The 1,153,433-nt window shown below is 41.9% G+C and overlaps 2 protein-coding genes and 1 pseudogene across 6 annotated transcripts in view; all 3 read left to right on the top strand.

Moving 5' to 3' along the window:
* Positions 1-318,373: 318,373 nt before the first annotated feature.
* Positions 318,374-994,382, top strand: il1rapl2 (interleukin 1 receptor accessory protein-like 2). Its single transcript, XM_072269776.1, has 9 exons — positions 318,374-318,660; positions 366,705-366,891; positions 379,930-380,083; positions 607,469-607,543; positions 909,341-909,470; positions 945,583-945,728; positions 958,197-958,340; positions 965,957-966,127; positions 993,676-994,382. The coding sequence occupies exons 1-9, from the start codon at positions 318,374-318,376 to the stop codon at positions 994,380-994,382; spliced, it is 2,001 nt and encodes a 666-aa protein (XP_072125877.1).
* LOC140204611 (U6 spliceosomal RNA) lies at positions 949,204-949,316 on the top strand (annotated as a pseudogene).
* A 43,015-nt stretch (positions 994,383-1,037,397) lies between the features above and the next one.
* LOC140204360 (mitogen-activated protein kinase kinase kinase kinase 4) overlaps positions 1,037,398-1,153,433 on the top strand; it is a 356,637-nt gene continuing 240,601 nt past the window's right edge. For 3 of the 5 annotated variants that reach the window (XM_072271038.1, XM_072271037.1, XM_072271036.1), the window contains exons 1-3: positions 1,037,399-1,037,617; positions 1,040,740-1,040,805; positions 1,114,154-1,114,210. In XM_072271038.1, the coding sequence (XP_072127139.1) occupies positions 1,037,561-1,037,617; positions 1,040,740-1,040,805; positions 1,114,154-1,114,210 (180 nt within the window). In that variant the 5' untranslated portion in view covers positions 1,037,399-1,037,560. Of the gene's footprint in view, positions 1,037,618-1,040,739; positions 1,040,806-1,114,153; positions 1,114,211-1,153,433 lie in introns of all 5 variants that reach the window. The other 2 variants (XM_072271035.1, XM_072271034.1) reach the window with 1 other exon arrangement.

The following is a 1,153,433-nucleotide window of genomic DNA, read 5'->3' as shown; positions in this document are numbered from 1 at the left end:
TGCTAAGAAGTACACACCACTCAACAAATGGAGGCATAACCGAGAAAAATGAAAACAATTATTACTACAGTAAAAAAGTTAACCAACAGAAGAGCTGACCATCCATGAAGATATTCCCACAATCTGAGCCGACTAGGAGTTGACATTAATGTTAACATTACACTTGCCTTCCTTACTATTGACACTACTTACAAGTTAATCTTTTACTTATAGGGGAAACTATGCCCAGAATTGTTTTTAAAAAGTCGATAGATTTGCGACAAGGATGTATCGAATGTCTGGTTCAGAGTTGGAGACTTCTTCCTAGAAACAGAAGGGTTCCCTCTGCCAATACAGGATCAAGAGGATAACACAAAAAAAAAATCAAAAATACATGATAAAACACCAACAAATGCAGAAAATGCTGAGAGAAACCAGAGACAATCCAACACATTACAGGATCCTGTAGCAGTTTAACCAATCTGATTACTTACACAAGCACAATCAAGTGGCAAACATCATCCACCAAAGTCTTGCTTTAAAATACAAACTCAGAAAAGATACCATACCTTACTATAAATACAAGTCTGTTCCAGTTTTAGAGCCAGAGTCCTACAAATTATGTAATGACCAATTCATCATTACAGATAGGACAATCCATAACTGTCCAGATATAATGTTACAGGATAAATAAGCGAGAACAACTTATTTAATATACATAGCCAGTCCAAGCACATCGAACCTACAGAAATCTATAATTGAAAACATGAGAAATATACTGAATTAAAAGAGGAAAATGAAAGATTGTGGAACATAAACAGAGTATACATTGTCCGAACAGTAATATCTACAACCGGTGTCATCCCAAAGCCACTACACAATAGCGTTAAACAATTACGCCTACATGACAATATTTATGTAAATCTCCAGAAAACCACAATACAAAACACGACTAGAATAGTCCAAAAGTTCCTAGCAATTGAGAAATGAGTGTGCTTGGCTATGCCCATACCTCAGGTTTTACCAACATAAGCTGAGAATTTTTAAAAAAATAATTAAATATAATATAACACTTTCATTTCAGGATCGTTCTTGTAAACCACCTCAGGGACTTCTTCAATGCCAGCACATCATTTCTAAGATAAGGGTCCAAAGGTGCTCACAATATTCCAAATGTGGTCTGACCAGTGCCCCAGCACTATATCCTTGTTTTTATATTCTAGTTCTCTTGAAATTAATATAAACATTACACTTGCTTTCCTTACTACCAACTCAGCTTGCAAATTAACCTTTTACTTGTAGAGAAAACCATGCCCAGAATAGCTTCACAAAAAAAAAATCTGTAAACTTTCATATAAATTTCAGCCACATTTGGTTACATCCAAGCAAAACTATTGGTGCTTCATAGTTCAAATTATAGAAACATAGAAAACCTACAGCACAATACAGGCCCTTCGGCCCACAAAGCTGTGCCGAACATGTACTTACTTTAGAAATTACCGAGGGTTACCCATAGCCCTCTATTTTTCTAAGCTCCACGTACCTATCCAGGAGTCTCTTAAAAGACCCTATCGTATCTGCCTCCACCACCATCGCTGGCAGCCCATTCCACTCTCTCACCACTCTCTGCATAAAAAACTTACCCCCGACATCTCCCCTGTACCCACTTCCAAATACTTCATTTAAAGGTGATGTGAGTACCTCTGGATTATCTCAGATAGTTTATTTCACATAGGTGAAACTTACATGAGAGGAAGTAGTAACTTAACAGTATCTGCATTCATTTCGCATCCCTTGGTGAATGTCTGCTGTAGGGAGGGACCAGTTGTGAGCAGATTTGGGTCCCTTATCTAAGAAAGAATGTACTGGCATTGGAGAGGGTCTAGAGGAGGTTCACAAGAATAACTCAAGGAATGAAAACGTATGAGGAGCGTTTCATGGCTCTCGGCCTGTACTCTTGGGAGCTTAGAAGAATGGAGGGGGTGCGGGGGGGGAATCTCATTGAAACCTATCAATATTGAAGAGCCTAGATGAAATGGGTGTTTTCTTTCATGGAGGAGTCTAGGACCAGAGACATCCCTTCAGGATTGAGGTGAGGAGGAATTTCTTCATTCAGAGCGTGATGAATCTGTGGAATTCATTGCCACAGCTGACTGTGAAAGCCAAATCATTGGGTATATTTAAAGCTCAGTTTGATAGGTTCTTGATTAGTCTGGGTGTCAAAGGGTAAAGAGAGAAGGCGGGAGAATGGGGTTGAAAGGAATAGTTAATCAGTCATTGGCTGAGCAGCTCACATCACCTTTAAGTGGAGATTCTAAACATGAAGCACCAGGTAGAACTCCAAAATGTTTGTTTGTATGAAACCAAATGTGGCTGAAATTTATATGGGAGTTTACTGAAGCTTCCTTCTAGCTGCAGAGAGCAGATAGTACTTTTAAGACCTGACTTGCTCGTGCAAAGTGAGGATAATCAGGACAGGTTAACATTTTAGCTCCTGAAATAAATAAGTCATGAATATGATGCCTTTTTAATTTTGCTCGGCAATGTAGAATTGGCAGGGTAGCAGAGTGGTTAGCGTAATGCTATTACAGCTCCAACAGCCGGGTTCAATTCCAACCATTGGAAGAAGTTTGAATGTTTTCTTGATGACCATGTGGGTTTCCTCTGGGTGCTGCGGTTTCCTCCCAAATTCCAAAGGCGTACGTCTTCTTATGTGTTAATTGGTCACCTTTATATAATTGGGTTGCATGCGCTTATTGGACCAGAAGGGCCTGTTACCATGCTGTATCTCTAAATAAAATAACAAAGTTTGTTTCTTAACATGAGTTTACATGTAAAATCCCAACCACTGTTTGTCTTCCCATCATTGGACGTCAGTGCAGCTCAGACTGAAGTATCAATACCAGCATTAGTAAGAGATCTGGGCAGTGGTATTCTGGGGAACTCAAACTATTTCAGCTCCTTTCAGTAAGGAGGCAGTGAATGAAGGAAGCTGGTGAGCTAGCAGCTAAAAACCTCCCAGTTTGCCCAATGCAAGAAGCACAACCCTGTGATTTTAACTAAGCGGCAAGGAATCACCCCCTTTCACTTTTATCCAAAAGCCACGATATATCAAAAGTTACAAATGTTGCTAACCTGAAATAAAAATAAACTAACAAAAAACATTGGGAATATCCAGCGGGTCAGTCAACATCTGTGGAGATGGAAGCAGAGTGAATATTTCAGATCAGAAACCCTTCACCTGAACTGAACAATAAAAAAAGAGAAGTATTTTTGAGTTATTTGCACTGACAATGAAGTATAATTACCCTCTTACTGCCCTACTGACTTGGTCTCACCCTGTTGTACAGATATCCCCATTGTCCAATCCTTACAATTTAAAAATTATCTCTTTGGTTCATTTTTCCTATCTGTAATGAAGGGTCATTGACTTGGGACATTAACTCTGTCTCTCTTTCACAGATGGTGCCTGACCTGCTGAGAATTTACAACATTTTCTCATTTATTGGCACATTTATGCTGCTACATTTGTGCCTTTGGACTTTGAGTGGATCTTAATATCAATGACCTTGAATCAGAGAAGCTGCTGATGCTTCTTGGCACAAGATCTAATGCCACAAAATGCTGTGGCAGCTAATGTATTTTTTCAGCTTTCCTTGTAGGTGGATTCATCTGGTAACTGCAGGGATATGTTAGACCGCCGCTGTGTTGGACTCCTCCTCCTTCCCATTCTTCAAACTTGAGACACTCATTTTGAAAAAAAATCCCAAGAGACTTCCACCACCTGCCATCTATTATTGTGACACCTCCTCAAACATACAAGTTCCAGTGAAGGAGATCATGTATTATGTTGTCATAAGCACAACAGATTCTGCATATCCTGGAAATCCAGACAATTCTGGAGGAAATCAAAGGGTTAAAGGTTCAAAGATTCAAAACTTCATTTATTACTAAAGTATACAACTCTGAAATTCTTCAATTCTCTGGGTAACCATCAAACCAAGAAAGAAAAAGAAAAGAAAAGGCAGCACAATCATCAACCCCAATATCCCACCTCCCCACAAAAAAATACAAAAATGAAACAGGAATATGAACTCCAAAATCCACCCCCCACCCCTTCCACACACACACAAAATGAGCAAAACAGAACAGGCACATCAGCTCCCAAATCCCTCTTCCCGCACAAAAACCGAGCAAAACAAATCAGGCACATCGATCTCCTAAATACCTTCTCCCGCACAAATAAAATGAACAAAATTGAAACATGTCCATCAACCCCCAAAATCCGCACTCCCTCACAAAAGGAATGAGAAGATCAAGTGATAAAACAGAGAATATAAAATCTATAAGACTGAAAACTAGAGTGTATAGTGCAAAGTCCAAAGCCAAAATGCAGGAAAAAAATCTGGACAGGACTCTCCGGGCCCAAACACAGCAGGCATTTTCCTTTCTGGTACAGAGCAACCAATCCAATCAATAGGCAGGCTGGCGGCGCTCGCTCTCTGCACTCGCTACGAAGCTTCAATATCCATTGTCACTTTAAATGGCTAATAACCGGAGCTTTAATTGCCAAAATGGAGCCAAACATCAGCTTGCACCCCATCTGCAGCCTGCTTATTACAAGGTTCACACACACTGTCTCCCAGATTCCACTTGGAGACTGAAGAGTGCTGGAGCATCCAAAAGATCTTCAAACTTCTGCATTTACTTTGATGTTTCAGTTGCCCTCATTGCTTTAATCAGCAAATAATGAAGCTAGGACCAGCAAAATAAGGTCAAACATCAGCTTTCACACCATCGTGCAGCCTTCTTGCCTCGAGGTTCACTCATGCTGTCTCTGCCTCCTGGACTGTCGGAGGTTACAGAGTGCTGAAGCACCCAAATGATCCACAAATACCAAAACACGGGCTGGACAGAAATAAACAAAGTTCAAAGTTCTAAGTAGATTTATTGTCAAAGTCCATATATGTCACCATATACAACTCTGAGATTTGTTTTCTTGTGGGCAAACTGAGTAAATCTAAGAAACAGAACAGAATCAATGAAAGACTGCAGTGAACAAGACAGACAGACAACTAACATTGCAAAAGACAACAAACTGTGCAAATACAAATGAAAAAGAAAGAAATAATATCAATAAATCAATAAGCAGTAAATATCAAGAACATGAGATGAAGAGTCCTTGAAACTGTCTACGGTCTGTATGTGAGGAAATCGAGGATCCAATAGCACAAGGAGGGATTGAGGCCAAGGTCTAGAAGTTTATTGACTAGCTGTGCGGGGATGATAGTAATGAATGCCAAGCTGTAGTTGATAAAGAGCATCCTGATCAATGTTCCCTCTAATTTGTAATGACCAGTGTGTGCAAAAATCTTGTGCTGTGCAATATTTTGCCCAGTGACAACCATAACATGTGAACATTGAATTTTATATATAGAGGCGCTCGTTTTAACAGCTATCAAAATGCTGTCAATAAGAAATTTGACCTTCTCTGGGTTTAATCGTTTTCACTCTCATTCATCTGCACTCTCATAAAACATATGTAGCAGGCCTATAGCGGGTAATGAAGGATTTTCTTGCTGGAGTTTTTGCACGCCGTCCATGTGTGATTTGCTTGCTAAATTATGCTTTAAAAATCAAGTTTCCAAATATCTCTCCACTTCTTCCCACTTTCAAATTCTCCGGCAAATTTTACATTGTGACAATACACGCAGATAACACCAGTTTCTGTATTCTACATAAAGATTTCATATAGATGCATGTTCCTGACCTCATGAGCTCTCAGTGTAGCAATTTCTACTGTTTCATTAAGCCATTCTGCTTTAAATGAACTAGCAGTTCTTTTGTGCTTCACGCCCTTTGCTTCTTTGGAATTTTACATAGTGAATCAATAATTTCTTCAATAAAAACAGTATAAATAAGCCATTTCTGAAATCTGCAGACAAATCATTGCAAACTCCACATTGTCAACATTGCCTGCATCAGAAAAAGGAAAATGAAATGTGATTGTGAAATATATTTAATATGCCAATGAGGTAGAAAGTGACAACCTGTTGTGGGCAGTTTCAATTACTTTGTGTGCAAGTAGCAGAAGAGGGAAAATTGATCATGATGTATGCATCTTTGCTGTCCAGATGTTCCAGGGTTGAGTGAAGAACCAATGAAATAGCATCTGTGCCCATAGGCAAATTGGAGTGGATCAAAGTCGCAATCAGAAACGGTCAATGTTTCAGGCTGATACCCTTTATCAGGCCCGAAACGTCAGTGATTTATTCCCCTCTATAGATGCTGCCCGATCTGCTGAGTACCTGCAGCATTTTGCATGTGGCTCTAGATTTTGTCTACACTTCTTGCAAGCTCAGTAATTGACCAGCCTAATCAAAGACCCATCCACACTCTCTTCTTCTTCCCTCTCCTTTCAGGCAGATAAAAAGTCTGAAAGCACATGCCACCAGGCTCATCAGACTCTTGAAAAGGTCCCTTTTGAAATTAAGTTCAAAGTATATTTATTATCAAGGTGCATATAGGTTAACATACTGTCTACTGAGTTGAGATTCATTTTCTTGCAGGCATTGACAGAAAAAATAAATACAATATTATTTTATGAACTGTACATGAAGACAAGGACTCTCAAACACCAATGTGCAAAAGAAGACAAATTGTGCAAATAAGAATCGTATTAAGATCATCAGCTGAAGAGTCCTTGAAAGCGAGTCTCTAGATAGTAGAAGTAATTGGTTATCTTATTCCCATTCCGGAGCCTGATGGTGGTAGGTTAATAACTGTTCCTGAACTTTGTGGTGTGGGACCTCGGGCCTATGTGCTTCCTGCCAGATAATAGCGGCAGCCTGGATGGTGGAGTGTCTTTGATGATGGTTTCTGCTTTCTTGTGGCAGTGCTCCATGTAAATGAACTCACTGGTGGGGAGAGCATTGCATGTGATGGACTGGGCTGTGTCGACCACTTTCAATAACCTCACCTCATCATGATCTTACACCATATGGATTATTTGCTCTGGACTTTCCCTGTAACTTTTGCACTTTATTCTACAGGGTTAGTGTTTTACGTTATCCACAAGATCACAAGACACAAGACAAAGGAGCATTCAGCCCATTGAGTCTGCTCTGCAGCTCCCCCATGAGCTAAACTATTCACCCATCTAGATACCCATCTGAGGTTGTTCTACCTCAACACACTGTAATGATCTAATCTGTATGAACAGTATGCAAGACAAACTTTTCACTGTATCTTGGTACATATAACAATCATAAACCAATTCCAATTCCAGAATGATTCCCTCAACATCTTGGTGTCAGCCTCAGGGTTTACAGAGTCTTGTTGGTCAAAATCAGAATCAGGCTTAATATCATCAGCATATCAGGCACCAACAATCATTCCACAGTCAAAGTCACTTAGGTCACATTTCTTCCCCATTCTGATGTTTGCTCTGAACAACAAAGAGCCTCCTGGCTGCATACTTTTATGCATTGAGTTGCTACAACATGATTGGCTGATAAGATATTTGGAATAACGAACTGGTATACGGGAAGTACCTAATAAAGTGGCCACTGATTGTATGCCGTGAAATATGCAGTTTTGTGGTAGCACTACAGTGCAATACATATAATCTACTATAAATTGCAATAAGAAGTATATATATATCACAATATATACATACATACTAAATAAGGAAACATGTTGTTACCATCTCTTTCACCCCAAAAAACTGGATCTTTAACCAGTAAAAACAGCTCAGGAGGAATCAAGAGCATGCAATTATTAATGTGGAATAGTCGACACTGATGTTGCTCTTCTGTGCTGTACGCTGTGATGCACACCACAGTTGCCTGATTAGCATATGGTGCTTCTGTCCTTGCATATGTTGGCAAAGTACACTGAGACACCAATTCCCTGAGCAACTCCATTAAAAGGGAATTTGAATCCACACCCAGAAACTTCAGTGCTCTGGCTTTGTCACCACATAATAATTTAGCATGGCCTTACATTTCAATCATTTCTTATATTTCAACAAAATTTCAGTGATAACCAAGTTAGCCAGACGCAGCTGTCTTCATGCATGAATCAGTAATAGCCTGGAACCCGAGAACAGCAGGTGTTCATCAATATGAATTTGTCTTCTTCATTTCCTTATACACATCTGCATTTTATACTTCATGCCTGTTCACATCAAGAAATATCCTGTATAATAACAGTCAACTGGAGCTGTTTTGCTGCATATATATTGGTGATGCTTAAGTCGCAATCAAGAAAGTGTGATCAGCTTCTTCACCACACAACTTGGACATTAATTAACTTTCCAAAGAGGGGAAGATTATGTCCGTTATGATTAAAATATTATCAACTCTAAACCTTTAGCTGTTTCCATTATTAGAGGTACTGCCTGATCTGTTGTGTGCGTCCAACAAATTCTACTGTGTTCTAGACTGCTATTCTGGAATCACACAGTGTGTGGCAATTTGTTTTTCCAATTGCTGTTAGCTTACTAATTTAATGGAGAAGTGAGAGAGGGCCCCCTTGGAGACAACACCTGCCTCATTATAAATGCTAGAGATTCTGCAGATGCTGGAAATCCAGAGCAACACACATAAAATGCTGGGAGAACACTTAGCCAGACAGAAGGAGAAAAAACAGTCAATGTTTCAGGCTGAGAAATTTCATCAGGACTGGAAGAGAAGGGGGAAGAAGACCGAATAAGAAGGTGGGGGAATGGAAGTACAAGCTGGCAGGAGATAGGAGAGACCAGGTGAGTGGCTGGAGAGGCAGTTGATGAAGTGAGAAGCTGGGAGGTGATAGGTGGAAAGGGTAAAGTGCTGAAGAAGAAGGCATCTGATAGGAAAGGACAGTGGACCATGAAAGAAAGGGAAAGAGGAGGGGAACCAAAGGGAGGTGATGGGCAAGAAAGGAGAATAGAAGAGGTAACCAGAATGGTGAGTGGAAAAAATTGAAGGAGAGAAGGTGGAGAAATTGCTGGAAGTTAGAGATATTGATTTCCATGCTATTAGGTTGAAGGCTACCCAAACAGAACATGAGACATTGCTCCTCCAACCTCAAAGTGGCCACATCGCATCAGTATAGGAAATCATGGACTGACATGCCGGAATGGGAATGGGGAGTTGAATTGAAAAGGGTGGCCACTGTGAAATTCTGTATTTTGTGGCAGAGTGAAGGTGCTTGACAAAGCGGTTCTCCATCCTGCGTCAGGTCTCACTGATATAGAATTGGCCGCACCTTGAGCTTCATGGTAGGATCCTGTTGGAGTTGGTTCATTATTTGGGTCCTTCATTGAATCCATTTGCAAAGCTTGCGCTATGCAAATGTGCAATCCTCAGTACTTGGTATGTGCCTACTTTGGTATTGTATTAGCTTACTAGGCAGAATTACAATTTGGAATGGATGGGCCTGATTATTTGCTGTATGGCTCCATGCTGAGGTACAGTGAAAATCTTTTATTTGCATGCTATCCGGGCACAAAAAAAGCAGAAGTACAGAATAGAGTGATCTAGTTACAACTGAAGTTCAATGCAGGTGTACAAATTAAGTGCAAGAGCCATGGTGAAGATACAATGGGAAATCAAGAGTTCATCTTTAGTGTACAAGAAGTTTGTTTAAGAGTCTGAATGGAAACTGTCCATAAATCTGGTCATATCTGGAAATTTCCAGAGACAGTGATGTCAGTGTATAAGATTAGTTTACACAATCATGGCCAAAATGCACCTCAAAGATTGATAGAGTCATAGAGTTATAGAACACTACAGTACTGTTGGTCCACCTAGTCAAGACTTAACTATTATTCTGCCTAGTTTTATCGGCCTGCACCTGGACCATAGCCTTTAATACCACCCACCCCATCCATGTACTTACCCAAACTTCTCTTAAATGTTGAAATCAAATCTGCACCCACCACAACTGCTGATGAAAGGTCTCAACCCAAAATGTTGACTGTTCATTACCCTCCATAGATGGTGCCTGATCTGCTGAGTTTCTCCTGTATTTTGTGAGTTACTATATGTTTTAAGATTGGGTCAAAGATTCAACAGCCACTCTACAGAAACTATCTGGGCCGCTGAAAGAGATTGTCAATTACTTCCTGATTGCTAAAGTATTCATTGGAGTGAAGCATTTGCCAATGTTTTCAGATTTTGCTAAAGTTAGTGAAGCCAGTAGGGAACATTGTGGAAAAAGTACAGCTGGTGATCCAATGCACACCAAAGAGTTTCTCTGCACAGTATAGAATGGGAAGAACTAGCAATATTTTTGTTATTGACCCTTTGTACAAATAACAGTTGGACAACTTCTTCATCAAAAACCTACTTTGTACCTCCAGAATTTTGTGTTTATTGTTCTTTATCAAAAAAGTATGTGGCCCAGTGCTTTGTTCAGAAGCTCAGCTCAAGGCGTTGGGACAATGGTCCTAGGACCAACTGTGATGAAGTTGAACATACAGGAGTCCTGTAGTGGACAGAAGGGAACCACATCTGAACCCAGAGGTCACTAACCAGGTGCCACAGGATGAGGTGGTGGGAAGTAGATTGAAACATCAGAGTCCACAATGGATGGACTTGAATCAGAATTAGAATCAGGTTTACTATCACTAACATATGTTGTGAAATTTGTTGTTTTGTGGTTGCAATACAGTGCAATACATAAAAAATATACATTGCAATAAGAAATATCTAACAAGTAGTGCAAGAAGAGAGCAAAGAGTGAGCATAGGTTTATGGACCATTCAGAAATCTGATTGTGGTAGGTGAGAAGCTGTTCCTCAAATGTTGTGTGTGCATCTTTAAACTTCTGTACCTCTTCCCTCATAAGAACATAAGGAATAGGAGCAGGAATAGACCATCTGGCCTGTCAAGTTTGCTCTGTCATTCAATAAGATCATGGTTGATCTGGCCATGGAGTCATCGCCACCTACCTGTCTTTTCCCCATAACCCTTAATTCCCCTGCTGTGCAAAAAATGGTAACAAAGAGAAGAGGGCATGTCCTGGATGGCCTTTAATGATGGTTGCCACATTCTTGAGTCATCACCTTTTGAAGATCTCCTTGATGGCAAAGTTGGCTGAGTCTACAACCTTCTGCAGCTTTTTACAGAACTGTGCATTGGCACCTCCAAACCAGATAGTGATGCAAATGCTCTCCTCAGCCCATCTATAGATTGCTAGGGCCTGTGGTGACATACCAAATCTCCTCAAACGCCTGATGAAAAATAGCTGCTGGCATGCCTTCCTCAGAACTGCATCAATATTTTGGGCCCAAGATAGATCTTCAGAGATGTTGATACTAAGGAACTTGAAGCTGCTCGCTCTTTCCACTGCTGTCCCCTCAATAAAGACTGGTGTATGTTCTCCTAAATTCTCTTTCCTGAAATCTACAATCAGTTCCTCGGTTTCAATAGCATTGATTGCAAGATTGCTGTTGCAACACCACTCAACCAGGTAATCTGTCTCACCTCCTCGTCACCATCTGAAATGATAATGAGGCAGTGTTTATAGTTCATGGGTTGATTGATTGCAAACTTCATCATGGGCGCCAGCCTCCCCAACATTAAGGACATCTTCAAAAGACGATGCCTGAAAAAGTCTGCATCCATCATTAAGGATCCCCATCACCCAGGACATGGCCTCTTCTTATTCTCATTGGGAAGGGGTACAGGAGCCTGAAGACATTATATTGTTAATAAGTGTTTGTAAGGTATAAAGATTGATCCCCCCACATTAACCTTTTGATTATGATTTCCTTCGGTATTTTTAAAGTAATTTTCCAACATCAAGCATTTCATTTCTACCCTGCAGCCGCCAGGATTTTATAAAGTTGTGGTTTCATTACTATTTCTTTTCAAATGTATTGACTGTTGCCTCTTGATAGCTTTTTGAAAGGACTGAGTGAAGAAGTGGAATAACTGGATATCAAGAAAGAAAATGAAAGGATGTTTTGGGCAAGTGACTGTCAGAATGGGTTTTTCCAATATTTTCTCCCAGATGACTTTACCTCTCTATTTCTAGCTTTCTCTTTAAAGCACACCTTAAACCTGCCTCTTTAACTAACGTGCACAAAATATTGAAGGAACTCAGCAAGTCAGGCAGCATCTATAGACAGGAAAAAAAGCTGATATTTCCAGCTGAGAGCCTTTCCACAGTGTCTCTGAGTGTCTTTGTTCCTCCAGCATTTTGTGCGTGCCTCTCTGGATTTCCAGCTTCTGCAAAATCTCTTGCATTGTCTTACTTTATATTTGATAATGTTCAATCATTCAGATTAGGACCCAATCATTTAATCATCTAGTCAAGCATCCTATTTTGTTTGACAATCCTCCAGTGATGTGGCTTCTAAGTTGTATATTGATGCTTGCTGTTGTCTTTTTGTAATAATATTGAAGCACAGATGGTGCTCAATTTAAAACACAAATTTGCAGTCATACCAGGTTCCACTCAAAGTGATTATTTCCTTCACTTGCCATCAATGCCTATGGAGAAATCAAAAGACCATGAGCAGAATTAGGCCAATTCGGCCCATCAAATCTGCTCTGCCATTCCATCATGGCTGATTTATTATCATTCTCAACACCATTCTTCTGCCTTCTCCCTGTAATCTTTGACACCCTTACTAAAAAAGAACTTATCAGCCTCTTCTTTAAACATACCCAGTAACTTGGCATTCACAGCCACCCATGGCAAAGGATTCCACAGATTCAAAAGATATCCTGCCTCATCTCTAATATACCTAAAGACTTGCCATCTGTGGCAATGAATTCCATAGATTCACCACCCTCTGGCTGAAGAAATCCTCTTCATCTCTGTTCTAAAGGGATGTCCTTAATAGGACACATCCTCTCCACGTCCACTCTTTCTAGGCCTCTCACTATTCAATAGATTTCCTCTCCCTCTATTCCCTCTCCACACTCAGGATCAAATCCTGTCAGAATACTGAACTCTAAATGGAGCATCAAGGGACTGTAGAATGTTTTATTTAGTAAAGAGTTTTTATTAAATTCCTCTGAAGTTTTCAGAAATGAGAAAAAGAGCTTCTTGACTCAATGGATCTTTGAGAAGCGGCAGATTAGATTAATTCAAGTAGGCTTAAAGTGTGTATTTAATAACATGGATGTTGAAAATGATTAAAAGAAGCAGTAACTTTCCAAGTGAAGCATTCCCATGAGTGGCAATTTATCTATAGAACTAACATAACATTATGTATCCTGGTCAAAGTTATAGAACGTAGAACATTACAGCAAGGTACAGGCCCTTTGGCCCATGGTATTAAGCCAACCTACTCTAAGATCAATTTAACCTTTCCCTCCTACATAATCCTTCATTTTTTCTATTATCCATTTGCTTTAAACTGACACACCGATATAGATTCTTGCAGAGGAAGGATGACTTTGTCAGCTGCTGCAAATTGAACTCTGATCTTTCACCCAATGGTGGTGGTGATGGGGGGTGGTTATTAGCCATGGATGTTGCATCCTAGTTGTCCGTGTTATGTATGCAAGCCAGGGCAGTATGATCAAGCTGTTGCCCATGCAGAAGGCTCCCCCTCTCAACACAGCTGATAATCCAAGGGAATGGCAAAGACTGATACAGTTTGGTACCAGGGGCATCACAAGTGTGGTCAGTCAATGTTGAGCTCAATATAGGACTGCCTTAAGGCTTCCAGCTCTGGATGTTTCCTTGGGGTTTAATCCCAAAGCCTTCCCCATGAGTGAGTATAGCTGCAAGCAGCAGAAGTTTGAGATCAGAGTTTTCTTTCTGCCAGATGGCTGGTGAGTCCTCTCTGCCTGAATTTCCTTAGAAAATTATCAGTATCAGGGCACCTGTATCCTTGAGCCTATCTGTCTGCGTGCGTGCGTGTGTAATCCATATTTTTACTGTTCTTACCTTGCAGCAAGGTTATTTGTATAATTTTTTGCCCATTTTGATGTTTTTTTAAAAACATATATATGATCTCATAAAATGAAGCCTCAGAAAGATGGCTTGCTGTGTTGTGTTATGGAGTCATGGTATAACAGTATAACACTGAACTCTACTTCCACAACTCTTTCTAGCAATGCATCCGAACAACTTGTCCTATCATTCTCAGCTTGGTTCTTTTACAGTTTCACATCTGTGCTTCATGACTGTCAGTCATTCAGTCACTGGAACAAGTTTATCTTTATTAGTCTGTAAAACCTCTTCATGATCTTGAACACCTCTGTTAAATCTCCCTCTTAATCTCCCAGATCCTAGAAGAACAATCTTTGCTCTTTGGTTTCTCTACAGATTCTTGTAAATCTCACTTGCACCGTCTCTAATCTGGATCAGAGTGGCATAAGTGATGAGTTACTGCAAGAGGAAACATGCAGTTGAAGATCATGATGAAGCTACATAATTATTGTAAGGACTCAAACTCTCTCCCAGCTGATCCTATCTACAAAAAACACCCTCGTATTATCTATCTGGGCTTTCCCTTCCAGCCCTGTCTCACTTTATCTACCCCTCCACCTGATTCTGTCAGTCCATCTTCCCTGCCTTATCTGGTTCCAATGACATGCACTAGCCTCCATCTCTCCCCTACCTTTCCAAACTGCGCCTGGTTCCTTCTGCCTAATTTTTGTCTTTCCTTACCTGTTTTCCACTTATCTATCCAAATTTAGATTTATTTATCATGTGTACATTAGAACATACAAGAAAATATGTAACTTACATTAACAACCAAGGATGTGCTGGGGCGGTCTGTAAGCGTCGCTACACATTTTGGCGTCAGCATACCATAACCACAATGCTCAGCAGATCAACACAGAGCACAACAAGTAACAAAACAACAACAGCAAAACAAGCCCTATTGCTCCCTCATACTCCGCACCCACAAACCTTCAACCCCAGGAAAAGCCGCATTCTGCCTCCTGTGGATTCAGATTGGGTCTTTGATTTACCGAACAGATTCACAGACTCAGGGCTCCGGCAATCAGGCCTTGACCTCCAGACTGTCAAACAACCTTCAGGCCTTGATCCTCTGCACGATCCCAGGACTCACTGATCACTGAATACTAGACCTCAAACTCTGGACTTGCCAATGATGTGACCTCCAAAGGCAGATGACTTTGCACTCTTGATAACACACATAAAATACTGGAGGAACTTAGCAGGCCAGGCAGCATCTATGGAAAAGAGCACAGTCGATGTTTCAGTCCTGCTGAAGAGCCTCGGCCCGAGCATCTGCAGATTTTCTCTTGTTTGCTCTTTTGATGATATCCTGGGCCTCCTGCCATGTGGGTTCTGCCTTGTTTAGCTCAGTTGCTGTGATTTTTGTTTGGGGGACTTGGATTTAATTCTCGTTCCTCATTCCTACGGGGATCGCCGTGTGATTCCCATAGAAATTCTTCCACCTCCTGCCTTGAGCTGGTTAGGCTGCCAGATTTTTGCTGACTGCGAAGAGCCCAGGTAGTCCTGAATGTGTTCTTAACAAATTGTGCTCTCCTTCTCCCTTTCTCCCTTTTTTGCTTTTGCAGCTGTTCCACCCTCCTGAGCTTCCGCAGCTGTTCTCGCAGTTTGCTGGTTAGATCTTTGACACCTTTTTTGTCAGGTGAACTGTTTTTGAGTTGTTGTTCAGAGTCTTTATCTCGCTTCTCAGTTGCTGAATCTCCCTTTCCCTCCAGTGTGGTTGCCGTGATGGTTTAAGATCTCCTTTCTTCTCCACTGGGCCGAATCACTCTTTAGCAAAGTTGAACACAATGGCTGAGAGGGAGGTGGTTTTCCTGTAGACAGGCCCTGCCAAGGTAGCTTCCATGATGCAACCCAGGTCGTCATCGAATTGCTTCCAAGATACATTGTCTGATGGTCTAGGTCATCTGATCTTCTCTTTCCTTGAATAGATTCGGGTCTCAGAGTGGGCACTTACTTGGTCTCTTCTTTGGCATTGGGCCGTCTCTGGTGTGGAGAGATCTTCAGGTCTGTGGGGTGCTTCCTGGCTGGAGTTCTCCATGTCTCACCGGATGCTGATTCTGTGCATAGCACTTGGGTCACCTTCATTCCACAGCTGGACCTGCTTTGGTGTGTCTTGAGGCCATTGATGTCTTTGCAGATTTTGCCGCAATGGCCCTTTGCAATGAATGCCTCCCCTGTCAGTGTTGTTTGCTTGAGCCTTCTTGTTACCATATTTCCAGTCTTTGCTATTGCCATTATGTTAGTCCTATTGAGTCTCTCATTCCCCTCCCCCCCCTCCCTGAGAGACTCGGGGAATTTAGTTATGTTAACACCAAGGAATATAAAGCCATGATTGAATTCTGATGTTTTAACTCAAGGTTCTTTTGAAAGTCAAGGAAGAGGCATAAAACTTGTTGCTTTGTGATCATTTTATGAAGGATTAATAAAACAAAGAGAAATGGAAATTGGGAAAAGCAGAGGTCTAGTAGAGAAAGGGAAAGAAGATGCAAAGATAGTGTGCCAATGTTTTCAGCAATTTCACTTTACTTTATTGTTGCCAAACAATTGATACTGGAGCGTACAATCATCACAGCAATATTTGATTCTGTGCTTTGCGCTCCCTGGATTACAAATCAATAGTAAATATTAAAAATTTAAATTATGAATCATAAATAGAAAATAGAAAAGGGAAAGTATGGTAGTGCAAAAAAACCGAGTGGCAGGTCTGGATATTTAGAGGGTACGGCCCAGATCCGGGTCAGGATCCCTTCAGCAGTCTTATCACAGTTGGAAAGAAGCTGTTCCCAAATCTGGCCATACGAGTCTTCAAGCTCCTGAGCCTTCTCCTGGAGGGAAGAGGGACGAAAAGTGTGTTGGCTGGGTGGGTCGTGTCCTTGATTATCCTGGTAGCACTGCTCCGACAGCGTGCGGTGTGAAGTGAGTCCAAGGACGGAAGATTGGTTTGTGTGATGTGCTGCGCTGTGTTCACAATCTGATAGTTTATGCCATAGATAAGAAACATTTAATTCAAATTGTAGATCAGAATCAGATTTATTATCACCAGCATGTGCCATGAAATTTGTTAATTTGCCAGCAGCAAGTTCAATGCAATACATGATAATATAGAAAGAAAATATATAAGTGAGTAAATCAATTACAGTAAATATATATGTGTATACTGAATGGATTAAATAGTGCAAAAAACAAAAATACTAAGTATTAAAAATGAGGTGGTGTTCATGGGTTCAATGTCCATTTAGGAGTTGTATGACAGAGGGGAAGAAGCTGTTCCTGAATTGCTCAGTGTGTGCATTCAGCCTTATTTACCTTTTTCCTGATGGTAACAATGAGATGAGGACATGCCCTGAGAGATGAGGGCCCTTAATAATGCTCCTTGAAGATGTCTTAACCAATCAGATAGCCCTATTCAAATAATGTGATACCAAGAGAAGCTTCTAGAATTAGGCAAAGAGCTGTAAACACTAGGGGACACACTAAACAATTGCATATACCTACTAAACAGTTAAATGTATATAGGTAGTCAGATAAAATACAAACAGACCATTAATATCTGTTTTGCATGGACTGGAGTAGCACCACAATCTCATTAGCTTAAGCAATGACAATAAAGTTCTATTCTGTTCTAATTGTTAAACTGCAAGGATAATAACAATCGTACAGTCTAATCCAACACAACTGATCCTCTTCACCTCCAAACATCAAGTGAGGACTGGCTCATGGACCTCTGGCTTCTTACTCCTATAGTTCATATGGGTTATAAGTGTAACTCCAGAGCCATCAAAGATTGATTCTAAACTGAAAACTTCTAGATGGCCACCCAGTTCCATGGAAATTTCAAAATAATAATAATAAAAATAGTAACTTGTGTATAGAGATCTCTTCATACAGGTAATGTAGTTCTAAGTGCTTTACAATGGGATAAAATGCAAATACGAACATAAAATAAAAAATAAAAATAAAGATAAACATGAAAGTAAGACAGAAGCTCATTAAGAATAAATAAATTTTGAGCTGCTGTTTAAAAATGTCAACTGAGTCTGCATCTGTTATAGTTTTGGTATTGAATTCCACAATTTAGAAACATAGTGTAAAAAATATGACCTAGCCATTATCTTTTGAGAGAGATGATTTAAATTTAAGAGACTGATAGAAGAAGACTGAAGAGCTTGAGCAGGATTATAAAATTAAAATGATTCTGTGATGTACTCCGGTTACAGTCTAGTGAAAGCTTTAAAAACAAGTAAGAAAATTTCAAAATCAGTTCTTAAAGATATTAGAAGCCAATGCAGAGTAGCTAGAGGGGGAAAATAACAATCAGCAGCAGCCTTTTCAGCAATCCCTGCTTTCTATGGCAAGAAACGTTCTTCCCTAAGTATGGTACCAGCACTGAATGCAGTACTCATCTGGAGTCCAACACCAACTCACCTCTGCCCCAGGACCATTCCTCACACACCAGCCCTGACCATAAGACAATAAGCCTAGGAGAAGAAATAGGCCATTTGGCACACATGTTTGTTCTGCCATTCCATCATGGCTGAAATATTATCCCACACAATACATTCACCTGCCTTCTCTCCATAACCTTTAATGTCCTTACTAATCAAGAACCTGTCAACCTCTGCTTTAAATATACCTAAGGACTTGGTCTCCATGGTTGTCTGAGGCAATGAATTCCACAGATTTACCACCCTCTGGCTAAAGAAGTTCCTCCATGCCTCTGTTTTAAAGGGATATCCTTCTATTCTGAGGTTGTGCCCTCTGGTCCTAGACTCCCCCGTGATAAGAGACACCCTCTCCACATTCAGTCTACCTTGTCCTTTCAATATTCAAGAAGTTTCAATGAGATCCACCCTCATTCTTCTAAACTTCAGAGACTATAGACCCTGAGCCGTTAAACTCTCCTCATGCATTAAGCCTTTCATTCTCTGCATTCATCCCACCGAGACTATTTTCATACTGCTTCTCCTACCTGGAATATTATTGGGCAGGAAATGAAATATAAAAGCGGAATATTGTCCTCTTAGCAAAAAGGTGATGCCTCAAAAAGGTGGTATCCATCATCAAAGTACCCCCTCACTCAGGACCTGCCCTCTTCTCATTGCTACCATCAGCGAGGAGGTACCGGAGCCTGAAGACACACACACTGCATTTCAGGAACAGCTTCTTCCCCTCCACCAACAGATTTGAACTAGCAATGAACCAACCCATGAACACTACATCACTGTTTTCACCCTCTTTCTGCACTGCTTATTTAATTTAATTATTTTAATATTGAAGCGGATGGGCTACAACAGTACAAGAGCACAAACATATACTCAGTGGCCACTTTACTAGGAACAGGAAGTATCTAATATAGCGGTTACTGAATGTATGTTGCTTTCTGTTTTAACGTTGTACCCTCAATGTAATTATGTATGGCATGATAAGTTTGGATGGCACACAAAACTTTTCACTGTATCCCGGTACGTGTGACAGTGTTAAAACAATACCAATAACAATGTCCTGTCTTCACAGCCAGTGAGTAAAAACTTGCTTATAACCTGAAAATTTATGTTTTCTTCCTCTCCCAAGAAGTAATCTGACCTGCTAAAACAGCAGAGTAGGGCAACATCCGGGATAACATCCCATGCACGATCAATCTTCAAATCACGTCACTCAGGGAATGGGCTCATACTTTTTTTGTGACTGTATGTTCTGTCGTTACTATACCTGCTGCGTGTGACTGTGTGTATTGTGTTTTGTATCTTGGCCCCTGAGGAATGCTGATTCGTTTAGCTGAATACATGAGTATGGTTGAATGACAATTAAACTTGAACTTGAAGTATTTCCAGTCTTTTGTGCCTTTATTCATTTTTTTTTTTTGCTTTCAGCCAATTTCTTAACTATTCCTGGGTTTTGACTTGTCAGTAAAATTTGTCTACTCTGCAATACTTGCAATAATTCTGTGACATTAACTGCTTTAATAGTATCGCACTGAGATTCATTACATCGAGTAAAATTGCACAGCATCTGGAAATTGTCTTTATTTCAGGCTTCCACGTATTCCTTTCAAGGGTCTGCAATTTGCAAAGGACGGTCAAAACCATTTCTTTTCTTGGACTTTAGTCTTAATTTGTGTCATTCCCATTCCCATAGTGCATTCATCTTTAAAATGACTGCAATAGGTCATGTAGTATAAGACTGATTTTTTGATTGTACTCAATTATCATGAGTTCTTCCGAATCCCTTGTTCTATTTCCTTTGTCAATAGCTTCAAAGTAAATTTGGAAACTGTGAACTAGATAGACAATAAAATGGGTACATCAGACTGAGGTTTTCAATGAGCTGAAAGACAAAATTCTCACTATAAACTCAAGCGATTCTGCAGTTGCTGGAAACCCAGAGCAACATACATAAATTGCTGGAGGAACTCAGCATGTCAGGCAGCATCTATGAAAATTAATAAACAGTCGATATTTTGTGGTGAAACCCTTCACTGAGACTCAAAAGGAAGGGGAACCCAGAGAAACAAGGTGGGGGGAAGGGAAGGACAGGATGAAGGTCATAGGTGAAGTCAGCTGTTTGGTGAGGGGTGGTGGAGTGAGAAGCTGGAAGGTGACGAGTGGAAAAGGCAAAGGGCTGGAGCAATGTGATATAAGAGGAGAGTGGAAAGGGAAGGAGGAGAGGCATCACTAAGTGGTGATAGGCAGGTGAGGAGAAGAGGTAAGAGGCCAGAGTGGAAATTGAAGAAGATGCAAGGAGAACGGGAAAAAGTACAGGAAGTTAGAGAAATCAATGTTCATACCATCAGATTGGAGGTGACAGAGACGGAATATGAGGTGTTGCTCCTTCAACCTGAGGGTGGCCTCATTGTGGTAGAAGAGGACACCATGGTCCGACATGTTGGAATGGGAATGGGAACAGGAATTAAAATGCAAACACGAGGAATTCTGCAGATGCTGGAAATTCAAGCAACACACATCAAAGTTGCTGGTGAACACAGCAGGCCAGGCAGCATCTCTAGGAAGAGGTACAGTCGACGTTTCAGGCCGAGACCCCTCGTCAGGACTGGGATGGCCACCGGGAAATTGTACTTTTTGCAGATGGATCGGAGGTGCTCACTATGCTTCTCTCATCAGACTAGTTGTTCCTCTTTAAAGGAAATCATTGGTTTCAGCTCAATTTTCAGAGCTGAGAAATTGAAAGCTGCTATGTAAATACAAATTAGTGTTCTGCTTGTATTTTTATTCTCCCCTTTGTTCTTCTTCTACCTTATTTATCTTTTCATTAACTTACTCTCTCTTTCTCTATTCTACTCACTTTCTACAAAATGAGTAACATTCCAAGTTCTTGGCCAGGATGGAACATAATTGTGCACATAATCTTCATCAGCATTTGGAGTTTCTTGTGTCTCCCTAATATAATAGCGGTAAACACAAGCAATTTTGCTGATGCTGGAAATCCAGAGCAACATACACAAAAGTCTGGAGGAACTTAGCAGGCCAGGCAGCATCGATGGAAAGGAATAAACAGTCGATGTTTCAGGCTGAGACCCTACATCGGGGCTGGAAAGGCAGGGGACAGAAGCCAGGTTAAGATGGGGTGGAGGGCGAGGTCGTGAAGGGAAGAAGAACAGGCTAGAGGATGGTAGGTGAAACCAGGTGAGAAGGAAGAAGGGTGGGTGATGGAGGGGGAGAATTATTGCACTATCAATTACTGCAAAAGACTGGAAGTAGAGTAAATACTGAAAGGCTTTTATGAACAGTAAATGGACCCACGTCCATGCTGAATATCTGTCCTGGACAGAGGAAGGATCAGTGACACAATCGCCTTTATTCAGGGGTCTGTGAGAGGAGCCACAGGAGCAGTCAGCAGAGGGGTGTGTCCAGGCAGGTAACCCAGTTACAACCTATAGACATGGTTTACCACAAGGAAGAAGTGGGAAGCTGGGAGGCAATAGGTGTAAAAGGTAAAGGGCTGAAGAAGAAGGAATCTGAAAGGATAAGAGAGCTGCCAAGGGAGAAAGAGGGGTACTTGAGGGAAGTGATGGGCAGATGAGGAGAAGTGAAGGGGTAAGAGGGGAGTCAGAAAGGGAAATTGAAAAAGAGATGGGGGGATGGGGAAGAAATAATGATTTTTCACTTCTAGAGCCAGATAAGTTTATTGACCTGGTACTATTTATCTGGAAGATTATAGAGTAGAAATGCGGGTCATGTTTAAAATCTATCTAGATGAACCCCTGAAGCAATAAGGTCACACATTGGGAGCAATAAAGTACGATTCACCTTGCTAGTTCTTTTTTGACCAACATAAGCAGTCAAGCCAGATGGTCCCCACATGCGCTGTAAATTTCTATGATTGTATGATCTCATAAATCAAATTATTGCTTTTCAAATCATTCAGGAGTTTTACACGTGTAGTGACAAGGCTTCAAGGTTATGGTGTTTATTTCATGTCCGCAATATGCTTTAAGCATGAACACACTGTCTGCTCTTCACCTCTGATTATATCTATAGTGTGATCTGTTTGGACAGGCGAGCCATGAGATGTGCCTGCTTTGCAATGACATTGTATGGGTATTGGTCTGTTACTTTCGCATATACTGAGATACAGTGAAGAGCTTTTATTTGTGTGACATCTAGATAGGTCATTCATAATGAACATACAGTACTGTGCGAAAGTCCTAGGCATACACACACACACATATATGAGAAGCTGGAGAAATACCAGGGCTTGAAAGAGCAGATAGATTGATGTGGAAAGTTAAAGCTAGAGTAATCCCAGTGGTGATAGGAGTACTTGGTCCAGTTACACCTGGACTGGGAGAGTGTCCCCCACAAATTCTGGGAACAACATCTGAGATCTCAGTCCAGAAGAGCAGACTACTAGGAACAGCAAGGATAGTGCGCCAAACCCTCAAAATCCCAGGCCTCTGAGAGGACCCAAGTTTGAGGGACAAATACACCACCCATAAGGGGTAATTAAAAAAAAATTTTTAGAAATATATATATAGGGAGGTGGTTGGGAAGCAGAAATAAGACTGGTACACTTTTACACAGTGCTGTATATTATGCCTTTCCAGTTATCAAAATCTTAGGCACCCTAGATATATTTATAAATACCTAAGACACTTGCACAGTATGGTAGAACATGGAACATTGCAACACAGTCTAGGCACTTTGGCCACAATATGTGTTGACTTTTTAACCTACTCTTACCTATTTGTTGCATGAGTACAGAAGGCAGTCAAAAGGAAAATATAATGCAATGTATAGTGTAGTTATGGAGAAAGTGCTGAGTAGATAGACAAATACATTACAAAAGCCATCTTGAATTGTTTGGGAGATCAAGATTTTTAAAGTTCACCCTTTAGTATATGAGAGGTCTATTCAAATGTCTGATGTCAAATGATAAAGCTGTCATTGAGCAAGGTGGTATATGTTCTCATCTTTTTGTATCTTCTGCCCGACAGAAGGAGGGAGAAGAGAAAGTGGCTGGGGTGGGAGGAGTTACATTGGCCCGTTTCCACAGGCAGCATGTGGAAATGTGGAAATGTAGATGGAACCGAAGAAGGGGAGACCAGTATGTGTGATGGACTGGGTTGTTGTTCACAACTCTCTGCAATTCCTTGTCATGGTTAACAGTTGTCTGCTGCAATCAGTTTGCAGCAAAAGCTTAGACACTCAACTTGGTTAAAGACATTGAAATGCCTGTCATTCCAAATGCAGTAACCATGCTATCTGAAGCATTCCAAATGATGAAGCAGATGGTGAAATGCCATTTTCATGATGTTAAGTTCAGTTTATTATTAGAAACATAGAAACATAGAAATATAGAAAACCATATACATGTATACCACCAAATAAAACAATGTTCTCCTAGACCAAGGTGCACAACACAGTACATAAAACTCACTTACAGCATATGAAGTAATATTACCAGAAAAATATAAACAAATAATGAGGTGTATTGATGACATAAGTTAAAAAAATAAACAATATAGCACTACTGATGCTTCAAACATGATAAAACCTGGATGATGGCAGGGAGTTCAGTAGTCTCACGGCCCGGGGAAGATGCTGTTTCCTTTCCAGACAGTTCTTGTCCTAATGCTGTAGTACCTCCTGCCTGATGGTAGGGAGTCAAAGAGATTGTTGGACAGATGAGAGGGATCGTTGACAATGCTAAGGGCCCTGTACACAGTGCTCCTGAGAAATATCCCTGACGGGTGGAAGGGAGATCCCAGTGATCCTGTCAGTAGCCCATGTAATCCTTCGTAAGGACTTGCAGTCGGATTTCTTGCAATTCTCATACCAGGTGGTGATGCAGCTGGTCAGGACACTTGCAATGGTGCTCTTGCAAAAACTGGTTAAACTAGATGGTGGGGAGGCGGTGGGGCGGTGGGGGGGGGCAGTGAGCCTCATTAACGATCAAAAGTCACAACCTGAATAGTGATTGTTGGTTGTTTGTGCTTAGCAGAGTGTCTGCAGCATTGAGAAATTACCTTGCATAATGAGCTGCATTAATCTTACCTACCTTGGCAGCAGAACCAACCCACTATTTCAAAGTTTAAAGTTCAAATTAAATTTATTATCCAAGTAGATATATGCCACCATATATATCCCTGAAATTTGTTTTATCCTGTGCATACTAGTAAATCCAAGAACCATAATAGAATCAATGAAATTCTGCACCCAAAAAGATAGACAATCAATCAATGTGCAAAAGACAATGAATTGTGCAAATAGTAAAATAAATAATAATAATAATAATAATAATAATAAATAAGCAATAAATATGTGCGCATGCACCGGTCGTGCATGCAGCCTGTTACAGCCGTTCCGACCAGTATTCTTACTTTTTTCTTCTTACTTTTTAACTTAGTTATTTTTTGGGTTTTTTTTGCACAGTAACATGTCGAAGCTGCACCCTCTCTAACATGCTGGTAGAGAGAGTTTTATTTGGGTTTTTAGCGCTGGAAATAGTTACATTCCGACACGTCTCATTAGTGGGACAGAAGCATGGTAGCATTGTGTATTCCAGGGACCAGCTGATTGAGTTTATGCCGGCCAGTTTAGAGAGCAGAGCGGCGGACACCCCTGCTGAAATCTGGAGGACAACACAGAGGATGCAGAGGGGGATCACAAAGACGAGGAAAGAGGACCGGGTCGAGACAACAGAGACTTATGGAGAAGAGGCGTTCGGTGGGTAATAAAATGGACGAGTTCACGGTGCTAGCCAGGCATCAGAGAACATTTCGGGAGTGCAGTGTGATGTGTTTTACTGGAACGGGGCTGCACGAGGACATATCCGATCAAAACTTCTCCATGGATGGCTTCCATACCGTTTGGGCTGACCAGAAGTGCACTGAGAGCGGTAAGCGTAAAGGAGTTGGGTGCTTACTGTTCTGGTTAACAACAGATGGTGCAATCCGGGTCATATTACAATCGAGGAACGTGTTTGTAGACCGGATATTGAACTTTTTGCTGTTGGACTTCGGCCATATTCCACCGAGATACAACACTGGGCGGCACGGAAGGTCGTTCCTGCCTGTGGCCATCGAACTTGCAGCTCCTTCCGTGGAGGGTCAGACGCCCTGAGCCAATAGGCTAGTCCCGGACTTATTTCCATCTGGCATAGTTTGCATTTTGTTGTTTGATTGTTTGTGGTTTTTGTATTGCTATATTTACGCTCTATTCTTGGTTGGTGCGGCTGTAACAAAACCCAATTTCCCTTGGGATCAATAAAGTATTTCTATCTATCTATCTAATATTGAGAATATGACATGAAGAGTCCTTGAAAGTGAACCTACAGGTTGTGAGAACAGTTCATTGATGGGGTAAGTGAAGCTGAATGAAGTTATCCCCACTGTCAAAAAGCCTGATGGTTGAGTGACAATAACTGTTCTTGAACCCAGTAGTGTGAGTCCTGAGGCTCCTGCACCTTCTTCCTGGTGGCAGCAGTGAAAAGAGAACAGGATCCGGCTGGTGGGGCCTCTGAAGTTGAATGCGGCTTTCCTGCGACAGCGCTCCAAGTAGATGTGCTCAGTGGTGGGTTGGGCTTTATCCACAATTAACTGGGCCGAATACACTACTTTTTGGAGGATTTTCTGTCCTGGGGCATTGGTGTTTCCATACCAGGCTGTGATACAACCAGTCAATATACCGTCCACATCTATAGAAGTTTGTCAAAGTATTAGATGTCATACCGAATGTTCGCAAACTTCTAAGGAAGTAGAGATGCTGCCGTGCTTTCTTCGTAATTGCACTTGTGTGCTGGGCCAAGGACAGAGCCTCTGCGATGATATCACCAATGAATTCAAAGCTGCTGATCCTCTTCACCTTTGATTCCCCAATGAAGACTGGCTCATTGACCTCCAGCTTCCTCCTCCTGAAGTCAATAATCAGTGCATCAGTGTTCTCATATATTATCCAGGCTGATCCACATTAAATGAATATAGTATATTACAGCACAGTGCAGGCCCTTCAGCCCACAATGCTGGGCTGGCCTTTTAACCTACTCCAAGGTCAATCTAACCTCCCATCCCACATAGCTCTTCACTTTCCTGTCATCCATGTGCCTATCTAAAAGTTTCTTAAATCTTCTTAAATCAGGGCAGTGGCTGCACAGGATTTCTTTTACAATCTTTTTATTAATTTCAGCATCATAAACATTACAAAAAATAGATACAGAGCAATTGGGATTACATTATTGATAAATAGTTTATACAAGTATAAACTTAATTGACACATAATTAATGAGCCTCCCAAAATCTCAAAAAGTACAAATATAATATAGGAAAATATAAAGTGGAAATATAAAAATACCATGAAAAAAGAAAAAAAATATACCCCAAAAGAAAAAAATCTAAACCAACTAGAAGAAAACTAAACTAAACTAAAGAAAAAAAATGAAAAAGAATGAGCTATTATGATACCTCAGGTAAGACCATTAACTCCGCTCTTCTCCCTGTATATAGAGTAACAAAATAGAATTGGAAAGGGCCAAATTACATCATATGAAAGTATTGAATAAATGGTCTCCAAATCTCTTCAACTTTAATAGAAGGGTTGTAAATGACACTTCTAATTTTTTCTAAATTTAAACAAGACATAGTTTGTAATGCAGTAGGAGGATTCATCTCTTTCGAATTCAATAATATGGATCTTCTAGCCGTTAGTGTAACAAAAGCTATCATCCGGAAAACAGAGGAGGTCAGGTGACATTGTTCTATCATTGGTAAACCAAAGATCGCAGTAATAGGATGATATTCAAAACAGTTGAAATAATATCAAAGATGTCGTCCCAGTATTTCTTCAGCAAAGGGCATGACCAAAACATATGAGTTAATGAGCTATCTCAGAATGAGATTTATCCCATACAGGATTTATACGAGAGTAATAACGAGCTAATTTATCCTTGGACATATGAGCCCTGTGTACTACTTTAAACTGTATCAATGCATGTTTAGCGCATATAGAGGAAGAATTAGGGCTGCACAGAATTTGTTTCGTCATGGCTATTCAATATAGGCTTTTGTTGCAATAATTTCAGATTGTGGAAGCAATTCAATCACACAAACTGAGAGTGTAATGCAAAACAACCTGCATTGGACCACAGTACTACGTGAAAGTCTTAAGCACATATATATAGTTACAGTACCTAAGACTTTCGCACAGCACTGTGTATTGGTTAAAATAGAAAGACGGTTAGGAAATAGAAATAAGAGTGATACACTGAAAATGCTGGAGGATCTCAGCAGGCCAAGGGGCATCTATGGAAAAGAGTACAGTTGACATTTCGGGCCGAGACCCTTCAGCAGGACTGGAGAAAAAAAGATGAGGAGTCAGAGTTAAAAAGGTGGGGGGCAGGGGAGAGAGAAACACAAGGTGATCAGTGAAACCGGGAGGGGGACGGGTGAAGCAAAGAACTCGGAAATTGATTGGTGAAAGAGATACAGGACTGGAGAAGGGGGAATCTGGCCCTCTGGCTAAAGAAATTCCTCCTTATCTCTGTTCAAAATTGACATCCCTCTGTTCTGAGGCTGTGCCCTCTGGTCCTATACTCACCCACTATAGGAAACATCTTCCCCACATCCACTCTATCTGGGCCTTTCAATATTTGATAGGTTTCCTCATGTGTTAAGCCATTCATTCCCAGAATCGTTGTCATGAACCTCTCCTGGACCCTGTCCAATGCCAGCACATCTTTTCGTAGAAAAGGGGCCGAAAACTGCTCACGATACTCCGTGTGGTCAGTACTTTCTAAACTCTTATCATTACATCCTATTCTGTCCTCTGGCAATGAATACTAACATTGCACTTGCTTTCCTTACCACTAACACAGATTCTAAATCAGTTATTATTGCTGACTTAGATGCCATGGAGTTTGTTGCTTTGTGGCAGCAGTACTGTCCAAAGACATAAAAGGACTATAAATTACAAAAATAAATAAATAACATTAAACAAGTAATAAATAAGTAGTGTTCGTAGACTGTTCAGAAATCTGATTGTGGAGGAGAAGAAACTGCTTCTGATCAGTGAGTGTAGGTCTTCAGGCTCCTATACTTCCCGATGGCTATAACAAGAGGAGGGCACATTACAGATAATGAGGGTCCTTCCTGAGACACCATCTCCTAAGCTGTCCTTGATGGTGGGAAGGGCTGTGTCCACGAAGGAGCTGTCTGAGTCTTTCTAAGAGTCTCAACAAAATTTTGCTGGTTAGTGCTGTCAAAGATTCTTATCTTCTTGAGGACTGAGTTTGTGCAGAACGTGATTATCATAGAGCTTATAGAGCAAAAAAAGAAGTCTTAGCGTTATATTGCACATTCCACAATCTGTGATCACTCCATAATGGATTATGGCAGTGAGTTAATTACCTGGGTAGAAGAGTTTGAAAAAAGAACAAGCTGGAGATGTTCAAAATATTTCTTCATCGAAGATGGTGCACTGCCTCTGCTGGTTTCTGTTTTACAATTATTCATCCAGTGCTGATTCTGTAAACGTTGGTGCAGCCATCACGAACGCTGCACCAAGCAGGGTGCTCCAAGCTCAACATCAGATCATCCACAACAGCTTTTATGTTGCATTACCTCTGGGGGAGGTGGCACCCACCTGGAAATTATGTTGCCTGTTTGTACGCTCAGGGTAATACAGAGAAAACGCTGGAGGACCCAATCTCGTCCCGAAACGTCGACTATTTATTCCTCTTCGTAGTTGCTGCCTGACCTGCTGAGTTCCTCCAGCATTTCAAAGTATTTAAAGTACATTTATTATCATTACTCTAGATTTCCAGCATTTGTAGAATCTCGTGTTATATTTGTTTCTGTAGAATGCTCAATTCACCTTTACATGGTGATGTAAATGTGGAATCAGTCACTCACAGTCATGTTCCACGCATTTATCTCCTTTACCAGTCTAAGTGGACCGTTTAGAAGCAGTTTACAGTATTTGATGAATGCACAGAATAAAAGGCAGAGGACACACTACAGGACTCAGCATTGAGACGTCAGTGGAAGGATTTACACTGTGAAAGTAGAGTCTTGCACAGAGACCTTGCCAGCCTTAGTTTGTTACCCAAGACAATGGAAACCCAAATGCTGGTTGCTCGAACACTGTTTGTTGCCCCTCATGCATCTTAATAAGAGCTGCATTCTGTGATCTTGGCTCCATAGTTCAAAGATCAAAGAAAATTTACTATCAAAGTGCATATGTGTGACCATATAGAACCTTAAGATTCATTTTATTGCAGGCATTCACAGTAAATTCAAAGAAACACAATAGAATTAATGAAAAACCGCACACAAGATGGACAAATAACTGATGTGCAAAAGACAACAAACTATGCAAATACAAAAAGAAAAAAAACAAAAAATAATAATGAATAAATAAACAATAAATATTGAGAACATGAGATGAGGAGTCCTTGAAAGTGAAGCCATATGTTGTGGGAACAGTTCAGTGATGGGGCAAATGAAGTTGAGTGAAGTTATCCTCTCTGGTTTAAGAGCCCGCTGGTTGAGAGGTAATAACTGTTCCTGAACCTGGTGGTGTGGGCCCTGAGACTCCTGTACCTCCTTTCTGATGATGCTTTCCTGCGTATCACTCCTTGTAGGTGTGTTCAATGGTGGAGAGGTTTTGCTTGTGATAGACTGGGCTGTATCCCCTAGTTTTTGTAGGGTTTTCCATTCAAGGGCTTTGGTGTTTTCATACCAGGCTGGGCTGTGAGGCAATCAGTCAATATCCTCGCCACTATGCATCTACAGAAGTTTGAGATGACATGTCGAATCTTTGCAAACTTCTTAGAAAGTAGAGGTGTGGCCGTTCCTTCTTTGTAATGGCACTTTCAAACTGAATTCTCTGAAATAATAACGCTGAGTAATTTAAATGTGCAAATCCTTCTCACTTCTGATTCCCCTGATGAGGACTGGCTCATGAACCTTAGGTTTCCTCCTCCTGTAGTCAATAATCTGCTCTTTGGTTTTGCTGATACTGATATCATAGGCAGACATACCCAATATATTAAATGCCTTGAGAATTTACATATTTTGCAGCAATAGTACAGTAGTTTAAAGTTCAAGGTTCAAAGTAACATATTGATAATAAATATTTAACATTTCAAGTGTATTTCAGACATGACAGATTACATCAATTTAATGACAAAATGATAAACAAAACTAAATGTAAAAATAAGATAAAGTTTGCAGGCGCTGGAAATCGAAGCAACACACACAAAATGCTGGAGGATCTCAGTAGGCCAGGTAGCATCTGTGGAAAGGAGTACAGTGGAGGAGATAAGGTGAGACAGGAAAAATGGGAATGGGGAATGGTGAAGAGGGGGCATTACCGGAAGTTCAATAAATCGATGTTCATGCCATCAGGTTGAAGGCTACCCAGACAGAATATAAGGTGCTGTTCCTTCAATCTGAGTGTGGCGTCATTATGACAGTAGAGGAGGCCATGGACTGACACGTCAGAGTGGGAATGGGAAGAGGAATTAAAATGGGTGGTGATGGGAGATCTCACTTTTTCTGGCGGACAGAACGTAGACGCTCGGCAAAGCAGTCTCCCAGTCGATGTGGGGTCTCATCTATATATAGAATCACAAGTGAAGTGCCACCTCACCTGGAAGGACTGTTTGGGGCCCTGAATGGTGGTGACGGAGGAGGTGTAGGGGCAGGTGTGGCACTTGTGCCACTTGCAAGGGTAAGTTCGGGAGGGAGATCAGTGGGGAGGGACGACTGGACAAGGGAGTTGCAGAAAGTGGAATGTGGTGGAGGGGGGAGTAGGGTGGAAGAGGTGCTTGGTGGTAGGGTCCCATTGGAGATGTCAGAAGTTATGGAGAATTATGTGCTGGACGCGGAAGCTGGAAGGGTGGTAGATGAGGACAAGAGGAACCCTATCCCTGGTGGGGTTAGGGCAGATGTGCACGAAATGGAAGAGATGCAGCTGAGGGTAGCGTTGATGTAACTAAATATAAACAGCGTTGATGAAAACTTAATGTAAAAATATTGAGTGCATCTTGAGGGAATGTAGTCCAGGGTAGAAGTTGAGATTCCAGATTCTTTCACAGACCTGATGGCAGTAGACAGTTCAAAAAACATGGCAGCATCACTGGGAAAGAAAGTGATTTGATACGGAAACACACCAGATGCTGTATGAACTCAGCACATCAGGCAGCATTATGGAGGGGAATAAACAGTCAGCGTTTTGGGCTGAAATCCTTCATTAGGACTGGAAAGGAAACGGGAAGAAGCCTGGATAGAAGTGGGGGGTGCGGTGGGAAGGAGGACAAACTGGCAGGTGATAGGGGAGGCCAGGTGAGAAGGGTGGGGGGTAAGTAAGAAACTGGATAGGGATATGTGGAAGTGGAAAAGGACTGAAAAAGGAGTCTAATAGGAGAGGACAGAGAAAGATGGAAGAGAGGGAAAAAGGGGGAACACCAAAGGGAGGTGACAGGCAGGTAAGGAGAAGGGAGGAAATATGAGGGGAAAGAGAATGGGGAATGGAAACAAAAGAAAGGAGATGGGGGGAGGGGCTGAGAAATTACTGCTGCCTGACCTGCTGAGTTCCTTCAGCATTTTGTGTGTGTTGCATCTGCAGATTTTCTTGTGTTCATGATTGGATAGGAATTTGAACAGCAATGGTCTTTAGGCTGAATATCAAGGCTTTCAAGTTCCTGTATCTTCTCCTATTAGGCAGAAGAGAAAAGGGAATGGCCAGGATAGCTGTTAGCCTTCCTGAAGCAGAACACACCGTGAAGATGGATTATAGTATTTTGTCTTTGGGGAGCCTCTTCCACTGTTGCCATGGGGAGTGTGCCTTAAATGATCAGTGTGCCAGTAATGCAGCAGCTATGAGCTTTTCAAATGTTTCCCAACAGTAGTCATGTGAGTCCCATATTGACATGTTTATGTGTGTAAACCATCAATAATGTAACATTTAATGTTTCTTTTGACTGACTTCACAATTTTTGTAAGTAATCCAAAGCTAGGACTAAATGTTAGCACTTCAGATGAAGGTAAAATCCAATTTCTAGGTGTGCATCTTTCTTTCAAAATGAACAGAGGACAAAGCAATGGTCAGACAGTGCATTTTCAGCCTTCATTCATCATTCTTCGGAGATTGCAAAATTAAATCCAATATAAAGGATCCTGCCACAGTCTCAATGCCCATATATTCATCATAGAGCTCCAATGATCCAGGTGAAAAATACTTCATGTCAAAATTTAAGCATTGTACCACTGCCAGTTATTGCTCTGTGCTGTTTAGTGGTTGAAAACCACAGAGTCTGCTGTAGCCACCCAGAGGTGGTGATGCCAGAGGCATAGTGGCATGGCATCAATGCTGGGATGAAGGCAGACCTCTCCCATTTGTGCTGCCGTCCAGTGTTCGCTCGGTGGAAGTCATGCTGGATTACCTTTGAATGCAGCTGCACTTTTTTTAAGTGCGTGATGATCAGACTGCTGCGGACTTGTTCTTGATGACAACATCCCAAGCACTATCATTTTACAGGTTATGACACTCAGGGACATGGGTTGTATTTTTTGTTCAATAGTTTAACAGTTCAGTCGTTCTATTTAATATCAGAGAGATGTATGCAATATACATCCCGAAATTCTTGTTCTTCGTAGACATCCATGAAAACAGAAGAGTGTCCCAAAGGATGTGTGACAGTAAAAATGCGAGAACCCAAGAGCCCCCCTACTCCCTTCCCACACATAGGCAGCAGCAAAGCATCGACCCTCCCCCACCATCACTTGCTTCCGCATAAAAAGCAGCAGCATCCTCCACCCACCAGGCAAACAATAGCAAAGCCCCCAAGAAAGACCACGATCTGCAGTACAACAAAAACTCATCGTTCACCCAGCAATTCAACATACCACAGTCTCTCTCTCTCTCTCCCTAATAAAGGGAAAGAGAGGAGTCCCCCTTTCACAACGAAAACAACTCGACGATTTGCGATGATAAAGTTTGTCACGTCACTTTTCCTCCGAGTTCTCTGACTCGAGAATCAGCAACAAACTCTCCCCCACCAATAAGAGAGAGAGCACACCTCACTGAGTACAGAACCTCTGACAGCTGATCTGCTGTCCCTGATGTACTGTTTTCAGTTGGCGGCACCGGCACAGAATCAGCTCGTCCACAGGGCTGCAAAGCCTCGGAACCCTGAAGGTGCACTCGCCTTCTAGCTGCGTCCTTGGGATTTCGAAAAGCAGCTGGTCATGACCCCCTGCGAACGAGTCCCATCACCGCAAAGAACCAAAAATCTGAGTGTAACTCCAGGTCAGGGTCTCCAACAGAACCCCCTCTACCCTGAAAAGGAAGAAGAGAGACATCAAAGGTAGAAAATAAGCTGTTTCTGCAGATAAGCTTGAAGGAGTCGCTGTTGAGCGCCATTGTAGCTCCGCCCCATCACTATGTTTGACTATTTGTGATGTGGGTGAAACAAGTACCAAAACAAGCCTCATTCATCTCATGTACACACACACACACACACACACACACACACACACACACACACTCACACTCCTCTAACAACAAGAAAGGCTATGTTCTTTGGTCTGCAGCCTCCAGCAGTTGCAAATTTGAACTTGGTGATGTGGGAGGAGACCAGCATGGACAAGATGGGCTGAATGGCCTGCTTCTGTGCTGTATTTTTCGATGACTATGACAGCCAGATGAAACCCAGGCAGTTGCAGAGAACATGGAAACTCCACCCAGGCATTATCTGTGGTTGGGATTGAACTCACATCTTTGGCACTGTGAGGCAATGGTTTTATTAGCTACGGCAGAGCGTTGCTTATTTCTTGCAAGGAATGGGCGTACATTCAATATTAAGAGAGGATCTAATCACTAGTTTCTTGGGGATATGGGAAAAGGACCCATTTAAACTGGCATTCTGAGATGGAGTCGTCATATTTTGTGGGAAGTTGGCTGATGTGGTGTTGCTCCATTCCAGGTAAGACAGTACACCAGGGACCATAGCTGCTTTCCCACATGGATATGAAAAATCCCATGGTATTATTCATCATAATCATAAAGTCAGAGTTATACAAAGTGAAAGCAGGCTTGAACACAACTTCAAAGGACATTGCTGTTGTTCTCTGGTACCATCTTGAAGAGCTAGCTTAGCAACACCACATCAGCCAACTTTCCAAGATACTTGCCTGAATTAGTTGCATTTGCCTGCATTTGTCCCATATCCCTCTAAACCTCTCCCAAATCTGCCCAAATGTTTTTGTGTTTCTTATCATTCTAATTGTAAACCCCTCTAGCATTTCCTCTGGCAGCTTCTTTCATATACCCATTGCTCTCTGTGTGAAAAACGTATCCGTCAGGTCCTCTTAAACCTTTACACTCTTACCTTAAATCTATGCCCTGAGAAAATAGCTGTGGCAGTGTACCCTGTTGCCACCCCTACAAGGGCACTATTCAGCCTTTTTTGTACAAACTACAAAAATGTATTCACAAAGTACAGGGATTTACAAGACTGTGAACAATTTCAAATTAAAATATGGTTATTGATATCTAGAAGACATTTAATTCCCTGGGGGGCCACTATGCCCAGAAATCCCCCACTGTACCCATAGTGACCACATATTCCATCTGCAAGGACACGCGGGTACAAACGTACTGCAACACTGGAAGAGGGGTCAGCAGTCAGCTCAGGCAGAGCACTTGACTGCCACTCAACTGACCATCTTGGAGCAAGCTCACCATTAAAACCCCCGAGTGATCCGATCCCTTCCATACTGAGTGCCTATATATCAGGAGTACAGGGCTGAAGTGCAACTAAAGCCTCTTCAGATACTTAAATCGGAACTGCAAACCCTTCAGCCTCCTTCTTTCCAGGGAAAACAATGCTGGTCTAACCAATCTCTCCTTGTAACTCAGTCCTGCAGTCCTGGCAACAGTCATGTGACTCTTTTCTGCTCCGAAAAACTGTGGTTCTGGCCAGTATTTATTTTGTAGTTAACAGAGAGTTGACGCATCCATTATCACAAATAAACTTTATTTGGGACGGCACTGTAGCATAGCTGTTAACGTAACGCTATGACAACGCCAGCAACCTGTGTTCAATTCATGCCACTGTCTGTAAGGAGTTTGATCACCCTCCTTGTGACCTCATGGATTTCCTCCAGTGCTCTGCTTTCCTATCACATTCATAGAGGTTAGAAGCCCATTACTGTGCTGTAAATCTCTGAATTCTGTTTCTGATATTGGGATCTTCCTGTTCATATGCTGTTTCCTGTGTAATATACTTGTTTATAAGGTCCTGAGAGGGATACATATACAAAGATATACAGAAAACAAATAAAAAAGTCATTAAGATGGTCAAGGTGGAATACAAAGGATGAGTTAGCCAATATATTAAAGAGGACACCAAAACTTCCTTCAGATACATAAAGTGTAAAAGAGAGGCAAGAATGGATATTGGGCCACTGAGAAACGATGCTGGAGAGGTAGTAATGGGGGACAACAAAATGGTGGACAAACTGAATATGTATTTTGCATCAGTCTTCACTGTGGAAGACACTGGCAGTATGGTGGAAGTTCCAGGTGTCAGGGGGCGTGAAGTGTGTGAAGTTACCAGAGGTTTCTTGGGAAACTGAAAGGTCTAAAGGTAGATAAGTCACCTGGACCAGATGGTGTACACTCCAGAATTTGAAAGAGATGGCTGAAGAGATTGTGGTAACATTAGTAATGATCTTTCAAGAATCACTAGGTTCTGGAATGGTACCAGAAGACTGGAAAATTGCAAACGTCAATGCACTCTGCAAGAAGGTGGACAGGTAGAAGAAAAGAAACTATAGGGCAGAATGTCTGACCTCAGTGGCTGTCAAGATGTTGGAGTCAATTATTAAGGATGAGGTCTCAAGGTACTTGGAGGCACATCATAAAATAGGCTGCAGACAGCATGGATTCTTCAAGGGCAAATCTTGCTTGACAAATCTGTTGGAATTCTTTGAAGAAATAACAGGCAGGATTGACAAAGGGGATCACTTTATTTTGAATACTTATATTTTCAGAAGGCCTTTGACAAGGTGCCACACATGAGGCTGCCTTACAAACTACAAGTCCCTGGTATTACAGAAAAGATTGTAACATGGATAAAGCAGTGGTTGATTGGCAAGTGGCAAAGAATGGGAATAAAAGTGATTCCAGGATTGAATGGCTTGTCGTATGAAGAACGTTTGATGACTCTGGGCCTGTATTCATGAGAGTTCAGAAGAATGAGAGGTGACCTCATTGAAACCTATCGAATGATGAAAGGCCTTGATAGAGTGGAAGTGGAGAGGATGTTTCCTGTGGTGGGACAGTGTAAGACCAGAGGACATAGCCTCAGAATAGAGGGAAATCCTTTTGGAATGGAGATGAGTAGAGATTCTTTAGCCAGACAGCGGTAAATCTGTGGAATTCTTTGCCACAGGCCGTTGTGGAGGCCAAGTCTTTATATATATTTAAGGCAGAGGTTCATAGATTCTTGATTGGTCAGGGCATGAAGGGATACGGGGAGAAGGCAAGAGATTGGGGCTGAGAGGAAAATTGGATCAGCCATGATGAAATGGTGGAGCAGATTCAATGGGCCAAATGGCCTAATTCTGCTCCTATATCTTATGGCTTTTACGGTCTATACCGCTACTCAAATGCTAATAATTCTTTTTAATGACCACCATCCTTAATGCATTTATTATGAATTTTGCAACTCTTTTCAACTCCAAGACATCAAATTAGAGTTTTGAAATGATGAGAGTAAATAACATTAAATTTTATTTAATATTATGAAGTCATCATTTGCTTTTCACTCAGTTCTAATATTAAAAACTACACTTTGTGTTCCTGGATCCAATATTCAACATTGTCCCCTCATCAGAGCCCATCCTGTTTGAGAAAATAACTTGGAAACTTTATATTTAATTCCCTCCTCCAGGACATTAACATAGACCCTTTCTTGTAAACCGCTTCTAAACACTCTCCTGACTTTTTATGCCTGGGTACAGAACGCCCCCATAACATTCCAGTTGGTGGTCAACTAAAGCATAGAACATAGAGCAATACAGTGTAGTACAGACCCTTTGGCCCACGATGTTGTGCTAACTTTTCAACCTACTCTAAGATCAAGCTAGCCTTTCCCTCAAACATAGCCCTCCATTTTCTACCATCCATGTGCCTATCTAAAAGTTTCTTTGATGTTCCTAATGAATCTACCTCTTCCTCCACTCCGAGTAGCATGTTTCTTGCACCTCCCACTGGCTTCAAAGAAAACTACTTCTAACATTCTCCCTATACTTTCTGCAAATCACCTTAAATTGTACCCTCTCATATTAGCCAATCCTGCCCTGGGAAAAAAAGTGCACTCAATCTATGCCTCTGGTCATCTTGTACAACTATCAAGTCAACTCATATCTTCCTTCACGCCAAAGAGAAACACTCTAACTTGCTCAACCTATCCCTATAAGACATGTTCTCTAATCCAAACAGCATCCAGGTAAATCTCCTCAGCACCCTCTCTAAAGCTTTCACATCCTTTCTATAATGAGACAACAATATTTGAGATCTGGTTTGACCAGTATTTAATAGAGCTTCAACATTACCTTATGAATCTTGACCATATAAATGTGCTATTCCATTGAACGGGTCCCTGCCAGTTTTAAGGTTCAACAAAAAAATCATCCCATTGATTTTTAAAATATCATTCAATGTATTGTGTTACATGATCATTTCACTTGCTTCATCATAAATGGACCTATGTTACTTGCCTGAATTTTCTCAAATGGTAACAGATTCATTCATGTGGTAAAGTTTCTCCAGAATACTCTGGTGGATTTTTAAATGACTATATGACAATAAGTGTTGGTCCGAAATGACGACCGTTTATTCCCCTCCATAGATGCTGCCTTTTCTGCTGAATTCCTCCAGCATTTTATGTGTATTGCTTAAAATATCCAGAATCTGCAGAATCTTTTGTGTTTGTGATTTTTTTTTAGCTATTTCCCTTTTCCACTGGTGGAAACACTTTCCATTTAACCCATCTAACCTCTTACTATCTCCAATAGAAAAAAAACTCTTTCTGAACAGTTAATCAGTTTGAGAACGAGCCCCAGCCTGTTTAGTTGTTCCTTATCATTCAGTGCAGAGTAACTTAAGAGTTTATACCACTTATAATCTTTAGCATTAAACTAATGACCTGGAAAACTTCAGTTTAATTTCCACCCTGCAGCTGGAGAATCTAAATTTAGTTAATTACTTAATTCAAACCGGAATAAAACTTAGTTTCAGTAAATCGAGACAGAAAGATATCGAGATGTTAAAAGCCCATCTGGTTTACAAATGTACTTCGAAGAAGAGCAACCTCGGAGCTTAGCCAATCTGGTCTCATAGCTCCAACCATACCAATACTGTTGATGTGGGGAGGAAGCAACTTATTTCCAGTTTAGATTCAAGAGTTGAGTTTATTTATTATGTGTACATTGAAACGTACTGTGAACTGCATTGTTTTTGTTAACAACCAACACACCTGAGGGTGTGCTAGACGGCTGCCTGCAAGTGTTGCCCCACATTCCATTGCCGACATAGCATACCCTTAATGCTCGGCAGTGACAACCCAGAACAAAACAAGCAACAACGCACCACCAAAAGAAGCCTCGTTCATCCCACACATACACACACAGAGGCAGACAGACAGATACAGACAGACGCACACACACACACACACAAAGAGAGAGAGACAGATGGACAGGTACACACACCCTCCAACAGTTACAAATTGATAAATTGGGCCTTTGACTACCCCATTGACTTGCAGAGGTTCACAAACCCGGGATCCAGACAGCGGGCTTTGAATTCTGGACTTAATCATCGGGAGAGACAGTTCATCAAATGTAGAATTGTGAAGATGATGATGAGACACCTTGAACCACTTTATTCCTTGAAGATGGGTCGCCACAAACTTCTGAAGATGGTAAATTCCCCTTCTGATGATGAATGGAAGAAATGAGCCAAAGCTTTCCATGTACACTAGAGACGTTAACCATTTTATGCTCTAAGTTCTAAAGGGCTCCCCAGTGTTTGCTGAAGAAAATGTCATTTTTTTATGTGAAAAGAAATATAATTACATTAAATAAATTACCAAGATCTACAATCTAGGGAAAAACGTAAAAAAAGTAGAATTGCTTCGATTCATTCACTGGAAAGACAGATAACGTAATTGGCATGTCTCAGATGATTGATACATTTAAGCCATTGTAACTTTTCCCAGCTCAGTAAAATTGAGTAATGGGTTTGGACCTCATGCCATTTCTGAAATTCACTGGAGTTTAGCAATAGTGCTTCTGCTGTTCCATTAGAGGCACAAAGCTGTAGTCATTATACGTGGAAGATTCAAGTTACAGTGGTAATTTTCAGTTGGATTTCTGGTGAGGGGCCTGGTTTGGAAGGAACACATTTAGAAGCCCATGAGCTCATTTTACTCAGCTTTTATAGCCATGATTTTGTTCTGCCAGATAATAATGTGCAGCATGTAACTAGATTTTCAACTAGCACTGTAATATTCTCAAGCTGGGAGAGAGAAAAGTCTACCACAACTTAAAAATCATAATTTGCTTTTTTGTAAAATAACCTCAAATTACACCTTATGGAAATACAACTATTTTGAAAGAGTAAAAATATATGTGTAAATGTTGAAAATCTGAAGGAAAAACTACAGAAGTTCCTCAGCATTTTTGTTGGAGAGTAACCCTATGTCAAGAACTGTCATTTCATTTTGATGGTGTGTCAGTATTAAAATAAAACTGGTCAATTTGCTTTGTTCTCTCTCCATGGATGCTGCCTGACCAACAAAGTATCTCTTGTATTTTCATTGCAACACACACAAAATTGGAGAGGAACTCAACAGGTTAGACAGCACCTGTAGAGAGTAATACACAGTGGACGTTTAGGATCAAGACTCTTCAATAGGATTTGGCAAAGTTGTTTCTCATGATGGGGGAGTCTAGTACGAGAGGGCATGATTTAAGGATTAAAGGGCGCCCATTCAGAACAGGGATGTGAAGAAATTTTTTTACCCGGAGGGTGGTGAATCTATCGAATTTGTTGCCACGGGCGGCAGTGGAGGCCAAGTCATTGGGTGTATTTAAGGCAGAGATTGATAGGTATCTGAGTAGCCAGGGCATCAAAGGTTATGGTGAGAAGGCGGGGGAGTGGGACTAAATGGGAGAATGGATCAGCTCATGATAAAATGGCGGAGCAGACTCGCTGGGCCGAATGGCTGACTTCTGCTCCTTTGTGTTATGGTCTTATGGTCTTATGATTTGCATTTTCAGAATTTAATTATGTTTTTTTTAAGTGGGACATTGCAGATAGACTTATTGTTGAAAAGGGAAGTGTGGTTGTAAACTCACAGAGACCAGAAGAAGGGTGTTAAAACATTAGAAATGGAACAAAAATGAGGGAGATTCAAAGTTTGAAATAAATTTATTATCAAAGTACGTATACTACAGGTCACCATATATTACTTTGAGATTCATTTTCTCACAGGTACTTACAGTAGAGAAAAATAGAACAGTATCAGTGAAAAAATGCACACAAACCAAAGACCAACAAGCAACTATGTGCAAAAGAAGACAAAGTGCAATTACATAACAGCAAACAAGAAATAAATAATGAAATACATACATGCATACATACATTCTGAAAACATGAATCACAGAACTCTCAAAAGTGAGTCCATAGGTTGTGGAATCATTTCAGTGTTGAGTGGATTGAAGTTATTCATGCTGGTTTACGAGCCTGATGGTTGAAGGGTAATAATTGTTCCTGAACCTAGTGGTTGTAGAGCTAGTAGGGAAAGGGGCAGATAAAATTGGGAAAGATGGTTAAATAATACATCGATAATAGAGTGTAGGGAAGATGATCTCTGAGCGAACAACAGTTTTTACTCTGTGACTTCCTATAAGGAGAGGAATTTCAAGGATGTATATAGTATTTTTGATAATATATGAATTTTGAATACCTCATAGGCAATATCTTAGCCACAAAGGATCTTTATTTGAATTTGAAACATATTGATGAAGAATGCACTGTATATGTTAATATTTCATATATTGGGTTGGTGATCATGGTGTCTAGGGAATGGATTGCAACTTCAGAGAAGTTACTTTTTAAACACAGGAGAAATCGTATTATGCCATCATTTTGTCAGCTGGAACAGTAAATGAACAAAATTTTTGTCTGCAGCTCCAAATTGCGACAGACAGTGAACTTATTCAAGATCCTATTTTAGGAATTGCATAACAGGTTGGTTCACATAGGGAGATGTGGCTAACTGGATTGGAAGCTCCCTAGGCTAATTGTTGTCAGCATTCAGGTTTGTAACCGTCTTGATTTTTACATTGCTTGTAATCTATATTAATTTCAGGTGAGCGCTTGTCTTTTTATATTGAATCTCATTATAAAAGATACAAAACAGAAAGAGACCATTTGTCCTAACCAATGCATGCCAGTATTTATGCTCTACTTATCATCCTAACCCTTCTTTTCCTCATACAATACCGTGCAAAAGTTTTTGGCACAGGTAAAACAAAATTCTGTAAAGCGAAGATGCGTTCAAAAATAATGAAATGAAAAATTTCTAAATATCAAAAAAATTACTATAAAGAGCAGTAAGCAATAAAAAAAAGCTAAATCAAATCAATATTTGGTGCAACCACTCTTTGCCCTAAAATGCATCAATTCTCTTAGGTATACTGTTGCAGAGTATAGTAAGAAAATCAGCTGGCAACCTCTTCCAAGCATCTTGGAGAACCTGCCACAGTTCTTCTGCAGACTTTGGCTGCCTCATTTATTTCTGTTTCTCTAGGTAATCCCAGACAGCCTCGATAATGTTGAGGGCTCTGTGGAAGCCATACCATCTGAAACCATATAGAAAATCTAGGGTGCCTAAGAGTTTTGCACAGTACCGTACACTTACTTAGCTTCCCCTTAACTGGTTCTAAATTATTCATCTTAACTGCAGCCCCGGTTATGAGTTGCACAGAATTAGTTTTCCATGGGCAAAGAAGTTGCTTAATTATTTCTGGTTGCATAGGTGGCTTTGCCAATTTGTTAGTTGATGACCAATCAAATTCCAAATCCCACAACGACAGCTGAATAACTGAAATAAATCTTGAACAATAAAAAGTATTGCAGAGTCAGAAATCAATGCCAGTTCCTTGACAACAGTAAGCCTTTTCTCTCACATAAAATGCTCAAGGTTTTATTGTTGCTAGTCCTCCTGATTTTACAAAAGGCTTGATTCCAATCTAACAAACCTGAAGAGGCTCACATTTATTCATTTGCTTTTCACTCTCTGTAGCTTTTATCTGGATAGCTAAAGAGAATCTAGACCAATGGTGCCAATGAAGGGTCTCAGTCTAAAATGTTAACCGTTCATTTCCCTCCATGGATTCTGCCTGGTTTGCTGAGTTCCTCCAGCATTTTAGAAAGAATATAAGAAATAGGAGCAGGAGTAGGCCATCCAACCCATCAAGCCCGCCCCGCCAATCAATAAGATCATGGCTGATGTGTCCGTAAACTCAGCTCCATCTACCTGCCTTTTCCCCATAACCCTAAACTCCCCCTACTATAACCATATAACCATATAACAATTACAGCACAGAAACAGGCTTGTGTACGTTCCTTCAGATTTTCAGCATCTGCTGTCTCTCTTGTGTCTCAGTGGGATCTTAGTATATGGGTTCGTGTCTGGCATTGATTACCATCCTGCATTTGCCATTAGATGCTGGTGTTGAGTCTTCTGTTTGAACAGCTGTGGTCCTTCTGCTATTGGCTGTGGGAGCTCAGACTGGGACTCAGTGACAATAAGAGAAGAATGATCTATTATTTAAACATCTCTGTAGATCTTTGCCACTGTCCACCCTATTTCTGTGCTTTAGATTATATCTAATTCTGTAACATCCATGTGACAATTTGCACCATTCTTCTGGAATGCTGACTTTGATTCTGATTTCTGGGAATGTACCTATTTTGGATGAGGTATCTCAGACAGTACGGAAACAAAAGCCAAGATCAGCATCAAAATCCATATTGGGTTTATTATTTAAAAACGCAAACAACAGGAATTCTGCAGATGCTGGAAATTCAAGCAACACACATACAAGTTGCTGGTGAACGCAACAAGCCAGGCAGCATCTCTAGGAAGAGGTGCAGTTGACCTTTCAGGGTCTCGGCCTGAAACGTCGACTGCGCCTCTTCCTAGAGATGCTGCCTGGCCTGCTGCATTCACCAGCAACTTGAATGTGTGTTACTTGGGTTTATTATTTGATGTTTTGCGGCAGCAGTGCAATATGTATGATATATTATAAACTACAATAAGGCATGGGCTTTATCAGTAAGGATAAAGCCCATGCCTACACCGCCCTCTCCCACAGGTGGGGAGCACAGGAGAAGAAGTTCTATTGTGGGTCTCCAATGCTGCCTCTGTACATCATGGGTGTCTCATGGCCAGTATAACTCTGTGTCAGGAAGCTTCCTGATTAGTTCTAGCATATTGGAGCTCCATTGAATTAAACAGACTCCATATGCAACCAGAAGACGGTGGTGCTCTCAGTCTCCCGCTGCTCTTGCCCTTCTGGCAGCATGGAATTATGGAGGTGCCATCAGGTTAGCCTTGGTGAAGAGCTGTTGTGCATTTTTATTAAAGTCACTACAATAGATTTCAAAGTTAGATTATAATACAATGATGTGGCATTTGATGCCACCAACTGAGATTGATTTTCAGGGTAATGAACTTGGGCTTGATTACTCTTTGAGAATTGTGCGTAGTTTCAGAGTCAGAATTTCAAAGAAGTTCTAGTGAAAGTGCCATCACATTTTACATGAGTAGGAAGTGAGAAGATTCAATGTCATATAAACTTTGAGCAGGATGGAACATTTTCTCAGATAAAAGGGAACATAAAAGTATGTAGGCATAAAAATATCTACAAATGCTCAAAATCCAAGGTTAAATGTACAAAATGCTTGAGGGACTCAGCAGGTCAGGCAGCATCTATGGAGATGAATAAGCAGTTGATGTTTCAGGCCAAGGAATCCTGATGAAGGGTCTCAGCCTGAAACATTGACTGACCTGCAGAGTTCCTCCTGCATTTTGTGTGTTTTGCCATAAAATTTCATACGATTGAGTGGCAATTTTTGAAATTTGATTCCATTCATTTCACTGAAGCTGGATTACAGATACCTGCTGTGACTAATAAAGGGGCTACTGCGTGTGTGTTTGTAGTCTTCTACTGTTGTGGCCCATCAAGGTTCAGTGTGGTGTGCATTCGGAAATGCTTCACTGCACCCACACATCAGTGTTGTAACTTGGTTATATGAGTTACTGTCACCTTTCAGTCAGCTTGAACCAGTCTGGCCATTCTCCTCTGACCTCTCTCAATGCATTTTTGCCACTCACTGGGTGTATTTTTTTTTGTTTTGTTTCTCGCACCATTCTCTGTAAACTCTAGAAACTGTTGTCCCTGAAAATTCCAGAAGATCAGCAGTTTCTGAAATACTCAACCCACCCCACCCGACACCAACAATCATTCTACGGTCAAAATGACTTCAGAATTTCTTCCCCATTCCGACGTTTGGTCTGAACAACGATTCAACCTCTTGATTATGTCTGCATGCATTTATACATTCAGTTGCTGCCTCATGATTGGCTGATTCTTGAGCAGGTGTAAAGGCATAGCTAATAAAATGGCCTCTGAGTGTACATCTCTTGTTTAGCAACAAGGACAGACTTCTGCCTGAATGGTTGAGTACAGGTGAATGCCAAACACACACAAAATGGTGGTAGGTCTCAAGAGGTTCAAATAAACATGAAGCCTCATTTGAAGATGAAGGATCTCAGCAGGCTGAGATCCTTCATCAGAATCTGATGAAGAATCATGGCCCAAAACATTAATTCTATTCCTCTCCATAGATGCTGCCTGAACTGTTGAATTCCTCTACAGTATTTTGTTTGTTACTCTGAATTTCCAGCGTCTGCAGAAACCCTTATCTTTATGTTAAATATTTCTGCTGCTGTCTGTATGGAGCTTGTATGTTCTCCCCATAAGTGCATGGGTTTCCTCCGCATATTCCAGTTTCCTCCCACATTCCAAAGATCCAGGTTAGGAGGTTTGTTGGGTACATGGGTGTAATCAGATGGTGCAAGGCTTTTGGGCCAGAGAAACCTGTTCCCATGGCCGTGTCTCTAAATAAATAAAAGTAAAAGGGTCCCATAGAGAGACTAAATAAAGATAAAATGAAGTTCTGGAGAATGCTGAGAACATGGGACCTGATGTCATGCAGTCATCAGGGTGTTGCATTTTAAGAACAATTTTTTTTTTGCATATGACAGGGAGCATGGTGGCGTAGCAGGTAGTCATAGTCATAATCATAGTCATACTTTATTGATCCCGGGGGAAATTGGTTTTCGTTACAGTTATACAGTACTATAGCAGCTCAAGACGTTAGAATTTGGAGTTGAATTCTGATGCCATCTGTATGGAGTTTGTTTACTTCTCGGTGGTTTTCTCCCACAATCGAAAAAGGTAACCTTTAGCTGGCTATTTGCTCATTATAAATAGTCCTGTAAGTGAGTGAGTGAGGCCTTGGGTGGTCAGCGTTGACCATGGATGTTGTGTTCCAGCTGTCTAGATATGGAGAGCAAGCTGTTGTCCATGCAGCAAGCTCCCCCTCGCCACACATCTGATGAACCTAAAGATATGGCAGAGACAGGTACAGTTTAGTACCAGCAGAACTGCAGGAGTTGCCAGGCAGCGTTTAATTCAACGTAGGACTACCTTAGGGACTCCAGCTCTGAATTTGTCCCTCAGGGTTTACACCCAAAGCCTTCCCCATGAGTAGGTATAGCCACAAGTCAGTGGAGGTTTGAGATCAGAGTTTTCCTTCTCCTAGATGAGCTGCCAACCACAGCGGATGAGCCCCAACTCCCTGAAGTGACTAGTTTTAAGGCGCCAGTAACTCACTTGTCAGGGGAAACGGTTCCGCCAGGCTTAGTAGCTAAGCCACACGTGGAGGTGAGGTGCTGGACTTGGTTGTCAGATGCTACTTGAGGTGCACACCATTGGGAGCATTTAATAGGTCGTGGGAGCTTGTCCCATTATCACTCCTAGCTATAACAACCTTAAGGAACCAATGTTACTAGGCTAAGGTTAAATAGGTGGGTTGCTAGATGGTGTGGCTCATTGTATCAGAAGGGCCTGTTCCATGTTGAATCTCTAAATATATACTTGAATAAATAGGAAGAATGGAATAGAAAGATACAAAAGCAAAGTTGGAAGAAAAATGTGATTATGTTGTGTATAAACCTCACCGTAGATCTTTGGTGCTCTCTGCCCTACTTCTTGTTTTAGGTTACAGCTAATCCTACAATATCTATGTGACAATCTGCACCACTCTTCTGGAACAATGAGTTCAATTCTCATTTCTGAAAATGTACCTAATTTGGGTGAGGTATCTCAATATGGAAACTAAAGCCTGACTTATTCACACTCACAGAATCATATCTTTCTATCAACAAGTCAGAATCCTCCATTATATTGCAAGACATGGGTTTTATCATCAGTAAGGAGTACTCCCTCCACCCCCCACCGAAGTTAGGAGCACAGTGGAGCAAAATGGCCGACAGTTCAACACTCTGAACCACATTAGAGCCTCATGGTTAGTTTAACTGTGTGTAGGGAAGCTTCCTGATTATATCTGATATATTAGCACTCCACTAAATTAAACGAACTCCATGCTCAAGGAGCACCAAGAATAGCACAAGTGCAGACTGCCTTCTCCATGTGACGTTCAGTGTTAATCGACATTGACTTGGTAACATCACTATTCTCTGCTGTTGGATTTGGATGTAGAATTGTTATTTTTCGGGTAGTTTAACTCTCCTATGCTTGCTTGTATTTTTATACAATCACCGATATGCATGTAATTGTTCAGTAAATTTACCAGTAATTACAATACAGTTGGTGCGGCGCATTAGCATAGTGATTAGCGTAATAACTTACAATGGCGATAACTGGATAACTGGAAGATTGGGGTTCAATTCCTGCCGCTGTCTGTAAGGAGTTTAAATGCACTTCCAAGAAACGTCTAAGGATTTTACACTCCTCTATTTAATATAGAGGTGTATAAGATCATGAGGAATATAGAGTGGGTGACTGTACACTGTATTTCCCCAAGGCTGAGAAATCAAAAACTCGACAACATAAAAAGAATGCAAAATAGAGCGTAACAGCTACAGAGATGTTATTCATTCAGATAGCTATCCTTTGCCTAGTTATCAGAATGAATAGCACATTTGCTATGTGTAACTCATACAAAAATGTATTTTGTACATTGTGCCCTTTGCTGGATAAGTCCCACTCGCAAGGCACAGTGCTGCCGCCTGGCCGGCTGCTACCTGCCTCTGTTGACAGTGCAGAGTTTGCATGTTCTCCCTGTCACTTTCTGGATATCCACTGGCTATTCCATTTTACATCCACGTCCCAAAGGCAGTTGGGTTGGTAGGGTAATTGGCCACTGTAAATTGTCCCCAGTGTGCACGTGAGTGGTCGAGCCTGGGAGCAGCTGATGGGAACATGGAAGAATAAAATACCACTGGTTTAAATTCAGAGTTTAATAATCAAAGACTGCACTCTGGTTGAATGTGCAAACTGGGTGCTCTTTCATTGATTTTGTTATGGTTATTATTCTATAGATTTATTGAGTATACTCACAAGGAAATTAATCTCAAGATTGTATATGATGATATATATATTTTGATCATAAATTTACTTTGAACTTTGGCACAAACTCAGTGAGACAAAGGACTGGTTTTGTTACTAATGACTCCAGAGCTCCAGGACTTGATGGTGCATCAGTCAAATTGAACCACACTATTCTGGATTATGTAGCATGAAGAGAAACATAAAAATGAGTTTTATTGGTCACATGTCTAGTGAACTGTGTTGTTTCTGTCAATGACTAACACAGTTCAAGAATGTGCTGGGGCAACTGACAAGTGTTGCTTCTGGCAGCAACAAAGCATGCCCACAACTTACTAACCCTAACCCGTACGCTTTTGGAATGTGAAGGAAACCGGAACACCCAGAGAAAACCAATGTGGTTATGAAGAGTATGTACAAACTTCTTACAGACAGTGGTGAGAACTGAACTATGATCTTACAGCTGGTGCTGTAAAGCATTGCACTAACAATTATATTACCATGCTGCCCCAACTGTGGATTAACAGCAAAAAAATGGATTAACAGCAGGGGCATTGAAGATAATTTCACTTGTGGTGATATTGAATTTGTTGACCACAAAGTTTTAAACTTAAACAAAGACTTTAAGCCCCATCCGATATAAATAGCTATGGGTATCCACACTAAAGAAAGGTTAAGCTGTAGCTATCTACTGTTCAAAAACTAGTTCACTTCCTTGTTATCTGCTACAGTGAGTTTAGCTGCCAGTGACTACTATTTGAGCAGTGGGTCCCCCCATCCTACCGAGGAGGAGATGCTTCCAGCTAACAACATAGTTTAAACACATTTCATTTGTTTTTAGTGATACACATTGAAATCCAGCCAAAACTCGAAAAACACATTTAAGAACTGAAAAAGTGTGTGCGAGCAAGGAGGCCTACAAACCTGACTCGGTTACACCAGTTTTCTCTGGAGGAATGAAACAAAATTCCAGCAACTTACTGTGAGAAGCTTGTGGAAGGATACCCAAAATGTTTGACCCAAGTTAATCAATTTAAAGGCAATTCTACCAAATACTAACAAAGTGTATGTAAACTTCTGACCTACTGGGAAAGTGATGAAAGAAATAAAAGCTGAAATAAATCATTCTCTCTACTATTATTCTGACATCTCACATTCTTAAAATAAAGTAGTGACCCTAACTGACCTAAGACAGGGTATGTTTTCTAAGATTAAATATCAGGGATTGTGAAAAACTGAGTTTAAATGTATTTGGCTAAGATGTATGTGAACTTCTGACTTTCACTGTATTCAACTGTATATACAGTCACAAAAAAGTAGTAAGGTAGTGCTCATGGGTTCAATTTCCATTCAGAAATCAGACAGCAAAGGGGAAGAAGCTGTTTTCTTGAATCATTGAATGTGTGCCTTAAGGCTCCTGTACCTCCTCCCTTATGGTAGCAATGAAAAGTGGACATGTCCTGGGTGCTGGTGGATCTTAATAATTGCTCCTTGAAGATGTCCAGGATGTTAGAGAGGCTAGTGCCTATGTTGGAGGTGGCTTAGTTTACAACTTCCTTCAGCTTATTTCAATCCTGTGCAGAGCTCTCCCCCCGCATCATATGGTGATGTAGCCAGTTAGAATGCTCTCCATGGTACATCTGTAGAAATGTTTGAATACCAAATTTCCTCAAACTCCCAATGAAATATAGCCACTGCTGAGCCTTCTTTATAATTGCATTGATCTGTTGGGCCCAGGATAGATCATCAGAGACGTTGACACCCAGGAACTTGAAATTGCTCACTCTTTCCTCTTCTGATCCCTCTCTGAGGACTGGTGTGTGTTCCCTCCTCTTACCCTTTCTGAAGTCCACAATTGGCTCTTTCGTCTTACTGACATTATGTGCAAGGTTGATGCTGCTACACCACTTAGCCAGCTGACCTGTTTCACTCCTGTACACTTTCTCTTCACCATCTGAAATCCTGCCAACAATAGTTGTGTTGTCAGCAAATTTATAGATTTATAGAATTTATAGATTCTAGTCACCCCATCATTCTGTCATTCTTCTTGATGTTCTTTAACCATTCCTAGTAAGCCTGAGCTGCTCTCTACATTTAAACTGTTTTCCTGCCACTTGGGGGACTTCACATGTATATGGCATCTTTTTCAGATGCTTTTTTACATAAAGAGTCTAAAATCTTCTGAGAGATACAGTGTCAGGGTAATTAATACTGTGAAACTGATTCTCTGAGCGTATAAATCTTCGAACTACTAACAGATTGATATGCTAAGTGATAGTATCCAGCTGGTCTGCAAGCTTTCTTGAACTAAATAACTTGCCCAGCTTGTCTGGTTTGAAACAAGCCCAATTAAATAAACTAATTGTCCTACACTGCATCTCTTGAGAAGTCAGTCGAGGTGCTGTGGTCTGGCATTCTGTGCTTTATAGGCAGTGCTGTTTGTTTCCAAAGCTGTCCTTTTAATTTCAGACTGATTATTGCTTACCATTTCAGCTATGAACTAAAGACTGGCTCCCGGTTATGACAAGAAGCTAAACAAAGAATATTAATTGAAAATTAATTTCAATTAAAGAATATTAATTTCGGTCTCCTCTACTGTAAAGATGAAGCCATACTCAGGTTGGAGGAACAACACCTTATATTCCGTCTGGGTAGCCTCCAACCTGATGGCATGAACATCGACTTCTCTAACTTCCGCTAATGCCCCACCTCCCCCTTGTACCCCATCTGTTACTCATTTTTATACACATATTCTTTCTCTCACTCTCCTTTTTCTCCCTCTGTCCCTCTGAATATACCCCTTGCCCATCCTCTGGGTTCCCCCTCCCACTTGTCTTTCTTCCCGGACCTCCTGTCCCATGATCCTCTCGTATCCCCTTTTGCCTATCACCTGTCCAGCTCTTGGCTCCATCCCTCCCCCTCCTGTCTTCTCCTATCATTTTGGATCTCCCCCTCCCCCTCCAACTTACAAATCTCTTACTCACTCTTCCTTCAGTTAGTCCTGAGGAAGGGTCTCGGTCTGAAACGTCGACTGCATCTCTTCCTAGAGATGCTGCCTGGTCTGCTGCGTTCACCAGCAACTTTGATGTGTGTTGCTTGAATTTCCAGCATCTGCAGAATTCCTGTTGTTTGAATATTAATTGAAAATTTATTTTATTGAAAAAACAACCCTTTGACCTATAGAAGTTTCAAGCTGGTATATTAGAAAGCTAAGATTGGCAAAAAATATGGAAAAGTCCGCTGGCCATGGGCAGTGAATATCCATCTGACTCGCTTCATGCAGTTCCTGCTGTCTTTCTCCAATTTATTTTCAAAACGTGATATTTTTAAGAGGTTCTATCAAAAGTTTGTTTCAAAAATGTAGGCATCACATTTGGATGATCAAGTCTCTACAGGATGGCACATCATGGTAGTGATTAGCACAGTGCTTTGCAGCGTCAGGTGCAAGTTTGGGGTTCAATTCTTGCCGCTGTCTGTAAATGTTTGCATGTTCTCCCTGTGACTGCATAGGTTTCCTCCAGGTACTCTGGTTTCTTTCCACATTCCAAAGACATACGGTGAGTTGTGGGCATGCCATTTTGACACCCAAAGCATGGTGTCACTCGTGGGCTGCCCCCAGCACAATTCCTGGACTGTGTTGATTGTTAAAGCAAATGACGCATATCACCATATGTTTCAATGTTTCAATGTACATGTGACAAATAAAGCCAGACTTTAATATCTTTGCTGGTGGCAAAAATATTACTGTCCCAGCTTTCTGAAGGGAAACTAACAGCTGAGATTCAATTTTGGTTAAATTTCTATTTGAGACAGACTGTCAGCTCCAGTCTGCTTTGGAGACTTACCTCAATTCAATTTCAATGTACAAAATTTTGGAAGTTAGCCAATCTCTGACTGGGTTTTGTACAATTGTTTCCTACAGTACTGTTTTCTACTCCAATGCCCAGATGGTCTCTTTCAATCTATTCTCATAAATTGGTTGGTATTGCCGCCCATTGATACTTTTAATTCTTCCAATGGTTTGTAGGCACATGTCCATTGATTTGTTTCCCTCTTTGGATTTGACTTAGAATTTTAAGATTAAGCGGCAATTAAATTGAGGAAGGAATTTTGTGTTTTTTTGTGAACGGCGATTTGTCACACTAACAATAAGCAATATATTTTATGTTAGGTGGAATTTACAGCTCAGAAACAGCACATTTGGCCCAAACATCAGTATTTATGCCCCACTTGAGCCTCCTCCCACTGTACTGTAATTCATACTATTGATAGATCAATTGCTCCCTCTGCACTGAAGTATTTTTCTGGTTTACTTTTATGTGTGCAATTGTACCATTCACTTCCCAACTACTCCATATGCTGCAGAGATTATAGTACAGTATCCCAGTTAATACCTTTGGTTTTCAAAATACCTTGTACTTAATTCCTCAGCCAGGTCAAGTTGGTAATGACTGCCTGCCAATTTACTCGAAATCCACAACAGGAAAGGAATGTTGATGAAAATGCTAACTAGTAGCATTCAGTCACCAGTAAGAGTCACAGAGTCATAGAGCACTGCAGTGCAGAAACGTGATCTTCAGATGATTGAATACATGACAAAATGTTATTTTGCCTAGTCCTGTCGACCTGCACCTGGACCTCCATACCCCTCCAATCAATGCACTTATCCAAACATCTCTTAAATGTTGGAATCCACTCTGCATCCACCACTTTGTTCCACACACACTCCACCTTCTGCATGAAGAAGATCTCCTTCAGTTTTCCCTTAATTATTTCACCTTTCACCCTTAACTTATCACTTCTATTTCTTATCTCACCCAATCTGAGTGGAAAAATCCTGCTTGTGTATACTCCAACAAGTTCCCTCATACTTTTGTATGCCTTTGTCAAATCTTCCCTCATTCTCCTACCCTCAAGGGATTAAAGTCTTAATCTATTCAATTTTTCTCTATAGCTCAGGCCCTCAAGTCCCAGCAACACCCTTGTGTAGTTGGTATTCTCCCAAAATCATACAGCTCCAAATAAAGACCAATGAAATGAATTTTAGAGATCATGTGAGAGCTTCCTATGATTACGTCTTACAGCTGGGATAGATTGAAAAGCTTGGCTTCATTTGTCACATATACATTGAATCATACAGTGAAATGTGTTACAAGCATGAGCAAATCTGTAGATGCTGGAAAATCCAAACAACACACACAAAATAATGGAGGAACTCAGCAAGCCAGGCAACATCTATGGAAAAGAGTAAACAGTCGATGTTTCGGGCCACGACCCTTCATCAGGATTAGAAAGGAAGGGATAATGAGCCAGTCCTAGAAAGTAATATAAGGGAAGAAATTAGTACAAGGTAGAACCAGGAGAGGGGGAGGGGTGAAGTCAAGAGTAGGGAGGTTGATTAGTGAAAGAGATAAAGGGCTGAAGAAGGGGGAATCTGATAGAAGAGGACAGAAGACCATTAAAGGGAAGGAGGAGAACCAGAGGGAGGTGATGGGCAGGTGGGATAAGGCGAGAGAGGGAAACAGGAATGGGGAATGGTGAAGCAGAGAAGGCTATTACTGGAAGTTCAAGAAGTCAATGTCCAACATATTATTCTCCGTAACTTACACCACCTCCAACGGGATCCCACCACTAAGCACATCTTTCCCTCCCCCCCTCTCTCTGCATTCCGCAGGGATCGCTCCCTACACAACTCCCTTGTCCATTCGTCCCCCCCATCCCTCCCCACTGATCTCCCTCCTGGCACTTATCCGTGTAAGCGGAACAAGTGCTACACATGCCCTTACACTTCCTCCCTTACCACCATTCAGGGCCCCAAACAGTCCTTCCAGGTGAGGCAACACTTCACCTGTGAGTTGACTGGGGTGATATACTGTGTCCGGTGCTCCCGATGTGGCCTTTTATATATTGGCGAGACCCGACGCAGACTGGGAGACCGCTTTGCTGAACATCTACGCTCTGTCCGCCAGAGAAAGCAGGATCTCCCAGTGGCCACACATTTTAATTCCACATCCCATTCCCATTCTGACATGTCCATCCATGGCCTCCTCTACTGTAAAGATGAAGCCACACTCAGGTTGGAGGAACAACACCTTATATTCCGTCTGGGTAGCCTCCAACCTGATGGCATGAACATCGACTTCTCTAACTTCCGCTAAGGCCCCACCTCCCCCTCGTACCCCATCTGTTACTAATTTTATGCACACATTCTTTCTCTCACTCTCCTTTTTCTCCCTCTGTCCCTCTGAATATACCTCTTGCCCATCCTCTGGGTCCCCCCCCCCCTTATCTTTCTTCCCGGACCTCCTGTCCCATGATCCTCTCGTATCCCCTTTTGCCTATCACCTGTCCAGCTCTTGGCTCTATCCCTCCCCCTCCTGTCTTCTCCTATCATTTTGGATCTCCCCCTCCCCCTCCAACTTTCAAATCCCTTACTCACTCTTCCTTCAGTTAGTCCTGACGAAGGGTCTCGGCCTGAAACGTCGACTGCACCTCTTCCTACAGATGCTGCCTGGCCTGCTGCGTTCACCAGCAACTTTGATGTGTGTTGCCAAAAGGAATATAATGTGTTACTCCTCCAACCTGACTGTGGCCTCATCATGGCAGTAGAGGAGGTCATGGAATAATATGTTGGAATGGGAATGGGAAATAGAATTGAAATGGGAAGCCACCGGGAGATCCAGCTTTTTTCTGGTGGATGGAGTGTAGGTGTTTGTCGAAGTCTCCTAATCTAAGAAGGGTCTCACCGACATACAGGATGCCACACCAGGAGCACTGGATCACAATCTACATTGGGTCACACTGATATACCAGCTCCCAATCTATATTGGGTCTACCGAGGCGAAACTTCACTTGCGAGTCTGTTGGGCACATCTCTTGTATCCTGTGCTCACGGTGTGGCCTGTCTATCGGTACTCAAAACCATATCTACAAACCTAAAAAAAAGCAACAAAAAAGAAATGAACTAAATCTGAATGTGCAGGGAATGGAGAAGTGTGGACACTGTGTAGGCAGAATGGATTAGTTTACTCAAACATTTAATTACAGCTTTAATTTGTTCAGTTGAACATCATGAACTGAATGACCTATTCCTTTTTGGTGATGTTCTATATTCTATATAATTCAGTGACCCAAGAATTCTAGTGTCTGATATGCAGTCATTATGTCTCAGACTGTTAATGCATTACTGGACTTGGAATAAAAATAAATTTAGATACAGTGCCTATAAAAAGTGTTTAGCCCCTTTGGAAGTTTTCATGTTTTCTTGTTTTACTACATTGAATTACAGTGGATATAATTTGGCTTTTTTGACACTGATCAATAGGGAAGGACTCTTTTATGTCAAAGTGAAAACAAATCTCCACAAAGTGATCTAAATTAATTCCAAATATAAAACACAAACTAATTGATTGCGTAAGTATTCACCCCTTCAAGTCAGAATTTAGTAGACGCATCTTTGGCAGCAAATACAGCCTTAAGTCTGTGTGGATAGGTCTCTATCAGCTTTGCACATCTGGACGTTGCAATTTTTCCACTTTCTTCTTCACAAAACTACTCAAACTCTGTCAGATTGTATGGAGACCATAAGTGAACAGCCCTTTTTAAGTCCAGCCACAATTCTCAATTGGATTGAAGCCTGGATTCTGACTCCAGGACATTAAGCTTGTTGTTTTTAAGCCATTCCTGTGTAGCTTTGGCTTTAAGTTTAGGGTCATTGTTTTGCTTGGAAAACAAATCTTCTCCAAAGTCACAGTTCTCTTGCAGACTGCATTAGGTTTTCCTCCAGGATTTCCCTGTGGTTTGCTGCATTCATTTTACCCTCTACCCTCAGAAGTCTTCCAGGGCCTGCTGTAGAGAAGCATCCCCACAACATGATGCAGCTACCATCATGCTTCATGGTAGGGATGTGAGGTGTTCGGCTTATGCCAAACATAACATTTAGTCTGATGGCCAAAAAGCTCAATTTTGGTTTCATCAGACCATAAAACCTTCTTCTAGCTGACTTCAGAGTCTCCCACATGCCTTCTGGTAAACCCTAGCTGAGATTTCATATGATTTTTTTTCAACCGTGGCTTTCTCTTTGCCACTCTCCCACGAAGATGTGACTGGTGAAGCACCTGGGAAACAGTTGTTGTATCACAAACAAGAGAACATCTGCAGATGCTGAAGATCCAAGCAACACACACACAATGCTGGAGGAACTCAGCAGGCCAGGCAGCATCTATGGAAAAGTGTACAGTCGACGTTTCAGGCCGAGACCTATATCAGGACTGACTAAGTGTTTCGGCCTGAAACATCGATTGTACTCTTTTTCAGCAGTTGTTGTATGCGTAGTTTCTCCCTTCTCAACCACTGAAGCTTGTAACTCCTCCAGAGTTGTCATAGGTCTCTTGGTGGCCTTCCTCACAAGTGCCCTTCTTCCACAGCCACTTAGTTTTTGAGGACAGCCTGCTCTAGGCAGATATACAGGTATGCCATATTCTTTTCATTTCTTGACGATTGACTGAACTGTACACCAAGGGATGTTCAGTGACTTGGAAATTTTCTTGTATCCATCTCCTGACGTGTGCTTTTTAACAACCTTTTCGCAGAGTTGCTTGGAGCATTCTTTTGTCTTCGCAGTGTAGTTTTTGCCAGGATACTGACTCATCAGCAGTTGGACCTTCCAGATACGGGTGTATTTTTGCTACAGTCAATTGAATTATCTTGATGGGACCCAGGTCTCCAAAACCAGATCTCCATTTAACTAATTATGTGACTTCTAAAACCAATTGAATGCACCAGTAATAATTTGGTGCGTCATATTAAAGGGGGTGAATACTTCTGCAATCAACTATTTTGTGTTTTATACTTATAATTCATTTAGATCACTGTAGAGATCTGTTTTCTCTTTGACATGCAAGAGTCTTTTACTGTTGATTAGTGTCAAAAAAGCCATATTAAATCCACTGTGATTCAATGTTGTAAAACGTGAAAACATGAAAACTTCCGGAGCGGGCGGGGGGTGAATACTGTACGTTAGTTTGACAACTGCAGTTTCTTTGATTTTCAAAGTTCAAGGTAAATTTATTCTTAAAATATATACATGTGGCCATATTCATGCTGAGATTTATTTTCTTGTGGGCATACTCGATAAATCTAGTAAGCATAATGGTACCAATGAAAGACCGCCAAACTAAGACTTTCAACTAGAGTGCAGAAGACAGCAAACTGTGCAAATACAAAAAGAAGAAATAATAATAATAAATAAATATGCAATGGGTATCAAGAACATGAGGTGAAGAGTCGTTGAAAGTGAGCTCATTGGTTGTGGGAACATTTCACTGATGGGGCAGGTGAAGCTATTCCCTTTAATTCAAGAGGCTGATGGTTGAGGGGTAGTATGTGTTCCTGGACTTGAGGGTGTGAGTCCTGAGGCTCCTGTACCTTCTTCCTGATGGCAGCAGCAAGAACCTGGGTGGTGGGGGTCCCTGATGATGGATGCTGCTTTCCTACGACGGCATCTCATGTAAACGCGCTCATCTTTACCTGTGATGGATTAGGCTGCATGCACCATTTTTTTCATCTTAGCTTAATAAATTTACTTTGAACTTTGAACTTTGAAGTTACCAGTTAACACGAGCATGTTTCAATCACAATTTTGACCTTTCTGAAATGCTTAAGATGTCAGTAAGCATGCTGAATGCTTTGTCGTTTGATTTGCTGCCTATTGAGAGTTCTTTAATTTGATTGGCTTCTGAAGCTGCAAAGTGACGTACAAATTGTAGGTGCTCTAGATTCCCATCGAGCCGATCCTTGACAGCAGGGTCAGAAAGGGCAAAGTTCATTTCACAGAAACTGCCAGAACATTACTGGGAGTTTTGCAGCAAGTCATATTGCATCAGATCCCAAATTCCAAGCCAGTATAGTTACAGTGTTTCATTTTTAATCACAACTTTATCCTGAAGACGACAGTGTGCAGTTTGCAATGAGTAAAAAAGAGGGGAGGGAACGTCGACTCAGACCATGACAGGCCTGTGTTGGGCATTTTCATGCCTTACAAGGAGCATAAAAAGAAGTCCTTAACCATAAGACCATAAGATATAGGAGATTAAGTCTGCACCATCATTCCATCATGACTGACTTATTATCCTTCTCAACCCCCATTCTCCTGCCTCTTTCCTGTAATCCTTGATGTGGAGAAGATTGTTTCCTGTACTGGGTGAGTCTAGGACCATAACGCACAGACACAAGGAGGTCCATTTATAACAGACATAAGGAGGATTTTTTTTTCAGCCAGAGGGGGGTGAATCTGTGGAATTCATTGACGTATGCGGCTGTGGAGGCCAACTCATTGGGTACAAAATGCAGAGGTCTGCTTGCAATACTTCGACAAAAAGAAAGGAATTATGATGATGTCTACATTTGTACGTTTTATTTTAATTATTTCTCCTGGCTATGAAATACATTACTGTGGTAACCAAATCTTTCCCACAGGGAATCATGACATAACAGGTCTTTGTCATTCTGTCACTTCAGTTCAGCATTGTCCTGTTTCCTATCCACTTAGATAAGCCAATTTGGAATTGATGACTGTCAAAAAAACGTGCCTATCTTGTAATTTCAGAAGACATTTGGAAGACCTAGGTTGCAGGCCCATGCAGAAATTGTGATATATCTGACTTGAGATTTGTCACTCTCCCCACAATTTAATGAACCTCTCGTACAACACATTTTCATTCTTCATTCCTTACTCGTGTGTGTTTCTGAGTTTGAAGTCAAAGTCATAGCTGAATTCACCAGAGTAGGACAAAATGTTGAATATGCTTTTGATGTTGGACAAAATATATAACAGATGGATGAGAATGAAGCTGCAATAGAGGAAGAGACGCAGTCTGGTTAAGACCTCATTGAGGTGACATTACCTTGGTTTGAGGTTGGGAAAGGTTAATAGAACATAAAACATTACAGCACAGTACAGACCCTTTAGCCCACAAAGTTGTGTTGACGTTTGAACCTTTTCTAAGACCAATCTAACCATTCCTTCCTCTATAGCCCTCATTTTTCTTAATGTATCTGTTTCTTCCACCTGCCTTGGCAAAACTTTCCACATACCTGCCAGTCTCTGTAAAAAATGTACCTCTGACATCCTCCTTATATCTCTTACAATTGGCTTAAAATTAGAGCCTCTGGTATTAAACATTTCTACTCTGGTAAAAAGAATCCAGCTATCCTCTCCATTCTATGCCTCTTATCATCTTGTACAACTCTGTTAAGTCACCTCTCATCCTGATTCATTCCAAAGAGAAAGCCTTAGTTCACTCTTAAGCTGTGCCCTCTGATTCAAGCAGGATCCCACTGGTAACTTTATATCTGAAGGAAATATCAACATGGACAAGAGACTGAGACCTTCAGGACCAGCAGAGAGGGTGGCACGATAGCATACTGGTTACCATGGTGCTTTACAGTACAGGTGACCCCGGTTCAATTCCTGCCGCTGCCTGTAACAAACGTAGGTTCTCCCCGTGGCCATATGGGTTTCCTCTCCAAAGACATGCAGGTTGATAGGTTCACTAGTTATTGTAAAGTATCCCCTGATTAAACTGGGATTAAATTGGGTGGCGTGGCTTGAAGGGTTGGAAAAGCCTACTCCGCACTATATCTCAATAAAACAACTTAGTCAACAGGTCTCAGGGATAAAGAAGTTTGTACCAGAAGTTGATGGGGACTCCTGGACACTTGGCCTTGATGAGTAGCAATCAAGGCAAAATATAACAGGGAAATTTGCATGATGCCCTTTCGAAAATTCAGTTCTGTTTGAGTCAGTCACTAAAATGTAATAATTAGAATTGTGACTAGGAATGAATTTGTAGCTAAATATAATTTCTGTGGCATTCATTCAGAGGAAGGTATTACATGGGGGATGAGAAAATATTGTTCATGATTGTTTAAAGTCATTTTCTGTACACTAGTGTAAAGGAGGATAAAATAATTGCTACTCTGGACCCGATGCAACACAATAAGATAAGATAAAGAACACAATAATAAAAAGCACAATAAATACAGATACTTATATACATAGGTTGATTGTACGTCCATAAAGTGATGCTTGACGCAGGAGTGTTTGTACTTAAGGTGATTGACAGGAAGTGATAAAGTAGTGGTTGTTGGGGTGTAGAGAGGTGGGTTAGTGGGTGGAGGTGTTGATCAGCCGTACTGCTTGGGGAAAGTAACGCCTTTGTGTATGGTGGTCCTGCTGTGGATGTTACTTAGCCTCCTCCTTGATGGCCATTGAAAAACTTTGACTGAATCGCTTGACAGTTAACTTTGGTGTCTTGCCTCACACTGGTAGCTTGAAACGTAAATTATCAGTTTTATTGGATTTTTTATATGTAATCATAGACCTTTCACTGTTCCTGTAGTGTTTCTAACTAATCTAAGCAGCATAAAATCTGAGAAAAACAAAATTGTTCTGCTTGGAACAAAGAAGGTGGAGGGAATCGATAGAGGAATACAAGATCATGATTGATTTGGACAGACCTGATAGATGGAGACTGTACTGATTAGCGGTTTACGGTACTAGGATATAAGATTCTGGGAAACAACTACAATGGGGATCTGAGGAAAATGTTTCCTTATGGAGAGAGTAGTTATGATGTAGATCTCAGTGAGATAATGGTAGTAGAAGAAAATGATAGATTCATGGAGTAGTAGAACACTGCAGCTCAGAAACAGGCCATTTGGCCCATCTAGTCCATGACGAACTATTATTCTGCCTAGTCCATTGATCTGCACCTGAACTATGGCCCTCTATTCCCCTACCGTACATGTACTTGTCCACATTTCTCTTAAGTTTTGTAATCAAACACATATCCACCACTTCAGCTGGCAGCTCTTCCGAGTTCCTGTTCATGTTCTCCTTAAATATTTCACCTTTCATCCTTAACCTATGACTTCTAGTTTTGCTCTTACCCAACTTCAGTGGAAAAAGCCTGCCTGCATTTACCTTATCTATGTTCCTCATAATTTTGCATACCTCTAGCAAATCTTCCCTCATTCTCCTATACTCGAGGAAATAAGTCTTAATATATTTAACCTTTCCTTATAATCACTGGAATTAGATGAAGACATGAGGGAAAGTAGTTTGCAGCACAATGGGAGTAATAAAATTACCCTATAAGGCATAGACTTGTAGTCTAAACATCTTCCTTTGTGCCAAAACAACCCTGAAATTCTAAATAAAAACACAGTGGTAATTTGTATGAAGGAATATCTCACCTGCCTGGATGAATTTAATTTCAAACACAATTTATAAGTTTGATGTTACAGCGGACAACAGGGCCTGTTTGTTTGGCATTCCCTTCATCCATCTCAACCTTCATTTCTTCAGGACTGGTGCACCAGGCCTACAATGAGTGCCATCTCCAAAATATGCCACTGTTATACCATTGAGGCTGTTCTGCGAGCACATGGCAAGCCCACTACCTGTACCACCAAGAAGTACAAACGCAGCAAGTGCATGCAGGAAGCCTTTACAGAATTGCCTCTACTTTGATGGACTTGGTTCCAGTTATGGCGTACATGACTCTGCAATTGGTTCCAGTGCAGAGGAGTGGATACTGTGCTGTTTATTGAGTGACTTTTATCCAGTCCCATTTGAGCTTTGGGTAAAACCATCTTTCATCCTTGTGCCTTTACTCCGGGGGTTCCCAACCTTTCTTATGCCATGGGCCCCTACCATTAACGGAGGGGTCTGCGTACCCCAGGTTGGGAACCCCCTGCTGAGGGTTAATGAAAGAAAAATTGAGGGCTATGAGTGAGGGAAGAGTTAGATTGATTTTAGAGTGGGTTAAAGGATCAGCACAGCATTGTGGGCCAAAGGGCTTGTAGTGTGCTGTACTGCTCGATGTTCTGAAAGGCAATGCAAGCAAAGATTATGTATGAGATGCTGAACTGTTCTGGGGCCATCCATGCTTGAACACACAACCCCAAACCATAAATGCAATTGTGCTGGTATTCATGCTTGACTGTGCACTGTAATCAACAGCTTCCAGCAACACAATTGTGATCAGTTATAGGCTTCTTGTGCAATGTCATCTGTTGTTTGTTTAGAATCTCTCACTCTATTTCAAAGATTGCCTTAAGAGATACCGAGATAGGCATTCAGGGGGAGTGTGCCTGTGAAACAATGCCCAGCGTTATAGTAGAGGCAAATATGATAAAAACATTCGAGGAGCTTTCAGACAGGCCACGAATGTGTAGAAACTGGATGGATATGGACATTGATATGGACCTGATGACTGGTCTCAGCCCGAAATGTTGACTGTTTATTCCTCTCCACAGATGCTGCCTGACTTGCTGAGTTCCTCCTGCATTTTGTATGTGTTAATCTGGATTTCCAGCATCTGCAGAATCTCTTGTATTTAGGATATGAGCATTGTGCAGGCAGAAGGGATTAGTTTAGTCGGATGTTTGATTACTAATGTAATTACTTTAGCACAATATTGTGGGCTGAGGGCCTGCTCCTGTGTTATAATATGTTCTATGAGTTGTACAAAATTACAAGAAGCCTAGACAGGGTAAGCGGGAAAATCAAGGGACACAGATTTATGATATCTGGTGGAAAGATTGAAGAAACATTTACTTCACTCTGTGAGAGCTAGTGTCTGAAGCCCACTGCCTGAGCAGGAAGGTGAAAGCAGAAACATTCATCGTGTTTAGGACTGAATGAATATTTGGAATGTTGTAGCCTATATGTTGTGGACCAATGACAGAATTGAGATTAACCCATTGCTGAGTCAGTATTATCATGATGGGCTGAATGGTCTCTTCCTATGCTTATGAGTCAAACAGATAAAATGCTGGAGGAACTTGGCAGGTCGGGCAGCATCTGTGAAGAGGAAAAAACAGTCAATACCTTTTGTCGGTTGTCTTTTCCTCCCCATGGATGCCCTCTGACCGGCAGGGTTCCACCAACATTTTGTGTACATTTCAACGGATTTCCAACATCTGCAGAATATCATAGAGAAATAGGGTCATAGAAAAGTTCAGCCCAGAAACAGGCCCTTCAGCCCATCTAGTCTGGGCCAAACCATGTAAGCTGCCTAGTCCCATCAACCTGCACCCAGACCATAGCCCTCCAAATGCCTCCCATCCACATACATATCAAAACTTCTCTTAAATGTTGAAATCAAGCTTGCATGGGCTGGCAGCTCATTTTACACTCCCACCACCCTCTGAGTGAAGAAATTTCCCCTCATGTTCCTTTTCAACTTTTCACCTTTTACCCTTAACTCATGACCTCTAATTTTAGTCCCACCCAACCTCAGTGGAAAACCTTCCAGTTAGCCTCTCCCTCCCCCCACTTTAATCTGGCATCTTCCCCTTCCTTCTCAATCCTGAAGAAGGGTCTGTCTCAGCCCGAAGCATCAACTGTTTATCCTTTTCCATAGATGCTGCCTGACCTGCTGAATCACACATTCACCTGTGCTGTTCAGTGGAAAATGCCTGTTTGCAATTACCCAATCTATACTCTCTTAATTTTCTATACTTCTAATAAATCTTACCGCAATCTTCTAAGTTCTAAGGAACAAAGTACTAACTACTTAATCTTTCCTTACAACTCAGGTCCTCCTGTTTATTAAATTTGTGTTTACAAATTGTTTAGATATCTGTAGTTAAGGATCTGATTACCTGATGCCATCCTGAACTCAGTATTTTGGTTTATTATTGTCACGTACTGCGGTTCAGTGAAAAACATGGTCTGCTTTCCTTCTGTACAGGTCATTTCATTAAAACAGTGCATTCAATCTGTGCAAGGGGAAACAATGACAGAATGCAGAATCAAATGTTATAGTTATAGTGAAAGTACTGTGCAAACAGACAACAAGGTGCAAAGATATGATAAGGTATGTTCCGGGTGGCAGGGTGGGGATACGTCTCTACCAAAGGAGGTGTAAGGTGGTCCTTCCCTCTGCCAGCCTGCAGGTCGTCCTTGGGCTTAGACCCCACCCCGATTAGGTCATGTGATGCCATAGGAGCAGCTGGTGGATGGTTGTATGAGCAGCTGGTGCATATCACAAGTCCTGGTAACCACTAACACCAGGCAGACAATCTCTGAAAGGTATTGATAATGGCTGGGATCACCCACCTTGTAATGACACTGCCCAGAAGAAGGCAATGGCAAACCACTTCTATAGAAACATTTGGCAAGAACAATTATGGTCAAAAGACCGTGATCGTCGTTCAACACGGCACATGATGACGTTATGAAGTCAAAGATTTATCTTATCGTACAAGCGGACCATTCAATAGCGTTACAACAGTGGGATAGAAGCTGTCCTTGAGCCTGGGGCATGTGATTTCAGGCTTTTGTATCTTCTATCTGATTGGGGGGGAGAGAGAATATCTGGAGTTGGAGGGGTCTTTGAGGTATGTAGATAGTGGCTAGCACAATGTTTTACAGTACCAGTGACCCAAGTTCAATTACCGTTGCTGCCTGTAAGCAGTTTGTACATTCTCCCTGTGACTGACTGGGTTTCCTCCTGCAGTCCAAAATGTACTTGATGGCACCCATCTGTCTCAAAGGACAATGGAACAAGCCTGGGCGGAAGGCACGGAGATCTTGGGATGCCCAGTTGTCAAGATCCCCCTCTCACCCTCTCTGGTGTATTCCAAAGGAAAGCAAAGCAATACTTTTGGCACCAGCTTGGCTGCAGGAATTGCCGGAAGGATGTTAGGTGAGGTACAGCCACCTTAGTGGCTCCACTCCGGGTTTGCTATCTGGGTTTACTCCCGTAGCCTTCATCTCTCACCAGGCCGCCCACAAGGCAGTGGAGCTATTTACCCACAGTTGGGGATCTGGTTGACAAGCACCAGGATCATGTCCACGTGACAGTGGGTCTGCGTGCTATGTACTGGTCGGTAGGTTAATTGGTTATTGTAAATTGTGTTGTGATTAGGCTAGAAGTAAAATTGGGGGATTGCTGGGGTCGTGGCTTGAAAAGCTGGAAGGGCGTATTCCCTGCTGTATCTCAATAAATAAAAGCAATAAGTAAATTCTGCTGGCTGCTTTACTGAGAGGTAGAGAGGCTGATTTTCATGACGAAGTATAGAACATGTGATTTGTAGGTACTTGAGAGATATTTCAAACTTATTTTTTTTTCCCTTGTTTCCAATCTGTAATCAAAGAATACATTTTACTGATGTTACTGAACACATTAAACTGCAAACCTATGGATGAAAGATTATTTACTATTGACGTTAATGTAAAAGTAAATTGGGTGAGTGGTAATACATGCTATCAATTCACCACAAGCTCATTTATGTGCATGAAGCAAAGAACAATTTTTCTTATTCATAAAATGTCATGCAAGAGCAGCATTTATTACTCAGCCTTAATTGCCCTTGAACAGAGTCACATCCTGGGCCATTTCAGGAGCAGTTAAGAATCAGCCACATTTCTGTGGATCTGGCGTGACACATGTACCGCAGCAGCTGAGGTTCAAAGGTTCAAAAGTCCAACTTAATGTCAGAGAAATGTATACAATATGCATCCTGAAATGCTTTTTCTTCGCAAACATCCATGAAAACAGAGAAGTTCCCCAAAGAATGAATGACATTTGGCAGCTTTTCTGCCTTCTCAGACATTGGAAAATCAGGTGAATTTTAAACTTTCTTCTGGATATGTGGAAAGCTAATGTTTACGTGATTACCTATTGGATACTGAAAGGCCTATGTAGAATGGATGTGCAAAGGATGATTCCAATGTTGGTTGAGTGCATGACTGGAGGGCACATTCCCTTGAATACAAGGACATCCTTTTAGGCCAGAGATGAGGAGGTATTTCGTTAGCCTGAGGTATTCATTACCACAGCGGGCTGTGGAGGTCAATTTGTTTAAAGTGGAGGTTGGTAAATCTTTGATTAGTCAGGGTGTCAAAGGAAGAAGGCGGGACAATCGGTTTGAGTGGGATAATAAATCAGCCATGATGATCAGGTGCAGCAGACTTGATGGACTAAATAGCCTTGTCCAGCTCCCATGTCTAATGGTCACCAGATCCTTTCTGCTTAGTAACAATGCAAGCGTTAGGATTATTATTCCAGCGATATAATGTGTCCTAGCAGTTTGTCATCTAATACTGCAAAATCGTAGCAGTGCTACACGTAAAGAAATAGAACTGGACTTAAGGAGAGATACTGTCTAATAAAGACAGATTCAGTTTCGGTTGCAGAGACTCATAGATCAGGTACTTTGTACATCAGTAAACTGGGGCAGCATGGCAACAAAGCAGTTAATGTAATGCTGTTACACCGTGAGAGACCTGCGTTCAATTCCCTCCGCTGTCTGCAAGGAGTGTGTACGTTCTCCTTGGGATGTACTGGTTTCCTCCCACATTCCACAGATGTACGGGGTCAGTAGGTTAATTAGTCACATGGGCATAATTGGGCAGTATAGATTTGTTGGGCTAGAATGGCCTGTTACTCTACTGTATCACTTTACAAAAAAGCTCTGGTAGCCCAGCATCTGATTGTGCAACTTGCGCCTCATTCATAAGTTTGGCTTTGTCCAGGTTTGTGGCCAAAGCCAAGATGCTGGGCCGTGGCAAAGCCCGGACTCTGAGCTGTGGGCTGGGTGTACAGCTGGAGTCAGGGCTGGGCTGCAAAACATCAGGGGTCAGAAGCAGGTGTGGGTTTACATCCGGAGTGTTTGTAGCACATTTTCTGCACCATTTAACCTTGCCGGGATCACTTGAAAGCTCATAATGGTGCTGTGAGAAGCATCCTGTAGTCCAGAAAATCCATAGTCCTGCAGCGTGAATATTGAAAAGATGTGGGATTTTCAGAGCTTTGCAGATGGAAAAGGCTGAATGCTAATAATAGAACAAGTGAGCCAGCAGCCAGAATCTCAAAACCAAATTGTCTAAGTTTGAGCATTTAAATGCTTATGATTTGCCTGCTTCCCATAAATTTAGATTGTTAATATAAATTTTAAAAATCCTGCGGTTTTCATTTTTTCCTCTCAATACATAAATTTTAGTGGCTGCAATGCACAAGGTTCTGAAGTGCGGTAGAATTACAGCTAATTTATCCTCAAAGCTTGGGGATTGAAAGGTCTGCCATTTAAGTGTTATTTTCTGACACTTGAAAATTGCAAGCACAGCACCTCTGGAAGGGATAAAGTTCTCAATCAGTGTTACAAGTCTTAAACTATTGCAAGGCACAAAGCAGGAAGATGAAGGCGTATCTGAAGCTGTGATTCATCAATGCTGTAAAGACGCTGATCTTTGTACGGTTTTAAAGGATTGTTTATTTAGTAGTGGTTCAGTTAACACATCAATTAATGCAACAGTTCCATCTTAATTACATATTTGACATTTCAGACCCAGGCTTAGCTAATTCTCCCTTGTACAATTAACTCTTGGTGCCCCTGTGTACTTATCAAGAGGCACATTCTTCATCTTCATTACAACTGATTGAAAATCACTGCAGAGAAATAAAGACAAGCATTGCATCGCCCTGGATCGAGGCACTGCGGAGTCAAACGTTGCCGAAATGAACAGCTCCACCAGCTGAAGTATGAGAAGCCTCACAGAGCAGAGAAAAATGTGATCCAGTGCTTCCCTCTGAATCTATCACTCGGCATGGATTTTGTTGTCTGTCTTATTCACAGCCTGTGTCACGTTCGATTGGGAACTGCCCACAGTCACATCCTCTCTTGTAGTTGTAATATCCACTGAGAAAGAAAACTTCACTGAATGTAAAGTCTTGCTCATTCTATTCTGTATTTGTTGAGACCATCAGATGAGACCATAAGAGATAGAGCAGAATTAGGCCATTTGGCCCATTGAGTCTGTTGGTGAGCTGCAGTTAATCTTCACTTTTTAGAATATCCTCAATCTATACAATTTCTCTCAGCCTCTCTATCCTATATAGATATCCCAGAAGTTTGACATTTAATATAAGGCGCGTTTATAACACGTTGAAAAATAAACAGTACTGGCAGTTCAGAAGTGATGAGACCTGGGTGGTGGCAAGGAGCTCAGTACTCTCCCAGTCTCAATAAACAGCATCCAGACATAGGTATTTGCATTGAACAGGTGCTCCAAGACTGTGTGGAGAGCCACTGAGATACTGTCTTCTGTAGATCTATTGCGGCAGTAGGCAAGTTGTAGTGGTCCAGGTCCTTCCTGATACAGGTGTTGATTCTAGACATGAACAATTTCTCAAAGCATTTCATCACCGTAGATGTTAGTCCACAAGTATTGTCACGCTTCCAGTGCCAACATAGTATGCCCACAACTCACAAGCCCTAACCATGCATCTTTGGAATGTGGGAGGAAACTGAAGGATGCTGAAGCAATCAAGGGGAGGATACACAAACTGCTTACAGATAGTGGCGGGAATCGAACCCTGATCGGTAATTGCCGGCACTGTAAAACAAATGCGCTAACCACTATGCTACCATACCTTCCAGAGTACTTTGTACCTTGGCCGAGTTTCTTTGTATATTTTCATACTCATGCAACACATACAAAATGCTAGAGGAACTCAGCAGGTCCAGCAACATCTATGGAAAAGAGTAAATAGCCAATGTTTTGGGCTGAAACGTCAACTGTACTTCTTTGCATAGATGCTGCCTGGCCTGCTGAGTTCCTCCAGCATTTTGTGTGTATTGTTCATATTTCCAGCATCTGCAGATTTTCTCTCATTTTTGATTTTCATACTCATGCTTTCCTGCTTTCCCTCTTGATTACAAATAGACTCAAAGTCAAAGTCGAGTTTATTATCATGTGCACCTGGGCACGTATTCGCTAGTGTAAGCATCACAGGTATCAGATGAGATGTATTTACACAAGAACTTAAACATTCATAAAATTTAAGATTAATTTTAGCTATTATCGTTAGCATACACATGCATTGATACATACAGTGAAAAGTATTTTTTTATGTCACATGAAATTGGATGGGATAGTGCTGAGGGCCCACAAGTTTTGCCATGTGCACAGCTCCCCAACCCTAACCCATACATCTTTGGAATGTGGGAGGAAACCGGAGCACCCTGAGGAAACCCACACAGTCACAAGGAGAAAGTACAAACTCCTTAATGACAGCGGCAGGAATTTAACTTTGATGTTACAGCTGACCCTGTAACAGTATTATGCTGATAGCTAGGCCACCATTCTACTTAAGAAAGAACACAATTATAACAAGAAAATGTCACTCAGAGGGTGGTAGCTGTGTGGAACGAGCTTCCAGTAGTTGTAGAGGCAGGCTTGATATTATCATTTAAAGTAAAATTGGATAGCTATATGGACAGGAAAGGAATGGAGGGTTATGGGCTGAGTGCAGGTCAGTGGGACTAGGTGAGAGTAAGCATTCGGCACGGACTAGGAGGGCTGAGATGGTCTGTTTCCATGCTGTAATTGTTATATGGTTATATGGTTATTTTAGTGTAACATTATCAAAGTGCTCATAATGTTAAACAGTCATAATTAGGGCTTGACCAGTTGGTTCAAGAATGGTTGAAGAGAAGTATCTGTTCCTGATCTTGGTCATTTAGGACTTTGGTCTTCTATATCTCCTACCTGATTCTAGCTGTGAGATGATGGCAAGGCCCTGATGGCGGGGATCTTTGATGATAGCGGTTTCCTTCTTGAGGAAGCACCTCCTGAAGCTACCATCAATGGTAGCTGTACATTCAAATGATTCAAAGGTTCAATTATTATCAAAGTATACAACTCTTGAGATTCTTCTTCTCCAGATAGCCACAAAACCAAGAGAAAAAAAGGAATGGCAACATGATCATCAACCCCTAAGTACCTCTCTCCACAAAAAACAAACAATAGAGAACACCGGCCTCTAAATCCCCCTCTTCCCGCACAAAGAAAGTAGCAAAAAAAACGCAACAAGAACATTAATACTCAGACCCCCCCCTCCCCACATAAAATGCCACAAAAATATCAAGCCCTCAAATCCCTCTCCCTGCACAGAAAAAAGAGAAAGAACAGGCGAAAAACACAGAATATAAAAATACTGTAAGACTGAAAAAAGTCTATAGACCATAGTCAAATCCATTTCCATAGCTATATCAAAACAGAAAACATCAGTAACATTCTCCAGGCACAGCAGCAGGCCACACAGGCTCCCCTCTCTGTTGGCAGAGCGATCTCACCAGTGATCAGAAGTCAGGCTGCCAGGGCTCACCTTCTGCATTTGCCTCGATGTTTCAATATTCCTCATCAGTTTAATTGGTGAAATAGAGACAAACATCAGCTTGCCCCATCCCGCAGCACCCCTTGCCTCCAAGCTTGCATTTACTTCCTCTCGGAGACAGCAAAGTGCTGAGTCATCCCAACGATCTCCAAACTCCAACAGTTCCAGGAACACATTCAAGACAAAAAAAAAAGATGTAGAAGACATAAAAGAAGTGAAATAAATAATTTTGTGGTCTATCCAGAGGATGTTGACCTTTGGAGCGTTGTACACAGGCACTATCTTAAACAGAATATTTTGATACAGTGATTTTATGTCCTGTGTTATGCTAAACTATATTAAATCTTTCAATATTAGAAACTAGTCTTAGAAATTAGAAATAGCATACAGACAGGAGGTAGAAGAGCCTGAGGACTGGTGCTAGGCAAATAACCTCTTCCTCCATGTCAACAAGACAAAGGAGATGGTTATCGACTTCAGGAGAACTCACACCACTCACACCCCTCTTTACATCGGCGGCACACTATGGAAACCACAAGCAGTTTCAAACTCCTGGGAGTGCACATTACACATGACCTCTCATAGTCCCAGAGCACATTCTACACAATCAAGACAGCTCACCTACACCTCTACTTTGTGAGGAGACCAAAAAGAGTTGGGATATGCACATCTATACTTGAGTCCTTCTACAGATGCACAGCAGAGAGCATCCTAACATGCTGTATCATTATATGGTACGGAAGCTCACTGTGGCAGACTGGAAGGTTCTACAATGGGTAGTCAAGCCAGTCAAACACATCACCGGTACCAGTCAACCCACTGTCAAGAACATACTGCATATAGAGAAAGATGCTGTAAAAGGGCCAGTAACACCATGCTCATGGATCATTGTCCCACTCCTGTCAAGGGAGGAGGCTGCATAGCATCAATGCCAGAACCAACAGACTAAAAAACAATTACTTTCCTCAAGCATTTAGGCCGATCAGCACCTCAACCACTAGCCCACCCTTCCACACTCCAACCACCACTACTTTATCAATTCTTGTCAGTGTCCTTATGTACAGACACTCCTATCTATCTTATCGCATAATCAATCGCATAGCGAATGTATTTATATTTATTGTGTTCTTTATCTTACTGTGTTTTTATAGTGCTGCATTGGATCCAGAGTAACAATTATTTTGTTCCCCTTTACACTTGAGCACTGGAAATGACATTAAATAATCTTGAATCTTGAATCTACTCAATAGGAGTAACAAGGGTACAGTTAGAGTCAAATATCGTAATCTTACAATGTGATTTATTTTGGGGTGTTTCAGTCTGTTTTATTATTTGTGACATATTGCAAGTACCTGTTTGAGACCTATAAAGGGGGAATTAAGCTAGCTATTAGTGGAGATTGGATTAGGATTTAAAATTGTAATTTTTCTTGTATTTTAATTTTCCTATGCTTGATTGTATTTTTATATATAATACTGTGCAAAATTCTTTGGTATATATATTTAGGGTGGCTGAGACTTTTGCACAGTACTGTAATAATTTTATGTTTTGCACTGTACTGCTGCAAAAAAAATCATGACATATGTGAAGGATGGATAAACCTGATTCTGTTAAGGGTCTCTATTGTGGGCTGAGAGTGGGAAGACAGCAGGAACAGGGTTGGGAAAATGGGAAGGGAGTAGGAAGCACCAGAGAGACATTCTGTAATGACCAATAGACCAATTGTTTGGAATCAAATGACCTTGCTTGGTGTCTCCGGGCTGGGTGCGTCTGCCTTTTCACCACCCCTGGCCTCTGGCACTCCTTCTCTACCACCTGTCCCACACCCCTCCCACAGCACTCCACCCTCGCCATTCCCAACATCCTTTGCTCCTACTAGATTTTCCACTCTTTGTTGACAAATACAGTACTGTGCAAAAGTCTTAGGCAACCTAGCTATATAAATGTGCCGAAGACTTTTGCACAGTACTGTACACCTTTCTGATGAAGCTTCTTGGTCTGAGACGTTGACTGTTTATTCCTCTCCATGGATGCTGCCTAACCTGCCGAGTTCCAAGTTGTGTGTTTGTTACTTTGTACTTCCAGCATCTGCTGAACCTCTTGTGTTTGTACTTTTATACAATCACCTATATTCATGTAATTGTACAATTACTCCAACAAGTACCGTTCTTCCATCATCCCTGCTATTTTCCCCAATTTTATACTAATTATGGTATAGTTGCTTCTCTATTTTTAGAAGCCTCTTAGTTTTCTGTAGTTGGTATCACCCCACTTGAATCTGGCTATTTTATAGGTTAATCATGATCACTGGAACATTGTTATCTCTCGTCTGAGTCTGAGATGACCATAACTGCTTTTTCCTTTGTCGTTTCTTTGTTCTCTCAACCTCTCTTTCTTTGTTCTTGTAACGTTTGATAAAAGGGCCACAAGCAATAAGCTTTGTACCTCATTCTTGACTTCTAAAGAGCTTTTAAAATGCAAAAGCATCAGGATTCAACATAGACCTCAAAATTGACTTACTTACTGATTTAAGTCTGTCACCTCTACTGGGGTACAGGCCGTCAACAGCAGCTCACTAGAGATGACCCTGAGTGTACCCCTTCATACATCTTTGAGATAAAGATCCTTCCTTTCCCAGGTATGAGATCTTTGGAGCTTCTGTTGGCATTTCAGTAGTTCTGGATTTTTATGTGATAGGGTTGCCAGTCCCATGTCCAATCCTCCTCCTTTCACAGCCGGGCTTGGGACCGTCCACGGTGGAGTTACCTCAGTACTGTGGAAAAAGATAATTCTACACACATAAATGCTCACCGAAACAGCTCACAACACATTAGGGAATACGCCTAAATCACTTACCAGTAAAATATAATGCTCCAAAATATTTCAAATATTGGTGCTGCTTGGCACAACATTAATATGCTATCAGTTTCAACATCTCTGAGGACCTGTCCTGGGCCCATCAGATTGAGGCAATCAGGAAGAAGGTCCTCCAGTGGCTCTACTTTGTTTGGAGTCAAAGGAAATTTGGTATGTCAACAAAGACTCTTGCAATTTTTTACAAATGTACAGTGGAATGCATTCTGACTGGTTGCATCACAGCCTGGCATGGAGCTTCCAAGGCACAGGATCACAAGAGGCTGCAAGGGTTTGTAGACTCAGCCACCTCCATTATGGGTGCACCCCTCCCCATCATCAATGACGTCTTCAAGAGATGATTCCTCAAGAGGAGAGAATCGATCAGTAATGACCCCCCCCCCCCCCCCCACTGTTTGGACATGCCCTCTTCTCATTGCTACCATCAGGGAGGTGTTACGGGAACCTGAAGGCACTCACTCAATGATTCAGGAATGGTATCTTCCTCTCTGACATCAGATTTCTAAGCAGTTCATGTACAATAACTCAACGTTTCTTTTCTTTGCACTATTTATATATTCAGTACTTTATAGTAATTATGTATCTTTGTACTGTACTGCTGCAAAACAACAAATTTCACATCATTTAAGATACTGATAATAGATGTGATTCTGAGTCTAATTCTAACCTGATTCTGAAGTCTAAAATATCTAATTTTATCTTTACTATGGCAGAGACAACTCACCATCATAATGCCCATTCAGGATCAGTACTCTAAAGGAATTAAAATGAAAATGTTCTTCATTGACAAATAACCCATATTGAATGCATCTCCAATGACCAAACTTTCATGTCCCAACAAAGTAGGCTTCCTTGGGATATGTCATAGAGACCTACAGTATATTACTTCTCTTCAATACTCTCGTGAACCGAGATTGGCAGCCCTGGGTTTTTTCTCGGCTTTTGGCAAATCTTGGAGCTGAAATGAATTTGAAGATAGTTTCATAAATAGAACTCAGGAGCAAGGCGATGAACTTCAGACAGGGGCGGCTGAGAGGCTAATGTAGGACGCACTGCATTCACTTAGAATTAATTGTGTAAGAATATGTGACATTTTCTTTGTAAGCAAAGATCAGAATATTTTTAACATTTTTAGTATAGACAGTCAAAGATCCCTGACACTGATAAAGTGGTATGATTGCACAAACTTGGGTATAAATGGTCCCGTTGATTATACAGCTTTAACCTTGGTAATATATTTGTGGTAACCATGGTAATTATCAGAAGAAGTACATTTGTGCCCTTTAGATTAGACCTCACTTGAATGCAATGAAGATTGCATGCATTGAATACTCTTCATTTTCTATTACAGAATTGTATTCTGTTATAATTCAGAATTACAATCAAATTCCCTTTCTCTGCATTCACATTAATTTGACTCTTTCCATGCCTGGACTTCCCTTATTGTGAATCAAATGTTAGAAATCAATTGACTTCCTGTGTGAAATGAATAAGCTGCCAGGCTGCATGCTGATTTATTATATGTTGCAATAAAAGACATGAAAATCTGATACCAACACAAGCTAGCTTACAAGCAGGAACTGCTAGAAACAGTCAGCTAGTCAGGCAGCAGCTGTCAAGAGAGTAAGAGAGCTGTCATTTCAGGTTGATGATGCTTCGACAGAATTGAGAAAGAGAAAACACAAATTAGTTTTAAGTTACAAAGGGGATGCAGGAGAGATGGATAGGATAAAGGGATTTTCTCTGATAGGGTTAAAATCATAAGATCAAAGATATTGGAGCAGAATTAGGCCATTGGGCCCATCAAGTCTATTCTGTCATTCCATCATCATTATTTTTATTGCGATACAGCACGGAATAGACTTTTCTGGTCCCTTGAGCCACGGCTCCTAGCAATCCCCTAATTTAATCGTAGCCTAATAATGGAATGATTTACAATAACCAATTAACCTACCAACTGGTATCTGTTTGGACATTCTCCTGCCTTTTCTCTGTAATGTTTGATGCCTTTACTAATCAAGGACCTATGAATCTCCACTTTAAAAATTCCCACTGACTTCACCTCCAAAGCCATCTGTGACAATAAATTCCACAGATTCACCACCCTCTGGCTAAAAGAATTCCTCCTTATTTTTTTTCTATGCTGGGGCTGTGCCCTCTGGTCCTAGTTTCTGCTACTATATGAAACATCCACTCTATCTAAACCTTTCAATGTTCAAATGGATTCAACAGATTGCCATGGAGGCAGCCATCTGATTGATATGTAATGAGGCGGTTAGGAAGAGAATAACCACAAACAAAAGAATGGCCATTTGCTGTAAAATAAAATGGAGGTGTGTTGTAAATTGATGGGCAAATGTACTGCATGCTTGTGATCTTATGTGTCTGTTTCTGGAACATTTAACTGGACATCAGTTTGGGTGGCTCGGTTGTGTAGCAGTTAGCAATATGGCAGTTAGAATGGCAGCGACCCAGGTTCAATTTTGCCACTGTCTGTAAGGAGTTTGTACGTTCTCCCTGTGACTGTGTGGGTTTCCTCCCACACTCCAAAGACACACGGGTCCCTAGGTTAATTGGTCACATGGTTGTAATCGAGCAGCGTGGGCTCATTGGGCCGCAAGAGCCTGCTACTGTGCTGTATCTCTAAATAAAAAAAACCCTTGTGATAATGGAGCTCTGATATACAGAAAAATATTCACTTCTGTCATTTCAAGAAGGTCCCCACTGTGTGCAAAAATCCTGTGATTTCTTTTCAAAAGCTGAATAAGTGCAATATTCTTGTGAGAATTTTCAGGAAGCATATGTATTTATGCAGCATGAGCCTGTGTTATTTCCTGAAAGACATTGATCTAATTTACAGTCAAATTAAAAAGTGCTGAACATTTCTAACATTTCCCTGCAGAGCTGTGTTCCACAGAATGACCACTTATTCACTGAAGTATTGTTTCTGCAAATTAGTTTTGAATTGACATCCCTTCAAACACATAACCTCCATAGCCTCTACATAAGGTACCTCCCATTTCTAACAAAGAGACCACTGAGTGTATAGAAACATAGAAAATAGGTGCAGGAGTAGGCCATTCGGCCCTTCGAGCCTGCACCGCCATTTATTATGATCATGGCTGATCATCCAACTCAGAACCCTGCACCAGCCTTCCCTCCATACCCCCTGATCCCCGTAGCCACAAGGGCCATATCTAACTCCCTCTTAAATATAGCCAATGAACCGGCCTTAACTGTTTCCTGTGGCAGAGAATTCCACAGATTCACCACTCTCTGTGTGAAGAAGTTTTTCCTAATCTCAGTCCTAAAAGGCTTCCCCTTTATCCTCAAACTGTGACCCCTCGTTCATGGCCTTCTGCTGCTATTGCCCATCCACTTCAGAGATGTTATTCTGCACGCCACTGTTGCGATGTGTGGCCTCTTTAGTTACTGTCGTCTTCCTGACAGCTTGACGTGTTGTGTTTTCAGAGATGCTCTTCTACACACCACTGTTGTAACATGTGGTTACTTGAGTTACTGTCACCTGTAACAGTCTGGCCGTTGTCCTCTGACCTCTCTCATTAACAAGGCATTTTCACCCACAGATCTGCCACTCACTTTTTTTTTGTCTTTCACACTTTTCTCTGTAAACACTGGAAACTGCGTGTGAAAATTCCGGGAGATCAGCAGTTTCTGAGGTACGCAAACCACTCTGCCTGGCACCAACCATCATTCCACAGTCAAATTCACTTAGATCACATTTCTTCCCCAATCTGATGTTTGGTCTAAACAACATTTGAATCACTCGACAATGTCTGCATGTTTTTATGCATTGAGTTGCTGCCACATGATTGGCTGGTTAGATATTTGCACTCACGAGCAGGTATACAGATGTATCTAATGACGTGGCCACTGTGTGTACAATCAAGTATAACACACACAAAGTACTGGGGGAACTCAGCAGGTCAGGCAGAATCTATGGAAAGCAGCCCTGACGAAGGGGCTCGGTCGAAAACATCATCTGTATAACCTCCTCCATATATGCCGCCTGGCCTGCTGAGTTCCTGCAACGTTTTGTGTGTGTTACCTGGATTTCCAGCATCTGCAGAATCTCTTGTGTTTATGCAATCCAGTGCTCGAGTGATTGGCAGAATGGATATCTTTTGCTGCTGTGGGGCTATAGGCATTCTCTGTAACCTGAACAGACTGCATTTTTGACTTGTATGGTTACGGACAGTTTATATAACCAGTGGAGGACCAATGTGCCGCAAAGATTTGTGTCCTCTTTCATAAGCTGATTATGTGAGAGGAGCTCATGGTGTGTATGAAGATGTCAAATTTGCAAGTTTACTCAGTGTTTACAAAGCATCAGACCGTTGTGTATTCAACTCTCACGTCACTTGTCAGCTCATAATCCAGTTGACAAACTCAGTGCTGCGCAGTCAGAGGTGCCAGATTACAGACAAAGCATTGCTTCTCTTGGAGATCCTCTGGGATCATTTAAAGAAGAGCAGGGAGAGTAGAAAGCATGCATTCTCCTGGTGGGTTATTGTTCTCAACTAACGCTGCCAAGAACAGAGTATTAATGATTCACTGCACTATTCTGCCATAGTTATTTATTTATTAGAAATGCTGCACAGAGCAGGGTTGGTAGCATAGTGGTTAGTGCATCGTTTTACAGTGGTAGTGATGCAGGCTCAATTTCTGCCTCCACCTCTAAGGAGTTTGTACGTTCTCCCCATGACCGCCTGGGTTTCCTCCGGGTGCTCCGGTCTCCTACCACATTCTGAAGATGTTCAGGATAGGTAAATTAATTACATGTCTGTGATTGGGTAGTATGGACTCATTGGGCCAGAAGGGCCTGATACCATGCTGTATCTAAATCTAGATCTAACCGGGACTTTCTGACCCAATGAGCCACACTGCACAGTAACCCACTCACTTTTTTTAAATAGGCATCCGTTAGTCTCATGAGACCATGGATTTGCGCAGTGGGGGGTTTCCAGGGCGCAGGCCTGGGCAGGGTTGTATGAAAGACCAGCAGTTGCCCATGCTGCAAGTCTCCCTTCTACACGCCACCGATGTTGTCCAAGGGAAGGGCATTAGGACCCATACAGCTTGGCACCGGTGTCGTTGCAGAGCAATGTGTGGTTAAGTGCCTTGCTCAAGGACACAACACACTGCCTCAGCCAAGGCTCGAACTAGTGACCTTCAGATCCCTAGACGAACACCTTAACCACTTGGCCACGCGCCAACACCACCCACTCACTTAACCCAAGCCAAATCACAGAACAATTTACAATATCCAATAAGCCACTAACTAGTACATGTTTGACTGTGGGACGAAACCTGATCACCTGGAGAAAACACATATAATTCATGGTAAAATATACAAACTCCTTAATGACGGCAATGGAAATGAACTCCAAACTCCAATGTCCAGATTTATAGCTGAGTTACGTTACATTAGATCAGCAATTTCAAAAGGTAACTTGCTTTGATAATCACAAGACATTTTGCAGATGCTGAAAATCCAGAGCAGAACACACAAATTGTTGGGTGAACTCAGAAGGTCAGGCAGTATCTTCGGAAAGGAATGAAGAGTTGACATTTTGGTCTGAGATCCTTCATTGGGACTGAAAAGGAAGGGGGAAGAAGCCAGTTTAAGGATGTGTGTGCAGGGAAAGGAGTACCAGCTGGCAGGGAGAATGTAGGTAAGTGGGAGAGGGGAAATTAAGTAAGAAGCTGAGAGGAGATAGGTGGAAAAATGTAAGGCGCTGAAGAAGAAGAAATCTATTGGGGAGGAGGGTGGACCATGGGAGAAAGGAAAGGAGGAGGGACACCAGAGGGAGATGATAGGCAGTTGAGGAGAAAAGAAGGGGTAAGAGGGGAGCCAGAGTGGAGAATGGATGAAGAGAGAAAATCTTCAGAAGTTAGAGAAATCTTCTCTTGTGCTAATGGATCAGACTGACCTCTAGATGAATCATTTAGGCCATAGGTTAACAATCTGGGGTCTATGTACACCTTGGTTAATGGTATGGGTCTATGTCATAACAGTGTTGGGAACCCATGATCAAGGCAAAGTTGTATGATTTGTCGGAAATCATATTTGGTTAAATTATTCACTACAAGTTAAAAGAAGTTGGTAAAATGCGCGCCTTTGAGTATAGTTTCCCGCAAATATTATTGCCTCTTTATCCTTGGGGAGGTGAATGATGGTCACTTACAGGACAATATTGTTTAATTTGTACACGAGGCTCCATAAAGACCTTGGCAGTAGGGACAGCATCAACCATTCCAATAAGAGTGTGAATTCTTTAAAGAGAATAGTTTTGAATGAATTTAGAGACCGGAGCTTGGCAGGTCTAAAGGTCGAAGCCTGCAGGTCAAAGACCAAAACAGTTGAGTCTAGAGATAGAGGCCTTAAGGTCAAATCCTTGGGTTGGTTTGTCTGGAGGTCAGAGGACCAATTACTGTGAGTCAAGGCCAGGGACTAAAGTTCAGAGGCCTGATACCCGTGTATTTGAGAGTTCAGGGCCAAGGACTGGAGAACTGGAGGTGGCCTGGCCTGTGGCTGGAGGCCAGTCTGTATGCGTGACTATGTGGGTGGTAGGGAAGATGGGAAAAAGGGCTTGTTGTCTTGTTTCCTTCTTGTTGTTGCTGCTACTGTTTGTATGGTTCTGCTGAACATGGTGGGCATGCTCTGTTGGCGCCAGAATGTGTGGTAACACTTGTGGGCTGCTCCCAGTAGGTCCTTGACTGTGCTTATTGTTACTATAAACAACACATTTCACTGTATGTTACAATATATATGTGATAAGTAAAAACGTTTGTACTTATGAAACTGACATTTTCATTTAAATATTTTGTGTCATTATCCTTGTCAAATATAGAACTAAAGTTAATTTTAGTCAAGACTAGCTGTCAAATGCAATAAGTTATTTTCTGATGAATGCAGTTTTAACTGACCAATTCATACTGACAAACCTCTACCACACTATTATTGCCATGCTTCTTTATCAAGATTTAAGCTGAATTTAAATCAAGGAATTTGGCTATAAAAATTACTGTTTAACCATCCGATGCATGAGCAATAGGAATAAGGTTTGGAATTGGTTCATTATTGTCACATGTACTAAGATATAATGAAGAGTTTGTCTTGCATAATATTCATACTGATCAAATCAGTACATTGAGCTGAAATAAGGTAAAACAATAACAACATAGAATAAAGTATAAAATTTACTGATAAAGTGCAGAGCAGTTAAATGATAACTTGCAAGTTTATAATGAGGTCAATTTTGAGGCCAAATGTGTATCTTATCGCATAAGAGGTCTGTTTGGGAAAGATTGAAAGGATTCATCCAATCTACCCATGGTTGTAGATGTATGTAAGGTTCCATCTTTAGTTCCTTAGTGTCATAGATCCATAGAGCATGAAAAGAGGCCCAGCTGAATAAGATGTCTATTCAACCTAATTCCACTTGCCCGTGGTTGACCAAAATCTTTCCAAAAATTACTTCTCCCTCAATTCTACTATGGAGCTCAACGCTATTGACCTTGTAAGATGGAAATTGTCTGAGACCCTCACTCTTATTCTGTTTTTGAGTTAGTTAGTTGAGTTAAAACCATCACCTCTTCTGCTGCCTAGGCTCGCCAGAGTCCTCTATCCTGGGCCAATCTTTCAAATTGTCCGTAGGTGTTGCCCATCTTCGCAGATCCTTCTTCACCCAGGAATAAGGTTTTTGGAGCTTCTGTTGGCGTTTTCATAGCCCTGGGTTTTTACGGGATGGGGTTGCCACCCCCATGCCCAACCCTCCTTCTTTTGCAGCCGGGCTTGGGATCTTCCATAGCAAAATTATTCTCTTTTTGAGGTCCAATTATATCGGTGTTGAGTGAGAATAGGATTGCTCATGACAGTGATTGTCACTTTTATTAAATATCCTCTTTTCAATCCCTGTAAAGCAGAAACCACTAACAATAGCTCCATTGTTGATATCCCAACTTGTAACACAGAAGATGGCACTGCTTTCAGAGGTGGAGTGAGAGAATTACAGTAGAAGTATCTGTAGTGTTGCTTGCTACCTATTGAATAGTGAATTTATTTTCAAAATAACCCAACATTCTTGGTAACTCTTCATTTCTCTTTTCCATTCACGTGATTCTCATTTAAATGAAAAATAATGTGAGTTTATACAGACTGCCGTATATTTGACATTATTGCAGAACACAGATAAAATGTATTAAATGACCTTTTCAGCCCAAAGGCATCAAATATTTCAGCAGGCATGTTGGGTAAGTACATGCTAATATTTTTTCATATTATTGTTAGTCTACACAGTTACACACTTTATGGAAATCTCAAAGGTATGCATTATGTAGGAGTGGGTTCTGACTGCATGATGAAAACAGCACATTTTTTCATATTTTATTAATAAATACCCCTGTAAAGAAAATCAGAAAATATTTTAAAATTCATTTGCCAAATTTGAGAGTAGTTTTGAAAAATGCATAGTCACATTAAGTGAAGTTTTCCAAGTTTAAAAACAAGTATTTTGCACATCACCCTTATGATCTAAAGTAATACAAAATTGACAAGATGATGCGTAAGTGCCAAGAAATATTTTTGAAGCGGTGTGCCACTGTAGCTTAGTGGTTAGCACAAAACTATTACAGCTCGGGGAGGGATTCAGGAGTTCAATTCTGGTGTCCTCTGTAAAGAGTTTGTATGTTCTCCCTGTGACCACGTGGGCTTCCTCCAAGTGCTTCAGTTTCCTCCCACAGTCCAAAGATTTACAGGTTAGTAGGTTAATTGGTCATTGTAAATGGTCCTGTGATTAGGCTCGGGTTAAATAGGTGGGTGGTGCAGCTTATTGGGCCAAAAAGGCCCGTTTGCACTGTATCTCAAAACAAGCAAGGAAACAAGCAAATCAATCAACAAATAAATATTTTTAAATTCATTTGCCAAATTTGTATGTAGTTTTCAAAATGCTTAGTTATATCAATGTGAACTTCTCTGAGTTGAGAAATCATATATTTTGCGCATAATAAGTTATTTAAAATCCCTTGTTTTTAATTTACATAAAAACAAAGGTTATAAAGTAATGTAAAACTCCGCTCATTGTCAGCACCATGTATGTATACCTGGAAATTTCGTTGAAGTAACTTACTGTCCATATACTTTAATAACTCACTTTTTCCACAACGCTACTCAAAACATTGAATTGAGTGACATTGTTTCTTAGGCAGTTTCTGAAAAAAAGCCCTGCAGATCAGCAGCAATGCTAAAATTGCCATGCAATTGTCACTTGCAGTGGAATAGATTGTTCTGCAGAAATCTTGAGCCTGTTTGAGGCATACTTGGATCTTGGGGTCTGAGTCCATAGGACGCTCAAAGCAGCTGCACAAGTTGACTCTGTGGTTAAGAAAGCATATGGTGTATTGGCCCTCATTAATCGTGGCATTGAATTTAGGAGCTGAGAGGTAATGTTGCAGCAAAATAGGACCCTGGTCAGACCCCACTTGGAGTACTGTGCTCAGTTCTGATCACCTCACTACAGGAAGGATGTGGAAGCCATAGGAAGGGTGCAGAGGAGATTTACAAGGATGTTGCCTGGATTGGGGAGCATGCCTTATGAAAACAGGTTGAGTGAACTCAGCCTTTTCTCCTTGGAGCGACGGAGGATGAGAGGTGACCTGAAAGAGGTGTATAAGATGATGAGAGGCATTGATCATGTGGATAGTCAAGAGGTTTTTTCCCAGGGCTGAAACGGTTGCCACAAGAGGACACAGGTTTAAGCTGCTTGGGAGTAGGTGCAGAGGAGACATCAGGGGTAAGTTTTTACGCAGAGAGTGGTGAGTGTGTGGAATGGGCTGCCGGCAACGGTGGTGGAGGCGGATACAATAGGGTCTTTTAAGAGACTTTTGGATAGGTACACGGAGCTTAAAAAAATAGAGGGCTATGGGTAAGCTAAGTAATTTCTAAGGTAGGGATATGTTCAGCACAGTTTTATGGGCCGAAGGGCCTGTATTGTGCTGTAGGTTTTCTATGTTATGCTGGTGAAATGCTCCAGTTCAATTCCTGTCAGATGAGTCCAAATTGCACTTCACAAGGAAAAAGACCTATTCAACTCTGTCTGTCCAAACAGTCCTTTGGACTTTGTTTAAATGATGTTGGCTTCATATGAGTGATCAATTTGTCTTCAATAATTGAACTTAAATATCAATGGATTGTATACATCTGATGCAAAAGGCCGTCGCTGCAAAACTTAGTATTTAGCATGTATCTTTAATTGATCTAAATTATTGGCTTCTTAGGACGCCAAATATACACTCAGGTATATCTGTACACCTGCTCGTTAATATAAATATCTAATCAGCCAGTCATATGACAGCAACTTAATGCATCAAAACATGCAAGCTTGGCCAAGAAGTTCAGAATAAACATCAGAATGAGGAAGAAATGTGATTTGACTGTGGAATGGTTGTTGGTGCCAGACTGGGCACTTTGAGTATCTCTGAAACTGCTGATCGCTGGGGATTTTCATACATATCTATCTCTGGAATTTACAGAAAATGGTGTGAAAAGCAAAAGGCATCCAGTTAGTGGCAGTTCTGTGGGTGAAAACTGTTGGTAATGAGAGACTGACCATAAACCTACAGCCAGTGGACACTTTATTAGGTACAGGATGGACATAATAAAGTAGCTGCTGAGTATAGATTTATGAAGTAATTCAACATGGAAACAGCACCTTCTGTACTTTTCTCTGCTGCCTGTAAGGAGTTTGTACATTCTCCCTAAAGAACATAGAACAATATAGCACTCAGTCTACTGGGTAAAGGAGGTAAGATTTTCTTTCCACATGATAGCAGTAAACCAAGCAGATAATAAGACTGTTACATAGTTATCATTCCATGGTTGGTGCCAGAATGTGTGGCAACACTTGCAGGCTGCCTCCAGCACATCCTTGGGTGTGTTGTTTGTTAATGCAAACAATGCATTTCATTGAATGTTTTGATGTACATGTGATAAATAACTGAATCTGAATCATCACAATACTTGATTGTTGTTCCACTTTTACTGCATTTTACACACTTTACTGCACTTGGTTGAGTGAACTCGGCCTTATCTCCTTGGAGCGATGGAGGATGAGAGGTGACCTGATAGAGGTGTACAAGATGATGAGAGGCATTGATCATGTGGATAGTCAGAGGCTTTTTTTCCAGGGCTGAAATGGCTAGCATGAGAGGGCACAGTTTTAAGGTACTTGGAAGTAGGCACAGAGGAGATGTCAAGGGCACGTTTTTTACACAGAGAGTGGTGAGTGCATGGAATGGGCTGCCGGCGACGGTGGTGGAGGCAGATATGATAGGGTCTTTTAAGAGGCTCCTAGATAGGTGTATGGAGCTTAGAAAAATAGGGGCTATGGGTAACCCTAGGTAATTTCTAATGTAAGGACATGTTCGACAGATCTTTGTGGGCCGAAGGGCCTGTATTTGCTGTAGGTTTTCTATTTTTCTATCCCCGGCACCATCAAAGACCTATATAGAAAAAGGCGCCAAGAAAAGGCCAGTAACATCATAAACACAAGGAAGTCTGCAGATGCTGGAAATCCAAAACAACACCCACAAAATGCTGGAGGAACTCAGCAGGCCAGGCAGCATCCATGAACTCAAAGCCTATGCTTTGAGTCGAGTCTCTTCTTCAGGACATCATGAATAATAGCTGTAACATCATGAAGGATCCCACCCTCCCTACACATGCACTGTTTGTCCCACTCCCTTCAGGGAGGAGACTATGTAGCATCTACACTAGAACCACCACACTCAAAAACAGTTACTTTCCCCAAGCAGTAAGGCTAATGGACACCTCCACACCCCCAACCACCAGTACTTTATCATTCCTTGTCAATCATCTTATGTACAGACACTCCTGTGCCTAGTATTACTTTATGGACATACAATCAATTAATGTCTACAAGCTATCTTATGTATTTATATTTATTGTGTTTTTTTATTATTATTGTATTCGTTATTTTACTGCACTTTTTGTACTGCATTGCAGCTAGAGTAACAATTATTTCATTCACCTTTATATCTGTGTACTGGAAATGACATTAAACAATCTTGAATCGCTCAAATTTAATTTCCCTAGCTGCAGTGATTGAGATCTAGACTCATTATGCATTTCTCTGAATAATGGTCTAGTATATTAATCACAATTACAAGTCCCGCCTATCTGCATTTGACCGGTCTCCTTCTCGCTGCTGCCGGCCGAATGAGCAGGAGCCCTGAAACCTATGCTGTAAGGTTCGATTGCCTCAGAGGCTCAAAGCCGTAAACTCACTTTTGGAGATCCTGTAGTGCGATGATTAATGATTTGTAAGTTGTTTGTTTGCTTTTTGTTGTTTGGAAAGTTAATTCATTTTTTTTTCTCAGGGTAAGACTGTAGGAAGCAGGAACTGAAGGACATTCGGCCCCTTTAGCCTGTACCGTCATTCAATAAGGTCATTGCTGATTCAACACACTGCAGTTTTTCAACAGCAGTGGTTCGCCATTGCACTCCACTGGGCAGTGTCTTTACAAGACAGGTGACCACAGCCATTATCAATACTCTTTAGAAATTGCCTGCCTGGCATCAGTGGTCACATAACCAGAACTGTGATTGCACCAGCTGCTCAGATGACAATCACCACCTGCTCCCATGGCTTCACGTGACCCTGATCGGGAGACTAAGTGGGTGCTACACCTTGCCCAAAGGTGACTGCAGGCTAGTGGATGTAAGGAGTGCCTTACACCTTCTCTTGATAGAGACTTATCTCCACCCAGCCACCCACTCCATCCATGTACCTATCCAAATTTAGCTTAAGTGTTGAAATCAAACCTGCATCTATCACTTCCTCTGGCAGCTCATTCCACACTCATACCACCCTCTGTGTGAAGAAGTTCTCCTTAAACATATCACCTTTCACCCTTAACCCATGACCTCCAGCTTTAGTCTCAATGCACAAGTGCACATATATACAGGTGCAAAGGTAAACTTATTACAGAAGGAGAAATCAATATCCATACATCAGGTTGGAGTTTACCCAAATGGTATATAAGGTGTTTCTCCACCACCTTGAAGATGGCCTCATCACAGAACAAGAGGAGGCCATGGGCCAACATGTCAGAACGGGAACGGAATTGGAATTAAAATGTTTGGCCACCAAGAAGTTCCACTTTTGGTGTTTGGAGCAGAGGTGCTCGACAAAGCTTTCCCCAATTTATGAAGGGTCTCACCAACTTAAAGGAGGCTGCATCGGAAGCACCAGATACAATAGATAACCCCACCAGATTCACAGGTGAACTGTTTCCTCTCCTGAAAGAACTGTTTGGGCCCTGAATGGAGGTAAGGGAGGAGGTGAATGAGCAGGGTTCACACCTAGGCTGCTTGCAGGGATAAGTGCCAGGAGGGATACTAGTGAGGAGGGAGGAGGGAATGAATGAACAAGGGAATCATGGAGGGAGCAATCCTTGTGGAAAGTGGAGACCAGTGAGTGGGGTGGTAAGATATGTTTGATGGTAGGAGCCCTTTGGAGATGGTGAAAGTTGTGGAGAACTATGTGTTGGAAGTGGAGGCTCACATAGTTGTAGGTAAGGACAAGAGGAGCTCTATCACTGTTAAGGTGGTGGGAAGATGGACGTTCGGGTAATGGAAGAGATTGGTTAAGGGCAGCGTCAATAATGTAGGAAAGGAAACTCCTTTCTTTGAAGGGGGACATCTCTGATATCCTAAAAAGGAAAGGCACCTCCTGGGAATGAACATTGTGGAGGTGAAGGAACTGAGAAAAGGGAATTTTACAGGAGACAGGGTGGGAAGAGGTGTAGTCAAGATAACTGTGGGAATCGGTACGTTTCTAAATGATGTCTGTTGACAGTTTGTCTCCAGAGATGGAAACAGTGAGATCGATAAACTGGAAGGGGTGTCAGAAATGGACCAAATGAATTTAAGGGCAGGGTAGAAGTTGGAGGCAAAGTTGATGAAATTTATGAGTGCATGGGTGTATGAAGCAGCACCAATGCAGTCATCAATGTAGTGCAGGAAGAATTGGGGAGCATTAGCGGGGAAGGCTTGGAACAGGGACTATTCTATGTAGCCAACAAAAGGGCAGGCATAGCTGGGGCCCATCTGAGTACCTATATTAGAAGAAAGCACACAATTCAAACAATAACCAAGTCGATCTTAGTGGAAATTGATATAAGTGCAGGAAATGTTAAATCAACTGTATAAGCTTCCTTATTTTAGTGAATACCCATAACTAAGCAAAAATCTTGTTGAATTATGATAATTTTTAATAAGCTTAAAACTTAATCATTGCTATAATTCAGATGTTGGATCGATTATCAATATGAATGAGAGCCAATGGTGTCTGTGCATTCAGATTTAATTTGTTATCCATTAAACTGCTTATCTCTGTTTCCATTATAATCCTTAAATTAAGCATTTAGTGAGTTCTGAAGTCATTTATTCCGCAAAGGTGTGAAAGCGAGTTCTCTGTAAAGGGACTTCATAATGTTGCCAGGACTTGAGGACTGAGATATAGGGAAAGGTTGAGTAGATTAGGATTTTAATCTCTGGAATGTGGGGAGATTTGAAAGAAGCATACATAATTATGACCAGTATAGATAGGGTAAATGGATATTGTGGACATACTATGTTGGTACAGGCATTTTGCACTGTGGTTGGGTGAGACTAGAACTAGATGTCATAAGTTAAAAGGGGAAAGGTGAAATATTTACGGGGAACATGAGGGGAAACTTCACTCAGAGGGAGGTGAGGGTGTGGAACGAGCTGTTAGAAGAAGTGGTGAATTGGGCATCAATTTGAACATTTAAGAGCAATTTGCATAGCTACATGGATAGGTGGGGTATGAAGGATTATCGTCTGGGTGCAGACTGATGGGAGTAGACAGCAGCATATTTCAGCACAGATTAGATGGGCTGAAGGGCCTGTTTTGTGCCCTCTGACTCTGTGACTAAGAAAGAATTGCACTATATAAAGAGGGTGGTTATAACACAATCCATAGAAGCTTGACAGGGTAGAAGTGGAGATGAAGTTTCCTCTTGTGGGAGAATCTTAAACAAGGGTTCACTGTTCAAATAAAGAAGTTTGCCCATTTGAAGTAGAATTGAGGTGATTGTTTTTCTCTCTCAGAGGCCTACACAGCAAATGGGGGATAGGTTACTCGGAGTTCAGATTCAGATTCATGCTTATTTTTGATGTATACATTGAAACATACAGTGAAACGTGTCATTTGCATTAACACACCCAAAGGTGTGGGGTGGCATACCAGTATTGTGACTAGTGTAACGATTTACAGTGCCAATGTCGTGGGTTCGTTTTCTGCCCTGTGTAGGTTTTCCCATTTACGGTGTGGGCTTTCTCCAGGTGCTTCAGTTTTCTCCTACAGTCCAAAGATGTATAAGTTAGTAGGTTAATTGGTTACAGGGGTGCAATTGGGCAGTGTAGGCTCATTGGGCTGGGAGGGCCTGTTACCATGTTGTAAATCTAAAAACAGATAAACTATGCTGGCGGCAGCCCGAAAGTGACGCCACGTATTTTGGTGCCAACATATCATGCCCACAATATTCGGCAGAACAACACAAGCCACAACAAGAACGAGAACAAAACAAAACAACAACATCAAAACAAACCCCTTCCCTGCCCTCCCATGCACTCAGGTGCACACACAGACTGGCCTCCAATCAAAGTACAAAGTTCAAAGTAAAAGTTATTGTCAGAGTAGATACATATCGCCACATACAACCCTAAGATTCTGTGCTGAGATCCCACCATAGGCAACCTCTGCGCATTCAGTCTTGGGCCCCAGATTCTCGGATTTGTAGACATCGAGCTTTCAATTTCCCACCACTACCTGTGAGTAGTTTACACATTCTCATCATGTCTGCGTGGGTTCCTTCAGGCTCTCCAATTTCCTCCCACTGTCCAAAAACGTACCATTTGGTAGGTTAATTAGCCATTGTAAATTGTCCAATGATTAGGCTAGGGATAACTGAGGGGAGTGAGGCTTCAAGGGCCTGAAGGGCCTATTCCATGATGTATCTAAATAAAAGGCTTTGTCAACCTCTGTTCAGGCCTAGACCAGGACCCCAGAACTCGTTGCTCACCTTTGGGCCTCAACTACTGGACCTCCAAGCCCGATGACCTGGGGGTGGGGATGTGTCACTGTCCCTCTTGACTCCTTCAAATTGCTACCTCTGGGCTTACCTCAATTGATCTTCAACCTTCAGGCTCCAACCTGTGCAATTTGGCTTTGCTCGACAGATTCTGTTCATGTCTGGGTGGGCAAGAATGCAAAGATGTGCTAAAAAATCAGATCAACATCATCTTCTAAAATGATAGTGTAGAATGATAATTTGTATCCTGTTATGGTGGAATGATCAGCAAAATTAAAATGTTAGATTATAGGACTGTTCTACCAAACTCCATAGAAGTAACGTGCTGAATTACCGGGAAGGTATGACATAATACAGTGTAATTATAAAGATCATTAGAATGTAAGATATTTTATATGTACACTCAATAGCCACTTTATTAGGCACAGGAGTGGAAACTGGTGTGGTCTTCTGCTGCTATAGCTCATCCACAACACGCTGGAGGAACTCAGCAGGTCGGGCAGCATCCGTGGAAAAGATCGGTTGACGTTTCGGGCCGGAACCTCTGTCCTGACAAAGGGTTCCGGCCCGAAACGTCGACCGATCTTTTCCACGGATGCTGCCCGACCTGCTGAGTTCCTCCAGCGAGTTGTGAGTGTTGCTTTGACCCCAGCATCTGCAGATTATTTTGTGTTTGCTATAGCTCATCCACTTGAAGACTGTGCATTCCAAGATGCTCTTCTACACACCACTGTTGTAACTTATATTAGACTACACTGGGTTCCACTCCTGTACTTAATAAAGTGGCCACAGAGTGTAATAATATTGTCATATGACATTGTACAAGTTCCCCATGTGTCATAGGGGCTTTTCCCAACAAAATTCAGCCATCAAAGGAGTATTCAGGGCACTTGTTTGTTCAACGGCTGCTCTAAGCAGGATAAAAAAGGAGGAAAATGAGGCACTGATGTTGAACCATGGACTGCAGTGGTTTAGGTTCAGATATCTGAAGGCATTGCCAATAGAAGTGAAGTGATTAAAATCCCTAATTTTCATCTGTTCATTGTCAGAGCCAACAATTCAACCCTGATCGTCATGCAAAGAATAAAAATGCAACTCCTTGCCAAATGTCACCATATACTACCTTGAGAGTCATCTTCTTTCAGGCATTTACAGGAAAATGATAAATTCCAAAGAATTTATGGAGAAAAACTACATATATGTAACAAAGACTGGGGAATATGTAATGTGAAAAATAGGACAGATAATGCAAATAAATACTTTCAAAAGTACATAAATAAAGTTGAGTTGTAGAGCCTACAGTTATGGAGTCATTTCAGTGTTGAGGTGGGTAAAGTTATCCACACTGGTTCAGGAGTCTGATGGCTGAACAATGTAGGGGTCAGTACCAGAGAAAAAAGACAATTTGTTGTTATTTATTTAGAGATACTTTGCATAACAGGCCTTTCCGGCCCAGCTAGCCACACCACTCAGCAACCCATCAATTTAACCCGAGTCTAATCACAGGACAATTCGTAATGACCAATTAACCGACTACAGTATCCAGTACGTCTTTAGACTGTGGGAGGAAACTGGAGCTCCCAGAGAAACTTCCTGCTCTCAAGAAGGACGTAGAAACAGAGGGTGTCAGAATTGAACTCCGAACTCCAACGCACCGAGCTGTAATTGCATCATGCTAACCGCTACGCTACCGTGGTGACCAAATGTTATAGCCTATATTGCCTATATTTCTTCTTCTCAGCTGCCTATTACTCCCCGGGCCCCCTCCTCCTTTCCTTTCTCCTATGGTCCACTCTTCTCTCCTATCAGATTCCTTCCTCTCCAGACCTTTACCTTTCCCATCCACCTGGCTTCACCTATCACCTTCTAGTTTGTCCATCTTCCCTTCCCCCCACCTTCTTATTCTGGCTTCCTTCCCCTTCCTTCTCAGTCCCGATGAAGGGTGTCTGTCTGAAACGTCGACTGCTTATTCATTTCCATTGCTGCTGCCCGACCTGCTGAGCTCTTCCAGCGTCTGTCTGTGTTGCCTGAGGAGGGCTGTATTTGCTGGCAGCCTTCTTTAAATTTTTTTTTATATTGTGTTTTTGCCAATTCTTTCTTGTTGCCAATTGATTTAGATTTAGAATTTATTTCTTACATCCGTCTCACAACATGACGGAGTAAAAATCTTTGTGTTGCATCTCTGTCGCTATGTACAAGCAATAAGGAAGGGAAATTTGGGAGGATATTGCCCAAACACTAAGGTTGTATACATCATTGTTTTGAATACATGTCTGTACAGTCAGATATGCAATCAGATCAATGTGTATTGATAAATCTGATGGCCTGGTGACAAAACCTGTCCCAGGGCCTGTTGGTCCTAGCCTTAATGCTAGGGTACCATTTGCCAGATGGAAACAGCTGAAACAATTTGTGTTTGGGATGGCTGGAGTCCCTGATGATCCTCCGGGCCCTTTTTTCACACCAGCTGCTGTAAATGTTCTGAGTAGAGGAAAGTTAACATCTCCAGCTGTCCGCACCACTCTGCAGTGCCCTGTGATTGAAGGTAATACAATTCCCCTACCAGGCAGTGATACAACCAGTCAGGGATCCTCTTGACGGTGCTCTTGTACAAAGTCCTGAGGATTTGGGGACTCATGCCAAATTTCTTTAGCCACCTGAGGTGAAAGAGGTGCTGTTGCATTTTTTTCACCACACAGCCGGTGTGTACAGTTCAGGTGAGATCCTCGATGATGTGTATGCTGAGGAACTTAAAAGAACTCACCCTCTCAGCTACAGTCCCATTGATGACATTAGGGACTAGACTATCACCGTTCCTCCTGTAATCCACAATCAACTCTTTCATTCTTGATACTGAGGAAAAGGTTGTTTTCTTGGCACCACAGTGCAATTTGTTCGTTTTTTGTTGGGGGGTGGGGGAGTTGAAGTATCGAATTTGATGTTCTTGCTGTTTGCACAATTTTGTAATTTTGTTTCATGTGGGGAGGGGGGAAGTTGTAGATCATATTGCTGTTCGTGAGATTTTTTTTGTGCGGGGTTGTCAATGCTTTTCTTTGATTGACTCCCATAGTTTTCTTTATTTTGTGGCTACCTGGAGAAGATGAATTCCAGAATTGGATTCTGCAAACGTACTTTGATAGCAAATGAAACTTTGCACCTTTGCACTCCAGAGTTAGGTGCACCGGTTTCAGGAGCTGCTCTACTCAAAAGCAGGGAGGACGAGAACACCATTTTTGAGCAAATGTTGCCATTTTACAGTGCTTCTAGTCATTCGGTGTAGTAACTCAAAGCTGTGAGTTGATTGGCCAGGTCCTACATCACTCCTATTCTGCTGTACTTCACAAATTGGCATTCACGTGCTGCTATAGAATAATACCGATTAATACATATTCAGTGTAAGGTATTCTAAACCAAAGGTGTCCTTGAGCTGTGTGTGTTCTTTAAAGTATTAGAATAAATGCATCTTTGCCATGTCGGTTTTTCAAATTCAAGCTACAGTGAGATTGAACATAAGACTTATAGCTTTTATTTTTGATCTAATTATTATTTTACAGCAGGGGTCCCCAGCCTTTCTTGCACCGCGGACCGGTTTAATATTGATAATGTTCTTGTGGACTGGCTGACCGGGGTGGGGGGAGAGGGTGGTGTTAATCACGACCGGAATACAGGTGAAACTATAAATCACTTATAAGTGGCTAATAATACACTCAATTTCGTTTCTAAAAGGGTTTATCTAACGAATTTAATATTAAACACACAGCGCATATTTTCCTCCCATGAGTATAGTGATAAGTCAATTATAAGTCACTTATAAGTCAATAGCATCATAACGTTTTAAGTAACGTTTGGATATTAAACACACAGCTCATATTTTCCTCGTATGAACGTATAAAATCATTGCAACACACCAATATCGGTGAATCAGTGGGAGTCGTGGGCTTGTTTTCCTGCAACAACACGGTCCCATCGAGGGGTGATGGGAAACAGCGATACTCGAAGGGGGTTCCTTATGTCCAGTCTATTCAGCAATTTAGTTTTCATTGCATTCATTGCAGAAAATCCTGCTTCACAGAGATATGATGTTGGAAATGGAAACAAAATTTTCAGTGCTTTCGTGGTTATCTCAGGATATTCAGCCTTGACTTTGATCCAGAATGCTGGCAGAGATGTTATGTCAAACATACTTTTCAGCCCACCGTCATTTGCAAGCTTGAGGAGTTGATCTTCTTCCCGTGCTGACATGGTTGATTCTCCAGGGACATTCACAAATGGGTCACGGACCCATTCCTTTGCACGTTTTGGGTCATTTGCGTTTGGGAAGTAACGCTCGAATTCTGCCGACAGTGAAGTTAGGTGGTCGCGCACCAGCTGTGAGAAAGATGGTGCAGCCTCAGTCTCTCCCAAAATCCCAGTTAATGCTGGGAACAAGTCAAATATTCCCCTGTCCACTCGCCGTCCCCACAGTTCCAGTTTGGCTTTGAAAGCAGACACTTTATCTGCCAACTTGAAGACAGTTGTCATTCTCCTCTGAAGTGACAAATTGAGTTCATTGAGCAGGTTGAAGATGTCACACAGATAGCCACTAAGTACGACACTCTCAGAGCAGCAGCATTGATGGAGGTGGTTGCTCTCAGCACTTACTTCTGTCCCACTTGCTCACGTTTTTTCCTCACAAAAAACTCAACAGGTTTGTCTTTAAGTGCAGGGCACTTGGACTCAAGGTGCTGAAGCAGTTTTGAGGGCTTCATTGCCTCATTAGACAGCTTGTCTCTAGATATCACACACAAGGGCTTGGAGCGTGCGAATCACTGGTCGCAATAAAGCCATATTTTATGTATGACTTGTCGTATTTTCTGTTGAAGGAAGATTTTTTTTTTTGCAGTCTCTGCCTCAGCTGTCTCTGTGTTATCATCTTCGTTAGGCCTTTTATGTCCCCTACCATCTCTTCCAAAGAAACTCTCAAGCGATGTTTTTTTACTCATACCGACTGATGACCTCACGTGGGTAATGACCTCGCATACGTTCAAGTTCAACAGTGGACGTGACAGGGAATGAGGAAAGGTGCAGCTGACTCATATCGCTTCATACTGCCAAATAATATCGTTTCCTCGCGGCCTGGTAGCACATGCTTTGCGGCCCGGTACCAGTCCGTGGCCCAGTGGTTGGGGACCACTGTTTTACAGTATCAAGTTATTCTCTCCATTTTGGCCAGCACCAGCAAAGACTTTGTGCGGTGTGATCTGAATTAGGGAATGTTATAAAATGTGTCCTGAACACATTCTGAACATAAAACCAGAAATAAACAGTGGAGAACAGATGCTTATAGCGAAGGTCACATTTTGGACCAACCCACATACTAAATAGTTGGTGAACTTTAACTATCATGTCTCCCTCCAGGAATATCTGCATTGTGGATATAACTATACCTTAAGATTTTTAGATCTTTGGATTTGGAGATACAGCATGCTAACAGGGCCTTCCACCCCAATGAACTTGTGTTGCCCAATTGTACCCATGTGACCAATTAACCTACTATCTCGTACATCTATGGAATATGGGAGGAAACCGGAGCCCCCGGAGGAAACCCACCCAGTCATGGGGAGAACACACAGACACCTTACAGACAGCGGTGGAAAAGCGTTACACCATCCGCTGCTCTGCTGCGCATAAGAAGCTATGTTCTCACCTTCCTTTATCCAAATTTATCCTTCAGAACTTCTTTAATAATTTTAATAAACTCTACTACTGTCAGTAATACTCAAGCTTTTGCTGAACTTTGAGATTTAGACCTTGCTTGAATGAGGAACAATATATTTGCCACTTCTAGAGTCCTGAAGAACAGTCTTGGCCCAAAATGTTGGCTATCTATTCATTTATGTGGACGTTAATTGACCTGCTAAGTTCCTCCAGCATTTTGTGTGTATTGCTGTTTATTTGCTATTTAGTCATGTGCTCAGTACTGCCTGTGTGGGACTGATTGAATTCTCATTGAAACTAATAGACAGAAATTATTTCCAACCTTATCGTATGTAAGGCTGAATGTGCCCAGTTTTAAAGGTGAAGTGAAAGGGAATACTGAACATGTAAAAAACTATTGCAGAGGCCCTTAACAGTGTTGATAAGCAGAGGAATCTTGGAGTCCAAGTTCATAGCCCCCTGAAAGTGGATACACAGGTTGATAAGAAGTCATATGGCATGCTTGCCTTTATTAGACAAGACGTCAATTTCAAAGTCTGGATGTTATGTTGCAGCTTTATAAAACTGTAGTTAGGCTGCATCTGGAATACTGTACACAGTTCAGCTCACCCTATTGTTAGAATATTAGAAGGTTTTTGACAAGAATAGGCCATTCAGCACAACAAAGCTTGCCAAGTTCCTATTCCCCCAGTGTGTTGAAATAACTATCAAGTTTAGATTTGAAAGTCTCTAAGATACTACTCTCAACTACACAACTGGGTAGTTTGTTCCATGTGTCCACAACTCGCTGTGTAAAGAAATGCTTCCTGACGTTTGAAATCTCCCTTTAACCAGTCTCCACCTTATGGGAAGAATGTCGAGGCTTTGGAGAGGAGGCCGAAGAGGTTTACCAGGATACTGCTAAAATTACTGGGTATGTGCTATAACAAGAGATTGGACAAATTTTGGTTGCTTTCTCCGGAGCTGTGGAACCTGAGGGAAATTTGGTAGAGGTTTATAAGAATATGAGAAGCATAGATACAGACAATAACTTATTTCCCCAGACTTGAAATGTTTAATAGCAGAGAGCATGCATTTAAGGTGAGAGGGGGGTAACTTCATAGGAGATGTGAGTGGCAAGTATCTATACAGAGTGGTGGCTGCCTGGAGTGCATTGCCCAGGATGGTAGTAGAGGCAGATACATTACGGACATTTAAAAGACGTTTAGGTAAGCAAATGAATGGGAGGAAAATGAAAGGATGTGGGCATTGATAGGAGAAGGGATAAAATTTAATTAGCCATTTGATTGCTAATTTAGATAGTTTGGTACAACATTGTGAGCCGAAAGGCCTAACAAGAGAAAATCTGCAGGTGCTGCAAGTTCAAGCGACACACACACAAAATGCTGGAGGAACTCAGCAGACCAGGCAGCATCTATGGAAAAAAAGTACAGTCAATGTTTCTGGCTGAGACCCTTCAGCAAGACCTGACAAATCCAAACATCCACTGTACTCTTTTCCATAGGTTCTGCCTGGCCTGCTGGGTTCCTCCAGCATTTTGTGTGTGGAGCTGAAGGGCCTGTTCCTAGGCTGGTCAGTTCTATGTTCTATGTACTATGTGAAATGAGAGCTATTCCCAGATCTAAAATAATTATATTGGAGAACGGATTTTCCTTGAAGATATTGTAACTTACAGTTTTTTCTATGCTTTGCACAGTGCTGACACAAAACAATAAATTTCATGATATGTCAGTGATCGTAGAACATAGAAATTATAGCATAGCCCATGATATTATGCCGATCTTCTAACCTACTCTAGATTAGTGTTGGGCACGTGGCCAAGTTGTTAAGGCGTTCGTCTAGTTTCCTCAAGGTTGCTTGTTCGAGCCTCAGCTGTGGCTGCATGTTTGTGCCCTTGAGCAAGGCACTTAATCACACATTGCTCCAGTCTGTGCGAGGAGTGGCACCACACACAGACTTCCAATCTGCACCTTGTAAGGCATGAAAATGCCTGACGCAGGCCTCTCATGGTCTGTGTCAACATTCCCTCCCTAGGTTCAATGTAGCCCTTCCCTCCTGTATAACCTTCAATTTTCTATTATCCAGGTCAGAATTTCTAAGAGTTTCTTAATAACCCCTAATCAATCTGCTTCCCCCACTACATAATGAGCATGATTGTAGTTCTGAAGTTTGAGTTTTTAGTATGAATGATTAAAAAAAAATTGTCCTTGTGGACTTTAAATTATTATATAAATTTTGTAATATTTTAAGCAAAGTAAAACTTCAGTTAATGTGCATTTGGGATATTGTGTGAAATTCTGGTCACTGACATTACAGAAGTAACATGAAGGCTTTGGAAGTGGTGCAGGAGAGGTTACCAGGATGCTGGCTGGGTTCGAGAGCATGAACTATAGTAGATTGGGAGACTGCTTATCCGATCACCTGCACGCTGTCTGCCAGATAAAGCGGGATGTTCCGGTAGCCACCCATTTTGATTCCACTTCCCATTCCGATTCCAGCATGTTCATCCATGGCCTCCTCTACTGTCACAATGAGGCCACACTCACCTTATATTCCGTCTGGGTAGTCTGCAACCTGATGCCACGAACATCGATCATCGATTTCTCAAACTTCCGGTAATGACACCCCCCCCCGCCTTCTCTATTTCCCATCCCCTTTTGTCTCTCTTTCTCACCTTATCTCCTTGCCTGCCCATCACCTTCCTCTTCCCGTTTTTCTTTTTCTCATGGCCTTCTGCCTGTCCTATTAGATTCCCCCTTCTCCAGCCATGTATCTCTTTCACCAATCAATTTCCTAGCTCTTTACCAGCCCTCCCCACTCCCTGTTTCACCTATCACCTTGTGTTTCTTCCTCCTGTCACCCCCCCCCCATCTTCTAACTCTAACTCCTGATCTTTTTTCCTCCAGTCCTGCAGGGTCTCAGCCTGAAACGTAGACTGTATTCTTTTCCATAGATGCTGCCTGGCCTGCTGAGTTTCTCCAGCATTATGTGTGTGTAGCATGAACTATATGGAGTGGATGGACAGCTAAGGTTAGATTATCAGGAATGTTGGAGACTGATAGAAGTTTTTAGAAATTATGAGAGGTATGGATAGAGTAGACAGTCAGCATTTGTTTACTTACTTACTGCTCATTACACTGCTGGCATTTAGGGAAGCACTGATAGTCCTCCATCTCTGGCGGTGTTCCGGGTTTCCTTCATCGTGTCAGTAGTTCCTCTCGGTTTTCACTGCTGTCAGTCATGTAAGTTCTGGTTGGAGACTCAGCAACAGCATCACGCTCAGATGTAGAAGGATTCCTCGGTGTTGTTTCTGTAAGTAGCATTCTTTTCCCCATGTATAAACATCTAGAAGACACACACTTAAAGGAAGGATGGTAAAAGTTAAAAGGAGATGTGTGGGACCAGATTTTTATTTTGTGAATGGGAGTAGCCGGGAACAGACTTCCAGGGGTGGTTGGGGAAACTGAAGTGATGGTGGTGTTTAAGAGATTATTGGACAGATGAATATGCAGGGAATGGAAGGATATGGATCATGACAGGCAGAGGAGGTTTAGATTAATTTAAGATTGTAATCGGTACAAGCATTATGGGCTGAAGGACCTGTTCCTTCTACATTCTATGTCCTATGTTATTTGCCCTAGAATTAAAAGAAGTAGACCACTCAGCAATGTGAATAAATTACTTCATGCACAGCACATTTTTCATCCTTTTCTTTCCTCCTTGCTTGGGTAGGTTAATAATGCAATGGCATTGAATATTGGTCATAAGCCAGTTTAAAGATTCAAATCAGTCATATTTAATTTTCATTAAAAAAAAGATGAGTTTCGATGTTGGAGCATGTCGTGAACTTTGTAACAAGATATCTTGAGAAACACAACCAGTTTTTAAGGTTGTTGTGACCTTTCAATTCGCTGGTCAAACAAGGATACAGATTTTCTTCTCTTGTAAAATATTACCACGGTTATAGCAAGAGCAGCTTAAACTGATCATCTAACACAATACTCAGTTACCTCTGCTAGAGCTGAAAGTCACTTTACTGTGGAATAGACTGTGAAGTTACAGTGGCCTGTGCTGAATGAATTATTGATGTGTAAGCTTGCACCAGAATGAATGTGCAAGATAAGCTGTCATCATTTACCCAAGTCCTGCTTTTTAACGAACCATCTATAACATGAATTCCACCTCAGATAAGCCCAAGCTCCCAACATTGCTCCATATATTTAATTATTTATACTTATTTCTCCTTGCAGCTTCCCAATATATGCATAATCATATACTCCTGCTTAATATTTCAGTAATAATCTACTTTGAAGCTTCGATATATTTCTTCTAGAATGCTGGAATGAGTTGGGAGACAAAGAGCTACTCCAGTTGAGTGTGATTAATTAAATTCTCAAATCCTGTCCTTTTGGAACTACCATTAAAGTCAAATAATGATTCTTTTATAAACTCACACAATCTCTTTTCATGATCTTTAGTTCACCGTAGATTACTATAAGACCGTAAGACATGGGAGCAGAATTAGACCATTCAGCCTATCAAATCTGCTCCGTCATTCCATCATGGCTGACTTATTGTCCTTTTCAACTCGAATCTCCTGCCTTCTCCCCATAACCTTTAATACCTTTACTAATCAAAAACCTATTATCTTCCACTTTAAATATACCCAATTACTTGGCCTATACAGCCATCTGTAGCACTGAATTTCACAGATTCACCATCTTCTGGTGAAAGGAACTTCCTCCTATTCTGAATTTGCTAAGAACGCTTGTCTGCTCCTATTGTTTGATATGTTAATGTAACACTCAGACGATAATTATCCAGATTAAATACTCTGCGTTTCGGATAGAGGTAAAATGTTGAGGAAGACCACAGGGCTGTTGATCAGTTTCAGTAGTAAACTAGACAGTTAACTTTAACTCTTCCTGTCGGAAGATAATACTGTGGAATAAGTAATTGGAGGCACCATGGTAGTGTAGTGGTTAGCATGTCACTATTACACTTCAGGGTGTTCTCCGTAAGAAAGTTTGTATGTTCTTTCCATATGCATATGGGATTCCTCCGCATGCTCCAGTTTCATCCCACAGTCCAAAGGTGTACTGGTTAGGAGGATAATTCATCATTATAAATTATCCTGTAATGAGGCTAGTGTTAAATAGATGGGTTACTGGGTGATGCAGCTCGATGGGCTGTTTTATGTTGTACCTCTAAATAAAATAAAACAAAGTAAAATAAAATGGAGCTGCCCTGTCCTTAGCAATTTCTGGTTTAACAATACCATCTTCACCGATGCTTTAACCATCTGTCAGAAAGTCTTAAAGATGGCAGACAGCCTTCTTTTCCTTCTCAGCCAGTTCTTGAAGTTGATGATAACTTGCTGCCACTCTTGCTCTGGAGTGGCTGCTGAAGTCTTTGTGGAATCCAATGACTGACAAGCAGGGCAGGTTTGGGAGCTACTGATCACCTTCCACTGTTTTGCCTTAGCTTCAGCACACTCACTTTAAAAGGATTTAAGGAGTTCAGGACAGTCTCAGGGCTTTCTCCATTCTGAGCTGTCGGGTTTGAAGTTCTATGAGTCAGGGAGAATGTTACACCTTTTCAAGAAGCTTTCAGGTCAATAGATAATGAATCATGGATAAAATGTTTAACCTTCTGCAATGCCCACTGACTGACAGTAAAGCAATGAATGCACTACCCATCTCAGAATCGGGTTTATTATCACCAGCAGATAAGACCATCAGACCGTAAGATATAGGAGCAGAATTAGGCCATTTAGCCCTTTGAGACTGATCCACTTTTCCTCTCAGCCCCAATCACTTGTTTTCCCCCCCACATCCCTTTATGCCGAGACTAGTCAACAATCTATCAACCTCTGCCTTAAATATATATAAAGACTTGGCTTCCAGAGCTGCCTGTTGCAATGAATTCCACAGATTCACCACGCTCTGGCTAAAAACATTCCCCCTCATGTTCATTCTAAAAGGATGCCCCCCCTATTCTGAGGTCATGTCCTCTGGTCTTAGACACTCCCATCATAGGAAACATCCTCTCCGCATCCACTTTCACCATTTGATAGATTTCATTTAGGTCATCCCTCATTCTTCTGAATTCCCGTGAATACAAGCCCAAAGCCATCAAGCAGTCTTCATATGACAACCCCTTTAATCCTGGATTCATTTTTGTGAACCTCCTTTGAACCACCTCAAGTTTTGGCGTATCCTTTCTAAGATAAGAAGCCCCAAACTGCTCACAATACTCCAAGTGAGGCCTCACTGGTGTTTTATAATGTCCCTACATTACATCCTTACTTTTATATTCCAGTCCTCTTGAAATGAATGCTAATGTTGCATTTTCCTTTTTCACTGTAGACTCAACCTGCAAATTAACCTTTAGGGAATCCTGCACGAGGACTTTCAAATCCTTTTGCACCTCGGATTTTTGTATTTTTTTTCCATTTAGAAAATAGTCAGCTCTTTCATTTCTTCTATCAAACTGCATGACCATACGCTACCTGACACTGTATTCCATCTGCCACTTCTTTGCCGTTTCTCCTGTTCTAAAATTGGTTGTTTTAGGGCAGCAGTACAGTGCAATACATAAATGATTACTATAAGTTACAATAATAACTATATAAAAATAAAGGGTATTTAAGTGCAGAAGTAGTTTCCATGGATTCATGAATTTTATGGTGCAGGGGAGAAGCTGTTCCTAAAATACTGAATGTTTGTCTTGAGTCTCCTGTACCTCCTCCCTGATGGCAGTAATCAGAAGATGGCATGGCCTGGATGGTGTGGGTCTTCATTGATGAGTGCCACAATTGAAGGCACCAATGTTCTAAGATATTTTCAGTGGTGAGGAGGTTTGTGCCCATGACAGAGCTGGCTGAATCTATAACCTTCTGCAGCTTTTTTGATTTTGCCCATTGGAGCCTCCACACCAGGCACTGATGCAACCAGTCAGAATGCTCTCCAGGTTACACCTGTAGAAATTTTCCAGAGTCTTTGGTGACATTCCAAATCTTCTCAAGCTCCTAGTGACTCCCAAGGCTGCTATCAAGCCTTCTTCATGGCTGCATGAATGTGTTGGACCCAGATTAGATCCTCTGAGATGTTGATGCCTAGAAACTAGAAACCGCTCATCCTTTTCACTGCTAACCTTTCAACAAGTACTGGTATGTATTCTCCCAATTTCTCCTTCTAAGGCCCGCAATCAGTTCCTTGGAGGTTCTGATACAGGGTATAATAAAAAGAGGAAGTCTACACTGGTGTCAATGGGATGGACCATCCCAATTGAAAAGCAAGATAAAGTAGAGATTCAAGACTGTTTAAGATTCAAAATCATTTAATGTCATTTCCCATACACAAGTGTTAGGAGAACAAAATAATTGTCACTCCAGATCCAATGCAACACAAAAAACCCACAGAAGATGAAGAACACAAAAATAGCACTAATACACATACAATAAATATAAATACATAAGATAGCTTTTGTTCATCGATCCATAAAGTAACACAAGTCTGTGCATAATGTGACTGACGACCAATAGTATCAACTGTTTATACCCCTCCATAGATGCTGCCTGACCTGTTGAGATCCTCCAGCATTTTCTGTGTGTTACACTGCATTTCCAGCATCTGCCAAATATCTTGAGTTTCTATTACATCTGTCTGATCCATTCCTCCCCCATTCTCCCTGCAACATAAATCTAACATCTTCACTCACTTTTGATGGATCAGTAACTTGCTTTCTTTTGCCATAAGAGGAGCATGACCTACTCAGGATCACGAGAGTGTTTTACTCCAAAAAAGAGACAGACCAATACATCAGTAAATGTGTTTCTTTTTGTTACATGCACCAAGGTACAGTGAAAAACTCCGTTTTGCGTGCTATCCATACAGATAATTTTGCCACATCAGTATATATAGTACATTGTATTATATACAGTATAATACAAGGGAAAATTGATGATGTCATAGTTACAGAGAAAGTGCAGTGCAGGCACACAGTAAAATGCAAAGCCAAGATGAGATAAATTGTGAGGTCAGTGGGACATTTTATCATGCTAGCGGACCATTCAGTAGTCTCATAACAATGGGATTGAAGCTGTTTTTGCGCCTGGCGATATGTGATTGTATTTTCTTCCTAGTGGGAGAGGGTAGAAGAGTGGGTTTGATCCTGAGTAATGTTGACTGCTTTACTCAGGCAGTGAAAAGTGTAGACAGATTCCGGGGATGCAAACCTGGTTTTCATGATGTAATGAGTTACAGTATGTCAATGGTTCATCTATAAAAATTGATGAGTGTCAATGGGGATGTCCTGAATTTCTTTAGCCTCCCAGGGAAGTAGAGATGCTGGTGAGATTTCTTGGCCATGGTGTCTATGTGGTTTGACCAGGACAGGCTAAGGGTTGTGGTTACTCCGAGGAACTTGAACCTCTCAACCTTCTTGATCTCAGTCTCATTAAAGTAGAGAACCACTCCTCTTAGTGAAGACAAAGACAGCTCTTTTGTTTTGCTTACATTGACAGAATGGCTGTTGTAATGACACTATGACACTAAAGGAACTCCACCATCCACACCAAGCTCTCTGATCAGTGCTACATCAGATAGGACGTAGATAAGCCTTAGGTTCCACCAGGTCCAGAAATGGTTATTACCCCTCAACCTTCATGCTCCTGAACCACAGTGGATAACTTCACACCCCAACACTGAAGCCCTCCCCACCACAGAGCATATCTACATGGAACAGTGTCATGGGAAAGCAGCATCAATCATCAAGGATGTCCACCACTCAGGTCATGCTCTCTTCTCACTGCTGCCATCATGAAGAAGGTACAGAAGACTCAGGACTCTTACCACCAGGTTCAGGAATGGTCATTACCCTTCAGCCATCATGCACTTCAACCAGAGCGGATAACTTCACTCAACTTCACTTGCCACATCACTGAACTGTTCGCACAGTCTGTGGACTCTTCATCTCATGTTCTCGACAATTATTACTGATTTATTCTTTTGTATTTGCACAGCTTGGTTTTTGCATATTGATTGTCTGTCCGCCCTGTTGGGTGCAATCTTTTGTTGGTTCTATAATGGTTCTTTGATTCACTGGGTATGCCCAAAAGGAAATGAATCTCAGGGTTGTATATGGTGGACAGATATGTACTTTGATAATAAACTTACTTTGAACTTTGAACTGATTTCACAACCTATAGACTCACTTTCAAGGATTTTACAACTCATGTTCTCAGTATTCCTTGCTTAAATATTTATTTATTCCCTTTTTTTCTTTTTTTGTATTTGCACTACTTATTGTCTTTTGCACACAGGTTGTCTGCCCACCTTTGTGTGCAGTTTTTCATTGATTTTATTGTGTTTCATTGTTTTTTACCGTGAATGGCTGCAAGAAAATGAATGTCAGTGTTGTACATGGTGTCATACTGTATCTGTACTTTGACAATAAATTTACTTCCAAAGTCACTGTGCTCTCTATCTCTTTCCTGTGGTCTCATGGTCATTTGATATTTCAGTTTGTGGTGGTATCGTCTGTGAACTCACAGGCAGAGTTACTGCAGAATCTGACTGTACATTTGTGAGTATATCGAGTAAATATTCATTTTGTGGAAGTTGTAATAAATAAATTTGATTGGATGGGATTAAGGCAACTGCAGCAATTTGTCAGTGTTTCTAATATTTTGAGCTTTCAGAATCGTGTCCCTTGGTTCATATGCCACAGATTAATGAGCTGTCATCAGTGGCTCATTGATCATGTTGATTCATCGGTTATTCCAACTTATATCGACAATATTATGCCTCATATTCATTTCCAAGCATGAATTAGTTGGTAAAAGAAAACATTACACATTTGTCATTTGGCTTGCTTTTAGGAGGAATGACAGTTCATTATTCTATTGTTATTAACATGGTTCATTACAGAATAATTAGCAATTGTTATTAAAAATCGTGAGTTTGCACATGCTTAAAGTAGTTAGAAATTTTCTCAAGAATGGTTAATAACTGAAAAGCTTGTCTTACAATCCAAATCATTAACAGTGCATTGAGCTAGAATGAGGTAAAACAATAATAATGCAGAATAAAATGTAGAAGTTACTGAAAAAGTCCATGGAGGGGAGGCTAGTTTCTAGCTGTGATGAGTTGTTTCCACAACTCTCAGCAGTTCCTTGCTGTTGTGGGCAAAGCAGTCGCTACACCAAGCTGCGATGCTTTCTATCAGAATCAGATCTATTGTCACTGACATTGGTCATGAAATCTGTTGTTTTCTGACAGCAGCACAGAGCAGGCATAATGAAGTACTATAAGTGGTAATAAAATTTAATAGTGTAAAAGAGGAATAGTGCGGTTGTACTCATGAGTTCCTGGACTGTTCAGGAATCTGATGGCAGAGTATGCATATATAAAAACTGGTCAGGGTCAAATAGAACTTGCCACACTTCTTTAGCTCCTTGGAAGAAACTTATACAAATATGCTATTACAGTTATATTTTTACGTTTTAGTATACCTTCTAGATTTTATTTTAATAATTATCTCCTGGACTAAAGCAGTAGGAGTTTTTTTTATCATGAACTCACTCAACAGAATTCCAGAGAATTAAGCAATTAACTTTAGCACACTTCATCCAAGGAACATGAAATTATAAATGCCCAATAAGTTCACCAATGCAGAATTTTCCCTTGATCATAATGTCTCAATCTACTTGCTCTAAAAAGCAGCACCATGTTAGTGTGACGCTATTACAGTTTGGAGTTGAATTCTGGCGCTATTCTGTAAGGACTTTTGGGGTTGTGGGGTTGCTGGGACGTCTTGGTTCAAAAGCCAGGTGGGCTTACTCCGCGCGGTCGTGCTAAAATAAATAAATAAATCAATAAACTGAACATTAGTTAGATTGCTAATGAGATATTACTAAGTTGGTGTACATTAAATTTTTTTTGTTAATAGATTGTACTTATTTTAGTTTCCTTATTGAGAAGAACATACCACCTCACCATAAAATGTTAAGAACATAGCACATTACAGGCCCTTCAGCCCACAAAGTTGTGCCGACCATGTAACCTACTCCAGAAACTGCCTGGAAATTCCCTAGCACATAGACCTCTGTTTTTCTAAGATCCATGTACCTATCTAAGAGGCTTTTAAACACCCTATGGTATCCGCTTCCACCACTGCTGCCAGCAGTGCATTCCACACACCCACCACTCTCTGTGTGAGAAACTTATCCCTGACATCCCCTTGATACCTATTTCCAAAAACCTTAAAACTATGGCCTCTCGTGTTAGCCATTTCAGCCCTGGGAAAAAAGCCTCTGGCTATCCACATGATCAATGCCTCTCATCATCTTATATACCTCTATCAGGTCACCTCTTGTCCTCCGTTGCTTTAAGGAGAAAAGGCCAGGTTCACTCCACCTATTCTCATAAGATATGCCCTCCAATCCAGGCAACAATCTTGTAAGTCTCCTCTGCACTCTTTCTATAGTATCCACATCTTTCTTGTAGTGAGGTGACCAGAACTGAGCACAGTACTCCAAGTGGAGTCTGACCAAGGTCTTACATAGCTGTAACATTACCTCACGGCTCTTGAACTCAATCCCACGGTTGATGAATGTCAACACACCATACGCCTTCTCAACAGCACTGTCAACCTTATTGACATAGACCACAAGATCTCTCAGATCCTCCAAATTGCCAAGAGTCTTACCATTAATATTATATTATATCCTGTCTTCAAACTTGACCTACCAAAATGAACTATTTCATATTTACTTGGGTTGAAGTCCATCTGAACTTCTCAGCCCTGTTCTGCATCCTATTGATGTCTGCTGTAACTTTTCACAACCCTCCAGACTATCCACAACATCCCCAACCTTTGTGTCATCAACAAACCCACCCTTCTACTCCTTCATCCAGGTCACTTATAAAAATCACAAAGAGGAGGGGTCCCAGAGCACATCCTCCATGCAGAAAACAAACCATCTACAACCACCTTTTGCCTTTGTGGGCAAGCCAATTCTGGATCCACAAAGCAAGGTCTCCTTACTTTCTGAAGGAGCCTTGCATGGGATACCTTATCAAATGCCTTGCTGAAATCCATATACATTACATCCACTGCTCTACCTTCATCAATGCGTTTTGTTACATCCTCAAAGAATTCAATCAGGCTTATAAGGCACAACCTGCCCTTGACAAAGCCATGCTGACTATCCTTAATTAGATTATGTCTCTCCAAATGCTCATAAATCCTGTCTCTCAGGATCTTCTGCAACAACTCGCTTAACATGGAAGTCCGCCGAGATGCAACACAGAGCATCATAGGAAGTCATTCCTGCCTGTGGCTATCAAACTTTACAACTCCTCCCTTGGAGGGTCAGACACCCTGAGCCAATAGGCTGGTCCTGGACTTACTACCTGGCATAATTTACATATTACTATTTAATTATTTATGGTTTTATTACTATTTAATTACTTATGGAGCAACTGTAATGAAAATCAGTTTCCCTCAGGATCAATAAAGTATGACTATGACTATGACTATGACTAAGTCAGACTCACTGGTTTATAATTTCCTGGATTATCTCTACTCCCTTTCTTGAACAAGGGAACAACATTTGCAGCCCTCCAATCCTCTGGTACTTCTCCCGGTCCCTTTTGATGACACAAAGGTCATCGCAAGAGGCTCAGAAGTCTCCTCCCTCACTTCCCACAGTAGCCTGGGGTATATCTCATCCAGTCCCAGTAACTTATCTAACTTAATGCTTTTCAAAAGCTCCAGCACATCCTCTTTCTTCATGTATGTCTGCTCAAGTATTTCAATCCGCTGTAAGTCATCCCCACAATTGCTAAGGTCTTTTTCCCTAGTGAATACTGAAGCAAACTATTCAATAAGTGCCTCTTCTACCTCCTTCAACTACATGCGCACGTTTCCACTACTGCACCTGATTGCTTCTATTCTCACATGGCTCATCTTCTTGCTCTTCACATACCTGTAGAATGCCTTGGGGGTTTCCTTAATCCTGCTCACCAAGACCTTCTCATGGCCCCTTCTGGCTCTTCTAGTTCCATTCTTTAGCTCCTTCCTAACAACCTTATAATTTTCTAGAGCTCAAACAGTACCCAATTCTGGATCCACAAACTTGACCTACGAAAACGAACCATTTCACACTTATCTGTGTTGAAGTCCACCTGAACTTCTCAGCCTACTTGGCACATGGCCAAGTGGTTAAGGCGTTCGTCTAGTGATCTGAAGGTCTCTAGTTTGAGCCTTGACTGAGGCAGTGTGTTGTGTCCTTGAGCAAGGCACTTAACCACATATTGCTCTGCAAGGACACCGGTGCCAAGCTGTATGGGTCCTAATGCCCTTCCCTTGGACAACATCAGTGGTGTGGAGAGGGGAGACCAAGCAGCATGGGCAACTGCTGGTCTTCCATACAACCTTGCCCAGGCCTGCGCCCTGGAAACCTTCTAAGGCGCAAATCCGTGGTCTCACAAGACTAACGGATTTCTAAAATAAAAAGAACAGTACTTAGTTTCTTGAACATCTTGTAAGCTTTTCTTTTCTTCTTAACTAGATTTTCTCCATCCTTCATACACCATGGTCCTTTAACCCTACCATTCTTTCCCTGCCTCAATGAAACATACCAGAGCAGAACTCGATGCAAATGCTCCCAAGTTCCTGACTAATAGCATTATATTTCCCCCTTTCCCAAATTAAATGTTTTCCCAGATTCTCTGCTCCTATCCTCTCCCGCACTATGGTGAAGGAGAGAGTTGTAGCCACTACCTCCAAAATACTCCTCTACCAAGAGATCTGACACCCAACCAGGTTCATTCCCAATACCAGATCAAGTACAGTCTCTCCTCTATTTGGCTTATCTATATATTGCATCAGGAAACCTTCCTGAACACACCTAACAAACTCCACCCCATCTAAACCCCTTGTGCTAAGGACATGCCAGTCAATATTAGGAAAGTTTAAATTTTCCATCACAACAACCCTATTATTATTGCACTGTTCTAGAATATACCTCCCTATCTGTTCTACAATATTCCTGTTGCCATTGAGGTATCTATAAAAAAACACCCAGTGGTGTTATTGCTCTTTTCCTGTTTCTGACTTCCACCCACACTGACTCAGTAGACCATCCCTCCATGACTTCCTCATTTTCTGCAGATGTGACACTATCCCTTGCTCTCTGTTCTTTTTGAAACATCTAAAGCCTGGCACACTCAGCAGCCATTCCTATTCCTGAGACACCCAAGTCTCTGTAATGGCCACAATGTCACAGTTTACACGTATTGATCCACGCTTTAAGTTCATCCAACACACATCAAAGTTGCTGGTGAATGCTGCAGGCCAGGCAGCATCTATAGGAAGAGATACAGTCAATGTTTCGGGCCAAGACCCTTCGTCAAGACTAACTGAAAGAAGAGCGAGTAAGAGATTTGAAAGTGGGAGGGGGAGGGGGAGATCCGAAATGATAGGACAAGACAGGATGGAGCCAAGAGCTGGACAGTTGATTGGCAAAAGGGATATGAGAGGATTATCCGCCTTGTTTATGGCACTCTTTGCATTAAAATAGACACAACGCAAACCATCAGGCTGAGTGCATTCTTGCTCTAGCATCTGCCTATCCTTCCTCAAAAACTCCCTACAAGCTGTCTCTACTTGTGCTCCAACCTCCCCAGCCTCTGCTTCTTTACAGTTGAAGTCAGAAGTTTACATACACCTTAGCCAAATACATATTTGAGCTCTGTTTTTCACAATTCCTGACATTTAATCCTAGAAAACATTCCCTGTCTTAGGGCAGTTAGGATTACTACTTTATTTTAAGAATGTGAAATGTCAGAATAATAGTAGAGAGAATGATTTATTTCAGCTTTTATTTCTTTCATCACTTTCCCAGTGGGTCAGAAGTTTACACACACTTTGTTAGTATTTGGTAGCATTGCCTTTAAATTGTTTAACTTAGGTCAAGCGTTTTGGGTAGCCTTCCACAAGCTTCTCACAGTAAGTTGCTGGAATTTTGTTCCATTCCTCCAGACAGAACTGGTGTAACTGAGTCAGGTTTGTAGGCCTCCTTGCTCACACACTCTTTTTCAGTTCTGCCCACAAATTTTCTATCGGATTGAGGTCAGGGCTTTGTGATGGCCACTCTAATACCTTGACTTTGTTGTCCTTAAGCAATTTTGCCACAACTTTGGAGGTGTGCTTGGGGTCATTGTCCATTTGGAAGACCGATTTGCGACCGAGCTTTAACTTCCTGGCTGATGTCTTGAGATGTTACTTCAATATATCCACATAATTTTCATTTCTCATGATGCCATCTATTTTGTGAAGTGCACCAGTCCCTCCTGCAGCAAAGCACCCCCACAACATGATGCTGCCACCCCCATGCTTCACGGTTGGGATGGTGGTCTTCGGGTTGCAAGCCTCACCCTTTTTCCTCCAAACATAACGATGGTCATAATGGCCAAACAGTTCAAATTTTGTTTCATCAGACCAGAGGACATTTCTCCAAAATGTAAGATCGTTGTCCCCAAGTGCACTTGCAAACTGTAGTCTGGCTTTTTTTATGGTGGTTTTGGAGCAGTGGCTTCTTCCTTGCTGAGCAGCCTTTCAGGTTATGTCGATATAGGACTCGTTTTACTGTGGCTATAGATACTCGTCTACCTGTTTCCTCCAGCATCTTCACAATGTCCTTTGCTGTTGTTCTGGGATTGATTTGCACTTTTCGCGCCAAAGTACGTTCATCTCTAGGAGACAGAATGCATCTCCTTCCTGAGTGGTATGACGGGTGCATGGTCCCATGGTGTTTATGCTTGCGTACTATTGTTTGTACAGATGAACGTGGTACCTTCAGGCATTTGGAAATTGCTCCCAGGATGAACCAGACTTGACATCATTTTCTGACTTCAATCTGATAGAAAATTTGTGGGCAGAACTGAACAAGTGTGTGCGAGCAAGGAGGCCTACAAACCTGACTCAGTTACACCAGTTCTGTCTGGAAGAATGGAACAAAATTCCAGCAACTTACTGTGAGAAGCTTGTGGAAGGCTTCTCACAAAACGTTTGACCCAAGTTAAACAATTTAAAGGCAGTGCTACCAAATACTAACAAAGTGTATGTAAACTTCTGACCCACTGGGAAAGTGATGAAAGAAATAAAAGCTGAAATATATCATTCTCTCTACTATTATTCTGACATTTCACATTCTTAAAATAAAATAGTGATTCTAACTGAGCTAAGACAGGGAATGTTTTCTAGGATTAACTGTCAGGAATTGTGAAAAACCGAGTTTAAATGTATTTGGCTGAGGTGTATGTAAACTTCTGACTTCAACTGTATTTCGGTTCCCACCCTCCTGCAAATCTAGTTTAAACCTTCCCCACCAGCATCAGAAAACCTATCCATCAGGATATTGGTCCCACTTGGATTGAAGTGCAACCTGTCGTTTTTGTACAGGTCATACCTGCCCCAGAAGAGTTCCAATGATCCATAAATATGAATTCCTTCCCCCTGCTCCATTCCTTCAGCCACACACTTATCCTCCACCTCATTCTATTCCTATGCTCACTGTCACGTGGCACAGGCAGCAATCTCGAGATTAGTACCTTTGAAATCCTGCTTCTCAACTTCCTTCTTAACTCCCTGTATTCTGCTTACAGGACCTCCTCCCTTTTTCTACCTGTGTCGTTGGTACCAGTGTGTACCACGACCCTTGGCTGCTCATCCTCCCATTTCAGGATATTGTGGACTCTCTCAGAAGCATTACGAACCCTGGCACCTGGGAGGCAAACTACCATCCTTGTTTCTTTTTTGTGCCTATCTGTTCTCCTAACTATAGAGTCCCCTATTACCACTTCTATCCTCTTCCATTCCCTACTCTTCAGAGCCACAGCGCCAGACTCAGTGCCTAGGCACGGCTACTGTTGCTTCCCCCAGGTAGGTCCCCCTCCAACAGCACTCAAAATTGGCTGCTTATTGTTAAGGGGTCAGCCACAGGGGTGCTTTCCACTACCCAACACCCTCCCTGCCCTCTCCCAATGGTCACCCACTTATCTGTCACTTGTGGCCCAGGGGTGACTACCTGCCTGTAGCTCCTGTCTATCACCCCTCACTCTCCCTAACAAGCCGAAGGTCATCAAGCTGCAGCTCCAGTTCCCCAACTTTGTCTCTAAGGAGCTGCAGCTCGTTGCATCTGGCGCAGATGCGACCATCAGGGAGGCTGGAAGTCTCCCAGACATCCCACATCTGACACCCAGAACAGAAAACTGGCCTTGCAATCGTACCCACTATTTCTAATGCGCCAAGCCCTGTGAAGCACTTCTTTTTAAAACTTTTCTCTCTGACCTGTGCGAAGCTCTCCCTCTCTCTTTGAATCGATTGGTCTGCAGCTATTGTACTGTGTGATTTCCACAAAAATCATGATGAAAGCTGTGATTATAGAAAGTAGTTTTACAGAATAAAAGGACATGCATAGGAAAAGTTTGGAGGTATATGGGCAAATGGGACCAGTTTAAATTTTGGTAGGCATAGACCAGATGGGCCGAAGTGCCTGTTTCTATGCTTTATGAGTAATAGTGTCCATTTCAATATTGTGATGAACATGTTGATTAATCACTTTCTGATAGCTTACTAAGAACAATATAGAGCTAACTGTGTAAATTTTGACCTCTTTTGATTTCATCATCTCTCTATTATCATCTTCTTCTGGTCTCCCTTCCTCCTTCCCTTTCTCCCATGGTCTGCTGCCCACTCCTTTCAGATTCCTTCTTTTTCAGCCTTTCACCTCTGCTACCTACCAACTCACAGCTTTTCACTTCTTCCTCCATCCCCCACCCACCCAGCTTCTCCCTCACCTGGTTTCACCTATCACCTGCTATGTACTCCTTCCTCTCCACCCACCTTCTTATTTTGGCCTCTACCCCCTTCTTTTCCAGTCCTAATGAAGGCTCTCAGCCTGTTCATTCCCCTTCATAGATGCTGCCTGACCTGCTGAGTTCCTCCAGCATTTTTTGTGTATTGCTCTGGATATGCAACATCTGCAGAATCTCTTGTGTTATGCTTTCATTCTTTCCTCTACATTTCTCTCCAAATTCACAAACCCATCAGATCTTTTTACCTCCCTATCTGCATACTTAATCATAAGGCAAACTGTCAGCCGAGTTGAAGCTCTCTCATTAAGCTCTCCCTGTCTCCTGCAGTCTCTGATTCTCTACCATCAGGCAGGAGGTTCCATAGCTTAGAACAACAACTGTCAGGATAGGAAATAGTTACATCGCCCAAGCCAGGAGACTACTGAACTCCCTGCCATTATCCAGGTATTATCATGCATGAAGCACCACCAATGTTATACTTCTGCTTTTTAAATTGTATCGTAAATGCACCTTATTATTCGTTAATTTACTAGTGGTAATATTATTTTATGTGTTGTGTGTGTGAGTTGTATGTACTGTGTTGTGCACCTTGGTCCAGAGGGACATTGTTTCATTTGGCGGTATACATGTATACAGGTGAATGCCAATAAATTGAACTTGAACTTGAGATGAAAATTCAAAAAAAAAACCTGCAGGTTCTGGAAATCTGAAATTTGAAATGAACAGAAAATTGTTGGAAGTGGTCGTTAAGTCAGTCAACATCTCAGAAAGGAAGAATTGTTGCAGAACCAGTATCTTTTATCAAAGCAAATAAGTTCTGACAAGGGATCCCAGACCTGAAATGTTAATTACTTCACTTTCCATAGATGCTGCCTGATCTGACAATAGACAATAGGTGCAGGAGTAGGCCATTCGACCCTTTGAGCCAGCACCGCCATTCACTGTGATCATGGATGATCATCCACAATCAGTATCCAGTTCCTGCCTTCTCCCCTGAGCATTTAACTGCTGAGCACTTCCAATATTCCCTGTTCATACCTCACTCTGTCTCAACTTATTTCTCCTCTTTTAAGGCTCCCTTGGAAACTTACTTCCATGGCCAAGCTCCTGCTAATCTTACTTAATGTCTAATATGGTTCAATGCCAAATATTGTTGGCATGTGCTGCTATGGATTACCTAGATGTTTTTTATTCCACGAATGATACTACATAAATGCCAATCATTTCTGGTTTATTACAAATAAAACAGATTGACAAAGCTTGTTCCCAAGCTTGGATTAAAAAAAAATTATAGCAATAAACGAAATATGATGAGAATTATCTGCCAAGGAACAGACTGATTTGACACAGAAGAATTATCCAAACTCTGAAGTTCTGGAATTAGAAAAAAAAAAATTCATTGATCCATGACTTATCATGATCTCGGGGCACAGATGTCAACAAAAGTCCCAACATAAGAGACACTGTTATTGTTGTTATCCTACTAGCTCAATAAGCATTGGTAATTGATCTTCAAGAAGACTCAATTCGGCTGTGCTGTCTTGTATTGTGTTGAAGATTGAGGTTGGGGTGTATGTTTGGAGGAGGGAGAATTTGGGTGAAATGAATTCAGAAGGTAGATTAAGGAAACAGCACTCTCACCTAATAATCAGAGAGGACTCAACAAGGGAACCAGGTGTCTGGGACAGAAGGAAGACGGCATGTTTGAAGATTGGGTTGGGAGAAGAGGCATTCCTCTTGAGATTAGCATGGGATGGGATTGCGGGATAGTGTGAGATTCAGTCTGAGACATCAGAGCAGGTTAAAGTGTGTAGGGTCATCAGTGGACTGCTGAGGGCTGGAGCAGTGCTCACACTGATTTACTTATCTACAGGTGTCCCAGACCAGCAGTGTTGGATTAGGATCATTTAGTCTTGCCAATGCCTAAGTACATCTGTCTCCAGAGCAATAAGGTCCAAATCACTCTTCATTCATCCAAATGAAACACTTCACAAGACATGTCATCATCCACACAATCCTGATGTGGCAATCATTCAGGATAACAAGGGTGACCATGGTTGGGAACAGAATGGCCCAGTTACCTATATAGCATACTGAATCCTGAAATAATCACAAGTGGGATTTACTCCTGATCTTCATTTGGAATGAGCTGCCAGATGAAGTGGTTGAGGCAGGCACATTAACAGCATTTAAAAAACACTGGGACAGGTACATGGATAGGAGAAGTTTTATGGGCCAAACACAGAAAAACGTGATGAAATCAAATGGAATGAAGAAATTTGGCGGAAGGGCTGTTTCCATGCTGTCTGACTCAATGACGATCAACAACAAAGTAACAAGACCCTGGATTCCTGTACAAAACGGATTCAACTGTGTGGTCAACATTTTTTGTTGGCAAGCTTATGCCAAAATTTTTCAACCGACTGTTACAACACACCCAGCATAAATCAAACAATGAAGAGGATAATTAATATGTATGACTCATAAATAATGGCCATGGTTCATAGATTGAAGATCAGGAGAACATCTTTTGGCCAGATTCCACAGATAGTAAAACTTTTGTTTCAATTTATATTTGCAATTATAAGATCCTTGTATGAGGAATGGCAATACTCATTAAGTTGACTGCGCTAGGTTTAACCTCACGAGCCATGTTCCATCATTTCAGAACTATTGAATCTGCCTGTTACTGGATGGGCTAGAACTCTCCCAGTCAGACCCCTGCTCTTCCGACTCTCAGTGTGGGTTCCTAAACAAAGGAAGTTTCTTCTAGAACTTTGCTGTTGTGAAAGCTTAATATTCAAGATTCAAGATAGTTTATTGTCATTTGTCAGCACAATGTCTATGCATAAGTTCAATTGGCATTCAGCCATAAATGAATACATATAAATACAGTCTAACAACACAGCATTCTTCTGGATCTAAGGTGTAAAACACAGTACCAACAGTCATACACAGCACAAGGCACATATACTGTAGTATATATAGGACTATAAGACTGAGGAGTAGAATTTAGCCAGTGATTTATACCCTCTGGCTAAGGAAATTTTTCTTCATCTCTGTTCCAAATGGACGTCCTTCTACACTGAGGCTGTGCCCTCCGGTCCTAGCCTCTCTCACTATAGGAAACATTCTCTTCACTTCCACTTTATCCAGACCTTTCGATATTCAATAAGTTGCAATGAGTCTCCTCCTTATTCTTCTAAACTACAACGAGTACAGGCCCAGAGCCATTAAAATGCTCCTCATATGTTAACCCTTTCATTACTGGGATCGTTCTAAAACAAAGCCTCAGCATTACTTCCTTGCTTTTGTATTCTAGTTCTCTTGAAATTAATGCTAACATTCCATTTGCCTTCTTTATCACCTACTTAACCTGCAAGTTAGCCTTTACAGAATCCTGCACGACTCCCATGTCTCGCTACACTTCTGATTTTTTGAATATTCTCCCCATTTAGAAAATAGTCCATGCCCCTATTCCTTTTGTCAAGTATACATTATATTCCATCTGCCACTTCTCTGTCCATTCCCCCAATCTGTCCAAGTCCTTCTGCAGGCACCCTGTTTCCTCAGCACTACCTGCCTCACGACCTATCTTTGGATCATCCACAAACTTGGCCATAAAGCCATCAATTCCTTCATGTAAATCATTGTCATACAGCATGAAAAGAAGTGGTCCCAAACCTGACCCCCGTGGCACACCACTAGTCACCGGCAGCTAACCAGAAAAGGCCCGCTTTATTCCCAGACTAGGCCTCCTGCTAGTCAGCCAATCTTCGATCCGTGCTGGTACCTTTCCGGTAATTATCTTGTTCAGCAACCTCATGGACGTCACCTTGTTAAAGGCATCCAAGTAAACAACATCCACTGATTCTCTTTTGTCTATCCTACCTATTATTTCCTCAAAGAATTCCACCAGATTTGTCAGGCATGATTTTACCTTTCAAAAACCATGCTGACTTTGGCATATTTTATCATATACCTCGAAACCTCATCAAATAAATTCAGACTAACTGCCCTAGAATTTCCTTTCTTCTACCTCCCTCCCTTCTTAAACAGTGGTGTGACATTTGCAATTTTCCAGTCCTCAGAAATCATTCAGGGATCCAGTGATTCTTGAAAGATCAGTACTAATGCCTCCACAATCTCTTCAGCTATCTCTTTCTTAACCCTTGGTATAAGATAGCAGGTAAACATAGTCACACAGAAAATATATACGTATATATTGCCCACGTTCCTGAGTAACATGTGCTGTAAGTTAATGGTGTATGGGCAAGATGGTTATTGGCAAGAACAAGATGTCGGCAGATGAACGTATGCACACTTGTCATTCCACCAACTGAACACTGGGGGTAGTACTGATGGGAGGGAGTGGTCCCAAGCCAGCATGGACATTATGCTACACACGTCCACTGTGTCCTTAGCAACACGCACAAAATGCTGGAGGAACTCAGCAGATCAGGCAAGGGAGAAAAGTCAGAATAAGAAGGTGGGAGGAGGTGAGGGAAAAGTACAAGGTGACAGGTGATATGTGAAACCAGGAGAGAGGGAGGGAGTGAAGTAAAAAGCTGGGAAGTTAATTGGTGAAATAAATAAAGGGCAGGAGGAGGGGTAATCTGATAGGAGAGGGTAGAAGACCATGGTAGAAAGGAAAGAGGGAGGAGCACCAGAGGGAGATGATGGGCAGGTAAGGAGATAAGGTGAGGGAGGGAAACAGGAATGGGGAATGATGAAGAAGTGGGTGGCCACTACTGGAATTTCGAGAAATTGATGTTCATTCCATCAGGTCAGGGGCTACCCAGATGGAATATAAAGTGTTGCTCCTCCAACCTGAGTGTGGCCTCATCACACCAGTAGAGGAGGCCACAGACTGACTAGTCGGATGGGAATGGGAAGTAGAATTGAAATGTGAAGCCACTGGTGGATGAAGCAAAGGTGCTGGATGAAGCAGTTCGCCAATCTGCGTTGGTCTCTCTGCTATACAGCAGGCTACACCAGGAACACCGGATACAACAGATGACTCCAAGGGTGTTATCGGCAAAAACAAGTCATTCTCACTAGTCCAGCTGATCATTGCATCAACTGAACACTGGAGGGCAGCACCAACGGGAGGGATCAGCCTCCAAGTGGACATGAAAGCCATGCTGTGCTACTTCTGTTGTCTCCTCGTTGGACTGCTGCAAAAGGCAAACACATAGTTTGAGGCCTTTGACACTGTTAGTAGAGAGGGTCTGTGGAAGATCATAGTGAAGTATGGATGCCCAAGTAATTTCATCACCATGGTACAGCAATTCCATGATGGCATGCAACCTAGAATTCAGGAAAATGGTGAGATATCCAAGCCCTTGCCTTTCTCAAATGGGGTCAAGCAGGGCTGCGTCTTGTCGTCAACAATAATCAATCTGGTGTTTTTCACCATGTTGACTGATGCCTTCAGAGATGGCAACATCGGCAAATGATTCTGCACTGAAGGGAAACTGATCAACCTCAGGAGGCTCCAAGCAAAAACTAAGGTTGAAACAGACATCATCAGAGACTTCCTTTTTGCTGATTACTGTGCCCTCAATGCTGATTCAAAAGATGATATGCAGCACTCCGTCTTCAAGTTTTTCAAAGTGTGTACCAGCTTTGGGCTACCATCAACACCAGGAAGAATGAAATAATGCATCAGCCATTTCCAGGGAAACCATGTGTTGAGCCAAAAATCACAATCAGTGGTCAAAGACTCAACCCAGTGAACAAGTTCATGTATCTCAGCAGATGGTGGTGTAAACGTCAGGATTGCCAAAGCAAATGCAGCTTTCAGCGGACTTTATACCGATGTTTGAAAAAGAGCCATAAGTCTACAGCTGTTTTACACCTGTGAAACATGAAGAGTGTACCAACGGCATGTCAAGAAACTGAACCTTTCCACACAGTCTGCCTCAGAAAGCTCCTCCGCAGTGAGTGGTAAGGCAGAATCCCTGACACTGAGGTACTTACCAATGCAGGCCTGCCCAGTATCTATACCATCCTGATGCAGTTCCGGTTAAACTGGGCAGACCTCCTAGCTCATATGCCACACCATTGACTGCCAAAGGAACATTATGGCTGACTGCAGAAAGGAAAGCATTTCTGTAGAGGCCAAAAGAAACGCTATAAAGTTAGCCTGAAAACTTCACTTTGGCATCAACCCAGACACATGGGAATACGTATACTGCCCTGGATCGGGTTGAGTGACACTCCTCCCTCCATAAGGGTGCAGTGACACATGAAGCAGAAAGGACAATTAAAGCACAGAGACAGAGGCTGGACAGGAAAGTTTGAGCCAGTAACCTGCAAACCACTGTGGCTGTCATCTTTTGTTCACGCTGCCAAAGAATTTTCCAAGGATGGATTGGCCTCTCCAACCATCTGCGTGCCTACAGATCGGCCCAACCCCTACAAATAGCGGATGACTAAAGTGATTCTTATTGTTGCACAATGGATGAACAAATGAACAAACTATCAGGAAAAAGCCTTAGGTTCCATACCACCAGGTTCAACCAATTAGATAAATGGTTGGCCAAGCAAGGCACTTGAACTAATGGCATTCTGTTGTTTTTGGAGGGAAGGTGTATCAGTTTGCACCAAAAGACAAGGGCTTTCCTTCCGGACTGCCAAAACAATAAAAAATAAGCTTAAGCAGTGATGCCCGCCATGAAAATCATTATCTCATTAACCGATGTTACAAAAGATTTAATTACAGTGGTATTTTTATGATCTAGTTGAAGATTCTAATTGTCCCGCCTGTCACCGGAAATTGCCATCAGATAATTAGTGGCACATTATAATTAAAGAGAATACAGAATATCTGCCTCATTGCTTACTTGAATAAATGTTCTATCCAGGCAGCAGTGACACCGATATCATCTGAAACAAACCCACAGTCACTACGACAGATAAGCCTTTGGCATTTTAAAGGGAAGAAATTGTCGGAGGCATGGGCAGACAGTTCGACAGTTCAATATCTCGATCAAAGCTCTTCACTGTTCTTAAAAAGCTGAACAAAAAGACACACCAGCAGAAATAAAAGCTCCTCTTTGCTTCAGCTTAATTAAACTGGTGAATTTATTTGCATCGCCCACTCATTCCCTTACCAGAGAAATCATACAAGTGTAGCGCTCAGTATAGCCTGCTGAGTGAGATCAAGGTCCCTACTTTAAGCCTTAATCTGCTGCTGAAAATTAATTGAAAATGAGTCTAATATTAATAATTGAGGCCTGCACCTTCAATTAAAGGCAGACTTTTGACATTGGGTTTGCAGACACTTGAAACTGGGCCAGTGGGCAGCTCTTTCTCCAAAGCTATAAAAATAGGTCACTGATTAATCACCACTCCCAAACTCAGCCGCATCATGAAGCAGGCAAAGGAATGCTGTTTCATTCACATTTGGAGAGTTAAAGAGTCATTCAATACTATGTACACATACACTCATTGGCCACTTTATTAGGTACACTCGTATATCTGATCATTAATGCAAATATCTAATCAGTCAATCATTTGGTAGCAACTCAATGCACAAAAGCATGCAGACATGGCCAGGAGGTTCAGTTGTTGTTCAGACCAAACATCAGATTGGGGAAGAAATGTAATCTAAGTGACTTTGACTGTGGAATGATTGTTGGTACCTGATGGGGTGGTTTGAGTATCTCCTGAGATTTTCACACACAACAGTCTCTGGAGTTTATAGATAAAACAAAAAAAAACAAAAACAGTTGCAGATGCAAATGTCTTGTTAATGAATGAGATCAGAGGAGAATGGCCAGACTGGTTCAAGCTGCCAGGAAGGTGACAGTTACTCTAATAACTACATGTTGCAAAAGTGGTGTGCAGAAGAGTATCTCTGAACACACAGCATGTCAAACCTTGAAGTGAATGGGCTGCAGCAGCAGAAGACCATGAACATACACACAGTGGCCACTTTATTAGGTACAGGAAGTACGTGATTACACCTTTGAACTTTAAATCAATGACAAGTTGAAATGTTGATGGTGACAACCTGCTATCAAGGGCATATATACAGAAAGGTGCCAGAAAAAAAAGCCAGCAATATTATAAAGGATCCCACCCACGCTGCTTACAGAAGGAGGCTACGCAACATCCATGCCAGGACCACTAGCCTGAAGAACTGTTATTTCCCCCAAGCAATCAGGTTGATCAACACTTCCAACCACCACACCAACACTACACCCACATCAGCCACTCCAGCTCCTCATCACCCATCAACCTCCCCCCCCTCCCCGTGCAAGGTCACTTACACTCCACACATCATAGCTACACTGACACAGTCACCGTGTGTTTTCAGATGCCCTGCTGTGACCTAGAAAAGTTTCTCTTGCCAAGAGTCACTTTGTCACTTTATCATTTCCTGTTGTAGTCACCGTCTGATAAGGCGGCAGCTCTGGGGTGTTGCGGGGGGCAACCAAAGTTGTTTTATAGAACATAGAACATAGAATAGTACAGCACAGTACAGGCCCTTCGGCCCACAATATTGTTTATCCGTTTTAAGCTTCTTTTTAATGATCTCAGGACCCTGCTGGACATTAAAAACTTCAGATACCGCAGGTCTACCCCACCAGTGAGCTGCTCGTTGGCAAGAATCTGGACTTGGTGCGGACCGTGTTACTGCCTGCTACAGGAAGGCATCAGAGTCAGTGCAAGAAGGTGGTTTGCAGCCTAACGGCTAGTGCTTGTCTGGGATGCTTCTCTTGCAATTGATCATGTAAAATGCTGCAAGCCCGTTCCCTTTGTTTATTGGAGAGACAGAGGGCAGGGGAGTAGCATGGCGTCGGTTGTTGTAAATTGAAGTAGCAGGAAAACAGGTCAGTGTTTTGCTTCTGACATTTCTCATGCAGCTGCCTTGCAGCAAACTCCATGTTGATAGCCCCATGCTCTTTCCGGAATTTATACTGGCTCTCTGGTAGGAGTCCCTGGTCAACATGTGATGTGTGATGATTGGGAAGAAGCCTGGTGAAGGTCAGTAGACAGCAGGGATATTCCCCTATAGCTGTGACAGGACTATTGGCTCCCCTTTCTCTTATACAGGTGGATAATGGATACATCTTTAAATTCTCATGGAATCATCTCTTGCTGCTACGTGAATTGGAGGAGCTGATAAACAAAAGAACATCCGCAGATTGGAGATCTGTACATTGGAGAGACCCGATGTAGATTGGGAAACTGCTTCACCAAGCATCTATGATCTGTCTGCCAGAAAAAGTGTGATCTCCCAGTGGCCACCCATTTTAATTCCACTTGCCATTCTCATTCCGATATGTCCATCCATGGTCTCCTCCACTGTTGTGATGAGGCCACACTTAGGTTGGAGGAACAACAACTTATATTCTGATTGGGTAACCTCTAACCTGATGGGATGAACATCGACTTCTCAAACTTACGGTAATGCCCTCCAACACCAGCCCCTCTCCATTTCCTATCCCTTTTCCCCTTTCTCACCACATCTCACCAATCAACTTCCCAGCTCTTTACTTCATCCCTCTCCCTCCCTGTTTCACCTATCACCTGGTGGTTCTCTCTCTCCTCCCCCCACCTTTTAAATCTACTCTTCAAGTTTTTTACCCCAGTCCTGCTGAAGGGTTTGGTTTCGGCCCGAAATGACAACTGTACTTTTCTCCATAGATGCTGACTGGTCTGCTGAGTTCCTCCAGCATTTTGTGTGTGTTGGAGGATCTGATGGAGCTTCTCTGTCAGTGTTACATGACCTTCCTTGTAGGCCTTGGCTAGTACTGCATCTGATCAAGGTAGCTTTCCGCTCGAGACCTAACGTCTTGCTTTCTGGGTCTCAGCTAAGGTCGGTGGAACACCTAGCGCTTCATTAACTGGGATGTGGGGCAGACAATTGATGGCATTGTTATGTATAATGGAAGGATGATTCAGAATACCGTTAAAGTGCTTAGCCCACCTATAAGAATTTTCTCTTTGTCCCTAATCAGCATGTTCCCATCAGTACTAAGGAGAGGGCATGATCCTGATGATGTGGGCCATAAACTTCTTATAGTGTAGCATAGAAATTCTTTAAATCATACCCATGTGCATGCAGCTGGATCTCATCAGCTTTATTGTTCAACCGAGAACCCTGCATCTTGTGCAGTTTGTGTTGTTGGTCTTTCGTATATTATTCGAGGCATCCTTCTTTAAGATGGGCAGTGTCACTTAGGAAAGCTTTGTGGACATGATGCTTCTCATCCAGCAGTTATTTGATGTTGACACAGTTTTCATCAAACCCGTCCTTGTTCCTTTTGGTAGTGGTCCTCAGAATCTCAGTAGCAGTGTTGTAGATCAACTGTCGAAGAGTTGACCCAAGCAGTTTCCACATTCTGCTTGTCCAGAGGGGTGGCATTTACGCCCTCTTTCAGAGTGTCAACAAAAACTGCTTTATGTTGCTGCTTTTCAGCTTGAAAACGTTCAACTGTCTTGAGGCTTTCTTTCCTTGAGGGCTGGATATGGATGTTCAGTTTAGAAATGGTGAGACAGTGTTTAGCACCACACATTGATTTTGTCACCCTTATATCCTGCTGTCTCTGCTCCTGATGATGATGTAGTCAATTAGATGCCAGTAATTAGAGTGGGGATGCATCTATGAAGTTCTGTTATGGGTAATAAGGTGGACATCAGTGTTGGTGATCAACAATTTATGTTCAGCACACATCTGGAGTAGTAGAAGACAGTTGCTGTTGCAGCAGCCAACACCATATTTCCCAATGACTCTATCTCAGGACGAGTGGTCGCAGCCTACTCTTTCACTGAAGTCACAATGGATGATCAGCTTCTCTGCTTTGGGAGCACTGACAATAACTGAGTGCAGTTCTACATAGAACTTATCCTTGATGTCATCTGGAGGGAGAAGAGAATATAACCTGGTTGGTGTAGGTCCATGATGATGGATGCTGTTTTCTTGGGACGACACTCCTCATAAGTGTACTCAGTGGTGAGGAGGGCTTCTCCTGTGAGGTATTGGGCAGTAACCCTATTGTACAGTATATGGTACAGTGACCTAGTGGAGATGTTTAAAATCATGAAGGGTACAGACATAGTAGATTGAGATAACTTATTCTTATTGGTAGAGGGGTAAAGAACAGGGGCATCAAAGTCAAGTTTTTCTGTCATATGGCATAAGTGTGTATATAGGAACTACATTATAAATATTTCCTCTGTATTGTATTTTATTATGGATAATCTTTCACATGGATTGGGGTATGGTAGAAGCAAATCCCTTGTCTAAGTTCAATTTAGTCAAGGTAGAACCAAAAAGGCAGCCAGAGTGTTATTTTTTTGTTGACCGCTAATGCTTAAGAACGCTTAGATATATTTAAATATCGCTGCCGCTACCACTTAGACAGCTTACTTGGTTATAGCACTAGTTTTAGTTTCATTAGTTTTTGTTACAAGATTTTTTATCTTTGTTGGTTTCTAAATAAAGGATTGAACATACTTCCTTTGACTAGGAACTTCTTCATTGTGGATAGCGCAATATCCCCCTGTGCTTAGCCTCTGTGTGGTTTTAGTTTGTTCACAATCTAGCTGCCACAATGGAACACCTACATGCAGTAGCATCGTAGGCACATAGCATCACATAAGCGGCACTCACAGAGAAAACACAATGAATTGAACATAATTTTTACAAGAAAGAACACAATTAGAACAAAAAATGTCAATTTTTTTGCACAATGAGCAAGTTGTCATAGTGTTGCTAAAGTTTCTGAATGTGCAGATTGGTTCAAGAACCGAACAGTTGAAAATAAATAGCTGTTCTTTAGTCTGGTGGTTTGGAAATTCAGGCACCTGTGCCTCCTATCTGATGGCAGCTTTGAGAAGATGGCTTGGGCTGTATGGTGGGGGTCTTTGATGAAGGATGTTGCCCCCTTGTGGCAACACTTCCTGTAGATACTACTGATGGTGAGGAAGGATGTGCCTGTGATGTGTTGGGCAGAGTGGACTAAGGTGAAGATAAAGTGCAGAAGAAAAATGACAGGAGGATTTTTTTAACACACTTATAATGATCAGAGTGTGGAATATACTGCTAAGGCAGGTAGTGGAGACAGATTCAAGTGGAAGCTGGCTTGGGTGTTTGACTTGGGTAATTTCTATGGTCTATGAGAGAACTTACAAGACTAAGGTCGGTCTTAGGGGCAGGCTAGATTGCTCTGATATGGAGCTGGTGCAGACTCAGTGGGCTGAAAGGTCTCCTCTCAAGTGATAACAGTCTCCAATTGTGTCCTTTGTGCTGCATATACAAATCTCAACAGGGTCTATGGCAGCTCTCAACTAGCATCAACATTATTGTTTAAGCCTCTCTCCCAAAATTTTAATACAGTCTGTCAATAGAAGTTGACGTCTTTCAAATGAACAACTGTGCAGTTTACTAGGTTGCATGTGCATAATCCCATAGATGCACGGGGAGATATCCTGGAATACTTATCCCAGAGTAGGAGCTGATCTGGGACTGTAAGCTGAGCTGATAGTCCCTTGTGTGTAAAACAATATCAACAGAACTAGTGTATTAAATGTTGTAGACATCTCTAGGTGGATGATTAAAGCAAACATGGAACCAACCAACATAAGGGGAAATTGCCAAGTCTCCTGCTGTTTGCTGGACATAGAACATAGAGCAGAATCAGATCAGAATCAGAATCAGACTACAGCACAGTACTGGTCCTTCAACCCATAATGTTGTGCCCATCTTTTAACCTACTCTGAGATCAGTCTGACCCCTTCCTCCAACACAGGTGGTTTTTCTATGATCCCTGTGCCTACCTAAGAATCTCTTAAATGTTTCAAATGCATCTGCCTCTATCATCACCACTATCAGCGTATTCCCCACACGTGGCTCTCTCAGTGTAAAGACATTACTTCTGACATCCTCTGATACTTTCCTCCAATCACCTTAAAATTTCTGCCCTAGGAGAAAGTCTGTGGCTGTTCACTTGATCTATGCCTCTTATCATATGCACCTCCTCTTGTCCTCCTTCACTCCAAAGAGAAAAGCCCAAGCTTGCAGAACCTATTTTCAGGAGGCATTCACTCTAATCCAGGAAGCATCCTGGTAAATTTCCTATGCACCTTGTTTAAAGTTTTCACATCCTTCCTGTAATGAGGCAACCAGGACTAAACATTGTTCTTCCATGGTACATGTCCATGTTTCTCCATACATATCATAACTTCCAGCAAAGGGACGTTCAGACCTACAGCTTGCAAGGCTGCTTTAGTCTGTGCTGCAGTAGTAGATATCCCATGGGGTCCAATAAAATGGCTTATATTGCTGAAGAATACTTATCTCTCAAGCTCAGAAATCTGCCCACTGTGTTATGTCTGCTAGAACCAATCCAAGTACAGCACACTATTAAAATTAATGTTCTTATGGTTTATTAACAATATTTTAAAAGCTGCTTTATGTTTTGGAATGTTTTTGTACTTGCCCAAGACATTTATGATTAGACAAGTCAACAATACTATGCCAGCAGGTGAGATTGTAAGATCCCTGACTGGCTGACTACTTGTCTGAAAGAATCCAGCTAATGGTGGCAGAGTCTTAAAATTCAAACTGGCCTGCCTGGTGTTGAAGTCAGAGAACATTTCTTCAATGAAACAAGAGAGAAGATCCAGGCACGACGAAATCTGCAGATGCTGGAAATTCAAGCAACACACACAAAATGCTGGTGGAACGCAGCAGGGCAGGCAGCATCTATAGGAAGAAGTACAGTCGGCGTTTCGGGCCGAGACCCTTTATCAGGATTAAGTTTCCCAAAGTCGTAATTATTTTCTTTTGGAGATATAAGGGCCCTTCCAGTCCAATGAGCCTGTGCCACTCTAATTAACCTCCTACCCTGTATGTCCTTGGATTTGTGAAATGTTGGTGGATTGAGAGAGAGGTCAGATTAATGGAAACTTTTGGATCTAAAATTGATAGATTTTGAATATCAAGGTTTATACAGTCACAGTTGTAGAGTTAAATACAGATCAGATTTGGAAGAAGTGGCTGGAGGGTTTGACCTTCTGTTCAAGTAACAACATTGTAACGTTGGCAGAATCAAGACAGACAATGCTGGAAACATTCCGTCAAAGATAGGTGACCTGAAATGTTATTTGAGTTCCTCTTTCCACAGACACCACCTAACCTGCAGAGTGCTTTCAACCTTTTCTGTTTTTTTTTCATTCAGTGAATTGTAGAATGTGCTACTGTGTTCAAAGTTCAAAGTAAATCTATTATCAAAGTGCATATATGTCACCATATACTAACCAGAGATTCATTTTCAAATACAAAGAAACACAATAGAATCAATGATAAACCATACATGACCGAGACAGACAAACAACAATGTACAAAAGACAACAAACTTTGCAAATACAAAAAGAAAAAAATACAAATACAATAATAATAATAAATACACAATAAATATTAAGGACATGAGATGAAGAGTATTTGAATGTGAGTCCATAAGTTGTGGATTCTTGGGGTGAGTAAAGTTGTGTGAAGTTAGCCGCTTTAGTTCAAAAGCCCGATGGTTGTGCCATGTTGTACAGGAACGTCCCGATTTATCCCAAATAAAACAGCAGAGAATTAGTCAGAGGTGGAGTGAGGAAGCATGAGGAAATGATAGATGGGAGAGATTAAATGAGAAAGGGATGATAATGCAAGGCTGTTAGTAATAGGGCAACTAGAGATACCTATAGTGGCTGAAATTAAACGTACTTCAGAATAACACACAATTACTTGAAATTATTGCACTCAATACTGGGTCAGGAAGGAAAGTACCTAATTTAAACAAAAATGAAATTTCTTGAGCCTATTTTCAGTTTCATTGGGATGACAAAGGAGATGGAGGATGGAAAGGACAAGTGGAAGAGAAAGAAACAATTAAAGTGGTGAGCCACTGCAACTTCAATCTCACCTTATATGTAGAACATAAAGAACAAGCATAGGCCCCTCAACATGCGATCTCTGTGCCAAACCAATTGCCAAATTAAACTGAATCTCTTCTACCTGTACATGGTCTCTTTCCCTCCATAGTGACTGCACATGTCTGTCTCCCTCAGTCTTGTGGAGTGAAGTTAAATGTTCCACAATGTGGTCACCCAATGTACTTAACGTTCATCAGTAAACCACCAGTCATCCTGTGTCAGGAAACCTCATGTCATCCTGTGTCAGGAAGCCACCTGTCATCCTGTGTCACCTGGTTATATGGAAATATTATGGCAAGCCAGAGTAGTGTGTAGTGTTTAGAGCAATGCGATTACACCTTGAGGTGTTGGAGTTTCAATCACAAATCCGCTGTCCTCTGTTAGCAAGTTTGTATGTTTCTTCCCATGTGCACGAGCTTCCTCTGGGTGCTCCGATTTCCTCCCACAGTCCAAAGACGTACTGCTTGGTAAGTTAATTGGTCTTTGTAAATTGTCCCATAACTAGGCTAGGGTTAAAATCGGTGGGTTGCTGGACAGAGCAGTTTGGTGGACTGGAACAGTCTGTTCCATACGGTAACTCTAAATAAACAAATAAATCTGGAACACTGGAATACTGTAAGGGGAGTGAGGCATATCTCACTTTCCTAACTGGACAGGTACATACTGAACTCTGTGTTCCCTGACCCCCTTCTGCTGAACCTTCTCCACATCTTGGGCAAGCCTTATAATGCTACAGAGCAACGTGTTAACTTGGCTTGGACACAAGAATAAAACAAAGTTTAAACCAATGCCATACAATGGCTCACCATAACATAAGAAACAGAATGAAGGGTAAACCATTTGATCCCTTCTCCACTCCATTATTCAAAAGGTTATTGCTGATCTTACATCTAAAGAGATTTGGGACAGCACAGTAGTATAGTGGTTAGATCAATATTGCACATATACCTCTTTATTAGGTACAACTGTACGCCTGCTCATTAATGCAAATATCTAATCAGCTAATCACATAGCAGCAACTCAATGCATAAAAGCATGCAGACATGGTCAACAGATTCATTTGTTTCTCAGACTAAACATCAGAATGGGGAAGAAATGTGATCTAAGTGACTTTTACTGTGGAATGATTATTGATAGCAGATATATTGGTTCGAGTATCTTAGAAACTGCTGATCTCATGGGATTTTCATGCACAACAGTCTCTAGATTTTGGAGAGAATGTTAAGAAAAACAGAAATCATCCACTGACCGGCAATTCTCTGGGCAAAAACACCTTGTCAACGAGAAAGGTCAGAAAAGAATGAAGAGACTGGTTCAAGCTGACAGGAAGGCAACAGTAACTCAAATAACCACATGTTACAACAGTAGTGTGCAGAAGAGCATCTCTGAACACCTGAACACACAACACATCAAACCTTAAATTGGACAGGCTACAGCAGCAGAAAATCACACTGGGTTCTACACCTGTACCTAACAGAGTAGTCACTGGGTGCATTTATGTAACATTACAGGTACAATTCATTAACTGTAATAAAAAATAATGCTTACATTTTTCATGTTGTAAGAAAATCTGATAAGAATCATTCATTTGTTCATTATGTGCTGAGTCATATGATGTAGACGATCATGGTCTTTCCACAATCATGATTCCGCTTAGCTAATTTTTCTACATAAGTGGTTTGCCATTTCTGTAGAAACTTCTGGGCCGTGTCTTTACAAAATGGGTGACCTTTGCTCATTGCGGTGAAAAAGTTCTATTTTAACTTCAGCAGTCCACAGGACTTGTTTCCAAAATGCATCACGGTTGTTTAGATGTTCCTTTGAACCTTTTGAATAGAACTTTTTGGCTGCAATGTGCAAAGGTATGTTTGGAGAAAAAAGGGTGCAGAATTTCTTGAAAAGAACCCCTCTCCAACTGTTAAGCACGGGGGTAGATCGATCAAGTTTTGGGCTTGTGTTGCAGCCAGTGGCACAGGGAACATTTACTGGTAGAGGGAAGAATGAATTCAATTAACTACCAGCAAATTCGGAAGCAAACATCACACTGTCTGTAAAAAAGCTGAAGATGAAAAGAGGATGGCTTCTACAACAGGATAATGAACCTAAACACACCTCAAAATCCACAATGGGCTACCTCAAGAAGTACAAGCTGAAGGTTTTGCCATGGCCCTCACAGTCCTCTGACCTAAACATCATCGAGAATCTGTGGATAGACCTCAAAAGAGCAGTGCATGCAAGACGGCCCAAGAATCTCACAGAACTAGAAGCCTTTTGCAAGGAAGAATGGGCGGAAATCTGCCAAACAAGAATTGAAAGACTCTTAGCTGGCTACAAAAAGCATTTACAAGCTGTGATACTTGCCAAAGGGGGTGTTACTAAGTACCGCCATGCAGGGTGCCCAAACTTTTGCTTCGGGCCCTTTTCCTTTTTTGTTATTTTGAAACTGTAAGAGATGGAAATAAAAAACTTTTCTTGCTTAAAATATTAAAGAAATGTGTCATCTTTAACTTTATGCCTTTTGGAAATCAGTTCATCTTTTATAAAAAATGCTGATGAACGCAGCAGGCCAGGCAGCATTTATAGGAAGAGATACAGTCGACGTTTCGAGCCGAGACCCTTCGTCAGGACATCTTTCCTGCAGTTAGGTGACTGAAGCTGCACACAATAATCCAAAGTAGGCCTCACCAATGTCTTATTCAACTTCAACACAGCATCCATCTCCCAGATGCAGTACTTTGATTTATGTTTCCTGACGAAGGGTCTTGGCCTGAAACGTCAACTGTACCTCTTCCTATAGATGCTGCCTGGCCTGCTGCATTCACCAGCATTTTTTATGTGTGTTGCTTGAAATTCCAGCATCTGCAGATTTCCTCATGTTTGCAGTTCATCTTTTACTCGCTTAGCTATTCACAGTAACAGAAATTTTGACCAGGAGTGCCCAAACTTTAGCATGCCACTGTATCTGTTTTTGGACAGTACTGCATCATATTCTTTGCAGACCACAACTAACTGCCTCTGTCTTTGATTGTTTCTTGTAAGCAGAGAGACCCATCATACTCAGTCCAGTGCTATTGTCCATTAAATCTGCCTTAACCTATAGATCAGCAAATAATTTCCATGAAATGTCGGAGGTTTATTTCATTTAAAAGTACAGGACAGTAGTAGGCCCTGCCAAAGCAACGAGCCTGCACTGTCCAACTACACCCATGTGACCAATTAACCTTTCAACCCATAAGTTTCTGGAAAGTGGGAGGAAACCGGAGCATTTGAAGGAATCCCACTTGGTGACAGGAAGCACGTACAAACTCTTTGTAGACAGCAGTGGGAAATCAACCTGGGTCATTGACACAGTAATAGCATTATGCTAATGCCACGCTACCGTGCCTCCCATTATGAGCTCTCCTTCACATTTCCAGCCTCTATCCACATGGAAAATATAATCTTTCAGCAGACACAGAAATACTTCTGGGTGATGTATTCTTTTGAAAGTGGAGTCATAGGAAGTCATTCCTGCCTGTGGCCATCAAACTTTACAACTCCTCCCTTGAAGGGTCAGACACCCTGAGCCAATAGGCTGGTCCTGGACTTATTTCCTGGCATAATTTACATATTACTATTTAACTATTTATGGATTTATTACTATTTAATTACTTATGGTGCAACCATAACGAAAACCAATTTCCCCTGGGATCAATAAAGTATGACTATGACTATGACTACTATGACAAGTAGACTATGACTTATACTCTGGTGTTAGTGTTAATTAAATGATGTAGGAACCGAGTAGGTGCTTGAGTGAAAGAAGTTGATACTCAGAAGTGATCTTTGGCCACAGCTCTGCCAACCAGCTGCTGTCCTGCCTGAAGGGTCTTATCTAATCTGTCCTGATGAAGGAGCTCAGCCCAAAAGTTTGAATGTTTACTGTTTTACATAGATGCTACCTGGCCTGCTGAGTTCCTCCAGCATTTCGTGTGTGTTGTTTTGATTTCCTGCATCTACAGATTTTCTCCTGTTTTCCTGTCTTATCTGGCCTGTCTGTCTGCCTGAGTGGGTGAGTGGGAAAGTGGTTTGTTTTGCTGTTGTTGATTTGCTTTGTTGTTGTTTGTGTTGTTCTGCTGAGCATGCTGTGTTGGTGCTAGAATGTGTGGCAACATGTACGTGTTGCCCCCGCACATTCTTAGATTGTGTTGGTTGTTAACACCAAATGACACATTAAATTTTGTTTCAAGGTACATGAGATTTTACGGCTGTCTGTAAGGAGTTTGTGCGTTCTCCCCGTGACTGAGTGGGTTTCCCCGGTGTCCTCCCACATCCCAAGGACATACAAGTTAATTAATCACAAGGTGCAATTGTGCAGCATGGGCTCATTGAGCCAGAATTTGAAAAATTAAGAATAAAGAAAAATTTAAAATGAATCTGAATCCGAATAAAATTTGAGCAGGAAGCAAGAGCTGGATCAAGTAGATGTTAAGGAAGAAGAATGAGAGAGCAAGAAAGAGAATTTCTTCAGGGAAGAGAATTCCCTGAAAGAGAATTTAGGGAAGGAATTCTAGCATTTCACTGTATGTTTTGATATACATGTGATAAAAAAATTCTGAATTTGAATCTCAATTCCAATCTAGGACAGAATCTGCAGCTCCCATGTTCTCTTTCTCAATCACCTCAGAACCCAAAGAACTGGTCCAGTGACAAATCTGAGTGGACAGTTTAAGGAGCAGAAGATCTTTGTTAATTAGAATAAGTTATGAGTCAACCTGCCAACCAACACTTACAGCCTTGGGGAAAAAGATTCAAGCAAAACACAAAATGGCCATTATTTTAAGCTTGCTTAGTTTTTACTATGTTTATGGTTGGTCTTTGATTAACTGCTGGTTTCCAGAACATAAACCAGAGTTTATATGACTCTCAACTTTCACATAAGTGCTAACTGTTGTTACTTTCAAGCATCTTGTATCAGATAGTCAACTGTGTTTTATGTTGCCTCTTAATATAGCATATACTATACTCTCAGTGGCCACTCAAAAGATGCTCTTCCGTTGTAACACATGGTTATTTGAGTTACTGTTGTGTTCCTGTCATCTGAAACCAGTCTAGGCATTCTCCCCTGACCTCTCTCATTAACAAGGCAGTTTTGCCACAGAACTCTGCTCACTGGATGTTTTTCTTTTTTTTACACCATTGTCCGTAAATTGCAGAGACTGTTGTCTGTGAAAATCCCAAGGGATCAGCAGCTTCTAAGATACTCAAACCATGTTGTCTGGCACCAACAATCATTCCACAGTCAAAATCACTTAGAATATATTTCTTCCCCATTCTGATGTTTGGTCTGAAGAACAACTGAGCCTCTTGTCCATGCCTGCATGCTTTTATGCATTGATTTGCTGTCACATGATTGACTGAGTTTTTCGGTATTTCCCAATCTTTTAATGCTCTGGACCAATACCATTAAGCAAGGGTCCATGGACCTCAGGGATTCGAAAACCTGGATTTGATATTTGCATTAATGAGTGGGTGTACATACATGTGTGTCTAATAAAGTATCCGCTGAGTGTAAAATAAAGCTGTCAAGAAGAAGTCGTAGCTTTTTATAAATGCTAAATCGACTCCATCACAAAGGTTAGTCTGCCATCAGTTGTATCTGCTATGGTTCTGGCTTTGAACTTGGCTGGTTTTACAGTGCAGTTAGCAATCATATTTTAAGATAGAAATTAAATCAAGTATTACCCCTCCATTGAAACAAACATTGCAGTTAACACACACGTTCCAATGCTGGATGCCTAACCATAGTAATAGTAGTGTGATCACTCAATAATGTTCCCTAAGGGATTGTCTGTTGGAGGGTCCTCAAGTGGCTGTATAGGTAGACCCAGGATCCACATATTCCGGTGCAGTGCACGTAAGAGTAAATGGTTGCTGTGGTTAGAAATACTGCCAGTCCTGACAGAACAGCAGCACGTTGTGAAGGTTGGCGCTGCAATTCCCGAGTATGGTTGGCTGCCACTGTCCCTTTAAGATTCAGCCTGCCAATGATTGCCTGCCAGATTCCTCATGGAAAGTCTGTACTTAAAGGCCTCATGCTGAGCATTCAGTGCTCAGTCACAGGAGTTCCATTTCTAATACTGCTGGATTTCTAGTACTTGGATTTCTTTTGTGTCATCTTGTTTATTTCGAGTCTGAGTCTGAGTGTACTCTAGGTCTTACTCTGCACTTGGGTTCACCTCTTTCTATAACTCTGTCATTACAAAGCTTTTATCATACATCTGTGTAAATATCATGACTTGATCTGAGGATCTGACATGTAGGATCCTTATCCCAGCATCACAAACATTTTTGATAGACAGATGAGAGCATTTGCTTTTGACGTTGACTATCAGATTATTTCTGCAAGTCCTTATTTTCTTGGAATCTGCATTTTCTGATGCTAGAGACTTTGGGGAAGTAAAGAACTTCTGGAACATTGATCAGATTCGTCAGTTCTCAGTTTGTCAGTAATAAGGTGGTTTCCTCTTCCGTATTAGATTCTAACTCCTGAATTAAGGTGAACATAGTCCTTGTGTTGTGGATGTCCCCCCCTCCAGATGTCTGAAATCATCCAAGAGCCAGTAAGTAAAGAGCAGATGTGGCTGTCATTGCGATGACAGAGTACTCAGCCTGTAGGGAACTATCACCACCCGTGGCAGTGTTTGATAAATTCCAGTCATCATTCTTGTGTATCGTCACTTCTAAAAATGGTTTTTTGTCACTAAGACCTTCAAGTCTGAATCTTAACATTTTGCAACTTTTTCAACATTATACAATGGGATCCACTGCATCCATCTTAGACAGTGCCTGCTCTGGAAGGCCCACTGGGCAGTATCTAATTTTGGAAACAGCTTGCAATGTTGAAACAAAATGCTGTCAGTCCCAATAGTCCTGACAGTGATGGAACATAAGATAAAAACCAAGTCATTTAAGGCCATTCAGTCTCTAGTCCTCATAGAGTGGTCAGCAGTGGAAAGGGAGCACTGCTTTAAGTTCCTGAGCATCCAACACCCCAGAGGGTCTATTCTGGGTGCAACATATTGATACAATGATAAAGAAGACACACCAGCAGCTCTACTTCATTGGAAGTTTGAGATTTGGTGTGTCACCAAAGACTTGGAGCAAATTTCTACAGATATACTGTGGAGAGCATTCTGACTGGATACATCACTTCCTAGTATAGAGGGTCCAATGCATGAGAAGCTATAGAGGATTGTAATCTCAACCAGCTCCATCATGGACACTAGCCTCCCGACCATCAAGGACATCTTCAAAGGGCTATGAAAGGCATGAATAGAGTAGATGTTGTCTTTTTTCCAAGGGTGAAGTGTCTAATACCAGAGGGCATGCATTTAAGGTGAGAGGGAACAAATTCAAAGGAGCTGTGTAGGGCAAACTATTACACAGAGAGTGGTGGGTGCCTGGAATGAGCTGCCTAGGGTGATGGTGGAAGCAGAAACTTGAGAGACTTTTAAGAGGTTTAGGTATGCATATGAATGTGAATAAAATGGAAGGATATGGACATTATGTTGGCAGAAGAGATTAATTTAGTTGGCCTTTTGATTATAATTTGTGATTGGTTTGGCACAATATGGTGGGCTGAGGTGCCTGTTCCTGTGCTGTACTGTTCTCTGTTCTTTATTATATGTTTTAACATCACACTTAGTCTAGTTGTCATTCAAGGATGCACTAACATTGGTGGGCTGAGAGTCACTTTATGGACTGACTGGGGGAGATTGACAAGTTTCCATTCCTCCTAATGGGTGGTTGGGGAGCCGTTGATAAATCTGAGAGTTTTTTAATAACAATCCAGTAGGTTCATGGTTACAGTCACCAAGAGTAGATTTTTAGAAACATAGAAACATAGAAAACCTACAGCACAATACAGGTCTGTCGGCCCACAATGCTGTGCCAACCATGCCCTTAACTTAGAAGTTACCTAGGGTTACCCATAGCCCTCTATATTTTTATTCCAGGTTTATTTAATTTCTTGAATAGAAATTCCCCAGCTGCTTTATTGGTTTTTTAAGACATTTCTGAATTCACAGCCAAATAAGTATAACTCCATCCCAACACACACGCCCAAGCAGAGAAACTAAATGAATTGAATTAAGCAAGACCCTTACAGATAATTTAAGTAGCTCAATCAGTTTGAAAATGAAGACCCAAAAGTGACCTGAGACAGTATTTTTATTAAACACAGCCTTATTTGGTTTCAGCAAAATAATACCAAGACCTCCTTCTTACTTCATGAAGGAGATTAGGGCAGAAAATTGTTCTTGGATCAGGACTTGTAAATGCTCAGCTTTGCAGTTTCTGCTTTCAAAAGTCAGCTTCAGTGAAGCTAATAGTGTCTGCATTAAGAAACAGAATATAATAGACATTACAGTAAAAATACGAGAGGCAGAGCAACACACACACAATGCTGGAGACATTAAATGGTTAATTTAATTGCAACATTTTATAAAGTACTCTGCAAAAGTCTTAGGCAGATATTTGAAATGAGGAGGAATTTCTTTAGCCAGAGGGTAGTGAATCTGTGGAATTCATTCACCACTGGCAGCTGTGGAGGTCAAGTCTTTAATTATATTTGAGGCAGACAGTGATAGATTCTTGAATGGTCAGGTATGAAGAGATACGGGTAGAAGGCAGGAGTTTGGGGCTGAGAGGAAAATTTGATCAGCCATGATGAAATGGCAGAGCAGAATTGATAGGCCAGATGGCCTAATCCTGCTCCTATATCCCATATACAGTATAGTTAGGTGCCAAAGACTTTTACACAGAACTGTATGTCATGTACTTACAGTTACAAAAAATGTAACACTTAATACTACTGAGCTAATGCAAAGCTAAGTACTCTTATTTCTGTTTCACACCCATCTTCCTATTTTAACAAATATACAGTTCTGTGCAAAAATCTTAGGCACCCTAGCTGTATATATGTACAGATGACTTTCACAGAATCGAAAAGTAAAAAATGTCTTCATTTTCTTGGACATATGAATAAAACTTTGGGGCACACTTGGAGTATTATGTGCAGTTCAGATTGCCCAGTTACAAGAAGGATGTAAAGGCTTAGGAGAGGATTTGGAAGATCCTGGATTAGTAAGTTTGAGCTATAAGGAGTGGACATACTAGGGCTGTTTTCTCTGGAACATCAGGTGTTGGGGGGAGACTTGAAAGAAACTTGAAAAATTATGAGAAAGAGTCCAGATTGTAGCGAGCGGTTCACTCAATGAAGAGGATCACTAGCTGTCAGTTACCCACATTAAAAGACCTGTTCATTGCCAGAGCAAAGAAAAGAGCTGGCAAAATTACTGCTGACTCCACTCACCTCAGCAGTCACCTAATACAACTAACAGGCTCCTGAATCGGCAGCTAGCTTCGTCTTTGTGGATTCACTTTTGAGAATTTCAGTTCTGAATGCTATATGCTTACTTTTATTTTTTGCACAATTTGGGTGTTTGATAGTCTTTTTTTAATAGGTTCTATTGGGTTTATTTGTTTTGTGGCTGTCTGTAAGAAGACAAATCTCAAGGTTGTATATAGTATACATACTTTGATAATAAATGTACTTTGGACTTTGAACCAAATTGCCATCAGGGGGGTGGTATCAGTCCATCACTACCAGTACTACACATCATCTCTGAATCTTCTTTCCTGTTTCTATCAGCTTCTCAACAAATCTCAATTGTTATTATTATTCCGCCTGTTCTATATACATTCTTGTCCTTTATTCTAATCTGAGGGTACGAATTATACCGATGCAGCTTATATTTGGTCAGCTTTTGAAAATGACTTTTCTTCAGTTTCATGGCAAATGCTGGCTAGCTGTACGCAGTCAGGTGTCAGGTTCCCATATTCTGGGTTTCACATTCTCAGATTCTGGGTTTCATATTCTTGGATTCTGTGTTTGCCAACAAAAACATGGTCATTAAAGGAAGCATGAAAGGTCAAAAGGCACACCTGTCCCCCTCTTGTCTGTCAGACTCAATACGAAGTCCAGTGGTGGTTTGAAAATGTACTAAGGCAAATAGTGGAATGTGCATCCTCAGTTTCACTCCACTCATAGCTGATGCATCTAGCGTGGCACAATTCAATTACATGTGGTCACTGACCTTCATTCTGAATCAGAATCAGAAAATGAATTAAGTTTATTATCACTGACATACAGTACCAAAAGTCGGAAGTACATATATATGTAGCTAGGGTGGCCAAGGCTTTTGCACAGTACTGTAGTAACTTTATGTATTGCACTGTATTGGCTAACCCCCCCCCCCAAAAAAAAATAAAGTTCATGACCTATGTGAGTAATGATAAATCTCATTCTGATATGGGTCTCTATTGTGGATTGAGATTGTGAAGTGGGCAGGACGAGGGAAATCATGGCTGCGAAAAGGGGAAGGGAGAGGAGAGGGAGTGGAAAGTATCAGAGAGACATTCGTAATGATCAATAACTCAATTGCTTGGAATCAAATGACCTTCCCTGGTGTCTCAGTGCTGGGTGTTCCTGCACCCATGCCACCCTCCCCCACCCCGGCCCTCCTTCTCTGCCACCTGTCCCACATCCTTCCTAGACCACCTTGACACTCTCAATATGCTTTGCTCTGCCAGGTTTACAAACTCTCTCTCCACTCCAAGTTGACAAATGTAGTACTGTGCAAAAATCTTATGCATACTAGCTAAGCGCGCGTGTGCGCGCGCGCACACACACACACGCACACACACACACACACACACACACACACACACACACACACACGCACACACACACACACACGCATACACACACGCACACACACACACACACACACGCATACACACACGCACACACACACACACACACACGCACACACACACACAGACACACACACACACACACTCACAGACACACACACACACACACACACATGCAGCCTGACCTGTTGAGTGCTAACAGTACTTTCTGTTTGTGTTTAATTTTTAGCAACCGCTCTTTTTATTTTGATTTTCATTAAATTGGGTATCTTTTAATTATTATTGCAACACACACAAAATGCTGGTGGAACGTAGCAGGCCAGGCAGCATCTATAGGAAGAAGTACAGTCGACGTTTCGGGCCAAGACCCTTCGTCAGGACTAACTGAAGGAAGAGATAGTAAGAGATTAGTTAGTCCTGACGAAGGGTGTCAGCCCGAAACGTCGACTGTACTTCTTCCTATAGATGCTGCCTGGCCCGCTGCGTTCACCAGCATTTTGTGTGTGTTGCTTGAATTTCCAGCATCTGCAGATTTCCTTGTGTATGCGTTTTCAATTATTATTCGTACTTTTAATTGTTTAACATTGCTACTATCTTGGGATTCATCTTTTTGCAGACATTTACAGGAAAATAATGAAGTGCAATAGAATTTATGAAAAATTGTATGAGAACAAAGATCAGCAAACAACTAATCTATAAAAGAAATCAAATTGTGCAAATATCTAAATAATTAAATAATACTGAGTATATGAGTTGTTGAGTCCTTGAAAGTGAGTCTGCAGTTTGCAAAGTAGTTCAGAGTTGTGGATCCTGATGGGTGTAGGGTATCTTCCCATGGTAACAGAGCAGTTAGTGTGAAACTATTGCAGCTCAGGGTGTCAGAGTTCAGAGTTCAATACTGGAGTCCTCTGTAAGAAAATTTGTGTGTTCTTCCTGTGTGCATGTGAATTTTCTCCAGGTCTGCGGTTTCCTCCTATATTCCAAAGATGTACCGGTTAGTAGGTAATTGGACATTACAAATTGTTCTGTGATTCACTAGGGTTAAATCAGTGGGTAACTTGGCGGCGCAGCTCATTGGCCTGGAAGGGCCTGTTCCGTGCTGTATCTCCAAATAAATAAATAAACAAATATTGCTCGACATGCAGAGTTGTTTGTTTTACCACATCCCATCATCTGCAATCTCTTGCGTCTCCAAAAGGGAAAAAATATCAGCTTTTTACAAAAATCACGATATGTTGTTTAGAAATTGAATAAAGGAGAGCATTAAAACAAAAGATTAGAACTGATGACAAGTAATCCTGCTGACAACTCTCTCATTGTTTCTCTGCTTTGCATACAGTTTTGTATTTTAATGAATTCAAATTATCAAAATAATGTTTGAAGAGGAAGAAGACGTGTGTACTTTTTATCATAATGTTCCTTCCAAGAATAGGCTCCATTTAGTACGTTTGTACATATTTAATAACTTGACTGTTTCCTTCTGGATTTGTCCTAGTTTATTTGTTTTCCACTTACATTCAGTTTGTCTTTTCTGATTTCCCTGTATTTATTTGCTTGCACAATCATTTTTCTTGGATTTTTCATTCATCAAAAACTGACCACAAGCTGTGCTTTCCTCTTTAAGGGATCTATGATACCAGGAACGCTGATTATCTCCCTTCAGCCTCCCAGGAGCTTCAATTTCCAACTCTCAAGGATCACTTTTGGAAGAAATAGTCCATTTTTCTTCACAAAATCAGTTCATGTTGAGGATTGTTTGTTGGCCTGCAGTAGAGAAAAGTTTGTATCAAGTGACGTTAGTGAGGAATCCATCCTGTTGCTTGAGACCATGTTGAATCTGGGAAACCACTCATGGATAAGTCAATTTCTCGCGATTTTCATTTTTACACCTGAGCAACCACACACAAAATGGTGAAGGAACTCAGCAGGTCAAGCCAGCACTGATGGAGAAGAATAAAGAGTTGACATCTTGGGCTGATATCCTTCCTGAACGACTGACACTTTATTCCTCTCCATGGATGCTGCCTGACCTGCTGAGTTCCTCCAGCATTTTGTGTGTGCTGCTTTGGATTTCCAGCATCGGCAGAACCTTTTGTGTTCATGATCCACAGGTTAACGTTGTATGAATACTCATCAAGCACATTTATTACTATTGTTAGTATGACCTGGTAACAGATTTGGCAAAAGGCGTCTTTTGTGTTGTATTATTGATGGAATGGAAAAAGATAACTAGTAATAGGAGAAAGGGCAAAGACTCAGCATAGTGAAGTGTATGGTTATGCACTTTGATAGAAGGAATAAAGGCATAGTGTAGTCTATTTTCTAAAAGAGGAGCAAATTCATAAATTGGAGGATTCCCTACAGATTAACATCCAGGTGAGTTAGTAATAAGGAAGGCAAATGCAATGTTAGCATTCATTTCAATTTGAGGAGGGAGGGAATGTCAACTCAGACCATGAGAGGCCTGCGTCGGGCATTTTCATGCCTTACAAGGCACAGATTGGAAGTCTGTGTGGGGCGCCACTCCTCGCACAGACACTAGAGCAATGTGTGCTTAAGTGCCTTGCTTAAGGACACAAACACACTGCCACAGCTGAGGCTTGAACTAGCGACCTTCAGATCACTAGACGAACGCCTTAACCACTTGGCCACGTGCCCAACACAAATTTACTAGCATATAAAAGCAATGATGTAATGCTGAGGCTTTTTATGGTACTGGTTGGATATGCTGAGTATATTTCAGCTCTGTACCTAAGGAACGATATGCTGGCATTGGAGGGAGCCCAAAGGTGGTTTACAAGAATTATCCTGGGAATGAAAGGGTTAACATATGAGGAGTGTCTGATGGCACTGAGACTGTATTTGCTGGAGTTGAGAAGAATGAGGGTGGATCTCATTGAAACCTACTGAATAATGAAAGGTCTGGATAGAGTGGACGAGGAGACGAGTCTAGTCCTAGAAGGCACAAACTCAGAATAGAAATGACATCTCCTTAGAACAGAGATGATCAGGAATTTCTTCAGTCAGAAAGTGGCAAATATATCTAATTTATTACCACAGGTGGCTGTGGAGGGTAGATCATTTGATACATTTAAAGCGGTGGTGGATTGGTTCTTGGTAAGCCAGGACATGAAAGTTTAGGGGGAGAAGGCAGGAGAATGGGGTTGAGAGGAATAATAAATCAGCCATGATGAGTGTAATGGGCTGAATAACCCAATTATCCTACTGTATGTCCTATGATCATCTAGCAACAAACGTTCTCATGTTCAGTCGAAAGCCAAGGAACAAAAATTGACTGGAAATGTTCAGAAAGTGTACTTACTGATCTTAACAGAGACTTGCTGCTGCATAATTTCAGAGTCCACTGTGTCTAATTACGCCATGATGTTTGCTTCATTATGAATAAATACACAGGACAATGAGGCTCCATTGGCGTACACACCCTGTAGATTACCTTATAGATACGCCGTGCTAGTTTTATTTGTCACCCGTCTGTCGAAAGATGAAACATACAGAGAAAAATGTTATTTGCATCAACATCCAACGCAGTCTAACAATGTGCGGGGACCGTCTGCATGCCGTGTTGAGACTGTGCTTCCAGTGCCAATAACGTACTAACCCTAATCCGTATTGTATATCTTTAGAATGTGAGAGGAAACTGGAGAACCCAGAGGAAACTTCATTGTCACTGGGAGAATGTACAAATTTAACAAACAGCGGCAGAATTGAACCCGGACTTCTGCCACTGTAATGGCGTAATGCTAAAAGCTGCACTATTTTGCCTCAGTTACAAATGACTGAGACATGCAAAGCATTTAGAAACTGTTGAAATACACAGAAAATTTTCTTAAACTTTCAAAATATCCGGTTAACTCATTGAAGTAAAATATTACCAATCATTAAAATAAAATAAAATTTCAAAACTGGCTTGCTGAACTTTTACACACAAATAGGTGACCCTGTGCAGGTGTACGGGGCACTTTTGGTGACCCAGTCATAAATTATATCTAGCCTTACAGAACTACCCTGAAGCTCCGTGCTGAACCCAGTAACATAGTGCTGATCTAATACTCCTGCGTCTGGCCCTAGTACAAGATATTTCATCATGCTGAAGTGTGTACTGGAGCTGGCAGGTTTTGCTGTGTAGAATTGACAGTGAGCCCGAAGTGCAGTCTGACACTGAGTTACTGAACCTACAGGCTAACTGGCAAGTTAATAAAATAACCAATTAATTTGACAAGGTAATGCAGCGGTTAGCATAATGTTTTACAGCACCCTTGATCACAATCGGGATTCAATTCTCACCACTGTCTGTAGAGTTTGTATGTTCTCCCCTTGACCAAGTGGGTTTCCTCCGGATGCTCAACATTCCAAAGATGTGCAGTACAGGTTGGAGTCAGTAAGTTGTGGGTGTGCTATGTTGATGCCAGAAGCATGGCAACACTTGTGGGCTGCCCTAGTACAATCGTCGGACTGTGTTGGTCTTTGAAACAAATGATGCATTACACTGTATGTTTCAATCTTTTGATGTACATGTGATTGGAAAAAAAAAGCTCTATTTGTTAACTGTGCATCAAAATATACAATGAAAAGTAATAAATAAAGCTGACCTTCAATCCTTTAATGTTAAAGAGTAACTGCGATCTGTCTCATTCTCTCCCCTGAACCCTGTTCAGTGTATCCTCTCTCCCACTCACCCGCCATCATATTCGATTAGACTTCGCTTTCCCAAACCTGGACTCCAGCACAGGAACTACCTGATCTCAGCTTTTGTGGGTTTAGTCTTCAAACAGACCCCTGCAATCAAAAATACACCCTAGAGCAGGATTCCTGTGGGAAAATGTAAGGGATTCCTGTAATTGAAGACACTGGGATAGTGAGAAATCTGGATACCTTGTTAGCAACTTTCTTGTGGACAGACGTTTCCTTCAGCTAAAATCCAGACCATTGGTTTTACGAGCTTCATGTTTGGTATATAAGTTATCGTTTGCAAATGATTTAAGTATCATGTCCATTGTAGGCTTCATTACACTTAGAATCACTGATTTTCACCTCACCCAAACAGCAAAGGCTGCTCTGAATTTTTCATCAGCCCATTACTTCATGTTTTAGAATTGTCCAAGGTTAAATGTTCAGTGTATCTATGCCAGTGAATGTTGAGGCAATTGGAGGCAGTTCTGGACTAAAGCAGAATGGGACTGGGGCCAAGCTGATGAAGGAGACGCTCATGATTCCTCGAGACCTTAGAGTAATTGTGCAGAGCAGACCTTCCTTCCGGTCAGTCAATAGAAGCAGGTGAAATAGATTAAACCATCAACATTCACCACGTATTTGGGATAGTGCTTCATTAAAGCTCTGTCATTAAACAATTAGGAAAAAGGATAAGGTAATGGACCCAATTTTTACCTGTCATGATTTCAGTCCTTTAATGAAGCTCTGTTTTTAACTGCACATTATTGGGTGACAGAACGATGTAAGAAATAAAAATAAGAATTTCCACCACTGCTGTAAGGAATTTGTTTGTTCCCCCAAGACCATGTGGGTTTCCTTCAGTCCTCTAGTTACCTCCCACATTCCAAAGACATATAGGTCAAGATTAGAAAGTTGTGGGCATGCTGCTTTGGTACCCAAAGCATGGTGATACCTGCAGTCATCCCTCAGCACATCTCAGACTGTGTTGGTCGTGGACACATATGATGCATTTCATTGTATGTTTTTGATGTTTCAAAGTGTATGTAACAAATAAAGATAACCTTTAAATCTTTAATAAGGTGAAGGCATTGGCTTATACAAGATCTGGGATATCTGAATACTGTATATTGGTGCAAGCACCAGAGATTATTTTAACTTGTTTCAGATAATGTACTGGAGTCTGTGCTGGGTTAGGGCTGGCGCCTCCCATCACTGCTGCTCTCCAGTGTTTGCTCTGTGGAAAACAAGCTGGATTGCATTCAACTGCTGCTGTGTGTTCTTGCAAAAGCTTGTCTCTAGAACAACATCCCATGCACCATCAGTCTATGGGCCTTGCCACTCAGGGACTTGGACTATGTTATTTTTTGTGACTGTATGTTTTTCTGCTATTGTAATTATATGTGCCTGGTACTGTGCATGACTATCAGTACTCTGTTTTGTACCTTGGTCCCAGACGAATGCTGTTTCGTAAAGGCTGCATTCATTTGTATAGTTGAATGACGATTAATTTTGACTTGTAATGATCTCAGAGCTGAGGAGTTATAAGAAGTTGGTCAGGCTAAACTTGGAGTTAGTACAGGCATCCGTTAGTCTTGTGAGACCATGGATCTGCACCTGGAAAGTCTTCACTCTCCAGGGCACAGGTTGTATGTAAGACCAGCAGTTGCCCATGCTGCAGGTCTCCCTTCTCCACGACACCAATGTTGTCCAAGGGAAGGGCACTAGGACCCATACAGCTTGGCACCGGTGTCGTCGCAGAGCAATGTGTGACTAAGTGCCTTGCTCAAGGACACAACACGTTCCCTCAGCTGGGGCTCGAACTCACGACCTTCAGGTAGCTAGTCCAATGCCTTAACCACTTGGCCACATGCCCACTAAACTTAGAGTATTATGCCCCTTATCTAAGAAAGGATGTGCTGGGATTGGAGAGGATCCAGAGGAAGTTCACAAGAATGATCCCAGGAATGAAAGGGTTAATGTATGAGGAACGTCTGATGGCTCTGGGGCCTGTACTCACTGGAGTTTAGAAGAATGAGGGGGATCTCATTGAAACCTACTGAGTAATGAAAGGCCTAGATAGAGTGAACACAGAGAGGATGTTTCCTTTAGTGTGGAGGTCTAAGACTAGAGGACAAAGCCTCAGAACAGAGGACACCCCTTTAAAACATAAAAGATGACAAATTTTGTTAGCCAAACTACATTGATATGCATAATCGAAGGACAATTAAACTTGAACTTGACTCATTGGAAAAACAAGAAATATCCAGGTTATGTTGTTTTGGAATGGATTGCATGATCTCTTCAAAACCCCATCCTTTCTAAAGAGTGATATTGTGTCTTGGAGCAATGCTTGAGCAGGAGATGATCCCTATTGGTGAAGAGTTGATGGATGATTCTGTGGCTGGATTGTGCTGTGGTTCGTCCGAAAATAGGAATCAGAATCGGTATCACTGACATACAGTACTGAACAAAAGTCTTAGGTACATGTATATCATTGGGGTGCCTAAGAACATTACTGTTGTAATTCTATGCATTGCACTGAACTGCTTACAAAGAAAACAAATTTCATGACGTATGTGACTGATGATAAACCTGATTCTGATATGCGTCTCTAGTGTGGACTGGGAGTGGGAAGGGGGCATATAGAGGGGAATTATGGTTGGGAAAAGGGGAAGGGAGGGGGGATGGAGTGAGAAGCACCATAGAGACATTCTGTAGTGATCAATGAAATTACTGTTTAGAATCAAATGACCTTGCCTGATGTCTCAGAACTGGGTGTGTCTGAATCTTCCCTGCCCCGGCCCCTTCTCTGCCTCCTGTCCCACACCCCTCCCACGACGCTCCACCATGCCATTCCCAACATCCTTTGCTCCCGACAGATTTACAAACTTGCTCTCCACTCCACGTTGACAAAAACAGTACTATGTAAAAGTCCAGATTCAGAATTGGCTTGCCTGCAGAAGGCAGAGGGTGGTGGTGGAGGGAGTACATTCAGATTGGAGGACTGTGACTAGTGGTGTCCCACAAGGATCTGTTCTGGGACCTCTACTTTTCGTGATTTTTATTAACGACCTGGATGTGGGGGTAGAAGGGTGGGTTGGCAAGTTTGCAGATGACACAAAGGTTGGTGGTGTTGTAGATAGTGTAGAGGATTGTCAAAGATTGCAGAGAGACATTGATAGGATGCAGAAGTGGGCTGAGAAGTGGCAGATGGAGTTCAACCCGGAGAAGTGTGAGGTGGTACACTTTGGAAGGACAAACTCCAAGGCAGAGTACAAAGTAAATGGCAGGATACTTGGTAGTGTGGAGGAGCAGAGGGAACTCGGGGTACATGTCCACAGATCGCTGAAAGTTGCCTCACGGGTGGATAGGGCAGTTAAGAAAGCTTATGGGGTGTTAGCTTTCATAAGTTGAGGGATAGAGCTTAAGAGTCGCGATGTAATGATGCAGCTCTATAAAACTCTGGTTAGGCCACACTTGGAGTATTTTGTCCAGTTCTGGTCACCTCACTATAGGAAGGATGTGGAAGCATTGGAAAGGGTACAGAGGAGATTTACCAGGATGCTGCCTGGTTTAGAAAGTATGCATTGTGATCAGAGATTAAGGGAGCTAGGTCTTTACTCTTTGGAGAGAAGGAGGATGAGAGGAGACATGATAGAGGTGTACAAGATAATAAGAGGAATAGATAGAGTGGATAGCCAGCACCTCTTCCCCAGGGCACCACTGCTCAATATAAAAGGACATGGCTTTAAGGTAAGGGGTGGGAAGTTCAAGGGGGATATTAGAGGAAGGTTTTTTACTCAGAGAGTGGTTGGTGCGTGGAATGCACTGCCTGAGTCAGTGGTGGAGGCAGATACGCTAGTGAAGTTTAGAGACTATTGGACAGGTATATGGAGGAATCTAAGGTGGGGGCTTATATGGGAGGCAGGGTTTGAAGGTCGGCACAACATTGTGGGCCGAAGGGCCTGTACTGTCCTGTACTATTCTATGTTCTATGTTCTAAAAGTCTTGGGCACCCTTGCTGTATGTGTATATATATATATATATATATATGTGTGTGTGTGAGTGTGTGCGCGCACCTAAGACTTTTTGCACAGTACTGTATGTTATAAGTTTTGCAGCAGCATTACAGTGAAGTACATTATAAAGTAATATAAGGTATAGTAAGAAATATTAAAAAGTGCAAAAAGTAAATATGAGTGCAAAATAGTGAGGTATTGTACACAACAATGCAGAACGAAGTGTGACAGATACAGAGAGAGTACAGTGCAGAGAGTGGGAGAGAAATACATATTTTAAAGAACACCAAAACTTCCTCCTCAAATAGTGTGGAGCCAAACAAGCCAATATTTACATTTGGAAATCCAGTCTGACAGGAGATGGGTGCTGAGGATGTGGATGTAATTATTAAGAGCTACAGAACAGATTTGGTGCAATATTGGCCTCAGTTCAGCCCTACAGGACTATAAATTTCATCAAATACAGGAGCAGCTGAAGGGCAGACAGACTGTATCGTTCTCATTACAATACATTGCCTCACTTTCCTGAGGTATTTTGAAAGAGTAAATAACAAGCAACAGTTCTCACAAATTCAGGAAGTTAGGACAGGACTCATCTTCCCATCTGCTGGATTTTCCAGGAGCCACTAATTGATTCGGAGGAAGCTAGCTAAAGTGATTTCCAGTCTTGCAATAGGATCATCATTATTGGCTCGTTTAATAAGCTCTCCCAGCTTGATGAGGAATAAATAAGTGAGTGTTGTTGTTGTCAGATCATTGGTTTTCAAGAGTGCTTGGAGCAGCAGTTAGTGCGAGTTGCCACACAAATCCTGAAATAGCAAAACATGGCATTATAGGAACCAAAAGAAACTTCACTCTATTAATGTCCAGTTAGTGTGTGACTACAGGCACCCATCTGCACACTTGAATGCCCTTTCTGCAAGGAGCCATTATGATTTTTCTGGCCTCTGGCTTCCCTGTGCCCAATGTGTTTTCACAATCAAGGACACGGCATTAGCTGGTCTCATGCCGTACAGATGACAGCCACTTCTTCCCACAGTGAAGCACATTATGTTTCAGCGACACTCACATTAACAGTCAAATATAAAAGCCAAAGGGAATTTTAGATACCCACTTTGCTCCGTCTTCTCCTTTGCCTCTCAGAAGGTGGTGGCCTATTGAATCTGCCACCAGCTTGTTCTTTAGTTCAGTTTAGAAAATGGGAATATTGAAGAAAAAGATCATATCCACCTATAGTTGCCATAAATTCTTTAATCTGTTAAAAATGGGAAGTAGTCCACAACCTTCTGATAAGTTTGCGGAGATTTGGCATGTCATCCAAAACTTTGAGAAACTTCTGTCAGTGCACAGTGGAGAATATCCTAACTAGTTGAACCAAGGCCTTGTATGGAAACACCAATACCCAAGTATGAAAAAAACTGGCATACCCAGTGCATCACAAAAAAGCCATTCCCAATATTGAGCACATGTACAAAGAGCACGGCCACAAAAAAAGCAGCATCCAACATCAATGGCCCCCACCATCCAGGCCATACTCTCTTCTCGCTGCTGTCATCAGGACGGAGGTACAGGAGATTTGGGTCCCACACCAGCAGTTTCAGGAACAGTTATTACCCTTAAGCAACAAGCTCCTGAACCACCACAGGCAGCTTCACTCACCGCAACTCTGAACTGATTCCGTAACCTATGGGCTTACTTCCTAAGACTCTAAGCTCATATTAATTTATTATTTTTATTATTATTATTATTATCTGTTTTTATGTATTTGCACAGATTCTCTTTGTTTGCACATTAGTTATCAGTCTTTGTGTTTGTTTTTTATACATTGATTCAATTGTATTTCTTTGTTCTACTGTAAATGTTCTGTTTTGTTCTGCTGATGTCAGGCAGACAATCCCTGAAGTGTTGCTAGTGGTTGGAGTCACCTGTCTTGTAAAGGCACTGCCTAGGAGGAGGCAATGGCAAACCATTTCATTGAAAACATTTGCCAAGAACAACCATGGTCATGGAAAGACCATGAGTGCCCATGTTTACGACACGACACATAACGAACGAATGAATAAACTGTGAATGCCTGCAAAGAAATGTATCTCAGGGTAGTAATGGTGACATATGATAACTTTGATGATAAATTTGCTTTGTATATTAAACCTTGCCTCCAGTTGGTAGAACTAAACACATTTGGTGGTCCCATCGCCAAGTTATACATAACCTCAGAAGATATTCAGCAGAAGTTAATGGAATGAGTTTTGGAGGAATGCCCCAAAGCTCTTGTCAAACACAATTTGCACAACTTGCAAGAAGGCTAGAATGCTGGGGGGACTTGAGAGCTTAGTCTGAAAATGCTCACTAACAGTGTCAAACATGGATAAATCTCACAGCACATGACCTGGAACTAGTTGACGTTACAATGGCTTGATAAATTCATTAACTCAAGTAAGGCCATTTGGTCATTTTGGTGATACATCAGATCAGGTAAGAGGGAAGGTGGTGGGTGGAGGGGACGCGGGGATGATGTGAGAAGCTGTGAGGGGATAAGTGGAGGAGATAACAGGCTGAAGTCGAAGGAATCTCAACAAGAATACAACCTAAACCCATGGTCACACTGTGTTGGCTGTTTACCAAATGCAACACAAAACAGAAGCTTATGTGTTATGTGTACTGAAGATTGTGGAAATCTGAAATAAAAACATAAACTCCTGATTGGTGGTCAGTCAATCATTATCTGTGGAGACTGAAGAGACAACTAAAATGCTGTGTTTTCAATGGCAGTGGAAATAGATCAAAAAGAAAATTTATTTATTGATTTATTTAGAGATACAATACAGAAATAAAAGCCCTTCCAGCCCTCTGAGGCACAACACCCAGCAACCCACTTATTTAACCCTAACCTAATGACACGATAATTTACAATGACCAATTAACTTACTAACCAGTACATCTTTGAACTTGAAGGAATCACACACGCACACAGGAAGAACATAGAAACTTTCATAAAGAAGTTGCTGGAATTGAACTTCAAACTCAGATGCCCCGAGCTGTGATGGTATCACGCTAACCAATACGCTACCATGGCATCCTAAAGGTATACAGGACCTCAGAACACACTGTTATTTTGTAACATGTAGATAATCTGCCGAATGGAAAAACATAGTGAGCAGATTGACTAAATGCTGGAAAAAGAAAGGATTAATGCTAGTTTAACCATGAAGGCTTCTACAATGCTTATCAGGGATGGATGTCAAGTCCTCATGACTACAGGCCTAGTAATAGCTTGTTAAAGCAGAAATAAATAGTCCCTGTCTTGTTTGGACCTGTGAGAGCAAAGACCTGCAGCTAGGGAATTAATCAGACTGTCTCTGGAGTTTGGTGCTTCATTAATTTGAAGATCCTGAAAGACCTCCAGGTTTTGCAACTTGATTTTCACTTTTAATTCATTTGCAGAATGAGGTGCTGCCAGCAGATCCAACAATTTTTGCTCATCTCTAATTGTCCTTGAATTGGCTGGCTTGCTGGGTCACTTCATATAGCAATAAATGGTGTAGTTTTGAATCATAAACATAATAGCTCAAATAAGGATGACAGATTTCTTTCCCAAAATAGCCTCTGTGAAAGGCTATTCTGTGACAGGCTGGCCTCTATTATCGAGAGTAGATTTTATTCCAGAATTTTATTTAATTAGTTGAATATAAATTCCCTGATGGCTGTGGTGGTATTTAAACTCATGACTTGTGAAAGTTAAATTTTTTTAAAAGATCTGGGGATTAAGAGCCTTGAGGGACGAGCGGAGAGGACAAGTTGTGGCCTGGGTCAAATCAGATTGAATGACAAGACAGGCTTGAGGGGCCTGAAGGCCTACTCCTGCTCCTATTTTTTTTGTGCTGCTGTGACACTGAGTTATTCGTCCAAGCTGGTGGATTATTAGACCTGCAATATAACCACTATTTTACCATATAATTATCAAAAAAAATGGTTGAACTAATGTTGTATGTGTCACTCAGATTAACAAATAAAATGTAATTATTTCTTTGGCATTTAGAGATGTTGAAGCCTGAAACTGGAAATGGTTTATTTTTATCACATGTACTGAGATACAGTGAGAAGTTATTTTTAAATCTGTAGCAGATCATTCCATACGTAAGTACTGTAATTCCAGGTAGTTAAAATGGAAAACAGAACACAGAATATGTTGTTACAGTTACAGAGAAATTGCAGTGCAGGCAGACAAATAGAGTGCAAGGGTCACCGTGATGTAGATTTTGAGATCAATTGTTCATCTTTTAGTGTGTAAAAGATCCATTCTAGAGTCTCAGGACAGTGGCTGAGAAATTCTCCTGGAACCTGTTGTCCGTACTCTCAAGCTTTTGTATCTTCTGCACGATGGGGGTAAGAGGAAAGAATGACCAGGGTAGGAGAGGACTGGATTATGTTATCTGCTTTACTGAGGAAACGGGAAAGGTAGACAGAGTCCATAGAGGGAGGCTGGCTTGCCTTTAGACAGGACTGCATACACAACTTCCAGCAACTTCTTGCCACCTAGGACAGAGCAGTTACTGTACCAGCTGTGATGCATCCAGATAGGATGCTTTCTATGGCGCATCTGTAAACCCTGGTGAGAATCATTTGGGACTTCTAAAATTTCCTTAGACTTCTGAGGAAGTTTATGTTAAAGGGAAAAAGATTAAAGGTTAGCTTTATGTACATTGAAACATACAGTGAAACGTATTGCTTTGCAGAAAGAACCAGGAGAGTGCAAGGACTGTGCTGGGGGCAGTCCACAAACATCGCCACACTTCCAGTACCAACATAGTATGGGCACAACTCACCAATCCTAACTGTACATCTTTAGAATACGGGAGGAAACCGCAGCACCCAGAGGAAACCCACTGGTCATGGGGAGAGCATAGAAACTCCTTACCTTCAGCGGCTGGATTTGAACCTCCATCAGGGATTGCTAGCACTGTATAGTGGTTGCGCTAACTGCTACCCTACCATGCTCCTTTTGACTCAATTTTCCTTAGGTCTTCAACAGCAGCTCTTAGCTTCCTTTATTATTTTTTAACCCTACCTTGTTTGATCAGCGTATGCAGAGTGTACAGTTTGGCAGTAAGTCAATTGAGAGAAAGATAGTTACAGCAGAAAAAAAAATATTTGGTTCCACCAGCCAAGTGCAGGTGGATATTAGTATTTTAATCCACTGCTCATTCCCATTCTGACATGTTAGTCCATGGCCTCCTCTACTAACATGAAGAGGACAGACTCAGGCTGGAGGAGCAATATCTCATATTCTATTTAGGTAGTCTCCAACTTGATGGCATGAACATCGATTTCTCTCACTTCTGATAATTTTTCCCTCTTCCCCCTCATCTTTTTCCATTCCCCATTCGGGTTCCCATCTTCTTCCTTCTCACCTCCTCACCTCGTTCCAGTTTCCATCCTTCATCTCTTTTTCCCATGGTCCAGTCTCCTCTCCTATCAGTTTCCTCCTTCTTCAGCACTTTACTTTTTCCACCTATCACCTCCTAGCTTCTTACGTCCTCCCTGCTTCCCCACCCACCAACCTTTTTCCTCATCTTGCTTCACCTATCAGCTTCTAGCTTGTACTCCATCTGCTCTCCCACCTTCTTATTCTGGCTTTTTCCCCCTTCCTTTCCAGTCCGAATGAACTATCTCAGCTTGAAACTTCTCTTTATTCCTTTATATGGATGCTGCAGACCTGATGAGTTCCTCCAGAATATTGTGTGTGTTATTCTGGATTTCCAGCATCTGCAGAACTTCTTGTGGATATAAGTATCTTCCTTGATGTCTGAGTTTCCAGCATATCAGTAGAGGCAAAGTATACACCAGCTAGTATGTGGTGGAGTTAACTCCTGCAGTTGCTTGTGTGGGAGGATTCCAGTGGAAGTTTGTAATAAATGCAGACTCTACTGAATTAGACTTAGGCATTACTCACTTCTGGGCATAAATTGCCAAGCTGAACCAGATGGTTCCTTGATGTAAAGTTGAATGACAGCTTAAATATTCATCCGATGCTCTTGCTAAATATTCCTGTCAGTTTTATGTCTTGGTGTCTGTGCATTGGGGATTTTAATCCAATGTACAGACCAAGGGACTCAGACATTGAAAGGATTTAGGGGCATTATGGGTATGTGTATTGACAGAGCCATGGAATAAACGAAGCAAAGAGAGCATTCAGGTTGTGGCTGGGTATCATATGAAAATGTTCCATCAACTTGAAATCCATGCCCCTTCAGAGAACTTCCTTTACCATGAGCAAAATATTAAACATTGAATTCCAGTGGTCTCCTTCCTCCTCAACAAGGTTTCTGAGAAACATAAATTCATAAATACTTTCCAAACAACCAAAATTTTATAGGTTTTCCTGAATTTGTTTTTCACTCACAGTATGAACATTCAGGGCTGTTTGTAGAAGCGGATGGAACATAGAACACTATGGCACAGTACAGGCTCTATGGTTCACAATGTTGGCCTGATCTTTTAATCTACTCTAAGTTCAATCTCATCCTTCCCCCTTCCCTCTGACATGGCCCTCCATTTTTCTATCATCCATGTACCTACTTAGGAGTTTCTTGAGAGAACAGAGAACAGAAAGGTGTGAGGTGTAAGGGAAAACTTCTCCACTCAGAAGTTTGTGAGAGTGTGGAACAAGTTGGCAGTGTAAGTGGTGCATGCAAGCTTGATTTCTATGTTTAAGAGAAGTTTGGATAGGTACATGGATGGTAGGGGTTTGGGGGGCTATGGTCCGGGTGCAGGTTAAGGGGAATAGGTAATTTAAATGGTTCGGCATGGATGAGATGTGCTGAAGAGCCTGTTTCTGGGCTGTATTTTTATATAAATCTATGACTCTAAAATGTCCCTAATGGATAGAATATCGGCATTTTAGAGACTCTTAGTCACAAGAATGATACAAAAATGGAGAGCTATGCAGGAGGGATTGAACTTGGAGTAGGTTAAAAGATCAGCACAACGTTGTTGGCTGAAGTGCGTGGACTGTGTTGTAATGTTCTATGTTCAACCATTCACAACCTGGTTAGTTAAGTGATGATCTTGCATTGGATATTATCCTACAGCCAGTCTCTTGGTAGCAGTCGTTGCAGATATTGGGTCACCATCCATGTGACCACTTATGAATTCCAATCAAATATGGATGTTCAGTATAAGAGTAAGGAAATCATGCTATAAAAGTTTACTCAGGACATACTTAGAACCTACACGGTGTCCACATCCTTTGTATAATGGACAGTTCTGATCGCCTTAGTACTATATATAAAGAATGTGGAGACTGTGAGCAGTGTTTAAAAGAGGCTTACCAAGATGCTGCCTGGAATGAAGACAATAAGGAAAGGTCAACTTGTGTTGTTATCCCTAAAGTGTCAAAGGCTCATTGGAGATGTGATAGCCTCATAAGGGTTTTTTTTTAAATTATGAGAATCATAAACAGGGTAGATAGTCAGAATCTTTTCCCCAGGGTAAAAATGTCAAACACTAAAGGACATAATGTTAAGATTTGTGAGGTCTGAGACACAGTTTAAAGGCAGGAAAATTTGTATTGTGCAGATTGAAATATGCCTGGAATGGGTTCTGAGGGGCAGTAGTGGCAGCTGGCAGTTTAGTGTTTAAAAGGCTTTTAGATGGACACATGAAAATGAAAGGAAGGAAGGGATATGGATGATACACAGGATGAGGATCTTAAATATAAATTGGCTTCGAGATCAGCACAACGTTGTGGGTTGAATGTTCTGCACAGTATTCTATGATCTTCTGTGAGTGCTGTGAAGATTAGGATTGCCTTCAGTCATTGCCACTGGCTCTGTGCCTTGTCATTTGTCTTTTGTTCTTCAACTGCCATGTGTCTAAGATTAAATTCAGGTCTTGTATCTCAAATAAGCTCAGCCTTGACTTCTTCCCCAAGATGGACCTGCTTTGCTCCACAAAGTTACCCCCTTCCACCTTTACTGCATTATATTTCCCTTCATCAACTCCTAATTGTTCTGGATAAGGAAGCAGTGGGTTGCTTTCTTGTTCCAGTCCAGTCCATCTGCTTCCACAATCTTTTGAGGAAGAGAGACCAAAGAAAGAAATAGTTTTCTTCATTACTGCCATAAATGGGCAACCCCTGTTTTCATACACTGATCCCCAAAGGAAGGAATACTATTTGCATGTGTGTCTTGTCAAAACTCATAAGGATCACTGTATATTACAATTTTAGTATTCCTAGAATGTCCTCCCTGTGGGTAAGTTATACCTATCCACCTCAACCACAATGCCCCTCGATGTGTTACATCTCCTTCCTTACCTTCTCACAGGATGCAAACGAAAGGTACCAAGATTTGAATAACTCTGACATTAGTAAGAGTCCAGAGGAGATTTACAAGAATGATCCCAGGGACGAAAGAGTTAACATATGAAAAGCATTTGATAGTTGTGGCCTATATCACTGGAGATTAAAAGAATGAGAGGGGATCTCACTGAAACCTACCAAATATTGAAAGACCTAGAGAGAGTGGACGTGGAGACTATGTTTCCTATCATGGAGGAGTCTAGGACCAGAAGGCACAACCTCAGAATACAAGGACGTCCCCTTAGAGCTGAGGTGAGGAGTAATTCAGAGGGTGGTGAATCTGTAGAATTCATTGCCACTGATAGATGTAGAGGATGTCTTTGGGTATATTTAAAGCAGAGGTTGATAGGTTTTTGATTAATGATGGTGTCAAAGGTTAAGGGGAGAAGGCAAGTGAAGGTAGGTGACAGGGATAATATGTCAGCCACAATCAAGTGGTGAAGCAGACTTGATGGGCCGAATGGCCTAATTCTACTCTTATGTCCGATGGTCTTATTCTGCTCATTAGAATCAGTGAGAGCTTATTTTATATTTAGGTGCACTGTATTTTTAGCCTTTAATGTTTCCCACTCCCTCGAGCCAACCGCATCTATCAGTCACTCTGGACAGCAGCAATTAAGGCTTGCAGTGAGCTGAACTTGTATTTAAAGTAACAGTCTCCAGAGTGTAACTGAGTCCTTTTTTGATAAATGTGTTCAATTTGATTAGTTCAATTACACCATTTTTAATTAGGTGTGATTCTGTTCAAGCTACAGAAAAGTAAAATTTATCAAAGACAAAGTTTCTAATAATCTCTAAATTTATAAGGTTATTGTAATCCAATGCATCAGCTTGAAGGAATAAGCCTACAATCAACATTCCAGCTCATACACTGTAATATTGTAAACCCCCCTACTACAACAGTCATGGTGGAATGGAGTTGTGCCTTTCTTCTTGTGTAACCTCTCTTTGGAATCATCTGGTTTCTATTTTCTTAGAAGTTTGTGAAGATTTGACATGCCATCTAAAACTTTGACAAACTTCGGTGGAGAGTATACTGACTGGTTGTATCATGGCCTGGTTTGAAAACTTACCCGACTGTTGCTCTTTTCCTCTAGCCGTCCATGAATGTTTGCAAGATATCAATTGTCAGCCGGATCGTTAAACTGCAAAATGTAGTGATGCAACCCAGTCCATCACGGGTAAAGACCTCCCCTCTGATGACTCTACAACTCTTATTCCAAGCATTATTCATTACTTATTTACCTATTATTATTTTTTTCTTTTTCTATTTGCAGAATTTGTTTCCTATTACACGCTAGGTTTTTGTCTGTCTTTGTGTTTAATTTTTCATTGATTCTATTGTGCTTTGTTGTATTTATTTAAAATGCCCTCAAGGGAAGAATTCTCAGGGTAATTGATGCTAACATATGTAGTTTTATAGACCGGCAATATAGTGGCATCAGCACCAGACTTCAAGGCAAATGGCAAATGATACGAATCTGGTTGTCCCCTTGCATGTTTTCCATTCTTGCTTTGTTGAGCATTGAACAAGCAACTCAGCCTCATAAACAAAACAGTCAAATGCGACGGAAAAGGCAAAAATGTCACCCAATGCGCCACAAGGCATGAAAAGGAACACACCTGTAGTTTGATAACAGATTTACTTTGAACTTTGCACGGAGTTGTGCTTTTCTTCTTGCATGACCATGGAAGTTGTAGGGCTGGAAGGAGATAAGGGAGACAAGGTCTTGCAATTTGAAAACACGGTTGAAAATTATAAAATTATTGCCATCTTATTACAGGAGTGATATGGAAGCTTTAGAGAGGGTGCTAAGCGGATTTATCAGGATGCTGCCTGGATAAGAGAACATGTCCTATGAGGAAAAGATGAACAAGTTTGGGCTTTTCTCCTTCCAGTGATGGAAGTTGAAAGGTGACCTGATAGAGATGTACAAGATGATGAGGCATAGATAGACTGAACTGCCAGCACCTTTTCTTTTCGCAGGGTGACAATAGCTAATACTAAAGGACATCCTTTTAATACAAACAGGAGAAAATCTGCTGATGCTGGAGATCCAAAGCGACACACAAAATGCTGGAGGAGCTCAGCAGGCCAGGCAGCATTCGTGGAAAAGAGTAAACTGCCGATGTTTCAGGCCAAGACCCTTCAGGTCTGAAACGTTCACTGCTTACTCTTTTCCATACAGGCTGCCAGGCCTGCTGAGTTCCTCCAGCATTTTGTGTGTGTTACTCTTGCCACCGTTTTAAGGTGAGTGGCGGAAAGTTCAGGGAAGATGTCAGAGGTTTTTTTTATATCCAGAGAGTGGTAAGTACTTAGAATGCACTGCTGGGTGTAATGGTAGAGGCTGACACATTAAGAAACTCTTAGATGGGCACATGGATGAAAGAAGAAGTAGAGTTATGGGCTCTGTAGAAGTGAATGGGTTAGATTGATCATGATTAAAAGGTTGGCACAAAATCATAGAACGAACGGCTGGTACTGTGCTGTGCTTTATGCTGTATGTTCAGTCATACAGCATAAGGACAGTGTCTAAATGCTATCAAGGTTCTGGATGGGGCTCAGGGGGGCTGAAACTGAAAAGCCAAGAGAGTCCTGTAACAATAATGTCAAGACATCAATCAGATGAGAGTTTCAGTAGTAGATGAGCTGAAGTTCAGACAAGGCTTTTTGATATTACAGGTGTGTGATCTCAGAAATGTTGTAAATAGTTGTCAAAATCTCACCTTGATCATAGAGTCATGCAACTGATAAGTGGACCTTTAGGCCCATTAAATAGATAATGAGTAATTAAGTTGGTAAGATTAAGTAGTTGATTTTACATTAGTTGATGTTACAGAGGTGGAAATAATGTGAATAGTAGGTAAAATTTCATCTTGATGCTGAGAGAATCATTGGGGTCTCTCTCTCCTTCTCCCCTATCCAGGATATATGCCAAAAGCGCTCCATTCATAGAGCCCTCAGCATTGTCAATGGCCCCTTCCGTCCGTCCCACAATCTCTTCGACCTTCTATTATCAGGCTGAGATTACCACACATTTAGAACAAGGACTGTTAGGCTTGGTAGCAGCTTCTTCTCCCAGGCTGTGAGACTTCTGAACACCCTGTTACCACTCAGCCACTAGCGTTGTATAGCTGTTTATTTAATTACATGTCGAATGTGCACTTTATGTCAACTTGTACATCTTCTTCTTCTTGGGCACTTAGCTCTGAAAGGCGTATAGGCCATCGATAAACTCCCATCTCCACTGTCCTCACAAAGTCAATGTTTCTGTAATCCATTGTATCCTCTATTCAGGAGATTAGCCGAGACAGCTTCAGCAGAGCCTTGTTAGCCTATTTCCACCTCTCACAGCGGTGACATAGGGTTGGACATTGAGAAATAGCTTGTACATCTATGGAATATTTTTTACTATCTTGTTAATATTATTGCATAATATTATTTTATGTGCTGTATGTGACATACAGTATGTACTGTGTTTTGCTCCTTGGTCCCAGAGGAAAGATGTTTTGTTTAGCTGTATACCTGTATGCCGTTGAATGACAGTAAGCTTGATCTTAGATTCATACTGCTCATAGACAGGTGTTTTGGCCCATTTAAATCCACACCAACCATGACGCACCCATTTACACTTACCCAGAACTGGTCTTGCCTTCTCCTTCCCTGTCTCCTTGGATTACACCACCCACCTACACATTAGGGGCAACTTACCGATGCTATCTGACCTAAGATGCCATTGTTGCTTCACTGTGGACAAGTGTCAGAGATGCAAATGAAAGGATGAAGATGGTATTTTAGGTTTAGAATTTATCATCAAGTGGGTAAACACAAAAGGTTCTGCAGATATAGGAAACATGGAGCAACACACACAGGATGCTGGAGGAACTCAGCAGGTCAGGCTATCAAGGGGAATAAACAGTCAACGTTTCAAGCCCGACCAGTTGGTTTCCTCCTCCTGTATTTTCTGTGTGTTACGGCAAATGGATTCTCCCTTTTGAATATTTATCTGGAGGAAATTTCTATTCATTTAATGTCTGATTTTAAACAAGAAGTCTTCAAATGTGCAATTGGTGATTGAGAGAGACAGGGAGATAGAGCTGTGTGTTGTCGGACAAGGTTGCAGGAAATCAAAGCCAATGGTCGACAGCAGTAGCCTGCTTAAGAAAGAGTAGGAAGTAGAAGAAAGGACACATGATGTGATGGAATAAATTTGACAGTAGGAAGAGGGGAAGCAAAGTGAATATTTTATGATATTCTAAGTAAAAGTGATGTGCTGCAGAGGAGAGAATTACGGGAACAGATTGCTTGAATCTATCACAGCCAAATACACAGGAGATACCAAGGTGAAAATCTTCAAAATGCCAGAGTTCAAAACAGATGGCAGACCTTTGGGGTAGTGAAGGAAAATGATGACCTCAACATAGAAAGTCGCAGTGTGCAGATCTTCTTTCATGTGGAAACTGCTGCCAAAGCTCAAGCCTTAGTTTAGAAAACTCTAGAGTGTACATTGTGATGGTGGGTTAAATAAAATCAGAGATTTGTTCAATTGTTGAGGCACAGAAATAGGCCAATCAGTCCACTGAGCCTGTTCTAGTCCCTTGGTCTTTCCCTGCAATTTATTCTGTCTCAAGTACCTGTGCAACTGCTTTTTAAAGCTACTGGTTCATTGCTTCCATTCCTTTGCAGACAGTGAATTCCAGATCACAACGATGCTTTGAATAAAATGTTTTACCTCACATGCTCTCTACACCTTTGGATCGAGCTTTTAAATTTGGTCACCCTGATCCATCAACCATTCACGAGTCAGGGTCATGGAATGGCATGGTATCCTAAAGGTTAATGTAACGCTATTAGAGCACCAGTGACCTATCTTTGGTCCCGCCGCTGCCTATAAGGAATTTGTACCTTCTCCCTGTGACTGCATGGGCTTCCTCTGGGTGCTCCGGTTTCCTCCCACGTTACAAAGATGTACGAGTTCGAAGGGTAATTGGCCACATGGGTGTAATTGGGCGTCGGAGGCTCATTGGCTCAGAAGGTCCTTTTACCATGCTGCATCTCTAAATAAAAAAAAATGTTTGCACTTTGTGAGAATTTACTGTGCGTAATCTGACTGCCATGTTTCAGATGTGAGCTGCATGCTGCTGTACTAAAATGACACAGCATATTTTATTTTATGTTATTCAGAGATAGAGCACAGAACAGGCCCTTCTGGCCCAATGTGCCGTGCTGCCCAGCAACCCACTTAATCACAGGACAATTTACGATGACCAATCACAGTGAAAAATATTATGGGGTTTGCGAACAGTCCTCCACAAATGGAAATGTTTATGTATAGATTTCACTTGGCAGCCTGACCTGCAAGGTTTCTACTGCCCAAAGAAAGGCAATCAATCTTTCAATATTTGGTTTCTTTTTAAGAATGCTGTCAACATACATTTCTGTCGTGATGTGGGAGAGAAGGCTGAGAAAGAGCAAGTGACATTTGAGATCATAGATGGAATTTGATTCATTCTTTTTCTTTCAGTTCAGTTCTTTATATTCTCAGATCTACTTAACACAAAATCCATACTAACTTTTTGTTTTACTTATTTGGTTTGACATTACCGAATGATTTAGGTTGTACTTTTAACTCCATGCAGGTATTGGGTTTAAATATGAGACAGTGAAATGACTAATCATTCCGTAATTATGCTGGCATTTATGTATTTATGCACATTTTATTCCATATCCATCCTTAACCTCCCATTTTATTTTTTTATATAATTCTTTATTCTTTATAAATCTTTACAATTAATGAATGCTGTTGCTCTTGTTGTCCCACATGTCACAGTAAAATCCGAATACATGTGCAGTGTATGTATAGTACTGTGCAAAAGTCGGTTATCTAAGACTTTTGCACAGTACTGTAGTAAACTTATTTTTTGCACGGTACTACTGCCGGTAAAAAAAAATCAAATTTCATGACATATGTGAGCGATGATAAACCTGATTCTGATATGGGTCTGTATTGTGGACTGAGAGTGGGAAAGGGGTAGGGAGAGGGGAATCATGGTTGGGAAAGGAGAAAGGAGAGGGGAGGGAGTGGAAAGCACCAGAGAGACATTCCATAATGACCAATAAATCAATTGTTTGGAATCAGATGACCTTGTCTGGTGTATGAGGGCTGGGCGTGTCTACATTGCACCTTGCCCGCCCCTGGCACTCTCGGTCTGCCACCTGTCCCACATCTCTCCCACAGTGCTCCACTCTCACCATTCTCAATGTCCTTTGCTCTCGCCAGATTTACAAACTGGTCCTCATCATGACCATTTGCCTCCCTCTATTGTTTTCTCTGCAGTCGCAAACTAACAGCACGTAAAAGAAAGTTCTTCGTTGTGTAATGGTGCATGTGATAATGTTAAACCCATACCAATACTAATGACTGCAAAAAGCTGACTCATTGTGATAAAATATAACTGGTTCACCACTGCTCTTTCACATAAGAAATCTGTCAGCTTTACCCAGTAATGTTTTGATGTGTTTCCTGATCCGTCCTCTATTATCGAGTCATAAATGTCCACTGAAATAGTCTTGCAAGCAACTTGGTTCAAATGCAGATAGGGATATGAAGTAAATGCTGGCCTTCCTGACTATACAGGATCTGAAATATGAATTTAAAAAAGGATTGTTGTTTGTCAGACACTACCATTTCCGAATTGTTTTAAAAAGTATGAAGACCCTTATCAAGGTGAGTGGATCTCCAGTATAATTAGATATCTGTTTGAAGCATATCTTATCTTCCGAAATTTCTGGTATTCTCGAATTCTGGTTATAGAAATTTCAAAAGACCAGACAGCATAGAGTCATAGAGAAGTACAGCACAGAAAGAGACCCTGCAGCCCATCTAGACAAACCATTTAAATTGCCTAATCCCATCGACCTGCTCTGGGACAACCTGACAATTTGCTGAAGGAACTTAGTGGGGTGGGGGGTGGGGGGGGGAAGGAATTATCAATGTTTCAGTTTGTAGTTTGCATCAAGACCAGAGTCAACCTGAAACGTCAATAATTCTTCCCCACCCCCCCCACAGATCCTGCTTGACATGCTGAGTTTTTCCAGCAGATTGTTTGTTACCTTGTATTCCAGCATCTACAATCTCTTGTGTCTCCTCAGACAAGAGATCAAGTTAATAGTTCAGTCCAATGGACTTCCATCAGGGTATTTATTTAGTTTACATTTATTGATGAGCAGTGGCATGTTGGCAATTGATAAATGAGATTGATGATAAACGACGGAGGAATTTGTCAAGAAATATGGAGTAACTTTGTTGTTTCTACAGAGATTACTGAGCACTGTTATTGGAACAGGTTGGAATTGCAATCGGAATCAGAAACCGAATCTGAATATGAATCTGAATCAGGCTGAATATGACTGATGTATGTCATGAAATTTATTGTTTCCAAGAGCAGGACAGTGCCAAATATAAAAGAAATTATTATAAATTACAATATGAAATATACAAAAGTAAGTAGTAGCTGCAGGGCAAAAAGACTTAGAGGAATAACAGTTCAGCACAGCCTAGTTGGTCTGAGGGACCTGCAGTATACTATGACTCTGGGACACTGCAAAAAGGGAGCAAAATGCTGAGGTGGTATTTCTGGACTATTCAGAAATTTGACGGCAGAGGGGTAGAAGCTGTTCCTAAAATGTTGAATGTATTTAGTGGGGGACCAATTGATTTGAAGAGTGAGCTTTGCACAGGTTAGGGAAAAAAGTTTTTAAAAGGAGTGTTTCACGGGGCTCGGCACATTAGCAGCGGACCAATTGATTCGAAGAGTGAGCTTCGCACAGGCCGGGAAGAAAAGTTTAAAAAAGGAGCATTTTGCGGGGCTTGGCACATTAGCAGTGGACCAATCAATTCAAAGAGAGAGTGGGCTTCAACAGGTCGGAGAGAAAAGTTTAACAAAGGAGCGTTTTACAAGAGTCAGCACATTAGCAGCAGACCAACTGATTCAAAGAGAGAGTGAGCTTCGCACAGGTCGGGGAGAAGTACGCAGGCACAGTAGCTCGTCATTGCACAAGGATGCTGAGTAAGCTCTGAAATAAAAGAGAGACATTGTCTAGAGGAACAGTCATTAAAGGAGTGGTCGTCGGAGTAGTATAAGTCAGAGTAGTAGGGCTTTGGCTCATCGGGGCTTCGGTGAGGACAGGCCTAGGCGAGGTAGGTTACTTTCATTCTTCCCTTCCAACAAGAATATTGGGTATGACTGCGAGGCCAGTTTTCTGTTCTGGGGGTCAGATCTGGGATGTTCGGGAGACTTCTAGCCTCCCTGATGGCCACATCTGCACCAGGTGCATCGAGCAACAGCTCCTTAGAGACCGAGTTGGGGAACTGGAGCTGCAGCTCGATGACCTTTGGCTTGTTAGAGAGAGTGAGAAGGTGATAGACAGGAGTTACAGGCAGGTAGTCACCCCAGGGCCACAGGAGACAGATAAGTGGGTGACCATTAGGAGAGGGAAGGGAGGGCATCAGGTCGTGGAGAGCTCCCCTGTGGCTGTCCCCCTTAACATGAAGTACTCCATTGATAAGCCAACTTCAGGAGAGGCTGTACTTGATCTGGTATTGGGAAATGAACCTGGACACATGTCAGATCTCTCAGTGGAAGAGCATTTTGGAGGTAGTGACCACAACCCTATCTCCTTCACCATAGCACTAGAGAGGGATAGGAGCAGATAATTTGGGAAAACATTTATTTGGGGTAGGGGAAAATATGATGCTATTAGGCAGGAACTTGAGAACATAAATTGGGAGCAGATGTTCTCAGGGAAATGCATGGCAGAAATGTGGCAAATGTTAAGAGAACATTTACATGGAGTTCTGCTTAGGTATGTTCCATTGAGGCAGGGAAAGGATGGTAAGATTAAAGAACCATGGTGTACGAAGGATGTAGAAAATCTAGTTAAGAAGAAAAGAATAGCTTACGAAATATTCAAGAAACTAGGTACTGTTAGAGCTCTAGAAAATTACAAGGTTGCTAGGAAGGAGCTTAAGGATGGAATTAGGAGAGCCAGAAGGGGCCATGAGAAGGCCTTGGGGAGCAGGAAGAAGGAAGGCTCCAAGGCATTCTACAAGTATGTGAAGAACAAGAGGATAAGCTGTGTGAGAATAGGATCACTCAGGTGCTATAGTGAAAATGTGTGCATGGACTTGGAGGAGGTAGCAAAGGTACTTAATGAATACTTGGCTTCAGTATTCACCAGGGAACAAAACCTTGGCAACTGTGGGAATGACTTACAGTAGACTGAAACGCTTGTGCATATAGACAGTAAGAAAGAGGATATGCTGGAGCATTTCAAAAGCATTAAGTTAGATAAATTACTGGGACTGGATGAGAAATACCCCCAGGCTACTGTGGAAAGTGAGGAAGGAGACTTCCGAGCCTCTTGCAATGATCTTTGCATCATCAGTAGGGAAGGGAGAAGTACCAGAGGATTGGAGGGTTGCAAATGTTGTTCCCTTGTTCAAGAACGGGAGTAAAGATAAGCCAGGAAGTTATAGACCATTAAGTCTGTCTTCAGTGGTGGCAAGTTGTTGGAGGAGATTCTGAGAGGCAGGATTTATGAATATTTGGAGAGACATAATCTGATTAGGGATAATCACCATAGTGTTGTCAAGGGCAAGTTGTGCCTTACAAGCCTGATTGAATTCTTTGAGGAAGTAACAACACACCTTAATGAAGTTAGAGCAGTGGATGTTGTTATATGGATTTCAGTAAGGCACTTGATAAGGATCCCCATGCAAGGCTCTTTCAGAAAGTAAAGAGGCATGGGATCCAAGGAGACCTTGCTTTGTGGATCCAGACTTGGTTTACCCACAGATGGCAAAGGGTGGTTGTAGATGGTTTGTATTCTGCATGGAGGTTGATGACCAGTGGTATTCCGCAGGGATTTGTTCTGGGAACCCTCCTCTTTGTGATTTTTATGAATGACCTGGATGAAGAAGTAGAAGGGTGCGTTAGTAAGTTTGCTGATGATACAAAGGTTGAGGTTGTTGTAGATAGTCTGGAGGGTTGTCAGAGGTTACAGCGGGACATTGATAGGATGCAGAACTGGGCTGAGAAGTGGCTGATGGATTTCAACCCAGGTAAGTGTGAAGTAGTTCATTTTGGTAGGTCCAATTTGAAGACAGAATAAATATAAATGGTAAGACTTGGCAGTGTGGAGGATCTGAGAGATTTTGGGGTCTGTGTCCACAGGACACTCAAGGCTACTGTGCAGGTTGACAGTGATGTTAAGAAGGTGTGTTGGCATTCATCAACCATGGGATTGCGTTCAAGTCCTGTGAGGTAATGTTAGAGCTTTATCAGACCTTGGTCAGGCCCTGCTTGGAGTTCTGTGTTCAGTTCTGGTCTCCTCACTACAGGGAGGATGTGGATACTATAGAGAGAGTGCAGAGGAGATTTACAAGGATGTTGGCTGGATTGGAGGTGGTACCTTATGAGAATAGGTTGAGTGAACTCAGCCTTTTCTCCTTGGAGCGACGGAGGATGAGAGGTGGCCTGATAGAGGTGTATAAGATGATGAGGAGCTTTGATCATGTGGATAACCAGAGGCTTTTCCCCAGGAAAGAAATGGCTAACACAAGGGGGCATAGTTTTAAGATGCTTGGAAATAGGTACCGAGGGGATATCAGGGGTAAGTTCTTCACACAGGGAGTAGTGGGTGTGTGGAACGCAGTGCTGGCGGTGGTGGTGGAAGCGGATACAATAGGGTGTTTAATAGCTTCTTAGGTACATGGAGATTAGAAAAATAGAGGGCTATGCGCTAGGAAAATTGTAGGCAGTCTCTAGAGTAGGTAATATGGTCGGCACAACATTGTGGGCTGAAGGGCCTGTAATGCGCTGTAAGTTTCTATGTCTTCAGGCTGCTGTGCTTCCTCCTTGATGTCGTAATGAGCAGAGCGTGTGTCCTGGGTGGTGAGGGTATTTCAGTGGCCACATTATTAGGTACACCCGAACACTTGCTTATTAATACAAATATCTAATCATGCAATCATGTGATAGCAATTGAATGCTTTCTGTAAACATCAGAATGGGGAAGAAATATGATCAGAGTAACTTTGACTTTGCCAAAAATGAAAAAACACCCTGTCAGCGGCAGTTCTGTGGATGAAAGGACCTTGATCAGAGGAGAATGGCCAGACTTGTCCAAGCTGACAGAAAGTGACAGTAACACAAATATCCATGTATTACAACAGTGGTGCACAAAAGAGCATCTCTGAATACACAACATTTTGGACTTTGAAGTAGATATGTTATAGCAGTGAAAGACCCCACAAAATTCAACTCCTGTACCGAATAAAGTGGCCACTAAGTGTAAGTTCCCCAAGTTCTTATGTTCAATAGTCCAGAATACTGGCCGATACCTTCAGCTTTTGGAGATGTCCTCTGCAATGGGGAAGCTAGAGTCCATGATGGAGCCTGCTGAGTTTACAACCTACTGCAGCTTTTTTCAATCCTGTGCATTGGCATCACCATACCAAATAGTAATATAACTTGTCAGAATGCTCTCCAGCTGTAGGAATTTGCTAGAGCCTTTGATGCCATACCATATACCCTCACTGTTGCGCGAACTCAGCAGGTTAGATAGCGTCTATGCTCTGTCTGGAGATGCTGGCTAATCTGACGAGTGTTCACAATGCACTTAGTATTTGTTTCAGATTTTTAGCATTTGCAGTTTTGCGTTTTATGTGCTGGCCCTCACTAGTTAGGTGGTGAAAGTGCATCAGAAATTAGCTTCAAATATCTTGTTCAAATGGACTTGTAATCTCTTTCGGCTCAGTGGTTTAACATTTTATTGGCTTTGTGCTTCTACCGCTGCATTGTTTAGACGTGTTAATTACCAAGTTGATTTGCACTGCTGAGTCTACTTCGGCTTCATTCTTGGCTTTATTGACTCAGTATGTGGAGTCTGTGTGATGTCATTTCTTCATAATTGTATTGGGCAGATTTTCCTGGAGCACCACATCTGTGAATATGGACATCGCTGTCAATGTAATTATACCTTAATTGCTTCAAAATCAAGCTGATATCTATGAGCTATGCATTAAATAGATCAGTGAAGTCAATTTACATTTCTAAAACAAACGGTTAGTATTATTAAAACTAGATATTTTTAAGCTCCTGATTTATTTATTATATGAACACACTCAATGGCTACTTTATTACGTACACCTGAACACCTGCTCTTTAATGCTAATACCTAATCAGCCAATCATATGACAGCAACTCAACGTATAAAAGCATGCAGATGTGGTCAAAAGATTCAGTTGTTGTTCAAATCAAATATCAGAATGGGAAAGAAATGTTATCTGCATGTTATCTGCTGACAACGGTGGTGGAGGCAGATATGATACGGTCTTGTAAGGGATTTGAGATAGGTACATGGAGCTTAGTAAAATAGAGGGCTATGGGTAAGCCTAGTAATTCCTAAGGTAGGCACAACTCTGTGGGCTGAAGGGCCTGTATTGTGCTGTAGGTTCTCTATGTTTCTATGTTTCTATGACTTTGGCTGCAAAAAAAAGGAAAACGTCTGCCAAGCATTAGTTTTGTTGATGAAACTGCCTTGTTAATGAGAGATCAGAGGAGAATGGTCAGACTGGTTCAAGCTGAGAGGATGGTGACAGTAACGCAAATAACCTCATATTACAACACTAGTGTGCAGAATAGCACCTCTGAACACACAACATACCGAACCTTGAAATGAATGGGCTGTAGCAACAGAAGACCACATCGGGTTCAACTCCTGTAATGAGTTAAATGATCACTGAGTGTATGTTCCCTAAGCTCCTATGCCAGGATCAATGGTTCAGAATATTGGCTGTTTATGAACATAAGATCATAATAATAATAATAATAATAATAAGAGCAGGTGTAGGCACCTGGCCCATCAAAACTCCTCTGCCATTCCATATATCGTGGCCTCAGCTGGACAGCACGGTAGCTTAGTGGTTAATGCATTGCTCTACAGGGCTGGCTGTAAGATTGGAGTTTGATTTCTACCACCAACCGTAAGGAGTTTGTACGTTCTCCCTGTGACGTGTGTGTTTCCTCCAGATACTCAAGTAGTTCAAAGGGTCAAAGTGAATTTATAACAAGAGTACATATTATATGTCACCATATACGAACAAGAGAGTCCTTTTCTTGTAGGCATCCACAGTAAATGCAAAGAAACACAATGGACCCAACAAGATGGACAAACAGCAATGTACAAAAGGCAACAAACTAAAAAGAAAAGAAATAATAACAGATAAATAAATAAACAATAATTATCAAGAACATGAGATGAAGGGTTCTTCAAAGTGAGTCCATAGGTAATAGGAACACATTAGGTATACTGTATATAGTGGATTCCAGTTAATTGGGGCACACTGGGACCAGTACATTTTGGCCCAATTAACTGAAGTTTCATGGAAATAGTTAAAGAGGTATAAAAAAGACTAATCACCTTTTAACTGATGTATTTAAATAAATACAGAACAAATTAGAACACTAACAATATTACTACAGTTCTATAAAATGTTGTATTAGTTCCTAATAGTTATCCACAGAGGAATTCATCCAATGAATGCTGCTGTGTTCTTTTGATTGGCTTTAAAGGAATAAAATCAGCTCAGACACCTAATACAGATAGTGGACTGCCTTCATCAGAATCAGAATCAGGTTTAATATTTCCGGTATATGTTGTGAAATTTGTTAACTTTGTGGCAGCAGTAAAATGCAATACATAATAAATAAACAGAAAACATCAGAATGTTTTTATATGTATATTAAATAGTTGAATTAAGATAAGTATTGGAAAAAGCAAAACTTTTAAAAATGTAGTGAGATAGTGTTGTGAGTTCAATGTCCATTTTAAAAATCAGATGGCAGAGGGGAAGAAGGTATTCCTGAATTGCTGAGTGTGTGCCTTTAGACTTCTGTACCTCTTTCCTGATGGTAATAATGAGAAGAGGGCATGCCCTTGATGATGGAACCTGCTTTTCTCCTTGAAGGTGCCTTGGATACTATGGAGGCTTGTACCCATGATGGGGCTGACTAATTTCAAAACTCTTTGCAGCTTACTATGATCCCGTGCATACAATGCTTTTGACGATTGAATCCTCCAAAACTTCATTTTCATTGTAACATTCAAAACGGTTGTCAGTATCTTCAAATTCTTTGTAGTTTCCAACTTGATGAAGTAGTGAAATTGTTTCATTTTCACTCTCAGCCATTTCTGGCATCTCCAAGCCTGAATGTTTGAAAACGCAGTGAGCAAGGCAGTTCTGCATTGTCTTGTTGCTTATTTCTTACCAACTATTTGTGACAAATATCACTGATTTTTGAACACAAACACATAAAATGATGCTAATTAAAAACTGTTTTCTCTAAACATGGTAGAGTGTCTAACAACTGTGTAGGTGCACATGGCTGACACTATTTTGAAACAATTCAGCAACAGTCTCCTGTCCCGATTAGGCTGCATAATGTCCCAAATAAACAAAGGAAATCCCAGCTATTTTCTCAATTTGTTTTTGTCCTTCAAGAATTATCCCAAAAAAGTGGCTGCCCTGATGGCCCAATTAACCAGAATCCACAATATTTAATGAGGTAACCTCTACTGTTTCCCTGACAAGAAAATTCCATATATTTACTACTCTCTGCAAAAACCAGTTGCAATTCAGCAATTACATATTTGTTAAGAAATATGCTGCAGGTTCATATTAGTTTTGGAATTGGAATGGGTCTATAATACTCTGTGGGTGTCTCTTTAACCCCTAAGATTGAAGAGAAACAAAGAAAGGACTAAGAGATAGGAGATTCAAAGATTCAAGATTCAAAAAACTTTATTGTCATTCTAACCGTACATCAGCTCTGCAGGGCAGAATGAGACAGCGTTTCTCAGGGGCAGTGCAATCATAACATAACAAATGCAACACTAAATAATAAACATAACAATAAATAGTAAAACACAACAACCATATGTCAGTTAAAATCAGTTATAAGTGTCCAGTGCAAGTTAAAGGTGTCCAAAGCAGAGTCAGGTAGAGCAGCTATTTAGCAGTCTGACTGCCTGTGGGAGGAAGCTGTTTAGTAGCCTTATAGTTTTAGTTTTGATGCTCCTGTAATGTTTGCCTGATGGCAGAAGAACAAACAGTTCTTGGAGAGGGTGTGAGGGTTCTTTAATGATGTACCGTGTCTTCTGGAGGCATCGACTCTGAAAGGGGCCTTGGACAGAAGGTAGGGAGACCCCAATAACCTTCTCTGCTCCCCTAACCACCCTCTGCAAGGCTTTTTTGTCGACAGCACTGCAGCTGGAGTACCAGGTTGTGATGCAAAAGGTCAGCACACTCTCAACCACGCCTCTGTAGAATGTAGTTAAGATGTTAGTGGGGAGTGATGCTTGTTTAAGCTTCCTCAGAAAGTGCAATCTCTGCTGAGCCCGTTTCACAATCCCAGTGGTGTTCCTGGACCAGGTGAGATTGTCCGAGATCTGAACCCTAAGGAACTTGATGTTTTCCACTCTCTCCACTGTGGAGCCACTGATGCTGAGGGGTGTGTGCTCAGGCTGAGATTATTGTCGATGAGTGAATTGATAATTGTCACATGTCCTGCTGCTGTCTGTTTGGAGTTTATACATTTTCCCTGTGACCACGTGGGATTCCTGACACATTCTAAAGATATATGGTTATGATTAGTGAGTTGTGAGCTTGCTATATTGGCACGGGAAGCATGACGACACTTGTGGCTGTGCTCAGCACGATCCTTAAACTGTGTTAAACAACATATTTTACTGTAAGCTTTGATGTACATCTGACAAATAAAGCTCACCTTTTCTTTTTATAGAGAGGGAAATAAAGAGAGAGAAACAAAGTTGAGGTATATAGAGTGCAAAAGGAAACAGAATAAACATATAAACCAGTACACTTGTTTAATTCTGCCATGATGTTAAGCTAAAGGATAAAAACACCACATTGTATTTCTTTCTGATGTTTTTCTTGTTTTTCTTTCTGATGAGTGCTGTGTATTAATCAGTGGCTTCAAGAAATTCTTTGTAAGGTTTGGGATAAAATGTTATGTTTCCACAGCTAATCGAGGAATAATGCAAATCATCCCTCAAGTGATGAACTCCTTTTCTAAATGTGATTTGATGGCAGATTCATACAAAATCATAACCATTCTCCAAGCATATTGCTTTAGCAAATCCTGCAACCATTAAATTTGAAAAGAAAAATGCAGATATGCAGGAAGTACTCAACAGGTCAGGCAGCATCTGTGGAAAGAGAAGCAGAGATAGTATTCCAGTTGGAATGCCTGTCATCATAATTGAGAAAGGGAGAAAGAAAATTACTTTTAAGTTGCTGTATATCTGCTCGGTAGATCTAGGATTTTTTATTTTGTTTTCAGATTCACAGCATCAGCAGTTTATTTTGTTTTCATGGGCTATTACATATTCTCTGGCATTGGCATCATCTTCCAGATAACACACTTTATCCAACTTACTTAACAATTTGTAGGCATCCTCTCCCAAATGGATTGAGTTATGTTGAATAATATTAGTTGTAGGATTAATCTTCCATTATTTACTCTCATGAGACCATTCAGCTACCACTGCTGTGTGTTCGATCTTCCATCTGAAGCTTAGTAAGACCTCTTCTTTTGTCATCAAGTTACTTATCTTGGAGAAAATTGCAGGTGCTTTACATAAAGATAAAGGAGAGAAAATACATTGGATGCAAAATAAGGGAAGGGAATCAAACACATTATATTTACTCTTTAAAGATTAAAGATTCAAGGTTAGCTTTATTTATCAAAAAATACATTGAAATATCAAGACATAACCGTGAAATACATTGTTTGTGTCAATGGCCGACACAGATTGAGGATGTGCTGGAGGCAGCCCACATGTGTTGTCATGTTTCCAGCAGCAATAGGGCATGCCCAAAATTTATTAACCCAAACTTGAATATTTTTTGGAATGGGGGAGAAAACCCATGTGGTCACCAGGAGAATATACATACTCTTTCCAGACAATAGAGGGAATTGAACCCTCATCTTGCAGCAGGCACTGTGAAGTGCTATGCTGTCCGCTATGCTACAATGTCAACTGCATACCTTCCCTGGGTTAAGCAATGGAAGATTATTTGTCTTGGTTGTTAATTTCTTTCAAGAGGTTGTAAATATAGGGTTAACACTGGTATACAATGCAAAGGTGCAAGGAATATTTTTAACAGTAGCTTAAAATATAAGAGAGCAACTATGAAGGAAGAAGGAATACTAATGCATATTTATGCAGCAAATGCAACAAGGTGATGTTCAGAATCTTATTGGTTACAATTGGTTTAATATTGTCATGTGTACTGAGATACAGTGAAAAGCTTCCTGCGGTGTGCCATCTTGGCAGGTCATGCCGTACATAAATGTATAAAGGTGGAAAGGAGAAAATAACGTAGAATATACACTCAATGGCCACTTTACTCGGGATCTCCTGCGCTTAATAAAGTGGCCACTAAATGTATGTTCGTGGTCTCCTGGTGCTGTAACCCATCTACTTCAAAGTTTGATGTGTTGTACCATCAGAGATGCCCTTGTGCACACCACTGTTGTAACACATGATTATTTGATTTACTGTCGCCTCCCTGTTAGCTTGAACCAGTCTGACCTCTCTTTGTCCCTACCATGTGGTTGCAGGAATGAAGGTGGCCATTTTGTGAAGCTGTCCTTGTAGCTGCCATTTTGTGAGTTGTTTGGTGAACTAATTCTTGCTCTGGGATAACTTAATCAGAGCAGTTGAATGTGGACACATGGTGTTTCTGCTAATGATCTACTAAACCTGAGATCATTCTAACATAAGAAGCTGTTTATTGTGTAAAATAGCAGCTTTGCAGAAGGCATAGCCTGTGATCTGGTCATCTGGACCCAGTGTTTGACTGTCCTGGTTAGACTGTTTTGAGCCAGTCTAAGTTTGACAGAACGAAATACATTATCTATGCCACAGGGCTGAAGGGAGAGCCATAGCCTCGGGCTACATCCGATGAGAGAATGACACAGAGCTTGAGCTGATGAAATTGAAACATCATAGATTGATCCAATAAGGAAAAGAATAAGAATTGAGGAGACCAACCATCGTGGATGTGGAGGTGTCGGTTGACCATGGTGGAATTAAAAAATGTAAGTAAACATTGAACTCAAATTTGACAAGGACAGTGAAAGCGGAGGAACTAATTGTTTTTGTTCTTACCATGTGCTTGAAGGGGGTGGAGGCTGCCATTTTGTGAAGCTGCTCTGTGATTCCATCTTGTGAATTGATTGAAGACTGATTCTTGCACTGGGATAATTTAATCAGAGCAATTGAATGTGGGCTCAAGGAGTTTCAGCTCATGACCTGCTAAACCTGAGACCATTCTCAGATGTGTATTTATTCCGTAAAGTGGCAGAGTTGCAGGAGAGGACATCAGTAATCTCGTTAGACTCAATGTCTGGGTCACCTAGTTTGACTGGTTTAAACCAGTCAGAGTTCAAAGGAACAAAGGCTGGGGAGGCAGAAACCATATAATAATGCTGGTTATAGCCCTGGACCTGAGCCAATAGGATGGAGATGTATCAGTTGAACTGATGAGGAACACTATAAGAATCAGGAGCTTCAAATACGAAGCAGCGATAACTCTCTCCAGAGACCCACCATTGCAAGGAAGAACCCCCGTGCCAGGGGCTGGGAGCAGAAAGGATCAATCGTTCGGCCAATGGGAGATCCCCTATTTCAGTGCTATATTTTGGAAAATTGATCTGAGTGAATATTGGTACAGAGGGAACATTAGAATTCATGTTCTAAGTTGTTGGCCTGGGGTCAACATAGTTACATTGTTGTTTGCGCAGAAATAATAAAGTGTGAGTTTCAATTAATTTAAAGTTGTGCAGTGAGTTTCCTAACCCAGTTCCATTGATGAATAGCCAATAGACCCTACATCAGACACATGGAGATTACATCAGGACCACAAGGAACTGGTCAGCACACGTTCCTTTACGGGCTATTAACTTTTCTATTCTATAACTGCTCGTGGAGGGTCAGTGAAACCTAGTGGGTGTGTACATAGTCCGTTAGTTTGTAAATTCACATGTTTGTTAGTTGAAACAATAAACATAGTGGTCAGGAAAACAAATACTCTTCGTGCCTAATTGATCAAGATTATTGAGAGATGATCTGTGCAACACAATAAAATAGCCTCTGAGTGTAATTTTGCATTAATGGAGAGATTGCAGGGTTGGATGACAAATAAAGTACAGGGCCACAATGAGATAGATTAAGAGATCAAGAATTCATCTGTTCAAGAGTCTGATAACAGCAGAACAGCTTGATCCACTTCTGGGGCAAAAGCCATTTTAAAAGACATTTATTAAAATAAATCCAGCATTTGCAGAATCTCTCGTGTTTAAAATAAATTAAGACAAGTGATCAAAAGATTGGTTCAAGAAGTGAAGTGAGGGCAAAAGAGATTGGCAGGAGTCAGCATGGCAATTAGATCCTTAGGCCTTGGTAGTTGAAGGTATGGTAATTATTGATGGAAGAATTAAATACTGGATATTCCTGAGGCTGGAATGGAGGTAGCAAAGAGAAGATGAAAGGTTAGCATGCTCCAGGAAATTATTGATGAATGGAGACTTCAGACAAGAGAATGAGGTTTGTAAAATGAACTGGACAGGGGGCACCACATGTTGGTGAGCAGAGATATTGAGTGAGAGATGCATGGCGAATGATAGAATGTTATAGTTTGGATTAATTAAATACAAATTCAAAGTAAATTTATTATCAAAGTACATATATGTCACCATTAACAACCCAGAGATTAATTTTCTTGTGTAGATACTCAATAAATCCATAATACTTTATACTTTATACTTTATTGTCACCAAACAATTGGTACTAGAACGTACAAGCATCACAGCGGTATTTGATTCTGTGCTTCACACTCCCTGGATTACAAATATTAAATATTAAAAATATTAAAAATAAAAATTAGTAAATATTAAAAAATAAATTATAAATCATAAATAGAAAAATAGGAAGTAAGGTAGTGCAAAAAAACCGGGAGGCAGGTCCGGATATTTGGAGGGTACGGCCCAGATCCGGCTCAGGATCCGTTCAGCAGTCTTATCACAGTTGGAAGGAGTCTTCAAGCTCCTAAATCTTCTCCCGGAGGGAAGAGGGATGAAAAGTGTGTTGGCTGGGTGGGTCGTGTCCTTGATTATCCTGGCAGCACTGCTCTGCCAGTGTGCGGTGTAAAGTGAGTCCACTGATGGAAGATTGGTTTGTGTGATGTGCTGTGCTGTGTTCACGATCTTCTGCAGCTTCTTTCAGTCTTGAACAGGACAACTTCCATACCAGGTTGTGATGCACTCCAGAAGAATGCTTTCTACGGTGCATCTATAAAAATTAGTGAGGGTTTTAGGGGACAGGCCAAATTTCTTTAGATTTCTCAGGAAGTAAAGGTGCTGGTGGGCCTTCTCGGCAGTGAACTCTGCTTGGTTGGACCAAGTCAGGTAATTTGTGATATTGACCCCAAGGAACTTCAAGCTTTTGACCTGTTCCACTTGCGTACCACCGATGTAAATTGGGTCATGTGGTCCACTACTCCTTCTGAAGTCAACAACCAATTCCTTCGTCTTGCTGACGTTGAGGGATAGGTTAATAGAATAATAACCATAATAGAATAATGAAAAACTGCAGCAACTTGGGTCTTCAACCAGTGTGCAAAAGACAACAAACTGAAAGCACAAAAAATAATAATAAATAAATATGCAATTAATATTGAGAACATGTGATGAAGAGCCCTTGAAAGTGAATCCATTGGTTATGGGAACATTTCAATGATGGAGCAAGTGAAGTTGAGTGAAATTATCCGCTTTGGTGCTAGAACCTGATGGTTGAGGGGTAATAACTGTTTCTGAACACGATGGTGTGTGTTCTGAGGCTCCTGTACTTTCTTTTTGATGGCAGCTACGAGAAGAGAGCATGATCTGGGTGGTGGCAGTCACCAATGATGGATGCTGCTTCCCTGCGACAACACTTCATGTAGTTGTGCTCAGGGATGGGGAGAGTTTTACTCTTGATGGACTGGGCCTGAGAGAGTAAGGATAGTGTAGAGATGAAAGGCCTTCAAGAGAACCACAACCTTGTGGTGGTTTGGAGGCTTGCGTTTCTCAATGCCCCTGAGAGCTATGTTGGCTGGAGTCAGGGCTTGGTGTTTTAGCTCTTGGTAGGGTCACCCATGGCAAACAGGTCGAAGGGTAGTGGCTAGACTCCTGGTCCACCAATTCTCCAGGTTCGGGGGTTGCAGCTCAGGGCTAGCAACCCTTACTAGCGAAACAAAATTGTTATGGAAACAGCAATGAAGATTCTTCTACAGCTGAGTGTAGTGCTATTCCCAAGTCTCCACCAGGGATTTTCTTGACTGACAGAAGTGAAAATTGAGAGGAAGCTACTGGTATGATGAGGGAAGCCTTGAGCGCTGCAAAAGTTGGAAGAACTTCACTGCTGCCCTAAATGCCAGCAGCATAACAGGCAGTAAGTAAGTAAAGATGAAAGGGAAGCAGGAGGATTTTAACAGCAGATGATCTGATCATTTTGAAGTTAGCTGGAAAATGCCTTGGAATTGAAAGATTTGAAAAGAAGATTCAAGAAATCCATTTGGCTCATGTGATTAGATCAAAAACATAGGAGAAATGAATATTAGAAAGTTATTCAACTTAATTCATTTCTGTTTTACTTGCTGTGACACCATTCATACAACCACCAAACAATCAATAACCTGTTTAATTATATTACACTGCTTTGTTTTTTTTCAGGTAAATCACTTTAGCTCAGCACAAGTTTTGATGAAAGCTGAATTCCTAATGGAACTTTCCCAAGAGAGGACATTTCAAAACACCGGCAATTAAGTTATTTTGAGACAGTTGTGATATAAAGTGGGATATAAGGGCAAGGTTTAGCACATAGTAAGAGCTTGCAAACAGTATTATGACTCACCAAATAATTTGTTGTTTTAGTCATGCTGATTGAGCCATAAGCAATGCAGAAGACACTGTGAATAATTCCTCTTCATTACCTCAGAATAGAACTGCACAGCACAGACATGGGAGTTTTCAATCCGCGTCATCCTCCCTCAGTGTGATGAATTTTTATCTAAACCCATTTCCCTACATTAGGCTATTCTCCCTCTCTGCCTTTGCTCATGCATTTTAAATGTTGCACAGGTACCTGCCTCCACCACCTCCAGATAACCACCGCACTCAATCTAGAAAAATCAGAATCAGGTTTTATACCACCAGCATGTGTCGTGACATTGGTTAACTTAGCAGCAGCAGTACAATTCAATACATAACAGAAAGAAAAAGGAAACTGTGAATTACAGTAGGTATGTATATTAAATAGTTAAATTAAATAAGTAGTGCAAAAATATGAAATGGGTTCAATGTCCATTCAGAAATCGGATGGCAGAAGGGAGGAAGCTGTCCCGAGTCGTTGAGCGGGTACCTTCAGGCTTCTGTACCTCCTTCCTGATGGTAGCAATGAGAAGAGGGCTTGTTTGGGAGGTGCAGGTCCTTAATGATGGATGCCCCTTAGTTCTCCATTAAATTTCTCCCCTGACAGCTTAAACCTGTGGCCTCTTGTTCTAGACTCCCCTACACTGAGTAAAAGTGCCCTTCCTATTTATCGTATTCTCTCATGTTTTGTATATATGAAGACTCAAGTTTAATCCTTGGCATCTTATTTTAGGAGTTGTGTGATAGCATAGCAGTTAGCACTATATTTTACAGCGTCAGCAATCAGGTTCAGTTCCCTTGACATCTATAAGGAGTCTGTACATAACTGTACAGAATTCCTAGGCACGTATATATAGCTGGGGTGCCTATGACTTTTGCACAGTACTGTAGTAATTTTATGAATTGTTGTCACAAAAATATACAAATTTCATGACATATGTGAATAATGATAAACCACTCTCTATTGAGAGTCTTTATTGTGAACTGAGAGTGGGATGGGGGGAAAGGGGAAGGGAGATGGAAGCACCAGGTAGACATTCTGTAATGATCTATAAGACAATTGTTTGGAATCAATGACCTTTCTTGGTGTCTCAGGGTTGGTGTGTCTGTGCCTGACCATCCACCCCTCCCCCATCCCAGCACTTCTCTGCCACCCCTCCCACAGATCTCCACCCTCACCATTCCCAATGTCCTTTTCTGCCGCCAGATTTACAAACTCGCTCTCAGTTCTGTGTTGCCAAATACAGTACTGGGTTAAAAGTCTTAGGTACCCTAACTATATGTATACTGTACGCACACACACACGCACACAAAAGGGGTGATTGATAAGATTGTGGCCTAAGGTAGAAGGAGATGAGTTATACAGCTCTTGTTACATGCACGTGCAGATCAACTCTTTGAGTGATTATGCAGAAAGTTTGAAGTTAATAACTCTACTTCTACCTTAGGCCACAAACTTATCAATCACCCCTGATGAGTTATTAACTTCAAACTTTCTGCATAATCACTCAAAGCGTTGAACTACACGTGCATGTAACGAGAACTATATAATTCATCTCCTTCTACCTCAAGCCACAAACTTATCAATCACCCCTCGTGTGTGTGTGTGTGTGTGTGTGTGTGTGTATATATATGTATATATATATATATATATATATACACCTAAGACTTTTTCACAGTACTGTACATGCTCCTTGTCACCAAGTGGATTTTCTCTAGTTTCAAAGGTTTCGGAGATACATTTAATGTCAGAGACATGTATACAATGCACAGTGTACATCCTGAAATGCTTTTTCTTTGCAACCATCCACGGAAACAGAGAAGTGCCCCCAAAGAATGAATGACAGTTAAATGTTAGAATCCCAAAGTACCCCCCAGCTCCTCTCCCTCCCACGTGTAAGCAGCAGCAAGCAACAATCCCTTCTCCCCCACGGCAAAAAAAAATTGGCACCCGCCACTGAGCAGTCAAGCGTGAGCAAAGCAACAGCAAAGACACAGACTTGCAGTTACACCAAAGACTGCTTGTTTACCTGGTATTCGACAAACCACAGGCTCTCTCTCTCCCTAATAAGAGTCCCATTTAACAGCGAGAGGAAAGACATAACAAACAACTCGCTGGATTATGATATTAAAAGTCTACTGCATCGCTCTTCCCAAGTTCTGTGCCCAAAGATCTTGGATCTCTGGGCACACAGCCGTAAAGCTTCTGACTCCCCTGACGACACACCGATCTCCTGCCGTGACACCGAGCTTTGATCTGCCTGTCTCCAGAGCTATGAAATTTTGGCCCTTTGAAGGTGAGTGAAGCTCTTAGGCCAAGCCCTTAGCATGCCAAACAATGTCCATTCATGAAACCCCGAGAGCGGGTCCCATTTCCGCAAAGAACCGTAGTCAGTGTGTAACTCCAGGTCTGAGTCTTCAAAAGAACCCCGAAAGGGAAAAATGGAGATATTAAAGATGGAAATAGAGCTGTTTCTGAAGATGTAAGCAAAGGAGTTGCCATTAGGCGCCATTAATCCGCATAAGCTCCTCCCAGAAGTTTCCTCCCATATTCCAACCGTGATTCTCCTCTCCATGCCCCCTCCCCATTCTCAGTCCATGAGAAAGACCTGTACTAGAAGGTGCTTGGATTAGTATGGGCTGGTAGATTGTGGGCATGTTATGTTGGTGTCACAAGCATGGAGACTCGTGTGGGTTGCCCCCAGCACGTATCAGGACTGTGGTCATTAACACAAATGGTGCATTTCACTTTATGTTTCAATATACATGTGAACAGTAAAATTAATATGTCTTTATGCTGTTCATAATTGCAGAAATGTCTGTAAAGTAACAGCCTCATCTTCCTCCATTCCGGAGAGAATAAACCCAGCCTATCAAATCCCTCCTGATAGCTACAACCCTCCATTCAAAGTGAAATGTGAATTGTGCAGTGAAGCTTATGCACTCACTTTAGAGGGTAAATGAGACCTCGGTTTAATATCTTATTGAAAAGTAGGAACATCAAGCTCTGTATTCTTCTCGCAATTCTCCACTGGGAGAAATTAACTGGGTTTTGTGCTCCAGCCTTTAGAGTAAGTGCTAAAACCCATGACCTTCTGCATCACAGATGAGAGAGCTTCCCTTTGATCTCAGCTGACCTGTCAGCAACTGCCTGGAAGGTTGTACAATTATCAATAAAACATCAACACACTTACCCATGTAATTGTTGTTACTGTTGCAAGGACCCCTAAGATATCTTGCCCTTCTTGACCTAAACTTCTATTAAATTTCATTCACACAAAACGCTAGAGGAACTCCACGGGAGAGGCAGTATTCTAAGGAGGGAAATGCTTCAAAATGAGACCCTACTTCAGCACTTGAAGAAAGTCCTAATGAAGGGCCTCAAACCGAAACATTAAATGTCTCTTTCTCTCTGCTGATGCTGCCAAATTTGCTGAGCTCTTCCAGCATCTTGTGAAAATGAAAGTTAATAAGCTGCTCCAAATTGAGAGACATAGAGCATGACAGCACAGAAAAAGGCTCTTTGGCCTACCGATTATGCCGAATCCCATTGCCCTCCATACCCCTCCCATCTATGTACTTATCCAAACTTCTCTTAAGTGTTAAAATGGAACCTGCACTTTATGTGTTTACCTGCAATGCACATTCTCTGCAAAAGCGACAAAATATCCTGCATTCTGTTTTCATTTGATAAACTCAGTGTACATACCTGGAATGATCTGGATGGAATGCAAACAAAATTTTGGTATTTGTGACAAATGTTAAATTAAAAAAAAGGGTGGTGACTGGAATTTTGAAATAGAATTGAACATTGCTGGAAACATTCAATAAGACAAGCAGTATCTGTAGAAATAATAACAAGCTGGTCTGGGTTGCAGGAGGGATAGATGGAATAAAGGACATTTGTGTGGTAAAGTAATCAGAGAACAACCAAAATTCATCTCCATGACAACCTTGGCTTGACCATGTCAAAGATATTATCTTTATCTCATCCAATCTTCCCCCTACACAACACTAACTTTGAAGTTATGAGAGGTATAGACAGGGTAAATGCATTCAGGCTTTTTCCACTGAGATTGGGTGGATACAACCGGAGGTTATGGATTAAGGGAGAAAGGTGAGAAGTTTAAGGGGAATATGAGGGGAAACTCTTTCACTCAGAGGATCATGTGAGCTTCCATCTTAAGTGGCCCATGTGAGGTCAATTTCAACATTTAACATTAAAACATAAGAAAGATTTTTACAAAAAACAGGCTATTCAGTCCAACAAAGCTTGCCAAATTGCTGTTAAGAGAATTAAGAGATGTTTGGATGGGTACATGGATAGTAGCGATATGAAGAGCTATGGTCCCAGTGCAGGTTGATGGGAGTAGGCAATCAAAATGCATTTGGCATGGACTAGATGGGTCAAAGGAACTGTTTCTGTGCTGTACTTCTCTATGACTCTAACACTGTAACATGTTTTCTAGCTTTCTTGGTTGCAGCAAAGGCCTGGACTCAGGAGGTTCACGAGAACAATCCCAGCAATAAAAGGGTTAACACATGAGGAGTGTTTGATGGTTCTGTTCTGGGACTGAACTCACTGAAGTTTCTAAGATGATGTTGGAGGGGATATCATTGGAGCCCACTAAATATTGAAAGGCCTAGATAGAGTGAACATGAAGAAGATGGGAGAGTTTATGACCAGAGGACACAGCCTCAGAATGTGAGGATGTCCCTTTAGAACTTTGATGACGAGGAATTTCTTTAGCCAGAAGAGGGTGAAACTGTGGAAATTATTGCACAGGCTTCTGTGGAGGTCAAGTCCATAGAGTATATTTAAAGTAGCGATTGATGTGTTCTTGATTAGTAAGGGTATCAAAGGAGCTGGCAGGGGAATGGGGTTGCGAGGGATAATAAATCTTACGGTCTTATGATTCAATGACAGAACACTCTAGATGGGCCAAATGGCCTAATTCTGCACATATGTCTTATGCTCTATTTCTGTTTCCAGAGATGCTGCCTGACCTGCTGAATGTTTCCTGCTTTGCTGTCATTCCTTCATCTTCTATAGTGGGCACGTGGCTAAGAGGTTAAAGCGTTCATCTAGTGATCTGAATGTCGCCAGTTCGAGGCTTAGCTGAGACAACGTGTTGTGTCCTTGAGCAAGGCACTCAACCACACATTGCTCTATGTCTATGTGAGGAGTGGCGTGCCACACGGTCATTCGTTCTGCGCCTTGTAAGGCACGAAGATGCCCAATGCTGGCCTCTTAGGCCTGAGTCGACGATCCCTTCTCCCTCCCCTTCCTCCTCCCGATAGCAGAGCTCCAATTTCCTGATCTCATATCCCAAACACCAGGGCTGTTGAATAGCAGAAAATATCTGATGGCTTTGACCACTCGTGGACAAGTTCTGTATATGCGTTGTTGAATTCAGTTTTGATACTAAAGCAAAGTACCTCAGATAGAATCATAGAATTGTAGAGCACTAGAACACAGAAGCAAGACTTTCTGCCCATCAAGACCATGCTGGCCTGGTCTTCTGCTTAGTCCCATCTACCTTTATACTTTATACTTTATTGTCGCCAAACAGTTGGTACTAGAACATACAATCATCACAGCGATATTTGATTCTGCGCTTCACACTCCTGAATTACAAATATTAAATATTAAAAATAGTTAAAATTAGTAAATATTAAAAATTTCAATTATAAATCATAAATAGAAAATAGAAACATGGAAAGTAAGGTAGTGTAAAAAACTCCGAGAGGCAGATCCAGATATTTGGAGGGTACGGCCCAGATCCGGGTCAGGATCCGTTCAGCAGTCTTATCACGGTTGGAAAGAAGCTGTTCCCAAATCTGGCTGTATGAGTCTTCAAGCTCCTGAGCCTTCTCCCGGAGGGAAGAGGGATGAAGAGTGTGTTGGCTGGGTGGGTCGTGTCCTTGATTATCCTGGCAGCACTGCTCCGACAGCATGTGGTGTAAAGTGAGTCCACGGACGGAAGATTGGTTTGTGTGATGTGCTGCGCCATGTTCACGATCTTCTGCAGCTTCTTTCGGTCTTGGACAGGACAACTTCCATACCAGGTTGTGATGCAGCCTAGAAGAATGCTTTCTACGGTGCATCTATAAAAATTAGTGAGGGCTTTAGGGGACAGGCCAAATTTCTTCAGTTTTCTCAGGAAGTAAAGACGCTAGTGGGCCTTCTTGGCAGTGAACTCTGCTTGGTTGGACCAAATCAGGTCATTTGTGATATCGACCTCGAGGAACTTAAAGCTTTTGACCTGTTCCACTTGCGCACCACTGATGTAAATTGGGTCGTGCGGTCCGCTACTCCTTCTGAAGTCAACAACCATTTCCTTCGTCTTGCTGACGTTGAGGGATAGGTTATTGTCTTTGCACCATGCCACCTGGTTCTTAATTTCCTCTCTGTACTCAAACTCATCATTACCCAAGATATGGCCTACATTGTTGTGTCATCAGCAAACTTATATATTGATTTTGATGGAAACTTGGCTACACAATCATGGGTGTACAATGAGTACAGCAGGGGACTGAGTACACAGCCTTGTGGGGCACCGGTGCTCAGAGTGATTGTAGAGGAGAGCTTGTCCCCTATTTTTACAGCCTGGGTCCTGTCTGTGAGGAAGTTGAAGATCCAGCTGCAGATCTGAGTGCTAAGGCCCAGGTTCCGGAGCTTAGGAATCAGTTTATTTGGAATGATGGTATTAAAGGCAGAGCTGTAGTCAATGAAAAGGAGCCTTACATATGCGTCTTTATTCTCCAGGTGTTCTAAGGAGGAATGTAGGGTCAGAGAGATGGCATCTGCCGTTGACCTGTTGCTCCGGAGGGCGAATTGCAAAGTGTCAAGGTTAACCGGTAGGCTGTGGTTGATGTGTGCCATAACCAATCTCTCGAAGCACTTCATAGCAATTGATGTCAGAGCCACAGGTCGATAGTCATTCAGGCATGCCACCTTGCTCTTCTTCAGCACTGGGATTATCGTTGCCTTCTTAAAACACGAGGGGATCTTAGACTGAAGCAGGGAGCAGCTGAAGATGTCAGCAAACACTCCACCTGGCTTGCTTGCACAGGCCCGGAGAACCCGTCCTGGGGCGCCATCTGGGCCCGTTGCTTTCCTTGGATTTAGCTTCAGGAAGGCCCTTCTAACGTCCTCCTTGATGATGATGAGTGTCGATGCCACCAGGTTCGGTTCATCCGGAGGGAGCGGGATGCTTCTCTTCTGTTCGAATCTTGCGTAGAATACGTTAAGTTCATCAGGAAGAGAAGCGCCACAGTTATTGATATTCCCAGCCTTTTCTTTGCACCCAGTGATCTCATTTAGACCCTGCCATAGTCTACTGGCATCCCTTTAGTTAGCCTTGGCTTCCAACTTGGCTCGATACTGCCTCTTGGCACCCTTAATGGCTTTCTGGAATTCACGCCTGGATTCCGTGTAGCGACTGGTATCCCCGGACCTAAAAGCCACAGCTCTAGCCTTTAAAAGGGAATTGACCTCATAATTCATCCAAGGTTTCCGGTTAGGGAATACCCAGATCGTCTTGCGAGACACACAGTCCTCCGTGCATTTCCAAATAAAGTCCATGACAGCTGAGGCATACTCTTTGAGGTTAGCTGCCGAGTCCTTGAATACTAACCAGTCCACCGATTCAAAGCAGTCACGGAGGACCTCATCCGTTTCCTCCGTCCAACGCGACACTACTTTTGACACCGTGACCTCCCACTTCAGTTTCTGTTTGTAAGCCGGGAGGAGGAGTAGGGGCTGATGGTCCGATTTTCCGAAGTGAGGTCATGGGATGGAATGGTAGGCATCCTTGTCTGCTGTGTAGCAGTGGTCAAGTATATTCGGGCCTCTAGTGGGGCAGGAGACATGTTGGTATAACTTTGGCAGTGCCTTTCTGTGGTTGGCCTAGTTAAAGCCCCCGGCTGGAATGAGCAAAGCCTCCGGATACCTGGTCTCAAATTCACTGATGTTGGCATACAGTATGTTCAGAGCACACTCCACGTCCGCCTGGGGGGGAAATGTAGACTGCTGTCAGTATGGCCGAGGTGAATTCCCTTGACAGATAGTAGGGACGACACTTCACCGACAGGTGCTCCAGCTTCGGGCTGCAGGAGCTTGTCAGTGCCACTGTGTCCGAGCACCACCCAGTGTTGATCAGTAGGCAGACACCACCTCCCCTCGTCTTGCCTAGAACCAGCCTCTTCTCTGTGGACACTGTCTATACTCATCACTGCCTCAGTAAAGCAGCCAGCATAATCAAATCCCCATCAACTATAGACATTCTTTCTTCTCATTGAGGAATAGGTACAAAAGCCTGAAAGCACATACCGCCAGGATTAAGGACAGCTTCTATCCCATTGTTATCAAGGCTCTTGAATAGATGCCTTTTATGATAAGATTAAAACATGGCCTTACGATCTAATTCAATATGACCTATTTATTGTTTACCTGCACTGCATTCCTTTGATAGGTTTTACACATTATTCTGCTTTGTTATTGTTTAACCTTTTTCTAGATCAGTGCACTATGTAATGATTTGGTCTGTGTTAAAAGTATGTAAGACAAGCTTTTCGCTTTTCCTTGGTTCTTTTGATAATGCAAATCAATACCAATACCATATTGGTGTTAGCACTAAGATCTATTCAGTTGACTGCAAGTTTTATTAATGAAACAATTTGCTTTAAAAACACATCACCATCATTATAATTTCAGTCTACCTTTCCCGCCAGTTGTGAAGGACAACTTGCTACTACTCAGTACACTTCTAAGAAAATGAACTAGAGGAATTAACTTCATGTTAACACACAAGATGCTGAAGGAACTCAGTAAGTCAGGCAGTATCTATGGAGGGGAATAAACAGTTGTCATTTCAGGCTGAGATCCTCCAACAGAGCCTCAACAGGTTGCTATGGTAGCATAGCCGTTAGAACGACACTATCACAGTTCAAGCATTGGAGCTTGGAGATCAATTCTGATGCAGTCTCTAAGGCGTTTGTACGTTCTTCCTTGTAAATGCATGAGTTTCCTCCGGGTGTTCTGGTTTCCTCCCGCATTCCAGAAACATGCTGGTTAGTAGATTAATTGATCATTGCAAATTGTCCTGTGTTTCAGCTAGGGTTAAATAGTTGGGTTCCTAGATGGCGTGGTTCATTGGGTCAAAAGAGACTGTTTAGTGACTTACCTCACTTAAGAAAATAAATAAATAAATTTTATGTCAAGTAGTGCCATGTTCCCAGTAAACCTGACACTGAAATGAAAATTCATCAGTGTGGAAATTTATTCTCTGTTGTATGCTTAAGGCATCTGATATAGTAATTATGACATGTTGAACTTTACTTCTGAGCTACAGTTGCATTGATGTTAATGGAACCAGATTCCAGAAATGGAGTTCAATTTGTTCATTCTGAATTTATTACGCTCAACAAAAGAATCATTTCTTCCACTGTGTTCTCCAGCTTTGCCTGAGAAGCAGCAGCTTTTCTTCTAGCATAGTATAACAATCTTATTGCAAAGCTCAGAAGTTTGACATTAAACATGCCAATTTTAATGTCAATGTGCTAGAAGGGATTCGTAGGAGCCTGTCACGTATATTATGGAACTAACATTTAACTTAATGAGTCACATGAGCTGATCCTCGGAGCACCATCTACAGGCAAACTCCAGATAGAAGGTTGCAGTCACACACCATGTTCAATATGTAATAGATACTCTGACAATAAAGCAATTAATTTCTTCTACTTTCTGTGACATTAAGAACAGTATCGATTTAATCAACAGTAATATTTAAGTCAGAGTGACTCACCAATGTAAGTTGTGTGCACAATATTTGCATAAATGGAAAGTTCAGGCCTCAGATTTATACTTTCAGATGGGCCTAATGTTTACTTCCTTAATGGAAGAGTGACAATTTGAAAATTTAACCAGGTCTGAAATGAGTGATTTATCTGAAGTTCCGAATCAGAATCAGGTTTAATATCACCGGCATATATCACGAGATTTGTTGACTTTGTGACAGCAGTACAATGCTATACATGATAACAGAAAAAATAACTGAACTGTATTTATAGCAAAAAAATAGAAAAAAAAAGTGATGATGTACTATTCATGGGTTCAATGTCTATTCAGAAATCGGATGGCAGAGGAAAAGAAGCTGCTCCTGAATCATTGAGTGTGTGCCTTCAGGCTTCTGGACCTCCTTCCCAATGGCAACAAGGAAACAAGGCATGACCAGGGTGACGGGGGTCCTTAATGATGGGCGTCACATTTCTGAGGCATCGCTCCTTGAAGATGTCTTGGATACTACAGAGACTAATGCCCATGATGGAGCTGACTAAGTTTACAACTCCTGCCAAGATCTCATAGTTCTTTATGCAGGAAATTGTAAATAATTTTTGGAAACAGCTTCCTGACAACGATTGAACATAAGATAAAAAAGCAAGTCATCTCAGGCCTCTCAGACCCTAGTCTGAGGGTTCAGCAATGGAAAGGGTGAGAAGCTTTAAGGTCCTGCGGTATCAACATGTCAGAGGATCAATCCTAGTCCCAACATATAGATACAGTCATGAAGAAGGCATACCAGCAACTCTATTTCATGAGGCATTTGAGATTTGTCACATCACAAAGGTTCTAACAAATTTCTACAGATGTACGACGGACAGCATTCTGTTTGGTTACATCACCAACTGGTACAGAAGCTGTAGATAGTTATAGACTCAGCCAGCCTCATCATAGGCACAACCCTTCCCAGCATCAAGGACATCTTCAATTAGTGGTGCTTCAAGAAGGCAGCACCATTAAGGACTCTCACCATCTGGGACATGCCCTGTTCTCGTTACTACCATCATGGTGGAGGTACAGGAGCCTGAGGCCCCACACAGAAGATCTCAGGAACAGATTCTTCCCCTCTGTCATCAGATTTCTGAACAGTCCGTGAGCAGTAACTCACATTCATCTTTTGCATGATTTATGTATTATATTTCTTATTACAAAATACTTGCACTGTATTGCTTCGACAAAACAGCAATCTCCATGACATATATCAGTGATAATAAACTTGGTTCTGATTCTGCACCTTTTCTGTTTTTTCATCAGGGCTGTCACAAAGCAGCAGACGATCAAGTGTGGCATGGTAGCATAGTGGTTAGCACACGCTTTACGGCACCAGCAACCTGGATTAATTCCCGTTGCTGCCTGTAAAGAGCTTGTACGTTCTCCCTGTGACTGCGTAGGTTTCCTCTAGGTGCTCCAGTTTCCTCCTGCAGTCCAATTGGTCATTGTAAATATTTTAAGGTATTTCCTGGTGCGTTGATAGATTTGTTGGTAATTGCTTTACTTTGGATAAACAGTTGAGGTTTCTTCCTGTGATTATGCTAGGGTTAAATCAGGGGATTGCTGGGCAGCACAGCTCGATGGGCTAGAAAGTCCTATTCTGTGCTGTATTTCAATAAAATTAAAACAAAAAATGAAGTCCCTCTCAATAATCTTTTGAAACAGGAATTCATATTGTGAGTTTATGAATTCGCAAACGTGTTCCCACAATTTACGTTCAATGGGCAACTTCTTTTTTTTAAATGGAGGTCCGCTCCTTTAAATCATTGGGTTTCAAATTGTAAGAGCATTGGGAATTGTTAGTCCAGGAATAATTTACCTTTGGATTCAACGTTGGTTGACATAGCAGAACTAACATTTGCAGATCCTATTGCAACTTTGATATATATATCTGAGACAAGGCAGACTTGATGTGCTGATCTAGCTGACAGTATGTTCTTTCTGTCACTTCCACTTTTCCTTTTCTTGCTGCTATTGAGTGGTTTCAATCCTTGTCGTCAGTTCTCAGTACATCAAAGGCAATGTTGACTAAATGTTTCCCATGAGTTGATGTTGATCCAAATATTAATTCAGAAAACAAGGCTGCCTGCCAAACAAGCAATAAAGTTTCTTGCACGTTGGCGTGCAAATGAGAGTTTCTGTTATCAATTACTTCAACACAGCATCTTGGATAGATTCGATAGTCTTTCATTAAATCCTTCTGATGTTCCTTTAGAAAAGCAGGTAATCTTCACGGAGAAGTTCAATAAATACAAAGAGAAACTCAGCCCCCAATACATTGACCATTTACTCCTCTTCATAGATGCTGCCTGAACTGCTGAGTTCCTCCAGCATTTTGTGTGTGTTGCTCAGGATACCCTGCATCTGTCGAATCTCTTATGTTTAAGAAACTGTAGATGCTGGAAGTCTGAAATAAAAACAGAATGCTGGTAACATTCAGCGAGTCAGACAGGTCTGTGCAGAGTGTAGTACTGTTAACGTTTCAGGTCAGTGATCCTTCAGCTGAAAACAAATGTATTTTAACCTGCAGTGTGGCATTCTTGTCTTTAACTACAGCATTGAGTTCAAGGGTCAAAGTCATGTTGCAGGTTTATAAAGAATTGTTCGACCACATTTGGAGTATTCATTCAGTTCTGGTCACCCTGTTAAAGAAAGGATATGGAGACTGTGGATAGGATACAGAAGCGGTTTACCAAGGCGTTGCCTGGATTAGAGGGAAGGTACTATAGAGAAAGGTTAGATAATCTAGAGCTGTTTTCTCTGGAGTGGCAGAAGCTGAGGGGAGACCTGACAGATAGTTATAAAATTCTGGAGGCATAAGTAGAAAAGACAACCTTATCTTTATCCCAGTGTCAAAATGTCTAATACCAGAGGAGATGCATTTAAAATGGGAGGAGTAAGTCCCAAAGTGATGTGTGGGGCAGTTTTCTTGCACAGTAAGTGGGGGGGTGGGTGCCTGCAATGCATTAACAGGGGTGATTGTAGGGGAAATATAGCAGAGGAGGCACCTAAGGGGCTATAAGATAGGCACATGAATATGCCAAGAATGGACGACAATGTTGTGCCAAACTAATTAAGATCATGACACCTAATCCATTCTGGGAGAAGGGATTAGCTATCATTAGCTTAAGTGGTTTGGCCCAATTTGTCAGTTTCTTTGCTGTACTCTTCTAAGTTCTACACTTAGTGCCCACTTTATTAGGCACCTCTGGTCTTCTGCTGTTGTAGCCCATCCATTTCAAGGTTCGATGTGCTGTGTGTTCAGCGATGCCTTTCTGCATACCACTGCAACCAGTTGGATCACTCTCCTCTAACCTCTCTCATTAACAAGACATTTTTACCCAGAAAACTGCCACTAACTGGAATTTGTTTTCGTTTTTCACACCATTCTCTATACTGTAAACCCCAGAGACTGTTGTGCATGAAAATCCCAGGAGATCAGCAGTTTCTGAGACAATCAATCCACTCACAATTATTCCATGGTCGGGAGTCGATCGACTTGGGACTTTGAGACGTTTTTTTACCGTGCCCATGGTCTGTTCTTTATCAAATTATGGTATTGCTTTGCACTGCTGTAACTATATGTTATAATTATGTGGTTCTGTCAGTGTTAGTCTTTGGTTTGTCCTATTTTTCTGTGATATCACTCTGGAGGAACATTGTATCATTTCTTAATGCATGCATGCATTTCTAAATGACAATAAACGAGGACTGAGTGTTCTCATAATCTAATAATTTATTTTGTTTGTGTTTTTTGTGAATGTTGTCTATCTGATGAACTGTGTCTGTACTGCACCTGGAAATAAGTTTTTCACTGTACCTGTGCACACATTAACTTCTCTGTATGACAATAAATTTGACTTTGAATTTTGATCCTCTTGGCCTCCCCCTTATTCCCTTCATTCCCTCCTTTTCAGATTAAAACAATCCAGTTTTCAAATGTAATGAATAATCAATAACATGATATACTAACTCTGTTCCTTTATCCACATTATGGGCAACACAGCAGTGCAACAGTTTGCATAGTGCTGTTACAGCACCAGGAACATGGGTTCAAATCCCGCCACTCTCTGTAAGGAGATTGTACTTTTTCCCGGTGTCCACATGTGTTTCTGCTGTGTGTTCCAGTTTCCTCCCACTTTTAAAAGATGTATCAGTTAGTCACAAGTCCTGATTATATGACCACTGATGCCAGGCAGACAATCTCTGAAGAGTATTGATAATGACTGGTGTCACCTGTCTTGTAAAGACACTACCCAGAAGAAGGCAGTGGCAAACCACTTCTGTCAAAAAATTTGCCAAGAACAATCACGGTCATGGAAAGACCATGATCACCCATGACATATGAAGCGGCGCATAACAAACAGGTTAATTATTCACATTGGTATAACTGGACGGAGTGGACTCATTGGACAAAAGGGCCTGTTACTGTGCTGTATTTCTAAATAAATAACTATGTTCAGTCTGACCTGCTGACCATACCAACACTTCCCATTTTAATTTAAAATTATATAGCATAAGGTTATGTTACGCTCTCCATATTAGATTAGAACCCTCAACTATACATACCTGGACAAGTATGTATACAGAAGGAGACCCATATTATTGTACAAGGTTTGACTGGTGTCTTGGAAACTAAAGACTTCAAATTGTTAAAGTTTAAGTTCAAGTTTATTGACATAAGTATGCATAACACACAGGGTATAAATGCCATGAAAGTTTGTTTTTGTAGCACATTGAATTTTCCAAGGGGCAGTGTCTCAAGAAGGCAGCATCAATCACTAAGGACCCTCACTATCTGAGACATACTCTCTTCTTATAATACCATAGAGGAGGAGGTCCATGAGATTTCTGAACAACCCATGCACACTGCCTCACTATTCCATTATTTACTCTGTTTATTTATTTTGTAACTTATAGTAATGTTATGTCTTGCACTGTACTGCAAAGCAACAAATTTTACATCATAACAGATTCTGATTCTGACTCAGACTCGGAAGTTTGAAAGACAAGTAGTCTGGAGTTGGCTATGCTGCCCCTAGAGGCTGGTTGAGACCATGCAGTCCTGGAGAAACATTGTCACATGTACCAAGATACAGTGAAAAACTTGTCTTGCATACTGTTCATACAGATCAAATCATTACACAATGCATTGAACTAGAATAAGTTTTAAAAATAATGCAGAAAAAATGTAAAAGCTACTGTAAGAGTGCAGTGCAGGAAAAAGTGTAAGATCATAAATTAAACTGTGCAACTAAGAGTCTATTTTTCTGTTCAAGAATCTGATAACTGTGGGACAGAACCTGTCCTCGAGCCTTAGGCTTTTGGCTTTTGTTATCCTCTGCCCAATGGGAAGAAGAAGAAGATGATGGAGTCTTCAATTCAGCTGACTGCTTACTGAGGCAGTGAGAAGTATAGACAGAGTCTATAGAGGGGAGTCTGGTTCCTGTGATATGCTGAGCTGCATCCAGAACTCTCCACAGTTGACTGCTGTCAGAATCAGAGCAGTTACCAGACTAAGCCATTATATATCTTGTCAGAATACTTTCTATGGTGCAATTTATTTTTATATATATTTCTTATTGTAATTTATAGCTTATAATATTATGTATTGCAATGTACTGCTGTTGCAAAACACCACATTTGAGAACATACTGTACGAAAGTGATGTTAAATCTGATTCTGATTCAATGAAGATTGGTAGAGTCAATGGGGACATGTCAAATTCTTTTTCACCTCCTGAGGAAGTAAAGATGCTGGTGAGCTTCCTTGGCTGTGACAACAATGTGATTGGACCAGGACAGGCTATTGGTGATGTCCACACCTACGAACATGAATTACTCAACAGTTTCAACCTCAATGCCATTGATGCGGAGTGACACATGTGCACTGCCTCCTTTTGGTTAATGATAGACTCTTTTGTTGATATTGAGGGAAGGTTGTTGTCATGATACCATGTCACTGAACTCTGTCTCTTTCTACTCCAACTCATCTTTATTTAAGATGTGGCCTACTACAGTGGTATCACCTGCAAATTTCAGATGAATTTGGAGCAGAATCTGGCTACACAGTCTTGAGTGTACAAACAGCAGAGTAAGGGGTGAATGCTTTTTGTGGAGCATCAGTGTTTAAAATAATTGTGGCAGAGGGGTTGTTGGCTCTCCTTATTGATTTCAGTCTGTTGGTCAGAAAATTAAGGATCTAGTTGCAAATGAAGGCACAAACTCAGAGGGCCTGGTGATTGGTGATAAGTTTGCTTGGAAAATAGTACTTAAATAGTATTTAAGGTAATCAATAAATAACAATCTGTTGTAGGTGTCTTTGCTGTCCACGTGCTCAAGAGATGATTGTCGGTCAGGGAAGTGGCACGCGCCGTGGGCCTCTTTTAGTGGTAGGCTAATTGCAGTGGGTTGCAGGTTGCTTATCCATGCAGCATCATGCATTGATTTAAGTTTCCCAGCCCTCTCAAATCCCTTAAGTGGCTAGGTCCTTTTCAACCTCTGCCTTAGCATATCTTCAACATTTAACCATAGCCACTTCACATCAAAGGCTCAAGTTTTGGTTTTGACTTTTGGATTTCTGTTTGTCATTTTAATTTAACCCTACAACTTTTAACGAATATTTGCAATGATATCAGTATATTTTATAGTATTGGTGAAACAAGACAATTTAATAAGCTACACAGCAAAGAAGTTTTCAGCACATTACTGAATCTATATTCATAATAAATTACACATTAATTCTTTAATTATTAATAAGGAACAACTTTTAAAATTGAGCCAGCCAGCCTCGTGTATCTATGTAGACATATCATGAGGCAGAAAATGAATAATAATTTGTTTGAATTTCAATTTTCAGAAATATACTTGGCTATAAATACAGTAGTAATGTTTTAATAGAGCTGTTTTTATTCTTTAATTTGTCCGTATACCAGTGAACTCATTGCAACTTATTATGGCATCAGTTCAGATCAGTACTTGCAGAATTTCTATTTGCCACGACTTCGACTCAAAAATTGTTGTGAACTGATACTTGGAGTGCTGAGCTTGGAACCCCGTAATTCACAGACAGCTTGACATAAGCTTTTAGCTAGGGTAATCAAAAATTTGCTTGGTAATTTTGTGCTGGATTTGAAGAATTTGCCAAAGAAATGTCCTTCTGATTGTCTGCAGTGATGTTCTCTGCTGTCAGACATTTTTTAACCTTCACTTAAAATAGTGCGTTACTCAGGAAAAAGTGAAACATCAGTCAGTGACTGTAGTCAGAAGAGTCTTTCAGCGTTTTTATACCCGCATCAGGTTTAAACTGTCTGATTTTTATTGCACTAACTGAAAATTTAAAATGTATTCCCACTATCTTACCAACTGGGAATGTATTTTGATTTTCCAGTCCATGTTTTTTTTGAAAAAGAACTAATTTAACTTTCATTTCTTAGTCCATTAGTGGTGACCTAGATGTTGAAGAGGGAATTTTTCATGCCAGGCATTGAGGCTACAGGGGAGAAGGAAGAGAAAATGTAGCAGTGAAATAGGAACAGAAAAATAGGCAGTCGTAAAAGATCAGGGAAAAGATTCAGAGAGGTGTAAACAGAAGGATGTGATGGTATAAAGCCAGAGTGAATTATTGAAAACCTAGTACAAATTATATGGTGAATGTTGGACTAGATCATAAACTGTGTCATATGCTGCAAGAGAATTAAGTAATTAATTTGAAAAGCTGACTTGGAATTTGGATTTGCTTGTGATTTCCTTCTAAGTCAAAGTTGAGTTTATTGTTGTATTGACAAGTGCACAGATGCTATGAAAATGTTTATTTGCAGCAGCATCACAGCCACTCAGCACCACGTGACCAGCATTCACAAAAAAATACATAAGTTAAGCATAAATTATACACATTAAAAAAATTCTTTTCTACGTGCCAAATTTTTTTCCTATGTTTTGAAATGTGTGGCGGCACTAATGGGCTGTCTCCTGCATACCCATCTTTTTAGATGCCATTTCTTTATTTTGATATTGCAGCTCAACTCTGTGATGTCCAGTTAGTTAGAGTCTCATCATCATCATCATCATGTGCCATGTCATATGACGTGGGTAATCACGGTCTTTCCATGACCATGATTGTTCTCGGCAAATTTTCTGAAGTGGTTTGCCATTGCCTTCTTCTGGGCAGTGTCTTTACAAGACAGGTGACCCCAGCCATTATCTTCAGAGATCATCTGCCTGATGTCAGTGGTCACATAACTAGAGCTTGTGATATGCAACAGCTGCTTATACGACCATCCACTGCCTGCTCCTGTGACTTCATGTGACCCTAATCATGTGGCTAACTAGATGCTACACCTTGCCCAGGAGCGACCTGTACACTAGCAAAGGGAAGGCGCGCATTACAGCTCCCTTGTTAGAGATGTACATCCACCACCACTGCCCCCCCACCCCCACCCAAGTTAGAGACTAGGTCCTAGAAACTGTTCCATGCAGAGCAAAACATAATAACGTACATGTAAATGGTTTGGGGGACGGGCTACACAATGGTTCAGTGTTTTTATTAGTATGAAACAACTTGTAAATTGGCTGTTAGAAAATCCTGATTGATATGTACGCTTTGATGAACACAGCTTTGACAATGCAACGCTGACTTTAATTCACCATGACATGGGTCACATCATCTTACAAAAGAGTATAAATTTGTGAGGGGCATAGTTAGGGCGAATGCATACGTTCTTTTTTTACCCTATGAAAAAGGAACAAAAAAGGCCATAGGGCTTAGGTTTAAGGTGAGAGGGGAAAGATTTAGCAAGGATCTAAGAGAAATCTTTTTCACACAGAGGGTGGCCTGTATGTGGACTGAACTACCACAGAAAGTAGTTGGGGCAGGAACAATGGAACAATAATGCCATTTAAGGTATTTCTGGATAAGCACATGGATGAAAAAGGTTCAAGATCAAGTTTATTGTCATTCAACCATACACATTTATACTACTAAACGAAACAGAGTTCTTCTGGACCAAGCAATATTGCTTTATGTGTTGCGTGTGAGTTATACAACACAGTAATAAGTTAACAAATAATAAACTATATTCCAGGGAAGGCTAACATTTAGCATAAGGTGCATTTACGAAACAGGTTTGAAAAGTAAACGGTATAATGCTACTGGTGCTTTATATCCGAGGAGACCTGGGTGGTAGCAGGGAGATCGGTGGTCTTATGGCCTGGGGACAAGGTTAGAGGGATATGGGCTAACTATGGGCATGTGGGATGATCTTAGGTGGTCACGTTGTTTAACCTATATCAGTTAGGCCAAAGGGCCTGTTTCTGTGCTGTATCAGACTCTGCTGATTTGGTGTTAAAACAGCATTGCAGGTGTCGCTGCAGTAGTGTAGTGGTTAGTGCAATGCTATTACGGCTTGGAGCTTGGAGTTCATTTCCGGCACCCTCTGTAAGAAAATTGGTAAGTTCTCACTGTGACTGCATGGTTTCCTCCGAGAGTTTTGGTTTTCTCCCACAGTCAAAGATGTACCGGTTAGTAGGTTAATTGGTCATTGTAAATGGTTCTGTGATTAGGCTAGGGTTAAATCAGTGGGTTGCCGGATGGCCAGCTTGTTAGGCTGGAAGAGTCCGTTTTATGCTGTATCTCTAAATCAGAGGTTCCCAACCTTTCTTATGCCAACAATCCCCTACCATTAAGTGAGGAGTCCATGGACCGGAGGTTGGGAACCCCTACTCAAAGTAAAATAGAATATAAAGTGAGTCATGTAAACAGCCTGAATCTCAGTCAGCTAATTAGACCAGCATGGTTCAGCTTCGCTGTTTAACTAACTTTGTCAGGGCTCCTCTCTAGTTGTGAAGTCATAGAATCACAAAGCACAGAAAAAGTCCTTCGACAGCAACCATCAGGAGCACATTGACACCGATCTGATTTTATTCTTCCCATGTTTCCATCAACTCCCCCATTTTGACCCACCCACATTTTAGCAATCACTTACAGCAGCCTGTTAACCTAGCAGCATATCTTCAGAACGTGGGAGGAAATTGGAGCACCCAGGGGATTCCCACACGTTCACAGGCAACACTTGCAAATTCCACACGGACAGAGCTCAATGGCGGGACCCAGAATCAGAATCAATTTTATTATCATTGTCTTATTTCGGACACAGAATATTACAGCACAGTATGGGCCCTTCAGCCTGTGATGTTGTGCTCACTCTTTAACCAACTCAGAGATCAGTCTAATTCTTCCCTTCTACTTAACCCTCCATCTATGTGCCTATCTAAGAGTTTCTTAAATGTCCCTGATGTATCTGCCTCTAACACCAACCTTGACAGCGTGTTCCACTCACTTCCACTGTGTCTAAGATGCTTACAAACGACATCCCTCCCCTAAACTTTCATGATATGAAATTTACTGTTTGCAGCAGCAGAACAGAGCAGAGTCATTAAAAATCTATCGATAAGTACTGTGAAAGGGAATAATGAGGTACTGTAGTGTTCATGAACTTCACAAATCTGATGGTGGAGGGTCACTGAGGTCATGAGGCAGTACCAGTTGGGATTCTGTTCTTGTGATTGTCATGATCTCAACCATCAGCTGCACGCTTTGCAGCCAACTCTTAAAGGGACATTCCCTGGTACAAGCAACACTCGACTAGGTTAAGGCTGGGGCATTGTGCATTAAACAAAACATTGAAAATGGTAGGGAAACACCAGACAGGATTGTGTGAGGAATGTCAGGAAGAGGAGTCAGTAGAACATGTAGTTCTGAGTTGCAGGAAGTATGGGATACAGAGAGAGATGATGAGAAATAAATTAAGGGAGTTGGGGATGCAGGAATTCACATTAAAAGGGTTGCTGGGCATGAGTGAGAGAGCACAAGTCCGGGTATTTTTAGCGTTTTTAAGGGGTACAGGGGTTTTTTATAGAATATGACGAATAAACAGGAATAGGATACTAGGATGGTCAAAGATGGGAGGGTGAAGTGTAGGTTAGTATATGTGTGTGTGTGTGTGTGTGTGTGTGTGCGCGCGCGATTGGGTGAAGGGATTTAGAATGTATGTCTAGTGCACATTCTGGAGCGGGGGTGGCGGTAATGCACCATTAAGCTGGATGCCAACCGCCGTGAAACAAGATACAGACAGACAGACAGACAGACAGACAAGCAACGCTCGCCAGCTGCAGCAGAGTACATGGGAAGCTACTCAGAGGGTTCTGGAGAGGCCCAAGCCGACAGTGCACTCCAGGCTGAGTTCCAACTTGAGGGTTTGCCTGGCGGGGCAGCCCACTCCTCTTCAGTGCTTTTAGACCTGTCTAGGAACAACAGCTTACCTGCATCTGATTCCACTCCATGTCTTCCCAGTCAGCCCAAAGGGTTCTGCAGGTGCTGGAAATCCAGAGCAACACACACAAAATGCTGGAGGAACTCAGCAGGCTCAGGGAGCATCTGTGGAGAGGAATAAGTAGTTGACATTTTGAGCCAAGACACTTCATCAGTACTGGAAGGGAAGAGGGAGGAAGCTAGAACAAGAAGATGGGAGAGGGGCACCGTACAAACTAGCAGGTGATAGGTGAAACCAGGTGAGGGGTAAGATAGGTAGGTGGATGGGTGGGTGGGGGTTAAAATGCAAAGCTATGAGGTGATAGGTGGAAAAAAAACTAAAGCGTTGAAGAAGGAGAAATCTGATAGGAAAGGAAAGAGGACCATAGCAGAAGGAGAAAGGAGAGGAGGAGGAGAAGGAGGTGATGGGCAGGTGAGGAGAAGAGAGGGGGTAAGAGGGGAGGCAGAATGGGGAATGGTAAAAGAGAGGAGAGGGAGAGGAGAGAAATTACTGGAAGTTAGAGGAATGAAGGTTCATGCCATCAGGTTGGAGGCTACCCAGGTGGAATATGCAGTGTTGCTCCTCCAACCTGAGAGTGGCCTCATCCTGGCATTAGAGGAGGACAAGGACTGAGTTGTTAAAATGGGAATGGAAATTAGAATTAAAATGGTTGGCTCTGGGAAATTTTGCTTATTGCAGATGGACTAGAGGTTCTTGACAAAGTGGTTTCCCAATCTAAGGCAGGTTTCAATGAGGCTGCAACAGTTCCACTGGATACAGTAGATGTCCCTGACAGATGCAAGTGGTATCTCACCTGGAAAGACTGTTTGAGGCTCTGCGTTGTGATGAAAGAGAAGGTGACTGGGCAGGTGTCACATTTCTGCTTGCAAGGATAAGCTCAGGAGGTGAGTTCAGTTGGAAGGATGAATGGAGACAAAGGAATCATGGAGAGAATGACCTTCGCAGAAAGCACAGAGTTGTGGGGGTGGGGACGAAGTAATGATTTGTTTGGTGGTAGGATCCCATTGAAGATGTTGGAAGTTGTGGAGAATGCTGTGCTGGATGCAGAGGTTCATGTGATGTAGGTAAGAGCAAGAGGGATTCTATCCATGATAAAATGGTGAGAAGACGGGGTGAGGGCAGATGACTGGGAAATGGAGGAGATGCAGGTGAGGACAGCATCAGTGGTGGGAGAAAGTATTTACTCTCCGGTCCAGGTAATCTTCTCCAGGTCTTCCAGGTCTTTCCTTAACAATTACGTACCTTTCAGTCCAGGTGACCTGACCTCACTCTTGTATATCTAGAACTGACTCGCTGAAGCCACTTAACTTGGAAGTATGGGAAGTGGGCTGGGTTATAGGTGAGGCTGAAAGAATGAGAGTTTAAGACCCCACTCCCCAGCAACCTACCAGCTAATGTCCAGACCATTGATATGAACATCAGTGAACTAAGAGGTAAACTGTCCTACCAACGAGAACTGAGAGATAGCTATGTGCTATATCTTACAAAACCTGGCTTAGACCCACTTTACCTGACTTCCAACCTGAGAATTCTCAGTTCACCAGACAGACCATACAGCATCCTTGGCTAAGTTAGAAGCAGAGAGGTATGACTTTTAATCAGAAGTTGTTAAAGTCATAGAGGAGTACAGTAGAGAAATAGGCTTTTCAGCCTATTTAGTCTGTGCTGAGCCATTTAAGCTGCCTACTCTCATCAATCTGCACAGGGACCAAAGCCCTCCACACCCTGACCATCCATGTACTTATCCAAACTTCTCCTGAACGTTGAAGTTGACCTCACATGCACCACTTGTGCTGGCAGCTCATTCCACACTCCCATGACCCTCTGAATGAAGAAGTTACCCCTCATGTTCCCCTTCAACTTTTCATCTTTTACCCTTAACCAGTGACTTCGAGTTGTAGTCCCACCTAACCTCAGAGGGAAAAAGTCTGCTTGAATTTACCCTATCTATACCCCTTATAATTCTGTATACCTCTATCTCCTCTCAATCTTCTATGTTCCAAGGAATGCTGTTTTTGTTTATGTACATCTTTTTCAAAAATGTGATTGTATTTCTTTATTTTCCTGCAAATGTCTGCATGGAAATGAATCTCAAGATAGCATACGGTTACAGAATACGTATTTTGATGATAAGTTTAATTTAATTTTGATTTCATTTATTGTTCGCTAAGATAGTTCAGTTCAATTTACCGCTAGAGGATCCCGAGCATGATAAGCTAGGAGAGGTGTAGAATGCACTCTCCAAGCATTACGAGAAGCCTCTCTTTATTTGAGAATTCCACAGAGAGGCAACCTTGGATCTGAGACAAGGCTGCAAAAAAAAGATGCGTTGTATCAAGAGGCAGCTGTACAGTGAAGACCCGGGGAAAGAGAGGGCTGCCAAGAAAAGTGGCAGATGTTGAGAATGGTGGGGGGTGGGGGAGCTCTAAGTAAAAGAGATGACAGGAGGATGAGACACACAAGGAAGTAAACAGAAAGATTTCACTATCAATTTGAGCACAATCCGGGTGTATTTGATAGTACCAAGAGTCGTGCTAAAACCAGAGGTTTATCGTAGCGCAATATACATACCAAGCTTCAAAAAGAAAAGATTTCTTAAACTGGAGAGGTTGTTCTTCATGAAGAAGTGTTGTCAGGTAGAAAAGATAGACATGCCATTGGTAATGTGCACTCAGTGGCCACTTTATTAGGTACGCCTGTGCAGTTGCTCTTTATTGAAAATATCTAATCAGCCAATCATGTTTCAGCAACTCAATGCATAAAAGTATGCAGACACCAAATAAGGTAAAAAGCCACCAGTACTTCCTACAAAAGGAACTGTGATTCTTTTGCTTATTGTTCAGTAGTCTGCTGAGTTTTTTTTTTGTCCTAAAGTAAAATCCTTGCGCAGCCCTCTGTTGTGTGAGTACTTTGCCACTTTAATTCTTTGCATTAGAATAAAGTATCTGTCTTAGGCACACAAGGAAAGATGGGGGCTGTAAACAAAAATGTCACTCACTCTACTGTTGAAGTCATGTTGAATGTTTCCTGAAGTCTAAGGGTAATAATAACCTTGTAAATATCAAGTCAAATGCACAGTCACTTGGGACCTGCTGTGCATCAGAACCCTGTTTTTATTTGTGGACAGGTCAAGTTCTGTCAAGTTGTCTGAATGACTGTGGGACACACTCAGTATTTTAGTAATGGCTGTTTCCACTCTGCCACCTGATTTCTGAATGGTCAGTGAGCCCATAAGCACTAACTCACTATTCTTGCTCTCTTTTTATGTTATTTAATATTTTATACACTTTTCTTAGAGTCCTTTATAGTACATTTTATGTTTTGTACTGAACTGCTGCCTCAAAACAACAAATTTCACAACATTAGTCGGTGATGTTGATTCTGAAATAGTGCTCTCCCATGTGTGATGTCTACCCCGATGGTGCTCCCAGTGCTCAGGAGGAAGACGCAGATGTAGAAGTCCTGAACTTTCTGAGAGTTGCTCAATACCAATTTTCTTCCAGTGATCCTCACTGGACTTCCTGAATTTCAGTGGTGGAACACAACATTCCTGTCCACTGATCCTCTCTAAAGTTTCAAACAAGTTAGTGTGAATAGTCCACATTTGGACTGTTGTGTTCAGTTCTGCCTGCCTCATTGTGGAAGATTTAGAGATGCTGCCTGGATCAGAAATCATGTCTTATGGCGAAAGGTTGAGTGAGCTCGCATTTTTTCTTTGGAGTGAAGGAGGAAGAGAGGTGACTTGATAGAGGTGGATAAGACGATAAGAGGCATAGGTGGAGGCTATTTCCCAGGGTGGAATGGAATGGCTAATACGAGAAGGCATTATTTGAAAGTGATTGAAGGAGCGTATAGGGAGATACCAGTGTTAGTTTATTTTAACACAAGGATTGGAAGGGGGCAGGGAGGGAGTAATTATGCTTGCGGAAAAGGAAAGCGAGAACGGAAGGTGTGAGAAGCACTACTGAAACATTCTGTAATGATCAGTAAACCAAATGACTTTGTCTGGAGTCTCACAGCTTGGTGTGTCTGCAGCCACGCCTCTCCCCACCCCGGCAGTCCTCCTCTGCCACCTGTTGCACATCCATCCAATGGTGATAGTAGTCATAGTAGTCATAGTCATACTTTATTGATCCCGGGGGAAATTGGTTTTCGTTACAGTTGCACCATACGAAAAACGTTTTCCCCCGGGATCAATAAAGTATGACTATGACTACTATCACCATTGGATGGATGTGCAACAGGTGGCAGGTGATCCACCCTATGTTGGAATTCTTTGAGGAAATAACAGGCATGATTGACAAGGTAGATGTTGTGCACTTGGATTTTCATCTTTGACAAGGTGCTAAACGTAAGGCTGCTTAATAAGATAAGAACCCGTGATATTAGATGAAAGATACCAGCATGGATCGAATAGCTTTCCTTGTATGTCAATGATTTAGAAGATGTAATTGATGGTTTTGTGGCCAGGTTTGCTGACAACATGGAGGTAGGGAGAAGGTAGTGCTGAGGAAGCAGAGAGTCTGCAGAAGAGCTCAAATAGATGAGAAGAATGGGTAAAGAAGTAGCAGATAGAATGTAGTGTCGGAAAGTGATGGTTATGCACTTTGGTAGAAGAAAAAAATGTGTAGCCTATTTTCTAAATGGGGAGAAAATTCAAAAATCAAGGGAGCAAAATGATTTGGGAGTCCTTGTGCAGGATTCCCTAAAAGTCAGTGGTCAGAAAGTCAATGCAATGATATCATTTATTTCAAAAAGACTAAAATATAAGAGCAAAGATGTGATACTGAAGATTTACGGCATTGGTCAAATGGTACGTGGAGTATTGTGAGCAGTTTTGACTCCTTTCGATTAGAAAAGATGTACAGGCCAGAAAGAGGTTCATGAAAATGATTCCAGGAATGAAAGGGTTAACCTATGAGGAGCTTTTGGTGGCTCTGGGCCTGTACTTGCTGGGGGGGGGGGATATCATTAAAACCCATTGAATACTGAAAGATCCAGGCCTTGGATGGTGGACGTGCAGAGGATGTTTCCTATAATGCATGGGTCTAGGGCTAGAGGGCACAGCCTCAGAGTAGAGGGACATCCATTTAGAACAGAAGTGAGGAGGAATTTCTTTAGCCAGAGGGTAGTGAATCTGTGTAATTCATTGCCACAGACAGCTGTGGGGGCCAAGTCCATGAGTCTATTTAAAGCAAAGGTCGATTGGTTTTTGATTAGTCAGGCATCAAAAGTTACATGGAGAAGGCAGGAGAATAGGATTGAGAGGAATAATAATTCGGTGATGATGGAATGGCAGAACGGACTTAATGGGCTGAATGGCATAATCTACTTCTATATCTTATGGTCTTCATTATCTGTTAAATGTCTTGTGATGGCAGGAAAATGATGCATAAATGCAACCTATTTCTATTAAGCATGACTAGCCATATTCCATTTCTTCCAATACTACTAATGAAGTGTTAATTCTGTTCACAGTTCTCCTTTATGTTGTAAATATTGAACTTACTACTGGACTTGTTAAAATATTAAACTAGCATTCAATAATAACTTGTGTATCTAGGTAAATTGAAGTCCTGTTACAGCCTATTATCATGAATCATACTACAAACCGTTTCTCATTTTCTTTAACCATTTTGTTGTTTTTTTATCTTGATGTTGTGTCTGTGCAACTACATATCGATTAAATGAAAGCAAGCACATAGGAGATGGCTTTGACTAGTGTATTCACATTGTAGTGAGAGAGAGAGAGAGTGATATCAACACGCATGCATAGACAGCAGATCAATGCATTGTGCTAAGGGGAGTCATTGCTTTAAAAGAAATAGATCCATACATTACACTTCCTCCCCTTTAGATTTATGTAACATCAAACTGTATATGTAGAAAACATTCAACTTCCCTTTCACAAACGATATTCAAATAAACATACATTCACAATAATGGTCCATAACTAACTTCACTGTAATAAATTCGGGTAGCGCTCTGTTTCATTCAGGATAGCACCTCTGGACCTGTGGAGTGGCGTCAGGTTTGGCAGGTGTCTAGTCAAAGGCAACCTTCTCTGTTGCAGGTGTCACATTGCTGTAAGTGACATGATTGTCACTGAGAGGTAAGTGCGGTGGCTATAATGTGTCTGTCTTGCTGGATGCAATTGACTTAGGTGTGTTCTTTGGCTGAGCATTCAGTATCTGACCACATGATGTCTCCATGTATGACCTCCAACATCCACTGTGTACATGTGGTCCATTTCTTGTAGCTATCCTTTCGGGTGTCTACTTGTCTTGGTAAACACGTACTGGGACTTCCTACCCAATCTTGAAGCTCCTTGCTGCTTCACTTGGCAACTGGCTGAACTGCTTATTCCGTACTTCCCTCCTGAATTCTGGTATCAGGAGGTCTATGTGAGATCTTAGATTCCTCTACACGAACCGCATTGCAGGTGTTTGGTTTGTTGTTGCATGAACAGAATTCTGATACACAAAAAGGAAGTTGTCCGCCTTGTGCTGTAGAGAAACGTCCTCCTTCTCCATCACTTTAGTGGACTTCTTGAAGGTTTCTAGGTGGTGAAAAGTTGACTTGAAATATTTGATAACATTTTTCTTCATGAATAGTCTGAACTTTTCTGACATGTATTGTGGTCTGTTGTCACTTACAATTAGTTCCGGTAAGCCATTTCTGATGAGGATAGCCCTCAGGGTGGAAACAGTCCAATCTGATGTGGTTGACTTCACAGGTATAACCGCGATCCACTGTTAGTGAGCATCCACAGCAATCAGAAGCATGGAGTCCATGAATGGCCCAGCAAGGTCAATATGTACTCTTTTCCATGGTGATGAATGCTCCTTCCACAGGAGTAATGGAGCCTGTGGGAGTGTATTTTGAACTGTTTAGCAGCCTATACAGCTTTTGGTCAAGTCTTCAATCTGTTTATCTATTCCTGGCCACCACACGTAGTTCCAGATGAGATTCTTCATCTTGACTGTACCCAGGTGTCCTTCATGCAGATTCTCTAACACTCTGGTGCACAGTTTAGAGAGAACAACGACACGAGATCCACACAATGTTCTTTGACATACTGACAGTTGGACTCACTGAGAACTAGGGAAACATAGGGTTACCATGAGCTGGCATCTTTGCATGGTCAATGTGACAAAATGGGGTCACTCCTTGTTTCCCTTTGTATTTCAGCATTTGTTACTGGCAACTGGTCCACCAGTGTGATGTAGAACACTTTGGCTGGGTCACAGTATGAAGACTTCCCTTCTTCAGTTGCCAATAGTAGAAGATGTGACAAGCTGTCAGCATTGCTGTGTTGCTTGGTACCTTGGACTCTATGTCGTAAGAGTGGGCTCCTAGGGGTAATGCCCAACGTTGTAACCGGTAGCAATCATTGCTGGAATTCCATTCCAGGGTTGAAAATAGACACAAGGGGCTGGTGATTTGTCACTAGCATAAACTTTTGTCTATAGAGGTAGTGGTGGAACTTCTTTATTCCTCGTACTAGACTGAGAGCCTCTCAGTTGAACAGTGTATGGTTGCATTCTGCACTCGTCAGTGATCTCGAAGCAAATGTTCAGATTCATCTTTCATAATCTGTGACAAAACAGCTCCAATGTCATAAGGGGACACATTGCACATCAGTCTGATGGGCAGGGATGGGTCATAATGGGTGAGCCATTCATTGGATGTTATTAGCCTCTTTGTTTCTTTGAATATTTTTTCACATCTTTCTGACCATTCCCACTTTGCTCCTGTTTGTAACAGTGTGTTCAATGAATGCAGCACTGTTGCAAAATTTGGGAGAAAACTGTGGTAGTAGTTTATAAGGGTCAAGTATGACATGAGTTGTGACACATTTTCTAGTTTGGGTGCCTGTAGCACTGCGTCAGTCTTCTCATGTGACTTACATAAGCCATAGTTGTCAATGACATGTTTAGAATATGAGATTTCATTCTTGAAAAACTCACGTTTGTCTTTCTTTACATTCAGACCAGACTCTCTCAGCCTGGTAAGCACTTTACCAAAGTTCTGGTGGTGCTCTTCATCATTCTTGCCAGTCATGATGATGTCAAAAAGCCTGCACGCGAGAGATAGCTTTAACTAGTGTATTCACAAAAAGAGAGAGAGAGCAATCGATGTGCATGGATGGACAAAAGATCAATGTGCATCGGTAAGTTATTAGTCTACACGTAGTATTAAGGGGAGTCATTGCTCTCAAAGAAATAGATCCATACATTACACTTGACACTCCTGATTTCTATTCCAAGAGAAACAAAAATCACTTTTTTTGATTCCTGATGAAGGGTCTCGGCCAGAAACACTGACTGTTTATTTCCCTCCATGGATGCTGAGCTCCTCCAGCATTTTGTGCATGTTTCTCAAGAATCGTAAGCATCTGCAGAATCTCTTGTGTCAAAAATCATCTTTCCACAGGCTATTTTCATTTAAGTAACTTATTGTTAAACATTAGCATCTGTGAAAGCAAAACTCAATGAAAATCAACTCAATACTAAATTGCAGAAGGCAATCACAACCATCATATTTTATTTAGGGATACAGCACAATAATCTTATTTTATTTGGAGATACAGCCTGCTAACAGGCCCTTCCAGCCAACAAGCCCGCACTGCTCATTTACATCTACTGTATGTGTTCAATTAACCTACTAACCATATGTCTTTGGAACGTGGGAGGAAATCTGAGTACCCAGAGGAAACCCATGCAATCACAAGGAGATCGAACAAACTCCTTAATAGCAGTGGAATTGAACCTGGTTTGCCGGCATTGTAGTAGCATTCTGCTAACCATTATGCTACCATAGCAACACACACAAAATCCTGGAGGAACTCAAACAGCATCTATGGAAATGAATAGATGGTCGATGTTTCAGGCTGAGACCCTTCTTCAAGACTGAGAAGGAATGAGGAAGAGCCCAGAAGTGATTGGGGTGATACTGTTTGAGACCTTGTGGAGAGATACAATGTTATTGCAGTGGTTGTCTCCAATGAAGAGAAAGGGCAAGAAATGCTGGAGACATTTGGTGAGTCAGAGAACATCTACAGATATTCAAGATTGTTTAATGTCATTTCCAGTATACAAGTGTAATGGGGAATGAAATGATTGTTACTGTGGAACTGATGCCACACAAAACACAGTAAGATAAAGAACGCAATTATAAAAAAACATAATAAACATGAAATAGCTTGTATTTTAACTTATAAGATAGAGGGAGAATGAATGTTTTGAGGAATCCAGTTGGCTAACCAAAAAGAAAAGCTGCCGTGGAAACTTAGTGGATCAGGCGGCATCTATAAAGGGCAATGGGTAGTTGACTTTCAGGGTTAAGACCAGTCATCTGGACCATGAGAACAGTTGTTACTCCAGATTTCAGCATCTGCAGTCTCTTGAGTCTCCAATTGCATAAGGCATTTGTTTCAATGTTATGTAATTTTTAAAAAAAACTTCCTTTAGTTGGAGTGAAACACAATTATAAACAATTTTGAGTCATTGGGAGTCACTTCATGTGCTGAGACACAGAAGTTATGTCAGATTCACAGGGGGAACTTGTGTCCAATCAAATTTCTAGAATGGCACAGAATGACTCAGGATGCTGCGTTTCACCCTTCAAAAATTATTTGCATAATTTTGCAAAAAGCAGTGTTATGTTTCTAGCCAAGCATATTTATTAGTACAGAACTAAAGTTTCAGGCTAAGAAATAGACTAGTCTTTTAGGATAAATTATGAAGCTTAAAAGGCAAAACTGACTCAAAGTCTTTCTCGTTCAGCTCCGCATAACTTTAGATATATAATACACAGACAGTGAATGAACTTACCACAGACTTTCTGGTTGCCTCACTACAGGAAGGATGTGGAAGCCATAGAAAGGGTGCAGAGGAGATTTACAAGGATGTTGCCTGGATTGGGGAGCATGCCTTATGAAAACAGGTTGAATGAACTTGGCCTTTTCTCCTTGGAGCGATGGAGGATGAGAGGTGACCTGATAGAGGTGTATAAGATGATGAGAGGCATTGATCGTGTGGATAATCAGAGGCTTTTTCCCAGGGCTGAAATGGTTGCCACAAGAGGACGCAGGTTTAAGGTGCTGGGGAGTAGGTACAGAGGAGATGTCAGGGGTAAGTTTTTTACTCAGAGTGGTGAGTGTGTGGAATGAGCTGCTGGCAGCGGTGGTGGAGGTGAATACAATAGGGTCTTTTAAGAGACTTTTGAGTAGGTACATGGAGCTTAGAAAATTAGAGGGCTATGGGTAAGCCTAGTAATTTCTAAGGTTGGGACATGTTCAGCACAACGTTGTGGGCCGAAGAGCCTGTATTGTGCTGTAGGTTTTCTATATTTCTATGGTAAGATAACTTGGTTTCATTAAAGTAAGGGACTGTTGTTAAACGATTCAAGATTTAAGATTGTTCATTGTTTCTTCAGTACAGAATGTACAGAACAGCGAAATAAAATGTTATTCCATATACAATGCAGCATAAAAAACAATACAATACAGATAGAAAGCACGATTAAAAATACACACACATACAATGCCTATAAAAAGTATTGACCCCCCCCCATTGGAAGTTTTCATGTTCTATTGTTTTATAATATTGAATCACAGTGGATTTAATTTAGCTTTTTTGACACTAATCAATAAAAAAAACTCATGTCAAACTGAAAACTGATCTCTGCAAAGAGATCTAAATTAATTATAAATATAAAATGCAAAATAATCAATTGCATAAGTATTCACCCCCTTCAAGTCAGTAGTTAGTAGATGCAATTTTGGTAACAAGTACAGCCTTGAGTCTGTGAGGATAGGTCTCTATCAGATTTGCAAATCTGAACACTGTAGTTTTTCCCCTATTTCTTCACAAAACTGCTAAAGTTCTGTCAGATTGCATGGGGATGGTAGGTGAGCAGCCTTTTTACAAGTCCAGCCACAAATTCTCAACTGGATTGAGATCTTGGCCACTCCAGGACATTAACTTTGTTGTTTTTAAGCCATTCCAGTATAGCTTTGGCTTCATGCTTGAGATTATTGTCTTGCTGGAAAACAAATCTTCTCCCAGGTCACAGATCTCTTGCAGTCTGCATCAGGTTTTCCTCCAGGATTTCCCTGCATTTACCCTTTACCTTCACAAGTGTTCCAGGGCCTACTGCAGTGAAGCATCCCGACAGAATGATGCAGCCACCACCATGCTTTACAGAGGCTTTCTCTTTGCCACTCTCCCATAAAGCTGTGGCGGGTGAAGCACCTGGTCAGAAGATTTGTATGCACAGTCTCTCCCATCTCAGCCACTGAAGTTTGTAACTCCTTCAGAGTTGTCATACGTCTCTTGGTGGCCTCTCTCACTCATCTCCTTCCTGTACGGTCTCTGTTTTCGAGGATAGCCTACTCTAGGCAGATTTACAGCTGTGTGATATTCTTTTCATTTCTTGATGATTGATTTAGCTGCACTCCAATGGATATTCAATGACTTGGAAATGTTCTTGTATCCATCTCCTGACTTGTGCTTTTCAAAAACCTTTTCATGGAGTTGCTTGGAGTGTTCTTTTATCTTCTGGTGTAGTTTTTGCCAGGATACTTGACTTACCAGCAGTTGGACCTTCCAGATACAGGTATATTTTTACTCAGGCCTAGGGGGCCAGCATTGGGCACGATGACGGACTCTCCACTTCTCCCTCTCCCTCATCAGTGTGTTCAGTTCATCTACAATAGCCACACCGCTGTCTTCTAGGAGCGTGTTGACCATAGTCTTGGGAGGGTGCCTAGGGTTCATCCTCCCATGCTTGGGCTCCCATACGATGACTAGGCTGGCAGGTAGCTCGGGTGGCATAGACAGTGCCCCGCTAGTTGCAGCCTTCCCGCCTCGATTTTAGTGGTGAGCATTGGTAGGTCGTCATAGAGCTCGACGTTTGTCATGTGAGTTGGCAACAGAAAGACATTTTTACTACAATCAATAGAAACATCTTGACTGCACACAGATGATCTCCATTTAACTAATTATGTGACTTCTAAAACCAACTGGCTGCACCAGTAATGAGTTGGTGTGTCATATTAAAGCAGGTGATCAATTATTTTGTGCTTTATATTTATAATTAATTTAGATCACTTTGTAGAGATCCGTTTTCACTTTGACATAAGAGAGTCTTTTTCTGCTGATCAGTGTCAAAAAAGCCAAATTAAATTGACAGTGATTCAATGTTGTAAAACATGAAAACTTCCAAGGTGGATGAATACTTTTCATAGGCACTGTATAAACAGATTGACTGTATGTATACAAAGTGATGTTAGGCACACAAGTGCTTGTACACAAGGGAAATGATAAAGTAGTGCAAAGGGATTTAGGAAACCTCATGCAAGACTCCCAGAAGGTTAATTTACAGGTTGAGTCTGTGCTAAAGAAGGTAAATGCAATGTTGACATTTATTTCAAGGGGAATAGAATATCTAAACAAGCAGACGATGCTGAGGCTTCATAAGATACTAGTCAGGCCATATTTGGACTATTGTCAACAGTTTTGGGCTGCATATCTCGGAAATAATGTGTTGTCATTGGAGAGAGTCCAGAGGAGGGTCACGAAGATGATTCTGGGAATGAAGGGGTTAACGTATGAGGAGAGTTTGGTAGTTTTGGGCCTATACTCACTGGAATTTAGAAGAATGCAGGGAGTTGAAAGGACTAGATAAGATGGATGTGGAGAGGATGTTTCCTTGGTGGTGATGTCCAGAACTACAGCACACAGCCTCAAAATTAAGGGGAGACTCTTTAGAACAGAGGTAAGGACGAATGTTTTTTTTTTCTCCAGAGAGTAGTGAATCTGTGGAATGCTCTGCCACAGACAGCTGTGGAAGGCAAGATCTTGGGCATATTTAAAGCAAAAATTGATAGTTTCCTGATTGGTCAAGGAATCAAAGGTATTGGTGAGAAGACAGGTGTGTGGGGTTGAGTTGAATCCAGGATCGACCAGTGGAGCCGACTCGATGGCTGAATGGCCTAATTCTGCTTCTATATCTTATGGCCTTATCGTCTAGTGGTGGTGGCAGATGTGGAGGTGTGGATTTGTGGGTGGAGGTGTTGATCAGCCTCATTGCTTGGGGAAAGTAACTGTTTTTGAGTCTGGTGGTCCTACTGTGAATGCTATGTAACCTCCTCTCTGATGGGAGTGGAAAAAGCAGTTGAAGAACATGGTGGATGCAATACTTCATGGTATTGCTGTCCTTCTTCTGGCGCCTTTTTGTACATATGTTCTTGATCGTGCGTAGGCTGGTGCCAGTGATGCATTGGCGATTTTAACCACCAAATAGAATTTATAAACATAAGCACTTTCTTTTGATCATTTGGCTATGAAATATCTGAACACTGGTGAACAGCCTTTTCTGATGGGTTTAAAGATTGAATTTGTTAGGACTTTATTCTCTAGAGCGTAGCAATGTGAGGGGAGATTTGACAGAGCTGCACCAAACTATGAGGGGTGTAGACAGGATAAATGCAAGCTGGCTTCTTCCCAACGAGTTTGGGTGAGAATAAAACTAGAAGTCATTGGTTAAGGGTAAAAGGTGAAATAATTAAGAGGAACATGAGGGAAAACTTCTTTAGTCAGAAGGTGGAGAGAGAGTGGAATGAGCTGCCAGCGCAAGTGGTGGATGTGCGTTTGATTTCAACATTTAAGAGAAATTTGGATATGTACATGGATAGCAGGCATATGAAGTGCTATGGTCCAGGTGTGGGTCAATGGGACAAAGCAGATTAACAGTTCAGCTCAGTCTAGATGGGTCGAAGGGCCTGTTTTTGGGCTGCAGTATTCCATACCTCACAACATGCTGGAGGAACTCAGCAGGTCAGGCAGCATCCGTGGAAATGATGAGGCGACGTTTCCACGGATGCTGCCCGACCTACTGAGTTCCTCCAGTGTGTTGTGAGTGTTGCTTTGACCCCAGCATCTGCAGATTATTTTGTGTTTAGTATTCCATACCTCTTAGACAAAGAGAATAATAAATAAATAAATAAATAATTTATAATTAGCAACACTCTGTATTGAATAGTGAAAGACCTAAATAGAGTGGACATGAAGATGATGTTTCCAGTAGTAGAAGAGGCTTAGTCCAGAGGACACAGCCTCAGAATACAACGATATCCATTTGGAAAAGAGATGAGGAGGAATTTCTTTAGCCAGAAGGTGGTAAATCTGTGAAATTCATTGCTACAGAGGGTTGTGCAGGCCAAGTCATTGGGTATGTTGAAAGCAGAAGTTAGGTTATGGGGAGAAGGCAGGAGAATGACGTTGAGTGGGATAGTTAATCAGCCATGATAGAATAACGGAGCAGACTCAAAAGGCTGAATGACCTAATTCTGCTCCTATGTCTTACAGTCTTATATCTGTGGCCCAGCAGGTTTGATGCACTTGTCCCTCTCTCAATGGAACATAAAGTGCCTGATATTCAAAATGCCTTTGGCAATGTTTTATTTTTGTCACGTGTACTGATAACACTTTTGTTTCCAAAACTTGTTTTTGGCATGTGAGTTGTAGATGTACTATGTTGCCACTGGAAGCCTGGTGAAACTTGTGGGCTTCCCCCAGTATAATCCTCACTAATTTGACTTGGCGTAAATGATGCATTTCACTGTATGTTTCAATATACATGTGACAAATGAAGTTGATCTTAAAAAGTACTGCATGGTGTCTGGATCCATATATAATTATATAGAGGTCATGAAATTCAGAATCAGAATCTGGTTTATTATCACTGACCTGAATTTGTGATTTTGTGGCAACAGTACAGTACAAGACATTAAAAAGATACTCATCATTGTCATCATGTGCCATGCTGTCTGACATAGGCGAGCATAGTCTTTTCATGGCCTGATTGCTCTTGGCAATTTTTTTTCTACTGAAGTGGTTTGCCATTGTCTTCTTCAGGGTAGTGTCTGTACAAGAAAGGTGACCCCAGCCATTAACAATACTCTTCAGAGATTGTCTGCCTGGCGTCAGTGGTCGCATAACCAGGACTTGTGATGTGCACCAGCTGCTCATACGGCCATCCACCACCTGCACCCATGACGCTGATCAGGGATGAGGAGAGAGAAGCAGGTGCTACACCTTGCCCAAGGGTGACCTACAAGCTAGCAGAGAGAAGGAGCACCTTGTACCTCCTTGGCAGAAAAGTATCATCACCCTGCCACCAAAAAAATCTATGTTATAATAAGAAATAAAATAAATAAATAGTGCGATGATGTTCATGGGCCATTCAGAAAACTGATGGTGGAGAGAAGAAGCTGAGAATAGGTCTTCACACTCCTGCACCTCCCTCCTGATGGTAGCAAGGAGAAGAAGGCATGTCCTGGATAGTGAAAGTCTTTCATGATGGATGCAGGTTTCTTGAGGAACCATTTTTCATGGGGTGCCACGGTAGCATAGCAGTTAGCTCGATACTTTTACAGCTCGGGCATCAGAGTTTAAAGTTCAATTCTGGCATCCTCTGTAAGTACGTTTGTACATTCCTTCCCATGTGTGTGAGAGTTTCCTCTAGATACTCCGATTTCCTCCCACAGTCCAAAGACCATACCATTAGTAGGTTAATTCATTGTAAATTGTCCTGTGATTAGGCAAGGGTTAAATTGTTGGAGGCAGCTGAGTTGACTACCCTCTGCAGCTTCTTGCAATCTTGTGTATTGGAAACAGAAAGCAGCATTGCAGGCAACCTCTAGCCCAGGGGTTCCTGAACCTTTTTACGCCGTGGACCCTTACAGTTAACCGAGTGGTTTGCAGTCCCCAAGTTGGGAATCCTTGCTAGCCTGATAAAAATTATAGCATGATCCAACATTTCCAGATGAGGTTGTGTAATCTAAAAGAATGATACCTGATGGACAGCATTGACCTGGTGAGTGGAAAGATCTAACTTGCTTGTCACACATTCCTTCAATCTCTGGAACATGATCCAGTTATCAAAATCTCTGTCCAGAAAATGCTCAATGAGATAGAAGTGAAATGCTTGAGTAGTATTTAATACACAAATTAATTTCATTTATTTTTATCCTCCTGGGGATTTCATGCAGAAATTATCGCTATTACCTTAATCTATTGTCTCAAGTCACACTCGTAAATATAATTTGTGAGGCAGGAGGTCTACAAGCATCAAGTGCATCAGGTGTGTGGTTTGACTGCCAAAAAAGGCATTGAAATTGACTGAATAGCATTGAGTTGCAGCGAGTGGGGATTTTACAGCTGGGACTCGGTGGTCTGTCCATCTGTTTGTATCTGTATCACCTTGTGAGATCCATTTAAAGACCAACTCCCACGACTCGTTGCATCCATGCAGGCAGTGTTTCCTATCTGACCCAAAACCTTATCTTGGTAGCTAGAAGGAGTACTGACAGTTGGGATCTCAGCAGTTCTCTCCTTTCTCAAAGCTAACAGAATGGGCTCTGTCTGAGTATTCATCCAACATTGGATCTGGGCCCAGTGCTTGTAAAAGCTGAGGATGTGACCGTTCTTCTTCTGAAGCAAGCCATTTTTTTCCTCCCGGTTTTACCACAATGAGTTATTGCAATCAGAAATGTGCTGCCTGGGAGCAGATTTTGAGGCTGCGGTAGAACAGTGGATAAGGAACTGGACTAGCCCATCTCTGGATCAATAGACTGGTCTATTGATCCAGAGATGAGTTCAATTCCCAACACAGCAACTGGGAGAAGTTTAACTGAATTAGACTAAGCTGGAATTAAAAAGCCAATGTCAGCAATGATAACCATAAAACTATAGACCATCCTCAGATTCCAGGTGCTGATTTGTGCAGATTAAGGACACCCATGCATATGAACCCATATATAGTATATGAACAAGTTCCCACAATGTTTTACCAAGGCGGTGAAAAATATATGACAGAATCTATGGAGTCGAGGTTAGTTTTCATGAATTGCTGAGCTGTGTCCAGAATACTCTATGGTTTCCTGTGGTCTCAGGAAGAACTATTGCCATATCAATCCATGTATCCATGTACAGTAGGGTGGTTTCTATGGTCTACTGCCTGTTACATTGCTGGCGTTCAGAGCAACGATGAAGGTTCTCCTTCTTTGGTGGTGTTTAGGTTTCCTTCATGTGTTAGAAACTCGGTTTTCACTTCTGTCAGTCATGCCAGTCTCAGAGGGGAATCAGGAATACCATCACACACAGATGTAGAAAGATTCTTCAATGCTGTTTCCATAACAGATTTACTTGATCTGTCAGGATTTTTAGCCCTGAGCTGAACCCTCAAACCTGAAGGACCAGTGGGCTACTCTTAGTCTGGCCTCTACCCTTTGACCTGTTTTTACATGGGTGGACCTACAAAGGGCCAAAGCATGAAGCCCCGTCTCCAGCCAGCATAGCTGTCTACATTATTGAGGCAAGCAGATCTCCAAACCACATCAGCGTTGTGTTCCTCTTGGAGGGGACTCTATAGTGCACTGATAAAAATGTGCCCAATTAAGCTCATCCCATTTGCCCACTTTTGGCCCATATCCTTCCAAAACTTTCTTATCCAAGTACTTACCCAAATGTCTTTTAAATGTTGCCATTGTACATATCTCTACTTTCTTTGTCGCCTGAAAGGATGTACCACTAAGATCAAGAACAGCTTCAATCCTATTGACTATTAATTCATCCCTTGGTATGGTAAGTGGGTGGTGGGGTGGAGATACATCTCTACCAAAGGAGGTGTAAGGTGATCCTTCCCTCCGCTAGCCTGCAGGTCGCCCTTGGGCAAGGTGGTGGACGGTCATATGAGCAGATGGTTCGCATCACAAGTCTTGGTTATGTGATGCCAGGCAGACAATCTCTGAAGACTATTTGATAATGGCTGGGGTCACCCATGTTGTAAAGACACTGTCCAGCAGAAGGCAATGGCAAACCACTTCTGTAGAAAAACTTGCCAAGAACAATCATAGTCATTGACCATGATCACCTATGTCATATGACTTGGCACATAATGACACTGGTATGACAATAGGACGTTTTACTTCACAATCCACCTTGTTATGGTCTTGCATCTTATTGTCTACCTGCACTGCACTTTCTCTGTAACACTTTATTCTGTATTCTGTTAATGCTGTTCCCTTGGACTAGCTCAATGGACTGATGAGTACATGTTAGCATGGTGGTTAGCACAATGCTTTACAGTGCAGGTTCAATTCCCACCACTGCCTGTCAGTCAGGAGCATATACCTTCTCACCCGTGACCGCGTGGTTTCCTCCGGGTGTTCCGCTTTCCTCCCAAAGTCCAAAGACATACTGGTTGGTAGGCTAATTGATCATTGTAAATTGTCCCATGATTAGGCTAGAATTAATTTGGGGATTTGCTAGGCGGTGTTATCCCAAGAACCGGAAAGTTCGGCTCCACACTGTATCCCAATAAAAAAGAAATGACCAGTATGGAGGGCATGCAAAACAAAGTTTTCACACTACTCCAGTACATTCAGATTTGATTTATTTACTTATCACATGCACATCAAAACTTACAGTAACCTACATTTGTGTCAGCAACCAACACAGCGTAAGAATGTGGTGGGGGCAACCCACAAGTATCACTATGCAGTCTGGCGGGAATATAACATGTCCACAATGTTCAGCAGAGCAACAGAACAAAACACAACAGCAAAACAAGTTCATACCCACTCTCCCTCCATTACACACAATGTACATGCACAATAATAAATCAGTTTATCATTTTTAATTTACCTATTTGTCTTCATTGGCATGAATGAGCAACACACAAAAAATGCTGGAGAAACTCAGTAGGCCAGGCAGCACCTATGGAGAAGAGTAGAGTTGAACGTTTCTTTCCAAGATTGCTGAAGGGTCTTGCCCTAAAACCATAAGACACAGGAGCAGAATAAGGCTATTTGGCCCATCAAGTCTGCTCCACCATTCAATCACGGCTGATCTATTTTCCCCCCTCAACCCTACTCCCCAGCCTTCTCTCTCTAACCTTTGATGCTGTGCCAATCAAAAACCGATCAAGCTCTGCCTTAAATACACACAATGACCTGGCTTCCACAGCTGCCTGTGGGAATAAATTCCACAAATTCACCTCCTTCTGGCTAAAGAAATTTCTCTGCAACTCTGTTTTGAATGGATGTCCCTCTATCCTGAGGCTGTTCCCTCTTGTCCTACACTCCTCTGACATGGGAAACATCTACACTGTCTAGGTCTTTCAATATTCGAAAGGTTTCAATTAAATCCCTAATACCTCCACAATCTCTACCACTACCACTGTCAGAATCATACGGTGCAGTTCATCTGGCCCGGTGACTTAGATACCTTGAAGTCTTTCAGCTTTATGTGCATCTTCTTCCTTGAAATAGTAACTGAACTCTCTTCTCTTTCCTATCACCCTTCAATATCTGGAACTCTGCTTGTGTCTTCCATAGTGACGGCTGATGCAAAATACTCATTTATTTCAACTGCCATCTTGGCACCCATTATTATTTCTCTGGCCTCATTTTCTAGCGGCCCTATATCCACTCTCATCTCTCCTTTATTTTTTACATATATGAAAAAGCTTTTACTATCTACTTCGATATTATTTGCTAGCTTGCTTTCATATTTCATCTTTTCCCTCCTAATAATTCTTTTAGTTGCTCTCGGTAGATTTTTAAAAACTTCCCAATCCTCTGTTTTCCCACTAATTTTTGCTTTGTTGTATGCCCTTGATTTTGCTTTTACATCAGTTTTGACTTCCCTTGTCAGCTAAAGTTATAGTACTGTGCTATTTGAGTACAGTATTTGTTTTTGGAATACATCTATTCTGCACCTTCCTCATTTTTCCTAGAAACACACCATTGCTGTTCTACAGTCGTCCCTGCCAGCAACTCCTTCCAACTTACTTTGGCCAACTCCTCTCTCATGCCACTGTAATTTCCTTTACTCCAGTGAAATACTGCTACATGAGACTTTACTCGCTCTATCAGATTTCAAGTTGAACTCAATCCTATTGTGATCACTGTCTCCTAAGGGTTTTTTTTTTACCCTAAACTCCCTAATCACCTCTGGTTCATTACATAACAGCCAATCCAGTGTAGCTGACCCCCTACAGATCTCTACATTGGACTGGCTGTTTTGTAATGAACCAGAGGACCCAGAGGCCTCCCAAAAGTGGCTGGGATGTGGGCCATAGATTACAACAGGAAATAGAAAAAGTGTATCAAAAAGGTAATGTTATGATAGTCACGAGACATTTCATCATGCAGGTTGATTGAGAAAATCAGGTTGGAAATGGGTCTCAAGAGAGTGAGCTTGTTGAATGCCTATGAGATGGCTTATTAGTGCAGCCGCTTTTGGGAGGCCTGTAGATAACTGCCATCTGGGTCCTTTTACACTTGCAGTTTCTTAACTGAACCCACAAGGGTTCAGCATCTTCCTATCCTATGTCACATCTTTTTACTGATTTGATGCCATTCTTTACCAGCAGAGACAAGCCACCCCCTCTGCCTACCTTCCTATCCCTCTGATACAATGTATAATCTGTAATAGTGCAACAAAATCGTCCACTTTATTTCTTGCACTCCTTGCATTGAGATATAACACTTTGAGTACTGTATCTGCTACCCTTTTTGATTCTGCATCCCTCATGCACTGATACTCATCATGCTGGCTATAATTATGTCCTGTCATCTACCTACCCTTCCTGACAGTCTGACTGCACACTATCTTTGCTATTTTTTCTATCGGGCCTATCCTGAATCCCTTCACTCTGGTTCCTACCCCGCTGCCAAATTAATTTAAACCCTCCCCGGTAGCTCTAACAAACCTGCCCACGAGAATTTTGGCTCTCTTCGGATTCAGATGCAATGCATCACTTTTGAACAGGTCATGCCTCCCCCAGAAGAGATCCCAATGATCCAAGAGATTGAAGCCCTGCCCCCTACACCAGCTTCTCAGCCATGGATTAGTTTGCCAAATCTTCCTGCTTCTACACTCACTAGTGTGTGGCGTAGGCAGTAATCTAGAAATTACCATCTGGGAGGTCCTGCTTCTCAGCTTTCTGCCCAGCTCTCTAAATTCTCCTTACAGGTCCTCTTTGCTTTTCCTTTCTGTCATTGGTACCAATATGTACCAAGACATCTGGCTGCTCCCCTTTCCTCTACAAAGTGTTGTGGATGCAATCCGAGGCATCCTTGACCTTGGCATCTGGGAGGCAACATACCATCCGGGTGTCCCGTTTACATCCTCAGAATCCTCTTTCTGCTCCTCTGACTATTGAGTCCCCTATCACTACTGCTCCCTTCTCCTCCCTCTTTACCTTCTGCACCACAGACCCATGGTCAGTGCCAGTAACCGGGTCTCTGTGGCATTCCCCTGGGAGGTCATCCCCCACAACAGTATCCAAAGCAGTATACTTATTATTGAGGGGAATGGCCATGGGGGTGCTCTGTGCTAACTGCCTATTCACATTTCCATTTCTCCTAACACTCTCCTGACAGTCGTCCAGCTACTCACCTCCTGCAACTTTGGGTTGACTACTTTCCTGTAACTCTGATCGATTACCTCCTCACTCTCTTGTACAAGCCGAAGGTTATCCAGCTGCTGCTCCGGATCCCCAACACGGTCTTCAAGGAGCTGCAGCCGGATGCTCTTCATGCAGGGTAGTTCCCTGGGAGACTCTGGGGTCTCCCAGGACTCCAACATCTGGCATGACACTACACACATCAGCTATTTACTAAACTAGGTACGAAGGGAATAAACAAAAAGGGAATCTTAACAGAAGCTTACCCAGAGACAACACCTCCTTTGAGCCGAAGCCTCCTTTGAGACAAAACCTGACACTGCTACTTTCACTGCTGGTCTACTCCCAACAATGGCCTCCCCGCTTGTCCCTTCTGTAATTTTAAACAAGCGTTGCCGAGCTGCGAGAAACCTCATCACTATGGCCTGGTCCTGCCATTGACTGGGTCGTCCGAAACGTCGACCGTACTCTTTTCCATAAATGCTGCCTGGCCTGCTGAGTTTCTCCAGCATTTTGTGTGTGTTGCTAGGAATTCCAGCATCTGCAGACTTTCTCTTGTTTGTGATTGCATGAATGAGTTAGGCGAAAGCAACTGTTTCTATGCTGAGTTACGCAGTGACTCTGTAACTCAGACACAGGAGCATAACAGACTTTGAACTACCTCTGAATGTCATTCAACTTCACTCTAACACAGAAATTTTCTTCATTCTACCTATCCCTCCCTTCATCTTCTATGCTACTGCTGAATGGTGTCAGACCTGAAACATGAACTCTATTGTAACACACACAAAATGCTGGAGGAACTCAGCAGGTCAGGCAGCATCTTTAGAAAGGAATAAAGAATTTTGGGCTGAGACTCGTCATGATCAAAGTTCAAAGTAAATATATTATCAAAGTACATATATGTCACTGTATACAACCCTGAGATTCATTATCTTGCGACATTTGCAGAAGATACAAAAAATGCGATAGAATCAATGAAAATCTACACACAAAAGTGTGTGGCCAAACGGAGATGCATCTCGACTGAAGGAAATGTAAGGCGCTCTTCCCTCTGCTAACCTGCAGTCATCTTGAAAGTGAGTCCATACATTGCAAAATTGATTCAGTGTTGGAGGAGAGTGAAGTTATCCATTCAAGCTCAGTGGCCTGATGCTTGAATTGTAGTAACTGTTCAGAACCTGATTATGTGGGGCCGAAGGCTTCTGTACCTCCTTCCCAATAACAGCAGTGAGAAAAGAGTGTCCTGACTCTACTTCTGTTTTCTCAGATGCTACCTGACCTGCAGAGTGTTTCTGACATTCATTGCATTTATTTCTGAGCTGGCTAGTCTCTTTTGGAGTAACAGCTTTCATTGGCTTCTGTCCATTTGGACAATTCTTACAGTGAATGTCTGACGGTGGCTAAGTGTATAAACATGGAGACAAAGAGTAAGGAATATATTTTGCTGCAACAAATGAGGTTTCAGTTTTTATTTTAAATGTCGATGCCTTGCTTCAAATCAGTGTGTTTCTATACGTTGCAGCATTTTTTGCTTTATCTTCTGGTGCAACAGCCAAAAAAGATCTTCTGGTTCATATTTGAAATTCTAAAATACTTAAATATGATTCAGTGGGTAACATTGTCATACATGAGATAGAAGGTTATGGACATCTTGTTCCACTCTAGAGATTTAAGCATACAATGTTAGGCTGATACTCCAGCACAGTATTGAGAGAGAGAAAAACACTTGCTAAGATACTAAAGTACCAAGGTACTGCCAAATGGACAAATAAGGTAAACAATCTTAGTCTTTTGCTTCTGCAGGAAATTTCAAGTATCAGATGCTATGCACTTATCAGCCACTTTATTAGATATACTTGTACATCTGCTTATTAATGCAACTCAATCATGTGGCAGCAACTCAATGGCATAAAAGCATGCAAACATGGTCAAGAGGTTCAGTTGTTATTCAGACCAAACATCAGAATGGGGAAGAAATTTGACCTAAGTGCCTGTTATTTGGAATGATTGTTGGTACCAGATGGGATGGTTTGAATCTCAGAAACTGCTGATCTCCTGTGATTTTCACACCCAACAGTCTCTAGAGTTTAGAGATAATGGTGCAAAGAACAAAAAAAGCCTTCAGTAAGTGGCAGTTCTGTGGGCAAAAATACCTTGCTAATGAGACAGGTCCGAGGGGAATGGCCAGGTTGGTTCAAGCTGACAGGAAGACAACAGTAATTCAAATAACCATGTATTACAACAGTGGTGTGCAGAAGAGCATCTTCAAATGCACAGCATGTTAAACAGCAGAAGACCATGGACATACACTCAGTGGCTATAGGAGGTACCCAATGAAGTGGCAACTGAGTGTAGATTTAAGTTGAGAGGAGCAAAGCTGGTAGATGCTGGTTCAGTTTCAACATTCAAAGAGTCTAGTTTTGAGCTGCAGTGTTCTATGACTCTATGAAAAGGAAAAGCTTAAAACTTAGCAGGCGGATGGAACTCAATGCAGAAACACATAAATTGATTCACTTACAACAGGAATTCTGCAGATGCTGGAAATTCAAGCAACACACATAAAAGTTGCTGCGTTCACCGGTAACTTAAATTGATTCACTTGGTAGGTTGAATTTGAAAGGCAGAGTACAGGGTTAATGGCAGGATTCATCGGAATGTGAAGAAACAGAAGGATCTTGGGGTCCACATCAATAGATGGCTCAAAATTGCCGCACAAATCGATAAGAAGTGTGGTGTGTTGGACTTCATTAGTCAGGCAATTGAGTTGAAGAGCCATGAGGTAATGTTGCAGCTCTATAAAACCATGGTTAGTCTGCACTTGGAATTTTGTGTTCAGTTCTGGCCGCCTCATTATAGGAAGGATGTGGAAGCTTTAAGGAGGGTGCAGAGTAGATTTACCAAGATGCTATTTGGATTAGAGAATGTCTATGACGATAGGTTTTGAGCTAGGGCTTTTGTCTTGGGAATGAAGGGGGATAAGAGGTGAGTCAATACAGGTGTACAAAACGATAAGAGGCATAGATTGAGTGGACAGCCAAAGCCCAGGGCAGAAATGGATAATATAAGAGGGAAGAAAATTAAAGGTGATTGGAAGAAAATATAGGTGAGATGACAGAGGTAAGTGTTTTATACAGAGAATTGTGGATACATGGGTTGCCCTGCCAGGAGTAGTGGTTGAGGCTGATACATTAGTTACACTTAAGAAACTCTTAGATAGGCACATGGATGATGGAAAAATGGAGAGCTAATTCAGAAGGAAGGTTAGATTGAACTTGGAGTATGTTAAAAGGTCAGCACAGCATTGTGGGGCAAAGGGCCTGTACTGTGCTGTAATATTCTGTGTCCTATGTTCTTTGAAATGTGGAAGACATTGTTTTGCACAGAGTTGCAGATGCTCAGGACGTGTTGCTGGAATATTGATGTAAGCAGATACACAACAAAAAAAAACAAACAATAGCCGCCACAAGGGCTTATTGGGAAAGGACCACAGTATAGGGTTCTTCGGCTATTGCACAGGGAGGAGTGACATTGGCCCCTCAATTATTGTAGTAGTGTACCATCCTGGGGGGGGGCAACATTGTTATTCCTTTAATGGAATGTAATAGAAGACTACTTAATCTTTGATCTTTCGTTATGTGCCATGTCCTATGATGTAGGTGATCATGGTCTGACCATGATTGGTCTGACCATGATTGTTCTTGGCAAGTTTTTCAACAGAAGTGGTTTGCCATGGCCACCTTCTGGGCAGTGTCTTTACAAGATGGGTGATCCCAGCCATTATCAATGTGCTTCAGAGATTCTCTGCCTAGCCCTGGTGTCAGTGGTCGCAAAACCAGGGCTTGTGACATTGACCAGCTGCTCATACGACCATCCATCTCCTGCTCCCATGGCTTCACATGACCCTGATTGGGGGGAGGGAGGGGCTAAGTAGGTTCTCACTATTGCACAATGGTGACCTGCAGGCTAGCGGAGGGAAGGAGCTCCTTACACCTCCTTTCATGGAGACGTATCTCCACCCCGCCACCTGAACTACCTGAACTAACTGAACTAACTGAATCTAGGAATGAAAAGGCATTGCATAGTTTATTGTTGAATAAAGTTCATTTTAACATTAAAATGTTTAAGAGGCTTTTAGACAGACAGGTGAACTGGTTTAAACACAGCTTGCCCTCAGCCTAACTGAAACTAACCGGCACAACTTGAATCAGAAGAACTTGGCAACACAATGAGCACTTTGCACTATATTGAATTTAATTTTTGTTTTTCTAAATGATTACTTTCTTGTAAAAATTGCATATAATCTTCCTCTTTTTTTTTCTACTCTTTATATGATGTCACTGCAAGTAAGATTTTCAATGTACCTGTGCAGATATGAACTTGTGCATTTAGCAGTAAACCTGCCAATCGAATGGAAATTGAGGTGGGAAACACGCAATAAAAACGATGTGTCGGCAGATGGGATTGGTTTACTTCGGTATCGTGGTTGGCACAGATATTGTGGCCTGGAGAACCTGCATCTGTGCTGCCCTTCCCTGTGTAAGATATTAAACCAAGTTTCTGCTTTGTCTAAAAGGTAAATAGAAAGGATTTATCATCACATTGGAGGACTTGGAAAATAGACATAGTCTGTGAAAAATATTTATTCCAGAGTATCACTTCAACAGTGGGTCTGGTCACTCTCAGGTCTAGACTGCTCCTATAACCGAGCAGCACTCCCTCAGTACAGCCCCTCAGACAGCACGGCATTCCCTCAGACTGTGCGGCAGTCCCTCAGCACGGCACTCCCTCAATAGGACCGTTCAGACAGTGTGGCACTCCCTCAGTACAGCCCATTGACAATGCAGCCTGTCCAATCACTCTCGGTGACTAAAGCCCTCCAGTAGAGGCAGTATTACAGTGAATTTTCTCTTCCCTGTCTCCAGTGCAATTACTCCTTTCGTGTGGGAACCAGAACTGTGGAAACATTTCTCACTGGTAATTGTTTTTTATTGTCTCGTAGCCTTCCTTCCCAGTCCTGATGAAGGGTCTTGACTGCTTATTCCTCTCCATAGTTGCTGCCTGACCTGAGTTCCTTCAGCATTTTTGCATCTAGTCTGGATTTCCAGCATCTGCTGAATCTCTAGTGATTGTGAGATACAGTCGCTGTTGTCTTTGGATTGTCCAGCTCAAAGGAGAGAATAGACTCTATGCTTTATTGCTAAGTCACTGCCCTTCACACTGTCCTTTCAATCAAAATGAAGAACATCAGTTGCATAACCACACAGAATCCTGGAAATGTTAATCAGGATTAGCTTATGTGGAGAGCGAGGAAACAGAATTCAGCTTTAGCACCCTTTCACCAGAACATTTCTCATTACTGCCATCAGTTTTTCCCTTCTGTTCTGATGTCATGAAGCAACTTTGGCAGGTGAACATAGTATTTTAATGTCAGGTTCTTTGATTTAAACTTTTGTCATGCCGGTGAGATGAATGACCCCTCTATTTCTTGACCGCATCGAATGTGAGGAAATATTTTAGGCTCTTTCTGCTCTGAACTGTGGGAAGGGATTGTCTGCAAAGCAGAGCAGAGCCATCCATAATTCATCACCAAATTACTTTCCCTCTTGGAGAACTAACAGTGATCATTGAACTGGGAAACTGAATTGTGCAGTTCAGTTCCGAGTTTGGGGTTGAAAGATTATTCATTTAATTGGTCCCTACTGAATGTGGCTCAGAAGTGCTTTACTTACAAGAATGCAAATCTTAATGTTGTTCATTCACCTGCACTAACCTGAAAAATCCACATTAAAAGCATTGTTGAAAATGTTCATTGAAACAAGAAAGGGAAGAACTTGAATTTATTTACCAATTTTTACTTTGTTGAGCGGTCCAAGAGCATCTTATTACTTATCAGCTACTTTTGAAGTTTAACAATTGTTCTTAAGCTGCTGACACAACCTTTAAGAGATGCATTGAAGAACGAGTCCTTCCTGCCCAGCAGCCTACCTGTTTAACCTTAGCCCTAGTCAATGACCAATTACCTTAGTAACCAATTACTGTAGTAACTGGTACATCTTTGAAAAGTGGGAGGAAACCGGAGATTCCGGAGGAATCCATACGCTTCATGGGAAGGACATGCAAATTTCTTACAGATGGTTAGGGAATTGAACTCTGAACTCTGACACCCCGAGAGTCACACTAACCACTATGCTACTGCGTCACCCTAGTTGTATTGGCTTATGATTGAAAGTGAGAATGATATTGGGAAAATTCCCTATTGCTGTCGAAAGACAATGTGGCATTAATCATATATCATGGCAGATACATTAGGGACATTTAAAAAAAAAACTCTTAAAAAGGCACATGGATGATAGAAGAATGGAAGACTTTGCAGGAGGGAAGGGTTGGATTTATCTCAGAGCAGATTAAAAGGTCAGCGCAACATCATGGACCAAAGGACCTGGGATGTTCTATGTTCTCTGATCAATTCGATGGTGTATAGCACCTTCCCAGTAACGCAAGTGGATCCCCAAGGAAAACAGCATTCAATCCATCTGGATTCTTAGGCTCTATAATTGTGTGCTTAGAAATTTGATTGTATGATGGTGGATTTAAATGTTACGTAGTTGAACTTCAATGTTTTGCAAATAAGCTGCAAAAACATGACCAATCTATGTGATCATTTAATTTGCAAAACCTGGCCTGGCAATTGCAATAACATGTGCTAGCCAGCTCCAGAATTTTTGCACTAAGGACACAGACACGCACTCAGACACACGTACACATGTACACACACAGACACATCTAGTCTCTGATGATCTGAATTTCTGCCAAGTCTCATCTCCCTTCATATGGAACATATCCATCCAAACCTCTCCGATTTACATACCCATCCAAACTTTTCTTAAATGTTACAATTGAGCCTACATCTACCCTTTCACTAGATGGATTTCCAGGACTCTGATCTAGCCTTAATCAAGGAAATGTCATCATTCTAGGTTAGGATGGTGTTTGGCTTGGAATGAACCAGTGAAAGGTGCTATTTTCAAAGTTCAAAGCAAATTTATTATTGAAGTACATATACATCACCATATGCTACCCTCAGATTTATTTTCTTGTGTGCTTTCACAATAGAACAAAGAAATGCAATATAATCAATGAAAAACTACACATAACGACTGATAAACAACCAATGTGTAAAAAAGGCAATCTGTGCAAGTGCAATAATAATATAAATAAATAATAACAAGTGGAGAATCTGAGATGTAGAATCCTTGAAAGTGAGTCCATTTGTTGTGCATTCAATTCAGTGTTGAGGTGAGTGAAGTTATCTATGCTGGTTCAGGAACCTGATGGCTGAAGTGTAATAGCTGTTCCTGAACCTGGTGGTGAGGCTCCTGTACCTCCTTCCTGATGGAAGCAGAATGAAGAAAGCATAACCTGTATGGTGGGGTACTTGATCATGGATCCTGTGTTATTGTGGCAGCATTCCTGATAGTTTCAAAGACTCAAAGTACATTTACTAACAAAATATGTATGCAGTATACAACCGTGAGATTCGTCTTCCCATAGACCGCCATGAAACAAAGAAAACCATGAAACCAGTTCGAAGAAAAGCATCAAACTCTCAACTTGCTAAAAAAAAAGAACAAATCCCACAAATGGCAAAAAATAAACAAAAAGCATGGAATATAAAACAACAAATCACAAAGTCATTGAAACTGTCCAGGAATGTTCAGTCTCGTCTCAGTTCAGTTTAATCTAGCACTGTCATCCATTGACTGCTGGCTGCAAAGCCAATCCATCCCAATCAAAATTACAGCAAAAAAAGGAGGAAATAGAAACCAGAAACACATCATAACATAACTGAAAACATCATCCCTGGGAGAGGAAGGATCTTAGAAGATGGGCAACATATGGGGAGAATTTGAGACTGGCCCAGGACACAAGACTCTGACGAGTTGTTTTTTTGCAGCCTGTGTAGGGGTGATGGGGGCTTAAGAGAACGAGGAATTCTGAACAAGTGTCGCCTGGTAAAGAGCAGCAACCCTCGACATTTAAACCATTCATTTATTCTGCAGTATAGTCACCAGTTGTTTCAATATTATTCCTCCATGGAAACTTGCCACCAAGCAGGTGCAGTCCTTTCCTCTTCATTAATGAAAATGAGACAAGCTATTGACACAAACATAAAACAACCATGGCAGTGAAGTAACACACATTACTTTGCCAAATGCCAGTCTTTATGGGATTTTCACTATGGTTTATTACTTAGTGGCAGTCCTGTGCAAAAAAAATAGGAATTGAAAATGTCATATTTGCATAGCCGTCTTAACAGAGCTGCATACAAGTGGTCAATTGTAATAATACTCAGCTCCAAATTGCTGCATGAAGTCTTTGAGTTATAACAAAGAATGCAGTGGAAATATTCTTTGCAGAAATTTATTCCAAATTGAATTCTTGAGGGCCCAGTTTCTAAATTATTTTTCTGATCATGCAAGTGCATTTATGACATGGATGGAAAATTAATTGGAACAATACAATTAATTTGCACTTTCATAATAATCAAATGCCAGAAATTGTATAATTTCTCCAAGCTATGTCAAAAACGGAATGAGAAGTAACTTTAAAACCTTACTATGAATGTCATGAGAATGGCAAGATATCTCTTATTTGTATTCAAATACATTTACATACCTTTCTTTGAATGTTATGAACACCTGAATTGTTTTGGAATATCAAGAGTTAGAAAAATCTGCAAATAACATTCAAGGAGCCGATAAAGATTTTTAATAAAACTTGGAAAGAATATAATGCCATTTCCTTAACTTAAAATGTGATATACTGATTTTTATATGCCACCATCAGCAAAAAAATCTTTAAATAATTTTGTTTTTAAATTTGCCTAAAAATTCATGTCTGTTATATATGTAACTTGATTGAATTGCCCGAAACATTTATTTTTCTCAGGAATTGTTTTGACAAAGGGTTTGTAATAAATCTGGTGTCACAAAGGGGAAACAAATAGATTGTATGTAGAACCTTAGCACAATACTTGGTCAGGATTGGTCATCTAACTTATCATCTTGATATCTCCATTTAACTTATTCACTAGTATAAAATAAATTGTTGAATTGTTGTATGTCACAATAGAAAACATGAACAGCACATTAGCGTGATGGTTAGCGCATCGCTTTGCAGTGCCAGCTGTAAGATGGGAGTTTGATCCCCTTCACAGTCTGTAAGGAGTTTGGACATTTTCCCCCGTGACTGCATGGGTTTTCTCCTATGTTCTAAAGATGTATGTGAGACGGCCCGGGAGCATAGCAGTTAGCGTAAGTTTATCACAGTGCACCAGGCCGGGTTCACTTCCAACCGCTGTCAGTTATACGTTCTCCCCGTGACCATGTGGGTGTCCTCCAGATGCTCTGGTTTCCTCCCATGTTTCAAAGATGTCCGTGTCACAAGTGTAATTCGCCGGCATGGGCTCATTTGTCCAGCAGGGCCTGTTACCATGCTGTGACTCTGAAGTCTAAAATTTACTTGCAGCAGCATCACAGGTGCATAGCATCAGATAAAAAACATTCATGTGAAAATAAAAAAACATAAATTAAACAGAAATTATACACAATTTACAAAAGAGAACACAATTAGAACAAAAAAAAAACAAAATCCATTTTAGTGCAAAGTGGCAAAACTTAGGTTGGAGAGGTATCACCTCATATTCCCTTTGGGTAGCCTCCAACTTGATTGCATTAACACTGAATTTTCCAACTTACGGTAATCTCTCCCTTCTTCCTCCTCCTCTCTTTTTCCATTATTTATTGTGGTTACCCTCTCACCCCCTTCTCTTCTCCTCACCTGCTCTTCACCTTCCTCTGGAGCCCTTCCTCCTTTCACCTTCCATTTTCCACTCTCCTCTCCTATTAGATTCCTTGTTCTTCAGCCTTTACCCTCTTCCACTTATCCCTTCCCAACTTGTTACTTCACCCCTCCTCTCCCCACCCACCTTCCCTCTCACTTGCTGTCACATATCACTTGCCAGTTTACACTCCTTCCCGTCCTCCCACCTTTTTATTCTGGCCTCTGCCCACTTCCTTCTAGTCCTAACAAAGCTTCTTGGCTCAAAACATTGACTGTTTATTCCTCTTCAATGGTGCTGCCTGACTTGCTAAGTTCCTCTATCTGTCCTCAAGGTTTCCAGCGTCTGCAGAATCTCTTGTGCTTAATCAAAACGGTCCAGAGTTATGAAACTGGAGAAATTAGGTTTGTGCTGGTTGGGAAGTAGATGTTCCTATGGGGTTGTGTGTCTTCAGGAGTTCTGTACCTCCTGCCCAACGAAAATAGCAGGTGGTAGATGCACAAATGTGATATGGTCTGGATGGTGGTTTCTCTGGTGACGGATGCTTTCTTCTTGAGCAATGCCTGCTTTCAATAGTAATGACGGTGCTTGTGATGTATTCAGCTGAAGTCACAACATTCTGCAGCTTCTTATGACCCTGTGAGGACAAATAGTTTAGTTGAGTCATTACTGTCTGGTTTGATGTAGTATCCTCTTATAATATAAGAAAACTTCAGGTCAGCAGAAAAGGTCATTGGCTACACTCTAGGTCTGCCATCACTGCCAGGACTTACTATTCTGTGGCCAAGACAACGAACCAGGGGGAAAAATGGAAAAACCGTTGTGGACTCTACCCAGCTACCAAACTGCCTTTTCCAAAATGTCTCTTTTAGAAACTGCTATGGGACTACTGAAACAAAAAACTTCATGCATCTTAAAAGTTATGTCCCCCAGACAGTTAATCTTATTGACAATTCTATCTAACTATCCCCCTCTGTCTATTACCCCCTGTCACTGCACTGTTCTGTAAACTACAATGTTGTCTACATTGTAAATACATGCTGGTGTTTATATATTTATGCACATTTTGTTCCATGTTCATAATTTAACCTCAAAGTTTATTTTAATATAATTCTTTATAGTTGTTGAAAGTTGTGTTTTGTTGCAAGTTGCCCCAACACACCATAGCACATTCCTAAACATGGAAAACGTACACTCATCCACATCATGTTTGATGTGGGCGATCATGGTGTCTTGACCATGATTGTTCTTGGCAAATTTTTTCTACAGAAGTGGTTTGCCATGGCCGCCTTCCGTGCTGTGTCTTTACAAGACAGGTGACCCCAGCCATTATCAATACTCTTCAGAGATTGTCTGCCTGGTGTCAGGAGTCACATAACCAGGACTTGTGGTATGCACCAGCTGCTCATACGAGCATCAAGGCTTTATGTTGGTGGGGAGGGGCTAAGCTGTTGCTACACCTTGCCTAAGGGAGACCTGCAGGCTAGTGGAGGGAAGGAGTGCTTTTCTGCTCCTTTGGTAAAGCTGTACCTAACTCCATCCCACCACCCAAAAATGGGCACTATGTGATGAGTATGTTTGATCTTGATGTGCCTGTGATGTTGCTACAAGTTTCTGTGCAAACATTTACTTGTCCATATGACAAAAAAAAGCTATATTTGGACTTTGAAGAATAAAGTTGATACTTAAATGAATAAGTTCAATATTGTAGAATGTAGTGTTTCTCAGCTGTGAATATACAGGCAACAAGCTTCTCCTCTGATACAAAGAATTCTAAACTGTTTTATCCTAAACATTGATGGAAAATATGCACAGAATTCAGTGAGGCGCATTGTACGACCTTACTGCGGTGCTAACTCAACGTCAGAAGCATATGTTCTATCCATTTGTTCAGTTTTCAGAAGAGTTGATGAGCAATATTATACTAATAGATCTGTCACCAAACATTTTGTTGTACATCTGTTACAGCATGTGTGTAGAAACGAATGGGATGGACCATAAGACTATAAGATACAGTACTGTGCAAAAGCATTAGTCACTTGAAATATATACATACTGCAAGTGCTGCCAAAAAAAATCATGACATATGTGAGTAATGAAAAACCTGATTCTGATATGGATTTGTATTGAGGACTGAGAGTGGGAAGGGAGCAAGTAGAAGAGTGCATATATTTTTTTTTAGAGCAATGACCTTTCCTTACTACTATGTATTGATCTGTTGTCTGTGCTTTTGCTATTGTCTGTGCATGTGCTATTGTCTATGCATATGCATTTTTCTATCTCTCTCTCTCTTTCTCTCTCTTTCTCACACACTCTCTCTCCTTCTCTCGCTGCAATGTGAATACACCAGTTAAAGCCATTTCCCTGCATGAGTGCTTTTAATTCATTGACATGTAGTTGTGCGCAGACACAACAAATTGGGGATGAGTACGAACCTGAATGTCAGAAAATATCACAAACTGCACCAGCAGTTATGGGACAAAACAGTGAGAGTTAAACAGCACATGGAGGTTGTCACGGATGCTAACAAAGGAACACATGAGTATCAGTGAAAGGTGTGCTGAATTCAAAGTGAAAATAATGTGGCAATGGCTTCATTCAGGAAGCTGACAAACTCGATAGTGCAAATGAAGACTGGGAGTCATATGCCAAGAGAGTTGAACTGTATTGTAATGCAAACAACATGGAAAGAAAGAAAGCCCCTGCACTTCTTAGCTTAATAGGCCCAAACATATATACTCTCTTATGCAGCTTAGTAAATCCTGAAATGCCAGCAAGCAAGATGTTCAATGAAACTGTTACCATTTTTCAAAATCACTTGAACCAAACCCTAAAGTGCTGGTAATAGCTGAGTGATTAAGATCTTACCAAAGAAACCAGTCAAAAGATGGAAGCCTCTCTGAATACCTTGCAGAACAGCCCAAATTTTCCCAGTACTGTGACTTTGGAGATGGACTTTCTGATGCATTAAGGGACAGGTTTGTATGAGGTGTACATGGCCAAAGGAGTCTACTGGCAGAAAGAGACCTAATCTTAGAATGGGCATTGACCACTGCAATATTGTTAGAGACTGCAGCAAAGGATGCAGCAGGACTACAGAATGGGAAGTTAGAATGTGAAATGTAAAAAGCCAAAACTGTTATCAATGTGGCAGATCCTCATATGATACAAATGACTCTTGGTTCAAAGAAAAAGTTTGCAGGAAGTGTCACAGACAAGGTCCCATACAGAGAATGGGCACGACAGACAAAATGCACAACCGAGTGAAAAGTCTCAGAAACAAAACTAAGCAAATGCATAAAGTTACCAAAAGTAAAACAGTACCACACAATGTAGAGTCTGACAAAGGTGAACTGTCTTGCCTGGAACTGCATAGTATACCTGAAACAGAATACAAAATTATCTGAATCACAACCGAGGCGTCTGGTGTAAAACTGAAAATGGAGCTGCACACAGGGTCAGCTTGTCCATAACTTCAGAGGATGACTACAGCAGACTGTTTTCTAAGATACCATTAGAGAAGACCTCAGTGATGCTGAAGACATACACAGGCGAAAAAAGCATCTCTCAAAGACAAACTGAAAGTAAATGTAACATACAGAGGCTAAACACAATAGTTAGAGCTTTCTGTATTGAAAAGTGGAGGGCCAGCACTTTTTGGACGTGAATAATTGAGAAAAATCTAACTAGACTAGCATTCAATCAAAGCCTTCTGTGTGGCATCAACAGGCGACAGCAGCCCAAATGTAGCACTAACTAGAGACTGGTACAGCTGCTTAACGCTAATGAAAAGGTGTTTGGGAAAGGAATTGGTAAACTCGAAGGCATGAAGGCTAGAGTTGAACTGGATGAAACAGCAACACCAAGATTCCATAAAGCACATCCAATGCCTTATGCACTGCATCCTAAAGCGGATGTTGAACTGCAGAGCTCGGAGGCATGTGGGGCTGAGTAGAGCGATTGGGCCATATCATTGACCCAGTGATCAAAAAGCAAAGGTCGGAGCTGTTCACATATGTGAGGATTTCAAAATGAACACCATCTACCAAGAATAGAGACATTTTTGGCAGGTGGGGAGAGAGTTTAAAAAAATGACTTGTCACAAGCCTATCTGCAAATGGAGATTGAGGAGTCAAGCAGGAAGTTTCTCACAATCAACACTCACAAGGAATGTTCCAGTATAATCGTCCCGTCTTTGACAACACACCAGCTCCAGCAATTTGGCAAAGAACAATGGACCAAGTGCTCCAAGATATACTAGGAAAACAGTGTTACCTTCATGACATCACTGTGACTGGCAAAAATGATGAAGGCCACCTCCAGATCCTTGGTAAAGTGCTTACCAGGCCAAGTGAGTATGGTCTGTGTGCAGAGAGCGAGAAATGTGAGATTTTCAAGAGTGAAATCTCATATTGTGGACATGTCCATGATAAACATGGGTTACATAAGACACAAGATAAGATTGAAGCAGTGCTACAGGCACCCAAACTGGAAAATGTGTTACAACTCAGGTTACACTTGGGTCTTGCAAACTACTACCACCGGTTTCTCCCAAACACTGCTAAAGTACTGCATCCATCAAATGCATCGTTCCAGACAAGAACAAAGTGGGAATGCTTAGAAAGGTGTGAAAAAGCATTCAATTAAGCAACGAGACTAATAACATCCAATGAACTGCTGACCCATTATGATGCAATTCTGCCCGTCGGACTGGTGTCCGATCCGTCCCCTTATGGAATTGGAGCCATTTCCTCACAAGTTATGGAAAATGGACATGAGTGTCCGACTGGGTTTGCCTCAAGATCACTGACGAGCGCAGAACACAATTACACACTGATTGACCGAGAGGCTGGTATAGGAAATGAAGAAGTTCCACTGCTACCTGTACAAACAAAAGTTTACACTAGTGACAGATCATCAGCCTCTTGTGTTCATTTTCAATCCCTGGAAGGGAATTCCGGTGATGACTGCAACCCGGTTACAATGTTGCACACTATTCCCATGGGCCCACTCTTATGACATAGAGTTCAAAGGTACCAAACAACACAGCCAAGTTGATGGCTTGTCATGCCTTCCACTATTGGAAACTAAAGAAGAAAATTCTTCATACTGTGACCCAGCAGAAGTGTTCCACACTGCAATGGTGGACCATTTGCTGGTAACAAATGCTGAAATACAAAGGGAAACAAGAAATGACCCCATTTTGTCAAAAGCTTATAAAATCACCATCTAAGGATGGCCAGCTCATGGTAACCCTATGTTTCCAGAGTTTTCAGTGAGACAAAACCAACTGTTGGTATATCAAAGAACACTGATGTGTTTTTCCTTCTAAACCTCACTCCAGAGTGTTAGAAAATCTGCATGAAGGACACCTGGCTACTGTCAAGATGAAGAGTCTTGCCCAGAGATGTGTGTGATGGCGGGGAATAGATAAATGGATGGAAAACTTGGCCAAAAGCTGTTCAGGATGAAAAAAATTCAAAATGCACCCCCCCAAAGTCACTGTAACACCCATGGGAGTGGCCGTCATCAACATGGCAAAGGGTACATATTGACTTTGCTGGGCCATCCATGGACTCCATGTTTCTGATTGCTGTGGATGCTCATTCAAAGTGGCCAGAGGTAATACCAATGAAGTCAACCTCCTCAGCAAAACCTGCCTCCGCTCTGAAGACTGTCTCCACCAGAAGTGACTTCCCAGAACAAATTGTGAGTGACAATGGACCACAATACACGTCACAGGAATTCTGACTGTTCATGAATTAAAGCAGTATCAAACATTTCAAGTCAGCTCCTCATCACCCAGTAATGAATGGGTTAACTGAGAGGTTATCCGAAACTTCAAGAAGTCCATTAAAGCAATAGACAAGGAGGGCATTTCTCTACAGCGTAATGTGGACAATTTCCTTTTTGTGTATTGGAACTCTGTTCTTGCAATGACAAATCAAAAGCCTGCAATACTGTTTATGAGCAGGAATCTGAGACCTCACAAAGACCTCCAGAAGGCAGGCATCTGGAGGGAAGTACAGAATAAGCAGTTCAGCCAGTTGCCAAGTGAAGCAGCAAAGAGCTTCAAGATTGGACAAGATGTCCTAGTGTATGATTACTGAGAAGACAAGTGGACACCCGGTAGGATAGCTACAAGAACTGGACCACTGGTGTACACAGTGTACGAGATCAGACGTGGAAATGTCATGTGGACCAGATACTGGATGCTCAAATGAAGAATACACCTGAGTTGATTGCATCCAACAAGATGGACACATTACAGTCACCAGACTTACCTCTCAGCGATGCTCATGTCACTGACAGCAACGTGACACCAGAAACTGAGAATGTTGTCTTAGACAAGACACCTACCAAACCAGATGCCACTCCTTAGATCCAGAGGTGTGATGAGAATATTATCAGTGACAAGACACCTGCCAAACCTGCTGACACTCCTTAGATCCAGAGGTGTGATGAGAATATTATCAGTGACAAGACACCTGCCAAACCTGATGCCATTCCACAGGTCCAGAGGCGCTATCCTGAAAGAAACAGAGCGCCACCCAAAAGACTGAAGTCAGTTATGGACTGCTATTGCAAAAGCATGTTTATTTGGATTATAGATTTATCAAAGAGAAATTTAACATTTTGTACATATACAGTTTTATGTTGCATTAATCTAAAGAGGAAGGAAGTGTAATGTATGGATCTATTTCTAATAGGGCATTGACCCCCCACCCCCTTAACACTAAGTATTGATCTGTTGTCTGTGTATGCACATTTCTCCGTCTCCGTCTCCAGTTGTGCACAGACACAATAAAGGGAACCATGGTAGAGAAAAGGCTAAGGGAGAGTGGAGGGAGTGGGAAGCACCAGAGAGACATTTTGTAATGATCAATAAACCAATTGTTTGGAATCAAATTACCTTGCCTGGTGTCTCAGGGCTGGGTGCGTCTGCACCTGTGCTATTCCCCTGAACCCGAGCACTCCTTCCATCTCACATCCCTCCTGTGGTGCTGCACCCTCACTATTTCCAACATCCTTTGCTCCTGCCAGACTCACAAGCTCACTCTCCACTCCATGTCGACAAATACAGTACTGTCCAAAAGTCTTGGATACCCTAGCTATTACAGTATATATATTCCTAAGACTTTTGCACAGTACTGTAGGAACAGAATTAGGCCATTTGGCCCATCAAGGCTGCTCCACCATTCTATCCTGGCTGATATATTAACCCTTTAAACCCCATCCTCCTGCCATCTCCCTGATGACATTACTAATCAAGAACCTATCAACCTCCACATTAAATGTATCCAATAATTTGGCCTGCACTGCCGCCTGTAGTAATGAATTCCACAGATTCTCCACCCTCTTGCTAAAGAAATTCCTCCTCATCTCTGTTCTTATGGGAAGTCCTTCCATTCTGAGTCTGTACCCTCTGGTCTAGTCAAGTCAAGTTTATTGTCATTTCGACCATAAGCTGCTGGTATAGTACACAGTAAAAACGAAACAATGTTCCTCCAGGACCATGGTGCTACATGAAACAACACAAAACTACACGTGACTATGTGAGACAGCACAAGGCTACACTAGGCTATGTAAAACAACATAAAAACTGCACTAGACTACAGACCTGCACAGGACTACATAAAGTGCACAAAACAGTGCAGGGCAGTACAATAATTAATAAACAAGACAATAAGCACAGTAGAGGACAAATCACAATATAATAATAAATGATGTAGATGTCAGTCTAGACTCTGGGTATTACGGAGTCTGATGGCTTGGGGGAAGAAACTGTTGCATAGTCTGGTCGTGAGAGCCCGAATGCTTCGGTACCTTTTGCCTGATGACAGGAGGCAGAAGAGCTTGTGTGAGGGGTGAGTGGGTTCCTTCACAATACTGTTAGTTTTGTGGGTGCAGCGTGTGGTGTAAATGTCTGTAATAGCAGGAAGAGAGACCCCGATGATCTTCTCAGCCGACCTCACTATCCGCTGCAGGGTCTTGCGATCCGAGAGGGTGCAATTCCCGAACCAGGCAGTGATGCAGCTGCTCAGGATACTCTCAATACATCCTCTGTAGAATGTGGTGAGGATGGGGGTGGGAGATGGACTTTTCTCAGCCTTCACAGAAAGTAGAGATGCTGCTGGGATTTCTTGGCTATGGAGCTGGTGTTGAGGGACCAGGTGAGATTCTCTGCCAGGTGAACACCAGGAAATTTAGTGCTGTTAACGATCTCTGCGGAGGAGCCGTCAATGTTCAATGGAGAGTGGTCGCTCCATGCTCTCCTGAAGTCAACAACCATCTCTTTTGTTTTGTTTACATTCCGAGACAGGTTGTTTGCTCTGCACCAGTCCATCAGCCGCTGCACCTCCTCTCTGTATGCTGACTCATCATTCTTGCTGATGAGACCCACCACGGTCGTGTCATCGGCAAACTTGGTGATGTGATTTGAGCTGTGTATTGCTGCACAGTCGTGGGTCAGCAGAGTGAACATCCTTTGAATTGAATCTGAAGAATAGATTATAACTAGCAAGGATTATAACAGTTGATTCTGATTCTGATTGGAATGTCATGTTAAGCTAATTTTTTTGTAATAAATGGATAGTAGACCTTTACTTGGCTTTATGAAAGATTTTTGCATCTTCTGCAAAACTGCTTTGGCTGTTATCAAATTTACATTCAAAATCTAATATAATTTCTACACAAATGCTGTTGCACTTCAGTGATTTTAAACAATAGTAAGGTGTTAGGCTGTAAATTTTGGTTTATTTCTCCTCTATGTTTTGGTTATTATGAAAAATAACTTGGGCAAATGACAAATGGAAAAGTTACTGAAAGTTAGTTTTGCTGATGTCTCCATTGTTGATGTAGAACATTCTGAGCCGTAAAAATCAATCCTTGCACGATTGTTTGTGATCAGTGAGCAGATAGAGAAGTGATGATTAATGTGGGAAGACAAATAGGATGTTAGAAATCGTGTGTACTATTGGACTAACATGAAAATTCACAGATCAAAGGAAATCAAGGGAGATGAATTGATTTGGAGTGTTTTTAGAAAGTTCACAGTTTATTATTTTTTAAAGTGCTTAGAAAAATAGAGGGCTATGCACTTGGGAAATTCTAGGCAGTCTCTAGAGTAGGTTACATGGTCAGCACAACATTGTGGGCCGAAGGGCCTGTAATGTGCTGTAAATGTCCATATTCTATGTTTTTTGTACCTTTGGAAATCAAACTGCTTATCTGAATATTTATAAGTATTCAAATTGTATGAAAATATTTCAGACTGGAAAGCATTTGCTGAAATTCCTCTAGATTAAAAAGGCAATTTTCTTTTCTATTGTGAGCTTAAGAAAAAATAGGTTTAGCATCACTACATGAGAAATCTAAGCTGTTTCCTCCATCAAACTGATGCCCTGTTTTTTAGGGAAGGTAGATTGAGACATTATGATCAAAGGAAATAATTGGCACCCAAAAAGTTACTGGGCATTTAGGCTTCATGTTGGACGAAGTGTGCAGAAGCCTCAACAGCAAAGTGGGGATATTTGGGAGGTACCTTTCAAAAAATAGCATACTGTTTGAGCAATAACCTGATGTGCTGAAAAATTTCATTCGACTAAGCAGCAGAATGAGCGGGAAAGGAATTTTTCAACATTTTCAGGACAAAGCCCAAAATCAGGAAGGAGAATGAAGAGAGAAAATGGCCAGTAGCCTCCAACATAATGGCATAGAGGAACAACACCTTATATTCCATCTGGGTAGCCTCCAACCTGATGGCATGAACATCGACTTCTCTAACTTCCGCTAAGGCCCCACCTCCCCCTCGTACCCCATCTGTTACTCATTTTTTATGCACACATTCTTTCTCTCACTCTCCGTTTTCTTCCTCAGTCCCTCTGAATATACCTCTTGCCCATCCTCTGGGTTCCCCCCCCCCCCCCGTCTTTCTTCCCGGACCTCCTGTCCCATGATCCTCTCGTATCCCTTTTGCCTATCACCTGTCCAGCTCTTGGCTCCATCCCTCCCCCTCCTGTCTTTTCCTATCATTTTGGATCTCCCCCTCCCCCTCCAACTTTCAAATCTCTTACTAACTCTTCCTTCAGTTAGTCCTGACGAAGGGTCTTGGCCTGAAACGTCGACTGTACCTCTTCCTATAGATGCTGCCTGGCCTGCTGCGTTCACCAGCAACTTTGATGTGTGTTGCTTGAATTTCCAGCATCTGCAGAATTCCTGTTGTTTGCAGTATAAAAGAAGACAGGAAGCAGTGAGACAGGAGATCTCGGTGATCACTGGACAGAGGAGGGGGAAAGATGACTAGCAGGTTGCACCAGCATGGTGGTGTGGTGGGTTAGCAGATCGATGAGAGATGGAAGCAGAGAAAGAGAGAAGAATATACAAAGTTGATGGAGCAAGGTGGGGTGAGGGGAGGGTGAAGATTGCTCTTGGAATCATAATGTCATAATATATGAATTTTTATTGAGAGCTAGTTGTAAGAAACTAGCTGGAATAAGCAGAGATTCAATCAGATGTACCAAGAAAGCAGTAAGAGAAAGATTTGTGAGTTGGTGCAGAGTCAACCAAAGAACCATCTAGCATGGAGAACCTGTGATTCCTCAATAGTTTATTTGTTAAAACTACCCGGATATTTTCACCTCATTGTCCTTTCCCTGCAGCCCTGTAAGATACTTTTTTTCCATTTCTCTTGAGTCCTAAATCCCTTAAGTACTGATGTACAGATCAGAATATTTCACAGAGCAAAAACTATTTTCATTGTATCTCTAACTTTTTTTTGACAGTTATCGTAATTTCCTGTCATAAGATTTACGGCAGAGGTTGACAACCGTGCCTCCATTAATCACCTTGTGGTGTAGGTCACTACTCCCATAATTGGAGTTATTGAATCGTACAGCACAGAAACAGGTTCTTCAGCCCACAAGTGAATAGTGATGTAATTCTTTATCTACACCAGGGGTTCTTAACCTTTTGTATACCATGGACCAATGCTATTAAGCAATAGGTCCATGGAACCCAGGTTGGGAATCACTGATCTATACCAATCCTACCTGCCTGTATTAGGACAGTATCTTTCTATGTCCTCCATATTAAAGTGTCTGTCTAATTGCCTCTTAAACATGGTATTGCAGTTGCTTCTACCACTTCTACTTCCAGTGCATTCTAGATGTCAGCCCCTCTCTGTGTAAAAAGAACACAGCCTTTAAACTCCTTCCTCTCATTGTAAACTTCTTGTTTTTGGTACCCCTGCCTTAGGGAAAGGATTTTGACTAACTACCCTATTTTAAACCTCTCATTATTTTATATACTTTACAGGGGTCTCCCCTCAGCTGCTTTTTCTCCAGGAAAAAAACAACCCCAGCCTATCTACTCTTTCACATGACTATGGTTCTTTTATCCAGGTAATAGTCTGGTGAATCTCCATTGCACTCTCTTTGAAATTCCAATTGTTAAAAAATATATCCTTTGTCCTTACTGTCATAACATTTCAGAATTTTGCACGTCTCTTTTAAATCTCTTCAACGTTTTCCAAGAAACTGAGGAGAGTATTTTTTAAGTCTTCTCTACCTGCTCCCAAGGTCTTGACATCTTTCTATGGAAGGTGTAAGGCACATTTGAAAGAATTTTTGTATGGCAGATTAGCTTCTTCAGAAGGCACAAAGCATATATGAGAGAATTTACATGGCAGGTCAGTGAGTCCAGGGGTTGGAGTTTGAAGGCCAGAGCTCAAAGAACTGTGATTGATGAGTCCTGGGGTCAATGCTAGGAGTCTAAGCTCGAAGGTTGAAGACCAAAGTCAACAGGTCCAGAGATTGGGGCCCAATGTTCTTAGCCCCTGTGTCAGCGTATCTAGTAGTTAGAGGCATGATGCCACTTCTGGACTTCCCCCAGCACAACCTTGGTGTGTTGGCTGTTTACGCAAACATCACTGTGTGTTTTGATATACTATATGTTGATAAATGAATCTGAGGTTATTTTTAAGAGCTAAGCTAAATTATAAAATTAGTTTGCATCTGGTATATCCATGAATGCTGGGTGGAATGCTTGGATTGGTTAGATGGGTGGATGGAAGCAAATGAATCTGAGGTTATATCTAGGCTAACTCGGTACTATGTTTTGCCTCAATTAGTCTGGAGAATTGAAGGAAATTTTAGATACTTCTAAATAATATTGTCTCAGTTATCCAATACCCAGAGGTGAAAGTTATCAGCACAAAGTATTGGTAAGAAAGTGTCATATTGATAACCACTTTCTGTAAATTTCTTTAGATTCATCTTAAGAAAACACTGATGAGTGCTGATAGACAGTGTTTTCACCTTTGCCGATGACCATTTGGTGTTTAGATTAATTATAATTGGGATTTCCAAAAAGCAAAATAAACGTTAAGGGTAAATTAGGTTGTCAGTTACAAACACAAGAAAGTCTGGAGATGTTGGAAATCCAAAACAACACACTCAAAAAGCTGGAGGAACCCAACAGGTCAGGCAGCATCTGTGGATTCCCATTTCTGTTCCGTCATATCGATCCATCACCTCCTCTTCTGCCAAGATGAGGCCACCCTCAGGGTGGAGGAGCAGCACCTTGTATTCTGTCTAGGTACTCTCCAACTTGATTGCATGAATACCGATTTATCCTTCCGGTAAACAAATGTCCCTCATCCCCCTCTGTTCATCACTCTGGCCTTTTACTTATTCTCACCTGCCTATTACTTTGCCCAAGTTCCCTCCTCCTTTACTTTCCCCTATGGTCCACTCTTCCCTCCTATCAAATTCCTTCTTGCCGAGCCTCCCCACCCACCAGGCTTCACCTATCATCTTCCAGCTAGCCTCTTTCCCTCCCCCCCCCCACCTTTTTATTCTAGCATCTTCCCCTTTCATTCTCAGTCCTGAGGAAGGGTCTTGGCCTGAAACATCAACTGTTTATTCTTTTCCATAGATGCTGCTTGACCTGCTGAGTTCCACCAGCATTTCTTGTGTATTACATTGTCGGATTTGCTTATATCAAAAATGCTGAAAAAACGTGATTATCTGCAAAATATATCAGCTGTTCCAGAATTACAGGATGACTTTAAGGATTAGAATTCCAATTTCATGATCTTGAAACTTCTGAAAATGTGATCTTCATATTGATACCCATTACCTTAGATTTCTGTAGCTCCATCTTAAGAAAAGATGCCATAGTACACTGAATTGACATTTATTAGAAATTAGTGCATCAAATCAAATAAGCTGCTAGATAATCCATTCAGCAAGTGACTGATTCCAACAACATTGTGTACATCTCAATGAGTTCACTTTACAATTCCTGCCGCCTTTCTGTTAGGGCAATTCTGGTTTACCTTTATCATTGTTTGAGAAGGTATATTAAAAACAATTCAGAAGCTTTCATAAAACAGAATAACTTCTCAGCAGTTACGCATTTACTCCCATTTTTCAATCGGCTACAGGCTGTACTGTATTTATCATCCACGCCTATCTGTCTCAGATTCGCATAAGTTTATTGTCATGTATGACTATAAGACTGTAAGATATAGGAGCAGAATTAGGCCATTTGGCCTATCAAATCTGTTCCACCATTTCAACATGGCTGAACCATTTCCCTCTCAGACCCAAAAATACTACCAGGGCATAATGAAATTTGTTGCTCATGTAGAGGTCATAGAACAAATAGTAAATGTGGCAGTGATATAAGAATAAGAACAATGATAAACACAAGACAAGTCAAATTTATTGTCTTTTAACTAGATACATGTATACAGTCAAATGAAATGTGTCTCCAGACCAGGGTGTAAAACACAGTAGTACACATAGCACACATATAACACACGATAAGTTTGGAAATGAATAATTAAATTTACAAATGAATTACACATAAATAAAGTGCTTAAATTAAATATTGTTGGGTACAGTACAAATTATCCAGTGACACAAAGGTAAAATATTATCTTTTATCTTTCATGTATAACATATAACCATGTAACAATTACAGCACGGAAACAGGCCATCTCGGCCCTTCTAGTCCGTGCCAAACTCTTACTCTCACCTAGTCCCACCGACCTGCACTCAGCCCATAACCCTCCATTCCTTTCCTGTCCATATATCTATCCAATTTAACTTTAAATGACAACATCGAACCCGCCTCAACCACTTCTTCTGGAAGCTCGTTCCACATAGCTACCACTCTCTGAGTAAAGAAGTTCCCCCTCATGTTACCCCTAAACTTTTGCCCTTTAACTCTCGACTCATGTCCTCTTGTTTGAATCTCCCCCACTCTCAATGGAAAAAGCCTATCCACGTCAACTCTATCAATCCCCCTCATAATTTTAAATACCTCTATCAATTCCCCCCTCAACCTTCTACGCTCCAAAGAATAAAGACCCAACTTGTTCAACCTTTCTCTGTAACTTGGGAAATGAAATCCAGGCAACATTCTAGTAAATCTCCTCTGTACTCTCTCAATTTTGTTGACATCTTTCCTATAATTCGGTGACCAGAACTGTACGCAATACTCCAAATTTGGCCTTACCAATGCCTTATACAATTTCAACATTACGTCCCAACTCCTATACTCAATGCTCTGATTTATAAAGGCCAGCATACCAAATGTATACATCGAAACATCAAAACATGCATGAAATGTGTCATTTTGCATCAATGAACAACGCGTTTGAGAGCCTGCGACCGTCGCCATGCTACTGACACCAGCATGGCGTGCTCACAACTTACTAACACCAGCCTGTACACCTTTGGAATAGTTGACTAAGCAGGAGCACCCAGAGGGAACCCACAGGGTCATGGAGAGAATGTATAAACTCCTTACTGACAGAGGCAGGAATCGAACTCCTATCGATGATCGCTGGTTCTGTAGAGAGATTGCGCCAACTGCAACCACAAGCAGCAGAATAGTGCAAAGATTGTTGTGTGAACTGTAGTAGTGCAAAATGAAATATTAAATTAATAATTATGGAATAACTGAGAGAGATAGAATTAAGAAGACATGAATGTGCAAGAAGGGGATGTGAAAGAGGCAATTGATTCAGGAGTCCAATATGAGTGAGGAAGAAGCTGTTCCTGAGACTGATCATCTGGAATTTCAAGTTCCTTTATCTTCTCTCATAAGGTAGAAGAGTGGAAAGGGCATGGCCAGAGAAGAAGATATCCTTGATGATACTATTAACCTTCTTGAAGCAGCCCACCATGAAAATAGACCTATGGTAATGGTGGGCTATCTTCCTGAACCACTACAGAGATTGTGTAGATGGTATCCCCACTGTGTGGAACAGCATTTAATCAGTGCAAAGTCTGCCGAATCACAATTCTATGAATCCAGAATCTCGAAAAGGGCAAAACCAGGCAGGCTAATACAACAAACACAGGATCAGAAATTCTAACTTTTCAATTGTCAGTTTACTTTAAAAAAAAATTGACTTTACATTTCAAAGATCCAAAGATCTCAAGATCAAAAGCAACATTCACAAAATGCTGGAGGGACTCAGCAAGTCAGGCAGCATCTATGGAAATGAATGGATCATTGACGTTTCAGGCAGAGACCCTTCTTCAAGACTGAGAAGGAAGGCGGAAGGTGCCAGAATAAAAGGTGGGGGGAGGGGGGAGAGGAAGGAGGCTAGATGGAAAGTGACAGGTGAAGCCAGGTGAATGAGAAAAGTCAAGGGCTGGAGATGAAGGAATCTGATAGGAGAGGAGAGTGGACCATAGGAAAAAAGGGAATGAGGAAGGGACCCAGGGGGAAATAATAGTCAAGGGAGGAGAAGTAAAAGGCAAGAAGTGAGGATTAGAGGAATGAGGGGAGGGAAATGTGTTTACCAGAAGGAGAAATCCCGATCAATATCCTCTGGATAGTACATAATAAGATAACAAGTACATATACGATATCAGTAAAATAGTCACACCTGTTTTTTTGGCCTAGTTTCATCTGCCTGCACCTTGTTATCCATTACTTATCCAAATTTCTCTTAAATTTTGAAGTTTTACAGGACCAACGATCGGACAATCAGGGTTCAATTCCCACCACTGTCCGTAAGATGTTTGTATTTTTTGCACATGACCATGTGGGTTTCCTCCAGGCGCTCCAGTTTCCTTCTATGTTCTAAAATCGTATGGGTTAGAGGCATGCTAAGTTGTAGCATGCTATGTTGACAGCAGAAGCATGGCAATGCTTGTGGACTGGACCCAGCACATTCTCGGACTGTGTTGGTCATTGGACACAAATGGCACATTTCATTGTATATTTCAGTGCTTTGATAGGTATGTTTAATTCTACACTGCCATCATAGAAAGCATCCTCACATCAGAAAATTATAGGGGCATGGGAGAGGAGCTGGCCAAATTGATTGGATGGTAACACTAGCAGGGATGATGGCAGAACACCAGTGGCTGGAGTTTCTGCGAGCAATTTGGAAGGTGCAGAATAGATATATCAGAGAAGAAGTATCCTAAAGGCAGAATGATGCAACTGTGGTTGACAAGAGTAGTCAAGAACAACATAAAAGAGAAAGAGCGGGCATATAATAGAGCAAAAATTATTGAGAAGTTAGAGGATTGGAAAGATTTTAAAAACCAACAGAAAGCAACTAAAAATACAGAAGGAGGGACAAGATGAAATATGAAGGAAAGCTAGTCAATAATATAAAAGAGGATACCATTTTTTTCCATATATATTTAGAGTTAAAGAAACACAAGAGTAAATATCAGACTGCTAGAAAAAGATGCTGAGATGCTGGAGATGTAGTAATGGGGTCAAGGAAATGGCAGACAAATTAAACAAATTATTTTGCATCTGTCTTCACTGTGGAAGACACTAGCAGTATGCCAGAAGTTTGAGAGTGTCAGGGGGCAAAGTGAGTGTAATTGCTATTACTGGGGAGATGGGGCTGGGAAGCTAAAGTAGATAGGTCACCTGGACCAGATGGATTACACCCCAGGATTCTGAAAAAAGAGATGATGGAGGTACTAGCAATCATGTTTGAAGTATTCTGGAATGGTTCTGGAAGACTAGAAAATTGCAAATGTCACTCCACTCCTAAAGAAGGGAGAGAGGCAGAAGAAAGAAAATTATAGTTTAGTTAGGCTGACCTCAATGCTTGGGAAGATGCTGGAGTTGATTGTTAAGAATGATATATCAGGCCACTTGGAAGCACGTGATAATATTGGTTAAAGTCAGACTGGTTTCCTTAAGGGAAAATCTTACCTGACAAATCTGTTGGAAATCTTTGAGGAAGTAACAAGCAGGATACACAAAGGAGAATTGGTAGATGATGTGTACTTGGACTTACAGAAGGCCTTTCACAAGTTACTGCACATGAGGCTGCTGAACAAGATATGAGCCCATGGTATTACAGGAAAGATACAGGCATGAATAGAGGATTGACTGATTGGCAGGAAGCAAAAAGTGGGAATAAAGGGAGCTTTATCTGGTTGGCCACCAGTGACTAGTAGTGTTCTGCAGGGGTTAATGCTGGGACCACTTCTTTTTATTTTAGATGTGGATGATTTGGATGACAGAATTGATGGCTTTGTGGCCAAGACTGCAGACGATATGAAGGTAGTTGGAGGGGTAGGTAGTGCTGAAGAAGCAGGGAGGCTGCAGAAGGACCTAGATAAGAAGAATGGGCAAAAAAGTGGCAGATGGAATACAGTGTCGGGAAATGTATGATGATGCACTTTGGTAGAAGGAACAAAAGCTATTTTCTAAATGGCAGAAATTCAAAAATATGAGTTGCAAATGGATTTTGGAGACTTCATAATAAATTCCCTGAAGGTTAACATGCAGGCTGAGATAGCGGTGAGGAAGACAAATGCAATATTATCATTCATTTTGAGAGGAATAAAATATAAAAACAAGGATGTAATGCTGAACATTTATAAGGCACTGGTGAATCTTCAATTGGAGTATTGCGAGCAGTTTTGGGCCCTTTATTTAAGAAAGGATGTGCTGACATTGGAGAGGGTTCAAAGGAAGTTTATGAGAATGTTTTTGGGAATGAAAGGCTTATTGGATGAGGACCATTTGATGACTCTGGGCCAGTACTTGCTGGAATTTAGATAAATGAGGGGGGGATCTCAGTAAAACCTATTGAATGTTGAAAGTCCTAGATAGAGTGGATATGGAGACCATGTTTGCTGTGGTGGGGGGAGGGGTTTGACCAGAGGGTGCAGGGTGCAGGTTAAGAATAGAAAGGCATCCATTTAAAATGGAGATGAGGAAGAATTTCTTTTGCCAGAGAGTGGTGGATCTGTGCAATTTGTTGCCACAGGCGGTGGTGGAAATCAGGTTGTTGGGTTTATTTAAGCCGGTGATTGATAGGTTCTTGAATAGTGAGGCATGAACTGTTACGGACTGTTACGGAAGGCAGGAGAATAGGGTTGGAAGGGAAATGGATCAGTATGATGGAATGGCGGAGCAGATTCAATGGGACAAATGGGTAATTCTGCTTCTAACTTTTATGATCTTAAGGTCTTATCAGCCATTACTGGCTAGTTTGGTGTAGTATCCTCTCAGGATATATGAAAATTACAGCAAAATATCAGGACAGCAGACAAGTGCATTGGCTGCAGTCTACCATTACTGTTGGATAAAGAAGTGGGCAGGAAAAATAACTGCAGACGTGACCCACCCTACGATCTCCCTTTTCCAAACCCCCTCTTCTGAAGCACACTATTGGGCTGTTAAGAAAAAAACTTCACGTCATCATTAAAGTTTCTTCCTTCCGGCAGTTATCTGATCAATAATTCTTGTGAGCCCTGCCCCCTCTATCTGTCACTCTAGTTTCTGCACACTGCACTGTAAACCCACTTCCTATCGTGCTGCTTACATTATAAATATTTTATTTTATTTAGAGATACCGAGTGGAACAAGTCCCCTTGGCTGCATCGCCCAGCAACCCTAGCCTAATCCCAGGACAATTTACAATGAACAATCAACCTACTAACTAGTATGTCTTTAGAATATGGGAGGAAATCAGAGCACCCAGAGGAAACTCACACGATCATGAGGAGGAACATACAGACTCGTTACAGACAGTGTTGGAATTGGATTCTGAACTCAATACCCCAAGATGTAATAGCATCATATCTGTAATACATGCTCATTTTCATGCAATCATGCACATTTTATTTCTGCATTCCTACATCAAGCTCTAACTTTATTTTTTATAATTTTTTAAATTCTTTATAATTGTTGAATCTTGTTGGTTTTTGTTGCACATTGTACCAGCACACCACAGCAAATTCCTAATACATGTAAATGTTATCATCATCATCATTATGTGCCATGTTGTATGGCGTAGGCGATCATGGTGACCACAATTGTTCGTGACAAATTTTTCTGCAGAAGTGGTTTGCTGTTACCTTCCTCTGGACAGTGTCTTTACAAGATAGGTGACTCCAGCTATTATCAATACTCTTCAGAGATTGTCTGCTTGGTGTCAGTGGTCGTATAACCAGGACTTGTGATATGCACCGGCTGCTCAGATGACCATCCACCACCTGCTCCCGTGCCTTCACATGACCCTGATCGGGAGCACTACACCTTCCCTCTGCTAACCTGCAGGTCAACCTTGAGAAAGGAGTGCCTTATAACCTCCTTTGGTAGAGACACATCTTCAGCCTAACACCCGATGTAAATGTACATGTAAATATTGTGGATCCTTGATCCTTGATGTGACAAATAATGCTAATCTGCACAAAATTGATCATTAAATCTTTTTTGTTAATTGAGCCCACATTCACGACTTCCATATCAATTGTCAATCAATGGGCTGAATTTATACCATAGTCATTTAAAGACTTGGTCTCTCTGTGGTGGATTCCTGTCCATGTGAATGTATATAGAATCTGAGATTGGGACACTTCAAATTTCCTAATACCTTGTCAAATCCCCATTAAGCAGGGGCTCCCAACTGTGTTATGCCATGGACCCCTACCAATCAACCGAAGTTCAACGACCCCAGGTTGGGAACCCCTGTTGTAAAGGGTTGTACATCATAAATAGAGATATCATCTAGAGTTTCTTTTTCAATTCAACAATGAAAAGCGGTACATTGAAGTAAAATAGCTTTGTCAGGAGAATAAAATATAAAATCACCAACAACGTCCTTGGGTTGAAAAAGCCCCGGTTATCCTCTGAATGAAATATTTCTTCTTAAAAATACAATCCCTTAAATCAATTTTTACAAAAACAACGTAAAGATATATTGCCTATTTGTTAGACTCATACAGAAACAGTTTAATTATAACCAGAAAATTTAACAACAGTGGAATAATTCATGAATTGTATTGTCAGTACAGATGGACTCATTCCTTCTGCATCACTTTAACAAGTGCAGAGAGAATTGTTGGTGAGTAATGCGGAGGAAACTGTCATTTTAAAAAAAGAACATTTCAAAGGATATCCGCTCATCAAAAAGTCTGACAGCTTCCATCTCTGTGACATCACAATCTTCCTTTTCTCTGCAGCAGAGTTCTCATCCAAAACTCTCATCTGCGACTTCCTCGCCTCCAGATTCCACTATTCCTGCCTCCGTTTCCATTTTACAAACACTGTACGCCTGAGCTCAACTAATACATAGACCAACTCTTATTCCCCCACCAATCCCATGTGTACTGTTGTCCAGCCCAGTCTTGCCTTAATGGTACAATCCTTATCCTTGCTTTCAGATCCTTGGGTGGTCTGGAGTTCTTCTCCCCTTTTACGTATCTTGTGTTACCATCCTATGAGTTCCATGCACTCTTGACTCAAGAGATTCCTCAGATACTGGAAAACTTCAGAAAGACACAGAAACTGCTGGAGGAATTCAATGGGTCAGGCAGCATATCTGGAGGGAAATGAATAGTCGACGTTTCAGTCTGAGACAATTCATCAGGACTCATCGTCCCTGATGTTTTATTTATTGCACAATTCCCTTTGACCTTCCATTAGCAAGGGATCTTTTGCTATGTTAAAAGCAAAAAAAAAGAAAATTACGATCATGAAGATGCCCAGCTGTAGCACAATGGGTGGTGGGGTGGAGATACGACTCTATCAAAGGAGGTATAAGGCGCTCCTTCCCTCCACTAGCCTGCAGGTCACCCTTGGGCAAGGTGTAGCACCTGCTTAGTCCCCAGTCAAAGTCACATGAAGCCTTGGGAGCAGGTGGTGGATGGTAGTATGAGCAGCTGATGCACATCACAAGTCCTGTTTATGCAACCACTGACACCAAGCAGACAATCTCTGAAGAGTTTTGATAATGATGGGGGCCTCCCATCTTGTAAAGAGACTGTCCAGAAGAAGAAGGCAATGGCAAGCCACTCTTGTGGAAAAATTTGCCCAGAACAATCATGATCAAAGACCATGATCTCCCACATTTTATGACATGGCCCATAACGAACGAACGAACGAACGAACTGTACCTAAATAGAGACATAAGGGATGGTAGATGCTGGAGGGACCCCACATGTAAGGAAATGAACAGACGACATTTCAATCTCATCTGTGCAGTTCCTCTCACACTTATCACCCTGTTTCTTTCCCCTCCTCTACTCACCCCATCTATTCATCACCCACACCCTCCTCCCACTGGGTTCCCTACCACCACTGATCCCATCTGCCCACTCCACCCTCCTCGCATTAGGGTTAGGGTTCAAAATCCACCTACCTTTTCCATCAGATTCCATCATCCGGCCTTTGTCGCCTCCACCTATCACCTCCCAGCCTCAGTCACTATTTCCACCCTCCTCTCCTCCTTCTGTCAATCACCCTGCTCACCTGGATCCACCTATCGCTGGCCAGCTCTTGCCCAAGCCCTCCCATCACTTCTCGATACTGGCTATCTCTTCTCCATCCTTCAGTCCAGATGGAGGGTGTTGACTCGTGTAGAGGAAAGTTTTCAAGCATCGAAGGGTTAAAATGGAGTAAATGCATGAAGCGTGTGAAAGACGTGAGTGGTGTGGAAAAGACCACACCAGTCTGTACTTGTTTTTCTATTTCTTTATCATGTATCAACGACTTCCTTACCGTGGTTAAAGTACAACAGAATGTACTGTGTAATGGCACGAAGGTCGTGTATCAGAACTGACTGTGAGTGCTGTCCTCCTTTTCCCCTGATTTAAACCTCAAGGCTGCATCCCAGTGTCTTATCAATGGAATATGCTGGGATCATGAGTGTGTGACGAGTTGATGACTGACAGATGCCTCTTGTTTGTACTGCTTACTGATACGTACTCAACTGTATAAATTAAGCTGTACTTGAAGCTGTTTTTGGAACTCTGGTAGCCCGCTCTTAGGGAAGAGTTCCCCGTGGTATCACAAATGGAGATTGGTAGAAGCGATCTCCTCCGTGTCTGAGCACAATTCTTAATGTTTCTCCGACAACTCGAAACTTCCTCTGTCCATTTCCCTCCACAGATGATGCCTGACTGAGAGTTGCAATATATTTGTTCGTTTGCACTTAAGATTTAAAGGACAGGTGAAAATTCCAGTGTGGGTTAATACAGGCAGGGTCAGAGTACCACAGTGCAGAAACAGGCCTTTCAGCTGATCTGGTACATGCCAATCTGTTCCTTTGCTTAGTTTTATCTCCCTGCACTCAGGAAGTATCCCTCCTAACACCTCTCATCCATGAACCTATCCAAACTTCTCTTAAATGTTATAATTGCTCACGCATCTACCACTTCTGCTGGTAGCTCACTCCACCTTCCTACCACTCACTGCGTGAATACGTTTCCTCTCAGATACCCCTTAAATATTTTACCTTTCACTGTAAATCTAGAACCTCGAGTTCTAGTCTCGTCCAGCCTGATGAGAAAAAGCCCGTATGCGTTAACCCTACCTATACCCCTCACAATTTTGTATACCTCTATAAGATATCTCTTCATTCTCCCGTGCTCATGGGAATAAAGTCCAAACCTATTTAGCCATTGGTGATCGAGACTGAGTTTCACACCAACTGTTAAAGGCTTCTGTGGCTTCTTTCGACACATGACCATAAGGAATTGTGGAAAGCTGTGGACACAGTTCAGCGCATCACTGAAAACAGCCTCCTCACTACGGACTTTGACTTTACCTCTCACTGCATCGGTAAAGCAGCTAGCATAATTCACGACACCACCCACCCCAGACATTCTCTCTTCTCCCCTCTCCTACTGAGCAGAAGATAAAAAAAACCTGAAAGCACATATCACTAAGCTCAAGAACAGCTTCTGTCCCACTGTTGTCAGACTCTTGAGGTTGAGTTGTCAGACAATAAGATGGATCCTTGACCTCAGAATCTACCCTACGATCTTGCATTTTACCTGCACTGTACTTTCTCTGTACTTCATTCTGCATGGATCTTGTTTCATCTTGTTCTCGCATGTGCTGTGTAATGATCTGATATGTATGAGCAGTATTCAAGACAATGCTTTCACTGGATCTTAGTACAGGTGACAATAATAAACCAATATCAGTATCATCATCATCATTATTATTATGAACTGTGTTGTATTACGTAGATGATTAGGATCTCCATGACCATGATGGTTCTTGGCAAATTCTACAGAAGTGGTTTGCCATTGCCGCCTTCTGGGCAGTGTCTTTACAAGATGGATGACCCTGGCCAGGATCAATGCTCTTCAGCAATTGTCTGCCTGGACTTATGATATGCACCAGCTGCTCATATAACCATCCACTGCTTTCTCCATGGCTTCACGGGACCCTGACTGGGTTTGGAGAGGGGGTGGGCATTAATCAGGAGCTATACCTTGCCCAAGGGTATCCTGCAAGCTAGCAGAGGGAAGGGGAGACTTACACCTCTTTTGGTAGAGACGTATCTCCACTGCAGCACCCAAATACCAATATACCCCTCATAATTTTGTATACCTCTCTACTCCTACCTGAAATTTTTGTAACTCCCCTGTTGCTTTGCCCAATAGCACACCCGTCAAGGATGCATGCATGATTTGAGACCATCATTTTCCAGCTCACTGCGTTCTTATACCTCACGTTGCAAGTAAACATGAGATGTCCTCTGACTGACGCAACAGGAGATATGAGATGTGGCAAAAAAAATAGAATCAATAATCTGAAGAGAAGCAATCAACATAGGAAATTCCATTTTGGATCAAAATTGTTGCAAGCACTCATCGGAAGGACCATTAATCAAATACTTTTAAGCGGAGCTTGTCTGTGGAAGTGGTCCAAATTATTCATCTGGTCTTTTGTAATTTGAAATAGGAAGCAGAAGTGATTAATTTCATGTTCTAGTAAAGCTTGTTATCTAAAGGGTACAAGGCTAAAGAGTCAGTTGAAACATAAAAATAAAGAATATAAATATTGTAGAGCCAAAATTATTTGAATGATGCGGCAGGTAGATAAAATAACATTTTAGTCATAACCAGCAGCTGCTTGGAATGGAAACTGAACCATTGTCAAAATGGCTAATACAAGGGAGCGTAACTTTAAGGTGCTGGGAGGGAAGTGTAGGGAGATGTCAGAGGCAGTTTTTTTTTTTCAGAGTGGTGGGTGTGTGGAACACCCTGTCAGGTGTGAATGATAGAGGCAGTTTCATGAGGGACATTTAAGAGACTCTTAGATAGGCACATGGATGGTAGAAAAATGGAGGACTATGTGGGAAGGAAGGGTCAAATTGATTTTAGAATGTGTTAAAATTCGGCACAACATCATAGGCCAAAGGGCCTGTATTGTGTAGTACTGCTCTATGTTCTAAAAGTCAAGGTCAAGATTACTGTCAACTGCAGAAGTTCATGTGTGCATTGGTGCATTGAAAAAACTTGCAGCCGCATGACAAGCGCCTAACACCAAATAAGCAGCATTCACAAAAACAATGCATTACTTTTACAAGAAAGAACACAATTAGAACAAAAGGAAATACAGAAGGCCACTTTAATGCAAAATGATCAGAGTGGTCACAGTGTTGTTGAACAGTTGTGATTAGGGTTGTGTTGCTTGGCTAAGAACCAAATGATTGAAGGGAAGTACAGGTAGCTGTTCTTGAACTTGGTGGTGCGGGACTTCAGGCTTCTGTACCTCCTGCCTGATTGTACCTGTGAGAAGATGACATGGTCTGGATCGTAGGGATCTTTGATAAATCAAAATCAAGATAAATTTATTATTGATGTATAGATATATGTCACAGTATATAACCTTACAGGCACTTACAGGAAAATAAAGGAATAAAATATAATTTATGAAAATCTATACATAGGCAAAGACTGACAAATAACCAATGTTCAAAAGAAGACAAATCATGCAAATAATAATTTTTGTAAAGAAGTAAATAAGTATTACTGAGAACATGAGTTGTAGAGTCCTTGAAAGTGAGTTGAGTCAGTTCAGTGCTGAAGTGAGTGAAGTTGTCCTTTTTGGTTCAGGAGCCTAATGGTTGAGTGGTAATAGCTGTTTCTGAACACGGTAGTGTGGGAACTAAGGTTCCTGTACCTCCTTCCCAATGGTAATACTGAGAAGAGAACATGACATAGATGATGGAGGTCTTTGATAATGGATGCTGCTTTCTTGTGGCAGTGATCCTTGTGAATATGCTCGATTAGTGGGGAGGATTTTGCCTGAGATGAACTGGGCTGTATCCACCATAGAGACTTTGTTGTCTTGAGGTAGCACCACCTGTAGACACTACCAACGGCAGGAGATGCGTTTCTGATGTATTGGACAGATTTCACTACTCTCTGCAGCTTCATTTTGCTTTAGCAGACTATAATGCAACCAGTCAAGATATCTTCAGTAGACCAGTAGAACTACAAAAGATTGGGCTGGATGTGAGATAGCTTGACCCATACCCACCACCCCACCCCACCCCACCCTGTGCCTGTCACATGACTGCATTATCGGGTGCAATGGTGTATTTTTTAGTCCTTGACATATTCCAATGATCTAAAGACTTGAGTTCAAATCCCACTGTGACTTCCATGAAATTGGTGCTTTAACTAATCTGAAATTTAAGAAAGGATTTGACTTGGATGTGGAGTCCATAAAACTGCTAGATTGTCTGTTCAGCGGACATGTTAAGGAAAAGTAATCGGCTCTTTTATATCTGTTCTGGCTTGTATCTGATATCAGACTAGTTTCACAAGAACATTTTCAGCCAACCTCTGAAATGGCAGAGCAAAGCCCTCAAGTTGTAATATATCTGGTCTGCTTGGCACATTACCATCTTCTCAAAATATGCCAGTGCTTGGTCCATATCCCTCGAAACCTTTTCTATCCACATATTTATCCAACTGTCGTTTAAATGTCATTTCTGTGCCAGCCTCAACTACTGTCTCTGGCAGCTCATTGCATATACACATCTCCCGCTGCTTGAAGAAGTGCCGAGCAGATCCCTCTGAAATCTTTCCTCTCTCATCATAAACCTATGGCCTCAGGTTTTTGGGTTCCCATCACCCTGTTGGATGGTATGGAAAATGTGTGTATTTATGCTGTCTATGCCTTTCATGATTTTATGCACCTTGATAAAGACACTTCTCAATCACCTTGTCTTCTTTTGTACATTGGTTGTTTGTGTGTACTTTTTCATTAATTTTATTGTATTTTCTTGTTCTACTGTGAATGCCTGCAATAAAATAAATCTCTAAGTAGTATATGATAATATATACGTATTTTGATAATAAATTTACTTTGAACTTCAAACCTATGTTCTAAGGAACATAGTCCTAACCTGCCCAAATTGCCCTTGAGTTCTGGAAACATTCTTCGAAATATTCATTGCGCTCTTTCGAACATAGTGATGTCCTTCCTATAACAGAGTGATGAAAAGTGTACACAGCACTCCAAATGCAGCCACACCAACATCTTGTACAGTATAAGTGGAACATAACCTGAAGTAATATAAAATTGATTTCATTAACAGTGACATTCTCATGACAAATCTCTCCTCCTGAGTACAATTTATAAAAACTCACTTTCTAGTTTATTCATTCAAAGCCAATCATTGAGGAGGCTTCTCTCTTGAGAAATAATGAAATCTAGCTGTTAAAGTCCTCCCAGAAAATGAACGATTAACTTTCCTTTTTTTTTAAACAACTTAGCCACTATTTTAGGAAGTTTGTGTGCGTTTGTTTTTGCTGCATGTGGCCAACTACTTTCAATTTTGAAGGAATAGAGACTGAAAATCCCCCAAAGAGTGAAAACATTGCACACTCATTGTGGGGTTGATTTATCATGTTACTTACAGACCCAGGCATCTCAAATTTGTCATGATTATATAACTAAGCTCAAGTGCAGCAATTACAACAAAGGCAGGGTAAGGTTACATTATTCATTATAAGCTATCTTTTGCCAAGATCACTCATCACCATCCCTGTGGTGTTGCCCAGGTCCTTTCTAACAGAGACTGCCTTTGTTTATCAAAACCATCGGCCACACTTCAGTTAACTCCAACTTCATAATCTTTAAGGCATTCTCTGCGCTCCTCTTATCCCCACTGTATAAAAGATCCGTCAAAGCACTTCCTACACCTGTACGTAGAACGTCTTCCATGCAAATCAGTTCCATCCTTGCAGATATACAGTGGCCCCTGTTCCTCAATGTACTGACATGTATTGCAAGATCCAATATACTGCTGAGTTGCAACTTCTGTTGAGTCGCAATTCAAATTTGGTTGTTTTTTTCATTGTTTTCTAGGTTTGTAAGGATGATTTAGGGACAGAGAGGGGAATTGGGGTTAAGATTTAGGGGCAGGAATGTCAGACTCATATTACGATCTCTTGTATGATAAGAGGATGTGAGGAATTAGAGGACAAGCCAGAGTCTAAGGCTCTACACCAAGCTCAGAGGCCAGCAACATGAACATGGGACATCCATAATTGGATGTTGGGCTGGCAGAAAATGGACGAGGGCCCCCAAGATTAGCAAGTTGTCGGTGGGTCCCAGAGTTGTACTTACGTGTGAGCAAGAGGAATGAGTTCCCATGCCACACACACAAAATGCTGGAGAAACTCTACAGGTCAGGCAGCATCAATGGAAATGAATAAACAGTCAACCTCTCAGGTTGAAACCCTTCAGTTCCAACGACCTCCTGGATTCATGAATCGGTGAATCTGAGGATTAGTGTTCAGAGCCTCGTCATCAGCAAGTCCAGAGTACAAATCCAGGTGTTAGGTGACTGCCGTGTCATGGGATCTATGCTGAGGATCGAGGCCCAGGAATCAAATCAGAAACCTGGAAGTCAAGACCCATCAGCTGGAGCAAAACCAAGGGGATCCAAAGCCCAGTGCCTGCAAGCCCGAGTCTGCTGGAGACTGGAGGCATGCTTGAGGTTAAAGGACTATTATATATGTGAGTGGATGGGAGAAACGGGGCTTGTTTTGCTGTTGTTGCTTTGTTGCCTGTTGTGTTCTATGTTGTTCTGCCAAGCATTGTGGACATGCTATGTTGGCACCACAATGTGTGGCAGTCTGCTCCAAGCACACCCTCAGGTGTGCTGGTTGTTAATGCAAATGTCACATTTCACTATGTGTTGTACATGTCAAAATAAAACTTGAAGCTTGAATCTTAAATATCTGCACCCTTATTTGCATTTTGCTCCATGACATATTTCAGTCCTGCCTATCTTTTTTACCCTTCATTTTGGACACTTTTATCCTTCAATTTCAACATTGTTTGTAGTAACTTCACTTAAGTGTGTCTCTCCCCTAACTTCTTCATCTTGTCTTGTCTTTCAGGTCTTTAGTAATCCCAAAATTTATTATTTTTGTCTCGCATTCAATCGTACTTCTCACTATTGAGGATTGTTTTCCTTCAATTCAGACTCTGTTGAATAATCCATACAGGAAAGAATGAAAAATTGTTGCCCATTCTATCCATAAGACCATATAGGAGCAGAAGTAGGCCATTCAACCCATTGAGTCTGCTCCACCATTCAATCCTGGCTGATCTAATTCTTCCAGTCATCCCCACTCCCCTGCTTTCACCCCATACCCTTTGATGCCCTGGCTAATCAAGAACCTATCTATCTCTGCCTGAAATACACCCAATGACTTGGCCTCCACAGCTGCTCGTGGCAACAAATTCCTCAGATTTACCACCCTCTGACTAAAGTAATTTCTCCGCATCTCAGTTCTAAGAGGACGTCCTTCAATCCTGAAGTGGTGCCCTCTTGTCTTAGAATCCCCTACCATGGGAAATAACTTTGCCATATCTAATCTGTTCAGACCTTTTAACATTCAGAATGTTTCTATGAGATTCCCCCTCATTCTCCTTAACTCCAGGGAATACAGCCCAAGAGCTGCCAGACGTTCATATAGAACATAGAATAGTACAGCACAGTACAGGCCCTTCATCCCACAATGTTGTGCTGACCCTCAAACCCTGCCTCCCATATAAGCCCCCACCTTAAATTCCTCCATATACCTGTGTAGTAGTCTCTTAAACTTCACTAGTGTATCTGCCTCCACCACTGACTCAGGTGTGCATTCCACACACCAACCACTCTCTGAGTAAAAAACCTTCCTCTAATATCCCCCTTGAACTTTCCACCCCTTACCTTAAAGCCATGTCCTCTTGTATTGAGCAGTGGTGCCCTGGGGAAGAGGCGCTGGCTGTCCACTCTATTTATTCCTCTTATTATCTTGTACACCTCTATATGTCTCCTCTCATCCTCTTTCTCTCCAAAGAGTAAAGCCCTAGCTCCTTTAATATCTGATCATAATACATACTTTCTAAACCAGGCAGCATCCTGGTAAATCTCCTCTGTACCTTTTCCAATGCTTCCACATCCTTCCCATAGTGAGGTGACCCGAACTGGACACAGTACTCCAAGTGTGGTCATATGGTAACCCTTTTATTCCTGGAATCATTCTCGTGAATCTTCTCTGAACCCTCTCCAATGTCAGCATATCCTTTCTAAAATGAGGAGCCCAAAACTGCACACAATACTCTGTGTGGTCTCACGAGTGCCTTATAGCACCTCAACATGACGTCCCTGCTCTTATATTCCATACCTCTAGAAATGAGTACCAACATTGCATTCACCTTCTTCACAACCGACTCAAGATGGATGGACAAGTAGATTGAATAAAACCAAAGACAACCATTTAACAACCATGTCTACACTAGCTCTGAAGGAGCTATGCAATAATTCCTACCTGCACTCAGTGGCACTTTGTCAGAATTATTATCGCTGACTTATACAATATAATTTTTTTGCTTTGTGCCAGCAGTACAATGCAAAAACATAAAATTGTTATGTTTGTGATCTTCTGCTGCTGTAGCCTAGCCACTTCAAGGTTTGATGTGTTGTGCATTCAGAGATGCTCTTCTGAACACAACTGTGTGGTTATTTGAGTTGCTGTCGATTTCCTGGCCATTCTCCTCTGACCTCTCTCATTAGCAAGGCATTTTTGCCGAGAGAACTTCTACTCACTGGATGCTTTTGTTTTTTTATGCCATTCTCTATAAACTTGAGAGACTGCTGCATGTGTAAATCCCAGGAGTTCTGCAGTTATTTGAGTTACTGTCAATTTCCTGTCTTCTTGAGCCAGTCTAGTCATTCTCCTCTGAACTCTCTCATTAACGAGGCACAGAATTACAACTCACCAGATTATTTTTGTTTTTCACACCATTATCTGTAAAACTTACAGACTGCTGTGTGTGAAAATACCAGGTGATCAGCAGTTTCTGATATAATCAAACCATCCCATCTGGCACCGGCAATTATTTCACGGTCAAAGTCACTTAAATCATATTTCTTTGCTATTCTGATGTTTGGTCTGAACAATAACTGATCCTCTTGACCATGTCTGCATGCTTTTATGCATTGAGTTATTGCCACATGATAGGCTGATTAGGTATTTGCATTAACAAGCAAGTGTACAGTTGTACCTAATAAAGTGGCCACCGAGTGTAGTTACGAAGGATGATGCAATTTCTTCATCATTCTGTGATGTATATGTTTAAATCCCCTTTACGTAGTGAATACCAGATTATACTAACTCACTGTATAATATTTGAAATTCCACATTTTCTTCCCTGCCATCTTGTATCTGACTTATAGCATTTCAGATAAATATTTTTTCATAAAGAGCAACATGTCAGATACAGATACAGAAAAATAAAAATACTGGAAAAAAGCTCAGCAGGTTATTCAGCACCTGTGGAGAGGGAAGCAGAACTTACACTCCAAAAACATGTGAAAAGCCATTGACATGAAACAACAGCTCCATTTCTCTCTTTATAAATTCAAATTTTGATAGATGTACAGTGGAGAGTATCTTATTCAGTTGCATCATGGCCTGGTATAGAAACACCAATGCCCAGGAGTAGAAACAATTATGAAAACTAGAGGGTTTTGTCTGTCATCAACTGGGCTGGATCCACCCCACACTTGAGAACATTTACAAAGAGTGCTGCCACGAGAAAGCAGCGTTCATCATCAATGATCTCCATGTTCTATTCTTGCTACTACCATCGGGCAGGAATTGTATGAGCCTTAGGTCCCACACCACTAGAGTCAGCAATAATTATTACCCTTCAATCATCAGGCACCTGAACAGGCATGGATAATTTCAGTCACCTCTACAGACTCACTTTGCAACAACTCTACAATTCATGTTCTTGGTATAATTTATTTATTTTATTTACACAATTTGTCTTATTGTGAACACTGGTTATTTTTCTATTTTAGTTTTTCAGAAATTATATGATATTCTTTTATTTTACTGCAAATGCCTGCAAGAAAACTAATCTCATGGCAGTATACAGTTACATAATATGTATTTTGATAATAAATTTACTTTGACTTTGGCTCCATAGATGTACCCTAATCTGATGACTGTTACAATGAATTTGCTGTTTTTTCAGAGTCATTGAAAAGTACAGCACAGAAAGGTGCCCTTCTTCCTATCTAGTCAGTGACCATGATCTTCCATACCTATACCATCCATGTACCTATCCAAACTTCTCTTAAACATTGAGATTAAGCCCACATGCTCCACTTGCATTGGCAGCTCATTTCACATACTTACAATCCTCTGAGCGAAGAAGTTTCCCCACATGTTCCCCTTAAACTTTTCACCTTTCACCTTTAACCCATGACCTCTAGTTGTAGTCCCATCCAACCTCAGTGGAAAAAGCTTGCTTGGCATTTACCCTATCTATACCCCGCATAATTTTGTATATCTTCATCAGATTTCCTCTCAATCATCTATGTTCCAAGGAATAAAGTCCAAACCTATTCAATCTTTCCATATAATTCAGGTCTTCTAGATCCAGCAACATCCTTGTAAATTTTCTCTGTGATCTTTCAACTTCATTCACATCTATCCTGTAAGTTGGTGACCAAACTGCGCACAATACTCCAAATTAGGGCTCGCCAATGTCTTATACAACTTCACATAACATCCCGTCTCCTGTACTCAGTACTTTGATTTATGAAGACCAATGTGCCAAGAGCTTTCTTTATGACCCTATCAACTTGTGACAACACTTTAAATGAATTATGGACCTGTATTCCCAGATATTTATTTCGTATATCTGGCAAATACAATATTTTTGTTTATTTTTTGACCACAGAAAAATATACAAAGCAATTTTTAAAATTCTTTTTATTTTGTTTTGAACAAGTGGGTTGGTTTGTCAGGAGATCTGGAGCAGAAATGTTATTGTCTTAGAAAATTTCTGTACTTGCTTATGCAAGCCACGGGTCAGCAGGATGACATTGCTCTTATTAAAGAGTAAATGATGTGGAATCTTTTCTTTTGCCACCAGAAGAAATCCACGATCAACGAGTGATCTCATCCACTGTGTTCAGTGCTGAAACTGAATTCAATTACAGTCATCATTACTTCCATGTGGAAGAGCTTGATTAATACATTTTCATGTAAAGAGAAAAACATAGGAAAATAGGAGCAGGTGTAGGCCACCTGGCTTCTCAAATCTGCCATTCAATATGACAGAGTAATAGAATGTGGAAACAGGCCCATCAGACAAATTGGTCCAGGCCTCTCTGCTAGACGGAATGGTTTCTGTTCAGCTTATAACACTCCAAACCCCTCTCCTCAATGTACCTGTCCAAATGGCCCTTAAATGTTGTAATTGTGCCCACCTCAATCACTTGCTGTGGAAGCTCATTCCAGGTACTCATCCCTCTCTGTGTAAATTCAGGTCACTTTTAAATCTTACCTCTTTTGTCTTGTATCTGTGCCTTCTAGTTTTGGATTCCCCAACTCTGGGGAAAAGATTACGATTGTTCACTTTATCCATACTTGCCATGATTTTATAGATTTCACATTCTCAGAAAAAAAGGGGTGTTCTTTTTGAATGGAGATGAGGAGGAATTTCTTTAGCCAAAACATGGTGAATCTGTGGAATTTATTGCTGCAGGCAGCTGTGGAAGCCAAGTCTTTATGTATATTTAAGGCAGAGGTTGACATATTCTTGACTGGTCAGGGCATAAAAGGATATGGTAGGAGATTGGGGTTGAGAGGAAAATTGGATCAGCCGTGATGAAATGGCAGAGAGGACTCGTCAGGCCAAATTACCTAATTCTGCTCCTATATCTTATGGTCTTACGGTCTTAAGATCACCCCTCATTCTCCGGAGCTCCGCAGAATAAAGATCTAGTATGGCCAACCTCTCCCTATAGCTCAGACCATCCAGTCTAGGCAACATCTTCATAGATCTCTTCTTCATCCTCTTCAGCTTGACCACGTCTTCCTGGATGACCAGAGCTGTACATAATCATGACTAATGTGCCCCAGTCCTCAAATTGAACTTCCTAGACCTGGTACAAATTTTACAGCTTCAGGTAATTTCATTTCTCAGTCAGTCTGAGTCAACTTTATAGCCTTTATAAGGCATTGGTTAGACCTCATCTGGAGTATTGTGAGCAGTTTTATGCTTCCTATCTAAGAAAGGATGTGCTGGCAATGGAGAGGGTCAAAAGAATGATTCCAGGAATGAAAGGGTTAACATATGAGGAACTAGCAATTGGTGGTTGGGCCTGTAGAGTTTAGGAAAATGAGGGGGAGATCTCAAATAAACCTACTGAATATTGAGAAGACTAGATAGAGTAGACGTGGATAGGATGTTTCCTATACTGCTGGGGTGGGAGGAGGTGGTGGTCTAGGACCACAGGATAAAAGCTCACAATAGAAGGATGTCCCTTTAGAATAGAGATGAGAAAGAACTTCTTTAGCCAGAAGGTGGTGAAACTGTGAAATCTATTGCCACAGTGGTTGTGGAGGCCAAGTCATTGGGAGTGTTTAAGACGTTGCTAGGTTTCCAACTAGTAGGGGGATTAAAAGTTACTAGGGTAACGCAGGAGAATCGGTTTGAGAGGGATAATAAATCAACCATGACTTGATGGGCTGAGTGGCCTAATTCTGCTCCTATATTTTATGGTCCTATGATCTAAATCGACCCATAATCATCTGTAAAAATAGAACCCATTAATACAAGATGACCTGTTTATTCATATCTCCATCAGCCACATTATTCTGCTTTTGTTACAGTATATCTATAAACTGAATTACCAAATTAAATTAATTTCTAACACTCTGAAAAGTTGTGGGTGTTAATTTCATTTTTCAGCACATAAGGATCGTCTCAACAAGTCCCCGTTGCTGCAGTTAATTGTTGCTTTTGGCACTTTTCCCAAAAATGAACAATATCATTTCCCTCAGCTTGTTTTCAAATACACTTTATACTCATGTAATTTGGCTCAATGTAATGTAGTTGTAGCTCTGTGGAGATATGCCGGGAATTGTCACAATATTTCGAAGTCGTTTGTTTGAGGGCTACTTGGTCTCTTAGAGAGAAGATCCCTTCGATATTGAGCCAGATCTCCCCCTAGACCTTGATGCTGCTGCAGCACCTGTACCATCTGCTTAAACCTATAATAATGGTGCCCAATTACGAAAAAATAATAGGAACAAGATTTTGGGGAAGCTAAAGGTTATTCACTGAAAATAATTGCTCAGTAGAACATTAAGATTGATAAAGCAATCAATTCCTGGAAAGCATCTCCTGGCCATTTGCTTGTAAGTTTATTTATTTAATGAGATGCAATGCGGAATAGACTCTTTGAGCTGTGCGCCCTGTATCCTTCAATTTAGCCCTAGCCTAACCGCAGGAAAATTTTCAATGACCAACTAACCCACCAACCAGTACTCCTTTGGAGTGAGGGTGGAAACTTGAGCATGCAGAGAAAACCCACACATTCCATGGGGAGGACGTATAGATTCCTTACATAAATGTCGGAATTGAACATTGTGTTTCGATGCCGCAAGCTACAACAGCATCACACTGACTCTATGCCACCATGGCTCACAAATTATTTTGAAGCTAAGCTAAACTGAAGCAAGATATTCAATATTATGTGGGAATCAGTTAAGGCAGGCTTGGGGTCTTACAAACAACTTGCTTCAGACTTCAGAGATTCTTGAAAGAAAAGTGCCAAAATTTTAAATGCTTTGGAAAGTTTCAGGTCATAAATCACGATGTGCAGTGATGGATGTTGTGCAGGTAAACATAATTTGCCTTTTGTTTTGATATGAAGAGTTTATGATCTTCAAGGTTTGAAGGTTGAAGGAATGCATTGTGCGCTGAAAAATACGATCATCTGTGAACTTAGACTCAATCTGTTGACAGTGTTATTTGTCTGACAAACCTCTATGGCTGAATATTATCCCTTTCTTGTTATTTTCTGTACTTTGGAAGATAAGAACAAAAGCAGTTGCTTCTGAAAGGGAATTCACAAATTTAAAGTAATCGAATCTTGTCACTAATCATAATCAGGTTTATAATCACTGACATATGTCATGAAATATTGTGTTTTGCAGCACCAGAACAGTGCAATACATAAAATGTACTATAGATTATACATATATAATTTATGTTTCATACTGTTCAAAATTTCAACATTTGAAATAAATTTATTATCTAAGTACATATACGTCACCATATGCAAACCTGAGATTCATTTTCTTGTGGACATACACAGTAAATCCAAGAAACATAATAAAATCAATGAAAAACCACACCCAACAGGATGGGCAAATAACTATTTTGCCAAAGACAACAAATTGTGTAAATGCAAATGAGAAAAAGGATAGATAGATAGATAAATAAATAAATAAGCAAGCAATCAATCAATATCGAGAACATGAGATGAAGAATCCTTGAAAGTGAGTCCATAGGTTGTGGGAACTGTTCAGTGATGAGACGAATAAAGTTATCCCCTCTGGATCTAGAGCCTGATGATTGAGGGATAATAACTGTTCCTGAACCTGGTGGTGTGTGTCCTGAGGCTCCTGTATCTTCTTCCTGATGTCAGCAGTGAGGAGAGAACATGTCTTGGATGATTGGGTTTCTTGATGATAGATGCTGCTTTTCTGCAATAGCACTCCACGTTATGGTGCTCGGTGGTGGGCAGAGCTTTACCCATGAAGGACTGGGCATAATCACTACTTCTGGTAGAATTTTTCTTTCAAGGGCATTGGTGTTTCAATACTAGACCATGATGCAACCAATCAATATACTCACTGCCACACATCTTTAGAAGTTTGTCAAAAGTTTATGAAGGTATCTTCACTCCCTTTGATTCAGCCAATGGCAGTGGCATGGTTAACAAACTTAAGTATGGCATTGGAGCTGAGCTTAGCCACATATTCGTAAGTGCAAAGCTAGTAGAGCAAGGGGCTAAGCACACAGCCTTGTGGTGTACCTGTGCTGATGGAGACTGTGAAGGAGATGTTGTTAACAATTTGAATGTATTGAGGTCTGTAAGTGAGGAAATTGAGGACTCATTTGCACAAGGGGGTACTATGCCCAAGGTCTTGAAGCTTATTAATTAGTTTTGAAGAGATAATAGTATTAAATACCAAGCTGTAATTGATACAGAACATCCTTATGTATGAATCTTTGCTGTCCAGATGTTCCAGGGTTGAGTTTATCAAAACTACTGTGTTCCTTTGAACCATTTATAAAATGTGAATAGAAAAGATATGAATAATTGTCAGAAGTGTAAAGAAAAGCACTGAAATAAATTTATAAGGAATAATATTTGCATATATGAGGTGTAAATGAAAGATCTTCTCAATGAGACCTCAATTAGATATGTTAAATTAAAAGCCTGCTCTCCTGTAAACGAGCATGTAAAAGTTTATGTGTGTGACCTTTTTGACGGTCAATAGGAATTTTATTTGGTGATAAGTAATATCACGATATAGAGAAATGCTAATTGAATACTCGGCTTCACTTACTTACTTACTGCCTGTTACACCACTGGCATTCAGGAGAGCAGTGAAGGTCCTTAATCTCTGCCTGTCCTTACCATTGAACACAGATACTTAAGGATTCTGTAACTGTAACTAATTTTTTTGACCAGTCAGGGTTGTTAGCCCTGAGCTGAACCCCCAAACCTGGAGGACCAATGGACAGCTCTTAGTCTGGCCTCTACCCTTTGACTAGTTTGGCATGGGTGACCCTACCAAGAGCTGAAGTACAAGGCCCTGAATCCAGCCAGCATGGCTCTCTGGGTCACAAGCCTCCAAACCCTCCGACAAGGTTATAGTCCTCTTGGAGGGAATACTCAGCAGGATAGAAGTAAATGAAGAGTTGCTGTGCATGTATTATAGAAGAATGTATGTTAAAGGCAAACATTCAGTTAAACTATACTAGCTTGACAAACTAAGTACCAGACATCCAGTTACAATCTTGACTGTATGTGTTGTGTTTGCATGTGCTCCCTGTGACCCCCTCCCATTGCTCTGGATTCCTCCCACTTCTCAAAAACGTGTGGGTTAATGGGTTATTCTAAATTGCCTCTAGTCTGTTGGGGAAGGTGCTGAGAATGTAGAGAGAATAAAACCGGTTTTATGTTGTGTAAATGAATGATGCACTTAGTGGCCACTTTATTAGGTATACCTGTACAGCTGCTCATTAACGTAAATATCTAATTGGCCAAATAAAATACAAGTCAAATCAAGTTTAGTATTATTTAACTATGTACATGTATGTAACATATATAACCATATAATGTAAATAGAAACAAGACAATGTTTCTTCAAGCCAAGATGTAAAACACAATAGCACACATAACACATGATTACTTATAAAGGTAAGGGCAAAATCTACAGAAGAATCAACATAAATAACACACTGAAGTGCAGTAATATTAAACATTGTAAGGTACAGAACAGATTAACTAGTAGCACTTCGTATACAATGCAGCAGGAAGTTCAGAAACTTAATGGCCTGAGGAAAGAAACTCAATGGCCTGAGGAAAGAAACTCTTTCTCATCCTGACTGTTCTTGTTTTTATGCATCATGGTCTCCTGCCTGATGGTAGAAAGTCAAAGAGGATGCTGGATGGATGGGTGGGATCCTTAACAATACTAAGGGCCTGTGTACACAGCACTCCTAATAAATGAATGGTAGGGAGACCCCTATGATCCTCTCAGCTGTTATTACAGTCCTTTGTAGGGACTTCTGGCCCGATGCTCGACTGCTCCCATAGCAGGTGGAGATGCAACCAATCTGACTGTCAGTGTTCTCATTGGAACCCCTCAGTGGCAGCAACCCAATGTCTAAAAGCATGCAGACATGGTCACGAGGTTCAGTTGTTGTTCAGACCAAACATCAGAATGGGGAAGAAATGAGATCTAAGTGACCTTGACCATGGAAGGATTGTTAAGGCCTAAAGGCGTGTTTTAAATATCTCAGAAAAAGCTGATCTCAGGTTTTCACACCCAACAGTCTCTGGAGTTTACACAGTGGTGCAAAAAAAGAACATGCTCTGTGAAGCGGTTCTGTGGGCAAAATTACCTCATTAATGAGAGAGGTCAGAAGAGAATGGCCAGATTGGTTGAAGCTGACAGGAGAGTGACAGTGACTCACATAAAACCAGTGCAGAGAAGTGCATGTCTGAATACACAATATATCGAACCTTGGAATGGATGAAAACTATATACGCTCAGTGCACTTGATTGGATGCAAGAGGTAGCAAATACAGTGGTCACTGAGTGTAATTTAGTTTGACAGAATGAACACCAGACACCCAGCCACAAAGCTGACCTCTGGGGCTGGATGAGTGAAGTTGGAATGTGCTCGGCTTGACTGCCTAGCATCCCTGCCTTCCCGCTACCACCCCCCGCCCCCTCCATGGGTGCTCTGGATTCTTCCCAGATCCCAAAGACGTATAAGTTGGCGGATTACTATAAATTGTCCCTAGTGTGTTGGCAAAGTGATAGAAGCAGATGGGTGATGAGAATGTAGAGAAGAACTGGGGTAGCAGAGTAGCGTAGTGGTTAGCATATCGTGATTACAGTGCCTGAGACTTGGGTTATATTGCCGCCACTGACTGTAAGAGGTTTGTACATTGTCCTCATGACTGCATGGGTACTTTAACACTCCAAAGATAAACAGATTGGTGGGTTAATTGGTCACATGGGAGTTACTGGACAGCGCTGGCTTAATGCACCAGAAGGGCCTGTTTCCGTGCTGGATCTCCCAATAATAATAGAGCAAAAATCATGATTTATGTAGTGTGAATGAATGGAAGATGGTCAGCACAGACTCAGTGGGCCGAACAGCCTGCTTTCATGCTGTATCTGTCTGTGAACTACACTTCTCTTTGTCACTGTCCAAGTTCTTGGCAGCCTGACATCTTCCTTGAATACGTGTGGAGTTGCAGGTCACTGGGATTATTAAGTTTCCTTGCACGCCACCCACACGGGCTTGGCGAACAACCACTCAAGGTCGTGAAGATGACTGTGACAAATGAGATTATAAATAAGTGGAACATTGAGGCTTTCTTTGAAATCTCCTAAGCCAGCTATAAAGCTGTGATAGCAGACTTTATCAGAATACTCCTCCGGTGCGTGTGAACTTTACAATTACTTTGCTTCGTCACTAAAATTACAGATCTGATGGATAAGGTTGATTTTAAAGTTGGAAGTTTAATGTAAATTTATTTACAAAGTACATATATGTCATCATATACAACCTTGAGATTCAATTTCCTGTGGCCATTAATAGTGGATTCAAAGAAACATCATGGATTCAATGAAAAACTGCACACAACAAGACAAACAACCCATATTCAAAAGACAACAAACACTGTAAATACAAAAGGTAAAATATTACAAAACAATAATGATAAATAAGTATTAAATATCAAGAATATGAGATGAAGAGTCCTTGAAAGTGAGTCAATGGGTTGTGGGAACAGTTCAGTGTTGGGGTGAGTGAAGTTGAGTGAAGTTTACCCCCTCTAGTTCAAAAGCCTAATGGTTGAGGGGTAATAATTGTTCCTGAACCTGGTGCTGTGAGCCCTGAGGCTCCCGTACCTCCTTCCTGATGGCAGCAGTGAGAAGGGAGCATAGCGTAGATGGTGGGGTTCCCTACTGATCGATGCTGCTTTCCTGCAACATCTCTCCTTGCCATTGTCTCGATGGAGTGGGGGCTTTACCTATGATGGGCTGGGCTGTATCCACTACTTTTTGTAAGATTTTCTGTTCAAGGACTCTGGTGTTCCCATACCAGGCTGTGATGCAGCCAGTCATTATACCCTCCACTTTATATCTGTGGAAGTTTGTTAAACTTCTAGATGTCATGCCAAATCTTCACAAACTTCTAAGAAAGTAGAGGCACTGCCGTGTTTTCTCTGTGATGGCACTCGTGTTCTAGACCCCTGATCCTCTGAAATGTAGCACTGAGGAATTTAAAGTTGCTGACTGATGCCTGATGAAGATTGGCTCATGGACCTCCAGTTTCATTCTCCTGTCCACTGTAAGTAATCAACTCCTGCCCAAGCATTCGGCTTTTATGCCCAAGAAACTTCTACCTCACTTTAACACAGTTGAATGAATAATTAGAGGATGGAGTGAGAGTTGGCATAATCCTTAGGTAATGTTCTGCAACTATTTTTCTGAATGTAAGAAAGTGGATCAGAGTTGTCCCTTGCTTCTCTTCCTCATGAAATCATAGAAGCTGAATGCCACTAGGAATTCAGTGGAGGGATCTGAGATCAGGAAAAGGTCTATCACTATATCCTTAAAATCCTGTTAGGTTGCAATACTTAATAAAGAAATTAATTCATGTAGTCCATGCACCACTTAATTGTTTTAAAGGTCAAAGTTCCAATTAAATTTATTATCAAAGTACATAATATGTCACAACATATTACACCGAGACTGATTTTCTTGTGGGTATTCACATTTAAACAAGGAAATTAAAAACACAGAGGAAGACAAATAAATTTGAAATTTAAAAAAAAACTGCAGATGCTGGAAATCTGAAATAAAAACAGAAAATACTCAAAACTGTAATGTTGACAATTCAGTTTGCAGACCCTCCATCTCAACTGTTAACTCTTTCTTCAGTAGATAAGGGGCTAATAGTAGGCATGTCATCAAGGCTCAAGGAATGGGATAAAATGGGCAGTGAAGGCTGGTGGTTGCCTAAGCAACAGAAAACAGAGAGCGGCATTGAAAGGAAGACAAAAGAGACTGCAGATGCTGGAATATGGAGCAGCAAACAATCTGCTGGAGAAACTCAGCAGGTCGAGTGGCATCTGTGTGATGAAAGGAATTGCCAGCATTTCAACTCAAAGCCTTGTAGCAGGTTAAACACGAGATTCTGTAGATGTTGGAAATCCAGAGTAACACACACAAAATTCTGGAGAAACTCAGCAGGTCAGGCGGCATCTGTGGAGAGGAATAAACAGTCGATATTTCAGGCTGAACCCCTATATCAGGACTGGAAAAGAAAGGGGAAAGAAGCCAGAATGAGAAGCTGGGGGAAGGGGAAGGAGTACAAGCCAGAAGGTAAAAGGTGAAGCCTGGTGGATGGGAAAGGGGTTGAATTAAGAATCTGGGAGGTGATTGATGGAAAAGATAAAGGGCTTGAGAAGAAGGACCATGAGAGAAAGGGAAGGACAATGGGCACCAGAGGGAGGTGATAGGCAGGTGAAGAGAACAAGTAAAGGGAGATAGAGTGGGAAATTGAAGAAGAGGGAGGGAGAAAAATTACCAGGGGTTGGATAGTCAATGTTCACTCTATAAGGTTGGAGGCTACCTAATTGGAATATGAGTTTCTGCTTCTCCAACCTGAAAGTGACCTCATCTTGGCAGAAGAGGAGGCCATGGACCATCATGTTGGAATGGAAAAGGGGATTGGAATTAAAATGGTTGGCCACCAGGAAATACTGTTTTGATTTTTTTTTTCTTTGGAATGGCGGGAGTTGCAAAATGGAATTCCGCAGACCCTGGTACAAACGTAACTTGGAGTCCTACAGTATCTCAGGGTCTTTGATGTGAAACAGTAACACTGTTCCTCGTTCCACAGATGCTGCTTGATTTGTTTGAATTGTACTAGTTTATTATTGTCACGTGTACCAAGATACACGGGTTTGTCTTGCATATTGTTCATACATCAAACCATTATACAGTGCATTGAGCTAGAACTGGGTTAAACAATAACAATGCAGAATAAAGTGTAAAAGCTACCAAAAAAGTGCAGTGCAGATAAACGATAAAGTGTAAGATAATAACAAGGTGGATTGTGAGGTCAAGAGTCCATCTTATCATCCAAGATGTCCATTCAAAAGTCTGATAACAGTGGGATAGAAGATGTCCTTATCCTGGTGGTAGGTATTCAGAGGCTTTTGTATCTTCTGCACAACAGGGGGAGGCAGGGGGGAGAGGAGAAAATGACCAGGGTGGGTGGGGTCTTTGAATATGGTGGCTACTTTACTGAGGCAGCAAAAAGTATAGACTGAATCTACAGAAGGAAGGGTGATTCTTGAGATGTGCTCTCGGCAGTTTCTTGTAGTCATGTGCAGACCAGTTGCTGACCCAAGCCATTGTGCAGCCAGATGGAATGCTTTTTCTGATGCATCAATAAAAAGGGCCAATGGAGACATGCCAAGTGTTTTCAGCATCCTAAGGAAGTAAACATAGAACATAGAATAGTACAGCACATTACAGGCCCTTCGGCCCACAATGTTGTGCTGACCCTCAAACCCTGCCTCCCATATAACCCCCCACCTTAAATTCCTCCATATACCTGTCTAGTAGTCTCTTAAACTTCACTAGTGTATCTGCATCCACCACTGACTCAGGCAGTGCATTCCACGCACCAACCACTCTCTGAGTAAAAAACCCCCCTCTAATATCCTCCTTGAACTTCCCACCCCTTACCTTAAAGCCATGTCCTCTTGTATTGAGCAGTGGTGCCCTGGGGAAGAGGTGCTGGCTATCCACTCTGTCTATTCCTCTTATTATGTTGTACACCTCTATCATGTCTCCTCTCATCCTCCTTCTCTCCAAAGAGTAAAGCCCTAGCTCCCTTAATCTCTGATCATAATGCATACTCTCTGAACCAGGCAGCATCCTGGTAAATCTCCTCTGTACCCTTTCCAATGCTTCTACATCCTTCCTATAGTGAGGTGACCAGAAATGGACACAGTACTCCAAGTGTGGCCTAACCAGAGTTTTATAGAGCTGCATCATTACTGATGGCTTGGGTGAGCTTGCTTGGCCATTACATCAACGTGATTGGACCAGGGCAGGTTGCTGGTGACTTTCACACCCAAGTCCTGGAATGAAATAATTGATTTGTTGTCAATGTCTTTCAAGATCTAAGTGGAATATGCACATATTGTGTACATCACATCACTGGCACCAGCCTACATCCAGAAAGGTGCCGGAAAAGGGTCAGTAACATCATGAGGGATCCCTCCCGCCCTGTTCATGGACTGGTAATGACTTTAAGCAATCTTGACTCTTGACGTCCAGTGGCCAGAAACAGCAGCTGAAAATACGGTGTAGCTCTCTGTGTCTGCTGAGCTCTGCTGGAGCCTGGCATATTGTATGTGTAAAATTGTGTTGTATGGCCAAGTTTGTGCAGGAGCAGTGGTTTGACTTTCACTGCAAAACAAAGTCATCTGTCCCACAGTTGCATGGACTTCATTTGTAACTACATTTGGGCAATCTAAGTTTCAGCGTTGTACATGTGGTTGGTTGCTTAAAGGACTTGGCAGCGTGAGAGAATGGTCGGGTCTGAAGTGCACGTTGCACATGAGTGTGGATGTTGACACAACCATGCAATTGATGAATTATAGTGCGCTGCAAGGAATCATTTTCAATCAAAAATGCAAACATGTCTCTCAAAGCAGACACAATTCACATTACTGTTCTGCAACAAATATGGGATAACTTTGTCTAGTGCAGGAAAACAGCATCCATCATCAGGGACGCCCCCCCCCCCCACCCCCAGCTACATAGGCCATGCTCCCTTCTCGCTGTTGCCATCAGAAAGGAGGTACAGGAGCCTCAGGACCCACACACTCAGGTTCAGGAAGGGTTATTACCTCTCAGCCATCAGGCTCTTGAATCAAAGGGTATAACTTCACTCATCCCAACACTGAATTGTTTCCATGACCAATGCATTCACTTTCAAGGACTCTTCATCTCATGTTCTGGATATTTATTGCTTATTTATAATTAATTATTTATTTTTTGTTTGCACAGTTTCTTGTCTTTTGCACATTAGTCAAATGTCCAATTTGGAGGGGTATTTCATTGATTCTATTTTGGATTTATTGGGAATGCCCGCAAGAAAACAGTGTAGTATATGGTGACATATATGTACTTTGATAGTAAATTTACTTTGAAATTTGCAACAGTAAATTGTCAAAAGGCCTTCTGATTTTGTGGTAAAATTGTTGACAACATCTTCCATGGACCAATCAATATTGATAGAAACACAAAAGCATCAGATGCAAATGAGGTATAAATAACACATAATTAATAGGCTCTGGAAATGTGGAAATGAAACTGAAAAATCAGGAATGGAACTCTACGGTAAGCAAGAATAATTTTATTGAGACACAGAGCACTACATCACAGAAACAAGCCCTTCAACCCATCTGGTCCATGCCAAACTGTTATTCTGCTACATTCCATCAACCCTCACCTGGACCATAGCCCTCCATATCCCTCACTTCCATGTATTTATCCAAACTTCTCTTGAATGTTGCAATCAAACCTACGTTTACCACTTCTTCTGGCAGCTCGCTCCACACTCACACCACCATCTGTGTGATGAAGTTTGCCCTCAGGGTCTCCTTAACCTTTGACCTCTAGTTCTAGTCTCACCCAACCTAGATGGAAAAAATTCTGCTTGCACTTGCCCTATCTATACCCCTCATAATTTAGTATACCTATATCGAATCCCCACTCATTCTCCTAAGCTCCAGGAAATAAACTCTTAACCTATTCAACCTTGCCCTAAAACTTGGGTCATTAAGACTCGGCAACATGCTTGTAAATTTTCTCTGTACTCGTTGAATCTTATTGATATTATCTCTGCAGATAGGTGACCAGAACTGTACACAGCACTCCAAATGAGGCTTCATCAACATAGCATTCCATCTTCTGTACTCAATACTTCTTGCCCTCTGCCTTCCAATTTCTGAATGGTCCATGAACCCACGAACACAACTTTACTATTCCCCTTTTATACCATTTATATATTTTTTATTACTACTTAGTTGGGAGGGATAATAAATCAGCCGTGATGGAATAGCCAGAACAGATTATTTATTTTTTTAATTGATTTACAGATACAGCGCAGAACTGAGTTGCACCTCCCAGCATCCCACTGATTTTACCCCTAGCCTAATCATAGGACAATTTACAATGACAAGCTAATCTACTAATTGGTTCATCTTTAGACTATGGAAGGGAGGAAACTGGAGCACCTGGAGGAATCCCACGCGCATATGGGAAGGAAATTTGCTTACAGAGGACGCTAGGATTAAATTTTGAACTCCAGCACCCCAGGCTGTGGTAGTGTCACAGCCTATGATATGCTACTGTAGCATCACAGATTGGCCAAGTGGTCTCATGTTGCTCCTTTGGCTTATGGTCCTGGGGTCTTACGATCGTATGGTAACTTGTTATACAATACTCTACTGGTGCCACCAAACAAAAAGTTTCACAAAGAATGTCAGTGGTGATAAATCTGATTCTGATTCTGAAATACAGTGGTGGGAATCTTTAGTAACCTGCAGTCCAGATGATAGGAATGATTTAATCTGCCATAAATACCAACTGATAGAGTCTACATTAAATTACTATTCCAACATCACTGAATGAGAAGAGATCAAACATCTCACTCAAACAGAACAGCATAGCACAGGCCCTCAGCCCATGATGTATGTGCCAACCATGATGCTACTTTTAACTAATCCCATCTGCCTTCCTATGAATTGTATCCTCCTATTCCCTGCGTGTTCATGTGCCTGTCTAAAAGCTGCTTAAAGATTGCTATTTGCAAGAAAAATATCATCTTTATGTGAACCATTTCACTTGAGGGAGAACGTTGAAACTCAGACACAATGCTAGAGGGACTCAGCGGATCAGGCAGCATCTGCGGAGGGCAATGCGCATTTGATATTTTTTGGTCGACTGATAAGGGGACTTGGCCCAAAAGGTTGTCTGTCTATTCCTTTCCAGAGATGCTGCCTCACCTGCTAAGCTCCTGCAACGTTGTGTGTGTGTTCCTTTGGATTCCCAGCATCTGCAGAATCTCTTGTGTTTAAAAATGTTGACAGCTCCTTTCTAAATAGTACTTTTTTAACACAAAGGTCATCTATTCCTTTTTATGTATGGGTTGAATCCACAATCTGCCATGATGATCAATCTAGAAAAAGTCACAACAATTGATGAGGTTCTGATGATTTAATTTAGTGGTCGCGGATGATTATCTTTGCTTCAGCTTACAATTTGATCTCATTGAGATGACTGACACAATCTAATTCTCTTATGCCAGATGTCCCTACTCTTTTGAGGCATGTAAATGAATTCCATTTGGTATGTGTCAGCTTTGAGATCTTTATTCCCTTCTGGACCAGGTGGGTTCAACAGTATTTTATTTTGGACAAACCTGGGGTTCGTTATGTGCCTGAACTCCCTACGACCTTCTTCCTTGACTGGTCTGGTCAACCAACCTAACCCCCGTCACCCATAGTACTCCTTAAATAGAATCAGAACCTTATCTGCATTCTGCTTGTTTATTGCAGAATATGGAATTCTTGTCCAGCTGAAAATTATGTAGAGATTTATCAACAACGGACCAGAGAAGGACAAGTTGGAATTTGAGGACCTGAGTTGTAGGGAAAGGTTGAATAAGTTATGACTTTATTCCCTGGGGAATATAAGAATGAGGAGAGATTTGATGGAGTTGTTCAAAATTATGAGGGGCATAGATGGGGTGAATGCAAACAGGCTTCTTCCACTGTGATTGGATGAGACTAGAACTAGAGGTGGTAGGTGAAGGATGAAAGCTGAAATATTTAAGGGGAACCTGACAGGGAATTCTTCACTCAGAGGGTGGTGAGAATGTGGAACAAGCTGCCGGGGAAGTGGCGGTTGCACCATTTAAGAGAAGCTTTGGATAAGCGCATGAATAGAAGTGGTATAAAGGGCTATTACTGTCCAGGTGTGGGCCGATAGGACTAGGCAGAATAGGAGTTCAGCATGGATCAGGTCGGCCAAAGGGCCCATTTCTGTCCTATTGTGCTCCATGACTCTATGACTCAGTTATACAATATTCACACAGAACTTTATCTTAGTACATTCATTAGACCATAAGGTAATAATGCCATAAGATATAGGAACAGAATTAGTCCTTTCAAGTCTGCTCCACCATTCCATCATGGCCGATTTATTATCTCTTTCAATCTCATTCTCAGCCTTCTCCCCATAACCTCTGATGCTCTTACTAATCAAGAACCTATCAATATCAGCTTTAACTATACCCAATGATTTGGCCTCCACAGAAAATGAATTATACCCTCTGGCAAAAGAAATTCCTCCTCATCTCTGTTCTAAAGAGACACCTTCGTATTCTGTGACTGTGCCCTCTGGTCCTTGACTCCCCCCACTACCGGAAACATCCTGTCCACATCCACTCTATTTAGGGTTTTCAATATTTAATAGGTTTCAGTTAGATTCCCCCTCATTCTTCTAAACTCCAGTGTGTACAGGCCCAGAGCCATCAAATACCCTTTATACATTAATCATTCTCATGAGCCTCCTAAGGGCTCTCTCCAATGCCAGCACATCTTTTCTTAGACAAGGGGCCCAATACTGCTCATAATACTCCACGTACAGTCTCACTGATGCTTTACAAAGCCTCAACATTATCTCCTTGCTTTTATGTTCTAGTCCTCTCCAAATGAATACTAGCATTGCATTTGCCATCCTCACTACCAACTTAAGCAGCAAGTTGACCTTCAGGGAGTTAATGTTCTACTAAGTCAGCACATCAGCAATGGCCAGTGCTTTAATTCTTTGAAGCCAGTTTGTTTTCTTTTCTATTGCAGCCTTTATTCTGGTTATCAAATGGTCAAGAGTACATTTTCTTGGAGTTTTTTAAAAATCATTTTTGATCTGACCTAAAAATAATTCCAGTCCTTCACTCTTCGATCCAGCTCCACTGATGATTAAGCCCAAATTTCATACTCATCGCTGAATCCCATGTTTCTCCTTGTGTACAGAAAACTATCAGACTTAATATATTACATGGAGCAGAGAACAAGTTTGTAAATTGGACGGGAGCTAAAGCGTGATGGGAATGGTGAGGATGGAGTGCCGCAGGAGGGGTGTGGGACAGGTGGCAGAGACAAAGTGTTAAGGGTGGGGGGAGGGGCGTGGTTGCAGCCACACCCAGCCCTGAGACCCGAGGCAAGGTCATTTGATTCCAAACATTTGGTTTATTGATCATTACAGAATATCTCTCTGGTGCTTTCCACTCCCTCCTTTCTGCTTTCCACTTTTCCCAACCATGATTCCCCTCTCCCTCCTCCCTTCCCACTCTCAGTCCACAATAGAGACCCACATCGGAATCAGATTTATTATTACTCACATATGTCATGAAATTTGTTTGTTTTTTGTGGTAGCAGTACAATGCAAAACATAAAATTATTATAGTACTGTGCAAAGGTCTTAGGCACCTTAGCTATATATGTTCTATATAGTAATTCTATGCATTGCACTGTATTGTACTTCTCTGGAATGAATAATTCCTGATATTTTCAGTCCCTTGAGGGAGTAAATTTTTCCACATCTGACACATAATTGCCTGACCTCTTAGCCTTAGACTATACTTCCCATGTCCTGTGGCAGTCAGGGTGAGCCTTGAGCCAGATCAGCAGAAACTCCTGACATCAGTCGTCTCGTAGAATACGCAGCAATGTCATCAGCTAGCAAACCCTTGCACTAAAATAGGACATTCTATGCTTGCAGCCTTGTTCTCTGTGTGGAAGAATAGAATATTGTTGCTGCTGTCATGCGTTCACTTTATCAGTGAGTGCCTCTCATAACTTTATGCACCTCTGTAAGATTACTCCTTAGTCTCTTAGGAAATATAGTGGAGGGTTGACTCAAAAGCAGAACAGCAAAGATGATTTTGCAGTAAAGATCATTTTACCAATAGACGGCAAAATAACAAGCCATGAGGGGCCAAAAGTGAGAGAGAATGAGAAATCAGCACAACAGACAACAAGGTAAACTTTAGGCAGGGAGAGTGAAAGCTCGGAGAAACTGGGTGAAGCTGGCTGGTGGATGAGTGAACAAGGACTGTGGATGAAAATGGGGGTTAAATAGGCTGCAATTGGGGAGTCCAGAACGAGCAGCAGGTGAGTCCTGATGAAGGGTCTTGACCTAAAAGATTGACTGTCTATTCATTTTCAAGGATGCTGCCTAACCTGCTGTGTTCCTTCGGCATTTTGTGTGTGTGGCTTTAGATTTCCAGCATTATATTGTCTGCTTAGTGTGTTTTTCTTTCTTTCTGCATTTTGGGTGTTTGACATCTTTTTTTATATGGGTTCTTTTGTGTTTCTTTGTTTTGTGGATGCCTGTTAAGGAAATGATTCTCAAGGTTGTATAATGCATACATAGTTTGATAATAAATGTACTTTAAACTTTGAACTTTACAGAGTTTCTCATGCTTATGAGCAGGTGAATCCTGTTCGCTGGGTGGAGACTGGAAGATGCCTGCATGTACAGTCTGGGAGGTCTCTGAGCAGGCCTTGCACGGTCAACTACATTCTAAGGAATAGTATCACAACCTGGCCAACCGCTCCCTATTACTCAGACTCTTGAGCTCTTGAGTCCTGTCAAATCCTCTTCTTCCTTGTAAATCTTCTTTTCACTCGTTTCAGCTTAATAATTTCTTTCCTATCACAGGATAACCCACACCGTGTACAGCTCTCCAAATGCAACCCCTCACCAATGACATAGTGTTGCAACACAGCGTCCCAGCTCCTATATTTAGGGGCCTGACTGATGAAGGCCAGCATGTCAAATGCCATCTTCATCACCTTGTCCACCTGTGACACCATTCAATTTCTATTGCTGTTGAAAAACATTTGTGCAGAGAAATAATTCAGGCATGGAAGAGGCAGGTCAAACTGACGGCGAGTCAATACATGCTATGTCTGAAGACAAGTTCAAATCCAAATTTCAGGTTTATTGTCATGGGCAGACACAGCCAAGGTGTTAATGGCATGAAAATTAGTTTTTGCAGCTGCAGCAGCAGTAGCACTGTATGTTACAGACATGTCAACGTAAATGGAATGAACTTAAATAAACATAAATTATATGTAACCTACACTACCGAATGAACAAAAATAATTACCCCTTCCTAAAGGCCACAATCAGTTCCTTGGTTTGCTGGTATTAACCAAAAGAAAGATTTAAGGTTAAGCTTCAAGATTGGTTAATGTCATTTCCACTACACTAGTGTAAGGAGAATGAAATAATTCGGAATCTGAAGTAACACAAAAAAAGCACAAAAAGATAAAGAAAACAATATCAATATTATAAAAAAAACAAATAAATATAAATACATAATATAGCTTATATACACAGATTATTCATATGTCCATAAAGTGACTGACAGGAAATAATAAAGTAGTGATGGAGTTAGTCGTTGGAGGCATTGATCAGCCTTACTGCTTAAGGAACCCACAGAAAGCTGTGGAAAAACCTCAGCACATCACAGAAACTAACCTCCCATCCATGGACTCAGTCTATACTTCCCACTGCCTCAGTAAAGCAGTCAGCATTATCAATGAATAAATATCACTCAAGCAACTGATCTGTCTCATTGGACATGCTTTACAATGCCAGCAATTCCCACCTCTATCCGTTAGGAGTTTGTAAGTTCTCTCATGACTGCATGAGTTTCTTCCATGTGCTCTGGTTTCCTCCCACATTCCGAAGGTGTCCAGATTAGTAAGGGTTGGTCAGTTGTGAGCATAATATCACATGGTGCCAGAAAAATGGCGACAATTCTGAGCTGCTTGCAGCACACCCTCAGATTATGTTGGTCTTTGACACAACCATGCATTTCACTACGTTTCAATGTTTTGTGGTACAAGCGACAAATAGATCTAATCCTGATTTTCAATCTTGCGTTTATCTCATTACCATTCATGATTCTGCCAACAGCAGCTGCAACTCCCTGCTGAAGGATTCCACTGCTTGAGACGTTCATGGTCTTATACAAAAAAATGGACCTTGCAGGGTTGACATTGCTCAGGGTATTTTTCCACTACTCAGTCAATCACAACACATTGAGTGAGGGTAATCACAAGGGTCATGGAATTGAACAGGCATTGTCAGGGAGGAGTGTATTTCGTACATGAGGTATAAATGCAGAGGCTTTAGAACCCCCACTCCCAGCTATCCTTCCGGTGAATGAACCATCTCTGAAAAATAATATTGAAGACCTCAGAGAAAGATTGCTGTAGGAGAGGGACATCAGAGACTGCTGTGTACTTTGCTTCACAGAAACATTGCTATCCCCAGCCACTTTGAATGCAGCAATGCCGTTCAATGCCTTCACTATTTACCATAAATGCAGGACAGCTCAGTCTTTTAAAGGCAGAGGAGGTGAAATATGCTTTATGATTAGCTCAACATGGAGCACAGATTTGGTAGCTCTATCTCAGCCTTGCTTACCTGACGTGGAACATCTAGCCGTCAAATGGCAACCTTTTTATCTACCAAGGGAGTTTTCCGCCATCATTCTGTGTGCATCCTGCCTCAGGCCAGTGTCAGGCAGGCACTGAGGGAGATAAACTCCATAATTGGCAGGGATGAAACAGCATAACCTGCTGCCTTCTTTATCATTATGGTGGATTTCAACTAGGCCAGCTTGAACAAGTCTCAGCAACTACCACCAACCTGTCACCTGTGAAACAAGAGGAGCCAACATTCTTGATCGCTGTTATACAATCAGCAAGAAGGTTTACTGTACCCTCGCTCTGGAAAGTCTGATCACCTGGCTGTACTTCTACTCCTGGTGTATAGACAGAGATTAAAGACAGCAACAGCAGTGGTGAGGACCAAGAAGGTATGTTCAAGGGAGGCAGAGGACCACTGACAGGAATGATCTGAGTCAGTGAACTGGACAATATTCAGGGATACGATACTCATCAACTTCATCAAAATCTGCGTGGATGAGTGTGTGCTTTCAAAACAAAAGCCATGGATGAACCAGGAGATTCAAAGTCTGCTCTGAGTTAAATCTGTGGTATTTAAGACCGGTGATCCAGAACTATACATGAAGTCCAGGTGTGATCTACAGAAGGCTATCTTAAGAATGAAAAAACAATTCCAATTGAGGCTAGAGACAGAACTGGATGCATGCCAGCTTTGGCAGAGTTTGCAGGCCATTACTTCCTGCAAAGCAAAATGTAGCATTATGAATGGCAGTGATGTTTCACTCCCAGATGACCTCAATGCCTTTTATGCACACTTTGTAAAGGGGAATAAAATTACTACATATATGTGAATCCCTGCAACATCTGGTGACCCTCTGATCTCTGCCACAGTGGCCAATGTCAGAACATCTTTCAAGAGGGTGAACCCTCGCAAGGCATCAGGCCCTGATGGTGTATCTTGTAGGGCTCCGAAAACCTGTGCCAACCAACTGGTGGGAGTTCCCAAGGACATCTTCAATCTCTCACTGCTGCAGTTGGAGTTTCCCACCTGCTTCAACAAAGTGGCGATCATACCAGTGCCTAAAAAGAACAGGGTGAGCTGCCTTAATGACTATCTCCCAGTAGCACTCATATCTACTGTGATGAGATTGGTCGTAGCTAGAATCAAATCCAGCCTAAACAAGGACCTTCTACAGTTTGCCCATTGCCACAATAGGTCTGCAGTGGATGAAATCTCACCAACTCTCCACTCAGACTTGGATTGTCTGAACAATAGTAATACATCAGGCACCTGTTTATTGACTGCAGCTCAGTGTTCAACACAGTCACACTCAGTAGTAAATAACAAGCTCCTAACCCTGGGTCTCTGTACCTCCCTCTGCAACTGGATCCTTGACTTCCTCACCGGGAGACCACAATCCGTGCGGATCAGAAATAACATTAACTCCTCACTAACAAACAACACTGGCACCCCTCAAGGATGTGTGTTTAGCCCGCTATTCTACTCTCTGTATACCAATGAGCGTGTGGCTAGACACAGCTCAAAAATTTTCCAATGACACACCTATTGCTAGCTGAATTTCAGATGATGGCGATGAGTCATGCAGGCGCAAGATAGATCAAGACCAAGTAAGACTGAGGAATAGATTGTGGATTTCTGGAAGGGTAAGTTGAAGGAACATCATCTATGGATCAGAGGTGGAATGGGTGAGCAGTATCAAGCTTTGGGTATCAACATCTCTGAGGACCTCTTCTGGGCTGAACATTTTGATACGACTGCAAAGAAGGCATGGCTACGGTTATATTTAGAGTTTCTACAGATGTAACATGGACAGCGTTCTTACTGATTGCATCACCATCCGGTATGGAGGGCCCACTGCACAGGATTGGAAAAAGCTGCAGGAAGATGTAAACTCAAGGAGCTCCATCATGGGCACTAGCTTCCCAAGCACCAGGCCACCTTCATACAGTGATGTTCAATAAGGTGGCATTCAGCATTAAAGACCGCCATCTCACAGGATCCGCCCTCTTATCCTTGCTACCATCAGAGAGGAGGTACAAGAGCCTGAAGACACACTCAATGTTTTAGGAACAGCTTTTTCCTTCCCGCCATCAGATTTCAGAATTGACAAGTAATCCCAGGAACATTTCCTCAATGTCATTTTCCCTCTCTTTTCGCACAACCTTATAGGCATCCGTTAGTCTCGTGAGACCATGGATTTGCACCTTGGAAGGTTTTCAGGGCCTGTGTTTCCAGGGCACAGGTCTGGGCAAGGTTGTATGGAAGACCGGCAGTTGCCCATGTTGCAAGTCTCTCCTCTCCACGCCACCAATGTTGTCCAAGGGAAAGGCACTAGGGCCGATACAGTTTGGCACCGGTGTCGTCACAGAGCAATGTGTGGTTAAGTGCCTTGCTCAAGGACACAACACTCTGCCTCAGATGAACCTCGAACTAGTGACCTTCAGATCACTAGACCGATGCCTTAACCACTTGGCCACGTACCAACACTTTGCACAACCTATTTAATTTACTTTTAGATATATATATATATACTTCCTCTTCTAATCTATACTTTTAATTATTAAGTATTGATATGTACTGCTGTTGCAAAACAAGTATCACAACATATGCCAATGATATTCAACCTGATTTTGATTGTGAAAAAAAACAGCACCAATTGGAGGTGCAGGAAGGATCAGTACTCCAAGTTACAAACCATACTTAGTGGGATGGGTGGCGAGGTGGAGATACATGTCTACAAAAGGAGTTTGTAAAGTTCTTTTCTTCTGCTAGTCTGCAGGTCACCCTTGGTCAAGGTGTAGCACCTGCTTAGCCTCCCCATCCCAAGTCAGAGTCACGTAAAGCTATGGGAGCAGATCTTGGACAGTTGTATAAGCATCTAGTGCAGAACACGAGTCCTGGTTATGCGACCACTGACACTAGGCAGACAGTTTCTGAAGAGTCTTGATAATGTCTGGGGTCACCCGTCTTGTAAAGACACTGCCCAGAAGAAGGCAAAGGCAAGCCACTTCTGTAGAAAAATTTGCCAAGAACATTTATAGACATGGAAAGGCCATGAATGCCCAATTCATACGACATGGCACATAATGAACAAACAAAATTATGGGAAAAATGTCATCTGGCTTTGTTACTGGGTCAAGTTCCTACCTACAGAAGTATTTACCACTCAAGCCATAGATTTGACATTGAAATTGGTTTATTATCATCAGTGGGAATCATTGTTTTACATTCCGTCTAGACAGATCATCTCATTACAACTCTACATTGATGTTTTACAAGGGAAAACAATAACAATGCAGAATAAGGCATTACTGTTATAGAGAATGTACAGTGCAGGCAGACAATAAGGTACAACATAAAGAGATAAAGATTAACTTTATTTATCACCTCTTCATTGAAACCTACAAAGAAATGTGTCATTTGCATCAGTGACCAACACAGTTTGAAGATGTGTTGATGGCAGCACGTAAGTTTTGCCATGCTTCTTATGCCAACATAGCACGCCCATGGCTTACAGACCTGAACCTGTACAGTTTTGGAACGTGGGAGGAAATTGGGTCCCCCAGAGGAAACTGTGGTGTCAAGGGGAGAATGTGCAAGCTCCTTACAGGCAAGAGTAATTGAACCCAGATTGCTGGGTCTATAAACTGCTGTGCTAAAACTATGCTACTGTGCTGTCCATTTCAGCTCTAACAAGGTAGGTTTTGAGTTCAAGAGTCTATCTTATTGTTCAATTTTCTGTAAAAGGCGAGAAAGAATTTGACCTTGAGCCTTTGGTACGTGCTTTCAGGCTTTTGTACCTTTTGTCTGATGGGCGAGCAGAGGAAAGAATGTCTGGGGCAGTTGTACTCTATTACTGGCAAAACTCCGGGCACTTTGATGACACTGGTTGCTTTACTGAGGCGCCAAGAAGTATAGACTGAGTCTATGGATGAGAGACTGGTTTCTGTGATATGCTGAGTTATGTCGACAACTCTCTGCAGTTTCTTGTGGTCACATGCATTCTGTATCAATTGTCCTGATAGACAGATCACCAATGTCCTCTCAAGGGCAATAAATGTAAACACTTATCGTATCAATGCCAACATCCTTGAAAAGATAAAATACTACTATCAGAATGGAATGTTCTTCCAGTTCCTTGTGGAGCAAAGTATGTTATTTTCTCTACAATCCAGCCACAGTTTCTGCCGAACATGGAACCTCAGTACAGAACTGACTGCAGTCAGGCATAGGTTTTGGCAGCAAGTGGACCATCCTGTTAGGAACCACATGAGCATTGTGTGCATGAGCTGGAACAGTCAGACTTGCACTTAAGAAATTGGCAATGATTTCCTCCAATTACAGTAGATTTAGGTACAGTAAATTTTAAGAGACTTGTTCAAGTAGAGTGCATGAGCTGGAGACTGTTTCTGCCTGCAGCATTTAACATGAGAATGATTGATCTGATCACAAAATGACTAAAGTGGAGAGGTTCCATTACTGGCTGCCCTTCTCCTACTGAGCCCAAGGAAATCCCCCAAACATACAGGAAAACAATTTTCAAACACTGATTTCTAATATAGATTGTGCAGATTAACCCACAAGAAAATGAATGTATGTTGTAATGGCTCATATATCAGTGCAACTGATTTAAGAACAATTGAATCAAATCGAATGATCACATTTAAGATACATATAATTGCTTTTGCCTTTAACAATAATATTTAATTATGATGAAGCATTCTGTTGTTAAAGCAGCGGTTTCAATGACATTGTAAGGCCTCAACATTATTATTTAGATTTGTATTTATATTTATTATCAACTTTACATCAAATAAACTTTACAGCAGGATAATCATCCATTCAGAACAAATATGCATGTTCCACACAAGCCCATTCCCAACCTAGATCTGGCATTTAAAGCAACCCAATGTTTGGGGGATTTAAACACCGGCTCAGATGGATCGAAAAGGCAGGGTGTCAGGACCAGAGGCGAGATTTGGACTGGTTCTACTTGCTGCTCTATGACACTTACTTCACTCTGTGCTGAACCGAGGTCTGCCCTGTGGCCTGCTCTTGCCGCCCCAGGCGTCATGTCTTTGGACTCTGTGACGTTTGCTTATCTCGGCACTGGATTGAGGCTGAACCTGTAGACTGCTCCAAGCTTTGTGTCTGAGGACACACTTTCAATCTAAAAGCTATTTGCTTGCTTACTTCTATTGTTCGCACAATTTTTTTCTCTGTACATTAGGTGTTTGATAGTCTTCTTTTTATGGGCTCTTTTGGGTTTCTTTGTTTGTGGCTACTTGTAAGAAGACAAATGTCAAAGTTGTATAATATATGCATTCTTTGAAAATAAATCTACTTTGATCTTCGAACTTTGAATTCATAGAACATAAATCATGAAACATATTGTTATGCCTACTCTAGGAATAATCTAACCTTTCCCTCATACATAACCCTCCATTTTTTTTCTATCATCCATGTGCCTACCTAAAAGTTTTTTGAATGTTGTTAATGTATCTCTCTCTATCACCACCCCAGGCAAAGTGTTCAACGCACCCACAATTCTCTGTGTAAAGCACTTAGCTCTGATATCCCCCCTATATTTTTCTCCAATCACCTTAAAATTATGCTCACTTGTGTTCGACATTTGTGCCCTGGAGAAAAGTGTCTGGCTATCCACTCAGTCTTGAAATTCATTTCACGTACTGGATTCCAAATCTGTGTGAAAGTTTTTCTTAACATTGCATGTGTCAGTTCCTTTGAACTCAAAAGCGGACAACTCCTTTAGTGCAGATGGCTAAGCAAGATTAGAGATAAAGATGAAGATTTTTATTATTTATCATGTGGACATCAATGTCCCAATTCACAATGAATTTATCAAATATTCTATCAAATCTTCTGTCTCCTCCAGGAACCCAGGATGCATCAGTGGTATATAAGAAGAAAGGGAAGATAATTCAGTGGATTATTTCCTTATGCTCCTGTTACTTATAAACGCTCATAGTCTCCCGGCTTGGAACTGATTAGAAGCATTTTAATTAAATATTTGAGTACAAGTGATAATGTTAGATGAGAAGGTTTTAACAAATTAGCACTGTACTGATGTGAAGGCAATGAGTGATCAATAAGTATCAAATCAGAAACACAGAAGTATCTCAGACTTTGCATCCCTTTGTTCTAAATCACTTACAACATGGTTGGTGACTTTAAAGAAGCACTTAATAAGCTGTAGGATTTCTTTTCTGAAATACCAATGTATGAAATACAAAAAAGTTGCTGGTGAATGCAGCAGGCCAGGCAGCATCTCCAGGAAGACGTACAGTCGAGGTTTCGAGCCGAGACCCTTCGTCAGGACTAACTGGAAGAAGAGCTAGTAAGAAAGTGGGAGAGGGAGGGGTAGATCCAAAATGATAGGAGAAGACAGGAGGGGGAGACATGGAGCCAAGAGCTGGAAAGTTGATTGCAAAAGGGATATGAGAGGATCATGGGACAGGAGGCCTAGGAATAAAGAAAAGGGGGGGGAAGCCCAGAGGATGGGCAAGGGGTATAGTGAGAGGGACAGAGGGAGAAAAAGGGGAGAGAGAAAAAGAATATGTGTATATAAATAAATAATGGATGGGGTACGAGGGGGAGGTGGGTCATTAGCAGAAGTTAGAGAAGTCAATGTTCATGCCAATGTTCCCCCTCCTGTCTTCTCCTATCATTTCGGATCTCCCCCTCCCCACCAACTTTCAAATCTCTTACTAGCTCTTCTTTCAGTTAGTCCTGACGAAAGGTCTCCGCCTGAAACGTCGACTGTATCTCTTCCTGGAGATGCTGCCTGCAACTTTTTTGTGTGTTGCTTGAAATTCCAGCATCTGCAGATTTCCTCGTGTTTGCCAATGTATGAAATCATGTCTTTGTAGGGACAGGATGGTAGCATAGCGATTAGCACAATCATTTTGCAGCTCCAGCTATTACTGATCGGGATTCAGTTAACACCATTGCCTGTGAGGAATTGGTACATTCTCTCTGTGACTGTGCGGGTTTCCTCTGGATAAACTAATTTCCTTCCTCAATCCAAAGATGTACAGTTAGGGTAAGTGAGTCCTGGGCTTGCTATGTTGGTGTCTGAAGCATAATAACACTTGCATGCCACCATCAACACAATTAGCACTGATTTGTTATAATCCAAATGATCTATTTCACTGTTATAGGTTTTGATGTACATGTGACAAATAAAGATAATTTTTAAACTTTAATCTCTCTCTCCCTCAAATAGCAGCTGTCAGTGCTCAATGTCATACACAAACCAGCTTGCGCTCTCTCTCTCTCTCTTTCACTCATACACACACACACACACACACACACACACACACACCTCTCTTCCACACGCATACAAAGCGCCTCCTGAGCCCATAAGGAGAATGTACAGACTCCCCAAACTCCTTATGGGCTCAGGTGGGAATTGAACCCTGATACAGTGAAAGCTGGCGCTGTAAAACGATGTGTTAAGTGCTACACTATGGTATCACCCTGTCTAGTTCACTTCACTTCTCTATTTAAACTTCTTATGATCTTCGGTCTTTTTGTCAAATCTCTTCTGAACTTTGTTTTTTTTACCCCTTTGATTCTTAAAGTGGGAAGGACAGCACTAATATTAGGAAAGATTAAATATTAGATAATATAATATTAGATAAACAGTTTTAATTGATTCATGTATGGGGCATGAACCTTGCTTTTCATTGTCCAACCTGAACTGTGAGGATACTTACGAGCCCACCAGACTGTTTGGTCCTGATTATAAAACCCAGTGCAAATAAGATTGGCACATTTTCTTCCTCAAAGGGTGATGATAAACCAAATGTTAATTTTTATTATAAACCAGTGTAAATTATAAATTATATTGGTTATAATGATTATTGAGACTGGCTTTACAAATTACAACCCAATTTAATTAGCTGTATTTCAAATTACTGGTTGCCATGGAAATGTTTGAGCGCTTGTATCTGGATCAATGATCCAGTTTTTGGCTACATGTCCAGTAGATTAATCATTACATTATTGTTCAATGCCATGGCATTTGGTTTTATAAAAAAATCGAAAGACTGGCTTCTTGGAAGCCAACTTTATGGTGGTGAAGGTGTTAGAGCTGAAGCGCAGATTCAAATATCACTGTGATGATTGTACGTTCTAGTACTAATTGTTTGGCGACAATAAAGTATGAAGTATTAAAGTATAGAGCTCCTTTTGAAGCCAAAATATCATTGGATAACAGAAGTTATTGTTATTGGCATTAACCTGCAGAAGCAATCAGTTATCGCTTCAAATGTAAGAATTTTTTCTTTGAATATTTGAAAGGAAAATTAACTCCATGGACATGGGAGAGAACTCAACCATTGCACTGTGGTACAAGTGAAAGTTGCATGCTGAGAACATTCGTGATGTGCAGGAAATTGATTAATGTTCTGTCTACAAAGTATTATGTGGTGATTAGGAAAAAAACAGATGAGGTCACAAACACCTTGAATTTGCCCTTCGTCATTTCTGCAGAGCTTAGATAGTATTCAACACAGGAGATTGCAGATGTTGGAATCTGCAGCAACACACAATGTGTCGGAAGAATTCAACGGGTCAGGCAGGGAAACAGACAGTCAATGTTTGGAGTCGAGACCCTTTATCTGGTCTTAGATATTTACTTGTACATCTGCACTGTACTGCTTTGGAGCTTCACCTTCACTAGTTTTAAAGGGAATGCATTTCTAAAATGGACTGAATTGTGCTTACAATACAATACAGTATATTGTGCTCTTAGTGCAGGAAGCTATTGGTGTATTGCAGGATATACACAAGTATTTATGAAATTTTGGTGGCTGCTCAATTATTGAGCAATCTTCAAAGTTTGTATCTCAAAGATCAAGGTAAATATATTTTCAAAGTATATACATATATTTCATCATATCCTATCCTGCGATTCATTTTCCTGAAATCCAGTTGAAGGGTCTCAATGCAGAACATTAACTGATTCCTCCTCCCACCTTCCCATTCTGGCTTCTTCATCCTCCCTTCCAAGTCCTGATGGGGGTCTCAGCCCAAAATATTAACTGTCCATTCCTCTTGACTGATGCTGCTTGACCTGCATTGTGTGTGTTCCTCTGGATTTACAAAATTTACAGAGTCTCTTCTGTTTATGATTAACTGTCCACTTCCCAGTACAGATGCTGCATGACCTGTTGAGTTCCTCCAGCAGTTTAATTTTATTTTTGGTTCTGCAATAATTTTATTCTCTGTTTCCTGCACAAGCATTAAAGTTATACCTTTGAAACTTTTTCTTCTCTCTTCTATCCAGACTTATTGCTTTATTCATTACACACCCACACATCCAGCTAAGATTGATCCCATCTTGATTTTGAGTAAGATGGTTCTTAGAACTTGCCAACTCAGACTTCTTATTACTGAACCACTTCCGCAGTATGCAACACTCCATGTTTCATTGTATTTTTCACAAGCTGCATGTATGCAAATAAAAATTATGTGTTATATTTTCCCTATTAAATAAAAAAGTGCCCAGAAATCAAAATTGTTCTTCACTGTGGCTGTAGTTATTTTCAAATTTCAAAGTAAATTTATTTTCAAAGTATATGTTACCATATACTACCTTGAGATTCATTTTCTTGCATGCATTTACATTAGAACAAAGGAATACAATAGTATGAATGGAAAACGACACATAAAGACAAGCAGTTAATGTGCAAGAGAAGACAAACTGTACAAATACAAATATATATATATATATATAATAAGTAATGCTAAGAGCTTGGGTTGTAGATCTTTTGAAAGTGAGTCCAAAGATTGCAGAATCTGTTCGGAGTTGTGGTGAGCGAAATTACCCATGCTGGTTCAGTAGCCTGATGGTTAAAGGGTAATAACTGTTCCTGAACCCGGTGGTGTGGGACCTAGGGCTCCTGTACCTCCTGCCCAATGGCAGCAGCGAGAAGAGAACATGGGTGGTGGGGATCCTTGATGATTGATGTTGATTTCTTGCAGCAGTGCTCCTGAGAGATATGCTCAATGGTAGGGAGGGCTTTTCCTGTGATGGACTCTTCTGTATCCCCCATTTCTTGGTCATTGGTGTTTCCATATAAGGCAGTGATGCAACCAGCAGGATACTCGTCAATGTACATCTATAGAAGTTTGTCAAAGTTTTAGGTGGCATTTGGAATCTTCCATGTAGAGGTGCTGTTTTATCTGCTTTCTGGTTGAGGATTCCAGTCAGAAGCCTCGAAATGTGGAACAGGAATAGTTAAAACCAGCATAGATCAGGAACAAACACATTGAATAGTGGGCAGCCTTGCGGGGCCTGGTGACCGACTCCTGCTCCTATATTCTTGTGGTCTTGTGTGTTCTTGAGAAAGGAATCGCGCAGCTTTGTGCTCAGTGTGCTGCAGAGAATCCATGAATCAGCCTAAAATTATGAAGTTCCATCTGAGGCGGAATAAAAAGAAGAATTCTTGCAGTGTGTTTTGAAGTATATGTAGAAAATTCAGAATAAGGACATTAAATAGAAAAGCATAAAAGTAATGTCAAATAATACTGTTGAAGGCAAGAGTATTTTTAAAATAACCCTCTTTTCATTAAGAAATGAAAGAGAGATTTTCATTGGTAATTCTTAGTAATTGGTTTATTTTTGTCGTATGTAGTTGGATACATGTGAAAAGCTTCTGTTTGTATGCTGCGCAGACAGGTCATCCCATACCAAAGTACATCAAGGCCAAAAAACAGAATGCAAAATCGATAGTGGGATTTAGGTGTCTAGAAGACAGATGTAAACAAGATTATCACTATCTTTAAATACAACATAGATTCTTCTAGTGTTGGCGCGTGGCCAGGTGGTTAAGGCGTCAGTCTAGTGATCTGAAGGTCGCTAGTTCGAGTTTCAGCTGAGGCAGCGTGTTGTGTCCTTGAGCAAGGCACTTAACCACACATTGCTCTGCAGTGACACCAGTGCCAAGTTGTATCAGCCTTAGTGCCCTTCCCTTGGACGACATCGGTGGTGTGGAGAGGGGAGACTCGCAGCATGGGCAACTGCTAGTCTTTCATACAACCTTGCCCAGGCCTGCACACTGGAAACCTTCCAAGGCGCAAATCCATGGTCTCACGAGACTAACGAATGCCTATTATTATTAATTAAAATTCTTGTAGAACTGGTCATAAATTTGTACCCTTTCCTATCATAAAGCAAAAAAGAAAATAGTAGCTGAATCTACTGCCCTGGATGTTCCACCGTCTGCAGGAAGATTAAACCTGACTTGGTATTACTGCATGAATCAGGCCAGGTTACCTGCATGATTTGTCAAACCAAGAGGCAGCCTGCTTGAATAGCTTTCACCAGCTGAGTTCACACTTATTGTCAGAAACATCACTGTTGATTGAATTGATGAGAAAGCTACATGTGTGACTGTGCTGCTGAGAACCTATTGTGCTATGTGGCTTTTGGGTAGCCCTTCATTCCTGGTGCCACCAATGTCCTCTTGTGTGTGTGAATGATTACTTGGATACTGGTTCTGACACTGTCCTCCTGTCCCTTGTCTGAAATGCTTCTGGGATTTCAGTGGCTCCAAGAGTGATTCTCATTGTGAGTTCCTGCAAGAGTAAGAAACCAGAGACTGGAGTTTACAACTTTCTTCTGCAGCATATCGCCACCACTGCTGTCTCCTCAGGTTAATAAATAAACTAAAACCATATTTGAGTTAGAGTGATCTTCTTAAATGTTGTGAAGAGGTATAAATTTTCCTTCACTCCCTTTCTCTATTTTTCCACTCCTACTTTGGCTCCTGTCTTATCCTTTCTCTCCTCCTTACATGCAGATCACCTTCCTCTGGTAGCCCTCCTCCTTCCCCTTCTCCCATGGTCCACTCTCCTCTCCTACTTGATTCCTTCTTTGGTGCTTTACCTCTCCCACCTATCACCTCCCAGCTTCACACTTCTTTCTCCTCCCCCACCCACCCGCTTTCCTCATCATCTGGGCTCACCTATCACCTCTCAGTTTGCATTCACTCCCCCTCTTCCCATGTTCTTATACTGGCTTCTTTCCTCCCTCTCCAGTATTGCTGAAGGGTCTCAGCCTAAATGTCGACTGTTTATTCCTTTCCATACATGCTGCCTGACTTGCTGAGTTCCACAAGTATTTTGTGTGTGTTCCCCTAGATTTCCACCAGCATCTGCAGAATTTCTTGTGTTTAAAAAGTCTGTACCCTGCTCTTTCTCCAGCTCCCACAGCCCCAGTACAATATAAACCCTGCTCCATGATGTTGGAGAAAAATTGCGAGGATTTAATTTATAGGGTGACGTTTATCATATCAGGTCATTCCGTAGCATTTACAGAGAATAAAGTACACTTGAAGGGATTTGGATCAGCATCCATGAAGTTCATCACCTATTTGTTAAGCTGGCCTGTTATTGTTCTCTCCCTGGTTGCCACTTGTGTAACTAAGCAACAGCTGGCTGCTTTCCAGATTCTCAGTTGTGGCACCAACTCGGCATATTCTGAGATAATTGCACTGTTTTCATTCCAGTGCTGGATTTAGTCTATGCAACAACTTGAAAGATTGTAAAAAAAACACTTCAGCAGGTGAGATTTAAGACTCAAGTTGCACAATAGTTCTGGAACAAGCAGACATGATAAAACAGAAACGATCACCTTGATTGATATCTAATGGATGAATACAATGATTAGAATCAGATTTGTTATCATTGACATATGAAGTGAAATCAATTGCCTTTCTGGCAGTAATAAATTGCATTGACATATAAATCTATAAATTGCAAAACAAAATAGTGAAATAGTGCAAAAATTGAGAACTTACAAGATAGTCCTCTGTGCTGAGCTGAAGCTGTGACTTCATGTCTGTAGACAGACTCTTTTTCATGGACTTCCATTCTGAGTTCTGTTTGCTTGCTTTTGTAGTTGTTCTTTTTTCTCTGTACTTTGGTGGTCTTCTTCTTGCTGGGTTTCTTTGTTTTGTGGCTGCCTGTAAGGAGACGAATCTCAGGGTTGTATAATATATGCATACTTTGATAATAAATATACATTGGACTCTGAGTATTCATGAGCTCATGGACCATTCAGAAATCTGATGGCAAAGGGGAAAGAGCTGAGCATAGGTCTTCCTGCTCCCGTTCGAGAAAAGGGCATGTCCTGGATGGTGGAAGTACTTAATGATGGATGCCATCATTTTGAGGCACCACGTCTTGAAGATGTCCTTGATTGTTGAAAGAGTTGTGCCTGTAATGGACTTGGCTGAGACAACAACACTCTGCAGTCTTTTCATCACCCAGGTCTTGTCTTGTTCTCATTGCTAGCATCTGGAAGGAGGTACAGAATCATTGAGCACACACTCAATGATTCAAGAACATCTTCTTCCCCTCTGCCATCCAATTTCTAAATGGACTTTGATCACATGAACACTACCTCACTACTTTTTTTTAACTATATTTTAGCACTCCTTATTTAACTATTTTATATATATATTTACTGTAATTCACATTTTTTCTCTATCCTCATGTATTGCATTATTACTGCTGCAACAAAGTCAACAAATTTCACGACAGATGCCAATGATGTTAAACGTGACTCTGATCTTGATTCTTTTGTGATCCTGTGCATTGAGACCTCAATACAAGGCAGTGATGCCATCAGTCAGAATCCTCCTCACTGTACATCAGTAGAATGTTTCAAAGAGTATTTGGTGATATACCAAATTCCTAATGAAGTAGAGCCGTTGGTGTGTTTCTTAATAATTACATCAGTGTGTTGAGTTCAGGATAGATCTTCAGAGATGTTGATGCCCAGGAACTTGAAGTTGCTCACCCTTTCTTTTATTGGCTCCTCATTGAGTACTGGTGTGTGTTCCACCAACTTCCCCTTCCTGAAGTCTGCAATCACTGTAGAGTAAAATGTTGTTCTGACACAACACAATTTATCATGCTTGTGTAAGCATCCGCATTACCATTTGAGATTCAACCAACCATGGTGTCATTTTACGGCAATGGGTCTAAGACAGTACTGGCGAATCTCAGTGACTTCCTACTCGTGGCACATGAAACAAGGAAAACAATTAAATACTTTGTTAATCACTCTTTTTCTGGTAAACGATCATCACAAGCAATAATCTGTAATGTTCTTTTGGACATGGAAGCAATTTGATGTGGCAGAACCTAGGTGAGGCAAGGCAATGTGACTAAACACAGTGATGAAGGAAGAGCAGTAGATGCAGTGTATATGGATTTCAGCAAGGCATTTGATAAGGTACCCCATGCCAGGCTTATTGAGAAAGTAAGGAGGCATGGGATCCAAGGGGACATTGCTTTGTGAATCCAGAAATAGCTTGCCCACAGAGAGCAAAGTGTGGTTGCAGATGGGTCATATTCTGTATGGAGGATGGTGACCAGTGGTGTGCCTCAGGGATCTGTTCTGGGACCCTTACTCTTCGTGATTTTTTATAAATGACCTGGATGAGGAAGTGGAGGGATGGGTTAGTAAGCCTGCTGATGACACAAAGGTTGGAGGTGTTGTGGATAGTGTGGAGGTCTGTCAGAGGTTACAGCGGGACACCGATAGGATGCAAAACTGGGCTGAGAAGTGGCAGATGGAGTTCAACACAGATAAGTGTGAAGTGGTTCATTTTGGTAGGTCAAATATGATGGCAGAATATAATATTAATGGTAAGACTCTTGGTAGTGTGGGGGATCAGAGGGATATTGGGGCCTGAGTCCATAGGACGCTGAAAGCAGCTGCGCAGGTTGACTCTGCGGATAAGAAGGTATATGGTGTATTGGCCTTCGTTAATCATGGAATTGTGTTTAGGAAGCCGAGAGGTAATGCTGCAGCTATATAGCACCCTGGTCAGAACCCACTTGGAGTACTGTGCTCAGTTCTGGTCGCCTCACTACAGGAAGGATGTGGAAGCCATAGAAAGGGTGCAGAGGAGATTTACAAGGATGTTGCCTGGATTGGGGAGCATGCCTTATGAAAGCAAGTTGAATAAACTCGGCTTTTTCTCCTTGGAGCGATGGAGGATGAGAGGTAACCTGATAGAGGTGTATAAGATGATGAGAGGCATTGATCATATAGATAGTCAGAGGCTTTTTCCCAGGGCTGAAATGGTTGCCGCAAGGGGACACAGGTTTAAGGTGCTGGGGAGTAGGTACAAGAGGAGATGTCAGGAGTAAGTTTTTTACGCAGAGAGCGGTGAGTGCGTGGAAAGTACTGCTGACAATGGTGGTGAAGGCGGATACAATAGGGTCTTTGAAGAGACTTTTGGATAGGTACATGGAGCTTAGAAAAATAGAGGGCTATGGGTAAGCCTAGTAATTTCTAAGGTAGGGACATGTTCCACACAACTTTGTGGGCCGAAGGGCCTGTATTGTGCTGTAGGTTTTCTATGTTTCTAATGGGCCCACCACCGAGAGCATGGAAGACCTGAGGTTCAATTAATTTAAGTACTGGACCAAATCGGAAAGGTTGGGTACAGGCCGAATCAAGGCGGAAGGATCCAGGCCCCAGTGCGTATCAAAGCAACGGAACCTGATGTTTGTACGACGATTTATGCACTGGGCTAGGTTGAAGAGGTCAAGGTGTTGGGGCCCAAAGCAATGGGTGAGCTGGTTTAGCTCACTACTCCGCACTGTATTGAACTAACAGTCTGTGGATACACTCTCTGTGGACTTCAGTTCAGAACGCTATTGCTTGCGATTATTGTTTGCATGATTTGATTTTTTTTTCCACATCAGATTGAGTTTTTGACAGTTATTTTTTTGATGGCTTCTTTTATGTTTCTTGGTTTCGTGGTTTCCTGTTAAGAGAGAAATCTCAGGGTTGTAGATAGCATCCCTACTTTGATATTGAATGTACTTTGGGCTTTGTTATCAACAACTTTTTAGATGGCATGTGAGTTGTGTCTAGATACATGTTCATGAACAAACCACAAGAGATTCTGCAGATCCTGGAAATCCAGAGTAAAGCACACAAAACACTGAAGCATCTATGGAGGGAAACAGAGAATCAACATTTCAGGCCAGTGAAGGGTCTCAGCCCAAAATGTCAACTTTTCGTTCCTTTCCATAGATGCTGTCTGACCTGCTGAGTTCCTCCAGCATTTTGAGGGAGTAGAGCAGTTAGATAAGCATGTATCCTTGGGGTGTACCTGTGTTGATTGTCAGCGAGAACGATATATTATTATCCCTCTGCATTGACTGTGGTCTCCTAAAAAGGTTCTATTTGTAGAGTGAGGTATAGTGGCCCTGGTTTTGAAACTTGCTTATTAGTACCAAGAGAATTATGTCAGATTTTTAATATTACGGATAGATCCCAGTGTTAATTTGATCAGTTCATATATTCAGAATCACGCATCAGTAGCTTGTCAGTGGTAGTAAGTAATTTATTTTATCAATTTCATCACCCAGAGGTATTTCATGGCATAGTTCACAACTAATGAAGCTAACAATGAAGAATCTAAAAGGATTAACTGATACCTATTGAAGTGCGTTAAAAACAGTGCAAATTTGAAAAAAAAGCCTCACTGGCAGAACAAAGCCAAGATGATTTAAAACCATGTAATTTTTAAAACAAAAGGTTAGACATTTTTAAAAAAATCAGATTTTAGAATTGTAGAACATAGACCAGTACAGCATAGTACAGGCCCTTCAACCCTGAATAATGTGTCAGCCTTTTAATCTACTCTTACATCAATCTATCCTTTCCTTCCCCCTCAGCTCTCCATTTTGCTATCATCTGTGTGACTCTCTAAGAGTCTCTGAAATGTTGCTAATGTGTCACCCTCTACCGTTTCCCCTGGCAGCACATTCCACACACCCACCAATCCATTTGTAAAAAAAAAATCTTATTTCCGATAGCACGACGCACCCCCCATTCTTTCCTTTAATCATCTTAAAATTATACCCTCTCGTATTAGCCAGTTCTGTCCCGGGAAGAAGTTGCTGGCTGTCTAATCTGGGTCGCAGTCTGGAGACTGAAAGAGAATAGGCATCCAGTACAGAGTACCCCTGTGGATGTTCCCCTCTACTGCTGGGTGTGACAACCTACTGGGGGAAGCCACATCGACCGGGTCTCTGGCACTGAGTCCAGCTCTAAAACTAAGATGGGAAAGAGGAGAAGAGAATTGCAGTAGTGATAGTGGATTCCATAATTGGAGGAAATTCTGTGTATGTGAAAGAGACATCTGGATTGTATGTTGCTTGGCAGGTGCTAGAGTCAGGGACGATCCATAGCATTTAAAGAGAGAGGCTGAACAATCAAAAGTCGTGGCACATATTGGTACCAATGACATAGGTAGGAAAAGTTAGGAGGTCCTGAAGAGGGAATATAGGGGGTTTAGCAGAAAGCTGAAAAGCAGGACCTCCAGTGTAGCAATCTCTAGATTGCTGTCTGTGCCCTGAGCCAGTGAGGGTAAAAATAGGATGATTTGGCAATTGGATGCATGGCTGAGGATTTGGTGCAGAGGGTAGGGTTCCAGGTTTCTGGATCATTGGGATCTCTTCTGGGGAAGGAGTTTGCTGGAACTGATAGGGAGGGTTTAAACTACTTTGGCAGAGGGATGGGAACCAAAGTCAGAGGGGTGAGGATGGTATACAAGTAGATTCAAAATTAAAAATTCAAGACTGTTTAATGTCAAGAGTAACAGAGAATAAAATGATTTTTACTCCAAGTCCGATGCAGAGAATGGGCAAAGAAGTGGAAGATGGAATATACAGTATGCAGTGCAGGGAAGGTCATTGTCATGCACTTTGGTAGAAGGGACAAAGGCATAGAATATTTTCTAAACGGGGAGAAAATTCAAAAATTAGAGATGCCAAGGGACTTGGTGTCCTTCTGCAGGATTCCCTATAGGTTAACTTGCCGGTTGAATCAGTGGTAAAAAAGACACAGGTGCTGTTAGCATTCATTTCAAAGGGCTAGAATATAAAAGCAAGAATGTGAGGTTTTTCAAGTTATTGCTTAGACTGCACTTGGAGTATTGATAGCAGTTTTGGGCCCCGCTTCTGAGAAAAGATATGCTGTCATTGGAGAGGGTTCAGAGGAATACCACGAGAATTATTGCCATAATGAAAGGGTTAACATATGAGGAGTGTTTGATGGTTCTGGGGCCTGTACTTGCGGAAGTTTAGATAAATGAAGGGGGAAGTCATTGAGACCTATTGAATATTGAAAGGCCTATATAGAGTGCATATGGAGAGGTTTTTTCCTATAGTGGGGGATTCTAGAATCAAAGGACACAGCTTCAAAGTAGAGGGACGTCCATTTAAAATAGGGATGAGGAGAAATTTCTTTAGCTAGAGGGTGGTGAATCTGTGGAATTCATTACCACATACAGCTGTGCAGGCCAAGTTATTGTATATATTTAAAATGGACGGTGATCGTTTCTTGATTAATCAAGGTGTCAAAGGTTACAGGGAGAAGGGAGGAGAGAGATAATCAACCAGCCATTATGGAATGGCCTATTTCTGCTTCTATGTCTTATGGTCTTATCACATTATACTGCTCTGTCAAGTCACCTCTTAACCCCCTTCACTCCAATAACAAAAGCCTTTGCTCGCTCAATATTTGCCTAAAATATATGCTTTCAAATTAGGCAGCATCTTGGTAACCTCCTCTGCAACCTCTCTCAAACTTCCACATGTTTCCTATAATGAGGCGAACAAGACCAAACATAGTACTATTTTTTCTAACCACCCTCATTATCCTTCACCTTATTCCCTTTTAAGTACTCGATTTGTAGATTATGCTGTTGTGACTCAGATGCACAAAAATGAATGATATTGCTTTTATCAAGAGGCTGACTTTGCTTCTGAGTAGGATTATTCAGAGAAAATGTTCAGCTATTGGGGTCCAAAGAGAGATATCAAAGTTTTATCAGTATTCAAGTTGAGTATGCTGTTCTCCGAAGGGATTATTTCATTAATGGAGAATGCCTATGAGTGACTTTGTTTAAAGTGGGGAGGCTGATGCATGGACATTAGATTAGATTATGAGGACACTCTGTCCTCGTTTATTGTCATTTAAAAATGCATGCATTAAAAAATGATACAATGTTCCTCCAGAAAGATATCACAGAAACACAGGACAAACCAAGACTAAAACTGACAAAACCACATAGTTATAACATATAGTTACAACAGTGCAAAACAATGCTGTAATTTGATAAAGAGCAGACCATGGGCACAGTAAGAAAAAGTCTCAATTCCTGATAGCCCCATCATCTCATGCGGCCGGTAGAAGGGAGAAACTATCTTTGCTATGAACCCCTAAATGCTGCAAACTTGCCGATGCATTGGAAGCACCTGACCGCAGCCGACTCTGAGTCCGTCCGAAAACTTCGAGCCTCCACACTGAGCACCGAGCACCATCTCTGCCGAGCGCTTCGACCCCACCCCCGCCGCCGAGCAACACGCAAAGCCGAGGACTCGGGGCCTTCCCCTCCGGAGATTCTGGATCACACAGTAGCAGCGGCAGCGAAACAGGCATTTCAGAAGTTTCACCAGATGTTCCTCTGTGCTGTCATGTCTATCTCAATCAAATCAGGATTGTGCACTGCACCCTACTTGACAGATAACAGATATCATTTATCGGAGTGGCCGCTGCAAACTGCGTCGTGCTGCCATGTTCTCCTCCTCCCATGGTCCTTGACCCATCGGGTTCATGGTCCAATGGCATAGAATGCAAGATGACTGGGGACTTTTCACTGCTGCCGCCTTCCTCCACCTTAACTGCCATAGTGACGTGTCATCATCTTCTGCCACCTTTGAGGCCTTGGTTGGATTGTTCTTCATCGGGAACCTTCCCCTTGACCTTACCACCATGGGTGACCAGCAGCTAAGTTCCAGGTGACATCATTCTCAGGATTGCAGCAACTCATAAGCCTCTCCACCAAGACAAAATGACAATCTTCAGAGAAGAAAGTTTCATCATAACACAACAGATTAAACTGTATCATACTTAGATGCAAGTATTAAAAACTTTCTCAAAAACCTCGGGGCTGGACAATCTGTTCCACCTGGCAACAAGACTACTAACTCAACCACTGATCCTTTCTAAAGGGAATTGATTTTTTTTTGTTTCATTTAGAATTTGCAGATCTCCTTCCTCATTGCACTTTCTCAAAAATGAGTCAAAAAATATATTTTTTTGTCATGAAAACAAGCAAGTGTTCAAATCTATTAACCACTGGCCAGTATCCCAATCCTTAAATCATGTCACAGCTCATAGAAAGAGCATTGTAGCATCATAATCACAGCTGTTATCTTACTAGCAGTTGGTTTATTGAGAAAATGAATTCGCTCATTGTTTATCATGCTCAGAAAGTTCAACGTTCAGAGTAAATTTTTTATCAATATAAGTATGTCACCAATGGTCCACAGGCTGTGGAATTGTAGCCATCTGTTGTAACACACACAGAACACTGGAGGAACTCAGCAGGCCAGTCAGCATCTGGGGAAAAGCATAAACAGTCAACGTTTCTGCCCAAGACCCTTCTCCAGGACTGAGAAGACAGGATAAAGATACCAGAATAAAAAGCTGGCGAAGGAGGAGAGCTGGAAGGTGATACGTGAAGACCGGTGGGTGGGAAAGGTCAAGGGCTGGAAAACAAAGAATCTGATTTGAGAGGAGAGTGGTTAGAAGACAGGGGAGGAGGAGGAGGAGGGGACTCAGGGGGAAAGTAGTAGCAGATTAAAAGAAGTGCAAAGTCAGGGTGGGGGATAGAGGAAGGGCGAGGGGATGCGTGGAATTTGTTCACTGGAAGGAGAAATCGAGTTTCATGCCAACAGATTGGTGGTAACCAGATGGAATATAAGGTGGTGATCCTTCACCCTGAGGGTGGCCTCATCCTGGCACCTGAGAGGCCACAGAGGTGGGAAAGACAGGTACAATTTCAACCATTAAAAGAACATCTGGACAGGTACAATGTTCAACTAGGATATTGCCTCAGTTGGAGCGTATTAGAAGAAGTCGGACAGATTCACCTGATTTTCTGTGGATGTCAGAGGCTGAGGTGAGACATAGTAAAAGTTCATAAATTATGAGAGAATTAGATAGGGTAGATTTTTTAGAGCAGAAATAACAAATAGCAGAAGACAACACACAAAATGCTAAAGGAACTCAGCAGGTCAGGCAGTATCTATGGAAGGGAATGGATAGCAGATTTTACAGGCCGAGTCCCTTCATCAGGACTGTCCACAAATGCTGCCTGACCTGTTGAGTTTCTCCAGCAATTTGTGTGGGTTACTCTGGATTTCTGTTATCTGTAGAGCATCTTGTGCAGATAATACTAAAGGGCTAGGCTTAAGGTGAGAGAGGGAGAGTTTAACAGAGATTTACAATGCAAGTGTTTTTTAGCACAGAGGGCAGGTGGTGCCTAGAATGCGCAGTGGGGGGAAATGTAGCAAATACAATTAAAGAGTTTAAGATGCATTTAGACAAATTGATAAGTGTATGGGTGCAGAGACATAGATCGTGTGGAGGTAGATGAGATTAGATTAATTTGACATCCCGGTCAGTGCAGACATTGCGGGCTGAACGGCTCTTTCTTATGAATGCGCTATGTACAGTCTTTATATGCTCTACATCACCTTGGAGAGGATGGAGCTATTGTTTTCTTTTGGATGAACGAAGGTTGCAGAGAGATTGAATTGAGAAGTATTTAAAAATATGATTAATCGTTATGGAGTGAAAGGCAAAGTCTTGCCATTGCAATTTGAAGTCAGTACTGATGGAATTACACATTTAAAAAAGTAAATTACTTTAGATGCTCTGTCTCTGAACTATAAATCAAAAATGCTGGCAGCACTCAGAAAATCAGGCAATATTCATAGATTGTTGATGTTTCAGGGAACACAGAGGCTGTTCCAATTTAAAATCATTGTTAACAAAAGGATTTACAAATGATATTAGCATTAAAAACTTTGCCTCAGGATGATAGCTATTGAATCTTCAAGGAGAAAATCAGGACAATGTTAGAATTTAAGATACAGGAACAGATACAATAAATAGTGTTATTAATTATAGATTAGCCTTTCAGATGGATTCTTCGGCCTAGCAAAGTTAAGAAATGGAATGATCTGCCCATATCTGACACAAAGTTGCAGTAATATTCCTGGGTATTTCTAAAAATTTCTGAGAAGTTCAGTTAAGCTGCCAACCTGGTTGAATTAGGGCCACAAATGTTTAAGCCACTGTATTGTGGCAAATGGCTGTTCTTTGTGTTATCATGATGGGAATGTCTTCTTCCATAAAATAGGTAGGAAAATCATTACCATTTCACTCTCAGCATTCATCAGAATGTTATTACACATAAAGAAATTAATCCCCTTTTCTTTCTACAGCTGCTGCTGGATCTGTGTGCATCTGATGCATTTAATTTTGTACCATGAAGCTTATTGCTATTGATAATGGTATTATTATCATCACATGCAGCGAGATACAGTGAAAGATTTGTCTTACATATTGGCCATAACACTCAAATCAATACACAGTGCACTAAGCTAGAATAAGGTATAAACAATAACAATGCACAATAAAGTATAGAAGCTACTGAAAAGTTCAGAGTGGGTGAACAATAAAGTGCAATATCATAACGAGATAGACTGAGGTCAAGAGTCCAGCTTGTTGTACAGGAGGTCCATTCAAGAGTTTGATAACGATAAGATAGAAACTGTCTTTGAGTCGGTAGGTACAAGAGGTGATGGATAAGTTTGTGGCCTAAGGTAAGAGTCAATTTTAGAAATCCTAGCACATTTATTTTTCAATATAGGCCCCTCCTACATGTACACACTTAGTCCAGCGGTCGTGGAGCATATAGATCGCTTCTTTGTAGAAGTGGTCCACAGCAGAGGTGATTGATAAGTTTGTGGCCTAAAGTAGAAGGAGATGAGTTATTAACTTCAAACTTTCTGCATTATCACTCAAAGAGTCGAGCTGCATGTGCATGTAACAAGAGCATCTTGGACCTTCAGGTGGTCCGCAGCAGGGGTGACTGATAAATTCGTGGCCTAAGTAGAAGGAGTTGAGTTATACAGCTCTTGTTACTTGCATGTGCAGTTCAACTCTTCGAGTGATTATGCAGAAAGTTTGAAGTTCCTCCTCATCTCCTTCTACCTTAGGCCACAAACTTATCAATCATTCCTGCTGTGCATCACTTTCTGGAGGTCCAAGACGCTGACTTCTACAAAGAAGAGATCCGTGTGCTCCATGACTGCTGGACTAAGTTTTGTAAATGTAGGAAAAATGAATGTGCTAGGTTTTCTAAAACTGACTCCTTCTACCTTGGGCAGAACTTATCAATCACCCCCTGTATGTGCTTTCGGGCTTTTGTATCTTCAGCCCCATGGGAAAGGGGAGAAGAGAGAATATACAGGGTGGGGAGGGGCTTTGATTATGCTGGTTGCTTTATGGAGGCAATGAGAATTATAGACAGGTCCCAGTCCCATGGCTAGAATGAGGCTTGTGATTCAGGTTTGTACCTCATTGATGCAGTGCTGTACTATCAGAGACACTGCTCTTTCAGAGAGGTTAGACTTAAAATCTGAAAAGATACTAATGATGAAAGAAAAGATTAATTGCCCCACTTTGTAGAACATAGGGCAGTACAGCACAGTGACAGGTCCACACTGCCTGTGCCGAACATGATGCCAAATTAGACTAAGTATTCTTTGTCTGCACAAGATCCATATCTGTCCATCCCCTGGGCTTTCAAAGCCCTCCCCATCATTGATCATACTTACAAGGAGCATCTGACATTAATAATCCCCATCATTGAGTCTGTGCTCTCTTCTTGTTACTATTGTTAGGAAGAAGGTGTAGGAGCCTTAGATCCTTCACCACCAGGTTCAGCATCCATCAACCATCAACCATCAGGCTCCTAAACTAGCATGGATAACTTCACTCACCCCAATCCTGAACTAATTCCATAACCTATAGACTCAATTGAAAGATTCTACAATTCATCTTCTCAGTATTATTTATTTACATTTTTATTATTTATCTAATTTGTCTTCTTTTGCACCTTGTTTCTTTCTCAAACTTTGTTTTTGATAGTTTTTCAAAAAATCTATTGTACATTTTTCTTTTCCTGTTAATGTCTGCAAGAAAATGAATCTCAGGGTAGTGATATATATGTTGTTTGATAATAAATTTACTTTAAACTTTGAACATTATTGTCTATCTCAAAACCTCTTAAACACCAAAACCTCATCTGCTTCCACCACTACCACCTTTTTTATACCTTTAAACTTTTCAAACACCCACCACTCATTACACTGAAAAACTTGCTGTATACATCTCCCTTAAACTTTTCAAACACCCACCATTCATTGTATATATTAAAAACTTGCCCTTCTCATCTCCCTTAAAAAAAAATTTTCTCATCTTAAATGCATGTTCTCCAGTATTTGATATTTCTACCCTGGGAATGAAATTCTGACTGTGTACTTTATCAATGCTTCTCACAACTTTATGAACTTGTATCCCCTTCACCTTTAACGTACCAGCGAAAACAGCCCAGGTTTGTCCAACCTCTCCTTGTACCTCACAGACCGGAATCCCAGCCAGTAATCCAGTGAATTTCTCTGAAGCTTCCATAAACTTTCTGTAATAGAGCAACTCGAAATGCAGACCAAACTCCTGTGCTGCCTCACTAGCGCTTTATACTGTCACACCAATACTCCCTGACTCAATGCCCCGACCACTGAAGGCAAGCATATAGAAACATAGAAAATCTACAGCACAATACAGGCCCTTTGGCCCACAAAGCTGTGCCGAACATGTCCTTACCTTAGAAATTACCTAGGGTTACCCATGCCATGTGTTTTCTTCATCACCCTATCTACCTATCTCACCATTCTCAATGAGCTATGGATGTGGAGCCCAAAGTCCCTCTTTACTTCTTTTCAATCATGAAAAATAATTATCTTCCCCATTGTCTGTCTTCGTGAGATATTAGAAAGTATGCATTTGGACTTAACTACATAAAATCAGTGGCTATTTTTTGAAGGATTTAATTTAGTATGAAGTGTTTTGTGATGTCAAAGAGTCATGGAGCACTACAGCACAGAAACGGGCCTTTTGGTACATCTAGTCTGCACTAAACTGTATTTCTGCCTACAAGTGAACCATAGGCCTCCATACTCCTCCCATCCTTGTACTTAACCAAACTTCTCTAAAACATTGAACCCATATTCACAACTTCCTCTGGCAGCTCACTCCACACTCTCACCATCCTCTGAGTGAAAAGCTCCCCCTCATCTTCCCCTGAAGCGTTTCACTTCTCACTCCTAACCCTTGACCTCTAGTTAGATTCTTACCCACCTCAGTGGTAAATATGTGCTAGCATTTATCCTATCTATACCCCTCATGTCCTGTGATTTTGAGGTGCTCGATTCTGCAGGGTCAATTGTCAGATGGTGGATGTAATTCTCTACATCGTGGGCATTAATTCTGTTTTGTTTGAAATATTCTCTCGATATTGAAATGTCAAATTTGCTGGGGAATTCAAGCAGTTATGATGCATGGACAAGTGAATCTGCAATTAACTTCCTTGGTTTCCGTCACCAGGACGTTGTTGAAAAACATTCCACTTTCAGGAAGGTTAAATCAGAATTAGGATCAGATTTATTGTCACTGACAATATGACATGAAATATGTTGCAGCAGGAGTGCAGTGCAGAGGCATAAAAATCTATAAATACCAAAATAAATAAATAGTGCAGAATAACAAGGTAGCATTCATGGGTTCATGCACCGTTTAGAAATGTGATGATGGAGGGGAAAAAGTTGAATCACTGAATGTGGGTCTTCAGGCTCCTGTACCTCCTCTCTGATGGTAGTAACAAAAAGAGGGCATGTCCCAGATAGTGAGGATCCTTAATGACGAGGTGGCCCTCTGCAGGCATCGCTTTTTGAAGATATCCTTGATGGTGTGGAGAGTTGCGGCCATGATGGAGCATGCCCTAAAACAGGGGTTAACAACCATTGTTTTTGGCACCATTCTTTGTAAACTGTTGTGCATTAAAATCTCAGGATATCAGCAGTTTCTGAGATACTTAAACCAATCCGTCGGGCACTATCGATCATTTCACAGTCAAAGTCACGTAGATCACATTTCTTCCCCATCCTGGTGTTTGGTCTGAACAACAAGTGAACTACTTGACCGTGTCTGCATGCTTTTATGCATTGAGTTGCTGCCACGTGATTGGCTAATTAGATATTTGGATTAATGAAAAAGTGACCACTTAGTGTGTCTTTGGCCCATTTGTTTAGGTAAAACACTTTTGCAGTTTACTTGACAAGTTACCAACAATCTGCTGGAGAAACTCTTCGGATTGAGCAGCATCTGTGGAGGGGAAAGAACTGTGAACATCTTGGACTAATCCAGGGCCTTGACCTGAAATATTGACAATTCTTTCCCCCCCTACAGATGCTGCTTGACTGATAGAGTTCCTCTAGCAGATTGTTTGTTGCTCTACCTACAGATTCTTGTGTCTCCCACTGGACAAGTCCCATCACATGCTTTGGACCGAGCCATGCTTCTCTAATCAAAAAAGTATTTTCAGTGCTCTGGAACATTGAGTAGAGTTGGATCTCAGTCTGACAACATTAAAAATGGATTAGTGTCAAAAGTTACTGAGACTTAAGCCAGTTTCTTTTTGAGTTGTTGCCAATGAACTCAGTACAGCATGTAGCAAATCTTCCTAAACCACTTCTGTTCATATTAAATCTCCCTAATCAGTGCTAAACACAACTTGCTGTGAAATGGTTCATGCAACATGCATTTAACAATGTCTGTCCTCCTGGACTGTTTATGCCCCGGTATGATTTTTCAAGTCCTAATCAGTTTTATTCTCTAAATATCAATCTTTGTTCACAGATTTTAATGCTGCAGGTAATGATTCAATTGCATACTAATTGCTTACTTTGCAAACAGTTAATAACTATGGAATCTTTCATTTTACTCAGAGGACCATTTCATTCATCAAAAGATGCTGTTCACCCTAACTAAGAAAATGAAGCCCTGAAGGTACAATGTCTTTGCCTTCAACAAGCATTGTAACTGTAAACAGCCAGAGCTGACTGTACCTGTTATGCTTTATTTTAATTTGGTAAGGCACTCACATATGGCGTGGTGCGCAGTGACGTTTGCCATTCATGTACCTCTTACATATCAGAATCAGAATCAGGTTCATGATGGTTGCTGCCTTTTTGAGGTGTGGCTCCTTGAAAGTGTCCTTGATACTATGGAGACTAGTGCCCATGATGAAGCTGACTAAGTTTACAAACTCTCTGCAGTGCTGTCGCCCCTCCAGTACCAGATGGTGATGTAGCCACTGAGAATGCTATATATAACCCATAATTTAGTTGTTGAGATACAACATGGAATAGGTCCTCCTGGCCCTTTGAGCCACTCAGCCCAACAACCCCCAATGTAACCCTAGCCTAGTCATAGGATAATTGACAATGACCAATTAGCCTATCGAGGGTAGTAGACACCAACAGAATCAACAAGCTCATCCGTAAGGCCAGTGATGTTGTGAGGATGGAACTGGACTCTCTCACGGTGGTGTCTGAAAAGAGGATGCTGTCCAAGTTGCAAGCCATCTTGGACAATGTCTCCCATCCACTACATAATGTACTGGGTGGGCACAGTACATTCAGCCGGAGACTCATTCCACCGAAATGCAACACAGAGCGTCATAGGAAGTCATTCCTGCCTGTGGCCATCAAACTTTACAACTCCTCCCTTGGAGGGTCAGACACCCTGAGCCAATAGGCTGGTCCTGGACTTATTTCCTGGCATAATTTACATATTACTATTTAACTATTAATGGTTTTATTACTATTTATTATTTATGGTGCAACTGTAACGAAAACCAATTTCCCCCGGGATCAATAAAGTATGACTATGACTATGACTATGACTATGACTATGACTATCAACCTGTTCGTCTTTGGACTGTGGGAGCAAACCGGAACACCCGGAGGAAACCCACAGGGTCACGGGCAGAACGTAAAAAATCCTTTCAGGCAGTGGCAGGAACTGAATCTGGGTGACTGATACTGTAAAGAGTTGTGCTCACCACTATGTTACTGTGCCATCCCGGTAAGGAAGTATGTAAACAAACAAGGACGGCTTAATCAAAGAATATATTTACAATAATACTCAAATATTACTGAAATATTTAATACACTGCAGTACCTACTTGGAACTAAATGAAGGTGCCAGATATTCAAGATTCAGGTTCAGTTTGAGACTATAAAAAGGAGGTGTCATAATAGCAATTAATGTGAATATTTTCTCATAAGCCTTTTGAAGAATGGCTGTTAATTTACCCTCCCTTTGACAGATATCAGTGATGGAGGAGTTGCGCAGAGCAATGTTATTGGACTGAATCAAAGAAGATTAGTTTTATTTGTTACATGTACATCAGAACATTACCACAGACAGCTGTGAGGCTAAGTCATTGGGTATATTTCCAATACCCTCATTGTGCGCGTGGACACAGCTATTTAGCGATCTAAACAACTTCTCAAAAAATCACCCAAGTTGGAAGCTCTCTTTCAGGGTTTTTAAAGAGATTTTTCTTGCGAAGCTGCAGAGTTAAGTAAAACTTGCATTAAATTCAATATAGTCATCACCTGAATACTTTTGATTATTCTCATAACAGGTGTTAAACAAGATAGTACATGTACACCACATTCCATATCTATAACGTGTGGCACAAATATAAATTTAAACATAATACTTTCTTTAAAATGTATCTATATATGCTTCAAATCAGAATAAAAACTATCAGCGCAGGAAGTGATACACTTGGATGTTTATACGTATATAAACTATGATATAGTCTGGTAGCATGGCTATCGATTTTAGATTTAAAGATGAATAAAACATAAGTGAGGTTGCAGTTCGGGTTGCCTCATTGAGCAAGGATGTGGTAACTTTGGCGAGGACTCACCAGACTTTTCCCAGAATGTTGCTTAGAATACAGGTTATTAGTTATGAGTAGCAGCTGAATCAACTTGGGTTGTTTTCTGTGGTGCAATGGAGGCTGAGAGGAGACATGATGGAATTATGAGACAGGGTGGACAGCCAGAATCCTTCTTCCAGGGTAAAAGTGTTTCTCACAAGAGGAAATAGCTTTAAGGTGGGGAGGGAGTTTTTAAGCAGGAGTTCACAACCTTTTTTATGCCATGGACCAATGCCATTAACCAAGGGTTCCATGGACCCCAGTTTGGGAACCGCTGGTTTAAAGAGTAGTGCAGAGCAAGTTTTTCTTTTCAAATCTTTTTATTGTTATATTATACAAAAGAAATAACATGAGTACATTGAAGTAACAACACATACAATGTCTCAAAAAAGACATTATCTTAAAGATTGAAAAAAAAACCTACTAAGCAGAAAAAGTGAGAAAAAAAAATGTACCCATTAGGTGTACAGCCATGTGTCATACAAAAAGCTTCTAAAAATAAACATCAAACTGCCAGCAAGAAAAGAAAATATACCAAAAAATTTACAATTAGATCGTGGGAAAAATCTATCAATTAGCTCAAATGATAATAATGAGCAAATGAGCCCCATCTCTTCTCAAAATCAAATAAAGGTTCAAAGGTTCGACTTCTAATTTTCTCCAAACTAAGACATAGCATCACTTGAGGGAACCATTGTGACAAAGTGGGAGCTGATGTATCCTTCCACTTCAACAAAATGGCCCTCCTAGCTATCAATGTAACAAATGCAATAACATGTTGGTCAGATTCAGAAATACCATGAATGTTTTGAGGAATTATTCCAAAAAGCACTGTTAATTTATTAGGTTATAGATTAATTTTTTTAATACAGAAAGAGATGCTTAGAAAGGATGGCCATAGCAGTGATGGAAGCAGATGCAATAGTGACATCTAAGGGAACTTTAGATAGACGGGAAATGGATGGATACTGATCATTTGTATGCAGGAGCTGGGTTTATCTTGGTTCAGTGCCCAACATAGAAACCGTGGATTAAAGGGCCTGATCCTGTGCTGTACTGTTACATGTTTACAGAAACATAGAAAACCTACAGCACAATACAGGCCCTTCGGCTCACAAAGCTGTGCCGATCATGTCCTTACCTCAGAACTACCCAGGATTATCCATAGCCCTCTATTTTACTAAGCTCCATGTACCTATCCAGGACTCCCTTAAAAGAGCCTATGGTTTCTGCCTCCACCACTGCCGCCGGCAGCCCATTCCACGCACTCACCACTCTCTGCGTAAAAAACTTACCCCTGACATCTCCTCTGTACCTACTTCCAAGTACCTTAAAAATATGCCCTCTCGTGCTAGCCATTTCAGCCCTGGGAAAAAGCCTCTGACTATCCACACGATCAATGCCTCTCATTATCTTGTACACCTCTATCAGGCTTCCTCTCATCCTCCATCGCTCCAAGGAGAAAAAGCCGAGTTCACTCAACCTATTCTCAGAAGACATGCTCCCCAATCCAAGCAACATCCTTGTAAATCTCCTCTGCACCCTTTCTATGGTTTCCATAGTGAGGTGAACAGAATGGAATACAGTACTCCAAGTGAGGTCTGACCAGGATCCTATATAACTGCAACATTACCTCTCGGAAGGTGGATACAGACAGGCCAGTTCTTCCTGGTTTCTATCCTTGAACTCACTTCAAGATAAAGATGAACAGCGGGGTTCCTGAGGAGTCAGTACTGTCCCTTTCCTCATCCTGACCTAACTTCTATTTGAAGGATATTAAGTTGACAGGTGACACAGAACTCAAAAATACAAGTCAACTAACATAAAGGATTTTGTAGCCTTCAAGATCAGGTGGTGGGGTGGATATATGTCTCTATCAAAGGAGGTGCAAGGCGTGCCTTCCCTCCGCTAGCCTGCAGGTCACTATTGGGCAAGTCATAGCACCCGCTTAGCCCCCTGATCAGGGTCACGTGAAACAAAGGAAGCAGGTGGCAGATGGTCATATGAACAGCCGGTGCGTATCACAAGTTCTGGTTATGCGGCCACTGACGCCAGGCAGACAGCCTCTGAAGATTATTGATCATGTTTGGGGTCACACGTCTTGTAAAGACACTGCCCAGAAGAAGGCAATGGCAACTCACTTCTGTGGAAAAATTTTCTGAGAATAATCATGAAAGGCCATGATCGTCCATGTCATGCAACACAGCACATTACAAATGAAAGAAATCTTCAAGGAGATGACACATGGAGATGAAAGTTAATACACAAAACTTTGAATGAGTTGAGGAAATAGAACTAAATGAATAAGTAAAGTGGATTCAAGAACTGGATTTCTCCATGCAAATCCAAACACCAGGACAAGTGGACAAGTTTTTTTAAAATTAATTTATGTTGTCATTAGTTTTATTGCATGAGGCATACAGTATAAATATGAGGTTCATTTGTTTAATTTTAAAAATACAGAATCTGAATCAGTTTTTTTACCACTGGCATGTCGTTAAATATGTTATTTTGCCACAGTAGTACAGTGCAATACATAAAAATTACTATTAATTACAATGAGAAACATACATAAAAAATAAGTAGAGCACGAAGAGAGCAAAATAGTACGGCAGTGTTCTTGAGCTCATTGTCTGTTCAGAAATCTGTCAGTGGAGAGGACGAAACAGTTCCTAAAATGTTGGATGTGGTTACTTCTCCTTTTTGGTAGCAATGTGAAGAGGGCATGTCCTGAGTGATGGGGATCCTTAATGATGGATGTTGCCATTTTGAGGCATGCCTTTTGAAGATGTCCTTGATGCTGTCCTTTCTCGATGTGCCTGCTACGTCAACATAATAAAATCTTTCACCTTACCCTGTCGCTTCTGCCAATAACCTTGTGCTCACGCTAAGATGTTCCTTGCTACTGAAAGCGCTCCCTCATTAGTAGCTCTTCTATATCCCTTCCAAACTTGAGCAGCACTCCTGACTGTCCCCTAAACCTCCGCGGTGTCACGAAGCGTACTGGCGAAATTAGACCCCAAGTGCAGAGGAATGACAGACTCTGATGTAGAAACGGCGATGAGAGTTTATTCAGAATAATTCCAAAAGAACATCAATGGTTCAGCCGAGCAGTACCGCGAGCAGCATTGTCAAAACTAGGACCCCGCAATTAGCGCTAATCGGGCATCTGCTTAAATAACACAAGTAACACAGAATCCCTGAGCCTATCAAAATAACAAGCTGAGGGAGAAAGCACCAGGAGACTGCATTACAAAGAACGAGTCTCTCAAGACAAACACAGGGAACTCTTAAGTGATTAGTGATTGTCATTAAACAACAATTAACCAATTCAGGTGCTCTAAAAAATTTGGAGCCCAATGCACAGGCCTGAAGAATTCATTACATATTACTGTAAAATGTGCAAACCCAGATCCAATAAATAATGGGAAGATGTTAGTGCAGCAACTGAGGATTTTGCAATCCTGTGAATCTTGTCTGCTCCTCCCTATAAAGCCCTGATATCCTCTTTCCTTGATAGACCCTATGATGTGTTTGACAGAGTGCAGATTCTTCCTGCACATCTAGGTAGCCACCATTCGGCCCCTGCTCTGTCTTCTCAGACACATGAAGTTTGGGGAGGAAATAATCTAATGGTGAAGAGGACTTGGTTAAATAAAATGCTTGTCGATAACTTCATTTTACTTGCTGCGGGGCAAAGATCTTCTTTATTGATAAAATGGTTGTGAGAGGAACACACCTGATTTTCACAATATTTGTTGAGTTATTTTGTCAGCCTTTCACAGAGTGCTCTCTAAGTTGTTCACTAATTGAATCAGAATCAGGTTTATTATCACTGGCAGATGCCATTAAATTGTTGCTTTGTGGCTGCAGTACAGTGCAATATATAAAAAATACTATATGTTACAATTAGATTGTAGCAAATGCTCTGTAAATACTGCTGCATGCAAAGTAATAATTTGCCAGAAAATGAACAGATCGTATACCAGCATAAAATTAAAATATATATATATTTACTAAATTTACAGTTACAGAAAAAAAGAAAAGAAAAATAAAAGAGTCCATAGAGTTAAACCAGTGCAATGTGCACATAAACGTTAGAGCTCATTCCTGGAGTAGTCAGAGGTCTATTGCTTTGCTCATGTGCAGAATCCACCGTCTGCATGCTTTCACCACATCACAGCCTGAAATTCCCTCAAAGACCACCGTCTTGAATGAACGGGCTCTCTCAGAAGTGTTGACCATTCCTTCTTGGAGCCATTCATCTGCACAAAGCTCTTCTTAAGATGGGGATTCTCCTTCCAATAGCATTCTGTGGCATCTTCCCTTGTGCCCTGCTCCACAGTCCCACCAAAAAGAACCCAAACCAGACTGCTGTCCTGCAGAACTCTGCTCTCACCCAGCACACTCCAATATTCTACTCGGACAGAAAGTTATGACACGTACCAAGATCATCCTGATTGGCTGATACCACATTCCTAAGTTGGACAACATGACTCTTTATCCTTATCCGAATCCAAAACATTCTTACTTGCAGGACACACTGCTTTTACAGAAAACTGCTAAAATAAAAATACCTCATAGCATAGCAGTAGAAATCTTACCCCAGGCATCACACACACATTCCAGGAAGGTCAGTGCCCATGATGGATCTGGATGAGTTTACTACCTTTTGCAGCTTTTTTCTGATCCTGTGCAGTGGTCTCGCCATACTAGACAGTGATGCAACCAATGAGAATACCCTCCACAGTACATCTTTGCAAGAGTCTTTAGTAACATGCTAAATCTCCTAAAACTCCCAAAGAAATATAGCCGTTGTTGTGCCTTCATAGTAATTGCATCAATACGTTGGGCCCAGGATATATTTTCAGAGATGTTGACACTCAGAAACTTGAAAATGCTTACCCATTCCCTGCTGGTTGCTCATTGAGGCGAAGGGTGAATTCCCCCATTGTATACTGCAGGCTATCAAGCTTATTTTGTGGCACTTTATCCAATTCTCCAACCCACCAACCCTCTGCCTGTGCGGTTGGTCCCCTTTTGTTGTTTGGAAAATTACTCTAGTTCCACTGCCTCACCAAGCATTTCCTCAAAATTATCACATTTTGCTGCATGAGACTTTCACTTTGCCTTTGGCTCCTTTGCCTACCATGCTGTGAACCTGCAGCAACACACCAAGGTGCTGCAAGAGCTCAGCAGGTTAGGCGGTACCTGGAGAATGAAATAGACAGTCAATACTCCAGCATATTTCTCTCATGAATTCGCTGTGTGATGGAGATTCAAGTGAATCCAGGTACTGGAAATCTGCAGCAGCACACAAAAGCCCTGGAGGAACTCAATGGATCAGGCAGGCTGGACATGGAGAGAAATGGACTGAAACATCAATGGTCCAGTTCCCTCCACAGAGGGAAATACGTATTGAGATACAACATAGAATTGGCCCTTTTGGCCATTCGAGCTGCACCTCACAGCAATCCCCGAATTAACCCTGACATAATCACAAGGTAATTTACAACGACCAATTAACCTTCCAACCTGTACATCTTTGAACTGTGGGATGATACCAGAGCTCCTACAAAAAAAATCAATATTGCTCAAGATTTTCAATATCTGGAATTTCTTGTGTCTCCATTTGCTGGTGATGGAGGCAATAAGTCAAGAAGATTAGACGATTCATTTTATTTGTTACATGTACATCAAAACTTTGAAAGATAGTGAAATGCAATGACCAACACAATTCAAGCATATACAGTACTAGGAGCAATGTGCAAGTGTCGCCATGCTTCTGGCACCAACATAGGATGCCCACAATTTACTGACTCTAACCCAAGTGTCTTTGCAATGTGGAAGGAAACCAGGGGTACTCGGAGGAAACGTTGGTGGTCACAGGGTGAATGTACAGACTCCTTACATGGGGTGGTGGGTATTGCACCTCAATCGCGATCTCTGGCACTATAAAGTGTCACACTAACCAGTAACTGCTACACTGCCGTGTCACCGCTGTGGGCCAAGCTCACAGCTCGGGATACAAGACTATCCGCAGAAACTCCAGAACAAATCTTGAGGTTGACATTCCATTATATAGGAGTTTTGCACTATATGAGATGCAATTTTCCAAAGAGGAATTTTACTTGCTCTCTTAAAAAAATAAAAGAGCCCGGATCATCAGTCAGAATTTTTAAAAAAGTATCTTATCACTGGTGTCCAAGTGTGGGACAATGGAATGGCAAAATAACAGTGCAGTATGGATGGGATGAGCCAAGAGGCCTGTTTCTGTGCTGTAGTGCTCTGTGACTCGATGGGTCTACCTTAGAGGGTTACTTCATTGGTTGTAAATTTCTTGAACATTTCTAGAAAAGGATGCAGGAGACACTGTATAACTGCAAGTGATTCTTCCAAGTTTCAGAGTCATAGAGTAATACAACAGGGAAACAGGCCCGTTGTCCCAACTTGTCCCTACTTGTCCCTACTGATCATTATGCCCACTCCAGCCAGTCCTATTTGCCCTTATGCCCCTATTTTGAACTATATCCCTCTAAAAATCTCCTATCCATGTACACATTCAATGTTGTTCTTGTACCTGCCTTAACTGCTTCCGCTGGCAGCTCATTCCATATTCACATCATTCTCTGCCTGAAGAAGTTGCCCCTTATATACCCTTTTAAATCTTTTCACTCTCATCTTAGGACCATCTCCTCTAGTTTTCCATTCCACTACCCTGAGGAAAATGCTATCAATGCTCTTCATGATTTTATACACCTCAATATATTCATTCCTCAATCTCCTACACTTTGAGAAATAATTTGCCCACCATCTCCATCTGAAACTCAGCCCCTTGAGTTTTGGTAGCATCCTTGTAAATCTTCTGAACTCTTTCTAGTTTAATAATGTCCTTCTGATAACAGGATGATCAATCTGTACGCGATACTCCCAGTGCAATTCTTTTTTAAGTTATTTATATTCCACAAAGTGAAAAAAGGCAGTTTGATTAAATTCTACATTTTATAAGAAGAAATATTTTCTGATTGAGTAGCCTGTGGCACAGGCAGTCATAAAAAAAAAAGCAATTGACTAACACATTATTTTTAATCTTTATGCTTTCATGACAGTTGACGTTTGCATCGATTGGTCTGTGGATCTCAAAAAATACATGGTGTTGGCAGGTGAGCCTGTACGTGTGAAATGTGCACTGTTCTATGGATACATCAGGACTAACTACAGCATGGCACAGAATTCTGGACTCAGCCTCATGTGGTACAAAAATAACGGGCAAGGAGATTCGGAAGAACCTATTATATTTTCTGGGCGTAGAATGAGCAAAGAGGAAGATTCAATTTGGTTCCATTCAGCGGAATTACAGGACAATGGATTTTACACATGTGTATTAAGGTAAGAAGACTTTGGTGAAACATGCTTGTAGCCTATAAATACAAATACTTTGTTGAAGATATTAAGAATCTTTCACTGATCTATCCAGTGATTTTCTTTGAAGATGTCCCTACTAGTAAAGAGTAGACTTAAATCAGAATCGGAATTATTATCCAAGTCATATGAAACGGTTTTGTTTAGTTTGTGGCAGCAGTACAATGCAAAAACATACAATTATGATACACTCAGTGGCCACTTTATTGGTTATCTTCTGCACCTAATAATTTGGTTACAAAGTGTGTGTTCGTAGTCTTCTATTGCTGTAGTTTATCCATTTCGAAGGTCGACATATTGTGCATTCAGAGAAGCTTTTCTGCACACCACTGTCGTTAAGAGAGGTTATTTGAGTTACTGTCACCTTCGTGTCAGATTGAAACAGTTTGGCCATTCTCCTCTGCAAGGCACTTTCACCCACAGAGCTGCCACTCAATGGATGTTTTTGTTTTTCATACCATTCTCTGTAAACTCTTAGAGACTGTTGTGCATGAAAAGGCCAGGGGATTGGTAGCCTCTGACATACTCAAACCACCCTGTCTGGCACCAACAATCTTTCTACGGTCAAAGTCACTTAGATCACACTTCTTTCCTAGTCTAATGTTTGCTCTTAAAAACAACTGAAGTTTTTGACCATATCTGTATGCTTTTATGCATTGAAGTGCTGCCACGTGATTTACTGCACAGATATTTGCATTAATGAACAGGTGTACAGGTATACCTAATATAGTGGCCACAGAGAGCATATGACATAAAATTTTGTGGCAGCAGGACAGTGCAAATGCATACAATAATTATGAATTACAAACTGAAACAAAAAGTGCCATAAAAGACATAACAAGGTAATGTTCATATGTAGATTCATGAACTGATCAAAAATCTGATGGTGGGAAAGAAGTTGTTCCTGAATTGTAGAGTGTGGGTCTTCAGGGCCCTGCACCTCCTCCCCAATTGTAGAAATGAGAAGTGGGCATGTCACAGATGGTGTCTGAAATCCAGTTCTTCAGTGGAAGGACTACTTGAAATGATATGCAGTAACTCGACACGAAGGTAAAGCTGGGTCCTTGTACAAATGTGTAGAATTAATTATATCCAACTACAGAGAGGAAACTATTCGGAAATCCCACTGATTTAGTACTGGCTCACCAGGTGATGCTTACTGACTTTCCTCTGACTCACTGACCTCTCAGTTTCTTTGTTCTCTGCCTCACTGGGTTCCCAGTCTTACTCACCAGTTTCTTTATTACTTTTTGATTCACTGGGGTTCCTTTCAGACTCTGTGGGTTTCCAATTACCTTATTGCTTACTGGTTCACTGGGGACACAGTTCCTTTCTGACACACAGGCATCCTAGTTCAAATTTCAAAACTCAGAGTAAATCTATTAACAAAGTACATTAAGGGAAATCACAAGTGATCCATCAAAATATCATCCTATTACTTATTTACAAACTATATATAAAATTGTAGCATCATGCATCTCACAACTCATCACCACTCACTTAGATAACCACAATGTGCTTACAGAAGAGCAGAAAGAATCTGTAAGGGTATGAAAGGATGTACCAAACAACCAATAATAGATTCCATAATTCTAAATCAAGCCCTGGCAGAAAAGCAGGAATCTTTCATGTTTCTATACTTAGGGTTATTAGAAGCTCTTAATATATATAAACTACACCCAATACTTGTAAAATCCCTACAACATCTGATAGATGAAGCATTGGTGGACTATGATCATCCTACCTATTAACAACCAAAAAAGAGCAACCACCTTTATCAAAATAAACAGAGGTATTTTTCAAGGCAACTCTCTAAATCAACTATGGTTCTGTCCATCTTTAAACCTGCTCTCTAATGGACTGAATTGGATGCAAATTGGGTAAAATGAAATGAATTATACCTTGACACACCTTTCCATGAATGATTTGAAATTATATGCTCCTTCATCAGTAAAGCTAAAACAATTAATTCAAATAGTAGAACTATTTTTGAAAGATATAAACATGAACCTTGGTCTGGGTAAGTGTAGAATATTAAACATAGAGGTGCAATAGAACTAACAGAATACAAAACAGAGCAGCAGGATACAATACAACTGATGGTTGATTATTAAACAGATGAGTATCTGGGATATCAACAAGCAAATAAAATAGATTGAGAGTGTGATAAGGGAAAAACTTTTGACAGAATTTACTTCAAGGCTTAAGAATATCTGCCAAACAGAACTCAATGGTAAAAATATAACAAAGGCAAAAAATTCTTTATATCCATATTAACGTATTCTTTTGACATAATATCTTGGTCTGAAACCAATCTGGAAACTTTAGAAAGACAAATAGGAATTGAAATGACAATTTTCAGAAAACAATGTGCACTTAAATGCACTTAAACTAACTCTACCAAGAACAGAAGGGGGAAGACAAACAACAGACATTAAAAATGTACACAACAGTCAGATAAATTTCTAAGGATGCACTTTCATCAACGAAAACAGGATTCAGCACTCCATGCAAGCACATGCAATTCTGATAAGAAGTACACACCATAAACTTAAATGAAAGCATAACCTAGAAAAATGGGAAAAAAATCACAACAGAAGGAAAAGTAACCAAAGGAAATTGTCGCATTTGAATAAAAAGATAACCAATGGAAGAGCATGATCCTCCATGGAAGATATCCCCTTGATTTGAGAAGACTAGATGTTGATAAGGAAGCATTGAATATCTAGCTCAGTGTTGGAGATATCTTCCCAGAAACAGAAGGTTTCCTTCTGGCAATAAAGGACCAGGTGGTTAACACAAGAAATTATCAAAAGTACATGACATTATTAGATTAGATTATGAGGACACGCAGTCCTCGTTTATTGTCATTTAGTAATGCATGCATTACGAAATGATACAATGTTCCTCCAGTATGATATCACAGAAACACAAGACAGACCAAGACTAAAAAACTGACAAAAACCTCATAATTATAACATATCGTTACAACAGTGCAAAGTAATACCATAATTTGATAAAGAACAGACCATGGGCACGGTAAAAAAGAAGTCTCAAAGTCCCGAAAGCCCCATCATCTCATGCAGACGGTAGAAGGAAGAAAACTCTCCCTGCTGTGAACCTTCAGCGCCGCAAACTTGCCGATGCAGCACCCTGGAAGCACCCGACCACAGCCAACTCTTGAGTCTGTCTGAAAACTTGGAGCATCCGACACCGAGCACCAAGCACCATCTCTGCCGAGCGCTTCGACCCCGGCGCCGGCCGCCAAGCACCAGGCAAAGCCGAGGATTTGGGGCCTTCCCCTCCGGAGATTCTCGATCGCACAGTAGCAGTGACAGCGAAGCGGGCATTTCAGAAGTTTCTCCAGATGTTCCTCCGTGCTTCTCACGTCTGTCTCCATCAAATCAGGATTGTGCACGGTACCCTACTTAACAAATACAGATATCATTCACCGGAGAGGCTGCGCCCGATGTGTCATGCTGCCATCTTCTCCTCCATAATAAAAGACCAACAAATTCAAGACGATAAATGTACAAAATGCCAAGAGAAAACAAACGATTGAACGCATCTCAGGATCCTGCAGCAGTTTAATTCAATCTGATTACTTACGCAGGCACAATCAAGCGGCAATCATTCACCAAAATCATGCTTTAAAATAAAAACTCATACAAGAAACTATACGTTACTATAAATGTAAGCCTGGTCCAGTTTTAGAGTCAAAAATCCACAAATTATGTTACGACTAATCTGTTGTTATAGATAGGACAATTCATAATAACCACCTGGATATAATAATACAGGATAAGGAAGCAAGAACAACTTACTTAATAGTTATAGCTATTCCGAATACAGATAAGTTACAGAAATCAATAAGTAAAAAAAAAAACAACAGAAATATGATGAATTAGGAGAAGAAATTGAAAGACTTTGGTACATGAAAAGGGTACACATTGTCCCAATAGTAATATGTATAACTGATATCATCCCAAAGTCACTACACAAAAACATTAAATAATTGGGGGGGGGGCGGTGTGTGTGTCCTCCGTCGGTCATGGTTGACCGTGGGTACTGTGCCTCTGGTACTCCAGGGCGCAAGCCAGGGCAGAGTTGATACGGAGATCTGTCTGTTGCCCATGCAGTGGGACCCCCTCTCCATACTGCTGACAGGTCCAAAGGAACGATCATCCATGGTTAACGAGCCCCATCTGCCCGAAGCAACTGGTTTTAAGGCGCCAGTGGCCCGCCTTTGCCTCTTCTCCTGTCAGTGAGAACAGCTCCACCGGGCATAAGAACTATGCCACACGTGAAGGCCAGGCCTACACAGCAATATATATGTAAATATTCAGAAAGCCACAATACTAAACATCTCTAGAATACTCTGTAAGTTCCTAGCAAATGAGAAATAAGTGTGCTTGGCTATGCCTGTACCTCAGGTTTTATCAGCTTGAGCTGAGAAAAATATAATAAATTATATTGAGAACGTGATTTGTAGAGTCATTGGAAGTAAATCCATAGGCTTTGGAATTAGTTCAGAGTTGAGGTGAGTGATGTTATCCACGCTGGTTCAGGAGCCTAAAGGTGGTAGTGTGGGAACTAAGGCTCCTGTACCTCTTTCCCAATGGCAGCAGTGAGAAGAGAGCATGGCCTGGATGGTGGACATCTTGGATAAGTTGTCTTGTTCCTTATTGATTCACTGGGGTCCCATTTCCCTTCTGACTCACTGAACCCTAATTTCCACTGTCCTCTTCTGCTCACCAGGGACCCCTGTCCCCGTACTCAAGAGGAGACAGGATCGTGCTTCTATCCTTGCACTCCCTTGAAACTTACCAATTTCATAGGGTCATTTATTATTCTATTGTGTAACACCTAAAAAAGTGAATTAAATGTGCGTTGGAATGATAATATGAACAACACTAAATAGTCTGGCAAATCTGCAATATACAGTGACACTCTTGTTAGTTCAAAACCCTGAGCATGCTGGATTATTGGAATTGGTTTATTATTGTCACATTTACCACAACACAGTGAAAAGCTTGTCTTGTATACTGTTCATGCAGATTAAATCATTACACAGAGCACTGAGCTAGAATAAGGTACAACAATAATGATTCAGAATAAAGTGCAAAAACTACCGAAAGAGTGCCGTGCGGGTAAATGATAAAGTGTAAGATGGTAACAGAGTACACTGTGAGGCCAGAAGTCTATCTTATCATACCAGAGGGCAATTGAAGAGTTTTATCAAAGTAGGATTAAAAAGTTACTTGAGACTGGTGGTATATGGTTCCAGACTTTTTTTTATCTTCTCCCTGATTTGCCGTATTTCTCCAGTGCTTTGTGCATGTTGATGAATGTAAAATGTAATCCTTTGTAGGGTGTTATACTTACATATAGTACTATTTAAAGTCTTAATTATATATCTATATATTGCACTGTACTGCTGCCACAAAAAGACAACAAGTTTCATGACAAATGTGAGTGATAATAAACCGGATTCTGATATCAGACTCTATTGTGGACTGAGAGTGGGAAGGGGAATCATGATTGGGAAAAGGGAAAGGGAGAAGGGGTGAGGGGGAGAGGGAGGGGACTGGGAAGCACCAGAGAGCCATTTTGTAATGATCAATAAACCAACTGTTTGGAGTCAAATGACCTTGCCTGGTGACTAAAGGCTGGGTATGTCTGCACCCACTTCACTCCCCACCCACCCCCATCCCTGGCATTCCTTCTCTGTCACCTGTCTCAAACCACTCTCATGGTGAATACTCTCAGAACTCCCAACACCTTTTGCTCCTGCCAGATTTACAAACTCACCCTTCACTCCACGTTGACAAACAGAGTACTGTGCAAAAGTCATAGGCACTATATATATAACTACAACTTTTGCACAGTACTGTATAAAAAAGAAAAAGAATAATAATAATGAATAAATAAGCAATAAATATCGAGTACATGAGATGAAGAGCTCTTGAAATGAAGTCCATCGTTTGTGAAAAAGGTTCAGTGTCGGGGTAAGTGAAATTGAGTAAAGTTATCCCCTCTGGTGCAAGAGCCTGATAGCTGAGAGATATCAACTCTTTCTGAACCTGCTGGTGTGGGTCCAGTGGCTCCTGTACCTCCTTACCGATAACACAACCAAGAAGAGATCATAGCCTGGATGTTGTAAGTCCTTGATGATGCTTTCCTTTCACAGTGCTCCATGTAGATGTGCTCTGTGGTGGTAAAGAGTTTAAGTCTCTTAACAAACTTCTTAAGAAGTTGGCATCTCAAATATTCTCTGTTATTGAAAGAGAACTTTATATTAGCAGGCTGAAGTATTTGTAGGAGCCAAGTATTTCTTTCTGTCTGTCTGTGTTGTATTTGGTGTTGCATGTTTACTATGGGTAATTTGTCACGTGGGTTGGGGCGAAGTGGAAATGAAGAGTATGGTTACATATTCATGCTTTGTCTTGGGTCAGTTTTAGTCTGGTTAGAGCAGGGGATAGGCTGGTGGAAAGATTTCTTTTTGTTGACCGCTTAATGTGAACACTTAAGTATGTTTGAATATGCCTAGATGGCATATTTCATTAGATTTTGTGGCAGCCGTACTGTGCAAAAGTCTGACGCTCTTCAGCTGTATACAGTACATGTACCCAAGACTTTTGCATAGCTCTGAATTCTCACTGCTTGTTGTCTTTTGCACATTGGTTGTTTGTCTGTCTTGTTATGGATGTTCTTTCATTATTTCTATTGTGTTTGTTTGTATTTGCTGTGAATGCCAGCAAGAAATTTAATGAGATGACATATATATACTTTGATAATAAATTTACTTTGAGCTTTCGTACTGCAGTAACTTTGATCAGTCAACTTGTACCATATTTAGGGAAGCTGTAGTTTGAAATAAGACAGCAAAGGGCCATTATAACGTAATCATGTGAGGCAGCATTCAAAATTCTGAAATATCTCTAACTACACATTCTTAACAAATAAGTTGTCCTATATTCATCTTCTTTCAGAATGTTCAATGTATTAAAACCTGTTAATCATTATATATTAAGCTATTAAATGGCATTATTTAAGAAGTACGTGGATAGGTACATGGTGTGGAAGAGCCTGGAAGGACATGAGTCTAATGTAGGAAATTGGGACTAGTTGAGTGCACACTGTTGTCTGTATGGACTTGTTAGACCAATGGACTTGTATCTACTATTTTGCTCTGTGACTAATAGTGATTTCTTAGTGCCTTTTTTTCGGTGTAGAATAAGCAATTTTGTTCACCTTCTGAACTCATCGATATACTTTTTTTTCTGGCAGGAGTAGTAATAATAATTATAATATTGCAGAGTATCTATGTCAAAAAAGAAGGAAATCTGCAAAAGCTAGGAGTCCGAGCTAAACCAACCAAACACAGGTCGATAACATTATTACACATTAAGTATACAAGTATCCCATGAGTTGAAATTTATCCTTGGTTGGATGCACTAATTGTTTGATAATGTTCCATTTTATGGTACCTTGGTTGCATTGAAATCAGTGAAATGAGAACTGCATTTATTACTCATTTTCTCATTTATTACATTCATTTAAGGATGAATATAAGATTTAGGCCAACTAGATCAAATCAGTGAACAGGAGGTTACCTATGAAAAGATGACACAACTGTGTTGAAGGGTTCCACACCTTTCATGTGCCAGAATCATGAAGCCCATCAGTTCCAATTTAAAACTATAAATACTACAAAAGTAACAGTGATGTTCAAGTAATGATTACCTAAAGATGCAATCTGCCAGAACTTTGAACATAAAAAATTAAATACTTGAGCCAAATGGTGTGTTTCCTTGCTAAAAATTCTTCATGAAGTCTTAAATAAGTAAAACAATTAGAATTCTGGATTCAAGATTATTTAATGTCATTTCCAGTACACAAGTGTAAAGGAGAACCATAAGATATAAGAGCAGAATTAGGCCATTTGGCCCATTGAGTCTGCTCCACCGTTTCATCACGGCTCATACAATTTTCTTGTCAGCCCCAATCTCTTGCCTTCTCCCCATATCCCTTCATGCCCTGACCAATCAAAAATCGATCAACCTCTGCCTCATATATACATAAAGAAATGTCCTCCACAGCTGACTGTGGCAATGAACTCCACAGATTCATCACTCTCTGGCTGAAGAAATTCCTCCTCATCTCTGATCTAAAATGATGCCCAGCTATTCTGAGGCTGTGTCCTCTAGTCTTAGACTCTCCCACCACAGGAAACATCCTCTCAACATCCACCCTATCGAGGCCTTTCACCATTCGACGGGTTTCAATGACGTCACCCCTCATTCTTCTGAATTCTAGTGAATACAAGCCCAGAATCATCAAACGCACTTCATACGACAACCCATTCAATCCTGGAATCATTTTTGTGAACCTCCTTCGAGCATTCTGCAGTTTCAGCACATCTTTTCTAAGATAAGGGGCCAGAAGGTTGGGTTTAAAGTTTATTTTAGAAAGCTCCGAGAAAGTTTGAAATACTTCTTTCCAAAATTTATCAAGCCATGGGCAGGATCAAAACATATGAATTACAGAGGCCTCTTCAACATTACACCTATTACAGTATGGAGAAAAATCTGAGTAAAAACGAGAGAGCTTATCTTTAGTCATATAGACTCTATGAATCACTTTAAATTGTAAAAGAGAGCAACGCGCACATAACAGAGGTGTGATCAAGTTTAAAAATTTCATTCCAAGAATCCTCATCAGTTGAAATCTGTAGGTCATGTTCCCAGAGGTTTTTAATTTTGTCTAACAGAAAGTTTCTCAATGCCAACAACATATTATAAATATTAGATGTAGATCCATTATGAAAAGGTTTCAAAGTAAAAAATAGTATCAATTAAATTCTTATCTGGACATTTAGGAAATGTATAAAGTTGAGAACGCCAGAAGTCTCTAATTTGTAAGTATCTAAAAAAGTGAGCTTTATGAAGATTATATTTAATAGTCTTTCCTCATTTGATCAACTATCTATCTCCAACAAACAGATCCTGAAAACATTTAATACCAGTCTATTCCACTCTTTAAAAAGAAGGTTTAAAAAAAATTAGAAAAAATGGGACTAGAAAGTGAAAAACCAAATAACCCAAAGAATTTTCTAAATTGTAACCAAATCCTCAAAGAATGTTTAACTACAAAATTATCAGTTAAATTACTTAAGGATAGAGGAATTGAACAACCAAGAAGAGAAATAATAGAAAATTTATTAACAGAATTAACTTATGAAGAAACCCAAACCGGACAGTCTTCATGATTTTAATGTAGTATATCCAAAACGTAAAGTAGGGTATGTTGACTTTCATTTCTCTTGTTCACCATGGTTGTATCATCATTCCTTTAGAATACTTCTTTCTCTTTCGGATGTGTATGTTTTGTGTCTTCCAATTGTTTCCTGAAATTTCAATCATTGCTGTTCTGCCATCATCTCTGGCAGTGTTCTTTTCCAATCATTCTGGCCAATTCCCCTCTCATGCCTCTGTAATTCCCTTTATGCCACGGTAATACTGATGCATCTGACTTTAGTCTCTCCTTCTCATATTTCAGGGTGAATTTTTTCAAATTATGATCACCTTACCCTGAGGGTGCTTTTACTTTAAGATCTCCAATCAATTCCGGATCATTGCACAACACCAAATCCAGAATCATTGGTCCTATATTCACCGTTATCAATTTTGTCCACCTTTTACATTGCAATTCATTCCGTTAACTGCAATTTTGCACTAGTAACAAGTTCTCTTCACTACACGTTGCCTCCATTTGCAAACCAGCTACCTCATCTTCAGCACTGTCATCAGCTTTTCCTACGATACTTTGTGCATTGAAATATACCTAGTTTAGGACACCAATCGCACCGTGCTCAACCTTTTGTTTCCTAACTTCGTCTGAGGCCTTACTGACATCTAGTTCCACAACCTCTCCACTAACTGTTCTGACACTCCAATTCCTATCCCCCTGTAACTCTAGTTTCAACCCCACTGTGTGGCATTAACAAACCTTCCTGCTAGGATATTACTGCAGTTCAGGCCTCTTCTGTACAGTTCACATCTTCCCTGCCAGAGAGCCCAATGATCCAAAAATCTTATGCCCTCCCTCCTACACCAACTCCCTAGCCACAAATTAAACTGTATAAATTTCCTAATTCTGGCTTCACTAGCATGTGGAACAGGTAACAATCCTAAGATCACAACCCTGGAGGTCCTGCCCTTGAACTTACCACCTAACTCCCTGAAATCCCTATGCAGAAACTTATCATCGTTCTACCCATGTCATCGGTACCTACATGAACCACAACCTCTAGCTATTAACCCTCCCACTGAAGACACGACCTGAGATATCCTGGACCCTGGCATCCAGGAGGCAACATACCATTCGGGAATCTCATTCTTGCCTACCGAACCTCTAGTCTGTTCCCCTAACTAATGAGTTCCCTGTCACTACAGCGTCCCTCTTCTCCCCACTTTCCTACTGATTCGCAGAGGCAGACTCAGTGCCAGAGAGCCGATCACTGAGATTTTTCTCTGTTAGGCCATCACCCCCAATAGTATCCAAAGTGATATCCCCTGATGTTGAAGGGGATGGCTACAGGGGTACTCTGCACTGGCTCTTTAACCCCTTTCCCATTATTGACTATCACCCAGCACAATGGGTGTAACTACCTCTCTATATGTCCTATCTGTCACCTTCTCAGCCTCCTGAATGATCCAGAGTTCATCCAACTCCAGTTCCAACTCCTTAACACACATTGGTAGAAGCTGCAGCTGGATATACTTCTCACAGTTGTAGTCGTCAAGGACACTGGAGGTCTCCCTGCCTTCCCAAATCCCACAAGAGGAGCATTCTACTATTCCGCCTGACATCTCTACTGTCCTAGCTGAGCAGATATAGAGAAGGGAAGGAAAAGAAAACTTACCCTTGAGCTTTTCTTTCCTTTGCTTTCTCTGACTGAAGCCTCTGTTCGTTGCAATTTCGAAGAGCTAAAGCCTCAATCACCACTCTGACTCTGTCCACTCAGACGATGGTCACTGCGCTTGCCCCTGCATTCTTTTAATTTGCTCTTGCTAATTAATCCCAAATGCTGGTCGGTCACTGATAAAAGCTCTTGCAACCCGTTGCTACCTTTTCTACTTGGGTAATGGACCTGTTTGAAATTCCCTCCTCTCAAACCTTCTGATGTCCAGATTGGTCGCTGGTCAAAGAACAAAATAATTGTTACTCTAGATCTGATGCAGCACAAAAAACCTCAATAAGATAAAGAACATAATAAGAAAACACAATAAATATAAATACATGAGATAACTTATATACATTGATTGTATGTCCATAAAGTGACGCTAGGCACAAGAGTGTCTGTACATAAGACGTCTGACAGGATATGATAAAGTAGTGGTGGTGGAGGGTGTGGAGAGGTGAGTTAATGGGAGGAGGAGTTGTTCGGCCTTACTGCTTGGAGAAAGTAACTATTTTTGAGCCTGCTGGTTCTGGTGTTGTCATGGTCCGGTCTGTGAAGTCCGCATTCCGGTCCGTCGATTCCTTATTCCAGGTTTTCCAGTTTTCTCTTGGTCTATTAGGTGCCTTAATTGAGGCACCTGATTCTTGTTTTGGGCTGGACTGTTCCCTTCCCCTTCCTTCTGAAGCCTCGCCTGCATTCCTGTCAAGTTCAACTGCCAGAGTGAGAGTGGAGCCTTGCCACACCAAGATAAGGAACTATCTATCGTTGAGTTTGGAACTATCTCTTTGTGTCCCCATATTTAGTGTCTGTGTCAAAGTAGAGTCCCGGTGCTAGGTCCTGTTCCCAAGGATGGGTCCTGACTCTGTCTAAAACCCTAGCCCTAAGTCCTGTTCCCAAGGAGGGGTCCCAGCTCTGTGTTCTGTGTTCCTAGTTCCAGGCATCGTGTTCCAGTCCTGTCCAAGTCAAGGCTTTGTGTTCTCGTCCTGTGCTGGATTGTCCCCATCCAAACCCCCGACAGTTACCTTGGCAGTTTACCTCGGCAGTCATCTTGGCCCTGCATCCTAGAAAGCATCCCAGCCCTGCATCCAAGAAAGGGTCCCAGCCCTGCGAAAGTATTCCGGCCCAGTGTCTTAGAAAGGATCCTGGCCCTGCGCTCCAAGGAGGAGTCCTGGCTCCGTACCCAAGGGCCTAACCAAGCCGCATCCAAGAGCCGAGCAAAACCTAGTCCAAGAGCCACGTCCAGCCCGGTGCTGGAGTTCTCTCGCTCTGTGCTGGAGTTCCCTCGTCCAGTCCAAGCCATGTCCAGGTACCTCGTCCAGTCCAAGAACCTCGTCCTGTCCAAGTCAAGGCTTTGTGTTCTCGTCCCGTCCACGTGCCTTGTCCTGTGCAGGAGTTCCACGTCCAGTCCTGTAGCCACCTCTTGTCCTCGCCTTGGATCCGGGGTCCGAACCTGAGTCAAGACCCAGGTTCTGGGACCCTTTCCAGTCTCTGGCTCGGGGTCCTTGCCCAGGCTCCTAGTTCCAAATTCGTTGTCCTGGTCCCGCTTTCCAAATCTTAGTCCTAGCCCAGGCCCAGTGTCCTTGTCTCGTCCAGGACCTGTGTCCATGTCCAGCGTCGTTTCTTCTTGACTCCCCTTGCTTTCTTGATAAACCTTGTCCTGTTCCTAGTACTTTAGTGTCTGTGTCTTGCATTTGGGTCTGCCATCAACCTCCTCCCTGATGGGAGTGGGACAAACATTCCATGAATAGGGTGGGTGGGGTCCTTCATAGTATTCCTGGCCTTTTTCTGTATATATGCCCTTGATGGTTTTCACATAGAAAAGATGTGCAAGTCAGACATTGAATCTTTATGTTCTTATCTTCTTAAAGGTAAATTAGATGGAATAAGTAGCACTGATTGAATGTGATGGCTGGTTTCTAACTAACCTACTTAACTTGCATAGAGGGTTCAGCCATACAGATATGCAGTTAATAGAAATTTAGGAAATGCTTTTTGAGTTGTCTAATGGTGTTTTTGGTTGACTTGGTTTTTTTAGCTTCAATCAACAAAAGTTAATTGGATTATTTTATACTTCCAAATGATTGCAAATGCTGGATTTGTGCCTCAAACATGCCCTGATTGTTTGTGCATTAGTGCTGAGGTTTCAAACCATCTGCATAGAACAAGGGTTCTTAACCTGGGGTCCGCAGTTCCCTTGGGGTCCATGGATAGATTCCAAAGGGGCTATGAATCTGGATGGGAAAAGATTACAGTAGTATCAGCAGTACCTGTGACTTTGTCACCACTAGATATCACAGATATTTTCACGTCACATTACAGTTGTTACAAATATCTCAAAATATCATTTATGACATGCTCACCACTACTTCTCATTTAATGCATTAATAAAGAAGTATTATTAAGGTATATTGATTGTCACAAATTTGTCTTTAATATTTTGTTGACTGGATTACAATACAATCGGTTTATTGTGTAATCTTATCTATTGATTTTATATATTTAAATATGTTATTCTGAGAAAGAGTCCATAGGGTTCACTGCATTGCCAAAGGGGTCCATGGCATAAAAAATATTAAGAACCCCTTGCCGAGAAGCTGTCTTCATGAGAGTGGAATGGTAAAGTGATTCCAGTACTTTACAGCTTCTATATACATAGCAAACCAGGTGCACCTAACACAGTCACTGAGAGAGATTTTGAGAGGAGCTCTTGTACCAATTTCACTTCCAGCCACCAGGCATGAATTCCACATTATCAAATGTTTGTGTGGGCCCAGGCAGCATAATTCATGAGACTTTTGGAGAGATTTGACATTAAACATACATACTTTAAGGCATCACAATCATGGGCCTACCCAGGGAATTGTCCAACATGACCAGAGCATTCAAACTGCAGCTTTTCAAGGGGAATCACTTTGGAAATGATGAGGTGCTTTGTTGGGTCAAAGACAGAGGTGGGCTTGCTGTTTTCTCATTGTTCAATAGAGCAAGGCAGTTGTTACTGACAGAGGATGCTGGAATGCATAGATAACTCATGTTCTCAATATTATTTATTATCTATTTATTATTATTTGTATTTACACAGTTCGTCTTTTTCAGACGGGTTGATGTCCATCTTTGTTTATATTTTTTCATTGATTCCATTGTACTTCTTTATATTTAAAGTGAATGTCCTCAAGAAAATGAATTTCAGGGTAGTATATGGTGACATATATGTATTTTGATAATAACATTTCCTGTGAACGTTGAACTTCAAACATTTCCTCATAAGTTTAGTTAAATTTACTTTGGACTTTGAAATCCTCCCATAAAAAGAAGGCCTCAACTCTAAAGTTTGAGAAATTTGGTCTACTGGGCGTCATGCAGCTGAATCTATAGTATCACAACAGATGTACCTAATAAGGGATTGGCCATTCAAAGACAGAGATAACAAGATTTTATTTTCTACAGGTTAGGGATTCTTCTGAACTTTTACTGAATATGTTTATGAAGGTTCATCTGTTGAATGTATTCATGTGATCTTATAAAAGCATATAAAATTATGAAAGAGGCAGGGAAGTTGTTTCCACTGATATGTGAGACTAGAACTAGGGGACATAGTCTCAAGATTCGGGAGAGTAGATTTAGGATGGGGATGAGGAGGAACTGCTTTTCCTAAAGGGTGGTGAATCTGTGGAAATCTCTGCCCAATAAAGCAGTGGAGGCTACCTCGGTAAATATATTTAAGGCAAGGTTGGATAGATTATTGCATAGTAGGGGAATTGAGGGTTATGGGGAAAAGGCAGGTAGGTGGAGATGAGTCCATGGCCGGATCGGCCATGATCTTATTGAATGGTGGAGCAGGCTTGTTGGGCCTCATGGCCTACTCCTGCTCCTATTTCTTATGCTCAATAGGTTTCTTGGAGACTGGAGAAGGATCAAGGGGTGTGAGATAAGGCCAAAAAGCTGGAGCTGAGATAAAAGATCATCAATGATCCCAGTGAATGGGAGAGTAGACAGGAAGGGCTGAAAGACCCTCTGTTGAATTTGCAGGACATAATATTAGGTTAACAAACTGATTGCTTCTTTGAGAATGCTGGCTGGGACTGCTTTGGGAAGAGCAAGACAATTCATGGTTCATTTTACATTGTCAAATGATGTTGTATTTGTGATGGAAAGGCTTGTCACAGTGTGAGTGAAGATTTATATTATGGCCATGCTTTTCTCTAGTGTCTGAAGAATAGAGGGTGTTGAGCAAACAAAATTGTTCCTTTCATCCAGTGAGATGGGGAGAAAATGCTTAGTTAGCATTTACACACCACCAGGGAATACTTGTTTCAGAGTGAGTAACTACTAGAATTTCTTACCTGCTCCAGAGACTTAAAGCAAAAGCATAGCAGAGTTAAAAACAGGAAAAGATATTTCCACTCTGGTGGTCTGAATCAGATTTGACAGTGGTGTGTCATATTTTGCTGCTTCCCCTAAATTGAAGAGATTGATCAAGCTTGAAATTATTTCTTTTTCCCTGAAGTATAAAGAGAAGAGGGAGAGCCTTTCATGGATGATTATTAACGGACAGCCTTCGGAACGGAATGTTAGGTGGTACTTAATGACTGACCTTGAGAGGTCTTGCTGACTTTTGTGGCTGCCAAGGAATTCATTCAATGGTTCATTATCATCAGAAGGGCTTAATTGAATTGTATATACTCAGTTAGGGTTCAGCATGAAAATTTATTGTGTTTTTGTCATCCAGTATTGATCAAAACGATAATATCACACAGAGACATAGAAAGCTAATCAGTCAAATGATCCATTATGGTCAGAGCTATTTTGAAAAGTGGCCATCAAGTTATCAATGACTGATACTGTGAATGTGAATGGAAGGGAAAAACTAATTTGGTAGGCTTTTCCATTCTTGGACATTGCTGTTTCCATGACAGGCCGTGATGCAGCATGCAACCAATCAGATGCTCTCCATTGTGTAACTAGTCAGCATTCTCTCCATGATGCAACCAATCAGATACTCTCCATGATGCAACCAATCAGATACTCTCCATGATGCAACCAACCAAACACTCTCCATGATGTAACCCATCAGACACTCTCCATGATGCAACCAATCAGATACTCTCCATGATGCAACCAATCAGATACTCTCCATGATGCAACCAACCAAACACTCTCCATGATGTAACCCATCAGACACTCTCCATGATGCAACCAATCAGATACTCTCCATGATGTAACCGATCAGATACTCTCCATGAGGTAACCAATCAGATATTCTCCATGGTTGTAACCCATTAGATACTCTCCACTCTGCATCTATAGAACTTTGACAAACTTCTATAGATACACAGTGAACTTCAGACCAGAAGTTCCTACAAAGGACTGTGAGAATACTGAGAGGATCATAGGGGTCTCTCTACCATCCATCAGGGACATTTATCAGAAGCGCTACATATGCAGGGCTCTTAGTATTATTGAGGATTCCACCCATCCATCCAGCATCCTCTTTGACTTTCTACCATCAGGCAGGAGACTCCAATGCATAAAAATAAGAACAGTCAGAATGAGAGAAAGAGATTCTTTCCCAGACAATTCGGCTTCTGAATTCCCGACCGCATTTTATTCGAAGTGTCACTGGTAATCTGTTCTGTACTTTACAATATTTAAAATTGATGAACCTTAAGTTTATTTATGTGTGATTTATCTGTAGATTTTATCCTTACCTTCATAAGTTATTATGTGTTATGTGTGTTATGTGTAGTACTGTGATTAGCACCATGGTTCGAAAAAAAGTTTTTGAATTTCTATATATGTTATATGGTTAAATACGTAATTAGTTAAATTACAATAAATTTGACTTGACTTGACTTGACTTGACTTGACTTGACTTGACTTGACCTGAAAGTATCCTGATATGGAAGCACCAATGCCCAAGAATAGAGATGCCTGCAGATAGTAAAGGATACAGTCCAGTTGATCACAGGAACAGCCCTCCCATCAGTCTTTGTGTATAGTTTTTAATTGATTCTATAGTATTTCTTTCTATATTTTGCATCAGTTTTCACTGTGGAAGACACTAGCAGTATGCTGGATGTTGTAGTGTGTGAAGGAAGAAAAGTGGATGCAGTTACTATTACAGGAGAGAAGGTGCTCAAAAAGCTGAAAGAGCTAAACGTACATAAGTCACCCGGATCAAATGAACTGCATCCAAGGGTTCTGGTGGCATTAGAAATGATCTTTCAAAAATCATTGGAATCTGGCATGGTGCCAGGGGTCTGGAAAATTGCAAGTGTCACTCCACTCTTTATGAAAGGAGGATGGCAGCAGAAAGGAAATTATAGAAGATTTAGCCTGACCTCAGTGGTTGGGAAGATGTTAGAGTCAATTGTTAAGGATGAGGTGATGGAGTACCCGATGACACAGGACAAGATAGGACAAAGTCAGCATGGTTTCCTTCAGGGAAAATCCTGCCTGATGAACCTGTTGGAATTCTTTGAGGAGATTACAAGTGGTATAGATAAAGGGGATGTAGTGGATGTTGTATATTTGGACTTTCAGAAGGCCTTTGACAAGGTGTCACACATGAGACTGCTTACCAGGTTAAGAGACCATGGCTTTACAGGAAAGTTACTGGCTTGGTTAGTGCATTGGCTGATTGGTAGGAGGCAGTGAGTGGGAATAAAAGGATCCTTTTCTGGTTGGCTGCCAGCAACTAGTGGTGTTCTGCAGGGGTCAGTGTTGGGACCACTTCTTTTTATGCTGTATATAATTGATTTAGATGATGGAATAGATGGCTTTGTTGCCAAGTTTGCAGATGATACAAAGATTGGTGGAGGGGTAGGTAGTGTTGAGGAAACAGGTAGGACAGATGGACTTAGACAGATTGGGAGAATGGGCAAGAAAATGGCAAATGAAATACAATGTTGGAAAATGCATGGTCACGCACTTGGGTAGTAGAAATAAATGTGCCGACAATTTTCTTAATGGGGAGAAAATCCAGGAATCTGAGATGCAGAGGGACATAGGAGTCCTTGTGCAGAGCACTCTGAAGGTTAACTTGCAGGTTGAGTCAGTGGTGAGGAAGGCAAATGCCATATTAGCATTCATTTCAGGAGGTTTAAAATACAAGAGCAAGGATGTGATGCTGAGGTTTTATAAGGCACTGGTGAGGCCTCACATTGATTATTGTGAACAGTTTTGGGCCCCTCATCTTAGGAAAAGATGTGCTGGCAATGAACAGGGTCCAGAGAAGGTTCACAAGGATGACTCCAGGAATGAAAGGGTTATTATACGAGCAACATTTGATGGCTCTGGGTCTGTACTCACTGGAATTCAGAAGGATGAGGGGGGATCTCATTGAAACCTTTTGAATGTTGAAAGGCCTAGACAGAGTATATGTGGGTAGGATGTTTCTCATGGTGGGAGAGTCTAGGACAAGAGGGAACAGACTCGGGATAGAGGACCGCTCTTTCAAAACAGAGATGCAGAGAAATTTCTTTAGCCGAAAGATGGTGAATTTGTGGAATTTGTTGTCACATGCAGATGTGGAGGTCATGTGTGGAGGCCAGATCGTTGGGTATGTTTCAGGCAGAGATTGATAGGTTCTTGATTGGACATGGCATCAAAGATTACAGGGAGAAGGTTGAGAACCGGGGTTGGGGAGGAGACAAAAGAAAGGGATCAGTCATGATTGAATGGCGGAGCAGACTTGATGGCCAGATGGCCTAATTCTGCTTCTATGTCTTATGGTCTTATGTTGAATACACACATGAAAATGAATCTCAGTGTAGTAAATGGTGATATACACGTACTTTGATAATGAATTTACTCTGAACTGCGAAGAATATCAACATGGCTACATAAAGTACCGAAGGAGTATTCAGGATGTTGTTGAGGATTGAGAGTTCATGCATTGGGATCACTTAAAGGCTCTGACTGAACAGTAGAAGGAATGAAACACTTCCAAAACTACCTTTCATGAAACTTAGCTTTTCTTTCAAAAGGAATTGATAGCTTTTTTGCCATCTTTACAGAAGATAAATGGAGGGGCAGGTAATGCTGAGGAAGTAGGGAGACTGCAGAAGAACTTAGATAAATTGAAGGGCGCCCATTCAGAACAGAAATGCGAAGAAATTTTTTTAGCCAGAGGGTGGTGAATCTATGGAATTTGTTACCACAGGCAGCAGTGGAGGCCAAGTCATTGGGTGTATTTAAGGCAGAGATTGATAGGTATCTGAGTAGCCAGGGCATCTTAGGTTATGATGAAAAAGCGGGGGAGTGGGACTAAATGGGAGAATGGATCAGCTCATGATAAAATGGCGGAGCAGACTCGATTGGCTGAATGGCCAACTTCTGCTCCTTTGTCTTATGGTCTAACTAGGAGAAAGGGGAAAAATGTGACAGATGGAAAACAGTGTAAGGGAGTGTGCGGTCATGCACTTTGGTAGAAGGAATAAAAAGCAGACTATTTTTCTAAATGATGAAAAGTTCAGAAATTAGAGCTACAAAGAGATTTAGGAGTCCTCATGCAGGATTGCCTAAAGGTTAACTTTCAGTTTGAGTCAGAGGTAAGGAAGGAAGTAATGTAATGCTGAGCCAACACGCACAAAATGCTGGAGGATCTAAGCAGGCCAGGCAATATCTATGGAAAAGAGTAAACAGTCGACATTTCGAACCGAGACCCTTCACCAGGACAGGAAGAATAGATGAGAAAGTGAAGCATGACAATAGACAATAGGCCATTTGGCCCGTCAAGCCAGCACCACCATTCACTGTGATCATGGCTGATCATCCACAATCACAGCGATGGGTGGAGGGGAGGAAGAAGTACAAGATTGCAGGTGGTAAGTGAAACTGGGAAGGGAGAGGTGTGAAGTAAAGAGCTAGGAATTTTTTTGGTGAAAGATAAAGGGTAGGAGAAGGGAATATCTGATAGGAGTGGGTAGAAGACAAGGGAAGAAAGGGAAGGAGGAGGAGCACTAGAGGAAGGTGTTGGGCATGTTAGGAGATAAGAAGAGAGAGGGAAATGGGAATTGAAATGATGGGGTGGGGTAATTGCCAGAAGTTCGAGAAATTGATATCCATGCCATCAGGTTGGAGGCTACTCAGACAGAATATAAGGTTTGGCTCCTCCAATTTGAGTGTGGTCTCATCGCTGCAGTAGAGGAGACCATGAACTGACATGTCGGAATGGGAAGTTGAATTGAAATGGGTGGCCACCGGGAGATCCTGCTTTTTTGGCGGATGGAGCATAGGTGGTTGGCAAAGCAGTCTCCGAATCTACGATGGGTCTTATTGATATAATAAGGCCACACCAGGAGCATTGGATACAGTAGCTGACCCCAACAGACTCACAGGTGAAGTGTCAGCTCACCTGTTTGGAGCCCTAAATGGTAGTGTGAGAGGAGATACAGGGCCAAGTATGGCACTTGTTGCAATTACAAGGATAAGTACCTGGAGGGAGATCAGTGGGGAGGGATGATCAGCCAAGGAAGTAGCATAGCGAGTGATCCCTGAGGAAAGTGGAACGTAGGGGGAGGGACTTGGTAGCGGTCTTTCCTGCGCCCCTCCCCCTCCCAGTTTCACCTATCACCTACTACCTTGTACTTGTTCCTCCCCACCCCTCCTTCTTGCTGCAACTTTTCATCCTTTTTGCCTGTCCTCATGAAGGGTCGTGGGCCAAAACATTGACTGTTTACTCTTTTCTATAGATGATGTCTGGCCTGCTGAGTTCCTCCAGCATTTTGTGTGTATTGCTTGGGTTTCCAGCATCTGCAGATTTTCTCTCAATGTAATGCTGAAGCTTTATAAGGCATTGGTGAAACTGCATGTGCAGTATTATGAGTAGTAATGGGCCCATTATCTAAATAAGAAACAATGTGCTGGCATTGGAGAGGTTCCAGAGAGGTTCACGAGAATGATCCTGAAAATGAAAAGATTATTAGTATACGAAGGGTGTTTAATGGCTCTGGGCATGTACAGTACTCGCTGGAGTTTAGAAGAATGAAGGAGGGCACTTTACAGAAAATTGTCGAATATTGAAAGACCTAGATAGAGTGGACATGGTGTGGATGCTTTCAACTTTGGGAGAGTCTAGGATCTGAAAACACAGCTTCACAAGGCAAGGATGTCCTTTTAGAACAGAAATGAAGGAGAATTTCTTTTGGCCAGAGTGTGGTGAATCTGTGGAATTCATTTCCAAGTCATTGGACATATTTAAAATGGAGTTTATTAGCTTCTTGATTAGTAAGGGTATCAAAAGTTATAGGGAGAAGACAGGAGAATGGGTTTGAGAGGGATAATAGTCAAATGTCAGAGCAGGCTGGATGGGTCAAGTGGACTAATTCTGTTGTTATGTCTTATGGTCTTCTGGTCTTGCCCAGCCATCAGTTACTTTCTACCCCATATGTGGATGAGTCCATGGCTCCCAGGATGACCTCATCCACCTCCCCAGAACCCACTGAACTGAAATGGAAGCAAGTCAACCTGAAACCTAAGAAGACAAAGAGGAAGGGCCTAGTGTTGGACAGTGTACACAACTATTGGTTCAGCACAGTAGAGTCTGCATGTCAGGAAGGTATGAGAAAGAGCAAATATATGTAATAAAAATGCTCACAACAGGAATTCTGCAGATGCTGGAAATTCAAGCAACACACATCAAAGTTGCTGGTGAATGCAGCAGGCCAAGCAGCATCTGTAGGAAGAGGTGCAGTCGACGTTTCAGGCCGAGACCCTTCGTCAGGACTAACTGAAGGAAGAGTGAGTAAGGGATTTGAAAGTTGGAGGGGGAGGGGGAGATCCAAAATGATAGGAGAAGACAGGAGGGGGAGGGATAGAGCCAAGAGCTGGACAGGTGATAGGCAAAAGGGAATACGAGAGGATCATGGGACAGGAGGTCCGGGAAGAAAGACAAGGGGGGGGGGACCCAGAGGATGGGCAAGAGGTATATTCAGAGGGACAGAGGGAGAAAAAGGAGAGTGAGAGAAAGAATGTGTGCATAAAAATAAGTAACAGATAGGGTATGAGGGGGAGGTGGGGCCCTAGCGGAAGTTAGAGAAGTCGATGTTCATGCCATCAGGTTGGAGGCTACCCAGAAGGAATATAAGCTGCATTCCGCAGGGATCGCTCCCTACACAATTCCCTTGTCCATTCGTCCCCCTTCCGATGCTGACATAGCACGATCACAATTTACTAACCACAACCTACATGTGTTTGGGCTGTGAGAGGAAACTGGAGCACCCAGAGGAAACCCACATGGTCACAGGGAGAACGTACAAACTCCTTACAGAGAGCAATGGGAATTGAGCCTCGATCGGTAATCGTTGGCACCATGAAGTATCACACTATCTGCTGCGCTACCGTACCGCCCCACACAAGTCCTACACAATATTCTGAAAACCCTGTCACGTTTCAATACACTGTAAAGAAAGTTATTCATACAGAGTTTAGTGTTGGAACGTACTTGAAGCTGGTATCTATTAGAAACTTCGGGGTTTTCACAGTTGGATTTTCTGCCGCTTTACGCCATGATTGCTACAGCACAGTTGGAAGACATTCAGCACTATTGAGTCAACCACCTTGTTCCACTCTCTCCCCGTCGTCTCATGTTTATTTTTTCTCATCTGACTTTCCAAGTCACTTCTGAAGACCAGGATTAACCATGATTTCAATCACCCCTTGAAACTGCCAAATGATTCCCCATTAATCATTTATTCCAGGATCTAATGATTGCTCGTAGGTGTTAAGTTTGATAATGATGCAACTGTTAACTGTGGCTATGATATTGATCTTTGTCTCTGCAAGTATTGTGAAGGTGTGATCTGAATGATTTTATTGGTTTTCTTTCACCTCAGTGTCAATTCGGGTTTGATGTTCCCTATTGTTTAATAGTTGTCCTAACTACATCCTTATCAATCAAAAGGTTTTAAATTGAATCATGGAATCTTGAAAACGTACAGCACAGGAAGAGATCACTTAGTGCTGCAAAACCATGTTAGCTCTTTGAAAAAGGAAATGAAAATCAAACAAGAACTGCAGTGATCCAGGAAACATGGAAACTCTCAAGCAACACACATAAGATGCTGCAGGAATTCAGCAGCAGTCATTTATGGAGGGAAATAAACAGTCAGCACTTCAGGCCAAGACCCTTCATCAAGACTGCAGAGAAAGGAGGGAGAGTCGGAGTATGAAGTGGGGAGAAGGGAAGGAGTACAAGCCACAAGGTGAGGGGAAACTTGGTGATTGGTGGAAGGGGAGATGAAGTAAGAAATTGGGAGATGATAGGTGGAAGAGGTAAAGGGCTGAAGAAGAAGGCATCTGATAGGACAGCAGAGTACACCATGGGAGAAAAGGCTCTAGAGAGAGGTGGTGGGCAAATGAGGACAAGAGGAGGGGTGAGAGGTGAATCTGAATGGAAAAAGAGAGAAGTGGGGAGAGGGGAGAAATTACTGGAAGTTAGAGAAGTCAGTGTTCATGGCATTAGGTTGGAGGCTACCCAGCTGGAATATGAACCGTTGCTCCTTCAATCTGAGTGTGGTCTCATTGTGGCAACTCTCAGCAGGTCAGCCAACATCTGTGAAGACGGAGGCAGAGTGAATATCCCAGGTCAAAGTTTCTTCCTCAGAACTGCTAAAGAGAGAAGACATGATAAAAGTTGGAGAGACTGTGGTGAATAGTTTGACAGGACAAAACGTACACATCTGAATAGGTGAGGCCAAGGCTGGTGTGAAGTTCCATTGTTGGGACAACCACTCCGAGGGTTAATGGGCTATTAGGGAGAAACTGAACAAAATTTTTGAAATTGGGGAATAGAAAGGACCATCAAAGCTGAGGAATTCTGTGGCATTTTTTTTTAACTAAACTACAAAAGTTCATTGACACAAAATTATACAAAATATGAACATCAAATATTTACAAGACAGTGAATAAATTCAAATTAAAATATGATTATTACTGTCTATAAAATAGTCAGTTCTTGGATATACCCACTATTTCAGGCTGTGCTGGTGGAAATAATATTCATTGTAGACATTCAAACCAGGATAAGATCTATACAGTGACTGGCAGGGAACTGACAAGTGTTGTAGAATTGAGGAACCTGAGAGTACAAGTACTCAGTTCACCGAACGTGGTCACACAAGTACACTGAGTGGTGAAGAAAGCATGTTGGCTTTCATCTGCCATGGCACTGGGTTTTGGAGTAGGAACATTATGTTGCATTTATATGAGTCATTAATGAGATCACATGGTACTGTGTTGGTTACCCTGTGATAGGAAAAATATTGTTAAATTGGAGAGGGTGCAGAAGAGATTTACAAGGATATTATCTGGAATAGAGGACTAGGGAGAGGTTGGCCATGCAAGAGCTTTACTCATGATGTAGAGGTGACCTCAGGGAAGTTCATAAAATCATTGAGGAGTACTCATAACGTGGATAGTCATAGAATTTTCTCCCGGGTCAGGGAGTCCAAAAGTAGAAGTGTGTTACTCTATGACTCCATTACAAAATTACCCACAGTTGGATGATGTACGGCAGAAGTGGCCAAATCTAATAAGGGCATAGAAAGCAAGTAAAATTCAATACTGACTCCAGAAGAAAGACGAAGGCTTGTCCCTCTACCCCCACACACAAAGTTACTGAGAGGAGCATATCTGGTGGCAGATCCACACCACTTCGCTTAGTCAAATATTACAGAGGAACACTTTCAGTAATAGGCTAAGACAACTGCACTGCTCCAAAGAGCAGTATATTAGGTCACTTTTACCCTCAGTCATTAGGCCCTATATTAGTCAACCTATAGTCGGGGAAGTAATGACCCCCTCCTGTTAGACTTTTTGTGATAACTTATTTTTTTATTCTTTCTAGTTCTCTCTAATATTTATATCTGAGCACTTGTAATGCTACTGTGACACTGTAATTTTCTTTGGGATCTATAAAGTATCTATCTAAGATACAGCAGAAGTTTGTTTTGCAGATCAAATCATTACACAGTGCATTGAGTCAGAATAAGGTAAAAACAAAAACAATGCAGAATAAAATGTTGGCCAGTAGCATAGTGGCATCTGCACTGGACTTCTGGGCAAGTGGTCCTGGGTGTGAATCTGGCCAGCCCCTTGTACGCTTTCCATCCCTGCTGGGTTGTGCGTTGAGATGGCAACCTGGCCTAGTAAAAAACAGGCAAATGCTAAAGAAAAGGCAAGGTTGCCACTCGATACGCCACAATGCACAGAGAGAGGCAACAAAAATGCAGAATGAAGTGTAGAATCTACTGAAAGAATGAAGTGCATGGAAATGATGAAATGCAGGATCTTAATGAGGTAGATTGTGAGGCCAAGATTCTGTCTTATCGTACAAAAGTCTGATAAAAGTAGGATACAAGCTGCCCATGAGCCTTGTAGTAGGTGATATCAGGGTTTTATATCTTCTGGCTGATGGGAGAGGGAAAAGAGAAGAGTGAATGCAGTAAAATTAAAATACAGTAATATTGATAAATTACGCTGTGGTGCGGTCAATCTGTGGAATTCCTTGGCACGGACAGTCCAGAGTGCAGCTCTTGATTTGTAAGGGCATCAAGGCTTATGAGGATAAGGCAGGAGAATGAGGTTGCGAAGGATAATTGTTATGTTACTTCTGTTTAAACGTACTGTGGGTTAAGAGTAAAGAATCATATTCTGGAAGAATTAGAGAACTTTTATTTACAGTAATAAACAAACACATCTTAACCCAGCCACATGCTGGAACATTCTGGCAATCCCGTGCATGCTCAGTGCTCTGTCCAATCATGTACTGGCACATCATTGCACGTGATATCACCACATCTTCCTTAAAAAGAAAAATAATTAACAACGTTAATCAAAGCAAATACATAATTCAACAAGTCTCTAGCAGTCTCTCTGTGGGTTTACGAACATGAGTAGACCTTCTAAGTGGTACACACAGATCTTGTGTTTCCTTGTTATTACTTACATGTTCTGTCTCGTCTGCATCAGTTAACTGAATCTCTGAAGAATCACATCTTCCTTAGAAAGAAAAACAACAACATTAACCAATAAACAAATCTATATCAGCTAACTGAAACTGAAGTTGGCTCTTCGCTATCTGAGCCATGACTCTTCCTGAGCTTCTTCTTTTTCTTCTTCTGTCCTGCTTTAAGCTTTATGTATCTCAACCAAACTTTTTGGTATACTCTCACATGCCTCCTGGTTAGAATCTGGGATTTCAGGTAAGCAGTTCCCGCTATCCTCCTCAGCAATCTGCTTCCCTGCTTCTATTTGGACTGTATCTTTCCTAAATCCTTCCACTTCCATTTATAATGAAATACGAATCTTCTTTTCTTCATCTAATTCATTCATTTACTGTGCAATCTCTTTTTTATGCTGAGACTTCATCATTTCAATACAACTTCTTAATTCCTTCACGAGCTTTCACTTCTTCCTTATTCTGTGCCCACTGTGAGCGTTCTTGCTCTAGCCAGTGATTAGATTGAATCTCATATTCTCTCTGTGTCTCTCTCATCATCGCTTGCATTGAAGTAACCTCCTCCTCCCATCGTTTTTTTCATATCATCAATTGCCTCCTGTTTGGTCGTCTCAGAAACCGCAGCTACTGCTTTTATACTCTCCATGTCAGCATTTTCATAAAGCACATCTACATAAAATTCCTCACGGTCATCTTCAATCACTGCATTTACTTGTTTCATTTCATTTTCCTTTTTTCTACTTCTACAACAGTGAGAAAAATTATTAATCTTACCGCAGTTGTAGCAAATTTTGCCATATGTGAAACACTGATTTGGGCGATGTTGCCGCGCACAGTGATCACATGACTTTTTTCTTTCAAATGCTGTCTTGCTCCCTGTCGGTTTTGTGGACGTATTATTATATTTCTTGATATATCCACAAACAAGTCTATCTTTAATGAGAGAGTCCGTGAGCAATCCAAATTCGCATGTTCCATTATGCATTCTTAACTCAATAACATACTGATCAATTGTTTCAGCAGCTCTCTGCGCACATGTGAAGAATTTATATCGCTCATGCGTTAAATTATGCTTAGGTATACAAAATACTTCAAATCTGTCCATTATCGACTTTAAACTGAAATTATCTCCATCTTCAAATGTATAAAATTATTATATACCTCTACTGCATCATTCCCGATTACATGGTGCAAAAGCGCAGCTTTGTTTTTTCCCCGATTTTCCTTCATAATCGATCGGCAATAGGTACAGTTCAGACTGTTGCTTGAATATACTCCAATTCTCAGCTATGTTGCCAGTCAGCTGAAGTTTTGGTGGGGGTTGTAACCTTCCATTTTACTGTTTACAGTTCGAACTTTTTTCTTCTTCTCTTTTTTGCGATTATCTTCGATTCTCGATTCTCCCGTATTATTCTTCCAGAACCACTTCTGACACCATGCTATGTTACTTTTGTTTAAACGTACTGTGGGTTAACAGTAAAGAATCATATTCTGGAAGAATTAGAGAACTTTTATTTACAGTAATAAACGCACACGTCTTAACCCAGACACGTGCTGGAACATTCTGGCAATCCCACACATGCTCAGTGCTCTGTCCAATCACATACTGGCACATCATTGCACGTGATATCACCACAATAATAAATCAGCCATGGTCGAACATTGTAATAGACTCGATGGGTTGAATTGCCTAATTCTACTCCTGTGTCTTATGGTCTTATAGTTTTGTGTGGAAATATCGAATACTGTTGGAATGCACTAAATGTCCTTATATAGCAATACTAGATTCTCCATTTACTTATTTGTTTATTATTGAGATACTGTAATGATAGGCCCTTCCTTCCCTTTGAGCCACATTGCCTAGCAATGCCCAGATATATTTCTAGGCTAATGATGGGACAAGGCAGAATGACCTGTTAACCTACCAACCGCTGTGCCTTTGGACTGTGGGAGGAAACTGGAGCACCCAGAGGTAACCCACGTGGTCACAGGGAGAATGTACAAACTCCTTACGTCCTTACAGACAGCAGTGGGAATTGAACCCAGGTTCCTGGTACTGTAAAGTGTCGTGCTAACCACTACGCTACTGTGCCTCCCTGAGCCAACATGTATAGTTTTGTCTGAGCATCCAGAAGTTGACCCTCCCATGTGTATATACCATGATTTTATCAAGTTGCTGAAATACTTGCAATCAGACTTGGACAGAATTATGTAATGGAACTGAATTGAGTTCACCAAGGCATTGAGCCAATGTACTCAGATAGCATCTGCAGCTTGGAAGCACGTTGATATGAGGACTTTATTTTTGTAACAATTGCACTCTTGGGAAATTCGCTGGCAAGATGGGCAGTCAATTTTGTATTTAATTGTATAATCAACATCATATTAAATAAGGGGGATTTACTTGTTTGGCTGTTTATCCAGGTAACATATGTGGTGAGAGAAAGGGTCGTAGACCTGAAATGCAACTCTTTTTTTCTACAGCAAATGCTAACTGACCTGCTGAGACCATGGGGCATAGGAGTAGAATTAGGGCATTCTGCCCATTGTGACCCTCTGCAGACTTGATAGGCTGAGTATTTAAAACATTTTCTGATTTCATGTCAAATTTCCAGGATCTGTAGTTATTTTTCCTTTCAATGGCCATTCATCCATTCTAAATTATGGAGCAGAAGAGATTTATGAAGATACTGCTGGGACTCGAGAGACTGAGTTAGAGAGAGAGGTTGAGCATTTTGGGACATATTTTTTGGAATAAAGGAGAATGTCAGGTTATGAAAGTATAAAATCATGAGGGTCATACTGTAGATAGGGTCAAGGTGCACATCTTTTTTCCCCCAAAGTAGGGGAATGAAGAACTAGGGATCTAACTCAATAAAACCCTGATTAGACCATACTTGAAGTATGGTCTGCTTGAACTACCGGTAATGCCCCCTCTTGTCTATTCCCCATTCCCTTTTCAATCTGTCACCTCATCTCTTGCCTGCCCATCGCCTCCCTCTGGTGCTCCTCCCCCTTTTTCTTTCTTCCATGGCCTTCTGTCCTCACCTATCAGATTCCCCCTTCTTCAGCCCTGTATCTCTTTCATCAATCAACTGACAATATCTATTTCCAACAGTTTAAATGTCTAATCCCAGAGAGCATGCATTTAAGGTGAGAGGGGGTAATTTCAAAGGCGATGTGAGAGACAAGTTTTTTTACACACAGAGTGGTGAGTGCCTGGAATGCATTGCCGGTGGTAGAGGCGGAAACATTGGAAACTGTTAAGAGACATTCAGATAAGCACTGGAATGTGAGGAAAATGGAAGGATAAGAGACTCCTGGACAGATACATGGAGCTCAGAAAAATAGAGGGCTTTGTGGGCTGAAGGGCCTGTATTGTGCTGTAGGTTTGCTATGTTTCTGTGATATGGACATTGTGTAGGCAGAAGAGATTAGTTCCGTTAGCTGTTTGATTACTAATTTAATTGTGGGCCAAAGGGCCTGTTTCTGCACTGTTATTTATGTTATTGATTAAATAATGCCAAAAAAAAGCTCAGAAGTGAGGTAGCATTCATGACTTGGTTTATTGTTTGTTCAGAAATCTGATGGCAGAGGGGAAGAAACTGCTTCGAAAGCATTGAGTGTGCATCTTCAGGCTCCTGTAAATCCTCCCTGGTAGAAATTAGCAGAGACTATGTCCTAGCTGGTGAGGGTCCTTAATGATGGATGTCTCCTTCTTGAAGCATCGCCTTTTAAAGATGTCGTCAATGGTGGGGAGGCTGAGTTTGTAACCCTCTGTAGTTTTTTTCTGATCCTGTGCATTGGAACCTACATACAACCAGGCAAAATCCTCTCCACTGTCCTTGGTCAACTCTTTATTTATAGACACTATGGATATGGAAAATAAGGTGTACAGAAGATTTAAGAAGAGAATCCATAATTCTCAAATTATGCTGATGTAACCAGTCAGAATGCTCTCCACAGTATGTCTATAGAAACTTGATAAACTTTTGGTGACATACCAAATCTCCTCAGACCCCTAAATGAAATACAGCCACTGGCATCCCTTCTTTCTAATTGCAGCAAAATCTTGAGTCCTGGACATCCACAAGGGACAATAAAATCCAAGTAGTTTATACCTATGAAGTTTCGTAGCATCATGTTGCAAATTCATGCTGGAAAAGTACAAGCTGTTCTTATGGAGACACCTGTAATTTATTTAAGAAGGATAAAATAATTATTCTAATTTCAAACATCACCATCCAAGCAGGCTAATAATAACAAAAACAGATTTCGTAATCTACAGGAGAGAAGAGGTTGAACTATGGTAAAACTCTAAGACTTGAACTTTTACAACTTTGATTTCTTTCCCAAAGAATGGTACATGTGGCTAGACTATGCATTGGCAGTGTTACCGGGAAATTTCCGTGACAAAGATAGGCTTAGAAAATTCTAAAGCATAATGCAAAACAAGGACAGAATCAAGAAATGTAAATAAATGTAAACTTTGACTATATTAATAGATAATTTTGAACAGATATTTTGTTCCCTGATAACAATTTGAAAATCACAAATTTATGCAGTTCAGATTTCTGGTTTGTATTGAGGGCTTGACTACTTTGATGCCCAGAACTTATTATTCCCAACACTAACATGTGTCTTTGGGATGTGGAAAGAAACTGGAGCACCCAGAGTAAAACCACATGGTCACAGGGAGAACGCACAAAGTCCTTACAGACAGCAGTGAGAAATGAACCCCTATCGCTGATCACTGGCGCAGCAAAGTCTTGTGCTATCTGCTATGCTACCATGCCACCATATGTATAGTATCCTGAAGCCTGCACTATTGATCTGCACATAGGACTTCAAATCACAAAACAGGACAAGGAATGTAAATGCAAGCAAATATATAAATATTAAATAAATTCATGGTGTTTAGTGATGCGATTATAAAGTTTTTGGATTGTAGTGAAGACTCTTTAAATTCAATGACATACTTCGAGGAAGGAAATTCATCTCCTTACATAGTCTAACTGCAGACCCACAACAAAGTAGGAGAGAAGAGTGGACTATGAGAGAAAGGAAGGAGTAGGGGCACCAGGGGGAGGAAATAGGCAGGTGGGGGGAAGAGGTAAGAGGTCAGAGTGGGAAATTGAAAAAGAGGGAACAGGGGATTGGGAGGGACAATTACTGGAAGTTGGAGAAATCAATGCTCATACTGTCAGGTTGGAGGCTACCTAGACTGAACATGAGATGTTGCTCCTCCAACTTGAGAGTGACCTCATCATGGCAGAAGAGGAGGCAATGGACCAAAATGTCGAAACAGAAATGGGGATAGGAATTAAAATGGCTGGCATTGGGAAATTTGTCCTAGATAGTGGCGAACCTATAATGTCAACGGAGCTGCACTTAACTTGACATGTGATGAGTATGCTATCAAACTCCTGTCTTACACTTTCATTTGGCAATCAGAGAGGCGCTGAATGTTTAATGACAATAGAATCCATAAGAATTAAAGAGATGGAAGGATCGCTGAAGCTTTATAACACCAGCAATCACCAATCAGGGTTTGATTCCTGCTGCTGCCTGTAATGAGTTTGTACATTCACCCCATAGGTTTCCTCTGGATATTCTCCTTTTGAACATTGATTTCACTAACTTCTGGTAACTTGTTCCCCTTTCTCCTTCTCTCTTTATTTCTTCCCCATTCTGGCACACCTATTGGCCCTTCTCTTCTCCTCACTTGCATATCACCTTCCTCTGGTGCCCCTCCTCCTTCCCTTTCTATCACGATCCACTCTTATCAGATTCCTTCTTCTTCAGCCCTTTGCCTTTTCCACCCATTACCTCCCAGGTTTTACCTGCCTGAGCTGAGAAAAAATAAAAATACAATAATAAGAAGAGTAATTATTATTATAATTCTGATAAGAAGTATACACCACTAAACTTAAATGAGAACATAACCCAGAAAAATAAAGACATTATTACTGTTGAAGGAAAAGTTAACCAGTGGAATAGCATGACCCTCCGTGGAAGGCATCCCCATGATCTGAGCAAATTAGGTCTTGACAAGGAAGTGTCGAATGCCTGGCTCAGAGTAGGAAATCTCTTCCCACAAACAGAAGGTACCATGTGGCAGTACAGGACCAGTTGGTTAACACAAAAAATTCTCAAAAATACATAATAAGTAACCAAAGAATTCAAGATGATAAAAATAGAAAATGCTGAGGAAAAACCAGAAACAATCAAACACATTACAGGATCCTGTAGCAGTTTAACTCAATCTGATTACTTACACAGGCTAATCAAGTGGCAAGTATCAATAACCAAAATTGTGCTTTAAAATATAAACTCATAAAAGGCACCATAACTTACTATAGCTACAAGGCTAATCCAGTCACAGCATCACAGTCTTACAAATTATATAATGACTAATCCAGTATTACATCAGAGAATCTATAATAACAGTCCCAATGTAATATTAAAGAATAAACAAGCAAGAACAACTTACTTAATAGATATAGCCATTCCAAACAAACACAATGGACAGCAATATGGTAAAAATACCAGGGTGTAAAGAACAACTGATAATAGATTCCATAATTCTAAATCAAGCCCAGCAGAAAAGAAGAAATCTTTCACGTTGTTTTATTGACTACCAAAAAGCATTTGATTCTGTCTAACACTCGTGGTCAATAGAAGTTCTTAATATATATAAACTACACCCAATACTTGTGAAATTCTTATAACATCTGATGAAGCACTGGGATAATATAAAAACCCTATCTAATAACAATCAAAAAAGAACAGCCACCAATGTCAAAATAAACTGAGACATTTTCCAGGGCAATTCTCTAAGCCCACCTTGATTTTGTCTAGTTTTACAACTGCTCTCTAATTTACTGAGTCAGACAAAAATAGAGTACCAAATCAGAGATAATAAGATGAATTATACCTTGACACACTTTCAATATATGGATGATTTGAAATTATACGCTCTTTTATCAATAAAGTTAAAGCAATTAATTCGAATATTAGACCTATTTCTAAAAGGATAAATATGAACTTTGGACTAGCTAAGTGCAGAATATTAAACATTAAGAAAAGTGCAATAGAGCCAGTAGAATATAAAACAGAGCAGAAGAATACAACTGATGATTGAATATGAAACATGTAAGTATCTGAGATTATCAACAAGCAAAGAAAATACATCATTGCACGATAAAGGGAAATCTTTTGACAGCATTTACTTCAAGGCAATCAAATTTACTTCGCAGAAAGCCTGCCAAATTAGAGCTCAGTCATAAAAATATAACAAAGGCAATAAGCACTTTCACTATACCCATATTAGCATATTCTTTTGGCATAATATCTTGGTCTGAAACCAAATTGCAAAATTCACAAAGAGAAATAAGAACTGAAATGACAAATTTTAGAAAACACTATATACACTTGAATGCACTTAGATTAATAATACCTAGGACAGAAGGAGGAAGAGGAATAGCCCATAAAAAATTTACACAGCAGTCAAATAAAACTTCTAAGGATGTATTTTCATCAACGGAAACAGAACTCAGCACTCCACGCAAGCATATGCAATTCTGATAAGAAGTACACAGTACTAAACTTAAATGAAAGCACAACTCAGAAAAATCAAAAAAAATCACAACAGAAGAAAAATTTAACCAATGCAAGAGCGTGATCCTCCATGGAAGACATCTCCTCCATCTGAGCAGACTAGATGTTGACAAGGAAGTGTCGAACACCCGGCTCAGATTTGGAGACCTCTTCCCAGAAACAGAGGGGTTCCTTGTGGCAATACTGGACTAGATAGTTAACACAAAAAGCATTATCAAAAGTACATAATAAAATACCAACAAATATTTATATATTATTATTGTTCGTCCATCGTCATCATCGATGAAGACCTCGACACCATTATGATGATAATGATGGTGTCGAGACTAGCGCATAATTTGGATTTAAGTCAGGGAGAGTTGCGCAGCATCAGCCTCACTCTCTTTTCCCAATTCCTGTCTGGATCCAGTGGCAAGACAAGAGTCAAGACGACTGGAGATGGGACTAGGCGCATTGGATGACCAGGACATCTTCTGTGTTTTGTCCTGCTCTATACATTCCACAATGCTTGCAGAGACTGCCTCCTTGACCGTTGGACCTTCCATTGGTCTCGTCCACTCAATCTGCCGGAGTCCATCTTCACATGCTGGGATAGACAACTCCCTATCTCACTGAAGGTTTGAGACCCGTCGGCTACCCTCACCTGGTTTAGCCGGCTTGTCGAAGCTGCTACCCAGGGTGTGGCCGCTGTCGCATGCAAACAGCTACGGGGAGCCACAGGTGAGAGCTGAGTGCCAGGTGGGGACCAAAGGTGAGCTAACCGCCTTGAAAAGAACGCGCCATATTTCCCCCACCAGAGGTGCTACCCCTCCCTGACACCCCATACACCCCATATAAGAAGATAAATGCAGAAAATGTCAAGAGAAACCAGAACCGATCCAGTACATTACAGGATCTTGTAGCAATTTAGCGCAATCAAGTGGCAAATACAAACTCATAAAAGATACTATACCTTACTATAAATACAAGCCAGATCCAATTTTAGAGTCAGAGTCCTACAAGTTATATTATGATTAATCAATTATTACAGATAGGAAAATCCATAATAGCCATCCAGATTTAATATTACAGGATAAATGAGCCATTCCAAACACACACGTCATATAAAAATCAGAAAGTAAAAAACACCAGATATATGCTGAATTAAAAGAGGAAATTGAAACACTATGGAACAAGAACAGGGTATACATTGTCCCAATAGTAATATCTCCAGCTGGTATCATCCCAAAGTCATTACACAATAGCATTACACAATTAGGCCTACACAGCGATATTTCTGTAAATCTCCAGAAAGCCACAATGCTAAACACCACTAGAATAGTCTGAAAGTTCCTAGCAATTGAGAAATAAGAGTGCTTGGGCTATGCCCATAGCTCAGGTTTTACAGCAAACAAATAAAAATACCATAATAATAATTTATTTATAGATTACTTTTCATACAAATCATGTAGTTCAATGTGTTTTACAATGGGATAATATGCGAACATGAAAAAATAATGTTAGTTTACAACAAGGTTAAATGAATAGGTCTTGAGTTGATGTTTAAAAGTGTCGACTAAGTCTGTACCCATTATAAATTTAGATATTGAATTTCACAGTTTAAGGGTGCAGTTCAAAAAAGCTGGCCTGCAAGCTATCGTTTGAGAGAGATTGTTTAAATTTAAAAGACCAACAGAAGAAAACCTGACAGCTCAAGCAGGATTATAAAACAAAAACGATTCTGTGATGTACTCCAGTCCCAGACGATTGAGTGCTTTAAAAACAAGTTAAGAGAAATTTGAAATTAATTCTGAAAGAAACTGGAAGCCCATGCAGAGTAGTTAGGACAGAAGTGATATGCTCCCTCATCCTGGTTTTAATTAAAAGTCTAGCAGTGGCACTCTGAATGCATTAATAAAGGGGTTAGCTCTGCTAATCCTTCCCTGAACATGTAGTAAACATCTCAATCTTTGTCCATTCAGGAAACATTTCTGAATGGCACAGTAGTGTAGCAGCTAATGCAATCACTTTACAGCGCTGCAATCATAAGATCAGGATTTGATTCCCAACGTTGCCTGTAAGGAGTTTGTATATTCTCCCTGTGAGCTTGTGGGTTTCTTTAAGTGCTCCAGCTTCCTTTCACATTCCAAAGCCGTATGGTTAGAGTTAATAAGTTGCCATATTGGCACTGGAAGTGTGGTGACACTTGCAGGCTGCCCCTCGCACAATATTCACTGATTTAATTTGAAACAAATGACCCACCACTATATATTTTGATGTACGTGTGAGAAATAAAAGCTAATTATATCTGATCTCTAATCTTACTTGTTATGCAAAAGGAAATTGTACAAAATTAAAAAAAGATCTTGCCACTGAGGAAAATAATGTCTTAGTACTGGGATTGTGATGGCTGACAAGGAGTAATACAGGGATTTGCTGTTGCTAGGGATATGCTACAGCAGAAAGGATGTGAGAACATTGTTGTGCTTCCTCCTGAAGATTCTTTCATTTGCTGTTGCCTGGATCATCAGAAGGAATGTGAAAGCTGTGTTTACTTGAATTCTGTAAGCTGATGGTTCTTGCTGCTAATCATGGAATAAAACTATTTTTTTCTGAACATATTGATTGGAGTCCAACCATATTGTGATAAATCAGTGCCTTACAACACCAGATTCAAATTTTGCTGGAAATCTTTGCCAGGTGATGAGCGTGACTTAATTTGACATATACATTCACAATTCCTCAAAGAGACCTTGAGCACAACCTTTTTCTCCATCTTCCTCGAAAACTCTTTTCAAGACAGAGTTCTGAATACAATGTCTTAGCAAGTATTTTGGGTTAACCAAAGTAATAAACTTCATGCCACCTTTCTATGTTCTGTTTATCCAATAATTATATTCTTATTAAGCAGCTTTTACCAGACAATGTTGAAGACTCATTTTATTTTATAAGCAGCTGTGGACGAGCTGTCACTGTTTTGAGTATTTATAATTTATTTTAATTTGAATTAAATCAAGAAACACATTTACTGATTAAAATCTAATTATACCACAATGACGGACAACATGCCTCATTAATTCTACAATTTCAGACCTACTATTTTGCAGCCTTTTAGAGAATAGATTACTGTTTGAGTTTTACAGTAGTTAATCTGATTTTGCAAAGCCACTTGGGTAGAAGTCACTGTTTAACAATAAGCAATTTCCCATTTGAGGTGAAGCTTTCTCTCAAGTCCTACCACTACCCCTGGTAGCCCAGTCCAGGTGCTCACCATCTCTATGTAAAGAAACAACTTGCCCTGTGTATCTCCATCAAATGCACACCCTCTAGTATAAGATTATAATTCCACAAGGCGTTGGAGGAGAATCAGGCCATTTGACCTAATGAGTCTGCTCTGCATTCACCACTATTGCTGAGGAAGGTTCTCAGTCCAAAATGTTGGACAGGGTTCTGGAACATGGAGCTTCAGCGGGTAAAGACGCTGCTGCCACTGGTGACCTGATTAAATCTGGGGAGCACGGTTGCCTTAGAGGTTGCAGATTAATGGAAGGGAATGCAGCAGACTTGAAAGGAAGACCATGACGGGATACCAAAATAATGGAGAGCATTTTAAAACTGAAGTGCTGATGAAAGGCAAATAATATTGGCCGACTGCCAGGACTTGGTGGAAATTGGATATAAATTTTGGATAACCACAAACTTATCAAACAGAACTGCAAGAATGCAATTGTATGGTCAAGCCTTGAAGTAACCAAGGTATTTATAAGGTTTCCCCAGTAAGGGGAGTGTCAGATGTTGGGGTGCAAATGTACTTCGAAGGTGGTCTCTACTGGGATATGTATTTGTATGTATTCCCCACTCTATGTGGTGTGGATTCTCCAACTTTTTCCACTGAGGTTGGGTGAGACTAGTACTGAAAATTATGGATTAGGAGTGAAAGGTGAAATATTTAAGGGGATCATGAAGGGGAAGCTCTTCACCCAGAAGGTGGTGCAAGTACGCAACGAGCTGCCAGTGGAAGTGGCGGATGTGGGTTTGATTTCAACTTTTAACAGAAATTTTGATAAGCTGGGAGTTGTATTGAGGGCTAAGGTTGAGATGCAGGTCACTGGGATAGTCTGGCATGAAATAGATAGGCCAAAGGACTTCCTTCTGTGTTGTAATGCTCTGTGACTCTATGTAAAGTGGAAACACTACAATGGACTCAATTTAGAAATCACTGTCGGATTGCAGTTGGTGAAATGCTGGCAGATAGTTACTAGGGCATCTGTAACATTCACTGCAGTGCTTACATACCTGGGGTGTAGCATCCATTTCTGGTCACCACACTGTAATAATTATGTGCCTAAACAGGAGAGAGTACAACTGAGATTCACCAGGATATTGCCTGGATTTTAAGACTTTAGTTTTAGGGAAAGATAGGTTGGACTTGTTTTCCTTGGAATAGAGGAGACTGAAGGGTGTCCTGATAGAATTATATAAGATTATGAGGCTTGGCCAAAAAACCATAAGACATAGGAGCAGAATTAGGCCATTTGGCCCGTCGAGTCCGCTCTGTCATTTTATCATGGCTGATCAATTCCCCGTCAGTCCCAATTTCCTGCTTTCTCTGGGTCCCTTCGTGCCCAACTAATCAAGAACCGATCAACCTCTGCCTTAAATATATCCAATGACTTGGCCTCCACAGCTGCTTGTGGCAAAGAATTCCACAGACTCCCCACTCTCTGGCTGAAGAAGTTCCTCCTCATCTCTATCCTAAATGGACGTCCCTCTATTCTGCGGCTGTGTTGTCTGGTCCTAGACAACCCCAACAGAGGAAATATCCTCTCCATATGCACTGCTTCAAGGCCTTGGACGGGATAGAGAGTCAAAGCAAATCAGAGTGTTATCCAAAACAGGAGGGCATATGTTTAAGGTGACATCAGGAGATTTGAAGGGTAAGATTTTACCATGTGTACAAGCACAGCAATTAACAGGCATTTAGACAGACGCTTGTATAGGCAGAGCATAGAGAGATATGGTTCTAATATGGGAAAATAGGAGATGTAGACGGCAAAAGCATCAGAAGGGACATGTTGGGCCAAAAGGCCCATTTTAAGACTCTATAACTCAAACATCTCTAACTTGTTGGCAACTGTGTGAGAAGCTGGCACAGATATATTGTTTTTCACGGCAACATCGGTCCCACTTTGGCTTAGATTATCTAATCTATAGAATACTTTATGCTTGAAATAAGGTCCCTCTTTCTTGACTTCAGAGTAAACAATCCCAAACGTTTTAAACTCAACTCTTCAAGACCCAGTGGTATTGCCTTTAAGTTTCTGAAAGCCCTTGCTGCAGAAAAGCACATTAAACTGCCAGTTCATTTGTGTCTCCACCAAACCCTCCTGGGAATATATTCTACCCTGTGACTACACATAGGAAGACCTTGTTATTACTCTTTAGTGCTGCCGTGAGCATAGTTATTGGTTTCAGAGAGTTATCTGCTAAATTCATCATAATGTTCACTCACACTATGTTTGCAACCTATAGAAATTTTACACTCACCGGCCACTTAGATGACTGGTTAGGTCATCTTCTCAATTTTCTGCTGAATAGGAATGTGGAGGTTCATTTCCTGAATACCCTCAGTGGCCACTCTATTAGGTATACCTGCTCGTTAATGCAAATATCTAATCAGTCAATCATGTGGCATCAACTCAATGCATAAAAGCATGCTGATATGATCAAGTTGTTGGTCAGTTGTTGTTCAGACCAAACATCAGAATGTGGAAGAAATGTGATCTAAGTGACTTTTACTGTGGAATGATTATTAATACCAACTGGGTGGTTGAGTACCTTAAAACTACTGGTCTCCTAGGATTTTCACACACAGGAGACTCAAGAGCAGGAGTTTTCACTCTGGGGTCCACGGACCCCTTGTGTAATGGTAGTGGTCCATGGCATGGAAAGAATTAGGAACCCCTGCTCTAGAATTTACGGAGAATAATTTAAAAAAAAAATCTGGTGAGCCATAGTACTATGGATTAATACGCCTTGTTAATGACAGAGGTCAGAGGAGAATGGGCAGACTGGTTCAAGACAACAGGAAGGCAACAGTAACTCAAATAACCATGTTTTGCAAAAATGGTGTGCAGAAGAGCATCCCAGAAAGCATGACACGTCAAAGCTTGTAGCGCATGGGTTACAGCAGCAGAATGCCACAAACATACACACGGTGGCTTCTTTATTATGTACAGGAGGTACTGAATAAAGAGGCCACTGAGCGTACATCCCTTCTGTTTATTTCACTTCGCTAGGTCTTGCAAGAATGTGAAACAAGTGCCATTTAGCATGCATTTGACTTTGTTAAATGAGTCAATGAGCACTGGAGAAGCAGGAGGAAGAGTGGGAAGGGGAAGAAGTACAAACTGAAAGTAAGTGGTTAGGTGGGGAACAGGGGAGTAGGCAAACTGAGAAGCTGGGAGGGCAAAGGTGAAAGAGGTAAAGGGTTGAAGAATAAGGAATCTAACAGGAGAGGACAGTGGGCCATGTTTATCTGTTACTCTTCTACTTCCCTTTAGGGCTCTTCTAGCAATTCACAAGGGTTTCCCTTGTTTCACACAGCTCCTTAAATATTACATCGAGTAAACTTGCATCCTCACCAATGCCATTGTCACCCTTAAGTCTGTCTATTCCAATTCTCTCTTTTCCTGAGCTCTCATCTTCTACCCTGTGTGAGTTTAAGCTCTGTATGTTATCCTAAAACGTACTGCGCTGCATTTGTTTCATTTGGTTTATTTGCTGCTCCTGATCATTTGATATCATACAATCCACCAGCATTTTCTGCTCCCCTGAGTCGATGATCCTCCAAGGAATCACAACACTGCTGTAGGGTCTGGAGGCTTGCATGCCTCAATGACCCAGAGAGCTGTGTTGACAGGAGTCAGGCCTTTATGCTTTAATTCTTGGTCAGGTCACCCATGCCAAACATGTCAAAAGGTAGGGGCCAGACTAAGCGTGGTCCACCAGTCCTCCAGGTACGGAGGTTTTAGCTCAGGGTGAACAACATGGACTATTCAAAACTAAGTTATTATGGAAACAGCAATGAAGAATTCTGTATCTGTGTGCAACGGTATTCTTTAGTCTCCACCCAGAATTTGCATGACTGACAGTAGTGCCAACCAATAGGAAGAAACTGGCATGATGAAGGAATTCCCTGAAAAAGGACTTTCATTGCTGCCCTAAATGTCAGTGGCGTAATGGGCATTTAGTTGATTGATTGATGAGTAGATGATTAACATTCTTTGTATTGGTTTTATATTCATCCTAATCCACAGTCTTACAATTAGGACATCCTCTATGGAAACCATTGAGGATTGCGATGACTTACTGCGTTGGACTCTGGTCCATTGATCGTCCTGCACTTTGCAGTGCTGTGGAGCACTGAGGCTTACTTAGGACAGACACTCAGACACCACCTGCACACTGGTCATTAATGCAAATATCTCAATCAGCCAACCATGTGACAGCAACTCAATGCATAAAAGCATGCAGACATGGTCAACAGGTTCAGACCAAACATCAAAATAGGGAAGAAATGTGATCTAAGTGACTTTGACGATGGAATGATTGTTGATGCCTGATGTGGTGGTTTGAATATCTCAGAAACCACTGACGTCCTGGGATTTTTACACACAACAGTCTCCAGAGTTTCCAGAGAATGGAGTAAAACACAAAATTCATCCAGTGAGTGGGAGTTCTGTGGGTGAAAATACTTGCTAATGAGAGAGGCCAGAGGAGAAAGGCCAGGGTTCAAACTGACAGGAAGGAAACAATAACTCAAATAACCACGCATTACAAAAGTGGTGTGCAGAAGTACATTTCTGGATGTACAACACTTCAAACCTTGAAGTAGATGGGCTACAGCAACAGAAGATCATGAACATACACTCAGTGGCCACTTTATTAGGTACAGGCCGCTAAGTGTATGTAGAGAGTTTGGGGAGACCCTCCACTCCTCATGTCTTCACTTGCCCTCATGACAGCTTTATCTGCAGATGTATTGTGGCTGAAATCAGGAGACAATCTTCAAGCGCTGGCACTCTCCCTGAGAATTGGCAGGGTAAAGGTATAACTGAGGGGAAATGCACATTTTAGACATAGTACTGTTTATAATGATTTCCTGGCTAACTTCTGGATTTGTTTTACAGGGTAGTAGTGTTATAGAAACTTAGAAAATCTACAGCACAATACAGGCCCTTCAGCCCACAAAGCTGTGCCTAACATGTCCTTACCTTAGAAATTACCCAGGGTTACCCATAGTCCTCTATTTTTCTGAGCTCCATGTACCTGTACAGGAGTATCTTAAAAGACCCTATCGTATCGGCCTCCACCACCGTCGCCGGCAGCCCATTCTATACACTCACCACTCTCTGCATAAAAAACTTACCCCTGATATCTCCTCTGTACCTACTTCCAAGCACCTCAAAACTGTGCCCTCTCGTGTTAGCCATTTCAGCCCTAAGAAAAAGTCTCTGATTATCCATACAATCAATGCCTCTCATCATCTTGTACACCTCTATCAGGTCACCTCTCATCCTCTGTCACTCCAAGTAGAAAAGGCCAAGTTCACTCAACCTATTCTTATAAGGCATGCTCCCCAATCCAGACAACATCCTTGTAAATCTCCACTTCACCCTTTCCACATCCTTCCTGCAGTGAGGTGACCAGAAATGAGCACAGTACTCCAAGTTATGTTATGTTCCACGTTGCTTAGCATATCAAAGTAGGTTGCAACCCAATTTCTAACAAATGATTAATTGTGTGGGCAAAACAGTCTGGGACAGAACATTTTAGGAACAACATCTTTCCCTCCAAGATACAATCCAGATGAAAGGTCTTGATCTGAAATATTGATAGTCTATTCCCTCCAAAGAGACTGCCTGGCCCATTGAGTTTCTCCAATGCTTTTTATGTGTTTCCAAATTCCAGTATGTACTATCATTTATGTCTCCAATCTAATTCCAAGTCGGGAATTTCTATGCTCTATCTCTATAGCCTTTATTTAAATATTTTACGGTCAACAAAGTGTTTGCTCAGAATGTACAAAATACAGGAACTCAGCCATCCTGAACAGTTCATGAACACCACCTTGCTATACTATTTTTTGCATTTTTATTTATTTGTTGTAATCTAAAGCAATTTATATGTCACAAAAAAAATCAAATTTCGTAACATATGCAAGTGATAATAAATCTGATTCTGAAAACTTTGATTCTGACTGTCTGCATTTAGTCTCATACAGTACAGTGCAAAGGTCCTAGCTGCATATATATAAGTAGGGTGCATAAGTTTTTGCACAGCACTGTCGTAATTTTATGTGTTGACCTGTACTGCTGCTGCTGCAAAAAAGAACAAATTTCATGACAAATGTGAGTGATGATAAACCTGATTCTGATATGGGTCTCTGTTATGGACTGAGAGTGGAAAGGAAGTAGGGAGAGGGGAATCATAGTTGGGAAAAGCGGAAGGGAGAGGGGAGGGAGCAGGAAGCACCAGAGCAACATTCTGTAATAATCAATAACCCAAATATTTAGAATCAAATGACATTACCTGGTGTCTCAGGGTTGTGTATGACTGCATGTACATCACCCCAGCTCCTGGTATTCTGCTGCCACCTATTCCTCATTCCACTTATGGTATTCCACCCTCACCATTCCCAACATACTTTGATCCCACCAGATTCACAAACTCGCTCTCCACACAAACTGTGTGTGTGTGTGTGAGAGAGACTGTGTGTGTGTGTCTGTCTGTCTGTCTGTGTCTGTGTAAGACTTTTTCATTGTACTGTAGGTCTCCACATAGATTCTACCAGCAAACCATGGTTTTATTTCCCAAAGGCAATCATCTCACCTGACACGTGTTAGGTTGGAGCAGTCACTTGGACAATGATCCCATTCATTAGAATGGAGGGAAATGAATGATTGGAAGTATTGTAAGGATGAGATGATTTGCATTTCATGGAATTAATTATTAATATGTGATTAATTGTCTTTTAAAGCTATTTATAACATTTATAGATACAATTTTAAAAACATGTTAAAGTAATTTTTGATTTGATTTTTGTTGACTGTTTTTGAATACCAGAGAACATCCAATATGCTCTAAGAACTCGACAGACGGTAAAGCTTGAAGTTTGGGCTTTGCTGGGTCTTGGGTTTCTTCCCTATCAAATGTGGGGGTTCTGTCACTTATCATATCATCATTATTTTGTGTTCCCTTTGCCATCAAGTTGACGTCAGTATGTGCAGAAAAATGTTCCCTCGATAGCAAGTCATTAATTGCCTGGTAAATTATTCTCTCATGTAGAAACTTAAGGGTGCTTTGCAGGTAATTATGGTGAGGAGTACAGCTAAAATGCAAAGCTAAATAGATTTGAAAATATTTTATCCAGGGTTACATATCTTCGACAAATATCAAACTTCTTGGCTCAGTTTGGTGAACAGCCTTGTTTAACTGTAAAACTAAAATATAACTGCACTTTTCTTATTAAAATTCCACACATATAAAAGGCTAATAGCCTAATTTACTGTAGTGATCAGTTGTTCCTCACATTTAGTATCTTCATTCTTCTTGTTATAATCATTTCTGTCTTTCGTAACAATGACTAAAATTCCTAATAATTTGAGATACACGCTTGAATCTATTTGGCCCTCTGTTAATTATTTGAGAGCATGTCTTGATAGTAAGGAATGCCATCCATATTCATTTTTTTAGGAAACCTCCTAAGTATTTCATATTTTTCTCTAATGCAAACCATAATGTTCCACGGAGAAAAGTTTAATTTCGTGAAAATCAAAAAAAAAAATTCTCGAGGTGCTGGAAAGGTGGAAACACTCAGCAGGGTATACAGCATGTATGGAGAAGTAAAGAGCTAACATTTCATGTCTTGGTTGAAAGGACTTGAAACTGAAACGTTAACTGTTCCTCTTAGCAATGATGCTCCCTGTTCCTGCTGATGTTTCTACTTTGATTTTAATTTTATGTTGTGTTTAATATTGGTTGCGTTTCATTTCACTCAATTAACATTCTGACTGCACTGAGTATGATTACAACCTATGGAACACTTGTTCTTTATTTGGAGCAGACTGTGTGAAATTTTGGCACTCTTTTGATGGGCTGATTGCCTCCTTCTAAACCATAATGACTCTTGTACTTTTTCTATAAAAGACATCAGGGTTATCAGTAGAACATAAGATGCATAACTAACTAGAATTCCAGGTCACTCAGAGCAATATTCCAAGGAATCAGCTTGCATTATACATTTCTGAAAAATTCAAAGGACCAAATGAAGAATTTAATAACTATTATTAGACCATTTATTATTTATATTATACTCTGGAGATATTTTTATTTCTTAAATGGATAGATAGAAAAACCTCAACATGAATAAGTAATCAAGTTCTTAAAGTATTAAGAAGAACACGTGATCTTGCTTATTATGGTGAATGAATTGAGTTTGCATCTGATTGCAAGAAAACAGTTGCTTTCAAAGTTCAAAGTAAATTTATATCTCCATAGACAACCCTGAGAGTCATTCTCTTGTGGGTGTGCTCAATAAATACATAATAGAATAATAACCATAATAGAAGCAATGAAAGATGGCACCAACTTGGGTTTTCAACCAGTGTGCAAAAGGCAACAAACTATGCAAATACAAAAGGAAAGAAATAATAATAATAATAAAATAAACAATAAATATCGAGAACATGAGATGAAGAGTTGCTGAAAATGACTCCATAGGTGGTGGAAACATTTCAATGATGAAGCAAGTGAAGAAGTAATCACATTTGGTTCATCATAATTATTTTAATTAAGAAATAAGATAATTGAAAGTCCTCTTGTGTGAAATGCCTGGAATTTTCTCATTGCCTCGCACTCAATCATCCTTGAAGTTTCAAGAGTTTGGAACCTGATATTCAAAAGTTAAGCTCTTTGGAATTAGTGTCCTTGGTGATGAAACATTCTGCAAAGCTACAACTATGTGCCTTTTTATCCATTCGCCTTTCAGCTATATTTCCTCTTGTGAAGTGATTCATGAACAGACACAGGGTTACAGGCACAACTCATCTAACCTAGGTTGATCTCCTCCTGTTCCAACATGAAGTCTGACAGCCTAGAACATGTCTATATCTAACATGTATCCTATATAGTCGATGGTGGCAGCAAGTCTTGAGTCTTGAGTCCTGATGTAGGGTCTTGGCCTGAAATGTCAACGGTTTATTCCTCTTTATAAATGAAGCCTGCCCTGCTGAGTTTCTCCAGCATTTTCGTGTATAAGTCTTGATAATTTCCATTCTAACTGAGGTGGGCTGACTCCTTTGGCTGACTCTTCATCACTACCCTGTTTATAATGGAGTGCCAAGTGCCAACTCTGCTGGTGCCATTCTGATCCTTTAACCATCTGAGTTCTTGGAGTTGCAAGCTAGAGTTGGCAATAAGTACTGATCTGAGGTTTGAAGGCATAATAAGTACCTTCAATTATATTCACAATTTTGCGAGGTTATGCACTGGGACATGGAATTTGTCCAAATTGCTCTTTTTCAGCTAGTATCAACATAATGGGCTGAATAGTCACATTCAAAGTTCAAAGTAAATTTATTATCAAAGTACATTTATGTCATCATATGATTCAAGTACATATATCTCATCATAAGATTCATGTTCTCGTGGACATACTCAGAAATCCAAGAAACATAACAGAATCAATGTAAGACCATACCCAACAGAACAGAAAAAAACAACCAGTGTTAAAAAAAGATGACAAACTCTGCAAATACAATAAATAAATGAATGAACAATCAATATTGAGAGTATGGAATGAACAGTCCTTCAAAGTGAGTCCATAGGTTGTGGGAACATTTCAGTGATGGGGCGAGTGAAGTTATCCCTACAGGTTCAAGAGCCTGATGGCTGAGGGGTAATAACTGCTCTTAAACCCTGTGATGTGGGACCTGAGGCTCCTGTACCTCCTTCCTGATAGCAGCAAGGAGAAGAACGCATGCCCTGGGTGGTGGGAGTCCCTGATATTGGATGCTGCTTTTCTGTGACAGCACTCAGTGTAGACATACTTAATGGTGGGGAGGGCTTTACCTGTGATGAACTGGGCCATATCCAATACTTTCTTAGGCTTTACCATTCAAGGGCATTGGTGTTTCCATACCAGGCCATTATACAATCAGTCAATATACTCTCCGCCCCACATCTATAGAAGTTTGACAAAGTTGTAGCTGTCAAGCTGAAACTTTGCAAACTTTTAAGGAAGTAGAGGATCTGTGTGCTTTCTTCGTAATTGCACTTATGTGCTATGTTGAGGACAGACCCTCTGAAATGATAATACCAAGGAATTTAAAGTTTCTGGCCCTCTCCACCTCTGTTCTTCTATTGGACCTCCTGAAGTTAATAATCAGCTCCTTTGCTCATTCATTCCTTTGAATAAAATTTCATAATTAATTAGAGTAACATACACAAATGCAAGAGGAACTCAGCAGGTCAAGCAGCCTCTATGGAAAGGAATAAAGAGCATAAAGGATAATTAAATAAAGAAGGTTGTTTGCTATTGTTTTATATTTAAAGATGGGTATATATCATTTAATATTCATTTTTCTCTATTGATAACTGCTCAATATACGATGAAGAACTTCATAAACAAGTCTGTTTCAAAATTGTGTGTATGATACTCCCTTCATGCAACATTATGATTACAGCGTTTATCACACACTAAATATATGTTCATTGCTGGTACTGTGCATGCAAACACTCAGATAACATCTGGAACAGTGAGCCCTTGATAAACTGCCCATTGCTTTGGCACACATCACCCCACTAAGTATGGCCATGGCTTTAGACTTAATTGGAATCTGTTGTAATATTTTTGGATTGTTATTTTAGGTTCACGGGAATGAACCCAGGATTGAATGGGTTGAGGAGCATTTGATGACTCTGGGCATTTTCTCACTGGAGTTTAGAAGAATGTGGGGGGATCTTATTGAAACCTATCAAATACTGAAAAGCCTAGATGGAGTGGAAATGGAGAGGACGCTTCCTATAGTGGAAAACCAGAGGAAATAGACTCAGAATACAAGAATGTTCCTTTAGAAGAGAGATGAAGTAGAATTTCTTCCACCGGAGGGTGGTGAATCTGTGATTAATTACCACAAGTTGCTCTGGAGGCCAAGTCATTGGGTACATTTAAAACAGAGGTTGATAGGTTCCTGATTAGTGAGGGGTTTAAAGGTCATGGAGAGAATGAGTTTGAGAGGGATAATAAATCATCTGTGATAGAATTGCAGAGCAGACTCGATGGGCTGAATTGCCTAATTCTGCTCGTATGTTTTATGGTCTTTTGGTCCTATTTAGGATTAATATTCATCACTGTTGTTGTTTTAATATTTTAATTCTGTGGGGTGATTTTAGAAAAATAAAGTTTCTCCCTTGTTGCAGAAACTCGACGTACTGTATGAAGGTGACGATGTCCTTGATGGTGGCAGAAAACGACTCAGGACTTTGCTACAACAGTATGATCAGAAATTTGGAGAAAGCTGAAATTACTAAAAGCAAAGAGATCTTCTGCCCAGACATTGAAGACTTCATCACAACTGATCAAGATATTGATATTGTCTGGTACAAGGTAAAAACAAACACTTTGATTGAATTAATCAAATAAATTGCTATAACATAACTGTAATGGGACTTTTTCCTGATGTTGCACTCCATTCAATAAAATGATGTAACCTGTATATTATGAGGGGATCTCATTGAAATCTATCAAATAGATAGATAGATAGATATACTTTATTGATCCTGAGGGAAATTGAGCTAAAATATTGAAAGGCTTGGACAGAGTGGACGGTGATAGTATGTTTCCTAATGTGCGGAAAGTCTAGGACTAGGGAGAAGATCTCAGAATAGAAGGACATCCCTTTAGAAAAGTGATGAAGAATGATTTCTTTAGGCAGAGAGTGCTGAATCTGTGGAATTCATTACCATGGACAGCTGTGGAGGTCAAGTCATTTGATATATTGTGGCAAGCATTCGGTCCATGAGGCCAGATGAGAAAGCTCTTTGAACTCAACAACTGTTTTTACTGTGAGAAGTACAAAAACAGACCAGATGCAATGGCCCAGGGAGAGAACCCACTCGGTCACATACAGACGGTGAAGGTGATGATCACACACCCTGGTTACAGTCAGGGTGACCCACAAACACACCTGTGAATAACTGTAATAACAAGCTAAAATGTAACTATAAATGAACTTGAACATCCTAGCATAATCCCACAACAGTATTTTAACACAAGATGAATAAGTAGCGTTGGCCAGTACGAACGCTGGGTGGGGCTGTCGACCATACTTCCCCACCCTCCCGGAGCACAACATTGCCCCCATCTGAGAGGTCAGTTGTCCCCGGTAACTCCAGAATCCACAACAAAGTCCAAAAGTCCTGGTGATGGTCAACGTTGCCTCATGGGGTGCTCGGGGATTTCTGGAGGCACTGTTTGGTGAGGTAAGAGGCAGGGCACCTGAAGTGTCACTTCCTTCCTTCAGTCTCACTGAGTCCAATATGGTGCCAGCTTGTCCCAGTGCAGCACGACTGCCATCCACTGCTCAGGCAATTATCCCAATATACCACATCAGAGATGCAGTTGAGCACCTCTCCCACCCCTCCCAGTGGCTTTCCAGTTTGGAAAACAGTCCCTTCTTCCATGTGGGGCAGCGACTCATACTGGGGCCCCCACCAGGTACCCCTGCCCCCCCTAGGGTGTGTAAGCACCACAGCTGTGCACGAGCAGCTCCACACCCTGCCTGTCCCCAGGCCAATAGAAGCGTTCGCACAGATGGCCCAACGTCTTTGCGACCCCGAAATGGCCAGCACCACCACCCACCCCCAGCCTTTGCACCGACGGCAGCACTGTGGTGCAGAGCCCCTCAGAGAACCACCAGCTGCAGGAGATGTCTGTCACCACCGGAAAACTGCCGCTGCCAGAACAACAACTCGTCGTGCACCTCCAGCATTCCCCATTGAGAGTATAGGGCTTTGGTTTCTGGATCCAGGACGGAGACCTCCGCCCACTCCGGCCGTTGTCCCACACTCAGCCAGCCGCTCACCTGGGCCAGCATGAGATCACTCACCTGCTCACTGCTCAGGTTCTTGCCAATGGCGGGAAGGTCTACCTCTCCACCAGCTGCTACCTGAACTCCGCCTCCACCGCTTGCCCTTGGTTCCACTGTGTTGCGTTTGGCTGCTGCCGGGGTGCGCTGCACTGCAGTGGGCTGCGGTGAGACCGGTAGTGGTTGTTGCTGTACCTGCCGGCTCTGCTTTCTGGAGCTGCCCTGCCGGAGGACCACAGGTTCAGCGCTAAGGTAGAGTGTTGCCCCCGACACGTCCACATGGGCCCCCCCGCTGCCCCCTGCAGCTCATCAGCTCCAGCCCATGGATGCAGGACTCCAGATGTCAGCTAGCCGTACCTCGTGCTCCACTCTGTTTCTCCCCACTGTGACACGCAGCCTCTCCTTCCCTCGCATCGCTGCACAATCACCGGTGACCACAGCCAGCTGGATTGCCGTCGTTGACCACCCAAGCGGGATGTCTGGTCCGTGTTGTGGGGGACACCCGGACGGATGATGGTGATAGTTGACCCCACGTTCACTAATGCACGACATTTGACGCCCTCCACCACGCTGTCCATGTTTAAGCCTTGCTCTTCACCCAAACAGCCCACCCAGAGATCAACTATGGAGAGATTCTGCTGGAGGTCTCAGGCAGCGCCGCCCACTCAGCGTTTCCCGATGACTGCACCGGGCTGTGGTGTGGCGATGGTCAGACCTTTTTCAATGGCTCCACATCTTCAGTTTGCTCCTTTGCTGCAGTGACATAAGCCTGGGCTTTTGGCAATGCTAGAACACGTTGGGATGCGAAAATTGCTTCTGCCTTCTCCACCTCAGCCAGCGCCTCATCTAGCGATGATGGTGATGTCAGGCAAACATGCTGCTGAAGGTGTTCCGACATCAGCGCCTTTACAAAGGCACGGAGGGCGAGCTCTTACTGGGCCGTGGGAGGGAACTGGGGGTAAGCATGCTGAGCACAATGATGGAGGTCTGCGCTGAATGCCCCCAGGCTTCCTCCCACATGGCGCTGTCTGCTGCCTAGATCCTCCTTCATTGCTTCCTCCAATAGCCTCTGCTCAAAACATCGCTCCAGCACAGCTATGAGGGCCCTGTTGTCATGCTGCCTAGCCGCTGTTAAGTTGAGGAGGGCCTGCAGGGCTTCCCCCTCCAGCGCCAGGGCAGGGTGCACTGCCGTCTTGGTGGGGCTCCACCCATTGTGCCATGCGGCAAGCTTGACTTGCGCCAGGTAAGGCTCCAGGTGGCTGGCACCATTGTATCTGGAGAGCTTCAGGGTGGACCTTGTTACGTTAATTCCTAAGGCCCATTGGTTTGGTGGCAGTGGTGCTGCCTGCCATGTTGCCCGTCCTCCCATGGGGAGCCTGGATACACTCGCTCCATCGGGGTTTGCTGGGATAGCCCGATGCTTCGTTCCCTTGTTCTCCCTCTGGGTATGCCTTCATGAGCCCAGCCCAGCGGTCCTTCAGTCCTTCAAAGTATTCCCTGGGTCTTAGGATGCTGTATCTGATGTTGTAGCTCTTCAACCTCATTGCCAAATTCTAATCCCACTCCTGAAACCAATGTGGCAAGCATTTGGCTCATGATAACAAATGAGAAAGCTCATTTAACTCAACTGCCTGTTTTATTGCAACAAGCACAAAATCAGACTGGGCGATATGGCCTGGGGAGAAAATGCACTCAGTTACATACAGATGGGGGAGGTGATTATTACACACCCTGGTTACAGTCAGGGTGACCCACAAACAGGCAAGCAAATAACTGTAAATCCAAGCTAAAATGTAACAATAAATGAACTTGAACTTCCTATCATAATCCCACAAAAACATTTTATTGCAAGAACAATGAATAGCGCTGGTCATTAGGAATCCTGGGGCAGGCTGTCGACCACATACACTCACCCCGAGTACCACAATATTTAAAGTGAGGTGGTTGATAGGTTCTTGAATACTATGGGCATCAAGCGTTACGCGATGAGGCAGGAGAGTGGAATTAAGAGGGGTAATAAATCGGACTTGATGGAATCAAAAAGCAGACAGTGGTCTGAATGACATAATTCTGATCTGTGTCTTATGGTCTAAATCAAACCAATTGCTTTAACACAGCTGAAGCAGGACTTTGTCTTGATGTCACTCTCCTTTCAATAAAATGATGTAACCTGTCATGCCATGCAGCATCCACCCTGCCTAAGCATTCCCAGACAAGATAGAAAACTTGGCAGCTTACATTGTTGGCAACATTTCAATTGACTTGAATTATGAATTAAAAGTGATTTTTAAAAATGGTGTGTGATAGCGAAATTCCATGGTGATTTTCATAATCGGCAGCCCAAATTCCATATGGTATACCCAAAAGTATTCAGGAAGCAAAATCTTTGTTGTACAGTGATATCTGCCATTTCCTCTTCACACCCTTCCTACTTGTTACCATAAGTATGATTATTTTCTAAGGTACAATATACCACCAAAAACCCATTGCATCTCTGCTGGCTGAAATAGTTCACTGCCTCATCTCACTTTCCATCCCTAAGGCCAAAGGCTTGCAGAGACACAGTGCGGTATATGGCCTTCTGTACTGTAACTTGCTGTAATGTGATCACACTTGTCCAGTCAAATGTAAACCAACAAAATGCTGGAGGTACTCGGCACATAGTCAGCAACTATGGAGGGAAATAAACATTATTTCAGTGTAAAACCCTTCATTAGTCCTGATAAAGAGTCTGAGCCATAACGTTAACTGGTTATTTCCCACCATAGATGCTGCCTGACCCGTTGAGTTTCTCTAGCAGTTTGTGTGTGTTGCTGTGGATTTCAGTCATTTACAGAATCTGTAGGTTCTCTAGAGTTGTCCACATTGCGGGTTAGAAGAAGCAAATTACATTGTGGAAGACGGTTTTGTGGGGTCTGATTTAGATTGTTATTTTTACAATTACAGTGTGGAAGTGGTTTCTGCTATAATTTGTGAATTGTTTAAACAATGTTATTAAAATGTTGCACAGAGGAAATTGAAAATAGATTTGGAAGAATTATGTGCATGGGCAGGATGTACATGCGGAGGTGTAAGATAATGCATAATGTCATAGGAACCAGGGAGCTGCACGTACAGTGGAAACAAATGAAAAATAGAATTACAGGCTGGAAGTATCCAATCAATGTGAAACTTTGGAAATGGCAAGTCAGATCCCATTGCTTCACCATGGCCCTTTGGGTCTTCAGGCTTAATATTGTAATACTCTTTATTGACAACAGCTAGGCTTTCAGTACTATCACTCCCTCAAAACTAATCAATAAGCTTCAAGACCTTGGCCTCAATACCTTCTTGTGTAATTGGATCCTCAATTTCCTCACTTGCACACCCCGGACAATTTGGATTGGCAAAAACTGCTCATCCACAACCTCCATCAGTTCAGTTGCACCGCAAGGCTGTGTACTTAGAACCCTGCTTGACTCACTTCATACTATAATTGTGAGGCTAAGCACAGCTCCAATTTTGCTGACAACACCAACGTTGTTGGCTGAATCAAAGATGATGACAAATCAGCATGTAGGAGGGAGACCGAAAGTCTGGCTGAGTGGTGCCATAACAACAACAACCTCTCACTCAATGTCAGCAATATCAAGGCGCAGATCAAGGTCCATGAGCCAGTCCTCATCAGGGAATCACAGGTGGAGATGGTCAACAACTTTAAATTCCTCAGTGTTGTTATTTCAGAGGATTTGTCCTGGGCCCAACACACGATGAAACCACGGCAGTGCCTCTACTTCTGTGGAAGTTTGCCAAGATTCAACATGACATCTAAAACTTCGACAAACTACAATAAATCTGGGGTGGAGATTATATTGCATCATTGCCTGATATGGAAGCACCAATCCCCTTGTATGGAAACTCCTTCAAAAATTAATGGATATGCCCAGTCCATCACAGGTAAATCCCCCCCCCACCACCCCCACAATTAAGCACATCTATACAGAGTGCTGTAGCAGGAAAGCAGCATCCAGACCCCCCACCAACAAAGCCATGCTCTCTTCTCACTGTTGCCATCAGCAAGAACGTACAGGAGCTTTAGAACTCACACCACCAAGTTCAGGAACAGTTATTACCTCTCCTCAATCATCAGGCTCCTGAACCAGTTGGGATAACTTCACCTGCCCCATCACTGAATTGTTCCCACAACCTATGGACTCAAATTGAAGGACTCTTCAACTCATGTTCTCGATATTTATTGCTTATTTATTTATAGTTTGTATTTGCACAGTTTGTTGTCTTTTTGATATTGGTTGTCTGTCCGTCCTGTTAGGTGCAGTCTTTGTGTATGTCTGCAAGAAAACACATTTCAGTGTTGTATATGGTGACATATTTGGACTTTGATAATAAATTCAATTTGAACTTTGTAAGGATGGGTGGAGAGAAAATGGGTTCGAATTTGATGATCAAAGGAGTACTGACAACCTGGCATTGAGCTTACTCTGGCAATACAAGGAGTGCTGTCTCAAGAAAGCAGCAGCCATCATCAAGGACCCCCACCATCCTGGCCATGCTCTCTTCTCGCGGCTGCCACCAGGAATGAGTTTCAGGAGCCAAACTTCCACATCTCCAGGAACAGGAGCAGTTATCCATCATCCATCAGTCTCTGGAACCAAAGGGGATAACTTCACTCAACGTCACTCATTCCAATACTGAACTGATTCCACAACCTATTGCTCACTTTCAAGGACCCTACAATACATATTCTTGATATTATTTATTTATTTATTTATTTATTATTATGATATCTTTTCTCATTTTATATTTGCACAGGTTGTTGTCCTTTGCACGTTGGTTGTTTGTCATTTGTTGTGTGTGGTTTTTCAGCAATTCTCTCGTGTTTCTTTGTCCGCATGAAAATGAATTTCAGGGTAGTATATGGTAACATAGATGTATTTTGATAATTTGCTTTGAACTTTGAATTTTGAATAATAATGGTTATTGTAGAAGTAGGATTTTGCCTTATTTATAGCACATTGAACCTGAACACAGTACAGGCCCTTTGACCAATGATGTTTTGCCGACTTTTTACCTGACTCTAAGATTAATCTAACCCTTCCCTCCATCATAGCTCCCCATTATTCTATTATCTATGTGCCTATCTAAGGGTTTCTTACATGAATCAAATGTACCTGTCTCTATTATCAGCCCAGCAGGGTATTCCATGCACTCAGCACTTTCTATGTAAAAGAACTTCCCTCTAACATTCCTCTATATTTTCCACTGATCACCTTAAAATTATAAACACAAGAGATCGTGCAAATGCTGGAAATCCAGTGTAAAACAGAACATTTCTCTCTGCTAGTGCTGCCTGACCTGGTGAGTTCCTCCAACATTTTATGTGTGTTACCTTAAAATGATGCCCCCTCATGTCAGATATCCCTGCCCTGGAAAGAAGTCTTGGCTGCCCACTCAATCTATGCCTCTTATCATCTTGTACAGGTCTATCAAGTTATCTCTCATCCTCCTTTGCTGCAAAGGGAAAAGCCTTAGCTCACTCACCCTATCCTCATAAGACAACTTAGGGTTGCAGAGATAAAAGATTTAAATTTGAGATAATTAAATCTCATGCAAGGCCAAGAATTTCATTCATTTACAGATCTTCCATCACAGTTAACAAGTGTCCCTTTGGATGATTATCCAACAAAATGATATTCTGCAGGATATGAGGATAAATTAGTTCATTTGCTGATTAAATATTAAAGCTTTGATCATTTTATTATTGACTGTAGATGTACATTGCTTGCAAAGGTAAATTTTAATACCTATCCCTAATGGTCCTTAAAAGGGTACATCAGATTCATCCTCCTGAATTATTACAAAGAACATTGAAATATTAACACTTTGCTAACTTGTGTGAATGATGTGGAGAGCTATTGAAAATGGGAATGATTACATTGATAGCGTTCAATATTATGGTATATAATCCTGATGTGTGTTTTTATGGGGATTTTGAATTTGGTTGCACCAAGACCTTTATAGTCTTGTACAATGGATGAAAAGGTAAAGTGGGAGGTTTGATGTGGCTGATGAGTCTTATGTTTGGTCTGTAGAATTTGCTGTTGGAGGACATTGGAGCTTGACAAGCTGGTGTGAGGGTTGATTTGGTCCTTACACACATAGAGTCATCAGGTTGTAAAAAGCCACAGCACAAATGAAGGCCATTTGGCCTATCTAGTCTGTGCTGAAATGATTTTGTGCTTAGTCTCCTTGACCACACCAGGAACATAGCCCTTCATACTCCCTTCCATCCACGTAGTTATCCAAACTTCCCTTACGTGTTGCAATCAAACTTGCATCTGGCACTTCTGCTGGTAGCTCATTCCATAAGCTGAATGAAGGCGTTCTCCTTCAAGTTCCATTTAAATATTTCACCTTTCACCCTTAACCAATAATCTCTAGTTTCAGTCACACCTACCGTAGTGTAAAAACCTGCTTGCATTTCCCCTTCAAAATTTTTGTATACCTTTGTATACCTTGCTTTCCTATACTCCAGGGAACGAAGTCCTAACTTATTCAGTAATTTCCTATTATTCTGGTCCTCAAGCCCCAGCAACATTCTTGTATTTTTTTTAAACTTATTGAAAAAATTTCCTATAGGTGGACATCATTGAAATTCTTTGAAGATATAATAAGCAGATTAGACAAAGCAGAATTGGTTGATGTTGTGTACTTGGATTTTCAGAAGGCCGTTGACAAGGTGCCACTCATAAGGCTGCTTAACAAGCTACGAGCCCATGCTATTACAGGAAATATTCTAGCATGGATAAAGCAGTAGCTGATTGGCAGGAGACCAAGAGTGGGAATAAAAGGAACCTTTTCCGACTGTTTGTTTGTGACTAGTGGTGTTCCACAAGGGGTCTGTATTGAGTTTTATGTTATATCTCAATGATTTTGATGATAGATTTGATGGCTATGTTGCAAAGTTTGCAGATGATATGAAGACGGGTAGAGAGACAGTTAGTTTTGAGGAAGTAGAGAGGCTACAGAAGGACTTAGAAAGATTAGGAGAATTAGCAGAGAAATGGCAGATGGAATACAATGTTGGGAAGTATATGGTCATGCACTTTGGTAGAGGAAATGAAGAGGTTGACTCTTTTCTAAATGGAGAGAAAATACAGGTGCCAAGGGACTTGGAAGTCCTTGTGTAAGATTCTCTAAAGGTTAACTTGCAGGTTGAGTCTGTGGTTAGGAAGACAAATGTGATGTTACCAATCATTTTGTAGAGGACTCGAATATAAAAGCAAGGATGTAATGTTGAGATTTTATAAAGCACTAGTGATGCCTTACTTGGAGTATTGTGAGCAGGTTTGGGCCCCTTATCTTAGAAAGGATGTCCTGAATCTGGAGAGGTTTAAAGAAAGTTCACGAAAATGATTCCAGGATTGAATGGCTTGTCATAGGAAGAACATTTGATGGTTCTGGGCCTGTAGTCACTAGAATTCAGAAGAATGAGGTGTGACCTCATGGAAACCTATTGAATGGTGAAAGACCTTTGTAGAGTGGGTGTGAAGTAGATGTTTTCTATGGTGGGAGAGTCTAGAACAAGAGGATACACCCTCAGAATAGAGGATTGTCCTTTTAGAATGGAGATGAAGAGGAATTTCTTTAGCCAGAGAATGGTAAATCTGTGGAATTCTTTGCCACAGTCAGCTGTGAAGGTCAAGTCATTATGTATACTTAAGGCAGGGGTTAGTATATTCTTGATTAGTCAGGGCACGAAGGGATATGGAGAGCTGGCAGGAGATTGGAGCTGAGAGGAAACCACGATGAACTGGTGGAGCAGACTTGATGGGTTATTTGGCCTAATTCTGCTGCTATATCTTATGGTCTAATAGTCTTATGATAACCGGAACTACACACAATGGTGCAAATTAAGCCTCACCAATGTCTCATAGAACTTCAACATAGCACTCAGACTCCTGTACTCAATACTCTAGTTTATGAAGTCCAATGCGCTGCAACCTCACTCTATGACGCTATCTATCTGTGATGCCACTGTCAATGCATCATGTATCTGTATTCCCAGATCCCTTTGTTCTACCGTACTCTTCAGCGTCCTACCATTCAATGTGTGAGACCTAACATGGTTTGTCCTTCCAAAGTGCAACACCTCACACTTGTCTGTATTAAATTTCATCTGCTAGTTTCCAGCCCATTTTCCAGCTGATCCAAATCCCACTGCAAGCTTTGAGAGCTTTCTTCAGTGTCCACAATGCCTCCAACTGGATCAAATTATTCAGATTGTTGATATAGATGACAAACAACAATGGACTCAGCACTGATCCCTGCAGCACACTGCTCTGACAGTAAGAGAGGCAACCATTACTATTACTGTCTGGCTTCTCCCCGTAAGCCAACGTTGACTCCAGTTTACTACCACATTCTGAATGCCAAGCGACTAAACCTTCTTGATCAACTTCCCATGTGACACTTCTTCCTCAGCTTGCGCATGACCTCCTTGTGTTCCTATCAAGACAGCTCAAAACTCCAGGTGTTTTCCAAGATGCTTTTTAAGCATTTTCAGAATTCCCTGTGAATGTGAAGCAGCATATATTAGCCTAATGGGACACAGTGGAATCCCACATCAAGGAGCACAGGAGGTATATCCGTTTGGGTTACCCAGAGAAATTGGCACTAACAGCACAAAACAACAATGCCATGTCAATGGCTTTTAGGATCACCTGGTGAAGGATGCCATTGAAATAAAGCTAGAGGAAAACAATTTTAACAAAGACGAAGGAGGAAGGTCTCACTCTAAGTAAGAAATGGAATTTAATTGTAAAGAAGGTGGGAGAGCGGAAACCCTATTAGATGAGGACTTACTAATCAGGAGGGACGGACTATTGTGGTATAAATACCACCGGACTAGATATGTCCAGGCATTAACCCTGATGAAGATGACAGAGTTTTTCATCACAATGTTGGTTATAATTGATAGTTGTACCTGGATGGAAGCTCAAGAAGAGTTTATTCAAGCGTTTTAAGTAGTTTAAGATGATATGGTTGGGGATTTCTATAATATGAGTGCGGGCTTACATACTTTCAAGAATGCTTTGAGAGCCCACCTACTATACTTGATGAAATACAGCATTATTAGATTGCTTTGTATGGATTGTGGTGAAAAGCAACAGTAAAATGAAGGATAAGATTCAAAGCTGCTCTGAACTTCTTCAGAAAGCTATGAAATGTATCTGACTTCTTAAACATCTGATGTTGGCTACAACTGCTTTGGTGGTGGAAGGTGTGTGTTTAATATTTCAGTAATATTTGAGTATTATTGTGAATATATTGTTGATTAAGGATTCTTTGTTTGCTTAAATAATTCATTACAAGTTATATGTAAAAGTACATGAATAGTATACATCATCACACCACCATGTCATACACGGGCGCCTCGCTTAAAGTAAAAACAAAACATGCATCAGCACATGCCAATGTAATTGAATGAAGTGCTGATTAATTGCTACAACAATGAAATAAAACAGTGAGACCATCAGCAGCGTTTATAGAGAGACCTCCATTCCCCCAGTCCTTAAGGTTGTCATAGCCGAGGGTGGTAGTGGGGATAAGCATGTTCTGACTATTACATGTTCCTAATTGAATTCTTTTCAAATAGCCTTTGAAAACCAAGTACAGCTCTTTGCCTTCACACATAGCTTAGCTAGTAATCCTGGCAGAGTCATTTCTATTGACAGGAGAATGGGCAAAGGCAGGTTACTGGTGCCTTAAAACCAGTCACTTCAGGCAGTAGTCCATCTCTCATGGTTGGCAGCTCACCTAGGAGAAGGAAAACCCTAACCTCAAATGTCTGCTGGGTTGTGACTATACCCACTTGTGGGGAACTCTTTGGGGGTAAACCCTTGAGGAAAAAAAATCCAGAGCTGAAGTCCCTCAGCCAGTCCAGCATTGAATTCAATACCAACCGACAACTCCTGTGATGCTGCTGGTGCCAGACTATATTGGTCTCTGCTGTTCCTTTAGCTTCATCAGCTGCATGAGCAGCAGCTTGCTTTCCATATCATACTGCCCTGACTTGTGTACCGTGTAGTCAGGTGAGATGCAACATCCATGGTCAACCCCAACCTCCTCCTCGATTCCAAACATGTGATAATGGCACAATCTTGTCACCTTGTCATGGTGGAAATGCTTGTGATTTCCTGAGATCCCAAGAGCAAAGGCATCTAGAGCTTAGTTCCTGGTAGGGTCACCCATGATGGTAAGGTCAAGGTGGAGAATCCAACCAAGATCTGAAGGGTGAAGCTGATGGAAGGTATTGACTCATCACAAAGGCAGTGAAAGCAGAGGAAGACTACAGCAGTGAATAGATCCCACTCATCTTGCATTCCATATCACTAGACCCTGATGTCTGGTGGTGACTGCCTGTGTATCACCTTCTCCCTGTTAAACAGTCAAGCACAGATGCTCTCCATTAAGAGAATAACTCCTTGGAAGAACATCATACTTGACTCAAGTGTTACTACTGTCACAGTTCCAAAGGAAAAAACTGCAAATGTTAGAAAGCCAAAATAAATGAAATGAAATATCCTTATTATCATTGCATAATACAGTTGTCATGCACCAATACAGTGAAAATAAGTTTGCAACTCTCATATTCAATGCTATAAAACAACAAATAAAAATAAATGAACAATAAAATCAGGTAACCAGCCAGTGCAAGCAATGTCCAGCAGTACAAAAGCGCAACTCAGATGCATGGCAGCCATAAAACCAGCAATTAAAAGTAGCAATATGACAAATTTATGGATGATGCTTGATCGATTGGTTCAGAGCAATTATAGCTCTGTGGAAAAAGCTATTTTTCAGTCTGGAAGTGCGGGCATAGAGAATCTTATAACGTCTGCCAAATGGATGAAGTTCAAACAGATGATTGCATGGGTGTGTATTGTCCTTACAGATGCTTGTAGCTTTTTCTAAACTAGAAAATAATTGAAATTGCCAATGATAATGGATTCATTGTGGAAGATGGATCGTGTTTCAGCTTTTTACAAATATTTTTGGATATTTCTGGGGAAACATTACAAAAGTTTATAAAATCATAAGGCATGCATATTTGCTGCCCTTTTGCCAAGATAGGGAAGTCTACAGGAAGAGGAAAAAGATGAATAAGGTGAGAGGGGAAAGGTTTAAAGCAAAAACTGTTTCACAAAGAGGAAGGTGGATATATAAAAGGAACTGCTAGAGAAAGTTCCCAGCAGGGGTTCCCAACCTGGGGTCCATGGACTCTCTGGGTTAATGGTAGGGGTCCATGGCATAAAAAATGTTGAGGATCCCTGCTGTGGAAGCAGGTTCGCTTACAACGTTTAAAATACATTTTAGAAATTTACATGGATAGGAAAGAAGGATATGGGCTAAATCCAGGCAGTGGGATTAGCTTGGGTGGACATTTTGGTCAGCGTGGATGTTGGCCAATGAATTTGTTTCCATATTGTACAACTCTATGACTCTATGACATTGTATTAAAATAAATGAGTTGTTCATTCATTTTCTTGTTATCATAGGAATGCTTGCCAAAACTATGGAGGAGTAATATCTTACAAAAGCGGAATATTCTTGTCATTGAAGAGGTTGAAGAGGAGGATTTTGGAAATTACACCTGTGAACTCAAATACAAGGACAAGTTGGTGAGAAGAACGATTGAATTAATCGTTACAGGTAAGATCTTTCACGTTCATTACAAAATTAAATAAAATTATGTCCAGGATTTCACATTTGACCCTGTGATGAAATAGCAATGCATCTTCTCTTCAGCTAAAAAGTGCCTCTGGTGTTTATTATCAAGTTGGCTGATGTTGGAATGGGTTATGACATTTTGTACATGATAGGATTGGCTTTGTGAATTTTCAATAGAATTATACCATCATATTATTTCAGGTCAAAGGGTGATGGGAATGGTAGGAATGTGTGGAGAATGAAATGGAATTCATGTAAATAGGTACTTAATGGCTAGCATGGACTTAGTGGGTCAAAGGCCCTTTTTCTATGCTACGTGACTCTATGACTTAGTTGAAATTAATCCTACTTCCCAGCCCTTAACCTGCCGTGCATGTGAAGAACTTTGCTGTTATTTCTTGAATTGTGACATAGGTTTCTGCCTCTACCATTTGGTCAGTCAATGAGGTCCAAATATCACCAGTCTCTGAGCGGAAAACTTCTTCAAACTTCCTCTCACTCTTCTGCGTGGCTTCTAGAATACTTGCAACATAGTCTGGGTTCTGTGATTTATGAACTGGACTGCACAGTTGTTCAATTGAACACTTTTAGTTTTATATTTTCATATGCTGTGTTTTTCGTGTTGGGTTGCCAATTTGCGTGATTTGTTTGTTTTTATTGTACATTGGGAATTTGATGTTCTTGTTGCCATTTGCGTGATTTGTTTTTTTTTGTACGTAGGGAAGTTGATAAATTACTTTGAACAGTGTCTATGGTTTTCTTTGATTTGTGGCTGTCTGAAGAAGACAAATCTCAGAGATGTATGCTGCATACATATTTTGATAATAACCGTACCTTGAACCTTAGGACTTGAATCTTAATCAGACCAATGAAATGAATAAGGGGCATCATGTCATAACTAGGTTTCCTGGGTGAGGAGGATTAAATGTGATGTTTAACTTATTTATTTGTTTAACAGGGTAGAAGATGTTAAGGGCTTCATAGTTACAGATATTGAATCAACCACAGAGCAGAAGATATTCCACTGCACGACATTTTGTGACGGAAGTTATCAAACAGAAGATGTTCCTCCTAGGACTGCCTCTTCAACAGGAGTAAAATCTCTTTTCTCTTTAGTTGCTGAAAATGTTGGCCATGTTCAAGTTCATTGTCATCTGACTGTACGTATATAAAACCAAACAAAACAATGTTCATTCAAACCAAAATATTACACTATTATCATCATCATCATTCTGCGCCATGTCATATGATGTGGGTAATCATGGTCTTGACAATTATGTTCTTGGGAAGTTTTTCTGCCGAAGTGGTTCACCATTGCCTTCTACTGGGCAGTGCCTTTAGAAGGTCGGTGGGCATTGTTCCCGTAATTTATAATGACTAGTGTGCGCAAATATCTTATACTGTGCAGTTTTTGCCCAGTAACCAGAACATGTACGCACTGATTCATTTCTTCAATAAAAAGAATATAGATAAGCCAGTCCTAAAATCTGCAGACAAATCATCACAGGCTCCATATTTTCAACACTGTCTGCAACAGAAACTGGAAAAGGAAATGTCATTGTGTATGATCGTGAAATATACTTAACATGCCAGTGAGGTAGAGGGTGACAACCTTCAGTGCACAGTTTAAATTCCTTTGTTAAATTCCAGCAGAAGTTATGTGCGTGTGCACGTGCACATCTTAGAGGGCACATTGCAGGTGACCTCCGCCATTATCAATGCTCTTTAGAGATTGTCTGCCTGGCGTCAGTGGTCACGTAACTAGTACTTGTGATATGCATCAGCTTCTCAAACGTCCATCCACCACCTGCTCCCATGGCTTCACGTGACCCTGATCAGGGTCTAAGCAGGTTTTATGCCTTGCCCAAAGGTGACCTACAGACTAGCAGAGGGAAGGAGCACCTTATACCATCTTTTGTAGAGATGTATCTCCTCCCCATCACCCGTTATACTCCAGATAATTTAAATCATAATTCAAAAAGCATGTAGTAAAGTGCAACACAGATTGACAGTAAAGATTGTAGTAAACAGGTCAGTGACTTAGTGACTAAACTTTGGTTGTAGAAGCTGACAGTTTGACCTCTACACAACAGAGGATTCACTTTCCACTGAGTGAAACAAATATCAGACGCCAAACAAGATGGTGAAGAACCCTCAGGATTGGGCAGCATCGATGTAAGGAAATGGACAGTCAGTGATTCAGGTTGAGATACTTCATCAGCCATGTATATATTTCCAAATCAGGATGTTGTGTAACTTGTAGAAGGCAGTGTTCCCCTTTCAAATGCTGGACAAACTCAGGAGAACACTGAGTTGAAGGAACTCAGTTAACCTGCGAAGTTCCTCCAGCGTTTTTTGTGTGTTGCTCTTAATTACCAGCATCTGTAGAATGTCTTGCATTTATGATTGTTGCCATATACCTGTAGCCCTTGTCCATAATGGTAGCAGCTGTTGCTTTGGAAAGTTCCAGCAGCGTAGCCTAGGGAAATAACTGCTGTGTAGTGACGATTGTGAATAGGAATTAATGATTAGGCAAGTTGATGGAGTGATAAGCAACACTTGGTTGGTGTTAACTTCATGAGATGTGGGAACTTCACTCATCCAGGCAGGTAGAGATGATTTTCCATCTTGTAGAAGGCAAAAGGATATCAAGAGGTGTGTCACTCTCTCCAGGGTGGAGTGGATTGTGGAGCTGAGAGTACAGTCAGAGCAGTCATTCCACTCTTCAAGAAGGGAGAGAGGCAGAAGAAAGGAAACTATAGGCCAGTTAGTCTCTCAGTGGCTGAGAAAATGTTGGAATCATTTATTAAGGATGAGGTCTCAGGGTATTTGGAGGCATATGATAAAACAGGCTATAGCCAGCATTGTTTCATCAAGGGAAAATCTTGCCTGACAAATCTGTTGGAATTCTTTGAAGAAATAACAAGCAGAATAGAGAGAGGAGAATTGGCTGATGTTGTGCACTTGGATTTTCAGAAGACCTTTGACAAAGTGCCACACATGAGACTGCTTAACAAGCTATGAGCCCATGTTATTATAGGAAAGATTCTAGCATGGATAAAGCAGTGGCTAATTGGCAGGAGGCAAAGAGTGGGAATAAAGAGAGCCTTTTCTGGTTGGCTGCCGGTGACTAGTGATGTTCCACAAGTGTCTATGTTGGGAGCAATTCATTTTAGGTTATATATCAATGATTTGGATGATGGAATTGATGGCTTTGTTGCAAAGTTTGCAGATGATATGAAGATTGATGGAGGGGCGGATAGCTTTGAGGAAGGGCTTATGCGGATTTTTGAGAATGAGCAAAGAAATGGCAGACAGAATACAATATTAGGAAATGGATGATCATGCACATTGGTAGAAGAAATGAAAAGGTTGACTATTTTCTGAATGGAGAAAAATACAAAAATAAAAGAGGCACAAATGGACTTGGGAATTCCTTGTGCAGAAGTCCCTAAAGGTTGAATCTGTGGTGAGGAAGACAAACACAATGTTAGCATTCATTTCAAGAGGACTAGAATATAAAAATAAGGATGTAATGTTGAGGCTTTATAAAGCACTGGTAAGGCTTCACTTGGTATCTTGAGCAGGTTTGGGCCCCGTGTCTTAGAAGGGATGTGCTGAAACTTGAGAGGTTTCTAAGGAGGTTCATAAAAATGATTCCAGGATTGAATGACTTGTCATATGAAGAGTGTTTGATGGTTTTGGGCTTGTATTCACTCGAATTCAGAAGGATGAGGGGTGACCTCATTGAAACCTATCAAGTGGTGAATGGCCTTGATAGAGTGGATGTAGAGAAGATGTTTCCTGTGGTGAGAGAGTATAAGACCAGAGAACACAGCCTTAGAATAGAGGGGCATTGTTTTATAATGGAGATTAAGTGGAATTTCTTTAGCTAGAGAGTGATGAATCTGTGGAATTCTTTCTAACAGGCAGCTGTGGAGGCCAGAACTTTATATATATTTAAGGCAGAAATCTACAGAGTCTTGATTGGTCAGAGCATGAAGAGATACAGGGGGAAGGCAGGAGTTTGGAGCTGAGAGGAAAAATTAATCAACCATGATGAAATGGTGGAGCAAACCAGATAGACCAAATGGCTTAATTCTACTCCTAGATCATATGGTCTTTTTATAGACAATAGACAATAGATGCAGGAGTAGGCCATTTGACCCTGAGAGCCAGCACTGCCATTCACTGTGATCATGGCTGATCATCCACAATCAGTATCCAATTCCTGCCTTATCCCCATAACCTTTGATTCTGCTATCTTTAAGAGCTCTATCCATCTCTTTCTTGAAAGCATCCAGAGACTTGGCTTCCACAGCCTTCTGTGGCAGAGCATTCCATATATCCACCACTCTCTGGGTGAAAAAGTTTTTCCTCAACTCCGTTCTAAATGGCCTACCCCTAATTCTTAAACTGTGGCCTTTGGTTCTGGACACATCCATCAGCGGAAACATGCTTCCTGCCTCCAGTGTGTCCAATCCCTTAATAATCTTATATGTTTCAATAAGATCCCCTCTCAGCCTTCAAAATTCCAGAGTATACAAGCCCAGTCACTCCAATCTTTCAACATATGACAGTCCCGCCATCCCAGGAATTAATCTTGTGAACCTACGCTGCACTCCCTCAATAGCAAGAATGTCATTCCTCAAATTTGGAGACCAAAACTGCACACAGTACTCCAGGTGTGGTCTCACTAGGGCCCTGCACAGCTGCAGAAGGACCTCTTTGCTCTTATACTCAATTCTCCTTGTTATGACGGCTAACATGCCATTAGCTTTCTTCACTGCCTGCTGTACTTGCATGCTTGCTTTCAGTGACTGATGTACAAGAACACCTAGATCTCGTTGTACTTCCCCTTTTCCTAACTTGAGTCCATTTAGATAATAATCTCCCTTTCCGTTCTTACCACCAAAGTGGATAACCTCACATTTATCCACATTAAACTGCATCTGCCATGCATCTGCCCACTCACCCAGCCTGTCCAAGTCACCCTTCATTCTCATAACATCCTCCTCACATTTCACACTGCCACCCAGCTTTGTGTCATCGGCAAATTTGCTAATGTTACTTTTAATTCCCTCTTCTAAATCATTAATATATATTGTAAATAGCTGCGGACCCAGCACTGAACCCTGCGGTGCCCCACTGGTCACCGCCTACCATTCCGAAAGGGACCCGTTAATCGCTACTCTTTGTCAATTTTCAATCCATGTCAGTACTCTGCCCCCAGTACCATGTGCCCCAATTTTGCGCACTAATCTCTTATGTGGGACTTTATCAAAGGCTTTCTGAAAGTCCACTGGCTCTCCCTTGTCCATTTTCATAGGTACATCCTCAAAAAATTCCAGAAGATTAGTCAAGCACGATTTCCCCTTCGTAAATCCATGCTGACGCGGACCAATCCTGTTACTACTATCCAGATGTGTCGTAATTTCATCTTTTATAATTGACTCCAGCATCTTTCCCACCACCGACGTCAGGCTAACCGTTCTATAATTCCCTGTTTTCTCTCTTCCTCCCTTCTTGAAGAGAGGGACAACATTAGCCACCCTCCAATCCACAGGAACTGATCCTGAATCTATAGAACATTGGAAAATGATTACCAATGCGTCCACGATTTCTAAAGCCACCTCCTTAAGTACCCTGGGAGGCAGACCATCAGGTCCCGGGGACTTATCAGCCTTCAGACCCAACAGCCTATCCAACACCATTTCCTGCCTAATATAAATTTCCTTCAATTCATCCATTACCCTAGGTCCTTTGGCCACTATTACATCTGGGTTATGGGGATAAGGCAGGAACTGGATACCGTTAATGGATGATCAGCCATGATCACAGTGAATGGCGGTGCTGGCTCGAAGGGCCGAATGGCCTACTCCTGCACCTATTGTCTATTGTTTGTGTCTTCCCTAGTGAAGACTCATCCAAAGTACCTGTTCAACTCGTCTGCCATCTCCTTGTTCCCCATAATAAATTCACCCGCTTCTGTCTTCAAGGGCCCAATTTTGGTCTTAATTATTTTTTTCCGTTTCACGTACCTAAAGAAGCTTTTACTATCCTCCTTTATATTCTTGGCTAGTTTACCTTCATACCTCATTTTTTTTCTCCGCGTATTGCCTTTTTAGTTACCTTCTGTTGCTCTTTAAAAGTTTCCCAATCCTCCGGCTTCCCACTCGTCTTTGCTATGTTATACTTCTTCTCTTTTAGTTTTATACTGTCCATTACTTCCTTTGTCAGCCACGGCCTCCCCTTACTCCCCTTAGGATCTTTCTTCCTCTTTGGAATGAACTGATCCTGCACCTTCCACATTATTCCCAGAAACACTTGCCATTGCTGTTCCACTGTCGTCCCTGCTAGGGTATTGTTCCATTGAACTTTGGCCAGCTCCTCCCTCATAGCACCATAGTTCCCTTTGTTCAACTGTAATACTGACACTTCCGAGTTTCCCTTCTCCCTCTCAAATTGTAGATTAAAACTTATCATATTATGGTCACTACCTCCTAATGGCTTTTTTACCTTGAGGTCCGTGATCAAATCTGGTTCATTGCACAACACTAAATCTAGAATTGCGTTCTCCCTGGTAGGCTCCAGTCCAAGCTGTTCTAAGAATCCATCTCGGAGGGACTCCACAAACTCCCTTTCTTGGGGTCCAGCACCAACCTGATTCCTCCAGTCTACCTGCATGTTGAAGTCCCCCATAACGACTGTAGCATTACCTTTGCGACATGCCAATTTTAACTCTTGATTCAACTTACACCCTACATCCAGACTACTGTTTGGGGGCCTGTAGTTAACTCCCATTAGGGTCTTTCTACCCTTAGAATTTCTCAGTTCTATCCATACTGACTCTACGTCTCCTGATTCTATGTCCCCTCTCGCAAGGGACTGAATATCATTCCTCACCAACAGAGCCACCCCACCTCTCTGCCCGTCAGTCTGTCTTTTCGATAGGACGTATACCCTTGAATATTCATTTCCCAGGCCCTGTCCACTTGAAGCCATGTCTCTGTTATTCCCATAACATCATACTTACCAATTTCCAACCAATATAACCTTTTTGAATGATGCAATAAGTTTGACTGGCTGAGTGGCCTAATCTTGCTTCTAAATCGTATTTTCATATCCATAGGTCAAAATCAATGCTCAGTTTATGGCCATATGAACAAATCAATGTGTAAACAGATGCAAAGGAGAACTTCCAGGAGCATCACTGGGACATAGCATCATATAAGCAGCATTCACAAGAAAACCATAAATTTTGCACAATTTTTACAAGATAAAACACAATTTGAACAAGAAACAAACTAAGCCTGTGTAGTGCAAGGTGATCAAAGTGGTCATAATGTAGCTGATCTATAGTGAATAGGGTTTTATTGATTTGTTCAGGAACCAAACGATTGACGTCAATCTGCTGTTGTTGAACCTGGTGGTGTGGGAATTTGGGCTTCTGTACCTCGTGCCCAATGGTAGATGTGAGTAGATTGCATGGTTTGGATGGTGGAGGTCTTTAATGTTAGGTGTTGCCTTCATTGTACCCAATAAAGTGGCCACTAAGTGTGTATGTTTGTGGTCTCCTGCTGCTGTAGCCCATCCACTTTAAGGTTCGATGTGTTGCGTGTTCAAAGATGCTCTTCTGCACACCACAGTTGTAATGTGTGGTTATTTGAGTTACTATCAACTTGAACCACTCTGGCCATTCTCCTTTGACCTGTATTCACTGGATGTTCCTTTTTTGTGTTTTCACACCATTTTCTGTAAACTCTAAAGACTGCTGTGTGTGAAAATTCCAGGAGATCAGCACTTTCTGAGATACTCAAACCACCCCATCTGACACTAACAATCATTCTACAGCCGAAGTCACTTAGATTAAATTTCATTCCCAATCTGATGTCTCCTCTGAATAATAATTGAACCTCTTGACAATGTTTGCATGTTTTCATGCATCGAGTTTCTGCCACATGATTGGCTGATTAGATATTTAATTTATGTGTGCAGGTGTACTAATAAAGTGGCCTCTAAATAAATTATATATATATAAATTATATTATATATATGAACTTTAATATATTTCAGTCCCAAATCTTGTAGGACCATAATGGAACAATGCTTACCAAATCATATATTAATACAATACATGGGTACATTTATTAGTACAATAATGATAAGCTATTTCTGCTATAATCCAAAGCAGTATGAATCAGCTGGGACATTAGCTGTACTCTTTCAATATAGGAGCAATCCTGCCTTCCTATACTGATATAAATATTCCAATATTTATACCAGTACAATGCTAGGAAGAAGTAACAGCCTCGCTGTTATCTGAAGAAAATCTTGAACAACCAATAACATCATAAGCAGACCTCCAGGAGGAGAATACAAAATCACAATTGTACGATGCTGTGAGGAGAAATATAACCAAGTGATAAATTCTTCAAAATCTCTTGGACTACTTTAAGGTCGGCTTTTAATAGATTTTCAGAAGAAAGATTGGCTTGATTTAATTTTATAACACAAGGGCTTGAGGAAGGTATAAGATAGATTTCATAAAATCTTGGTACAATTCAATTTTTAAAATTAATTTATCACACTCCAGATACTTACACACAGGATTGTAGGTTGGCACTCCAACGTACTGTAGTCGAACAGTTACATAGCCATGGGGGAGGGGGAGGTAGTAAACCTAGCCACACGGTGTGCTGGTCTTCATTTGCTGAGGGATAGAGTTCAAGAGCTGTGTAGTAATGCTACAGCTCTATAAAGCGTCAGTTAGACCTCATTTAGAGTATTGGGTTCAGTTTTGGTTGCCTCATTATAGGAAGAATGTGGAAGCTTTAGGGAGGGTGCAGAAGACTGGAGAGCATGTCTTATGAGGATAGATTGAGACAGCTAAAGCTTTTCTCTTTTGAGCGAAGGAGGTGACTGAATAGAGGTGTACAGAGTCTAATACAACAAGGAATAATCTTAAGGTGATTGAAGGAATATATTGGGGAGGAATAAGAGATAAGTTTTTTTACACGAGTGTGGTAGGATTGTGGGATGTGCTGTTGGGAGTGGTGGAACAGGAAGGTACATTAGGGCCAATTAAGGGACTCTTAAATAGGCTCATAGATGAAAGAAAAATGAACGGCTACTTGGAAGGCAAGGGATAGATTTATCTTAGAGTGTGTTAAAAGGTCAGCACATCATCGTGGGCCAAAGGGTTTGTTCTGTGCTGTAATGTTCTGTATTCTGTGTTCTAAAGCCCTCAATAGCAGATACAGAAAATGCAATGTACCATTTCAAGGAAGGGTAAGGATAATACCCTTAGTGTCCTGTCCATTTACTCCTCAAAGAACTTCATTACAACAGATCATGAAGTCATCATGTCCTTATCATTTGTGGAAGTTTATGATGTGTAAATTGACTGCTGTTTCCTGTAGTACAGCAATGACTACTGAATCAAACACAGCAACAGTAAACTGCTCTGGGTATAGAAGGCAACCTGGAGATGCAAGTCTTCTGTTCTTCAGCACATACTTTGCCTTGAGGCAGGCAGCTTAGAAGTCAGACTTAAACTACCATAAATAAGAAAGGAAAATACTGCAGGAGCTGGAAATCTGACACAGAAGTAGACAATGCTGGACATGTTGAGCGGGTCAGGCAGCATGCACTGATTTTGAAGTTTTAAAGTTCAGAGTTCAAAGTAAATTTATTAATCAAAGTACTTACATGTCACTATATACTACACAACCCTGAGATTCATTTTCTTGCGGGCATGTAAGCACCCATACTAGCTAAATATGTTGCTGCTGAATACCAAAATTAAATAATACCGTTGAAAGGAGATGGCTGGTGAAGACCCTCAACTTGAAATGTTGACTATTGATTTCCATTAATAAATGCTGCCTGACTTGTTAAGTTCCTTCAGCACTTTGTGAGTAGTTAAATTTATTTCTCCAGTTTTTTTTATTAGTTTTCTTTTGTTAAAACTAAAACCATGGAAACTACAGAACAATCCATAATTATCAAATCAATTTACTTTTCTGTCTGTCTGGTTGAAAGAGAAACAAGTAGTTCTTATTTTTACAGAACTTTCAGTAAATTTATTAGTTATATTTCTACTTAGAAGTGATATAAATGGAAAAATTAGGACAATTTCACAAAAATGTATGAAATTAAACGACATTCTACTTTTACAATGCATTAGCTTTTGGTTTGGTGAGACATTCAATTATCATTATGTCTTGAATTGAATTGAATTGACCTCATTTCTTACATCCTTCACATACATGAGGAATAAAAATCTTTACATTACATCTCCGTCTAAATGTGCAATGTACAATCGTAGTAATTTGTAATAAATAGTAGGTACAACAGGACAGTCAATATAGCATAGAAATACAATTGTGTCAGCGTGAATTACTCAGTCTGATGGCCTAGTGGAAGAAGCTGACTCAGAGCCTGTTGGTCCTGGCTTTAATGTGGTTGGGTACCACTTCCCAGATGGCAGCAGCTGTAACAGTTTGTGTTTGGAGTGACTCAGGTCCCCAAACGTTCGAGGTCGGCCGAGGTGCGACAAGTGAAACAAATTAGTCAAAGTATCAGCCAATATAATCAAGGTTTGCTCTAGGGGAACGGCCTTGTCGAGGGAAGTGCCTTGTGAGAAAAGTGCAAGTCTTTGCCTCGAGAGTCTTCGGCGAGGAGGCTGAGGGAGGAGACTAGGCCATAGTCGGAGAGGGTGAGAAGTGGTGAAGAAATGACAGGTCAACTGATTCAGTGTGCTGCTTGCATGATGTGGGAGGTCAGGGACGTTGATGGTGCCTCTGGCTGCTGCAAGTGTGGAAAGTGTGTCCAGGTCAGCTTCTGAAGGACCGTGTTGAGGCACTGGAGAGGCAACTGGATGACCTCAGGTTCATCCCGGAAACAGAGATTTTTCTGGACAGGACCTGCAGTGAGATTGTTACACCGAAGTTAGCGGAAGAGAGAAGGGGGGGCGACGATGAGGAAGGGATGGATGCTTGGAGTACAGGTGACCCTGGGGGATGTGCCTCTTGAAAACAGGTTCACCCTCTTGGAAGCTGTCGGGACAGAAGACACTGCCAGTCTGAGAAGCGGACGGGTCTGCGAGTCAAAAATTGGCGCTGAAGCAAAGCCGAGGAGACAGAAGTCAGGCAGAGCCGTGGTAAAAATTTAAATTTTTAATATTTACTAATTTTAACTCTTTTTAATATTTATAATATTTAATATTTGTAATCCAGGGAGTGTGAAGCGCAGAATCAAATATCGCTGTGATGATTGTACGTTCTAGTACAATTGTTTGGTAACAATAAAGTATAAAGTATAGTAGGGGACTTCATAGTGAGAGATACAGATAGGGGTTTCTGCGGCAACAGGTGGGATTTAAGGATGGTGTGTTGCCTCCCTGGTGCCAGGATCAGGAGGTGGTGGTGGTGGTGCATGTTGGCACAAATGATATTGGGAAGAAGAGGAGAGACATTTTGCAGCATGGCTTCAGAGAACTTGGAAGAAGGCTGAAAAGCAGGACCTCCAGGGTGGTTATCTCCGGTTTGCTTCCAGTTCCATGTGCTGGTGAGGGCAGCAACAGGGAAATAGGGGATCTGAATGTGTGGCTGAGGAGCTGGTGCGGGAAGCAGGGATTTAGATTCTTGGACCACTGGGATCTGTTTTGGGGCAAGGATGAATTGTACAGAAGGGACGGGTTGCACCTTAACAGACGGGGACCAGCATTCTGGCAGGCAGGTTTGCCACTGCTACACGAGTGTGTTTAAACTAAGTAGTGGGGGGGGAGGGGACAAACTGGAAATATAAGAATGGAGTTAATGGGAAAGAGAGAATAAGAAAGGTTAAGAGAAACAACAGAATTAAAGGGGCAGAAATCTCAGGAAGGGATCGGAGAGTATGGCCAAGTGCAATAGGAATCGATGTGAAAGGTGAGGAGAGTAAAAGTATTACTTTAAAAGGATTAAAAGTATTATATATGAACGCATGGAGTATAAGAAATAAAGTGGATGAGCTTGAGGCTCAGTTGGAAATTGGCAAGTATGATGTTGTGGGAATAACAGAGACATGGCAAGAGGACCAGGACTGGGAAATGAATATTCTGGGATATACATTCTATCGAAAGGACAGACAGGTTGGCAGAGGGGGTGGGGTGGCTCTGTTGGTGAGCAATGAAATTCAGTCACTTGAGAGGGGGGGACATAGAATCAGGAGATGTAGAGTCAGTATGGATGGAACTTAGAAACTGTAAGGGCAAAAAGACCCTGATGGGAGTTATCTACAGGCCCCCAAACAGTAGCCTAGATATAGGGTGCAAGTTAAATCAAGAGTTAAAATTGGCATGTCACAAAGGTAATTCTACGGTTGTTAAACTCAAACACAGGGAAATCTGCAGATGCTGGAATTTCAAGCAACACACATAAAAGTTGCTGGTGAACGCAGCAGGCCAGGCAGCATCTCTAGGAAGAGGCACAGTCGACGTTTCGGGCCGAGACCCTTCACCAGTCCTGACGAAGAGTCCTGACTGTACCTCTTCCTAGAGATGCTGCCTGGCCTGCTGCGTTCACCAGCAACTTTTATGTGTGTTGCTTATCTACGGTTGTTATGGGGGATTTCAACATGCAGATAGACTGGGAAAATCAGGTTGGTACTGGACCCCAGGAAAGGGAGTTTGTGGAATGCCTCAGAGATGGATTCTTAGAGCAGCTTGTATTAGAGCCTACCAGGGAGAAGGCAATTCTGGATTTAGTGTTGTGTAATGAGCCAGATTTGATAAGGGAACTCGAGGTAAAGGAGCCATTAGAAGGTAATGACCATAATATGATGTTTTAATCTACAATTTGAGAGGGAGAAGGGAAGATCGGAAGTGTCAGTATTAACAGTTGAACAAAGGGGACTATGGACCCATGAGGGAGGAGCTGGCCAAAGTTGACTGGAAAGTTACCCTAGCAGGAATGACAGTGGAACAGCAATGGCAGGTATTTCTGGGAATAATACAGAAGTTTCAGGATCAGTTCATTCCAAAGAGGAAGAAAGGTTCTAAGGGGAGTAAGGGCCGACCATGGATGACAAGGGAAGTCAAGGACAGTATAAAAATAAAAGAGAGGAAGTATAACATAGCAAGGATGAGCGGGAAGCCAGAGGATTGGGAGACTTTTAAGGAGCAACAGAAGATAACTAAAAAGGCAATACGGGCGGAAAAGATGAGGTACGAAGGTAAGCTGGACAAGAATATAAAGGAGGATAGTAAAAGCTTCTTTAGGTATGTGAAGAGGAAAAAATTAGTTAAGCCCAAAGCTGGGCCCTTGAAGACAGAAACGGGTGAAATTATTATGGGGAACAAGGAAATGGCAGATGAGCTGAACAGTTACTTCGGATCTGTCTTCACTACCGAAGACACAAACAATTTCCCAGATGTAATAGTGGCCAGAGGACCTAGAGTAACAGAGGGTTGTGGTTCTGTGGAATGCTCTGCCTCAGAAGGCAGTGGAGGCCAATTCTCTGGATTCTTTCAAGAAAGAGTTAGATAGAGCTCTTAAAGATAGCAGAGCCAAGGGATATGGGGAGAAGGCAGGAAAAGGGTACTGATTGTGGATGATCAGCCATGATCACAGTGAATGGCGGTGCTGGCTCGAAGGGCTGAATGGCCTACTCCTGCACCTATTGTCTATTGTCTATGGTCCCCAATGATCCTTCAGACACTTTTTACGCACCTGTCTCTGTAAATGTCCTGAATAGTGGGAAGTTCACATCTGCAAATGTGCTGGGCTGTCTGCACCACTCTCTGAAAAGTCCTGTGATTGAGGGAATTATCGTTCCCATACCAGGCAGTGATGCAGCCAGTCAGGATGCTGTCAATTGTGCCCCTGTAGAAAGTCCTTAGGATTTGGGGGCCCATACCAAACTTCCTCAACCGTCTGAGGTGAAAGAGGAGCTGCTGTGCTTTTTTTTCACAAAACAGCAATATAGGGACAAGATTGAGTCAAGATTCACAATGAATAGCAAACATGACTTGTGGTGAGGGCTGCATACCATCGCAGACTTCAAGGCCAAATGTTCTGGTGCTGCCAACAACACGGCCTCTCTCCCAGATGAGCTCAATCATTTTTATGCTCCGTTTGATGTCACTAATGCTGAGCCTCTGAGGAAAGCCACTGCTACAACCTTCAACCTGGTCATCTCTGAGGCTGAGATATGCAGATGTTTCCAATGAGTGGACAGTCGCAAGGCTGCAGGACCATACGGCATCCCAGGGTGAGTACTCAGGAGCTGCGTAACACAACTGGCAGGTGTGTTTACTGACATTTTTAATCCCTCCCTCTCCCAGTGTAGAGTGCCCTCCTGCTTCAAATTATTCACCATTGTCCCTGTAGGTAACATGCCTGAACGACTGGCATCCTGTCGCACTCACCTCCATAATAAACAAATGCTTTGAGAGGCTGGTCAAGGATTACACCTTCATCTTGCTACCACCCAAGCTGGACTCTCTACAATTCTCTGACACAACCAATTGACAGACGACGCAATAGCCACTGCTCTACATACCGTCCTTACACTTCTGGAGAAGAAGGATGCTTATGTGAGAATGTTGTTCTTGGACTACAGTTGAGCATTCAACACTATAGTTCCATCCAGGCTTGACAAGAAGCTCAGAGACCTCAGCCTTGACCCTGCTTTGTGCAGCTGGATCTAGCAGGTTGTAAGAGTGGGCTCCCTCACCTCCAACCCTCTGACTTTCAATACAGGAACCCCTCAGAGCTGTGTACTGAGTCTCCTCTTTTGCTCCCTGTATATCCATGACTATACTGCCACCCACAGCTCTAATCTGCTAATTAAATTTGCCAACGACACAACATTGATTGGCCTTATCTCAAACAATAATGAGGTGGCCTACAGGGAAGAAGTCAGCTCTCTGACACAGTGATGTCAAGAAAGCAACCTCTCCCTCAATGTAACAAAACAAAGGAGCTGGTTGTGGATTACAGGAGGAATGGAGATGGGCTAACCCCTATTGACATATGGGGTTAAGAGGGTAAACAGCTTAAAGTTCCTCGGTATCCACATCAGTGAGGACCTCACGTGGTCTGTACACATCAACTGTGTGATGAAAAAGGCACAACAGCGCCTCTTTCACCTCAAATGGTTGAGGAAGTTTGGTATGGGCCCCCAGATCCTGAGAGTTTTCTACAGGGGCACAATTGAGAGCATCCTGACTGGCTGCATCACTGCCTGGTATGGGAACTGTACCTCCCTCAATCGCAGGACTCTGCAGAGAGTGGTGTGAACAGCCCAGCACAACTGTAGTTGTGAACTTCCCATGATTCAGGACACTTACATGGACAGGTATGTAAAAAGGGCCCGTAAGATCATTGGGGACTCGAGTCACCCCAACCACAATCTATTCCAGCTGCTACCAACCGGTAAACAGTACCGCAGCATAGAAGCCAGGACCAACAGGCTCCGGGACAGCTTCTTCCACCAGGCCATCAGACTGATGAACTCACACTGATTTGAGTGTACCCTATATTACATTGACTGTTCTATTTATTAGAAATTATTATAAAATACTATACACATTGCACATTTAGACGGGGACATAACGTAACGATTTTTACTCATGTGTGAAGGAAGTAAGAAATAAAGTCTTTGTTTTCTTTCTTGATTAATCTTTTTATTAATTTAAAAGGAACATAAATACAAACAAGAGGAGAATTATCTCAAATATATATATCAATAACAATACAAACTGGAATTATCAAAATCATACATATTGTTAAGCTAGTATAAAATATATGATAAAAAAAACAGCAATTCTCCTCTTATCAGTTCATGAAGAGGAAGGAAAAAATATTGAATTTTAAATAAAGAAAAAAAAACACTACACTATATTAAAAAAGAAACAAATAGAAGGGACTGGGCAGTCCATTTTGTGGATACAACCAAAAAAAAGGAAGACTTTCTGATCAAATTTAAAACTTTGAAAAAAAAAATTGGAAGAGTAATAAATCAAATTAAATGAAAATATTGGATAAAAGGTCGCCAGATTTGCTCAAATTTAAAGGATGTATCAAATGTTCGACTTCTTATTTTCTCTAAACTTAAATAGGACATAATGGAGGAGAACCAATAAAAGACCACAGGTGCAATAGAATCCTTCCACATCAATAAAATGGCTCTCCTAGCCAATAAAGTTGAAAAGGCTATCATACGTTGAGCGGAAACAGGAATATTTCCTGCTTCCGATGGGATAATCCCAAAAATTACCGTAAGCAAATATGGTTGTAGATCCAGATCCAAGACTTTTGACAACATTTTAAAAACATCTCTCCAAAAGTTATCTAGCTTTATACAAGACCAATTCATATGACTTAAAGTGGCCACCTCAATATTACATCTGTCACAAATAGGATTGATATTGGAAAAAATACGTGCTAGTTTACCCTTTGACATATGGGTCCAATGCACTACCTTGAACTGTATCAAGGAATGATGGGCACAAGTAGATGAGTTATTAACCAAATGAAAAAATTTACTCCATTGATTATCTGAAAGTGACTCTTGAAATTCCGATTCCTAAGCACGTTTAATTTTATCATTAGGTATCATTTGTGAGTTCAATAACCATTTATAGATTATAGCTATCAACCCTTTTTGAATGGTTTAAACTGAAAGAGAGCATCTGTCATATTAGGTGGATAAGCAGAAGGGTAATTTGGCAATAAATCACGTAAAAAATTCCTGAATTGTAAGTATCTAAAAAAAAGTGTACATTAGATAAATCATATTTATCCACTAACTGAGAAAAAGACATTAAACAGTCCCCTAAAAACAAATCTGAAGAAGTTATTATTCCCTTGGTTTTCCAAATTAAAAAGGCCTTATCCAAAATTGATGGTTTAAAAAAATAATTAAGATGGATATTACTAGAAAGAATAAAATTATTTAACTCAAAAAAATCTACGAAACTGAAACCAAATTCTTAATGTATGTTTAATAATAGGATTAAAATCTTGTCTACTAATCTTAGAAAACAAAAAAGAAAGAGGAGCTCCCAAGAAATAAAGTCAATTCAATTCAATTCAATTCAATTCAACCAGTATGTACAGACCACGTGAGGTCCTTGGTGATGTGTATGCCGAGGAACCTTAAGCTGTTCACCCTCTCAACGCCAGATCCATTGATGTCAATAGGAGTTAACCTGTCTCCGTTCCTCCTGTAATCCACAACCAGCTCCTTTGTTTTTGCAACATTGAGAGAGAGGTTGTTCTCTTGGCACCACGGTGTCAGGGTGATGACTTCCTCTCCGTAGGCTGCCTCGTTATTATTTAAGATAAGGCAAATGTAGTATTGTCAGCAAACTTAATTAGCATATTGGAGCTGTGGGTAGAGACACAGTCATGGGTATACGGCGAGTAAAGGAGGGGGCTTAGGACACAGTCCTAAGGGGCTCCTGTGTTGAGGATTAGAGGGGCAGAGGTGAGGAAGCCCACTCCTACCATTTGTCAGCAACCTGACAGGAAGTCCAGGATCCAACTGCAGAAGGCAGGTGAAGGCCAAGGTCTCTGACCTTCTTGTCAACCCTGGAGGGAATTATGACATTGAGTGCTGAACTGCAGTCCAGGAGCAGCATTCTCACATAAGCACGGTGTGTAGAGCTGTGGCTATTGCGTCATCTGTCGATCGGTTGTGTTGGCAGGTGAATTGTAGGGGGTCCAGTGTGGGTGGTAGCATGCTGCAGATGTAGTCCTTGACCAGCCTCTCAAAGCATTTGTTTATTATTGAAGTGAGTGTGACAGGGCACCACTAGTCATTCAAACATGTTACCTTGGTCTTTTTAGGTTCAGGAACAATGGTGGATAATTTGAAGCAGGAGGGCACTCTACGCTGGGAGAGAGAGAGATTAAAAATGTCTGTAAACACACCTGCCAGTTGTGCTGCACATATACCGAGTATCCGCCCTGGGATGCCGTCCGGTCCTGCAGCCTTGTGATTGTCCACTCGTTGGAAACACCTGCAGACTTCAGCCTCAGAGATGACCAAGGTGCAGGTCGCTTTGGCAGCTCTCCTCAGGAGCTCAGTGTTGGTGACATTGAACCAAGTGTGGGAGAGAGGCACTGATGTTGGCAGCACCACTGCGTTTAGCTTTGAAGTCTGCAATGGTGTGTAGACCCTGCCATGAGCTGCAATATGTTGTTGGTGGAGAGTTGAGTCTGGATTTTGTCCCTGTATTGTCATTTTGCTGTGTAGACTTTGCATAGATCATAGCTTCAAACAGCTTCTGTTGTATTTTGGGTTTTGCAGTGTGAAGAAGTTCATTGGAATCATAATAGGACTTTTTTCCTTAGAGCATAGAAGATTGAGAGGAGATTTGATAGAAGTGTTCAAAATTATGAGGGGTATAGACAGGAGAGTTGCAAGCAGGCTTTTTCCACTGAAGTTGGCTGGAACTACAACTAGAGGTGGTAGGATCAGAATGAAAGTTGAAACGTTTAAGGGGAACATAAGGGAAAACTTCTTCACTCAGAAAGTGGTCAAAGTGTGGAATGAGCTGCCGGCACAAGTGGTGTGTGCGAGCTTGATTTCAACGTTTAAGCAAAGTTTGGATCGGCACATTATTGGTAGGGGTATGGAGGGCTATGGTCCTGGTGCAGGTCAACGGCAGTAGGCAGTTTATAAGTTTTCAGCATGGACTAAATGGGCCAAAGGGCCTGTTTCTGTGCTGTACTTTTCTATGACTCTATGACTGTATAAAGTTCAGTGGTAGCAGACGCACATACGAGAGTTTAACCATGAACTTTTTCTAATCAGCTGCAAGTCTAAAATCCTCAGATGTATCAAAGATAAAAAAGGAGAGATAAATATTAGCTTTAGATGTACATCAAAACATATAATCAAGTGTGTCATTTGCATTAAATTCATTCAGCAAGGGTTGTGCTACTGGCAGCCCACAAGTTTTTCCAGTCTTCTGGTGCCAACATATCATGCCCAGAATTTATTAACCCTAACCTGTACATCCTTGGAATTTGGGAGGAAACCAGAGCACCTGGAGGTTACCTAAACAGGCACTGAGAGATCTTACAAACACCTTACCAACAATGGTGGAACATAACCCTGATTGGTGAATGCTGACGCTGTAGGACAATTGTGCATTTTCACTGTGCTTCCCTGGTGTCGTTTACACTACCATGCCATGCCCTGCAACTTGCATGCTCTATAATTGTGGCTGTTATATTAAAGTGCTTATCAAAGAGAACCTCAGTTAATCTTTTCTACGTTCCAGCTTGGGAGAAAATGAAATTCCCAACATAAGAAAGGAACTTCTACATGGCTAGGCTTTTTACTATCACAGAAAGCTTGAAAGCATTTTACAGCTAACAGAGTCTTTGTTTATCGAACAAGTAGTGTTGTGATGTAGAAAAAAGTAATTGCTGATTTGTGCACATCAGGTTTTCTTATCGACGCTCTCCCACTATAGTATCCCATGTTAATGAAATTTTATATCAATACAGAGTCCCATCCTTTTATGCGTTTCCTAGACTTTTATGCCAATAACAACTATGTACATTCATATGTGCATTTAATATTGCAAAAGTACTTTGCAGGTGAATTATCAAACAACATTGAACTCTTAGTGTCAATGCCTAATAACTCTCACTTCTTTCATGTGGGAATGCTTCTTTTCTATCTCATCAGATGAGGAAGACATTTGAAGCAGCGGTCATCTACTGACACTTGTAGACTATTGCCTGACCTGGAAGAGATTTACATATGAAGAGGAAGATGGGAAATTGTTTATTTGCATTGGATTAGGACTTAGAATGTGTGTCTGAACGGATAAATGAAGCAGAGTCAGAATATTTTTTTAATTGACAAATAATTGAAAAGTAATGTTGGATCCTGGTGTTTTTGCGATCTAGAGGTTCTTCCGAAGTCAAGAATGAGGAATAAAACTTGTTGCTCACAGCTGTTCTATCAAGTGTTACAAGAATGAAGAACAAAGAAAGAAAGAGGAGCTAAGAGAACAAAGAAAAGACGAAGAAAAGAAGTCATCTCACAGTCAAACTAGTGATTTAAAAAATTCCAGTGATAACATTTAATCTATAAAATAACCAGATTCAAGTGGTGTGACATCTGCTGCAGAAAAGCTGAAAAACTTCCAGAAAAATACAGAATCAAATGCAGCACCATTACTCAAAATTTCACTGAACAATTACATGTATATGGATGAAGTATAAAATTATGATATAATTAAATAAATACACAGCATATATAATGTGTAAAAGTCTTAGGCACATATGTATACTTTATTTATACCTTACTGTCACCAAACAATTGATACTAGAACGTACAATCATCACAGCGATATTTCATTCTGCGCTTCCTGCTCCCTGGATTACAAATTGATGGTAAATATTAAAAAATTTAAATTATAAGTCATAAATAGAAAATAGAAAAATGGAAAGTAAGGTAGTGCAAAAAACCGAGAGGCAGGTCCGGATAGTTGGAGGGTACGGCCCAGATCCGGGTCAGGATCCGTTCAGCAGTCTTATCACAGTTGGAAAGAAGCTGTTCCCAAATCTGGCCGTACGAGTCTTCAAGCTCCGAAGCCTTCTCCCGGAGAGGAGAGGGACGAAAAGTGTGTTGGCTGGGTGGGTCATGTCCTTGATTATCCAGGCAGCACTGCTACGACAGCGTGCTGTGTAAAGTGAGTCCACGGACGGAAGATTGGTTTGTGTGATATGCTGCGCCGTGTTCATGATCTTCTGCAGCTTCTTCCAGTCTTGGACAGGACAACTTCCATACCAGGTTGTGATGCACCCTAGAAGAATGCTTTCTACGGTGTATCTATAAAAATTAGTGAGGGTTTTAGGGGACAGGCCAAATTTCTTTAGTTTTTGGAGGGAGGAGAAGATGGCGGTGCGACGCAGCACGCGCGGCCGTTCCGAATTGATATCGTATCCGTGAAGTAGGATGCCGTGCACAATCCTGATTTGATAGAGACAGGCATGAAGAAGCACAGAGGAACATCTGGAGTAACTTCTGAAATGCCTGCTTCGCTGCTGCTGCTACTGCGCAATCGAGAATCTCTGGAGGGAAGGCCCCAAATCCTCGGCCTTGCCTATTGCCTGTTGCCAGGTTCGAAGCGATCGCAGAGATGGTGCTCAATGCATTGGTGTCGGGGAGCTGGTCGGAGGCTCAGAGTTTTCGGACGGACTTGGAGTCGGACTGTGGTTGGATGCTTCCGGGATGCTGCATTGGCAAGTTGGTGGCGCTGGAGGTTTACCGTCTGCGTGAGATGATGGGACTTTCGAGAGACTCTGAGATTTTACTGTGCCCATGGTCTGTTCTTATCAAATTACAGTATTGCTTTGCATTGTTGTAACTATATGTTACAATTATGTGGTTTTTGTCAGTTTTTCAGTCTTGGTTTGTCATGTGTTTCTGTGATATCATTCTGGAAAAACATTGTATCATTTCTTAATGCATCATTACTAAATGACAATAAAAGAGGGCTGCGTGTCCTCATTATCCAGTAATCTAATCTAATCTAAGTAAAGGCGCTGGTGAGCCTTCTTGGCAGTGGACTCTGCTTGGTTGGACCAAGTCAGGTCATTTCTGGTATTGACCCTGAAGAACTTAAAGCTTTTGACCTGTTCCACTTGCGCACCACCGATGTAAATTGGGTCGTGCGGTCCGCTACTCCTTCTGAAGTCAACAACCAACTCCTTCGTCTTAATAGTGAGGGTGCCTAAGACATTTTCACAGTGCAAGCAAGCATAGGAAAATTTGATACCATAATTCAACAGTAACAAATAGCAGGGTTATGTAGAGAGAAGAGATACGATTTCAATTAGATTTTTTCTCTCAAAGTGCTAACACAATAGCCACTCAGTACCTGTTATATTGGATGATTCTATTTACAAATTCTGTGAGTTGCATGAGATATTCTTGTAGTTGATGCAGATCTCCTTACCCAAGTGAAGGTCTTCATAATTGTCAGTTTATTAACTAATTATCATGGCACAAACAACAGTGCGAATTAAATTGATTGGTGATCACCGGCTTTGTGAAACGTTGAGCTAACCGCTACACTGCTGTGACATGATAATTAGTTAATTATCACATTAACAATTACCACAACCTGGTATGGAAGTTGTCCTGTCCAAGACTGGAAGAAGCTGCAGAAGATCATGAACACGGCGCAGCATATCACACAAACCAATCTTCCGTCCGTGGACTCACTTTACACAGCACGCTGTCGTAGCAGTGCTGCCTGGATAATCAAGGACATGACCCACCCAGCCAACACAGTTTTCGTCCCTCTCCTCTCCGGGAGAAGGCTCAGGAGCTTGAAGACTCGTATGGCCAGATTTAGGAACAGCTTCTATCCAACTGTGATAAGACTCCTGAACGGATCCTGACTCGGATCTGGGCCGTACCCTCCAACTATCCAGACCTGCCTCTCGGTTTTTTGCACTACCTTACTTTCCATTTTTCTATTTTCTATTTATGATTTATAATTTAAATTTTTAATATTTACCATCAATTTGTAATCCAGGGAGCAGGAAGCGCAGAATGAAATATCGCTGTGATGATTGTACGTTCTAGTATCAATTGTTTGGTGACAGTAAGGTATAAATAAAGTATACATATGTGCCTAAGACTTTTACACATTACTCTATATATGCTGTGTATTTATTTAATTATATCATAATTTTATACTTCATCCATATACATGTAATTGTTCAGTGAATTTTTGAGTAATGGTGCTGCATTTGATTCTGTATTTTTCTGGAAGTTTTTCAGCTTTTCTGCAGCAGATGTCACACCACTTGAATCTGGTTATTTTATAGATTAAATGTTATCACTGGAATTTTTTAAATCACTAGTTTGACTATGAGATGACTTCTTTTCTTCGTCTTTTCTTTGTTCTCTTAGCTCCTCTTTCTTTCTTTGTTCTTCATTCTTGTAACACTTGATAGAACAGCTGTGAGCAACAAGTTTTATTCCTCATTCTTGACTTCGGAAGAACCTCTAGATCACAAAAACACCAGGATCCAACATTACTCTTCAATTATTTGTCAATTAAAAAAATATTCTGACTCTGCTTCATTTATCCGTTCAGACACACATTCTAAGTCCTAATCCAATGCACATAAACAATTTCCTATCTTCCTCTTCATATGTAAATCTCTTCCAGGTCAGGCAATAGTCTACAAGTGTCAGTAGATGACAGCTGCTTCAAATATGAGATACATATGTGCGGAGCCAAAATGGCAATGGAGTAGTGAGATTAAACATTTTTACAGAGTCATGCCAGCCTTGAAGCACACAAGGCAACTCAGGAACAACAGACCACTGAGACAAAAAAACATGTGCAATCAAAAGCCCACGTTTAAAAAAAAGGAGAGGACCTTCCTTGCATAGGAGGCTCAATCGATTCATAGTGTGGTCAGAGCCTTGTGCGCATTTGTCACATTCTCGCTATCGATCCTATACGGTTCAGTGTGATACATTATCCATTCCAGAAAATAAGACGAATGTTTAAAACTAGTTTTCCCACCAAAATCAATTTTAGATATTGTCTGCATTGCAATGTTGATTGAAGTTTAATTAATTGATTAAAACAAATCTTTTCTATATCTGTTTTATTGATATATTCTTCATTGATGCTGGCTACAAAAGATCACAATACATAAACACATCCATATTTCCTGCTCTGATGAATGAATGGAATAATGTATTGCAATCTATTAATTGTCCTTTTAGCATAATCTTTTGCACTGGAAACTTTGTGAACTGACTGTCATGTTCTCATCTATATTTAATGGTGTATTAAATACCACATTCTCATCTCTATCCTTCAGGCTAAACAACACTTGAATATGTTTCCAATTACCCAGAAGTGAATTTGTACAGTGAGAAATTAAAAGAGGCTTACCTTGTATACAAATTACTTCAAAACCTCAAGGCATGAAACTTTTAAACAGAAGAAAGTTTGCAGATTTTGGAAATCATGAACAATACACGTAAAATTCTGGAGCAACTCAGCAAGTCAGGCAGCATCTATGGGGGGTGGAATTAGCAGTCAGTTTAAGGCTAAGACCCTGCAGATACTGCAATAGATAAACCATATGACAATAAGATATAGGAACAGAATTAGGCTGTTCAGCCCATCAAATCTCTCCATCATTCCACCATTGGCTGATCCCAGATCCCATTCAACCCCATACAACTGTCGTCTTGCTATCTCCTTTGATGCCCTGACCAATCAGGAAACTAGCAACTTCAATGAATAGATGATCTATGAATAGATTTTGCCTGTATAACTATTTCCATAGATGCTGCTTAACTTGCTGAGTTCTTCCAGCATTTTATGTGAGGATTGAACTTTCTTTCATTTCTTTTATAAGTTTAGAACTTGTTCAACCGTTGCAGAAGTAAAGAAGTCAGTAAAATGTCCCTCAGACACTCAGGTCTATGAAATACACTGCATAACTACCTGGAAGTTCAATTGTAATGCAAGGTGCAAGAGAACTATGGAAGGTGGTGAACCCAAGTGCAGAGTAACGTCTAGAATTAACTCAGACTCAGACTCAAAATAAACAAGATGACACAAATTAAATCCAAAGGTGAAATCACAAATGATAGTACTAGTACAGGAGCCATATGTCTATTTTCTGTCGGCCTGTATCATATTTTGTGCTGTGCATTTTATTTCGAGTTATGGTAATTTATCACATGGGTTTGGGCATGGCAGAAGTAATTGAGAATAGTCACATATTCACCCTTTGTGCCAAAAGTTTAATTGAGTTAGAGAGGGGGTGAAGCAGGGAATCGATATTTTTTTGTTGATTGCTGATTCTGTTGTCGTTAATTTCACTAATATTGCAAATTTTGATCACTCATCTTTGCTGGTTTTATTATAAAGGATCAAGCGTACTTATTTTTGACTTGGAACTCAGTTACTTGGGAGCTCGACACAATGTTAATTCCCTCATTCAGTCTCTTTAACGGTTTTTGTTTCTTTTTCAAGTTGCCACTTCAACTATAAATGGAACTCCTACGATTGAGCACTGAGTGCTCGGCACGAGGCCCTTAAATACAGACTTTCCATGAAGGAATTTGGCAGGCAATTATTTGCGGTCTAAGTACTAAAGGAGCCGACTGGTGGCATAGTGGCATTAGCACCAGACTTCCGAGCGAAGGCTCCCAAGTTCAAATCCAGCCGGCTCCTTTGCACACTTTCCATCCATGCTGGGTTGAGCGTCGAGCTAGCAACTCGGCCTCATAAAAATAAGAAAGCCTGCTAAAAAAACGCCATCATGACAGTGTCCCGATGACTCCACTCGGAGTTAAGGGCTAAAAAAGAAGTATTACAGGGATACTGTCAGCTGACCACACTCTGGGGAATTGGAGCAATGAAACGTGGATGCCTGCTGCTGTTCAGTCCAGACCATGACTCAAGGTTTTATAAGCTCAAGGGTTTAAAAATGTTGACTGAAGTAATAATTATTTCAGTAATGCTTCAGGTTCAATTGATCATTTCCAGTTATCATCTAGCAACCCAGTACGATTTACACTTCAGTCAGGCACAGAATAATGTCAGTCCTTATTTTAGGGCATTGTAAGGAAAATTGAACAAAGTTCTTGCAGGAGGAACCATCACTAGTTAGTCTCAGAATGTTACTAGTTAGTCTTGTACAAACTCCTATTAGACAGCGGCAGGAATTGAACCTGCATCACTGCTGCTTTAAGGCATTATGGTAACCACTACACTACTGTGCTGCCCTACCACTCTCTGTGAAAAAGAAAATTTGCCATGCACATCTTCTTTAAACTCACCCCTCTCATCTTGAAGGACTGTTGGTCTCTCTACAGAGATGCAAATTTTAAGACCAAGTTCACAAATTTGCTTTGAATAGCTAGCAGTTAGCGTAATGCTTTACAATGCCCTTGAGAGGAAAATCGGGTTTCAATCCCTCCCACTGCCTGTAAGCAGTTTGTACATTCTCCCCGTGACTATGTGGGTCTCCACCAGGAGCTCTGGTTTCCTTCCAAATTTCGAAAGACGTGCAGGTTAGAGTTAGTAACTTTTGGGCATGCTTTGTTGTTATCAGAAGCATGGCGACACTTGTGAGCTACCCCTAGTATTTTCTCAGACGGTGTTGGTTGTTGATGCAAATGGCGCATTTCACTGTATGTTTGAATGTACATGTGACAAGTAAAACTCATTTTTAATCTTTTTATCTTTTCTGTCTAACCTGCTCCCCTTTCTGGGCATTTCACCCCCTCACTTTCTCTCTGAAGCTTCAAACCATATTCTGCTTGTATCCCCACATCCTCAGCCACCATCCCATTCTCTCCCACGCCCCTTGCTCTCCAGCACCCATGATGTCCATTCAAAGCAATTGGTCAAAGCCTCAGGAAAGATTTCAGGTGGCTAGTTGTTTGTTTGCATCTGGCCGAACAACTCCTCCTCAGTATTGAAACCCAAAACCTGGAGATGCTGAAAACCTGAAACGAAAACACAAAAGTCAATAAATACTCCACATGATGGATATTGAGTCTTTGGATAGGATGCAGACGAAGTTTACCAGGATGCTGCCTGGATTAGAGGGCATGTGCTGTAATGAGAGGTCGGACGAACTTGGGTTATTTTCCCTGGAGCGGTGGAGGTTGAGAGGAGATCTGAAAGGGAGTTATAATGTTATAAGAAGCACAGATACAGATAGAATCTTTCTTCACAGGGTTGGAAAGTCTAATACCAGATGGCATGGATTTAAGGGGTCATTTAAGGAGATATGAAGGGCAAGTTTTTTTTAACACAGAGTGTGGTGGATGCCTGCCTGAAGAGGTGGCAGAAGCAGATACATTCAGGACTTTAAAAGATGTTTATATGGGCACATAAATGTGAGGGAAGTAGAAGGATATAATCATTGCTTAGGTAGACAGGATTAGTTTAGTTAACCATTTGATGACTAATTTAATTGGGTTGGTACAAAACTGTGGGCTGAAGGGTCTGTTCCTGTGCTGTACTGTTCTGTTGTCCATGTTCTTCATCAGGCAACATGGTGGTTAGGTTTGCAAACTTTCATTAGAACTCCTTTCCCTTGTTCAGGGAACCATACTCTCCGTGCTGTTGACTGGGAAGGATTTTCCTGACCTCCCCAATTCAAGGGGAGGACATGTAGTGAGAGGCAGAATTCTGTATAATCCAAGGCTGTGAAACTGAGACCATCCCAGGAAGGTGAGGAGCCATTGATCTCAGGATGCAGTCTACCAGGATGATCCCAGCAACTCTTTCCACCAACGGCACAGCCCCAGTTCAGGGTGCCGTAATCTCAAAGTTTGGAACCTGGCTGGAAGCCTCCAGGGCTCTCCTAATGAAAGATAATTCAAACTTATTGTCATGTTCAGAATCAGGTTTACTATCACTGGCATATGCCATGAAATTTTTTGTTTTGTGGCAAAAGTACATTGCAAAGCATAATAAAGGCATCCGTTAGTCTTGTGAGACCATGGATTTGCGCCTGGAAAGTCTTCACTCTCCAGGGCGCAGGTCTGGGTAGGGTTGTAGGCTGGACCGGCAGTTGCTTATGCTGCAAGTCTCCCCTCTCCACGACACCGATGTTGTCCAAGGGAAGGGCAAGTGCCGATACAGCTTGGTACCGGTGTTGTCGCAGAGCACTGTGTGGTTAAGTGCCTTGCTCAAGGACACAACACGCTGCCTTGGCTGGGGCTCGAACTCACGACTTTCAGGTCGCTAGTCCAATGCCTTAACCACTTGGCCATGTGCCCACACAAAACTATAAATTACACTAAGTATATATAAAAGAGAAAATTAAATTAAATAAGTAGTGCTAAAAGAGAGGAGAAAATACTGAGGTAGTGTTCATAGGTTTATTGTCCATTCAGAGATCTGATGGCAGAGGGGAAGAAGATGTTCCTCAATCATTGAGTGTGTGTCTTCAGGCTCCTATATCTCCTCTTTGATGGTAGCAATGAGAAGAGGGCATCTTCTGGGTGATCTACGTCCTTAATGATGGATGCCACCTTTTTGAAGAATTGCCTTTTAAAGATGTTCTCGATGCTGGGGAGACCCATGCCTAGGATAGAGCTGGCTGAGTTCACAATTTTCTGCAGCTTTTTCTGATCCTGTGCAGTGGCCCCTCTACACCGAACAGTGATGCAACCAGTTAGAATGCTCCCTGCGGCACCTATATATAAAAATTTGCAAGTATTTTTGGTGACACCCGAATTCTCCTTAAATGCTCAACAAAATATAGTTATGCTGTGCTTTCTTTGTAGTTGCATTGATATGTTACGCCCAGGATAGATTCTCAGAGATGCTGGCACCAGGAACTTGAAACTGCTCACCCTTTCCACTTCTGATCCCTCAATGAGAATGGGTGCGTGTTCCCTTGACTTCCCTTTTCTGAAGTCCTTTGGTCTTACTGACATTGAGTGCGAGGTTGTTACTGCAACAGCACTCAAACAGCTGTTCTATCTTGCTCCTTTATGCTTCCGTCTGAAATGGGATGCCCCAGATGGACGGGATCTTTGATGATAGATGTTGCCTTTTTAAGACAGCACCTCTATTGGGCTCAGTCCACTACACTCTGCAGCTTCTTGTGCTTCTGAGCATTTGAATTGTTGTACCAGACCATGATGCAACCTGTAATGCAATCTTGGAGAACATGAAATCCAAGACCTTCATTATGTCAAAGATCTCTCTCGGGGTCTCTTACAAAAGCTCCATGAGAACTGAGGCTGTCCCCTGATGCTACCTTACTCTGACAGAGTGTAAGCCCCAAGTGAACAGTAAATGTGTCCAAGAACAGCCTTTACCAGTTGATGGAGTAGGATTCATCTTTACTCCAAGGAAAGTCACAGGCCGCCGCCATGGCCCATCTTTATTCTTACCACATGGATCAATCGCATACAACTTTCGTATTACAGAAATATAGTGGATTCCGGTTAATTAGGCCATTAGTTAATTGCGGCAACCACTTATTTGGGACAACTCTTGAAGATCAAAGTATAATTGAGAAAATAACCAGGCTTCCCTTCATTTATTTGGGACACTACACTGCTTAACTGGGACAGGAGAATGTTGCCAAAAAGTTTCCAACTAACATCAGATGCATACACTTGTTGTAGCCATTAGACAGTGCACTGTTTTTAGAGTGAACAGTTTTTAAGTAGCATCAGTTGTGTGTGTTTGTGTTCTAAAAGCAATGATGTTTGTCATTGATAGTTGGCGAGAATTAAGCAGCAAGATAATTCAGAACTGTTTTGCTCACTGCTTTTTCAAGCATTCAGACTTAAAGATGCCAGATTTGGACAGGAGTGAAACTGAAATGATTCACTACTTCAACAAGTGAAAAACTAAGAATTTGAAGATATCAACAATAATCATGAGTATTATAATGAAAATAAAGGTTTGGAGCATACAATCATCAAAAGCACTGTAAGAAAGCAGTCGACACTAGGTGTCTGCACTGATTTTGTTCATTTACAGCCAATCAAAAGAACATGGCAATGTACACTGGATGAATTCATCCATTGATAATTACTAGGAACTACAGTTTTATAGTACTGTAGTAGTATTGGCAGTGTTCTAATTTGTTCTGTATTTCATTTAAATACATAAGTTGATACTCTGTTAAACAGTAGTTTGTCATTTTTATACCTTTTTAACTATTTCTATGAAACTTCAGCAAATCAGGAGGGTAAAATGTACTGGTTCTGATGTGTCCCAATTAAACAGAATCCACTCTATTAAGGAATTTGCTGTGGTGTTTTGCTTAGGGCATGGCATGCAACAAAAAAGAGTATTCAACAATTATAAAGAATAAAAAACTACTCTATCTAATAATAAAGTTGGAGTAAAATGTTCAAAAGTTCACAGTTCAACTTAAATTTGTTATCAAAGTACATACAAGGGGCGATTGATATGTTTGTGGCCTAAGGTAGAAGGAGTCAATTTTAGAAAACCTAGCACATTTATTTTTCAATATAGTCCCCTCCTACATTTACACACTTAGTCCAGTGGTCGTGGAACATACAGATCTTGGACCTCCAGAAAGTTTGAAGTAAATAACTCATCTACTTCTTCCTTAGGCCATGAACTTATCAATCAGCCCTGATGCATTTTTAACTGATGAGTTATTAACTTCAAACTTCCTGCATAATCACTCAAGGAGATGAACTGCATGTGCATGTAAAGAGAGCTGTATAACTCATCTCCTTCTACCTTACGCTACGAACTTATCAATCACCCCTGCTGTGGACCACTTTTTGGAGGTCCAAAACGCTGACTTCTACAAAGAAGGGATCCGTGTGCTCCATGACTGCTGGACTAAGTGTGTAAATGTAGGAGGAGACTGTGTTGAAAAATAAATGTGCTAGGTTTTCTAAAATTGACTCCTTCTACCTTAGGCCACCAACTTATCAATCACCCCTTGTATATGCATCATATACAACCCTGAGATATACGAAGGGTGATTGATAAGTTGGTGGCCTAAGGTAGAAGGAGTCAATTTTAGAAAACCTAGCACATTTATTTTTCAACATAGTCTCCTCCTACATTTACACACTTAGTCCAGCAGTCATGGAGCACACGGATCCCTTCTTTGTAGAAGTGGTCCACAGCAGGGGTGATTGATAAGTTTGTGACCTAGCTTAGAAGGAGATGAGTTATTAACTTCAAACTTTCTGCATTATCACTCAAAGAGTTGAATTGCACGTGCATGAAACGAGAGCATCATGGACCTCCAGGTGGTCCACAGCAGGGGTGATTGATAAGTTCATAGCCTAAGGTAGAAGGAGATGAGTTATACAGCTCTTGTTACATGTACGTGCGGTTCAACTCTTTGAGTGAAAATGCAGAAAGTTTGAAGTTAATAACTCACCTCCTTCTAAGCTAGGCCACAAACTTATCAATCACCCCTGCTGTGGACCACTTCCTGGAGGTCCAAGATGCCAACATCTACAAAGAAAGGATCCGTGTGCTCCACAACCGCTGGACTAAGTGTGTACATGTAGGAAAAATAAATGTGCTAGGTTCTCTAAAATTGACTTCTACCTTAGGCCACAAACTTATCAATCACCCCTCGTATTTCCTCATTTTCTTGTGGGCATACTCAGTAAATGCAAGAGACGTAATAGAATCAATGAAAGACTGCAGCCAACAGGACAGACAAACAACCAGTGTGCAAAAGACAACAAACTGTACTAATACGGAAGAAAGAAGAAATTATAGTTATAAATAAATAAGCCACAAATATTGAGAACCTGAGATGTAGAGTCTTTGAAAGTGAGTCCATGAGTTGTGGAAATAGTTCAGTGATGGCGAGTAAAGTTGAGTGAGGGGTAATAACTGTTTCCTAAACCTGTTGGTGAGAGTCCTGAGGCTCATGTACCTTCTTTCTGATAGAGCAGTAAGAAAGACCATGACCTGGACAGTTATCCCTGTCTGGTGGTGGGACAGTTGAAGCTGTGTAGCTTCAATTGTTGCAAGAACTAGGCCTCAAGCCTCAGGCTTGCCTGCTGCTGCAGACCAGGTGAGGGATGCTGGTCATTGTCACTCAGGGTCTTGAACTATATGTTTTTTTTAAGTGGATATGCTTCTTTACTCAATATTTTGAATTATGTTACTAGCTATTTTTGAATGTTTGCTTGTTATTTTGAATGTTTTGCACCTTGGCCTAGAGGAATGCTGACTCATTCAACTCTACCTATGTATGATTTGAATGATAATTAAATTTTATTTGAATTTGATTTGATTTGGTGGTGGTCCCTGATGATGGATGCTGCATTCCTGTAACAGCACTCTGTCGATATGCTTAATTTTGGGGAGCGCTTTGCCTATGATAAAATGGGCCTTCCCCACTACATTTTGAAGGATTTTCCATTCAAAGGCATACCAGGCTGTGATGCAATCAGCCAATGTACTCTGCACCACACACCTTATACAATATATAGAAGGCCGCATCGGGAGCACCGGACTCAGTATATCACACCAGCCGACTCACAGGTGAAGTGTCGCCTCACTTGGAAGGATTGTCTGGGGCCTTAGATGGTGGAAGTGTAAGGGCATGTGTAGCACTTGTTCCGCTTACAAGGATAAGAGCTGGGAGGGAGATCAGTGGGAAGGGATGGGGGGGAACAAATGGACAAGGGAGTCGTGTAGGGAGTGATCCCTGCAGAAAGCAAAAAGGGGGGATGGAAAGATATGTTTGGTGGTGGGATCCTGTTGGAGGTGGCGGAAGTTATGGAGAATTATACGTTGGACCCGGAGGCTGGTGGAGTGGTAGGTGAGGACCAGGGGAACCCTATCCCTAGTGGGGTGGCGGGAGGATGGGGTGAGAGCAGATGAGTGTGAAATGGGAGAGATGCGTTTGAGAGCAGAGTTCTCCAGCCTTGTATCCCTTTTGCCAATCAACTTTCCAGCTCTTAGCTCTATCCCTCCCCCTTCTGTTTTCTCCTATCATTTCAGATCTCCCCCTCCCACCTCTTACTATCTCTTCTTTCAGTTAGTCCTGACGAAGGGTCTCAGCCCAAAACGTCGACTGTGCTTCTTCCTATGGATGCTGGCTGGCCTGCTGCGTTCCACCAGCATTTTGTATGTGTTGCTTGAATTTTCAGCATCTCCAGATTTCCTCGTGTTTGTGTTATAAAAGTGGTTTAAAATGTTTACAGTGCAGTGATGGGGTAAAAGATACAAGAAGATGAAGGATTAGATAGAATGATTGATCAAATTAACTTCCTGGGGGAAAAGTTTTAAGTTGGTGTGAAATTTTTGTATTAATAGCTTTATACCACTTTCTAGAAGGGAGCCTTTAGAAAAGGCAGTTTGCAGAGGGTTAGTGCCTGCAATGACAGATCCAGTTTACTGTTGTCATGGGCAGACATACCCAGGGTATAAATGTCATGAAAATTTGCTTTTCTTTTGTATCAAGAGCACATTACTTGACAAGCTTAAGTTAGCATCAACTTAAATTAGCATAAATTATACATAATTCACACAAAAAAAAATATAAGGTCACTACTGCAAGATGAGTGAGAGAAAAAATATATAGTCTGAGATTTTGTAAGGAACCTTCTGCTCAGTTCAAGACCCTGAGAGCAGTGTGGAAGAAGCTGGTGTCGAACCTTGAGCTGTGGGTTTTCATGCTCCTGGAGCTCCTGCCTGCTGGCAGTAATGAGAAGAAGACATAGCACAGATGGTGGGGTCCTTTGTTCCCACAGTAGTCTCATCATATAACAAGAAATTGTGGTGCTTCTTTATATTGGCTCTTTGTTCCTGTGTCAATTCTGATTTCCAGATCTAATAAATTATTTGACATTCATCTTGCAGCATTGAGATATGTAAATTATTTCTCTGAAAGGCAGAATTAGCTGAACCAAATGCAATTCTCACCAGATATCTGAACTGATGGACTTTATTTGTTTACTTGTTTATTGAAATACAGCGCAGAGTAGGATCTTCCAGCCCTTCAAGACACACCGTCCAGTGATTCCCCCCCCCCCTACAATTTAACCCCAGCCCGATCACGGGACAATTTGCAACGACCAATTAACCCACCAGGCAGTAGGTCTTTGGATTGTGGGAGGAAACTGGAGCACCCGGAGGGGTCCCACACAGTCACGGAGAGAATGTACAAACTCCTGACAGCATCGGGAATTGAACCCAGGTCGCTGGTACAGCAGTGTGTTACACTAACCACTATGGTACCATGCTGTCTCCACCACTGCTTGTAAGGAGATTGTATATTCGAAACTCAATGAAGTATATCTATCTATCTATTCTCCTTGTGATCATGTGGGTTTCCTCCGAGTGCTCTGCTTTCCTCCAGCATTCCAAAGTTAGTAGGTTAATTGGTCACATGGGTAGAATTGAACAGCCAGGGCCCTTTGGGCAGGAAGGACCTGTTACCATGCTGTATCTGTAATAAGTAAATAATTGCAGCCTAATTCAACATTAGGAGCTCAGCGGGTTGAGTAACATCTGCAGGGGGCAAAGGAACTTCAGTGTTTTGCGTTGATTCCCTGCATTGGGATAAAGAGTGGAGAGGGGTTGGCTAGTAGTAATTGAAGAATGGGAGTGGTGAGAGAGGACACCAAGGATCTCATACCTCTTCCTCCTTCACCCTTTATATCAGCCCTCTCTCTCAGTCCTGACACAGGATTTCAAACCAAAACATCAGTAATTCTTCATGCAGATGCTGCTCGACCTGCTGCGTATTTGCTGCGTATTTCCAGGAGGTTGTGTGTTACTCCAGGTTCCAGCAAAGCAGTGTTTTCTGGATTCAGTACAATGTTTCAGTGTAACACCAAGGAAGCGCTACATTGACGGAAGTGTCACGGTTGGGATGAGATGCTAGCTAAAGTCCCAAAGCTGGCACAGGTAAACATAAAGATTTGAGGAGCACACATAAAATTCTGGAGTAACTCAATAGGTCAGGCAGGATCTATGGAGGGAAAACAACGTCTTGGGTCAAGACTCTTCATTGGAACTGGAAAGGAAAGGAAAGGAGTCGAATTCTGGCCCACCTGGCCTATGCCCCTTCTATATTCATAGATGGTGCCTGGCTTGTTGAGCTTCTTCAGCATCTTGTGCTTGTTGCTCAAGATTTCCAATGTCTACAAAATCTCTTGCGTCAGACATTAGAAGTTGCTTAGTATTTCTTCAGTTCAGTGGAGTTTGCAAAGTGGAGCTGAGGCGCACAATTGTTACCATAGGGAATGGCAAACTACATCTCTTTTACTGTTCAAGTGTGACTCTTGAAAATTCATGGTAAAGCAAGCACGCCTTGGTGCTCTATCCATGTAAGATATGCATCAAAGGCTATAACATCCATTGTGTGTTCAGGCTAGGAGATACAAGAGCCTGAAGATGCACACTCAATGTTTCAGGAACAGCTTTTTTCCCCTGCACCATCAGATTTCTGAGTGGCAGTAATGAGAAGAGGTCATAGCCCAGATGGTGGGGTCCTGTACATGAACCCATGAACACCCTTGCTCTTTAATATAGTATTTCAGTATTATTCTTGCAGTATTCTTTTGCTCCATTAATTTATATTATTTTTTATTATCCCGCTACTGCCTGTAAGGAGTTTGTCATTCTCCCTGTGACCATGTGGGTTTCTTCTGGGTGCTCTGGTTTCCTCCCACATGCCAAAGACGTCCGGTTGGTAGGTTAATTGCTCAATGTAAATTATCCCATGATTAGGCTAGGGTTAAATCAAGGGATTGCAGGATGACGCGGCTCGAAGGGTCAGAAGGGCCTATTCTGCACTGTATCTCAATAAGTTAATTATTTAACTAAAGAAATTTTTTATGAGTTGCACTGTACTGCTCTCACAATGAGAACAAATTTCATGACATATATCAGAGATAATAAACCAGATTCGTATTCCCTTTAAGCTCACGGACAAACCACAAGACACATGCTGCATGTGAGATAAGAGAACTATCATCAGAGGGCCACAATTAGACCATGTTCGGACACGGGTTGTTTTAGATTCAATTTATGGATGATGTTGACATTAATGCTATGTAAGAAATGCAAATATAAAGATGTAACATGGCATTTTAAGCGAGAACGATGAGAACATTTTGTATCAGCTGTTGAAGAAGGCAAACTGCTGTGCTGTATCAACAAAGCATCACTCACACACTCACTACAAAACGGGTGACTTGATTGTCACCATTAGACAAATTATTATCTTTTTCTGCTGTGCTCTCTTATTACTACCATCAGAGAGAAGGTACAGAAACTTGAAGGCACACATTCAACATTTTAGGAACAGCTTCTTTCCCTCTGTCATCAGGTCTTTGTTGGATAATGAACCTGCCCATGAAAACTGCACGATATTTGCTCTCTGTTTGGAACATAGAACATGGAACAGTACCGCACAGGAACTGGCCCTTTGGCCCACAATGTTGTGCTGAACCAAATAAATTCATAATCAAATGGCCAACCAAACTAGTCCTTTATGCCTATACAACGTCCATATCCTTCTAGTTTCCTCACATTATTGTCCCCATCTAAATGTCTCTTAAAAGTCCCTAATGTATCTGCCTCTATCACCACCCCTGATAGTGCATTCCCTGCCCCCACCACTCTCTGAGTAAAAAAATTTGCCTCTCTCATCTCTTTTAAAATTAGCACCTATCTTTCAACGCATGCCTTTTGCACTCTTACTTTGTTATTTTTGAATATATTTCTTACTGTAATTTATAGTATTTTATGTATTACACTGTACTGCCGCCACAAAGCAATAAATTTCATGACATACAGTACTGTGTAAAAGCCTTAGGCTCATATATATATATATATATATATATATATATATATCGGGTGCCTAAGACTTTTACACAGTACTGTATTCGTCAACATGGAGTGGAGAGTGAGTTTGTGAAACTGGCGGGAGCAAAGCATAATGGGAATGGTGAGGGTGGAGTGCCGCAGGAGGGTTGTGGGTCATGTGGCAGAGGAGTGCCAGAGACCATGGCTGGTGTGGGGGCAAATATAACCAGCCCTGAGACACCAGGCAAGGTCATTTGATTCCAAACAATTGATCCTTACAGATTGTCTCTATGGTGCTTCCCACTCCCTACCCTCTCGTATTCCTTCCCCTTTTCCCAACTATGATTCCCCTCTCCTTGCCCACCGCCTCCCAATCTCAGTCTCAGAATCAGGTTTATCATCACTCAGATACGTGGAGAATTTGATGCAGAGAAATTACTTTACTTTCATCGTAGGGGGTAGTAAATCTATGGAATTTGTTGTCAGGAGAGACTGTGGAGGCCAAGTCATTGGGTATATTTAAGGCAGAGATAGATAGGTTCTTGATTAGCCAGGGCACCAAAGATTACTGGGAGAAGGCAGGGGAGTGGGGATGACTGGAAGAATTGGATCAGCCCATGATGGAATGGGGGAGCAGACTCGACGCGCTGAATGGCTTACTTCTATTCCTATACCTTATGGTCTTATATGTCATGACATTTGTTTTTTCTGCCATAGCAGTACAGTGCAATGCATAAAATTATCACAGTACTGTGTAAAATTCTTAGACACCCTAGCTACATATACAGTATGTGCCTAAGACAGTGCTTGACATTAGTGACATTAAACCTAATTCTGATGCTGAATATTCTGCTGGATCAGAACTAAAGGAGAATAACATTATTGGCTTAAAATGATTTAACTAAGGACACCATTTCTTGTGTTCAAGAAAGAATCTCTCAGTACAACCAAGAGTGATACACATATATAGCTCATTGAAAATGGTGATGGAGAAGCTGTTTAGCATGTTTGTCTTCACTGGTCAGAGTATGAGTACAGGAGGTGGGATGTCATGTTCTGAATTTACAAGGTATCAGCGTACCGTGTGCAATTTTGGTTGCCCAGCTGTTGGAAGAATGCTACCTTTCTTTCTTGGTTTCATTGAGTAGCCATGAAAAATTGCAGAGTTGTGTACTTTGATGATAAATGTCCCTTTGAACCCTTGAACTAAGTTAGAAATATTGTCAAAGCTATTACCGGGACAGAAGGGTTTGAATTGAAAGGAGAATAGAAAGGCTGAGGCATATTTCCCTGGAGCATTAGAGGCTGGGTGGTGACATTATAAATGTACATACATAGAAGCATGAGGGGCATAGATAAGATAAATTGTCACAGAATTTTTTTCTCTTGATAGTTGAGTCTGAAATGAGAAGCCATAAATTTATGGTGAAAGGGTATAAATTTTTACACACAGAGGGTGGCAGGTACACGGGATGAGCTGTCCAAGAAAATAGCAGAGTTGGGTACATTACAATGTTTAAAGCACAAATGGGTAGGTATGAATCATTGACTGTTTATTCCTCTCCAGAGATGCTGCTTGACCTGCTGAGTTCCTCCAGCATTTTGTATGTGTGACTCTGGACTTCCAGCATCTGCAGAATCTCTTGTGTACGTGGATAGAAAATGTTTAGAAATAGATATCGACCAATGGAAGGCAAATAGGGCTAGCTCAAGTGGATAAATTGGTTGTATGGATGTTGAACTGAAGGATCTGCTTCAATGTCATATACCTCTCAGATCATTCAAATTTATTCAAATTCATTAATTTATCACATTTACATCAAAACATAAGTGAAATGTGTTGTTTGTGTTAACAATGAACACAACCTAAAGTATGTGTTGGAATCAGCCCACATCTCTGTGAGTCTATGAATGACAAACAAGAGAAAATCCGCAGATGCTGGAAATCTGAGGAACAAAAAGCTGGAGGAACTCAGGAGGCCAGGCAGCATCTATGGGGGAAAAAAAGCAGAGTTGACCGTTCTGCAGGACATTGGCCTGAAACACCATGATGATGCTGCCTGGCCTGCTGAGTTCCTCCAGCATTTTGCATGTGTTACTCTGAGTATATCAATGCATGGTTTTGTTACAGCTTGGAATACTGCTCGTGCTAAGCATTCATATTCTGCTGGATGAGTTTTAAAATAAAGGCTTCAATTTTAAACCAAAGTAACAAGAAACTTAAGTGTACAATAAATTTCAATTTTCAATTTCCAATTGGCTCATGGTCAGCGTAGAGATTGTATGCCTCCAGCTCCAACAGTTAGGACCAATGACGCAGTAAGTATGCTTTTGGTATTTCTAAATGTTGATGGGAGCATGAGAAATAAGCAATGCCTGTCCCTGTGTTTCTTGAACTTTAGAATATAATTGCATGTGGTGCCAAAGCAGCCCTCTGGTAGCACGGTGACGTTAAGTGCAAATGATAAGTAGACGAATTCCTGGGCTGCATGCATCTGACAAGTGTAGGAGACCCGATGTGAAAGCAGTGGCTTTGAACCAACCTATCTTTCAGCAATCTGCAGATCTGTGGATAGAGATTGGTTGCAGTGGGAGTTAATGACACCATTAGTGCTGTATCAATGTGTCTATCAGAATGGTGAAAAGAGGCAGCTAAATTTTCATCTCACAATTTTTTATATTCAATGATGGTGGGAGGATGGGTAGGAAAAAAGTTTACCTGTGCTCATTGTACTTATCAAGCACCGAGTCGATGCTGCCTTCACCCAGAGGCTAGATTATCTCAGGAGTGATTGGTAGGTTAATCAACCCCTAGTAAATGGGTGAGTGGGAAGTTTGTGGAAAATGAGGGGCAAAGAAGCAATGGTGTTAATGCAGGATAAATATAAACGGACGGTCAAAGTTTCTATCCTGTAGCTCGCTATGCCACTCTGAGTTGTAGCTCTATTATTAAAGGTCAGGGCAGGCACATTAACAAAACACAAAAACAACTTAACATAGAACAGTACAACAGTACAGGCCATTCAGCCCACAATGTTGTGCAGCCCTTTTAATCTACCCTAATATCAATCTAACTCTTCACGTCCAAATGACATCCATGTCCCTGATGTATCTGCCTCGCCCACCATCCCAGCACTTACTACTTTCTGTATATAAAGCCTACCACTCACTTCCTGCTTACTTTCTTCCAGTCGCTTTAAAACGATGCCTTCTCATATTAGCCATTTTCAGCTGGGAAAGAGATGCTGATAAATTATTCTATCAATGGCTTTTATTATCTCTATCAAGTCACCTCTTATCCTCCTTCACTCCAAATAGAAATGCCCTAGTTCACTCAACCTATCTTTGCGGAACACTCCTCTCTAAACCTGGCAACTTCCTGGTAAATGTACTCTGCACTCTCTCTAAAGTGTCCACATCCTTTCTACAATGAGGTGATCAGAACTGAACACAATACTCCAACTGTGGTCTAAGCACTATTTATAGAGCTGATACACACACATAAAATACTGGAAGAACTCAACAGGCAAGGCAGCATCTATGGAAAAGGAGTTTCTCCACCATTTTGTGTGTGCTGCTTGGAATTCCATCATCTGCAGAATTTCTCTTATTTTTTATAGAGCTGCACCGTTACTTCACAGCTCTGAACTCAGTCCCCTCAGTAATGAAGGCCAATGCACCATAAGCCTTCTGAACCACCCTATGCACTTTTAGGGATCTGTGGATGTGGATCTCTGCTCCTCCACACTAAGAATCTTGCCATTAAGCCTATATTCTGCCTTCAAACTCGGCCATCCAAAGTGAATCACTTCACACTACGATGGGTTGAACTCCATCTGCCACTTCTAAATCGACAGAAGATGGTTCAGCATCTTGTGTGCCTGCAGAGAGTTCAGCCATCAGTTATTGAAATTCTGAGGGTCATTGGGTTACCTAAGAATATAATAAATATCCATTTTTAAATTACTCATGGTGAATTTTGGTTTTACATATTAAGGCTGTTTATGAAAGAGCAAATATGCTGAGCAGTAACCATCCTGTCAACTAAACAGCGGAGGCATTTCCTGCTTAGAAAGTTGGCAGTGCACCAGAAGCATTGACTATGAGCCAACGTGATTCCCATTACAGGTTTGAGTACACCGTCTGCATCGGTGTACTCATTTTCATTCATTAGCAAGTATGATCTCCTAAATGGGCTTTCTTTCACTGATGCCTTTAACTCGTCTGTAAATCTGCAGCTATTGGCTTTACACGAATGACTTGAATAACAAGGTGTGAAAAACTGCAGAAACAGCCCCTCCATGCCATCACTGCTGGGTTTAAAATTATCGCTGGGATTAGTCAGCAAGATCCTGTGAAAGGCGGATTACATGGAGCTAATTTTCTGGCCTGTCTCCCATTCTTCATCTTCCAATAATACTTGCGCACAACACACACTGAAGAATTAATTTGTTAGAAATCAAATCAAAAGATCAGAGAGCTAATGGAATTTAAAGACATCTTCCACTTTGCTGGATCACAGTAGGTAGCAACATTAAACTTAATAAAATTTGAGATCTTTGTCTAAAGCGGTTTAAGATGCAAGCATAATGCAATTTATTGAGCATTTGTTGAGCTCCCTGCAGGGCATAGTACTATTGTGGTTGGTTACTCTGAATCATATCCAGAGGCCACCAATACCCAAGCACATGCAGCAGAAGTAGGCTATTTGTCTCCTGATGCCTACCCTGCCATTCAATATAATCAGGTCTGACCTCCCCCAGGCCTCGTTTCCTCTGCTGTACCAGCGTCACAGGCCCTGTCTGTGGAAGAATCTATAGCTTCTATATTAGCTCCTTAGCCTTCTTGGACTCCACGGCACCAGAGTGAAAGTAAGTTAATCCTAAATGACTACTTCAGAAGGCGCTACAGAGTTGAGGTAGATGATTCCATATATCCAAGTTAAAATATCACTGCACTTTGGGAGATTAAAATCGGTTAATTGAAGGATTATTTGGTGAACAACATGTACAAAATGCTGGAAGAACTCAGCAAGTCATGCAGCATCTAGGGAGGAGAATGAACAGTTCATGTTTTGGGATGAGATGCTTCATCAGGATTGGAAAGGAAGGGGACAGAAGGCAGAATAAGAAGGTGATGTACAGGAAGTAGTACAAGCTGGCAGGTGATAGGTGAGAGCAGGTAAGGGGGAAAGTGGATGGTTGTGAAGGGAAGGGAATGAACGAAGAATCTGGGAGGTGATAGATGGAAGAGTGGGAACCTCCTTGCTCAGAACTGCCAGCAGAGGTTGAGGGCACAGGTTCCATTGTAACATTTAAGGTAGGTTTGGATAGGCACATGGATGAGAGGAGTTTGGAGGGCTATGGTCCAGGTGCAGGTCGATGGGATTAGGCAAAAACGATAGCACAGAAGTAATGTGGAGGAAGCTTAGGGGCCACTTGTGCTGGGTTCAGGATAGGTTTGTCCCACTGAGACAAGAAAAAGTGGTAGGAAAAGGGAATGTGGCTGAGGAAGCACGTGAGGCAACTCGTCAAGAGGAAGAAGGACAATATGTTAGATATAAGAAGAAGGAAGCAGGAGAGGCTTAAGAAAGGACTTGGGAGAGCTCAAAGGGTGCATGAGAAGGCTTTGGCATGTAGGATTAAGGAGAACCCCAAGGCGTTCTATGTGTATGTGAAGAACAGAAGGATGACAAGAATGAAGGTAGGGCTGCTATAGGATAAAGAAGGCAACATGTTCCTGGAGGCGGAGGAGGTTGGGGAGGTCCTAAATGAATACTTTGCTTCAGTATTCACAAGTGAAAAGGGCCTTGATCAGGGTGAGGTCGAAATAGAACAGGCTTGTGTGCTGGACAATATGGAGATTAAGGAAGAAGAAGTGTTGGATCTTCTTAAAAACAACAAGAGTGATAAGTCCCCAGGGCCAGACATGATATACCCCAGGTTGCTGTGGGAAGTGAGAGAAGATATCGCTGGAGCAGTAGCTATGATCTTTGGATCCTCTTTGGCTGCATAGGAGGTGCCAGAGAATTGGAGAATGGCAAATATAGTTCCCTTGTTTAAAAAAAGGTAATAGGGAGAATCCTGGGAACTATAGGCCGGTGAGTCTTACGTCGGTGGTCTGCAAACTATTGGAAAGGATTCTTAAGGATAGGATCTACGAGCATTTGGAGAAGTACAGTCTACTCAAGGGTAGTCAACATGGTTTTGTGAAGGGAATGTCGTGCCTCATGAACCTAATTGAGTTTTTTGAAGAAGAAACAAAAGAAATTGATGAGGGTTGGGCGGTAGATGTGATCTACATGGATTTTAGCAAGGCATTTGACAAGGTCCCCCACGAGAGACTCATCTATAAAGTCATGAGGCATGGGATCAGTGGAACCTTGGCTGTTTGGATAAAAAAATTGGCTTACATGAAGAAAGCAGAGGGTAGTAGTGGAAGGAAAGTATTCTGCCTGGAGGTCAGTGACTAGTGAATTGCTGCAAGGATCTGTCCTGGGACCCCCGCTCTTTGTGATTTTTATAAATGACCTGGATGAAGAGACAGAAGATGGGTGAATAAGTTTGCAGATGACATGAAGATTGGAGGAGTTGTGGATGGAGCTGTAGGTTGTTGAAGGTTACAAGAGGATATAGACAGGATGCAGAGTTGGGCAGAAAAGTGGCAGATGGAGTTCAATCTGGATAAGTGTGAGGTGATGCATTTTGGAAGGACAAACTAGAAGGCTGAGTACAGGGTTAATGGTTGGTTACTTAAGAGTGTGGATGAACAGAGGGACTTTGGGGTTCAAATCCATACATCCCTCAAGGTCGCTGCACAGGTTGATAGGATAGTTAAGAAGGCCAATGGAATGCTAGGCTTCATTAATAGGGGGATTGAGTTCAAGAGTAGAGAGGTCATGTTGCAACTCAACAAATCTCTGGTGAGACCACACTTAGATTATTGTGTTCATTTCTGGTTACCTCATTATAGGAAGGATGTGGAAGCTATGGAGAAAGTGTAGAGGAAATTTACCAGGATGTTGCTTCGACTGGAAAACAAGTCTTATGAGGCAAGGTTAGCAGAGCTGGGACTTCTGTCTTTGGAGCGTAGAAGGATGAGGGGGACTTGATAGAGGTCTACAAGATTAAGAGAGACATAGATAGGGTGGATAGCCAGTACCTGTTTCCCAGGGCACAAATAGCAAACACCAGAAGGCGTATGTACAAAGTTACGGGAGAGAAGTTTAGGGGAGATATCAGGGGTAAGTTTTTTTTACACAGAGGCTTGTGGGTGCCTGGAATGACTTCCCAGGGATAGTGGTGGAGGCTAAAACATTAGGGGTATTTAAGAGCCTCTTGGACAGGCAGGTGGATGAAAGAAAAATAGAGGGTTATGGGTAGTGTGGGTTTAGTATTTATTTTTAAGGAATATATGGGTCGGCACAACATCGAGGGCCAAAGGGCCTGTACTGTGCTGTAGTACTCTACTGTCTAGTGTCTAAGCCACCATAGACTAGATGGGCCGAAGGGCCTGTTTCTGCACTGTAGTGCTCTATGGCTCTATGTACCAAGATTTGCACAACATTTCCTGAATATTGCACAATTTGTCTCATTTTGCATATTGGTTGTTCACAGTGCCTATAGAAAGTATTCACCTGCCCCCCCCCCCCTTCGGAAGTTTGCATGTTTTATTGTTATACAACATTGAATCACAGTGGATTTAATTTGGCTTTTTTGACACTGATCAACAGAAAAAGACACTTTTGTGTCAAAGTGAAAACAGATCTCTACAAAGTGACATAAATTAATTGCAAATGTAAAACACAAAATAATAGATTGCTTAAGTATTCACCCCCTTTAATATGACACACCAACTCATCACTGGTGCAGCCAATTAGTTTTAGAAGTCACATAATTAGTTAAATGGATATCACAGTGTGCAGTCAGGGTGTTTCAATCGATTGTCGTAAAAACACACCTGTATCTGCAAGGTCCAATTGCTGCTGAGTCAGTATCCTGGCAAAAACTACACCGTAAAGACAAAAGAATGCTCCAAGCAACTCAGCAAAAAGGTTGTTATAAACCACAAATCAGGAGATGGATACAAGAAAATTGTCAAGTCACTGAATATCTCTTGGATTACAGTTAAGACAATTATCAAGAAATGGAAAGAATATGTCACAGCCATAAATCTGCCTAGAGCAGGCTGTCCTCAAAAGCTGAGTGACTGGGCTAGAACGGGACTAGTGAGGGAGGCCACCAAGAGACGTATGACGACTCTGGAGGAGTTACAAGCTTCAGTGGCTGAGATTGGAGAGACTGTGCATACAACAACAGTTGCCTGGGTATTTCACCAGTTGCAGCTTTATGGGAGAACAGCAAACAGAAAGCCACCATTGGAAAAAAAGCTCATGGGTAATCTTGGCTAGAGTTTGCCAGATGGAGACTCTGGAGACTCCTTCAGAGAAATGGAAGACTCTGAAGTCAGCTGGAAGAAGATTTTATCGTCAGATGAAACCGAAATTGAGCTTGGGCATCAGACTCAATGCTATGTTCGCCATAAGCCAAACACTGACACATTATCAAAAACTGCATCATGCTGTGGGGATGCTTCACTGCAGTAGGGCTTGGAAGACTTGTGAAGGTAGAGGATAAAATGAATGCAGCAAAATACAGGGAAATCCTGTCAGAAAACAAGAGAACTGCAACTTGGAAGAAGATATGTTTTTCAGCAAGAAAATGACCCCAAGCATAAAGCCAAAGCTACACAGGAATTGCTTAAAAACAACAATGTTAATGTCCTGGAGTGGCCAAGTCAGAGTCCAGACCTCAGTCGAATTAGGAATTTGTGGCTTGACTTGAAAAGTGCTGTTCACTCATGATCCCCATGCAATCTGACAGGGCTTATGCAGTTTTATAAAGAAGAATGGGGATAAATTGCAGTGTCCAAATGTGCAAAACTGATAGGGACCTATCCACACAGACTCAAGGCCGTAATTGGTGTCAAAGGTGCATCTACTAAATACTGACTTGTAGGGGGTGAGTAATTATGAAATCAATTATTTTGTTTTATATTTGCAAGTAATTTAGATCACTTTGTAGAGATCTGTTTTCACTTTGACACGAAAGAGTCTTTTTCTGTTGGTCGGTGTCAAAAAAGCCAAATTAAATCCATTGTGAATCAGTGTTGTGAAACAATAAAATATGAAAACTTCCAAGAGGGGGTGAATATTTTTATAGGCACCGTATGTATAGGTATTTCCATTAATTGTATTTTTTTATATTTTTTATTTTCCTGTAATCGCCTGCAAGGAAATTAATCTCACCCAATATCCTATAAGCTGGAGACCAACTATAGCCTCAGCCCAGATAACAGCAGGCTTGCTCGCCACGGTATCTGTCTGCCAAATGAATGTCGATCTTGGCAAGCAATTAAACTTCCCTGACTTCATTGCATCATCCCTAAGGCCTGACACGGTCGTTCTGTCAGAAGCCTCGAAGCAGGTGGTCATGGTAGAACTGGCAGTTCCTTGGGAAGGCCAAATTGAAGAGGCTTTTGTACATAAGAAAGCCAAATACCAGAAGCTGGTAGAGCAGTGCCAGAGACAGGGGTGGGGGACATAATGCGAGCCAAATGCGTGGGGTGTATAGGCTTTGTTGGTTGTTCACTGTACAGAACCTATTCTCTCCTTGGTATTATGGGGGCTGCAAAGTAAAAATCCATCAGGACCATCACAGAGGCTGCTGAGTGAGCCTTCTGATGACTGTGGATGAAGAGGTGTGATTCGTGGATCGATGCTGCTGGGACACAAACCTGGGCATGATCAGCCTTGGCTGGGCCACCTGAGCGAGAGTGTCAGAGGTTGAAAGTCCGGAAACACCTGATGACCCCTGGTTACAGCACAGATGGTATGTCCCAGTGCATCCTAAGATGTATCTCAGCATCAAGGCAGTATATAACAAAAACATATGATGATATTAAATTTATTTTGACTTTAATCCAAGTAAATAGAAGACATTTCTGAACTTACACAATATATGGGAGAACACGATTAAACAGGATTGTTTGAAAGTGGTGGCACAGGTAGCCCTTGTGTTGAAGAAGGATCTCCTGCCTTCATTGAGTACTGGAAATGAGATGTCATGTTGCAGCTGTATAAGACTTTGGTAAAGCAACAGAAGGAGTATTGTGTACAGTTCTGTTTCCCTTACTACAGCAAGGGTATTGTTAATCTGAAGATGGTAAAAAAAAGACTTATGAGGATGTGACACAGATTAGGGTGCTTGAGTTAGAAGGAAATGCTGGACAGGCTAGGACATTTTTCCTGGAGTGTAGGAGCCTGAAGATGCGATTACCATTTGTTCATTATGTGCCATGACGGGATGTAGGCAATCATTGTCTTTCCTTTGCAAATTTTTCTAAAAAAGTGGTTTGCCATTGCCGCCTTCTGGTCACTGTCTTTGTAAGATGGGTGACCCCAGCCATTATCAATACTCTTCAGAGATTGTCTGCCTTGCATCAGTGGTAACATAACCAGGACCTGTGATATCCACCACCTGCTCCCATGGCTACATGTGACCCTGACTGGGGGAGCTAAGCAGGTGCAAACCTTGCCCAAGGCTTACAGAGGGAAGGAGTGCCTCACATCTCCTTTAGTAGAGACATATATTCAGCCCTTCTTTTTGGTCCCCCATCAAATCACATTGATATTTTAGAAATTTATAAAACCCTGAGGAGCATAGCCGACTGAATAGCAACAATCTTTTCCCCCTCTACATTGGTGAGGCCCATCATAAATCGGTGTCTGCTTCTTTGAGCACTTTCATACCATTCACCACAAGCAAGGCTGCCGGTGGCCAAGCATTTAAATTCCGATTCCCATTCCCATTTCCATTCCAATGTGTTGATCAATGGCTTCCTCTTGTGCCAAGGTTAAGCCACCCCAGTGTAGAGAAGTAACATTTTGTATTCCATCTGGGTACCCTCCAACCTGATGGTGTGAATATTGATTTCTCTTTCTGGTGAACAAAATTTTCCCCCTTCCTCTATTCCCCACTCTGACCTTTACTTCTTCTCATTAGCCTTTTACTTTCTCTGGGTCCTCTCCTCCTTCCCTTTCTCCTATGGTCCACTCTCTTCCCCTATCACTTTGCCCTTGACTCTTCCTACGCATCTTGCTTCACTTATCACCTTCTAGCTATCCTCCTTCCCTGTTTCACACCACACCCCATCACCTTTTACTTCAGGTATCTTCTCTTTTCCCTCTCAGTCCTGAAGAAGAGTCTTGGCCTCAAATGTCGACTGTTTACTTTTTTCCATAGATGTTGCCTGACCTGCTGAATTTTGCCAGCATTTTGCATGTGTTACTTTTGATTTTCAGCAACTGATGTTCTTCTTGTGTTAGAGAGATGTAGGTTAAATACAAGCAAGTGGGACAAATTCATGTAGTAGACAACCTGGTTGGCATGGATGAAGGGACTGCCCATGTTGTTTAAATCTATGACTCTAAATATGAAGTTTTTTGAATCTGGATGCACTGGGTTTTAATTGGTTCTATGCTGCGCCTTCCTCTCCCATCAGATCCGATCAACTACAGTCCTTTATCACCCCCCCCATCACCTCTCACCTCCATTGCCATTCCCATGCATCCTTATCCATTTGCTCCTCACCTGGATCCACCTATCATCTGCCTGATCTTGCTCAACCCCTTCCCTTCTTTATACTGGCTACCTCCCCTCTACTCTTTGAATCCAGGTGAAAGGTCCCAACCTGAAATGTCAACTGTCCATTTTCCTCCATGTATGCTGGCTGACCCATTGAGTTCCTCCGGCAGTTTGTTTGTTTTTTCTCTCCCAGTCTCTGGTTTCTCCATTAACTAAATTTAGACATTTTAACAATTAATTTGCATTCCTTAACATGATCTTCCTCTTTTCAGTGGAGTTTAGTAGAAGCACAGCAGCAGCTTCACTCTATTGATACTGTCGGGCCTGTCCCTGCTGACACCTCCCAGCCTGCACATTCAGCCACCTTCCTGTCTCCGCCCTGCTGGTCAGGTTCACTTGCTGCTCTTTCCAGACTCATCTCCTGCAGCCTATTTAATCCCAGTTCTCATCCACAGTCCTTGATCACTCATCAAACCAGCTGGCCTCAACCAGTTGCTCCTGGCTTTCCCTTTCCCAGCCTAAAGTTTACTTTGTTGCCTGTAATGTTTAGTTTCTGTTCTCTTTGGTTTTCTGGCCCCTTGTGGCTTGTTATTTTGCTGTCTATTATTATAGTTATCGTTCACCACTGAATCTTCTCCACTGCTTTGCTTTTGGAATACGTTTCCGTTATATTTCCTGACACACTGTCTTTGCTCATCAGGTGAAGACAAAAATACAAGATGCTGGCACGTGCCTCATTTAGGATGATGGACATCTTTGCAGAACCTAAGATAGCAAATGAACTTTCTCTGCAAAACTAAAGAGATTGGAAATGCAGAGTATGATTACCCTCATCCATGCTTTACTTGTCCATCTTTGTCGCTAATGGACTGTGAAAACAGGGGACACTTTTGCAACGTGATTTGATGAGGAACAGAAAAGAAATGATTCAATTTGCTGAATTTGCCTTTGTGTCCTGCGCAATATAATAAGCCATACTTACTTTCCATTTTAATTCCAAATAGCATCTCATTAGGAGATGTTTTAGAATAAACTGTCTCTGACTGTGGCTAAATTGGTCAGACAAAGTGAATCTCTTCCAGTATGCACCATTTCCGTGTATAATAATGTGCAGAAGCACTTGGGAAAATAGGGGTATCAGTGGTAGCACAATTGTGTTTGTTTATTCATGAACCCATGCAGAATTGAGAGAATGTGTGAAGGTCATTGCCATGTGTGTGTACTCTACTCACTCTAATTGCATGAGTCTCCTGACAGAATTTAAAAAGTTTCCTTAATTTGATTCTTAGGCATCCGTTAAATGATAAATTGCAAGATAATTATCCATCTTCCAAAAGAGAAATTATTTTTTCATCGAGATGTTGCTTTATCTGGTAACAAAGCCTTTTGAGAAATCGTTAATGGTAAGAGGACTTTATTAAACTATAGGGATGAGTGGACTTCATTTCATTTGCTCAGAGCAAAGGATTACCCCCTCCATATGTCACCAACAAGATCATGAGCTCATTGAAACTAAGCACTTCATACTGAGGTTGGTATATTTGGAATGATGAGAGATTTCTTCACAATAGGGTAATGATGATCCAGAACTCAGTTCCTTGCATAGCTGATGCAAGTGTAGGTTTTCATAAGTAAAACAGCAGGCATGTTTTAAAGCTTAAGGGAAACTGTAACAACTCCTTAATTGTCAACCAAAATCACAGAACATAAAGCACAGTGAAAGGTTTCACTTCATTACGTCATCGCATCAGAGCAGCCTCTTAAAGTGGACCCCAACTCAATGTCGGTGGTTGTGAACTGTGCGTATGTTTCCACTCAGTACATTACCTGAAAAAAGCATGGGAAATAATATCTTCACAAGGGGAAAATAGAGCAACTTCAGAGGGAAATAACAAGAACAGGTAGAGTGAAATAGTAGGGGAATTGGGTCTTATTGGAAGAACTCAGAAAGTTGAAGAACTCAGGGTTTTTAAAGAGTGAGTACCGGGTAGTAATAATCATATTATAATCATTTTAAAAAATCAGAAATGGATGGTTACATCAAAAAGATTGACAAGTTTGATTACACAATGGGAAATTGGCTCACGTATACTAAGCTATTGGAACAGTATTTTGAAGCAAATGAAATAACCAATGAGAAATGAGTGCCAATTTTGCCAAGTACATTAGGTTTGAAGGCATGCAATTTGCTTCAATGTTTCATTGCTCTGCTGTAAAAGTGATGCAGGAACACCTAGAACCGAAGCCATTGTTGATTGCAGAATGCTTTAGTTTTCATAAGTAGAATCAAAAGGAAGGGGAGTCCATTTCAGCATGTGGGCTAAATTGAAGTGTTTGATCATTGTCAGTCTGGTACTGGGCTTAGAGATGCACTGACGGAATGTTTGGCTTGTGGAATCTTACAAGAAAGAAGTCAAAAATAGCTTCTAACTGAAGTACAGCTTACATTTTAAAAAGCAGCTGAATTTGCTGTTTCAATGGAAACCACGGAGAGCAACACAATTCAGTTGCAGTCAGGAATGATGAAAGCCTGTACAAAATTTCAGCGTCTCAGCGGAAACCTGCCTGGCTGAATAAATTGTGTTACCATTGCGGCTGGAGCTCACATACACCAAACAAGTGCAGGTTTAAGGACGAAACTTGCAGAAAATGCAAAGAAGTATGTCAAGTACAAAGAACATGTCAGGCAGACAAAAATAAATGTTCTGCACAGAAAAGAGAAAAAGATAAAAAGTCAAGTTGCAGTTTTAAAGAGAGCACTAATCTGCATACCTTTGATGAAAAATCTAATAATGATTAAAGTGACACAGGACTGGGTAGCCTTAAGATTAATGGTGTGAAAATTAATAATAGACAATCAATATGGCTTACACCAGACGTGAATGGCAAATTAATGGTTCAGCTGTTTCAGTCATTCCAGAAAAAAGAGTTTGAACGGCATTTCAAAGATACCAAACTGAAAACTGCAGATATCCAACTGAGAACTTATATACTGGAGAAAAGAAAACTCCTGTGGGAATGACACTCATAACAGTGAAATACAACAACCTACAAGCCACATTGTATCAGGTATAAATGGCAGGGTCAGCATTGTGAGGGCACAAATGGCTGAGACAACTACAACTTGATTAGAGATTCATCCACCATTTGCATACCACATCCCCTGCAATGAAACCGACTGAAAGCAAATTAAGGAAGGTACTGATTGATGCAAGGCACCATGATCTGTTGCCCAACAGAGGACCAACAGGTATTGGTGCCAGCCTCTGCACTTCTGGTTGGAAAGTATATTGGACCAAGGAAGGACTATGCTGCTGCGAGGAATCGTGAAACTGATGAAAACAGTAACCTGACTACAGCCGTTTTTGCAGGCAACATATCTGAGAAAGCTTCTGATATGTTAATGAGGCAGTTACTTGTGGAATGGAGCTTAGTTTTCAGCTAGAGGTGAAAGATGCAAGCTTTCAGCTTTTGTGATAGTTTTTGTGAGTATAAAAACAAAGCAGAATCTAGTCTGTGTGCATTAAGGTTATTGCGTGAACTTCAAGTGGGAGACAAAATCTGCTTGTAAAAGTAGATGCAAAGACCAAAGCCGAGCTGGATGAATGGAGGGCAAAAAAAAAAGGAGTCAAAGAAGATACAAAAACAGAGGCTTCGTCAGATGATATTGTGGATGCAGAAACCAAAAGGAGACATCAGATTGTAAGGGGAGCAACAGAAGATTAATAAAAATACTCCAGTGAACTAAATGCACCTTAGAAACATAGAAAACCTACAGCACAATACAGGTCCTTCGGCCCACAATGCTGTGCCAAACATGTACTTACTTTAGACATTAAAGATAGAAATAGAAGAAGAAAAAGGAGGAAGAATTGGAGAGACTGAACGTGGAAAGGAAAAAGAAAGGGATGAAAGTAGACCAAGAGAGAGAAAAGGAGAAGAAAAGTGTCCAGAGCTGTCAGAACCACTTCCTACAGTCTCAGAGTCAACTCTTACAACCAGCACAGGGGAGGCCTCAGAACCTGAGATTGTTCCACAGCCACAAGTCTCGCCTGCCAATCAGAGTGATTTCACTTGTCAGGAAAGACATTATCTTACAAAAGTAAGAAATCCTCCAAATTGATTAAATCTTTAGGGCTGAATGGGACAACTTAAAAATTTACCATGCTGTGAATGTTTGAATATAATACAGCTACTATATAGTACACTGCGTATATAGTTGAGATGCATCCTATATTCATTTGGAGTTTATAGCTAAGCAGGGAGGAGTGTCGTATTGTTAATATTTCAATAATATTTTAGTAATTGGTTGATTAAGCATTCTTTGTTTAAATAATTCATTATGGTTATATGTAAAAATACATTAATTGCATACATCATTATGCTACCACATGATACGTGCACAGCTCGCTAGAAGTAAAGACGAAGCATATGTATATATACACACACAGAATTTGCACAGATCTTTATTAGCAGGACGTTATTCATTGGAATGTCGATGAATGAGGGGTAATCTTACAGAGTCGTGGAACATCATTGTAAGCAGAATGCCTGTAGTCTGTTTCCCAGGGTTGAGGAGTAAAGAATTATAGGGCAGAAGTTTGAGGTTAGAGGGGAGAGATTTAATAGGAATCTGTGGGGTAACGTGGGTGGCGTGGTAGCATGGCTGTTAGCATAACGCTATTACAGTGCCAACAACCCAAGTTCAATTCCTGCTGCTGTTTGTATGTTGTCCCCATGTCCCCAACCACCTCGATTTCCTCCGGGTTTTCCTCCTACATTCCAAAGACGTACCAGTCAGTTGGTTAAATGGTGACATGGGTGTAATATGGTGAGGCAGGCTTTTTGGGCCAGAAGGGTCTTTTATCATGTTAAATACAGTATATCTATTTCCACATTAGGTGGTCTGTATCTGGACTCATGCCAGAAGAAGTAGGTGAGGCAGGTACATCAACAATATTTAGTCAGATACATGAGCAGGAAAGGCCTAGAGCAGGGGTTCCCAACCTTTTTTATGCTATGGACCCCAACCAGTGGAACCTAGGTTGGGAACCCTGGCCTAGAAGGATGTACGCCAAATGTAAGCAAGTGGGACCAGCGTGGATTGGAATCTTGGCTCACACTGACCAGATGGGCCAAAAAGCCTGTTTCCATGCTGTATAACTTTATAACTTTATATTCTTTAGCCAGAAGGTGGTATATTTGAGAACTTTGTTGCCTCAGATGCCTGTGGAAGCCAAATCAGTGGGTACATTTAAAGTAGTGGTTGATAGGTTCTTGATTAGTAAGGGTATCAAAGTTATGGGAAGAAGGCAGAATGGTGTTGAGAGGGATAATAAATTAGCCATGATGGAATGGCAGAGCAGACTTGATAGTTTGAATGCCCTAGTTCTCCTCCTGTGCCTTATGATCTTATGGTGTTACAATGACTCTAAGATGGAGGGGGATTTTGGACCCACATCATCCTGACTCAGTGGAAGTTGTGTTACTATTTGAGATACAGGCACACTAACATTCACACATACTGGCAGAGCTGATTGTTAATGACAAGGTGTAATTTGCCCAAGTTGTCTCACAGTATAATTGACAACAGAAGGCTTATATCTCTGACAAACCCAGTGGGGAAACTACCTAGTCAAGATCATCAGTCAGTTGGAGAATATCATCTCTGCTACTGCATGTCAGGGGACTGATTTCCAATTTCAGTGGCACCGTGCCATCTGTTATCTTGCGGTGCCTTCTCTGAGGTGATGTTATGTGCCGTTGCATCAAATTACTCAGCAGCTGTCACTCATTCAGCGCATAAAACATATCAGACTTTGCATTTATGTAGCATCTTTCAATTCCTTTTCAAAGCTTCAAAGTCCAAAATAAATATATTAAAGTTTGTCTGTGTATGTGTGTGTGTGTGTGTGTGTGTGTGTGTGTGTGTGTATGTACGTATGTGCAGGTATATCCATAAACAAACTCATTTTCTCGAGGCGTTCACAGTAGTACCAAGAAGTACAATAGACTCAATTTTTAAAAATACTGCCCACAAAGACTAATAAACAGCCATTGTGCAAAAGAAGGCAAACTGCAAATACAAAATAATAGCAATAAGTTGATAAATAGATACTTAGATAGATTGTTAGATGGATAAATATTTAGTAACTAAGTAATTCAGAATGTTCCTAAGAGCTTTTTGACAGTGATCCATTTTTGGAGTGTAGACACTCATGTGGCATGGGAGATGCAATAACCTATTGTGCCTAGTAGGCTCCTACAAATAGCAATATTGATCAAATTACTTTTTTAAATAATATTCAATGAGGATAGACACCTTCCTCCACCAGCTTTCTTTCTAATAGTTGTCTCATGCCCTTTGACACTCAGTGGGTAGGGCGGAGGCACTTCCCAAATAGTTGATATGAAAAGCAGCGCTTTCAATTATATCAGGCACCCTCAGATCCATCTGTCAGTTTTATTTCTCAGGTTTCTGCAATCTTGGCTCACTGGGCTCACCAAGTCATAGACTACCCCCCCCCCACCAACCTTCCCATCACCATTTCAAGATTCTTTCCTGAAAATGTGTGGCATGGCACGATGTGGTTGGTCATCGTGTCCGACGGTGACGGGAGATCTGTTCATGAGCGTTTTAAAGTGGAAAAGCCCGTTGCACTGGGGCAGTTCCACTCTCTCAATCTCAGAAGTCCGGGTCCAGTGGTTCACAGACTGAGGTCTTCCTTCGTTGCAGGGGATGTCCATAACGTCTTCTGTGCCTTGTCATGCCCTTCGATCTCCATGGAGCATTGCAGTGCCATCTTCTAAGTGTTGGATCTCACTGTAGATCTCATACGCCCAGTCTGCTGGAGCTGACTTTGCATGCTAGGACAGGCACGTCCCTGTCTCAATGGGTTACGAGGCTGCTAGCTACTCTCACCTGGTTTAGCCCACCTGTCAAAGCATGTATACCAGGTGTGGCCACTGTGCATTCAAACAGGTAATTGGTGCCTCAGCATGGTAGAACAGTAGCATAGTAGTCAGCATAAGGCTATTACAATGCTGGTAACCCAGGTTCCATTCCACTGCTGTACGTAGGGAGCTTATAATCTCTCCAGTAATCAAGCAACACACACAAAATGCTGGTGAACGCAGCAGGCCAGACGGCATCCATAGGAAGAAGCACAGTCGACGTTTCGGGCCGAAACCCTTCGTCAGGACCAACTGAAAGAAGAGCTAGTAAGAGATTTGAAAGCGGGAAGGGGAGGGGGAGATCCGAAATGATAGGAGAAGCCAGGAGGGGGAGGGATGGAGCTAAGAGCTGGAAAGTTGATTTGCAAAAGGGATACAAGACTGGAGAAAGGAGAGGATCATGGGATGGGAGGCCTTGGGAGAAATCCGGTAATCACCTGGTTTTCTTCCAAGTGGTCCAGTTTCCTCCCACATTCCAAAGACGTTTAGGCTAGCAGGTTAATTGGTCACAGAAAGCTTATGTTTCTGACAAGCTCAGTGGGAAACCGTGTAGTCAGGATCATCAATTAGTTGGGAGAACATCATCTCCGGTACTCATGTCAGGGGACAGAACTCCAATTTCAGTGGCACCGTGCCATCAGTTAAGGATGTAATGCTGAGGTTGTGTAAGGCCTCACGAGAAGTATTGTGAGCAGTTTTTGGGCACCTTATTTAAGAAAGGATGTGCAGACATTGGAATGGGTTCAGAGGGGGTTCACAAGAATGATTCCGGGAATGAAAGGGGAATCATATTAGCAGCATTTGAAGGCTCTGGGTCTGTACTTGCTGGAATTTAGAAGAATGAGTGGTGATCTCATGGAAACATCAAATGTTGAAAGGCCCAGAAATAGTGGATGTGAAGAGGATGTTTCCTTTGGTGGGAGGGTCGAGGCCCCGAAAACACAGCCTTCGAATAGTGGGACATCACTTACAACAGAGATGAGGAGGACTTTCTTTAGCCACAGGGTGGTGAACCTGTGAAATTTGTTTTCACAGGTGGCTGTGGAGTCCAGGTCACTGGGTACATTTAATGCGGAGATTGACAGGTTCTTGACTAGGTAGGGCGTGAAAAGTTATGGGGAGAAGGCAGGACAGTGGGGTTGAGAGGGAAATAGATCATCCATGATGAAATGGCGGAGCAGACTTAATGGAATGAGTGGTCTTATTCTGTTCCTATGTCTGATGGTCTTGTTGCGTCTCTGCACAACTACATGTCAAATAAAAGCACGCACATGGAAGGTGGCTTTAAATGGTGTATTCACATCGCAGCGAGAAAGAAGGAAAATGCACATGCATAGAGAACAGCACATGTGCAGACAACAGATCAATAAATAGTGTTTAAGGAAAGATCATTGCTCTAAAAGAAATAGATTGATTCATTACAGGTCTTTTCTTGCGGTGCCTTGTCTGAGGTGTAATTAGGCTGGACGGACCTGTTACAATGCTGCAGATTTAAATAAAATGTTACAAATATCTTCGACCAGCCAATAACCACTCCACCCGACCCCAGCATCAGCTTCTTGGGCTGAAGAGCCTCTTTCTTTATTGTATCTCCTTATGACTCAGTGCGTCCATTGTAAAATATGTTTTAAAATACCTATCATTGGGGGGGGGGGGGTGCAGAAGCTTCTTCAGTACTAAATGTAAACTTGATCACAACTGAATCTCTGACAGAGGGGACTGAGACCAAAGATTCGTCGTCATCGTCGTGGCTATCCCTCGAGCTCGAGGATGATGGTCTTCGTTCTGTTGATTTATTTATGGGCTCTCAAGTGGCTTATGAGTCCAATCTTGGCTTTGAAAGTTCTTCCGCATTCAGGACAGGTAGTTCCAGACAGCAGATCGGGCTTTAGTTGTTGCTGCCTCTCTTTCCATTTTCTTCTCTTTTCTTCTAATTCTGCACACCTGTTGGCTTCAAAAGTTGCGGTTCCTTCTCGGATGATGGCTTGCCAGAGTTTCCTGTCCTTGACATTGGTTTCCCAATTGTTGATGTCGATGTTACATTTCTTCATGTTGGATTTTACGACGTCTTTGAATCTCTTCTGTTGTCCGCTCCTTTTATGTTTACGTTTAAAAGGCAAACCAAAGATTACCAGCATCAGGAATGCAATGACATGCAATTGGTATTTGTTTTTTTTTCCTACTCAAATGTACCAAACACATGCTTTGTACTGTTACCACAAAACAACAATTTTCACTACATACTTCAGTGTTAATAAACCTGATTCCAACGTAGAATCATAGAACAATACAGGCCTTCAAACAACAGCAGGGATATGGATTACAAATTAAGGTAGGAGATAGAAAATGCATGTCAGGAGGGCAATATCATGATAATATTTGGGGTTTTTAACATGAAAGTGGATTGGGAAAACCAGGCCAGTACTGGATCTCGAGAGTGAATTCATAGGATGTCTAAGGGATAGCTTTTTAGAACAGCTTGTTGTTAAGCCTACAAGGGGATCGGCTGTGCTGGATTGGGTGTTGTGCAATGATCTGGCGGTGATAAGAGAGTTTAAGGTTAAGAAACCTTTAGGGAACAGTGATCACAAAATGATCGAGTTCACTTTGAAATTTGAGAAGGAGAAACTAAATTCCAATGTGTCGGTATTTCAGTGGAATAAAGGATAATAGAATGGCATGAAAGGGGAACTGGCCAAGGTTGACCGGAAAGGGACATTAGCAGGAAGGACAGCAGAGCAGCAATGGCTGGAATTCCTGCAAAAAATGTGGGAAGTGCAAGACAGATATATTCCAATGATCTTTCAAGAATTGATAGGTTCTGGCATTGTACCGGATGACTGGAAAATTGCAAATGTCACTCCGCTATTTAAGAAGGGTGGGAGGCAGCAGAAAGGAAACCATAGACCAATTAGCCTGACATCAGTGGTTGGGAAGTTGTTGGAATCGATTATTAGGGATGAGATTACGGAGTACCTGCAGGCACATGACAAGATAGGCCGAAGCCAGCATGGTTTCCTGAAAGGAAAATCCTGACTGACTAACCTACTGCAATTTTTTGAGGAAATTAAAAGCAGGGTAGACAAAGGAGATGCAGTAGATGAGGTGTACTTGGATTTTAAGAAGGCCTTTTACAAGGTGCCGCACATGAGGCTGCTTAGCAAGATAAGAGCACGTGGAATTACAGGGGAGTTACTAGCATGGGTGGAGCATTGGCTGATCAGCAGAAAACAGAGACTGGGAATAAAGGGATCCTATTCTGGCTGGCTGCCGGTTACCAGTGGAGTTCCACAGGGGTCAGTGTTTGGACCGCTGCTTTTTACGATGTATGTCAATGATTTGGACTATGGGATTAATAGATTTGTGGCTAAATTTACTGATGATACAAATATAGGTGGAGGACCGTGTAGTGTTGAGGAAACAGAGAGCCTGCAGGAAGACTTAGATAGTTTAGGGGAATGGGCAAAGAAGTGGCAGATGAAATACAATGTTGGAAAGTGTATGGTCATGCACTTGGTGGAAGAAATAAATTGACAGACTATTATTTAGATGGGGAGGGAATTCAAAATGCAGAAATGCAAAGGGAGCTGGGAGTTCTTGTGCAGGATACCCTAAAGGTTAACCTCCACGTTGAGTTGGTGGTGAAGAAGGCAAATGCAATGCTGGCATTCATTTCTATAGAATATAAGAGCAGGGATGTGATGTTGAGGCTCTATAAGGCACTCGTGAGACCACACTTGGAGTATTGTGTGCAGTTTTGTGCTCCTTATTTTAGAAAGGATATACTGACATTGGAGAGGGTTCAGAGAAGATTCATGAGAATGATTCCAGGAATGAAAGGGTTATTGTATGAGGAACGTCTGGCAGCTCTTGGGCTGTATTCCCTGGAGTTCAGGAGAACAAGGGGGGAATCTCATAGAAACATTCCGAATGTTAAAAGTCCTGAACAGATTAGATATGGCAAAGTTATTTCCCATGGTAGGGGAGCCCGACAAGAGGGCGCGACTTCAGGATTAAAGGACGTCCATTTAAAACAGGGATGTGGAGAAATTACTTTAGTCAGAGGGTGGTAAATCTGTGGAACGTTGCCACGAGCGACTGTGGAGGCCAAGTCATTAAGTGTTTTTAAGGGAGAGATAGATAGGTTCTTGATTAGCTAGGGCATCAAAGGGTATGGAAAGAAGGCAGGGGTGTGGGGATGACTGGAAGAATTTGATCAGCCCATGACTGAATGGTGGAGCAGACTCGATGGACCAGGTGGCCTACTTCTGCTCCTATATCTTATGGTCTTATAATAGAGCATGGATGCAGGATCTTTGGCCCAACCAGTCCATTCCATACTGACTTCAGTGCCCACTCAGCTTGTCCCTATTTCCCAATACAGTGAAAAAGCTTTTATTTCCCTGTTATCCAGGCAGATCATTCTATTCATACGTATATTGAAATGGTAAAAATCAAAACAAAATGCAGAATATAGTATTACAGTTACAGAGAAAGTTAGGCAGAGGCGGACAATAAGATGCAAAGGCCATGTTGAAGTGGATTGGGTGGTCAGGAGTTCATCTTTTATAGTACAAGTGCTGCAGATGATGTACGATGGAAACAATATGTGGTACAAAACATGTTTCAGCTTCTAAATGTACAGATTGTGGAATGCTCCGTTTACATTGACACAATTATTTGGCGAGGAGCCCACACAGGTTTACGTTTCGAGCGAATGTTACCATGGACAGCAATTCATGACGTCATACGGAGAAGACACAAATACACAGGATCCAAAAAAGCTGCAGAGGGTTGTAAACTCAGCCAGCTCCATCATGGACACTAGCCTCTGCAGCATCCAGGATACCTTTGCAAGGTGATGCCCCTCAAAGGCAGCATTCATCATGGAGGACCCTCACCATCCAAGACATGCATATTTCTCATTACAGTCATTACTGTACTTCTCATTACAGTCATCAATGTGGAGTTAAAGGAGCCTGATATTTAGCTTTCTGAGAACAGCTTCTTTCCTTCCGAAATCAGATTTTTGAAAAGTCCCTGACCCACTATTTTGCTCTCTTAACACTTATTTATTTATTTTATATATTTAAATGTAATTTATATGTTTTATGAAGAGCTTCCTCCCTTTCCCCTCCCATACTGCTGCCACAAAACAACAAATTTCACGACTCTGGCCTTTTACCTCTTCTCACCTGCTTATCACTTCCACCAGGATCTTCCACTCCTTCCCTTTCCATATGGCCCACTCTCCTCTCTTATCAAATTCCATCTTCTCCAGCCCTTGACCTTTCCAAACCATCTGGCTTCACCTATCACCTTTTAGTTAGCCTCATTCCCCTACCTCCACCATTTTATTCTGGCATCTTCCTCCTCCCTCTGCAGCCTTGAAGAAGAGTCTCAGCCCAAAACATTGACTATTCATTCAATTCCTTAAGACCATAATATCATAAAACATAGCAGCAAACTCAGCTCATTGTGTCAGCTCTGCCATTCCATCATGCCTGATCATGGATCCCACTCAACCCCATAAACCTCCCTTTTCGCCATAACCTTTGATGCCCTGACCAATGAGGAAACTATAAATTTTCACTTTAAGTATACCCACGGTCTTGACCTTCACAGCTGTCTGTGGCAGAGCATTCCACAGATTTACTACTCTATTGCTAAAAAAAATTCTGCCTTACTTTCGTTCTAAAGGGTCACCCCTCAATCTTGAGGCTGTGCCTTCTATTTCTGGATACGCCCACCATAAGAAACATCCTCTCCACATCCACTGTACCTAGACCTTTCAACATCTAGCAGTTTTCAGTGAGATCCCCAAGCATTCTTCTAAATTCCAGTGAATACAGGCCAAAGCTGCCAAATGCTCCTCATATGTTAACTCTTCTTTCCTAGAATCATCCTTGTGAACCTTCTCTGGACTCTTTCCAATTACAACACATCCTTTCCGAGATATGCGGCCCAAGATTGTTGACAATACTTCAAGTGCAGCCTGACCAGTATCTATCTCCTTATTTTTATATTCTATTCTCTTTGAAATAAATGCCAACATTGCATTTGCCTTTTTTAACCATGCACTCAACCTGTAAATTAAACTTCTGAGAGCTTTGCACAAGGACTCCTAAGTCCCTTTGAACCTCTGATGTTTGAATTTTCTCCCCATTTAGATAATAGTCTGCACTTTTGTTCCTTTTACCAAAATGCATTATCACACATTTCCTAGCACTGTACCCCATTTTGCCCATTCTTTCAATTTATGGAAGTCATTCTGCAATTGCATTGCTTCCTCAGCACTACCTATCTCTCCACTTGTCTTTGTATCATCTTCAGACCTTGCCACAAAGCCATCAATTTGACTATCTAAATCATTGACAAACAATGTGAAAAGTAGTGATCCCAATACCGACAGTTGCAGCCAACCAGAAAAGGCCCACTTTATTCCCAATTGCTGTCTCCTGCCTGTCAGCCATTCCTCTATCCAGGCCATTATACTTCCTGTAATGCTATGGTTAAGTGGCCCCGTGTGTGGAACCTCAACAAATGCCTTCTGAAAATCCAAGTAAATGACATCCGCTGCCTCTCCTTTGTCCATCCTGCTTGTTCCTTCCTTGAAAAGCTCTAACAGATCTGTCAGGCAAGATTTCCCTTTACAGAAACTATGCTAACTTTGACTTATTTTATTATTAGTCTCCAATTACCCCAAAACTTCATCCTTACTAACAGAGCCCAACACTTTCCCAGCCACTGAGGTTCATCTAACTGGCCAATAATTTCCTTTCTGTTGCCTTCCTCCCTTCTTAAAGAGTGCAATGACATTTGTAATTTTCCAGTCTTCTGGAACCATGGCAGAATCAAGTGATTCTTGAAAGATCATAACCAATGCATTTGCTATCTCTTCAGCAAACTCTCACAGGACTCCGGGATGTAGTCCACCTGCTCCAGGTGATTTATCCACCTTAAGACCTTTGAGTTTGCCAAGCACTTTTTCCTTTGTCATAGCAGTAGCACTCACCCCTGCTCCCTGACACTCTCAGACATCTGGCATACAACTAGTGCCTTCCACAGAAAAGACTGAAGCAAAGTACTTATTAAGTTAACCTGCTACTACTTTGGCCCCCATTATTACTTCACCAGCATCATTTTCAATGGTCCAATATCAACTCTCACCTCCCTTTTACTCCTTATATAACTGAAAAGACATTTTGTAGCCTGCTTTATATTATTGGCTAGTTTACCCTCGTATTTCATCTCTTCCATTCTTACGGCTTTTTAATTGCCTTTTGTTGGATTTTAAAAACTTCTTAATCATCCAACTTCCCACTCACTTTTGCTACATTATATGCCTTTTCCTTGGCTTTTATGCCGTCCTTAACCTCCATTGTCAGCCATGGTTGCCTGCACTTGCCATTTGAAAACAACAACTTCTGTGGGATATATGTATCCTGTGCCTTGTGAACTATTCCCAGAAACTTCAGCCACCTCTGCTCTGCCATAATTCTTGCCAGTATCCTCCTCCAATCCACTTGGGCAAGCTCCTCTCTCATGCCTCTGTAATTCCCCTTATTCCATTGTAAAACTGATGCATCTGACTTGTGTTTCTCCCTCTCCAATTGCAGTATGAATTCAACTTTATTATGATCACTGCCTCCTAAGGGTTCCTTTTCATTTAGCTCCCTAATAAAATCTGTATCATTACACAACACATAATCTAGTATAACCTTTCCCCAAGTAAACTCAAGCAAAAAATGCTCTAAAAAGGCGTCTCATAAGCATTCAACAAATTCTCTCTCTTGTGATTCGATACCAACCTGATTTCCCCAATCCCCTTGCATATTGAATTTCCCCATTACAATTGTGACATTACAATTATTACATATCCTTTCCAGCTCCCTCTGCAATCTCAACCCCACACCTTGACTATGTTTGGAGACCTATATATGGTACCCATAATGGTTTTATTACCCTTGCAGTTTCTTAACTCCACCCACAAAGATTTGTCTTTCTTTGATCTGATGTCACCTTTTTCTAAAGATATAATTCCATCCTTTACCAACTGAGCCATACCACTGCCTATGCCTTCCTGCCTGTCCTTTTGATACAAAGTCTACCCTTTGATGTTAAGCTTACAACTATGACCTTCTTTCAACCATGACACAGTGATGCCCACAACGTCCTACTGACCAATCTCTCACTGCACCTTGAGTTCATCCACCTTATTCTGAATACTGTGTGCATTTTCATACAGCACCTTCAGTCCTGCATTCTTCTCCCTTTTCAATGTTACCTCTATGGTACAAGTTAACTCTTTGCACTGTCTGTATTTGTACCCAGTCACTGGCTTTTCTTTCCTTACATTCATGTTACACCCATCATCTTCTTGTAAACCTGCTGGCTCATCCTCAGCTGTATCACACTGGTTCCCATCCCTCTGTCGTATTAGTTTAAACCACACCCAACAGCTCCAGCAAACATGCCTGCAAGGATATGATCCACCTCGGATTCAAGTGTAACCTATCCCTTTTATACAGGTCGTAGAAGAGGTTCCAATGATCCAGAAATCTGAATCGCTGCCCGCTGCTCCAGTTCTTCAGCCATGCATTTTTCTGCCACCTCATTCTATTCCTATTCTCCCTGTCACTTTGCACAGGCAGCAAGCTAGAGAATACTACCCTTGAGGTCTGCTTCTCAATTTCCTTCCTAACTCCCTGTATTCTGTTTTCAGGACCTCCTCTCTTTTTTTATCTATGTCATAGGTACCAATATGCACCATGACTTCTGGCTGCTCATCCTCCCTTTTCGGGATATTGTGAACACATTCAGAAACATCGCGGACCCTGGCACCTGAGAGGCAAACTACCATCCATGTTTCTTTTTTGCATCCACAGAATCACCTGTGACTATAGTGTCCCCCTAACTATAGGGTCCCCTATCACTGCTGCCATCCTCTCGATTTCCCTACCCTCCTAAGCCATAGAGCCAGACTCTGTGCCAGAGGTACAGCCACGGTTGCTTCTCCCAGGTAAGTCATTCCCTATAGATGTTTCCTCCCATCATTCAAAAACATATGGGTTAGGGTTAATAAAAGTTCTCTTTATGAATCGCTATTTCAGCTTGGGTACTCTCCCCAGAGATTCTGGGGTCAACATGTAACCTCGATTATCATCAATGAAAACATCTGAGTTGGTTATCACTACTATCTGCAGGAGCATGCTGTTCACAGGCTCATTCACACATTTTCTATGTGAAATATGACAATATAGGAATGTGCTCCATTGCTCATGAAGTATTTGGGGACACCTTGAGATTAGAAAGATAATGAGAATTGCAAGCTGTTTATTTCTATATTGACATGAATGTGGCTGGTTAACACTGGTAGCATTTACCTCCTTCATTCTAGGAAACATGCATATATGAATCAGTCGCATAATCAGAATCAGAATATGATTTATTAATACAAAAGCAACAGACACAAAATGCTGCAGGAACGCAGCAGGTCAGGCAGCATCTATGGAAATGAATAAACAGTTGCCGTTTCGGGTTGACACCCTTCTTCAGTTCTGCTTTGGATTTAGATTTCCAGCATATGTAGAACTTTGTGTGATAATGAAATGATTTTAAAGTTATCTTGTGCCAAATTCAAAGTAATATGGAAAAAATGAAAGGGCCTGTTAAAATGCATCAGATTACATGGATGTGTTCCATCCATTACTAAATGTACATTTAATATTGAGTACATATTTTAGAAAAATTAACACCTGGATGTAAACCCTAAGTTGTGTTTTAGAATCAGAAGTCTTACTATCCACAATATGATCGATTTTAACTCGTTAGTCAACACCGATCTTTTCCTGCTGCTATGTTGAAAGACTTCAGCTATCATCATATTGAATATTGGGCCAGAGCTGAGGGGCCTGGTGACCTAGTTGCTATTTTCTTCTATGGGTCTCTCAGGACCTTGGATGAGTTACTTCTGTACAGGTTCTATGGGTTCTGAGATGGTTAATGAGTCCAAATTGGAACCATCTGGTTTTCCACCGTACCACCCTTGTTGTTTTATCCGATTAATTTTTGTCCATTCCCTTCATTGCCCCAATCTCCCTTTATCCATCTTTATCCCCCCCTCCCCTGGATCTATCCAACCAGTAGGCATGCAGCTCACCCATCCCTTGATCTGTTCTGGTTCCATCTGCCTTTTACCTCTTCCCTAATGGTTCCCCTTCTCACTTCCATTACTTAATCAGTTTCCAGTACTGGTAGCCCTTTGTTTATCACCTTCCAGAAGCCGTCTCTAACCTTCACACATACCTCTCCACCTTGCTCAGTCTGCCTCTCCCCATTTTTTTCTATCCTTCTCTTTGTCAGTCTCCACCATTCACCTGACATTTACTGTGTGAGTCCTGCCCTGTTGTAACTTGGCAAAACTGACATCTACACTTGCAAATGAAACTGTAGTGGTCGTCCAAGGATTGCGAAAGTTGTCCTATCAGGAGAGGCAAAATAAAATATTTTATTTTATTTAGAGATACAGCACTGGTCTAAAGACCAATTCCACCCATGTAATCAATTAACCTGCTAACCTATACGTTTTTGGAATATGGGAGGGAACTGGAACAGCTGGAAGAAACCCATGTGGTCACAGGGAGAACGTACAAACCCCTTTCAGGCAACAGTTGGGAGTTGAACCCAGGTCGGTGGTGCTGTAAGAGCATTACACTAATTGCTATGGTACTATACCTTTCCTGTTCCTTTGCATTTCAAGCATGATGGTGATATTATTTATACAGGTAAAATCCTTAGGCTCTTGACAGGATAGATGGTGTGAAGCTATTAAAAGTTCAAAGGTACATTTATTATCAAAGAATGCAACCTTGAGACTTGTCTCCTTCCAGGCAGACACAAAACAAAACAATAGAGCCCATTAGCAAAAAGAAAACCGTCAAACATGCAATGTGCAGAAAAGAAAGCAAATTGTGCAAACAATAAAAGTAAGCAAATAACATTCAGAACTGAAGTTTGCAAAAATGAGCTCACAGCTACAAAGCCGATCTCAGCCGATCCACAAGCCCATTACTTACAGGCATAGCCTCAGTTCAGCCCAGAGATGAGTAAATCTCGCCAAGTAGCAAGATGAACACTGGCCCATCCTTTGCTTCCAGCCCTGACACCTTGACCTTTTCACTCCAACCTTGTGCATAAATTGGCCAAACCTGGGTGGTTCCTTTTTGTTTTGGACCCTGGCCTCACCCCTTCAATATGCTCTTGGGCCTGGAAGCTGCCGCCTCGATTTGCCCTGTATCTGACCTTTCCATGTTAGCCCAGCACTAAAGTTGGTCAAAGCTCAGCATGTTTCTCACTCCCGGGTCCAGGCCCCAATGCCTCAACTCTGCCTTGCTTCAGATCTGCCACTTTGAATCAGCTCCAGGCCCTCACCAGCAATGGCCAAAGATTGGCTCATTCCCTGCACTTGGGCCCAGGACCTGCTGCCTCGATTCAGCCCGTAACTGACCTTTCCAATCTGGCCCAGCGCTTAAGTTGGTCAAATATTGCTCTTGGGACTACTAGCGGGAGAGTTATGACAAAGGTACCTAACTGAAGCATAAGGGACCAATCACCTAAAACTGAGTTACATGGATCAAATGATGGTAAATCTCAGCAGTTCACTGCCCTTCATGGTTTTAGAGTTTTGATCATTACATATACTTAAATTGATATCGTAAGTTGATAGGGTTGTTAAGAAGGTATATGGTGTTTGGCCTTCATTAGGCAGGGGATTGAGTTACAGACTAATGCTGCTGCTCTTGAAAAAAGACTGGTTAAACCACACTACGAATATTGTGTTCAGTTCTGGTTGCCTCATCATAACAGAAATGTGGAAGCTTTAGAGAGGGTGCAGAGGAGATTTACTGGGATGCTGCCTGGATCGGAGAGCCTGTCTTATGAAGACAAGTTGAGGGAGCTCGGGATTTTCCCTTTGGAATGAAGGAGGATGAGAGGTGACTTGTTAGACGTACATAAGATGATAAGTGGCATTGATAGAATGAACAGTCAGTGCCTTTTCTCAGATAGAAATGACTAACATGAGAGGACAGAATTTCGAGGTGATTGGAGGAAAGTATAAGGAGGACATCAGAGGTAAGTTTTTTAACATAGACAATGGAGGGTGCATTAAATGTGCCACCAGGGATGGTGATAGAGGCAGATACGTTAGGGACGTTTAAGAGAATTTTGGATAGGCACAGGATGAAAGAAACATGCAGGGCTATGTAGAAGGGTGGCACTTGATTGATCTTGGAGTAGATTAAAAGGTCAGCACAACTATTCTATGTTCTATGTTTTATGTTCTATATTAAACTGGAGATAGATAAATATCTGAAAGGAACTGAGGATAATGGAGAGCTGGTACAGAAGAGGACTGAGGCCTGTATAGATCAGCTCCGATCAAAGCGAATGCTGAGACATGCTTCAGGGGTCTGATGGCCTACTCTTGCTCCTCTTTTCTTGTGTTTGTGTGGACCCTTTCCCCTGTTCTCTGTCAAGTGCCGATGATGTCTTGCTTCCTGCCAAAGAGCTGACCTAAAATGTAAGGAGATAATTCTAACAGTACCATCTGCAGAAAAACACTTTGGATGTTTTGGACTAAGGAACAACACTTGTGTAGTAATTACATCAACAATATATACGGGACTTTTACTGAGGATGGTCAGAACCTGGAGATGTTGAGCACATAAAAGAGATAAAGTAATGTTTCCTAATATAATGTTACTGACAGTATAATCCCAAAGAATATTAAACCAATGATGAGGTAATCCCTAAAGTTTAATTCTGAAGTTATATTTTTTTAATCAAGAGTTTTATGCTGTGTTTAAAAATTTAGCCTTTCTTATCTATCTTATAGTGATTAAAAAATGAACACATCATATACACAGCATGTAATCACTGATAAGATATATTGGATTGACTAATAGCTTCAATTCTGGCTTAATTGCTTTATCCCGTGCTTGACAATTACAGAACCTGTAACCTGGGTAATTGTTATGGTTGGTTTAGTGTTTTGCAAATTATAAAGCACAAACAGTGGTGCACAAGAGAGAATTGGTTAGACATTTTAGGAGGAAAAGTGCTCTTACTCATTAAAGCATGTTTGATTCTTTAGTAATAATGACGACAAAATGACTAACAAGTGCCAACATTGCTTACTGTGAAAGAGCAACTTTGGGATTTTCATACATGCACAGTTTAACTATGAAATCACTTTTCAATTTAATAGTAATTCAGTAATCTTCCACTGGCTGAGCTATTTGCAGTTTCTCCAATATAAACAAGCAATGTCACAAGAATTATGAGTATTTTTTTAGAAACTATTTTCACTTTAAAACTTTCCATTTTGTGGAATGCGGTTAAAATGGAGTTGATTGTGTCAAGCCTCTATCACTGTATAACAAACCTCTTTAAGAAACTAATTTTATCTATCATTATCCTCACATACAGTACTGTGTAAAAGTTTGAGGAACCCTAGATTTTCTATATGGTTTCAGATGGTATAGCCTTCACAGGCAAGGGTGGTCACACCAAATATTGATTTGATTTAGTTTTTTTACTGTTTACTGCTCTTTATAGTTTTTTTTGATATTTAGGAACTTTTCATTTCATTATATGTGAAAGCATCTTTGCTTTACATAATTGTTTTACATGTGCCTAAAACTTCTGTACATTACTGTAAGTATTTCAAACTATTTTTGCCTACAAAATTCCTGTGTATCAGAATCATGTTTATTGTCATTAACATCTGTCATGATACTTTTGTGGCAGCAGTGCAGGGCAATACCAGAAAAATTACTATAAGTTACAATAAGTAATATAAAAATAAATAATAAGTATTGCAAAAAAGAGCAAAAAGTGAGGTAGAGTTCACGGGTTCATGGTCCATTCGGAAATCCGATGAGGGGGTGTGAAGAAGCTGCTCATAAAAAGTTGAGTTTGTGTCTTTAAGCTCCTGTACATCCAACCTGATGGTAGCAATGAGAAGAGGGCATGTCCTGGATGGTGAGAGTCCTTGATGAAGAATGCACCTTGTTGAGACACTTCCCATTGAAGATGTCCTCAGTGGTGGGGAGATTTGTGCCTGAGTTGGAGTTGACAGAGCTTACAACCCTCTGCAGCTTTTTCCAATGACGTGCAGTGGAATCGCCATATTGGTAATGCAAACAGTTAGAATGCTCTCCACTGTACATCTGTAGAAATTTGCTAGAGGCTTTGTTAACATACCAAATATAGATACTGATGTGCCTTCTTCATAATTGCATCAATATGTTGGGTCCAGGATAGATCTTCAGAGATGTTGGCACCCAGGAACTTGAGTTTGCTCAGTCTTTCAAGGCTTGATGAGGACTGGTGTGTGTTCTCCCAAATTCCCCTCCTTGAAGTCCACAATCAGTTCCTTGGTCTTACTGACATTGAGTGCGAGATTGTTGTTGCGACACCACTCAACCAGCCAGTCTCGCTCCTGTGAGCTTCCTGCTCACCATCTGAGATTCTGCCAACAACAGAATTTGCTAATTGATGGGTTGGGTTTGAACTGTGCCTGGCCACATAGTCACAAGTGTAGAGAGAGAAGAGCAGTGAACTAAGCATGCATCATTGAGCTGTGCCTGTATTGATTATCTTAACTGGTACATTGGATGGTTGTAGAAGCGACGATGACTGGGTGCCTTGTTATATCTGTTAGATCTTAAATTGGCCATTGCTGTGTCCACATTATGACAGCAGTTACTAAAAATGAAAAGACCAGACTCTTCAACTATGTAAAAATGCAATATTTAAGAGGCATTGGGATAGGAGAGGCTTGGATGATACTGGGCTGAATGCAGGTAAGTGGGACTTGCAGGGGAGATGCTGTGGTCAGCATAGACCAGTTGAGCCAAATGGCCTGTATCCATGCAGTATGACTCTACGAAAATGTACTTACAGAAAACTATAATATAATAACCAAATATTGATTCTCGATAACATTTACTAACCAAATGTCTGGAAGAACGAAACACAAATTCAATCTCATTTATTTTTTTCTGTATTGATTTTCTTGCTCAGCTCTTGAGCCCAATTGATTCCAAGTTGGCGGTGAACCGATAAACAGGGAGCTTTTATAATTAAAATAAATTATTCAACATAGCTGAGCTATTTGAGAGTAAAGGGAAATATAGGTTATTGATTAGCAAGATGTTGTAATATTCCTTGCACTATTATTTAATATGTGCTTCTGTTTTGTGCCCTATCTTTAATTGTTCCTGTTATTGCATGGGCATTTATTACATTTCCACCAAACATTCATTTGGTATTTCTGCCAAAGCACTAACCTAGTACAATAAATAGACTCAGTGTTGATCTGGTTATGGTAATTATGTGCATCTTCAAGAAATTCAAAGGTCAGCTACTTTTTCCCTCTCCCTTTCCTTTTCTTCGGTTTCCCACTCTGCCCTCTTTCCTCTTCTACTGACATGCCTATCACCTCCACCTGGTACCTCACAGTTAGAGCATGTAGTCCATGCAGGTACCAAAGATAGATAGATAGATATACTTTATTAATCCCGAGGGAAATTTGGTTTCGTTACAGCCGCACCAACCAAGAATAGAGCATAAATATAGCAATACAAAAACCACAACAATCAAACACCAAAATGCAAACTATTGCAGATGGGAGATAAGTCCAGGACCAGTCTATTGGCTCAGGGTGTCTGACCCTCCATGGGAGGAGCTGCACATTCGATGGCCACAGGCAGGAACGACCTCCTGTGCCGCCAAGTGTTCTATCACGGTGGAATGTGGCCGAAGTCCAACAGTAAAAAGTTCAATATCCAGTCTGCAAACACGTTCCTCGATCGTAATATACCCCGGATTGCACCATCCATTGTTAGCCAGAACAGTAAGCACCCAACTCCTTTACGCTTACCGCTATCAGTGGACTTCCGGTCAGGCGGAACGGTATTACCCACCGAACTCCTCTTCTCCAAAAGTCTCTGTTGTCTCGACCCGGTACTCTTTCCTCGGCTTTGTGATCCCCTCTGTGTGTTTTCCTCCGGATTTCAGCGGGGGTGTCCACCACTCTGTTCACTAAGCCGGCCGGTCTTTGCTGGTCTGTGGAATACACAATGCGACCTTGCTTCTATCCCGCGTGTCGGGATGTAACCATTTCCAGCGCTAAAGAAAACCCAAATAAAACTCTCTCTACCAGCATGTTAGAGAGGGCGCAGCTTCAACATGTTACCATGAAAAAAAATACAAAAAATAACGTAAATTAAAAAGTAAGAAGAAGAAAGTAAGAATAGATCGGAATAGCTGTACCAGGCTGCATGCACGACCGGCAGATGCGCATACATAAGACGTGTAGAAAGAGTGATGATGTTCAGCAAAGTGAGTTCAGGGAGTCAGGTGCTAAGTTAAAGGGCAGGACCTTCGGGGTTGTGATCTCAGGATTGCTACCCATGCCATGTGCTAGTGAGGCCAAAAATAGGAAGATTATGCAGATTAATACAGAGCTAAGGAGTTGATTTAGGACGGAGGGTGTCAGATTTAGGGATCATTGGGCTCTCTTCCAAGGAAGGTGGGACCTATAGAGACAGTTTGCACCTGAACTGGAAGGGGACTAATATACCAGAGGGAAGGCTTGCTAGTGCTACAGAGGGGTGGGGGAAGGTGTTTACACTGGAGTTGCAGGGGAATGGAACCTGAATGCCAGAACAGATAGTAGAGAAGTTGTGGAGACAGATGGTAAGACCACAGACAAAGTCAAGAAACAAAAGGTTGAGCATGGTATAACTAATCAAGTCGAGTCATTTCAAGTTTATTGCCATTTAACTTTATACATGTATATAACATACATCAACATATCTTGTCTATAGAAACGAGACAATGTTTCTTCAAACCAGGGTGTAAAGCACAGTTGTACACATAGCACACATTACACAAGATAACTTATGAAGGGAAGGATAAAATCTACAGATGAATCACCCATAATTACAAACTAAAGTGTATTAATATTAAACACTGTAAGGTACGGAACAGATTATCTAGTAACACTTCAAATACGCTGCGGCAGGGAGTGAAGAAGCCTAATGGCCTGGGGGAAGGGAAGAAATTGTTTCCCATCCTGATTGTTCTTGTTTTTATGTGTCGTAGTCTCCTGCCTGATGGTAGAAAGTCGAAGTAGGTGCTGGAAGGGTGGGTGGGATCCTTAATAATACTAAGGGTTGATCCTCTCAGCTGTTCCTCTGTAGGTACTTCAGGTCCAATGCTCAACTGCTCCCGTACCAGATGAAGATATAACTTCTCAAGATGCTCTCAATGGCGCTCCTATAAAACTTAGCTAAGATGGGGGGGTTAGCCTCAGTCTTCTTAGGAAATGGAGGCACCGCTGTGCCTTCTTGTTTAGGGAGGTGATATTAAGGGACCATGCGAGGTCACTATGAGGAACTTGGTGCACTTAACTCTATTGAAGAGCCATGTATTCAGAGAGAGGGATTGCTCGTCTACACCTTCCTGAAGTCCACATTGATTTCCTTTGTCTTCTCCATGTTCAGGCTTGGGTTAATGTTCTGTACTGCATATATTTCAATGCAAAAAGTATCATAGGAAAGGCAGATGAGCTCAGTGCATGGATCACACCCAGAATTATGATATTGTAGCCATTAGTGAGACTTGGTTGCACGAGGGGGCAGGACTGGCATCTCAACATTCTGGGGTTCCATTGTTTTAGATGCAACAGAGTGGGAGAGATTAAAGGAGTATTGGTGGCATTACTAGTCAGGGAAAATGTCATGGCAGTGTTCAGTCAGAACAGACTGGAAAACTCATCCGGTAAGAAACTGAGGAATTAGAAAGGTATGACCATGTTAATGGGGCTGTATTACAGACCACCCTGTTATCCGAGGGATTTAGAGGAACACACTTGTTGAGAGATGGCAGACGGTTGCAAGGAACATAAGGTTATTATAGTAAGTGATTTTTAACTTTCTACATATTGACTGGGACTCCCAGACTGTAAAAGGACTAGATGGGATAGAGTTTGTCAAATATTTTAGTAAAGATTCCTTAATCAGTACATAGAAGTACCAATGAGAGAGTGTGCAATACTTGATCTGGTATTAGGTAATGAAATAGGGTAAGTGACAAATGTTTGTGTTGGGGAAGACTTTACATCTAGTGTTCATAATGCCATTAGTTTCAAATTAACTATGGAAAAATATAGATCTGGCTCATGAGTTAAAATTCAAAATTGGAGAAAGGCCAATTCTGATGGTATTAGAAAGAATCTGGCAAGTGTGGATTGGTACAGGCTGTTCTCTGGCAAAGGCAGAAGGTAAGTGAGAAGCCTTCAAAAGTGAAATTTTAAAAGTACAATGTTTGTATGTGCCTGTCAGTATAAAAGGTAGAGGTAACAGATTTAGAACACCTTGGTTTTCAAGAGATAATGAGGCCCTGCTTAAGAAAAAATAGTAGGTGCATAGCAGGTATAGCCAGGTAGGAACAAATGAGGTGCTTATTGAATATAAGAAATGCAAGAGAACACTTAGGAAAGTAACCAGGTGAGCTAAAAGAAGGTCTCAGTTTCCCTAGCAGACAAGGTGATGAAGAATCCTATGAGATCCTACAGGTATGTTAAGAACAAAAGGATTGCAAGGGACAAAACTGATTCTCTGGAAGGTCAGAATGGTAATCCATGTGTGGAGCCAAAAGAGATGGGGGAGATCTTAAATGGATTTTCTGCATCAGTGTTTACTCAGGAAATAGACACGGAGTCTATAGAAGTGAGGCAAAATGGCATCGAGTTCGTGGACCCTGTACAGATTACAGAGGAGAAGATATTTGCTGTCCTGAGGTAAATCAGGATGGATAAATCTCCAGAGCCTGACAGGATGTTCCCTCGGACCCTGTGGGAGCCAAGTGCAGAAATTGCAGGGGCCCAGCACAGAGACTCAAATCATCCATAGCGACAAGTTTGCTAATGGAAGACTGGAGGATAGCTATGTTTTCCTGCTATTTAAGAAGGGTTCTAACAATAAACCTGGAAACTATAGGCCAGTGAGTCTGATATCAGAAGTGGGAAAGTTATCAGAAATTATTCTATGGGACCAGATATATGAGTATTTGGATAGACATGAACTGATTAGGGATAGTCAGTATGGTTTCGTGTGTGGTAGATTGCGTCTAACCAATCTTAGAGTTCTTTGAAGAAATTACCAGGGAAGTTGCTGAAGGCAAGGCAGTGGATGTTGTCTACATGCATTTTAGCAAGGCATTTGACAAGGTCCCGCATAGGAGCTGGGTCAAGAACGTTCAGTCACTTGGCATTCGACATGAGGCATTAAATTGTATTAGACATTGACTTTGTGGGAGAAGCCAGAGAGTGGTAGTGGAAGGTTGGAGGCCTGTGACTTGTGGAGTGCTGAGGCATCAGTGCTGTGTCTGTTGTTGTTTGTCATCTATTATCAATGATCTGGATGATAATATGGCTAACTGGATCAGCAAATTGGAGGTGTAGTGGACAGCAAGGAAGCTTACCAGGGCTTGCTCTGAGATTTATACTAACAGGAAAGATGGGCTGAAACATAGCAGATAGAATTTTATGCAGGCAAGTGTGACATATTTCACTTCGGTAGGACTAACTAGGGTGGGTCTTATACAGTGATCATTACGGGACTCAGTGCTGAGATCTGGGAATACAGGTCCATAACTTATTGAAAGTGACATCACAAGTAGATAGGACCATAAAGAAAGCTTTTGGCACATTGGCCTTCATAAATCAAAGTATTGAGTACCAGAGATGGAATGTTATTTTGAAGTTGTATAACACATTGGTGAGACCTAATTTGGAGTTTTGTGTGGGGTTTTCCAACAGAAAAAAGATGTAAATAAGGTTGAAAGAGTACAGAGAAAATTTACAAGGATGTTGCCAAGACTGGAGGACCTGTGTTCTAAGGAAAGATTGAATAAGTTAAGGGTTTATTCGTTGGAACATCGAAAATTGAGGGGAGAGTTGATGGGGGCAAAATTATAAGCGGTATAGATAGGGTAAATGCAAGCAGGCTTTTTCTATTAAGGTTGTGTGAGACTACAACTAGAGGTCATTGGTTAAGAGTGAAAGATGAAAAATTTAAGGGAAACATGAGGGGAAACTTCTTCACTCAGAGGGTCATAGAGCCAGTGCCAGCTCGATTTCAACGTTTAAGAGAAGCTTGGATAGGTACGTGGATGGTAGGGCTATGGAGAATATGGAGGCTATGGTTGATGGGTGTAGGTAGTTTAAATTGTTCGGCACGGACTAGATAGACTGAAGGGCCTGTTTCTGGGCTGTACTTTTCTATGATTCTATAACTCTCTAACCCTGCCTTGTGTCTTTTCCCATGCCAGCCCTCATCCCTGGCACTCCTTCTCTGCCACTTGTCCCACACCCCTCCCATGGTGCTCTAACCTTGCCTTTGACAAGTACAGTACTGTGAAAGAGTCTTGGAACCCTTAGCTATATGTATGTGCCTAAGAGTTTTGCACAGTACTCTATGCCATGAAATTTGTTGTTTTGCAGCAGCAATACAGTGTACTACATAACAATTCTATAAATTACAAAAAAACTTTTGCACTGCACTGTGTATTACATGTAACACTGGGGTACAGTATCAAAGCAACACTTACAGTACGCTGGAGGAACTCAGCAGGTCAGGCAGCATCAGTGGAAACGATGAGTCGACGTTTCGGGCCGGAACCCTTCGTCAGGACTAAAGAATGAGGGAGGGGGAAGGATTTGAAGAATGCTTGTAGGTTCGATTGAAAGACCAGTAATTTGAAAGACCAGTAAACCAGTAATTTCAACCGAACCCACAAGCATTCTTCAAATCCTTCCCCCTCCTTCATTCTTTAGTCCTGACGAAGGGTTCCGGCCCGAAACGTCGACTCATCGTTTCCACTGATGCCGCCTGACCTGCTGAGTTCCTCCAGCATACTGTAAGTGTTGCTTTGATCCCAGCATCTGCAGATTATTTTGTGTTTGGGGTACAGTATCAGATCTGCCTAACACCAAGGCTGACATACCACTCAATAGCTCTTGCTGTTACATTGGATTATAATACTAGAGTGGACATAGGTCGGTTACCGGTAACATAGCTGAGATGGGACAAGGGTCAGTGGAAACAGTCTTTGAATATTTTCAAGATAAGGGTAGACTGCTACTTTATTTATTCAGTGATACAAAATGGTAACAGGCCTTTCTGGCCCAACAAACCAGTGCTGCCCAATTAAACCTATGTACGGATAAGGACAATAAAGAGCTGGTCACGGGAGGCAGTGGAGTGGCTACGGGATTGCTTCGAGTCGGTGGACAGGGTCATGTTCAAAGACTCATTAGAGGATCTGAATGAATGCACCAAGGTTGTCTTGAACTTTATAAAAACAGTCATAGGTGAGTGTTTCCCCACAGAATCATTCAGAGTCTTCCCTAACCAGAAGCCCTGGGTGAACAATGAGATCTGCAATCTTGATCGGTGATCAGTGTCATTCAAGACTGGCGACCAAGTAAAGAACAAGAGGTCTAGGTATCATCTCCGAAAAGCCATCTCATGTGCAAAGAGGCAATTCTATACTCAACTTGAATCACTGAAGGCTGTGGCAGGGTTTGAATGCTATTACTTCTTGCATAATGAAACCAAGCAACATGGGTGATAACAAGATTTTGAAAGTTTCAACTTTGAACCATATATCTTTGGCATGTGGAGCAGCTGGGGAGAAACCACATGGTCATGGGGAGAATGTGCTAACTCCTCGCAGACATCAGCTGGAGTTTCACTAGGATCCCTGGTACTGTCACAGTGTTAAGCTCACCACCACACTGCCATGCCACCCAATAAGTAAGCCAGGGAGAGGGTATCATGGTAGAAGCAGAATCTGGAGCTGAGCGTAAAGTGAGATCAATTCCTCTGTTAAGTGAAGAAGTAGGTTTAAAGGACCAAATGACTTACTCCAGTTATTAATTCACTTGTTTCTGTTTTTCAGTCTAATGAGTTTGGTGACTCTGGTTCAGTACTCACTGCAGTTTTGAATGAGGTACTGAGGGGTGGTTGACCCAGGGGACTGCAACTCCACTGCAGGTACTGTTTGTTGAATGAGCCAAGACCATACTTCCCTTTCATTGAAAAGCAGAACATCTTTTGATGTTATTTCAATAAGAAATACGTCATTAGCAGAGTTCCTTTGATTCCTTGGCCGTCATTACAGAAATAAGATGTTCATGTTGGTGTACAAACCAATGATTTGCAGAGCCTTGGGGAAGTTGACCTGTGAGGTTTCTTCTGGAAGAAACTAACAATGATTTAATAACCAAATGACCTCCTTCTATGTTATAACATTTCTCTGATTTCAAATTGTCACCAGCCATACCATGGTGACCATGGCTGAAAATTAATTCACAGTTCCATGCATTTCAGAATAAAGCAAGTTCATTCTTTTTCCTTTCTTTAATGATAGGAGCACTCTTGAGGGCTGCAAGTAATTTCTTTTCAATATTTAATGTGAAGGCCCTATTATATTGTGGAATCTTAATATAATTTTTTGAATTTTTTTCCAAATTTAGTAGATTTGATAAATAGGGCTCAGTTCACAAGGACTAGGACTTGGCTGTGAATATTTCAAACATTGGTAGCAAATTAACTGATTAAATTACTTTCAATAATTGTGTCCGACTCCCGTTTGATTTCCCAAATGTTAGTCGTTAAACGTGAAACTCTTGAACTGGTTCAAAAAATGTGGAAAAAAAACTAAATACAAATTGTGACATTCTGATTTATTGCTACTGCCCTGACCTTTTTTTATAAAGCGGTCTTTGGAGAATGGTTTTAGGTAACTAAATCATTCAATCAGCAGTTAGCTTAAAATATTGCTGTTGTAAAATTCTGGTGTCAATCTGTAGAAAAAAGCAACCTGCTGTATTGGATAAAGTGCAGAGGTATCAATCACGTCGGAAGCATAACTGTATTTTCCAATCAAAATTGTTTGTGCTCATCCTGAAAGAAATTATTACACATTTCCAGAAAGAAGACTGCTGAATAAAACGGCTATCTGACAGATGCTGGGGGAAAATTCATTGACTACAGAATGAAGGACTGCTGTTTTGTATGGCCTTAGTATTAGTGTACTGGGACTTAAGCTGAGAATTAGTAAAATATTGGTCTGACTTATGGATCAATGAAATCGGACAGGTATTTTGTGCTCGAGCCTTTCTGATGTCTCTGCACAATCCTAAGCATGAATATAGGAACAGGAGGGGTCACTACAACTCCTCAGATCTGATCCACCAGTTCATGAGATCATCAATCATCTCATCAGAGCTGGATTCATGTATCAATGAATACTCTTGGTTAACAAGAACACGTGATTGTTAAATTCAAAGCTGATAATAGATTTAGTATTGACTGCTACTTATGGATAAGGAAATTCCAGGTTTCCAGTCATTATCTTCAAGTGTTTCCCAGTACAGGAGCAGAACATGTGAGTAGATGGACCTCAATTATTTATTTAGAAATACAACTTGGGGATACGTCTCTACCAAAGAGGTGTAAGGTGCTCCTTGCCTCCATTCACCTGCAGGTTATCCTTTTGCAAGGTGTAGCACCCACTTCGCCACCTGATCAGGGTCATGTGAAGCCACGGGAGCAGGTAACGGATGGTCACGTCAGCAGCTGGTGCATCTCATAAACCAGAGTTATGCAACCATTAACGCCAGGCACACATTCTCTGAGTATTTATAATGACTGGGGTCACCCTTCTTGTAAAGACACTGCCCAGAAGAAGGCAATGGCAAACCACTTCTGTAGAAAAAAAAATTGTCAAGAACAATAATGTAATGGAGTCCATGATCATCCATGTCATATGACACAGCACATAATAATGACGATGATGATACAGCATAGTAACAGGTCCTTCAAGACATTCAGTCACATGACCAAATAACCTGCTAACCTGTACATCTTTAGAATGCAGGAGAAAACCAAAACACCCAGAGGAAACCCACATTGTCAAGGAGAAAATATACTAATTCCTTACAGGCAGTGGCAAGAATTGAACCTGGGATGCTGATGCTGTAATAGCTTTGTGCTACCCTGCAGCCCCAGTTTGTGCTACCCTACCCTGTATCCCTGTAGTGTTAGTAAGATTTAGGTGCCACTTGAGACCCTGGAATATCAATTCAACATTTGCAACCAACACGTCGAAGAGTGTGTTGGGGCCAGCCAACAGGTGATGCCATACATTCTGGCTCCAGCTCAGCATGCTATCAATGTTTGGCAGAATAACACAAAAACACAACAAGCACAAACATATGGAATGGATATATGGAAATATGGAATGCTCTGCCTCAGAAGGCTGTGGAGGCCAAGAATCTGGATGCTTTCAAGAAAGAGATGGATAGAACTCTTAAAGATAGCGGAATCAAAGGTTATGGGGATAAGGCAGGAACTAGATACTGATTGTGGATGATCAGCCATGATCACAGTGAATGGTGGTGCTGGCTCAAAGGGCTGAATGGCCTACTCCTGCACCTATTGTCTATTGTCAGCACAGAAATCAAGGATGTTGAGAAGTGATTGAGCCAGGTACAGTACTGTACTGTCGTAGGCACATATACACAGCTAGGGTGCCTAAGACCTTTATACAGTACTGTAGTCATTTTATATATTACATTGTACTGCTGCCTCAAATGAAATAAAAATCATGATAAATGTAAGTGATAATAAACCTAATTCTGTTGTGGTCTGTATTATGGACTGAGAGTGGGAAGGGGGCAGAGAGAGGGGAATCAAGCTTGGAGAAAAGGGGAAGGGACAGGGTAGAGAGTGGGAAGCACCAGACAGACATTCTGTAATGATCAATAAACCAATTGTTTGGCATCAAATGACCTTGCTTGGTGTCACGGGCTGGGTGTGTCGGTATCCATACCACACCCTGCACCTGACCCAGACCCCTCGTACTGCGCTTCACCCTTGCCAGTTCCAGCATCTTTTGCTCCTGTGAGATCTGCGAACTCACTCCCCGCTCCATGTTGACAAATATCGTACTGTGCAAAAGTCTTCGGCACCCTAGCCATATAAATGTGCCTAAGACTTTTGCACAGTACTGTACTGTACATTAACAGCAGTTAAAAGGCACTTGGATCAGTAAGTGAATCAAATGGATAGGGGAGGCTTGGAGGGATATGGGTCAAATGCAGAAAAACAGAATTCGGATGGCATCTTAATCTTCATGGACTGGTTGGCTGAAGGTCTTGTTTCTGTGTTGTATGACTCTGTGACTGAGGACAATGTGTCAATTTCTCCAATCACTCCATCACTGAATAAACTTCACTGTGTCATAACATCTCCATCTGCTTGACTGGCTTCTTTAATGTAGCAAAAGCATCCCCAGGAGGATGCAAAGTCATCCCCAGGAACTTAAAAGCAGAAACATTGGTATTGGTGTTGGTTTATCACTGTCACATGTACTAAGATACTGTGAAATGCTTGTCTTGCACGTTGTTTATACAGATCAAATCATTACACAGTGCATTGATCTGGAATAAGTAAAACTAACAATGCAGATTATAATGTAAACCCTACCAAAAAATTGCAGTGCAACACACACACACACACACACACACACACACACACACACACACACACGCACACAACATGCTGGAGGAACGGTCAGGCTGCATCTATGGTGGAGAATGCCCTGCTATTGAACAGATCTACAAAGAGTACTGCCACAATAAAGCAGCGTCCTTCATTAAAGACCCCTCATCATCTAGGCCATGCTCACATCTCACTGCTACCATAAGGAAGGAGGTACAGGAGTCTCAGTTCCCACACCACCAGGTTCAGAAACAATTCTTACCCTTGAACTATCAGGATCCTGAACAAACGTGACATCTTCACTCACTACAACACTGAACTGATCACTGAATACAACCTATAGATTCACCTTCAAGGACTCTACAGCTTGTATTCTCAGTTTTATTTATTTATTAATATTTGTTTATTTTTGTATTTGCAGTTTGTCATTCTGTGTGTGTGGCTTCTTATTGATTCTACTGTACTTTGTTCTACTGTGAATGCCTGTGAGAAAATAAATCTCTGGGTAGTACTTGGTGATATATGTGTACTTTGATAATAAATTTATTTTGCACTTCAAACATGGAACTTTTCAAGGATGTTGCAATATAAGCGACTATTGTATTGCACAAGTCAAGAGTCTGATAACAGCAGCATAGAAGCTGTTCTTGAGCCTAGTGGTATGTACTTTCAGAGTTTTGTATCTTCTGCCCAGTGGCTGAGGGAATAGGAGAGAGCAGGAGAGAAATACTATTATGCTGTTATTCTGTTACCCCAGATTAAAAGGTAAATTGTCTGTAACTAGGTTATATGCAGGTTATTACTTCAGAATATGACACTCAAAACTTTAAACCAAATACTTCTCCAGCAGTTTTTAAGTGAGATAGTTTACTTTAGATCAGAAATCAACTTTGCCACTAGACAAAGAAATCTCATCCTCACAGTAAACAGCAGTTTACAATCAGATTGAGTATTAGATTTATTATCACTGAGTTAGATCATTTGTTGTTTTGCAGCAACAGTACAGCTCGAAGACATAAAATTACTACTAGTTACAGGAATAAATAAAGAGTACAACCAAAGGCATTACGAATCGTGTGCATGGGTCAGTGGACTATTAAGAAATCTGATGGTGGTGGGGAAGAAGTTGTTTCTGAAGCATTAAGTGTTGGTCTTCAGGATCTTGTATCTCCTCCCTGATGGTATTAATGACAAAATGGCATGTCCCAGGTGGTGAAGGTCATTAATGATGGATGCTGCCTTGAATTAACAAATGCAAAATGCTGGAGGAACTCAACAGTTCAGGCAGCACCTACGCAGAGGGATAAACTGTCAACGTTTTGGGCCGAGATCCTTCACCAGGACCAAAGGGCTCATCCCAAAACATCGACTGTTTATTTCGATCTGTGGATGCTACCAGACCTGCTAAATTCCACCAGCATTTTGCGTGTGTTGGTCTGGATTTCCAACACCTGCAGAAACTCTGGTATTCCTGAGGCACTGTGTCTTGAAGTTGCCCTCGATAGTGGGAAGGGTTGTGTCTGTGATGAATAGTGACGAAAGAAAACACTCAAATCGCAACACTGACATTGACGTTGTCTCGGAGTATTTTACAAACCAATGTGATGCAATTTCAGAAATGCAGTCAAAGATTTGCACAGTGCAGATGGCCACGCAAAATAAACAGTATGTCTATTTTATTTTATATTGCAAACCAGGACACAAAGTGCTGTTTCAAAACTGTAGCCAAGGGTTTTGTACATCCAACTGAGAGGGAAGGCAGACCTCTGTTTAAAGTTTCATCTAAGAGACAAAGATTTAAACAGCACAGCAAACTGCGCTGGAGTGACAATCTGTATTTTTGTCCTGTAGTGTTCCTGGTGGGACTGAAAAATTCAGCTTTCACTCAGCAGGAGAATCCAGCTAAAAGCTATTGTTGACACTGAGCTACAATGCTGACAGGTGGTGAATTATTCAATGTCCTAATACTCTTACCAGTAACATTGGAGAAGGATCTGTTGTCTCACTATCTTGGGCATCACGATAGTGCAGTGGTACCATGACGCTACTACAGTTCGGGATGTCAGAGTTCAGAGTTCAATTCCAGTGTCATCAGTAAGGAGTCTGTACGTTCTCTCCCTGGAATACGTAGGTTTTCCCCACATGCTTCCGTTTACTTCCACAGTCCTAAGATGTACAGGGTAGGTTCATTGATCATTGTAAATTGTCCCAAGATTAGTTTAAGCTTAAACTGGGGTTGTCATGTGTTGTGCAGGGTATGTCTCAAAGAGCTTACTCCATGCTATCTCAAATTAAATAAAATGTATTAAAAATAAAACATATTTTTAAAATTCAGTGGTAATTTACCTATTCCTCAGTACCAGGAATATTGACATAATTTCATATCAGCCACATGCTTTCCTGTTAATAGATGAATGTTCCTTGTTAATGGATGCATGGGAAAACCTTCCAACTGATTCAGCAGTATGATGTCACCAGTTTTTGGCACATTGTACAGTAAACTTCACTGGGATGAATTTCAATCAATTCAGTGTTTTGGGCAATATTTAGTGTTTTCCCATCCAATTATTCTGATGAGAAATCAGCATGGAGTGATTGCTGAGAAACTGTAAGTCTATTTTTTCAGTATGATTTAACTTCAATGAGAAAACAAATACTGTGTTATGGCTGTTTAGGCAAAGGAAATTCACCTTTACAGAACCCAAAAGCCACTGCACATAAACTTGAGATATGGAATAAAGTTTGTTCTTATTAAATTTATGTGGAAAACAAGTAAATAAATAGCTTCATACATCAAAGTTGCTGGTGAACGCAGCAGGCGGAAGAGGTACAGTCGACGTTTCAGGCCGAGACCCTTCGTCAGGACTGTCCTTCGTCCTGACGAAGGGTCTCGGCCTGAAACATCGACCGTACCTCTTCCTAGAGATTCTGTCTGGACTGCTGCGTTCACCAGCAACTTTGATGTGTATTGCCTGAACTTCCAGCATTTGCAGAATTCCTCTTGTTTGTGTAAATAAATAGCTTGCTTTATTCAGCTTGCACTTACTGACACATGCGTAGTTGATGCATCCTCGCATTACAGAAAATCACAATACGGTCCATTTTTACAGAACACAACCCCTCCATAAGTAAGGGGCAGCTGTAATTGAAATACACGGACCTTGTATGCATTTGAGGGTTTGAGATCTGAATGTGTTCTCTAACATGAAGAGGAGCAATGCTATGCACGATGGCATCCAATAACGTGTACTGTTTACCGACGTATCACTGCCCAAATTTTGTAGCAATGTTTGCATTGTTTGCAATCATTCAAAATAAGAATCAGGATCAGTGTAATTATCACCAACATACTGTATATGTACATTGATAATGAATTAAATTCGAACCCTTGAACCATGAACTGCAAAATCAGTAAAGTGAAATGGAGTAGGTAACAATGTAATTATTTAAGAGAAGGTACCAGAAAGATTGGTATTACTTAATATGAACAAATTTATAAATAATGTCTGGGATGTGGAATTTAGTTATCATTTCTCAATTGCTAGGAACTTCCAGACTTTTCTCCTGGTGGTTATTATTGTGGCTTTCTGGAGATTTATATACAGTGCCTTTTAAGAAGTATTCACCCTCTCTTAGAAGTTTTCATGTTTTATTGTTTATTGAATCACAGCGGATTTAATTTGGCTTTTTTTTTACACTTATCAACAGGAAAGAACTTTTTTGTGTCAAAGTGAAAACAGATCTTTACAGTGATCTAAATTAATTACAAGTATAAAACAAAATGATTGGTTGCCTAAGTATTCACCCACTTCAAGTCAGTATTTAGTAGATGCACCTTTTGTAACTATTACAGCCTTGAGTCTGTGTGGCTAGGTCTCTATCAGCTTTGCACATCTGGACACTGCAAATTTTCCCCATTTTTCTTGACAAAACTGCTCAAGCTCTGTCAGATTCCATGGGGATCGTGAGTGAACAGCCCATTTCATGTCTAGCCATAAATTCTTAAATGGATTGAGGTCTGGACTCTAACTTGCCCACTCCAGAACATTAACTTTGTTGTTTTTAAGCCATTCCTGTGTAGCTTTGGCTTTATGCTTGGGGTCATTGTCTCGCTGGAAAACAAATCTTTTCCCAAGTCGTAGTTCTCTTGCAGACTGTATCAGGTTTTCCTCCAGGATTTTCCTGTATTTTGCTGCATTGATTTTACCCGCTACCTTTGCAAGCCTTCCAGGGCCTGCGGCGGCAAAGCATCCCCACAGCATGATGCAGTCTCCACCGTGCTTCATGGTAGGGATGGTGTGTTTTTGATAATGTGCAGTGTTTGGCTTACGCCAACCATAGCATTTAGTCTGATGGCCAAAATGCTCAATTTTGATTCCATCAGACCATATAACTTTCTTCCAGCTGACTTCAGAGTCACCCACATGCCTTCTGCCAAATTCTAGCCAAGGTTTCATGTGAGTTTCTTTTCAATAGTGGCTTTTTCTTTGCCACTCTCCCATAAAGATGTGTCTGGTGAAGTTGTTGTAGGGCCACAGTTGTTGTAGGTGCAGTTTCTCTCTTTCTCAGTCATTGAAGCTTGTGAGTCCTCCAGAGCTATCATAGTTCTCTTCCTGGCCTTCCTCACTAGGCCCCTTCTTGCACGGTCACTCAATTTTTGAGGACAGCCTGCTCTATGCAGGTTTACAGCTGTGCCATATTCTTTCCATTTCTTGATGATTGACTTCACTGTACTCCAAGGGATATTCAGTGACTTGGGAATTTTCTTGTTTCCATCTCCTGACTTGTGCTTGTCAATAACCTTATTGCGGAGTTGCTTGGAGTGTTCTTTTGTCTTTATGGTGTTATTTTTGCCAGGATACTGACTCACCAGCAACTGGACCTTCCAGATACAGGTGTATTTTTACTACAATCAGGTGAAACACCATGACTGCACACAGTGATCTCCATTTAACTAGTTATGAGAGTTCTAAAACCAATTGACTACACCAGAGATGATTAAGGAGGGTTTAATGTGTCATATTAAAGGTGGTGAATACTTAAAATAATCGATTACATAAATTAATTACAAATATAAAACACAAAATAATTGATTAAATGTGTTTTATATTTGTAATTAATTTAGATCACTTTGTAGGGATCTGTTCTGGTAATTAATTTATTTGGAAATTTGCGTTTTTGAAAGCTTAGAGTAATTGTAGGTGCAGAAAAAGTTTACTGAAATAAGGAGACTTCAATTTTGAGGATACACATGAAAAGGTGAAGCTTTTCTCCCTGGGTGAGAGGAGAATGGAAGGAAATCTGATAGAAGTATTTAAAATCATAAATGATAATGACAGTGTAGATAGAGTGAAATTGTTGCCAATGGTGGATGGACCAAGAACTCAGGGGAAATCAAGTGAAGGTGAATTACAAAAGAACCAAAAGTGCCATTAGAAAAATGAAATTACGTAGCGATTGGTCTGGTTATAGAACACGCTCGGGGGTAGGTTTAGGAGAAAGAAAACTTTATTATAACTCTTAGATGAAAACTGCATAAATCTGAAAGGAAAGAGTTTGCAGAGTTGTCAGGAGAGAGTGCAAGAATGGGTATAATTTGATTGTTCCTTTATAGAGCTATTGTGGACTCGACGAGCTGAGAGGTATCCTTCTAAGTAATTATTCTGTGTTACTGAGGCAAGGCAGTGGTTCACTGAGAGTGGTTCAATCTCCTGCATTCATGCTAATCAGTGATTGATGAGCTGTACAATAATTGTAGATCCCAGGCTTCTCAAATTGAGTTTTATTTAATGAAAAAGTCATTAATGGGAAATGGCTGTGAGTGATATTTGAAAATATGAATAGCAGCATTAAAGGAATCATCATTCCTTGATCTGACCGAGCCATACATCATATATCAAAGGATCTTCATCAAGTGTCAGTGACTGATGGCAGTGGGCAGGACTTGATAAAGGGGCAATAATAGGGGAAATAGTCTTCACTTTCAAAGCATTATGATTACCTTCATATAATGGTTCTGTAATTTTCTACAATTTTAGCAAGATTAGAGAAAAACATTTTCAAGCAGAATTTGCCTAACAATGTGTATTGGGATATGTTGAAATCTTGGTATCCATATATACACTACTGATTAGTAATAAACACCACTGATTAGGAACTATAGACCAGTAAGCTTAACATCTGTGGTAGCAAGACAAACAAAATGCCGGAGGAACTCAGAAGGGAAGGCAGAATTTATAAAGAGGAATAAACCATCGACTAATCCCTGATGAAATGTTTCAGCCCAAAAAGTTGTCTGACCTGCGAAGTTCCTCCAGCATTTCATATGTATTGCTCTAGATTTCCAGCATCTGCATAATCACTTGTATTTAACCTCTATGGTAGGTAAATTAATAGAGGGGTTTGTGAGGGATGAGATATCAAGCATTTGGAAAGACAGGTTGATTGGGGATTGACAACATGGCTTTGTGCATGGGAGATCATGTTTCACAAAAGTAATTTGACTTTTTCGAAGAATTAACCAAAGCAGTGAGTGGGTGACAGAGTGGAGATACGTCTCTACGGAAGGAGGTGTAAAGCGCTCCTTTCCTCCATTAGCCTACAGGTCCCCCCCTTGAGTAAGATGCAGCACCTGCTTAGCTCCCAGATCAGGGTCAGTTGAAGCAATGGGAGCAGATGGTGAATGGTCATGTGAGTAGGTGGTGCGTATCACAAGTCCTGGTTATGCGATCCCTGACGCCAGGTAGACAATCTTAGAAGAGTATTGATAATGGCTGGAGTCACCCGTCTTGTAAAGACACTGCTCAGAACCAAGGCAATGGCAAACCACTCCTGTAGAAAAATTTACCAAGAACAGTCATGGTCATGGATAGAGCATCAGCACGAATGCTGTCTTCCCTACAGACAAAGATCCCTCACTCAGTAGATAGATTAAAGACAAATGGAAGACCATGATCACCATGTCATACAGCACGGCACATGATGATGCTTATGATGAACCAAGGCTGGGCATTAGGTATGGACTTCAGTTAGGCCTTTGGTGAAGTTTCACATGGTACACTGCTATGAAAGTTAGATTGTGGGATCCAGGAAGAGCTATCTACTAGGATACAGAACTGTCTTGATGGTGGGAAGCAAATGATGATGGTGGGAAGTTGTTTTCCAGACAGAAAAGCTATGACCGGAGGTATTCACCAGGGGTCTTGCTTTGGATGAAGATGCACAAGGCCTGGACAGTAAGTTTGCAGGCAATATTAAAAAGGTGGTGTTATTGACATTTTTCCACTGAGGGTGGGTGGGACTACAAGAGGTCATGGGTTAAGGGTGAAAGGTGAAAAGTTTAAGGGGAACATGAGGGGAAACTTCTTCACTCAGAGGTTTGTGAGAGTGTGGAACAAGCTGCCAGCACAGGTGGTGCATATGAGCTTGATTTCAAAGTTTAAGAGAAGTTTAAATAGATACATTGATGGTAGGGGTACAGAGGGCTATGATCTTGGAGCAGGTCAATGTGAGTAGGCAGCTTAAATGGTTTGGCATGAACTAGATGGGCCTAATGGCCTGTTTCTGTGCTGTAGTTTTCTAAGATTCTATGACTATGAAGACGGTTATCAATTAGTTGAAGTTTGTAAAGAGATTTTAATTTTCCGAGAAAACAAAAACTCGAAGGAAACAGGTTATAGACAAAACTAGAGCCGCTCCCAGTAAAAAGTTAGAGTGGATGTAAAGAGGATGTTTCTGATGGTGGGAGAGTCTAAAATCAGGGAGTCTCAGAATAGAGAAGCATCTTTTTAGAATGGGCATGAGGAGGTATTTCCTGAGCCAGAGAGTAGTGAATCTGTGGAATTTGTTGCCACAGGTAACGACGGAAGCCAAGTCTTTATGTATATTTAAGGAAGAGGTTGATAGATTCTTGAAGAGATAGGCAGGTGATTGGAACTGAGAGGAAAATTGGATCAGCCATAATGAAATAGCCAAGCAGGCTCGATGGGCCAAATGGCCTAATTCTACTCCTATATCTTATGATCCTTTGGTCTTATAGTTGTATTTTGTTAAACGAAAATAAGTTTCATAATAAAACAATTACAAGAATAACACATGCTATGACTTTTCATTCTTACATTCTTAGGCAATGCATTAAATAACGTCCAATTACATTTCAGATTCAGATTTATTTATCACATTTATTTATCAATACACTCAGGGATGTGCTGGCTCAGTGTGCAAGTGTCACCTCACGATCTGACATCATTTCTTAAAACCAGTAGCGTTGTTGCCACTCATGTGGTTCTCCGGGTTGGTACACTGCTACAATCATTGAGGGGTTTCCTCACACAACCCAGCCCCTCCCTTTCCAGTAGCAGAGAATTCTATACAGTTGTCCTATCCCAGTGAGCCCTTGTAGAAGCAGCACCAAACTCTCGGTGTGTCCCTCAGCGCATACTTCTGCAGGTTGGAATGTGCCAGTGGGTAGTATTCCTCTCTGGATACCTCGATGTGCTTGCAAACCAATAGCTTTCTAGCAGATCAAAGGAAGTTTGTATTTACAGAGAAAGGGCAATAGTCACAAAGTAATCAGAAATATCTGGGGGGCACGATAGCATAGCGGTTAGCGCAATGCTTTACAGTGGCAGCTGTAAGATCAAGGTTTGATCCTTGTTACATTTCACTGACTGTTTTGATGTACATGTGTCAGAAAAGCCAATCTGTAATCTTTAATTGACAGTGAAATATCACATTCATAACAACTTTGGTTGGGGGTAATGTCAATCTCTGTGACCTTGGTAGAAAGTTAAGCTCTCCACATGCTCTGATGCAGAACTTTTCTGAACTTATTGAAGAATGCAATTGGCCTCCTGATTCACATCTGCCAACATACAGTTCAGCAACCAATCAGTGACCAGCATCTGTAATATAGTTCAAAGTAAACTATCCCTCTGTATACACAAGGACCTGGATGTTCAAGGCTTATACCGGACTTCTGAAAGCACTTTGGTAAGAGGTGGAAGTCAATGCACTGATCCTTGCCGTTTGACTGAATCACTCCCATACTGCAATCAGCAAATTGAAGCCATTCCCTCGGAATTACTCACTGAGGCTGGAGATGTTAAATGCCAAGTAACGTTCCCTGAGGGGAGTGACGGTACTGGGCCATGCCTCATTTGCATTCTGATGTATGAAACATTAAGTTCAAGGATCAAAGATCAACCTTATTCACAATATACATTTATATGTATTCGGCATTTGCTGCAGTGTGTTGTCATGACATGTAACAAAAAAAAACAACATTCAATAATTATAAAGAATAAAGAATTATATACAAATAATGTTAGAAATACAGATGTGGAATAAAATGAGCATAAATACCAGCATGTATTTACAATGTAAACAGCTTTATATAACGTGGTCTGAAGTACAGTGCAGTGATGGAATAATAGATAGAGGGGGTGGATGGGGGCTGAATAATATGGTTGATCAGATTAACTGCCAAGAGGAAGAAGCATATAAAATAGTGTGTTTTTTTTATTTTATTAGCCCTATAGCGCTCTCCAGAAGGGAGCTTTGGAGAAGGCTGTTTGTTGGGTCGGTGTTGTAAAGGCTCATGTACGCAGGTCCTCAGATTTAATGTAGTTAATCACCAGTGCAGTGGATTTGAGATTAGTACCGTAAAACTATTATATCGCTTTACGTTCTATGTCTTCTGACCTGCTTTTAGAACCAAGTCGATGATTTCCCAACCAAAGAAAACTATAAAATGTCCACAAATGGCCATTTGCACTGTAAATGGACCACAGCATAATTTTGCACCCATGAGTGGATCTTTGGTTTCTTCACCCGAAAATACTCACGATGGTTTGATAAGAAACACAGGAGGTTTGGAAGTAAGTCAATGACATGCGGAGGGTGTTCCAGGGAGGGAGCAGCATTACTATTCATATTGAATATAAAAACAGGTCTCCAGATTTTAGAAAGTGCAAACCCAACAAGAAGCGTATATGGATATAGTGTATATGGATTTTAGCAAGGCATTTGATAAGGTACCTCATGCAAGACTTATTGAAAAAGTAAGGCAGCATAGGATCCAAGGGATCATTGCTTTGTGGATCCAGAACTGGCTTGCCCACAGAAGGCAAAGAGTGGTTGTAGATGGGTCATATTCTGTATGGAGCCCGGTGACCAGTGGTGTGCCTCGGATCTGTTCTGGGACCCCTACTCTTTGTGATTTTTATAAATGACCTGGATGAGAAAATGAGGAAGTGGAGGGTTGGGTTAATAAATTTGCTGATGACACAAAGGTTGGGGGTGTTGTGGATAGTGTGGAGGGTTGTCAGAGGTTACAATGGGACATTGATAAGATGCAAAACTGGGCTGAGAAGTGGCAGATGGAGTTCAACCCAGATAAGTGGTTCATTTTGGTAGGTCAAATATGATGGCAGAATATTGCATTAATGGTGAGACTCTTGGCAGTCTGGAGGATCAGAGAGATCTTGAGGTACAAGTCCATAGGACACTCAAAGCTGCTACGCAGGTTGACCCTGTGGTTAAGAAGACATACGGTGCATTAGCCTTCATCAATCATAAGATTGAGTTTAAGAGCCAAGAGGTAATGTTGTAGCTATATAGGACCCCGGTCAGACCCGGTCAGCTTGGAGTACTGTGCTCTATTTTGGTCGCCTCACTACAGGAAGGACATGGAAACTATAGAAAGAGTGCTGAGGAGATTTACAAGGATGTTGCCTGGATTGGGGAGCATGCCTTATGAGAATAGGTTGAGTGAATTTGGCCTTTTCTTCTTGGAGCGACGGAGGATGAGAGGTGACCTGATAGAGGTGTACAAGATGATGACAGGCATTGATTGTGTGGATAGTCAGAGGCTTTTTCTCAGGGCTGAAGGAGCTAGCATGAGAGGGCATAGTTTTAGGGTGCTTAGAAGTAAGTACAGAGGAGATATCAGGGGTAAGTTTTTTACGCAGAGAGTGGTGAGTGCATGGAATGGGCTGCTGGCGGCGGTGGTGGACGTGGAAACAATAGGGTCTTTTAAGAGACTCCTGGATGGCTACAAAAATAGAGCTTAGAAAAATAGAGTGCTATAGGTAAAGCTTAGGTAGTTCTAAGGTAGGGACATGTTTGGCACAGCTTTGTGGGCCGAAGCCTGTATTGTACTGTAGGTTTTCTATGTTTCCATATCTCTAAGCAGAAAAGAACTGATCTTGGGGAGAAAGTGTACAAGAGATTCTGTGAGAGGCCAAATGCTCTGATACTCAGCTATAAATCCCACTGCTTAGCTATAAGCTCCAACTCAATCTAGAATGTATCTCAATTTATATACACAGTATACTATATTATTCAGGCCTAAAGTTTGGCTATTTAATTTGCTTCAAAATGCTGCTCAATTTACTCATTATCCATGAGCCAGTTTTCCAAATGAAACAAAACATGTCCATTTTTCCAATGTGGCCAGCAGGAATTGAACCCTGATTGGTGATTGTTGTCACTGCGTCGCCTCTGTGCAGCTCTTTTTTTTTGTGAATATTATCACCCGGTGCTCACTGCTTATGAACCCATGAATTCTTTCATTTTCTCCCTCTTCTTAACTCGATCATCTTTCCTTTCGTTAAGAAGATGTGCTGCTCTGAAGAAAAAGGAACATGCTATGCTTGTTTTTTTTAACTTGGCCATTTCTCTCTACGCTTTTTTTAACTCAAAAGTCATACTGTACTTCAACTGGGAAGTGGTCATTTTGGTTCATTTAATACTTCATTGACACTGTAATATTTTGTAACTCCAATACATAAAACTAATTGGAATAAAAACAATGGAGTCTGTAATGCAATTCACTTATTTTTACTAATAATCTGTAATAAATTATCTAAACAAATAAAGAATGTTTTTTTTCAAACAACATAATTACTCAGATATTACTTAAGTATTAAAAACACAAGTTCTGGCTCAAGAAATTCCTACTCATCTCTGTTGTAAAGGGACATCTCTCTATTCTGAGGCTATGCCCTCTGGTCCCATTCTCCCCCACTACAGGAAAAATCTATTCCATGTCCACTCTATCTAGGCATCAATATTTGATAAGTTTCAATGAGATCCCCCTTCATTCATCTCAGCTCCAGTGAGTACAGGCTCAAGTTATTAATAATACTTTTTAAAATTGTGGTAAACTTTCACTGCAAACAAAGAGACGAGTGAGGGCAAAGTGAATTCGGGAGATGTGCCCTGCTGGTGCGCTGCAAAATCAATGCACTTGGAGTTGCAGCAGTGCTGGTTGGAGTGAATGATTTGGAGGGGAGAAGATGGGACAGAGGAGTTCCGATGCCCATCCAACTAACTAAGTGCTGAGCCAATTTGGAGAGGTCAAGAATGGCTTCTTTAACTGCGAAATCCAAGTCCGAAGCGAATTACTGGACAGTGTGTTCTAGGCCCAGAGAGATAAGCGGCGGCAGGGCTTGTGTCCTAATGTGAGGTACAATATGCTGTTTGGACAATCTAAACACTGACCCAGATAGACAGGAGAGGTAGGGTCTCAAGAGTCAGGGAACTCTGGTTTACCCTGGATGCCGAGCTGATTTGGTGAGGTCGATAATGGCTTCTCCAGCAGCGAAAACTAGGCCCAGAGCAATTCGCCGTTGCAGGGCCCAGATCCAACTGCAAGGTTCGGACAATTTAAATGCTTGCCCAGATAATCTGGGAGCTCCTCTCTCCACGATGCTGAGGCTGTGAGACTGCCCCCGGCTGCTGTGCCTCGTGCCTGTAAACTTTGCGATGGGTTGTCCAGTTAATATGATGAACTGAATACCGAGGCTTTGGGCCTACTCTGAACTGCTCTGTGGACTTGGATCTAAGGAATCAATATGGTTCAGAATGCTGTTGTTGTTGTTGCTGGCTTCTATTGTTTCTATGATTTATTTTGCTTTCAATTTCCCTCTTTGTGGACAATGGGGCATTGACTTTTTTATTAATTGGGTTCTTCTGGGTTCCTTGTTTTGCAACTGCCTGAAAGCAAATAAATCTCACACTTGTATAATTTATATATTCTTTGATAATAACTGCATTTTGAATCTACAATCTCTGAATATTTGAAATCTATCGGATACTCCTCGTACAGTAACCTTTTCATTCCTCAATCATTCCTGTGAATCCCCTTGGGCCCTACTCCAATGCCAGCACTTATTTCCTGAGATAAGGTAGTCCAAAACTGCTGACAGTATTCCAAGAACAGTGTGACCAACACCTTATAAACCCTAAGCTCCCTCATTCTTCCAAACTCCAGTGGGTACAGGACTTGGGATTTTCAGAAGGCCTTTGGCAAGGAGCTACTGATGAGGCTGCTTAAAGTCCAATGTTCAAAGTAAATTTATTATCAAAGTACATATATGTCACCATTTACAACTCTGACATTGAATAATAACCATAATAGCGCCAACTTGAGCACACAACCACTGTGCAAATGACAACAAAACTGTGCAAATACAAAAGAAAAAAAAATCAACATATAAATAAACAGTAAATTTCAAGAACATGGGATGAATCGTCCTTGAACAGGAAGGTTGCAAAAGGACTTAGACAGATTAGAATGGGCAAGAAAGTGGCAAATGTAATATAATGTTGGAAAATGCATGGTCATGCACTTTGGTAGTAGAAATAAATGTGCAGACTATTTTCTAAACAGGAAGAAAATCCAAAAACTCTGAGATGCAAAGGGATTTGGGAATCTGAAAGGTTAACTTGCAAGTTGAGTCGGTACTGCAGAAAGCAAATGCAATGTTAGCATTCTTTTCAAAAGGTTTTGAATGCAAGAGTAGGGATGTGATGCTGAAGCTTTATAAAGCAATGGTGAGGCCACACCTTATGTATTGTGAATAGTTCTGGGCTCCTCATCTAAGAACAAATGTGCTTGCTTTAGAGAGGGTCAAGGCATGGTTCACAATGATGATTCTGAGAATGAAAGGGTTGATGGCTCTGGGTCTGTACTTGCTGGAATTTAGAAGGATGGGGGGGATTTCATAGAAACCTTTTGAATATTGAAAGGCCTAAACAGGATACTTCCCATGGCAGGAGAGTCTAGGACAAGAGGGCACAGCCTCAGGATAGAGGGGCATCCATTTAAAATAGAGATGCAGAGAAATTTCTTTAGCCAGAGGGTGGTGAATTTGTGGAATTTGTTACCACAGATGCTGTGGAGGCCAGGTCGTTGGGTGTATTTAAGGCAGATCTTGATCGGTTCTGACTGTACACGGCATTAAAGGTTACGGGGAGAAGACCGGGGAATGGGGTTGAGGAGAGGGAAGAAGGATCAGCCATGATTGAGCAGCAGAGCAAACTCGATGGGCCAAATGGCCTAATTTTGCTCCTATGTCTTATGGTCTTAATGTGAGCTCATAGGTTGTGAGAATATTTCAATGATGGGGCAAGTGAAGTTGAGTGAAGTTATCCCACTGGTTCAAGAGTCTGATGGTTGAGGGGTAATAACAGTAATTGAACCTGGTGGTGTGAGTCCTGAGGCTCCTGTACCTTCTTTCTGATGCAGCAGCAAGAAAAGAACATGACCTGTGCGGTAGGGTTCCTGATGATGGATGCTGCTTTCCTGTGACAACACTTTGTGTAGATGTGCTCAGTGGCAGGGAGGGCTTTACCTGTGATGGACTGGGCCATATCAACTACCGTTTTTGCAGAATTTTCTGTTCAAGGGCATCTGTGTTTCCATATCAGGCTGTGAAGCAGGGAATAAAAGAGTTAACATATGAGGAGCTAATGTTTGATAGTCTAGACTTAGACTCACTGGTGTTTAGAAGAATGTGGGGTATCTCAATGAAACCTCTGTAATACTGAAAAGCTTAAATCGGGTGGGTGTGGAGAGGATGTGCAGGATTCCCTAGAGGTTAATTTGTCGGTTGAGTGTGATGAGGAAGGCAAATTCAATGATAGCATTCGTTTCAAGAAGACTAGAATATAAAAACATGGATGTAATGTTGAGACTTTATAAAGCACTGGTGAGGCCTCACTTGGGGTATTGTGAGCAGGTTTGGGTCCCTTACATTAGAAAGAATGTGCTGAAACTGGAGAGGGTCCAAAAGAGGTTCATGAAAATGATTCCAGGATTGAATGGCTTGTCATATGAAGACCATTTGATGGCTCTGGGCCTGTATTCACTGGAATTTAGAAGAATGAGGGAGTGACCTAATTTAAATCTATCGAATGGTGAAAGGCCTTATTTGAGTGGATGTGAAGAGGATGTTTCCTATGGTGGGAGAACCTAAGACCAGGGAACACAGCGTCAGAAGAGAAAGGTGTCCTTTTAGAATGGCAATGAGGAGAAATTTCATTAGCAGAGAGTGGTGAATCAGTGGAATTTGTTGCCACAGGCAGCTGTGGAGACTAAGTCTTTATGTATATTTAAGGCAGAGGTTGATAGATTCTTGATTGGTCAAAGCATGAAGGGATACAGGGAGAAGGCAAGAGATTGGGACTGAAAAGATAATTAGATCAGCCATGATGAAATAGAAGAGCAGAATTGATGGACCAAGTGGCCTAATTCAGCTCCTATATCTTATGGTCTTATGGTCAAAAATTGCCAATGTCACACCACTCTTCAAGATGGGAGAGAGGCAAAGAAAGGGCATTTAGTCCAACCTCAATTGTTGGAAAGATGTTGGAGTTGATTATTATGGATGAGTTCTCAGGGTACTTGGAGGCACATGATAAAATGGGCCATAGTCAGCATGGTTTCGTCTAGGGAAAATCTTGCCAAATCTGTTGGAATTCTTTGGAGAAATATCAAGCAGGACAGACAAAGGAAAATCGGTTAATGTTGTATATTTGGATTTTCAGAAGGCTTTTAACAGGGTGCCACACATGAGGCTGCCTAACAAACTACGAGCCCGTAGTACTTCAGGAAAGATTCTAGCATGGATAAAACAGTGGCTGATTGGCAGCAGACAAAGATTGGGAATAAAGGGAGCCTTTTTGACTGGCTGCCGGTGACTTGTGGTGTTCACAGGGGTCTGTATTGGGACTGATTCTTTTTCTGTTATATGCCAGTGATTTGGTTGATGGAATTGATGGCTTTGTTGCAAAGTTTGCAGACAATATGAAGATAGGTGGAGGGGCAGGTAGTTTTGAGGATGTAGAGAGGCTACAGAAGGACTCAGATTAGGAGAAAGGGCAAAGAAGTAGCAGATGGAATACAGTGTCAGGAAGTGTATTGTTATGCACTTTGGTCAAAGAAATGAAAGGTTTGACCATTTTCTAAGTGGAATGAATATACAAAAAACTGAGATGCAAAGGGACTTGGGAGACCTTGTGCAGGATTCCCTAAAGGTTAATTTGCAGGTTGAGTCTGTGGTGAGGAAGGCAAATGCAATGGTCACATTCATTTCAAGAGGACTAAAATATAAAAGCAAGGATGTAATGTTGAGATTTCATAAAGCACTGGAGTATTGTGAGCAGGTTTGAGCCCCTTGTCTCAGAAAATGATTCCAGGATTGAATGGCTTGTCATATGAAGACTATTTGATGGCTCTGGGCCTGTATTCACTGGAATTCAGACGAATGGTGTGACCTCATTGAAACCTATTGAATGGTGAAAAGCCTTGATAGAGTGGATGTAGAGAGAGTGTAAGACCAGAGGACACAGCCTCAGAATAGAGCGGTATAGCGGGAGATGATGAGGAGTTTCTTTGGTGAATCTGTGGAATTCTTTGCCGCAGGTAGCTGTGGAAGCACAGGCTGATAGATTCTTGATTGGTCAGGGCATGAAGGGATATGAGGAGACAGCAGAAGATTGGGGCTAAGAGGAAAATTTGATCAGCCATGATGAAATAGCTGAGCAAACTTGTTTAGCCAAATGGCCTAACTCTGCTGCTATATGTGATTGTTTTATGGTCTTATACTATGGAGGCTAGTACCCGAGATAAAGCTGACCATGTTTACTACTTTCTGTAGCTTCTTTTGATCCTGTGCAGTAGCCGCATTCCCCCCTCCCCAACACACACCAGACAGAGATGCAGCCTTTCAAAATATTCACCACCGAACATCTGTAGAAGTTTCCGAGTGTTTTGGGTGGGAAACCGAATCTCTTCAAACTCCTAATGAAATATAGCTTCTGTCCTACCTGTTTTATAGCTGCATTGCTATGTTGGGACCAGGTAAGATCCTCAGAGATCTTGGCACCCAGGACCTTGAAAATGCTCACAATCTCCTCTTCCATTCCCTCTGTGTGGATTGGTTTGTGATCCGTCGTCTTAACCAGCTCTTTGGTCTTGCTGACATCGAGTGCAAGGTTGCTGCTGCAACCCCACTCAACCAGCTGGTATATCTCACTCCTATACAATCTCCCGTCTCCATCCGAGATTCTACCAACAATGGTTGTATCATCATCAAATATATAGATGGCGTTTGAGCTATGCCTATCAACACAGTCATGGGTATAGAGAGAGAGTAGAGCAGTGGGCTAAGCACACACCTTTGAGGTGCGCCAGTGTCCATCATCAGTGAGGAGGAGATATTTAGCTAAAGGATGTTGAATTTGTGGAATTTGTTGCCATATGCAGCTGTGGAGGCCAGGTCATTGGGTGTATTTAGGCAGAGATTGACAAATTCTTGATTGGACATGGCATCAAAGGTTACGGGGAGAAGGCCGGGAACTGGGGGTGAGGGGGAGAGGGAAAAAAGGATCAGCCGTGATTGAATGGCAGAGCAGGCTCGCTGGGCCAGATAGCCTAATTCTGCTCCTATGTCTTATGGTCTTATTATCACCAATCCGCACAGATTGTGGTCTTCTGGTTAGGATGTCAAGAATTCAGTTGCAGAGGGAGGTCAATTTCTGTGGCTTATTGATCTGGGCTATGAGTTGAGAGGAATAATAAATCAGCCACGATAGAGTGGCCTAGAAGACTCAATGGGCCAAATTGCCTAATTCTGCTTCCTGTCTTATGGTCTTATGTAAAACTGGGGAGCACAAGTTATATAACTGCTACATAAGGCCCTTGAAACTCTGAGGCCTGTATTCTTCTGACTAATTTACTTCAGTACATCACCCCGGTGTCTGTTTGTCATGCTTAACTTCTAAATCTCTAGAGCATTATCCGTAGATCTTTTGGTGTATGTGAAAGGAAGAGTTATTAATCCACTCTAACTTGAAAGGGACAAGGTGCCAGCTACACGTGGTAAGGAGAATCTGAAGAGTCAGCTGTCCTTCATTGTATCAAGTTCAGTAGCCTCAAGATAAATGTGATTTATCCTTACCCAGTAATAGACCAGGTAATTAATAACAGTGACATTCATCACATCTAATGCTCATTGTCTTGACAAGCACGAGGTCAGTCTATTTTCTCTGTCACATGTCATGGCAGAAGATGATTGGACAAGTCAAATAGCTTGCAACATTTCCTGACATTTGTTTCAAGCTGTGAAGAATGTCAATAGATTTTTTTTGTTTAAGCCCTTGCGCTTATTTTTTCCTTTTTTTCTTGTCTTATTTTGCAAGTCAGGGCAAGAAAGATAATTAAGTTGTTAAACAAGTTATTTCAAACTATGTGACATTCTGGTGTGAAGGGTCATTACGCCATGGAACAATACAAATTGTAAACAAAATGTTCAAAGTTCAGAATCAATTTGTTATCAAAGTACAGACAGTAAATGCCCAAAATACAATAGAATCAATGAAAAACTATACACAAAGATAGACAAACAACCCACGTGCAAAGAAAGATAAAGATAGTTGGGTGTATTTAAGGCAGAGATTGGTAGGTTCTTGATGGGACATGGCATCAAAGGTTACAGGGAGAAGGCCGGGAACTGGGGACGAGGAAGAGACAAAAAAAGGATCAGCCAGGATTAAATGGCGGAGCAGACTCGATGGGCCAGATGGCCTAATTCTGCTCCTATGTCTCATGGTCCTATGGTCTTATGGAAAGACACACTTTACAAATACAAAACAACAACACAACTAATAAATAGTCCTGAAGAAGGGTCTCAGCCCAAAGCGTTGACTGTTTATTCATTTCCATAGATGCTGCCTGACCTGCTGAGATTCCCTAGCATTTTATATGCATTGCTTTGGATTTCCGTCATCTGCAGACTTTCTTGTGTTAATAATAAATAACTCTTTCTATGCCCCTTATGATTTCAAGAGAAGTCTGGAGAAACTTCAAGAGAACATGGATGGGAGGGATATGAAGGGATATGGTCTAAGTGCAAGTTGATGGTACTAGTCAGAATAATAGTTCAAGATGTATTAGGTCAGCTGTTGAGTGTGTTTCTATGCTGTAGTTCTCTGTGACTCTATGAGTAAAACTAATCTTAATAAAGGGAATAGAAAGATTTAATGCACAGAGTATTTTTTCCAGGCAAGGTTACCTTATGATTTTAGGTGACATACTCTTTAAGGTCACCAAGTCTTTTTCAAACCGTAAGTGTCTCCCAGCTGCTCTCATTGAGAATGACTCTTGTAGAGTTCTGGTACCATTCTCGTGAGTATTCTTTGCACACTCCTCCGATTCAAGTTTCTGTTTAAGTTTATTGTCATTCAATCGTATACATGTATACCGCCAAATGAGACAATGTTCCTCCGGACCAAGGTGCACAACACAGTACATATAACTCACACACACAACACATAAATAAGTAACAAATAATATTGAGAACATGTCATTACCACAAATAAGTTATCAAATAATAAGGTGCATATAAAATACAAGTTAAAAAGTAAACAGAATGATATTACTGGCACTTCATACGTAATGGGACCTGGGTGGTGGCAGGGAGTTCAGTGCCTGGGGAGGAAGTTGCTTCCCATCCTAACAGTTCATGTGCTAACGCTATGGTCCCTCCTACCTGATTGAAGGGGGTCATAAGGATTGTTGGACGGATGGGAGTGCTCATTGACAAATCTTAAGGGCCTTGCACATGCAGCACTCCTGTTGAATATCTGAAATGGGTGAATGAGATCTTCTCAGTAATCCTCACAATCCTTTTGAGGAACTTGCAGTCTGATGCCTTGCAATTCCCGTACCAGGCGGTGATGCTGCTGGTCAGGACATCCTCCATGGTGCTCCCGTAAAAAATTGGTTAAAATAGGATGACAGGGAGCCTCAGTTACCTCAATCTGCTCAGGAAGTGGAGATGCCACTGTCCTTGATTGACCAAAGAGGTGGTGTTGAGGGACCAAATAAAATCATCAGTTATGTGCACTCCCAGAAACTTGGTACTCCTAATTCTCTCCATGGAGGAGCCGTGTATGTGCAGTGAGGAGCATTCAGCTGAGCTGTGTATGTGCAGTGAGGAGCATTCAGCTGAGCCATGTATGTGCAGTGAGGAGCATTTAGCTGAGCCGTGTATGTGCAGTGAGGAGCATTCAGCTGAGCCGTGTGTGTGCAGTGAGGAGCATTCAGCTTGTACTTTCCAAAAGTCCACAATTATCCCTTTGGTCTTGTCCATGTTGATACTCAAGTTGTGCTTCCATCATTCTACCAGCTGCTCTGCCTTCTCTCTGAACTCTGTTTGGTTATTGCCGTTAACAAGACCAGTCACTGTTGTGTTACCAGCGAGCGTGATGATTCTGTTTGAACTGGAATGCATCAGCTCTGTGAACAGCACGCAGCCCTGAGGAGTTCAGTGCAATGGAGCTAAGTATGTTTCTGGCATCGCAGACTGACAGCCTTTTTGTCCAAAAGTCGAGGATCCAATTACAGAGAGAGGTATTGAGACTCAACCAAGACAGTTTACCCACCAGCCTCAGTGGTATGATCGTATTGAACACCAAGCTGATCAGTAAACAACATCCTGGCGTATGACACTCCATTTTCCAGGTGGGACAGGACGGAATGGAGCGCTGAGGCTAAGGCATCATCAGTGGATTAACTTGAGTGATAAGCAAACTGGAAAGGGTCCAATGTCGCAGGAAGATGAGAGTTAGTGTGATCCGTAACCAGCTGCTCAAAGCACTTCATTGTTGTTGAGGTCAATACCACTGGACGATAGTCATTAAGGCAGGTTATTGTTGCCCTCTTTGTACTGCAATGATTGTACCGGCCTTGAAGCCTGAGGGGACAGCGGACAGTTCCAGAGAGATGTTGAAGATGTCTCTTAGGACATCAGTTAACTGCACAGCCCCTCAGCACCTGACCAGGTATGGTATCAGGCCCTGCAGCATTATGTGGGTTGACCCTGGCCATGGTCCTCCTCACATCGGCTGTGGCCAGACAGAGTGCCTGCTCCTCAGGCAAAATGGGGGCCTTCCTTACCGGCACATCGTTCTGTGCATCAAACCAAGTTATCGGTGTGGGGAAGTGCAACTCTTGATACCTGAAAGGTGTCTTACTCCCCGATATCTCAGCCTGTGAAATGGTTCATCGAAACTAGAGACTTTCATATCTCAGGCTAATAAATACGGTCTTTGTTTGCCAATGCAAGTGTCTGTTAGTAGATGACAATTCATGTTGAGTTGTGTATTGTGGGTTCTTCTGAACTTGACTCTAGATTAGATTAGATTAGATTATGAGGACAATCAGTCCTCGTTTATTGTCATTTAGAAATGCATGCATTAAAAAAATGATACAATGTTCCTCCGGTATGATGTCACAGAAACACAAGACAGACCAAGACTAAAACTGACAGAAACCACATAATTATAACATATAGTTACAACAGTGCAAAGCAATACCATAATTTGATGAAGAGCAGACCATGGGCACGGTAAAAAAAAGTCTCAAAGTCCCAATAGCCCCAACATCTCATGCAGACGGTAGAAGGGAGGAAATCTCCCTGCCATGAGCTTCCAGCACCGCAAACTTGCTGATGCAGCATCCTGGAAGCACCCAACCACAGTCCGACTCTAAGTCCGTCCGAAAACTTCGAGCCTCCGACCAGCCCTTCGACACCGAGCACCATTTCTGCCGAGCGCTTCGACCCCAGCCCCGGCCGCCGAGCAACAGGCAAAGCCGAGGACTCGGGGCCTTCCCTCCGGAGATTTCGGATCACGCAGTAGCAGCGAGAGCGAAACAGGCATTTCAGAAGTTTCACCAGCACTCTGTGCTCTCATGTCTGCCTCCATCAAATCAGAATTATGCACGGCCTCCTACTTGACAGATAACAGATATTCATCACCGGAGAGGCCACGCACACTGCATCGCATCGCCATCTTCTCCTCCCGCCTGACTTACTTATTCAACACACAAAATGGTGAAGGAACTCAGCTGATCAGGTAGCATCTATGGAGAGGAATGAACAGTTGGTGTTTCAGGCTAGAACCCTTCATCAGGACTGGGAAGGGAGGGAGCAGAAGACAGAATATGTAGGTGGAAGGAGAGGAAGGAGTACAAGCTGGCTGGGTATAGGTGAGTCCAGGTGAAGGGGAAGTGGGGTGGATAGAGGAGGGGGAGTGGATAAGGGAGGGGAGATGAAATAAGAAGGTGAGAGGTGATTGTTGGAAGAAGTGGAGGGCTGAGGAAGAAGGAATCTAATAAGAGAGAGCAGTGGACCATGGAAGGAGCAGGGGAACCAAAGGGAGGTGGAGCAGATGAGGAGAAGAGAAGGGGTAGGAGGGGAATCAGAATGGGGAATGGAATAAGAAAGAAGGGGTGAGGGTGAAGAAATTACTGAAAGTTGGAGAAATTGATGTTCATGCCACCAGCTTGGAGGCTACCTAGAAGTACCTGTAATACAAGATTGTGCTCCTCCAACCTGAGTTTGGCCACATCATGACAGTAGAGGAAGCTATGGACGGACATGGTCATAATGGGAATGAGTAGTTGAATTGAACTGAGTAGCCACTGGGACATCCTGCCTTTTGAGGCTGACAGAGCGAAGGAGCTTGACAGAGTGGCCCTCCAACCTACTTTGGCTCTCACTGATATAGAGGATGGTACTACCCGAGCACCGGCATGATAGACGACTCGGACAGACTCACAGGCGAAGTGTTGCCTCAGCTGGAAGGTCTGATTGAGGCCCTGGATATTGGTAAGGGAGGAGAGTTGGGGTCAAGTGTGACACTCATCCTGCTCGCAGGGACAAGTGCAAGGAGGAAATGAGTGAGGGGAGCTGAGTAGACAAAGGAGTGTTTGCAGAAAATGATCCCTACAGAAAGCAGAGAGGGGGAATGAAGGGAAGCTGTGCTCAGTGGTAGGATCCTGCTGGAGATTACAGAAGATGACAGAAGGAACTTTATTCCTTGGAAATGTACATAAGAGCATGAGCGGTACTGACAGGGTAAAAACACAGTGTTTCTTTCTCAGGGAGGAAGTGATGAAAACGCATGGGCAAAAGTGTAACACACAAAATGCTGGAGGAGCTCAGCAGGTCAGGCAGCATGCACTATATTTACTCTTTAAAGTAGCCTACTGGCTAGCGTAGAACTACTGCAGCGCCTGAAACCGGGGTTCAATTCCGCTGCTGCCCGAAAGGAGTTTGTATGTTCTCCCCGTAACCACATCAACTTCCAAAGACATATGGGTTAGTAAGTTAATTGGTCACCTCGGTGTAATTGAGTGACACGGGCTCTTTAAGCTGGATGAGCCAGTTACCATGCTGGATCTCTAAATAAAAAAACATGGTAGACAGCATCGAGTGACCATAACGCACACTTGAGGTGATTGATCTTCAACTGAACTACAGGCACGGTACCACTACATTGCAAAGTGTAACCATGTGTCGCTGTTCCTTATAGAAGCAATAACGAGTTGAATGTAACACAACACTTTGTTCAGCAGTGATAGAGGTGCAGCAGATCCATGAACCCACAAGGCTGAATCTTGACCTTTCAGCTTTGCTGCTTTTATGGCCGACCTCCGGGTGATTTTCCATTGATTTTCTTTTCAATTGTGAGTGAGGTGGATGACAGGTCTTCCTGACCCAACCACTTGACCTAGTGATATGTTGGCAAGATTGGAGAGGAAGGAACAGGGTGTCTGTATTGTTATTCCAATTCCCTTGTTCGCAGAACATTGACAACACTGACATCATTCATTCGTTTTTAAATTAATTTGCTTTTTGTTGCTTTTGAACTGAGTGGCTCACTGGTGCATTTCAGAGAGTCCAACACGGACAGCATTGTAGCATAGCGGTTAACATAGCACTATTATGTAACTGCAGTGATCCAGGTTTAATCCCCACCGCGTCTACATTCTCCCATGAATGCATGGATTTCCTCCGAGCGCTCCCCTTTCCTTCCACGTTCCAAAAATCTGTGGGTTAGTGGGTTAATTAGTCACAAAGGTGTAATTGGGTGGCGAGGGCTCGTTGAGCCAGCAGGGCCTGTTACCGTGCTGTATCCTGAAATGACTAAATGAAGGAATGAATGAGCGAATAATTAGAATTACGTGTGTGGCACTGAAATCAGTCAGGGCAAGGATGGCATATCCCAAAATCAAAACATTCTGATTTTAGAAAAGCAAACGTGAAACCAGATACTCAGCAGGGCAGGCGGCATCTTGGAGTGAGAACTGGAATTAACAAGTCTGGTTGATAATCTTTCTTCAGGATTGTTAAAAGGTTAGGACTAAAGCTAGTTTTAATTCTATTTATTAGTTTATTTATTTATTTATTGAGACGCAGCGCAGAATAGGCCCTTCTGGCCATTCAAGCCACGCTGCCCAAAAACCCCTGGTTTAATCCTGGCCTAATTACAGGAGATAACCTACCAACCGGTACATTTTTAGACTGTGGGAGGAAACAGGAGCACCTGGAGGAAACCCATGCAGACACAGGGAGAACGTACAAACTTACAGGCAGCAATGGGAATTGAAGGCTGATTGGTGATCACGACACTGCTATGCCTCCATGCTGCCCCAAAATACTATCTGAATATTCCTGACGTTCCTGTTTTTATTGGAGAATTAAATTGTGAGATACTAGTCACCTTAAAGTCCTGAATGATGTTGGGAATATATGTAGGTTGGTTTGTAGTTTCATGACCATTCCAAGTAACATTTTATCTTAAAGCATCAAGCTTATTATTTTAACTTGCAGGTGTAGTACCCTGGGAAAGGTTTCACTGTTAACGTAATGGTCTTTGTGTAGAAGCAGTGTTTGGTTTATGGTTAGAGATAACGGGTGCTTTGGAATGTGAGCCATCCAATGAAGGGAGTGTGTTTTCATGTTGCGTGCCTGACACCGGGGTGAGCTGGGGCTTTTGTTCGGCGAGAGATGAAGGGAGAAGGTGGCGGAGAGAAGAGGTCATAGGACTCGACCCGGAGTGGGGCCACGATCCGACGAAGCCCGGGAAGATCGAAGGAGGATTGGCAGAGGGGAAACCATGAGCTCCAACTTGTGCACATTAGACTGTTCCATTAAAATGGGTCCTTTTCTTTTTTGTTTGCTTTTTCTTTACTAACCCTTCAGTCAAATTAAGAATTACAAAGCTAATTCGTGTAATTGTGTGCGGTGTACCGTCTGTTATTTTGTGTTACTTATTTGTAACAGGGTGACAAATCACGCGGCATTCACACAAACAGGGGGTTTCGGGATGAGCTCACACCTCAGTCTCCCATGTTTGGCGGGGCCAGAGATTGTCTTCCATAGATTTACGCAGCCAACGGAACCAGAGTGTTTCACAGGTAAATCCCTTGGAAGAATTGGACTCACAGTTCTGCCTGAATGGTCAATACACTTGGACACTAGTCTGGTGAATTAAATCACTGTACCTTTCTTAATAAGAATTCAGGATCTTCTACTGAGATTATTTCAGAAGACGGGGAAATACCAATGGAAATTTTTCAGCTTCACGGGATAGAAATCTCTCACGGTACAATATCTCCTCCTCACTAATGATCTAAACTGATGCACCTCAGGGATGTGTGCTTAGCCCACTGCCATACTCTCTCCATAGGAAATACAGAGAATTTAAAGGCTTCGACAATGATCCTGAATGTTACAATGCAAAAATGAAGATTTGGAGGATGCAATTGTTGATATCATTGTACAAAGGCAATACTTGATCCACACGAGGTGTCTGCGCTGATTTTGCTCTTTGCATGCACTGGATGAATGCCTGTGTCAATAACTATTGAGGAACTAATGCATTATCTTATAGTGCTGGACTAGTGTAGTGTTCTAATTTGTATCACATTTCATTTAAGATACACAATTTGTTACTCAGTTTGTCTTCTTTATACCTTTTTACTATATTCATAAAATTTCAGCTAATTGGGGCAGCCGCTTCATTGGGCCAAAATGCACTGATCCCGATGTGCCCCAGTTCACCAGAATCCACTATATTTAATTAATTTTAAACATCTTCACCATCTGAGTAAATTTAAAGATATGTTTAGGAAAGATCTCTTTCATTGTTTTACCTGGATCAAAATGCTTGGCAATTTTTATCTTTCCTGATCTTTTTCATCTGAAAAGTCCACGTAATTTTTGCCCCACTAACATGGTAATTCTTACCATGGATAACCTTTCTTCCATTCCAGGCATGATTCCACATGGTAGACTGGTGGAGACGGTAAAGGCTTAAGGCTTGGATGAAGTAGACAGCTGTTATCTTTCTTCCGGTGTTGAAATGTCCAATAATAGAAGGCACGTGCTTAAGGCGAGCGGGTGAAAGTTAAAAAGAGACATGCAGGACAAGCAACCCACATCAAAGTTGCTGGTGAATGCAGCAGGCCAGGCAGCATCTCTAGGAAGAGGTACAGTCGACGTTTCAGGCCGCGACCCTTCGTCAGGACTAACTGAAGGAAGGGTTAGTAAGAGATTTGAAAGTGGGAGGAGGAGGGGGAGATCCAGTTTCTTTTTGCACAGAGATTGGTGGTTGCCTGGAATGCGTTAGGAAGGGTGATAGTGGAAGCAGGTATGATAGAGGCATTTAAGAGATTCTTTGGTAGGTACCTGAAAGCACAGAGAATGGAAGGACGTAGACAATCTGCAGGCAAAAGGGATTACGTATCAGTAGCTTAATTGGTTTGGCAGCTCTGACACACAAAAAAAAGGTTGGTACATTCTGGGCCAAAGGGCCTGTTCCTGTCCATAAGACCATAAGCCCATAAGATATAGGAGCAGAAGGAGGCCATTCAGCCTATCGAGTCTGCTCTGCCATTCAATCATGGGCTGATCCAATTCTTCCAATCATCCCCACTCCCCTGCTTTCACCCCATACCCTTTGATGCCCTGGCTAATCAAGAACCTATCTATCTCTGCCTTAAATACTCCCAATGACTTGATCTCCACAGCCACTCGTGGCAAAAGATTCCACATATTTACCACCCTCTGACTAAAGTAATTTCTCCGCATCTCAGTTCTAAAAGGATGTCCTTCAATCCTGAAGTCATGCCCTTTTGTCCTAGAGTCCCCTACCGTGGAAAATAACTTTGCCATATTTAATCTGTTCAGGCCTTTTAACATTTGGAATGTTTCTATGAGATCCCCCCTCATTCTCCTGAACTCCAGGGAATAGAGCCCAAGAGCTGCCAAACGTTCCTTATACGGTAATTCCTCATATGCTGTACGGTTCTGCGTTCTTCATCCACCTCTGAAGCCCTCCCATCCTGATAAGACCAGAAGATATAAGAGCAGAATTAGGCCACTTGGCCTATTAAGTCTGCTGCTCCTTTTCATCATGGCTGATCCAATTTTCCGGTACCTCTTTCCCGATGGTAGCAGTGAGAAGAGGGCATGTCCTTTCTGATGGGGGTCCTTATCGACGGATGCCACCTATTTGAGGCATCGCCATTTGAAGATGTCGTCAACGCTGAGGAGGCTGGTGCCCATGATGGAGATGGCTGGGTTTACAAATCTCTGCAGCTTTTTCCGATCAATGCAATGGCCCCTCCCTCCGTAGCAGATGGTGATGCAAACAGTTAGAATGTCCTCCAGGGACCAGGCAGCATCTACAGAAAAGAGTAAACCATCAATGTTTTGGTCTGAGCTGCCTGACCTGCTGAGTTCCTCCAGCATTTTGTGTGTGTTGCTCTGGATTTCCAACATCTGCAGATTTTCTAGTGTTTGAGAATGCTCTCCATGGTACACCTGTAGAAATTTACTAGCGTCTTTGGGGACATACCAAATCAAATACAGGAAATGCAACACTAATTAACAGATAGTGAATATAAATTAGAAATGTTTTTAAAATCTACTGAAATTTTTGGTGGAAAACTTATTTTGGATTGCTGGTGTAAAGTTCAAGTTCAAGTTTAATTGTCATTCAACCGTACATATAAATACAGAAAAATGAAATCGTGTTCCTCTGTGGCCAAAGTGCCAAACACAGTGCTAACAGTCACACAGAACAAACAGCACATATAATTATGATAGCAATAAAGCATACAGTTACAAAAAAATTGAAAAATAATAATAATGTGGCCCAAGTCCCTGAGTGTTTTGGCCTGGAGACTGATTGTACATGGATGTTGTCCTGGAGCCATGTTTCTGCAACAACAATCTCGCAGCAGTTCCTCATCTCGTGCAAGTGCAGCCACAGATAAATGTAATTCAGCTTGTCTTTCACCTATCAAACACTAGAGGGCACTGACAGGAGGGGCCAGTACAAAATCCAGCGGCACATAGCCTAATCCAGCTGCTTCTTATCTGGTGCTGCAACAGGTGACCCCAAGGTATCAATGATGGCCTGGTCTGCACCACAACTGACGCCATGCAGCCTCCTCACTGAACCAATGAATTGTACTTGCAGTACTCTACATTACCAATGTCCAATAGGGACTTGCGATCACAGCAGATAGGTCAAAGCCAATCATTTTCACCATCTGCTGGACTGCATACCTCGTCTGTGCACCATCTCTGATGCTTTCTTCCACTGCATGGTTGTAGCAGGCTACAACATGGTGTGCAACAAGTCTGGCTCTACCACTATGCAGCAACTCACTAGTGAGGTAGACCAGCTCTACTTGATGTTCTTGGTAACCACCAGTATCTTGTGATTGCAAATAAGACGTGAAGGATGAACAGCTGAACCTTTGTTTGGACCCAGTGTTAATAGATAAGAAGATGACCATACTCTCCATCTCGTCATGGATCCTGCACCTTATTGTCTACTAACACTGAATATTTGCCATCAGTATTTGTATAAAACAGATCAATGTGGAGCTAAAATCAAAAGGCGCACAGTACAGTGGGCAATATTTAGAACCTGAACCATGGGTGAATTTTACTCATTCTGTGTGTCAGAGAGCAAGAATGCTCCGTCTTAGAATGCTGGGCTGAATCCAGACTTGGATTCCCACAAGCTTGTCCAATCCAACCGATCTTTCAATTTATCTGCACAAAGAACTTCTTTATTCGAGTCAGTTGTTCACACATTGAGGACATCAGATGCTTTCTCGATGTTAAATGAGCAATGGAAATGCAGGCACTTAACCAATTGAATGGTTCATAAACCTGATGAGCACTGCAGTTAGTTACATTTTATAGGTATGGAGCGATTGTGTTAATGCTGAAGAATGGATTGCCAACTATTGAAGATCTGTCCCTGGGTTACTGAGCACACTAATTAAATGTTGTTTCTCTCATCTTTCTGGTGAATATTTTTCTTTTATTGATTGCTATGCTGCTCCCTTCAATTCCAAACTGATATGTCTTTTTCTAATCCTCCCTAAAGGTTCTCTTGTTGGGACTCATTAAAAGACCATAAGACATAAGAGCAGAATTAGCCCATCGAGTCTGTTCCTGCATTCCACCATGGCTAATTTGATTTGCCTCTCAACCCCATTCACCTGCCTCCTCTCTGTACCCTCTGACGCCCTTAAAACAACCTATCAAACTTCACTTTCAGTATACCCAATGACTTGGCTACCACTGCCGCCTGTGGCAATGAATTCCACAGATTCACCACCCTCTGGCTAAACAGTACTATAATTGTCAACATGGAGCAGAAAGCAAATCTGGTGGGAGTAAAAGATGTTGGGAATGGTGAGGATGGAGAGCCTCGGGAGGGGTGTGGGACAGGTGGCAGAGAAGTAGTGCCAGAGACGGGGGGGGGGGATAGCAAGGGTGCAGACACGTCTAGCCTTGAGACACCAGGCAAGGTCATTTAATTCCAAGCAATTGTTTTATTGATCACTACAATGTCTCTCTGGTGCTTCTCACTCTCTTCCCTCTCCCTTCCACTTTTCCCAACCACATTCCCCTTCTTTCTCCCCCTTCACACTCTCTATGCTTCAATGGTTCGATGTAATATCAGAGAATGTATACAGTATGCAACCTGAAATTCTTGCTCTTCACTGAGATCCTTGAAATAGAAGAAAAACTCCAAAGAATGAATTTAATTTAATTGACTTTATTTCTTACATTCTTTACACACATGAGGAGAAAAAATTTTACGTTACGTCTCTGTCTGAATGTGCAATGTGTAAATTATAGTAATTTGTAATAAGTAGAATGTTCAGTAAGATATACAACAGAACAGTCAATATACCTTAGATATACAATTGTGTCAGGGCGAATTAATCAGTCTGATGGCCTGGTGGAAGAAGCTGTCCCTGAGCCAGTTGGTCCTGGCTTTAATGCTGCGGTACTGTTTCCCGGATGGTAGCAGGTTGGAACAGTTTGTGGTTGGGGTGACTTGGGTCCCCAATGATCCTTCAGGCCCTTTTTACGCACCTGTTGCTGTAAAAGTCCTGAATAGTGGGAAGTTCACATCCACAGATGTGCTGAGAGTCCTGCGATTGAGGGAAGTACAGTTCCCATACCAGGCAGTGATGCAGCCAGTCAGGATGCTCTCAATTGTGCCCCTGTCGAAAGTCCTTAGGATGTGGGCAGTCATGCCAAACATCTTCAACCGTCTGAGGTGAAAGAGGCGCTGTTGTGCTTTCTTCACTACACACCCGGTATGTACAGACCACGTGAGATCCTCGGTGTTGTGCATGCCGAGGAACTTAAAGCTGTTCACCCTCTCAACCCCTGATCCATTGATGACAATAGGGGTGAGCCTACCTCCATTCCTCCTGTAGTCCACAACTAGCTCCTTTGTTTTTGCAACAATGAAGGAGAGATTGTTTTCTTGACACTACTGTGTCAGGGTGATGTCTTCTCTGTAGGCTGCCTCATTATTATTTGAGATAAGGCCAGTCAATGTAGAATCATCTGCAAATTTAATTAGCAGATTGGAGCTGTGAGTGGCAACACAGTCATGAGTGTACAGAGAGTAAAGGAGGGGACTTAGAACACAGCCCTGAGGGACAACTGTGTTGAGGGTCAGAGGGGCAGAGGTGAGGAAGCCCACTCTTTCCATCTGCCGGTGATCTGACAGAAAGTCCAGGAGCCAGCTGCACAAAGCAGGGTGAAGGACAGGTCTCTGAGCTTCTTGTCGAGCCCGGAGGTAATTATGGTGTTGAATATTGAACTGTAGTCTGAGCTGTGGCTATTGCATCATCTGTCAATCGGTTGTGTCGGTAGGTGAATTGTAGGGGGTCCAGTGTGGATGGTAACATGCTGTGCAGATGTAGTCCCTGACCAGCCGCTCAAAGCATTTGCTTATTATTGAGGTGAATGCGACAGAATGCCAGTTGTTAAGCCATGTTACCTTGGTCTTTTTAGGTATAAGGACAATGATAGATGTTTTGAAGCAGGAGGGCACTCTACACTGGGAGAGGGAGAGATCAAAAATGGCTGTAAACTCACCAGCCAGTTGTGCCGCGCATATTCTGAGTACCCGCCTGGTCTCGCAGCCTGGCAGCTGTCCACTCGTTGGAAACACCTACGATGGATAATAGACAAATGCCAGAACCCCAAAGCCCCTCTCCCCCCTTCCATGCACAAGCAGCAGCAAAGCATCAACACTCCCCCCTGCCCTTCCTTCCCACTCTCGGTCTACAATAGAGACCCAAATCAGAATAAGGTTTATCATCACTCACATATATCATGAAATTAGTTTTTTTTCTCATGGGAGTGGTACAGTGCAATACATAAAATTACAACAGTACAGTGCAAAGGTATTAAGCTCCCTGGCTATATATACGTGCCTACTACTTTTGCACAGTACTGTAGATGTAAGTTTATACTGTGCTGAAGATGCATCAGCAAAGTAAATGTCTACTGAGTCCAACGATGTGATTGCCTGGACACCGATCAGAGGGCTTTCAGCTTAATAGTGCTAATCCTCTTGAGTATTGTGGCAGAACCAACCCATGCAAGCATTGCATATTTCTTTGTGCTCCTGACTGATACAATGCTGAGAGAGCTAAGAAAGCAGAAACCTGCAGCAGAAAACAACAAAGATATTTGTTTCTCTGAGTACTGAGAAAGAAATACTCAGAGAATTCTCCGAGGATTCTCTTGAGTATCATGGTAGAACCAATCCATCCAGGTAGTGCATATTTCATTAAACTCCTGACTGGTGCAGTATGGAGAGGATTCAGAAAGAGGCAACCCACAACAGAATAGCAACACCAATATTACTTTCTCTGTCAATTCCCAAGTTCTCAGGATGCAGGCCAGTGGAATACTTTTGAAGTATAGCCAATACTGTTTGGAATTGGTTTATTATTGTCACATGTACCGAGATACAATGATATGCTTGCCTTGCATAGTTCATACAGATCAAATCATTACTCAGTGCACTGAGGAAGAACAAGGTAAAACAATAACAATGCAATATAACGTGCCCCAGCTACAAGGAAAGTTCAATGCAGGTAACAATAAAATGCATGGTGATAGCAAATAGGTTGTGAGGTTCGGAGTCCAAATTAGCCTACTAGGCAGCTACTCAATAGTCGTAATAGTGCAACAGAAGCTGTCCTTGATCCTGGTGGTACATCCATTCAGGCTTTTGAACTTTCTGCCCAATGGAACAGGGGAGACGAGCGTAAGTCCCTGGTAGGTGAAGTCTTTGATTATGCTAGTTAATATAGTGAGGTAGTGAGAAGTATCCAGCAAGAAGGTGGTGGTAGGGAGATTCATCCTTACCAAAGGAAGTGTAAGGCACTCCTTCCCTTCATTAACTGTATGCGTGTGGGCGGGGGGGATGGTGAAGGTGGAGAGAGAGGCTGAAGAGTGTTAACTGTTGACTCAAAGGCTACAATGTTCTGGAATTGTATAAATCAGGAAGGAGAGACAAAGAGTAGATATAGTCATAGACACCACAACACCTAATCCCATCGACTGCACCTGGACACCCATAGCCCCCTATACCTCTCTTCTCGTAAATTTTTAAATTGAACCCCCATCCACCACTTACACTGGTAGCTTATTCCACGCTCTCACTACTCTCTGAGTGAAGAAGTAACCCCTCATGTTCCCCTTAAATAGTTCACCTTTCACCCTTAACCCATGACCTTTAATTCTATTCTCACCCAACATCAGTGGAAGAAGACTTGCTTACATTTACCCTATCTATACCCCTCATAATTTTGTATAACTCTATTAAATCTCCCCTAATTCTCCTACGCTCCAGAGAATGAGGTCTTAAACACAAAATACTCTGCAGATGCTGGGGTCAAAGGAACACGCACAACACGCTGGAGGAACTCAGCAGGTCGGGCAGCATCCATGGAAACGAACAGTCAACATTTCGGGCTGGAACCCTTCGTCAGGACTGTAGGGGGAAGGGGCAGAGACCCTATAAAGAAGGTGCGGGGAGGGTGGGAAGGAGAAGGCTGGTGGGTTCCAGGTGAAAAACTAGTAAGGGGTAAGATAAAGGGGTGGGGGTGGGGAAGCAGGGAGGGGATAGGCAGGAAAGGTGAAGAAGGAATAGGAGAAAGCACAATGAGTAGTAGAAGGAGGCGGAACCATGAGGGAAATAGTAGGGAGCTGGAGGAGGGGGCAGAGTGAAATAGGGATGGGGAAGGGAGGGGGAGGGAATTACCAGAAGTTGGAGAATTCTATGCTCATACCAAGGGGCTGGAGACTACCCAGATGGTATATGAGGTGTTGCTCCTCCAACTTGAGTTTGGCCTCATCATGGCAGTAGAGGAGGCCATGTATGGACATATCTGAATGGGAATGTGAAACAGAGTTGAAGTGGGTGGCAACCAGGAGATCCTGTCTGTCGTGGTGGACGGAGCAGAGGTACTCGACGAAGTGGTCCCCAGTCTGCGTCTGGTCTCACTGATGTAGAGGAGACCGCACCGGGAGCACCGGATGCAATAGATGACCCCAACAGACTCACAAGTGAAGTGTTGCCTCACCTGGAAGGACTGTTTGCGGCCCTGATTAGTGGTGAGAGAGGAGGTGTAGGGACAGGTGTAGCACTTACGCTTGCAGGGATAAGTGCCGGGTGGGAGATGCGTGGGGAGGGACGTGTGGACTAGGGAGTCACAGAGGGAACGATCCCTGCGGAAAGTGGAGAGAGGTAGAGAGGGAAAGACGTGCTTGGGGGGAGTCCTGTTGAAGGTGGCGGAAGTTGCAGAGGATAAGTTCTCTTTACAAATCTATTTACCTGTGACACTACTTTGAAGGAATTATGGATCTGTATTCCCAGATCCTGCTGTTCTAACTCACTCCTCGGTGTCCTACCATTCACTGTGTAAGTTACACTGTTGTTCTTGTCAGATATCTTCTGGCTAAGTTAGAAAGTACTTATTCAGCATTTCAAAGCTCAGTTCCCTTATCACTACAAACATTTTGTTAAGTATTAGAAGAGCAGAACATGATCAAGAAAGAGTAATTGAGAGAATAAAGAAAAAAAACAAAAGATAAAGCAATTGTGGGGGTCTCATACTCAGACTAGAGATAACAAAAATACCAGTGATAACAATTAACCTATAAAATAATCAGATTCAAGTGGTGTGATACCTGTTATCAGAAACTAGGAAGCTTCTAGAAAAATGAGGATACAATAGAACCATAATTACTGCAAATTTTATTGAACGATCGCACGTATACAGGTGATTATATAAAAACACAAGCAAGCGTAGGAAAGCTAAACTACAAAGGAAATAACAATCCTACACCTCAATCCAACACACCATTACCTCATCTGTCCAGTTTCTCTTCACTAATTTCCTGAATTGTCTGAATATTTCTTTCTCTGCCTCTCTTCTGCCATTAGGTGATCTGTAGACTACATCTATTAGGTTGATTTATCCTTTATTACCTTTTCACTCTATTCAAATTGATTCTATTTTTGTCATCTTTATAGCTACGTTCATTCTTTTGGCTGCCATTATATCTAATAAGTACAGCTACTCCACCTCCCCTTTTTCCCTCTCTATCTTTTTGCAATACGCTTATTCTGCATTGTTCCACTCCCAGCCCTGATTTTTGTCCTGTGGCCATTTCTAATTCCCATTAGGTCTGGTGCCTCATAACACACAATTATATCCATCTTCCTGGCCTTATGCCGCACATACTCTGTGTATGTTGTTAAGCGGATAACCTTAACTTTAATATCTTTTACTTGGTCACTGTATTCGCTTTATTCTCCTGTATGCTTCCTTTTCCTGTTTTGTTTAGATTTAGGCTGTTTACACTTTTTATACAAAATGCTGGAGGAACTCAGCAAGTCAGGAGAGGAATAACAGACAAATGTTTTGGGCCGAAACTGCTGAAGGGCCTCAGTTCAAGATATCAGCTGTTTATTCCTCTTCATAGAATCTGCCTGACCTGCTATGTTCCTTCAGCATTTCAGCACTCTGTATTTCCAGATGAAAGAAGATTAGAGCTGGGAGCTTAATGTCCAAGGATACACATTGAATCGAAAGGACAGGCAGGAAGGCAGAGGGGGTGATGTAGCTCTGTTGGTAGAAATGAAATTAAGTCATCAGAAGAAGGGGGTAGAAGGTGTTTAATTATTGTGGATAGAGCTAAGGAACTGCAAGGGTAAAAATACCCTGATTGGAGTTATATACAGACCCACAAACAGTAGTAAGGATGTGGTCTAAAAGTAAAAATGGGAGATAGAAAATACATGCCAAAAGGGCCATGTTACTATAGTCATGGGGGATTTCAATATGCAGGTAGATTGGAAAAATCAGGTTGGTGCTGGATTCCAAGAGCGTTAATTTCTAGAATGCCTACAAGCTGGCTTTTTAGATTAGCTCGTGGTTGAATGCACTAGAGGATCAGCTATTCTGGATTGGGTGCTGTGCAATCAACCAGAATTGATTAGAGGGCTTAAGATAAATGAACCCTTCAGGGCAAGTGATCACAATATGATCAAATTCACCCTGAAATTTAAGAAGCTAAAATCAAATTTTTCAGTATAATAATGGAGTAAAGGGAACTACAGAGACATGAGAGAAGAATTGGCCAGAATTGATTGGAAAAGAACACTGGCAGAGATGAAGGCAGAGCAACAATGGCTGGAATTTCTGGAAGCTGTTCAGAAGGCACAGGATATGTACATCCCAAAGAGAAGAAATATTCGAAAGGAAAAAGGACATAGCCATGGCAAACAAGGGATCTCAAAGCCAACATAAAAACTAAAGAGAGAGCATAAATAGAGCAAAGACATTTGTCAAAGTTTTAGCTGACATGCCAAATCTGCACAGACTTCTAAGAAAGTAGAGGCACTGCCATGCCTTCCTTATAATAGCACTTAGGAACTGGTCCCAGAACAGGTCTTTTGATATGGTAATGCCATGGAATTTAAAGTTACTGAACTTCTTCACATCCATTCCCCTTATGAGGACTGCTCATGAAGCTCTAGTTTCTTCCTGCTGTAGTTAGTAGTCAGCTCTTTGGTCCTTGGCATTGGAGGAAGATCCTCTCTATCACCACCAGCTATTTCCCTTCAACCATTTGGTTCTCGAACCAACTGGCAAAAGCCTAATCATTACCTCAGTTTAGCAACACTAGGACCACTTTGATCAATTTGCATTGAAATCTTTTTTTTTGTTCTAATTGTGTTCTTTTTTGCTGAAGTTATGTTCACATTTTGTTTAATTTATGTTTTTCTTGTGAATTTTGTATATCTGATGCTATATGGCTACGATACTGTTGCAAGTAATTTTTCATTGCACCTGTGCATGCATGTATTTATGCAGATGACAATAAACTTGCTTTTGACTTTGACTCATTAGTCCAAGTCCCATAATTATTGACTCTGTAACTTAACTACCATGCTATGTACCAATCAATGAAGTATTTTTTTGAAATGCTAACACATTAGTATTTCAAAATTATTTTGGCTAACTTACATATTATGCACAACAAACTCCCACAGTCAGTGGTACAGTCATCATCAAAACTTCTAAACTTAATGAAACAGATTTTGCATAATCAGTGGATTATGTGTGGGCTTCTTTGTCAGCAGTTCCCCGGGGTATGGGCCAGGTGAAAAACAAGACTGTGGGCAGGTTAGATTAGACCCAATTAAAATAGAAGAGGAACTGCACAAACTCCACAAACAATACACTATACAAACAATATAAAAAATGATGCACCAGTAGCTGTTCAAAGTACAGTAAAGGAATTGAATCAACAGGATAATACTGAAGGAGACTTCTTTCAATCATCATCTCACCAATGTGGCCAGTGAAAAAGCCAGACAGATCCTACTGGTTTACAATAGATTACACTGCAACTGTGAAGACCCGCCTCTGCCCCATTCCTGAAGAGTATCCTAAAGACCATATTACAATGGCATCCCAATATGGTCTCCCCAGCATATAGAACAGTCATAGTCACCTCAATACTGAACTGATTCTACACCCTATAGAATCATTTTCAAGGACTCTACAACTTTTTTGTTCAATATTATTTATTTCTGATATTTGCATATTTTGTCTTCTGTACATTGTCTGCTAATCTGTCTTTGCGGGTAGTTTTTCATTGATTCTGTGGTGTTTCTTTGCATCTACTGTGAATGCCCACAAGAAAATGAATCATAGGATTGTATATGGTGACATGTATATATACTTTGAACTTTGAACTTTTGGATGAGATACTTGCACAATTCAACGTCCTATTAAACTCTTTCTAAGAATTCACTGGTACATCTCTTGATTCTCAACAATTAGTTCCTTGTGTGATACAATTAATGAGCTATAAGGGTATATTCAGAGTGTTTCTTAAGCTTTTCAGTCCCAATGTGATTGCCTGTTGGGTGAGCTGGGAGGTACTGGGATCCATATGTCTTCATAATAATGAAATTAACCAGTTTAATTACATTGGCCAAGCTTTTGCCTCCCCTGAAGTAAAAGACTGTGACTGACTGATGAACATTAAATGTAGGCATGGTTTACCTTAATTAGTCTTGAAATTAATTACCTTAATTTATCTTGCTTAAAAAAATGAAGGAAATGGATCCAGTGAAAAAATTGCAATAATTCTTAACAGGTACAATATTCGGCAGAGAGAAATATCAAAAGAATGGCAAGATGGTAAATTTAAATATCCAAGATTTTTTCCCAAATTTTTTTTCATACTTATTGAGTATTTAAAAATGCAAAGAAAATGTAACCAGTCTGCGTTTTCACCAGTGTGGTCCATTAAAGAAGATTGTAACAATCTTCACGGTAGCGTAGCATTTAGCGAGACGCTATTGAAGCCCTGGAGTTTGAAGTTCAATTCCAGTACCCTCTGGGAGGAGTTTGGATGTTCTCTCTGTGAATGTGTCGGTTTCCTTCAGGTGCTCAGCTCTGGTTTCCTCCCAAGTCCAACGGCATACCAGTTGGCAGGTTAATTGGTCATTGTAAATTGTCCTGTGATTAGTCTAGTTTTAAGTAGGTGGATTGCTGGACAGTGTGACTCGTTGGGCCAGAGGGGTCTGTTCAATGCTGTAGATCTGAATAAATGTTTGAAAAAAATCCTTTTGGCAATGCCTAAAGGGTTTCTATGCATCATATCCTCCACATTAAGCAAATTTGAAAAGTTGGAAGTGATCACAATGATTGTCAGCTATTCTTTCTTCTATTTTGAAAAATCCCTTGCAACAAACAAACTGGTGGAAGAACTCAGCAGACCGAGCAGCATCTGTGGTGGGAAAGGAATTGTCGACATTTCGGGTCAAAATCCAACGCCAGAACCTGAAACATCAACTCTTTGTTTCCTCCCACCACCACCCCCCCGGGTTGTTTGTTGCTTCAGATTCCAGCAGCTGCACGGGCTGCGTCTCCAACGAACAATCCCTCGATGCACAACAGGAGCTGAAACAGAATCTGGTTTAATATCACCAACATATGTCGTGAAATTTGTTAACTTTGTGGCAGCAGTACAATGCGATACATGATAATAGAGGGGGAAAGAAAACTATGAATTACATAAAGTATATATATAGAATTGTTAAATTAAATAAGTAGTGCAAAAAATAGGAAATAAAAGAAGGGGTGAGGTAGTGTTAATGGGTTCAATGTCCATTCAGAAATCAGATGGCAGAGGAGAAGAATCTGTTCCTGAATCATTGACTGTGTCTGTTCAGGCTGCTGATAGTAGCATTGAGAAGTGGACATGTCTAGGTGGTGGAGGTTCTTAGTGATGGACACCATGGACACCACATTTCTGAGGCACTGCTCCTTGAAGATGACCTGGATACTATGGAGGCTGGTGCCCATGACTAATTTTACAACTCACTGCAGTTTATCTTGCCCTCCCATGCCAGACAGTGATTTAGCCTGTTAAAATGCTGTCCATGGTACATCTGCAGAAATTTGTAAGTGTTTTTGGTGACATACTAAATCTCCTCAAACTCTTTATGAAATATAGCCACTGTCTTGCCTTCTGTATAGCTGCATCAATATGTTGTGCCCTGGTTAGGTCCTCAGACATAATGACATCCAGGAATGTCATCTTTTGCTGCTTGTGGTCACTGTCTCCAAAATACAGACAACAGCACTTTGGAGATGAGAGTCCAGGCAGGGCAGCATTGGAAAAGTCACGTCTACAGGTAATAAATGAATCTCCTGCTCAAAGCCAGAGATTCAGCCTTCAGGTCTGGAGGCCGGGAGGCTTACAGCTCAGCCAAGGCCAACCTGAGGAGGGGAATCTCTGAGGCTAAACACATATACAAACAGAGAATCGAGGAGCATTTCAACTCCTCGGACCCCCAGAACATGTGGCATGGCATACAGGTCATTACAGACTTCAAACCACCTAGTATTGTGCCCCCTTCCAGCTCTACTTCCCTCCCTGATGAACTCAATTACTTCTACGCTCGCTTTGACCAAGAGAACAAGAAGGTCACCCTCAAAGCGGATTTCTCACCTGGTGAACTGCCTCTCTGGCTTTCCACCTCTGATGTTTGCACCATCCTGAGCAGGGTGAATGTATGGAAGGCAGCTGGTCCGGATGGAATACCTGGCCGTGTGCTCAGAGTCTGTGCAGGGAAGTTGGCTGGGGTCTTCACGGACATTTTTAATCTGTCCCTGGCCCAGGCAGTTGTTCCCACAAGCTTCAAGATCGCCACCATCATGTCAGTGCTGAGGCATTCCACTGCCACAGGCCTGAATGACTTCCACCCAGTTGCACTCACCCCCGTCATTGCAAAGTGCTTTGAGGGACTAGTTCTAACACATCTGAAATCCTGTCTGCCCTCTACCCTGGACCACAATAATTTGCCTATAGCACCAACAGGTCAATAGAGGAAGCTATCTCCATGGCACTTTACTCTGGCCTGACCTACCTGGACAGCCCCAACTCTTACGTCAGAATGCTGTTCATTGACTTTAGTTCGGCATTCAATACTGTCATTCCCTCCAAGCTGATCGCCAAACTTTGCCAGCTTGGTATCAGCTCATCCCTCTGCAATTGGACCTTGGACTTTCTGACTAACAGACCCCAGTCAGTTAAGTTAGACAACCTCTCCTCCTCCACTCTCACCCTGAACACCGGCATGCCTCAAGGCTGTGTGCTGAGCCCTCTTCTGTACTCCCTTTTCACCTATGACTGCTTTCCTGTACGTGGTTCTAACTCCATAATCAAGTTCGCAGACAACACCACAGTGGTTGGCCTGATCAGAGGGGATGACAAGACGGCCTACAGGGATGAGGTCCAGCACCTGGCCACGTGGTGTGCCAACAGCAACCTTGCCTTTAACACCCAGAAAACCAAGGAGATCATTGTGAACATCAGGCATGCTAGGAACCGCACTCACATCCTCATCTACATCAACGGAGCTCTAGTGGAGCGTGTATCAAGCTTCAAATTCCTTGGTGTCCACATTTCTGAGGATTTAACCTGGTCCCTGAACTCCTCCATCCTGATCAATAAGATGCAACAGGGTCTCTATTTCCTGAGGAGCATCAAGAAAGTTCACCTCTGTCCCAGGATACTGACGGACTTTTACTGCTGTACCATTGAGAGCATACTCACCAACTGCAGCTGAGTGTGGTATGGCAACTGTCCCATATCGGACCGCAAAGCACTCCAGCGTGTGGTGAAAACTGCCCAGCAGATTATCGGCATCCAATTACCCACCATTAAGAACATCTACCATAAACGCTGCCTGGGCAGGGCGAAAAGCATGATCATGGATGCATCTCACCCTAACCATGGACTTTTCACTCTCCTCCCAACCAGAAGGTGCTACAGGAGCCTCCGCCCCCACACCAGCAGGCACAGGAAGAGCTTCTTCCCTGAGGCTGTGACACTGCTGAACCTCACATCACAGCGCTAAGCAGTATTGCACCCATATTGGACTGTCTCAGTACTTTTATATTTGTGTGCTGTCGCACTTACTTATTATTCGCAGTTATTTTGTAAATAACACTATTCTTTGCATTTCTAGTTAGATGCTAACTGCATTTCATTGGCTTTGTATCTGTGCTCGGCACAATGACGATATAGTTGAATCTAATCTAATCTAATCTAAAATACCCAGCACTGCTGAGAGTACCTGCAAGTGAAGGCTGATCACAGGTGAGCTGTGGACTGCACTCATTTCCAAAATCCACTGCAATTATAGCATACATTTTAAGTGTATTTCCTATAACTATCTCTATATTCCCATTTCATTTTACATGTATGCAAATGAGAATTAGGATCCTTTATCTAATAAAATTCAACTAAAAATATTTTAGAAAAAAATAAACAAAAATAAATACGTATGTGGGGTTTATTCTCAGCTGAGAAGTAATATAGTCTAATTTTACCCCTTGGGCAAAGATTTCTTCCATCTCATTTCTGAAGGAAAATGTGGTCTCTCACACTTGAAGTCAAGAATGATTTGTTTCAAGTTTGTGATGAAGACAATACACAAAACTGACAGAAGTGGAAGTGCTGGCCGCAGCTGGAACTTTCATCACATTTAATGATATTGAACTCTGATTCATTGCTTGAGCACCAACCTATTCCATTTTATTTGGCAGTGTTTCTGCATTAATCCAGTAAAGACAGACCTTTAACCCTTTACGCCTCCTCTACAGCCTTTTGGCATGTTTTTTTTATTGATCTCAGTGTACACAGTAGTGAAGTGGTTAGCATGGTGCTTTACTGCACCAGCAATCGGGGTTTGGTTCCCACTCCTGTCTCTAAGGAGTCTGCATCTTTTCCCGTGGATGTGTGGGTTTCTTCTGGGAGCTCTGCATTCCTCCCACATTCCAAAGATGTAAGGGTTAGTAGATTAATTGACCAAATGGGTGAAATTGGTTGGCGTGGGCTCGTTGAGGCCGATAGAGCCTGCTATCCTGCTATATCTCCAAATAAAAATAAAGTAGTCCTGAAGAAGGACCTCGACCCAAAACATCAACTGTTTCTCATTTCCGTAGATGCTACCTGACCTGTTGTGTTCCTCCAGCATTTTGTGTGTGTTGCTGCAAATAAAAAAAGTGTTTGTTTGGAAAATGAATTACAAGTAACCCATTGTAAATTCTAAATAAATTTATGGAATTGTTATAAGCAACAGACAGAAAGAACAAAAAAGCAAAAGAGAAGGCTAATTATAGAGAGCAATAATTAGAGTAATGTTAGAGGATTGGGAAGCTTTTAAAAAACAACAGGAGGCAACTAAAAAAGCTGTAAGGTGGGAAAAGGTGAAATATGAAGATCAACCAGCCAATAATATCAAAGAGGATACCGAAAGTTTTTTTTCAGATATATGAAAAGTAAAATAGAGGCGAGAATAGATATCAGACCGCTGGAAAATGACACTGCAGACGTCGTAAGGGGGGAAAAGGAAATGGTAGATGAACTAAATAAGTATCTTGCATCCTTCACTACGGAAGACACTATCAGTATGCCAAAAGTTTAAGAGTGTCAAGGGGCAGAAGTGAGAGTGATTGCTATTACTAAGGAGAAGGTGCATGGGAAGCTGAAAGACCTGAAGCTACATAAGTCTCCTGGATGAGATGGACTACACCCAGGGATCTGACAGAGGTAGCTGACAAGATTATGGAAGCATTGGTAATAATCTTAACAGAATCACTAGATTCTGACATGGTTCTGGAAGACTGGAGAATTGAAAATGTCACTCCTCTCTTCAAGAAGGAAGAGAGGCAGAAGAAAGGAAATAATAGGCCAGTTAGCCTGACCTCTATGGTTGGGAAGATATTGGAGTTGATTATTAAGTATGCAGTCTCGGAAACTGGAGGCACATGATAAAATAGGCCAAAGTCAGCATGGGTTCTTTAACAGAAAATCTTGCCAGACAGATCTGTTCGAATTCTTTGAGGAAAGACAAAGGGTGTTGTGTACTTGGATTTTTAGCAAGCCCTTGATAAGGTGCTGCACATGAGGCTGTTTAAAAGCTAAGAGCCCATGGTATAACAGGAAAGATACCAGCATGTGTAGAGGATTGGCTGATTGGCAGGAAGAAAAGAGTAGAAATAATGGAATAATGGGTGACTAGTGGAAATCCACAAGGGTCACTGTTAGAACTGTTTCTTTTTACATTTTATTTCAATAGTTTGGATGACAAAATTGATGGCTTTGTGGTCAAGTTTGTGGATGAGGTAAAGATAGATGAAGGGCAGATAGTTTTGAGGAAGCAAGGGAGGTCGCAAAAGCAAATAGATAGATTCAGAGAGTGGGCAAAGAAGTGGCGGATGGAATACTCTGTCAGGAAGTGTATGGTCATGCACTTTGGTAGAAGAAATAAAAGCATAGACTATTTTCTAGATGGAGAGAAAATTCTGACGTGCAAAGGGATTTTGGAGTCCTCATGCAGGATTTGCTAAAGGTTAATTTGCTTGTTGAGTCAGGAAGGCAAATGCAATGTTAGCATTCATTTTGAGAAGACTAGAATATAAAAGCAAGGAGTAATGCTGAGGCTTTATAAGGCACTGGTGAGGCTTCACTTGGAGTATTGTGAGCAGTTTTGGGCTCCTTATCCAAGAAAAGATGTACTGACATTGGAGAAGGTTCAGAGGAGATTCAGAGGAATGATTTCAGGAATAAAAGGGTTATGGTATGAGGAGCGATTGATGGCTCTGGGCCTGTACTTGCTGGATATTAGGAGAATTAGGGGTGATCTCTTCGAAACCTATCGAATGCTGAAAGGTCTAGAAAGAGTGGAAGTAGGGAGGATGTTTCCTATAGTGGAGCAGTCTAGGACCAGAGGACACAGCATCAGAATAGAGGGATGTCCATTTAGAACGGAGATGAGGAAGAATTTCTTTAGTCAGAGGGTGGTGAATCTGTGGAATTCATTACCACAGATGGCTGTGGAGGCCAGGACATTGGGTGTATTTAAGACAGAGGATGACAGCTCCTTGCTTAATCATGGCATTAAAGACTATGGAGGGGAAGGAACGGGAATGAAGTTTAGAGGGAAAATGGATCGGCCGTGCTGAAATGGCAGAGCTGATTGGATGGAGTAAATGGCCTAATTCTGTTCCTAACAATGAAGACCATAAGACCATAAGATATAGGAGCAGAAGTAGGACAATTGGTCCATCGAGTTTGCCCCGCCATTCAATCATGGGCTGATCCAATTCTTCCAGACATCCCCTCTCCCCTGCCTTCTCCCCATACCCTTTGATGCCCTGGCTAATCAAGAACCAATCTACCTCTGCCTTAAATACACCCAGTGACTTGGCCTCCACAGCCACTCGTGGCAACAAATTCCACAGATTTACCATCCTCTGACTAAAGTAATTTCTCCACATCTCTGTTCTAAATGGACGACTTTCAATCCTGAAGTCATGCCCTCTTGTCCTAGACTCCCCTACCTTGGGAAATAACTTTGCCATATCTAATCTGTTCAGGCCTTTTAACATTCGGAATGTTTCCATGCGATCCCCCCTCATTCTCCTGAACTCCAGTGAATATATCCAAGAACTGCCAGACGTTCCTCGTATGGTAACCCTTTCATTCCTGTAAACATTCTCATGAATCTTCTCTGAACCCTCTCCAACGTCAGTATATCCCTTCTAAAATAAGTAACCCAAAACTGTGCACAATACACCAAGTGTGGTCTCATGAGTGCCTTATAGAGCCTCAACATCACATCCCTATTTTTATATTCTATACCTGTAGAAATGAATGCCAACATTGCATTTGCCTTCTTCACCACCGACTCAACCTGAAGGTTAACCTTTAGAGTTTTCTGCACAAGGACTCCCAAGTCCCTTTGCATCTCTGCATTTTGAATTATCTCCCCATCTAAATAATAGTCTGCCCGTTTATTTCTTCCACCAAAGTGCATGACCGGACACTTTCCAACATTGTATTTCATTTGCCACTTCTTTTCTCATTCCCCTAAACTATCTAAGTCTCTCTGTAGGCTCTCTGTTTCCTCAACACTACCCGCTCCTCCACCTATCTTTGTATTATCAGCATATTTAGCCACAAGTCCATTCATCTCATAGTCCACATCATTGACATATGTTGTAAAAAGCAGCGGTCCAAACATGGACCGCTGTGGAACTCCACTGGTAACTGGCAGCCAGCCAGAATAGGACGCCTTTATTCCCATTCTCTGTTTTCTGCCAATCAGCAAATGCTCTGCCCATACTAGTAACTTCCCCGTAATTCCATGGGCTCTTATCTTGCTAAGCAGCCTCATGTGCGGCACCTTGTCAAAGGTCTTCTGAAAATCCAAGTACACCACATCTACTGCATCTCCTTTGTCTACCCTGCTTGTAATTTCCTCAAAAATTTGCAGTAGGTTTGTCAGGCAGGATTTTCCTTTCAGGAAACCATGCGGCTTTGCCTATCTTGTCATGTGCCTGCAGGTACTCCATAATCTCATTCCTAACAATTGATTCCAACAACTTCCCAACCACTGATGTCAGGCTAACAGGTCTATAGTTTCTTTTCTGCTGCCTCCCACCCTTCTTAAATAATAGAGTAACATATACAATTTTCCAGTCATCCGGTACATTGCCGGAATCTATCAGTTCTTGAAAGATCATTGTGAATGCCTCCACAATCTCTCCAGCTACTTCCTTCTGAACCCAAGGGTGCATTCCATCAAGTCCAGGAGATTTATTCACTCTCAGGCCATTAAGCTTCCTGAGCACCTTCTCAGTCGTAATCTTCACTGCACATACTTCACTTCCCTGACACTCAAAAATGTCGGTATACTGCAGATGTCTTCCACTGTGAAGACTGACGCAAAATATGCATTCAGTTCCTCTGCTGTCTCTGCATCTCTTATTACAATATCTCCAGCGCCATTTTCTATTGGCCCTATATCAACCCTCAGGTCTTATATACCCTTTACATACTTAAAAAAGCTTTTATTATCTTCTTTGATATTGCTCGTTGGTTTCCCTTCATAATTAATCTTTTCCTTCCTAATGACCTTCTTAGTTTCCTTCTGCAAGTTTTTAAATGCTTCCTAATCCTCTGTCTTCCCACCAGCTTTGGCTTCCTTGTATGCCTTCTCTTTTGCTTTTACTTTGGATCTGACTTCGCTTGTCAGCCACGGTAGTGTCCTTCTTCCATTCAAAAATTTCTTCTTATTTGGAATATATCTGTCTTGCACTTCCCTCATTTTTCGCAGAAACTCCAACCATTGCTGCTCTGCTGTCCTTCCTGGAAATGTCCCTTTCCAGTCAACTTCAGCCAATTCCCCTCTCATGCCATTGTAATTTCCTTTATTCCACTGAAAATACTGACACATTGGATTTTAATACCGTAGTCCAAATCATTGACATACATTGTAAAAACAGCGGTCCCAACACCGACCCCTGTGGAACTCTACAGGTAACCAGCAGCCAGCCAGAATAGGATCCCTTTATTCCCACTCTCTGTTTTCTGCTGACCAGCCAATGCTCCATCCATGATAGTAACTTCTCTGTAATTCCTTGGGCTCTTGCTAAGCAGCCTCATGTGTGACACCTTGTCAAAGGCCTTCTGAAAATCCAAGTACACCATGTCTACTGAATCTCCTTTGTCTACCCTTCTTGTAATTTCCTCAAAGAATTGCAGTAGGTTTGTTAGGCAGGATTTTCCTTTCAGGAAATCATGCTGGCTTTGGCCTATCTTGTCATGTGCCTCCAGGTACTCCGTAATCTCATCCCTAACAATCAATTCCAACAACTTCCCAACCACTGATGTCAGGCTAGCAGGTTTATAGTTTCCTTTCTGCTGCCTCCCACCCTTCTTAAGTAGCAGAGTAACATTTGCAATTTTCCAGTCATTCAGTACAATGCCAGAATCTAACCGATTCTTGAAAGATCATTGTCAATGCCTCTGCAATCTTTTCAGCTAATTCCTTCGGAACCCAAGAGTGCATTCCATCAGGTCCAGGAGATTTATCCACCCCCCGCACAGAAAACCTACAGCACAATACAGTCCCTTCAGCCCACAAAGTTGTGCCAGACATGTCCCTACCTTAGAAATTACTAGTCTTACCCATAGCCCTCTGTTTTTCCAAGCTCCATGTACCTATCCAGAAGTATTATCTGATTAGTCCCAAAACATGTTTGTTGAATTCCATCTTGCACTTCCCACATTTTTCACAGAAACTCCAGCCATTGCTGCTCTGCTGTCCTTCCTGGAAATGTCCCTTTCCAGTCAACTTTGGCTAGTTTCCCTCTGCCATTGTAATTTCCCATATTCCACTGATATACCGACACATTGGAATTTAATTTCTCCTTCTCAAATTTCAAAGTGAACTCAATCATATTGTGGTCACTGTTCCCTAAGAGTTCTTTAACCTTAAGCTCTCTTATCGCCTCTGGATCATTGCACAACACCCAATCCAGCACAGCTGATCCCCTTGTGGGCCCAACAACAAACTGTTCTAAATAGCCATCCCTCAGACATTCTACAAATTCTTTCTCTTGAGGTCCAGTGCTGACATGGTTTTCCCAATCCACTTTCATGTTAAAATCCCCTATTATTATCATGACATTGCCCTTCTGACATGCCTTTTCTATCTCCCGCTGTAATTTGTAATTCACATCCTGGCTGCTGTTTGGAGGCCTGTATACAACTGCCATTAGGGTTCTTTTACTCTTACTATTTCTTAACTCAACCCATAGAAACTCTACACCTTCCAATGCTATGTCATCCCTTTCTAATGATTTAATATCATTTCTTATACACAGGGCCACACCACCCCCTCTGCCTACTAACCTATCTTTCCAATACACTATATATCCTTGGACATTCAGCTCCCAATGGCAACCATCCTTTAGCCAAATTTCAGAGGTAGTATACCTAATAAAGTGGACACTGAGTTTAGTATATGAGAACACCATATACTACTGACCTCATGTTCCTGGGGAAACCTTTTTTAGCAAATGCTCTGCCATGGGCCCTCGAGTGCCTGGCCATAGCATAGCTGGTGACATCAGATGATTTCAAACATGGTGTAAAGATGTGAGATTTTTGGTTTCCCCTTCACGCCGACTCCATTTATAGTTCTGAGTTTCCCTTATATTGGAGGAAAACTTTTAAAGACTTTAAGATATAGGAACAGAATTAGGCCATTTAACCCATTGACTCGCCTCTGAAGAAAATAATCAGAGCTGTTTATTAAGTAGTTTACCTTTTTAAGTAATAGTGTATGATACAGGCATTCACCAAATTTCAAAGTTAGTTTTATTGTCACAGTACGTATTTGTCACCACGTACAACTCCGAGATTCATTTGCATGCAGGCGTAGTTAGCAATCTATAGAATAAAACTAAAACAGGATCAATGAAGGATCAAATAGAGTGCAGAAGACAACAAACTTGGCAAATGCAAATATAAATACAAATCAATAAATGACAAGAACATGAGCACCTCACCATTTGCAAGGAATTACCTTGTTTGAAAGGTACAGGAAGAGCCCACTCGAACCAACCTGTCCAGCTGACCACATTGCAAGCCACCTTTCAAAGTCTACAGGTGAAACTCTCTATTCCTTTCTCCCTGTACCATGTACCAGCTTCCCTTTAAATAACACCACACCTTTCATCTCAACTGCACCCCGTGAGAGCAAGTTCCACATTCCCTTTGGATAAAGAACTTTCTTCTAAACTCCCCACTCAATTTTTCAATGAGGCGAAATGTTTATGGGGAACATGAGGTGGAAATTATTCACTCAGAGGCTGATAAGAGCTGCCAGCAGAAGTGGTGGATGCGAGTTCGATTTCAGTTTTGAAGAAAAATTTGGATAAGTATATGAATGGGAGGGATATGAAGAGATCTGATCTAGGTTCAAGTTGATGGAACTAGGCAGATTAATAGTTTGGCATGGACTAGTTGGGCCAAAGGGCCTGTTTCTGTGCTGTAATGTTCCATGAATCGAGTTCCGCTCTTCCCCACTGTGGAAAACTTCTCCTTGCTTCCTCCCTGTCAAAACATCTCATCATTTTATATACCTCATCCTTAAGGCTCCTTTTTCCAAGACTGAAGAAACACTCGTGAATAATTATTACAATAGGTGCCTCTTGCAATGAATCAGGAAGAGATGTCATGATGTCTAAAATCCAATTTCTCTAATTAGCTTCCTTGCAAAACCAGTGAAATGGAGAGCTACAAATTCAATACTTTTCTCTGTTATGTGTCCTGTCTATGTCTTTAAATTATAATGTACTTATCTGTAAATGTGAAGTGAGACAATTTATTTGTCTGAGTGAATGTTACAAAACTATATAAATTTATTCGATCATAAACTGCTTCAGTGAACTTTAAACAATGTGAAATTATCTGTTGAACTCAGAATACAAAATCTCATAGCTCATAACTTATCTAGCCGGATGGAAATATACAGAGACCGAGTTTTGGAAGGTTTCCTTTGGAGTTGCATGAGTGAGGTGCTGTGCATGCTTTTCAGGTGTCACGTCATGAAAAGAAGTTTAATGTCATATGCAAATGTATGGTAAGGTACAAATACAATGCTTGCAGCGGCATCACAGACATGCAGATTCAGAATCAAAATCAAGTTTAATATCGCCAGCATATATATATATATATATATATATACACACACACACACACACACGTTTGTATACACACACACATACAGTATATATATGCGTTTGTGTGTCTATATATACATGTATATATATACATGTGTGTGTGTGTGTGTGTGTGTGTATATATATATATTTAAATTAATAAGTAGTGAAAAAAGAGTGAAAAAAAGGGTTTAATGTCCATTCAGAAATCAGGTGGCAGAGGGGAAGAAGCTATTCCTGAATCGCTGAGTGTGTGCCTTCAGGTTCCTGTATCTGCTCCTTGATAGTGGCAATGAGAAGAGGGCATTTCCTAGGTGATGGGGATCCTTAATGATGGATGCTGCCTTTTTGAGAGACTGCTCCTTGAAGATGTCCTGCATACTATGGAGGCTAGTGCCCGTGATGGAGCTGTCTAAATTGACAAATTTCTGCAGCTTATTTTGATCCTGTGCCGTGGCTCCCCCTACCCCATACTAAAAGGTGATGTAACCAGTTAGAATGCTCTCCATGGTACATCTGTAGAAATTTGTGAGTGTTTTTGGTGACATACCAAATCTCCTCAAACGCCCAAAGAAATACAGCCGCTGTTGTGCCTTCTTAGTAATTGCATCGATATGTTGGGCCCAGGATAGATGCTCAAAAATGTTGACACCTGGAACTTGAAATTGCTCACCCTTTCCACATCTGATTCCTTGATGAGGACTGGCATGTGTTCAGAGAAGAGCATAAATTGTACATATGTTATTACACAGCAAGGGCAACATTAGTAATAAAAATATTAGTAACAAAAATATTAGTAACAATCAAAGACATTTGTACAAAATTATGAGGGATATAAATACAGCAAGTGCAAGCAGGCTTGCTCCACTGAAGTTGGGTGGGATGAGAACTAGAGGTAATAGGTTAAGAGTGAAAGTTGAAATATTTAAGGGAACATGACGGGGAGCTTCTTCACTCAAAGGGTCATGAGAGTGAGAAATAAGTTGCAAGTGGAAGTGGTGGATATGGGTTTGATTTTTTAACATTTAAGGTGGGGTTTGGATGAGTACTTGGATGGGAGGGGTGGGAAGAACTATGGTCTAGGTGCAGTTTGATAATTTGGCATGCACTAGATGGACTGAAGGGCCTGTTTCTGTGCTGTAGTATTACATGACTCTGACATACTATGGTAGTACAAGAAGGGATCTGTAGTGTTGCATAGTTGAGGTAGAGTTATGATTGTGCAGGTGAGTTTAACAACCTGAAGGCTAAAGCAAAGTGGTGTGCGATTCTAGGCTTCCGCACATCCTATCTGATGCTACAGTGTGATGAGGGCATGACCCAGGTGGTGGGGTTCCTTGATGATAAACTGTGCCTTCATGACGCAGCACATCGCAGATTACTTGGCTGATGCAGGCATGAATTTAAGGGGATGTAATCCTAAAAAGACACAATGTTCATGTGCATTGAAATTAAAAAGCTGGCGGAAAGGAAAGCTTTTACATTGGCAGGAGTTTGAAGATTCTTAGCTCAAGATCAGAAGAAACTAATGAGAAATGACTGCATTTCTCCTTGAGCTTGCTGACGTGGGATGTTTGTAACACACACTACTCCATTTTGACATTCACACTTCAACTGGCAGGTTTTTGATCTTCTATTAGCCGTTCTTAATGATTCACCTTGATTCATACCTCTGGATAATTCTATCAGCTTTGATCTTGAAGTTCCTCGTTCCAGCCAATGGCATCAAATGTTCACTTCGGCTGACAAGTAATGCGTGAGAGATTGTCATTTCAACAAATGCTTTCGACTGCCCTAATGCAGACTGATTGTGTGGGTCAAGTTCCATCCATCAGTTCTGAAGATATTTCAAACGTTTGAAGAATGTATTCATCAAAACAAAGCAGAGGAAGGCAGAGGAAAACTTCCTCACATTTGGAGTTTCATATTGCATTAATATCGCATCAGGTTGACACAGTAGTGTAGCAGTTAATGTAACATTTTACAACACCAGCTATAAGATTGGGGTTCAATACCTGGCCATTGTCTGTAAGGAGTTTATATGCTCTCACCATTACCATGTTGGTTTCCACCATTGTTCCAGTTTCTTCCCACTTTTCAAAGATGTACAGGTTATGGTCAGTAAGTTGTGGGCATTCTATCCTGCAGCACATCCCCCAAGAAGGCCCACCAGCCCCTTTACTTCCTGAGAAAACTAAAGAAATTTGGCCTGCCCCCTAAAACCCTCACTAATTTTTAAAGATGCACTGTAGAAAGCATTCTTCTAGGGTGCATCACAACCTGGTATGGAAGTTGTCCTGTCCAAGACCGAAAGAAGCTGCAGAAAATCGTGAACATGGCGCAGCACATCACACAAACCAATCTTCTGTCCGTGGACTCACTTTACACTGCATGCTGTCGGAGCAGTGCTGCCTGGATAATCAAGGACACGACCCACCCAGCCAACATACTTTTTGTCCCTCTTCCCTCCGGGAGAAGGCTCAGGAGCTTGAAGACTCATACAGCCATATTTGGGAACAGCTTCTTTCCAACTGTGATAAGACTGCTGAACGGATCCTGACCCGGATCTGGACCATACCCTCCAAATATCCGGACCCACCTCTCGGTTTTTTTGCACTACCTTACTTTGCATTTTCTATATTCTATTTATGATCTATAATTTAAATTTTTAATATTTACTATCGATTTGTAATCCAAGGAGCGGGAAGCGCAGAATCAAATATCGCTGTGATGATTGTACATTCTAGTATCAATTGTTTGGCGACAATAAAGTATAAAGTATCCTCTGTAAAGTATCCTCCAGCTGTATTAGTCATTGATGCAGTGATGCATTTCATTGTACATTCAAATGTTTCAATGTACATGTCACAGAAAAAACCTAATCTTTAATCTTTAAAGAACACATTGGGTGCATCATAACTACCCAAAAGAGCAGCCCAATTTAAAAAATGTGTGTTATTGAGTCAATCAGGGATGGGCTTATCAAAGCTGGTTTATCAATTCACACCACTGTCTGTAAAGAGTTTGTACTTAAATGAATGCAAGAATAGTGAACCGCAAGAGACAGAGGCAAGAAAATTCAAAACAACCATAAATCTGAGTCCTGAATTAAGGTTTCAACCTGAAGCTTCAAGAGTTTCTATCCTCCCATAGGTACTGCTTAACCCACTGGGTTTCTTCAGCAGATCATGTCATATTCCTGATTCTAGTATTCTGTGTTGACCAATAACCTCAACTGCTTCATCAATCTTATTGCATTAACCTTTGGGCACCATGGTACCATAGCGGTTATCATGACGCTTTACAGTACAGGTGACCCAGACTCGATACCTGCTGCTGCCTGTAAGAAGGTTGTATGTTCTCCCCGTAACTGTGTGGATTTCTTCTGGGTGCTCCCACAGTCCAAAGACATACCAGTTGGTAAGTTAACTGGTCATTGTACGTTGTCCCGTGATTAGGCTAGGATTAAATCAGGGGGTTGCTGGGTGGCGTGTCTCAAAGGGCCAGAAGGGCTTGTTCCCGTTGTGACTTTTTTTTTAACTTTACAGCAGCAGCACAATGAAATACATTAGATTAGATTAGATTCGATCAGATTAGATTCAACTTTATTGTCATTGTGCCAAGTACAGATACAAAGCCAATGAAATACAGTTAGCATCTGACCAGAAATGCAAAGAAAGTGTTACTTACAAAATAACTGCGAATAAAAAGTAAGTGCTACGGCACACAAATATAAAAATACTGAGACAGTACAATATGGGTGCAGTACTGTTTAGCACTGTGATGTGAGGTTCAGCAGGGTCACAGCCTCAGGGAAGAAGCTCTTCATGTGCCTGCTGGTGCGGGAGTGGAGGCTCCTGTAGCACCTACTGGATGGGAGAAGAGTTAAAAAGTCCATGGTTAGGGTGAGATGCATCCTGACGAAGGGTCTCGGCCTGAAACGTCGACTGCACCTCTTCCTAGAGATGCTGCCTGGCCTGCTGCGTTCACCAGCAACTTTTATGTGTGTTGCTTGAATTTACAGCATCTGCAGAATTCCTGTCATTTGCATCGTTGATAATGCTTTTCATCCTGCCCAGGCAGCATTTATGGTAGATGTTCTCAGTGGTGAGCAAATGGATGCCGATAATCCTCTGGGCAGTTTGCACCACACGCTGGGGTGAAAAAAATCTATACAGGTGTCCCCTGCTTTTTGAACGTTCGCTTTACGAAACCTCACTGTTATGAAAGACCTACATTAGTACCCTGTTTTCGCTTTCAGAAGAAAGACTGTTACGAAGAAAGGCAGCGCACTCCCCGAGCAGCCGCTCTGCCCCGGATTCGGAACGGCATTGCTTTAACACGTTGCATTGAGCAGCCATTAGCAAGATGAGTTCTAAGGTGTCGGAAAAGCCTGAAAGAGCTCGTAAGGGTGTTACACTTAGCGTAAAACTAGACATAATTAAGCATTTCGATCGTGGTGAACGAAGCAAAGACAAAGTGAGTTTGGCTTGTGGAAGCTGATGAAGATGATGTTGAAGAGGTTTTGGCATCCCGTGACCAAGAACTGATAGATGACGTGCTGATGCAATTGGAAGAGGAAAGGATAACAATTGAAACCGAATGCAGAAAGTGAAGTCGTCCAGGAACTGAACGTGAAGCAACTGTGTGAGATTTTCGCTGTAATGATAAAGTACGACTTTAATTTTGAAAGGGTACGTAGGTTTATGGGATATTTGCAGGATGGTTTGAGTGCTTACAAAGAACTGTATGATAGAAAAATGCACGAGGCTCTGCAGTCAAGCAAGCCTTCCACATCAGCCACAGCAGACGATGAACCTCGACCTTCGACATCGAGGCAGGCAGTCATAGGAGAAGATATGCTGCCTGCCCTGATCGACGATGAGATGACACCCCAGTGTCCCACTACCCCAACCCCAGGGCCCCGGACAGATACTGTACCGATTCGCGGAGAATGCAGAAGTAGCTGGGAGGCACACAGCACACCTTTTGCTAATTAATTAGGTGCCACCTAGCACATAATTGTCGGCCCAGATCAGTGCCGATGCAATCGGCAATCGCCTCTGATCTGCGCCGACATTTATGTGCCAGGCAGCACCTAATTAATTAGCATGTTTATTTGGGCATTTTTCTTAAAGATGTGCTGTGTGCCTCCCGGCTACCCCCGTGTGCTTCGCGGCAATGTATCAGTCGGCGGCCTGGAGGGTGGGGGCCACTGCAATACCCAACCTGCGACGACTCAGTCTAACACACCATCATCAGTGTGCTCGATGTATTTCCACTTCTGTTAAGTGATACTACACTGCACATACACTATTTCTACTTTATATATGTTGTGTATTTTTACGTGTTATTTGGTAGATTTGGCAGCTTCTTAGCTTAAAGGTTACTGGAGAGTGCGTTTATGGCAACAGCGCTTGCGTGAGATTTTCTGCCGAGAGCACTTGCGTGAGATTTTCGCTACAGAGATCTGTGCAGGCAATCGTTGTAGAGAAGTATTTCTACTTTATATTGACTGTGTATTTATCATATCATTCCTGCTTTTACTATATGTTACTGTTATTTTAGGTTTCACGTGTTATTTGGCATGATTTGGTAGGTTATTTTTGGGTCTGCAAACGCTCACAAAATTTTCCCATGTAAATAAACGGTAATTGCTTCTTTGCTTTACGACATTTCGGCTTACGAAATGTCTCATAGGAACGCTCTACCTTTGGATGGCGGGGGAAACCTGTACGCAGTAAATTATGTTAAATAGGTAGTGCAAAAAAAACCAGAAATAAAAACTGTTCATGAATTCAATGTCCTTTTAGAAATCAGATACAGAGGGGATGAAGCTGTTCCTGAGTTACTGAGTGTGTGCCTTCCAGCTTCTGTACCTCCATCTTGTGGTAACAATGAGAAGAGGGCATGTCCATAATAATGCCGGTAGTGTTCTTAGTAATGGGCTCCACCTTCCTAAAGCACCGCTCCTTAAAGATGTCTTGGATACTATGGATGCTAATGGCCAATGATGGAGCTGAGTAATTTTAAAGTTTCTGCAACTTACTTTGATCTTGTGCAGAAGCACCCACCCCCGTCCACCATACCAGACAGTGATGCAGCCAATCAGAATGCTCTCCACAGTAAATTTGTGGAAATTTCCGAGTGTTTCAGTTGACAAGCCAAATCTCCTCAAGCTTCTTATGAAAGTTCCACAGATTCGCCATCCTCTAGTTAAAGAAATTCATCGTCATCACTATTCAAAGGGACATCCTTGTATTTTGGGGCTGTGCCCTCTGGTGCTCGACTCTCCCACTGTAGGAAATATCTTCTCCACATCCACTCTAGCTGCGCCTTTGATAGATTTTAATGAGATCCCTCCCCATTCTTCTAAACTCCAGTGAGTAGAGAACAGTAGAAATGTATGTTTTACCTTCTTCATATGAAGAATACACAACCTTACTTGGCTTGAGAATGTTTTCTACCTCTGAGCTGTGTCATGGTCTCCAACATTTTCAGGGAGAGAGCACATGAGTGTACGCTCAGTCGCCTGTATTATGTACCTCCTCTTCCTAGTAAAATGGCCAACAAGTGTACGTCTGTGGTCTTCTGCTCATGTAGCCTGTCCACTTCAAGGTTTGACGTGTTGTGCATTCAGAAATACTCTTCTACACACCATGGTATCATTCCACAGTCAAAGCCACTCAGAGCACGTTTCTTCCCCATTCTGATATTTGGTCTGAACGACAACTGAACCGCTTGACCATATTGGCATACTTTTATGCATTGAGTTGCTGCTACATGGTTGGCTGATTCGATATTTGCATTAGCGGGCAGGTGTACAGGCATACCTAATAAAGTGGCCGCTCAGTGTATGCTTTACCTTCTTCGTATTAAGAATAAACAACTTGCCTGCACCAGAGTGCACTTTATGTACAAGAGCCGGGTCATGGGCTTGAGCATCTTCAGGGAGAAAACACAGGAGTGTTGTTTTGCTGGGGCTTCCAGAAACTGTGGAACACAGTAGCATAATAGTTAGCACAATGCTTTACAGTGCCACCTCCAAGAGGACAAGAACCTCGTCGTAGGGTTTGGATGCTTGCGTGCCTCAATGAACGGGAGAGTCAACAGCCCTGACTGGTAAAACAAAATTGTTACGGAAACAGCATTGAAGAATCCTTCTATATGGCCAAGGACAGACAGAGATAGAGATCTTCATTGCTGCCCTAAATGCCAGTGGCATAATGGGGAATTAATAGTAATAATTACAGTACCAGCAACTTGGGATCAATTCGCACTGCTGCCTGTAATGAGTTTGTACGTTCACCCCATGACTGTGTGCATTTCCTCCCAGTGCTTCAGTTTCCTCCCACAGTCCAAAGATTTACCAGTTGATGGGTTAATTGGTCATTGTGAATTGTCCTGTTGCTAGGCTAGGATTAAATCAGGGATTTGCTGGGCAGAAGGGCTGGAAGGGCCTATTCTATGCTGTAACTCAATAAATAAATTAGAGAGATGTATAGATAGGTAAGTAAGAGCCTCAGAATTGCTTTTCTATTCTGAAAGCTGGCCTTAGGAAACCGGAGTGAGGTTCTGTAGATTAGGGTTTGCTGTTGACGGTTTTGGCGGATGTGGTAAAGTTAAGGTCTGCAAGTAGGAAGAAACAAGCAGAAGGTGTCTCTGATCAGCACTGCAGCAATGAATGACTGTGATTAGCAGAGGTTTGCCCAGGGTACTAAAGAGAAATAAACTGATTCTCCTTCCTCAGAAGGATTAAAAATGATCATATACTGACAGTGAGCCTTGGGGAACCCGGTGCATGGTGAAATAATTATCTGCCTTCCAACTGTCATGTGAGACTTGTATTTAAAGATCGTACTGAACTTTTACACCTCCCAGGTGGACAAGAGAAACAATGCACACAACTAACTGGCCATGCTGAATGATTGGTGCAAAATCACCTCAGATGCTGGAAATCTGAAATAAAACCGGAAAATGATGGCAGCCTTTTCTTAGCAGAGAGAGTAGCTGAAGGACGTACAAAACTGATGTTTAAGAGGCATTGGGTAAGTGTATGGATAGGAGGTTCAGGAAGGAGGTGCAGGGCCTTAAGTCCCACACCAGCAGGTTCAGGAAGTTATTACCTTTCAACCATCAGGCTCCTGAACCATCACAACACTGAACTGATTCCATACCCTATGGCCTCTCTTTCAAGAAATCTACAACTCATATTTTCAGTATTATTTATTTATTTATCAGTTTGTATTTGCACAGTTTGTCTTCTTTTGTACATTGTCTGTCTGTCCATCTTTGTTTGTGTGTAGTTCTTTATTGATTTTATTGTGTTTCTTTTTTACCTACTGTGAATGCCCACAGGAACCACAACAGGTTGGGCAATATCCATAGGGAGAGAAACAGAGTCAGTGTTTTGGATCAAGGTTTCTTCATTCAAACTGAAAATGTAAGATGGCAACTGTGCGTAAGCTGCAGAGAGAAGAATGGTGGAACAAGGCCATGAATGTCTATAATTGCATGCAGACCAAAATTGTCAAAGTAACAATTTTTATAAAAATCATCAGCTGGGGTAAAATACCATAGAAATAATTTAAAACACAGCAAGTTTAAACAAACATTTAGACAGAGCTGTGAAAAATATCTGAAGTTATTAAACTTCATATTAAGTCCCAAGTGTTGTAATTAATTGGAAAATGGTGCATTGTTCCTGAAGCTGGCATTGGCATTCTAGGAGCCCAAAGGTGAAGAGGTCATAGTGAGAGAGGAATGGCGAATTAAAGTGATAGGTGACTGGAAGCCCAGGTCACACTTAAGATGTACAGTGGAGAGTATAGAAACTGGCTGCATCATAGCCTGATATGGAAACACCAATGTCCTTGAACAGAAAATCCTACAAAATGTAATGGATATGGCCCAGTCCATCATGGGTAAAGCCCTCCCCACCACTGAGTGCAACTACACAAAGCATTGTCGCAGGAAAGCAACTTCCATCACCAAGGACACCCAGCGCCTATGTCATGCTGTCTCCTTCCTGGTCCCATCAGGGAAAATGTACAGGAGCCTCAAGCCTCACACCAGCAGGTTCAGGAACAGTTATTACTCCTCAACCTTCAGGTTCTTGAACCAGAGGGGATAACTTCACTCACCCCAACACTGAACTGTTCCCACGAACTATGGACTCACTTTCATGAATTCTTCTTCTCACGTTATTGATATTAATTGCTTATATATTTATTATTATTAATAATATTTTTCCTTTCTTTTGTATTTGCATAGTTTGTTGTATTTTACACACTGGTTGCCCATGCGGTTGCTGCAGTCTTTTATTGATTTTATTATGGTTAATTGATTTAATGAGCATGCCAGCAAGGAAATGAAACTCAGGGTAGTATATGGTGACATATATGTACTTTGATAATAAATTTAATTTGAACTTTGAATGAATGGATGTGTTCTGCAAAGCAGTCACACAGTCTCTCTTAAGAGGCAGGCACCTGCGTTCCATATAAATGCTACCTTTCCCCACTTAAATATTTTATAATCCTTGTGACAATCTCCCACTCCTTGTGGGGGTGGTGTGAATTTGAAAATGTCTGTACTTGGTGCTATTGTTATCATTTATCTTGTGTGATGACTTGAAAATAATGAGTTAAATTTGATTCCTCCTTGATATATGCTAAAATGTGTAACACAAAATGGAAGTAAGAATTGAGCCCATAGCTAATTTTACAGCTTTACAACTTTAGTAATTGGAAGACTGGTGTTCAATTCCACCCCCCCATTGTCTGTAAGATGGTTGTATATTCTCTCAGTGACCACATGGGTTTCAAAGATTCAAAGATTCAGGATTCAAAAAACTTTATTGTCATTCTAACCATACAACAGCTCTGCAGGGCAAAACAAGACAGCGTTTCCCAGGAGCAGTGCAATCATAACATAACAAACGCAACACGAAATAATAAACATAACAATAAATGGTAAAACATAACAGCCACATGTCAGTTAAAATCAAGCTAGAAGTGTCCAGTGCAAGTTAAAAGTGTCCAAGAGCAGAGTCAGGTAGAGCAGCTATTTAGCAGTCTGACTGCCTGTGGGAGGAAGCTCTTGTGGTTTTAGTTTTGATGCTTTAGGTTTTAGTTTTCATACAGGTTCTCTAGTTTTCTCCCACATTCCAAAGACATATGGGTTAGTATTAGTATGTTATGGGCATGCCACGGAAGCGTGACAAGTCCAACCGGCTGCCCCCAGCACATACTCAGCCTGCATTGATCATTGACACAAACGGTACATTTCAATGTATGTTTCTATGTTCCAATGTACACCTGATTTTTAATCTTTAAATAATACACTGGGTGCAAAAAGAGAAGCATATTTGAGAAGTTAGTTTGTCACCATTAACTCAAGGGTAATTAGAGATCAGTCTCAAGGAAGAAATTTCACTGAATTGATTTAGTATTTCTCTAGTGCCTATTGCTAACCAGGGCTTATGTCTACATGTCTGATGTAACCCATGGCTTGTACTTATGAGCTATATGTGAATTGCTTTTGACATAATGGACAATTTGGTGTCTTTTTGAGTGTAACTTTATGAGAAAAGTCAGTGCCTGAATTTGATATAAACTGGAAGAGTTTCATTGGTAAGTGTGTCCAAGTAGAGGATGTCGCTGGAATTGTCAATGGATTTGCTGAATATAAAAAGTTGCAGGACTGTTCTGTGCCTCATGAATATGGATGTCTTGTTATGTGTTAACTCATACTGTATCTGCTTAACTATAATATTTAAGTGACTGGGAAGCTCAGCCACATTTTCTAAATAGTGATGAGGAGATAATGACAAGTGACATGTGAGGTTTATTGTCATTTAACTACATACATGTGTATATAACGTATACAGAGTTGAGACGATTTTTTTTCAAACCACGGTGTTCGAACTGCATCTGCCATGCACCTAACACACATAACACTTGATAATTTATGAAGGTAAGGATAAAATCTACAGATGAATCACACATAAATAACAAACTGAAGTGCATTAATATTAAATATCATAAGGTACAGAACAGATTAGCCAGTGACGCTTTATAGACGATAGACAATAGGTGCAGGAGTAGGCCATTTGGCCCTTCGAGCCAACACCACCATTCACTGTGATCATGGCTGATCATCCACAATCAGTACCCCGTTCTGTCTTCTCCCCATATCCCTTCACTCCGCTATCATTTAGAGCTCTATCTAACTCTTTCTTGAAAGCATCCAGAGAATTGGCCTCCACTGCCTTCTGAGGCAGAGCATTCCACAGATCCACAACTCCCTTGGTGAAAAAGTTTTTCCCAATTCCATTCTAAATGGCTACCCTTTATTCTCAAATTGTGGCCTCTGGTTCTGGACTCCCCCAACATCAGGAACATGTTTCCTGCTTCTAGCGTGTCCAATCCCTTAATAATCTTATATGTTTCAATCGGATTCCCTCTCATCCTTCTAAATTCCAGTGTATACAAGCCCAGTCGCTCCAATCTTTCAACATATGATAGTCCCACCATCCCAGGAATTAACCTCGTGAACCTCTGCTGCACTCCTTCAATAGCAAGAATGTCCTTCCTCAAAATTGGAGACCAAAACTGTACACAATACTCCAGGTGTGGTCTCACCAGGGCCCTGTACAACTGCAGAAGGACCTCTTTGCTCCTATACTCAACTCCTCTTGTTATGAAGGCCAACATGCCATTAGCTTTCTTCACTGCCTGCTGTACCTGCATGTTTACTTTCAGTGACTGATGAACAAGGACACCAAGATCTCGTTGTACTTCCCCTTTTCCTAATTTGACACCATTCAAATAGTAATCTGCCTTCCTGTTCTTGCCACCAAAGTGGATAACCTCACATTTATCCACATTAAACTGCATCTGCCATGCATCTGCCCACTCACCCACCCTGTACAATTCATCCTGCGTTATCTCAACATCCTCCGCACATTTCACACTGCCACCCAGCTTTGTGTCATCTGCAAATTTGCTAATGTTACTTTTAATCCCTTCATCTAAATCATTAATGCATATCATAAATAGCTGCGGTCCCAGCACCGAGCCTTGCGGTACCCCACTAATCACCGCCTGCCATTCTGAAAAGGACCCGTTAATCCCTACTCTTGCTTTCCTGTCTGCCAGTCAATTCTCTATCCATGTCAGTACCCTACCCCCAATACTATGTGCTCTAATTTTGCCCACTAATCTCCTATGTGGGACCTTATCAAAGGCTTTCTGAAAGTCCAGGTACACTACATTCACTGGCTCTCCCTTGTCCATTTTTATAGTTACAATGCAGTCGGGAGTTCAGAAGCCTAATAGCCTGGGGGAAGAAACTGTGTCTCATCCTGACCGTTCTTGTTTTTATGTATCAGAGTCTCCTGCTGATGGTAGAACATCAAAGAGGATGCTGGATGGACGGGTAGGGTCCTTAATAATACTAAGGGCCCTGCATATGCAGCACTTCTGATAAATATCCCCGATGAATGGTAGGGAGACTCATACGATCCTCTCACCTGTTCTCACAGTCCATTGTAGGGACTTCAGGTCTGATGCTTGACTGCTCCTGTACCAGATGGGTATGCAACTTGTCAGGATGGTCTCAATGGTGCTCTTGTAAGGTGGGGGGTGGGAGCCTTGCTTGCGTCAATCATCTTAGGAAATGGAGGCAATGCTGTGCCTTCTTGTTCAGGGAGGTGATATTAAGGGACCAGGTGAGGTCATCCATGGTGTGAACTCCCAGGAACTTGGTGCACTTAACTATCTCTATGGAGCAGCCATGTATTCACAGAGGAGGGTGGTCTGTCTACACCCTCCTGAATCTATGGGAAAGAATAAACGGTCGATGTTTCAGGCCGAGATGGGTCTTGATTAAGAGACTCAACCCAAAATGTCGACTGTTTATTCTTTTCCATAGATGCTGCATGACCTGCTGAGTTCCCCAGCACTTTGTATGTATTACTCTGGATTTCAAGCATCTGTAGCATCTTTTCTGTTTATGGTCTGGAGACAATGATTTTCTTTTACCAATCCCATATGCTCTAAAAATCAACAACAATCCAACTGCAGCATTTCAATGTGACAGTGTTAATTCTTTCTATGTATGATTTCGTACTTTGCCTCAAAACCTTACTTCAAATGAACAACAAATGAACTAATAATGGACAAGTAGATTGTCAACTTACAATGGACATCTTCACAAAATTCCATACAGGGTTTCTCTCACTGGGATCAAGATTTTGGGATTTCAGGCTGGTTGTAGCTGCAAACTGTCAACTTATTCAGAAAAAATTGTGGAGCAAATTTATAGACATCCAGCATGTGCTGTTGATTGGCAAATCTCTACAATGCCTTTAAATGATCCCCTTGATGCCTGAAATTTGATAATGCTTGTTGCTTCAGACTGGGCAATATGGAGTAATTAGGCTTTTCCATGCCTCAGGCAGCCAATCATCCACACATTCAAGGAACGTGGGACATCTAGTAGGATAGCTTCAAAGACTAGGAAGTGTTCCAGTACGTCAGAACTCAACTTCCCAGCTTACCAGTAGTACCTGTGTAATTCCATTAAAACTCAGAAATGCCCAAGAGGCTACCAATTCCAAATGTGTTCTTAGATTCTGATAAAGAGCAGAAAAATTACCCCCCATTTCCTCTTTATAGGTACACCTGTACTTCTGCTTGTTAATGCAGATGTCTAAGCAGCCAAACATCATGGCTGCAACTCAATGCATAAGAATATGCAGTCAAGGTCTAGAGGTTCATTTGTTGTTCAGACCAAACATCAGCATGGGAAAGAAATGTAATCTGAGTGACCCTGACTGCGGAATGACTGTGGTGCCAGACAGGGTAGTTTGAGTAGCTCAGGAACTGCCGATATTCTGGGATTTTCACACACAGCAGTCTCTTCTCGAGTTTTCAAAGAATGGTGCAAAAGACAAAAAGAAAACATCCAGCAGTTCTGTGGGTGAAAACACACATTCTGTGGTTAATGAGAGAGGTCAGTGGAGAATGGCCAGACTGCATCAAGCTGACAGGAAGGGCAGAATAACAACAATAGCCACATATTCTCCATGTGGTGTGCAGAAGAGCACTTCTGAACACAAAACACATCGAACCTTGAAGTGGATGTGCTACAGCAGCAGAAGATCATGAATAGGAGATGCCTAATAAGGTGGCTGCTGAGTCTATATTAAAAGAGTGTAGAGGGAGTTGTTGTGCAGCTCGTATCATCAGAGGGACCTGAATTTGTGACTAAATGAAATTGCTCCTGAAACAATCCCATCCAAATTTAAAATTCATTCTGGACCATCCTCTCAGTGTTGGCTTATACACTTCCAGTAAACTCCTGTATTTTACATAACTTTTGTTAGCAAAATTTTAATTTAATTCAAATAGTTTCTTTCATAATTAGGGGAATATCCCTCAAGCCAGAACCGATGAAGGGTTTTCTAAATTATTGCTTCAATTATAATTTCACAAACTCATAGAAAACAATACTGACATAAAATTCTACTAAATACACTTCATAAATACAATTAGTGCATAGAAGAAAAATCGAGTCACGGAGTCATAGAGCATTACAGCATAGAAACTCGCCCTTCGGCACAATTAGTCGGTGAAAATTAATTCCATCAACCTGCACCTGGACCATAACCCTCCAGCACCCCTCCCATCCATATATTTATCTAAACTTCTCTCAAATGTAGCAAAAAATCTGGATCTACCTCTTCTGCTGGCAGCTCATTCCTCAAGCACACCTCTGTCCCCTGAGGGAAGAGGTTCCTCCTCAGGTTCCAATTAAAATTTTCACCTTTCACCCTTAACCTACGACATTTAGTACCAGACTCTCCCACCCTTAGTGGAAAAAGCCTGCTTGCATTAACCCAGTCTATACCTCTCATAATTTTGTATACATTTATCAAATCCTGCCTCAATCTCCTATGTTTCAGGGAATAAAGATCTAACAACCTCTTCAACCTTTCCCTCTAACTCATGTACTCAGGAGTTAGGGGTATAAATTGTGGGTGATTTATGCTTGCACCAGAAGCATGGCGCCACTTGCAGGCTAACCCAGTATAACTTCGGACGATGTTGGTTGTTGATGTACGAAACACTGGACATCACTGTACATTTTGGAAAGGTTCAGTAAGGGCCGAATCCAGGTGGTGAGGCCTAGGCCCAAAAGTGGCAGGGGCCAGGTCTGAAAGCAAGAATCAACCCAAGGTTTGGTTGATTTAAGCACCGGACTAGATTGAAAAGGTCAGATATCAGGGCCAGAGGCTAGTTCAGCTTGCTGCTCTGTGTGATTTAATCATCTTTGCACTGAACTTAGACTGTGGCCTGCACTTAGTAGGCTCCTGAATCAGCAGCCAGCTTCGTGTCTGCAGGCTCACTTTCATGAGTTTCAGTTCTGAATGCTATTGGGCTTACTTTTATTGTTTGCAAAATTTGCTTTCTTTGCACATTGGTTACAGTATTTGATTGTCTTTTTTAATGGGTTATATTGAGTTTCTTTGTTTTGTGTCTGTGTGTAAGGAAGCAAAACTCAAAGTTGTACAGTATGTAGTACACATTGAAAATAAATAAACTTTGAACTTTGTTTTAATATATGTGTGACAAATAAAACTAATCTTTCTAACTCAATTTATGGAAAGGCAATACTGGCACAAAATACTAAAACTTACAATTTTGCATAAAAGTCAAATGATGAATCTGAGGACAATTTAACTTCCGATTTGCTGAAACAAGCAGAATGTCCTCTTGGGAGGCACTGAAAAGATAAAAGTGCTTTGAGGAACAAAATGCACTGAAGTGTTAAACGGTGGCCAGTGATATTGAGGCAATTAGTCTGGCGACATTAGATTTTACTCAGTTAAAAGTGACCAGAAAATCTGAAATGAATGGCAAGTATAGTTCAACTATAAAGATATCTCTGTTAATATGACATAAGGAAAGAATGCACTCAAACCAACCTGTCAGGGTAGGAGTGTTCTATGATTACATTCACACCCTTGAATGCATTTCAGAGCGAGCACCCTTGTGGGTTAAATGTAAACTTTAGGGAGTTCTACTGAGCAGGTTCTGAACTGTCAGAAGCCTGCGATATTCTACTACTGGATTGTATATCAAGAGGCTATTTCATGGGTGGAAGATATCTTTGTATTCTCATATGTAATCTAGAGAAATCTTCACTCAACTTCCATGTGATATTTTCAAAAGGACAAAGATTCATATTACCAATTCATTTTATTTATGGGATTTAGTCATAAATTAGATTAGATTATGAGAACACTCAGCCCTCTTTTATTGTCATTTAGAAATGCATACATGCATTAAGAAATAATACAATGTTTCTCCGGAGTGATAGCACAGAAAACAGGACAAACCAAAGACTAACACTGACAGAACCACATAATTATAACATATAGTTACAGCAGTGCAAAGCAATACTATAATTTGATGAAGAACAAACCACGGGCACGGTAAAAAAAGTGTCAAAGTCCCCAAGTCGATCGACTCCTGAGTCCCCAATAGCAGGCGGCAAAAGGGAGAAACTCCCTGCCATAAACCTCCAGGCACCGTCAACTTGCCGATGCCTTGGAAGCAGCCGACACTGAGTCCATCCATCCGAAAACTTCGAGCCTCCGACCAGCACCTCCGATACAGCCTCCCGAGCGCCATCCTCTGCCGAGCGCCTTCGACCTAGCCCCGGCCGCTGAAACAAGCAAAGTCAAGGATTCTGGGCCTTCTGCTCCAGAGGTTCCGGTTACCACACAGTAGCAGCGGCAGCGAGGCAGGCGTTTCAGAAGTTTTCCAGATGTTCCTCTGTACTCTCACGTTCGTCTCCATCAAATCAGAATTGTGCACGGTCCCCTACTTGACAGAAGACAGATATCATTCACCAGAGAGGCCGCACGCACTGCCGTTGTGCTGCCATTTTCTCCTCCTTTTGATATTGCTGATGTGGCCAACATCAGCAGTTTGTCAGTGTTCTGATGAATGGTCTTGGGGCTTGAAACATCGACTGTTTACTTCTCTCCATAGATGCTGCCTGACCTGCTGAGTTCCTCCAGCATTTGGTGTGATACTCTGGATCTCCAGCACCTGCAGAATCTCTTGTGTTTAGAACTGAGGACGTGTTGCACTGTGTGAGAAGCTCATTTGCAGATGAGATATTTTATTGTAGTGTTTTCATGCAAGTATTTAGGAATAGGTCAGACGATTATCAACATGAGTGGGAAAGGATAAAAAAAATCTCTAAAATCTGGGTTTAACTGACATTATGTATGAAATAACATGATGTAAATAATGGTCATACATTTTATCTGAGGCAGAAATTCACTTGTTTTCTTGGCAGCAATTATTGTATTAAACTGACTGAGCTTTTCAGTGCACGTTATCTGTGGTAGCAGCTAAAAATTGACTTTATTAGGTTAGTCTACCGAGGTATTCTACTGTCTGATCACATGAAATTGATTTCTCTAATATCAGATACCCTGCCCCTCACTCTATCCCTTTCCTGTGTCGATCTATCCAGTTCCCTTGACATCTAATCCAGCCCCCCCAACACCCTATTTCTTTTTCAAAGGATTCAAAATACATTTATTATCAAAGTATCTATGCAATATATAACCCTGAGATTTGATGTCCCACAGACAGTGGCAAAACAAAAAAAAACCACTATAGAACGCATTCAAAGAAAACATCAAATAACCAACGCACAAAATAAAGAGAACAAATCATGCAAATGGCAAAAAGTGAGCCAATAACATGCAGAATATAGAACATTAATTTGCAGAGTCCTTGAAACTGTCTAGAAGTGTTCAGTTTATTTTCGTGCTGTGTCATTCACTGACTGCAGGCTACAGAATTAGTCCATGCTGAAATGTCCAATCAAATCACACAAAATAGCATTTATTGCTAATCTCTATTTACCTTTGATTTGGTTTTGACAAACTACCTTTACAAATGTGCTGCCCTTCTGAGTAAAATATTGCACGCAATGTATTCTTTAAAGATTAGCTCTACATGTACATTGAAACATCAAAACTTACAGTGAAATGTACCGTTTGGCTTCAATGAACACTTGGACTGTGCGGGAGGCAGCTGTAATGTTGAATCAGGTTTGCAGATCTTAGCAAGTGAGACAGAAGGCACTCTCTGTGAATAGGTATATTAATCATTTATTTACGAACAGTAAAAATACAGTAAACATTCATGTTCCCCAAGTTACAGAAACTACAAAGCTGAATATTTAACAAACATACTTAGCCAAAAGCACATGTAGAGCATACCTTCCCAATGGTCATGTGCGCCACTTGCCTGAAAACAAAGCAGGAGACCGGACCTCCCACACGTGCTCTCTATATACCCAGGATATTTGAAACTGGACACCAGGCGGTTAACCAATGAGAAAAGCAGCTGCTGTTTCTAAACTAACCAATGATGACAAAGCAACTTTCAACAATCAGAATAAGGCACATACCCCACTGTACACCCCATCCCTCAAAAGTTGTGAACTTGATGATACAATCTTCAGACTCTTGTGAATTCACTAAATCACAATTAAAACACAAAAGTACAATAGCCAGTACTTTAAACACAATAGTCACCTCGCAGTATACTACAGTAGTCCACCAGCCTCCTGTGCCCCAAAAAGCTACCAGACCCACCCTGGAGCATAATAGCTAATGAGCTGGTCCGCCCAATTAATCTCATATACCGACTCTGAGTTATGATCAGCCACATGAGTGATGTTGGTACAGCATTCTGGACTAATAACAGTACAAGTGCCACCTTTCTAGATGAGCAGCTAATCTAAAGTCATTGAAATCAGTTTCTGGGACAGTCTGGCTGCACCGTTCTGAGAAAGGCTATCATTCAAAACATCCTTCCTTTGTAATAGTCCTCTTACCCAACAGCATGGGCAAGGTGCTCATCCTGGGCACTGTGGCAGCATACTTATCAAATGCACTACCCCGTTGCATTTGTGTTGGCGCGTGGCCAAGTGGATAAAGCATCGGTCTAGTGATCTGAAGGTCGCTAGTTCGAGCCTCAGCTGAGGCAACATGCTGTGTCCTTGAGCAAGGCACTTAACCACACATTGCTCTGCGATGACACCAGTGCCAAGCTGTATCGGCCCTAGTGCCTTTCCCTTAGACAACATCGACGGCGTGGAGAGGGGAGACTTGCAGCATGGGCAACTGCTGGTCTTCCATACAACCTTGCCCAGGCCTGCGCCCTGGAAACCTTCCAAGGCACAAATCCATCTCACAAGACTAACGGATGCCTATATACCCAGTTGGAACCAGGGTGGGCCTGGGAATTGCATATTCAGTAAGTGCCATTCAGCATCCAACAAGTGCCCAGCTTCACAACACCAGCTGGCATAGACACAGCTGTCCCATGATATTGTTCCTGCTCACACTTGCCATCTACCTTTCACCTTGTACGTGTACTCAACGTACCACCTTCACCAACACTGTGTCAGGTGGGGAAATCACTTTATGTGGCAGGACTTAATGGTGCATGGGGAAAAACCAGCCCTTACTCCATCAGGTACAACAGACAGGATCTCCCAGTGGCCACCCACTTCAACTCTGTTTCCCACTCCCATTCAGATATGTTCATACATGGCCTCCTCTACTGTCATGATGAGGCTAAGCTCAGGTTGGAGGAGCAACACCTCATATACTGTCTTAAGTAGTCTCCAGCCCCTTGGTATGCACATAGAATTTTCCAACTTCCGGTAATTCCCTCTCCCTCCCTTTCTCTATCCCTATATCACTCTGCCCCCTCCCCCAGCTGCCTATCACCTCCCTCATGATTCCGCCTCCTTCTTCTACCCATTGTGTTTTCCCCTATTCCTTCTTCACCTTTCCTGCCTATTCCCTCCCTGCTTCCTCTCCCCCACCCTTTATCTTTCCCCTTACTGGTTTTTCACCTGGAACCTACCAGCCTTCTTCCCATCCTCCCCCCACCTTCTTTATAGGGCCTCTGCCCCTTCCCTCTACAGTCCTGATGAAGGGTTCTGGCCCGAAACATTGACCGATCTTTTCCACGGATGCTGCCTGACCAGCTGAGTTCCTCCAGCATGTTATGAGTGTTGCTTTGACCCCAGCATCTGCAGATTATTTTGTGTTCCATCAGGTATATAAAGGCTCATCCCATAAGGCTGTTACCATACTCTGTGTAGAGATTTGGCTGAAATAGACTACCCCACCTAGTTCCCACAAACAGAATGCCAAAACCTGAGAAGCAAGATAATGTCCCCAATAGTCTTTTCTTTGTCAAAGGGACCAATATCAGTGGCATCCCTCCCATGAGACTCTGTAAGGAGTCGTCATACAAATTCAGCAATCTGACCTGTTGGTCCAGTGTGCAAGTTCAAATGCCATCCCCAAGAATGTATGATTTCCACCACAAATCTACCATCTTGCCATTCCGTAATGCAGGGAGATACAAATGCACTTGCTCCTGATTAGTCACTGGATATTTAGAAAATACAAAAACAATAGAACTACTTGAATTGCTCCCCAAATGCTGAATTCCCCCTGAAATGTTGGGATCTCATATCTGGAATAAGGTTGCCCAAATTTCTAGCAAATTTCTACTCAAACGTCATATGGCCAGTATGAAATGAGTCATCTCTAAAATCAATTGCATGGGGAAACAAGTAACAAAATAACAGATTCAGGCACATTAAGAGAATTAAAATAGATTAAAACAATTACCAGATTAAGAAAACAAGAAACAAAGTAACTGAATAAACAAACACAAGAAACAAGGTAACAGATTGGAACACAAAACACAAAGCCCATGGTGTATTCCTCTTCTTTAAAACTTCCTATGGAACTGCAACAATTTAGAACAGACAGTTAATTTCTCACAGAGAAACAGTACTTATAAGAGAACTGATAAGAAAATGCACCTGGGCCAGGCCGAACACATTCACAGAGTCTTTTAAAGACAAAGTCTTCACACACGTGCACACACACACAAATGCAAACTGACGCATGTGGCCACACCTCATATTTCTCTGCATTCAAAGTATTCACACTCTATTTACAGGGAAGAGGGATACAGGTCAAATGATCCTCTCCCTACAACAATGAGGTGATGAATGTGCTAACCACACTCCAATTCCCACTGCTGACAAATGTTAGCCGATATCCTTTGCAGGGAGCCCTGAATGAAATGCAAGGGATCAGGCAGAAGACAAAAGGAATCCTTATCTGCAGAGGACTTGAAGAATGACCCTTCTCCCTCAACAGCCTCCCTACACCTCCCTACATCCATCGTACATCTCTACAAGAGGAAGGGCAATCGACAAGTATGCGACAACCACCAAAGAATCTCGCTGCTCTCCATTTCAGGAAAAACCCATGCAAGAGTCCTGCTAAATCATTTGGCCACTCATCTGGAGCTGGGCCTGCTGCCAGAGTCACAGTGTGGCTTTCACAAAGGTCGTGGGACTATTGACATGATCTTTGCAGCGTGCTAACTTCAGGAGAAGTGTCAGGAGCAGAATCGCGAACTCTATACAACTTTTGTTGACCTCACAAAAACCTTCGACACTGTCTGCCAACAAGGCCTGTGGAGGATCATGTCAAAGTTCGGCTGCCCTGCCAAATTCATTCAGATGGTACGCCAGTTCCATGATGGCATGATGGCCAGAGTGCTGGACGGCAGAGAATCCTCTGAGGCGTTCCCAGTCACCAATGGCGTCAAACAGGGCTGTGTGCTCGCACCCACACTGTTCAGCATGATGTTTTCTGCCATGCTGAATGATGCCTTCCAGGACAGTGATGCAGGAATCAGCCTCAAGTCCAGAGTGGATGGGAAGCTCTTCAACCTGAGGAGACTTCAAGCTATCACCAAAGTGAAAGAGACCGTTCTGAGAGACTTCCTCTTTGCCGATGACTGCGCGCTGTCTGCTGGCTCGGAGCCAGAGATGCAAGTCGATGTGGACAAATTCTCCACGGCTTGTGACAACTTTGGACTCACCATCAACATCAAAAAGACCGAAGTCATACACCAGCCTGCCCCTCATGCACCGTACACAGAACCCAAAATCACAGTCAAAGGACGGAAACTACAGGCAGTGGACCAGTTTACTTACCTTAGCAGCACCCTCTCCCGAGAAGTGACTATTGATACAGAAGTTAACTGCAGAATAGCAAAGGCAAGTTCTGCTTTCGGTAGACTGCACTTCACTGTATGGGAACATCGAGGAATCAGTCCAACAACAAAACTGAAGGTCTACAAAGCTGTGGTACTCACTACCCTCCTGTATGTCTGTGAAATGTGGACTGTGTATCGAAGGCATGCAAGACAGCTCAACCATTTCCACATGACTTTTCTTCGCAGAATATTAGGCACCAGATGACAAGATAAAGTACCAGACACTGAAGTTCTCTCTAGAGCAAGTCTACCATCAGTCCACACACTGCTGATGAGAGCACAGACCCGGTGGGCAGGTCATGTCATCCGCATGCCGGACGAGTGCATACCCAAGCAGCTCCTTTTTGGGGAACTCTCTGCTGGAAGACGCTCGCATTGAGGGCAGGAGAAACATTACAAAGACACACTAAAGGTCTCCCTGTAGTCAAGGACACGACCTCTTGGGAAACGCTGGTACAAAACCGTCCTACCTGGTGCGGCCTCATCCACAAGGGCTGTCAAGCTTATGAAGCAAGGTGCATTACTGAAGCATAACATAAGCGCGAGCTGCGCAAGTCCAGAGCCACCAGCGCAACAACTGCAGTGCCTACACACGTCTGCCCAACATGTGCCAGGACATTCCGTGCCCGAATTGGCCTGACCAGTCATCTTCGAACACATTGCATCCAGTCTCAAAGTGACTAACTGTGTCAAGGTCTTCATCGACGACGATGGATGAACCACAATCTTGCTTCTGACAATTCTTCCTCCACATTGTATAGAGGATGGAGTGGGAATCCCCATTTACCTGCTCCTCTGGGATTCCAGCTTTAAGCAATGCAAGAAACATTTCTTTACAGAACATGCAAGATTCCTGACTCCCCAACTGCTTATCTAACTTCCATACCTGGCTACATGCACCCTCTCATATATACACTAAACCTTGTAATAATTGAATCACTCTGCTTATAGGATGACCAACAGCTGGTGCTATTAAAGAAAACACTACCCCTTCTATCGGAAAAACTGCCTCTGTAACCATGTATCCTGCCATTCGGAAGCTAATTCAACATTCTCTGATGGGATACCAGTATCGCGGTAAAATACTGTAACAAAAGTCTACTGATGTAGAATGTTAGTACCTTCCTCTACTGTGCTCCATTCCACTTGGGGTTTTAAATTCCATTCAGTTAGAGATTGATACTTAAGTGTAACTGCTGCTATTACCCGACCCCATAGGGTTGCTTCATGCTCAGGGGAAGCAAACAGTATTCTCAGGACACTATTGATCTCCTATTGGAATGAAAGGCTCCCTAAAGCACCCACCTCTCAGTTAGATGGGCTCTCTCCAGTACCCTCTTCATCCTATATACTCAATAACCACACAGCCAAAGACTCCCCGGCCATTTGTCCGTACCTATCCACTAAACTTACAAATTCCTTAGCAAAGGATTCTCTAAGCTCTGTTGTCTCAGAGGTGTCCATTGTATCATCTGCCACACATTCCTGAGCCTCCTCCCCTCGCCTTCCTAAAAGAAAGAAGAGAGGGCCAATGCCCCCCACGGCAGGTGTGGGAATGCATGATCACTGGCCTGGCCCATTCTGTTTCCAACATGTAAAGGAGATTGTGATCATTTCGAGGATTAAACCGAGGGGTCCACGCTACCTTCTCTCCCTCATTTTCATCGTCCAGCCTGACATCCCCATGTCTCAGCTCCACTGTAGGATCATCAACCTGCCTCATCACGGCTCGAACCTTAACAGCGTCGGGCTAATGACCAGCTTGGCGCACAGCCTCGAAGTGCTGTAACTTCATTAACTGACAAGCTATCTCGATATTCTCGTTCTCTAACTTTTTAACCCTACTCTGAGCCATCAATAGTGATTCTCCCAGAATAAGAGTGTAGACTGCAATCCTCCAATTCATTCTTTGGACTTGCTCTCGTTTTATACTGATGCTTTACAATCACTGCAAACAGCCAGAAAGCATCCCACCAGCTATCTTTTCTCCTGGGAAAACCTAACAATTTAAGTACGAAACAATATGATGTCCCATTCCAAACCCAGGGAAAACTAGCTGGTCTGACAAATCTACTCAGCAGGCATCCCATAACCCATCAGTAGGATAGCGAGACTTCCAAAGCCCTCACTATTATCTGTCCAACCTAGGACTCTGCATCTCAGATACGGAGAGTCCAATTGTTTAAATAATCTCTCAAAGTACTGCATTTCTGCTCAAAAAGCCATAACCTGCTAGTAATTTTGTGTATTGCACTGTACCGCTGTTGTAAACAAAACAGAAAACATATTTCATGGCATATGTGAGTGATAACATACCTGATTCTGATATGGGTCTCCATTGATGAATGAGAGTAGGTAAGGAGAAGGGAATCATGGTTGGGAAAAGGGGGAGGGGGAAGGGATGTGTGAAGAGAAAAACAATGGTGCATTTCTGGGCCAGGGTGGTGTATGACTTGGAGGATGCCTTTGTCCTCATGACAATTAAAGCCGTGGGTTTGTAAAATGTTATCAGAGTGACCTCTTTGAGTAACTACAGAGCATTATGAACTGGAGGTGGAGTAGGGTGGAGACATAGAAAAGACTACAGATGATACAAATCTGGAGCTGCATACAAAATGCTGGAGCAACTCAGTGGATCAGGCATCATCTATGGGCAGTTGACATTTTGGGTCAAGACCCCAAATCAGGACCGGAAAGATAGAGGGGAGATGGCTAGTATGGAGGAGAAAGTTTTCAATATGTCGTCCTTTCTTGAAAATGGTTTTGCAGAATAATCACCATTGCAAAGAAAGATTCAATCATATTTCTTTTTTCATGATTGCACTTTCTGCTTCTACAAACAGATTTTCATGGAAGTGGTGAGGCGCATTAAACATCCATGATTCCAGGAGATTAAATTTGCTGTGCTGCATCTACATGCATGATGAAAAAATGCACTCAAATTTAAACATTATGCCTCAGGGAGGACATTTCTTTGAATTTATTTAGTATTTCTCTAGTGCCTATTGCAAACACTGACTTATGTTTGTATGTCTGATGTAACCCGTGGCTTGAACTTATGAGCTATTTGTGAATTGATTTTGGCATAATGAACAATTCAGTGTCTTTTTGAGTGCAACTGCTTGAGAAAAGTCAGTGCCAGAGTTCGATATAAACTGGAAGTGTTTCGTTGATGGGTGTGTGTCGGTGGATATTACAGCTGGAATTGTCAATGCACTTGCTGAATATAAAAAGTTGCAGAACTGCGCTTGTGTCTCATGAATATGGATGTCTTGTTATGTGCCAACTCATATTGTATCCGCTTAACTATAATATTTAAGTGTCTGGGCAGCTCAGCCGCATTCATTGAATAATCTCTGCATGCAATGTTGGTGCTGGAGGCATGGTGGCACTGTGGGCTGCCCTGCACAATCCTCAGTGATTTGGTTTGATGAAAACAACTCATTCCACTGTCTTTTGATGGGCATATGACAAATAAATCTAATCATTACTCCTGAGTGAAGAGGGGAACTCTGCCTTTCCAAAAGCCACCTTTGATTAAATGGCTCTCTGCCACATGGGATTATCACTGTGTAACCACAAGATGAAGGCTAGTTTGAGGCGCAACCAACTGGAAATGGGGTTCATGGGACATTGAGAATAGCTCAGCAAGTTAGGCTGAAGCCCTTCAGGATACTCAACAGAAAAAATGGAGTACACATCACCTGGAGCCGGCCCTGGTCAACCACATAGAGCACATGGCCAAAAAGGTGCACCCAGCACACCTACTTCCTCAGGAGGCTAAAGAAATTCAGCATGTCCCCTTTGACTCTCATATGTTATTGATGCACCACAGAAAGCATCCTATCCAATACTTCACAGCTTGGTGTGGCAACTGCTCCATCCAAGGCCATAATAAGCTGCAGAGAGTTGTGGACACAGCTCAGCACATCGTGGAACACAGTCTCACCTCCATGGACTCTGTCTAAACTTCTCACTGCTTCTGTAAAGTAACCAACATAATCAAAGACACCATCCATACTAGAATATTCTGCCACTGAGCAGGAGATACAAAAGACCAAGAGTGCAAACTACTGGGTTTAGAGACAACTTCTATCCTGCTGCTAGAGGACTATTGAATGGTTCCCTATGAAGATCAACTCTTGACCGCACATTCTTCCTCTTTCTGTCCTTGTCATCATATTGTCTGCATGTACTACACTTCCTCTGCACCTGCAACATTTTATTCTGCATTCTTTTATTGTTTCCCATTGCACCACACTTCTGGTGCCAAGAGAGCATGCAGAGACTATTCAGAGAATGTGGCTGAGCTTCTGCACAGTACTATAGTAATTTTATGTATTGCACTGTATTGCTACCACAAAAAATAAACAATTTGATATAAGTGAGTGATGACAAACCTGATTCTGATATGGGTCTCCATTGTAAGCTGAGAGTCGTAAGGAGACAGGGAAAGGGGAATCATGGTTGGGAAAGGGGAAGGGAGTGGAGAGGGAGCAGGAAGGACCAGAGAGACATTCTGTAATGATCAATATACCAGTTGTTTGGAATCAAGTGGCCTTGCCTGGTGTCTCAGGGCTGGGTTTGTCTGCACCCGCACCAACTGTCTGACCCCTGACATTCCTTTTCTGCCTCTCATCCCACACCCCTCCCGCAGAATTCCGCTCTCACCATCCCAACATACTTTGCTCCTGATGGATTTGCCAACTTGTTCTCTGCTCCGCGTCCCCAAATACAGTACTGTGCTAAAGTCAGAAGTACCCCAGCTATATATATGTGCCTAAGACTTCTCTCTATATATATACACGCACATAATATGCACCCATCAATAAAACTATTAACCTATTCAATTTTCTTTTTTGTTCCCTTTTTTTAATAATACGAGGGGTGATAGATAAGTTTGTAGCCTAAGGTAGAAGGAGATGAGTTATACAGCTCTCATTACGTGCACATGCAGGTCAACTCTTTGAGGGATTATAGAAGAAAGTTTAAAAGTTAATAACACATCTCCTTCTACTTTAGGCCGCGAATTTATCAATCACCCCGATGAGTTATCAACTGATGAATTAACTTCAAACTTTCTGCATAATCACTAAAAGAGTTGAACTGCATGTGCACGTAATGAGAGCTGTATAACTCATCTCCTTCTATCTTAGGCCACAAACTTATCAATCACCACTGCTGTGGACACTTTCTGGAGGTCCAAGATTCGTATGCTTCACGACCACTGGACTAAGTGTGTAAATGTAAGAGGGGACTATGTTGACAAATAAATGTGCTAGGTTTTCTAAAATTGACTCCTTCTACCTTAGCTCACGAAAGTATCAATCACCCCTCGTATTTCTCATAGCCGGACTAATGACAATGTGAAAATTTTTTTTTTTCTTTGGTGATGATCCAATTTTCTGCTGCATTAATAAAGCTGTACCAAGTAACCACTGCAATAGATAAACAAACGAGCAAGGACATTCTGCTCCTTTACCTGACAGCAGTGGAGGGCGGAATATTTTATTGATTTTGTAAATGAATAGATTTGAGCTGGATTGCAAAGCTGTTTTGGCTCAGTAACATAATTATATCCAAAGTTTGGCAGCCAGTACGTTTCTCGTTGCATCTGTGCACCAATGTATTTGTGCATATGACAATATATATGTAGTGTAGTGTATATTGACTGGCCGCATTGCAGCCTGGTACAGAAACACCAATGCAGTTGAATGGAAAATACTACAAAAAGTAATGGATACGGCACAGTCCATCACGAGTAAACTCATTTCCACTACTCAGCGCATCTATATGGAACGTTATTGCAGAAAAGCAGCATCTAACATCGGGGTCGCCCACCACCCAGGACATGGTCTCTTCTCACTGCTGCCATCACAAAGAAGGTATCAGAGCCTCAGGACTTACACCAGTTCAGGAACAGTTATTACCCTTCAACTGTCAGTCACTTAAACTCAACTTTGACTTTTATCTTGTAGACCAGTGTATCTTAAGTTCAACTTTTCATTGGAACTGCGGTGCTGGCTCAAAGGGCTGAATAGCCTACTCCTGCACCTATTGTCTATTGTCTATTGCACAGGTGGAGGCACACAGTGACAGAGTTATGAGATTTATAGACAATAGACAATAGGTGCAGGAGTAGGCCATTCTGTCCTTCGAGACAGCACCGCCAATCTCTGTGATCATTGCTGATCATCCACTATCAGTACCCCGTTCCTGCCTTCTCCCCATGCCCCTTGACTCCACTATCTTTAAGAGTTCTACCCAACTCTTTCTTGAAAGCATCCAGAGAATTGGCTTCCACTGCCCTCTAAGGCAGAGCATTCCACAGATCCACAACTCTTTGGGTAAAAAAGTTTTTCCTCAACTCCGTTCTAAATGGCCTACCCCTTATTCTTAAACTGTGGCCTCTGGTTCTGGACTCCCCCAACATCAGGAACATGTTTCCTACCTCTAGCGTGTCCAATCTCTTAATACTGTTATATGTTTCAATCAGATCCCCTCTCATCCTTCTAAATTCCAGTATATACAAGCCCAGTCGCTCCAATCTTTCAACATATGACAGTCCCGCCATCCTGGGAATTAACCTCGTGAACCTACGCTGCACTCCCTCATTAGCAAGAATGTCCTTCCTCAAATTTGGAGACCAAAACTGCACACAATACTCCTGGCGTGGTCTGACCAGGGATCTGTACAACTGCAGAAGGACCTCTTTGCTCCTATACTCAACTCCCCTTGTTATGAAGTCCAACATGCTATTAGTTTTCTTCACTGCCTGCTGTACCTGCATGCTTACTTTCAGTGACTAATGAACAAGGACACCTAGATCTGATTGTACTGCACCTTTTCCTAACTTGACACCATTCAGATAGTAATCTGCCTTCCTGTTCTTGCCACCAAAGTGGATAACCTCACATTTATCCACATTAAACTGCATCTGCCATGCATCTGCCCACTCACCCAACCTGTCCAAGTCACCCTGCATTCTCATAACATCCTCCACACATTTCACACTGCCACCCAGCTTTGTGTCATCTGCAAATTTGCTAATGTTACTTTTAATCCCTTCATCTAAATCATTAATGTCTATTGTAAACAGCCGCGATCCCAGCACCGAGCCTTGTGGTACCCCACTAGTCACTGCCTGCCATTCTCAAAGGGACCCATTAATCCCTACTCTTTGTTTCCTGTCTGCCAACCAATTTTCTATCCATGTCAGTACCCTACCCCCAATACCATGTGTTCTAATTTTGCCCACTAATCTCCTATTTTTAGTTTTTAATTAACAATTAAAAGTTATCTTTATTTGTCGCATGTATGTCTAAGCACATGGTGAAATGTGTTGTTTGTGATGTGCTGACGTTGGAGAGGGTACAGAGAAGATTCACTAGAATGATTCCGGGAATGAGAGGGTTAACATATGAGGAACGTTTGTCCGCTCTTGGACTGTATTCCTTGGAGTTTAGAAGAATGAGGGGGGACCTCATAGAAACATTTCAAATGTTGAAAGGCATGGGCGGAGTGGATGTGGCAAAGTTGTTTCCCATGATGGGGGAGTCTAGTACAAGAGGGCATGACTTAAAGATTGAAGGGCGCCCATTCAGAACAGAGATGCGAAGAAATTTTTTTAGCCAGAGTGTGGTCAATCTATGGAATTTGTTGCCACGGGCGGCAGTGGAGGCCAAGTCATTGGGTGTATTTAAGGCAGAGATTGATAGGTATCTGAGTAGCCAGGGCATCAAAGGTTATGGTGAGAAGGCAGGGGAGTGGGACTAAATGGGAGAATGGATCAGCTCATGATAAAATGGTGGAGCAGACTCGATGGGCCGAATGGCTGACTTCTGCTCCTTTGTCTTATGGTCTTATGGTATCAAGTCAGTTTGGCAAGTATTATGCTGGGGGCAGCTCGCAAGTGTTGCCATGCCTCTGGCACGAATATAACATACCCACTGCTCGCTAACCCCAACTCTAACCATACATCTTTAAATGGCATGCAAACAAAAAGCATTTCACTGTATCTTTGTACACATAATAATAAGAAACCAATTACCAATTATCTATTAGGTGGGAGTTGAATGTGAAGACCCACTCTCAATGTTTTAGGAACTGCTTTTTCCTCTCTGCTATGAGCTTTCCGAGCAGTCAGTGAACGAACAAACACCATCTCACTATTCCTTGTTTGTGTTGTCTATCTGTCTAACTATCTATCTATCTATTTATTTTAACTTACAGTAATCTTTCCTTCTTGCATTGTAATGCAGTCAGAAGACAACAAATTTCATGATATACATTGAGTGGCCACTTTTTTATGTACACCTGCTTAATGCAAATATCTCATCAGCCAATCATATCACAGCAATACAATGCATAGGAGCATGCAGACATGGTCAGGAGGTTAAGTTATTGCTCAGTCCAAACATCAAAGTGGGGAAGAAATGTGATCTTAATGACTTTCATTGTGGAATGTTTGTTAGTGTGAGATTTGGCAGCTTGAGTATCTCAGAAACTGCTGATCCCTTGGGATTGTCACACACAACGGTTTATAGAGTTTGCAGAGAATGGAGTTAAAAAAAAACAAAAAACATCCAGTGAGCAGCAGTTCTGTGGGCAGAAACACCTTGTAAATGAGAGAGGTCAGAAGAAAATGACCAGAGTGGTTCAAGCTGACAGGAAGGTGACAGCAACTTAAGTAACCACAGTTTACAACAGTGATGTGCAGAAGAACATCTCTAGATGTACAGCACTTCGAAACGTGAAGTGGATGGGCTACAGCAGCAGAAGACCATGAACATACACTCAGGTAGCTAATTTATTAGATACAGGATGTACCTAATAAAGTGGCCACTGAGATAATGTCAGTGATAATCATCCTGATTCCGATTCTGAGTTGGTGGTTACCTGGGAGAGAAGGCATTATGGGGAAGTAAGTGGGGAATGGGTTCAATCGGTTTGCTCTGAGAGCTGGCATGGATTTGAGGAATTAACTAGTCCTCTTCTACGTTGTGAGTTCTGACAGTGTTAATTCTACCAAGCATACAGTCTCGCAGCTTGCTAGGCAGGGAGGTGTTTTCGTTTCTCTTTCAGACACTCAGGACTGAGACACAGTTTGAGAAGGATAGAATAGTGCCATTCTGTGCAGTTTTTCTGCTGTGCACACTTCAAGCATTGCAGCAGCACCAGCAAGTCTGTTAAAGGCATAAACAATTGGAAAAAATAAACTACCTCAGTGGATGGAATACCTTTGCAACAACATTGAAGCCTCTGTTATCAATTCATTTTATAATATCCATCTATTTCTTCAGAAGTCCTGAATTTTTCTTTAATAATACGGTTCAATAACATATGGTGCTGCAATTTGCCTGGGGAATGAGGTACAGCATGACACTTGCAGTTAAATAAATAACTTTGTCAGTCTCCCAGGATGGTGAGGATATAACATAATACAGCACCTATTTAAATGGAGCATTCACACCACTCTAATGATATATTATGTTTCACAGGCCTAAGAAAATGCCATTGCCCTATTAAATTACAAATTGTATAATTGTGGTTATAAAATGACATGTGATTTATCATCATTATTGATAACAAAAGAAAACCATTGCACGATTTCAGGGAAAGGAGTTTGCCTAAGCCTGCTGTGCAAGATCTGTTTTGACTTTTCCATGTAATTGGCAAAAATTTTCAAACTGAAGTTAGCACTAGACCATAAAACTATAAGACACAGAAGCAGAATTAGGCCATTCGGCCCTTTGAGTCTGCTCCACCATTCCCTCATGGCTGATTTATTATCCCTCTCATCCCCCCATTCTCCCACCTTCTCCCCATAACCATTTACACCCTTACTAATCAAGAATCTATCAAACTCTGTTTTAAAACTACCCAATGACTTGGCCTCCACAGCCATCTGTGACAATGAATTCCACAGATTCAACATGTTCTGGCTGAAGAAATTTCTCCTCAACTCTGAAGGGATGTCCTTGTAATTGAGATGTCCCCACTCCACCTCCACTCTATCTAGGTCTTCCAACATTTGAGATCTCTCTTCATTTCCTTAGTATCCTCTTCATAGTGGGAGAAAATACCCTGTAAATGCACACATTAGTTTCCAGGGATGCGCGTTTGACTGCATGGGGGAATTATTACAATAGTGGCAATCCAGTTAATAACCGTGCTCTGAAATTTTTTCAATCCATTTGACATCAGTGTTGTGAAAAGTAAATGAAGCAAACCCACAAATATAATAAGTTTGATATGGTTATTACTGCCTGTGAGTATATTTGCAAATTGGAAAGTGGAAAAGAAACAGTCCTTGAAATTAGATTTTACCCATTTTTGTGCATTAGATGTTGCCATAATAATACTCAGAGGTCACTAAAATAAATTACTAAATTAGGTCATCCTTACAGGAGGAATTGTTATCACCATTTCCTCCCATTTAAAAGACCTGAAGTGGGTCAATGGGTTTGATTGTTTTATTTTTGAGGAGTACACACAAAGTGCTGGAGGAACTCAACAAGTCAGGGAACATCTGTGAAGGAAAATGAACAGTTGAAGTTTCAGGCTGAGACCCTTCATCAGGACTGGAATGCAGCAGCCAGAATAAGAAATTGAGGGGAGGAGAAGGAGTACAAGCTGGCAGGTGATTGGTGAAACCAGGTGAGGAGGAAGGTGGGTGGATGAAGTAGGAAGCTGGGAGGGGATAGGTGGCGGAGATAAAGGGCTGAAGAAGAAGGAATCTAATAGGAGAGAAGAATGGACCAATGAAGGAAGGGATAGGAAGAAGGATGTCATCAGAAGGAGGTGATGTACATGTGAGGATAAGAGAAGGGTAAGAGGGGAGCCAGAATGAGGAATTGAAAAAGACAGAATTGGGAAGGGGCAGTAAATACCAGACATTACAGAAATCAATGTTCATGCCATCAGGTTGGAAGCTATCCAGATAGAATATGAAGTGTTGCTCCTCCAAATTGAGTCAAAAAAACAAAACAGTTGAAGTCATTGGGTATTTTTAAAGGCCATTTGACCCTCCATGCAGATCATTAGCATCATCCTAATTAATCTCATCTTCCTGCACCTGGTCCATCACCTTTAGTACCTGGACAATTCCAGTGCTCATCTCAGCCCTTCTTAAATGCATTCAGTGAGTCTGAATGCACCAATCTCTCAGGCAGTATGTTTCCCGTACCCACCAGTCTGGTGAACAGGTCCCCTCTCAAATATGTGAGTCAACCATTTTGTTTTGGGAATCCTGCTTCAAAAGTACAGATATCATGCTTCACTAACGGTAATCGTACAGAGGAATCAATGTTGTGTCTGTTATAGCTTTGTATAACACAATGCACTGCACAGCAATTTGACCACTGTACCTCCAGGTAATACAATTCAATGATCAGTGGTCAGTGATGTGACTCAGTGCCATGTGTAACATAGTACACAGGTCAGTGATGTGGCTATTATAGCTCTGGATAATCAATTTGCACTGGTTAGCAATATGACTGCCATGCCTCTGGGTAATACAATGCAGTGGTCAGTGATGTGACTCATTGCCATGTATAATGTAGCACACACATCAGTGATGTGACCATTGTAGGTCTGTATAATCAATTTGCATTGGTCAGCAATGTGACTGGTGTATCTCTGCCTAAAAGAATACTGTAAAGTTCAAAGTAAATTTATTATCAAAATACATATATGTCCACAGATAATGCTGTCATTGTCGGTGCAATGCATAACCACCTTTGACTACCCTGAGATTCATTTTCTTCTGGCTGTTCCCAATAAGTACAAAGAAACACAATAAAATCAATGAAACTACACACAACAAGAACAGACAAACAACCAATGTACAAAAGGCAACAAAGTATGCAAACACAAAAAAGCAAACAAAATCATAATAAATAAGCAATTAACAAATAGTGAGAACATGAGGTGAAGATTCCTTGAAAGTGAATCCGTTCCACAATGTGAGGGAGTAAAAATCTTTGCATTATGACGCTGTTGCAATATACAGACATGTGAATTCTAATGGCTTGTGAAACAAAGCTGCCCTTAGCCTGTAGGTCCTGGCTTTAATGCTGCGGTAGCGTTTGCCAGATGGAAGCAGCTGAAACAGTTTATGCTTGAGGTACTCGTGTCCCCAATGATCTTCCAGGCCTTCTTTCTACACCTGCTGCTATAAATGTCTTCAATGGAGGGAATTTTACATCCACAGATGCGTGGGCTATCCGTACCACTTTCTGCGGTGCCCAGTGATTAAGGTTGGTGCAGTTCCCGTACCAGACGGTGATACAGTCAGTCAGGATGCTCTCAGTGGTACCCCTGTAGAAGGACTTGAGGATTTGGGGACCCATGCCGAACTTCTTCAGTCACCTGAGGTGGGAGAGACATGATTGTGCTTTTTTTTTGCCACACAGCCAGTGTGTAAAGTCCAAGTGAGATCATCGGTGATGTGTATACCGAGGAATTTGAAATTTCTCACCCTCTCAACTGCAGACCCACTGATGTTGATCGGGCGAACCTGTCTCTGTTCCTCCTGTATGTTATGGGAACAGTTCAGTGTTGTGGTGAGTGAAGTTGAGCGAAGTTAACCCTTACTGGTTCAAGCACCTGATGGCTGAGGGGTTATAATTATTCCTGAACCTTCTGGTGTAGGTCCTGAGGCTTCTGTACCTCCTTCTTGATTGTAGCAGTGGGAAGAGAGCATGGCCTGGATAGTGAAGGTCCGTAGTGAGGTCAAAGATGTGACTAGTGTATCTATGCACTGGTCAGATATGTAACAGGTAATCTCTCTGTAACAGAATACATTAACCGATCACACCAATGTTGTGATCATTGATGTGATTGACTTCACCCTGTGTCATTGATACACTGAGCCACAAGTGATGTGATATATTGTTCTGCCTAACAGAGTATAGAGGTCAAGGATATGACTGTTAAAGCTCCATGTATTAGAATACACTGTCCATGATGTGACAGGTATACTCCATACAACGGAATGCACTGGTCAATGATATGACTGTTAATGCTCTATATAGTGGAATACACTGGTCAACATGAATGTTTTATGTCTGTGTAATGGAATACATTATGGAGGAAACCAGAGGTCCATGAGCTGGTCCTCATCAGAGGATCAGAAGTGGAGAGAGTCAGCAACTTTAAATTCCTATGTGCTAGCATAACAGAGGATCTGTCCTGGTCCCAGCACATAAGATCAATTATGAAGAAAGCACGGCAGTGCCATTACTTTCGTAGAAGTTTGTGCAGATTCAGCATGTCATCTAAAGTTTTGATAAACTTCTATAGATGTGTAGTGGAGAGTAGATTGACTGGTTGCATCATGGCCTGGTATGGAAACACCCAATGTCCTTGATTGGAAAACCCCACAAGGAATAGTGGTTATGGCCCAGTCCACCATTGGTAAAGCCCTCCTCAACATTGAGCAGAGTGCTGTCAACAGCATCTATTATCAAAGACCCCCATCATCCAGGCCATACTCTCTTCTCACTGCTGCCATCAGGAAGAAGGAACAGGAGCCTCAGAAAGCACACCACCAGGTTCAGGAACTGAATTTATAAAACCACAGTGGACCACATTGAATTTGGAAATATTATTCATTGCTATTACCAGTTTAGCTGCAATTTGTTGCTGAAACAAAAAAAAAATCAGCTTTATAAATTATTAACGATCCCTCATTTTGCCAACGTTAATTAAGTGTGTGCAGACTGAACAAAATTAAAAAATGAACAATGCTATCTCCAAACATTGCTCCAATCACTGGCACCCTTCTTTGGATAGTATTGTGGGATCTCTAATATCCAATCAAGTTTATTTTAATTAGTCAACACTTGAAAATACAGTACAGCAACATCTTGATTATCTGTCATAAGATGGAATAGAAATTAGAAGGTAATTAAAATTTCTCTCATAATCAGTCCAATCTGCAGTTAATTACTTTTGATTGTCCTATTTATATAGTTTATAATTTTCTCAAAATGACTGAAGATTTGCTTCATACAAATTTATGCTAGGATTTTTTGTAGAATCAATACTGAATTCCATTGGACTTTCTGATAACACCATAACATTCATACCAGTTCTTTGCAGATAGAACTGAGTTGTCGGACTAATTGGTTAGTTCAAACGAGTATCAGAGACAAGATGAACAGAAAGGCCTCATTCTTTGCGGTGGGAACCTGTTACTTAACAATTGTTTTCCATAACATAAATCCCCTTCTGGTCATAACAACAGCTGTAACCTAGTACTTTGCCAAGAGCTTTCTTTATTCTGACAAATGCAAGAGTGAAAATCATTCAAGCAAGGTATGGGGAGCACTGGAAACCAGGAGTAGGTTTATTATAAGCTGTATACATGAAGGAACCAGATAATGTTTTCAGACTTCAGACGATTTCTGACTGTTGCTCATTCAATGAAAGTCAATGAAATGCAATTCTGACCTACGGGCAGAATGAAAGCCACATTTATAGTAATTAGTCACCTCTGCAACTTTTGGCAAAAACACCTCAGTCATCTGGTGCAAAAGACACAGGGAGAAATTATCTTTATCTCTGTTCCCACCCCTGTACAGACAAGGTGCTTTTTCCTAACTTAACCTTCACCAATTAACTTCAAGCAGGTAAAATAGTTCTGGTGCCTTGAGTAATCAAGCTACCCTTTAATCCAAATTATTAAAGCATATCATGTTTTAAGCAAATGGGCAGCATATTTCTATTATTTCAGAAATCAGAATCAGAATCCAAAACAGGTTTATTATCACCAGCATATTTTATGAAATTTGATAACTAAGCAACAGCAATACAATGCAATACATGATAATATAGAAAGAAAGGAAAAGTAAATCAATTACAGTAAGTATATATATGCATATTAAATAACAATAGTGCAAAATCATAATTTATATATATTAAAAAGTGTGGTAGTGTTCATGGGTTCAATGTCCATTTAGGAATTGTATGGCCAAGGGTGAGGAAGCTGTTCCTGAATAACCGAGTGTGTGCCTTTAGGCTTCTGTACCTCCTTGTCACGTACCCCGTGACAGGTTAAAGAACCAGCAGAGATAGAAAACACTTTGGAGTCCAGTATTGCTATTAACTAATAATATTTATTAGTAACTACACAATACAGTGATATAAATGTAGATAAATCAAACAGGTTAGCAATGATTATATATAAGTAAGTGTGGAAAAATATATGAAGATCAAGCTTCTTCAAGTCTAGGGGTAAATAGATACAGTCTTACGATGAGGGGTAAAGTTCAGTTCAGTTCGTGGTATTGAGTTGAGTAGTGATGGAGAGAGAGAGGGAGAGATTTGAGTCTTCAGGTGAGCTGACCCCGTCGATCTTCTTGTTGTCCTCCGAAATCCTTTAAAAGCCACCGACTGTGACCACAACAAAGGGGACCGGTTTTCTGTGGTGGAGCTATCAACCCAGGTAAGGGTGAACACATGGACAACTCCCCACCGGTCAATCTCTTTTCTCACTGCAAGAGCGACTGATCGATTCACCTGATTGATCGTCCAAAAACCCACTTTTTCTGAGGGCACAACAAAGCTCATTCAGTGTCCAAAACATGTGCCTGAGGTCTATATCATCTGACCTCCTATTTAGCTCACCGTACTGAGTACCAACTGTCAGTCAAAAAACTCCTCCTTTCTTTTGTCTGTGTAAGAAATGCACTAACAGGCAAATGTCCTTGGAAGTATAAACACGCTGCCGAAAAATCATAACATCGATTGTCCATCAAATAACGCCGCCCTTGGTTACCATAGCGACTTATGAGCTCCGAACTCAGCAGAAATCCAAAAGTTATTTCTAGTGCCTTAAAGTGACAGTCCAAATTTAGTCTCTCTTTCATTCTCTCTCTCTCTTTTCAAAAGCACAGTTCATAGAGGTAATCGAGCACAGTTCATAGGGGTAATTCAGGACACCGACACACTCCTTCCTGATGGTAACAATGAGAAGAGGGCATGTCCTGAGTGATGGCAGACTTTAATGATGGACGCCACTTTTCTGAGGCACCGCTCCTTGAAGATGTCTCGGATGCTGTGGAGGCTAGTACCCAAGGTGGAGATAACTAATTTTACAACTTTCTGTAGCTTCTTTTTGTCCTATGTAGCAGCACCCCCACCCCCACACTAGACAGTGAATGCAGTCTGTCAGAATGCTCCCCACTGTACATCAATAGAAGTTTTCAAGTGTTTTAGGTGACAAACCAAATCTCTTCAACTCCTTATGAAAAATAGCCACTGTCTTGCTTTCTTTATAGCTGCAATGACATGCTGAGACCAAGTCAGATTCTGAAAGATCTTGAGACCCAGGAACCTGAAATTGCTCACTCTGTCCACTTCTGATCCCTCTGAGGATTGCTTTATGTTCCCTCATCTTACCCTTTATTCAAGAAGCATTTATAAGAAATAAAAAATCAGCGCATGGCTTTTTTACATAGTTTTGTCTATTACATCTATAGTTCTATCAGATCTAGACATTTGTAGTAACACACAAGATGCTGGGGAACTCATTGCCACAGGCAAATTTGATGGAGGGAAATGAATAATTGATTTTTCTGGTCGCGTTCCTGCATCTGGCTCTGTCCGGATGAACACTCTTGACCCAAAACTTCAACTGTCCACTTTTCTCTGTAGACGCTGTCTGACCTGTTGAGCTCCTCCAGCATCTGGCTTGTTGTTCCAGCAACTACAGTCTCCTTCCCCTCTATACATGTGTAGAGATCGTTATCAAGATTATTTGTCATAACTGGTGTCATACCACCTGTGATCTCCTTGGGCGGAATACTCTTCGCATGTTTGAGATACTTTTACATGGGGATCAGTCCCTCAATGTCCAGTGACGGAAGGACCTTAGACTGCAGTCTTTCCCCACAAACCCTTTGATCTGGCTGCACAAACAAGCTTCAATATTTTAACTTCCCTTAGTGGCTACTTCATTAACTTCAGGAATGTATGTTCATGATCTACTGCTGCTGTAGCCAATCAGCTTCAAGGTTCAACGTGTTGTGTGCTCAGAGTTGCTCTTCTGTACACCACCATTGCAACACATGGTTATATGAGTTACCATCGTCTTCCTGCCAGCTTGAACCAGTCTGACCATTCCCCTCTGAACTTTCTCATTAACAAGGCATTTTTGCCCACAGAACTGCCACTCACTGGGATGTATTTTTTTGTTGTTCACAACACTCACTGTAAACTCTGGAGGCTGTTGTGTATGAAAATCCTTGGTAATCAGCAACTCAAACCATTGTGTCTGGTACCAACAATAATTCCGTAGTAAAAGTCACTTTGATCACATTCCCCCCTTGTTTGACTGTTTGGTCTGAATGACAACTAAACCTCTTGAAGGGTCTCCACCCAAAACGTCAACTGTACTCTTTTCTATAGATGCTGGCAGGCCTGCTGAGTTCCTCCAGCATTTTGTGTGTGTTGCTCTTTACCATGTCTGCTTGTTCTTATGTATTAAGTTGCTGCCACATGATAGATATTTGCAATAATTAGCAGGTGTACAGTATAGCTGCGACTCTGAGTGTATATTGCACATGCAAAAGAGGCCTCATGAGGCCTATTCCTCTCCATATCAGTCTAAGTAACTTTGAAAGACAGATCTCTTTCGGAGCGAGTCATCTCTTATCCCAGCTTCCATAGATTTGGGAATGAATTACAGATCCTTTTATTTCATTAAGCAACTTTTCAGAATTTGTCAGGATTTGTATCATAATATGTTTAGCAAAGACCTGCAGAACTAGGTTTGATGCTTGCAATGCTGTGGGACTACAAATGTGTTCTACATGGGCCCACAACTTGGAAATTAAACTGTGAATTAAGTCTGGAGCTTAGTATGTTTCTGAACAAGCCCTGGAACTTGCACAGGCTTGATTGGTATGCTCTTTGTCACACCATGGGTTTCGGTCAGGGTTGCTTGCCCTTATGAAGGTATGGACATTAAAGGTCAGATGGCAAGCCACAACGGAACATTCAGTGCAAAGGTTTTAATTGTGTGCCAGAGGTAAAAAAAAACTAGAAAAAGTGCAAATAAAAAGCAAAATGACAAAAGAGAAAATACAGATATATACCATCACTCATTTAGGGACTATAGCTCCAAAATACCAGTTTGAAGTAATAGAGTGCATCCTCTCTTCCCTCCCCACTTCCAGCAAAAAATGAGCAAAAAGCCTTTAAGTCGGAGATCTCCTTACCTCAGGAGAAAGGGGATCATCTGTTTTTGGAATGCAGGGGAGTTATTACCATGAGCCTGAACAATTACAGGAAAAACAAACCACAGAAATTCACACCCTTCTTCACAATCACAATTGTCCACAAATATGTTTATCACAATAAGCTTGCAATGACGTTGTGCAACCAAATCAGTTGATAAGTGAACCGTTTTCCAGGAGCCAGCACTCTCCTCATCCCCTAAAATGAACTCTTCCACTGAGCCAACACAGATCATGTGCCACCACATTAGGCACTTTTTTAAAGACAGCCCACCTTATTTGTGTAAACTTATGGAATGTATGGTAATAAAGCATTTTAGATTATGAAGACACGCAGTCCTCTTTTATTGTCATTTAGTAATGCATGCATTAAGAAATGATACAATATTTCCTCCGGTGAGATATCACAAAACACAGGACAGACCAAGACTGAAAAAACTAACAAAACCACATAATTATGACATATAGTTACAACAGTGCAACAATACCATAACTTGATGAAGAACAGTCCATGGCACAGTAAAAACTTCGAAGTCTCTCAAATGTCCCACATCTCACGCAGACAGGAGAAGGAAGAAAACTCTCCCTGCCATGCCCGACCACAGTCCGACTCTGAGTCATCCGAAAACTTCAAGCCTCCGATCAGCGCTCTGACACTGAGTACCAAGTACCATCTCTATCCGAACGATTCGACCTCAATCTCGGTCGCCAGCAGCAACCAAAGCCGGGGATTTTGGGGCTGTCCCTGCGGAAGATTCTTGATCGCCCAGTAACAGCGGCAGTGAACCTGTGTTTCAGAAATTTCTCCAGATGTTCCTCTGTGCTTTCACATCTGTCTCCATCAAATCAGAATTGTCCATGGCCCCTATTTAACGGATACGATATCATTTTCACCGGTGGGCTGTGCGCACGCAGTGCGCTGCTATCTCCTCCTCCCGCATTTAAATTACATTTTGGAAAAGAGAGGTGATATAGTATTTTATCAGAGTAACTTTCAGAAGGGTAGAATAGCATTGGATTCAGTTTTATGTTTGGGAGATGATAGCAAAACACGAGTAAATAAAGAAGTTGACTGTAATAACTGACTGTAAAAGCTTTTATAGATATGGGAAAAGAAAAAGATTGGTTAAGACAAATGTAGGTCCCCTACAGACAGAAACAGGTGAATTGATTATGGGGAACAAGGACATGGCAGACCAATTGAATAATTACTTTGGTTCCGTCTTCACTAAGGAGGACATAAATAATCTTCTGGAAATAGTAGGGGACAGAGGGTCCAGTGAGATGGAGGAACTGAGGGAAATACATGTTAGTAGGGAAGTGGTGTTAGGTAAATTGAAGGGATTAAAGGCAGATAAATCCCCAGGGCCAGATGGTCTGCATCCCAGAGTACTTAAGGAAGTAGCCCAAGAAATAGTGGATGCATTAGTGATAATTTTTCAAAACTCTTTAGATTCTGGACTAGTTCCTGAGGATTGGAGGGTGGCTAATGTAACCCCACTTTTTAAAAAAGGAGGGAGAGAGAAACCAGGGAATTATAGACCGGTTAGCCTAACATCGGTGGTGGGGAAACTGCTAGAGTCAGTTATCAAAGATGTGATAACAGCACATTTGGAAAGCGGTGAAATCATCGGACAAAGTCAGCATGGATTTGTGAAAGGAAAATCATGTCTGACGAATCTCATAGAATTTTTTGAGGATGTAACTAGTAGAGTGGATAGGGGAGAACCAGTGGATGTGGTATATTTGGATTTTCAAAAGGCTTTTGACAAGGTCCCACACAGGAGATTAGTGTGCAAACTTAAAGCACACAGTATTGGGGGTAAGGTATTGATGTGGATAGAGAATTGATTGGCAGACAGGAAGCAAAGAGTGGGAATAAACGGGACCTTTTCAGAATGGCAGACAGTGACTAGTGGGGTACCGCAGGGCTCAGTGCTGGGACCCCAGTTGTTTACAATATATACTAATGACTTGGATGAGGGAATTAAATGCAGCATCTCCAAGTTTGCGGATGACACGAAGCTGGGCGGCAGTGTTAGCTGTGAGGAGGATGCTAAGAGGATGCAGGGTGACTTGGATAGGTTAGGTGAGTGGGCAAATTCATGGCAGATGCAATTTAATGTGGATAAATGTGAAGTTATCCACTTTGGTGGCAAAAACAGGAAAACAGATTATTATCTGAATGGTGGCCGATTAGGAAAAGGGGAGGTGCAACGAGACCTGGGTGTCATTATACACCAGTCATTGAAAGTGGGCATGCAGGTACAGCAGGCGGTGAAAAAGGCGAATGGTATGCTGGCATTTATAGCGAGAGGATTTGAGTACAGGAGCAGGGAGGTACTACTGCAGTTGTACAAGGCCTTGGTGAGACCACACCTGGAGTATTGTGTGCAGTTTTGGTCCCCAAATCTGAGGAAAGACATCCTTGCCATAGAGGGAGTACAAAGAAGGTTCACCAGATTGATTCCTGGGATGGCAGGACTTTCATATGATGAAAGACTGGATGAACTAGGCTTATACTCGTTGGAATTTAGAAGATTGAGGGGGGTTCTGATTGAAACGTATAAAATCCTAAAGGGATTGGACAGACTAGATGCAGGAAGATTGTTCCCGATGTTGGGGAAGTCCAGAACAAGGGGTCACAGTTTGAGGATAAAGGGGAAGCCTTTTAGGACCGAGATTAGGAAAAACTTCTTCACGCAGAGAGTGGTGAATCTGTGGAATACTCTGCCACAGGAAACAGTTGAGGCCAGTTCATTGGCTATATTTAAGAGGGAGTTAGATATGGCCCTTGTGGCTAAAGGGATCAGGGGGTATGGAGGGAAGGCTGGTACAGGGTTCTGAGTTGAATGATCAGCCATGATCATACTGAATGGCGGTGCAGGCTCGAAGGGCTGAATGGCCTACTCCTGCACCTATTTTCTATGTTTCTATGTAAGTTATAATAACAGTATTTTTATATTGAAAAATCATATAATATGTTATGGAAGAAGGGTCTCTTGATTAAAATATGTAAATTAGGAGTGAAAGGAAAACTGTATAATTTCTTTCCGAGTTTTTCATTTGGATGGTCCATGCAGGTAAGGTAGGTAAGCTATATTCAGGTTTCTATGAGATAGAGAATGGGACCCCACAAGGCAATATTTGTAGCCCTTCATTGTTTAATATTGTGATTAATGATACTTTCTCTGAAATATGTACTGGGATGGGTGAGTCACTATATGCAGGTGCTGGAGCTTTATGGATTAGAGGTAGAAATTTCAATTTTTCTGTAAATAGGATGCAATTAGCGATTAATAAGGTCAAACAGTGGGCAAGTAGATGGGGATTTAAGATCTGAGTCGCAAAAAGGGTTATGGCAAGACTTATGGGATAATGGACATAAGGAGAGACACCTTTACAGAATACATAAAACTGCTGGGTTTATGAGAGCAGGGGGTAAGACAATCAGAGAAGAAATTATACTGACTTGACTTAGCTTCATTATTCCTTGCATCTTGTTGGAAAACGTCATTCTGGGTTGTGTAAATTTTGTCATCATTATGAAACAGTTGAACACATTCTGTTACGGTGTGAAGCATATAAGGTTGAAAGAAATCTTCGGGGTTGATTGGTTTCATTTAAAAACTTTATTAAATTATGGAAGTGGCTTTAATTTAATTCACAGTATTTTCTTCCATAAATTACAATCTATAGGGTTTTTGGGGAGTAATTTGGTTTTCGTTTGATAAAGAACTAGCAGGGGTTTTATTTCCCAACTCTCTACACCACTCTTCTGTCCTATTGGTGGCAGTAATGCACCTTTAAGTTGGACTGCCAACTGCTATTAAAAGTCAGCAGAAGAAGTCAGGTCCCTGAAATTGGAATCAGTGACAAACAGGACGTTTCAAAGAATGCCACTGCCCTGGAGTGTGCAAGTACAAACAGAAGTGTCCTTGCCACACGTTAGCCGAGCGTGTGCACCCGATAAGCATAATGTAACCACTGCCAGACAGGGATCATGAGAGTTATGGGGCTATTAGTGGGGTGAGAAGAAATTACTTGTGGCAGACCCACTCCGTCACACTCTTGAAATGCAGAATTTGCAGAGGGAAACATAGAGCTAAGGCTAGTGTTGTAACTGGAGGTGAGATTTTGTGCTGGAGACCTAGAAATGGTAGAGTTGGAGAATCAGGTTCAAGTTGATTTTCATTCAACCATATATTTGTGTACAGCCAAAAGAGACAATGTTCCTCTGGACCAAGGTGCACAACAGAGTATATATAACTCACACACATAACACAAGTAAACTAACAAATAATAAGGTGCCTTTATGACATAAGTTAAAAAGTAAACACTATAACACTATTGACGTTTTATATGTGATGAGACCTGGGTGGTGACAAGGAGTTCAGTAGTCTTACAGTCTGAGAGGAAGAAGCTGTTTCCCATCCAAATAGTTCTGGGTACATTTTGCCTGATGGTAGAGGTCACCAACAATGCTAAGGGCCCTGAATAACACAACATGGAATCACAAAATAACCACACGTGGAAACAAAGCGTTTCCGTTCACCATGACTGCACTGGCCCCTTACACTAATCCCACACTCATGGCATTTTATTCTCCCCTCATTTCCCTTTGGATTCCATCACTGACCGACTCACAGTGGTCAATTAAGCTCTGTACTCATTTTCAGAAGACTCTGCGGTTTGCTGTTTAATATCCTCAGCATAGAACATGCTCCACAGCCGTGGACCCGCTTTGGGGACTCTAAGGTTCATGTTCCATGTGATTTTACTACTCATTTCTTTACTATTTGCGCGACTTGATCGGGGCACTTTGGTGTGGAACTGGCTCTGTGCACTGTGACCTGCAGCTATTGACACATCAGTGAGCTAACTGACTTAGTGGCTATAGCTTCTGGACTGTTTCAAGGACCCTGGGGTTTGATATTTAATGTTCGGTGTATTATTTTCTCGCTTTTTGCCGTTTGTGCATTTTGTTCTTTTTTTTAACGAGTTGGGTGTTTGGCCTTTGTTGCGTGGGGTTTTTCTTTAAACAGATTCATTGGTGCTGCGGCTGCCTGTGGCAGAGCGAGTCTCGGGGTTATGTACTGTCTGTGTACTTGATTAATAAATGTACATTGAAACTTTGCACTTGCATGTTTTTGGGATGCAGAATGAAACTAGAACACCTGGAGAAAAACTCACAGTCACAGGGAGACATTGCAAACTGTACATTCACAGGTCTATAGCTGAGATACAAGAGGTTCTGCAGATGTGGGAAATCTGGAGCTGGCACAGAGGTGTGATAGCTCCAGCAGCCCAGGGTCTCACCCCAAAACATCAACTGTTTATTTCACTGCTTCAGTGCTACCTGAAGTGCTGAGGAAACTCTAGAGGAACTCAGCATGTCAGGTAGCATCTAAGGAGTGAAATAATCGGTCGGTATTTTGGGCTGAAACTGTAGGTTGCTAGAGCTATCACACACCTATACCAAATCTATTTCAGAGTGGGGAGAATTTAAAGTAATTTTACAGACTGCGAAGTAGAGAGGCTGAGATGAATAACTCAAATCCTTTGCATGTAACCTGTAGAACAATGGTAAGTGGCATTTGTATAATGGAAAGCTAGTGTTTAGAGTGGAAATGGAAATTCATTTTTACTGAGGCTTTCTCAGCATGAAAACACACTGACAGATGAAGAAAATATGTAAATTTTTAAATGTCAAGATGTATGAAAAATGATCAGAAGCTTTCGAGGAGGCAATGATAATATTTCAAACTGATATATTTGCCATATTATGGAACCATCAGAAGATGCTGTTGTCTAATGTGACAAGAAGTAAATTTGCTATTGTGCACAGCCACATCAAATTGAAAACAAAACTCATTTATTTAGTTACGTGAAACTTCCTGCCAAGTGGAATAGTAATAGAGGTAAACAGCTGAGATGTTTTTACGGAGAGCATAGATAAGCACATCAGGTATAGAGGAATTGTATTGTTTGTCAATACTGAGGTGATGAAGATTGTGAAGATCCTGATACTATTGATTCTGATGCCATATTTAAGTTTGCTGATGACACCACTGTTGTTGGCTGAATCAAATGTGGTGACGAGTCAGCATAAGCGAGGGAGAATGAAAATGTACCTGAGTGGGGCCATAGCAATAACCTCTCACTCAATGTTGGGCAAGGCCAGACAGATGATTATTGAATTCAGGAGGAGAATTCAGAGGGTCATGAACCAGTCCTCATCAAGGATCAGTGGTGGAGAGAGAGACAGCAACATTAAATTCCTTGGTGCTATTATTTCAGAGGACCTGTCCTGAACCCAGCCCTGTAAGTGTAATTACGAAGAAAACATGGCAGCACCTCTACTTACTTAGAAGTCTGTGAAGATTCAGCATGACATCTAAAACTTTAACAAGCTTCTATACATATGTGGTGGAGAACGTGCTGACTGGCTGCATCACAGCCTGGTATGGAAACACCAATGACCTTGTATGGTAAAATCCTACAAAAAGTAATGGATACGGCCCAGTCCATCATAGGTAAAGCCTTCCCCACCATTGAGCACATCTAGGAGCGCTGTCAGAGGAAAGCAGCATCCATCATCAAGGAACCCACCTTCCAGGCCATGCTCTCTACTTGCTGCTGCCATCAGGAAGAAAATACAAGAGCCTCAAGACTCGCACCACCAGGGATAGGAACGGTTATTACCCCTCAACATCAGGCTCTTGACCATTCAACTTCACTTACCCCATCACTGAACTGTTCCCACAAACTATGGACTCACTTTCAAGGACTCTTCATCTTATGTTCTTGATATTCATTACTTAATTTTATATTATTATTATCATATTTTAATTTTTTTCTCTACTCAATCTGGTAAAACCTGAGGTACGGGCATAGCTAAGCACACTCATTTCTCAACTGCTAGGAACCTTCGGAATATTCTGGTGGTGTTTAGTATTGAGCCTTTCTGAAGATTTACATAGATATTACTCTGTGGCCTTAGTTTAATGCTATTGTGTAGTAACTTTGGGATGATACCAGTTGTGTATATTAATATTTTGGTCAATGGATACCCTTTTCATGTTCCAAAGTCTTTCAACTTCCTCTTTTAATTCAGCATATTTCTGGTATTCTTTTAATTTATTGACTTCTGTATGTTATGTGTGTTTGAACTGGCTATATCTACAAAATAAGTTATTCTTGCTTTTTTATTCTATATTAATATATCCAGACAATTATTATGGATTAAGCAACACACACAAAATGCTGGTAGAACACAGCAGGCCAGGCAGCATCTATAGGAAGAGGTACAGTCGACGTTTCGGGCCGAGACCCTTCGACAGGACTAACTGAAAGAAGAAATAGTAAGATATTTGAAAGAGGGAGGGGGAGGGGAAGATCCGAAATGATAGGAGAAGACAGGAGGGGGAGGGATGGAGCCAAGAGCTGGACAGTTGATTGGAAAGAGGGAAACAAAGCTGGAGACACCAGAGAAAGAAAGAGGGAGGGGTGCACCAGAGGAAGATGGAGAGCAGGCAAGGAGTGTTTGTGAGAGGGGAAGAGAGAGAGAGAGAAACAAGGGGGGTGAATAATAAATGAATGAATAAATAAAATAGAGGATGGAGTAAGAGGGGGAGGAGGGGCATTAGCGGAAGTTAGAGAAGTCAATGCTCATGCCATCAGGTTGGAGGCTACCCAGACGGAATATAAGGTGTTGTTCCTCCAACCTGAGTGTGGCTTCATCTTGACAGTAGATGAGGCCATGGATTGGCATATCAGAATGGGAATGGAACGTGGAATTAAAATGTGTGGCCACTGGGAGATCCTGATTCCTCTGGCAGACAGAGTGTAGGTGTTCAGCAAAACGGTCTCTCAGTGTGTGTTGAGTCTCACCAATATGCAGAAGGCTGAGCCGGGGAGAGATGTGGACAAAGAGAAACAGGATGAAGGAGATGTCTTCCTTTTTTAAAGAAAGGGTCCTCCCCTCCCACCATCAACTCTGCTCTCAAACACATCTCTCCCATTTCACGCACATCTGCCCTCACCCCATCCCCACGCCACCCCACTAAGGATAGGGTTCCCCTTTCCTCACCTACTACCCCACCAGCCTCCGGGTCCAAAATATAATTCTCCATAACTTCTGCCACCTCCAACAGGATCCCACCATCAAGCACATCTTTCCGACCCACCCCCCAATTTCTACTTTCCGCAGGGATCGCTCCCTACGCGACTCCCTTGTCCATTCGTCCCCCCCCATCCCTTCCCACCGATCTCCCTCCTGGCACTCATCCTTGTAAGCGGAACAAGTGCTACACATGCCCTTACACTTCCTCTCTAACCACTATTCAGGGCCCCAGACAGTCCTTCCAGATGAGGTGACACTTCACGTGTGAGTTCCCTGGTGTGATATACTTCGTCCGGTGCTCCCAGTGCGACCTTCTATATATTGGCGAGACTCAATGCAGACTGGGAGACCATTTTGCTGAACACCTACACTCTGTCCACCAGAGGAATCAGGATCTCCCAGTGGCCACACATTTTAATTCCACGTCCCATTCCCATTCTGATATGTCAATCCATGACCTCCTCTACTGTCAAGATGAAGCCACACTCAGGTTGGAGGAACAACACTGCACACTCCGTCTGGGTAGCTTCCAACCTGATGGCATGAACATTAATTTCTCTAACTTCCGCTAATGCCCCTCCTCCCCTTCTTACCCTATCCCCTATTTTATTTATTCATTTATTATTCCCCCCCTTTTTTCTTCTCTCTCTTTCCCTCTCACAATCACTCCTTGCCTGCTCTCCATCTTCCTCTAGTGCTCCCCCCCCGCTTTTCTTTGTCCCGTGTCTCCAGCTTTGTTTCCCTTTAGCCAATCTACTTCCAAGCTCTTAGCCTCATCCATTCCCCTCCTGTCTTCTATCATTTTGGATCTCCTCCTCCCCTTCCCCCTCCCTCTTTCAAATCTCTTACTATTTCTTCTTTCAGTTAGTCCTGACGAAGGGTCTCGGCCTGAAACATCGACTGTATCTCTTCCTATAGATGCTGCCTGGCCTACTGTGTTCTACCAGCATTTTGTGTGTGTTGCTTGAATTTCCAGCATCTGCAGATTTTCTCGTGTTTGAGTTATTATGGATGGTCCTCTCTGTAATAACCAATCGGTTGCAATATAATTTGTCAGACTCTGACTCTAAAACTAGATCAGGCTCCTATTTATAGTAAGGTGTGGTTTCTTTCATGAGTTTGTATTTTAAAGCAAGATTTTGGTGAATGACGTTTGCCACTTGATTGTACCTGTGTAAGTAATCAGATTGAGTTAAACTGCTGCAGGATCCTGTAATGTGTTGGATTGTCTCTGGTTTCTCTTGGCATTTTTGATAGCCTTTTATTATGTATTTTTAAAATTTTTTTTGTGTTGGTCCTGTATTGCGACAAGGAACCTCTCTGTTTCTACGAAGAGGTCTCTATCTCTGAGCCAGGCAATCGGTACTTCCTTGTCAGCATCTAGTCTGCTCAGATTGAAGGCATTATTATTTGTTTTTACTTCTTGTATTTGCAGTTTGTTGTCTTTTGCACATTGGTTGTTTGCCTGTCCTATAGGGTGCGGTCTTTCATTTATTCTGTTCTGTTTCTTGCATTTACTGTAATTCCTGCAAATAAATGAATCCCAATATTGTATATGGTGACATACATGTAGTTTGATAAGAAATTTACTTTGAACCTTGAATTTTGTGATCCAAAAGTTCTTTAGACATTAAGAATGAGGCGTAGAAGTTATTGCTTATGACTGTTTTATTAAATGTTACAAAAACATAAAATGAACAAGAAAGAGGATTGAGAGAACAAAGAAAAGACAAAGGGAAAAGCTGTCATAGTCATCTCATACTCAGACTAGAGATACAGTAACAAAATTCCAGTGATAAAAAATTACCCATAAAATATCAAGTAGTGTGACACCTGCTGCTGAGAACTGAGAGGTTTCTAGAAAAATACAGAAGCAATTGGATCATAATTACTGGGAAACTCACTGAGCAATTACATGTATATAAGTGATTATATAAAATACAAACAAGCATAGGAAAATTAAACTGCGAAGGTATAAGCTCACAGCAGTACAGTGAAATACACAAAATACATAAAATTTAAAAATTTCAGTAAGATATATCTGAGGCACTCCATTTGTCGGGATATTGCATCTTAGTTGTCTGCGTGATATACAAATAGTACAGAAGCCAGGCAGTACAATATGGAGAGCAAGTTGTTGCCCATGTAGCGGGCTGCCCCTCTCTACGTAGTTGATGAATCCAAAGGAATGGCAGAGATCAATACAGTTTGGCACCAACAACATCAGTTAGTGTTGAACTACCTTAAGGACTCCAGCTCTGAATTTTTCCTCAGGGCTTACTCTTGAAGACTTCTCCATGAGTGGGTGTAGCCACAAAACAGCAGAGGTTTGAGATCAGAGATTTTCTTCTCCTGGGTGAGCTGCCAATCACAGTTGATGAGCCCCATCTGCCCAAAGCAACTGGTTTTAAGGTGCCACTAACATGCCTTTTCCCCTTTTCCTGTTCGTAGAAACGGATCCATCAGGCTTAGTAGCTAAGCCACACGTGAAGGCCAGGAGCCAGTCTTGGTTACCAAAGACTATTTGAGACACATGCCATTTGGAGCATTTAATAGGCAGTGGGAGCTTGTCCCCATTACCTCCCTCAGCTATGTCTATATAAAATAAAATAAATAAGTAGTGGAAAATTAGAGCAAAATTATTGATGTAATGTTCATGCATCAGTTCATTGTCCATGCAGAAATCTGAGGGCTGAAGGAATTGAGCTATTCCTAAAACATTGAATGTAAGTCTTCAGGCTCCTCTACCTCCTCCCTAATGAGAAGAGGGTATGTCCTGAATGATGGGGGTCCTTAATGATGGGTGTTGCCTTTTGAAGATATCCTTGATAATGTGGAGGTTAGTGTTCATGGTGGGGCTGGCTGAGTTTGGAACCCACTGCAGCTTTTTCCAATCCTGTACTGTGGCCCCTCCAGACCCACTGGTGATGCAACCAGTTAAAATACTCTCCGTGATACATAATCTGCTAGAATCATTTAGTGGCATACCAAATACCGATTGAATTCCAACTGGAATCAGAGAATATAAGAAAATCTTATCAGATCTTACAGCACCTTTAGAAAGAGAAACTAGGGTACTGTTTCAGGTCAATGACTTCAACGATCAGAATCAGGTTTAATATCACTAGCCAATGTCATGAAATGTGTTAACCTTTTGGCATCAGTACAATGAATTAGATAAGAAGTATAGAAAAAATACAACGAATTACAGTAAGTGTATATACGTATATCAAATAGTTGAATAAGTAGAGCAAAAACAGAAATATAAAAGTAGTGAAGTAGTGTTCATGGGTTCAATATACATTCAAAAATTGGATGTCAGAAGGGAAGATGCTGTTCCTGAATCACTGAGTGTGCATCTTCAGGCTTGTGTATCTCCTTCCTGACGGTAGCAATGAGAACAAAGCATGTCCTGGGTGATTGGTGTCCTTAATGATGGATGCTGTCTTTTTGAGGCATCGTTCCTTGAAGACGCCTTAGATATCACAGAGCAGGTGCCATGATGGAGCTGACTGAGTTTACAACTCTCTGCAGTCAGCTCCCCTCCCCCATACCAGACGGTGATACAACCAGTCAAATCCTGTCCATGGTACGTCTGTAGAAATTTTCAACTGTTTTAGGTGACTTACTAAATCTCTTCAAGCTCCTAAGTATAGCTGCCGTCTTGCCTTTTTTATAGCTGCATCGATATGTTCGGTCCAGGTTAGGTCTTCAGAGATATTAACATCCAGGAACTTGAAATTGCTCTCTCTCCACCTCTGATTCATCTGTGAGGACGGCTGTGTGTTCCCTCATCTTACCGTTTCTGAAGTACAGAATCAGCTCTTTGGTTTCAGGAAGCTGCTAAAATTTATTAACCTGATTCATTAACACTGGTTCTCTCAAAAACTGTTAGCTTACTGTGTTTTTGGGGATATGATTCTGTAATAAAAACTGTGTTAATCTCATGAATTATTCTCAAGCAATTGGGCACACTCATCTGACCAACAAACTGACTCTAAGAGAACGTGATTATATCTACACGGTTCGTCCAGTGGCTCATTGTAATCTAAGTTATCTGTCATTGAGCTCAATGTAGTTCCTGCCTCTCACTCAAAATTAATAAAATACTAAAAATCTCTCTTGTACCTTGTTGGAATAGTACAGGGAGTCAGAAGGTATAAACTAAATTATCATTCAAATACTTTTCATGTAAAATCCTTGGCTATTATTACTGCATCGCTTGAGGTAATTTGCTCACTTTGGGAATTGTTCAAAAGCAAGCTAACCTGTAGTGTGAAGTGCAACTGGTAGAAGTTAATGATTTCAGCTTCTTACTTGTGCTTGCCCCCTACGAGCTATTGATAAACAAGCTTAAAATTTAAAGATCTAATAAAAGAATACAAAATCTATGAAGTCAAAAAGTTTGGACTTCCTATTAAAATTTATATTAAATTAAATTAAAAACAGAAAATAGTCTGCAGGGAAGAGAAAATATTCTCCTTTATGTAAACACAATCCTTCCCTTCCTCTGTGTGCTTTCATAGTTATTGCTGTGCAGATGGAGTCCATTAAGCCTCACTAATCCACCAGCCCACCCCTCCACACCCTCTTCACCTCTAGTACCCACTATCTAACTAACCCAGTCCTCCACATCCCTCCTCACCACCATTACTCACTAACTCTCCCCTCCACACCCGCTTCACCATCACCATATCATTTCCTGTCAGTCAGCTGATGTCAAGACTGTGCCTAGCATCACCTTATGGACATACAGTCAATCTATGTTTATAAGTTATCTTATGTATTCATATGTATCGTGTTTTTTATTATTGAGTTATTTATCTCATTGTGCTTTTTTGTGCTACCTCAACTTCAGAGTAACAATTATTTTGTTCTCCTTTACACTTATGTACTGGAAATAACATTAAGCAATCTTGAATCAGGCCCATGTCAGCACACAGCAGGGTAATCCCAACAGTCCCCTTCATTTCCTTGTTATAAGTCACCCGACAACTTATTTTCCCTCACATGTCCATCAATTTCTCTCTGATTCCTTTTCCACTTTCTAACACAAAGGGACAATTTACAGCAGCCAATTAACCTACGGGGACATCTTTGAGATATAGGAAGAAAGCAAAGCACACGAAGGTATCCCAGGCAGTGACTGGGGGAAGCAAATCATTAACACAAGAGATTGTGTGGTTGCTGGAAATCCAGAGAAACCCTCACACAAGTTGCTGGAGGAACTCAGCAGGTCAATAAGCATCTACGTATGGAAATGAATAGAGTTGAGAGTTCGAGCTCAGAACCTTCATCTGAACTAGAAAGAGAGGGTGAAGAAGCCAGAATAAGAAACTGGATGGTGGGAATGAGAAGCAAAGTGACTTGCTGAACATGGACACATGCCAAAGTCAGCTCAGAGGTCAGGATTGAAATTAGGTCACTGGAATTGTGGAGCAGAAGCACGTTGATTATTGATAATTATTAATACAATGTGATAAATGAATAATATATTGAGTATTGGCAATGGCTGGAGGTACCCATCTTGTAAAGACACTGCCTAGAAGAAGACAATGGCAAACCACTTCTGTAGAAAAATTTTTCAAGAACAATAACAGTCACCATAATTGCTTGTGTCATACAACACAGCGCATAACGATGATGAAAGTAAATGTGTTATAAAATTTTCAAAGATTTTAAGCAGGAAACAAAAACATCTACTTATTCAAAAACAAACTTTTAACGTGGTCCAGGTCACTGTAGTTTAACTACTACTGCGCATAGAATCAATTTACCTCTAATTACTTGACCATTTGTGGAAATTAGTTCCTAGAAACCATCAAGTAAGCTTAGAAAACCTACCTGCCGTGTGTCTTTGGATCTGAACTAAATATTTGTTCACAGTGAAATTTAGAAGTATATTAGTGTAGAATTATTATCTGTATGATCTTGTACTTACTTATATTGACAAGAATAAAATATTTACCTTCCATGGAGGAGGTCCCTGTAAAAGGGAGTTACTGCATGGAAATATTCTACCCATCTTAGTCATAAGGTCATGAAGCCACAAAATACACTGATCATCAGACAACATTGAGTCATACAACCTGGAAACAGGCCCTTCAGCCCATCTGGCACATGTCAACCAGACACCCATCTAAGCTAGTCCCATTTTCAACCCCCTAACCTTCTAAACCAGGGGTTCCCAACCCTTTTTTTATGCCGTGGACGAACACCATTAGGCAAGGGTTTCGTGGATTCCAGGTTGGGAACCAAAGCATGTGAAATATCCCAGGCAGTGACTGGTCTAAACCTTTCCTATCTATGTCCAAATGTCTCTAACATTTTCACTAATCCTACACTAATCCCATTTTTATTCCCATCAACTCCTGCTGATTCTACCGCTCCCATGGACTCAAGAGGCAATTTAGTGTGGCCAGTTAACCCAGCGATCCTCTTGTCTTGTCCTTGGGATTTGGGAAGAGGCAGAAGCACTGGGAGGATCACAGAAGGAATTGACAATCTGCACCCAACGGCACCCAAGGTCGGGATCGAACCCTGACCTCTGGTGCCGTCAGGCATCGGCACTACAAACTTTCCCACCATACTCTCCATGTGTGAAAGCAGATTTTTTTTATTGTGGAAGAGTTATAACAGTACTTTGGAAAATTAGCTGATTTCTGGTAACAGAATGGGAAAATCAATACTTTATTTCAATTACTTAATTTATCAACAATGTTACCTCTGCTGGAAATCTGCTTCCATTGGCAAGTTAAAATTAAAGGAACCACTTTAAAGTATTCCAGTAGCGTGGCAGTTAGCATACACTTTTATAGCCCAGTGGCCCAGGTTCAGTTCCCACCTACCACCATTTGTAGGGAGATTGTACTTTCTCCCTGTGACCATGTGCATTTTATCTAGCTGCTCCAGGTTTCTCCTCCATTACCTATACTAGTGAACGGAAAATGGCTGTACTCGATAGAGGGATGCTGTGAATGGTTTGAATTCCTGGAGACACAGGAAGGGAGAAAGTGGAGATGTGAGAGAAAAAAGTTTTAGAAGAGAGTTAACACAAACAGTTCTGCAGATGCCTGAAATCTAGAGCAACACACAGAAAATGCTGGAGGGACCCAGTAGGTTAGGCAGCATCTATGGCCGCTATCTTGTTCTGCATGGTTTACAGCTCCATTTTCAAGCCTCCCAGTTTGGACCCACGGAGGATTCCAGGTACCTGTGTGCAATTGACTGCTTCCACTCTAGCTCTCCTATTACCCCTTCTCTTCTCATTTGCCTATCATCTCCCCCGGAGCCCTTCCTCCTTCCCTTTCTCCCATGGTCTACTCTCCTCTCCAGTTAGATTCCTACTGCTCCAACCCTTTACCTTTTCCACCTATCACCTTCTAGCTTCTTACTTCATCAACCCCTCCCCTACTTACCCAACTTGTCACTCAATTGATCTCACCTATCACCTTCTAGCTTCTTACTTCACCTTCCCCACACACTAACCTTGTCCCTCATCTGACTTCACCTATCTGCTTCGAGCTTGTATTCTCCCACCCCCCCCCTTTATTTTTTGGTCTCTTTCCCCTTCCTTTCCAGTCCTGATGATGGGTCTCATCCCAAAATGTTGGCTGTTTTTTTAATTTCCATAGGTATGGCTTGACATGATGAGTTCCTCCGGCATTTTGTGTGTGTTTAGAAGAGAGTAGTTCAGCTCTGGCAAACATTGCCTGAAGGGATGGTTGAAACAGGATCAATGATTAGTTTCAGTAGAGTATTAAATAGGTACAACTTGACAATGGGTTGAGTGTGTGGGAATGGCATTGATATGATTGATCTATACGGGATGGACCAAATGAACTCCCTAGTTATAGGCACATCAGAGTTCAAAGTTCACTTCTTACACTGTCTGTAAAGAGTTTGTGCGTTCTCCCCATGAACTATGTGGGTTTCCTCTGGGTGCTCTGGTTTCCTCCCACAGCCCAAAGATGTACGGGTTAGTAGGTTAATTGCTCAACATAAACTATCCTGTGATTAGGCTAAGATTAAATATAAGGTTTGGTCTATTTCACACTGTATCTCCAAAAGAAATAAATAAACTCCCTAGTTGTAACATTCTATCATTCCACAAAACCAGATTTTAGCAGAGTTTATTCCATGGAACATAGAAAATTGAGAGGAGATTTGACAGAGGTATACAAATTTATGAGGGGTACAAATAGGACAAATACAAGCAGGCTTTTTCCACTGAGTTTGGGTGGAACTACAACCAGAGGTCATGGGTTAAGGGTGAAATGTGAAAAATTTAACAGGAACATTAGTGGAAACTTCTTCACTCAGAGAGTCGTGAGAGTGTGGAACAAGCTGCCAGCACAAGTGGTGCATACGAGCTCAATTTGAATGTTTAAGAGAAGTTTTGATAGGTCCATAGATGGTAAGTGTAGAGAGTACTCTGGTCTCAGTGCAGATCAATTGGAGTAGGTGGTTTAAATGGTTTGGTATGGACTAGATGGGCCAAAGGGCCTAGTTCTGTACTGTGCTATGACTCTATGACTCCAAGTGGCGTACATAAATAAAGAGGCAAAAGTGCACAAGGGCCCGTGGGGTGCCAAAAGAAGAAATAAGGCAGGAACTGGAAATAGAGAGAGAGCAAAATGAAAAGAACTGGAACAGAGAGAGGTAGATGCATCAGGCTGAAAAACTGCAGATGATCAATTTGACAGAGCAGCAAATAGTAATGTAAAGATGAACAGTGAAATGGTAGAATTTATCTTGCAATGCACACACATGAATTTCTAGGTTAATAGAAATAGGGCAAATGAAGAGAATATTTAATGGCCCATAGTTAATTGGGACTTATTTATTTTCTGAAGACTCTCAGACTCTCAATCAATAAACATAAAATGTACTCTCTCTGAGAAAATCTGCATTTGGTAGATTCCTATTCCTGAGGCAGCTCCTTACAACTGGAGGAATTCAGCGGGCCAAGTAGAATACAAGAGATTCTTCAGATGCTGCAAATCCAGAGCACCACATGCAAAATGGCAGGGGAACACAGCACATATGGAAGGGAATAAAAGTTCAATATTTCGGGCTGAGATCCTTCATCGGCAATGGAAAGGAAGGATGAAGAAGCGAGAACAAGAAGGTTGGGGGAGACGAAGGAGTACAAGCTAGCAGGTGAAGCCAGGTTGGGGTGTGGGTAAGTAGGTGAGGGAGGAGCGATGAAATGAGAAGCTGGGAGGTGATAGGTGAAAGACATAAAGGGCTGAAGAAGAGTGTATCTTTTAGAGGAGGAGAGGGGACCATGGGACAAAGGGAAAGGAGGAAAGGAATCAGATGGAAGTGAGGAGAAGAGAAGGAGCAAGAGGGGAGCCAGAATGGGGAATGAAAAAACAGAAGGGGAGGGGGAGAGATTATCGGAAGTTATAGAAATTAATGTTCATGCTGTTAAGTTGGTCAAGTAGAATCTGTTGAAAAGTTATTGTCAACATGTTAGGTTGAGACCCAGCATTAAGTTCAATGCAAATTTATCATCAAAGTACATAAAGTGGTGCTAGAAAGTTTGTGAACACTACATATTTCTCTATATCTGCACATATATGATCTAAAATGTAATCAATCTTCACTTAAGTCCTAAAACTAGATAAAGAGAACCCAATTAAATAAATAGCACAAAAAGCTTTATACTTGTTCATTTATGTATTAAAAAGATTGATCCAATATTACTTGTATCTGTTGAATGAAGTATGTGAACCTTTGCTTTCAGTAACTGGTGTGACCACCCCCCCACCTTGTACAGCAGTAAATTCAACCAAATGATTTTGATAACTGTTGATCAGTCCTGTACATCAGCTTGGAGGAATTTTAGGCCATTCCTCCTTACAAAATGTCTTCTTTTTAAGCTATTCTGTTGTTGATTAACGCTTGTCTTTCAGATCATTATCTTGTTGCATTACCCAACTTCTATTAAGCTTCAGGTGATGGACTGCTACCTAATATTCTCCTGTAAAATGTTTTGGTACAATTTTGAATTCATTCTTACCTCCAACAATTGCAAGCTGTGCAGGCCCTGAGGCAGCAAAGCAGCCGCAAACCATGATGCTCCTTCCACCATGCTTCACAGTTGGGATGAGGTTTTGGTGTTGGTGTGCAGTGCTCTTTTTCCTCCAAACATAGCAATGCGCATTCAGCCAGAAAGTTCAACTTCTGTCTCATTTGTCCACAGAACATTGTCCCAGAAGCATTGTAGAACATCCAGGTGGTCTTTAGCAAACTTGAGACATAATGTTTTTTGTGCTATTTAATTATCTAGATAAAGATAATTCTTTCTCTAGTTTTAGAATCTGATCAAGTTTTAGGTCATATCTATGCAGAAATAAAGAAAATTCCACCGGGTTCACAAACTTTTTAGTACTACAGTATATGTCACCATATACAGCCCTGAGATTAACTTTCTTGTAGGCATATTCAATAGATCTATAATAGAATAATAACCATAATAAAATCAATAAATGACTGCACCAACTGGGTGTTCAACGAGTGTGTAAAAGACAACAAGCTGTGCAAATACAAAAAGAAAGAAATAATAATAAATAAACAAGTGGTAAATATCAAGAACATGAGATGAAGTGTCCTTTAAAGTGAGTCAATTAGTTGTGGGAACATTTCAGTGATGGGACAAGTAAAGTTGAGTGAAGTTATCCCCTTTGGATCAGGAGTCTGATGGTTGGGGGGTAATAACTGTTCCTGAATCTTGTGGTGTTTCGCCATATTTGGTGTACCTCCAGTCTTGTATCTCCATTTCCTTACAACTGGTGACTTCTGGATCATGGTGATCAATATCAAAGGAAATCTGTCTTTAAAACATCTGATTCATAACCAGTTACATAGGGAGCACCAAACAGTCTGTTGGAGGAATTCAGTCAAGCAGCATCCATGGGATGAAAGGAATTTTAGGTTTCAAATCAGAAACAAGTTGTTGCTTTCTGCAAGTGGACACTTGACTTCCTAACTGGGACACCACAGTCTGTATGGATCTGATATAACATCTCCTTCCCAACACCTGGAACACTTTCAAAAGATGAAGACTCAAAAAGGCAGTATCCAGCATTAAAGACCACCATCACCTGGTACATGCCATCTCCTCATTGCTACCATCAGGGAGGAGATGCAGAAGCCTGAAGGCACACATTCAATGATTCAGGAACAGTTTCTTTCCCTCTGCCATCCGATTTCTGAATGAACCTATGTACACTACCTCAGTGCAAAAAAGGTTGGGGACCCCTGACTTAAATCACATTTATTCCCCATTCTGATGTTTGGTCTGAACAACAACTAGACCTCTTGACCATCTCTGCACACTTTTATGCATTGAGCTGCTGCCATATGTTTGGCTAATCAGCTACTTTCATTAATGAGCATGTTTTTGGGTGCATCTAAAGAAGTGGCCACTGAGTGTATATACAGGGAAGCCTAAATTATTCCATAATTATAGATTTTTAGAGTTCAGCAGACAAAATATTATAAGCCGATTGCCAAGTTTCAACCAGTTTGCATGAAGTGCTCCTTAAATATTTTGATTACACGTTGAATGAGCAGTGATTGGATTTATAGGGATTTAGCAAAAGAGAAACTGGATTTTTTTTCCCTGTTTCTGGAAGTGCTAGTTCAAGCTTTAACCTTTCTGACAAGCTTCTTTGTGTTTATCAGGTTTAGTTTAATTATATTTTTGCATGTATTTGAAAATAACTCTTAAGTTGCTCATGTGGTATGCTTATTCCGCAGATAAAATATATTTACATAAATGGCACCATAATAAATAACCTATGAGTCACTACCATCATCTTTTATAATCCATCTACATCATTTAACATTATAAAAGACAAGAATTATGATTTAGTTCTTTGCCAAGTCATACTCTATCCGTGGGCTTGCACTGATGTTCTAACATGATGACTCAGCCAATGTGATTGAGAGTGTTTCACTAAACAAGCCCACAGAGGTATATTCATCTCATGGATGGCAGAGGTTCAAAGATGTCCTGCCCAATTGACCACTATTATATTCATTACATAGTGAATGAGGTTATATATAGGATGAGGTATTCATGACAAAAAATTATGAACTATCTTGATTGACTGTGAGGACTGATGATGATAGTGCCCTCTTGAATCATTGCATTCGTTCCAGTCATGGTTCCCTGTAGTAGTAGTACTGTGATCACAACAGTCAAATATAACATTCTCCTAAGGGGTTGTCTATTTTTGGGTTCTCAGGTGGCTGTAGAAGCCAATCTGGGATCTACATATTCTGGTAGAGTGTGAGCAAGAGTAAGTGGTTAGTGGTTGGGTCTTTTCATTATTCAGTCTCTCCATTCACAGCTGCCGCTTGTTCTGTGTGGCAGAGATTACTCTGATGTAGCTCAGCTCCCTCCCCAACAGAATTCCTCCAGGTGTATCTGTTGAGTGCAATGTCTTCCCTGATTTTGGATGCAATGTTGAATCTCTTCAGGCTGATTTTGCTGTTATCTTTGAAGTGTTTCATGTTCTCACTGTCCTTTGTTTGGCTCCTTGTACAATCCCATTGACTCAGGCGTTCCAAGATGTTGACCCAGTAATGGTGGAGAAACAGGGAAATATTTCAGTTCATGGTGGCGTGTGATTGGGAGGCCAATTTGCAGGTTCCCATGTGCCTGCCGTTCATTTCATTTCATGGTAGGTTTGGAAGCTGTCATTCAGTTTCGTTCAAATTTATCATCATAGGGACAATGCCATGAAAGTAACCTTTTTGTAGCACAGTGAATTACAACCATTAGTTAAAAAAAAACTTAAATTAACATAGATTATGTATTATTTATGTAACAAAATTAACATAAAGACATTAGTGCAAGACGAGAGAGGGAAACAAGAAATATAGTCCAAGCTGGAATAAAGGTTTTTAAAGTCAGTTCAAGAGCTTGATGGCAGTGGGGAATAAGCTGTTGCTGAACCTTGAGCTGTGGGTGTCAGGCTCCTGTACCTCCTGCCTGATTACAACACTGAGAAGAGAGCATGATCTGGATGTTGGGGAGCCCAGAGGATGGATGTCACCTTAAAGAGGCACTACCACTTGTAGATGTCCTTAGTGGTGGAGAGAGCTGTCCCTGTGATGGATCTGGCTGAGTTCACCACTCTCTCTCACTCCCGTACGTTGGAGTTTACATACCAGGCTGTGATACAACTGGTCAGAATGCTTTCCATAGTACACAAGTAGAAGTTTGTCAGCGTTTTTGACGGCATGCTGAATGCCCTTAAACCCATTGAGAAACTTAGAAACTTGATGAGTTCCCACGTTACATCGGAAGTGCTGCACAAACTGTCACAGGTCAACTTTATTCACCATATACAATAGATTTGCAGTGTGCAAAAGTCTTAGGCAGGTATATATAACTAAGATGCCTAAGACTTTTGCACAATACTCTATTCGTCAACGTGGAGCAGAAAGCAAGTTTGTAAATCTGACAGGAGCAAAGGATATTGGGAGTGGTGAGGGTGGAGCGCCATGAGAGAGATGTGGAACAGATGACAGAGAAGGAGTGCCAAGGGTAGGGAGGCATGGACGAAGGCACACCCAGCCCTGAGACACCAAATCATTTGATTCCAAACAATTAGTTCACTGAACATTACAGAATGTCTCTCTGGTGCTTCCTGCTTCCTCCCCTCTCCCTTCCCCTTTTCCCAGCCATGATCTCCCTCTCCTTGCCCCCTTCTCACTCTGTCCATAACAGAGACCCATATCAGAATCAGGTCTATCACCACTCACATTTGTCATGAAATTTCTGTTTTGCAGAAGCAGCAGTACAGTGTGATGCATAAAATTACTACAGCACTGAGCTAAATTCTTAGGCACCCTCACTATATATATATGAGAATACATAATTATATTTTAAAAACTTAGAGGTTAAAGTACAGATATGGAATAAAATGGGCATAAATACATAAATACCATCATGTATTTACAAGTAAACAGCATTATAAAAAGTAGTTTAAAGTGTTTACAATTCAGTGTGGTGATGGGAGTAATGAATGAGTGGAGTTGTGGGGGCTAACCAGAATGTTTGATTGGATTAACTGCCTGGGGGAAAAGAACTTTTAGGATGGCGTGAAGTTTTTGCTTTAATAGGGGAGCTTCTGAATGAGGCAGTGTGCTGGGTGGATAGTGCCTGTAATGGTTTTTCCTGCCCGCTTTTTTGCCCTGGGCACATACTAGTCCTGTAGTGATGGCAGACGGCAGCCAATCTGCTTTTCAGCTGACCTGATGGTTTGCTGTAGTTTTTGTGTATTGTGAGTCAATGCTGCAGCAAACCAGACAGGAATGGCTCAAACATGAGGAAATCTGCAGAATGGCTGATGTGAGGATGTTTTCTGTGTTGTCAATGTAGAATTACACCAGTATGTTCTGGAATTTTACTAACAGTTGCACGCAGAAGGTGGGTACGGTAGTGTAGCAGTTGGTGCAATGCTATTACCGCACCTGCGATCCAGGTTCAATTCTGCTGTTGTCTGCAAGGAATTTGTACCTTCTCCCCACGGTCCATGGGTTTCCTCCAGCTGCTTCTGTTTCCTTCCACATTCCAAAAATGTACAGGTTAGCAGGTTAATTGGTCACATCGGTGTAATTAGGTGGCGTAGACTCATTTGGCCAGACGGCCTGCTTTATCTCTAACTAAATAAATAACTAAACAAACAAACAAACAAACAAATAAATAAATATATAAAATGAAGGAGATATGGTTGCAAAATAATGATGTTCAGCAATCTAACTGTAGAGTTCTTGAAGATGAGTGGGTGGAGAGGAGACACATTGCTCCTGGTTGATTTGCATCTCCACAGTTTTGAGGGTATCCAGCTCCAAGTTGTTATGATGGAAAGCTGGAGACAGAGGGCTTAAGCACTCAGGGTTGATGGCTGCTAGAAATACCATCGGCTCTAAAGGGACTTTTTCCATACTCAGTATGCAACAGGAGTTCACTTTGCCAAGTTCTGTCTTTTCAGGGTGTTGCTGAGCAAATTTTTCATCTGTTGGATAGCTTTGGCTGACTTCAAGATTTTCCCTGAGACTATGTCACATTGCTATGGGACTTGCAGTGATGGATACAGGTTCTTGACAGTAAGACACAGCATACTTGTGGTAAAGAAGCCATCTGCAGGTTCCCTCTATGTGATCCGTCACACAACCCTCCCACAAGCTTTCAGCTGCGAATCAAAGCTGTAAATTTCATCAAAGCACTTTCATTTTGTTCAGCTGGTTGCTGGCATATAGTGATTGTTGCTGGGATCCGTGGGTTGTTTGGTCAAAGAATATAGGGTAATTCCCCATTCGGCCTCTGCAAGTTGTCTGAGGAACTTGCAGCACCATTGTTGCAGACAGTATCCCCTTTCTAGGTCACCGTTCGAAAGTCTTACTCTCAGCCCTGTTAGCATATTTAACCAATCCATTCAGACGTCCGCATTGACTTGATGTGTCACATCGAGGGCAGAATACATGGATGGGCCAATGCATTCATTCATAAACTGGAACGACGCATTGACTTGCAAATTTCCCATTAGTGAATGGAGAAAGGAGCCGATGTTTCGTTCAGGAGGATTGTGTAGTTTGATATTGCTGAGGCTTTATAAGGCATTGGACCACACTTGGAGTATTGTGAGTAGTGTGGGCCCCTTGTATGTGAAAGGATGTGCTGACACTGAAGAGGGTCCAGAGGATGTTGACAGTAACGAGCCTGAGAATTAAAGTGATGATGAGCATTTGATGGCCCTGGGCCTAGACTCAATGGAGTTCAGAAGAAAGCGAGAGAAGCTCCTTGAAACCTATCGAATATTGAAAGGCCTTGATAGCGTGGATGTGGAGAGGCGTTTGCTCTACGATTGAGTTTAAGACCAGAGGGCACAGCCTCATAATGGAAGGAAATACCTTTAGAACAGAAATGAGGAGGAATTTCTTTAGATAGAGGGTGGCGTATCTGTGGAATTCATTGCCATAGACAGTGGTGAAGGCCAAGTCATTGGGTATACTTAAAGCAGAGGTGGATAGTTTCTTGCTTAGAAAGAGTGTCAAAGGTTATGTGGAGAAGGCAGAAGAATGGGGTTGAGAGGGCTAATAAATCTGCCATGATAGAATGATGTGGTAGACACGGTGGGGCAAATAGCCTAATTCTGCCCCATTTGTCTTATGATCTTACGGTCTACTTCAATTCCCTGCAAAATTACTCTGCTGAATTTGGCATCAATAGGAGTGAAGACAGGCTCACTGCTGTCATTAGCTAGCCATGCCTGCAACTGAACTGGCATGAGGAGAAAGAGGAAATTATTGTTCCTGCCACAGTCCGTGAGGATTTTATCCATTCTGCTCGTGATCACATGGGGTTATTCCAAATGTTTTGGTTCCCCCCGCCCCCACATTCCAGGGATTAGGGTTAGCAAGTTGTGAGCATGCTATGTTAGCGCCAGAAATATGGTGACACTTTCGGGCTGCCCCCAGCATAATCCTCATTCTGTGTTATTCACTGATGGAGCTGACACATTTCATTGTATGTTTTGATATTCCAATGTACATGTGACAAATAGGCCTAACCTTTCTTTGTTGAAACCTCAGTGATTGGGAAGATGTTAGAGTCAATTGTCAAGGATAAGTTGATGGAGTACTTGGTTGCACAGGACAAGATAGTACAAAGTCAGCATGGGTTCCTTCAGGGAAAATCTGGCCTGACAAACCTGTTGAAATCCTTTGAGGTGATTACAAGTAGGATAGATAAAAGGGTTGCAGTGGATGTTGCATATTTGGACTTTCAGAACGCCTTTGACAAGATGCTACACAAGAGGCTACTTACCAAGTTAAGTACAGGAGAGTTACTAACATCGTTAGAGCATTGGCTGATTGGTAGGAGGCAGCAAGTGAGAATAAAAAGATCCTTTTCTGGTTGGCTGCCAGTGACTAGAGGTGTTCCACAGGGGTCAGTGTTGGGACCACTTCTTTTTATGCTGTGTATAAATCACTTAGATGATGAAATAGATTTGTTGCCAAGTTTGCAGATGATGCAAAGATTGGTGGAGGAGCAGGTAGTATTGAGGAAACAGGTAGGATGCTGAAGGACTTAGACAGATTAGTAGAATGGGCAAGAAAGTGGCAAATTAAATACAATGTTGGAAAATGCATGGTCATGCACTTTGGTCATAGAAATAAATGTGCAGACTATTTTCTAAATGGAGGAAATCCAAAAATCTGAGGTGCAAAGGGAGTTAGTTGGGAGTCCTCGTGCAGACGCTCTAAAGGTTAACTTGCAGGTTGAGTCGGTGGTGAAGAAGGCAAATGCCATGTTAGCATTCATTTCAAGAGATCTAGAATACAAGAGCAGGGATGTGATGCTGAGGCTTTATAAGGCACTGATGAGGCCTCACCTTGAGTATCATGAACAGTTTTGGGCCCCTCATCTTAGAAAAGTTGTGCTAGCATTAGAGAGGATCCAGAGGAGATTCACAAGGACGATTCCAGGAATGAAAGGGTTATCATACAAGGAACATTTGATGGCTCTGGGTCTGTACTTGCTGGAATTCAGAAAGATGAGGGAGGATCTCATTGAAACCTTTTGAATGTTGAAAATCCTAGACAGAGTAGATGTGGAAAGGATGTTTCCCATGGTGGGAGAGTCTAGGACAAGAGAACACAGCCTCAGGATAGCACCCTTTCAAAACAGAGATGCAGAGAAATTTCTTCAGCCTAAAGGTGGTGAATTTGTGGAATTTGTTGCCACATGTACCCATGAGAGCCAGGTCATTGGGTGTATTTAAGGCAGAGATTGATAGGTTCTTGATTGGACATGGCATCAAAGGCTACGGGGAGAAGGCCGGGAGCTGGGGTTGAGGAGGAAAAGGAAAAAGGATCAGCCATGATTGAATAGCGGAGCAGACTAGATGGGCCAGATGGCCTAATTCTGCTCCTATGTCTTATGGTCTTATGGAAACGTTAAAGGATAAGTGCTTGATATTGTTATTTTCTCAGAAGTTGCTGACCCTGGTCCTGTCCAAGCAATAGTCATTTCCAAAAGGATTCAAGTAAAAGTGTTGTGTATTTAATATTTCTGTAACATTTGAGTAATATTGTAACTATATTGTTTGATTAAGCATTCTTGGTCACTTAAGTAATTCATTATGGGTTATATGTAAAAGTACGTGAATGGCGTACGTCATCACAGCGCCATGTCATAACTGCTTGTGCTCGCTAAAGTTGCAGTCAGGAATGAAAGTGAACATGAACATTGTAACGTCATCGAATGCCTTTCTTAATTTACTTTCAGTTGACTCTGCTGCAGGGGATGTGACTTCTGGTGTTTAACAAAGCCCAATGCATCTTTGGTTGGCCCCCGCATGTAGGAGGCTGCCGCATGTATACGTACTACCATCTTAGCAGAAGTCACATCCCCTACAATAGAGTCAGCTGAAAACAAATTAAGAAATGAAAATGAAACACCCAAGTTTTAAACCAGATTGACGGGCTTGTTTCAGATTATAGTGGGTAGATGCATAAATTGGCATCAACTAGGCACTTTGCTGCTCTGTGTGTCACGTGTTGGGGGGGGCATGGTAGTGTGGTGGTTAGCACAACATTAGAAGTGTCTCAGCCTGAAAGTTCAACTGTTTATTCCTCTCTGTAGATGCTACTTGACCTGCAGTTTTCCTCCAGCATTTTGGGCATATTACTATGCATTCTGTTTTTTCATTCCTCTTTTTGCTACCTCAATGTACTTATGTATAGCATGATCTTTTCACTATATCTCAGTATATAACACATAGGAGCAGAATTAGGCCATTCAGACCGTCGAGTCTGCTCCCCAATATGTGACAACAATAAACCAATTCTAATTCCAATTCCTTTACTAAGTAAGATTCATCATAATTTCCCACTTGTGGTGAGCTACCTTGAAGGTTTAGCTTTGTGGAACAACTTTGATATGTTGCTGGTTGTGGTAAGGATTTGCATTTATTGGCCCAAGGACATTTAGGAAGGGTACACTTTTACGACGGACTATTTCAAATTTCCTGATTGAAAGATAAAATATTAGGGTTCCTCTGCCTGAAAGCTGCATCAATCACCTGAGACACACAGAGCAGCAAAGTGCCAAGTTGATGCCAATTTATGCATCTACCCACTGTCATTTGTAACAAGCCAATCAATCTGATGTGACCTTTCATAGCAACGGGCATGGAGTTGTTTTAAACAGTGCTGGATTCAAAATTTTCTTTCCGATCCACACAGAGGCCCGGCATTGCTGGTTGTTCAGCTTCCACACAAAGGATGCTGTGACCTTCCTTACTTAAGCAGAGAAAACTTGGCGTGGGAACATCCTTTCATCAGGATGTGGTGATATTTCTTCTTCCTACTTCTGCATGAAGTGAAGGAGGTTGTGGTGTCACAATGCAATGCCATTCTGTGGTGATTATTCCATTTAAGAGTAAATAACAGGCAGTCAAGCCTTTAGTAATTCTGTTGAAAGCTATTTAGTGGTCTACAAAGTATGTAAATAGTTTAATGGCTGCTTGCTGTGGCACACTTCCAGGAAGCAATTTTCCACTAAAATTCAGCAGCTGAGACTCAATCCTGCCAACGGAATATTATGAATAATATAAATTCATTGCTGGGAAAACCTTAGAAAGGCTGTGTAACCGTGCAAATAGAATCCATGCTCCACTTCAATAATCGCTTAACTTACGATTAAGTACAGATGATGCCCCCTATTAAAAATTATTTATAGACTGATTGAGAGGAAACGAGCAAATTTATTTGATCTAGTCCACCAGGAGGTGCACATTGCCATGTTTTCCATTTATCCTGAGTTAATATCCCAGGAGGGGGACTATCCGTTAGTTGATTTGTGCTACTGATCTAGTCTCACCTGGAATACCAGTTACATCACTGCAAGATCAACCCAAGCTGCAGGAAGCTGACACCCTGAACCTCCGAAGAGAGATTGGAGCCCATTTCCGCTGAAGAGATCTAGTCAGCAGCAGATTAAGCATGTATTTAAAGTCTTGATAAGAATAGAAGATATTTTAAGGGAACAAATACATTTCTACTAAAGTGGCATACACTCAGTGTTTCAGGAACAGCTTCTTCTCCACTACCACCAGATTTCTGAATGGATGATGAACCCATGTTTACCACCTCACTATTTCTTTTTCTTGTTTTGCTCTCCTTATGTACTAATTATTTATTTTAATTATCGGAATTACTTTATTGCCAGTACGGGAAACATAGCAGAATTTTTCGTGATTCACTGCTGCCTAAAAATCAGGACGATACCATAACAAACAACATAATAGCAACCAATAGTTTTCAAAACAGTAGTGCAAACAGCTATGAGCAATCAACAATTAGTAGAACAGTCACATGCACAAACGTCAATAATCAAATATAAATAAATGTGAACTGACTTGCCAATGATCGACAGAACAAGGAGAGCAGGAAGGATCATTGAACGGATGTTGTGAAAAGACATTTCGGGTATTACACCTGAGTGAGTTTTGTTGAGAAGCCGGATAGCTGCAGGAAAGAAGTTTTAGAGATGACGTGTAGTCCTGGTGGTGATCGACTTCTAGCGTCTCCCTGATGGCAATTTGGTGAATAGGTGACTGTGGGTGGGTGGAGTCAGCAGTAACTTTTATAACAATAGACAATAGGTGCAGGAGTAGGCCATTCGGCCCTTCGAGCCAGCACTGCCATTCTCTGTGATCATGGCTGATCATCCACAATTAGTACCCTTTTCCTGCCTTATCCCCATAAATTTTGATTCTGCTATCTTTAAGAGCTCTATCCATCTCTTTCTTGAAAGCATCCAGAGACTTTGCCTCCACAGCCTTCTGGGGCAGCACATTCCATATATCCACCACTCTCTGGGTGAAAAAGTTTTTCCTCAACTCCGTTCTAAATGGCCTACCCCAGATTCTTAAACTGTGACCTCTGGTTCTGGACTCACCCATCAGCGGGAACATGCTTCCTGCCTCCAGCGTGTCCAATCCCTTAATAATCTTATATGTTTCAATAAGATCCCCTCTCAGCCTTCTAAATTCCAGAGTATACAAGCCCAGTCGCTCCAATCTTTCAACATATGACAGTCCCGCTATCCCGGGAATTAACCTTGTGAACCTATGCTGCATTCCGTCAATAGCAAGAATGTCCTTTTCAGCTCTTTTCTTCACTCTGGTGGTAAACAGGTCTTCTAATGTCTGTAGCTGACAGCTAACTATCTTCTCCACTGAGAGGACCACTTGCTGCAACCTAGACTTGGAGAGGAAGGAGGCGGCAGTAAACCAAACGATGATAGAGGTGGTCACAGCACTCGCAATGATGGCTGAGTAAAAATTCATCAGGATACGCCCTGAGATGTTAAGTTTCCTAAGCTGACGTAGGAAGAACAATCTCTGCTGGGCTTTCCTAGTGATGAGCGTAACGTGCTTGTCCCACTTCAATGTATTAGGGTGGCTAAGATTTTTGCACAATCCTCTATGTATAGATAGATATGGATGGATCTATATCAATCTTTATATATTGTTATATATAGTTGTTTATTATGTATTGCAATGTATTGCTGCCGCAACAACAGTAATGCATGTAATATGACTAATGCCAGTCATATTAAACCTGATTTTGATTCTGATTTCATTACAGTTTGGCAAGGAAAGCTTGCCAACATCTCAGTCAGGGAATGAGGATGTTTGGTTTCAGTTGTACAAGATGTCGGTGAAGCCACACTTGGAATATTGTATCAGTTTTAGTCACCCTGCTCTAAGAAGCATGTCATTAAGCAGGAGATAGCGCAAAAGAAATTTATGAGGATGTTACTAGGACTCAAGGGTCTGTATAAAGGGAGAGACTGGGCAGGCTAGGACGTTATTGCTTTAAGTGTTGGAGACTGAGGGTGATCTTACAGAGTTGCATAAATCCATGATGTGCATAGATAGGGTGAATGCACTCAGGCTTTTTCCCAGGGTTGGGGAATCAGGAACTAGATGGCAAATGTTTAAATTTGGAAGGGAAAGATTTGATAAGAACCCAAGGGGCAACTTTTTCATAGGGAGGGCGGTACATATATTGAACAAACTGCTAGAGGAAGTGGTTGAGGCAGGTACTATGACAACAATAAAAAGACATTTGAACAGGCACATGGGTAGGAAAGCTTTAGAGTGATACGGGCCAAATGCAGACAATGGAGATTAGCACCTTGCCTGGCATGGATGAGTTAGGCTGAAGGGCCTATTTGATGCCATGACTTGATAAACATAAATTAGTAAGTTGCAGTCGCAGGAGTTAGAAGTTTCAAGTGTTGGAAGAGTACTATTAGATGCATGTGGGGACAACATTCTATGGGATCCAGTTGTAATCCCTACCCTCCAGTGAATGAGCTCAGTGTCTGAGTATATTGAATATGATAGAGTTGGTGCACAAACAGAGGGAGGATCCAGAGGTCGTTCCGACAGTGTATGGAGGGGAATTGGAAATACGTTGTGGACCACCTGGGAAATGAAGTCTTGGGAAAAGCTTGATCAACGTAGTCTGTGGATGGCCCTCATTTTTAGAGGACCCTGTAAATCATGTTTTATGTGATTCTGGTTTCTGGTTACTCTATTTTATTGCTATTTTGTGCAATTTTGATCGGGGACAGACTGGCTCTTGCGGCCTGCAGTCAATGAACGGCAACTGAACTGAACATTCCTAGACTGTTTCAAGGACTCTGCAGTTTAATGTTCAATATTCTGTGAGTTATTCGCTTGTTTTTTTGTCTTTGTTCTTTTTTTTGTGTTGGATGTTTGATGTTTTCTTTGAAAGGTTCCGTGGTATCTCTTTGTCTCAAAAGTTTCATAGGTTATAAAGGTACACTTAATGTCAGAGAAATGTATACAATATACATCCTAAAATGCTTTTTCTTCACAACCATCCACAAAAACAGAGGAGTGTCCCCAAAGAATGGACAACAGTTACATGTTAGAACCCCAAAGTCCCCCCCAGCTCCCCTCCTTCTTGTGCGTAAGCGGTAGCAAGCAACAAATCCCCCTCCCCCCACTGGCAAAAAAAAGCATCAGCACCCGCTACCGAGCACTCAAGCATGAGCAAGGCGACAGCAAAGACACAGACTTGCAGAACCCCAAAGACTACATTGTTCATCTGGTATTCGACAGGCTCTCTCTCTCTCTCTCTCTCCCTAATGAGGGAGAAAGAGATGTCTCCATTTCTCAGCGAGAGGGGAGACAGAACAAACAACTCGCTGGTTTATGATGTTAAAAGTCCGTTGCTTTTTCCAAGCTCTGTGCCCAAAGATCTTAGGACTCCCTGTGCCCGGCGACACACCGATCTCCTGCAGAGGCACCGACCTCCAATCCCTGTCTCCAGAGCCATGAAATCCCAGGTCTCCGAAGGCGAGCGGAGTCCTTGGCTTGCCGAACAGCGGCCAGTTGTGAAACCCCGACAGCTGGTCCCAATTCCCGCAAAGGACCATAGTCTGCGTGTAACTCCAGGTCAGGGTCTTCCAAAGAACCTTCAACGGGAAAAATAGAGATATTAAAGATGGAAATAGAGCTGTTTCCGAAGTCGTTGTTAGATGCCATTAACCCTCCTAGGCTCTGCCTTTTGCGGCTGTCTGTGGGAAGTCAAATTTCAGGATTGAATAGTGCAAACATACTTTGGTAATAAATTTACTTTGAACTTTGACTTTGAATCTTTGAAGTCAAATTGTATGAGGACCTGAAAACGCAATTTATGGCTTCCTGCCTTAAAATGTGATTTCAGCATCTTCAACATAGTTACAAATAATTAAATAAAGTATTCCAAGAAAGTGGAGAAAAGTATAATTTTAAGATACTATCTACTCTGCCAGAGATCAAAAGAAACAGTAGAGAGTTGTGGACAAAGGGCAGCACATCATGGAAACCAGACTTCCCTTCATGGACTCTGTCTGCACTTCTCACTGCCTCAGTAAAGCAACCAGCATAATCAAAGACCCCATCTTCTGTACTCTTTCATTTGCTTCTATGACTAACACAGCCCAGAAGTGTCATGATGCTCCTGCTACCAATATATCATGCCCTCAACTTACTAAGCCTAATTGTTCAAATGTTAAAGGAAACTGGAGCACCCGGAGAAACACACACAAAAACATACAAGCTCCAACAAGGGAATTGAATCCAGGTTGTGGGCACTCCAATAGCATTACGCTAACTGCTATGCTACTTTGCTGCAAAGGCAGTGTGACAGCATAGCATCAACTGACTACTGTTTTTAAAAAAAGGTCTAATAATTCTATAAGCCAGCCTCCCTCCCCACCCCCACTGATTCTGTCTACGCTTCCCACTACCTCGGGAAAACAGTCAACATTATCAAAGGTTCCTCCCATGCCAATCCTTCTCTCTTTCCTTCCCTTCTATCGGGCAAAAGATACAAAACTCTAAGACTGTAAGGGATAGGAGCAGAATCTGGCCATTTGGCCCATCAAGTCTGCTCTGCCATTTCATCACGGCTGCTCCATTTTTCCTCTGACCCCAATCTCCTGCCTTCACCAATATCACTTCATGCCCTGAATGATCAGGAATCTATCATCCTCTGCCTTAAATATACATAAAGACATGGCCTTCACAGTTGCCCGTTGCAATGAATTCCACAGATTCACCACTCTCTAGCTAAAGAAATTCCTCCTCATCTCCATTCTAAAAGGATGCCCCTCTATTCTGAGGCTGTGTCCTCTGGTCTTATGCAACCCACACAGGAAGCATCCTCTCCACATCCACTCTATCAAGGCTAACCACCAGTCAATATGTTTCAAAAAGGTCACCCCTCATTCTTCTGAATTCCAGTGAATACAGCCCCAGAGCCATCAAATACTTTTCATATGACAAGCCATTCAATCCTGAAATCATTTTCATGAGCCTTCTTTGAACCTTTTCCAATTTTATCACATCCTTTCTAAGATAAGTGGCTCAAAACTGCTCACAATACTCCAAGTAAGGCTTCAACAGTGCTTTATAAATTCTCAACATTACATCCTTGCTTTTAGACCTTAAGATATAGGAGCAGAATTAGGCCATTTGACCCACTGACTCTGCTCAGCCATTTCATTATGGCTAATCCATTTCCCTGTCAGTCCCATTCATCTGCCTTCTCCCCATATCCATTCATGCCCTGATTGATCAAGAATCTATCAATCTCTGCCTTAAATATACCCAATTACTTCACCTCTACAGCCACCTGTGGCAACAAATTCCAAAGATTCATCTTCACCACTATCTGGATAAAGAAATTCCTCCTCATCTCTGTTCTAAATGGATGTCCCTCTATTGTGTGGCTGTGTCTCCTGGTCTTATTCTCACCACCACAAGAAACATGCTCTCCAAATCAACTCTCCTGAGGCCTTTCAAAATTCAATAGGATTCAGTGAGATCCCTCATCATTCTTCTGAATTCCAGTGAGTACAGGCTCAAGCGATCCTCATACAATAAGCCGGGAATGATTTTCGTGAACCTCCTTTTAATCCTAACTGGTATGTCCTTAGAATGTGGCAGGAAACCAGAGGACCCGGGAGATATCCATGAAGTCATGGGGAGAGTGTACAAGCTCCTTACAGATCACCGTGGGAATTGGACCTTAATCTTATAGCTGGCACAGTAAAGCGTTGTGCTGTCTTTTACTTATTCCATCTGCCAAGTCTTGCACAGTGATTTTGCATTTGCTTGCAAGGACAAGGCTCTGAAAAGAAGATTTTGACAGCTAGACCAAAGGAAAGAGCCCAAATTAGAAAAAGATATGAAGTGTTAAGTTAAGGCTGGGCAATTAAATCTCGCCTGTATTCCCATTCTTAAGGTGCTCTAGAGCGCAATCTAAAGAAAGTGCTTTTAAAGGGTATTCTGGATGAATGCAACAGAATTATTTTCAGTGGTGGGGAACCAAGGTGTTTAAAATATGTAGAATACATCTTCCAAGTCATCTTTTAAAAATAATTTGAGAAACAAAGTCTGAAAATTAGTGAGTTAATTTAGAAAGGATAAACACAAGAGATTCTGCAGATTCCAGAGCAACATACACAAAATGCTGGAGGAAATCAGCAGGTTTTATACTCTAGTCCTCTTGAAATGAATGCTAACGTTGCATTTGCCTTCCTCACCAGAGACTCGACCTGCAAATTATCCTTTAGAGAATTCTGCGCAAGAAGTCCAAGTCTCTTTGTGCCACTGATTTTTGGTTTTTCTCTCCATTTTGAAAATAGTCTACCCTTTTCTTTCTTCTACCAAAGTGCATAACCATACCCTTCCCGACTCTATATTCCATCTGCCACCCCTTTGACCATTCTCCTAATCTGTCTAAGTCCTTCTGTAGCCTCTCTACTTCATAAAAACTACCTGCCCCTCCACCTATCTTCATATTGTCTGCAAACATTGCAACAAAGCTGTCAATTCCAACATCCAAATCATTGACATACATAAGAAGAATCGCTCCCAGCACAGACCACTGTGGAACATCACTAGTCACTGACAGCCAATCAGAAAAGGCTCCCTTTGTTCCCACTCTTTGCCTCCTGCCAATCAGCCGCTATTTTGTCCATGCTAGAATCTTTCCTGTAATACCACAGGCTTGTATTTTGTTAATAGTCATAGTCATACTTTATTGATCCTGGGGGAAATTGGTTTTCGTTACAGTTGCATCATACATAATAAATAGTAATAGAACCATAAATAGTTAAATAGTAATATGTAAATTATGAAATAAGTCCAGGACCAGCCTATTGGCTCAGGGTGTCTGACTCTCCAAGGGAGGAGTTGTAAAGTTTGATGGCCACAGGCAGGAATGACTTCCTATGGCGCTCTGTGTTGCATCTCGGTGGAATGAGTCTCTGGTTGAATGTACTCCTGTGCCCACCCAGTACATTATATAGTGGATGGGAGACATTGACCAAGATGGCATGCAACTTAGACAGCATCTTCTTTTCAGACACCACCGTGAGAGAGTCCAGTTCCATCCCCACAGCATCAATGGCCTTACGAATGAGTTTGTTGATTCTGTTGGTGTCTGCTACCCTCAGCCTGCTGCCCCAGCACATAACAGCAAACATGATAGCACTGGCCACCACAGACTCGTAGAACATCCTCAGCATCGTCTGGCAGATGTCAAAGGACCTCACTCTCCTCAGGAAATAGAGACGGCTCTGACCCTTCTTGTAGACAGCCTCAGTGTTCTTTGACCAGTCCAGTTTATTGTCAATTCGTATCCCCAGGTATTTGTAATCCTCCACCATGTCCACACTGACCCCCTAGATGCAAACAGGGGTCACCGGTACCTTAGCTCTCCTCAGGTCTACCACCAGCTCCTTAGTCTTTTTCACATTAAGCTGCAGATAGTTCTGCTCACACCACGTGACAAAGTTTCCTACCGTAGCCCTGTACTCAGCCTCATCTCCCTTGCTGATGTATCCATGTGTGACACTTTGCTAAAGGCCTTCTGAAAATCCAAGTGCATAATATCAACTGAGTCTCCTTTGTCTATCCTGCTTGTTATTTCTTCAAAGGATTCCAACAGATTTTTCAGGCAAGATTTTCTCTTGAGGAAACCATGCTGACTATGGTCTATTTTATCATCTGCCTCCAGGTACCCCAAAACCACATCCTTAACGATCGATTCCAATATCTTCCCAACCACTGAGGTTGGACTAACTAGCCTATAATTTCCTTTCTTCTACCTCTCTCCCTTCTTGAACAGTGGAGTGACCTTTGCAATCTTTCATTCTTCTGGAGCCATTCCAGAATCTATTGATTCTTGAAAGATCAATACTAATGCCTCCACAATCTCTTCAGCCACATCTTTCAGAGCCTTGGGGTGTCACCATCTGGTCTACGTGACTTAGTTGCCTTCAGACTTTTCAGTTTCCTATGAACGTTCTCCCTAATAATGGTAAGTTCACACATTTCATTACCTCTGATATCTGGAACATCGACCATACTGCTAGTTTGTGCCACAATGAAGACTCATGCAAAATACTTAATCAGTCTGTCTGCCATTTCCTTGTCCCCCATTACTACCTCTCCAGCATCATTTTCCAGTGGTCCGATATCCACTCTTGGCTCTCTATTATACCTTGTGTCTGAAGAAATTTTTGACATCCTCCTTAATATTACTGACTAGCTTACTTTCACATTTCACCTTTACCTTCTTAATGATCTTTTTCATTGCCTTCTGTTGGTATTTAAAAACTCCCCAATCCTCTTCCCACATAAGAACGTGTTCTAACCAGACTCAAGGATGATCCATATCCCACTTTACAGGACTCTCAAATAGATGATCTCTCAATCTACCTCATAATGGCCCTTGTACTGTACTTATCTATGTACACTGTACTTTCTCTGTAACTGCAGCAATATATTTTGCTTTCTGTTACTGCTTTTCCCTTTGTACTACCTCAATGTGCTTGTATTTGCAATGATCTGTCTGACATAGATAATAAACCAATTCTCAATGAAAGTCATCTGGTTCAAAAATTGGCATTAGCGATAGTGAACATGAAACTACCAAAAAGACATTTGGTTTAAGAATATTGTTATACCTGGAAAGAAAACTGCTTTCAGTACCAATAGCATGGCAGGTGTCTGATGTTCATTTTACTTAACAACCTGACTAGCGCATCATTCATTTGTACCACAACTGCTGCAAATCTGAATCGCCTTCTGCATACACCATGGATGCTGCTGGACATGTTACTGACATTTTGTGATTTTATTTCCAATTTCCAGTATCTATGGTGATCTTGCTTTATTCTCAACACAAGAGGTTCTGCAGAGGAGAGGAATTAATAGTCAACATTTTGGATTGGGACCCTTCATCAGACTGGCCTTGATTCTGCTGAAAGCTCTCGGCCTGAAATGTCGACTCTTTATTTCTTTCCATAAATGCTGCTTGAGTTCCTCCAGCATTTTGTGTTTTTTTATTATTATCCACCATGTGCTGGTTTAATATCAGTGAAAACAACTTTCAAACAATTTGCCTCATAATTTTGAAGCCAAGTCAATAGCAGAGACAACCATTAAACTACAAAATTGGGGGCAAACTTAGTCTTTAACAAAATAAATATCTTTGATCACAAGGAATGTGTTTGAAAGGGATAATCTGTTTTAGAAATGGGCAATTTCTTCACTGCGAGCATTAATTAAAAATGTTTAAACATGCATGAGTCAAATTGACAAACAAATGCCCAGCATTCATATCCCAAGTCCCAAAGTGTATAAACTGTCAATGTACATGTTGTATTAAAGTTACATAGCTATGTCAAAAAGTGTCTTCCAGAAATTATTAACCTCATGTAGTGTGGTTCAGATTTAGTACTTTGAATTGTAATTTGACTTTGCATTCTAAGTAAATTTAATCAGCTAATGCACCCTGTTCTGAAGCGTTATTCGTTTTCATCAGATGGCAGTCAAAACAAGATGAGTACATTTATCACACGTTCTCGCTATGTGGTTAATCACAACTCAGAAAACCTTATGTATCTATAACACCTTTCATGAGCCAAGGATTGTCCAGGCAGCTTACTGCCAATGATGTGGTTTAGAACATTGCTCATTATTGTAATTGAAGAATCATATTGGCTTATTTTTGGGCATAGCAAGTTTCCAGACAGCAGTGTGACAAAAAACACATTATGGGTGACATTAATGGAGGTATAACTACTGTTTAAAACACAAAACTTCATTACTTCGCTTAACATAGATACTAATCATCAGCTCCATGAACAGTACAGAGATGAGGAGGAATTTCTTGAGCAAATAAATTCTAAAGTGGTGAATATGTGGAATTTATTGCCACAGATGACTGTGGAGGCCAAGTCATTGGATATAATTAAAACTGATTCGCAACTTCAGGTTCTTGATTAGCAAGGGTGTCAAAGGTTACAGGGACAAGGCAAGGGAATGGTGTTGAGGAGATAACAAATTAGCCATAGTAAAATGGTGTCGCAGACTCAGTAGGCCAAATAACCTAATTCTGGTCCTATATCTTATGGTCTTATAGTACAACTTCCCTTCAGTAATGGACAGGGATTTTTGTTCTCAAGCCTCCGTGCCACAGCTATGGAGGTAGAATGTTGTAGTTTATGCTTGAACACACACTGATATCAAAGGCAGGTTGTAGTTCAAGAACAAATTGACCTTCTTCTGAAAATTGGCACCCAGCCATGAAAACAAGAGAAGGCGAGGAAGAATGTCGAACAGGAATGCACCATTCACTGCTGAGTTTGCAGGTCTAATCAGAAGTGGCAGTGAAGATAAAGGGTGGGTGTCCACACCCTGAGCAAGGGAGGGGAATATTCTAAACATTGACCTGCTCCTGTGAGCCAAGAAACATCAGGCATGCTGGGAATGCTGGGAATGGAGGTTGGAAGGTTAAGCAAAGGGATATAGAGATTTAACTCAAACAGTCATTAGTCAAACAAGCTGCTCTCCAGAATGCTGGACTTTAATCCCAGAAGAACAGAGTTTTGCCTATCATGATATTACTTTTCAATTAATGAAGTGCTTTTTAAATTGGAGTTACCATTTTACCAAAGAGAAAATCAAGTTCAAGTGCAGGTTTATTGTCAGCTGACTGTAGATATATACAACCAAACTAAACAACGTTCCTCTGGACTACGGTGCACCCACAATACATATATCACATGCAGCACATAAAGCAAAATATTACGCCAAATAAGTTAATGAAATATAATTGAACAGCCAGCTTAAATGCAGAAGCTTTCACAAGAAGATTCCCATTATAGAGGTATACAAAGTTACAATAGGATCAATGCATGCAAGCAATTTCACTTCAAGTTAGGTGAGACTAGGACTGGAAGTCATAGCTTTAGGGTGAAAGGTGAAATATTTCAGGGCAACATGAAAGGAATCTTCTTCAATCAGGGTGTGGAACGAGCTAGCAGCAGCTCTGATAAATGTGTTTGATTGCAACATTTAGAAATTTGGATAGGTACATGGATGGGAAAAGTGAGGAGGGGGGGCTATGGTCCAGATGTGGGTCGATGGGACTAGTTAGAATAGCATATATGTTTTGTGGGTCCTGAGGAACATTGTTCGTTGTTTCATTTAGCTGTGTGTATATATGTGTGTGGTGTGTGTATGTGTGTCTATATTGATTGAAAGCAAAAATAAAGGAGCCCAGGAACACCTTTGAGCCTCATTTTTTTACTTTAAGTGAAATGTGCATGTACTACATGGTGGTATCATGACGTATGCAATTCACTTACTTTTACACATAACCCTTAATGAATTATTTAAACAAGCAAGAATGCTTAAACAGGCACTATATATATATATACAAGGTTACTCAAATGTTACTGAAATATTAAATACACAACATGTACAGTCAGATGACAATTAACTTCATTTGAACTTGAACAGTTTGGCATGGACTAGATGGACCAAAGGGCCTGTTCATGTGCTGCAGAGCTTTGGGACTGACTCCAGAAAAACTTGGTGTAGAAGGGATATCAGATGCTGCCCTTCATTAGAATGTACAAGCAGGGAGATTTTGATACACTTTCATAAAATATTGATGAGACCACAGTGAAAGTATAGCATGGAGTTCTGATTGCCACCCAACAGGAAGGTCATGTAGAGGATGCAGAGATACAGAGGTGGTTCACCAGGATGCTGCCTGGATTACAGAGTACTTGTTATAAGGAGATGTTTAACAATCTTGCATGGTGTTATATGAAGCATTGGAGGGTGAAGGGAGATCTGACTTATGGGAAGCATGGATCAGTCAGAATCTTTTTTTACCCAGAGTAGAGATAACAAGTACCAGAAGACATGCATTTAGGATGAGATAGGAGATGTTTTCAGAGCAAGGTTATTTTATATAGAGTTGTAGGTGCTCGGAATGGCCTGTCGGGGTGGTGTTGGAAGTAGGTAAATAAGTGACACACACAAAATGCTGGAGGAACTCACCAGGTCAGTCAGCAACCATGGAAATGAATAACCAGTCGATGTTTCAGGCTGAGACCCTTCTTCAGGACTGAGAAGGATCTTGGCACAAAAGGTCAACCGTTTATTCATTTCTGTAGCTACTGCCTGACCTGCTGAGTTCCCCTGGCATTTTGTGTGTGTTGCTCTGGATTTCCGGTATCTGCAGACATCCTTTGTTTAAGAATCTGTTAAATAGACACATTACTGTATAGGAAATGAAGCAATATGGTTTGTGTACAAGCAGAAGTCATTTGGTTTAATTCAACATCATATTTAATTCAGCATTAAAGGGTATGGGAAGAAGGCAGGGGAGTGGGGATGACTGGAAGAATTGGATCAGCCCATGACTGATGGCAGAGCAGAATTGGTGGGCTGAATGGCCTGCTTCTGCTCCTATATCTTATGGTCTTATATTTGATAGAGACATCATGGGCTAAAGGTTCTGTTCCTGTGCTGCACTGTCCTACACTCTGCCTTACCTGAGTTGCAGTTTGCAAATACGAGAAGAGAATGAACAGGATGGGTTTAGTTTCCAAGAATGGTGGAGCCTGGTGGGGGGGGGGGGGGGGCATCTGATAACAGTATACAAAAATATGAGGGAACAGACAAGCTGAATAATGGAAACCTTTCCCCAAACTACATGTCTAATACTAAAAGGCACAAGTTTAGGCTTAATAAAAGGTACAGAGATGATCCGTGGAAGAGTTTTATTACCAAGAGGGTGGTTGGAATTTGGGGCTACCAAAGACAGGTATTCATTGAGAAGTATCTAACCGTGCACTTGAATTGCTAAGGCATTGGACTATGTACTGATAAAAGGGGTTAGTGTAGGGAGATACTTGATGGTCAGTGTGGAGGTGATGATGGAAGGGCCTGTTTCTGTGCCGACTGAGTCTATACCTCAATGAAACGCGCTCTGTGCTCAGTTCTGGTCACCTCACTACAGGAAGGATGGGGAAACTATAGAAAGGGTGCAGAGGAGATTTACAAGGATGTTGCCTGGATTGGAGAACATGCCTTATGAGAATAGGCTGAGTAAACTTGGCCTTTTCTCCTTGGAGCAGCAGAACATGAGGAATGACCAGATAGAGGTGTATAAGACCATGAGAGGCATTGATTGTGTGGATACTCAGAGGCTTTTTCCCAGAGCTGAAATGGCTAATGCGAGAGGGCACAGTTCTAAGGTGCTTGGAAGCAGGTACAGAGGAGATGTCAGGGGTACGTTTTTTGTGCAGGGAGTGCTGAGTGCGTGGAATCGACTGCAAGTGACGTTGGTGGAGGCGGATACGATAGAATCTTTTAAGAGACTCCTGGACAGGTACATAAGAACATAAGAAATAGGAGCAGGAGTAGGCCATCTGGCCCATCGAGCCTGCCATGCCATTCAATAAGATCATGACTGATCTGTCTGTAAACTCAGCTCTATCTACCTGCCTTTTCCCCATAACCCTTAATTCCCCTACTATGTAAAAACCTATCTAACTGTATCTTAAATATATTTAGTGAAGAAGCCTCAACTGCTTCCCTGGGCAGAGAATTCCACAGATTCAACACTCTCTGGGAAAAACTGTTTCTCTTCATCTCCATCCTAAATCTTCTCCCCTGAATTGTGAGGCAATGTCCCCTAATTCTAGTCTTACCTACCAATGGAAACAATTTTCCTACTTCTATCTTACCTATCCCTTTCAAAATTTTGTATGTTTCTATAAGATCCCCTCTCATTCTTCTGAATTCCAGAGAGTATAGTCCCAGGCGACTCAATCTCTCTTCATAGGTTAACCCCTTCATCTCTGGAATCAACCTGGTGAACCTCCTCTGCACTGCCTCCAAAGCCAGTATATCCTTCCTCAAGTGTGGAGACCAGAACTGCACACAGTACTCCAGGTGCGGCCTCACCAGTACCCTGTATAGTTGCAGCATGACCTCCCTGCTCTCGAATTCAATCCCTCTAGCAATGAAGGCCAACATTCAGTTTGCCTTCTTGATAACCTGTTGTACCTGCAAGCCAACTTGGAGCTTGAAATAATAAAGGACTATGGGTAACCCTAGGTAATTTCTAAAGTAAGTACATGTTCAGCACAGCATTGTGGACCGAAGGGCCTGTATTGTGCTGTAGGTTTTCGATGTTTCTGTGTTTCTATGAAATTCAGAATCAGAGTCAGGTTTAATATCACCTGCAGATGTCATGAAATTTGTTAACTTTGCGGCAGCAGTACAATGCAATACATAATAATAGAGGGAAAAACTGTGAATTACAGTAATTGTATATATTAAATCATTAAATTAAAAAAGTAGTGCAAAAATAGAAATAAAAAAGTAGTGAGTTAGTGTTCATGTGTGCAATGTCCATTCATAAATCAGATGGTAGAGTAGAAGAACCTGTTCCTGAATTATCAAGTGTGTGCCTCCCTGCTGACAGTAACAATGAGAACAAGGCATGGCCTTGGTGATGGGGGTCCTTGATGATGGATGTTGCCTTTTTGAGGCATCGCCCCCTGAAGATGTCTTGGATACTGCAAAGCCTAGTGCCCTTGATGGAGCTGACTGAGTTTACAACTCTCTGCCACTTAGGTAGAAAAGAATAACAATCTAGAACTAATAATGTAGAAAATGTTCGCTTCGTAGGAAATAGGAACAAGTAAAACTATTAAATGTTACAAGTGCAAAAAATGTATTGATGAAAGATAAACTGGCTAAGCTAACAACACAGAGGTTATAATGCAATTTTCTTTTGTTTTGCAATGGCAGCCAATTTTGCCACTTAGTTGATATGTAAACTGAAGTCATCATTGATTTAGCCTTGCAAGGTTAGGTCTTGTGATTGTTTCCTGGATTCTAGTGCCCAAAGCAATGCTGGTTTAAAAGGATGTGCTCCCCAGGTCAAATTTTTAAATAAAGAAACATTTTTCATTGGTATTTACATTGCCATAGGCCCTCGGAATTGACCTAGTTCATTATCCAAAGCTGTACAATTTTATTTCAAAGCCAGAACCAAACCGAGAGTCATTTGTCATGAGTCCAAGTTTTTTCAGGATCAAGTCTCTTTGGACTATTTTTCTTTCAAGTGCAGGAACTTTGAGGCCTGACCTCAGTCTAAGAACAGTACAAGATTATTATTTTCCTTCTCTCCCCACAGCTAGTTCTAACGTGAAGTTATAAGTGAGGGCCTATCATGGAAGCTTTCCATAAAGTGAAATAACTAGACGTTGGATTTCAGATAATTGGAGAGGGAGAGCAAATTAATTTATTGAAAATTCCCAGTCCGCTGTAGAATTAAGTGTTACCACAGCAGCAGAGGCCTGATTGTATTTCCAAATATTAATTAACTATGGGAGGGCTGCACTCATGTTTTGGCACTTAGTTGACAAGAATGATAGCTCCTATTTGCATTCTGAATCATCAGCTGTCTGCTTAAGATGGATGACCTGCTTTCTTTTCATTCGTCATTTCTCCACTGGACCTTTTTCAAGTGTATAGGAAGATTAAAGCAGCCCAAAAATAAGATGGGTAAAATTGCCTTTTTCTATGGTATTAATCACAGATTATTCCATAATCAGAATCAAGTTTAATATCACTGGCGTTTGCTTTGTAGCAACAATACAGTGCCATATATTTACATTGAAAATATATAAATTACAATTATATCCACAATAAGACATGAGAAGAGGGCATGTCCTGGGTGGTGGGGATCCTTAATGATGGATGCTGCCTTTTTGAGGCATCACCTTTTGAAGATGTCCTCAATGCTGAAGAGGTTAGTGCTTATGATGGAGGAGGCTGACTTTGCAAGCTTCCATTCTAGACAGTGATGCAACCAGTAAGAATTCAAGGGAATGTAATGTTCATGATTACAACTGTGAACTGATTCTACAGCCTATGGACAGTACAACTCATGTTCTCTGAATTATTCATTTATTTATTTGCATAGTTTGTCTTCATTTGTATGTTGGTTGTTTGTCAGTCTTTATTTATGTGTAATTTTCCATTGATTCTATTCTATTTCTTTATTTCACTGTGAATGCCTGCAAGAAAATGAATCCCAAGATATATATGGTGACATATATGTACTTTGGTAATAAATTTACGTTGAATTTCAAACTTTGAACGGGGCACAGGATTATGCAGTATTTCCTTAAATGGTCAATGTTCAATTTAATATCAGAGTATGTATATAGTATACAACCTGAAATCCTTGCTCTTTGCCAACATCCACGAAACAGAAGAAAAATGCTAAAGAGTGAATGGCAGAAAACGTTAGAATGCCAAGCCCCCCTTCCCCCTCTGACACACAAGCAGCAGTAAAAGCATCAACCCTAATGCACAGTTGTCTCCCTCTTCAACACTGCAGTCCTGTAATTCACAGAACCTTTTCTTCTTGCGAATTTAAAACAATTAATACAGGCTGGCATATCTACTGTGGTGCAAAAACAATTAAGATTAATTCAGACCATGTTGTTAGTACTAGTTGTACAATGGTGGATCTCAGCAGGAGAAACGAAGCAAACTACATGTTGCAATTAAGTCAGTCATTTAAAACTGGAATTATCGTAAAATATTTCCTGTAAAGTAATAGTTTAAAAGCATATCCTGGATGTTTGAAAATGAGGACTAAAGATAACAGCTCCGGTGTTCAATTGGTAAATTGGTTTATTATTGTCAAATGATCTGAGGTACAGTGAAAAACTTCGTTTGGCATGCCACCCCTGGAGATAATTTCCTTACAACAGTGCATTGAGGTAATGCATAGGAAACAATGACAAAATGTAGAATGAAGTGTTACTGTTACAGAGAAAGTGCAGTAGTATTATTATTATTATTATTAGAGACACAGCTCAGTAACAAGCCCTTTCAGCAAAGAGTTGGTGCCACCCAATTATACCCATGTGACTAATTACATCTTTACTTTGAACTTTAAAATTTGAGGGAGGAAACCGGAGCACCCAGAGGAAACCCATGCATTATTGTTGGGAAGAACTTGTTGGTTTCCTCCCAACAAGTTCTTTTTTTTTAATCCAAGGTTGTTTTGGTAGCCAAAAAAGAGGCACAGAACCTTTATACTTTATACTTTATTGTCGCCAAACAATTGATTCTAGAACGTACAATCATCACAGCGATATTTGATTCTGCGCTTCCCACTCCCTGGATTACAAATCCATAGTAAATATTAAAAATTTAAATTATAAGTCATAAATAGAAAATAGAAAAATGGAAAGTAAGGTAGTGCAAAAAAAACGAGATGCCGGTCCGGATATTTGGAGGGTATGGCCCAGATCCGGGTCAGGATCCGTTCAGCAGTCTTATCACAGTTGGAAAGAAGCTGTTCCCAAATCTGGCCAAATGTTGCTTCATGATAGTTTTATTAAGGGGAACAAAGAGAATTGAAAACAGACAATAACAGAAAGTAGGGGAACAGAAGCACATAAAGATGGCGTACTGAACGTTCAGTTTCTTTTGTACCATAGGTAAGAAACATTCCACTTAAACATATAGATAAAGTAAACTAATTAGATAGCTCCCATTCAAATAATATGATACCAGAGAAATGTCTAAACTTGCAAAGAACCGTAACCACAAGGGGAGACACTGAACAAGTGTATATACATACTGTGACCACTCGGAAACATACTAAACAGTTACATGTATATAGGTCATATGAAATACAAGTAGACAATTTTAATTGTTAAACTGCACAGAATATAAGAATTAAACACTCTAATGTGGAGACCATGACTGTCCATGTCATACGACGCAGCAAATAACGATAGTGATGATGATGGAATACAACTTTAATGATTGGTCTGACAGAACACTGCTCAAAGATTTTGACAGTTAATTGTGGACTTGATAAGTTGCTAATACAAGGAGGCCAAATTCTAAGGTGTTTGGAGTAAAGTATAGTGGGGATGTCAGAGGTAAGTTTGTTTTACTCAGAGAATGGTGGGTGCATGGAATACCCTGCCAAGGGTAGTGGTCGAGGCAGATACATTAGAGACATTTACAAAACCCTTAGATAAGCACATGCATGATAGGAAAATAGAGGACTATGTGGAAGGGAAGGGTGAGATTGATCTTAGAGTAGGTTATAAGTCAACACAATATCATGAGCTGAAGGACCTGTGCTGTGCTGTAGTGTTCTATGTTCTATGTTGTGGAATGTAAAATTAAAGATAGGTCCAACACAACATTGTATAAAGATTTTAAGAGTTAATTGTGGCACTGAGATGTTACATAAAAAAAGTGTATAATGTTGCATTTCAAAGTTAAATTGTTCTGTTCAAAAGTAAAGCATTTCAATCAGAATTATTGTCCCAATGACTTTAATTCAGAGCAGTCAGTTCTTCGGATTCATTCTTACTGCAGGATAATAATCGGTTTTCGATTGCATTTTCAGTCAAGTGGACCAGTCTTAATGAAATATTTTTCCTGAAGTATTACCAGAAGGAAAACAGCACAGAATTATTCATCGATGATTGTTTTCATGAGTCTTACACACTTAACAAACTACTTTGGAGAACAGTGGCCATTATATAGACGGATGTGTTACTGTTTCTTGCTGTTGAGGGAGTTTTAACAATTAGTAAGCAGACAAGTGACCAGTAATTTAAGTATCCAGTTCAAAGCACCAACGGTTAATTGGCGTACTCTCCGGAGTTTCAAGAATCGGATACGCATTGCACAAAAAAACACAGAATGTGCTGGATATGATCATTGGCTCAGTCAACATTCATTGGAGAGAGTAGCAACGTCAATGTTCAGGTCAGTGATATAATATCTTGGATACCTGAGGCTTTTGCGCTGTACTCTAGTAATTTTATATATTGCACTGTACAGCTGAGGAAAAAGAAACAAATTTCATGACATATGTGAGTGATGATGAATCTGTTTCAGATAGAGCCGTAGATGTAGTGTATATGGATTTCAGCAAGGCATTTGATAAGATACCTCATGCAAGGCTTATTAAGGAAGTAAGGAGGCATGGGAACCAAGGGGACCTTGCTTTCTGGATCCAGAATTAGCTTGCTCACAGAAGGCAAAGAGTGGTTTTAGATGGGTCATATTCCGCATGGAGGTCGGTGACCAGTGGTATGCCTCAGGGATCTGTTCTGGGACCCCTACTCTTCATGATTTTTATAAATGACCTGGATGAGGAAGTGGAGGGATGGGTTAGTAAGCTTGCTGATGACACAAAGGTTGGGTGTGTTGTGGATAGTGTGGAGGGCTGTCAGAGGTTACAGCGGGACATCGATAGGATGCAAAACTGGGCTGAGAAGTGGCAGTTGGAGCTAAAACCCAGTGAAGTGTGAGGTGGTTCATTTTGGTAGGTCAAATATGATGACAGAATATAGTAGTAATGGTAAGACTCTTGGCAGTGTGGAGGATCAGAGGGATCTTGGGGTCCAAGTCCATAGGACACTCAAAGCTGCTGCGCAGGTTAACTCTGTGGTTACAAGGGCATACAGTGCATTGGCCTTCATCAACTGTGGGATTGAGTTCAAGAGCCGAGAGGTAATGTTACATATATATAGCACCTTGATCAGGCCCCAATTGGAGCACTGTGCTCTGGGCTGGTCACCTCACTACAGGAAGTATGTGGAAACTTTAGGAAGGGTGCAGAGGAGATTTACAAGGATGTTGCCTGGATTGGGGAGCATGCCTTATGAGAATAGGTTGAGTGAACTCGGCCTTTACTCTTTGGAGTGGCGGAGGATGAGAGGTGACCTGATAGAGGTGTAGGAAATGATGAGTGGATAGTCAGAGGCTTTTTCTAACACGAGAGGTTACAGTTTTAAGGTGCTTGGAAGTAGGTGCAGAGGTGATGTCAGGGGTAAGTTTGTTTACGCAGAGAGTGGTGAGTGCGTGGAATGGGCTACCGACGATGGTGGTGGAGGCAGATACGATAGGGTCTTTTAGGAGACTCCTGGATAGGTACATGGAGCTTTGAAAAATAGAGGGCTATGGGTAATGCTAGGTAATTTCTAAGTAAGACATATTTGGCACAGCTTTGTGGGCCAAAGGGCCTGTATTGTGCTGTAGTTTTTCTATGATTCTATGTTTTTATATACCTAGATTGATTGCATGTCCATAAAGTGACACTAGGCACAGGAGTGTCTGTACATAAGATGATGACAGGAAATGATAAAGTAGTGGTGAAGGGGGGTGTAGAAGGGTGGGTTAGTGGGTGGAGGTTTTGATCAGCCTTACTGCATAGAGAAAGTAACCATTTTTGAGTCTGATGTTCCTGGTGCGTATGCTACAAAGCCTCCTTCCTGATGGGAGTGGGACAAACAGTCCAAGAATAGGGTGGGTGGGATCTTTCATGATGTTACTGGCCCTTTTCCAGCACCTTTCTGTATATATGTCCTTGATGATGGTTAGGCATGTGTTGGCGAAGCTTTGGACAGTTTTAGCTACCCATAGTAGAACCTTCCCGTCTGCTGCAGAGCAGTTTCTGTACCATGCAGTGATGCATCATGTCAGGATCTTCTCTACTGTGCATCTGTGAGCAGTGCCTATTGTACATGATGTCTGTGTTGAACATGATGTGGCATTGTCTTCCACACGGACATCATGGACCTGCTCCTGTGCGTAACTTCTCTATGTTGTGTTCTTCATTAATCAGAACAGGATGAATAGCAAAAGAATTGTTGTGGTGAAGGAGCAACGAACACAAAATGCTGGAGGAACACAGTAGGTCAGGCAGCATTTATGGAAAAGAATAAGCAGTCGACATTTCGCCACGGGACCCTTCATCAGGACTGGAAAGGAAGGGGGAAGAAGCCAGAATGAAAAGGTGGTTGGGGTGGGGGGGAAGGAGTACAAGCTGACCAAGTGAGGGGCAAGGTAAGTGGGTGGGGCAGGGCAGATGAAGTGAAAAGTTGGGAGTTAATAGGTGGAAGAGGTAAAGGGCTGCAGAAGAAGTATAAAAGGAGAGGAGAGTGGACCATGGGAGAAAAGGAAGGAGGAGGGGCACCAGAGGGAGATGGTGGACAGGTTGGGAGGAGAGAAGGGATGAGAGGGGAGGCAGAATGGGGAATGAAAAAGAGAAGTGGAGTTGGGGGGTGGAGCTGGGAGAAGAAATTCTGAGGCTGGATAAATCAATGTTAATGCAGTCACTATGACCAACTATGAGGTGTTGCTCCTCAGTCGGAGTTTGTCCTCATCATAGCAGTAGAGGAGACCACAGATAGACATGTTGGAATGGGAATGGGAAGTAGAATTGAAATGTTTGACCATCAGGAAATGCTGCCTGTTGTTGCAGACAGAGCAAAGGTGCTTAAGAGATGCTTCACCAGTCTATGTTGTGTCTGCCCAAAGTAGAGGAGGCCACACCAGGAGCACCACAGAGACTAAGACAGACTTGCAGGTGAAATGAGTCCTGATGATGAGTCTCGGCCTGAAACGTCGACTGTACTCTTTTCCATAAATGCTGCCCGGCCTGCTGAGTTCATCCAGTATTTTGTATGTGTTGCTGCTGAAGTGTTGCCTCATCTGGAAGGACTGTTTGGCTGATCCTGTTTCTCCTCAGATACTGCCTAGTCCTTTAAAGTATTTCCAAGTCTTTATTGTGTGTTTATTTCAGGCTTTGAACATCTTCAGATTTGTTTTTAATTTCCAGAATAGAACACAAGTTTGTAAAGTTGTAAAGTTTGAGTCATTCCTGCCTGTGGCCATCAAACTTTACAACTCCTTCCTTGGAGGGTCAGACACCCTGAGCCAATAGGCTGGTCCTGGACTTATTTCCTGGCATAATTTACATATTGCTATTTAACTATTTATGGTTTTATTACTATTTAATTATTTATGGTGTAACTGCAACGAAAACCAATTTGCCCCGGGATCAATAAAGTATGACTATGACTATGACTATGACAAGATTGTAGTTCTTACTGTTGCAAGTTATGTTAATAAGCTCCCATCGTTTCTTGTCACGTTTGGAAAACATAATAATTGCAGGCTGTCAAGCACTTTAAAGAACTAGCTTAGCTTTCCCAAAGGATTTAACAAGATGACAATTTTTTAATAATCATCAACTCTATCGAGTGTTTTCTAAACCATTGTTACAGGAAACCCTATTGTCTTCCTCGCAAACAATGTATTAAACTGGAGCTAAAACATCCTTACAGAACTGAAACATCAATTTAAGGTGTTTAATATGTTCTAAGAGATTCTACCTGGTAAGCTCCTACCTGATGATAGCAATGAAAAGAGGGCATGTACTGCATGGCAAGTGTTCTTAATAATGGATACCATTTTCTTGAGGCATTGACTTTTAAAGATGCTGCCTACAACGGTGCCTGTTATGGACCTGCCTGAGTCTACTACAACCCTCCACAGTTTTTTCTGCTCCTGTTCTCATTCTTCTGCTGGTTTTTCTGCTGTGGGGCTGTAGCTTCCCTTCACGTTGCAAATTTCAGGAAATGCAGTACTTCATTAAAGGACTGAAAACCTTGTCATCATCCTAAGCCTCACTAAGACCTGCACACTGAAATCCCCACGCAATGTCTTTGAGGCAATCTCTCATGTTCCATTCAGCATGCACATTTTTTGAATGAGTAATTTTAACTCGGCTTTTACCATATTATAATAGGCATGGTGTTAGTAATGCAGTGGTGGGGGTCAGTAATGCAATGATGGGGGTCAGTAATGCAGTGGTGGGGCACCCGCAGTAGCATAGCGGTTAGTGCAACGCTATTATAGCTCAGAGTGTCAGAGTTCAGAGTTCAATTTTGAGGCCATCTCTAAGGTGCTTGTACTTTCATTCAGTGACCACATGTGTGTCCTCCCACAGTCCAAAGATGTACCAGTTAACAGGTTAATTGGTTGTTGCAAGTTGTCCTGCGATTAGGTTAGTGTTAATCAGGTGGGTTAGTGGGAGGCATGATTCACTGGGCCTGAAGAGCCTTCCCTGCATCTCTAAATAACCAGGTAAACAAACAAGTAAATAAGTAATTATCATATTTCACATTTCCATAGCGCCCTGCAACATAGAATGAAGCCATTTGGCCCATCATGTCAATGCCAGTATTCGGTGCAATCCCATCAGTTCCATTCCTTCTCTTATTTTCCTGTAATCTTTTCTCTTTCAGGTACTCAGTATCCTGATTCTTCTGTGTTTGCCAACAGTAGGGCAATTATCATATCAACTAGAACAATTCTGGGACGTGGGAAGAAACGGGGGAAAGTAGAAACTTCACACAGTCAGCACAAGCGGTCAGAATTGAACCGAGATCACGAGCAGCATTCCCCACCACACCACCTTCTGATGTATGACATAGTGGTGTATGGACCATGAAAGAGCCAGAAAAGAGCTGCAGCTCTATTGCATTCAGCTCACACAAGAGAATGGGAAGGTGATAGACAGGAGCTATGGGTAGGTGGTCACCCCTAGATTGCAGGAGGCAGATAACTAGGTGATTGTCAGGAGAAAGGTAAAATGGGCAGCCAGTGCAGAGTGCCCCTGTAGTAAATTATAATTTGGCTACTGTTGAGGGGAACAACCTACCTGGAGGGAGCCGTGGTGACCGAGTCTCTGGTACTGCAGCTTAGAACAGAAGAGAGGTGAAGAGGACTGCAGTGGTGATAGGGGATTCCATAGTTAGAGGAATAGAGATGAGATTCTCTGGGAGCAATAGAGACGTCCAGGTGGTGTGTTGCCTCCTAGATTCCAGGGTCAGGGACATCTCAATTCAGGTTCATAGTATTCTATAAGGAGAGTGAGCAGCCAGAAGTCTTAGTACATATTGGCACCAATGACATAGGTAAGAAAAGTGAGGAGGTCCTGAAGAGAGATTTTAGGGAGCTAGGTAGAAAGCTGAATAGCAGGACTTCCAGGGTAGTAATATCTGGATTGATGCCTGTGTCATATGCCAGTGAGAGTAAGGAGCATTTGGTTGATAAATGTGTGGCTGAGGAACTGGTACAGGGGGCTGTATCCACCACTTTTTGTAGATTTTTCCATTCTTGGCCATTGGTATTTCCATACCAACGTATGATGCAACCAGTCAGGATACCTTTCCTATAGAAAGGTAGCTATAGAAGTTCATCAAAGTTTTAGATGACATACCAAAATCAATGTTGAGTTGTACTTCAGTTGTTTCTTTATTACAAAGTTTGTCTTAAGCTGACAGAATCTCAGAGCAATTGTATCAACTTTAGTCAATGAAAGGATTTGATTAATCTTCTGTACCAGGGCACCATGGTAACGCATCAGTTAGGGTGACTCTAGAGCAGCTCAGGACGGTGGACTTTGAAGGTTATTTCTGATACCATCTGGAAAATAGATGGCTTGGTTGCTAAATTTGCTGACGATATGAAGATAGGTGGAGGGGCCGGTAGTGCTGAGGAAATGAAGAGTCTGCAGAGAGACTTGCATAGATTGGAAGAATGGGCAGAGAAGTGGCAAATGAAGTACAATGTTGGAAAGTGTATGGTTATGCACTTTGGCAGAAAAAATAAACGGGCAGACTATTATTTAAATGGGGAAAGAATTCAAAGTTCTGAGATGCAACGGGACTTGGGAGTCCTCATACAGGATGCCCTTAAAGTTAACCTTCAGGTTGAGTCAGTAGTGGAGAAGGTGAATGCAATGTTGGCATTCATTTCTAGAGGAATAGAGTATAGGAGCAGGGATGTGATGTTGAGGCTCTATAAGGCGCTGGTGAGACCTCACTTGGAGTACTGTGCGCAGTTTTGGTCTCCTTATTTAAGAAAGGATGTGCTAACGTTGGAGAGGGTACAGAGAAGATTCACTAGAATGATTCCGGGAATGAGAGGGTTAACATATGAGGAACGTTTGTCCGCTCTTGGACTGTATTCCTTGTTTAGAAGATTGAGGGGAGACCTCATAGAAACATTTTGAATGTTGAAAGGCATGGACAGAGTGGATGTGGCAAAGTTGTTTCCCATGATGGTGGAGTCTAGAACGAGAGGGCATGACTTAAGGATTGAAGGGCGCCCATTCAGAACAGAAATGCGAAGAAGTTTTTTTAGTCAGAGAGTGGTGAATCTATGGAATTTGTTGCCATGGGCAGCAGTGGAGGCCAAGTCATTGGGCGTACTTAAGGCAGAGATTGATAGGTATCTGAGTAGCCAGGGCATCAAAGGTTATGGTGAGAGGGCGCGGGAGTGGGACTAAATGGGAGAATGGATCAGCTCATGATAAAATGGCGGAGCAGACTCGATGGGCCGAATGGCCGACTTCTGCTCCTTTGTCTTGTGGTCTTGTGGAAAGAGTTTGTATGTCTTCCCTGCAACCATGTGGGTTTACTCTGGGTGCTCTGGTTTCCACCCACAATCCAAAAAAAATGTACGGCTTATTAGGTTAATTGGTAGTTATAAACTGTCTTGTAATTAGGCTAGGCTTAAATCGGTGGGTTGCTGGGCTTTGCGGCTCGTGGGGCCAGATGGGTCTGCCCTGTGCTGGATCTCCAAATAAAATAAAAATAGTAAACATGGATTAACAAATTTCTCAGTGTGAAATGCAGAGAATAATTGCAAACAGAACGAAGCCAGAGCGATTCTGTTACATTCTCAAACCCTGTGAAGGAATGAATCACTTTATGCTGCCATGGGACTTTTTTGTTAATACGTGCTTTTGAAAAGAATTTGGGATTGTTCTCCTTTAAGTAGAATAGGCTGAAGGTAGAGTTAGAAATGCTGAATTATGAAGGATTTTAATAGCAAAGGGGATACTATCCCCCGACAGAAAGGATCGTGCCTGAGGGGCTCTGTTTTAAAATAGTTAGCTACTCATCAGAAGGGAGAGATTTTATTAATACCAGATTTTGTTGGAGTCAGGAAAGCACAGTGCAAGAGGGCAGAAGAAGTATATTTAATTGTAATCTTAGAAGGGGAATTAGGTGCATATTTAAATAAAAGAAAATAAATTGCCTGGTTGTGAGGAAAGAAAATGGTTCATCATACAAATGAAATAGTTCTTTCAAGGACCTTATGATGGTCAGGTTGAGTTCATTCTGTGATGTAACAATCAGTTTATTCTTATGTGACTCAGAAATCCTAAATTATTCGCACCTACTACTTGGCATTACTTACTCGGCAAAAAAACAACTTTAGAATCAGGTTTATTATCACTGACATATGTCATGAAATTTGTCGTTCTGCTGCAGCAGTACATTGCAATACATAAATATACTATAAAATAGGAAATAAATATATATATGAAATAAGAAATATATATATATATAGACTGTGTATGTCATATTGTATTTCTTATCCTAATTTATAGTGTATTTATGTAGTCCACTGTACTGCAAATATATATATAACAGTGGGGAAGAAGCTGTTCCTAAAATAACACACACAATATGCTGGAGGAACTCAGCAGGTCAGGCAGCATCTATGGTAAAAATGTACAATCGATGTTTCGGGACAAAATGCATGGGCCAAAAGGTCAATTGTACTCTTTTCCATAGGTGCCGCCCGGCCTGCTGAGTTCCTCCAGCATTTTGTGTCCGTCACTCGGATTTCCGGCATCTGCAGATTTTCTCTTGTCAGTTCCTAAAATGTTGAGTGTGTGTCTTCAGGTTCCGCATGGTGGCATCGGAACGATCCCAGAGACAGCAAATGAAAAGACTAATCAGTTCACCTGATTTCATGCAGGAAAACAGAACGCACCTTGTTCTTTGAATCAAAGCTAAGGAAGATGCCACCTTAGAAAGCTGGGGTCCCCAACAAATTAGCAGCCCCCACCCTTCCCAGTGCGGCACAAATGTATTTGTTATGCACCCAGGTCCTGTAGGGGGATAATGGTTTAGAACTCAAATCCCCACCCATCTCTGGTATCTCTGCCTTAATCCAAACCCAGAGGCTCTTTTTGTTAGTCCAAGATTCCTCTGGGTTGACTTCATAATAATTGGAATTGGGTTATTATTGTCAAATGGGTGCATAACTTTAAAATGATTGGAAGATCGGGTGAGGGACAGGCTGATTTTGCTCGCTTTCCCTCGAACATTCATTCCTTCTCCCTAGCGCCAAGGCTCTGAATTGATCTGGCTGTTGTGCATTTCTGCTCCGCTGATGTGGTGAACTTGAGTGGGGACCAAGGCTTGGGCCTACTTCAGCTGCTCTGGGAGCAGATCGGGGAATCATTCTGGTTCAAGATGCTGTTGGCTTGCTCTTATTGTTTGCACAATGTGTATGTGTTTTTACTCTCTTTCCCTGCGCAGTAGTTTTTGTGTTTTTTATTTAATTAAGTTATTCGGATTGCTTGCTTTGTGGCTGCCTATAAGCAGACAAATATCAAGGTGTATAATTTATACATTCTTTGATAATAAATGTGCTTTGAAAGTATAGTTGGGGGGATATCAGAGGAAGTATTTTACACAGGGAGTGGTTACAGGAGACAACGTTTATGCCACCTTACGTCATTGTGAACCTCAATTCCAACATCCTCCACCAAGGTGAGAGTGTTCTCAGCTTTGTTGGGTGACAGCGAGTGAAAGAGAGAGCTAATTAGCCACTACAGTGACTTCCTCCTCTCCCCAACCTTTGACAGGATTCAACATTCAAAAACAAGTGTAAAGGAGAATGGACGGTTGCTTCTCCAGATCCGATGCAACACAAAAAAACCACAAAAAGACCACAAAAAGCATAAAGAGTACAATAAAGAGTAATATAAATATAAAAGCAGCCCTATAAAACACAATGTACTGTTATATAGGTAGCTTGTTCGTATGACTCTAGATGAGGTAGTGGGGCGGGCTAATGGGTGGAGGTGTTTCTCATCCTGATGGTTTGGGAGAAGTAGCCATTTTTGATTCTGGTAGTCCTAGTGTAGGTGGATACTACATAGCCTTCTCCCAGATGGGAGTGGAATAAACAGTCCATGACCAGGGTGGGTGGGAGCATTCATGGTTTTGCTGGCCTTTTTCCAGCACATTTCTGTGTACATGTATTTGATGGTGGATAGTCTGGTGCTGGTGGTCTGGTGCAACCTGTTTTAAGTATCCATAGGATCAGGCTAGTGTTGATGTATTTAAAGGAAAGAACCATATTATGCTCAAGTATGCGAGGTGGCTCATTACTATTCATTTGAGCTGAACTTTTGCACTCTGCAGTAACACATTGTAATCAGCTCTGGGCTTTCTTTTACCTTTCAGCTGTTCTCACCGACAAACTACCCGAGCTGCTGGACCCCCTTGAAAACCAACAAAGTGTCGTCGAGGTCCAGTTGGGTGAGTAGCTTCCTGGGAAAATCACCCTTAACATCTCCACTGTAAACACTGAAATTGTTCTTCTTGTGTTGGATAAATATCATATTCTTCCCGTACCATTCCCTTCAGTAACTTATGTCCTTATTTCAATCCCCAATGTGGGTTTGGCTGAATGAGGAAAAGGCTGAAACAGGGATGTGTGCTGCGATTCTTACTTGACAAGAGAGAGACCATAATTAGAAATGTTCTCCCAGTATGTGGCTATTCCCATTGCACGTTGCGTGCGCTGATTCCTATGATGTCCCCAAATGCGAGATATGTGGCTGTAGAATTTGTGGTAGTGAGAGACTGCATTCATGAAAAAAAGATGTATGTTGCGATTCTGTTGGATCTATAACCTTAATCTCAGTCAGGCTTTCCAAAGCTGTCTACCACTTTGAGGTAGGGTTCTGTAAATAACACAGTTGAAAGAAAAATAATTTGGTGTTTTTTTTTTGTTTAAAAGAAAATGGTTAGTTATTTTGTTAGGTTACACATTGATGGAGCATGTTATTGTATTATTCGAATGCTCAGCTTTCTGCCCTGGAACAAGTTGTAACAGGTCAGCATCCAAGAAAGAACAAGAAAGGATGAAGTAGATAATGAACGACATGTATTTAATACTGGAAAGAAAATCAAGCAGCCTACTGTACAACTTCCTTCTCTGTTACTTACTTGTTCATTGGTAATTTTGCTAGTAAACCTTTCTGACAATTGGCAACCTTTCAGTCAATAACAAGCACTGTGCTAGACCTCCAGCTTGGCTCCGTACTCACTAAACAATTACCGGAGGGAGGAATTATTGGTTTAGAAATAAATGGCCTTCCACCAGGTGTGGAAGGATGGCACTGCTGTTCAATGCTTTAAAGCAGACATTGAGGATTGCAGATGATCTGAAATTGCTGGGATCTGGTTGTCTACTTAGTTTTTTTTATCATTTGGAATTTCTAAGCTGACCCTAAACAATTACGTAGTGAGGAGAGAGAGTTTCACTGGACTTCTGTTGAAGGTTCCCAGGAGGGATACGTGTCTGTGGAATCGGGCCTGGGAGAACACATGGAGTAAGTCCTGATAAAGAAATGAAGGAGGAAGGGAGCCCTGGATGTTGGAACCATGTTGGTAATGGCTAGAAGCTGCATAACCTTTGCTTCTGTGAGTCAAATCAGGGGAATCCCTCGCTTGGACTGACAGGAAAAGTGATCACATTTGGACTGAGGGGGAGATACTGTAGGCCAGGGGTGCCCAACCTGGGGTCCATGGCTTCTTGCTTAATGGTATTTGTCATGGCATGAGAAAGGTTGGGAACCCCTGCAATGGACCGAAGAAGAGGGGAAAAGAGACAGAGAGAGACACACACACACACACACACACTAGTGAAAGGGGATGCAAGATAGGCACTACTGTGTCCACAGTACCTGAGAATGAGTGATATAACTGAAGTGCCAATGTGGTTGCTGTCAAAGGAAATGTGACATATGGTTCTCATGGGTAAATCAGAGCACTAGAAAATGACAGGAAATTTGTGGTTAATCAGTGTCAAAGAAAACTTGGCAAGCAAATTTTATAGCATTCCCTCACATAAAAAGTTCCCTCCTTTAACTTTGCAATTAATTCACCTTTCAATTTGCACTTTTGTTGTGATCTTCATTGGGGAATGGCGTTCAGTCATTCATTACCTGAGAGGAAAAGAAATTTAATGAGAAAATGTTTGACTTTTTAATGAAAGTACCACTCTGGGTCTTGCCTCATATCCTCTGGATTTCTCATCTTATCCTTTTAAATAGATTAAAATTCTTTAAAGGAATGTAAATTTAAGTTGTTTTTACTTTGCTTAATCTTGTACACTTTTAGTATTTCAGGTGGCTACAATTAATTTTTGAGAACATTAAGATATAACTTTGATTAACCTTATGATTCTATAAAATATGAGATGCAATATATGCTAGCATTACTATGTTGTAATATGACCATATGTAATGTATTCTATGATTTATATTCTACGTTTGTAATATTGTGGTCTGCATCAACAAAAAGATGCACTGGAAAATCTGAGAGGAGTTGCTGAGATTGTCTGCTCACTATTTTTATGAATTTTAATTTTGACATAATCTGTCATTGTCTTAAAATTCAAAGTCAATGAGTTTTTGGTCTGGCTGAGTTCCACTGGGTTAGCTCACAGCCTAAGTTCAATAGAAACCAGATGCCCTCCTCAAAACAGTTCTGACCTTCGCTACGTGGCTGAGGGAAGAGTGCTGCCAAGTGTGGCTGACTCCCACATCTGGAGGGTGCCTGGAAGTTTGGCCTGTGGTAAATTAGACCGTTTTGCTGTGCGCGTATTCTTGAAATACCAGTCGATGTGGAATTGACTGTAGGCTTCCAAGTTGCTGAATTTGATTTCTCAAAAAGTGAGAAGCCTAGCTTTAGTCAGCTTGTTCATTGGGATGGAGATGGGGTGAAGAGAATAGAGCCATTTGCTGCAACCTTTCCCCTAATACCTTTGTGGTTCCTTTCCAATACCAAGTCCTAATAAGAGGTTTGAAGATAGATCTCTGGAGCAAGCCAGTTTACTCTAATGTTGAATAATAAGGTATATAAAATTATGAGGGGTATAAATAGGATTAATGCAAACAGGCTTTGTCCACTAAGGTTGGGCGAGATTAGAACTAGGGGTCATGGGTTAAGGGTGAAAGGTGAAATATTTAAGAGGAACATGAGAGGGATCTTCTTCACTCAGATGGTGGTGAGAATGTGGAATGAGCTGCGAGCAGGAGTGGTGTTTACAAGTTAAGTTTCAGCATTTAAGAGAAATTTGGATAGGTACATGGATGGTTATGGTCAATGGGACTAGACGGAATAATATTTCGGCCTGGACTAGATGGCCCGAAGTCACATTTCTGTGCTGTAGTGTTCTATGACTAAGATTGTGGCTGACCCTATGTCACATCAATTTTAATGTGAAAACCCCAAAGAATTCCACAGATTCATGAAGTCTTCAATGAAAAAATCCTTCAGTCCTTCAGTCTGGGAAAGCCAGCCCTCAGCTTCTCTTGATCAAGCATTCAAAGAATATTTTGACAACATTCTTATGAAGACTGTCCCATTGTATTCAGTTCCTTACAGCTTTCTCCTCCTCAGGATCCAACAAGTAAACTTTTTTTTGCACTCAGTCAAGGTGTAACAGAAGTCTGTATATTTCCATCCTCAGGGTGGTCATATTTCTGTCATCTTGCTCCATAGTCTCCTCTACTGCCATAATGAGGCTACTATCAGGTTGGAGAAGCAATAGCTTATGTTCCATCTGAGTAAGCTCCAACCTGACAGCATGAATGTTGATTCCTCTAATTTTCAGAAATCCCTGAACCCCGCGTTCTTTTCTCAATTCCACATTCTAGCTCCTCTCTTACCCAATCTCTTCCTCACCTGCCCATCACCTCCGTCTGCTGCTTCTCCTCCTTCCCTTTCTCCTATAGTCCACACTCCTCTCCTATCAAATTCCTTCTTCTTCAGCCCTTTGCTTTTTCCTCCTATCACCTTCCAGCTTCTCGCTTCATCTCTCCTCCCCTCACCTGGCTTCACTTATCACCTGCCAGTTTATACTCTTTCATCTTCCCAGATATTCTTATTCTGGCATCTTCCCCCTTCCTCTCCAGTCCTGATGAAAGGTCTTTGCCTGAAACATCAACTATTTACTCCCTTCCACGCATGCTGCCCGACCTTCTGAGATCCCCCCGTACATTGTGTGTTGCTCCATGTTTTGATTACTGTTGTAAAGTTTGAGGCATCAATTGATATCCTATAGAGGTAACAGAGTCAATACGTCAGTCAAGGTACATCAAAGCACTCCCTTTGTTCTTCACACTATGGCACCTCTATTGGTTTATTATTGACACATGTACCGATATACAGGGAAAGTCTTCAGTTTGCATGCCAGCCATATGGACCATTCCATACTGACTCAATGTACAGCACTGTGCAAAAGTTCTTGGCACAGGTAAAAAAAATTGTAAAGTGAAGATTCTTTCAAAACGAATGAAATGAAAATTTACTAAATATCAAAAAAAAACAGTATAAGAAGTAAATCAAATCAATTTTTGGTGTGACCACCCCTTGTCTTTAAAACTGCATCAATCCTTTTCTTGTGCAGTGTTATAAGACAAATGGCTGGTAGGTTGTACCAGGCATCTTGGAGGACTTACTAAAGTTCTTCTGCAGACTTTGGGTGTCTTGCTTGCGTCTGTATCTCCAGTTAATCCAAACAACCTTAATGATGTTGAAATCAGTGCTCTGTGGTGGCTGCACCATCTGAAACCTTATACAAAAATCTAGGTTGCATGTAGTACTAAGGTGCAAGAAGTACTTTTGTACTTCAGACAGATTATTCCGATACATGGCATGCAAAGGCCATAAAACAGACACTTTTCACTATCTCTTGGTACATGTGACAATAATAAAGCAAAATAATCCCAGTATGAAGAACACCCAGTGTGACTTGTTGTATCTCAACTGACACCTTGATCCTTTAACCTCAACAGGATTATGAACTAATTTGTGAAACTAAGATTAGATTATGAGGACACGCAGTCCTCTTTAACTGTCATTTAGTAATGCATGCATTAAGAAATGATACAGTTTGTTCCTCCAGAATGATATCACAGAAACACAAGACAAACCAAGACTAAAGAAACTGACAAAAAACACATAATTATAACTTATAGTTACATCAGTGCAAGCAATACCGTAATTATTACGTACATCATTATTAAAGACCCCTCACACCCTCTCCATGAACTGTTTGTTCTTCTGCCATCAGGCCAAACTAAAACCACAAGGCTACTAAACAGCTTCCTCCCACAGGCAGTCAGACTGCTAAATAGCTGCTCCACCTGACTCTGCTTTTGGACACTTTTAACTTGCACTGGGCACTTATAACTTGATTTTAACTGACATGTGGCTGTTGTGTTTTACTATTTATTGTTATGTTTATTATTTAGTGTTGCGTTTGTTATGTTATGATTGCACTGCTCCTGGGAAACGCTGTCTCATTCTGCCCTGCAGAGCTGATGTACAGTTAGAATGACAAAGTTTTTTGAATCTTTTGAATTTTTTTTGAATTTGATAGAAGAACAGACCATGGGCACGGTAAAAAGTCTCAAAGTCTCTTGAAAGTCCCATCATCTCACGCAGACGGTCGAAGGAAGAAAACTCTTCCTGCCATGAGCTTCCAGCGCCGCAAACTTGACGATGCAGCACCCTGGTAGCACCCGACTACAGTCCGACTCTGAGTCCGTCCGAAAACTTCAAGCCTCCAGCCAGCTCTCCGACACCGAGCACCGAGCACCATCTCTGCCGAGCGCTTTGACCCCGGCCCCGGCAACAGGCAATAGGCAAGGCCGACGGTTTGGGGCCTTCCCCTCCGGAGATTCTCGATCGCACAGCAGCAGCGAAGCAGGCATTTCAGAAGTTTCTCCAGATGTTCCTCCGTGCTTCTCACGGCTGTCTTCATCAAATCAGGATTGTGCACGGCATCCTAGTTCACAAATACGATATCAATTTGGAGCAGCCGCGTGCCGCGTCACGTTGCCATCTTCTCCTCCCCCTCCAGAGTCTGTAAACCATGGTTTGGTACAACTTAATTAACATTCAACTTAAGTAAGCATGCATTAATACCATTGACTTCTAATAACATAACACTTGAGCTACTGTTCCAATTTATTGCTTCTTATTCTAAATCATGATACACATGACTTGGACACCAAGACTACCTATGTGAGATAAGTTGGTTGAACTCACTTTGATGGGGTTCTCTATTGTCTTCTCTGTGTTCCAAACTTAAGGTCATCCTTCTGCAATAGTTGTTCCTGAGTTGTTGTTGCCAATGTCCTTGCTGGTCCTATATGGCGTCTCCTAATCTTCTAGAAGGTTCCTCATGACGCTGCGAGCATTCATTTCATTGGCTAGAGAAAGGGGACATATCTGTTCCATTGTTCTGTGTTCCATACTCATTGTTAACTACCTGGGACACATTGGGGTTAAGCAGTGGGTTCTCAAGTTCCCCTTCCTCTTTATATCAAGCTAGAGAGTAAAATCAACTTCTTCTCCCATCACACCCAAATAGCTTTAACTGTTAGCCAAACCTATATTGAATAAAGGCAGGAACCACTTCTTAACTTAGAGTGTTCTAGCCTGTAGATTTGCTCCTCTCTCGTTATACTGATGACTTAGTGGCCAGAAGCTCCAAATCTCCTCCCCCAACATATCCAGGAATTAATGTTAGCATATTTTGGCTTTTGATCATTCTATCAGACGCCGGTGTTGCAGTCAATGGAGCCTGACAGACCAGCTGTAAATCTTTGGGCCCACTCAGTTAAATTTTTAATTGGACTCTGAAGCCTTGGGATTTTGCTCGACTTCCTCGGTGATAAACTCAGCTACGCCTCAAAAAGCAAAAAGAAAATGATTTTCTTATCACTTTCCACTTCTCATGTGTTAAGTCACTAAAATGTAAGTGAATACTGATATAGATAGATATAGAAAAATGTTTTCTTGCCCAATATTTTTGCTTATATTACCTGTGATCAATAAAGGTCTGATCAAACGGCTGCCTAACGTACAACTAAAATGTGATGACCTTAAATGGCCTTTTTTAAGTCATTTGGATTAAATTCGATAAAGCAGCCACTTGAGTATTTATTGATTGAATTGTTGTTTGTTGGGATTGTTGAAAGAATTGTGAAAAGGTAAGCACCAACAATGTAACTTAACTACATTTCTGGGGGATCTGCTGCTGAAACCAGTGACCCATATGATGTTGGTCTTTTGCTTTGAACTAAGAAGAAAGTGCAGCATGAAATTTATTTGCTTTCTTTGCGTCCCCGAGGAAAATGAAACTTTTTCTAAAGTGACCTAAATAGACCCAAGAAAGATAAGCGTAGCTTAATTGGCTCCTGATAATTCATAGTCTTAGAATCTGCTGAGGTGTCACCAGCTTTATATGGCTTTTGTGAACTCCAAGGGTTACTTGTGCACAAATAGTGTGTCATAATTACACTTTCTTCAGGGAGCTCCCTCCCAAGTTTACTGAATTAGAAAGATTAAATTACAAGTTTTCAGCTCGTTTCAAATCCCTTGTTTGTGACTTAAATGAAGGTCAAACTTCTCAGTTGCACCATCAGGTCTAATCATAAAGATTTTACTCTACTCCTGACCTAAATATTCTGTGGCAGAGGAAGGGTCTCAGTCTTTTTTCCAGTGTAGGCTCCTGAACCAACGTAGATAACTTTATTCACTTCAACACTAAATAATAATCACACAACTTACAGACTCACATTCAATGGCTCTGCAACTCATTGTCTCAAGATTATTTATCTACTTATTTATTATTACTAGTTTTTTTGTATTTGTGCAGTTTGTCTTCTTTGCACATTGGTTGTTTATCAGTCCTCGCGTGTAGTTTTTCATTAATTCTACTGTATTTGTTCTACTGTGAAGGCCTGTAAGAAAATAAATCTCATGGTAATATATGATGATTTATACATAATTTGATAATAAATATACTTTGAAGCTTGAAGATACCAACACCATGGGAGTCGTAAAGTTGAGACGCGGGAGGGTGCAGATGCTGGAATCTGGAGTAACTCGCAAAAAGGCTGGAGGAGCTCAACAGGTTGAGATCTCTGGAGATAAATTTTGGGTTGAGACGCTGCATCTGGACTGACCTAATGAGTTCCTCCAGCATATTGTGTGATGCATCATGAGATTAATGTTTGATAAAATTCCTGTTCACTTTGTCCATCTCCTTCTTTAATGGTGGTGGTAGACGCAAATACACGAGGGATGTTTCAGAGACTCTTATACAGGCATGTGGATGATAGAAAAACGGAGATTTAGATGGGAGGGAAAGGTTAGATTGATCTTAGAACAAGTTAAAAGATTGACACAACATCATGGGCCAAAGAGCCTGTGCTGTAATGTTCTATGTTCTACATTGGTGGTCACCAGCCAGTCGGTCGTGATTGACCGGTCGATCTTTGAGACTTTCCCAGTAGATCCCAAAAAAAAAGAAAAAGAAATACACAAATACATAATGTCTGATAAACCTTTTGATGCAAAAGCAAATTTTACCCCAAGAACGCATATGTGAGTCATTTTTAACCCACACTTAGTTGCTTTCCCTGGTTATTGTGTTTCTCTTTTTCCGCTGCTCAGCGTCGTGCATCACATGTTGTGCTGACATCATGTGACTATTGCCGCTGTCTGTCAAATTTCCATGGAGCGTGGGAGAACTTCGTTTATCTTAAACGTAAACGAACAAACGGGCAAACTGTCCAATGGTGAAAGAATACAACACGTGTGGGTAAAAATAACTCACTAATGCATTCATGACTTAACTAAAATTTGGTCAACTTCAATCGGTTTTGACTCTATTATGCTGCTATTTATATTACGTCAGTTATGAAAAAGTTTGATCAGTTGTACTGCTCTTTCTTACTTTCTTTCGAATTTTTTGCCTTTGATAGCGTGAATTCAGGTTTAGCATTTTGGATAGTGTGCTAGTAATTAGCATTAATTTTAGTTTTTACTGAAATGTTAGCGCCTCTCTCTCTTTTGATTTAGCTGTTGTACTTTTTTCAGTGTAGCTTGTGCTGCATCAAAGTGACCAATTAGGTTAGATAAGAGTGCAGACTGTCGCAAACATCAGTATACGGCACTCGCTGGTGATATCCCGCAAGGTAGCTCGCTAGCATGGCAGAGGCACCACAAAAGAAGGTGAAAACGTACAAATTCCATCCAGAGTGAGAAGAGGAATTTTATCATTTTTCACAAAACACGCTGCTCAAAATAAGGCTGCTATTGAAGCGTCATTTCGTGTAAGTCACCTTTTGGCTAAACACTAGAAACCTTTTATAGATGGTGATTTATTCAAGCAAGCAATGGCCATTACTGCAGAAACTGTTTTTAATGACTTTAAAAACAAAAACGACATCAAAACCGCAATACATAATATACCGCTTGGCCCTGAAACAGTGACAAGGAGGGTGGAGTCACTGTCAGAGGACATGGATCGACAAGTGTTAAAGGACTTGTCACTCAGTGAATATTTTTCACTACAGTTTGATAAATCCCTGGGTGTAATGCAAACAGCTCAGCTTGTTGTATTTGTCCGAATGGCTTCCAGGATTTTACAACAAGGGAGGACTTCCTCACTCTTTTGCAATTAAAGGAGAGAATGAGAGGTAAGAATATTCACAACGAGTTTAAAAAATATGTCCGAGAAAATGACATCCCCATTCATAAACTGGTGGCAATTATTACTGATGGGGCCCCAGCAATGCGCGGTGTGCACATTGGTTTTATAGCACTGTGCCGTAATGACTCTGATTTTCCCAACTTCCTGAATTATCACTGTGTGATTCATCAGCAGGCCTTGGCTGGGAAAGTCGTGGATTTTTCTCATGTAATGACACTGGTGGTCAAACTGATAAACTTGATTCGAGCAAAAGCGCTTCAGCACCGCTCATTCAAGGCGTTATTGGATGAACTCAATGCTGCTTATGGAGACATACATCTTCATGGTGGCTGAGTCGCGGCAAAGTGCTGTAACCATTTGCTGACTTGCTGCCTGAGATAAAGACTTTTCTGTCGACAAGAAACAAGGAACACTAGGAATTGTCAGATGATGCGTGGCTGCTGGATTTAGGGTTTCTGACAGACCTAACAGCTAAATTAAATGCACTTAACAGCGAGCTCATGGGAAAAGACTGACACCTGCCCCACATGATGAGGGCAGTAAATGCGTTTGAGGCCAAGCTTGGTATTTGGATTTCAAATTTAAAGAACAGGAGGCTGTCACACTTTCCCAACTTGGAGAAAATGTTACAGGCCATCAAGGAAAAAAATGCTTTTTGCCCTGAGCATTACTGTGCTTACCTAGACAAACTGGCAATAGAGTTCGATCGGCGTTTTGGGGAGTTAAATGTCATGAAAGATATTGCTGCATTTATTTAGAACAGATAGCAGCCAAATTCCAGCAAGTATTTGGTGTGCCAAGTGATATTGAAATGGAAATAATTGATTTGCAAAATGACATCGAGCTTAAAGCAAGATCAAGGAACGGTGACTTTTGGGGGCTTGTCAGCAGGGAGAAGTTCCCTCATCTCACCACATGTGCACTAAAAGTCAGTGCCTACTTCTGGTCAACTTATCTGTGTGAAATTGCATTTTCACAGATGAAAATTATTAAATCTAAGTGCAGGAGCTGTCTTACTGACAGACACCTCACAGACTGTCTCAGACTGGCTGTCTGTAGTTATGAGCCAAATTTCAGGGAGCTAGCAGAAAGTATTCAGCCCCAGTCATTACACTGAGTGCAACAGTCAATTTTTATTCATTTATTTTTCATGTTGAAGTAAAATTAAATAATGAAACTTAGAATTAAAGGTGTGAAGTATTGTAATATTCTTAAAGAAAGACAGTTATGGCCTGTTTGATATGCTAGTTACAGTGTTTTCTTGGTTGAACTAATTGGAAAGTTTGACAAAAGCATTTTGTGTAATTCAAATACAATTAGCCCGAATACAAGGCCTCAAATTGGAAGTACAATCTGAGCTGTTTTTTCTCTTAACGATTTAGTAGTCGATCTTGCCTTTCACTAAGGCCGAGGTAGGGGATCTTGAGCTTAAAAAGGTTGGCGACCACTATTCTACATATTAATTCATTGCTAATACTCACCGAAGAGGAAGTGTGGAAGCAATGTTCTTGGATGACTGTAGATCATGAGATGAATGTATTCCCACAGTGTATAGAAGGCGTGGTACAACAAAGTGACCATTTTGAAAGGCAGTTCAGAGTCAAACAACTCCCAACAGCTTCAAAGCAGATTTCAAGATGTAATGTACAAAATAGTTGATAAATAGTTGGATTGATCCAAATACCTGGAACTAAAATGTTGTAGGATCAAGGTCATAAGTAGAATGGTTTGCAATTTTATTGTGTTTTAATCGCAATGCAATGAGCTGAAGATGAATCTTCATGTCATTACTAGTATGACAGTATTTGCCATGTTATTTTGTGCTGACATGGTGCTGTTTGGTATTGATTACTGGTATAATCCGTTATATGGGCACCTTTTATCTTCAGTACTTGCCAAAAGACTGTGACAGTCCCTATTGCTCAACTTCAATCTAATTCCACCTAATTTCTTAATTAACGTCAGGGCTCAGGTCCAAGAGTGAGAAATGACCAGAGGTTTGGCCAGGTCAAGTACTGGGCCAGATCGAAAAGGTCAGGGTGTCAGGGCTGGAGGCGAGGAATGGGGCAGCGTGCAGCTCACTGATCTGCGAGGTTTACTTGTCTCTACACTAAACTGAGGCTTTGGCCTGCAGCTAACAGGCTCCTGGACCAGCCATGACTGGCTTCATGACTGCATTCTCACTTTCGTGAGCTTCAATTCTAAATGTTATTTGCTTAATTTTATAATTTGCATGACTTGTTTTTTTTCCTGCACATTGGGTGTTTGATGGTCTTATTTTAAAATGAGTTCTATTGGGTTTCTTCGTTTGGTGGCTGCTTGTAAGGAGACGAATCTCAAGGTTGTATATGGTATGCATACTTTGATAATAAATGTACTTTGAACTTTGAATCACCCTTCTCACCTGCTGCAAGAGCATTGATGCCCAGAGCTTGTTTTCTTCTATTCTTTAAGTATTAAGGAAGGATACAGTATTGGGGATCATTCATATTTCAAAAGGTGTACAGAACCATGCTTTGCAGATCACAAATATGTTGATTACCAGCCTTCTCCTTATGCTGATAGTTTGACGAAGGAGACCTTGCTGGAATCATAACATTTTTCAGCAAGGAAAAGACCATCCAGCCAGCCAAGCCTACACCCATATCGTCCATTTAAACTAATCTAACTTGGGACACAGACAGAAGTGCCAAAGAAAGTTCAGATTCAGGCTTATTGTCACAGAGTAACACACACAAAATGCTAAGGGATCTCAGCAGGTCAGGCAGCATCTATGTAATGGAATAAACAGGTAACATTTTGGGTCAGGATCATTGGAATCAATTACCTTCAGACAACAATTGCTAGTGAGCTCTTAAGTTTTTTTTACGCAGTTTAGGCAACAGGTAGTGTAACCAAATGCTTATTTATTTTGTTTATTTAGAGATACCAAATGGTAACAGGCCCTTCTGGCCCAACAAGCCTGCACTGCCCAATTACACCCACGTGACCAATTAACCTTCTAACCAGTACATCTTTGGAATATAGAAAGTCATGGGGAGAATGAACAAAATCCCTCCAGACAGTGATGGGAATTGAACCCTGATCTCATATAGCTGTAACTGTGCTACAATGCCGCCCCACTCAAAGCTGGCACCCGTAGGATCTATAGTAGATTGTTGAATTACACGATAAAATCAGAAGTTGTTTTTTAATGGCAAAATTCTTCATTTAAAGGCAGGCCCTCAGGTGGCTATAAATACTGAGCAGCACACACAAAATGCTGGAGGAACTCAGCAGGTCAGGCCTCATCTATGAAAAGGATGTAAAAAGAGATATCGACTGTTTTTTCTCCTCTATGGTTGCTACCTGGCCTGCTGAGTTCCTCCAGCATTTTATGTGTGTTATTCTGAATTTTCAGCATCTGAAGAATCTCTTGTGTTTATTATTATCACCGATGTACGTTGTGAAATTTGTTGTTTTGTGGCAGCAGTATAGTGCAAGCACAACACATAGTAGGTCGAGAATGGGTTCTTGCATGATTTTTCTCACGCTACCGGCTGCAGAACTCGTTCACCAAGGCAGCAAGGGCTTTTGGGTTAATGGCCAGTCTGAAGAAAACAATGATCCTCCATCAGAAGCCCCCTCATGGCGTTTACAACCCACTTTGGATCACCATTGATGACTGCCCTCTCACCATGACTGAGCAGTTCACCTGTCTGGGCAGCGTCATCTCCAATGACACCTCAGTAGTAAGGGACGTTGACAATTGACTCGCCAGAACCAGCAATGCCTTCGGGCACCTCCAGAAACATATGTGGAAGAACCACCAGCTGCGTCTGTCTACAAAAATCCAGGTGCACAGGGCTGCCATTGTCACACACTGCTGTACGGCTCCGAAGCCAGGGTCTTGTTCTAGAAGCAAATCCAGTTGGTTGAGCAACAATGCTCTGCCCATCGTGAATATCAGCTGGCAGGATCGCGTCTCCAGCAACAAGGTCCTGAAGAAAGCTCAAGGGTTGAAGCCACTTTGCTGCTCAAGCAACTCCACTGGTCAGGACACGTGCCTTGCATGGACAACTTCATGTTACCGAAAACAGTACTCTACGAAGAACTCTCTCAGGGCAAGAGAGATCACGGTGCCCTGAGCAAGAGGTACAACGACCAACTTAAGCAGCAGCTCTCTCAGGCAAATATCGAGGTTAATGAGTGGCAGCAGCTGGCTTCTGACCAAGACCTCTGGAAAACACTGATCCACCAGAGCAGCCAAGAACTTTGAGAAACCCAGACCGGCAACTGCTGAAGAGAAGAGGAGACGCGGGAAGAATCCTACTACCCAAGTGCCGCATCCCAGCTGTTCCTGAGGCCCTGCTGTTCTGGAGTCTGCAGATCCAGAATTGGCCTCTACCGTCACCATTAATTGTGCCATCACTCCTGAGGACTCTTCTTCTTCCTGATCTTCACAGCTGAAGAACCAGCCATCATCATCATCATCATCATCATAGTCCAAGACAGAAAAAGGCCTGCTGGAAATTCCATACCTGAAACTGTTCTGCAGCCAGATCAGGGAGATAATTTCCTTAGAGGTCACACAGAAGCAGGCCTGATATATTTTACAGAGCCACGCCTCTCCGTAAGTGGCTCTCAATGTTCTTGGCTAAGTGTGGAGACTATTTGATGCCACTGTGCATGTCTGGTGTTTCAGACACTTGAATGTCTCAGACTCGTGCACTGATGGCAGCACAGTCGAATTTACAGATCACTTGCGTTGCACCAATATATTGCATTTGTACAAGAGAACAACAATAACAGAATTCAAAATATGGTTACGGAGAATGACATTTACAAAGTAACACACAAAATGCTGGAGGAACTCCACAAGTTGGGCAGTATCTATGGAATTGAATAAACTGACGATGCTTCGGGCCGAGACCCATTTTGAGAACTGGGAAGGAAGGGCAAAGATGTTGGAATAAAAGTGTGGAGAGAGGGGGAGAAAGGTTAGCTGGAAGGTGGTAGATGAAGACAGATGGGTGGAAAAGGTCAAGGGCTAGAGAAGAAAGAATCTGATAGGAGAGTAAAGTGGACCATTAGAGAAAGGGAAGGAGGTGGAAACCCAGAGGAACATCACGGGCAGTTGAGAAGAGGTAAAATGTCAGAGTGGTGAATGGAGGAAGAGACAGGGTGGGAGAAAATTTGATTACCACAAGGGGAAATTGAGATTCATACCATCAGTTTGGAGGCTACCCAGATGGAATATGATGTGTTGCTCTACCCTGACGGTGGCCTCATCTTGGCACAAGAGGAGGCCATGGACCAACACATGGATCGACCTTCCGGCTAGTCGTCTTCTCCTCCCCCTGCCTTTTTATTTTGACATCCATCTCCTTCCTTTTCAGTCCTGAAGAAGGTTCTCAGCCCAAATCGTCAAATGTTCATTCATTTCCATGGATGCTGCCCAAGCTGCTGAGTTCCAAAAGCGGTCTGGGGGTGTTGCTCCGGACTTGCTCATGTTACTGATGTGTACGTGAGAGATAGACTAGGGCATCGATAGAGTAAGATGAATGGAGTGACGTGAACACTGGAGTCTGAGACTTGAAGACGTAGATTTAAAATGAGGGGAAAAATGTTTAAAAGGTACTGGAGGAGCAACCTTTTCATGGGGACGAGGGTGGTGTGAGCTTCCAAAGGAAGTGATAGAAGCAGGCGCTATTCAACATTTAAACAGATAGGAATGGTTTGGAGGGAAATGAGACTAGCTTAGACAGGCATTTTGAAAAGCACGGAGGAACTGGGCCCGAGGGGGCTTTTGCATACCCCACGATTCGATGACTCTATGACTATAAATGCTGGAATGGATTGATCTTTCACCCAGAAATATTAATTTCTGGAATTCTCTACACAGGTGGTATATAGAGACAAGATCATGTGGTATATTTAAATAGGAAGTAGATAATAATAATAATCACAAAATAATCTGCAGATGCTGGGGTCAAAGCAACACTCACAACACGCTGGAGGAACTCAGCAGGTCGGGCAGCATCTGTGGAAAAGATCAGTCGACGTTTCGGGCCAGAACCCTTCGTCAGGACTAAAGAGGGAAGGGGCAGAGGCCCTATAAAGAAGGTGGGGGGAAGGGTGGGAAGGAGAAGGCTGGTAGGTTCCAGGTGAAAAACCAGTAAGGGGAAAGATAAAGGGGTGGGGGAGGGGAAGCAGGGAGGTGATAGGCAGGAAAGGTGAAGAAGGAATAGGGGAAAACACAATGGGTAGTAGAAGGAGGCAGAACCAAGAGGGAGGTGATAGACAGCTGGGGGAGGGGGCAGAGTGACATAGGGATAGGGGAAGGGAGGGGGAGGGAATTACCGGAAGTTGGAGAATTCTATGTTCATACCAGGGGCTGGAGACTACCTAGATGGTATATGAGGTGTTGCTACTATTGGGGTCATCTATTGCATCCAGTGCTCCCGGTGCGGCCTCCTCTACATCGGTGAAACCTGATGCAGATTGGGGGACCGCTTCATCGAGCACCTCCACTCCGTCTGCCAAAACAGACGGGATCTCCTGGTTGCCACTCACTTCAACTCTGCTTCCCACTCCCATTCAGATATGTCCACACATGGCCTCCTCTACTGCCATGATGAGGCTAAACTCAGGTTGGAGGAGCTACACCTCATATACCGTCTAGGTAGTCTCCAGCCCCTTGGTATGAACGTAGAATTCTCCAACTTCCGGTAATTCCCACCTCCTCCCTTCCCCTATCCCTATGTCACTCTTCCCCCTCCCCCAGCTGCCTCCCTCTTGGTTCCGCCGCCTTCTACTACCCATTGTGTTTTCCCCTATTCTTTCTTCACCTTTCCTGCCTATCCCCTCCCTGCTTCCCCTCCCCCACCCCTTTATCTTTCCCCTTACTGGTTTTTCACCTGGAACCTACCAGCCTTCTCCTTCCCACCCTCTCCCCACCTTCTTTATAGGGCCTCTGCCCTTTCCCCCTACAGTCCTGACGAAGGGTTCCGGCTCGAAATGTCGACCGATCTTTTCCACGGATGCTGCCCAACCTGCTGAGTTCCTCCAGCGAGTTGTGGGTAATAATAATAATGTAGGTCGCATCCGGAATTTTTCCGGGTAGCGGACGACTTCCTCCCACGCCGTTCTGACGTAGTTGGAATTCGCATACGAGGCAAGTTGCAGCAGTGGTTTGCCATTGCCTTCTGCCGTCTGAGTTTTGTTTTCAAAGAGATCACCAGCTCTTAACCCTGCACGGGTGGAAAGCGTGCTGGGGGGAGCTGGCTGGGTTTGAACTTGGGAACATCCGCTGCGCAGTCCAGTGCTGATGCCACTACGCCACCAGCCGGCAGGAAGTAGATAAATTTTCAAGAGTTTAGGGAATCCTACTTCATTGGTGTTGCTCTCCAGTGCTTCCTCCCTAAAAAACAAGCTGGGTTGCCTGCAGCTGACCCAGCACGAGACAAGCTGATTTGCATTCATCTGCCATTGAACCACTGTGAGATAAGCAACTACTTGTTCTTGTAGAACTGTGGCTCCGGGACAACATCCCTTGCACCATCAATCTTCAGGTCTTGTCACTCAGGGACTTGTGCTGATATTGAAGGTTCAAAGGATTCAAAGTACATATATTATTAAAAAGTATATAAATTACACAATCTTGAGATTTGTCTGCTTACAGGTAACCACAAAGCAAGTATGACTACGACTAAGTAGCTCTAATGAACCCAAATTATAAAAAGTCCAACGCCCAATGCACAGAGAAAGAGGGTAAAAAAGCACATATCATGCAACCAATAGAAGCGAGCAGCAGTATTCCGAACCAAATTGAGTGCGTAGACCCGAATCCTGGAACAGCCGGAGTAGGCCCATAGCCTTAGTCTCACTTCATCACACCACGCTATGTTCATACCAAGGGGCTGGAGACTACCGAGACGGTATATGAGGTGTTGCTCCTCCAACCTGAGTTTAGCCTCATCATGGCAGTAGAGGGGGCCATGTATGGACATATCTGAATGGGAGTGAGAAGCAGAGTTGAAGTGGGTGGCTACCAGGAGATCTTGTCTGTTGTGGCGGATGGAGTGGAGGTGCTTGATGAAGCAGTCCCCCAATCTGCGTCGGGTTTCACCGATGTAGAGGAGGCTGCACTGGGAGCACCGGATACAATCGTTGACCCCAACAGACTCAGAAGTGAAATGTTGCCTCACCTGGAAGGACTGTTTGAGGCCCTGAATGGAGGCAAGAGAGGAGGTGTAGGGACAGGTGTAGCACTTGCGCTTACAGAGATAAGTGCCAGGTGGGAGATCCGTGAGGAGGTACGTGTGGATCAGGGAGTCGCGGAGGGACCGATCCCTGCGGAAAGCGGAGACGGGTGGAGAGGGAAAGATGTATTTAGTGGTGGGGTCCTGTTGGTATGAACATAGAATTCTCCAACTTCCGGTAATTCCCCCCCTTCCTCTATCCCTAAGTCACTCTGCCCCCTCCCCCAGCTGCCTATCACCTCCCTCATGGTTCCACCTCCTTCTACTACCCATTGTGTTTCCCCCTATTCCTCCTTCACCTTTCCTGCCTATCCCCTCCCTGCTTCCCCTCCCCCACCCCTTTATCTTTCCCCTTACTGGTTTTTCACCTGGAACCTACCAGCCTTCTCCTTCCCACCTTCCTTCCACCTTCTTTATAGGGCCTCTGCCCCTTCCCTCTTCAGTCCTGATGAAGGGTTCTGGCCCGAAACGTCGACTCATCGTTTCCACGGATGCTGCCCAATCTGCTGAGTTCCTCCAGCGTGTTGTGAATGTTGCTTTGACCCCAGCATCTGCAGACTATTTTGTGCTCAAGACGTTCTTGACCTTTCCAAACTGGCTCGGCGCTGATCCAACCTTCCTTCCGGTTTAGGTGGACGGGCACAGAAACACCTTTGCTTCGATTCCTCTCTGAATCATTCATTCCATCTCTTTCTTCAACACCGTCTCCGACTCCAACATTATCTCAAGCATATTACGCTCCAACTTTGCAAAACACATGCACAGCTCATCCCTTGAGTCAACTTCATCTTTCCTTGCCTCTTCATTGCTTGTGCTGATAATTTACCATAATGTACCTCAGAAAAACTGTTACTAATTTTTAGTCGAATTTCTTGCCTTTTAAACCACCAGTAAACCGTCCGCCAACTTCAGTATGCCATCTTAAACAGGAATTTTAATATTATTTTTTGTAACTGTATATGCTGGATCATAACTATATGTAGTGTGTGCTAAGTATGACTGTACATACTGTGTTTAGCACCTTGGAACCACTGTCTCATTTAGATTTGTACACATGTATGGTTGAATGACAATTAAATTTGAACTTGATCTTGAATTGAAAGGCCTGGGGTGGTGTAACAGTTGAGACAGCGGCTGATGAATGATAGGGCAGGGTTGAAGGGCCAATTGGGCTATTGAAGCTCCTAATTCCTTTTGTGTTATTGTGAATGCCCAGCACTGAGCCATTAAATCCAATGCAATCCTTTGTAAACAAGCTTTTGGACACATCCGTTGGCTCTGTATTCATTGTGAATGCCCAGTGCTGGGGCATAAATCGGATGTAATCCTTTATAAACAAGCTTTTGGATATCTCCTTTGGCTCAGTATTCATTGTTTCCAAGTGCCTCTGTGAAGGTATGGTAGGATATATCGCAACATTTACAATATTATTTTAAGCAATTTGTTCTTGTTGAGCTTTCACTACAGAGTAATATTACTGAGCCTGTAATATGACTAAAAGCTCATTTTTAAAGTAAAGAATTTTTAAAATTATGAACAATGAGTGATAAAATTGTAAACTAAATTTACATAAATGTCCATTTTAAAGCCCTCAAATAGAAGGATAGACTTTAAAAGGAATTTGAAAACTGCACTGACTATGGTGTCAGTTCTTTGAGATTCATTTCTATTTAGATAAATGTGCTTCAAATCTCAGACAAACTTTGGTCTTTGGGGAACGTGAAGGCTGTTCAATTTAAAGAGCTTCCAGAATAATTTGCTTAAATCGTCCTTATGATACAAGATAACATTGTCAAACCAACAGGCACGGGGTAGCAGGAGTGCTAATTTTCACCAGATGCATACTAAGGATTCTTAATTAACTCCAAGAGACTATTTACTGCAGAAGAACTGCCAAGAGCTCTTAGCCACAGTTTGTTGTAACTCTTGCCTGTCTTGTACTGTGGTGTTTGTTTAATTGTTACTTGTTATTACTTTTATTGTATTTGCACAGTTTGTTTTCTCTGCATGTTAGTTGTGCAGTTTTTCATTGATTCTATTGTATTTCTTTGTTTAATTGTAAATGCCTGCAAGCGAGTAAATATCAGAGTAGTGTATGGTGACATATAAGGTCTTTGGTAATAAGCTCAGATTATTAATAATACACTGGCCACTTTACTGAACCTCCTGAACCTAATAAAGTGGCCTCTGAGGGTATGTTTCTGGTCTTCAGCTGCTGTAACCCATCTACTTCAAGCTTCAACATATGCATTCAAAGATGCTTTCTGCACACCACTGTTGTAACACACGGTTTTTTGAGTTATAGTTGCCTTCTTGTCAGCTCAGACCATATACCATAAACATAGAAGCAGAATTAGGCCATTCAGCCCATCAAGTATGCTTCACCATTGCGTCATGGGTGATCCCGAATCCCACTCAACCCCTTACACCTGCCTTCTTGCCATAAACCTCCACCTTAAATGTATGCACAGTATTGACCTCCACCACAGTCTGTGGCAGAGCATTCCATAGATTTACTATTCTGTGTTAAAAAATTGCTCCTTACTTCTAAACGGCCACCCCTCAGTTTTGAGGCTGTGCCCTCTACTTCTGGATATCCCCACATAGGAAACATCCTCTCCACATCCACCCTATCTAGTCCTTTCAATATTCAGTAGGTTTCAATGAGGTTCTCCTCCTACCGCTGCATTCTTCTAAATTCCAATGAGTACAGATCCAAAGCTGTCAAACACTCCTCATATATTAACCCCTTCATTCCCAGAATCAGCCTCGTGAACCGCCTCTGGACACTCTCCAATGGCAACACATCCTTTCTGAGATATTCTGGCTTGAACCAGTCTGTCCATTCTCTTCTGACCTTTCTTAACAAAGCACTTCCACACACAAAACTGCTACTAACTGGATTTTTTTTTGTTATTTCCACCATTCTTGGTAAACTCTAGAGACTGCAGTGCATGAAAATCTCAAAAGATCAGCAGTTTTTAAGATACTCAAACCATCCTGTTAGGCAACAGCAATCATTTCACGATCAAAGTCACTTAGATCAAATTCCCTATTCTGATGTTTAGTCTGAACAATAAATCAACCTCTTGAGCATGTCTGCATACTTTTATGCATTGAGTTGCTGCCACATGATTGACCCAATAAAATGGCCACTGTGTGAAAGTTTCCTTTGAATTTGATAACTCCTTCAATTTGTAAGTATATTGAATTAATGGTTTTAATGTGCCTTGTTTGCTGATGAAATGAGCTATTGGGCAATACATAGTTCTGTTATTAGCAGAAACATGCAGAGATATTGGTGCAGGTGAGGGGGATCTCCTTTATGACAAAATGGGCCTTGCTTAAAGTGCTATGAGTTGGGCAATGCCACATGCATGTACAGGGAAAAGTTCAGAACTCGTTAACTATCTCTGGGCACCACAGTAGTCCAGCAGGAAGAGCCACTACCTCACAGCGCCAAAGACCTGGGTTCAATCTTGACCTCAGATGTTGGCTATGTGGAATTTGCATGTTCTCCCTGTAACTGTTTCGGTTTCTTCGGGGTACTCCAGTTCTCTGAGGGTCGTCACCTTGCCGTGGTGGAGAGTGTTGTGAGTTCCTGCGATCCCCAGAGCAATGCTGTCTGGGGTTTAACTCCTGGTAGGGTCACCCATGGCGGAAAGCTCAAGGGAGAAGTTTCAGACAAACAGCAATCCAAACAAAACCTCAGCATTGGAGCTGGTGGAAGATGATGACACATCACAGCAGACTGCGGCAATGAGGGGTCCCCAGTCATCTTGTGTTCCACCTCCTGGACTCTGGCAAAGACCATGTGGTGGCTGCCCAGGTATCAGCCTCCCTACATTAAACAAAGTCATGCACAGCTGTTCTCCGTTAAGGGAATAAGCCCTTAGAAGAAAATCATACTCGACTCAAGGGATTGCACTACTACTACTACCCTACTTTCCTCCTGCATCCCAAAGGTCTGGTAGGTTAATTGGCCAGTATAAACTAGTATACTTCTTCCCAACCAGTTACACGTAAAATTCCTCTCAATTCCCCTGCCTCCATCGTACCTGCACTCAGGATGAGGCTTTTTTATTCCAGAACGAGAGAGATGTCCTCCTTCTTCAAAGAAAGAATCTCCTCTTCCTCCACCGTCAATGCAGCCCTCAACTCTTCTATTTCACACACATCTGCTCTTACCCCCATTCTCCTGCCATCCTACCAGGGATAGCGATCCTCTTGTCCTCTCCCATAACCCCACCTGCCTCCGTGTCCAGCACATAATTCTCCGAAACTTCTGCCACCTCCAGTGGGATCCCACCACCAAGCACATCTTCCACATTCCCCCCCCCCCACTTTATGCTTTCCACAAGGATCGATCCCTACATGACTCCCTTGTCCCTTGAGGAACAACACCTTATATTCCATTTGAGTAGCCTCCAACCTGATGGCAAGAACATTGATTTCTCAAACTTCTGGTAGTGGCAGCGCCCCCTTCTCTATTCCTTATCCCCTTTTCCCTCTCTGATGTTATCTCCTTGCCTGCTCTTTGCCTCCCTCTGGTGCTCCTCCCCTCTTTTCATTCCTCAATGGCCTTCTGTCCTCTCTTATGAGATACCCCCTTATCCAGCCCTGTACTCTTGCACCAATCAACTTCCCACCCCTTTATTTCACCCCTCCCCTTCCCAGCTTCACCTATCACCTTGTGTTTTTAACTCCACTCCTCATCTTTTTTTCTCCAGTACTGCTGAAGGGTCTCGGCCCGAAACATCGACTGTACTCTTTTCCATAGATGCTGCCTGGCCTGCTGAGTTCCTGCAGCATTTTGTGTGTGTTGATCAGAAGGCGGAGCGGACTCAGTGGGTCAAATGGCCTGATTCTGCACCTATGTCTTATGATGTTATGGTCTTATGGAAATGGGCAGCTGACTTTCCAAGTCAAGATCTATCATCTCAATGTGAAACACTGCCCATCCAATTCCTTGCACGGATGCTGCCTGGCTTGCTGAGTTCCTCCAGCTGTTTGCTGCTTCAGATAGCACCCATGTTCAGGACTGAACCTGTGTCTCAAGAATGTGAGGCAACAGTGATAACAGATACGCCACGATGCAACTCGGAGAGACATTACAAATGAACAAACACCTTGGCAAAGCAATGTGCGATTCCCAAACATGAACATTTTTCTCAGCTGTTGCAAAGGTAGGTTTGGTTTGAGCCCCTCCCAAGGATGGCACTAACACACGGAGGGCATTTTCATTGATGATTGGCTCACACACTGCAGCAAGTTGGGATCTGTATAAGTTCACTATGGATATCAGATAGGCCAATGGAGTGCATGACAGTTCACTGTTAACAGGATACTCTGGGTTAGTGGAGAAGGTTTTTTGGAATCAGAATCAGAATCAGGTTTATTATCTCTGACATTACGTCACCAAATGTGTTGTTTTGTGGCAGAAGTATAAAGCAAGACAGAAAACACTATCGAAAGGTACAGTAAAATAAATAAACAAATTGTACAAAAGAGTGTCATGGTCCTGATCGTTAATTCCCTATCTTGCTCCTAATTTCCTTTGATTTTGCCACAGTTCCGACTGTTAATTTCCCAATTGCTTCTAATTCACTTTGATGACGGCACACCTGGTTTCCATCAAAACCCTGGTGTCACAACCACTGGTCGCCAGTTCGTTGGTCTTTTTCCTGTGAGATAACTACGTTTCCCGACTGCTTAGAACTGTTTGTTCTAAGTTTAGCTCCAGTTTCAAGGTTTACCTCTGAGTCAAGGCTCTGTGTCAAGTCTCTGAGTCAAGGCTCCGTGCAGAACCCTCCCGTTTGCTGTTCAGCATTTACGCCCGTGTAAGCATCCAAACTCAATCTCCATGCCTGTGTCCTGCACTTGGATTCGCTTCCTTCGCTCATTGCAACACCAATTCCTTCTCCTCAGTAAATACTGACACAAAGTATTCATTCTGTACCTCAGCCACTTGCTCTGACTTCAACCACAACATTCTTCCTCTAACCTTGTGTGGACCTGCCCTCTCCTACTTCTCCTCCATTTCTTAACATAAGAGTAAAATGCCTTGAGATTAGCCATGATTCTGCTCACCAAGGACATTTCATGGACACTATTTTGACTTTTCTAATCACCTGTTTGAGCAGGTTTCTGCTATCGTTGTTTTCAATGAGTATTCAGTCCAATGATTTTAGCTTTCTGAACCCCTTTAACTGTTCTGTAGAAGGTTCCAGAAGCACAGATCTGCTTGTATTTTCTATTGCTTCCTGTGACCGGATTTTCATTTCCTCTTCACTATCTGGCACCACAATTATTTTAATGAATTAATCGCTGAGACCAACTGCACACTCGCCCACCAGCCTCTGTGTAAGGAGGGTATTCTGCACTGTTCATGAGCCCGGGGAGGGACAGACAGCACTTTCAGCCAGCTCCATAAGAATGCAGAATGAAGAATTATTTCTTTTAATTCTGGAACAGAGTTGGGGACAGTAAAATCGAGGAAATCAGTTTGTACCCGGTGTGTGAGAGAGTTTGTCTAGAATTCTGTGTTTCGGTTCTGTTTTGGGGAAAAATATTGGAAATTGGTGGTTAAGTTAAAGTGGATGGAGAGCTGTAAAATGGAGGAATGCTCTCTGCAGTCAATCACTCCTGCTGTGTTTCATTCCCTTCTCAGAACTTTCTCTCTGCACCTTTCTCGGTCAGACCGGGGCTCTGCGTATAAAAAGAGACAGCAGCAGTCGGTTTGTCACTGAGCAGCGACCTGATTGAAGCAGCATCATGTCTGGCCACGGGAGAGGAGGCAAAGGACTGGGTAAAGGTGGAGGAGCCAGGCACCATAAAGTGCCCCGTGATCCAGGGCATCTTCAAATCACTCACCTGCCACCTGGCTCCGACCGGCACATTTCAGGCTGCAGGAGTACATGTTAAGTGACGCAGTGAAGCTTGGTGCAGCCACCGCAGGGTCTCGGTGGTGAAGGAGCATGGTGTAGAGTTGTTCTGTTACTGGAGAGGATGGGGCCGGGTTGGGTGAAGAAGCCCCTCAGTTACTGCAGTTGTAAATCACCCCAGAGTGTGACGTGAGTGGCAGCATTGCTACTGATTGATGTGTAGTAATGTAATAGAACACTACTCAAAGCATTGACCTTGAATGGAAAGAATGAAAAGGTATTGCAGCATTTATACTTTTATTTTTTTTAATATGAATGAAGTTTTGTTTGTTAATAATCTGCTGCCTACATCTATAGAAGGATGTGAGTAAACAGCCGACCTTCTCGTCCATCACGTCTTCCGCCTTCAGGGGTTTCCCTCTGACATTATTTCTGACCGCGGTCCCCAATTCATCTCTCAAGTCTGGAGATCTTTTTGTCAAGCCCTTGGAGCCTCAGTTAGTCTGTCGTCCAGCTTTCATCCGCAGACCAACAGTCAAACAGAATGAGCTAACAAGGATTTGGAAGCAGCACTGCGCTGCATAACCGCCAACAACCCATCTTCCTGGAGCACTCATCTCGCTTTGTGTAGAGTATGCCCACAACTTCCTGGTCAGCACCACCACTGGAATGTCCGCCTTTGAATGCTCCCTCAGTTACCAACCGCCTCTGTTCTCTGCTCATGAAGATGACACCGCTGTGCCTTCTGTTCAGGCCCATCTCCGCCGGTGCCGCAAGAACAGGGAAGACACACGCATGGCCCTGCTCCGCTCAGCCGACTGCAACCGGAGGATTGCCGATCGCCATCGGATTCCTGCACTTGATTATTGGCCTGGGCAGCAGGTTTGGCTGTCTTCTAAAGACATCCCCCTCAAGAATGAACCCAAGAAACTTGCCCCTTGCTACCTGGGACCATTCGAGATTGAGAGTATTTTCAATCCCACAGCGGTCAGACTCAAACTGCCCAAATCTATGCACATCCATCCTACATTCCACGTCTCCCAATTGAAACCAGTATCTGTTAGCCCTTTGTGCCCTCCTGCCGAACCCCCTCCACCCGCCCGGATCATTGACGACCATCCAGCGTACACCGTCCGGTGATTACTGGATGTGCGCCACCAAGGCAGGGGCCCCCAATACCTGGTCGATTAGATTCAACCTTATTGTCATTGTGCCGAGTACAGATACAAAGCCAATGAAATGCAGTTAGCATCTAACCAGAAATGCGATGAATAGTGTTATTTACAAAATAACTGCAAATAAAAAGTAAGTGCTACAGCACACAAATATAAAAGTACTGAGACAGTACAATATGGGTGCAATACTGCTTCGCGCTGTGATGTGAGGTTCAGCAGGGTCACAGCCTCAGGGAAGAAGCCCTTCCTGTGCCTGCTGGTGTGGGAGCGGAGGCTCCTGTAGTGCCTACCGGATGGGAGGACAGTAAGAAGTCCATGGTTAGGGTGAGATGCATCCTTCATAATGCTTTTCACCCTGCCCAGGCAGCATTTATGGTAGATGTTCTCAATGGTGGGCAATTGGGTGCCGATAATCCGCTGGGCAGTTTTCACCACACGCTGGAGTGCTTTGCGGTCTGATACGGGGCAATTGCCATACCACACTCAGCTGCAGTTGGTGAGTATGCTCTCAATGGTACAGCAGTAAAAGTCTGTCAGTATCCTGGGACAGAGATGAGCTTTCTTCATGCTCCACAGGAAATAAAGGCACTGTTGCGCCTTTTTGATCAGGATGGAGGAGTTCAGGGGCCAGGTGAGATCATCAGAAATCTGAACACCAAGGAATTTGAAGCTTGATACACACTCCACTACAGCTCCGTTGATGTAGATGAGGATGTGAGTATGGCTCTTAGCATGCCTGAAGTCCACAATGATCTCCTTGGTCTTCTGGGTGTTAAGGGCCAAGTTGTTGTCGGCACACTACGTGGCCAGATGTTGGACCTCATCCCTGTAGGCCGTCTCGTCGTCCCCTCTCATCAGGCCAACCAACGTGGTGTTGTCTGCGAACTTGATTATGGAGTTAGAATCATGTACAGAAATGCAGTCATAGGTGAAAAGGGAGTACAGAAGAGGGTTCAGCACACAACCTTGAGGCACGAACTAAAGTCAATGAACAGCATTCTGACGTAAGAGTTGGGGCTGTCCAGGTGTGTCAGGGCAGAGTGAAGTGCCGTGGAGATGGCGTCCTCTGTTGACCTGTTGGTGCGACAGGCAATTGATTAGGAGGGATACGGCCCAGAGGAACATTTCTGGATTCCCCGCTCCTTCATCCTGGACCCTTCCCTCATCCGTGATTTCCGTCGGGACAATCCGGACAAGCCTGTTGGATCACCAGGAGGATCCCGTTGGTGGGGGGGGGGGGGGGGGGGAGACTGTTATGGTCCCGATCGTTAATTCCCTATCTTGCTCCTAATTTCCTTTGATTTTGCCACAGTTCCAACGGTTAATTTCCCAATTGCTTCTAATTTGCTTTTATGACGGCACACCTAGTTTCCATCGAGAACTGCAGTATAAAAACCCTGGTGTCACAACCACTAGTCGCCAGTTTATTGGTCTTTTTCCTGTGAGGTAACTACATTTCCCAACCGCTTAGAACCGTTTGTTCTAAATTTAGCTCCAGTTTCGAGGTTTCCCTATGAGACTGCGTCTCTCTGAATCAAGGCTCCGTGTCAGGGCTCTGTGTCAAGTCTCTGAGTCAAGGTTCTGTGTCAAGATCCCTCCTGTTTGCTCTTCGGCGTTTACGCCCCTGTAAGCATCCAAACTCAATCTCTCATTACAACAAAGAGGAATAGTGAGGTAGTGTTCATCGGGACAGAAATTTGATGGCAGAGGGAAAGAAGCAGTTCCTAAATCATTGAGTGTGTGTCTTCAGTGCCCTGTACCTCCTTCCCAAGAGGGTCCTTAATAATGGATGCTGCCTTTTTGATGCAACGCCTTTTGAAGGTGTTCTTGATAGTGGGGAGGTTTGTCCCTGCTGACTGAGTTCACAACCCTCTGCAACTTCTTTCAATCCTGTGCATTGTTGAAGTTGTTACTGGGTAGAAGGAGTAAACCTGAACAATCTATGCCGGTGATATTAAACCTGATTCTGAATTCAGATGAGGCAGTATCTGTGGAGAGGAATAAACAGTAGATGTTTTGGGCTGAGACCCTTCATTAGGGCTTAAGTCATGACACTATGATTGCCTCTATTCCCATGCTGTGTATGGGAAACAAGTAGAAATGAAACAGTCCCGTTAACCATCTTTCATGGGGAGATTTCCTTTCCTGATGAGTCGTATTGAATGCTGTCTATAAAACCCAGGACTTCAAACTGTGAAGGGTATAATTCAGATTAATGCAAGATAATTATTTGTATTAAATCGAGATCAACAGCACTGAAGCATGCCCTTCAGTTTTATTAATTTAGCCAACCATTAAGCACCCATTTTTAGATTAGGACTTTTTGGCACATGCAAATTGAAACATCAAAACGCACAGCATAGTCCAAGGATTGCGCTGGGAAGCCCAAATGTGTTGCCACGCTTCCAGCGCCAACACAGCATGTCCATGACTCAGTAACACGAACCATTCATCTTTTGGAATGCGGGAGAAAACTGTGGCACCCCAAGGAAACCCACATGGTCACGGTGATAATGTACAAACCACTTACAGACAGCGGTGGGAATCAAACCTCAATCGGTGATCACTGGCACTGTAAATCAATTGCGCTAACTGCCATGTTACCATGCTTATACTAATCCTATATTAATCTCTTTACTTAATCTCCCCACTGTTGGATTCTGATGTTTTTAATCCAATGTTCTTTAAAAGTCTGAAAAAAGGCACAAAAGATGTTGCTTCAGATCATTTTATTAAGCGCTAATAGAACAAAGGAAGTTTAAAACGGAAAGTGATAGAGGACTAGGAACTGAAGAGGGAGAATAGCAAAAAGATAGACAAAATAAGAATTTTTGAAAATGTTATCCAACATGGGTCAGATCTTTTTATACTCTATAGATAAGGAACATTCTATTCAAATTTGCATATAAGAGTCAGCCAGTCAGACATCGCTATCCAAATAATGCAACACCAGAGAAGCTTCTAGAGCTTTCCAGAATCATACACTAGGGGACACACTGAACAACTGCATATACATACTGTGGCCACTAGGAAATATACTAAACAGTTATATGTATATAAGTGGTTATATAGATACAAGCAGACAGTTAATTATTAAGCTGCAAAAAAAACAATTGAACAATCAGACCCAACACCGCATTCTTATTCATTACCCCAGAATTCTATCACTTATCACATACTGGGGTTAATTATATTGTCAACCTAACCTACTATCCTGCGCATCTTTGGGATGTGAGAGGAAGCAAGTGCAGTCACAGGCACAATGCACACCGGAGCACCCAGGGTTGGGATTGAACCCTAGTCTGTGGTGCTGTGATGTGGCTGCTCTGCTAGCTGTACAACTGTGACGCTTTTAATTAACTCCAATTAACAAAGAGGACAGAAATGAATCTGAGATATTTAAAGGCTGATTTTCTTTCTATTGGTCTCAATTCAACTTGTAAAGTTCAAAGTAAATTTATTATCAAAGTACATATACATCACTATATACAACCCTGAGATTAATCTTCTTGTGGGCGTTCACAGCAAGTACAAAGAAAGAACAAGCAAAATAATAATAATAAATAAACAATAAATATGAAGAACATGAGGTGAAGAGTCCTTGAAACTGAGTCTATAGTTTGTGGGAATAGTTCAATGATGGGTGAGTGAAGTTATCCCATTGGTTTAAGAGCCTGATGGTTAAGGGTTAATAACTTTCTGAACCTGGCGGTATGAGTCCTGAGGCTCCTGAACCTCCTTCTTGATGGCAGCAGGAAGAATAGAGCGTTTTCTAGGTGGTGTGGTTCCCTGATGATGGATGCTGCTTTCTTGCAACAGCTCTCATATGTAGATGTGCTCAATGGTGGAGAGGGTTTTCCTTGTGATGGACTGAGCACTGCCCACAAACCTCTGTAGGCTTTTCCATTCAAGGACATTGGCGCAAGCCTCTGGGAATTTTGTTGTGCCAAATTCACCCTTTTTTTGGGAATGTTTGCACTTAGTGGTGAAATAATGAATTTGCAATCTCACTTTGAAAGTTCAAAATATTTTGGTGCTGAGTATTACATTAATATCCTAAAAGGATCCATCTTGCTTGCTGGAAGCACGTAACCAATTGTTTTAGAAGACTTTTATTTAGTAGAAGAGTCACTCAGGTACATTGTCTCATGAGTTATTGGGCCTTTCAAAGGGCATGGAGTTATCACTGTATCCTTTTCAGCATGTAACCTTAATGTAATTTGAAAGAGATGGAATAGTTTGCAACGCCTGTGCTAGAGGACACCAGTCAAGCAGAAGGCTGCTGCTTGGAATTAGAATAAATATTTATTAACTCCAGTTGACTGACGCAGCATCCTACCATATCAGTAAAATAATAAAATAATACATCGCAGTTTCAGTATGTTATTAGAGCTAGAGAGTGCCTTTTCCTACCCATTGTGTAGGTGGAAGGAACAGGAGCTCAAATGAAGGAATAAAACTTGTCCCATTACTGTAGCTTATGATAAGGATCACCACCTTGTCCTGGTGGAAAGGCTTATGAGTTCTGGAGATCTGGATGTGATGCCCTGTGGAGATTATCCATCTGGCACTGATGGATAATCTCCACAGCTCCTGGGTAGGGTCATCCATGGTGGTAAGGTCAGTGGGGAGATTCCAGACAGAGTGTGATCCAACCAAGATCTCAACAGTAAACCTGGCAGAAGATGATGGCACATCACGGGCAGTGAAGGTGGAGGAAGGCTGCAGCAGTGAAGGATCCCCGGTCATTTGCATTCCAAGGACCGTGCAGTGGCTGCCCATGCATCAGCCTCTCCATGTTGAACAAAGTCATAGAGAGGTGTTCTCCATTAAAGGAATCCAGCCAAACATCCCTGTTGTATTCAAAGATTCAAAGTACATTTATTATCAAAGTATATATGCAGTGTGCCACCCTGAGATTCATCTTTCCCACAGACAGTCACAAAACAGAGAAGAACTATGGAACAAACCTTTTCAAAGAAAAATATCAACACACCCTTCCTTCCCCCAACGCACAAAAAATCTGGATCTCAAATTGGCCTCTCCAGCCACCTAAGGACCCAGCAAAGGACACTCACTTTGGAGAACATCATATTTGACTCAAATGATCTCAATACTACCATTACAGCCAGCCTGCCAGTCAAGAAAACACGTCATCCAAATTCAGGTTGATAGAACAGGCGGAGGTGGTTGTCACTGGCTAGCACTGAACTATTTGCCTGGGATGTACTGAAGCTCAGGGTAAGGTCACAGACTGGAACCTCTAATGGAACTGACATAAGGATTTACTCCAACAACATATCTTCCCTTTGAACAGCCACTTTCTCCACCAGAATTGCTACGTGATTTAGATGGAAATGTTTTCAAGCAGCCTCCTGTCATAACACAACATCCTTTGTTATGCAGTGACACATTACCCTAATCTAGCAGCTTTGATCTATATTTTCTGCCACATCAGTCAGCCTAGCAAATTATGATTGCATGTACAATTCATTACGTCTTTTGGTATTAGTTTCATCCAGTGACATTTTGAAGCTGCACCGGTAATATTGCAAGATTGGTTTCATCATACAGTGAAACACTACAAATTTGTAGTCAAATCATTGCTCGTTTTTGGAAGTGAAACTCTTATAGTCAAATAATAGATTCACAGCAAGACCCTCATTATTGGAACTATCAATGCAATCATTGTAGAAAAAGCTTTCAGAATGTGTGCAAGGCAGGCATTCTAGTTCAAGTTCATTGTCACAGGTATGCATACACAGGGAAATTTCTAAATAAATCAGGGTCTGAGTTCAAGAGATGCGAGGCAATGTTGCAACTCTGTAAAAACTTGGTTGGACCACACTTGGAATATTGTGTTCAGTTTTGGTCACCTCATTGTAGGAAGGAGAATTAGAGAGGGTATAGAGGAGGTTTATCAGGATGCTGCTTGGATTAGAGAGCATGGTTATAAAGATCATAAGATATAAGAGCAGAATTAGGCCATTCGGCCCATCCAGTCTGCTTCACCATTTCATCATGGCTGATCCATTTTTCCTCTCAGCCCCAATCTCATGCCTTCCCCCTGTATCTCTTCATGCCCTGACCAATCAAGAATCTATCAACTTCTGCCTTAAATATACATAAATACTCAACAACCATAGCCACCTGAGGCAATGAATTCCACAAATTCAACACTCTCTGGCTAAAGAATTTCCTTCACATGGTCACAAGGTCTTCAATTCCATCCCAGATGGTCAGTCTCCACTTGAGGGGATGACGGACCAGAGATTCCCCTGAGGTACATCAGAATCAGAATCAGAGTTGCTATCATAAATACAGGAGATTCTGTTGGTGCTGGAAATCCAGTGTAACACACATAAATTGCTGGAGAAACTCCACAAGTCAGGCGTCGAAGGAAAGGAATAAACAGTCTTTTCTTTTGGGCCGGGACCCTTCATCTCCTGCTATATATATGTAGCTAGGGAGCCCAAGAGTTTTGCACAGTACTGTAGTAATTTTATGGATTGCACTGTGCTACTGTTGCCAAAAAAAAATTCATGACATATGAGAGTGATGATAAACCTGACTCTGATATGGGTCTCCAGTTTGGACTGAACATGAAATGATGAACTCTTGATCTTCTAATAAACCTTATTGTGGGTCTTGCAATTTATTTTTCCACTTCCACTGCACAGTCTCTCTAAATGTAGCACAATATTCTGCACTGGTTTTGCCTTTTTACCACCCCAGGATACTTCTGTATGGATTGATCTGTCTGGATCTGTCTTTTCACTGTATTTCAGTACGTGTGACAATAATAGACCAATACCAACACTTGCTGTACAGATAAGTGAGCAAGGCCTTTCATTATTTACTTTTTTATTTAAAGATACCAGGTTCTTCTGGCACAATGAGCCCCTGCAGTGGTTTCATCACTCCCACGTAAGCAATTAGCTACTAAACCATATGTGTTTGGAAGGCAGGAGGAAACTGGAGCACCCGGAGGAGACATACCTCTTGGGGATAAGGTACAAACTCTCTCCTTCCTGACAGTGGTGGGAATTGAACCCTAATCTTGCAGCTGGCACCGTAAAGGATTACCCTACCATGCTGCCCTACCACTCTGTGAGTAATAAAAACTTTGCCCCACTCATCTCCTTTAGACTTTTCCCTCCTCATCTTGAAGGACATGTGGGGTCTCCTCAGATCAACACAGACTTTAAGAGCGAGGAGTTATTCACCTAAGAACCAGTGCCATTCGCAAGCACAGAATGAAAGGAATTGGTGGGATTCAGGACGGTGACAGCAAACCTTGGCTCTGGAGAGCAGATCAAGGGACTCTAATCAAAAGGACAGATCAGTGGTCGAATCCAAAGGCAATAAAGGCATGCACTGCAATTTAAAGCAAATTTAAGACCTTGGTCTCAATGTTTGTATCTCCGTTTTTTAGAAACCTCAACTGTCCTTTAAATGAGAGGGGGAAAGTTTAAAGGAGATGTGTGGAGCAAGTTTCTTTCTACACAGAGAGTGCTAGGGTAGCATGATCATGTAGCAGTTAGCAAAGCACTTTACAGCACCTGCCAAAGGATTTCGGCCTAAAACATCAACTGTAGTTTTTCCATAGATGCTGCCTGGCTTGCTGAGTTCCTTCAGCAATTTGTGTATGTTGCTCGGACTTCAGGCATCTGCAGATTTTCTCTTGTTTGTTACAACACCAGCTGTAAGACTGGGATTCAATACCTACTACAGTCTGTGGTAGTTTGTACATCCTCCCTGTGACCACATGTGTTTCTTCCAGTTGCTCCAGTTTCCTCCTACATTCCAAAGATATACAGGTTAGGGTTAGTGAATTGTGGGCATGTTGCTTTGATGAGGGTGGAATACTACCCTAGAAACTGGTTCAAAGTTCATCTATTATCAAAGTATGTATACATTATATAGCCTTGAGATTTGTCTCCTTACAGGCAGCCACGAAACAAAGAAACCCAAAAGAACCCATTGAAAAAAGACATCAAACATGCAAAGAAAAGAAGAAAAAAAAACAAATCATACAAATACTAACTGCAAGCAAGTGGTTTTCTGAAATGAAGTCCACAAAGAGAGTCTGATACACATAGTTCAGTGAAAAGCCAAGTAAACATTGTAGAGCAACGAACTGAACTGGCCCATCCCTCGCCTCGGGTCCAAACACCCTGACCTGTTCAGTCTAGACCAACACCTAAATTGCCATCCAAGCACTGGGTTTGGTCACCTCAATACGTTCTGGGGCCTGGACCCCGCCACCTCGATTCGGCATGTACCCAACCTTTCCGATTTGGAACCGGTATTGTCTCACTGAAGTTAAATAAACATTGCCTCTATGGTTGTTGTTCCAAGGAAACACAGACATTAGGAGGAGGATTAACAGGTGGCCCAGTAATGTAGCAGTTAGTATAATGCTTTACAGTAGCGGCTGTAAGATCAGAATTCAATTCCCACTGCTGTCTGTAAGGTGTTCATATGTTCTCCCCGCATCTGCGTGATTTTCTCCAGGTTCATCCCACTTTTCAAAGATGTACAAGTTGTGTGGGTTTTCACTGCAACACTTGTGGGCTGCCCCACCACATCCTTGATGCAAACGACGCATTTCCCCATATGTTTTGATATTTTGATGTGCAAGTGACAAATAAAGGTAATAAAACTCAAACAGGAAGAGGCCACTTGGTCCTTTAAGGTTGTTCTGCCATTCAGCATAATTGTGACTCATCATCTAAAATCAGTCCCTGTTCTACCCATAATCTATGATCTCTTTGGACTATATTTCCTTCTCCACTGTGGAGTCAAAGTCATAGAGACATATAGTGCAATAACAGGGCCTCCTGCTCAATGGTCCACGCCCATCCAAGCTAGATCCATTTGGCCCATATCCCTCTCAACTTTTCCTGTCCATACACCTATTCTATCAAAGTAAGTATACAAAATACAGCACTGACATTCATCCACTCGCAGGCAGCCATGAAACAAAGAAACTTGATGGAATCCTTTCAAGAAAATATCAAAGCGCAAAGGAAGAGCAACTTGCTCAAACAACAAAAAGTGAGTGAACAACAGATAGAATATCCAACATCAAACCATGAGTCCAGTAGTATTCAGTTCAGTTCAGCACCGCTAGGCCATTACGGGGTGTAGGGCCATTCTTCACCAAAGTGCCCTAGTCTGTATCAAGTACCACAAACAACACGGTCAAAAACAGCAAAAAAAATGAGTAACCAGAATCCAAGAATACATGCAACATGAACTACAAAGTTTCCTAAAATAAGTGCATAGCCTCATCAATCAATCCTTGCACATGGATCCCAAGACGCCTGTACTTTCCTTTGACAGCAGCTAGTGAGGAGGAGAGGAAGACCAGTCAAGCACAGGGAGACGGCACTGAACACCAGCCGATCCTCCATTCTCATCCTCGTCAGCTTCAACCCTGCTCAACACCTCAATTGAAGAGAAACAATGGAGCCGATCATGGGCCTGCACCCTTGATGCCACAATTGGAAAGTAGCGATTGAGTCGATCATTTGCTCGTTTCCAGGCCTCCAGGCACTCCATTCCAATCCTCACTGAATTCTCTCGGAGGAAGTAAAGTGCCATTGGTCACGTTGTTCACTGGTGTCATCTTGAAGCAGCAAGCATTGGCACTCTATTAAATCTTCCTCTTTTTACCAAAAACCTATGCCTTCTAGTTCTTAATTTCTCAGTCCTGAGAAAAAGGCTTTACATTCACCTTACCTGTTGCCCCTCCGAATTTTATACACCTCCACAAGATCACTCCTCTTTCTCCTGAGCTTCAAAGTCCTAGCCTTCCCAACCTCACCCTGTAACTCAGTCCCTTAGGTCCTGGCAACATCCCCGTAAATCATTTCTGTACTCTTCCCATCTTACGGCATAAGGCCATTCAGCCCATTGAGTCTGCTCCACTATTCCACCATAGCAGTTTTATTATCCCTCTCAACCCCATTCTCTGACCTTAATGGCATCTTTTCAACAACCGGATTACCAAAACTAAACAAAAAATTCCATATTTTTAAAGGTTTAGCTTAAATTGGTTTCTATAGTTGAGAATTCCTCTTTCTTGGATGAAATAAAGATCTTTTCATCTCAGTCTTAAATTACCTGTCCTTCATCCTTCATCTTAGACTGGCCCACCATTGGGACATCTTTCCTGCATTTTGTCTGTCCATTCATGAATGCTTAATGGAAGAGATTGATTAGATACTATAACAGTTCCTAAAGTAATTGTACTTTTAATGGACCTTTGTCTACATAATATGCATTCCAGCAAAATATCAATGACACTAAGCTGATCAATGTGTATTCATGCTTCCCATGGTAATCAAATACATGTCACACTATTAAATGCAGGCATAACTCGTAAAAATAAATGTGAGTGCTGCATTTAAACTGATATCCCCCTGGAACAATGGCAGGATTATCTATTTCTTCAAATCATTAATTGGTTATGTAGTCAATAAGATGTAATGCAGACAGAGGAAGGATTAAGTATTCATACTGGTCTGTAGTGCAAGACAATGAAACAGATTAAAGAGTGTTTGTAGCCCACACAAACTTTGATCAGAGGTGAGTTCTTCCAGTATTTTGTATGTGCTACTCTGGTTTCCCAGCACCTGAAGAATCTCTTGTATTTAAAGTTTGCAGGCCAATAATTTGGCATCAAAATCAAACGGTATTTACAGCCTGTGCAACATTGACGACTGCATTGGTGCTGCTTCAAGCACTCATGCTGAACTCATCAATTTCATCAACTTTGGCTCCAAATCCATCCTGCCCTTAAATTCACTTGTCCCATTCTCTCTCCCTTATCTCAATCTCCATCCCCTATCTCTGGAGACAAACTGTCTACCAATATTTTTTATAAATCTACTAATTCTCACAGCAGTCTTCACTATACAATAGCTTTTCTCACCCTGTCTCCTGTAAAAAGGCCATTCCTTTTTCTCAGTTCCTTTGTCTACGCTACATCTGTTCTCAGGATGAGGCTTTCCTTTCCAGGACATCAGAGATGTCCTCCTTCTTTAAAGAACGGTATTTTCCTTCCTCCACCATTGATGTTGTCCTCATCCACGTCATTTGTTTCACGGACATCCACACTTACCCTATATTCCCACTGCCTTAACAGGGATAGAGTTCTTCATGTCCTCACCTACCACTCCATGAGCTTCCACATCCAACATACCATCCTCTGCAACTTCTGTCATCTTCAAAAGGACCCTACCACCAAACACATCTTTACCTTGCCCCACTCTCCACTTTCTCTGTGATTCCCTTGGCAATTCATTCCTCCCTATTAATCTTCCTCCTGGCACTTATCCCTGCAAGTCAGAGAAATGCTATACCTACCCATTCAACTGCTCTCTCACCTCCATTCAGGGCCCTAAACAGTCCTTCCAGGTGAGACAATACTTCACCAGCAAAGCTGTTGGGGTCATCTACTGTATTGGGTGCTCCCAATGTGGCCTCCTCTACAATGGTGAGACCTGATTTAAATTGGTGGACCACCTCATCGAGCACCTCCACTTCAGCTGCAAAAAGCAGAATTTCCCCATGGCCAACCATTTAGTTCCTCAGGCTGGAGGAGCAACACCTCATATTCTGTCTAGCTAGCCTCCAATATGATGGCATGAACATTGATTTCCCCCACTTCCGGTAATTTACCCCCCCCACCCTTCTATTCCCCACTCTGGCCTCTTACTTCTTCTCTTCATCTGCCTATTACCTCCTCGAATGCTCCTCCTTCTTCTCTTTCTCCTACGGTCCATTCTTCTCTCCAATCCCATTCTTTCTTCTCCAACTCCATTTCCCTCCACACCTAACACCTTCAAGCGTATTGATTCACCCCTCTCCCCACCCACCTGGCTTCACCTATCACCTTCTAGCTGGGGGTGCTCCTTCCCCTCCCCCACTTCTTTATTCTGTCATCTTCCCCCTTCCCTTCCAGCCCTGAAGAAGGATCTCAGCCCAAAACATCGAATGCGTGTATTAATTTCCATAAATGCTGCCTGACCTGCTGAGTTCCTCCAGCATTTTGTGTATGCTGCTCGGTATTTACAGCCACCTGAGGGCCTGCTTTAAATTATGAATTTTGCCATTTAAAACACAACTCCTGATTTTATTGTATAATTCAAAAATCTCCTCTGGGACCTAGGGGTGCTAACTTGGAGTAGAGCAGCATCATAATGTAGCGGATAGCACAGTGCTTTAAAGATGCATCTCTTTCAGATCAGGGTTCAATTCCTGTCACTAGGAGGTCCTTGTACATTCTCCCCATGACTGCATGGTTGCTCTGATTTCTTCCCATATTCCAAAGATGTATGGGTTAGTAGCTTAATTGATCATGTGGATGTCACTGGGCATGCAGGCTTGTTGGGTGAGAAGGACCTGTTACCATGTGGTACCTCTAAATAAGTAACATCAATGAGCATTTGGTACACTACCTGTTGCCTCAGCTGCTACCTTGATATAAGGTTTAAGTGCCCACTAGCAACTGTTGTCTGAGGGTAATTGATCTCAATGATCATTAAATTGATCCCTGCTTTCTGACATAGCAACTAATTACTAATTATTCCTGCCAAACAGGAGTACCAGGTGCCGTTGCTGAAGACTGCAGGCCCTCCTCACTTACTGACTGAAATTACCTCATGACACTTTACTGGGAAGGGGATGTTGGAGACGTATTTGAGAGACTGTCAGCAAAATTCTGACTATTCACTGAAGCACTAGCACAAAATGTTCTATTAGAGTGAGGTTTTTTTTGGGTAGATGATTTGTTTACACTTAAATGACTTTGGCCACCAGACTTCTATTTGACAAAGTACTATGGATTGAGTCCACAGCAATGCGCCTCCTAAAAAGGTGTGAATACCAGATGCTTCTGGTGCCATAGTTTGAGCTGATGCTGTAGTTTCGAAGACAGTATTATCTATACATTATAAATATTAATTGTCTTCTATGTTAGCATGTGAAATGCCAGATAAATGTATCGTGGACTTAACTTGCGTTCCTAAAGGCTGTGGATACCAACCCAGACATGTTGGTGTCGGAAGGAAAGGATGGTGTGAGATTTTGTACGTAGTTTCAATAGGAAGCATTGTCTATAACTTTTTAAGTAGCAATTGCCTTTGTGTTTGGCATAGAAATATCGAGCCCACATTGAGCTAGCAGACCTTTCTACCGAAAGCGTCTCCGTCCGTAGATGCCTGCTGTACTTCGTTGTGTCGAATAAAGAAGCTGCTTTGTATCTACCAGTGACTCTGTCTCTCTGGTGATTTCATCCATGCTACAACAGTTGTGCAGCTGAAGGAAACCCAGAGTAACAAACATAAAATGCTGGAGGAACCCCCGGGTCAGGCAGCATCTATGCAAATAGATAAACAGTCGATATTTCGGGTCGCGACCTTTCACCTGTCCTGAAGAAGGGTCTCAGCCCAAAATGTCAACTCTTTATTCCTTTCTGCTGAATTCCTCCAGCATTTTGTGATTATTCACTGGCTGAAATGTTTTTCTTTACAGCATACTTTCTGATTCCAAAGTGTGAACTTTGGCAACTCATATATTCCTCCACAAGCCTCACAATACCCAACAGATTTATCGCTAATTCCTTCCTGAAACATCAGACAGCAGTGTTAGCACTTTAGAGCTCAAAGCTCCTGCTAAAAACTTCAATAATAGTGGAAAGTGTGCCCACTGAGTATACTTGAGGGAATCATTAAAGGTTTACAGTTTATTTTGGGTTAATCTTTGCTATTTTAATGATTCTAATTGTGCCTGGTAACTTAGAGTCATAGAGTCATTCAGAATGAAAACAGGCCATTTGGCCGACTGAGTCCACACTGTCCGGTGCTCATTTTATACCAATCCCGCAAAAACCCTTCTAACTTCGCACACAATTTCATCAGTTCTCCAGATTCTGCCATTCCTCTGCAAACAAGGAGTGATTTACTCTGGCCATTAATCTATCACGTCTTCAGGATGGGAAAGGAGACTGCAGTGACCAGAGGAAACCTGTCATGGAAAGAGCATGCAAACTCCACACAGGCAGCACTGGAAAGTGAACCCGGATCACAGAGGCTGCAAAGCAGCATCTCCACCACCCACTCCACTACATCGATCAGAGTTCCTACAGACCAAAGTTTAAAAAGTTCAAAGTAAATTTATTATCCTACTGTGGAATGAGGGAGGAGAGGATGGCAGAGCGATGTAGTGCGCACGGCCGTTCTGAATTGATATCGATATGTGTTAACTAGGGGGCCGTGCACAATCCGGAGAAGCGCAGAGGAACATCTGGAGTAACTTTTGAAATGCCTGCTTCGCTGCTGCTGCTACTGCGCAATTGAGAATCTCCGGAGATGAAGGCCCCAAATCCTCGGCTTTCTGTATCGCCTGTTGCCGGAGCCAGGGTTGAAGTGCTCAACAGAGATGGTGCTTGGTGCTCGGTGTCGAAGAGGTGGGTCGGAGGCTCGGAGTTTTCGGACGGACTCGGAGTCGGACTGTGGTCAGATGCTTCCAGTATGCTGCACCGGCAAGTTGGCAGCGCTGGAGGTTCACCGTCCGCGTGAGATGATGGGACTTTCGAGAGACTTTGAGACTTTTACTGTGCCATGGTCTGTTCTTATCAAATTCCGGTATTGCTTTGCACTGTTGTAACTATATGTTATAATTACGTGGTTTTGTTAGTTTTTTAAGTCGGTTTGTCATGTGTTTTTGTGATATCATTCTGGAAAAACATTTTATCATTTCTTAATGCATGCATTATTAAATGACAATAAAAGGGGACTGCATGTCCTCATAATCATAATAATCATAATCATAATAATAATACTACATATATGTCACCATATACAACCCTGAGATTCATTTTCTTGTGGGCATGCTCAATAAATTTAAAGAATAATAACCATAACAGCATCAATGAAAGACCATCCAAGTCGGACTTTTAACCAGAGAGCAAAAGGCAGCAAAATGTGCAATTATAAAAAAGAGAGAAATAATAATAATAATAAATAACTAAGCATTAAATATTGAGAACAGGAGATGAAGAGTCCTGAAAGTCCACAGACTGGGATCTTTTCAATGATGGGGGAATTGAAGTTGAGTGAAGTTATCCCCTTTCGTTCAGGAACCTGATGGCTGAGGGGTTGTAACTGTTCCTGAACCTAGTGGTGTGAGTCCTGAGGCTGCTGAACCTCCTTCCTGATGGCAGCAGAGAGAAGAGAGCATGTCTTGGGTGGTGGGGGTCCCTGAAACAGTGTTTCGTGTGGATGTGCTCAATGGTGGGGAGGGCTTTTCCCGAATGGGATGTATCCACTACTTTTTGTAGGATTTTCGATTTAAGGGCATTGGTGTCCCATACCAGACTGTGATGCAGCCGGTCAATATACTCTCCCCACATATATACAAAAGTTTGTTAAAGTTTCAGATGTCACGCCGATTCTTTGCAAACACCTAAGGAAGTAGAAGTGTTGCTGTACTTACTTCATTATTGCAATTATATGCTGGGCCCAGGCCAGGTCCTCCGAAATAATAACACTGAGGAATTTAAAGTTGTTGACCCGCTCCTCCTCTGATCCTCCAATGAGGACTGGCTCATGTAACACTGGTTAACCCTTAATGAGCACAACACACACAGAGAGCTGGAGGAACTTGACAGGTCAGGCAGCATCTATAGAGGGAAATAAATAGCCAATATTTCAGGCTGCAACCCTTCATCGGTTCTGTAAATGAAGAGGGGAAGGAGCCAGAATAAGAAAGTGGGGGAGAGGGGAAGGAGTACAAGCTGGCAAGTAGTGTAGCAGTTAGCGCATCGCTTTACAGCGCCAGTGAGCACCAATCGGATTTCAGTTCACCCTGCTGACTGTAACGAGTTTGTACGTTCTCCCCACGACCACATGGGTTTCTTCCAGGTATTCCAACTTCCTCCCACATTCCAAAGATCTACAGGCTAGGGTGAGTGAGATGTGGGAATGCTATGTTGGTGCTGGAAGCATAGCTAAACTTATGAACTGTCTAGCAGAAACCTCGTAGATTTGGTTTGATGCAAAATGTCGCGTTTCACTGTATATTTTGATGTATGTGTCACAAATAGAGCTAATCTGTAAAGGTGACAGGTGAAACCAGATGAGAGAGAATGTAGCTAGGTGAGCGACAGGAGATGAAGTAAGAAGCTGGGAGGTGATAGGTGGAGCAGGTAGAGGGCTAAAGAAGAAGGAATCTGATAGGAGAGGGCAGTTGACTATGGGAGAAAGAGAAGGAGGTGATGGGCAGTTGAGGAAAAGAGTAGGGGTGAGAGAGGAAAGAGAATGGAGAATGAAAAGAAAGGGGAAATAGGGAGAGCATTCTAACTGGTTACGTCACTGTATGGTATTGTGGAGCTACTGCATAGATTCGGATAAATCTGCAGAGGGTCGTAAACTCAGTCAACTCTATCATGAGCACTATCCTCCCCTGCACCAAAGACATCTTCAAAAGATGATGCTCCAAAAAGGCAGCATCTATCATTAAATACTCCTTTTACCCAGGACGTGGTCTCTTCACAATGCCTCCGTCAGGAAGGAGGGACAAGAACCTGAAGACAAACATTTTAGGAACACTTTCTTCCAGTCCCCCATGATATTACAAATGGACGATGAACCAACCATGAACATTGCCTTAATATTTTTGCTCTTTTCTTGCACTGCTTACTTTAATTATATTTTATGTATCTTTCTTATTGTGATTAATAGCATTTGCTTATGTATTGCACTGAACTGCTGCCACAAAACAAAACACATTTCACAGCACATATCAGTGATATTAAACCTGATTCTGATTCTGATTCTAATTCTGATACCATTCAGCCCATCAGGTCAGGAGCTACACGACGTAATAAAAATTATTGGGCATTATTGCAGGGAGCGCGAAGCGCAGAATCAAATATCGTTGTGATGATTGTACGCTCTAGTATCAATTGTTTGGCAAGAATAAAATATAAAGTATATCAAAGTATATTGGTTAATTCAGAGATCTGTCTGATTCCACTCTCTCAGTATGGTTATCAGAAGCAGTGCATTTATTTTATTTCACTTTATTTTATTTGGAGATACAGCGCAGAACTGGTTCTTCCGGCCCTTCGAGCTGTGCCGCACCACAACCCACCAATTTAATCTGAGCCTAATCCCAGGACAATTTACAATGAACAATTAACCTACATTTTTGGACTGTGGGAGGAAACTGGAACACCTGGAGGAAACCCACATGCCCACGGGAAGATACCTAAAAACTTCCTTTGAAGGACACTGGAGCTGAGCTCTGAACTCCAATGCCCTGAGCTGTAATAGTGTCACACGAACTGCTATGCTACTGTGACGCCCCATAGAGTATCATAGAGGTCAGTGCCCATACCGAGGGTGTATTCGTTCTGCAGCAGACCGCTGTCCCAGCTGTCCTGCTCGCCCTCTGGAAGCAGAAAGATAGGCATTGAGTGACAGGACAAATCCACTGATGGCAGTGCTGATCCCTGTCTCAGCATGAGGGCACCAGGCAGAGTAAGAGTTAGGCTGCTGTATGAAACATGATTGAGCAAACCACAGCCTGCTAACAGAATAATTCTCAGAGTCTGAATCAGATTTATTATCACTGCTGCTGATAACTGTACTCAGAGTGGAATCAGACACATCTCTGAATTAACCTGGGATACTCATTAACTTGTGTAGCCTCCAACCTGATGGCATGAACGTCAATTTGTCTAATGTCAGAATTTGAATCAGAATCAGGTTTAATATCACTCACATATGTTGTGAAATTTGTTGTTTTGCAACAGCAATAGAGTGCGAGACACAAAAATTACTATAAATTACAATAAGAAATATATAAAATGTAAATGTCATGTGAAAAAGGAACAAAGTAGTGAGGTAGTGTTCATGGGTTCACAGAACCTTCAGAAACCTGATGGCAAGGGGAAGAAGCTGTTCCTAAAATGAGGGGAAGAGGTTGTTTCTAAACCTTTGAATGTGACTTTAGACTCCTGTACCTCCTCTCTGACGGAAGCAATGAGAAGAGAGTTTGTCCTGGGTGATAGGGGTCCTTAATGATGGATTCTGCCTTTTAGAAGTTCCACCTTTTAAAGATGTCCTTGAAGGTGGGGAAGCATGTGCCCTCGATGCAGCTGACTGAACCTTTCCAGTAAACCCTTTTGAATAAATGTTTCTCTTCCTAAAACTTTGAGTATGTATCTTCGGGTTCATTTGATGGTAGCGATAAAAGGGGACGTCTTCTGGGTGGTGGATGCTGCCATTTTGAGGAATCGCATTTTGAAGATGCCCTCGATATGGGGTGTGTGTGGGGTGGGGGTGGGGGTTTGCGACGAGGCTAGTGCCCACGATAGAGATGGCTGAGTATACGACACTCCGAAGTTTTTTTGCGACCATGTGCATCGCCACCCCCCCCCCCCCCCCCCACCGTTCTGCTGCATGCAGATCTCCCAGTCCAGTTAAAAGTAACCCGGGGGTAAAATATTTACCTACAATTCACAGGGAAGTACTTCAGAGTTAATTTGTCTTAGGCCTGCAGCCTCTGTTTTCTGAATATTCTTACCTTATCCACAGTGGGGCCCAACCAATGAGGCTGAAGTGACAAGTATGAGCTCGAGAATTGCAAACTATTTCAGTTGACTTTTCATCAAGTTTTATTAGAACGAGCAGATGAGGTGACAATTCATTTCACAAATATGGGCAATGAAGGGTGGGATGCACGTGTTCTGCATTACTATGTAATTTGCTCCATTATTGTGTTTGTACAGATTTGCTATCACTTCCTTAGTCCCATTTATTCCCTTAATCCATGTGCTCACAGTTTTAGAACTATGCTCAGTGGCTACTTTATTAGGTACAGCAGTGGAACTCAGTGTGGTTTTCTGTGGCTGTGTCCCATTAACTTCAAGGTTCGACGTGCTGTGCATTCAGAGATGCTCTTCTGCACATCACCGTTGTAACGTGTGGTTATTTGAGTTACTGTCACCTTCCTGTCAGTTTGAATCAGTCTAGCCATTCTCCACTAACCTCTCTCATTATCAAAGCTTTTAACCCATAGAACTGCTGCTTACTGGATTTTTTCTTTTTGATTTTCTCACCATTGTGTGTGACACTTCATCGACTGCTGCGAGTGAAAATCCCAGGAGATCAGCAGTATCTCAGATATCTTCCCCATCCTGATGTTTGGTCTGACCAATAATTGAATCACGACCAGGTCTGCAAGCCTTTATGAATGAATTAGCTGCCACATTATTGGCTGATCAGATGTTTTCATTAATGGGCAGGTGTACAGGTGTAAGTTATAAACTGATCACTGAGTATATATTTCACTGATTTTATATCAAGTGATTTTCCAGTGCTGACTGCATAACACACCGAGGGCTGACTAATACAGAAGTATAAATGCTGTCAAATTCACAACTTCAGCTGGTAAAAGAAAAGCAGTTTCCAACTCATTTCCACAGGATAAAGTGCAGAGTATAAGAGAGGAGTGAATGAGTGGAAGGAACTTAGTACTGAGAGTGGCAGGTTAAAGTGTCTTCAGATTCAATATTTTACACATAGATGAAAATTTAAATTAGTTTCAGAGTAGATTATTAAAATGTAGCAGCATACAGGGGTAAGGGAAATGTATGCTCCCCAGTCCTTAAATTTAATTCCCAATGAAGAGATTTCTTATCTAACAGACACGACCCTCTGGAGAGAGATGAAAGCTATCAGATAAGGTAATAAGGTCAGATAATAAAACCAACCAGCATTACAATCCGTCCATCCAGCACAAAACTCTAATCCTTTCAACACTCAGAATCTGATTCCTGAGAACTGCCGCCATGTGCTGCCTGTATTGTAGGGCTGAGTTGCTTCTGGCGGAGAACAGCAATCTCAGCTTGGCTGATGTGTCAGCGTTGTGTCAAGATCATGTAGAAGTTGATTCCCAGTTGGTAGCACTCAAAGTGCAAGACGAGAGTGGCAGCATCTCTACTCTTGACTGGAGGGGGACTGAGCTTTGGAAGGAAAGTGAAATATACTGACAGAGTTATGTAGCTTATTTAGTGCTATCCATGAGCATGCATTTACAGGTGGCATTATTCTTTATGACAAATGGCTAGGAATTTGGATCTTAATTTTTCCGCCTCCTCATTAGTGTCCAATCATAGAGCTTGAACAAGTTAGAAAATTGGTGATGGCCCAGATAAAAAGTCATCCAAAAGTCACTCCTCCCCCCCCCCCCCCCCCCCATCTAGGCCATGTTCTCCTCTCACTCTGCCTTCAGGAAGGAGGTACAGGAACCTCAGGATCCAAACCACCAGGTTCAGGAACAGCCGTGGATTATGGAACAGATCCTCATGCATCAGGCTCTTGAACCAGAAGGGATAACACCACTCACTCCATCACTGAACTGTTCCATAATCTATGGCTTACTTTCAAAGACTCCTCATCTCATGTTCTCAATATTCATTGCTTATTTATTTACTATTATTATTATTTTATTTGTTTCATGTTTACAGGTCGTTGTCCTTTGCATATTGACTGTTTCTCCATCTTATCAGGTGCACTTTTGCATTGATTCTGGTATGTTTCTCTGTATTTACTGTGAATGCCTACAAGAAGATGAATCATGGAATTGTATATAGTGACGTATATACTTCGATAATAAACACTTTGAAATATGGTCTTTCATTTGGAGCAACGATGGAAGAACTGAGTGGTTCAAGCAGCATCTGTGGGAGGAAAGGAAATGTCAGTGTTTCAGGTTGAAACTCCTGATACAGGGTTTCAACTTGAAATGCCAACATCTCCCTTCCCCCCACATCTTTCAGCAGATTCAAGCATCTGAAGTTTTTCTTGTCTCTTGATTTAAGCAGTTCAAATCACTCAGCTTGAGTTAGATGGGCCAAAGGGCCTGTTTCTGTGCTGTAGTTTTCTATGAGTTTATGACTCTATGAAGCTTTGCCTGCTTGTTTTCCAACTGCAGATGCCTGCAGGACCATTGCTATTGTCGTGCTGACACTGAGAAATAAGATGTAGCCCCTGAGCATCGTGTCACAAAAGGCTGCCAAAGCAGGTGTGCAAAAAACAAGGGGAGAAGAGAGAGCATGACATTCTCTTGTGTGTCAGGACACAACCCTTCTTTACACGATGGCTCGAATACCCAGGCACCCAAGTACCCAAGTCATGACAAGTTACTGGCTTATTGCGGTAAGAGTGGTTGAAGCAGCTCAAAAAGTTCAGAGTAAGTTTACTATCAAAGTACATATATGACACCATATACTATCCTGAGATTCATTTTGTTGCAGGCATTCACAGTAGACCAAAGAAATACAACAAAATCAATAAAAAACTGCACAAAAAGACTGACAAGTAACCAATGTGCAAAAGAAGATAAATTGTGCAAATACGAGTAAAAATAATAAATAGATAGATAGATAAATAAATAAATAATACAGAGTTGTAAATACAAGAGGTTCTGTAGATGCTGGAAATCCAGAACAACACACACAAAACACTGGAGGAACTCAGGAGAAGGTCATTCAGCATCTATGGAAATGAATAAACAGCCAACGACATGGGCCAAGATCCTTCATCAGGACTGGAGAGGGTGGAGGAAGATGCTTGTGCATGAATCACATAAGGTTGGTTTGCAAGTGCAGCAAGCTATCAAGAAGGCAAATGAAGTGTTGGAAACACAAGGAAATCTACAGATGCTGGAATTTCAAGCAACACACATAGAAGTTGTTGGTGAAATGTTGGCCTTCTTTGCTAGAGGGATTGAATTTAAGAGCAGGGAGGTTATGCTGCAACTGTACAGGGGGGTGAGGCCACACCTGGAGTACTGTGTGCAGTTCTGGTCTCCTTACTTGAAGAAGGATATACTGGCTTTGGAGGTGGTGCAGAGGATGTTCATCAGGTTGATTCCAGAGATGAGGGGATTAAGCTATGAGGAGAGATTGATTCGCCTGGGACAGTACTCGCAGGAATTCAGAGGAATCAGAGGAGATCTTATCAAAACATATAAAATTAGGAAAGGGATAGATAAGGTAGAGGCAGGAATGTTGTTTCCACTGGTAGGTGAGACTAGAACTAAGGGACATAGCTTCAAGATTCGGGGGAGTAGATTCAGGATGGAGATGAGGGAGTAGATTTAGGATAAGATGATTAAGGGCATTGATCGTGTGGATAGCCAGAGGCCTTTTTCCCAGGGCTGAAATGGCTAACATGAGGGGGCATAGTTTTAAGGTGCTTGGAAATAGGCACCGAGGGGATGGCAGCAGTAAGTTTTTCACACAGAGAGTGGTGAGTGCGTGGAATGCACTGCCGGTGGCGGTGGTAGAAGTGGATACAATAAAATCTTTTAAGAGCCCCTTAGATAGGTATATGGAGCTTAGAAAAATAGAGGGCTATGCACTAGGGAAATTCTAGGTAGTCTCTAGAGTAGGTTACATGGTCAGCACAACATTGTGAGCTGAAAGGCCTGTAATGTGCTGTAAATTTCTATGTTCTATGTTATATGTTCTATGAACTGCTTTTCCTAGAGAGTGGTGAATCTGTGGAATTCTCTGCCTAATGAAGCAGTGGAGACTACCTCAATAAATATATTTAAGGCAAGGTTGGATGGATTTTTGCACAGTAGGGGAATTAAGGGTTATGGGGAAAAGGCAGATAGGTGGAGGTGAGTCCATGGCCAGATCAGCCATGATCATATTGAATGGCGGAGCAGGTTCAACGAGCCAGATGGCCTCCTCCTGCTCCGATTTCTTATGTGTTTATGTTAAGTAGGGTAAGAAGATGGGGGAAGGGGAAGGGGGACAAACTAGAAGGTGATAGGTGATGCCAAGTGGGTGGGGGAAGGGGGATGAAGGAAATGATAGGTGAAAAAGGCAAAGCACTGAAAAAGAAGGAATTTGGTAGGAGAGGAGAGCAGAGTGGACCATGGGAGAAAGGAAAGTGGGGGCCTGGAGTGAATTGAGAGGCAGGTGAGGAGAAGAGGTAAGAGGCCAGGATAAGGAAATGAATGGGGGGAGAAGGGGTAAAATACACTGGAAGTTGGAGAACATGAGTTGTCGAGTCTTTGAAAGTGAGTCCGTAAGTGTAGAATCAGTTCAGTGTTGAGGTGAACAAAGTTAACTAGTGGAGAAATGCAGTATACCCACCAGCCCAATTATACACAATTTCTGAACACCATTCCCACCATTCCAATGACTGCAGTGCTACATAGTACATATATCACTAACAACTAGATACCTTTCACGGGTCAAAGTTCAAAGTAAATTTATTATCAAAGTATGCCCATGTTACCGTATACAGCCCTGAGATTCAATTTCCTATGGGCATACACACTAAATCCAAGAAACACAATAGAATCAATAGAATACCACACCCAACAGTTTGGACAAACAACCAGTGCACAAAAGGCAACAAACTCTGCAAATATAAAAGAGAAAAAATAAATAAGCAATAAATATTTGTTTTTAAGATGAGACTTTATTGAGAAATAATCAATAATGTTAAACAAGTCAACTATGTCATGGGTACTTTACGGAATCTTCTTTATTGACTGGCAGTCAGAGTGTAACATTAGATCTAGAAAGTTTTAGATGATGTCCTTACTTAATGAAGAGATTACATGTTTAAAGTTCATAGGGGTACCCTAAAAATTTAAAGTTGTTTTTTTTTCTATGAAAGGGGATGTGTGGCTCCATCTAACTACCCTTTAACCTCAAATGTATGTGTAATTTGTTTAAAACAGGGCATTCCCAAACATTTTATGCCATTGACCAATACGATAAACCAATGGTTCATGAACCCCAGGTTGGAAACCATGGTTTAAAGGAAGTAATCAAGCTATTGATATTAGACAGGAGAAACTTATTTTTTCTTTAACAAGTTACAGAACAGGGCATTCAACGGGGTGCTTAATTAACAAAAAAAGGAGAAAGGCTTCCCTTTGTACAGCACTTTCACGGTTTCAGGTCATGACTGAGGTCCTGGTGTCAAGTACTTTTTTGAACTGTAGCCATTCTAACGTGGGAGACATGCCAGCATCTTTGACAGCTTTATTATCACTGACGTACAACAGGAAATTCAGAATTGGAATCAAGTTTAATATCACTGGCATATGTTATGAAATTTGTTGTTTTGTGGCAGCAGTACATCATAATCACAATTAGAATCATGTTTAAAATCACCGGCGTAAGTTGTGTAATTCGTTGTTTTGCATCAGCAATAAATTACAATACATAATAATCAAAACTACAAATGATAATAAGATGTCTATATACAAATATTGAATAAGTGGTGCAAAAATAAAGGAAAATAATTGCTGAGGAAGTATTCATAGGTTCATTGTTCATGCTGAAATCTGATGTCGGCGGGGAAGAAGCTATCCTGAAATGTTGAGTGTGTGTCTTCAGGCTCCCCTCCCTGATGGTAGCAATGAGAAGAGGGCATATCCTGGGTGATGGGGGTCCTCACTGATGAATGTTGCCTTTTTGAGGCATCGCCTTTTGAAGACATCATCAATGCTGGCGAGGCTAGTGCTTATGATGGGGATGGTTGAGTTTTCAACTTTCTGCAGCTTTTTCCGATCCTGTGCAGTGGCCCCTCCATACCAGACTGTGATGCAACCAGTTAGAATGCTCTCCATCTGTAGAATTTTGCGAGTCTTTGTGACATATCAATATTCCTAAAAAACCATAAGACCATAAGACAAAGGAGAAGTCGGCCATTCGGCCCATCGAGTCTGCTCCACCATTTTATCATGAGCTGATCCATTCTCCCATTTAGTCCCACTCCCCTGCCTTCTCACCATAACTTTTGATGCCCTGGCTACTCAGATACCTATCAATCTCTGCCTTAAATACACCCAATGACTTGGCCTCCACTGCCACCCGTGGCAACAAATTCCATAGATTCACCACCCTCTGGCTAAAAAAATTTCTTCGTGTCTCTGTTCTGAATGGGTGCCCTTCAATCCTTAAGTCCTGCCCTCTCGTACTAGACTCCCCCACCATGGGAAACAATTTTGCCACATCCACTCTGTCCATGCGTTTCAACATTCGAAATGTTTCTATGAGGTCCCCCCTCATTCTTCTAAACTCCAAGGAATACAGTCCAAGAGCGGACAAACGTTCCTCATATGTTAACCCTCTCATTCCCGGAATCATTCGAGTGAATCTTCTCCGAACCCTCTCTGAAAACCTAATGAAATACTGTTGCTATCATGCCTCCTTTGTAATTTGATCAATATATTGGACCCAGCATACATCTTCAGAGATGTTTACACCTCGGAACTTTGTGACAACAATTCAGTACAAGTCATAAGAACTACCATAAGTTACAAAATAAAAGTAGAACAAGAAATAATGTTCATGGATTCATGGACCATTCTGATGGCAGAGGAGAAGAACCTGCTCGTGATACATCAAGTGGGGTTTTCAGGCTCCTGTACCTCCTTCCCCCAATGGTAGTAATGCTAAGAAGGCATGTTCCAAATGGTGAGAGTCTTGAGGTAGTGCCTCTTGAAGATGCCTTTGATGGTGTGGATAGTTGTATCCATGATGCAGCCGGCAGAGTCTACAACTCTCTACAGTCTCTTTCAATTTGTGCTTTGGGTCTCCATACCAAGTCATGATGCAACCAGTTAGAAAGTTCTCCACCATACATCTCCAGAAGTTTGCTAGAGTCTTTCATAACAATTTATGTACAACCAGCTCCAACAGATACCAATATAATACTAACAAGATGACGTTGATTGAAGGATAAGTGCAAAGCAGGACATTAGAGAGATCACCATAATCATTATCATTATATACCATGTCGTATGATATCGGCAATCATGACCTCATGACCATGATTGTTCTTGGCAAATTTTTCTACAGAAGTAGTTTGCCATTGCTTTATTCTGGGGAAAGTCTTTACAAAACAGGTGACCCCAGCCAGAATCAATGCTTTCAAGTGATATCTGCTGGGTGTCAGCGGTTGCATAGCCAGGACTTGTGCTATGCACCAGCTGCTCATATGACCATCCAAAACACAGCATTTTGTGCGTTTTGCCTGTGGGGTGTTTTTTTTTAATGTCTGAGTCATTTGGAACTCAGAGGAGAGTGTTACAAATGGTTGCCAGTTATATAGTGCAATAAAGAAGGGGCAAGCTGACTTTAAAAATGCAGAGAATGTAAAATTATCCCAGGCACATGGAGGAATTTATACAGAGAATATCTTAGTGCTGAAACACATCTGTAATGGATACAATAGCAATTTTCTACATTTAAGTTGTATTCTTAGTGGAAGAGATGAGCACAAATTTACATGGAAGTAATAAGTCGCACAAATCAATCCTGCCACTTTTGTACATGAATCATCATCACTGAATTAGTGATGATGCAGTAACTAAAACTACTTCCGTCCCATTTACGAGCCTCCTTGAGTGGATTAACCTGTTTTGAAACATGGTTAATGCGCTTGATCCCAGTTTTTCAGTGCAAATTTTATCACTGGCTGTGACGGGATAGTTTTGTAAATGCAGCTCAGTCTATCATGAAAACTGACTTCCTCTGCATATCTCCATTTATGCTTCCCACTGCCTCAGGCACGCGGCCAACATAATCAGGCACTGTTCACACCCCACTTATTTTCACTTCACACCTCTTCTATTGGACAGCAGATACAAAAGCTTGAGATCATGTACCATCAGGCTCAAGGACGGTTTGTCAGACTTTCGAATCGACCTCTTGTACAATAAAGTCTTGATCTGTCAATCTACCTTACACATTGCCCAACCTCACTGCAACTTTTCTTTAACTGTAAAACTATGTTCTGCACTCTGATTTACTTCTTCCTTGCTACTAACTCGGAGTTCTTTTGTTTAGAGTAATCGGTCTGGAAGACATGCAAGCAAAATAATTTTGCTGATATCCTGGTACATGTGACTGTAGTTATAGAGTCAAAGAAAACTACAGCACAGAAACAGGCCCTTTTGCCCGTCAGTCCATGCCAAACCATTTCAGCTGCCGAGTCCAATAAACCTGAACCTGTACCATAGCCCTCCATACCCGTCCCATCCATGTACCTGTTCAAACTTCTCATAAAGATTGAAATTGAAATCACATCCACCATTGAAGCTGGCAGCTTGTTCCACACTTTCACCACCCTCTGAGAGAATAAACCAATTACCAGTTACTGATTAGCTGACAGTTTTCTACTTAAAATGACATGTTAAGTGTGAGAGGTATTTCACATTCCACAATATACTCTGGCAGAGGCATGAGAAGAGGCAACAAAAGCCTGAGCAAGAATTTGAGTTGAGTAAGAGAGAGAGAGAAAGAAATTCTGACTGAGTAAGAGAGAGAGAGAAAACTGTGATAGATTTGTGTAGTGTACTGGAGGTGGTAGGTTAACATAAAAAATATAGTTCAAAAAGCAGACGGTTCACTAGATTTTATAGATAGAACACAAGGACATCCCTTTAGAGCAGAGATGAGGAGGAATTTCTTTAGCCAGAGGGTAATGAATCTGTGGAATTCATTGGCATGGATGGCTGTGGAGGCCAATTAATTTGGTATACTTAAAGTGGAGGTTGATTAGAGAGGTGTCAAAGGTTATGTGAAGACGGCTGGAGAATGGGGTTGAGAGGGATAGTGGGGTTGAGAGGGTTGAGGCCATGATGAAATGGCAGAGAAGACACAATGGGCAGAATGGCCTAATTCTGTTCCTATGTCTTATGCTCTAAGAATTTTTAAGGAATACTCTGCTACGGAACAGCACACAAAGGAGATGCTGCAACACAGCAGGTTGGAGGGAAATGGAAAGGCAGCATTTCAGGTCAGGACCTCCTGAGTTCCTCCAGCTTTTAGCATGTTGCTCCAGATTTCCAGCATCTGCTGTCTCTTCAGTGTTGTTTATTTGGGAACATTTAGTCTTGAAGAGATTTATTTCTTCACATACATATGAAGACACTGCCTCATTAAAACAATTTGGATGGGGATTGCTGTTTGGTTGGCCCAATTTTTAAGCAGTTCCAGTACATTTGATTAACCTTTTTTTACCTCCATAACTGATTGAACAACCAGTTGTCCACACAACATCAATGACTGGGCGTCTGAGGCAATTAATTGGGTGCAAAGTGCTCTGGGACACATAGAGAGGTCATGATAAATTGCCATATAAATCCTTGCATTTTTCTTTGCTTTTATGCTATTGTACGTTCCATCTCCCTGGGTTCGGTGAGATAATTGGTTGGAAGCAGTCTTATCACGAAATGCAAGCCTCCCATTAGGCATGGGTCGATATGTTTAGCTCTTGGGTACCTGCTTGAGAGCATTCCTGCCAACTGGATTTGAAATGTGCAGGTAGTAGATGGTTCTCTGGTATGAATTACTAACTAAAGAAAGAATCCTGTTGTCGATCTGCGTTCGCTAAAAGGCTGCTCCTGGATTGTCCTTTGCCTTGCTATTCATGTTAATTAAAATGTCATGGAACTGACTACTGTCTCTCCATTCCCATAAACCCATACACTATGCACCATAAATCAGTGAGATCTCCCCTGACTTTCAGTCCTCTATTGTTAAATTCAGCCTGATGTGCAAACATCCATCTACTTTATGAGACCAGGTTCTGTATTTTCTTTTCCATATGACATCCTTATCATCTGATGTCTTGACTATCTATTTGAATTGTTTGCTTTCAGTAAAGGGAAACAGATGCCTTCCGCTGCGATGTGAGCATCACTTATCTGCCAATATGCTTGTCTCCAGTGCACTTCAGCTTTGTGTGCATGTTATAAATTGTAATTGCAAGTGTCAACGTTGTATTAGACAAAGCAAAGGTCATCTCCTAATTTTGGAAAAGAGTCCACTATCTCCACAATAAGACTATAATAGGCATGTATTGAGATGTGTGGAGAACCACTCTGAGAAATACAATATTGAAACGCCTCAAACAGGTATCTAACCCGATAGTTAAATATACCTTACGTATTTGGTTTCAATTCAGAAAATTTTTTGATCTTAACTAATTTGGGCTAGCGATTCCTATTTTAGGTAACATATTTTTTCCTCCCTCTCTTACGGATCATGCTTTTCAAATTTGGAAGACTAAGGGTATTTCACAGTTTTTGGATTTATTTTTAGATGGTTCCCTTATGTCTTTTGAACAATTATCTAATAAATATAATTTATCAAGAATACATTTTTTTAGATATCTACAAGTTAGAAATTTTCTAAGTACTATACTTTCTTCTTTTCCAATGCTTCCTCCTACATACATTTTAGATACTATAATTAACCTTAATTCATGTCAGAAAGGTGCATCGGCTATGATTTATAATATTATTATGAAACTTAGGAAAGCTCCATTTGATAAGATTATGGTAGATTGGGAACAGGAATTGGGGTCTATCATTTCCGTGGATGACTGGGGGCAGATTTTACAATTAGTCAATACTTCCTCTATCTGTGCTAAACATTCCCTAATTCAATTTAAAGTTGTTCATAGAGCACATATGTCCAAAGATAAATTAGCTCGCTTTTATTCTCATATTAATCCTTTTTGTGATAGATGTCCGGGGCAGATAGCCTCTTTAACTCATATGTTTTGGTCTTGTCCTACTCTGGAAACTTTTTGGAGACATTTTTAATATTATCTCAAAGGTATTGAATATAGATATCTCTCCTCATCCTATTACTGCTATCTTTGGACTACCTAAAATTTCCAGTAATCTTTCTCCTTCAGCCCGTAGAATGATTGCATTTCTTACTTTAATGGCGAAAAGATGTATCTTACAACATTGGAAAGAGCTTAATGCTCCAACCACCTTTTTTTGGTTTTCTCAGACGATATTATGCTTGAATTTGGAGAAAATTAGAAGCAATCTTTATGATTCCTCACTTAAATTTGAACAGACCTGGAGATCTTTTATTCAATATTTTCATTTAATGTAATTTTTTTTCTTCTCTTTTTTGCTCCATATTTATATTCCCTTCTTGTTTTTTTTTTACTGTTTTTAATGAGGTCGGGTTTGAGGACGTGATTTTAAGTTCTTTAACTCTACTTGGTTCCAAGTTAACCCATTGCTTTGCTTTGCTTTTAGTTAGTTGCACGATGGTTTTTTTTTTTCCTTTTCTCTATTGATATATATATATAAAAATTAGTATACTATTATGTTACCTTAGTATGTTATGTTTAAATTACAGTGTTTGTATCACTTTTTCTTTCTGTATTAATATCTCCTGTAATTTTATTATATTCTAACAGTGTATTAGTGCCTATATGGCTTACCTTTTTGTATACTTATTCAATAAAAAGATTTAAAAAAGAAAGAAAGAGAAATACAATATTGCAGAGGGAGCAGCAGGACGAGAGCTTTACAGACAATTGTAATGTTTCTTGATAAAAATCTGGCAATAAATGGTCATGAAATGACTAGACTTCACCATCAAGGGGCTATATTTAGAGAATGCATTGAATAAAACTCTTAGTTTCAGCCATTGAGAAGAGGAATTGATCTAACAATAGAAAACAGACAAAAAAAGGCAAATGAAGAGTCCTCAGAAACACAAGAGTTCCCGCAGAAGCTGGAAATCCAGGGCAACACACAGAAAATGCTGGTGGAACTCAACAGGTTAGGCCAGGCAGCATCAATGGAAATGAATAACCAATCAACTTCCCAATGAAGGGTCTCAGTCCAAGATGTCAACTGTTTATTCATTTCCACAGTTTCCGCCTAAACTCCTGAGTTGCACCAACAATTTGAGAAGAGACTGCGATCAAAAATAACCCGAATAACTGATGCAACACACACAGAATGCTGGTAAAACACAGCAGGCCAGGCAGCATCTATAAGAAGAGGTAGTGTCGACGTTTCGGGCCGAGACCCTGATGAAGGGTCTCGGCCTGAAATGTCGACACTACCTCTTCTTATAGATGCTGCCTGGCCTGCTGTGTTCTACCAGCGTTTTGTGTGTGTTGCTTGAATTTCCAGCATCTGCAGATTTTCTCGTGTTTGCCTGAATAACTGATGATGTATTGTAGATCCAAACTTTGATTAATAAGACCATAAGACATAAGGAACTTTCCATCATGGCTGATTTATTATCCTACTTAATCCCACTCTCCAGCCTTCTCTCCATAATCTTTGATGGCCTTACTAATCAAGAACCTATTTAAATATACCCAATGACTTGGCTCCACAGTCATCTGTAGCAGTGAATTCAACAGATTCAATACCCTCTGGTTAAAGAAAGTACTTTTCGCTAGTTGTGTTGTGGGATTTATATAGTTCAATGAGATGAGGAAGATCAATAATTAATAATGATATGAATCAACAATTAAAAGACACTTGGAGGGCTGAATGGATACGAAAGGTTGAGGAGAATATGCAGGCAAATGCAACCAGCTCAGGTTGGCATTTTGGTTGGCATGGGCCAAAGGGCCTGTTTCCATGATCTGTTATCCTAAGACTCCAAATAAAAAAGGTAGGATTACGAAAAGTGATCATGAAGATATGGGATTGTCTTCACAGCTCAAACTGTTGACCTGACTCTTCAGTGAAAGAATCCTCCCACCCTTACCTGGCTCTCCATCTCTTACTCCAGTCTTACCCCAATGTTTTATCCTCTTAATTTTCCCTCCAAGTTAGCCCAGAAGACCACTCCCTCATTGGAAGATGGGCAATAAAGAGTGGGCTGTGTCCGTCATGTCCACATTTTGAGAATGAGTTAAAAATCAAGGCAATGAAAAATTTAGGTATGAAGATTCTGTAAACTAATAGCACGATATTGAAGCAACACACATAAAAAATACTGGTGAACGCAGCAGGCCAGGCAGGCCAGAAAGAGGTACAGTGGACGCTTTGGGCCGAGACCCTTCGTCAGGACTAAATGAAAGAAGGGATAGTAAGAGATTTGGAAGTGGGAGGGAGAGGGGGAGATCCAAAATGATAGGAGAAGACAGGAGGGGGAGGGATGGAGCCAAGAGCTGGAAAGTAGATTGGCAAAAGGGATATGAGGCTGGAGAAGGGAGAGGATCATGGGACAGGAGGCCTAGGGAGAAAGAAAGGGGGAGGGGAGGGAAGTCCAGAGGATGGGCAAGGAGTTATAGTGAGAGGGATAGAGGGAGGAAAAAAGAGAGAAAAAAAGGGGAAAGAAAAAAAAAGTAATTAAATAAATAAGGGATGGGGTACGAAGGGGAGGTGGGGCATTAACGGAAGTTAGAAAAGTCAATGTTCAAATATTGAACATCGTTGAAATATTGACAATATTGAAATATTGAATTGTACAGTCTTTTGGCATTTTATTCCCAGAGACCTGCTCTCTCAAAAGGGCTGACCCAAATGTAAAAATCTCCCTAGCAACTCATCCAGTTTCTACATTGGTGCATGGAGTGTAGAGGTGAGTTCTGACTTCAAAATTAATTTTGTGACCACACCACCCCACGACAGTACCTATAATATTGTTTTGGAAGCAGTGACTGTCAGTTTTAGGTGGCCGCCACTTTAAGGGCTATGTCATGTGATTCCAATATCTTATGGAAGATTCCAGGGACAATACTTACCTACTTGCTTAAGCCCTTCACCCCTCCTGGGGCAGAGGCTGCCAGCTGCTCACCAGAGTCCTCTGTCCTGTGCCAGTATTTTCTTCCTCTCCCAGGGACGAGGCCTTTGGAACTTCAGTTGGCATTTTCATTGCTCTGGGTTTTCATAGTATGGAGTTGCTAGCCCCATGCCCAACCCCCTCATTTTGCAGCCAGATGGGACCATCCATGGCAGAGTTTTCCAGAGTCATGGTCTGTGAAAACCCTCTTAATAGATACAGAAGCTTCTTTTATCCCCTGCAGATTAGAGGTGAAGGCAACAAGAATAGGATATTACAGAGATAGTATGGGGTTGTCTTGTAGGAACTGGAGAAAACATTTGCAACGTCAGATTGATTACTTATTACGAGTGAATAATACCAAGGATGTCCATCAGATGCTTCAGAAGTAAAGAACTTTTTATTGAGGAGGAACAAAAATCAGACTGCTAGAAGATCTCTGTGCAGGTAAATGGATTGTCAACATGTCAGGTCAATAACAAGACAGCATGTAATTTTTCTGATGAGACAGAATCAGATTTATTATCACAGACATATGTCATGATTTTGTTTTGTGTTGTGGGAGAGGTACAGTGCAAGTCATAAGAATTGCTATAAGTTGCCAAGAAAAAAGTGCAAAAGAGCAATAATGAGGGAGTGTTTGTGGGTTCATGGTCTGCTCAGAAATCTGGTGGCGGACGGAAGAAGCTGATCCTAAAATGCTGAGTAATTATTTTCAGACCCCTGTACCTCCTCCCTGATGGTGGTTATGGTGGTTGAGTCCACAACCCTCTTTTGATCATGCACCTTGGAACTTCCATACTAGGCTGTGATCAGAATGTTCTCCACTGTACATTTGTAGAAATTTGCAAGAGTAATTTTGACATACCAAATCTCCTCAAACTCATAACAAATTATAGCCAATGGTGAGCCTCCTTGAGATCTTAAGATGAATCCGTGTGTTTGGGGCCATAGATATACCAACAACTTTATGCCAACCAAAAACTTTAACTGCAGTAACATCAGCAACACTGAAAGGTTCCCAAGACATGATACAAATTACAACACTCATAAGTACATTGATTCACCTTGTGGTTTTATTTTGACAAGAGGGGAAGCAATGAGATGTAGTATTTGTTGAATGATGTTTACTTTAAGTTGGTTATCATTCAGGGATTGTGCATTAGAACTGGGAGGCCTACCCACAGTGGCCACTCTGTGAGGTACCTTCTGTACCCAATAAATTGGCTGCTGAGTGTATGCTTGAGGTCTTCTGCAGTTGTAACTCATCCACTTCAAATTTTAACGAGCTGTGTCTTCAGAGATGCTCTTCTGTACACCACTGTTGTAATGTGTGATTATTTGAGTTACTGTCATCTTTCTGTCAGCTTGAGTCAGTTTGGCCATTTTCCTCTCCTCATTAGCAACACATTTTTGCTCACAAAACTGCCATTCTCTGGACCTTTCACACATCATTCTCTGCAAACTCTAGAGACTGTTGAATGTGTGTGAAAATCCTAGGAGATCAATTGTTTCTGGGATACTCAAGCCACCCCATCTGGCACCAACAATCAGTCCATGATCAGAGTCACTTTCTGCCCCATTCTAATGTTTGATCTGAACAACAGTTGAAACTCTTGAATATGTCTGCATACTTTTATGCATTAATTTATTGCCACATGATTGGCCAATTAAATATTTGCATTAGCAAGCAGGTGAATCAGAATCAGGTTTAATATCACTGGCATATGTCGTGAAATTTGTTAACTTAGTAGCAGCAGTACAATGTAATATATGATAAATATAGAAAAAAAGAATTACAGTAAATAGATATATGTATGTATATTAAATAGTTAATTTAAAATAGTAGTGCAAAAACAGAAATAGAAATAATAAAAAAGTGAGGTGGTATTCATGGGTTCAATGTCCATTTAGAAATCAGATGACAGAGGGGAAGAGGCTGTTCCTGAATCACTGAGTGTGTGCCTTCAGGCTTCAGTACATCCTTCCTGATGGTAACAATGAGAAGAGGGTGATGGTTGTCCTTAATAATGGACACTGCTGAGGCACCCCTCCTTGAAGATGTTGTGGATACTCCGGAGGCTAGTACCCATGATGGAGCTGAGTAACTTTACAACTTCCTGTAGTTGATTTTGATCCTGTGCAGTAGCCACCCCTCCTCCATACCTGATGGTAATGCAGCCTGTCAGAATGCTTTCCACAATATATCTGTAGAGGTTTTTGAGTGTTTGAGTGAACAGGTGTACCTTATTAAGTGGCCACTGTGTGTAGATACAAGTTAAATAGTAATAGGAACAATGGCATGTGCTAAGTCCCAGAGACTGTCTGAGACACCTTGGATACATCACCAATATGTCGTTTGTGCTTCATGTGTCTCTTGTGTATAAGTATGTCTGTGTACTTTCTGCAATGGGCCTTGCAAATGTTAAGAACTGATTTAGTTTGCGTGCTTTACTCCCCTTGATATTACACAGTAGTGCAGCTAGTAGAACTGCCACCTCATTGCTCCACCAGCTGGGGTTCAGGGTTCAATGCTCACCTCAGGTACTATAACTGTAGAATTTTCACATTCTCCCTATGGTGTTCCTCTGAGTGCTCCGGATCCCAAACTTGTGCAGGTTGGTCGTTTTACTGGACACAAATGTATTTCCAGAGGACAAGAATATAAAAGCAAGGATGTTATGCTGAGGCTTTATAAGGCACTGGCCAGATTGCACTTGTGAGCAAGTTTTGGACCCCTTATCTGAGAAAAGATGTGTTGTAATTGGAGAAGGTCCAGAAGAGGTTCACGAGGCCAGGAATAAAAGGGTTCACATATGAGAAGTGTTTGATGGCTCTGAGTCTGTCCTCACTGGACTTCAGAAGAATGGCGGGGTGGGGGGGGGTAGTCGTTCTCATGGAGTTCAATCAAATATTGAAAAGCCTAGATAGAAAGGACATGGAATGGATGCTTTCTATAGTGGGAGATTCTAAGACAAGAGGGCACAGCCTTTTAGAACGGAGATGGGAAGCAATTTCTTTAGTCAGAGGGTGGTTAATCTGTGGAATTCATTACCACAAATGACTGTGGAGGCCAAGTATTGGGTAAACTTAAAACAGAGGTCGATAGGTTTTTGATTAGTAAGGGTGTCAAAGTTTACGTGGAGAAGGTAGGAGAATGGTGTTGAGAGGAAAAACAAACCAACCAGGATGGAATGTCAGAACAGACTCAGTGGACCAAATGGCCTAACTCTGCTTCTATGTCTTATGGTGTTTTGGTCTTGTAAATTGTCCCTGGTGTGTAGTGAGTGTAGAATCTGTAGGATGTTGGTGGAAATGAGGGGTGAATAAAATGAGATTACAGAAGAATTAGGAGGGATGCTTAATGGTTTGCACGGGCCTCAAGATCTTGTTTCCATGCTGGTTAACTCCATGACTATCTTTGGCTATAAGTAGGTTATCTGTTTATCATCATTTTTGTTTCTCTGTTTTGTCTTGTTACGGATATTCTCCTTGCATGCTAAATTACATTGTTTGTAGACAGATCGCTTCCATTTGCCAAAAACGTTTTGCCTCACAGAGCTTTTTTAAAAATTATATTACAGATTCACTTAATCTAGAGAGAGAAAACAAATGATTTGATATGTTTAAGTTAGAAAACCCATGGGTCAAAAATCACCACAACATCTTACTTCAGCCTGATGCGCATGAAGTCTAACTATTAGAGTCAGAATCAGGTTTATTATCATTGAATTATGTGTTGTGAAATTCGTTGTTTTGTGGCAGAAATGTAGTGAAAATAGACTAGATTAGAGTTATAGAGTTTGACTACAGCACAGAAATGGGCACTTCAGCCCATCTTGTCCATGACAAACTATTAATCTGCCTTGTCCATTGATTTGTACCTGGACAAAAGCCCTCCATACATCCATGTAATTTATAACTATAAATTATAAATAAATAAATAGTGTAAAAATAGGAATTATGAAGTAGTTCATGGAACCCTCAGAAATCTGATGGCAGAAAAAAAGAAGCTGTTTTTAAAACAGTGATTGTGGTCTTCATCCTCAACAAAATCCTCATCCTTACTTTATCAACAATGGCAGTGATACGAAGAGGATATGTCCCAGATGGTGAAGGCACTTAGTCATGGGCGCTGCCTTCTTGAGGCATCACCTCCTGAAGATGTCTTCGATGGTGGGTAAGCCTGTGCCCGTGATGGAGATGGCTGAGTCTACAGCTCTCTGCAGCCTCTTACACTCCTGCACATTGGTGCTTCCAAACCAGACATTGAGGCAACCAGGCGAAATACTCTCCACAGGACATCTGTAGAAATTTGCAAGAGGCTTTGTTAGCAATTCTCTTCAGGATAATAATGAAGCAGTGCTGCTGATGTGTTTTCATCATGATTGTATCAATGTGTTGGGCTCAGGTTAGATCCTCCAAGATATTGATACCCAGGAGCTTGAAGCTCCTCTCCTTCTCCACTGTTGACCCCTCAATGATGACTGGCCCCTCTTATCAGATTCCTTCTTCTTCAATCACTTACCACTTGCACCTATCCATTTCCAGCTTCTTAATTCATCCCACCTTCTCCCTCACCTGCCCTCATATATGACCTGCCAGCTTGTGTTCCTTCCTATCCTCCCATTGGCTTATTCTGGATTCTAAACCACACCCCCCCAACACACTTCCTTTCGAGCCTAAAACATTGAATGTTTATTTCCCTCTATAGATGCCGACTAACCTGCTGAGTTCCTCCAGCATTTTGTGTGTGCTCCTCAAGATTTCCAGCATCTGCAGAATCCCTTGTGCTTATAGCTTTGTGACCGGCAGATTGGGGCTCATGAGCTTAAGTGACTTTTTGAAGGAAGTGACAAAACAAATTGATGAAGGTAGAATAGTGGTTCTGGTGTGTATGGATTTTTGTAAGGCATTCAACAAGGTTACCCATGGGAGGCTCATTCAGAAAATGAGGAGGCCTGGAATCCAGGGAAACTTGACGTGGATTCAGAAATTGGCTTGCCCACAGAATGCAAAAGATGGTAGTTGATGGAGCATTTTGTGCCTGGAGGTTGAAGATCCAGAGAGATCTGTTTCGGGTTTATGTGATTTTTATAAATTATTTACATGAGGAAGTAGAATGATCAGTTGTAATGTTGCAGATGGCATGAATGTTGGTGGTGTTATGGATAGTGTAGAAGGTTATCATAGGTTACAGTAGGACATTGATACTATATAGAACTTGACTGAGAAGTGGAGATGAAGTCCAATCCGGACAAATGTGAAATAATATTGGAAGTTTAACCTTTAAGGCAGAATACAGGGCTATTGGCAGGATTCTTAGAAGTGTGGAGGAGCAGAGAGATATTGAGGTCTACGTCCATAGGTCCCACACGGTTGCTGCGCAAGTTGATAGGGCTGTTAAGAAGACATATAGTGTGTTGGCCTTCATCAAGTACCGTGAAGTAATGTTGCATCCCTATAAAACTCTGGTTAGGCCACACTTGGAGTATTGTGTTTCATTCTGGTCCCATCGTTAGAGGAAGGATATGGAAGCTTTAGAGAGGGAGCAGAAGAGATTTACCAGGATGCTTCCTGAATTAAAGAACTTCTTATGAGGGATCGTTGAGTGAGCTAGGATTTTTCTCATTGGAGCAAAGAAGAATGAAAAGAGACTTCAGGGAAGTGTACAAGATGATAAGAGGCATAGATCAAGTGGATAGCCAGAGAAATTTTCCAGAGTGGCAATAGCTAATACAAGAGGACATACTTTTAAGGTGATTGGAGGAAAGTATGGGGGAAAGTCAGAGGTAGGTATTTTACACAGCAACTGGTAAGTGCATGGAACTCCTTGCTACAGGTGGTGGCAGATGCAGATACAAATGGGACTTTAAGAGTCTTTTAGATAGGCTCATGGATAAATGAAAAATGGAGGGCTATATGGGAAGGAAGGGTCAGATTGATCTTGGAATACATTAAAAGGTCAGCATAGCACCATGAGCTAAAGGGTCTGTACTATGCTGTACTGTTCTATGTTCTATAAATGGGAAGTATGGACTGCACATCCACACATCCCAGAAGTTAGAGAAGTTTGAGAAGCTTGCCTTTGTTAGGTGAAACACAGAATATAAGAGCAGGGAGTCTATGCTGGAACGGTGTAAAATATTAACTACATCACAGCTCCCCTCTCTCATCAGAAAATACAATTGCTTGAAATGTACCACCACACTCAAAGGCAGTTTCCATCCTCCATGCACCCTCTGGTGTTCCTCCTCATCTCCTCTCTCCCATGGTCCACTGTCCTCTCATATCCTATTCCTGCTACTTTGGCCCTTGATCTCTTCCACCTATCAGCTCTTTCTTCATCCCACCCCATCCACCCACCTTCTCCCTCAACTGGTCTCACCTATGAGCTGTGAGCTTGTACTCTTTGCTCTACTCCAAGCTTCTTATTCAGGCTTCTTCCTCCTTCTTTTCCAGTTCTGATCAAGGATGTTGGCCTGAAATGTTGACTGTTTATTCCCTTCTGTAGAAGTTCCCTGATTTGCTGAGTTCCTCCAGCATTTTGTATGTTGCAGCTTTTATCCTACTTTCTTACACTCTAGAATGGACATCTAATACGCTAAAAGATGAAATCTTAATCTCCCAATCTACCTTGTCGTGGCCTTGTCATTTATCTGTCTACCTGCACGGCACTTTCTTTGTAACTTCAACACTTTATGCTGTATTGCAGCAACCCATCGATATGACTCCAATCACAGGACAATTTACAATGACCTATTAACCCGTACGCCTTTGGACTGTGGAAGGAAACCGGAGCACCTAGAGGAAACCCACAGAGCTCATGGGAAGAATGTACAAAGTCCTTACAGATGGCATCGGAATTGAACTCCAAACTCCAGAATGCCCAAGCTGTAATGGAACCATGCTAACCGCCACTCTACAGTGGCACACCACTGCTGTTGAAAAATCTGCCAAGGCAATCATGGTCATGGAAAGACTATGATCGCCCACATTATACGACACAGCACATAATGAATGAACGATCAAAATAGTCACACTAAATAGTAGTAATTAGGGTTGTGCCGATTGGTTCAAGAAGTGGATAGTTGAAGGGAAGTAGCTGTTCTTGAAATTAGTAATGTGGACTCCAAGCTTCTGTACGGCCTGCCCAATGCTGGCTGAGAGAAGTACTCCACGCAAAGTTTAACTTCTCCTTTGGTACAGAGGTCACATGTGAACATTGTACTTGTGAGGAAGTCTTGTAAAATCCTAGCAAGGCTTGCACATTTTCAGCTGCACCTTTGCACAGCTAAATTTGTTGGTTCAAATAGACACTTGGATATCTGATCAATTATTATACAAATCTCCATGCAATTAGCCTTCAAAAATGCAAATAGCAGAACGCTGTTTATTTGCTGAGGTATTTTCTCATGATGTTTTTCACTGTAATTTTTTTTCCATTCATGTTTTAATGTAAGTGCAGAATTTGCATTTAAAGTGTTTTAAAAATCTTAATTCTGGAATAATCAAATTAAGCAAAATTGGTCTTAAGTAATGAGGAACGGCAATTTTCCTTAAATGACACCTTGAGCAAAGTAAATATTACTACAGCTATTACTAACTGCGTTGTCAAGTGTCTTCACTACCAATCAGTGAAATATTTTTGCCTCAATCCAGATTTGTGATATAATGTCTTGATACATTGGTTGCATTACAGTGATGCATTAATTAGTTGTGCAATCACTCGAGTCGAGTATGCTGTTTTCCCAAGGGATTATTTCTTTAATGGAGAACGCCGGTGCGTGACTTTGTTTAATGTAGAGTGGTTTAATGTAGACGGGCAGTCACTACACAGTCCTTGACAGATCAGGGTCAGGGTGCTGTGGTATGGAATGCAAGACGACTGGGGACACTTCACTGCTGCAGCCTTTTGCCACCTTCTCTGCCGTTGTGATCTCCTGCCAGCTCCACAGTTGAGGTCTTGATTGTCATAGTCATAGTCATAGTCATACTTTATTGATCCCGAGGGAAATTGGTTTTTGTTGCGGTTGCACCAACCAAGAATAGAGTATAAATATAGAGTATAAATAATTAAATAGTCATATGTAAATTATGCCAGGAAATAAGTCCAGGACCAGCCTATTGGCTCAGGGTGTCTGACCCTCCAAGGGAGGAGTTGTAAAGTTTGATGGCCACAGGCAGGAATGACTTTCTATGACGCTCAGTGTTGCATCTCGGTGGACTGGATTTCTCTTTGTCTGGAACCACCTCCTTGATCTTACCACCATGGGTGACCCTATCAGGAACTAACTCTGGACAGCATTGCTCTTGAGATCGCGGAAACTCACAAGCCTCTCCACCGTGACAGGGTATGATCTTCAGAGAAGATTTATTGTTTCAAGTACATTAAGATCATGCAAAATATCAAAAACAGTTCTCCAGATTTCTGCCTACTTGTTTGCAAAGCCATGGGATATTTTTCAATTATTAATCTTTGTTTCTTAAAATATGCAGTATCTTGTCTCATGTAGCTATGAGTTATGTACAGTGTTACTGTTTTACCTTATATAATATCTACAGTCCATTTGCTTTACAGAGAAAAACTTCTCGTAGGGTTTTCAGACCTCTTCTGAAAGAGTGCTTTCTGAATTCAAAGTGACAGTGCATTTGAATTCAGACTGTCTGAATTTGAAGTGGCAGGTATTAGGCACACTAGTTTTGAATAAAACTCCAACATCGCCATGTAACAAGGGGAAGTCATCCTGATAGCAGTACCATGCTATGTTGTCAAGTGTCCTTTCACCATATTTGCGTTATGCATCCTCAAAGCAACTGTTTCTCTCTTTCATGTTAAGCTGGCTGAAGACAGCAAAAGGTTGATTTGCATTCCGCTTCAAGGGATTTTCCTGCCAGCCTAGACTGGGAAAAATGGATCATTCAGCAGCACTGTGATGCTCAGTCCTCTTTGTGGCCTTAATGGCACGTGGTCAGAAATTGTCCGCTCTGTTGGCAAGAGAGAGCGGAAAAGGTGGCAGAGCTTGCAATGAGAAGCACTACGGCCCAGAAACTGACTTCACAGAATAAGACCAGTTAACCCCTCACATCCATACTAAGTGAACAAGGGCATTGGCTACTCCTCATTAATTAAAACTAATCATTAATTTGTAGATGACATCAAGTGGACAGTGAGGAAGCCTGTCAAAGCTTGTAGCGGGATAAGGACCAGCAGGAAAACTGGGCTCAAAATACCAGGTCAAATTTAATGCAGAAAGAGATAGATTCTGTACTTTGGGAACACAAACCAGAGTAGGACTTACACAATGAGTGGTAGGGCATTGAGAAGTGCTGTGGAACAGAGGGATCTGGGAAACAGATTGTAATTCCTTGAAAGTTACGTCACAGGTAGATAGGGTCGTAAAGAGAGCTTCTGGCACTTTGGCCTTCATAAGTCAAAGTATTGGGATGTTATTGGTTGTGTAGGACGATGGTGAGGCCTAATTTTGGGTGCTGTGTGCTGTTCTGTTCACCTACCCACAGGAAAGATATCAATAAGATTGAAAAAGTGCGGAGAAATATACAAGGATGTTACCAGGACTTGAGGACCTGAGCTATAAAGGAAGATTGAATTGGTTAGGACTTCATTCCATGGAGTGTAGGAGAACAATGGGAGATTTGGTACAAAATTATGAGGGGTATAGATAGGGTAAATGCAAGTAGGATTTTTCCAATGAGATTGGGTGAGACTAGAACTAGAGGTCATGGATTAAGGGTAAAAAGTGAAATGATGAAGGGGAAATTAATAGGAAACATCTTCACTCAGATGATGGTGAGAATATGGAATGAGCTGACAGTGAAGTGGTGGATGAGGGTTTTATTTCAACACTTGAAATAAATTTGTATAGGTACATGGATGGGAAGGCTATGCTCCAGGTGTAGGTTGATGGGACTAAGCAGATTAATATGTGGCATGGAATAGATGGGCTGAAGAGTCTGTTTCTGTGTTGTAGTGTTCTATGACTCTATGAATATACTTTAGACTCATTTATTTCCTTTCTGAGAACTCTGAAGGTTATAGTATAATACATGGTCATCTGAAAATGATCTCACCTTAGAGAGTATTCAATCTGGATGCATCCTCACTTGGTATGGCAACCATTGTGCCCAACACCACCGGAAAATGAGGAGAGTTATCACACAAACCAGCCTCCTCTCCCTTGACTCTGTCTGCACTTTCTGCTGACCCGAGGAACCAGTGAACGTAATCAATGGCTTCTCCCATTCCATAGTAGAAGAGGTAATGAAGTAGAATCAAAAATCTTACCCACCTTGGACATTCTCTCTTCTCTCCCTTCCCATCAGGCAGAAGATACAAAAGCTTTAAACATGCACCACCAGGTTCCAGGACAGCTTCTGTCCAGCTATTGTAAGACTCTTAAATGGGCCTCTTGTATGATAAAGATGAACTCTAAATCTTTCCACCTACCTCATCATGGACTTGAACTCTATTTGACTTTCCTGCACCGCACATGCCCTGCTACTGCAGTGGTATATTCTGCATTTTGGTACTGCTTTTCCTTCTGTACTGCCTTGCATAAAATGATCAGAATGGATGATACGTAGAACAAAGCTTTTCACCATGCCTTGCTACATGTGAAACTAATACTTTATACTTTATTGTCGCCAAACAATTGATACTAGAACCTACAATCATCACAGCGATATTTGATTCTGCGCTTCCTGCTCCCTGATTACAAATATTAAATATTAAAAATAGTAAAAATTAGTAAATATTAAAAATTTAAATTATATATCATAAATAGAAAATAGAAAAATGGAGAGTAAGGTAGTGCAAAAAAACCGAGAGGCAGATCTGGGTCAGGATCCGTTCAGCAGTCATATCACAGTTGGAAAGAAGCTGTTCCCAAATCTGGCCGTACGAGTCTTCAAGCTCCTGAGCCTTCTCCCAGAGGGAAGAGGGACGAAAAGTGTGTTGGCTGGATGGGTCATGTCCTTGATTATCCTGGCAGCAGTACTCCGACAGCATGCAGTGTAAAGTGAGTCCACGGACGGAAGATTAGTCTGTGTGATGTGCTGCGCTGTGTTCATGATCTTCTGCAGCTTCTTTCTGTCTTGGACAGGACAATTTCCATACCAGGTTGTGAAGAGTGCTTTCTATGGTGCATCTATAAAAATTAGTGAGGGTTTTAGGGGACAGGCCAAATTTCTTTACTTTTCTCAGGAAATAAAGGCTCTGGTTTAATAAACTAAATTGGCAATGCGATGAGGGCTTCTGTCTCCATCACATTTTCAGGCACTGTTGTCCAAGACACAACCAGCCTCTGGGTGAAAAGAAACTTCCTAAAGTTCTCCCTGAATCCATCCACCTACTTGAAATCCATGTACACTACTTATTGTGTAATAGCATTAGGTTCACTGTCCACAAAGCCCTGTACTCAAAAGAGATTTTAAGCTCTATCAGATATACTGTATGCATCTACAGGTTATACAGTATCCACCTACTCTTCAAGGATTAACTTACTTCCCTGTCTAGCCTCTGTGATGAGGTCTAGCTGGCCACTGCTTGAGTGATAGTTACCCCCTCCCTGTCAAGGAAAAGATACTTGCAGATAACAATGTAGTTTAAACATAGTTTATTTTATTTTAATATAAACCCTTTACCTAGCTCGTATGCAAACTTGGCATCAGCCAGCCCAGCCAATGGCCACAGGACTCAACAGTGAGAAGGCCACCTTTCTTAAACAATATACGTCTAGCGTCGGTATGATTTGGTTTCAACCAAACAGGAAAGTTGGGATGTTTCGATTAACTGAACCCTGATTTGAGTGAATGCTGTGTAAATACTGTCCATACACGATTATCCGTCGGCAAGAAATCACAGATCTTACACCGCATACAATTACAAAAAAGTACATTTACTAATTTCAGCCTTATCAAACAGGTATTAAGAGAAAGAAAAAAAAAGAAAGAAATAAAAGGGCCTATTACAATTAAACCACTCTAAGTGTGCACATGCATTGGAGCTTGTATTGTCCAAACGCTGGTTATGACTGTTACTCACAGCGCTGAATTCTCATCACTAATCACTGGTAGGACTTCCCAACTAGGACTCCTTCATCTCACAAAGCACTCCTTGCAATCGCATCTTCCGGTCAGATCAAATCCTCTGGACATCTCTCCCAATCTTCTCTTTGCATCTCCCGCCAAAAAGACCTCAAACTCCACCAGTATCCATCACAAATCTCTCTCTAGAACCTTCTCCAAATTCCACCATCCTAATTGGCTGACATAACATTCCTAGGTTGAAAATCATAGGCCCTTATGTTTAGCCAAAACAAAAGCATTCTCTCAGCAGGACATACTACTTCTACAGAAATCTACTAAATGAAATACCTACAATAGTAGTACAAAGCATAAGCAAGCCATTGCATTAATAATACCACATTTAAATTCAGACAAATAGTTCTTAACACATTTAACAATCATGGAGTATTTCCAATTTATAAAAGATTTCTGATTTACAAAAGATTTACAAACTATAAAGGATTTCCAATCACAGGTACGATTCTTATGAACAATCACAACACACCAATGAGTTGCAGATAAATAAGTTATCTGTCACTGAAACCGAAAGCCGAGGAATAAATTCTAATTCTTCTTTTTGTCATTTTCCTTGTTATTCCTGACCATCACTATACTTGCGAATATTTGTACTGCCCAGCTACAAGATAATATCATCCACGTGTGATGTTTTCCAGTTACCTTTGCTGGGACAAACTAATTCACATAGTCTAAATGCTTCTGACAACAATAGTGCAAATAACTTACCTGTAGTTTTCTGGTTTAATGTAGGCCAATTAGCATAGCCCTATTGTCTTGCGTTTGGCCAATGCAAAGGGCCACATCAATTTGCAAACTGCATTTCTCAGCAACTACCTCAGATGTCCCTTTAAGTTGAAGCAGATTACTACTTGCAATTTAAATTAAGAACTGAAGACTGGTTCTTGTTTACAAGAATTTGAGCAAAGAATATTTATTAGAGGTTTAACTTTATCACAAACAGCTCTGTCCCTTTGAAAAGGTAATGCTGCTCTACTAGAAAGCTGAGTTTAGCAATAAGCCTGTTGGCCCTCATAGCCCTGGTAAGTGAATATCCATCACAATTGCCCAAGATGCTTCTTTAAGGCAGGTCACCAAGCTTAAGGGATGCATTCCATCTGCAGCCTGCAGATCAAGTATCATGATAATTTGTGCTAGTTGGTTGCTGAGGTTGGTGGATCTGAATGGATAATGAAGAGTATCTCAGTTTTGGAGACACAAGAGATGGCAAATACTGGAAGTCAGAGAAACCAACTATCTGTCAGTGGAACTCAGTCAGCTGAGCAGCAGTAGGAGGGAAGGAATTGTCCTGATGCAAGGTTTCAACCTGAAACTTTGACAATTTCTTTCCTTCCACAAAAGTTGCTCAACTCACTGCATTGAGTACCTCACTTTCGATTGAATCACTATCATGATTACAATTCTTATTTCGACAACGTTAAACATGTTACGGGAATAACTATTTATAATTCTATACAATGTTCAATTAAGAAATGCAATTAAGTGCTAGATCAAACAAAACCTTTTATTTTGCCAAAAATAATATGCAATTTAATCTAACTGCAGAATATTTCAATGCTAGTGGTCTAAACAGTGAAAACTCAATTACTGTACTGAGATTTAGTGACATTATGATGTTAGAAGGGGTGAATTTCCTTAATGGAATACCTGTGCATGACTTTGTTTAACATGAAGAGGCTGATGCATAAGCAGCCACCACATGGTCCTTGACAGATTGGGTCAAGGTCTAGTGGCATGGAGTGCAAAATGACTGGGGACCCTTCATTGCTGTAGCCCTCCTCCACCTTCGCCATTTTCACTGCCATTGTGACATGTCAATCATCATCCATAGGTTCCACCGTTGAGGTTTTGGTTGGACCGCTCTTTGTTTGAAGCCCCTCCCTTGACCTTACTGCCATGGGTGACCCTACCAGGAGCTAAGCACCAGATCGATAATCTCCACAGGGCATTATATTCGAGATCTCAGGAACTCACAAGCTTCTCGTGACAAGATGATGATCCTCAGAGAATTATGATGTGAGCTTATTGGAAAGAACCTCAGAATTTGCCTCAGTGAGTGTGGCCCTGTGGCACCGCTGGTAGAGCTGCTGCTTCAGAGTGCCAGAGACCCGCGTTCAATCCTGACTTCTGGGGCTGTCAGTGTGGAGTTTTCATGTTCATAGAGAGATCAGAAGTGGAGAGAGTGAGCAGTTCCAAGTTCCTGGGTGTCAAGATCTCTGAGGATCTAACCTGGTCCCAACATATCAATGCAGTTATAAAGAAAGCAAGACAGCGGCTATACTTCATTAGGAGTTTGAAGAGATTTGGTATGTCAACAAATACACTCAAAAACTTCTATAGATGTATTGTGGATAGCATTTTGACAGGATGCATCACTGTTTGGTATGGAGGGACTACTGCACAGGACTGAAAAAAGCTGCAGAAGGTTATAAATCTAGTCAGCTGGACGTTGGGTACTAGCCTACAAAGTACCCAGGAGACCTTCAGGGAGCAGTGTCTCAAAATGGCAGCGTCCATTATTAAGGACATCCAGCACTCAGGGCATGCCCTTTTCTCACTGTTACCATCAGGTAGGAGGTGCAGAAGCCTGAAGGCACACACTTAGTGATCCAGGAACAGATTCTTCCCTTCAGCCATCTGATCCCTAAATGGACATTGAACTCTTGGACACTATCCCCCATTTTTTAAGATACAGTGTTTCTGTTTTTTGCATGTTTTTAATCTGTTCAATATACGTTTACTGTAATTGATTGATTGATTTATTATTGTTATTACCATTTTTATCTTATTAATTATTTTTTTCTCCTCTATATTATCTATTGCATTGAACTGCTACTGCTAAGTTAACAAATTTCACATCATATACCAGTGATAATAAACCTGCTTCTGATTCTAATTCTGTTCTCTCTTCACCGTCTGGATTTCCACTGCTATTCCAAATAATACAAAATTGTGGTTTATTGATCAGTATACATTTGTTCACAGTTGCACTAGTGAGTAGATGGGTGGTAGAATCTAAGAATCCGGGAAGAATTAAAAAAAATGGATTAATGTACGATGAGTATGATTTGACAGTTAATAGTCTGTGTGGACTCAGTAGGGTGAAGGATCAATCTCCATGTTGTGCCATCTAGAGTCTGACAAAATTATGTCTGCTTAGCGTTCGAAGGCCAGTGACATGTATGTGCTCTGATATCAGGCAGGTAGACCAGCAAGGATGGTGGGGAGTCCCTAGGTAGGTGAGTTGGCAAGACCGGAGTTCAAGGCCTAGTTTTTGGAGGCTCATTATTGGCGTGTCTGGAGCTCAAGGCCTAGTGTTTGGTTCCTCAGCCAGGGCCCTCAATCATTGTCATCGGTGAGTTCTGGTTCGATACTGAAGACGGCAGCCCAAAGGCTGATCAGAACTCCAGCTCAAGGCCCGGAGGTCGATCCAAAGTGCAAAAGTCAAGGCCCAATGGCCAGAGTCCCGAGTCTGCAATCTCTGCAAGTCCACTGGGGAAGTTGACAGCCCAATGTTGGTGAGTCCACGAGGCTGCTGGATGCTGAACTCTTGGGGCTAGAGGACAATGTATATGTGTGTGTGGGTGAGTGGGAGAGAGGGAGAATGGGGCTTGTTTTGCTGTTGTTGCTTTGTTGCTGGATACCTTCTGTATTGTTCTGTTCTGTGTTGTTCTGCCAAGCACTGAGAGCATGCTATGTCGGCACTGGAAGGTGTGACATGTCTTGCAGACTGCCTCCAGCACATCCTGGAGTGTGTTGGCTCTTCATGTAAATGAGACATTTCGCTGTATCCTTCAATGTACATTTGATAAAAAGTCTGAAAATCAAATCTGAAAATTTGATTAAACAGTGCCTTCTCTATGTTTGTATCACAACACAATCTAATCGTCACTGAGCAGCACCAGTGTGCAACATAGAAGTTACTTGGGAAATACCACAAAGAAAGGGAATATGAAAGATTGGGTTGCTCTTGTTTGGATAAGAGTGAATTTATAAAGGCAGATACAGTTGGAAAAGAAAGGGAGACTACGGGGTTAAATGCAAGAGATTTATGTAGCTCTGAAACCAGAGGCTTTGCACAGAGCTTCTGGGGGCTGTGAAAATCCTGAAGAGGTGATAATGTTATTATTTAGGGATGTTAACTGATGATTGAAATAAAGAGATGTGTGGTCAGAACGACCTCCTGGGATTAGCACTAGTATTCATGCAGACGATAAACATAGATTGCTTGGGTTTAAGGATTTTTGTCAGGTTTTGATGTTCTCTGTCAATCATTGCTAATTGGCAGCTTAGCTGCCTGGAAGTATGAAAGGGTCATGGTGATATTTGTCACCACTCTTGGCTTCCAGTAGTTCTCCTCATAGATTTTCATTCCAGGAAAACATCTGTCATGAAAGTGTGTGCACTTGCTTTCTTGAATTTGTATTCCTGATGCTCAATGCACGTTTTAAATTATTGAAGAGAACATTCTAGAGAAGGAATATACAGTATGGCTCCTTTGATCTTTACACTAACTGTTTCTGATGCACATCTTTTAAGAAATTACTTTTTCCTTTTGCAGATTTGTTTATGTGTATCATATCCTTTGTATCATTCAAGCTTGGAAATTTTTAAATTCTTTCCTTCCAACTTTTTTATACTCCTTGGTGTTCCTTTCCTGTAAGTGATTGATGAAGTGGGATCAAATTCAAAGTGACAGAAATTCATTACAAATGAGCATGGGCAATCAGTTGTGCTACTGCAGAGTGGAATTAAAGTATACACTTAGTGACTACTTTATTTGGTACGCCCTGTACCTGATAAAGTGGCCACTGGGCATATGTTCGTAGTCTTCTGCTGCTGTATCCAATCCACTGTTGTGCATTCAGAGATGCTTTTTCTGCACACTGCTGCTGTAACATATGGTTATTTGAGTTACTGTCACCTCCCTGTCTGCTTATTTTTATTATTTTTATTTTTGCAATACAGCACCGAATAGGTCTTTCTGGCCCTTCAAGTAACACTACCCCAGCAGTACCAGAGAAAACCTGATTAACCTAATCGAAGGACAGTTTACAATGACCAATTAATCTATGTGGTAATCTGTGGGAGGAAACTGAGCACTCATACTGAGACTCCTTACAGAATGGCACTGGAGTTATACTTAATTGAACTTAACACTGAACTGTAATAGTGTCACACTAACCGCTACACTATCATAGCACCTATGTAGCTTGAACCAGTCTGGCCATTATCCTGTAAACTCTCTCTGATTAACAAATCATTTTCACCCATTCACTGCCATTCACTGGATTCTTTTTTCCCTTTGTTTCTCACACCATTCTCTGTAAACTCTAGACAATGTTGTGCATGAACATCTCAGGAGATTGGTAGTTTCTGCGATACACAAACCATCCTGTCTGGCACCAACCATCATTCCACCATAAAAGTTACTTAGATTGCATTGCTTTCCTATTCTAATGCTTGTCCTGAACAACAACTGAACCTCTTGACCATGTCCGCGTGCTTTTATGCATTGAGTTGCTACCACAGGATAGGCTGATTAGATATTTGCAGTAACAAGCAGGTGTACAGGTGTATCTAATGAACTGGCTACTGAGTGTATACAGTATAAAACATTATGTTTCTCATCTCTGGCTAACAAAGTCAATACAAAACTCTCCTGGTGGATTAATATTTGATGATTCAAGGACTGTTGTTATCCTTCTACCATCACTGTCTTGAACAAATGTTGTAACTTAACCCACCTCAACACTAAACTGATTCCACAGCCTATCGACTCACTTTCAAGGACTCTGCAACTCATGTTTTCAGTATTACTTATTTATTTATTTTTGTATTTGTTCCGATTGTCTTCTTTTGCATGTTGATTGTTTGTCAGACTTTGTGTGCAGTTTTCCATTGATTTTATTTTATTTCTTTTCTCTACTATGAATGCTTGCAAGAAAATGAATCCCAGGGCAGCATATGGTGACATATATGTATGCTGATGATAAATTTACTTTGAACTTTGAATTTTAGGCATAGATTGTTCTGTTTCTAATTTCAAAGGCTTCTTTTCATTGACTACAGCTCTGCCTTTAATACCATCATTCCAAATAAACTGATTCCTAAGCTCCGGAACCTGGGCCTTAGCACTCAGATCTGCAGCTGGATCTTCAAATTCCTCACAGACAGGACCCAGGCTGTAAAAATAGGGGACAAGCTCTCCTCTGCAATCACTCTGAGCACCGGTGCCCCACAAGGCTGTGTACTCAGCCCCCTGCTGTACTCACTGTACACCCATGATTGTGTAGCCAAGTTTCCATCAAACTCAATATATAAGTTTGCTGATGACACAACAATTGTAGGCCGTATCTCAGGTAATGATGAGTTTGAGTACAGAGAGGAAATTAAGGTGGCATGGTGCGAAGCCAATAACCTATCCCTCAATGTAAGCAAGACGAAGGAATTGTTTATTGACTTCAGAAGGAGTAGCGGACCTCATGACCCAATTTACATCGGTGGTGCGCAAGTGGAACAGGTCAAAAGCTTTAAGTTCCTCGGGATCAATATCACAAATGACCTGACTTGGTCGAACCAAGCAGAGTCCACTGCCAAGAAGGCCCACCAGTGCCTTTACTTCCTGAGAAAGCTAAAGAAATTTGGCCTGTCCTCTAAAACCCTCACTAATTTTTATAGATGCACCATAGAAAGCATTCTTCTAGGGTGCATCACAACCTGGTATGGAAGTTGTCCTGTCCAAGACCTGAAGAAGCTGCAGAAGATCATGAACACGGCACAGCACATCACACAAACCAATCTTCCGTCCTTGGACTCACTCTGCACCGCACGCTGTCGGAGCAGTGCTGCCAGGATAATCAAGGACACGACCCACCCAGCCAACGAACTTTTCGTCCTTCTTCCCTCCGGGAGAAGGCTCAGGAGCTTGAAGACTCGTACGGCCAGATTTGGGAACAGCTTCTTTCCAACTGTGATAAGACTGCTGAACGATCCTGACCCGGATCTGGGCCATACCCTCCAAATATCCGGACCTGCCTCTTGGTTTTTCTTCCCTATCTTACTTTCCATTTTCTATTCTCTATTTATGATTTATAATTTATATTTTTAATATTTACTATCGATTTGTAATCCAGGGAGCAGAAAGCACAGAATCAAATATCGCTGTGATGATTGTACGTTGTAGTATCAATTGTTTGGCAACAATAAAGTATAAAGTATAAAAGAACACATTCATTCACTTTGTACCAACATTAAGTCAGAGATTCTCAGGATTCATGGAATGAAGTTCTATGTTTCAAGCTTGAATGTGTTAGTTTCAAAAGGAATGATGGATGGTGTTTCCAGGGCTTTGCTGCTTGCATCCTCCTTAATAATGAAAGTTATCGGGGAATTGGGAAAATACCTATAAAATTCCTTCTCCAGCATCTGCAGATTTTCTCTTGTTTATAAAATCCCCTCCTCTGCCGGTGGAATTAAGAATGAAAGCATATAAAAATAACACATCAGAAGTTGGCTGTAGAATCAGGAAGCATTTCTTTCACTAAGGTATACTTGAAGTTTAGAATACTCGTCAATGTGCACAAGTATGACAGATCTGAATCAGAATCAGGTTTAGTCTCACAGACATATGTCATGAAATTTCTTGTGTTGTGGCCTCAGCACAGTGCAATACTTAAAGATTGCTACGAGTCACCAAAAAAGTGCCAAAAAGGATTAATGAGGAAGAGTTTGTGAGTTCATGGATGGTTCAGAAATCTGACAGCTGAGAGGAAGGAGCTGTTCCTAAAATGTTCACTGTGGGTCTTCATGTTCTGGTATCTCCTCCCTGACAGTAGTAATGAGAAGAAGACATGTCCCAAATGATGAGGGTACTTAATGATGAATCAACCTTCTTGAGGCAGGGAGGGTTGTGCCCGTAAAGGAACTAGCTGTGTCTGCAATTCTCTGCAGCCACTTTTGATCCTGCGCATTGGAGCCTGCATACCAATAACCAGTCAACAATTAAAACCTTGTTTCTGGCAGCATCAGATGTACATATAACAAGCAACAACACAGAACATAAGTTATGCATAAATCATACAAGCTAATGAGCAAAGAAAAAGATTCTGTTAAACTATTCATTAGTGCAAACAAAAAAAAAACAACCACAGTTATGTCCATGGTAGTGCAAGACATTGTCTGTAGTGTCAAACGTTACGGGGAGAAGACAGGAGAATGGAATTTAGAGGGTTAATAAATCTTCCATGATCAAAAGGCAAAGAAGACTCATTGGGAATAATGGCCTAATTTTGTTTCTATATCTTATGGTCTTATGGTCTAATAGTATGTATAAGCTATCATTAACCTGAATGGTTGGCGTTGGTTCTCTATGCACAAGAGCTACCTGACCAACAGAGAATATTTAGCACTTAATATTTCTTATTTTAAATTGACTTTTAGTTTTTGATTTTTTTTTAATGGAATAGTAGTTTTTTTTATTTCAGAGTACCTAAAGTATAAAAGCAAGGAAGCTAACCATAGCCTGTATAGAACATTATTTAAACCACACTTCTTGGATTTTAGAGTTGTATATGGTGACATATATGTAGAGTGATAATAAATTTACTTCGAACCTTGTACTGTATATCTGTATAGGTCTGGTCACTATGTTACGAAACCAATATAGAAGCAATGGCGAAAGCTCAGAGAATATAAGAATACAGGAAATATTAATATGTATACCATGAAAACATTGGAATTAGAATTAGAATTGGAATTCAAACCAGAATTGGTTTCTTATTGTCAAAACACAATTAAAAACTTGTCTTGCATACTGTTTATGCAGATCAAATCAGTACAGAGTACATTGAGGAAGAACAAGGTAAAAGAATAGCATTACAAACTAAAGTTTAACTGCTTCAGAGAAAGTGCACTCGAGGTAAACAATAACGTGTGAGAGCATAAGAAGATGGATTGTGAGGTAGAAAGCCCAAGTTACTCACTTTTAGTAGTTCTGCATTTAAGGGAGGTTGGACGGGAATGAGTGAGAAAAGGAAATAAATAAAAAAAGGATAGCATACAGCCTCAGTAGACCATAAATTCTGGCCATGAACAAGTTGAGCCAAATATGCAGTTTTAATTCTGCATATCCCATATACTGGGAGTTAATCCATTATTGATTTCCAGAGTAGAAACAGTCCATGACATTGACTACTGTTGTACTTGCCTCTCACTTCCATTGACACTAAATATGAGAGATGTTAGAATTTTAACAGTGACTTGTGGAAGACTTTTGTCCTCTCAGTTACAATTCTGACAAAAATCGGAAGGATCGTTGAGTGACAGTGTATTTTTTTAATTGCAACAATTGTTTGATGGATTAGCTTTCCCATTTTGTGTGCTAAACCAGTAAAATACATATCGAGTGACAAATAATTATAGAAAGTAGATTCTCTGCTGAGCCAAAAAGAAGCAGAGTGTCAGGAAATAATTTAAGTGATGAAATTCTCCCCAAATCCTCCCGGGAGGGGGGAGAAGATGGTGGCACGACGACAGCATGCGCGACCACTTTGGTGATGAATATCTGTTATTTTTCAAGTAGGGGACCATGCACAATCCTGATTTGATGGAGACAGACGTGAGAGCACAGCGGAACATCTGGAAAACTTCTGAAATGTCTGCTTTGCTACCGCTGCTACTGTGTGGTAACCGGAATCTCTGGAGCTGAAGGCCTCAAAATCCTCGGCTTTGCGGTCAAAGGCACTCGGCAGAGGATGGTGCTCGGAAGGCTGTATCGGAGAGGCTACTCGGAAGCTCGGAGTTTTCGGACGGATGGACTCAGGGTCGGCTGGGGTCGGCTGCTTCCAAGGCATCGGCATGTTGATGGTGCCTGGAGGTTTATGGCAAGGAGTTTCTCCCTTTTGCCGCCTGCTATCGGGGGCTCGGGAGTCGATCGACTCGGGACTTTAAGACTATTTTTTACTGTGCCCATGGTCTGTTCTTTATCAAATTATGGTATTGCTTTGCACTGCTGTAACTATATGTTATAATTATGTGGTTCTGTCAGTGTTAGTCCTTGGTCTGTCTTGTTTTCTGTGATATCACTCTGGAGAAACATTCCATCATTTCTTAATGCATGTATGCATTTCTAAATGACAATAAAAGAGGACTGAGTGTTCTCATAATCTAAATTGCAGTACAAGAGTGAGTAAATCACAGCATCTAACCCCGTAAACTTTATGATGGAGGTTGATGGAGCTCTGAGGATGACAGAAGACCTGTGCGGCGGAGTTTATAAAGTAGCGAAGCTGTTGGACTGGGGCAGCTCCACTCTCTTGACCTCAGAAGTCCAGCTCCAGTGGTACAAACTGGGTTCTTCGTTGGTTGCAATGGATGACCATGAGGTCTTCAGCGTCTTATAATGTCCTTTGCTTTCCAAGGAGCGTTTCAGTACGCGCTGTATCTCACTGTAGATCTCAAAGGCCCAGTCCGCTAGAGCTGACTTCACATGTTAAGACATTCATGTCCCTACCTCACCGGGGTATGAGGCCACTGGCTGCGCTCACCTGATTTAGCCCGCCTGTAGGAGCGGCGTACTGGATGTTGCTGCTGTCACATGGAGGCTGCAGCTTGGAGCCACAGCTGAAACCTGAGTGAATGTTTGGGACCGAAGGTGAATGAGCTGCCCCAGAATGGATGCGACAGGCCCCTTCACCAGAGTTGGACCCCTCCCTGGACACCCCATACACCCCAAACCTTATGTTAGGCTCTGTTAAATTCCATGTAACTACATAGATTCGTAAAAATTCTTGAAAACGTAAGATAAAATAACAGCTTAAAAATAAATGTACAAACATCCATTGGGCAAGGAGTCACAAAATGTTTGTCCAGCTCTAACACATTTTGTCTCATTTGTCTGTGAATCAATGACTGAGACAGCCACACTGTCATGTGAAGAAGGGGCAATGATGTGGAAGATAGAATGCAGTGTAGGGAAGTCTATGGTCATGTACTTTTGTAGAAGGAATAAAGGTGCAGACTATTTTCTAAATGGAGACCAAATTCAGATATCGGAGTTGCAAAGGGACTTGGGAGTCCTCGGGCAGAATTCCCTAAAGGTTAACTTGCAAGTTGGGTCGATTATAAGGAAGGCAAATGCAATATTCACATTTTCTGAAGAGAATGGGAATATAAAAGCAAAGGTGTAATGCTGAGGTATTGGCAAGACAGCACTTTGAGTATTGAGAGAAATACCTGGCCTGTTCTCTAAGAAAGGATGTGCTGACTTTGGACAGAGTCCAGAGAAGGTTCACAAGAGTGATCCTGGGAATGAAAGATTTAATGTATGAGGACTGTTTAATGGCTCTGGGCCTTTACTCACTGGAATTTAAATGACTAATAGGGGATCTTCTTGAAGCCTATCAGAATCAGAATCAGAATCAGGTTTATTATCAATGGCGTGTGATGTGAAATTTGTTAACTTAGCAGCAGCAGTTCAATGCAATACATAATATAGAAGAAAAAAAACAAAATAAAATGATAATAATAAAAAATAGATCAATTACAGTGTACATATATTGAATAGTTTAAAAAATAGTGCAAAAACAGAAATACTATTCAGTATATTAAACAAGTGTGGTATTGTCCAAGGGTTCAATGTCCATTTAGGAATCGGATGGGAGAGGGGAAGAAGCTGTTCCTGAATCACTGAGTGTGTGCCTTCAGGCTTCTGTACCTCCTACCTGATGGCAACAGTGAGAAAAGGGCATGCCCTGGGTGCTGGAGGTCCTTAATAATGGACGCTGCCTTTCTGAGACACCGTTTCTTGAAGATGTCCTGGGTACTTTGTCAGATAGTACCCAAGATGGAGCTGACTAAATTTACAATCCTCTGCTGCTTCTTTCGGTCTTGTGCAGTAGACCCACCCATACCAGACAGTGATGCAGCCTGTCAGAATGCTCTTCATGGTACATCTATAGAAATTTTTGAGTGCATTTGTTGACATACCAAATCTCTTCAAACTCCTAATGAAGTATAGCCACTGTCTTGCCTTCTTTATAACTGCATTGATATGTTGGGACCAGGTTGGATCCTCAGAGATCTTGAGACCCAGGAACTTGAAACTGCTCACTCTCTCCACTTGTGTTCCTTCGTCTTACTATTCCAGAAGTCCACAATCAGCTATTTTGTCTTACTGACGTTGAGTGCCATGTTGTTGCTGCAACACCACTCCACGAATTGGCATATCTCAGTCCTGTACGCCCTCTCGTCACCACCTGAGATTCTACCAACAATGGTTACATCATCAGCAAATTTATAGATGGTATTTGAGCTATGCCTAGCCACACAGTCATGTGTATATAGAGAGTAGAGCAGTGGGCTAAGCACACACCCCTGAGGTGCACCAGTGTTGATCGTCAGCGAGGAAACTATGTTATCACTAACCTGCACAGATTGTGGTCTTCCAGTTAGGAAGTCAAGGATCCAGTTGCACTGGGAAGTACAGAGGCCCATGTTCTGCAACTTCTCAATCAGGATTGTGGGAATGATGGTATTAAGTGCTGAGCTATAATCGATGAACAGCATCCTGACATAGGTGTTACAACAGGAATTCTACAGATGCTGGAAATTGAAGCAACACACATCAAAGTTGCTGGTGAATGCAGCAGGCCAGGCAGGCTTGCTGTACCTCTAGGAAGAGGTACAGTCGACGTTTCAGGCCGAGACCCTTCGTCAGGACTAACTGAAGGAAGAGTTAGTAAGAGATTTGAAAGTGGGAGGGGGAGGGGGAGATCTAAAATGATAGGAGAAGAAAGGAGGGGGAGGGATGGAGCCAAGAGCTGGACAGGTGTTTGGCAAAAGGGGTATGAGAGGATCATGGGACAGGAGGTCCGGGAAGAAAGACAAGGGGGGGGGTACCCAGAAGATGGGCAAGGGGTATAGTCATAGGGACAGAGGGAGAAAAAGGAGAGTGAGAGAAAGAATGTGTGTATAAAAATAAATAACGGATGGGGTATGAGGGGGAGGTGGGGTATTAGCGGAAGTTAGAGAAGTCAGTTCATGGGAATGGGATGTGGAATTAAAATGTGTGGCCACTGGGAGATCCTGCTTTCTCTGCTTTTCATTCCAGGATGAGGGAGATGTCCTCCTTTTTTAAAGAAAGGGGCTTCCCTTCCTCCACTATCAACTCTGCTCTCAAACGCATCTCCCCCATTTCACGTACATCTGCTCTCACTCCATCCTCCCGCCACCCCACTAGGAATAGGGTTCCCCTGGTCCTCACCTACCACCCCACCAGCCTCCGGGTCCAACATATTATTCTCCGTAACTTCCGCCGCCTCCAACGAGATCCCACAACTAAGCACATCTTTCCCTCCCCCCCCCCCGCTTTCCGCAGGGATCGCTCCCTACGTGACTCCCTTGTCCATTCGTCCCCCCCCATCCCTCCCCACTGATCTCTCTCCTGGCACTTATCCTTGTAAGCGGAACAAGTGCTACACATGCCCTTACACTTCCTCCCTTACCACCATTCAGGGCCCCAAACAGTCCTTCCAGGTGAGGCGACACTTCACCTGTGAGTCGGCTGCGGTGATATACTGCGTCCGGTGCTCCCAATGTGGCCTTTTATATATTGGCGAGACCCGACGCAGACTGGGAGACCGCTTTGCTGAACATCTATGCTCTGTCCGCCAGAGAAAGCAGGATCTCCCAGTGGCCACATATTTTAATTACACGTCCCATTCCCATTCTGACATGTCTATCCACGGCCTCCTCTACTGTAAAGATGAAACCACACTCAGGTTGGAGGAACAACACCTTATATTCCGTCTGGGTAGCCTCCAACCTGATGGCATGAACATCGACTTCTCTAACTTCCACTAATGCCCCACCTCCCCCTCGTACCCCATCTGTTATTTATTTTTATACACACATTCTTTCTCTCACTCTCCTTTTTCTCCCTCTGTCCCTCTGACTATACCCCTTGCCCATCTTCTGGTTCCCCCCCCCTTGTCTTTCTCCCCGGACCTCCTGTCCCATGATCCTCTCGTATCCCCTTTGCCAATCACCTGTCCAGCTCTTGGCTCCATCCCTCCCCCTCCTGTCTTCTCCTATCATTTTGGATCTCCCTCTCCCCCTCCCACTTTCAAATCTCTTACTAACTCTTCCTTCAGTTAGTCCTGACGAAGGGTCTCAGCCTGAAACGTCAACTGTACCTCTTCCTAGAGATGCTGCCTGGCCTGCTGCGTTCACCAGCAACTTTGATGTGTGTTGATTGACATAGGTGTTTATGTTGTCCAGGTAGTCTAAGGCCGTGTGAAAAGTCATTGAGATTGCATCTTCCATTGACCTATTGTGGCAATAGGCAAATTACAATGGGTCCAGGTCATTGCTGAGGCAGGAGTTCAGTCTAGCCATGACCAAGCTCTCAAAGCATTTCATCACTCTAAATGTGAGTGCTACAGGGCGATAGTCATTAAGGCAGCTCGCATTATTCTTCTTGGGCACTGGTATAATTGTTGCCTTTTTGAAGCAAGTGGGAAGTTCCACCCGTAGCAGTGAGAGGTTGAAAATGTCCTTGAATACTCCCACCAGTTGGTTGGTACAGGTTTTCAGAGCCTTACCAGGTACTCCGTCGGGACCTTCCACCTCGCGAGGGTTCACTGTCTTTAAAGACAGCCTAATGTCAGCCTCTGAGACAGAGATCACAGTGTCATCAGGTGCAGCAGGGATCTTCACAGCTGTAGTTGTATTCTTCCTTACAAGGCGGGCATAGAAGGCATTGAGTTCATCTGGTAGTGAAGCATCACTGCCATTCATGCTATTGGGTTTCGCTTTGTAGGAAGTAATGTCTTGCAAACCCTGCCAGAGTTGTCATGCATCCAATGTCGCCTCCAACCTCGTTTGAAATTGTTCAACTATTGAAAGGTCTTGATAGAGTAGATATAGAGAGAATATTTTCTTTAAGACCATAAGCGCACAGACATAGCAGCAGATTTAGGGCATTCAGTCCATCCAGCCTGCTCTGCCTCTCCATCTTGGCTGATCCATCATCCCTCTCAGCCCCAGTCAAGAACCTATCAACCTGCACCTTAAATATCTCTCCCATTTCACACACATCTGCTCTCACCTCATCCTCCTGCCACCCCACTAGGAATAGGGTTCCCCTTGTCCTCACCTACCACTCCACCAGCCTCCGGGTCCAACATATAACTCTCCACAACTTCCGCCACCTCCAACGGGATCCCACCACTAAGCACATCTTTCCCTCTCCCCCCCCTGCTTTCCGGGGATCGTTCCCTACGTGACCCCCTTGTCCATTCGTCCCCCCACATCCCTTCCCACCGATTTCCCTCCCGGCACTTATCCTCGTAAGCAGAACAAGTGCTACACATGCCCTTACACTTCCTCCCTCACCACCATTCAGGGCCCCAGACAATCCTTCCAGGTGAGGCGACACTTCACCTGTGAGTCGGCTGGGGTGGTATACTGTGTCTGTTGCTCTCAATGCGGCCTTCTATACATTGGTGAGCCATCCCATTCCCATTCTGATATGTCTATCCATGGCCTCCTCTACTGTCAAGATGAAGCCACACTCAGGTTGGAGGAACAACACCCTATATTCTGTCTGGGTAGCCTCCAACCTGATGGCATGAACATTGGCTTCTCTAATTTCTGTTAATGCCGCACCTCCCCTTCGTACCCCATCCCCTATTTATTCCCCCCCTTTTTTTTCTTTCTTTTTTCTCCCTCTGTCCCTCTCACTATAACTCCTTGCCTTTCCTCTGGGTTCCCCCCGCCCTTCTTTTTCCCTAGGCCTCCCATCCCATGATCCTCTCCCTTCTCCAGCCTTGTATCCCTTTTGTCAATCAACTTTCCAGCTCTTAGATCCATCCCTCCCCCTCCTGTCTTCTCCTATCATCTTGGATCTACCCCTCCCCCCCCACTTTCAAATCTCTTACTATCTCTTCTTTCAGTTAGTCCTGACGAAGGGTCTCAGCCTGAAACGTCGACTCTGCCTCTTCCTATAGATGCTGCCTGGCCTGCTGCATTCACTAGCATTTTGTGTGTGTTGCTTGAATTTCCAGCATCTGCAGATTTCCTCGTGTTTGCATCCTTAAATATACCCAAAGACTTGACCTGCACAGCTGTCTGTGGCAATGAATTCCACAGATTCATGATGCTCAGGCTAAAGAAAATTTTCCTCCTCTTTGTTCTAAATGTACATCTTTCAATTCTGAGGCTGTGTCAACTGGTTCTGGACTCCCCCACAATAGTAAACATCCTGTCCATGTCCACTTTATCCAAAACTTTCAATATTCGACAGGTTTCAATGAATTCCCCCCGCTTTCTTCTAATCTCCAGCAAGTACAGGCCCAGAGCCATCAAACTCACCTCATATTGAGGCTGACAAGGGAGGTTAAGGACCGCATAAAAGCCAAGGAAAGGGCACGTAAGGTGGCAAAAATGAGTGGGAAGTTTTTAAAATCCAGCGAAAGATAAATAAAAAAGCTATAAGAAGGGAAAAGATGAAATATGAGGGCAATTTAGCTAATAGTATAAAGCAGAACACAAAGTTTTCTTCATAGTTATATAAAGACTAAAAGGGAGGTGAGAGTTGATATTCGATCACTGGAAAATAATGCTGGTGATGTCGTAATGAGGGACAAAGAATTGACAGATGAACTTAATAAGTACTTTGCTCTAGTCTTGATTATGGAAGACGCTAACTGTATGCCAGAGGTCTGTGAGTGCCAGCGAGCAGGAGTGAGTGCCATTACTATTACAAAGGAAAAAAGTGCAAGAAAAGCTGAGAAGTCTTAAGGTGGATAAGTCACCTGGACCAAATGGACTACATCCCAGAGTCCTGGCCTCCCTCCCTTCTTCAAGAGTGGAGTGACATTTGCAATTTTCCATTCCTCGGGAAACATTCCAGAATCTATTGATTCTTGAAAGATCATTACTAATGCCTCCACAATGTCTTCAGTTACCATCTTCAGGACCCTGGAGTGTAGTCCATCCGGTCCAAGTGACTTATCTACCTTCAGCCTTTTCAACTTCCCAAGCACCTTCTTCATAATAGCTATGACAGTCATTTCTGCCCCCTGACACTCTGGCATTCTACTGATATCTTCTACAGTAAAGACAAACGCAAAGTACTTAATAAGTTTGCCCACCATTTCTTTGTCGCTATTACTACCTCCCCAGCATCATTTTCAAGTGTCTTCTGAATTACCCCCAGAAACTCCAACAATTATTGCTCTGGCATCATCCCTGCAATCAGCTTTGGCCAGCTCCTTTTTCATACCTCTCTTGGGATCCAGCACCTACCAAATTTTCCCAATCTACCTTCATATTGAAATCCCCCATAATTATTGCAACTTTTCCCTTTTTACATGCCTTTGCTATCTCATGTTCTAATTTGTAGCTCACATCCTGGCTACTGTTTGGAGGCATCAGGGTCTTCTTAGCCTTGCATTTTAACTCTACCCACAAGGATTCTATATATTCCTTCTTCTAAGGAATTGATTTCATCTTTTAACAACATAGACACACTACCTCCTCTGCCTACCTGCTTGTCCTTTTGATATAATATGCATCCTTCAATAGTAGGGAAGTCTAAAACCAGAGGTCATAGCCTCAGTATAAAAGGTTAAAAGGATGTCCCTTTTAGAGCAGAGCTGAGGAGGAATTTCTTCAGCCAGAGGGTGGCGAATCTGTGGAATTCATTGCCACAGACAGCTGCAGAGCAAAGCTATTGGGTATATTTAAAGCAGGAGTTGATAGGCTCGTTTTAGTAAGGTTACACAGAGAATGCAGGAGAATGGGGTTGAGAGGGATAATAAATCAGCCATGATGGAATGGCAGAGCAGACATGATAAATAGTCTAACTCTGCTCCTATATCTTATAGTTTTGTGGTCTATGGTCTTTGTGGCAACGTTCCTCAACTGACCACTCTCTGCAAGGAATTCTACTTACTATTAATCCAACATTTCTTTGTAGTTCAGGATAGGTGTTTTTACAAGATCAAGCCTTATTACCAAAACTGACAAAATACAGCAAGTATTACTGGTATAAAATAAATATATCCAGAATTACTATTTCTGACTATCTTGTGAGCTGTTCGCAGCAGAATGGTGTTAATTCTAAAAATCCCCACATTACCTCCCCATTGAATTCTAAAACCTTGTCCTTTAATCGTAATTCACATCACACAAGGTTCAGCACGTGCCATGGAACACGGAGCAGTACCTCACATGAAGAGATACTTCCTCCCATGATGTTGTGTAAAACTAATTAAACTAGTAATTAAACATCTCACTAACCTAATCCCTTCTGCCAACACAGTGTCCATATCCCTCCATTCTCTACACATCATGTGCCTGTCGAAGAGCCTTTTAAATGTCTCTTTGTAGGCACTTTCAGGGACCTATGGACTTGGACCCAAAGATCCCTCAGTACATCAGTGCTGTTAAGGTCCTAATTAAATGTGTTACCACACCTTTACATTTGATGTCCCAAGTGCAACACCTCACACTAGACTGGTTAAACTCCATCTGCCATTTCTCCGGCCATATCTGCAACTGATCTATATTCTGTTGTATTTGTTGACATGAAATCAATTTCCTCCTGACCAAACTAACAGAAGATAACTGCTCAAAATAACTTTTTCTCTTTAAAAAAACCTGATGAAAATAGTGTGTAATTGGGGATAACATGACAAGATAAGATGATATCTTCTCTGCTTATGGACCTACAGCTATAGTAGTATCACAGCTTCAGAAGCACTTGGACACTGAGTGGCAACTTTATTAAGTACACCTGTACACTTGCTTGTTAATGCAAATATCTAATCAGCTAATCACGTGGGAGCAACTTAGTGCACAAATGTAAACAGACATATAGAACATAGAACATAGAATAGTACAGCACAGTACAGGCCCTTCGGCCCACAATGTTGTGCCGACCCTCAAACCCTGCCTCCCATATAAGCCCCCACCTTAGATTCCTCCATATACCTGTCTAGTAGTCTCTTAAACGTCACTAGTGTATCTGCCTCCACCACTGACTCAGGCAGTGCATTCCACACACCAACCACTCTCTGAGTAAAAAACCTCCCTCTAATATCACCCTTGAACTTCCCACCCCTTACCTTAAAGCCATGTCCTCTTGTATTGAGCAGTGGTGCCCTGGGGAAGAGGCGCTGGCTATCCACTCTATCTATTCCTCTTATTATCTTGTACACCTCTATTATGTCTCCTCTCATCCTCCTTCTCTCCAAAGAGTAAAGCCCAAGCTCCCTTAATCTCTGATCATAATCCATACTCTCTAAACCAGGCAGCATCCTGGTAAATCTCCTCTGTACCCTTTCCAATGCTTCCACATCCTTCTTATAGTGAGGTGACCAGAACTGGACACAATACTCCAAGTGTGGCCTAACCAGAGTTTTATAGAGCTGCATCATTACATCGCGACTCTTAAACTCTATCCCTTGACTTATGAAAGCTAACACCCCATAAGCTTTCTTTACTACCCTATCCACCTGTGAGGCAACTTTCAGGGATCTGTGGACATGTACCCCGAGATCCCTCTGCTCCTCCACACTAGCAAGTATCCTGCCATTTACTTTGTACTCTGCCTTGGAGTTTGTCCTTCCAAAGTGTACCACCTCACACTTCTCTGGGTTGAACTCCATCTGCCACTTCTCAGCCCACTTCTGCATCCTATCAATGTCTGTCTGCAATCTTTGACAATCCTCTACACTATCTACAACACCACCAACCTTTGTGTCGTCTGCAAACTTGCCAACCCACCCTTCTACCCCCAGATCTTAAGAAGTTCAGGTGTTGTTCGGACCAAATATCAGAACGGGGAAGAACCACGGTCTAAGTAATTTTGACAGTGTAATGATTATTAATACTAAACAGAGTGATTTGAGTATCTCAGAAACTGCTGATCTCCTGGTATTTCCATATTCAACAGTCTCTAGACAGGGTGACAACCTTTTTTATGCCATTAATTGAGGGGTCCATGGACCACATGGTTGGGTACCCTTGCAGGGTTTACAGAGAATGGTGTGAGAAATGAAGCAAAAACATCCAGTGAGCAGCAGTTCTGTGGGTGAAAATGCCTTGTAAATGAGAGAGGTCGGAGGAAAATGGCCAGACTGGTTCAAACTGAAAGGAAGGTGACGGTAACTCAGATAAACACACATTACAACAGGTGATGTGCAGAACAGCATCTCTGAACACACAATACATTGAACCTTGAAGCGGATGGGTTGCTGTTACAGAAGACCACGCCGTATTCCACTCCTGTACCTAATAAACGCCCACTGAGTGTATTATGCAATTGTGAGCTTTGACCTTTGAAGCTTCTTTATTTATTTGCAGATACAGCATGGAGTAGGCCTTCTGGCCCCTTGAGCCACACAGCCCCACACCCCTGACAACCCCCACTAAACCCTAACCTAATCACAGGACAATTTACAATGACCAATTAAGCTCCCCAGTACATCTTTGGACTGTGGGAAGAAACCGGAGCACCGGGGAAGGCCCATACATTCCATGAGGAGGGCATACAGACACTTTGCATATGGCACTGGAATTCTTCTCCGAACTCGAAGGTCTGAGCTGGAATAGCATCGTGCTATCTGCTACACTACCTTGGCTTGACGTAGTCCTGAAGATGTTCAATTTTGCTGGCTATGTTACTGTCACACAAATCCGTCACCAACTGAGACCACTCAGCCCCTATGCCCTGATGTTGGTCCTGAAAATTGCCCTCTCATCAGTTCCATTCTGTCACTCGGCCACCTATTGAAATGGCCCAGTCTCCATACGTTCAGTCTGCAGATTGGCACCAACATTGTTTGTATTCACTACCCTCGTTAGTGTCAGTTTTATTCAGAATTAGCTTTAGACTTCATTCCCTCCCGCCCCAGTGGCCTTGTTGTCATCCTCCTGTCTTTGCACCGAACAGAAAAATGGGACTAGCTTGGTTGTGTAGTTTGGTCAGCATAGACCAGTTGGGCCAAAGGGCCTGTTCCTGTGCTGTGTGACTCCATGATGCTGAGATCCTCCAGCATTTTGTATGTGCTATCCTACGTTGGCACCAGCATGTGGTGACCCTTGCAGGCTGCCCAGCGAATCCTCACATGGTGTTGTTTGTTAATGCAAATGACACGTTTCATGGTATGTTTTGAAGTACATGTGATTAATTAGATAAATAAATTGACAGGTACTTTATTGATCCCAAAGGAAATTCAGTGTCACATTAACATTGCAAGTGCACAGATATACAAATTTACAAATATTAGAAGAGAAGTAAGAAAGAGTAAAAAATACCTCAAACCGTCTAACAGGAGGGGGTCAACACTTCCCCAGCTATAGATTGACTCATTATAGAGCCTAATGGCCGAAGGCTAGAATATTCTTGTATGGCGCTCTTGGACAATTGTCTCATTCTATTACGAAAAGTGCTCCTCTGTTCAGCCAAGGTGGCATGCAGAGGGTGAGAAACATTGTCCAGAAATGCCAGGACTTTCTGTCGGGTCCTTTGTTTTACCACAGCACCCAGTGTGTCCAGTTTGACTTCTACAACAGAGCCAGCCTTTCCAATCAGTTTATTCAGCCTGTTGGCATCACCTGTGTTGATGCCATTGTCCCACAACACCACCACACAGAAAATTGTACTGGCAACAGCAGACTGATAGAACGTATGAAAGAGAGGCCTGCATACTCTAAAGGACCTCAGTCTCCTCAGGAAGTGAAGGTGACTCTGCCCTTTTTGGGCACAGCATTAGGGTTTGTGCTCCACTCAAGTCTATCATCCAGGTACTTGTAGCTCCTCACTACATCAACATCCTCACCATCAACAGCAATAGGGAGCTATGCAGGCTTAGTCTTCCTAAAGTCCATCACCATCTCCTTTGGCTTACTAAATAAATAAATAAATGCATCTAAGGTAAACCTAAAACCTTATACCTATGTCATCCAGTTACCAGAAAAGTTATGAAGGCAAGGTAGTGGATGCTATCTACATGAACTTTTGCAAAGCCTTTGACAAGGTCCTTTATGGGAGGTTGGTCAAAAAGGTTCATTCACTTGGCATTCAAGATGAGGCAATAAATTGGATTAGATATTGGCTTTGTGGGAGAAGCCAGAGAGTGATTGTATATGGCTCCCTCTCTGATTAGAGGCCTGTGACTCGTGGTGTGCCACAGAGAACGATGCTGGCTCCATTGTTGTTGGTCATCTACATCAATGATATGGTAAACTGGATCAGCAAATTTGCAGATGACACCAAGATTGGGGGGCGTATTAGACAGCAAGAAGGCCTATGGGAGCTTGCACTGGGATCTGGACCAGCTGGAAAAAAGGCAGATGGAATTTAATTCAGCAAGTTTGAGGTATTGCACGATGGGAGGACAAATCAAGTTAGATCTGGGAATACAGATCCATAATCCCTTAAAAGTGGCATCACAGGTAGATAGGCACACAAAGAAAGCGTTTGGCACATTGGCCTTCCTAAATCAAAGAATTGAGTACAGGAGATGGGATACTATGCTGATACTGTATAAAACATTGCTGAGGTCTAATTGGAGTATTGTGTGCAGTTTTTGTCACATTCCTACAGGAAAAATGTCAATGAGATTGAAAATGTGCAGAGAAAAATTACAAGAATGATGCCAGGACTTGAGGCCCTGAGTTATAGTGAAAGTTTGAATAGGTTAGGACTTTATTACTTAGTGCACAGAAGAATGAGGGAAGATTTGACAGAGGTATACAAAATTATGAGGGGTATAGATAGGGTAAATCCAAGCAGGCTTTACCCTCCGAGGTTTCAGAAGACTAGAACCAGAGGTCATGGGTTAAGGGATAAAGGTGAAGGGAACCTGAGGGGAAATTTCTTCACTCAGAGGGTGGTGAAAGTATGGAATGAGCTGCCAGTGGAAGTGGTGTATGTGGAATCGATTTCAACATTTAAGAGAAATTTGGATAGTGCATGTATCAGAAGGGTATGGAGAGCTATGGTTTGGATGCAAGTTGTTGGAACTAGATAGATTAAAATATCAGCACAGACTAGATGGGCTGAAGGGCTGGTTCTGTGTTGTAGTGTATTACTCTATGATTGTGGTTCTTTATTCCTCAATGGTGGGAAGAAAAAGACAGAATGCATTCACCCTACCTATAGACCTGATGATTTTATACACCTTCAATAGATCACATTTCAGGCTCGTACAGTCCAAAGGAAATTTCTTTCCCTTTCCAGCCTCTCCCTATACCCAGGTCCCTCAAATCCTGGCAACATCCTTGTAAATCTTTTCTGCCAGTTTACTAATATCTTGGCAGTGTGACAAACATTTAATACAATACCCCAAATATGACCTAACCAGTGGTTTGTACAATGACACAACAACCACTCAATTGGTCCAGGTTCTGTATTCACTGCTTGGACCAAGGACAACCAGTAACCAAATGCCTTTTCCACCTCCCTGTCCATGGTGACTCTCATCATTGTCATTATGTGCTGTGTCGTATGACGTGGACAGTCAAGGTCTTACCCATAACCATGATTATTCTTAGCAATTTTTTCTACAGAAGTAGTTTGCCATTGCCTTCTTCTGGGCAGTGAATTTACAAGACAGGTGACCGCAGCCATTATCAATACTCTTCAGACACTGTCTGCCTGGTGTCAGTGGTTGCATAACTAGGACTTGTGATATGCACCAGCTGCTCATACGACCATCCATCACCTGCTCCCATGACTTCATGTGACACACATCAGTGACTAAGCAGGTGCTACACCTTGCTCCACGGTGACTTGCAGGTTACTGGAGGTAAGGAGCACCCTACACTTCCTTTGGTGGAGACATATCTCCACCCCACCATTCAATGGTGACTCTAATATGTCCTATTATTAGAAACACAAGTCATTTTTCTTTCCCTTCTAATCCCCACACTCAGTGACAAATTTCCTGATTCACTTGTATAGCAGATTAAATAATCCATAATTACTTCCACACCTTGAGTCCATGCATCATGCATTAGAAACCTTCACTCTTATTGCTTCAAATTCAGTTCTGTGTTTTTCTCTTTGTAGAAGGTTCTTTGATAAAAATGTTCAGTTATCTCTGTGGCCTCCTTTCCAAACACAGGCTGCCTCTCATTTCTCCATCTGCCAAGCTTCACAGAACATTATTCTTTGTCAAGCAAACAATATAAATGCAAATATCTATGTGTTTGAAAAGAACGATTATATTCAGTTAACAGATATTTCTATATTTTTCCTTTCTTTGTGTACCATAATGATAGTTGAGAGTTAGTTAGAAGTCTCACAAGAGACTACAAACCACAAAGGCAGTTTATAAATGTCAGTTGTTCTTCAGGATGTAGTTAAACACCACGGGATAAATATCCCAATACCCTAACCTTGGGAATTAGATCATTTTCGGGTGCAGAGGAAGATTAATGGGTCAATATGTCAGGTCTTTTCCCAGTCTATGTTGCCCACTAACACGAACATCAAGGATTATGAAGAGCTTTCCATTTCCATCAATGATCCAGCAATTACGGAGCAAAGTGGGGAGAGATGTGCTTGAGGTACTCAGTGGGTCAAACAGTGCCTGTGGGGAAGGAATGATCGAGATTTTAGGTGGAAACCCTGCGCCGTAGAAAAGAGGGGTTCATTCTCGATTTGCACTTCTCCTGGTGATATTTAGGATCTAAGTAGGGAAACAAATGAAGTGGCCTGATCCCAGTCACTGAGAGCAGATATCACATGAGGTCACAAAGGTCACATTGAAGTGGAGGTATCCTTGCAGGGGATTTAAATAAGCACCCTCCTCTTTCAGGGTAAACATAAGATATTCTGCAGCTGCTGGAAGCCTTGAGAACGCACACAAAATACTGGAGGAACTCAAAGTCATGTAGCTTCTATGAGGGGGAATAAATCTTCGTGGCTTCAGGCTGAGACCCTTCATCAGCACTGGAAAAGAAGGGGCGGAAGCCAGTATCATAAGTCACTTGGGTGTAGGGGTTTGGGAAGAAGCACAAGCTGGCAAAGGGAAAAGAACAAAGCTATAATGAGGAATGGATAAAGTGAGAATGGGGGGGGGGGGGAGTAATTACCAGAAGTGGAGAAATTGAAATTAATGCCATCTCGTTAGAGGTGTTTCTTCTCCAATCCCATCATGGTAGTGGAGGAAGCCATGGAGACATATGTCAGAATGGGAACAGGAAGCCAAGCACTCTTCCAGGATAATGGGTGAACTTTACCCCACAATGTCTGTCAACAGTGACAGGTAACAATCAACCTCACAACCTCATCATTTGAAGAGATTTGGGATGTCAACTAAGACTCAAGAAAATGTCAACAGATATACAATACAGAACATTCTGACTGAATGCATCACCACCTGATATGGAGACTCAAATTCTCAGGATCAGAAGTGACTGCAAAGGGTTGTAGACTTAGCCGGCTCCATTGCAGACATAATCCTTCTCTACAGTAAGGACACCTTCTAAAGGAGGTACCTCGAGAAGGCAGGAGCAATCATTAAAGATCCTCACCATCTGGGACATCCCCTCTTCTCATTCTTACCATCAGGGAGCCCGAAGAGACACACTCAATTCAGAAACAGCATCTTTCCCTCTCTCATCTGATTTCTGAATGGTCAATGCACCTGTTAAAACTAACTCACTATTCTTCTTTCACACTATTTATTTATCTGTTTATTTATTTATTATTCATTCATTCACCCATCCATTTACTTATTTAAGCATGTGTGTATGTATACGCATGTCTTATTTGTGCAAGCATAAGATTATTTATCGATGTAACTTATAGTGATAATTATTTACTGCATTGTCTTACTTCCACAAGACAACAAATTTCATGATATTAAACCTGATTCTGATTCCATTTTAAATCTGTGGATGAATCTGTATTAGGACTTGTCATTCTGCTCTCCCCAGACTCCTAGGACATCTTGGACATTCAGGCCAATGGTATTTAGAGTGTCTTTAGGACGCAACCATCTTTTGAAATAAGCGTTTGGTGTAATTTATGCAAGTAATAAAACCAAAGAGAATTAGTGCATGTTTTCTATTGCTCTGTACAGGGTTCTAAATAATTTTGTGGCAATGATATGTAGACTGCAAACAAGATTTAATGATAAAAATTGCATAGCAAATTGCCCATGGCACCTTTAGCATTCAGCAAGATTTCTAATTACCTCGTTGAGCAATATATGACTTAACAGATCCATTATTTATTAACCATTCCGCTGAAGTCTCAGATAACCCAAAATAAAGAATCTGACATGATGGAAGTGATTTATTTTCAACACAGGCAGAAGGAAACATGTAGTAACATTTTTGTAAGTAAATATCCATTTGGTTCCAAATTATGTTAACAACAGGAATTCTGCGGATGCTAGAAATTCAAGCAATACACATAAAAGTTGCTGGTGAATGCAGCAGGCCAGGCAGCATCTCTAGGAAGAGGTGCAGTCGACGTTTCAGGCCGAGACCCTTCGTCAGGACCCTTCGTCGACTGCACCTCTTCCTAGAGATGCTGCCTGGCCTGCTGCGTTCACCAGCAACTTTTGTGTGTGTTGCTTGTCCAAATTATGTTAATTCTTCAAAGGGAAGGGACTAGAGCACTTACACAGATTACATTAATTTATGTTTTGAGGCTAGAAAATGTAGATTTGGGTTTCATTATTACGTAATGTAGTATCCGGAAACCCCCTTTAACTTGACATATTCAAAGTTCAATGTAGACTTATTATTAAAGTACGTACATGTCACCATAGTGATTCATTTTCTTACAGGCATTCACGGTAGAACGAAAAAAATAAAATAGAGCCAATGAAAACCTACACACAAAGACTGACAAACAACCAATGTGCAAAAGAAGACAAATTTTGCAAGTACATAATTATAAATAATAAATAGATAAATAAATAATCAGATGAATGGATGAATAAATAGATACACACATACTATTGAGAACATGAGTTGTGGAGTCCTTGAAAGTGAGGCCATAGGTTGTGGAATCATTTCAGAGCTGAGGTGAGTGAAGTTATCCACACTGGTTCAAGAACCTGAAGGTTGAAGGATAATAACTGTTCTTGAACCTGATGGTGTGGGACCTAAGGCTCCTGTACCTCTTCCCAATGTCAACGTTGATGAGAGAGCATGGCCTGGATGGTTGGGGTCCTTGATAATGGATTCTGTTTTCTTGTGAATGCTCCTTGTAGATGTGCTCATTTGGGGGGAGGGCTTTTCCCTTGATGGACTGAGCAGTATCCGTTAAACAACCAAATGATATGGCACACACCACTTTTTCAGTACAGTTTAAACCAGTCCATAAGTAATGTTTCCTTTTAAGATGGACACACAAATTCATGAGGTGTCTTCATCTCATAGGATCTTCAGAGCTCAGGCAGAATTCTCGTGGCGCGTCGACTCCAACCAGTGGTTTGTGGAGTGCATTTCTCTGTGGAAGTAAATTATCATCAGTGCCAACTTCACTGAAAACTCTAACTATCTTTAAATCTACCCGCCACAGCCGGCTCGTGGCACAATGACATCGGCGCCGGACCCAGGAGCGGAGGTTCCCGAGTTCAAAACCAGTCGGGTCTGCTCCCGAGTAGACTTTCCATCCGTGCCAGGTTGAGTGTCAAGATCGCAACTCGACCTCGTAAAATAAAAAGGGAAAAATACTGCGAAAATGTCCGTGTGAGGAGTGGCACGCCACACGGTCTCTTTCTCGCTCTGCGCCTTGTAAAAGCCATGAAAAAGACATCATCATGGACGCACACACACGCACAGACTCCTACGCACGCAGGCACACGCCCTAAATAAATAAATCAATCAATCAATCAATCTACCCTCCAGCCTCGGGCATTGAATTCCAGGTTATACTTAAGTGTGAGAACTTTCTTTCCTCTGAGGCATTAAGTCATACATACAGCATGGAAACAGACCCCTCAGCAATCCAAGCCCATCTAAGCTTGTCCCATTTCCCCATGTTTTGCTTATATCCTTCAAAACCTTTTATATTCATGTACTTATTCAAAAGTTTTGATAGTACCTGCTTCAACCAATTCCTCTAGCAGCACACTCTATATATGCACCACCGTCTGTATGATGAAATTGGCCCACAGTTCATTTTAAAATCTTTTCCCTCTCACGTTAAAGTTATGTCCATTTCTTTATGATTCACTTTCCCTGGGGAAAAGACGTGTGCATTCACCCAATGGCCTTTGTGATTTTATACACCCCTTAGTCCCCTGTGCCTCACGGAATGAAATCCTCACCTGCCCTTTGTCTCCCTGTAACTCATACCCTTGATTGCTGGCAACACTCTCAAAAAGTTTCTTTTCACTCTTTCCAGTTTCCCTGTGTGTTTTGTGCCCATTACTTTAAATCTGCATCCCATGGTCACTGAACTCTTTGCTATCAGAGACACCATCTCGCTGTTTACCTTATCCAAAGCAGTTTCCTCTATTATCTCCTCTGAGCCTTTGTCACTGTAAGAACGAACCCAGTTTTTGTGGGATGGCACGACAGCATAGCAGTTAGCACAATGCTCTACCGCGGCAGCTGTAAGATTGGGGTTCCATTGCGGCTGCTGAATGTAAGGAGTTTGTACATTCTCCTCATGACCACGTGGGTTTCTTCTGGGTGCTCCAGTTTCCTCCCACATTCCAAGGATGTACAGTTAAAGTTTGTGAGTTGTGGGCATGCTATGGTGGCAGTAGAAACATCAACACTTGCGGCCTGCCTAGCACCATGCACACTGATTTAATTTGATGCAAATGATACATTACACTATACGTTTCAATGTACACATGATTAATAGGCTAATCTTTTCTCTTTCCTGTCCAACCTTGTAGATTTTTATTTTTAATCATTTGCTGGACATTGAGGTCACTGTGTTACACAACAATTACTGTATGTTTCTAATTACCCTTGAGAAAGGGCATTGAGCATGGCAGCCCAGAGAGAAAGAATTGATTTATTGATTGATTGATTAGCTTTATTTGTCACATCCAGTGAAATGTGTCCTTTATGTCGAATCAAATCAGTGAGGATTTTGCTGGGTGGCCAACAGGTGTCACCATGCTCTGGTGCTAAAGTAACATGTCCGCAGCTTGCTTACCCTAGCCATACATCTTTGGAATGTAGGAGGAAAATGGAGCACCATCATCTCTGGAACCTTTCCTACTAATCTTTTCTACTGTTTCTCAATAATCTTCACATTCAGAACTATAGCAATCAGAATTGGACACTGTACTCCAACTGCAGCCAGGCTAGCTCATTATTTCCAGCTGTACTTTTTAAATTAAATCTCAAAGTAGGATTTGAGCTTATGCTCTCCTGATTACACCCAAATCTCCAGACACTAGATCTAGACAGTAAACACTATATTCTACATCTCTGCTAGTGATTTATGCTGCATTAGAAGGAAGACAAGTTCCAATCTGGCAAATTGACTTTAATTAATAAATCTTTGACATTTGTTTTATTTTCTTTAATAAAAGGAGATTTATGTATTAAGGTCAATTGGATGTGCATTTATTGTTATTGATTAGTGGATAATTGGATTAACACAGCAATAACTCAATCTAGAAGCATCATCTGTGCATTTTATTTTAGTACATCGGCTGAATCAGTCTGAGAAGAGCAGTTTGGTGATGTCATTCATCCTCACAAGTTGTCAGAAGATTTTGAAAAAATTTAATGATAAAGATAAAGTTTTGTATTACTTGTTGCATGTCCATTGAAACCTACAGTGAACACTGTTATTTGCATCAACAACCAACATGGTCTGAGGATATGCTGGGAGCAGTGAGGAAATGCCGTCATGCTTGTGGTGCTAAGCATAGCACACCCACAACTCGCTAACCCTAACCCGTATGCCGACATCTTTGGAATGTAGAAGGAAACTGGAGCACCTGGAAAAAACCCACATGGTTATAGGAAGAACATGCAAACTCCTTACAGACTAGCGGTGGGAATTGTACCAAGCTTGCTAGCATTGTAGAGCATCATGTTAACCATTACCTATTGTGCCTCCTTGGTCAATGCAAAGAGGTGATTGTTGCTACTCAATGATCACTTGAAGGATTAACCAGAACAGCCTGGTCATCAATTCTCCACAATTATCATTGAGCAGATATTCGCATATTGTTGTGGGTAGGAATATTAGCTGGTTTATTCTCCAATTCACAAACAATAAAATTGTTATGTATGCACAGAGCAAGAACAGCAACAGAACAGTATGATTAAATGTTTTTACTGAGTCATGTTAGTAACAGAACATGCTGGCAACTTGTAGTTTAGATGAACGGGGCCTGCTGAGATGAAAACTTGGGCTCTTGAAAGCCTGTGTCCAAAAGAGGGAGAGCCCTCCCACATGTAGGAGGCCCATTCAATTTACTGTGATTGATCTGCTGCATGTACATTCACCAAATTCTTGTAACCAATCCAGTAATGTACAGAAATGAGGTTTAGAAAAAATGCATTTTTATTAAAATAAAACATCCTCCAAAAAAGTAGTGGCAAATATGATCCATTAAAAAGTCATAAATGGTAAAGTTGAATGCTATTCAGGCCACTTCCATCTGCCAGCTTTTTGAAAGGGTTATTTCGTCGGTCCAATCTCCAATCTTTCCCCATTTTGCACTGGAAATGTTTCCTTCTCTACTACGTAAAAGCTCACCAATGCCTCAACTTCTTCAAGGAGCTAAAGAAATTTGTCATGTCCCTTTTGACTCTTGTCAGTTTTTATCAATGCACCATAGAGTTAGATATGGCCCTTGTGGCTACGGGGAGCAAGGGGTATGGAGGGAAGGCTGGGGCAGGGTTGTGAGTTGGATGATCAGCCATGATCATAATAAATGGCGGTGCAGGCTCGAAGGGCCGAATGGCCTACTCCTGCACCTATTTTCTATGTTTCTATAGAAGGCATCCAGTCTGGATGGATAACAGCTTGGTATGGAAACTGCTCTGTATGTGACCACAAGAAACAGCAGATGCAGCTTAGCACATCACAGAAATCAACCTCCCCTCTACGGACTCTGTCTGCACTCCTTGCTCCCTCACTAAAGCAGCCAGCATAATCAAACAGCCCACCCACCTCGGACATTCTCTCTTCTCTCCTCTCCCCTCCCACTGGACAGAAGATACAAAAGCCTGAAAGCATGTAGCACCAAGATCAAGGACAGTTCTATCCCACTGTTGTCAGAATCTTGAAGGGACTTCTACAATAATATGGATTCTTGGCTTCACAACATTATGATAATGTTATGACCTCACAGTGTACCTTGTTATGATCTTACACTTTGTTTACTTGCACTGTTCTTTTCAGTATCTTTTACACTTTAATCAGCGGTGTTATTGTTTTACCCTGTTCTTGCTCTGTGATCCTATGATGCATCAACAATCAATGAAATCACTCCTTACTCCAGTATAATTTAATTTGTATGAACAGAATACAGACAAGCTTTTCACTGCACCTTGGTACATGTGGCAATACCCATCTCCAATCTCTTTCCCCGCCGCACACTGGCAATATTTCCTTCTCACCTACATAATCCTTTAGAGGATTATTATTGCATCTGCTCTCACCATCCCTGCAGATGGTGTATTCACCAGTAAAGTTCTCTTCATTGTCCCTCTTGCTCTTTTAGCAAATACCTTTGATCTGTGCTGTCTTATTTGTATCAGGTTATTTCCCCCTTTTCAAAGGAAGCAGATTCACTGATCAGAGCCTCACATTACAGTGTTCCATCATTCACGTTATTTACAGTTTCAGAGTATAACACTTTACCTGTAACCTGAATACACCCGAGCCTCTGTGGTATCCCCTACTCCTGGAAATCCCCTATGTTATACGTGAATACTGCACACTCCGTCTCCAGGGACACACAGGACTGGACATAACCCCGGAAGAGGAGCATGTCATCATCTCGGACTAAACCCTTGACTGGCTGCCGCCTAGACTGGTGAATAGCCAGCCTTGCCAGGCCAGGAGGACTCCCAACTGACCGAGCCCACTCCTGTATCAAGTTACCAAAGATCAGGAGCCTGGGGCTGACCCGGGCAGCCAAAGCTTAATCAACAGCCCCTACTGATACTCAAATAGAGGCTATAATCTCTCATGCTCCATATATACAGTACTATACCAAATTCCATGACATACTTGAGTGATGATAAACCTGATTCTGATAAGGGTATCTATTTTCGACTAAGAATGGAAAGAGGACAGGGAGAGGTAATTCATGTTTGGGAAAAAGGGAAAGGGAGAGGAGAGGGAGCAGAAAACACCAGAGAGACATTCTTTAATGATCATTAAACCAATTGTTTGGAGTGACCTTTCCTGGTATCTCAGGGCTGGGTGTGTCTGCACCCGAACTACCGCCCACCCCTGGCGCTCCTCTGCCACCTGTCCCACACCCGTGCTGTGGCGCTCCACCCTTGCTACTCCCAACATCCTTTGGTCCTGCCAGACTTACAAACTTGCTCTCTGCTCCATGTTGATAAATATAGTACGGTACATTATGATGTATAATCTGTGTGTTGGGGTTGCCTGTCATTTCCAACCGTGATGTAACCTGTGCAGGAGCTGTTTTATAGTGAAAAAGCCATTGCACTGGAGCTGTTCCACTCTCTGGTCCTCAAAGGTATGAGAAATCGTCACGATTGGAGACTTCCTTGGCCGTGTTATGCCCTTCACTCTCCACAAAGAGTTGCAGCACCGCCTTCTTGACTGTTGGACCTGGTAGTTGATCTCATCTGCCCTCCATCAGAACTGGCTTTGAGTGCTGGTCTCTCTCACTGGAGTTGGAGGTTCCTGGTTACCCTCACCTGGTTCAGCCCACCAGTCGAAGCGGCGTACCAGGGTGTGGCCACAGTTACTTGGGGCCACAGGTGAGAGTGGGGTGGCAGGTGGAGACTAGTGATGGATGAGCTGCCCCTGAGCAGAGCATGACAAGCCCGCCACCAGAGCTGCTGCTCCTCCCTGGACATCCCATGCACCCCATACATAATCTATATAGTGTCAAGATGATAAGAGGCATAGATGTAATGTATAGGCAGAGACATCCCGCCAGGGTGGAAATGGCTAATGTAAGAGGGAGTAATTTTAAGATGATTGGAGAAAAGTACCTGGCGGATGTTCGAGTTAAGTTCTTTCTACAGAGAGCGGTGGGTGAGTGGAACACCCTGCCATGGGTGGTGATAGAGGTAGATACACTAGAGGCTTTTAAGAAACTCTTAGATAAGCATATGATGATAGATAAATGGAGAACTATGTAGGAGGGAAGGTTTAGATTAATCAGAGTAGGTTAAAATGTAATCATGTCATCGTGATCCAGTGGGTCTGTACTGTGCTGTAATGTTCCATGTTCTCTGTTCTACATTATACATCAACACCTGGCAGCAGAAATGACAGACAGCTAGGGAATCTATAATCTGTCTGAATGCCATGCCAAATGCTTTCTACCTCAGGCCCCCAGTGTATAGGGAAAAGACTCCAACATAATGAGACCTCCATTGGAAACTCTGTGTGTGTATGTGTGTGTGTGTGTGTGTGTGTGTTTCTGAACTCATCTTTGTTCTAATACCAGGACACACTAAATTTTATTTGTTTTACATGACTATTTTTGAGCACTGGATACAAATTACACAGACTAAAATAGTTAACCTCATTTATTTGTGATCTACAAGAAAGTAAGATGGAATTATTTAGACAGTGAAGAATGGAAATAGCTACATAGCCTGCTTTTGACACCTGTGTATAGAAGTACAGGGATATGAGGAAGATTAAGGAAATACTGGATCATCAGTGCCAACAGTGAGTTGTCACAGAGGGTGGAGCAGTTGACTGAAACAGCAAAACTGACAGAGGAGTACATTTATTCATCTCCAAAAGCTCTGCAGGGCTGACAGACAGAAATTTAGCTGAGGTAGTAATCTGCAATTGTGACAGATAGCCGTTAAATATTGGCTTGTGCTGAATTTTACAAAATCTTTATGAAGAATAAAGAAAATGTAGGAAATAGTCTGAAGCTGAGAAAGCTATATAAATCTGCAAGAAATAGCAAAAAAAATGTTGCTTCACTCTTTCAAGTTTCAGTTCAAGTTCAAGTTTATTTATCACTCAATCATATATGACTACAGCTGAATGAAACAGCCTTCCTCTGGGGCAAAACATCCACAGCATAAGGCACATATAGAACATATAAGGAAGCTACTAAACATACAGTCACACAAGAAAAATATATAGCCCAAGTCCCTGAGTGTCCTGCCGCCGTGGGTGTATTTAAGGCAGAGCTTGATCGGTTCTTAATTGGACACAGTTTCAAATGTTATGCGGAGAAGGATGAGGAGTGGGGCTAAGGAGGGGAGAAAAGAATCAGCCATGATTGAATGGCAGAGCGGACTCAATGAGCAAAATGGCTTAATTCTGCTCCTATATCTTATGGTCTTATGGTCCAAGTTGATGATGCATGGCAAAACAAAGCAGTTCTTGGCAGTCTGCAGATGAACCTATGCACGCACGTGCAATCCAGCTTGTCATTCCTCTGGAGGGCAGCACCAGCAGGAGAGGCCAGCCTCCACCAAACATGGTTAGCATGCTGCACCCCTCCCCGTCCCCGGTGTGTCCTCCCCTAGGCTGCATCGACAGGCAAGCCCGTGGCTTGAGGCCTAGTCCTTGCTACAACCAAGGCCACGCAGCTCTCCCACTGTCTGTCGCGCCAATAAGCAAGGGAAATGGACTTTTATATTATCAATGTCCAACAGGGTTTTGCAAGAGAAACATTCAAAACAAGTGCTCACTGTTACACTGCATGCTGCCTTTGCGCACCAACTCCGATACTTTCGATGCCTTCCTGTAGCAAGCAGTAACACGGTTGGCACCAAATCCAGCTCCTCCTCCAACGAGCAGCTCACTGATGGGATGGACCCGCAGTACCTGAAGTTCTTAATGTCCAGCATTGTCTTGTGATTGTAAAACTGGCATTTAAAGAAGACAAAAGCACCTTTGGTTGTCCTCTGAGAGGCCGCTGCATTAAATGCACCACCATTTTACCAGAAGTCCAAACTCTCTGCTTTTTCCAAGGAACTGCCCATCAAATAATCCCAAAAGTTATATCTCATTGTCCTCAGTAGGTAAAAGTGGGATGTGTTGATTATCTAAGATGTAAGTGTTTACTGGCCATTTACCAAGTTCTGTGCTTTTCAGTATAGAGGTGCTTCAGTAGTTCTCAGCACTGAAATTCTTGTACCAACAGAAGACACCATTCTTAAATTTAAAGATCTGCTTTACTTGTCACATGTACATTGAAATATCAAGAAATATAGTTTTGCTTTAAGGACCAACACAATCCTAAGGATTGTCCTGGGGGCAGCCTGCAAGTGTTACCATGCCTCTGGTGCCAACATAGCATACCTGAAACTTACTAATGCTAACTTCTTAAAACTGCAACACATTACAGGCCCTTCGGCCCACAATGTTTCTCTGGAAACTTTCCTTTTAATCTTTCCTATTGTCTCTCAAGAACCTTCACATTCAAAATTGCATGCAGCTGCAGTAAGCCTAGTTTATTATTTCCAGTTATTCTTCTTAAATTAAATCTTGAAGTAGGATTTGAGCTTATGCTTTCCCAATTACACCTAAGTCTCTAGACACTAGATCTAGATGGTAAACAGGACATTCCAGGTCTCTGCTGGTGATTTATGGCGCATAAAAGGAAGGCAAATTCCAATCTGGCAAATCGACTTTAATTACTAGGCCTTTGACATGTGTTTTATTTTCTTTTAGCTTTTCTTTTAGCAATGAGAGGTCTATTTGATTTTGATAGCGGTGAAATGGAAGCTGTCCTTGAGCCCATAGGACACAAGAGGAGAATAAGGCCATTCAGCCCGTCAATTCTGCTCCATCATTCCATCATGGCTGATTTATTATCCTGCTGTACCCTATTCTCCTGACTTCTCCCTGTAAACTTTGATGCCCTTAGTAATGAAGAGCCTATCAACCTCTGCTTTAACTAGACCCAGTGAGTCTGGTGGTTCATGTTCTTAGGCTTTTGTATCTTCTGCTTGACGGGAGTGGGAGAGAGTGACTAAAGAGGGAGGGATCCTACGTTCTATTGGCTGCTATTCCGCAGCTGCAGGAAGTGAGAATGGATCCAGTAGAGCAGAGACTGGTCTGCATGATAGACTGGGCTGAATTTACAACTCTTTCAATTTCTTCAGTTCTTTGCCCGAGCAGCTGGCATGCAAAGCTATGATGCATCCAGATATGATGTTTTCTAATGGTTAATCTATAAGAATTGATCAGATTCTTCAGGGCTATACAGAAATTCCTTAGGTCTTCTGAGGAAGTCCCAGTTGATGTACTGTTTTGGATTTAAAGTCTAGGTAACAACACAAAATGTTGGAGGATTTCAGCGGTTCAGGCAGCATCTGCGGAAATGAATGAACAGTCGACGTTTTGGTTTGAGAATCTTCTTCAGGACTGGAAGGGAAAGGGGAAGACACCAGAATAAAAAGGTGGGAAAAAGGGTAAGATGATAGCTAGAATGTGATAGGTGAAGCCAGGTGCGCAGGAAAGGTAAAAGGCTGGTGAGGAAGGAATCTGATAGGAGAGGAGAGCTGACCATAGGAGAAAAGGAAGGAGAAGGGGACCCGAGGGAGATGATAGCAGGAAAGAAGAGGGAAAAAGTTGCAGTGTGGAATATGGCTGAGCCAGGAGATCCGTGTAAATTCTGCAATATCACGGACAAAGTTTCATCCATGGAGAACCAGCATGGAGAACTTTACTCACCACAACACTGAACCAATCACTGAGCACAACGTATGAACTCACTTTGAAGGACACTACAGCTTATTTTCTCAGTACTTTTTATTTACTTATTATTATAATTATTTTTGTATTTGCACTGTTTCTCTTCTTTTACATATTAGTTGCTTGTCAGTCTTCATCTGAGTGTATTTTTTCATTGATTCTATTGTATTTCTTTGTGCTATTGTGAATGCCTGCAAGAAAACGCATCTCAGGGTAATATATGGTGACATATATGTACTAAGATAATAATTTACTTTGAACCTTTTTTTTGAGAACAAGAGGCTGGAGATGCTGTAGACTGGAGCAACCTGCTGGAATAGCTGAGTAGCCCAGGTAGCATCTATGGAGGCAGAAGGATAGTTGGTCATCCCTCTACTTCTGTAGATACTGCCTAACCTGCTGAGTTCATCAAGCAGTCTGTGTTTAACAGAAAGTTCCGTGCATTGCCAATGAGAAATAAGTATATGATTTGGTGGATCCAAAACTCTTAATACCTGTTGATGCAACACAGAGACCTGTGGTACACAATCAAAGTTACAATGGATGGAAATACTCATAAAGTCAGAAAGGTGATCTTCAATAAACTCTTCCCATAACTGAAACTATCTTGAAATCAGGTAGCTACATTTTTTAAAAAAAAAGAGATCACATACAATTATTAAAAGAAGTCGTCAACAAAAATTCTGCTTTCATTTATTTTGAGCGGTATGCAGCCCTGGTGACTACTAACCATTCTGTACTCTTGCCCCTACAGTGACTACATGTAGGGGAAATTGCATATCAAAGAAACTTCTATTCCCATCAGAATGCCAGTGAAACAAAAGAAATACTAAGGCAATAAAGCCAGAGGCAAAAATGAAGGAGAAATTCAAAATGAATTAGATTTAAAATCTAAGAATAAGCTCCCAAAAGAATGAATTTTCTCTGATATATACAGTATATATCCACTTTATATATTCAGTGCAAACTTCTTACCAACTTTTTTTCATAAAGTTCATACTTAAAATTAAAATTGTAGAATTATTATTGGAATTTGAGGTCCAGAAGATTTGTGGATTGGTATCCAGAGGTCCAGCTGGCTGGTGGTATAATAGCATCAGCACCGGACTTTAAGGCAAGTGGTCCCGGGTTCAGGTCCGGCTGGTTCCTTGCATGCTTTCCATTCATGTAGGGTTGAGTATGAGCTAGCCAGCATTGTAAAAAAAAATGGACAAAACGCTAAAGATATGGCAAGGTTGCTGCCCAAGCACAGAGAGGAATAACTAACTAATGAAGAGGTCTGGACTTTTGATATAAGATGATGAGAGGCATTGATCGTGTGGACAGTCAGAGACTTTTTCTCAGGGCTGAAATGGCTGGCATGAGAGGGCACAGTTTTAAGGTGCTTGGAAGCAGGTACAGAGGAGATGTTAGGGGTAAGTTTTTTATGCAGAGACTGGTGAGTGCGTGGACTAGGCTGCCGGCGGCGGTGGTGGGAGCGGATATGATAGGATCTTTTAAGAGACTCCTGGTTAGGTACATGGAGCTTAGAAAAATAGAGGGCTCTGGGTAACCCTAGGTAATTTCTAAAGTAAGTACATGTTTGGCACAGCATTGTGGGTCAAAGGGCCTGTATTGTGCTGTAGGTTTTCTGTGTTTTCTATATGTTTTCTTATTATGTTCTGCAGTCTTCTATCCTTCTTATTACTTCTGCATAATAACCTCTCCTAAAGGCCTCCAGAATGGTCTACTAGTGAATGATCCTATGCATGTTTATGCAACATTAAGGAGATAAATGTTTTTAAGTGGCAGTAGTTCAGAACAGTTCATGACCTGCTTAATAACTTCAGTGAGTGTGAGTAAATCTTGGTGTGCAGGAGGTAGTCTGGTCCAAGAGTATAGTGAGTGTTTATCAAGACAAATGGCTTCACAGCAAAGAGGAGTGCAAAACTAGCATAAGAATTTTTTTTTTCTAGAGACTGGTTAGGAACTCAGTTTTACTGATAAGGAAATGAAGGCAGTTTCAACTGTAGTGGCCTCAAGGAAAGCTGGATAGATACGTGGAAAGTATGAATTTGCACGGTTATGTAGATAAATGCAGTCAGAAGGAAAGCGTGACAGCATATTTAATTTCTTAGGATGTTAAGGAGGCTTTGCTTGTCACCAACTACTCCAACTTACCAATGTATTGTTAGATGTATTCTAACTGGCTGAATTATGGAAAGATGGCAGCACATTTGATTGCAGCAGCTTCTATGGGATCAACCATAGGTGTTACTGTTTTTCTCAAACTTGTTTTTTACGATTGAAAGACCCTGCTGGACATTAAGAACTTAAAGTAATGCAGGTTTTCCCCATCATTGGTGGAGAAACTGAAGAATTGGATCCTGCTGTTGCCTGCATAGGAGAGGGCATTGGGCGGGGGTCGGTGTGCACTCTAATAGTTAGTCGCTTTTCTTGTGATCACAAGACCATGTTAGGCATTGCTAATGTGGAATGCTGAAAGTCTGATTCACGGATTAGTTGGTGGATGGCAGAGGAGCTGCGTGGCGCAGTCGTAGTTAGGACTGGACCTCAAACCGCCGTGCCGCCTGTCCACAGCCAACCACGAGAGAGGAGTCAGAGTTGATGCGTTCCTCCGCAGCCAATGTGGCACGGTATCCAAGCTGGAGTTGGCGTTGCCCCCAGTGTTCGCTCAGTAGAAGACAAAACATATTCTGTTTGATTGCACACTGCTGCAACTTTCATGAACTTCAGGGCCTTGGACTATATAATTTTTCTGTGTGACTCTTCTTTACTGATATCTTTTATGTGCTTGCTATTTTATATGTTCCATGTGCTGTGTGCAACTGTTGGTACTGTGTTTTGCATCTTGGCCCCGGAGTAACGCTTTTGCATTTGGCTGTATTCATGGGTATTCATGTGTGGTTGAATGACAATTAATCACAGACTTGAACTTGAAGTGGTAATTCAAATACACAGAAATGTAAGAAACTGCAGTAGGTAATGGACCCTGCCCAAATACAGTGGAGGCACATCCTTCCCTACCATCAGTACTATCTACATGAAACTCTGCCTCAAGGAGGCAGCATCCATCATCAAAAATCCCCAGCATCTGAACCACAGCTCCTGCTGAGATCCCCAACATCTGAACCACAGCTCCTGCTGAGATCCCCAGCATCTGAACCACAGCTCCTGCTGAGATCCCCAGCATCTGAACCACAGCTCCTGCTGAGATCCCCAGCATCTGAACCACAGCTCCTGCTGAGATCCCCAGCATCTGAACCACAGCTCCTGCTGAGATCCCCAGCATCTGAACCACAGCTCCTGCTGAGATCCCCAGCATCTGAACCACAGCTCCTGCTGAGATCCCCAGCATCTGAACCACAGCTCCTGCTGAGATCCCCAGCATCTGAACCACAGCTCCTGCTGAGATCCCCAGCATCTGAACCACAGCTCCTGCTGAGATCCCCAGCATCTGAACCACAGCTCCTGCTGAGATCCCCAGCATCTGAACCACAGCTCCTGCTGAGATCCCCAGCATCTGAACCACAGCTCCTGCTGAGATCCCCAGCATCTGAACCACAGCTCCTGCTGAGCAGTAGATACCAAAGCTGGAGGTCCACACCACCAGTTTCAAGAACCACGACTTCCCTTCAGCTATTCGGTTCTTGAACCAACTGACACAGCCCTAATCACTACCGTTTAGCAGCACTATGGCCACTTTGATCATTTTGTACTAAAATGAACTTGGTATTGTTGTAAACTTGAGAAATTCTGCAGATTCTTGAAATCCAAATCAACGTATGTGTTATGATGTGTGCATAATAAAGAGCTTCCATTCCCAGTGGGCAGTGTGAGGTGTTCACTCAGTACCAGAAGCCTCGATGGTGAGCTGGTGGTGTGTGCTCAGTGCTGAGCAGCAGTTGAGTAATAAAATGATCCAATGTAAAACCCACGCCACGTTTGTCTTTATCAAGAACGGGCACAGCATGGTGTCAGAAGTCGGCGTGAGGTCTAAACACAGAAAGTAAACGAATACCTTGCACAACTGAGAAAGAGACTGCGTGAGTATGAAAAATGCCAGCAACAAGTGACGGAGAGAAGCTGGCCAGTGAGGTGAGAGAGCATGTTGTTCCTGAATTTCAGTAGCCACCAGATTCACCAAGAAATTTAGGTGAGAGGCTGAGAGTTCCTGTCAGGGATAAGCTAAGTTCTTCCACACCTATATATCACCGGCAATCTAACTGATGTAAGGGGTTTCTCCTTTTCAGGTTAATTAAAATGTTAATTAAAATGGCTTCTTTGTTGTGTTAAATGCTGAGAACGTTCTCTAGCTAGCGTTTGCTTGGGTTATATTAATGATAATAGAGCGAATGAACCAATGGGTGCCCATGTTATTCTTTCTTGATGTGATGTACTGTCTCATCTGGTTGGGAAGCAGGGTTTTTGGTGGGGAGTTGGAGGAGAGACCGGGAGGACGACGGACGTACGGGGAGTGCTCTGGTCAATCACTTTGGGTGGTCTCGAACTGCGAGTCGAAGGGGTCAGAGTGAATCGCAGGTGGAAGAAAGGAGGTCCTGAGCTCCAACGTGTGCACAAAGAAATTGAACTTTGATAAGTCTGGCACCTTTTCCATTACTTTTTGTATCATACCTCTATTAATCTCATAGACCTAGTAATATCTATAAAGTATAATTGGTAAAACGTACATTGTGTGCTGGCTGATGATTGATGTTTGAAGCCGAATCAGGTGGCATTTGTACAGCAACTGACGTAACCGGGAGACAAAGTGGGCAGCGGACGGGGTTTCCCCGAGATAAATACGAACCAATATAGCTGAGCGTTACACTGATAACTGGAAACACTTTATACAGCAATTCAATATATATTTAGCTGCCAGCAAAATGAGAGGGACCGATGAAAAATTGAAAGTGAATATTTTTCTGCATGTAATTGACAAAGATGCTTTGGACATCGAAAACCCTTTTCAAATTGATGAGACGGTTTTCACATCGGACACTCTGATGACAACATTTGAGTATTTTGTCCCAAGTAAAAACATAATGTTTGAGGGATACGCCTTTCATTTTTCCTATGACCAGAAACAAGGTGTTAGCTTTGACCAATGCTCAGCTGAGCTTCACACACGGAATACATCCTGTTAATCTGGAGATTTTAGAAACTCACTAGTTAGAGTCAGAATAGTTTGCAGAATTTCAGATAATGTACTCAGAGGAAGACTGTGGTGTGACAAAGTTTTGATGCCGGAAAAGGTTGCGGATATGTGTAGGGCAACAGAGACCACATGAGCACAAGCTGAGGAGCTGCAAAGGGCAAACACAATAGTGCAGGCCGTGAAAACAGAGGAGCAGCACTCAAGCATTTTGCAAAGCAACAGCAAAGCAAAAAAGAAGGCTCAAACAGCAAATGTGGAGATAGTCACATTCCAAAGACATGTCCTGCTTATGGAAAGTCCTGTGATAATTGTGGGAAGAAGAACTCTTTTGCAAAGTGCTACACTGCTCAGGCTACCAAAAAAGGTGCACACAGGTGATGAGGAAATGGAGGAAGTCTTTGTCAATTCTCTTCAGACTGCTGGTGCTGATAAAACAGAATGGGTTGTTCCAGTACAGTGAATGAGACAGTAATTTCATTCAAGCTCAACACCGGAGCACAGGTGACTCTGTTACATATCTGTAGAAGATTACAAGATTCTCATAATAAAGAGCAAAATTTACCCAGTGAAATCAAAGGTTACATCATGGAAGAGTACGCTGGTGTCTTTGAGGCGCTCAGATGCTTGCCTGGTGTACACAAAATTCATATAGATGAGACAGTGGCTGCTGTTGTCCATGTATAAAGGAAAATTCTGTTTCCACTTACAGACTTAAACAAGAACTAGCACTAGCATGGACGAATGTCATAGAGGAAACTGAAGAACCAACAGACTGGATGAGCTCACTGGTCATTGTAAAAAAGAAAAATAGAGCATTGCGGATATGCCAACAGATCTCAATAAAGACATCAAGAGAGAGAGCATTTTAAATTGCAAACATGTGAGCAGATTATGTCCCGGTTTGCTGGTGCCAAATGGTTTGGTAAGATCAACACATCATCTGCGTACTGGCAGATGAAGCTTGATGAGGCAAGATCAAGACTGTGTATTTTGAACACACCACAAAGAAGATATTGCTTTCTTCAGCTAACATATGGGATTCTGTCCACACCAGAAGTCTACCATAAAACCATCCACATGATCTATGAGAGCGTTCCTGGTGTTGAGACCATGATGGATGACATCATTTTCTGGGGGTCCGCCAAGGGTGAACACGACACATGACTGAGACAAGTGCTTGATGTGACATGGAATGTCAATTTGAAATTACGTAAATAGAAATGTGAGTTTGGTGTCAAGATACTGATCTTCAATAGGAGATGTCATATGTGAAGAAGATGTGAAAAACGGTTGAAAACATGGAGAGGTCTCAGAACCAAGAGGAGGGTGAGACTTTTCTTGGAGATGGTGACATACCTGGCTAAGTTCATCCATTGAATGTCAACTGTGTTAGCCCCATTTAGACTACTCCTAATGAAGTGAATGGATTTCATCTCATGAGCAACGAGAGTGTTTCCAGATGCTGAAAAGAGTCATAACTGAAGAGCCCGTGCTGAAGTTTTATGACCCAGAAAGGTGTACTAGGATCTTGGCTGATACATCCCAGCATGGCTACTGCAACAGCGTGATGACACATGTCTGCCTGTGACCTAAGGGCTTCAGCAAGTGCAGAAGCCAGCTATGCACAGATAGAGAAAGAACTTCTTGCCAGCACAAATGCATGTGAAAGGTTCCATCAGTACAACTATGGACAAGTTTTTCAAAAATTCAAAGATTCAAAGTGCATTTATTATCAATGAATGTATAAATTATACAACTTTGAAATCTGTTTGCTTAACAGGCAGTCACAAAGCAAGGAATCCAAAAGAACCCAACTTAAAAAAAAGACCAAACCTCTCCCCACCAACGCTCCCCGTGCCCACGGAGGAAGAGAGAACGAAAACAAAACAAGTCATCCAAACATAGAAGCGAGCAACAATAATACTGGCATTCTGAACCAAATCGAGTCCTTAGATCCGAATCCCGGGAGCAGCCGAAGTAGGCCCAAAGCCTTCAATTCATCATATTAGCGGGGCAAGCCACCACAAAGTTCGCAACACAAAGCACAGCAGCAGAGGCAGTCTCACAGCCTTAGCATTGCGGCCAGAGGAGCCCCCAGATTATCTGGGACGGTGTTTAAATTGTCCAAATCTCACACGAGGAGCCGGGCCCTGCTGCGGTGAATCACCCCAGGCTTAGGTTTTGCTGCCAGAGAAGCTGTTCTCGACTTCTCCAAATTGGCTTAACGCCCAGAGTGATCCAACCTCACCCGAATCTCGACTCCCTGCCTTTCCAGTCTATATGGCCCAGTGTTTAGATTGCCTAAACAGCATATTGTACCTTACATTAGGGCCCGAGTCTTGCCGCGGCGAATTGCTCCAAGCCTAGAATATGCCACCCAGCGATTTGCTTCAGACATGGATTTTGCTGCTGAAGAACCAGTTCTCAACCTCCCCAGATTGGCTGGGCGCTTAGAACAATCCACCCTCACACCTGGGTAAGTTGGATGGGCATCAGAACTCCTCCATCCTGTCCTCTCCCCTCCGAATTGTCCAATCCAACCAGCATGACTCCAACTCCCAAGTATGTGAATTTAGTAGTGCACCAGTAGGCCACATCTTGTGAATTCACTTAGCCCTGACTTGCCTCTTCATTGTTTGCCACGATAATTTACCACAATTTACTTCAAAAAAGTGTTATAAATAACATTTTTGATCATACTCCTTTGCTCTTGAACCACAAGTAAGCTGTCACACATCTTTAGTAACGCCTTCCTAAAGTGGAGACAAACCGTAAACCATTGGTCTCAATTATGTCCAAATCACTGAACGACTGTCCCATGAGGATACTGCATATGTAGATAAGGCTGCAGAAATATGACGTGAAGATGATCCACACTCCAGAAAAACTTATGTTTGCTGCTGATACATTTTCTCAAGCAGTCATCAAGAAAGAAAAGAATAACCACGAGATTAATGCAGATAGAGACAGGCTTATGTTGACATGATTGTCACCTCCATTCCAGTATCTCGCAATAAAACAGAGCAGGTTTGGAGAGTAGCAGGGTCAAGTGAAACAAAAAATGAACTCTAAGAGACAATACAGAAAGGATGGCCAACAGCTAAGAATGACTGTCCGGCGTGTATTTGTGATTATTAGGCACTCAAAGCTGAAACGTCAGTAGTGAAAGATGTGGTTTTCAAAGAGGAACAGTTTTGTGATTCCAGTCTCACCACGCAAAGAAATGCTCCAGAAGATACTCAAGGGTAATTTTGGTGAGGAAAAATGTACACGTAGAGCTCTTGAAGTGATGTACTGGCCAAGAATGAACCAAGACATCAGCCAGGCCACTGCTTCATGTGAACTATGCCTTACCTACAGACAAAAGCAACAAGCAGAACTGCTTACACTGCACGCTGTACCAGACAGGCCATTTTTCGAAGTTGGAGTGGATTTGTTTGATTGTAATGGGAAGAGTCATATTGTTGTAACAGACTACTTTTCCAATTCCCAGAAGTTGCGACACTGCAATCAACATCCAGCAAAGCATGGATGGGGAGAGATCTTCAGGTCCTGGCTGGAGTTCTCTATCGTGTCACTGGATGCTGAGTCTGTACATTGTGCTTGAGTCACCTTTGCTCCACAGCTGCACCTGCTTTGGTGTATCTTGAGGCTGTTGATTGTGTGTTTAGTTCATCCGTAGCTTCATGGTGCCCTCTTGCGAGAGCCGCACACAAGGTAGTTAGCCTTGTATGCCCGTGCCAGTATTTCCTGGAGGACAGCTGCCTTTTCAGTATTACCGACCTTTTTTGCTTGCCATCCAGCCTTTCCTGGAAGTCAGTGGTGAAACGGTTGTCACTTGCATCATACATCAGAGTGCTGTCTTCAGTTACCTGATGAGATAACCGTAGCCGTTGACAGGATTATTCTTCCCTTAATGAAGGAGAAGTCGACATTTATGTCTCCTTTTGTGCCAAGATCAGGTCTCCCTCAGGGTGTAGGAGCAACACCTTATATTCCATCTGGGTAGCCTCCAACCTGATGGCATGGATACTGATTTCTCCTTCTGTGAACTAATTCCCCACTTCTCTCTTCCTCTATTCCCCACTCTGACCATTTACATCTTCTCACCTGCCTTTCACTTTCCCTTGGGTCCTCTCCTCCTTCCATTTCTCCTATGGACCACTCTCCTGCCTTAACAGATTCCTTCTTTTCCAAGCCTCGATCTTTCCCATCCACCTGGCTTAACCTGTCATCTTCCAGCTAGCCTCCTTCTCCTCCTCCCACCTTTTTATTCTGGCATCTTCCCCTTCCCTCCTCAGTCCTGAAGAAAGATCTCAGTTCTAAACTTCAACTGTTTATTCATTTCCATAGATGCTGCTTGACCTGCAGAGTTCTTCAGCATTTTGTGTGTGTTGCTTTAGTATTGTAGTTTATTCTTGCAAAAATTGTTTGATTTATATAATTATGAATGACATTTTTTATGAATTGTTGAAATGTAGCCATATAGAAACATAGAAACACTGAAAACAAACTGCACAATATAGGCCCTTCGGCCCACAAAGCTGTGCCGAACATGTCCTTACCTTATAACTACCTAGGCTTACCCATAGCCCTCTATTTTTCTAAGCTTCATGTACCTATCCAGGAGTCTCTTAAAAGACCCTATCGTATCTGCCTCCACCACCATTGTCGGCAGCCCATTCGACGCACTCACCACTCTCTGCGTAAAAAACTTACCCCTGACATCTCCTCTGTACCTACTTGCCAGCACCTTAAAACTATGCCCTCTCGTGCTTGCCATTTCAACCCTGGGAAAAAGCCTCTGACTGTCCACACGATCAATACATCTCATTATCTTGTACACCTCTATCAGGTCACCTCGCATCCTCCGTCACTCCGAGGAGAAAAAGGCTGAGTTCACTCAACCTATTCTCATAAGGCATGATCCCCAACTCAGACAACATCCTTGTAAATCTCCTCTGCACCCTTTCTATGGTTTCCATGTCCTTCCTATAGTGAGGAGACCAGAATTGAGCACAGTACTGCAAATGAAGTCTGACCAGGGTACTACATAGCTGCAATATTACCTCTTGGCTCTTAAACCCAATCCCATGGTTGATGAAGGCCGATACACCATATGCCTTCTTAACCACAGAGTCAACCTGCGCAGCAGCTTTGAGTGTTGTATGGACTTGGACCCCAAGATCCCTCTGTTCCTCCACACTGCCCAGAGTCTTACCATTAATGCTGTATTCTGCCGTCATATTTGACCTACATGCCTATGATGCTATTGTAAGTACAAGGCAATAAACTCAACTTTGACTTTGACTTTGAAGTTAGAGTGGTTGAGTTTTGCTGGTCACTCTTGTATTTAGTTAGTATTCCTTACTGTAACTATCAGTGACTGTGAGATGAAGAAATCTTGCTGAGACAAAACATTGGTAAGACCTCATTTGGAGATGATTCCATTTTAATCTTTGCCCCAAAATAAAAATGGAATTAGTGTCATTAAATTAATTCCTGGAATGAGGAGTATGTCTCATTAAGAAAGAGAATGTCTGGTATGAACTAATTGATACATAGAAGACATTCATATATAACAGAGGAACAATAGGTAGATGCCAAAGTGTCTGGAATCAGACAGCATTAGATCAGGACAAGGGTTTATCATTTAGAACTGTACACTGGAAACAGTTGTATCTGTCCGGTCATGGAAATTAGGCAAGGTTGAAACTGTTGAATCTTTATCCCCTATATAATCTCTAGAAATAAAGGCAATTTTTCATTAATGCACTTTGCATACACGTATGATAGGTTTTAATAGCCCGGGCACTGAAGGTCAAAGCTGTTCTATTTCAATCTTTAGTTAGCTTATTGCTGTTATTTCTTTGTTCAAAGTGGTTGTCCTTGTATATTTCAAGAATTCCAAGTGCCAGTTTTGCACATTTCCTTATCGAGTTTTCCTTCCTTCAGCTCTGCAGTTATTTTGTTTTCTAAGTTACATTTAAATGTGGCTTACATTTGTTGCTTCCATCATGTTTTTATTATGTATGTAAATGATGAACCCATTTCGAAAGTTGAGTGATTTACTTCTGGAAGACGGTATGGAATATAAGAGTAGGGATGTGATGCTGAGGCTCTATAAGACACTCTTGAGACCACACTTGGAGTATTGTGTGTAGTTTTGGGCTCCTTATTTTAGAAAAGATATACTGACATTTGGGAGGGTTCAGAGAAGATTCACGAGAATGATTCCAGGAGTGAAAGGGTTACCATATGAGGAACATCTGGCATCTCTTTGGCTGTATTCCCTGGAGATCAGGACAATGAGGGGGGATCTCATAGAGACATTCCGAATGCTAAAAGGCTTCAACAGATTAGACATGGCAAAGTTATTCCCCATGGTAGGGGAGTCCAGGACAAGAGGGCACGTCTTCAAGATTGAAGAACGTCCATTTAGAACAGAGATGCTGAGAAATTACTTTAGACAGAGGGTGGTAAATCTGTAGAATTTGTTGCCATGAGCAGCTTGGAGGCCAAGTCATTGAGTGCATTTAAGGCAGAGATAGATAGGTTCTTGATTAGCCAGGGCATCAAAGGACATGGAGGAAAGGCAGGGGAGTGGGGATGACTGGAAGAATTGGATCAGCCCATGATTGAATGGCGGAGCAGACTCAATGGGCTGAATGGCCTACTTCTGCTCCTTTCTCTCTTATGGAGAGGGTTATTGTTGTTGTAGGTTTTCACAAATACAATGACGCGTGTTACCTGTCCCATGAGTATCTCGTGAATATGATGTAATTGTCTTATGCTATTGGAATGCTGTAATGGTCTCGTGCCATTGGAATGATGTAATTGTCTTGTGATAGTGGGGTGATGTGATGTCACGTGATGGCATATTCCAGCTGGTAGAAAAGGGGAAACCGCAATTGTTGCGTGGTCCATTTTGTTGGGAGTCCACCGTTGGTAGTTTTGCCATTGGAGAAGAAGAAAGAGTGAGAGTGAAGAATCCCCATCTCCGAACGAACCCCAAAAGGATTGGGGTTAACCAGTGGCATTCAGCGCATTACAGGTGTGTCTGACATATGGAACTGTCCGTACGTGGCATGCATGTTTTGTTAACCCTGACACGGTTTGGGTTGTGCGATGATCACTTTGTTGAAAGGTCAGTTACTTTGAGAAATCGTATTCTGCATCATAACTTCGGACAAGGCATTTCGGCTGGGAGCTGTATCAGCAGTGACATCCTTACTTCGGGACTGTTCCAAAGCTGGTTTGAGAAGTCTCTCCTCTCGGATATTTCAGGAATCATTTGGACTTATTATATTACCACCTTAAGACTGTGCTTAGATAAGATCTGTTAAGGATTGTCTTTAAGTTCGACTGTTTGATAACTATAGAAGCATACCGCTGTTAACATCCGGTTTAAGTTAATCATTCGTTTACTGTTCCATGATTTATTTGAGTAGAGGTTAATAAATGTCATTGTTTATTTTATAAAATCTCAACTCAAATTCATCTCTGTTGCCGCTGGTTTATAACACGTGAAACATTTTATGTTTAAGAAAAGCTGTAACAACTCATTTATTGAACTCCAAAAATCAGAACACAAAATGTGGTCAAACTCCTTCATGTAATTATGTCATCACTTCAGACCAGCCTTTTAAAGTGAACCCCAACTCAATGTGGGGCTTGTGAATTATACACATTTATACCTATTACATCACCCTACATTGTCCTGTAACGGAAATTAGGCAGGGTTGAAACTAATAGACATTTGTGCTCACAAAGGGAATCAGAGGATATGAAGATTGAGTGAAAAGTGATCAAGGCACAGGATTAGGCAATATCATGGAATAGTGGAGCAAGATTAATGGGCTGAGCAATCTCTTTTGGTTTCTGTCACTTCTGTTTTCAAGGACTTTAGCTGAAAAGTATGATAAGGTGATGTAAGTTACCAGCTTCTATATTCACCACGGTTTTGATGTGACAGGCTGCTGAGAGTGTTAGCCATGAATTAACAACTTTCTTTGCAGGTCACAGCCAGCCAAACAGTTTGACCATCTGAGTCATCTTCCACATAATTCCATTTTCACCTTACTTGCTGAAGCATTTGAGCTGTGTGAAATCATTCCTGCATCTTGGCTTGAGTATCTTTGCAATAAACATGTGCGGCCTTCATGTAAAAAAATCATGATCGATGATATTGATTCACAAGCATCATGAAAAATGTCTGACAGATCCTTTTTTCCTTTACAGAAGGTAAAGGCATGTTGCATATTCATAAAGGAATAAGTATCAAGCCCATATATAACATGAGCATCATTTCATAGCAAAAGAGATAAAAAATGTCAACATATTTAGTGTGATGGAGTCATGTAGCACAGAAACTGGCCCTTTGGCCCAACTGGTCCATGTCAACTGAGATGTCCATCAAAGATATTCTCATATGACCACATGTGGTCCATATTCCTCCAAACCTTTTCTGTCTATGTCCCTGTCCAAGTGTCTTTTAAATATGGGCCAAAAATTGGTAATGTATCTGTCCCAAGCACTTCTTCTAGCATCTCATTCTATATATGCACCTCCCTCTGCATGAAATAGTCACCCCTCTATAGTTCATATTAAATTTCTTCCCTCTTACCTTAAACCTCTGCCCTTTAGTTCTTGACTCCACAACCCAGGGAAAAAGACTGTGCACATTCACCCTACCTATGCCCTTCATGATTTTATGTAACTCCTTAAGGTCCCCCCTCAGTATCTTACACTCCAAGGAATAAGGTCAGAAGAAGCCTACATAATCTCTCCCTATAACTTAGGCCTTCAAGTTATGGCAACACCCCGGAAAACATTCTTTCATTCATTCCAGCTTGATTACATCTTTCCTATCATATGATAACCAAAACTGTTCAAAATACTCCAGGTGTGGTCTCAGCAACATCATATGAAAATACAAATCAGTTTGCTGAAAGGACAAGATAGGGTGGATGTGGAGAGGATATTTCCAATGGTGGGAGGTATCCAGATCTAGAGGGCACAGCTTCAAAATTGAGGGGCAACCTTTTAGAACAGGGGTAAGGAGGAATTTTTTTTTAGCTAGAGACGAGCAAATCTGGAATCCTCTGCCACTGACTGCAGTGGAGGCCAGGTCCATGGGTAGTTTTCAATTGTACCCCACAACTCTACAGTTCCAGTATCTTCTGTATCAGTTTGTTCATTTACAGGGTATGGACATTGCTAATATTCATTGGCCATGGCTTTTTGTCTCTGAGCTGAAGGAGCAGTCATGTAGCTGTTACAGTAGGTTAACAGTTGGTGTAATGGTTCGTATAATGTTATTACAGCACCATCAACCTGGGTTCAATTGCCACCACTGTCTGTAAGATTGAAAGATTCAGGTGTCGACATACTGTAAATGGATAGATAAGGTTCCTGGATCTCTCATCTGCAGTGGTGCTAGAAAGTTTGTGAACTCTGTAAAATTTTCTCTGTTTTTGCATAAATATGACATAAAATGTGATCAGATCTTCATGTATGTCCTAAAACTTGATAAAGAGCACCCAATTAAATAAATAGCACAAAAACATTATATTTGTTCATTTATTTATTGAGAAAAATGATTCAATATTACATGTATTTGTAGGAAAAAGTATGTGAACCTTTGCTTTCAGTAAATGTTGTGATCCTCTTGTACAGCAATAACTTCATCCAAACATTCCAATTAACTGTTGATCAGTCCTGCATATCGGCTTGGACAAACCTTAGCCAATTTTTCCTTACAAAATTGCTTCAACTCTGGGTTGTTGCTGGACTTCCTTGCATGAACTGTTTGCTTCAGGTCCTTCCACAATATTTTGCTAGGTTTAAGGTCAGAACTTTGACTCTGCCATTCTGAAACATGATTTTTCTGCTTTTTAAACCATCCTGTTGTTATATATACTCTGGTTTTTCAGATCATTGACTTGCTGAATTATCCAAATTCTATTAAGCTTCAGATGATAGACTGTTACCCTAACATTCTTCTGTAAAATGTCTCAATACAAATTTGAATTTATTGTTCCCTCAGTGATTAGCAAACTGTCCTGGCCCTGAGGCAGCAAAGCAGCCCCAAACCATGATGCTCCATTCACCATACTTCACAGCTGGGATGTGGTTTTGGTGTTAGTGTGCAGTGCCTGTCTTCCTCCAAGCATAGCAAAGTGCAATTTTGCCAAAAGTTCAACTTTTGTCTCATCTGTCCACAGGCATTCTCCCAGAAGTGTTGTAGAACATCCAGGTGGTCTTTTGCAAACTTGAGATGTGCAACAATTTTTTTTTTTGGAGAGCAGTAGTTTTGTCCGTGGTGTCCTTCAATGAACACCATTCTTGTTCAGTGTTTGGCTTATAGTGGACACATGAACAGAGACCTTAGCAACTTCTCGAGTTCTCTGCAGCTCTTTTACTGTTAGCTTTGGGTTCTTTTTCACCTCCTTCAGCACAGCACGTTGTGCTCTTTGTGTGATCTTTGCAGGATGCCCACTCCTAGGAGAGTAGCAGCAGTACTGTATTTCTTCCATTTGTAAATAATTTCTGCTACTGTGGACTGATGAACACTCAGGTCATTAGAAATGCTTTTGCAGCCTTTTCCAGCTTCATGCATCTCCTCAATTCTTCTTCTAAGGTCCTCTGAAAGTTGTTTTGGTTGATGCATGGTTCACATAAACAGATCTTTCTTAAGAAGAGTAGGCTCTGTCAGAAACCTGACTTTGTGTGTCTTTTATATGGGCAGGACCCTAATCTCATCTCATTGATGGAACACCTGATTCCAAATAGCTTTCATAGAAAGCATTACCCTAGAGCCAACGAATACATGTACTATTGGATAATTTTTCTCAATAAATAAATGAGCAAGTGTAATGTTTTTGGTGTTATTTATTTAATTGGGTTATCTTTATCTAGTATTAGGACTTACATGAAGATCTGATCACATTTTAGGTCATATTTATGTGGAAATAGAGAAAGTTCACAAACTTTCTAGAACCACTGTAACACCTTCTTTGACTTTTCTTCCTAATTTGGAATAAAGGGTTAGGTTAATCATAGAGTAGGTTAAGAGGTTGGTAAAGTATCGTGGGTTGAAGGGCCAATATTGTGCTGCACTATGTTCTATGTTCTAATTCATTGTAGAAAATACCTCCGCATTACCAAATGAATCTCTGGTGGGCATTGCTATTGAGTAACACCATGGTTATGTACGGAACTGCACATGAAGATCATCTATCCCATGAATGTCCATTAATGGATTTTTCAAGGAGAACATGGCCCATCCACCCTTGTGATGCTCCACAAGTGGCAGCACCAGTGGAGTGACATCATCCTGTGAATTCCTAATATGGGATAACTTCACACCTTTACTCTCCCCATCGTAGAACTGTTCTCACAACCTATGGACTTGCTTTCAAGGACTCTTCATCTCACGTTCTCAATATTCTTTCCCTATTTATTTATTTATTACTTTTAATTATTTTGTATTTGCACAGTTTGTAGTCTTTTACTCATTGGTTGTTTGTCCATCCTGTTGGGTGCAGTCTTTCATTGATTCAAAGTATATTGATTATCAAAGTGTGTATGTTATATTCAAGCTTGACATTCACATCCTTACAGGCAGCTACAAAAGAGGGAATCCCAATAGAACCCATTAAAAAAAGACTGTCAAACATCCAAAGTGCAGAAGAAAAATCTGGAGGAACTTAGCGTTATTCTTCTATTTACTGTGTATTCCCACATGAAACTGAATCTCAGGGCTGTACATTGTGACATATATGTATTTTTATAATAAATTTACTTTGAACTTTAACTCATGTTGGAATGGTAGTTTGACTCATATGGTGAAGGAAAAAAATTGCTGGAGGTGCTCAACGGGTCAAGGAACATCGGTGGTGGGAAAAAGATAGTGACAGTTCAGGTCAAGACCCTGCATCTGGACCCTGAACCACTTTGCCTCCACAGATGCTGAAATCCGCTAAGTTTCTCCAGCAATCTGACTTTCTTACTTCAGATTCTAGCATCTGCAGTGCTTTCTGTCTCTCATACAGTAGGTGCCTGGTTGAATTGCGTGACTGCCCTGATATGATCCAGAAATGATTGCAATCATTTACTCCAATTGAAATCAATTTTCAAGCTGCACAACACAATGGGAGACTACGGTAGTACAGTGGTTAGTGTGGTGCTATTACTGCTCGGGGCGTTGGAGTTTGGAGTTCAGTTCCGGCGCTGTGCGTACGGAGTTTGAACATTTCCTCTCCGTGACCATATGAGTTTCCTTCGGGTGGTCTGGTTTCCTCCCAGAGTCCAAAGATGTTCTGGTTACTAGGTTAATTGGTCTATGTAAATAGTCCTATGTTAAATAGGTGGGTTGTTGGGCGATGCGGCTCGTTAGGCCAGAAGGGTCGATTCCACTCTGTACCTCTAAATAAGTGGATGAAACAAAAAAAACTTTATGGAATCTTTCAAATCCCTTACTCACTCTTCCTTCAGTTAGTCCTCACGAAGGGTCTCGGCCTGAAACGTTGACTGCACCTCTTCCTGGAGATGCTGCCTGGCCTGCTGCATTCACCAGCAACTTTTATGTGTGTTGCTTTAATGGAATCTATCTGCTCACATAGTTTTCAATTGTGCCCCACAACTCTACAGTTCCAATATCTTCTATATCGGTTTGTTTATTCACAGGGTATGGACATTGCTGATATTCATTGGCCGTGGCTTTTTGTCTCTGAACTGAAGGAGCAGTTATGTAGGTGGTACAGTAGCATAACAGTTGGTGTAATGGTTCGTATAATATTATTACAGCACCATCAACCCGGGTTCAATTGCCACCACTGTCTGTAAGGAACTTGTACGTTCTCCTTGTGCTCCAGTTTCCATCCATAGTACAAGTTGGAAAATTAATTGGTCATGTGATTGCAATTAGGTGGCACAGGCTGGTTGGAGCAACATTTTCTTCTTAATTCCAGATTGAAGTAATTGCTTAAATTTTTCAGCTGTCATGGTGGGATTTTGGGGTTCGAAGTCTTTTTTTTTGTCAGAGACTCTGGAGACTTATCCAACAATTTAACCACCTGCTGTCTTTATGAGGTGACATGGCAGGTAGCATTTCTGCCTTGCAGTTGCAGGGATTTGGGTTCAACCATGACCTCAGAGACTGTTTGTTTGGAGTTGGCATAATCTCCCTGTAATCATGTCCGTCTCCATCTGGTGCACAGGTTTCCTTCACTTTTCGAAGATGTGCTGGTAGTTTATTAGTGATTGGTAAGTGCAAAAGATCAGCCAGGAGCACGATCTTTTGCCCACAATGATTGAGCCAAACATGACATCAGATTTAAATATTTCCTGCCAGCACACATGGTTCATTTTCATTTCCCTCCATTCCCTGCATATGCATATCCAGCCATCGGTCTCTTCAACACCACTAACACATCTGCTTTCAATTCTACTCCCAGCAGCCCCTTTCAGTCATCTTTTGCTCTTCTGTGTGAACACATGCCCCTCCCATCTCCTTTAAGCTTTTTGACTTTCTCCTTAAATGCACATCCTCCAGTACTTGACATCTTTGTTCTGGGAAAAAGATCTCAGATCAGCTCACGGGCTATTGGGAGACTGTAAGCTGCAGTGATGCAGAGAATTAAGGGAAGACCGGCTGACAGGGATTGCTTGCTGGGGGATTAAAATGGAAATGTTGGGACAAATATCAATCTGTGTCAAAATAAGGTTTAGGTTTAGGGTGACAGGGGCAAGGTTTGAAAGGGACCTGAGGGGCAATATTTTCATGCAAAGGTGATGAGTATATAGGATGAGCTGCAGGAGGAAATGATTGAGGTAGGTACAATAGTATGACTTAAGTACTTTGGTAAATGGACGGGCAAGGCTTGGAAGGATATAAGTGTAACACAAGAAATGAGGGCTAATGGTGGTCAGCATGGGCTGTTTGGGCTGAAGGACCTGTATCTGTGCTGTATTGCTCTACAACTCTATGACTTTATCCATACGTGACTCCAGAGCCTGCAAAGTGGTTAGCTAAAATTCAGAAACAATGGACAATAGCTGTACGCCTTCTTAGTAACATTGTAAATAAAAGTAATTAAATTGGCAGTGTTTGATATTCAACAATAAGTGCTCTAGATTATTGTATAAATACCTCATTATCAATGTACTGTGAAAACTGTAATATGGCAACTTTATATTGCAAAAGAGCACAATAATTTCACGGCCACCTGAACTGCATTTATCAAATTGTACAGTTTATTGTAGAGGAAAATGTATGATATGGAGAAAAAGAAGGACTCTGTCATCATTATTAACTATTAGAATATAAAACTTCCATTTACAAACAGGTTTTAAATCCAATTTAATTTCAGGAAAGCAAAGAAGCAAAGCTAATGAAGGAGAGAACAACAGTTCAGTCAATCAGAGAAATGCTCCTGATGCCTCTTGACTGTTGCTGTTACTGTCACAGTAGGCAGAGGACATGTTTCATTAAATTACACACTCTGTGTATAATGATTCAAAGATAGTACAAATATGCAACAAAGAGATAGTCACAGAGCTCTGTACTACAGCACAGAAACAGGCCATTCAGCTCATCTAGTCAATGCCAAACTGTTATTCTGCTTTTTCTCATCGGCATTCAGCTGGACCTTCGCCCTTCATACGCTTCTCAGTTTTTGTATTTATTGAGATACAGCATGAGTAGGCCCTTCCAGCCTTCTGAGCCATGCCACACAGCAAGCCGCCAGTTTAACGCTAGCCTAATCAAGGGACAATTTACAACGACCAATTAACATACCAACCGGCACGTCTTTGGATTGGAGAGGAAACCAGAGCAACCAGATGAAACCCATGCGGTCACAGAGAGAACGTATTAACTCTTTACAGAACAGTGGTGGGAATTGAAGCCATTTATATACTTCTCCGTACTTCTCATAAGTATTGAAATTGCATGCACCACTTCTACTGGTTGCTCATTTCACAAACTCACCACCCTCTAAGTGAAGAAGTTCCCCTTTAAATATTTCACCTTTCACCCTTAACCTCTACTTCTAGTCTCAAACAACCTCAGTGAAAAAAGCTTGCATGCATTTACACCCACCATAATACTGTTACTGTTGTTGAGCTGCTAGCTAGATGCTCAACGCAGCACAGATGCAAGGAGCCGGCCGGTTTCTGACTGGGGATCATTCACCTTGAACTCAGGTGCTGATGCCACTACACCACCAGCCAGCAAATTGTAATGTTGTAGACCTCTACCAAATCTCCCTTCATTCTCCTATGTTCCTGGTAGTAATAAAGCTTTCTCTACAACTCAGCTCCTTGAGTCCTGGCAACTTTGTTGTATCTTTGCACTAGCCCTAGATTATTATGCATGCTGTGCATAATTTAGTGAATATTATTCTCTACCTGTGGTAAAAGTGTTCTGTTCTGCCACAATATTCTTCATTTGGTGCAATCACAGAACTTTCTGTAAGATGTTAGCACGCTTGGTCACAATGGCCTCTCCATGTGCAAGTGCTTGTCTTAACCATCTTCATTGTAATCACAAGACCATTTTGGACATTGGGAATGCAAAATACTACAAGTCTGGTTCATTAGTTCATCTGTAAGACTGGAGGTGAGGTGGCTGCATGACTTTAGTTGTTGGGCAGACAAGGCCTCCATGGTGTAGTGTTGCCTGTTGCAGCCACTGAGGGGAGGAGGTACCAAAGGCAGTGTAGGAGCGAATAGAGACACAGTGGGTGCACTGGAACCCGTGCTGGGGTGGGGGGTGGCCCCTGCAGGCCGGCTCCCCTGTCAGTGCTGCTACCCCGTGTTTGCTCCCTGGAAGACAAGCTGGATTGCCTTCGCCTGCGGCTGCACCAGCGTGCCTGTTCTTGCAGAAATGTGGCTCTGGAGCAGCATCCCATGTACCATCAATCTTCAGGCTATGCCACCCAGGAACATACACTAATATTACCTTCCGACTAAAAGTGCTATCACAACAATATGTGAGTGTAAGTACTGTGTTTTGCACCTTGGACCCAAAGGAATGATGTTTCATTTAGCTGTATACATGTGTGTGGTTGAATGACAAACTTGAAGTTGAACTTGAACTAGTACAGCCCCCACCTCACAGTGCCAGAGACCCGGATTTAATCCTGATTTTGGCTTCTGTTTTGTGTGGATTTTGCATTTTCTCCCTGTGTGGGTTTCAGAATCAGAATAATAAACAGAATTAGAATCAGGTTTATTGTCACTGACATTTGTCATGTAATTTGTTATTCTGTGGCAGAAGTACAATGCAAGCATAACAAATTACTGTAAATTACAATCATAAATAAATAGATATATACATTGTGCAAAAAAGGAATAGTGAGGAAGTGTTCATGGGTGCATGGACCATTCAGATATCTGATGGTTGTTCCTAAAACATTGAGTGTGTGTCTTCATGCTCCTCTAACTCCTTCCTGATGGTAGTGGGGAGAAGAGAGCAAATCTTGGATGGTCATCGTCCTTAATGATGGATTGCAGACTTGTTGAGGCGCTGCCTGTTGAAGATGTCATCAATGTTGGGGAGGCTAGCGCTCATGATGGGGCTGGCTGAGTCAACAGCCTTCTGAAGCCTCTTACAATCCTGTACATTGGCACCTCCAGACCAGACAGTGATCCAACCGATCTGTGAGCTCTCCATGGTACGCCTGTAGAAATTTGCTAGAGTCTTGCCTGACACATCAAATCTCTTCGAAATCCCAACAAAGTATAGCTGCTAGTGTGCCTTCTTCATGTTTGCATAAATACGTTGGGGCCAGGATAGATTCTTGGAAATGCTGACACCCAGGAACTTGAAACTACTCACCCTTTCCACTCTGTGGATGGTCTGGTTTCTCCACTCATCCCGGAGGCTAGGAGGGTGATTGATCATTTGACCAGTACAAATTGTCCCTGGTGTATAGATGAGAGGTAGAATCTGGGAGGTGTTGCATGTTGAGTGGAATATGATGAGAATATAATGGTAATAGTGTATGATTAGAGTAAATAGTTGGTACACCCTTGGAGGACTATTGAATCAGTATCTGTGTTGTGTCTCTCAGTAACTCCGCGTCACAATGCCTTGCAGAGAAGTTCTTCATATCCAACACTGGTGATGCATTGGGGGGATCAGATGAGGTTTCAAATGGAAATCCCATTTATCTAGTCCTAGTTCATATTGGATACATATTTGGAATGCGACTGTGCTGGCCAATGCAACACTTATTGCCCAGGCTTTGAGAAGAAGGTGATAGTGACCACTAGAACCTGATGTTCCATGAGGCAGGTAGTCCATTGTCCTTGTGAGGGCTTCCAGCATTTGACCCAGTGATGAAGCAGAGGTGATACATCATCATGCCAGGATGGTGAGAAGCTTAAGAGGGAAGCTGCTGCTAGCTGTGCTTCATACATTTGTCCTAAAAACTAGAGGTTGGTTGTTTGGGAGGGGCTGTCACAAACCTGAGCAACATCTTGTCAATGATACATATTGTAGGCATGACATACCGTTAACGGAAAATCAGAATCCGGTTATCATCACTGATATATGTCATGAAATTTGTTGTTTTGCAAAGCATTACAGTGCAGAACATAAAATACTATAAATTACAATTATTAGATTAGATTATGAGGACACTCAGTCCTCATTTATTGTCATTTAGAAATGCATGCATTAAAAAATGATACAATGTTCCTCCAGAAAGATATCACAGAAACACAGGACAAACCAAGACTAACTGACAAAACCACATCATTATAACATATAGTTACAACAGTGCAAAGCAACACCGTAATTTGATAAAGAGCAGACCATGGACACGGTAAAAAAAGTCTCAAGTCCTGATCGCCCATCTCACGTAGACGGAAGTGCCCCAAACTTGCCGATGCATTGGAGCACCGGACTGCAGCTGACTCTGAGTCCGTCCGAAAACCGAGCGTCCGACCAGCCCTCCGACACCAAACACGAAGCACCATCTCTGCCGAACGCTTCAACCCCGCCCCAACCACCGAGCAACAAACAAAGCCGAGGACTCAGGGCCTTCCCCTCCAAAGATTCTGGATCACATAGTAGCAGCGGCGGTGAAACAGGCATTTCAGAAGTTTATATATATATATATATATATATATACATAAACATTATATATATGTATAAATAAACATAATATTCTTAAAATATTGAGTGTGTATCTTCAGGATCTTGTACCTCCTCCCTAGTTGTACCTACACCATTGTTAGCAGAATTTCAGGTGGTGACGAAAGGGCATACAGGAGCAAGATATACCAGTTAGTTGAATGGTGACACCCAGTTGGTTGAGTGGCACCAATCTTGCACTCAGTGTCAGCAAGACCAAAGAGCTAATTGCGGACTTCAGAAAGGTAAGAAGAGGGAACAAAATCTAATCCTTATGGAGGGATCAGAAGTGGAGAATGTGAGCAACGTCAAGTTCCTGGGTGTCAATATCTCTGAAGATCCAAGCTGGTCTCAACATATTGATGCAGCTGTAAAGAAGGCAAGACAGCGGCTATATTTTATGAAGCATTTGAGAAGATCAGTTTGTCAGCTAAAACACTGAAAGATGTCATCAAATGTACTGTGGAGAGCATTCTGACTGGCTGCATCACCATCTGGTATGGAGGGGGTGGGAGGTTTCTGAACCAGATCAAAATAAGTTGCAGAAACCTGTAAAGCTTGTCAGCTCTATCATGAGTACAAGACTCAGTATATCCAAGAAGGATCTTCAAGGAGTGGTGCCTTAGCAAAGCCATGCCCATCTTCAAGGATACCCCCCACTCAGGACATGCCCTCTTCACACTGTTACTGTTGGGAAGGAGGTACAGAAGCCTGAAGGCACACATTTTCTAAATGGACATTAAATCCATGAACACTATCTCACTACTTTTTTACTTTCATTTTTTTTTGCATGGCTTATTTTAACAAGTATAAAATAGAATGTATACTTAATGTAACTCATTTTTGCTCTTTATTTCTTTATCACATATTTCATTGTACTGATGCCATAAGGTTAACAAGTGTCACTCAACACACATCAAAGTTGCTGGTGAACAAAGTTGCAGCAGGCCAGGCAGCATCTCTAGGAAGAGGCACAGTCGACATTTCGAGCCGAGACCCTTCGTCAGGACTAACTGAAGGAAGAGCTAGTAAGAGATTTGAAAGTGGGAGGGGGAGGGGGAGATCCAAAATGATAGGAGAAGACAGGAGGGGGAGGGATGGAGCCAAGAGCTGGACAGGTGATTGGCAAAAGGGATACGAGAGGATCATGGAACAGGAGGTCCAGGGAGAAGGAAAGGGGGGAGGGGAGAAAACCCAGAGGATGGGCAAGGGGTATAGTCAGAAGGACAGAGGGAGAAAAAGGAGGGAGAGAAAAATAGAATGCGTGTATATAAAAAAATAATGGATGGGGTACGAGGGGGAAGTGGGGCATTAGCGGAAGTTTGAGAAGTCATTGAAATGTCACTCATGCTGGTGATATTAAATCTGATTCTGATTCCGATGCTATTTCCCTGAAGGTAGTAATGAGCACATTCTGGGTAATGGGGGTCCTTAATGATGGATGCCACTTTTTGATGGATATTCAGTCAAGCTGGCTACTTTTCCCTTGATACTACAGTGCCTATAACAAGTGTTCACCACCCTTAGAAGTTTTCAGGTTTTATTGTTTTACGACATTGCATCACAGTGGGTTTAATTTGGATTTTTTGACACTGGTTACCACAAAAACACTCTTTTGTGTCAAAGTGAAAATAGATCTCCACAAAATGATCTAAATTAATTACAAATATAAAACATAGAAATATAGAAACATAGAAAACAGGTGCAGGAGTAGGCCATTCGGCCCTTCGAGCCTGCACCGCCATTCAGTATGATCATGGCTGATCATCCAACTCAGAACCCTGTACCAGCCTTCCCTCCATACCCCCTGATCCCTTTAGCCACAAGGGCCATATCTAACTCCCTCTTAAATATAGCCAATGACCTGGCCTCAACTGTTTCCTGTGGCAGAGAATTCGACAGATTCACCACTCTCTGTGTGAAGATGTTTTTCCTAATCTCGGTCCTAAAAGGCTTCCCCTTTATCCTCAAACTGTGACCCCTTGTTCTGGACTTCCCCAACATCAGGAACAATCTTCCTGCATCTAGCCTGTCCAATCCTTTTAGGATTTTATACGTTTCAATAAGATCCCCCCTCAATCTTCTAAATTCCAACGAGTATAAGCCTAGTCGATCCAGTCTTTCATCAGATGAAAGTCCGGCCATCCCAGGAATCAATCTGGTGAACTTTCTTTGTACTCCCTCTATGGCAAGAATGTCTTTCCTCAGATTAGGGGACCAAATCTGCACACAATACTCCAGGTGTGGTCTCACCAAGGCCTCGTACAACTGCAGTAGTACCTCCCTGCTCCTGTACTCGAATCCTCTTGCTATGAATGCCAGGATACCATTCGCCTTTTTCACCGCCTGCTGTACCTGCATGCCCACTTTTGATGACTGGTGTATAATGACACCCAGGTCTCGTTGCACCTCCCCTTTTCCTAATCGGCCACCATTCAGATAATAATCTGTTTTCCTGTTTTTGCCACCAAAGTGGATAACTTCACACTTATCCACATTAAATTGCATCTGCCATGAATTTGCCCACTCACCTAACCTATCCAAGTCACCCTGCATCCTCTTAGCATCCTCCTCACAGCTAACACTGCCGCCCAGCTTCGTGTCATCTGCAAACTTGGAGATGCTGCATTTAATTCCCTCATCCAAGTCATTAATATATATTGTAAACAACTGGGGTCCCAGCACTGAGCCCTGCGGTACCCCACTAGTCACTGCCTGCCATTCTGAAAAGGTCCCGTTTATTCCCACTCTTTGCTTCCTGTCTGCCCATCAATTCTCTATCCACATCAATACCTTACCCCCAATACCGTGTGCTTTAAGTTTGCACACTAATCTCCTGTGTGGGACCTTGTCAAAAGCCTTTTGAAAATCCAAATTTAGCACATCCACTGGTTCTCCCCTATCCACTCTACTAGTTACATCCTCAAAAAATTCTATGAGATTCGTCATACATGACTTTCCTTTCACAAATCCATGCTGACTTTGTCCGATGATTTCACCGCTTTCCAAATGTACTATTATCACATCTTTCATAACTGACTCTAGCAGTTTCCCCACCACTGATGTTAGGCTAACCGGTCTATAATTCCCCGGTTTCTCTCTCCCTCCTTTTTTAAAAAGTGGGGTTACATTAGCCACCCTCCAATCCTCAGGAACTAGTCCAGAATCTAAAGAGTTTTGAAAAATTATCACTACTGCATCCACTACTTCTTTGGCTACTTCCTTAAGCACTCTGGGATGCAGACCATCTGGCCCTGGGGATTTATCTGCCTTTAATCCCTTCAATTTACCTAACATCACTTTCCTACTAACATGTATTTCCCTCAGTTCCTCCATCTCACTGGACCCTCTGTCCCCTACTATTTCTGGAAGATTATTTATGTCCTCCTTGGTGAATCTATTCACCTGTTTCTGTCTGTAGGGGACCTACATTTGTCTTAACCAATCTTTTTCTTTTCACATATCTATAAAAGCTTTTACAATCAGTTTTTATGTTCCCTGCCAGTTTTCTCTCATAATCTTTTTTCCCTTTCCTAATTAAGCCCTTTTTCCTCCTGTGCTGGACTCTGAATTTCTCCCAGTCCTCAGGTGAGCCGCTTTTTCTGGCTAATTTATATGCTTCTTCTTTGGAATTGATACTATCCCTAATTTCCCTTGTCAGCCACGGGTGCACTACCTTCCCTGATTTATTCTTTTGCCAAACTGGGATGAACAATTGTTGTAGTTCATCCATGTGATCTTTAAATGTTTGCCATTGCATATCCACCGTCAACCCTTTAAGTATCATTTGCCAGTCTATCTTAGCTAATTCACGTCTCATACCTTCAAAGTTACTCTTCTTTAAGTTCAGAACCTTTGTTTCTGAATTAACTATGTCACTCTCCATCTTAATGAAGAATTCCACCATATTATGCTCACTCTTACCCAAGGGGCCTCTCACGACAAGATTGCTAATTAACCCTTCCTCATTGCTCAATACCCAGTCTAGAATAGCCTGCTCTCCAGTTGGTTCCTCGACATGTTGGTTCAAAAAACCATCCCGCATACATTCCAAGAATTCCTCTTCCTCAGCATTCTTACCAATTCGGTTCACCCAATCTATATGTAGATTGAAGTCGCCCATTATAACTGCTGTTCCTTTATTGCACGCATTTCTAATTTCCTGTTTAATGTCATCCCCAACCTCACTACTACTGTTAGGTGGCCTGTACGCAACTCCCACCAATGTTTCCTGCCCCTTAGTGTTATGTAGCTCTACCCATATCGATTCCACATCCTCACGGCTAATGTCCTTCCTTTCTATTGTGTTAATCTCCTCTCTAACCAGCACTGCTACCCCACCTCCTTTTCTTTCATGTCTATCCCTCCTGAATATTGAATATCCCTGAATGTTGAGTTCCCATCCTTGGTCACCCTGGAGCCATGTCTCTGTGATCCCAACTATATCATATTCATTAATAACAATCTGCACTTTTAATTCATCCATCTTGTTACGAATGCTCCTTGCATTGACACACAAGGCCTTCAGGCTTGCTTTTACAACACTCTTAGCCCTTATACAATTATGTTGAAAAGTGGCCCTTTTTGATTTTTGCCCTGGATTTGCCGGCCTGCCACTTTTACTTTTCACCTTAATACTTTTTGCTTCTACCCTCATTTTACACCCCTCTGTCTCTCTGCACTTGTTCCCATCCCCCTGTTGTGAACTAACCTCCTCTCTCCTAGTCTCTTTAATTTGATTCCCACCCCACAACCATTCTAGTTTAAAGTCACCTCAGTAGCCCTCGCAAATCTCCCCGCAAGGATATTGGTCCCCCTAGGATTCAAGTGTAACCCGTCCTTTTTGTACAGGTCACACCTGCGCCAAAAGAGGTCCCAATGATCCAAAAACTTGAATCCCTGGCCCCTGCTCCAATCCCTCAACCATGCATTTATCCTCCACCTCATTGCATTCCTACTCTCACTGTCGAGTAGCACAGGCAGTAATCCTGAGATTATTACCTTTGCAGTCCTTTTTCTCAACTCCCTTCCTAACTCCCTATATTTTCCTTTCAGGACCTCTTCCCTTTTCCTACCTATGTCATTGGTACCTATATGTACCACGACCTCTGGCTCCTCACCCTCCCACTTCAGGATATCTTGGACGCGATCAGAAATATCCTGGACCCTGGCACCAGGGAGCCAAACTACTCCCTGGTGACCTATCTGACCTCCTGACTATTGAGTCCCCTATTACTACTGCCCTCCTCTTCCTTTCCCTACCCTTCTGAGCTACAGGGCCAGACACAAAATAATTGATTCCAAAAGTATTCAGCCCTTCAAGTCAGTATTTAGCAAATGCACCTTTGGCAGCAATTACAGCCTTGAGTCTGTGTGGATAGGTCTCTATCAGCTTTGTACATCTGGACACTGCAATTCTTCCCCATTTTTCTTTACAAAACTACTCAAGCTCTGTCAGATGGTATGGGGATCGTGAGTGAACAGCCCTTTTCAAGTCCATCCACAAATTCTCAATTGGATTGAGGTCTGGACTCTGACTTGGCCACTTCAGAACATTAACTTTGTTGTTTTTAAGCCATTACTGTGTAGCTTTGGCTTTATGCTTGGGGTCATTGTCTTGTTGGAAAACAAATCATCTACCAACTCATAGTTCTTTTGCAAATTGCATCAGGAATTCCCTGTATCTTGCAACATTAATTTTATCCTAGACCTTCACAAGCCTTCCAGGGCCTGTTGCAGTGAAACATCCCCACAGCATGATGCAGCCTCCACCATCTCCACCATGCTTCACAGTAGGATGGTGTGTTTTTGATGATGTATGGTGTTTAGCTTATGCCAAACATAGCATTTAGTCAGATGGCCAAAAAGCTCAATTTTCATTTCATCACACCATAGAACTTTCTTCCAACTGAATTCAGAGTCTCCCACATGCTTTCTGGAAAACTCTAGACGAGATTTCATGAGAGATTTTTTCAACAGTGGTTTTCTCTTTGCCACTCCCCCATAAAGCTGTGACTGGTGAAGTACCCAGAAAATAGTTGTTTAATACACAGTCTGTCTCATCTCAGCCACTGAAGCTTGTAACTCCTCCAGAACTGTCATAGGTCTCTTGGTGGTCTCCCTCACGTGTGTCCTTCTTCCACGGTTACTCAGTTTTTGAGGATAGCCTGCTCTAGGCAGATTTACAGCTGTGCCATATTCTTTCCATTTCTTTATGATTGACCCAGGGATATTCAATGACTTGGAAATTTTCTTGTATCCATCTCCTGACTTGTGCTTTTCAATAACTTTTTCACAGAGTTGCTTGGAATGTTTCTTTGTCTTCATGGTGTAGTTTTTGCCAGGAGTTGTTGCCCGTGATAGGGGAGTCTAGTACAAGAGGGCATGACTTAAGGATTGAAGGGCGCCCATTCAGAACAGAAATGCGAAGAAATTTTTTTAGTCAGAGGGTGGTGAATCTATGGAATTTATTACCACGGGCAGCAGTGGAGGCCAAGTCATTGGGTGTATTTAAGGCAGAGATTGATAGGTATCTGAGTAGCCAGGGCATCAAAGGTTATGGTGAGAAGGCGGGGGAGTGGGACTAAATGGGAGAATGGATCAGCTCATGATAAAATGGCGGAGCAGACTCGATGGGCCGAATAGCCGACTTCTGCTCCCTTGTCGTATGGTCTTATGGTTTTATGATACTGACTCACCAGCAGTTGAACCTTCCAAGTACATGTGCATTTTTACTACAATCATTTGAATGATGTTGACACACAGGTCTCTAAAACAGATCTCTATTTTATTGATTAGTCATAGTCATAGTCATACTTTATTGATCCCGGGGGAAATTGGTTTTTGTTACAGTTGCACCATAAATAATAAATAGTAATAAAACCATAAATAGTTAAATAGTAATATGTAAATTATGCCAGGAAATAAGTCCAGGACCAGCCTATTGGCTCAGTGTGTCTGACCCTCCAAGGGAGGAGTTGTAAAGTTTGATGGCCACAGGCAGGAGTGACTTCCTATGACGTTCTGTGTTGCATCTCGGTGGAATGAATCTCTGACTGAATGTACTTCTGTGGCCAACCAGTATATTATGTAGTGGATGGGAGACATTGTCCAAGATGGCATGCAACTTGGACAGCATCCTCTTTTCAGACACCACTGTCAGAGAGTCCAGTTCCATCCCCACAACATCACTGGCCTTACGAATGAGTTTGTTGATTCTGTTGGTGTCTGCTACCCTCAGCCTGCTGCCCCAGCACACAACAGCAAACATGATAGCACTGGCCACCACAGACTCATAGAACATCCTCAGCATCGTCCGGCAGATGTTAAAGGACCTCAGTCTCCTCAGGAAATAGAGATGGCTCTGACCCTTCTTGTAGACAGCCTCAGTGTTCTGTGGATTATGTGACATTTAAAACCAATTGGCCGCACCAGTTATGATTTGGTGTGTCGTATTGGGGGGGGGAGTGAATACTTATGCAATCAATTATCCCGTGTTTTATATTTGTAATTAATTTAGATCACTTTGTAGAGATCTGTTTTTACTTTGACATGAAAAAGTCTTCTTCTGTTTATCAGTGTCAAAAAAGGCCAAATTAAATCTACCTTGACTCAATGTTGTAAAACAGTGGTCCCCAACCTCCGGGCTGCGAAGCATGCAGGGGTGCAGCGGTAGCTGAAACGCACACAGCACATCTTTAAGAAAAAAGCCGAAATAAACAAGCTAATTAATTAGGTGCCGCCCGTTCCACCCTGGCATGGTAGCCATTGAAACAGTGCCATCTGTATGGTTGGGGTTCAATTCCAGCTGCTGCCTGTAAGGAGTTTGAACATTCCCCCATGACTGGGTAAATTTTCTTCAGATGCTCCAGCTTCCTCACACATTCCAAAGATATATGATTTAGGGTTAGTAAATTGTGTGCATGTTACACTGGTACCTGAAGCAAGACAACACTTACAGACTGCACCAGCATATCCCCGACACAAATAAAACATATCACTGTTTGTGTTGATGTATTTACAACGAATAAAGCTGATCTCTATCTTTATCTTTAGGTGTTTGACAATGGTTCAGCATTGGTGGTGGGGGTTAAACTCTCCAGCACAAGAGTTGGTCAGTATACAGTATTTATACGCTGTATCTGTTGCTTTACACTTAGCCTATGTCAAATGTTCTCGAATGCTTTTGCATACTGGCATGCAAAGTTTCATTATCTTAGGGTGACAAATAGAACTGAACACTGCACAGTCATTAGTGGAAATCCCAACCATGGTTGGAAGTTCATTGAATGGTTGAAGATAGTTAGTCATGGAACACTGCCCTGAGGAACCTCTGCAGTAAGATGCTGGAGCTAAAGTAGATGGCCTCCAAGTACTAGGACCATCTCTTTTGTGCTAATTATGACTCTAATTGATGGAGATTACTGCACAGTTCACACCAGTGACCAATCTTATTGTTGAATCTTACGCTGTGGTAATCTTGGGAATTTTCCTGTAAATCTGATTCAAATTCCTCTCCCAAATCATTAATCTTATTCTGTTCTTGAGTTGTCTACTACAGTTCATATTATGAAGTCAAGCCCTCTGAATACATATCAGTAGGCATAACCCCAGGAGACATTTCATGGGGAGAGAAATGAGTCTTTGATGAATTCTAATTCTCTTTCACCTAAGCTTGCAACTGGTTGAGAAGTTTTGCTCATTGGTTCCAAGAATAATCTTATCCTTGTAATGTAATAACAGTGAGCTTTTGTCTTTTATTATCTAGAATTGCTTCACTTTCTCTGAAAGCCAGAACCTGACAAAAATGCTGTTGGAAGTAGTCCATCAGAGAGCATTGTTCTTTGTTGGGCACTGAAAGAATTTTCATTTTACTTTCACATTTCATTTTGACTTGCAAGGAAGCCATTTGGCCCATTGTGTAGGCCAGTTAGATTAATCTCATCAATCTCATTTCCCCCACAGTATGCTTTAATATTTCAATGTAATTTTTACAAGTAAAACTAATCTCTATCTAGAAGCTACTGAAAATGTGCAATGCAGATAAGCAATAAAGTACAAGATCATAACAATGTAGTCTGTGATGTCAAGTGTCTATCTTATCATAAAACAAGTCCTTTCATCAATCTGATAAAAGTGTGAACTATTCTTGCTCATAATTCTACCTCACCTGGTTATTCAATAAGGTTGAAAGTGTACAGTGAAAATTTACAAGAATTTTGCTGGGACTGGAGAATCTGAGTTATAAGGAAAGACTGAATAGGTTAGTACTTCTTTCCTAAGAACATAGAAATTTGAGGGGAGATTTGATAGAGGTATGAGGGGTATAGAACCTTCGTAGGGTAAATGTAAGCAGGCTTTTTCCACTGAAACTGGGGAGAGCAATACTAGTGGTCATGGGTTAAAGGTAGAAGGTGAAAAGCTTAAGTGGAACTTGAGGGGAAACTTCTTCACTCAGAGGGTGATGAGAGTGTGGAACGAGCTGCCAATGCAAATGGTGCATGCAAACTCGATTTCAATGTTTAAAATACGTCTCTAACAAAGGAAGTGTAAGACACTCCTTCCCTCCACCAGCCTGCAAGTAACCCTTGGGCAATGTGTAGTTCCTCAGTCAGGGCCTCGTGAAGCCATGGTGGTGGATGGTCATCTAAGTAACTAGTGCATATCACAAGTCCTAATGCAAACAATGATCCAGACAGACAGTCTCTGAAGAGGATTGATAATGGCTGAGGTCACCCATCTTGTAGAGACACTGGCCAGAAGAAGGAAACAGCAGATCACTTCTGTAGAAAAATTTACCAAGAACAATCATGGTCATTGACAGACCATGATTGCCCAAGTCATATGACACGGCACATAACAAACATGGGAATATTTGAGTTGGTTTATATAGGTTAGCACAACATCGTGGGCTGAAGTGTCTATACTATGTTGTACTGTGACATCAGATCTGCTAGAGAGGTCAACATTACTTTGTATAAGCACACACAAAATGGTGGAGGAACTTAGTAGATCAGGCAGCATCTATGGACAGTAATAAACAGTTGACTTTTTGGGGCAAGACCCTTCAACAGGTCTGGAAAGGAAGTGGAAAAGGGCAGAGGCCAGAGTAAGAAGGTGGGAGGGATGGGAAAGAGTACAAGTTAGCAGGTGATAGGTGAGACCAGGTGAGAGGGGTGCTGGGTGGCTGGGGGAGAGGACGATGATGTAGAGAGCAGGGAGGTGACAGTAAAAGGGGAGGTAAAACTGCCAGGGCATTTTGTACTACTGTGATGCAATGAGTAGATGGACAAATCCAAAATGTACAGACATGCACAATACAGCGAACCTCTACAGTATGCTACCTAGTCTAACTTTCTTCACTCCTTCCCCTGGACCTAGACCATTAACTAATTCCCTTCCCACAGGATCTGTCTGAACTAGTGTGCGTTTCCAGCATTTTGTAATGACCCAACTCCTTTTGTAACTCTAAAATAAAAAAACAAATAAAATGCTGGAAATATTCAAGAATACGCACAAGATGCTGGAGGAACTCAGCAAGTCAGGCGACAGTCAGGGTAGGAATAGAATGCTCTGGAAAATGAACAAGTGGCTGAGGAACTGGTATAGGGGGCAGGGTTTCAGATTTCAGGATAATTGGGACCTCTTCTGGGGCAGGTGGGACCTGTACAAGAGAGACGGGTTACACTTGAACTACAGGGGGACCAATATCCTTTCAGGGAGGTTTCTTAGTGCTATTGGGAAGGCTTTAAACTAGATTGGCAGGGGGATGGGAACCAGAGTGCCAGAGCTGACAGTGTGGCTGGGGTGAAAATAAATGTTGTTAAAACTTCAAGCAAATCCGCTAATAGAAAGGTTGTGAATGGTGGTAAAAATCTTCTGAGGTGTATATATTTCAATGCTAGGAGTATTGCGGGGAAGGCGGATGAGTTGAGGGCGTGGATTGACACGTGGAATTATGATGTTGTAGCAATGAGTGAAACTTGGCTACAGGAAGGGCAGGACTGGCAGCTTAATATTCCAGGGTTCTGATGTTTCAGATGTGATCGAGGCAGAGGAATGAAAGGTGGGGGAGTAGCATTGCTTGTTAGGGAAAATATTACAGCAGTGCTCAGACAGGACAGATTAGAGGGCTTGTCTACTGAGTCATGGGTGGAGCTGAGAAACAGGAAAGGTATGGCCACATTAGTGGGATTGTATTACAGACCACCCAATAGTCAACGAGAATTGGAAGAGCAAATCTGCAGGGAAATAGCAAGCAACTGCAGGAAACATAAAGTTGTGGTGGTAGGGGATTTTAATTTTCCATATATTGATTGGGACTCCCATACTGTTAGGGGTCTAGATGGTTTAGAGTTTGTAAAATGTGTTCAGGAAAGTTTTCTAAATCAACATATAGAGGGACCAACTAGAGGGGATGCAATATTGGATCTCCTGTTAGGAAACGAGTTAGGACAAGTGACGGAAGTCTGTGTAGGGGAGCACTTTGGTTCCAGTGATCATAACACCATTAGTTTCAATTTGATCATGGACAAGGATAGATCTGGTCCTAGGGTTGAGGTTCTGAACTGGAAGAAGGCCAAATTTGAAGAAATGAGAAAGGATCTAAAAAACGTGGATTGGGACAGGTTGTTCTCTGGCAAGGATGTGATCGGTAGGTGGGAAGCCTTCAAAGGAGAAATTGTGAGAGTGCAGAATTTGTATGTTCCTGTCAGGATAAAAGGCAAAGTGAATAGGAATAAGGAACCTTGGTTCTCAAGGGATATTGCAACTCTGATAAAGAAGAAGAGGGAGTTGTATGACATGTATAGGAAGCAGGGAGTAAATAAGGTGCTTGAGGAGTATAAGTGCAAGAAAATACTTAAGAAAGAAATCAGGAGTGCTAAAAGAAGACATGAGGTTGCATTGGCAGTCAAAGTGAAGGACAATCCAAAGAGCTTTTACAGGTATATTAAGAGCAAAAGGATTGTAAGGGATAAAATTGGTTCTCTTGAAGATCAGAGTGGTCGCCTATGTGCGGAACCAAAGGAAATGGGGGAGATCTTAAATAGGTTTTTTGCATCTGTATTTACTAAGGAAACTGGCATGAAGTCTATGGAATTAGGGGAAACTAGTAGTGAGATCATGGAAACTGTACAGATCAAAAAGGAGGAGGTCCTTGCTGTCTTGAGGAAAATTAAAGTGGATAAATCCCCGGGACCTGACAGGGTGTTCCCTCGGACCTTGAAGGAGACTGGTGTTGAAATTGCAGGGGCCCTGGCTGAAATATTTAAAATGTCGCTGTCTACAGGTGAGGTGCCGGAGGATTGGAGAGTGGCCCATGTTGTTCCGTTGTTTAAAAAAGGATGGAAAAGTAATCCGGGAAATTATAGGCCGGTAAGTTTAACGTTGGTAGTAAGTAAGTTATTGGAGGGAGTACTAAGAGACAGAATCTACAAGCATTTGGATATACAGGGACTTATTAGGGAGAGTCAACATGGCTTTGTGCATGGCAGGTCATGTTTGACCAATCTATTGGAGTTTTTCGAGGAGGTTACCAGGAAAGTGGATGAAGGGAAGGCAGTGGATATTGTCTACATGAACTTCAGTAAGGCCTTTGACAAGGTCCCGCATGGGAGGTTAGTTAGGAAAATTCAGTCGCTAGGTATACATGGAGAGGTGGTAAATTGGATCAGACATTGGCTCAATGGAAGAAGCCAAAGAGTGGTAGTAGAGAATTGCTTCTCCGAGTGGAAGCCTGTGACTAGTGGTGTGCCACAGGGATCAGTGCTGGGTCCATTGTTATTTGTCATCTATATCAATGATCTGGATGATAATATGGTAAATTGGATCAGCAAATTTGCTGATGATGCAAAGATTGGAGGTGTAGTAGACAGCGAGGAAGGTTTTCAGAGCCTGCAGAGGGACTTGGACCAGCTGGAAAAATGGGCTGAAAAATTGCAGATGGAGTTTAATGCAGACAAGTGTGAGGTATTGCACGTTGGAAGGACAAACCAATGTAGAACATACAGGGTTAATGGTAAGGCACTGAGGAGTGCAGTGGAACAGAGGGATCTGGGAATACAGATACAAAATTCCCTAAAAGTGGCGTCACAGGTAGATAGGGTCGTAAAGAGAGCTTTTGGTACATTGGCCTTTATTAATCGAAGTATTGAGTATAAGAGCTGGAATGTTATGATGAGGTTGTATAAGGCATTGGTGAGGCCGAATCTGGAGTATTGTGTTCAGTTTTGGTCACCAAATTACAGGAAGGATATAAATAAGGTTGAAAGAGTGCAGAGAAGGTTTACAAGGTTGTTGCCGGGACTTGAGAAACTCAGTTACAGAGAAAGGTTGAATAGGTTAGGACTTTATTCCCTGGAGCGTAGAAGAATGAGGGGAGATTTGATAGAGGTATATAAAATTATGACGGATATAGATAGAGTGAATGCAAGCAGGCTTTTTCCACTGAGGCAAGGGGAGAAATAAACCAGAGGACATGGTTAAGGGTGAGGGGGGAAAAGTTTAAAGGGAACATTAGGGGGGGCTTCTTCACACAGAGAGTGGTGGGAGTATGGAATGAGCTGCCAGACGAGGTGGTAAATGCGGGTTTTTTTTAATATTTAAGAATAAGTTGGACAGATACATGGATAGGAGGTGTATGGAGGGATATGGTCCTTATGCAGGTCAGTGGGACTAGGCAGAAAATGGTTCGGCACAGCCAAGAAGGACCAAAAGGCCTGTTTCTGTGCTGTAGTTTCTATGGTTTCTATCTATGGAAAGGAATAAAGATTCTATGTTTTAGCCTGAGACCCTGCATCAGGATGAAGCATCAACTGTATTAGCAGAATCTCTTGTATTTCTGTAAGTACAAAGCAAGCCAAACTGTGTCTGCAGGAAGAAGAACAGTGTTAACATTAGAACAGGTCTTGATGAAGGATCTCAGCCCAAAACATTGATTGTTTTTTCCTCTCTAAAAATGCCACCTGAGCTGCTGAATTACTCCAGCATTTTGTGTGATGTTGCTCTGGATTTCCAGCATCAGCAGATTCTCTTGTGTTTAAGAGTTAATATTTGAGTTACTCTTCCCAAGGATATGGCCTGTCCCACTAAGTGTTTCCAGCGTTTTCTGTTTGTTATTCTTAATTTCCTCACTCACTTCTGTTAATGCCAGCATTCATTTCCCATCCCTAACTATCCTGAAGCTGTAGAGACAATAACATTGTTTGATCCGTGATCACATAAACTGTGTAAGGACAGAAGATTTTCTTCCCTGAAAGGCATTTGCCTACCAGATGGGTATTTACGACTGTTCATTTCATGGTTACTGTTACTGATATTCTGTTTTTGAAGAATTCCACATTTATTTAATTGCTTGAATTTAAATTCTTCAGCTGCTGGGGAGAGATTTTTATTCATATTGACATTCATGCTTATGAAACTTGACTACTGCTCTATGCTAAATGTAAAAATTATTATCAAAATACATATACAGTATGTCATCATGTACTACCCTGAGATTCATTTTCTTCTGGGCATTCACAGTAAATACAAAGAAACACAAAAGAATCAAATAAAAACTACACACAAAACAAAGACCGACAGTCAACCAATGTTCAAAAGACAAGAAATTGAGCAAAAACAAAAAAAGCTAATAACAATAGATTAGTAAGTAATAAATAATATTGATAACATGAGTTGTAGAGTCTTTGGAAGTGAGTCCATTGTGGAAATAGTTCAGTGTTGAGATAGATAAATTTATCTTTGCTGGTTCAGGAGCCTGATCGTTCAGGGTAATAACTGTTCCTGTTGTGTTCAGTTTGGCTGAGACATAGAAAGCATATAGGAGGGAGATTGAAAATCTGGCTGAGTGATGCCATAATAACAACTTCTTACTCAATGTCAGCATGACCAAGGAACTCATTATTGACATCAGGAGCAAAAACTGAAGGTTCATTAGCCAGTCGTCATTGATGGATCAGAGTTGGAGAGGATCAGCATCTTTAACTTCCTCAGTGCTATCATTTTAGAGGACCCATCCTGGGCCTATCACATAAGTGCAATTATGAAGAAAGCACAGCAGTGCCTCTACTTCCTTAGGAGTTTGCAGAGATTCAGCATTACATCAACTTTGACAAAATTCTACAAATGTGTATATTGAGTGCATACAGTATGTTGACTGGCTGTATCAGAGCCTGGTATGGAAACACCAATTCCTTTGAATGGAAGATCCTACAAAATGTATTGGATAGAACACAGTCTATCACAGGTAAAGCCCTCCCTACCATTGGGCACATCTACAAGAAACACTGTCACAGGAAGGAAGCATCCATCATCAGTGATCCCCATCACCCAGAACATGCTGTCAGGTAGAGGAGCCTCAGGACACACACCACCTTTGGAAATCTCTGACTGGGGACGTTGAGTTTGTCCAAATCTAGACTTTTCAATCTCTACAAAAAAGGAAGTTTATCTCTTCAACTTTTACTGAAGAATTAATAACCAGTTTTCAAAAACCTGGCAGAAAAACTCAATGAAAACATGTCATTCAGGAGCCGTTATTATCCCTCAGACATCAGGCTCCTGAACCAAAGGGGTCACCTTCACTCAACATCACTGTCCCATCGTTGAAATGTTCCCACAACTTATGGACTCACTTTCAAGGACCCTTCATCTCATGTTCTCAATATTTATTGCTTATTTATTCACTATTATTATTTCATTCTGTTTTGTATTTGAACATTTGCCTTCTGCACTCTGGTTGAACGTCCCAGTTGGGCAGTGTTTCATTGATTCTGTTATGATTATTATTCCGTAAATTTATTGAGTATGCCCACAAGAAAATTAATCTCAGGGTTGTGTATGGTGATATGCATGTACTTGGGTAATACATTTACTTTAAACTTTGAAACTGGCAGGTTGTTGTTCTCTGCTATCTCGCTGAAGAAAGAATGTCATTTTAATTTTTTATTTTTCTGCATATGCAATTCATACAGAATCTACCGATTGTTCCTTGCTCTTTTTTAACTGAACATTGAAAGGCCAGGATAGAGTGGATGTGGAGAAGATGTTTCCTATAGTGGAGAAATCTAGGAGGGCACAGCCTCAGAATATATGGGTGTCCCTTTAGAACAGAGCTGAGAAGGAGTTTCTTTATCCAGAGGGTGGTGAATCTGCGGAAGTTATTGACATAAGCAGCTGTGGAAGTCAAGTCATCGGGTATACTTAAAGCAGAAGTTGACAGGGTTAGGGTTGATAGGTTCTTGATTTGTCAGGGTGTCAAAAGTTATATGGAGAAAACAGGAGAATGAAGTTGAGCACCAAAATAGCAGAGCAGACTCAGTAGTCTAATTCTGCTTCTATGTCTTATTGTCTTATTATCTCATAATACAGACTATAAAAATGTTAAGGCAAATACTATGTCAATCTATGCCAACAACAACTTACATTGGTATAAAACTAGAAATTACATAAGAAAGTAAAAGATTTGTATCTCTTCTGCTTCTGTTGTGCATAATTAACAATCTGGGTTCTTCATGTCTTGGTGTGGCAACTGCTGTGCCCGAGACCACAAGAAACTGTGGAGAGTTGTGGACCCGGCTCATCACACGCCAAAAACCAGCCTCCCCTCTGTGGAGTCTGTCTACACTTCTTCCTGCCTCAGTAAAGCAGACAGCATAATTAAAGATTCCACTCATCATGTTATTCTCTCTCCTCCCCCCTCCCAGCAGGACAGAAGATACAAAAGCCCGAAAGTACCTGAGTGTCACACCATTAGAATCTGACTATTTAATAAGTTAATTGTAATCACTGGAATGTTGTTATCTCTAGTTTGGGTACGAAAAGACAGTGACTTTTTTTTCATAATCCTTTTTTCTTTGTTCATTTTGTTTCTCGTAACACTTCATAAAACATCCATAGCCATCAAGATTTACACCAAAGACTTCCAAAGAACCTCAGGATCAATATCCCCAGATCCAACACCATGCTAGAGTTAGGCAACCATGCACAAGCTGGAGAATAGCGACTACGATTTTGATGTAAACTTCACTGGCTCTACCATTTCATTTACAAATGAGATCCTCTTGTAGTGGGTGTTGAGGTGGAGATACGTCTCTGTCAAAGGAGGTGTAAGGCGTTCCTACCCTTCGCTAGCCTTCAGGTCACTATTGAGCAAGGTGTAGCACCTGCTTAGACCTTTGATCAGGGTTATGTGAAGCCATGGGACCAAGTGGTGGATGGTTGTATGAGTAGCTGGTGCATATCACAAGTTCAAGGTATACGATCACTAACACCAGGCAAGCAGCCTCTGAAGAGTATTGATACTGGCTGGGGTCACCTGACTTATAAAGACATTTCTGTAGAAAATTTTGCCAAGAATAATTATTGTCATTGATAGAGAAAAGAGTAAGAACAACAGCATGTAGGGGACTTTCCTCATAGGCAGATCAAAGACAGATGGAAGACCATGATCGCCTACGTTATACAATACGGCACATAATGATGATGATGATCTTCTTGTAGACATGAGGTTCTTACAAAGATCTCTGTGTCATTTAATCTTTTACACACACTAATGCCCCATCCATCTCCTCTTGATTTATTTTTCATGCGTCCTTCACCCTTCCCCACTGTCCTTCCCTAACCCCTTCCCTCTCACTCATCCCCATGGCAATCTGAACACAATACAGGAGTCTTTGGTGTTTGGTTTACTTGTTCCCTCACTCCAGGCAACCCTTATGTCCTTAAGCATGCCCTAACCGGCTGAAATCCTTTTACTAGGTTGTTGTGTCTTCAACTTAGCAGCATGTCTGAGCCATAGAATTTCACAGGAGATATAATGGCCAACTTTTTATTCCCAGCCAAAAAGGTAAATATCAGGACAATACCCCAAGTTTGGTTGAAGTGAAAGGTTTCAAAGGGTGATGACACAAGAGATTGCAGATGCTGGGAAGCATCACAGAAAGAGCTTGAGAAACTCAATAGATCAAGCAGCATCTGTGCAGGGAATCGGTGGACAATCGATGTTTCGGATCGAGACCTTTCATCTGAATTCATGAGATCATTTTCTTGAAGACATTTACAGTTAGAATAATAAGTACAATAGAATCAATGAATAAAAAGCATGCAAAAAAGAATGATAATTTATTTAAAAGTACAGTAAAAAGAAACAAGTAATAAATAAATAAACAAAGAAACAAACGAATGAATGAATGACAAAATAAAAGTGAGAACATGATTTGTAGAGTCCTTGAACACAAGTCCAAAGGTTGTGTTCAAAGATCAAATTAATGTTGTAGTGAGTGAAGATGTCCACACTGGTTCAGGAATCTGATGATTTAAGAGTAATAACTGTTCATGAAACTGGTGGTAAGGGACTTAAGAATTCTGTGCCTCCTACATAAAATGAACATCTCAGAAGACAGAGGAGATTGATGATATTGAGATTTTTTTTTTAAAGTCAAGAATTCCAGAACAAAGCCTTGGCAGTCATTGATAGAACAGTTAGGAGTTAGGTTTGAGGATATTGAAGTGACCAGAATTGAGTGAGCACAGACATGTTCAAAGTTCAAATTTCAAATTAAGTTTATTATCAAAGTACATATACAGTCACCATAGTACATTCACCATATACTACCCTGAGATTCAGTTTCTTGCAGGCATTTACAGGAAAATAAAGAACTACAATAGAATTCATGAAAAACCATGCACAAACAAAGACTGACAAGCAACCAATGTGCAAGAGAAGACAGATTGTGTCAATAATTTTAAAATGTAATTACATAACACTAGGCCCATAGTTGTAAAGTCCTTGAAAGTGAGTCAATAGATTGTGAAGTAATTTCTGCATTGAGGTGGGAAAAGTTATGTATGCCTGATGGTTTTGTAGAGTAATAATGCTCCTGAACCTAATGGTGTAGGTCCTAAGGCTTCTGTACCTCCTGTCCGATGATAGTGCAGAGAGAAAACATGGCCTGGGCAGTGGGGTTCTTGATGATGGATGCTGCTTTCTTATGGCAGCATCCTTGCAGATGTGCTCAATGTCGGGGAGGGCTATGACTGTGGACTGGGCTGCATCCACCACTTTTTGTAGACTTTTCCATCCCTGGACATTGGTGTTTCCACTGTTGGAGGGTGTTGGACCTGGAACAGTTTTTACAGATGAGGAGAGATTTGGGAATAAGGGAAGATACATAAAACTGAGGCTCTGGTACAAACAAGGTCACAGCAACTGAGATTTATGGAGTGCATGATGATATAGTGTGCTGGAATGAAACTGATAACAACAGGTGTTCTGCATGCAGTGAATGTATTTTCCATCCAGCCTGATGTAAGAGGCACAAACAAAATTGACTCAGGCTTGACTGATTTAGGATTGTTGCACTTTTTTCATAAATGGATTTTAAAGTGACCATAAATTTCATAAAAGGCCACACTGCAATTTATACATCGTCTCTCTCGGCTACTTCAGACAAATAATTGTCAGATTTGTTTAGAATGTGCCATTGAATATGGCATGTTATCTGTTTAACTTCTTGTAGTGTTCATTAATCTTTGGCAGGAGTCGATTAGGGGTTCATGTGTGCAGTTTCTATTTCACAAAAAGGACACTAGCGTTTAAACTGTGTTTAATAATCTGTTAAGAATGGGATATATTGCAAAGAGTGACATAATGTTCAACAACAGCTTATGTGTTGCCATAAGACCATAACACACAGGAGCAGAATTAGACTATTAAGCTCATCTGGTCTGCTCCACCATTCCATCACAGCTGACCTGTTATCCCTCTCAACCCCATTCCCCTGCCTTCTCTCCACAGTATTTGATGCTCTGACTTATCAAGAACCCATCAACCTCTGCTTAAAATATATCCAATGACTCAGCCCCCACAGCTATCAATGAGTTCCACAGATTCACCACTCTTTGGCTAAAGAAATTCCTCCTCATCTCTGTTCTAAGGATGTTCCTCTACTCTGAGGCTGTACTCTCTGGTCCTAGGTGCCTCCACCATAGGAAATATCCTCTCCATATCCACTCTATCCAGACTTTTCAATATTCAATAAGATCCTGCCCCATTCTTCTAAATTCCAGAGATTACAGACCTCATATGTTAATCCTTATATGCTCCTTATACGTTCCTTATACGTTACCCCTTTCATTTCCAGAAACATTCTCGTGAGCTTCCTTTGGACCTTCTTGGCTAGCACATCTTTTCTTAGATAAGGGACCCACAACTTCTCAAAATACTCCAAATCTCATCTGACCAAATGAATTATAAAGCCTCAGTATTATGTCTTTGCTTTTAACTGAGAATTGTGTTGAAACGAATGCTAACATTACATTTGATTTCCTTACCTTTGACTCAACCTCCAAGTTAACCTTTAGAAAATTCTGCATGAGGTCTCCCAGGTCCCTTTGTACCTCTGATTTTAAAATTTTCTCCCCATTTAGAAAATAGTCTGCGGATTTATTGCTTCTACCAAAGTACATGACCATATACTTCCCTACACTATATTCCATCTGCCATTTCTATGCTGGTTCTTACAGCCTGTCTAAGTCCTCCTGCAGACTACCACCTTCCTCAACACTACCTGCTACTCAACCTGTCTTTGGATCATCTGCAAACTTGGCCACAAAGCCAGCAATTCCTTCATACAGTTCATTGACCAATAATATGAAAATAAGTGGTCCCAACATTGACCCCTGTAGAGCACCACTAGCCAGAGGCAGCCAACCAAGAAAAGCCTCCTTTATTCCCACTCTTTGCCTTGTGGCAGTCAGCCAATATTTGATCTATGCTAGTATCCAAGGGCTCTGGTAAAGCAACCTCATGTGTGGTATCTGATAATCAAAAGAAATAACACCCACTAACTCTAAACTGGGGGAAGATGCCACAATGAAAAGCTGGTGGGAGGGAAAAAGAGGACAAGCTAGAAGGTGACAGGTGAAGCCAGGTGGGTGGGAAAGGTAAAGGTCTGGAGAAGAAAGAATTATATAGGAGGGGAGAGTGGACCATTGGAGAAAGGAAAGAAGAATGGGCACTGACAGACATGATAGGCAGGTGAGAAGAAGATGTGAGACAAGAAAGGGAATAGAAGAAGAAAGAGGGAGGTGAAAAGAAAAAAAATGAGAAAACAGAATTACCAGAAGAAGAAATTGATATTCATGGCATCAGCTTGGAGGCTACCTTGACAGTATGTGAGCTGCAGAAGAGGAGGCCATGGATGACATGTCAGCATGAGAATGGGGAGAGGAATTAAATAGTCGGCCACCGGGAAATTCCACTTTTGGTGGATGGAGTGTAGGTGCTCAGCAAAGAGGCCCCCCAATTTGCATTTTCTCAGCAATGTAGAGGAGACCACATCAGGAACACCGTTTACAATGGATGACCCAGCAGATTTGTAGCTGAAGTGCTCACGCACCTGGAAGCAGTTTTTGGTGCCCTGAATGGAGGTGAGGGAGGAGGTGGATCATTTCTCTCACTTGCGGGGATATGTGCCTGGAGGGAGATTAGTGGTGAGCTAGAAATGGACAAGCGAATTACGGAGGGAGTGATCCCTGTGGAAAACAGAGAGTAGGGGGAAAGTAAAGATGTGTTTAGTGGTACGATCCCATTGAGGATGGTGGGAGTTGTGGAGAATGATTTGTTGGATGAGGAGGCCATGGGGTGGTAGGTAAGGACAAGACAAACCCTATCCCTGTTAAGGCGGCAGGAAGCAGGGATAAGTACACATGTCCAGGAAATGGAGAAGATACGGGTGAGGAAGTATCAATTCTGGAGGAAAAGAAACCCTGTTCTTTGAAGAAGGACAACATTTTTGATGTCCTGGAATGAAAAGCCTCATCCTGGGAACAGTTGCGGAGGAGACTAATGAACTCAGTAAAGGGAGTAGCATTTTTACAGGAGAATTCAAGAGCCGTGAGGTAATGTTACAGCTATATAAGGCCTTAGTTAGACCCCACTTGGATACTGTGTTCAGTTCTGGTCACCTCATTACAGGAAGCATGTGGATACTATAGAGAGAGAGCAGAGGAGATTTACAGTGATGTTGCTTGGATTAGAGAGCGTGCCTTAAGAAAATAGGTTGAGTGAGCTTGGCTTTTTCTACTTGGAGTGACGGAGGATGAGAGGTAACCTGATAGAGGTGTATATGATGATGAGAGGGATTGATCATGTGAATAGCCAGAGGCTTTTTTCCCAGGGCTGAAATGGCTAACATGAGGGGGCATAGTTTTAAGGTGCTTGGAAACAGGTACAAGGGGGATGTCAGAGCTAAGTTTTTCACACGGAGAGTGGCAGAGGTGATACAATTGGGTCTTAGATAGAGGCCTATGCGGTAGGGAAATTCTAGGCAGTTTCTGGCGTAGGTTACATGGTCGGCACAACATTGTGGGCTAAAGGGCCTGTTATGTGCTGTAGATTTTTGTTTCTATGAGACAGGGTGGGAGTAGACATAATCAAGATAACCTTGAGAATTGAGTTTTATGAAACTTTTTGTCTATCCTGCCCATTATTTCCTCAAAGAATTCCAACAGATTTGTCAGGCAAGATTTCCCCTTAAGGAAACAATGCTGACTTTGCTTATTTTATCATGTGCCTCAAAGTACCCTGAAATCCTCATCCTTAACAATGGAGTCCAATATCTTCCCAAACACTGAAGTCAGGCTAACTGGCCTATAATTTCCTGTCTTTTGCCCCCCCCCCACCTTCCTTAAAGAGTGGAGTGACATTTGCAATTTTCCAGTACTCCAAGTGTTTCTTGAACGATCATTACTAACGCATCCACCATTTCTTCAGCTGCCTCATTCAGATCCCTGGAGTGTAGTCCATCTGGTCCAGGTGACTTATCTACCTTCAGACCTGTCAGCTTCTCAAGCACCTTCTCCTTAGTAATAGCAACTACGCTTACTTCTGCCCTGTAACACTCCCAATTTTCTGGAATACCACTAGTGTTTTCCACAATGAAGAGTTACACAAAATACTTATTAGGTTTGTTTGCCAGTTCTTTATTCCCCATTACTACCTCTCCAGTGTCATCTTCCAGTGGTCCAATATCTACTCTTGTCCTTCACTTTTTAAATAACTGGAAGTACTTTTGATATCTTCTTTTATATTATTGGCAAGCTTACCTTCATAGTCCATCTTTTCTCTCCTTATGTCTTCTTAGTTGCCTTTTGCTGGTTCTTAAAAGCTTCCCTTTTATTTTCCAGTAAATTTAGCTTAATTTTATGCTCCTTTTTTTGCCAGTGTGTTTCTGGATAGAATTTTGACTGTTGTTTAATACGTCTTTCAAAAGAAAGGGGTCTTTGATTTCATGTTCGTGAAGTGTAATACCTTAAAAACATTATTGTATGATAAGTTACAGGAAGGAATTTAAAGACAATAAATAAATGGTGCATAAAGAGAGTTAAAGAGAGAGGTAGTGTTCATGATTTCATGGAGCGTTCACAAATCTGAAGGTCTAGGGGAAGAAGCTGTTCCTCAAACATTGAGTGTGTGACTTCAAGCTCCTTTACCGCCTCCCTAATATGGTAGCAATCAGGAGAGGGCATGTCCCTGGTGATGTGTCCTTAATAATGGAAGCAGCTTTCTTGATACATTACACTTTGAAGATATCCTTGATGCTGGATAGGCTAGTGCCCATGATTGAGCTGGCTGAGTTTACAACTTTCTGCAGATTTTTCTAATCCTTTCCTGTGACCTTTCCATACCAGATGGTGATGCATTGTTCAATGCTCTGCATTGTACACCTGTAGAAAATTGCCATGGTCTTTGGTTACATAACAAATCTCCTCAAACCCCCAATGAAATATACCATCTGGTATGCCTCCTTCGTAATTCATCAATATATGGAGCACAGGGTAGATCTTTAGAAATGCTGACACCTAGGAATATGGCATTTGTGTCAATTCTAATCTGTGAGGCTATGCTGGGGGCAGCCCACAAGTGTCACCACAATTCCATTGCCAACATAGCATGTCCACAGCTCACTAACCTTAACCTATAAGTCTTGGAAATGTGGGAAGAAACTGGAGTGGAGGGTGTGGTTCATTCTGCAGTCACAGGAGAATGTACAAATGCCTTACAGGCAGTGGTGGGGATTGAACCCTAATCTTAGTGTTAGGCTAACTACTATACTATCATGCTACCTGGAGAATGTGACTGACTTAATCACAAGCTCAATTCTGCATTCCTGCCTACCCCTGGTAAACCTTTAGTCCAGGTACAGGATTTCAACCTGAAAAATTGAATTTCCATTTCCTTCTACGGATGCTGACTGGCCCATTGTGTTTCCCCCAAAGTATTTTTCCTTTGCTCCACATTCGAGTATCTGCAGTCTCTTGTGTCTCCCAAATCATGCTGAAGTTCTATTTGGCCTTGTTTTACGTCTCTTCATTAGAATTGTGATCATGCATTGGCTTGAATGTAAGTATTGTGTGTTCCTCTTCTGTCCTTGGTGACAATTTCTTGGTTTTCAGCGTGTTTCACAGGAGATACTTAATGGACTTTCCTGTTCTGCTCATTTAAACATAGAACAGGGCAGCACAGGAACAGACCCTTCAGCTCAGAAATATTGTGCTGAAATAATTAAGCTAATGACAGCTAATGAAGCTAATCCCTTCTGTCTACAAAATGTCTATTTCCCTCCATTCTCTGCACATTCATATAGTTCTCTAAAAGTCTCTGGACCCTCTCCAATGCCAGCACATCCTTTCTTAGATAGGGGCCCAAATCTGCTCACAATACTCCAAGCACAGTTTAACAATATGTAACGGTTGCTCGAATTAACCAAAGCTGCTTAGAGACTAAGCACAGGGGTGGGGGTGGTGTGTGGGGACAGGGATTTGATACTGTATGATGTGCTATCCATCCAATAGTGAAATTCCAAAGTTGAAGAGTATGTGTTCCTTTATTAAGAAACTAGCAAAACAATCTCGAAATGATAAAAACTAGTGAAACTAAAACTAGCAATATAAAAAAAAAGTCTTATTGTATTAAACATACTTAAGCCAAGCATTCTTAAATGTATTCCAGTGTATTCAAGCATAGTTAAGTAATTTTAAGCAATTTTCAACATTCAACAAAAAGGATATTATCCCCGGCCCACCCTCTTGCTCTGCTCAAACTAGACTGACTAAAGACAAGATATGAATACCTAACTAAGCTCTTTAATTTTACCATGCCCAACCCACGTGACTAACTAACATAATAAACATAATAATGTACAACACAAAAAACAATACAGATAGAAAATAGATACATGGCTCCAACACATACTTTAACATTACATCCTTGCTTTCATAATCTAGTCCTCTCAAAATGAATGTTAACATTGCATCTGCCTTCCTGACCACTGGCTCAACCTGCAAGTTAACCTTTAGGGAATCCTGCATGGGGATTCAAAGTCCCATTTTTACCTCTGAATTCTGAATGTGTTGGATGTCTGAATTTTGAATTTCTAAACTCAATGAGTTCATCCTAAGAGCCATCAAATGCTCCTCACATGTTAACCCTTTTATTCCCAGGATCATTCCTATGAATCTCCTCTGGACCCTCTCCAGAGCCAGCACATTCCTTCTTAGATAAGGGGCCCAAAGTTCTGACCAAGGCCTTAGTATTGCATCCTTGCTTTTATTTTCTAGACCTGTCAATGAATGCTACCATTACATTTGCCTTCCTTAACTTTTGAATTCTTGATAAGTTTGACAGCAATCCAACCTGACTGATGGACAGAAAAAGCAAGGGTACAGGCAGAGTGGTAGTGATGAGTTCATGAATGCTGTTATCTTCAGGCAATATAGAACCATTCCTACAGTATGTACCTCAGCAAGTCTCGTGAGCAGTTAGCACACTAAAGGCTGCAATGTGCAGGAACTACATCAGTGACTTAATAAGGCAAATTCCAAACCCATGAGCTACACAAGCAGGAAGGACAAGAGCAGGGATACAGACTGGACATAACACCCACCTGAATGTGTTCCACTTCTGCAGAACAAAAATCTGTCCATCTCTGCCTTTCCTATCTCCATGGACATTCCACTCTAACTTGAACTCAAAGTGCTTCCTGACCGACTTGCAAAAGGGGTGTGTCTTTTGGATCAGAATTAGCTTTATTATCACTGATGTATGTTGTGCAAATTATTGTTTTGTGGCAGCAGGACAGTTCAAAACATAAAAGTTACTATAAATTCCAATAAGTAATATACTGTATATTAAAAAAAGTGCAAAAAGGAGAGCAAAAGCATTGAAATAATGTTCATGGGTCCATAGACTCTTCAGAAATATTATAGCAGAGGGATAGAAGCTGTTCCTATTCAACATTTTATGGACAACTCCTCTCCTTCGCCATCAGATTTCTGAACGGTCCAGAAACCCACGAACATTACCTCACTATGTTTGCTTTCTTTTTGCAGGAGGCTCCTGTACCGGTTGGGGAACCACTGTAGCATAGAAGTTAGTACAACACTATTACAGCTCGGGATTTTGCAGTTCGGAGTTCAATTCCGGCATCCTCTTTAAGCAAGTTTGTACATTACTTCCTGTGTTAACGTAGACTTCCTCTGGGTGTTCCTGTTTCCTCCCACGGTCCAGAAACATAGCCTTAAGTGGTATAAAAACCATTAGACATAGGAGCAGAATTAGGCCATTCAGCCCATCGAATCCGCTCTGTCATTTGCTGATCCATTTCTCTCTCAACCCCATTCTCCTTTAAATTGTAAATAGTCCTGTGATTAGTTATGGTTAAATCAATGGGTTCCTGGACAGCGAGCTCGAAGGCCTACTCTGCAGTATATCTCTAAATAAATTTTTAAAAACTCCTATCTGATGGAAGTAACGAGGAGAGGCCATGTCCTGGGTGGGAGTCATTGATGATGGATGCCTGTTGAAGGTGTCTTCAATGCTGGGGAGGCTACCACCTATGAAGGAGCCGGCTAAGTTACTGAATTTCTGTTGTGTCTTGATTTCTTCCACCAGAGGAACTGGTTTCTCTGTATATACCCTATCACGTTTTTTTTTTCTCATTTAAACAAGTTAATCTCATCCCTGCACCAATCTTCTGGTAATAATGTGCAAAAATATTACAATCCATAAATTCTCAGTTCTTCTCGGCTTATCATTTTAGTCACTTTCTTTCTAATTACATCCTTATTATAACTTAAATTCTAGAAGGGAGGCTGGTAGCTTTTGTACTTTATTTAAAGAATTCCTCCATTGGTAATCACCTGCACCACCTTGCTGGGGATATCTGACAGGGTCCTCACCAAAACTTTCTGATGTGAAATGAATGAGTAGCAGGACTTGGCTGCTTTTCTGTAGGGGTGTTCATTGTGCCTGGAGGTTAGGTGGCAAACGTTTCATGACCAGTCAAGGAGACATGATCAGTGCGCATCTGAGTGCTGGTTTTGCCGAGTGCTTGCATTTATATTGGCTGGACTCATTATTCTGATTGGTTGGCTGTTGAGCTGGCCGCCTGCCTCTGCTGGGTCCCGGCCAACCAGACAGCGGAGATCACTCAACTTTCCGGTTGACCATGACCCAGCGGAGACTAGCAACCAGCACTCGGCAGAAACAACACTCACTTGTGCACTTATGATGTCACTTCGACTGGTGACGAAAACGTCTGCGACCTATACCTCCAGGCTTGGCGAACAATCCTACAAACAAATTTTCTGATATCTTAGGTCACCATTACACAGTGGGTGGTCCCTATCTGTAATGGGTCATTTGCAACCACTGATAGCTGCCCCAATCCTCACTGGGATCACTGCCAGAATTTGATTCCTTCAAACACAGGAAATATAGAACACCAGGTTACTTTTATTACTTTTTATTGTGCTGGAGTAACTCAGCAGGTCAGGCAGCATCTCTGGAAAGGTATAAGCAGTCAGCTTTTGAGGCTGAGATCCTTCATCAGGGCAAGAGGTTAAACTCACACACGTACTTTTGAATCAAGACACTGATGCTGAAACATGGAGCAAGAAAAAACAGGCAAATTCATGGAAGAACTCAGCTGGTCATGCAGCATCTGTGGTGGGAAAATAACTGCTGATGTTTCAGGTCAAAAAACTACTTCAGAACATGAAGTGTTGACAGTTCCTTTCCCTCCATTGATACAGACAGGAGATGCAAAACCCTACAGAGTTCCCTCACCAGTTTGTATATTGTTCTGGAATTTCTGCATCTGAAGAATCTCTAGTGTTTGCAGCCTTTGGAAGATGTCTTCAATGGTGGTGAGGGTTTGCCCTGTGATGGACCTTAATGAATTAACAACTCTCTGCAGTCTCTTTCAATCCTGTGCATTGGAACCTTCAGACCAAATTCAAAGTCAATGTCAAAGTAAATTTATTCTCGAAGTACATATATGTCACCATATACAACCTGGAGATTCATTTTTTGCAAAATAGGACAAACACTGCAAATAAAAAAATAAAAAAATAATACTGAGAACATCAGCTGTAGAATCTTTCCAGGTGATTATGTAGGTTGTGGAACCAGTTCAGAGATGAGGTAAGTAAAGTTCTTGAGAGAGAGTCAATAGGTTGTGAAGTTATTTCTGTGTTGAGGTAAGTGAAGTTATGCACACTAGTACAGGAGCCTGATGGCTGAAAGGTAATAACTGTTCCTGAACTTGGTGATATGGGACCTAAGACCATATGGTTGTAGAGGGAAGAGAGCATGACCTAAATGACAGGGTCCTTGATGATGGATGCTGCTTTCTTGTGAATCTGCTCAATGGTGGGAAGAGCTTTGCCTGTGATGGACTGGGTGGTATTGATCACTTTCTGTACACTTTTCCTTCCTGGGCTTTGGTGTTTCCACACCAGGCCTTGATGCAACCAGTCAGAATGCTCTTCATGCAAGCTTGACATGTATTGCCAATCAGAAAATGTCCTTAAGTTAAGGAGCTGTTGGGCCATCTCAGGAGGGGGGCAGTGAGTTATAAGACCAAAGACGTTCAGACATGGGAGCAAAATTGACCAATTGCCCATCGAATCTACTCCACCATTTCATCATGGCTGAAAATACCCCTTTCAACATCATCCCTCTGCCTTCTCCCTGTAACCTTTGACACCCTTACTAATCAAGAACCTACCAACCTCTGCTTGAAATATACCCAATGTCTTGGCCTCCATGGCTGACTGTGACAATGAATTCCACAGATTCACCACTCTCTTGCAGAAGGAACTTCTCCTTATCTCTGTTCTAAATGGACACCCCTCTATTCTGAGGCTTTGCTCTCTGGCCCACTAAAATAAACATCCTCTCCAACATCCACTCTAACAAGGCCTTTCAATATTCGACAGGTTTCAATATGATCCCCATTCAGTTTTCTAAACTCCAGTGAGTACAGGCCCAGAGCCATTAAACACTCCTCATATGTTAACCTTTTCATCCTCCTGAACCTCATTTGGGCTCTTTCCAGTGTCATGTTTTCTTAGATAAGTGGCCCAAAGATGCTCACAGGACTCCAAGTTTGGTCTGACCAATGCCTTATAAAGTCTCAGCATTTCTTGCTTGCTTCTATATTCTCGTCCTCTCAAAATGATTGCTAACATTACATTTGCCTTCCTTACCACTGACTCACCCTAGAAGTTAATCTTAAGGGAATCTTGCATGAGGACTTCCAAGTCCCTCTGCACCTCTGATTTTTGAATTTGCTTCCTGTTTAGAAAATAGACTATGCCTTTATTCCTTCTGACCATGCACTTCCCTACACAATATTCCGTCTGCCACTTTTTTGCCCATTCTCCTAATCTATCTAAGTCCTTCTGCTGTGGATCAGAAATTATTCAGAGGCAAGGATGACTAAAGATGACTGATTTCCTTCACTCAAGGGCATTGGAAATTTGGCATTTATTCTTCCAATAATCCAGCAGTTTCATGGTTGATATTCCCCAATACCTACTTTTTATTCCAAATTTATTTAATTACAAACATAAAATAAATTAAGTTGCCCAGAAAATGTAGTGGGATTTGAGCTCACATTGTTGGTCGAATGATTTCAACACTATACTACCATTCCCATCTGTAATACTTGTCATTTTCCTGTTATGGAGATGTTTCTTTGTGGCAGATCCATCTATTTAAATTACTCATTATTAATTTATTGACTCTAAGTTGCAGCAGCCCTTTGGCACTTTAAAAATCGGTCACTTTGTCTTGCCCATCTAATTTCCAGAAACCTTGCTCAGAAAACCAGTCAAAAGTAATAAATGTGTGATATAGTAAAAGCTTTATTGATCACATGAACACTAAAATATTGAAATATACAGTGAAATGCGTCAAGAGCTGCCTGGTAGCAGAGTGGTTAGCACAATGCTTTAGGAGTTTGTACGTTCAGACAGGCGCTTCTGTGGACGCAGGAAAGAAGCACGGATGGTAGTTTGCCTCCCAGGTGCTAGGGTCCGGGATGTTTCTGATCACATCCAGGATATCCTGAAGTGGGAAGGAGACAGCCAGAGGTCGTGGTATATATTGGTACTAACGACACAGGCAGGAAAAGGGAAGGAGTTCCTCAAAGCAGACTACAGGGAGTTAGGAAGCAAGAAATTAGGAGAGCCAGAAGGGGTCATGAGAAGGCCTTGGTGGACAAGATTAAGGAAAACCCGGAGGCATTCTACAAGTATATGAAGAGCAAGAGAATAAAACGTAAGAGAATAGGACCAATCAAGTGTGACAGTGGAGAAGTGTGTATGGAACTGGAGGAGATAGCAGAGGTACTTAATGAGTACTTTTCTTCAGTATTCACTACGGAAAAGGATCTTGATGATTAAAGGGATGACTTACAATGGACTGAAAAGCTTGAGCATGTAGATATTAAGAAAGAGGATGTGCTAGAGCTTTTGGAAAGTATCAAGTTGGATAAGTCACTGGGACTGGACGAGATGTACTCCAGGCTACTATGGGAGGCAAGGGAGGAGATTGCTGAGCCTCTAGCAATGATCTTTGTATCATCAATGGGGATGGGAGAGGTTCCAGAGGATTGGAAGGTTGCGGATGTTGTTCCCTATTCAAGAAAGGAAGTAGAGATAGCACAGCAAATTATAAGCCAGTGAGCCTTACGTCAGTGGTTGGTAAGCTGATGGAGAAGATTCTGAGAGGCAGGATCTATGAACATTTGGAGAGGCATAATATGATTAGGAATAGTCAGCATGGCTTTGTCAAAGGCAGGTCGTGCCTTACGAGCCTGATTGAATTTTTTGAGGATGTGACTAAACACATTGATAAAGGTAGAGCAATAGATGTAGTGTATATGGATTTGAGCAAGGCATTTGATAAGGTACCCCATGCCAGACTTATTGAGAAAATAAGGAGGCATGGGATCCAAGGAGACATTGCTTTGTTGATCCAGAACTGGCTTGCCCACAGAAAGCAAACAGTGGTTGTAGACGGGTCATATTGTGCCTCAGGGATCTTTTCTGGGACCCCTTCTCTTCGTGATTTTTATAAACAACCTGGATGAGGAAGTGGAGGAATGAGTTAGTAAATTTGTTGATGACATAAGTGTTTTGTGGAAAGTGTGGAGGGCTATACGAAGTTACAGCGGGACATCGATAGGATGTAAAACTGGGCTGAAAAGTGGCCGATGGCATTCAACCCAGATAAGTGCGAAGTGGTTCATTTTGGTAGGTCAAATATGTTGGCAGAATATAGTATTAATGGTAAGACTCTTGGCAGTGTGGAGGATCAGAGGGATCTTGGGGTCCGAGTCTATAGGATGCTCAAAGCTGCTGCGCAGGTTGGCTCTGTGGTTAAGAAGGCATACGGTGCATTGGCCTTCATCAACCGCGGGATTGAGTTTAAGAGCCGAGAGGTAATGTTGCAGCTATATAGGACCCTGGTCAGACCCATTTGGAGTACTGTGCTCAGTTCTGGTTGCCTCACTCCAGGAAGGATGTGGAAACAATAGAAAGAGTGCAGAGGAGATTTACAAGGGTTTTGCCTGGATTGGGGAGCATGCCTTATGAGAATAGGTTAATTGAACTTGGCCTTTTCTCCTTGGAGCAACGGAGGATGAGAGGTGGCCTGATAGAGGTGTATAAGATGATGAGAGGCATTGATCATGTGGATGGTCAAAGACTTTTTCCCAGGGCTGAAATGGCTAGCACGAGAGGGCACAGTTTTAAGGTGCTTGGAAATAGGTACAAAGGAGATGTCAGGGGTGAGTTTTTTTACGCAGAGTGGTGAGTGCGTGGAATGGGCTGCTGGTAATGGTGCTGGAGGCGGATTCGTTAGGATCTTTCAAGAGACTCCTGAACAGGTACATGGAGCTTAGAAAAATATTTGGCTATGGGTAACCCTAGGTAATTTCTAAGGTAAGGACATGTTCGGTACAGCTTTGTGGGCCGAAGGGCCTGTATTGTGCTACGCAAACACCTACGCTCTGTCCGCCAGAGAAAGCAGGGTCTCCCAGTGGCCACACATTTTAATTCCACGTCCCATTCCCATTCTGATATGTCTATCCACAGCCTCCTCTACTGTCAAGATGAAGCCACACTCAGGTTGGAGGAACAACACCTTATATTCCGTCTGGGTAGCCTCCAACCTGACGGCATGAACATTGACTTTTCTAACTTCCGTTAATGCCCCATCTCCCCTTCATACCCCATTATTTATTTATTTATTTATTTAATTTTTTTTTTATATATATATATTTTTTCTCTCTTTTTTCTCCCTCTTACTATAACTCCTTGCCCATCCTCTGGGATTTCCCCCCCTCCCCCTTTCTTTCTCCCTAGGCCTCCCATCCCATGATCCTCTCCCTTCTCCAGCCTCGTATCCATTTTGCTTTCCAGCTGTTAGCTCCATCCCTCCCCCTCCTGTCTTCTCCTATCATTTCGGATCTCCCCTCCCCCTCCCACTTTCAAATCCCTTACTATCTCTTCTTTCAGTTAGTCCTAATGAAGGGTCTCGGCCCAAAATGTTGACTGTACCTCTTCCTATAGATGCTGTCTGGCCTGCTGCATTTACCAGCATTTTTTGTGTGTGTTGCCTGTATTGTGCTGCAGGTTTTCTATGTTTCTATGTTTTCTCGCCATATCTGCGTGGGTTTCCTTTGAGTGCTCCATTTTCCTCCCACAGTCCAAAGATGTAGCGGTTGGTAGGTTAACTGGTCATTGTAAATCTTCCTGTGATTAGGCTGGGGTTAAATCAGGGGTTGCTGGGCTGTGTGGTTTCAAAGGGCCAGAAGGTCCTATTCTGCATTGTATCTCAATAAAGCAGAAAATTTTGTATCAATGACCAATACAATCCGAATATAGAACATAGAATGTAGAAATCTACAGCACATTACGTCTTTCACCCCACAATGTTGTGCTGACCCCATGTAACCTACTCTAGAAACTGCCTAGAATTTACCTACTGCATAGCCCTCTATTTTTCTAAGCCCCATGTACCTATCTGAGAGTCTCTTAAGAGACTCTATTGTAACCACCTCTATCACCTCGGCTGGCAGTGCATTCCACACACCCATCTCTCTCTGTATGAAAAACTTATCTCTGACATCCCCCTTCTAGCTACTTCCAAGCACCTTAAAACTATATCCCCTTGTGTTAGCCATTTCAGCCCCGGGAGAAGGCCTCTGGCTATCCACATGATCAATGCCTCTCATCATCTTGTGCACCTAAGATGAGCTGGCTTATGGGTCGCCAAGAGACAACAAAAGATTCAACAACTTACTAACACTGACCCATATAGCTTTGGAATGTGGGAGGAAACTGGAGCATCTGGAGGAAACCCACACGGTCATGGGAAGAATATACAAACAGTAAAGGGGTTGAACCCGGATTGCTGCTGTTGTAATCGCATTATGCTACTGAGTCTCCCCTTGCACAGTAGCCTGTATATGCTGCATAGCAGTAGCAGTGTCTAATCATCTGCTTCACTGAATTTTGAAAGTAGAGTACAAGACGTTATTTCTTGCTATAATAACCCAGAAGTTTTAATACCATGCCTTCATGCAACACCTAGACTTTCCCAGCTTCTCAGTTTTGCATTTGTAAGGATGTTTGTTTTTGCAGTCATTGTTTAAAATGCAAGTGTCACCACAAGTCAAAGTCAAGTTGAGTTCATTGTTAAATGCACAAGTACCTGTATGCCCAGGTGCCATGAAAAGCTTCTAATAGTGGCATGTACACACAGCATCATATAAGCAGTATTCACAAGATGAACATACATTAAGCATAAACTATGTACAATATTTATAAGAAGGCACACAATTAGAACAAATAAAAAGCAAAGTCACTCCACTATAGGAAGTATGTGGAGAAGGTGCAAAAGAAGTTTACTCAAATGCTAAACGCAAAAGGATCTGCAGACACTCAAAATCTTGAGCATAGAAATTGTAGACAATCAGAAATATTTCCCAAAAAAGAAATATTAAACCTGCTTTTAATGTTAGGGGTAAGGGAAGAGTTTAAAGGTGACATGAGCGGCAATTTTTTTCCGCAGAATGGAAGGGGCCTGGAATGGGTTACCAGGGTAGTAGTGGAAGCAGGTAGTTTGATGGATTTTAAGTGGTTTTTTTGATGGACACACATATGTGAAGTAAATGGAGGGATGTGGATGATACACAGGAGGAGGATATTTAGTCTAAATTGGCATCAAGATCAGTACAACATGGTGGGCTAAAAGGCCCATCCATTGCTGTATTGTGCTATGTTCTATGCTCTTTTCAGTGCAAAGTGATCAAAATAGTTAAAGTTTTACTTAACTGTATTGATTAGGGATTTGCCAGTTGCTTCAGGAACCGCAAGCAACACACACAAAGAAAGCTGGTGAATGCAGCAGGCCAGGAAGCATCTCTAGGGAGAGGTACAGTGGACGTTTTGGGCCGAGACCCTTCGTGAGGACTAACTGAAAGGAGAGATTGTAAAAGATTTGAAAGTGGGAGGGGGAGGGGGAGATCTGAAATGATAGGAGAAGACAGGAGGGGGAGGGATAGAGCTCAGAGCTGGAAAGTTTCGCTAACCGTTTCGCTGAACTTCTATATATTGGCGACACCCGACACAGGCTGTGAGACAGTTTCGCTGAACACCTACGCTCTGTCCACCAGAGAAGGCAGGATCTCCCACTGACCACACATTTTAATTCCACGTGCCATTCCCATTCTGACATGTCTGTCCACGGCCTCCTCTACTGTAAAGATGAAGCCACACTCAGGTTGGAGGAACAACACCTTATATTCCGTCTGGGTAGCCTCCAACCTGATGGCATGAACATCGACTTCTCTAAGTTGCATTAATGCCCCACCTCCCCTTCGTATCCCATCTGATATCTATCTATCTATCTATTTATTTATTTATTTATTTATTTATTCTTCCTCCTCCTCCTCCTCCTCCCCCCCCCACTTTGTTCTCTTTTTTCTCCCTCTGTCCCTCTCACTATAACTCCTTGCCAATCCTCTGGTCCCCCCCCCCCTTTTCTTTCTCCCTAGGCCTCCCGTCCCATGATCCTCTCCCTTCTCCAGCCTTGTATCCCTTTTGTCAGTCAACTTTCCAGCTCTTAGCTCCATCCCTCCCCCTCCTGTCTTCTCCCATCATTTCGGATCTCCCCCTCCCCCTCCCACTTTCAAATCTCTTACTATCTCTTCTTTTAGTTAGTCCTGACGAAGGTCCCGGCCTGAAACGTCGCTTGTACCTCTTCCTATAGATGCTGACTGGCCTGCTGCATTCACCAGCATTTTTTGTGTGTGTTGCTTGAATTTCCAGAATCTGCAGATTTCCTCGTGTTTGCTTCAGGAACCGAATGGTTTGAAGGAACCAGGCAGGCCAAGCGGTATCTACGGGAAATAATATAGTCGATGTTTCGGGCCGAGATCCTTCATCGGGACTGGAGAAAAAAAGATGAGGAATCAAAGTTAGAAGGTGGGGGGCAGCGAGGGAAGAAACTCAAGGTGATAAGTGAAACTGGGAGGGGGTGGGAGTGGTGAGGTAAAGAGCTGTGAAGTTGATTGGAGAAGGGGTAGTCCAATAGGAGAGGGCAGAAGGCCACGGAAAGAAAAGGAGGAGGAGCACCAGAGGAAGGCAATGGGCAGGCAAGGAAACAAGGTGAGAGAGGGAATAGGGAATGGTGAAGGAGGGGGGGGACATGATCGGAAGCTCGAGAAATTGATGTTCATGCCATCAGGTTGGAGGCTGCCCAGTTTTTTCTTCCATAGCCTTCTGTCCTGTCCTCTGAGATTCTCTTTTCTCCAGCCCTGTACTCCTTTGCCAATCAACTTCCCAGCTCTTTACCTCACTACTCCCCCTCTCCCAGTTTCATCTAACACCTTGAGTTTCTTCCTCCCCCCCCCCCCCCATTTTCTAACTCTGACTCCTCATCTTTTTCTCTCCAATCCTGATGAAAGGTCTCGGTCCGAAACATCAACTATACTCTTTTCATAGATGCTGCCTGGCCTGCTGAGCTCCTCCAGCGTTTTGTGTGTGTTGCTCGGGTTTCCAGCATCCGCAGATTTTCTCTTGGTTGGATTTGAAGGAATGATCTACTCTCGAAACTGGTGGTCTGAGAATTCAAGCTGCTGTACCTTCTGCTGTTCAGAAGTTCATTAGTTCCTCCTGGGAGCGGTGGGAAGATGGCAAGGATAACTTCACTCACCTCAACATTGAACAGACTCCACAACCTATAGACTCACTTCCATGAACTCTACACCTCATGTTCCCAGTATTAAAAATGTTTGTATTTATTTACTTTGTTTTTACTATTTTTATTATTTGCATGAATTGTCTTCTTTTGCACATCAGTTGTTTGTCAGTCTTTGTTACTTGTGGTTTGTAATTGATAGTTTGTTTGTGAGTTCTATTGAATTTCTTTGTTCTGTAGGGAATGCCCACAAGAAAATGAACCTCATGGTAGTATATGGTGACATATACATACTTTGGTAATAAATTTATTTGAACTTTAAGGATCTTTGCTGATATTGTAGATGATAGCTTCTTGATGCAATACTTACTGCAGGTACTACCTATACTGAGGAAGGATGTCCTGTGATGTATTACTCAGAGATAATGGAGTTCCTTTTTTTTTCTCCAAGGATTGTGAGTCTTTAAATGGAATGCTCTGCCTCAGAAGGCAGTGAAAGCCAATTCTCTGGATTCTTTCAAGAAAGAGTTAGATAGATCTCTTAAAGATAGCGGAGTCAAGGGATATGGGGAGAAGGCAGGAAAAGGGTACTGATTGTGGATGATCAGACATGATCACAGTGAATGGTGGTGCTGGCTCAAAGGGCCGAATGCCCCACTCCTACACCTATTTTCTATGTTTTTATGTTTCTAATTAAATAAACAAGTAAATAAGGGAAACATTAGAATTTTCATAAAATTTTGTATTTTCAGATTGAAGTAAACACTGTTAAAACTGTCTTCCTGTTTTCAATGGTGAACAAAACTTGGGGTCTGGATCAGTGGAGTCAGGTTTACTGCAATTCCCCCATTCCACAGTTCCCAATGGTTTACGAACGTCTTAATAAACCTGATCTGCTTCAGATTCCCCCACCATCCAGGCCAGTGTCTTCTCACTGCTGCCATCAGGGAGGAGGAATAGGAACTTTAGGCCCCACGCCACCAGGTTTAGGAACAGTTATCACCCTTCAACCATCAGGTTTCTGAACCAGCATGGATAACATCAATCATATCAACGCTGACCTGACTCCACAGCCTACCAACTCACATTCAAGGACTCTACAATTCTTGTTCTCATTTATTTAGTATTTAGTATTTATCTGTTTTCTATCAATCTATCTATTTATTTATTGCATTTGCAGAGTTCTTTTTTTGCACATTGGTTGTTTGTCAGTCTTTGGGTGTAGTTTTTCATTGATTCTATTGCATTTCTTTGTTCTACTGTGAATGCCTGCAAGAAAATGAATCTCAGGGTAGTACTTGGTGATCTATATGTACTTCCATAACACATTTACTTTGAACTTTGAACTTTAATGCGGGGTGAAGGTTCCAATCATATCTTGACTTGAGGATTGAAGGGCGCCCATTCAGAACAGAAATGCGAAGAAATTTTTTTAGTTTTTTTAGAAGGCGGGGGAGTGGGACTAGATGGGAGAATGAATCAGCTCATGATAAAATGGCGGAGCAGACTCCATGGGCCGAATGGCCGACTTCTGCTCCTTTGTCTTATGGTCGTATGGTCTTATATCAGCAGTGATCCGAGTAAATGGCAGTGCTGGCTGAAGGAACTTTTAGTTTTTCATGCCTTCGTTGTGGGATGTTCGTGGTTGTTTCTATCTGAAGTGAATTTAATTGTAAGAAACTGCTGGTCCCTTGATCACTGGAACATATGGGTCTGTCTGAAATGAGAGTGATTAACAGTATCATTATAGGAGCACTCATGTTTCCTCCCAACTGGCCTATCTATAGCAGCTATCACTCAGGTACCTTTTCAGGTATCTACAGTGCTTAAGGAGTCACAGGCAACATATGGAGTTGTTAATGAGTCTGTCCACGCAACAGCTCCATATGCTGTGCTGCAAGATTTGAAAGCTCCTTGGTCACATGGACAATGCCCGATATAACACATCGTTTAGCATTAATATGCCACAGTTGCTGGGATTACAACCGAGGGCTGTTTCACTGATGATACTAATTGCTTCACCTCAGATCTCATCGGAAGTAGTTTGTCCATTGCTATTTCCTAGCAATTTCAGTTAACAACCTACAGCAGACTTAACAACATTACTTCATTCTAAGGGAAGATAAAGAGAAAGAGTATGTATCAAACAAGAGTTGTTAAACTACTTTAAAGGACAAGTTAATAGTTCTGATGAGTATGGATAGGGTGAATGTAAGCGGGCTTTTCCCCTCATGTTGGGTGAGACTAGAGGTCATAGGTTTAGAATGAAAGGTAAAATATTTAAGCGGAATTGGAATACAAACGTCTTCATTCAGAGGGTGGTATAACTGTGAAATGAGCTGCCAGTGGAAGTGGTAGAAGCAGGCTCAATTGTAACATTGAACAGAAGCTTGGATAGGAAGGGATTGTAGTCAGAATCAGGTTTAATATTATTGATACATATTGTCAAATTTGTTGTTATGTGCCTGCAGTTCATTGTAATATGTAATAATTAAAAATTGTCAATTATAGTAAGTATATGGAGTGGTATGCAAAAGTTTGGGCACCCCGGTCAAAATTTCTGTTACTGTGAATAGTTAAGTGAGTAGAAGATGAACTGATCTCCAAAAGTCATAAAGTTAAAGATGAAACATTCCTTTCAACATTTTAAGCAAGATTAGTGTATTAGTGTATTATTTTTGTTTTGTACAATTTTAGAGTGGAAAAAAGGAAAGGAGCACCATGCAAAAGGTTGGGCACCCCAAGAGATTTGAGCTCTCAGAGAACTTTTACCAATAGCATGAAATTTATTGTTTCACAGTAGCAGTACATTGCAATGCAAAATAAATAAAAATATGTAAATTACAGTACGATTTAAAAACATTAAATTAAACAAGTAGTTCAAAAGTAATGAGGTACTGTTCATGGATTCTTTGTCCATTCAGAAATCTGATGGTGAAAGGCAAGAAGTTATTCCTGAACACTGAGTGTGACCCTCCAGGTTCCTGTACCTTCTCCTTGATAGTGGCAATGAAAACGTGGCATTTCCGGGGTGATGGTAGTCCTTAGTGATGGATGCTGCCTTTTTGAGGCATTGCCTTTTGAAGGTGTCCTTGAAGCTAGGGAGGCTAGTGCCCATGGTTAAGCTGGTTGAGCTTACAACTTCCTGCAGCTTTTTATGTTCCTGTGCAGAGGCCCCTCCATACCGAATGGTGATGTAACCAGTTCAAATATTCTGCATGGTACAGCTTTAGAAATCAGTAAGTGTCTTTGGCTACAGATGAAGTCTCCTTGGAATTGTAATGAAATATAGCCGCTGTTGTGCCTTTTTTGTAATTGCATCAATATGTTGTACCCAAGATAGAGCTTCAGAGATGTTATCACCCAGGAACTTCAAGCTGCTCACCCTTTACACTGCTGACCCTCAATGAGGATTGGCGTGCATCCCCTTGGCTTCCAGTTTCTAAAATCCACAATTAATTCTTCGGTCTTACTGATGTGAAGTGCAAGGTTGTTGCTGCGACATTACTCAACCAGCTGATCTATCTCACTCATGTACGTCTCTTCATCACCATCTAAAATTCTGCCAACAATAGTTGTGTCATCAGCAAATTTATAGATGGTGTTTGAGCTGTGCCTAGTCCCGCAGAGAGAAGGTGTAGAGAGAACACAGCAGTGGGCTAAGCATGCTTCTTTGAAGTGCTCCAATGTTGAGAATCAGTGAGGAGATGTTATTTTGATCTGCAGATAGTGGTCTCCTAGTGAGTGAGGAGGGCAAGGATCCAAGATAGAAGAATATGATATTCAATGTCCAGACCATTTCACCCTAAGAGAAAAATACCAGCTTGTCCTGAAGAGGACCTGAGTAATAGGGAAAGGTTGAATATGTAAGGATTTTATTTCCTGGAGCATAGGAGAATGAGGGGAGATTTGTTAGGGGTATACAAAATTATGAGTAGTACAGATAAGGTAAATGCAAACAGGCTTCTTCCATTGAAGTGAATTCAGACTAGCTCTAGAGGTCATAGGCTAAGGGTGACAGGTAAAAAGTTTAATGGGAAACTGAGGAGTAACTTCTTAACTCAAAAGGCGGTGTGAATGTTGAACAGGCTGCCAGCAGAAGTGGTAGATGTGGACTTGATTGCAACACAAGAGAAATTTGGATGAGTACATGGACAGGAGGGGTATGGGGGTTTATGGTCCTGGTGCGGGTCGATGGGCCAAGGCAGAGTAAGAGTTTGGAATGGACTAGAAGAGCTGAAGGGCCTGTTTCTGTGCTGTAGTACTCTATGAATCTCAGTAATCTCCCATCTGGTAAATTGTTCAGACATGCATCACTATTAAATCCTACAGTGACACCAAAGTAGTTTCTTTAGGGTAGAATTAATATGTCTATTAAATAGAAGGAGATAAAGTGCAGAAATGAGCTATAATGAAAGATGGGATGCATATAATAGTTTCAGTTTTTTATAGTATTTCTTTTATCTTAAATGCCAAAAAATCAAGAATAAAAGACCATCCCCATCGATTCTGAGAACTAACTTTAGTGATTCATATCAGTTTGAAATATTAAATGAAGTCCAACTTAGCTCTATTTGAAAGGTACAATAATTTTTCAGATGAGATATAGATTGATTCTCATAATACTCCTGAGTTTACCCCAGCAAAAAACTTGAGCTTAATGGCCTAATTCTATTCCTTTGGCTCATGGTCTTATTGACTTCCCAAGGGAATATGTGGATGCAGTGCTGGGAGGATGGGTTGGGGAAGAAAGTTTCTCATCCTCTTGTCCCAGCCATCTGGTTTGTTGGACTTTATGAACCAACTTGCATTTCCCAACCCATCATTTTTAGGTATTGGCGTACTCACAAGGTCCATGGTTCTGTCACTTAAATTTGTAAAACTCTCAGGCATATGAGAATAATCTGGAGCAAATCACCCTAATTCATGTTCTAAGTTGGCACTTCCAAACCTGAGTTCGCTTAACATGAGAAGTTTGTTGCAGTAGGTTCGTTTTAGCTTAAAATTAGTTACATCACCTATTGGAACAAAATGGGACAAGCTATTGGAGATAACATCAGATAGATTTCTGAATGGTCAATTACCTCACTATTTTGAATTCTTTATTATTTAAAAATTTATTTCTTAATCTGATTTGCACGAGGTTGTGCCAATGTGCTGAAAGCACATCTCCCCTTGGGTGACCACAATCAGCAGCCATACAAGAAGAGACAACTTGCTCCCTCAGAGGCAGACAACCTTTTGTTTGATTGGGAGGGGGAGGAATCGAAGATCGCTCCAGTACAGGTTACGCAGGTTCCTGTGACAGAGAAATCAGTCACATGATGTTGCAGATCAGTTTCTGAATCAGAATCCCAATCAGGTATATTGGATATCACGAAATTTGTTGTTTTACAGCAGCAATACAGTGAAGTAAAACAAAAACAGCTGTAGGCCACAGTAAGGAATACTAAAACAAATAAATCAGTCATGCAAAAATAGAGCAAAATCATGAGGGAGAGCTCCTGGGCTTATTGTCCATTCAGAAATCTGGCGGTGGTGGGGAATTATTCCGAAAACATAGAGTGTGTGTTTTCAGATTCCTGTACCTCCTCCCATTGGTAGTAATGAAAAGAGGGCTTGTCCTGGGTTGTAGAGGTCCTTAATGATGAATGCCACCTTCTTGAGACATGACCTTACGAAAAAGTCCTTGATGGTGGGGAGGCTAATACCTGTGATGGAACTGACTGAGTCTACAAACCTCTGCAGCCTTCTCTAATTTCGTGCTTGGGAAACTAAAAGGTCTGAAGGTAGATAACTCGTTTTGACCAGATGGACTACACCCCAAGTTTCTGAAAGTGGTAGCTGAAGAGATTGTGGAGGCATTAGTAATGATCTTTCAAGAATCACTAAATTCAGGAGTAACTCAGGAAGATTGGAAAATTGCAAGTGTCACTCCACTTTTTAAGAAGTGTGGGAGCCAAAGGACAGGAAGTTATTGGATAGCCTGACTTCAGTAGTTAGGATGATGTTGGAGTCCATTATTCATTTTGCCTGATGAATCTGTAAGAATTCTTTGAGGAAATAACAAGCAGGATAGACAAAGAAGAGCAAATGAATGTTTTTTACTTGGATTTTCAGAAAGCCTTTAAAAAGGTGCTGGACATCAGGCTACTAAACAAGATATCCATAGTATTGCAGGAAGGGTAGTAGCATGAATAGAATTTTAGCTGCCTGGCAGGAGGCAAAGAATGGAAATAAAGGTTACCTCTTCTGGTTGGGTGGCAGTGAATAGTGGTGTCAGCGAGTAGGGATCTGTGTTGGGATTGTGTAGTGATTCATGTCAATGATTTGGATGATGGAATTGATGACGTTGTGGCCGAGTTTGTAGATGATCTGAAGACAGGTAGAGGAGCAGTTGGTGTTGAGGGAGCAAGGAGTCTGTTGAAGGACTTTGACAGATTAGGATCAAGAAGATTGAGCAAAAAAGTGGCAGATGGAAAATAGTGCAGGGAAGTGTATGGTCATGCATTTTGGTAGAAGAAATAAAGGCTTAGACTATCTTCTAAAAGGGCAAAAAATTCAGTAATTAGAGGTGCAAATGAGCTTCAGAATTGTTGTGCAGATTTCCCTAAAAGTTAATTCGCAGGTTAAGTTGGTGGTAGGGAAGGCAAATGCAATGTTAGCACTCGAGATTCACAAAATCAGCAGATCAAGTTTAAATGGAGAGATATACCAAAGAGATAGCATGGACTTGATGGACTGAATAGCCATCTTCTGAACAGTTGGAAGCAATTCAGTAAGGCTGTAAGTGATTCAACAGGAAGTCAAATACTCCCCTCCGACTTTCCTTGCAATGTTATAGATTAACAATATTCAAACTGGGAAACTTGAGATCAATGGGACTAATGCCTGGACTTCCAATACCATTTAAATGAAGAGCAAGCCACTCTAACTATTGCTGCTTCAGCATGTTCTCACGCCTACAGAAATTTACAGAAGTTAATCCTATGAATCATACATGAGTTGGCCAAAATCTCGGGATAGACAACCAATCTTTCTGTGAAATGCAGGACATAATTTACAAAAGCAAGGCTATCTTCTTCTACGAAAGAAAGATACCTTTGCTGGAAACCATTACTAATGGAATATTGTCATTTTAAAATATATTTAATTATCAGGAATACCAGCTGGGATGTGAATTCTGTCTCATGCATTTTTCGCTCAGTTGAAGATTTGTGCGTGAAGTTAGCTTTTGAATTCAAGTTGATTTGTGACTCTGACTCATTTTGGTTCCATGCTCTTTCATAACATATCAAAAATACTTTACTGTCATGGTAATATTATTAAGCAATGAAACTGCTCATGTGGAAAAATTGCAGGTGCAGAAAATTTACAAACAGAAACTGGAAGCACTCAGCAGGTCAGATATCATTTGTGTGGAGATAAACAGAGATAACATTTTAGATTGATAGAGTATGTCAACACTACTTCTATCTCCACAGATGCTGCCTGACTTGTTGAGTATTTCCAGCGTCTTCTGTCTTTTTATACAGTCTGTTTATGTGGTTGTAAAGGGAACTATCCAGTGAGATATTTCCCTTCACTTTGGGGAGTGTTCAAAAGAGGTTTACAAAAATGATTCCAGGATTGAAAGGCTTAACTTATGAGGAGCGTTTGATGGCTCTGCGCCTGTACTCAGTGGAATTCAGAAGAATGTGGGGTGGTGCGGATGCAGACACATCCATTCCTGAGACACCATGCAAGGTCATTTGATTCTAAACAATCGGTTTATTGATCATTATAGAATGTCTCTCTGGTGCTTCCTGCTCCCTATCCTCTCTCTTCCCAACCATGACTCCCCTCTCCCTGCTCCCCTCCCACTCTCAGTCCACAATTGAGACCTGTAGCTGAATCTCGTTTATCATCTCTCACATGTCATGAAATTTGTTTTTTTTTTTGTTGCTAGCAGTATAGTGTAATACACTAAATTACTCAATACTGTGCAAAAGTCTTTAAGCACCCTAACTCTATATATGTCTAAGACTTTTGTTCAGTACTGTAGTACAAGGTTAGTTGACGTATTACAAGATCCAACAATATCAATGCGGAATAAAGTGTGGCATCAACAGAGAAAGTGCAGTACAGGTAGACAACAAGTTGCAAGATCATACTAAGGTTGATTATAAGGTTTAGAGTTCACTTTGTCAGACTAGGGAAGATTCAATGGTCATACACATAAAACTTGGGCCTCAAGTGAAGTTTGAACTAAGAACCCAGGGACTGTGAAAGGGTGCACAAACCAAGTGTGGCACTGGAGGAAGGTTTAAAAGGAGGACACCCCAGCGCAAAACATCAGCTGTTTATTCCTCTCCACAGATGCTGCCCGACCTGCTGAGTACCTCTGGCATTTTGCCTGTGTTGCTCAAGGTTTCTACCATTTACAGTATGTTGTGTTTATTAAAGGCAGATGTTCAGCAAAAAGTTTTTTCATAGAGTGTGGTGGGTGCCTGGAACCTGGGGCCAGAGGAGTTGAAACGGAAGCAGAAATTGGCTTTTAGACAGGCACATGAAAGTGCAGGGAATGGAGGGACATGAGTCACATGCAGGAAGAAAATATGAGTTTAATTTGGCATCATGTTCAGCTACAGCATTATGGGCCAAAGGGTTTTTCTTCTGCTGTATGGTTCTATGTTTATTTCTATCCTTTCAAAGTATACTTTACTGTAATAATAGATTTCAAAGTTCAAAGTAAATGTTATTTTCAAAGTACATGTATGTCACCATATACAACCCTGAGATTCATTTTCCTGCAGGTGTACTTAGCATATCTATAGAATAGTAACTATAACAGGGTCAATGAAAGATTAGCTAGCGTGCAGAAGACAATAAACTGTGCAATTGTAAATATAAATAAATAGCAATAAGTAATGAGAACATGAGGTAATGAGATAAATAATCTTTAAAGGGAGATCATTGGTTGTGGGGACATCTCAACGGATAAGCAAATGAGTGTAGTTATCCCCTTTTGTTCAAGAGCCTGCTGGTTGAGGGATTATAACTGGTCCTGAACCTGGTGATGTGAGTTCTGAGGCTCTTGTACTTACTACCTGATGGCAGCAGCGAGAAAAGAGCATAGCCTGTGTTGTGCAAATCTCTGACGATGGATGCTGCTTTCCTATGACAGCATTTCATGTAGATGTGCTCAATGGTTGGAAGATCTTTTCCTGTGAGGTACTGGGTTGAATCCACTACCTTTTATAGGATTTTGCATTCAAAGGCATTGGTGTTTCCATGGCAGGCCATAATGCAGCCAGTCAACACAACCTCCACTGCACGATTATAGAAATGTGTCAAAGTTTTAGTTGTCATGCTGAATCTCTGCAGACTCCTGAGGAAGTAGAGGTGCTGTTGTGCTTTCTTCACAATTGCACTACATTCTAGGTCCAGAATAGATCTTCTGGAATAGTAACACCCAGGAATTTATAGTTACTAACCATCTCCACCTCTGATCCTCAAAGAGGACTGGATCATGAACCTCTGATTTCCCTCTCCTGAAGTCTACGATCAGTTCCGTAGTTTTTCTGATATTGCGTAAGAAGTTGTTATTGTGACACCACTCAGCCAAATTAAGTGTCTCTGAATATTCCCTCATGGCTTTGAGTTCAATGTTTGAAAATCATTTTTGTATCTCTTTGACCTTCGTTAGCTGCATTAATGAATTTCCAAAATAAGAATTGTCCGGGTTACATAGAGTGCTCAGACGTAACTATGTCTGGAGGCATGTTCAGCAAATTCCAACAGTCACTGCAAATCTTTCATTTTCATTTTTGCTGATGGACTCTACATTATCTATACAGTTCCTTGCATATGGATTAATAATAGTTGGTTTTAAAACCTTTCTCTCATTACTCTGGCCATTCACTTCATTAAACTTGTTTTCTTTCAGTATAACTACAGAATTTTATGTTCATTGGATGTGGTAATTTTGCTTAAAAAGATGCATTTCTATATGTTCCATAGAAATGAGTAAAATTTTTCTGAAGTGTGATTGTTGTGTGACATGTGAAATATGAAGGCTCATTTGCGCAGTACAAACATAAAAAAAAAGAAATGTGATAACGTTCAGGATTTATGTTTTAGTAGTACTGAGCGGGAGATAGTTAGTCAGGACAGTGGACAGCATGGTAGAGTTTTGGTTAGTGTAATGCGCTTACAGTGCCAGTAACCTGGGTTCAATTCCCGCCACTGTCTGTAAGGAGTTTGTACATTCTCCTCGTGGGTTACCTTTGGGCGCACCAGGTTCCTCCCACTTTCCAAAGGCATGCAGGTTAGTAGGTTAATTGGTAACATGGGCATAATTAGGCGGTGCAAGCTCATTAGACCAAATAAGCCTGTTCCCGTGTTGTATCAATAAATAAAAATTAAATTAGAATTCCCCTCTTGGATTTCTCAGTATAGCATCATAAGTTCAACTAAAGGAGAAAACAGGGTCAACACCTCATCCAAAACTTGCAGAATCCAAATAATATTCCCTCTGCCCATGACCACAAGAAACTGCAGAGATTTATGGACACAGCTCAACACATCATGGAAACCAGCTTTCCCACCAGGGACTTTTGCTGCATTGGCAAACCACCGTAATAAGACCTTTGAAGGGTCCCATTGTATAATAAGATGGACTCTTGACCTCACAATTATGCATTCTGCAATTGATTTTCCTTGTATTACCTCAGTGCAGTGTTCTGTATGGATGACATGCAAAACATGTTTTTTCACTATCCTGTTAGAACATAGAATAGTACAGCACATTACAGGCCCTTTGGCCCACAATGTTGTGCCGACCCTCAAACCCTGCCTCCCATATAACCCCCCACCTTAAATTCCTCCATATACCTGTCTAGTAGTCTCTTAAATTTCACGAGTGTATCTGCCTCCACCACTGACTCAGGCAGTGCATTCCACGCACCAACTACTCTCTGAGTAAAAAACCTTCCTCTAACATCCCCCTTGAACTTCCCACCCCTTACCTTAAAGCCATGTCCTCTTGTATTGAGCAGTGGTGCCCTGGGGAAGAGGCGCTGGCTATCCACTCTATCTATTCCTCTTATTACCTTGTACACCTCTATCTTGTCTCCTGTGATTCTCCTTCTCTCCAAAGAGTAAAGCCCTAGGTCTTGGCCCAAAACATTGACTGTCTTGAAGTTCAAGGTAAATATTATTATAAAAGTACATGCATGTCACCATATACAACCCTAGGATTCATCTTCTTGCGGGAATTCCTCTCCCTAAATGCAAACCGACCTGCTGAGTTTCTCAAGCAGTTTGTTGATGTTACTCTGGATTTTCAGTATTTGCAGAATCTCTTGATCTTATGTTTTTCACTGTGCCTTTGTCCATGTGACAATAATAGAACCATAGAACCATAGAAACTACAGCACAGAAACAGGCCTTTTTGGCCCATCTTGGCTGTGCCGAACCATTTTCTGCCTAGTCCCACTGACCTGCACACGGACCATATCCCTCCATACCCCTCCCATCCATGTATCTGTCCAATTTATTCTTAAATGTTAAAAAAGAACCCGCATTTACCACCTCGTCTGGCAGCTCATTCCATACTCCCACCACTCTCTGTGTGAAGAAGCCCCCCCTAATGTTCCCTTTAAACTTTTCCCCCCTCACCCTTAACCATGTCCTCTGGTTTTTTTTCTCCCCTTGCCTCAGTGGAAAAAGCCTGCTTGCATTCACCCTATCTATACCCATAATAATTTTATATACCTCTATCAAATCTCCCCTCATTCTTCTACGCTCCAGGGAATAAAGTCCTAACCTATTCAACCTTTCTCTGTAACTGAGTTTCTCATGTCCTGGCAACATCCTTGTAAACCTTCTCTACACTCTTTCAACCTTATTTATATCCTTCCTGTAATTTGGTGACCAAAACTGAACACAGTACTCCAGATTCGGCCTCACCAATGCCTTATAGAACCTCATCATAACATTCCAGCTCTTATACTCAATACTTTGATTAATAAAGGCCAATGTACCAAAAGCTCTCTTTACGACCCTATAATAATCCAATTTACCAGTTTACTCTATTGGACAATCATTTTGGAGTCAAGTAAGTGAGAATTGGTCTTACAGTCTTCCAACTTGGAGTCTGAACATACTGCTGACAGATTTTGCTCTGTAAATAAAAAATCTTTGCTATTTCAAAGGTTCAAAGGGGCACTTATTGTCAAAGTATGTATGCAGTATACAGCTCTGAGATTTGTCTTCTCCAGATAGCCACAAAACAAAAAAGACCGTGGTGGCTGTTCAAAGAAAAGCATGAAATTCCATCCCACTGCTACAAAAAAAATAATGCAAACGGCAACAGAAATAAATATCTGGGCTTATCTTACTTGATTCTTCAGATGGGTGACTATATTATAAACTTTCCTTGGAACCACCTTGAGAAAAAGCAATTCACACATCAAGGATCAACTTTATTCACCATATACATTTACATGCAATCAAAAATTTGCTGTGGTGTGACATGTAACAAAAAACAACAACATTCAACAATTCTGAAATTTAATGATTATATAAAATTAAAGGTGAATATTACAGCATGGACATAGAATAAAAAGTGCATACGTATATAAATCACAGCATTCCAACACCACATTTATCTAGGATGGGCTTCAGGGCTCCAATCCGTTTTCTACAAAGCTGTCAATTAACTACGTTTACTGAAATAGCAGCTCTTGAAAGCCTTGAGATGTTAATACAACCAGGCTGATGGATTCATGCCGGTGCCAACATTTCTAGATGAGGACAGCATGTAATTTTTCATTTAGGCAAAATGTCCATCAACATCCTGTACATGTGAAAAGAATGTGGGTCATACTTTATCCCTTGCCAACAGGTACAATTGATTAAGAATGTGCTTAAATGCTTTGTGAGGAACCATTGCTTTGGCATAATAACATATGCCTGCTTGGAGTAGCATAATGTCTACGATCTCTTTTTCATTACTTAAGTAGTGTCTACGTCATAGATGTGAATCCGGACTCTGAAAAGGCTCAGATATGGTCCGAATCCCACATACTTTTGAACTCTTGTCTTTCAAATAATTTCAACTTACAGATAAATATCGCTAAGCGTTTTACTCCCTTCAAAATCTCTTGTGTTACTTTTTTCTGGTCTCCTACTCCCCTCAGCGCAGAATAAAAAGTGTCTCCTGTTCTCTTTCTTAAATACCTTATATTTAATACTGTATTCACATCTTTCCATTATTTACTATTCAGTGATTAGGAAATATAACACAAGAAAAAGTAGCATAGTAACCATTCAGTCCTTCAAACACATCCTATCATTGAAGGCAATCATGGCTGATATTCTTCCACCTACTTCTATTGGTTTCTAACCATGTTTCATAATTTGAAACCGTTCTTTCTAATGAATGTTTAGGTGTCCAGAATATCCACTGGAAGATGACTTCTCGCCCCACTCTTTTTACAAGATACAAGTGTCAAATGCAAGAGCAGCTCTTATCTCAGTAACCTGGTGGTGACCATCTCCCTGAAACTTCCAAATCTTGCTCTATTTCCTATTTTATCAAGCAAAGCAGCATCTGACATGGTTGTGATGCTCCCTCGATTTTCTAAACATCTGTCCCAAAGTGTGGTCAGAATCTGGGCATAGCACTTAATGTGCTTTCATGATACATAATAATGATTTACCACTGCAGATCAAATCTATGTTCTGCACCACTTGCCATTCAATCCAATTTTCCATGGGAACTAGTCTGCCCATAAGTCTTCTCCATCATAGGCCATCATGACTCTGAAACTGTGCACTGGAACACTACCTCATTATTTGGCTTTTGCATCTATTTATTTACGTAACATAGTGTAGTTTTATATACTGCTGCCACAAAACAAAACAAAAAAAAAATTCATGACATTCACTCAGTGTCCACTTTATTAGATACACTTGTACACCTGCTTGTTAATGCAAATATCTAATCAACCAATCATGTGGCAGTAAATCAATACATAAAAGTATGCAGATATAGTCAAGATGTTCATTTGTTGTTCAGACCAAACATCAGAATGGGGAAGAAATGTGACTTAAGTTACCTTGATCATGGAATGATTGTTGGTGCCAGATGGGGTGGTTTGTGTATCTCAGAACCTGCTGATCTCCAGGGATTTTCATGCACCGTCTCTGGAGTTACAGAGAATGATCAAAAACAAAAAAAAAATCCCGTGAGCAGCGATTCTGTGGGTGAAAATGCCTTTTTAAAGAGAGATGTTAGAAGAGAATGGCCAGACTGTTTCAAGCCGACAGGAAGGTGACAGTAACTCAAACAACTACACGTTACCGCAGCGGTGTGCAGAAGAGCATCTCTGAATGCACAATTTGTCAAACGGTGAAGTGCATGGGCTACAGCAATAGAAGACCATAAATATACAGAAATACACTGAGTGATCCCTTAATTTGGTACCTAATATGTTGGCCACTAGATGTATGTCAGAGTTAATCTATGTAATTTTGCTTATTCTGATTCTGAAGGCAGGAAATTTAACATGTCCCTGCTGATCCTCAGCAATTTTTACCAATTCACCATGAAAAGTATCCTATCCAGATGCATCACAGCTTAGTACAGCAACTGTTCTTCCTAAAAACACAAGACGTTACAATGTGTTGTGAACACAGCAAAGTCCATCACACAAGCCAGACTCCCCTCCATGGCACAGCACACAAAATGCTGGAGGAACTCAGCAGGTCAGGCAGCATCTATGGGAATGAATAGACAGTCAACATTTTGGGCCAAGATCCTTTCAGGACCTTCAACTCTCCTCGTTGGACTTCACTTGCACTTCCTTCTATCTCAGGAAAGCAGCCAACATACTTAAAGTTCACTCCCACCCCAGATGTTCTCCCTTCTCCCCTCTTTCATTGGGCAGAAGATACAAAAGGTTGAAAAAACATACCACCAGGCTCAAGGATAGCTTTTATCCTACTATTATAAGACTCTTAAATGGACCTCTTGTATAATAAAGGTGAACACTTAATCTACCTCTTCATAGGCTCTTGCTTCTTATTTGTCTACCGACACTGCACTATCTCCAATTGTAACACTATGTTCAGGATTCCGTTGTGTTTTTTTTCATTTGTACTACTTGATATGCTTGTGAATGGATTGGTCTGTTTGGCTAGCATGTAAACCAACTTCTTCACTACATAGCGATATATGTTCAAAGTTCAAAGATGTCAAGGTGCAAAGTAAACTTATCAAAGTACAAATATGTCACCATATGCAATCTTGAGATTCATTTTCTTGCTGGCATGCTCAGTAAATCCAATAACCATAATAGAATCAGTGAAAGACCACACCAACAGGGGGGAACAAACAACCAATGTGCAAAAGACAACAAACTCTGCAAACACAAAGAAAAAGATAATAATAATAAATAAGCAATAAATATTGAGAACATGAAATGAAGAGTACTTGAAGCTGAGTCCATAGGTTGTGGAAACAGTTCAGTGACAGTGATGTGACAAGTGAAGTCGAGTGAAGTTAACCTTCTGGTTCAAGAGCCTGATCGCTGAGGGGGGTAACAACTGTTCCTGAAGATAGCGGTAAGAATACTGAGGCTCCTCTACTGCGTTCAATGCGAGAAGACAGCATGGTCTGGGAGGTGGGTCGTCCCTGATGATGGATACTGCTTTCTTACGACAATAATCCGTGTGGATGTGCTGTATGGTGGGAAGGGCTTTACCTGTGATAGACTTGGCCGTATCCACTATATTTTGTAGGTTTTTTGGTTCAAGTTGTTTCCAGACCAGGCTGTGATGCAGCCAGTCAATATACTCTCCACCACACATCTATAGAAGTTTGTTAAGGTTTTAGCTATCATACCAAACCTTTGGAAACCTCTGCTTTGCTTTCTTCATAATAGCACATGCCCAGGACAGTTCCTCTAAAATGATAACACCAAAGAATTTGAAGTTACGGACCCTCTCTACCTTTGATTCCCTGATGAGGACTTCCACTTTTCTCCTCCTGAAGTCAATAATCAGCTCCTTGGTCTTGCTGGCATTCAGTAAGAGGTTGTTGTTGTGGCACCACTCAGCCAGATTTTCAAACTCCCTCCTATATGCTGATTTGCAACAATCGTAAAATAGCTACCAAATTACTGTCCTCACCAATCTCAGCAGAGGAACTGTTGTGCTTCCAAGAGGCAGTTTACTCCTACCTCGAGGGTAATCGGGATAAACGATGATCTTGCCATTGATATTTGCATGCTCAAAAGGAGTAGGATGAGAGATCATCTTCCAATGAATCCTGTAGGTCTACTCTACAATTCAAAAATGGCCAGAAGCACTTGGAACATTGCAGTTACTTGACAGTACAGCACAACACAGAACCTTCATCCCATGATGTTGTGCTAACCTTTTAACCTATTTTACGATCAGTCTCATCTTTCTCTCCTACATAGTTCATAATCCTCTATTTTTTTTCATCTGCCTATCTAAGAGTCTCTTAAATGTCTCTAACTTCAGAACAAAAAAAAATGCCTTTGTAGAAAAAAATACCTTTGACATCTCCCCTAAACTTTCCTTAAAAGGATGTTCTCTGGTATTAGCCATTGCCACAATGGGAAAAGGCATTTGTTGTCCACTCTATCTCTGACTCATTTAATCTTATACACCTTTATCAAGTCACCTCTCATTGTTTTTCACCCCAAACCTACCCTCATAAGGCATGTCCTTTAATCCAGGTAGCATCCTGGTAAATCTCCTCAGCATCTCCACTAAAGCTTCCTCATCCTCCTAAGATGAGGTGATCAGAACAGAACTCAAGACTCCATGTATGATCTAACCAGAGTTTTACAGATCTGCAACATTACCTCACTGCTCTTGAACTCAATTCATCGCAGTAAGTTGGCTCCAAGAGTGGAGGTGGCTAGTAGAAGCTGAGAGGCCTTGTTAGTATATTGGTCTGTATGTGTGGGTGGGTACGGTCGGAAAGGGATTTCCTTTGTTGTTGCTGCATGTTGTTCTGCTGAACATTATGGGCATACAGTACAATGTTGGCACCGGAATATATGATAACACTTCTGGTTTGTCAACAGCACATTCTCAGATTATGTTGGTTGTTAATGTAAACTATGCATTTGACTGTATGTTTCAACGTGCATGTGATTGATAAATTAATCTAATCTATTCTAATCTAATATGGTGCCAATAAAATCTGATTCATCTAGTGTTAGTTTAAATGGGTGCAAGGTGCTCAGCACTTTCACAATGGGCTGAAAGGACGATTAAAATGCTTCATAACTCCATGCTGGTGAGATGTCAGTACAAACTATCCTAGAAACATTTAACCTATGCTATAGGAGGAAATCAATATTTTTTTAAATCTCTCTCTCCCACTCCTTCCGCCATCCTGTACTAATTCTGAACCCTATCATCATCTTCAGTAATTTTTATATGATGCTGATGGTGTAAGATAACTCATTTGCTTCTTAGGCACAGACTACCTGCAGAAACTCAAGTCTCTGGAGAGAAACCACCAGCATTATCTCCTCACAATCTTCCAACTTCTCGAGAAAGAATGAATCATCTTTCTGTGACAGCTCAGTCCTTTGAATACCAACATTCCCCCATCTATCATCATTTATAAAATGCACTGCTTTTGTGTAACAAAGATGTGAAATAAATGCAGAAATTTCTGGAAATACTCAGATCAGGCAATCTCCATAAAGATCCAATAAGAGAAAGAATGAATCTTCTTCACCAGTCTTACATTTCTTGCCCTGTGACCTGAGATTATGGCCCCATGTGCTAAGCCCCACTACCAGAGGAAATAAGCTTCCATCATCAAATCTGAGTGGCCCTGTCAGAAATTTAAATCGTATTGAATTATTTTTCCTATCCCAAACTCAGTTGACTCAATCTCTCCTCACATGCTAATCCACATGAGTTCAAGTTTGTTCTCAGAGTTTTGAGCACCTGATAGAGGCTGATATCTTGTGCTACTCTCTGAGAGCAATGCATTGTTTTGGATGGCAGGGTAGAGATATGTCTCTACCAAAGGAGGTGTAAGGCAATCCTTCCCTCTGCTAGCAGGTGGTGCAGGCAGAGGGTGGTTGTATGAGCGGCCGGTGCATATCACAAGTCCTAGTTACGTGACCAGTGACGCCAGACAGACAATCTTTGAAGAGTATTGATAATGACTGGGGTCACCCAACTTGTAAAGATACTGCCCAGAAGAAGGCAATGGCAATCCACTTCTGTACAACAATTTGTCAGGGACAATCATGGCCATGGGTAAGATCATGATTGCCCATGTCATATGACACAGTACATAATGATGATGATGATAATGATGATACTCCTATCAGATCTCACCTCAGCCTCCACCACCTTGGAGAAAGTAACCTGAGTTGATCCAATCTGTTCTTATAGCATACACTCCCTGACCCATATGAACCTCATCTGCACATTCTGCAAAGCCTCGAAATCCTTCCTGTAATGGGACAAGAACTGTATACAATACTCTAGATGTGGCCAAATCAGAGTTTTATAAAACCGTTGCATAACTTCCTGTCCCCTTCATGAATAAGGGCAAGCATACCGTAGACCTCCTTTACCACTCTTCTATTCCACATCCTGATTTTCTTTGCTTCTATCACATCTGCAGGAAGCAAAATCCAGATCACATCTAATTTCAGTGCTAAACAGTCCTTAGCACAGAACTTAGCAGATCAGGTAGCATCTATGGAGAGGAATAACATAGAAACATAGAAACATAGAAAATAGGTGCAGGAGTAGGCCATTCGGCCCTTGGAGCCTGCACCGCCATTTATTATGATCATGGCTGATCATCCAACTCAGAACCCCGCCCCAGCCTTCCCTCCATACCCCCTGATCCCCGTAGCCACAAGGGCCATATCTAACTCCCTCTTAAATATAGCCAATGAACTGGCCTCAACTGTTTCCTGTGGCAGAGAATTCCACAGATTCACCACTCTCTGAGTGAAGAAGTTTTTCCTAATCTCAGTCCTAAAAGGCTTCCCCTTTATCCTCAAACTGTGACCCCTTGTTCTAGACTTTCCCAACATCGGGAACAATCTTCCTGCATCTAGCCTGTCCAATCCCTTTAGGATTTTATACGTTTCAATCAGATCCCCCCTCAATCTTCTAAATTCCAACGAGTACAAGCCCAGTTCATCCAGTCTTTCTTCATATGAAAGTCCTGCCATCCCAGGAATCAATCTGATGAACCTTCTTTGTACTCCCTCTATGGCAAGGATGTCTTTCCTCAGATTAGGGGACCAAAACTGCACACAATACTCCAGGTGTGGTCTCACCAAGGCCTTGTACAACTGCAGTAGTACCTCCCTGCTCCTGTACTCAAATCCTCTCGCTATAAATGCCAGCATACCATTCGCCTTTTTCACCGCCTGCTGTACCTGCATGCCCACTTTCAATGACTGGTGTATAATGACACCCAGGTCTCGTTGCACCTCTCCTTTTCCTAATCGGCCACCATTCAGATAATAATCTGTTTTCCTATTTTTGCTACCAAAGAGGATAACTTCACATTTGTCCACATTAAATTGCATCTGCCATGAATTTGCCCACTCACCCAACCTATCCAAGTCACTCTGCATCCTCTTAGCATCCTCCTCACAGCTAACACTGCCACCCAGCTTCATGTCATCCGCAAACTTGGAGATGCTGCATTTAATTCCCTCATCCAAGTCATTAATATATATTGTAAACAACTGGGGTCCCAGCACTGAGCCTTGCGGTACCCCACTAGTCACCGCCTGCCATTCTGAAAAGGTCCCGTTTATTCCCACTCTTTGCTTCCTGTCTGCTAATCAATTCTCCATCCACATCAATACCTTACCCCCAATACCATGTGCTTTAAGTTTGCACACTAATCTCCTGTGTGGGACCTTGTCAAAAGCCTTTTGAAAATCCAAATATACCACATCCACTGGTTCTCCCCTATCCACTCTACTAGTTACATCCTCAAAATATTCAATGAGATTTGTCAGACATGATTTTCCCTTCACAAATCCATGTTGACTTTGTCCGATGATTTCACCGCTTTCCAAATGTGCTGTTATCACATCTTTGATAACTGACTCCAGCAGTTTCCCCACCACCGACGTTAGGCTAACCGATCTATAATTCCCCGGTTTCTCTCTCCCTCCTTTTTTAAAAAGTGGGGTTACATTAGCCACCCTCCAATCCTCAGGAACTAGTCCAGAATCTAACGAGTTTTGAAAAATTATCACTAACAGTTGACGTTTCAGGCCGAGACCCTTCATCGGCATCTGGGGGTAATCCTGCTTCTTATTTTAAGTTGCTTAGTCTTGGATCTTCTGATTTGTGTAGGATGATCAAGACAAAAAAACAACAAGAAAACGTCCCCTTGATAATCACATTAACACAAAGTCACATTTATTTATTCATGATCAGAACTATAGCCTCACAACCAACCATATCTTTTAATTATTCTGAAATGTTAATCTGTTCATTATGCGCTGTGTCGTATAGCGTGGGTGATCATGGTCATTCCAAGAATATAATTGCTCTGGGAAAATTTTTCTAAAGAAGTGGTTTGCCATTGCCTTCTTCTGGGCAGTGCCTTTACAAAACGGATGACCCTAGCCATTATCAATACTCTTCAGAGATTGTCTGCCTGGTGTCAATGGTCATGTAATCAGGACTTGTGATACACACTGGCTGCTCATACGACCATCCACCACCTGCTCCCATGGCTTTGTGTGACCCTGATCGAGGGGGCTAAACAGGTGCTACACCTTGCCCAAGGGTGACCTGCAGGCTAGTGGAGGGAAGGTGCAGCTTACACCTCCTTTAGTATACAACACTCTTACAATATGACATCAAAACCTATCCCTGGATCCCCTTCTAGTTGGAGATGGTAGTGGGGAGGGTGTTGGGAACCTGAGATAGTTTGGTTACATGGAGATACAAAAGCTTCTGCAAACACTGTGAAAGTAGACCAACACACACACACACACACACACAAACAAAGCTGGAAGAAATCAAAAGGTCAGCAGCATTGATGGAGGGAAATGAACAGGATTGGAATCAAACAAGGCCGAACCCAGAATAAATGGTTGTGAGGAAAGGGAGGAAGGCGAGCTGACAGGGGATGGGTGAATCCAGGTGAGAGGGAGAAGGGAGGGAGGTTGGTGGAGGGAAGGGAATGAGGTGAGATGCAGGGAGGTGAAAGGTGGAGGAAGCAAAGGGCTGAAGAAGAAGGAATCTGATAGGACAGGAGAGGACAGTAGCCCATGGAATAAATGGACGGAGGTAGGGAACGAAAGGGATGTGTGGGTAATGGTCAGGTCATGAGGCTCGGGGAGGAGAAAGAGAAGGGTTAAGAAGGATAAAGGAGGGGCGGTGGTAAACAAAGTATAGTAGTTACTGGAAGACAGAGAAGTCAGTGTTGGCTCCTTAGCTAGGGTTGGATAAAGATAGAACCATAGAACCATAGAACATTGCAGCACAGAAACAGGCCTTTTGGCCTTTCTTGGCTGTGCTGAACCATTTTTCTGCCTGGTCCCACTGACCTGCACCTGGACCATATCCCTTCATACACCTCTCATCCATGTATCTATCCAAGTTTTTCTTAAATGTTAAAAGTGAGCCCACATTTACCACTTCATCTGGCAGCTCATTCCACACTCTCACCACTCTCTGTGTGAAGAAGCCCCTCCCCATGTTCCCTTTAAACTTTTCCCCCTTTACCCTTAACCCATGTCCTCTGGTTTTTTTCTCCCCATGCCTCAGTGGAAAAAGCCTGCTTGCATTCACTCTATCTATACCCATCATAAATTTATATACCTCTATCAACTCTCCCCTCATTCTTCTGCATTCCAGGGAATAAAGTCCTAACCTATTCAACCTTTCTCTGTAACTCAGTTTCTCAAGTCCCATCAACATCCTTGTAAATCTTCTCTGCACACTTTCAACCTTATTAATATCATTCCTGTAATTTGGTGACCAAAACTGTACACAATACTCCAGATTCGGCCTCACCAATGCCTTATACAACCTCACCATAACATTCCAACTCCTATACTCAATACTTTGATTTATAAAAGCCAATGTACCAAAAGCTCTCTTTACGACCCTATCTACCTGTGACACCACTTTTAGGGAATTTTGTATCTGTATTCCCAGATTCCTCTGTTCTACTGCACTCCTCAGTGCCTTACCATTAACCCTGTATGTTCTACATTGGTTTGTCCTTCCAAAGTGCAATACCTCACACTTGTCTGTATTAAACTCCATCTGCCATTTTTCAGCCCATTTTTCTAACTGGCCCAAATCCCTCTGCAAGCTTTGAAAATCTTCCTCACTGTCCACTACACCTCCAACCTTAGTATCATCAGCAAATTTGCTGATCCAATTTACCACATTATCATCCAGATCATTGATATAGATGACAAATAACAATGGACCCAGCACTGATCCCTGTGGTACACCACTAGTCACAGGCCTCCACTCAGAGAAGCAATCCTCCACTACCACTCTCTGGCTTCTTCCATTGAGCCAATGTCTAATCCAATTTACTACCTCTCCATGTATACCTAGCGAATGAATTTTCCTAACTAACCTCCCATGCGGGACATTGTCAAAGACCTTACTGAAGTCCATGTAGACAACATCCACTGCCTTCCCTTCATCCACTTTCCTGGTAACCTCCTCAAAAAACTCTAATAGATTTGTTAAACATGACCTACCGCGCACAAAGCCATGTTGACTCTCCCTAATAAGTCCCTGTCTATCCAAATACTTGTAGATCCTATCTCTTAGTACTCCTTCCAACAATTTACCGGCTACCAACATCAAACTTACCGGTCTATAATTTCCCGGATTACTCTTAGAGCCTTTTTTAAATAACGGAACAACATGAGCTAGCCTCCAATCCTCCAGCACCTCACCCGTAGATACCGACATTTTAAATACATCTGCCAGGGCCCCTACATTTTCAACACTAGTCTCCTTCAAGGTCCGAGGGAATACCCTGTCAGGTCCTGGGGATTTATCTACTCTGATTTGCCTCAAGATAGCAAGCACCTCCTCCTCTTCAGTCTGTATAGGTTCCATGACCTCACTACTTGTTTGCCTTATTTCCATTGGCTCCATGCCAATTTCTTTAGTAAGTACAGACGCAAAAAAAACAATTAATATCTCCCCCACTTCTGTTGGTTCCATACATAGCCGACCACTCTGCTCTTCAACAGGACCAATTTTATCCCTTACTGTCCTTTTGCTCTTAATATACCTGTAGAAGCTCTTGGGATTATCCTTCACCTTGACTGCCAAATCAACCTCATATCTTCTTTTAGCCCTCCTGATTTCTCTCTTAAGTTTTTTTTGCACTTTTTATACTCCTCAAGCACTTTATTTGCTCCCTGTTTCCTATACATGTCATATAGCTCTCTCTTCTTCTTTATCAGAGTTCCAATATCCCTTGAGAACCAAGGTTCCTTATTCTTATTCACTTTGCCTTTAATCCTGACAGGAACATACAAACTCTGCACTCTCAAAATTTCTCCTTTGAAGGCCTCCCAGTTACCAATCACATCCTTGCCAGATGTTAACATGATACTATTATGGGACCTTTCCAAGATTTTAACCCAATCCAAAGAAAGTCTATCTGTATGGTATTTAAGTCAAAACCTTGGTGCCAATTTTTCTGCACCTTTTCTAAACTATCAATATTTTATTTATCATTATGAAGCCTCCAGATTTCAAACCAAAATGTAATGCACTAAGTAAAGACCTGTGATGCATAACATTTCTCTGCTAACCTTGGACCTAAATTCCAAATAGTGGCAAAGCTGTTCTGCATGGCCGCTTCATTCCGCTCTCAGATTGCAGTGTCCTTATCTCAGAAACTGTAACCATACATCAGTAACTTTGCACATTAACATACAACTATTATGATAAGCACAAGTCTCAGTTGGAATCGCGATCCTGCTCAGAGAAACAGCACAGTAACAGGACCTACCAGCCCAATGCCCAATTATGCCCATGTGACCAATTAATCTAATAGCTGTACGTCTTTGGAATGTGGGAGGAAACTGGAGCACCCGGAAGAAACCCACATGGTCACAGGGAAAACCTATAAACTACTCACTGACAGTGGCAGGAAATGAGACCCAGCTGCTGGCACTGCAGTAGCAGATTCAGATTCAGGTTTAACATCACTGGCATACAGTACTGTGCAAAATTCTGGGCACATGCATCATATTTAGCTGGGGTGCCTAAGACTTTTGCACAGTACAGCATTTGTCAACATGGAGCAGAACACGAGTTTGTAAATCTGATGGGAGCAAAGGATGCTGGGAATTGCAAGGTAGCACATGTGGGACAGGTGGTAGAGAAGGAGAGGAAGAGGTTTGGTTTGGCACGTCTACAGGCACACCTTGTCCTGAGACACCAGACAAAGTCATTTGATTTCAAACAATCCATTTATTGATCATTACAGAACGTCTTTCTGATGTTTCCCACTCCCTTCAATTTCGCTCCCCCTTTTTCCAACCATGATTCCCTTCTCGCTGTCCCTTTCCATTCTCAGTCCACAGTAGAGACCTATATCAGAATCAGGTTTACCATCACTCACATATGTCATGAAATTTTTTTTTGTGTGGCAGCAGTACAGTGTAATACATAAAATTACTACAGTACTGTGTAAAACTCTTAAGCACCCTAGCTAAGAAAATGTGCCTGAGACATTTGCACAGTACTGTATGATGTGAAATTTGTTGTTTTGCGGCAGCAGTACATTACAATATATAATAAAAAATATGTAAATAACATTAACTGCAATGCTATTCTGCTGCCCCAGTGTACTTGTCCACCTTAAGCCACAATAAATGAGCTTCTCAGTCTTTGAATCAATCTGATATTCAGATTTCCTTGCCAATCATTAATTCATTATTATTTTAATTTCCTGACTGAGATCTCTGTAAAATTGGTGTAAGATCTCATCCCAGTGGGTAGCTAAATGTAATTCCTATTTATATCTAACCTTAGGCATAGCCAAATTTCAATGCAGTTCACTGCCTCTGCACTAATCTAGTGATATCACCTTCACTATCTGCCTCTTGTGGGATGTATTGTGGCATTCCATTTGTAGGTCAAAGTTTGTAATATCTGCTGGTGTGCTGTTCTGTGACACAGAGATCGATGCTGACCTGCTTTAGTACAGACCAGGGCAAGGTCTGTACTTTACTTTTCAAGATCAAATAGAATCCCACAGTCCTCTTTCAGGACACTGCAAATGAAGAACTCATTTAATAATTCAATCTAGTGATTGATTCAATCCAATTTGAAATTGAATTTGAGTGTAATGCAAGACAACATTTCGAGTAAACCATTTGTTATTCACCTCTGCTTGTGAAATCAGATTAGGAACATGTCCATTGTTTTGACTTTACTTACATTCTTTATAAATTTTCTGCTCTGTCTAAATTTCTGCTTTGCTAGCTCTAGAGTGCAGCAGGATGAAATGCAGTGTATCTATCCATATCTTTGGGAAAATTGTGGTGGTAATTTCTTAAAAGTTCTTTAAAGTTTTAAAGTTCAAAGTTCAAAGTAAATTTATTATCAAAGTTCGCATATGTCACTCTACCCTGAGATCCATTTTCTTGCAGGCATTCATAGTGCAGCAAAAATAAAAGAAATACAACAGAATTAAAACTACACACAAAGACTGACAAGCAACCAATGTGCAAAAGAAGACAAACAAAAAAAAAAACAAATACTGTGAATAAATAGATGGATACAAGAAATTCTGCAGATGCTGGAAATCCAAAGTAACATACACAAAATGCTGGAGGAACTGAGCAGGCTAGTCAGCAACTAGGGAATGAACAAATGTTCAATGTTTCAGTCCAAACCTTTCTTCAGCACTTACAGATAGATAGAAAAGTAATACTGAGATCATGAGTTGTAGAGCCCTTGAAATTGAGTCCATACATTGTGTTCAATGACCAGGGCAAAGCTGAGGTGAGTGAAATTATCCACCCTAGTTCAGGAGCCTGATGGTTGAACAGTGATAACTGTTTCATGATAATTACTTTTCTTCTATCTTCAACCTTGATCATTTATTTAGGAATTTCAGGAAAGCTTATGGTCTTCTGTATCTTTCCTACCTAAGACAAAAACTGATAACCCCTCCAGAAAAGCTCAATGATTAAATTATTCAGCAGCCCATCGACTTCTTTAAACACTCCTTGCAATAAAGAATTAAAAATGTGACCAGTGCCATGGTACAATCTTCCTGCATTCCCATAGCTGGGAAGTAATATTTATGGTGTGGTGCACTTAAACCTTATGTACCCGCTGATCGTACTGATGTCCATTGCAAGTTTAAAGAGAGATCTAGAGAGAGTAGTTGGGGGTTGAGTTCAAGATCCACAAGGAAACATTGTAGTTCTATAAAACTCTGGTTAGGCCACACTTGAAGCTTCAGAGAGGGTGCAAAGAGATTTGCCAGGATGCAGCCTGGATTAGGGAGCATGTCCAAGGAGGAAAGGTTGAGTGAACTAGGGCTTTTCTTTTTGGAGAAAACGAGGATGAGAAGTGACCTGATAGAGGTAATAAGAGTCATAGATAGAATAGACAGTCAGCGATTTTTTCACAAAGAGAAAATGGATTATACAAGAGGGCATAATTTTAAAATGATCGGGGAGAGTGTAGGGGAGATGTCAGCGATAGGTTTTTTACACAGAGAGTGGTGAGTGCGTTAAGAATGCTCCCAGGAGTAATGGTAGAGGCACATACATTAGGAACATTTAAGAGACACTTAGGGACATGGATGAAAGAAAATGGAGGACTTTGTGGGAAGGAACAATTAGATTGTTCTTGGTGTAGGTTAAAAGGTCGGCATATAAACATGGGCTGAAGAGTCTGTACCGTGCTGTACTGTCTGGTGTTCTATGTTCTAAATTTTCACAAACAGCAGGCTGGAGCTCAGGCATTGACAGGAGGTAGGCCTGCACACAACCACAATGAAAGAGAAGTGATACAGGCCTATGGCCACTGATGTGCTCCTGGTCCAGAAACATAGACACTATCGCTGGTAAAAGCACAGCAGTTCCTCTATTTTCTCAGAAGGCTAAGGAAATTTGGTATGTCCCTGATAGCCCCCAACAATTCTTACAGATGCATCATTGAAAGCATCATCTCTGGATGCATCGCAGGTTGGTATGGCAACTGCTCTGCCCAACACTGCAAAACCTTCACTAGTGAGGTGGTCTTAAAAAAGAGAAAATCTGCAGATGCTGGAAATCCAAGCAACACACTAAACGCTGGAGGAACTCAACAAGCCAGGCAGCATCTACTGAAAAAAAGTACAGTTAATGTTTTGGGCCGAAACCCTTCAGCAGGACATGAGGTAGTCTTTGTGGGTTCATGGACCATTCAGAAGTCTCTAGGCAGAGGTTAGGAAATTGATCCTAAAAAGGCCGATGTGTGTCTTTAGGCTCCTGTACCTTCTCCTGCGGGTAGTAATGAGAAAAGGGTTTGTTCTGGAAGGTAAACATCCTGTACCATGTATTCTGCTGCATTCTTGAAGCATCAGGTTTTGAAGAAACCCGCGATGATGAGGAAGTTAGTGTCTGTGATGGAAGTGGCTGAGTTTACAATCCTCTGCAGCTTTTTCTGATCTTGTGCACTGGTGCTTCCATACCAGTCTCTGATGTAGCCTGTCAGAATGCTATCTTTGGTGAATGAAATTTTCGAGTCTTTGGTGATGTATCAAAACATGCCAGTATATTACAGATAGCAAAACCAGTGGTTGTCTCAATCAAAGGAGGAGATTGAATCAGATACAATTACTGTATTTACTCGATGTTTGGTCAGACACCGAAATAAGTAAAATGTAGAAGGAGGTACAAAAAACTAAAGATGCTGGGATCTGGAGGAACATACAAGATGCTGGAGGAGCAGATCAGACTGCATCTAATGAGGAAAATTATCAGTAAATATTTCAGGTAAAAGTGCTTCATCCGGACTGAAAGTAATAAAAACGTTATTAAGGATATTGACTCAGTGACCACTTTATTAGGTACATCTGCTCATTAATGCAAATATCTAATCAGCCAAATATCTCACAGCAACTTAATACATAAAAGCATGCAGACGTGGTCAGGAGGTTTGCTTGTTGTTCAGACCAAACATCAGAATGCGGAAGAAATGTGATCTAAGTGACTTTGACTGTAGAAAAATTATTGGTGCCAGATAGAGTGAGTTAAGTGTCTCAGAAACCGCAGATCTTCTGGGATTTTCTGTCTCTAAAGCTTACAGAGAATGGTGCAGTAAACAAAAAAACATCTGGTGAGCAGCAGTTCTATGGGATCCTTGTTATTGAGAGAGGTCCGAGGAGAGAAGAGGGTTTAAAATGGCAGGAAGGTGGCATAACTCAAATACCTATGCGTTACAACAATAGGGTGTGGAAGAGCATCTCTGAATGCACAACATATCAAAACTTGAAGTGAATGGGCAACTACAGCAAAAGAGCATGAATATACACTCAGTAGCCAGTTTATTAAGTAGAGCAGGTTTCTAATAAAGTGGCCACTGAGTGTAGTCCTAATGAGGAATTAGTTTAGATAAAGAAATAGGTTGGCTTGGATATGATGGCCCAAAGAGCTCATTTCTGTGATGACTCCTTGACTTTAGGTAACAATCTTCTTGTATCCACACCATTATCATTTTAAAGACCTCTGTTAGGTCATGCCCAAGCTTGTCTTCTGAAGACAAAAGCTGTCCAATTTTTTCATTTGTTTCTAATCTTTCTGTTGTTTGGATTTGGTCTTAAAAGGCATTCCCATCTATTAAGTGCATTTTTAAATTTAGCTTGTGGTTTTAGGATGTCCAAGTTTGGAAGATCAAACAGGAAATAAGAGCAGCTTCACTTGTACACAAGAAGACAGAACAAAGAGCAAAGTGCTGGAAGAGCACAACTGTAAACAGTAAAAGAACATTATTGATTAAAGCATTGAGCATTCTGTCTGAACAGCTTTTGTTTGGACAAAAGATTTATACTCAAACAATGAATTGGATATCTTGAAATACAACTACTTGTTCTCCATTCTGGCTTGTGGCCACCTTCCTTTCTTGTTCTGAAGAAGGTCCTTAGCCCAAAACATTGACTGTACATTTTCCTCCAAGGACGCTTCCTCACCTGCTGAGTACCCCCAGCATTTTGTATTCATTGCTTGCTCTCTAACTCTATTTTTCCAAGAACATGCAGTACTGTACTACTTACTATATAAGTAGGGTGCCTAAGACTTCTGCACAGTAATGAGTGGAGAGCGAGTCTGTAATTATGACAGGAGCAAAGGGTATTGGGAGCGGCGAGGGTGGAGCATCACAGGAGGGATGTGAGACAGGTAGCAGAGAAGGTGTGCCAGGAAGGGGATTGGTATGGGTGCAGTACCACTCAGCCCTGACACACCAGGCATGGTCAACTGATTCCGCACAACTGGTTTATTGAACATTATAGATAGATAGATAGATTCAACTTTATTGTCATTGTGCCGAGTACAGATACAAAGCCGATGAAATACAGTTAGCATCTAACCAGAAATGCAAAGAATAGTGTTATTTACAAAATAACTGCAAATAAAAAGTAAGTGCTACAGCACACAAATATAAAAGTACTGAGACAGTACAATATGGGTGCAATACTGCTTAGCGCTGTGATGTGAGGTTCAGCAGGGTCACAGCCTCAAGGAAGAAACTCTTCCCGTGCCTGCTGGTGCAGGAACGGAGGCTCCTGTAGCACCTACCAGATTGGAGGAGAGTAAAAAGTCCATGCTTAGGGTGAGATGCATCCTTGATAATGCTTTTCGCCCTGCCCAGGCAGCGTTTATGGTAGTTGTTCTCAATGGTGGGCAATTGGGCACCGATAATCCGCTGGACAGTTTTCACCATACGCTGGAGTGCTTTGCGGTCTGATACGGGACAATTGCCAGACCACGTTGAGCTGCAGTTGGTGAGTATGCTCTTAGTGGTACAGCGGTAAAAGTCCATCAGTATCCTGGGACAGAGGTGAATTTTCTTGATGCTCCGCAGGAAATAAAGGTGTGTGTGTGTGTGTGTGTGTGTGTGTATGCCTAAGTCTTTTTGCACAGCACTGTAGGACATAGAACATTACAGCATAGGCCAAGCTCTTTGGCCCATGTTGTTCTGCTGATCTTTTAACCTACTCTAGATCAATCTAACCCTTCCCTCCTGCATAGCCCTCTATTTTTCTATCATCATTCATGTGCCTATCTCAAAGTTTCTTTGAAATCTCTAATAAATCTGCCTCTGTCACCAACTCTGTCAGGATGTTCCATGCACCCACCACTCTCTGACATCCCGCCTATAATTTCCTCCAATCACCTTCAAATTTTGCTCCCTTGTATTAGCTATTTCTTCCCTGGGTACAAGTCTCTGACTATAATCTCAATCTATGCCTCTTAGCATCTTGTACAGCTATCATTGTCACCACTCATCTTGCTTTGCTCCAAGGAGAAAAGTCCAAGCTCACCTAACCTATCCTCATAAGACACGGTCTGAAATCCAGGCAGCATCCTGGTAAGTCTCCTCTGCACCCTGCCTGAGAGAGTTTAATTTTCTTTTTGAGATTTCTAGCATGTGTTATTTCTGTGTACTATCTCAGTATGGAGCAAGTTTTGGATTTACCTATTTAATCTGACACAGAAAGGAACCATTCAGCCCATCAGATTCATAAGGCACTCCTAAAATCCCATTTTCCATCCCCTCATTTCCCTGTACACTTGTGAATTATTCTGTCTCTTCTCTTTGAGACCATGGTACTTGCCAATATGCATGTCAATTTGGAGACCCAAGGGGCTGCATATGCTGGAATCTGGAGCAACACACAATTTGCTGGAGGAGCTAAGTGGGTCTGGCAGCATCTATGGAGGGAAATGGAACCTACTAACCAATACATCTTTGGAACATGAGAGTAACCCGGAGCACCCATAGGAAACCCACACTGTCGTGGGAAGAACATACAAACAGCAGGAATTGAACCAAGGTTATTGGCACTGTAATAACATTGCACTAACCGCTACGCTATCATGCCAGCGCATAGCATGCCCACAACTTACGAAAACTCACCCATACGTCTTGTTTTTGGAATGTGGGAAGAAACTGGACTACCCAGAGAAAACCTATATGGTCATGGGTAGAACATACAAACTACTTACAGACAATGCTGTGAATTAAACCCCAATCTTCCAATTGCTGGTGTTGATCCCGATTCGACCATTTCACTTAATTACATGCATGAACTAAGAATAATATTAAAACCAGAACCAATACAGTGAGCCAATGTGTTGGAAACAGCAGCATCACACAGGCAACCTTTATCCATGGCATTTACCTACTGCAATAAAGAACTTTACAATGTTAACATATACAGAACTATACAAAAGTCTTAGGCACATATAACACATAAGTCTTAGTCTTAGCTAGGGTGCCTAAGACTTTTGCACAGTACTGTAGTAATTTTGTGTTTTGCACTGTACTGCTGCCACAAAAATAAACAAATTTCATGTCATATGTGAGTGATGATAAACCTGATTCTGATCCAGGACTCTATGTGGACTGAGTGGGGAGGGGCTGGAAGAAGGGAGGAAACGTGAAGCACCAGAGAGACATTCTGTAGTGATTAATAAACCAATTGTTTGGGATCAAATAACCTTGCCTGGTGTTTCAGGGTTGGGTATATTTGCACTCATGCCACCTGCCCACCACTGGCATTCCTTCTCCGCCACCTGTCCCACGCTCCTCCTGCGGTGCCCCACCCTTGCAAAGGAACCTTTGCAACCTTTGCCAGATTTACAAACACACTCTCCGCTTCACGTTGACAAATACAGTACTGTGCAAAGGTTTTAGGTACCCTAGCTATGTATATGTGCCTAAGACTTTTGCATAGTACTAAATTTCTCCATTATATTTGGATAAAAAATGCTGGTGAACATATTTTATGTGTGTTCTTGAATTTCCAGCATCTGCAGATTTCCTTGTGTTTCTATTATAATTGAGAGATGTTCAATACCTTCTTGCAGACCTTCGGACAAAGCTGAATATACAAACGTAAATTACGATTCTGAATATTTTTTGTGCAAGAATAAACAAGAAATATTCTTTGCTGAGGTAGTATTTTATCTTGTACCAATGTTGTTGCAATAACAGTATTAAACAAGATTTTACTTTGTGGTGGCATTGTTGTTGCCTAATTCGGATCAAAATTGAAAATTCATATGCAAGTCACTGAAGACAATTGCAATGTCACTTGACTTTTTCAAGATATATTTTGGGTAATATGTTTCTTATTAATATAGTTGTATTATAATTTATTGTGTCAATATCTGAGGTAGAAAGAGATTTTAGAATTTATTTTGCATTGTATCTGTTGTGAGGGTCTATTCTTTGGAATATTGAACGAATTTTCCAGAATTATGTCAGCATAAGGCTTTAAGACCTCACCTGCCCTCTCGGGTGGGAACAAACAATTCTGTGGCACAGCTTTGAATAATAAGCATGCCAATATTTATTTCTCAATCAGCTTTACCTTGATAGAATATCCAGTTATTCTCCCATTCCTCCTTGTCAACATTTGGCTGCTACGTTTCCTGCATTTCAACAATGACTCCATGCTACCAAAATACTTCAACAGCTATAGGTCACTTCTAAGACTTTTGGAATCAGAATCACTGATATGTTGTGAAATTAATTTTGCGACAGCAGTACAGAGGAAGACACAAAGGTTACTGTTACTACAAATAAATAAACACATAAATAATTAGTAGATAGTTAGATCGATGAAGTTCAAAGTTTAAAGTAAGTTTATTATTAAAGTATGTACAGGTCATTGTATTTTATCCTAAGATTCATTTTCTTGCAGGCATTCACAGTAAATATAGAATCAATGACAAATTACACACAAATAAAGACAAACAGCCAAAGTGCATAAGAAGACAAACAGTGCATTTCCAAAATAATAACGATAATAATAATAAATAATATTGAGAACATAAGTTGTATAGTCCTTGAAAGTGAGTCCATAGGTTGTGGAATAGTTCATTGTTGAAGTGAGTGAAGATATCCACACTGGTTCAGAAGCCTGATGGCTGAGGGCTAATAACTGTTCCTGCACCCGCAGATGTGGGATCTAAGGCTCCTGTACTTCCTTTCCAATATCAGCAGCAAGCAAGGAGCATGGTCTGGATGAGTCCTTGATGCTGGATACTGCTTTCTTGCAGCAACGCTCCTGATAGATGGACAGGTAGATTGATAATGGCCCTAACTAGGGGACATAATTTTAACAAGATTAGAGGAAAGTATAGAGGGAATGTCAGAGATAACATTTCAACAGAACGAGTGGTGGGTGTGTGTAATTCCCTGGGAATAGAGGCAGATACATTAGAGGCATTTAAGAAACTCTCAGATAGGCACATAGATGAAAGAAAAATGGAGGGCTACATAGAAGGAAAGGGTTAGATTGACCTTAGAGTAGGTGAAAAAGTCAGCACAACACCGTGGGCCAAACACTACTGTGCTATAGTGTTCTATGGTCTATAAGTAGCGCTAAAGAGGGATAACGTTCATTGATTCATGGACCATTCAGAACTCTGATATTGGAGGAGAAGAAGCTGTCCATGAATCATCGACTGTGTGTTTTCTGACTCTTGTATCTCCTCCAGTGAGAGGAGTTAAAAGAAGAGGGCATGTCCTGGATAATGAGGGTTCTAAATGATGGAAGATGCATTCTTGAGGCAGCACCTCTTGGAGATGTCCTCGATGGTGTGGAAGATTGTTCCTGTGATAGAGCTGGATGAGTCCACAACAGTCTGCAGCCTCTTTCAATCCTGCACATTGGAGCCTCTATAGCAGGCAGTGATGCAATCAGAATGACCTCCATGATGCATCTGTAGAAATTTGCTGAAGTCTTTATCGATACACTAAATTTCCAATGAAGTAGAAACATTGATGTGCCCTCTTCATGATTGTCTCAATATGTTGGACAAAAGATCGATCCTCTGAGAGGTTATTGGCCTGGAACATGACACTGCTCACCCTTTCCATCCTAACCTCTCTATTAGGGCTCTCCAGATTACCTCTTCCTGAAGTCTACAATCCATTTCTCGGACTTACAGATGAAGAGTACATACTTGTTATTGTGCTCATCCAGCCGATCCATCTCACCCCTGTATGCCCCCTTGTCATCATTTGAGATCCTGTCAACAACAGTGGTGTCAACAACAGCGATTTATAGGTGGTGCCTAGCCATGCAGTCTTGGGTGTACAGGTAGTAGGACAGTGGACTAAGCACACATCCTTGAGATGCACCTGTGTTGTTTGTAAGTGAGGAGGAGATGTTATTTCCTATCGGCACTGCCTGTGATCTCTCGATAGGGAAATCGAGGATATGGTTACAGAGGAAAGTTCAGCAGCCCAGGTTTTGAAGCTTGCTGAATAGTACTGAGGAGATGATAGTGCTGAGCACCGAGTTGTAATCGATAAGCAGCAGCCTGAGTTATGCTTTGCTGTTACCTAAGTGCTCCAAAGCCGAGTGGAGAGCCAGTGAGAACGCATCTACTGAAGTTCTGCTGTTATGGTAGGCTAATTGCAGTGGGACCAGGTCTTGCTCAGGCATGAGTTAATTCTAGCCTCAACCAAAGTACTTCATCACAGTAGGTGTGAGTGCTACTGGGCGATAGTCATTGAGGCAGCTTACCCTGTTTTTCTTGATTGATGCCCTGTTTTGATGAAATGTTAATGCGGTCATGCACTGCTTGACACTTGTATTTTAACTCTGTCTTCATTATTGCAGCCATTGATGGTTATCAACAAGGTCACAGATTAGTTAAAAAAAATGTTATTTACCTTTAAATATTTATAATAGACCAACTTAAGTGCTGGGCCAGATTGGAAAGGTCAGGGTACAGGTCGAATCAAAACAGAGGGGTCAGGGCTTGAGAGCGTATCAAAGTGGCAGGGCCGGGTCTGAGAGCAAGGAATGAGCTGATGTTTGGCTAATTTATGCACTGGATCAGATTGAAAAGATCAGGGAGTCGAGGAGGCAGCAAGGGATGGATTACTGTTCAATTTGCTACTCGGAGAGATTTATATGTTCCTGCGCTGAACTTCAGCTGTGGCCTGCAACTAACGGGCTCCTGGACCAGCTGTATTGATGACCAGCTTCATGGCTGTGAACTTACTTCTGTGAACTTTAGTTCTGAATGTTATTTGCTTACTGTTTACTGTTTGCCTGATTTGTTCTTTTTCTTGCAAATTGCCTTTTTGACGCTCTTCTTTTTCAATGGGTTCTATTGGGTTTCTTTGTTTTATGACTGCCTGTAAGGAGACAAATCTCAAGGTCATATATAGTATATATACTTTGATAATAAATGTACTTTGAATAATCGCTTCAATGGATGGCAAATAATGGAAATTGGTTGATTATTGTTGTGTGAATGAAGTGGGATTTTCTCAGTATTTTGTCTTTTATCTTGATGTGAGTATTACGCAAAGCAAGAATGATGACGGAGTAGTATGATTAAATATTTTTACTGAGTTATGTTAGTTATGGTGCACACTGGGCAACTTACAATGTGGGAGCGACGAACTAGGCACACCGAGTCAAAAATATGAGCATTCGAAAGCGCACGCACAAAAGTGAGTGCTTCCTGCATGTAGGAGGCCCAATCAATTCAATGCACAATTGATCAGCTGCATGCACGCTCGGCACATTCTTATAATCGATCTGATACGGTACACTTCACATCTCAGCAGATTTATCACAGTTATCTTTTCCTCCTATCCCTGTTGAAAACTCTGATATTCTATGATCAAAGCAAAAGTATACTGTGACCATCACTACACATTCAGTGCAATTTGAGTGATAAGTTTGGATTTGGTTTTTCAATCTGAATGAATTTTTTAATCTACTTTATTGGCCAATTTTATATGTCAAATACATAATGTAAAGGCTGAATAAAAGCGGAGAATGTTGAAAATACTCGGCAGATCAAGCAATATCTGAAGTGAGTGAATTGAGGTTAACATTTGAGGTTAATTAACTTTTATGAGACTGTTTCTCTAGCAGAGATGCTGCCTGACCTGTTAAGTATCTCCAGCCTCGACTGTATTTTTAGATTATGAGGACACGTAGTCCTCTTTTATTGTCATTTAGTAATGCATGCATTAAGAAATGATGCAATGTTTTTCCAGAATGATATCACGGAAACACATGACAAACCGACTTAAAAACTAACAAAAACCACACAATTATAACATATAGTTCCAACAGTGCAAAGCAATACCGTAATTTGATAAGAACAGACCATGACACGGTAAAAGTCTCAAAATCTCTTGAAAGTCCCATCATCTCATGCAGACGGTGAACCTCCAGCGCCGCCAACTTGCCGATGCAGCATACTGGAAGCATCGGACCATAGTCCGACTCCAAGTCCATCCAAGAACTCCGAGCCTCTGACTAGCTCTCCAACACCGAGCACCGAGCATCATCTCTGCTGTGCACTTCAACCCCGGCCCTGGCAACAGTTTGAGGATAAGGGGGAAGCCTTTTAGGACTGAGGTTAGGAAAAACTTCTTCACACAGAGAGTGGTGAATCTGTGGAATTCTCTTCCAAAGGAAACAGTTGAGGCCAGTTCATTGGCTATATTTAAGAGGGAGTTAGATATGGCCCTTGTGGCTACGGGGATCAGGGGGTATGGAGGGAAGGCTGGTGCAGGGTTCTGAGTTGGATGATCAGCCATGATCATAATAAATGGCGGTGCAGGCTCGAAGGGCCGAAGGGCCTACTCCTGCACCTATCTTCTATGTTTCTATGTTTCTATGTAACAGGCAATAGGCAAAGCTGAGGATTTGGGGCCTTCGTCTCTGAAGATTCTCGATCGCACAGTAGCAGTGGCAGCGAAGCAGGCATTTCAGAAGTTACCCCAGGTGTTCCTCCGTGCTTCTCACGACTGTCTCCATCAAATCCAGATTGTGCACGGCCCCCTAGTTAACACATAATCGATATCATTCAGAACAGCCGCGCGCGCTGCGTCGCGCCACCATCTTCTTCTCCCTCCTGTGTTGAAGTTTAGATTGCTGGGATCTGCAGGTTTTTTCGAAATTAATGATTAATGTAAATAGAAAACTTTCCAAAGTTCAAAGTAAATTTATTATCAAAATACATATATGTATATATGCAATCCTGAGATGCATTTTCCCACAGGCGTACTCACTAAATCCATAATAGAATAATAACCATACTAGAATCAATGAAAGACCGCACCAACTTGAGTGTTCAACCTCTGTACTAGAGACAACAAACTGTGCAAGTAAAAAAACAAAAGAATACTGATAATAAATAAATAAATAATAATTACCAAGAACATGAGATGAAGAGTCATTGAAAATGAGTCCATAGGTTATGGGAACATTTCAATGATGGGGCAAGTGAAATGGAGTGAAGTTATCCCTTTTGGTTCAAGAGCCTGATGGTTGAGGGGTAGTAACTCTTCCTGAACCTGGGATTGTGAGTCCTGAGGCTCCTGCAGCTTCTTTTTGATGGTAGCAGTGAGGAGAAAGCATGGCCTGGGTGGTGGGAGTTCCTGATGACGGATGCTGCTTTCTTGCAGCAACATTCACAGTTAGTTTGATCATCTAAAGTGTGATTAGAAAATACAAAGTTGCCAAAAATATTAATGGGAGTGAGAGCCATTAATTTTGTGATTAAACAATATCATACAGCACCTTTAACAAAGTAAAATGTCTTGTAGGGCTGGACACCACAGCAACTTCCTAACACATGTAGGTTTATATGGTGAATAAAGTTGATCCCTAATCATTGATAAGAAAAAATCAAAAGGACAAAATCTGTAATAAAAATAAAAAATGCTGGACACACTCAGCAGTTCAGGCAGCATCTGTGGAGGGAGAAACAGTTGATGTTTCCTAGCTGGCACTCTGTCAGAATTAGGAAAGAGAAAGAAAACCAAGTTAATTTTAGCCATAGTCATAGTCATACTTTATTGATCCTGGGGGATATTGGTTTTCAGCACGCACACAATGCTTGAGGAACTTAACAATTCAGGATCTCAGCCTGTTTATTCCACCCATAGATACCATCTGATTTGCTAAGTTCTTCCATCATTTTGTGGGTGCTGCTCAAGATTTACAGCATCTGCAGAATATTTTTGTGACAAATTAGTTTTGTGACCAGTGGTGAGAGAGAGATAAGTAGGACAAAGGAAGTACGGTACTGAATTGTACAAAAGTCTTAGGCACATGTGTATAGTCGGGGGGCCTAAGACTTTTACACAGTACTACTGTATATTTGTCAGCGTGGAATGGAGAGTGAATTTCTAAATCTGGCGGGAGCAACGGATGTTGGGAATAGCGATGATGGTGTGCCACAGGAGGGACATGGAACAGGTGGCAGAGGAGGAGTACCAGGGGCAGGGGTTGGCATGGGTGTAGACACACCCAGCCTTGAGCCACCAGGCAATGTCATTTGTTTCCTAACAATTTATGTATTGATCATTACAGCATGTCTCTCTCATTCTTCCTGCTCCCTACCCTTCTCCCTTCCCCTTGTTCCAACCATGATTCTCCTCTCCCTAGCCCTTTCTCACTCTCAGTTCACAATAGAGACCCATATCAAAATAAGGTTTATCATCATTCACATATGTCATGAAATTTGATTTTTTTTGTTGCAGTTGTACAGTGTAATACAAATAATTGCTACAATGCTGTGCAAAAGTCTGAGGCATCCTAGCATGTGAGACATGGACAGTCACAGCAGAGCTACAGAGGAAGATACAGGCATCAGAAATGAGAGGTTATCACAACATCTTGGGCGTCTCATACTTGGACCACATCACAAACCAGCAGGTCCACAAGACCATCCAACACCACTTTGGCCCCCATGAGGACCTTCTTGCAATGGTGAAGAAAAGAAAGCTGAGATGGTACGGCCACGTAACAAGATCTAGAGGCCTTGCAAAGATCGTTCTACAAGGAACTGTGGAGGGGAAAAGAAGGAGAGGTAGACGAGGAAAAGATGGACGGACAACATTAAAGAATGGACAGGGAAAACATTTGCGGTGACCCAGGCTCTGGCACACAACCGCGACAGATGGAACAGACTGGTGCAAAGCTTGTCATGATGGCACCCCGACGACTCCACCAGGAGTTAAGAGTACAAGGAAGGAAGGAAGGAAGGAACCTAGCTACATATATGTGCCTCAGATTTTGAATGGTACTGTATCTCTGATGGTGTGAGTCCAGAGAAGTTAAAGGGAATTCTTGCAGGCACATTACGTTTCTTTGTCAATGTGACGTTTTGTGAATATGAAGCAGTGGAATCTACTCAATGGACCAGAATATACTATTCAAATAAGAAACACTGAGCTATAAAGATGTGTAAAAGAACATAAGAAATAGGAGTGGGAGTAGGCTATCTGACATGTCGAGCCTGCTCCTCCATTTAGCATTGGATGATCCGGCCAATGACAGGGAGAAACTTTGATACGTACAGTAAAAAGTACAAGTAGTCATGGGACATAGAGCAATGCAGAATTGAAAACAATTTAACCTATCTCAACTGTAATAACCAATATGTCTAGGTAGTACCAGTTTGACCCAAACCCCTCTTAACCCTTTCTTGTAAGGGGCTCAATTCCCGCAGCTGTCTATAAGGAGTTTGTACATTCTCCCCGTGACCACGTGCATTTCCTCCAGTTTTTCTATCCCACATTCCAAAAAACATACGGTTTAGGGTTAGTTAGTTGCAGGCATGATATGTTGGGAACACTGGAAATTCTGCAGATGCTGGAAAATGCATAGCAACGCATACAAAATGCGAGAGGAATTCAGCAGGTCAGGCAGCATCTATGGAAATGAACAAACAATTGACATTTCGGGCCAAGACCCTTCATCAGGAAGAAGGATCCTGAGGTAGGATCTTGGCCTGAAACATCAACTTTTGTTCATTTTCATGGATGCTCCCTGGCCTGCTAAGTTCCTCCAGTATTTTGTGCATAGTATGTTGGCGATAGAAGCATGGTAACACCTCTGGTACGCCACCAGCATATTCTCAGACTGTGTTGATCATTGACACAAACAATGCATTTCACTGAATGTTTCAATGTTCAAAGTTTAAAGTTCAAAGTAAAATTTATTATCGGAGTACATACACATGACCACATATAACCCTGAGATTCTTTTTCCTGCGGGCATGCGCAGCAAATCTTAGAACAGTAACTGGAAGCAGGATCAATGAAAGAGCAAGAGCACAGAAGACAACGAACTGTGCAAATGCAAATATAAATAAATAGCAATAAATAACAAAAGCATAAAATAACAAGATAAAGAGACCTAAAGTGAGATCACTGGTTATGGGAACATCTGAATAGATGAGTGTAAATACCCTCTTTTGTTCAAGGGCCCGATGGTTGAGGGGTAGTAACTGTTCTTGAACCAGGTAGTGTGACAAGCGAGGATGTCCTGGTTGGTGAGGATCTTTGACAATAGATGCTGCTTTCAGACGGCAGTGTTTCATGTAGATGTATTCAATGGTTGGGAAGAGTTTATCCGTGATGTACTGGGCTGAAACCATTACTGTTTCGATGTAACAAATAAAGCTTATTTACTTCCTATATCCCTAGGTTTATGTTATCTGTCGATGTACCAAGCCACAATAGTACAATTCAGATTCTACAAATTGCAATTCCGCTGCTTCTGACGGTCTATAGTTTCAGAATTTGTATTTGACATAATCCTCACTTTGTACAAAAACAAGACACAGGAGAAGCAACCCATTTGCCGACTGTCAGTTCTTTCAAGCAAGTGTTCCACTCCAGCTTTCTGCCCCCATGGCATTTACAAAACAACTTTCGCTCTAATGGAAAGCTAATAAGACTTTATATTTATTATGCTTTAACACGCCTCACGTTCAGCTAATTATCCGAGCTGTGTTTGTTGTTATGTGGGAAGATTAGGCTGTATTCTGTTGCTGAATTGTTATGATTAGATGTGATTAAAAACAATTGAGACACCAGAATGACTCAAGCAGAGAAGCTGCTTTAATGTTTTAGATGCTTTAGACAATAACTACTCCATAAAACTAAAATACATGGGAGCAGGATTAGATCATCCAGCACATCATGTCTGCTTCGCCATTCCAACATGGCTGACTTAGCATCCCGTTAACCCCTTTCTCCTGCCTTCTCCTCCTAACCTTAGACACTTTCACTCATCCAGAACCTATCACCCTCCATTTTAAATATATCCAAAGACTTGGCCACCACAGCCATCTGTGGCCGTGAATTGCACCAATTCACCACTCTCTAAGAAGTTCCTCCTCATCTCTGTTAAAAAGTTACAAACTTCTATTCTGAGGATATGCCCAATGGTCCTAGACTCCCCCACTATAGGAAACATCCTCTCCATGTTCACTCTATCTAGGTCTTTCAATCCAATGACTTAAAATGTTAATTCAATTTAAGAAATTCATTTATTTAGAGATGCTGCACAGTATCATGAACTTCCAGCCCAACGAGCACACGCCACTTATTTACAGCCAAGTGATCAGTTTGCCCACTAACATGTATGGCTTTGGAACATGGGAGGGAAACCAGAGCTCACAGAGGAAACCCATGCTGTCATGGGGAGAACATATGATCTCCTTACACATCATGGTGGATTTGAATCAGGGTCTAATACCCCTCTAATACCATAATCTTAACTGCTACACTACCACACCGCCCTTAAATTCCACATTCGATTCAGAATCAAAATCAAGTTTAATATTGAATTGAATTGACTTTATTACTTATATCCTTCATGTACATGAGGAGCAAAAATCTTTATGTTATGTCTCTGTTCAAATATGCAATGTGCAATTATAGTAATTTATACTAAATATTATATACAACAGGATAGTCAATATATCATAGAAATACAGTTGCATCAGCATGAATTAAGTTGTCTGATGGCCTGGTGGAAGAAGCTGTCCCGGAGCCTGTTGGTCCTGCTGCGGTACCGTTTCCCGGGTGGTAGTAGCTGGAACAGTTTGTGGTTGGGGAGACTCCGATCTCCAATGATCCTTCAGGCCCTTTTTACACACCTGTCTTTGTAAATGTCCTGAATAGTGGGAAGTTCACATCTACAGATGCACTGGGCTGTCCGCACCACTCTCTGCAGAGTCCTGTGATTGAGGGAAGTCCAGTTCCCATACCAGCCAGTGGTGCAGTCAGTCAGGATGCTCTCAGTCGTGCCCCTATAGAAAGTTCTTAGAACTTGAGGGGCCCACACCAAACTTCTTCAACCGTCTGAGGTGAAAGAGGCGCTGTTGTGCCTTTTTCACCACACAGCCAGTATGACCACGTGAGATCCTTGGTGATGTTTATGCTGAGGAACTTAAAGCTGTTCACCCTCTCAACCCCAGATCCATTGAAATCTATAGGGGCTAGCCTGTCTCCATTCCTCCTGTAGTCCACAACCATATGTGACTGACATTTGTCGTGAAATATGTTATTTTGCAGCAGCAATACACAGCAGCATATAAAATATACCATATATTACAATAAGAAGTATGTATAAAATTATATTAAATAAGTAATGCAAAGAGAGAGCAAAAATTGTGAGGTAGTGTTCATGTGTTGGTTCATTGTTCAGAAATCTGGTGAAATCTAAGTTGCTCGCTCTTATTTAACAACAGCACAGAAAGAGACCTCTCTTGCCACTGAATCTAGTCCTGTTCTCTGAGGAGCAATCCCATATGCCCAATTCCCTTTCTTCTTATTTTCCTGCAACCCTGTGCCTTAATCTCATACACACATAGACTGTCACTGTCACTGTCCCTTTGATGCTTTCTGCCGCTAGGTTGCACCAAAGGCTACACGACAGTGACTATTTCACTCAGCACCATGGCATTGGGATGGAGAAGGAAACTGTAGCATTCGGAGGAAACCCACACGATCACAGCGAGAGCACAGCAACTTCACACAGGCATCCCCCACAGATCAGGCTTGAGCACTAACATCTGTGTAAAGGCTCTGCTCTCTTGATATTGGTATTGGTTTCTAATTGTCATATGTACCAAGATACAGTGATATGCTTTTCTTACACACTGCTTATACAGATCAAACCATTGCACAGTGCATTGCGCTAGCAAAATGTAAAACAATAATAATGCAGAATAAGGTGTAAAACCTACTGAAAAAGAGGTAGATTGTGAGGCAAAAAACCAATCTTATTGTACATGAGGCCAATTCAAGAGTCTAATAACAGAGGGATAGAAGTTGTCTTTAAGCCTAGTGGTACATGCTATCAGGCTTTTGTATCTTATATCTGCTGGGAGAAAAGAGCAAATGCTGGAGGAACTCAGCAGGTCAGGCAGCATCTATGGAAGTGAATAAACAGTCGATGCTTCAGGCCAAGACCCTTCTTCAGGACTGGAAAGGAAGGGGGAAGAAGACAGAATAACAAGGTGAGGGGAGAAGATTGAGGATAACTAGAAGGTGTTAGATGAAGCTAGGTGGGTAAGAAATGTAAAGGACTGGAGAGGAAGGATCTGACAGGAGAAGAGAGTTAACCACTGGAGAAAGGGATGGGGAATGAGACCCAGGGGAGCTGATAGGCAGGTGAGAAGGGTAAGAGGCCAGAGTGGGAGACAGAAGAAGAGATGAGGGGGAAGGATTTTTTTTACTGGAAGGAGAAATTGATATTCATGCCATCAGGTTGACGGCTCCCCAGATGGAATATAAGGTATTGCTCCACCACCCTGAGGGTGGCCTCATCTTGGCAAAAGAGGAGACTGGAGACTGACATGTCGGAATGGGAATTAAAAGAGAATGTGTGGGATTGGATGAGCTGTGTCCACAACTCTCTGCAGTTTTTTGAGGTCACAAGCTGAACAGTTGCCATACTAAGCCATGATTCATCCAGAGAGAATACCTTCTATGGTGCATCAGTAAAAGTTGGAAAGAGTCAATGGGGACCTGCCAAATTTCTTTAGCTTCCTGAGGAAGAAGGATATTCTTAAAGATAGATTAGCCTTTTTTGTCACTTGTACACCAAAACATTGAAACAGACAGTGAAATGCGTAGTTTGTGTCAACAACCAGTACAGTCCGAGGATGTGCTGGTGGCAGCCTGCAAGTATTGCCATGCTTCTGGCACCAACAATGCATGCCCACAACTTACTAACCCAAACCCCTTTGTCTTTACAATGTGGGAGGAAACCAGAGCATCCGGAGGAAACCCACAGAGCCACGGGGAGAACATATAAACTGCTTATAGACAGCAGTAGAATTGACAAGTGATCTTACAGCTACCCGTGTAATGCGGATTTGGTGAGCTATCGTGGGCAACATGGGTGGATCAGAGTAGGCTATTGGCGATGTTTACTCATCTTGTGCATTTGTCGATGGCTCTGATTTTGTTTCAGATAGCCATCAGCTGCACTGCTCACCTTTAGTGTTTGTAAGGACAGTGGGCTTGATAACAGGACACAGTTAAGCACAGAACCTTCACTGAACAACAAGAAACAGCCCTCTTGCATCTGCAGTGTCTGCATTCTGATTTAAGACTTAAACTGGCTGATGTTTTACCTTTGGATTTAATCCTATAATATCATTACAGAGTCGGTGCTGCCAGAAAGCAGCCCACTAGGAGTGAATATACTCTGCAAATTATTCGCATCCTCAGGCCATGCTCACACAGCCTGCTTTTCTATTTACACTCAGACATATGAGTATGTGGAGAAAGATTAGGAATATGGTATCGAGACAAAGAATGGGCAATGACCTTACTGAAAGGAGGAGCTGACTTGATGGACTAGATGCCATATTCGGGCTCCAATTTTGCTACATTTTCATTTTCTACATTTCCATTTATTTAATTCCCTATTGAAAGCCACAACCAAATCTTCTTCCACTAGTCTTTGTGGCTGTGGACTCCAAATCAAAGCAAGAGCTCGTCCATTCATTATGTGCCATGTCATATGACGTAGGTGTTCATGGTCTTTCCACGACCGTGATTGCTCTGGGCTATTTTTTTCTATAGAAGTTGTTCACCATTGCTGTCTTCTTCTGGGCAGCATCTTTACAAGATGGGTGACCCCAGCAATTTTCAATACTGTTCAGAGATTGTCTGCCTGGAGTCAGTGGTTGCATAACCAGAGCTTGTAATATGCATCAGCTGCTCGTATGACCATCCATCACCTGCCCCCAAGGCTTCACATGACCAGATCGGGAGACTAAATAGGTGCTACACCTTGCCCAAGGGTGACCTGCAGGCTAGCAGAGGGAAGGACTGCCGTACACCTCCTTTGGTAGAGACCTACCTCCACTCACCACCCAAAGAGCAAGAACAGCATGAAAATTAATTAGTCACTAAAAATTCCAAGAGTAACACACAGCAGAAATGAATCCCAATGATTGTCATTGCAATCGGAGTAAGACCATAAGATCATTAGATATCGGAGTAGAATTACACCATCTGGTCCATCAGATCTGCTCTACTGTTCCATTATGACTGATTTATTACCCCCCTCAACACCATTCTTCTACCTTCTCCTGTAACCTTTGACACCCCTACTAATCAAGAACCTATCAACCTCCATTTTACGTATACCCAAGGACTTGGCCTCCACAGTCATCTGTGGCAATGAATCACAAACACAAGAAAATCTAGAGATGCTGGAAGTCCAAAGCAACACACACAAAATGCTGGAGAAAGTTAGCAGGCCAGGCAGCATCTATGGAAAAGAGTAAACAGTCAACATTTTGGGCCAAGACCCTTCATCTGGACTGGCCATGCATTCCACAGATTCAACATCCACTGGCTAAATAAATTTCTTCTCATCTCTATTCTTTGTATTCGAACCTGTGTCCCCTGGTCCTGGACTGTCTCATTATAGAAAACACCATTTCCAATTCCACTCTATCTAGGCCGTTCAATATTCGACAGGTTTTAGTGAGATCCTCCCTCATTCTTCCAAACACTATTGAGTACAGGTCCAGAGCCATCAAACACTCCTCATATGTTAACCCTTTAATTCCCAAGATCATTTTCGTGAACCTCTTCTGGACCCTTTTGCAGTAGTATTCTGTGGAATAACATCTCCTCCTGGCCAAAAATAAGTGATGAAATATGTTATTTCTCACCTCTCTCACTATCGACAAACATTCCCCCCCGTACTTCCAACTTCTTATATTGGCTCTTTCCCCTCCTTCTTTTGAGGACTGAGGAAAGGTCTCAACCCATAATGCCAATTGTCCTTTTCCCTCTAAAGCTGCTGCCTAACCTGCTGAGTTTCTCCAGCATTTTGAGTGCTGAATAGAATTTATTTTTCCATTTGACAAAGTCCCAATCAGCAGCAACTATGTGAGGTTAAAGCACTCGGTATACAACGGACAACAGCCATAATTATACTGCAGAGTCTTAAGCAAGCGGCTGTCACATCAACTCTCTCTATTCTGTTCTGTCGATCATAAAAGCTGACTGCAGTGATAAAGTATCCTGTTGTATTTGATTGCGGCACTATAACAGACCCACATTATCGTCTCTTGGCTCCTGAAAGAGTACATTGTGTTTGTGGTTTATTTTGAGCGATCGTAGCTTCGATGCCTACTTGGCTGTTTCAACCACTGAGTGATTTGGGCCAATTATCTTATTGACTGTAGTATATCACACCTGTCAGGAGCCTCCAAGGTCACTTTTAACAGGACACTTCCCTATACTGATAAATTACAGTGCCAGTCACCACCACAGAATGAGGTTGCTGTGCCTCGCCTTTCTACACATGATCCATTTCTTCAATTCTCATTCTAAACTTTACACTCCCACAAACTGTTTCATAGGGAGACATTTCCACATAACTCTGAGAGTAAAAGCGAGGTCAAATAAAGCTTTATCTTTAATGAAACTGGAACTTGGCAGTTGGTATTGTCTATATTTAAACTTTATGCCAAGAAACAATTTCACAAAAAATCCACCATTAACCTTGTGTGTGTCTTTCTGTGTGTGTTTGTGTGTGTGTATGAATGTGTATGTACATATTTAAGTGTGTGTCTATGTGCATGTGTATGCATGTGTGTTCACTTCAAAGGTTCAAGGATTGATTTATTATCATAGTGTACAACTCACGCACGTGCTGTTCCTTCCTGAGGAGTGGGGTATAAACCTCACAAACTGGCTGAAAGGAACCATCATCACCCTATGGGATGGATAGCCAAAGAGACAGGGAGAGTACAACTCTGAAAATCTTCTCCAGATAGCCACAAAACCAAGACAGAAAAGAATGGCAACATGACCATCAACCCCCAAATTCCACCCCACACACACAAAAATATGTACAAAAATGGAACAGGAACATCAACCCCCAAATTCACCTCTACCACACACACAAAAAAGAGAAGATCAAGTGAAAACACATAATATAGAAATAATAAGACTGAAAAAACTTATAGGCCAAGTCCATGTCCAAAACATGGAAAACCTGGGTAACATTTTCCATGCACAGTGGCAGCTTCCCTCTCCGGCAGCAGAGCAACCCTACTAGCAATCAAAAGGCAATCTTTTCTCTTCAGTAGCAGAGCGATCCCATCAGCGATCAAAAGATCAAAAGGCAGTCTCCCCACTCCGGCAGCAGAGCGATCCCACCAGTGATCAAAAGACATTTTCCCCTCTCCAGTAGCAGAGCGATCCCACTGACAATCAAGAGGCGGTCTCCTCTCTCCGGCAGCAGAGTGATCCCACCAGTGATCAAACTGCAGTATCTCCTCTCCAGTAGCAGAGCGATCCCATCACCTTATGTATTTGCCTCAATGTTTCAATCTCTCTTATTGCTTTAGTCAATGAAAAATGGAAGCTTTAATCAGTGAAATGGAGTTAAACATTGTCTCATGCCATGTCCCTCAGCCTCCTCACCACGAGGTTCACGCTCTGCCTCTGCCTCCTGGAATCTTCTCAGAGACCGCAGAGCACTGACACACTCATTCTCCAAACTGTACATCACAGGCTCCAACAGTTCCAGGATCACATTCAAGATGAAAAACAAACATAAAAGACATAAAAGAAGTGAAATATATGATTTCATGGTCTATCCAGAAGATGTCAACTGTAGGAGAATTGTGTGGAGATCCCATCTTGACCAGAAGACGAAGATGTGTGTGCATGTGCACGTCTATGGGTCTGCATGTGTGCACATGTCTATGCATATGTTCATGTGTGCGTGCACACGTATCTTTGCATGTGGTTGTGGGTGCATACTTGTGTATATATATGTTGTGTGTGTGCATGTGTGTATGTGTGTGTCCCTGTGCATCTGTGTGCATGTGTACACATACGTGTCTTTGTGCATCTGTGTGTGTGTGTGTGTGTGTGTGTGTGTGTGTGTGTGTGTGTGTGTGTGCTGGACGTAAAACAAACTCACATTTCAATATGCCAAAGCCGAAATACTGCAGTTACTGGAAAACTGGTATGAAAACAGAACCTAATGGGAATTTCAGCAGGGCAGGCAACATGTGTGGAGAGAGAAGAATGAATGTTTCAGGTTGATAATCTTTAATCATCCATTGTGTTGAAGTGGAGGGACGTGTAGCCTCAGGAGGAAAGTGGTGCTGGGATGTAGGATTAACTATAATTGGTTTGGACAGGTTCAAGGGACAATGTGTTTTGTGATTTATTCAGTCTTCATTGTCCTCTGTAAGTGCAAGGCACAGTTATAAATTTTACTTAATGTTATGCCTCAACATAAACCCACATTGATACCAGTGCTTCAGTATGAATGACCACACTGAGCTTCTGCTGGGAGGGTGCATGTTGAATATCATTATAGGTAGAACATTAAACATACGATGTGGAACACTTAAGCACAGTACAGGCCCTTCAGTCCATGGTGTTGTGGAACCTTTTAACCTACTCTAAGATCAATATAACCTTTCCCACATAACCTTCCTCTTCATTCTTTTTTCATCCACCTGAAAATAACAGTAAATTTAGTATCAATGTATAAATAATATTGAGAGCACAAGTTGTAGAGTCCTTGAAAGTGAGTCCATAGGTTGTGGAATTGGTTCAGGTGAGTGAAGTTACCCATGGTGGTTCAGGAGCCTGATGATTGTAGGATAATAACTCTTCCTGAACCTGGCGATATGGGATCTAAGGCTCTTTTGCCTGCTACCTGATGATAGTAGCGAGAAGAGAGCAAAGCCTGGATGATAGGGTTCTGCTTTCTTGTGGCAGTGCTCATTTTAAGTATGCACAGTAGTGGAAAGGGCGTTGCCTGTGATGGACTAGTCTGCATCCAGCACTTTTTGCTGGCCTTTTGTTCCAGGCCGTTGATGTTTCCAGGCTGGGATGCAGCCATTCAAAGTGCTCTCCTCCATGCACCTATGATGAAAATCAGGTTTAATATCACCGGCATTTGTCATGAAGTTTGTTAACTTAGTGGCAGCAGTACAATGCAATATATGATAATATAGAAATAAAAATAAATAAATAAATCAATTACGGCAAGTATGTATGTATATATGTGTGTGTGTGTGTGTGTGTGTGTGTGTGTGTGTGCATTGAATAGATTAAAGTAGTTCAAAAACAGAAATAACATATAAAAAAGTGAGGGAGCATTCATGGGTTCAATGTCCATTTAGGAACTGGATGGTAGAGGGTAAGAAGCTGTTCCTGAATCACTGAGTGTGTGCCTTCAGGCTTCTGTACCTCCTTCTTGGCATGTCCTGGGTAATAGGGTCCTTAAAAATGGATGCCACCTTTCTGAGGTTCTGTTTCTTGAAAGCTAGTACCCAAGATGGAGTTGACTAATTTTACAACTTTCTGTAACTTCATTCAGTCCTATGCAGTAGCTCCCCACCCCAATATCAGACAGTAATGCACCCTGTCGGAATGCTCTCCACAGTACGTCTGTAGAAGTTTTTGAGTGCTTTTGGTGACAAATCAAATCTCCTCAAGTTCCTAATGAAATATAAATGCTGTCTATAATTCATTATTAGAAGTCTGCATCTATAGAAATCTCTGCCTTTATATGAGTTTCTTAAATGTCTCTAATCTACCACCACCCCAGGCAGCGTATTCCACACACCCATCACACACTCCAACATCCCTCATCCTTAGAATTAGGCCCAATCACATTTACCATTTCCAAACATCCCACCCTGCAAAAACTCGCTTCAGGGAGGTAGCACCACCACCCCCGCCCCCCACAACCACAACCCCATATCCCCCCCCCCCCCCAGTTGACCTCCAAGGGTGTATGTATACAGGACATTTGATTATGAAAGAACACAACAATTTATTTGATCATATATTGAAACTATTTACACACACACACACACACACACACACACACACACACACACACACACACACACGCACACACACAGACACACACATATATATATATTCCTTGCTGAGTATTTTGTTGGCAGTCTCAATGCTAATAGCTAAATGCTAATGCAAATAGCTTTTCTATTTCTTTTGCAAACTTTCCTTGTACTGTGATGTGGCTTGCTTGGCAGATTTGAGCATTTTGCCGACCTCATAGCAGTCTATGTCAATGAATTTGTTAATTTTGCAAGACATCAGATTCACAAGTGTTTTGTGAGACAGCTGACTTCTGAATTCCGTCTTAATGTGACGCACCATGCTGAATGCCCTTTCTACATCACAATTAAAATTTGGCAGCACCAAAAGCAGGTTCCAGTGCCATGTTCACAATGGCTGCTGTCTTGGTTGATGAGCAGACATAGTTTGTTGCTATTTCTGAATCAGGAAACATTTTCCTGAGTAGCTTGCCTATGTGCTTACACGCCTGGAATGGCAAGTTATGCTCAATGATGAAAGATGTAAAGTACACCTCAGCTCTAGTGACCTTCTCTGTCAGACTTTGGTTTTCTGCTGAAAAGAACTGTGAAATACTTGAGCAGCCTTCCCTGCGCTTAGCCTCCCTAATATGTTATGGTCCCTAAAGGAAATAAAAGCATAAGGTGTATCCTTATTATAGTGTCTTATGCAGAAAATGTGACATTAAAATATGTACTTATATTATATTATATGTTATATTATCATGGTGTCTTTTTTTATTCTATTACAACTTTAAGCAAGTCCACAGGGAGTTTGGCCTCATCACGTAGAACATCAATAGTGTAGCTCCTTAGCAGCTAGCCAGCTAGTTTAAATAGAACATAGAATATAGAATAGTACAGCACAGTACAGGCCATTCAGCCCACAATAATGTGCCGACCCTTAAACCCTGCCTCCCATGTAACCACCCACCTTAAATAATGTTCGCTATACTAATGAACGAATGACACCTGTTAAACTCACCTCAACATGTCTTTTACAGTCATTTAACCCTCCGTGGGCAATAGAAAAGTCACTGTTGTAAACAGTGCAGCGAGCAACACTGTCATTATTTTTGACCCCTATTAGACAGGGATACACTTTAGTGTAGTCTGGGGTGAAGTACTTTTTTATATTTTGTTTTTTGGAACACTCTGCCATGGTGCTGCAGGACACTAAACTGAACTGATGGACAATGAAAGAGAGAGAGAGAGGTCGACTGTAAAGCCCGCCCACAGAGAAAACTGATAGGTCTACTTAGCACAAAGAGAGACAAATCAGGATGCTTTCTCACTACGTCTGTCACTCGCTGTCTCTGTCTCTCTCGCTCTCCTCTCCCCCCCACTTGCTCACTCTCAAAAAAATCGATCTCTGGGATAGTGTATATAATTTGCAGGCGTTAGGGAGCCGCTATCAATATGCGGGGAGACTCCCGGAACTTCTGGGAGAGGTGGGATGTCTGCATTTCTGCCTTGGGAAATAGGCAGTGGCAGTCCACTCTGTTAATACCTTTTATCATTTTAAATACCTCTATTAAGTGACCTCTTATCGTACGTCACTCTAAAGAGAAAAGCCCTACATTGTTCAACCTTTCCTCAGAAGACATGCTCTCCAATCCACATTGCAATAGATATGGCTTCCTACAGAGAACCTCCTCCTTTTTCCAGTTGCCAGTTCTTCTTCATCCATCTTCTCTGTATTCTCCCAATGCTGCACCATTCCTGGAGGAATGTTCACTAAATTCACCTGTGACTGGGAGAATCAGTCTACATGGCTGCCACCCCACTTGATTGGGCTCTTGCACGGGCCAAACTAATTTAGCCCCCACGAAGAATAATTCAGGGCAGCACCATAGTATAACGGTAAGTGTAACACGAATACAAGCGCCAGTGACCCAGGTTCAATTCCCGCAGCTGTCTGGAATGAGTTTGTACGTTCTCTCCATGACCGCGTGGGTTTCCTCTAGCTGCTCCAGTTTCCTCCCACAGTCCAAAGACGGACGCATTAGTTGGTTAAGTGGTTACATGAATGTAATTGGGTGGTGTGGTCTCATTGGGCCAGAAGAGCCTATTATCTGTCTCTAAATCCCACCAGTAATGCAGCACCTTGCCGAGGACTGGAACAGCAATTTGCTTGCTGGGTATGTTTTTTAGCCTGGAGCATAACAAACCAGAGGACAAAGCAGTGTTACCTCCCTCAGTAACATTCCCATTTATGTAAAGAAGAATTTTATTTGTCACGTACATCGAAATATACAGTGAAATGCATCAAATCAGTGATGATTCTGCTGAGCAGCCAACAAGTGGCGCCACGCTTCTGGCACGAACATTACATGCTCACAGCTCACTGATCCTAACAATCCGTCTTTTGGAATGTGGGCTGAAAGCAGAGCACCCAGAGGAAACTCACATGATCACCAGGAGAATGCGCAAGCTTCTTACAGGCACCAGTGGGAATTGGTCCCCAACTGGCGATTGCTGACACTGTAAAATGATGCACGAACTACTGCAGATCTGTAGTCTACAGATGCCCAGAAGATGCTCAGAGCAAGAGTTTTAACCTCCCTGCTGAAATAGCACCCAACACCATGCAGTAACTCTGCATCTGTGCATTCGATGTCGTCCCCAACTTGATATTGAAAGACTCAGTTTCACACCCACCCACCCTCCTCCCCTGCTTTCTCACATCTTCTGCCACCAGCTCAAGTGATCATTTGACCTTGTGCTGTCTCCCCTCTCACCCCCTCCCACCTGTCTGCACTCTGCACTAGTCCACTTCCAACTAGTGAAATGTAAAATTAAAACGAATGGAGCCGAATTACTTTTTTTTCTTTCTCCTTCATTCTGGTTTTCAATTTCACTCACTGGGTAGCAGAGCAGAGGGAAATTAAAATAAAATTACCTCTGAAGGTGAACATGAAGGTGATTGCAGATCAGGAGCCAGAGATACTTGGATTGTCTTCTTTTTTCTTGAGAGTGTGTGTGATCATTTCTGGAGCTGCCTGAGGTAAAATTAAAACAACTCAATGTAATAGGAGGCAGCTGAGCCCAGAGTGTAGAATCAAATCTCAGTATCAGCAAGACCTGGGAGTGTAATTGCCTCTAGCTCCCATCTGACACATCGGCGATGCCCACAGCTTGCTGTTTTCACATTACAAACTTCTCAGTGATCTGGTTGTGAGATAGAATGACCCTAGGTCATTTTCCTCTCGTCTTACAATACTCTAATGCTACATCTACATCACTGTGAGTCTCAAATACCACAAATAAAAGGCAAAATCTCTGTCCATTAATGAAACACCCCATCATCTCTCAGACCTGTTCATTCTGTGTGTATATTTCCATTCAGAATTGTAATAAATATTCCTTTATAACAAAGTCCGACAGAGTGATCAGCAGCACTGGAGCTCCACAAGGGACTGTCTTGTCTCCCTTTCTCTTCACCATTTACACCTCGGACTTCAACTACTGCACAGAGTCTTGTCATCTTCAGAAGTTTTCGGATGACTCTGCCATAGTTGGATGAATCAGCAGGGGAGATGAGGCTGAGTACAGGGCTACGGTAGGAAACTTTGTCACATGGTGTGAGCAGAATTTTCTGCAGCTTAATGTGAAAAAGACTAAGGAGCTGGTGGTAGACCTGAGGAGAGCTAAGGTACCGGTGACCCCTGCTTCCATCCAGGGGGTCAGTGTGGACATGGTGGAGGATTACAAATACCTAGGGATACGAATTGACAATAAACTGGACTGGTCAAAGAACACTGAGGCTGTCTACAAGAAGAGTCAGAACCGTCTCTATTTCCTGAGGAAACTGAGGTCCTTTAACATCTGCCGGACGATGCTGAGGATGTTCTACGAGTCTGTGGTGGCCAGTGCTATCATGTTTGCTGTTGTGGGCTGGGGCAGCAGGCTGAGGGTAGCAGACACCAAAAGAATCAACAAGCTCATTCGTAAGGCCAGTGATGTTGTGGGGATGGAACTGGACTCTCTCACGGTGGTGACTGAAAAGAGGATGCTGTCCAAGTTGCATGCCATCTTGGTCAATGTCTCCCATCCACTACATAATGTACTGGGTGGGCACAGGAGTACATTCAGCCAGAGACTCAATCCACCGAGATGCAGCACAGAACGTCATAGGAAATCATTCCTGCCTGTGGCCGTCAAACTTAACAACTCCTCCCTTGGAGGGTCAGACACCCTAAGACAATAGGCTGGTCCTGGACTTATTTCATAACTTACTGGCATAATTTACATATTACTATTTAACTATTTATGGTTCTATTACTATTTATTATTTATGGTGCAACTGTAATGAAAACCAATTTCCCCCAGGATCAATAAAGTATGACTATGACTAAGTCTATGGTAATCATAAGTTTACTCTGAGCATTTGTGATTTGTGATTCCAAATTCAGCGTTCAAGTTCTCTTGGGAGATTTGCTGGAGTTTTTGGTTATATACCAAATTTCATCAAACTCCTAATGAAATATAGCCGCTGACTTCATAATTATATCATTATGCTGGGCCCAGGATAGATCTTCAGAGTCGCCGACATCCAAGAATTTGACGCTGCTCACTCTTTCCACTGCTGTCCCTCAATAAGAACGACTGTGTGTTCGGCAAACCCTTTGAAATCGCTTGAGATTGCAAAGCTGAGGGAAAGTCAGGGCAGGAGAAAGTCAGACAGTTTAAAATAACTTTTAATTCTTTATTTCGTGTTTTAAATGGTTTTGAATGCCAGGGAGTTTTTCCATAAAAATTGTCAACTGTCCAGTAACCTCAAAGTCCTTATTGTCTCATTTGCAACCTAAATGTACCAAATCAGATGAAGAGAGTTCCTGGGCAGAGAATGGTTGAACCCCCAGCTTTGCAAATCAGAATCAGGCTTAGTATCACCAACATATATTGTGTAATTTGTTAACACCCCCTTCGGAAGTTTTCAAGTTTTATTGTTTTGAAATATTGAATCACAATGGATTTAATTTGGATTTTTGACATTGATCAACAGAAAAAGACTCTTCTGTGTCAAAGTGAAAACAAATCCCTATAAATTAATTACAAATATAGAGCACAAAATAATTGATTGCATAAGTATTCCTTTAATATGACACACCAAATCATCACTGGTGCAGCCAATTGGTTTTAGAAGTCACATAATTAGTTAAATGAGATCTGTTTAAATTAATTGTAGTAAAAATACACTCGTATCTGGAAGGTCCAACTGCTGGTGAGTCAGTATTCTGGCAGAAACTACACCATGAAGTCAAACGAACACTCCAAGCAACTCTGCAAAAAGATGATTGAAAAGCACAAATCAGGAGATGGATACGAGAAAATTTCCAAGTCACCGAATCACCATGAAATGGAAAGAATATGTCACAGCTGTAATTCTGCCTAGAGCAACCCGGCAACAAAAAACAAGTGACCGTGCAAGAAGTGGACTAGTGAGGGAGGAACCAAAAGATCTGTGACAATTCTGGAGGAATTACAAGCTTCAGTGGCTGAGACGGGAGAGACAGTGCGTACAACAATTGTTACCCGGGTGCTTCACCAGTCGCACCTTTATGGGAGAGTGGTAAAGAGAAAGCCTCTGTTGAAAAAACTCACATTAAGTCTTGGCTAGAGTTTGCTAGAAGGCATGTGGGAGACTTTGAAGTCTGCTGGAGAAGGTTCTATAGTCTGATGATACCAAAATTGAGTTTTCAGGCCATCAGTCTAAACACTATGTTTGGAATAAGCCAGGCACCTCACGTCATCAAAAACACATCATCCCTACTATGAGGCATGGTGGTGGCTGCATCATGCTGTGGAGATGCTTCACTGCAGCAGGCCCTGGAAGGCTTGTGAAGGTAGAGGGTAAAATGAATGCAGCAAAATACAGGGAAATCCTGCAGGAAAACTTCATGCAGTCTGCAAGAGAACTGTGACTTGGGAGAAGATTTGTTTTCCAGCAAGACAATCATCCTAAGCATAAAGCCAAAGTTATATAGGAATGGCTTAAAAACAACAAATTTAATGTCCTGGAGTGGCCAAGTCAGAGTCCAGACCTCAATCCAATTGAGAGTTTATGGCTGGATTTGAAAAAGACTGTTTACTCACAATCAGTATGCAATCTGACAGAGCTTGAGCAGTTTTGTCAGGAAAAATGGGGAAAATTTGCAGTGTCCAGATGTGCAAAGCAGATAGAGACCTATTCACACAGACTCAAGACTGTAATTGCTGCCAAAGATGCATCTACTAAATACTGACTTGAAGGAGGTGATACTTATGCAATCAATTATGTTTAGTTTTATATTTATAATTAATTTAACTTACTTTGTAGAGATCTGTTTTCACTTTGACACCACATTCGTTTTCTGTTGATCAGTGTCAAAAAAAGCCAAATTAAATCCCTTGTGATTCAATGTTGTAAAACAATAAAACATGAAAACTTCCAGGGGAATGAATACTTTTTATAGGAACTGTATCATATATATAATAGTTAAATTAAATAAGTAGTGCAAAAATAGAAATTAAAAAGTAGTGAGGTAGTGTTCATGGGTTCAATATCCATTCAGAAAGTGGATGATAGAGGGGAAGAGCTATTCCTGAATCACTAAGTGTGTGCCTTTAGGCTTCTATAACTCCTTCCTGATGGTAGCAATGAGAACAGAGCATATTCTGGGTGATGGGCCTCCTTAATGACGGACACCACCTTTTTGAGGGATTGTTCCTTGAAGATGTCCTGAATACTATGGAGCCCATGAAGGAGCTGACTAATTTTATATCCCTCTGCAGCTTACTTCTGTGCAGTAGCACCCCCCCACCCCGGATACCAAAAGGTGATGCAGCCTGTCAGAATGCTCTCCATGGCACAACAATAGAAATCTTGCAAGTGTTTTAGGTGGCATGCCAAGTCTCCTCAAACTCCTCATGAAATATAGCCACAGTCTTGCCTTCTTTAAAGCTGTAGTGAAAATGTAAAATACATTAACTTTATTTCTCACATGTGCATCAAAAGATACTTTGAAATGCATCTTCTGCATCAAATCACATCAGTGAAGATTGCGCTGGACAGCTCATAAGTGGCACCACACTTGCAGTGCCAAAACAGCATGTTTACAACTCACTAATACAGAATTGATTGGAAAAGAACCCTGGCAGGGATGATGGCAGAACATCAATGGCTAGAATTTCTGGAAACAATACAGAAGGCACAGAATATATACTGTACATCCCAAAGAGGAAAAAGCATTCTAAAGGCAAGATGACATAACTATGGCTAACAAAAGAAGTCAAGCCCAACATGAAAGCCAAAGAGAGTGTATATAACTGAGCAAAAATTAATGGGAAGTTAGAGGATTGGGAAAAAGTCATTCAGAAAGTAAATGGGGGGCAAGGAAATAGCGGACAAACTGAATAAGTATTTTGCATCAGTCTTCACTCTGGAAGACACAAGCAGAACAGTAAAGTTCTAAGTTTCAGGGGTCATGAAGTGTGTGAAGTTACCATTACTTGAGAGAAGGTTCTTGGGAAACTGAAAGTTCTGAAGTTAAATTAGTCACCTGGACCATTATGTGAAGAAAAAAAGGATGACAGGAGTGAAGATAAGACCGATTAGAGACAAAGGTGGGAAGACGTGCCTGGAGGCTGTGGAAGTGAGCGAGGTCCTCAATGAATACTTCTCTTCGGTATTCACCAATGAGAGGGAACTTGATGATGGTGAGGACAATATGAGTGAGGTTGATGTTCTGGAGCATGTTGATATTAAGGGAGAGGAGGTGTTGGAGTTGTTAAAATACATTAGGACAGATAAGTCCCTGGGGCCTGACGGAATATTCCCCAGGCTGCTCCACGAGGCAAGGGAAGAGATTGCTGAGCCTCTGGCTAGGATCTTTATGTCCTCGTTGTCCATGGAAATGGTACCGGAGGATTGGAGGGAGGCGAATGTTGTTCCCTTGTTCAAAAAAGACAGTAGGGATAGTCCGAGTAATTATAGACCAGTGAGCCTTACATCTGTGGTGGGAAAGCTGTTGGAAAAGATTCTTAGAGATAGGATCTATAGGCATTTAGAGAATCATGGTCTGGTCAGGGACAGTCAGCATGGCTTTGTGAAGGGCAGATCGTGTCTAACAAGCCTGATAGAGTTCTTTGAGGAGGTGACCAGGCATGTAGATGAGGGTAGTGCAGTGGATGTGATCTATATGGATTTTAGTAAGGCATTTGACAAGGTTCCACATGGTAGGCTTATTCAGAAAGTTAGAAGGCATGGGATCCAGGGAAGTTTGGCCAGGTGGATTCAGAATTGGCTTGACTGCAGAAGGCAGAGGGTGGTGGTGGAGGGGGTACATTCAGATTGGAGGATTGTGACTAGTGGTGTCCCACAAGGATCTGTTCTGAGACCTCTACTTTTCGTGATTTTTATTAACGACCTGGATGTGGGGGTAGAAGGGTGGGTTGGCAAGTTTGCAGATGACACAAAGGTTGGTGGTGTTGTAGATAGTGTAGAGGATTGTCAAAGATTGCAGAGAGACATTGATAGGATGCAGAAGTGGACTGAGAAGTGGCAGATGGATTTCAACCCGGAGAAGTGTGAGGTGGTACACTTTGGAAGGACAAACTCCAAGGCAGAATACAAAGTAAATGGCAGGATACTTTGTAGTGTGGAGGAGCAGAGGGATCTCGGGGTACATGTCCACAGATCCCTGAAAGTTGCCTCAAAGGTGGATAGGGTAGTTAAGAAAGCTTATGGGGTGTTAGCTTTCATAAGTCGAGGGATAGAGTTTAAGAGTCGCGATGTAATGATGCAGTTCTATAAAACTCTGGTTAGGCCACACTTGGAGTACTGTGTCCAGTTCTGGTCACCTCACTATAGGAAGGATGTGGAAGCATTGGAAAGGGTACAGAGGAGATTTGCCAGGATGCTGCCTGGTTTAGAAAATATACATTATGATCAGAGATTAAGGGAGCTAGGGCTTTACTCTTTGGAGAGGAGAAGGATGAGAGGAGACATGATAGAGGTGTACAAGATAATAAGAGGAATAGATAGAGTGGATAGCCAGTGCCTCTTCCCCAGGGCACCACTGCTCAATACAAGAGGACATGGCTTTAAGGTAAGGGGTAGGAAGTTCAAGGGGGATATTAGAGGAAGGTTTTTTACTCAGAGAGTGGTTGGTGCGTGGAATGCACTGCCTGAGTCAGTGGTGGAGGTAAATACACTAGTGAAGTTTAAGAGACTACTAGAAAGGTATATGGAGGAATCTAAGGTGGGGGCTTATATGGGAGGCAGGGTTTGAGGGTCGGCACAACATTGTGGGCTGAAGGGCCTGTACTGTGCTGTACTATTCTATGTTCTATATTCTATGTATACACCCCAGAGTTCTGAAAGAGGTGGCTGAAGAGAATGTGGAGGCATTAGTAATAATCTTTCAAGAATCACTAGATTCTAGAATGGTTTGGAAGATTGGAAAATTGCACATGTCACTCCACTCTTCAAAAAGGAAGAGAGGCAGAAGAAAGGAAATTATAGGCCAATTAGTCTGACCTCAGTTGTTGGGACACTGTTGGAGTTGATTGTTAAGGATGTGTTTTTGGGGTTCTTGGAAGCAGGTAATAAAATAGGCCATAGTTAGTATGGTTTCCTCAAGGAAAAATTTTGCCTGACAATTCTTTTGGAATTCTTTGAAGAAATAACCAGCAGAATAGACAAAGGAGGATCAGTTGATGTTGTGTACTTGGATATCTATAAAGCCTTTGATAGGGTGCAACACATGAGGCTGCTTAACAAGCAACAAGCCTGTGTTCATGAAAATGATTTCAGAATTGTATGGCTTGTCATCTCAAGATTGTTTGATAGCTCTGGGCCTGTATTCACCAGAATTCAATAGAATGAGGGATGACCACATTGAAATCAATGGAATGTTGAAAGGCCTTGATAGAGTGGATGTGGAGAGGATGTTTCGTATGATGGGAGAGTCTAAGACCAGAGGACATAGCCTCAGAATAGAGGGGCGCCCTTTCAGAATGGAGATGAGGAGGAATTTCCTTTACCAGAGAGTGGTGAATGTGTGAAATTCTTTGTCATGGGCGGCTGTAGAAGCCAAGTCGTTATGTATATAGAGGTTGATAGATTGTTGATTGGTCAGGGCATGAAGGGATACAGAGAGACGGCAGGAGATTGGGGCTGAGAGCTAAATTGGATCAGCCATGGTGAAATGGCGGAGCAGACTCGATGGGACAAATAGCCTCATCCTGCTCCTATATCTTATGGTCTTATGAAACTGGAGTACCCAGTGTAAACCCACACGGTCACAGGGAGAAGGTGCAAACTCCTTACAGGCAGCAGGTGGAATCAAACCCTGATGTTACAGCTGGCGCTGTAAGGCAATTGCGCTAACCGCTACACTGCAGTGTCGCTCTTTTCATTTGAATTTGTCATTTCTCGAGCCGCATGTTTTGCACTGCTGAATCTACTTGGCTCTTTTTGTCAATACCAATAGCACAAACTGAGGCTATTGACACAATAGGAATGTTTAGTAAATTAGCCTTCCCTTTTAATCAGTGTTTCAGTCAGATTTATGTCAATTTATCGCAAAAATATGTCAAGACCATCTCCTAAGAGAAAATCAGTGTCTTTTATTAACTTAGACATGAAATAAAAACGTTTATTCTTTCCTAAACTACCATTGAGAATGTAATCCTGACACAGTTTATTCAACAACTGCTGATTCCAATTTGATGTATATTCAGATTCAGATTAATTTATTTATCGCATGTACATCCATACATACAGTGAAGTGCATCATTTCAGTCAACAACTAGCACAACCTAAAGACATGCTAGGGCAGCCTGTAACTGTTACCACAAACTCTTTTGCGAACATAGCATTCTCACAATTTTGAGCAGAGCAACTGCAAAAAAAAACAGGACAACAATTCCCTCTCCTCCCTCCCATCCACCCACTCACAGACACAGACAGGCCTCCAACACAAGGACAGGCCACCTCCAGGCCTCCAGACTTGCAAACTTGCAGAAGTCAGGCGTGCATCTTCCCTGGTAGACTCAGAAACTCGCAGGCCTAGGGCTTTGGCCATCAGGCCTCAAATTTCAGAATTCCGATCGATCTCTGGTATTGGTGTCAGAACTTGCCGATGACGAGACACCAGACTACAGGCCTAAGGTTCCAGATTCACCAATGATGCCCACCGCCCCCCGGACTCCAAGAGTTTTCCTGACTGTCAGACTGATCGTAAAAGATTAAGAGGGTAAAATATATTTGTCAGAATGCCAGTAGGTATGTCTTCAGGGCAGCATGATAGTGCAGCAGATGGAGCATCGCTTTAAGTACTATTGATCACTGATTGGGGTTCAATTCCCGATTCTCCCTATGAGGAGTTTGTACATTCTCTTCGTGACCATGTGGACTTCCTTCAGGTCCTTGGGTTTCCTCACAAATTCAAAACACGTACAGTCAGGCTTAGGGCAAGTGAATTGTGGGCATGCTATGTTGGCACCAGAAGCTTCGCAACACTTTCTGGCTGCCCTCAGCACAATTCTCAGACTGTGTTGGTCATTGACGATGTGTTTTATTGTACATGTGACAAATAAAGCTAACCTTATTAACTTTGATTTTATCAAATGTTTTTTCTTGAGAGGATTGAGAAGTATGATGAAAGCTGAGGATGAATTTGGCAGAATACAACTTATACAAAAAAAATTGGAGAGGAGAGGGAAGTTAGAAGAGAGTCTGATGTTTCTGGAAGAGAAGAGAGTATTGACTTTTGAAAGATTCAGCACCTGATGAGAAAAAAATCAACATCATTATTCAAAATATATCTGTCAGGGAACAGAAGTTAGTAAGACTTCCTACAGTTGGATCCAACTGATTGATTCTTAGATTAGACCCTTTGTTATTTTCTTTGCAGTTTAACAATGAATTATCTGCTTGCATTTTATGCCCTTAATAGTGGCTATCCGAAGTATAATTCCGGAAAGCTCTGGAAGCTTCCTTGTTCTGCATTGTTTAAATAAGTGTTTTCTGATTGGTTAACTTGGTACTACAGTATTGAATAATAACTTTCTAATTGGTTGCAACACACACAAAATGCTGGAAGAACTCAGCAGGTCAGGCAGCATCCATGGAAATAGATAGGCAGATAGATAGATACTTTATTAATCGCAAAGGAAATTACAGTGTCACAGTAGTATTACAAGTGCACAAATATAAATATTAGAAGAGAAGCAGAAAGAATAAAAAATATTAAGTTACCACAAACAGTCTAACAGGAGGGGGTCATCACTTCCTCGGCTATAGGTTGACTCATTGTAGGGCCTAATGGCCGAAGGTAACAATGATCTCATACAGCGCTCTTTATGTAAGTCAAGTCAAGTCAGGTCGCTTTTATTGTCATTTCAGCCATAAGCTGCTGGTACAGTACACAGTAAAAACGAAACAACATTCCTCCAGGACCATGGTGCTACCTGAAACAACACAAAACTACACTAGACTATGTGAAGCAACACAAAACTATATTAGACTTCAGACCTACACAGGACTACATAAAGTGCACAAAACAGTGCAAGACAGTACAATAGTTGTTGAAAGGCATGGACAGAGTGGATGTGGCAAAGTTGTTTCCCATGATGGGGGAGTCTAGTACGAGAGGGCATGACTTAAGGATTGAAGGGCGCCCATTCAGAACAGAAATGCAAAGAAATTTTTTTAGTCAGAGGGTGGTGAATCTATGGAATTTGTTGCCACGGGCGGCAGTGGAGGCCAAGTCATTGGGTGTATTTAAGGCAAAGATTGATAGGTATCTGAGTAGCCAGGGCATCAAAGGTTATGGTGAGAAGGCGGGGGAGTGGGACTAAATGGGTGAATGGATCAGCTCATGATAAAATGGCGGAGCAGACTCGATGGGCCGAATGGCCGACTTCTGCTCCCTTGTCTTATGGTCTTATGGTCTTAATAAACAAGACAACAAGACAATAGGCACAATAAAGGACAAATTAAAATATAATAATAAATGATGTAATTGTAAATGTAAATAATGTTTTAGCAGGAATTGAGAAAGAAATGAGCAAAAATTGCAAAGGGAGTTGAGTGGTGTTCAGTTGAGTGTGTGTGTGTGTGTATGTATGTCTGTGTATGTGTGTCTGTGTGTGTGTGTGTAGGTTGGTGTCAGACTAGACTGTGGGAGTTGAGGAGTCTAATGACTTGGGGGAAGAAACTGTTACGCAGTCTGGTCGTGAGAGCCCGAATGCTTCAGTACCTTTTGCCAGATGGCAGGAGGGAGAAGAGTCTGTATGAGGGGTACGTGGGGTCCTTCACAATGCTGTTAGCTTTGCGGATGCAGCATGTGGTGTAAATGTCTGTGATGGCGGGAAGAGAGACCCCGATGATCTTCTCAGCTGACCTCACTATCCGCTGCAGGGTCTTGCGATCTGAGATGGTGCAATTTCCGAACCAGGCCGTGATGCAGCTGCTCAGGATGCTCTCAATACAACCTCTGTAGAATGTGGTGGAACATGGACTTTTCTCAGCCTTCGCAGAAAGTAGAGACGCTGCTGGGCTTTCTTGGCAGCACAGCTGTCTCAGTTTATTACTAAAATTGCTCCTTCTGCTCAGCCAAAGTGGCATGCAGAGGGTGAGAAACATTGTCCGGAATTGCCAGGATTTTCTGTCTGGTCCCTTGTTCTACCACAGCCTTCAGTGCATCCAGTTTGACTCCTATAACAGAGCCAGCCTTTCTAATCAGTTTATTGAGCCTGTTGGCATCACCCATGTTGATGCCATTGACCCAGAACACCACCGCATAGAGGATTATACTGGTGACAGCAGACTGGTAGAATATGTGAAGGAGACGCCTGCATACTCCAAATGACCTCACTCTCCTCAGGAAGTAGGGGTGACTCTGGCTCTTCTTGTACATAGTCTCTGTGTTGGCGCTCCACTCGAGTCTGTCATTGAGGTGCACCCACAGGTACTTATAGATCCTCACCATCAATAGTAACAGGGAACAGTGCAGGCTTAGTTTTCCTAAGATCACCACCTCCTTTGTTAAACTGCAGATGATTCAGCTTGCACCATTTGACAAAGTTCTCCACCAGGGCCCTGTATTCATCTTCCAGTCCTCCCTTTATACACCTAAGTATTGCTGAGTCATCAAAGAATATCTGCCTCAGTGTTATATCTAAAGTCTGAGGTATGCAGGGTAAACAGGAAGGGAACCAATACCATCCCCTTTGGGACCCCATTGCTGCTTGTAGCCATGTCTGACACACAGCTCTGAAGCTGCACAAACTGTGGTCTGCCAGTCAGGTAGTACATTATCCAGGATACAAAGGAAGTGCCAACCTGCTTTTAATGGAGCTTTTCCCCCAGTAATGAGGGCTGTATGTCATTGAAGGCCTTTGAGAAATCAAAAAAACATGATCCTTACAGTGATGCCCTGCTTATCCAAATGGGAGTAGGCTCTGTTCAGCAGGTAGATGACAGCATCATCAACTCCAATGTGCTCCTGGTAGGCCAGCTGCACGGGAACGAGGGCTGATATGACCAAAGGTCAGAGGTGAGCCAGGACCAGCCTCCCTAGGGTCTTCATGATGTGTGAGGTCAGGGTCACTGGACGGTAGCCATTCAAGACTTTTGGTTGGCCCTTCTTGGGTACTGGGACCAATCATGGTGTTTTCCACACACTTGGGACCCTTTCCAGACTGAGACTCAGACTGAAAATGTGCTGGAGAACTCCACACAACTGCTCAGCACACTCCTTCAGGGTCTTGGGGCTCACACCATCTGGTCCAAATGTTTTAGAAACATAGAAAACCTACAGCACAATACAGACCTTTCGGCCCAGAATGCTGTGCCAAACATGTCCTTACCTTAGAAATTACCTAAGGTTACCCAGAGCCCTCTATTTTTCTAAGCATGTACCTATCCAGGAGCCTCTTTAAAGACCCTAACATGTCCGCTTCCACCACCATTGCCGGCAGCCCATTCCACGCACTCACCACTCTCAGCGTAGAAAACTTATCCCTGACATCTCCTCTGTACCTGCTTCCAAGCACCTTAAAATTGTGCCCTCTCGTGCTAGTCATCTCAACCCTAGGAAAAAGCCTCTGACTTCTTGCCATGACTGAGTTTCTCCAGAGCCCTTCTCTCCTGCCCAGTAGTGAAATTGAGTCCATGATGACTGGGGAGCTAGTGGAAGGTGGGGCTGGGGGAGGTGAATATTGGGACGATAGCAGTTGTATGTGGAGGTGTGGATGGTAGGTGTGGGGCAAGGAAGGGATGTGGACTGTGGTAGCCTCTGTTGTTCATCCACATGTTAAACTGCAGGGAGGAGTAGAGAGGAGGGGCTCATTGGTGCTGAGGGAGAATTGGGCACTTCAGCACCTGGGCTGGTGTACTGAGGGGGGTGTGAACAGGAAGGTAATTGTCAGACCTGTTGAAGAATTGGGTTAACTCATTAGCTGCATTCATGGCTGCATTCTGACGCTCTACAGCTGGGCTGATCGAAGCCAGTGATGTTCCTCATGCCTCTCCACACCTCCTGTGTGCTACTCTGCCCAAACTTATTCTCCAGCTCATTCTTGTATTACTCTTTAGCCACCTTGATCTTCTCCTTTAGCTCTCTCTGCACAGATTTCAATTCCTCCCTGTCTTATGATCTAAAGGCTCTCTTTTTGTGGTTGAGAAGAGTCTTGAATAAACAGTTGACGACTTAGTCCGAGACCCTTCTTCTGGACTGGAAAGCAAGGAGGAAGAAGCCAGAATGAGAGAATGGGGAAGGATGCCAGAATGACCAACCCACACAAACCACCTGAGGATTCAAAACTAACCAGTTTAAAATAAGATGCAGGATCATTTCCTGATGTGTGCTGATAAAGTGTCTCAGCCCAAAACGTCACCTGTTTCCTCCTCTCTGTGGATACTGCCTGATCTGCTGAGCTCCTCCAGCATTTTGTGTGTGTTGCTTTGGATTTCCAGCAATTGTCCCATATCAGACCACAAAGCGCTCCAGCGGGTGGTGAAAACTGCCCAGCGGATTATCAGCACCCAATTGCCCACCATGAGAACATCTACCATAAGTGCTGCCTGGGCAGGGCGAAAAGCATTATCAAGGGTGCATCTCACCCCAACCATGGACTTTTTACTCTCTTCCTAAGCGGTAGGCGCTACAGCAGCCTCCGCTCCTGCACCATTAGGCTCAGGAAGAGCTTCTTCCCTGAGGCTGTGACCCTGCTGAACCTCCCATCACAGCACTAAGCAATATTTCACCCATATTGTACTCTCTCAGTACTTTTATATTTGTATGCTGTAGCACTTACTTTTTATTCGCAGTTATTTTCTAAAGAATACTATTCTTTTGCACTTCTAGTTAGATGCTAATTGCATTTCATTGGCTTTCTATCTGTACTCAGCACAATGACAATAAAGTTGAACCTAATCTAATCTAATCTAATCTGCAGAATTTTTCACGTTTTTAATTGGTTAGTTCTTATCTTCAAATTTGAATGGCATTTTCCTTATCTCTTAGGGTATTGTTCACACATTATATGCTGTGTCGTATGACATGAGCGATCATGGTCTTTCCATGACCATGATTGTTCTTGGCAAATATTCCTACTGAAGTGGTTTGCCATTGCCTTCTTCTGGGCAGTGTCTTTACAAGATGGGTGACCCCAACCATTATCAATACTCTTCAGAGACTCTTCAGTGGCTGCATAACCAGGGCTTGTGATATGCACCAGCTATTCATACGACCATCCACCACCTGCTCCTATGGCATCATGTAACTCTGACTGGGGGGGGGGGGGGGCTAAGCAAGTGTAACACCTTGCCCAAGGGTGACTTACAGGCTACTGGAGGGAAGAAGCACCTTACATTTCCTTTGGTAGAGACATATCTCCACTCCGACACACCAAATGTATAAATAGCTAAACACAAAGCAGCACCATCTTAATCATCTTAACCTTAGCTTTTCCTTCACTAACTTTCCTCCCCTGGCATCCATGTAACAAGGTTGCGTGAATCTCTTGGAGAAGTAGAGCTCAGAAAAGCAAGAGAGTAGATTAGAGAAAAGTTCAAACTTTCCTGGAACCAGCATCACTGGTGGTTTAATAGAACATTGAACACTACAGCACAATACAGGCTTTTTGGCCCACAAAGCTGTGCTGACTTTTTAACCTAATCTAACATCAATCTCTCCCTTCCCTCTTCCTTCCCATTTTGTGTCAGCCATGTGCCTGTTTAAGAGTTTCTTACAGTAAGTGCTCCTAATAGATCATCATACCACGAGACATTGGAGCAGAATTAGGCTATTTGGTCTATCAATTGCATTGCCATCCAATCATGACTGACTTTTTATCCCTCTCAACCCCATTCTGTCTTCTCTCCATAACCATAGACGCCCTTACTAATCAAGAAGCTATTGACCTCCTCTTTAAATCTAACCAATGACATGGCCTCCACAGTCATCTGTGGCAATGAATTCCACAGATTCACCACCATCTGGTTAAAGAAATTCCTCCTCATCTTTGTTCTAAAGGAACATTTTTCTGTTCTGACATTTTCCCTCTGGTTCTAGACTACCACACTACAGGAAACATCTTCTCGACGTCCACTCTATCGAGGCCCTTCAATATTTGATAGTTTCAATGAGATACCCCCTCATTCTTCTAAACTCCAGTGATGTACCTGCCTCAACCACAATCCCTGCTAGAGGCCTCCATGCGTTCACCATTCTCTGTGCAAGGAACTTATCTCTGTAGGAAATTTACAAAGCTGTGGAGAAAAGCAGGAGGTTGGTACTAATTGAATGGCTTCTACAAGGACCTGCCTCAGATGGGCCAGGCTCACGGGCCTCTTTCAGTGGGGTGGGAGTGGTCCCTGCAGATGGTGACAAACTCCTCGAGAACTGCCACGTACAACTTTCAATTGTGTCAGAGAGCCAATGGAAACAGGCTGGAATTGTGTTCACATGTTTTATTCATGTCCTGCCGGAGAAATAATGTGCTACTTAGTGACTAATACAAAGAGACATCAAAATATGATGGCAATCGGAACGGTCACGACCTCAGGAATATCCTGAAATCCCGTTATCACTTTCAATATCTCGACTTCCTGGGGATTATAGGAATTCCCCAAGCTGATTATCCCAGTCTGACAAATGTCAACCAGTTTGGCATGATTCTCTCTGGATCAGTTTGGTAAATAACTGCAGATTTAACACAGCATTGTATTTCGACTCAATGCTGCTACCTGCTGTTACTTAATGAAGTACTTTTACAACAGTGTTTTCGAAAAAGTAACGCACACGCAAAATGCTGGAAGAACCCAGCAGGTCAGGCAGCAACGATGGAAAGGCATAAGGAGTCAATGTGTCAGGCCGAGACCCTAAATCAGGATTGGAGAAAGAAGGGAGAAAAAGCCAGAATAAAAAGATAGATGAGGGGAGGGAAGAGTCCAAGGTGGTAGGTGAGGTGGAAGGTAGGTGGATGGGAGAAAGGGGGATGAAGTGAGAACATAGAAACATAGAAAATAGGTGCAGGAGTAGGCCATTCAGCCCTTCAAGCCTGCACCGCCATTTATTATGATCATGGCTGATCATCCAACTCAGAACCCCACCCCAGCCTTCCCTCCATACCCCCTGATCCCCGTAGCCACAAGGGCCATATCTAACTCCCTCTTAAATATAGCCAATGAACTGGCCTCAACTGTCTCTTGTGGCAGAGAATTCCACCGATTCACCACTCTCTGTGTGAAGAAGTTTTTCCTAATCTCAGTCCTAAAAGGCTTCCCCTTTATCCTCAAACTGTGACCCCTTGTTCTGGACTTCCCCAACATCGGGATCAATCTTCCTGCATCTAGCCTGTCCAATCCCTTTAGGATTTTATACGTTTCAATCAGATCCCCCCTCAATCTTCTAAATTCCAACGAGTACAAGCCCAGTTCATCCAGTCTTTCTTCATATGAAAGTCCTGCCATCCCAGGAATCAATCTGGTGAACCTTCTTTGTACTCCCTCTATGGCAAGGATGTCTTTCCTCAGATTAGGGGACCAAAACTGCACACAATACTCCAGGTGTGGTCTCACCAAGGCCTCGTACAACTGCAGTAGTACCTCCCTGCTCCTGTACTCGAATCCTCTCGCTATAAATGCCAGCATACCATTCGCCTTTTTCACCACCTGCTGTACCTGCATGCCCACTTTCAATGACTGGTGTATAATGACACCCAGGTCTCGTTACACCTCCCCTTTTCCTAATCGGCCACCATTCAGATAATAATCTGTTTTCCTATTTTTGCCACCAAAGTGGATAACTTCACATTTATCCACATTAAATTGCATCTGCCATGAATTTGCCCACTCACCCAACCTATCCAAGTCACTCTGCATCCTCTTAGAAGCTAGGAGTTGCTAGGTGGAAGAGGTCAGAATAAATTATTTGATGGAATGAACATCAACACTGGCAATAAATTAAGTAAACATTATATTGGATAAATTGTGGGCTAAACCATAAACACAAGAGATTCTGCGGATGCTGGAAATCCAAAGTAATACACACAAAATGCTGGAGAAACTCAGCAGGTCAGGCAGCATCTATGGAAAGGAATAATGAGTTGATTGTACAGACTGATAACTTTCATCAGGACTGGAAAGGAAAGAGAAGAAGCCTGCTACTCTAAAAAAGTAGTTTTTTGCATTTATACCTCATTCTTGATATTTTCAAAAAAATCTGCTCTTGGATAAACGTAATTGAACTTTGGATCAGCACAAGTTCATTAAATGGTGCGTTGTGTTTAAGGTGCTAGAGAAGGGACATTGAATGTGCCAGCACTGGAGAAGATCCAGATGAGATTCATGAAAATGATCCCAGGAATGAAAGGGTTAACCTATGAGGAGTGTTAGATGGCTCTTGGCCTATACTCATTGGAGTTTAGAAGGGGGGAAATTTTATTGAAACCTATTGAATATTGAAAGCTGCAGAGTTGAAATGTAGCAGACATTTCTAATAGTGGGGAAGTCTAGGACCAGAGGGCATAGCCTCAGAATAGAGGACTTCCCTTGGTAACAGAGATGAGGAGAAATTTCTTTAGATAGAGCCTGGTGAATCAGTGGAATTTATTATTACAGATGACTATTAGTTATACTTAAAATGGAGGTTGATAGGGTCCTTATTAGTAACTGTATCAAAGGTTATGGGGAAAAAGTGGGAGAATGAGGTTGAGGTGGCTAATAAATCCGCCATGATGGGATGACAGAGAAGACTCAGTGGGCCAAATGGCCTAATTCTGCTCTTAAGTCCAATGGTTTAACTGCCCCTCTCTTGTCTCAAATGTTCACTGCCTTTCTCAGAAGGAAGAACCTTCAGGAGTGTCTCCAGGAAGTCAGCATGTCAGCATATGCGGTGGGAAAGGAACCATCAACATTTCAACCTGAAACGCCAACAGTTCCTTTCCCCCAGCAGATGCTGCTCGGCCTGCTGAGTTCCTCCAGCAGATTGCTTGTAGCTCCAGATTCCAGCAGCTGCAGTCTCTCATGTCTTGTTCTGAATGTGATACGTTCATCCTTTACAAAGGTAATTTGTAAACATAAACCCAGTGATACAAATAGTTGCAAAGTAAGCTCAAGGTTCAAAATAAACTTATTATCAAAGTGCATATACTCTATGTCACCACATGCTACCCTGAGATTCATTTTCTTGCAGCAATTATATATGTCACCAGAGTTACAAAATACACGTGGACTAAGATGTTAACTGTCCTGTGCTATGATCCCACTGGTGATAGCACAGGACAGTTAACGTCTCAGTCCACGTGTATTTTGTAACCCTGGTGACATATACAAACTCAACAGATCACTTTCTTCCCTGCTGATCTATTCTAAGCCACAATGGCCACTGCTGAGAGGTGCAGCTTGACTCTGTAATAACTTTACTGCCTTTTTCCCAGGGTAGAAATGTCAAATAATAGAGGACTTGTTTTGAAGGTGAAAAAAAGAAAAGTTTGAAGGAGATGTGCAGTTGCTTCCGTTTCCCCCCACGTCATACTGACATGCCAGTTATCCCAACGATCTTCAACTTGGCATGTCGGAAAGGCTTGTGATCTCCAGAGATCCTGAGAGTGATGCTGTCTGGCGTTTAGCTCCTGGTAGGGTCACCCATACCGGGGAAGTCAAGGGGGAGGTTCCACACAAAAAGCAATAGAACTAACACCTTAATTGTGGAGCTGGCAGAAGATGATGAAGCATCACAGTGGAAGTAAAAGCCGAGGACGACTACAGCAGCGAAGGGTCCCCAGTCATCTTGCATTCAATGCCACTGAACCCTGACCAGGATCTTTCAAGGCCTGTGTGATGGCTGCCCATGTATCAGCCTCGCGTTAAACACAGTCACACGCAGGAACTCTCCACGAAGGGAATCCACCGTAACATCCCAGTTATGTGGATCCTGCATCATCCTGTCCTGCCACCCGAAGGCCCACCAATAGACAACCCCTTTGGAGAACATCATACTCAACTCGATTGATCACATTGCTGGTTGTTTGGTTAACTGTGCACTGTAAGCTTCCCCAAATTTAGGTTGGTAGTTTGGGAATTGGGGAGGAAGTGCATGAGGGAGAATGTTCTTCCTGAAAATGGCTGCACAATTTGATAGGGTGTCAAAGACAACTTAATGCATGCTCGCTTTTATTAGTTGAGGCATCAAGTTCAAGAGTCAGGAAGTTATGCAGCAGCTTTGTAAAACTCTGGTTAGGCCATATCTGGAGTATTGCATTCAATTCTGTGCAATTCAATACAGAGGAGCTTCACCAGGATGCTGCCTGAATTAGAGGGCATGAGCTGTCAAAGAGGTTGGTCAAACTCGATTTGTTTTCTCGGGAGTGGCAGAGGCTGAGGGGAAATCTGATGGAAGATAAATAAAATAATCGGAGGGATAAATCAAGTAGACAGGTGTTTTTTTTCTCTCCTTTAACACTAGAGTCCATGCATCTAAGATGAGAGTGGGTGAATGCAAAGGAGATATGTGGGGCAGGTTTTGCCAGGGATGTTCATATAGGCAAGTATGACAGAGGCATTTAAACATCTTAGAGAAGAACATAAATGTGCAAAGACTGGAGGGATATGGACAATGTATAGGTAGAAGGGTTAGTTAATTTAAGAATTTAAGGACAAACTTAATTAGCTTGCCACAATGTCTTAGGCTGGAGGGCCTCTTCTTGTGCCGTAATGATCTAATCTGATAGTATGCTATGAGAAGATATGTGAAGGAGCGGAATTGATGGGATTCCTCTGAGAGCTGGCAGACACATGATAAGCTGAGTAGCCTTTGTTGTCATTAGGTAATATGAGAAATGAGAACCAGAGGAAATGCCACATGTGTTTATGGATCTCGCCTTGCAGGCGATACAGTGAAACTGACAGGACAATGTACCTCAAGCTGCACACAGCAGTGGAAAACAGCTTTGACTTGTGGAAAAAGAATGTGGATAAATGCTGTGAAGTCTCACTGGGGCTTGAAAAGAATTTTCATTGAAAACTTAATGTTAGGGATACACTTGGGAGGAGAAAAAGTAGTTAGGTGCTGTATAATTCAATATCACGGAAAGATTTCTTTATCGTACCTGGCTCAGTGGTGGTCAATAGTGATGGAGCTTGTCACCATGGAAGTATCCTTAGGCTGGAAATGCTATGCAGCCAAAATGGAGAGGAGAAGAGAGCAGTCACCAGTACAGCCAAGATGGATGATGAAGAGGACAGTGGGATTTCAGAGGCTGTTAACACATGAAGAAAGAGGTTCCGAGAGTTTCACTTGCTGATTTCTGAGTCAGAAATGCTCTTTGGCCCAACTGTTCAAAGTACATACAGTATATGTCACTAGATACAACCCTGAGATTTATTTTCTTGTGGGCATACTCATTAAATCGATCATAGAATATTTACCATAACAGAATCAAAGAAAGACTACACCAACTGGGTGTTCCACCAGTGTGCAACAAAAAAATTAATAATAATAATTATTATTAATAATTAATTAAATAAATAATAACTTCTGAGAACACAAGATAAAGAGTAATACACAGAAAATGCTGCAGGACTTCAGCAAGTCATGCAGCATCTGCGGAAAGGAGTAAACAGTCGAAGTTTCGTGCCAAGACCCTTCATCAGGACTGCTGAGTTCCTTCAGCATATTGCGCGTGTTTCTTTGATTTCCAGCATCTGCAGATTTTCTCTTGTATGAGATAAAGAGTCCTTGAAAGTGAGTCCATAGGTTCTGGGAATATTTCTGTGATGGGGCAAGTGAAGATGAGCGAAGGTGAGTGAAGTCACCCCCTTTGGTTCCATGACAACCAAGGTCTCTACTTGAGCTTGTCCCTTTTGCCTGCATTTAACCCATACCCCTCTAACCCCTCCTGCATGAATCTGTCCAAGTGCCTTCAGTTTCAAGGTTTCAAAGATACATTTAATGTCAGAGAAATGTATACAATATACATCCCGATTTTTTTTTTCTTTGCAACCATTCACGAAAACAGAGGATTTCCTCAAAGAATGAATGATTGTTAAGTGTTAGAAACCCAAAACACCCCCAGCTCCCACTCCCACCCACAAACAGCAGCAAAGCAACAAACTCCCCCTCCCCAACGGCAAAAAAGCATCAGCACCCTCCACCAAGCACTCAAATATGCAGCAAAGCATCAATAAAGACACAGACTTGCAGTACCCCAAAGACTACTCGTTTACTCAGTAATTCGACATACCACAGGCTCTCTCTCTGAGGGAAAAAAGAGGTGCCTCCATTTCACAGCCAGAGGGGAGACATAACAAACAACTCGCTGATTTACGATGTTAAAAGTCTGTTGTGTCACTTTTCCCAGGCTCTGTGCCCAAAGAACTCAGGTCTCTGGGCACACAGCTGGAGATCTTCTGTCTCCCACAACACACCAGTTTCCCGCAGATGCACCAACCTTGAGTCTGCCCACCTCCAAAGCCACAAAATCCCAAAACTCTGAAGGCGAGCTAATCTTCTAGGCCGCGTCCTTGATATATCGAATAATGGTCAGTTGTGAGACCCCGGGAGCGGGTCCCATTCCCGCAAAGAACCAAAGTCAGCATGTAAATTCAGGTCAGGGTCTTCAAAATAACCCTGAAAGGGGAAAATAGAGATACTAAAGATAGAAATAGAGCTGTTTCCGAAGATTCAAGCAAAGGAGTTGCTCTTAGGCACCGTTGTCTCCTCAGCTCCTTTAAATATTTTACCTATTCTAGTGCAATGCACTATGTAATGATTTGATCAATATGCAAGACGAGCTTTTCACTGTATTTTGGTACATATGTCAATGATGAACAACCTCCAATACCAATAATCGTACTCATCTCCAAAGCTTTGTATAGCTTTTAACTCTTTTAACTCTTAAGAGAGCATGTTGAACGAATACCTATTGGAAGAATGACAGGTGATCATAATCAATATGAAAGCTTTAGGGTAATCTTGATGGCATAGATACAAAGAGGATGTTTCTACTCTCCCTGAATATTGAAAGATAGAGTGGGTGGTTGGCAGGCTGGAGATATGTCTCTACCAAAGGAGTTGTAAAGTGCTCCTTCTCTGCAGATCACCCTTGGGCTTAGCCCTTGATCAGGGACACATGAAGCTATGGGAAAATTTGGTGGATGATTGTATGAGCAAGCAACTGGTGCATATCACAAGTCCTGGTTATGTGATTGTTGATGCCAGGCACACAATCTCTAAAGAGTATTGATAATGGCTGGGGTCACCCATTTTGTAAAGACACAGCCCAGAAGAAGGCAACGACAAACCACTTCTGTAGAAAAAATTGCCAAGAACAATAATGGTCATTGTATAGAGAAGGAAGACCATGATCACCCATGTCATATGGCATGGGACATAATGATGGTAATGATAAGATAGGGTGGACGTGGTGGGGAAGTTTCCTATACTGGGGGAGACTAGGACCATGGATACAGCATCAGAATAGAAGGATGCTCATTTAGAACAGAGATGAGGAGGAGGCTCTTCGCCAGAATGTGGTGAATCTGTGAAACGCATTGTCACAGACAGCTGTGGAGGTCAAGTCATTGGGTGTATTTAGAACAGCAGTTGATTGGTTCTTGATTAGCAAGGTCATCAAAGGTTGCAGGAGAAAGCAGGAGAATGGGTTTGAAAGGGAAAATAAATCAGCCATGATCCAGTGTTGGAGAAGACTCAATGGGCCAAATGTCTTCATTCTGTTTCTATGTCTGATGGTCTTATGGAGTCTACATGTAATGAACAACCAAACTTGTAGTTTTAGAATAAGGGATGTCTGCTGAGGAGTAAGTGAGGAGGAAGCTTTCTCTCTGATGGTTGTGACTCTGAAAATCTCCACTCCAGAAGATTTGGGAGGTGAGGTTGCAATATATTCTCAGCAGAGATTAACAGTTTTTTAGGGGAGGCAGTGTTTATTGAGAGGAGGCAGGGGAACGGTGGGGGGGCGGGGTGGTGAGGCCAAAAGAGGCCACAGCTAAACAGGCTCAAAACACCAAGTGGCCAACTCTTGTCTTCGATCTTGGTCCCCCCTACTACAGGAAAATTGGCATTAAGCTGAAAACAGTGCAGAGGAGGTTTATGAGGATGTTGCTTGGACTCAAGTGATTGAGTTCTGGAGAGAGGATGAACAGAGTGGAACTGTATTCACTAGAACATACAAGACTGAGGGATGATGTTATAGAGGTGTATAAATTATAAGGAGCCTAGATAGGGTGAATGCACTCAGTCTTTTCCGGGTTTGGGGAATCAAAATCTCTGGGTTTAGGGTGAGAGGGAAATGATTTAATACGAATCTAAGGGGTAACTCTTTCATCCAGAGGGTGGTCAGTATATGGAATAATCTGCTAGAGTCAGTCATTTAGACAGGTACATTAAAAACACTTGGACAGGTATATACAAGGGGTGATTGATAAGTTTGTGGCCTAAGGTAGAAGGAGTCAATTTTAGAAAACCTAGCACATTTATTTTTCAACATAGTCCCCTCCTACATTTACACACTTAGTCCAACAGTCGTGGAGCATACGGATCCCTTCTTTGTAGAAGTCGGCATCTTGGACCTCCAGATAGTGGTCCACAGCAAGGGTGATTGATAAGTTTGTGGCCTGAGGTAGAAGGAGATGAGTTATTAACTTCAAACTTTCTGCATTATCATTCAAAGAATTGAACTGCACATGCATGCAACGAGAGCTGTATAACTCATCTCCTTCTACCTCAGGCCACGAACGTATCAATCACCCCTGTTGTGGACCACTTTTTGGAGGTCCAAAATGCCGACTTCTACAAAGAAGGGATCCGTGTGCTCCATGACTGCTGCACTAAGTGTGTAAATGTAGGAGGAGACTGTGTTGAAAAATAAATGTGCTAGGTTTTCTAAAATTGACTCCCTCTACCTTAGGCCACGAACTTATCAATCACCCCTTGTCTATGGATAAGAAAGGTTTTGAGAGGTGTCAGCCAAACATAGGCAACTAGGACTGTCTAAGTTGAGAATCTTGTGTGGCATCAACCAGTTAGGCCAAAGGATCTGTTTCCATGTTGTATGGCTCTATGACTCTGAGTTAATGTTACAATTTTCATTTTTGCTAGGGAACCTGAATATGCTTGTAATATGCCTACTCGATGGGACTTAGCAGTTTAAATAGTTCAAGACTGGAGGGGCTGAAGGGCCTATTTCTGTGCTATAGTCTTCTATGTTTTTAATCCATGTCTACATGCATATTGCAAATGGTATTGGAATCAGAATAATAAACAGAATCACAATCAGGTTTATAATCACCGACATCATGAAATTTGTTTTGCAGCAGTACGTTAAAATACTGTTAGTTACAATAAGAAATATATTTTAAAAATGCAAAAAAAAAGCAAAAAGTGAGGGTTCATGGACCATTCAGAAATCTGATGATGAAACACAAAATATAATTTTGTTTAAGACTCTTACTTTTTCAGTATGAAAGTAAGTGGCTGTCAGGAAACAGTTCTAGTCTGACAGCAGCTGCACTTTGACATGCAGAATATTAATTTCTGAAATTCGCTCGCTGCAGTTAACAGCCATGTAATTTGCTCAGCGGTTCAGCTTGCTGGTTGAGTGGCGTCTGTACAGTGGGTTACTGCCTGAAAAGAGCAGTGTTTGGAAATGTACAGTCAGAAACTGGGCATCAATTAGACAACTTTCTTTATAAGGCAACAGGATACCTTCATTATAATTGTTTTTTAATGACAGGAAGCTTTAAAAATAAATAACCAATTTGTGCCTGAAAATACTTCAAGAACTGAAAGATTTGTATGTGATGAAATGACATTTCTCCACAAGCACCTTACAAGCCATCAGTCATTGTCTACATAAAGATAAAGATGATTTTTTCACATGTACATAGAAACATGCAGTGCCTATAAAAAGTATTCACCACCCCCCCCAAGAAGATTTCATGTTTTATTGTTTTACAACATTGAATCACAATGCATTTAATTTGGCTTTTTTGACACTGATCAACAGAAAAAGATTTTCGTGACAAAGTGAAAACAAATCTCTACAAGGTAATCTAAATTAATTACAATATAAAACATAAAATAATTGATGTATAAATATTCACCCCTCCACCCCTATAATATAACACACCAAATCATTGCTGATGCAGCCAATTGGTTTTAGAAGCACATAGTTAGTTAAATGGAGATCTGTTTTTGGAAACCTGTGTGCAGTCAAGGTGTTTCACTTGACTGTAATAAAAATACACCTGGATCTGGAAGGTCCAACTGCTGCTGAGTCAATATCCTGGCAAAAATTACATGATGAAGACAAAAGAACACTCCAAGCAACTCTGTGAAAATGTTATTGAAAAGCACAAGACAAGACGTGGATACAAGAAAATACCCAAGTCACTGAATATCCCTTGAAGAACTGTAAGGTCAATCATCAAGAAATGGAAAAAATATGGCTTCGCTGTAAGTCAGCCTAGAACAGACTATCCTCAAAAACTGAGTGATCGTGCAAGAAGGGACTAGTGAGAGAGGCTATCAAGAGCCCTATGACATCTCTGAAGGAGTTTCAAGTGGCTGAGATGGGAGAGACTGCGCATATAACTGTTGTCCAGGTACTTCACCAGTCATGTTTTATGGGATATGGCAAAGAGAAAGCCACTGTTGAAAAAAACTCACGTGAAATCTCAACCAAAGTTTGCCAGCAGGCATGTTGGAAAATCTGAAGTTAACCCTACCATGAAGCATGGTGGTGGCTGCATCATGCTGTGGAGAAGTTTCATTGCAGCAGGTCCTGGAAGGCTTGTGAAGTAAAGGGTAAAATTAATGCAGCAAAATACAGGGAAATCCTGGAAGAAAACCTGATGCACTCTGCAAAAGAACTGTGACTTGGGAGAAGATTTGTTTTTCAGAAAGACAATGACCCCAAGCATAAAGCCAAAGCTACCGAGGAATAGCTTAAAAACAATGAAATTCATGTCCTGGAGTGGCCAAGTCAGAGATCAGACATCAATCCAATTAAGAATTTGTGGCTGGACTTGAAAAGGACTGTTCACTCATGATTTCCATGCAATCTGTCAGAACTTGAGCAGTTTTGTAAAGAAGAATGGGGTAAAATTGCAGTGTCCAGATGTGCGAAGCTGATAGGGACCTATCAAGGCTGCAAATGCTGCCAAAGGTGCATCTACTAACTACTAACTTGAAGGGGGTGAATACTTATGCAATCAATTATTTTGTGTTTATATTTGTAATTAATTTAGATCACTTTGTAAAGATCTGTTTTCACTTTGATGTGAAAGAATCTTTTTCTGTTGATCAGTGTCAAAAAAAGCCAAATTAAATCCACTCTGATTCAATGTTGTGAAACAATAAAGCATGAAAACTTCCAAGGGGGGTGAATACTTTTTATAGACACTGTACAGTGTTGATTTCTCTCAACAGCCAACACAGTATGTGATAGTACTAGGGGCAGCCCACAAGTATACCCCATACTTCAGACACCAACATAGCATGCCCACAACTTATTGAATGAAACCCTGACCTTACGTCTTTGGAATGTGAGAGGAATATAAAGCACCCAGAGGAAACCCATGCAGTCATGAGGAGAATGTACAAATGTCTTACAGACAACGGTGGGGATCGAACCCTGATCAGTGATCACTAGTGGTGTAAAGTGATTGTGTTAACCACTGTGCTACTGTGATTTGTGTCCAACTCTTCTACAACTTTCAACAATCCCGCCCCCTCCCCCCATTAATCAGTTGATTGTGCTACAGCATGAACCACGTTTTTCAAAAAAGCAGTTCATACTAGGGTATACAAATGCCTGCCTTTGATTTGATCAATGAAGAAGACATCGGAGGCTAAATATGTTGGAATATATGTGTCACAGTGGTGAATTCTGGAGAGTCACTGCCTTAGGGTGTCAGAGACCCTGGTTGCATCCTGGCCTTGGACCTTTGTTCCTGTCGGCATGGAGATGGCATGTTCTCTCTCATGCTGAATGGGTTTCCTCCAGTTGCTTCAATTTTTTCCCACATCTCAAAGACATGTGAATGGTTGAGTGTAGAATCTGGTAGGAGTTGGCGGAAGTGTGGGAGAAAGAGTGGGATTAGTTTAGGATCACTGTATGTGGGTCTTTGATAGTTGGAGTGGATATAGTGGGCCAAAGAGCCTATTGTTTTGCTCTGTCTCTCCTTGACTATATATTTATAATGATTAGAGCATAGAGAACATAGAACACTACAGGCCCTTTGGCCTTCAATGTTGTGCCATCCATTTAACCTACTTTAAGATCAATCTAAACCTTCCTTCCCCGCACAGTCCTCCATTTTTCTTTCATCCATGTGCCTATCTCCGAGTTATTTAAATATTCCTAAAGTATCTGGTGCCTCTGCTACCCTCAACCATAAATACCAGTGCAGACCTGTTCCTGTTTTAGAGAGAGCCACATGTACCATCTCCCATGTACTTCACCTCACCAATTTCACACAGATTTCCCTCCCCTTCCTTCCTCATGTGTTTATCCAGTTTTTGCTTAAATCAGTTCAATCTCTTCCACCCCAACATTCTCTGTAGAACACATCACCTCTCTCCAGGTCGAGATGTTTCTCTTGAATTCCTTTTAGGAACCCTCTCACCCACAAGGAGCATACATTTCATTTAAACTGGATCATATTCTTTTAGACCCAGAAGAATGCAAATTCACACAAATCACCTTTTATAGCACAATATATTTCTCCCTCCACACCCCCGTCCACTATGCTTTAAAAGGGGAACCTTTACACTGAGCTCTATTCCCTTCCGTCTCAGGAATTTATTTAGGTGCTACCAAAGTGGATTTTTCTTAGCTTCCTTCGCAGGATAAAACGGCTTCTTATGTACATTGTGTTTATATATCGGATTTTCAAACTCTCCCATGAGCAGTGCAGTATCATGGTGGTTGGCATAATGCTAATACAGCGCCACTGTCTATGAAGAGTTTGTATGTTCCCTCTGTGATTGTGTGGATCTTTTGTGGGTGCTTCCAACCGCCACCCACATTCCAAAGATATATGTGTTAGACAAGTAACAGGTGTAATTGGACAGCATGGGCTCATTGGGCTTGAAGGGCCTGCACTGTGCTGTATCTCTAAGAGGAAAGAATTTTTTTTAAATCCCCATGTTGTTAACAGTAACACACACAAACTGCTGGCAGAACAGGCAACAAATATGGAAATGAATAAACTGTTGACACTCCAGGCCAAGACCATACTTCAGCCCTGAAAAGGAAAGGGGAAGACTCCAGGATGAAAAGGTAGTGGGGAGAAGACAGAGGATAGCTAGAAGGTGAAAAAGAAAAAGGGCTGGAGAGGAAGGAATCTGATAGGAGAGGAAACTGGACCATAGGGGAAAGGGAAGGAGGAAGTGATAGGTGAGAGAGAAGAGGTAAAAGGCCAGAGTGGGGAATAGAATAGGGGGATGTAATGTATTTCTTTTCGAGCAACAACCTCCCCTTAGCACTACGTATTGATCTGTTGTCTATGCATGCGCATTATTCTCTCATGCTCTCGCTACAATGGGAATACACCAGATAAAGCCACACCCATGTGTGTGCTTTTATTTAATGGATATGTAGTTGTAAACAGACACAACAAATTAGCAACGAGTACAAAGCTGAATGTCAGAGAATATCACAAACTGCACTGACGGTTGTGGGACGAAACAGTGAGAGTTAAACAGCATAAGAAAGCCAACACTTAAAGTGAAAATAGCATGGCGACAGCTTCAGTTGGGAAAGTTGACAAATTTGATAGCGCTAATGAAGGCTGAGAGTTGTATATTGAGAGGGTTGAGCTATATTGTAACACGAACACTGGAGGAGCAAAAGAAAGCAATTACATTTCTTAGCTTAATAGGCCCAAGGACGTACAGTCTCTAACATAACTTAGTAACTCCTGAAAAGTCAGCAAGCAAAACATTCAGCAAAATTGTTACAATTTCACAATCACTTGAACCCTAACCACACTGGTAATAGCTGAGAGATTTAGATTTTACAAAAGGAACCAGTCAAAAAATGAAAGCATTTCTGAATACATTGCAGAATTGTGCGAACATTCCCAGTACTGTGATTTTAGAGATGAACTTTCTGATGCATTAAGGGACAGGCTTGTATGTGGCATGCATAGTCAAAGCACTCAAGTGAGGCTATTATCTGAAAGAGAGCTATCCTTAGAGCAGACATTGACCATTGCAATATCATTAGAGCCTGCAGCAAAGGATGCAGTAGAACTACAGAAAAGGAGATTAGAATGTGAAATTAAAAAAGTGTCCCTGAACGGTGCAAAAAGCCAAAGATATTATCATAATGGCAAATGCTTCCATGATGTAAATGACTGTTGGTTCAAAGAAAAAGTCTGCAGAAGGTGTCACAGACAAGGTCGCATGGAGAGAATCTTCAAGTCAGACAAAAAGCACAACCAAGTGAAAAATCTCAAACACAAAACTAAGCAAATGCATGATGTTACCAAATGTAAAACAGAATCAGACAACATAGAGTCTGAAAAAGGTGAACTGACATGCCTAGAACTGCATAGTATAACTGAAGCAGATCACAAAATCATCTGGATCAAAATAGAGGTGTTCAGTGTAAAACTGAAAATGGAGCTGGATACAGGATCAGCTTCATCCAAAATTCCAAAGGTTGATTACAACATACTGTTTTCTGAGATACCAACTGAGAAGACCTCAGTGATGCTGAAGACTTTGCACAGGCAAAACAGTATCTCTGAAAGGCAAAGTGAAAGTAAATGTGATGTATGGAGGCCAAACACAGCGGTTAGAGCTTTATGATTTGAGAAGTAGAGGGCCAGCACATTTCGGATGTGAATCGTTGAGAAAACCCCAACTAGAATGACACTCAATCAAAGCTCTCAGTGAGGCATCAACAGGCAATGGCAGCCCAAATGGTAGAACTAACCAGAGGCTGTCACAGCTGCTAAATGCTAATCAGAAGGTGTTTGAGAAGGGAATAGGTAAATAGATTGGAGACTTGGCGAAAAGCTGTTTGGGATGCCAAAAAGTTCAAAATGCACCCCCACAGGCACCGTTATACCTGTGGGAGTGGCTGTTGTCACCATGGGAAAGACTTTTCTGGGCCATTCATGGACTGAATGTTTCTGATTGCTGTGGATGCTCATTCGAAGTGGCCAGAGGTTATACCAATGAAGTCAGCCACCTCAGCACAGACTGTCTCCACTCTGAGGACTATCTTCAGCAGAAATGGCTTACCAGAACAAATTGTGAGTGATAGCAGACCGCAGTACACGTCAGAAGAATTCCAACTGTTCATGAAGGAAAATGGTATCGGAACTCCTCACCAACCAGCAATGAATGGGTTAGCTGAAAGGTTTATCCAAACATTCAAGAGGTTCATTAAAGCTGTGGGCAAGGAGGAATTTCTCTACCGCACGAGGTGGACAATTTCCTTTTTGTGTATCAGAACTCTGTTCATGCGACGACAAATCAAGCACTTGCAATGATGTTCATGAGCAGGGATCTGAGATCTCGCATAGACCTCCTGAAACCAGACCTCCGGAGGGAAGTGCAGAATAAACAGTTCAGTCAGTTGCCAAGTGAAGCAGCAAGGAACTTTGTGATTAGACAGGAAGTCCTAGCGTGTGATTACCAAGAAGGTAAGTAGACACCCAGTAGGATAGCTACAAGATCTGGACCACTGTTTTGCACAGTGGATGTTGGAGATCAGACATGGAAATGCCATGTGGACCAGGTACTGGATGCTCAACCGAAGAACACACCTGAGTTGATTGCATCCAACAAATATGGACACATTACAACCACCAGACATGTCACTGACAGCAAATTGACACGAGAAGCTGAGAATATTGTTTCAGGCAAGATACCTACCAAACCTGATGCCATTCCACATCTCTTGTGTGTGTACTTTTATTTAATATTTATATAGTTATGCACAGATACAACAGGGGAGGAATTTTTTTTACTGGAAGGAGAAATCAACATTCATGCCATCATGTTTGAGGCTCCCAGGTGGAATATAAGGTGTTGCTCCTCCACCCTGAAGGTGGACCAACATGCCGGAATGGGAATAGTAATCCAAATTAATCCATGTACTCCACGTTATCGAACCTTCTTTTAATATCTTAAACATCTCCAATAGATTTAAAGTGCAAGAAATGAAATACCAGTAGCTGGTAGACCAGTGCCAGAGATAGGGGTGAGTGGCACGATGTGAGCCTATAGAGGTGTGTGTAGGGGTTTTTCTGGCTGCTCGGTCTGTAGGACCTTCTCCTTCCCAAGCATTATCAGGGCTGCAAAGAGAAGAGCCATCAAGACCACCAAAGAGGCTGCTGAGTGAGCCTCCAGCAAGAGGTATGACCCGTGGACTAATGCTGCTGGGACACAAGCCAAAGCCTGATCAACCCTGGCTGGGGCACCTGGACGAGGGCATCTGATGTCGAAAGACCCAAAACACCCGATGACTCCAGGTTACATCATTGATGATGTGTCCCAGCGAATCCTAGGATGTATCTTAGCATCAGAGTCTGGGAAGATGTCCATATGGATCACAGGAAGAGATTCCATCAGCCTGGTTGTCTTTGGCCATGATAGTGAAGAGCCATTGCTGTGTTCACTGGCAACGGATTCTCTCAGTCTCTTATGTTAGAATCAAATCCCAATGGTAAACAAAAACAGAAATTGCCAAAAATACACAGCATTACTCACAATCCCAATAAACAGATTAGCACCATATGCCTGTATAAACAAATACTTATTTCCCATTATCTTCAGCTAACAACTCAAGTATTTATACTAAATAATAATCGTAAAACATCCTGCTACACCACTAGCAAAGCAGTTCCTCTGACCTTGTCTGTTTTTTTTCTTGGGCTCAGGACAGGATTTAATCATTGGTGCCTGATTTTCTTTTGGACCGGGTTTAAATTTCATCAGTTGAATATATATAGTAATGAAGCTTGAGTAACGGACTTGTTAAAACAAAATCACTCAAAGAAGGATTTGAAATTCTAACCCGAGGCTTAACAATGACAAGGTGACCTCAGTGGATGAAAGGAACTAATAATGCCTATCAATGGTTTTTAATCAGACCCGCATTTTACCTTACAGATGGGTCAAGGCACCCTTGAAATATATTTTTGGCCCTCACTTTACGCTCATTCCAACTCTGTAAAATATTGAGTGTCAGTACATTGAGAGGTTTAGTTGCGAAAGAGTCATATGGTCAAGCAGCAGAGGAAATAGGCCCTTTGGCCCATCATGTCAATACTGTCCAGTAGTTTATTTATTTCTTGAGATGCAGTGCAGATTAAGCCCTCCTGGCCCTTCGAGCCGTGCCGCCTAGCAACCTCCAACTTAACTCTACCTTAATCACAAGACAATTTACAATTAACTTACTCATCGGTATGTCTTTGGAGTGTGGGAAGAAACCACAGTACCCGGAGCAAACCCATGCATTTCATGGGGAGAATGGACAGGCTCCCCAGAGATGACATTGGAATTGAGTTCCCAACTTCCACACCCTGAACTATAATATCGTCTTCGGCGTCATGGCTATCCCTCTAGGTCGAGGATGATGGTCTTCGTTCTGAAGAGGTGGCCCATAGAACGAAGATACCTGTGCGTGTATTTGTTTAACATGTACTTGATGTTGCACTCCAAGAAGCACACGATACTTCACAAGTCAATCAACTGATTCCAATGGCATGGAAACCACGACGACTGAAGCTGATGGATTTGTTGCAGCCTTCATCCGCCTTCACAGCCGTTGAGTTCGAAGTAACTTCATCCACCTGTTCCACTGTTGAGGTCTTGGTTGGATTGTTCTTTGTCAGGGAGCTCACCCTTGACCTTACCGCCATGGGTGACCCAACCAGGAGCATAGCTCCAGACGGCATTGCTCTCGGGATCACAGGACCATAAAAGCTTCTCCACCACGACAAGGTGACAATCCACGGAGAAACATAGAAACATAGAAAATAGGTGCAGGAGTAGGCAATTCGGCCCTTCGAGCCTGCACCACCATTCAGTAAGATCATGGTTAATCATCCAACTCAGAACCCTGTACCAACCTTCTCTCCATACCCCCTGATCTCTTTAGCCATAAGGGCCATATCTAACTCCCTCTCAAATATAGCCAATCAACTGACCTCAACTGTTTCCTGTGGCAGAGAATTCCACAGATTCACCACTCTCTGTGTGAAGAAGTTTTTCCTAATCTCGGTCCTAAAAGGCTTCCCCTTTATCTTCAAACTGTGACCCCTCGTTCAGGACTTCCCCAACATCAGGAACAATCTTCCTGCATCTAGCCTGTCCAATCCCTTTAGGATTTTATATGTTTCAATAAGACCTCCCCTCAATCTTCTAAATTCCAATGAGTATAAGCCTAATTCATCCAGTCTTTCATCATATGAAAGTCCTGCCATTCCAGGAATCAATCTGGTGAACCTTCTTTGTCCTCCCTCTATGGCAAGGATGTCTTTCTTCAGATTAGGGGACCAAAACTGCACACAGTACTCCAGGTGTGGTCTCACCAAGGCCTCGTACAACTGCAATAGTATCTCCCTGCTCCTGTACTCGAATCCTCTTGCTATGAATGCCAGCATACCATTCGCCTTTTTCACCGCCTGCTGTACCTGCATGCCCACTTTCTATGACTGGTGTATAATGACACCCAGGTCTCATTGCACCTCCCCTTTTCCTTATTGGCCACCATTCAGATAATAATCTATTTTCCTGTTTTTGCCACCAAAGTGGATAACCTCACATTTATCCACATTAAATTGCATCTGCCATGAATTTGCCCACTCACCTAACCTATCCAAGTCACCCTGCATCCTCTTAGCATCCTCCTCACAGCTAACACTGCATCCCAGCTTCGTGTCATCCGCAAACTTGGAGATGCTGCATTTAATTCCCTCATCTAAGTCATTAATATATATTGTCAACAACTGGGGTCCCAGCACTGAGCCTTGCGGTACCCCACTAGTCACTGCCTGCCATTCTGAAAAGGTCCCACTTATTCCCACTCTTTGCTTCCTGTCTGCTAACCAATTCTCCATCCACATCAATACCTTACCCCCAATACCGTGTGCTTTAATTTTGCACACTAATCTCCTGTGTGGAACCTTGTCAAAAGCCTTTTGAAGATCCAAATATACCACATCCACTGGTTCTCCCCATCCACTCTACTAGTTACACCTCAAAAAATTCTATGAGATTCATCAGACATGATTTTCCTTTCACAAATCCATGCTGACTTTGTCCGATGATTTCACCACTTTCCAAATGTGCTGTTATCACATCTTTGATAACTGACTCTAGCATTTTCCCCACCACTGACGTTAGGCTAACCAGTCTGTAATTCCCCGGTTCCTCTCTCCCTCCTTTGTTTTTCCCTCCCACATAACTCTCCATTTTTCTTTCATCCATGTGCTAACTAAGAGTATCTTAAATGACTGTAATGTATCTGCCTCTAACATCATCCCATAGTATATTTCACACCCACCACACTCCTTGTAAAAATATGTATCTTTCTCATCCCCCCCCCAAACTTTCCTTAAATTGGTTTAAAATAATGTCCCCTCATATTAGCCACTTCTGCTCTGAAAAAAAGTCTCCAGTTGTCCATTCGATCTATGTCTCTTATCACCTTGCACAGATCTACCAAATCACCTTTCACTCCTTCACTCTAGCTTGTTCAGCCTTGCTTCATAAGAGATGCTCTCTAATCCAGGCAGTATCATGATAAATCTCCTCAGCACCCTCTCTAAAACTTCATAGATCGATACTTTATTGATCCCAAAGGAAATTACAGTGTCACAGTGACATTACAAGTGCACGGATATACAAATATACAAACATTAGAAGAGAAGTAAGAAAAAATTAAAAATATTAGTTACCTCAAGCAGGCTAACAGGAGGGGTCATCACTTCCCTGGCTATAGGTTGACTCATTATAGAGCCTAAGGGTAAGAATGACCTCATATAGCGCTCCTTGGAGCAGCGCAGTTGTCTTAGACTATTACTAAAAGTTCTCCTCTGCTCAGCCAAGGTGGCATGCGGAGGGTGAGAAACATTGTCTAGAATTGCCAGGATTTTCCATAGAGTCTTTTGTTCTACCCATAGGCCCCACTGTGTCCAGTTTGACTCTAATAACAGAGCCAGCTTTTCTAATCAGTTTATTGAGCCTGTTGGTATCACCAGTGTTGATGCCATTGTCCCAGCACATCACCGCATAGAAGATTGTACAGACAACAACAGATATATGAACATGTGAAAGAGAGGCCTGCTACTCCAAAGTTCTTCAGTCTCCTCAGGAAGTGGAGGCGACTCTGGCCCATCTTCTACACAGCCTCTGTGTTGATGCTCCATTCAAGTTTCTCATCCAGGTGCACCCACAGGTACTTGTGGGTCCTCACCACAATCACATCCTCACCATCAATAGTAACAGGGAGCACTGCAGGCTTAGTCTCCCAAAGGAGATCGCCACCTCCTTTCTCTTATTGATGTTGAACTGCAGATGATTCAGCTTGCGCTATTTGACAAAGTCCTCCACCAGGGCCCTATATTCATCCTCCCGTCTTCCCTTTATACACCCAAATATTGCTGAGTCATCAGGGAATTTCTGTAGGTAACATGACTCAGTGTTGTATCTAAAGTCTGAGGTTTACAGGGTAAACAAGAAGGGAGCCAATACAGTCCCCTGTGGATCCCCAGTGCTGTTTATAGCCATGTCTGACAAAAAATTCTGAAGCTGCACAAACTGTGGTCTACAAGTCAGGTAGTCCATTATCCAGGATACAATGGAAGTGCCAACCTGTATTGAACGGAGCTTTTCCCCCAGCAATGAGGACTGTATAGTATTGAAGGCATTTGAGAAATCAAGGACCATTATACGTTTATGGACAAGTTTCACAAATGCATTTAGGAATGAGTCAACAACAACTTGAGATTATATAATGTTTTTAATGAAGTTGAACCTCCCAAGATGCTTCAATAGAGTGCTATGAGCAACAGAAAATGCTGGACTAACTCAGCAGGTCAAGCAGCATCTGTTGAGTGGAATAAAAAGTTGACATTTTAGGCCAAGTCTATTCATCAGGACATATAGATCTGAACGTGAATCATCAACTGTTTATTCCCCTCGATAGATGCTGCCTGACCTGCTGAGTTCTTCCTGCATCTTGTGTGGTGACATGAGTCTAAATTTACCAGAGTCCCATAAAGGAACAATGGGGCAAGAACCCAGCAGAAAGGTCAAGGAGAGGCTTTAGTAGGAAAGCAGGAAAGGATATTGCAAAGCGATAAATGTTTAGAAAGGGAACTTGAGATTATAGGAGCCAGGTAGCTTATTCATTCATTCATTCATTCTTTAACTGCCATGTCATGTTTCATGGGCAATTATGGCCTTTACATGACATGATTATTATTGGCAAATTTTTCTATAGAAGTGGTTTGCCATTGCCTTTTTTTGGGTGGTGTCTTTACAAGATGGGTGACCCCAGCCATTAACAATACTCTTCACAGATTGTCTGTCTGACATCAGTGGTCTCATAACTAGGACTTGTAATTTCCACCTGCTGCTCATGGTAATGGTACAACCACCATGAATAGATTTACAATAAATTCAGGGAAGCACTGGAAGGAACACCAATATCCCCAGGTGTGTAGAATATCCTTGTGAGTAGAGTTAAGAAACTGCAAGGGTAAAAAGACCCTGACAGAAGTTAAATATAGGTCACTAAACAGTTGGCCAGGATGTGGACTATAAATTACAATGTGAGATTGAAAAGGCATGTAATAAGGGCAATGCTATGATAGTCAAGGGGGACTTCAATATGCAGATAGATTGGGAAAATCAACTTGGTGCTGGATCCCAAGAAAGAGAAATTTATGAATGCCTGAGATGGCTTTTTAGAGCAGCTTGTGGTTCAGCCCACTAGGGGCAAGGCAATTCTGGATTGGGTATTCTATAATGAAACAGATCTGATTAAGGAGCTTTAAGTAAAGGAACCTTTAGGAGATGGTAATCATGATAGAATTCACCATGCTTTTGGGCAGGAGAAGGTAAAGTCAGATGTATTAGTATGACAGTAGAGTAAAGGGAATTACAGAGCCTTAAGAGAGGAACTGGTCGAAGTTGATTGGAAGGGGATGCTAGCAGGGATAACGGCAGAAACAGCAATTGCTGGAGTTCCTTGGGGATATTTGGAAGGCACAGGACAGATACATCCCAAAGATGAAGAAGTATTCTAAAGGGAGGATGAGACAACCATGGCTGACAAAAGAAGTCGAAAACAGCATAAAAGCAAAAGAGAGGGCATATATATATATGTATGTGTGTGTGTATATATATACATACATATATATATGTGTGTGTGTGTGTGTGTGTGTGTGTGTGTGTATGTATATATGTATATATATAAAATAGCGCCAAATCTGAAAACTGAGAAGGTTTTAAAAATAAACAGAAGGCAACAAAAAAGCTAAAAGTTGAGAAAATATGAAATATGGAGGTAAGATAGGCAAAAGTTTTTTCAGCTATATAAAGAGTAAAAGAGAGGTAAGAGTGGATATCAGACCACTGGAAAAATGATACTGGTAAGGTAGAATATTGAAAGACCTAGAGAGAGTGGATGTGGAGAGGATGCTTCCTGTAATGGGCGAGCGTAGGACCAGAGAGTATCAGAATAGAGTGACGTCCACTTATAACAGAGATGAGGAGGAACTTCTTTAGCCAAAAGGTAGTGAATCCGTGGAATGTATTGCATGACATCTGTGGAGGTCAAGTCATTGGGTATATTTAGAGCAGAGGTTGATAGGTTCATGATCAGTCAAGTCATCAAAGGTTCTGGGAAGAAGGTAGGAGAATGGGTTTGAGAAGGATAATAATTCAGCCATGATGGAATGGTAGAGCAGACTTGATGAGCTGAATGGCATAATTCTGCTCCCTATGTCTTTTGGTCTTATGGTGTTACAGAGCTGGGGGAGTTTAATTCAGTAGAGAGGGATGAAACAATAGACAAACTGGAGAAGAAGAACAAATTCTGAATTTGCTTGGCTACAGTTGTATAGTAACAACTTTGTCGTTCAGATGTTGCGCACTTTTATCTGAGGATAGCAGGAATGTTGCTGAGTGTACAGTATGAGAAAGCTTTCAAACCATATATGTAAAATATTCATGGGTTGTTGTAGTATTATGCCCTTTATAATTCCCTGATGCCTAATTGAACTGGACCAGATCGAGACTATTAAGTCGATGATATAATGGGAGAAAATGCAGCAAACTGTTGTAGTTGGCTTCTCCTAACTTCTGTAGGCTTGAGACATGGTAACTTTCATCTAATTTATTTCAGTTTACTGCTGAGTCAGATGAATTAACCTGCATTTGTATAGTGTAACTTATAATAAATGACCATCAGAATTTGAAGTAATAGTCAGTCCTGCCATTCATCAAGATCACAAGAGACTGCTGGAATCTGGAGCAAACACCAAATGTCTGGAATAAGTCAAGCAGCATCTGTGGTGGCAAAGAAGTGGCCCCACATCAGATCAATATGCTTCATCAGGACTGAGAGCAGTGAGGGAAGATAGCCAGTATTCAGTGTAAGGGGGAGGCGTGAGACAAAGACTGGTAGATGGTCGATGGAACTAGGTGATTAGTATAACACTTTCTATTGCCACCAATCAGGGTTCAATTGAATTGTATGTTCTCTCTGTGACCATGTGGGTTTTCTCTGGGTGCTCATACATACAGGGTAGGGTTAGTAAGCTGTGGGCAAGCCGGAAACATGGCAACATTTGTAGGTTGTCCCCAGCATATTCTCGATGCAGGTGATGCATTTCATGGTTTGTTTCAATATACATCACAAAAAAAAGCTAATCTTTAAAGTTTTTTTTGGTGAGATTACAGCTGATCTAATACCTTAGCTTCATTTTCCAGCATCGTGCCTATTTCCCATGATTCCCTTAGTATCCCTAAAGCTATGACCTCTGCTTCAGGCGAACTCGATGACTGACGTTAACAGTGCTCCAGGATCGACAGTTCTAAATATCCATCTCTCTCTCTGTTAAGAAATATCTCCCGATCTCAGTCCAAATTGGCCAACACATTCAGAATCAGGTTTATCATCACTGAGGTATGTCATGAAATTTGTTGCTCTGTGACATTTTTGTTGATAGTAATAATGAGAAAAGGGCATGTCCTTGGATTGAGAAGGTCCTTCATGGAGATGTTCCCTTCTTGAGGCATCGGCTTTTGAAGATGTTGATGGAGGAGGCTGGTGCCCATGATGGTGTTGGTTGGGTTCACTGTTCCCTGCAGCTTTTTCTGACCCTGTGCCTCCATACCAGATGGTGATGCAACCAGTCAGAATGCTCTCCATGACACATCTGTAGAATGGGCTACAGGCTGGGCACAGAGCTCTTTGTGCACTGCTGCCATGCTTGCACATTCCAGAAGGGGCCAGGCTGCCAGTCCAGCATGCCAATGCAGCAGTACCCCGTGGGGGCCCCAGTATGGTTCCACCACCCCACTCAGAAGAAGGTACTATCCCCCCAAGCTTGGAAGTTGTTGGAAGGGACCAGGAGAGATGCTCAACCACATCTTTGATGTGATATACCGGATGTGATTGCCTGAGGACTGGAAGGCAGTTGTGCTGCACCAGGACCATCTGGCTCCATATCGGCCCTCGGCCACCACCATCCCAGTGAGGCTGAAGGAAGGAAGTGACCCTTCAGGTGCCCTGCCTCTTACCTCACCAAACAGTGCCTCCCATGGGAGTGAGGCTATAGACACCCTACAGTGTCCCAGATGCCCGCAGCAAACACCACCGGGACTTACAGACTTTGTTGTGGACTCTGCGGTTGCCAGGGATGATTGCTGTCCCCTCAGGTGGGGGCAGTGTAGTGCTCTGGGGGGGGGGGGGTGTCATGGCTCCTATTGGCCAGCACTATTTATTATTTTTGTTTCAAAATGCTTGCATGTGATTCTGGTGGGATGTTCAAGTTCATTTATTGTTACATTTTAGCTTGGGTTATACGTTATTTGCATGTGTGTAGTAGGTGACCCCAAACGGTAACTAAGGTGTGTAATAATCACCTCCCCCATCTTTATGTGACTGAGTGGGTCTTTATGTGACTGAGTGGGTTCTCTAACACTCATTCTGTTTTTGTGCTTGTTGCAATAAAACTGGCAATTGAGCTGAACGAGCTTCCCCTATTGTCATCTTGGACCGAATGCTTGCCACATTATTATTTTGTTTGGTCGTTCTGTTTCTTTGTATTCACTGTGAATTCCTGCAAGAAAATGAATCTTAGAGTTAATATGGTTGCATATATGTGCTTCGATAATAAAGTTACTTTCTACTTTGTACTTTTCCAATTTGTTATCAGAATCTTTAATGGACACTCATTAACTAAAAGATGACCTGCTGATCTCCTGATCTACCTTACCATCAAAGTCAAAGCTCAAAGTAAATTTATTATCCAAGTACATATATGTTACCATATACTACCTTAAGATTCATTTATGCAGGCATTTATAGGAAAATAAAGGAATGCAATAGAATTTATGAAAAGTTTTACATAAACAAACTTACAAACAACCCAAGTACAAAACTAGATAAATGGTGCAAATAATAAAAATAAAGAATACTGAGAACACGAGTTGTAGAGCCTTTAAGAAGTGAATTTGTAGATTATGGAAATCATTCAGAGTTGCGGTGCATCATAGCCCTCGCACTTTATTTGTCCACCTGCACTGCACTTTCTCTGTAACTGCAACACGATATTCCACAACACAAAGAAATTCTGCAGATGCTGGAAATCCAGAACAACTCACACAGAATGCTGGAGGAACTCAGCTGGCCAGAGGGCATCTATGAAAATAAATGAACAGTCAATGTTTTGTGTTGAGACCCCTCTTTAGGAGTGGAAAGGAAGGAGAGGATGACAGAACAGGCATTTTTTTTCTTTTGCATCACCTCAATGTGCTTACATATGGAATGATCTATCGGGATGTCTTGCAAACAAGAACTTCTTACTGTACATGACAATAAATCAATTACTCATTCCACATGCTCTATCAATGCATCCCTATTTTGATGACCACATCTGGGATGTAGATCACCAACTCCATGGGATTTATCAACTTTCGATTTCAACAACTTCACCAGGCATAAACTAATAACAATTTCCATCAGTTCCTCGGTCTTGTTGTACCCTGGGTTCTCCAGTATATCTGAGAAATGTCCTGATGAAGGTTCTCCACCCAAAATGTCAAATGTTTATTCATTTCCATAGATGCTGCCTGATCTGCTGAGTTACCCCAGCACTTTGTACGTGTTACTCTGGATTTCCAACATCTGTAGAATCTCTCGTGTTGATGATAACCTGAAAAGTTTTTTGTTCTTTGCATTCTTCCGTGAAGACAGACGGAAAGTACTTATTTAATTTCTCTGCCATTTCCTTAGTCAACATTATAAATCTCTGGCATCTGTCTGTAAGAGACTGAATTTTGCTCTCTATTGTCATTTTCTTTCCTTCGTTTTGCATCATTATAGAATCCCTTGCATTCTCAGAGTGACTTAATCTTTATTCTCAATTCTATCTTATCCTTTTTTTTTTAGTTTCTTCATCCTCCTTTGTTGCATGCCAAAATACTTACCCTGCAACTATTTTTAGAAACTATATGAGTCTCTTTCTTTCACTGAACAGTCCTTTTTAATTTCTCCCAGCAGCCACAGATGGACCATTATTTTTCCTGTCAGTTTTTATACCTTAAGGGAATATATCTTTTTCCTTTTGCAAATCATGTATTATTACACATCCTACCCATCTCCATCATTGAGATGTTTCAATATTCAAATGAAGATAATTACAGACTAAATTTAGTTGCCCCTAAATGTATTGTATATTATTAAACCCCAATAACCCAGCAATTCAACACATTCTGGCATTCAGACAATGAAAAACACAAAGCGACCAATGGTGCTCTTATTTTACATAGCTCAGCTCAACAGGAACACACTCCACAGATATCATTGAATTTCTGTACTTGCTAGTGGGAAGGGAAATATTTTTAGAGCAGGGAAGGGGAAAAAGACTCGTTGTCAAATAGAGGACAAAACAATGATGAACTTAGCAACAGAGAACAGTTGCAATTCAGTTCTATACTTCAGTAGCGATTGTACTGACGTCAGATTCAACGTTCAAAGTTCAAAGTAAATTTATTATCTAAGTATATATAGGTCACCATATATAACTCCTAGATTTATTTTCTTATGGGCATTCACATTAAATTCAAAGAAACACAATAGATCCAATTAAAAAAACACAGCCAATGTGCAAAAGACAACAAAATATGCAAATACAAAGAAAATAAATAAATAATACTGAGAACATGAGTTGTAGAGTCCTTGAAACTGAGTCCATTGGTTGTGGAATCAATTCAGAGTTGAGATGAGGGAGGTTATCCACACTGGTTCAGGAACCTGATGGTTGAAGGTTATAACTGTTTCTAAACATGGTAGTGGGGAACTTAAGACTCTTCCTTCCTGACGGCAGCAGCGAGAAGAGAATGGCCTGAATGGTGGGAGGATATCAATCAGATCAGATTTATTATGATGTTCATAAACCATTGTGAGATGTGTAATGGGGGAAATGCCAGTAAACCTGACTCCACTGATCCAGACCCCAAGTTCTACTCACCATTGAAAACAAAAGGACATTCTTACCGGTATTTACGAAAATTCTAATTTTCTATTTATTTATTTACTTATTTATTGAGATATAGTGCAGAATAAGCCCTTCCAGTCCTTCGAGCAGTGGCACTCAGCAATCCCCCGATTTAATTCTAGCCTAATCATCAGATAATTTACGATGACCAATTAACCTACCCACCGATGGATCTTCGGACTGTAGGAGGAAACTGGAACACCCAGAAGAAGCCTACACAGTTACGGGTAGAGTGTAGAGTGTGTAAACTCCTTACAGGCAGCGGTGGGAAATGAACCCGAGTCACCAGTACTGTAAAGTGTTATGCTAACCTCTATGCTACTGTGCTGCAGTCCACATTTTTCAAGAAAAACAAATAGCAATTGAGTAACCTTCACTTCAGACCTTTCAATAGATAATGACATGATTTTGGTCAGAAGGTTTGCCAGAATGAAGGTGGTGATAAGGGCCTTCTCTTTAGTGGTTAGGCTGGACAATGTAGGACATTGACAAGAAAGGAACAGGGCCAATGGCTCACAATAATAGTGCTAACGATGATCACAGTTTTAACAAATCCCATTGGAATTCCACATAAAACTGCTATATTATTGTCAGATGTACTGAGGTACAGTGAAAAGCTTTTCTCGTGTACTATTCAGACAGATCAGATCATTACATAGAGCATTGAGGTAGAGCAGGATAAGGTGATAATAATGCAGAAAAAGTGTAATAGCTACAGGAAAAGTACAGCACAGGTAAACAATAAGGTGTAAGTCCATTACAAGGTACCAGGTACCACCACATTCAGGAACAGTTACTACCCGACAACCCATATGCACACTCACATTCAAGGACTTTATAACTCGTGTACTGAGTATTAGTTAATTGTAAACTTTATTGTATTTCTTTAGTTTCCTGTAAATATCTTCAAGGAGATGTATTTCAGGATAGTAAATAGTGATGTATCAGTAATTTGATAATAAATTTACTTCGACTTTGAGATCCTGGTGCCTGCATATGGTCTTTATCTTTCAATTGTTGCCTGTTCAGCTGGCAGCCTAAATGTGTGTTAATCATTGCAGAAAAAGTTTTGTCAAAATGCAGAAACAATAGAAAACAGTTTCCTCTTACAGGAGGGGCCTGAAACAAAGGAGATAGATTTATGGCAAATGACACAGAAAGCCAGAAGACGAGGAGATGCTCGGTATTTCAAAGGACCATGGTGAGATGCAATGCATCATCTAAAGTATCAGTGCAAATAGGTTCAGTGGTAACATACAGAAAAGGAGATTGTGGTACTGTCCGCTGACGTGTGATTGTTCCTCAGGAGTGTAGTGCCATCTCTGTACAATGCCACAGTAGTGTTGGGTTTGCTCAGTAAGTGCCCTGTGTCTATACTGCTTCCTGTGTACTTACCTTCACACCTCCTCAGTACAAGGCAAGTTCATTCTCACAATTGCAGTGAGATGCAGGTACAACAGAGAGCCTGTTTGCAGCAGTGTCACAAGCACACAGGTACATGCAACACACAGACTATAAATTAAGCATTAATTATGCAAAACTGTGAAGTATGAAAACAATGAAAGGTAGTACATCAGAATCAAAATCACTTTATTGCCAGCATGTGGAAGAAGATGGCGCCAGCAAACAATGCGGCCAGGGGCGACATTCTACAGACAGTTCACAACAGTCCTTCTTTCATTTCTCCCATTTCTTTCAAATGTGATTCTGCTACTATTGGAGACTGTGATCTACATTTTGGTGATGAGTTATCAGGCCAATTGAGAGATCTGGTGCTTAACTGTTTCCGAGGGAGATTTTCCATGAGGCTTTGAGTGATGTGTGTGGTCTCGAGGCCAAGAAGCCTGGGTTTGGGGCACGAGCCCGTGATTGACTCCACTTCTCACCAATCTCGCTGATTAAAGCACCCAGGAAAATTGAAATCATCGAGACGAGTACAGATGGTGAGCGAGTGTTCTGCGCTGTCCACCAGCCTCTCGCGTGCTGATGCTGGAAGAAGGTGTCTGTGTGTGATGGTGTCTCTCTCTCTCTCTCTCTCGCTTTCACTCGCTACTGCTGCAGAAGGATCCCTGCATTCGAATGGTGTCCCTCTCCCTCTCCCCATTGATGATGTCGGAGGATGGTGCCAGAGTCCTGGGCCTTGGGAAAGTTTCAATCAACCTGGTTGATTCTATAGTTCCAGTTATGATGTGCTTCTGGTTTATGGTTGCTCTTTTTTTTGTTGCTATTTTGGGTAATTTTGTATTGGGGCACTCTGCAGATAACAAACAGTGAGCTGAGCTGAATATGCCTGGAATCTTTTGAATTTGCGTTAGATATTCTGTGTTTTTAGCTCGTTTTTTTTGGTTGCCATTTACTCAATTTGTGTTTTTTTTTGCACTGGGGGGATTTGATGATTTTCTTTAACCATATAACATATATAACCATATAACAATTACAGCACGGAAACAGGCCATCTTGGCCCTTCTAGTCCATGCCGAACTCTTACTCTCACCTAGTCCCACCGACCTGCACTCAGCCCATAACCCTGCAGTCATTTCCTGTCCATATATCTATCCAATTTAACTTTAAACGACAACATCGAACCTGCCTCAACTACTTCTGCTGGAAGCTCGTTCCACACAGCTACCACTCTCTGAGTAAAGAAGTTCCCCCTCATATTACCCCTAAGCTTTTGCCCTTTAACTCTCAACTCATGTCCTCTTGTTTGAATGTCCCCCACTCTCAATGGAAAAAGCCTATCCATGTCAACTCTATCAATCCCCCTCATAATTTTAAACACCTCTATCAAGTCCCCCCTCAACCTCCTACGCTCCAAAGAATAAAGACCTAATTTGTTCAACCTTTCTCTGTAACTTAGGAGATGAAACCCAGGCAACATTTTAGTAAACCTCCTCTGTACTCTCTCAATTTTATTGACATCTTTCCTATAATTCAGTGACCAGAACTGTACACATTACTCCAAATTTGGCCTTACCAATGCCTTATACAATTTCAACATTACATCCCAACTCCTATACTCAATGCTCTGATTAACAAAGGCCAGCATACCAAAAGCTTTCTTCACCACCCTATCCACATGAGATTTCACCTTCAGGGAACTATGCACCATTATTCCTAGATCCCTCTGTTCTACTGCATTCTTCAATGCCCTACCATTTACCATGTATGCCCTATTTTGATTAGTCCTACCAAAATGTGGCACCTCACATTTTTCAGCATTAAACTCCATCTGCCATCTTTCAGCCCACTCTTCTAACTGGCCTAAATCTCTCTGCAAGCTTTGAAAACCTACTTCATTATCTACAACGCCACCTATCTTAGTATCATCTGCATACTTACTAATCCAATTTACCACCCCATCATCCAGATCATTAATATATATGACAAACAACATTGGACCCAATACCGATCCCTGAGGCACACCGCTACACACTGTCCTCCAATCTGACACACAGTTATCCACCACTACTCTCTGGCATCTTCCATCTAGCCACTGCTGAATCTATTTTACTACTTCGATATTAATGCCTAATGATTGAACCTTCCTAACTAACCTTCCGTGTGAAACCTTGTCAAAGGCCTTACCGAAGTCCATGTACCAATGTACAGGTACCATGGTTTTCTTTGTTTCGTGGCTGTCTGTAGGGAAGACGAATTTCAGGGTTGTATACTGCAGATATACTTTGATGATAAATGTACTTTGAATCTTTAAATGTAAAACATATCTTATTTGATTATGGTTCAGTGCCGAGGATAAAGCACAAGACATGGCTATGACAGACAACACAACAGCAACCAACAATTTACATGACAATAGTGCAAACAGCCATGAGCAATCAACAATTAGCAGAATGGTCACATGTACAAAAGTCAGTAATCAACCTTAAATAAATGTGAACATATGAACAGACTCAATAATTATCAACAGAAAAAGGAGAGCAGGAAACACTATTTAAAGGATGTTGTGCAGGGACAGTCAGGGTATTACACCTGAGTGAGCTTTGTTGAGAAGCTGGATAACTGCGGGTGCATGTATACGTAATTTGATAATTTACTTTGAAAGGTGAGAAAAAAAGAAAAGGCTGTGTGCAAAAACAGACCTGCAATAAACAAAAACACAATCAGACACAAGTCCATTGATGTGTAGTACTCCATATGGAGGTAGGATTAAGGTAGGAAAGTAGGAGTTGGTAAACATGGTGGTGTGGAACTTTGGGCTTCTGTACTTCCTGCATAAACTGTCCTTACAATTGAGTAACACTACCTCAGTGCTGCTCTTCCTCAGTAGTCTCTCTCTGACAGGGCAGCATTCCTTCAGTACTGTCGCTCCTGGTCTGCAGTGCACCTCAGAACTGTCCCTCCTAATGTGAAGTGCTTCCTCAGTGCTGTCCCTCTGCATGTGAAGTGCTCCCTCAGTACTGTCTCTCATAGTGCGCTATACTACACAAGTACTGTCCGTCCTTGTGTGCAGTTCTCCCTCAGCACTATCTCTCATAGTGTGCAATTCTCTCTCAGTACTGTCCCTCCTGGTGTGCAGTTCTCTCTCAGTATTGTCCCTCCTCACGTGACTTTCTCCCTCAGTACTGTCCCTCCTAGTCCACAGTGCTCACTCAGTACTCTCTCAGTACTAGAAGAATTAGTATACAAATTAGTATATGAATCTGTCAGATTCCTGATTGATAAGTTACAGAACCTGGGCCTCTGTACCTCCAACTGCAGTTGGATCCTTGACTTCCTAACCACAATCTGTGTGGATCAGTGATAATATCTCCTCCTTGCTGATGATCAACACTGGTGCACCTCAGGGGTGTGTGCTTAGCCCACTGCTCTACTCTCTATACCCATGACTGTGTGGCTAGGCGTAGCTCAAATACCATTATAAATTTGCTGATGATACAACCATTATTGGTAGAATCTCAGATGGTAACGAGAAGGTGTTCAGAAGTGAGATATGCCAACTAGTGGAGTGGTGCCACAGCAACAACCTGGCACTCAACATCAGTCAGACAACAAAGCTGATTGTGGACTTCAGGAAGGGTAAGACGAAGGAGCACATACCAATGCTCATAGACGGATCAGAAATGGTGAGAGTGAGCAGTTTCAAGTTCTTGGGTGTCAAGATCTCTGAGGGCCTAACCTGGTGCCAACATATATCAATGCAGTTATAAAGAAGGCAAGACAGCAACTATACTTCATTAGGAGTTGGAAGAGATTCAGTATGTCAACAAATGCACTCAAAAACTTCTATAGATGTACCGTGGGGAGCATTCTGACAGGCTTGCACCACTGTCTGGTATGGGGGGGTGGGGTGGCTACTACACAGGACCGAAAGAAGCTACAGAGGGTTGTAAACCTAGTCAGCTCCATCTTGGGTACTAGCCTACAAAGTACCCAGGATATCTTCAAGGAGCGGTGTCTCAGAAAGGCAGCATTCATTATTAAGGACCCCCAGCACCCAAGGCACGCCTTTTTCTCACTGTTACCATCAGGTAGGAGGTACAGAAGCCTGAAGGCACACACTCAGCAATTCAGGTACAGCTTTTCCCCTTTGCCGTCCGATTCCTAAATGGCTATTGAACCTGTGAACACTACCTCACTTTTTAAATATATATTATTTCTGTTTTTGCACAATTTTTAATCTATTCAATATACATATACTGTAATTAATTTAATTTTTTTTCCTTCTATATGATGTATTGCATTGAACTACTGCTGTCAAGTTAACAAATTTCACAACACATGCCAGTGATAATAAACATGATTCGCATTCTGATCTGCTAGTCTGAACCAACCACCAGCAATCATTCCTGTTTACTCGAATCATTTTTTTACAGTTGCATACTCTTCAGCTACATCACGGCGATGCATGCAGCCAGAAACTTTTTACTGTACCTTGGTACATATGACAACAATAAACCAATCACCAATTTCCATGATCATATTTCCGATCATGGAATCTCACTGTACATTGGGTGACAGCTTCAGGTGCTACATTACATCAGTGACTATATTTGCAGGAGGGTGCACTTGACAACCTTGAGACAATGGAAGATTCTTTAAGGAAAAATTAGCTTCGTTTGGCACATGTACATCAAAAGACAGTGAAATGTGTTGTTCGCATCAAATCAAATCAGTGAAGATTCTGCTGCGCAGCCCACGTGTTGCCATGCTTTTGGCACCAAAATAGCATGCCCTCGATCCACTAAACATAATCCGTACATCTTTGGAACGTGGGTGGGAACGGGAGTAACTGGAAAAAAACCCATTTGATCACGGAGAGAACATACAAAGCTCCTCACGGACAGTGGTGGGATTTGAATGCCGATCTTATAGTTCAAAGTTCAAAGTACATTTATTATCAAAGCCAGGCTGACAAAGAGAGTCTGGGAGAACAGAAAGCTGATGAAGCACACCAAGGTTACAGTCTACGGGGCCTGGGTCCTCAGCACACTGCTTTACAGCAGCGAGACCTGGAGCCTCTACTACAGACAAGAGCAGCATCTCAACGCCTTCCACCTTCACAGCCTGAGACGCATCCTGGACATCATGTGGACTGACCAAGTCACCAACAATGAGGTCCTGGCCCGTGCCCAGATACCCAGCCTCTTCACCCTGCTCCAACAATGCCGTCTCCGCTGGCTGGGCCACGTACACCGCATGTCAGACGGGAGGATCCCGAAAGACCTGCTGTACGGGGAACTGGCCTCCGGCAAGAGAGCACAAGGCCAGCCCCATCCTTCCTTCAAACATGTCTGCAAAAGAGACATGAAGTCACTGAACATGAACGTCGAGAGGTGGGAGGACATTACAAATGATCACTCTCGTTGGAGGCTGGAACTACGCAGAGGTCTAAAAAAGAGGAGAAAAGAAGCTGAGGCTTGCTGCTGAAGAAAAGTGCACTCACCGTAAAACGGCACCAAGACGACACTGGAGGACCCGAGACTATCAATCCCGTGTGGGACTCTACAGCCACGACCGACACTGCTCTACCAACACAGGCTGAAGCAAGACTTTCCAGATGCAGATCCATGGTCTTGTGAGACTAACGGATGCCACCAAATGCATGCAGCATACAACTCTGAGATGCGACTTCTCCAGACAGCCACAAATAAAAAAAAGGTGGAAGTCGTTGAAAGAAAACATCAACACCCCTACCCCCATGCACAACAACAAACAAATCACACAAGCGGCAGTAAGAACATCAAACCCCCAAACGCCAACAGCCCCATGCAAAAAAAAATGTGCATGATGCAACAAGAACATAAAACCCCACCCCCTATGCAAAAAAAAGACAAATCGTGCAAATGTCAACTAGAAAGAATGGGCGAAAATACAGAATACAAAACTTTAACCTGAAAGTGTCCAAGAGAACTAGAGTCCAATCGATAATCGCAAACCCAGAACTTCAGTGTCATCCATCAAGGATGGAGAAAGATCACTGTAAATCTTTGCAGTACTTCGCCTCTCTTATATTTATACCTGCCTTCTGCCTCCATTGCAAAGATCGTTGATAGTTAATTCCCTAACAAAACCATCTCTTGCTACAAACTTAAAATAAATCAGAAGCAAAATCATTGTGTTGAAGTGTGCAGACTAACAGTATAGTCTTGTACAATTAATTAAAAACATGGGTTTAGTAAATAAATTGCCTTCATTGCTCTTCAGTTAGAAAAACAACTAAAATATGCACCATGTTTAAAATAATTAGTGTTGATTTTTTTCCAAGCATTGAAATGAAATGAAACTAGGCTTCTTGCATATTAGACGGTGGAAAAGTTATTTTTCAGTTATAAAGTTGCTTCCACTATTTAGTTAATCAGCAGTATTCTCTAAACCTAATTTTAAATGTAAATTCAACAAAAGATTAATAAAAATTTATCTAAAATACAATTAACTCCTATCCTTTCCCCTGGCACTTGGTTTTGTTACTAATGCAATGTCAGAGCAAAGCAAAATACTTGCTCGAGGTTCAGTGTCGGTAGAATATGAGACAATAGCTAAAGTACTACTTCATGAAACTCAAAGTGTACCATACTGGAATACAGTGCAGGCACTGCCTTTTGAAGATGTCTTCATTTGGGGTGGGGGGGGGGGGGAAGCGGAGACTATTGCCCATGATGGAGCTGGCTGAGTTGACATCCCCCTATTTCCCGATCCTGTGTAGTGGCCCCTCCAACCAGGCCAATGATGCAACCAGTCAGAATGCTGTCCACAGTACATCAGTAGAAATTTGTTTGAGTCTTTGGTGGTATTCCAAATCTCCTCAAATTCCTAATGGAATATAGCCACTGGTGTACTTTCTTTGTATATGCATCAATATTTTGGGCCCAGGATAGATCTTTAGAGATGAAGTGTCTTCAGTGCGGTGGACTTTAGGACCCAGCAGCTCACCAAACCTACGCACATCCTCCTGTATACTTTAAATCTTCTCTAGATTACTTATAATACCTAATACAATGTAAATGTATGTAAATAATTGTTATACTGTATTGTTTAGGGAATAATGACAAGATGAAATTTTATTTCCAACAAAAACATTCAATAAAACATAAAAATATACAGCTTAAACGAACCGAATCAAACACATGGTAAATGACTTATTGGAATAAATGTAGAACATCACTGTCACTATAAAACTTAAGTAACTTGTCTTGTATTTAAGTCATATACAGTGGTAGTTCCGACACTACTTTCTACAGTAAGACGCCGCACAGACACATCGCAATCAATCTTCTGTAATAACTCCACTTGCTGCGTTATTGATTCCTTCACTTTTTCTCATTATTACCCATCAGGGTATCTGCAGCTCTTTTTGACATTTCCGCAGTGAAATTAAACACAAAGTCAACAGTGAACACAAAATATCAATGAACAGCAAATGCATGTGTAACCAGTACGAGCGCTGAGCCACAACTGACGTCTGGCGGCCTCTGCTAGTGCTGCCACGTCACACCTGAGTGACGTCAGCTGTCGGCGAAATAAACTTCGGTTTTCAGAGCTTTTTGGATTTCAGGATCTTGGATAAAGGAATGTGCACCTGTATTAAATAGTTAAATAAATAGTGCAACAATGGAAATAAAAATGTAGTGAGGTAGCGTTCATGGGTTGATCTGCATACCTTCTCCACTGCTGATCCTTTGATGTGGACTGGTATGTGCTCTCTTGACTTGTCCACAATCAATTCCTTGGTCTTACCGATATTACGTTCATGGTTGTTGTGGCAGCACCACTCAACCAGTTGATCTACTCACTCCTGTAAAGGCAAACTAGCATTGGAGTTGCTTTATTACTGTTGTGTGTGCAGAGATACAGTGAAGAGTTCATCTTGCATGCTGCTCAAAGTCTATGACAGTGCCGAAGTCTGATTCCAATGCTTCTGATAACCTACTGGGCTCCTAGACTTATGACTGTGTCTAGTGACTGAGCACTATCCTACTGAGGGGAGACTCCAGATGCACTTTGCATTTGCACCTGGTTTTATCCCCAGAAAGATAACTGTGTGAACTGTGAGCCGATTCAAATGAACTGATATCAAAAGAAATTGATTACAAAGCATTAATTAATTTTTTTCTCAACAAAAAATGCATTTAGAGCTTCATATACTTGTTAGTATTGCATAGGAGGAGGAAGTATGCCTTATTATTTTCCCCAACACTGTATCTAGGGAGTTTGTAATTTCTTCCTGTGACCACATGAGTCCAGTCTTTCCCACATACCTATATAATGTCCTTTAAGTGTCTTTCAGCTGTTTGTCTCAGCTCTGTCAATGGAGTTTTTTTTTAGGGGAGGTACAGTAGTGTTGCAGTTAGCGTAACGCTATTATAGCGCCAGTGACCAGGGTTCAATACTGCTGCTGTCGTCAGTAGTTTGTATGTTCTCCCTGTAAACATGTGGGTTTCCTCCAGGTGCTCTGGTTTCTTCCCACATGCCAAAGACATACAGGTTTGGTGGTTAAATAGTCACATGGGTATAATTAGGTGGCATGAACTCATTGGGCCAGCAGAGCCAATTAGCATGCTGTATCTCCAAAAAAAATGTAGGATTATGTAAACGAATGATGCATACAAAAGTCTTTGGAGTCTTCTTGGGCTGAAGGGCCTACTTCCAGGCTGTATGTTTCAGATAGAACTCTATATAAGGGAATTAATTATTCAAAACCAATTAAACTTTTTCTCTGTCCCTGAATATCAAGTCAATGAATGATGCATATGATGGTGACAAGCTAACAAAAGTCATCGGAGACAAGGTTAGCACATACAGCCTTATCCACCTTGTAGAAGGATCACATAAGGAGACTTCAAGCTCAGTGGACTGCAGTGTCCGTGTGTGAGAAAACAGGACTAGCGCAATGATAGCATAGCGGTTAACACAATGCTATTACATCTCAGGGTTTTCCAGAGATCAGAGTTCAGTTCCAGCAACAACTGTAAGGAGTTTGTTCATTCTCCGTGTGAATACGTGGGTTTTCTCCAGGGGCTCCGGTTGCCTCCCACAGTCCAAGGAGATACTAGTTAATAAGTTAATAGGTCATTGTAAATTGTCCTGTGATGAGGCTAGTGTTAAATAGGTGGGTTGCTGGGCTGTGCAGTTCACTGGCTTGGAAGAGCCTGTTCCATGCTGTACGTTAAACAAAAAATAAATACCATCCATGGTTTGGAGTCAAAGTTCTTGAGAGTTAATCCGATGTTTATTAGTTAGGGAGAAGAATCTAATGTCACACCTAGGTTTTTTATCCATTATTTTAATTAAGATTAAAATGAAACAATCTTGAATCTTAACCCAGGCATTCTGCACACTCCTTTCGATAAATGACGGAAAATCAACTGAAATAAAAGAGGACATTCTAGAATCTGTCAGTAGGCCACACAGCCTCTGTGGAAAGAGAAACAGAGTTAAGATTTCAGATTGAGATGTTAACACAATAGCAGGCTTAATGGGCCGAATGGCCTAATTTAATTGCTTTGGACATTTCACTGAAATGAAAACAGAAGTTGCTGAATACTCTCAGCAGGTCAAACAGCAGCTACAGTGAGAGAAACAGAATTAAATGTTTCAAACTGAAGACACTTCATTAAATAGTCATTCAATATCCAACAAGTTTGACCCGAAATGTTGACTGTACTTCTTCCTGTAGATGCTGCCCGGCCTGCTGAGTTCCACCAGCATTTTGCGTGTGAAGTTTGGAACTAGCTTGATGCACTGGCAGAATTAGTTCACTGAAGTTAATTGGCAAAGCGTTAATTTGTTTTACAGTGGGATGATAATTTTTTTAACTACACGGTGGGAAAAAAATGTCCTTTGATTTCGAGTCTTGCTTGAGGCTTGTTAATTTTATGTTCATACTTTCTGAGTTTGTACTCCGAACTTAAATAACAAACCTGCATTATTTATGAATATGATGATCCCCATTTTAATACACAAATCAGACTGCATGCTTACTGATGTGAAATGAGAGATCTACTAACATGGAACATAGAATATAAAACAGTACATTACAGGCCCTCAGCCCACTGTGTCTGTACTGAACATGATGCAAATTAAACTCAGTCTGTTCTCCCTGCACATGATCCATATCGCACCATTCCCTGTAGGGTAGAGTAGTGTTCAGCGCAATGCTTTACAGTACCAGTGACCCAGGTTTAATTCCCATCGCTGACTGTAAGGAGATTGTACGTTCTTCCTGTGGCTGTGCGAGTTTCTTCTGGGTGCTTCAGTTTTTACCCACAGTCCAAGTACCAGTGGGTAGAGTAATTGGTCGCTGTAAATTGTCCCGTGATTAGGCTAGGATTAAATCAGGGGTTGCTGGACAGGAAGGGGGTATTCTGTACTGCATATTTATAAATAAACAAAGAAACAAATATTCTTGTATCTATCTGTAAGCCCCTAAAACACCTCCATCATATTTGCATCCGCCGCTAGCTCCGGCAGTCTATTCCAGAAACCTACCACTGTCTGTGTAAAATGTTGCTCCTTAAATTTCCCCCTTCTTGCCTTAATCACATGTCCGCTAGGAACATAGAAAAACCTACAGCACAATACAGGCCCTTCCGCCCACAATGCTGTGCTGAACGTGTACTTACTTTAGAGATTACCTAGGGTTACCCATAGCCCTCTATTTTTCTAAGTTACATGTACCTATTCAGGAGTCTCTTCAAAGACCCTATTGTATCAGCCTCCAGCACCATCGCTGGCAACCCATTTCACGCACTCACTGCTCTCTGTGTAAAAAAAACTTACACCTGACATCTCCTCCGTACCTACTTTCAAGTACCTTAAAACTGTGCCCTCTCATGTTAGCCATTTCAGCCCTGGGAAAAAGCCTTTGACTATGCACATGGTCAATGCCTCTTTTCATCTTATACACCTCTGTCAGGTCACCTCTCATCCTCCGTCGCTCCAAGGAGAAAAGGCCGAAATCACTCAACCTATTCTCATAAGGCATGCTCCCCAATCCAGGCAACATCCTTGTAAATCTCCTCTGCACCCTTTCTATAATTTGCACATCTTTCCTATAGTGAGGTGACCAGAACTGAGCACAGTACTCCAAGTGGGGTCAGTCCAGGGACCTATATAGCTGTAACATTACGTCTCGGCTCTTAAACTCAATCCCACGATTAATGAAGGCCAATGCACCGCATGCCTTCTTAACCACAGAGTCAACCTACGCAGCAGCTTTGAGTGTCCTATGGACTTGGACCCCAAGATCCCTCTGATCCTCCACACTGCCAAGTTTCTTACCATTAATACTATGTTCTGCCATCATATTTGACCTACCAAAATGAACCACTTCACACTTATCTAGGTTGAACTCATCTGCCACTTCTCAGCCCAGTTTTACATCCTATTGATGTCCCGCTGTAACCTCTGCCATCCCTCCACACTATCCACAACACACCCAACCTTTGTGTCATCAGCAAATTTACTAATCCATCCCTCCATTTCCTCATCCAGGTCAGTTATAAAAATCACGAAGAGAAGGGGTCCCAGAACAGATCCCTGAGGCACACCACTGGTCACCGACCTCCATGCAGAATGTGACCCGTCTACAACCACTCTTTGCCTTCTGTGGGCAAGCCAGTCCTGGATCCACAAAGCAAGGTCCCCCATGGATCCCATGCCTCCTTACTTTCTCAAAAGCCTTGCATGGGGTACCTTATCAAATGCCTCGCTGAAATCCATATACACTACATCTACTGCTCGACTTTCATCAATGTGTTTGGTCACATCCTCAAAAAATTCAGTCAGGCTCGTAAGATACAACCTGCCTTTGACAAAACCATGCTGACTATTCCTAATCATGTTATGCCTCTCCAAATGTTCATAAATCCTGCCTCTCAGGATCTTTTCTATCAACTTACCAACTCACTGGTCTAAAATTTCCTGTGCTATCTCTCCTCCCTTTCTTGAATAATGGAACAACATCCGCAACCCTCCAATCCTCCAGAACCTCTCCCGTCTCCAAAGATCATTGCTAGAGGCTCAGCAATCTACTCCCTTGCCTCCCACAGTAGCCTGGGGTACATCTCATCCGGTCCTGGTGACCTATCCAACATGATTCTTTCAAAAAGCTCCAGCACATCCTCCTTCTTAATGTCTTTTTGCTCAAACTTTTCAATCCTCTGTAAGTCATCCCTACAATTGCCAAGATCCTTTTCCGTAGTGAATATTGAAGCAAGGTGGTCATCACTTTCTATCTACTTCTGCTATCTCCTCCAGTTCCATACACAGTTTTCCACTGTCACACTTGATTGGTCCTATTATCTCATGTCTTATCCTCTTGTTCTTTACACACTTGTAGAATGCCTTGGGGTTTCCTTTAATCCTGCCTGCCAAGGCCTTCTCATGGTCCCTTCTGACTCTCCTAATTTCTTTCTTAAACTCCTTCCTGTTAGCCTTATAATCTTCTAGATTGCTATCATTATCTAGTTTTTTGAACCTTTCGTAAGCTTTTCTTTTCTTCTTGACTAGATTTTCAACAGCCTTTGTACACCACAGTTCCTGTGCCCTACTATCCTTTCCCTGTCTCATTGTACTTGACATCTTTACCCTGGGAAAAAGATTCTAACTGTCTACCCTATCTATGTCCTGCATATTTTATTAGCTTCCATCACATCTCCCGTTAGCCTCTGATGCTCCAGAGAAACAACCAAAGTTTGACAAACTTCCATTAGTGCCTTCTAATCTAGGCAGCCTCCTGGTAAAACCCTTCAGTGTTCTTTACACAGCTTCCACATCCTCCAGTAACAGAGCAACCAGAAATGCATACACCTTTCCAAGTGCAACCTAAACAAAGTTTTATACAGCTGCAACATGACTTCCTTACTCTTATATTGTTTGCCCAACCAATGAAGGCAAGTAAGCCATACACTTTATACTTTATACTTTATTGTCACCAAACAATTGATACTAAAACGTGCAATCATCACAGCGATATTTGATTCTGCACTTCCCCCTCCCTGGATTACAAATTGATAGTAAATACTAAAAATTTAAATTATAATCATAAATAGAAAATAGAAAAATTGAAAGTAAGGTAGTGCAGAAAAACTGAGAGGCAGGTCTGGATATTTAGTGGGTATGGCCCAGATCCCAGTCAGGATCCGTTCAGCAGTCTTACCACAGTTGGAAAGGAGCTTTTCCCAAATCTGGCCGTACGAGTCTTCAAGCTCCTGAGCCTTATTCCGGAGGGAAGAGGGACGAAAAGTGCTTTGGCTGGGTGGGTCATGTCCTTGATTATCCTGGCAGCACTGCTCCGACAGCATGCGGTGTAAAGTGAGTCCATGGACGGAAGATTGGTTTGTGCCATATGCCTTCTTTACCACCCTCACAGTGAGCTATGAATCTAAACCCCCCGGCTCCCTATGTACATCAATACTGGTAAATGTCCTGCCATAAACTGTATATATTCCTTCAACATTTGACCCTCCAATTTGCAACACCTCGTGAAGCAAGATTCTTTTTATTTTCTTGGTGACAAGAAATTCTATCAGGAAAAACTACTGGTTAGAATGTGGATCTAACTTACTTTTATTTCGAGATGTAGCACAGTAACAGGCGCTTCCAGCCCAATAAACCTGCGCCACTCAACTGTACCCCCGTGACCATTAACTTAATAACCCATTGGCATTTAGAAACTGGACCATCCGGAGGAACACCATGCACACAGAGAGAGGACATACAAACTGCTTGCAGACAGAGGTGGAATGGGTTCTGGGTCACTGGCTCAACAATAGAGTAATGCTAACTGCTACATTACCGTGCGCCTCGATAAAAGAAAAAGAATTCCACTGGGCAGGACCTGAGGCAAATTAGATTATGAGGACACTCAGTCCTCATTTATTGTCATTTAGAAATGCATGCATTAAAAAATGATACAATGTTCCTCCAGTATGATATCACAGAAACACAGGACAGACCAACTCTAAAATTGACAAAAACCACATAATTGTAACATATAGTTACAACAGTGCAAAGCAATACTGTAATTTGATAAGAGCAGACCATGGGCATGGTAAAAAAAAAGTCTCAAAGTCCTGATAGCCCCAACATCTCATGCAGACAGTAGAAGGGAGAAACTCTCCCTGCCATGAGCCTCCAGCGCCGTAAACTTGCTGATGCAGCATCCTGGAAGCACCCGACCACAGTCCGACTCTGAGTCCATCCGAAAACTTCAAGCCTCCAACACCGAGCACCGAGCACCATCTCTGCCGAGCGCTTCAACCCCGGCCCCGGCCACCAAGCAACACGCAAAGCCGAGGATTCAGGGCCTTCCCCTCCAGAGATTTTGGACCACACAGTAGCAGCAGCAGCGAAACAGGCATTTCAGAAGTTTCACCAGATGTTCCTTTGTGCACTCACGTCTGCCTCCATCAAATCAGAATTGTGCACGGCCCCCTACTTGACAGATTACAGATATTCATCATCAGAGAGACCGTGCACGCTGCGTCGCGCCGCCATCTTCTCCTCCTCCCGACATATTCAGACAAATAGCTGAGAGGCACGTATACAGCTGAGGTAGTACAGATAGGGTTAGTGCAAGCAGGCTTTTTCAACTGAGGTTGAGTGGGACCACAACGAGAGGCCATTGGTTAAGGATGAAAAATTTAAGGAGAACACGTGTGGAAACCTCTTCACTTCTTCACTGAGAGGGTTGTGAGAGTGTAGTATGAGCGCCAGTGGAAGTGGTGAATGCAGGTTTGATTTCAATGTTTAAGAGATGTTTGGATGGGTACATGGATGGGAGGGGCATAGAGAGCTATGGTCTGGGTGCAGGTTGATGGCAGTAGGCAGTTTAAACGGTTCAGCATGGACTAGATGGGCCAAAGGGCCTGTTTCCATGCTATACTTTTCTTGGACTCAATTTAACCCTAGCCTAATCACAAGACAATTTACAATGACCAGTTGACCTATCCAGTATGTTTCCGGACTGTGTGAGGAAATGGAAGCACCTGGAGAGACCTCACATGTTCCACGAGGAGGATGTACAGTACAAACTCCTTACAGAGAATACCAGGATTGATCGCCAAACTCCAACACCCGACCTGTAATAACGTCACACTAACCACTGTGCTACCATGGCACCCCACAATAATATACGCTAAAACTATATTAAAATTAATTCATGTAAATTAATAATTGATACTAATTACTGCATTATTTATCCACTTATCATCACATCTTTCTAATGAAGACTGATGATCCCATTCCAATGAATGGGGGCTCTGTGGATATAGCAGTGTAAAACCAAGAGGCCAACCACAATGTGGATCCAGATCGTCATCTCAGTTCATAGCAGAACTGATCCTGGACTTGGTGCTGAGTTGCAAGGTGTGGTGTGAGGCCTGAGAGACTGCATTTGACCTTCAGCACTTTCTGTACCACAGACGTGCAAATCCAGAGGTGTTTGCTCTTGTAGTTTTTCTTTTGGTGCAAGAGGTATGGGGTGGCATGGTAGTGTAATGGTTATTGTAACACTATTACAGTGACAGTAATCAACAACAGGAGTTCAGTTCCCACCACTTCCTGTAAGGAACTTATACATACACCCGTGACTGCATGGGCTTTCTCTGGGTGCTTCAGTTTCCTCCCACATTCCAAAGCCTTATGGTTGAGGTTAATAAGTAGTGGGCATGTTATGTTGGAGCTGGAAGCATTGCGACACCTGTGGGCTGTGCACGCACATCCTTGCTGATACGATTTGACGCAAATGACGCATTTCACTGTATGTTTCCGACACACTGTGAATGTGGCAAATAAAGCTGATCTCCTTTTAAATACAATTGCATTTCTTTATTTTCCTGTGATTGCCTGCAAGAAAAGTGAATCGCAAGGTAGCAAATATATACTTTGATAATAAACTTTACTTTATTTAAAGACTTTGAAGATACTGACAAGTCCAGGCCAACAAGTTGGTGCTGCTAAACATTGATCCATCTGAATGGCACATTTGACTTAACTCATTCACAGAATGGCAAGGCAATTCCTCATAGACAGAATTGCTGAGCCATTTCGGAGGGCTGTTCAGTGCAAATGAAATCTACAAGATTTTAATTTGAGCTGAGTCATGTGTAGGCCTTGTCCTCGCCTCCTATGAAGATGCCAGTAGTTGTACTAACTACTGATGCTGAAAGGGTCCCAATGTCCTAAAGCCTTCTGGGACATGACTGTCATTATTTTATTTTCATTTATTTAGAGATACAGCACAGTAACAGCCCCTTCAGGACCAATGAGCCTGCGTCTACCACTTACACCTATGTAACATATTAACCTACTAAGCAGTGCACCTTTTGGAATGTGGGAGGAAACTAGAGCACCCAGAGGAAATCCACACAGTCACAGGGAGATCGTACAGTACTGTGCAAAAGTCTTAGGCACATATATATAACTAGGGTGCCTTAGACAGTACTGCATATTATGTCTTCACAATTACCAAATAACACTTAATACTAATGAGCTAATACAAAGCTAAGCACTCTTATTTCTGTTTACTAACCACCTTCTTATTTTAACCAATATGCAGTACAGTGCAAAAGGTCTGCGGTATCCTAGCTATATATATATGTACAGTGTAACGTCTTCACTCAGAGGGTGGTGAGAGTGTGGAATGCGCTGCCAGCACAAGTGGTGCATGTGAGCTCGATTTCAACATTTAAGAGAAGTTTGGATAGGTACATGGATAGTAGGGGTATGGAGGGCATGTCGATGGGAATAGGCAAGTTAAGTGGGTTGGCATGGACTAGATGACCCAAAGGGCCTGGCAGTATGGGGACTGAGGGCTATGGTCCCAGTGCAGGTCAATGGGAGTAGGCAGTTTAAATTGTTTTGAAATGGACTAGATGGGCCAAAGGGCCAGTTTCTGTGCTGTACTTCTCTATGACTCTATATATGTGCCTAAGTCCTTTGCACAGTACTGTACAAATCCTTACAGACAGCGGCAGGAATTGAACCCCAGTCACGGGTGTTGTAGTGGTGTTAGACTAACCCCTACACTACACTACCATACCACCTGTTCTGTAATGGAGATTGGAATAAGGATCTCAGCAGTTGAATGCTGGGAAATCATACTGACTCAGTTACAGTACACTGATTGATATTGCAAAGACTGCACTTAGCTGGGAAAATGCCCAGTTAAATCTGATAGCAAGAATAGCAATCAAAGTGTGTGCTATGCCCCTAGTCCAACTGAGAATATTCACCACTATTATTCTGCTGATACTGGAAATCCAGAACACACTCAGCTGAGGGAACTCAGCAGGTCTGGCAGTATCTATGCAGAGGAATGTTTCAAGGTGAGACCCTTCATCAGGCAGGGCTGCAAAGGAAGAGGGAAGAAGCCAAGGTAACAACACGGGGGAGGGGAAGGAGTACCTAGCTGGTGATAGGTGAAACCAGGTGAGGGAGAAGGTGGGTGGGTGAAGGAGGTGGGGTGAAGTGAGAAGCTGGGGGTGATAGAAAAGGAGAAATGCTAAAGAGTGGACCATGACAGAAAGGAAAGGTGGAGGGATGCCCGAGGGTGCAGATAGGCAGGGGAGGTGAAGAGAGGATAGGCAAATGGAGAATGGAAAAAGTGGGAAGGGAAAAGCAAAAGAAATTACTGGAAGTTAGAGATATTGATGTTCATGCCATCAAGTTGGAGGCTACCCAGACGGAATATGAGGTGTGGTTCCTCCAACCTGAGAGTGGCCTCATTGTGACAGCAGAGGAGACCACGGACTGACATGTTGGAATCAGAATGTGGTGCTTTCAACTACACTGGTATAGCTAATAGTGTCAAGCTTTCATTGGGAAAGGTCAGGCACGCAAAATAGTGACCTCTGATTCATTTTCTTGGCTGTTATGATTTCACCCAGAATTTACTTCTGCTCTGTACAATTAAAATGGAAGCACAAGGCATAAAAATAATGTGCACCATGCAGACAGACATTAAAGTTCAAAAGTTTTGACAGACTGAATGGATTCAGGTAAATTATTGGAATGGATTGTGCAGATTTTGGAGTTATTAATTGCATTGTATCCATAGGACATAGAACATGGCTTAACATCCATATTTAACATTCTGCAGAACAAACTTAATTAGTTCTAAATATGAAGCATTGTTTCTCTCCCAGCAGATGCCACCTGACCTGCTGAAGGTTTGCAGTACCTTCTGTTTTTATCTCAGATTTCCTGAATCTGCAGTGTTTTTTGGTTTTAGCTTATTATATAATAATATTAAACTTATGACCTATTCTCCATGGTCTTTTAGCATGCAATAGCTCAAAAATGATTTCTGAATGGTGTTTTCAATAATAGCAAAATACATATATTAATCTGTTCTAGAGCAAGGCCTTCCTTCTTTAGAGAGCAGATTTAATACATGTCCTTCAGTTACATTAATGGAATTTTCACTCAGGCAACTGGCCTGACACAGCTCTGTCAAATGTCTCACCTCAGAATAGTTTACTATTCCTTGTCATGTTAATGAGACGGACTGGCCCTGTGTCTACGATTAAATACGAAATGCAATGCAGTGCTCTTAATAGCCTGACCCGTTACTCCACTGCAGAGACACACTGAAATATGCACTCTTTACCTTTGGGTGTGGATTACCTATGAATTTCATTTGCTTCCTCTCTCAAGAGGCTCAATATTTACTGTAGGCTATCCAAAGACAGCATAATCAGGCAAAGGAGGTGCCAGAGGCAGCTGATACTGGAACCTGGGGCAATAAGTAATCTCCTGGGGAAATTCAGCGGGTCGAGCAACATCTGTGGGAAACGAATTGTTGATATTTTAAACCCTACATCAAGAACATGGAGAGGAGACAAGGTCTCAGCTTGAAACATTCCTCCGCATAGATTGTGCCAGACCTGCTGAGTTCCCCCCGCTGAGTGTGTTCTGGATTTCCAGCATCAGCGGAATGATTGTGATGAATATTCTCAGTTGGACTAGGGGCAGAACAGACTCTTTGATTGCTATTCTTGCTATCAGACTTAACTGGTTATTTTCCCAGCTAAGTGCAGTCTTTGCAATATCAATCAGTATAAAGAGTCGTAGGGTCATTGACCAATACAGCATCAATGTAAGGCCGCTGATCCAAAGAATCGATAATGACCACAATAAATAAGGATATGGGAAGTGGTAAGAAATGAGTCCAAAGTGACAGGTGAAAAAGCAATACAGTAGCATAGAGGTTAGCATAATGTTTTACAGTGCTAATTGTTACAAGGAACAGATCTTAGTAATACTGATCCAAGAGACACAGGGAAAATCTGTAATTACTGACAAATATCTTTATTTTCACGATGGAAGAGCACATGAATTTACACAATCTGTGTGAACACCTACTAAGTTTTCTTGACCCTCTCTGAACAGTTAAAGAATAGAAAAGGTAATGCCAGAAAAAGGAGTCTATGCTGGCCATGTGGTCCTTGTGGTTCTGCTCTGATTTCCATGTGTCCATAGGGTCCTCTACATCCACAATGGTTGGTCCTTGGTGGTTGGAGAGTTATTGCTATTTTGCATTCGAGACTTCTGATTTTTATTCATTTCTCACCATTTCAAATGTTGCATTTCAGTATTATTGGCAATGGGTCATCTGATAGACCCATAAAACCTTCTTATTGTCTCTAGCCCAAGCCAGCATGCATTTAATGCCCTTCCTCCACAAGTGACAACTGGTTATTTATGGTTCTTCATTCCAAATTAATTACCAAACCAGTAATCAGCTCGAATCACTAAAGGGACACACAAACCACACCATTCACAGACCTGCATGTTGCATCTAACCAAAGGACACCTCAGAAATAACTTCTTATTTGGAAATTATCGTTAGTCCAGCAGATTACCTGGAGCATCATTGTGCCTGTTTTAAAGCATTGATCAAGCCAAGCAACTCCAGTTCACAAAATGGAGGATGCAGAGCAGCTTCACAAAGTGGCAACCTCCATACCTTTAACCTTATAGCAAGAACAAAGACAATTGGTTTGTCTACTTCCACTGTCCTTGATCCGTTGAAATTCACTGATTTGTAGATAGTTAGTTCTTTCTGGCCAATATAATGAATGGAGTTCAATTTGCACTGCTGTCTGTAAGGAGTTTGTACCTTCTCCCTGCAACCATATAGTTGTCCTCTGAGTGTTCCATTTTCTTCCCACATTAATTCCAAAGACATATGGGTTAGTTAGTTGTGGGCATACTATGTTGGTACAATAAGCACGGCGACTATTGCAGGCTGGCCCCAGCCCATCAACTGGTCCCAGACTGTTTTGGTTATTGACACAAATAACACGTCACTGTATGTATACCTCAATCTAATCTCCCTTCAATCTTCTACATTTTGAAGAATTAAGTCCTAACCTATTCAATCTTTCCTTATACCTCAGGTTCTCCAGTCCCAGCACATACTTGTGAATTTTCTCTGTATTCTTTCAACTTTATTTACAGCTTTCCTGTAGTAGGTGACCAAAACGCACACAATACTTCAAATTAGGCCTCACCAACGTCTTATACAACTTCAACATAACATCCCATCTCCTGTGCTTTGATTTATGAAGGTCAATATGTCAAAAGCTTTCTTTACAACATTATCTACCGTCACTTTTAATAATTAAGGACCAGTGTCAGGGGTTGCTGTGGTGTGGTTTGAAGGGCTGGAAAGGTGTATTCTGCACATTATCTCCCACTTTCACCATTCCCAACATCCTTTACTCCTGTCAGAATTACAAACTTATTTCCCATTCCATGTTGACAAATACAGTATGGAGCAAAAGTCTTAGACACCTTGAGTATGTATATCTGTGCCTAAGACATTTTGCACAGTGCTGTATATTGTCTGACAGCAGATTCATATTGGTTATTAGAGGATTAACCTTTATTCTTTCATCAATAATTACCCATTTCCCTGACACAAAGAAAGCTCTGAGACCAACTCTTCATTCTGTTCAGATATACTTTGTGTCACACTCTTTGTGTCACTTCTTCGGCAGAAATCAATTTTTCTGTCCAGGTTTTCTCCTGGGTTTGGTAAGACAAATTATGATTATCATTGATGAGACGAAGTGTCTTGTCTGTGAGTGAAGTATCTTGTATAACTTGTTCTTCAGACAATGACAAGGCTACACACACACACATTTCCTTGAGTTAAGACCCATCATATCAATTTAACTTGAGTATACAATTACATGCCTCGGAGAACATCAGAGATACTGTACAGATCAGGATGCATTTGTTGATAGGGAAACAAAATTAACACTTCACAACAATAGCAGCATGTATTTCTGTGCAGCATGAAATTCAGTTGAAAACACCAAACACTAAAATGTGTTACAGAAATGCAAGAGGGACTTCCAGTTGGCAGCCGCGTGGAGAAGTCGCACAGAACGAGGGCTCCATCTTATCGTCTGTCTCCACACTCCTTCATCCCCCTTCTCTCATACCAAACTTTTAGACTTTTTGCTCTTCTCCCTGCCTGCGACTACGCTCGCTTCACAATGACTTCAAAGAGTACTAAACCTGGGAAAAAAAAATGATTCAGCGGCTGGCCTGACAGTAGAGGCTACTTCCACGCTGCTAGACCGACACCGAGTGGCATTAGCGGCCGAATTTAAATCCTCTTTCAGTCTGCTGGAAACGAAACTCGACCAAATCCAATACAAAGTGGAGGACCATGGCCAATGCTTACCCTCTCTCAAGCTCGCTACGAATGACCTGAGCCAGCGCGTCAGTGAACTGGAGAACATCTGCTCCAGCTTACGTGAATACAATACCAAGCTAATGGCTAAATTTAATGACCTGGAAGGCCAGAGCAGACGGCAGAACCTACACATCCTGGGCCTGCCAGAATCTACTGAAGGTGGGCGTCCTGCTGAATTTTTTTCCAGTCTGCTTTGTGAGATCTTTGGGAAGGAGACACTCTCATTCCCGCCGGAGATGGATAGAGTACACCGTTAACACAAAATACTCTGCAGATGCTGGCGTCAAAGCAACACGCTGGAGGAACTCAGCAGATCGGGCAGCATCTGTGGAAACGATCAGTCAACGTTTCGGGCCAGAACCCTTCGACAGGACTGGAGCCCACTGTTCACTGGCAGCTAAACCAGCCCCAGGACAGAGACCACATCTGGTTATTCTTCGCCTGCACTGCTACCAGATTAAAGATCTCCTGGTTAGAGAGGCCCGGCGGAGAGGGAAGCTAGTATACCGCGGCCAGCAGATTCGGGTTGTGGAGGATTACTCTCCCGATGTTTTGAGCCTGCGAGCCGAGTACAGAGAAGCAATGATGGAGCTATACAACTGAGGACCCAGGCCTTCTCTACTATACCCTACACAGCTCAGCATCACACTTCCCAGCGGTGACAAGAAGTGGCTACGCTCGGTAGATGAAGCACGGAAATGCATCGATAGACTCCCCACTACACCGAATTCTTCATAAAATACTTTTCTTCCATACCCTCTGCAGGTAACGTTAGTAGAGCTCTCCCTCTCGCTCGAGTATTTTCTTTTGCCTCCAATTCAATGAACTCTACAACCTTTCGTGGGAAGACCACTGGGTAAAGTCTGCTTATTTTTTATTTTTTATTTTTTTCAAATATAAGTTTATATTTCTGTTTTATGGTTCATTTTTCAGAGCCATGTTTAAAAAAAACCTTGGGGGAATTGTTCATCTCTCACTAAGTACAATGTCAGTTTAGGAGTGTTAAATGCTTACTGTTTCATTTAAATAACAATAATGGAGTTGAAGATGATGCTACGAGTGATATGAAGATGTACTGCTGGGTGACTATTGTTCTTAAGAGCTTGCTGCTATGCTCTCTGGCAGCCGTCTTGTTGTGGGTTGCGGGGGGGTGGGGGGAGGGTACTCCAATGCCGGTACTGTTTAAGAACCCTTAGAAGTTCTTGTTATACAGGATCTATTTCTGCCCTGTTTCGCTTTGTTTTACACTTTTGCCCCAGAGCTGATACCCAAAATCTTGACACCGCTTATGCCTATCAATCTGTATCTTTTTTAAAGGAGAATGTTTAGTCCGTTAAATTTTGTGAGCTGGAATGTCAAGGGGCTGAATCACTCTGTTAAAAGAAGGAAGGTATTCTCACATTTCAAACAGTTTAATACAACAATTGCATTTCTACAAGAAACACACATTCGCAGTTCTGATAGTTCCCGTCTTATGTCACGATGGGTGGGGCAACACTTCCACTCCACTTTTCAGGCTAAAGCCAGCGGGGTCTCAATTCTCATAAACCAAAACGTTCCTTTTGAGCTCCACAACACAATATCAGACATAAACAACCGTTTTGTCATTTTCTCGGGGAAATTATATAATACATTGGTAGTGTTGGCTAACATATATGCTCCTAACTCGGATGATGTGGGCTTCTTTGAACATTTTTTTCTGCGCTGCCTGATTTGAGTTCATACTCTCTCATACTAGGTGGAGACTTCAACTGTTGGTTAGATCCAGTGCTGGATCGATCGTGTCCTATTCCCAGAGTACTAAGCAAATCTGCCTCATTAATTCAGTCCTTCCTCTCCAACTATGGCATTTCCGATGTATGGCGTTTTCTCCATCCAAATAAGAGAGAATATTCTTTCTTCTCACACGTCCATCACACCTTTTCTAGAATTAACTACTTTATAATTGATAATCAGCTAATTCCATCAGTCTGTTCCTGTGTTTATCACAGCATAATGATATCAGACCACACTCCGGTTGTCCTGTCTATAATTCTTCCTGGCCTTCCTCAAATAAATAAGCATTGGCATTTTAATTCAACCTTACTGTCAGATAATGATTTTGTAAAATTTATGGAGGACCAGGTAATTTTTTCCTTAATACAAAAACCTCAAGCCTAGTTGTTTGGGACGCTATGAAAGCATACCTCAGGGGTCAATAATTTCCTACACTGCGAATATGAAAAGAAAGAGACATAAAGAACGACTAGATCTGGCCAATCAAATTAAAGAAATAAACCAACAATATGCTCAAATTAAAAATCCTGAGCTGTACAAAAAACGAGTGGAACTCCAAAATAAATTTGACTTTATTTCCACTACCCAATTGAATGCCAACTTTTGAAGAGCAAGAGCCAATTCTATATCCGTGGTGACAAATCTGGCAAATTTTTACCCAACCAATTAAGGGGCCTCAAAGCCAAACAACACATCACATAAATTTGAATGGAAAACGGAAGCTTCACCTCGAATTATTCTGAAATCAATGACACGTTCAGGAATTTTTACTCCTGACTTTACACTTCTGAATCCCCAAATGATAACATTTTGGTTGAGAATTTTTTAAACAGTTTAAATATCCCCACGCTCTCTCCTGATCTCAAAATGAGACTGAATCAGCCAATATCATTAGAGGAAATATCCTCAGCCATCTCGTTACAGCAGACTGTTAAATCTCCAGGACCTGATGGGTTCCCTGTTGAATTCTTTAAATCATTTTCGTCACTGCTTTTACCTCAACTAACCTTGGTTCTACCTGATTTGTTTAAACAAGGTAAACCGCCAGCATCATTTAATGAGGCATGCATCATTCTTTTAGCGAAGGGAGGCAAAGATTCAACAGAGGGCTCCTCATACAGGCCAATCTCCCTGTTAAATGTCGATGTCAAAATTTTAGCTAAAGTTTTGGCCCACAGGTTGGAGAACATCCTACCCTCAAGTATTTCTGAAGACCAAACCGGCTTTGTCAAAAACCGCCTCCCCTTTTTTTAACATACGCTGCCTCTTAAATATGTTATACTCACCTTCAGTTGGGATCTCCGAATGTGTAATTTCTTTAGACACAGAGAAAGCGTTCGACCATGTGGAATGGAATTACCTCTTTGCTGTTTTAGAAAAATTTGATTTTAGACCAAGTGGATTAAACTGTTATATTCGCGTCCCACTGCCTGTTTTGACCAATTCTCAGCAATCCCAACTTTTCAACCTTAAATGTGGAACCCGCCAAGGGTGCCCTTTAAGCCCTTTACTTCTCGATCTGGCCATGGAGCTACTGGTGATTGTGTTCTGTAGTTGTGTGAACCCGACGGGGATTTGGAGGGAGGGAGTTGAGCACAAAGTCTCCCTTTATGCTGACGATCTTTTACATTTTATATCAATCCCAATCACCTCCTTACCCCCCATGTTCTCACTTTTTAACAAATTTAGCCAGTTTTCAGGATACAAACTTAACTTACACAAGAGCGAACTTTTTCCAATAAATAGAGAAGCACAAACATCAGAGTTCCAGACCCTCCCTTTTAAGGTAGTGAATAACCAATTTACTTACCTTAGCATTACAGTAACAAGGAAATATAAGTGTCTTTTTGGAGAAAGTTCATTAATTTGTTAAATCATACAAAACAGAGCCTAGCACAGTGGTCACCCCTGTCATGTCCCTGATGGGCTGAATCAATGTTGTCAAAATGATCATTCTTCCTAAATTCTTATATCTTTTTCAATCCATATCAATTTTCATTCCTAAAACTTTCTTTGACTTGCCAGACTCAGTCATATCGTCCTATTTATGGAAGGGCAAGCAACCCCGACTGAATAAAGTCCACTTTCAAAAATCTAAAAGAGATGAGGGCATGGCTCTGCCCAACTTCCGCTTATATTACTGGGCTGCTAACATATGCAGTCTCATCTTTTGGTCTCATTTTCACAACCAATCCGACTGCCCAATATGGGTGACAATGGAGCTGAACTTTATTAAGAATGTCTCCATCTCTGCACTTCTTGGATCTGAATTCCCTTTTCTTACACCTAATCCAATTGCTAATCCTGTTATCAGGCACACCCTGAGAGTATGGGCTCAGTTCAAATAGCATAGTGGTCTCTATGGCTTCTCCCTTTCAAGTCCTATTCTATATAATCATCTCTTCCAGCCTTTTATACATGATCCAACATTTCAAGACTGGTACAGAAAGGGCATCAGGCGCTTTAAAGATCTTTTTTATAGACAACTGCTTTGCATAATTTGAACAACAGTCTGCAAAGTTTAACCTACCCAACACTCATTTCTTCAGATATTTGCAAATTAGACATTTTATCAGCCCTCTGATACCAAACTTCCCTGAGACACCCAACACAAACGTCGTTGATATGTTTCTCTGCATGAATCCATTGTGCAAAGGTCTAATATCTACTATTAGCGACAAGCTAGCGGCTCTGAGGTGAGACCTCCTTGACAAAGCTAAAACCGCCTGGGAGCAAAATTTAAATTCCTCACTGTCAAATGAGGTATGGGATGCAACTCTCAAGTTGGTTAACTCAACCTCTTTATGTGCCTGCCACTGCCTGTTACAGTTCAAGGTCGTACACAGGGCCCATGTGTCTAAAACTAAATTATTTAGCATTTACCCAGATGTTAATCTCTGTTGCGACAGATGCAAAAGGGGCAAGGCTTCCCTTATTCATATGTACTGGATATGCCCTAGCTTGGATAAATACTGCAAAGATGTTTTCCAAACTCTGTCCCAGATACTTAATTACAATTTGGAACCTAACCCTTTGATTGCTCTTTTCACCATCTCCGGAGAGGGGGACGCGCACCTAAGTCCGGACAAACATCGTACACTGTCTTTTGCCTCTCTTTTGGCCAGGCGTGCAGTCTTGCTCAAGGGGAGGGATGCTGCTCCGCCCACCCACGCTCAGTGGCTCAGGGACATCATGTCTAGTCTACATCTTGAGAAGATTCATTGTTCAATTATCAACTCGGACATTAAGTTCCAAAAGGTGTGGGGACCCTTTCTCGAATACTTTCAGAATTCCCAGCCAGACTGAAGGTCGATCCTTTCTTCCTTGCCTCAGTACATGAATCCCTGACCTCCAGCATTTTTTGGTAACATGCTATGGGCTCAGACTAGTAAACATACAACAGTGTATGTATTAGGAAAATACACCTTCTCTATACCAATGCAGCTCTGTGGGGACAAAGGTTCTGTTTAACTCTATTTGCTAATGCAATGATGGCTTGGAGTTGGGGACTGGGAGGGGTGAGGAGATAATCAAAGCATGATTGTACTATGGGTGCATCTCTTTCATAAATGTGAATTGTACATTTGATACATTTGTTATTCACTGCACATATCTCCTTTATACTATGGTCTCTTTATTTAAAAAAAACAATAAAAATATTGTTGAGAAAGAAAAGAAATGCGACAGATGGCAGATGCTGGAATCTGGAACTCAGTGGATTGAGCAGCATCTGTGGATGGAAAGGAATTGTGTTCAATGAGACTCGCTCTCACTGCTCCACCACTGTGATCTCTTATGCTCTCTGACTCTTCACACTTAATCACCTGCCAGCTTCTACTCTATCCCCTCCCTCCACCTTAAATATACTTTGTGTCATCCTTTTCACCTTACCTCTTCTACAGAAATTGATTTTTCTGTCACATTTGTCTCCTGGGTTTAGTAGGACAGATAATGCTCATTGTTGATGAGACAAAGTATCTTGCGTAATTTGTTCTCTGGACAATGACAAGGCTACACACCCACCTTTCCATGAGCTAGGGCCCTTCATATTGACTCAAGCTGGCTTCTTCCCTCATCCATTCCAGTCCTGCTGAAGGATCTTGGTCAAAAACATTGACTGCTTTTCCACTCCAGAATTTTGTGTGTGTTGATATGGATTTCCAACATCTGCAGAATCTCTTGTGTTTATGACCCTCTAGTTAATTATACCCTGCCTTTGAAATTTAATATCTTCACATCAGTGGAATGATTTCAAAAGGGATTGGGTTAGTAGGCACTGTAGTTGGCATGGACAACTTGGGATGAAGATCCTCTTGCCATTGTGTATCTTGTTCCTGATGAATCTTAGAACATTAGCTCCTGAAGATGCAGACACCAATGGCAGGCAACAAAGCACCAAAATGGGAGTGGGGCAGCAAACCAGCACTGGGGGAGCCCAGGTATGCTGCCCAGTGGTACAGCGAATGGAGCTGCTCCCTCACAGTTCCTGTGACCTCTGGCACTGTCTATAAGGAGTTGCCATGCTCTGTCTGTGACCATGTTGGTTTCCCTTGGGTCGCTCCACATTTGGTTGGCTGGAGTAAGATGTCGCTATTATATCGGTGGGGAATATACATTCAGTGGCCATTTTATAAAGTGCCTCTGATACGTAATAAAATGGTCACTAACTGTATGTTTGTAGCCTTCTGCTGCTGTAGCCCATCCACTTCAAAGTTTGACATGTTGTGCATTCAGAGATGCTCTCCTGCACTCCACTGTCGTAATGCGTGGTTATCTGAGTTACTGTCACTTTCCTGTCAGCTTGAACCAGTCTGTCCGTTCTTCCCTGACCTCTCTTATTAACACCAGAACTGACACGCACCGGATTTTTTTCATTTGTTTTTCACACCACCTCTGTAAACTCTGGATACAGTTGTGCATGAAAATCCCAGGAGATCAGCAGTTTCTGAGATACTCAAAACATCCCACTGGCACCAACAAAAATCCTGCGGTCAAAGTCATCAAAATTACATTTCTTCCCCATTCTGATCTTTGGTCTGAACAATAACTGACCCCTTGACCATGGCTGCATGGGTTTGTGCATTGAATTGCTGCCGCATGATTGGCTGATTAGATATTTGAATTAATGAGCAAGTTTACAGACGTACCTAATGAAGTGACAACTGAGTGTGGACAAAGTAATAGCTGAAGTCATTCATTGGAGAGTGGATAGAGGGTTAAATACTTTAAACTCTTCTTTTATTAATGTACTTCAAGATTTATGGAGTCATAAAACACTACAGCACAGAAACAGGTCTTAATCTGCCAAGTCGCATCAACCTACACCTGGCACATCATACTCCATCAATGTACCTATCCAAGTTTCTCTAAAATGTTGAATGTGTGTCCTCAGGCTCCTGTCCTTCTCCCAGTAACTCAGGCCGCGGAGCCCTCACGGCATCCTAGTAAATCTAACTTTTACAAGGAGAGAATAGAGGGGAGAAAGGAGCAATGCTGGAACTGTGCAGGACAGAATGCATGGTATATCAGTAATGAGAAGAGAGCATGTCTTAGTAGTGGTTCTTCGTGATGGATCCTGCCTTCCTGAGGCATTGCCTATTGAAGATGTCCTCGATGGTAGGGAAGGTTGAGACCTTGATGAAGCTGGCTGACTCTACAACTCTCTGCAGCCTCTTTCTAAACTGAGCCTTGGAGCCTCCTTACCAGAAGATGATGCAACCAGTCCAAATGCTGTCCATTGCCCAACTGTAGAAATTTGCTAAAATCTTTGGTGACATACCAAATATTCTTAAATTCCCACTGAAGTATAGCTTCTGTCGTATTCATGATTGCATCAGTATGTTGGCCCCAGGATGAGACGTTGATGCCCAGGAACTTGAAGCTATTCCAGAAGCTCGAAGCGTTCTTGATGATGGTATAACAGTGGTCAGGATTGTTGGCTCCTATGGTTCCACAGGTGATATGTTGGTAGTAAATTTTTGGCGACCTTTTCAGCCTTTCCCCAGCAAAGGTCAGGAATGCATCAAAGTGTGCTGCCTCGTGGATTTTGGTCACGGTGCTCAGCGCCTCCACTGCCAGCTGTACTTTTGCCAGGGGTGGAAAGTACACTTCCTCCCTTCCTTCCTCTAGCTAATTGGTCCATATTGGCAAACAGTAAACTGATAAATCAGGCATGAACTTCATAGTGTTTGCAGTGTTTGAAACTGTTAATTTAGCTTTAATCAAAATTTGTGAGATTAAAGGAAATCTTCTGTATAAGTGAAGGTAAAATAACCTTTGGCTAAAAAAGTTAAAAGCATAATAAAGTGAATTAAGTTAATTAGTGATCCACCAATGTTTTCACTTTGCAAATAATGAAAAACAAATACCTTAGTAAGTGTTTTATTAATTAGATTGGAGCACATGTCAGTGTCAGTTACACCCCACCATTTCATTAGCCAGTCCTAGATTACTCTGACAAAATTTTATCTTCCTTATAAGTTAATCATTTCACTAATGGTTTATTTAACAGTCACCATCATACAGTGGGTGAAGGTTGGGCATTATAATGATTTAAGATCCTTTTTAAATCAGAGTGATGCACCTGGATTCCATTAGAAAAGGTGATTAGACTGCCCAGAGCCATAACAGGAAAATTATTTCGAAATAACTCTAATTAATAATAGGAGAAAGTAATTTAAAAGTCCTGCATTTTGAGTCCATCTGGCATCAGTGATTAAGATACATTTCTTCGCCATTGGATGGTTTGAACCCAGACCAGGAATTAACGATGAGCATCACTATGGTGATCTGCTTAAAGTGATGGCACTCATTGTTCATTCTCCACTGCAAGCAGTTCTAATTCTCCATGTTTTGGAGAAGCTAAGGGCCATAGAAGTGGAAGCACTATAGAATTTCAGAGTCGGATTCAGATTTATTGATCTGGAGGCCTGTGATTAGTGGTGTGCCACAGGGATTGGTGCTCGGGCCATTGTTGTTCATCATCTTTATCAACGACCTGGATGATAATGTCATAAACTGGAACAGCAAATTTGTGGATAACACCAAGATTGGGGGCATAGTGAACAGCAAGGAAGGCTATGAAAGCCTGGATCTGGACCAGCTGGAAAAATCAGCCAAAAAATGGCTGAAGGAACTTAATGCAGACAAGAGTAAGGTGTTGCACTTTGGGGGCAGAAACCAGGGTAAGACTTACATGGTGAGCGGTAGGACATTGAGGAGTGCAGTAGAACACAGGGATCTGGGAATACAGATCCATAATTCCTTGAAAGTGGTGTCACAGTCAGAGCCATAAAAAACACTTCAGGCACATTGGTGTTCATAAATTAAGGTAATGAGTACAGGAGTTGGGATGTTATATTGAAGTTCTATAAGATGTTAGAGTGATCTCAGTTGGAGTCTGTGTCCAGTTCTCATCACCTACCTACAGGAGTGATGTCAATAATATCTGTGTGGTGCTAACAATAATATTGAAGGAGTGTAGAGACAAGTTACAAAGAATTTGCTAGGCGCATCAGAGAATGACAGGAGTTTTGATATGAGGCATATAAAATCATGAGGAACATAGACAGTGTAAATGCAAGCAGGGGTTTTCCACTGAGGTTGGGTGAGACTAGAACCAGAGGTCAAGGGTTAAGGGTGAAAAGTGGAATGTGAGGGGTACCTCCTTCACTCAGACTGTGGTGAGAGTGTGGGACAAGATGCTAACTGAAGTGGTGGATACAGGTTCAATTTCAACATTTAAGAGAATTTTGAATAGGTATATGGATGGAACAGGTTTGGAGGGCTGTGCAATTAGGCAGAGTAATAGTTCGATATAAACTAAGTGGGCCAAGAGGCCTGTTTCTGTGCTGTAGTACTCTATTTACATTGAAACATAAAGTGAAATGCTTCATTTGCACATACAACCAACACACCCAAGCATGTTCTGAGAAGTGTCACCACAAAACCTGGTGCGGTGTCAATATAGTTTACCCACAATGCTCGGCAAAACAAAAACAGGACACAACAAGTGACAGAACAACAAGAGCAAAACAAGCCCCTTTTCTCCCTCCCAGCCACTCACCCACACACAGCCCTCCAAACCCAGGGCAGGCCGTCTTCACCCTCCGACCTCCAGAGGGCTTGGATTCACTGACATCGAGCCCCTTCAACTTTTCCAGCAAGCCAGCAAAGTTTAGCAGATTAAGGGCTTCAGCCATTGGGCTTCGATGTCTCAACTTCCGATCGACGTATGGGCTTTGATCTTCGGTATCAATCCCAGGACTCGCCAATCATCAACCACTAGGGTTTAAACTCCGATCGTGCTGATATACATACCTAAGGGTTCTTTGGCCTTTGTGACTCCTGCCTGCATGGAAATGAACCAAGGGGGTGGGGCCACCAGCCCTCATCCACTCAACTCTTCCAGCCCAACATCCATCTATGGGTGTCACATGTCCACATCACTGCCCTTCAAATGTGGAGCAGAGGCTTAAGCTCTAGCCTGACCTCTGATTCCCCCACATACAGTATTGTGCTAAAGTCTGAGGCATATATATATATATATATATATATATATATATATATAGTGAGGGTACCTCAGACTTTGGCAGAGTACTGTGGTAATTTTATGTATTGCACTGTATTGCTACAAAAATAAATTTCATGACATATGTGAGTGATGATAAGCAACACACACAAAATGCCAAAGGAACTTAGCAGGTCACCCAGCATCTATAGAAAAAAGTACAGTCGACATTTCAGGCTGAGACACTTCAGCAGGACTTGATTGTGAGTGATGATAAACATGACTTTATATTGTGGACTGAGTGGGAAGGGGGCAGGGAAAGGGGAATCACGGTTGGGAAAAGTGGAAGGGAGAGTGGAGGGAGTGGGAAACACCATAGAGACATTCTGTAATGATCAATAAACCAATTGTTTGGAATCAGATAACCTTGCCTGGTGTCTCAGGGCTGGATATGTCTGCACCCATGCCACCCCTCCGCTCCTGGCACTCCTTCTCTGCCATCTGTCCCACACCCCTCCCACAGCGCTCTAACCTCACCATTCCCAACATCCTCTGCTCCCGCCAGATTTATATACTCACTCTTGACAAATATAGTACTATGCAAAAGTCTTAGGTCGTCGTCGTGGCTATCCCTCGAGGTTGAGGATGATGGTCTTTATTCTGAAGAAGTGGCCCACAGAGTGAAGATGCCTGTGCGTGTATTTGTTTAACGTGTACTTTATGTTGCACTCCAGAAGCACACGATACTTCACAAATCAACCAACTGATTCCAATGGCATGGAAACCACAACGATTGGAGCTGATGGATTTGTTGCAGCCTTCATCCGCCTTCACAGCCGTTGAATTCAAAGTAACTTTGTCCGCCTGTTCCACTGTTGAGGTCTTGGTTGGATTGTTCTTTGTCAGGGACCACACCCTCGACCTTACCACCATGAGTGACCCTACCAGGAGCATAGCTCCAGATGGCATTGATCTGGGGATCACAGGACCATAAAAGCTTCTCCACCACGACAAGGTGACAATCCACGGAGAAGGATTGTCTTAGGAACCCTGGCTAGATATAGCATGCATGTCTAACACTTTTACACCGTACTATACCTGTCCCTAAACCCTAACCTGACTCTTAAATTCCCACTATTCTCCCAAAACATCTATACAATCCTAAAAAAAACTCAGTCTGAGCGACAACCTCAACAGAGGCTCCATTGGCAGGAGGAGAGAGAGCAGCGCAACGCGCGTGCGCAGCCCTCCGGTGAAAAATGATATCATATCCGTTAAATAGGGGCCGTGGACAATTCTGATTTGATGGAGAAGGACGTGAAAGCACAGAGGAACATCTGGAGAAATTTCTGAAACGCTCGTTCGCTGCTGTCGTTACTGCGTGGTTGGGAATCTTCCGGAGGGTAGGCCTCAAAATCCCCGGCTTTGCCTGCTGTTGGCGGCTGAGATTGAGGTCGAATCGTTTGGATAGAGATGGCGCTCAGTACTCGATGTCGGAGAGCTGATTCAGAGGCTTGAGGTTTTCGGATGACTCAGAGATGGATTATGGTTGGGTGTGGCAGGGAGAGTTTTTCTTGCTTCTCCCGTTTGCGTGAGATGTGGGACATTTGAGAGACTTTGAACTTTTACTGTGCTCATGGACTTCTTCATCAAGTTATGGTATTGTTGCACTGTTGTAACTATATATTTATGTGGTTTTGTCAGTTTTTTCAGTCTTGGTCTGTCCTGTGTTTTGTGATATCACACCAGAGGAAATATTGTATCATTTCTTAATACATGCATTACTAAATGATAATAAAAGAGGACTGCGTGTCTTCATAATCTAATCTAATCTTGACACCATTTTACTGTAAATTACCAATTTAGCAGACCTATCACCCACAATGATTTCTATTCATTTACTGCTGTTAACATAACAAAAGCACTTCAACTCACTGAACACTAATGAACAAAATACTTCATGCCAAGACACATAAAAACATATTAGTGATATGATTAACATCTTAGAGAAAGGAAGTGTTTCAAGTACGTTGTAGAGGAGGAAAGGAAGATATAAAGCTGTAAGGATGAAAATATAAAGCTTAGAGACTTTAGCAGCTGAAGGCAATGATACCAACTGTGAAATAATGGTGGCTCGGTAGCATAATGCTCTAAAGTGCAAACAATTTGAAAATTGGAGTTCAATTCCTCCCAGTGTCTGTAAGTCATTTGTACGTTCTCCCCTGTGTCTGCATAAATATGTCAAAGTTTTTTGTTGATGTGCCAAAGATACAAAAGCTTCTAATAAAGTAGAAATGCTGATGTGACACTTACATGCTGGTCCCAGGACAGATCCTCTGATGTGCTAATCCCAAAGGTACCATCTATTTTTTTATGATTGTCAATTATTAGAGTGGAGTCATAGCGTCAATCAGTATGGAAACAGGCACTTGTGCCCAACTGATCCAGGCTAGCCAAGATTTCCATTCAGCTAGTCTTTTTTTTTAAGGGTCTGGCCCATAACCTTTAGAACCTTTCCTCTCCCCGTACCGGCACAACTAGCTTTTAAAAGTTGTTGCTCCAAACAGTAACTGACAATTTTCAAATAGAAATATGACATAATCAAAAACCAAAATGTAAATTCCTTATCGAATAACATTCACCTCACCAGTTGCAGTGTTTCACATTTCTACGAAGCCTTCGATATCTTAACGTGGTGTGATTGAATGAAGATTGGAAAACAACGCTTGAGTTTTTCATGCGTGCAAATTCAGTATTGTGAGGATTAGTGTAGTAGGGGTTGACATAGTGATCCACATGATATCATCATAAATTGTCTGGTGTTGATTTAAAGACAGCGTAAGAAGATAGACTACACTATAATGTGGACCTGATTTCCCAAGGCTCTCCAAAACAATGCTCTAACTGTTGGGCATTGCCCTTGACAATACATCTCAGGGTGAAGGACAGGTCTAAATTATGCAGAGATTATGCATCCACTGACCTCCACGGGAGAAGGGAAACAACATTAATTTATTTTGATATAAATAGGCCAGTGGTGTGTCCTTGTCCAACCACATAGCCATCATGACCATGAGAGTGAAACACAGCCTCTACTTCCTCAGGAATTTTTAGAGATGCACCATACAAAGGATCCTATCCGGATGCACCACAGCTTGGTATGGTAACTGCTCTGCCCAGAACTGCAGAGAGTTGTGCGCACAGCTCAGCACACACAAAAGCCAGCCTCCCCTCCAGATATAAATCTACTGACTATAAACTATTGAATTCAAAATAGAAGGTATTGAATCTTATATGATAAGATGGATGTTTAATTTTCCAATCTTCCTTGCAATGGCCTTGCACCTTGGTGCCTACTTCCACTGCACTTTCTCTATATCGGTAACAGTTTATTCTGTACTGTTACCTCAATGTACTAATGCGGTGAAATGATCCATATGGATGGCATGCGTAGCAAAGATTTTCAATGTGGCAGGAATAAACTAAGTTACCACATTTTTGCAAATGTCCAACAAACTACTTTTTCCCTGTTTTAAACCTGATAGTTACTACAGGTCGGGCGGCATCTGTGGAAAGGAATGAACATCGAAGTTTCGGGCTGAGACCCTTCGTCAAGAAGAGAATTCATTCCTCTCCATAGCTGCTGCCTGACCTGCTGAGTTCCTTCAGCATTTTGCACGAGTTACTCTGGATTTCCAGCATCTGCAGAATCTCTTGTGTTCACATTGAGTTTAGTTGTTGTCACATCATGATGCAGTTGTAAGAGGTATCGGCGAACTCAAACAGGGAATATTGTGTACGGTTTTGGTCAGCTTGTATAGGAAAGATATTATTCAACTGGAAAGAGTACAAAGATTACAATAATGTTGCTGGGACCCAACAGACTGAGTTATAGTGAGAGGTTTGGCAAGCTAGGACGTTATTCTTTCATTACAGGAGACTGAAGGGTGGCCTGAAAGAGGTGAATAAAACCGTGTGGGGCAAAGATAGGGTGAATGTAGACAGCCTTTATTCCCCAGGGCAAGGAAATCAAAAATCAAGGAGCTTTGATTTAAGGCAGAGGTGAAAGATTTAAAAGTGATTTGAGGGAGGGCAATTTCTTCATGCAGAGAGTGTAGCTGCCAGAGGAATTGGTTGAGACATTTACATTTAAAAGGTGTTTAACTAAGTATATAGATTGGAAAGGTTTAGAAAGATATGGGTCAGATGTTGGCAAGTATGGTTAGCATTAGCTTAGGCTAGCTGAATTGGGCATCTTGATTGAATAAAGAACTGTACAGCACAGTACAGGCACTTTGGCCCTCAATGCTGTGCTGACCTTTAAACCTACTCTACGATAAATATACTTTTCCCTCCCACATAGCCCTCTCTCTTGCCGCTACCTGTAAGGAATTTGTACATTCTCCCATTGACTACATGGATTTCCTCTGGGTGCTCCGGTTTCCTCCCACATTCCAAAGATGTACCAGCTGATAGGTTAATTGGTCATTGTAAATTGTCCCAGGATTAGTGAAGTTTAAATTGGGAGATTGCAGGGTAGCACAGCTCCGAGGGCCAGAAGGGTCTATTCTGCGCTGTATCTCAGTAAATAAAATAAATTTTAAAATAAGTATTATTTCATCCATGTGTCTACCTGAGTCTCTTAATGTATCTGTCTCTACCAACACCCCTAGCAGTGCATTCCCAGCACCCACCAGTCTGTGTAGAAAAAAACTACCTCTGATATCCCCACTATACTTTGCTCCAATCACCTTAAAATTATTCTCCCCTTAGGCATGAATGAGTTTGGCTACGGGGCCTATTTCTGTGCTGTGTGATTATACACTGCTGCTGGGAGACAGAGTTCCAGGACTGAAAAGCAGCGTAAATGTTATCCCAGCTGGTGTGCAACCTAGAGGGGAAGCTGAGGCATTGGCATCACTTCTTGGTGCTGGAGGTCACACTTCAATGAGGAGCCTTCAGAACAGCTTAGGCAGCACATCTTGTAAATGGCAGCACACTGGTAATGATAGTGACCAGAATAGGGCTTCTCCGTTCTCAAAATAGGGGAGTTTTTCCAACTTCCTGTAATTTCTCCCCCCTCCCTCTTCTCTCCTTTTCTCTTCTCCATTCTCGTCACCTTCTTTTCTCCTCACGTGCCTATCCCCTCCCTCTGGTGCTCATCCTCCTTCCATTTCTACCATGATCCACTCTTCTCTCCTATCAGATTCTTTCTCATTCAGCCCTTTACTTTTTGACCTATCACGTCCTAGCTTCACAATTCATCACTCCTAGCCCCACCCACCTTCCTCCTCACCTGGCTTCACCTATCACCTGTCAGCTTGTGCCACTTCCCCTTCCCCCATGTTCTCATTCTGGTTCATTCCCCCTTCCTTTCCAGACCTGTTAATGGGTCTTGGCCCAAAACGTCGACCATTTATTCCCCTCCATAGCTACTGTGTGACTTGCTGAGTTCCTCCAGCATTTTGTGTGTGAGTTGATAGCTTGCTCTCTCCTGCTCCTCACCCCCCAGAATATTCAGTGAGTATTCAACGCAGGGTTTGTTGTCATCTGTAATTTCTCCTTTGTGTGTTGCTAGGCCATCCAGCCACCCTCGTCTGCCGGGCATTCTTTGGGTACAGCTCAGTTAATCCCATCATTTACTGGATGAAGGGTGATAAGTACATGGAGGAACTGGAGGACAATCAGATTAAGGAGAGTGAAATCAGGTATGGCTTATTTTACAAGGATTGTTACTGAAAATGAAACAATATAATCTGTTTTATCTATAACTCATATTCCATCTGCGTAGCATCTAAACCTAACAGCATGAACGTTGATTTCTCTAACGTCTGGTATCTTCTCTAGCCCTCACTTTCTCTCTGCCATACCCAGTTCTGGCTCTTCTCTCGCCTTTTCTCTTTTTCTTACCTGCCTATAAGCTCTCTCTGGTGTCCTTCCTCCTTCTCTTTTTCCCATGATCCACTCTCCTCTCGTATCAGATTCCTTCTTCTTAGCCCCTTGCATCCCGGTTTTTCACTTCAACACCTCCCCCACCCACCCACCTTCTACCTCACCTGGTCTCACCTCTCACCTTCTAGATAGTACTCTGTCCCCACCCCCACCTTCTTATTCTGGCTTCTTCCCCTTTCCTTTCCAGTCCTGATGAAGGGTCTCGACTCCTTATTCCTTTTCATAGATGGTGCCTGACCTGCTGAGTACCTCCGGCATTTTATGTGTGTTCCTCTGGATTTCCAGCATCTCCAGAATCCCATGCACTTGTATAATGTGTTTTCTTTTAATACCAGCTGAGATTTCAATCATTTAATGATAATGAAATGGGATTCCCTGTGAAGTGATTTCACAATGTAAGATTTTCTTTAAATTGGTCCAAAATGATTAAATGGAACATATCAATCCTTGTCTTCAATGGTTATTGTTAAGGGATAACACAGTACCTATTTGTGATAGATCTGTCATAAGTCGAATTGTTGATGATAAATCACATTTCTCTTGCCCCCCACCCCATGGTTCAGAAAAAAATATTTACTTTGTGCTCCTTCATATTAACTAATTTAGGGTTTGAACTAATTTGGCAGGGGGGATGGGAACTGGAATGATAGAGCGGAGGAAGGGGAAAGCAGAAATAAATCTAAGACAGTAAGCAGTAAAGATGTCAGGAAAGACAGGCAGGTGATGGGGCAAATTTGCAGCCATTGGAATGATTTGCAGTGCAATCAAAGCAAAAAGTACCAACTACTGGTCTTAAGGTGTTACACTTAAATGCACACAGCATAAGGAATAAGTTGGATGAGTTTGGCGATCAGTGAGACGTGGCTAAAGGATGCAAGTCTTTGGGAGCTGAACATCCAAGGATACACGGTGTATCGGAAGGATAGGCAGGTAGACAGAGGGTTTGGTGTGGCTTTATTGGTAAGAAATTATATCAAATCATTAGAAAGAGGTGATATAGGATCGGAAGGTGCAGAATCTTTATGGGTTGAGCTAAGAAATAGCAGGGGTAAAAGGACCCTGATGGCAGTTATTTATAGGCCTCCAAACAGCTGCAGTGATGTGGACTACAAATTACAACAGGAAATAGAAAAGGCTTGTCAGAAGGGCAGTGTTATGATAATTGTGGGGGACTTTAACATGTGAGTGGATTGGGAAAATTAATTCGGCACTGGATCTCAAGAGAGAGAATTTGTAGAATGTCTGCGAGATGGCTTTTTAGAACAGCTTGTTGTTGAGCCCACTAGGGTATCAGCTGTACTGGATTGGGTATTGTGTAATGAACAGGAGGTGATTAGAGAGATTGAGGTGAAGGAACCCTTAGGAGACAGTGATCATAAAATGACTGAGTTCACTGTGAAATTTGAAAAAGAGAAGCCAAAATCCCATGTGTCAGTATTTCAGTGGAGTAAAGGAAATTACAGTGGCATGAGAGAGGAACTGGCCAAAGTTGACTGGAAAGGGACACTAGCGGGAAGGACAGCAGAGCAGCAGTGACTTAGTTTATGCAAGAAGTGAGGAAGGTGTAAGACAGATATATTCCAAAAAAGAAGAAATTTTCGAATGGAAGAAAGATACAACCATGGCTGACAAGAGAAGTCAAAGCCAAAGTTAAAGCAAAGGAGAGGGCATACAAAGAAGCAAAAATTAGTAGGAAGACAGAGGATTGGGAAGTTCTTAAAAGCTTACAAAAGGAAACTAAGAAGGTCATTAAGAGGGAAAAGATGAACGATGAAAGGAAGCTAGCAAATAATATCAAAGTGGATACTAAAAGCTTTTTCAAGTATATAAAGAGTAAAAGACAGGTGAGAGTAGATATAGGACCAATAGAAAATGATGCTGGAGAAATTGTAATGGGAGATAAGGAGATGGCGGAGGAACTGAATGAATATTTTGCATCAGTCTTCACTGAGGAAGACATCAGCAGTATACCGGACACTCAAGGGTGGCAGGGAAGAGAAGTGTGCGCAGTCACAATTGTGACAGAGAAAGTACTCAGGAAGCTGAATAGTCTAAGGGTAGATAAATCTCCTGGACCAGATGGAATGCACCCTCGCGTTCTGAAGGAAGTAGCTGTGGAGATTGCGGAGGCATTAGCGATGATCTTTCAAAAGTCGATAGATTCTGGCATGGTTCTGGAAGACTGGAAGATTGCAAATGTCACTCCGCTTTTTAAAAAGGGGGCAAGGAAGCAAAAAGGAAGTTATAGACCTGTTAGCTTGACATCGGTGGTTGGGAAGTTGTTGGAGTCGATTGTCAAGGATGAGGTTACGGAGTACCTGGAGGCATATGACAAGATAGGCAGAACTCAGCATGGTTTCCTTAAAGGAAAATCCTGCCTGACAAACATATTACAATTTTTTGACGAAATTACAAGTAGGCTAGACAAGGGAGATGCAGTGGATGTTGTATATTTGGATTTTCAGAAGGCCTTTGACAACGTGCCACACGTGAGGCTGCTTAACAAGATAAGAGCTCATGGAATTACGGGAAAGTTACATACGTGGATAGGGCATTGGCTAATTGGCAGGAAACAGAGAGTGGGAATAAAGGGATCCTATTCCCGTTGGCTTCTGGTTACCAGTGGTGTTCCACAGGGGTCTGTGTTGGGGCCGCTTCTTTTTACATTGTACATCAATGATTTGGATTATGGAATAGATGGCTTTGTGGCTAAGTTTGCTGATGATACGAAGATAGGTGGAGAGGCCGGTAGTGCTGAGGAAACAGAGAGTCTGCAGAGAGGCTTGGATAGATTGGAAGAATGGGCAAAGAAGTGGCAAATGAAATACAATGTTGGAAAGTGTATGGTTATGCACTTCGGCAGAAGAAATAAACAGGCAGACTATTATTTAAATAGGGAAAGAATTCAAAGTTCTGAGATGCAACGGGACTTGGGAGACCTCGTGCAGGATACCCTTAAGATTAACCTCCAGGTTGAGTCAGTGGTGAAGAAGGCGAATACAATGTTGGCATTTATTTCTAGAGGAATAGAGTATAGGAACAGGGATGTGATATTGAGGCTCTGTAGGGCGCTGGTAAGACCTCACTTGGAGTACTGTGGGCAGTTTTGGGCTCCTTATTTAAGAAAGGATGTGCTGACTTTGGAGAGGGTACAGAGAAGGTTCATTAGAATGATTCCAGGAATGAGAGGGTTAACATATGAGAAACATTTGTCTGCTCTTGGACTGTATTCCTTGGAATTTAAAAGAATGAGGGGGGACCTCATAGAAACATTTCAAATGTTGAAAGGCATGGACAGAGTGGATGTGGCAAAGTTGTTTCCCATGATGGGGGAGTCTAGTACGAGAGGGCATGACTTAAGGATTGAAGGGCGCCCATTCAGAACAGAGGTGCGAAGAAATTTTTTTAGCCAGAGGGTGGTGAATCTATGGAATTTGTTGCCATGGGCGGCAGTGGAGGCCAAGTCATTGGGTGTATTTAAGGCTGAGATTGATAAGTATCTGAGTAGCCAGGTCATCAAAGGTTATGGTGAGAGGGCGCGGGAGTGGGACTAAATGGGAGAATGGATCAGCTCACGATAAAATGGCAGAGCAGACTCGATGGGCTGAATGGCCAACTTCTGCTCCTTTGTCTTATGGTTGTTATGTACCCCGTAACTCGGTTGCCAAACCAGCAGAAATGGAACGTTCGTTGGAGTCTGGATTACTAGGAACTAATAAAGTTTTATTAAAGAAATAAGTAATACAGTACACTAATAGTAAGGATATAAATGTAACAGGTTAGCAATGATAATACACACGTATACACAGAACTAGGGTAATAGGAATCAACCAAGCTTTATCGCAGTCTAGGGGTAAAATGATCAGTCTTAAGTGAAGCAGAGTTCAGTTCAGTTTAGTGCAGTTCGCAGTAATCGCTGTTGTCGTACCGTTGGGGAGAGAGAGAGAGAGAGAGAGAGAGATGCAATTTGGTTCAGGCAGACCTTTGATGTCTTCGCAGTTGGTTTCAGGCAGACCCTTTTATGTCTTCTAATCCCCGCTGTGGTCACCGACTGTGACCCCTCTGTTCCGGATACGATGGTTCTTCCACGGTGAACCCGGCACCCAGGCAAGGGCAGACACACACCCCAGGTTCCCACCGATCGTACCTTTACACCCTGTGAGCCTCTGGTCGGTTCCCGCAAACCGGACCTCCAAACTCCCACCACTTGTGGGGGTACACTTCTCTTTCGAGGGACTCGTGGTCTCGTGGTGTGTTGCGTGCCTTAGCAAACCTGCTCTTTTTATCCCCCCGCTGGGGTATCAACTGTCCATCAAACTTCAAACAATTCAGGTTCGAAGCAACCGGTCTGTCAATGTGTTTCTTTCTCGTTAATCTCTCCCTTCTCTCTCATTAGCATTTTGAATGTTTCTCCATTGTCTTCCGTTATCTCTCTTATTAGCATCATCCGCCCGTTAACTCTGCTTGGCGTCACACATGACATGGTCTTATGGTCTTATTAACTTTGTTTATTTATTTAAGTGCCTTTAACAATCCTATTCCAGTTGACGGGCCTGAAATAATTCAGTTTCTAATTTTCTTGAACGATCCTCAACCACTAAAGGCAAGTATGCAGGACAACATGTGGGCATGCTATGTTGGCACCAGAGCATGGTGACAATTGGTGCTGCACCCAGCACAATCCTTGGACTGTGTTGTTCATTGACGCAAATGACATCTTTCACTGTGTTTCGATATTTTGATGCTTGATAAGTAAAGCTTATCCCTGAAGATCTTTAAGATATTGGAATCTTTAAAGATCTTTATCTTTAAGATGTCGGACAGGGCAGTTTAGTTTTGGGCAAACATTGCTATGTTTCTTTTCCATGGTGTCTCCAAGAAGGAGGAATAGATTAGCATTGAATATCTGACACAGAATGTGTAATTATGCTGCCTAACCTGCTGAGTTCCTCCAGCACTTTGTGTATGTTGCTTAAGATTTCTGGCATCTGCAGAATCTCTTGGCTTACGTGTTTGAATTTATGGCTAACAACCCCTCCCCCCCCCCATCCGTGGAAACCAAACACCAATTAAGAAAGGCTACACATTTGGAAATGAAAATATTGAAAATATAGTCAGGGTAATGAAAATATGTAAACATGGCTCTGTATGTCTCTTTCTCTCTCTCTCTCTCTCTCTCTCTCTCTCTATGTGTATGTGTGTGTCCGTCTCTGTATGTGTATGTGTGTGTATGTGTGCGTGTGTGTGTGTGTGTGTGTGTGTGTGTGTGCGCATGTGGGTGTACGTGTGTATCTGTGTGCGTGTGTAAGTGCATGCATGCATGCGCTTGTGTGCATGTGTGTATCAGGACTTTACTTAGAGGAAATACTCTGGTGTGTTGGATGGAAGGAGGAAGAGTTGAACGATGTGTCATGGTCCCGACCATTAATTCCCCATTTTCTCCTAATTCCCTTTGATTGTGCCATGGTACCAACTGTTAATTCCCCATTTTCTCCTAATTTCCTTTGATGGCGGCACACGTGGTTTTCATCAAGACCTGCAGCATAAGAACCCCAGCTTTGCACCCACTAGTTGCCAAATCATTGGTTTTGCCAGTTTGGTGATTAACGTTTCCCGGCCGCTGAAGTTTTGCTTCAGTACTGAGATTTACCTGTGAAACTCAATTTCTTCGTGTCAAGATAGGTTCTGCCTGCCTCCTGCTTTCCTGCACGCCCTCCTGTTTGCCGTTCAACGCTCACACCTGCATCTGCATCCTAACTCAATCTCCGTGCCTGTGTCCTGCGTTTGGGTTCGCCTTGTTCGTTGCAACAAGATGATGCTGAGGTTCAGGATTTGCCAGCGCGATGCTGCTTCATGATAATGTTGCAGTCCCAGGGGTGCCCAGCAACACTCACCCTCAGGACAACATGGTCTAGTAATGCACTCAGTGGTCAAAAGGAGCATTGGAATTTGGTCTGCATCTAATGTGGGAATATTAAGTGTGTCAGTTCAGAAATACCAAACAGTGAGTTGTTGAATTTCAGGAGTAACATAAAATGACAGCTATTGCGTTTCATATTTCATATTTCACATTTGCAGCTTTGAAATTTACTAGGGCACAGGATTAAATTGTGAACAATTCAAACAAAATGCTGGAGGAATTCAGCTGGTCTGGCAGTGTCTATGGAGGGAAATGAACAAATCCTGATGAAGTATCTCACTCTGAAATGTCGAGGGTTCAATTCCCTCCAGAGGTGCTGCCTGACTTGCTGAGTTCCTGAAGTGTTTGTGTGTGTGTATGTTACTTAAGATTTTCAGCAGCTGCAAAATCTCTTGTGTCTTCATGATCAAACTTAAGGACCCGCTGATGGAAGCCAAACACCAGTTAAGAAAGGGTACACATTTGGGGTAATGAAGATATGTATACATAGCTGTTGCTAGTTTTAGGCGAAGCTATATTGAAATAAGATAAAGCAGAAGAAATGTTGTGTTGTGACTGACCTTTGTTGTACCTGAGATATGAGATTTATTTGCCACTAGTTCAGAAAGAGGCAAACACTCCACTTCATCAGCAGTTCATCCTTCAGCATGTATATCAATGCAATGTAAGTGGCTGAGAGTGGGCGACAAAGTTTGCTGTTACAAATCCTATTACTGTCATTTCAATATTGAATTTACAGTGTCACTTGGCAGACAAGCAATATCTGGCAGTAAACACAGAACCTTAAACTGAATGAAGTCAAACCTTGGGACTGACGGCCTTTCAGAGGACAGTCAAGAGTTAAACGCATTGCTGAGGATGACAGCAGACAGGGAGGGCAAGTTTTCTTCCCAAAAGGACATTTATAAAAATCTATTAATTTAACAACCTCCATTACTGAAACCGGCTTCATTCCAGATTCATTTTACTACCCAGATGCTGTGGTGGGAATTTGATCTCATGTTTGCAGATTAATATTCAAGACTGGATTACTTCTCCAATAACACAACTCTTACACTTCCAAATCCATGCATGGCCTGCAGCAAGTTCTGGAAAGTTTACCCTGTGCTGCATGGATATCTATTAACAGTATATCTGATTCGAAAACAAAGGTACTACCCTGCTCCCAGCTCGTGGATTTTAAACAAGAGAAAATCTGCAGATGCTCGAAATCCAAGCAACATACACAAAGTGCTGGAAGAACTCAGCAGGCCAGGCAGTTATTTAGTGAAAGAGATACAGGGCTGGAGAAGGGGGAATGTGATAGGGGAGGACAGAAGGCCATGGAAGAAAGAAAGGGGGGCGGAGCACCAGAGGGAAGAGATGGACAGGTAAGGAGAGAGAGGGAAATGGGAATGGGGAATGGTGAAAGTGGGGCATTACTGGAAGTTTGAAAAATCGATGATCACGCCATCAGATTGGAGGCTACCCAGACAGAATATAAGGTGTTGCTCCTCCAACCTAAGTATGGCCTCATCGCAACAGTAGATGAAGCCATGGACTGACATGTCAGAATGGGAATGGGAAATGGAATTAAAATGGGTGCCCACTAGGAAGGTGCTCGGCTTGTCTCACTGACTTTGTTTCAATTACAGATATGTCAGATATATGCTTGTCACACCAGTGTTGTATAATATTCCCATTAAATCAAGAACATGGTATTATTTCATTACAATTTCAAGCACTGCCAGTGAGAATTGATCAGTGGTCTCTGCATGAAAATTCTGAAATCTATAAGCAGCCAGGAAACAACGACTCTCTCCCCACAACTGTTTGAAAAAGTCGTTGAACCAGGTTAATTAACAACTTCCAGCAAGGAATTAGATAGATACTGTACTTGAATGGAAAACCATTCTAGTGCTATGAGGGAGGAAAAGGGCATTTTTAATCCAATGGACTCCAGTTAATTGGGACACATCAGAACCAATTCATTTTGGCTCCAATTAGCCATAGTTTTCAAGGATAGTCAAGGATTATCTGCCAGGATAATCAAGGACACGACCCACCCAGCCAACACACTTTTCATCCCTTTTCCCTCGGGGAGAAGGCTCAGGAGCTTGAAGACTCGTACGGCCAGATTTGGGAACAGCTTCTTTCCAACTGTGATAAGACTGCTGAACGGATCCTGACTCGGATCTGGGCCGTACTCTCCAAATATCCGGACCTGCCTCTCGGTTTTCTCTCTACCTTTCTTTCCATTTTCTATTTTCTATTTATGATTTATAATTTAAATTTTTAATATTTACTATTGATTTGTACTCCAGGGAGCGGGAAGCGTGGAATCAAATATCATTGTGATGATTGTACGTTCTAGTATCAATTGTTTGGCGACAATAAAGTATAAAGTTTTATGGAAATAGTTAAAAAGCATATAAGAAAGATAAACAATCATTTAACTGAGTAATAAATAATGTATTTACATGAAATACAAACAATTTAGAACATTAAAAATACTACTACAGTACTATAAAACCATAATTCCTAATAGTTATTGATGGAGGAATTATATGCTGCCATATTTTTGCTGTATATTACAAACTGTATTTTGATTGATTGTAAATGAACAAAATCAGTGCATACACCTGGTGCAGATAATGGACTTCCTTCATACAATGCTTTAGATCTCCAAATCTTCCAAATGTTCATTTTTTCATTGTAATATTTGAGCTGATTGTTGATACTTTCACTTGTTTCTTGTTACATACACCTGTTAGGGTGCATTCTCCAGACACCTTATAAGGTAACCGTAGCCTTCAGCCAGGAGCAGATGTCATCGGGTGGTTCCCAACCTTCACAGAGTGTTTCGACCCCTAACCAAGACACTCTCCAGTCGGTGGGCTGGCAGTGATGGCCAAATCACTGCCCATCTGCTCCTGGCTTCCAGCTTCCAGCTTCCCTCCTCTCGCCTACTCCAAATCCCACAAGAGGCTCGTTCTGCCTCTTCCCCCGTCCTATGAGCTGCTTGTTTTTTGCTCCTTTTGTCCAGGCCCAGAGCTGACAACAACCGCCATTGCTGATTTGACTGGGAAACCTCTGCAGCCGATCTCCACAGGGAACAACCATGCCTGCCATCCCTTGTCTTTGCACTCCTGCACTAAGGGCTGGTACTTTAAGGCCTTTCTCTCGTGGGCCTCTTCCCATCCCTCCTCCCACAGCACAGTCAGCTCAACCAGAATTATTTTCCTGTCTTCAGTTGACCACAGTACAATGTCCGGGCGTAGGGTTGTGTGCACCACATCTGGGAACTTCAGCCTCCTTCCCACATCGACCCTCATCTCCCAGGACCTGGCCATGAGCAGCAGATTGGGCTTTGGTTGTTTGGTTACAAAAGGCCTGGCTCCCTCTTTGATGAAGGTGATGGCCTTCCCCAAATCTGTGCCAGCCGTACTCTTCTTGCATCTCTCTCGCTCTCGTGTGTCAGCAAGAGCCAGAAGCACCTTATCATGGCGCCACCTATACCGTCCTTGGGTTAGAGCTGTTTTACACGCGGACAGTATATGAGCCAGTGTCCCCTTTTGACCACAGGGCTTACAGTTTGGGTCCTCTCTCAGCCCCCATGCGTACAGATGTAATGGCGAAGGAAGGGTGTCACACATGGATCACAAGAGGGAGGAAGTACGGAAGGGCTCCAGTCTCCATAGCTCTGCCCATGAGATCTTGAGCTCGGGCAGATCCCATTTTGTCCAGGCACCCTGGGACCCTTGTTCCACTGCCTTTGACATCCACTTCTCTTCCTCACGGATCCGTACTTCTGCCTGTACCATGTCTCGCCTGTTCGTTACGCTTGCGTTTCCCCACTGCTGGAAGTGAACTGAGCCGAGGCCTTGCCACCTGACGCAGGGGTTGCCAATAATATCTCACAGCTTCAGAGAACACATTGCCTGCTTCACAGCTGCGTTGGCTGCCTACTTACACCCAGATCTGGTTGTAATGCCTGCTTGCTTTACCAAGACATCATTGGAATCTCTCAAGCTTAATAAGACTCTGCATTTTGCCACCTTGAATTCCTCCACTACAGATGACAGGGGAATCTGCAGTTGCCCAGGTGGAATATAGAGGCCCACTGAAGAGAAGCTTGGAGGAACTCCCAACCATCTCCGCAGGTGCTTGTTGGTTTTCCTCTCAATACCCTCTACGGCAGTCATGGGGAACTCATAGAGTGTGAAGAGCCAGAGAAGCCTGGGCAGGAGGCCGTATTGGTACAGCTAGGTCTTGAATTTACCGGGAAGTCCGGATTTGTCAATCTTCTTCAGCCATTCGTCTGTCTGCTTCACAGCATTGGTGACATTGGCCCCATCTGTCAGTGACACTTTAAACCAGGGGTCCCCAAACTTTTTTGCACCGCGGACCGGTTTAATATTGACAATATTCTTGCAGACCTGCCGACCGGGGACGGGGTGTTCGAGTAGGGTTAAACTCACCTCAACATGTCTTTTACAGTTAGGGTTGCCAACTTTCTCACTCCCAAATAAGGGACAAAAGTTGCAGTCAAATCCCGGGACACTTTACCCCAGGAAAGACTACCATGACCATGAAGCCTTGCGCGGGCACCTGTGTGCGCATGCGTGACTTGCACATGTGATGTGCGCATGCATGTACGTGCCGATCTTTTTTCCCCACAAATCGGTTTTGCCTTTATCTTCCCGACTACACTGTACATACATTATTTCTAGTTTATATAGGCTGTGTATTTATCATACCATTCCTGCTTTTACTATATGTTAGTGTTACTTATTTTCGGTTTTATGTGTTATTTGGTATGATTTGGTAGGTTTTTTTTGGGTCTGGGAATGCTCAAAAATTTTTCCCATATAAATTAACGGTAATTGCTTCTTTGCTTCACACTGTTTTGGCATAAAAGGTTTTATAGGAATGCTCTACCTTAGCGGGGGAAGTATGGGACAAGGGCGGTCCCATATGGGACAAAACAATTTAGCCCATTATACGGGATGTCCCAGCAAATACGGGACAGTTGGCAACCCTATGTTCAAGTTCAACAGTGCTTGACAGGGAATGAGGAAAGGTGCAGCTGACTCACATCGTTTCCTCGCGGCCCAGTAGCACATGCTTTGTGGCCTGGTAACAGTCCGCGGCCCAGTGGTTGGGGACCGCTGCATTAAACCACTTCCCCAAGCATTTTATCGGGTTATCTTCGATGGAAGGGATGACTTCACCCTGAACCTGGAGGCTAAACTTGCTAGTAACTTTGCCCTTTCTGGTCACCATACACCTGGACTTCTTGGCCTTGAAGGACATCTTTGCCCAAGTGGCTACATTGTCCAAGGTTTCCAATACCCATCTTGCTTGCACATGTGACACAGTTGTTATCGTGATGTCATCCATAAACCCTCGTAGAGCCGGCTGAATAATGCCCAACTCTAGCGTCGGGCCGCGGGTTACATCTTCTGCTGGATAGGAGGGTCATTTCCATAATAAATAGGCTGGGGGAGATGGTGCACCCTGTTGGAATCCCCTTCTGGAGGTCCTGCCAACTAGTTGTGAAATGGGCTGATGTAAATCTGACTTTGAATCCTCCTAGGTAGCTGGTGATCATGTCTCCAATAGCCCACTGGGATGTAGTAGTGGTCAAGTCCTTCTAGGATGAGGTCATGTGGTATAGACCCATAGGCGTTCGCGAGGTCTAACCAGAAAACTGTTAGGTCGCCCTTTTTCTGCTTGGCCTCACAGATCAAATAGCCAATCATTGAGGTGTGTTCCAGACACCCCGAAAAGCCTGGAATACTGCCTTTCTGGATGGATGTGTTGATATAGCAGTTCTGCGTCATGTAAGAAGACAGCCTTCTTGCAAGCACAGAAAAGAAAATTTTACATTCCACCTCCAGGAGAGAAATTGTCCTGGACTGGGCAATTGTGGAAGAATCCTCTTCCTTCAGAATAAAGCATCCCTCTGCCAATTTCCAACTTGATGGAATAGTACCTTTGGCCCAGATCTTTCTCATGACCTTCCACAGCCTCCGAAGAAGTTTTGGTCATTTCTTGCACACCTAATAAGGTATGCCGCTTGGGCCCAGGGCAGCTGATGCTTTAGCTTTCCGGATGATGTCCTGGATTTCCTGTCACGTAGGCTCCTTCACATTCAGCTCAGTTGATGGTTTTTCCAGTCTACGCACAGCCCGATTGGTTCCTAGTCCCTGACCCCTCCATGGGTCGCTGTGTGCCTCCCGCAGGAGCTCCTCTACGTCTGGCTTCGAGCTGGATAGTAGGCCAGATTTTTGTTGGCTGAGAAGAGTCCTGGCGAAGCTGAATGGATCTCTCACAAACTGCGCTCGCCATTTCTCTTTCTTCCTTCTTTGCTGTCGTAGATGTTCTGCCCTCCGGAGGTTGCTCAGCTTTTCCCGCAGCATACTGGTTAAGTCCTTGATACCTTCTTTTTCAGCTGGTGAGCTGGTTTTAAACCTCTTGTTGAGAATCTTTAATTCGCCTCTCAAGCGATGACCCTCCCTTTCCCTCCTATTTGGTTGCCACGGTAACTCGGGTTGGCTTCTCCACTCCATTGGGCCAAATCGTTCCTTCGCTAGATTATACGCTATGGCTGTGAGTGAGTCGATTTTTCTGTGTACTGGACCTGCTAAGGCAACTTCCAGGATGCTGTCTAGATCATCATCGAACTGCATCCAGGTGACGTTGTCTGATGATCCAGGCCATTTGATCCTGTCTTTCCTTGACGAATGGATTGGGGTAGCCGAAGAGGAACTCACTTGGTCTATTGTTTGGTGCTGAGGCAAAGAGATCTTCAGCTCTGTGGGGTGCTTCCTGGCTGGAATTCTCCTTCGTCTCACTGGACACTAAGTCCATGTGCTGCACTTGGGTCACCAATGATCCACATCTGGATTTGCTCTGGTGTATCTTGAGCCTTCTGATGTTTTTGCAGACTTTTCCACAATTTCTCGCAATTCCTCTCCGGTCAGTGTTGTTTGCTTTAGCTTCCTCATAGTCGTGTTTCCTGTCCTGGCCATTGCCATGACCGTCCCGTTGCATCTCTCATCCTTCCCCCCCGCCCCCAACCTCTCGGGAGACTCTGGGGGTATTGCTCTTCGTATTCAATTGTAGTTTGGTCGAATCAATTCTTTGTAGTTTCTAACTTGTTGAAGCAGTGAAATCATTTCAATTTCAGACCTAGCTGTTTCTGGCCTTTCCAAGCCTGAATGCTTGAAACTGCAGTGAACAAAACGGTTCAGAATTGACATACTGCTTATTTCTCAGCAACTATCAGTGACAAAAAATCACTGTTTTTAACACAGTCATGTAACTGACTCCATTTAATATCTCTACTTTATGCACAATGTAATGTTTAACGGCCACACATTCGCACACGACTGAAGTTACTTAGAAACTGTTTGGCAGCAGTCCCCTGTCCCATTTAAGCAGCATAGTGTCCCAAATAAACAAAGGAAATCCCAGCTATTTTCTCTATTAGTTTTTGTTCTTTAAGTGTTGTCCCAGTTAAGTGATTGCTTCGATTAGCCAATGGCCCAATTAATGGCAATCAACTGCATTTGAGCAATTTTAGAAAAAGTCAACACACACACACACACACACACACACACACACACACATATACAGGTATACACATGCATGCAAATAGATATACAGTATATGGAAACACACACATGCAAATACATACACAAACAGGTAAGCACATATAATCAAGACACATGCACACATGCACACACACATACATATGAACACAGACACAGTAATGAAGTAGACGCCTTTGTGTCATGATATTGCATTCTAATGGAGCATTAAGAACAGATTTCAGAAAATTTGATTTTATTTTTGAATTAATTTGACATCCTACTATGCCTGTGCTAAGTTGCCAGTATCCCCACAGATTGATGTGTGTGGTTCATCTCAATCTTAAATCTGTGGAATGTATCACTTGACTGTTGCAATATTGGAAAACCAACTTGGGTGCCGTGTCCACTTGTCAGAAAGCAAGCTTTACTTCCCGTCCATTCATGGAGAGTAATTGGACAAGATTTCCAATGGCCATTCACACAAAATGCTGTAGGAATTCAGCATGCCAGGCAACATCTATGGAGAGAAATAACCAGTCAACATTTCGGGCCAAGACTATTCACGAGAACTGAAAAGGAAGATGGCCATTTTCTTTATCCACCTTAATTATCCTGCATATTCAGCTCTCTAAGTAGCTCAGGTGCAGGACAATTTATCCCCATGACACTAATTTGCTAATCTCATTATATCATTACACTGGCTACAATGCAATTATTTATGTTTATTTTTCTGTTGTGCCTCTATAGTCCCGCTCTTTGAATGTAATGAGACAGTGACCTGTTAGCTAACTGGATTAAAGCACTCCCCTTTGAACAGAGAAACTGCAGTCAGAATCAGAATCAGGTTTAATATCCCTGACTTACACTCTGAAATTTATTGTTCTGCAGCAGCAAAAATTACAAAAATCTGTAAGTTATAAAATATAAAATATATAAATAAGTAGAGCAAAAGGAAAGCAAAATAGTGAGGTGGTGTTCATGGGTTCATGGACCATTCAGAAATCTGATGACAGAGGGGAAGAAGCTGTTCCTGAAATATTGAGTGCATGTCCTCAGGCCCACATCCCAAGACATGCCCGCTTATCATTGCTACCGTCAGAGAGAATGTACAAGAGCCTGAAGATGCTCCACAGATTCACTACATCTCTGTTCTAAAGAGACTCTGTAAATGCTGGAAATCTTGAGCAACACACCCGAAATGCTGGAGGAACTCAGGAGGTCAGACAGGATCACGCGAGGGGTATTAACCATTGACATTTTGGCTAAGACCAAAGGTCGACAGTTTATCCCCTTTCGCCGATGTTCTCTGACCTGCTGAGCTGCTCCAGCATTTTGCATGCGTTGCTCAGATTTCCAGCATCTGCAGAATCATTGGTGTTATTAAAATGATAACTTGGTGCACTAACAAGTCTAGAAGATATCCTGCTTTTCGGGATTATATCAGCATCTTGCAGCCTCCTCGTGCTGAGAATCTGAAAAAGACATCAAATGCAGAGTCAAGTAGCAGATGCTTACCTATTTGTTCACGATGGTTCCGGTGTACAAATATGTAAGCGTTTATTTGACTGCATTGCACCATTCTCAAATCAAAATAGTATTCATTAAAATTTCATGTCTATAAAATAAACATGGCCTACTGAGTGATGGGAATAAACTAAACTGATCCCTTATTCAGGAAAATATCTGACATCCTCTTCCTAACTCCTAAATCTTCCATGCTGGTAAACTGTCACTCAAGCTGAAGTGTGCACAGTGTGTGTGGAGTTAATTGTTGTACATCACCCATTGATTAAAGTGGAAATTTGTTGGTTTTCCAATTGCATCCATTTGATCACAGTGAAGATTCTGACTTCGTGCAAACTGTCATCAATCAGTCTGCTCAGCAGTCATCTCTTCAGCTATTGATGGCTTCTCTACAAAAGAGAGCATATCTCCAAGCTGAGGCCTTATAAGGCATTGGTCAGACCACATTTGGAGCATTGTGAGCAGTTTTGTGCCCCCTTATCTAAGAAAGGATGTGCTGGCACTGGTGAGGGTCCAGAGGAGATTCACATAAATGAGCTCAGGAATGTAAGGGTTAACATAAAAGGAGTGTTTGATGACTTTGGGGCTGTATTTGCTGGGAGTTTAGAAGAATAAAGGGGGGAGCTCATTGAAGCTATCAAACATTGAAAGGACTAGATAGAGTGGATATGAAGAGGATGCTTCTTATATTGGGGAAGTGTCGGACCAGAGGGCATAGCTTCAAAACAGGGGATGCCCCTTTAGAACAGAGATAAGAGATGGTGGTGAATCAGTGGAATTCATTTCCACAAAAAGTTTTGGAGGCTAAATCATTGGGTGTATTTAAAGCTGAAGTTGATAAGTTCTTCACTGCAGAAATGTGACCATGCACCATCAATCTGCAAGCCATGACATTCAGTGACATCAGCTATATTATTTGCGTGGCTTGTACTGTGTATGACTGTTGGTATTGTGTTTTGTACCCTGGTCCTAGAGGAATGCTGTTTTGTTCATGTATGTGGTTGAATGACAATTAAACTTGAACTTGAATAGCAAGAGCATCAAATGTTACAGGGAGAAGCCAGGAGAATAGGGTTGAAAGGGATAATAAATCAGCCACCATGGAATGGCAGAGTAGACTTAATGGGCTGAGTAGCCCAATTCTGCTTCTATGTCTTATGGTCTAAGCAGAGTGATTCTAAAAATAATCTCCTTCTGCACAAGACATATGTAAGTCAGGAAGTAAAGAAAAACTTGAAGAAATCCAGATTTACCGGAAGGTTCTCTGCATAAATGCTATTTGGAAACCATCCCTCAATAAAGCTGGAGTCACAAGTGACTGCAGATGCTGGACTGTATCAAATCAGGATCATCATCACTGACATACTGTTTGTAGTGAAATTTGATGTTTTGCAGCAACAGTACAGTGCAATACATAAAAAATACTATAAATTACAATAAGAAATATATGTAATTTAATTATGTAGTGCAAAATGAAAGCGAAAATTGGAGTAGTGTTCGAAAAATATTGAGGTAGTGTTCATTGGTTCATTGTCTGTTCAGAAATCTGATGGTGGAGAGAAAGAAGCTGATCCTAAGGCATTGAGTGTGTGTGTTTAGGCTTCTGTACCTCCTCCCTGATAGTAGTAAGAAGAGGAGGGCATGTCTTGGGTGATGGGGGAGTTCCTTAATGATGGATGCTACCATTTTGTCTTTTGAAGATGTCCTTGATGATGTGGGGGCTGGTGCCCATTATGGAGCTGGCTGAGTAGCAAACCCCTCCAGCTTTCTCTGATCCTTTGCAGTGGCTCCTCCATAGCAGATTGCAGACAGCTAACAATTTGATAGAGGAACTCAGCAGGTACAGCACCATCCTTGGGGGAAAATGAATTGTTGACAGTCTGGGTACAAGCTTTTTTATTATGATCTTACACTTTATTGTCTCCCTGCACCTCACTTCCTCTGCAACTGTTACACCATATCCTACACCCTGCTAATGTTTTAACCTATAATGCCTCAAAGCGCTGCTATAAATAATTGATTTGTATGAACAGTATGCAAGACAAGCTTTTCACTGTATCTCAATACATGTGACAATAATAAACCAATTCCAGTTCCAGTTCCTTCAAGTGTCTATCCAATTTTTAAATTACGAATCACTCCCTTTCCACCATCTCTGTAGGGTAATCAGCATCAGAACCCTTTATTATCGCCAAGTATGTGGATACGTACAGGGAATTTAATGCCAGTTTCCCTGAGCTCTCGCTGTACAGAATCAAAAAGCAAACAAAACAATAGTGCAAATAATCGTGAACTATATACAATGAGGTGTACCTGTATATGTACAGGTGGACTTGGTTTATGATAGACTAAAATTCAAGTGTTCATAAGACTGATGGCATACGGAAAGAAACTGTTCTTGTACCTATTTGTCCTGGCATACAGTGATCTAAAGCGCCTACCAGAAGGAAGGAGTTGGAACAGATGATGTCCAGGGTGTGATGGGTCTACAATGATGCTGCTTGCTCGCTTCCTGACTCTAGATGCATATAAGTCCTGGATCGAGGGCAGCTTCACACCAATAGTCCTTTCCGCAGCCCTGACGGTTCTTTGGAGTCTATTCTTGTCTTGTTTCGTAGCTGATCCAAACCAGACAGTGATGGACGAACAGAGAACAGGCTGGATTATTCCTGAATAGAATTGAATCAACAGCTCCTGAGGCAGGTTGTACTTCCTGAGTTGACGTAGGAAATACAACCTCTGCTGAGCCTTTTTTGATAAGTGTGTCCGCATTGGGTGTCCACTTCAGGTCCTGGGAGATTGTGACACCCAGAAACCCGAAGATCTCCACAGCAGACACAATAATGTTGAGTATAGTGAGTGGGGGGAGTATTAAGTCATCAGCCTCAATTGAAAAAATATATTCTGGTGAGCATTTGGTCCATAATGACAGACAGGGAAGCTTGTTGAGCCCCAGCAACTGTTTTTATTGTGATAAACACAAAAACAGACCGGGTGCTATGACCCGGGGAGAGAACCACTCAATCTCGTACAAGCAGAGTGGTGGGGTGATTACCACACACCCTGGTTACAGTCAGGGTGACCCACAAACACACAAGCTCGCTGCGCACCTGCTGGTGGACCAGGGGGGCGTGGGGGTCACCGCTGGCTATCACCTGAAGTCCCACCACCACTGCTTGCCCCTGGCTCCGCTCCTCAAGGCAGCGACAGTAGTGACACTCGATGTCTCCAGCCAGAATGCCAGCTGCCCCTGGGGACTGTGGAAGCTCAACAACCAGGTCAGCATGCATGGTCCGTGCGAAGCAGGAACCATTGGCTGATGGGGAAGGGGCGGAAGAGGACCACAGCTAAGAGGTCCCGGCGGGTGACACAATAGTTGCATTCAGTGCGGCTCAGGGTGTGGCTGAAGTGCGCCACAACGTGTTCTCCTCGGTCCCCCTCCTGTGACAGCACTGCACCGGGACTTCAGTTGCTGGCGTCTGTGTCAACAACGAAGGGGTGTGCTGGATCGGGGTACACCAGCACCGGGGCCCGGGTGAGCGCATCTCACAGCTTGTCGAAGGCGGTAGCGCAGGCGTGAGTCCAGGCGAAAGGCTGCCCTGCTCGGTGAGCTGGTGCAGGGAAATGGCGATGGTGGCAAAGTCCTTAATAAACCAGCGGTAGTATGATGCCAGCCCCAGGAAGCCGTGAAGCTCAGAGACATCGCGAGGGCTGGGCCATTCCTTGGCCACTGCCACCTTCTTAGGGTCCGTCACCGCTCTATCTACACTCACCAATGCCCCAGGAACTTCGTCTAGCCACGCAGCAGGCAGCATTTTGCGGAGTTCTACAGGCGGGTGGCAGTGAAGACCTCTTCCAAATTCCACAAGACATTATCCAAAATGGCGGCGTGCATCGGGAGAATGTCCAAGTAGATGACACAGCAACTCCACGGGATGTGTGCCAGCACCTTCTCTATCAGTCTCTCGAATATGGTCAGGGCATTGCACAGGCCAAATGCCATTACCCAGAATGCCACCCCCCTTGACCAATGGTGAAGGCAGTCCTGGGCCAGACCTCTTGGACCAGTAGCCACTGCAGAGATGGAGAGAGCCAAACTAGTCCAACCCACTATACAGTCCAGGGCATCATCAGTTCAGGGCAGCAGGTAAGAGTCCTTCTAGCTCATGGCATTGAGACTGCATAGTCCACGCAGAACTGCCACAACCCTTCTTTCTTCCTGACCAACACTGCTAGGGCTGCCCACGGGCTGTTGGAGGGCTCGATGATGCCAGCTCCTGCCATCCCTTTGATGCTCTGCTCCACTACTTAGTGATTGGCGAGGCCCAGGCGATAGGGCTGCAGACGGGCAGGCTGGCCGTCCCCAGTGTTAATGTGGTGTTGGACAAGCCCCATGCATCTGCAGTCCTCATCTCTGGCTGTGAGGGTGTCGAGGAGCTGGTCTAGGGGGTCCTGATCCAAGGTCTCACTGCTTTGCTGCCACAGCCCTCGCACTACCTGCACAGTCTCTCTGGAGGATGCCGTTGTACTGCTGCCAATGTCGTCATGCTGCGTCGATGCAGTTGCTGATGACAGGGGCACAGGGTACTTGGGTGACTGCAGGTGGTTGTTGCAGCACCTGCCTGGTGCGCTTCCAGGAGGTGCCCTGCCAGAGAGCCATGGTTTCAGTGTCGAGGTACAGTGTTGCCCGCGGCACATCCACACGGGGCCCCCAGTGGGACAGCAGGTCCAGGCCAATGATGCATGAGTCCCGGATGTCGGCGAGCCACACCTCACGCTCCACTGCGCAGCTTCCTCTTCCCTCTCATCGCTGCACAGTCACTGGTGACCGTAGCCAGATGGACCATTGTTGTTGTCTTCCCAGGCTGGTCCGTGTAGGAGACGACACTCAGACGGATGATGGTGATGGTTGACCTTGTGTCCACCAACGCATGGCACTTGAATCCCTCCACCACACAGTCCCACGTATAAATCTTGCTCTTCACCCAAATGGCCCACGCAGGAAGGTGACAACAGAGGAATTCTGCTGGAGATCTCAGGCTTTGCTGGATCAAGGGGGGATGGCATCGCTAAGATTGTTGCTGCACTCTCCGCCTCTGCCAGCGATGATGGGGATGTCAGGTGAACGTGCTGCCAAAGGTGTTCCAGCGTCAGCGCCTTTATTAAGACATGGAGGGCAAGCTCTTCCTAAGCCGCGGAAGGGAACTGGGGGTGGCCATGCCAAGCACAGTGGCAGAGATCTGCTACAAACACCCCCAGACTTTCTCCCATCCAGCGCTGCCTGCTGCCCAGTTCTTTCCTCATTGGTTCTTCTGATGGCCTCTGCTTGAAATACCATTCCAGCACTGCTACGAGGGCCCTGTAGCTGCACTGCTCAGCTAGCATTAGGTCAAAGAAGGCCCGCAGGGTATCCCCACCAATGCCAAGGCAAGGTGCACCGCCATCTTGGTGAGGCTTTACCCATGGTGCCATGTGGCAAGTTTGACAAGTTTTACCAAGTAAGGCTCCAAGTGGCTGGCACCATTGTATCTGGAGAGCTTCAGGGTGAACCTTGTGGCATGAATTGCTGAAGCCCGTCGAGTCTTCATCTTGCTCCAGCAGCATCAGCGGTGCCCGCTGTGGTGCCCATCCTCCCATGGCTATGACGTCTTGCGTTCCCTGGTGCAGGCAACAGAGGAGGTGGGTGATGCACTCTTCGTTGTCCCCAGGTTGGGGAGCCTGGGTATGCTCACCCCATCAGGGTTCCCTGGGAAGGCAAGATGCTCAGTTCCCAGGTCTCCCTTTGAGTCGTTGGGGGCCTGGCACCAGAATGTGAGAGAGGTATACTGCTCGGTCCCGCAACTTATTCCCCAAGTTTTACGGTGCTCCATCCAATGTGACAGCTCTTCAATCTCGCCATCAATTTCTAATCCCACTGCTGATACCAATGTGGTGAGCATTTGGTCCATAATGACAGACAAGTGAGCTCGTTTAACTCAGCAGCCTTTTTTATCGTGATAAACACAAAAACAGAGCTGGTGCTATGACCTGGGGAGGGAACAGTTTAGTCTCTTACAGACAGGGAAGGTGATGATCACGCACCCCGATTATAGTCAGGGTGACCTACAAGCACACATGCGAATATCTGTATAATCCAAACTGAAGTGGAACAATAAATGAACTTGAACATCCCACCATTATCCCAGGAAAGCATTTTAACACAAGAACTATAAATAGCTCTGGTCATTAGGAATGGTGAGGTGGACTGTCAACCACACCACCCCCTCACCCACCTCTGGGGCACCACAGTATCCTTCATCACATCCTGTCTATATTTTTCACCCACAATCTATCTGTATACTCATATTCATGCACCACCGGCAAGTAGGAAAGACTTCCTTCGTCTACTTTAGTTAAGCCTATTAGATTCTCAGTTACTTCTTTCAAATCTCTCATTGATCTCCTTTCTCCAAAGGAAAGTAACTCACTTTCTTTACCTTGTAGTCATTGTAGTGAAACACCTCTGTACCCTCTGGAGAAACGGGCATTAGCATGGCTCCGTAGTCTGTTTCTGGCTGAGGAGAATAGAAACTTCTATAGATCTGTAGTAGAAAGTATATTGAATGGCTGCATCACAGCCTGACATGGAATCGCCGATACCTTTGAATGGAAAATCCTACAAAAAGTAGTGAATTCGGCCCAGTACATCATGGGTAAAGCCCTCCCAACCATTGAGCATATCTACATGAAACACTATCATAGAAAGCAGCATCCATCATCAGAGATCTCCACCATCCAGGTCGTACTCTCCTCTCACTGCTGACATCAGGTAGAAAGTACAAAAGCCTCAGGATCACACGACTAGGTTCAAGAACAGTTACTACCCCTCAACTATCAGGCACCTACAATTTGCCTACCAACACAACCGATCGACAGATGATGCAATAGCCACATCTCTACACACTGTCCTTACACATCTGGAGAAGAGGGATGGTTATGTGAGAATGCTGTTCTTGGACTACAGTTCAGCAATGAACACCATAATTCCTACCAGGCTCGACAATAAGCTCAGAGACCTTGGTCTTCACCTGCCTTGTGTAGCTAGATTCCGGCCTTGCTGTCAGATTGCCGGCAGGTGGTAAGAGTGGGCTCCCTCACCTCTGCCCCTTGACCCACAACGCAGGAGCACCTCAGTGCTGTGTACTAAGCCCCCTCCTTTACTCTCTGTATACCCATGACTGTGTCGCCACCCACAACTCCAATTTACTAATTAAATTTACTGATGACACAACACTGATTGGCCTAATCTCAAATAATAATGAGGCAGCCTACAGAGAAGAAATCATCAGCTTGATACAGCGGTGTCAAGAAAACAACCTCTCCCTCAACGTCGCAAAAACAAAGGAGCTGGTTGTGGACTACAGGTGGAATGGAGACAGGCTAAACCCTATTGACATCAATGGATCTATGGCTGAGGGTGAGCAGCTTTAAGTTCCTTGGCAAAAACATCACCCAGGATCTAACATGGCCTATACATACTGGCTATATGGTGACAAAAGCACAACAGCGTCTCTTTCACCCCAGACAGTTGGAGAAGTCTGGTATGGGCCTCCAAATTCTAAGAACTTCTATAGGGGCATAATTGAGAGCATCCTGACTGGCTGCATCACTGCCTGGTATGGGAACTGTGCTTCCTTCAATCACAGGACTCTGCAGAGAGTGGTGCGGACAGCCCAACGCATCCGTAGATGTGAACTTCACACTATTCAGGATATTTATAAAGACAGGTGTGTAAAAAGGGCCTGAAGGATTATTAGAGACCTGAGTCACCCCAACCACAAACTGTTCCAGCTGCTACCATCCGGGAAACGGTACCACAGCGTAAAAACCAGTATCAACAGGTTTTGGGACAACTTCTTCCACCAGGACATCAGACTGCTTAATTCATGCTGATGCAACTGTATTTCTATGTTATATTGTTGTACATAATTATACATTTAGATGTAGATGTAACGTAAAGATATTTACTCCTCATGTATATGAAGGATGTAAGTAATAAAGTCATTTCAATTCAATTTTATTCTTGAATGAAAGGGGATAACTACACTCATCACTGAAATGTTCCCACAACCAAAGATCTCATTTTCAAGGATTCTTTTATCTCATTATCTCATGTTCTCATCATTTATTATGTTTTTAATATTTGCATATGCACAGTTTGTTGTCTTCTGCACTCTGGTTGATCTTTCATTGATCATGTTATAATTACTGTTTTATAGATTTGCTGAGCTTGCCCACAAGAAAATGAATCTCCGAGCCATATGTGGTGATATATATGTATTTTGATAATAATATTTACTTTGAACTTTGGACTCTGTGTGTGTGTGTGTGTGTGTGTGTGTGTGTGTGTACGTTTGAGGGGTCCGAACATGTGTGTCTATGTATCAATGTGCGTATGCATGTGTGTATATGTGTGCACATATGTACGCATGCATGTGTACATAAATCTGTGTCTCTGTGAGCTTTTGTATGTTTGTGTGAATCATATGCATTCCCTACCTACATGCTGGAGTATAACCACTGTGCCTCGTGCCTTGAGGTGTAGGTGAAGTCTGATTAAGGCACTGGAACTCAAATCCCGATTCTTTATGGCCACAGATATCTGTGCTGTGTGTGTGTTCTGTAAATCATCCCGTCTGGTTACCCCTTGTGTCCACTCACACCCTGCAGTCACTAAGTTTACAGAAATAGAGTTGGACAATTAACATGCAGGGTCCTCCTACCATCAACCTCTAAAGCCAATTAAATTTTAATAAGCCGTACTGTCTGACACCATCAATAACCCCTAACATGTGACTTCTTTCACCTTGACAGCTCCCTGCTGATATCTTTCACCAAGTGCTCTCTCCACTCGGCACGCTAAATTATTCCTTCAATTTGTCACGTCGTACAAAATATACTTACTGCATATCCTTCTGTCAGATCACTAGGGTTCCTTAATTTTTAGATATAAAATGACACTTCTGAATGATGTCCTTTTTTGTCAAACCTCTCAGTATTTCATTAATTCCATGTGTCAAATACATATTGTGTTGTAGTATCTTTATCTATGTCTAAATCTTTATCAGAGATTTGCTCTGAATTCTAACTCGAGTTTACGAGCTTGTGGAGGCTCACGGCTGTTTAGAGGAACTGCTTTGCTAAGATGTAGTATGATAGTGTAATTGTTACATTGTTGGAGTCCTTACCCAGAGCTGCAGAGTAATGATCTGCAAACATGAGCTCATCATCCAATTTTGGCAGCCCAGGAATTTAAATTCGATAAATTAAGTGTTACGTTTTTTAACTCCAAAAGTTAATTGAAAGAAGAACACAAGAGCCAGGATAACAGCTCGACTTTGTTTTACTTTAGTGAGGCACGCACAAATGATCCGATGCTGTAATGATGTATGCCAGTCACGTACTTCTTGCATATACTCCAATTATGTAATTACGTAAACAAACAACAAATGCTTAATCAGACAATATATGCACAATATTATTCAAATATTAAACAGCCTACACTCCTCCCTCCTTAGCTGTAAACTACATATAGAATGCATCTCAATTCAAATATGTAACATATTGCTCTCTAGTTATCTATCTACTGTACATGTAATACTACTGTACTATATAATACAACTGCTCTATACGCAGCTTAGTAAATTTTAAAGTTGTCCCATTCAGGCCTAAAGACTTAATCTCTGTGGAAAATTTCTTACTCTTGTGGGATAACGTCTTTCCTGACAAGGTGAATCACCCGTCTTGGCTGGTGAGACGTGGCTGTGAAACAACCTCAGTTTCTGAGACGTTCTCGAAGGTGGTGGTTGTAGGAGTTAACGCTGGGACTGGAGGAAGTAGTTCTGACAGTTCTGGGCACGTTTCTTCGCTGATAACTGACTCTGCTCTCCTCAACTGATTGATGTGTCGTCTCCAGATGACATCAGATGCAATCTTCACTGTGTAGGAGAGTGGTTCAGCTCTGTCCGTAATCTTTCGATACCCACTTTTGATCACCTCTGCAGTCCCTCACCAGGACTGCTTGTCCAACAGTGAAACATCAGACCTCAGTGTTTGAGGAGCTCTCAATTCGTCTCCGCTGTAGTGCTGCATAATCCTTCCGAGTGTGGGTTTGAGGAGATCAAGTGTGAGTGCAAGGGATGGCCCAGGAACAGCATCACTGGTGAGTTGTTGGTTGTGGAGTGTGCTGCATTGCTGTACGCAGGGATGAAATTGGTGAGCTTCTGATTCAGTGTCAGTGTCGTGTGTTCTGCTGACATTGCTTGCAGTGCATCCTTTAGACTCCGGATGAACCTTACTGCCAAGCCAGTTGTAGCTGGGTGGTACGGTGCATACGTAATATGTCTTATTCCATTCATTTTCAGGAATAACTGAAACTGCTCCACAACAAACTGTGGTCCATTGTCACTGATAAAGTGTTCTGGAATACACGTCCTTGAGAAGAGGATTCTCAACACATCAACATTGGACAAGACAGTAGTTGAGGCTATTGGGAACACTTCTGGCCACTTTCTAGCTGCATGCACTACCACCAAGAAATTTGTGTGGATGAATAGTGCAACAGGATCCACAGGATTCCTCTGCCAGGGCAGCGCATGCTGTTCCCAGGGATGGGGAGGCGCTGCTCTTATCATCTTCTGGTTGTGTTAGCTTCCCAAACAGTGAATGGCAAGATGCTTGATCTGCTGATCCGTCCCATTCCAGCAGACAAAGCTTCGAGCCAATGCTTTCATTTAGACCACGCCTTGATGACCACCATGTAGATCCTCCAACACTTTAGCTCTCAGCTTGGATGGTACAACAATTCTCAATCCCCACATAGGGCGATCCTATTAGGGACAAGTTCATCCTGGTGCTGGTAAAAATGGAGGAACTGGAATTTCTGCTGCACATTCCAGGCATTTTAGGTTGCAACATAGAACTGAGAGAGGGTGGGATCTTTTCTGGTTTCCTTTTGAATCATCTCTGCCATAATAGGGAAACGTGCATTTTGTAATAGTGAGAATACGTCGATGAGTGTCCTCTTTCGTAAGTTTTCCAGTTATTTCCTTTTTCTAAGGGTTAATGGGATAATCCATCAGCATTTGAATGATTAGGTATCTTCTTGAATTCGATCTTGTAATTGTGTCATCCAAGAATCAGAGCCCATCTCTGCACTCAGACTGCTGCTGTTAGCGAAACACCCTTCTGTGGATTGAAAATGGATGCCAATGGTTGATGATCAGTAATGAGGATAAACTCTCTCTCATGCAAGTACTGGTTGAAATGTTTTACACCCTAGACCAGAATCAAGGCCTCTCTGTCAATCTGTACATAAATTGTCTTTGCAGCAGGAAGGGAACAGGCTATGGAGCAACTTTTATGTGTGTTGCTTGAAATTCCAGCATCTGCAGATTTCCTCATGTTTGAGTCTATGGAGCATTCACTTCCATCGCTCATAACATGAGACATGACTGCACCTAAACCGTAAGGCAAGGCACCACAAACAAGTTTCACTGGACAATGTGGATAATAATGTGTGAATACAGTGTATGATGTCACCATTTCCTTTGTCATTTGGAAAGCCACCTCACACTGGTTTGTCCATTGCCATTTCTTCCTGATCTGTACTAATGAGTTCAAGGGCTGGAGCGTGTAGCCAGGTTTGGCAGGGACTTGTTATAGTAATTGACAAATCCTAAAAAGGACAGCAATGGTGACACATCCTTTGGCATTGGGTTATTCATCACTGCTTGAATTTTCTCAGCACACTTGTGTAATTCTTATGTGCCGATGATGTGACCACAGACAATGATGCTTGGTTTAAAGAATTCACACTTGTTGTTTTATAGTCTGAGCTCATAATCTTCTAATCTTTTTAACACTCTCTTGAGATCTTGAGATGTTCCTTGTCGTGCTCATCAATCACAATGATTTCACGCAGGTAACACAGAGTGCCTGGGCAGCCTTTCAGTACACTGTCCATAACCTTCTGCCAGAGTGCAGGTGCAAAGGCTATTCGAAAAATAAGCCTAAAGCCATTTTTGAGTGTTTATGGTGAGAAACACTTTGGACTCGAATTTCATCTCCATCTGTAGGTCGGCCTCAGCTAAATTCACTTTGCTGAAGTGTTTTCTTCCAGAATGGTTTACAAAGATATCCCTTATCTTGAGCAGACAGTATTCATCTTCTTTTGATACTGAGTTGATGGTGACCTTAAGGTCACCAGAGATCATAATAGACCCATTCTTCTTGGCTACTGCAATGATTGGTGTTGCCCATGGGCTCCACTCAAACTTGGAAATAATTCTTTCAGCCTCTCTAGCTCACTGACTATTATAAATAGTATAAGGAACTGGACGGGCTTTGTTAAAAATTGCATTTTCACTTAACGCTATTTTCCCTTGATATGTTTGAGTTTTCCACTGCCATCCTTGAACACTACTGTGGCATCATCCAGTACCTTTCTTAGTTTGCTTTCAGTTGACTGTATTGCAGTGATGGGCCATGCAAATGGTGAATGGATCTCCAATCAAGTTGTAGTTGTCTCAGCCAATTATAACTCCTCAATGCTAGCCCTCCTGTTTTGACCACGTACAAGCCCAAGATGGCTTGTTGGTTACTGTATTTCACTGTTATAAATGTTATTGCCACAGGAGTTATCTTTTATCCCCCACTATAAATTCTTAGTTGGATATCTGCAGGCTTCAGTTCAGTATCTTCAAAATGCTGTTTGAACATTTTGTGAAGTGACTGAAACAACCGAGCCAGTGTCCATTTCCATTTTAATTAAGTTGCTGCTCACTTCTGGGGTCAGCCATATTGCTTGCCTCCTGTTAATTTTCACTTTGTAAATCTCAAGGATATCCACTCTCATCAGTATCATATTTTTCATCAACAGCATGTAGATCTGAGCTCCTTTTGAAACTGAAACCTGACATTTTATCTTTTTCCCTGCCCTGTGCAGTCCATTTATTTTTGTCTGCTCAACATGCTCTTTGTATGTGTCCTACTAAGCTGCATTTTATGCAAGTTTCACCTTTAAGCTTACATTGGTCTGGTGTATGTGAACCCCTGCCTCAGTTCTAACACATTTGTTCAGCCAGGCTGGTTTCTGTTTGGATGTTGCAATTTTGTTCACACTCGCTTTCATTCCTGACTGCAACTCAATTGTGTCTCTGGCTGCCTTTTCAACTGCTCTTTTAAATATGAGTTGAACCTCAATTAGGAGCCACTTTTGAATGCTTTCTTGCAACATTCCACAAACTAAATGATCTCTCTATGTATCATTAAAGTATCACTGTACTGGTAATCCTCAGAGAATTTCTTCTATTCAGCCATGTACGTTGGAATGGACTCCCCTTCCTTTTGATGCCGTTTGTGAAACCTAAAGGATTCTTCAATCAACAATAGCTTCAGCTCTAAATGTTCCTGCATTATGTTCACAATATCAGCAAAGCTCATTTTGGCTGATTTAATTGAAGTAGTCAAACTTCGAAGGAATTTGTATGCTGTTGCACCAGTTGCATTCAGCAAGACTGTCTATCGCTTTGCTTGGAAATTTCATTTGCTTCAAAATACTGCTCAGTTCATTCAATATACAACTAAGTTATCTGTTTTGCAATCAAACACATCTACCATTCTGATGTAACCGGTCATTTTTGATTTTTTGAAATTTATTATTATTATCACCCGGTATTCACTCTTTATGAACCCCCTAAATTCTGTTCATTTTCTGCATTTTTTTAACTCAAACATCTCTCTCCCCCGCATAGAAAAATTTTCTGCGCTTCAACAGGTATGTAGTCATCTCAATTTAATTTTAAAACTTCCTCATCACCAGTTTTGTGTTTTGAAACTCCAAAGCTTAAATTGAAAGAAAAACATGAGAGCCTAGGATAAATTTGTTTTACTTTAGTGAGATGCGCATGGACGTGGTGGTGTAATGACACATGACATTAACATACTTCTTACATGTAACCTGTAACTACTTAAATGAACAATGAATGCTTATGAAACAATGTATTTACAATATTACTCAAACATTATTAAATACAGTACATAAGTAACTATGATTATTGCAAACAGCCAGATTCAGATTCATTTATTTATTACATGTACATTGAAACATAAAATGAAATGCACCATTTGTGTTAAGAACATAACAAACAACAAAATAACAACAGCAAATCAACCTCTTATATACACACACACACACACACACACACACACACACACACACACACACACACACACAACACACACACCCACCTCCAATTCCAGGACAGACCTTCATTCTGCACTGTCCTGTCCTTCAGCCAAGCTCACAAGCTCATCCGAAGCAACCGTGGGACTAGCCTTTCCTTACATAGTAGTAAACAGTCAAGAAGAAAGTGTTTGAGGCATTGATCGTGTGGATAGTCAGAGGCTTTTCCCCAGGGCTGAACTAACTAGCACAAGAGGGCATAATTTTAAGGTGCTTGGAAGCAGGTACAGAGGAGATGTTGGGGGTAAGTTTTATTATGCAGAGAGTAGTGAGTGTGTGGAATGGGCTGCCAGCGGCAGTGGTGGAGGTGGAAACGATAGGGTCTTTTAAGAGACTCCTGAATGGCTACATGGAGCTTAGAAAAATAGAGGGCTATGGGTAAAGCCTAGGTAGTTCTAAGGTAGGGACATGTGCGGCACAGCTTTGTAGGCTGAAAGGCCTGTATCGTGCTGTATGTTTTTCTATGTTTCTCTGTTTCTATGTCCCTAAGAACCCTCAGTATTGTTGCTGTGTCATGAAAGTCAAAGGTCAGTGGGTCAGCAAAAGATGAGGAAACCTCTAGGACATTCCCCTCTTCATCAATGGAGAGACAGACACAGATAAGACCATAAGACATAGCAGCAGAATTAGGCCATCTGGCCCATCATTAGGCCATCTGCTCCACCACTCAATCAGGGCGGATCCTTTTTTTCTTCCTCCAATCAAGAACCTATCAATCTCTGCCTTAAGTGCACCAATGACCTGGCCTCCACAGCTGCATGTGGCAACAAATTCCACAAATTCACCACCCTTTGGCTAAAGAAATTTCTCCTCATCTGTTTTGAAAGGGCGTTCCTCTATCCTGAGGCTGTGCCCTCTTGTCCTAGATTCTCCCATCATGGAAGCATCCCTTCCACATCTACTCTGTCTCAGCCTGTCCCAGGTTTCAATGAGATCCTCCCTCATCCTTCAGAATTCCAGCGACTGCAGACCCAGAGCCATCAAACGTTCCTCATATGATAACCCTTTCATTCCTGGAATCATCCTTGTGAACCTCCTCTGGACCTTCTCCAATGCCAATGTATCTTTCCTAAGTTGAGGGCCCAAAACTGTTCAATATACTCAAGGTGAGGCCTCAGCAGTGCCTTATAAAGCCTCAGCATCAAATCCTTGCTCTTGTATTCTAGACATCTTGAAATGAATGCTAAGCAGTACTGTTCTTTAAGTATGGAGCAGTAACTTAAAGTCCAGCCTGACCTCTAATTCCCCCACATACAGTTAAAGTCTTAGGCAAATATATATAGCTAGGATGTCTAACACACCTTTGCACAATACTGTAGTAATTTTATGTATTACACTGAACTGCTGCCACAAAATAAATCAAATTTCATGATATAAGTGAGTGATGAGCAACCTAATTCTGATATCAGTCTCTGTTGTGGATTGAGAATGGGACGGCAGCAGGGAGAGGGGAATCATAGTTGGGAAAAGGGGAAGGGAGCACCAGAGAGATATTCAATCATGATCAATAAACTAATTGTAATCAAGTGACCTTGCCTGGTGCCTCAGGGCTGGGTGTGGCTGCACCCGCACTACCCTCTTCCCCTCGTGCTCCTCTGTCACCTGTTCCACACCCCTCCTATGGCACTCCACCCTCACCATTCCCAACATCTTTTGCTCCCGCCAGATTTACAAACTCACTCTCTGCTCCACGTTGACAAATAGTGTATTCTGCAAAGATTTATGCACCATAGCTATATACTGTATACTGTGTGTGCCTAAGACTTTATGGCCCTTGTGGCTACGGGGGTCAGGGGGTATGGAGGGAAGGCTGGGGCGGGGTTCTGAGTTGGATGATTAGCCATGATCATAATAAATGGCGGTGCAGGCTTGAAGGGCCGAATGGCCTACTCCTGCACCTATTTTCTATGTTTCTATGTTTCTATGTTTTGCAAAGAACATTTTGGTCTCTTCACCTCACCTGTAACACTATATTTAGAATTCTACATTTTTTTTGTTGTTTTCCCTTGTACTGTCTCAATGCACAAGTCTGTCTGGTCTCAAATGGTCTGTCTGGATGACATGCAAGCCAAGTACATCAGTATACAGTACCCAACAATAAAAAAAAACCTTCTTACCAATTTACTTTACAAAAACTGTTGTGCTTGGTCTGTTCATTGGCACTCTACACAATTGTAGAGAAAAGAAATTCCAGACATCCTCAAGATTATAGGGTGATTTTCTCTGCTTCTACCACTGGGCTAAATATGGTTTATTGAGATATCAGTTTTATAATCCAGTGCAAAGTTTGCTTCCTCCCACCTATTCTACTTCCCTCACACTCTGTCACTCAGCAGCTGGGTTATAGTTGCACCACCACACCCTCTAACTTTAACTCGAGCCCTAGTCGTTGGATCACTACTGTGTACAAACCTAAAATCACAGCCATTTTGTTAATAAAAATCAAGAGAGGCAGAGGTGAATGAAAGTAAATAAAAAAACTGCAGATGCTGGAAATCTGCAACAAAAGCAGAAAATTTTGGAAAAGCTCAGTGAGTCAGGAAGCATCTGTAGAAAGACTGCAGACTGTAGTATGCCACGGTAGTGTAGCAGTTAGTGGAATGCTATTACAGCTGGGGGCATCAGAGTTCAGAGTTCAAATCCGGCGTCCACTGTATGTTCTGTGTGTGCATGGGTTTCCTCCTGTTGCTCCAGTTTCCTCCCACGTTCCAAACACATATCAGTTAGTAGCTAAATTGGTCATTGTAAATTGTCCTGTCAATTTCCCTGTGACTAGGGTAAGGTCAAAGCAACACTCACAACACGCAGGAGGAACTCAGTAGGTCGGGCAGCATCCGTGGAAATGATCAGTCAACGTTTCGGGCCGGAACCCTTCGTCAGGACTGTAGAGGGAAGGGGCAGGGGCCCTATAAAGAAGGTGTGGGGAGGGTGGGAAGGAGAAGGCTGGTGGGTTCCAGGTGAAAAACCAGTAAGGGGAAGGACAAAGGGGTGGGGGAGGGGAAGCAGGGAGGGGATAGGCAGGAAAGGTGAAGAAGGAATAGGGAAAACACAATGGGTAGTAGAAGGAGGCGGAACCATGAAGGAGGTGATAGGCAGCTGGAGGAGGGGGCAGAGTGAAATGGGATGGGGGAAGGGAGGGGGAGGGAAATACCGGCAGTTAGAGAATTATATGAGGTGTTGCTCCTCCAACCTGAATTTAGCCTCATCATGGCAGTAGAAGAGGCCATGTAAGGTTAAATCGATGGGTTGCAAGATGGTAAGGTTCAATGGGCCTGGTCTGCACTGTATCTTTCAATTAAAATGTTGTTGGAATCTGGAAAAACAAAAAAATCTACTGGAGGGCAATTGATTCCCTAGTTCAATAAGATGGGCCTTACAATATATCTTATTATGATTTTACACCTTAGTGTTTCCTTGCACTACACTTGGTCTGTAGCTGTGGCACTTTCTTCCACATTGGTATTGTCTTACCTTGTTCTGCTTCAATGCACTGTGCAATGATCTGATCTGTATGAACAGTATCCAAAAGATAAGATTAAACATTAGCAAGACAAAATCTGCAGATGCTGAAAATCCAAGCAACACACACAAAATGCTGGAGGAACTCAGCAGGCCAGGCAGCATCTATGGAAAAGAAGTTTCAGTCCAAAACTCTTCAGCAGGACTGGAGAAAAGAAGTTGAGGATTAGATTTGTAACTTGAGGGGAGGGGAGAGAGAACCACCAGGCAATAGGTGAAAACTGGAGGGGGAGGGATGCAGTAAAGAGCTGGGAAGTTGATTGGTGAAAGAGACAGAAAGCCATGGAAGAAGGAAAAAGGGGGAAGGAGCACCAGAAGGAGGCAATAGGCAGGTAAGGAGATGAGTTGAGAGAGGGAAAAGGGAATGGGAAATGGAGAAATGGGGGAGGGGGATTGGGGGCATTATCGGAAGTTTGAGAGATCGATGTTCATGCAATCAGATTGGAGGCGACCCAAACGGAATATAAGGTGTTGCTCCTCCAACCTAAGTGTGGCCTCATCACAACAGTGGAGGATGCCATGGATGGATATATTGGAATGGGAATGGTAAGTGGAATTAAAGTGGGTGGCCACTGGGAGATCCCACTTGTTCTGGCGGGTGAAGCGCAGGTGCTCGGCGAAGCAGTGTCCCAATCTACATTGGGTCTCACTGATGAACAGGAGGCCAGACCGGGAGCACCGAACACCGTAAGTGACCCCAATAGACTCACAGATAAAGTGTCGCCTCTCCTGGAAGGGTTGTTTAGGGCAGTGGATGGTAGTGAGCGAGGAGGTGTAGGCAAACACGAGGAATTCTGCAGATGCTGGAAATTCAAGCAACACACATCAAAGTTGCTGGTGAACGCAGCAGGCCAGGCAACATCTCTAGGAAGAGGTACAGTTGATGTTTCAGGCCGGGATCCTTCGTCAGGACTCAGGGTCCCGGCCTGAAACGTCAACTGTACCTCTTCCTAGAGACGCTGCCTGACCTGCTGTGTTCACCAGCAACTTTGATGTGTGAGGAGGTGTAGGGGCAGGTATAGCACTTGTTAAGCTTGCAAGGATAAGTGCCAGGAGGGAGAACAGTGGGGAGGGCCGAATGGACAAGGGGGTCACATAGGGAGCAATCCCTGCGGAAAGCAGAAAGTAGGGAGAAGGAAGGATCTGCTTGGTGGTGGGATCCCATTGGACGTGGCAGAAGTTTTGCAGAATTATGTGCTGGACACGGAGTCTGGTGGGGTGGTAGGTAAGGAGAAGTGGAATCCTATTGCTGGTAGGGCAGCAGAAGGATGGGGTAAGAGCAGACATGCATGAAATGGAAGACATGTGGTTGAGGGCAGCATTGAGGTCAGCACTGAAAGGGAAGCCCCCTTCTTTGAAAAAGGAGGACAGCTCCTTCGCTCTAGAATGAAAAGCCTCATCCTGAGAGCAGATGTGGTGGAGACGGAGGAATTGAGATAAGGGGATGGCATTTTTACAAGTAGTAGGGTCGAAGGAGGTGTAGTCTATGTAGATAAAACATTAGCTTTATACATCAAAACATACAGCGAATTGTGTTGTTTGCGTCACTGACCAACACAGTCCAAATGTGCGCTGGGGGCAGCCAGCAAGTGTCTCCATGCTTCTAGCATCTACATAGCATGCACACAACCTACATGTAAGCTTTTGGAACGTTGGAGGAAAGAAAAGTACCCTGTTGAAAACCACCAGGTCAAGAGGAGAACTTTCAAAACTTTTTACAGACAGTGGCGGATTTGTACTCCGATTGCTGGCATTTTAAAGCACCACACTAACCACTATGCTAATGTTCTGCTCCAAGATATGTATTTCACTGTATCTTGGTACATTTGACAGCAATAAACCAATTCCGATTTCAGTTCCAGCGGATCAGGTAATTTTTGTTGAAGCGGAGTTTTGGGTGAAGAGCCTTCATCTGGATGAATAGAATATTGCCTGTGGAAATAGCAGGAGTTAACTGGGTATTTTTCAGCAGTTCAGACTATACAACATTACACATGCTTACAATACCCAGGTAAAGTCACAAGACTTCACCCTACCAGAGAAGTTCCCTCTGCTCCATCCATCGCTCTCTCCCAGCTTCTCTTCTACCTTAGCTAACGTGTTTCTCCCATTCTTATCAAAGTTCTGACGAAGTCTCAGACCTGAAACATCAATGGCTCCACCATGGAGAGAGTGGAGAGCACAGTTCCTTGGTGTGAACATATAACGAATGCTCTAACCTGGACCCACAATACCTCCTCATTAGTCAAGAAGGCACAGCAGCATCAATACTTTCTGAGGAGAATGAGGCGTGAAAGACACTGCACCCCGTTCTAACTACTTTTCACAGGAGCACCATCAAGAGTGCCCTGTCTGGCTGCATCATTGTGTGGTATGGAAGCTGCAAGGCATTGGACCACAAGCCCCTACAAAAGATAGTAAATCCACTGAGAGTCTCTCTCTCTCTCTCTCCTATGTGTGACTTTTACCAGGGGCGTTGTATATGGATAACTCAAAGCATTATTGAGGATCCCTACCACCCATCCCACAATCTCTCTGATCCACTACTGTCAGGAAGGAGGTAAAGGAGCATCAGGACTGAGCCTGCCAGACTGGGTAACAATTTCTTCCCTCAGACTGTGAGACTAATGAGTACCCTGCCACTACCAAGGTCTCGTCACTAGAATAGTGAACTGCTTACTGTACTGTTTACTGTTTACTTGTGCTTCACATGCATTTTGAATTATATTTTATAAACTTATTTGTGGTAATATTATGCTTCTATGTGCAGTGTGTGATGTATGCATTGTGGGTGCATTGTGGTCTGGAGGAATGTTGTTTCATTTGGTTGTATACATGCACAGTCAGATGACAATAAACTTCAACTTGAACCTAAACACATTCCCTTTTCTACAGGAGCCACCTGACCCACCAAGAGCCTGTCTCTAAGCAGTAGTATTCTATGACTCTGTGACTCTAAGTCTATGCAGAATTCACTGGCTTTGTTTCTATCACTCCATCAGCCTGAAGCAATAATTATGTCACCTTTGTCTCACCCACAGGGTTCTAAGTGAGCATCTTGGAGAGAAGGAAGTGGAATTATCGCTGCTATTTGATTGGGTGAAGGAGGCTGACTTGGGGAACTACACCTGCATTGTGGAAAATCGGATTGGGCGCACTCAAGCCAGCATCCTGCTCCAGAGGAAAGGTAAGTGCCTGCAAGGTAATGTGCTTTGACATAACAATTTGGTTTCTTGTGATATTTTTGTTTCTGTGTGTTGGCTATGAGCCAGTATGAAGTAGAAGACAGCAACCCTTGGCTTTTTGTGAGCTTACTGCTCATTTGCCTTGACTCAGCTTGTCAATTCCACTGTTCTGTTTTCCACACAGAGAGTGGTGGGTGCATGGTATGCACTGCCAGCGACAGTGGCAGAGGCGGATACAATAGGGTCTTTTAAGAAACTCTTGGAGAGGTACATGGAGCTTATAAAGGTAGAGGGCTTTGTGGTAGGGAAATTCTAGGCTGTTTCTACACTTGTAGAATAGTTACATGGTTAGCACAACATTGTGGGCTGAAAGGCCTGTAATGTGCTGTAGATTTCTATGTTCTATCTTCTATGCTGTCTTGTTTCTTTCCTACTTTTTCCTTTCCTATTTTTTCCTTTCCTACATCACTTGTCACTCAGTCAAATTCTGCTGCCTTGACTCTAAATGTCTCTGGTTCACCCATTACCAGGGCTTCTTTAGATCTTTGATGAATCTTATTCTACCAATTCTTCCCATCTGTCTTTTCCATTTCACCCCAGGGCTTTGACAATCCTGCAAAACCTTCCTGGCCTCTATCCTCCGAGAGATTCCTGCAGCTTTCCAGTTTAACCCTGTTACATTTCACTTCACAACTCGGATGAAACTTTGCAGTTTCCTGCCTGAATTTCATTGCCATCCTCTCCTCCTTGCAAGACTGTCCCTATTGCCAACTTCCTTCACATCCCTGAACTTGAGCAGATATTAGTTAACCTTTAGCAAGGTGTCTATATCAAGCTTCACAACATTACAGGAAGTACATAATTAGGAAGCATTGTTGCTGTTGTATTTATAAAGACAACTACTTCAGCGTCCCAGCTGGAGTGTGTGATTGGAGTGCCCTCTGCTGTCTTCTCCTATACCTAATATATCTCTCTGATAAAGAAAATGTCTATTTTGACTTTAATGTACAGTATTTGGAATAAGCTGCAAATGTACACAATATTCCAGTGCAGTGATTTGATGAATGTTTAATAAATATTCTCATGTATGGCAATGTTTGCATTTATCTTGAAAGGAATAGCATTTAAAAGCAAGAACGTAATGCTAAGGTTCTAAAAGGCATTGGTCAGAACAAACCTGGAATATCGTGAGCAATTTTAGGCCCTTTTTTTAAGAAGGGATGTTGGAGAGGGTTCAAAGAAGACTCATGAAAATGATCCTAGGAATGAAAAGGTTAATATATGAGGAGCATTTGATGGGGTCTGGGTCTGTACTTGCTGGAGTTTAGAAGAATTGGGTGGCTGGGGTGTAGGGGGTGGAATCTTATTGATACCTGCTGTATATTGAAAAGCCTAGCTAGACGGGATGTGGAGAGATTGTTTCTAATAGAGGTGAAGTTATTGGGAATACTTAAAATTGAGTTTGATAGGTTATTTATTAGTAAGGGCATCAAAGGTTATGGTAGAAGGCAAGAGGATGGTATTAAGTGAGGTAATAAATCAGACATGATCAAATATTGAACTAAACTTGATGGGTCAAATGCCCTAACTCTGCTCTTGTATCTTATGGACTTATGGTCTAGTTTGGGACCAGAGGTCACAACTTCAAAATTGAAGGACGTCCCTTTAGAACAGAGTTAAGGAGGAATTTTTTTCACCAAGGGATGGTAAATCTGTGGAATTCATTGCCACAGATGGCTTTTGAGGCCAAGCCATTGGGTGTATTTGAAGTGAAAGTTGATAGTTTCTGTGATTAGTAAAGGGGTCAAAGCCGGCAGGGGGGAAGGCATGAGCATGGGGTTTAGAGGGAAAATAAAACAGTGAGAAATGAATGATAGAACTGACTTAATGGGTGGAATAGCCTAATTCTGCTACTGTGCCTTATGGTTTTATGGTATGTGCTTTGATTGTTAAAATAAGGAAACAATCCAATGCTACTGTAATTCTGGTGACAATACCCTCTCCTTGCTTCATAACACACACTGCTGTGTACCACACTTTTTCTGTCAAAGCTTATTAATATTTCTTGCAACTGGAGTTAAAATCCCTGGTATTTTTCTTCAATTTTAGTACTGAAATTTTACAAGTGGGACTTGCAAGATCCATTACTAAGAATGATAGGAAGGTAATTCTTCAGCATAAAAAAAGATTCATATTCTAGTTGCAAAGGCAATTGCCTCATAAAATAGAGTTTCCCATTGAAAGCCAAAGTGCAAAATAAAGTGATTGTGAGCTAAAGATGTAATTTTTGCTTTAAATTAGAACCAACTCTAGGTTCTTTTCCTTGAGATGAAAGGGGAGGTGTTGGAGTACTTAATTCTCTTGGGTTTCAAAAAGTAGGCCAAATTCATCATTTATTTTTTCCACAATTTGGTCTCCTTAATCATGCTGTAATGCTTGGAAGTAGCCAGTAGGAACACAAACATGACAAATTGGCATGCTTGTAACTCTAATGGGCTTGAGATTTATGAACAAAATGGATCATTAGGAGATGGATTTGTCAGCAGGGTCCAGAGGCAGTGAATGTGGAGTCTGATGTATTTTCTATTAACGCTGTGTGCTACAGAAAGTAACGGTGGGAGTGGAGGGTTGGGCATGGGGAGGTGCTCAGTAGTATTGAACAGCGTTGTGAAGGGCCGTATGAGATATCTGGCTCTGAGGACACTGGCCACAGAAATTTAGCAGTCAAGTGTATAAATTAAATGAAAGCGTCAATGAAGTAAGCACCTTAATAACTGGAGAAACAACACCCTACTAGATTTATGCGTGAGTAACCAACCTGGCTTAGTTACAGCTCAGTCATGCATGCATATGCATGTAATGATAATCACAATGCAACCGTGCTGCTTAATGCTCGTGGTAGAATAGTGGATTACATAACAATTTATAGAAATCAGTGATCGGGGTTCAATTCCCACTGCAGGATGTAACGAGATGTGACCACGTGGGTTTCCTCCAGGTACTCTGGTTGTCTCCCATATTCCAAAGACATGCTGGTTAGTGAGCTGTGAACATGCTATGTCGCTGCCTGAAACATGGAGACGCCTGCGGGCTGCCCCTGGCACCACCTCGGACTGGGTTGGTTGTTGATACAAACGACGCATTTCACCGTATGCTTCAATGTGCCGATGTACGTGTGACAAATAAAACTAATCTTTAATCTTTGAAGTTGGGAAGCACAGTCCATGAGCAGGGTGGGTGGGATCCTTCACGATGTTACAGGCCCTTTTCAGGCACTTTTCTGTATATATGCCCTGGATGGTGGGTAGGCACCTCCTTCCTATGACTGTGAGTGTTCCGTCGAGGTGATCTGGTTTCTTTCCACATCTCAGTGATTGACTGGTTGATGGTTTAATTAATGAGTGTAACTTATCTCCAGTGGGTGGTCAGAAAGAGAAACTCGAGGAAGTTAGTGAGCACATGTGAGAGAGCAGTATATGTACTTGCTTCAGCAGCTTATACACTATGTTAAAAATGGACTGATACTGAGCAGATTAGCATGACCCTTGCACAAGGATGGCACGCAAATTAGCAAAGTGTTCCATATTCATATGCTATTTGCATACATCATACATCAGGCTCCGTGCCATCAAGCTCAATGACAGCTTCAATCCCACTCTTAGCAGACCTTTAAGTGGACCTCTTGTATGATAATATGGACACTTGGCCTCACAATATATCTCATTATGATCTTGTACTTAATTGTTTACCTGCACTGCATTTTCTCTGTAGCTTTTACCTTTATTTTGTGTGTTATTAGTTTATGTTATGAAGCAACAATGCACTGTGTAGTGATTTGATCTGTATAAGTAGTATGTGAGACCAGATTTTTACTGTATCTTGGTACAATGGCAATAATAAACCAGTTCCACTACAAATATGGCAACTAATCTGCCTTTGACTGCAGGAAACTGCAGAGAGTTGTGGACACCGCTCAGTGTCATAGAAACCAATCTCCCTCCATGAACGCTGTCTATACTTCTCACTGCCTCAATAAAGCAGGCTGGATTATCAAAGACTCTACCCATCCTGTACATTCTCTCTTTTCCTATCTCCCATCAGGCAGAAGATACAAAAGCCTCAAAGCACGTACCACCAGGCTCAAGAACAGCTTCTATACCAGTGTAATAAGACTGTTGAATAGCTCCCCAGTACAGTTAAGATGGGCTCCTGACCTTGCAATCTACCTGGTTATAATCTCGGATACAATTCTCTACCTGCTCTGCACTTTTTTCCTATGGCTGTAGACTTTTTTTCATTCTGTGATGATCTTTCCCCAATCCATGTAGTTCAACTTTGGCAAACATGTCACAGTTATTTAGAAAGATTGTACCATAAGATTATAGAGATTCTTTAGCTTCACTAATAACTCTTACTGTGAAATCTATGTTGCATATTATTTAGGGGTGGCGTGGTAATGTAGCAGTTCAGCTTAATGCTATTACAGCACCAGCGATCTGGGTTCAGTTCCCGCTGCTATCTGAAAGGAGTTTGTACATTCTCCCCATGACCATGTGGGTTTCCTCTGGGTGCTCCAGTTTCCTCCCACATTCCAAAAACATATGGTTTAGTGGGTTAATTGGTCTCATGGGTGTAATTAGGCAGTGTATGCTCGTTTGACTGGAAGGGCCTGTTACTATATACTGTGTCTCTAAATAAAAGTCAATAAGTAAATGCCTTTGATTTGGTTTGGAATAATTCAGAAGCCTTAAAGAAAAGGTAGCTATTGTAAGCACTTAAACTACAGTTTCACATAAAGTGTTCAGCAACAAGATGTTGAAGAGTGAACAACACACAGTGGTGGTTCCTCAGTCTAACCAAGTCAAGAGCACCATGTTTATTGGTAAAATATTGTTCCGGCCACACATTCTCTGAGGAGAGAAGAGGAGTGATGAGCCAAAGCTGTACCTACCAAGTTTCTTGGGGGGAGGTAGGGGAGGGGGCTGGTGTGTCCGTTGTGGCTAAGCACCCTGCTATTGAGAAGGGCAGCATCCTACTGCTCTTCCTCTGTGGTCCTCCCCAGTTGTGCCACCAGGCCACCTGACCTGGGACTCCAGCCCAAATTCAAGCCTTCGGCCTGACCGCTGCCAGAGGCTTTGGCCAGGCATGAGGGTGGTGAGAGGGCAAGGTCAGGGCCATTGATCCCTTTGTGAGGGCGCGGCAGGCGTGATTTAGAGAAAGCAACCGCTGGAGAAGAGTGCGATAGGGCACGCTAACCCCTCCCCACTAAAGGATCTATCGACCAACAAAAGTTTGGCTCGAGGGATGACTTTCACTGGATTGCAGCGACGCAAGCGATTAGGCCAATATAATGAAAATTCCGTTCCATCATGGACACCGCTCTCCTCATCATGAACTGTCATCCACCTTTGGGTAGTAAGCTCCACCATTTGAAGACATCATCAAGAGGTGGTGCGTAAGAAGGTGGCGTTCATCATTAAAAACCCACACCAGCAGGACATGCACCCTTCTCACTAACACCATCAGGGAGGAGGTACACAAGCCTGAAGACCCACACTCAACACTTTAGAATTTTCCTCCACCATTAGATTTATTATACTTACTGTCCGTTACGCAGCCGGCGTTTAGGGCCGCAATGAAAGTCCTACATCTCTGTCTGTCCATGTCGTCGCACACAGATATAGAAGTATTTTTCATTGCTGTTGGAATAACAGTTTAGATTTTGACCAGTCAAGTGCTGAGCTGAACCTCTGAACCTGGAGGACCAGTGGATCACTCTTTGTCTGGCCTCTGTCCTTTGACTTGTCTGGCATGGGTGACCCTACCAAGAGCCAAAGCACGAGGCCCTGACTCTAACCAACATAGCTCTCTGGGTCATTGAGGCATGCAAGTTTCCAAACTCTGTGGTGAGCTTACAGTCCTCTTGGAGGATCCTTATTATAATATGATTATTACTCCATTTTAACTGCAGCAGTACTTCGCAGTGTTTAATTTAAATACTTCGTTGTTGCAGAATTTCTGGATTCCATGCTTTGCTCTTGTTGGAGATGTGTCCTCCATCTGATTCCCCCTCACTGTTTTTTCATGAATCTAAAACAGAGGAAAGTATGAAATTAGGTCAATTAGTATGGTCAGTAAATTTACGGATGGCTCTGGAGGCCAGGTCAGTGTATATCTTTAAAGCAGAGGTTGTTAGGTTAGAAACATAGAAAGCCTACAGCACAATACAGGCCCTTCAGCCCACAATGCTGTGCCCAAAATGTACATACCTTAGAAATTACCTAGGGTTACCCATAGCCCTCTATTTTTCTAAGATCCATGTACCTGTATTCCAGGAGTCTCTTAAAAGACCCTATCGTATCTGTCTCTACCACCGTTGCTGGCAGCCCATTCCACGCACTCACCACTCTCTGCTTAAAAAAACTTACCCCTGACATCTCCCCTGGACCAACTTCCAAGCACATTAAAACTGTGCCCTCTCATGTTAGCCATTTCAGCCCTGGGAAAAAGCCTCTGACTATCCACATGATCAAAGCCTCTCATCATCTTATACACCTCTACCAGGTCACCTCTCATCCTCCGCTGCTCCTAGGAGAAAAGGCCGAGTTCACTCAAACTATTCTCATAAGGCATGCCCCCTAATCCGGGCAACATCCTTGTAAATCTCCTCTGCACCCTTTCTACAGTTTCCACATTCTTCCTGTAGTGAGGTGACCAGAACTGAGTGCTGTACTCCAAGTGGGATCTGACCAGGGTGTATATAGCTGTAACATTACCTCTCAGCTCTTGAGCTCAATCCCACGGTTGATGAAGGCCAATGCTCCGTATGCCTTCTTAACCACAGAGTCAACCTGTGCAGCAGCTTTGAGTGTCCTGTGGACTCAGACCCCAAGATCCTGCTGATCCCCCACACTGCCAAGTGTCTTACCGTTAATGCTATATTCTGCCATCCTATTTGACCTGCCAAAATGAACCACCTCACACATATCTGGGTTGAACTCCATCTGCCACTTCTCAGCCCAGTTTTGCATCCTATCGATGTCCTGCTGTAACCTCTGACAGCCCTCCACACTATCCACAACACCCCCAACCTTTGTGTCATCAGCAAATTTACTAAGCTTCCCCTCCACTTCCTCATCCAGGTCATTTATAAAAATCACAAAGAGAAGGGATGCCAGAACAGATCCCTGAGGCACACTTCTGGTCACCAACCCCCATCCAGAACATGACCCATCTACAACCACTCGTTGCCTCCTGTGCGCAGGCCAATTCTGGATCCACAAAGCAAGATCCCCTTGGATCCCATGCCTCCTACTTACTCAATAAGCCTTGCATGGGGTACCTTATCAAAAGCCTTGTTGAAATTCATATGCACTACATTTACTGCTCTACCTTCATCAATTTGTTTAGTCACAACCTCAAAAAATTCAATTAGGCTCGTATGGCATGACGTACCTTTGACAAAGCCACGCTGACTATTCCTAATTATATTATGCCTCTCCAAATGTTCATAAATCCTGCCTCTCAGGACCTTTTCCATCAACTTACCAACCCCTGAAGTAAGACTCACTGGTCTATAATTTCCTGGACTATTTCTACACTCTTTCTTGAATAAGGGAACAACATCTGCAACTCTCCAATCCAAGTTTATGGAGAGAAGGTAGGAAAATGCGGTTGAGAGGGTTCATAAATCAGCCATGGTGGAATGGAAGAGCAGATGATTGAGCCAAATGGTCTAATTCTGCTCCTATGTCTTGTGGACTTACGGTCAAAATTAAATCCCTGGAGATTTTGGAATACCAATGGTGATACTGCTTTAAGAATGTCTATCGACACACAGGGAATTTCTTGTTCCTACTTCACCAGTTCTATGATAGCTGCTTTCATATTGAGGCATGTGTTAATGTTGATCATTAAAAAGATCCTTCCTGATTAGACCCATTATAAATCACCTGGACACCAGAGTTGAAATGCAGGTCTACATTTGTGTTTTACTTCAGGCAAGGCATATCAGGAAAGTTTAATTAAATATATATACTCTTTGTACAAGATTACTTAAATATTACTGAAATATCAAATACACAACACCATTCTAATCCATCAGCTCTGAAATGCGATCACATTCTAAAACAGCACAAGCCAGAATGCTGGATGTGGCTGTGCTGAGAAGATTTTCAAGATATGCACGAAGCAAGGGTTGAGATCTAAATTAGATTCAGGAAGAGATTTACTGTCAAAAACTTTATTAAAAGCTTGCACAAACAAAACAAAGGATCAATGGAAGTTCAAAGTAAAGGTATTATCAAAATACATACAGTATATGTCACCGTATACTGGCCTGAGATTCGTTTTCTTCCAGGCAATCAGAGTAGAATAAAGGAATACAATAGAATCGAGGAAAAATCAGTTGCAAAGACTGACAAACAAAAGAAGACAAACTGTGCAAAACAAACAAACAAACTAACAAACAAATAAATAATACAGAGAATTTGAGTTGTAGGGTCCTTGAAATTGCTAAATGCCAACCAATTGGACACATTCTGCTTATCACAAAATAGTGCACCAGAGGGCATATATTGCCCATCAATATATTGGAGTTTTACTAGAATTATTTAATAAATCCCTCTCTCCTGCTGTTACCTTGTTACCTTGTACATGTTCCTTCAAGCATCAGATATCCCCTTTAGGAGGTTAATATTAGAATCTTTTTTCATTGACCTTTCGGACAGTAGGTTCCAGTTTCCAGCCTCTGTATAATATACACAGTTACCCTTGATTATTAAATGAATCACCCCAACCATGTGGCTTGCAACCACAAACTCTATTTCCTTTATGAAAAGCATTTGCAGTTGTGAGCACCTCTACCAAATCCCTTCCTGACCTTTCAGCTTGAAGAAGATTAGCTTTCCCAACATCCTACCATTTCCAATCTGTCCTCACAACACTGGTATCACACTAGAAAATAGCTTCCACTGCTGTTGAAGTATGATTGAATTGAACCCTAGTCAAATTTCGATTGGCCAGAGTGATCCTGAAAACGTCTGCCTCGGATTCAAAGTTGTTTAGAATAAATGCAATACACATTAACTGAATAAACTGCAAGCTCTATGACTTTACAACCAGTCTAAGGTTTACTGGAGGTGATAAAGGTTTAAAAATAATGAGGCCAATGACCTTAGAGCAGGCAAGAAGAAAATTAGTACCATAAAGAATTTTAAGCTTACAGGCTATTCCCCAAAGCCATCGCACTAATCTGTACTGGCATACACTCAGAAAAAAAAAACTGAGAATAAATATTATGAGAGAAACCAAGAAAATCCTTTTCAAAGCAACACATAATTAAAAAATTGCATTGGCATTCTCTATAAAATATTTATTGACTTGCTAGATAAAATTTATTTGAATGCATCAAATTTAAAAATAAGTCCTTGATCATTCGAGCTCTAGGCAGAATACAGTGGCAGCTGTACGTTGTGCTGTGCTTCAAAAATTTGGTTCTGTTGGTTGCAATAGAATGAAATTTCTGACTTCAATATAAAACACAGCTATTACTGTTTTAGCTAAAATGATCAAAAATAACTTTCTATCTACCTGCCACCGTGCACACCAATGTTGTAATCCAATTTTCTGTTCTATGGCTATGGAGAGGCTGCAGAAGGGGTTTACCTGGATACTGCCAGGATTAGAAGGCATGTGCTGTAAGGAGAGGTTTAACAGAAGAGCGTTATTTTCTCTGCAGATTCACAAGCTGAAAAGAGACCAAATAGAGGTCTATAAAACTGTAAGAGATTGGGTAAACAGCTGATATCTTTTACCAGGGTTGAATACATCGAATACAAGAGGACATGATTCTAAGGTGGGGTGGTTGGGGTAGGTACAAAGGAGAAGCGTAGGGGAGCAAATGGTAAACACAGGAAGGTCTGCAGATGCTGGAAATCTAGAGCAACACAGGCAAAATGCTGGAGGAAATCTGCAGGTCAGGCAGCATCTGTGGAAATGAATAAACAGTTAACGTTTTGGGCCAAGACCCTTTTTCAGGATTGAGAAGGAAGGGGGGGGCGACGTGTTGGGCAGGATGCTTTACACAAAGCGTGGTGGGTACCTGGAATGCCAAGTGAGGTAGTGAAGGCAAATGTTTATTTTTTTAGTAATTGATTGAGATACAGCGCAGAACAGGCCCTTCCGCCCCTTTGAGTCATGCTGCCCAGCAATCCCAGACTAATTTACAATGACCAGCAATTCAGAAGCTTTTAGAGAGGTACATAATATAGGATCAGAATCAGGCTTATCACCACTAACCTATGTCATGAGATGTGTCGTTTTGTGGCAGCACTACAGTGCATGACATAAAAATTAAAAAACTATAAGTTGTAATAAAAAGTAAATAAATTGCACAAAAGAGACGTAGTGTACATGGGCTCCATTCAGAAGTCTGACAGAAGGAGGGAGGAAGCTGTTCCTAAAACACTGATTGTGTGTCTTCCATTTTCTATACCTCTTCCCTGATGGTAGTAATGAGAAGAGGCATGTTCAGGATTGTGAACGCCTTCACTGATGGATGTCACTTTGTTCTGGGAACGTCTTTTGAAGATGTCCTCCATGCTGGGGGTGGGGGGAAGGCTGTGACTGTGATTGAACAATTGTCGTTTAATCCTCGCATCAGGACTGAAGGAGGGTTTGAAAAAGAAAGGAAGCTCTGATAGTCATAGAGTCATTGAGACATAGAGCACTACAGCACAGAAGCATGGCCTTCAGCCCACCTAGTCCATGACAAGCAGCTATTCTGTCCAGTTACATCGAGCTGCACTGAAACCTAGCCCTCCGTACTTCATCCATGTACTTATCCAATCTTTTCTTAAATGCTGAAATCGAATCCACATCCATCACCCCTGCTGGCAGCTCAGTCCACACTCTCAACATCTTCTGAAAGAAGAAGTTCCCCTTGCTGGTCTTCTTAACCATTTCACCTTTCACCATAAACCCTTAATCTCTAGTTCTAGTCTTACCCAAACACTGATGAAGGGTCTCGGCCCAAAACATCGACTTCTCCACAGATGCTGCCTGATCTGCTGAGTTCCTCCAGCATTTTGTGTGTGTTTCTCAGTGGAAAAAGCCTGCTTGCATTTATGTTATCTATGCCCCTCATAACTTTGTATACCTCTGTCAAATCTCATCTCACTCTCCTATGCATCACAGAATAAAGTCCGAACCCATTCAACCTTTTCTTGTAGCTCAGGCCTTCACGTTCTGGAAATATCTCTAAATTTCCTCTGTACTCTTTCAAACTTATTGATATATTTCCTGCCATTGTGTTCCTCTTCACGCCTCGTGGCACACTGGGCAGCATTTTTTACCATTTCCGTAGCATTTGACTTTTTTATGAGGTCAGGTTGCTAGCTCGGTGCTCAAACCAGCACGGATGGAAAGCGTGCAAGGAGCCGGCGGGATTCCAACTGGGGGCTACTTGCCTCGGAGTATGGCGCTGATGCCATCATACCTCCGGCTGGCATTTCCTGTTGGCAGGTGACCAAAACGGCACATATTACTCCAAATTAGACCTCAGCAACGTCTTTTACAACTTCAATATAAAACCCTAATGCAGGGCTTTGATCCCAAAATTCCTTTCCCCCCTCAGATGCTGTTCAACCTGTTAAGTTACTCTAGCAGAATGTTTGTTGCTCCATTTTCTCCATAATAGTTACCTCTTCAAGTACTGATCCCATTCCTTACTAAAAGTAAATGTATTGAGCTGCCACACAAAATCATCATCCATCCTCAAGGACTCTGCCATCCAGGCCATTTCCTTCTCACTGCTGCCATCGGGAAGAAGATACAGGAGCCTTAGATCTCACGCCATCAGGTTCAGGAACAGTTATTACCCTAAAACATCAGGCTCCTGAACCAGTGTGGATAACTTCACTCACCTCAACACTGAATTGATTTCATAACTTATGGACTCTCTTTCAAAAACTCTACATCTCATGTTCTCAGTATTATTTATTTACTTTTTTATAATTATTATTTGTTTTTGTGTATTTGCACAGTTTTCTTTTGCACATTGTTTTTTTGTCAGTCTTTATAGTTTTTTTATTGATTCTGGTGTATTTCTTTGTTTTACTGTGAATGTTCTCAAGAAATTGAATCTCAATGTATATGGTGATGTATACTTTGATGAAAAATTTACTTTGAAATTCAAACTTCAGATGAGGCAGCATGTTCCAGTGCACAGCAAGATGTTGTGTAAAGCAAGATCCTTACCTCATCTCCAATTTTCATACTATTACCATGACCTTTAAGCCTGGTTACTGAATCTTGTGTCATGGTCTGTAAGTCTTTAATCACATTAACCACGAAGACCTGCTGTTTAATAGTTTGCAGAATATCTTTTTGCTATTGCTGTTGTTGAATTGTGCCAGTGTTTTGCAGCAAATAAGTATTTTGTGACACCATTACCCTCTAATTTATTCCAGACCTAATGTACAGAGTGGAGCTCGCAGGTGGCTTGGGAGCAATCCTTCTCCTTATCACCTTCCTTGTAATCATTTACAAATGCTACAATATCGAGATGATGCTCTTTTACCGGAGCCATTTTGGAAGTGACGAAACAGAAGATGGTAAGCATTCGAACAAAGTCGCACTTCTCTGATGTTCAGCAGCAAATCATGTATTTCAACTCATTGTTCATTTGGAGGAGGAGTGGGTATTACATATTGCATTAGTGGTTTTATTTTTCTGCAAACCCAGGGTGTCACAAGGCGTTGATGTAACCATTTGTCATCAGAAAGTATAAGTGAGATAAAATATATTACTCAATATGGATGACAGGCTAACTGAACTGTATATTTTGTAAACTTAATAAAATGTCCAACTAAGTGTGATTGTCAGGTAATTTGTATTACCATTCACACACCGAGGCAATTACTGTGTTGCATTACATCGTGTTATCCCAACCAGAAGGCAGTTAGCTGTGTGGAGAAGATGAGTGTTTAAAATGCAGCTCTTTTATCCTATTTGTGTGTGTGTGTGTGTCTGTGTCTGTGTGTGTGTGTGCGCATGTGTGCTCCGTTTATCTGTGCAATTATATGTTTGAGCGTGTGTGAATGTGAACTCAACACGTCACAGACACTACTGAATTTCAGAGAAGTCTATTGTCTCCCTCTCCTTCATAAGGTTCATTTTCTCTAACATTCATGAAAGTCTACTGGGAAAGCAATTAATTGTTAGAGTAATACTTTTATCTAAAGCTCAGAACACATGCCAAAACTGTGACCCCTACTGCCAAGGAGATTACAAACATTGGGTGCTTCGGAGGTTGATCTTCCCTCTGGCACATCGTGCTGTTGGTAATATGTACTCAGTGGCCACTTCATTAGGTACAAAGTAGCCACTGACTGTACGCTCATGATCTTCCACTGCTGTAGCCCATCCACTTCAAGGTTCGATGTGTGGGGATTCAGAGATGCTCTTCTGCACACCACTGTTGTAATGCATGGTTACTTGAGTTACTCCTGCTTTCCTGTCAGCGTGAGGCAGTCTGGCTGATCTCCTCTGACTTCTCTCCTTTCACCCACAGTACAGTTGCTCACAGGATTTTTTTTTTAATTTTGTTTATTTTTGCACCATTCTCTGTAAATGATTGAGACTGTTGTGTTTGAAAATCTCAGTTGATCAGCAGTTTCTCAGATACTCAAACCATCCCATCTGGCACCAACAATTAAAGTCACTAAAATACATTTCTTTCCCATTCTGATGTTTAGTCTGAACAACAACTGAACCTCTTGACCATGTCTGCATGGCTTATGCATTAAATTGCTGTCGCATGTTTGGCTAATTACAGATTTGTATTAACGAGCAGGTGTACAGGTGTATCTAATAAAGTGGCCACTGAGTGTATTCCTGCCACTCATTAGCGCAACTCAAAATCCTGAAGTGGACCAACATGGTTCAGAACAATTTACGAAAGGCAGTAAGTGCTGATCTCACTGGTGATACCAACATCCCAATAAATAGTTCATAGTTCTATTTAATATCACAGAAGGTATACAATATACAACCTGAAATTCTTGCTCTTCGCAGATATCCACAGAAACAGAAGGGACCCCAAAGCCCCCCCATTCCACCCCCCATACACAAGCAACAGCAAAGCATTGACCTTCCCCTCCCTTCCCCATTTACATCAGCACCCTTTACCCACCAAGCAAGCAATAGCAAAGCCCCCAAGAAAGACCATGATCAGCAGTACAGCAAAAACTAATCATTTACCTGACAATTCGACATACCACAGGCTCTCTCTCCCTAATAAAGGGCAGAGAGGTGTCATGCAGTGAGAGGGAGACTAACAGGGAAAAAAAACAACTCGCTGATTGCAATGTCAAAGTCTGATGTTAGAACGGGAAGAACTCAGCAGGTTAAGCAGCATCTGTGGAGGCAAAAGTTGTGAATTAATATTCCAGGTCAATGAATGAGAGAGGAAAGATAAAAGTCAAAGTCAAAGTAAATTTATTATGGAAGTCTGTATATGTCACCATATAGTACAATGAGAATGATTTTCTTGCAGGCACTTACAAGAAAATAAGAAATACAATAGAATTTATGAAAAACCATACATAAAGTCTAACAAATAACTAAGGTATAAAAGAAGACAAATTGTGTTTATAAAAAATAATTAAATAATACTGAGAACATGAGTTGGAAAATCCTTGAAAATGAGTCAGTAGGTTGCGGAATCAGTTCAGAATTGAGGTGAGTGAAGTTAGCACAATGGTTCAGGAGTCTGATGGTTGTAGGGTAATAACTGTTCCTGAACATGGTAGTCCAATGCCTCCTACACCTGTGGTTCCCAAACTGTGATCTACTGATCCCTCAGTTAATTGTTAGTGTCCACGGCATGTAAAAGGTTGGGAACCCTGATTCTACACAATGTCAGCAGCGAGAAGAGAGTATGGCTTGGATGCTGGAGGTCTTTGATGATGGACAGCCAGTGTATTGACAGTATGTAGGGATGTATGGACTCTGGTAGATGATACATGGAATAAAATGGTCACGGTGGGACAAAGGCTAGAGGCTGCTGAGTTCCATTTAGTTCTAACTGCCCCTCATTCCCTCCCCATCCAGTTCCACCCATCGCCCTCCAGCCCCTATTTCACTCCTCCCTATCTACTGCTATGTACTGGTAATCTTTCATCTTTCCACGTAACCCTGAAACAGAGCCTTGACTCAAAACAATAACCTACACCTTCTCCCTCCACAGATGCTGCTTGATCCACTGAATTTTTCCAGTGTTTTGTTTTATTTTCTAGATTCCAGCATTTTGTCTTCCCAATAAACAAACATTACACAGACAATTTGCATAAAATAAGGTCCCTCAAATAGCTGTGTGAATATTGGCTTGGTATTTCCAAGTAGTGGGGATCAACTAGACTTGTGGAACCCCTAAGTGTCAAGTCTGGACTCACCTTGAGTGGATCCTACCAGAAGCCAACTCCCGCCTGGTCATCAAGAGTACTTCATAGAAGGTAGAACTTCAAACAGTACAGCACAGTACAGGCCCTTTAGCCCACAGTGTTGTGTTGACCTTTTAATCAACTCCAAGATTAATCTAATCCTTCCCTCCCACATAGCCTTCACTCTTCTATTGTCCATGTGCCTATCTAAGAGTCTCTTAAATGTCCCTAATGTAGCTGCCTCTGCCAGCACATTCCATACATCCTCCACTTTCTGCATCAAGCAACTTACTTCTGACATCCCCCTATACTTTCCACCAATCACCTTAAATTGATGTCTCCCCATATCAGTCATCTCCTCCCTGGGAAGTAGTCTCTGGCTGTCCATTCTGTCATGAGCAATAAAACAGGAAATGGTGTGCCCACCAGTGTGACAATGCCACATTTGGAAGCTTATTGAGGCTACGTCCCTCTTGACATACCTCACTGTCAAGGAAGACTTTAACACTAAAATTGTTTTAAAGTCCACAAATTTATGTCCAGGCACCATAGTAATGTGCTGGTTAGTGTGAGCTATTACAGCTTGTGGCATCAGATTTCAATTCTGACACCCTCTGTAAGGAGTTTGTACCTCCTCCCCATTAATGCATAGGTTTTTTCCAGGTGCCCAAGTTTCCTCCCTGATTCCAAAGACGTACCAATTAGTAGATTCATTGGTCATTGTAAATTGTCCTTTGATTGGGCTATGGTTAAGTAGCTGAGTTGCTGGGCATGTGGTCTGTTGGGTCAGAGGGGACCCTTCCACTCTCTGTCTTTAAATATATAAATAAATGTTGTGGTGGGATTTGAACTCACATCTCAGGTCTGTTAATCTAGGCCACTGAGTTTCACTTCTGGTAACGTATCCACAACACCATTACAGATGTGCTCTTGCTTCAGAAATTCATTTTTGGCTGTTAGAAGTCCTGAATGTTGAGGGAGGAGAGGGGGCTGAATTTGAAGTATCTATAAATGCACCAGAGATCGGGATCACATGGGGAATTACTGAGAAAGTGTTCAGGAGCAACTGATTCACAGGCCAAGGTACGGAGAGGAACAGTAAAGGGCAAAAGACGTAGAAGTAGTTCAGAGAAATCTGTTACTTGGAGGTGATTAGCTTCTGGAATGTAGTGCCTGGAAAATTTGTGAAAATACAATCAATAAGACCTTCACAAGGGATATGAATAGGGACTCAAGGAGAAATCATTTGAAGGACGATATGAAAAGAAAGGGGGAAACAGGACTGATTAGGTTTCTCTACAGACAGTAGGCATGAACTTCATAGACCAAATGCCCTCTTTCTCTGTTGTAGTTATTCTAGGATTAGAATCATGGGATCATACAGCACAACAGACTAGAAATAGGCCTTCGTCCCAGTCAGTGCAGAACTGTTGTTCTACCTATTCCCATTGACCTGCACCTGGACCATGGTCTTCATATCCGTCCCATCCATGTAACTTCTCTTAAGTGTTGCAATCAAACCTGCATCCAACACTTACACTGGCAGCTGATTCCACACTTGCACCACCCTCTATGTGAAGGAAATCTCCCTCAGGTTCCTCTTAAATATTTCACCTTTCGCCCATAAATTATGGCCTCTAGGTTAGCGCAACCTCAGTGGGTGGAAAAAACCTGCTTACATTTACCCTAGCTATACGCCTCATAATTTTGCGTACCTCAGTCAAATCTCCCATCATTCTTCTACACCCCAAGTAATAAACCCCGAAGTATTCAACCTTTCCCTATAACTCAGGTCAAATACCAGCAACGTTCTTGTAAATTTGCCATGTACTTTTTCAATTCTATTGACAACTTTCCTGTAGGTATGTGGCCAGACCAGCACACAATACTCCAAATTTGGCCTCAGCAATTTCTTATACAAGAAATATATTTTTGTCATTATAAATTGTCCTTTGATTGGGCTACAGTTATACAAGAAAGATATTCTTGAAATATATAGTCCCTTCTCTTATACCTGACATCCCAACCCCTGCACTCACTGTTCTGATTTATGAAGGCCAATGTGCCAAAAGCTCTCCCAGTGGACAATGTCCCCTGCCTTTCCTTCATCAACTTTCCTGGTATGCTGCTCAAAAAGACTATAAGGTTCCTTAGGCACAACCTACCACACACAAAGCTATGTTGGCGATTCCTGATCAGGCTCAGTCTATCTAAATACGTATATATCCTGTCCCTTAGAATGCCTTTTTATTTTCTCTTTATATCTGTGCCTCTTAGTAAATGTAAAGCAATTCAATGCTTTTGAGAGTCTGTGATAGTCAATTTAATGCATGACCTATACTTACTTTGGAGATCACAAATGCTCACAAGGGTTTTATTTGCCTAGCTCCAAGTGTATATTCCTTAACATCAGCATAAACCCAAATCTCTTGGGATAAACCTAATGTTCTCTACTTTAACAGTAGCATAGAGTACTTCATGAATTTAGCAGAACAGTGACAGTCAAGACACAGAAGTGGTTAGCACTCAGTACAGTAAACTGTTTGCTTTTTCCAGAATGAACGAGGCTTGTCTTATCAAGTCCCATTGTGTGTATAGTAAAGCTAAAAAGAATCAAGGATATTTGAAATACACTCAGTGGCTACTTTATTAGGTACTTCGCAAACAGGAGGAAATCTGCAGATGCTGGAATTTCAAACAACACACATAAAAGTTGCTGGTGAATGCAGCAGACCAGGCAGCATCTCTAGGAAGAGGTACAGCCGACGTTTCAGGCCGTGACCTGAAGGGTCCTAAAGAAGGGTCTCGGCCTGAAATGTCAACTGTACCTCTTCCTAGAGATGCTGCCTGGCCTGCTGCGTTCACCAGCAACTTTTATGTGTGTTGTATATTAGGTACTTGTTGGGTTTGAACAATATGACTGGCTGATTAAATATTTGCCATTAATGAGCAGGTGCACAGGTCTACCCAATAAACTGGCCACTGAGTGTAAGTCTCAATAATATTTATGGGTGGCATGGTAGCATAGTAGTTAGCACAATGCTTTACGGTACAGGCAGCCTGGGTACAATTCCCACTGCTGCCTGTAAGTAGTGTGAATTTTCTTCCCATGACCGTGTAGGTTTCCTCCAAGTGCTATAGTTTCCTCCCGCGGTCCAAAGACGTACTGGGTGGTGGGTTAATTGCTCATTGTAAACTGATCCATGATGAGGCTAGGATTAAATTGTGGGATTGTTGGGTGGCGTGGCTCAAAGGGCCGGAAGGCTCTATTCCACGTTGCATCTCAATTGATCAATAAATACATATGAAAGAGAAAGATGGATTTACAATTAATCAATTTTTGTTTCATTTTATTTAAATAACTTTAGATGGGTTTAACCATTGAATATTAAATAATTTCTTCACAGTATGAGCTCCCAATGGACAAGCTTTTAGAGTGCTTCATAACCGCATCTGGTAACCATGCACCTACGTCCACCTGCTGTGGAATGTGGATAAGTGGCAGAGATTCAGCTCCTGCTTCTTATCGCACTTGCTGTCAATTGTCAGTCAAAACTCTTTCTACACGATCAGAGAATGCCTTTCCTCCCACAGAATCTCAGCTGCTCCCAGGCACAGTAACTGACCTCTCCCACCTGTTATGGGATTTGGGATTTATCTTGGATAGCAGTGTTGCTTGGATGTTTACAATGAGGTTTTGAGCATTCCAGAAGAGGTGACTGGCAGAATTAGAATCATGTTTATTAATACTGACATATATCATAAAATTTGTTGCTTTCCTGCAGCAGTACAGTGCAATACATACAATATACAGTATACATATACACAGTATATAAAAACAGTGGACTCTGAATTCTGGTGAACTGGGCTATTGGTTAATCAGGGCAGCCACTTATTTGGGACAGCTCTTAAAGAACAGAAACTAATCAAGAAAATTGCCGGGATTCCCTTTGTTTATTTGGGACACTGTGCCGCTTAATTGGAGTAGGAGACTGCTGCCCAACAGATTCTAAGTAGCATCACTTGCAAGCACTTGTGCTGCCATGAGACACTACACCATGCTTAGAATGAACAGTTTTTAAATAGCGTCAGTTGCCTTTGTTTGTGTTCTGCTACTGCCGATTTCTCTGGGTTACCCAAATGGATAAATCTCCTGGGCTCTTTGATGTGGGTTTCTACCAAGCATCCTGTGTGGCCAATGTATGCTGCTCTGCATTCACGGAGAGAACCCAGTAAATGCCAGCCGTCCTGTGTCCCAGGTCATCTTTAACCCACATGAACTGTGATTTGAGCATTCGCAATGGCCATAGGATTGACTTCAATGGCACAAAACTACTGTGCTGTGCCAGTGGCTTTTGGGACTACCTGATAAAGGAAGCCATTGAACTAAAACCAGAGGAAAGGAATTTTAAGGAAGACGAAGGTCTCACTCGAAGTAAGAACTAGAATTCGATTATAAACAAGGTGGCAAAGTGGAAACCTGATTGGATGAGGACTAACCATTCAGGAGAGATGGACGACAGGGGTATGGGGTTTATATTCCTCTGGACTAGACATGCCCAGGCATCATCCCTGATGAAGATGGCAGAGTTTGTCATCGAAACGTCAGTTAAAATTGATACGTGTACGGGGCCGGGAGCCCAAGAGGAGTTTATTTAGCAGTCAAGAGGTTCAATTAATCTCAATTAAACTCGTAAACAATGTTCTTCTGATTTAATACTGGAAGGGTGCAGGAATGGTTTGTGGACCTAATTGTCACGTCAACTCCTCCTTTACGATCTCTCTAGATAATAAGGAATATGATGCATATCTGTCATATACCAAAATCGACCCGGATTCACTCACCCAGGACAACAGGAAGGAAGAACAGTTCGCATTGGAAATTCTACCAGATGTACTGGAGAAACATTATGGGTACAAATTATTTATTCCTGACAGGGATTTAATGCCAAGTGGAAGTAAGTAAACATAATTTATTCACATGTTTTTTTAATATTACAAAAAGCCTTACAATTTATTTCACAGCTAGAATATGTTGATACTCTTTTAGCCTTAGCAAATTATGACTGGAAAGATACAAGCTGATTGAATATATGAATGAAAAAGATCAAGTATGAAAAGGCTGTTGTCACTTGCTTTTGTTATTAACAGTTTCATTCATTTTATTAGGTTAAATTTGTTTGATGCTTTTGTTGCCTCCTCAGTAAAGTTCAATGTTCCAAGAAAATGGATGGGAGATTAAATCATGCTAAGAATCCAGTCCTCAGGATATATTGTTAAGCAGAGGCAAGCCAATTGTATTGCAATCCTGATTTTCCTCCAAGTTGCCTTCTTTTCTTGAGGGGTAATGCTGCCATTGTTACATATTGCGTGTTGAGTCAATTCAGTGTATGGGGTCTCCAGAGAGGGTGGCACCACAGCTTTTCTTGTCTGTTCTGGGGCAGTTCACTCACCTTTAGTCCTCACCAGATAGTCAACCCTCTCCTTGGCTCCAAGTGGCTGTTTGCAAGTGACACTGGCAGCATTCTAGTACACTGCTTTGATATGCAGGCTACACCAAGTGAAGGTACCCAGCGGACCTCATATCCTGGTGCAATAGAGACATACTTGTCCTGGGATGAGAGTCAGCTCTGGCAGACTGAGTAGATGAGTAGATGTAAGACAGTTCTGCAACAGTTCATAAGGAGCAACGGGCCTGACAAAGCACAGAAGAAGTCATAGTCATCCACTGCAACCAAGGAAGACCCCAGTTCTGTGACAACTACTTGTACCACTGGACCTAGACTTCTGAGATTGAGAGAGTGGAACTGTCTCAGTGTAATCGTTTTTCCACTTTAATTTCTCTCCCACACACAGGTTTCAAACTGTCTATCATACAATGGATAAATAATCAATGTTGTCATTTTAAAAAGCAACAAAATTAATCAATTCAGATCTGATATGGAAAGAAGGAGGTCAAAAGAAACCACCAAGGTTGTAAACCTATGCTTTCCCAACCTCACCTTCCCAGGCTACTACTGTCTGCAGGTCCCCTCAAGTCACTCATCAACCTGACTTGGAAATATACCACCATCACTGGACCAAACTCTAACTTAGGACACTGTGGATTGTTCTCACGTGGGTTGGAGCAGTTCATGGAGGAACTTGCCCTGTCCTTTCACAAGGACAATAAGAAATTTGGAACAATGAATGACTAATACCAGGGGGCATAACTTTAAGGTGATTAGAGGAAAGTATAGGGGAGATGTCAGAGGAGGTTCTTTACACAGAGAGTGATTGGTGTATGGAATGGTCTGCCAGGGGTGGTGGTAGAGGAAGGTACATTGGGGACATTTAAGAGCCTCTTAGATAGGCACATAGATGATAGAAAATGGAAAGCTACAGTATGTAGGAGGGGAAGGTTAGATTGACATTAGACTAAGTCAAAAAACTATCGCTACTTTGTGGGCTGAAGGGACCACACTGTACTGTAATGCTCTTTATTTAATAAATGATGACCTTCTCTACAATGTGAACATGCTGTTCTTGTGGAAGGGGAGTTCCAGACAAAAACAAAACAATTTGTCTTTGCTTCTGCAATACTTCCCCTTCAAGAGGCCTGTAAATAAGTCAGGATAGACATCAGTCATAGTGCCAATGGATTGTAGAACCTTTCAGTGTGTCCCTTATTTCATAAAGAGGCAAAAGGAAAAACTCCACAGCAGACTTTAAGATCATGAAGGAAATGCATGAAGTGTAGGTAATCTGCACCACACAGTTCCCTTCCCCGTATCTGATTCCCACTGATCTTCATGACGACCATAGAGAGATCCTTCTTATGGGTGAGAATCCAAATATTGTCTCTGAAATGCCCAGGTCAGGTATTACCTTCCTTCAAACAAATCCTTAAAATAAGGAAGTCCTAATACATGGTTTTATTTAGAGATGCAGCCCAGAACAGGCTCTTCTGGACCAATGAGTTCTACTATACAGCAACCCACCTATTTAACCCTAGTCTACTCACAGGACAATTTACAATCACCAATTAAGCTACCACCCATTATGTCTTTGGACTGTGAGAGGAAACCGGAGCACCTGGAGGAAACCCATGTGCTCACAGGGAAGATGTACAAACTCCTTATAGAGGACATCAGAATTGAACTCCGAACTCGGACGCCTCAAGCTGTAATAGTGGTTTATTGTCACTGCATTAACTCTTAATGCACCGTCCATTTGTGGCCTCCAATCCAAGTTCTAAACATGAGCTCATGTTGTTGATGATGCTCCAGGGGCAGCATTCCCTCAATCAGCAGTGAAGTGAATTATCTCATGGGGCCATCACTTCCAGGAGGCACATAGTACCCATGGGCCAAGTGATGGTGTCACTCCCTGGCAACACCAGGGAATGTACATCCTGAAGTGTGTTTTGTCACCAATCTGTGGGCAGTGAAGTCATGATCATCTCCATTGACATCCATTGATATCACTCAGGGAGCAAGAGAAATAATCGATGACACCACACCAGATATTTCTACAAAAGATTTTCTTATCTGCAGTGCCATGATTGCCGTGAGGGTAATTTGTTGCACTGGTGATTACTTTAGCAAATTAAAGTCTTTGTTCGTTTGCTGAGTTAAAAACAAATCCTCCTTGGGTCTTACAGTTTCATCCGATCTATTACTGTAGTGAGTTCAAGCCGAATTATTAATAATTACAACTCATTGCCATGCACTGAGTTTCATGTCATATTTATAACTTATTCACAGTATGGTCAATGTATAAATGCTTTGAATGGCACAGTAAAAATTTCTGGGTGCAGGCAAAGACTTCAAACTCTTCTCTGTATAAGTATCTTGTATTTTGTAACTACTTCATACTCATTGGGCCTCAAGAAACGTCTTATATCCTGAGGTCAGTGGCTTCTTTTTTTTAAATATCTTTTTTATATTCATTTAGAGATACAGTGTGGTAATAGGCACTTCCGGTCCAATGAGTCCACAGCGCCCAATTACGCCCATGTGGGAGGAAACCGGAGCACCCGGAGAAACCCACATAGTCACAAGGGGAACATACAGTCTCCTTACAGACAGCAGCAGGAATTGAGCCCAGGTCACAGGCGCCGTAACAACATTTCACTAATCACTACAGTTCTGTGCTGCCCCAAAGTGGAGCCAACATTGGACCCAAAGTGGGTCAAGAGAGGAATCTATCAATTTTGGTTTTAAAATAAACATTTATATTCTAGAGTCATTGAGCACTGCAGAATATAACCAGGCCTTTTGGCCCCTCTAGTCAATTTTGAACTTTTATTCTGCCTAGTCGCCTCGACCTGCACCTGGACCTATTGACTCTGCACCCACTGCCAATTATGGAGAAGGAACTCAAGGTGGTTCTGAATTTAGATCACAACTCTGAGGCCTTGCTCTAATTTACAAAATAGTCCATGGGCTACATTTCTCAATCTTTAGAACCACTTCCCCATTCTTTCCCATGTTTACTTGTAATTCCTTGACCGAAGTTTACTTCATTATAAGAGCTACTGCTGATTCTACCGTGCCTCATCCCCACACTTCATCAGACTGCCTATGCAAGGACTAATCAGTAATGGAGGAACAATGCTCTCGAGCACCTTCACTCCATCTGCACCAAGCAGGACTTCATGGTGGCCAGCCATTTTAATTCCACTGCCCACTCCCAATCCCACTGGAGGCCCATGGCCTCCTCTGCTGCCACGGCTATGCCACTCTCAGGTTGCAGGAGCAACACATCTGGGTAGCCTCCATGCTGATGACATGAACATCAATTTCTCTATCTTCCAGTAATCTCCACCTGCTCCCCCTCCTTTCTGTTTCTATTCCCCGTTCTGGTTCCCCTCTCTTTCCTTTCTGCTCACAAGTCTATCACCTCCCTCTGAAACCCCTCTTCCTTCCCTTTCTCCCATGGCCACTCTCCATTCCTGTCCAAATCCTTCTTCAGCCCTTTATCACTTCCAAGCTTCTCACTTCCACCCCATCCCCCATTCCCCCATCCTCCACCTCACCTGCCCTCACCTATCACCTCCCCCCCACCTTATAGTTCTTGCCTCTTCCCCCTTCCTTTCCACTCCTGATGAAGAGTCTCGGCCCAAAATGTTGACTGTTTATTTCCCCCCATAGTTGCTGCCTCACCTATGATGGATGGAGGGGAAGGGGAGAACTACTTCAAAAAGTATAGTCAACAAGCTTTGCAATACTTCATTTGAAGTGCACCGATCAATTCTAATCAACGTGGTTACCCAACATGAAGATTTAATGTAATATTGCAGTAATTCAATTTCAAAGGCTCCTTCAAGGAAAATGGGAAGATTTATAATCAATCATTATCAGAAGAGCTGCTGGCAGTGGCTTGTTCTGAAGATTCTATTGTGTGTTGTTTCCTCAGAGAAAGCTTGCTTTCATTCATCAGGTGTTTGTTCCTTCTCCCTTGACTTTTACAAATGTTTGCAACAGTCATTTAATTAGCTTTTATTAATTCACTCCAAACTTCTTGTTAATAGTCCGATGTTGGCAATTGTGAATACTATCACAGTGTTTCACTCCAGGCAGATGTTAATAATTACTAGCTGTTGCTTCGGTCTTGTCAAGTAATAAGCTATTGTTTCCAGTGCTGATGTAACATAAAACATTATTTATCTCTGGAATGTCTCTCATTCCAGCCAAGTTATGTTTCACGTGCCTTTGTAAGTGTGTCCTCTGTGCCCGATTTTATACATTTACTAAATTTATAAGGTAATTAAGTTAACTAATGTGTAGTCTCTGGATAGATTTATGATGTTCCGATCAACCCATTTCCCACTCTTTTCTGTGAAATTAGGGGAAAAGGTTAAATAACGGAAGTCTCAAATTGATAAATAAAAATCTACACAAGAAAAAAAGCGTAGTTGACAGCTTGGAGAACAGACAAATTAGAGGCTATCTGTCTCGCATAAAATGAAAGGAACTCCTTACAAATGTTCAATATTTCCTTTAGAAATGCGGCTATATTTATCTTGCTGAGAGAAGAAAATCCTCCCAGCTTTCTTCTTTGACAAGCGATCACAGGGTTGTTGGGGAGGGCAGGCTTGGGTGACAGTGATGTGAGGGTGACCCACTCCCAGGTCTCTACAGTTCTGCTGGCGAACCACTAACATTGGCTTGTCCTTGATGCTATTGACCTCCCTGTCATGGAGGAGATTTTTCCTTGACTTGCACCTCTTTCAAGACAGTTAGATACAATCAGACTCTTTATTGTATGATGGATTGTGAGTGGGAACACATACCCAATCACTTTAGAAGATAAAGAGCCTGCACTATGCACCCTCTTCATTTTTGTACAGTGCAATCTTTATTTTGCAGCCAAGACATCTCCACTGGTTAGTGTCCTTTCCCTGGACAGCTGAACCAGCAAGATAAAGGTAGCCGCATTTCTAAAGGAAATACTAAAAGTGTGTAAGGACACAGGAAAGTCAGACATTAATACAGACTTCAATGTCATTGCTGGGGCATGCAGCGATGAATGTCAATCACCCGTTGCATTCACTTCAACAATGAATAACAGCTCTTAGCTGAGTTGCAGAATATTACGGGAGAACATTCAAAAGGAGTAGAAGTTTATTTATTTATGGACACTTATGAAGAATGAATGACATCCACCATAGGATGACAGCACCCTGGCTGAATACAGATGATTAAAACTGCAGAATCCTATACAATCGATTATTAATAGAGGCAATTGAAATCTTGACACTTTAATTTTTATTCTTTTGACTTTTTAAATGAAATAATTAATATCTGCCTGATCTGCCTCTCAGCAAGTGATTTTTGCTTTGGTTGACATTGCTACAAGACCATATGATCCATTACTGTAGAAAGGATGAAAGTCTCTAGGTTAGTTCTTGTTTGTGTTCACTTTTGCAGATTAAGGTTGACAGATGGTTCTGCCTCGAGACTCGAAACTTATGTGCTTTTGTTGCTAATGCTTTAGCCATTGCTCACACACTAACTTATTCGATATTCCTCATTGGAGATTTTTCTCATTCAGAATTTATCCACTCTTCTGATCCAAAATGCCATAGACATTAGGTATTTGGAATGAAGCAACCAATGCTGTAAATATTCAAACTGTCAAGTAGCACCTGTGCGCTGACAAAAATTACAGGTTGTTAACAATTTTGATGAGATCCATCAACCTGCAACGTTAATTGATTATCATCCACGGCTGCTGAGTATTTTAGGCTTTTTTATGAAGACACAAACTGCAGACCTTGGGCTCAACAGATGAAGGGTCTCACCTAACAGAACAACTGTCCATTTCCCTCCACAGTTGCTTCCTGACTTTTCCTCCAGCAATTTGTATTTTTGCCTTTTCTTTCTTTGTCCAACCTTCAGCTTAACTAAATGATATAAATATAGATTTATTCCTTTTAGACACATATTGTTTGCATGTTGTTCACAGCTCAGTGGAAAGAGCTCTTGCTTGTGAGTTAGATAGCTGGACATTTATGGTTTATTCTAAGACTTGAGCACTATAGCAATCCAATTCAATACTAAGAGAATGCTGAACTAATTTCTAGTCAAGTACACAGATCCATCATCAATGAGATACAGCAATGCTCTCTCAGATGATAAAAATTAGTTAAAGTTAAATTCTGTCCCGAGCCTTGTAGGCTTATCAGGCCTGGACTGGAGCACTGTGTGGTTAAGTGCCTTGCTCAAGGACACAACACACAGCCTCAGCTGAGGCTTGAACTCACAACCTTCAGATCGCTAGTCCAACGCCCTAACCACTTGGCCACGCGCCACCCCTCAGATGATAAGGTCAATCTTTACTCCTCAACCAGTGCCCTGTTAATGTCTTGTTACCATTTATGGGAGCTTTCTGTGTGTAAATTGGCATATTACATCTTAATTTCACTTCCAAAGGACTTTATTGGTGACAATGCACTTTAAGATAAGATGTGTTAATGGGAGGCACTATGCAAGTTTTTAGTGCTTGTTTCCTGTTGCCAACCGTAAGGAGTTTGTATGTTCTCCCCATGACCACAGGGGTTACCTTCAGGTGATCCCATTTCCTCCCACAGTCCAATGATGTACTGGTTGGTAGGATAATTGGTCACTTTAAATTGTCCCTTAATTAGGGTTAAATCAGGGATGCTGGGTGACACAGCTCAAAGGGCCAGCAGGGCCTATTCTGCACTGTATCTCAAAAAATAAACAAGTCCTCCTTCCTCGTTACTTCAGAGTATTGGACTCACATTGTGCAATTGCAGCAGACATTTGGATCATGTAAGGAGCATAACATACTATGAAGTATAACATGGAGTTTCATGACACAGCTTATTGCTGTCAAATTATCTTGCAATGAGTTTCCTGGACAATTTGTTGAGAGATGCTGCAGTGATTTCCAATGGGAAGCAAAGCTGCCTCTCCTGCAAACCCCCAACGTTTCTCCGTGTGTAGCTGCTGCCTGACTTCCTGAGTATTGTTGCACATAATTTTTAACACTGTTTAATGATAAAAATATTCATTTATTACTTTTAAATGCAGAACTTTTGCATAGCATTCATAGCTCAATGAAAAGAACCCTCAATTTTGGGGCAGATGACTGGATATTTTTGATTCACTTCTGAATAAACTTCTGTGAATCTCCACAAGAATCTCAGAGTAGTATATGGTGACATATGCATACTTCAATGATAAATTTACTTTGAACTTGAGCACCACAGCATCCAGTTCAGGAACACTCTCCAATCATATTGATCACAGTGCTTCCTCAGCAGAACATCTAACTTCCCTCCTGACAAAGGGATTGTGAGATATTTTTTGCAGAAAGAAATAAATGTGCAGGATGTAAGGCATTTTTTTAAAAGAAACAATAGCCATGAATGACTGGCACATGGATAGGTGTTGCTCTGTCAACCCCAGATGAACCAAGAAAAACACTATCTGTTATATGTGGATCAAAACTTGCTGAAATTCAGAGGAAGGAGAGGGGATCTTATAAAAATACATAAAGTTATGAAAGGGATAGAAAAGGAAGGTGTTTCCACTGCTACATGAGACTAGAACTTGAGGACATATACTCAAGATTGCTTTGCTCATGCTTGACTGTCCGGTGGCAGTGCCAATGTTTTTGCCAGTGGGCGGAGGGGGGGGGTCGTTGCTCGCTGCCGCTTACACGTGGGAAGGAGGGGAGCTGGGTGGGGGACTTTGGGGTTCTTACGTTTAACTGTCATTCATTTTTTGGGGCACTCCTCTGTTTTCGTGGATGTTTGCGAAGAAAAAGCATTTCAGGATGTATATTGTATACATTTCTCTGACATTAAATTGGACCTTTGAAACCTTGAATGGATTTAGGATGGAGATAAGGACAACTGCTTTTCCCAGAGAGTAGAGAAGCTATGGAATTCCCTGTCCTGGGAAGTGGAGGCTACCTTATTAAATACATGCAAGGCACAGTTAGATAAATTTTTCCATAGAAGGGGAATTGAGGGTTATGGGGAAAAGGCAGGTAGGTGGAGCTGAGTTCACGGCCAGATATCTATGCTCTTATTGAATGGCAGAGCCGGCTTGACAGACCAGATAGCCGACTCCTGCTCTGCTCCCACTTCTTATATTCTTATGTTCTTGAATTATAATTTCTGAAAAATGATTCGGTGTTCTGATCCAAGAGAAAAGAAAAAGTTCCATTCCTCTGTTACCTTCCGTGACCTCAGATTGATTTCCTTGGTGTTCGGTTACTGAGACAGATTGAGGCATAGATGGTGTGAGAAGTGGAACTTTATGAGGTGGGGGGCACTGACAATGTTGGTGCTGGAATCTGAAGAGCAGTTCTCTGAAGGAACTCAGCAGATCGAGCAGCACTTTTGAGAGGAAAGGAATTGTTGATGGTCTGTATCAAAGCCCTGCATCAGGACTGAGAGTGTGGAGGCAAGATGGCCAATGTAAAGAGAAGTGGGGGAGGGGAAATGGTGAGACAGGAGTTCGAGGTGATTGATTGACCGAGGAGAGGTGAAGGATAATGGGTAATGGGTAGGTTGTGCCAGATGGGGAGGTGAGAGTTTGGAATTGGGAGACAGAAGTAGGTGAATGATAGACAGAGGCAGACAAAGAAGGGAGAGGGAGAGAAATAAAGAAAGGAGGCAGGTGCAGCAAGACGGGGGAAGGGAGGGTGATAGTTGTAGACAACTAGTGGGGGAAGAAAAGGAGAAATGCAAAGGCCTATTGGTGCTGGATTGATTGTGGAGCTGGTTAAGAGGTTGGTACAACATTGTGAGGCAAAGGGCCCCTTGTTGTTCCGTACTGTTTAATGGTCTTTGTTCTATGCGCTGTTCTGTGTTCTATGATGAGTGGCAAGTAGAACCAGGATTAGATGGAGGTTGGGGAGAGGGGAGGGAGAGGAAGCATGTGTGAGTGAGTGAGTGAGTGTGCGTGTGTGCGCAGTGGGTAGATGGGACCAGAAGTGGGAGGGAAGCAAGATGAGACTGTACGTTGCATTGTGTGGTGGGTGTTTGAGGGATAGGGGACAACAATGGGAGGACCAGAGGGGGATCAGAAGGAGAGATGGTGAGGGAAGGAAGGGTAAAGGGGGAAAGAACCCACTGGAGGGGAGGATTACTTAAAATTGGAAACATCAATGTTCATGCCATTGGGTTATAAACTATTCAGACGGAATATGAAGTGTTGTCCCTCTAGTTTGCACATCCTCACCTTTGGAGTGAAGAAGGTTTAGGATGAACAAGTGAGTGTGGGACTGGGAAGGGAAATTGTATTGACATGCAAATTGGAGCTCATGTGATGATTGCAGCCATTTTGAGAGGTTGGATGATGAAGTCCTAGTCTCTGGCATTAGCTGCACTGTCTCACCATTCTCTTCAATTGCACTACACTGGTGTCTACCTGAGAAGGTGCTAAGTTATGTCCTTTCCACACAAAAAAAGAGGAGAAATCTAGTTTGATTAAATTCTATTCACTTACTTTACTCTTAATTCTTAGTAAAATAACAGAAACTGTCCTTGACAATACTGGTACCTAAGTGGAGGGAATGTAATTTTAATCAAGTCACCTGTTCAGTGATGTCCAATGTGGGTTTCAGCAGAACTACAGCTCCTCACCTCATTATAATCCTGGTTCAAACATGGAGCAAAGAGCTGAATTCAAGAGGTGTAGTGACAGCAGCTGTGCACAACATCAAGACAGCACTTAACCATGTCCAGCTGGGTTTCCCATCCTTTTTTATTCCATGGACCCCTATCATTAACTGAGGGCTCCATAGACCCCAGGTGGAGAACCACTGATGCCTGAGAAAACCTGAAATGAAGATGCATCAGAAGGAGAATGTTCTAATACTTTATACTTTATTGTCGCCAAACAATTGGTACTAGAACGTACAATCATCACAGCGATATTTGATTCTGCGCTTTCCACTCCGTGGATTACAAATATTAAATATTTAAAATATTAAAAATAGTAAAAATTAGTAAATATTAAAAATTTAAATTATAAATCATAAATAGAAAATAGAAAAATGGGAAGTAAGGTGGTGCAAAAAAACTGAGAGGCAGGTCCGGATATTTGGAGGGTACGGCCCAGATCCAGGTCAGGATCCATTCAGCAATCTTATCACAGTTGGAAAGAAGCTGTTCCCAAATCCGGCTGTATGAGTTTTCAAGCTCCAGAGCCTTCTCCCGGACAGAAGAGGGATGAAAAGTGTGTTGGCTGGGTGGGTCGTGTCCTTGATTATCCTGGCAGCACTGCTCCAACAGCGTGCGGTGTAAAGTGAGTCCACGGACGGAAGGTTGGTTTGTGTGATGTGCTGCGCCGTGTTCATGATCTTCTGCAGCTTCTTTTGGTCTTGGACAGGACAACTTCCATACCAGGTTGGATGAACCCTCGAAGAATGCTTTCTACAGTGCATCTATGAAAATTAGTGAGGGTTTTAGGGGACAGGCCAAATTTCTTTAGTTTTCTCAGGAAGTAAAGGCGCTGGTAGTGAACTCTGGCAGTGAACTCTGCTTGGTTGGACCAAGTCAGGTCATTTGTGATATTGACCCCGAGGAACTTAAAGCTTTTGACCTGTTCCACTTGCACACCACCGATGTAAATTGGGTCATGAGGTCCGCTACTCCTTCTGAAGTCAACAACCAATTCCTTCGTCTTGCTGACGTTGAGGGATAGGTTATTGTCTTCGCACCATGCCACCAGGTTCTTAATTTCCTCTCTGTACTCAAACTCATCATTATCTGAGATACGGCCTACAATTGTCGTGTCATCAGCAAACTTGTATATTGAGTTTGATGGAAACTTGGCTACACAATCATGGGTGTACAGAGAGTACAGCAGGGGTTTGAATACACAGCCTTGTGGGGCACCGGTGCTCAGAGTGATTGTCGAGGAGAGCTTGTCCCCTAGTTTTACTGCCTGGGTCCTGTCTGTGAGGAAGTTGAAGATCCAGCTGCAGATCTGAGTGCTAAGGCCCAGGTTCCAGAGCTTAGGAATCAGTCTATTTGGAATGATGGTATTACTGGTGGAGCTGTAGTCAATGAAAGGGAGCCTTAAGTATGCGTCTTTATTCTCCACATGTTCTAAGGAGGAATGTAGGGCCAGAGAGATGGCATCTGCTTCAAGATCCTTGCAATGCACAAAGGAAGATTTTGTTAATCATCTCAGTTCCTGAGCAACACTGCAGGAGTTTCTCAGAGCAATATCGTCAGCCCAACCATCTTCATCTACTTCTTCAAAAACCATCTTACTATGAAGTCAGTATAGTGGCTACTTGAAGAACAAACCACTGAGAGACTGAGGGAAGAAATTAGCACTTCCAAACAACTGCAGTCCAAGTCGAGAAAGTACATTCAATATTTATTATGAAGCTAGCAAAGAGGAATGATCAAGAATAGCAATAAAAACCCACAGAATTAGCAAAGCAACAGCAAAATTAGTGGTCAATAGAAACCATCCATCCTCTACTCAGACCATGTCTAACTAAACTAACAACACAAAGGGCGTATATTTGAAAAGACTCATTTACTTTTACTGCGCCCAAACCCATATGACAAATTACCATAACCCAAAATAGAACGTGCAATACAAAATACAATGCAGGCCAAAAATAGAGACATGGCTCCTACAATCAGATATAGTGATGGTTTCACTATTCTGTTTGCAAATCTTCAACAAAGGATCAAGACCTAGACAACACCCATGCATGGGTCGATGTGTGGCAAGTAACAACTGTATCAAAAAAAAATCTGGGCGATTAGTATCTCCAGTAAAGGAGAATCTGTCTACTTATCCTTGACATTCAATGGCATTACCATTGCCAATTCCACACAAAATAATATCCTGGGATTGCAATGAACTCTGAGAGTGATAGGTCTTACAGTGGACAATGATCTCGTTAAAGGTTTTAAGCAGACGCATCAGAGCTAGTCAATGTCCTGTATTGTCAAGATGAAGGGCTTGGCCCAAAATGTCAAGTGTCCATTTCTCTCTACATATGCTACCTGACCCACTGAGTTCCTCCAGCAGTTTGTTTCATGCTCCAGGTTCCAATGTCCATAGTCTCCATTTCTCCAGAGACAGTCAACATATTCTGTTTGAACTTCCAGAATTCTCTAATTCTCGGTCTCCATGGAATGGAAAGCAGCAAATACAATCTCACCGTTCAAGACAGATTGAGTACAAGGAACAAAGTACCAGTTATTTGAAATTATTATTGTGGATGTTACAGTGGTGCATGTGGAAAGTGATATTACAGTTAAAGTCAGAAGTTTACATGCACCTTAGCCAAATATTTTTAAACTCAGTTTTTCACAATTCCTGAAATTTAATCCTAGAAAACATTCCCTGTCTTAGGTCAGTTAGGATCTCTATTTTAAGAATGTGAAATGTCAGAATAATAGTAGAAATAATGATTCATTTCAGCTTTTATTTCTTTCATCAATTTCCCACTGGGTCATAAGCTTACATACACTTTGTTAGTATTTGGTAGCATTGCCTTTAAATTGTTTAACTTGGGTCAAACGTTTCGGGTGGCCTTCCACGAGCTTCTCACGGTAAGTTGCTGGAATTTTGTTCTATTCCTCCAGACAGAACTGGTGTAACTAAGTCAGGTTTGTAGGCCTCCTTGCTCACACACGCTTTTTCCGTTCTGCCCACAAATTTTCTATCGAATTGAGGTCAGGGCTTTGTGATGGCCACTCCAATACCTTGACTTTGTTGTGCTTAAGCAATTTTACCACAACTTTGGAGGTATGCTTAGGGTCAATGTCCACTTGGAAGACCCATTTGCGACCCAGCTTTAACTTCCTGGCTGATGTCTTGAGATGTTGCTTCAATATATCCACATAATTTTCCTTCCTCATGAAGCCATCTATTTTGTGAAGTGCACCAGTCCCTCCTTCAGCAAAGCACCCCCACAACATGATGCTGCCACCCCCATGCTTCATAGTTGGGATGGTGTTCTTCAGCCTGCAAGCCTCACCCTTTTTGCTCCAAACATAACGATGGTCATTATGGCCAAACAGTTCAATTTTTGTTTCATCAGATCAGGGGACAGTTCTCCAAAAAGTAAGATCTTTGTCCCCATGTGCACATGCAAACTGTAGTCTGGCTTTTTAATGGTGGTTTTGGAGCAATGGCTTCTTCCTTGCTGAGCAGCCTTTCAGGTTATATTGATATAGGACTCGTTTTACTGTGAATATAGATACTTGTCTACCTGTTTTCTCTAGCATCTTCACAAGGTCCTTTGCTGTTGTTCTGGAATTGATTTTCACTTTTCGCGCCAAAGTACGTTCATCTCTAGGAGACAGAATGCATCTCCTTCCTGAGCGGTATGACGGCTGCGTGGTCCCATGGTGTTTATACTTGCGTACTATTGTTTGTACAGATGAACGTGGTACCTTCAGGCATTTGGAAATTGCTCCCAAGGATGAACTAGACTTGACATCATTTTCTGACCTCAATCCAATAGAAAATTTGTAGGCAGAACTGAAAAAGCGTGTGCGAGCAAGGAGGCCTACAAACCTGACTCAGTTACACCAATTCTGTCTGGAGGAATGGAAAAAAATTCCAACAACCTACTGTGAGAACTTTGTGGAAGGCTACCCAAAATGTTTGACCCAAATTAAACAATTTAAAGGCAATGCTACCAAATACTAACAAAGTGTATGTAAACCTCTGACCCACTGGGAAAGTGATGAAAGAAATAAAAGCTGAAATAAATCATTCTCTCTACTATTATTCTGACATTTCACATTCTTAAAATAAAGTAGAGATCCTAACTGACCTAAGACTGGGAATGTTTTCTAGGATTAAATGTCAAGAATCATGAAAAACTGAGTTTAAATACATTTGGCTAAGATGTATGTAAACTTCTGACTTCAACTGTACATTCGATTCAGATTTAGATTTATTTATCAGATGTACACAGAAACAAGCAGTGAAATGTGTCATATGTTTATCAACCAACACACCTAATGTACTACATAATGTACTGGGTGCGCACAGTAGTACATTCAGCCAGAGACTCATTTCTCCAAGATGCAGCACGGAGCGTCATAGGAAGTCATTTCTGCCTGTGGCCATCAAACTTTACAACTCCTCCCTTGGAGGGTCAAATACCCTGTGCCGATAGGCTGGTCCTGGACTTATTTCATAATTTACTGGCATAATTTACATATTACTATTTAACTATTTATGGTTCTATTACTATTTGTTATTTATGGTGCAACTGTAACGAAAACCAATTTCCCCCTGGGGTCAACGAAAACCAATTTCTCCCTGGGATCAATAAAGTATGACTATGACTATGACTAATGATACGTTGGGGCCCACCTGCAAATTGTGCTGCATTTTCCAGCATCAACAAAGCATGCTCACAATGCACAGTAATGCAACACAGACAACAGTCAAGCAGAATGCAACAAGCAACAAAACAACAACAGCAAAATAAGCCTCTTCCTCCCTCCCATCCACACTCATGGGCAATTTTCCAACTCCTGGATAGGCCTCCAGGCTCCAGCTTCCAGGCTTCAGCCATCGGGCTTTGACTTCTACGTTTCTGATCGATTTTTGGACTTTGATCTCCAGTATCAACCCCCAGACTAGCCAAAGACAGGGCTAGTCTTCAGACTCCAGCCTCAAACTCCATGTTCGTCGACTGATCCGACCTTCTGCTCACATGAACATCAAATCCTGAGGCCCACTGAGCTGGAACAGCCAAATATCCACGGATGTCCTTCATCACCCGCCTGCGTTGCTGACCTTCAAGTGCAGAGTGGAGGCCTAGACCCCAGATGTGCTTCATCCCCATGTCAACATCGATGATCTTCAAGAGCAGAGTGAATACCTTGTCCCTGGTTGTCCTTAATCACCCATCCAAATCATTGGACTTCAAACACGGAGTGGAGGCCTCAACTCTGGCCTGATCTCTATTAGCCCCGCCTCCCTGTACATAAACTACAACCCTGCTCCTTACTCCCTCTCTGTCCCCAAAACCATCCCTGCAAACATTAAGAAAACGACTAAATCTGAGCAATGATCTCAACAGAGACTCCAGCTTGGTGCCATCTTGACAGGAGTGGAGGGGTGTAATTCTACGAAAAAGGAATTGTGTTTTGGTGATCAGGCTGATGTACCTCATGGCGTCTGCTGCTTTGTAGCATCAACAAACTGGATTCAATATTGACCATTGACCTGGTTTGAATGGAGTTTGCATGTTCTCCCTGTGGGACCACGTGGGTTTCCTTCATGTGTTCCAGTTTCCTCCATGTCCCAAAGGCATGTGGATTGGTAATTATTGTTTGCTGTAAATCCCCCAGAGAGTGGTATCAGAAACAGATTTATTATCACTGACTTGTGTATAGTGAGATTTGTTATTTTATGGCAGCAGTACAGTGCAAAGATATAGAATAACTATATATTACAAGAGTAAATAGAGCTGTATAAAAGGATGGCAAGGTAGTGTTCATGGGAATCTAATCAAATGGAAGGGGAAGAAGATGCTTCTAAACCATTAAGTGTGGGTCTTCAGGTTCCTGTATCTCCTTCCTGATGGTTGTAACGAGAAGAGGGCATATCCTGGATGGTAAAGGTCCTCAGGTAGAATCTGGGGGAGAAGAGTTACTGGGAAAAGTAAAAGTTCAAAGTAAGTTTATCATCAAAGTGCATATGCTTTGAACCCTTAGCTCCAAGGTGCATAGGCCATTGATAACCTCCCCTCTCCATTGTCCTCACGAAGTCGATAATATGCTTGGAGTTCTTCAATGTTTCTAGTGTCCATTGTATCCACTGCACAGGGGGATTAGCCTATACAGCTTCTCCAGAGCCCTATTAACCAGCCTTACCCATTTCCACTTCTCATAACGGGTGTAGCCCCCCGGCCAGCCTCAGGGTCGCTCAGCTCGCTGTCATATAGGGAACTAGCCCTTGGCCCCGCCAAACTGGGTAATAGTTTGTGTGGATGCTGTGTGATGTACCCCACCCCGCCCAAATAACAGACAATACACCAGATACGATTAAATGATTTACAGTTTATAGATATTACTGGAACTATATAATTAATAGAGAATAAAATATAAAAGGAAAATAAATTTATCAAAGTTCAATCTCTTTGTGCACAAGCAGTTGGAGCTCAGGACCCTCCTTCTTCACCCTGCGACCCCTCAGACCACCTCGACCTGCCGCCTGGGACCAACAACGGTGGTCGACCAGACGCTCCACACGAGTCCGTCTCCGTATCCTCTCCTCGTCGCACACCCTGGACCTCGGACTCCTGCTCAGGGTCTGACCCCGTTAGCGGACTCACAGCACCTGGTCCATCCTCTGTCTCTCTCTCCCAACTTCTGCCAAAAACCCGCGCATCACACTAACTCACAGACACACAGAAAGAATAACATCTATCCCAATTGGTTTGTTCACCCTCTTATCAGTAACATGATCTAAACAAACTGCTAGTGGGAGGACTTTCTCAGCAGTTAACATAACAAAGAAGCCATTTTAATTAGACTACGCAGTAACATAAAAGAAGAAATCCCTTACACGGGGATGTGGGGTTTAATTTTAAGAGGCATCAAAGTACATCTATGTCACCGTATACAACAGTGAGTCATTTTCTTGCTGGCATACTCATTAAATCCAGGAACCATGATAGAATCAATGAAAGACCACACCCAAAAGAATGGACAAACAACCAATGTGCAAAGGACAGCAAACGGTGCAAATACAAAAGAAAAAATAGATATTAATAATAAATAAATAAGCAGTAAATATTGAGAGCATGAGATGAAGAGTCCTTGAAAGTGAGTCCATAGGTTGTGGAAACACCTCAGTGTGTGGTAACTGAAGCTGAGTGAAGTTATCCCCACTGGTTCAAGAGTCTGATGGTTGAGAGGGTAATAACTGTTCCCGAACCTGGGTGGTGGGGATCCTTGATGCTGACTGCTGCTTCTCTGTGACAGCATTTTGTGTAGATGTGCTCAATGGTGGGGAAGGCTTTTACCCATGACAGACTGGTAGGATTTTCTGTTCAAGGGCATTGGAGTTTCCATACCAGACTTGGTGCAACTAATCAATATATTCTCCACCACACATCTACAGAAGTTTGTCAAAGGTTTGGATGTCATGCCAAATTTTTGCAAACTTCCAAGCAAGTGGAGGCACTGCCATACTTTCTTCTTCCTGGAATTGCACTGCAAGTAGGTTACATGGTCAGCACAACATTGTGGGCCGAAGGGCCTGTAAGCTGCTGTAAATTTCTATGTTCTATATAAGGTAGCATAAACACAATTTTCCAAAATGTCCTCCTTTGTTGTAAGAAAACATGAAAACATGGATTGATAAACAAAGGATTCTACTGATGCTGGATATCCAGAGTAACATACACAAAGAGCTGGAGGAACTCAGCAGATCAGGTAACATCTATGGAGAGGAAAAGTGGACATTTTGGGCACAGACTCTTCATAAGGACTAGAAAGGAATGGGGAAGAAGCCAGGATTAGAAGGTGGGACGAAGAGAAGGAGTACAAAATAGAATGTGAAGCCAGGTGCAGGGGAAAGTGAGCAGGTGGGGGTTGAGGGGTGAAGTAAGAAGCTGGGAGGTGATAGGTGGAGGAAGGCACGGGCTGAAGAAGAGGGAATCTGATAGGAGAGGACAATCGTCCATGGCAGAAAGGGAAAGGGGAGGGGAACCAGAGGAAAATGATAGGTAGGTGAGAGGGGAGCCAAAATGGGAATTGTAAAAGAGAGGAGGCAGGAGGGAAAAAAATTACTGGAAATTAAAGAGTTCAAAAACACACGGAATTCAAGTCATCAGGATTAATAAATATGGGCATCTTGATTGGCATTGACATTGATTCAAAAGGCCTGTTTCTGTGCTGTATTAACTCTGTTTCTAAATGCAATACAGTATAGATTTTTCTGAGCGTATGATTGTGAGAATGGGAGATTAATGGATGTACATACAATATATATTTCTAGCTATTTGTATATTTGAATTTCCAAATGACATTTCATAAATCGTTCATTACCAAGAGGAAATACAGTTAGCATTATATCAGGATTGAAGATTTGGTTAATGGAACAAATGTGGAGATTAAGAATAATCTGTTCATACTAGGGAAGCGGTGTAATCAATCAAATGCCTTTACAATCAGTACTTGGGACTCAGATATTTACAATTCACATCAATAACTTGATGTGAAGGCCAAATGTAATACATTCATGCTTGTGAATGACACATCAGCTGGGTGAGAAGGTGAAGTGTGAGGAGGAAGCAAAGAGGCTAGTGTTGATAAATTCATGAGGCACATAGATCGTCACAGTCTTTTTCCCAGGGAAGGAGAGCCCAAAACTACAGGGCATGGTTTGAAAATGAGAGGGCAAAGATTTAAAGGGGAGCTGAGAGGCAAGTTTATCCACACAGAAGGTGAAGTAAAGTCCAAGTAAACGTTTAAAAAAATTATGATCAGAGTACAAAATTGTCACCTCCTCGCTGACGATCAACACTGGTGCATCTCAGAGGTGTGAGCTTAGCCCACTGCTCTACTCTCTATATACACATGACTGTGTGGCTAGGCATAGCTCAAATACCATCTATAAATGTGCTGATGATACAACCATTGTTGGTAGTATCTCAGGTGGTGACGAGAGGGCATACTGGAGCAAGATAAGCCAACTAGTGGAGTGGTGTCACAACCTGGCACTCAATATCAGTAAGACGAAAGAGCTGATATGGACTTCAGGAAGGGTAAGATGAAGGAACACATACCAATCCTCAGAGGGATCAGAAGTGGAGAGAGTGAGCAGTTTCAAATTCCTGGGTGTCAAGATCTCTGAGGATCTAACCTGGTCCCAACTTATCGATGCAGTTACAAAGAAGGCAAGACAATGGCTATACTTCATTAGGAGTTTAAAGAGATTTGGTATGTCAACAAATACACTCAATAACTTCTATAGATGTACCACGGAGAGCATTCTGACAGGCTGCATCACTGTCCGGTATGGGTGGGTCTACTGCACAGGACCAAAGGAAGCTGCAGAGGATTGTAAATTTAGTCGGCTCCATCTTGGGTACTAGTCTACAAAGTACCCAGATCATCTTCAAGGAACGGTGTCTCAGAAAGGCAGCGTCCATTATTAAGGACCCCTAGCACCCAGGGCATGCCCTTTTCTCACTGTTACCATCAGGTAGGAGGTACAGAAGCCTGAAGGCACACACTCAGTGATTCAGGAACAGCTTCTTCCCCTCTGCCATCCAATTCCAAAATGACATTGAATCCTTGGACACTACCTCAGTTTTTTAAATATATATATTATTTCTATTTTGTGCAAGATTTTTAATATATTTAATATACATTAATATTCAGGTCAAACATATACGTTTAATATATTTAATAATGCTTAATAATTATTAAATGACAATAAAAGAGGACTGCGTATCCTCATAATCTAATCTAATACGTATACTGTAATTGATTTACATATTTATTTATTATTATTATTATTTTATTTTGCTTTTTTGCTTCTGCTGCTGCTGTTAACAAATTTCACAACACATGCCGGTGATAATAAACCTGATTCTGATTCTGAAATAGAACCCCGAGATTCTTTTTTTCTACGGGCATACTCAGTAACTCAATAGAAAGGTAATTGTAAGCAGGATCAATGAAAGAGCATAAGCAGACAATAAACTGTGCAAGTGCAAATATAAATAATAGCAATAATAATTAATGAGAACACAAAATAACAAGACGAAGAGTCCTTAAAATGAAATCATTAGCTGTGGGAAGAGCTCAATAGATGAGTGTGCTTATCCTCTTTTATTTAAGAGCCTGGTGGTTGAGGGGTAGTAGGGTTAGGAAAGGCTTAGGGATATAAAACATAGAAATTAGACCAGTACAGCAAAGGAACATGCCATTTGGCCCAAAACAGTGAAGTTAGCCCTTATATACTGTTTGGGTCAAATTTGACCCATTTTGACTCTTGACAGCGGTAAAATCACCCTAAATGCCATTTTTTTAGCTGAAGTTTGATGACTTTTCCTAAAGTGACCCAAAATGCACAAAAATGAAAATATTAAAAAATGTTATACTTTTGTACAGGTGCTTCAAATTTTTGTACATTGAGGCTGCTCCAGGTTAAATTTGACCCGTATCTATTGAAGTGGATTTTAGATCTCTGAAACATTAATTAAGGATTAATCACCCATTTATTAATGTCAGATAGGCTGATATACATTCTAAATAGATCTATGGTTCAAAATTTGGTACGGACACTTGTTATGAGGGGATTCTTGGGCTGGGTCAAAATTGACCCGGACCATACTATGAAAGTATAGAATATGAACAGGTTTGTTAGGTTAGTACTGAAATGGCCAGCTAATCTAATCTCTTTCACCTACACAATGTCCATATCCTTCCATTTTCCTCACGTTCAAATGCCTATCTAAACGTCTCTTAAAATTTCCCAATGTTTCTGCCACTACCACAACCCAAAAAATGTAGACACGAGAAAATCTGCAAATGCTGGAAATCTGAGTAACACACACAAAATGCTAGAAGAACACAACAGGCCAGGCAGCATTTATGGAAAAGAGTAACAGTTGGAAGTTCAAGAAATCAATGTTCTTGCCATGAGGTTGGAGGCTACCCAGATGGAATATCAGGTGTTGCTCCTCCAACCTGATGTGGCTTCATTGTGGCAGTAGAGGAGGCCATGGAATGACACGTTGGAATGGGAAGTAGAATTGAAATTCTGTCTTTTGTGGCAATCAAAGATGCTCAGCGAAGCAGTCTCCCAATCTACGTTGGGTCTCACCGGTATACAGGAGGCCACACCAGGAACACCAGATACAGTAGATGACCCCAACAGCCTCATGGGTGAAGTGTCACCTCTCCTGGAAGGACTGTTTGGGGCTCAGAATGGTAGTGAGAGAAGAGCTGTAGGGACAGGTGTGGCACCTGTTCCGTTTGCAAAGATAAGTACTAGGAGAGAGATCAGTAGGGAGGGACAAATGGACAAGGGAGTCTCATAGGAAGTGATCCTGACAGAAAGCAGAAAGTTGAGGGGGGGGAGGAGAGGGAAAGGTATGCTTCATGGTGGGATCCCATTGGAGATGGGAGAAGTTACAGGTGATTATATGATGGTTCCTGCAGAAAGTGGAAATTGTGGGGAGGGAAAAAATGTGTTCGGTTCTCCGTAACTTGCACCATCTCTCCCAGTTTCACCTATCACCTACCACCTTGTATTTCTTCCTCCCATCCCCCCAACTTCTTGCTCAAACTTCTCATCTTTTTTTCCAATCCTGATGAAAAGTCTCACCGGGAAACATCGAGCAGGTTACTCATTTCAATCGATGCTGCCTGGCCTGCTGTGTTCCTCCAGTATTTTTGCGTGTGTAATCCAGACAGTGCATTCCAGGCACCACCAACCTCTGCGTTTCGAAAAAAAAAAACTTGCCCCTCACATCTCCTTTGAAATTACTCCCTCTCAGCTGAAATGCATGCCCGCTGGTATTAGACATTTCAACCCTGGGAGAAAGATACTGTCTGTCTACTCTATCTATGCCTCTCATCACCTTGCAATCCTCTATCAGATCTCCTCTCAGTCTCTGACTCTCTAGAGAAAACAAATCAAGTTTGTCCAACCTCTGTGGGCCAATACAGGCAGATAGGGCTAGCTCAGGAAGTCACCGTGGTTGGCATGGTCGACTTGGGCCAAAGGTGCCTATTTCTCCTTTATAACTGTATGACTCCAGGTAAAGAGGTAGGTGGGAGGTTAAGTATTTGAGCAGGTTGAGACATCTCGAGGCCGTAGGACTGGTGAAATTATTCATGAAGAGGGGATAAAAAGAAACCAAGAATATTTTGTTGAAGGCGAGAGGTTGGGAAATGTTGATATTTGAAGGGATTTGAATGTCCTTGTACATAAATCACAGAAAATTAACATTGCATGTTGGGCTTTATTGGAAGTATATTGCAGTAAAAATAATGATTTCTTGCTGCATTTATAGAGTGGTTAGTTACTGAAGTAGTGTCATGACTCGCAAGGTCTTGTCTATTGATCCAAAGCCATGAGTTCATATCCTGCTGCAGCTGCTGGGAAATATAAATTCAGGTAATTAAATAAATCTTGAATAACAACTAGTGTCAGTTATGTTGATTGCAGAACCATTGAATTGGTATCAAAGTCATTCCAGTTCAGTAATATTCATCAGGGAAGAGAAACTGCCTCTTTATCTAGTCAGTACTGCTAGTTATTTCAAACAGTCCAGCATTACAAACTTTTAACTACTTTCTGAAAAGGCAGTCCACCAAGTTTTGACCTAATTGATTCATTCTACATCTATAAATGAACAGTATTTATAAGAAGCTCTGATAATATCAATTTCTATCTGTGCATGATACAAAGCATCCCATCTAGATACACCACAGCTTGGTATGACAACTGCTTTGCCTATGACCACAAGGCTACGGTAGGAAACTTTGTCACATGGTGTGAGCAGAATTATCTGCAGCTTAATGTGAAAAAGACTAAGGAGCTGGTGGTAGACCTGAGGAGAGCTAAGGTACCGGTGACCCCTGTTTCCGTCCAGTGGGTCGGGGTGGACATGATGGAGGATTACAAATACCTGGGGATACAAATTGACAATAAACTGGTCTGGTCAAAGAACACTGAGGCTGTCTACAAGAAGGGTCAGAGCCATCTCTATTTCCTGAGGAGACTGAGGTCCTTTAACATCTGCCGGACAATGCTGAGGATGTTCTACAAGTCTGTGGTGGCCAATGCTATTATGTTTGCTGTTGTGTGTTGGGGCAGCAGGCTGAGTGTAGCAGACACCAACAGAATCAACAAGCTCATCCGTAAGGCCAGTGATGTTGTGAGGATGGAACTAGACTTTCTGACAGTGGTGTCTGAAAAGAGGATGCTGTCCAAGTTGCATGCCATCTTGGACAATATCTCCCATCCACTACATAATGTACTGGTTGGGCACAGGCGTACATTCAGCCAGAGACTCATTCCACCGAGATGCAACACTGAGCGTCATAGGAAGTCATTCCTGCCTGTGGCCATCAAACTTTACAACTCCTCCCTTGGAGGATCAGACACCCTGACCCAATAGGTTGGTCCTGGACTTATTTCCTGGCATAATTTACATATTACTATTTAACTATTTATGGTCCAATTTCCCCCGGGATCGATAAAGTACGACTATGATTATGACTATGAAACTGCAGAGAGTTGTGGACACAGCATGGCACATCACAGAAACCACTCTCCCCTCCAAAGACTCTGTATAAAAGCCTTGCTGCGTTGCTAAGGCAGCCAACATAATCAAAGACTCCATCCACCCTGGGGACATTGGGTCTTCTCCCCTATCCAATCACTACGTATTACATTTAGCATGTACAAAGGAGAATTGCTACCCACTAGTCAGAATTTGGAGCTATGGTTTGTATTTAGGCAAGCAGGAAGGTGAAGAAGGTATGATTATGCTCAGATGTTGCTCCCTGCTGCTTTATTTGTTTGTCAAATCATCTATGGGTCAAGTTAGTCAGACAATGTTGTTCAGATTGATATAATCCTGGAATGTGCCTTGTCCCAGAGATGGAGACTATTAGTTCAGTTTTGCTTGACTTGTTACACTCTCTTCACTAACAATTGAAGGAAATTACGTCTATTAAATTGGATGTAAGTCCTTTAAATGATTATGTTGGATAAAAATATTTAAATTTGTTTCAGATCGTTTGTGATCCAGGACTGACAAGAAAAGATTGTTTCTATTATAGTATAAACCACCACAAAATGCTGGGAGGAACTCAGCAGATCAGGCGGCATCTCTGGAGAGAGAGTCAACATTTCAGGCCGAGGTCCTTCGTCAGGACTGGAGAGGAAGGGGGAAGAAGCCAGGGTTAGAAGGTGGGGGAGGGAAGAAGTACAAGCAGGTAAGTGTTGGGCAGAGCCTGGTGATGGGGAAGGTAAGTGGGTAGGAGAAGCAGAATGGAGTGAAAAACCTGGAGGACTCAGGGGGAAAAGGTGAGGGGCTGGAGAGGGAATTGAATAGGAGAGGAGAGTGGACCATGGGAGAAAGGGAAGGAGGAGGGTCACCAGAGGATGGTGATAGGTAGGTGAAGAGAAAAGAAGGGTAAGAGTGGAGCCAGAATGGGAAATGGAAAAAAGAGAGATGGGGGAGCGGTCAGAAAGTACCGGAAGTAGAGAACTTCCAACCGTCCCAAGGTTGCAATGTAAACTGTTCACTATTGGCATTCCATTGGATCCAGATCATGGCTGCTAAAGGACTGATTTCAGCTCAGTATCAAAATAACATAAAGCATGGCCCTTAAAGTGTAAAACAGAACTAGAAAGGACATGTTTCAGTGTTGCCTTAACCCCTTGCTCAACCTTACCAGCCAGGTGCTTTCCTGTATGGTGGTCCTTCATTGATTCTCAAATAAAACTCATGAATAACAGTTGGATCAAGGGCTGCAGCAGTCTATGAGAAACAGCCACTTCAACCTGCTTGAGAATGTCCCTTTAGACTAGAGACTAGGAGAATTTTTTTAGCTGGAGGGCTCCCTCCAAAAGCAGATGGCTGCTCATCAGGTTAATTCATAAAGTCATTTATTATTGTCACATGTATCAAGGTACAGCCAATAACATGTGCTGCATGCCATCCATATAGATCATTTCACTACATGTGTGCTTTGAGGTAGAAAAGGGAAAATCAGTAACAGGATGCAGAATAAAGTGTCACAGTTACGGAGAAAGTTCAAGTGAGACAGTTATGAAATATCGTTCTAAGGATCCATTCTGTAGTCTTATAACAGTGGGATAGAAGCTGTCCTTGAGCCCGGTGGAATGTTCTCTTGGAGCTTTGTATGTTCTGCTTGATAAACAAGGGAGAGAAGAGAGAATACCTGGGGTGAGTGGGGTCTTTGATTATGCTGACTCCTTTCTCAAAGCAGTGAGAAGTATAGACCAGAGTCACGGAAGGGGAGGTGGTAAGCAGAATTCCTTCAGAAATGCATTCAAGTTAAAGTTTTGACTCTTTGCTACTTCAACTTCTGATGCAAATGAGAAATGTTCAAGTATTCTGCACCTGTGTTTCACATCACTAGGCTATGGCTGTGGACAGCAAGTACTGTAATGGAACTGCTATACCTCCACAACTCAATAGCTTCTTGATCCCTTCCTTTAAGTATCGTAAACACCTCTTTTGAAAACATCTTTTAACCTTCTGGAAAACAAGTTGACACAACCTGTGCTCATTATTTCACTGTGTTACAAATCTGTTACATGACAGCACTGGCAAGAGACCTTCAAATGGAGCACACCTCAGCTTCGGTGAGGTGGGCTGGTGGAGTTCAAATTAGTCCACCAATCCTGAGCCAATGAAACGTTGCATTTAGCAACTGCAAGATAACAGATCGAAACACTCTGTTGCCATGGAAACATTGCAGTCTACCTGCAGTTGGTGCTTCCTTTGTGGTAAAAGGTGCAAAACCTGAGCAAAACAGGAAGCAATATTAATTTTGCCTGAACTACACTCAGTGGCCACTTTCTTAGATACCTCTTGCTCTTAATATAGTAACCACTGAATGTATGTTTGTGGTTTTCTGCTGTTGTAGCCCAAACTCATCAAGATTCTTTTCTGCACACCACTGTTGTAACATATGGTTATTAAAGTTACTGTTAGCTTGAACCAGTCCTTTAGTCTCAAATTTCAACATTAAAAGTAAATTTATTATCAAAGTATATACATGCCTCCATATACAACCCAAAGATTCACCTTCTTGCCAGCAGATTCTCTCATTAACAAGGCATTTTTGCCCACAGAACTGCCATTCAGTGGATGTTTTCTCTGGGGTTTTTTTTGGCACCATTCTCTGTAAACTCTCGAGACTGTTGTGCATGAACATCATAGGAGATCAGCAGTTTCTGAGATACCAAGGCCAGGCTGACACCAACAATAATTCCACATCCAAAGTCACTTCGATCAGATTTCTTCTCCCTTTCTGATGTTTGGTCTGAGCAACAATTGAACTGCTCGACAATGCCTGCATGCTGTTATACACTGAGGTGCTGCCACATGATTGGTTGATTAGATATTTGCATTAACAAGCAGGTGTACTAGTGTACCTAATAAAGTGGCTGCTGAATGTACATTGGCTGTCACATTTTTTACAGGGCAAAAGTGACTACAGTTCAAGAGTACAGAACAAGAGTTATCTCAAGATTGAAAAGATTAACCTGTGAAGAGTGTTTGATATCGCTGAGGCAGTACTTGATGGGATTCAGAAGGATAAGGGGGATCTCATTGAAACCTATCAGATCTGAAAGGCCCGGATAGAGTGGATGTTGAAAGAATGTTTCCATTTGTTGGAGAGTCTAGGACCAGAGTGCAAGCCTCAGAATAAAGTGACATCTCTTTAAATCTAAGACAAAGAATTTCTTCAGGCAGAATTTGTGGAATTCATTGCTGCAGAGAGCTCTGGAGAGCAGGTCATTGGGTGTATTTAAGGCAGAGGTTGATAGTTTCTTGATTGGTAAGGAGTTCATGGAAGAAAAGTGAGGTTACAATTATCAGCCATGATAGAATAGTGGAGCAAAATTGATAGGCTAAATGGCCTAATCCTGCTCCTATTTTGTATAGTCATATATCCTTGCCTGCATAGCAGTTTGAAGCATCTCCGGATAGAAGTTGAGAGGTTTCGGCAATTCCAAGCCCTTTTCCCTTACATGAGAATTCTACACTTGTGTTGGGGATGACTGTTGATGGAGTAACAGATGTCAGGAAGGGTACTGGTGAGTAGTCGTGGATTGTATTCTGTACTAGCCAAGCCTGTCTACATTAAACTGTAATGCTCTTGACCTCAGGATCAGTCTTTGTGATATCATTGAGGAACCAGATTTACATTGAATAACACAATGATGAGTAGGATATTTTTGTTATTAAGTTTCTTTTCATATTCTCAGCAAATAACCTACATCTTCTCTTGTTGAAACTGCAGCTTACATTGAAGACTTGGCAAGGGGCGTCGATCAGAGTCGAAGGCTAATTATTGTGCTGACTCCAGACTATGTCATCAGACGTGGATGGAGCATATTCCAGCTGGAAAACAGACTGCACAACATGCTTGTGACTGGAGAAATCAAAGTTATTTTGATTGAATGCCCTAATGTGAAAGGGATAATGAACTATCATGAAATCGAAGCCTTAAAAGACAATATAAAACTTTTATCTGTTATCAAGTGGTGTGGACCTGATTGCAACAAACTGAATTCCAAGTTTTGGAAGAAAGTCCGGTACGAGATGCCTATCAGGAAGAAGGAGCCAGTTGCACGTGGCCAGGTTCTGGATTCTGGTGAACAGGGTATTTTTGGAGAACTGCAAGCTGTCTCAACTGTTTCCATGGCAGCAAACTCCGCCACGCTTGGACCTCCCCCGGTAGAGCTGCCACCAAACTTTCACAAAGCAGATCATATGCAAATGAGGCATTACTGTCGAACTTACGAGTACGACTTCCCGCCCGCAACAGTGCCCATTACCTCGATTAGCAATCAACACACCTACGGCAATATTCCAATGACCCTCATTAATGGACAGGTTCCGCAGATCATTATCACCAGAGATCCTTCCCTTCGGGACACCCCCATGAGCAACGAATGCCTGCCAATGTCCTCACGAGAGATCGGTATCACCAGCGATATCTGGTAAGGGTTGGGCAGAAGGACCCAGTTCCCTTGTCTCTCCACATTTCAAGGCTCACAGGAAAAGAAACCTAACATTAAACTCATGAGCTGTGAACACTTCATCAGCCATGCAATATCCTAGAATAATGTTATCTTTTAGACATTGTATGTGTGAGCTTGTATATTTTAGTTTGAATTCTAAGAAGACTTGTCAGCCTGTGCTATAGATTGGCTTTAACCCTTTCCTGAACGAAGTTGCTAAATCTGAAACAGCTGATGATAGCAGATGTTGTTTTGAGTGGGTCACTATGTCTTCACAGTTGGTAGGAAGCAATTATTGGAACTCTTGTCCCCCTCCCTCCCTAAAAAGATGGGGTATTGATTGAAACTTTTGATACTCTAATGAACTTATTTTGTTAGTCTAGGTCACTTAAGAGTTACAGAAGGAACCAAAGGATGTTGAGGGAGCCAACCCATGATTTAATCAAATGTGGGAAAATGTTCTAGGGCCCAAATGGCTTCTTTCTATGTACGCTCCTTTTGTATGTTCTTCGCCTCATCGCCTACATATACTTGACATCCATTGCTAGAAGTGAGGACATTAGAAATTCATAATTTTGCTTCCATTTGTACTCCACAACTATGTACTTCACACAATGTAAATTCTGCGAGTGAAAGGTTTAACGTATGAGGAGTGTTTCATGGCTCTGGGCCTGTACTCACTGGATTTTAGAAGAATTGGCAGGGGGGTGAATCTCATTGAAACCTATCAAATATTGAAAGGCCTAGATACAGTGGACATGAAGAGGATGTTTCCTATAGTGGGAGACAATAGGACCAGAAGACACAGCCTCAGAATACAAGGACATCTCTTTGGAACAGAGATTTCTTTAGCTAGAAGGTCGTGAATCTGTGGAATTCGTTACTACAGATGGCTGTAGAGGCCAAGTCATTGGGTATATTTAAAGCAGAGCTCGATAGTTTCTTGATAAGTCAGGGCATCAGGAGAAGGCAGGAGAATGGGGTTAAGAGGGAAATAAATCAGCCATGATGGTATGGCAGGGCAGAATCAATGGGCCGAGTGGCCTACTTCTGCTCTTATGTCTTAAAGACATTGACTCCAGCAAGATACAACAATATCACAGGAAGCAATGGGGAGCCTGAAGCAGCCATGAATACTAACCAGATTTAAAAAAAACACACACAGCTAAATCTTGCAAGATGAAAGCAGACAGAATGATTAAATACAGTACACAGGACACAGCTGTGCATGGTACTGTCAGAATTTTACTGAGGAGGGCTCCGGTACTTTGCACAATGACCTGAAATGTTCTATCACTGTTTATGTTCCTTTTTCCCCTCGGGATTAATTTCTTTCACCGCAATGAGTTTCGAACATACATCAGTCTCAACATTAATACAGTCTGCTCTCTTACTCAACACTGCTGCAGCCCAGTATTTATTGATTGATTATTATCAATTAAGAGTGAAATGGATTTTCTTTAATACAATTTACAACATGCATAATATTGTTTCACCCTCAGTCCTCTTTTCTGCCCACATCTCCACTCATTTCTTAGAAGTAGGATGTGAGACATTGCACAGGAAATTCAACAAGTCAGCAGAATATGATGATGGTGTCTCAGCCATACCATCAAAGAAAGCTGTGTGCTCAGTTCCCAATGGATGCACATATAAAGAACTACATCTACAGTATATTCACCAGATCCACCCATTTTTACACAAAGCATATTGAATAAATAATGCCTCCTCTGCTACTGACAATGCAGAGTTCGTTTCAAGTTTGCAATAGATGCAATTTAGACTATTAAGTTATGGTGTATCTCACATGTGATATAAATCTCCCACAGCAAGGAAATAAACATTGTTGGGTAAACTGTCTTCCATATTATGCCAGATTTCTCTAATCCTGGTCGTCTGTCCTATTTGAGAAATTATTTTAAATATTATAAGTTCCGGCCATATGGAGTCTTGCAAGCCAGGTGAGGAATTAGCTGCGCCATGAAGAGCTTGCAGGTCAGACACTCCCTTATCACAATCTGTTTGGTTATCACAGATGCTCTGGCTCAGTGGTGAAGACAATGACTGCTGCTTGCGTTAAGAAGCAGATCATCATCCTTTTTAAACCACATTTGCAAGGAAGATTGCTCAGTGGTACAAATGTTTTTCTTTAAGCATGCCAGTAGCGTAGTGGTTGGTGCAGTGCTATTGCAGCCCAGTGACCCAGGTTCAGTTCCACTGCTGTCTGTAAGGAGTTTGTACATTCTCCCCTTGAGTTTCTTCCAGGCATTGCATTTCATAGACATACGGGTTAGTAGATTAGGTATGTGTAATTTGGCAGGGTCAACGGTCCCACTAATTTGTAATGACCAGTGTGTACAAAAATCTTGTGCTGTGCAATTTTTTGCCCAGTGATAACAACAGGCGCGTACTAAATAATTTCTTCAATAGAAACAGTATAAATAAGCCAGTTCTAACAGCTGCAGACAAATCATGGCAAACTCCATGTTGTCAACACAGTCTGCATCAGAAACTAGAAAAGAAAATGGGATTGTGTATGATCGTGAAATACACTTAACATGCCAACGAGGTAGAGGGTGATAACATGTGCGCAGGTTAAATTACTTTGTGTACTAGTAGCAAAAGATGTGTGTGCACACCCACATGCATACCTTGGAGGGAACATTGGGCAGGGTAGGTTTATTGAGTCAGAAGGTCCTGGTGGACTGTATCTCTATATAAATAAATGTTAAGCCATCATGTTCAGAGATGGTATTTCTTCACTGGGCAGTAGATAAGTTTAACTTTAGTTCTACGTGCGGAAGCAGAGACAGTGGAGACACTGCTTCATAGTGTCAGCAACCCAGGTTCAATCCTGGTTGGGTGCTGGTGGGATGGTGTTCCTCTGAGTGCTCTGCATTCCTCCCGCACCCCAAAGGTGTGCAGGGTGGCAGGCGACCTGGCCACTGCACGTTGTGCGCAGTGTGCAGGTAAGCGATTGAAGCTGGTGGTGCGGGGATTGGGGGAAGGGTGGTTTGTGAGAAATATGAGGGGAATAAAGCAGGATTAGCATAAATGGCTGGTTGACGACTAGGATTGTTTTCTGTGATGTATCCCTCCTTGGCTACATGAACCAGAAGTGGTTATTGATATTACCATTTTAATTCCAAATCCCTATTCCCATTCCATCATGTTGGTTCATGACCTCTTTCACTGCCATGATGAGGCCACTCTCAGGATGGAGGAGCAACACCTTATATTCTGTCTGGTTACTGTCCAACCTGATGGCATGAGCCTAGACTTCTCTAACTTTCAGTAATTCTGCCCTCTCCCCCTTCCATCTTCTTCCATTCCCCACTCTGGCTCCCTTCTTAACTCTTCTCTTCGCCTCGCCTGCCTATCACCTCCCTCTGATGCTCCTCCTCCAGCCCTTTCTCCCATGGACCACTCTCCTCTCCTATCAGATTCCTTATCTTCAGCCCTTTACCTCTTCCACTATCACCCACCAGCTTCTCATTTCACCCTCCTAGCTTCACCTATCACCTTCTAGCTTGTACTCCTTCCCCTCCCCCCATCTAATTCTGGATTCTTCCCTCTTCCTTTCCGGTCCTGATGAAGGATCTCAGACTGAAACGTTGACTGTTTATTCCTCTCCATAGATGCTGCCTGACCTGCTGAATTCCTCCACCATTTTGTGCATGCTTATCTGGATTTCCAGCACCTGCAGAACCTCCTGTGTTTATAACCACTTCCAGTTGTTTTTTCTTAGACTCCATTTCAACTAGTTGAACAACAGTTCCCTGGAGACTGCAGGGCGTGGATTGGACATGGAATGAAAGGCTTGTATCGTTGGGCCAAACCAACCGGGGCCAAGGAGCGGAGCTCCCTGCTGGCTGTGCCTCCCCACCTGGGCCTTATTTCTTTTCCGGATGTAGAGTAGCAAAGGATGGGCATCTTAATGGGCAGAGCAGAGAGTTCATCTCGGATAGTATACCCCATGCCCTGTCCCACCAGAGCATCCTGACTCACCTCATCTGATCTCAGAATCAGGTTTATTATCACTGACATACTGTATGTCATGGAATTTATTTTATCGCAGTAGTATAGTGCAAGACATAAAAATTACTATTAGTTGCAATAAATAAATAAACAAATACTGTAGTACGAAAGAAGAGTAGTGAGGCAGTATTAATGGGTTTGTGAACCATTCAGGAATCTGAAGGAAGCTGTTCTGAAAACATTAAGTATGTGTCTTTAGGCTCCCTGATGGTAATAATGAGAAGAGAGCATGTCCTGGATGGTGAGGGCCCTTAAGGGTCTGCGGGTCAATTTGGTCCTCTGCATTTCAGTCTGGAAATTTAGCCATCCCTGAAGTTGAACAGTTGCCCCCTATGACCTGACCCAACTTTAGGACTTTCTAAGTACTCGACAGCTGCTGAACATAGAATATAGAGCACTTCAGTATAGTACAGTCTCTTTTGATCTCCGAGATAAATCTGGCCCATCCCTCCTACGTATCCCTCCATTTTTCTACCATCCATCTGCCTATCTAAGAGTTTCTTAAATGTTCTTAATGTATCTGCCTTTGTCACCTCCCCTGGCAGCACATTCCACGCACCCACCACACTCCTCGTAATAAACAACTTGCTCTGATATCTCCCCTATACTTTCCTCCAGTCAGCTTGTGCTCCTTTGCAATAGCCATTTCTGCCCTCTGGAAAAATCTCTGGCTGTCCACTTGATTTATGCCCCCTACCATCTTGTAGACCTCTATCCAGCCACCTCTCATCCTCCTTTGCTCCAAAGCCATCTTGAGGCAGAAAAATGCTTATGATTTTGGAAATGCGACAGTCAGTGTGAGCCCACTGAGCTACTGCAAACAGCAATATGACAGAGATGTAATTTGATTTAGTACATGGACTGAAGTTGTATATTGACCAGGGAAAAGTTTCCCTGCTCTTCTTTGAAAACGTGCCAAGGAAGATTTATATCATGGGACGCAGCCTTAACCCTGGCTCAGCATCGTGCCTGAAAACTGACAAAGCACTGTGGCCTCAGCACCACGCTGGTGAGAATATATTGTTGGCAACTATGCACTTGAGTGTCTAATCCTAGATTTAAAACAACGAGTAAAAATTAGGTCTGTAATTGGCACTTGTATTGATGCTATACTGAAGGAGATAGACTGAACTCACTGATGAATGATGTAGAATACTGCATCTCTCCACTATGTACCATGTCTCTACAATATATACGATGGATTTACAGTATATACAGTACACTGCTCTCCACTACATACCAAGGCTCTCCACTATATATCACAGTCTACTTGATACATTTGACTGCATTAAACCATAGCTCTGCTCCTTACCAATACTCTATATCGTACCACAACTGTGTGCCACGATTGGACCAGTCCTGATAGGCTTGCACAGCAAAGCCTGAGGACAGTGAACATAAACCACATAAGGTAAAATCTGGAGAAACTTGCAGTCTTCTGTAGGAACTCTGCAAGTTGAACGGAAGAGAACGTTTCGGGCTGAAACCATCCATCAGGGCACAGCAGATTTTCTGTTGCTCCAGATTCAGCATCCACCGTCTCTCATGTCTCCGAGGTAGAATATGGATTGGCCTCTTGATAGTCAATAACAGATTAGCACTTCTTCCCGTCCTCCAATGGACTTCACTGGCACTACTAGCTCCCCATGGTACTTAAAGAGAGCAGAAGAGATAAGTTCAGATTTCGAATGTATGCTCAGTGAAGAAACAATGTGCAAGAGACTGTCATTTTCCATCTGGCAAAAGTGTGATTAGAATTATATTGGTTCTGCACCAGGGGATATGCATAAATCATTTTTATTGAAACTATTTTTCCTGTTTAAAATTAAATAAATGCTGCACTTACCTCCATAAAATCGCTCAAGCTGGAAGAATTCCTTGGACCTGCTCATATATTTTTAAACAATTGTCCACAAAGATGCGAAATTATTTTACTCCTGTGACTTGAGATCTTAAACAAGTTTTATTTTTAATTTAGCCAAAACTGCACAGATTTGTCAATGTAATTGTTTCAAATTTCATCACAGAAAAGGCAAGCTATTTCAAAGTGTTATTTTTTTCTGTCCTTTTGTTTTAAATTTTCAAAGGAGATTTATTCAGTGATCACAGTATCACATCATTACAAAACTACAGAATTCCATGATTCACCCTATTTAGTCAATTGTTCCAAAATATAACCCAGTCGTCACCATCCACAATGTACTTAAGCCACATCCCGGAAAGGCCCGTGTGTACCCATGGACACTGTGTGCTCCTTCTCCAAGGACATATGGGCATGGATGTAACCCCAGAAGAGGGCAGACAATGAGGTCAGCAAAATCATCGCCTGCCCACCACCATCTATTTCATATCAGATTTAGCAAACAAACTCATGTTCATTGTAAGTGCCACTGAGAACCAAAGTAGATTCCTATAATATAATTTTGGGGTTGTGCAGTGAAGGCCCAGCTGGGGGAGAGTGTTGAATTGTGTGCTAACCATAGGAATGGTTCCTAACCAGTTGTTCTGTGTTGGCAAATACATTCTCTAATCCAGTTTATTAGATGATCTATGACTATTCACAGGGCCCTAGAAACCTGTCCATTGAAAGCAGTAATTCAGATCTTTCAGGTTTGCTGGCCATTTAGATCACTCCTTCTTCCCACCTCTTTTTCTGTCATCTGAAAGTTACAGTTGAGCAAAAAGTTCCAGACAACTACCATACATTCAGTAATCCCATTATATTCTCCCCACCTTCCCATAAACTCCATCCAGATTGTAACACTCACCTACACACAAGGTACAATTAATTACCAAATTAGTTCACTTAAAAATCCATCGGATGCCCTCTATCCATTCAAACAATTCACTTAATGTTCCCCAGATAAACTTGGTAGCTTTGACGACTGGTTTACAGTTTCAGACGTCAATGGTATACTCCTGAAGAAAAGCACAGAATTCTTCGGCATGTATTTCTTCACCAATATCAAAGTTCAACGTAAATTTGTTATCAAAGTATGTGTACAGTATGTCACCATATACTACCCTGAGATTCATTTCCTTGCAGGCACTTTCAAGAAACTAAAGAAATAAAGTGGGATTTATGAAAAACTATACATAACAAAGACTGACAACCAATGTGCAAAAGGAGAAGTATCAAGCAAAAAAACAAAAAAAAAGTAAATAAATAATGCTGCATTGTAGAGTCCTTGAAAGTGAGTCTATAGGTTGTAGACTCAGTTCAGAACTGAGGTGAGTGAAGTTATCCACACCGGCTCTGTAGTGCATGTAATTTGGCCTTTATCATGGTGTCATTTAAGAAGGTTGCTGTGTGCACTTTGATAGACACTTCTCTTGTGGTATATTGATCTGTGCGCCTCTCAGGTACTAGAGATATCTATGGATTGCAAAATGTGCAGGGAAAACATAAATCTTTCAAAGGGATTCGAATCTTTCAAAGATTAATTGGGGGGGGGGGTGGAATCTCATTGAAGCCTATCAAATGTTGGAAGGTCCAGATGGAGTGGGTGTGGAGAGAATGTTTCCTGTAATAGGTGAGTCTAGGACCAGAAGGTACATCCTCAGAATTGAGGGATGTCCATTTATAACGGAGATGAGGAAGAATTTTTTTAGTCAGAAGGTGATTAATCTGTGGAATTTGTTGCCACAGGAGTCTGTGGAGGCCTGGTCATTGAGTGTATTTAAAGTTGAGGATGATAGATTCTTGGTAAGTCAGTGCATGGAAGGTAGGAGAATGGAGTTGGGAAGGAAATGGATCAGCATGATCAAATGGTGGAGAAGTCTCAATGGGCCAAATGCTCTAATTCCGTTCCTATATCTTGCGATTTTATATCTTATAGATGAAAGATTAAAGATAATTAAATTGGTACATGTACGTCGAAACATTGAGTGAAATATGTTGTTTGTTTCACATCAAATCAGTGAGGATTGTGCTGGGTAGCCCACAAGTGTTGCCGTGCTTCGGGCACATGCCTATAACCCACTAACCCTAACCATAAGTGTGGAAGGGAACTGAAGCCCCCAAGGAAGCTCACGCAGTCACAGGGAGAACATACGAAGTCCTATGGGGAGCAGGAGGAATTCAACGCTACTCAGTGATTGCTGCCGCTGCAAAGCAATGCACTAACCACTACGCTAACATGCCACCCACAAATTTTTTCATAGTTCATAACAGCAGGATGTTGGATCTTGGAAGCCATATGACCCAATGTCCTCAACTTGCAAGATGAACTAGTAACAAACAGTCAAGGGTGGGGAACATGGAAGATCTCTTAGAGGGCAAATTCCAGCTGAGATCCAAGACCCACAGATACCTAGTCTTTCATGTTTTAGTTTATTAATCCATTAAATCACTTCAGGAGAAGAATTTAAGTAAAATTAACAAGCATCTTTGAGTGGGTCATGCATGACAGTGACGTTCATTATGAAGTAACCACTGTGAAATGCAAGAATCAACTGTTAATTAATGACACTATTTGTTATAGGGCCCTTTGGTATTATTTGGTATTTTTGAGGGGAAGTAGACAGCACTAGTATTATTGTCCATCCTGATTGCCCTCAAGGAGATGGAGGTGAACTATCTTCCCGAACTTCTCAGACCTGCCTGAGTGGTAGTAAATCTCACCACAGTTAAAAAGTATCTTAATGAGCTCTTGAATTGCTAAAGCAGAGAAAGCTACAGCCCAAGTACTGAAAAGTGGAACAAGCCTGGATAGGTACTTGATCAGTCAATGTGGATGTGGTGGGACAATCTTTCTCTGCTGTTTGATTCTGATCTTCCAATAAAGATACAGACCTGGTGTCATGAGATGAGAAGCTCCAGGAATTCGACCCAGTAAGAGTAGAGAATTGGAATCAGGTTTATTATCACTGATAAACGGTAAATTCAGTGACTATAATTTTAGGTACACCTGTGCACCTGGCCATTAATGCAGATATTTACTCAGCCAATCATGTGACAGCAACTCAACACATAGAAGCATGCAGACATGGTCAAGAGGTTCAGTTGTTGCTCAGACTAAACATCAGAATGAGGAAGAAATGTGATCTAAGTCACTTTGACCATGGAATGATTGTTGGTGCCAGCAAGGGTGGTTTGAGTATCTCAGAAACTGTTGATCTCCTGCGATTTTCACATGCGACAGTCTTCGGAGTTTACAGAGAATGGTGCAAAAAACAAATAAGATCCAGTGAGTGGCAGTTCTTTGGGCGAAAATGCCTTGTTAATGACAGAGGTCAGAGGAGAATGGCCATACTGGTTCAAGCTGACAGAAAGGCGACAGTAACTCAAATAACCACGTTATAACAGTAGTGAGCAGAAGAGCATCTCTGAAGACACAACATGTCGAACTTTGAAGTGAATAGGTTGCAGACACAGAAGACCACGAACATTACACAGGAGGTACCTAATAAAGTGGCCACTGAGTGTATGTCATGTAATTTACAGTACAGAGCAATGCATTAAAAAAATTACAGTACTATGAGTTACAATAAGAGTGTAAAAATAAGTAAGTAGGGAAAAAAGCAAAGAAAAATGAGGTAGCGTCCACATGTTTATGGTCTGTTCAAAATCTGATAGAGGAGGGGAAGAAGTTGTTCCTAAAATGTTGTGTGTGCGTCTTCAGGCTCCTGTACTTCTTCCCTGATGGTAGCAATGAGAAGAGGGTAGTATATTTCCAAGGTAGGATGATGCCTGACTTTGAGAGGAACCGACAGGTGGTGTTGCTCCTGTGTATCCGAACTCTTTAATGGAGAAGTGTGTTCAGAATAACCTAAGAGAATAACTGGATATTGAGAATGGCATGATCAACGTTCGTGGCAGAGATTAATGTTCAGAGATGTGGAAAAAGTAGCGTTCAGGTAGTGGATTGATCTTGGATAATGTTGAACTTCTTGACTGTTTCTGGAGCTGATCTTATCCAGGCAGTGGGAAGCATTCCATCACACTCCTGAGTTGTGTCAACTGGTAATTGGAAAAGCTTAGTGGAGTGTGCCAAGACCTGAGGATCTCAGTTATAGGGAAGGTTTATTCCCTGGAACACAGGAGATTGAGGAGAGATTTGTTTGGCATATAAAATTATAAGGAGTTTAGAAAGGGTTAATGCAAGTGTTTTTTTTCCACTGTGGTTAGGTGAGAATAGAACTAGAGGTCAGAGGTTAAGGATGAAGTATGAAACATTTAAGAGGAACCTGATGAGGAACTACTTCACTCAGAGGGTGGTGAGAGTGTGGTCAGAGCTACCAGCGGAAGTGGTGGATGTGGATTTGATTACATATTTAGAAGATTGGATAGTTAACAGTGATGAATGGGAGGGGTATGTGGTCCATGTGATTCCTGGGACTAAGCAGAATTACAGTTTGACATGAGATAGTTGCTCTGTTTCTGTGTTGTAGTGTTCTATGACTATATGAGGGAGGGGTGACTTCCTTGCCTTCCCCCATTTTCTAAATTCATATAGATGGAAAATTGAGTGTGGTGAGGGTGAGGATTAATGGTCCACTCTTTCATGCCACTGGTGACACATTATACCCTTGGTTCTGTTTGCCAATGTCTGCCTGCCTGTCCTGTTTGAATAGGACCCCAAGGCACTGACAACAACTTAGAGGAGGGAATCTGCTTCTGAAATAAACAGAAACTAAATTGAATGTGGCAGAATCACTTCCCCTCCCTGTCCAAGTTGGTGATAACACAGACAAACAATTTCCGAGGACTTTTAAAATAATTTATCAATGTTTATAAAAATATGTCTATACTTACCATGATGTAATGCACTCCTGCATGTGAATATTTCAGCATTAACTCCATTGATAAAGCAGGGTGTCCATTACAAATAATATTCATTTTTATTTATTTATTGAGATATGGCTTGGAATAGGCCTCTCCAGCTCCTCAAGCCGTGCCACTGATCAATCCCGATTTAATCCTAGCCTAGTCACGGGCGATTTTCAATGATCTATTAACCTAACAACTGGTACATCTTTGGACTGTGGGAGGAAACCGGAGCACCCAGAGGAAACTCATGTGGTCATGGGGAGAAGCTACAATCTCCTACAGGGAGCAGCGGGAATTGAATCTGAGTTGCTTGTTCTGTAAAGCGTTGTGCTATCCACTATGTTACTGTTTCGTCCAACAAAACAATATACCATGGGGTGGGGGGGAAGGTGTAGCACAGTGTAGAGTGACTGGGGTTCACATCCTGCTGCTGTGTGTAAGGCGTTTGTATGTTCTCATCATGTCCTCGAGCATTTCCTGCCAGTGCTCTGGTTTCCTCCCACGTTCCAAAGATGTACAGGTTCGGGGGAATATCGTATGTTGGCGCTGGGAGCATGTGACTCTTGCAGGCTGCCTCCAGTATACGGTTGTTGATGCAAAACAATGCATTTCACTTTATGTTTCAATGTACATGTGACAAATAAAACTAATCTTTCAATATCCCAATCCAGCAAGTAAGTTTTTCAAATATATATCTTCCATTCCATTGAAGAGCATCTGGCCAAATGGATGGCGACCAACAAACAGCATGGATTTAGCCTTGGGAAGGGTACAGACAGGATTTTAACTCCAGGGACAAGTGGAGTGGAGAGGCTGATTAGCTGGGGTTATTCCTTGGAGCATTGAGGTTGTGGGGAGGTGTTCGAGATTATCAAAGGGGTTGCTTCAGCTGGCAGGCAAAAGCCAGAGGATGGAATCAGAATTTCAGTGTCAGATTTATTATCACGGACGTATGTTGTGAAATTTGTTGTTTTTGCGGCAACAGTACAGTGTAATACATAAAAAGTACTAAAATTTACAATAGTAAGTACATTAAAATTAAATTAAATACGTAGTGCAAAAAGAGGGCAAAAGTAGTGAGTTAGTGTTCATGGATTTATTGTCGGTTCAGATATATCAGGATAATACTAAAAAGAATTAGAGGGAACATAAGGAGAGGTTTTTTTTGAACAAAGTATGCTATTAAGGTCTGGAACGGTGAAGGAAAGAGATTCAGAAATAACTTACAAAAAAGAAACTAGATATATACTTGAATGTGTTGATAGGACTGGCCCAATAGCTTCTTCGTGTGTGATTTTACAATTGTGCTGGAGAAAACATGAAATTTATTGACTTAAAGGCTGCTCAATTATTTCTGAGCAAGCATGTCCACTTGAAGGGTCATTTCACCTGCTTATATGACTACTGTCAATATCAAAGCATGAACCACATGTGACACTTATACCAGGGTAATATGCCCATTCAATAGTCAGGCACTGCTTTTTTGATACAACCGAATGCTGTCTCCATGGCGTCAGGTAAGATCTGCTGTCCCCTGTTACTAACCAGAGTTATTCAACTGACCATTATTTTCCCAGACCCAATGTAAATAACAAAAATCATTGAAATGAAAATGTATTTCTGCCGTCCATCTCTTCAGGCGGCAGTACACATTTCAAAAACACTGAAGCTCGGAGCTGCAAAGACGTAGAGTAGCTAGATTATCTCAGCAATTGCACTTTCCTGCAATGTCCACAAGTACGATGGTCAACCCAACAGGTGGGCTAGCTTTAAGATTCTTCCCTAACTTCCCAGTCCTCGAAAAGGCCATCAGAGGTTCATTAGCATTCGGAAAGCAGCTGCAATGAAGATGTTTCCACAGAAACATTCGTTAGATTTTATGAGCACAGAACATCCAGTATCCCACACTTATCACAGCACAACCCTCTTGAGAAAAATAAATTTTTTGGATTCCTTGTAAAGTACCAGTTAGCTGTTGGAAAAAAATTTTACTACTTGTACATAAATATTTTTGTATTTAAAGGGGGCGATTTCGCCACCTTTGGTATACAAGTTATTTCAGGAAGCGAATCACTGAGTTAGTTATTTGCCAATTTTGTATAGTATTTCACGATGCTGTCTTCTCACTTACAACATTGTGTTAATATATCCTAAATGCAAATTGTTATGTAACACAAAACAATAAAAAAAAACTGCATGAAAATGAAATGGGACTTTTTTATGTTGAGGAAGAAATTTGCAAAGCATTAATTGATGGCCTGGCAAAGTGTGGTAAGGTGCTTTATAATCCTCTGATTGCAACTTCAAGTGCTATGGTTCCCGAGTTTCAAATCTGCCAGATAACGCTTGAGATTTGCATCTACAATCCTGTCCAGGTCACTGTGTGATCAGTCTGCGATAGTGAATGTTCCTTTTAGCTCTCCTCTTTAACAAAATCTCTATTTTACTTTTAACTTATGCCACCTTTGCTACCAACAACCTTGTACTGTATTTATAATGAAAAAAACTCAATATTTGTTGATGCGGAGCAATTATTTATCAAACACAATAAAATACAAGACTGAGAAAGAATCTGTGGTGTTTATTGCAACATCGTTGTCCTTTTTTTTCATCCACGTGCCTGCTAGTTCTTAAAATTATGGACAACAACGTCAGAAGATTATAACCACAGGATTCTGCAGATGCTGGAAATCCAAAGCAAGACCCAAAAACACTGGAGGAGCTCAGCAGCTCAGGCAGCATCTATGGAAGGGAATAAGTAATCAATGTTTCAGGCAGAGGCCCTTCATCAGTACTGGAAAAGAAAGGGGAAGAAGCCAGAATAAGAAGGTGGGGGGATGGGAAGGTGCTGGAGATAGGTTTGAGTGGGGGAGGGGAGGTTGAAGTAAAAAGCTGGGAGGTGATAGGCGGAAGAGGTAAAGGTCTGAAGAAGAAGGAATCTGATTGCATAGGCAATAGACCATGGGAAAAGGGAAAGAGGAAGGGCACCAAAAGAAAGTGATGGGCAGTTGAGGAGAAGAAAAGGGGTAAAAGGGAGTCAGACTGGGGAATGGAAAATGAGAGAAGAGGGAGGGGAGATACCAGAAGTCAGAGAAATTGATGTTCCTGCCATCAGGTTGGAGGCCACCCAGATGGAATACTGTCTTCCTTTGCATTGTAATATTTTCCGGAAAGTGTCAAGGGTCCTTTTCAAAAGTGATTCCTTCAGGTAAGTATAAATGTAAGTTGATAAATTGGTTTATCATGTCATATGATAGAATTGATCTGCCTCGCAAATTCATGTAACATCTCATCTGTCTTTGACTTCAACTATTGAATTGATCCTGAAAATAAATGGCAAGTGTCTTAAGGAAAAGTTAAAGAGCTCAGTCAAATCCATTTGTTATCCCAATCCAAAACTTTTTTATTGTCACAACAACAGAAATGGATTTGTACCTTCTCACATTCTTTAACTTACGAGGGGAGATCTCATTGAAACAAACCTATTGAATATTGAAAGGCCGAGATAGAATGGACATGGTGAGGATGTTTCCTATAGTGGTGCAGTCTAGGACCAGGAGGCATGGCCACAGAATAGAAGGATGTCTTTTTAGAATCAAGGTGATGAGGAATTTCTTTAGTGCATGATGAATCTGTGGAATTTATTGTCACAGATGGCTGTTGAGGCCAAGTCATTAGGTATATTTAAGGTGAAGGTTGTTAGGCTCTTGATTAGCAAGGGTATCAAAGGTTAAGGAGAGAAAGCAGGAGAATGGGACGGGAAATCAGCCATGATGAAATGGTGGAGCAGACTCAATGGGCCAAATGGCCTAATTCTGCTCCTATATCTTATCATCTTATGGCCTTATCATCAAGTATCTGCTTAACAGCCTTGGAGTTTTCCTAAATCCTACTTGCCAAGATGTTCTCATATGCTGCTCTAACCCCTTCTTATGTTCTTTCCTAGCTACCTTGTAACTCTCAAGAGCCCTGTCAGTTCTTTGCTCTCTGAATCTCATATGTTTCCTTCTTCCTCTTGACTAAATGCTCCACCTCTCTCCTCAACCCTACCATGCCTTTTCTGCCTTAACGGCCAAATCTATCCAGAACTCAATGCAAATGCTCCCGAAACAATCTCCACATTTCCATTGCAACATTTCCCTGAGAACATCTGTTTTCAATTTATGTTCCGAATTAGCCATCCACAATTAAATACTTTCTCATACCATCTGCTCGTATCCTTACCCTGCATGCATTCATCCTATCTATACCCCTCATAATTTTGTACACCACTGGTAAGATCTCCCTTCATTCTCCTGTATTGCAAGGAATAACGTCCTAACCTTGTTCAACCATTTCCTCTAACTCAGGTCCTCACATCCTGGCAAAGTCCTTGCAAATTTTCTCTGCACTCTTTCAAGATCATTTGAAAGAACAGCAGTTCAAACTTCAAAGTAAAATTATTATCAGAGTATGTATATCACATATAGCCTTGAGATTCATCTTCTCACAGGCATCCACAAGAAAATGAAGAAATACAATCGAATCCATGAAAAACTGTATGTAACAAAGACCAACAAGCATCCAAAGTACAAAAGAGGAAAAATCGGGTAAATAATTTTAAAAAGTAAGTAAATAATACTGAGAATATGAGCTGTGTGTCTAAGAAAGTGAGCTCACCAGCTGTGGAGCTCTGCAGTTGCTCAGCTGGAAGATCTCCAGCATTTCACATTAAGGATGTTCTTCTGATACCTGATATATATACCTAGCATGGGAATCTCTTCAATTCTGATACAAATATCTGCTGTGATAGGAAAATCTCCTCTATCTCTCCACAAATTTTGCTGCTGTGTTGAGTAGCTCAGGGGAATGGATTTCAGCATCAATAATGATTTAAAATATTCACTGAAAATTGGCACAACTCCGAAACTCTTGGGGTGAGATCTAAAAATCTAAGTGAATAGTTTCCGAGTGAAACATTGAATTACTCTGGTCAATTCTGGTGGAATGTAATTAATCAAAATCAATGACATACCATCAGGATGGATTTTTGCTTATGGTTATAACATTCCACGTATGGTTCAGAATCAGAATCTTCCCATGGACTGCGGCCTCCCAGTACTGAACACCAGGCCACTGTGCTCCAGAGTGCTACAGATCTCATCACATCAGAAGATCTTTCCACCACAGCCCAGACTCTAACTGATATTACCCCCACCTTGCACCACCCACTTCTCCCACTTTTATCATATCCACAAATGTGAATAACATTCTATATTTTTGTTCTCTTCAATGAAATACAGAACGCTGGATAAATTCATAATCGGAATCAGGTTTATTATCACTGACCTATGCCATGATCTATGTTGTCTTCTGGTAGCAGTACAGTGCAATACATTAAAAATTCCTATAAATTACAATAAGAAATACATTAAAAAAAGTAGTGCAAAGAAAGAGCAAAATACTGAGGTAGTAATCATGAGTTTATGGACTGTTCAGTAATCTGATGGCAGAGGAGAAGAAACTGTTCCTAAAACATTGAATGTGTGTCTTTAGGCTACTCTAGCTTCTCCCTGATGGGAGCCATGAGTAGAGGGCATGTACTGGCGGTAAGGGTCTTGAAAGATGGATGCCACCTACATAAGGCATTGTCTTTTGAAGCTGTCTTCGATGGTGGCGTTTACAGCCATGCTCTTATCTTTAATACATCAAGGTCAATAAAGAAAGGGAGAAATCATAGGCTCTACAGTAATATATTATAATTCAGTGTGAACTTGTTTAGCATTCTGTAAGGTAATGCAGCCAATTCCTAATCACTCACAGCAATAATTATTTATGGATTAGTTTTCTTTCCGTCTGTTGGTCTGAGACTGAAAACTGCAGTTTCATTTCCACCCTCTTCTCACATTATTCATCTGTTGCCTGGATCTCTTTCTGACAGGGTAAGAAACTTCAACACAGATATCCTAACTGCCTGGGGAATTAAGAGAAAAAGGAACTCACTGTAAAAGCTGGCTACTGAAACCTGGTCGTGGATGGATCCCAAAGGAAGCACAATCAGGATCCAAAGGCATTGGCTTTCTAGGATTCCCCAGTTTGGCCAGGATTTGGGGGAGGCATCAACAGATTCCTTTTCTCTCAAACATTCACCACCTCTGCTAGTTATTGCTGCTGCACTTTCATACTTTTATACTTTAAGGAGAACACTTGGCTCTGCAGTTGAGGAAGCCATGGCACAGTCTGTTCCCTCTTTACTAAGTCTCAGTGTCAAAGAAATCATGGAATTCTTAAGTGGAATTCACATCCTATTCCTGGTGCATAAGTTCAATTGTCTGGCAATTAACACTAGACATCTGTGTATAACTCTGAAACAAACAGTCCCAAACCTCTACATAACAATCCAATTTCAGTGTGTTGGGTTGAGGGAAGAGAATGGTTTGGAGTGGAATGGCAGTGCAAAACAGAAAGTTAACTTATCTCAATGGGATGTTACATCAGTGAATCGGAGAGTGTTACAGGCAAAGCGAAAGCCATCCGCCCAAGAACATCATCACTCCCTGTAAACCATTCTGTTCAGTTCTAATGCTGTGCTCTATTTCAGAGACCTGCAAGTTATTTCCCCTATTTAGTGTGTATCTAGTTCACTTTTGAAAGTCCTGAATGATTCTGTTTCCGTCAGTTACACATGTAGTAACTTTCAAATCACTGTTACTGTCCACAAAGTACTTACAACATAGAGCATGGGAGTGTACAGCACAGGAACAGCCCCTTCAGCCTAATTATGCTGAACTAATTAAACCCCTAACGCAAAAAGCAACACGCACAAAATTATGAGGAACTCAGTAGGCCAGGCACGATCTACAGAAAAGAGTACAGTTGACATTTCGGGCCGAACCCTTCAGCAGGACTGAGGAAAAAAAGATGAGGTGGGGGGATGGGAGGGAGAGACACAAGGTGATAGGTGAAACCAGGAGAGAGGGAGGGGTGAAGCAAACAGCTAGGAAGTTGACTGGTGGAAAAGATAACAGGGCTGGAGAAGGGGGAATCTGATAGGAGAGGACAGAAAGAAAAGGGGAATGAGCTCCGGGGGAGGCAATAGGCAGGCAAGGTGATAAGGTGAGAAAAGGAAAAGGGAACAGGGAATGGTGGAGGAGGGAAGGTGGGGTGCCATTACTGGAAGTTCGAGAAATCGATGTTTAGATTCAAAGATTCAAAAAACTTTTTTGTTATTCTAACCGTACATCAGCTCTGCAGGGCAGAATGAGACAGCGTTTCCCAGAAGCAGTGCAATCATAACATAACAAACGCAACACTAAATAATAAACGTAACAATAAATAGTAAAACACAACAGCCACATGTCAGTTAAAATCAAGCTGAAAGTGTCCAAAGCAGAGTCAGGTGGAGCAGCTATTTAGCAGTCTGACTACCTGTGAGAGGAAGCTGTTTAGTAGCCTTGTGGTTTTAGTTTTGATGCTCCTGTAATGTTTGCCTGATGGCAGAAGAACAAACAATTCATGAAGAGGGTGTGAGGGGTCTTTAATGATGTACCGTGTCTTCTGGAGGCATCGACTCTGAAAGAGGTCTTGGACAGGAGGTAGGGAGACCCCAATAACCTTCTCTACTCCCCTAACCACCCTCTGCAAGGCTTTTTTGTCAACAGCACTGCAGCTGGAGTACCAGGTTGTGATGCAAAAGGTCAGCACACTCTTAACCACGCCTCTGTAGAATGTAGTTAAGATGTTAGTGGGGAGTGATGCTTGTTTAAGCTTCCTAAGAAAGTGCAATCTCTGCTGGGCCCGTTTCACAATCCCAGTGGTGTTCCTGGACCAGGTGAGATTGTCCGAGACCTGCACCCTATCAGGTATACTATCAGGTTGGAGGCTACACAGACGGAATATAAGGTGTTGCTCTTCCATCCTGATTGTGGCCTCATCGCAACAGTAGGGGAGGCCATGGACATGTCGGAATGGGAACGGGAAGTGGAATTAAAATGTGTGGCCACTGGGAAATCCCACTTTTTCTGGTGGACAGAGCAAAGGTGTTCAGCGAAGCAGTCTCCCAATCTACATCAGGTCTCACCGATATACAGGACACACCGGGAGCACTGGACAAAGTATATGACCCCAACAGACTCATAGGTGAAGTGTCACTTCACCTGGAAAGACTGTTCGGGGCCCTGAATGGTCGTGAGGGAGGAGGCGTAGGGTCAGGTGTAGCACTTGTTCCGCTTATAAGTGCCAGGAGGAGACCAGTGGGAAGGGCAAATGGACAAGGGAGTCACATAGGGAGTGATCCCGGTGGAAAGCAGAAAGTAGGGGGAAGGAAAGATGTGCTTGGTGGAGGGATCCCATTGGAGATAACAGAAGTGACCCAGAATTATGAGCTGGACATGGAGGCTGGTGGGGTGGTAGGTGAGGATAAGAGGAATCCTATCCCTGGTAGGGTGGTGGGTGGATGAGATCAGATATGCACGAAATGGAAGAGATGCAGTTGAGGGTACCATTGATGGTGGGAGCAGGAAAGTCCCTTTCTTTGAAGAAAGAGGATATCTCCTTTGTTCTTGAATGAAAAGTCTCATCCTGAGAGTAGATGCAGCAGTGATGGAGGGATTGAGAGAAGGGGATGGCATTTTGATAAGTAACTGGGTGAGAAGAGGTATAGTGTAGGTAGCTGTGAGAGTCTGTGGGTTTATCATAGTCATCAGTAGATAAGCTGTCCCCAAAGATAGAGACAGTGAGATCGAGAAAGGGGAGGGAGGTGTCAGAAATGGAGCAGGTAAATTTGAGGGCAGGATGGAAGTTGGAGGCAAAGTTGATGAAGTCGATGAGCTCAGCATGGGTGCAGGAAGCAGCACCAATGCAGTGATAAATGTCGCATAGGGAAAGTGGGGTAATTAAACCCCTAACTCAACTAATCCCTTCTGCCTACACAATCCCCATATCCACCCAGTCACCGTATATTCAAATGTGTCTCTAAGATCCTCTTAACACCTCTATCATATCTGCATCCACCACCCCCTCCCCCCGGCAGCATATCCCAGGCACCCACCACTTTAACAAGCAGACTCTGTACATCCCCATTGAATTTACTCTCTTTCAGCTTAAGTGCCTGCCTTTTAAAATTGGGCACGTTGACACTTAGAAAAAGATACCTCTGTCTATGTCTCTCAAAATTTTATAAACATTATCAGATCTCCTCTCAGTCTCTGCCATTCCAGAGAAAACTGACCCATGTTTATCCAACCTCACCTTATAGTGCGTGCTATCTAACCCAGGCAGCATCCTGGTAAATCCCATTTTCCAAAACTTCCACATCCTTCTTATAAAGTGGCAATCAGAAAATTCCTTTTCACACTCTCAATCTAAGTCTCTAACCATCAGTTTTTGAACCTTTCAGTATGAATTTGGGAACAGTTTCTCACGATGATCTGTCCTTCTGTCATATTTCTATCCTGCCTTCTTTGCTCCTTGGGGAATAAGCCAGACTTGTCCATGCTAACCTTGTATCTGAAATTGTTCATTTCTGGATTCACTCTCAGGAACTGTATTCAAAAAGAAAGTGTAGGAAGATTTTATGCTCTCTTTTTTATTGATGATAATTGATTATTATCTCCACCTAAAGTCAATGGTATGATGAAAAATTTACCTGCAGGCACATACATAGAATCATCGAGCATTACACAACAGAAACCCGGACCATCGCTGTCTGTACCCCTCCCGTCCACGCGCCTATCCAAATCTCTATCTGTTCAAATCAAACCCACATCCGCCATAGCATCATATAAGCAGCATTCACAATGAAAACATCCTCCAAATACAACAATCTGTTGTGGTTTGGAGGCTTGGGAACCTCAGTGAGCTGGAGTCAAGGCTTTATGCTTTGTTTCTTTGGAGGGTCAGACATGCTGAACAAGTAAAAGGGTAGAGGACAGACTAAGAGTGGCCCACTGGTCCTCCACGTCTGGTAGCTTGCTCAGGATTAACGACCATGACTGGTTAAACAAAATTGTTCCAGAAGCAGCAATGAAGAACACCTAAGTGTGTTGGTATTCCTCAGCCTCCACCCAGGATTTGCATGACTAACAGTAGTGAAAAGTGAGAGGGAGCTACTGAAACAATAAAGGAAGCTCTGGACACTGACATAGATGGAAGACCTTCATTGCTGCCCTAAATACCAGTGGCATAACAACAGTATGTAAGTAAATGAAAACATAAATTTTTCACAATTTTTTTAGAAGGGAGAATGCAAATAGAGCAAAGAAAACAAGGTCTGTTTAGAATCAAAATCAGATTTAGATTTATTCATATTGACTTATTTATTAATTCCTTGAAAGTAGCATTATAGGATGCAAAGCAAGCTTTTGGCACATTGATCTTCATTGCGTACAAGAGCAGAGATGCTATGCTGAAGTTGTACAAGGTGTTGTTGAAACAAAGTTTAGAGTATTGCGTGCATTTCTGGGTCACCTTCCCACAGGAAAGACATTAATAAGATTGAAAGAGTACAGAGAAAAATTACAAAAATGTTGTCAGGACTTGAGGACATGTACAATAGGAAAAAGTTGAATATGTTAGGACAATTTTCCCTGGAGCATAGGAGAATGAGGGGAGATTTGATAGAGGTATATAAAATTATGAGGGGAATAGATAGAGTAAATGCAAATAAGCTTTTCCCACTTAAGTCAGGTGTGATGAGAGCTAGAGGTCGAAGGCAAAGAGTGAAAGAAAACATATTTAATAGGACCTGAAAGGAAATTTCTCCACTCAGAGACTGGTGCAAGTGAGGAAGTGGTGGATGTGGGTTCAATTGCAACATTTAGGAGAAGTTTGGATGAGAACATGAATGGGAGAGGTATGGAGGGGTATGGTCCAGGTGTGGGTTAATGCCACTAGGCAGAATAACTGTTTGGCATGGACTAGATGGACTGAAGCGCCTTTTTCTATGCTGTAATGCTTTAAGACTCTATGACATTTATGACAACAGTACAGTGCAAATATATTAAATTATGATAAGCTACATAAATAGATAAATAGACAGACAAACAGGCAGATAATATGAAGTATTCAAAATGGTCATAGCGTTGCTGTAATGTAGTGATCAGACAACCCAGATAAGTATGAGGTGGTTCGTTTTGGTAGGTCAGATATGATGGTAAGACTCTAGGAAGTGTTGAGGATCAGAGGATCTTGGGGTCCGAGTCCATAGGACACTCAAAGCTGCCACGCAGGTTGACTCTGTGGTTAAGAAGGCATACGGTGCATTGGCCTTCATCAATCGTAGGATTGGGTTTAAGAGCTGAGAGGTAATGTTGCAGCTATATAGGACCCTGGTCAGACCCCACTTGGAGTACTGTGCTCAATTCTGGTCGCCTCACTACCGAAAGGACGTGGAAACCATAGAAAGGGTGCAGAGGAGATTTATAAGGATGTTGCCTGGATTGGGGAGCATGCCTTATGAGAATAGGTTGAGCGAACTCGGCTTTTTCTCCTTGGAGCGACGGAGGATGAGAAGTGACCTGGTAGAAGTGTACAAGATGATGAGAGGCATTGAACGTGTGGATAGTCAGAGGCTTTTCCTCAGGGCTGAAATGGCTAGCACGAGAGGGCATAGTTTTAAGGTGCTTGGAAGTAGGTACAGAGGAGATGTTAGGGGTAAGTTTTTTATGCAGACAGTGGGGAGTGTGTGGAATGGGCTGCCGGCAACGGTGGTGGAGGCAGATATGATAGGGTCTTTTAAGAGACTCCTGGATGGCTACATGGAGCTTAGATAAATAGAGGGCAATGGGTAAAGCCTAGGTAGTTCTAAGGTAGGGACATATTTGGCACAGCTTTGTGGGCCGAAGGACTTATATTGTGCTGTAGGTTTTCTATGTTCCTATGTTTCTATCAGTGATGTGCTACTTCTCTGTCATCACACAAGACCTTCCACACAAAATTAAATACTATACGTATCTGCTTCCAAATTCTGGTCTAATTTATTCCATAACATCTGTACCCCTGTCATGCTTAAGGTTGTGGTTATACAACAAGGACTAACAATTTTATGACAAAATGTCTTTGACAAGAAATAGTAACTGCCTCTCATTTAACAAATCTCACCAACCTGCTAAGAGTTTTCAGGTTTTAGTTCAGCCATCCAACTTTTTATTAAAGTACCCCCATATTTTTATTCTGGCATCTTCCCCCTTCTTTTCCAGCCCCGAAGAAGGGTTTCAGCCCAAAACATTGACTGTTTATTCATTTCCATAGTTGCTCCCTGACCTGCTGAGTTCCTCCAGCATCTTGTGTGAATTATGAACTTACTTGTTTAAAACCAGGCCATTTCCAAATATTATCTGTGTGATCCTTCAGTTTTTTGTCAACTAGAAGCATGAAGTCCCTCACCTTCAAATTCAAACACAGATACTTAGAAACATAGAAACATAGAAAACCTACAGCACAATACAGGCCCTTCAGCCCACAAAGCTGTGCTGAACATGTCCTTCCCTTAGAACTACCTAGGCCCTCTATTTTTCTAAGCTCCATGTATCCATCCAGGAGTCTCTTAAAAGACCCTATTGTTTTCGCCTCCACCACGGCCACCGGCAGCCCATTCCATGCACTCACCACTCTCTGCGTAAAAAACTTACCCCTGACATCTCCTCTGTACCTACTTCCAAGCACCTTAAAACTATGCCCTCTCGTGCTAGCCATTTCAGCCCTGGGAAAAAGCCTCTGACTATCCACATGATCAACTTTGATGTGTGTTGCTTGAATTTCCAGCATCTGCAGAATTCCTGTTGTTCACATGATCAATACCTCTCATCATCTTGTACACCTCTATCAGGTCACCTCGCATCCTCCGTCGCTCCAAGGAGAAAAGACTGACTTCACTCAACCTATTCTCATAAGGCATGCTCCCAAATCCAGGCACCATCCCTATAAATCTCCTCTGCACCCTTCCTATGGTTTCCACGTCCTTCCTGCAGTGAAGCAACCAGAATTCAGCACAGCACTTCTTTTCAACCATTCGATCTTGAACCAACCTGCACAATCCTAATCACTTCCTCAGTTCAGCAACATTATGATCAACACACATTACAACGGACTTCTTTTGTTGGTTTGCTCTGTGTTCTTTCTTGTATAATTTATGTTTCTCTTCTGAATAGTGTGCATCTGACACTCTGTGCCTGTGATGTGGTAGCAAGTAAGTTTTTCATTGCATCTGTACTTGTGCATTTGACAATAAATTTGAATTTTGACTTTAGGTTTGACCTCTTATTTGGGAGCTTTTCAGTCAATTTTTTGATATCTGTAACATCAATAATTTCACTGGAAAATTCACTGGATCAGCGAGTCCCCCAGGTCAGTGATCGGATGTATATACGGGCAGGGGAACATAAGAGCCAGTGACCTCCCCCCCCCCACCAAAGTATGTGAATTGGTGGATCCCGAGGTCATGACCTAGAGTTTGGTGTCCTGCCATTGGCTAGTTCTGGAGTCAATATTGATGGTCAGTCAGAAGTCTGGAAGTCGAAGCCCAATGGTGTAGCCCTGTGCCTACAAGCCTGTAGTCCACTGGGTAAGTTAGAAGACCTGTTATCTGCAAGTCCTTTGGAGGCTCCACAGTCTTGCAGTTTGGATGACTGTTTGTGTGGTTGAGTGAGTGGGTGGTAGGGAGAGAAGGGGTTTGTTTTTGATATTGTTCGTTTGTTGCTTGTTGTCTTCTGTTTAGTAATGTTGTGAATTGAACATTGTGGATATGTTATGTTGGTACCAGAATGTGTGGTGAACCTTGTGGCTGCCTCCAGCACATTCTTAGATTGTGCTGGTTGCTAACACAAATAATGCATTCCCCATGTATTCTCATATATACGTGTGATAAATGAATCCAATATGCATCATTAAGTGGTTCTTTGAGGCTTGAACGAATCATATATCTGAGTCTGCTATAAAATAGCACCTGAAAATAATCTAACATGGTGTCTTGATTATGCTTTCAGAAGGTATCAGAGTACCAGATAACAAATAAGACCTCTCACTTCAGAACCATTGCGACTTTTTTACACAGGTTTAACTTTCCATCAAAGTTAACACTATTGAAGGATATGGTCCTGGGTGAGTGTATTGCAGTGACAAATGTCTACAATCAAACAAAAACCTGAACCCTGGACCTATGCTTCCAGCCAAGATCTCCTCAGTAATAAATCATTCATAATTCAAAAGGCAACTGCTGTAGCATGGGCTCTGTTTTGAAATGCCAAACTAAGTCAAAAATCTAGTCTCATACCTAACTGATTTATCTGCTAGCTCTTGCGAAAATGATCATTTATATGAATTTGAAAGTATAGTAAGTGTCAATATTTTCAACCATCATAAATTTCCTCATTACTTGTATCAATGGTATTGGAAAGATGATGGTTATATTCTTCAAAGGATTATTGGACCCTGCCGGCCTCTGCCTTTCTCTAAAGTTCCTTTATTTGCTCCATGAGATTGATGTTTTCCAGAAAGTCTTCCTGATGTATTGGAGTGAACTGAGAAGATATTTTACAGAAAGTTTTGCATTAAATGTCTTTATATCCAAATGCTCATTTCCACTATGTCTATGCTGTCTGAATCTACCCCTGGCTTTCCTGAAACTTTATTTATGCTTTTTCTCTCTGCACTCATTGTTACTTGTTTCTTTTTTTGTATTTGCACAGTTTGTCTTCGTTTGAATGTTGGTTGTTTATCAGTCCTCTGGGCGTAGTTTTTCAGTGAACCTTTTTTTTTCTTTGTTTTTCTGTGAATTCCTGCAAAAAAAAAAAAATAGAATCTCCGGATGACATATACATATACTTTGATAATAAGTTTACATTGATCTTCAGAACTTTGAAGCACTTGGCAGCCTGAACACTCTCCTGCAACACAAACAAAGCTCTAGAGGAACCCAATAGGTCAGGCAGTACCTATGGAGGCAAACAAACACATGATGTTTCAGGGATGAGACCTTGGCTGTGTTGCTCAAGACTTCCAGCTTCTGCAGACTATCTTGTCGCTTTGAATACTATTTCTCACTGTAGCTATTTCTCACTCTGCACTCTGTAGACGTGAGACAATTCCAAACTCTGGTATAAATGATGCTTGTTAATCCAGCCTGTTCTTGAGGATCTGAATTGGACCTCACTTCAGCTGGATTTTAGCTATCTCAACTTGTTTCCAAATCCCTCTATAGCCTCAAGTAGTGAATATACATGCGATGTGACAGGGTAAATGCAGAGTTGATGCTTCCAGTGTTAGGAGTGTATAGAACCTGACATTGTGGTCTCAAAGGTTAGGTCATTCTAGATAGAAATGTGAAGAACTATCTTAGAATCATAGAGCACCACAGCACAATAAAAAGGCCCTTCACCCCATCTAATCTGAGAGCTTTACCCTGCTGAGTCCTATCAACCTGAACATAGCCCTCCATATTGCTCCCATCCATGTACATGTCCAAATTTTCTGTTAAATGCTAAAATCAAACCTGCATCCACCACTTCCACTGCAGCTCATTGCACACTCTCACCACCCTCTGAATGTAGAAGCTCCTCCCCCGTTCCCTCTAAACATTTCACCTTTCATCCTTGAACCCATGACCTCTCGTTGTAGTCCCACCCAACTTCTGCTGGACGAGAGATCATTTCCAACTAACAAGTTATTTGCGAAGTGTTCTTTGGTTAGCTATAGCATGCAGACTTATGAATGATGGGGTCTGTGTTTGCCCTGAGTAAGTTGAGCTGGTTATTGGTTTGGTAACTGATTTAGAACAAAGAGTCATAAATGGTCAATGGTCACTTGCAGAGGGAGGGCTGGCTTGGATCACAGCCAATAAGAAGCTGTTAGAGGTCAGTCACATGACCCATAGCCAATAGCACTGAAATGTAACTGTTAAGGAATGAATATTAAAAAAAGAGACTTCGAATTCAAAAATAGCGATAACTCTCTCCAGAGTTATCGTGGATTTGGAGGACTCCATGGACACATGGAGATCGGAGTGGGACCATGAGGAACAAATGCCCAACATATTCTCCTTTTCCAGGCATTACCTTTTCCATTCTTTGACTGTTCATGGAAAGTCAGGAAAACTTGGTGTGCACACAGGTACTTGGTTGTGTAAATTCACATGTTCTTCCATTCAGACAATAAAGGTACTTTTTGGTAATTACAGATTCTCTCTGTGCCTTACTGACCATTTTTACTAAGGGGTGATCCTCGTAAATGTCTATAGTCTAAACGCCTACCTACACTAATGCTATGTTAATCCCACTTTTATTTTTTCCACACTCACATCAAACCCCCCCCCCCCCAAGATTCAGTCACTCACCTACACACTGCAAACAACTTATGACATCAATTTAACTGCTAGCCCGCATGTCACTGGGACGTGGGAGGATACCAGAGCACCTGGAGAAAACTCATATAGTCACAGGGGGAAAGTGTAAACTCCACACAGACAGCACCGGAAGTCAGGATTGAACCCTGTTTTCTGGGGCTGTGAGAACTGGGAGACAGAAGCACTACCTGCTGTGTCACCGTACTGCTGGTAGGGTTCATATCAAGCACAGGGAAACATCGATTTTGACTGAAGGACACTTGCAAAACACTTAATGGTGTCAGATCTATGTTCGGATATATTGGCTATCACTATCTTCATTGATTTGAGGGATCTTTACCTCAAGCGCTCCCTGGCAAATGGGAAATTTTGTCTTTAATAAGCCCCTAAAATATAGAACAGAGAACAGTATGGGCATTTAAGCCCACAACGTTGTGCCAACCAATTAACGAAAACCAGGATCAATCCAACCCTTCCCACCCACATAGCCCTTCATTTTTCTATCATCCATTTACTTACCTAAGAGTCTCTTAAGTGTCATTAATGTATCTGCCTCTACCATCACCCTTGCATTGCATTTCACCCAGACACCCCATTCTGTGTAAAAAATCTACTTCTGATAAACCTCCCCTACTTTCCTCAATCACCTTCAGATCATGCCCCCTTGTTCTGGAAATGTGAGAATGGTAGAATATCCAATGGTTATATTTCCCCCACTTCGATAATTTTAGAAAGAAAACTAGGGAGGGATTTTTAAAAAAGGACATAAAGTTATTGCTAAACAGTTTGACCAATATTGCTGTGACGATTCCTTCCCCTTTTTAAGAGGCTGAATATGAGGAAACAGGAAAACAAAAACACAATTTTAGTCTTAGTAAAGTTCATTCGTGAGGAGCCCATACTGTAGCATGTCCCAACACATCCAAGTTAACCATTGTAACACACCAAAAATGTTGGTGGAACTCAACAGGTCAAGCCACATCTATGGAAAGGAAAAAAGAGCAGATGTTTTGAGACAAGACCATCATCAGAAACTGATGAAAGGTTCAGGCACGAAACATTGACTGTTTATTCCTTTCCATAGATGCCATCTGATCTGCGATTTCCTCCAGAATTTTGACTATGTTTCTCTGGATTTCCAATATCTGCAGAACATCTTGTGCTTACAACTTAACTACTGTATATATTTTACTGTAGGGCAGACCAATGGCTGTTAGGCTTGATGAAGCTAAAGATTTGATGTCTCATCACAGCTGTTGAAAATTGAAGACAGATTTTCTGCTCTGTTGCATACTGGAGGAAAAGAGGCCTGAATGGTGATCTGTTAGGATGTTGTTTCATCAGTGGACCCTCAAACAATTTGACTAGCAGAGACATAGAGTTCATCCTTCTGGTGAAACAACAAGTTTCCCTAAAGTCACTAAGTGTCAACAACACTAGACAGGAATTACAGGCACAGACTGTATATAGGATTCCCCGTTTGAAGGAAATAAACATATCAGATTACGTTGCTTGCAACCACCTACTGATGTTGTTTGGGTATTGGTTTTGATTTATTATTGTCACATATACCAAGATACAGGGTGGCAGAAGGGAGAAACGTATCTACCAAAGGAAGTATACTGCAGTCCTTCCCTCCACTAGCTTGTGGTTCACTCTTGGACAAGGTGTAGCACCTGCTTAGCCCCCCCTGATCAGGATGTCATGAACCATGGGAGAAGGTGGTGGATGGTCATTTGAGCATCTGGTGCATATCACAAGTGCTGGTTATGTGACCACTGATGCCAGGCAGACAAACTCTGAAGAGTACTTGTAATAGTTGGGGTCACCCATTCTGTAAAAACACTGCCTAGAAGGCAATGGCAAACCACTTCTGTGGAAACATTTGCCAGGAGCAATCATGGTCAAGAGACGACGATCACCTACATCATACGGCTCGGCACATAATGATGATAATGAAAAGCTTGCCTTGCGTACTGTTTATACAGATCAGATCATTACACAGTGCATTGAGCTAGAATAAGGTAAAACAGTAACAACACAGAATTAAGGGTAAAAGCTACCAAAAATGCAGTGCAGGTAAATGAAAAGGTGAATGCTTATAATAAGATAGGTTGTGAGGTCAAGAGTCCATCTTATTGTTCAAGACATACATTCAAGAGTCTGATAAGGGTGGGACAGAAGCAGTCCTTGAACCTAGTGGTATGTGTTTTCAAGCTTTTGTATCTTCTGCCCGATTGCAGAGTGGAGATGAGAGAAGGTCTCTGATGACTGGGGTCTTTGATTAGGAAGGGTTTCAGCCTGAAATGTCGCCTGTGCCTTTTTCCATAGGTGGTGCCTGGCCTCCTGAGTTCCTCCAGCATTTTGTGTGTGTTGCTCAGATTTCCAGCATCTGCAGATTTTCTCCTGTTCATTTTTGATTATGCTGTCTGTATTCCTGAGGCAATGAGAAGTATTGACAGAGTCTATAGAGGGGGAGGCTGGTTCCCATGATGTGCTGAGCTGTGTACACAACTGCCCCCAGTTTCTTGTGGTCATGTGCAGAGCAGTTGCTGTATCAAGCTGTTATGCATCCAGATTTGATTCTTTCTATGGTGCACTGATAAACATTGGTAACGGTGAACAGGGACATGCCAAATTTCTTTAACCTACCAACTATTTATCAAATTCCCATCTCAGCGAGTTTACTGGCAAAATCTTTGCTTTCTTTTGTCACTTATCGGCTCAGCTGTATCAATTTTTGGTCAGACAGCCAAATTCCATCCTCCATAAACTTCTTCCCACTGTTGTATCCCATTGTATGCTAAGTCACGTTCAGCCATCACTTCACTGCACAGATATATAATCATAGAGCACTACATCACAAAAACAGGCTTTTCAGTCATCTAGTCTGTGCAGAACTGTGATTCTACTTAGTTCCATTGACCTGCACCTGGAACATAGACCTTTATATCCCTCCCATCCAAGTACCTATACAAATTTCTCTTAAATGTTGAAATGGAAACCACATTCACCACTTCCTCTGGCAGCTTGTTCCACACTGTCACCACCCACTGAGAGATGAAGTTCCCTCTCAAGTTCACCTTGAACATTTCACCTTTCACTCTTAAACTATCTGCTCTAGTTATAGTCTCACCCAACCTCAGTGGAAAAAGACTGCTTACATTAACTATACCTATATCCATCATAATTCTGTATACATCTGTCAAATCTCCCCTCAATCTCCTACACTCCAAGGAATCTCCTTCTCTTTCTGATTTCAGCCTCCAGTCCATCTTCCATCCTCTTCAGTCCATCATCAGAGCTTCTGTCAATGCTCTACGTCAGGAATTTCCTCCTTGAACTTTTCACCTATCAAAATGGATCTCCTTAAAATGTGTCCACTTGGCTAAATTTATTCTTCTGATCAATGCCAGGGGACACGCTTTAACAATAAATGCAATCAGATTTATTGAATTCCTTGCCACAACTCACAGTGGTAGTTGTTGGTATGTGGTTGCTCTCAGCTGCTGCACTGGCGTTCGTCATCAAAGACTTTGTTTTAAGCTTCTGCAAGCTTTCACTGTGAATACACTAAATGGCAAATTAATTAGCTACTCTTGAACTTAATAAAGTGGCCACTGAGTGTAAGTTCATAATCTTCTGCTGCTGTAGCCCATCCACTCAAGGTTCTATGTGTTGTGCATTTAAAGATGCCGCTCTGCACTCCACTGATGTAACATGTGGTTATTCGAATTACTGTCACCTTCCTGTTAGCTTGGACCAGTCTGGCCATTCTCCTCTTACCTGTCTCATTAACAAGGCATTTTCACCTACAGAACTGCTGCTTCATTCTCTGCAAACTCTAGAGCAGATGTTCCCAACCTGGTGTCCACAGACCCTTAGGTTAATAGTAGGTGTCCATTGCATAAAAGGAGTTGGGAACCCCTGCTCTAGAGACTATTGTGCATGGAAAAAAACAGGAGATTAGCAGTTTCTGAGATACTCCAACCAATGCTATTGGCGCCAATGATTACTCCACAGTCAAAGTCACTCAGATCATATTTCTTCCTCCATTCTGATGATTGGTCTGAACAACAACTGAACCCCTGGACCATGTCTGCATGCTTTTATGCATTGAGTTACTGCCACATGATTGGCTAATTAGATATTTGCATTAATGAGCAGGTGTACAGGTGTACCTAATAAAGTGGCCACTGAGATCAATGGTTTATTTGTTCCACATTTAAATAATTTATTTTCAGCATTGTAACAGAATGATACATTGAGGTTATTAAATGGTGAAATGTTTTAGATGCATATTTTCCCCTTGCATTTTGTAAATTATCTTATATTTATTAGGCATGCATCCTTGTCATTAAAGATAAGCAATAATGGCGACTGGGTTGAGTAAAATAGAAGTATCATTCCTTACTTAAACAGGCTTCAGTAATAAAGGGTTTCCCAACAAGTAGTCATGAGCTTTTATAGCAAACAAGAGAAAATCAGCCGATGCTGGATATCCAAGCAACACACACAAAATGACGGTGGAACTCAGCAGGCCAGGAGGCATCTATGGAAAAGAGTACAGTTGACGTTTGGAGCCAAGACCCTTCAGCAGGACTGGAGAAAAAGAATGGAATGTTTTTTTTTCTCTCTCCAGTTCTGCTGAAAGGTCTCGGCCTGAAACGTCGACTGTACTCTTTTCCATTGATGCTGCCTGGTCTGCTGAGTTCCTCCAGCATTTTGTGTGTGTTGCATGAGCTTTTATGGAGGCCCCTCTGTAACACCACTTGTACAGAGCTCATGACCACAACAAACCTTCGACATCACATGCCACTTAAGCTATTACATCAATATCATATGTTAAAAGCATTACCCCGTGAGATGTACAGATGTTACTGAGGCTGATTATCAACTCTCAAATTTTACTCAGACTTCTCCTTATAGCATATGCCCTCCAGTCCAGGAGGCATCCTGGTAAACCTCCCTTGCACCCACTCCAAAACTTTCACATCCTTCCTATTACTGGGCGACTAGAATTAAATGTGACAGTCCAAATGCAGTCTTACCAGAGTTTCATTAAGCTACAAATTAATTTCCTGAAATGTGAACTCTGTGCCTTGAGTAATAAAAACATAAATGCCACAAACCTTCTTTTCCACCCTGTCAACCTATACAGGTACTTTTTGGGAGTTATGGACTTGGATCCCAAAAACCCATTATACTTTAATGCTGTTAAGGGTCTTGGATGAACTGTGTGCTTTCCCTTTACATTTGATCTCTCAAAGTGCAACACCTCACAATTGCCCAGATTAAACTCTGCCTGCCATTCCTTTGCCCACATCTGCAACTGATCCATATTCTGCTGTATAATTCTGCAATCTTCTGCACTATCCACATAGCAACCAATCTGTATGTCATCTTCAAATCCTACCCTTTCTTACTTCGATTTTTGCACATATTTTGTCCTATATCAAGGAATGGATGAACAGGAATTCCTTCCAATTGTTGTCTCAATGCATGTGAAAAATTCCATTCCCAATTCTCCAACTCCATCCTGCTTCCTGACAACTACCTGAGGCATAACATGATGAGCTCCCAATCATATGTCTATTCTATCACCAAGACATCTACTTGTTTATTTGCACTTCCACTGAACTCCATTTCTCTTGCAAATATCTGCTGCATCTTTTGTTGTCACCTGGTTGGTATCTCACCTTCCACATCAACTTCACTTACCCCATCATTGAAGTGTTCCCACAACCAATGGACTTGTTTTCAAGGATTCTTCATCTCATGTTTTTGATATTTATTGCTTATTTATTTTTTATTATTATTTCTTATTGTTGTACTTGCACTGTTTGTTGTCTTCTGCACGCTGGTTGAACACCCTAACTGGGCAGTCTTTCATTGACACTGTTATGGCTATTATTCAATAGATTAATTGAGTATGCCCACAAGAAAATGAATCTCAGACTTATATATGGTAATATATATTGTACATTTGTACTTTGATAAAATTTATTTTGAACTTTGAACTTTTTTGAACATTCAGAACTTGCAAACTCTGGTAACCTGCCCTGGTTCACATGCAATCCTATAATCCACAGCAACACACACACACACACAATGCTGGAGGAACTCAGCAGGCCAGGCAGCATCTATGGAAAGAAATAAAGAGTCGACGTGTTGGGCCGAGATCCTTCATCTGGACCGAAAGAAAAAGATGAAAAGTCAGAGTAAGAAGATGGTGGGAGGGAAGGAAGAAGTAAGGAGGTAAGTGACAGGTGAAAGCAAAATGGCTTGAAGCTCAGCAGCATTTCAGTTCTAAATGCCTCATACTTCTTTTCAAAACATCCAATGGCTTATGTAATCTTAATTAGACAAATCGACCTGCGGCACAGTTAGTCTCATGCAGTTCTACACTCCAGGATACAGCATGCATTTTAAGAAAATTTTGGTCTAAGTTTTGTGTTTGCAAGTGTAATCTGTCGCAATCCATTAAATTCACCTGTCAAACCCTCCACCTAATCCCTCATAATTGGCCACATTAATTTCTCACCAATCTAACATGCTCCAATTGTGGTTTATCAGGGAACTTTATCCAGAGAAGCTACATTTTCAGAGAGAATCTCGAAGAGTAAATATTGAGGGAATTGTGAATGACCTGGTGTGAGAGCAGCTCTGTGTGTCTATATTTGTTAATGGAGTTTCATTATCAGCGATATGAAAAGTTGTAATCCATCTCTGATTGCAGAGTTTTGAACGTGTTAATTTGCAGGGCATGAGTGGTGAGGAGGTAAGTTTAAACTTAAATTTCCAGACTTGAATATTGGCTTTATTGCTTCACTGGGCTCTTTATTTCAAATGTACATCAATAAGATACACTCAGTGGCCACTTTGTTAAGTACATCTGTATAAATATCTAATCAGCCAATTACGTGGCAGCAACCTAATGCACAAAGGTATGCGAACATTCAAGATTCAAGATTGTGCAGTTGCGATAAGGAAAATAAAGGATGACATTTATATAACATTCAAAGCATGGTGGGAACTCAAGTGGTCGATGGGTACAAAAGGAGAAAAGAAATTATATTCACAAATTTATGTATTGAGCATAATCCCCATTCAGAATTAATAAGCATGATACTGACATCTGTAGGGAGTGTCCTGAGGAAGGGTCTGGGTCCGAAATGTCGACATAGTTGCTGCCTAGCTTCTTGAGTTCCTCCAGCATTTTGTGTGTATTGTCTGTAGGGAGTGCACTCGTCAAGAAATAGCGCAGCATATATTGCTTGAATGCAGTTCCTATCAGGTGTAAAGGACACATTTAAATGCAAAATTGAGATCTTTGGGACAGACAGAATTTAGCATTGAAAGTTTGTTAGGATATCACTGCCATCATAATGTATATAAGTTCATGTTTGATTTTCTGAAAAGCAATAGACTTTTTGATGTTACTTGAGTTTTTTTGGAGGGGGGGGTGTGGAATTTAGTGGGTATACTTCCTGTCCCTTTGCTCCACACTCCAACTCAGTAGGTGGCGGTGATGTGTCTTATGTTGGTCTGCCAACCGCCATGAAGCATCACAAGAAGATAAAGATAGTTTAATGTCTTTTCCAGTACACAAGCGTAAAGGAGAGTGAAATAATTGTTACTCCAGATCCAAAACAGCACAAAAACACAATAATAATAAAAAACAACAAATATAAGTATGTAAGCTAGCTTATGTACGTAAAGTGAAGCGAGGCACAGGAATGTATGTACATAAGGTGATTGACAGGAAATGATAAAGTACTGGTAGTTGGAGGTGTGGAAGGATGGGTTCGTGGGTGGAGGTGTTAAGCAGCTTTACTGCTTGGGGCAATTAACTGCTTTTGAGTCTGGTAGTCCTGGCATGGATTCTACATAGCCTTCTCCCTGATTGGAGTTGGGCAGACAGTCCATGGGCAGGGTAGGTGGGATCCTTTACGATATTGCTAGCCTTTTCAGGCACCTTTCGATATGTGCATCCTTGAAGGCAGGTAGACTGGTACCGATGATGTATTGGGCAGTTTTGACTAGAGCATTCTTGTCCGCTGTAGTGCACTTTTTATACCGTGCAGTAACGCAGTTTGTTAGGATGCTCTCTACAGTGCATCTGCAGAATTACATGGGTGTAAGTGTGCGTGGTCCATCTCTCTTCAGCCTCCTCAGAACCACTGCTGAGCCTTCCTGATTACGTGCAAGATGTTCTTGGACTACGAGTGGTTGTGTGAAATGTGCACCCCCAGGAGTTTGAAACTGCTCGCAATTTCCACTGCTATGGCACTGATTTAAAGAGAGGTATAAGCAGTGCAAGCTTTCCTGAAGTCGACTATAACCTCCTTTTGTCCTGTTGACAGTGAGGAAGAAGTTATTTGCTTCGCACTGGGCCTTGAGCTTCTCCAGCTTCTCTCTTTAGGGCGCCTTATCATTCTCGGTGATGAGCCGCACCACTGTCGGATTATCGGCGAAATTGACAATGTGATTACTCGGGTGTTTGGTTGTGCAGTTATGTGTGAGCAGAGCGTACAGCAATGGGCTTGGCGCACAGGCTGGGGATGATACGGAGGGAAGAGTGGGTGTGCCTCCTTACTATCTGAGGTCCGTTGGTTAGGAAGTCCAACACTCAGTTGCACAGTGGCGGATTTAAACCGACGAGTAGGAGTTTGATCACTAAGTTCTGTGGCGCAAATGTGTTGAGAGGTTCAACATAGTCAGGAGGTTCAGTTGTTGTTCAGACCAAACATCAGAATGGGGAGGAAATATAATCTAAGTCACTTTAATTCAATAGGTACATTTAATGTCAGAGAAATGCATACAATATACAACCTGAAATTCTTTTACTTTGCAAACATCCATGAAAACAGAGTGCCCCAAAGAATGAATGACAGTTAAATGTTAGAACCCCAAAGCCCCCCCCCAGCTCCCCCCCATGCACAAGCAGCAGCAAAGCAACAACCCCACCTCCCCTAGCAGTAAAACGGTATCGGCACCCCCACCGAGCACTCAAGCATGCAGCAAAGCATCAATAAAGACACAGACTTGCAGTACTCCAAAGACTACTCATTCACCAGGGAATTTGACATACCACGAGCTCTCTCTCTCTCTTTTAAGGGAAAAAGTGATGTCCCCGTTTCACAGCGAGAGGGGAAATATAACAAAAAAATAACTCGCTGATTTATGGTGTTAAGAGTCTTTTTCCAAGCTCTTTGCCCAAAGAACTCGGGCCTCTGGGCACACAGCCAGCAGCCAGCTCACTACTTTCGATGTTCTGTGCACTCCCACAATGCATCAGGCAGCGGCGGCACCGACCTCGAATCGGCCCACCTCCAGAGCCACGAAAATCTGGAACCCTGAAGGTGCGCTAGTCCTCCAGGCCATGTCCTTAGAATATCGAAAAGCGGCCGGTTGTGAGGCCCTGAGAGCGGGTCCCATTTCCACAAAGGACCGAAGTCAGTGTGTAACTCTAGGTCACGGTCTTCAAAAGAACCCTGAAAAGGGGGAAAAAAAGAGATATTAAAGATAGAAATAGAGCTGTTACTGAAGATGTAAGCAAAGGAGTCACCGTCAGGTGCCGTCATCCTCAGCTCTGCCCCCTGTGAATCATCTTTGACCGTGGAATGATGTTGGTGTCAGCCATAGTTGTTCGAGTAACTCAGAAACTGCTGATCACCTGGGGTTTCCATGCAAAAAAGTCTCTAGAGTTTACAGAAAAAATAGGTGAAAAACAAAAAAGCATCCAGTCCCAGTGAGTGACATTTCTGTAGGCGAATATGCCTTGTTAATGAGAGAGGTCAAAGGAGAATGGCCAGACTGGTTCAAGCTGACAGGATAACCACAGAGGTAACAACAGTCGTGTGCAGAAGGGAATCTCTGCATGTACAACACATCGAACCTTGAAATGGATGGTACAGCAGCAAAGACCATGAACGTACATTAATTAGGCAAAGGGCATAACTAATAAAGTGGCTGCCGAGTGTATACTCTGCATTAGATCCAGAAATCCAATCTTCCCACCTGATACCCCTTCCTGACTGACAAAAAGCAATGCTAATAATATACATACACACCATGCCTGACAAGATGTGCATGGTTTCTGTTGCATTTTTGGGACTAATTCCCTTTCGCTTTCAAGCTCAGTAACATTACGCAAAAAAGGAGAACAGCAATTCTCTCATCTGAGTGCAATGTCAAAGATGCATTGACCAATTGTTCCCCTTAATCCTGTGGCCAATACTCAGGGTGACTGTGAACTTTGCCATCTTGTGTAGAAGTGACGTGATAAATGTGGGTATTGGTGTAATTGCTGTTTCCGCCCAATGCATTACTTCCAAAAACCACTACTACTGTGAAACTTTCCTGTTCGTATGGTTCCTACAGTTCCCCTTAGGCTCAAATCTGTCTTTTCATTAAGTTCACCCTGTCCTGTCACAGTGGACAGGCATAGTCTTTTCCCCAGTGCAGGGATGGCTAATACGAACAGGCATAACTTTAAGATGACTGCAGGAAAATATAGCAGGGATGTCAGCGATAAGTTGCTTTTTTTTAAACACAGCATGGCGGGTGCATGGAACAGACTGCCAGGGATGACGGTAGAGTCACATACATTAGAGACATTTAAGAACCTGTTAGATAGGCACATAGAGGACAGAAAAATGGAGGGCTATGTAGGAGGGAAGGATTAGATTGATATTAAAATAGATTATAAGGTTCGCAGAACATTGAGGGCTGAAGGGTCTGGACTGTTCTATCTTTTAAATGTTCTAATTGTCTGTTCCTAGAATAATTACAGCGGTAGAATCATATAGCCATGCAGCTCAGAAATAGGCTTTGGCTCTCCATGTCATATTGCCTTCGGTGTCCTCCCTATTTAAATGTCCTTTTAAATTTTTTTTTTAACTTGGTGCTTGTACCTGACTCCACTACCTCCTCTGGCAGTAAATTCCTGCCACTGCCTGTAAGGAAATTGAATGTGTTCCCCATGATCATGTGGTTTCCTTCAGGTGCTCAGTTTCCTCCCACAGTCCAAAAACGTACCAGCTGGTAGGTTAATTGGCCATTTTACATTGTCCCGTGACTAGGCTAGGATTAAATCAGGGGATTAATGGGTGGCATGGCTCAAAGGACCTATTTCCAGTTGTATCTCAATAAATAAATAAATGAATTTGAGATTTCACCCACTCGCTTTGCAAAAATCTACTCCATAAAGTCCCTTTAAAACTCCATCCTCTCACATTGAACCTAATGCCCTCTTGCTTTTGATACCCCTACAATGAAAAAAATAATTTTAATGATCTAAGCCTCTCAATCTTTTTTTCAACTTTCTTTATTCCTTCCATTAATAGTACCAGACTGATTTATTTCAGGAGCTTTTTCATCTTAAGTAGAGCCGAGTTTACTTTATTCTCTTTTAAATATTTATCTCCTTTTTCTGCAGTACTAGAGTCTTTACTTCCACCCCCAACCCCCCAACCTGCATCCTTTTTACTTTTCTTACTTTGTAGCAGCTAAATCTTTTGGCTCTTGAACATTTTTCCCATATGCACACAGTAAGATCCCACCCTTGGCTCCAAATTAAACTATCATGGGTTCAAATCCCAGAGACTTCTTGTGACATTAAATGACAGAAATTGACGGGGACACTTCTAGATGCTTCCTGACTTGCTGAGTTCCTCCGGCACTTTATGGGTGTCACTAGAGGTAACCCCCCCCCCCCCCCAGTTGTCTTGTAATCCAAGGCTCTGGGATCTTCTGTATTTAAGTGTGGGGGAGATGGGTTTAAAGACAGCAAGTCCAACACCACAGCGTTCCCTCCCTGGTGTGTCATAGAAGGCAGAAGTGTACACCACAGGAACAGGCCCTTCAATTCCCCCATCTCTGGCCAAGGTTTTGAGCAGTGGATAAGATTTGAGTCACATTCTCCTGACTCAGATACAACAGCTGTTTCTGTTTCACGGTTTCTATTTTCTGTCCTGTCCTTCCTCACTCTGTAACGTTTTCTCTATTCCGAACTGAATTTCATCTGCTTTCATTGTTGTTGTTTCTTTTCGCGCCTGGTGACACATCAGACAGCCTTTTTTGCCATTTCCATAGCATTTGACTTTTTTTTTTACGAGACTGAGTTGCTAGCTTGACGCTCAACCCAACGTGGATGGAAAGCATTGCAAGGAGCCAGCCAGGTTCAAACTCAGGACCATTCACCTTGAAGTCCAGTGCTGATACCACTACATCACCAGCTGGCTTATCAGCTTTCATGGAGTCATAGAACACTACAGCACAGAAAAAAAAAGCCCTTCTATCCATCTAGTCCACACCAATTTCAACGTGTGCCTAGTCTCATTGGCCGGTGTCTGAGCCATAGCCTTCCATACCCCTCCCATCCATGCACTTATCCAAACTTCTCTTGTGTTGACATCAAACCCGTATCCACCACTTCCACTGGCAGCTCGTTTTACACTCCCACCACTGTCTGAGTGAAGAAGTTACCTTGAAATATTTCAGCTTTCACCCCTTAACCTATGACCTCCAGTTCTAGTTCCATCCAACCTCAGTGGGAGAAGCCTGCTTGCATTTACCCTATCTCGGCCCCTCGTACCCTGACCTGAATTCTGGCTCAGCCTCCAGACTGCCCGCTTTCCTTGTGTAACTGTCCTATCATTCCCCAACCTTTGACAATACATTGTATCAAAGCCTTTTCCGCCCTCCCAGGTTGGATGTCATAAGAAAGGACAGAAAAGAGTAACCAAGAAAAAGAAACAGCTGTTGCTTCTCAGAGGCACGTGACTCAAATCTTATCTACTTTTCGAAACCTTAGCCAGAGAATGTGGATTGAAGAGCCTGTTCTTGAGCTGAAGTGCTCTGAGTTCTATGACACATCAGGGAGGGAACGTTGTATTTATTTATTGAGCTAAACCACAGAATTTGTCCCTTGCAGCTGTGCCACCAAGCAACCCCCAGTTGAACCCTAGCCTAATCATGGGAAAATTTATAATTGATCTACCAACCAGTATGTCTTTGGACTGTGGGAGGAAACTAGAGCACCTGGAGAAAACCCATGCATCGCACAGGAAGGATGAACAAACTCCTTACAGATGACACCAGAAATGAAGTTCCAAACTCTGACGCCTTGAGCTGTCATGCTAGCCAATACACTGCTGTGTAGTATTGGAGGTGCTGTCTTGAAACCCATCTCCCTCACACTTAGCTATTAAAGATTCCAAGGCTTTATGTTAAAGCACAAATGAGGGGGCTACCTCTAGCAACACACACACACACACACACACACACACACACACACACACACACACACACACACACACACACGTGCTGGAGGAACTTAGCAAGTCAGGCAGCACCTAAGGAGGAAAATAATTTTTTTGCTGGGTGTCCCATTCTTCTTAGGAACCTCTCAAAGGTGAGCACAAATACACCCCCCCCAACACAGTGGCTAATGCTTGTATCATAATTGCTGCTTCAGTCATTTTTCATTTGAAAGGAAATCAGTACAGTTCTGTCATAACAAATATTACACAACAACCACAGATCTGATTAACCAATACCAACTATATCCTGCCATATTCTCAAGATATGACCACTGTTGCACTTTCCAGTTTGTCAGCTGTCTTAATAAATGCTGTGAGTTCAAATCCCACTTTGGAGGTCTGTTACTTCAGCACACCACTGCTGATATATATATTCTGTGTATAGAATATATATATGTAATACATTAAGACATAGGAGCAGAATTAGGCCAGTCTGCCCATCAAGTCTGCTCCACCATTCCATTTCTATTATGGCTGACTTGTTATTGCTCCCAACATCATTCACCTGCTTTCTCTCTGTGACCTTTGATGTCCCTACTAATCAAGAACCTATCAACCTCCACTTTAAGTACACCCAATGACTTGACCTTGATAGCCGTTTATGGCAATTAGTTCCACAGATTCACCACCCTCTCGCTAAATAAATTCCTTCTCATCTCTGTTCTGAAGGAAGGTCCTTCTATTCTGAAGCTGTGCCTTCTGGTCCTAGACTCCCCCACTGTAGAAAACATTCTGTCCACTTCCACTCTCTCTAGGCCTTTCAATAGGTTTCAATGAGATCCTACTCCCCTCATTCTTCTTAACTCCAGTGATTACAGGCCCAGAGCCATCAAATGCTTCTCATATGTTAACACTTCTATTCCTGGGATCATTCTTGAGAACTTCCTCTGGACCCTCTCATCTTTTCCTAGTTAAGGGACCTATGGGGGGGAAACCAGAGGATCTGGAGAAAACCCATGCACAAGGGGCCCAGCACATTGGTCCCATCTATTTGTTTTTGACCCACAGCCCTGTATGCCTCTCCTAACTATGTACTTATCAAGATTGCTTTTAAATTTTACTAATCTGCCTGCCTCAACCACAATTTATGACAGTTCATTCCAAACAGGCATCACTTGAGTAAAGAAGCTGTGACTGATCTCCATAAGACCATAGGAGCAGAAGATATAGGTGCAGAATTAGGCCATATAGATCAATGAGTCTGCTCTGCCTTTCCATCCTGGCTGATTTATTATCCCTCTCAACCCCATTCTCCTGCCTTCTCCCTGTAACCTTTGACACATTTATTAATCAAGAAATGATCAACCTCCACTTTAAATATGCTCAATGACTTGACTTCCACAGCCATTCATGCAAATGAATTTCACAGATTCACAAGACTCTGGCTAAAGAAACTCCTCATCTCTGGTCTAAAGTGACGTCCCTCTGCTTTTTAAATCTCTTGCCTCTGTTTAAACCCATGTCCTCTTGACTTAAGTAAGACTTTCACCCAGTCCCTGCCCCAAATAACCTTACATATCTCTATTCAGTTACCCCTCATTTGTTATAGCAATAGGAAGTGCAAAAGATAATTTCTTAAAAGCAATCATGTCCCAATTATACAGATTGTTTTGGTGATGCCCAAAGTGATATCAATGCAATATGTGGAGTCACAACACGCTGGAGGAACTCAGCAGGTCGGGCAGCATCCGTGGAAAAGCTCGGTCGAAGTTTCGGGCCGGAACCCTTCATCAGGACTGTAGGGGGAAGGGGTAGAGGCCCTATAAAGAAGGTGGGGGGAGGGTGGGAAGGAGAAGGCTGGTAGGTTCCAGGTGAAAACCAGTAAGGGGAAAGATAAAGCAGTCCTGACGAAGGGTTCCTGCCCGAAACGTCAACCGATCTTTTCCACGGATGCTGCCCGACCTGCTGAGTTCCTCCAGCTTGTTGTGAGTGTTGCTTTGACCCCAGCATCTGCAGATTATTTTGTGTTTATAATATGTGGAGTGCACCCACCACACCAAAAAATAGGTGCAATCCTTTTTCTGGTTATGTTACGGGGAGGTGGTCGCTGGGACTAGGTGCTGTGTCACTGACGGTGAGATGATTGCCACATGAACCGAGGTACATTGAAAAGCTTGTTTTGCACGCTGTTCATACAGATAAATTCAGCACTGAGGTAGTACGAGGTAAAACAATCGCATGAATGCAATGCATTAGTGGTTGTGTGCCTTAAAGTCGCTGCATTCAGTCACGAACAGGGGTTGTATTGGCTTATCAAGCACTGGGGAAATGTGGTCCGAGTCCAGACCTGTATACTCTTGCGAGTGGCTCGTTGAGTTTGCAACTGGGAAGGGACTGGGAGTTCGCCAGCCGAGAGAGCAGCTCCGCAGAGATACTCTACGTCAGTTCCTTGCCTTTCTTCGGGAAATGTCACTAAGTTTTGGGTGTTCTTTCTGTTCCTGTAATAAGATTTCTTTGCCGGCCCTCTGGTTCATTTCCTCTGGCTGTGTTTTCCGGGTTCTGCCTCTCTGTGGATGTCGATGCTTCCTGTGTTTGTCAGTTAGACTGGGGCAGAGAGAGAGAGAGAGAGAGAGAGATTCACCATGAACTGACAGCGCCGAGGTGACCCTCTAACTACTCGCCCAAGTGTGGGGCGGGGGTAAGGGGGGGGGGGTGTTGAGGATTTGAACAACTTTTCACTCGACTCGAAGGTTCAAAGTGGCCCAAAGATGGCTCGAGACTTTCCAGCCAAGAGCCTCGATAACATTGATCTGTCCTGCTTGCGGGTAAGTTGCGTTTAACGCGTGTGCGCTGTGGAGACTTGGGCTGCAGATTTCTGAAACTCTGAGGTGAATTAACACAAGTCTTTTTTTCTGGTGAATGTCAATGCTATTTGATCACACTCAGGCCAGGGTAATGAAATCTGTAGAGATGCAACCTCTCAAACCCAGTGCGTAGGATCAGACCGGCGTTTAAAAATTAGTCTTTCATCTATTGGTGGAGAGCTTTCTGGGCAGAGAGTGCTCCGTCACTCCTCTCCGTTATGAGGTTGCTTGCTACTTACAGTCGACGTTTCGGGCCGAAACCTTTCATCAGAGGTTCATAAATGTTGTCTGACCTGCTGTGTTTCTCCAGCAATTTTTGTGTGTTACTCTGGATTTCCAGCATCTGCGGGATCTCTTGTGTTTCTGATTTCCTACTTACAGTTATTGATTGAGCGTCTTGTTGCTTCAGCATACTGCCACGCTTTTGCGCTTCTGCCTAAGATTAAAACCATTTGAGGGACGGGACCAGCGTTCATTCTCTGGCAACTGATGTCAGCGACGTCACTTTAATCCCGTTCCACGTGTAAAACCATGAGGGAATAGATGGGGTTTTTCCCCAGGATTGGGAATCATGAACCAGAGGTTCTAAATGAGAGGGAAAACAACGGGCTCCCTGAGAAAAGTGTCTGAGGCGATTACAATAATCATATTTAAAAGACATCTTGAATATGAATAGAAAAGATTCAGCATTTGGGGAAAACATGGGCAAATTACACTAGTTCAGATTGGCATGCTGGTCTGCTTAGAAGAGTTGGGTCAAATAATCTTTTCTATAACAATTCCTATGAGTCCTTCAAGTTGAGCCAATCACACAAGTGCCTCTTGAATCGTGTGTCAGAGTGAAGATAATTGAGTTTCTTTCTTGAAGGATATCAATGTTTTCTTAGCAGGCCATTGAGCCCATCAAGTCTGGACCAGCGGTCATATCAGTCCCATTCTCCACATATTTTCCCTGAAACACCAAGTTCTCCATCCTAGATTAGAGAGCATGTCTAATGAGGAAAGGTTGAGTGAGCTAAGCCTTTTCTCTTCGAAGTGAAGCAGGATAGGAGGTACACCCACAACATGCTGGAGGAATTCAGCAGTCAGGCAGCATCTATTGAGGCCTCTGTTGTTCAAAGTCAACCACGGATGTCACTTCTTAGCTGTCTATGTGATACGCATGCTGGGGCAGTACAATATGGAGAGCAAGATGTTACCCATGTAGCAGCCTCCTCCTCGCCACACAGCTGATGAATCCAAAGGAATGACAAAGACCAATACAGTTGGGCATTAGTGGCATCGCAGGAGTTGCCAATCAGTGTTGAACACAACACAGAACTCCAGCTCTGGATTTTTCATTTGCGTTTACTCCCGAAGCCTTCGCCATGAGAGGGTATAGCCAAAAGAGAGCAGAGGTTTGAGATAAGAGTTTTGCTTCCCCTAGATGAGCTGCCAGCCACAGATGACTAGCCCCATCTGCCTGAAGTGACGGGTTTAAGTCATCAGTAATGCAACTTTGCCCCTTCTCCTGTCTAGCGATTGTTATTCTGGGCTTAGCAACTAAGCCACACATGAAGGCCAGGACATAGACTTGGTCAGCAGAGGCTACTTGAGATACACAACATTGGGAGCTTTTCCCCACTACCCCCTCCCCAATTTCCTTATAACAGTATCTATGGAAACAAATAAACAGTTGATATTTTGGGCTGTGAAGCTTCATCAGAACTGGAAAGGAAGCAAGGACAGGAAAAGAATAAGAAAATGGGGGGTTGAAAGGCGAAAAAGCTGGAAGGCAATTGGTGAAGCCAGGTGGGTTGGAGAGGGGGCATGAGGTAAGAAGCTAGGAGGTGATAGGTGGAAAAAATAAAGGACTGTAGAAGAAGGAATCTGATAGGAGTGGAGAAGGGACCATGGGAGAAAGGGAAGGAGGAAAGGCACAAAGGGAAGGCAACAGGCCAGTGTGGAAGGAAGAGGTAAAGGGGGGAGGGGTTCACAGTGGGGAATAGAAGAAGAGGGAGGGTGAGGAGAATAATTTACCAGAAGCTGAAGAAATCGATATTCATGCTAGCAGGTTGGAGACATAATATAAGCTGAAAGTAGCATCATTGTGGCGGTAGAGGAGGCCATGGTCCAATACGTTGGAATGGAAATGGGGATTGGAATTAAAATGGTTAGCCACTGGGAAATCCTGCATTTTGCGGATGGAGCGAAAGTGATCAACAAAGCAGTCCCAACTATACGTTGGGTCTTATCAATGTGGAGGAGGCCACATTGGGCGCCCCAGAAATAGTTCCTGGTGTGGTCAATCATTTTAATTCCAATTCTTCAGAACTGTGGCTCGAGCCCTGTAAAAATCACATCGGCACCGCGACTTCCTCGGAGTACTGATATTTGGCAGGTATTGGTGAACCTTACCAATTTTTACAGATGTACTACAGAAAGCATTCTGGCTGGATACATTGGTATGGCAACTGCTCTGCCCAAGAAGTAGCAGAAAATTGTGAATATAGCCCTGTCTATCACACAAACCAGCCTCCGCTCAATACTTCCCACTACCCTGGGGACGCAGCCAACTTTATCAAGGACCTCTCCCACCCCTTTCATTCTTTCTTCTCCACACCCACCCCCCCACCATCGCCTAGTGATAGAAGAGCTTGAGAATGCATACCACCAGGATCAAGGACAACAATTATAAGATACTCAAACAGACTGACAATCTTCCTTGTTTTGGCCCCGTGCAGCAGGACTACACTTCCTCTGTAAATGTAACACAATATTCTGCATTCTGTTTTCGTTTTACCAACTCAATGCACATAGGATCGGAGTGATTAGTCTGGATGACACATAAAAGCCTTTTACAGTAGACGTATTGGGCCAAAGGCCCTGAGTTTCTGCTGTATTGCTCCATGACTCTGTGACAATAATAAACCGATTATCTGAACCACCACTCCACAGTACCCTCTTTTTAATTTATTGCAGTATGAGGAAGCAGATGTGTGTGTATGGATTTTATAATCAATTTGATTTGGAATTATGCATCTCTTCAAAGGTTGGTGAATGAACAGTTCCATTATTTATTAAGCGTGGTTTTCTTCCCTCAGGATCCTGCAGGGATATTTGAGCTGGTTGAAGTGGTCGGCAATGGGACCTATGGCCAAGTCTACAAGGTTAGAATCGTTTTAATTCACAGAAACTCTGCTGAGTGAAATTGTTTGAGTTTGATCAATGTAATGTGGCAGATTCTCATATAATGTGTCCATTCATAAATTATCTGTTTTACCCATTTATACATTTTGTCCTTGTATGGTTCAGTCTGGAGGGTTTCTTGTGTGAAGCAGGATATGTTGATTCAATCCCTGCCACCTCAACTACCACAAGGATATTTGAGATTGGGCATATTTCTGTAGGTTGTCATGCACAGTAGTAGTTAGCATAGCGCTTTGAAAAGCACCAGCAATCAAGATTCAGAAACTGAAGCAGGATTAATATCACCATCATATGTCATGAAATTGGTTGTTTCGTGACAACAGTACATTGCCATACATAGTAATAAAAACCATAAATTACGTAAAAAGTACTTGTATAAAAACTAAATTAAGTAAGTAGTACAAATAAAAAGAGAGGGACTAATACTGAGGAGGTGTTCTTGGGTACATCGTCCATTCAAATAAATAGATGTGTTTAATGAGAAAAGCAGACATTATTTACATGACTTCCATGAGTTACTTGGAATTGTATCTCAAGTATCAGAGTGTGGTGTAGCAGCAGGAACTCTCACAAGATGTAAACGAGCCCAGGCTTGTGTCCTTGGCCCCTACCCTACTCCCTGAACACTCATTAATGCACAGCTAGATTCTACTCTAATTCCATCCATAAGTTTGCAGATAATGCCACCGTATTCCAGTTCCTTTTCCAAGGTATGAAAGTCGATATCAAGTGCTGATAAAAGGGATTATTACAGATGCATGCAGATTACATGCAGAAAATGCTGGAGGAGCTCAAAGTCAGGCAGCCTCTATGGAGGGAAATAAACAGTCGATGCCTTGGGTGAGGTCTTTTCTCAAGACTGGAAAAGAAGTCCGAATAAGAAGGTGGAGGGAAAGGAAGGAGTAACGGCTGCCAGGAGAAAAATGAGACCAAGTGAGGGAAAGGTGAGTGAGTGGGAGAAGGGGGACTGTGAATCAGGAAGGTGATAAATAGAAGAAGTAAAGGGCAGAAGAAGAAAGCATCTGATAAGAGAGGCCCATGAAAGAAAAGGAAGCAGGAGGGGAAAAGAAATAATAGGCAGGTGGGAACAGTGCAAGGTTAACCAGCGTAGGGAGTGGGGAAAAAAAGAGAGAAGGAAGAGGAGGGAGATATTACTGAAAGTTAGAGAAATCAATGTTTATGCCAATGGATTGGAGGCTACCCAGATGGAATATGAGGTGCTGCTTCTACAACCTGAGTTTGGCCTCATTGTGGCAGTAATAGAGACCATGGACCATGGACATGTCAGAATGAAAAGGGGAAGTCAAACTGAAATGGGTGGCCCCTGGGAGATTCTATCAGAAAGAGCCAGAGATCAACAAAGTGGTCCCTCAATCTGATGGTGCAGATGGGTACTTGGAAGTTGGCACGGACAAGTTGGCCACAGGGTGTGTTTCTGCGCTGTGAAACTCTGTCTCTATAAGAAGAAAATTTGTTTCCCAGTTGTGCATTGTTGAAAAGTTGGAAACCCAGATCCAATCAGACTGAAATCACTTCTCTGGGTGGACACAGTTATTCATCACAATTATACTTCACTCCTAAACTATTTCATTTGCCAATACATAGCAGGTCATTGGATGCCTTCTGTGCAGGAGTTCTGGGTGGATAAGGAAATGACATCAGTCTTGAGGGGCATTACCACTGGAAGGGTGTAGAACTGGTGGGTGGGGTTTGAACACATCAAAATATGTTTGAAATCCTTGTAATGGGAGGAGGAGAATGGGGCTTCCGTTGTCTCTGGCTGTGCTGTTGCCCTTGACCATTTTGTTGACCTGGGGTCAATTGTACAGAGGAGCCTGGATCCCAGGTTGCCACAGAGCTCTGTGAAGCAAATATTATACGGTGATTGTTAGGGCACTGAGGAGTGCAGTAGATATAGATCCATAGATATTGGAATATAGATCCATAATTTCTTATAGGTGGCATCATGGGTAGATAGGATCATAAAGAGAGCTTTTGGTGCATTGGCCTTCTGAAATCAAAGTATTGAGTACAAGAGTTGGGATGGTATGCTGAAGTTGTTTAAGATGTTGGTGAAGCCTAATTTGGAGTTCAGCAGATCCCAGTTAGTTGGGAAACACTGGAACAAGAACATTTTGCCCCAATTAGCTGAAGTTTCATTGAAGTAGTTAAAAAAACAAACTGAGTAACAAATTGTGTGCTGTATTTACATAAAATACAAACAAATTAGAACATTATTAATAGTGCTACTGTACTATAAAACTGTGTATTAGTTCCCAATGCAACACACACAAAATGCTAGAGAAACTCAGCAGGTCAGGCAGCATCCATGAGAAAGAGTAACAGTCGATGCTTCGGACCTTCTGCTGAATTCCTCCTGCATTTTGTGTGTGTTTGCTTTGGATTTCCAGCTGTGCAGATTTTCTCATGTTTGGATTAGTTCCCAACAGTTATTGACGGAAGAATTCATCCAGTGTACACACTGAACAAAATCAGCATAGACACCTAATGAAGATAATGGACTGCCTTCATACAATGCAATGGTTGCATCCTCCAACTCTTCAGTTTTGTTGTAATATTCAAGATGATTGTTGATACCTTCAATTCCTTCATAGTTCCTAACTTGTTGAAATAGTGAAATAATTTCATTTTCACTCCTGACTGTTTCTGGCATCTCCAAACCTGAGTGCTTGAAACCACAGTGAGCAAAACGGTTCTGAATTGTCTTACTGCTTATTTCTCATCAACTATCAGTGACAAAATCACTGTTTTTTTTTAACACACACACACACACAATTGACGTTATTTATAATCTATTTGCTCTATGTATTGTGCAGTGACTAACAGCCACAAAAGTGTGTACGACTGACGCTAGTTAGGACCCGTTTGGCAACAGTCTCCTGTCCCAATTAAGAGCATAGTATCCCAAATAAAAGAAGGGAAGCCTGGCTATTTTTCCAATTAGTTTTTGCCCTGATTTCCTGGTGGCCCAATTAACCAGAATCCACTGTGCTGTGTGCTGTTCTGGTCACTTTTCTACAGGAAAGATAACAATAGAATTGAAAAAAAAATAGACAAAATGTACAATACAAATGTTACTGGGACTTGAGGACCTGAGTTATAGAGAAAGATTGAATTAGTTAGGAGTGTAGGAGAATGAGGGGAGATTTAATAGAGGTACTGTATACAAAATTATGAGGGATGTAGATAAGGTAATTGCAAGCAAGCTTTTTCCATTGAGGTTGGGTGAGACTAGAACTAGAGGTCACGGTTTAAGGATGAAAGGTTTCTGATAAGATGACAGTGCCCTCGGTTGCAGTGGCCACTCCAGGTCCAAACAAAAGTGCAAATGTTCATTCTTTACATCTTCTTCACGATCGAAAGACACTGCTGGGTATTAAGAACACCAAGGAAGGCAGGTCTACCCCATTAGCGGGTTGCACGGCAGTGATGGAGCTGGACTTGTTGCACACCGTTTTGCAGCCTGCTTTAGCCTTCCAAGGAAGTAGGCAACAATAGCAGTGCACAATCCAACGAGTGGTGCAGGACATTTTTATTGTGATCACAAGACCCTGTTGAAAATTAGTAACGTAGAATACTGAGTCCTATTCACTGGTTCATTGGTGAGACCGACAGCAGGGGAGCTGCATGGCCTTGGCTGCGGCGTGGACCAGGCCCTCATGCCTCAGGGCTGCCTGTTGCAGTCAGCAGGGAAGGAGACGCCGGAGCCAGCTGTGTGTGGCTGGTTTCTGAGCTGGGTTGTGGGCTAGGCCCTCCCATCAGTGCTGCACTCTCGTGTTTGCTCAGTGGGAGGCAAGTAGGATTGCATTCATCTGCAGCTGCTCTGTCGATATGAGGAACTGCTGTGGAATGATCTTGTAGAAACATGGCTCCAGGACAACATCCAAGCACCATCAATCTACAGACCATGAAACTTGGGACTTGGGCTATATCATTACATTTTAATATATTTTTTAAACTGTGTGTTCCTCTGCTGTCATAATTATCTGTGATACACGTGCTGTGTATGACTGCTGGTTCTGTGTTTTTCACCTTGGTCCCAGAGGAATGCTGTTTCGTTTGGATCTGTTCATGTGTACGGTTGAATATACACACTGAACAAAATCAGCCTAGACACCTAATGAAGGCTGCCTTCATGCAATGCTGTCAATGGTTGCATCCTCCAACTCTTCAGTTTTGCTGTAATATTCAAGATGATTGTTGATACCTTCAATTCCTTCATAGTTCCTAACTTGTTGAAATAGTGAAATAATTTCATTTTCACTCCTGGCTGTTTGTGGCATCTCCAAGCCTGAATGCTTGAAACCGCAGTGAGCAAGACAGTTCTGAATTGTCTTACTGCTTACTTCTCATCAACTACCAGTGACAAAAATCACTGTGGTTTTTTTTGAACACAAGCACACATAACTGACGTTATTTATAATCTATTTGCTCTACATATTGTGTAATAACTAATAGCCACAAAAGTGCGTGTGACTGACGCTAGTTAGGACCTGTTTGGCAACGGTCTCCTGTCCCAATTAAGCGGCATAGTATCCCAAATAATAGTTGGGCATGGACTAGATGGGCCGAAGGGCCTGCTTCTATGCTGTAATGCTTTATGACTCTGTCTGCAAGCTGATCGACGTTTTGTCTCAATGTGTACTGCTATTCCCTCATGCGCCACGTATGACACCTATGTGCAGTTCAGCAAATCACGGAAACCAGGCTCTGCTCTGCGGAATCTGCCTCAGTAAAACAGCCAGCATGATCAAGCACCACTCCCTCACTGGACATTCTCGCTTCTCTGCTCTTCCACTGGAGCCTGAAAGCACATACCACCAGGCTCGAGGACAGCTTCTACCCTGTTGGAATACAGTTGAATAGTTCCCTCGTAGGGTTCTTGACCTCACAATCTACCTCATGGCGCTCTTGCACCTTAATGTTTACCTGTGCATGTTATTCCACATCCTGTTATCGTTTTGCTGTGCTCTACCTCAATATGCTGTGTAATGATTTGATCTGTATGAACAGCTTTTTTTTGTTGTGCCTGTTACACTGCTGGTGTTTAGGACAGCAATGAAGGTCCTCCATTGCAGGGCTTCCTTCATCGTGTCAGTAGCTTCCTCTAGGTTTTCACTACCGTCAGTCATGCAAGTTCTGGGCGGAGACTCAGGAATACTATCGCACTCAGACGTAGAAGGATCCTTCATTGCCGTTTCCGTCACAATTTTGTTTTACCAGTCAGGGTCGTTAGCCCTGAGCTGAGCCCTTGAACATGGAGGGCCAGTGGACAATTGTTATTCTGTACTCTCCTCTTTGACCTATTTGGCATGGGTGACCCTTCCAAGAGACAATGCGGGAAGCCCTGACACCAGGCAAGATAGTTCTCCGGGACATTAAGCTATGCAAGACTTCAAACCACAATGAGGTTGTGGTCCACTTGGAGGAGTATAAACAGTATGCAAGACAAACTAAGTGGATTCAAAGATTCAAAGATCATTTATTATCAAAGAATGTATAAATTATACACCTTGAAATTTGTTCTGCTTACAGATTCACCTATATAAATGCTCCCTTCTCTGTCTGTGGAGCGCTCAAAGTTCTGATTAGATTCATTTTCAAAGTATGTATGTATATGTTACCATATACAGCATTAAGATACGTTTTCTTGCGGCCATTTACCTAAAAAAAATAGAATTTATAGTAAACAACTATTTATAGAAACAAAGACTGACAAACAATCAATGTGCAAAAGAAGACAAACTGTGCAATAAAAATAACACTGAGAATATGAGTTGTAAAGAGTCCGTGAAAGTGAGTCAGTAAGATGTGGAATCAGTTCAAAGTAGAGGTGAATGAAGTGATTCAGGCTGGTCCTGGAGCCTGGTGGTTGCAGGTTAATTCCTGTTCCTGAACCGAGTGGGATGGACCTACGACTTCCGTACCTCCTGCCTGATGGCGGTAGTGAGAAGAGAGCGTAGCCTGGATCGTGGCATTTTAATGATGGATGTTGCTTTCCTGTTGCAGTGCTCCATGTAAGTGTATTCAATGGTGGGGAGGTTTTTGCCTGTGGTGGACGGGACTGTATCCAGCCCTTTCCCTTTACCAGTTGTATTGCTCTGCCTAAGTTGAGAGCTACTGTATGTTATGACAGCTAAGAAGTAGTTCACTGACCACATGTATAGAGGATGTTATGAGAGATGCTTCATAAACACAGGTCCTTATTTTATTAAGTTGCTTTATCACTTTATTCTCCAGGAAATCTCTCAAATATTTCAATACAGTACTTCATTTCTATGGATTGGTAATACTGGAATTGTTTTTTTTATTGCAGAAGCAAGTTAGTTATGCTCCACATTTCTCACCCTGCATTTGTTCAGTCATCCTTACCCCATCCTTGTAGATTGTCCTTTCAGGTTTATGTTACCATAAGATACAGTATAGGAGCAGAAGTAGGCCTTTTGGCCCATTGGGTATTATCCGCCATTCAATTATGGGCTGATCCAATTCTTCTAGTCATCCCCACTCCCCTGCCTTCTCCCCATACTCTTTGATGCCCTGGCTAATCAAGAACCTATTTATCTCTGCCTTAAATACACCCAATGACTTGGCCTCCACAGCCTCTTGTGGCAACAAATTCTACAGATTTACCACCCTCTGACTAAAGCAATTTCTCCGCGTCTCTGTTCTAAATGGACGTCCTTCAATTCTGAAATCGTGCCCTCTTGTCCCAGACTCCCCTATCATGGGAAATAACTTTGCCATATCTAATCTGTTCAAGCATTTTAACATTTGGAATGTTGCTGTGAACCCCGCCCCCCCCCCCCCCCATTCTCTTGAACGCTAGGGAATACAGCCCAAGATGACATGAACATGCTCCAACCTGATGACATGAATATCAGTTTTCTCCTTCTGGTTTTAAAAAAACAAATTTCCCTCCCATTCCCCTCTTCTTCTATTACCCACTCTGGCATCTTAACTCTTCTCACCTGCCTATTGCCTATCCCCTACCCTTTCCCTTTCTCTATGGTCCACTCTCCTCTCCTATCAGAGACCTTCCTCTCTAGTCCTTTCTCTTTTCCACCCACCTAGCTTCACCCATCACCTTCTGGCTATCCTCCTTCCCCTCCCCCCACCTTTTAAATCTGGTGTCTTCCCCTTTCCATTTCAATCCTGAAGAAACGTTGACTGTTTATTCATTTCCATGGTTGCTGCTTAACCTGTTGGGTTTCTCCAATATTTTGGCTGTTTCTTAATCCCAGGTGGTTTATTTGCTCAACATCTCCCTCTTGTGGGCAGGTATGCTGATGGTACCTGTGAGGGGCTCATGAGTTTCTCGCACTATTGCATATGCGCTAATGAGCACGCTGGTTACGTAATGTGCTTTTTCAACACTAGCTGCTCAGTTTTATGCTGCCAGAGTAACAATACAAAATGCTGGAGGAGCTCAGCAGAGCAAGCAGCTTCTATGAGAAGGTTTTGGGCCAAGTCCCTTCATCGAGACTGGAAAGGATGGAGGAAGAAGCTAGAATAAAAAGTTCTGTGCTGCTAGCTACAGAGAAAAGGGCAAGCAAAGGATATGATCATAGCTTAACAACTAGTTACCTTTAGATAGTAGAGTTAATATTGTAAAATGTCTCAAGAAACTGAAACATTTTCCTTCTTTCTTTCTGTCTTTATTGAGATACATTGTGGAATAGGACTTTATGGTCCTTCGACCCACATCGCCCAGCAGTCACCCGATTTAACCCTAGTCACCAGACAATTTACAATGACCAATTAACCTGCTAACTGGTATGTTTTTGGACTGTGGGGAGGAAACCCACATGGTCATGGGGAGAACGTACAAACTCCTTACAGTGGGAATTGAACCCCGGGCACTTGTACTGTACAGCATTGTGCTAACCACTATGATACAGTGCCAAAACATAATCAGACTTGAATAAAAGTTAACAGTGAATAGGAGAGGACATTAGAACTTGTAGGCTTTAATTGCCCCCTCACATTTCATTGTCTGACTGCGCTGACCTCTCTCTGCGTTCTGTTACTGCTTTTCCCTTTTACTACCTCAATGTGATGAAATGATCTGTGCAAGGAGGACGTGCAAAAGAAGATGTTCTTCTGTACTTCAGTGAAGGTAATAATGAACTGATTCACCATTAATATGAAAGTAGAAGCAAGTTTAAAACAACACCCTTATGTAGGACTGAGAGCTGTGGAGTGATCCAAATAAGAAATTCTATTCTATAGTGTAACATCGGCACTGCTATTATGGTGAAAATATTCTGTCATAAGTAAAATGGAGTGCTGTCTGTAAAGAGTTTGTACATTCTCCCCGTGACTGCATGGGTTTCCTCCGGGTGCTACGGTTTCCTCCCACAGTCCAAAGACAAAACGGTTAGTAGGTTATTTGGTCCTTGTAAATTGTTCCATGATTAGGCTAGGGTTAAATTGGTGGATTGCTGGGGGTGGGGGGGGTGCGCAGCTCAAAGGATTGCAAGAGTTGATGATTCCATGCTTTATCTCAATAATAATAATAGGCACCTGTTAGTCTCGTGAGACCATGGATTTGCGCCTTGGAAAGTTTCCAGGGCGCAGGCCTGGGCAAGGTTGTATGGAAGACCAGCAGTTGCCCATGCTGCAAGTTTCCCCTCTCCACATCACCGATGTTGTCCAAGGGAAGGGCATTAGGACCCATACAGCTTGGCACTGGTGTCGTCGCAGAGCAATGTGTGGTTAAGTGCCTTGCTCAAGGACACAACATGCTGCCTCAGATCACTAGACTGATGCCTTAACCACTTGGCCATGCGCCAGCACATAAGTAAATAAATAAACAAACAATTGCTCTGTCTTCACAGTCTACTAATTTTCCTGCCACTTCCTTGGTATGTATTCCATACATTTTCCTGGAGTCACTAGGGAGACAAAAGAACACAGATGATGGAAATCTGGAGCAAAATGCAAAAGTGCTGGAGGAATTCAGCAGGTCAGGCAGCATTGTTGGAGGGAAATGAATAGACAATGTTTCAGATCGAAACCTTTTATCAGTTTGTTGGCATGGAGCACATGTTTGGGTGTACTAAGGTGCCTTCACAATGCAAACAAAAGGCCATAAGATATTAGTGTTGTTCCAACCACTGTGCTACCGTGGGGTGGCACTAAAGCGTAGTGATTAGCACAATGCTTTATAGTACTAGTGACCCAGGTTCAATTCTCACCGCTGTCTGTAAGGAGGTTATATGTTCTCCTTGCAACGGTGTGGTTTTCCTCCCACAGTTCAAAGATGTACTGGTTAGTAGGTTAATTGGTGGTTGTAAATTGTTCTGTGATTAGGCTGCTGAAAGGGCTGGAAGGGCCTATTCTACACTGCACCTCAATAAAATTAACAAGAGCTGGATTAGTCCATTCGGCCTTCAAGTCTGCTCCACCATTTGATCATGGCTGATTTATTCCTCCTCTCAACCTCATTCTGCTACCTTCTCCTATAACATTTGCCACCCCTACTATTTAGGTACCTATCAACCTCTGCTTCAAATATATGCTGTCAAATATAAGTTAAAAATGTAAGTTAATTCACCTGCCTCTGAATTTCCCCTCAAACCAAATGCTACCTGATCCATTATGCCTGACAATAAGCATTCCATCCTTAAATGTAGATCATGCTCCCAGCCCTTCCAAAATTCTCCTCCACCCAGGAATTAATTGAAACTCCAGCCACACAGCTTGGGCAGCCAAGAAGAAGCACTTCGACAGGGTTTGTTAAGCTGCTTCCTCACAGGTCCAGTAATCCTGATCTCTGATGTTGTCTATATGGACGTTGTGCATTCTTCCATGTGGTGCTCCAGTTTTCTCCCACTTTCCAAAGGTGAGCACGTTATTATGTTAGTCGATGGTTGTAAGCTGCCCTTAATGTGTATGAGGTAGGGAGACGAAGGAGAAACATGGGAAAGAACAAAATGAAATCAGTGTACATGGATGTTTGATGGCTGGTGAAGACTCGAAAGGTCAAAGGGCCTGGAGCTCTAGGTAATTCAGATTTCATTACTAACTTTAAATATACAAAGGGGCTTAATTTTAAGGTGATTGGAGGAAAGTATGGGGGGGGGGAAATGTGAGAGCTAAGTTTTCTTCTTGCTCAGAGAGGGGTAGGTGAGTTGAATGCACTACCAGGATGGTGGTAGAGGCAGATACATTAGGGACATTTAAGAGATTCTTAGATAGGCACATGGATGACAGAAAAATGAAGGGCTACATGGAGGGGAAGGGTTAGCTTGATCATAGAATAGGTTTGCTCGGCAATTATTTCCATTCCAAACTTTGTGGAGGCTCTGTCAAGATGGCTGACCATGTTGGCCAGTTCATCCTTTTTTCCTGCAAGTCCATCAATGTTGTCAGCAAATCTTAGGTTTGGAAATAAGTGCTGAGAAAACCAAGCTCATGGCAAATGCCAACGGTGCTATCACAACAGACATCTTAGTCCATGGTCAGAAACTTGAGACAGTGCAGCAGTTCAAATACCTGGGGGCAATTATCAGTGATGATGGATCAAGATCAGAAGTCCTGGCAAGAACCGCACAGACAATGACTGCACTATCCAAACTCAAGACAATATGGAGGGACAGCAACATCACCATGAAGTACAAGATCAGACTCCTGCGTGCATTGGTATTCTCCATCTTCCTGTACGCATGTGAGACATGGACCCTCACAACAGAGCTACAGAGGAAGATACAGGCATTGGAAATGAGATGCTATCACAACATCTTGGGCATCTCATACTTGGACTACATCACAAATGAGCAGGTCCGCAAGACCATCCAGCACCACATTGGCCCCCGTGAAGACCTTCTCACAGCGGTGAAGAAAAGAAAGCTGAGATGGTACAACTACGTAACAAGATCCAGTGGCCTTTCAAAGACCGTTCTACAAGGAACTGTGGAGGGGAAAAGAAGGAGAGGTAGATGAGGAAAAGATGGCTGGACAACATTAAAGAATGGGCAGGGAAAACATTTGCAGTGACCCAGGCTGTGGCACACAACCGCGACAGGTGGAACAAACTGGTGCGAAGCTTGTCATGACGGCACCCCGATGACTCCACCAGGAGTAAGAGTGCAAGGCAAGGCAAGAATAGGTTATAAGGACAGCACAACATTGTGGGCCAAAGGGTCTGTACTGTGCTCTAGTATTCTACGTTCGATGCTTATTTCTCCTCCCCATTGCTTTACAGTTGATTATGCAACAACCTTGTATTTTCTCCCCAGTCCTAATTTTAAACCAGATGCAGTGGTTGGAATACAATTCAATTACACTTTGCTCGATTGTTTACACAGATTGCTGTTTCCTTTTCCATTCGACTGATTGTTGTGTCCCGGGGTCTTTGCTCTCCTTCCTGAATTTGCCTCGAGTAAAGTTTAGTGCTGTTACTCTGTTCAGTTTGAATTTCCATCACAAGCTGTCAGCCAAACCTGCGATTCATATCTGCAAGTGATCTTCTGAAATATTTGTGAGCTCATGTAAGAGGGTGTCCTGAGCTAGAGTAAAACAATTCAAGCAAAGTGTTATCGGTATTGAGGAAAGGGAGAAAGAATTGTTTTCTTTTTGATAAAACTGAGAGGAAATGAAGGCAGTATATGAACAAATAATCTGCTGGAAGAACATAGTTGGGTCTTGATGCAGGGTTTCGACCCGTAACATCAACAATTCCTTTCCTCCCACAGATGCTGCTTGCCCTGCTGATTTCTTCTTGCAGATTACTTATTGCACCATATTTCAGCGTCTGCAGTCGCTTGTGTCTCCACTTAGAAACCATGTTGGAAGAGGAATTTTTTAATGGAGTTATGACTCGGGAGATGAGTGGATACTAGCCCAGATCTAACCTCATGACAAAGCCTATACTTTGGTCGGGGTTGACCAAGGATGTTGCACCCTAGCTGTCTACGTTGCCAGTATGGAAGGCAGGACAGCACAAAATGGAGAGCAAGCTGTTGCCCATGCAGCAGGCTCCCTCTCTCTGCACAGCTGATGGATCCAAAGGAATGGTAGAGACCGATAGTTTGGTGCCAGCAGCATTGCAGGAGTTGAAGTCAGCATTCCACTCTACGTAGGACTGCCTTAGGGACTCCATCTCTGGATTTTTCCTCACAGTTTACTCCTGAAGCCTTCCCCATGAGAGGATCTAGCTCAATGGTAGCAGAAATTTGAGATCAGGGTTTTGCTTCTCCTAGATAAGCTGCCAGCCACGGCTGATGAGCTCCATCTGCCTGAATTCAAACTAATAATTAGCAACACAGAAACATAGAAAAACCTACAGCACAATACAGGCCCTTTGGCCCACAAAGTTGTGCCGAACATGTCCCTACCTTAGAAATTACTAGTCTTACCCATAGCCCGCTATTTTTCTAAGCTTCATGCACCTATCCAAAAGACTCTTAAAAGACCCTATCGTATTCACCTCCACCACCGTTGCTGGAAGCCCATTCCACGCACTCACTACTGTCTGTGTTTAAAAAAAAAACTTACCCCGGACGTCTCCTCTGCATCTACTTCCAAGCACCTTAAACCTGTGTCCTCTTATGGCAACCATTTCAGCCCTGGGAAAAAGCCTCTGACTATCCACACAATCAATGCCTCTCATCATCTTATACACCTCTAACAGGTCACCTCTCATCCTCTGTCGCTCCAAGGAGAAAAGGCCGAGTTCACTCAGCCTGTTTTCTTAAGGCATCCTCCCCAATCCAGGCAACATCCTTGTAAATCTCCTCTGCATGCTTTCTATAGTTTCCACATCCTTCCTGTAGTGAGGTGACCAGAACTGAGCACAGTACTCCAATTGGGGTCATACCAGTGTCCTATATAGCTGCAACATTACCTCTCTGCTCCTAAATTCAATTCCACGATTGATGAAGGCCAATACACTGTATGCCTTCTTAACCACAGAGTCACCCTGCACAGCTGCTTTGAGCATCCTACGGACTCGGACCCCAAGATCCCTCTGATCCTCCACACTACCAAGAGTCTTACCATTAATAATATATTCTGCCAGAATATAGTATTGTGGAAGAAGGTTCTTCCCAAATTTGACCAGTAATAATCCTTATTTGTAAATCAACAGAATAAGTATTCTTCAGTAAAAACAAGTTCATGCTGAAATAACAAAGCAATTATAAGCTTCAGTAAAAAGATTTTTAAATTAGCATATCTGTTCTACCTTTCTAAGTAAAGGAAAGAGTTATTTAAAGTTTTAAGTTTAGCATTGTCAATATCAACTGGTTTTTATTTTGTCAAATTCTGGTTGCTTCATTGTAGGAAGGATATTGAGGGTTGAGGGTGCAGAGAAGATTTACCAAGATGCTGCCTGGATTTGAGAGTGTGTCTTATGAGGAAAGATTGAGAGAGCTAAGGCTTTTCTCCTTGGAGTGAAGGAGGATGAGAGGTGATTTGACTGTGGTGTATAAGATGAAAGGAGGCATACTTAAAGTGAGCAGCCAGAAACTTTTTCCTAGAGGGTGGAAATGGTTAATACGAAGAGGGCCATAATTTTAAGGTGATTGGCAGAACATATAGGGGAGGATATCAGAAGTAGGTTATTTTGCACAGAGAGTGGTGGATGTGCAGAAACATGCTGCCAGCGGTGGTGATAAAGGCAGATATATTAGGGACATTTGAGGAGCTCTTAGATAGGCACATAGATAAAAGAAAAATGAAGGGATTTGTGAGAGAGATCCACGCGATTGATCTTGGAATAAGTTAAAAGGTTGGCACAATGTTGTGGCTGAATGGCCTGTACTGTGGTCTATGTTCAGTGTTCATTTGTGTTTCTGCAGTAGGAGTGAATTCGTTAGATGCAACTAACTTGGACCTGAATAACTTGCAGGACGTGAGTGAGAATGAACAGAACCTCCAAGTTTTGGATCACATCTCCAAGAATCATTTGTCAGTTTGGCTCAAAGTGAGTCACCAATCCTAAACTGCCTGGGTGGGCGACTGGATTTTCCATGTTGCACACTGAGGTTTGGATGAACAATAACATGGCATTGTTTAATACTCTGTTCCAGAGGCAACTAATTCCAAAGGCCCTAGATCATTTCCCATTGGACTTGAGTTGAGACAGTGCCAGAGGCAATGATTAAAAGTGCTGAACAACGCAGCCTGCTGTAAATGGAGAACATAATGCAGTCATACATGATAGGAAAGAACGAGGTCACTTGGCTCCTCAAACCTGCTCCACCTCTCAAATGCTTGGGGATCACAGATTTACTTTGCTGCCCACTGTAATACGAAGAACTGTTAGAAAGAAAAATCAATCTACTTTGGTGTTAAAAACTTTCAAAGGTTCTTTTTGACTGTCCTTCAAAGTAATTTTTGTTTTCTGAGTGGAATGCACTGCCAAAGGTGGTGGTGTAGTTAGATACATTAGGCACATTCAAAAGAGTCTTAGATAGGCACATAGATAAAAGAAAAATGGAGGGTTTTGCAGGATGTAAGGGTTGAACTGATTTGGAGTAGGTTTAAAAAACTGGCATGACATCATGGGCTGAAGGTCCCGTATTGTGGTGTTCTCTCTGTAGAGAATACTTAAGACTCACAACCCTCTGTGAGAAAATCTTTCATCTCATTTCTGTCTTATCCTAAACAATCACACCTCATTCTAGATTCTCCCTCAACAGAAAATTTCTTGACCACATCCATCCACTGTGGACCTCATATGTTTCAATCAAATCTCCTCTTATTTATCTAAATTCAGCAGCTGCAAGCCCAGTCTGTCCATCTCTTCTTCAAAAAACACTAGATGAATTTCTTCATCGATAACTACGAGGAGCTGATACACAGTTTAATAGTAGTATTGATAATGTTCTAATTTGCTCTATATTTCATTTAAATATATAATTTGTTAATCAGTTAAACAGTAGTTTGTTTTTTTTATACATACCTTTTTAACTATTTGCATGAAACTTTGGCTAATTGGCACAACTGCTTAAATTGAGCCAAAATGTACTGGTCCCATTGTGTCCCAATTGACTGGAATGTATTGTATTTGTTTGGCAAACGTCTAAACTAGTTCTAAAGCTTTTACATCCTTTCTTAAGTAAGGAAAACAATACTCTGTACAACTTTCCTCATGTGCTCTGACCAAAGCCAGTGTAAGTGATGCATAACCTCTTAAATTTGCATTCAATTCTTCATGCACTGATCAATAATATTCTACTAGTTTTGCTAATTATTTACCATATTTGTATTCTAGCCTTTTATGAAATGTGCAATGGGCCATTGAGATCATTTGCAAATCAGAATGCTGTAATCTGTCCTTGTTCAAATAATATTTTTTCTTGTCAAAATGAACCATTTCACATTTTCCCACATTCTGCCCCATTTACCAATCTTTGCCTACTCACTTAACCTATCCATAACCCTTTGTATTCTCTTTAAGCCTTCTTCAAAATTTGCTTTTGGTCTTTTTACGTCATTGCCAATTTAGCAGTAATCCCTTCTCCATTTTTAGAAACTTGAGAAATTTAAGGCACCAGTATTGACCTATGCTGTGCTTTGCTTGTAACAATTTATTGAGCAGAGTAAGATCTATTTCTGCACAAGCTCTTTCCAGTTAGCCAACCAAATTTCTGTCCACATCACTAAGAATTTTCCTCTCTGTTATCTAGACCCACATCATCCACATTCAAAAATGGTTTACTATTTTAGCACAACAGAGCATCAGCAGAAAGTTCCAAAACCAATCACCCATCTACTCCCAGTTGTCAGAGGAATTTGAATGCAAGAATGTGTTCATGTAACCAAATTCCAGGTGACTGCTCTGGCTCAAATTCTCTTAAAGTCTCCCATCAGCAATATAATTCACATTTGAAGACGGTGCCCAAAGAATGGGGGGGGGGGAAGGGAGTTCCCTTCCTCCACTACTGATGCTGCTCTCACCCACGCCCCCATTTCCTGAATATCTGTGCTCTCCCCATCTTCCCGCTACCTTAACAGTGATAGTTCCTCTTGTCCTTACCTACAGCGCCATGTGCCTCCACATCCAAAACATCATTCTTTGCAATCTCCGTTATCTTCACAGGAGTTCTACCATTGAACATATCTTTACCTCCTCCCTCTCTCCGCTTTCCACTGTGATTGCTCCCTATATGATTCCCTTGTCCATTCATCCCTCCCCACTAATCTCCCTCCCAGCACCGATCTCTGCATGCAGCCTAGGTGCTACATTCACCTCCTCCCTCACCTCCATTCAGGGCCCCAAACAGTCTTTCCAATAGACAGCTGGGGTCATCTATCGTGTCCGGTGCTCCTGACATAGCCACCTCTACATTGGTGAAACCAGTTGTAAATTGGGTCTCATTGGGGGACCACTTCGTTGAGCACCTCCACTCCATCGACCAAAAGCAGAAATTTCCAGTGGCCAAACATTTTAATTCCCATTCCTATTTCCATTCCGAAATACTGGTCCATGATCTCCTATTATGCCAAGATGAGTCCACTCCCAGGTTGGAGGAGAAAAATCTTGTATCCTGTCTGTTTAGCCTCCAGCCTGATGGCATGAATATTGATCTCACCTTCCAGTTTAAAAAAAAATTTCCTTCCCCTTCCCTCTCCTCCTATTCCCCGCTCTAGTCTCTCACCGCTTCTCACCTGCCTATCACCTCCCCGAGTTCCCTTCTACTTCCCTTTCTCCTATGGTCCTCTCTCTTCAGATTCCTTTTTCTCCAGCCCTTTATTTTTCCAACCTACTACAAAACACCCAAGCAGATGCGGATTATAAACACAAGAAAATCTGCAGATGCTGGAAATTCAAGCAACACACACAAAATGCTGGTGAATGCAGCAGGCCAGGCAGCATCTCTAGGAAGAGGTACAGTCGATGTTTCATGTCGAGACATCGACGGTACCTCTTCCTAGAGATGCTGCCTGGTCTGCTGCGTTCACCAGCATTTTGTGTGTGTTGCTCATCTTTCCAACCCACCTGGTTTCACCTAACATCTTTTAGCTATCCTTCCACCCCCCCTCAACCTTTTTATTCTGGCATCCTTCCCCATTCTTTCCAGTCCTGAAGTATGCTCTCTGCTCCAAACATCGACTGCTTATTCATTTCCGTAGATGCTACCTGACCTGCTAAGTTCCTCCAGCATTTTGTGTGTGTTGCTTTGGATTTTCACCATATGCAGGTTTTCTTGTGTTTATAATCCGCATCTGCTTGGGTGTTTTGTAGTATTGTGATGTTGCTCAGAGTGCGCTTGTCATCTTGATCTCCAGACAAAAAAAAACCTGTAGCTGTTAACTTTAACGAGAAATGAGAAAAGTCTCTTTTCTATAATCGTGAAGAAGCTTCTTCATATTAAGCATAGCACAATCCTCACACGTCCATCATTGCTGCATATTAGACTGATGGCTCTAATGTTTTCCACATGACATCATCAAGGCCTCTAGAGAACCCTCAGTAGCACACCTAGGGAATCTGTTGTGGTATTGCATTTTGAATATGGAGCACTACAGCCCAGCATATAAATTATATTTTAATTATACAGGGTGGTGTGTGACTTCAGGTTTCTATCCTCCTTGCCTGATGGTAGTAGCGAGAAGAGGGCATGAGCCAATGACACAGATGGTGGGGATTCTTGATGATAGATGTCACCTTCTTTAGGGAGTGCCTTCTGTTGGTGATGTTAGTGCTGCGGAGGGTGGTGCCTCTGATAGATTGGAATGCAGCCATGACTCTCTGCAGTCTCTGCTGTCTGGACGAATGTTCGCAGGCAGCTGACCGTAGAGTGAATTTTGGCTGAAGTGCCAAAGAACCATAGAATTGTTATTGTGTAGAAAGCGGCCATTCTGCCCACTAGCATTTTGCCAGCTCCTCAGAGAGAAATCCCCTCCATCTCATTACCTCGCTCTTTCTCTACAATACTGCAAATTATTTTCCCCCAAATGCTCTTCCAATCCATACTTGAAAGCCTCATGTAACTCTGTTCCCACCATTCTTTGTTTAAAAATAAGTTTTTCATTACATCCTGTTTTTAATCTTCAGTCTAAACTCAGGCCTCCTGATCCTTAAACTGTCTGGGAACGTGAACAGCCTAACTCTCCTACCCTACCTTACATTCCACTGTTGCCTTTTTTGCTCTAAGGTTGTCCCCAGTTCTCCTGTCCTCTCTCACACAATAATCTCAAAAATAAAAAAGGGTCAGAGAGCAGTTAGTGCATGAGGAAAGGTTTCCAGTATGAATTAGAATCTGCAGGAAAGGGGGTGTATGTGAACACTGTTCCTAAACTACACTTTAGTCATTTAGGCTGAGAGTTCCAGAGTTCATATTCCTTGAAGGTCTGCCTCTGCCAACAGTTCAAACGCCATCTATAAATTCGCTGATGACAAAACTGTTCGAAGAATTTCAGGTGATGAAAATTACGCATACAGGAGTGAGATAGACAGGTTGGTTGAATGCTGATGGAACAATAACTTGGCACTCAACATCAGTAAGACCAAGGAATCGATTGTAGACTCTTTGAAGGGGAAATCCATAGAATTCACACCAGTCCTTATCAAGGGATTGGCAGTTGATAGGATGATCCTGGATGTGGACATCTGAGGATTTAACTTGGTCCCAGCATATTATGCAATTATGATGAGGGCACACTAGTGGCCACATTTCATTGAAAGATTTGGTACGTCACCAAACGCTGTACAGATATGTGGTGGAGAGCGTTCTATTTGGTTGCATTACCATCTGGTAAAGTGACACCAATGCACAAGATCGAAAAAAGCTACAGAGGGCTTGTAGAATCTGCCAGCTCCATCATGAGCACCAACCTCGCTACGCGATCGAGGACTTCTTCAAAAGGTGGTGCCTCAGGAAAGTGGCATCCATCATGAAGGACCCTCACCATTGTCTTCTCATTACTACTATCAGGGAGAAGGTACAAGACCTGAAAACACAGACTCAGTGTTTTAGGAATTGCTTCATCCCAGCTACCATCAGATTTATGAACAGTCCATGAACCCATGACCTCTATCTCATTATTCTTCTCTCTTTTTTGTACTATTTATTTTACGTGGGTGTACAGTATGTAACGTAGTGCATTCAGAGATGCTCTTCTGCACACCACTGTTGTAACACACGGTTATCTGAGTTATTTTCACCTTCCTGCCAGCTTGAACCAGTCTGGCCATCCTCCTCTGAACTCTCTCATTAACAAGGTGATTTTGCCCACTGAACTACCAATCACTGATTTTTTTTTTGTTTTTCACACCATTCGCTGTAAACTCAAGAGCAGGGGTTCCCAACCTGGGGTCCATAGACCTCTTCGTTAATGGTAGGGGTCCATAGCATAAAAAAAAAATGTTAGCAACACCTGCTCTAGAGGCTGTTGTGTATAAAAATCCCAGAGGATTACCAGTTTCTGAGATACTCAAACTACCCTGTCTGGCACCAACAATTATTCCACTGCCAAAATCACTTAGACCACATTTCTTCCCTATTCTGACGTTTGGTCTGGCCAACAAGTGAACCCATTGATCATGTCCGTATGTTTTTATGCATTGTGTTGCTGCCACATGATTGGCTGATTAGATATTTCCATTAATAAGCAGGTGTACCTATTAAAGAGGCTACTGTGTGTATATCAGTGATAATAAACCTGATTCTGATTCTGATCTGAAGAACTGCCTGTTGGCTGCATTTTGATGAGCATTCCTTCCGATGGAAATATTAGTCTAAGTAATGTGTATTTATCTGGTATGCACCACAGACCTTTGTAATTATTGTAGTTCACTGCAAGAGCTCTGGAGTTGCACCTGTGTTTATGCAGTTGAGTAATATGTTAGCCAGAACCTCAGCTATTTTCTTAAATATTACAGGACACGGCTCAATAGTTTGAAATGTCTCGCAGATCCATATTGTTTGCATTAGTTGATGGCAATGATTTGTGTTGGCAAGCACCTTTCCCTCTGATGCAATCCTTTGGTTGATGCTCTTAAACTAAGCCATCATTCCTCCTTCAACATGTCTAGCGTGACTTTCTTTAAACTCAGATGAACAGGAAACAAGGGGTTAGCTGCTGGTCACCATGGTGGCTGTAGAAACAAAAAGGTGAGGTTTAATTTGGCCACTAGATTAGGAAACAAGTCATGCATCAACCAGCTTTATTTGTGATGCTGATGTTAAAAAGTAGTGTGAGAAACACCGTATAATTGGTATGTTATGATCATATGAGAGAATGCAGGTCTGTTCTACTCAGTAGCTGTCATATCCAAGTTTTTAAAGAGATAAATGGCTGTACTTCAAAGTGGAGATAGTTCAGATAAAAAGATAATTCATCCAAACAATGGATAGAGACAGAATCTATAGCCTGAATGTGCTAATAGGCAGTTGATTAACGCAAGAACGAATATGTACTTACTTTGGCAAACTTAAGCCCATCACCCCTACTGGGGCATAGGCCACCAACAGCAGCTCATCAGAGTCCTTCATCCTGGGCCACTCTTTCATGTTGTCCCCAGGTATAGTCCATCTTCTAAGACCTTTTCTGGCCCAGGCATGAGATCTTCGGATCTTCAGTTGGTGTTTCTGGAGCTCTGGTTTTATGGAATGGGATTGCTAACCCCACGCCTAACCCTCTTTCTTTCGGAGCTGGGCTTTGGACTGTCCATGGCAGAGCTTGGTTCGGCTTGGTTTATGAAAAGTGCTGAGGTGCAGTTGTAGTGCTGTTATTGGGTTCCTGGGCAGGTAATCCAACGGACTGTACTAACAGTCCAAAGTCTTGAGCTCAAGTCTCAGCTAGGCAGCAAAGGAATCTGAGTGCCACTATGGAACTAAAATCCCATACCACCTGGTTCAGGAACAGCTACTTATCTGCAACCATCAGGTCCTTGAACCAACCTGCACAACTCTTACCCTACCTTAGTAACAGAACACTACAGAACACTTCCTGTATTACCAGGGACATGTCTCTGTAGGTTAAGCTAATATTTTGCTTCGTATGGTGTTCTTTACTTCACTGTTGTGTATAATGGAGGTATTGTCTGAGTGGCCATTTTATTAGATACTTCCTGTACCTAATAAAGTGGCCACTGAGCGTGTTTAGTTATGATTCAGTTACAAGCAAGTTTGTCATTGCACTTGTACCTCACCTATCTTCTACATATGACAGAAAACTCGAACTTGACTTGAACTTAAATTTAAATAGCCGTTTGAAACAAGAAGAATTGTCATGGCAGATATCATGTTGTCATAAAATAAAAACAGAAAATGTTGGAATTACTCAGCAAGTCAAGATTGGCCAAAAGAGAAACTGAGTTGATGTTTCAGGTCAAAAACCCTTCATAATAAAACCCACCTGGGTTCCCAGATGTCCATTGATGTGGAGGGTGGTTGGCAGGGAGAAGTTCCACACTTACCTTGTCTGGCTTACATGTGGCTCCCGACCACCTCAAGAGCTCGATTCTTCACACAGCCTCTCATAGAGCTCCTGCAAATCAATGTTGCAGCTACCTTTTCAAGGACAGTTGAGGATGGGCAAGAAATGTTGGCCTTCCCAGCAGAGACTAAAAACAGATACTAAACTATTGAAGGCTTCATTATACAGCTGAGAATCAACCAATTAGAAAGATCAGGGTCGACTCTCAAGATTAGCATAACATAATAGGCCAGATGGCCTGTCTTATGCTGGACTGTTTTATATTCTATGAGATGGTCAAAATATGACACAAAGTGGAATGTAGTGATTATTGATTAATGAAACCAGGAATTCTGGTGTCTTAGACAAGCACTTACAGATGTACTCGCCATGGGTACTCTCATGGGCCCCAGCTATGCCTGCCTCTTCTTTGGCTACATAGAACAGTCCATGTTTGAAGCTTTCCCTGGTAATACTCCACTACATTGACGGCTGCATTGGCACTCATTAATGCACCCATGCTGAGCTGTCCTTCTCTTTCTCCTATGGTCCACTCTCTTCTCCTATCAGATTCCTCCTTCTTCAGTCCATGACCCTTCCCACTAGGCTTCACCGATCACCTTCCAGCTATTCTCCTTCCCCTACCCCACCATTTTACTCTGGCATCTTCCCCCTTCTTTCTGAAAAAAGGCCTCAGTCTGAAATGTCTATTCATTTCCATGGATGCTGCCTGACCTCTTGAGTTTCTCCAGCATTTTGTTTGTGTGCTTTCAATTTTCAGCGTAAGCAGATCTTCTCATGTTTTTGATACTTAGATTGCTGACAGTTCTCCGACAGTGGAACCAATGCCCAAATGAAATAAAAGTCTTTAGTTGTGGTTTTGTGGATATATTGTAAAAAATTAGAGCCAGAATGTTTAGTGCAGAAGTAAGGAAACAATTTTTATCACAGAGGGTGGTGGAAGTTTGGAAAGCCCTTACAGAAAAACTGATCAACCCTTGCAGAAAAAATTATCGAATCATGGAAATTGACAAAGATTCAAAGTACATTATCAAAGTAAGTATGCAATGTACAACAGCAGAGAAGGACACCAATCTACCCTTCAAATCATCACTGGCTTCCTGTCCCATTCCCTTGTCCCGTCCCTGTAGCTCTTGACACTTTACAAGTACTGATTCAATTCTTAAATGTCCTGAGAGCTAACCTTGGAGATGGAATTCCTTGCACCTGGAATAGGGATTTGATTAGTGTCTTGAATGATATTCCAGTGAGGTAAATTGTTTCTGCCTTGCTCTAGGCACGGCACTGATGAAGGGGAGCTGACTATTATGCAGAAAAAACATAGAGAGCAATTGAAGAAATATATGTAACCTTGTATTTTTGTTCAAAAATCACTGGGTGTAAAGAGATATTTTATTACTGTTGAGATAGCAGTAATACTTAGAATGTAAGGGAAAATTGCATGTCTGGTCATCTTCTTCCCATCACTTCACATCTACAATAGTATGACTATCCTGATGTATTTGCACTGCATTGGTGTTTATTTTATTCTAATTGCTTTCTTGGAAGAAATTATGTGAAATGTATGTTTATATTTTTCTTCAGTGCTGCTTATCTGACAATGTGTGTCTGTGCTGCTGCAGGTAAGCTTTTTGTTGCACCTGTGCATGCATGCATTAGTGAATATGGCAATAAACTTGACTTTGACTTTGCCAGTACCGTAGCTTTCCTGGTGTTGCTGAAAATACAATATTTGTTGCCCATCTCTAGCTGCCCTTGAGAAACACGTGATGAGCACATTAGTGTAGATGTTATCGTAAAGGCTTTACAGCACCAGCGATCAGAAGATGAGAATACAGTTCCCACCGTTGTCTGTAAGGAGTTTGTACATTCTCCCTGAGACGGTGTGGATTTCTTCTGGTTTCGCTGGTCTCCTCCCACTTTCCAGAGATATATGGGTTAGTGTTCGCAAGTTGTGGGTAGGCATGCAATGTTGTTTTATTTTTTATTTCGAGATATATCACAGAACAGGCCCTTCCGGTCCAGCAAGGCTGCACAGCCCAGCTACACCCATGTCACTAGTTAACCTATGTCTTTGGGATGAGAGAGGAAACGAGTGGCCGGTCACGTGGAGAATGTACAAATTTCTTAGAGACAGCGGTGGGAATTGAACCTATATCACTGGTGCTATATTAGTGATACACTAACCAATATGCTACTATTTTTTTATGTGACATACTCTGCCTGAGCCTCGGCGACCACTTTTCAACTGGTTGTCTTGGAGGAAAGATTCTGCGAGAGGTCCCCCGCGTCCTTCTCACAGCGCAGTTTTTTTAATGAGGCTGAGTTACGAGCTCGACACTCAACCCGGCACGGATGGAAAGCGTGCCCGGGAGCGGCCCGACTGGTTTCGAACTCGGGAGCCTTCGCTCCGGAGTCCGGCGCTGATGTCACTGCGCCACCAGCTGGCGAATGCTACTATGCTGCACTCAAAGCATACAGTGAAATGTGTTGTTTGTGTCAACAACCAACACAGTCCAAGGATGTGCTGGAGACAGCCTGTAAGTGTCACCTTGCTTCCAGCGCCAATATAAAATGTCCACAACTTACTTTCATTGGACTGTGGGAGGAAACTGAACCACCAGAGGAAACAGGTGCAGTCACGGGTGGAATGTACAAACTCCTTACAAATAATGGTGGGAATCGAACCTGTCTCACTAGTGCTGTAAAGCTTTATACTAGCCATTGTACATGTTTTGAAGTACATCTGACAAATAAAGCTAATTTTTTATGAGGCCGAGTTGTGAGCTCAACCCTCATCCCGGCATGGATGGAAAGCGTGCCCAGGGGAGAGGAGAAGATGGTGGCGCGACGCAGCGCGCACGGCCTCTCCGGTGAATGATATTGGTATTTGTAAGTAGGATGCCGTGCACAATTCTGATTTGATGGCGACAGACGTGAGAAGCATAGAGGAACATCTGGAGAAACTTCTGAAATGCCTAGTTTGCTGCCGCTGCTACTGTGTGATCGAGAATCTCCAGAAGGGAAGGCCCCAAATCCTCGGCTTTGCCTGTTGCTGGCAGCCAGGGCTGGGGTCGAAGCGCTCAGCAGAGATGGTGCTCGATGTCAGAGGGCTGGCCGGAGGCTCTAATTTTTCAGACGACTCAGAGTCGGACTGTGGTCGGGTGCTTCCAGGATGCTGCATCGGCAAGATTGCGGCGCTGGAAGCTCATGGCAGGGAGAGTTTTCTTCCTTCTACCATCTGCGTGAGATGATGGGACTTTTGAGAGACTTTGAGACTTTTTTTTACCGTGCCCGTGGTCTGTTCTTCATCAAGTTACAGTATTGCTTGCACTGTTGTAACTATATGTTATAATAATGTGGTTTTTGTCAGTTTTTCAGTCTTGGTCTGTCTTGTGTTTCTGTGATATCACACTGGAGGAACATTGTATCATTTCTTAATACATGCATTACTAAATGACAATAAAAGAGGACTGCGTGTCCTCATAATCTAAAAAAAAATCTAGTTGTTATCTTTAAATCTTTGAGCTGCCTTCTTGAAGCACGGCATTCTCCTTTGGTATTTAAACATGCCCAGTGCCGTTGGGCAGGCAGTTACAGGTGACTATGAAGGAATGGCTATATATTTTCAAGTCAGCATGGTGGGCAGGTTGGAGAGGAAGCTGTAGCTGTTGTTCCCAAATGCCTGCTGCCTTTATCTTTCTTGGTAGAGGAGCTGGTTTGAGAGGAGCTGTCGAGGTGACTAACTGCAGATAATGCACCAATGGTGAGTACATGATTACTAGTATGTTGTAGTGCAACACACAAAATGCTGGAGGAATTCAGCAGGTCAGGCAGCATCAATGGAGAGGAATAAACAGTCAATGTTTTGGGCCAAGACCTTTCATGAGGACTCTTCATCAGAGAAGGGTTTTGGCCTGACCTGCTGACTTGCTCCAGCATTTTGAGTGCATTACTTTGGATTTCCAGCATCTGCAGAATCTCTTGTGTATATGTTGGACTGTTCCCTAACCACTCATGAAATAAGGTGATTAACTCGTGGGTTCCTAGCCATTCCTTAGATACTGAATCATAAGCTTCTCTCTATCTACACCTGAAATTGAAAATAAATTAGTTTTCAGTCTTTAAGAAATCCTCCCTACTTTTAATCTTGTAGTTTAAACCTTGAAGTCTAATTTGTCCCTATAGCTGGGAATGTGGGAAAACTTGGAGATAGTGGAGGAAAAGAGTCATAGAAAAATACAGACAGAAACAGGCCCTTCTGTATTCAATCAGCGAACCTGAGAGAACTACGTCTTCTCATGCTTCGGACCTCCGGTTGGCCATGCCTCAAAGAATCTTCTGGAAAAAGAGTTACAGATTCATAAAACATACAGTTGATTATATATAGCAAATAACCCTTTAACCTGCTCAAAGTTCAATCTAACCCTTCCCTCCGATATAGCCTTTCATTTTTCTATTGTGCATGTCCCTATCTAAGAGTTTCATAAATTCCTCTAATATATCTGCCTCTACCACCACCACTGGCAGTGCATTCCCTGCACCCATCATTCTTTGCCATCCCCCTTGTACTTTCCTTCAGTCACCTTAAAATTATGCCCTCTCATAATCGCCATTTCTGCCCTTGGAAAAAGTCTCTGGCTTTCTACTCTATCAATGCCTATTATCTTGTACACCTCTATCAAGTTACCTCACATCCTCCTTGAATTTGAAATTAAGCTAAAGATAACATGCTATGAAAAAGTAAAGTATTTTTAGCTGGGACTGAAACACAGAAAAATAAACATGCTATCATAGCACTTAGGTGTTGGTGTGGAGAAATGTCTCTGCCAAAGGAGGTGTAAGGCACTCCTTCTCTCCACTGGCCTGCAGGTCACCCTTGTGCAATGTGTAGCACCTGCTTAGCCCCCAGATCAGGGTCACCTGGAGCCGTGGGAGATGGTGCATATCACAGGTGCTGGTTATGTGACAACTGATGCCAGGCTGACAATGTCTAAAGGGAATTGATAATGGCTGGGTCACCCGTCTTGTAAAAACACTGCCCGGAAGAAGGCAATGACAAACCACTTCCGTAGAAAGATTTGTCAAGAGCAGTCATGGCCATGGAAAGACCATGATCACCCACATCATACAACATGGCACATAATGAACGAGGATCTTACTGTCTGAAGATTATCAATTATAATAGAACATGGAACAGTATGATGTTGTCCTGTCCTTTTAACGTACTCCAAGAACAATATAATACTTCCCTCCAACATATATTTCCATTTTTCTATCACCTATTTGCTTATCTAAGAGTTTCTTAAATGTCCCTAATGTAAGTACCTCCACCACTCCTGGCAGGCTGTTCCATACACCCGTCACTCTCTATGTAAAGAACCTTCCTCTGACATCTCCCCTATACTTTCCCCCAAATACCTTAAAATTATAGACATTTGGCCAGTAAATTTAAAAAATGGAAGGTCTTCCAATATTCCAACCTGCAGTTATTTCTCAATCAACGTAATCTGAGCAGGTCCATAGGCTCTTTACCTCTTTGCCAGTATTCAGGAATGTGTTTTGCATAACTAAGGCATGGTGAGTTTCTGGAAAGTAAAGACTTCAATAGATGTCTATTAACTGTGTACAGCCTTTGTTTTTAGTGTAACTTATGAAAGGAAAACCCACATGCAAATTCTTCCATCGAAATCATCCCTCTTCTCAATGTAATAGCATGCTGAAAAGAATGCATTATACCGCGGGCTCCTCTGTTCCATAAGGTGCCACTTAGCTTGTTGATGTAATTGATGGTATAACACTAATTATTACTATGTTGACTGCTACAGCTTTAGTTATTATAATTACTTTAAAATAACTTTCTTTAGCATCCCCACAAATTCTGTCGCTTGCTCTCTCAGTCTGAAGAAAGACTTGTTCATATATTCAAAAAACTAAACTACTTCCACACTTTGCTTTTTGGATTCCTGATAATTACAATGTCCAGACTTGAGGAACAGTGCAGTTTGGCAGTGTAATACAACAAAAAACATTGCTGCTCAAGCTGAATATCATTGCTGATCTATAACTTCCAAATACAACACAATTGTCCGTTTCCCAGAGTTGAGAACATTCAGTTTGAGTCTGTATTTACTTATATGCTACACGCCATACGTAAGCATCCATCAAGGACCCCACCATCCAGGTTATGCACTCTTCTTGCTACTACCATCAGCCAGCGATTACAGGAGCCTTAGGTCGCATGCCATCAAGTTCAGAAACAGTTATTACCCTTCAACCGTCGTAGCTATCCCTCGAGGTCAAGGATGATGGTCTTCGTTCTGAAGAAGAGGCCCACAGAGCGAAGACGCCTGTGCGTGTATTTGTTTAACGTGTACTTGATGTTGCACTCCAAGAAGCACACGATACTTCACAAATCAACCAACTGATTCCAATGGCATGGAAACCACGACGATTGGAGCTGATGGATTTGCTGCAGCCTTCATCCGCCTTCGCAGCCGTTGAGTTCAAAGTAACTTCGTCCGCCTGTTCCACCGTTGAGGTCCTGGTTGGAGTGTTCTTTGTCAGGGACCTCACTCTCGACCTTACCGCCATGGGTGACCCTACCAGGAGCATAGCTCCAGACGGCATTGCTCTCAGGATCTCAGGACCACACAAGCTTCTCCACCACGACAAGGTGACAATCCACGGAGAAGTACCCTTCAACCATCAGGTTTCTGAACCAGTGTGGAGAACTTCACTCACCTCACCTCAATTGTGAACTAATTCCATGACCTACAGACTCACTTTCAAAGACCCTACAATTCATTTTCTCAATATTATTTATTTATTTTATTTTTCACAGCTTTTCTCCTTTTTTGCATATCAGTTGTCCTTATTTACGTGTGATTTTTCGAGAATGAAATTCAAGTTATTTATTTTATTTAGCGATACTGTGCAGTATAGGCCCTTCCAGCTCTTTGAGCCACACAGCCCAGCAACCCCTGAGAACCCCGATTTAACCCTAAACTAACCATGGGCCAATTTACAATTTATTGTCATCTGAACTTTCCATATGTACGGCAGGGGGTGGGCAGACTTGTAGATTCCACAAATGTTTAATACAATCCTGTTGCACTTCCTTGTTTTCCTGTAAATGCCTTAAAGTTCAAAGTAAATTTATTATCAAAGTATGTGTATATTGCCATGAGATTCACTATCTTGCAAGTGTTCACAGTAGAACCAAAAACGTCAATAGAATTGATGGAAAAACTACACCCAAATAGAAACTGACAAACAGCCAATGTGCAAAAGAAGACAAATATGTGAAAATACACAAAATAATAAATAAATAAACAATACTGATAATATAAGTTGTCGAGTCCTTGAAAGCAAGCCCAGTGGCTGTGAAATCAGTTCAGTGTTGTAGTGAGTGAAGTTACCCAATTTGGTTCAGGAGCCTGGTGATTGAAGGGTAATAACTGTTCCTGAACCTGGTGGTTTGGGACCTATGGCTCCTTCCCAATGGCAGCTACGAAAAGAGAGCATGGTCTGGGTGGATGGTGGAGGTCCTTGATGATGGATGCTGCTTTCTTGTGGCAGAGCTCCTTCCATGACTACAAGAAAATGAATTGCAAAGAAGCGTACGGTGATATATACATATGTTGGTGATTTATTTAGAGATACTACACTGTAACAAGCCCTTCCGGCCCAATAAGCCTGTGCCACCCAATTACACCCATGTGACAATTTGGGATGTGTTTATTTATTTTTTGAGACGCAAAGCAGAATAGTCCCTTCTGGCCCTTTGAGCCACCAATTAACCAACAAAATGGTAGGTCTTTCCACTGTGGGAGGAAGCAGGAGCACCCAGAGGAAGCTCATACAGTCATGGGGAGAACGTGCAAACTCCTTACAGACAGCAGCAGGAATTCGACCAAGGTTGTAGTTGTAACAGTGTTCTGCTGCCACGCCGCTCTGTAGAAACAAAGTAAAATAATAAATTTACTTTGACTTTGATTATTATAACTTTGAGATGTGGTTTAGTTAGAGATGTGCGCCGCATCAAAGGTGGTAATGAATCAACGTACAGGAGGGAGATTGAAAATTTGTTTGAGTGGTGTAATAACAACAACCTCCCACTCATTGTCAACACGACCAAGGAACTGATTGTAGACTTCAGGAGAGGGAAACCAGAGGTCAATAAGCCAGTAATCATCAGATATCAGTGGTGGAGAGGGTCAGCGACTTTAAATTCCTGAGTGTCATTATCTCAGAGGAACTATCCTGGACCCATCATGTAAATGTAATTGTAAAGAAAACACAACAGTACCATTAGTTCCTGAGGAGTCTGAAGAAGTTCGACATGCCATCAAAAACTTTGATGAATGTCTAGAGATGTGTGGTGGAAAGAGTTGACTGGTTGCATTACGGCCTGATACGGGAACACCAATGCCTTTGTGTGGATATTCCTACAAAAGGTAGTGGATTCAGCCCAGGACATCACAGGTAAAGCCCACCCAACCATTGAGCACATCTACATGAAATGTTGCCATAGAAAAGCTGCATCCATCGTCAAAGCTCCTCACCACAAAGGCCATACTCTTTTCTCTGTGCTGCCATCAGGTAGAAGGTACAAGTGCCCCAGGACTCATACCATCAGGTTCAAGAACAGTTACTACCCCTCAACCATCAGACTCTTGAACAAAAGGGGATAACCACACTCATTCTATTTATGCTATTCCCACAAGCAATGGTGTCACTTTAAGAACTCTTTATCTTGTTATTTCACACTCTCGTTCTTTACTGCTATTTATTTATATTTATATTTGCACAGTTTGTTGTTCATTGATCCTGTTTACAGTTACTGTTTGGTGACATGTATATACTCTGATAATTTTACTTTGAAATTTGATGTTTTGAATCTTTGCAATTGGCACTTTGAATATTTGCTACTTTAGCAGCCAAAGCATAATGCAATAGGAATATTGTGTTGGCATGCTGCCACTTAGTTTCATTATGAAATGGACTGAACAGAGCGCCAGTATGGAGCTGAGCATTAATTCAGTGTCTGTGGTTGATAGTGAAATCCGTAATGCATATTTTAACAGTCGATGTTTCAGACTCCTGAGTTCTACTGAAGGGCCGATGTTTCCAATTCCTGAGTCCCACCGAAGGGTCTTGGCCCAAAATGTCAACTGTTTACTCTTTTCCATTGATGCTGCCTGGCCTGCTGAGCACCTCCAGCATTTTATATGCATTGCTTTGGATTTCCAGCATCTGCCAATTTTTTTCATGTTTGGATTTTAAGCTAGACTAATGATTTTCATGCTTGAAAGTCTGCTCATTTTTTTAAGCATGCTTTGTACTTTATTTGAAGGCTTGAGCAGCCAAGGCTGCCATGGAAGATAGAACAATACAGCAAAGGAAATACACACACACACACACACACACACACACACACACACAATGCTGGAGAAACTAAGCAAGTCAGGCATCATCTACGAAGGGGAATAAAAGATCAATGTTTCAGGGCAACACCATTCATCAGGGCAAGGCCCATGAGCCCACAAAGTCTGTGCCAACCAAGATGTCAATTCAAACTGCTGCCAGTTTATATCCCTCAGTCGCCTGTTCATGTGTCTGTCTAAATTTCTCTTGCAAATTATGATCCAAATGACCTAACATTCCATTGTGTACACTTAAATGACTTTGGCACACAGAGGCTACCAGTCCTGGTTAGAAACATAGAAAATAGGTGCAGAAGTAGGCCATTCAGCCCTTCGAGCCTGCACCTCCATTTCTTATGATCATGGCTGATCATTCAACTCAGAACCCTGCAAAAGCCTTCCCTCCATACCCTCTGATCCCCCTAGCCACAAGGGCTATATCTAACTCCCTCTTAAATATAGCCAATGAACTGGCCTCAACTGTTTCCTGTGGCAGAGAATTCCACAGATTCACCACTCTCTGTGTGAAGAAGTTTTTCCTAATCTCAGTCCTAAAAGGCTTCCCCTCTATCCTCAAACTGTGGCCCCTCGTTCTGGATTTTTTTTTTTTTTGGACAGTCCTTTATGTGGCAAGTTCCGACAAACAAGATTGTCCATCTATGCAGCACTTTTAACAGAGCAAATGCGAGTAGAAGTGTGATCAGTACTGTGCGCTGACCTGAGGATGAGGCTGTGGCCTGCACCGGGCTTCATGTCTGAATTCTAAATGCTATTTGCTGACTTTTATTGTTTGTATGATTTGGTTTTTTTTTCTCTCTGTACATTGGGTGCTTCTTGTTCTTTTTAATAGGTTATTTTGGGCTTCTTTGTTCTGTAGCTGCCTGTAAGGAGATAAATCTCAAGGTTGTATGATGTATACATACTTTGATAATAAATGTACTTTGAACTTTGATCACCTGAATCGAGTATGAGGTTTTCCTAAGTGATTGTCTATTGGTGGGTCTTCAGTTAGCTGTGGAGGCCAATCTGAGATATCTCGCTACCCTGTACATTTAATCACTTGCTGATCACCACAGAATTTAATTCATAATATCTAGGAATGGAGGGTACAGCCCTAGAATAGAGGAACATCCATTTAGAACAGAGATGAGGAGGAATTTCTTTTGCCCGAGGATAGTGAGTCTGTGAAATTCATTGGTACAGATGGCTGTGGAGGCCAAGTCACTGAGTATTTAGTTGGTGTATTTAAGGCAGAGATTGATAGGTATCTGAGCAGCCAGGGCATCAAAGGTTATGGTGAGAAGGCGGGGGAATGGGACTAAATGGGAGAATGGATCAGCTCATGATAAAATGGTGGAGCAGACTCGATGGGCCGAATGGACGACTTCTGCTCCTTTATTTTATGGTTTTATGGTCTTATGTTTAAAGCAGAGGTTGATAGGTTCTTGATTAGTCAAGATGTTAAAGGTTAAGGGGAGAAAGCAGGAGAATGGGGTTGAGAAGGATAATAAATCAGCCATGATGGAATGGCGGAGCAGACTTGAAGGGCCGAATGGCCTAATTCTGCTCCTCTGTCTTATGGTCCTATATTAGGCTGGATTCCCTTAATGGAGAATGACTGTGTGTGATTTTGTTTAACATGGGGAGGCTAATGCACAGGCAGCCACCACACAGTCCTTGACAGATCAGGGTCAGGATCCAGTAGCATGGAATGCAAGATGACTTGGGACCCTTCAATGCTGCAGCATTTCCTCTGACTTCACCGTAATTGTCATCGTCTTTTGCCAGCTCGACCATTGATGTCTTGGTTGGATTGCTCATTGTCTAGGACCTCTGCCTTGACCTTGCTGTCATGGGTGACATTATCAGGATATAAGCTCCTGTCAGCATCACTCTTAGGATCTCGGGAACACACAAGCCTCTGCATCACGACAAGGTGACAAACCTTGGAGAAGAGGGCAAATACTCTCCAAGGTGTTTCACACCAATGTTGTCAAACAGGACTTGGGCAGAGTCACGTAAGAAGATATGAAGACCAATAGTTAAAGAGGGGTGACACGTTGCTCACGATGTTACTGCTCACCTGTTCAGTGCCAAAGACACAGGTTCAATCCTGACCTTAGAAACTGTATGCGTGGAGTTTACCCATTCTCTCTGTGTCTGCAAGGGTTCCCTTTGCAGACTTCATTTTGCAGATCTCCGATCGCAAGACCCTGCAGCGGATAGTGACGTCAGCTCAGAAGATCATCGGGGTCTCTCTTCCCACCGACACAGACATTTATACCACACACTGCATCCGCAAAGCAAACAGCATTATGAAGGGCCCCACGCACCCCTTATATAACCTCTTTTCCCTCCTGCCATCTGGAGAAAGGCACTGAAGCATTTGTGCTCTCACGACCAGACTATGTAACAGTTTCTTCCCACAAGCCATCAGACTCCTCAATACCCACAGCCCGGCTTGACACCAACCTACTATACCCTCTACTGTGCCTACTGTCTTGTTTATTATTTATTGTAGTGCCTACACTGTTTTGTGCACTTTATGCAGTCCTGGATAGGTCTGTAATCTAATGTCATTTTTGTGTTTTTTCTTACATAGTTCAGTGTAGTTTTTGTATTGTTTCATGTAGCACCATGGTCCTGGAAAACGTCGTCTCATTTTTACGATGTTCTGTATGGTTATGGTTAGCGCAATCATTGTACAGCGCCAGCAATCGCTGATCAGGGTACAAATCCCGCTGTTGTCTGCAGCAAGTACTCAACGTGACTGTGTGGGTTTCCTCTGTGTACATAAGTATCCTACAGTCTTAAGGCATATGGGTTAGGGTTAGTGAGTTGTGGACATGCTACGTTGGCACCAAAAGCACGGTGACACTGGCGGGCTGCCGCCGGCATGATCCTCGCGGATTTAATTTGATGCAACTTATGTATTTCTCTGTATGTTTTGATGTACATGTGGCAAACAAAGCTAATCTTTAATCTCATCTTTTTACAAAGTCGCTACAAGAATTCCAAATACATTTTTGTAAGAGGTTGGTAAATAGACAACTTGTGGTACTGGGATGATAGCCTCTCCCTTACACTCGGGAATGAAGTTTGCATAACAAGAAATTAATGCCAACACCAATGATTTTTTTGTGGATGCGGCAAGTCAAATAGAAATGGAGAGACCAGTGAATGTTGTGCTCTGTAACAGCACATGGAATTCGGGATGTTATACTGTGGATTAATTAAGTGACCGTTACATTAATAGTTCCATTAAATTAAACATGCAAGAGATTCTGCAGGTGCTGGAAACCCAGGGCAGCACACACAAAATGCTGGAGGAATGCTGAAGGTCAGGCAGCATCTATGTAAAGCAATTAACAGTCAATGTTTCAGGTTGAGACCCTTCAGCAGCCTGAAACATCCATCCTTTGTTCTTTTCCATAGGTGCTGCTTGACCTTCTGAGTTCCTCTGGCATTCTGTGTGTGTTACTCTAAATCAAATTTAAAAATTAGTTAAATGACCATTTGTAATCTAAATCATTGATTTGGCTGAGACCAAATATCAGCCATTGCTGTCTTTGGGAAGGTGCATTTTCAGGCCAGTGCTCATTTCTTTTTTCATCCAATGCATTGGTAGCATTATGATCCACAATTCCAATGAGTTTCCAAAGCACAGACTAATCATCTAGAGATTTACTGAGGGATTCAGTTAATTAAGGCATTTAGGAATTAAAACATTAAGGGTCATAGGGACCATAAAACTACCAAATCGTCGTGCTAATCTGGTTCACTAATGCTCTACCTCTTGGTTCTTCTGCAGACTGCCTTTAAAGAGACTTAATAAGTCATTCATTTCAAAGGGAATTATGGATGGATGTTAAATCACTGGCCCTGCCAAATCCGGCAAATATTTTGGTATAAGTCTATTCTAAATTTTCCTTCATAGAAATCTATTTCTTGTTTCGACACAAGTAATTGCTTACAAAAAGTCACGGTTGGTGTTCTCAGATCTGCAAGATGTGACCCATTGACTAATGAGTCCTTTGAGCTGACCACTGCATAATCTTATTCTCGCAATCCTTCAGAGTTGTGTTGCAGCTGACTCATTCCTTTTAAAAGTTGAAATATTTCTCCTCAATGCTTGCAATTGATTCAACAAGTCATGGTCTATACCGAGTGGCACTTTTATTTATATATATAACATACTCTCTGGTATTAAATAGCGTCTATTAATCTTTCAACCAGCTCCCAGTACATAGAGGTAACAAGAACCATAATTGCTGACAATTAATTTAAGGCCTATAATTTTCTGATAAATTTCTCTCACCAGTTTAATATCTCAATATATTAGTGATTGCACAGATTAGCAAAGTTCTTTTACTATTGCTGGCTGAGTTCAACTAACAAAGGTCTTACAAATTTCAGCAATAAGCAGGAAGACACGAATCCTATTTTTGGAAGCATTATATAAAACCAATAAACCAAAGTTACAGAGTTTTGTAAAATAATAAGGAAAACATTTTATGGTGTCATAAATTTCAAAGTCACTTCTATTAAGAAAACTGCAAAGGTAAATTAGTTTAGTAATGGAAAATTTAATTTACAGGTTTTTGTTTAAAGTATAATGTGATTAATGTTCCTGTAATAAAAGGAAGCAGTTTAACACCAAGTTGAAAGAGTAAAATTTGTGCAATTTAGAAGATGCGTTTCCTTTATTGGGTTTCTATGGGAGGTCTGAAGACAAAACAGCATTTCATCTTAATGATGCGAAGAAAAATGTTCACAACAAAGTAAAAAAACTTCAAGCTTCATTACACTGCTTAATGTGTGTCTCTGCAAAAGTGCTTCTGCTATTTAATTGTGGTTTTACTATATCTCAGAGTAAAATACTCCTTCAGAACGTACAGAAAATGAAAATCAAAATGACTGCAGTTGCTGGAAATCTAAAATAAAACTCTGGAACATCTCAACAGGTCAGGCAGCATCTGAGGAAACAGAAACGGCAGCATTTTGGTTGTCTTCTTTCCCAGTTCAGGCAGCATCTGTGGAAAAAGAAACAGTTAACGTTTCAGGTCTGCTCTTCTGCTCTTTTCCAGGCCTGCAACATCAACTATTTTTTAATTCCACATATACTGCCTGACTTGCTGAGTCTTTTCAGCACCTTCTGTTGTTATTACTAAGTGTGCAGTTCCACGAAGTTTAACTATATTGTTCTGGTTTGTTCCCGAGCTAAATTTGTTTCTCTTGCTTACGTCTCACTGCCTTTGTCACTATCAATACGAGTCAATTTTAGAAAACCTAGCACATTTATTTTTCCTACATTTACATATTTAGTCCAGCGGTCATGGAGCACACGGATCCCTTCTTTGTAGAGGTCGGCGTCTTGGACCTTCAGAAAGTGGTCCACAGCAGGGGTGATGGATAAGTTCATGGCCTAAGGTAGAAGGAGATGAGTTATTAATTTCAAATTTTATGCATTTTCACTCACAGAGTTGAACTGCACATGCATGTAATGAGACCTGTATAACTCATCTCCTTCTACCTTAGGCCACCAACTTATCAATCATCCCTGCTGTGGACCACCTGGAGGTCCAAGATGCTCTCGTTACATGCACGTGCAGTTCAACTCTTTGAGTGATAATGCAGAAAGTTTGAAGTTAATAACTCATCTCCTTCTACCTTCGGCCACAAACTTATCAATCACCCCTGCTGTGGACCACTTCTACAAAGAAGGGATCCGTATGCTCCACAACTGCTGGACTAAGTGTGTACATGTAGGAGGGGACTATGTTGAAAAATAAATGTGCTAGGTTTTCTAAAATTGACTCCTTCTACCTTAGGCCACGAACTTATCATTACCCCTCGTACTGTTTATGGACGATGTTCCTTCCATTCCAGCTAAAGTCAGAATATTGTTGAAGTGTTGCTGTCCATTGTAAAATGGCCGAAGTTGCATGTGGAATGATGATCAATAATTGTTAAATAGGACAATACTATTATTGATAATGAGGCCTGGTTGTTCTTCTGATCCAATAGAGTAAATAGCATAGGAATAAATTAGTTTTAGTTGCCTGAACATAGATGGTGAGCCAACGTTATAAGACTATAAGACAAAGGAGCAGAATTAGGCCATTTGGCTCATCAAATCTACACCACGTTCCATCATGGCTGAGTAATTGTCCTTCCAAATCTCTTTCTCCTTCCTTCTCCCTATAATTTTTGATACCCATACTAATTAAGAACCTATCAACCTCTACTTTAGATATTATTGATGATTTGGCTTCCACAGCTGTCTATGGCAATAAGTTCCACAGATTCACCACCCTCTGGCTAAAGAAATTCCTGCTCATCTCTGTTCTAAATTGACATCTTTCTATTTTGAGACTATGCCTTTTGGTCTGACTTGACTTCACTATAGGAAACATCCTCTCCGCATCCACCCTATCTAAGCATTTCAGTATCTGATAGGTTTTAATGAGATTCCCCCCTCATTCATCTAAACTCCCGTGAGTATAGGCCCACAACCATCAAATGCTCCTCATACATTAACCCTTTAACTCCTGTGATCATTCTTGTAAACCTCCTCTGGATTCTCCCCAATGACAACACATCTTTTCTTAGAGAAGAGGCCTCAGAGCTGCTGACAATGTTCGAAATGTGATCTGACCAATGAATTTTCTAAAGCCTCAGGTCTGATAATGAGGTTTGATGACCCTCAGTGAGCATCACATGGTCAGTTTCATGTGACAAATTTTTTCTGCATTCTGACCCGACAATGACTTCATTATCATCTGATTTTTATTTTGTCCACAACTTAGGAATGAACAATTTCAACTCTTGAACTCACTGGTGTTCCAGGGAAAAGTCTCTATCAAGAACATTTATTATGTAATCTCAGCAAAGTATGATTACGATTTCCAAGTCAATTTTGTTTTGTTTCTATGCCTCTGACTTTTGATCTGATGACATTTATTAGAGTAATAAAAATGTAAGTAGAGCAAAAGACCCTTCAGCCCATCATGTTCATGCTGACCCCTTTGTCAGAATCAGAATCAGGTTTATTATCATTGGCATGTGACGTGAAATTTGTTAACTTAGCAGCAGCAGTTCAATGCAATACATAATGTATCAGAGAGAGAAAAAAATAAATAAAATACAACACAGTAAATAAGTAAATCAATTATGTATATTGAATAGATTTTTTTTTAATGTGCAAAAACAGAAATACTGTATATTTTTTTTAAAAAGTGAGGTAGTGTCCAAAGCTTCAATGTCCATTTAGGAATCGGATGGCCGAGGGGAAGAAGCTGTTCCTGAATCGCTGAGTGTGTGCCTTCAGGCTTCTGTATCTCCTACCTGATGGTAACAGTGAGAAAAGGGCATGCCCTGGGTGCTGGAGGTCCTTGATAATGGATGCTGCCTTTCTGAGTCACCGCTCCCTAAAGATGTCCTGGGTACTTTGTAGGCTAGTGCCCAGGATGGAGCTGACTAGATTCACAATCTTTTGCAGCTTCCTTCAGTCCTGTGTAGTAGCCCCCCCACCACCCCCTCCATACCAAACCGTGATGCAGCCTGTCAGAATGCTCTCCACGGTACAACTATAGAAGTTTTTGTGTGTATTTATTGACATGCCAAATCTCCCCATACTCCTAATAAAGTATAGCCACTGTCTTGCCTTCTTTATGACTACATCAATATGTTGGGACCAGGTTAGATCCTTAGATCTTGACGCCCAGGAATTTGAAACTGCTCACTCTCTCCACTTCTGATCCCTCTATGAGGATTGGAATGTGTTCCTTCGTCTTACCCTTCCTGAAGTCCACAATCAGCTCTTTCGTCTTACTGACGTTGAGTGCCAGGTTGTTGCTGCGGCGCCACTCCACTAGTTGGCATATCTCACCCCTGTACGCCCTCTTATCACCAGCTGAGATTCTACCAAAACTGGTTGTATCGTCAACAAATTTATAGATAGTATTTGAGCTATGCCTAGCCACACAGTCATGTGTATACAGAGAGTAGAGCCGTGGGCTAAGCACACACCCCTGTGGTGCGCCAGTGTTGATCGTCAGCGAGGAGAATATGTTAATCACCAATCAGCACAGACTATGGTCTTCCAGTTAGGAAGTCGAGGATCCAATTGCAGGAGGAGGTACGGAGGCCCAGGTTCTGCAACTTCTCAATCATATTATTCCTAAGACTTTTGCACAGTACTATATATTATAAGCATTACTGAGAATGTGAGTTAGAGTCCTTGGAAGTAAGTCTGTAGGTTGTGGAATCAGTTTAAAGTTGACAACACTTTGTGGGGAAGGAAAACATTGTTAACATTCACGTCAACAAATCCATTTTCTTACAAAACTGCACGACTGTGTACCTACGAGAGTTGATGCAGTTTTAAAGGGGGTCACACCAAATATTGATTTGACCTATCCATTGAGAAACCTTTCCAGTCCTGATAAAGGGACTTGGCAGGAAACATCGACTGTACCCTTTTCCATAGATGCTGCCTGGCTTGCTGAATTCCCCCAGCATTTTGTGTGTGTTGCCTGACTCCCGCCAATATTGTTCTCGGGGTCATTGAGGTATACAAACCTCCAAATCCTACAACAAAGTTTTGGTCCTTCTGGAGGGCAATTTCCTTCTACCTTAATACATAGCTTTTTTTAAACTTTAAATTGATTCAAAAGACTTGCACTACCATTTTTTTGAAGCAAAATAATGAACTCTTTAATCCAATGTCAAAACTCCCTTCTCAAATTACAGTGGGAGTGGTGCACTTTCATAATTTGTGTAGTAAGGTGCACAAATTAAGAACATTCTTGAAATAAAATAGCTGGAAATGTGTTACATAGAGAGATTTTGTGACCATTCTCTTTAATGGGTTGAACCAAGATTTCATCATTCAGAATTGCTTGAAGTAGCAGTGTTGGCAATCTTGTGCAATGTTACTTTAATAAGTAGACAGTAATGGGAAATAGAAACAAGCTGAGGGGATACATTTTATTCATGAACACCACGTCTGATTCACTGTGGTTACTCTTATTAAGATATAGAAAGGATCAGTTTCTATTTCAACGTCAAAACCCTGTGGTCGCCCCCCTCAACAATAAGTACTCTATTTTGAAAACTGTTGAGGGGGATGGCTTACCTAGGGGAAGCAACAGTGGACGTGCATCTGACCCTGTGGCTCAGAAGGGCAGGAAACTGAAGGGGATGGTAGCAGTAATATTGGACTTCATAGTTAGGGGACTGATAAGCAATTCTGTGGACGTGAAAAAGAAACAAATAGTAGTTTGCCTCCCAGGTGCCAGGATCCGCAATGTTTCTGAACACGTCCAGGATATCCTGAACAGGGAGGGTGAGCAGTTAGAAGCTGTGATACATATTGCCATCAATGGCGTAGGTAGGAAAATGGTGGAAGTCCTCAAAACAGAACACAGGGAGCTAGGAAGGAAGCTGAGTAGCAGGATTCAAAGGTAGTAACCTCAGGATTGCTGCCTGTGTCATGTGACAGGGAGAATAAGAATAGAATGAGCTGGATAAATGTGTGGCAAAAGAAATGGAGCAGGGGGCAGGGAATCAGACATCTGGATCATTGGGACCTCTTCTAGGGCAGGTGGGACCTGTACAAAAGGGACAGGTTGCACTTAAATCCAAGGGGGACCAATATGCTCGTGGGCAGGTTTTACTGGACTGTTGGGAGTGATTTAAACTAATATGGCAGGGGGATGGGAACCAGTGTGATAGAGCTGAGGATGAGCTAGCAGGTTGACAAGTAGATGATGGGTGTAAGATGAATGTAAGGAAGGACAGGCCAATAATTGGATACAATTGTAGAAAGAGCAAAGTGTTAAATTGTACTGCAGAGGCAAAATTCAAAAGGGCAAAGAATTGAGGACTAAAGGTATTGTATTTAAATGCATGTAGCATTCAGAATGAGGTGAACGAACTCCTGGTGCAGTTAGAGGTTGGTCGATATGATGTTGGCAACACTGAGCCATGGCTGAAAGAAGGCTGTAGTTGGGAGCTTAACATCAAAGGATATATTTTGTATCGAAAAGGCAGGCAGGAAGGCATAGGCAGTGGTGTGGCTCTGTTGGTAAGAGATGGAATTACGTCTTTAGAAAGAGGTGACATAGGATCAAAGAATGTTGAATCTTTGTGTGTGAAGTTAAGAAACTGCAAGGTTAAAAATTGTTATGGGTATCATATTTGTTATAGGACTCCAAATAGTAGCCAAAATGTGGGGTTGAGATTCCAAAGGGAGCTGGAAAAGGCATGTAATAAGGGTAATACCATAATTGTAATGGAGGTCATCAATATGGAAAGGGATTGCAAAAATCAGGTTGGTGTTGGATTGCAAGAAAGGGAATGAGTTGAATGCCTACGAGATGGCTTTTTAGAGCAATTTGTGCATGGGCCTACTAGGGGAAAGACAATCTTAGATTGGGTACTGTGTAATAACCCCGATCTGATTATGGAGCGTCCCACAGAAGAAGTAGTTCTTAAATGGCATTGCTGGCTGACATATCTGTGTTTCTTGTATCTGTGATTTTAGCTACCTGTTATGGTTTGTACAACACTTTGGTCAACATGGGTTGTTTTTAAAATGTGCTTTATAAATAAATTTGACTTAATTTGACTTGACAAAGGAAGTTAAGGACTGCATAAAAGCCAAGGAAAGGGCATGTAAGGTAACAAAAGTGAGTGGGAAGTTGGATGATTGGGAAGCTTTTAAAATCTAACAGGCAACTGAAAAAGCTATAAGCGGAGAAAAGATGAAATATGAGGGCAAATCAGCCAATAATAGAAAGCGGGATACTAAAAGTTTTCTTTTCCAGTTATGTAAAGAGTAAAAGGGAGGTGTGAGTTGGTATTGGACCCTGGAATATTATGCCGGTGAGGTAGTAATGGGCGACAAAAAATGGTAGATGAACTTAATAAGTACTTTGCATCTGTTTTCACAGATGAAGACACTAGCAGTGTGCCAGAGGCCTGTGAATGTCAGGGAGCAGGAATGAGTGCCATTGCGATTTCAAAGGAAAATTGCTAAGCAAACTCAAAGGTCTGAAGGTGAATAAGTCACCTGGACCAGATGAACTACATCCCAGAGTCCTGAGAGAGGTTGCTGAAGAGATAATGGATGCATTGGTCATGATCTTTCAAGAATCACTTGATTCTGACATGGTTCCAGAGGACTGGAAAATTGCAAATGTCACTCCACTCTTTAAGAAGGGAGAAGGCAAAAGAAAGGAAATTATAGACTAGTTAGCCTAACCTCAATGGTTGAGAAAGTGTTGGAGTCTATAATTAAGGATGAGGTTTCAAGGTACTTGGAGACTAATGATAAATTAAGTCAAAGTCAGCATGGTTTCTGCAAAGGGAAATCCTGCCTGACAGCTCTGTTAGAGCTCTTTAAGGAAGTAACAAGCAGGGTGGACAAATGAGAGGTGTTGGATGTGATTTACTTGAAAATTCAAACATCAGAAATACAAAGGAAGTTATGAGTCCTTGTGCAAGACTCCCAGAATGTTAATTCACAGGTTGAGTCTGTGGTAAAGTAGGCAAATGCAATGCTGGCATTTATTTCAAAGGGAATAGAATTAAAAACAAGGACATAATGCTGAAGCTTTATAAGACACTAGTCAGGTCACACTTGGAGTATTGTTAACAGTTTTTGGCCCCTTATCTCAGAAATGATGTATTGTCATTGGTGGGAGTCCAAAGGAGGCTCACGAGGATGATTCTGGGAATGAAGGGGTTAACATATGAGGAGTGTTTGGCAGCTTTGAGCCTGTACTCACTGGAATTTAGAAGAATGCGTGGGGATCTCATTGAAACCGACAGAATGTCGAAAGGACTAGATAAGGTGGATGTAGAGCAGATGTTTCCTCTGGTGGGGTTATCCAGAGCTAGAGAGCACAACCTCAGAACTGAGGAGCAACCTTATAGAACAGAAGTCAGGAGGAATATTTTTAGCCACTGAGTGGTAAATCTGTTGAATGCTCTGCCACAGACTGCTGTGGAGGCCAAGTCAGTGGATATATTCAAAGCAGAAGTTGATAGATTCCTGACTGGTCAGAGCATCAACGAATATGGTGAGAAGGCAGGTGTATGGGGTCGAATGGAATCCGGGATCAGCCATGATGAAATAGCAGAGCAGACTCGATGGGCTGAATGGCCTAATTCTGCTCCTATGTTTTATGGTCAAAGTAAATTTATTATCAAAGTACTGTATGTCACCATATACTACCCTGAGATTTATTTCCTTGCAGGCATCTATAGGAAAATAAAGAAAAGCAATAGAATTTATGAAAAACTATAAATGAATACCAACAAACAAGCAATGTGTGTATATAGCTAAGGTGCCTAAGACTTTTGTACAGTTATATTATGTCTTCCTATTTACTAAATAACTCTTATTACTACTGAGCTATCAAAGCTAAGTGCTCTTATTTCTGTTTTCCAACTATCTTCCTTTTTTAACCAATATACTGTATGCAAAAGTATTAGGCATCCTAGCTGTATATAGTATATGTTCCTAAGACTTTTGTGCTGTACTGTACATAAGTATTACTGATAATGTGAGTTAGAATCCTTGGAAGTAAGTCAGTAGGTTGTTGAATCAGTTCAGTGTTGAAGTGGGTGAAGTTTCCACGCCAGTTCAGGAGCCTGATGGTTGTAGGGTAATAACTGCTTCTGAAGCTGGTGGTGTGAGTCCTTCTGTGTTCTTTATCTTAGTGTTTTTTTAATATATGCTGCACTGAATTCAGATGTAACAATTGGATCAATTATCTTGTTCCCCTTTACACTTGTCTGCTGGGAATGATATTAAACAGATCTCCATGATCTGAACTTTTCCATTTGCATTTCACCATTTCAAATGCTCTTATTAGAAGTGACATAACTGACCTGGATTGCTGCATTACAGACTGAACTCCCTTTTCCATACCAATAGAACCAAAGGATATTGACAGCAAAGTTCAGCCATGATCTTATTGAATGTTGGAGCAAACTTGAAGGTCTGAAAGACCTATATCTGCTTCACTTTCTTACGTATTTACGCTCCCATGAATCAGTGTATAAGCTGAGCTTTAGGGTGCGGAGGGATAGATTTAATAGGAATTCTCTCATCCAGTATGTGTTCAGTTTATTGAGTGAGCTGCCCAAGGAAGTGCTCAGAGTAGGTCCAGCAACAACATTTGAAAGGTACCTGAACAGGTACATGGACAGGAAAGGTTTAGAGGAATATGGGCCAAGTGCAGACAAATAGGACTAGCGTAGATGGGAATCTTGGTCAGCATGAACCAAGTGCTTGCTGTATTACTCCATGACTCTAAGTATTGTGAATTGATGGTGTGTTTGCTTATCTATTTATTTACTGGGGTACAGCATGAAATAGGCCCTCGGGCCCTTCAAGCCATGCCACCACAGAAGTCCCTGGGTTTAATCCTAGCCTCATCACGGGACAATTTACAATGACCACTTAACCTGCCAACCGGTATATCTTCGTAGTGTGGGAGGAAACCCACATGGTCACGGGGAGTGGCAGGAATTGAACCATGTCGCTGGTACTTTCAAGCGTTGTGCTAACCACTATGTGCCAGCCCAATCATTACTCCCAGGTTTGGTAATGATCGTGTATTTAGTGGCAGCCAGTAAAAAGTAGCCATTGTTTTAAGGTTGTAGTCTCAGGTAAGTATGAAGTTCTATGATGGGTGGCTCACTGGGTTGGAACAAGTCGGTGGGGGGGCGGGGGGCGGAGAGAGTCTTACAAATAAATAGCTGTATTACATTGTTGCTACTGAGTCTGTTCAGTTCCTCATCAGTAAACTAACACAAACAAAGAAATATTACAAAAAATAGTGCAGATGCTGGAAATACTCAGCAAGCCAAGCAGCAACTGTAGAGAAAGGAACTGTCAATGCTTCTGAGCAAAAGTCTTTCAACAGAGGACTCAGAAGGACAGATTTGAAATGTTACTGTTTCCTCTCCCTGCAGATGTTGCTCCACCTGCTGAGTGTTTCCAATATCTTGTTGTGTGTTTAGATTCGGGTATTACAGAGATGAAGTTCTGCCATAGTAAATAAATCACAGAGATGTGGTTACTAGGACACAACAGCTCATAGAACATAGACGAATACAGCTCAGTTCAGGTGCTGTTGACTGCCAAGTAGTATCGTGGTAAATCTCATCTGCACCCTCTCTAAAGCTTCCACATCCTTTCTATAATGAGACAACCAGAACTGAACACAATATTCCAAGTGTGGTCTAACTAGAGGTTTATACAACTGCATCAGTACCTCACGGCTCTTGAACTCAATACCTGCACTAATGAGGTCCAGGGCACCATACACCACCTTAACATAAGACCATAGCATATAGGAGCAGAATTAGTCTATTTGGCCCATTGAGTCCGCTCCACCATTTCATCATGGCTGATTCATTTCCCTCTCAGACCCAATCTCCTGCCTTCTCCCCATATCGCTTTATGCCCTGACTAATCAAGAACCTATCAACCTTGGCCTTAAATATACCCAATGACTTGGCCTCCATTGCCATCTGCGTAACAACCTTGAGAGATCTATGGATGTGGATGTGGACCCCAACGTCCCTTTGTTCTTCCACACAGCTATGAATTGAGTTCTAACCAATATCACCCCTCTATCAAAATAATCAAAAGATATTACCAGCTTATTATCACATTGCTCTCTGTGAGATCATGAATGCAAACCTACTGCTGTATTTTTTAATTTACACCAGAAACTTTACATCAATGGAGCAAATTGACCATAAAGCAGTTTGAGAGAAACCAAAAGGGATGTGTCAGGTTCTAAAGGATGGAAAGTGGATACAATAATTTGCTCCTCGTTGAAGGGGACTCTGTGGATGCAACTAGTCTCATAGAGGGGCCACAGTTAAAGTAAAATGCTGAGCAATAAGCAACTTGCAACATATATACCTCCATAAATACCTCCTTGTTTGGAGTAAGAAATATAAAGATTAATTTTACTCAGTGCCAATTCCAAACTTAGGATATACTCTCCAGGGCCTAAGAAAGAGCCTTTCATTATTAACTTGTGATTTAATGGTGGAATTTTGCTTGTGGTTATGCCAAGGATTTTCAGAAAAAAAGAATTTATTTTCAAAGTGCTTTGAGAAACCACTGTCACACATTAAAGCACCATGTAGAATAACAAGGAAATGTAAGATAGTTTTAATATGTAAAGCTGTTCATTATTAAGAACTCAAAGCATGGTAAGGTTTATCATGCACTCCATACTCAAGACCAATTAACTTAGAGCGAAGTCTCCAGCTGTGAGAGTGCCAATTTGAATAGCATTTTGCAGATTAATTCTGGTTTTGCAAACTCCCCTGTCAAGCATTGATTATTATCAAGGGTGGTTTATTGAAAACATACCCAATAACAACAGTGGCAGACTACAGTCAATAGCTGGTCTTTTACATCCATTTACGTCTCTGTACAATGCACTGGTTACGTAGGTTCCAAAACATTTCTGTGATTTTGGGAGGCTTTTGGATGCTCTATAAATCCAGGCAACTTTTATTTTTCTTATTCCGCAGAAAATTATGCAGGAATAACTTAATTTTTCTTTGGAGGAAGAAAAATATTCAAGAACTTTATTTCAATATGCTGGGGTAAATGTTTCATACAACTAACATTCCGGGGTTTCCAACATTTTTTATACCATTGACCCTTACCAAGGGGTCCATTGACCTAGGTTGCGATCCTTGAACCATTGATTGATCTCATAAAGAAATAAGGAACGCAGAACTTGAACTTCTGCCAATCACATTCCACATACAGCAGCTCATAAGGATGAAATCTACTCAGTACTTCCCAATCACAAATGAAAGAAAATCTGCAGATGCTGGAAATCCAAGCAACACACACAAAATGCCGGAGGCACTCAGCAGATCAGGCAGCGTCTATGGAAAAGAATACAGTCAACATTTTGGGCCGGGACCCTTCAGCAGGATTAGATGCTGCCTGGCCTGCTGAGTTCCTCCAGCATTTTGTGTGTGTCATGCTTCCCAATTTTAATTTGTATCTCTTTTTCTGATAATAGCTGGAGATGGAGTAGGTGCTGGGAATAAAATGGTAGGCACTGATGTTGGCATCATGTTGTAGATTTTCAATGTGTGTTAAGAGCTTGAGAAACAACTGTCTGTCCTCGAGGTCATCCAATTTTTGGTTCCATCAATGTTCAGGATGAAAATCATAAGACCATAAGACAAAGGAGCAGAAGTCGGCCATTCGGCCCATTGAGTCTGCTCCACCATTTTATCATCTGATCCATTCTCCCATTTAGTCTCACTCCCCCACCTTCTCACCATAATCTTTGATGCCCTGGCTACTCAGATACATATCAATCTCTGCCTTAAATACACCCAATGACTTGGCCTCCACTGCTGACCGTGGCAACAAATTCCATAGATTCACCACCCTCTGACTAAAAAAATTTCTTTGCATTTCTGTTCTGAATGGGCACCCTTCAATCCTTAGTCATGCCCTCTCATAATAGACTCCCCCATCATGGGAAACAACTTTGCCACATCCACTCTGTCCACTCTGAAACTAATCTCTAAATCAGGCAATTTTATAAATGCTACCAGAATATCCACAGTAACTTCACCACTACATTTAGCAAACACAATAATTGTTTTCCTAGAAATTTTCTTGGATTCCTGGATTAGAGAGCATGTTTTATGACGATAGGTTGAGCGAGCTGGGACTTTCTTCTTTGGAGCAATGGAGAGGAGAGGTGTACAAGATGAAAGGAGGCATAGATCAAGTGGGCAGCCAGAGACTTTTTCCCCAGGGTGGAAATGGATACTATGAGGGAGCATCATTTGACGATGACTTGTGGAAAGGGTGACGAGGATCTCAGAGGTATATTTGCTACATTGAGAGTAGTGGATGGGTGGAGTGTGCTGCCAGGGATGGTGGTAAAGCCAGAGACGTTAAGACATAAAAACACTTCGATAAGCACATGGGTGATAGAAAAATGGAAGGCCATGTAGAAACAAGGAATTTGGTCAATCTTAGAGTAGGTTGAGACTTTGCAACATTGTGAGCTAAAGGGCCTGTACTGTGCTGTACTGTTCTACGTTCTATATTGTGGAACAGCAGGCACAACTCTAGAACCTGTGATCATAATGTTTATTACCCTCTGAAACATTCTGCATGTACAGTACTCTGCAAATGTCTTAGGCAAATATATATATAGTTAGGGTGCCTAGGATCTTTGCACAGTGCTGTAATAATTTTGTATTCCACTGTACTGCCACAAAAATAACACATTTCCTGACGTATGTGAGTAATGATAAACCTGGTTCTGATATGGGTCTCTATTGTGGACTGAGTGTGGGAAGGGGGCAGGGAGATGGGAATCATGACTGGGAATAGGGGAAGGGAGAGGGAAGCACCGGAGACACATTTTGTAATGATCAATAAACCAATTGTTCCTCCAGCATTTTGTATCAGATGCAACTTGATACTTTCACATGATACCTTCTATAGGATTCACTCTAATGTTTGTAGAAGTTAGAGAGAATCCTGGCAGACAAGCCAAATCTTCTCAAATGCCTAAGGTAGTACATATGCTAATACACTTTCTTGATGACTGCAATCACATGACCAACCAGGTGATATTGCTGGTGCTGTGGATGCCTTGGAACTTGAAACTTTTGGCTGCCTCTACAGCAGCTCTTAAGTTGTTTGTCTATCTTTATTAAATAGTGTTTTATTGACAGACATTTGAGCTTGGCTGCTTGGCAAAATGTAAATCAGTGCCAGGTGGAGTAAGCAGTCATTGAACCAGCCTTCAAGACTGGGTTTTTAAAGGGTGAATCATTTCTCTGCTGTGCAGCAGATGGATTACTGATTTTCCATAAACTCCTGAGGGCAGAATTTTGGAAGCCAGGAATTCCAGGGTAGGTTACAGTAGCTTGGGGGAACAGTGTCAAGAAAGAACATATTGGATGTTCAGTTCGATGTAATGAAGCTATTGTAGTCCTGAATTGAGATTTGGAGAAGATAGGACTACTTGGATAGTGTCTATGAAGAGCAAATGCAATGGGCCTCTTCCAGTTTATAGTCTGGTGAAACAGGGCAAGCTCACAATTTCCAAAAAGGTGAAGTGTCCAACTCTTTCAGAAAAGACAAGTTCACATTTAAGTTTCAGTTAGTCCTGACGAAGGGTCTCAGCCCGAAACGTCGACTGTGCCTCTGCCTCTTCCTATAGATGCTTCCTGGCCTGCTGCATTCACCAGCAATTTTTGTGTGTGTTGCTTGAATTTCCAGCATCTGCAGATTTCCTCGTGTTCACATTTAAGTTTATTGTTGTGGGCATATATTCCCAGGATATAAAGGCCACAGAATTAGCTCAAGGTGAGGGAATACAATCCAAAGTAGAATTAGAGTTTTTCAGGTTGGTTCAAGAACCTGATGTCAGTGGGGAAGAAGCTATTGTTCAACGTTGAGTTGTGAGTCCTTGGGCTCCCGTATTTCCTACCTGATGGCATCATTGAGAAGATGGCATGGCCCAGATGCTGGGAGATTCCTGACAATGGATATCATCTTCATGAGACATTCCCTCTTGTAAATGCCCTGAATGGTGGGCATAGCTGTACCAGTGATGGAACTATCTGAATATGCTACTCTCCGTACCCTCTTATGTTCTTGTACATTGGAGTTGCCAGCTGGGCCAGCACCAGTTAACCTGCAGGAACCTGCTGATCTGAGCGTGCATTAGAGTTATCATCACTTCACTCTAGAGATAATATTAGAACATAGAATAGTACAGCACAAGAACAGACCCTTCGCCCCACAATAATGCTCAGAACCAATTAAATTAGCAACCAAATTGCCAGCAAATGTTTTCTGCCTACATAATGTCCAAAGCCTTCCATTTTCCTCACATTCATGTGCCTGTCTAAATGTCTCTTAAAAGTCTCTCATGTGTCTGCCTCTACCATCACCCCAGGCAGAGCATTCCAGGCACCCACCACTCTGTGTATTAAAAAACAAACAAACACTTGTCTCTCACATTGCCTTTGAAATTATTCCGTCACCTTAAATGGGTATCAGACGTTTCTACCCTGGGAGAAAGATACTGTCTGTCTACTCTTGTCTATGCCTCTCATATTCTTATAAGCCTCTATCAGATCTCCCCTCAGCCAGAGAAAACAACCCAAGTTTGTCCAACCTCTTGTAATAGCAAATGCCCACTAATTCAGGCAGCATCCTGGTAAACCTCTTCTGCAGACTCTCCAAAGCCTTGGCACCCTTCCTATAATGGAATTTATTGTCCTTTTGCACTAAGGTGAACAGAAATTCTGATTCTCATGGGGAATAGGATATTGTGGGAAATGAGTCATTGTAGGATTGACAGTCCTTCCCACTTGGATCAGCAGGGTGTAGTCAGATCTGGATGTTAACTGGACTGAGATGTCCTGATGCTCCTCACTAATATGCTAATCAGATCGTGCTTTGTTCACTGGAAGATTTGGCTTAACATTCATCTTCTGTACTTCATTTTAGAAAAGATTAAAGCTTTTTCCACAGGGGTAAGAACCGCTGACTATATCCATTGCAGGATGCAATTGATGGAATCATTGTCGCTGTGTTCAAAGAACACATTCTTTTTGTAACATTTAGACAGCTCACCTGCGAGTACCATTATGAGTGAATGTACACTCAATAGCCACTTTATTGGGTATACCTGTACCATATTAATGCAAATAACTAATCAGCCAATCATGCGGCAGCAACTCAATGCATAAAAGACATGGTCAAGAAGTTTAGTTGTTGTTCAGACCAAATCAGCATGGGGGTGAAATGTGCCCTAAGTGATTTTGGCTGTGGAAATAATTGTTGGTGGCACTCAGGGTGGTTTGAATATCTCCAAACCTAGGATTTTCACGCACAGCAGACTCTGGCGTTTATAGAGACTGGTACAAAAAACAAAAAAAAAAAAATCCACTGAGTTCCAGCTCTGTGGGCAAAACCACCTTGTTAATGAGAGAGGTGAGAGTAGAATGGCCAGACTGGTTCAAGCTGACGGGAAAGCAACAGTAACTCAAATAACCGCGTGTTGCAGAAGAGCGTCTCGAAACGCACAGCAGGTTAAACCCCAAAGCGGATGAGTTTTAGCCGCAAAAGGCCACACTGGATTCCTCTTCTGTATCTAAAAAACAAGTGGCCACTGAATCAGAATAAGAATCGGATTTAATATCACCGGCATAAGTTGTGAAATTTGGTGTCTTTGCAGCAGTGGTACAATGTAATACATAATAGGAAAAAATGTGAATTACAATAAATATATATATAATAAGCAGAGCAAAAATAGAATTTCAAAAAATAGTGAAGTAGTGTTCATGGGTTTCATGTTCACTCAGAAGTCGGCTGGCTGAGGGGAAGAAGTTGAGGGTACATTTCTAACATTTCTACTCCTCATCTATTCACTTAACGTCAATGTTGCAAGTGCACCATATAGCAAAGGAAGCCAGCTTCTGTAAACTAAATCTTCAAATTTCAAAGTACTATATGAGATTCACTTTCTTACAGGCGTTCAGAATAGAACAAAGAAATACAATAGAATCAGTGAAAAAATACGCACAAACAACTACTGACAAGAAACCAGTGTGCAAAAGATGACAAACTGTGCAAGTACAAAATAAAATCAAGTAATCATACATAAGCAAGTAAATAAATCTAGATATCCTGAAGGCTTGTTTACTCATCTCTTCATTAATGCATATATTTGCCTGGTGTTGCTTTCTCATCTTTCATTATTGCAATCTCATGAACAATGAATGGGATTGTAGTGGCTATGCTTCAGAATTAGCAGTGATCCGCTCCTCTTGGGGATGTAAATCTGGAAGTTACACAGACCTGCTGTAAGTCTGGAACATATGGCGTGAGAAATACTGTGTAGTTGGCACCTCGCTCCATCACCACAGTCCAGGTGGAATCCAACAGTGGATATCAAACTGGAATTACTCAACTGGGAATTCCTTCACTGGATGTTAAGAAGGAAACGAGATATTTTTTTATTGAAGCAAAAAGTGCTGGAAACACTCCACAGCTCAGACACATCTGAGCAAAGAGAAGATTAAAATATTAGCTTTATTTGTCACATCAAAGTCAAATCATTGAAATGTATGAAATGCGTCATTTTGTATCTTGACCAACACAGTCTGAGGATTGTGCTGGAGACAGACCGCACGTGTCACTGCACATCTAGCACCAACATATCACGCCTGCAACTCACCAACCCTAACCTAACCCAAATATTTATTGGGCATCATCGTGTTACCTTTGCAAGCAATATAACCCCTTTCTTCAAGCGGTAGTCATAGTTAAACTTTCTCTTAACCCTGCAGCCAGCAATAAATAAACACAAAATATCAACCAGAGGTTCCTAACCTGAGATCCACAGACCCTTTGGTTAATGGTAAAGATCCACGGCATCGAAATGGTTGGGGACCCCTGATTATAGACCAATACAACACTGGGCAGGCTATTCGGCCTACAATGTTGTGTTCATCTTCATGTCAGTTTGTACTAAATATCCTCCTCAAAGTTCAAAATTTCAAAGTGCCTTTATTATCAAATTATCTTATACAAGCTTGAGATTCGTCTCCTAACAGGCAGTCACAAAACAAAGAAACACAACAGAACCCATTTAAAAAAAGACTGTCAAAGACACAATGTGCAGAGAGAAGAAAAAAAAACAAATCCTGCAAACAATAAATGCAAGCAAATAGCGTTCTGAACTGAAGTCCACAAACAGTGTCTGTCCACCGACCCTCAGTTCAGCGCAGAGCAGAGCAGTGAGCTGAACTGATCCGACCCTTGCCTCAGGTCTCAACACCCTGAACTTTTCAATCTGGCCTGGTGCATAAATTGTTATCGATTTAGTTCAGTTGCCTTGATACACTCTGGAACCTCGACCCCATGGCCTCAATTCAACCTGACCTTTCCGATTCAGCACGGAGCTTAATTCGTCACCCAAACATTGGGTTTAGTCACTTCGATATGCTCTGGGACCTGAACTACTCCGCCACCTCAATTTGGCCTGTACCTGACCTTTCTGATTTGGCCAGGCACTTAAATCGATCAAACCTTGGGGTTTCCTCCGATGGGCCCGCTGCCTTGCCTCACCTCAGTCCTGTCTCTTCCTCTATATCATCCACATACTTCCATTCCCATTATATTCACGCATCTATCCATGTGTCTGTTCAGCCTCCAGCACTTTAGGGAGAACGACCTGAATTTGTCCAACTGTTCCTTATAGCGTATGCTCTCTAATCCAGGCAGCATCCTGGTAAACCTCTTCTTCACATAAACTCTTCTCGGGCTTCCAGCCAGGTATAGGTGTCGATTTTAACCGACGTTTCAATGACAAACTCTGCCATCTTCATCAGGGATGATGCCTGGGTATGTCTAGTTTGGTGCTATATATACCCCCGTCATCTGTCCCTCCTGATTGGTTAGTCCTCATCCAATCAGGTTTCGACTGACCCACCTTCTTTACAATCGAATTCCAGTTCTTCCTTAGAGTGAGACCTTCATCTTTATTAAAATTCTTTTTTCTAGTTTTATTCTAATGGCTTCCTTCACCCATTGGTCCCAAAAGCCATTGGTGTGGCACAATGACAGAAGTCTTTCTCTGAGTAAGAACTGGAATTTGTTTGTAAACAAGGCGGGACAGCGGAAACCTGATTGGATGAGGGCTAACAAATCAGGAGGCACACACAATGGGGGTATATATACTGCCCAGGCATCATCCTGATGAAGATGGCAAAGTTATTAATCAAAATGTCAGTTAAAATTGATTCCTGTACCCATTTGGAAGCCCCGAGAAGAGTTTATTCGTCATGTATGCCGGGAAAGCACTGGATCATTTTTCATATTCTCCACATTTTCTACAGTCAACACATCCTTCCTGAAATGGGCAACCAGAACTACACAAAGTACTCCAAGGGTGATCTGACTGAAGTTTTATGATTTCCTTATTCTGACACTTAACACTCCTACCAATAAAGGCACACATGCCAATATAGCTTCTTTACTATCTTATCTACTTGAACAAGCATTCTCAGTGAATTATGGACCTGGACCCCAAGATCCCTCTATACTTCAATGCTATGAAGGGGCTTGCCGTTAAATGTATATTTTTTCTTTCATTTGACCTCCCAAAGTGCAATACCTCACACTTGTCTGGATTAAACTCCATCTGCCACTTCTGTACCCATATCTGTAACTGATGTGTATCTCACTATATTGTCGATAGTTCTTTATAATGTCCACAACTCTGCCCGTCTTCATGTTATCTAAATCATTGATATACAGTATATCAGGTAACAACCGAAGTCTCAGCATCAATCCTCGTGAACACCGCTGATCACAGACCTCCAGACTGGGTAACAATCTTCCAAACCTACTCATCTTCTATGGGCAAGCCAGTTCAAAATCTGAATTTGTAATTCAGCTGGATCCCATACATTATATCTTCTGGGTCAACCTATCATAAGAGACCTTATCAAATGCCTTACTAAAGCCCCTGGAGATGCACAGTGTGGCCACTTTATTAGGTACAGTTCTGTACTTAATAATGTGTCCACTGAGTGTATATTCGTGGCCACGTGATTGGCTAATTAGAAATTTGCATTAACAAGCAAGGGTACAAGTGTACCTAATAAAGTAGACATGAAATGTATGTCCACTGCCTTGCTTTCATTAAGCACATTCGTCACTTCCTCAAGGGAACTAAATCAAGTTTGTAAGGCATGGCTCGCCCTGCACAAAGTCTTGCTGAATGTCCTTAAGCAGGCCATGTCTTTCCAAATGCACATAAATCCTACCCCGTCACTAATTATCCTCTTTGATCCCTATTTCCTTTCTTGAACAAAGGCATATTTGTTACTCTCCAGCGCTCTAGGGCTCACCTGTTGCTAGCAAGGACAGAGAGATCTTTGTAAAATCCCCAGTCATCTCCCTCACTTGCTTCTTTCAATATTCTGGAATAACTGCCATCAGGCCTTGGGAATTTATCTATCTGAACGTCATAAGAAGCCCAGCAATAACTCATCCTCAATCTCTAAATGTCCCAGTATGTTCACACACCCCTCTCTGTTTTCAGAAACATTTAAAATGTCTCAATTTGAATTTTAAAAAAAGTGAAATTGAAATCCTTTCCTGTGCTTACACAATCCAAAAGGAAGAAGTAATTTTGAAATTTGAGCTGAGTCATTGATAAGTGAAATTAGAATTAACTTTTCCCACACAAGGAATATGTGAGATCCTAGATTTTCATGATGGATTGATGGATTTTGAGAGGCAGAGGAAATAGTTTGTTCGTATCAGCCCCATCGCACCCCTTAAACGTTTCAAATGCTTCAATTAACTCAGCCTTTAACCTTCCAAACTTAAGGGATTTCAAACTGGGCAACTTGCCTTTGTAATTTAATCTGCAGGAAAACCAGAAACGGTTGAGAACAGAAACTGGGAAAGCGAACAAAGAGAATTTTTACTAAACCACAGGAGAAAAATCTATCCTCAGAAAATGAAGAGGGGCATAAAATAATAAACATAAGAGGTAATGGAAATCCAGAGCAACACATACAAAATGCTGGAGGAACTCAGCAGGTCAGTCAGCATTTATGGAAATGAATAAGGAGTCGTCATTTTGGGCCGTGACCTGATCTACCTTTGGTCTTAAAGCATTCTATTCGCAGGACCCAATTTAACAAGTGCATGATCTTTGTCCACTAAGTTCTATTACAAGTCTAAATGTAGAATTTTTAACATCCCAAAATGCTTTTTAAAAGAGGATATAGTTGATTTGCATGCAGACTGCTGGAAGAGATTGCTGGAGTCAACCTTCAACCCATGATGAGTCCATGATGAATATCAAGCACCCATTTCTCAAACAAGAGGAAATCTGCAGATGCTGGAAATCTAAGAAGCACATATAAAATGCTGGAGGAACTTAGCAGGCCACGCAGCATCCATGGAAAAGAGTACAGTCAATGGATCTCTTCAAAGTAACTATCAACTTTGTAGGGAGCACAAAATCGACTTTGGTGTACAGTTTGTTCAGGTCTGCAAACTCTGAATAGAATGGTTTATTAAATGATCCCAGGAATGCAAGGGATAACATAGAAAGAGTGTCTGTTGGCTCTGGGCCCGTACTCACTGGAGTTTATAAATCTACCAAATATTGACTGACCTAGATAGAGTGGATGCGGAGAGTCTAGAATCAGAGGGCACAGCCTCAGAATAGAAGGATATTCCTATCGAACAGAGATGAGGAAGATTTTTTTTTAGCCAGAGGGTTGTGAATCTGTGGAACTCATTGCTACAGACAGCTGTAGAGGCCAGCATTGGGTATATTTAAAGCAGAAGTTGATTAGTAAGGGTGTTAAAGGTTACAGGGAGAAGACAGGAGACTGGGGTTGAGAGGGATAATAAATCAACCATGATGGAATGGCAGACTGGACTCAATGGTCCAATTGGCCTAATTCTGTTCTTATATTGTAGGGTCTTATGGTCTCATGTTTGTGCTGAAACAGTGTATACATGTTCAATTGAGATCCATAATTTTAGGAAGTAGACTAGTTTCAGATGAAGCAAACTACCAAGGGAAGAGGAAGTTTATCTGTTGCCCAATGGTTGAGTGAGTTAGGGTTTTTCTGAAAGGTGAGCTAGGAACCTTTGGAATGAAGGAAGATGAGAGGCTATTTGATAGAGGTTCATAAGATTATAAAAGGCCCAGGTAGAGTGGACAACCAGGAACTATTTCCTTGGGAAGTAATGGCTAATACAGGAGGATATCCTTTTACAGTGATTAGATAAATGTGTAGAGGAGATGTCACAGAGAGTGGTTTTTCACACAGAGAGTGATCATTGCCTGGAGCACACTGCTCGGTACGGTGGCAGAGGTTAGTGCAATGGGGACATTTAAGTTTCTTAGACGGGCACATGGATGTAAGGAAAATGGAGGGTTATGGGTTATGTAGGAGGGAAGGGTTAGATTGATTATGGAGTAAGTCATCATGAAGGACCCTCACCATTCAGGGCACACCCTCTTCTCATTGCTACCATCAAAGAGGAGCTACAGGAGCCTGACGTTGCACACTCAATACTTTAGGAACAGCTTCTTCCCCTCCATAATCAGGTTTCTGAATTGTCTGTGAATAATACCTCATTATTGTGCTTTTTGCACTATTAATAATCTTTATGTATTGCCCTGTACTGCTGCTGCTGCAAAACAACAATTTTCTCCACATATATCAATGATAATAAACCTGATTCTGATTCTGGGTTGATCAATAGTTTTTTTGTATACAGCAAACCTCCACAAAAAGCATATGAAATACTGACTAGACTATCTCTTTGTTAATATTTTGGGTTGAGGAATATCCATTATCCAGGACAATTACAGTACTGTACAAAAGTCTTGGGTAAATAGATATAGTCAGGGTGGCTAAAACTTTTTCACAGTACAGTAAGCTGTTTTTTAATGTAATTTCTTGGGTTAATTTTGATTTGATCTGAAGCACATGGTGGAAAGACATCTGAAATACCTTCAATTACTCCAAAAGACTGAGGTTTGGTAAAATAATGAAAGGCTTTTATTCGCTGTACAATACGACCTCCACAGTGAGTGTCTGCCCCCGGACTGAGGGGGAGGGGCAAGGCGAACACCTTTATACAGGACTCTGTGGGAGCAACCACAGAGGCAGTCAGCAGAGGGGTGTGTCCAGACAGTTAACCCAGTTACAACATATATATTTATATGTTTTACCACAACATCAATCTCCATCCTCTCTTTACTTGCGCTTGAAAGAGCAATATCTGTGAAGATATTGTCCTGGTGAAGGGTCTCAACCAGAAACATCAACTGTTTACTCTTTTCCATAGATGCTGCCTGACCTGTTGCGTTTCCTCCAGGGTTTTGTGTGTGTTGCTTAGATTTCCAACATCTGCTTATTTTCTCTTGTTTGCGGTATTTGTGAGTCTTAAATGTTTATTAATACTGGTAAACATTATATATAGATACAGTACTGTGCAAAAGGCTTTTGCACCCTAGCTTTTTATATGCACCTGAGACCTTTGTGCAGTATTGTACATTCTTTATGAAAAGAACGTGTTGGGTAATTTGCATTCGTCCAAGGGATCAAACAATGTAAATGCTGACAGTGCTGATGAGGTGATTTTCCCTTTGTCCTGCACCAAAAGAATAGTTTTGATTTTTGTGATCAAGTCTCAAATGTAGGACCTGATCCTACAGTCTTCTAATCAGAAGTAAGAGTTCCAACATCTTAAGCCCCAAATCAGAACTAGAATCAAATTTAATATCCCTGATATATATCATTACAATTTGTTCTTTTGCAGTAGCAGTACAGTGCAATGCATTAAAATGTTATATATTACAATAAGAAATGTATATTTTAAAAATAAGTTGAATAAAAATGCAAAAAGAGAGTAAAATAATGAAGTAGTATTCAGGGGTTGGTTAGTTGTCTATTCTGACATCTGATGGTGATTCTAATGACTCAGCAAGTCATGAAATGGTACAATAGGTCGGAATGGATTTGATTGGTAGAGTGTGGACTGTGTAGAGGGAGGAACTTCAATATCGTTAACCACATACCTTCAGCAGCCACTTTATTAGGTATACCTGTACACCTGCTCATTAATGCAAATGTCTAATCAGCCAAAGATGTGGCAGCAACTCTATTCATAAAAACATACAGACGTGGTCAAGTGGTTCCATTAGTTTTCAGACCAGACATCAGAAAGAACAAGAAATGTGATCTAAGTGACTTTGACTGTGGAATGATTGTTGGTGCCAGACAGGGTGGTTTGAGTATCTCACAAACATCTGATCTCCTGGGATTTTCAAACACAATAGTCTCTAGAGTTTATGGAGAATGATGCAAAATACAAAAACATCCAGTGAGTGGTAGTTTTGTGGGGAAAAAATGCCTTGTTAAGGAGAGAGGTCAGAGGAGAATGGCCAGACTGGTTCAAGCTGACAGGAAGGCGATAGTAACTTAAATAACCATGTGTTTCAACAGTGGTGTGCAGAAGAACATCTCTGAATGCACATGTCGTTTCTTGAAGTAGATGGGTTACAGCAACAGAAGACCATGAACATACACTCTGTGGCCACTTTATTAGGTACAGGAGACGTCAAATAAAGTGGCCACTGAATTTATTGCTAATTTAGCTGAATTTAATGCTCCAGCAAATCAGGATGGGTTCTGAATTGATGACTAAGTGGCTAGACCTAAACAACTGAACTACGGTGGCCCCAGCATATAATGTGTGCTTGTTAACTGCATGTAAACCAATAAATCAGCGGAGAATTGTTGTTTTTATGCTGTTGGTTTATGAGACGTGGATGTTGTTGGCAAGGGCAGCTTGTATTGCTCAGCCGGAATTATCCCAGAGGGAAGGTGTGGGGGGGGGAGTGGGGGGGGAGGAGCTGGCTTCCTGAATTGCAGCAGTCCATGTGGTGAAGGCATTCCCTCCGTAATATTGGGAAGGATTTCCAGGATCTAGACCCAGCAACAAAGATGAAACAGCAAAGATCAAACACACAAAATACTGGAGGAACGCAGCGGGTCAGGCAGCATCTATAGAGGGGAATAGACAGTTGATGTTTCACCCCTCATCAGGACAGGAAACGAAGGGGGAAGAAACCAGAATAAGAAGGTGGGGGAGGGGGAGGAGTATGAGATGGCAGGTCTTCCTCAAAATTTTCCGCATCTGCAGAATCTCTTGTGTTTACGTTTTGCTGCTCCACTGCAAAATCTCTTCAAGATATGCCTCACCTGAAAAAATTTAAATCTTCACTTCAGCAGGAGTTTAGTGAGACCATCTCTCACTGCTCACCCTCTGTAATCTCTGCCGCCAGCTTGCTCCCCTTCCCCTCTCCCCACCTTCTTATTCTGGCTTCTTCCGCCTTCCTCTCCAGGGCCTTGGCTCGAAATGTAGTCTGTTTATTCCTGTCCAGTTGCCTGCTGAGCTCCATAAGCATTTTGTGTGAGTGTGTTCCTCAAGATTTCCAGCGTCTGCAGAATCTCTTGTATTTATTGATATATTTCCAGGTCAGAGTAGTATGAAACTTGGAGGACAAAAAGTGATGGTGTTTCAAACAGGCTTGTCCATTTAGTTGTGCTGTCAGAGGAGTTGGTATAGGATATCTTGTAGATGATAGTCCCTGCACGAACATGGTGTGACTGTTTGGAATGATGGATGGGGGAAACAGCTGGGTGGGGTGTTTTATACTGCATGATGCTGAGATTCCTGAGTATTGTTAGTACTGCACACGTCCAAGTCATTAGGGAGCATTCCACCACACTCCTGACTTATACCTTGCAGACAGGTGAATCTCAGTGATGCACTAAATGACAGAGAGAGGTGTTTAGAATCACTCTTATGGGAAATTGTCATTGTTCAGTGCACATAGAACAAAGTACATAGGATGTTACAACATAGTACAGGCCCTTCGGCCCATGATATTGTGCTAACCTTTTAAACTACTGGAAGGTCAACCTAACCCTTCCCTCTTACATAGCCTTCCAGTTTTCTATCATCCATGTGCCCATCTAAGAGTCTCTTAAATGTCCCTAATGTATCTGCCTTTACTGCCACCTCTGGCAGCACATTCAACACACTCACCACTCTCTGTGTTTAGAAAAACACTTACTTCTGACTTTCTCCCTATACTTTCTTCCAGTGGCATTCAAATTAAGCCCATGTATATTAGTTTTTGGCTCGCAAACACGAGGAAATCTGCAGATGCTGGAATTTCAAGCAACACACATGAAAGTTGCTGGTGAACGCAGCAGGCCAGGCAGCATCTCCAGGAAGAGGTACAGTCGACGTTTTGGGCCGAGACCCTTCGTCAGGATTTTTGGCTGTCCACTTGGTCTATGCCACTTATTATCTTATACATCTCTGTCAAGTCACCTCTTATCCTTGTTCAATCTAAAGAGACAAGCCTGAGCTCACTCCACCTATCCTCATAAGACATGCTCTCTCATCCGGGCAGCATCCTGGTAAATCTCCTATGCAAGTGTTATTTCCTAATTATTTGCTTCTGCTTGCACACTTGCTAGTTCTTGTTGTGCGCAGGCACAGACCTCTTAGTTATCTAGAATAATGGACTGTCCCAAAATAGCCAGAGGCAACAAAAAAATCCAAATGTGATTAAATTATTTCTGGCATTATTGACCCCATTACCAGGACTGAGGGCATTACTTTCTTTCATTGCTCCTCAGTATATGAGTGGGTGGGTGGGTGGTTGGGAGGAATGGAGCCTGTTTTGCTGCTGGTGTTTTGTTGCTTGTTGTGCAAATAAATAATTTCGAGGACTCTACAATTGAATTTCTCACCTGTCTTTCTTTCTTTCTTTTTTTATATATTTGCTCAGTTTGCCTTCTTTGGTACATTTGTTGCTTATTAGTCTTTGTGTGTAGTTTTTCATGGGTTCTGTTGTATTTCTTTGTTCTACTGTGAATGCCTGCAAGTAAATGAATCTCAGGGTAGTATATGGAGACATATATGTACCTTGATAATAAAATTGCTTTGAACTTTGAATTTTTGTTCCATTTTGTTGTGGTGCTGAGCATTATGGGCATGTTATGTTGGTTCCAGAAAGTGTAGCAACACTTGCGGGCTGCTTGGGTTGTATTGGTTGTTAATGCAAATGACACATTTCACTGTATGTTTCGATGTATGTGCAATAAATGAATAAATCTGAATCCTATACATTCCTATGGCGTGCTCTTTAAACTAGAAACAAAATCAAATGCGTGAAGCACAAAAAGAAAAGCCTTGCTTCATTGTTGAATGTCACTGGAACAGAAAGGCAGAAGGGGAAGGATCCCGTTCATCTGAATACAATTTAATGTCAGATCAGGAAATTGGTGATTTCCTTTCATAAGATGTTGTTGATTCTGGACTTGGGAAGCAAATACAATGAACGAAAAAGGGGGGTTAGATTTATACAGCACTTTTCATTACTTAGGACATTCCTAACACCTTACAGCCAATTCTTCACTGCATCGGCAGTGCTGTTATGCAGGATATGCAGCCTCATACAATAGGATTGCACAAACAACAATATAACAAAACTAAACAATATAAATCAGATTATTGTATTAAGGATTAAGCAATGGCTGAGATGGATAGCACCGTGGTATGGCTAAGTAGAGCTACTGCCTGATAGCTCCAGTGACCCCGGTTCGATCCTGACCTTCAATGCAATCTGTCTGGTGTTTCCACGCTCCCACTGTGACTCAGGAGATTCCTCCAGGAACTCCAACGCAAAGATGTGTGGGCTAGTAGGTTAATCGGCCACTTTACTTCATCGACCCTGATAGGATGGCACAGCAATTAATGTGACACTATTACAATGCCAACTCTCGGGGGTACAATTCCGCCTTTGCTTTTCTCTCCCATTCCAAAGACAAATGGGTTAGGGTTAGTAAGTTGTGTGCATGCTATATCAGAGCCAGAAGCATGGTGACACTTGTGGGCTGCCCTCTGCATCTATTTGGACTGTGCTGCTTGTTGAAACGAATGACACATTTCGCTGTATGTTTCGATGTACGTGTGACAAATAAAGCTCACCTTTAATTTTTGTGTATTGGTGAGTGGTAGAATCTGGGAGGAGTTGATGAGATCGTGAGAAGAAGAGGGTATAAGGAAAAAGTGTGAAGGAATGGGATTATTCTGAGGCCCAGCAAAGAGTTGATGGGCCAAATGGCCTCTTTATTTAATGTATAGAGAAGTAGAGATGTGAGATGTTGGGCAAAGCTCCCATGATCTTTAAACGGAGCTGAGGAGCAATCCCTTGAGAGGACATACAGAGGCCTGATTTAATACTTCATTGGAGAGACGGTCCGAACAAAAGTCAGTACATCCTTGTTACAGCAAGGGATTCTCAGCCTTGATTTTATTCTCCTGGGACTTGATCCCACAAACCTCTGAATCAGACCCATGAAGACAACACACTGAGAGCTAAAAGGACTGGGCCTGACAAATTCACTTAAAGAAATCAGACTCAGCTGGGAAACACTGCTGGGTGTGTGAAAAAGCCCAATCAGCATACTTTTTTGTAAGATCACATCAGTGTTTTGTTAGTCAATGTGTTTCCTGGACGTAAATCCCTAGTAGCAGTGAGCTGCTGAAAATCGTGGGAGCAACATCATGCTCTTACACTGGAGAATAACTGGATAGTGTGCTAAAAATTTCTTCAGGATCTCTAGTATCACATTCTGAAGTATTGCGAATATTTAATTCCCTTTATTATGGTCACCATAAACTGCTTATGACGATGAGCTATTTTTCTCTTTATCCTTTACTTGAATTTAACAGTGCATTTTTTAGATTTGTATTTAGATTTCGACTGCATGATAACAGGGCCTTCAGGGTGTCTGACCCAACAGACCCATGCTTCCCAGTTATACCCATGTGACTAACCTGCACGTGTTTGGAATGTGGGAGGAAACAGGAGCACTTGGAAGAAACCGGAGAGAATGTACAAACTGCTAAAGACAGCGGCAGAAATTGAACCTGGGTCAGTAGCGCTGTAAGGCATTAGGCTAACTGCTATGCTAGCGTGCTGCCCTGTCAGGGTGAATGAAATAAAGTGATTTTGATCACTCACTCCATTTGCAGTTACCATAGTACCAACGCTTCAACCATAAAAGGATGCCCTGGATTTTGTACTGATGCGAATTTCTCTACAATTACTGAATAGCAATTAAACCATTAGACTGATGTTGCTATTGGAAGGAATGCTCACCAAAACAAGACCATAAGACATAGGAGCAGAATTAGACCATTCTCTGCAATTGGATCATGGCTGATTTATCTTCCCTCTCAAACCCAATGCCCTGCCTTTTCATTGTAACCTTTGACACCCAGACTAATCATAGGTGCCATGGCAGCGTAGTAGTTAGCGTGACACTGTCATTGCTCAGGACGCCAGAGTCCAGAGTTCAATTCCGGTGCCCTCTGTAAGGTAGTTTGTGCAATCCTTCCCGTGGGTACATGGGTTTCCTCCGTGTGCTCCGGTTTCCTCCCACAGTCCAAAGACGGACTTTAAAGTGTCCTGTCATTAGGCAAGGGTGAAATTCATGGGTTGCTGGGCGATGTGACTCAATGGGCCTAAAGGGTCTGATCCACGTTGCATCTCTAAGTAAAATAAAATAGCAAACACAGTGCTCAAAGTGTTAGATCTCAATGCTCGGAGTATAAGATCACGGTGGATGATCTTGTTGCACTGTTGGGTGTAATTTTGTGGCCATCACTGAATCGTGGCTGAAGGATGGTTGTAGTTGGGAGCTGAATGCCCAAGGTTACACATTGTATCAGAGGGATAGGAAGGTAGGCAGAAGGGCTGGAGTGGCTCTGCTGGTAAAGAATGTCATCAAATCATTAGAAAGATGTGACCTAGGATCAGAAGATATTGAATTCTTGTGGGTTGAGTTAAGAAGCTGCAAGGGTAAAAGGAACCAGTTATGTACATACCTCCCAGCAGTAGCTAGGATGTGGACTACAGATTGCAACTAGAAAAGGCATGTCAAAAGGGCAATGTTATGATAGTTATGGGAGATTTTAACATGAATTTAGATTGGGAAAATCAGGTTGGTAATGGATCTCGAGAGAGTGAATTTGTTGAATGCCGACAAGATAGCTTTTTAGAGCAGTTTGTCATTGAGCCTATAGGGGATCAGCTATACTGGATTGGGTGTTATGTAATGAACTGGAGACGATTAGGGAGCTTAAGGTAAAGGAACCCTTAGGAGACAGTGATCACGATATGATAGTATTCAACTTGAAATTAAATAGGGAGAAAGTAAAGTCTGACATAACAATATATCAGTGAAGTATAGGAAATTACAGTAATATGAGAAAGGTGTTGACCAAAGTAAATTGGAAGGAAATTTTGGCAGGAATGACAGCAGAGCAGTAATGGCTTGAATTTCTGGAAAAAAAAGAGGAAAGTGCAGAATAGATGTATTCCAAAATCACAGAAATACTCAAATGGCAAAATTGTACAATAGTGGCTGACAAGGAAAATAAAAGCTACTGTAAAAACAAAAGAGAGGGCATACAACAAAGTAAAAATTAGTGGGAAGGCAGAGAATTGGGAAGTTTTTAAAAACATACAGAAAGTAGCTAAAAGATTTATTAAGAGGGAAGAGATGAAAAATGAAAACAAGCTAGCAAATAATATCAAAGTGGATAGAAAAAGCTTTTCAACTATATAAAAGATAAAGGAGAGATAAGAGTAGATATAGGACCACTAGAAAATGAGGCCTAAAAAATAATAACAGGGTCAAGGAGATGGAAAATGAACTAAATGAGTATTTTGCATTAGTCTTCACTGTGGAAGACACTAGAAGTGTGCCATGTGTCGAAGGGTGTGAGGGAAGAGAAGAGAGTGCAGTAACTATCACAAGGGAGAAAGTGCTCAAAGATCTGAAAGACCTAAAGGTGCGTAAGTCATCTGAACCAGATGAACTGCACCCTAGGGTCCTGAAAGAGGTAGTGGTAGAGATTATGGAGGCATTAGTAATGATCTTTCAAGAATCACTGGACTCTGGCGTGGTTCTGGAGGATGGGAAAATTACAAATATCACTCCATTCTTTAAGAAAGGAGGGAGACAGCAGAAAGGAAATTATAGACTAGTTAGTCTGACCTCAGTGGTTGGGAATATGTTAGAGTCAATTGTTAAGGATAAGGTTATGAAGTACTTGGTGATACAGAACAAGATAGGACAAAGTCAATATGGTTTCCTTAAGGGAAAGTCTTGCCTGCTGAAAATGCTGGAATTCTTTGATGAGATTACAAATAAGATAGGTAAAGGGGGTATAGTGGATGTTGTATACTTGGATTTTCAGAAGGCTTTTGACAAGGTGCCACACATGAGGCTGCTTACCAAGTTAAGAACCCATAGTATTTATTACAGGAAAGTTACTGGCATGGTTAGAGCATTGGCTTTTGACAGGAGGCAGTGAGTGGGAATGAAAAGATCTTTTTCTGATTGGCAACCAGTGACTAGTGGTGTTCTCCAAGGGTTGGTGTTGGGACTATTTTTTAATGCTGTTTCTCAATGATTTAGATGATGAACTAGATGACTTTGTTGCCAAGGTGCAGATGATATGAAGATTGGCGGAGGGACAGGTATTGTTGAGAAAAGAAGAAGGCTGCAGAAGGATTTAGACAGATTAGGAGAATAAGCAAGAAAGTGGCAAATGAAATACATTGTTGGAAAATGCATGGCCATGCACTTTGGTAGAAGATATAAGTATACAGACTATTTTCTAAATGGGGAGAAAATCCAGGAATCTGAGGTGCAGAGGAGCTTCGGAGTCCTAGTGCAGAACACCTAAAAGTTAAATTGCAGGTTGAGTCAGTGGTGAGGAAGGCAAATGCAATGTTAGCATTCATTTCGAGAGGCCTAGAATATAGGAGCAGGGATGTGATGTTGAGGCTTTATAAGGCACTGGTGAAGCCTCACTTTGAGAATTGTGAACAGTTTTGGGCTCCTTATCTGAGAAAAGATGCGCTGGTATTGGAGGTGGTTCACACGAGGTTCACAAGGATAGTTCCAGGAATGAAAGTGTTATCATATGAGGAGCATTTGCTGGCTTTGGGCCTGTACTTGCTGGAATTCAGAAGGATGAGGGGGATCTCATTGAAACACTTGGAATGTTGAAAGAGGTTGACAGAGTAGATGTGGAAAGGGTGTTTCTCATGGTGGGAGACTCTAGGACACGAGAGCACAGCCTCAGGGTCCATTTAAAACAGCGATGCGGAGAAATTTCTTTAGCCAGATGGTGGTGAATTTGCAGAATTTGTTACCACAGGCAGCTGTGGAGGCCAGGTCGCTGGGTGTATTTAATGTGGAAATTGATTGGTTCTTGACTGGCCACAGCATCAAAGGTTATGGGGAGAAGGCCAGGGAGTGGGGCTGAGGAGGGGAAAAAATATCAGCCATGATCGAATGGCAGAGCAGATTCGAAGGGACAAATGTCCTAATTCTACTCCTAGGTCTTATGGTCTTAAAATAAACCTACCAACCTCTGCTTTAAGTATACTCAATATCTTAGCCTCCACAGCTGTCTGTGGGAATGAATTCCACAGATTTTACTACTTGCAAACTTTCTTCTGCTCTTTTCGAATGGCAATTCCCTCAAATTCTACTCTGATGAAAATGTAAGTGAAGAAGGAAGCTCTCAGCATTCAGAAATAACTGGCATGCATATTATATTGAAATTATTTGGAATTACAGACAGTAACCCTGAGGGCTAGACTAACAAATCTGGAGGCATTGCAGCAGGAGAACTTAAATGCAGCTTGTTAATTCATAAAACTACAATTAAAGACTAGACTTGGTAATGATGACCATCAAACCACAAATTGCATTATAAACATACCTGGTTCACTAATAACCATAGGAAAGGAGATCTATTATTATCACAAAAGATTCTGCAGAAACTGGAAATCCTGAGAAACGTGCACAAAATGCTGGTGGCTTACTCTCTCCGCTTTGCCTCCTGGCATCCTCTCTGAGACTGTAGAGTGCTGGATCACCCAAACGATCTCCAAACTGCACATCACAAGCTCCAACAGTTCCAGGATCACATTCAAGATGAAAAAAGGGTGATTGATAAGTTTGTGGCCTAAGGTAAAAGGCAATGTGTTATACAGCTCTCCTTACATGCACATGCAGTTTGACTCTTTGAGTGAAAATGCAGAAAGTTTGAAGTTTCTCCCCATTTCCTTCTACTTTAGGCCACGAACTTATCAATCACCCCTGCTGTGGACCACTTTCTGGAGGTCCAAGACGCCGACTTCTACAAAGAAGGGATCCATATGCTCCACGACCGCTGGACTAAGTGTGTAAATGTAGGAAAAATAATTGTGCTAGGTTTTCTAAAATTGACTCCTTCTACATTAGGGCACGAACTTATCAATCACCCCTCATAAAAACAGCAAAGTAGCTTCATGGTCTACACAGAAGATGTCGAACATGGGAGCATTGTACATGGGTGCTATCTTGACCACTTATTCCTTTCCTAGATGCTGCCTGACTGCTGAGATCCATTTTCCTTGCTCAATTTGACCTTTATTTGGCTCTAAATTCTCTGTTGTCCTCTGTAAAGGGTGAACAAGACTACCAGTTCACAGGTGGCTAGAGCAATTAATGTGTTTCACACTGTGAATGAATCCTTATAAAAGGGATCAGAGGTGGAGAGAGTGAGCAATTTCAAGTTCCTGGGTGTTAATATCTCTGAGGACCTAACAAGGTCCCAGAATATCAATGCAGCTATAAAGAAGGCAAGACAATGGCTATATTTCATTAGGAGTTTGAGGAGATTTGGATTGTCACCTAAAACACTCCAAAAGTTCTACATATGTACTGTGGAGACCATTCAGACTGGCTGCATCACCACCTGGTATTGGGGGGGGGGGGGGTCCTACTGCACAGGATCGAAGTAAGCTGCTGTCAACTCTATAATGGGCACTAGCCTCTGTCGTATCCAAGACATCTTCAAGGAGCAGTGCCTCAAAAAGGCAGCGTCCATTCGTAAGGACTCCCCATCACGCAGGACATACCCTCTTTTCACTGTTACCAGCAGGAACGAGGTACACTGAAGGCACACAGTCAGCGACTCGGGAACAGCTTCTTCCCCTCTGCCATTAGAATTCTGAACGGACATTGAAACTATGAACATTGCTTTACTACTTTTTTATTTCTGTATTTGCACTACTTATTTAATTTAACTATTTGTTATACATATACGCACTTACTGTAATTCACATTGAAACTATGAACATTGCTTTACTACTTCTTTATTTCTGTATTTGCACTACTTATTTAATTTAACTATATGTTATACATATACGTACTTACTGTAATTCACAGTTTTCCCCTGTAATATAATGTGTTGCATTCTACTGCTGTTGCAAAGTTAGCAAATTTCATGACATATGCCAGTGATTATTAAACCTGATTCTGATTCTGAATAGAAGATTCAAAAATGTACAATTTGTTTTTTTTCTCTCTCTACACACATTGGGTATTTTAACGAGTTCTTTTGGGTTTCTTTGTTTTAGGGCTGCCTATAAAGAGACAAATCTCAATTTTGTATATTGTATACGTAATTTGATAATAAATGTACTTTGAACTAATAAGCTATAAACTTCAACCTTCACCATAATCAAAGTGTACATGTCCTCATGTATTGCTCATTGAACCAGGATTCCCTGCATTATGATGTGAAGCAGAGCTATGAGATTGCTGATCACAGTGGGGTGCAGTTAAAGATTTGATCAACTATATTTGTCACATGTACATCCAAAAATACAGTGAAAAGCATTGTTTCCATCAATGAGCAACAAAGTTCAAAGTAAATTTTATTATCAAAGTTACATATATGTCACCATAAACAACTCTGAGATTTATTTTCTTGTGGGCATAGTCTGCACAAATCTATAGAATGGTAACTATAACAGAATCGATGAATGATTGCCAAACTAGGGCATTCAACCTGAGTGCAAAAGACAACAAACTGTGCAAACACAAAGAAAAGAAACAATAGTAATAAATAAATAAGTAAAAAATATTGAGAACATGAGATGAAGAGGCCTTGAAAGTGAGGCCATTGGTTGCCGGAACATTTCAATGATAGGGCAAGTGAAATTGAGTGAAGTTATTGCCTTTGTCCAAGAGCCTGATGGTTGAAGGGTAGTAGTATGTGTTCCTAAACATGGTGGTGCAAGTCCTAAGGCTTGTGTACTTAACCCTAAATGGTGCGAGTCTCTGATGATGGATGCTGCTTTCCAGCGACAGCATTTCATGTACATGTGCTCAATGTTTATGAGGGCTTTACCTGTGATGGACTGGATCGTACAGTCCTGCCTTCGGGTTTTGGCCCAAAACATCGACTGTACTTTTTTCCATAGATGCTGCCTTGCCTGCTGAGGTCCTCCAGCATTTTGTCTGTGTTGCTTGGATTTCCAGCGTCTGCAGATTTTCTCTCATTTGAGCCGTATTCAATACTTCCTGTAGAATCTCCCATTCAAGGGCATGGCTGTTTCCATACCAGGCCGCGATGTAACCAGTCCAAGTTGTGCTGGGGGCAGCCCACAAGCATTGCCATGCATCCAGAGCCAAAGTAGCATGCCTATAATTTACTAACCCTAACCTGTACATCTTTGGGATGCAGCAGGAAAACAGAACACCTAGAGGAAGCCTGAGTGGTTATGGGGAGAATGTATAATCTCCTTACAGACTGTGGCAGGAATTGAACTTGGATTGCTGCTGTTGTAAAGCGTTGTGCTGGCCTCTACACAACTGGCCTGCCCATTCTGCTGCTGTTGATAATACATAGTGCCTCATGAATGCCTAGGTATTGGCTGCTGCATCTATTCTGATTCAATGCCACTGAACGTGATTGCAACACTTCACAAATTAATGGTGAATGGCTTCCGTGTTTAACTTCACAAGACCACAAATTTATTGCAAGATATTGCAGTGTAAGGATTGGTTACCATTCTTCCTGCATTATAGCAGTAACCACATGTCAAATTTGCTTACCTGTTTGCAGAGCACTTTTGAATTGTTTGAAGGGGATGATAAAGGCACTAAATAATAAATTCAAGGCTTTTCCATCATTGATCACAAAGAAGTAATTTCCATTATTCTACTTATTATACAGTGGACTTAAGTTGAATGTCCTGCAAAAATAAGTCTGTGTGCAGATCACAATTGAAGGAAAGGAGTACTTACAATCAACCTGTAGTAGCGAGAGCTTATTGGCTTTAAGTTTATTCCAGTTGGATTTCACATGATAAAAAAACATGTTGTTGGACTTTAAATAGCAACATACTCATTTAAAGGCTGTAGTTTAGGAAGTCTATGTATTTTAAGCTTCCCCTCAGAATTCTTATTTCCTCTTAATGTTATCTGCATATAAAAAAATGTAATTACTTGCTTTCGAAAACTTGGCAGCTCTTCAGTAGACTTCTGGCACTTGACAGTGCAGTCTTCTGGACTTGTGGACCAATGTGTTTCCTGAGACAGAGTGTGGCTCAGGAATTCCTGGAGGTGGGCATCTCACAGGGAGTGCTATCAGAATGGATCTCTTTCCTCGTCCTTTGGACTCAGTTACTGTTGTACTGCAAATTGCTGAAGTTGATAAAGGTGCAAGAAGGCATCTGGGACCTTGGTTAATGTTGAGACCAAAGTAGGGAGGGGGAGGGAACATCAACTCAGACCATGACAGGCCTGTGTCAGACATTTTCATGCCTTACAAAGCGCAGATTGGTAGGTCTCATTAATCACAGGGATGCATCAATGGAAATGGGGTAAACAGAAAGGAAACTCACTCAGTGGCCACTGAACACCTGTTCGTTATTGCAAATACATACCTAAGCAGCCAATAATGTGGCAGCAACTCGATGCGTAAAAGCATGCTGACATGGTCAATAGGTTCAGTTGTTGTTCGGACCAAACATCAGAATGGGAAAGAAATTTGATTTAAGTTACTTTGATCATGGAATGATAGTTGATTATCTCAGAAACTGCTGATCTCCTGTGATTTTCATGGACAACAATTTCTAGAGTTTGGGAAGGATGGTGCAAAAAACAAAAAGCGTCCAGTGAGCAGCAGTTCTGTGGGCAACAACGCCTTGTTAATGAGACAGGTCAGAGGAGAATGGCCAGATTGGTTGAAACTACAGGAAGGTGACATAGCTAGAATAACCAGAACATGTCGAAGCTATATATAAATATATATATTATTATAATTCATAGATTTTTATTATTATGTATTCTACTGTATTGCTGCCACAAAACAACAAATTTTACGACATAGGCCACTATAGTAAACCTGATTCAGATTCTCACTCTGAATTGTTGTATTATTGTCACAAGCACCAAGGTAGAATGACGAACTTTGTTTTGTATGCCAATCCAAACAGATCATTTCATCACATCAGTGCATTGAGATAATTCAAGGGAAAAATAATAGCAGAATTCAGAATATAGTGTTACTGATAATGTGCAGGGAGGGCAGACCAGAAGATGCAAGGGCATGGTAGACTGACTGCCACACAAGCCCAAAGCAAGATCAATCCACCCCCATGCTTAACAGTTGGAGAGGTGTTCTTTTCATGGAATTCTGCACCCTTTTTCCTCCAAATATACCTTTGCTTATTGCAGCCAAAAAGCTCTATTCAAAAGTTTCAAAGGAACATCTGAACAAGCCTGATGCATTTTGGAAACAAGTCCTGTGGACTGATGAAATTAAAATAGAACTTTCTGGCTGCAATGAGCAAAGGTATTTTTGGAGAAAAAGGGATGCAGGATTTCATGAAAAAAACCCCGACTGTTAAGCATGGGGGTGGATCGATCATGCTTTGGGCTTATGTTGCAGCCAGTGGCACGGGGAACATTTACTGGTAGAGGGAAGAATGAATTCAATTAAATACCAGCAAATTCTGGAAGTAAACATCACACCGTCTGTAAAAAGCCAAAGATGAAAAGAGGATGGCTTCTACAACAGGATAATGATCCTAAACACACCTCAAAATTCACAATGGACGATCTCAAGAGGCGCAAGCTGAAAGTTTTGCCATGGCCCTCACAGTCCCCTGGCCTAAACATCATTGAGAATCTGTGGATAGACCTCAAAAGAGCAATGCATGCAAGACGGCCCAAGAATCTCACAGAACTAGAAGCCTTTTGCAAGGAAGAATGGGTGAAAATCCCCCGAACAAGAATTGAAAGACTCTTAACTGGCTACAAAAAGCGTTTACAAGCTGTGATACTTGCCAAAGGGGGTGTTACTAAGTACTGCCATGCAGGGTGCCCAAACTTTTGCTTTGGGCCCTTTTCCTTTTTTGTTATTTTGAAACTGTAAAAGATGGAAATAAAAAAAGTTTTCTTGCATAAAATATTAAAGAAATGTGTCATCTTTAACTTTATGCCTTTTGGAAATCAGTTCATCTTTTACTCGTTTAGCTATTCACAGCAACAGAAATTTTGACCGGGGTGCCCAAACTTTTGCACGCCACTGTAATCTCTTAAGTATAATCACATTGCAATATTCAACATCTTAAGTTATTCCAACCCACGATCTTCATAGCTTCAAAGAAATTGCAATTTAATATTATCCCTTTTAAATGGAAAAATTGCCTCTACCTAGACACCTAATCACATTAAATATAATGGAGAATCATATTTTACCAAAATTTATATGATTTTATTTGCCCATATTACATCAGAAATTGCACTTCAAAAGTATTTATTTGAAATGCTAAGATTGGATGAATATTCATATCAATAAGATCCACTGAAATTCTTCCAATGAACAGTCTTTCCTTTGCTTTTATTACAGGGGCGTCATGTGAAGACAGGACAGCTAGCAGCCATTAAGGTCATGGACGTCACAGAGGTAAGCTTGTAATTTTTAACGAGGCTGTCGGTTGATAAATTTTCATATTGAATATATTTAAAGCCCATAGAGATTCATTTGATTTCTTGTGTGTTGTGTAATTGGATAAATAACAGTTACTTCCCAAAATGACCTGCAATTAATATTGCTCCCTTTGCATTCATATTTCATAAATCTTGCCCAAAATGCTCCAAGCTAATTTGAGGTAAGGGGAGACATGGTAAAAAAAAAAATTCATCTGCTTTGCTTCAAACTTCAGTGAACAGTCTGTCTTGAAGCAATGATTAAGTTCACTTGTTATTGAAAAGCAAATTGCAACATTGCTTCACATCAGAGGGTCATCATTTTAACTCTAAAAAAATTGTTTTCTTTATTTTGCATTATTGCTAGTCACTTTGCCTATAAAAATGATCTGTTCAGCTATTCTTGTAGTAACTACTAACAAATAGTATCGAAGACTTAAATCAAAAGTTGGGATTTGGTCCATGATGGAAGTTGGAGGCTTGATGTCTGTGAGTCCACAAGTCATCTGGAAGCTGAAGGCCAAGAGATGGCCTGACATGCTATTGGGGGCTTGTCTGTGTGTATGAACGGCTGGTTCTGTGGGAGAGAGGAAAGGGGCTTGTTTTGCTGTTGTTTTGTTGTTGTTCTGTTGTTGTTGCTTGTGTGGTTTTGCTGAACACGGTGCGCATGCTGTGTTAATGCCAGAATGTGTGGCAACACTTGCAGGCTACTCCTCCCCCCCCCAGCACATCCTTAGGTTGTGTTGGTTGTTAATGCAAAGTATGCATTTCACTATTTGTTTAGATGTACATGTGATAAATAAATGATTCTGAACCTTCCACATTTTTCTAATTTTCATCACCTGATAGAGGGATTAACCAGAAATAATAAACACAAGAGATGCTGGAAATCCAGAGAATCACACACAAAAACTTGAAGGAACTCAGCAGGTTAGGCAGCATCCATGGAAAGGAATAAACATTTTGGACAAAGACCTTTCATCAGGAAAGGGTCTTGGCCTGAAACGTCAACTGTTTATTCCTCTCCATTGATGCTGCCTAGCCCCTGAGTTCCTTTTGTGTGTGCTGGCCAGAAATAACCCTTGAATCCACTCTTCTACAATCTCAATGTTGCCGCCACAACCCATTATGTCCAGAGCATGCCCTTGAGATCAACATATGCAGCTCACAAGTCTTGAGTCCCAGGCATTGCGAAGGCAAAATGGACTAATTTCCCCTTCAATGTAGTAAATTAAAATGGTAAGCTGTTTTATTATTGTTAGAAGTACCAAGATGTAGTGAAAAACTTTATTCTGTATGTTATCCGTACAGATTACATTATTACATCAATGCATTGAGGTAGTCTGTCTGTCTAGATACCGTATTCAATGCGGACTTTGGTGACCATGGTTTTCCATATAGATCCATCCTTTGTTTTTTGGACGACTTCCATTTCCTCGATGTGTAGCCACCTGGCTATGCTTTTGATGTACATAAGCCAAGGTCTTCCTCTAGATTTACTCCCCTCAATCTTTCCAGAGAGTATGAGTTTTTCTAGTTCATCTTTCCGCATGATGTGTCCTAGGAACCTGAGTTGTCTTTCTCTTATTGTTGGTATGAGTGATCGAACTGCTTGAGCTCTTCTGAGAACTTCTTCATTTGATGTGTGTGTGTGGTCCATGATATTTTTAACCTTCTCCCGTAGAACCATAATTCAGCTGCTTCTAGTCTCTTTTCCATTGCTGGAGAAATGGTCCAGCATTCACTTCCATAAGTCAAGATAGAATAAATGTAGTATTGAGGTAGTACAAGGAAAATTCTATATTACATTATTTTCTATTCTACTATCTCAGTGCACTGAAACAATCAGATACTTTGCATGCAGAATATAGAATGAGATGTTACAGTTAAAGGGAAAGTGCATTGCAAGCAGTCAGTGAGGTGCAAGTCCATAACAAGATTGATTGTGAAGTCAAGAGACCATTTCGTTATGCTAGAGGACCATTCAGTAGTCTTATCACGGGGGAGAGAAGCTGTCAACCAATGCTTGTCATTTCAAAGTCTAAGTAAATTTATTATCAAAATATGTATACTATTATCACCATATACTATGTTGAGATTAATTTCATGCAGCAATTCGAGGATCCAATTGTACAAGGAGGGTTTTACAGGGAAAAAAAGTCACAATAGAATTTATGAGAATTATACATAAGCAAAGATTGACAAAAAATCAATGCGCAAAAGACATACTACACAAAAATAAATTCATCGTTCAAAATAAATTTATTATCACAGTACATAAAATTCACTATACAATCTTGAAATTCATACTCAATAAATCTAACAAACTGTGAAAATCTAAAAAGTAATAGTAAAATGAATAAATAAGCAATAAATATAGGGAATATGAGATGACAAGTTCTTGAACATGAGTCCATAGGTTGTGGCAACATTACAGTGATGGGGCAAGTGAAGTTGAGTGAACTTATCCCCTCTGATTTAGGAGTCTGATGGTTGACAGGTAATTCCTGTTCCTGAACCCGGTGATATGAGTCCTGAGGCTCCTGTACCTTCTTCCTAATGGCATAAATGTAATGTGAATAGAGCAGGGGGCTAATCACACAACCTTATGGTGCATCTGTGCTGGTGGAGATTCTGGAGGAGAGGTTGATGGCAATCAGAACTGACTGAGGTCTGCAAGTGAGGAATTCAAGGATCCAGTTGTAAAAGGAAGTATTGAGGCTAAGGCTTATCGATTAGTTTTGAGAGGGTGATAGTACTGAATGCTGGGCTGTAGTCGATAAAGTGCATCCTAATGTATGCATCTTTGCTATCCAGCTGTTCGAGGATTGAGTGAAGAGCTAATGAACTGGCATCTGCTGTGGACCTGTTGTGCCAGTAGGCAAATTGGAGCTTCTCAGGCAGGAGTTGATGCGTTTCATCACCACCCTCTCAAAACACTTCATCACAGTGGATGTAAGTGTCACTGGATGATGGTCATTGTGGCAGCTTACCAGGTTCTGCTTAGCTTTCGATATAATTGAAGCCTGCTTAAAGCAAGTGGGTGCCTCAGACTGCTGAAGCGAGAGGTTAAAGCCCTCAGTGAACACTCCAGCCAGTTGATCAGCACAGATCTTCGATACATGGCCATGTACCCCATCTGGGCTGGATGTTTTCCACAGGTTCACCCTCCTGAAACTGAAATCACAGGATCATCGGGAGCTATGGAAGATTGTGATGATTCCTCCATGTTTTGGTGGTCAAGGGGGGGCCTAAAAGGTATTGAGCTCACCTGGAAGCGAAGCTCTGTTGTCACCCATGTTGCTTGATTTCACTTTGTAAGTGGTGATAACAATTAAGCCCTGCCACAGCTGTTGAGCATGTGTTGATTCGACTTCTGTCTGGATTTGCTACTTTGCCCTTGACATGGCCTGCCTGAGGTTGTACCTGGGTCTCTTGTAATTCTTTTGGTCAGCACACGTGAACGCCACTGTTCTTGCCCTCAGCAGATTCTGGTCCTTGGGTTTCATCCAGAGCTTCTGGCTGTCTGGCTGTGAAAGTCCCTAAATGATTTTGTGGGGACCCACTCAGTTCCGAGATGCTCAGCTGCACGGTGATGAAAACACTCCAGTTACAGAAAACACCAAACAGTGGATCATTACATAACTGACAACAAATTTTTATCCTTGTTCAGTTTTACTGCCTGAGTTATTATGGAACTGTTTTGTTGAAAATAAGTGCAGGCTCCTTAGAAAATAATGTTCTCTCTAAATCACTAACAGGCGAGTAAATAGTGACAAGAATGAATGCTGTTAACTGCTGGATTATTTCAGATTCAATTGCCACAGATGAAAGTAAAAATGATCAGAGATTTTGCCCTAAGTGGTTAGATAGAGTACAATATGGGGAACTTCTTGTGCATCTAATAGACATAGAAGATGATGGCAGCTACCATCAGGATGGAGGTGCAGGAGCCTTAGGTCACAAACCATCATGTTCAGAAACAGTTATTACCCCTCAATAACTGGGCTTTTGTGTACATACATCTACTGATGCCTCTGGACACATCTTCAGTGATGTTCCTGGAATCACTAGGTTTTTCGGGTCTTTCAGCATCATACACGCTCCTCCAGGTGACCCAGCCGGGGCTGATCAGACCCCAGCTTGTGTCCAGATGGCTAGCTACTTATGACTCCATGGCTCCTCTCTTTTGAGCCACAGCCATCTTGAGGCCCTCTCTGCCGCATCGGTGGTACTCTGCTCTTCCTCTATCTCTCGATGCCCAAATTGCTGAAGGCTCTAACTAAAGAATGGGCTGCGAATCCCCTACAACCAGCCTCCACTGGGAGACACCTTGCTCTCCATCCAGCCTGCTGACAGTTGCTGACCAGTCCTGCGTACTTGGAGAGCTTCCTTTCAAAGGCCTCTTCCAAGCTATCTTCCGATGGGACTGTCAGCTCCAGCAGCACCACTTGCTTAGTAGACTCAGAAACTAGGACAACGTCTGGTCGCAGGGTGGTGGCTGCGATATGGTTGGGGAACTTCAGCTGCCCTTCGAGGTCCAGCAGCAGCTGCCAGTCCCTTGCAGAGCTCAGAATGCCTGCAGATGTCCTTTTGGCAGGTATTGGCTGCTCCCCAGCTCTGACAAAGGCAATGGTCTGCTTGGAGGGTCGGGACCGCTTCGCCCACTCATCACCTGCACTGATGGCTTCAGCGATGGTCTTCGGGACCTGATCATGCCTCCATCAGTACCGTCCCTCACCAAGTGCCCTTGTACAGTGTGACAACTTCACTCACCTAAACAATGAATTGATTCCACAACCTATGGTCTCGATTTCAAAGGTACTACAGCTTCTGTTCTCAATATTATTTATCACTTATTGATCTATTATTATTATTTTGCTTTTCTTTTTGTATTTGTACAATATGTCTTCATTTGCACATTGGTTGTTTGTCCATCTATGTATGTAGTTTTTCACTGATTCTATTGTGTTTCTTTGTACTGTATACACTGTGAATGACCCACAAGGAAATGAATGTCAGGGTTGTATAAGGTGACATACATGTACTTTGATAATAAACTTTCTTTTGACTTCTGACTTGCTTTAGAGCTGGTTTAACCATACAAGTTGCTGACCCATGGTCAATAATCTGTATCAAAGTATTTTGTTTTTCGCTCAGTAGGATTTGGGGTGCATCACAAAATGGTAATGTTACCATTGGCTGTAATTATAGTGCCATCAATCATTTAACTGTGTTAATGTTCAGCAGGCCAGTAGTTTGGTTACTTAAACAGTCTAATCCTTGCCATCAATCAATGTTACCTGTCAACTGAAGAAAAGGTAATTACCTGGTGGCAGTAGAATGATCACTCGCTGCCATGGTGTCTTGGTGATGGACAGACAGTCCTACCTATTAGAGATGTACATACCTTAACTTCAGAAGCCCATAAAATGTATGAGCAGAATTAGACCATTTGGCCCATCGAATCTGCTGCACCATTCCATCATGGCTTATTTATCATCCCTCTCAACCCCATGCTTCTCCCTGTAACCTTTGACACCCTGACTAATTGAAAACGTATCAACACCTGCTTTAAATAAACTTCAAAGCCAGGACCAGCAGGCTACAGGACAGCTTCTTTCTACAAGCCATTAGACTTATAAATTCTCATGTCTGTGCATTGTGACAGAATCGTAACACAAGGATTTTTACTGCCTCACATTGTGGGATGGATGTAAGATTTAAATAAATTCAAAATCAAATTCGGAGTAAATTTATTATCAAAGTACATATATGTCACCATATACAGCCCTGAGATATGTTTTCTTGTGGGCATACTCAATAAATCTATGGAATAATAACCATGAAGAATCAATGAAAGACCGCACTAACTTGGGCGTTCAAACAGTGTGCAAACAACAACAGACTGAGCAAATACAGAAAGAAAGAAATAATAATAAATAAATAAGCAATAAATACTGAGAACACGAGATGAAGATGATAGTGAGTCGATAGGTTGTAGGAGCATTTCAGTGATGGGGCAAGTGAAGTTATCCCCTTTGGTTCAAGAGCCTAATGATTTAGGAGTAATAAGAGTTCCTGAATCTGATGGTGTAAGTCCTAAGGGTCTTGTACCTTCTTCCTGATGGCAGCAGTGAGAAGACGCCATGTCCTGGGTGATGATGGATGCTGCTTTCCTGTGACACCATTCCATGCTCAGTGGTGGTGTGCTCAATGTACACAATGACTTGGCTTCCACAGCGGTCTGTTGCAATGAGTTCCACAAATTCACCACCCTCTGGCTAAAGAAATTTAAAGATGTCATGTGAGCATGTTGGTAGCTGGAGTCAACCAGCAGAAATCCCTCTTTTCTCGGCTCTGTTCAGAATATACTTACAGATGAAAGTGACTCATAGTGACTGGTGCAGCAGACTGTTCCTGCTGTGTCACATCATTTCCTCTTGACAACAGGCACATTGCAATGCACATTGCTCCTGTCACTTACATTGCATCCTTCCCCTCCTTCTCAGGAAACGAGGGTCTGGGACATTTTCCTTTCTTTTTCTCTCTCTCTCTCTCTCTCTCTCTCTCTCTCGTAAATACTGGTGCAATTCTACACTGCGGTCATAGAAAGCATCCGCACATGAGGCCACTCTCAGGTTGGAGGAGCAACACCTCATATCCCATTTGAGTAGCTCCCAACCTGATAGCATGAACTTCAATTTCTCTAATTTCTAGTAATTTCTCCCATCTCCTCCTTCACACTTTTTTCTATTCCACATTCTGCCCCCCCCTTACCCCTTCTCTTCTCCTCACCTGCCCAACACTTCCCTCTGGTGCTCCATCTCCTTCCCTCACTCCCATCGTCCACTCTCCTCTCCTATAAGATTCCTTCTTCTTCAGTTGTTTATCTTTTCCACCTATCACCTCCCAGCTTTTCATTTCATACTGACTCCCCCACCCACCCACCTACCCTCACCTGGCTTCACCTCTCACCTTCCAACATACAGTCCTTCCCCTGCCCTTACCTTCTTATTCTGGCCTCATCCCCCATCCTTTCCTGTCCTGATGAAGGGTCACGGCTGATATATTGAATTTTTATTCCTCTCCATAGATGCTGCCTGACCTCCAGCGTTTTGTGTGTGTAACTCAGTCATTACTGTCTGATTTGGTGCGGCATCTTCTCACACTGTAGTAAACTGTTGGGTCAACAGAAAAGGACATTGGCTGCATTCTGCCATCGCTGCAGGACTTACATGTGTCCAGGGCAATGAAGTGGGCAGGAAAATCATTGTGGGCATAACCCACCCAACAAACCGCCTTTTCCAAAAGCTCCCTTCTGGAAAGAACTACAGGATATTAATAGAAAACCTTCACACCATCTTAAAAGTTTCTTCCCCCAGGCAGTTAATCTGATCAACCCTCCACCCCCACCCCCTCTATCAATTACCTAAGTCACTGCATTGCATTATAAACATTTTAAATTGCTGTTTACTTTGTAAATACATGCTGATATTTATGTATTTATATTTTATTCTATATCTGTACTTTAACCTTTCAGTTCATATTTTATATAATTCTTTATTCTTTATAGTTGTTGAATGTTGTTTTTTGTTGCAAGTCGCAACCTGACCAATACACCACACTAATTTCCTAATACATGTAAATGAATATGGTGAATAAGGTTGATTCTTGGATCAAAAAGTTGATCTTACCAGCAAAAAAAATCATAAAGCCACCCACTGTAATTGAAGCACCTGTTTTTGAAAGTGGTACAGACACTTGCAAGCCCAGCATCCATCCCCAACTGCTTGTGAGCATTCAACTCGACAAAAATGTGGGCTGAGGAAGATACTTGTTTAATGTCTCGTTGCTTCTTGTCTCTCAGCTGTGGGAAGGCAAGATCAGTTCTCATGCAGATCAAATTGACCTATGGCAAGTACTGACTTGCCAGTGACCCCTTCGGCAATGTACAAGTGGCAATATTTTTAAACAAGTTTGCAAGGCTTCGGCATGACATCTAAAACTTTGACAAACTTCTCTAGATGTGTGGAAGAGGGTATATTGACTGGTTGTATCACAGCCTAGTATGGAAACACCAATGCCATGAGCAGGAAATGCTACAAAAAGTAGTGGATACAGCCCAGTCCATCACAGGTAAAGTTCTCCCCACCATTGAGCACATCTGCATGGAGCATCCTCCCAGTAAATCAGCATCTATCATCCGGGCATGCTCTCTTTTTACTGCTGCTATCAAAAGGACATTACAAGAGTCTCAGAACACACACCACCAAGTTCAGGAACACTCCTCAGCCATCAGGATCTTGAACCAAAGGGTTTAACTTCACTCAAATTTACTTGCCTCATCACTGAACTGTTCCCACAACCTATGGACTCACTCTCAAGAATATTCATATCATGTTCTCGAAATTTATTGCTTATTATTATTTATTATTATTATTTCTTGTTTTTTTTTCTTTTCGTATTTTCAGTTTGTTGCCTTTCACACACTGGTTGTCCACCCTGTTGGTGTGGTCTTTCATTGATTCTATTATGGTTTTTGGATTTATTAAGTATACCCACAAGAAAATGGGTTGTATATGGTGACATATATGTACTTTGGTAATAAATTTTCTTTGAAATTGAACCTATTTTAACTTGCTCTCAATTTATTTTAACTTTCAAATACTCACCTGGCTTTACCACTGCTTTGCACCCTCAAACCTCCAAAGTATCACCAGGGCTGCCATCCAGTTGCTCCTCTTTCCAGGTCGGTGAATGAGAGTACCTGGTTGTACTCTGTTGCTGCATTCACTGTCAAACTCCACTGTACTGTACCTGTATTCTCCACCAGATGCAACACTTTCAGTAGGTGTGCCTTTTCTTGTGTCTTCATGCCCTTGCTCAGTTTTCCAAGGTGGACACAGTGCAGGAACTCAAGTGTTAACTCCGATATGTTACCATTTGGTTAGTGCCAGAGAGAAGGCAAGGGAACACTAAAGTATGTGGTGAATACATTAAATTCACATTCACCACCCTCTGATTCAAAAAATTCCTCCTCATTTCTGTTCTAAAGGAATGTCCTTCTTGTATGAAGCTTCCCCACTACGGGAATCATCTTCTCCACTTACACACTATCTTGGCCTTTCTATATTCAGTGGAATTAAAGTAGATACCCTCTTATTCTTCTAAACTCCAGTGAGTACAGGCACAGAGCCATCAAACACTCCTTATACATTAGATTTTTATTCCCAGGATCATTCTCGTAACCCTGCTCAGGAGCCTCTCCAGTGCCAGTACATCTTTCCTAGATGTAGAACTTCTCCAAATGAGCATGACCAATGAATAAATTCTAAAAACTGACATACAAAATTGTGAAGAGTTAAGACTGGAGTCCCAAAGGTTTTGGCATTCCTGTGTACAAATGACAAAACCTATTGCAGATGGCAGCTAAGCCTAATGCTACAGGCTGACTGTCACATTCCTTGTGATAGATAAGATGTGACCACCATGACAAAACCAAAGGTTGTAAGGTAATCATTTAACTCCTCCTCATGCAGGAAACAAGTGGAAGTGCTGGGTTCTGTTCGTGTCTGGCTGTAACTAAAACTCTGGCTGGAGCAGGCTGTGCACCTGCTCATTAATGCAAATATCTAATCAGCCAATCATGTGGCAGCAACTCAATGCATAAAAGCATGCAGACATGGTCAAGAGGTTCTTTTGTTGTTCAGACCAAACATCAGAATGGGGAAGAAATGGGATCGAAGTGACTTTGACCGTGGAATGATTGTTGGTGCCAGACTGTGTGACTTGAGTATCTCAGAAACTGTTGAGCTCCTGGGATTTTCATATACACAACTCTGTATATATAAAAAAATTATTCAGCAACTCTGTTGTTATAGAGCCACGGTGTAATAAAGCACAGAACTAGTACCTTCAATCCAACTGGTCTATCCTCAGATTTGTTGGTTGTTAATGCAAATGACACATTTCACTAAGTTTCAATGTACGTGTGATAAGTAAATCTGAATCTGATGAGGCCTTGGCTAGGTCAGCTCTGACTGTTATTGAATGCCAAGGAGGGATTCAAGGTTTCAAGTCTTCTACTCCCATTGTGTTCATCAGCTTTACTCCCTTCTTTCCATATCCTTTCTTTGCTGCATTCTTTATTTTTATTTACAAACATGGAATAAGCCCTTCTGGCCCTTCAGGCTATGCTGACAGGTAACCCAATTTTTTAATTCTAGCCTAATCATAGGACAAAATTAAAAAATTGAGTTACCTGGCAGTGTAGCCTGAAGGGCCAGAAGGGCTTATTCCACGTTTGTAAATAAAAATAAAAATTCTAGCCTAATTATAGGACAGTGCGGGCACATGGCCAAGTGGTTAAGGCATTGGACTAGCGACCTGAAGGTCGTGAGTTCGACCCCCAGCCGAGGGAACGTGTTGTGTCCTTGAGCAAGGCACTTAATCACACATTGCTCTGCGATGACACTGGTGCCAAGCTGTATGGGTCCTAATGCCCTTCCCTTGGACAACATTGGTGTCGTGGAGAGGGGAGACTTGCAGCATGGGCAACTGCTGGTCTTCCATACAACCTTGCCCAAGCCTGTGCCCTGGAGAGTGAAGACTTTCCAGGTACAGATCCATGGTCTCGCAAGACTAACGGATGCCTTTATTAATCATAGGACAACTTACAATGACCAATTAGCCTATCAACCAGTACGATTTTGGACTGTGGGTGGAAACCAGAGCACCCGGATGAAACCCACGCAGTCATGGGGAGAATGTACAGAATCCTTGCAGGTAGCAGCAGGAATTGAACCCAGGTCACTGGAACTGTAAGGCATTGTGCTAACCACTACACTACCGTGCTGCCTTAACTTTGTAATTGGAAAGGATCAGTTGTTTATATCAAAGAATGAGACAATAAAGTATGGAATTACTGACTGCAAGTAGTCTCAGCCAGCTATTACAACTTGCACAAAATCAGCACTGATTTTGGCTTCAGGGAACCTGGATTAGATTGCTCTAAAAGACACAGCTACAATCTTACACTCAATGTCAGTAAGACCAAGGAATTGATTGTGGACCTCAGAACGGGAAGACGAGGAAACGCACACCAGTTCTCATCGAGGGATCAGAAGAGGAAAGGGTGAACAGTTTCAAGTTCTTGGGTGGCAACATCTCTGAGGCTCTATCTTGGCCCAACGTATTGATGCCGCTACAAAGAAGGCATAACAGTGGCTATATCTTATTAGGAGTTTCAGGAGAACTGGCATGTCACCAAAGTCGCTCACAAATTTCTAAATATATACCATGCAGAGCATTTAATTGGTTGCATCACTGTCCAGTATGAGGGGCACAGGATCGGGAAAAGCTGCAGGAAGTTGTAAGCTCAGCCAGCTGCATCATGGGCACTAGCCTTACCCGCATTGAGGGTAGCTTCAAACAGGCAGCATCCATCGTTAAGGACTCTCATCACCCAAGACCTGCCCTCTTCTCATTGCTACCATCACAGAAGAGGTACAGGAATCTGAAGAGATATGAATCCGTTTCTTCTCCTTTGCTGTCAAATTTCTGAATGGACAATGAATCCATCAACACTTACTACGGAATTTTTACCCCTCTCTTTTTGCACTATTGATTTGATTTAATTTTCTTTTTATATATACCTATTGTAATTTATAGGTTTTATTATTATAGAATGCAATGTACTGCTGCCTCAAAACAACAAATTTCATGATGTATGCCGGTGATATGAAACCTGATTCTGATTCTAACCAGAAGGGAGCCACTGCTAAAGACTGGTGCGACATGCAAAATTGAGCAGAGCCTTCAGTACTCAATTATTCATTAATTATGTTTATTCTTTCAAGTAATCAACTCATTACAGCCTGTGAGAACTCTTGCGTGTTTATAGAAGAGAAATTGCTGGTCAGATTATAGGATCAGACTCTTGGACTATATTTTTTCGTATGACTGCATTTTACTGATATCTTATGTACTATATGTGCCTTGTGCTGTATATGACTGTTGGTACAGTGTTTTGTACCTTGACCCATGAGTAACACTGTTTCATTTGACTGTATTCACAGGTATTCATGTATGGTTGAGTGACAATTAAACTTCAGAGTTCAAAGTAAAATTTATTATCAGAGTACATACATGTTACCACATACAACCCTGAGACTTATTCTCTGCGGGCATACTTAGCAATTCTATACTACAGTAACTGTAGAAAACATAGAAGAACATAGAAAACCTACAGCATAATACAGGCCCTTCGGCCCACAAAGTTGTGCCAAACATTTCGGTACATTGGCCTTTATAAATCAAAGTATTGAGTATAGGAGTTGGAATGTTATGGTGAGGTTGTATAAGGCATTGATGAGGCTGAATCTGGAGTATTGTGTTCAGTTTTGGTCACCAAATTACAGGAAGGATATTAATAAGGTTGAAAGAGTGCAGAGAAGGTTTACAAGGATGTTGCCAGGACTTGAGAAACTCAGTTACAGAGAAAGGTTGAATAGGTTGGGACTTTATTCCCTGGAGCGTAGAAGAATGAGGGGAGATTTGATAGAGGTATATAAAATTATGATGGGTGTAGATAGAGTGAATGCAAGCAGGCTTTTTCCACTGAGGCTAGGGGAGAAAAAAACCAGAGGACATGGGTTAAGGGTGAAGGGAGAAATGTTTAAAGGGAACATGGGGGGGGACTTACTCACACAGAGAGTGGTGGGAGTGTGGGATGAGCTGCCAGATGAAGTGGTAAATGCAGGCTCACTTTTAACATTTAAGAAAAACTTGGCAGGTACATGGATGAGAGGTGTATGGAGGGATATGGTCCAGGTGCAGGTCAGTGGGACTAGGCAGAAAAATGGTTCGGCACAGCTAAGAAGGGCCAAAAGGTCTGTTTCTGTGCTGTAATGTTCTATGGTTCTATGGAACGTGTCCCTACCTTAGAAATTACTAGCCTTATCCATGGCCCTTTATTTTTCTAAGCTCCATGTACCCATCCAAAAGTCTCTTAAAAGACCCTATCGTATCCGCCTCCACCACCGTTGCCAGCAGCCCATTCCACGCACTCACCACTCTCTGCATAAAAAAACTTTCCCCTGACATCTCCTCTGTACCTACTCCCCAGCACCTTAAACCTGTGTCCTCTTTTTCAGCCCTGGGAAAAAGCCTTTGACTATCCACACGATCAATGCCTCTCATCATCTTATACACCTCCATCAGGTCACCTCTCATCCACTGTCGCTCCAAGGAGAAAAGGCTGAGTTCACTCAACCTCTTTTCATAAGGCATGCTCCCCAATCCAGGCAACATCCTTGTAAATCTCCTCTGCACCCTTTCTATGGCTTCTGCATCCTTCCTGTAGTGAGGTGACCAGAACTGAGCACAGTAGGATCTGTAAACTATAAACAAGCTGTGCAAATGCAGATAGTAAATAAATAGCAATAAGCAACGAGCATGAAATAACAAGATAAATGACTCTTTAAATGAGTGTAGTTATCTCCTTTTGTTTAAGAGCCTGATGGTTGAGGGGTGTTAAACTGTTCTTGAACCTGGTGGTACATGTCCATGGCAGCAGCTGAACTTGAACTTAACCTAGCTTGGAGTACTGTGAGTAGTTTTGAGTCCTCTATCCAAGAAAAGATGAGCTGGTATTGAAGAGGGTCCAGAGCAGGTTCACGAAAATAATCCCGGGAATTAAAGTGTTAACATATGAGGAGTGTTCGATTGCTCTGGGGCCATACTCACTGGAGTTTTGAAGAATGAGCACAGATCTCATTGAAACCTAACAAATTGTCCTCGTGCAGGATGCCCTAAAGGTTAATTTGCAGATTGAGTCAGTGGTGAGGAAGGCAAATGCAATATTAGCATTCATTTAGAGAGGACTTGAATGTATAAAAACAAAAATGCAATGCTAAGGTTTATAAGGCACTGGTGAGGCCTCACTTGGAGTATTGTGAACAGTTTTGGGCCCTTATCTAAGAAAAGATGTGCTGACATTGGAGAGGGTTCAGAGGAGGTTCACGAGAATGACTTTGGGAATGAAAGACTTATCGTATGAGGAGTAATTGATGGCTCTGGTCTTCTACTCACTGGAATTCAGAAGAATGAGAGGGGATCCCATTGAAAAGTATTGAATGTTGAAAGGCCTGTGGATGTGTAGAGGATGTTTCCTATGGTAGGTGAGTCTAGGACCAGAAAGCACAGCCTCAGAGTAGAGGGATGTCCATTTAGAAAGGAGATGAGAAGAAATTTTGTTAGCTAGATGGTGGTGAATCGGTGGAATTCATTGCCACAGGTGGCAGTGGAGACCAGGTCACTAAGGGTATTGAAGGTGGAGGTTAATAGGTTCTTGATTAATCGGGGTGTGAAAGGATATGGGGAGAAGACAAGAGAATGACATTGAGAGGAAAATAGATCAGCCATGATGAAATGACAGAGGAAACTCAATGGGCTGAATGGCCTAATTCTGCTACAATGTCCTATGGTCAAGTATTGAAAGAGCTGGATAGAGTGGATGCTTCCTACCATTGGGAAGTCCAGAAACAGAGGGCGCAGCTTCAGAATAGAAAGGAGTCACTTTAGAACAGAGATGAGGAGGAACTTCTTTAGCCAGAGGATAGTGATTCTGTGGAATTCATTGCAACGGATGGCTGCAGAGGCCAAGTCATAGTTGGTATAGGTAAAGCGAGGTTGATAGGTTCCTGATTAAGCAGTACATCAAAGGTTACGGGAGAAGGCAGGAGAATGGGGTTAAGAAGGGTAATAAATCATATATGATGGCAGAGGAGGCTTGATGGACCGAATGGCCAAATTCTTCTTCAACGTCTTATAGTCTTCTGGCCTTTTTGTAACAGAGAGAACATGTAGGCTCTGCATAGACAGCACTGAAGGTCAGGATCAAAATTTAAACGCCAGGCCAAATCGGAGGCAAGAGCCAATTTCTTGCTTTGTGGCTACTGTGGTGATATCATGTGCAATGATGTGCCAGTACATGATTGGAGAGCACTGAGCATGCGCGGGGTTTGTCAGAATGTTTCAGCCAGTGGCGAGGTTAAGCCATGTTTCTTTATTACTGTAAATAAAATCTCTCTAATTCTTCCAGAATATGATTCTTTACTGTTAACCCATGGTACGTTTAAACAGAAGTAACATAACATGGTGTCAGAAGTGGCTCTGGAAGAATAATACGCGAGAATCGAGAATCGAAGATAATCGACAAAAAGAAGAAAAAAGTTTGAATGGTAATCAGTAAAATGGAAAGTTTACAACCCCCACCAAAGTTACAGCTGACTGGCAATGTAGCTGAGAATTGGAGAATATTCAAGCAACAGTTTGAAATATATTTATCGGCGATCAGAGCTGATAGAAAAGCGGACAAAACCAAAGTTGTAATTCTGCTCCATGTGATCGGAAATGACGTAGTGGAGGTATACGATAGTTTTGTCTTTGAAGATGGAGATAATTTCAATTTAAAGTCGATAATGGACAGATTTGAAGTATTTTGTATACCTAAGCGTAATTTAACATATGAGCAATATAAATTCTTCACACGTGCGCAGAGAGCTACTGAAACAATTGATCAGTATGTGACTGAGTTAAGAAAGTGTAGCAGAACGTGCGAGTTTGGATTGCTCATAGACTCTCATTAAAGATAGACTGGTTTGTGGCATTCAAGATAATACACTGAGAGAAAGGCTGTTGAGAGAGCAAGATTTAAATTTTGAAAAAGCTTTCACGCTCTGCAAAGCTTCTGAGAACAGAATGTCACAGGCTGAGGAACTTTTTGTTGAAAACTGTAATGTAAACGCTTTAAAAAAGCGTGAATATATCAAGAAATATAATAATATGTTAACAACGCCGATGGAGAGCAAGACGGCATTTGAAAGAAAAAAGTCATGTGATCGCTGTGCGCGGGAACATCGCCCAAATCAGTGTTTTGCATATGGCAAACTTTGCTACAACTGCGGTAAGATTAATCATTTTTCGCACTGTTGGGAAGTAGAAAGAAGGAAAATGAAATGAAAAAAGTACATGCAGTGATTGAAGATGACCATGAGGAATTTTATATAGATGCTATTTTATATAGACCTATTTTCTATGTTTCTATGTTTCTATGCGCTTTATGAAAATGCTGACATGGAGGGTATAAAAGCAGTAGCTGCAGTTTCTGAGACGACCAAACAGGAGGCAATTGATGATGTGAAAAAGCAATGGCAGGAAGAGGTTGCTTCAATGCAAGCAATAATGAAAGAGACATTGAGAGAATATGAGATTCAGTCCAGTCACTGTCTAGAGCAAGAACGCTCACAGTGGGCACAGTATAAGGAAGAAGTAAAAGCACAAGTAACAGAATTGAGAAGTTTTATTGAAATGATGATGATTCAGCATAAAAAAGCGATTACACAGTTAATGAATGAATTAGATGAAGAAAAGAAAACATAGAAAACATAGAAAATAGGTGCAGGAGTAGGCCATTCGGCCCTTTGAGCCTGCACCGCCGTTTATTATGATCATGGCTGATCATCCAACTCAGAACCCTACACCAGCCTTCCCTCCATACCCACTGACCCCCTAGCCACAAGGACCATATAGAAGATTCTTATTTAATTACGAATGGAAGTGGAAGGATTTAGGAAAGATACAGTCCAAACAGAAGCAGGGAAGCAGATTGCTGAGGAGGATAGCGTGAACTGCTTACCTGAAATTCCACATTCTAACCAGGAGCCATGTGAGAGTATACCAAAAAGTTTAGTTGAAATACATAAAGAAAAGCTTAAAGCAGAAAAGAAGAAGAAAAAGAAGCAGAAGAAGAGTCATGGCTCAGATAGCGAAGAGCCAACTTCAGAGTTTCAGTTAGCTGATATAGATTTGTTTATTGGTTGGTGTTGTTATTTATTTTTTTTTTCTTTTTAAGGAAGGGAAGATGTGATGATATCACGTGCAATGATGTGCCAGTACATGATTGGAGAGCACTGAGCATGCGAGGGGTTTGTCAGAATGTTTCAACACGTGGCGGGGTTAAGACATGCTTCTTTATTACTGTAAATATAAGTTCTCTAATTCTTCCAGAATATGATTCTTTACTGTTAACCCATGGTACATTTAAACAGAAGTAACATAACACCTACCTGTGAGCAAGCAAATCTTAAGGTGGAATAATTTACATCTTCTTTAATAATAAATGTACTTGAACCTGGGTCACTGGAGCTGCACCACTGTGTCACCCTGTGCCGTTGTTCCGAAGGAATGTCTGTCTTGCGCAGCACTGCCTTGCTGGTGACCAGTGTAATAACAAAGAAACCACGACAAACCTTCTTAGAAGTTTGTGAAGATTCGGCATGACGTCTAAAATTTTGATTAAAATTTTATAGATGTGTGTTCAAGAGTATACTGACTGGTTGCAACACCAATCAAAGGACCCGGTTGAAACCTGATGGGCAATCAGAGGTCTAAGTTAAAGCCTGCAAGTCGATTGGTGGTCCAGAACGAAGCCTGAAGGTCAGTCAGAGATTCGGGTCTTAACCGAAGTTTGACTGGAAGTCCAGAACTCTGAAGCCTGATGGCAGGCGCCGATCGACATATCTCTGTGAATCCACCAGGGGATGCCTGGGCTCAGTGTTTGCAAATCGACAAATTCACTGGGGAAGGATGTGGAAGCATTGGAAAGGGTACGGAGGAGATTTACCAGGATGCTGCCTGGTTTAGAGAGTATGCATTATGATCAGAGATTAAGGGAGCTAGGGCTTTACTCTTTGGAGAGAAGAAGGATGAGGGGAGACATGATAGAGGTCTACAAGATATTAAGAGGAATAGATAGAGTGGATAGCCAGCGCCTCTTCCCCAGGGCACCACTGCTCAATACAAGAGGACATGGCTTTAAGGTAAGGGGTGGGAAGTTCAAGGGGGATATTAAAGGAAGGTTTTTTACTCAGAGAGTGGTTGGTGCGTGGAATGCAATGCCTGAGTCAGTGGTGGAGGCAGATACACTAGTGAAGTTTAAGAGACTACTAGACAGGTATATGGAGGAATTTAAGGTGGGGGCTTATATGGGAGGCAGGGTTTGAGGGTCGGCACAACATTGTGGGCCGAAGGGCCTGTACTGTGCTGTACTATTCTATGTTCAATGAAGTGTGGGCTCAGTGTCTGCAAATCCACAAATCCACTGGAGCCCTGAGCCCAGAGCCAGAAAAACGGCCTGCCTGGTGCTAGAGGACTGCAAACATTTTTGTGTAGGTGGGAAGGAGGGAAGAATGAGACTTGTTTCACTGTTGTTGCTTTGTGGCCTTGTATGTCCTGTTTTGCCATGTTCTGTGTTCTGAGGAACACTGTGGGCATGTCATGTTGGCACCAGAATGTGTGGCAACACTTGCAGACTGCCCCCAGCACATCCTTAGGTCGTGTTGCTTGTTACCACAAACAGCACCTTTCACTGTATGTTTCAAAGTTCTTTGTGATAGATAAATCTGAATCTGAATTTTATGATAGGAACTGATCTAAGTTATTTAGTCCCCTCTTTCAGTGTCCATGTTCAAGGAACAGTGTACCTTTAAGACCTAAATGTATCACATCATGAGACTTCCTGTCCCATGATCCTCTCGTATCCCCTTTTGCCTATCACCTGTCCAGCTCTTGGCTCTATCCCTCCCCCTCCTGTCTTCTCCTATCATTTTGGATCTCCCCCTCCCCCTCCAACTTTCAAATCCCTTACTCACTCTTCCTTCAGTTAGTCCTGACGAAGGGTCTCGGCCTGAAACATCGACTGCACCTCTTCCTAGAGATGCTGCCTGGCCTGCTGCATTCACCAGCAACTTTTATGTGTGTTGCTTGAATTTCCAGCATCTGCAGAATTCCTGTTGTTATAGTTCACTGCTATTCACTTTGAGAATCGGTGTTTTTGTTAAGGGAGATCCTGTTTCTTGTTGAAGGAGTAAGTGATGATACTTGTAGTAACAAAAATGAAAACCACAGACACTCCGCACATGATTGATGATCTGTTTGCTGATTTTATCTATCCCCGTCGTTCCAGTATACCATTCGTTCATTTGTATGACCTGGGCAGTCATGGTCTATCCATGACCGCGATGGTTCTTGGCACATTTTTCTACACAAGTGGTTTGCCATTGCCTTCCTCTGGGCAGTGCCTCTACAAGACAGGTGACCCCAGCAATTATCAAAACTCTTCAGAGATTGTCTGCCTGGTGTCAGTGGTCACATAACCAGGACTTGTGATATTCAGCAGCTGCTCTTACACCTTCCACTACCTGCTCTCACGACTTCACATGACCCTGAGTGGGGTGGGAGAGTGTGGCTAAGCAGGTGCTACACCTCAGCCTAGGGTGACCAGCAGGCTAGTGGAGGGAAGGAACACCTTCCACCTCCTTTTGTAGAGATGTGTTTCTGCTCCACCACCATTAGTTAGCAGAAATTTGATAATCTCACATTTGATATCATAATTGAGATAACATCAACCATTTCTTGTTGAAGGTCATTTATACTCCTGTTGCAGAAAGAAACACTTTTACGTTTTTCTATAAAATAGCATGACATTAATTTTTTTTAGATTACGAATCCGAGTCCAAAACATCCCAAACAAAAGGAGAAGTTTCCATTGGTCCTGCCAACTTCATTAAACATCCTGAAAACCCTACTAAACCCCTTTAAACTCATGTTCACCATGGAATACAACCGAGTTTACACAAAAAAAATATTATGACAGCTAGTTTATGTAACCACTTCTTGTTCTCTAACTTTCAGAGCCCTGGTAATTACTGATGGAATAAAACTGAACTTTGAAAGTCCCTGAAAACTGAAAAAAAGCTATAGAATTTCCCTGAAAATTTTCGTGCTCTTTAGCTGTCAGTTTTAAATCTCATTACAATTTCTGCAGGGATATTGCTAAAATAATCAATTTTTTTAAAAGTTCTTCAATTTTGTCGGCTCTGTTGTTTAGGATAACTTAATTTGATGTGCTAAAGAAGTTATGGCAATCTGGGTGCCATGGTGGTGTAACAATCAGAACCACACTATTGCAGCTTAGGGTGTTACAGAGTTCAATTTTAGCACCTAATTTAAGGACTTTGCACTTCTTTCTCAAGAGTTGCCTGGTTTTCCTCCAGGAGCTCTGGTTTCCTCCCACTGTCCAAAGATGTACCGGTTGTTAGGTTAGTTGGTCATTGTAAATGGTCCTGTGATTAGGGAAGGGTTAAATAGGTGGTTGTTGGGCAGGAACTGCCTATTCTGCAGTGCATCTCTAAATAAATAACAAAAATCTCAGTAGATTCAAGATTGTTTATTGTCATTCTTCAGCACATGAGTGTAAAGGAGGGAGAAGATGACGCGACACAGCGCGCGCGGCCTCTCTGGTGAAATGATATCGTATTTGTAAGTAGGATGCCGTGCACAATTCTGATTTGATGGAGACAGTCGTGAGAAGCACAGAGGAACATCTGGAGAAACTTCTGAAATGCCCGGTTCGCTGCCGCTGCTACTGTGCGATCGAGAATCTCCGGAGGTGAAGGCCCTGAGTTGGACTGTGGTCGGGTGCTTCCAGGATGCTGCATCGGCAAGTTTGCAGCGCTGGAAGCTCATGGCAGGGAGAGTTTTTTTCCTTCTACCATCTGCATGAGATGTTGGGACTTTCGAGAGACTTTGAGACTTTTTTTTACCGTGCCCATGGTCTGTTCTTCTATGAAATTACGGTATTGCTTTGCACTGTTGTAACTATATGTTATAATTATGTGGTCTTTGTCAGTTTTTCAGTCTTGGTCGGTCTTGTGTTTCTGTGATATCACACCGGAGGAACATTGTATCATTTCTTAATGCATGCATTACTAAATGACAATAAAAGAGGACTGTGTGTCTTCATAATCTAACTCTAATCTAAAGGAGATTAAAATGATTGTTGCGCAGTATGAGTTATGTCATGAATCTTTATAAGTGAATATAAGAATGGATGTTTACTCCTCTCTCTGTGGCACTGAGGTTATGACTCTAATCCGACTGCTACATGCTTTGTGTCTGCGATCTTCGCGTCGGCTTGCCCTGCCAAATGATGAACTTGAGACTAAGGCTTTGGGCCTGCTCTGTCTGCTCCAGAGTGCTGTTGCTTGCTTCTAGTGTTTGCATGAATTGTGTATGTTTTGTTTTCACTTTCGCTGTACATTGGCTGTTCTCTTTTTAATTATTTTTTTTCCAGGGTTTTGCTTTCTGATTGCCTGTAAGCAGACAACTCTCATGATGATGATGATGATGATGATGACGTCGACTCAGGCCTGAGAGGCCAGCGTCGGGCATTTTCATGCCTTACAAGGTGCAGGACGAGAGACTGTGTGGTGTGCCACTCCTCACACAGACATTTCGCAGTACGGTATTTTCTTTATTTTACGAGGTCGAGTTGTGATCTCAACACTCAACCCAGATGGAAAGCATATTTGGGAATGGCCCGACTGGATTCAAACCCAGGAACCTCCATTCCAGAGTCCGGCGCTGATGTTACTGCACTACCAGCCGACCAGTCGATTATTATCATCATCATCATCATCATCGTACATTGGCTTTTTTTTATTGTTTTTTTTTTCCAGGGTTCTGCTTTCTGGCTGCCTGTAAGCAGACAGCTCTCAAGGTTGTATAATTTATACATATTTTGGTACTTTGAATCTTTGAATCTGAATACAATATGGCTTTTACTTGAGCAATACTATCTGATTGTCTTAGGACCAAACAGGGTCAATGAGAGCAATATAATACGTTACTCATCTGTGAATGGTTAATTGGAAGCACAGAGGAATGATACCTTACTCACATTATATTTAAGAATGCACATTTTGATTCAGAGGAGACTTGGATCTTATATAATATATTGATCACACCTTTTCTCAGATACAATCATGGCAATCAATAGCCTGTAACTTTCCTTTTGGAGTGGAGCTGTACAGCCTTGCATTTTTGAAGTGTGAACTGAAGTCGCTAAAGTACAGGATGGCTGTGGGATGATGTGCCCAGGCCAAATCAAGGCGTTTGGCCTGGGCATAAGAGCGGGCAACGAGGCATTGTTTGGGCCATTGCTGGAGCGGACTTGGAGGCAATTCAATGTGGCTGACCTGAGGCGAAGCGAGCAGAGATGATGCAGGGTTGAGGCAGCGGGGTCTCAGCCTGGACCCTGAAGCAAGGACAGAATCGAGGTTTGATTGATTTAAGTCCTGGGCCACATTGGAAATATTGGGTACGGGCTGAATCATGGTGGCAAGTCACGGGCCCAAGAGCAGATTGAAGTGGCTGAGTGTGGATCCAAGAGCAAGGGACAATCTGAGCTTTGAATGATTTATGCGCCGAGCCAGATTGAAAATATCAGGGTGTCGGGGCCAGAGGTGAGGGACAGGTAGTTTCATCTCACTGCTCTGTGACATTTACTTGTCTCTGTGCTGAGCTGATACTGTGGCCTGCAACTGGTGGGCTCCTGAATCGGCTGCAGTGATGACTGGCTTCGTGGCAGTGGAATCACTTTCACGAACTTCAGTTCTGAATGTTATTTACTTACTTTTACATTTTGCACACTTTTTTTTCTGCACATTGGGTGTTTGATGGTCTTCATTTTTTTTAACAGGTTCTACTGGGTTTCTTTGTTTTGTGGCTGCCCGTAAGGAGGAGATTAAACTCAAGGTTGCATAGAGTATGCATACTTCGATACTAACTGCTAACTCAAGTTAGATTATTGGGAAGAGGCCAAGATGATAAATATCTGTAAACACACTTGCGTATTTGCATGACGTACTCCAGATATAACTTACATCAAAACCCCCATTTGGTTGGTTCCAGAAGATAATGGCTTAAGACCAAAATTGTGGTTATGAGATCATTATGTATTATGAGTTCTTTATTTTCAAGCTCACTAGATTTGTGGGGCTCTCCACTTATGACACGAGGAACAAGCAACATTTCACTTTCTCTGTTGCATGTAAGCATTAGGGACCATTAGGATAGACTAAATTCCAATCTGACCATTTAATGTTCAAACTTCAAAGTAAATTTATTACCAAAGTACATATATGTCACCATATACAACCCTGAGATACGTTTTCTTGTGGGCATACTCAACAAGTACAGGAAACACAATAAAACACAATAGACACGGAGCGACCACTCTCTGCTGAACATCAACGACTCCTCCATAGAGATAGTTAAGAGCACCAAATTTCTTGGTGTAATCTCACCTGGTCCCTCAACACCAGCTCCATAGCAAAGAAAGCCCAGCAGCATCTCTACTTTCTGCGAAGGCTGAGAAAAGTCCATCTCCCACCTCCCATCCTCACCACATTCTACAGAGGTTGTATTGAGAGCATCCTGAGCAGCTGCATCACGGCCTGGTTCGGAAATTGCACCATCTCGGATCGCAAGACCCTGCAGCGGATACTGAGGTCAGCTGAGAAGACTATCGGGGTTTCTCTTCCCCCCATCACAGACACGCTGCATTCGCAAAGCAAACAGCATTATGAAGGACCCCACGCACCCCCTCATATAAATTCTTCTCTCTCCTGCCATCTGGAAAAAGGCACCGAAACATTCAGGCTCTCACGACCAGTCTATGTAATAGTTTCTTCCCTCAAGCCATCAGACTCCTCAATACCCAGAGCCTGGCTTGACACCAACCTACTATACCCTCTACTGTGCCTATTGTCTTGTTTATTATTTATTATTATTTATTGTAGTGCCTGCACTGTTTTGTGCACTTTATGCAGTCCTGGATAAGTCTGTAGTCTAGTGTAATTTTTGTGTTTTTTCTTACGTAGTTCAGTGTAGTTTTTGTATTGTTTCATGTAGCACCATGGTCCTGGAAAACGTTGTCTCGTTCTTACTATGTTCTGTACCAGCAGTTATGGTTGAAATGACAATAAAAAATGACTTGACTTGGCTTGACTTGAGAATCAATGAAGAGCCCCACCCAACAGGACAGACAAACAGTTCAGTGATGGGGCAAGTGAAGTTGAATGCAGTTATCCCACTGGTTCAAAAGCCTGATGGTTGAGAGGTAATAACTGTTACTGAACCTGTGGTGTGGGTCCTGAGGTCCCTGTATCTTTTTCCTGATGGCAGCAGGGAGAAGAGAGCACGGCCTGGATGGGGGAGCTCCTTGACAATGGATGCTGCTTTCCTACAATAGCACTCCATGTCGACGTGCTCAATGGCGGGCAGGGCTGTACCCACGAGGACTGGGCCATTTTCATCACTTTTTGTAAGATTTTCCACTCGAGGGCATTGGTGGTTCCATAGCAGGCTGTGTTGCAACCAGTCAATATACTCCCCAGCACACATCCATAAAGCTTGGTCAAAGTTTTAGATGACGTGCTGAATCTCCGCAATCTTCTCAAGAAGTAGAGGCACTGCTGTGCTTTCTTTGTGATGGCACCTACATGGTGACCTAGAGCAGATCCTCTGAAATAATAACACTGAAGAATTTAGCATTGCTGACCCTCTCTACCTATCATCCTCCGATGAAAATTGGCTCATGAACCTCTGGTTTCCTCCTCCTGAAGTCAATAATCAGCTTCTTGGTCTCACTGACATTGAGTAAGAGGCTGTTGTTATGGCACCATGTAGCCAGATTTTCAATTTCCCTCTATATGCTGATTTATTACCACTTTTGATTTGGCCAACGACAGTGGTGTCATCAGCAAACTTAAATATGGCATTGGAGTTGTGTTTAGCCACATGGTCATAAGTGTGAAGCAAGTAGAGCGGGGGTAATCGCACAGCCTTGTGGTGCACCTGTGCTGATGAAGATTGTGGAGGAGATATTGTCTATTCAAAAAGACTGGGGTCTGTAAGTCTAGAAATCAAAGATTCAATTGCACACGATGGTATTGAGGCAAAGTCTTGAAGCTTATTAATTAGTTTTGAGACAATAAAGAACACTTTGATGTATGCATGTTCATTATCCAGATGTTCCAGGGTTGAGTGAAGAGCTCCTGTTGTGGACCTGTTATGACATGAAGCAAATTGCAAGATGCAAGATGCTTCTCAGGCTGATACGCTTCATATTCAATCTCTCAAAGCACTTCATCACAGTAGATGTAAGTGCTACTGGACAACAGTTGTTGAGGCAAGATACCACATTCTTCTTTGAATCTGTATGATTAAAGCCTTCTGGAAGCAGATGGGTACCTCAGACTGCCAATGTGAAAGGTTAAAGATATTGTTGGACACTCCAGCCAGTTGGTCAGCACAGGTCTTTAATACTTGGCCAGGTACCATGTCTAGGCCAGATGCATTCCGTGGGTTCACGTACTGATGGATGCTCTTGCGTTGGCCTCAGAGATTGAAGTCACAGGATCACTGGGGCTGTGAAAATTTATGAAGTTTCCTCCATGTTCTGATAGACAAAGAGAGCATAGAAGACATTGAGCTCATCGGGAATGAAGCCTTGTTGGTGCCTATGTGGTTTGATTTAATTTAACAGTTTCAATATAAATAATATATATAAAGGTGAGTATCACCACCACAGAATGACATTCTTTTTTCTTCAACCTTTTAAAGCACTGAGAACATAGTGTGCAGTTCTTATTGCTGCCCTATAGGAAGGATATGGTTGTGCAGGAGAGCGTTCAGTAGAGATTCACCATGTTCAAAGTCAAAGACAAAGTAAATTTATAATCAAAGTATAGTTATATTACCACGAACTACTTTGAGATTGGTTTTCTTGAGGACATTTACAGGATAACAGAGCAATAAAATAGAATTTATACATAAACAGAATGACAAAAAAAATCAATGTGCAAAAGAAGAAAAATTGTGCAAATGAGTAAGTAAATTCTGAGGATGAGTTGTGGATTCCTTCAAAGTGAAAGGCGGGAGGAGAGAGAGCAGCGCGCCGCGCGTGCGCAGCCCTCCGGTGAAAAATGATATCGTATCCATTAAATAGGGGCCATGGACAATTCTGATTTGATGGAGACAGACGTGAAAGCACAGAGGAACATCTGGAGAAATTTCTGAAACACCAGTTCGCTGCTGTTGTTACTGCACGGTCGGGAATCTTCCGGAGGGAAGGCCTCCAAATCCCCGGCTTTGCCTGCTGTTGGCGACCGAGATTGAGGTCGAATCGTTCAGACAGAGATGGCGCTCAGTACTCGGTGTCGGAGAGCTGATCGGAGGCTCGAAGTTTTTGGATGACTCAGAGACGGACTGCGGTCGGGCATGGCAGGGAGAGTTTTTCTTTCTTCTCCCGTCTGCGTGAGAGGTGGGACATTTGAGAGACTTTGAACTTTTTACTGTGCTCATGGACTTCTTCATCAAGTTATGGTGTTATTGCACTGTTGTAACTATATGTTATAATTAAGTGGTTTTGTCAGTTTTTTCAGTCTTGGTCCGTCCTGTGTTTTGTGATATTACACCGGAGGAAATATTGTATCATTTCTTAATGCATGCATTACTAAATGACAATAAAAGAGGACTGCGCGTCTTCATAATCTAAAAACAAAGTGTGTCTGTAAGTTATGGAATCATCAGTTTAGAATTGAGGAGAGTGGCGTAATCCACACTGGTTCAGAAGCCTGATGGTTGAAGGATAATAGCTGCTTTTTGAAGCTGGTGGTGTAGGACCCAAGGCTTCTAGACTTTCTGGCTGAAGGTAGAAGCAAGAAAGGGGCAGACCTCGATGAATGCTGCTACTTTCTTGTGGCAGTGCTCCATGTAAATGTACTCAGTGGTGGAGAAGGATTTGCCTGTGATGGACAGGGCTGTGTCCATCATTTTTTGTATACTTTTCCATTCCTGGGCATTAGTGTTTATATACCAGGCCATAATACAAAAAGTCAAGTTACTTTCCACTGTGCAACCAGTCAGGGTACTCTGCACATGTTGCTTCTAATGAAAGACTTTTGCTATGGGGAGCAATTGGATAGGCCAGAGCAACACACAGAAACTGCTGGAGGAACACAGCAGGTCAGAAAATTAATAAACAGTCAATGTTTTGGGACCTGAAGAAAGGTCTCAGCCTGAAACATTGACTATATATTCATTTCCATAGATGCTGCCTGACCTGCTGAGTTCCTCCAGCACTTTGTGCGTGTTGCTTTAGATTTCCAGCATCTGAAGAATCTCTTGTGTTTATGAATAGGCTGGACTTCTTTTCCCTAGGGTGAAGGGGGCTGCAGGGTTAAGAGACAGAGGTAGATAAAATTGCAGGATGTATAGATAGGATGAGATATTCAGTCAGCATCCTTTGTCCCCATGATAAGTGTGTCAAAAACTAGAGGGCATACTGCACATACACACAAATACAAGAGAGTCTGCAGATGCTTGAAATCTTGAGCAACACACATGCAATTCTGGAGGAACTCAGCAGTTCAGGCAGCATCTATGGAGGGAATAAACCGTTGATATTTTGTGCCGAGACCGTTAATCAGGACATAGGCATAAGGTGGAAAGAAGTAGTTTTAAAGCGGATTTGAGGGGGAGGTTTTCCATATGGAGAGTGGTTGATCTCTGAAACTTGGCAGAGGTGGAATCCAACACAATAATTATGTTTAAAAGGCATTCAACCATCAGGCTCCTGAAATGGAGTGGATAACTTCACCCACCCCAATACTGAACTGACTCTACAACCTACAATAGACTCTACAATCTATTATCTATGGATTTGCTTTCATCTCATTTTGTCTTTATTTATTTATTTATTTGGTTTTGTTTTGTTTTAATTTTTGTATTTGCACAATTTGTCATCTCCTGCACATTGGTTGTTTGCTAATCCTTGTGTGGAGGCATTTCATTGATTCTAATGTGCTTCTTTGTATCTACTGTGATGCCCACAAGAAAATGAATCTCAGGATGGTATATGGTCATATATATGTACTTTGATATTAAATCTACTTTGAACTGTGAGGCACTTAGATGGGCACTTTGAAAGGCAAGGCAAAGAAGGCATCAGGTGCATGCAGGCAAAAGGCATAGAACAGATGAGCAAAAGGGCTGGCATGGATGTGTGGGCTGAATGGCCTCTTGCTATGCTGTAAAACTCTACGACTCTCTGACTCTGCAGCTCCATCCTTGAATCTTCACCTTTCAGTTGCATGGCATATTTTTCTTCAATCTGCTTTGAAGACTTTCCCCTGACTATGCCTGATGTTTTGGTTTACTGCTGCATCCAGGAGGAACATTCAAAGTGTGGAGAACCAAATCTCACCAATACTCTTTGGTTTCATGGTTCTTATTCTCAAGAAAGGGCCAATGCAGATTTGGCTTATTGGTCCCAAAAGCAGTCTGTTAGAAAATAGAACATAGAAATCTACAGCGCATTACAGGCCCTTTGGCCCACAGTGTTGTGCTGACCATGTAACCTACTCTAGAAACTGCCTAGAACTACCCTACCACATAGCCCTCTATTTTTCTAAGCTCCATATTCCTATCTAAGAGTCTCTTAAAAGACCCTGTTGTATCCACCTTCACCACCTTTACCACCTTTACCAGCAGTGCATTCCACACACCCACCACTCTCTGTGTGGAAAAACTTACCCCTGACATCCCCTCTGTACCTTCTTCCAAGCACCTTAAAACTATGCCCCCTCATGTTAGCCATTTCAGCCCTGGGAAAAACCCTCTGACTATCCACACAATCAATGCCTGTCATCATCTGGTACACCTCTACCGAATCACCTCTCATCCTCGGTCGCTCCAAGGAGAAAAGGACAATTTTTATATTAACGTGGGAAATGTTTACATGGTAAATGAATAATGCTGTTTTTGTATTTATACATATTTTATTTTATCCATTTGTATTTATCCATATCTGTACTTTAACCTCTAACTTTATTATTGTATGATTCTGTATGCTTTATAACTATTGAAAGTTTTTGTTTCTTTTTGCATTTTTCACTCTAACCAACACTCCACATTAAATACCTAATATATATACATTTTATTTATTTATTGAGATACATTATGGAATAGGCCTTTCTGGTCCTTCGAGCAAAACCTCTCAGCAATCCCCTGACTTAATCCTAGCCTAATCATGAGACAATTTACAATGACCAATCAACCTGCCAACTGGAACACCTTAGAACTGTGGGAGGAAACCAGAGCACTCAGAGGAAAACCACGCAGTCATGGGGAGAACGTGCAAACTTCCCCTTATTGGCAGCAGCGGGTGAATAAAGTTGATCCTTGAACTTTGAAAAACAACAAATGATCAAAATAGTCCTGATAAAGAGTCTTGGCCTGAAACGTCGACTGTTTATTCCTTTCCATGGATGATACCCGACCAACTGAGTTCCTCCAGCATTTTGTGTGTGTTACTCTAGATTACAAGTATCTTCAGATTATCTTGTGTTTAAATATCACAACATGCATCAATGATAATAAATTCTGTGTCTGATGTCGTCCATCTCCCATCTTTCTACCTGCCCTTTCCAACAGGGCTAAAAAATGCTATATCTCTATCAAAAAGAACCAGATGAGATTTCTGCAAATCTAGACAAACGTTACTTCCCAACCTCCGACAGATAATTTGCACATGGTTCTTCTGCCAACAGCAGAATCATGTTGTTTACTAATGGTCTGTTGTTTAGCCTGCAGCAAAGTGTACTTTGCAATTGGTTGTAAATGCTTTCAGATTTTCTGTGGGAAGACATGAAAGGTGATCTGTGAATCTAAATTCACTTCTCTTCCTTTATTGACAGGAATATTGATTTGGTTTAGAGGGTTTTAATGCAAGATTATTTCTTCCTGCCCTCTGCAAAGGTATTTCTAAATGTTGACTAAGCCTCCTGAATCCGAATATGATTTCCAGGAGAATTTGTCACATCCATGTCATACACTCAGTTGTCACTTTATTAGCTGCCTCCTGTAGCTAATAAAATGGACACTGAGCGTATGTTTGTGCTTTTCTGCTGCTGTAGCCCATCTACTTCAATTTTCAATGTGTTGTGCATTCAGAAATGCTCTTGTGCACACAACTGTCAGTATGCAACTGTATTGCATACAGTTCTTTTGTCATTACTTTTGAAAGTTATACTTGCATTCGAAACAGGGCAGAGAAGGGTCACTAGCTGCTTCCTAGATCAATAGGTTAATGCACACTCAGTGGCCATTTTATTAGGTACACCTGAAGGCACACACTCAGCAATTCAGGAACAGCTTCTTCCCCTCTGCTGTCTGATTTCTAAATGGACATTAAACCCATGAACCTCACTAATTTTCATATGTTTTTTTTGCTACTTATTAAATAGACATACTGTATATATATACTGTCATTCAGTTTTTTACTCTATATTTATTTATCATGTATTTCATTGTACTGCTGCCATAAAGTTAACAAATTTCATGATATATGATGGTGATATTAAACCTGATTCTGATCTCCTGGGATTTTCACATGCGGCGGTCTCTGGAGTTTATAGAGAATAGCGTGAGAAACAAAAGCATCCGGTGAGTGGCAGTTCTGTGGGTGAAAATGCCTTGTTAATGAGAGAGGTCAGAAGAGAATAGCCAGACTAGTTCAAGCTGACAGGAAGGCGACAGTAACTCAAATAACCACATGTTACAACAGCCATGTGCAAAAGAGCAGCTCTGTACAAACAATACCTTAAATCTTGAAGTAGGTGGGCTACAGCAGCAGAAGACCATGGAAGTACACTCAGTGGCCACTTTATTAGGTACAGGAGATACTTTTAGGTGCATAAAGAAATATTGAGCAGTTCAGGCCTATATCCATTGGTGGTCAGAAATACTAGAGGTGTAATTGAAATGGCTAATATTCCATGGGGAGTAACAGGGAAGCTTCTCTGAGAGACGGTATCTAGAACTAAGGGCATTGTTTCAGTGTAGGGGCTCACTTATATTCACTGGACGTTAGAAGGAATTTCTTGTGGTTATGCATTCCTATACAATAGAGAGGGGCAGAAATTAATATGTTGAACATATTCAAGGTAGTAATGAACAGATATTTGAACACCAAGAGAATCACAAAGTCATACAGCTCAGTCATCCATGTACTGACCTCACTCTGGGTGAAAAAGTTATCCAGCATCATCCTCTTAAACCCGCTCTGCCCTCTTTACAGCTGAATGGCATCTTTCCTAGAGCAGGGTAACCAACACTGTGCACAATATTCCAAGGCTATGGGGTGAGAGTGAGCAAAGGGTGTTGAGTCCAGCATTGGAGCAATCGTGATTTTATTGAATGGTGAAGTAGGCTGAAGAAATTGATTGACCTTCTACTGCTCTTAGAGTCATGGGGTTATCAAGTACCCCAGCACAGAAACAGGCCCTTCAGCCCATCAAGTCTGTGCCAAACTCTTCATCAACTTAGTCCCATCGACCTGCACCTGGACCATAGCCCTCAATATCCCTCCTTTTCATGTACCTACCTAAATTTCTCTGAAATGTTGATATCCACCACTTCTGCTGACAGCTTGTTCCGTATTCTCACCACCATCTGAGTGAAGTAAATCTCCTCATCTTCCCGTTAGACGTTTCACCTTTCACCATTAACCCATGAGTTCTAGTTCTGGTCCCATCCAGTCTCAAAAGCCTGCTTGCATTTATCCCATCTATACACCACATAAAGTTGTATGCATTTTGTTTTTTTTGATTCTTTTGGTGTAATTACTTGCAATGGCCAGCAAGGATTCATTCTAAGCAACACACGCAAAATGCTGGAGGAACTCAACAGGCAGGCAGCATCTATGGAAATGAATAAGCAGTCGCTGTTTCAGGCCGAGACCATTCTTCAGGACTGAAAAGGAAAGGGGAAGATGACAGAAGGGAGGAGGAAAGAGGATAGTTAGAAGGTGAGAGATGAAGCGAAGTGAGTGAGAAAGATAAATGGCTGGAGAGGAAGGAATCTGACAGGAGAGGAGAGTGGACCATAGGAGAAAGGGAAGGAGGAGAGGACCCCGGGGAGGTGTTAAGTATGTAAGAAGAGGTAATCAGCCAGAGTGGGGAATAGAACAAAAGGGGAGAGGGAGGGATTTTTTTTTACCGGAAGGAGAAATTGATATTCATACCATCAGGTTGGAGGTCACCCAAAGATAATATAAGGTGTTCCTTCTCCACCCCGAGGGCGGCTTCATCTTGGCACAAAAGGAGGCCATGGACCAGGAACAGGAATGGGATTCAGAATTAAAACGTTTGGCCACCGGCAGGGAGTTCCGCCATTGGCGGGTGGATGGCCACCGGGAAGTTCTGCTTTTGCTAGCTGAAACGTCCCCCAATTTACGACGCTTCTCACCAATATAGGGGGGGCTGCATTGGAAGCACAGGACACAGTAGTCGACTCTAGCAGGTTCGCAGGTGAATTCTGTTATCCGACATGGAACATTAATTTACATTTCCTCAGCTGTGACATATTCTGTAATCCTGCCATTCAGCATTCATTATTATAATTATGAGTGCCACACAGTAGCATAGTATTAGTGAATCACTTTACAGATCCAGCAATTGATGATCGGTGTTCAATTCCTGTAACTGCCTATAAGGAGTTTGCACATTCTCCCCACAGACATCTGGTTTCCTCTGGGCGCTTTCCAAAGACATACAGATTAGGGTTAGTAAGTTGTGGGCATGCTAGGTTGGTGCCATAAGCTTGGTGACACTCAGGCTGCCCCCAAGCACATCGCAAACGATGACACAAACAGCACAATTCACTGTATGTTTTGATGTTCATGTGACAAATAATAAAGCTGAACTAATCTAAGATTATCTCTGCTATGTGGTAAACATTCCAATCCCCATGATTTAAATGTGTTTCGGGCCAAGCATGTGATGCGGTATCTCCAACTCGTGAAGTGTGACATGCATGACCAGGTCAACCTTCACCCTTCAGCTGCCTATGAGCGTCAATTGCTTGTTATTGTTTTCACCCGACGTAACAGATGGTCTGGGTTCTCAGACACAATCACAATGAGTCAGAGCCAAACAGTCTCACTTAACACTGAAACTCCATTGTTGTACATCCGAGAAGGAAAGCAGGCAAACTACTCGCCACTCTTTGCCATTTGCAGATAACATCACAGCTGCTTTTTAGTGCTGGTTTTTCACTGAAGATTTCTTTTTCCTGAAAACGCTGCCATATTATACTCACGCTTCCTACAAACTAAGAGCAAGGTCATGTAAGGAGATCCATCCCACAGCAGTCCATTAACACAACCCTCTTAAAAGTACTCCCAAGGCACAAGTGTAAACGGAAGAGAAACCACGTGCTCCCTCCTGATCAAAGCTAAAGTGGCATCATAGGCACAAGAGATTCTGCAGATGCTGGAAATCCAGAGTAACACACATAGGGTGCTGGAGGAACTCAGCAGGTCAGGCAGCATCTGTGTAGAGGAATAAACAGTCGATGTTTCTGGCTGAGACCCTTTGTCAGGACTGGAAAGGAAGGGGGAGGAAGCCAGAATAAGAAGGTGGGGGAGGGGGGGGAGGGAAAGTAGGACAAGCTGGCAGGTGATAGGTGAAACCAGGTGTGGAAGAAGGTGGGTGGGTGGGAGAGGAGAAAGATGTGAAGCTGGGAGGTGACTGGTGGAAGAGCAAAAGGGTTGATGAACAAGGAATCTAATATGAGAGGAAAGTGGACTGTGGGAGAAAGGGAAAGAGAAGGGTGTGCAGAGGAATGTGATAGGCAGGTGAGGAGAAGAGAAGGGGAAAGAGGGGAGCCAGAATGGGGGAATGGAAAAAGAGAGAAGGGGGAGAAATTACTGGAATTGGAGAAATCAATGTCATGTCATCAGGTTGGAGGCTACCCAGGCAGAATATGAGGTGTTGCTCCACCAACCTAAGAGTAGCCTCCTCATGGCATAGAGGAGACCCTGGAATGACATGTCAGGATAGGAATGAGAAGTAGAATTCAAATGGGTTGCCAGTGGGAAATCCTGCCTGATGTGGCATCAGCTCCCTCCGTAGAAAGCTAAAATAAAGGAAGTGGAACTCCTGCTTCTGCCAAACATTTCTGCATTATAACCATGAAAGTTACAACAGACTTCTAGGGTGTATTTCCCTAAGGGACTGTAAAGAAAACATTGGTGAAGTTGGTTATAAAACTTCACTTGAAGTTACCAAATGTTCGTCAATCTTGAGATGCTCTAGAGTGTTGCTATCAAAGAGCAAACTGTTGCTATTACTGTTCTTGAAAGAGAAATAAAGGAAAAGGGAAATAGAGAAAGAAATTTAGGAAAGATGTTTGCATTTACTTGTTTTAAGGAATGTAGTATACTTGAACATAGAAAAGCATGGAAGTGAGAAAGGAAGATAAAGAGAAGGAGAGTGGTGGGAAAGAGAAAGGAGGAAGAGTGAAGGGGTTAAGAGAGGGAGAGTGTAGGAAAGAGAAAGATGAGGGTGGGGGAAGAAAGGAAAAAGGGGGATAGTGTGGGGGAGAGAGGGGAAGAAGAAAGAGAGAGGGACAGTATGGGGGGAGAAAGAGAGAGGAAAGGTGGAGAGAAAGAGAAGGTAAGAGGGGAGAAAGAGAGGAGGAAAGTGTGTGTTAGAGAGAGAGGGGAGAGGGAGAAAGAATAAGGGGAGAAAGAAAGAGAGAGGCAGAGAGAAAGAGAAGGGGAGAAGGTGAGAAAGAAAGTGGGAGAATGGAGGAGAAAGAGAAGTTGAAGGGGGGAGAAAGAGAGAGAGAGGGCAAATGAGAAAAGAGTAGAGGAAGTGTCTAGAATTCAGTAATTTACAGTGGGTAGAATATCTAATGCAAATTATTTCTATATTTAATTATTTTTACTTTTGGCATATCCTGACCAAATCTTCAGTTGAAACTGAGAACATGAACGGTTAAGAATGTGCCACTGTCACACTTGAAACTGTTTGTTGATCAGAGTAATGTACTGGAATCAAGGGCGAAGGAGAGAAATGGAATTATTCCCAACTGAATACTTTAGATGGATTTGTGTGCAGTCTTTTCACATTTAGAAGAGAAAATGCAAAGAGAAAGCTGATGACGTGTGGAAATAACGTTATAAAGTACTCAAATGTGAAAAGGTAACAGGCGGTTACCTCTAGGAAACGTCACTGGTGGTCCACCAAAGACAAACTCTGGGTACTACACCTTACAGTCATAAGGACCAAATACTGAATCAACATTCAAAAACACCGTTGAAGTGCCTCACTGTGGTTTTACACCAATTTAACCCAGTCACTCTCAGAAGCTGCAGGTTTAGGAGGTTTAAGAACTTCACTGAATGGTCTTGCAATTTTAAAAAGCTTGAGAACTCAAATTAAAATATATGATGCAGAAGAATTCTGTGCATACTGATCAAAATTTAACCATGTTGATTAACTCCCCTGTTTTGGTCAGCATCCTTGTACACAACCGCTCTTCAAGAGTTTGTCAAGATACCTTTTAAATGCTGTAAAGGTTTCTACCTCCACCACCTTCTCAGGAAGTGAGTTCCAGATCCCAGCATTTCTTGAGTGGGAAAATATTTTCCTCAATTTCTCTCTAATCGTTGTGCCAATTCACTTCAACTTACGTTCCCTAGTTGTTTCTGAGAAGGGAAAAACGGTCTTTTTGATTACCCTGTCCATGTCTCTCAGAATTCTACACAGTTCAATGAAATCTCTTTAGTTATAATGGAAACAGACAATGAAGACTCTCCTCATTGTCCATAATTTTTCAATTCTGGCAATACCTTCATAAATCGTCTTAGTGACATATACAGCCTTCCAGCTTTGACTGAACCATTGGGAAGGAGGATTTGGTTTGAGGTGGCATACCAAGCTATTCGTGGATTTGGCCTAGGGGACCATTCACAGATCTAAATCCATCCACCCATACTGAGTCCAGATGAAGGGTCTTGACTGTTGACTGTCCATTTCTCCACACAGATGCTGTCTGACCTGCTGAGATCCTCCAACATTTTGTGTGCGTTGTCCCAGTTCCCAGAGTTGACATGTTCTTGTGCCTGCTCTTTACAAAATTAGGTTTTTGCTGTGTGTCCCCGGAGTGGGAGCATAAACACTGACAATGCACCTGAAACTTCTGTAAACCAGGGAGTGCATCTTGAATAAAGGGCATTAAATTAATTTATAGAATTATAGAGCACAGAAACAGGCCCCTTGACTCATCTCATCCATGCCAATCAAAATGTCCCATCTAAGTTAGTTCCTTTGCACAGTGTTTAGTCTATAACCTTATAAACCTTTAATATGTTGTAATTGGGTGGCGGGGTGGAGATACGTCTCTACCAAAGGAGGTGTAAGGCTCTCCTTCCCTCCACTAGCCTGCACGTCACCCTTGGGCAAAGTGCAGCGCTTGCTTAGCCCCCCTGATCAGGGTCACATGAAACCATGGGATCAGGTGGTGGATGGTCGTATGAGCAGCTGGTGCATATCAAGATTCCTGGTTATGCATCCACTGATGCCAGGCATGATATGGCTGGGGTCACCCATCTTGTAAAGACACTGCCCTAAACAAGGTAGTGGCAAACCATTTCTGTAGAAAAATTTGCCAAGAGCAATCAGGGGCATGGAAAAAGCATGATTGCTCATGTCACATGACATGGCACATAATGAACAAATGAATTGTATCGACCTCATCCACTTCCTCTCGATTCTCATTCCACATGTATATAATCTTTTGAGTAAAATAAAATTTTTCCTAAGCTTCTTATTAAATCTTTTCCCACCACCTTAAACCTATGCCTCTAGTTCCAAAATTACGTTTACAAAATTAGGTTTTTGCTGAGTGACCCCAGAGAGGGCGCATAGGAGAAAAGACAGAGTCCCTTGTAATTTTGTACAACTCTGTAACACAATTTATTCATGTTTTTGTTTTGTTGTACAATAAAGTAAATTTGTAAATAAAATATGTACATTATAAACACAAGAGATTCTGCAAAAGCTGGAAATCCAGAGTAACACTGACAAAATGCTGCAAAAACTCAGCAGGTCAGGCAGCATCTATAGAGAGGAATAAACAGTTAACATTTTAGGCCAAGATCCACATTTTAATGACACCTAACTGTTCAACTAGAAGTTGAAGCATCTGTTTGAAAGGGTAGAATGACAAGGATATGAGGAGCATTTTATGGCTCTGGGCCTGTACTCGCTGGAGTTTAGAAGAATGAGGGGGTGGGGGAGGGATTTCATTGAAGCCTATTGAATATTGAAAGGCCTAGATAGAGTGGGTGTGGTGAGTATGTTTCCAGTCATGGGAGAGTCCAGCACCAAAGGGCACAGACTTAGACTGCATGCTAGCCTAAACCATAAGACCATAAGATATAGGAGCTAAATTTGGCCATTCATCCCATTGAGCCTGCTCCACAATTTCATCATGGCTGATTATTATCCCTCTCAACTTCATTCTCCTGCATTTTCCCCAAAATCGTTGATGCCCTTACTAATCAAGAGCATACCAGCCTCCACTTTAAATATACTCAAAGATCTCCACAGTCATTAGTGGCAATGAATTCCAGATTCCACACCCTCTAGCTAAAGGAATTCCTCCTCATCTCTTTCGAAAGGGACGTGCTCACATTCTGTGCCCTCTGGTGTTAGACTCTCCCTTTATTGGAAACATCCTCACCACGTCCTCTCTATCTAGGCCTTGCAATATTCAAGGAGATCTCTCACCCTCATTCTTCTAAACTCCAGCGAGTACAGGCTCAGAGCCTTCAAATGCTCCTCATAACCTCTTCATTCTACCCTTTCGAACAGTTGCGTCAGCTTCTAATTAAGGTAACAGGTAGCAGCTGAAAGAGGTGAGAAGTTTTTGAAGTCTCAACCCATTAATGGGAATTGATCATACATTTCTGTAACAGGATATGCACTTAAATGCTGAGGGTGTGGTAGCAACACCCAGAGGCTCAACCATAATCTGATAAGGTCCTTGAGTGATGTGGTGAAGATATGTCACACATTTTAATCTTTATCATTGCTATGTTGATATATTGATCTCTTTTTTTATATATATATCAAGCTCTTTCACAGGTTGTGGGTGCCATAGGCAAGGCTTCTTCCATTTGACATAACAGCAATTTGCTGTTCTGTTTTAGAGGGCATTTAAAAAATTAGCCACATGCTGGAGGTCATTTGAAGGACAGATTGGGTTAGAAAAGTTGGTTTCTTTCCCTGAAAGGTTTTAGAGAATTAGTTAGGTTTTCGCAATAATGGTCACTATTACTGGCATTAAGCATGTAAATTCCAATCCTGCATTTCATTACATCGTTAATTTGCTTGTCTCGTAATGTGGTCGCAATGTTACTATACCCTTATTCCACATCGCTTTGCATACCAGCCATCCTTTGGATAGACGCTAATAACAACTTTACAGCACCAGCGATCATCGACCAGGATTAAACTCCTGCCCCTACCCGTGGGGAGTTTCAGCGTCCTCCCCTGGGGTTTCCTCTGGGTGTCATTGATGTCACAGAGTTAATGAGCACAATGCCAAGCTAAAGACCTACTTTAGCAACCTGCAGGTTGCCACCTGCACATCCTCGGACTGGAAGAAGAGACACATTTCACTGTATATTTCAATGTGCATGTGATAAATGAAGCTAATCTTATTCTATAAATGTTTTAAAAATAAATAGTTATTGTAGCACAGTGGACTGATGTTTTTTAACCACTCTGCTTAAATTTGGGGGTGAGGTTGATGGTTGTTAATCAGTGATTTGTATCAGAAAGAGATCAAGATTGTGTTTCTTTTCTGTCTTCTGTGAACAGTTAGATTTTTTTGTGTCTTTATTCAACAATCCACAAACTGCACCCTGTTCCCAGTATACCTCCATGAAGTTCTGACTACTCATCAACTCACTGAGCCAGGGACAGTTCCACAGGAAAATACCAAAAGTCCATCAGAGAAGTTCCAGGTCACTGCTCACTGCTCATTCCACTCTGCAGGACAGCCGCATTCGGGGAACCACAACCACACTATTGCTCATGGAGATCCCACCACAAGATACTGGTTAAGTCCAGTGCCTTCTGCTACAGCAGCCCATCCACTTTAAGTTTCATTATTTTGTGTGTTTGTAAATGCTCATCTGTACACCAGTATTGCGATGAGTCATTATCTGTGTTACTGTTGCCTTCCTGTCAGTTTAAATTAGCCTGGCTATTCTGCTCTGACCTTTCTCATATATAACCAAATAACCATATTACAGCACAGAAACAGGCCAGCTTGGCCCTTCTAGTCCATGCCGAACTCTTACTCTCACCTAGTCCCACCAACCTGCACTCAGCCCATCACCCTCCATTCCTTTCATTTACAAGGCATTT

Source organism: Mobula birostris, chromosome 10, assembly GCF_030028105.1.
Source record: "Mobula birostris isolate sMobBir1 chromosome 10, sMobBir1.hap1, whole genome shotgun sequence".
NCBI lineage: Eukaryota > Metazoa > Chordata > Chondrichthyes > Myliobatiformes > Myliobatidae > Mobula > Mobula birostris.
This window is presented reverse-complemented; position numbering and strand designations above follow the sequence as displayed.

Excerpts from the sequence above, each read along its gene's own strand:
- il1rapl2 (XM_072269776.1), top strand. The coding sequence starts at position 318,374 with ATGACAGTTGACGTTTGCATCGATTGGTCTGTGGATCTCAAAAAATAC. Across the intron at positions 318,661-366,704 it reads TTTTACACATGTGTATTAAG|AAACTCGACGTACTGTATGA; the intron begins GTAAGAAGACTT and ends CCCTTGTTGCAG. Across the intron at positions 366,892-379,929 it reads TTGATATTGTCTGGTACAAG|GAATGCTTGCCAAAACTATG; the intron begins GTAAAAACAAAC and ends TTGTTATCATAG.